General features: G+C 53.8%; 13 protein-coding genes, 4 long non-coding RNA genes and 2 other non-coding genes across 36 annotated transcripts in view; 8 read left to right on the top strand and 11 right to left on the bottom strand.

Moving 5' to 3' along the window:
• Nucleotides 1-7,717, top strand: part of USP10 (ubiquitin specific peptidase 10) — a 67,010-nt gene extending 59,293 nt beyond the window's left edge. Inside the window, exons 11-14 of the mRNA XM_043435421.1 lie at nt 1,348-1,513; nt 2,585-2,729; nt 3,983-4,048; nt 6,729-7,717. Coding sequence (XP_043291356.1) covers nt 1,348-1,513; nt 2,585-2,729; nt 3,983-4,048; nt 6,729-6,916 — 565 coding nt within the window. The 3' untranslated portion in view covers nt 6,917-7,717. The remainder of the gene's footprint in view (nt 1-1,347; nt 1,514-2,584; nt 2,730-3,982; nt 4,049-6,728) is intronic.
• Nucleotides 7,718-40,791: 33,074 nt separating this feature from the next.
• On the top strand, nt 40,792-107,328 carry CRISPLD2 (cysteine rich secretory protein LCCL domain containing 2). 2 transcript variants are annotated; one of them, XM_043438027.1, is made up of 15 exons: nt 40,792-40,946; nt 57,159-57,473; nt 60,396-60,514; nt 62,297-62,429; nt 62,860-62,975; nt 66,273-66,373; nt 71,554-71,694; nt 73,482-73,542; nt 76,772-76,838; nt 77,326-77,456; nt 79,417-79,460; nt 82,735-82,807; nt 86,752-86,827; nt 93,085-93,218; nt 104,913-107,328. In XM_043438027.1, the coding sequence occupies exons 2-15, from the start codon at nt 57,234-57,236 to the stop codon at nt 104,965-104,967; spliced, it is 1,491 nt and encodes a 496-aa protein (XP_043293962.1). In that variant the 5' UTR covers nt 40,792-40,946; nt 57,159-57,233; the 3' UTR covers nt 104,968-107,328. The 2 variants fall into 2 exon arrangements, with proteins under 2 accessions (XP_043293962.1, XP_043293963.1); XM_043438028.1 differs by lacking the exon at nt 40,792-40,946 and having other exon boundaries at nt 57,138-57,473.
• LOC122421740 (ubiquitin carboxyl-terminal hydrolase isozyme L3) lies at nt 85,685-86,534 on the bottom strand. Its single transcript, XM_043438029.1, has one exon. The coding sequence runs from the start codon at nt 86,502-86,504 to the stop codon at nt 85,812-85,814; it is 693 nt and encodes a 230-aa protein (XP_043293964.1). The 5' UTR covers nt 86,505-86,534; the 3' UTR covers nt 85,685-85,811.
• Nucleotides 107,329-168,543: 61,215 nt separating the features above from the next.
• On the bottom strand, nt 168,544-186,477 carry ZDHHC7 (zinc finger DHHC-type palmitoyltransferase 7). 4 transcript variants are annotated; one of them, XM_043437883.1, is made up of 9 exons: nt 186,016-186,212; nt 185,559-185,716; nt 176,582-176,667; nt 174,666-174,986; nt 173,196-173,320; nt 172,305-172,401; nt 171,791-171,872; nt 170,972-171,102; nt 168,544-170,389 (listed from the first exon to the last, which is right to left on the bottom strand). In XM_043437883.1, exons 4-9 carry the CDS (start codon nt 174,978-174,980, stop codon nt 170,213-170,215), a joined length of 927 nt encoding a protein of 308 aa, XP_043293818.1. In that variant the 5' UTR covers nt 174,981-174,986; nt 176,582-176,667; nt 185,559-185,716; nt 186,016-186,212; the 3' UTR covers nt 168,544-170,212. The 4 variants fall into 4 exon arrangements, with proteins under 4 accessions (XP_043293818.1, XP_043293816.1, XP_043293817.1 ...); XM_043437881.1 differs by lacking the exons at nt 185,559-185,716; nt 186,016-186,212 and adding an exon at nt 186,239-186,474; XM_043437882.1 differs by lacking the exon at nt 185,559-185,716.
• An 85-nt stretch (nt 186,478-186,562) lies between these two features.
• KIAA0513 (KIAA0513 ortholog) lies at nt 186,563-246,347 on the top strand. 8 transcript variants are annotated; one of them, XM_043437876.1, is made up of 14 exons: nt 186,563-186,759; nt 188,001-188,079; nt 224,511-225,018; nt 226,949-227,048; nt 227,869-227,942; nt 230,737-230,807; nt 232,090-232,294; nt 232,640-232,680; nt 233,170-233,248; nt 235,661-235,738; nt 236,845-236,874; nt 239,639-239,719; nt 240,112-240,206; nt 241,136-246,347. In XM_043437876.1, exons 3-14 carry the CDS (start codon nt 224,690-224,692, stop codon nt 241,183-241,185), a joined length of 1,233 nt encoding a protein of 410 aa, XP_043293811.1. In that variant the 5' UTR covers nt 186,563-186,759; nt 188,001-188,079; nt 224,511-224,689; the 3' UTR covers nt 241,186-246,347. The 8 variants fall into 8 exon arrangements, with proteins under 8 accessions (XP_043293811.1, XP_043293808.1, XP_043293810.1 ...); XM_043437873.1 differs by having other exon boundaries at nt 186,563-186,806; XM_043437877.1 differs by lacking the exon at nt 186,563-186,759 and adding an exon at nt 186,815-186,968.
• LOC122421677 lies at nt 192,932-195,237 on the bottom strand. Its single transcript, XR_006263556.1, has 2 exons — nt 194,624-195,237; nt 192,932-194,540 (listed from the first exon to the last, which is right to left on the bottom strand). It is a non-coding gene; the product is annotated as an uncharacterized LOC122421677 (long non-coding RNA).
• A 2,555-nt stretch (nt 246,348-248,902) lies between the features above and the next one.
• Nucleotides 248,903-260,062, bottom strand: CIBAR2 (CBY1 interacting BAR domain containing 2). The gene is made up of 9 exons (XM_043436570.1): nt 259,919-260,062; nt 257,841-258,075; nt 255,683-255,751; nt 255,489-255,590; nt 255,356-255,361; nt 254,439-254,543; nt 251,382-251,495; nt 249,533-249,634; nt 248,903-249,202 (listed from the first exon to the last, which is right to left on the bottom strand). Exons 1-9 carry the CDS (start codon nt 259,936-259,938, stop codon nt 249,089-249,091), a joined length of 867 nt encoding a protein of 288 aa, XP_043292505.1. The 5' UTR covers nt 259,939-260,062; the 3' UTR covers nt 248,903-249,088.
• Nucleotides 260,063-308,687: 48,625 nt separating this feature from the next.
• GSE1 (Gse1 coiled-coil protein) lies at nt 308,688-698,787 on the top strand. 5 transcript variants are annotated; one of them, XM_043435170.1, is made up of 17 exons: nt 308,689-311,189; nt 454,231-454,411; nt 671,234-671,452; nt 679,571-679,770; nt 683,314-683,489; nt 683,910-684,107; nt 684,607-684,798; nt 685,133-685,446; nt 685,990-686,314; nt 688,535-689,148; nt 689,841-689,953; nt 690,219-690,447; nt 691,744-691,857; nt 692,569-692,934; nt 694,153-694,425; nt 696,877-696,980; nt 697,591-698,787. In XM_043435170.1, exons 1-17 carry the CDS (start codon nt 308,877-308,879, stop codon nt 697,723-697,725), a joined length of 6,066 nt encoding a protein of 2,021 aa, XP_043291105.1. In that variant the 5' UTR covers nt 308,689-308,876; the 3' UTR covers nt 697,726-698,787. The 5 variants fall into 5 exon arrangements, with proteins under 5 accessions (XP_043291106.1, XP_043291105.1, XP_043291107.1 ...); XM_043435169.1 differs by having other exon boundaries at nt 308,695-311,189; nt 683,317-683,489; nt 690,177-690,447; XM_043435168.1 differs by having other exon boundaries at nt 308,695-311,189; nt 690,177-690,447.
• LOC122420252 lies at nt 343,061-361,342 on the bottom strand. Its single transcript, XR_006263246.1, has 4 exons — nt 361,185-361,342; nt 355,909-355,987; nt 353,286-355,118; nt 343,061-344,897 (listed from the first exon to the last, which is right to left on the bottom strand). It is a non-coding gene; the product is annotated as an uncharacterized LOC122420252 (long non-coding RNA).
• LOC122420250 lies at nt 355,113-368,084 on the top strand. Of its 2 annotated transcripts, XM_043435173.1 has the most exons (3): nt 355,113-360,336; nt 362,214-362,585; nt 363,094-368,058. In XM_043435173.1, the coding sequence occupies exons 1-3, from the start codon at nt 360,132-360,134 to the stop codon at nt 363,558-363,560; spliced, it is 1,044 nt and encodes a 347-aa protein (XP_043291108.1). In that variant the 5' UTR covers nt 355,113-360,131; the 3' UTR covers nt 363,561-368,058. The 2 variants fall into 2 exon arrangements, 1 of the variants encoding a protein (XP_043291108.1); XR_006263245.1 differs by lacking the exon at nt 355,113-360,336 and adding an exon at nt 361,765-362,000 and having other exon boundaries at nt 362,214-368,084.
• LOC122420253 lies at nt 381,152-385,076 on the bottom strand. The gene is made up of 3 exons (XR_006263247.1): nt 384,750-385,076; nt 382,289-382,458; nt 381,152-381,229 (listed from the first exon to the last, which is right to left on the bottom strand). It is a non-coding gene; the product is annotated as an uncharacterized LOC122420253 (long non-coding RNA).
• A 1,308-nt stretch (nt 698,788-700,095) lies between the features above and the next one.
• GINS2 (GINS complex subunit 2) lies at nt 700,096-737,054 on the bottom strand. The gene is made up of 5 exons (XM_043435174.1): nt 736,861-737,054; nt 736,525-736,639; nt 705,779-705,878; nt 703,029-703,155; nt 700,096-702,873 (listed from the first exon to the last, which is right to left on the bottom strand). The coding sequence occupies exons 1-5, from the start codon at nt 736,948-736,950 to the stop codon at nt 702,748-702,750; spliced, it is 558 nt and encodes a 185-aa protein (XP_043291109.1). The 5' UTR covers nt 736,951-737,054; the 3' UTR covers nt 700,096-702,747.
• A 6,349-nt stretch (nt 737,055-743,403) lies between these two features.
• C18H16orf74 (chromosome 18 C16orf74 homolog) lies at nt 743,404-773,309 on the bottom strand. 2 transcript variants are annotated; one of them, XM_043437580.1, is made up of 5 exons: nt 773,082-773,309; nt 771,644-771,707; nt 765,154-765,198; nt 746,155-746,295; nt 743,404-743,931 (listed from the first exon to the last, which is right to left on the bottom strand). In XM_043437580.1, the coding sequence occupies exons 3-5, from the start codon at nt 765,179-765,181 to the stop codon at nt 743,873-743,875; spliced, it is 228 nt and encodes a 75-aa protein (XP_043293515.1). In that variant the 5' UTR covers nt 765,182-765,198; nt 771,644-771,707; nt 773,082-773,309; the 3' UTR covers nt 743,404-743,872. The 2 variants fall into 2 exon arrangements, with proteins under 2 accessions (XP_043293515.1, XP_043293514.1); XM_043437579.1 differs by lacking the exon at nt 771,644-771,707 and having other exon boundaries at nt 773,082-773,307.
• Nucleotides 773,310-799,738: 26,429 nt separating this feature from the next.
• Nucleotides 799,739-811,183, bottom strand: EMC8 (ER membrane protein complex subunit 8). Its single transcript, XM_043435612.1, has 5 exons — nt 810,806-811,183; nt 803,772-803,848; nt 801,544-801,613; nt 800,717-800,811; nt 799,739-800,208 (listed from the first exon to the last, which is right to left on the bottom strand). The coding sequence occupies exons 1-5, from the start codon at nt 811,034-811,036 to the stop codon at nt 800,049-800,051; spliced, it is 633 nt and encodes a 210-aa protein (XP_043291547.1). The 5' UTR covers nt 811,037-811,183; the 3' UTR covers nt 799,739-800,048.
• Nucleotides 811,184-811,382: 199 nt separating this feature from the next.
• LOC122420491 lies at nt 811,383-818,840 on the top strand. Its single transcript, XM_043435613.1, has 5 exons — nt 811,383-811,517; nt 812,701-812,774; nt 816,931-817,098; nt 817,665-817,796; nt 818,586-818,840. The coding sequence occupies exons 2-5, from the start codon at nt 812,702-812,704 to the stop codon at nt 818,720-818,722; spliced, it is 510 nt and encodes a 169-aa protein (XP_043291548.1). The 5' UTR covers nt 811,383-811,517; nt 812,701; the 3' UTR covers nt 818,723-818,840.
• Nucleotides 818,841-862,741: 43,901 nt separating this feature from the next.
• LOC122421769 lies at nt 862,742-862,848 on the bottom strand. Its single transcript, XR_006263586.1, has one exon. It is a non-coding gene; the product is annotated as a U6 spliceosomal RNA (small nuclear RNA).
• A 28,542-nt stretch (nt 862,849-891,390) lies between these two features.
• IRF8 (interferon regulatory factor 8) lies at nt 891,391-912,879 on the top strand. The gene is made up of 9 exons (XM_043437232.1): nt 891,391-891,486; nt 895,296-895,470; nt 901,184-901,367; nt 903,870-903,958; nt 905,011-905,116; nt 906,146-906,193; nt 910,315-910,701; nt 911,327-911,442; nt 911,850-912,879. The coding sequence occupies exons 2-9, from the start codon at nt 895,297-895,299 to the stop codon at nt 912,024-912,026; spliced, it is 1,281 nt and encodes a 426-aa protein (XP_043293167.1). The 5' UTR covers nt 891,391-891,486; nt 895,296; the 3' UTR covers nt 912,027-912,879.
• A 203,362-nt stretch (nt 912,880-1,116,241) lies between these two features.
• Nucleotides 1,116,242-1,120,053, top strand: LOC122421080. The gene is made up of 2 exons (XR_006263436.1): nt 1,116,242-1,116,654; nt 1,117,722-1,120,053. It is a non-coding gene; the product is annotated as an uncharacterized LOC122421080 (long non-coding RNA).
• Nucleotides 1,120,054-1,126,468: 6,415 nt separating this feature from the next.
• LOC122421883 lies at nt 1,126,469-1,126,575 on the bottom strand. The gene has a single exon (XR_006263684.1). It is a non-coding gene; the product is annotated as a U6 spliceosomal RNA (small nuclear RNA).
• Nucleotides 1,126,576-1,131,531: the final 4,956 nt, after the last annotated feature.

The raw sequence follows: 1,131,531 nt of genomic DNA, 5'->3' as shown, positions 1-1,131,531 counted from the left end.
CAGGCCTCCCAGGCTGGTCCCTCGACCTTGAACGTGTGGTTCCTGTGCCCTCACTGTGGACTGGACTCTGCGGGCCCCTTCCTGTTTTGGAGTCTGTTGCGTCAGTCTCCAACTGAAAGGTTTTCTCCTAAAATCCACCCCCTTCTGGGAGCTTTTCAGTTTCCCAAGGAGACCAGCACCTTTCTCCACGTTTCCCACCCTCTTGGTAAAGTCCAGACCCATCACTGCTGTCCGCCCTGTTACTCTTTGGGACCAAGGGAACAGCCGCTGCTCTCTGGGCCGCCGCCTCACGAGGGCCTGGGGTGCTGCCGTGCTGTGTGTCGGGGAAGCGGCGGGAGAGAAGAAAACCCTGGCAGGAAGCTGCTGACCTGCCCTTCACAGCAACTCCTCATGAAGTCTAACCACTGTCCACCCGTTTATTTGTGTGTAAATTAGGGAACTTGTGATGCAGTCAGAGTTCTGTGTTGAGTGCCTTGCTGAGGCTTGATGAGACATAGCCCCAGCATATACTTTTACTCAGAAAAACTTAGACACAGGAAAATGAATTGGAAAACCAGCAAGGAAGCAAGGCTGAGCTGCGTCCGCCTCCCTGTCTCACACACCCTGCTCTCCTTCCTTTGTGGAGTTGTTTTCAGGGGTGAAGGCTACCCAAGATGTTCTGTGTACCTTGGAGTTCACTCTTATTAAAACAGCCTGCGAAAAAATAAAAATAAAAAAATAAAACAGCCTGCGGGGACTTCCTTGCCGGTGCCGTGGATAAGAATCCGCCTGCCAGTGCAGGGGACACCAGTTCAATCCCTAATCTGGGAAGATTCCACACGTCGTGGAGCAACTAAGGCCGAGCACCACACTACTGAGCCTATGCTCTAGAGCCTGTGCTCAGCAACGAAGCGTAGCCCCTGCTTGCTACAACTAGAGAAAGCCCGTGCAGAGCAATGAGGACCCAGCACAGCCAAAAATAAAATAAGAAAAATTTAAAAATCAGTCAGTCAGTAAAACAGCCTGCGACACTTTGAGAGGATACAAAGAGAGCCAGCATTTTGACTGTGGCAAGATCGTCACCTTTGCTAACTGGTGCATTAAATAAAGCAGAGAAGGCCTTTGGAAGCCTTCCAAATTTCCAGCTGGTGGATTGAGTTGCTAGAAATTCTTTCAAGGTGGTATTGAGCAGAGTTACCTTAAAATTCAGCATAGTTTTGGCGTTTCTGTCCTCTCCTGTCACCTGACAGAGATGCTGAATTATCTTGCTTGTGGCACCGTAATCTCGTTTGTTTTCCTGTCCTGCTGCGTAACCTCACGGGGCGCGGGGAGGCGGGCTCTTAGGTGTGCTGTGCTCTCCACCCCCAGGTCTGTGGTTTACCAGCAGAGTTCAAAAGAGTCCGCCACCCTGCAGCCGTTCTTCACCCTGCAGCTGGACATCCAGTCCGACAAGATACGCACCGTGCAGGACGCGCTGGAGAGCCTGGTGGCCAGAGAGTCTGTCCAGGGTTACACCACCAAAACCAAACAAGAGGTGCGTTCGCTGTCTGTCTGGGATGTTTGTCCTGGGGCCCTCCGTGGGGCGGGGGGTGGGGGTTGCAGGGGACACGGATCTGGAATGAGAAAGAGTGGGTTTCAGCTCTGCTCCTCAGATCAGTTGTTTAACATTTTTTGGACTGAAAGCGTCTACGTTTGAGAATGAAATGGCTGAAACATCATCGTCTCTGGTTCTGACTGTGGAACTGTAGTCACATTTTCATTCATTCATCATTCGTGTAGTGTGTGAGACACTCGACTGTAGATACTCCATGGGGATGTAGAGATGACAGGGCCATTTCCACCCTTGGGATCTCAGTCTGAATGGAAAGACAGGTGAGAAAGCGTCTGGAAACCAAGAAAAAGCCAGGTGGTGGTGGCCCCTAGGCTTGCTTCCCCAAAGCCTGACACCCTTCAGACACCTTCAGCCAGACAGGCGGGCACTTTTCCGAAAGTTTGCTGGGTGTTTTTTCTGTGCTGCCATCTTTTGGATTGTGACTTGAGCAAGTATTTTCTACCGAAAGTATTCTCCATAGAAACACAGGAAGCATCACCACGTTTGAAGGTACAGAGAACAGTACATAAAGAGGTTAAATTTGCTTCTGAAGATACATTTAAATAAAAAGCAGCATTCAGTAGACTTTTGAAAGTGCTTAAGGGGCATTTCAAATGGATAAAACTGGAACTGTTATAAAACCAATGGTTAGACCAAACATCTTTAAGGTCATTTAGAGCGTCTAATGCAAGAAACAAATTGGCCTCAGCTTTCTCCGTATTGTGAGAGTTACTAAAAAATGAGTCAGTAACGTATGTAATTTAAGGTGTTACTAAGTAAGCCTTTGAATTTGTATGCCAGTTTAATGCCCTAGGACAAGAGTTCTTAACTTGGCCTAGGGCCCCGAGCTGCGTCTGTAGGGATGTCAGCATGTGCTGAGGGAGGTCAGTGGCACTCAGAACGAGCCCGCGGGCCTCTGTAGGGACCGGTGCCGCAGGAGGCGCAAGGCGCCGGCCCGGCAGGCTGAGGCGGCCGCCCGCAGTGAGACGGCGCGCCCGCTGTGCTCTGTCTCAGGTGGAGGTCAGCCGCAGAGTGACTCTGGAGAAGCTCCCCCCTGTGCTCGTGCTGCACCTCAAGCGGTTCGTGTACGAGAAGACCGGCGGCTGCCAGAAGCTCGTCAAAAGCATCGAATATCCTGTGGACTTGGAAATCAGTAAAGGTAACAGCGGTGGAAGGCAGGAGTGTTCATGGCGACACTGTGGTGATGCTGGAAACCAGCCAGTTGCTCGAAGCTTACGCTTTTCTGTCCCCTGTCAGGATTCAGAAGCGCGCTCTCCTGATTTTTTCGTTCTGCATTTCTTGACTCCTTAATAGAGTTTCAGGTTAAAATTCTCACTAAAATGGCTTTTTAAAGACAAAGTAAAAAAAAAGAATAAGCCATATGAACATATTACTAGGTGAGAAAAATACTAAAAAATATAAAAACTTTATGGATCAGTGGTAATAAATACTTTTCCTTACACTGAAGATTAGCAACTGTGGGAGCAGCCTGCTTAATTGGGCTTTCTAGAGGATGGGAATGTTGCCCTCTGGCGCCAGTGGCCCTGCTCAGAGCTGCGGCCCAGCACCAGGTCTCTGCCAGGTCACTGGGGCTCCAGCATGGGCACTTTGTGGTCCAAGCACCCCATTGTCCTGCTAAGAGTGAACTTGAAGGAAAACTTCCCTGGAAAGCTTCAGAATTTATGAGAGATGTTATGTGTGAAACTACAGTTCCCTCAGGAGCATAACAAGCTAAAGGTGATGCTCAGAGTGTCCAGGTGCCTGGAGACAGAGGACATGGATGCGGTCCTTGGGCTCCTGGAGGACCAGGCCTACCATCCTCCTCCTCCCCACCCTCCCCACACCACCCAGCCCTGTGACCTCCTAGGCAGCAGGACCTGCCGGGCATCGGGCCTGGGATCACCTGCTCCCCAGGGGCCTTGTACTTCCTCTTCCTACAGTGGGCTCTGGCTTTCAGCCCTGTTCTCAGGAGTGGCTGTCTTCTGCCTATAGGTGTGCTCCAGTGCCAGTTCATGGTCTGCTTGAGGACCAGAGAGGGGAAGAAATGCCCACCAAAAGTCATCTCACTGTTTACTGGAGTTTTGTGATCTGGCTCACATGGATAACGTTTCACATCTTAGGCTTTCCAGGGCTGCTTTGTTTCTATCTTGTTTTTCCATTTTTTAGAACCTCTGCCTGTAAGGAGTTTCTAGCATGAGCTTGAGGCTCACTGCCCATCCTCTGATGGGTGGGTTCTAGTGATGTGGTTACTGCCTCGCTGCTCAGTTGCCTGCAGACGAAGGGCTGGAGTGCTGGCAGGTCTCCCTGGTCCACCGGGTGGTGACTTTAATGGAGGCCGCTGTCTGTCCCTTTCTGACACCCTAGTATGTCAGCACTTTTATAGATTAAAATTGTTGATATTTTGTTTTTCAGAACTGCTCTCTCCAGGGGTTAAAAATAAGAACTTTAAATGCCACAGAACCTATAGGCTGTTTGCGGGTAAGTAAACTTTGTACAACATGATATTTCTTGGAAATATCATTATTATTAAAACAATGATTAAAAGGTTTTATACGCAGGTACAATTTTGTACTGTTGTAATACCATTTAATGTAGAGAAAAATTGTTGGTATCCCTGTGGACTTTATTAGTCTGGGAATCATTTGAAAATGTGTGTTTTACCTAAAATTTGGTGTGTTTGCAATTTGACAGAATGTCCTCTTGGCTCTAAAGCCCAGCCCAGTGTATGACCTCGTTTCACACGATGTTTCTGTCTGGGAGCCAGAGGAGTGAGGTTGTCGGGCTGGGAACCCTCCCTACTGGGGCTGGGGTGCCCATGGCCAATTGTGTTTGCTTTTCTGGCCATTTTTATTAGAATTTTCTAGCTTCTCTCCCACTCTCCTTTTGTGTTGCCTTCCATGAGCCTGTTTGTAATGACTGCTGTTTATTGGCCCTCACCAGTTCATTGACCTTTCCACCAGATACTTCTTATGTAGAAGCCCATTTAGTCCTTGACAGTTTGCTGAGAGGAACGCGGTGCTGTCCGCATTCTGTAGAAGAACTCACTGAAGCTGTGGAGGAGCACTGATAGCTCCGTGCCCTTCCATGGCAGAATAGAGCCTCGCACTCTTGCCCTGGGTCCACCCCCAGTGCTCGGAATGTGGATGTGGGCCCTGGTCGGTGGGTGGTTCAGAGGCTCTGTGAGGAGGTGTAGGGCCCGGTCAGCCTTTTCTTCCCACTGGGTCCTGCTCCCTTTGACTTGTTCTTCTCCTCAAGGTGGCTCATCACAGCCTGGCCCCAGCCTGCTGGAAGCTGGTGGGCACTGCATTCCCCTGGCCTGCTGTGGGCTGGATGCTTGGAGGCCTCTCTGCGGCCTGCCTGTGAGGCCAGGGGCCCCCAGGGTGCAGCCTGGCCCCTGAGATTTGTCACTGAGGTCCCAGGGCACTAACATGTTTCCCTGAGTCCCCTGCAGCTCTCCCCTGGGGTCCTTGCAGTGGGGGTGATGTCACAGGCAGGATTAGGAGTCTCGTCTCCTGGTCAAGGGGACCATGGTGAGAGCATGGACTCCACCTGCCTGCACCCCTGAGTCCCCATTGTGAGCCTTCCGACCTCAGAAATAAAGTCACTGGATGGGTTGCAATTTTCTGTACAATGGGAGTAAAGAGGTACTTATTTAAAAATGGTTTTGACTGTGGGACAAAGAAAACGAGTTAGTACAGTGCGTAAGCTTTTGAAAATCTCTGGTTCTCAGCTGTGCTTCTGTGACAATGAGCTTGCTGGGTATCCATGACAACGTCACCACATTAGCTATGGGGTTACTGTTTAAGAAGCCCGAATACAGGTAGAGGCTTCTCTTCTGAATATTTAGAATGAAGTGTCTCAAAGGAAATGCAAATCAGTTAAATCCACAGGTCCTTTCAGTCCCAGTGACCTGGTCACTAAAAAAAAAAAAAGAAAAAGCCCAAAACTCTTTCCCACGTCGCGTAGGCCTTAGAGGGGAAGTGTGGCAACCTCTCCGCTGGGGACCTGCAGGACAAGATGAAGCCGCCTCCTGGTGTTGGTCCCTTGGCTGATTTCCCACCCAGTGGCCCTACAGTCTTGCTCTCCTCATGTGACCAGTCACGTTCATCACTGGTGGGCCAGGGCCCTGTCCCCTTTGAGCCCCAGCAGGGCCCAGCTCTAACCAGCCCAGGTCCCTGGCTCAGGGCAGGTTCAGGTCTTCTTTACAAGGGGAGAGTGCGCTGACGTTCAGGTGTATTTGTTGCTGAAATTTCATTTCAGATTGTGCCTCTCTGCCCTAGAGACTCCTTCATGCCACTCACGGTAGCACATAGCTCCCCCTGGCCGCACGGCCGTCCCCTTCCCCGAATGTCACCAGAGGCTGCTTCCTTCACCAGCAGGCTCAGTCTGCTGCTTGGGCAGGCCATCCCTGGGTCCTCCTCTTCATGGAAGGGGGCAGTGCCTTTCCGAAGAAAAACAGAGCAGTGACCAGTGTGCCGTGTCTACATGGTGGCTTCACAGGTGCCCACCCAGCCCAGCTAACTGCCCAGGCGACCCTCCTGGGGCAGTGCTGTCCTTGTCACGGATGACAGTCCTCAGCAAATCTCAGATTCTGTTTTTTTTCATGTAATGTAAGCCTATTTCTAAACCACCAAACAGTCCTAATCTGTCCTATGAAAAAAATTCATCTTATTGTAATGTACTTGGCATTCCTCCTAGTGGGTTAGGCTTTTCCATGTTTCCACGCTGTCCCGGATTCAGACACTCTGCTGAGAACAGTCTGGAAGTGGGGTTGGCTGGATCAGGGCCTGGGGTTTGGGTCTCAGTGTGTGGTCCCCCAGGGCGCCTAGCTGACGGCTCTGCAGGCCGTGTCTCCTGTGTGTCCTGCTTCCCAGGGGGCTCTCTCCAGCCCCAAGTCTTCACAGGGCTCACAGATGGGACGACCCCATTATAAACTGGCATTTCTTTTATGGTTTGGGAGATTTTGAACATGTTATTAGAGTATAGATGTGTGACTTTGTGTTGTAACTTGTCGGAGGGTTTTGAGTTTAGACAGACTCGCTGTGTGTGTCATGTTTCTCTGTCCCACCTGCCTTGGTGTTGGGTTTCGCGGGACTGGGGGGTGCCGTAGGCACTGGTGTGTGAAGCTGCTCTCACGGCGCCCGGCCCTCTCTTGCAGTGGTCTACCACCACGGCAGCAGCGCCACGGGCGGCCACTACACCACGGACGTCTTCCAGATCGGGCTCAACGGCTGGCTGCGCATCGACGACCAGACGGTCAAGGTGGTCAGCCAGCAGCAGGTGGTGAGGCCCGCCGCCGAGCGCACAGCCTACCTCCTGTACTACCGTCGTGTGGACCTGCTGTAGCCGCGCCCGCGCCGCCGCCCCGCTTCTCTTTAGTGGCTCTTTAGAGAGAAGCTCTTTCTCCCTGTCGCAAAAATGGGCTAGAATGAAAGGAGACGCCTTGGGGTTTGTGCACAACATAGCTTCTGTTGACTTCTAACTTCCAAATCAAAATCATCTGGTGAAAGAGACTGTCGCTTAATTCAAGAAAATACACGAGAAACACATTTCTGAAATAATGCTGATTCCTGAGTAAGAAGGGGAACTTGCGTTTGATTCCCGGTCTAATTGCATAGTAGAGTAAGTCCTGCACCAGCAACAACACTTGTAAATTTGTGAAAATGAATTTTATCTTTCCTTAAAAAAGATGAATTTTTTAATCCATCACACTTTCGTCCCTCACCCTTTAGTTTTTGATAAATGATAAAAACGAGCCAGTTACCAGAGAAGAAATAGTTCTTCAAAAGATAAACAAACACAAAAAAAGTTGCTGGTTCCTAACAGGAAAAATGCATTTTAATGATTGTGCGCTGAGAAGATGCTTCCGTACACACTGCAGATCAGATATTTGGAGTTACGACGCCCGTCACATAGAAGGGCGATTGTAACTTTATTGCCATCAAAAGATTTCAAAACACACTCATGCTCCTGTGTACACATAATGAAAAAGGAGCAAAATGATGAAGATTGCTATTTCCCTCCGTCTGCTGTCTAATTCTGCTGTCTGCTCTTCTACGATGCCGCGTCTCTAATTGTACACAGTTAGTGATAGCTAGGAGTATACAGTTGTCGCCCATCAATAAAAATCACAAAGTTGGTTTAAAACTGAATGTGTGTTGTTTCTTTGACGGCGAGTGCCTTATCCAGTAACCAGTGTTCAAGCAGGTAGGACTGTGCTGCCGGAATTAGAGTAAGCCCTTGGTACAGCCTGCTGTGTTTGTGAACGCCAACCCAACCCTTAGATGGTCGTTGTTCACTGTTCCAGAGTTGCTAATGCTAGTGATTTGGATAGGTGGATTTTTTTAAGATCTTCAAATAGCAGAAGTGGGGGGTGGTGAGTGCTGTCCCCATTGTGTTGTCCCTGCGTTGCTCAGTTCACGGGGCGGGGGGGGGTCTTGCACAAGCATCCCCGTCGTTGCCTGCCACCAAGCCTCCTGACCATGCCATGGACACCACCTCTGCATGTGGAAAGGAAGCCTTTCGAGATGGAAGAGATGGAGAGACATCATGCATGTCCTGACGCCCTGGCCCATGGCGCCCTGCACAGGCCCCTCACAGCAGTGAGCTGGGGTCCCCAGAGAAGCCGACTTACGTGGTCCAAGCTCTTCCTTTTAGCGTCCGCTGCTCATAGCCATGTGTCACTGTGAGCTTACTTTAGAACTACAGTGCTGTGAGAGCACGGGGAGCCGCACCCAGTGTTGTGTACAGGACAACAGCATGTACACGGATATGGCCGAGTCACCATGCTGTACCCCGGAAGCGCGACATTGTAAATCAGCTGTACTTCAATAAAATATATGCACATTAAAAAATTGCAGCACTAATGTCGTCCCCTGGGCCGGCTTGCTGTGTCGTTGCTCTGCTCTGAGTTGTTTAGCTTCTTAACGAGTCATAATCAGCCTCTCATTAAAATGATGTACGATTGTTATGGAACATGTGGAGTCTAGAGTAAGTTTGGGGAAAGCAGTCTGCACAGCAGTAGCCCCACCACACGGGTAGGAGCCTGTTCCAGAGCCTGGCACTGTGTTCTACACTCTGGTCGGCGCACTGGGACAGGGCGTCCTGTATGAGTGGCTTGCTTATCCTGAGGTTTAGCCTCTGTAACTGGCGTTACAGTGTCCCTGTGAGTCAGCAAGCATCCTGTCCAGAACGAGGCCTCCCAGTCGGGAGGCGCCATTCCCAGGAATCTGAAACGGGCCAGGACAGAACGGTGCTGTTGTTGGTATACTGCCTGCTTCCAGATCTTAGCACTCACCCTGTGTATTTCGGTATTTTCCCTCGGATGTCATTCGGGGATCTCTGCATGGTCTTTAAATTGCTAAGTCACCTATTTTGTCAAGCCCAAGGTATGTTGGAAATGACTGAAATATTACAAAAGCTTTCTTCAAAAGATCTTGTCTCTCTCAGAAGTGGTTGGAGATGAATTCAGTCCAGTGGGCCATCGGGCGTCTCGGTCACCCTGTCCCATGTGGAAGTGCTGCATTCACTCCTGAGCGCTGCTGTCCCTTCTGGCATGTCAGACTTGCAGATTCCGTGTCTGGCAGCTAGTAAAGGGCTCCTCTGTTAACCTGTATACGAGTGTGTTGTCTGAAAGACCACCCATGGCTTGCCAATCCCTGACAGCTGTGGTCGTGTTTATGACAGAGACACAGCTTCCCAGTTTTCTTGTGCTTATGCAGGATCAGCACGCCTGGCTGCAGAGGAGCAAAGCTCAGGAAGGGGCTGACCGTATAACGAGGAGATGCCAGCCTGGAATTCACAACTGTCTGCCTTTGGTCCCTGGAGGGACTGATTGGCCCTTGGGAAAATGAGATCTAGCAAGTCCAGTGCTTTCTAGGGTCCCAGGTGAACTGTGGGCCTCTCCATGTCCTTAAGATTTTGGACTCAATGTTCAGTATTCTGTGCTGCAGATTTTAGTATTTTTTAGAAGTATCATAGACTGTTTCCTTGGCTTTAAGGTTATTTACACTCGGACCTTGGCCCATGAACCTTGTTGTTGGGGTTGTGAATTGAGTGATTTGACATGTCTTAGTCACTGGCTTTTAAAGCATTGTGAATGCTAGGCTGACATTGGAAGCGTTTCATTGGGGGTTTTTTCCTTACTGTGTGAAATACGGTGAGCAAGACCCGGAAGTCCTCCTCCAGGAAGAATAAAACCGGGTTTATCTGGTTGGTATGTTGTGTGCCCAAAGCCAAGAAAGCGCATGTGCCGCTCTTCACAGTGGAAGATGGGTTCCATTCCGAATGGAACGATGGTAGTTCTTCCTTTGTCCTGTTTGAACAGCCACGTTCAGCTGCCCGGCCCAGCGGCTCAGGGCAGCCGTCTCTCCAAGTTCTCAGGCAGGCAGTCAGTACTCGTGGTCTGCTGTGTGTAGTCAGGTAGTCACAAGCAGTAACTTTGTAGTCAGCAGATGCATCATTGTCTGTCTTTCCCTTTGTGGAAATTTCTGGTGATTGCTCTCATAGGCTACTTGTACTTGACTGGACCAACTAGTGAGAGAGCCAAGATGGCAGTCAGAGGCCGTTGCTTCGAGTTCACCAAGGAAGCCAGTGAGCTCGGTGCTGCCCAGCTCTCGGCTCACCGGCGGAGTCGGTGCCTTCCCAGTGTGGCTCCTTCAGCCTCGTGGTTTGTGACGCTTCCCTTAGGAAGTGCTTCCTGCACCAGGAGAGACCGGAGGCTTTTCTGTACTTCTCTGTCTCAGGAAGGAAAGATACCTTGTTGACTGGCCCCAGCGAAGGCAATACCTGTTACCACAATTTCCTGAGGGTCATTGGCTTAAAAAACATTTTGAGAAAAGTCTTAGTGTTTAAAAAATCGTCCACATCTAGAGTAAGGCCATGTGTGAACAGCCTTTCTGTACACATAACGCTGGTTCTTTCTTTCAGTCATAGCAGATTGCCAAGCAGGCGTGCTTTTTCCTCATTAAACTTTTGCTCTTGCTTCCTAGCATTTTTTAAAAATCTGTTTTTATTCATCCTTTGAACTGATCGTTGCCATCTTATTTATATACCTTTTGGAGATGAATGTATTTCAAGATGAATGCTTGAAAAATGAGATTTACTGCACAGCTTGACTTCACCCTGTGGTGATACTTGTTTTATTCAGGGATAAGCAAACGAACCATTGAACAATTTCTTGGTCCCCGAGCCACTTTGCTCTACACCTGAAACTGATACGATGTTGTAAATCAGCTACACCCCGATATAAAATAAAAATGAAAAAAAATCTGAGTTTTGGTTTCTTTCTCCTCAAGGGGAGTGTACCTAGCTGCTGTGTGATTCAGGAAGTGTTATTTGACTCTAGGACTTAACGTGCATCGAGTGATACCGTTCAAGATGTTTTCATCTTTCATGAACTCCGTTTCCTCCTGGATTCCATTTCAGTGTCTGCTTTAATCTGACATGTGTAATGTATTTACTGTTGGTTTCCTAGCAAATCAGTATGAGGGTAGCTTTGTTTATTCTGCGGCATCAAAGCACTCAGACCCGAGTGTGTTTGAAGCACTCCTGGAGCTCTTCCCGAGAAACCCCGTGTCCGTGTCGGCACAGTTGGGAGTTAGGTGGACCTCGGCCCAAGGTTTGTCTTGTCCTGTTTTGAAATCGTAGCTGGCTTCTGTTTCTTTAGACACCTTAATGCACGCGGTGGTTTTGGTCTCAGCTGTCAGGCCCTCCGCGAGCCTTCACCGAGCTCGGCCGCTCTGAGACCCTGGGGTGGGGTCAGGTGAGCCTGACCTTGAGCTCTCACCTGTTCTCCAAAGAAAGTCGACTTCCTCACGGATTTGCTGAGCATTGGAGAGTCTGTACGTGACTGAAGAAAACAATTTTTCCTCTGCTGTAAAAAAATACAAGACTGCAGGTCTTTTACATGAGCGTGGATTTCCTGACCAATCTGCGAACGGACTCACTCCCTGTGGTCAGCAGCGGGCCGGGCTCTGGGCTGTGATGCCCGGCGGGTGGATTGCTTTCTGCTCATCTTGTCACCTACAGCTGAAAGCAGTGGCCTCCTGTGCTGGGCGGAGAGTTCAGTGGGTCGGCTCCGCCCTGTGGCTTCACCCTCCTGACTTTGCAGCGAACATCCACCCTTCACATCCCAGGCCAGCGAGGAGGTCCTCCTGGGGGGCATGCGGTGATGTGAAATCTGTTTGTTTTTGTCAAGGTGTGAATTAACTTTGCAGTAGTAACACTCCCTTTCTGGGAGGATCTCTTCTGATTCTTAGGGCTTCAGACCCTCCAGGTGCGCTGAGGCCACCCCTCCCGGTGCCAGATGGCCGCCTTCAGTGGAGCCCTCTCCTGGGGCTGATGACCTGGAGCAGGTCCAGGGGTGTTGGGGCCTGTGGTCGCTCTTGGGGTGCTCCTGTTTGCTGCCCTCCCTCCCCCAGAACCTCCCTCCAATTGCCCCCCTCCCTTCTCCTCTCTGCGCAGCCCTTCTCCTTTGGCACATTTTCTTAGGATGCTCATAATAGCCAAGAGGACATGGGGCTTCCTAGGGACCAGGCCCAGCTATGGGGGCTTCTGGACACGTGGCCCTCTGACAACTGGGAGGATTTTGTACCTGTGCTGTGCGGCTGGGGGGTTGCCCCAGCCTGAGTCTGCTCAGAGCCTCTGTGCTGTGCGGGGTGCTGGCGCTCACCCCTCCATCCCCAAGGCTTGCCCAGCTCTGTCCTGGCCCTTGGGAGTGAGCTGGAGTGGCCAGCGGAGCCTGGTGATACAGCAGAGAAGCAGAAGGGCAATCTGGAGGAATGCTCCATGCTTATGGTACTAAAAGTAATGAAGGGGTTAGAAACTGGGGTGCAGAAGCACCCAGCCGGTGCTCCGAACTCCCCCTGCACTAACCAGCTGTGACCCTGGGGAGGTGGCCTGGTGTCTGAAGTGGCCGGGGATGGCACTGGCACATGGGGTCAGGGACAGGGTTAGGCCAGGTGACAGGTGGCGTCTGTGAGCAGAGCCTCGGGGCTCAGCAAGCCTTGGTCACCTGCATCCCTTCTGGAATCACAGGGTCAGGTCTCATTTCTCATAACTCGCCTTTCAAGTTCTCTGCCTTCTCCCTGCCTCGACCTTTGACCCTGCTTGCCTGTCCCCTCAATTGAGTTCTGCTGTCCTGTCAGTTCTGGATGCTTCTGTTGAAGCCAGGCTTTAATTTTTTGTTAAATTCACCACCACACAGAAAGAGGAAGCCAAAGATTGGTCCCGTGTAAGATTTGCATCTAACCTAAGTATTTTGGTCCTGTTAGTCCTAATGGTGACAGTATGTAATATGATTCAAAAGTCGGAAAATTAAAATTGAAGTTCACTGCAAAAAACAGTACACAAACAGCGGCAGCCCCAGCAGGACGTCCTCACAGGGTCCACCAGGGTCCATCCTTCAGCCCGTCCTTGCTGTGGGCGGGACCTGTGACCTCATGGCTCATCCCAGCCCTGGGGTCTGACCCCCTGGCCCACTGAGCAGCTGACTCGCTGGGTCTTTGCAGGCCCCTGGTGCTGACACCACCGGCAGGTTTGTGGCTTATGGAGCAGGAAGGGCTGGGCCAGGTCCTGCCCCCTCTTCACGGAAATGACAATATAACCTGGAGCGGGGGCAGGGGTAGAGGGGAACGTTTGTTCTCTGCTGGCATCGGTGGTGGTGGTTTGGAAAATCTTGTGAAAGGGAACCAAGTGGCTACCATGAGTCTGCATATTCATATGGTTTGTGTTTAACTTGGAACGCCCGCAGCCAAACCCTTTAATTTCACTCAAGTAAAAGTGATGCATTGACTAAACCATCCTGTCCTACTGAAGTTGGTGCTGAGGGGAGGGTGGTGGTGTCACATGGGGGTGGCAGGGCTGGGCTAGAGGTGTGACTTGCACACAGCCCAGGGCACATAGCATATTCACACTCTTGTGCAAATGTGTTGAGTGTTTCCAGCACCTGGGACCTCCACCTCTGTCTCACCGGTGCCTGACGTCTGTCCGTCATACATCACTTCTCACCCTTGGTGCTGTGGCCATCTATGTGTGGGTGGCTGCCCTGTGCATGGTGGGGTGTTAGCAGTGTCCTGGCCTCACAGTGGGTACCAGCTGCACTCCCCCTCCAGTTGTGACAACCAGAAACCTCACCACACATGGCTGAATGTCCCCTGGGGGCCCACATCACCCCTGGGTGGGAACCACTGCCATAGGGAGTTTGTTTAGGATCTCGTAGAAACAACATCACACAGCCTGTACCCTGTGTCTGCTTTTACCCAAGGTTATCTGCACTTGTAATCACCCTGGTGTAGCAGGGTCAGTGCAATCTCTTGGTGTTGAAATCCCCAGGGGGGTGGGAGGAGGGCTTAAGCTCACAGAAACCTTGTATGCAGAACGCGCCAGTTTTAGTAACAGGGTGTCCACTGATAAATGATTCTCAAAATGACAAACTCTTCATAGTCCAGATAGAAAACCGTTTTTGTCCCGATTACCACTGGTTGAATGCTCAGTTCAGTTCAGTCACTCAGTTGTATCCGACTCTTTGTGACCCAATGGACTGCAGCACGCCAGGCCTCCGTATCACCATCACCAACTCCCGGACTCCACCCAAACCCATGTCCATCGAGTTGATGATGCCATCCAACCATCTCATCCTCTGTCATCCCTTTCTCCTCCTGCCCTCAATCTTGCCCAGCATCAGGGTCTTTTCCAGTGAGTCAGCTCTTCGCATCAGGTGGCCAAAGAATTGGAGCATCAGCTTCAACATCAGTCCTTCCAATGAGCACCCAGGACTGATTTCCTTTAGGATGGACTGGTTGGATCTCCTTGCAGTCCAAGGGACTCTCAAGAATCTTCTCCAACACCACAGCTCAAAAGCATCAATTCTTTGGCACTCAGCTTTCTTTATAGTCCAACTCGCACATCCATTCATGACCACTGGAAAAACCAGAGCCTTGACTAGACGGACCTTTGTTGGCAAAGTAATGTCTCTGCTTTTTAATATGCTGTCTATGTTGGTCATAACTTTCCTGCCAAGGAGTAAGCGTCTTTTAATTTCATGGCTGGAATCGCCATCTGCAGTGATTTTGGAGTCCAGAAAAATAAAGTCAGCCACTGTTCCCCCATCTATCTGCCGTGAAGTGATGGGACTGGATACCATGATCTTAGTTTTCTGAATGTTGAATGCTCACCTGATAGCAAATGCCAGGCTAACCAGGTGCCATGGATTCTTTGCACAATATCTTCCTTATCTTCGCCGAAATCTCAAGAAGGGGGCCAGACCAGTCTGTCGATAAACGAGGGAGCAAGTTTAACTGGTTGGTGGTTTGCAGAGTCACCTCGTTTCATCCACCATAGATGTTTCCCTCCCACTCAGCCTCGGAGAGGGGCAGAAACCAGCGGCCCTGTTTTTTGGAGGAAGTTTGCGTGAGTGACAGATGCAGCCAATGTCTGGATCCTGCTTCCTGGTCCCAGGCCGGATCCCCCTTTTGCCCACAGGAGGGCAACCAGGGCCGATGGCTGGTTAATCACACCAGCCATGCCCCTTTCATCTCAGCCATGCATTTGCCACCTTGAAAGCCAACTCCCACAGCCCAGTGCAAAACCAAAACAGAACAACTCCCCCTCAAAAAAACTGAAAGCAAATACCCTCATCCAAACATCACCAGTGCTTGTCTCTGTATGTTCTCCCCTACCCCTGCAGTCTATTTGTGTATTCCAGTTTCTCTACAGTGGATATTTTTTTCCTTTGTAAGTTTTAGAAATGTTTTTTCCTCTGTGTCCCCAAGCCAGTCCAGGTAGCTACTGGAAGTGCCTCTCCCATCCCCCACCTCTCTAAGGGTTCTAAGGTCTGAAGTTTGGCCGTGTTGCAACCCCAGAGGCTTATCTTGATGCCAACTATTGGGGAAGCACGTGTGTCCAGTCCGTACCCTCTTGGAATTGAAGCGCTGGTTTGAGAATTCACATGAAACTCAGTTGCGTGCTCTGGAATGCAAGCATCTAACTCCACATTTAAATAAAGATAGCACAGGCCATTTGGACACTGCGGGCCGTTCCACTGGGATGAGCTCAGCACAAACAAACCTTCAACATAAGGGTTAAACTCTTACTTAAATACTTACTGGTTTCCAACTTCTGGGGAAATATGCCTGAGAAGAATGTCTTTGGGGTTTCATCAAACACTTGGAAAATAATCTGAAAACATATTTCCAAACCCTAGATGGTTCCAGCCCTAATTGATCCTTAATAACTATGTCTGCACGGGTTTCCTCCATTCTCGTCTGCATTCTTAACACTGGAAATGCCAAGGGGACCTCTGTGCTGAGTATGGGACTGGTGCCAGTAGGCTCTGCGGATCATGGTGCTCTGGCCAGTCTCTCCACCGTCACAAAGGAGCCTCCTCCACCCCAGAAACACCCGGCCAAGCCTGCTGTTAACTGTTAAGAGAATCAGAGCTTGGGGCAATTTCAAGTGAATTTAATTCACCCATCAGACCGTTACTGAGTACCGACTCGATGCCGCGTTTTTCTTGTAGATGCAGGGAGATAAAAAATGAAAGGTGGGAAGTTTGACAGCTCCCATCTTGAAGGGTTCACAGTCCAAGGGAGAAAGCGGGACCCAGGCTCTGGGGTGGATGAAGTGATGAGTGTTGGTCACAAAACAGGAGTCAGGCCTGGGACAGCCCAGACAAGGGGCTGTCTGGGCAGGGTGAGTTCAATTCTAGTCTTTATCTATTCTAGGTCCTTTGCCTTCCTACATTGATTTTAGCATCTGCTTGTCTCTGTCTACAAAAACTCATGCTGGAATTTTGATTGGAAATACCTTAAGCCCTAGAGATCCATTTGGGGAGAATTTACAACTGAATTATGTCGTGTCTTCCAACCCCCAAACACGGTATGTCTCTCCATTTATTTAGGTCTTCTCTGATTTCCTTTTTAAGGATTTCTTTGATTTCTTTCATCAACATTTAGATGAAACATATAAATCACAGACAAGTTTTGTTAGATTTACACTTAATTATTTAATTCTGGGGGAGCAATTGTAAATGCTATTATTTTAAAATTTTCAGTTACCATTTGTTTATTGCTGATGAGTGGAAATAGGGTTGATTTTTGTATGTTGACCTTGTATCCTGAGATCTTGCTAAACTCACAGAAGCTTTTACACATGCTTCAAAATTTTCTTCATAGACAAAGATATATGCATGTGGGGATAGTTCTGTTTCTTTCTTTCCAGTCTGTATGCCTATGATTTCTTTTTTCTTGCCATATTTCATTGGCTAGACCTTCTAGCAAAATGAGGCATAAGAATGTTAAGAATGTATATACTTGTTTTATTCCTGGTCCTAAGAAAAGGCAGTTCTTTCACCATTAAATATGCTAGCTATGGGATTTTTGTAGATATATCTTTTACTGGATTAAGAAAGTTACTTTCTACTCTCAGTTTTTCAAGAGTTTTTTTTTTTTTAATATATGTATCATGAATGGAGGTTGAATCTTGTCAAATGTTTTTCTTTCATGCACTAATTAATATGATACTGTTTTTTCTTCTTTAGTCTATTAATATGATGGGCTGTGTTGATTGTTTCTTTCTTTTCTTTTTTTAAATACTCCACAGCCTGCATTCCTGGGATAAGCACCGTTTAGTCATAGGGTAGTATATTTTTTCACACATTGCTGTATTCAATTTACTAATATTCATAAAAAATTCCTGGGTCTGTATCCATGATGCACACTGGTTCATACATATTTCTTGCATTGTCTTTGTGTGATTGGGTGTCAGAATAATACTGGCCTCTTGGACGCCCCTGGTGGACCAGGGGTTAAGACTCTGGGCTTCCACTGTGGGCCGTGCAGGTTCAGTCCCTGGTTGGGGAAGTTCCACGTGCATCATAGTGCAGAAAAAAACAAAAACGAAACAATGAGAACAACAACAAAACAAAAAGCTGCTGTCTTAAAATGAATTGGTAAGTTTGGTAAGTATTCCTTACTTGTGTGGGACTGGTGTTACTTCTACTGTAAGCATTTGGTAGTTTTCACTAGTAAAACCATCTGGGCCTAAAGATTGTTTTTGAAAAGTTTTAAACAAGTATAATTAATAGATATAGGGATCCTGGGTAATAATCTATTTCATCTTGGGTGAGTTTTGGTCATCTGTGGCTACTCAGAAATAGTTTGAATTCATCTAAATTATTCAGTTCAAGTGCAGAGACATGTTCAAGGTATTCTCTCATTGTCCTTCTGGTGTCTCTGGGGTCTGTGGTGTTAACTCCTTTTTATTCCACATGTCAGCCTTGTTTAGAGATTTGTTAAATTTTATTGGCCTTTTAAAAGTACCAACTTTTGATTTCATTGATTTTTCTCTATTGGTTTTCTGTCACTGATATTTCAGTGTCATTGACTTTTGCATTTCATCTTGATTGTTTTCTTTTGCTTGCTTTGAGTTTATTTTGCTTTTGTTTTCCTGGTTTCTTAGTGTAGGAGCTTAAATTATGGATCTTTATTGTTTTTTTCTAACATTTTCTGATGCTATAAATTTCCCTCTAAAGATAGCTTTAGTTGCATCCAACCAATTTGGATACTTCACATTTTTAACTTTCAATTCAAAACATTTTCTACTGTCTCTTGAGACTTCGATGCATGTGTGGCCCAGAGGTGAGCCCAGGAGTTCCTCTCCCACTGCATGGGGTCGCTTTCTTGGGTTCCCTCCTCTTTCCGTCTCCCCTTACCGAGGTCTCTCTTCCCCCTCCCGTGGCCAGAGAGCCTGAACCTTAGTTCCTGGCTCTGCCATGCTCTTCCTGCCCTGCCTGCCTCCAGGACCAAGTGACAAGAGGTCAGAGTGAGGGAGAAGCTAGTGGGGAGGGGGCTTGGGACTTTCCTGGTTGGTTCAGTGGTTAAGAATCCTCCTGCCAATGGAGGGGGACATAGGTTTGATCCCTGGTCTGGGGACATTCCCATGCCATGGGGCAACTAAGCCCATGCGCCACAATTACTGAGCCCTTGTGCTACAACCACTGAAGCCCTCGCACCCTTAGAGCCCATGCTCTGCAGCAGGAGAAGCCCCCTTAATGAGAAGCCAGAGCTCCCCAACTAGGAGTACCCCCTCTCACTGCAACCAGAGAAACCCTGCGCACAGCAAGGAAGACCCAGCGCAGCCAGAAATAAATGGGAAAAAAAGTTCTAGGGTTGACCCCACGTTGTTGGGACCACAGCTTTTCTGACTAGACACTTTTCAGCCTCGGAGGTTCTAGGTGCCTACCCGATCACATCCCTGCTGCAGACCCCCTGGGGGCTGGGATTAAACAACGGGAAAAGCAGAATAGAGGGAAAACAACTCGGGGTGTGCCCCCACATTCTCTGACTCTTCCGAGACTCCCTTTGGTGTTGCTCAGTCCAGGAACGGGTTCTCTCTGCTCTGTCTCTGCCCCACCTGGTGTACAGTTCCCTTCCCGCTGCCTGTGAGCTCAGGCCAGGTGGTTCCAGGAGAAGGGTGGCAGCTCACCACCGCCCCAGGGTGCTTTGCATCCCGGCTCCTTCCCCAGTGTGTGCCTCCATTTACTTCTGAGTCGATCCCAGTGAGACAGCCAGCAAGGACAGTGCTAGTCCATCTTGATGGACTCAAAGGTCCTTGATTTTATTTTTAATAACGGTAATCACAGTGGGAGCCCATGACAGCTGAGGGTGTCGAGGAACTCAGTGTGTCCTGGCACCGCAGGGACCGACCCAGGAAGTCAGTCGGGTTTAAGCTTAAAAGCCGTTTTCCTCTACAGTAGCATAAGGTCCAGCCTGAACTCAACTTGCCTGGGTGTGTGTGTCCACTTCCATCCCAGTTGTGTGTGTTGAGCTGATTTTCATTGGAAAACTGGAGAAGGTCAGAGTGGACACGGTCCTGAGGGAGCTGGCTGAGGCCCGTCATGTCACAGAGGGAGAAACTGAGGCTGGAAGAGGACCAGCGTGGGGGGTCCACCTGGTCTCTGTCTCCAGGGCCCGGCTGTAACGCCACTGGAGGGCGCTCAGGGTCTCTGCTAACAGCACAACTTGTCTCCGGAGTGAAAGCACTTGGGTCAAGTCTACATCTTAAATACTAATCATAAGCGCTACTAGTTACTAAGTACTTAATGCATCCTGACCATTACTCATTTATAATCCTGTCATTCATCTCCACAGCTGCCCCAGGAGGTAGATTGTGCTTACGACCCTCATTTACAGTGGGACGTGAAGCCCAGAGAAGGCAACTGGCTTTCCCAAGGGCACACAGCAAGGGAGAGCTATGGCAGGGATTCAAACCCAGGCCCATTTGGATGGTGCCTCTTCGTCGGGATAAACTGAAAAATCAAATCCTGAAGACATGTCCTCCCAGTGAACATTGGGGGCTGGCTGGCTTATCTTTCAAGGATGGACTTCCGGAATTTCAACGTTCTTTCTGCTGATCAAAGCCTTTCTGATGCATAAGCAGGGAACCAGCCCATGTCTCAGAGACGTCGTAAAGCGGCTAGGTCGTTAACCTCTCAGATGACTTCCATTTACTGGCAGGAAATATTAGTAAAAGAAGAGTTACCCTTGAAACGTTTGTACGCTGATGGTATTTTGTTTGGATTAAGAATTCTGGGAAGCCCGAGAGGCCTTCCTGCGCACAGAGCCGCTGTTTCCCCGCCAGGGTTGGCGCCTTCTGCAGATGGAGCAAGACCCCGTCACTCACGGGAACTTTAGAACCTTCCCTTCCGCTGACACATCCCTGTCCCGGTCAGCAAGACTGCCTCAGAACGGGCCAGGCCCCCGCCCTCCCCTAGGGCTTGTGAGGAGGTGGGACCGGCAATTTCCCCCCAACTCCCAATCTCAGAGAGGCCACGAGGGCCGGGGGACGGCCCCGGGATCCCATCCAGGCACCAGAAGTGCTTCACAGAGGCAGGACGTGGATTTGGTTGCCATCCCTAGTTAACAGAAAGCTAGTTCCAGCTGCCCTGGGTCCACAGTGAGCACAGACAGGGCGTCTCCAGTGTGGGCTGCTTCGCAGGCACACGCCTCCTCCAGGGTCACAGGATGCCCGCTCTAGCAGGTGCCCAGCAGGTCATGTTCCTACATGTGACGGCGCAGTGGGGGGTGGGGGGCCTCTTCCATCTCCTCCAGGATTCCCTGCAGAGTTGTCCCGTTGCTGCCTCTGTTGCCCACTGTCTCCCTTCTTGTTTTCTTTCTTTCTTTCTTTCTCTTCCTTCCCTCCTCATATTTCTTTCATCATCCTATTTTGCACATTCCCCCTAAGGTAATAAATACATGCTCACTGGAAACATCTTTGTTAGACATTCAACAGTAGGGAAATAACCCCAGACCTCTATAATCTCATCATTCATGGTATGCATAATTCTCTTTAGCCTTTCTATATTCATATATGTGTGTATATATATGAATATAGCTTGTACCCTTGACACAATGCTCTTTTCCTCTATTTTGCTTAATATGTTTTAGAAGCATTCCCCCACACCATGGAAAACACCATTTTTAATGGTTAGTCTAGGGATTTCAGTATGCATCTTTGACCACAACTTAACTTGAGTTAATCTTGAATTACTCCAGGAGAATGAATACAGGACCCTTCTTCAGACAGTATATTTTCATGTACCCCTCCCCATACTAAATGCTTTTATAACCACATTATCATTTCTATACACATTGTAAACCAGCAGCTCAGGGTCATAGCATTTGCTTTAAACAGTCCCACTTACTAACTTTTTCTTTTACAGGGTGTGCTTTGATGTTGTATCTGAGAAATCAGTGCCTAGCTGAGAGCTTCTCCTGTCTTTTTCTTCTAGGAGTTGTACAATTTTAGGTTCTACATGTAGGTCTGTTATCATTGTAGTAAGTTCTCTTTATCCCCGGAAATATCCTTCTTCTGAAGTCCACTGTGCTGCAGTATCACCCCTGCAGCTTTCCTTTCATGAGCATAAGCGTGTTGATTGGTGTACATTTCTCCCTCTCTTTGTTTTTAACCTCTCTGTATGTCTGTATATAAAGTTCGTTTCTTATAGACAGCATATAATTGCGTCCTTTTTGTACAGTCTGACAATCTCTGCATATTAATTGGAGTGTTGAGATCATTTACATTTAATATAAATAACATTGTTGAGTTAAATTGTTTTACCTCCTCTTTGTTACTTTTTTCTCACCTTCTCTTCTTTCAGATTAGTTGCATAGCTTGTCTGATTCTAATTCATCTCTGTCATTGTAGATAGTTTAAAAGTTGAAGTTTTATTAGAGATGTATAGAAAGTAGTGACTTTTTTAGTTAGGAATACCTACTTTAATCAGTTTTTACAATAAAAAAGTCTTCTTTTGAAAAAAAATGAGTTATGACACACATACACACAGAGTAGCCGTTTTCCCTAAAATAATGAGCCCAATCATGAGATAATTGGGTAAGGAAAAGGTCAGTAACAATAAAAATGCATATTTGGATTTGCCTCTGGTTATCAGTTAGGAAACAGAATAATCCCACATCGGAAGCAAGAGCATTTTATTCCCTCAGCTCACAAGTGTGGTGTCTACGGTTCTAATTCTCAGAGGGGCAGCATGGAGAGTTCTGGAAATTTGGGAGAAATGAGTTGACTGCTGAAAGCCCAGTCCCCAGGAACGACGAGCTCCCCTTGGCTCACCTTCCCCCCACCGTGGTTCTCCCTCTCCTCGTGCTAAGCTCTCCAGAGCTGTGTGTTCCATGCTCCAAAACTTTCTCAGCCAAAGCACTTCTAACTAGTGTTTTCCAGTTCTTATCATTGTTAAGTCCAGCTCTTGGGTTAGCTGGCGTCTCTCCAGTGTACAAATTTTAGGGCATATTTTGGTGGGGGACGTGAAGGACAAGGCTCCAGTCACTACACTCAGAACTTTACCTGCATTGGTTCATCTGCTCCTTCCATATGAGGAGGTCCCCTGTGAGGTCCCCGCTGTTATCAGCCCCACTTTGTGGCTAGTGAACTGAGGCTCCAGCCCTTCCAGCAGCGGTGGAAACATTCTACTTGTGATTGTAGTCTTTCAGTGTAGACATTTGTTGGAACCTGGTCAGCTCTGTGCTTTATCAGATTTGAAGTTGACCTCCAGTGATGTTGATTTCAAAACGCCTCTGCAGCCCCCTGCTGGTGAGGTTGGGTCAGTGCAGGCCTTGCTAGTCAGTGAAAGGGGATCGAATGGGAACTTGGGGATGAACCTTCCTCTTTTGTGTTTCGGGTGCCTGACACTTCTCTTTCTCAGCTGAGGCTCCTGTCTGCCTCTGGGGGACCAGGAATGCTTCAGGAGCTCAGCGGGAGAGAGGAGTCTGAGTCTGGCCTGAAATCAGAGATCAGAGGCCTGAAAGTGGACTCCTATAAAGACAAAGGGTCTTCTAATTCCCTTTAGCTCCCACTTATGCATTAAGAGCCAGGCCTGTTACCATCAGAAGGTCTACAAACAGTGAATGCTGAAGACGCTGTGGCAATGTGGAGAGAAGGGAACACTCCTCCACCGTTCATGGGAATGTGAGCTGATGCAGCCACTATGGAGACCAGTCTGGAGGTCCGTTAAAAATAGAAAAACAGAACTGCCATATGACCCTGCAATTCCACTCCTGGGCACATATCCAGAAAAGATGAAAACTAATTCAAAAAGATCCACGCACCCCTATATTCAGAGCAGCACTGTTGACAACAGCCAGGACATGGAAACAACCTAAATGTCCGTCGACAGATGAGTGGAGAAATATATAATATACAATGGAATATTATTCACCCATAAAAGAGGAACGAAATAGTACCACTTGCAGCCACACAGGTAGGTGTAGAGATTATCGTACTAAGTGAAGTCAGCCAGACAAAGACAGACAGCATGTGGTATCACTTACATGTGTAATCTGTGAAAAATGGTATAAATGAGCTTATTTACAAAATGGAAACAGACTCACAGAGATAGAAAACAAACTTATTGTTACCAAATGGGAAAGGGCGGGGGGGGGGTATAAATTAGGGGTTAGGGTTAACAGACATCCACTGCTGTATATGAACCAGATAAACAAGCAGGGCCTACTGTATAGCACAAGAAACTATTCAGTTCAGTCGCTCAGTTGTGTCCAACTCTTTGCGACCCCATGGACTGTAGCACTCCAGGCTTCCCTGTCCATCACCAACTCCCAGAGTCCACTCAAACTCATGCCCATCGAGTCAGTGATGCCATAAAGCCATCTCATCCTCTGTCGTCCCCTTCTCTTCCTGCCCCCAATCCTTCCCAGCATCAGGGTCTTTTCAAATGAGTCAGTTCTTCACATAGGTGGCCAAAATATTGGAGTTTCAGCTTCAGCATCAGTCCTTCCAATGAATATTCAGGACTGATTTCCTTTAGGATGGACTGGTTGGATCTCCTTGCAGTCCAAGGGACTTTCAAGAGTCTTCTCCAACACCACAGTTCAAAAGCATCAATTCTTTGGCATTCCTTTCTAGTCCAACTCTCACATTCATACATGACTACTGGAAAAACCATAGCCTTGACTAGATGGACCTTTGTTGGCAAAGTAATGTCTCTGCTATTTAATATGCTGTCTAGGTTGGTTATAACTTTTCTTCCAAAGAGCAGGTGTCTTTTAATTTCATGGCTGCAGTCACCATCTGCAGTGATTTTGGAGCCCAGAAAAATAAAGTCTGCCACTGTTTCCACTGTTTCCCCGTCTATTTCCCATGAAGTGATGGGCCCAGACGCCATGATCTTAGTTTCCTGAATGTTGAGCTTTAAGCCAACTTTTTCACTTTCCTTTTTTATTCTCATAAAGAAGCTCTTTAGTTCTTCTTCACTTTCTGCCATAAGGGTGGTGTCATCTGCATATCTGAGGTTATTAATATTTCTCCCAGCAATCTTGATTCCAGCTTGTGCTTCATCAAGCCCAGCGTTTCTCATGATGTACTCTTCATATAAGTTAAATAAGCAGGGTGACAATATATAGCCTTGACATACTCCTTTTTCTATTTGGAACCAGTCTGTTGTTCCATGTCCAGTTCTAACTGTTACTTCCTGATCTGCATACAGATTTCTCAGGAGGCAGGTCAGGTGGTCTGGTATTCGCATCTTTTTCAGAATTTTCCACAGTTAGTGGTGATCCACACAATCAAAGGCTTTGGCATAGTCAGTAAAGCAGAAATAGATGTTTTTCTGGAACTTTCTTGCTTTTTTGATGATCCAGTAGATTTTGGCAATTTGATCTCTGGTTCCTCTGCCTTTTCTAAAACCAGCTTGAACATCTGGAAGTTCACGGTTCACATATTGTTGAAGCCTGGCTTCGAGAATTTTGAGCATTACTTTACTAGTGTGTGAGATAAGTGCAATTGTGCAGTAGTTGGAGCATTCTTTTGGATTGCCTTTCTTTGGGATTGGAATGAAAACTGACCTTTTCCAGTCCTGTGGCCACTGCTGCATTTTCCAAATTTGCTGGCATATTGAGTGCAGCACTTTCACAGCATCATCTTTTAGGATTTGAAATAGCTCAACTGGAATTCCATCACCTCCACTAGCTTTGTTCATAGTGATGCTTCTTAAGGCCCACTTGACTTCACATTCCAGGATGTCTGGCTCTAGGTGAGTGACCACACCATCGTGAATATCTGAGTCTTGAAGATCTTTTTTGTACAGTTTTTCTGTTTATTATTGCCGCCTCTTAATATCTTCTGCTTCTGTTAGGTCCATACCATTTCTGTCCTTTATTGAGAAACTATACTCAGTATTTTTTAATAACCTATAATGGAAAAGAATCTGAAAAGCAGTATATCCATATGTATAACTGAATCACTTTGCCGTGCACCTGGAACTAACACAATGTTGAAAATCAGCCATACTTCAGTTAACCACCACCACCACAACAAAAGAGGCCCATTGAACTTGACCTTCAAGCTGATAACCAGCCAGAGGGGAATAAAATTCAGGGTCTGTGAAAGGGGCATCCTTCCTTCCCAGCTTCAACCAGGTGAGGGGAGGGGTGAGAAAGAAGTGTGGGGGGACATATCCCGAGCTGCCCCCTTGGGTACTCCCAAAGTTGAGGGAGGAAGGTAGATTAAGGGGGAGGCAGAAAGCAGAAGGACTCGGAGCTACCCCCAGTGCCACATGGAGGGAGACTACCATGTTGCAGGGTGGGGGACCCCTTTTTGAGCTCTTGTCTAACATTCGGAAACGAACTGTCAGAGGAGACACACGTGCTGACAGAGCAAGAGACTTTATTGGGAAGGGGCGCCCGGGCGGAGAGCAGGAGGGTAAGGGAACCCCAGAGAACTGCTCTGCCACGTGCTTCAGTCTTGGGTTTTATAGTGATGGGATTAGTTTCCAGGTTGTCTCTGGCCGGTCATTCTGGCTCGGTCCTTCCTGGTGGTGCACGCATTGATCAGCCAAGAAGGATGCCAGCAAGGATTCTGGGAGGTCGTAGGACACGTGGCATTTCCTTTTGACCTTTCCCAAACTCTTCCCGTTGGTGGTGGCTTATTAGTTGCATGTTCTTTACCAGGATTTCCTGTCGTAAAACATCTCGCGCAAATGCTTACTACAGTGCATGGCCTGTGGGTGGGTTCAGTCAGTGTGCTTCCCCTAACAACCACGTGCAACCCCAGCTCCAACATGGGGCAGCGCTATGTGTCCAGGCTGCTGTGGGGTGGCCTGGTTAGGAGGGAGTAGCCAGAGCTGAGCCTGAATAGTGTACTGTAGTGTTGATGGGGGGCTGGTAAAAAGCTGTGTCCATGTGCCAACCTCCAGACTGGCAAATGTGACCTTGTTTGGAAAAAGAGTCTATAGATGTGATCAAGTGGCCCATCTCAAGAGGAGATCATGGAGGTGGGCCCTAAATGCAGTGACCAGTGTCCCTCTGAGAAGAGGAGGAGCCGGGTGAGGACTGAGGCAGAGGCTGGGGAGAAGCGACCACGGGAACGCCTGAGCCACCGGAGACTTGAAAGGGCAGGAGAGGTTTCCCCAGAACCTTAGGAGGGAGCCGCACCTCATCCACACCTTGTTTTCAGACTCCTGGCCACCAGAACTGTGAGGACATAAATTCTTGTTGTCTTAAGTGTCCCCACCCCACCGCCCCAGTCTGTGGTCATTTGTTCTGGTAGCCACAGGACCCTAATCTTGGCTCCAGTGTCTTGTAAAAGGATCTGGGGAGTGAGTGGATTCCCCCTACCCCAGCAAAACCACAAAGATCTGAAACAGCTCCCACCCCACGAAGCATCATCATGGGAAGGAGAGAGTGGAGGAAGATGCATCCATGAGAAGCTCCTGATGGCACGTCTCAAACAAGCAACCTGAGACTTTGCAAGCAAGCAGAGATGCTGTCAAGGGACAGAGACGGGGACACTGCTTATTGTAAAATTTAAACTAGTTACCACTGCCCACACCACCCCGCCCACCCCGTTCCAGAAGATAAGCACACATCTCTGAGCGGAAGTGGAGTGAGCGGAAGTGGGGTGAGTGTAGCTACCCGTCCCACAGGGATGAGAAGCACGTGGAGGAGGAGGATAGCACGAAGATGCCTTGGCCATGGTCACGTCCGTTCTGGTCCCAGCTTCTGCAGGCTGTCCAGGGCTTCCCCGACAGTGGAAGGTGACTGCTGCCCACCAGGACAAAGCTTAAGGCTGGCCCCCATCCAGTTCCTGCATCTGGAATGTGTTACTTGATTGCTAGAAAAGTAACAGACGAACCCAGGGCATTTCTGGTAAAGAGGCTCCGAGGAAGCAGCTCTTGGAGCAGATGACTCAGGCTGTGCTGAGGGCTGTGTGGTCTGCAAGCCACACTGCCTGGAAGCCATTCCCTGCACCCTGGCTGATTCACCCTGCAAGGGGCATCACAGAAGGCTGTGGCCTAACTCCGTGGCTGCCCAGATGCCCTTTTTCAATCACAGTGAATCATGGGATCTGTGTTAGTGTCCTATGGCTGCTGTAGTGACCCCAACCTTAGAGACTTAAAACAGCATGTGAGATGAAATGTGCATGCTCAGTTGTGTCCAACTCTTGTGACCCCATGGACTCCAGGCTGCTCTGTCCATGATATTCTCCAGGCAGGAGTGCTGGAGTAGGTTGCCATACCTTCCTCCAGGGGATCTTCCTGACCCAGGGATCAAGCCCACGTCTGTTGCATTTCCTGCATTGGCAGGCAGGTTCTTTACCACTGAGCCACATAAATCAGCATAACCCTACTGTCCTGCTGGCCTGGAGGTCAGAAGCCAGAAAGGGTCTCACTGGACTAGTCAGGGTTCCCTCTGGAGACTCGGAGAGAATCTGTTTCCTGAACCCCTTGGCTCGTGGCCCCCGCCTCCATCCTCAGAGTGCGTCCCTCAGCTTCTGCCTCACACCTCCTTCTCCTTCAACTCTGACCTCCACTTCCCTGCCTCTCAAAAGGACTCTTGTGATCACACTGCACCCACAGGATAATTCAGGTTAGTTCTTCATTCCCAAATCCTAATCACCTTAACAAAGCCCCTCCTACAACATGTGGTGACTGGACTAGTGTTCCCCCAAATTTCATCTCCACTCAGTCCTCAGAACGTGACGTTATTTGGAAATGGGGTCTTTGCAGATGTAATCAAGTCGGGGTCCTACTTGGGTGGGGTAGCCCCCATCCAGTCACTGGTGTCTTGTAAAAAGAGGGAAATTTGGACACAGACACCCAAGGAAGACAGCCTTGTGACATCGGAGTCAGGGATGGGAGGGATGTAGAACTCAGAAAGCCCAAGGATTGCCAAGACCAGTGGAAGCTGAGGAGGTGTGGAACCCATCCTCCCCGAGGTCTTTTGGAGCAAGCATGGCCCTGCTGATGCCTAGATTTTGAACTTCTGGCCTCCAGAGCTTTGAGAGCATACGTTTCTGTTGTTTTACACCCCACCCCCGTTTTTGGTTGTTTGTAGCAGCCCTAGGAGACTGATGCCTCAGTTGTTTTTTGCTCATTTATGTCCAACTCTTTGCAGTCGAATTTACTGCAGCACGCCAGGCCTCCCTGTCCTTCACCATCTCCTGGAGTTTGCTCAGACTCAACGTGCGTCAAGTCGGTGATGCCACCCAGCCATCTCATCTATCTGTCAGATGTGGCAGCATTCCAGGCTTCAGTGATCAGGCTGTGCTCCTCTTGGAAGTGTTACTCAGCTCATCACAGAGCCTTCGAGGGGAAGGGAATGTCCATGCCAGGGAGGAGCCAGGGGCGGCAGTCAAGCCAGATGTGAAGTCTAGGTTTGGGACTTCCCTGGTGGAGCAGTGTTTAAGAATCTGTCTTCCTGTGCAGGGGACATGGGTTGGATCCCTGGTCTGGAAGGTCCCACATGCCGCGAGGCAACTAAGCCCGCGCACCTGAGCTACCGAGCCCACACTCAAGCCTGTGCCTCACAGCAGGAGAAGCGCGGGCGCCGCGGCGAGGCACCAACACGCGCCGCAGTCAGAGAACAGTCCGCGCGTCACAACGACACCCAGCACAGCCAAAACTTAAAAGTGACGTCTGGGCTTGCTGCCACAGGCTTTAGCACACGTGATGCCATTTTGAGCCTGTGGTTTTCTTTTTAACCGATTTCAACGTACAGTTTTTGGGAGAGGATCCTGTTCAGCCCATACGAGAAGTACAAAATACTGCCTGGGATTTTTCACCAGACAGCTGGCTGCTTGGAGGGGGAGTGTGGCTTTCCATTCATCCTCTCCTTGGCCAGGCTTGTCATCACATGGCGTGCTCTGCTTCGGCCAGCCTTTGCCAGAGCATCCCAGTTTGTCGGTGTGTTCTCATGCTCTGTGGGGTGGTCCTTCTGTGCTGTCACTGCAGATGACTGACAGCTTGGCTAGGGCTGGGGGTCCCAGGCCACTTGCCCAGGTGCCTGGCAGTGGGGGCTGACTGGCAGCTCAGGCACAGTCTGGGGTCCTCTGCCACCCCCGCCCCATCCTCTCATCCTCTCATGGGCTACACCAGGCTTCCCCATAGCATAGCCGTCTCTGGGTCTGAGAGACCGAGAGCAGAAACTGCAGACCCGTGGGTCCCAGGCTTGGAGCGGGTGCCCCATCCCTTCCCCCACAGCCTCTTGCCCAGAGTAAAACCACACGGCCAGGCCAGGTCCAAGGGAGGAGCAATAAACTCCGCCTGGTGATGAGCTGAGGGCTGGAGACAGAGGGGTGAAGACACGGGGTCCCCGAGCGCCACTACCATAGTGACTGACCACGTGGCCGTGACTCCCTGAAGGAGACCTCCAGCTTTGGCTTGAGTGGAAAGCGGGACCCAGTCAGCAACAGACCCGAGTCATCCCGCTGACCATACTGACCTGGAACACGTGTGTGCAGGGTGAGGCCATCCTCCCAGTTGTTCCTGGGTCAGAGACCCGCCGGGACTTGCGCATCTGCAGGTCTCACTGACTCACCAGCCACCCTGTCATTTGGAAGTAATCTCAGTCTGTCTTGGTTTAGGCAAGAAGGAGCCCAGGACCGGGGCGGGTTTTGTGTAATAATAGGTCACAGGGCGTGAATGCCTTCAGTTGCTGCCATTGTTGAGTAGTTTCCTGGGAGTTGGAGATGATTGTATTTCAGTCCATGAACATTTGAGGCATGCCCACTGTGTGCCCAGCCCCATGCTGTAACAGGAAGGAGTGGGTCATCCCTCCCTGTTCCTGTCACCTACTGTGGAACAAGAAGGCACCCCTAAACTTAATGACTCAGAGCATCACCAGTCAGTCATCTTGGTGGGTCTGGAGGACCTGCATTCATGACTGCACGTTGGTGCTGCCTGCCAGCTCCCCTCCCTGGGGGCAGCTTGGGCTTCCTCCTGACATGTGGTGGGCTCCCAAGAACAAGTGCCCCACAAGGAAGAAGTGGAAGCTGCTGGATCCTTAAGGCCTGGCCCAGCATCACTTCTGCCATGTTCTTGGTCTTGCAGTTTAGAGTCAAGGGAACAGCATCCTTCCAAGACTCATGGGCAAACGGGATTTGTAGACGTAAAAAGGTGAAGCCCTTACTGGATTAGTGTGGCCCTAACACATTGAGATGGCTGGATGGCATCACCGACTTGATGAACATGAGTTTGAGTAAACTCCAGGAGTTGGTGATGGACAGGGAGGCCTGGCGTGCTGCGATTCACGGGGTCACAAAGAGTCGGACACGACTGAGCAACTGAACTGAACTGACTGAATACAAGCTGTGACTTGGTGTCTGTGTACGGAGAGCAGGGGGCATAGTGGGCGGGTCAGAAGCTGGAGGGGAAGAGCAAGGATCCTCCCCTCGGGGCTCAGAGGGAGTCCAGCCCTGTCGACCCCTCGATTTCAGACTCTGGGCTCGGATGCTCTGAGAGAACACATTTCTCTCACGGGGGTGATGCAAACAGTTACCTCGTTTACTGCAGCAGCTCTGGGGAATTCCCCGGCGGTCCAGCGGTTAAGGCTCCAAGTTTCCACTGCAGGGGACATGGGTTCAGTCCCTGATCAGGAAACTATGATCCTGTGTGCTGAGCTGTGCAGCCAAAAAAAGAAAAAAACCACACTACAATGGCTTTGTCCAGAGGGTCTGTTACTATTCTCATCTCACAGATGGAGAGATGAGGGATGGGAAAATCAAGGCATTTGCCCAGGGTCTCAGGACAAGAAGGACAGAGCTTGGCTTCAGTGTCCATTAGGAGCTCTGGAGGCTCAGGCCCTCCCCAGCAGGTGGGGTTCCCTTGCTGGGGTCTGCAGGGGAGACAGGTTTCCATTCTTTTCATCCCTCAGTCCCCCGGGGCTGGCGTGGAGGGTATATAGCAAACACACTGGGGGATGCTGTTCGTGAGTGAATAGGCAGCATCGGGATGCTTGGCTCCATCCGCAGGCTGACAGGAAGGTTTAGAATCTTCCAGAAATGCCACACCCTGGGTGTGAAACCCAGGGCCCAGCCTGCTCTGGAAAAGCCTGATTGTCACCGGGGAGAAAGCAATCACCAATGCAGCAGTTGCCAGAAGAGCTGTGCTTCTGAGGCATTCTCAGCCACGGTCACTGGGGTTCCCTGGCTCTGCTCCTGGAATATCAGAGAGGAGAGAAGCAGGCAGGAACCTTGGTGACGGCGCGAGCCCAGGCATATTTCGGATATGGGTTTGGCCTGTTCCAGGTTAATGATTTCAAAAACAGCATGAGCAATGAGTCTCCCAAAATTGTGAAACGTAGTCTCCCCCTTTTTGTAAAGATATTATCATACTTCCATTTTGTTGTTTGCCTCCAAGGATGAAGAGGTTCCAGATGGATAATCCCAAAGAGCAAAAACAAAGAAAGAATAACAAAAAATAAACTCCCCTGTTCTAACATTAGATCTGTTATCAGGTTTAAACTAAAGATGTTATCAGAAGTAGCTACTGGGGAGGAAGAAAAATCCCACCCCTCCTCCTCACCTAAATCAGGATAAAAATTTATTTCTCTTTTTATGTAAAAGAAATCTGAGATAGGTAGTGAGACTGATGTAGAAACCTGTGTTAGTCATAGGTGGCCAGGTGCCACTACTTAAGGCTTCTGTTCCCACCATACCTCATGGTCTAAAGTGGCTGCTGCACTCCAGCCATCATATGCATATTCCAGGCAGGAAGAAAGAAGGAGAACAGTGAAGTATCCCTTGAGGGAGAATTCCTTGAAGCCCCACTTAGATGTAGTTCTACAGACAAGAGAAGGTGCAAGGCTGGCTGGGAAGTATCATCCTTTAGCTGAGCGACAATCAAAAATCTTCCTGTTTTTAAGGAAGAAGAGAGATGAGCTATCTGGAGGCAACTTGAACATTCCGTCGCTACTAGGCAAGGGATCTAGCATTGAGACTGAGCCTCAGGAAGCTGGCATTATGGCCCCAGGATGGCCACACACTGTGTCATCTGGGCAGTGATGGTTTGGCGACCTTATCACTTCTTATAAACGTTTCCTTGGCTGAGGAGGAATGGTTCATGAGCATTCCAGGGTAGTTGTTTATACTTCAAGACCATGAAAACATTTCCATCCCAAATCCTGTAACAAAAAGCTCCCCGAAGGTTCCAGCACTTTCTAACCAAAGAATTTAATGGGCTACTCTTGTCCATCCTAGAGGAAATCAGTCCTGAATATTCACTGGAAGGACTGATGCTGAAGCTGAAACTCCAATACTTTGGCCACCTGATGCAAAGAACGGACTGTTTTCCAATAAGACCCTGATGCTGGGAAAGATTGAAGGTGGGAGGAGAAGGGGATGACAGAGGATGAGATGGTTGGATGGGATCACCGGCTCAATGGACACGAGTTTGAGTAAACTCCGGGAGTTGGTGATGGACAGGGAGGCCTAGTGTGCTGCAGTCCATGGGGTTGCAAAGAGTTGGACACGACTGAGCGACTGAACTGACTAAACTGACTCTTGTCTGACTACCTCCTTGCTTCAGCAGGTAGCCCTTGCTAGCAGGAAGCTCACAGTTGGGACTCAGGACCTGAACAGATTCAGGAAGAGACAGAAAGGGAGGGAGGGAGATGGAGAGAGAGAGAGAGAGATGCTGCATTGGACCTATTAAAGATAAATTACATCACTGATTTGTTAAACGGTCAGGTTTTGGAGTCCACTGGCTCCCAGCCTCTGTATCTCTTACTGTGTGATCCTGGGCCACTTATTTATGTGTGTGACTCTCAGTTTTCCTCTCATTTGTCGGAGATGCCCCAGGTCCCACCTCAGAGCACTGGCATGAGGGATGGGAGACAGGACTCATGGAGAGCACTCAATAGACGATGAGCTTGGGTTCCTAGTTCCCTCCTGTGAGCTCAGGGCTCACCCAGCACCCAGGCACCCAGAGTGGAAGGGAGCTGTGGGGGGGCTGTGGCCCACCATCCTTTTTGGTGCCGTGAGTTCCCCTAAAACCTCCATCCCAGCTCCCCTGGCCCCAGGCTGTCTCCCCAAGGGTACCCCAGGATCTGCCCCAAATGCGAGCCTTGCCTTTTGGGGTCTCCTCATTCTTTCCCCCTAGGTTCCAGCCTACACTGCTCAGAAGGCTCACTCAGGTCCCCACCCCCCAGCCTCGCCTCTCCGCCATGGTGTGTCTCCTGTTCATCCTTCCAGACCCATCTGTCTTGCCCATCTCTCTGCTTCTTTGGGGCAGCTGTTCCTCCCCTGCACGGATCACTGACTCTGGCTGCCCTGGTCACTGGGTGAACACACAAACCAGGTCCTGGCCCTCGGCCACAGGGTTGCGGTGATGTCTGGGTGTCCTGGTTTGTATTCCCCCTAAACAGACCCCAAAACAGGACGTGAGTGCAAGTAGTTTATTGAGGAGACGATCCCAGGAAATACCAGGAGGAGGGAGAGGAGGGAAGGGGCCAGCAGAGGGTGGGCATCACACAGCTACCGCCTCAGCACCTGGAGTCTCTGGGGCCCCGGGGGTCTCTGGGAGCCACTGTCATCGCCCTGAGGGGTGAGGAGCTGGGGTGTTTACACTCCATTTCTTATCAAGTTATTGGTGTGATTCCATGCCAATATTGTGCCATGCCCAGGACGAAGGAATGTCTGTGCCGGCAGCTGACAGGACAAGGCATGGCAGCATCTGCCAAGGTGGACGTGTGGCCTGAGCCCAGCCAATCATGTCTTTCCCTGGGATTTTGCTTCTCAATTTGAAGCCAGGTGGGAGGTGTGGCCTGTTGAACCATAGCTACCAGTGGCCACCTACTCTGCCTCATGGAGTGACCAGAGGTGCCAGGCAGAGCCCAGAGAGGAGGGGGAGGTCAGGGGAGTGGAGGGAGGGGTTGTGACCATCTTCTCTGAGGTCCTGGTCCCAGGTGTGTCTGAACTTGTCTCCTCCTGGGCCTGCCACTCATAGGAGCTGACACATCATCTCATTTTCTTCCTCAGTCTGTCCTAGTTACCTTTCCATAACCTGCAGCTGGCCCTGCATCACGTCTGTTTGTGAAGCCTTCGTTCACTTTTCGGTCCAGACACCCGCCCCCTCTGGGCTCCTTGGAAACCTCTAGATCCCTGTTACTGCCCTCAGCACAGAGGATGCATTGACCATCCACCCGGGGTCCCTCCGTCAAAAGGCTTGTCTCATGTCTGCCTTATTCATCTCTTTTTTTTTTTCCAGGATGCCTGGTCCAAAGAAAGTCCTCAGTAAATGTCATCAAATAGAATGAAAAATGAACTCCAGCATTCATTTATTTTTAAAAACCTATTTACATTTTCTGCTTGTATTACTTCTTGTGGGGTAACTCAAGGTGGATAAATTTGCTCTTCACTGTTGGCTGAAGAATTCCTTTCATTTGCTCAAAACTACCTCTCTCGAACTTTAAGGGGGTGCCCATCGTATTCTGGGACTTGGTGTTCACTTTTCCTACGTGAGTCATCGTTTTTATATAGTTAAATAATACCACAGCTCAGCCTTTGGCTTCCCAATTTCTTCTTGTAAAAAGCCCTCCTCTCTTTATATGGCTAGACTTTTCTCGGTTCTTTCCTGGTTTTCTCCTGTACCTGCCCACATGTTGGCATGTAGTAGGTGCTCAACTAATATTCAGTGGCTAGAAGAATGAGTGCACAGATATCCTCAGCGAACAGAGAGATTCCTGGGCTCGCCTTCCTAAACTTCAGGTCCTTGTCATAGTTTGGGTTCCCAGAAGCAGATGCTGAGCTGAAGATTGGAGGGCAGGCAGCTTATTTGAGATGTGCAAGGAATACAGGGGCTTCCCAGGGGGCGCAGTTGGTAAAGGATCTACCTGCCAGTGCAGGAAAACCTGGGTTTGATCCCTGGGTGGGGAAGATCCCCTGGAGGAGGAAATGGCTAACCCACTCCAGTATTCTTGCCTGGAAAATCCCATGGACAGAGGAGCCTGGAGTCCTGCAGTCCATGGGATCGCAAGGAGTCAGACACGGCTGAGTGTGCACCCTCACGAGGAATACAAGAAGGAGGTGAGTCTAGTGATGCAGGAAGGGCAGGAATGTAATGTGTATAGCATTAAGCTGATGACTACTGCGTGACCAGCTAGAGAATCTTCTGGGAAACATCCACCTCTGAGTCATCCCAGTCGAGAGTGCAGGGTCTGGGGTATTTACACCCCCAGCCCTGTTAACCATGGTTGGCCGATGTCTCAGGGGCATTAAATCCCAGGCCCTTTGGGGCCTTGACTGTGGAGTGACGTCTCCTCCCAACAGGGAGACGACTGCCTACACCCTGAGCTGGTCCCTGGAGCAAGGGAGATGTGAGCTCCCGTGCTGGTGGGGTGGTCATGTCCTTAGGCAATGAGCAAGGCCAGGCTGCAGAGGGAGCAGGCAGGGACCCCTATGGTGAGAGGTGAGAACTTCGCAGAAAGTACTGACAGCACGCTTGGTGCTCTTCCGGGACTGACTCTTGTTCTTTGAGGGTCTTGGCTGTCCTTGAATCCCACAGTAACCCAGTGTCCTTCCAGGAAACCCTCTTCTGTGCTCAAGCTACCTCAAGTGGGTTTCTGTCACATGCCGCTTCAGTTGCTCGAGATCTTCCCCTAGATTCACAACCCCGCCAAGAGTCACCTGCGAACATAAGATGTGGAAATCACCCTTGGGCCCTTCCTCTCCAACAAGTCAAGCAAACCCACCCCACCGAGATCCCAGAGGACCACACAACTGGCACCTGTCAACACAGAGGGGTCACCATCTTTCCCACTTTTTTGGTTCTTCTTTCTAAACTAATGCCCATCACAAAATGGTACCCCCATGTCTCCTTGACTCAAGTTGTTAGAGGTCTTTGATGCTGAATTGAGGCTCAGTGGCTTTGTGCAGCTGCTAAATGGGTGTGGCAGGAACAAATGAGAAGCTGGAACTCCCCAACCCTGGCGCTTGGTGTCCAGCTCAAGGAGACTCCAATGAAAACAACTGGTAAGAAGACATTGGTGTGAGTTCAAGACCCATCAGTTCTATGGCAGCCACCTCAAGAGAGAGGAAAGAGAGACTTTGATCTTTGCTGTGGGTGATTAAATTTTCATGGCCATCTGCAAACCCCTCCATTCTGCAGATGTGTGTGGTCCTCGCATCAGCCCACCTTGGTTCTGAGAGAGCGAGCAGACAAGAGGATGGAACCTCTCCAGGCCCAAGCGTTCCTTTTTCCAACCTGGGCTTCATTATGACCAGACGGCCTTTTCCTTGGTCTCAAAGTCTCCATGACTTAACTCCTGCCTGGGTGACACATAGGCTCCTTTGCTGGGATTCCCACGGATGTATGTGACAAGTCCCTTCCCGAGAGGACCCTTGGGTGCCTCTCAATTTTTTCTCATCCAGGACCTCCCAGGAGTCCACATTGCTCATGACATTTTATTTAAATGCTGACCATTTTATTCAAATTGAAATGCAATTTTTTGGAAATCAAAGTCTAGATTGCACAATGATGGAAAATTTGATGGAAATCAAACCTCTCCCTCTGTACTCTATTGACCCTAATAACAGTAATATTAACTAATACTTGCTAAGCGCCAGACCCTGTCTGACTCGTTTCCGTATATTAACCATTTAATGCTCATGGCAGCCTTGGCAGAGAAAGATGCTGTTATGATCACCCCATGTTCCCATGTTACAGACGGGAAGCTGAACAAAGGCCAGGCCTGGAGGTGGAGGAGCCAGGATTTGAACTCAGCCCTGCTGGTTCTGGAGAGCTACAGACCTGGGCTCAAACTGCCCCTTGGGTGAGCCAGCCTGGGAGGGGATTGCAGCTCAGAGAGGTCAGGTGACTTGAGCAAAGACACAGAGCCAGTGGAGCCAGGATTCAAACTCGTCCATCTAGACCCTCCTTCCCCTAAGAAGGATCAGTTATCTTTCACTGAATGTCTGCTTGGTGCCAGGTACTGTTTATGTGCTTTCACGTATTGTGTCTGTTCTTTTAATTAATTGATTTGGCCACACCTCATGGCCTTTGGGATCTTTGTTCCCCAACCAGGGATCGAACTGGGGCCTAACGTAGTGAGAGCAGAGTCTTAATCCCTGGACCACCAGGGAATTCCCTGTCAGATCTGTTTTAAAATCTGGGGAGGATTTAAAACAAGCCTGCAGATTCTCTGATCTGTACCTGTTGAAAAGTGTGGTCTGTGCCCTCTCTTCTGTGCTTTGACCAAGGGTGCGGGAGCAGTGACGTTCTGTGAATTCCACCGCCAGGCCATCAAAGGTCCTGCATCTTTTGCCTAGTTCTCTTGGGAGGCTTGCTCTGGGGGAAGTAAAAAGTCTGACTACCTGGAAAGGCCGCATGGAGCTCCTACCACAAGAATGACTCAGCTTGGGTATCCAGCCAGGTGGGACCTTCCAGTGTCTGCAGCCCAGCCAGCATCTGACTGAAGGCACTCGATGAGGCAAGGAAGAACCATCCAGCAGAGCCCATCCCACATTCCTGACCTGCAAAACCATGAGCACAGTGCTTTTTTCTTTATGTTTAACTTTTTTTTTTAAACTTTTAATTCTGCATTGGAGCATAGCTGAATAACAATGTTGTGATAGTTTCAGGTGAACAATGAAGGGACTCAGGCATACATATACAAGTATACATTCTCCAAGCTCCCCTGGCATTCAGACTGCCACATAACATTAAGCAGAGTTCCCTGTGCTGTATAGTAGGTCCTTGTTGGTTATCCATTTTAAATATAGCAGTGTGTACATGTCAGCCACAAACTCCCTAAGTATCCCTTCTCTCCATCCTTCCCCCTGGCAATCATAAGCTTGTTCTCTGAAGTCTGTGAGTCTGTTTTTGTTTTGTAAGTAAGTTCATTTGTATCAAGGAAAATGGTTGTTTTAAGCCAGTATCTTTTGGGATGGCTTGTTACAGAGCAGCAGTAACCCTAACATCCTGTTGGAGAAATGTTAGCCCCACTGAGATGTTAAAGAGAAATGAAGTTGCTGAGAAATGTCTAGTGGGTTCACACTGTGGTGCATCCAGCTCCCTGTTCCCCTCAGGCCACTTGGTTTAGGGGCCAAGGTCTTGGGCGTGAGTGCTTGCCAGAAGTCAGCAGGCAGCTCTGGGCAGACAAGAAGCAGGTGCACAAATGCAGAGGAGCCCACAGAGGGAGAGGAAAGGAGAAGCAGGGAGTGGAGGAGGTGGGTGTTGGCAGTTCCTTGCTGCAGGGGGCGGGGCAGTGGCAGCCATTCTGGACAGGAGTTGGCACCTCGGCTTGGGGGTGACATTGTAGAGAGGTGCCCTCAGGTTGCAGGTCTGCTAACGGCACCCCTAGAACACCTGAGCTGGGGATGGTGTCCCCAGAGCCATCCAGAACTAGCGAGGAGCCCACAGAGCAGCTGCCAGAGGAGGGGGAGGCCCGAATCAGCCAAACTAGATGTTTCGTTGTTGACCACCCCCATCCGCACCCCCACCCGAATGCTGGGCCCGTGAGAAATCAGTCTGAGCCGCTTCTCTTCCCCTCTGCTGAGGCAGGGGCCGCTTCGTCCCACTCCCCGAGCCCCAGGGTTAATGGTGCACAGGGTGGCAGCAGGTGATGGTGCAAGCGTGAGTTGAAATCCCAGTTCCTTGTGGTAGGTGGGAGCGGGCCTGCGAGCAGGGAACCAGCGTGGGAGGGGAGTAGTGAGGCTTTTAGAAAGCTGCCCTGTGTTCCCAAGGCTCAGGTGCAGTGTCGCTGTTCAACCAAAGTTTAATTGAAATTGTAAATGTAAAATAAAATTTCTCCTCCAGTGAAAAAGCGAACAAAAGAACAAATCCTAGTACCTCCACTGGGGAGCTGTTCAACCTTGGGAAAGCTCCTTACACTCTCTGTACTCAGTTTCTTGATGGTGGTAGCACCAGCTTCAGAGGGCTGTTGGGAGCAGGGGGCGTTGCCAGGATGATGGGTATGAGGCTGGGTACACTGAGAGGCATCTGTCAGAAATATAGCTCTCTCTTCCCCTTGGATCTGCCCTTTGTCACACCAAGGATGCTCGTTATGAAGCAGTCTGTTTTGCTTACCACTAAATGCCCAGTGCTTGGGACACAGCTTGACACATAGTAGGGGCTTAATAAGTATTGAATGAATAAGTGTTGAGCTGAGAATGGTGCTTCAAAAACTGAGAAAAGGAAGAAAAGTAAAAGATGAAAATAAAATGAGTTAAAAAAATAACTTTTTTTTAAATTGCATTTGAGCTGCACCTAAGTCTTCAAGAGTTTCCAGCTTTCTGAATCCTAGTCACACATGCCTGGCCAATCACTGAGGTTCTTCCCTTATATTTACCCCATCCTCTCGCGCCACCTGCCCCCGCCCCCCCCCCCCAACAGCCAAGTGCTCTGAACCATTGACACTCCAGATTCAGATCCCAGTCCCAGAGGGACGTGTCTGTGCCTGCTCACTTCTGTATAGCGCAGGGGCGGGTGCAGAGTGACTGGATGGGGCTGCTGGGGAAAAGCTGATACTGAGTGATTCGGTGTCTTCATGCAGGAATAAGCAGCGTGGTGAGGACAGGCTCCTTTGGGCACCAGCACCACCCACACACAGTAGGTCCACATTAAGAGTGGGGAGCATCAGGGAGTCCTTTAGCTCCTGTGGCCTTGCTTTCTTCCCCTACTGACCAGGATCTTGGCCACATCTCTCAAAGGTGATTTCTTCTGGCTCTAAATTCACTGAAGTGTTTACCTGCACTGCTAGCTAGGGACTTGGGGCACTCTCTCCTCCAAGCCTCAGTTGTGTGATCTGTGAAATGGGGTCATTTCCATCTCAATGGATTCCTGTGAACGTATACTGAAATTATGACGATTAAGGATTAGCCTGGGCCTCAGCTTTACTGCATTCATCCAGTAACATCTTCCTGTCTTCATTTGCATATTGGGAACATGTGTGTCTATGTGTATATGAGTGTCTGGATGGCAAGAGTGAAGTTTTCTATCCAGGTGTAGAGGATGGGGATAAATTTAGCAAGTGTATTCTACACCCTAGTTGATGGGACCTACACCAGTCCCCAGGAGGTAGCTTCTCTTTTTCCATTTTCCAGTTGAGGCGCAGAGAAGTGGAATTTGGTAAATTTGCAAACCCCTGGTGGAAAGTGCTTGGCACCGCGCTGGGTGCACCGTTAAGTTCTCAATGGAAACGCTATTTTTATGGTCATGATGAGGAAACTGAGCGTGTCCTCCTTTTCTCAAGCCGAGTTCTTAGGACGCGGGTGGTCCTGCCCTCCCTGCGACGCCCCCGACCCGAGACGCCAGCGCCGCCCGGAGTCTGCCAGGCTCTTAGGTGGGGCGAGGCCGGGAGGGGCGGGGCCGGTGGGGATAGGAGGCGGGGGGGGGGGCTGGGGGGGCGGGGCCACGGCGGCGCGACCCTATTAGGGCCGCCGGGGGCGTGGCCCCTGGGTCCGGGCAGCCTACAAGAGGCTGCGCGTACGGTCCTCCGACCCACTGCATCCCTCGGCGACCCGAGAGTGCCTTATCCCGCGACCTGCCGGCTGCGTCCTCTGTGCTTGTGCTGCTGTCGCCGCCACTCCACGCAGGAGACGCCGGCGAGGAGGTGGTTGAGGCCTGCGGAGGGAGGTGAGTGTGCCTTAGATTCCTCTCTCTGCACCGTGCTCTCCACCCCCTCAATCTCCTAGGAGCTGGAATAACCAGAGCAGATGTAATCTCTTAGGGTTTACTGTGTGCAGGCAAGTTAGCTGTGCACGCCTCCTGCATTTTAGAACCGTGCTCGGCGGCATGCCCTTACGCAGATGGAGAAACTGAGTCTCAGCGAGGGCAAGTTGTCTGAGACCTCACGTACTAGAAGCTAGGGAGCTGGGACTCAAAGCCGGTCTGACCACAGAATCGTGCTCCCTGAGGCTGTGTGTACTCTTGCCTTCCCTGTGCAGTTCGCCAGCATCTGTTGCATCCCTGTGTACACAGTGGGCGTCAATAAATGGAGAGCATGTGGCAGGAGTTTGAATGTGTTCTGCCCACGTGTGGAGGCTGAGGTGATCCTAGCGGCGTGTGTATTCTGTTGGGCAGTTTACAAAGCCACGCCCCTTTATGGTAGTGTTTGCGACCAACCTTCCAGGGAGTCTTCCTCTTGCCCTGTTTCAGAGGCAGGCACCGAGGGTCAGGGAGGTGAAGTGTCCAGGCAGAGCGGAGGCTGGGACCCAGTTCTGTCTGCCTTCAAAGCCCCATAAGGCTGTGGATGTGTCCGGGCGTGGCACATGTCCAGTTCCTACAGGTTTGGGAAGAGTTCCTGGGTTTCTTCAGCCAGAGTAGACATCTGTATAAACTTCTGGTGGGGGGAACCGCTGGCAGCTGAGGGCTCAGCTCTGGGGTCTGGGAGATTTGCGACCCCCAGTGGAAGAGCCAAGGCCAGCCCCCGAGCACTAGAGACTCAGAGCCTCCCTCAAAAGGGCTGGGCTGGTGGACGAGCCAGCTGGCTAATGCCAGCTCATCGAAGTCCAGTTTGAATTGGGTGTCTGTTAGCTGGAAGGTGAGTTACTGCTCTGGTCAAGGGAAGCATCTGGGAGTTGACAGATGCTCAGCTCACCTTCCAACCAAGAGCGGGCTTGTGAGTTTCCACTTTGAGCCTTTGGGCTCCTTGCCCTGGCAGATTAGGGTGAGCCTGCCTTCCCCAGAAGGGTCAGGGCATCTAGGGCTAGAACCTGACAGATGAGAGGCCAGGATGTGAAGGACAGGATGAAAGGCATGCCCCCTTCCCCAAAAAGATCCAGAGGGGAACTCTTGGGCCTATTGTTTTGTGCACTTGGTGGTTGTGTGTGATGCTGTCACCTCAGGTCTATCTGTCTGCACTTAACCTTGACACTTAAGGGCTGAGTCCTGCCTCCTTTAAGACACTTCTCTGTTCAATAGCTAACTCCACCTCTGAACCTGACCTTCAAATCTGAGGGATCATTTTGTTTGAGAGGGCCTCCAGGTAAAACACAGTTAGCAGAGTTGGGCCCAGCCCATCCCTGACGATGCAGTCAGGAAAGAGAATGAAAAGAGTGATCTTGATTTTTACAGTCTCTCAAAAAATAGGAGTAGAAATAGTAATGATCGCGTTTGTAATCCTTTCAGTAGCTGACATTCATCTGGCACTTACTGTGGGTCAGACATGCCTGGGGTTTTACATGGATGACCCATCCCACTGACTTCTTTGTGAGCTGGACTGTTCTCCTTTTTACAAGGAGGAAATTGAGGCTCCGAGTGATGAAGGCATGTACCCAGCATGACATGGGCAGGGTCGGGGAGAGCTGCCATCCTAGCCGGGTCCTCCCTCAGATCCTGGAAAAAGATGCCGGTCCGATGACTGGCCACATGACTGTCAGCTCAGAGCTTGCTTCTGGGCAAGGCTTCTGCCGTGTGGGGTCTGAATTCCCCGGCTCTGACTAGGGGTGGGGCTAGAGAGGGGACAGTGACATGGAGGCTTGGGATCCACTCTGCCGACAGGTACCTGCATCAGTATGCAGGGGCCCTGCTGGGGAACCCAGAGCAATGCCAGCTGCTCCCACAGCCCTGCCTCTGGACTGCCAAGGAGAGTTGGCTGGACGGGGAGGGGCTGGGGCCTCAGGAGCGGAGCATGGGCCTCTGAAGACCCCTGCACTTCATCCCTCACTCAGAGACCCCACATTGGATACCTGGGTTTTTCTGTAGGTTGCATTTGAAAACTGGCTCTTAAAGGCAGGACCTCTGAATGCTGACCTCTTTGGCCTCGTGGGAGCTGGAACATTTCTTTTCTCTGTCACCAGAGTAATTTACTATGTATGGGAGGTGCCTCTGTGTCTGCTTACTCCCAACCTAGGAAGCCTTTCTCCCCTCCTTTTTTTGCAGACTCACTGGTTTTTGATCAGTCCCAGATGTGTAAACCCAGCATCACTCAAAGGGGCTGATGGCTTGTCAAGAAAGGAAAATACAACACAGGCGTCATTTCATTTCGTCTTCAGTTCACTGAGCTGACTACAATAGGGATCTGGAGCCCCTCGTAAAGTCCTAAGGGGAGCACACTCTGTTCTGAAACAGGGAGGGTCAGGCTGCTCTGGGTAGTGGTTGGTAGGACCAGTTATGCTCTTTTTTTTCCCCCCTTGGAAAAAAATGATTTTAGTGTTATAAAATACTAATAACATGAGGTTTATCATTTTAAAGTACACAGTTTCGTGGCATCTAGTACATTAGCAGTGTTGTGAAACTATCAACACTGTCTAATTCCAGGACGTTTTCATCACTCCGAAAGGAAACCTCACAACCAGTATCAACAGTCACTCCCCATTCTGTCCTCCTCAGCCCCTGGCAACTGCTCATCTGCTTTCTGTCTCTCTGGATTTGCTTAATTCTGGACGTTTTGTGTAAGAGAAATCATCTGGTATGTGACTTTCTGTGTCTGGCATCTCTCACTGAGCATAACATGGTCAAGGTTCATTCATGTTGGAGCCTGTGTCACTGCTGCACACTTTTTTGTGGTCGAATACTCTTCCGTGGTGTGGGTAGAAGAGACCATCCTTCGCTGACCCTCTCATCCACTGCTGGGAGTCTGGGCCATTTCCCCCTTTTGGCTGTTGCGCATGATGCTGCTGTTGGCATCTGTGTACACTTTTATTTTTACACCCATTTTCAGTTGTTTTGGTTCTACCCCTATGAGTAGAATAGGTGGATCCCATGGTAACCTTATTTTTACCTTATTAAGGATCATGTGTCCCTTTTTCTTGACTTTCGTCTTGAAGAGGCATCAACTGAGATCATCTCCTTCCAGAAGGAATCAAGGCCCTCTGCCACGAGCATAGAGAATGGGGCGTCTGGGTGTTTTGGGGGAAGTGTTCACAGTATTTCCCCACCCCTCACCCCGGAGAGCAACTGGCAGAGATTCCTGTCAGAGATGTTGTCCTGGGGAACATCTTGTACCCCAGGCTGTGCATTTGTGGGTACTTGGTGATAGACAAACCCCCCCAACCCAAGATTGTGGGGACAGACAGTTTCTCGTGGTCCAGCCCCAGGGAAATTTATCTTCTCTGATTGCCCCAAGTGCTGCGTCAGCTTAGGAAAAAACCACAAATTCAAGGGAAAAAAGAAAAGTCCTAATGAGGATTATGCAACTTTTGGACCATCATTTTAAAAAAATATTATAAATTATGAAATCCCACATTTTCAGTCCAAGTTTCTGGATCATTTCCTACTGTGAGTGCAGAATGGTAAAATCCTGGAAGGAAAAAGAATCCACCTTTCATTTTGTTTGTAGTCAAGTGGTCCCAGAATGGACCCTCCCTGATGTTCTTTTGGATTGAAAATTCCTGGATCTCTCTAGAACTGGGGACTGGCATCCAGCTGGCAACTGCTGCAGCTGATTTGATAAGATCCTAGAAGTTCTTTTACTGGTGGCTCAGTGGTAAAAGGAGACGCAGGAGACTTGGGTTCGATCCCTGTGTTGAGAAGATTTCCTTGAAGAGAGCATGGCAACCCACTCCAGTCTTCTTGCCTGGAGAATCCCATGGACAGAGGAGCCTGGTGGGCTACAGTCCATGGGGTCGCAAAGAGTCAGACATGACTAAAGTGACTTAGCATGCACACACAGAAGTCCTTTTAGAGCAAAGAGGTGGTGTTCCTGGCAGGGAAGGTGACAGTGGGTGGGTGGGACATTGTGGGGTATGCTGGGAGAGGGACCTGCCCATTGATGGGGTCAGCTGTGCTGAGTTTGGATTTCCTGCTCTGAGCTGCAGGGCACAGGGGAGTCACGGTGTGGCCTTCATACCTGAGAGCAGGTCACGGTGGGATGATCGGTGTCCCCCACAGTGTGTGAAGCCCATCTGGGCCTGTCCCCAAGGTGACTGAACCTGTGTGCTGACCCGGCAGCAACCCGCCATTTACAAAACTGACCTCCCTTTACAACAAAGACAGAGCGCCCTCTACAATGAAACCTCTGGTCCCAGCTCTGCTCCATTTTCATCGAGGTTCATTTCACTCCTGCCTCTGTTCACAGCAGAAGGGATCAGGTTCTCTGCACATGCTGATCATAGAAGGTCCCTCCTCCCCACTTTTTTTTTTTTTTTTAATTTTGGCCGCCCTGCACAGCATGTGGGCTTAGTTCTCAACCAGGGGTCACTGTGTCCCCGGCATTGGAAGTGCAGAGTCTCAACCACTGGACCACCAGGAAGTTCTGAAGGTTCCCTTTTTAATATAAATTTCTTTGAACTCCCAAAGAGAACCAACAAATAAAAATAAGAAATATGAACTAGAACAGGGAGATGGTAGGAAGGTGGGCAAAGCTTGGGGAAGCGGGTGTGCCAAGGGCTGGAGTTTGGGAAACACCAGACTAAGGTACAGCATGGGGAGATTTGAGAGGCTGGTACCACCTAGAGCAGTGGTTCTCAAAGTGAGGTCCCAGGGCCAGCAGCGGCACCCAGGGGAGCTGTCAGAATGCCAATTCTCAGCTCCACTGCAGACCTCCAAAAGCTGTGGGGGTGGGGCCAGCAATCTGTGCTTTAGCGCGACTTCCAGCACTTTCTGGTGCAGGCTCCAGGGTGGGACCCACTGCCTGGGAAAGCCTGGAAGACTTTCCCTGGGCAGGGGCCCCAGAATGGGGTGGGCGGGACTGGCTGATTGGGGCAGAAGGTTCTGTTTACAGGACCTCGTGTGAGCACAGAGAAGTCCCGTGGCAGGGATAGAGCCAGTGGCTTGGGAGCTAGAATGACGTCTTCTGACCAGAGCCGAGGCCCCTGAGAGCAAGTTGTTGGTGTGTTTCTAGGCCTTTCTTCCGGAATGACGCTAGGTTTGCTGGTGCCCATCGCTCTAGGGCTTGAGCAAGTGTCCTGAGGGTTCCAGCCTTTTCCTTCAGCTGTGTTTAGACCGTGTGCCCAGGAGCTTGTGAAGTCCGTCTGTTGGTGACCCCTAAGCGGCCCCTCTGAAAGAATGGGCTGTTTCCTCTCCAGCATTCAAAATACATCTGTGTGCCCGTACATGTCCACTGCGTCTCTCCATCCCGCCCCCAAGCCGGCTCCCAACACAGCCAGTCTGTTCTCATGGTGGGGAAGCACTGGCTGCTTTAAAAACACTGTTTATTCCCGGGAACCGTCAAGGACGGTCTTCCCGGGGACTGAGATATTTTCAGCTTTGGCATCGCTGGACAAAGTGCCCTCTCAGACCAGGATGAACCGGGCCCTGTCTGGCAGAGTAGCTGTCTGGCCCAGGTGGGAGGCCCCGGCCGCACATTGCTTTCTCTGGGCTCCAGCACCTTCAGGTTCACTTCGAAGGGCTGTCGGAGACCAGGGCCCGAACTTGTCTCAGCGCTGATATTCAGGGGAGAGCCTGGAGGGTTTTCTCTTGCACAGTACTCTTCTCCTGCTTCTGTGGAGGCATTCTTCCAACAGAAGCCAGAGCCTCTTTAACTCTTCTCTTAAACTTTTTATTAAAGTTCAACATGCTAGAGAAGAAAGCACATGCATTCGTGCACAGGGGGATGGCGTTTTCTCCAAGTGCGCACGGGCACGCGCAGACTCGGGGCCCCAACGCGACAGAGCCGGACTACCCCTCAGGCCCCTCCCACAGCCCCACCCCCGAGGGGAACCATTTCTGCACTTCTGTTGGGGTAGGTTGGTTTTGCCTGGTTTTGAACTTTACATCAAGGGCAGCATGGATGTTTCATCACTGAAGTCTGGCCTCTTTAGTTCAGCGTTCCGTCTGTGAGCTCCATCTGCAGAGCTGCATCTGCCTGGTTCTCAGAGCATAAATCAGACCCTGTCACCATTGGCTTCAACTGCTCTGCACCTGAAGTGCGTGCGCGCACGCGCGCACACACACTCACACACAGACACACCCCCACCCCCCACTCCGCTTTGCATTTAGAGTAAAATCAACACTCTTTGTCAAGGCCCTTGAGGCCCCAGGTTGCCTGGCCCTGCTTGCCTCTGTGACCCCCTTTTTCCCAGTCACACTGCTCTGACCCTTCTTGTCCAGGCCGAGACAGTGACCGTCTCAGAGCCTTTGTCCTTGAGGTTCCCGCTGCCTGGAGTTCACCTCAGCCAGAGTGGTCACTGCCCCTACCTCTGTCCACCCTCACCTCCGGTGTCCCAGGCTGTCTTCCTCCAGCTTGCTGTGATGCCCGCCAACCGCCCCCCCCACCCCCACTGTGCCCCACTCCTGGGGACCGAGTTTTGCTCACTGCATATCCCAGGCACTCCCTGGCCACCTGAGGGCTTGCCCTGGGGATTTCCCCCTGAGAGGCTGCGTGCAGATTCCATAGTCTGGTGCTATATAGAATGCTTGAGTTCGGTTCAAGGCTGTGACTCATCCTTGCAGGTACCACCTGACACCAGTGACTCATACATTTCAGGTGGGAGGATAGCCCTGGTGCTGCCCGCACCGTAGCCTGGAGCAAAGGTATCTGGGATGGCTGGTTTCACCCTCAAGGAGCGGGGAAAGAAATACTCATTGAACACCTGTGAGTCTCGGGACTCTGCCTTTGGGCTCCTTAGAACCACTATTTCCACAATCTGCAAATTCTCCCCCAGCCCTGGGAGAAACTCAGTACTTTGTTTTGTCCGGGAGGAACTGGCGACTCCGAGGGATTGAGGGACCTTCTGGGCAGCCCCCAGGTTTATGTCATAGAGTCAGGATTCGAACCGGGTTTGACCCACTGTCCACACTTTTCCTCACTGTCTCCTGGGAGTCCTTGATTTCTTGTTTTTGGGAGCTGGAGGTTTCCTGCCATTTATCTAAAGCTTTCTGGGAGCATTGTTTCCAAGGAAACATCCACATGTCTTCCAGAAGGGAGAAAAGGGCCCCAGGCGTCATGTACTGGGTATTTGAAGAGTATATTAATTTATTATCCAGTCACTTTAAAGTGGCTTCTCATATATTATCTTGGCTTGCATTGAACAAACCTGTTTTTTCGTTCTTTTTTTTCCTGCACAGAGTAGATTAAGCAAATGTTTGTTGAGTAAGTGTGCTCTTTTCGTTCAGAATTGTGTATGTTCTCTGCATAGTATTTAAAAAACTGAATGGGTTTTATATATTATATTCAGTTAAACGTACCGAGTCGTTGCCCTGTGTATCCCATAAGGACATATCTTTTGCTGAGGGGACAGGAGGGAAGAAGGTGCCCGTGGGGGTGGCCTTTTTTGTTAAGCCTACTGTCCGTCTTTGTGGGGTTGGGGGCAGAGCGGTTGACAAAGGAAGGGACAGTCCTCCATGGTCTTTCCCTAATTCTGTTGAGAAGGGTTTAAGGAAAACTGGCTCCCGTGGAGGAGAGAGATCCCCGCCCTCAGCGTGTCTGGTACTTACTTACCCAGCCACTCTTCCCAGCCCTGGGATCTGCCCGAGACAGGCTGGGGTGTCCCGCCCCCCTCCTCCCAGCCGCCACTTCATTCCTGGAATTTCTGGGTGGTTTGTGGGTCTGACTCCGCTCTGCCTTCAGCCTCACTCACATTCTGAGTTCTCCTTTGTGCTCCTGAGGGAGCTTGGAGCCCTGATGCCCTGCCTTTGGGGCTAGCTATGGGGGCTCTTGCTGACATGGGGGCGCAAGTCAGAACTGCCCTGATATTTTCGAGGGCAAGGCAGGCAGGGAGTCAGAGTGTGGCAGGCTCTTTGCCGTCGTCTGCAGGCATTCTGCACGACTGTGAGCAAGTTGCTCGTCTGCGTTGAGCCTTAGTTTCCTCATCTGTAAAATAGGGATCATAGTCGCATTGACCCCAACAGTCTGCAGAGAGGGAGAAAGACAAGATTCTGGGAGTAGAGGACCTAGAACAAGGTCAGCCACTTTGTCCTCACTCATCACATGTTGGCTGGGTGATGGGTGAGAAATGTTTGTTGAGCAGTTAATACGCCCCGAAGTTTCGGGTTGAGTAAGACCCAGTCGTCCAGTGCCGTGCTGGAGCTGGCTCATACTGGCTTGTGGGAGCTGATGGTTAAGTTTCTGGAAAAGTTGTGGGCCAGTTCAATCCCACCATCATTGTTTTTTTAATTGAAGTATAGTTGATGTCCAGTGTTGTGTAAATCTCAGGTGTACAATACAGTGATTCAGTTATACATGTGTGTGTGTGTGTGCGTGCGTGTGTGCGCGTGCGCCCAATTACTCAGTCATGTCCTACTCTTTACAACCCCATGGACTGTAGCCTGCCAGGCTTCTCTGCCCATGGGATTCTCCAGGCAAGAATACTGGAGTGGGTTGCTATGCCCTTCTCCAGGAGATCTTCCCCACCCAGGGATCTGTCTCCTGGATCTGTGGCATTAGCAGGTGCATTCTTTACCACTGTGTCACCTGGGAAGCCCTACATATACATATTTTCAGATTTTTGCTCTTATAGTTTATTACAAAATATTGGGTATAGTTCCCTGTGCACACAACCACCATTATGTGTTATATAAACTTACAACGAAATGTCTTATTTAAAATAAAAGTAATAACTAGTCAAAACTTATTGTATCCTAATCTTTTACCCTGCTTCACTGTTCTTTCTGCTCTTGGGGTGGTTGCTGTCTACTCCATGCGTATGGTGGAAAAGCTGCATCATGGTGTGTTATTGTGGGACTCTTTCCAGAAACTCCATGCTCAGTGACCCTATATCAATGGCTTGAAATAACTGTGGTGGGGATATTTCACCAAGGGAATGGGTAGACACTACAGATTAGGGTAAGTATTTCAAGGTTTTCCAAATGTCCGTTATTAAACATTTGCCAGTCTAGCACTGGTTTCAGCCCTCAAGAAGCGCCAAGTCTAGCTGGCAAGGCAGCCAGTGTGAGCAGACTTGAGGCAGGCTGCTGGGTCCTTGACACCCAGGGCTCAGCTGACCCCTGGAAGGAGACCCAGTCTCAGGGCAGCAACGGCCACTGAGCCGGATAACCGCCATTGTGAATCCGGTTCCTGGCCAGCTGATCATATTCATGCTGTGACCCGGTCTGTGACATCTCGGAACCCACTTCCCCAGGAAGCTGAAAGAAAGTGGCTAAGGCCCCAGGCATGTAGGGAACTGAAGCATATTTCAGATTTAAGGGAAGCCTTTTTTTTTTTATCATCCCCACTAGCATTAGACATCTAATAGGAGTTTTAAAAATTAGATTTGTCTCAAAGCAGAAGCTTTGAAATAAGAGAGAATAGCCTTTTTCACTTCATTCACCATTATTAATCCCAGTCTTTCTCAAATCTCTCCGAACAATGGATCTGTGCAGCATTTAGCATCATTATTATTGTCATAGCCAATACGATTAGCCATTAACCATGCAACGAACCCTGTAATGTTGTGACCCTGTAATTCCTTGTCCCACGGCTCATCCCTTGACCCCAGCCTGCCTCCTCCCCTCACAGGCAGATCAGTCTCTGCTCCACATGAAGACTCAGTGGAGGAGTCAAAGGGTCACCACTTTCCAGAAACTTCTGGGAGCTGAATCACGCCTGCAGACCTGTTGATCTTGTTCATCGACGAAGATGCCAGCGGTGTTCTATAAATATTTACAAAGTGAATGTACAGATCTCCTCGTTCCGACGAGGTCAGACTTTGGGGATTCAGCGGTGAACAAGGTGGACAGGTCTGGGGCCATGATTAAGCTGCGACCCCAAAGTTGAGTCCTAACTCACAGGCAGGAATTCATTTGCCAGGCCCCAGCGGGGGCGGGGCAGGTCGGGGTCACAGGCTGAGCCTCGAGAACAGTGTGTGCAAGAGCAGAGAGCTTGGCACGGCCTCGGGGCTGCCGGCTGGCGGGCCCCACGGAGATTCATCTTTCTGGCAGACTTTCCTAAACACAGGCAAAGGCAGCCCAGGCGGAGTGACGCCTTCAGGTTCATTCACATTGTCTTTCTTCATTTTGCTCCTGAGAGTTGAGTTGAGTGGCAGGAGACCCCCGAGGTGGACTGGGGGCACGTGGGGCTGTGGGTGCCCTCGACGTCCACAGACTCTTAGCCGGGGCAGAGGGTAATGGCAGAACCCTCCACGCTTCCAGGAAGTGGGATCTCAAGTCTTGGTTCCATCTCAATCCAGCCTCGGACCTCACTAATACCATGGAATATCACCCAGGCTCAGTTTTGTTTTCCAGAAAATGGAGTGGGAAACGGCCAGAGTCCAAATGCATCCTGCATGTTGGGGCGATGCCGCAGGAATCCAACCCCAGATTGAGTCTGGCTGTCGACCGAGGGGTTTGAAAGCTTTGTCGGTGTCTCCCCGCCTCCGCCCCTCTCCCCCCCACCCCTGGTGCCCTTATCTTGTTTGTGGTCTCCCAGGCTGGGAGTTTCAACTGCCGCCAAGGAGACCTCGCGGAGACTGCATTTCTGTCAACTGTGCGGGTGTTTGATGCTGTTGGTAGCAGGCCAGGGACAGAGAGTGGAGAGGACTTCTCTGGAAATGAGGCCTGCATTTGGCCACCCTGGGAGAAGTGGGGGGGCAAAAGAGCCAAAGAGTGTTGGCCTCCATCTCCAGGCCCCAAAGGGAGCTCGGATAACCCGCCTGCCTGAAGTGTGAGCCCCTCGGGGATGTCAGGAGGGCTGGAGGGTTGCAGAGAGAGTCCGTGTGGGCGTCATATTTGAGTCAGAGGCAGATGGAGGCTGGGTGGGTGCTAGGCTCGGTGACGGGGCACGTCGTGGTGCGATGTCACCATGATGTAAATGTTTCACTCCCCTGGGGATGACACATGGGTGCCTTCTTCTCGACAGAGTCACTGGCTGACCTGGAGTAGGAGTGGGGCCTGTCTCTGCTGAGCCCAGCCATCTGCCCAGGAAGCAGAGAAGGGCAGGGAGGGTCACAGTGTGAGCTGGGTTGTTTGCGGGGGTCCTGCCCCTACGTGGGTGGTGATGGGAAATCCCCAAGGAAACTCACCCCGGGAAAGGCATGGTGGCATTGAGAAGGGGGCTCAGAGGCCAGATGGAGCTGTGTTCCAGCCCCAGGTTTTCTGCTTGCAGTTGTATGACCTTGGGTGGGCTCCCAAAGACCTCGGGGGCCTCAGTCTCCTTATCTGTCAGATGGGAGCAGTAGAACCCAAACCTCTGGATCATCAGGAGGGTGGGATGAGAAATGCAGCCATGGGCATGTGGTGGGTCTTCCCCCAGGTAAGTCCCCACTGGCCTCCCTGGTAGGAGCCTGTACTTGTCATTGGAAAGCCCCAGGTGGCAGTGGGTGGGTCTCCGTTGGAAAACTTTTAAAAAAATGTATTTTATTGAAGTACAGTTGGTTTACAATGTTGTGTTTATTTCTGTTGTACAGCAAAGTGACTCAGTTATGTGTGTATATATATATATACATTCTTTTTCGTGTTCTTTTCCATTCTGGTTTATCACAGGATATTGAGTGCAGTTCCCCGCGCTCTACAGTAGGACCTTGTTGTTTATGCGTCCTGTACATAGTAGTTTGCTTCTGCCAACCCCAGCCTCCTGCTCCGTCCCTCCCCCACCCCGATCCCCCTTGGCGACCACAAGCCTGCTCTCTATGTTTGTGAGTCAGTTTCTTTTAAATTATAGATGGAAAGGGGGCCAGAGTGCTTTGTTCCTAAGTTCTGATTGAGCTGTTTGGGCAGCAGAAGTTGAATAGCCTGTCCAGACCAGGGGGCTGGCAGGGCCTGGCGAAGTCGCCTTGGCCGATGGCCTTGTGCTGAGACAGTACCAATTGCCTCCGCCCAGGTTCCAGCCATGATCCCAGTCTTGGCCGCCCAATTTGCTCTCTGTCCCCTCCTCGCCCCCTTCCATACAGCCACCAGCGGGATGTTTAGAACCTAGTTCTCATTTATTGTCTGATGCTTGTATTAATACTAGTCTGCTAGGGCTGCCAGGACCAAGCACCCCAGGCCAAGCGGTTCAAACACCAGAAATTCATTCTTTCCCTCTCATGGAGGCTGGAAGTCCAAGATCAAGGTGCCGGCAGGGCTGTTTTCTTTTAGGCACTGCTCCTCGGCGTGTAGACGGCGGTCCCCTCCCTGTATCTCACATGCTGATCCCTCTGTGCGTGTCTGTGTCCTAATCCCTCCGTCTTACAAGGACACCAGCCACTGGAGCAGGGCCCACTCGTATGATCTCATTTTAACTTAATTGCCTCTTCTAAGACCCTGTATCCAAACCCAGCCATGGTCTGAGGAGCTGGCGTTGGGACTCCGATGAAGGAATTTGCAGAAGGCATAGCTCAGTCCAGGATTCTGTGTTTCCCTCTGTGTGCCAGCCCTGTTTGTGGTCTGGAATAAAGTTGTGGGACACCAGGCCTGTTACTGCTACAGTTCTGCTTGAATCTTCTGTGTTCTCCCTGGCCCAGACTTAGAAGCCATCATGATCCAAGCGTTGCCCCTCCCCAGCATGGACCCCCAGCCCCCCAGCCCGCCCCTCCCCACCCCCGCCCCAAGCTGCAGGCAGGCCAGACTACTTTCGGACCCAGCAGTGCCGCCCGACATGGTGCTATGAGTGGCCCGACCCAAGACAAGTCGGCATGTCTGTGCCAGCGACCATCTCGAGGTGGAGAAGCCACTTGGAGAAACGCCTCTTTTCATTTGTGTTTCTCCCCAGGGGAAGGTTTGACTAAACCCCCTGGTTCTCCCAACTTTGAAGCTCCACTCGAAGCTTCATCAGTTCTCTCCTGAACCTTGGAGGGAAGGCCCCGTCTGTGGGCCCTGGACCGTGCGAGGCCGTTGAACGTTCAGAGTGAAGGCGGCTCACCAAGCCTTCTGCAATAAGGTCACCCTTGTTCAGGAGAACATGCCAGGAGGATGCACTTGGAACCAGCAGCGGTTTCACTGTCCTTTCATGCTTTGCCATTTTGCTTTGTTCTATTCATTAATATTTTTTAAAAACTTGAAGTAGGCAAGTCCAAAGGATAGAGGGCACTCACCAATGAGGTCCGGCCCCCAAGGATGCCCTGCTTTGGTTACCACATCACAATTCCTGCTAACTCATCTGGTCCACCTTGCATGAACAGAGCTTACGCTTTGCCACATGTGCTTGAGATTTTAAAGCAGAAACAATATATTAAAGATGAGTCCCCTCATATTCTTGTTCCCAGTTCAGTTTCCCTCCTAGAGTCAACCACCCCATGAACTGGTTTCACTATACAAACACATGCACGCACACCATCTGATATATGTACAAACACATATAATACATGTCTGTGTAATATACACATGCATATATATGCATGTCCACCTATAATATCCATAAACTTGTCCAAAATATGGTTTATATACCTTAAAATGTAAATAAATACTACCGTTGGCATAACATTCTACAACTTTCTTAGCCCAACATTGGATTAGAGCTTTGTTGCTGCCGACAATCCCAGAACTCCAGGTCTTCCATTTTACCTGCTTTATAATATTTCACCCACACTGACCCACAGTTCTTTTACCCCTCCCCCTACTGAGAGTTATTTGAATTGTGCCCACTGGTGGTTTAAAACAAACCCAGCTTTTGGTCCAGTTGAGTCATGTAAACAATTCCTGTTTCATGCCTTTGGGGGTGCCCTGCCCCTCGGGATGCTGAAGTGGAGAGTAAAGCAAATTGGATGTTGCTGTGACCACCAAGTGGTCGTTTTGTGATGTCAGTCTTGCTCCTGCTTTGTCCCAAATCTTAACCCACCGTCAGTACTTTTTGGCATCCTTTTCAGCCTGGCCTCTGCAGCTGGGAAATGATCATATATGGTGGTGTGACTAAGCGGGGAGGCGGCAGGGACCCTGGGAGCGTCTGCGTTACTGGCTTGATTCCCACGGGGCGAGTGAGCACACAGAAGCCCTCCCGCGGTCCCTGCGGCTCTGCCCCAGAGGGAACTCCTTGGCCGAGAGGCCGAGAGGCCGAGAGGCCACGGAGCTGGGCCTCCGCCTGCATGTCGGCTGCTTTTATCTGAAGCGTAAGCCCAGTCAGGACCCTGGAGAGTTTCCAGGGAACAGAGATGGGAAATGCCGCGTTCCCATAGCTTCAGGCTCTGCTCTCTGCCTCTCGGGTGCCCAGGACAAGCCCCAGAGGACCCCCTTCTTCCACTGCCATCTTGCAGCCCCACGCCAATGCAACCACTGAAACCCTGGCTATTGTTCACGTGGGAGATGACAGAGGGGCCTCCTGGGGTTCTGGGTGGGTAGCCTCCAGGCTGCCTCCCTCCCTGCCCACCCAGGGGTCTCTGGATGCCTCCCTCCAGCTCTCTGTGCTGTCTTCAGCCAGGCCTATCCCGCTGGTCAGGGGCTCCCATCTCCCCAGCCTAACTGGGGGCCACTTGAGGCCAGGGACAGTGCCTTGTTGTCCTCCTCTCCCACCATGCAGCACAAAATAGGTGCCTATAAAGGTCACTGGGTGACTGATCGACTTTCCTTGGGGGTGAAACAGAGGCGAGAGGGTGAACAAACAAGGGTGAACAACAAGCCCTGTCTTGTCTTCTTGGACCAGACAACAAGTCATCAGGAGGACCACACTTCATGACCTGTAGTGTGACCCCTGGCCCCCCAGGGTGAGAGGAACCGAGGCAGTGTACTGGAAAACCCCAGGCCCTCAGGGACATCACACCTGGGTTTGAGTCTTACCAGTAAGCAGCCTTGGGATCAACTCTCTGAGCCTCGGGCTCCCCATCTGTAAAGTGGTTGCAAGGGCAGACCGACCTCCTGGGCTTTCGTGAGGGCTGGAGATGACACGGATGAGGCGACCGGCCCCCGCAGAGGCTCAGGAAGGGCTCTGAGAAAGAGCGCAGGCGCAGCGGAAACTCAAACCTAATAAATTATCTTCAGGCCGGGGGATTTTAGAATCAGTAAGTGTGTTCCAAGACTAAGACAGCTTTTCCTAAGATGCCTGCCAAGGAAGAAAGGTTAGTGAGAGGCGGTGTTTGGGAAAAGGGCCCGGAGCCCAAAAGCAAGGACGGATCATGAAGATCTTTGACGGGTCATAAAATAACGGTGTCGGCACCGTGGATCTCAGAGGGGGTGAATCCCAACTGATGTGACCACGAGGCACGCACCACGGCCCCTGGCCCGGCATGTGTCAAGAGCTAGGGTTCCAGAAACACTCCTTGGGAAGCACAGCCCCAAGAGGGGCTGGAAGGTCCGGGAGTCCCAACCACCATCTTCCATCCCCTCCTTGGCCCTGCTGATGCGGCTGTTGGGTGCTAATCACCCATGTGGACCACTCACTCAGCAGCCAGGAGGGTCACATCTGGCAGTGCCCATAATGGGCCCACTGTCAGACAGAAGCTGGCCGAGGGAGGCTGCTCGCTGGGCTGTTTGGGGGGTTGCCAGGCAGAGACAGGGTGAGAGTGGGGTACCCTGGTACCCCTGGGAGGCCCTGTCTCTTTCCACTGTCACTTTCTCCGAGGATCAAGTTAGCAGAGCACGTGGCTAGGCCCTGGGAGGCTGTGGCGTAGGGTGTGATGGCTACCCACCCCGTGGAAGGACTGTGCAGGGGGTGGGTCTGGGGGTGCCTGACAGCCTGTTTGGGAACTGAGTCTTACTTCACAGGGCCTAGGAAGTTCGCTACCCCCGTTGGTTCATGGCACATCCTTTGCTGACGTGAAATGGCTTTAGCAGTCTCTTTTGGGGGCAGGAGATGGAGTTTAATTCAGGCCATAGACTCACCGGAGCCCTGAATGAGTCCAGATGCTGACTCAGAGTGAGAGAAAAGGAGGCGCCACGAGAAGCTGAGTCTGGGAGAGACCGAGCCAGGATGTCCATGTGGCATCGGGCCGCTTGCCGTGCTGGAGGCCGCTGGCTTGAATCCCAGCTCCACCACTTCCTGCCTGCTGGACCTTGCTGGTGTAGCTTCTGTGAGCCTCAGTCTTCACATCTGCACAATGGGGAGAGAGGGGTGCCCTGTTCACTCTCTGCCGTGGCGGGTTTGGCACTGACCGACTTCTCCAGCCACCCTCTGTTTCCTTTCAGAGCACGAGAACGCCCAGCTCTGCCTCAGGCGCCCAGGCCGCCCGTCACCGCCTGCCTTGCTGCCGGCGTGGAGCCATGACCTGTGTCCTGACTGGTGTCGTGCCCTTGGGGCTGGTGCTGCTGCTCTGCGGAGCCCAAGGCTTTTTCCTGCCCAACATCACACACTTAGAGAAGCTGCTCAGCAAGTACCAGCGGGACCAGCCCCACTCACGGGCGCGGAGGGCCATCCCCAGGGCAGACCAGGAGGAGATTCTCATGCTTCACAACAAGCTGCGGGGCCAGGTGTCGCCGCCCGCCTCCAACATGGAGTACATGGTGAGCGCCGGGCCTGGGGCTGGCCTGGCGTGGGGGCTCGGGGCGGGGGCGGGTCCAGGACCCGGGAGCTACTAGCCAGAGAGGCTCCCCTGGCTGCGTTCTGGGCGCCTGGCTGCACTTCTCTGAGCTCAGCCCCCGCTCCCCACCCTCGGCTCTCTTGGAGCGGGGGGGGGCGGTGAGGGTCAAGGGGTGGGCTCTGGTGAGTCCGACCCCAGCTCTGCTTCCTCCTTACCGAGTGACCTCAGCATCTCCTTAGCTGGGTTGACTCAGTGTTCACTTGACAGTTGGCTGGCACGCCTGTCACACGCCCAGTCAGACACTCAGCCCTGGGGCTGTGCTGGTACCGAGGTCTTCATGCAGCTTGGTCTCCAGCCCACTCTTAAGGTGCTCCCTCCGTCAGCGAGGGGCGGCTGAGTCTGTGAGCAGTGGGGCGTTCTGCTGGGAGGAGGAGGCTGAGAAGGGACAGTGGAGGGTCCCCTGTACCTCGAGAGAAGCCCCTGCACTTAGGAACAGAAGGGGCGACCAGCTCCGGGTGCCCGTCCCCAGCCCCACCCTCGTTCCCGTGTCTCCTTGTCCGGTTTTCTCGGCCCCATGAAGTGGACACCGTGGTTCCCCCCAACTTTACAGACTGGCCCGGGATCACAACTGGCAGAGGCAGAAGTGGATCCTGACCCGGGTCCGGCTGAGTCCAGGACCCACGCTCTCATTCACCTGTCCATGCTGTCTGAACTCCACCCCCACTCTGCTGCCCCCCTAGGTACCTGGGACTCTTTCTCCAGCTGTTTCCACCCTCCCTGCCCATGTTGTTCACACCTTGATTAGCAGGGCAGCCTCAGCCCTGGAGGGGGACTCACCTCCCATCTTGCCCTCTGAATCCTGGCATCATGTTATAATTCCTAAATCTTCACTCTTCCAGCCTTTCTCCTGGCTGGAGCCTCGAGGGCCCTCTGTGCTTCTTGCCTGGCACCCACGCCTCCTGTCAGGAGCCCTGGTCTGTCTGGTTAGCTTGTTTCGCTTCCTCCTCTGCGGCCAGAGGAGTCTCAGGGTGCTGTGTGCACAGCCCCCCTCCGCACCCCACACGTCTGCACCCCGTCACTCCCGTTCGCAGCTCCGTGCAGCCCGGGCCCTGGCCCCTCTCCTTCCTCTGGACTCAGCTGCCGCTCCCTGTGTCGTTCACGCTCTGACCTCGGTCACCCTCGCGGCCGGGCACCTGCCCATGTGGCTGTGGGCCCCGCGGCACTGCTGAGCCAGATGAGGCGGCCCACCGGGGGCTGAGGGATGAGTGGGTGCCCGCCTGGGTAGAGCCTGGGCAAGGCTGTCCCCTGGGGACTCCTTATGAAACCATTTCTTTCTTTTCCCTCAAGAACACGGTCCAGGGGTTTGTTCTGAAGGGGCTGTGCTAATTTTAGGAGGCAGAGTGGACACCCTTTCAAAATGTTAATACGCGGGGCAGCCATTCAGAGCTTTTTAGGGTTAAAGCTGGAGAGAATTAGGGTAGGTTTCTTTTTAGGCTCCCCTCGCCCCTGCCAGCATCCTCGCCCACCAACGTCCATCCGCCCAACAACAGGCAGCGCTGATTGGAGAGGGTGTCTCAGATCCATGTCCTGGAGCTTTGAGCCACAGCCCTCTGAAACAGGCTCATCCCAAGAGGTGGACTGTAAAACCCCACAGAGTTAAGACACCCTGTTTTGAGGTTTTATGAGTGGACAGGCTCTGGAGCCAGCCTGTCTGGGTTTAGGACTTGCCCCTGGATGTTGAGGAGTGCCGTTATCTTGGCCAGAAAGAGACACAGGACCGGAGATGGGGGGAAGGGGTGACTTCGTGTTGGGGTCCGGCGGTTGGTGAACCGGTCTCCTAGAACGTCCCAGGGCCCTCCCAGTATAGGCTGTCAGGAAGCACCTATTGTGTGCCAGGCTGGGCCTCCACAGGGCAAGGGGACAGCCCCTGCCTGCCTGGGAGATTTGGATGGGGCGGGGCAGCCGCTGGCTCACAGCCTGAGGGCCACTGGGCGTCAGTTTCTTGAGAGAGAAAAGTAGTCCCACTCATCTGGTTCACCGTGTTCTCTTCAGGGGGGTTATGTGTGCACCCTGGGCTGGTTGGGAGGGGAGCTGGTGACAGATTCTTTGTCCCAGACCCTGACTCAGGGTGGGCTTTGCCGGAGGGGAGCAGGACTGGGTGAGTTGAAGGCATTTCTTGCTACTTAGAAAAAAAAATCTATATATATGTGTGTGTGTGTGTGTGTGTGTGTATAAGGTTATATATAGGCTTCCCAGGTGGCGCTCGTGGTAAAGAACCTGCCTCCAATGCAGAAAATATAAGAGACGTGAGTTTGATCCCCGGGTCAGGAAGATCTCTGGAGGAGGACAGGGCAACCCACTCCAGTATTCTTGCCTGGATAATCCCCATGGGCAGAGGAGCCTGGCGGGCTACAGTCCATAGGGTCACAAAGAGTTGGCCATGACTGAAGCGATTTAGCATGTGTGTGTATAAATACATACATATGTATATATATAAAATGGTAAAATATACATAATATAAAACTTACCATTTCATCCATTTTAAAATGCACTGTTCAGTGGCATTAGGTACCCTCACACCATTGTACAGCCATGACCACCATCCATCTCCAAGTTATTCATCCTCCCGTTTCATAGATGAGGAGACTGAGGCTGAGAGGAGGGACTTGCCAGGGTCCCTGACAAGTTAGGGGATGAGCAGGAGCTCTGAGCATCCAGGCTCCTCTAGGTTCTTTGCTGACCAGAGACTGTCGAAATGCTCTCAGAGTCCTTGAGTCCAGTGTCGCAGAAGCTGAAGCCTGGTGCTTAGGGTCGTCCCAGGGCCCGAGCTGGGGGCGTCAGCACAGTTGAGTTCTTCCACCCATCCTGACCCTACCTCCTGGTGCCCGTTTCTCGTCCCCTGCAGACCTGGGATGAAGAGCTGGAGAAGTCAGCGGCAGCCTGGGCCCAGGAGTGCATCTGGGAGCACGGACCCACTGGCCTGCTGGTGTCCATCGGGCAGAACCTGGCTGTGCACTGGGGCAGGTGAGAGACGCCATGGCCCCCTACTTGTGACCTGGGGTCTCACTCACACTGCCGGACCTCTGAGCGCCTGTTAAATGTCACCCACCGATCTTCACCCAGGTCAACTGAGCGGGTTTCCTTAGAGGAAGTGGGGAAGATGTCCTCTGACAGATTAAGACTCGCTGCCCTTGTGCTAGGCACACGAGTTCTCTGAGTAGGGACCCAGGAGTCGCGAGGTTTCCAGGGTCTGCTTCCATTTTGCCCCTTTCATTGAAAAATTGATGTGGATTGGACAGAGCCCCTGAAAACACAGGGCAGGGTCGGCTGGCCTTCAGACCCGCCATATCCAGTTCCCGAGCTCGGATTTTAATGGGGCCCCAAGCCCCTGCACTGTCCTCTAGCCAGGGTTGTTCCAGGCAGGACCTGGGCAAGGGGTCATCACAGGGCTAGAGGCTTGGCTTCGTGGAGGCATAGCAACCCGGTGTTGTTTTCTGCTTTTTATCCAGTCAGTCTTATGACAGCATCACCAGAAAATGTCTATGAGGAACCCAACCCATGGACCTGCTGACCTGGTCAGCTCTTTCTGTGTTTCTGGGCTCCTGGGCTGCATCTGGCCGACATATTTTCCCATAGTTGTAACTGTGGCCAGGACAGCTATTGATTTTTTTTTTTTTCCTTCTCATACGACATCAAACAGTTTTCTAGCACATACTTGTCATGGTTATCACATCTGAAAGGCTGCCTGTGAGCCATCAGGTTGACAGACCAGAATTTAGCCATTCTATTCTCGTAGCTGGGTTTTGTTTTTTTCTTTTTCCCTCTTGGCTCATTTGAATGATTTCATTAGGAAAACTCTGAGGAGTAGGATTGATAGGTCCATAGCACAAAGGCTGTCCCCTTTCTGGATCAATATTGCTGACTCACTTTCCAGAGGAGCCCCTCATCTGAAAGCCCCTCAGCAGCTGAATGTTTTCTTTCTAAAACCAGTCCAGCCTGGCAGCAAGGCTTGTGGGACATGGACAGACAGGGTGGTGGGTACCCTGTGGCCCCGGAGCCCTGTCGCTGTCTGTGTGTCCTTCTCTGAGCTGGCCCCAAGCAGAGAGGTGCTTTCCCTGGCCAGGGCACTGACCACAACCTTTGCCAGAGTCCTGACGGTAATTATTACAAGACCACTGACTGCCCTGCTCCCCATGGTGCCCTCAGAAGTGCCCAGTCCCCCCCACATCTGTTCTGCTTGTTGAAACCATTTTGTCTACACTTGCTGGTGACAGCGACCGGGGCTTGCATCTGGTTTATTTTCTTTCCCGATGCCAGCCTGGCAGACGGGGCTGAAGAGAGGGCCAGTCACAACAAGAGATGGGGAGTGTCTTCTAAGTGCTGGGGGCGAGGGAGGGCTCAGGTGATAGGATCCCAAATGGGAGCTTGGGGCAAGGTTTGCCCCTCTTCGGTTTTTTCTTATGCAGTAATATCTGTGAAATACGGGATTCAGGGGCTGCATATATTTCCCCAAATGTATATGAAAAAAATACATAATTATTAGTATAAAAAAGGATTCACTGGGGCCAGATACAGGTTTCTCATACACACAGGTGGTGTGTGGGTCACCCAGGCATACTCCTGCACTCTGAAGGAGGCCAGTTCAGGTTTTAAGCACTTCTAACAGGTGCCAGGTGGGATGTAGGGCTGTTGGCCTGAAGGCGCGCCCCGCCTCCAACTCCACCTTGGGTGGGTGCTGCCAGAAGGGGTCTCTGTTATTGTGTGCATGTGGTGACCAGAACTTAACAAGCCCATCTGTCCCTGCAGGTATCGCTCCCCTGGCTTCCACGTGCAGTCCTGGTACGATGAGGTGAAGGACTACACCTACCCCTACCCCCACGAGTGCAACCCTTGGTGTCCAGAGAGGTGCTCCGGGCCCATGTGCACCCACTACACCCAGGTAAGGCTGGAAGATCGGGCGTGGCCTCAGCCTGGCACCCCCAGAACTGTGGGGCTCTCCCCCAATCAGAGAACCTCTGTTCTATCATTGCCTTAATATTCTTCCTTTAATTCAGTCCTATTCAAAGTATAACTGGTGGGTTGAACTGTTTGTGACTGGTTCACAAATGTGGAAACTGAGAATAAGCACTAGAAACTTCTATAGCAGTTTTATATTGCTGGGGCATGTTCCTTATTTGTTTTGTTTTGTTCACTTTTCCATTTTTGATTTAAACAAATGTCTGGCTCTTTCACGGGCTAGGGGAAGAATTTGGGCCTTCACCCCTTTACCATACACCCATTTACTGTGGGCACCTTATGGATTCAGGCCAGATTATGTCACCCTGGTCATTTTCCCCTTGTACTTTGATGTATGGATGTCATCTTTTCAGATAGTTTGGGCCACAACCAACAAGATCGGCTGTGCTGTGAACACCTGCCAGAGGATCAATGTCTGGGGAGATGTTTGGGAGAATGCAGTCTACCTCGTTTGCAATTATTCTCCAAAGTAAGAACAAGTGACATGGTTTTATGGGTTGGGGTGTGTTTGCTTGCCATGGAAGACCCAACTAAAACTGGCTTAAGTGGGAAAACCTCTTCATTACTTAACATAACAAGGCATTCAGAGATTAGTGCGTCTAGGTTAGCTTAGTAGCTCAGCAGTGTCAAGGAGAACTTTCTGTCTTCTTGCAGTACTATCCTCTCCTCATGGTCATAAGAAGGCTGCAAAACATCAGGCACCAAGTCTCCCCAAACAGAAGGGAAGAGAATGGTAGAAAAGAGTTCTCTCCTTTGGCTTTTCTCTCCCCTGGTCCACTTTCTCCTTACGTCATTGGCCAGAACCAGACTACTCATGGACAGGGGGGAACAAGACTGCCCCAGTTGGCTTTGACCAATGAACTTGTCCCAGTTGGCTTGGCAAATTGTCTTCTGGGACTGCTTGAATAGATCAGAAGCAGGAATAGCTGCTGGCTGGGCAACTAGTGGAGTCCACCATAAAGATTCTTTTTCTCTGAAAATATGCAGCAAAGGGCATGCTAGTAAATAGGTGTTTTGCATTGTTATGTTTCCCCTCCCAGAAGGGACCTGATCAAACCTTTGGGTCACAGCCCCTCTTCATCTTTACAGCACCCTGATGCCATCAGTATGTCACTTACCTCTTTACCCACTCACCTCTGTTGCTCACAAGACAACTATGTGCTGATTCTCGGAGAACAGCTCACCCAGTTTACAGCCTGTGGTTTGCGCACTGGCCACGGGGCTGGCCGCCATCCTAGCACTGGGCCCTGCATGCAGTGGCCCTTAAAACATATTTTCTCAGTGACTGCATGAAGCAGAATGACCTCATTTACTGGGTTGGGTCAGGAGTGGCCATGCGAAGGTGGGATGAAGAGAGAATCGCTGAGGTTGGGAGGAAAATAGAAACTCTCTGTAAACCATCCGGCACGCTAGCGGTAACAGTGCCTCCACAGCCACAGGGATGAGGTTATGGGTTGTGTCATCAATGGGAGGGACCAAGCCCCACGGAAGAGCAGTAAGCTAGTCAGAACTACTGGAAGAGTGGCAGGTGTGGAGTGAGGAATAATTCAATTTGACTGTGTATTAAAAAGAAAAAAAAAACACTAGAAGATCCTACTAGAAATACCACTTCCCCCTTATTTACCTCCTATCCCTTTCTTAAAAAAATTAATATTGTACGTATAGGAAAACACACTAATCCTGGAAGTACAGCTAGTAAATATTCACATGTATAAATTTGTATTATTTAGCACACACTGCTGCAACAAAGTGGCTTCAGCAGCAGAGTTCTCTCTCACAGCCCTGGAGGCCAGAAGTCCAGATCAGGGTCCAGCAGGGCTGGTTTCTGGTGAGGATTCTCTTCCCAGCTCATAGATGGCCACCTTCTCCCCGTGTCTCCACATGATGTTTCCTCACTGTGTGCAGGGGGGTGGAGGAGAGAGATGGAGAGGAAGTTGAGCTCTCTATGTCTCTTCCTATAAGACCACTAATCCTATTGGATCAGGGTCCCCACCCTCGTGACCTCATTTAACCTCAGTCACCTCCTCTGAGGCCCCATCTCCAAATGCAGCTACCCTGGGGGTTATGGTTATGGGGGGCGTGCACATACGTTCAGCCCATGCATCGTGTATATATAACATGGCGCCCAGGCTGGAGGACGGGTTCCCAGGACGCCTGGCACCCAGCCCCCATCCACAGCCACCACCTCTGAGAGCTACTGCGCCAGCCCTGTGGGAGGCCTGGTTTGTCACTGAGGAGACGCGGAGCCCACACATGCTGGCAGACTCAGCTGGGGTGGGTGGGGGAAGAGCCCGTCTGGGGGCCCGAATGGTCTGAAGAACCTACTGAGCCCCACCCAGTGACAGGGCAGGCGCTGGGGCCTCAGGGTCCCCCTGGTGATGGTCCATCTGTGGGGTCATCCCGAAGCCCTCCGTGAGCCCTGGCCAGCCTGCGTGTGAGGCCGATGTGCTGAACAAAGCAGTGTCTGCAGCCTGCTGGGGGTGTCGTTCTGCCCGCTCTGGGTGCAGCCTGTGACAGCCCCTGCCCACCACCCCCGGCCTGACACCCGCATGGCCCTGGGTGGTTCCATTCCACTATTTTGGGCTGACCAGGAGCAAACAGCGTGTTTTCTGCAGTTTGTCCCTGGCCAGCACTAATGGGACCCCTCCCTCCCTGGCCGCCCTGGACAGCCATCAGACCGTCACCCCGTGAGGTTGCTGATTTAGCAAGCGCTCAGAGAGTGTGTTGCCATCACCAGAGGCTAGTCCTGACGTGAGCCGTCCACACAGCCACCTCCTTCATCTCACGACCAGTCCCCGAGGTTACCCCATACAGAGACGAGGGCAGAGGTTCTGGTTGGAAGGGCCAGGTCCAGCCCCAGAGCCTGCTCCTCATGGCTCGGCCGCCCTTGGCCCAAGAGTGGGGCCCTGCATCTATTTCCTGAGAAGACAGCTAGTTGACTGGGGCAACCATGAAGGAAGTTCCTAGAACAGATCACAGAAACCGGCCCCCAGTCACTCACTGCTCCAGCCTGTGCTGCCAAAGGCACCACCAGAAGGGCCTGGGAGTCCTGCTCACCACCTGCTACCCAGGCCCTGGAGAAATCCCACCGAGCGGCCTCTGGTTTTCCTGCCCCGGAAGCTTAGAGGGAGGCGGATTGGTGCCTGTGATGCCCAGAGGCTCTCAGCCCCGCGAGCAGAGTATGGTCAAAGCTTTGAACCCTACAGGCTGAGGTCAAATCCCAGCCCTCACACTCACTTGCTGTGTGATGTTGGGCAAGTCACTTAACATTTCTGAGCCTGTTTCCTCGCCTGATAAAGGATTGAACTCTAGCATGTCCCTCCTAGGGTGTTGGAAGGATGGAATGAGTTGGTGGGTGTGCAGTGAGAAGCCAGTAACCTCGAGGCCCTCCCTGGAGCAGGCTGCCCATCACTTATTTGAGAAATGGCTTAAAAGGGAGGGTCCCAGCAACTTCCCTGCATTGGTGTTGGGGCTGGGGGAGGGGGCGGTGCCACCGGTGTTCAGAGTTGTGAGAGGGAGCAGTGTGGGTAGGTGGGGGCCACAGGACAAAGGATGAGAAGGAGAAGGATGCTTCATGGCTTCTGGCTAGATTATTCTGTAATTCTCTAGACGTTGTGCACAGAGGGGCTCAGGGCAAGTGCCTGTCCCCCTCATACCTTCCGTCCTCCCTGACCGTGTCGGGGCCCCAAGAGGGTCTAGAACAGAGAGAGGGGCCCCCGGGCCCTGGCATGGCAGCCCCGTGATGGTGTTTCTGGTCTGTCCTCAGGGGCAACTGGATCGGAGAAGCCCCCTACAGAACCGGCCGGCCTTGCTCCGAGTGCCCCCCCAAGTACGGCGGTGGCTGCAAGAACAACCTCTGTTACCGAGGTAGGAATCCACTTCAGAGCCCTTGGGAGCGGGTTTCCACTCCCGTCCCTGAGTCACAGAGCTGCCACCGTGAAACGGGGACGTTGGACAGCTAGGGGGGGAAATTGGCCCCTTCCACCCTTACCCTCTGCTCCCCTCCTTCATCTCCAGACTCCAGCCCTCGCTCCCCCGCTCCCCTCCCCATCTCCAGACTCGGGGTTCAGCCCCAGCTCCCCGGGGACCCAGCTGCCCCTGGGACATCCCCCAGTGGGCATCTCCCGTGGGCGGCACCGACCAGAGGCATCCTGCCCTCTTGGTGCTCAGACTTTGGTACAAAACAGACAACAAACGAGGGATTTAAAGCAGCTGCGTGATGGATGGTCCAGGCCAGCTGTGGACCGGGTGGGCTGTCGGAGCCCCTCCTGCTCATCCTTGTCCCCACCAGCCTCCCACCCACCCACACGTGAGGCTCACCCAGCCCTTACTCGTCATAAACATCTACGTTCCCCTCCCCCCTCAGCTCAGGCCCAGCCAGAGCTTTCAGGCTGTGTATTTTCCAGCGACGCCAGCATTTGTTTATTGCTGGCCACTCAGGGTGTTTCCATTTACCCCGCTCCTGTAAATAATGCACATTTTTCATGCCTGAAGTGCTCCTCACATTTTGGACTATTTCCTTCAACTCCGTCCCGGCTGAGGCGCTGAACGTGTGTCTGCGGTTGAGGTGTGTTTTTTCACGTGGCTGCGTCAACAGGTCCTGTGACGGCTGAGAGGGGCCTTTCAGGAGGGTTGGCACGGGCAGGAGGCAGCGGCCCTTCCCTGCCGGGGGCTCGTGGGGTCAGCGCAGTGGGCTCCAGGGTGAAGAGTGGAGTTCCAGCCCTCTCGGGCCGGTTTTTCCCTGCTGATTCTGCCCACTGCAGTGGGGCGGGGTGGGGGTGCCCTCTGGGGGGAGAAGCAAAGGTCTGATGGTTTGGTCAGTGTGGCCTGGTCCATGTGGTCCCCTGGGTTGTGACTTATGTGCAGGTAGCTGAGTCTCCGGGGGAATCAGGGCTCAACCCAGAGTCCAGACATGAGACTTCTGGCTCTGGATCTTGGTGATCTGAGGCTCTTTGCTCAAACCCCTCGGTCTCTCTGCCTAGCAGCAAAATGGGCCTGGTGACTCCGTCCGTGACACATCTCAGGCTCAGATGAGAGAGTCAGCGCATTTGGTGTGAACATCCTGAGTGCCTGCTGTGTGCCAGGATGTTGCTAGGTGATGGGGTGGGGTGACTATGGGGACCAGTCCTGGTCCTGCCCTGGGGAACCTGGCGTCCAGTGGGGCCATCGCCCCTCTCAGGGCATGATACAGGTGCCCCGGGGCTGTAGCAGGAGCCTCCACCGTGGGCCAGGCCAGGGAGGGCCTCCCGAGCAGGCAGCTGTTGAAGACGACAGCCTGGTAATGAAAGAAGGGAAGGGCATGTCCGGCAGGGAACCGCACGTGTCATGGCATGGTGCGCAGGTCCTGGCAGTGCCCGCCACGCGGTAGGGCACCATGAGCATTGGTTAGGTGGAGTTTCTGCTCCCCCTCTTCACTGTCTTTGAGACGGGGTCCCCACGCCCATCCTTAGTGAAATATTCCCACACAGTCCCACTCCGATACCTGGATTCCTGGGACAAGTGTGGGTTTGAGAGTCTAGTACACCTGCTTGAGGACTATCAACCCTGCACGTTCCAGCAGGGGGACCCCGGCAGGTCACTTCATCAATCTGAGCCTCAGTCTTCCTGTGTGAAAATGGGGTGACATGTCAGCTCCCGGGGGTAATGGGAGGGCTGAGAAGGCAGGCCAACACTCGAGGCATGTCAGGCTCCAAGTCCCCTTTCAGGCGGGTCCTATGGCTGCTATCTGGTCGTCCAGAGGGACAAGTCCCCTCTCAGATCCTGAGGGCTGGTATGGGGACCATGAGGGAGGGCAGACCTCTGGGGGCGCCCCCTCAGGTCTCCTGATGGGGGGCTCCATGAGTGCGCGAGGCAGGCCGTTGGCATGCAGGTTGGGCAGAGGGGGCGTGTCTGCACTCCGGGCCGGGTATGCCAGGCAAACTGCTTGCCTTCTCTGAGCCTCAGTTTCCCCCATCTGTAAGAGTGATGCCATCATCTCCTGTAGATGGTTTGCTGGGAGGATGTGGTGAGGAAGGTATGAGTTACTAGGACAGCAGCCTGCACATAGTCAGCACTTTATGGACCCAGCCCATTACTTTCTTGGAGAAGTAGAGGTGGGGAGGTATGACCTCACTCATCACCTGGCATGGAGTTCTTTACCTTAGGGGTTACTGGGGGCCCTCTAGCAGTCTGGGGGCCCCATCCATCTCAGGATCCTGGCACATGCCTTCTTTTCTCGGAAAACACAACTGTTGTGTCACACCTCCTCTAGGAAGACTTCCCTGATTTCACAGCCAGGCCACTCACTTGCCTCCATGCCCTTGCTGCACCCAGACTCTCCATGAACTTGAATCACCTGTAGTTACAGCTGCTGGTTCACTCCAGGGCCTCCAGGGGCACCTAGCAGGTGTGTTCTGCATGTTGTCTGAATAAATATACCCCCAAAGTCCACAGAGGGTCCTTGTCAGAGAACAAATGTACACAAAGACAGCCTAGATGCCGGTTAACCCCCCCCCAGTGAAGCCTCCTGGACTTGCTTCTTTATTTTTGGTGGAAAATACCCAACTCCACTTGGCGGGCATCCTGATTTCCTTAGCTAACCATGCAGAAAGTCTCCTCTAAAGCAGCTTATCTGCATAAGCTACTTAATAAGCGTTTATTGAGGTGCCTGGCAAAGCCTTGACCTCTTAATGGAGATGGAGCGGGGATAAGGATAGACTGTAAGAGGCGTTCCCACCCCTCCAGCCTGTCCCTGTGTGGCAGTGAAGGGTGTGGGATTCAGGGAAAGGAGTCTGACTCTCAGCTGTGTGAGCTTGGGCAGGTCACATAGCCTCTTCAAGGCTCAGTTTTCCCATCTGTGAAATGGGGCTGTTCACGCCTCCCAGGGCAATGACAGGATGACACCAGAACTTGACATTAGCTATGAGCTTTGTCCACACTTATAGAACCAGGTGGAGCCTGCAGAATGACGTAGAAATGCTCGGTACCCTGGGACCCCCGGTCCAGAGCTGGACGGTGCACAGGGTAACCTTGGCGTGAACTCGGGCACGGAATTTCCCCAGGCCTGTGCTGGTCCACTCAGGGGATCTTAATTAGGATGTGCTCAAATACAGCCCGTCCTCTGGGTAAGCATTCCACTTTTCATGTGTGTGTCTGAGGGTGAGGACTGTCTGCCCATTTTCTTAAATAGTGAGCCCTCAAATGCTTTAGGCTGCGCTACCCAACTATATTCGGCTAAATAAAGCCACGATTATGAGGTATAAAAATCCTAAAGGCCAGTGGAAGAAAACCCAGCTTATTCCAGAGACAGCTCTGGCTTTCAGTGAAGAGCAAGCCTGAATAGCCACTTTGATGGGAAGACAGACCAGAGACCGCTGCTGGGTTCCAAGTGCTGTTTGCAAACCCAGCATCTTCATAAAGATTTTGCCTATAGAGTATAGCTATAGTATAATGTTTTCCACATTCCCCTTCCTGAATATCTTTAAACTTTGCTGGGACTATTTTTCCCCCTCCAAAGAGTTCAAAGACAGAATTCATTGTGGGGGGTGGGGGGAGGGTTGACAGTCCTTCATGCAGCCAATTTTGTTGAGCAACTGCTGTGTGCTGGAGCTCGTTGTAGAGTGGGGTGTGAAGCAGGCTGGCTGCTGCCCCAGGGAGTCTTCAACTGGTGGGGGAGGGAGGTGGTGGTGAGCTTGTTGTCCAGGAGCCGGACATGAAGGTCCAAGAGCTCTGGTAATGATCTTGGGACTCAGGATTAATGTTCTCCTCTGGCTTAGATCCCGTCCATCCTCCTCTTGGTTTCCCCTGGAGCAGTGGTTGTACAGTGATGAGTCAGCCAGTGAAATGGCTGCAGAGTGTCCTATCAAAAGGCACCCAGAGATCTCTTGAAGAGATCTTGAAGTCGCCCTTCAATTGAATGGCTTGTGTCAACACAAAACGGTTGGTCTGCCCTTCAGAGATGTTGTCACCCTTAAGGAGAAATGGAGATAAGGCTCGGAATTGGTGGACATTTGATGGAACTTGAGTCTTAATCCATTGACATGAGAGGCCTGTGAGGGCCCCATCCATTCCTGCTCCTTGAACTCCTTCTTATCAAAGCACATCTGTTGTCTTTTCTCACTGGAGAAGCTTAGAAGGCAGGGGTTTCCAACTCTGGTCCACGACATCCTTGGCGGGTCCCACAACAGATGTGCACTAGTTCATGTTTGATAAGGGTGCACAAGCAATACTTTGCTTTGCTTTGGCTGGAGTGTAAGGCTTGGTATCCAAGTGGTCTGATTACAGATTATGGTGACTTTCATGATAAGAACTGATGCTTAATAAATGCAATTTGTTTGGTGAATTAGAATGTTTTGAAACATGAAGGTTGCAGTCATGTTTGGAGAAATAACCATATTTGAGTGGGGAAAAGATTGGGAGCCAGTGAACTAAGTTTTTTTAACCAAGAGTTGGGTCTTTGGCTCTTTCTAGGTGATGGTTCCAGTGTTACTGGGTTTCAGAACTGCAGTGCAGAGAAAGGTTAAGTGATCTTGACCTTCGGGGGTGGGGAAGGGAACAGAACATGTAGGCGGTAAAGGGCAGTGGGTCCAAGACCATCGACACGGGTATTCTTGCACCCCGATGGCACATATCTAGGAGGACCCCTCCCTCAGTGAGAATCCAGCACAGAGGGACCTCGGGGAGACAGCTGTGGTTTGGGGTCAGAGGATGAGGTGGCTTCCTGAAGCTGCTTCCTTGGGTAGGCAGTGGTGAGTAGGCAGAGAGGGGACAAGAAATCATTCAGACCATTCAGGGGTGGGTGCTGGGGCCTTCTAACCTCCGGTCAGCCCAGCTGCTCTTGGGTTCCAAATCAAGCACAGTGAGCAGACAGCCATCCATTGCTCTTGGTGGGGAGAATCCCGCCTGGCCAGTTGGCCCTGAAGCGGAACTTTCTCTTTGCTGCTGAAATGACCCTTTGTGAAAGCAAACCTCAAACTAGTTTCGTCTCCAGATGGCTTTTTTACTTCTTCCCAAGTGCATTTTGTTTGGATCCCAGCATGTTGCTTTTCTCTCCCCCCTTCACTATTAAGAGACTTATGGCCAGAAACCTGAAACGGACGACATGAACGAGGTGGAAGTGGCCCCCATTCCTGACGAGAAGCACGTCTGGGTCTCACCGAGGGTGATCAAACCCACGAAGCCCAAGAAAGACTCTCCCGTGAACTACATGAGTGAGTGGAGCTCTGCCATGCTGGCCGCCTCTGAAGGGGGCAGTTTTCTTTGGGGTGGACGGAGTAGGGGGGCCAGTGGGTTGAGAGGTCTCCAAGTCGACAAACAGCGGGGACCAGAGTGGGGTATAGCTTGCAAAAGCACGACCCGAAGACGTTTCTAAAAAATGATATTTTAAAGTCATTTCAAAAGAAGCATTATAGGAGCTGTACTTGGGTGGCCTTTTCCCCCCACGCAGTTATTTTAAGGTTAGACCTTCTCTTGTCCTTTCAAAGAGGACCGGGGCTGAGATTGGGTTCCTGTTGGGGTGCCCCCCTCCCAGAGGAAGAGTGAACGTGCAGCGCGGGGCCCGGCTCCCAGGGCCACCATGCGCACGGGTCCTGTGACTCGGACCTGCCTCTTTGAGACTCCATGTGCCCATCTGTAAAGTAGGAGCCCTGATGCCTCCTGTTAGCACTGTTTTAGTCCAGAGACGCGGGTGTGTGCATTTCCTGTGTCTGTAGTTTAGGAGAGGCATTGTGTTCTTGACAGAGAAGAGCTGAAGCAGTCACTAAGGAGCTAGGCTATGAATTCTAGACCTGGGCTGCATGTTCTCGTCTGTCCCTCCTCACCCATCTCCTTGCCCGAGCGGCTGCAGCTCGGTCAGGTCGCTGTGAGGATTTTTCACAGTCACATGGGTCCCCCAGTGTCAGCTGCATTGTGAGGTCACCAGCACATTGCCTCCAACAGCTCCCCTAAGGCGGGAAGCTGGCTGTTTCCCCAGAGACTTTCGGAGGTCCCCAGATGCCATGTCCTCACGCTCACCTCTGGTCTCCCGAGACCCTTCCCCTCCTGGGGCTCGCTTCTCTCTGCCCTCCCCTGTCCTGCTCTGATTCCCCCCTTCCCGACCTGGGTCACCTGTGTATGCGGCACCTTTACTGAAGTTTGGGGGCTCTAGAGGGCATTTTCTTACAGACACGGTACCAGGTGTGGCTTCTCTGCCCGCCAGTGTCTCTGTTTTCCCTCCGAACTATCACACAGCACACAGCTGGACTCGGGCCTGAGGAGGAGGCCAGCTCACACCCATCTTTCTCAGAAAGCCTTGGCTATTTTGTCAGTTGCCCTCCCACCAGCCCACACCCAGCAGGAGTTATCTCTCCCCTGGACTCCTGCCTGTTAGACCGTAGCTCTCTGTGACCAGGAAATACCCTGATGTCCTTGTCTGTCCAGAGGTTCCAAACTCTTTCATTATTATTTTATTTTTCCATAATGTAAAATTACAAAATAATACGTGTCTTTCTGTCAAACTATAACGTTACTCCAAGATTCTGATATGCCCCTATAAAACAAACCAAAAGGAAAACTTGGCCGAGTCCTCGTGGCTGTGGGAGATGATGCTGGGGAGAACGGCTGGGTCCCCGCTTCCTGGGCTGCGCGAGGCTCGCCCTCAGGGCCCTGTGAGGCTGAGGGAGACTCAGCGTGCCAGGCTGCCTCCCGAGGTTGGTTCTCCTTCTCATCAAGGCTCAGAGAAACCCCTGGAGGTGGATACTGCACCCATCTCCGTTAATAAGTGGGATTTGAACCTCAGAGACGGGAAGTAAGTGTCCAAGGTGACGGTGCTCCTAGAAAGAGGAACCGGGATTCAAACCTCCACCCTGCGCCTACAGCCAGTGGGCGACGCTTCTGCTCTCGTTATGATGAGGACTCCGGGGTGTTCCAGAAAGTTCCTTGGGGTGGGGATGGGATCTGCTAACTCGGACTCATCCTCCCATTTCTTGCCGTGACAAGTGTTTCTGCATTTCTCTCCTAGCCCAAGTCGTCAAGTGTGACACCAAGATGAAGGACAAGTGTAAAGGGTCCACGTGCAACAGGTAGGGGCTGGCCCCTCCCTCCCCCACCACCTGCAGCCCTCAGACACACCACTCTGGGCCCGGGGTCCCTTCGTGACCTGTCGGCTGACCTGCTGTGGAAATGCCAGGTGTGCTATCGGCAGGGAGGTCCTGAACGATGTTTTGGTGCAGGTGGGCGCTCCCTTCCACCCTCTGCGTGAAGGGGTCCCAGAGTGGCTCAGAGCTCTGGGCTGCGGCAGTGTCAGGGCAGATGTGGCCGTGGCTCGGTCCAGCACGGCTGCTGTGGAGTCCCAGTCGGCCTGCTTCCCCAGGGCCCCACCAGACGAGAAGTGGCCAGCATCTCCCCTAGAGTGGAATGAATTAATCTAGCCAATGGAGTCGCTTCATAGCATCCATTTTGGATGTTGAAAAACATCTGCCAAGAAGAACAAGCTTGGTTTTGGCAACATAGCCACTGGGCTGCTCCTTCTGGCAGCGAATGGCCAACAGGTGCAGCGGCCACGTGCAGACCCTCAGGTTCACGGCAGGAAAACCATGTCATTGGTGGAGGGGCCCTTGCTCTTCTTCCTATAGGTCCTGGCGTCTGTTCATCTAAAGCTGAATCATGTTATTTAAAGCACATGCTCAAAAGAGAAGGTGTATCATATTACCTGAAAGAGACGGTCCTATTTTACACCACGGGGACGTGGAGTCAAGTTTGTCAGGAGAACGCCCCACTGGCCTTTGGCGGGAAGGCGGGAGTGTCCTGGGACAGAGAACAGCCGGGATCAGATGTTCAAGGGGCTCACACGTTGTCCGCCCAGCCTTGGTGATGGGCCAGCAAATACCGTGAAAGCAGAACCAGGCAGTTTGGTGGTGAGATGAGCAAGAAGTGGCAGCGAGGGTGGTGGAGTAACCATCTGCCCCCACCTTGCACGTCATCCCGGAGGGATCTCCACCCTGCAGACTCCCCGGTCTGGGATGCCCGGAAGGCTCCTGAGCTGCCCGTGGCAGTGCCATGTCTTCCCGAACTGCTGACTTGTAACGAGAGCATCACGCCTGAGTAGTCAGTGGGAAAAGATGACAAGGTTTGGAGAACATTCGTTGTCAGACAGCATCAAAAGAGTTTCAGGACTGGAGGTAGACGGAGCCCTCCCCAGGCACGAAGAAGGCAGGGGTCTGTGCCTCTTAGACGCCTCCTGTCAAGAAGTAGAGCTCAGCCCACATGTGGCCCCCTGAAGTCCCACAGTGCCCTTCCTGGATGCCCTCCCACCACCTGGCATGTCAGTTTTCTGTACATGGCACTTTTGCAAGAAAAATATTTATTGGGGTGTTTTTTCTGACTTTAAAGGATATCCTTGTTCATTGTAATTCAGGAAAACAACCACCAAAGCAAGCATAAAGAAGATAAGTGTCAGTAATAATTTGATGTTGCCCCTTCCAGCCTTTGTTCTGCGCTCTGATTAGGCCTATCCTATTGTACAATCTTGCATGTTACTGGTTTCACTTAAGATTTCCAAAGTCAATAACTGTTCCTCAAAAACTTCATTTCTAGTGACTGTATAACATGCTGACATTTGGCCACACAGAAGTACATTTGGCTATTCCTTTGACACCTGCTGACTTGCTTCCAATTTTTCCCAGTTATAAATGGTTGGAATAACATGGAGGTCTGACTTTCTGACTTTTTGCTTGGGAGATTCAAGAATCAAGGGATATAAATTAAAAATTTTTTTTTAATTGAAGTATTATTAATTTACAATGTTGTGTTAGTTTCAGATATATAGCAAAGTGATTCAGTTATACATATATTTACTCTTTTTCAGATTCTTTTCCATCATAGGTTATTATAAAATATTGCATATAATACCTATATACAATATACAGTAGGTCTATATATACAGGTCTATATATACAGGTCTATACAGTTGGTTATCTATTTTATATATAGTAGTGTGTATATATTAATTCCAAACTCCTAATTTATCCCTTCCCCAACTTCCCCCTTTTGTATTCCTAAATTTTCTATGTCTGTAAGTCTGTTTCTGTTTTATAAATAAGTTCATTTGTATCTTTTTTTAGATTCCACACATAAGTGATATCATATATTTGTCTTTCTCTGACTTCACTTAGAATGGTAATCCATCCATGTTGCTGCAAATGGAATTATTTTATTTTTATGATTGAGTAATATTCCATGGTATATATGTACCATCATTTTTATCCATCTATCTGTTGATGGACCTTTGGTTACTTCCATGTGAATATTGTGAATATTGCTGGCATGACCATTGGGGTACATGTATCTTTTTGAGTTAGAATTTTTCATCTTTTTGGGATATATGCCCAAGAGTGGGATTGCTGGATCACTTGGTAGTTCTGTTTTTAGGGAACCTCCATCCTGTTCTCCACATTGGCTGCACCAACTTGCATTCCCACCAAGAATGTAGGAGGCTTCCCTTTTCTCCACACCTCCCCAGCATTTGTTATTTGTAAACTTTTTAGTGATGGGTGGTACCTCATTGTGGTTTTAATGTGCATTTTTCTATTAGCAACGTTGAGGATCTTTTTATGTCCCTGTTGGCCATCTGGCTGTCTTTTTTGGAGAAATGTCTATTTAGATCTTCTGCTCATTTGGGGGGCTTTCTGATTGGATTATTTGTTCTTTTTTTTATATTAAGCTGTATGAATTTATATACTTTGGAAATTAATAGCTTGTGGGTCACTTCATTTGCAAATGTTTTCTCCCAGTTTGTAGGTTGTTTTTCTTCATTTTGTTTATGGTTTAAGGGACATGAATCATTAAGGCTTTCTGGAAAGGTTAATTGATATTTTTTTGTGAGCATGATCACCATCATTGAATTTTATTCTATTAAAACACCCTTGTAGTTTGACACCTGGAACTTTTAGTCTGCACATCTTTGATGATTGGTATCTGAGGACTTCTTTGCTGCCTTTGATGCTGCTCATCTTTCTTCTGGACAAGGCTTTTGTCCATCTGTTCATAGAAACATCCATGTGACTTGAATCTGAAGCACATGAAAATGGTCTTTAAAGAGGCCAAGTTGAATCTGTAATTGTGGCCATGTGTCTATACACTTCAGCCTCGGTAAATTGTGGCTTCCTCCCAAACAGTGTATGCTAGATCACCAACACTTTTCTATATGTAATGATAGCTGTTGAAGGGGAATAAAAACAATAAATTCATGGCAAGGTTTTATCAATGTATTTTGTTCAACTTATGAAAATCATCTTCTTTCTTCCCCATCAGGTACCAGTGCCCAGCAGGCTGCCTGCACAGTGGAGCAAAGATCTTTGGGACTCTCTTTTATGAAAGCGTAAGTATGGCCAGAGCTTCTTTAAATGGCTGGCGTGGACTCCTGTCTTTGTGTTAAAAGCAGGTGGCTGGTTTTCAGGTGAACAGATTTTCTTTCTGCTCAGTAGTCAAACCCCTGTCTTTGTAGAGCTGATCCATGCCTATTTCTGGGGTCACAGATTTGTGAAGCCACTTTCGGGAATGGGGGCTGACCCCCGAGCCGACCAGTCTCTATGTTAGCCCCAGCGATAATATGCTCCACTGGAGAGGGAGAAAGGGCTGTTTGTCACTGTTCTTAGTTTGTAAAGCAACGCAGATGAGTTCTTAAAGATAAGCAACCCCAGAAACAAAGACGTGTTATAGAGCGAGGTTGGAGTCAGCAGTGGGGTGAGCCTTGGCCCGGCTGTTTGGCTTTTTGTGGGTTGAGGACAAACATCTTGGGTGTTCCTGGAAATGATCGCTGACAAAGGTGAATTCAGATGTACTTACATTCCGGCCCCGCCCTGCAGGCGTCCAGCATCTGCCGGGCCGCCATTCACTACGGGATCCTGGACGACAGGGGAGGCTTGGTGGACGTCACCAGGAACGGGAAGGTCCCCTTTTTTGTCAAGTCAGAGAGAAACGGCGTGCAGTCTCTGAGGTAAATATTCTGTGATCAGGGCTCCTGAAGACTTCTGTTCTGATTGTGAGAGTATTGTTGAAACCTTGGGAAGTTCTGGACTGTATAACGAAGCAGGAAACAATAAAGATGACAATGCTAGAACTCAGAAATCACCCCTACAGGCCGTTTAGCATATTTTATTCCACTGGGTTTCTGAGTGTATGTTTAATGTATTGAGTTTTTTGTTTGTTTTGAGTTTTTTGTTTGCTTGTTTTTGTAGCTTTTAGGAAAGTTTATTCCATATTTGAAAGTTAATACTACTCTTAATTATGAAATGTACATATAGCCATTAAGATATAGAAAAACAAATAAGGAAATATTGACCCCTTCTTTCCCACTTGCTCGAGATAGTCTAGGTACACAACCTTCAAAAGCATACAGTCTTGCAGTCTGACGTGAGTTCTGAATCCTCCTTTTTCTCCCTTCCTTGTCACTGAGAACTTTTTGGACACCTCAGTAATGACTGATGGTATCTTTGAGTTTGCAGGCTAATTCTTCACTGGCATTCCCTACATACCCCCCTACCCCCGAGAATGAAGCTTTTCATTTTTTAAATATACCTACTTGTGTTTGCAAGATGCTTTTCACGTAAGGTATGTGGATGAATCACAAGGCAGACCATCCTTGCCATCCTGACTCTGGGGGATGGAGGGGGCATGAAGACCAGCAGGAGGCCGTGTCTTGGTCTGTCCATGGCATCGAGGCATCATGTGACCAGGAGCAGGTGGAACCCACTGCAGGCCCTGGGGTCAAACAGACCCAGCTCTGCCTGCTCTGTCTGTGACCTGGGCTGGCTTCTTCGTCCCTTCTGGCTGGCAGTGCCCTGATATTTGAATGGGGGCCATGGTAGGACCTGAGGCTGACACCTGGCTGACACCCACCACAGGGCGGCGTGTCAGGGACCCCTGTCAGCGCCCACCCCAGGGTCTGCGGCAGGAAGGAGCTCAGCAGACGCTTCTGTGGTTGTTACAAGGTGGTATGTCTGTGTCCGTTCTAAACTGTGAGGCCACTCAGAACATTTCAGAAACTATGTGAGTCATTCTGCTTGGAAAGGCCTGGTTCTTCATCTTCAGGCAGTGTTGCAATATTCCTTGTTCTGTCTTAGCTAGGGATTTGGGGGTTATGTAAACAAAACAAAACAAAAAAGAGCAAGGAAGTTTAAATGAAAACCAAGAAAATATTCAGAGAGATAGGTTGGGTGACCTCTACACCAGCCTTGATGGAGCTCAACCTCAGCCCCGGTGGAATTGTGGGCTTGGCTGAGGGTTCGGGCCTGTATTGCCCAGGATGCCTGTCCTGAAGCCCCTTCTGGTCCCTGCCAGTGGCCAGCTTTGCATCTAGAGTGAGGCTCTTTGCGTCTCAGAATTCAGGGAGTCTGTGAACGCAAGGCAGATGAAAGCTTTAGTTTCACTGACCTCTAATTGAAATGTAGTATTGTCTTCCTTTATGGATATTTAGCCCCACATCTAGCTAGCACTGCTCGAAGTCCACTTGCTGGAGACATCTTGAAACATTCTCTGCCCATCATGGTCCCTCAATGACAGAAGTTAGAGAACCTGCCTCTTGATTCTGGTTTTAATGCATTAATGAAGATGCACAGCCATTAGGCTAACACAAATTTGTTTTCATACTTTGATAATGATATTAATAATACATGACTTCCTTTTAATCTTATAAATGTATCATATGCATTTAAAAAGCATTGTTCTGAGGAGGCGTCCAAAGGCTTTACCAGGCCTCTAGAGGGATCCTTGGCACAAAGAAGGTTAATGAGCCCTGTTCTAGAATGTTCTCAGTCTAGACCTTGCTCGGGAGCATCCTAAGGGCTTTCGGGGTGATGGGAAGCAAGTAGGAAGATATGACATCGAGGCTGAAATGAACAGGGGTGCATGTTTAGAAGCAGCTCTGTTTTGCATTCACCTAATGTTTCCTTTTATAGCAAATACAAGGCTTCCAGCTCATTCACGGTGTCAAAAGTAAAAGGTAAGGTGGACCGTCTTCTCTTTTACCCTGGAATTTTGTTCCCCTTACTTACTGATTTAATGGTTATCATACCTGTTGATACTGCTTTTCTCAGCATTGCCACAGTATTGAAGAGGTTCCTGAGGATTCTTTAGCTAGTTTCTAAACACATCTGAACTTGGCATTGGCCCTGGATGGCTAAGGCTGAAACACGTGCCCAAGTTCCCCGCTGACCGTCACAGAAAGACTATTGCCTGGGTCTAGAGTAGCCAACAGGCTGTGTAGGCAGTGTTGGTTGCTACCGAGTGGTAGCGGCTACCTGGAACATTGTGTTTAGAAGGATTCTGAGGTCCAGTTCTGTGCTCAGCAGAAAACGAAGCTGGAGAGGTTAGTCATGTCTGCCACAGAGGAGGGGGTGAAACCTGGGGAAGGACATGGCCTATGTTTGCCGTACCTCGTCCGGCTAGGTACATGACCTGTGGCTTGTTCTTTGGCAGGGCGGCATATGACCGTGGGAGAGCAGGCTGTAATCAGAATCGGGGTTGGGTTTGTAGTTGCCCAGACCGGGCACTTGGCTGGAGGGTCTCAGGCAGGCAGGGGGGCATAGGCACACTACAAACATTGCCTCTTCACCCCGGGAAACTTCCCACCCAGCCGTTCTTCCTTTGGGAAAGCCATGCTTGTCACTTGCCCTGGATACCAGACATTCGCTTAGTCGTGTCCGACTCTTTGTGACCCCATGGACTGCAGCATGCTAGGCCTCCCTGGCCTCCACCATCTCCTGGAGTTTACTCAAATGCATATCCACTGAGTTGGTGATGCCATCCAATCATTTCATGCTCTCTCATCCCCTTCTCCTCCTGGATACCTGACTACCTGGTTAGATATCTTTATAGAAACATGTAGCAGCATTTTACCGTATTACAAAATTAATACCTATTTATTCCAGATAATTTAAAAATATGGAGAATCAGTAGGGAAAAAAGAAAAAAGAAGACCTAAATTCGACCACTCAGAGATAACTACTCTGAACATTTTGGTGGATTTCTATAGAGTTTATTTTCCCTCTGCATTGAGTATATACATTGGTAATATGTACATTGATATGTTTTTAAAAATTGAAATTGGTAGCCTGATTTTCTTTTCAAATAATAATATACCAAGAATATACTTCTATACCTTTAAGTGGACTTCTGAACCTAATTTTAATGGTCTCCCCAGCATCCCATTGTGTAACAGACCCTTGTTGGACCTCTGCATAGACCCCTGCCCATCTAAATGATAGGCTGTGCTAGAGGTGGGCAAACTACAACCTTCAAGGCCAAATCCTGCCTGCCATCTGTTTTGTAAATAAAATTCTATTGGCACGGAGCTGTGCCCATTCATTTCTGTGTTGCCTAAGAATGGTTTTTCAACAGTATGTGAACCGTGAACTTCCAGATGTTCAAGCTGGTTATAGAAAAGGCAGAGGAACCAGAGATCAAATTGCCAACATCTGTTGGATTATCGAAAAAGCAAGAGAGTTCCAGAAAAACATCTATTTCTGCTTTATTGACTATGCCAAAGCCGTTGACTGTGTGGATCACCACAAACTGTGGAAAATTCTGAAAGAGATGGGAATACCAGATCACCTGACCTGCCTCTTGAGAAATCTGTATGCAGGTCAGGAAGCAACAGTTAGAACTGGACATGGAACAACAGACTGGTTCCAAATAGGAAAAGGAGTACGTCAAGGCTGTATATTGTCACCCTGCTTATTTAACTTATATGCAGAGTACATCATGAGAAATGCTGTACTGGATAAAGCACAAGCTGGAATCAAAATTGCTGGGAGAAATATCAATAACCTCAGATATGCAGATGACACCACCCTTATGGCAGAAAGTGAAGAAGAACTAAAGAGCCTCTTGATGAAAGTGAAAGAGGAGAGTGAAAAAGTTGGCTTAAAGTTCAACATTCAGGAAACTAAGATCATGGCATCTGGTCCCATCACTTCATGGCAAATAGATGGGGAAACAATGGAAACAGTGTCAGACTTTATTTTGGGGGGCTCCAAAATCACTGCAGATGGTGACTGCAGCCATGAAATTAAAAGATGCTTACTCCTTGGAAGAAAAGTTATGTCCAACCTAGACAGCATATTAAATAGCAGAGACATTACTTTGCCAACAAAGGTACATCTAGTCAAAGCTATGGTTTTTCCAGTAGTCGTGTATAAATGTGAGAGCTGGACTATAAACAAAGCTGAGCACCGAAGAATTGATGCTTTTGACCTGTGGTGTTGGAGAAGACTCTTGAGCCTTGTAGTCCCTTGGACTACAAGGAGATCCAACCAGTCCATCCTAAAGGAAATCAGTCCTGAATGTTCATTGGAAGGACTGATGCTGAAGCTTAAACTCCAATACTTTGGTCACATTTTGCGAAGAACTGACTCATTGGAAAGACCCTGATGCTGGGAAAGACTGAAGGTGGGAGGAGAAGGGGACAACAGAGGATGACATCACCGACTCAATGGACATGAGTTTGAGTAAACTAAGGGAGTTGGTGATGGACAGGGAGGCCTGGCGAACTGCAGTTCATGGGGTCACAAAGAGTCGGACATGACTGAGCAACTGAACTGAACTGACCTGAACTGATGGCTGGTTTCTGCTACAACAGCAGAGTAGAGTGGTTATAACACGACCATAGGGAGCTGGAGATATTTACTCTGACTCTTTAAGAAACAGTTTGCTGAGGCCTGGACTAAACGAGGATAGGCTGTTAGAGACCGCAGGTATTCAGTATTAGAAGTGCTTCCTTAGACACAGCATTTGACCTTGAAGGAGTCACCCACCCCTCGGGAAGGACTTGAGCAATGAGCTGAGGCTGGAAGTCAAAAACCAGACCTTCAGCTTGTCCTGTGCAGCCTCAGGGGGTCTTTTAGCTCTTTTGGACCTCAGTTTCCCCATCTACATAATTAGAACAATACCTTCCATGAGGATCCAGCATGATAAGGTAGAGGTAAAGACTTCAAAGTGGAAAAGCACAATGCTGGCCCCACAGAGAAACTGGTAAGGGTGATGACCTTTGACCTGTAGACATTTGGGCTGTGGGGTTTGTCTCATCCTTTGAGTGGACTGGGGGAGGAGTCGGGAGCACTGGGGCCTGGTACCTGATACCGGCTGGGTTCTCATCCCAGCTCTTACCTGAGTTCAGGGGCCCAAGTAGCCCCCAGGGCCCATTGTCCAGCAGCCCCTTTCATAGTCCGGAAGCCTGAGGCTCAGGCCCACCTCTGACCCGTTGTTCCCGTTCACAGTGCAAGACCTGGACTGCTACACCACTGTGGCCCAGCTCTGCCCATATGAGAAGCCGGGGACACACTGCCCAAGGTAAGGCTCCCTGGCATCTGGACTTGTAAACATGGGGGCTGAGAGAAAAAGGGCCAGGCTGGTTTGTGGGGTGGGTGGGGTGGTCACCGCATGCAGCCACGCATGGCTGAGTTCTAGACGTGGCCCTGGCATGTGTCCACACAGGAAGTCATTTGCTTTGTGGTCTGAGTCAAGGACCCACCCAACTTCCTGAGACCGCTTATTCTCAGCCCTGGCTGCACACTGGACTTGCTACAGGGGCATTAAAAGGACGAATCCCCATCTCCAAGGGTGGCCCAGGAGGGTATCGCATCTTTAGAAGCTTCTCCGTGAGCCCCTTGTGTAGCCAAGAACCTGGGGCCTGCCGTGAGGAACTTAACTGAGAAGATGATTTTGCCCCGCTCACTGTTGCCTCCACTAGCAGGAGAGAGTGTCTGCTTAGTTGCTCAGCCCTATCTGACTCTTTGTGAGCCCATTGACTGTAGCCCGCCAGGCTCTTGTGTCCATGGGATTCTCTAGGCAAGAGTACTGGAGTGGGTTGCCGTGTCCTCCTCCAGGAGATTCTTCCCAACCCAGGGATCAAATCCAGGTCTCCCGCTTTGCAGGCGGATTCGTTACCGTCTGAGCCACCAGGGAAGCAGAAGAGAGTGTTTGACTTCATTTGCCACCAAGCTCTTCCCAGGCCCCAAGACAGACCTCAGGGCCTGTCATTCTTGAACCCTTAGATCAGCTGAGAACTCTGGAAGCTGGGTGACACTGGTCCCCGTGGAATCTGCTCTTTGATTCTTGTATTTGATCTGTGATGTTTTCTGTGGATCACTTTAGAACCAGCTTGTTAAAATCCAGCTTTTTGGAGGTAAAACTTATACACAGTGAAATCCACCAGTAATAAGTATATAGTTGGGTGTGTTTTGACCAGTGTATACCACAGTCCTGATAGAGGACGTTTTCATCACCCAGCAGGTTCCCTTGTGGTCCGTTCCCCTCCCTCCGGTCTCTCCTGTATCCCTGCTGGCCCCTGATCCGCTCCTGTCCCTGTACTCGTGCCTTTTCTGGACTCTCACGTACATGGAGCCGTCACAGCAGAGACTTGTGTGTCTGGCTTCTTTCACTCCGCACAATGCTTTGCAGTTCATCTGTCCTAGAGCCAGTGGGTGATTCGTTTCTTCTTTCACGTTGCCGAGTGGTGTTCCACTCTGTGGATGTACTGCAGTTTGTCTGAGGAGTGAGTTTTACACGCATCTGCCTAAGCCTTACTTGGCTGGTTTTTGGAAGATGGTGTGTCATAACTAAAGAAGAGGTGCCTCTGAAGTACCTATTAGACCGTCTCAGAAGTTGTGGGATGTAGTATCCCCTGAGCCCTTCTCCGGGGCCTGGATGCCTGTGGGTTCTCCAAGGGAAAGACTGACCTTACAACCAACAGGTGAGGGGCTTTGCTGGCGGTCCAGTGGTTAGGACTCCTGCTTCCATGGCAAGGAGCACAGGTTTGATCCCTTGTTGGAGAACCAAGATCTTGCATGCTGGGAGCAGTGGCCCCCCAAAACCTAACAGACGGAGACCCACAAGGATGAGCAGGAGGAACCCCGGGAGGGTGCTGATGAGGGAGAGGGGACTGGACTGGGCCCCGGACTCCTCCCCTTGGCTACTCACGTTCCCCTTGGGGCTTTCTCACTGCCCACTGCCACCTCCACCACCACGCTGACCCGCCTTGAGTGTTCAAGGGAAAACATCCCACATGTTAAAGAGAAGCAGAAGGAAGTAATTTAAGAAAGTACAAACAAAAAGAAAAACTTGACATGCTACAAGTATCCAAAATGTTTCTGACCTCTCATTCTAGAAGCAGGAAAGAACATTCTTACCCCAATTCTCTTTTTTTTTCTGTTTAAATCTCAGACACATCCTTGTTCTCTCTGCCCATCCTGCTCCTTCGCCCCAAAGGACCCTTTCCACTTCCTGGTCGCTCTGCCTGGCTCTCTTCCCCTTCAGCATCCTGCCTGTCTCTGGGCCAGAGGGCTTCCGGCTGCCTTTTTGGTTTCTTGGTCCCTGGGCTCCAGCCCACGTGTGCCTGTTCCAGATGAAGACAAAAGACCTTTTCTTAAGTCAAGCTTGTACTTTCTTGGTTTGAGAGGCTCCAGTTTGAGGCACTCTCCTCATCCCCTGTGGCAGGGATGTGGTGACTGACACAGCAGTGAGCAAACCCTTCCTGCCCCAGGTTATCAGTGTTCCCTCCCTGGAATATTCTGTGATTCACAGAGGTGAGCGCCCCCACCCTTTCCTCCTCCACAACAGGGAAGTGGCCTTAAAAAAAAAATCTATTGATTATAATCTCTATAAAGTACCCACAGTGTGAACCAGCCAACACCCAAGAATGGGAGGTACAACCCCTTCCAATTCCATACTCACCTCTGTGAGATTTTTGTTTCATTTCACCTCGTTGTTTCTGCATGTCTTTTAATATGAAGAGCTTTTTCTTTAAAAAAAATTTTATTGCAGTATAGTTGATTTACAACGTCGTGTTAGTTTCAGGTGTACAACAAAGTGAATCAGTTATATATGCATCTGTTGTTGTTCAGTTCTGTTCGATTCTCCGTGACTCCATGGACTGCAGCATGCCAAGCTTCCCTGTTCTTCACCGTCTTCTGGAGTTTGCTCAAACCCATGTCCATTGAGTCGGTGATGCCATCCACCCACCTCATCCTCTGTCACCCCCTTCTCCTCCTGCCCTCAATCTTTCCATCTATATCCACTCTTGTAGGTTCTTTTTCTTTATAGTCATTACAGAATATTGAGTATAGTTCCTTGTGCTATACGGTAATATAGAGTAGGATCTTACAGTAGGTCTATTTTATATATAGTAGTGTGTATGTGTCAATAAAATTCTACATGTACTTTTTTTTTTTTAGTTCACACAAAGTTTAATCAGTCAAGTTAATGAAAATATCAAAATTTGTGAGTTAGTGTCTGGCAGAGGAAATTTAATTTTGTTGCAAATAATACAGTATTTGGTGTTTCCATTCTGGACGGGCTATGCTGCAGAAAGAGCAATGGCATTGAATCTCAGTTCATCAGGGTCACGTTCCATAAACTTCTTGCAAACTTCTATGGCATCCTCTAATAAAGTTTCATCACTAGTTTCCCCATGGTTAATTGGAAATGGTTTCCGTCCATCTAATTCATAGAGATGCCCATCTACATGAACTAATGCAATAAAATGAAGATCTACTTTTTCATCTATATTTGGTGCCTCAGTCTGACCTTCATGGGCACTGGTCTCATGAGTAACTCGAATGGCGTCATAGTTCTCCAGGTATCTGGCTCGCTCTTCAGGGCTCATTGATGCAGACTCCTCCAGGAATTTTTTCAAGGTTGATCCAGATTCAAAGTGCATCTTGTCTTTATTGTTGGCAATAGCATGGATTAGTCCAATTGTCCCACAGGCATTGCTGATTGTTTGCTTCATGAAATATACTGACGATGTAACATCTTGTCCCCGAGATTTTATTTTTTCCTCTTCTTCTGTTCTGAATACTTCATACTTTTCTGTAATCGGGAAGAGAAGTAACACTGCACACACTGGCCTTGGTACCATGCTAAGGAGCTCAGGATCCATTCCATACACATCAACAAACTGCCAATTAGGATGCAGACCTAATTGTTTGAGAAACTGGTTGGTGACCTCGGGATTGGCCTCCAGCGGCAGCCAGCGCTGACCCTCCATGGCCGCTCCGCCCGGCCCCTCTCCAGCTCTCTACATGTACTTTTAAGAAAAGGAAAAATATCTTTTATCACTGCTAGGGTGAAAGAGGTATATATGTATTTTTTCTTAAAGACTAGGCTGTGGTAATAATTGCCTTTCATCTAAGTATTAAATCTTGATGAGCAAATAAAGAGGGCCAGCTGCTTTTCTCAAGAAGTTTTGTTTTCTGCTGATGATAACCATTCCCTAAACGCTTCTTGTTTTCCAGAGTTCGCTGTCCAGCGCACTGCAAAGACGAGCCATCCTATTGGGCTCCTGTGTTTGGAAGCAACATCTATGCCGATGTGAGTATTCTGGACTTATTGGTGACTGCCCCACAGAAACCACGTTCCAGGGTCTGGACGTCAGAAACTTAAAATCTCATTCCTGTGCCTCTAGATAAATTTATACCATTCATTTCTGCTACCAGTGCTCTAGTTTCTACATTTTCAGAAGTATTTGTGCTTCCACCAATGTGTGCTAATGAACACAGACATGGGTGTACCTCCTCTTGCCCAGACATCTTCAGAGTTTGGTGAACTGAATCCTGCTCCCTCACTGACAAGCTCTTCTCATGTGAAGGCTGCCATGCATCACATACTGCCTTCCCCCAGATACTTAATAACCTTTCTGGCTCTCCTGATGCTTGTATAGCTGTTGGTCTTCTCCACTCATTGCATTTCTTTTTTGGCTGTGTACATACACTGAACTAAAAGTGCATAGAAGAAAATACAAACTACTGCCAATGTACTACTTGTTAATAACCACTCTTATTATATTCCGTTTTTCCATCCTAACTTTAGCAAGGAAAGTTTAGCTTGGTTGTTTTTTAAATTTTATTGAAGTATAGTTGATTTACAGAGTTGTGTTCATTTCTACTGTACAGAAAAGTGACTCAGTTATACATACATGTTCTCTTTCATACTCTTTTCCATTCTGGTTTGTCACAGGATGGTGAATACGGTTCTCTGTGCTCCACAGTAGGCCCTTGTCGTTTATCCATCCTACAGAGAAGAGTTTGCAGATATGGCTCCTACAGAACAAGGTCTCTTCCTCCTGTGGTCCAGGGTTTAGGGACATGGTGACCCAGGAGATGTGAATACGGTCACAGCTCTGCCCAACAGGCTGTGTGGTCTTCCTGACCAAGCCATTCACCTCTCTGTAGAATGAGCCAGGGCTGGGGTTTTCTAATTCAGGGGATCCTCTAGATCTGAAAGTCCATGAGTAGATCAGCTTCACTCAATCCCAGCTAATGTTTTTACCCAGCTTTTCCTCATCTTCATTTCTATGGTTCTCCTGCATCCACTATCACCACGCCCGCCTTTGCCTCCATCCGCCTTCATTTATTCTGGACTCCTGTAATGTGAGCTCGCTGAGTTCTGTGAAGTCAAAGCAACCTTCATGACTGGCCTTCCCCCACCCCTCATCTTTTTTTCCTCTCCTCTTTAAATGAGCCTTTTTATTTTTTCTCCTTAAAAGGTGCTTAGCCAAAACGGAGCTCTAAAAGTTTAATGAAGGAATAAAACAATGTGAATCAATTGTTATACCAAATATTTAAGCCAAAACCTGCAACTGAAAGACAGAGTCTTTGATTTTCAAGTGCTTTAAATATCAAAGGACAAGGAAGATGATTCTAGTACAGTACAAAAAGACAAATAGATAAAGCAGGAGTGGCAATATTGCTATCTGATAAAGTGGAATTTAAACATACCGAATGGGACGAGACAATTCATTATGCAATGGCACAAAAGGTACAATGTATGTAGATGTGAAAATCAAGTCCATATGCTCCAAACAGTGTAGCAGCTAAACATATAAAGCAAAAGGAAAAAAAAAGTTTAGAAATGCAAGGAGAACTTGATGAAATTTTAGTAATAATATGAGGCTACATTTTACTTTGTTTTAGGTTCTTAAAAACATCATCACTAGGTATTGTTACTCCCATCTTACAAAGACAGACAGGGAGGCTTAGAATAACCTGCCACAGATGATGCCGCTGGCAGTGGGGAAGGCGAGATGCAGATGAGGGCGTGTCTTGCCTCTGGGTCTGTTCTGCCTGCATGAATGTTGCTGCACTTCTGAATGCACAGGTGTGAACAGGCCTGTTTGTGAAAACCTGTATTCAGTCTCTAACTAAGTTACTCACTAGGATTTTGAGCTTTTGACAACACTGTCCTGGTGCCCATGACAGGGCTTGGTATATAATAATTGTTCGATTAATGTTTGTTAAAAGAATAAGTAGATAAAAATACTGCAGTTGTTAATGCCTAAACATCTCTTGAGAAAATTTAAAAAAAAAGAAAAGGAAGGAAGGAAGGGAAAAAGAAAGAGAAAACTACCTCCGTTTCAGAGGCTCTTTTCTGGCCTCGGTTTCTAGGTCACTCTGTATTCTGGGAAATGATGATGCCCCTGGAAAATGTCTGTTTAGCTAAGAGATTTATTTTGGGAGTGTTGTCTCCAGGCCTTCGAAGGGCCCAATAGTGCCTCCCCCAGCGTGCGTTACTTGGCAGACCCCGCACTTTGTGGTGAGCTGCAGGCAGGAGGAGCACCAGGGTGTAGCCCGTGAACCACGTCTGGGTCAGAAGATGCGAAAAGCGCCAGCCCCAGCTGTGACACTTGACAGCCCTGGAACGGTGGACAGGCCCTGCCCTGCTCTGAGCCTCAGTTTCCCTGTCTGTCCCTCCCTCTGTGGCTCCTTGGGTTCTCACCCTTGAGCCCGCACCAGGATCCCCAGAGGGCGTGTTCAGACAGAGTTCCGGGCCCCGCCCCCACCGCGCTTCAGACTCAGGGGGTCTGGGGCAGAGCCAGGGAATCTGCATTTCTAGCAAGTTCCCCGGTGGTGCTGATGCTGCTGGTCTGAGACGGCACTTCAAGGACCCCTGGGTTGGAGATGACAGTCCTGTGGGAATTTTCAATAATGGTGATGGTGAGAGCAATGATTATGGTGGTGTTTGTTTTGTTAACTGACATCTGTTGAGCACTTACTGTGTGCAGGCCTGCATTTAGCCTTTGACCTTTACATAATTGCCTCGCTAGCCCCTCTCGGGGTCTTATTGACCCCTGTGAGGTAGTGTGCAGCTTGCCAGCTCTGAGCAGCAGTCCTGGCTCTGCTGTTTGCCAGCCCAGTGACTTGGGCCAAGTCTTTAAACCCCTGTTAAGAGGGAATAATAGTGGTGGTGATGATGATGACCATAATAATAATGATGAAGATGATAATACTGTGTAGGTTACTGGGAGTTACTCTATCAATCACTTGAAACACTCAGAACTTGGCCTGTAGTGATAACTGCTCAGAAAGATTACCTAGGATGATCCCTGCTTTATGTTGAGAAGATAGAGCCTCTGAGGGTTAAAATAGGTCATTCAAGGCCACACAGCCAACCAGTGGTGGGGGAGGGGGGGGATGCTGAGACCAGATCTCTGTTGATAGTGCTTGTGAATAAGTATCCAGATACCGGTGTTGCCAATATGTGGTGTTGGAGAAGACTCTTGAGAGTCCCTTGGACAGGAAGGAGATCAACCCAGTCCATCCTAAAGGAAATCAACCCTGAATATTCATTGGAAGGACTGATGATGAAGCTGAAGCTCCAATATTTTGGCCACCTAATGAGAAGAGTCAACTCATTGGAAAACACCTTAATTTGCTGGGAAACATTGAGGGCAGGAGGAGAAGCAGACGACAGAGGATGAGATGGTTGGATGGCATCCCTGACTCAATGAACATGAGTTTGAGCAAGCTCCGGGAGATGGTGAAGGACAGGGAAGCCTAGTGTGCTGCAGTCTGTGGGGTCGCAGAGTCAGACACAACTGAGCGACTGAACAACAACAAAGTCGGCGTTGCCTCAGGTCTTGAGGAGAGAAAGCAGATACCTTGTACCTTTGGGGAAGCAGAGGTGAGACGAGACGTGTGGGAGGAGGAAGCGGGAGGAGAGTGTTTGTCCGCCATCAGCAGTGGAAGGCGTCTGCGGTGGTCACCGGCCCATGCAGTGAGGAGGAGGAGGCCCTGGGTGTGAGGGTCCCATGCCTGCGGCCTGCTGTTATCATGGGAACTTCTGTACCACTGGTGCCCAGACACCCTCGGGGGCCGGGGCAGAGGGCCATCACAGAGGCCCCAACACCGGAGCACCCGGCCTCTTGGCAGCTGTGGTCAGAGGATGTGCCTCCTGGGCAGGCCCTGGGTCTGGTCACTCACAGAGCGTGAGCAATACGAGAGGGAGATGGAAGAACCCCCCAGCCCCACCCACCAGGCAGACAGTGAGCCCCCGCTCAGGCCCTCAAACAGCAAACGTAGGAGGATTCCACAATGATGGTTTCCTTCACAGTCTCCTGCCTCTCTCTGAGATGGGGCAGACTTATTGCTTGTTAATCTTCTAGGGACACAAAGAGAACTGGAAAGTTGTGGATCCTTCCTCCGAGGAGGTGGGGGTGGAGAATGCTTCTTTGTATTGATAAAGTTGACCAACCATCCCAGTTTGTCTGGGATGCTGAGTTTCCCAGGCTCAGTGCTAAAACCTCAAAAGTTCTTGCCAACCTTCTAAGCCCACAGAGTTCTGCCTGCAGCCTCAGGGCCTCGCAGATGCCCCGGAGCCTGCTTTGGGCTAAGGAATCCGGCCCTCATCTGTTTAATGTATGAACTGAAGACAAGATATGTTCACGTGGGATTAGAAAAACTGGCCTTCAGCTCCTCACATCAGTCAGTGGTGAGAAGCAAGAAATCCAGTTCTCCCATCTTTAGTGGGATGGTGCCTGTCGGCTCTGAGACTCTCCAGCTTTTAATAGCAACATTAACTTCCCAGGGAGCGGGCAGGGCGGGGCCTTCTACTGTGAGTATTTTTTCCTTCTGCAAAACCAGCAGCTTGTCTGGAATGGCCTGGATTTGGAAGGGATGTGGCAGGAGCTGGCAGTCTGCAGGGCTGTTGGGTCTTTCTCTCTGCCTCTGACCTTCTTCTAGTCTCCCTCTTGCAAGGACCCTTGGAATTCTGCTGGACCCACTGGGGTAATTCAGGACCCTCTCGTCTTGAGGTTCCTACCTTCGTCACATCTTCAGAGGCCTTGTGCTGTGCCATGTCACGTGCCCACATGTTCCAGGGACGGGGGTGGGCGTCTTTGGTGGGCAGTTCTGTTATTCTGCTGACCACAGAGTCACAGCCTTGACCTTTAACCCGATCTTGTTTGAAATCGCTACTAAACCAAGAAGTGTCTTCAGGGCCTTGGCAATGTTGTCCAGTCTCACTGAGCCTGTGTTTCTGGCCTATAAAGTGGGAATAATGTAGTCACCCATCTCACTGGAAGATGAAATGAGATGATAAGCAAAAAGCAGCCCAGGGCTGGTATTCAATAAGCTCAGTCGACACTAGCTCTTCTCTCCGTGACGGAGGCTGTTCACTCCATAGATGGGTTAGCTCCTCTTATGTCTGCAGCCCTGGCTGCACCTGACAAACACTCAGCCTCAGGCTTCACCCCAGAGCAGCTGAATCTGTGGGGGAGGGAGGAGGGGATGGGGGGGCATCACCAGGTAAAGATGCCGCAGCTGCAGTGAGGGTGGAGGCTCGCAGCACAGGCCAGATGAAGGACTGCAGAAGAGGCAGGAAGGTGTTACCTTGAGTTGGCCTCAGCATCACCTGGCCCTCACCTGAGGGGGTGGTTCCGAGTCCACAGGTACATCAGGGTGAGGTCCAGGAGCCTGCGTCTTTTACAAGCACCAGCCTCCCCAGCCCTGAATGAGTCTCCCCAGCTTTGAGAAACATTGATTAATTACTCTCAGACAACCCAGTCTGAGGAGTGTTTTTCTACTGGATAAGTTAAGACCCTAATGGAAGTTGAACCCGATGATTGTCTTACCCAGGGATTGGATGACTCGAAGACTTTAGAAAACAGCATCTCCTGCCCTTGCTTGAAACACAGTGGCTCATGTGGCACCTGGAGTGAACCCAGATGCCCCCACGGCCCTCACGGCCCCGAGTGACTGGCCCCTGCTCACCTCCTCCCACCTCTCCTGCGGCTTTCTGCCTGACTCACTGTGTTCCAGCCGCCCTGGCCCCTCTTTCTATTCTTTGGATCTGACAAGTTCACTGCACCCCAGGGCCTTTGCACAGGCTCTCCCTCTGCCTGGGACACTCCTCCCAGAGACGTTGCCATGTCTGTGGGAGTCTTCCCGTATTAACTGTTCTAAAAGAGCCCCTTAATCTTATCTCATGATCAGGTTTTGTTTTCTTCATGACATGAGTTCCTCATTTGTGTATTTGTTTGTCTGTCTCTCTTGACTCTGTGAAGGTAGAACCTTTATTTTGTTCCCCCCGAATCCTCTTGCATCTAGTACAGTGCCTGGCACATAGTAGGTGTTCAGAAAATATTTGTCAAAAAATGAACAAATGAATGAGGGATGAGACCAGGTCTCCCCAGAGAGACCGCTGAGGAATCGAGGTAGTGATGGTTACTTCCTAGGGCTTGGTGGGGTCAACATCCTACCAACCAGCAAGCCAAGTCACGGTTGACCCCATCAGGGTGTGACTGAGGGCCTGACCTTGACACTAATCACAGCCCTTCCCTTCTGCACTTTCAGACTTCCAGCATCTGTAAGACCGCCGTGCACGCGGGGGTCATCCGGAACGAGAGTGGGGGCTATGTGGACGTGATGCCCGTGGATAAAAAGAAGACCTATGTGGGCTCGCTCAGGAATGGAGTCCAGTCTGAAAGGTAGGGCTGCTTTCTCAGACACTCAACACCCAGGGCCTGTGGGGGCCGTTGGAGAAGGGCTACGATGATTGTCCTTTAAGATAAAGGCTGGGCAGACTTGGTACATGTTCTCAGTAGAGCACCCAGGACAAGCCTGTCCTTTTCTCTCTTCCTTTCTTTTTTCAAAAGGAGAGCTTGTTTCTATACCCAGCACATGTTTTTGTAGACAATTTAGAGGTGTCAGATAAGCCCCAAGGAAAACCATCACCCATTACCTCTCGCCTGGGGGAGTTAGGGATCTTTGGTGTGTATCCCTCTGGTCCTTTTTCTGTATGTATATGTGCATGCCTCCCCCATGCCCCTCCCCCCAAAAGACAAAGGGACCAAGTTATAGTCACAAAGCAGTGCTCTAGCTGCGTCAGAATATAGCTGCATTTTGTTACCCAACTAAGAGCCGAGTCTGGAGTGCAGCAGACCTAGGCTCTGCTTCTTCCCAACTTTGTGACCTGGAGCCAGTCTCCTGGTTTCTTGAGCCTCGGCTTTCTGGCCTGGAACGTGGGGAGAACTACAGTCCCCACCTCTGGGGGTATTGCGAAGCTGACGGAGGTGTTGCCTAGCTCTTCTGGCCAGGACACCAGCCACATTGGACTGGGGCCCACGCTGATGACCGCATCTTACTTTAATCACTTCTTTGAAGTCCCCTTCTCCAAGTACAGTCACATTCCGAGGGCACCGGGGATTAGGAGGTCAACATGTGAACTTGAGGGTGGGGCCGCACAAGCCAGCCAGCCCATACCAGGGGAAATGATGAAGATTTTATACTTGGGGACCGCTTTAGAAAGGGAATATAAAGTAAAGGGTACAAACTGTACCAGGCCCCATGAAGCCCGGGCTGTCGTGGCTCCCTGGTGCTCTGCCGCTGTCTGCACCCTCCCAGCCTCCTGGGGCGCTGCAAGGGCGGACCCTGCAGAATCAAGTGACGGGGATTCTGGTGGGGGGCAGGGGCGCGCAGGATGTGCTCGGTCATGGCCATCAGCCCCGAACACCCGGAGTTAGTGGCTTCTGCTTTCCTCCTTCAAAGCCTGCAACCTCTGTGTGGGAAAAGCTTAATGAAGGGAAATTCCATTGATTTAATGGGAGGGAAATGAAGCAGCTGATTAGGTGGAATTTCCTGGTGGGGCTGGAAAGAAATCCCAGGACACCCATCTCTTGAGTTCATTGTGTCCCTTTGAGAGAGAAAACGCCTTGGTGAGAAGCTGACAGGCTGGCCTTCTTATCATTGAGAGGACCCCAGCAGCTCCACCCCTGCCCAAGGCTGGGACACAGGGGGGTCTCTAGGGAGGACTGGAGACTGACAGAAGGTCCCCCAAAGTGTCTTCTTCCCCACTGTTAACTGCCCCCCTCCATCTGTAGTTTTCTCTGGCCAAAGGACCCGACTGAAATGCTGTCATTATAATTGCCCCTTGACATTCACGGCGCCTTGGTTCCAGGATCCCCCAAGGATACCCCAGTCCGAGGATGCTCAAGTCCTTATTGTTGTTGTGGTCGTTTAGTCGTTCAGTCATGTCTGACTCTTGTGACCCCATCAACTGTAGCGCACCAGGCTCCCCTGTCCATGGGATCTCCCAGGCAAGAATACTGGAGTGGGTTGCCATTTCCCTCTCCAGGTGATCTTCCCGACTCAGGGATCGAACCCGCGTCTCCCACATTGGCAGGCAGATTCTTTACCTCTGAGCCACCAGGGAAGCCCCCAAGTCCTTGTACACAATGATGAAGAACAGGAGGCCGTCCACATCCACGGACTCCACAGCCACGGGTGGACGTGGAGTGGATACAGAGGGCTGACTGTGTCTTGCGGGCAGCCTTCCCCAGGCCCCACAGTGGTTGTGCCCCCTGCGCTACTCAGATAGGTTCTACTTAGCCAACAGCCTGCTTGGGCTCTTTCCTCCTGAGTAGGTCGTGCAGGCTGAATTCTGTGATCAGCTGAAATCTGTGGTGAGCTTCCTGACCTGTAGAGGGAAAATGATAGCACCCACCCCCAGTGTTGGGGAATACAGTGGGTCTCCAAGTGGGCTCCCCAGGGCAGCATTCAAATTGACGGGGAGTTTGCTAGAGAAGCACATTCTCTGGCCAACCCGGGACAGACACTTGGGGAGTGTGGATCTGCCCTAGGGGCCCTGATGCCCGCTGGAAGGTGACCGCTGCTGCAGAGAGGGTGATGCAGGGTGACCGTGTCCTGGTCACAGAGTCACACTGTCCGTGATTCTAATAGTTTGTGATGTACTCTGTCTCTGCGGGGGCCCAGACCCATGCCGGGATGAGTGGGTGCCAGATGGTAGTCCGCCCTGCATGTGCAGAGGGGAGAGGCCAGGCCAGAGGGGACGTGGGGTCCAAGGGCAGCTGGGAGCGCTCTGCACTGCTCGTCAGCTGGGTGTCCTGGGGCAGGAGTCTGCTGTGAGGATTAAATGAGAAAGTACGTGCAAAGCACTCACCAGCGGCTTAGAGCAAGCATCTAATAGACCCGCTGGCCTGGCTGTTATGACACCTCAAGGCCTGTTTTGAACCTCAAGACACTATGATTCTTTTCATGTAGGGTCAGGTAACTCGACTGTAGGAAGTAGCCTACGTGGATTATTCCAAGACAAGGGAGAAAGCATCGTGCAGGAGTTACTCTTCCATCCTGATATCCATCCATTCCACGTGCTCTCACCCATCAGGTGTCACGCACGGGGTGAACCCTTATAGTGTCCCAGGCACTGGGACCGAGTGGGGAACACATAGCCCCGATCTCCGCCCTCCTGGGACTTGTCACCTAGTTGCAGGACAGACAGTGCGGAAATACAACTTCAGTAGCACGGCACAGGCGTCTCTGCTATGGAGGGTGGTGCCGGGAGCCGAGTACACCCAGCAGGGTCCCATCTTACAGTCTGGAGGGGCCTCTGTGGGGACGTGGCTGCTGCAGAGATGTCTGGCTGCCCTAGGCAGGGCAGCCCCCTCCTCCCCTTCTTTAGATGGGACCTGAGCCCCTCTGCATAGGGACCAGGGCTGAGAAATTTCCCTGGAGCCTGTTCCCATTAGGGACTGTGGGAACCCAGCCTGAGGCTGGATGGTGACTCTGTCCTCAGTGTCTGCAGGGCCCCTGGAGTGGTCATGACTGTCCCGAGGGAGATGTGGACACTGGACATATAGCAGCCCATTCACAGAAAGCCACATTCTAAATTTGGGGAATCCTTCAATCAGTCAAACAAATGAAACCTCCTGAACAGAATTCTCAGTACACAGACCACAAGTTGGTTCCGCTTCAAAGTCTCTTTAGTTTAGCAATTATCTTTTTCTAGAAGAGGATTTCCTGGAAATTTTGAAAGATGACCATGCAGAACTGGGACCACGTAAGAGGACAGGCACTTTCTCTCTCACACACACATGCCCATGAAAGAAAGGAAGGAAAAGGAATCTGGGAGAACTTTAGGTGTTGGGACCTGGGTTTGTCCAGATATTCTCAGAAAGAAGCTGGACATCTGGAAGAATATCAGTTCAGGATTTTTTTTTTTTTCCTGAGGCCAGGACTGATTTTTAAAGACAGATTTCACAATGAGATTGGGAAATATACTGAACAATGACAGATAATACTCTTGGTCACAATGACCTCTTTACAGAGGTTGATGGTATATACGTGGATCGATGTTTACCTGAATGGTAGGCCACCTCGGGTAGCATTTATGGGGCAGCTCCTGTGTGCTGGGCACTGTCCTTGGGGCTGGGGCCACAGCAGGGACGGAAGAAGCCAAATTCTTGTCCTCAGACGCCTCTGTCTACTGCAGCATGTCCCAGATACATACCATGAGTCACATATGGGATTTAAGAAAAAATTATTGGAGCATAGTTGATTTACGGTGTTGTGTTAGTTTCAGGTGCACAAGACAGTGAGTCAGTTATACATATACATATATCTGCTTTTCTTTTTTTTTTTTTTGAGATTCTTTCCCCAACACATGGGGGTTTTAAGGTTTCTAGTAATTATAGTGAAAAAGAAACAGAAGGGAGAATTTAGAGTACATTTCACTTCATCCAATGCATCATTATTATTGTTTCAATACGTATGAACAGAAGCAGTGTTGGTGGGAAACTTGCACTCTTCTTTTCTTATAAGAGCTGGGAAACCCAGCAGGTGTTTTGCACACAGAACGCGTCTCAGTCTGGGCGAGCTGCATTTCAAGCCCTCGGTAACCACCGTGAGCCCTGGGAGTCTTGAGGGTTGGGTGTCTGAAACTCTCTCAACTTGTGCAGAAACTCTGGGAAGCAGAAACCACTGGGCTGTTATTTCCAGATGGAATGACTTTTGCTGGACCAAGCTGGGCTGCTTTCCCCCGGCGTTTCCCTCCCTCCCCGTTTCCTCCCAGCTCCCGTTTCCCAGCACTCTCAGATCTGTACTCTCATTAGCTCAGCTCACCTCCCAACAGTCCCATGAGGCAGAGACCACAGTTACCCTCATTTATCAATAAGGAAAGGGAGGCTTAACAGAGAGGTTAAACGACTTGCCCAAGGTCACCCCACCAGTAAGCAGCAGGGCCCATACTCAGACTGGTAACCAGCACACGTGACTCCTCACTAGACAGGCTGTTGACTGCAGAAGGGGCTGGGGTGAGCCTTTTACACTCCTAAGGTACACTTGTTTGTAAACTTTACAAATGTTAGTTAGAAAAGAAATACTTACTTATTATTTAAATAATAGGGCTTCACTGGTAACTCAGACGGTAAAGAATGGCATTGGGACCCCTCTGTACTGCTCGCCAGCTGGGTATCCTCGGGCCGGCAGTCTCCCCCGCCTCTGCAATGAAGGGGACTCAAGTTTGATCCCTGGGTCTGGATGATCCCCTGAAGCGAATGGCAACCCACTGCAGTATTCCTGCCTGGAGAATCCCATAGACAGAGGAGTCTGCCGGGCTACATAGTCTACGTGGTCACAAAGAGTCGGACATGGCTGATCGACTAACACTTTCACTTTCTATTTAAATAATATGTCTAAGGATTAGAAAACAAGAGTTCCTATAGGCATTCTGTTAATCTCTGTTAACTGCTTTTTTATAACTTTTCCAGGCTTCCCCCACCCCACCCCGGGCAATTCACATAAAAATGAAAATTGTATTTTTATGGAGATTGTATTTTTTTCCCTAAAAAAATATTTTCTGAAATTGTTTTATCCTAAAAAATATTTTCTATTTCATGAAATGAGATGAAGAGGTTTGACAATTCCTTGGGGCTTGGGCTTAATAATAACAATTCACTCGCCGCCGTGCACCTGCCCGCTGTCCCCCTGATGGGAGAATGCGGTTTCAGTCTTGTGAGGTGGCGCTGCCCATGGCCCGGGGCTTGAGCTCCCAGAACCTTCCCTGGATGAGCTCATTCACCTCGCATAGGGCCCCTGAGGAGGGGGTGCTTTTGTGAACTCTGTCCTCGAAGCAGGAACTGAGGCTCAGAGAAATGGATTAACCACCCCAAGGTCCAATAGATAAGATCTGGAACTATTTCTGTCTGACTCTTGAAGTTTCCTGGAAGATCAGTAGAGGGTGAGAATCTGGGGGAACAGATTAGAATATTAAAAAAATTGTTTATGTATGTATAACACACTATACATATAAATACATACATGTTCATGTATGCATATAAGTGATATTGCTTAATACTAAAAAAGATGTCACAAATGTAAAGCCAGGAGAGCAATCCTCTGCCATCCTTTTGTCGCTGGGTTCCATCCCCCTGGGGTTAGCTGCCAACTAGTGGACCGCCTGTCCCAGGACAGAGGTACACTGTCCTCTCTCTTTAATCCAGTCTCTACTGTGTGCTGCCAAACACCAACCACCTCCTCCCTGAATAATTTTCGCCCACAGGAGTGAGCTTTCAGGACGAAGCCTTATGCTTTTGGCTCCTGCAGACCTGCAGCCTCCCACCTCCCAAGGGGCTCCCGGCGTCTGAGCCCCGACTGCCGTGTGGGGTTGCCCAGTGTGGTCCTGGGCAGTGGTGTGGCCACAGCCCATCCATTTAGGATGAGGGTCAGGAAAGGGTCCCAGAGCATCCACAGAGCTGCATCCGTGTCCCAGCTGCACCTGGAACAGGTGTTCTGTTTGGGGCAAATCACATCACCTCTTAGAGCCTTGCTTCCCTTTCTGTAAGTGGGAGGAACCCTGGAGATCTCTCAGGGGGCTGCGGGGACTGGACGGGGTAAGATTACATAACGAATGGAGGCAGCGTTGGGGTGCGCTGGTGTGTGTGCCAGACACAGCCGCTGGCTCGGAGAGCTGAGCACTGGTACCCAGGGCAGGCGAGGGGCTGTCGGAAGCCTGGACTCACTCCCCAGGGCTGGGCTGTGACACCACCCGAGGCCACAGTGCCTCAGCCTTTCCCGGAGCTCCCATTCCAGTAGATCAGTGACCCTGGGGACACCCCAGGGGCTTCCCAGGCCAGCTCTGGTTCTTCCCCAGTTCTCAGAGGGGGTTTTTATACTGGTTTTCCCTCCCTTCCCCCTCCCTTTCTCTCTCTTTCTCCCTTTCTTCCTTCCTTCCTTTCTTTCTCTTTCTCCCTTCTTCCCCACCCCCCGACTTTTCATAGTAAGATTAGAGAAATTTCAAGAAATAGTGCAAATAGTTTTAAGAAACTACTATCACAGAAAATCCCACTGTGAACACTCTGGTGGTTTCCTTCCAGATTTTTTCCTATTTACACAGTAGCAGTTTATTTCTTAGTTTTCTTAATTAATTTTCCTGTTGGCTGTGCTGGGTCTCCGAGGGCTCACTCTAGTTTTGGAGATCCTTGGCTGCTCTCTAGTCATGGTGCACGGGCTTCTCCTTGCAGTGTCTTCTCTTGTTGCAGAGCACAGACTCTAGAGCACGTGGGCTTCAGTAGTTGCAGCTCACGGGCTCTAGAGCTCAGGCTCCATAGTGGTGCATGGGCTTAGTTGCTCCGTGTTACATGGAATCTTCCCAGACCAGGGGTCAAACCTGTGTCCCCTGCATTGGCAGGCAGATTCTTATCCACTGTGCCATCAGGGAACTCCCATGTGGTTTTGCTTTTGTTTCTACAGAAAAAGGGATCAGACTGCCCGCATCGTTCTGTTAATTTTTTTTTCAGTCAACAATAGTTGTGAGTGTCTTCCCAACATTTCCCATGCCCGACATAGCCACACCATCATTTCCATGGCTCCATGCTATTCTGTCACATGGACGGACCATCGTTTCTTTACCCAGTTGACTGACATCTGGGTTGGTTCCTTTTTTTTTTGTTGTGAACAACACAGCAAAGAACATCTTTGCACAACCTGTGTGCTTTCCCCACACTTTGCTTAGGTAACTTCCTGTTAGCAGCATAGCCACAGCCACCAAATTGACCTCTTTCTGTGATGCATGGCGTGTTTCTCTCCTGTTCAAGCCCTGCTGAGAAAAAAATCTCCGACTCTTACCAGGCAGTCACCCCACCCACTTCCCCACCCTCCTGGCATAGCATCTGCCTCGTCACAACAGCACCCCTCACTGGCCTGCTCTCTTTCCTGGATACCTCAGGGCCTTTGCACCTGCTGGTACCCAACTCTGGGCCCTCCCAGCTCCTCTACCTCCCATGGCTGGACCTTCATGTTGTTCACATCTACACAAAAATGCCAGCTCCCCAAGGAGGCACCCTCCTGCTATGGGGTCTCCATTCACCCTCCCCCCACCACACCCCCGATCTAATCTGATCCTCAGGACCCACCACTGTCTGCAATTACTCCTTACACCTATTTAGCGGTTGATCTCTCACCCCCAGACTGTAAGCTCCGTGAAGGTAAGAACCCCTTCACAGGTGTGGTTAACCCTGTGTCCCCAACACCCACCCCAATGCCCGTACATAGTAGGTGTTCAGTAAACAATGGTTGAATGACTGACAAAATGATGAGTTCAGCTATTTGTTCAGAACCAGTTGTAGGATTTTTAATATCCTTTATGAAAATTGTTCAATATATTTTGGGAACATCATCCAATACCTTTGGTGAAAATTGTTCAGAAATGTTGTGCTGGTTTACATTCCCTTGTGGGAGCTACAAACTAACCTAGAAAGAGTCAGAGGGCAAGATTTAGAAAAGGAGGTTGTCTTATAATTTATCAGGTCACACTTTTCCTAGCAGAACTGGAGCTTGGTAAATGCTTGAAGCATGGACCTTGCCTGAGGCAGTGGGAGGGACCCACCTGATGTCACGTGATACCCAGTTGGCCCGCTGTCTGATGTGTTGAGAAATAAACAGCCGGTGCAGCAGAGCTTGCTTGTGCCTTCCAGGTGGGGTGGTTGTTCAGTGGGGATGTCTGGTAGGAACCTTAGGGTTCCTATCTGGATGACAGCCTGAGTGGCCCCTGTCCCTGGCTTGATGGGGGCACCCCCTGTCCCATCCGTAGAGTTTCAGAATCACAAACTCTGGTAATTGTCCCCAGCACGTGTAATAGCCGAAGGCATGTGGCTCTGAGTGATTCTCCCAGACGATTCACTTGGGCAGAGAATCCAGGAAAGTCTTGCCCAGAGGCCTGAGGAGGGCCCTGAAATCTGAGCTTCTGAGAGAACTGCAGGGCAGCCAGAGTCACTGCAGCCCCCTCCACAGCGTCCACCCTCTGCCTCCGCGGTCCATGGGGGCTTCTGGCACCAATATTCTGCTGTTTCTGGGCTCTGGACTTTCCCCACCGCCCCCTCTTGCCAAGGGCTCCCATCTGATACACATTTCCAGAAGACCCAGCTCAACCAAAAAAAAAAAAAAGAATGGTAATTACCTTAAAAAAAAAAAATCCACCTGAAGAGCTGTGCTGGAGACATGTGGGTTAACAGGCCACTTCGTGCATAGTTGAGGGGCTTGTGAATCATGGTAACCTTCCTGAAACACAATTCAGCAGGTTGCCCACATCACCAGTGGGCACATCCTCTGATATAGTAATTCCACTCCTAGGAGCTTATCCCTGGGTGCCCTCCTATAGATATAGGCAGCCCCATGGACCAGGTTGTTCTCTGTAGCATTGTTTGCAAAAGCAAAACATTAGAAATGGCTAAATATCCATCCTCAGGGCCCAGTGAACTATATGATAATAGCGTGGCACAGTGGTAAAAAGCATCTGCCTGCCAGTGCCGGAGCCAGAGGAGACACGGGTTTGACTCCTGGGTCAGGAAGATCCCCTGGAGGAGGGCATGGCAACCCACTCCAGTATTCTTACCTGGAAAATCCCATGGACAAGGGAGCCTGGTGGGCTACAGTCCATGGGGTCGCAAAGAGTCAGACATGACTTAGCGACTGAGTACACAATAGCTTCCTACAAGAGAATACTATGCAGCTGGATCAAAAGCACGAGGAAGCTGTTTTTGTACAGGGAGCCAATGGCTGTAAAAGGGACAAAAACAAATGTTGACAGGATGTGGAGAAGCTGGAAGATGCTTGCGTGTCACTGGTGGGAATGGAAAACAGTGCAGCTGCTTTGGAAAATAGTCTGGCAGGTTTTTTAAAAGTTGAACATACATTTAACATACGACCTAGTAATTCCACTCCTAGGTATATAACCACAAGGAGTTGAAAGCATGCTGCTGCCGCTGCTAAGTCGCTTCAGTTGTGTCCGACTCTGTGCGACCCCATAGACGGCAGCCCACCAGGCTCCCCCATCCCTGGGATTCTCCAGGCAAGAACACTGGAGTGGGTTGCCATTTCCTTCTCCAATGCATGAAAGTGAAAAGTGACAGTGAAGTCACTCAGTCGTGTCCAACTCTTAGCGACCCTGTGGACTGCAGCCCACTAGGCTCCTCCGTCCATGGGATTTTCCAGGCAAGAACACTGGAGTGGGGTGCCATTGCCTTCTCTGGTTGAAAGCATACATTCACACAAAAACCTGTATGCAAATGTTCATCGCAGCATCATTTATATTGGCCAAAAATGGAAGAAATCTAAAGTCCATCAACTGAGGAAGGGATTAATGGTGTGTGATCTACCCACATGATGGAATATCACCTGGTAAGAAAAGTAATGAAGTGCTGAACACGCTACAACACGTTGCTGTTTTGTTGTTTAGTCACTAAGTCGTGTCCGACTCTTTTCCACCCCACGGACTGCAGCTTCCCTGTCCACTGTCTCCCAGAGCTTGCTCAAACTCATGTCCATTGAGTCAGTGTTGCCATCCAACCATCTCGTCCTCTGTCATCCCCTTCTCCTCATGCCAATTTTTCCCAATGTCAAGAGTCTTTTCCAGTAAGTCAGCTCTTCACATCAGGTGGCCAAAGTACTGGAGCTTCAGCTTCAGCAACAGTCCTTCTCATGAATATTCAGGGTTGATTTATTTCAGGATCGACTGGTTCTCCTTTAGGGATGATTGGCTTTCTGTGATTGGCTTCTGTTCTGAGCGTGATGTTTTGAGGCCACAACATGGGTGAACCTCAAAACACCATGCCCAGAACAGAAGCCAATCATAGAATGTCATACACTGTGTGATTCCATTGACATGAGAGGTCCAGAAGAGGCAGGTCCATAGGAACAGAACTGGCCAGGGGAACTGACCGTAAATGGGCCCCAGAGACCTAGGGATGACTGTAATGACCTGGACTGTGGATATGATTGCATAGCCCCCCAAAATCACTAAAAGTCACTGAATTGTCCACTTCAAAAGTGTGAATTTCATGGCATGTTGTATCTCAACGAAGCTGGGTTTGTTTGTTTGTTTTGAAAAAAGGATTTAGCTCCCATCTTGAGAGAGTGGTTTTTTTCTGGCTGTGTGACTTGTAGAAACTGACTTTCTCCTTGCTTTCATACTCTTGCCTGAAAAATAGGGATACGAATGGCTCCACTGTGGGAGGGAGGTAAAGGCAGATAGAAAATGCTTCCTTTACAATTCAGTTCATTTCAGTTCAGTTGCTCAGTCGTGTCTGACTCTTTGCGACCCCATGGACTGCAGCATGCCAGGCTTCCCTGTCCATTACCAACTCCCAGAGCTTGCTCAAACTCATGTCCATCAAGTCGGTGATGCCATCCAACCATCTCATCCTCTGTCGTCCCCTTCTCCTCCTGCCTTCAATCTTTCCCAGCATCAGGGTCTTTTCCAGTGAGTCAGTTCTTCACATCAGGGCTTCCCTTGTGGCTCAGCTGGTAAAGAATCCCCCTGCAATGCGGGAGACCTGGGTTTGATCCCTGGGTTGGGAAGATCCCCTGGAGAAGGGAAAGGCTACCCACTTCAGTATTCTGGCCTGGAGAATTTCAGGGACTGTATAGTCCATGGGGTCACAAAGATTTGGACATGACTGAGCAACTTTCTCTACACTTCTATACAATATCCAAGCCCAATTGTGCTGCCTCTTTTAGTAACTGGAACACATGTACTACTGTTTTAACACCACACTATTAATCAGTCAAGCAGGTGGTTTCTCTTTGGGTTGACAGGTGGTAGCAAAAACCAGGCAGAAGTCCTGGAGGCTGAGTTGCATTCAGACAGGGGCCAGCAAATTCCAAGTTAACAGAAATACCTTAACAATCCAGATCTCGATTCAGACCCAGGCATGTCTGCAGAGGCAGAGGCAGGCTGCTCCTGGCCGGGGCGGGCCCTGTTCCTGAAGCTTTAGGAAGCATCTCTTGGCCACACTGCTTCCACTGAGGGGTCCTGGGGACACCCAGCTCCCCCACCCCCAGCTCAATCCCTGCAGAACTTTTGGTAACATGCGCTCTTCCTTCTTTTTCAGCTTGAGGACCCCTAGAGACGGAAAGGCCTTCCGCATCTTTGCTGTCAGGCAGTGAACTTGCAGGGCTGGGGAGAAGGGCACGTCATCAAGACGGCTTCAGGGGTTCGCTTTTTATTTTGTCATGGGGGTGGGGTGGGGTGGGCCGGGGATGTGGGGAGTCAGGAAGCTTCCTTTGATTGGTGTCCAGCGTCCCGTCTGCCGTGCCTTGGTCTCAGCTCCTCGCGCCGGGAAGAGAGAGCATCCCTGGGGTCCTGAGCAGACAGCCAGTGATCATCCTGCTGAGGCCTGGAGGTCTCCCCATGGAGGTGTCCTTCTTGATGGAGAGATGATTCCAACTGGAGGAGAGAATGAAGGATTCGGAGCTGACACCGCAAAGCGTTGGGGCCATGGGAAGAGGCGCACGGAGAACGCTCGGGGGGCAGGGGAGTTTCAGGGATGGAGTAGAGGTAGCTATTTAAAACATTCAGAAACACAGTCTGTCCCTACTAATGGTGAAAAATGGGATTAATGTTTGCTGGTCAGACAAACTGGCTGGGCCGTGGGACTCTGCCTTGGCGCCGGTCCTGCTCCCGTCCTGCTGCGTGCAGGCTGGTTCTATACACAGCAGTGCTGGCTGACTTCGAGTTCAGCCCTAACTCCAGAGATGTGTCTTGTCTTGGTCCTTCCCTACGTCCACGTGGCCTGTCTGTCTGCTGCCTCGACCTTTGGTCTCATTGAGGACTAACGAACCAGGACCCTTCCTTGATCCTCGCCTCGCTGCGGCTCACACCTCGCCCAAACTAGTTTTTGTGTCTCCCACCAGGGTCTTTGCTTAGCAAGTGATTCTGTATGAAGCCCAACTTTTAATTTCAACCCCTCGTTCTCTGTGGGTCCCACCAAGGTGTCCAAAAACCGCCAAAGAAGGGCTGTTTAGTTGCTGCCTTTAAAAATGGCACTGAAGTGTGCAGATTCCCCATCCGTCAGATGACCTATTTTTCTGCACTGGGAGGAATGGCTTCATTCTTTAGTACATTCCTCGCCGAGGTTAGCAGCTCTGGAAGGAGACACAGCCAGTGGTTATGAAACCATCTTGTGGCATAATAACAAGAGATGGTAACACACGCGGGGGGATTTCTCTTCCTGTTTTTGTGGAACGGTTCTTGTCAAATGTTGCTGAGGCTCCGAGGAGCATGGTGCTGTCTGGCTCCCATCGCCATATAAAACTTCATAAGCCTCGACCCGAACCCACAGTGAAATAAAATACCGTTTTGTAAATAGCATTTCTTTGCAGAAGGTAAAATTCCACCTTCCACCACCAGACTGGCCAATAGATCACTTTCGTGAATGCTAGTTTCAAAGTTGATTTCACCCTCAATCAGCATATTTTGAAGGCAAAAGAGCTAGCAGAAAGTTAAAAGAAAAAACTAAGATGGTCTGGATGAGGAGCTCTACCTGGGGAACCAAGCTGGGGCTTCCTTTCAGCGTATCCCTAATTAGAGCAGAAACAGAAGGTAATACTATTCCCAGCTAGAGGGAGTTTGTAGAAGGAATGAAACTGTTAATTTAACCTTGACAGAGCTGAAATGAGCAGGACTGTTTTTGCTTTGCACACTGTGGGCTTGTTATAATTCATAAGTACCGACTGTCCGACTCCAAATGTCAGAGTGGAAGAATTTGGTCAGACTGTCAGATACTCATCTTGTCCCTGCCAAAGATCTGAGTCCTTGGAAACTTCTGGATGTTAGTTAGGTATTACACTGTTGGACTTCTGCTTGTCACCAGGCTTTGGTGGCTGTGACCACATCCAGACTCTGAGTTTGGGTTTTTAGAATTAGTGGCAGTCAAGGGGAATTTCAGTAGGTTTGCTTTTGAAGCATTCTGCCCGAGGGAGAATCTGAAACATCCAATAGGAGTGAACTCTATCATTTAAAAGTAAAACTCCCCTGTTCTTGAATGCTTCATTAACTGGCCCGTATAAAGGACTAGAAACTCTTTGCCCAGAGCCAGGTCTTGCTATCTTTTTCACTCTCACAAACATTTTGAAACTGGAACCATTTATCTTCCAGAAATGAACACAGGGCTTCAAAGTAGAAGCTCTCCTAATCAGGGACCCCTTTCTCATTTAGTGTGTTTAACAGTGCCTACAGCGCCTTCAGCCACCTCACCCATAAAAAGATGATAAATCTGGCCGACAGCGTTACCGGGACCCCCAAAATATAAAGTTTTGGTTTCCTTCCGGTTTTTCCCATCATGTTCTGATTTTTCATACTGTCTGTAGGCTCACTCAGCCCGCAGCTTACACGTGTGCTTTTTTCTATGAAAAATGATGTATTTTACTACTTCCTATGTACAAAAATTTATTGTAAATTTATGTGTGCTTCGCTTGAACAGGGACCACATTGCTATCGTTTCAATAAAACTGATTTGATTTCTAAAACGTTTCTGGGACTTATCTTTTATGACACACTTCAACCGTTTGTGTAATAAAACGTTTAAAAGTTCCTTCTAGGCTGCTTGGAGAAGGAAATGGCAACCCACTCCGGTGTTCTTGCCTGGAGAATCCCAGGGACATGGGAGCCTGGTGAGCTGCCGTCTATGGGGTCCACAGAGTCGGACACGAGTGAAGCGCCTTAGAAGCAGCAGCAGGCTGGTTGTTTTTTCCCACGCCATCCTCCCCGGAACGCGGCACACGGGCGTGGAGGGCGTGGAGATGCTAATGACGGAAGGATTTCCATCTCCGATGTGAATGAAGCTTAAGTCACGTGGGGGCGTGCGCACATGGGGCGTGAGGACGTTGCGGCCTGCAGACGTGGGAGCGTGAGGACGTGGGTGCGAGGACGTGTGTGCGTGCGGACGTGGGGCCTGCGGACGTAGGGGCGTGAGGACGTGGGGGCGTGAAGGCATGTGTGCGTGCGGACGTGGGGCCTGCGGACGTGGGGGCGTGAGGACGTGGGGGCGTGAAGGCATGTGTGCGTGCGGACGTGGGGGCGTGAAGCCATGTGTGCGTGCGGACGTGGGAGCGTGAGGACGTGGGGGCGTGAAGGCACGTGTGTGTGCAGACGTGGGTGTGTGCGTGCTTGTGGGGCCGGGCTGGTGGGTTCCGGTCGGCCGGGCTGGGCTGCGACCTGAGGGGCTGCCTCTGACCACCTAGTCGCACGGCGTGGTGAGTACGACAGCCTTACCCTCACTCCATCAGCGTCCTAGTCCGCTCGGCTGCCCCCGGGGCTCCCACTGCAGAGCCTGCCGTCCCCATAGCTCTGGAGGCCGGAAGTCCAAGATGAAGGCTTAGAGGGCCGCTCTCCTCAGGCCTCTCTCCTGGGCCTGCAGGCGCCCCCTTTTCACTGAGTCTTCTCTGTTGGAGCATTCCTGGTGTTTCTTTTTCGTCTTACGAGGACGGTTTCTGTAGGATCAATTCCTGCCGCGTAGACTCCGTTTAACCTTAGTTATCTCCTTCAGAAGGGCTTCCTTGGTGGCTCTGTGGTAAAGAATCCGCCTGCAATGCGGGCAGATGCGGGTTCAGTCCCTGGGTTGGGAAGAGCCCCGGGAGGAGAAGATGGCAGCCCACTCCAGCATTCTTGCCTGGAGAGCTGTAGTCCAGTGGGTCCCAGAGAGTCGGAAACGACTGAGCACGCGCATCTTAAGGGGCCCCATCTCCACAAACAGACATATCGGGCGTTGCGGCTTCAACACGTGAATTTGGGGAGGGGGAAACCCAGCTCAGCTCTGAACAGACGTCCTCTTCCCCGGGCGTCAGTCCGTTTTTGTCCAGTTGAGTCGTGTGTCTCTTATGTATTTCGAGCGCCAGCATCCACAAACCGTTTTGGAGGTTCCTGGCCGACCTTTTTCATCTCCCCATCCACGTTCTGCATTTGCTTTCACCGGCCATCTATTTGTAAGAAGTACTTCTCATTCCCATCGATGGTGGGGTTAGTGGTCCTTTTTTCTTTTTTTGGCAGTGGTATGCGAAATCTTACTTAAACCTGTGCCTCCTAAGGGGACGCTCAAGAGTACTAACCGCTGGACCACCTGGGAATTCTCAGCTTTCCTTTCTAATAAATATACTTGAGGCTTTTTAATTTAAGAATTTATTTTTTTTGTGGCTGTGCTGGGTCTTCACTGCTGCAGGCAGGCGATCTTTAGTTGCATCGAGCGGGGGCTACTCTTCATTGTGGTGCCTGGGCTCACGTTGCAGCGACTTTTCTTGTGGCGCCCTAGCTGTAGGGCGCGTGGGCTTCAGTAGTTGTGGCTCCTAGACTGGAGCACAGGCTCGGTAGTTGCTCTGTGGCAAGTAGGGTCCTAGTTCCAGGACCAGGGATCAAACCTGTGTCCCCTGCATTGGCAGGTGGATTCTTAACCACTGGACCACCAAGGAAGTTCCCTTTTAAGGCTTTTTAAATGTTGATTTAAAAATACTGCATAAGCAAATGTGCAGGTGGGTCACAGAAATCACAAAGATGAGATGATGACGACTGATGTTTGGGAAATGAAGGTTTCTGACAAATGCTTTGTTAAGGCCATAGACATGCTCAATCCCCCCCTCCCCCCCAAATCAACGGCAACCCCCAAGCACTGGGAGTGGCCCTTCCAGCCTTTCTCCTGCAGAGCCTGCAGCCTTCCTTGGTGCCCACACCTCTTTCTCCTGCTTCAGGAAGTTCTTCTGAACTCCCAGAATGCTGCAATCCTGGGTCCCGAAGTTTTTGCCCCCAGATGTCCAGCACACAAAAGAGGCACTGGCAGCTGGGGAGATAGTGGCAGCTGGGAGGGAGCTGACGCTCCCCTCTTGCAGAGTCAGTCTGAGACACAGCAAAGGGGGGCAGGAGTGGTGTGAGCAGGCTGAATGCCAGCACGCTGCTTGGGGACCCCAACAGAGGGGGCTCCGCGCAAGGTGACCCAGGGTCAGAGCACTGGCCTGAGGGTCCCTGGCCTGCCTCCCACCCCCTTACCAACTGAGGAAGCTTGGACAAGTTTTTTTTTTTTTTTCCAGCTGCATTGTGAGGCTTGTAGGATCTTAGCTCCCCAGCCAGGAATCACACCCATGCCTTTTGCATTGAAAGGGGGGAAGTTTAACCATTGTCCTGCCAGAGAAGTCACTTCTGCCTGTTTGGCCCTCTGGCTGCTCATTTAGGAAACAGAATTTCTCACAGTGACCTCACCGCAGAGCAGTGATTACAGGGGAGCTGTGGGCTGAAAGGTGCTCTAGTAATCGTGGCCACTGTGCTGGGTGACATGCTTTGGGACGGCAGCTAGCACGAACCCACGCAGTAGCCCCAGGACTTGTCAGAAAGGCAGATTCTTGGGTCCCAACCCAGATCCTGTGAGTCAAACCTGCCCGAATTCACAAGCCCTCAGGATGATTCTGGTGCTGGGTCCGTTGGAGAATCATCACTCTGAAAACATCCAGACATCTCACGTGAGAAGTCAGAAGGGAGATGATCTGGGGGCAGAGGCTCAGGGATGTCAGGACAGCTGGTCAGCATCCATGCAGACCTCCCCCCCTCCTCTGTGGGCAGGACGGCCGCCGGTTACAGACTGTCCCCACGCTGAGTCTGAGATGGGGAGAAGGGACGAGGCGGTGTGTCCTCTTTCTCACAGTTTTCTTTTTTTTTTTTTCCATTTATTTTTATTAGTTGGAGGCTAATTACTTTACAATATTGTAGTGGCTTTTGTCATACATTGACATGAATCAGCCACGGATTTACATGTATTCCCCATCCCGATCCCCTCTCCCACCTCCCTCTCTACCCGATCCCTCTGGGTCTTCCCAGTGCACCAGGCCCGAGCACTTGTCTCATGCATCCAACCTGGGCTGGTGATCTGTTTCAGCCTAGATAATATACATGTTTCGATGCTGTTCTCTTGAAACATCCCACCCTCGCCTTCTCCCACAGAGTCCAAAAGTCTGTTCTGTACATCTGTGTCTCTTTATGTTTTGCATATAGGGTTATCATTACCATCTTTCTAAATTCCATATATATGTGTTCATATACTGTAATGGTCTTTATCTTTCTGGCTTTACTTCACTCTGTATAATGGGCTCCAGTTTCATCCATCTCATTAGAACTGATTCAAATGAATTCTTTTTAATGGCTGAGTAATATTCCATGGTGTATATGTACCACAACTTCCTTATCCATTCGTCTGCTGAGGGGCATCTAGGTTGCTTCCATGTCCTGGCTATTATAAACAGTGCTGCGATGAACATTGGGGTGCGCGTGTCTCTTTCAGATCTGGTTTCCTCAGTGTGTATGCCCAGAAGTGGGATTGCTGGGTCATATGGCAGTTCTATTTCCAGTTTTTTAAGAAATCTCCACACTCACAGTATTCTTTTATTGGGGAAGAAAATCATTCCTGGGATTCCCCAGCGGGCCTGCTTTTGCATTTGTTTCATCACCAGTGGGTCACATGCCCAGTCCGAGGTTTATCGTGAGCAACTGTGACAGAACAGGAGGGTTTAGAGTGAAGAGAGGCAGACCGGGGGCCACGAAGGGGTCACATGGTCTAAGAGTTACGAGCCAGGACACAGACATGCCTGGGTTTGAATCCCACATCAGCTCTTCACCAGCTGTGTGACACTGGGCAAGTTGCTGAACCTCTCTGAGCATCGGTGGCCTCCTCTGTAAAGAGGCAATAATGACAGTGCTCACGGGGTGCTTATGTGGATTAAATGAGGTTGTGCTTGAGACGTGCTCAGCCCTTGGTGGATGCCCACGGTGCCACATGTATCATCACTACATTGCTTTGCAGCATGGAACTAATACCAGTGGGTACATGCCACAGGGAGACAGATTTCTACCAAGTACAATGAGGAAGATTCAGACTGGCAGGACTTCCAGAAGTGAAATGTGCCTTATGAAGAGGGAGTGACGCCTCTTCCCTGGAAGAATATGAACGGAAGCTGGAAGATCCTTGGATTAGATCGACTTCGGAGCGTCTTCCTTGATTCTGGCTCCCAGCAGAGACCTGCCTTCCCTCTTTCTCCTGCCCTGCCCCGAGGGCCCAGGGAACCCACGGAACGGGTGACAGGAACTGTGAAATCCTGGCTCCTCAAACCATGTCCACTTCATTCTAAAAAGGAAAAGTAAAAACCCTGCAGCTTGGTGGGTGGTCCTGAAACTGTTACATGTTTTATGGGGTTGATTTGTTTGTTTGTCTTACCCATTTTCCTTCCAATTTTTCACACCAAGACCTGTCCTAGACTACCACTGGGACTTTAAAAATCTTTTAGCCCCTTAAAAAAACAAATTTGGTGCCGAAGGTCCAGGTTTCAAAACCCTCATGGTGTTCCTTTGACTCATCCTGGCCAACTAAACCAGTAGTGGCCTTCATCCAAGGACCAGGAGACAGACCATTAAACCAATTCTTCTGTCAGTGCCTGGCCTGGATCCTACGTGGGCAGAAGGCCGCCCTCTGGGCCCTGCTGCCTCCTGAATGGGGATGGGCTGGCCTGTCAGCCAGCAGGCTCCCAGCTTGCAGGCTCTCACCTTCTTTTACCAGTCATGGCTGCTGTCCAAGGATACTTCTACTCCATCCCACTGTCACCAGTCCAGACCCGCCGTCCCCCCACCCCTGTCTGACCCAGGAAGGCAGCAAAGGAACCCACCTGTGCCAAGTGCCACTACATGCCAGGATTAACTGGGCACCAAGTTTGTGCTGTCTCATCTAATAAGCACACGTCTCCATCAACAATTTTCTAATTCAATGTATGTGTCAAATATAATTCAAATCCTAATTAGATTTTCTTTGTCAAAATGTCAGCTGGGAATGCGTTGAGCTGCATGTAATGGAGACCCAACCACAGTGGGAGGGAGGTCCCAGGGATGCACGCTTGGGAAGTCCTCCAGGTTCCTTCCCACTTCCTGCCCTGTCATCCTCAGAGAGTGGTGTGTGTCCTTGTGGTTAAAAGATGACTCTTCACCTCTATCCCATAGCAGACCTTCCAGGAAGGAAGAGATACCATGAAGGGCAGAAGCTACATGGCAGTTTAATTCTGCCTCTTTTATTCCAGGTAGTGTATTTTTCAATTCTGGAATTCTGAGGGAGAACCTGAGTCTGTGTCTCAACCAGAAAAACAATGGAAGCATTGCTTTCCTAGAGGTCTCGGCTTGTGAATTTCCACTGGTACCTTCTTGGTCAGACTTGGGTCCCACGGCCACTTCTTGCTGCAAGGAAGTTTGGAGAGATGCGTCTTTTTTTCTGAGCATGTTGCAGATCCAGCTGTCAAGTGGATCCTGTGAGGACAAATGGGAGAAGGGACCTTGGGTAGGTCAGGTCCGGCTCACCTGTGAACAGGTGAGAAGTGCAGGTGTCACTTCTTAGAACTGCTGTAACAAATGACGGTAAATCCAGTAGCTTAAATAGCAGACACTTACTCACAGTTTTGGAGATCAGAAGTCTGAAACTTCTAGAATCTAGAATTCTGCCTCTTCCAGCTTCTGGGGGCCCCAGGCATCTCTCGGCTTCTCACCACGTCACTCTGATGTCTGCCCCAGGTCACGTGGCCATCTCAAGCTCCTTAACTATTTACCTTTGCAAAGATCCCAGTTCAAAGTAAGGTCACATTCTGAGGTTCCTGGGAGACATGAATTTGGGAGGGATACTATTCAACCCAGTCTAGCAGGTGGACACCTGTCCTGCGGGCTGAGCAATGATAGCTGCTTGTCCACGTGACAGCTCTCTCCCTGGACACTTGGGTTTGCCACCATTCACTCTGGGGTCTTCACCCCAGCCCCTCCGTAGCTGGTGACTATCAGGGCAGCGTTTTGGGAATTGGTGACTGATGTGGTTTCAGGTTCCAGTCTGTGCTCTTGTCTCATTTTCCCTTTTCAATTCCTCATAGTTGGAACCTTTGACATCTTCCCTATCTGATACTTTAGAGGGGACAGAAGAAAAATCTGGAGCTGGTGGGCCTGGGTTCAGATCACAGCTCTGCCACTTAACAATCTGTGAAACCTTGCATGAGGTACTTAGCCTCTCTGCCTCAGTTTCCTCATATATGAAATGGGAACAATAATAGCAGCTACTTTGACTTTTTAAAAGCTTTGTTTTGAAGAAGTGTAGTTGATTTACAGTGTGTTAATTTCTGCTGTATAGCTAAGTGACTCAAATATATATGTCCTTTTTCATATTCTTTCCTATGATGGTTTATCACAGGATATTGAATATAGTTCCCTATGCTATACAGTAGGATCTTGCTGTTTATCCATTCTGTATATAATAGTTTGCAGAGGCTAATCCCAAACTCCATCCCTCCCTCACCCTCACCACCCTGGCAACCACAAATCTACTATGTCTGTGAGTTTGTTTCTGTTTCATAGATAAGTTCATTTGTATTGTAATTTAGATTCTCCATGTGATATTTGTCTTTTTCTCTCTGGTTTACTTCACTTAGTATGATAATCTCTAGGTCCATCCATGTTGCTGCAAATGACATTATTTTGCTCCTTTTTATGGCTGAGGAATATTCCGTTCTGTGTATGTACCACATCTTCTTCAGCCATTCACCTGTTTACATTCAGGTTGTTTCCATGTCTTGGCTGTTGTGAATCGAGCTGTAATAGCAGCTGCTTTGTATAGTTGTTAGGAGGTTCAAACAAGTTAATGTTTTTCTTAAAAAAAAAAAAAAAGGATTTGGAAGCCTGGCACATAATAAGTGCTATATACATGTTAGTTTATATTAGCATTTTAACAAATGTGTTTTGCATTCCTCGTTTTTTTTTTTCCCCCTCAAAGTTCTGCCCTAAGCCTTCATGCAGCAGCCCCTGTTTTTCTCAGGGAAGGAAGGCCACAGCAGAAGAGCAGGAACAAAGACATGAATTTTATTTAGCTTTTGACTTACTAGACGGATTTTTGTTTCTTCTTTTTCTTTTGACACTATTTCAGACTTGCAGAAAAGCCACAGAAATATTCCAGAGGATTCCCCTCTGCCCTTCATTCAGCTTCCCCAGATAGGAACACTTACTGCCGTTCCTTGATCATCTTCTTTCTCTCTCCTGTAAATTATTTAAGAGGGGGTTGCAGACATGAAATCCCCTTTATCTCTAAATACCTTAGTGTGTATTTCCTAAGAACATGGACGTTCTCTTTGGAGGAAGGAGGCATTTTCTTCTATAACCCTGGTGTAATTATCTGAATCAAGGAAATGAACATGGATGCGTTATGTAATCTAATCTGCAGACCTTATTCAGATTTTGCCTGTTGTCCAGGAATGTCTGTTACAGCAAAAGAAGATCTCAGATCATGAATCACATTCAGTTTTCTCATCTTGTTAGTATCCTTGAATCTGGATAAGCTCTTCACTTTATGCTCTTCTTTTATGAAGCTGACATTTTTAAAAAGATGACTGACCAAGGGTTTGGGGAGTGTTCCTCACATCAAGTTTGTCTGCGTTTCTTCTTGTGAGATTCAGATGACATGTTTTTGGAAGGAATCTCACAGAAGGGATATTGTAAGTGTTAGTGCCTCAGACCAGGGGCCACGTGCCTGTTCGCTGTGGGGCTCTCATGTCAATTTTGATATCTTGGTTAAGATGATATCTGCCAGGTTTCTCTACTGAGAAGAGCCTATATTTTTTGGTGACAAATATTTTAATTATCTTGTAGCGAGATGTATTGGAACTGTGTAAATATCCTACCCCCATAAAAGCTTCAGCCACCAGTTTTAACATCTGGTGATGACTCTTCCTTGAAGCAAGCATTTTGTGATGGTTATCGAATGTTACCTCTTCTCATTATGTTTTGCCTTCCACATTTGACAGTTGGCACTGTCATCTCAGGAAAATGTTTCCCTTCCCCTCCATTCATTTATTCACACAGTGTATTTTATAAATGTATATTTCATGTGTATTATGTTATATACAAACATAGACACACATTTATTGTTACAGACTCATTCTTATTTCATGCGGTGGATTACATTTTTTTTCTGTATTTTCATGCTCAAGTCATCCCAGATTTGAGCAGCAGGAGCCCCTTCCAGCTGGCCCTGTGTCCTTCTGACACAGCCCCATCAATTTTGGCTCAGCCTTCTGGCACATGGTGTTCCTGGCTTGCCTTGTACTTAATTTGCCCTAATCCTGGAATCAGCCGTTTCTCCAAGGAACCCTACTTCCTTTTAGTGGAGATTGTGTCTTAAATAGACATATTTAGTGGAGAGAATGGGTTGAGGAAAAAAAAATGTTCAGATCTCAAAAGCTAAATCTCATGGACCACACGACAGATTTGGGCAGAATCTGGTTCTTCATCCTGCCCAGGCTCTCCACATAACAGGAGAGTAGCCCAAACCCAGTTGCTGACCGTGGTCTGCGAAAGTCCCCAACCCCAGGAGGTGGAGCCCCCTCCTGCTGTAGAAGCTTGGAGACAGTGGCTTTCCCAGAATCCCTTGCAGCTAGGGGCACACCCAGGATATGTTTGTATGACTTCAAATTGGGATCCTCTGACGCAAGGAAGCGGGTGTCTAGAGACTTTTCTCAGGGGAGCTGTAGGGGCTTCAGGGACAGCAGGTAGGGGTGCCAGATTTAGACAAAATAAGAACAGTAAACTATTGTATACAGCATACCTTTACTAAAATACTATTGTTTATCTGCAGTTCAAAGTGAACTGGGTTGCCTGTGTTTTGGGGCCTAACAGGAGTGTCTGGACTCCAGTCCCATTGGGCCGCAAGGCAGCCACCCAGCAGGTAGGTCCCACCCCCACCAGGCCTTTCTCTGGGGTGATCTCTGGCTGCAGAATGCTCCCGCCTGTCCCTCCAGCTCTCCTTGAGATTCTGTGGGATCCACAGTGTTCTTGTAATGGTCCCTTTTTTGCTTAAATAAGTTCTAGGTGCTGTGAAGGGCCGTCTGTGCCTGCCTCTCATTGTGCTAGAGTCAGGTGGGGACAAAGAGAGGAAACCCCCAGATCAGTTCTGGGAACTGGAGTGGAGAAGGGCCTTGTTCCCCACTTCCTTCCAGAACTTGAAGAATTCCCCAGCCTGCAGACTGAAGACAGTCACCCATGCATCCATTCATCATCTACCATCTACTCATCTGCCTATCCATTCATCCACCCACCCACCCTTCATCTGTCATCCACCGTCTACAGTCTGTCCATCTGTCATCGACCATCTGGCTATCCACTGTCCATCCATCCCTCCATCCATGTGACATTCAGAATTGAACACTTGCTCTGTGCTAGGCACTGTCTGGGTCCTGGAGACACCACCAATGAAGAAACAACAGATACAAATGTGTCTGTTCCCACATGGAGCTTGCCTTCCTGTAGGGAAGGCAGGCATTAAGTTACACACGTTGTATGTCAGCTGGTGAGAAGTGCTATCAAGATGAACTGTGAAGGGGGCGGGGAGCACTGAGACAGGGGCTGTCGGTGTTCTACCCTGAGTGGCCAGGAAGGTGCTATAAAGAGGGGAGGAGCCACACGGGTGATGGGGGGCGGAGCGTCCCAGGCGGAGGCATCAGCAAGCCCCAGGGTGCTGGGGAGTCAGAGTGCCTGGTCTGAGGGACCCTTCCAAGGCCGGAGGGGGGAGGGCAGGGGCAGGGGAGGTCAGAGTCCAAGGTGGGTCAGGGCGGCCATGAGGCCATGGGAAGGGCTGGGATTCAACTCCAGAGGAACGGGGACGCGAGTGGGACCTGAGCCAAGGAGGACTGGGCTCTGATTCCGTTTTTAAAGGCCATTAAATGCCACCTCAAGGAGAAGCAGGGCCTTCTGAATGAACCAATTTAAACTTGAAACAATAGTGAAAACCAGTATGCTTTTCCCCGAATGACTGATTTTATTCTACCAAGTTTACTAGACGTGGGGCAGGACTTGAGATCGAAAGGTCAAGTTTCCTTATAGGAGTGGGTGGCTGGACAACTCCTTACACTTCATGGGCATCCCCTGTTTATTCCTCACCACAACCCCACAATACCCCATTTACCAATGAGGAACCAGGCCCAGTGTGGCCCAGCGCTTTGTCCAGGGATAGTGAGAAGACCCAGAGAGGCCCGAGTGGGGTCGGCAAGGACGGTTTTCCTCCCCCACCAGCCTGGTTGCAGTGCAGTCTGGCTGGGAGTGGGCATGCGGATGGAGAGCCACCGTCCCTGGCTTCCACGGCTGCTGGGATGACCTGCCCACTTCCGGACGAGGCTGGCAGAGCCGCGAGACGTCTGCTCCCAGATGGAAAATTGAAACCATGCTCCTCCGTCACTACAGCCATTTGTCACTGAACTGGGGTGCATATAAACAGCTTAATTCAAACCATACTGCCACCCCCTGCCCTCCCTCCTTTCCCGAGTCTTCCCCCAACTTGCTTCAGGAAGGTAACTCACGGTGCAGTGTCAAAATGAGGGGCCCCATTTGCTACTCCTTGTTGAGCTGAGCCTGCTAAGATGCTGTGGGTTGTCTTCACAACAACGCCAACACTTAAGAACTATTATCAGGCCCACTTGTCAGATGAAGAAACTGAGGCCCGACGTAAATCATTTGGCCAGTCATGCTAACAAGAGGCAGAACCAGGTTCTGGCCAGACCTTCCTGTAGAACCAGCTGCCTCTCTGTGACCGTGGCTGCGGCGCTGGGACACACAGCAGCCAGATGGACGCCAGAACCCCAGACCTGGGGGGACCCCGGCTCCACTTCACCTGCTGAGTGTAGCTGGCCTTGCAGAACCCTCTCTGAGCTTCAGTGGGAGACCCACCTCACAGGTGCCTGTGCTTGTCTTTATCCCCCAACCGTGTGACCATCAGGACTTCCCTGGTGGCTCAGACGGTAAGGCGTCTGCCTACAATGTGGGAGACCCAGGTTCGATCCCTGGGTCGGGAAGATCCTCTGGAGGAGGCCTCTCTCACCGCCGCTCACCCCCCATCTGTATCATCAGACAAGGGAGTCTAACTGAAGAATGAGAAGCCCCCAGGTTAGAGTCCTGGTGGGGTCTCTTCCAGCTGTGTGACTTTGGGCAAGTTCCTTAACCTCTCTGTGCTTCCATTTCCTTAACTGTACAAGAGGCACAATAATAATTCCTATCTCTCAGAGTGATCACAAGGAGTCAGTGAGATAGTTTGTGTAACATGTTTAAAACAATTTTTAATAAAGGACTGGACTATTTAATAAAGGCTGATGGATAATAGCAAAGAAAGCCCTGTAAATGTGTCTGATAACATCACAATAACAAGTGAATGGTTATAAAAATAACCGAGCAAGAAGTGATCATACCAGGAACAGGTGGATAAACGAATGAGTGAGTGAATGAATGAATGCGAAACTGACCAGACTAGTTCAGGAGAAGTCCGTGCAAGCCTGGCCTCTTTCTCCAGTTTCAGGAGCCCTGGGCTGCAGGTGAAGACGTGTGGTTGGAAGATGTTGGAGCCTGCATGGATGGAAAGGGAAGAATTTGAGTTCCCTTTGGGGGAACTCAAGCCAAAGCCAAAGGCTGCTTAGCCCAGAGAAGAGGATTCGTTTCTGCACGGCCTCCTTCCTCATGTTCACCCTGCCTTCCTCCTTCAGTGATTCTGGCTAAAATAGAGGGAAAAGTGAAGGGGACTAGGTCTCTGGAGAGTCCTGGACCCAGGAAATAAAGCCTTCTTGGAGGTGTCGCTGAGATGACCTTGAGAGTGAGCTGTGGGTTGGGTAGGCATAATGAGGTATATTAGAGTATACAAATGCATTAATACTGTGAGACCGCAGTAGTACAGGCCAGCCTTGGTCTGTTGCTCTTCACTTTATCGTGCCTGGTGAATATTCTGTTTTTTACAAATTGCTGATTTGTGGTCACCCTGCGTCTGTGTGCTGTCCTTAGTCGCTCAGTCGTGTCTGACTCTTTGCGACCCCATGGATTGTAGCCCGCCAGGCTCCTCTGTCCATGGGATTCTCCAGGCCAGAATACTGGGGTGGGTTGCCATGCCCTCCTCCAGGGGATCTTCCCAACTCAGCGATTGAACCCAGGTCTCCCACATTGCAGGCGGATTCTTTACCGACTGAGCTACCAGGAAAGCCCAAGAATACTGGCGTGTGTAGCCTGCCCTTCTCCAGGGGATCTTCTCAACTTAGGAATCCAACCAGGGTCTCCTGCATTGCAGGCAGATGCTCTACCAGCTGAGCTACCAGGGAAGCCCACCCTGCGTCTATCACGTGCCATTTTTCCAACAGCATTTGCTCGCTTCCTGTTTCTGTGTCATATTTTGTAATTCTCTCAGTATTTCTGGCATTTTCATTATTGTTATATTTGTTATGGTGATCAGAGGTCTTAGATATGACTGTTGTAATTGTTTTGGGCAGCACAAACCACACCCATACTAGAAGGCAGATTTAATTCATAAACATCGTGTGTATTCTGACTGCTCCATGACCAGGTGTTCTCCTGTCTCTCCCTCTCCTCAGGCCTCCTGTTCCTGAGACACAATATTGAAATTAGGCCAGTTAATAACCCCGAAGTGATCTCTCAGTGATCAAGTGGAAGGAAGAGTCAAACGTCTCTCCCTTTAAATCAAAAGCTGGAAACAAGCTTAGTGAGAAAGTCACGTGGAAAGCCAAGGCAGGCCAAAAGCTAGTCTTCTCACACCAGACCGTTAGCCAAGTTGTGAATGCAAAGGGAATGTTACTAAAGGAAATTAAATGGCTGCTCTAGCGAACACATGGATGATAAGAAAGTGAAACAGCCTTACTGCTGATACGGAGAAAGTTTGAGCAGTCTGGATGGAAGATCAGACCAACCACATTCCCTGAAGCCAAAGCCTAATGCAGAGCAAGACCCCTACTCTCTCCAATTCTGCGAAGGCTGAGAGGTGAGGAAGCCGCAGAAGTGGTTCATGATGTTGAAGGAAGGAAGCCGTCTCTGTAACATAAATGTGCCCGGTGAAGCAGTGCACCATGCACAAGCTCTAGCTCAGTTCGTGCTTGGCGGTCCTGCAGTGAATAGCAGATGTTCAGTGCAGACAATGAAACAGCCATTAAGAACATTCATGATTCTTGGGAAGAGGTTCAAGTATCAAAATACACAGCCCTCATGGACAACTTTGAGGGGTTCAGAATACAGTGAAGGAATTAGCTGCAAATGTGGTGGGAACAGCAAGAGAACGAGCAGTGGGGCCTGAAGACGTGGCTGAATTGCTGCAACTTCATGGTCAAACCTGAGCGGGAGAGGAGCTGCTCCTTACGGACGGACATGGAAGTGGCCTCGTGAGACGGAACCCACTCCTCTGAAGATGTTAAGACTGCTGAAATGACAACAGAGGGTTTAGACTACAACCTCAACTTAGTTGATAAAACAGGTTTGAGAGGACTGACTCCAATTTTGAAAGAAGTTCTGTTGTGGGCCAGATGCTATCGGGCAGCATTGCATGCTCCAGAGAAACTGTTAACCAAAGTCGATCATTACAGCCAACCTCACTGGTGTCTCATATTAAGAAACTGCCCCAGCCACCACCCTGATCAGTCAGCAGATCAATTCTGAGGCAAGATCATCCACCAGCAAAAAGAGGATGATGCTCTGAAAGCCCAGGTGGTGATTAGAATGTTAAAACAATGAAATATGTTTACATTGAGGCATGTACATTGTGTTTTCAGACATAATGTTATTGCGTGCTTAACAGACTACAGCATAGTGGAAACATAACTTTCATAGGCAGCAGGAAACCAAAACATTTGTATGATTTGTTGCAATATTTGCTTTATTGCAGTGGTCTGGAGTCGAGCCAGCAACATCTTGGAGGTTCGCCTGTATTATATTCTGGTAAGATGTTAAATTTCCTGATTTGGATCATTTTATTGTATTTAAGTGATAGAAAGTCATGTTCTTGGGAAATACACGCCAGAGTGTTTCGGGAGAAAGGGGGCTGATGTCTGCAACTTAACATATATATGGTATTTACATGAAAACATATAGATAGAGAAAGAACAGGGCAGTGTCAGTGATGGTGAATTTGGGTGAAGGGTACACAGGAATGCCTTATATTCTTGCAACCTGTCTGTTGAATTTATACCAAAATAAAAAATTATAGAAAATAATAACTAAAAAATGAGTAAGTAGCCCCAAACCTGTGATGTCATGCTGTAACCCTGCAGCGCTCTTTCAGGGTATCGACTTCCTCCAGCCCTGAAACACACCCGTGCCCCCTTGGTGCCCCCCAGGGCGCTGGAGACGGTTGTGCTCAGGTGGGTGGCCCGTTGCTCGGACGGTTTGGATGTCCTTATCTCCTCCTCCTCCTAGCTCGAGAGATGCCAGAAGCATCCACTACATGCTGGGCACTGGCTCTGACCCTGGTGGTCCCAGGATCAATGAGACAGACCCTGCCCCCACCCTCAGGGAAGCAACAGACATAGGACAGGAATTACAAGGGGAGAAGGGACCCAGTAGTCTGGAGCAGGGTGGGAGCAGGAAGGCTTCCAGGTGGAGTTAGTTTATGCCAAGAACCGAAAGAAGAGGAAAAAAGCTAGGAGAGGAGAAGGCGCAAAAATGCTTCCCAGCAAGTCTGTGAGTTAGGTGCCCCGAGCCCATTTTACAGGTGGGAAAACTGAGGCTCCAGGTGTGTAATTAACTTCCCCAAAAGGTGCCATGGCTAGGACATGGTGGCCCTGGGATCCTCACTGCCCCACCTTCCTGTAAGTGAGAAGGGTGACATCTATGGGAATTGGAGAGACAGCTCTAGGAGGGGGGACGTCTGGGGTGGGGGCTGCCTCTTCCATCCCCAGGAGGCCTGGATGCAGATAACCAGCAGGATTTTCAGGCACTGCTGTCTCCAGTCTCCACTTTTTGCTGAGCTATTTCCCCAGAATTCCATAGTCTTAAGAGCCAGGTTTCTCCCCTGATAGTGAAATTGGAGCGATCACTCCAAGGGGAAAATGGGGCCACTCAACCTTCCCTCTCAACTTCTCAGCCTTCTACCTGCCAGAGCTGCCAGGATGTCCGGGGAGTGGGGGAGCACTGCAAACCAGATGCCCAGGTAAGGAACTTGTGTGCCCAGCCCGGCCGCTTAGAAGCCTGACGTCTCGAGTCTGGGCCTCCTTCCGTCTTCTTGTCCCTAAAACACAGACACTAGTGGTGCTGCAGCCTTGGCTCAGGGCTGGACAGCTTTATAAGGACGGCGGTGGTGTTGATCAGAATGACGGCCGTTTTGAGACTGAAACACCTCATTTTCTCCCTCTGTGGCCCAGATGCCGAGGAATGAGGTCCAGTCTCGCTCTCTGGCCGACTCCTCTCCTTCCAGACTGTGTGGTTGTTTTTCCCCTCGTTGCTTTGCCAAAAGTGAGAGTCACAAACCTCACCACCTGCCCTTCGGAAGAAAATCATTATTTTAACCAATAAGATAAGAATGGCAAACCTTAGGAAATGGTAGGAAACTCCTAAGGTGTCAGCAGGGATGGGTCTCAGACTCCACATTCACCCCACAGTGGCCTCTGTGTGTGTCTCTGCTGCAGGGGCTTCAGGGACCTAACCCCAGAGTACAGTTGGGGAGAGGGATTTAAGAGGCTGGCACCTGGAAAGATTCTAGCAGCTTCTGTGTTTAGGCTGGACCTGTGGCCTCAGCTCACCTGGGCAGCTGCCTTTCGAAATGGCCCCAGGCGGCTCCGTCACTGATAATGGTCCTCAGTGATTAGCATGGTCACGGCACCACTGCATCTCCTGACTCCAGGAGAGGGGACATCCCTCCTTCCATGCCCAGGAGGCAAGGATGCAGATAACTAACAGGATTTTCAGGGACTGGTCCCCAGTCCCTGAGACAGACTGAGTTATTTTTGCTGGGCTATTTCCCTAGAAATTCTGTAGACTGAGAACCAGATCTCTCCCCTGAATAATGACATTGGAGTGGTCATGCCATCCTCAGCATTTAAGATGGCCATGCCAAAATTTTGTGGCCGTATAGAGATATGCTGCACTGGGTGATCACATACCCTAAAACAAGATGTGAATGATAAGGATGCTCCAGTACTTTGTTTATGGATTGCTTTCATTCATCTAACGCAAATGTGTTCTCAGAGTGCTTGCTCTTGGTTGAGCACTGGTGATGGAGAGCTTCCCAGGGCGCGGTGATTCAGGGAGGCCGGATGGTGGGCCCGCTGACACCCGTGAGAATGGCAGTCAGTGGGGGAGGTATGTGGTGCTATGAAGCAGGGGTGTGGTCATGTGTGCCGTCAGGGAGGCTTCCTGGAGAAGGAGTCAGGTGTTGATGCTAAGAGCAATTGGCTACAGCAGTTGAGGTTTTAATCAGGAGGTGATGGTGATCAGATTTGCATTTTGAAAGTTTATTCTGCCGACAGTGGAGAATGGCTTGTTGGAGTTCAGGTTGGTAGCCAGGGAGGAGGCTGTCACCCACCTCTGTTGAGAGGCCTCAGCCAAATATTTCTAAAGTGCTTGCCACTCTCTCGGCCGAGGGCATGGGGAGAGGTGGATGGGTTGAGACATACTGAACGGACTATCCTGACAGGACTCAGTGGTTCACAGGTTTTGGGCAGAGGGAGAAGTCAGAGTCACAGTTGCCTCCAGGTGTCTGGTTCAGAGAAGTTGGGCCAGGTGGTGGCTGCTCATCCAGGTAACTCATGTGAGAGGGGGAAATAAAAATCTTTGTCATCATAAACTTAAAAAGTACAAAACATAGCTTACAGTACAATATTGTCCTTGTTTTAAAATGTACAGAAAAAAAGACTGAAAGGAAATTCACCAAAGATTTAATAGAGGTTCTCTCTGCACACAGGATTCTCGTCTTTCTGCTTTTCTCTATTTCCCAAATAATTGTTAATGACCATGTACTAATACAATAAATAGGGAAAACCACACATGAACAGTGATGTGTATTTCATCAGTTCTAGGACAGTCCAGCCTCTGATGGAGGTAGTGTTTCATTTTTTCCCAGAGAATAAGTCTGGCTGGTCAGAGCAGGAAAATTCCCATAGCTGGCACTCCATAGCTTAACCTCTCCCGTTTCCATCAGAATCTGCCAGCCAGGCTCAGCCCTCATCACCTCTGAAAGAAGTTTTTGCTCCATTTGTTAAATCCAGGTGTGTGATATTACGAATTTTAGAAGTTCACTGTCATTTTCTTTTGTAAGTTCAATGTCATGTTTTCTCCTTTTCTCCCAAAGAAAACTTGCAAAGCAAATCACAGCTGCATGTGCTCGACATCTTCCCGCAGTACTTGGGCCTTTCAGAAAAAATGAGGCGTTCCCTTCCCTGGCTTCAAAGGGCCGGAGAGGTGCTCTGTTTTGTTTCACGTCTGGCCCCAGGAAGATAGGATTTGGGTTGGGAAGAGCCCCTTGGAAGCAGCCTTCCCTGTAAATTCAGTCCGTTTGCTTGGGCAGGACAAAAGGTTGAAACGTTTTATTTTTATTTTTTTTGTCAGGTCATCTCATTTTTATTTATTTTTTAATTAATTAATTTATTTTACTTTACAACATTGTATTGGTTTTGCCATACATTGACTTGAATCCGCCATGGGTGTACATAAGAAACGTTTTAAAATGTGAGCCTGAAGGATTGAGTCTGGCGCAGGGGGGCCCCTAACTGTCTGGGGAAGATTGTGGCCCCATTCCAGGGAGATTAACCCCCAAATGCAGATGTGGAGGGAGGAGGCTGCGCCCCAGGCCTCTGCAGCCTCCAGCCATTGATTTCCAAAGGGCTTCCCTCCCTGCCGGCGCAGCCGCACACTGTAGCACTGGAGACCCGGGAGGACCCTGATCCCTTTGGTCCTGCAAAGTGTCGGGTTTTTAGTCAGGTTCCTGTTCCAAAAGTCCAAATCTCAGCCTGCGCAAGAGGTGATTGTCTCTCCTTGAAGAAGTTTGGAAGACAGAGTGCTTCTGCCTTGACAAAATGGTAGCAGAGCAATAATAGTCATAGTAGCAGAAATACTAATAGTAATAATACTAACCGTAGCCAGAATAGAAATTATAATAGCAATGTAGTAATAATAGTTATGGTACTATTATAATAATAGTTATGGTACTATGGTACATTAATACTAGCAATGATAAAAATATTAGTAATGATAGTAACACAGTGGTTATCACAACAATGACGGTAGTATTAATAGTAACAGTAACAACGCATGCTGAGTTGCTTCAGTGCCTCTGACTCTTTGCGACCCCAGCCCCCCAGGCTCCTCTGTCCAAGGGATTCTCCAGGCAAGAATACTGGCGTGGGTTGCCGTTTAGTCCTCCAGGTGATGTTCCTGACCCAGGGATCAATAGCAGTGATAATGGTAGTTAAGATGATAGTGACGGTAGTCAGTAATAGTGGCAGTAGAAATAGTAGTGATCATAGTCACGGTAGTAATAAGAGCAGCAATAATAATAGTAGGAACACTAGTGCTGTCCTACCACCTACTGTGTACCAAATGCTGTTGGAAACACAAGACAGAGACAGACACATTCCCCTCCGTGACACCTGTTACTTACTGTCCCCTGTTTTCTCATGAAGAAGTAGAGGCAGGGGCCTTTTACTTGGTTGCCCAAAGTCTCTCAGCTGTCAAGAGGCAGGGCCAGGATTAGAATCCAAATTTGAATCCGTGTCACTTCGCAGGCTCCGTGTGGGTCACAGCCTGGCTGCCCCAGAGGATCACTGGACATAGCTCATGCCTGGCCCCTCCAGGGACTCTGCTCAGCCAGTCTGCAGAGAACTTAGGCTTGGTTTTGTATTGTGAGCTCTGAGGGTGATCTAGCACTCAGCCAGGATGACCATCACCACACTGCACGGTGGTTCTCACACCTGGGAGCAGCAGGACCCCTGAAGATTCCACAGCTTGTCACCCACCCACCGAGTTTCTGATTTAAGAGATCCGGGTGGCGCCCAGGAACCTGCATCTCTACTAATATCTCGGGATGCTGAGCTGTTGGTCAGAGACACCCCCGCCAAGAAACCCCGAGCGGCGCCGCCCCCCGCCCCCAGGAGAAACTGTCCATGTGTGCATGCGTTCACTCAGCAAACTCTTGTGAGCGGCTACTCTGTGCAGCCCTCTGCCAAGCTGTGAGTGACAGGGCAAACGGGGAGGTCACACACGCCCCTCTGTCCTTCCTTCCCTGACAGCATGGAGCCTGTGGGGACTGTGGGGGGCCTGAGGGATAAGAGAGGGTCCTTGTGGCAGGGACTGGACTGAAGGGGCTGCCCAGACCCTCAGCCCACTCTGTGGGCTGTCCTCAGCCCCTGAGCTAACTTACATCCAACTTCCCCTCTAGGCCGGTTACATAAGTGTTCCCTGAGCCCTCGAACCTTCCAGATGGGCGTGTGGCCATCCCACCAGCTGCTCCTGGGATGTCAGCCCCGACCTCTTTCCTGGGCCCTGGAATTCCTGGAGCAGCCTGACACGGAGCAGCTGCCGAAACGTTAAGAGGGCCCACGTCAAACAGCCTTTGTGCTCCTGGCTCCTCAGGCAGGCAGCTGCAGCGGGGGCAGGGCTGGGTCCTCGTGACCCCAAACCTCTGGGCCCACAACACACACCAGCCTCGAGGAAGGGACGCCGGCCACCTCCCGTCCACAGAACAGCCCGTCCTTGTCCCTCCTGCTCTCCTTGGATGCGTTCCTGGGCCCTTGGTGAGGAATCTCTTCCCACCTGCCCTCAGGTCACCCTCATGACCACATCCAGGGGCCACTGGGGTCCCAGCCTCCAGGTCCTTCAGAATTACCTGGAAAGCTGACATAAAATAGCCAGCTGGGGGCCACACCCAGAGAGCCTAATCCTGGAGGTCTGGGAGGGATTTTCATGTTTGATGAGGTATCCAGACAATATAGGGGATCCCTGGACCACACTTTGAAAAACACTGGTGGAGATAGTAAACTCTCATTTTATATGATACGTGATATATATATACATGAGAGGCTATTTTGTATTTATGTATGTATGAAGATAAAAGGGCTTCCCAGGTGGCTCTATTGGTAAGGAATGCAGGAGACAGAAGAGTTGTGGGTTAGATCCCTGGGTCGAGAGGATCCCCTGGAGGAGGGCATGGCAACCCACTCCAGTATTCTTACCTGGAGACTCCTGTGGACAGAGGAGCCTGGCAGGCTACAATCCACAGGGTCACAAAGAGTTGGACAAGCCTGGAGCAATTTAGCACCCACACACGTGTATAGATACATAGATACCATGTCATATTAGTTTCCTAGTGCTGCCATAGCAAATTACCCAAACTGGGTGACTTAAATCAGCAGACATATATTCTCCCACAGTCTGGAGGCCAAAAGTCCAAAATCAAGGTGTGGGCAGGGTCAGCTTGCTTGGGAGGATCCAGGCGAGGGTCCTTCCATCCTGGTTGCCCCAGACATTCTTTGACTTGTGGCCACATCCTTCCAAATTGGCCTTCAAGCAGAAGGACAGGGAAGATGCCCGAGTTCAAGTCTACCCCCAGGACGGAGTCGCAGACTGGGTCCCTGGCCCTGCCTCCAAGCAGTCAGGCTTTGGCCCACAGCCAGTGAAGTGGCTGATCAAATGGTGCGGTTTTCTGAGACCACACACTTCCATCTGGCATCTGCCTGTCAACACCTGCAAGTCCTCACCCCTCACGATTCCGCACCCTCCCTGGCCTCTCCTGCCAGCTCCTGTCCTTCTCCCTTTGTGCCCAACCCTGGGCCTCTTCCCCGCTCTTAGACCCACCTTCTAAGAGCTTTAAGTGCCATCACCGTGCGGGCCACCCCACACCTCTTTAGCTCTTGCCCCCCTGAGTTCCGGGTCCACAGAGTTCCAGGGCCAACCACTCAACATGTCTTCCAGGCTGCTCACTGGCCGGTTGTGAGGGTGGGAAACCCAGTAGCCTGTCTGAGCCCCCGCTGGTACCTGTGGCCCTGGAGGGCTGCTGTGAGATACAGCGACGACCCTGAGCACGGGGCAGGAGCCCAGAGCCAGAGGTGGGCTTCTCACAAGGCCAGTGCGAAGTGTACACCCGCCCCTCCAGGTTGGAGCTCCCAGAGCTGGGAGCAGGGCCTCGGCCAGGTTCTCCTGCCTTCCAGGGTCAGAGGAGACAGCTGCTCTTTGTTCTCAGAAGGACCCTATCTGTCCTTCTCTGGTACATAAAACTTAAAGCCAGCAGCGAAGCATTCCTATCCTCCAGTATGAGCTTTGGAGTTTAAGTGGCACTCTCCCCTGGAACGAAGTACAAGGACTCGAACTTACACTTACTCTTACTAAAGTGTGAATGACTGACGACAGATCAGTTCCCAAGAAAAACCAAGTTCGAGGACCCTGGTTCTGGGGTCAGGGAGCAGGCACCCCCAGTTACAGTCAGCAATCAAGGGGTACCTCCCAAAGGAGGTGGTGCAGAATTGCCCACCACTGGGGGGCAGCAGAGCACCAGGGATCAGTTTACAAATACAAAGGCAGGGGTCCGAATTGGTACCTTGATAAGTTGTGAAACTCCTGCCCACCCCATCTAGACAGCCCTTCTTATTCCTTCCAAGTGAATTCTCACACCCTCTGTGCATCCCCATCAGGCAAGGATACAAAGGTCCCAAGTGCAGCAGGAGCCTCATTCCTCACGGGCAGGTTTGCCCAAGTAGAGACAGAAGCACTTTACACCTTGTTCAGGCCGTGTGGACCAGCCCCGATACACCTGATGACTTAGTGACTTGGAGCGTCAGCTTCGCCTGGGAGCTTGCTGACTCTCGGGCCCACCGCAGACCCATAGGCTCAGACTCTCAGAGGGTTAGGCCCAGCAATTTTTTTCAGTTTATTTTATTGAAGTATACTTGATTTACAGTATTGTGTTAATTTCTGCTGCACAGTAAAGTGACTCAGTTATACAAACATATTCTCTTTTTCATTTTCTTTTCCATTATGGTTTATCATAGGATGTTGAATATAGTTTCTTGTGCTATACCATAGGACCTTGTTGTTTATCCAGACTATAAACAATAGTTTGTATTTGCTAACCCCAGACTCCCAATTCATCCCTCCCTCGTCCCCCTTGTCTGTTCTCTGTGTCTCTGAGTATGCTTCTGTTTCATAGATAAGTTCATTTATATCATATTTTAGAGTCCACATATAAGTGATATCATATGGTGTTTGTCTGACTTCACTTAGTATGATAATCTTTAGGTCCATCCATGTTGCTGCAGATGGCATTATTTCATTCTTTTTTATGGCCGAGTAGTATTCCATTGTATATATATGTACCATATCTTCTTTATCCATTCATGTGTTGATGGACACTTAGGTGGTTTGGTCATTTTGGGTTTTTATGGCCCTCAGGATTCTGCTCAGCTCAGGGTCAAGAATGACTGCTTTCAGGTAAGCAGGCAAGATGGGAACGTTGGTTCATGTAATGTCATGTGTCGGAGCTGCTGTAAGGAAGAGAGTCCTGGTTGGGTTCTGTTTACCGCAGGGATGTTGGTTTTGGAGCAGGGATTCGGCCCAGCAGGCCTTTCCCCGAGCTGGGCCAGGTTGACCGTTAATGTGAAGGATGAATGAGTCAGTTATGGCCACACAGCATCATGACCCAGCCTCTGACTGATTCCCAGGAGGAGGAATTAGAAAGTGGTCTTTGGGTTGTTAGTTCTTCAACATGAGAACATCTCTGGCTAAAGAAGAAGCCCAGTCCTCCTGACTCTGCAATACAGGCCGCCTGTCCCAGGTCTTCAGGAGGGAGGGGAGCCCACTACCTGGGTTCATGTCCGCGCTCCTCACTTAGAGGCTGGGCCACCTCCTCAGTGACTCAGTGTCTCTGATTCCCAGCTTCCTGCCCTGTAGCGGGGACAGAAGCAGTACGCACCGAGCAAGCTTGTCGTGGGGCTGCAGTAACCGTAGCACATGTGACAGCCTGACCAGAGTAAGTGTTCAGCAAGTGTTAGTGAGTTTTTAATAAATTCTTCATTTAAGTTATAATACTTTATGGTTTCCCAGTCTGGCTGTTACTCAGAAAGTTAGATGTAGAGTTACTATATGATCCAGCAATTCTGTTTATGTACCCAAGAGAAGTGAAGAGTTAGGTTCACACAAAAACTTGTACACACATGTTCGTAGCAGCACTATTCACAGCCTCTAAAAAGTGGAAAAAACCGAAATTTCCATCAGCAGATGTATGGATAGCAAAACATAGTCTGTCCACAGAATGGAATAGTGTCTATTGCCTGTAAAAAGGGACGAAGCACTGACACGGGCCGCAACAGGGATGAGCCTTGAAAGCATTATGTTCAGGTCAAAAAAAAGGAGAGGAAATTAATCTCTCAGTCGTGTTCCACTGTTTGCAACCCATGAACTGTGGCCCGCCAGGCTCCTCTGTCCTTGGAATTCTCCAGGCAAGAATACTGGAGTGGGTAGCCACTCCCTCCTCCAGTGACCTTCCCAACCCAGGGATTGAACCAGGTCTCCAGCATGGCAAAGCAGATTATTTACCGTCTGTGCCACTAGGGAAGCCCAATCCAGACACAAAAGACCACAGCTTGTGTGATGGTATGTATGTGAAATGTCCAAAAGAAAATGCGTAGAGACTGAGAACAGATCAGTAGTTGCCAGGGGTGGAGGGGTTGGAGGTGATGGCTAAGAATACAGGGTTTCTTTTAGGAGTGGTGGAATGCTCTAAAAGTCGCTGTATTGATGGTTGCATGACTGAATATGCTGAAACCCATGCAACTGTGTGCTTTAGAAGAGTGAATTGTGTGGCCTGTGAGTTATATCCCAAAAGAGCTCCTTAAAAAAGCTATGTTTTCCCCATCAGATGCCCTAAGGCTATTTTTTATTGTTAATGAGGGCAGGGAGGGAAAGAGTGACCTGTGAACATTTTAATTTTTTCCCAAGAAAGCAAAACAGGTTAGAAACATGAGCTGCATTCCATCTGCAAGCAAAGGCTCTGCCCCGGCCCCTCTCAAGGTCAGGCCTACATAACACAGCAAAGCAGGGCAGCCTGCCGAACTGTGGGCTGTGTTTGTAAAGGCTGCAGACTTTCCAGCTGCAGTTCGTCTGAAAACATCACACAGTCTTTGAGGTAGGTTAAGCCCCTAGGATCTTTGGGGGCTTCGGGCTCAATTATCATCAGAAAATTGCAGCATCTCCAGGCTCAGGGAACCAGGCTCTGTGTCCACAGCTGTCCTTGCCGCAGCTGCCAGGGATGCCTGCCCGAGCCTTATCTCCAGGAGGAAGTCACCCCACCCTGTTCCAAATGCTTGTCCAGAGGGACGGGGCCAAGCAGAGTCCCAAGGGGCGAGGCAGCCCCACATGCCCAGCCAGAGAGAAAGTCTTCCCTCCCTCCCCCCGACCGGTGGAGGAGGAGAGCCACTAGGGGATGGATGGGATTCCCGGCACGTGTGCTTCCCACGGGGACCGAGCAATTCTGTCCCCAGCCTCACCTCTGGCTGGGACCTGCTTACATCTTCGTGTCACCATTGCATGAGTTCAACTTCGGGGGTGGGGGGGCAGCCCTGAAGTCTCACAACCTGACCAAGCCCCCGAGACACACTTGTCACTTCACTCCTTCACACCCCAGGGCCTTTGCACAGGCTGTCATGGGAAGATTCCACCAGTCCCAGCCATGTGCCCTTGGACAGGTCACTCCCTCCTGGGCCTCAGATCCCTGTTGGTTATTTGAGGAGCTTCCTCAGTGACCAGTGGAGATCTGAAGGCCGGGAGTCTGGGGGTGAATCTGTGTTCCAACTGCCTCCAGGACTGCTCTTTCTGCAGAGTCAAACTGCTCTCTGCCCACTCATCCTTCCAGCCTCAGCTTCCCTCCTATCCCTGGGGTCTTCCAGGATATCCTGGTACTTTTGGGTTCTTGGGCCTATCTGTGATGGTCTGGGGGCCTTCTTGTCCGCGCTGAAAACTCCTGGAGGGCAGGGTGGTCCCCCTAGCAAGTCCCCTCCCCAGCCTGGCCTGTCACAGGCTCTCTACCAAAGTGTTTAAAAAAGCACAAGTGAGTTTCCAAAATGCTTCCTCTTTCATGACCTCATTGGTCCTCTCTAGCACCTGGACACAGGAAACAGGCGGTTGCTCCATTTTACAGATGAGAAACTAAGTCTCTGAGCTCTGGGCTCCCAGCCAGCCTGCTCCTCCTCCTCAGTGTTTCCCAGGTTTCCGAGACAGCAGGAGAGAGCCACGTCACCGCAGTTGAAAGTGGTGCTGTCATGGTCCCTCCGTGGGCTTCTTGAAAGGATGCTGTTTAAGCAAAGCCTCCCAGCCCAGCCAGGGAGGGAGGTCACGTGTCCTTTGGCAGAGAAGAACCTGACCCTCAGGCTGGGCTGTGCGCATGCTTGCTGATTCATCACTCCTGGCCCCCGAGTTCTCTGCCTCCCGCCCAACCACCAGCACACAGCGCCAGCTCCGTTCATCTTCCCATCAGGAAAGAGGGCAGTGGCCTTAGGGGACCCTGAGGGCCACCCTTCTGGAAGCAGATGTGGACAGGCTGTTCAGGTCAGCGGGAGGACATGTTCTCTGCAGGCAGCTCTGGCCACAGACCAGAGTGGTGGAGCCACAGGAGACTGTGCCTGGCCAGCCCCGGGGTCCAGCCTCCTCCTCTGCCTCCCAGCAAGGTGACCTTGGCAGAGCACCGGGCCTCTCCACCCATTTCCTTCCTGCCACAGGGGCGGGGGGTGCGTAATGACACCCTTGTTCTGAAGGATGGCCGTGAGGCTTAGAGGCCGTGGAGGTCAGCTCGTGTTGGGCAAAGCGCCTTGTGCATAAGAAACCCTTGGTGAAGGTCACATATTTGTGAAAAGATTACTTATTTATAGAATTCATTAGGAAGCCTCTAGATAGAGGCCGAGTGAGAGAAACCTGCGCTTTCGGAGTCAAGAGAGGATCGTGGGCCCCTCTGGGGGTCGGGGGCGCAGGAGCTGTGGTCCACTGGGTGCCATGAGTCCTGAGGTGACAGCAGACACTGGGGCTTGGGAGACGGAGCCTGGCCTGGGGGCGCAGTCGGTGAGGCCAGCCATTCTATCAGGGGACAGGGAGGAGAGGGTGGTGTCTGGGGCCCCTGCAGGGACCTCTGGATTGGGTGCACTCAGGTATTCTCTCAGAAGTTCCCTGGGGGCTGCAAGGCAGAGACTGACGGGAACTTTGAGGACTTGCTGAGCCCCATGGGGCCTGGGTTTATCCTGGTTACCTATGATCATCATCAGTTAGCGAAAGCTAAGCTGTGCTTGCTGAGGATGGCTCCAAAAAGGGGTCTTTTGAGGCCGCTGAAGGTCTAGTCTAAGTCAGAGCAGGGTCTGTGGGAGCAGTAAAGAGCCCCAGGCCCTGTGGACGCAAACCAGAGGCCCCAGCTGAGCAGTAGGGATGTTTCTCTCCGGCACAGTCTCCCATGGCTCCTGTTAGCAAACTGCACAGACCCAACACCTTGAACACCACACGAGCGTGTTCTCTTACTGCCCTGGAAGCTGGAAGTCTGAAGTGAGTCTTTCAGGCAAAAATCAAGGTGTGGGCAGGGCCGCTCTTCCTGGAGGCCCCGGGGAGAACGTGTTTCCGGCCTCTTCCAGCTCCTGGAGGCGCCCGCGTCCCTTGGCTCACAGCCTGGTTCTCAGGGCTCGTGCCTCCGCCCTCCTTTCTCTGACCCTCCTGCTTCCCTCTCGCCAGGACCCTCATGATGACACTGAGCCCATGAGACAAGCCAGGACCCTGTCCCCACCTCCAGGTCCTTAGTGACCTCTGCCAAGTCCCTTTTGTCGTGTAAGCTCACACACTCACATGCACGACTTTGGCGGGGGGGGTCACTATTCCACTGACCACACACTCTGTATCCACGTAGTTGGGGTGGGCAGCCTCTGCCTAATAAGGCTGTTGGGATATCATTCATATAACTTTAAGTTTTAAAATAACAACTTCTCTTCCTACAGATGTCACCAGTACCCACCCCCTTTCTTCCTTTAATGACAGAATGCCTCAGTTTTCACTGGGCTTAAGACTGCTAACTCACTAGCCTCCTTTGCAGCCAGTAATGACCGCACGGCTGTGTCTGGCCACCAGTGTGTGAGCAGACGCATTGTGCGTCCTTACATGCGCCCTTAAAAAGCATGGGCCTGGGCTCCCTTTGTCTCTCCCCTCTTCCCAGTGTTGGGCTTGTGGACACCATAGGGGCTGCAGCAACTACTTTGGATCCAGAGATAAAAATCATGTGTTAAAGCTCACAAAACCACCCTGCTAGTAGTCACCTCCCTCTGGATTGTGAGAGAAATAATATCTTATATTGTTTAAGCAAACGTATTAGGGGGCCTCTCTGTCACAGCAGCGGACCTTGTACCCTGACTCAGACACGTGGGTCTGTGTGTCTGAGAGGCTGCCTTGTTCTTCCCACTGCCGATGACTCCAGGGTCTCTGCCGCCTCTCTCCTAGACCTCCCCGCTGTTGAGCTGGTCGCAACTGCATGCAAGATGATCAAATCCTCCCTGACTCGGGCAGAGAGGGGAGACTTTTCCCAAATGTGCAGGCTCGAAGCCAGTAGCCTCAGCATCACCTGGGAGTTTGGTTGGAGATGCAGAGGCTCTGGCTCTCGTTCAAACCTTGTGCCTCAGATTCTGCATTGACTACGACCCGCAAGTGGGGGAGTGCAGTCACTTGAGAAGCTCTGGTCTTAGCGTTCCACGTCTCTGTGCTGAAACCCCTTGCTGTCCAAGTCAGTGGACTTCACGCTGTGCCCCAGTCCCTAGGGTTGTCCCTGGGCCTAGATGCCTCACCCCTGCTTAAGTAAGGCAAAACCACATTTGGGGGTTTGTTTGATGGGGTTCTGCATAGACCGATTTTCTGAAGGGAAGTATGAAAGTCCTGGTCCTGGGTCACGCCTCTGCTGATGACCACCTCGCGGGGGCCGCACAGGGCCTGAGGCAGCAGAGGCAGACCAAGGTGTCAGGAACCCTCACCTTCTCTCAGCCATCTAGAGGACTCTCCCCCAGTTTCCTTTGGGGGAGGCAGTCTCCTTGGGTGGAAGGGCCTGAAAACTCGTCTCCAGGTGCACCTCAGATCATTCATTCTCCTTCATGTTGTTTTAGATCATTTTCATTCACTTACGAGTGGATAAACGTTTACTAAGTTCCAGGCACTGTTCTGTGCTTTGGGAATACTGCACCGATTGTACACAAGCTTTCCTCATGGAGGTTACATTTTACTGTGGTTGTGTCTGGGGAATAGATTTCCAGGCAAAGGGAGCAGCCAGTGCAAAGGCCCTGAGGTCATTGGTGTTGGGAATGTTAGGGCAGTGTCACGGCTGGCTGGTGTGCTGTGGCTGGTGGATAAGGGAAGGCAGCAGGAAGGAGGTGGGGTGGTTAGAGGTTTGTGGGGTGACAGGGCTGGTGGGCAGATGCTACTAGATGCCCTTGCCCGTGTTGCCTCTCAGCTCCCCAGTGCGATGCATGCCAATGGCTTCTTACCTGCTGTGTCCCATCTGGGGTTTTTCTGGCCACAGGAGCAAGTCCGGGGTGCAGCAGGGTTCCCCAGGAGAGCCAGAGAGTAGGCTGACCTAGTTGCAGCTGGCTGAAAGTCCCAGAGCCCAGAAAGCCCTCAGTCCCAGGCAGACGAGGATGGTGTAACCTTGTGGAGTTGATGTTTGGGGAGCTGCCCTCAGGCAAAGAAGGACAAGCATGCTGTGGGAAGCCTGGGTCCTGCCCCTTACGTGGGACAGCTCAGAGGCTCGCCCCAAGTCACGGGGTGCCCAGCAGGCTACCCGCTCAGGACCACTCTCTTTTTCATCTTTCCCCTGCCTGTCTCCTTTCTGCACCCCCTCAGCTGTGCTTTCTGGGAGCATCTCTGCTATATGCTATTCTATAGCTGAATATAGATGAATAGATGCTATTCTATAGCATCTCTGCTATATTTGGGACAAGGATTGTCCCAAATCCTTGTCTCAGGCTCTCTGCCTGGAGGCCTCAACCTAAAGCCCAGGGCAGAGGGGCTGATGAACATGGGGGGAGGAGCCAAGCTACCCCATTGAGTCCACCTTGCATGGAATGCTTTTGGAATTTGAAGGGCATCCCCATCCCAAGGCCTCTTCGTGCCGGTGCTAAGCCTGGCTTTGAGTCAGAGTGGACATCACAGCTAAAAGGTGGGAACGCAGGTGTCTCCCCAGACACTGGGGTCATCCCAGCTGCCCTGTCCTCACTGCCGCCTCTGCTGACCCTTCACCCACCCCTCCCCAACAGGAGGCAGCCGAGGTCCCAGCCAAGAGTGAGCGACTTGTGTCCTCAGGCCACAGCCGGGGCTGCTGCCGGGAACCCCGGGCTCTCCTTGCCCAACCGGCCCCGTTGTGCTGACCCTGGCTGCTGCCTGCGTGGCTGGAGCCCAGGGGCCGCGTGGGGCCGCCGGCCTGCCCTGCCCTGCCCTTGCCCCCTCTCGCCCTCGCTGGGCGCTGCCAGTGCTGACCTTAGATTGATCTCCTGGCCTCCAGACCTTGGCCTCTCGCTTCCTCTTGCCACGGGGTGCCCAGCTCTGGTGATGAACTTCCCAGGTGGCGGTGGCCCTTTCCTGTGCCCTGACCTGCGAGGGCCTGGGCTGAGCTGGCAGACATGGCCTGAGTGGACTTCTAGGCCAGCCTGGTAGCCCCGGCTGCCCTGGGCCGAAGCCAGGGGCTTCCTCTTGCATCACATCCCACAGAACGGTGGCTGCTCTGGAGCTGTGCCGGGCAGGGGCCACGCTGCCCTTCTGCAGCCCCCTGCCATGCTGCCCCGGACCCCGGCACGCACACAAAGCCCCCCTCACTCGCTTCCAGAAGCCCCTCTCCCCATGCCTGCTTTCCGTCCTGCCCCTGTATTAGCCCCTCTCCCCATGCCTGCTTTCCGTCCTGCCCCCGTATCAGCTCATGGGAAGTTTTTTCCTCCAGCTAGCTTCACAGCATTGGCTTTCATATTCTCTTTCAGTCATGGCGTTGAAAGAATGACTCAGTGGTGAGGTTGGCATACCACTTATTTCAAAGGGAGGGTCCCTTTTCTTTCAGATTAAAGGACTGTTTTTTCTGGCTGTGCTGTGCAACATGTGGGATCATAGTTCCCTGACGAGGGATTGAACACGTGCCCTTTGCCTTGGAAGCACCAAGTCTTAACCACTGGATTGCCAGAGAGGTCCCCTTAAGGACTCTTCTAGAGTCAAAAGACAATCATGCATTTAGCTGACTGTGAGCCTTGAACAAACGAATCCCTTAGCCTTTCCTGATCTTTACCTGTTTCCTTCACAGTAAGTGACCTCGTATCCAACTGAAATCCTGGAGCTGTCCTCCTTTTTGGAACCTTTGCAGAATGAGCCCATGTATTAAGTGTAGGGAGAAAAAGTCATTTACTGTTGACCATGTTTTCACTTTATAAGAATAATAAGTAATATTATTTTTAAGTGTTTACAACGTGCTGCGCTCATAGTCTCCCTGTGAGGTGGTCCAAGTACTCTCCCCATTTTGTAGATGAGGAAAGCGGGGCTCAGAAAGGCTAAGTAACTTGCCCAAGGACACACAGTAGGACTCAAAACTGGATCTTTCCAAGAGCCAGTGGTGCCCTGAGTGACTCATTCCAGGTTGTCTCGAGTTCCCTTCTGGACTCAGCATTTGTTTTACTCTTCTGTTTTTCTGTGGGTTTTGTCTTTCCAAATCAAAACCGGTTGTTGTTGTTCTGATTAAGTTGGGGCCTGGTTGGACCTCCCCAGAGCTGGAGAAGATGCCTTTCCAGGATAAATGGAAACTGTTTACACAATAGTTGTCAGATGCTTTAGCAGGAAATAAATCATATAGAATAACACTGGAAACGCTGAAATGAATCTGTGTGGGCAGCTGGGTTTAACCCCCAAATTAGTTCCAGTCCTTTTAAAAAACACTTTCCCCCTCTCTTTTCATGTTTGTTTGTTTCATTTTTTTTTCCCCCTTGCATAAATTTTCCAGATCTGGCTTTCAGAGAGGCTGTTGATGAGTCAGACCATTCTGCTTGTCTCAGTGCTAATCAGGGCCACCCTGGTCCCCAGTTATCTTCATTCCCGCAAAGTCACCATGGTGGGGAGTGGGTGGTGTCCACACGAGCTGGGGTTCGTGGAGGTTGCCCAGCCCTAGACTCCAGGTTTAGGGGTCGTCCCTTGAGAGGCTTCAGGCCATCCTGTCAGCCAGAGCTCTTCAAGCCCCTCCACACTAGGGTCCCAGACCAGACCTCACACTAGAAGTGGCAAAGCCCAGGAATCTGCATTTTGATGCACACCTCTGTTTTCAACCCCTGCTCTCTTGAAAAAAACTTAGACTCCTGTACCACAGTTCTGGGAGCACAGCTGGGAACCTGAGACCTCAGGAGAGTTCTCTGGAAGATTCAGGATCCCACAGTCCCCACCCCAAACCCAGTCTAATGGGCAGCTCTGCCCACCCAGGGTACAAGCCTCAGAAGGTTTAAGAGCTGAAGAGCTGTGACGAGTGTTCCCCTGCAACTCTCGGCTGCTTCAATGTTGACAGGTAGCTTCTGCTTGTATCTACTTCCTTTTCCCTCAAAACATCAGAAATATGAGCCAATTTGGGAGCTCTGTCATCCACGTTTCACTGGATGCATTTATAACAGGAGAAACAATGGGAAAACCATTTCTCAGGGGATCTAGTGATCCATCCAGTGATACAGCGAGTCCTTTCCTCAGTTTCCCCCGTGTACAAGGCACGGACAGTCATGAGCAGCCAGACACACCCTACCCACCTGGGCTGGCAACCAGGAGACAGACCCTGAGAGTTATTGTTTAATGGGGTGTCTGAGAGCTTATAATGGGAGGCAGGCAGTGTTTCCGTGAGCTCTGAGGGATACGGGGAGCATCCAGACAAAGGCCAAGCACAGGGAAGCGACCCCCCCGCCCCACCGCCCCGCCGCCTCTTGTGTGAGGAAATGAAGCCTGAGGTCGGGGGAGAAGCCTGAGATGAGGCCTGGTGCACCATGTGGAAGGTTCTGAAATAGCTGCTCGTCTGTCTTCACAGTGCCCAAGCAAAAGCTGCCTTCTCAGCTGACCCTTGGCTGCCGAGCGTGACATTTCTGCCATGCCCCGGCCCCTGTCTGCTCCTGTAGGGACATCGTCTCCTCTGCACCCCCAGACCTGCATCTGCATCCCGAGGGCAGCGTTCCCAATGCCAAGGGCATCAGTGTAGCCTGGAAGTAGGCTGACAGCTTCCAGATGTTTGTGGACCCGGCCTGGCTTCTAGAGGGGCCACTCAGGCTTCTGAGGTTTACAAACGGCAAGACCCAGTTCCCTGCTGACCCTCGTGAGGCAGGGGCCCCTGCCTGGTCGTGGATCAGGGCAGTCCCCTGGGGTCCTCATGTGGGCCCTTCCAGCGTTTCTGCCCCAATCCAGCTAAGGAAGGCCCAAGCATCTGGATTCTGCCCCCAAAGAGAAATGGATGGAGTCAAAGTCCACAAGCCCCAGGGAAGGGGCTTGTCAGGTTGGAGGAGCTGGGAGGACCCCGGGCATGCCCCTGACGCGAGCATAGCCCCCTGTCACCCCAGGAAGCCCAACCTCCAGGGCCACACCCAGCCCAGACACACTCCCCATCTGATGCCCACTGAGCCGACAGCAGCCACTCTGATCTCGGGGCTCAGCCCAGAAGGTGGGGTGGGGAGGGCCGGCTCCAGAAAACAGGACCCACGGCCTGTCTTTCCAGAAAGATGTTAGCAGTCCTCCCACCGACTCACTGGGTGGGAGATGCTCACGTGAGTGGTACCCTGTACCCCCACCCTGGCAGGCGCCCAGGCACCAGAAACCCAACACACAGATGGCCCATCACTCTTCCTCCAGAAGCTTCCAGGGGCTTTGTGCTCCAGATGCTGACGAACCCCACTATCCACCCAGTCCTGCAGAACCTGGGGCTTCTCCTCCTCCTCTGTTTGTTGGGGGGCCATCCTTCTGAAGTCTCAGCACATCCCAAGTTCCTCCCACCCCTGCCCCTGCCTGCATCCCTCCGCCACCGCCTCTGAGCAGCACCTCCAGCTGGTCTCTCTGGAGTTTAGTCTTGCCCACTTTGGTAGGTTTTGTTTAATTTATTGAGGTGAAATCACATAAAATTAACACTTTTAAAGTGACTAGTGGCCTTTAGCATGTCCATAATGTTATAAACCACCACCTCCACACAGTTCCAAAATATTCCCCTCACCCCAGAGGAAACCCTGTACCCAGGAAGCTGTTTCTCCCTCTTGCCATTCCCCGCTGCTCCTGGCAACCACCCACCTACTTCCTGCCTCTGTGGGTCTCTCTCCTCTGGACATTTCGCATAAAGGGAGCCACACGATACGTGACTCTCCGTGTCTGGCTTCTCTCACTTGGCACAAGGCTTTCGAGCTTCATCTGTGGTGTTGCTGTTGTCAGTGCTTCGTTCTCCTCTATGACCAAATCATACCCCACTGTCAGGACAGACCACCCTTGGTTTATCTGTTCACTGGCTCTTGAGCTGTTTCCACTTTTTGCTGTTGGGAATTGTGATGCCGTGAACACGCGTGTATGAGGGTTTGCGTCTCAGCTTTCAGTTCTTCTGAACGTGTGTGTGGGGGCACATAACTGGTCGTAAGGTGGTTCTGTGTTAACTTCTTGAGGCACCCACATCTGTCCATGCCTTCTTTGAGGGCAAATCCTGCCTGAGTTTCCCACCTGAATGCCCAGCATGGAGCAGAGAATTGTACATGAAGTAGATGCTCAGAATTTATCCTTGAGTCCCCAAGAGAGAACCAGGAAGCAAGTAGGACAAAGAGGAGTGTTCTGTGACCGTCCAGAGGATGGCACTGGGTAAGCTCGAGCCACCTTGCTGTTCTTTTTATTTATATTGGCTGCGCTGGGTTGTCATTGTGACATGTGGAGTCTTTAGTTGTGGCAGGTGGGATCTAGTTCCCTGACCAGGGATCAAACCCCCACCCCCTATAGAGGAAGCACAGATTCTTAGCTGCTGAACCACTAGGGAAGACCCTGTCTTGCTGTTCTTCAGACACACCAGACACGCTGCTGCCCCCAGGCCTTGCACCTGCTATGCCCTCTGCCTGGAATGCCCTTCTCCAGTGACCTTCCTCGCCACCTCCGCACCTACCCCAGCCCCCACCCTCTAGACTACATCCCCCTTTCTTCCTTATTGGTTTTCTAGATCGCTTTTTAAAAACGTGTTTTTACTTACTTTCTTGTTCATCTCTCTCACTAAACTGTAAACTCCACAAAGACAGGATTGTTCTGTTCTTTCCATTCACTGCTGAATCCCAGTGCCCAGGAGAGTCTCTGGGACATAGTAGGCCTTTAATAAATATTTGGCGGAAGAGAAAACTCAGGAGGAGAGGGAGGCGGAGGGGGAAGGGAAGAAAAATGAGGCATCAAGAAAGAAGGAAAAAACAAGGTGAGAGAGGGTGAGTAGATGGAGGGAGGCAAGGAAGGAATTGCGCCTTTCGCCGTCTCCTGGGCCAGAGCTTCTTCCACCCCATTTAGGCCCCCAAATCCCTAACGCGACGTAGGAGCAGGTCTCCCCATTGGGTTAGCTCATGCACTGAGGCTGTTGGTCAGTCCTGGCTTCCCTCCAAGAACCGAGTCTTCTTTTCGAAGCCAATTGACATTTCCACTTAAAAAGACACTGTCCAGCCCCCAAAAGCCCAGTGCATGCTTCCGGCCTGTTGCTTGTTCAGCTGTGGCCTGGGCTTGGCCAGCTCAAGGCTTTCAACGTACTGAGCCTTTAAATGACCCCAGTCTGGCCCATTTTTAGCTGTCTCTGGCCACCTACCATCTGCAAGCCATTTCCTGCCCGCAGTGGGCACTCGGCGCTCATTTACCAGAAGCGGAGCAGAGGGGCCTAGCTGCGGGGCAGATCCTGGTGGGACTGGCAGAGTACGCGTGGCGGATGTTCTTGGCCAGAGGCTGGCACTTCATCTCGATTGTGCTTTAATGCCACTTGCCTCAGTCAGAAAGGTATGTGGTTAATTTCACGCCATGAATGGCCCCCCACAGCAACCAGAAAGAAGCTGTACCAGGGCAGCCTCGAGTGCCCGCAGCGTGGTGGTTGATGGTCATGACTGATGGCATGAGTCCTCTGCTTGAGGCTCACAGCAGGCCTCGCGGGCCAGGCCCTGGGTCATTGTGCATCTGTAAAGGGGAAACTGAGGCCCGCAGACTCTGGCCGATGCTAACAGAGCTGGCCACGTAATTTCCTCTCCCTTCGCTTTCCATATTCAGGGCAGACTTGTTAAGGTGTTTTTCTTTCCTGAAGCACTTCCATGTGTATCACGTGTGAGTCATGCATGTGACACATAAAGCTGGGTCAGGCTGAGGCCCGGACTGGGCATGAAATCGTACGCTCTCAGGCTTCATCCCGTCCCGTCCTGCTCCCCCACTCCCAGGCCCATGACCCCAGGAGCCCTTCTGTATCACCTGCCCGCAAAGCCTCCCCTCGGGGGTATGAAGTGACAACTCTAAGCCAAGACACTTGTGTGTTTGGGGGTTTCCTCCAGCACCCAGCATAGTGAGCACATCATTGATTTAGTCATTTTTTCATTTAATGATCGATTGTTTTACTAAATAGATATTTACTGAGTACCGATTACATGCCAGGCACTAGAAGGTGCTAGAAATGTCCGTACATGTGTGTTTGTGTGTCCCTGTGTGTTTCTGAGTGTGTTGAGGTGTGTGGGGGCATTTGAGGAGCAGGTGACAGTCACACAGGTGATGGGTGGCGGGGCTGCTGCTTCCCTGTGTCCCTCACAGGGGACCCCAGCTAAGGGAGCAGCTGCCATCTGGGCTGTGAGGCTCAGGTCACATTGACAATTAAAGGCTCTCACCGGGAGCAGAAAGCGCGACCCTCCCAGGTGCCAGGAAGAGTGAGATCCCGAGACTGAACTGCAGTGGGGCGTTGTGTGGGCCCGGGGGCCAGCAGTGCACATGGCAGCTCAGATGCTGCTGGTCTAGCTGGGGACACAGTGGACGAGCCACGGCAGAATTAGTGGTCTAATTCCATCCGTGGTAAGTGCTGTTGAGAAGTGCAGGACACCAGGGTGCCAGAGGGCCACGTAACCTCATCGGGGTGTTGGACGGCTTCTCTCAGCACCTGAGCTGATGCTTATTAAACCTGAGGGACCACTGGGCTTCTCTCGGTGCAGATGAATGGGAGAGCCTCTGAGAAGTGGGCAGTGATCGCAAAAGCCCACGGATGCATTAAGTGTCCTCTCGAGGAATGGGGAGAAAAGCCATCTGTGCTGGAGCACAGGGCAGGGAGAGCAAGGTGAAGCTGGAAAGGTCAGCGGCCAGATCATGCACAGCGTGTCAGTGGGTTTACGAAGCTGGCCTGTATTCTGAGGACCGCGGGGAGCCTCGGAAGGTTTTCAGAAGGGGAGTGGAGGGGCGGTGCTGGACAGCACCCTCTGGTGGCTGTGTGAGGAGCCGCAGCTTCGGTGCTCTCGGCCAGGACCTGTCCCGGGCTTGGTCCTAAGCCTCTGCTGCGGACCTGGAGATACAGTCCTTCTGAGGCTGCCTGCCCCGTTAATGCCGGTGGACATGCTCACAGGGGCCGGCCTCCCAAATGGCATGCCACCAAGGCATGCTCTCCAGGAGACACCAGCCAGACATGCCAGCACTTCATGGAGCAGACCCAGACAGCAAAAGGTCTGGCCGGCCTGGGTTTTCTCCAGCGGGGTGCCTGGTCTGGGTCTGACTTCAGACAGGACGAAAGGGAGCCTGATTACCTCCCCACCCCCACCCTGGGGAATCTCAGATCTCACATGGGTGTGTGCTTGTGAGTGTTTGGACAGACACCCCTCCAGTGAGGGGCGATGGAATGGCAACTCAGATCCCCCTGCATTACCAAAGGCAGATAAGCCCCAGCCAGCCAGAAGTGCGGGACCCCGCGGCGGCTGCCCCCACCCTCCCTGGCATGCTTGTGGCCTGTTTCTGCCTGAAACTGCAAATGCTTATCGCAGGCAAGTGATGAGTCATGGCTTGGGTTCTTCCTCAAAGAACGGCCTCAAGCAGGAGACGTTTATCAGCTGCTTTTCTTCTTTATTTTCAGACAGGATGGATTGAGCCAACTGAACTTTGTGGAAAGGGAGGGGAGGTGTTTTTCCTCCTTCATTCTTGGGAAGTGTGACTATGCTAAAGGGCACTCAAGTCTCCCTCTCACCCTGGAATCCCTATTCCCTTCTCATCACCAGTATCTGCCCTTCCAGAAACACCAGATACAGAGCAGCAACCAAGGGTCCACTAGTTTCTACAAAGGTTTTGCTCCCAAGAAAACAGCCTGTTCCTTGCTGGCTATACTGGCTTTACTTCTCTAGGGGAAGAAGATTTTGAAATAGCCCAGTGCCCTTTTTTGAGGTGCCCCCAACGGCACCCCTTCTGTTACCCCAACCAGGCCACAGATGTGGCTTGTCAGGGCAGAGGAGAATGACTGCAGAGGACTAAACACAGCTCTGAGCAGGAGAATATTTTCAGTTGTCTTTTTAATCCTTGGTGAAATAGTGGTCTTGAAAGCGGGGTTTTTGAGCATGAGTAACCATTCCTGGAATTCCCATTGCTGGGCCGTCTCCCATGAAGAGTCTCACAACCAAGACTCATCAAGGCGTGAATCAGAATCACAGCAGGGGGATGTGAGATGCAGCCGAGGGGGGAGGGGAGCCGAGGACAGGGCAGGTGGGAGAGCCGGAGCCTGGCCACAGCCTGACCTCGGGGAGGTGAAGACCCCGCTCAGCCTTTCCCTGCCCTCCATTGTGGGTCCGGAAGTGTGACCCACAGCAGAGAGGCTCACTGTGGGCCCACGGGAAATCAAGGTCCAGCCCAGGAAACTGACACCCTGCTGGGCCTTTCAGCAGAGGGTACTGAATGCAGGGAATTGATGATACAGGTGATGGAAGAGCTGAGAAGCCAGACAGAGCAAGGGGAGAGCTGGAGGGGGTTTGAAGGACCCCGCAGCCCAGTGCCACCTCCAGAACGGCCCCAAGTGATAGAATGAAAATGGTGGGGACTGGGGCCCTCCTTCTTGCGACTTGTGTGCGGCGTGTGAGGGCTTGAGAAATGCCATGTGCCCCAGTGGGGAGTGTGGACTAGGGCTGAGGGGGCAGGTTGAGGAGCTCATGAAGGGACGTGGGGTCACCTCTGGAAGGAGCACGGATGGAGCAGAGGAGCCTTCCTGTAGGAACTTGGTTCCCATGTCCTGGGTCCCATGGGACAGCCTCACTTCAGTGACCCCCACAGGGCTGCCTGGAACGGAAGACCGGCTAAGACATGGTCCCCACCCTCCGGGGTCTTTCTGTGTCCATGGAGTTGACAGACCCAGGAAAGGAGGACTGAGTGGAAGTCCACACTACTGTCTGTGGGGCAGGAGGGCACCTGGGAGCTTCCGCTAAAGGCTCACAGCTGAGGTTAGCGCTGCATTCTCAGCAGGGCAGCCTGCCTCTGTAGAGGGCTCAGACCTCCGGGTCTCACCACCATCAGCCCTTCCCATCCTCTGAGCAGGGCCAGACTCTGGGAGCTGCTGCTGACCTGCAGGTGGGTTATTCATAAGTGTGGTCCTGAGTAAATGGCGCAGTCGAATTTCTCACCCTCAGGTCTCTTGACCACGAGCTCTGGATAATCCCTTGTTGTGTGGTGGGTGGGTGGGTAGGGCGTGCTCTATGTACTGTAGGAGGTTGACCAGCAGCCCAGCCTTGCTCCACGAGATACCATTAGCGTAGCTCTGAGCTGTGACCAGCCGAGATGTTCCAATTTGCCAAATGACCCCTGGGGGCAAAACTGTTCCTGGTCAAGAACCACTGGCCTGGAGAGTGGTTGTCACACCTGATTTACACATTTGAGTCACCTGGAAACTACAGAAAATGACGAAACCAAACCCTGCAGGGCCACTCCTAGGTATGGGAATGAGACAGAGGAGGCACATCCACAAAAGACTGGAACTACGTTCCCGTCAGCTTACTAATAGCTGATGGCTGGGAACAGCCGAGGTGTCCATCCGTGGGGTACTAGACAAACAGGTTAAAGTCCTATAGTCTGAAAAGGAAGAAAGAAAAACCCACCAGCATGCGTGCATTGCAGTGATACTAAGCTGAGCAAAGGACACCTCACAGCAGAGGACGTGCTGTACAGCCCCTGTATGTGAAGTTCAGGAGCAGGGAAAACCAGTCTTTCGTGGTAGAGGTGGGCAGAGGGGTTGTTCCTGGGGAGGGCAGAGGGTAGTGCCCGACCCCTGGGGTGCTGGGAACGTTCTGTCTTGGTCTGCAGGATGGCACGTGCTGTGTGTGGATGTGGCAGTTCATCGTGCCGTGCACTTCAGATTTGTGCACATAACCGGCTTATGTCTTGTGCTCGTTTCCTGTGACAGCTGTAATAAATTACCATCAACTTGGCGATTAAAAAAGCAAAAACAAAACACAAAGCAGGAATGTATTCTCTCCAGAGGACTGCGCGCCCTCTGGAGGCTTCAGGGGAGGGACTCCCTGTCTCCCCTAGCTTCTGGCAGCCTTGTGGCCACATCAGTGTCTCTGCCCCTTCTGTCACTCTGCGGTCTCTTTGTGGGTGTCAGATCCTCCTTGGCCTCACTTACAAGGATACACATGATAGCATTTGCTTTTCGTTCTCGTTGTTCTTTTTTTCAAATACTTACTTATTTATTTGGCTGTGCCAAGTCTTAGTTGCGGCACTCGGGATCTCTGATCTTTGTTGCCACGTGCGGGATCTTTAATTTTGGTATGTGAACTTGACCTCTTAGTTGTGGCCTGTGGGATCTAGTTCCCTGATCAGGAGTCGCACCCGGCCCCTCACCCCCATCCCCACCTCCCAAATTGGGAGAGTGGAGTCTTAGCCACTGGACCACCAGGGAAACCCCCATACGATAGCATTTAAACCCACCAGATAACTCAGGATACTTTTCTCATCTTGGGATCCTTAGTTACATCTGCAGTTCTTTGCTGTAGAAGGTAACATTTATAGGTTCCATGGATCGGGACCTGATACGATGCGGGGGGCCATTATTCAGCCTGTTATATAACTAAATTTGAAAGGAGAATTCTAAGTTACCAGTGCAGTGACCCCACCCTACACAATTGACTCAGACTCTCTGCTGTTTCTGTCGGTAAATCACGCAGTCCTGGGCTCAGCATGTGGAGAGACCATGATCTGGAGGTTGTGCGTCCCATCTCTGTGAGTTCAGGATGCGCCTTTCTTGCTCATCACTTACCACAGTGCAGAGTTGACTTAAGCAACTTGTTAAACGTTGAATGAGTTAACGTGTGAATGAATATAGTTACTACTAAGGTCTATTTTTCATGCATAACATTTATGACACCAATTATGTGGATTTTTCACAACAAACAATTCTGCATTCTCTATGGACACCAAGTGGATGTCCTACAACTTAATTCAATTCTAACACTTAACTACCAGGAGTCAGAGCAGACCCCACAGGTGACGGGCTTCACCCCACAGGTAAAGGGCTCAGTCCCAGAAGACTGCCTCCACTTCGATGCCAGTCACAAGTGGTGAGTCCCCAGGTGACACCCACTTCTTTCTGGTTTGGCTACAAATCAAGAAGTCCCCTTCTCCATTCAGTAGCTTGCTATGATGGCTCTTAGAACTCAGGGAAATACTTTCCTCATGTTTACTTTTTTTAGCCAAACCACGTGGTTTCTGGGATCTTAGTTCCCTGACCTGGGATTGAACCTGAGCCCTCAGCAGTGAAAGCATGGAGTCTTAATGACTGGACTACCAGGGAATTCCCTGTTTACATTTATTATTGTCGTAAATATGAATCCTTTACATTTATTGTAAAGGATACTGATGAAAAAATGTATATAGTGGAAGGTCTGGAATGGGCTCAGACCTTTTGTCCCCATGGGGTTTGGGGTCTGATCTTTGTTGATCTTTGTTGCACAACCTCTCGACACATGAATGTATTCACCAACCCAGAAGGGTTTTCATGGAGGTTCCATTATATAGACATGGCTGAGTAAATCATTTGCCACTGGTGTTTCCCGTCAGCTCCCTGGAGGTCGGGGATGGCGCTGCAAGTTTCAGCCCTCTAATCGGATGGTTGGATCCCCCCACAACCAGCCCCCATGCTGAAGCTCTCTGGGGGCACCAGGAGTCGCCTCATTAGCATAAACTCAGGTACAATTTAGAGGGTTTTGTTAGGCGTAGCCAAGGACACGCCTGTCTCTCCATTGGCAGATCACATGGGTTCTAGGAGCTCTTGTGCCAGGAACCAGGACGAAGACCACGCTTACATTTCTTATTCTGTCACAGTATCACAAGAGAAGTGGGTGTGGCCACAGTCAACTGGGATGATCTGAAGTCAGAGGACCCAGCCTCAAACCCAGCCCTGCCACTTATCAGCTAAGTGACAGGGCCCAAGTCCCCTTCCTCTCCCATTCCTGTTTCCTCATCAGGAAATTGGGGACCCCTGAATTGTTTTGGTAGGGAATTCATAAGATGACATGTGAACCTGTTGGAAATCCAAAACAAGTGTACATCTTCCATGCAAAACATCTAATGCTGAGCCCATCGTAAATAGTGACTTCCTGCATGAATCCATTCAAATCAAAAGATGCTGGGTGTTAGGCAAGTGGGATATATGTGCCTGCCTCTGTCGGCATAAAATACACTCCCTGTAAACGTGTGGAGCTTGTGAAATAGCTGTGTGCTCTTTGAAGGCTTCAAGGAGGGACCCTGGAGGATACAAGCTGGGTGGGGGAACAGATGAGGTCCTTGTGACGATTAGAACTGTAAAACCCTCTCCTAAGTTGAGGGTGATGTCCTAACCAGTTCACACTTCCTACGTAACAGTGTGCCTGGTGCTGTTTAGTTTGATGGGGAAAACAAACCAAAGAAAAGAAAACACCCAAACAACAACAAAAACCTTTTCAGGAGAACTTGGAGTCTAATGGTCCTTCCATAAGATGCCCTGCTTGGTCTGGGATTTCGGGCAGGTCTGGGAGAGGGGAAAGGGCCTGGTCCGGTGGAAATTTCCAAGTAGGTTTATTTTGAAGCAAAGGTTTGGCAGCCCTGACCCCGTCTCCTTGGCTAGACAGAGCTTCTTTGAAGAGAGTCAAAAACAGCAGGGGTGGGAAATGGCCCTTGAGTGAGCTGGGTTTAGTGGAATCCTCTTCTTTCAGGAAGAATTGCCAGGACCAGCCCAGGTTTCCCTTGCTCGATGGAGTTCAACTCGGCTCACCTGTGGTCAGCAGAGTACCGCCCGCCCCCTGCGTGCCCCCACCCCAGCCAAGACGCCCTCGCCCTGGTTCCTGGAACCTGTGTGTGTGTGACCTGACGTGGCAGAAGGGACTTGGCCGGCGTGATTGAGTGAAGGGCCTTGTCATGCGGGATGATCCTGGGTGATCCCGGTGGGCACTGTGGAATCACAAGTCCTTGAAATCAGAGTCCCTTTCCCAGCTGTGGTCAGAGAAAGAGGAGGCAATGGAGATGGGTCCGAGATGCAGGGTCACTGGCTTTGGTGATGGAGACAGGACCATGAGCCAAGAAAGAGGGGCCACTGCTGGATGCTGGAAGGGGCGAGAACAGTTTGTCCCTAGAACCTCAGGGGCCCCACTGACAGCTCAGTTTGACCCAGTGAGACCCGTGTTAAGTTTCTGACCCCCAGACAGCAGATATTGAGCATGTGCTGTTGAAGCAGTAAAGTTTGCCGAAAAGTATTCCATTAGCAGTGGAAAGTTAAAACACCATCTTTCTTCATTAAAAAAAAAAAAAAGTCATTGAAGTGTAGTTGACTTAGTGTCGTGTTAATTTCTACTGTATAGCAAAGTGTTCCCGTTATACATCTACATACATTCTTGTTCATATTCTTTTCCATTATGCTTTATCACAGGATATTGAATATAGTTCCCTATGCTATACAGTAGGACCTGTTTATCTATTCTCTATGTAATTGTTTGCATCTGTTAACCCCAAACTCCCACTCCATCCCTCTCCCACCTCTCTTCCCCCTTGGCAAACACTAGTCTGTTCTCTATGTCTGTGTGTCTGTTTCTGTTTTGTAGATAAGATCATTTGTGTCATATTTTCAATTCCACATATAAGTGATATCATATGATATTTGTCTCTGTCTGGCTTACTTCACTCACTATGATAATCTCTATGTCCATACATGTTATTGCAGTGGCATTATTTCATCGTGACAATTACTTATGGCTGAGTAATATTTCCATTGTATACATGTACCACGTCTTCTTTATCCATTCATCTGTTGATGGACGTTTAGATTGGTTTCATGTCTTGGCTAATATAAATAGTGAACATAGGGGTACCTGTATCTTTTCCAGTTACAGTTTTCCCCAGACATGTACCCAGGAGTGGGATTACTGGATAATATGGCGGCTCTACTTTTAGGGTTTTTTTTGAGAAACCTTCATGCTGTTTTCCATAGCGCCTGCACCAGTTTACATTCTCACCAGCAATGTAGAAGGGTTCCCTTTTCTCCACACCCTCTCCAGCATTTGTTATTTGTAGACTTTTTTTTTTTAGTTGCACTGGGTCTTTGTTGCCATGTGCGGGCTTTTCTCTCGTTGCAGCGAACAGGGGCTGCTCTTTGCTGCGGTGCTCGGGCGTCTCATTGTGGTGGCTTCTCTTGTTGTGGAGCATAGGCTCTAGAGCATGGCCTTAGTTGCTCCTCGGCATATGAAATCTTCCTAGCCCAGGGATCAAACCCATGTTCCCTGCGTTGGCAGACAGATCCTTATCCACTGCACCACCAGGGGAAGTCCTCTTTGTAGACTTTTTAATGATGGCTGTTCTGACCGGTGTGAGAAATCACTGTCGTTGGGATCTGCATTCTCTTAATAATTAGCGGGCATCACCTTTCTTGAGCACCTACCGTGTGCCTGTTCCTGGGATGGGACCCCTAATCCTAGTGACCACCTGTGACACTGTGCTCGTGATCTCATTTTACAGGTGAGTCACCTGAGACTCAGCGAGGTAAGCTGACACGCTGGGATGGCGTGAGAGGGGATGGGAACCCCGGGATGGCTCCAGCTGCCCTGGGCCTTCTGCCGCTCACAGGTAAGATGGTGGGAATGGGAACTTGAAGCACATGGTGCACAGTAGGTGTTTAGTCGGAGCTGCTTCTCTCTCTCTCCTTTTCCCAAAGATCAGGTGTCCAGCAGGCCTGCCTGTGAAGTGGATGACACTTTCTTCCTGACGACACTGTAAAACCACTATAAAATCAACCCTGGTTCCCAGGGGCAAAAACCTCCCCTCATAAAACCATCTCAGTGGGTAAAAGGCTCGCGTTGGCAGAACTGGGAGGCAGGTCTCTCACGCTGGCACTGAATGATTGCTTTATGACCTCAGGCTGGTTACCACCCCTCTCTCAGAAGCATGTAGTTTCAGTTGACTCAAGTCCCCCCTGCAGCGTCGGCCTCCAGGGAGCCTGTGAGCAAACTCGGGTCTGCATCCAGAGGGTTGAGGTCAGGCCAGGTGGTGGCTGCTGCTGTGTCTCTGCACTCATGCTGGGAGGGCGCAGGGGGCCTCACGGCAGAGTTAAGCCCTCCTGCCATCCGAAAGGCCGAGGTGTGAATCCCTCTGCTGTGAATCTGCCCCTTGGCGGGGCTGGTTTCCTGGCCTGGGGCGAGGCTTTGAGCTTCTTCCCCAGGAAGGTGCCCAGGTCATAGCCCAGCCCTGGCCCAGCACTGAAGGTCCATGTCTTAGCCTGGCTTTGCCAGCTGGCAACTGGCTGCCCTCCAGACAGTTACTCCTTGGAACGGAAATGTGTGAGGGAAGCTGGCTCTGCCCAGGGGTCCCCAGCTGTCCCTGGCGGTCCAACCCTTCTCCCCAAGCTGGGAGGGCACCATCCCTCAGATCCATCTTTATCACGCTTTGCTGTCAGCATGGGAAGGGCCTCGGGGGTGGAGGTGCCCTGTAATGCTGGCCTGCTCAGCCAGCTTGAATGGTGTCCCTTAGAAAGATCTACACCAGTCTTGCCCCTCAGGACCTGTGAATGTGACCTTATGTTTAGAAATAGGGTCTTTGCAGATGTCATCAAGTTAAGATACGTTCTTACTGGGTTAGGGTGGCCCTGATCTAATGCCTGGTGTCCTTATAAGAAGAGGGGAATTTACTGACTTATTTATTTTTAAAGCAGTTCATTTTTATTATTTTCTTCAAGTATCTCTACAGACCTTAAGACCAAATTTGTCCAGGCTTAACATTCATAATTGTTTACAGGATATAATCCCAAATACTTGTATTACAGTCATTGCAAACATAACATATCCAAAGCAAAACTCATCTTTCCAACCCCACTTGAAGCTGGCTCAAACACTTTCTTCCCTACTGTTGTTAATGACTCAGAATATCAGTTTATTCTCACCCTAAGCCAATGCTTCACCCCATTATCCAGTCAGGTGGAAGAAGGGAATTTAGACACAGACCACCTGGGAGAGGCCATGTAAGATGGAGGCAGAGATGGGAGTGGCTCTTGTACAAGCCACAGAATCCTCCCTGGAGCCTTCAGAGAGCCCTTGGCCTTGTGGACACCTTGATTTGATTTTATATTTTTGTTGTTTGACTGTGCTGGGTCTTAGTTGTGGCATGTGGGGTCTAGTTCCCTGATTAGGAATCAAACCTAGGGCACCTTCATTGGATGGGAGCACAGAATCTTTGACACTGGACGACCAGGGAAGTCTCTGACACCTGGACTTTAGGGCTCTGGACTATACATTTCTGCTGGGTTTTTTTGTTTGTTTGTGTTTTACTAATTTTGCTTACTTTGGCCGTGCTGGGTCATCATCGCTGGGCAGGCTTTTCTCTGGCTGCAGGGAGAAGGGGCCGCTCTCTGGTTGCTGTGCCCAGGTTTCTCGGTGCAGGGGCTTCTCTCGGGGAGCGTCAGCTCCGGGGCGCTCGGGCTGCAGTAGCTGCAGCGTGCAGTCTCCATGGTTGCAGCTCCGGCTCTAGAGCACAGGCTCGGTAGTTGTGGTGCACAGTCTTAGTTGCTCCGAGGCACGTGGGCTCTTCCTGGATCAGGGATTGAACCTGTGTCTCCTGCTTTGGCAATCGGATTCCTTATCACCCAGCCACCAGGGAAGCCCCATTTCTGCTGTTTCAAAGTCCTCTAGTTTGTGGTGCTCGGTACAGCAGCCCCAGGATACTTGCACACCCACTGCCTGCTCATGCCCATTTCCAGTAGTCGGTGCTTTGAGGAAACGTGAGAAAATCACCAAGTGTCCCTCCAGACTGGACAAAATGCAAACAAGAGGACTGACCTTTGCTCACAGCTCGTGTCCTTCCTCTATTGCTGGGGGTTAAGTTATCATTTTATGAAGGGATGCTGGTCAGGGATGGCTGTGGAACTTTATTGATTCTTTTTAGTTCTCAAAAGATTTTTCTAAATTTCTACGAAATTCAAAAGTCTGGGGACATGGGCTCTGGAGTTAAAAGAGTGCTTCAGACACCCTGTGTGTGATTTTGGAGGGGTACCTAAACCCTCAGAGTCTTCCTGCCATCAAGAGGGTTAGGAGCATGGCTATTTCTTGGCCAGTTGTCAAGTCCCTTTAAAACTGGCTCAGCCCTATGCTTGCTCTTCCTGCCTGCCCTCTCTGTATCCCTCGAACTGTCTCAAGTGCTGTCTGGATGCTGCAAACTATTTGGTTTCTCAGAGAAGGACACCACTAAATAAATAAACAAAAGCAAAGTTCTTACTTACATTAACCCCTGAGAAGCTTAAAGATCCACTCTGGGGACTTTGCTGCCAAGTGAGCTTTCTTGACTTTTCCCACTGAAAATGAGGACCTCATTTTCTCTGAGAGTAAACAGGTTTTCTCCCAGCAGTGAGAAACATGGTGCTGATGTGAACTCAGGCTTAGGCTTGATGAAAAAAGAGAAGGGATTGTGTCTCTTTTCCTGTTTCAGAATATTGGTGGTCCAGGGAAGACTCTTGATTGGCCAGTCTTAGTCACGTGACTAAGCCTTGGTCCTATCCCTGTGGCTAGAGGGCAGGAGTTCTTTGACTGGCCAGGCCTGAATCACATGTAGGCTCAGTGGTGGGGCCCTGTGATTGGCAGCTCACCCAGCAGCACATGACTGATAAGAGAGAAGCACAGCTAGAAAGGAAGGTGGACAGTCAGGTCCTAGATGACTCTGACCACAACCCAAAGGGCCCTGGACAGGAATCAGAGCCATGAGATCCCGAACCACTGGCCAGTAGGTTTTGCACCTCCTGGTGGGGAGCTTTTACTTGGAAGACTGACCAGAGTTGTTCTGGCTGAGGCAGGAAGGGCTGCAGTGGAGGCGGGAGGGCTCGGAATCCGGCCTCCACCCTCGCCCAGGCTTCTCCACAGAGCAGGGCCTGGAGGCCACGGGGCCATCCCACCCTCGGAACATGCGGGAGCGAGATCCCACTTTGCAGACGGGAAGATAGAGGCTCCGAGGGCTCTACCCCTTGCCTGAGGAATTCGTTACAGTTCATCGCCACGTCTTCTGCTGCCCAGGCCAAGCGGTTGCCTGGAATTTGGGCCAGCCTCCTTTTTGCCCAGATGTTGGACCAGGTCCTTTGAATTCCCAGCAAAAGGGAGAGGTCCACAGACATTTCAGAGCTCAAATTAGGACAGTGGACTGTGGCTCCTTAACCTGCTTTGTGGCGAACCTGAGAAGTGACTCTGTGGTGCGGCCGGCTGGCGAGTGCCTTCAGCCTGGGCAGCAAGACCCTTTTTCATGAGTGTGAACCGCCCTCGGCCCTGATGAAACAGAAGCGGACTCCAGTTCTGAGGTTGTGCCCGCAGGATTCGCCAAGCCCAGCTGGTCAGCCCAGCCTGAGACGCACAGTCACCGAAAGCCACAAGAGTCCCCACCTAAGGGACCTCTCCTGCCCTGGGCAGCCTCTGTTGTCTGCTGGCAGTGCCCACGGCGGTGCCCCCTCCCTAGGACACCCCAGGTGCAGCTGCCGGGAAGGCCCCCTGGGGCTGGTAGGTGTGGGCAGGGTCCTGCCCCTCCCCCAGACCACAAGACCACCTGTGAGCCCTGGCAGAGGACACCGAGGCCCCAAGATCTGCAGCCTCCCGTGTTGACAGGGAGGCGGTGGGTGCACAGAAAGCGGGAGTGTGAGTGGGGCAGGAGCGTCAGGAGGTGACTCTGGCGGGAGGCATTGAGGCCAGTGTGTACACGGCGGTCGTGGACTTGCTCCTGGAAACACAAAGAGGACTGATTTCACGGGGTGGGGCAGGGGTGACTCTGCACCCAGGTCCATGCTCGCCTGAAGGACCAGTCCCTCCATCCTAGTCCACGTCAGTCTGCCTCGGTGTGCCCGGAAACCAGTTGGCTCTTTGCTTTGCTCTGATGGCAACTCCGCTGTCCTGGTATCTTCGGCTAAAACCTGGAGCTCCCCCTTGATGCCTCGTTTTCTCCCATTTCACGTCCAAATGCAGAGTTACCTTTTACTCCGCCTTCAAAGGGACGCCCCAGGCCACCCGCTTCACCACCTGCACTGGCTCCGCCTGGTCCGAGCCGCCATCTCCTCTTGTCTGGATGGCACAGTGGTCTCCCCACTGTACTTGCTGTCCCCCTGAGCCCACCCTCACCCCCACTCTCCCAGCACAGCAGGTTGAGGGATGCTGGGAGAACTTGACATCAGTCGGCTCCTCACCACCCCTCCTTCTGAAGCTTCCATCTATGCTGCAGCGAAAAGCACCCCCCCCAATTCACATCCATGTGGACCTGTGAGTGTGACCGTATTAGGGTCTTTGCAGACATGATGAAGTTAGAATGAAGTCAGACTTGAGTCAGGTGGCTGGGGTCCTTCAAAGAAAAGGGGAATTTAGGCACAGTGACACACATGGTCTAGTCAAAGCTATGGCTTTTCCAGTGGTCACGTATAGATGTGAGAGCTGGACTATAAAGAAAGCTGAGCACCGAAGAATTGATGTTTTTGAACTGTGGTGATGGAGAAGACTCTTGAGAGTCCCTTGGACTGCAAGGGGATCCAACCAGTCTATCCTAAAGGAAGTCAGAACTGAATATTCATTGGAAGGACTGATGCTGAAGTTGAAACTCCAATACTTTGGCCACCTGATGCAAAGAGCTGACTCATTGGAAAAGATCCTGATGCTGGGAAAGAGTGAAAGCAGGAGGAGAAGGGGACAACAGAGGATGAGATGGTTGGATGGCATCACTGACTTGAGTGAGTCATGAGTTTGAGTTTGAGTAAATTCCGGGAGTTGGTGATGGACAGGGATGTCTGGCATGCTGCAATCCGTGGGGTCACAAAGTCAGACACGACTGAGGGACTGAACTGAACTGATACACACTGAGTGAAGACACGTGAAGACGAAGGCAGAGGTGGGAAAGATGCAGCCACAAGCCAAGGACACCTGTGTCCATCCAAGGGCGGAAGAGGCAGGAAGGGCTCCCCCTGAGAGCCTTCAGAGAGCCTGGCCCTGCTGACGCCTTGACTTCAGACTTCTGGCCTCCAGAAGTGTGAGACGGGGTACTGCTGCTGTTTGCCATCACCCAGCTTGTGGTCGTTTGTTACAGGAGTCTGACGCTGCCGCCTCTTTCTGTCTCGTGCAGACCGCAGTACCCGCCATCAAGCAAAAAGGCTCCGAGAAAGCCTGCAAGGAAGCATGTGCCCATTTCTCCGGCTTATCCAAGCATACAGGCATCCACTCCACCTACCCTTTCACCTCCCACTTTGGGGAATGTTGGACTAGAAGATCCCTGATGTCCCCTCTAGACTGAAAGTTTTATTGCTTTCGGAATTGAAAGCCAAGCCATGAAATACATAGAAATACATATGCATGATTAGATGCTAATTTTCAACATAGTCAAAATGCTCTTGCATTTACGGGGGAAGCAGAACAAGGCTGGGGAAGAACAGCTGCTCCAGTGAACCAGTTCCAGTCAGGCTGTCAGACGTGAGCTCCCCTGACCCCGTAGGAGCTCAGTCTGAGGTCGGTCACTGTGGCAGTGAGAACAGTTAGTGTCCAGTAGACTGTTTCCTTGGGCTGTGTTCCTAGAAGTGGACTTGCTGGGTCAAAGGCTTTGCATGTTTAAGACGTGGGATTCATGGTGCCAGACTGCTCTCCCGAAGGTCGTACAGGTTTCAAACTCCACTAACGCAGAGCAGCCGTGCCCATTCTCCATCTGTGCTGGCACTGGCCATCATCCTATTTGACGTCTGTAAAATTGTCCTGTGTGTTTTGACCACAAAGACAAATAGAGTTTTTCTTGAGTTGTCTGAGTTTCCACTGCGTCGTGCCAAGAGCAGCCTGCCTACCAGCCCACAGCTGCCAACAGGGCACTCTGGCCAGTGACCTGGCAGCGGTGCCCTGAGGTCAGGCCAAATTTTGGAGGAAACGGCAAACCTCACTCAGATCTGGCCCGAAATATTAAACCCTGAAAAAGAGACGATTCAGTGTCATAGGATCCTTCTCCTGGGGCAGAGCTGGAGAGAGAAAAGAGATTGGGGATTCAGAGTCAGGAAAATGCGAGGATTTGTCCTGACTCGGCCCCTTTTAGTGCCGTGACTTTGGGCAACTCACATGACCTCTTTGCACCTCAGTTTCCTCTTCTCTGATGTGGGGTGACTACAGCCCCTGCCTCTCTCTCTCTTGATGGGGATTAGATCATTTCCTTGTTGTGAAAGGGGCTTTGTGGATGGAACCCTAATAAGAACCGAGGTTCCAGGTGGCCCAGTCCAGAGAGCATCATAGAGGGGTGTGGCCCATCCACCAAAAAGGATTTGGAAGGTTGGAAGGAAGCCATGTGTTCACTTTTCATTTCTCTCAAGCGTCAGGAGGAACCCACTCCTCAGCCCACAGTTGTGTTTGTGTGTGTGTTTAGCTGCTCAGTCGTGTCCAATTCTTTGCGACTCTGGACTGTAGCCTGCCAGCCTCCTCTGTCATGGGGTTTTCCAGGTGAGGTTTTCCTTGCCTTCCAGGTAAGGCGTGGGTTGCCATTTCCTTTTCCAGGGGATCTTCTGGATCCAGGAATCATCCCTGTGTCTACTGCATTGGCAGGCAGACTCTTTACTGCTGAGACACCAGAGGAGCCCATGGTTTCTCAGAACTCTCTCTCTTCCCCATGTCTTTTGCATCCTGCAGTGACTCCATCCAGAACCCCTCCCCGGCCATCCACTGCAGCCCCGCTGCCAACCTCAGATCTCAGAGTTGTCTCTCATTCCCTCCCTCACTTTGCTTTTATCATGGAAATGAGCTTCATCTGCAGTTTCACTTGTTTTCTTTTATAGATGCACGTATTTACTTATTTTTAGCTGTGTCCGGTCTTAGTTGAGGCAGGCAGGAGCTCTTGTTGCAGTGCATGGGCTCCTTTGGTTGTGACACGTGGGCTTGGTTGCCCCATGGCCTGTGGGATCTTAGTTCCCTGGCCAGGGAACCCTTGTCCCCCTGCAGTGGATGGTGGATTCTCAACCACTGGACCACCAGGGAAGTCCCCAGTTTTGCTTGTTTTCTCATGGTCTCGTCCAGATCTCAAGTCTCCACAGCAAAGGCTCTCCCTTGGCTCTCCAGCCTCCGTGGGGCCTGTTTCCTTGTCCCCACTTCCCAGCTCTGCTCGCAGCATGGAACCTCCCTGAGAAAGGCACAGCTCTCAGCAGGAGGCAGGGTGGGGGGAGCTGGCCGGGCAAACGACAAAGCCCTGGTTACCTGGTGGGGCCCCGCCGGAGACGTGGCCATGTGTGCACCTCCCTGCCACGGGCTCCCCAACTCCGTCACGTCTCCCTGTGCTGAAGCTTCGTAGTATCTTCTGCGCTTTCCCCTCAGTGAATGTGTTCCTTTCTCCCTCCTACTCTCCCACAACAGAGGTGAGAGAGGGCAGAGTGTACCGTGAACCCAGCCACCTGAGGCGGGCCAGCCCTTTGCTCTGGGGTGCGGCGGGGAAGGGGTGCTGATAGGCGGCGTCTTCCATGACTGCCTCTTTCCCAGCGTTGTCAGAGGGCTCTGGGGCTGACACACGTGTGCTCACGTGGAACTCCCCCAAGGATCACCTCCCCCTCCCTGCTGGGGTCCTGAGGGCACCAGGGTGCTGGTGACACTGCCCACCTCCCACCCCACCCAGCCTTTCCCCGAACCTCCTCCTGCTCCCCAAGATCCAGACCGTGCTCTGCTCTGTGGGTGCCCTTCAGCCCTAAGGAGGGTGGGAGCAAAGTTCGGGGTGGGGGAGAGCTGGAGAGGTGGGGTCACCAGCCCCTCCCCCAGTGAGAAGCTGGGTGCCTCAGGCAAGATGCTGAGCCTCTCCAAGCCTCACCTTCCTCATCTGGAAAGTGGCTGTGATTGCACCTGCCTCTCACCTCCCTGGGCCTGGAGGAACCTGAACCCACTAGGCACGCTTTAGACCCGATGCTGACCACACTGGTGTCCATTCACTGCTCTGTGCTGGGTGTCCTTCCAACTCCTGGCAATACCCAGAGAAATCACAGCTGATGGGGTAGATACTGATAATCACAGGTGGTAGGCGTAAGTACTGTGATGAGAGTACAGGGCCTGTGACTAGGGAAGGCTTCCTGGAAGAAGTGGTATCTGAGCCAGACCTTAAACAATGCATGAAAAGTAGTTGTTTCTTTTTTCATTTGTGTGATTAACAAGCATCTGTGACATGTCTACGGAGTACAAATGCACATCAAGTGTTGGAAAAATAAAGGCACATGAAGTGTTGGCCCAAGGAGATTTGAAGCCAAGAAAGCAGAGAGGACATCTCAGACTTCCCTTTCCAGGCTGGGTGTCTGAGTGTTGGCAGGGCTGTCCCTATGTGGGGATCAGAGGCGTGGGCCCTCACTCTGTTAGGAATTGGAACCATGCAGTGGAGTAGCATGCAGCCAAGAACAAGAGGAGATGGTGCTGCCTCTGATGTGGAACAACCTCCAGGATATACTAAGTGAAAAATAGCAAAGTGCCAAGCCACAGGATGGGGCTCTTTTGCTACATACATGTGTATGTGTCAGTGTGTGAGTACACGTTGGGGACACCCAGGCCAGGGACTGCCAAGTCACTCAGCAGCTGAGACCCTGCTTCTGGGAGGACGTAGCTGCTAATCTGAGTGGTCCACGGGGTTGTAGAAGCCAGCAGGGCCAGAGGAAGAGGGGACAGGCCCAGAGCAGACAAGCAAGGCGGGAGTGCATGCCTGCCCTGCCGCTCCTCAGGGTTGCCATGTGACATGGAAGTGGATGCTTGCAATATGCATACAAGCGTGTGCTGGGGCAGTCCTCAGCCCTGACCCATGTGTGAACCTCAAAGATGCGCCGAGTGAAAGAAGCCAGGCACAATGTGTGGTTCCATCCGCAGGAAGCATCCAGAATAGGCAGATCTGTAGTCGGAGGAGAGGAGTGCTCACCAGGGGCTGGGGAAGGTGGGGGGTGAGTGATGCTGAGTGTTTCGGGGGATGATGGAAACGCTTTGGAGCTAGGAAAAGGCAGTGGTCACACAACACTGAATGTGCCCAGTGCCACTGATTGTTCATTTGAACGTGGTCAGCTGTTTTTCTTTTCTTTTACTGAAGTATAGTTGATTTACAATGTTATATTACTTTCTGCTGTACATCACAGTCATTCAGTTGTACGAACATACACATTCTTGTTTTATATTCTTTTCCATGATGGTTTATCACAGGACATTGAATATAGTTCCCTGTGCTATACAATAGGATCTTTTTATTGATCCATTCCGTATGTAATAGAGTGTTTCCACTAATCCCGAATTCCTGCTGCATCGCCCTCCTGCCCCAACCGCTTGGCAACCACAAGTCTGTTCTCTATGTTTGTGAGTCTGTTTCTGTTTCATAGGTTAATTTATACCCTGCTTTAGATTCCACATATATCATATGGCTATTTGTCTTTGTCTGGCTTACTTCACTTGGTATGATTGATAATGTTTGGTTGCATCCATGTTGCTGCAGATGACATTATTTTGTTCTTTTTTATTACTGAGTAGTCTTCCATTGTAGTTTATGTAGTGACATCTTTATCCATTCCTCTCTCAATGGGCATTTACGTTGTTTCCATGTGTTGTCTGTTGTGAATAGTGCTGTGAGCGTTGGGGTGCCTCTATCTTTTTGAATTATAGTTTTGTCTGTATATATGCCCAGAATTGGTCTGCTGGATCATTAGGTAATCCTATTTTTAGTTTTTTGAGGAACCTCCATACGTTCTCCATAGTGGCTGTACCAACTTACATGTCCACGAACAGTGTAGGAGGGTTGTCTCCACACCCTCTCCAGCTTTTGTTCTTTGTCGTCTTTTTAATCATGGCTGTCCTGACTGGTGTGAAGTATGGTACTTTAGTGTAGTTTTGATCTGCAGTTCTCTGATAACTAGCAGTGTTGAGTATCTTTTCATGTTTTGTGGCCATTTGTATTTCTTCTTTGCAGAAATATCGATTTAGGTCTTCTGCCCATTTTTCCGGAGAAGGCAATGGCAACCCGCTCTAGCACTCCTGCCTGGAGAATCCCATGAACGGAGGAGCCTGGTAGGCTACAGTCCATGGTGTCGCGGAGAGTCAGACACGACTGATCGACTTCACTTTCACTTTTCACTTTCATGCACTGGAGAAGGAAATGGCAACCCACTCCAGTGTTCTTGCCTGGAGAATCTCAGGGACAGGGGAGCCTGTTGGGCTGCTGTCTCTGGGGTCGCACAGAGTCGGACACGATGGAAGTGACTTAGCAGCAGCAGCTGCCGCAGCCCATTTTTCAATTGAATTTTTTGTTTCTTTGCTATTGAGTTGTATAAGCTGTTTGTGTATTTTGGTGATTAAGCCCTTACCAGTCGCGTTGTTTGCAAATACTGTCTTCCCTTCTCTAGGTTGTCCTTTCATTTTGTTTATGGTTTCTCCTGCTGTGCAAAAGCTTGTAAGTTTGATTTGGTCCTATTTATTTTTTATTTTATTTCTATTGCCTTGGGAGACTGACCTAGTAAAACATGTGTACAATTTACAGTAGAGAGTATTCTGCCTGTGTTCTCTTCTGGGAGTTTTGTGTCCTATCTCATGTTTAAGTCTTTAAGCCACTTGGAGTTTATTTTTGTGCATGGTGAGAGGGTGTGTTCCACCTTCATTGATTTACATGCAGCTGTCCAGCCTTCCCAGCACCACCACTTGCTGAAGAGACTGTCGTTCCTTTTGTATATTCTTGCCTCCTTTGTCAAAGATTAATTGACCTTAGGTGTGTGGGTTTATTTGTGGGCTCTCTGTTGTGCTCCATTGATCCATATCTCTGTATTTGTGCCAATACCATGCTATTTTGATGACCATAGCTTTGTAGGATTGTCTGAAGTCTGGGAGGGTTTTGCCTTAAAATGGTCAATGTTATGTGAATTTTGCCCTCATAAATCCTTTGAAAAGAATTCAAATGCTCTCCTGACGACTTGTGTGCGTGTGGGGACAGCTGCCCTGGCACCAGGCATCTGGCCAGGAAGAATGGGACCCAGGCGGCCGTGAATCTGCATTTCTAGGTGAAATCTCCTGATTTGCAGATGTTAGCAACTGACCGTGGTATCTGACCCACCCGTGGGGGCTGGATCCAGGACACGGCCGCCAGCCTGCAGCCTCTGCTCCAGAGCATCACTCTGAGTGCAGAGCGCCTTGCCGGCTGCCCACAGGCCTCAGGCTCTGCTGGGAAATGAGGGCACATGGAAAAGTACCCCGGCGGGGAGAGAGTCCCAGACAAACACGAAGACGCTGGCGGTTTTCAAAGACACGAGCTGCAGCCTCTTAAAATTCCACAGGCCTCCCTGCCATGGATAAAATGCTTTCTGGGGAGATTGCAAATGTTTGCCCTGGTGGGACTTTGTTATAAATGGACTTGGTTTTGTTTAGTTGGTTATATTTTTATTTGGTTAAAAAAAAAAAAATCTTGCAAGATCTTAACTGAGGACTCCATGTTAGTCCAAACAAACTAAGAAAGGGCAGACAAGATGGATGAAGGATCTGACTGCCCCCTGCACATCAGGTCTGGCTTGAGGTCTTGCTTGGCTGCAAATCCCTTCAGTGGATAGGCCCGTCACAGTTACCCCTGTTTCTGGAGTGCCTACTATGCACCAGCCCTCCCGGTCAGCCCTCCATGTTCCCTCCTTTCTAATCCTCCCAAAGGCTGCACGAGGCAGGAAATGTTGTTGCATCGTTTTAAAGATGAGGAAACTGAGACCAGAAAGGGGAAGGCACTGGCCCCAGGTCACACAGCTGGGAGGTGGCAGGGACGGACAATGTAGCATATCTGCCTCTTTCAACCATATTTCACAGCCACGCAGGCTGAAGCCAGACCTGCCCACAAAATAACCCTCACAGAGGCTGCCTGGTCACTCAGCTTTCTGGGACACAGAACCCATGTGTGCCAGCCAGCCTGCGAAGCCACCCAGTAAGCAATTCTCCTCTATTACACAGATGGCAGACTATCACCGAGGCCACGGCCAGAGAAGGGCCATGTGCAGACCCCTCCCAGCCACTTAAACCCCCACCCCGGCACCCCGCTGGGCCAGCTTCCCATAGCAGAGGCCAACCCTGCTCCCACCAAGGCCCTCTAACAATCCACTCAAGATGGAAATGTCTCTGAGGTCCCTGTCTTCAGAGGTCTGTCTGCTTTGCTCCTGGACTTTGGGGAAGGTGGTTGGCCCATGTCTAAGAAATCTGCTTCACATGAGCTTCCCTACACCCGGCGGATGACCTCGGTGTCTGCACACGTGTTAACCCCTCAGCCTCTTTCCTGAGCCCAGCAGGCTGACACGTGACTTTCACCAGCTCTTCCAACCCGAGTTCTTGGATTTTAACCAGCTCCAATTCAGAGTTGAGCACCACACCTTTCCCTGCCCAGCCCCTCCCCGAGTCCTCACTCTCCATCACACTGGCACTAACGCCCCCTCTCTCTGCTACTCTGTTTTTCAGCACGAATCAGCAGTATATAATTACACATTCAGTTTCTTTTTTTTTCACAAAAATATTTCCCTTTAATAAAGACTTTCTCATCATGTTTAATGGGAAACAACTAAAATGTCATGAAAACAGTTCAGAAGGGAAAATTTTGCTATTTATCTTTCAGATCATATATTTTTTCTTCAACACCTGTACATATTCTGGTGATGTTTTCAAAAGTAGGTCCTGATACAGATATGACCCATCTGTAGATCCTAGAGGAGACACTCCATAGGACTCAGATTCAAATTCAGCAGCAGCTCAGAGTTCATTTCCTTATTAAGCATTTCTTTCTGCTTTTGTTTGGCAAGGAGATTGGTCAGGATTCCCTCCTGTATGATTCTGGCATTCCATTCTCCAGAAGGCTGCTTCTGAGTGTCACATGTTGCTTCCATAACCTGGAGAGACACTGATTCAGATCATTTCTCAGTCTTCAGTTCCATCTAGTGCTCTGAGAGTGAGTTCAAGTTGCTGTTTCATTTCAACTTCTTTACTATATTGGTCTTCCTTTCTTCTTAACCGCTCCCTAATTTTTCATGTAACATATCAGCATTTCTTCTATTCTCTTCTTCTTGCTTTAAGGTCAATATTATTTCCATGAATTTCACATTCCACTATACTAATGACACATTCTCCCCTCAAGCTGCCGAGCTCTTGTTGCCACTCTACTTTCTGATGCCCTGTGATTCACTTTTTTTCTTTCGGACAGTTCTTTCTGTAGCTTACCAACCTTATTTTCCAGTTTTTTAATTTCTCCTCTAAGTAGTTCACAGTGGCTTTTTAAAAGTTCTATTTATCTTTCACATGAAAGAATTGCATCCCGAATTTTCAGTAAGCTAACACAATCTTTATACCTCAAGCCCAGTGGTTCTACTTGCAACGTGGAATTCTTAAAGACATCGCCATCCTGGGAAGCACTTTCAGATGACTGAGTTAAGTCATTCAGGTAGCTCACGTCATTAATCTGTGCTTTGACCTGTGAATGGTTATTTTCATCTCCATCAGATTTTTCTTGTTCTTCCTCTTATGTCATTTCTAAGTCTAGTTCTGCTGACAAATCTTCTACTTTTCCACTTAATGGCTTTTTTCCTCTTTGACCAGCAGCTCCAGATAAACGATCCACATACTTCTGTGGAAGTCTCTTAGAGATACTCTGGAATAATGCAGCAATTTTTAGATAAATGTCACTTCAGAACCCAAAGTGTAGGGTGGAAAAATCAGGATATTGTCATTATCTTCAAATTAAAAATAATTAGGAGCCCAGTGGCAGCAGGACCCACGCACTGGCCAAGCCCACCTCTGGCGCCTTGCAGCTTTCTCCAGGCGCCCCGCCGGCCCCACTCGGAGGGGGCCTGGGTTCCACCACCAGCTGCCGGCCCCTCAGGCCAGAGGATGATCGCCGCCCTCCCTCCCGGCTCACAGGGCCCCGTGCCAGGCTCACAGGGCCCAGGGGCGCCTGCGCATGTTTCCCACTGACAGGGCCCGGTTTCCGGCTCACACGCCCCCTGCGGTGCCGGCTTGCCGCTCACAGGCTCCCCGCTCACACGCACCCCTCCCGCTCCCCGCGGCAGGCTCACCGCCCACACCACCCCCGTCCCCCAGGCGCTGCTGGTGCTCGCCGCTCACACGCCCCCTGCGCGCCGCCGGCCCTCGCAGAGGCCCGTCCTAAGCTCTCCGCCAGGCGCCTGCTCCGTGTTCTGCGCAAAGGCCCTGGAGCCGGCTGGGGGCTGCCCCTCGCGGGCGAGTGAAGGCTGCCTGAGGCGGGGCCGTGAGGGCGGGGGCAGGCGGGCGCCTCCCGGGGCGCTGCTCTGGGGCTGCACAACCGCGAGCGGGATGGCGGCTGTGCCTGTGGTTCCACTCCGCGGCTGTGGGCAGGTCGGTTTCGGCGGCTTCCCCCGCGCGCGCGGGGGTCGGCGCCACTTCTTCAGTGACCCCCGCCGCCCCGCGTCTTTGAAGCCGTTCCACATTCAGTTTCTTGTGCTTGTGTCTACTGAGGGCAGAGGCCTTGCCGGCACATAGTAGGTATTCAGTAAATATCTGTGGACTGGCTGGCTGGATGAGACAATGGTGCAGAATTTTTCTGTGGCCTCAGCAGCGTGCAGTGTGGGTGCATTTGCTGTCCCATGGCGCCCTCTGGTGGACGCGATGCTGACGCCAGGCTGAGGACTGACCCATTTCTCCTTGGCTTTCAGCATTGTTCCCAGCCCTGTGCTACCTGGGATCAGTGAAGGTTTAATTTGTTGTTTTCGGTTCCTTGTTATTCAAGAAGTTATTACTATTACTGTTTTTAAACTCAGTGCTTTTAAAAATTTTTAAAATACCTGTATGTATTTGACTGCGCTGGGTCTTAGCCGTGGCACATGGAAATCTTTAGTTGTGGATATGGCATATGGGATCTAGTTCCCTGACCAGGAATTGAACCTGGGCCCCAGCATTGGGAGCGTGGAGTCTCAGCCCCTGGAAAGTCCCTGAACTCAGTATTTTAAAAAGTAAAAACAGAGACGGATCTAGGTTAGAAAAAAGTGCTTTTATTCTAAATGTCCATGTGGACTCACTCCTTTCTTCCTCCCTCTGAGAACCTCGATGAAAGTCTGTTGGTCTATAAAATGGGTGCACTGTTATCAGCCTGGAAGTTCTTAGGGAACATGTGATCCGGCCACAGAGGAAGGCACTTTGGAAACTGGAAATGTCAAAATCACATCTTGGCGATCATCACCATATTTATCTATGTACTTGGGACTTTTCTTGAAACTCAAGCAAGTTCTCCCAGCCTGGGGATGGTGCTGGTGTGTCGGAGGACTGGTTGCTGCCTGAGTCTGAGTTTCCTGGTGCCCAGGTGGACCTGTGGCTAGACGGCGTATGGAGCTTGGCTGTCCCATGCCAGGCCTGTTGGGGAGAGGACTTCAGGGCTACTGCGCCTGTGTTGCAAGTAAGTCAGTGCTTCTGCACCCGGAGGACCACGTCCCCTTCAGAGTGGGCCCACCAGCACCTGGTGATCCGAAGATGTCTCCAGGCCTTCAGACAGACATGCCACTGGCCTCAGAGCAGGGTGACCCCTTCTTCAGGCTGGCTGGGGTAGGGAAAGGAGCAGAGCTATTCTAAGACGGCAGACCTGCAAGGGCCACCCGCCCTGCACGGTCTCAGCAGATCCCAGCAGTGGCCAGGCGGCTGACTCTGAAGGAGCACTCTCTTCTTTCCTGACTTGTTCCACACGACGTCCTCAAGGATGACAGAACGAGGAGATGCAATAGAAGCAAAATTAAACCTCAGGCGTTTCAGTTGATTTGAACATTGCTGCTTTAGCGATTTGAGGTCTCACGTTGCCCCCACAAATTCCTCAAAACAAAGTATGTGCCGCTGGCACTTGCCTCTGCATTCCCCTGAGCAGTGATGACCAGAGTGATGACTGGCCACGCTTTCCCAAACACACCGTGGCACCCTCCTCGGCTGGCGTCTTCTAGTGGATGCTGTTTCTTCGTGACTTAGTCTCAGTATGTTTCTGATCCTGGGAATCGATCCTCCTCTTCTAGTCACGCAGCTTGCTGGCCATAGTTGCTCACAGTGGTCTCTTGTGATCTTCCTCTGGCATCGGATATAATGTATAGTCTTTCATTTCTAGTTTTATCAAGTCTGCACAGAGCTATAACTAATGTGGAGATGGAGTCAGTGATCAAAAACCTCCCAATATAAAAGTCCAGGAATAGATGGCTTCACTGGTGAATCCCAGCAAGCACTTAAGGGATTTTTAAAACTTTTTATTTCTAAGTACACTAAAAAATTAAGGAAGCTTTAGTGCAAAGCTAAGTGAGACGAGGTGCATCAACTGAGAGTAAAATGAAAAATGTGGAAACGGCAACCTGTGTGAGCACGACCTTGGTGCTGAATCACGCGTCTCAGGTGCTGTAGGGGCTCTGGACACCGCAGCCCGGGTGCGGCGTCCATGAGCCGAGGCAAAGCTGAGCACGGAGACACGCCCACAACCCCCCAAGAACCGGCCACTGGACAAACTGCTGGACAATGTCAGTTGGTGACTTTATTTCTTACAAAAGTTACATTGAAAGAAGAGGTTGAAATGTCAAGTATACTTGATTTGCACATATTTGCCAAGTCTCACAGGATTCAACCACTTCGATAATTTTTATTGATAACCAGGATATACATATTAAAAGCCTCACACTGAAGCTCAGTACACACATCCAACCCCAGTGACGGATGTGCAAATGAGTGTGCAGAACAACCTCGGGAACTCCTGTCTCCTGTTTGTCCTCGGCTGTGACTCAGCCCCCCCCACCCCCTTTTCTGCGGTGACTGAGCCCCCTCACCTCTGCCCTGCAGCCTGTTCCCCTCGGCTACATCTGCTGTCAGCCTGGATCGGGAATGGTGAAGCCCCGGTCAGGATAGAGGATGGGTTAATTCAAACAAAAGCAAAATGGCTCATGGGTGAGCAGAGAGGCATGGAGACCAGGCGGGAGATGCCCACTCTTCTCAGCGTGGAAGGGGGCTCGGGACCCCAGACTGTGTCAGAGATGGTGGAATCCCGTAAAATATGGACAGACCAGGCAAGTTTAAGGCGAATCCCCAGGGCGGGGAGCTGTTTGCTTTCTGGCATAACTTTAAACTCTGCACCAAGGGTCCTGTTTTATCACTTGTGATGTGGGTAGAGAAACAAACAAAATGATACCCCAAAAAAGTAAGAATTGAAAAAATCAAACCAGTTGTTGCCATCCTGAATACTGTTTGCAAACCAGGTCCACAGGACTCCTGCCTCCAGGTCCCTTCCCTTTCTCAGGGCCTCGCCCGCCTCCTGCAGGGTCAGCCGTGCAAGCCCGGGGACACAGAGGGGCCAGTCCACGCCACTGATCTGGCCAGAACCACACAGCGCGGTTCCAAATCCCTGTCAGGCACTCCAGATTGTTCAAATAAACTGAAAACAGGAGGGAGGGCAACAGAGGACCACACAGGAGTGACTGTTCTTTGGATCTCGATACTCTCCAGTATGCAATACATTCATGTAAACCCCATGGGAGGGGACCCCGCACAGCTCGCCCCTCTTCCCTGAAACATTGGTTTCTAAAAAATAGCTTGTTTGCAGCACACCCCCATGACACATTGCCTGAACAACACGGCCCACTTTAAAACACACGTGCACGCACACACACTGACACGCGAGGACTTGCTCATGGGGTCAGGGCCCACTGGCCCCAGGCCAGGAGCAACATACAGCCCTGCTGCTCCCGTAGCCCCCACGGGCTCCTGTGTCCAGACCCCTCCTGGACTGAGGGGGCCCGAAGAGTCCCAGGGCCACCAACCGTGGCGTTCCTGTCCACTGGACTGGCTTTTCTTCATGATTGAGGAAAGCAGCTTGGCACATAGGATTCTTAACAACCCGTGTAACAGCCCACACAGCTTCCTACAAAACGCTGAGCGTGTTAACAGACTCCCGACCGTGCAGGGAGGGAATGACGTCTGGCTTCTCCGTGCGGCCACATCCCTTCATTATTGGACAGTGATGTCACTCGTGGGGGAAACCTGCCGTCTGTGACCATGAACGTGTGAAGCCCCGCTCGCTGCAGGCCGCTGGTCCACTCGCCCTTGGGGTCACAGGGGAGCTGTTGATACCCTTTCCAACCCCAGACAATTTAAGTCCATGGACAAGTTCTGGAGTGACGAGAGGGCCTCACACTGAGAACTCTGGGGCCCCTTTCCTGGGTCTCGTCTGCAGTCGCCTGAATCGGAAGCCGACGAAGGGGTTCATCCAGAGCAGCGAGGGGGGGCCTCCAAAGACGGACTTCATCCCTTCCCACCGCAGCCGCCGCTCCCACGTCGGCTTCTCGCTCTTCAGCCTCTCGATCTCCTGGGAGAGAAAGAAAAGCAAGTGGGCAGCAGCAGCGGGAAAACCCTGGGCAGGTACTGAGCAGGAAGGGCAGGTGAGTGGCCACCACCCGAACCACATGTCCTGGTGCCAGCCCTGCGGGCCCCTGTGCAGACAGCCGGGCTCTAGCCACCAGGCCAGACCACATCAGACACAGCTGGGCAGGGGCCTCCAGGTGGGTGCAAAGCTCACGAGGGGAGCCGGTCCTCTGGGCCAGGCACTGATCTTTCTGGGTCTTACAAATACGTGTCAAGTGCCTGCTAGAGGCCTTGAGCTGAAAGGCATGAATGTGATCCAGTCCCTGCGACTCACTCAGCTGCCGAGGGCGGGGTCTCTGAGAAACGGGGCATTTGCTGGCTCCACTTGCCTGGCTCTGTTGACTTTCAAATCAAAGGGACCCTTGAGCCCTGAGCTGTGCCCGGGGAGAGGGACACAGGCAGTGAAGCTGTCATGGTCCATGGGGGCTACTCCGCCCACCTCCTGGGGAACACCAGGCCCTTGCGTCCACTGCCCACCCACTCCGGTGCACTGAGGCCACACACACCCAGCAGAGGAGGGGCGTACCGTCTCGTCATTGCATATGGAGTGGATCTGGGTGCCGAACATCACCGCGGTGAAAGTGAAAAACAGCAGACCCTCAAGGCACAGGAAGATTAACAGGATGACAGTGACCGGAGGGGAGAAGTCACTGCACTCTGCGAATGAGAGGGGGCTGGCTGTGAGGCGTGTCCCAGCACCCCCAGCGTCCTGAGCCGCAGGTGCGGGGGTCCAGCTCGCGGAAGGGCCCCCTCTGTGCCACTGTCCACAGAGAAGTGAGCTCGTTTCATTCACGGGCACACCTGCTGTCCACCCAGGGCAGAGGGTGGCCCTACCAGGCCAGCATTCGTTCGTGTATGTATTCGTGTACTGAACTGTGTATTAAAACACAACTAAAGCCAGAAGAGATGGGAGTTGCCTGTGCCTACACTTGTGAGCAGGGCACACACACGAGTCCACGCCGCACAGCTTGTCCTGCCTCATCCGATGGCCCTGAATGATGCCTGGCCGGTGGCCAGAGCACACACCAGGCCTGCGGGGATCACACCAATTTCCACTCAGTCTCAAAGGTCTGCAGGATACAAATGGAACTCAGCAGAAACTATCAGCTGACTAAGGAAGACCGAGTGTGTGTGTGTGTGTGTGTGTGTGTGTGTGTGTGTACATATATATATATGGCTTCATCGTGCCAGGTAAATGGCAGTGTGAGAACTTTCCCACATTCTCCTCTTAAAATGCTCCATTAATTCGTAAGACAACCGCGAGGATTTCCTCTGAAACCGGAGGCCTCTTCCTCCGTCTCTCCCCACCGCGGCACGAGCAAGAGGAGCCGCCCCCCAGGCCTACCTGTCCACTGTCCTCGGACGCAGGCAATGAACTGCAGCCCACAGAGGACCAGCGCGTGCACGGATGCCAGAGCGATGTACATCTGCAGGGAGACACTGGTCAGCACGGTGCCAGGACCTGAGGGTGAGGACCCACTGCTACACCTCGGACTCAGGGAGGGTGTGGGAGGTGGGCAGCAGCAGTGAGGGAGCAGGTGACGTGCCTCCTCTCGGTCACTCGGGACCAAGGATAGTAATTGCGCAGACTAATACACCACGGGGAAAACACTTTTTAGTGACAACTGAACAAGGTATCCAGGAAAGAGTTAAATCACAGTGAACACTTGGAGCAACAGAGGCAACACACACTCATCTGCTGGGCGACTCCCCACCAGCGACAGCACAGTTGTAATCTGAACCCCCGAGAAGGGACTGCAGGTCTGATGTCAGAATAAACATGCACTCTTTCAGGTAAGACTGTAGATAAAGAATTAGGACTCAACACAAATCACTACATGAATAGTATCTTTACTCACAGTGAAGAGCACAAAAAATCTCTGATTCTTTTCTCCGACACAGTTGTTCACCCATGGGCAGTGATGGTCCATTTTCCGAATACATCTTTTGCAAATGCTGAGAAGGAGAAGTTAGATTTTCACTAATTTTGTGCTCTGAAGAAACACCACCCACTGAAAACAGCTCTGCTAAGAGGCTGCCCCAGGGGATCCTGCCGCAGGGAAGGTGGGTGCTCAGGATGTCCTTTTGAAGTGGTCCCGGGGGGGGGGGGGGGGGCTGTGTGTGTGCTCAGGCTGCCCTAAGGATGGGGGTCCCTCCAGTGGTGGGTATTCAGACTGCCTGGAAATGGGTTCCCTGCTGTCAGTGGTGGGTGCTCAGGCCCCCCCCAGCCCCGCTCTGGGGCCCGTGGTCCCCTTGGGGCAGCGCCGTCGTGCCTGCAGTGGTGGGCGCGCTCAGGGCCCCCCACCCCACCCCGGCCCGGGGCCTGCGGTCCCCCTGGGGCAGAGCTGCCGTGCCTGCAGTGGTGGGCACGCTCAGGGCCCCCCCCCACCCCCACGCCGAGGCCTGCGGTCCCCCTGGGGCAGAGCCGCCATGCCTGCAGTGGTGGGTGCGCTCAGGGCCCCCCCACCCCAGCCCGGGGCCTGTGGTCCCCTTGGGGCAGCGCCGCTGTGCCTGCAGTGGTGGGCGCGCTCAGGGCCCCCCCACCCCAGCCCGGGGCCCGTGGTCCCCTTGGGGCAGCGCCGCTGTGCCTGCAGTGGTGGGCGCGCTCAGGGCCCCCCCCACCACCCCGGCCCAGGGCCTGCGGTCCCCCTGGGGCAGAGCCGCCATGCCTGCAGTGGTGGGCGCGCTCAGGGCCCCCCCCACCACCCCGGCCCAGGGCCTGCGGTCCCCCCGGGGCAGAGCCGCCATGCCTGCAGTGGTGGGCGCGCTCAGGCTTGATGCAGCAGCACTTGGGGCACTTGTAGATCACCTCTCCGGGCTTCAGCTGCAGGCTTTCCATGTACTCTTTAGTAGCGTTTCCTTTGGGTACTGCCCCCTATGGTTTAATAACAATGTATTTTAGCTGGGAGAAGAGAAGTTTTAAGAAAGAAAAAAACCCAGTAAATTTAGGAATTAGTCTTAGCATTTACAATGCTGTCCTTGCCACGCTGTCCTTGCCACTTACATCAATGTGAAAAACAGCTATTACGTAATGTAGGGCCAGAAGTTTTGTTTTCATGAAAAATTAAGCTATAAAATGAACTCAAGTAGCACATTATCCTTCATGATTTGGTGAGTCACCTGGATTTTTCCAACTTCATGCAGGACACGCCAGAGGCTGGCTGTGTTTGCTCAGCCACTCTCCCTCCACCCTGGGCTCTGGGCAGGGTGTCCCTGATAAGCACACCCGCAGGTTTCCTATCAGCTGCAGCAGGGGGTGGCTGAACAAAACAGTCGGAAAAAGGACTTTATCTCGTGTTTTAAAGTTACATAATGCTTCCCTGCACACCTATCACAGCCTGGGGACTGTGGCCCTGGGCCCCTGACCCCCAGGTGTCCAGCCCCAGGGGTGGGAGTAGCTACCAGGCTCTCAAAGGGTGTCCACACGAGCCCCCAGCACTGGGGAGCTGCAGAGGGCCGGGGAACCCGGTGTGCTGGGTGGCCATGGGCCACAGGCTGCAGAGCGGAGGGTTTGCTCTCTGGGTGGTGGACACAGGCAGTGAAAATTATGTCTGGAAGATCATTCTGGACGCCATGGCCGTGTGGACTGGGAGGAAGGCCTGGGTCTCGTTTCTGTGCCCCATGGGGCTTGTCCTTCACACAGAAATACGTGTTTCTGGAGAAGGAGCCCCACTAGGGAGGAGAGAGCAGGCGTGTGGGGAACATCAAGGGCGGGGAAGATGGCAGGGCACCGCTGTCAGCAGGAGTAAAGACAGAGCCCGCTGCCGGGGACGGAGGAGCCGAGCCCAGCTCTGCGCGCCCGGGCTGACACCATGTCTGCAAAGCCCAGCAGGCGCGTGTGAAGACCGAGGACCACTGGGCTCCAAGGCCCGCAGGAACCAGGCAGGCTGCCCTATCGCCGGAAGGAAGTGATGTGCGGGAGGGTCACAGGTTCCGTAAGAAGAAAGGGACCAGGTTTAAGAGTGCCGCCCCTTCGTTCTCATGGACACACACTCGCTGCTCCACAGTAAGGCACGTGACCCCCACCCACCCAAGAGCGCTCCTACGTGCTCAGAGGACAGATGTGCAGCCCAAGGCGGGGACGCTGAGGACCAGGTCGCCAGCCTGTGCCCAGGAACTTGACCCCCAAGGCCACGGGAGTGCGAGACCCTCCGGCCACAGCTGCTGGTGTCTCCCCAGCCCAGACCTGGCAGGAAAGCCCTGCGAGGGCGGGCACTCACAGGGTCGGTGAGCATGGTACGCAGGTGAGACGACAGGGCGAGCACCGCCAGGCAGTTGAAGACCACCCCGTTGACCACGGAGTACCAGAAGTCCTTGGAGGGCAGCAGCATGACGAATGTGACCACGAAGTCCGCGTACACGACTAGCAGCCAGGTCAGCACGGCGCAGATCATGCCGCAGCCGTCGCGGATGAACCACACCCTGTCGGCCGCGTCGGCATCGGCGGGAGAGGAGGCCGCGGAGTCGTAGCTGTCATTCTCACTCAGCAGAGGGTGGTGCTCGACGTCCCGCAGCCGGTGCCCTGAGGACGGCATGGTTCCCTGCGGGAAGGCGGGAGGGGGCACGCCTCAGCAGGATGACACAGGACGATGGCCAGACGCACACTGCGGGGCCCAGGCTCCGAGCCCGAGGGGACCAAGCCTGGTGGACAGGTGACTCCTGCTGCTCATGTCCACGCTGGCCCCCGGATGCGGAGCTCAGGGTTCTCACCCAACGGGTCTCCACCTCACCCTGCGTGTGCTCTCCCTTCCCCCGAGTTCTAACTCTTTGATGATGGGTGAGCATGTTTTTGAGGCAGGCTCCCATTTTAATCTCCATCTTCTTTACGTTGTTCCTAGAATGCCCTTCCTCTCTCATTCTTTTGACAGTTTCCCTCACTCACTGGTCTGTTCTTTTGACAACTCTCCAACATTTCCTGGGAAATTAGCTGACAGGCAAGAACATGTAGTCAGACATGCAGTTTTCCTCATAAACATCCTGCTGTCTCTTTACCCCTTTAACTCATCTCATTTACAACCAGATGCAACAGCGTGAAGTTGGTCCCTCTCTCAGATCTGGCGAGTGGCCTGGTGATCGCCACACAAGCTTCCTAGTGGGTCATACACGTCCACCAAGGCTGAGAAAATCCTCTGGCCAGAATCGCACTGCTGCATGGCTACTCCTCAGGTAGGCTGCAGGTTGAGGAGTGGCACCTGGGTGCTGGACGGGGAGCAGAGCCACGCGTCCGGGGACGGAAGAGCCTTTCGTCAGAGCACGGCTGTCTGGCCCAGAAACGGGCGCAGATGGCAGCCGTGACTGTGGGAAGAGTGAGGGCGCCCACCTGGGCGGGGACCGCCCCAGGGCACGTTAGGGCCCCGCCGTGTCGCGCTGTGCGCCTCAGGGCCAGGTGTGTGACACCCACGGGGGCAGGGGGAGACAGTCTCATACCCCACAGTTACTTCCCGAGATGTTCAAGAAAGCAGTCCATGAACGCGGGGCGGCTGGGCTGCGCACACTGGGCTCTCGGTGACCGAGCGCAGGTGCCTGCCGCTGAGTCACAGCACCTACGCCATGTCAGTGTGACAGGAAGGGAGGGGACGGAGTGCAGAAACTGTTCCCTCAGGCCCAACTCGGCTACAGACACTGGGCACACCAGAGCAGGCAACGGGCGCCGCGGCCCCAGGGCGAGGGCGCAGCCTCACTCCGCAGCAGCAGCGCCTTCGAAAGGAGTGCTCTGGATTTCGGTTTCCTGAGAGAAACCTGAAAGCATAGTGTGTTGACTGAAGGCCAAGCAGATATCGCATCATCGGTTTTCTACTTTCATGGCTAGTTTAATGGGATTTTGTCTACACCCCTGAACCTGTTTCTCCTCGTGTTAAAGCAAGCCTCACTTCCGAGAACACCAAGGACAACGCTGCAGATCTCCATTGTTTAAGTGACAGCCATTCAAGAAAAACCTTTCCAGTGATGCAGACTGGAGAACTACCCTCATTTTGTGACTCCTGCTAATAATCGGGGTCTTGCTCCAGAGACTCACTATACTCTTAGGGTAGGTGGTCAGCAAAGCAAAGACAGGAGGGGACTCTCAACCATCAACGGGTGCAAGTCAGTGCGAGCACTTAGGGAACAGTGATTATATACCTAGGGAGACACTTACCTCACAAGTTATCACTAGACATCACTTGAATATTTTGTGCCTTTTCTTGAGGATCTTACGGTGCATACTGTCCTATGTGATAGGATCTGGAAGATAATAAAATCTAATTAGAAAAGTTACTTGTTTTGGCATTCAGAACTATCTTTATGAAATCATGACTCCTGTAGGTTTTCCTTACTAGTAAATTGACTGAGAATCCTGAAAATTTTAAACCTGTCCGTTTTACCCCCCTGTTACATTAGCCCCGGTTTTAAATAAAACCTGTAAGCCAAAATCCCTCGAGAAAGAGCCCTGGGGATAATCCAGACCAAATCTAGTCAGCCTGCATTTCCACCGGTAACTGTTTCACCAGCCACAGCCGAGGAACTGCAGCCAACGACGGGAGTGAGAGGTGAGAAGTGCGCCAGGGCCCCCAGGGGAAGGGCCCCGGGAGGGGCGGCACGAGTGAGCAGGCGGGACGGGGAGGAGCAGCCGGGCTCACTGGGCTCACTGGCAGGTGGGCGAGCAGACAGCCCTCCTGGAAGCACTCATCTGGCCCAGGAAGAAAGGCCGACTGACACCACGAGGTGCGGGTATCCCCCAGAGAGGGCAGAGTGCTGCCAGGCTTCCCCAAGAGCAGGGCCGCCAGAGGCCAGCTGACCACGGACACGGCCCCCTCCACGCGCCTGGCAGATCTCATGCTTAAATGTCAGCGAACAGCCAAGAGTCAGATATTTTGGAGAAAGCCCCAACCAGGTGTCATGAGAGACAGAGCCCCAGAAAGAAGCCAGAGGGAAACAGGAGTTAAGAGCAGGTATAATGCACAGGGAAGAAAACCGAAGAAATAAGAGACTGCATTTGTGAGACAAAGAGGAACATTCTGAGAACTTCCTACTTATTGAAAAATGATATGATAGAATTTTAAAATCTTAAAAACAGGATTGGAAGAGAGAGTGGGAAGGCTCCCAGAAAGGAGAATTAAACAAAAAAGAGGCAGGGGAAATAGGAGTTTGAGATTAACAGATACACGCTACCATATAGAAACTAGATAAGCAACAAGGACCTGCTCTATAGCACAGGGAACTGCGTTTGACACCTTGTAAGAATGATAATGGCAAAGAATCTGGAAAAGAATACACACATACACACGCGTGCGCACATGTGTGTGTGTACGTATATATACATATAATCGAATCACCCTGCTGTACACTGAAACTGACACAGAATTGTAAATCAACTAAAAAACAAACTGAAGAAAAGTCAGAAAGACCACAGGAGAGACAAGGAATCAGAGGACCAACTTCCGAACGACAGGCTGTCTGGCAAAGGCAGCCCCCAGCCGAGACGTCCTTCCTGGCACGGTTCCACTGCGGCCCCAGCCCCCAGCCCCGGCGCCTGACGGCCGGCCCGCTCCGTTTGCACCCAGCGTCCTACAGTGTGACACTGCTCTGCTGGGCAAACCCTCGGCTGGTGTCTGTTTTCTGAAACCAAGACCCCTAACTTAAGACGCCAGAGGGCTGGCGTGAAGGACGGTGAGGCGCCACGGCACTGGTGGGACTGAGGAGCAGGCAGGCTAAGCTTCCCTGGTCGTCTCCAGGGCACGGGCTCTGGGTCCCCCCAGGAACCGGGGGCTGCTCGCTGCATCCTGGCCACGTGCGCCCCCTTCCGCGTGCTGGCTCTGGGGTCAGGCTCCCCTGCCCGCCTCCACGCTGAGCTGGACAACCTCCTGCCCACAGCCAGCGCTGGCCCGACACCAAAGCTCTCTGGTGTCCCTGTGACTCTGAGTGCCTTCGGAACTCTTAGTAACACATGTGGCCATGGACCACAAGCTGCTTAAACTACAGTAGGTGACCTTTTTGATAACTGTGTGTATTGATAACTTGACGTATTTATTTTTCGCTGAGCTGGTCTTCGTTGCTCTGCAGGCTCTCCTCCAGCTGCAGAGACCAGGGGGTGCTCTCTAGTTGGGGTGCGTGGGATTCTCATTGCTGCGGCTTCTCTTCTTGCGGGACATGGGCTCTACAGCATGTGGGCCTCAGCAGCTGCGGCTCCCGGGCACAGGCTCTGGAGTGGTGGTGCTCGGGCTTGGGTGCTCCATGCCGTGAGGGATCTTCCCAGATCAGGGATCGAACCCACGTCTCCTGCATTGGCAGGCGGGTTCTTTAACCACTGAGTCACCAGGGAAGCCCAGAGCTGACTTTTAAAATATGGCATTTACATATAGTAACTTTATTCAAGTATCTATGCGTAGCCAACAACTTTAAATGCTGAATAACGTGCTGAACCAGTAATGCCTAATTATGCTTAGCAATATTTTCCACTTTTCATTCACATTCATTCTGAATATCTTCAAATGAGCTTATGTTAGCAGTGTTTTAAAAGAAAACTGACTCTGCAAAACACAGGTCAATGCATCCCAGGCCGCGGGCCTAAGCAGAATCTCTACAGTGAGGCCAAATCCCCAGTTACTTTCATAAATTTTAAAAAGTAACCAACACTTTGGAAAGTGGTCTGGCACTTTCTCCAAGTAAAACCAAACACCCGCCCTGTGACTTGGAAATTCCACTTTTAGGTATTTACCTCAAGGTGAATGTGACCCAGGCTTCCCAGGTGGCTCAGTGGTAAAGAATCCGCCTGCCAATGCAGGAGATGCGGGTTTGATTCCAGGGTCAGGACCATCCCCTGGAGAAGAAAATGGCAACCCACTCCAGCATTCTTGCCTGGGTTTGATTCCAGGGTCAGGACCATCCCCTGGAGAAGAAAATGGCAACCCACTCCAGCATTCTTGCCTGGGAAATCCCACAGAGAGAGGAGCCTGATGGGCCACAGTCCCTGGGTTTGCGGAGCCGGACACGACTGCGTGAGTGACCACACACGTGTGAGTGTGAACACAGAACATGCACACAGCTGGTCACAGCTGCTCCCTTCATCACAACCACCAAACCAGAACGCCCAAACATCCCCCGCCAGGGGATGAACAAACACACCAAGTTATTCGTACAACTCATACTAAAAAATGGGGGGAGGTTAGATACATGCAACAGTGTGGCTAAGTGAAAGAAACCAGACACAGAAGAATGTATTCAGTAGGAGTCAATCTCCATGGCCCTCTAACCAAACAAAGCTAATGTACTTTGAAAGAACTCAGAATGGGGCTGGACCACAAGAGGGAAGGACAGAGACCCCAAGGCAGCTTTCTGATTTGATGCAAAGTCCCCTACGTGGCCAGGGCAGCAGGCTACAGACACGCACACACTGTCAGGACAAAACTCAGCAAACTGTTAGAGGACAGTTAGGGGGCTTCCCTGCCGGTCCAGTGGCTAGGACGCAGCCCTAAGACAGGGGCCCGGGTTCAGCCCCTGGTCAGAGAACCAGATCCCACATGCTGCAACGAAGACTCAGCACGCCGAGTACATATTTTAAAATAAAACAAAAAATTACACACTTAAAGTTGTCCATTTCATTTTACATGAATTATTCCTCAACTAAAAACTGAAGAGAAAAAACCACCAGCACAGGTGTGTGTGCAGGTGTGAAGGGAGCGGTAACAGCCGCGTTCTAGGTGCTCTCCCCGCAGACTCTGCCTTCTGAGCCAGGCCCTGTCTCAGTCGACCCTTGACAGTATCTGTGGGCAAGTGTCTTATTAATCTCCTCCCCCAGTGTTTTCTCTTCATGCCTATAGACAGAAAATGCATCTCATAAACAAACTGAAAACAAGTAAACAAGAGACATCAGTATTCTTCGGGGATCAGTTGCTATTGCAGTAACAGGAATGCCTACCCTAGAGTCTGGTGTTCATGTTTACATTAACGTGCTGCTTTTACACTCAGCATTGTTCTACTCTTCAGACACCCACTGCTGACCTATAAAAAAGAGCAGTAAGCAAATCTCTGCCTTGGGCACAGAGGCGGCGTGAGAAGCAGACGCAGCGCCCTGAGATCTGCTGCATTCAGACGTGGGGGCGGGCCCCCAAGCTCCAGACACCACGCGAGGCCCACAGGATGCTCGACCGCAGACAGGCCCCCGGCCCACGAGCGCTCACACACCAGAGATGGGAACCGGCCTGCGGAGTGGTGTCTCGGTGTTTCCCCCAGTGACAGCAGAGGGTGAGGACGAAGAGAGCCGACAATAGCTCATCCTGTCCAGAGAACAGAACGGTGTCCACCAGGAAGGCAACGGTGCAAGGGGCACGGAGGGAGGAGAGGGAACCCACGGGCTGCAGCACCTCCCACCCCGCCCCCAGCGTAAGGGAGGCAGGGAAGGAGGCCGGGCCGCCCAGGAAGCACCCAGAGGCCAAGCTAGGACATCTGGAATTCCGCACTTCGTTCTGCTGCAAAGGGAGACACTGGGGCTTTGGTAAACAGATGTTTTAGAGCCATTACTGACCAAGTACGACTGGGGTGGAAGGAGGAAGGCAGGCAACCAGGAGGGACTGCCAGGACCCAGAGCAGGGCCAGGAGGGAGCAGATGGGGGCAGGCGCACGATGGCTGGAGCAGTCAGCACACACAGGCCTGGCAGGCGGGCTCGGGAGCCAGGTGGGCCTGAGGCTGGGTCAGCAGGGGCACCTGTGTGTGATTTATCCTCTTTAGTGATCCGCCCTGGTACATTTTCCGTCGTTTGGTCTAAAGTTCATTCTCTGGATTTCCTGTTGTTTTCTCAACTTACTATGATGTAAGGGAAATAATTATGACCAAAAAATAAGCTTCCAGGGAGAATTTTAAGAACTCCAAGGAGGTGCCGTCACCGGGGATAACGGGAAGATGTCACATGTGGCCCCGCCAACAGGCTGCTCTGCAGCAGGGGAGGCTTAGGAGAAGGGCAGACGGCTGCAGCCCGGTGTAAGCGAGCCAGCACAGGCCTGGGTGAGGCGGGGAGACAACAGGGACACAGGCTCCTCACTGAGGGAGGGGAGCGTGCAGATCACCTAGCCCAGTGCATTCACTGCAACTGCAATTACGTTCTTAAATGTTCTTTCCATCCATTTGCAATCATGAAAGATTTAGTCTGGGCTTTGAAACCAGACCAATAATGTATGCCATATGAACCACTATTTTCTTCTCAAATTACTGAAGCTGAAGAAGAGAATATAAACCTTTGAGGGAAAAAAAACAACGGACCGAAGCCAAGTCTCAGTGGTATGCTGGCACATCGGCCATTCTGTGAACAGTAAACTTATGCAACCTCTCTCGAAAGGTCCTTCATACTAAAACAAAAGAGGTCAAACTGAGAAACACAGAAGGAGCCGAGGCTCTCGGTGGAGGTGGGGGCGACATGGGCTTCTTCCCCTTCCCCGCCAGCCACTCCCAGACTCCTGGCAGGCCCCTCTCTCCACAGACACCTCAGTGTTGGGGTGCTCAGGCGGGGTCTTGGGTTTTCCTCGTTGGCTGTGTGCTCTCCAGCTGATCTCCAAGAGCTCAGTTCCGTGAAGTTAGAGAAAATGCATGTGGGAAACCCCCAAACGAAGAATGTGCTGTTGAGTGTCTCTGACAGGTTACTCAACAAGACCACAGTCAGGTCAAAGCAGAAACCTCTCCACCCACCAAACTGCTGGGATCCCACCTTGTCATCTTGATAAACGGCACCTGCACCACCACCTAGTTGCCAAAGTAAAAAATCAGGACACACCCTTCACGTCACTTTTCTCCCCTAGCCCTCCACACTTCACCCATGAGCAGGTCCTTCCTGTTAGCTTGACTTTCAAAACCTGCCTAGATGTGCGCCACCCTCCACCAGCCTGCCTCGCCTGATGAAGGCTCAGGAGCCCTCACCTGGGCTGCATGAACCAGCACTGATACACACTCGCGGCCTCTGCGCACCCCCCAACCTACTCTCCGGCTCCTAACCCATTCCCCAGTCAGCATCTGGAGCCAGTTTTAACAGATAGAAGTCAGACCCTGCCACTCCCGGGTTTATCAAAACCAGCCAGTGGCTGCCTCTACGGTTAGAACAAAACCCCCAGACCTCCCGTGTGGGGCCTGTGGGCCTCCCCCCACCTCCCTCCCACCCGCACTGTCTCGTTCCCTTGTCATCACCTCAATGGAATGTTCTACTCTTATCCCCGGCACACCCTGACCTCTGCAAATACCTGTTGAGTGAGAGAAGAAAAAGCAAAAATGAAGCCCACAGGAACACGAAAGGACTAGGGAAAAGAGTCAAAAGTGGGAGTCTGGGGTGGGGTAATGTGGACAGGTTAGGACCGGGACCCCCAGTAGCAGGGTTTATTCTGGGTGTGTCCCCAGGAGTGCACAGGCTGCACGAAGCAGCCTCGAAGCCACAAGGACGAAATACCAAAGCTCCCACCTTTATCCCCGCATCACAGCCACAGCCTGTCAGTCAGGTGGGGGTCTGTTTAAGAAAAAAACAACTTCGGAGTTTTGACTCCAAAGCCCATGTTCTTCCATTAAAACACACGGCCTCCCAAAGCACTTGGTTTTAGAAAATGCATTCTGTAACAGAGTGAGTTTTGGAAATACAGAACGCTAAGAATTAAAAGCATTTCAACCAAGATAACGCTGTAAAAAGCCTGTCTCAAGAGAAGCTGGAAGCCTCTCTATCCTGACTGCTCCTGCTAATTACCGGGGCTGCACACGCCCCGTGCCCTCTCCCGGAATGACCTAAACCGCCGGCTTAACAGAGCCGGCCTCTCCTCCCATTAACTGATAATGCTCCCCGCACACCCAGGGTTTACTATGCACCTTCCCCTCGAGACCCAAGTCCTCCTCCCCGTCCCTCCTCCTAGGAGCTGCTGACACTTGTTGCCGCTAGGCCCTTGCCCTGCCTGCCTTCCCACGACCCAAGCTCAGGCTCCCCTCACCTCTCGCTGTCCCTCTGCAGAATATAACCGATAGAGGGGCCAAGCCCTGGGGCCATGGCATTCAGGGCTCGCTTCTCCAGGCTCTTTGCCCAGCCTTCCTGACGTTTCCCTGCTGTGTCTGTGGACAACCCCCCACCCACCCCCGGCCCTGTGCTTCTGCTCCTGCTATCTCCTCCTTAGAAGACTCCCACTCTACCCAGCAAGATCATTCATTCACCAAGCACCCAAGACACAGAGAGCACTGCAGGATAAAGTGTTTTCAAAACTATGAGGTGCTGTACCAATATAAGGCATTATCTTGGCCCCATGAGGAGTCTGGATTTTATCAGACAATTAATAAAATTCTACTGGCGCTTTTTCAAGAATGGAATCAAGCAGTAATTGAGACAAGAACATGTCTGTAGATAGAGGCAAAGAAGTGGGTGAAAGAGAAAAAAAAAATCAGAGGCAAGTGATTGATGAAATGCCATCCCGGAACAGGCAGACCAAAGTACAGACAAGGTAAACTGTTCCCTCTAGACTGTGTAGCTGACCAGCTCTGCAGGTGGCTCAATTCTTGGGTACTACAGCTGAAGGGGCACACACAGGTTGTTAACGTGACACTGGGGACAACAGGGAGCAAGAGAAGTGTTTGGGACTCTATATTTTATGCTCTGCTCTAGTGTTTGATTTTTTTTTAAACAAAACAAGTATGTATTAATTTTATAATTAAACCATTACTTTAGGGAATTCCCTGGCAGTTCAGTGGTTAGGACTCTGCTTTCACTACTTAGAGCATGGGTTCAATTCCTGACTCAGGGAACTTAGTTCTCACAAGCCTCATGGTGTGGCCAAAAAATTAAATAAAACATTACTTTAAAGAAACATACCCCCCAAAAAGACACTGATGCTGGGAAAGATTGAAGGTGGGAGGAGAAGGGGACGACAGAGGATGAAATGGTTGGACAGCATCACGGACTCAGTGGACATGAGTTTGAGTAGGCTCCAGGAGTTGGTGATGGACAGGGAAGCCCGATGTGCTGCAGTCCATGGGGTTGCAAAGAGTTGGACACGACTGAGCGACTAAACTGACTGACCCCCAAAAAGCTGCTTCAAGAAAACTATCCTTAGAGCTGTTCAGCATGGTCTGGAGCAGGGAAGGTCTGGAATCATCAGGAAAACTAGTACTCAATTCATCCCAGGCATTCACTTCATATGAGAACTTACTGTTCGGTCCAGTTCCTGAAATTAACAAAGATGGTATTACTTATGTCACCAAAGGGTCCAAGCCTGCAGGGAACAGTTTCAGTAAAAGTGGAAAGGCACATCCAGGCTTTTGACTGGCTCAAGACAGTTCTTATACAGAGCTCCTTTCAGTACTTTCTCTCTCACTGAGGTCATTCTAGTCATGCCAGTATTTCCCAATTCACTCACTGTAATCGAGGCAGGCTCTGAGTCACTGGTTTAAAAAAAACAAAACAAACTCTGTATACATGTCTACTCATTTGACTTTGACTTGAGATGTGTGCAGAGAGTTCCACCTGTTGTTTTATGCATTCTTTAGGAAATTGCCTTCATTTAGTCTCATTCTCCTCCACCTCACAACTCAAAAGTTAACCTACCAGCCTCATTCCAGAAAGTACACAATCCAAATAGTGTCCATCACTCTGATCCTTCCATTTTTACCAGAAGGTTCAAGAGATGCGATTTAACATGTGTGTTCCACCCCATTTTTCAAATACCCCCGGTGACTTTCTCTTTAATCAAGTATCCTGACCTACTAACAAGCAAATTTAACAAGGTGACTTTTGAAAGTTGCCTTTGGTTTCATAAAAGTTGTAAGACAGTATCAAAAAACTAGGTCTGATTTTGAAAAAAATTAAAAGTTGTAAAAGTATCAGAAGATTCAATTCACCGTCTTTGAGGTGAATAGTCTAAGAAGGAATATATGTTGACCGAGATTTCCAGACCCTCAAGCAAGGGGCCCGAGATTGGCGGACGGGGGTCTAGCTTTCTAGACTGAGATTTGAGACAGTAGCAGTAAAATAGATAAATCTATGTGCATTAAGTACAAATGCTAAGCAGACTGCAAATGTTAAGCACTGTAGCATTGATTGGACTGCATTTTACAGGACCTGGTCAGCAAAAAAAGCTACAAAGCAGCTATGTGGACAGTTCTTACACTCATAAAACCGGTTACCCACAAGCCAATAAAGTGTCTCCATCCAACAGCGAAGAGAGACAGTTCCAGCAGCAATGACTCCTCAGGAGAGATGATTCTGGTTGCAGCAAGATTCAAACACTGCCCTGAAGGCTGACCTGACTGTCCCAGGTGGCCTGGTAGGTAACCCCTGAAAAGATCCTGGACAGGGAAAGAAAAGAGGAGGGAGCTGGCAAAGAACAAAAAAGAAAAGCTAAAAACGTATAAAGGAGTGAAGAACAGGCGCATTTGAGAAGCCATAGGCGATGTTTAAGAAAGCCTATTGTAATGCAAGCCCATAAACTACTCTTTACAGCTTACAGAGGGTTTATAGCTACTGTGTCTTCTGGCCCTAACAACCACCCCCTTATTAGCTATCAAAAGGAGGGAGCTGTGGCTGGGAGAGCTGAGTGTCACGCCCAAGGTCAGGCAACAAGCTGGGGCTGCAATTCGGGCCCTACCCCGAGAGGTGCACCAAGGAGGGACGAGGAGACACCCGGCAGAGGAAGGAGTCAAGCGCCGGCACAGAGATGCCCCCGAGAGGCACTCAGGAAGGTCGCAGGTGCGGCGGGGCGCGGCGGAGCAGGACGGAGCAAGGCGCCCGAGACTGGCGGACGGGGGGCCCCGGATCGGCCGGGAGAGCCGGGTGCCAGCAGCCCGCCCGACCCGGCCCGCCGAGCTCACCCGAGGCCCGGGCGGGGTCGCCCGGCGCTGCGGCTCCTCCCGATCGGCGGCGGCGGCGGCGGCGGCGGCGACTGCAGCGGCCGAGGCAGGGACGCATCATGCGGCCGCGCTCATGGCCAGGCCACGGCGGGCCCCGCGGCTCGGCTCGGTCCCGCCGGGCCGGTCGGAGGGGGTCGGCCACCCAGGGGGACACGAGACCCGGAGGCCAGCCCGGGAAGCGCGGAGGCTCGGCTCCCGGAAGTGAACCGCTAGGGGTCGGCGGCGCCGCGCTTGCGCAGATCCGGCCGCGCCGCGGCGGGGGCGGGGGCGGGGCTTCTGCGACTCTGGAACCGCGGGTCCTAAAAACTGGATGTTCGCAGGGAAAGATGGCCCTCCATAGTCTCAAGGTCCGCTTTCTAAAATAAAGCGATCCGTGCAAGCTGACGTCTGGGGAAGAGAAAGGATGGGGGCTACGGGCTGCCGCAGGCTTTCGGACCCGCGTGTCCAGGGGCCCGCGGCGGCGCGGGAGAAGAGCGCGAGAGGTGCAAGCTTTGCGTCCGGCGCGCGGGGATGAGAAACCCGATCACGGGTTAGTGGAGAAGCGCCAGGGGGACGCCTGGGCCGGAAAGCGCGTTGGGGGAAGGGGAAGCGCCGCTGTCTGCGTGATTCCCGATTAACAGCCTCGGGGGGGCTGGACACCACAGCGTCCCAGCGGCCCCTTTACAGATGCTGAGTCCTAAGTTTGTCGAAGGTAGAAACGTGGTTAGCTTTTTGTGTGTGTGTGTGTGTGTGTGTGTGTGGTGGTTGGGGAGTATTTCCTATAATGGGAACAATTTCCGCAGGGCTGGGAAGTAGGCGCTCAGTTAGTGTTTGTTGTTAAACTCTTTAAGTACTAACTTGTAACTAACTTAACACGAACTTGTAAGATTGATAGAAACTAATTGAGGGTGAAGGATAGAATCTCATTGTCTGCAAGCCACCTTCTCACAGTTTACCATTCTTGCTCCCAGATATGCTTATATAGCTAAGCCTTTGGAAGTAAAAGGTGCATTAGTCATTGAATTCCAACTTTTAAAAGTTTAAGATTTTTGTTACTGTGCCTGTGCATTTAATATGGTGCTATACATTCCTTGCTGGAGAAGGCAATGGCACCCCACTCCAGTACTCTTGCCTGGAACATCCCATGGATGGAGGAGCCTGGTAGGCTGCAGTCCTTGGGGTCGCGAAGAGTCGGACACGACTGAGCGACTTCCCTTTCACTTTTCACTTTCATGCACTGGAGAAGGAAATGGCAACCCACTCCAGTGTTCTTGCCTGGAGAATCCCAGGGACGGGGGGAGCCTGGTGGGCTGCTGTCTATGGGGTCACACAGAGTCAGACAGGACTGAAGCGACTTAGCAGCAGTAGCAGCAGCATACATTCCTTGTGGCTCAGCTGGTAAAGAATCCGCCTGCAATGCAGGAGACCTGGGTTCGATTCGTGGGTTGGGAAGATCCCCTGGAGAAGGGGAAGGCTACCCACTTCAGTATTCTGGCCTGGAGAATGGGTCGCAAAGAGTCGGACACGACTAAGCGACTTTCACTTTCATACATTCAGTCAACCCTCATTGAGTCTCCTGTGCTTATTCACTCAGTTGTATCCGACTTTGACCCTTTGGACTGTCAACCCTCTGTCAATGGGGTTTTTCAGGCAAGGATACTGGAGTGGGTTGCCATTTCCTCCTCCAGGGGATCTTTCTGACCCAGGGATCGAACCAGAGTCTTTTGTGTCTCTTGTATTGCAGGCAGATTCTTTACCGATGAGCCATCAGGGAAGCCCTCCTATCTCCTGGCATATTTATTTCCACAAGGAAGAAAAGAGAGGTAGGCTTCCAATCTGTGCGCAATTCTTTTTGTATAGGCTGAAAGAAAGGATGATTGTCTTTGGATAATGTCGAGACTGCAAGTGGTTGCTATGCTTAAGATACACTTGCTATGAACAACGTGAAAAGATATCTTTTTAAATATTGAAGTATAGTTGATTTACAATATAGTTTCAGGTATACAGCCCAGTGATTGAGTTATACATATATGTGTGTATGTTCCTTTTCAGACTCTTTCCCCTTATAGGTTATTGCAAAATATTGAGTATAGTTCCTTGTCCTATACAGTATGTCGTTGTTGGTTATTTGTTTTATATATAGCAGTGTGTATATGTTAATGCCAACCTCCTAATTTATCCTTCTCCACAAAAGTATCTTTAAAAATAAGTTAATAAACACAACAATCAGATCTGAGAAATTTTAAAAGTTAAATCATGACTCTCATACAAATATAAACACATGTCAAAGATTTAACTCACTAATTTACGAGGGAAAAAGTAGGTAAGATGAATGCTACAAGTGGTTCAAAGATGAATCCAGAAGACGGGTACATGTAGGCAGTCAGGATGCTGCCAGTGGTTAAGACTACACTCCCAACGCAGGGGGCACGAGTTCAGTCCCTGGTTGGGGAACTAAGATCCCACATCCCACGGTGTGGCCAAAAAATTAAAAAAAAGAATTTGTTTAATTGAACCAAATCGAAATTGGCTTCTACAGTGGGGAAGTCAGTTGAATTTCTGCCAGACAAGTTTCATTTGAATGTCAGATATCGGTGGGCAAGAGTTGTTACCAAGCAGGTCAACTGGACTTGCATGGAGACCTCTTGTCTTTTTCCTGAAAGCGGTGCTGAGAGCGGAATCACACAAGCTATATTCAATGGCCAAAGGATGGAAAGGGGGAACCTAGTTTGCAAATCAGCTCTCAACCCAATTCTGGTGGAGCCACCAAATATATTAGAAGGTCAAGGTTAAAAGGAAGGAATTGGAAGGAGTGGAAAGAATATTCCTGACTTACTGGAGAACAGGGGTGTGGTTTGGACCTGAAACTGTTGCTCTCTTCTCTGCAGTGCTTGTGTGGGCTTTTTCAGTTGTTGTCCTGGCAGTTGTCAACTGTCCTGGCGCTGGTGAGCGTGTCATTTAGCGTGTGCTAATATATTAGAGTGAGCTGATAATGGGACTCAAGGTCCACTGGAGGAAGCCAAATCTTCCCCAGTCTTTGGCCTAGTTTGTTCTAATCAGTTCTTGTTACTTTTTCTCTTTGCATCTTCCTCCTGAAACGTGTGTGCTTGTGGGTGCTCAGTTGCTCAGTCATGTCCAACTCTTTACAACCCCATGGACTGTAACCCACCAGACTCCTCTGTCCATGGGATATTCTTAGATAAGAATGATTGGTTTTGGAGTTCTGTGGTGGTCCCAGTAGTTAGGGCTCTGAGCTTTCACTGCAGGAAGCACAGATTTGATTCCTAGTCAGGGACTAAGATCCTGCATGCTACATGGTACAACCGAAAATTTAAAAATTAAGTAAATTAAAGAGAAAAAAACACACTGATTTCATTTGAAGGAGGGGCAAGGGTAAGATTCTGGGGCAACAGCCTTGGTAACAGAATCACTTGCCTTGCTGTCTATTCTCCAGAACCTATAGAGTTGGGACTCCCCTGTTGGGTCCAGTGGCTGGGACTGCGCACTTCCAGTGCAGGATGATCGAGTTCGATCCCTGGTCAGGGAACTAGCTCCCACACACTGCAACTAAAGATCCCAAGTGCTGCAACTAATACCTAGTACAGCCCAATAAATGAATAGATAAATAAATAAATTTTAAACCTATAGAATGGAACTTCCCTCATGGTCCAGTGGTTAAGAATCCGCCTTTCAATGCAGGGGACATAGGTTCGATCCCTGGCCTGGGAACTAAGATGCCGTGTGCTGGGAGGCACTTAAGCCCACACACGCCACAGCTACTGAGTCCCTTCACCACAATGAAAGGTCCCTAGTGCTGCAGCTAAGACCTGATGCTGCCAAAAAAAAAAAAAAATCCTATAGAGTTAGAAAGAGCTTAAAGCAAACAAAAAGATCCTTAGACCCAGATAACCCAAGGGTGTGCACGACAACACCTAGTTGTCCACTGAAGACACACAATAATTTTGTGACCCATTTCAAAGTCTTTCACAAAAAGACTTGTAATTCTCCTCAGCCCCCACATTTGTATGGGCTTGTTTACTGTAACTTGAAAATTGCCCTGTTGCTAAAGGAAAGAGCATGATGAAATCATTCATCAAAATATCTAACAGGATGACAACAGCTGACAAAAACAATTCAACTCTTATCAAGGATTTTCATCTCTTTCTCAATAGACTTGATATGTGGTCTTCTGCAAGTCATTTCCCTTCTCTAAGCCTCAGCTTTTTTTAATCTCTCAAAAAATACAAGATTAGACTTGATTTCTAAGGTTTCTTCCTGTTTTGAGACTGTGGTTCAACACACCTTTTTTTTTTGTCTCTCCTTGATTTCTTAAGGCCCATGGAACCAAACACCTACCATTGGACGTCCTCACAGGAATGAGGACATCTCAGCTCCAGGATCAGTTCTGTGTATCCATCAGGAGCTAGTGTGCAGCTAACCACTCATCCCACGAGATAGTTCTTTTAAAGTGGAGCCTCTGTTCAACCACATGAAAAGATGCTCAGCCTCATTCAAAGTAAAAGGAATGAATGCAGATTTAAGAGTATCAGGAGATCCCATTTTTCACCTAGTCAGTTGATGAACATTAAAGTTTGGCGATTCTGTGTGTTGGCCAGGAAGACCAAATTGGTGCAATTGTCACTTTACTCAGCTCTTTGCAGAGCAAGACAGAAGTATGAATCACAAAAATTTAATTGTATTTACCCTTTGACCCAACAATCCCACTCAGCAATTTATCCTCCAGATAGAGTCCCTCATGCACACAAAGATGTTTGCACTTCAGTATTTACAGTAGAATGTTTGTAGAAGCAAAAAACTGCATCGCCCTATATGCTGTCAGTATATTAAGTAGAGTATGTTATACATAGGAATGGAATACTGTGCAGTGATCTTTGAGGTATATTAACTCTATCATGTCAGTTCAGTTCAGTTGCTCAGTCGTGTCTGACTCTGCGACCCCATGGACTGCAGTACGCCAGGCTTCCCTGTCCATCACCAACTAACTATGGTGTCAAACTGTGTATTTGAAAAAGAAAATCTGGGGAATATATATGTTTATATATACAATCCCTGGGAAAATGTACAAGGAATAGGTTTGTAACTTGTTAAGTTTGTAAACCATGTATCCATTTTTAAATACATAAAAATTTAAATGAGACAACCCAATAGAACAATTGGCAAAACACTTGAACAGGTACTTCACAGAAGAAAATCCAAACGTGAAAAAATGCTAATTTTCATTAGTCATCAGGGAAATGCAAACTTCAACCACAATGAAATACTATTTACATACCCACTAGAATGACTAAGATGGAAAAACACCAAGTGCTGGTGAGCGTGCAGAGAAACTGGGACTTTCATCCACTTCACTGTTGGGGGCAGGAATGTGATTGTTAAACCACCCCACAGGGGTATCTACTGAAGACAGATGGAAAGACTTGTGATAGAATGTTCCCGCAATACACAGCACAGCATTGTTCATGGATATTCAGGTTGTTTGCAGTTTGGGGCTAGAATGAACAAATAGTAGTATACCTATACAGTGAAATATAATACTATACAGAATGAAAGTGTCCACTACACACAAGTAAATCTCACAAACAGGATGTTGAATAAAAGCTCAAAATTGGGCAAAACTGACCTTTGGTATAGGAAGACAGGGCAGGGCTGTGACTACCACTGTAGTGGGGATGCTAGGGGGCTAGTGATCTTCTCTTTCTTGAGCTGGGTGCTAGTTGTATGAGTGTTCACTTGGTAAAAATTCAGCCTTGTACATTTATGATTTGTATGCTGGTACTTTAACAGTGGGAGGGAAAGAGACTTCCAAGGGCTGTATAGTGGAAAAATCAGAAATTTGTTCAGAAGGGAGTTTGGGTGGTTTCTTATTTTTTCCACTGAGATTGTGATGTGGAATGCATCAGCCAGATCAGGGAAGCCAGAAGGCTGAAGCTCCCCAACCCAAGGTGTTGAACAAGGCCCAGGAAGTCTAAACAACCCAAAGTGGAGTGACACGTTCCTGAATTCCTTTTTACTGGGTCACCTCTCCTCCGGCTGCAGGTAGAGCCCTTGGGGGCAGCAGGCCTGTGCCTTGGGCTGTGCGTTCTCTGGAATCCCAAGCTGGCTCTCTCCTGCCCTTCAGCGTGTCTTCCTCCCTGGCACATTATTAATAATTCCTCCTTCTCTCCCATTCCTGCGACAGTGCAATACGCAGCAAATGAATGAATGAACATGCATTGGCTGGCCCCTTGTTCAGATGAAGCAATAGGCCCTCGGAGTTTAAGGCGTGTGCTGAAGGTCATACAACTGGGAGAGGAGCTCATAGCCTCCTGCTCCTGAAGCGCCCTCTACAGGAAGAAACGTGTATACACATGGCTGATTCATTTTGTTGTGCAGCAGAAGCTAACACAGCATTGTAAAGCAATGATATTAAAAAAAAAAAAAAAAAGATACTAAGGGAAAAAAAAATCCTGAAGAAAAAATCTGATCTGAGAATGAAGCCCATCTCAAAGGGAAGCAGTCAAGAAGGTGAGAGAGATGAGACCAAGTTCTGATGATGTCACTTGGCCCCTGGATCCAAGTTGGCCCCTGGGGTTGGCTGGGCCAACCCCAGAACTTTTCAGTCATGTAAGCCACTGTATTCCTACTATTACCACTTTACCATTTTTTTTTGGGGGGGGGGGTGTGTGTCTTGAGGCATGCAGCACCCCAGTTCCCCGACCTGAGTCAAACCTGCACCGCCTGCAGTGGAAGCTCAGTCTTAACCACTGGACCACCAGGGAAGTCCCTACATTCCCTCTTTTTGAAAAACCAGTTTGCCTGGACTTTTGTCACTTACACATTTACATTCTGGTAAATATACCTCCCAGGTCCAAACACACTAGTTCTATATTTCCTCGAATTACCAGTATAGATTTCGTATCTTGAAATCTCATGGTTAACCCAGCATGACTTGATCTTTGCCACTGGTGCTTCCTCTTCTGAGGGGTCACAGATGTTTTTCATGAGTCATCTGTCCTGAATGTTTCCCAGGCCCAATGTCTAGGTCACTGATCTGTGGTTTGCAGAATTTACTTTCTTCCCCTTTTTAAGTAAAATGGCCGTGTCATGTGCTTCTCTCCAACCTTCTGGCAAGTTCAGAAGATCTTTTCTGAGGTTTGGAGAGATAGATGAATCTCTTGAGGACAAATGATATTTCCCCCAAATGGAGTCTGACCCGGAATGAACCCTCATTTTCCAATTTTCCTGAATAGTTGGTATCACCAGAGTGAGAACAAGGCTGCAAGAGTCCACTTCTGGTGCTGGGTTCACTCACTGAACTAAGGTAGGACTTCCTCCAGTCACAGGTACGATCCTCCTCCATTCCATACAGTCTTCATGATGGTCTTGTAGCCTGCGGGATGCCCCCATCTGTAGTGCCCACATAAGGGAATGAAGACCGTCTTACACTTCTCTGAATTCACACGAAGCTTAAAAAAACCAGAGATCTGTTTCTCACAAATGATGACTACACGGAGCTGGTCATGCAAATTAGAAATGGACCAGAAGCAGCTGAGGTGCTGAAGGCCCCACGTCTCTTATAGAACCACAGCTCCCAGATCTTTCCTTCCCGTTGGTCCCTTAAACCTTCCCAAGCAAGTCTTAACAGGCCACCTTCCCAGGGACCAGCAGCTCCATGTGTGGGGCACAAGAAAGACACTTGATCGTCAATCCACAGGTCATCTTTTCTTCTAAGTGGCAGAACTCCAGTTCCTCCTGCCTAACTCCTTGGACTTCAGAGAACACCCCCCGCCCCAGTTTTCTGAAGCTGACATTCTGTCCGAGTTCAGATGCCAGGACATTTATTTAAAGGTCGAGCCTTATAAGGGCTTCCCTGGTGACTCAGTGGTAAAGAATCTGCCTGCTAATGCAGGAGATGCAGGTTCGATCCCTGGGTCAGAAAGATACCCTGGAGAAGGAAATGGTGACCCATTCCAGTATTCTTGCTGGGGAAATCCCATGGACAGAGGAGCCTGGGGGGCTGCAGTCCATGGGGTCGAAAAGAGTTGGACACAGCTTAGTTACCCACCCAAAGGCGCTCTATAGCTCTGCTGTGTAGCTCTGGCACTGTCTTCAGAGAATTTGCAGTGTCATGATTCAGTCTGTTTCACTAGGTGCTAGAACCAAGCTTGCCATAACCCCAAAATGTTTGGGAGGGGGGTGTCCATTTATATTCCTATGCTTGCTCTTGAACTGAAAAATCTTCCAGATACATGTATGACTGAGTCGTTTTGCCGTCCACCTGAAACTGTCACAACACTGTTAATCAGCTATACTCCAATATAAAATAAAAAGCTTAAAAAAAGTGTCCGAAGCACACTTATTTTTTACCTTTTGTGGTTTTGGTTTGTTCTTTTGAAGAGATGTGGAAGAAACCCAAGCCGGACAGCACGAAAATTGTGTTTACTGTATCTGGTGAAAAGATGCTGATGGGCGTAGGAGTTCTGGAGCAGAAAGTGGAATCCATCATCTTATTAAGAGGCCCCCTTTAAAAAAAAAAAATCAATCGGCCTCACGGTGCCCTTCCTTCCGTTCCATACATCCTTGCCTGACTTCTTTCACAAGTACGTTCCTTAATGTTAAGGCTTCAGCCTAACTGAAACAGGCAAGCAGGAAATGGCATAAGGGGATCCTTGTCTTAAAGGTGCGGATACCAGGGCGGGGTAAAGCAACCCGAATCAGGTTATACTTCCTTCCCGGGCTTCCCCACCTCCAGAATCACCAAATAATCCACTCGTCTGCCCGCAGACCGGCCTGCACGCACCCCCCCCCCCCCCCCACTCCCTAGCTCTGCTCGGCCCGGGAGAACACCCTAGTTTTTTGAGCAGATCCAGGAAACGGGGTTGCGGCGACCTTCTGTTTGAGGTCCCCAAGAGTGCTCCCAGGGTGGGGCGGGGGGTTGGGAACCACGCCAGCAGCCGAAGGGCGGCCCCAGCCCGGGAGCAGCGGAGAGCCTCGGAGCCTCGGAGCCTCGGGCGCCGGTGGCGGCCCCACCCCAGCACGTGACGCCGCTTCTGGGCCGCCCCGCACCTGCGCAGTCCAGGCGGGGGTCGGGGGGGGGCGGTCCCGGGCTGCTGACTGACAGCTCGCGCGGGCCGGCGCCTCAGAAGTACCCGGCTCCGAGGCCGGCGCAGTGACCGCGCCACCGAGCCCGAAGGCGCCCGCCCGCGCTCTCGCTCCCGGGCCCGCCCGGCCGGCCGGCCGACCCCCGCCGCGGTGAGAGGGGCAGGGGGCCAGCTGGCGCCCGTGAGGGGGACGGCGTACCGGGCTCTGTGGGCGGCGCGGGGACTCGCTCTCCGAGGGGCGACAGCCGGAGCGCGCGGGGACCGGCGGGTGAGGGGTGGTCGGGTGGGGGCCGGGGCCCCGGGGGGCTCTGCGGGGTCGGCCTCGGCTCGCGCAGAGGTGAGGAAATGGGAAGAGGGGGCCAAGAGTCCACCTTGCGGGGAGCAGGGCCCTCCCGGGGGTGGGGGCGCCGGCTGGAAAAGGTGTCCCCATCCCTGGCGGCTGACGGTATCGCCAGGTGGCTTAAGAATGGAGCCGGTTCCCCAGTTTGGGGGGAGGAACCCCCCCACTCCTGGACGAGCGTGCTGGGGAGGGGCTTCCTCGAACCGGGATGGGGAAGACTCTTGGCGAGTTGTGCTGCGTGCTGGGCTTTAAGTTTGCTGCCCCTCTGCTTCTTAGGTGGCAGCGGGGGCGGTGTGGGGGCACAGGAGAAGGCTTGGCCCGCCTCCCCGGGGTCCCCTCCTCCCCGCGGTGGTCGGAAGCAAGTGGAGTTTTGCCGCGGGGCCGCGGTACCCGCGCTGTGGAGGGCAGCTGCTTCAGGGTGGCCTGGCCCAGGGACCAGGGTCTTGGAAAGGACAGGATGGGGAATTTTCTGGAGCTGGGTGCGAGTTTCGCCTTGCGTGGGGTCTGGGCTTCCCCGGGTTGTAGGCTGATTGGATTTGGGAGGAGGAAGAGGACTTGATTAGTAGGCACTGGCCAGCTCCTGTGACTCCGGTTAAGTGTGAGGCCAGGGTGCCCCCTGCAGACTGGGCAGGAACCCACCTCTGAGCTGGCACAGGTGAGGAGCTTGACGGTGCAGCTTGACTTGCTGGGGTGAGTAAATGCTAGGGGCAAGCTGACAGCTGTCAGGGACCAGGCCACCCTCCAGACCATTGTCACCTAAAGCTGAGGTTTGGCGCTCATTTGATTCTAGGCACCCCCTCCCTCAACCTAAACCAGGGCAACCATGGTTAGGTGCTTAACACTGAATTAAGCAAAGGAAAAAATTTCAGTTGTATTACACGTGAGCGCTCCTTTCCGTCTTTCCGTGGTTCTGTTTGGAAGTGTGTGTTTTCCCCTTGTTCCATCTCTCCCTTGGGCTGTCACTGGCTTTTGTTTCCACTTGGTGCAGAAATAGGACTGCTTACGCATTTGAAGCACAGGGCGATCGGCTATTGAGATCAGCTCACAATGAAAAAGTTGACTCATGAGGTTCTTTTTCCATTAAAGAGATGAAGATGGTTGAGGACTCAGGCATATGCCCTTTACTGAACAGATTATCTCTAACTTCTCATTTGGTTCTGGAATACATTCCTGTGATTTTCTGCCGTGTTTGTCTTATGTATGGCATGTGTGGGTTAATGTGAAGATAGTCTGTATTATTTGAGAACACAGCAACTAAGGCCAATGAAAAGCCAGTGACCTGAGTAAATCACAAACCTTAAATAATTTGCTACAGATTTCCAGACAGTGTAGAATATCCACAGATATTAGACATGGTCCTTTTTGCATGACAGTAGCTTTGGTTCTTCTGAGGTAAATTGCTTTAGGGTGACCCCCAAATGGCTCTGAAGGGCTTCTCAGGTGGGTCAGTGGTAAAGAATTTGCCTGCCAATGCAGAAGACATAGGTTTGATCCTTGGTCCGGGAAGATCCCTGGGAGAAGGAAATGGCAACCCACTCCAGTTTTCTTGCCTGGAGAACCTCAAGGACAGAGGAGCCTGGCAGGGTACAGTCCGTGGGGTTGCAGAGAGTCAGACATGACTGAGTGACTGCGCAGTGACAAAATGGCTCTGAGGGGACTTCTTTTAGGACAGTTTTTAGGAAGGGTTTAAGGTGGAATGAGTCATGCTACCTGCCTCTGTCTCTTTTCTCCTCTTCTCTCAAAAGAAAATAATCAGGTGAAAAGAAACATCAAAAGCATTTCTCTCTGGGAAGAGAGAAAGTCAGGGAAGGTCAACCCATATGACCTGCAAAGGGAGGAGTAAAAATCCCAATTGCCAATGATAACCCCTCACTTTTACACCACAGAGTAATTTGTAAAGGGTTCTCACACACAGAATCTTAACTGATCTTCATAAATGTCACAGATGAGGAAACAGGCTAAATGGCTTGCTCGTGGTCACTTAGCTAGTAGGGGCAAAGCAGAGTGTTCAGCCTAGCTGTCTGACACCAGATGCAGTGGCCCATCACTGCTCTGCCGAGTGGGATGCAGGATGCGGGCCGATGACACACACATCCCAGGGCCCGAGGGTTCCCAGCATCCCTGTCTCCCATCGCTTTCCCCGCTCGCTAAGGCAGCATGGCTCTCAGGCGTAGATGCTCTCCACCACTTCCTTCTACCCCTGGCTTGAGCGTCTGCGTGTACTCAGATTTGTTTATAGATCCTTGAGAAACCTAGTGGGAAGTATGATTACAGGGAGTGTTTTGCTCAAGCGCTCAGAGTTTCCTAATAGTCTAGGTGTCTTCAGCCGTGTGATGCAACAGACCAAGGCAATTCTAGGGACACTTGCCATAATCGTTTTCCTTGTCCTCCACCCGGAATAAAAATGCAGTGGTTGTGAAACCTGAGGAGTTGACCCAGTACTTTTGTTTGTTTTATCTAGCTTTTTTTATACACGGCATTGTTTGCGTTATGGCGATGCTTTTTTTTCCTTTAAAGAGGGCACAGCTGTTCTCATTAGGAAAGAATAAACTTGAATCCCATCTTCTAGATCTGAGCATCTAGATCTGAAAAAGGACACCAGAGGAGTTTATCTGAGTGTGTTTCAGCAGGTCAGTGGTACAAAACAGTTTTTAAAAAGTCAAGGCAGTCTGGGGCACATCAGTGGATGTGTAGATCTGGAATGACAAAGGTGAAAGTTCTCGTGTTGAGGAGTACAGGCTCCAGGTACACAGGCTTCAGTCGTTGTGGCATTCGGGCTCAGTAGTTGTGACTTTCAGACTCAGTTGCTCAGCAACATATGGAATCTTCCTAGCCCAGGGATCGAACCCTTGTCCCCTGAATTGGCAGACAGATTCTTAGCCACTGTACCACCAGGGAAGTCCCTGAGTGATTAAACAACAACAACCAACAACTATGAATCAAGTCATGTCTCTCCCCAGTGACATCTTAGTAGTCGTGGGATCAGATGCAAGCTTCTTACCTGGGCCCACTATGCAAGGACTGACTGACCTTCCTCGTTGCTCCAGCTTCATCAGTTGCCACTCCCTCCCTCAACAAAAGTCCTTCCTTCTTTCTGAGCCTTGACTGGGTCTAACTTGCTCTGTCTCAGGGCGTTTGCACTGGCTGTTCCTCCAGCCAGATTCTCCCATGGCTGACTCCTTGTCATTCAGGTCACTGGTCCAGTATCACAAGCTTAGTGGGACCTCCCCTAACAATCTAAATAATTTCATCCTGGTCCCTAACCCACTTCGCTCATGTTATATTGTTTTACTTTCGTCATCGGTGTCAGAAATGGCCATATGTGTACTTGCTTTTAGTGTTGGCTCCCCATTTAACATTGTATCAACAGTGCCCCAAAGAGTGCCTGACATGTAGTAAGTGCTCAATAAATATTTTCTAAATGAATGATTTTTATAACAGACCTTGTCAAAGATAAGAGGGATTGCTGCATTGGTAGATAATAAGTTAGTCTTCTTTTACTAGAGACAGCTATCCGTAGGCTGGTCAGCTGACTGTCAGGCCAGAGAATTTTAAGCTTTAGACAGACAGTAAAACCAGATCGGTTTCTTTATGAGTCTCCTAGGGCTGCTGTAATAGTATTTTTGTACCACAAACTGGGGGGTTTTAAGCAAGAGGTATTTATTCTCTTACAGATCAGGAGACAAGATGTGCAAAATCAAGGTGTCAGCAGGGTTGGTTCCTTCTTGGGGTCTCAGAGGCAGTATCTGTTCCTGCCCCCCTGTCGGCCTCTGGGGGTTTCCAGCCATCCTTTCTGTTCCTTAGCTTGCAGCTGCATGACCCCCATCCTTGCCTCTGTGGTCACATGGCCTTCTCCCTGTGCGTCTGTGTGTATGTATGTGTGTTTTCACAGTATCTTCCCTCCGTGTGTGTCTCCCTGTCTCTTCTTATAAAGACACCAGTCAAATTGGATTTGGGGCCCAATCTATTCCATTATGACTTTATGACTTAAAAAAAAACTGTTTATTTAGTTGGCTGCGCCAGGTCTTCGTTTCGGCATGCAGGATGTTTAGTTGTGGCATGTGGGATCTAGAACCCGGGTCCCCTGCATTGGGACCGCAGAGTCTTAGCCCCTGGACCACCAGGGAGGTCCCTCAGCATCTCTTTCCGTGGTTCAGTTCACGGAGCGCTCAAAGCATAACACCTTCTAACTTCGAGAGCCAGTAACATTTTACGGGGTAAAACTGGCAGGAGGGGCCGGGTTATTTTTCGGGCTAATGACATGGATTTGGATGTTTGTGCCTAAAGCATTTGTGATCCTTACAACTTGCAGCTTACAGCTTGTGCTCTAGGTGTGTCCTGGGCGAGGAGAGGGAGGGTCTGAGCCACAGAGGGACTCGCGTGGGGTCGTCCAGGGCCGCACGAACCTCCTGACTGCCTGCAGAGCCCGTGGCCTCTCCCTCAGCCGCTGGCGGTGAGGTCTCCCTGCTGGCTCCAGCCTGGGGCAGGATGTGGAGTTTCTCCGATGGCTCCAAGGGGCCCTGGGGGGATGACTGCTCCCCTGGCACACGTCTGTCTCTGCCCTTGTGGCAGAGGGTTGGCTCCCTGACGGCGAGATAATCGATGCAGCTGGACACGATGTTCCCGTGTCAGGCCTCGCGCAGCCGGTCGGAGCTGGAGGCCACAATATCAGAGCAGTCACATTTTTCCTTTGTGGGGCTTTCCCAGTGATTCTGAGGGGCTTTTAAGTAAGGCTTTTGAGAATTCTGAGTTTCAGTGTCTCAGATTTTGACCCTGAAAAAGGTTCAGAAAAAGGGCCATGTAGGAATTGCTAGAAAAACTTGTGATTTGGGCCTGGGCGGGGAGAATGGGGTTGGGGGTGGTGAGAGCAGGGCAGCCTGCGAGCAGAGCGGCCAATATAACTTGTCCCTTTGCCTTCGGAGACCTTTTTATTGCTGGCTTCATCTCACCCAGGTGCCCAATTCCCACCCCTCCCCTATTTAATTTTTTGTTGGCTGGGTAATTCATGCAGATGGTACAAAACTCAAATGATATGGGAGGATGTCCAGGGAAAAATGATTTCTGTCTCTACCTCCCCTCCCCTGGCTTCCCAGTCTCCTCCCCAGCGGCACCATCTCTGCCCATTTCTGTGTCGTTTGCAGAGACTGGATGTCCTTTAATGTCCCCAAGTACCACCCCCACCCACCCCATGTCATCCCACATGCTGCACTCCCATCCTGACTTTTCACGCCTCTTGCCTTTTCAGACCCCTTGCTGTGGGGACCTGTTAAGCTGGCCTGTTCCCAGGTGCTGAGAGCTGATGGCAACACCTCTGCCGAGAGTTTTATATTTAGAAGGGAGATGCTTAGGAAAAAAGGAATCTGTAATGGTAGAGCGTGGGGCCTTCAGGGAGGAGTGTGGGAGCAGAGCTGGTGTCTGTGGGTTCGGATCCGGTGCCTCGAACTTCAGGGTTAGCCCTGGCGAGGAGGCCTGTGTGCCTCCCGTCACAGCCTGTGAGGGCAGCGCTGGCTCTCAGGGTCACGCAGGTCCAGTCCAAGTACCGCGCTGCGTTTGCAGCTCATCTCTCCCATGGCCTGGTCTGGGGTGGGGCCCATCCTCCGTGTTTTACGCACAGTTTGGTGGTATCTTCATAGCTCTCAGAAGGTAGTGTGGTTCCAGCGTGGCACATCGGGTGACACTCTGTGTCTCGTGACAGAGGAGGGACGTCATGGAAGAAAAGCCTCTCATCCTTGGGGCCTTCTGGGCTCATTCTGGAAACTTTCTTCTGCCTCTGAAGATGCAAAGTGAATGATCAAGATGCACTGCACTGTGGGAATCATCTCCACCAAAAGCTGAAAGAAATGGTAAATCTGGAGGAGAAAAAAAGACAGTCAAGGGGATTGTCTTTTCTCCTCGTTACTGAATCCATGGATGGAAGCTCGTGCTGGGTGCGGGCCGTGTTCCCAAGGGCCAGCCTTTCACAGACAGGTGTGCTCCGAGGCCTTTGCATCCCAGCCAGGCATGACTCAGAGCTGATGACTCACCGGTGGCAGTGATGACCAACAAGCAGGGGAAAAGGAGAATCTCGAAAGAGCAGCACAAACGGAAAATGCCAGAGTTAATGAGCTTGGAGGGTTACTGTTCAGGTGACGTCCTTGAGTGAGGGGCTTTGGGGGTGAAGCAGGGAAGCTAAGATGTAAAAATAGAGCCCAGGAAAAGTGTGTGGGGGGGGAACCCTCACAAGAGAAGAAAGCTGAACTGAACTGTGTGTTCATAGTAAATGCCAAGAATGAAGTCAAAGAATTTAGTGAGACGGGAACAGTGAAAAGCTTAATTCGTGTGGCGATGCACAGGAAATAGGAAAGCAGTTCACGGAGGGAAGCTGGTTCACTTCCCTCTCTGGAGGGAGACAGGTTATGTTGGACTTCTAGAAGCAGCAGGATCACTCTCAGGAGCCTGAGGCCCAATCTGGATGATGAAAAATTTCATTTTCCTGTTGTCGTGGAGTAAAGGTTGTCCACATAATCAAATGTAACGTACAGGGAATTAATAAGACCCTTGTGCCCCATGAAGGAAGCAGCATCTCGGACTTCCATCTCTCAAGTCACCCCAAGGGGCCAAAACCTGAGGGACCCCAGGGATTGACCCCTCCCGCCCAGTGGTCCTTCTCTGTCCTCACCTGTCCTTTTTCTGCACAGCCACAAAGAGCGCAGCATCTTTGTACAGTTAAAATCAGATCGTGGCATTCCCCTGAGGCAAACCCTCCAGGTCTCTCCAAGTGCTCCTGGGATGAAACTCCCCGACTCCTTAACTTGGCTCCCAAGCCCCTGCCAAGTATGTGGCAGCCCCACAGCCTCAGCCAGACCAAATTCATTCCCACCACAGAGCCTGTGAACTTGCCGTTTGCTGGGGCCGGGCTGCTGGTGGGCAGTGGAGATTTCTCAGGCTGAAGGAACAGAAGGGCAGGATGAGCCACGCATGTGGGCTTCAGCTTCTAGCAGCCGCACAAACAAGTCAATGAAACAGTCCCAATTAACTGTAATAGTAGATTTTATTTAAGCCAGTATGCCCAGGATATGATCATTGACATATCTAATCAATATAAAAAATTGTTGACAAGACAGCTTACATTCTCTTCCTGCACTAAGTCTGGGGTCTGTGTGGTTGGCACATCTCAGTTTGAGTGAATCATGTTCCCTGGCTCAATGACCACACCGGGACAGTGGCTGCAGCCCTATCCCACTTGTGCTTTTGTTTCATTTTGTTTCATTCATCACTGCACTTACGATGGGGAGCATGATGCCTCCTATTTACCTCTGTTCTCTGATTTGAGCACATGCTCCTGGAGGCCTGGACTTGTTTGCCTTGTCCACTTGGCATAGCGCCTGGCACCCTGTGATGCTCAAGAATGTTTGCTGAGGGATCAAACACACACATGACCGAACAAATGAACCACGTCTCCATCCGCTTCACAGCCCAGAGGCAACTGAATAGTCACTGCCATTTAGAGCCTCCTTTAATCAGGGGAATTTCATGCACAAGGCTTCCTGTTTCTCGTAGGTCCCTAACTACTTCATATCAGGACTTGGGTATGTCACAGGCCCATCGTGATAGTTCTTTACTGAGCTTATTTGTGGGGTGACGGCGATACTACCAAGAAAAAGATTTTCAAAAGGAAACAGTGAACAGGATTGAGGCTCTGTGGTGTTGTTACTGCTCAGAGTTAATCTAGATCAGGGATTTCAACTGGGGACAACATCTAGGGACCTTCTGCTTGTCACAGCTGGATGGTGCTTCAGGCATCCGTGGGCGGAGGCCAGGGATGCTGCCGAGTGCGCAGAACAGCCCCCACTGCCGAGAATTATCCAGCATGCATGCTGCTGGAGCCCTGCTGTCGATCAGCATGGCTTCCTGTTGGCTGCGTTTCTGAGTTACCTCTGGTAACGTCAAGGAGGCTATTAGTCTCCAGAAACTTGACAGGTTCTGTGCTGGCCCGTCTTTTCATTCCCTTGTCTCCCTTTCATGTAAACCCACCTCTACTTAGCATTTCTTTTCCTAAAAGGGCAGACCAAACAGGCACTGCCTCCAGCTAAAGGCTTTGAGATGAAAAAAAAAAATGCCGCTCCACGTTTGCCGCAGGAATTAGATTTCTTCAGGGAAGACGTCTGGAGAAGCCCTTGCTGAGAACTGTGGATCCATGTGCTTTACGCCCGTGGAAGCTGTTTGGAAACCTTTGCAGCAAAGCAGAAGCGGAAACCCATTTCTTGCCACCTACCTCGAAGTCAGCATCTGCCATCTACATTTTCAAGCAAACAGACAGACATGTACTGCACTGCGGGAGTGCAGTGCAGAATCACACCTGTTTCAATTCTTGTTATATGAACGCCCCCCAAAATCAGAGAGTTCAGCTCCCATACTATTGTAGGTAGAAAAGGGATTGATGATAAGTTTCAGGTTTACACTTTGAGAGAATATTTGCAAGCATTAAGTGGCGTTGTGCTGCACTTGATGATCTTTCTCATCCTCAGTCGTCTGACTAGGTCTGAGTAAGTCTGAACATCTATGTGTGTGTGCACGCGTGTGTGTGTGTGTGTTGGGGATTATTACTGTCTCATGCCTGCTGCTTCGCGTGTGTGTGTGTGTGTGTGTGTGTGTGTGTGTGTGTTGGGAATTACTGCTGTCTCTCACCTGCTGCTTCTTGCTGTTTTCTTTTTTCTTTCTTTTTACTTTTTGGCCACACCTCACAGCATGCAGGATCTCAGTTCCCTGACCAGGGGTAGAACCACACCCCCTGACTGCTAGACCATCAGAAGTCCCCCATGCTGTTTTCTCTGCAGTGTCTTCCCTTGCCTGGCTGGCAGGCTCCCACCAGATTTGATCCGAACAGCGCAGTCCAGGTCTTCCCCAGGCAGCATCACCTGCTTCTGCTTCCGCTTCCGGTCTCCCATTCACGCCTACATCCTGGAAGGACAGCGCTGCTTCCCCTTGCTATAATCATTCACTTATGTCTGTCTCTTCTTAGATGGTGTTTGGGAAAGGAAGGCCCATATCCTATTCATCTTTGGGTCTCTAGGACTTAATCACAACTCCCACGACTTGGTAAGGACTTAGTAAATGGTCACACACGTGACCTGAACTCTACAGGATAACACGTTTCGTCCGTCATGCTGGCACTTCGTCCATCTGAGATGAGAGGCAGCGGCTGTGTCCTTGGCCTTCGACGATGAAAGTTGCAGGACTTGGCACTGAGCAGAGAGATGTCAGACCAGCCCCGGGGCAGGAGTGCTCCCTCCTCTCCCCAGCTCTCTGTTTCACTCGGCTGGCGCTGCTGTGGGCACAGTGTGGGCTCCAGAGCAGCTGCGCGCGCACCGCTGTGCCGCTTTGCTGACACCCCGTCCCTTCCCTGTGTCACCATTTCCCATCTCAGAGCGGTCCGTGAGTCTGCACCTTTCCCCTGAGCTTCCTGTCAGCCTCCCCATTCCTTTCTTTTTTTTAATTAAAAAAAAAAATTTTTTTTTAAATCTTTTGGCTGTGCTGAGCGGCATGTGGGATCTTAGTTCACCAACCAGGGATTGAACCCAGGACCCCTGCTTTGGAAGCACATTGCTTTAACCACTGGACTGCCGGAGAAGCCCCTCCCCATTGTGTCTGTCTGCCAACCCCCACTGTCTTCTAGAAATCTAAAGTCTCATCTGACACTAATGCTTTGGGGTTTTATTTGAGTAAAATAAAATTTGGAATCACTTAGTACATAATTGTTTTGTTTCTGCTCCTTTGCAAGCGTTAGTTGCTTAATCCTGTCCAACTCTTTGCGACCCCGTGGACTGTTGCTCACCAGGCTCCTCTGTCCGTGGGATTTCCCAGGAGAGAATACTGGAGTGGGTTGCCATGCCTTTCTTCAGGGGATCTTCCTGACCCAGAGATCAAACCAGGGTCTCCTACATTGAAGGCAGATTCTTTACCATCTGAGCCACCAGGGAAGCCCGACATCTCCTTTTGTTCTTTTATTATTATTTTAAAATTGTTCAGTTTTTTTTTTTTTTATTAAGGCCCCGAGTAACTAATAGGAAAACGTAGAATTTGTGGGTGAAAAGCACTAAGCCCTGTGTGTTTGCCAGTCTCTACTAAAGTAGGAATTAAAAAACTTCTTTAAATGCTTTGTAAAAAACGTCACACTGCTAATCTGACATTGCCTGCATCACTTCCAAACAGGAAGAGATATAGCTTGTCTTCTCCAGTAGGGATTGATGAGGGGGCTGTAATCCACTCCGGTCACTGACAGCTCCCTTGAGCATGTTTATCTGTCTCCCAGTGAGCAGTTACCTCCTCGCCTTACAGCAAGGTCATGGACCCAGACTCTGCTGGGGCTTATCTAGACTTTCTTACTTAGCTCTGTGGCTTTAGACAGTTAGTTTAAAATACTTATCTAAAAAGCTCTTTAGACAGCTTCTCTAACCCTTCAAGTTTCTTCAGCCATAAAATGGGAATAATAATAACCTAGCCTCTGTGTTACAGGAGGATTAAAGCAGCTTCTCCATATAGAGTGCTAGCTCGGGGCTTGGTGTGTCGTGAGCATACACTGGGTGTTGATTGTAATTATTACTTAGTTAATTATTAAAAAGTGCTAAATAATAGTTACAGCATTGTGGAAAAGGACAATCCAAGTCACCTTGGCTTTCTCTCTCGTACCATTGTCGCTGGCTGAAGCAATAGTCCTTCTGGAGGGCACGTCACACCAGGAACCACGGCAGTGTTCAGGTGTGGCCGGACGTCTCCGGTGCTTGCTGAGAGGTGGGAGCAGTGTCTGTTTTGTGATGTCTGCAAATGCCATCCTTTCATTCAAATTCAAATTTGCAAGGGGAGAACATTTTTAGAAAAATGTAATTGTGTGTAGCTTCTATCATGAGTGGTATAAGAATCTTGAAAAGGTTTGATAAAAGACTCTGATTTCACATCTCAGACTTCTTTGTAGAATCGATGATGCTCTGTCATTAGGTCCCGCACTGCTGGACTGTTGTCTCACCCCGTTGTCTCCCTCTCTCTGTCCGTCTGTCTCTCTCATTGTTTCTGGCTCTCTCTCTGTCCCTCTGTCTCTCTGGTCACTGGAACAACCTAGCAGGGCTGGTCTGGTCTTCTTGATGGGATGACACTTTCCTCCATCATGTTTTCAGGAATACTCAGTCTGAAGAGCACATGGGATCTCTCCTGTTGACACGAGAGTCTGGAGTGGAGTTTTAGGAAGACACGTTTCCTCAGTAAAGGGGCAGCAGTGGGAAAATGGGGGCTTCCCTGGTGGTTCAGACAGTAAAAGGAATCTGTCTGTAATGAAGGAGACCCAGGTTGGATCCCTGGGTTGGGAAGATCCCCTGGAGAAGGGAATGGCTACCTATTCCAGTATTCTTGCTGGGGAGATCCCATGGACAGAGGAGCCTGGCGGGCTGACAGTCCATGGGAACTCAAAGAGCTGGACATGATTAAACAACCAACACTTGTCCCCCCCCCCCCCCCGCCCCAACCACACGAATGGGCAAACAGGGGCCAATCACTCCAGGAAGGAACAAGCAAAACCAGCTGTGGAGGTGGCGGCCAGGAGGTGGGCATCCTGTCTCATCTTGGCAGGGGACCCAGAGGCATCGCCCCAGTTCTCTTGAACTCTGGGCCTCGGTTGGAGGGATGGGCTGATGGCTGGCAGAGCTTCAGGTGTGGCCGAGCCCGGAGAGCGTGGCCTGCTCCCCAGTGGCCACGTTGCTTCCAGGAGCAGACGCCGCCCTACAGAGTTGGCCTCTTCTTTCTTGGGCAGTTCTGCCCTGCGTGACTGACATGCCTTCAGCTGCCTCAGATGCCTTCCATGGACCTTCATGTTTTTAGAAAGGCATGAGCATTTGCCCGTCTCTTGTTTCCTGAAAACCATAGCGGCTCAGAAAGAAGTCTTGTCTTTTCTCCGCATGGACACTTGGTGTGGCCTCTGCAGCTCAGCCATTGTCCAGTCAGTCATGAGGAAGCTGGGTCCACAGTGTGAACTTGAAGGGGTGCAAGTCAGGAGCCCTGAGTCCCCAGGAAGGGACTCCTGTGTCACCCAGCCCAGGCTTTCAAGGAGATGACTCAGAGACCAGAGCCCTCCCTGGTGGTTCCAGAGCGGAGCTTTGACTGCATTTTCTGTGTGCAGAAGCATGAGACCCCCAACTCTCCCAGCAGCTCCTTCCACTGAAAGAGGGGTCCATCCCTAGTCACAGGCATTGTCTCTGACAGACAGACGTGCTCCCCGACGTTTCCTCGGCAGGAAAGGGTGGGTGGAGAGGGGCCGGGGTGCTCCCAGAGCCGCTCTGGCTCTTAGAGCAAAGTGAGCATGCTCTCTGGGGAGCGGATCCTTGCATTTGGTTCTTACGCAGAGGGCCCATGACTCTATTTTAAGACTGTTGTGGGGGCTCTTGAAATTGAGTCCCATTTCAAAGATTCAGTGATCCCGAGTCACTGTTACTGCAGAGGAGGGGACCGAGTCCTGCCTCGCATGTTGGGGGCACAGGGGGCCTGTTTTCCAGCCTCTTCAGGCTCTGTTGACCTTCTCAGACCAGTGGTCAGCTCACTAGGCTTAATGGAGCTCCTCCGGGTGGCTGACCTTGATCCTTATGTCCAGCTTGGGCTTTTGTACTTGTCTCAGGCCCGTGACTGGACCCCCTACAGGTGAGGCGAATCCTCCAGTGGCTGCTGGCTGAGGGAGGGGCTCGCAAAGGAGACGCTGGCTGGTGGGGGGGAGCCATGCGCAGCCCTGGGGAGGCCAGTGGCCCAGGCGCTCGCACTGCGACCGCCCGCTTTCCCTGATGCAGGGCGTTGCTCTTAACTTGACTGTCGTTGCTTTGGTCTTTGGCTATTTGCGCTTCCTGTAGAGAATCCAGGGAGAGTCGTCTCTGTGAGTTTTTCTCTCATTAAACCTTTCTTACTATGTGTCTACACTGCCTATCCACACCTGTGATATGTGGCTATTCTACTAGCATTGCCTTACCTGTTTTGTTTTAAAACCAAACTGACTTGATCCAGAGTACTTTCTCCCTACTTGCCCCCTTCCTCCACGTAGACAAAGGATGAGAAATTATGGAAAAATGAGGGACCCTGGGATCGAGGACCTGCCCAGTTCTCCACCTTTTGTCTCACGTGTCTGACCCTGTCTGCCTGCAGAAGACGGGTGGCCCACGTGTAGGCAGGTGGTGTCCCGTAAGCTCAGCTGGCACAGGATTGAAAGGACTGATTTGTCTGACCCTGTTCTCCAAGGATTCAGGTCCAGACCTGTTTGTCAGGAAGGGTGTGTGGTTCCAAATGGATGCCTGGGAGAAATGTGGACACAGCTACCTGCCAAACCAAGAAATCTAGGGCACGCGCTAGGCTGCATGAACGTCAGCCATGGAGCTGTGGGGCCTGGGGGCTCTGGGGCCCCACTTTTTATAAGAGAAGTGAAGTGAAGTGACTCAGTCGTGTCCAACTGTTTGTGACCCCATGGACTGTAGCCTACCAGGATCCTCAGTCCATGGGGTTTTCCAGGCAAGAATACTGGAGTGGGTTGCCATTTCCTTCTCCATTTATAAGAGAAGGGAACTACTATTTACTTATTAGCCCCTGTTCTAGGCACTCGGCTCACTGCTTCCACCTCTTTTTTTAAAATTAACATAGAGTAAAATTTAGTTTGGGCCGACTCTGGGAGAGTGGAAGATAGGGAAGCCTGGCGTGCTGCAGTCCATGGGGCCGCAGAGTTGGACACGACTGACCGACTAAACAACAAATAGTAAAGTTGACTTTTTTGGAGTACAGTTCTGTGTATTTTAAAATACGTACAGATTCGTGTAACCATGAATTCAGTTAAAAGACAAAATATTTTCTCCATCACCCCCACATTTCCTTTTGTTGTTTGTTGCACCCCATCCCTAACTCCTGGCAGCCCCGGACCCCCATCTTTTGGAGCACCTAACCCTAACCTTATAAATGGAGTCAGGGTGTAGGTGAAATTCCAAGGACAGTGTTTTTCACTCGGCATCATGCATTTGAGGTTCACCGAGGTGTTACGTGTGGTGGGATTTTATTGCTGAGAGATCGACTCTAGTATGGGTACACCACAGTTTGTTTAGTCATTCACCTGGAGAAGGACATTTGGGGTATTTTCCGTTTGGGACAGTTATGAATAGAGTTGCTAGAAACATTTGTGTACAGATTTTTGTGTGATCCTGAGTTTTCATTTCTCTTAAATACATATCTAGGAGTGGGTGGGTGTGATAAGTATATGTTTATAAGAAACTTCCCAAATCTCCCATCCAGAAGAATTCCAAATGATGTCTGTATATCCTCCACCCTGAAGGGCTTGGCGCATAACTCCCCCTTCCTTAAAGGGGGCCTGCCCACAGCGACAGCCTTCCGAAGAGCACAGTTTGGAAAGGGAGATAAACAAGAGAGCACTCTCAGTGGAGAAGCCTGGTAAGTGTGACCTCAGCCTGATGATCAAGGTCGCCTGGGAGGAGTCATGTTGATAGTGTGTGCCTTTGAAATGATATGATAGAAATGGTACCTTCTCTCTGGGATCTTCCTCCTCAACACCCATAACCCCAGTCTAACCGTGAGAAAAATACCAGGCAGGTCTCCACTAAGGCACATTCTACAAAATACACACAAATACACCTCAGAATTGTGGTTTTCAAAAACAAGGAGAAGCTGAGAAACTGTTGTAGCCTGAGGAGACAGGATGACAGTGTCATGTGGGATCCTGGAACAGAAAAAGGGCATTAGGAAGACATTGAGAAAATATGAATAAAGTATGTATTTCAGTTAATGAGAATGTTTTAATACTGATTCATGAATAATAACAAATATACCTAACTAATACAAGATGCTGACAATAGGGAAAGCGATGTGGGGTATATGGTAGGTCTACAGTAAAGTGAAAAAAGTGAAAGTGTTAGTTGCTCAGTCATGCCTGTCTCTGTGCGACCCCTGGACTATAGCCCACCAGGCTCCTCTGTCCATGGAATTCTGCCGGCAAGAATACTGGAGTAAGTTGCCATTCCCTTCTCCAGGGGATCTTCCCAATCCCGGGGTCGAATCCACATCTCCTGCATTGCAGGCCGATTCTTTACCATCTGAGTCACCAAGGAAGCTTTTTTTGTAAATCTAAAACTACCCTAAAATGTCAAAGTTTACTTAAAAAGCAAAACCAAAACAGCTGGCAAGCCTTTTTGCATTCCTGCCAACAATGTGTATTAGAGTCCCAGTTGCTCAGCATTCTTGTCAACACTTGATGTGACTAATATTTTTTATTTTAGCCATTTTAGCAGGTATGTAACTGGTGGCTCTGTGCTAAGTTGCTTTAGTCATGTCTGACTCTTTGTGACCCCACGGACTGTAGCCCTCCAGGCTCCTCTAGGGAGGAGGAATCCCTCCTCCCCAGGAGGGATCCCTCATGGGACTCTCCAGGCAAGAATACTGGAGTGGGTAGCCTGTCGCTTTTCCAGGGGATCTTCCCGGACCAGGGATTGAACTGGGGTTTCTTACGTTGTAGGTGGATTCTTTACCAGCTGAGATACCAGGGAAACCCCACGTGGTGGCTCACCATGGTTTTAATCTGCCTTCCCCTCATGACTAATGATGTCAAATACCTTTTCATGTACTTACTTACCGTCTGTATCACCTCTGGTGAAATGTATGTTCTTTTGCCCCTTGTTAGGTTGGCTTGTTTTCTCACTGTTAGGTTTTGAGAGTTCTTCCTGTTTTCTGTATACAGATCCCTCATTGGATATGTGATTTGCAAATATGTTCTCCTAGTCTCTAGCTTGTCTTTTCTTTTAACAATGTTTTTAACAGAGAAAAATTTTTAATTTTTACGGAGTCTAGTATATCAACTTTTCCTTTTGTGGATTGTGCTTTCAAATGTCATATCTTAGAACTCTTCACATTGTTTCAGTTGATAAGTTTTTATAGTTTTACATTTGGTCTGTAATCCATTTGAGATAACTTTAATAAGGTGTGAAGGTTTCAGGTCAAGGTTTATCTATTTACTTATTTCTTTGCTCATGGATGTCCAGTTGTTTCAGCACCATTTGTTGTTGAAATGGCTGTCCTTGCTCCATGGAATTGCTTTTGGATCTTTGTCAAAACTCAGTTGGCTCTACTTGTGTGGGGCTGTTTCTGGGCTCTGTCCTGATTCACTGACCTGTGTGTCTGTCGCCCAGCGACATCATACTGTGGAGGGCACGGCCAACAAGTATATTTTTTGTACTGTCTTCTTTCTCCTCTTCTTCTGGGACTCTAGTGACACAGATGTTAGACCCTTCAGTTTTGCTCCACAAGTCCCCAAGGATCTACTCACTTTTTAAAAAACCTTTTTTTTTTCTCTCTGTTGTTCAGATTAGATCATTTTTATTGGTCTGTCTTCATGTTCACTGTCTCTTTCCTTTATCATATTCGTCCTACTATTGTGCCTTTCTAGTGGTTTAAATTTTTTCAGTTACAGTATTTTGTACTTCTAAAATTTTCATTTGATTCCACTTCATTTCTTCTGTTTCTTTGCTGTGACTTTTTGTCTTTACCTTTATTTCAAGAACACTCCTCCTTACTCCTTTGAGTATGCTTTATAATAATGACTTTGAAGTCTTAATTGATTCCAGTACTTTGTCATCTTGGCACTGGCGTCAGTTGATTATACTTTCCCATGTGAGTTGAGGATTTTCCTGGTTCTTTGTATGTTGAGCAGTTCTGGGTTGATCCTGAATATACGAATATTACGTTATGAGACTCCGGGTCTTGTTAAATTCTGTGGAGAATGTTGCCATCTTTGTTGCAGCAGGCACTAGACCCGTGTGAGTTCAGATTCTAGGTCCCCGCCAGCCCTCTGTGGGTTTCTGTGTCAGTTGTGTTTTCTAAGCCTTCACGATGCTCATCAGCTCTGCTGTGTGTGTCACCAGTGTGATTCCGCTTTCTCTTGTGGCTTGGTGCTCCGAGGCCACACCATGCCTCTCAGGCTTGTATCTGCACATGCTGAGCTCGGGGCTGATCCCGGGAGCACTCATACGCCGCTTTATGGGGTTGTTCTCCTGAGTGTCTCCCACTCCACTGTCTCCCCGGCCCTTTGCAATTCCAGACGCCTCTTTCTTTGGCTTTTCAGCCTGGAAGGAGGGGCCTTATTTCTCCTGCTCTGCTACACTGTTCCTGGGACTTAGCTCACATCCGTGACTAAGCAAGAGGACGACCAAGAGAGAAAACTCCAGTGGGGTTTTCACTTCCTTCAGCTCCTCCGGTTGGAAAGGAAGCTTCCCTGCCTCAAAGCTTTAGGCACCTGTGGACCCCTCTGCTGCTGGGGGGTTGCTGGGGACTGGGATATGAGAACACCAAGAAGACAGAAGCACGGGAAAGGAAAAGCCCCGGGTTTGGGCCCACTGCCTCTGAGAATTAGGCAACCCCTTCCCTGCTCCCCACACCAGCACCCGGCTTCTGGAGCTCTGCTGAGGCCTCTTTCTGGATACTGGGTTGTATGCAGGCCAGGCTGGGGTCCTGGAGTCGGGAGGAGGCAGAATCACCCTCACTATGGCGGGGCTTCAAATTCTGGTCATCTTCCCTCCTCGGCCTGCTACTGTTTGCTTTGCAGAGCCCTCAAATAGCTGCCCTGTCCATCCTGCCCAGGTTTTATAGCCACACTCAGTGGGTGAGATGGGATGGAGTGTGTGCTTAATTACTCCGCTCACTCAGAACCATAAGGAAGCCGGAAGATGGCTGTTTTGAGAGGCATTCGATGAAGAAATCATCAGAGACATGAGGAAGTCAGGATGAAGCTGGTACAGGAGAACTGTGGTTCGTGCGGGGAAGGAGGAAAATAAAAGGGTAAAAGTTGAAGGATTCAGAAAATAGTAACAGAAATACCTGATGTGCAGCATCACATAGAGGACTGATGGAGGGAACCCTTGAGCTCCACTCCCCCGTCGGCATATATCTGGCCTTGCACACTCATCAAGCTGCCAGGCTGAAGGGAATGGTTTGACTATAGACACCTCAGCTGTATTCCTCTCCCTTTGGGGTATTAGGAAATGTGTACACGGAGAAGCTGGGAAAGATCTCTCTGAGAGTCGAGAATCTTCAGTGTATTTAAGTATTTGTATCCAGGTGGTCACCAATGTGTATAGCCTCATGCTACAGAATCTGACCTGGGCTTGATAAAAATCTCTTAAAGTAGATTCTTCTTTCTCTCCCCACCTCCTGTCTCCCTCTCTCCCTTCTTCTCTGTCTCACTCAAGTAAAGCAAAGCCTTTATTGCAAGAATAACTCTTGCTTTCTTAAAAGATTTTCTGAATGAGAGGACCATTAATACCAATGGCTGTCACTGAATTTCTGTCTACATTTGTTGACACAAACAAAAGCAAAGGGCATTTGAAAATCATTAGGCAGAACTTTGGAAGTGGCCGTTTTCTCCAGGGTCTCTGATACTGATGAGATCTTTAAAGTTCCCATTGCCCTGTCGGTTCATGTACTGAACTCTTCACATGCCTAATACAGATACCATTCAGAATTCGTATGGTACTTTAGCCATTTGACATTTTTTCTTTTTTCTGGTTTGCTTTATTAGTTCATTTGATCCTTATAAGAACAGTGTGAGGCAGACAGGATAACTGTGGCATTGTCCTGCATTATTTTTACATAGTTTTAATTACAGGGAGAATATAATATTACATCTTGGTTTTTCACTTTCTGCTTCATTTTCATTTAACATAAGCGTTTTCACAGTGCCATGTTGTCATTTTCTCTGTCATATTTCAGTGAAGTGCCAGGATTAACAGCAAAATTGACACGACTTTCTTGTTGATTGTTTAGTTTATTTTCACTTTGCTTTTGCTGTTGTAAAGCTTGCTGCATAGAGGTTTTGGGGGCTGTTTTCTTCAGATAAGTTAGATAGGCTTTAAAAATATTGTTAAATGTATTTCAACACCAGGGAGGATTTCAAAAGGCCACAGATGACCTAAAGAGAACACCAGCGTGACACAACCACAATTTTCAGATTTCTCCACGTTGCAGAGCAGGGGTTGGATGTGCCAAGAGATTTAGCCAGAGGAAGGTGGGTGGTGTGTATAAGGAAATGAAGAAAGTGTTAGCAAAGGCCCAGTGTGTGTCAGAGAGAGAGGGAGACAGGGAGGGATGGGGGAGAGAGAGAGAGAGGGAAGTAGCCTGATTACGGGAAAGTTCTGTCTTGAAGAAACCAGCATCCTCATGCCTATGTGGGGTTGCTTTTAACTGAGAGCAGCGACCCTCTGCCTGTGGCCACTGGAGAGCTGCATGAGCAGCCTTGACCAGCTCCAGACGGCAGAGCACCTTGACCACCAGCCAGAGATGACAATGTCACGGCCGACCGGTGCCGGTCACTCGTGGTGTTAATCCGAGGGCTCCCCGAGGCCGCCAGGTGATCCTGCGTCCAGGAGGACTTGCTCAGAGCTGACCGTTCTGAGAAGGCACAGGTGGCCAGTGTGCACGGCTCTTTGTCTTGGCCCTGCGTTGGGCTGCCGGGGCAGAGAGGATGGATGTTTGTTGAGTTCCATCGCTCGCCTGCCTTGGGCTCTAGGAGAGGACCAAGGATCAGATCTTTTTCGGGAGCCTATTTCAGTTCAGTAAAGTGCGGCTGTCTCTGTGCCAGGGGCTCAGGTAGGAGGCAGTTATTTTGCCAAATTACCCAGAAGGATGGAAGGCCAAGTCCGTCTGTATCCAGATGGAACCCAACTGTCACTAAATTGTCAGTGCCATTCTTTTACTAAAGAAGTGCAGCTGGGATGTCTCTGCTGGTGCAGTGGTTAGGACTCCACTGCAGGGGTGTGGGTTCAGTCCCTGGTTGGGGAACTAAGATCCCAACTGCCTTGAGGTGCGGCCAAAAAAAGAAGTGCAGCTGCTCATGGAAGGACGGGGTGTGCCTAGTCAGTTCTAGCGTTTGGTTGTAGTGCACTCAACCCGGGAAGTTAGTGGTGAGAATTGATGGAAAACACTCGTCACCAAACTCCTCCTTTGTTGCCTTAAACTCAAGGCTTGCCAGTTCACTGAGGAATTACCTGGGATGAATTAGACATCAGTAAAGTGCAAAAGGTATTTCCAAGCACTGATGAGGGATGACTTTTGAGTAGAGACTTAGAGCAACTTTGGAAAAACTAAGAAATTTCAAAGATGTAGACTGGGGAGGAGCCGTTGGTTTGTAACCACAGTATACCTTTTTCTCCCTCCCTGACCCACTTGGGGCTGGTTGAATTCCCAGAGCCTTCTGCAGTGTTGCTGAACCAAGGGAGGCACCCTGAACCAGATTACAGGAAGCTTGTCTCCTCTCCGACCCTGTTCCCCACCGTAGCCAGTGCCCAGCCCGTCCTGGTAGTTTTAATATTGACCCACCAAGGTCAGGCGTGAGGGAGCCAGCAGATGGCCCCTTATCTCTTTTTCCTGGGAACTGTGAATATTTTAGACCTTTGTTTCTTCCTGGAGGTCATAAAATAGGAACTGTTTTCAGATATAACCATTACAACAACTGCAACGGAGAAAAACCTGCATCCAGTGTCATAAAATGTTATCTCGGGTTGGAAACGGCACAAAACCCTAGAGGTCCCGTGGCCTCTCCCGCTAACACCTTCTGCTTCCGACTTCCTTTTCAAGAAGGAGACTCTGGACGGTCCATTCTGGGGGTGGAGACAGTTGCCTTGCTGGGACTGTGCTCTTCCTGCTGGAACCACAGAGGACAATCTGATCGTTTGGTCACATGGCCGCTCCTCCCAGATTTGAAGGCGCTGTCTCTTCTCCCAAGCGACTCACCCCCTCAGTAACCCCCCCTTGAATTTTTCACTGTGGCTCACATGACACGGTTATCAGGTGGGATTTTGTCTTTATTTTCATTTTTGGGTTGCCCTCCAGATTCTTGGGCTTCCCTAGTGGCTCAGATGGTAAAGAATCCACCTGCAATGCGGGTAGACCCGGGTTTGATCCCTGGGTTGGGAAGATTCCCCTGGAGGAGGGCATGGCAACCCACTCCAGTATTCTTGCCTGCAGAATCCCTATGGTCAGAGGAACCTGGTGGGCTATGGTCCACAGGTTACAAAGAGTCAGACACGACTGAGCGACTAAGCACTCTCTAGATTCTCAGTAGCTTTCTCCTTTTCCACAAGTCTTACAAGCATTTATCACATTAAAATACTTTCGCCAGTTTATTACTTTTTCCAAACTGATGTATCCTGCTGGGCTGCTCTGGGCCCTACGACTGGGGAGCACAAGGCCTGGGTCTCCAGACATGTTTACTCTGATTTGCTGCCCTAAGAGGAGCTGCCAACTCCTTCTGGGGTGTGGAGTTGGACAGAATGTTCCAGGAGCTGCCTGACCAGCGGAGACAGACTTGAGTGAAACCATCTCTCAGGTTTTGGATTGGGTGCTCCTGACTGTGCAGCTGAAGGTCAGTTTTGAGTTTATCGTTCTCATCAGCATCAAACCCATTGACTTGTGGCACCTACATTGACTTGTGGACTTGTGAAACTCTGGGTTGGAATATCAGGTTCCCTCACTGATAATTTATGAGTTATTCGAAGACAGAGGCTGGGGTTTCCCTGGCAGTTCAGTGGTTAAGTCTCCGAGCTGCCAATGCAAAGGGTGCAGGTTGGATTCCTGGTCAGGGAACTAAGATCCTGCATGCTGCGTGGTGCAGGGCCAAAAAAATAAATAATAAAATTATTTTTAAAAATAAGAGAGGTACCAGTTTTATCTCCAAGCAGAGACAAATGTATCTCAATGGGCCTGGCTCGAAGCAGCGCTCAGACACCTCTGATCTCAGAGATCTTAAAATGCAAAAAACTGTGAATCCACCTAATTACACAGCGTTTGGGCCACATTGTTCTGTTTTGTCCTCAAAACTGTAATGCATTTGTCTAGTCCTTGCTAGAGCCCACGTGCTGTTGCCACAGCATTGCCTTGGTATATGAATCTGCAAGAAATGCGCACACACGCACACACACGCACGGCGCGAGCTCAGTTTGGCATCAGCTCTGACCTCGTCGTCGCTGCCTGATGGTCCTGCGCTCACAGAACCACCGTGCTTAGACCTGCGGCTGTTCCCTGACGCAGCTCTCACCCTGCCCCAGCCTCCACCGCCTTCCCTTTTGAAACCTGGTTATATTTGCCCCTCTCCCCGCTCCCCACCCATCCTCTCCGCTTCCTCAGCAATGAGAGATGTGATTCAGAGACTCTCCGCTGTGGGCTGTGATTCATCACCAGGTGCTCAGCTCCCATCTCCGTAACCAGCGTGGGCTCCCATCCTGATAGGAAACCCTGAGCTGGTGCCTCGAGCGGGGCCTTGGGGGCCCCCCTGCCCTGCCCCCCTCCAGCTCTCATTGCCCTGTTTTCATCACCAAGTCAGAACGTGAGCATAAGTGCTCTTCAGAGAGCTCAGCCGTGAATGGTTGGTGAGTGGGGCTGGCCAGAAGCCCTGGGGTGACATCTGATACTTGAGGGAGAGAGGGACCCTCGAGGGCATATTAACTGTGACGTCTCCAGGTTCGTGATGCTCCATCCTGGCACCACCACCGAGAGCTCACCTTCACCCCGTAGCGTGCTCCAGCCAGACATAACCTGCTCGCAATGGATGTAAATACACCTTTCGGTTTTTGGAGAGTCATTTCATTTCACTGTGTTTGTTTTTGGCCATGCGTGGCATGCAGGATCTTACTTTTCGGACAAGGGGTCGAGCCTGCACCATCCGCTACTTTGGAAGCACGGAGCTCTAACCATGGGACCACCGGGGGAGTCCTGAAGAGTCATTTTAAAAACATGTGTTTCAGCATCTCTGTATCTTTTGCAGAAAATGTTAGAGACTTTCACTGTAATAATCAGTGCTCTTCATATGAAGATTTTCTTGTCAAATTGATTTTTAAATTCGGTGTCTGGATAAGATTCATCTACAAATGAATTTGTCAGAATGGAAGGACTCTTATGACAAAGGATAATTCCCTCTTTTGCTTTGGCTGCTGGGAAGCTCCACTACATTAATTGCCCAACTGCAGTAATGGTTTTCTTTGATCCCACTGGCCTGAAGTCGTCCTCGATCCACATCGACTGGACATAAATCTGTCTGAACAGCTGACATCTAAAAGGACAGCCCTGACACTTCTTATTTGACATGTATTCATTCATTGGAACGACTGTTGCCTCAAAGCCCCAAATGGCCCCACATTTCTTCCTGATTCCAGGACAGTGTCAGTTATCACCCAGCTAGAAAGTGCTGAGCGGATTTATCTGTCAGGAGCTGGGAGCTGAGCTGGTCAGCCCCTGCAAAGGCGGACAGAGGTCCCTGCTGTCATCTTGCCATGGGAGAGGTTCTGAGCGATAGGGAGCAGGTTTCCACAAGCCTCAGTAGTGGCTGAGGTCTGGCTGGGGCTTGTGGGGCCTGCCTCTGCAGCCAGGCTGAGGCTCCTCCTCACCCCCGCCACCCCAGGCCAGCCCAGGGGGTCTCTCTGTGGCCTGTAGAGGGGGAGGGGCGCTCGGGGAACAGATGCTGATGGAGCCACAGGAAGAGCCTCTGCGTGAGGCTGACTGACTGTGGCAGGCTGGGCAGGTGTGGAAGTGGTTGCCGCGCCCCATGCTGCTGGGCCCCTGCCAGGGCACAGAGGGGTGCCCGGGGAAGGGAGCAGGGCTCTGTGAACCATCCATCGTGGCCGCAGCAGCCTCTCTACCGGGCGATGGATGCAGCCGCGTGTGGGAAAGGTGTCTCCTATTTCTTCTGCCTCTCCTCTCCTGCAGCTATTCCAATGAGGCGCAGTTTTCCAGGAAACCGTTCTTTATGGATTCTCTTGATGGCTGAACCGAAAGAGATAACAGTAGTCTAGTCATGGATCAAGCTCACTTGTCTCAAGACAGCCTCAGAGACCAGAAACCTCAGGCAGGGGCCTGTCTCTCCTCCCCTCATCCCTACAGCCAAACCCAGACTGTCAGCTGACCTTCCGTGAGGTCTGTTTGAAATAAGACACTCTTCAGGAGACTGGACAAGACCCTCTTCACTAGGGTCACCTGCCGGTTTGCAGCTGTCACAGGAGGGATTGCCCCTAGCTAGGTGCAGGATGCACATCTGGATTTCTCTCGGCATTGCAGTGGTAGCAAAGGAGCTTTCCTGTTGACCAAGATTAGGAGGGCAGCCATGCAAATGGAGATGGGGCTTTGTTGGCATGGTGGGATCAGCTATTTCTTCCCCCTGTTCTGTCTCCAGATCTTTCTCTAATGATATGTTTGTGATAAAGGGGAAATGATGAAATAATCTCCACAGGCTTGACTGACTGCAGGGGAGAAGCCATCTAGCAGGTGCATGGGTAGACCTGCATGAGGTTCTCTGCTCTAGGGGGCAGGGAGGGCATTTGCCAAGCATGGCTCTGGGCCTACCTTCTAGGCCACAGTGCAGACTTGGGAGGGTGACTGACCCACAGGAGAGCATCAGAGAGGCCCCTGTAGGGACCACGTGGCGATCAAGAACCTGGGCTTGACGTTGACCTGAGCTTGGACTCCGTGCCTGGTCACTTCTTCACCATGTGCAGGGGGCCCCCTGCTTCCTCACCCCCTAGCCTCGATTCCCTGATGCTGTGAGAGGAGAGGCGGGCAGGATGGAGGGAGCATGAGCCTGCGTGTCCTGTGTGCTGGTCCAGGAGGCTTGCCGCCTCTTCTGGTGGGAGATGCAGCACCTCTGGTGGCTCAGGGGCACTCGAGGAGAGGGAGCTGCCTGAGACAGACGGCAGGGGAGAGCTACAGAAGGTTCTGGAATCTCCCCTGGCCCCAGGAGCCTATTTGCTTGCCCAGGGTCAGCCTGCTGGAGAAGTGCTCGCTCCAGGTGCTCTGGGTGCTGGGGAAATCAGGGTTTGAGCAAAGCTCCAGGAGATGTGGTCTGCAGCCACAGGAGGCAATCTCCTTCCAAGTTCTTGCCACAGTGGGGCGCGGGGGTGAGGGGTGCACATGGTCAGGAAAGCTTCTGGAAGATCGCGCCCACCGCACCCACCTCCCCTGGCCCCCTTGCTCTTGTTCCAAACTGCTGCCACGGCTACCTGCCAGTCACCCTGAGAACCCAGCCCAGGGTCCTGGTATCTGTCCCCGCTCCTCCACCCTGCCAGCCTCTTCCCTCCTTAGCCTTCCCTTGTCTGGAACTTTCCAAAATCATGGCTGCCTAGGCCCCTTGTGTGGGCTCTTCCTTCCCTAAGACACTGTCTTCCTCTCAGAAGACCTTAGAGTCTTATGGGGTCTTCTTATGAGTCTTTCCTCTCAGCTCAGTTATCCACTTCTCTGGCCCCAAGTCTGAAGAAGGCTCCTCTCTGAGCGATAGGCTGACTTAGGATTTTATCTAGTGTGGTTGGTAGAGGCTTCTGCCATAGGGCCTAGGAGGTGAATTGTGAGGATGCAGTTGCAGGAAGGTCCATTTGGCTGCAAGTCTGTGGAAGGCATTTTTAATATCTATGTTATTTGCAGAGATTCCACTCTGATTTAAACCCAGGGCTGTGGCCCTGCAGTGGGTCTAGGGACCTTCTTGTACACAGGACAAAGCAGAGGGATTGAATACAACCTGCGGACATGTCTTCTTTAGCCCAGAGGTATTTTGAAATAAAATAGAAGATTTCACAAAGTGGATTTCAGCACTTCAAGAGAGAAAGTTCTTTAGGTCTGATCCCACTGGGCCCACAAACCTTAGTGGCAGCCCCTGGCTGGCCCTACCTGGGGACAGTGCGGTCAGTCCCCCTGGGCCCACTTCTTCTGCGTTCTCTAGCTGGAGATCACAGGAGTCGAGTGAGGTATGTGATCCTGGTGTGTTGACAGTGACCGTCCCCTTGTCCTGGATGGAGGCCCATAATTCTGTTTCCTTCCTGAAGGAAGAGGGTGGGGTACTTCCAAGGCCCTCAGCATAAGCGGCTGCTTCACCTGCATCTCAGCCCCGGGAGCAGGTTTGGTTGGGAGAAGAGATCCCTGGGCAGAGGGGCCTGCCGCCTGCAGCCCACGGTGCCCGCATGGCACCCAGCACCCTCTTGGACCTCTGCTTCCTCTCCTGCAGGGCCCGGCCCCTCACCCTGTCCCCTCCTTCCTGAGCCCACTGAGGAGGCTTCTGAGAAAGAATGACTCATGCACGCCCCAAATTTCCAAGCTAGAAAGGCACCGGGAGAGCTCCCCGCCAGCCTCTGAAACTGCCTCGGGCCTGACCAGAAGTAGCCGTGACAGTAGGGTCTGGTCTTGCCCTTCTGTTCTGTTGGGTTCTGCTTTGGTAAATAGGTGCAGCCTTCAGACTAAATCCTGAAATGTTTCAAGATACTTGTTTCCTTTTCCTCTGAATTTTTCTTCATTGTAAACTACATGGTTAATGATAGTAAAATAAAAAGGGGAGATCTCAGTGCCAGCACTGTAATATTACACATTTCTGTCTACTTTTTCAGTCCTTTCTCATATGTACACATGATTGTAATTATAGTACAATTAAAACTCATTCACTTCAGTATTTCCAGCACCCAGAACAGAGGTTGGCATGCAATAGGATTTAGTAAATGTTTGTTGACTGTAGAATATTTGTTTATGTAAGTATAAAGTGAATTCTTCTAATTGCATCATACACTGATTACCATTGCATCAAGTTGTTAGATTTTATTTGCCACTTTACTGTATTTAGATTTTCCCCCCTAATTTATGAGGATTATAAATACTGTTACAGACCACGTAACTGTTTTTGACTGTTTGGAATTACTTTCCTAGAATAAATTTCAAGCATTTGAATTCTTGGATCAGAGGAAAGAAAATTAAGAATTATGGGAATTGCTTTCTAAAATCTTATTAATATTTATCCCTGTTGCTGGAATTGTTTGAAAATATTAGTTTTATCATAATCTCATCTGCTTTGCAGTTATAGTTTTCAAAATTTTGGTTATGTTGTAGTGTAAGCTGGTACCTAATTGTTTTGATTTGCCTGTCTATATGTGTGGTTATTAGTATGGGTTGAAGAATTGTCTAAGAATTTAATAACTTCCTTTTGTATGCCTTACCTAATTGAGTAGTGTTATAGATTTTTAAAAAATTGGATTTGGGTGAATTCTCACATAAGTATAATTAACTCAATTTTTCCTATCATAGTAGCTGCCCACATTTTTCCTAGTGTGTGATTTTCCATTTTTAATATCTGGTGAGTTGTTATAGGTGTGATTTTCTGATCTTTGGAGAGCTGAGAGCATGGTTGTCAGAAGGACCTTAGAGCCCTCCCCTGCCCTTGATGTCTCTGACGGGGACCCCGGCCCAGAGAGCAGAGGCCACAGCTCACCCGCCCTGCTGGCACGAAGGGCCAGGGCAGCCCTGACCCCAGCCCACTGCTCTGTAGTCTCGGGCTCTCTGCACACTTTGTGTTGCTCTCCTGGCCCAGAAAGTTCTTTTGAGCTGGGATTCATGCTGGATCTCTGTTTTGGACCAAGGCAGTCTTTGTAGGACTCTGCTGAAGAGGGCTGTTGCCTCTGCAGTGACAGGGAGGCAGCCATCCCATCCTTCTGACTCAGGACATCTAAAAATATCCTGGGCTGGGGAATTTGGAGGAGCCCATAATCGATCTGTGGATATTAGGCTCTTAAGAGACAGTAAATGCAGTTTTGATACTGAATTGCCTCAGAAGATGCATTAGTTGTATAGTATGGGAAGCCACCTGTCTGCCAGGTGTTGTAGAGGCAGAGGACAGGGACAGGGGCCCAGGATCAAGGTGGACTCATATCAGGAGGGCTCCTCCCTTGTCACTGGGGAGGTGCCCCAGAATGGCAGGTGGCCCCTGAACTGACTGGCAGAGACCTGGTTAGAAGCAAAGATCCTCATCCCAGTTCTGCCTACATCATCAGCTTCCTGACTCGCAGCACATGTTCACGGTCAGGTCTGGTCATCCATCGAGCAAACATACAGTGGACACTTAGGACTCTGTGCTGGGCGCTCGCATATTGCTACAAAGGTGGCTGAAGCATGGTCCGCCCCTCAGAGGATTATACCTTAGTGGGGTAAGCAGGAATACTAATATCTATCTGTCAAACAAGCAGACTTATTAAATGAGTGTCAGTAAAGTTCCAGAGTGGCCACACAGGAATCAGTAAATAGACTGCACAAGGTCTGAGCAAAGTGTCTGTGAAGAGGTGGTACTCAGCCAAGTCTAGAGGGGTGAATAGAATTCCGGGTGGGGCTGAGGGAGGAAGATGGAGGAGAAGGGAGAGGACCACCCAGCCTAAGGGTCAGAAGGGCGGGCACCCGGAGGTGGATGCCATGGCCCTGGTGCAGGGAGCGGGCAGGGAGGAGGAGGTGGGTCTGGTTGGCAAAAGCCGCTTAGAAACCATGGAAGGGCTTGAGGGGTCATGATGACCCCACGTGTGACAGCTGAGGAGGCTCTGGGTCTTCAGTCTGCAAAAGCTGAGAAGGGGCCCGGGAAGGGAGAGCCTTGGGCCTCAGAGGTGAGGAGCCCGCGAGCATAGCCTGCGCCTGAGTACACCGTCTTCCTCTGCTGCTGATCCAGGGACAGCGGGTGGCGGGTGATTTCTGGTTTTATCAGTCTCTGCCTGGTCAGCTGGAGTGGGGAGCGGGCCTGCGGGTGCAGCCCCGGTGAGGTCTGTTTGCTTAGTCTGGAGAAAGCCTGATTGGTGTGTTTGTTTGCTGTTTGCCCATCCTGTAGCATGTGTTTAATGGTGAGGGAGCCGCAGAGGACAGCAGCAGAGAGCTGGCCCAAATTCTGGAAGTTGGGAGCCTCTTCTGCCGGGGCAGGAGTAGCCTAATCGCTTCATCTAAGTTGGGAAGCTGTCGTGGTGAGAACGATGACGTGTCTCTGCTTACATTCCAGATGCCTTAGGGCCCCCTGGACCATCCCAGAGGAGTCGATCCCAGCGGCCAGCGGCTCCCAAGCAGCGCACATGTGCCCGGCGGCCTCCCGCTCAGCCTGGGGCTCCTGCTGACGCACCTGGGAACCCCGTCCCCCCACTCCCCACCCGACGTCCTGCTCCGCAACCCCCGGCCTGAGCCATGGAGGCCCCTGAGGTCCCCGTGGGCTCGCTGATTGACTTTGGGGCCAAGCCGTCTGTCTCCTCGCCGCTGGAGGCGCCACCCCCCAAGCTGCAGGATGGGGACAGCTCCCCAGGAGAGGGCGCCTCGGAGAGCGAGACCACGGAGTCGGCAGACAGCGAGAACGACATGGGCGAGTCGCCCTCTCACCCGTCCTGGGGCCAGTACCGCCGCTCCTCCTCCAACGAGTCCTTCTCCTCCAACCAGAGCGCCGACTCCGCCAAGGACGAGGAGCCGCTGGAGCTCCGCGACTTCATGCGCGGCTACGTGGAGAAGATCTTCTCTGGAGGGTAAGCCCCAGCCCTCACCGGCCGCTGGCACCTCCCGGGCCCAGCCCCACCCGCTACTTGCAGACCCCCTTGGGGAGATCCCTCCGCGTAGGGCTGGGCTTTGCTTCCTTTGCGTCTGAGGTGAGCCCCATGGGCATGCCTTCCGAGGTGTTATAGCTGACAGCGAATTAGGCGTGCTGCAAGCCCAGGGGGCTTCAGGTGGCCATGCCTCTTGGTACCCTGACACAGCTGCTAGGATGGGGACTTGCCCTCGCACCTTTCTCTGGCCCCTCTTTGGTGGCTCCTGACGGTTTGAACAAGGAGCATTGATCGCTGCAGCTGAAGTAGAGGCTGGACCTGGGAATCTGTTTCACAGCTGTTACCAGCTCAGCAGGGGAAAGAGAAACACTGTTCGGTTCAGGCCTCAGGTCTCGATGCTGGTCTTGCATCTTTCACAGCAGCACGTGAAATGCCAAAGTTCCCTCCTCAGGACCCGCAGCATCAGCGACACGGGTGGTGGAGGGGATTGTTAGAACCGCAGAGTCCCGGGCCCCAGCCGACCCACTGAGTCAGAATCTGCATTTTAACCAGGCTTCTGAGATGGGCACATGTTGTGGCCTGAGGCACTCTGGCCAAAGGGACCCTTTTCCAGTTTCATTAAAGCAAAAGGATTTCTGCCAGTTGACCACACACAGCGAGGATGTTGGTTCCTGTTGTGCTTTAGCCCCTCAATAGTTAACTGGCTGGGTGATTTCCACCTTTTGCAGATGTGGCTCAGTTTTCTCTGTGGTTGGAGAGGGAAAGGGTTTATTAGCATCCTAATAATTGTCCATCCCCCAAATGCTTTTATGTGTGATTTTGAGTGCATTCTGGGAGAGCAGTAGATGTGGCTTCCTACTTATTTTGTTTGACTCACACTGAAATTAGTCAGCTTTCTCTGAGCATACCCAGTTAATGAAAAGAGGAGAAAGCCCAGAAGTTCACTGACTTGCTAGGAAGGCCAGTCGAGATTTGTGGCAGCCTGTCTGTCGGCAGTATGGAAGCTGGTCAACTGAGTCAGATGCCTTGTCGAGAGCATTCATTCCAAAGCTCCATGCACATGCCTGGCAAATTCTTACATTTCATTTGGTGTTGGTATTTTGGGATAAATGAGGCCAAGATGTTTTCTGTGAAACCTTAAATAAATGAAATTGTAGAAGCCAATTGATCTTCAGCCTTCTGCTACCCCATTTTAGTCATTAAATTGGGGATAGAGTACTGACCCGCCCACAAAGGTGCCTGGAAGTGGTTTATATCAGGTGAGCGTGTTGTCCACCCTGGCGGTGGTGACTCGCAGGCCTGGGGCCCCTTCCCCGGTCTTCAGCCCTCACATGCAGAGCTGGGGAGCATCAGAGAGCAGACTGGCCCCTCAGAAGTGAGTGGGATAAGCAACCAGGCCCTCTGAGGGCCGGAGGGGCGTCAGACCGTGGGCTCTGTATGTCCTGCTGAGACTGAGCAGGTTAGGAATTCTTAACTCCAGTGGGTGGCTCCATACCTCATCAGCTCTAGAGATGAGGCGGGGTCGGGTGAGTTGGAGAACCCTGCTGTCAGAGGCCATGGACCTTGTGGGTGCCAAACCTCTCTGAGACGGGCGGTCTCGTGGGCTTTGGAGCCAGGAAGTCTAGATGGGGCTCCCGCTCACTGCTCCACAACTGTGTCTGATCCTCGAGCCAGGCTCCTCTTCTTGGAAACAGCAATAATACCATTTCCTCTCGGGGTTGCCCAGGGGCTGAGATGTGCACCTGCACTTGGCGGAGTGCAGTACCTTTGGGGAGCTGAGGCAAGGATGGGGGTCCAGGGTCAAGCGTCACCTGCACTTAGGGGTTCCTGTCCTTCCTCTTCCCCGACTGTAGTCCTTTTAGTTCCAGAGGAGTGAAGCTTTCCTGTCTTTCCCCTCTGCCCTCTTCTCCAGGGAGGACTTGGACCAGGAGGAGAAAGCCAAGTTTGGTGAATACTGCAGCAGTGAGAACGGGAAAGGCCGGGAATGGTTTGCCCGGTATGTGAGCGCCCAGGTAAGGGGGTGACAGGGCTGTGGGGTGGGGCAGCCCACCTGCTCTGGAGAAACGACCCCACAGGCAAAACATGTGAAGCTCATCTAGAGATGTTTCGAAAAGGCCTTTTTAGAATAGTGGAAGATGCAGCCTGGCCTCTCAGCCACATGAAATTCCAGATATGTTTGTCTTTTTAAAGACAAGCACACGGGCTGTGTCCCTGCATGTTTTTATTAAAGAACCCACAACATTCAGTTTTCATAAAGATAAAGTATTCAAGACAATGACAGCCGTGTAAGCTCAGATGAGAAGTTTTGTAAATAGCCAATAGGTACTTTTTTTTGTTTTTCCTGTAAAATGGATGAAGTTCTCAGTTTTTAAAGTACTTTTTACTAACACAACTTTGCAAAGCAATTATGCTCTGATAATAAAATTTTTGAAAAAGTATTTTTTTATCACAAATAAGTTATCCTTACAAGACAAGAAAATACTGGTAAACAAAAGTAGAAAAACTGCCCATAAATCCCCCATCCAAAAAATAGCCGGCCTTGTCACCTTGGGGTTGCATCCTTCCATACTTCCCCATGTGTGGGTGAGTGGGTGAAGTTGCTAGCTTTTAAAATCTCACAGAGAGACACAGGGAATGATGTGGGGCGGTCTGGGGGCAGGGCAGCCCTCTGCCGAGTCCAGGTTTCTGTGGAGCAGGGCTCGTGCTGGGCCCGCGCGGGGCTGTGTGTAGAGATGCTCGGCACTTGGAGACGCTGTGGTGAGCCCGCAGCCCCTCCGAGCCGAGCACGGCTCTGCCAGCGGCTGCCTGACCACCTGCCCTCTTCCTGGATAGCGCTGCAACTCCAAGTGCGTCTCGGAGCCCACCTTCTACCGCCTGGTGCAGTCCTTCGCCGTGGTCCTGTTCGAGTAAGTCATGCTGCGGCTCAACGCCTCCGTCCTAACTGCTCATCTCTCCTCCCTCCCCTGCCGAGAGACCCCAGCTGTGTTCTCTCCACACACACGCATCATCAGCTTGACTGCCCCGACGCCCCCCGGCATCTGCTGGGAGTCGTGACCAGCATCTCACGGGAGAGCGCACAGTCCCGTGAGAAGAGAGGGCCACAGCTGGGCGTGAGTCAGTCCCCCCTGCCTGTGTGGAGACAGGCTATGATTCCACGGCCCGCCCTGCCCTCCTCCAGCCCAGATGGGGGTTCTCTGGACTTCCTGTAGTGACATGCTCCACACACACTCTCACTGCCCACTAATGAGATGGCTGGATGATGTCACCTGCCCAGACTCCTAGTGAGGCGCTTCTGGGGCCTTTTGTCTCAGAGGGCGTCCTGGACCATGTGGGCTGGGGAGGAAGCCCACTGTCAATGTGTGGCCGTGGAGGCTGGCGGATGAGTCTTGGGGCTCCTGCTCCTGAGGCCTGGGGCTCTAGGGCTCCCGACCTGCTTCAGACGCCCTGACTTGCATCAGAGCTGGACATGCCCTCCACAGTGTGAACCGGAGGAGCTGTGTCTGCCTGGGGGTAACTAAGTAGTGACTTTAATCACGGGGCGGGTGCATGGGAAACCAGGGGCAGAGGGAAGCCCTGACTCTGATATGATCATCATTTAAGCCCGCTTGCCCCCATCAACTCAGCGTGGCCTCGGAGCAGGTCTGTGGCTGGTCTGTGGCTTAGGCTGTGGCCACTTTCCCGTGTCTCCCCACCTTTTTCTGTTCCCGTGAACACAGGGCATGGACTGGAGGAAAATTGCCAAAAGCTAGGAGCCCCTGTTTTTCTTACACTTGCTCAGAATGTGCCAAGTTCTGGGTGTGCTCAGGAGGAATCCAGGTCTGGGAGCTGGCCTGGGTGGAGAGGGCTTGTGGAGGGAGCTGAGGGCCCACATTCTCCGGGGGTGCATCGGGAGCTGCACAGAGCAGCCCCAGGAGGTCGGGGGTCAGCACGCTCTCCCGCCCTGAGGACACTTTGACCTCCAGACATTTGTATCTATAGGAACTTCCATGAATGTATACTTTTTATAGATGGTGTCACATATGGTATGCCCCATATGGTAACATGCCTATCTAATTCTCCATTTTTCTTTCAATTATTCCTTAAATAAGTACACTGGGTGGTTGGGGGAGTTAAATTTTAAACACAGACTCCTTCCATGACTTTGTGAGCATATGTTTTTTTATGGTTGGAAAAAAATTTTATAGAAATGTAGCTTTTCAGATTTATTGGATTATTTTTATGTTAAATGATAAAGTGGCCCTCATCCCACTGTTTAGATAATGTCTGTTGATTTTCGTTTTTGAAGTAATACTTATCTGAGGTGAAAAACTAAACAGGAAAGAAAGTGCATGAAGGAACAGAATGGAAAGCACAGAAGCCTAAGAGGAAAAGGAAAGGTTCTCTCACTTCTAGTCCGTCTCCCAGTGACAACCCACTCCTAATAACACACGCACCAGCAAGGGCATACTTCTTCTAAAAAGGCAGTCCCATGCGTTTGCATTCAGTGGTGCATCTGTCATGGCTGTGAGGTGTTCTGATATATGAATGTATGACTATACCATGATTTACTCAGCACCCTATTAACGGGCTTTAGCTGATTCCTCCTTTTCTTCTCTAATTCATGGTACTGCAGTGGACATCCGGAGAAGGCAATGGCACCCCACTCCAGTACTCTTGCCTGGAAAATCCCATGGACGGAGAAGCCTGGTAGGCTGCAGTCCATGGGGTCGCGAACAGTCGGACACGACTCAGCGACTTCACTTTCACTTTTCACTTTCATGCATTGGAGGAGGAAATGGCAACCCTCTCTAGTGTTCTTGCCTGGAGAATCTCAGGGATGGGGGAGCCTGGTGCGCCGCCGTCTATGGGGTCGCACAGAGCCGGACACGACTGAAGCGACTTAGTAGCAGCGGCAGCAGCAGTGGACATCATTATAGCTCTGCAGCTACAGAGTCCCAGGGGCAGGCAGGTCCTGTTTTTGAAGTTTTTTCCCCTTTTTTTGTTTGCTACTTTGAATGGATCCATGTGTATCTCATACTCTCAATATAATAAGTACAGTCCTTTACATCTGTAGGACATCTTCTCGCCTAGCGCAGGTTCTGGTATGTAATCGATTACTTTGATTTTCAGCAAGTGGTGTAGGGTAAGTAGATATTCATATTCCCAGTCATTCTCAAAGTGCTGTCTCTGGGCAAGGAGCCTCAGAACATCAGCTCACAAGGCACTTTGTTAGAAATGCATGTTCTTGGGCCCTGCCTGAGACCTACTGACCCAGAGACTCCAGGGTGGACCCAGCAATCCACATCTTAACACGCTCTCCAGGTGACCCTGGTACTGCCCACATCTGCGTATCACCCAAGCCCATGCTCCTTCCTGAGAAGTAGGGCCAGACACAGGTTTAGGTCTAAGATCCGAGGCCTGACCTCCAGTTCTGGGGCTGCCCCTTGGGGCGGGGTCAAGCTTCCTGGGCCCTGGCTGTCCCACCTTGACAGTGAAAGAGGTCAGGTAGATGGATGGCGAGGGCCTTCCCACCTGGAATCAGACCTTCTCCCAGGCCGTGTCCCTGGACCCAGGGAGCTCTTTCTGTGGCTTCTCCTCCAGAGCATCAGGTGGGTGAGGTAACAGTTAGACGTGTCTGTGAGTATGTTGGTCCTCTCAGGAGCGTGCAGAGGGAATCGGGTGGGGGGACCCATCAGCCATTCACCACTCTTCCCATTTCAGGTGTCACCAGATGGACGATTTCGGGCCTGCCAAGAACCTCATGACCATGTGCTTCACCTACTACCACATCGGTGAGGCCCTGGCACGGCTCACGGGGAGGGCGGACCCTCACCTTCCAACACCCATCGAGTGGAGCTTTCTTTTTTACTTAGTTTTTACTTTTTGGCTGCACTGCGTAGCATGTGAGATCTTACTTCCCTGACCAGGGATCGAACCTGCAGCCCCTGCAGTGGAAGCACAGAATTTTTATCACTGGAACTCCAGGGAAGTCCCCAAGTGGGGATTTCTTAAGGCAAAGCTGCAGGGCCTCCAGAAAACAAAGGGAGCTGGTGTTAGGGTGGGGATGAGGAAGAGGGAGACTCCTAGAACAGGAGGAGAAGAAGGGTCCACAGCATGGGTCGGGAGGCTGAGGGTCTGGCTGTGAGGAAACAAGAAAGTGGACACACGGGGCAGGATGTTTCAGGGTGGATGCCAGGATGGCTGGTGTGAGGGTGTGCAGGTCTCATGTTCTGGGTGAAAGTGAACGCAGGGTCAGCTGAGGGCAAGGGTGAAGAGGAGCAGCCCGGGGCTGTGGGCTGGAGCTGTCTCTGAGCAGAGGGCAGGTTGACCTGTGCTGGCTTGTGGCCCTAGGGCCTCCCGTGCATCGCAGCTGGAGGGCTCCCCTGTTAAGCTCCTTGAGCTGCGACCACAGACACTTGTTCAGGCCTCCTCAAGGAGAGGGCTTCTGGGGGCCTGCCCAGGGGCTGGAGCTGGGTCAGGGCAGCGCTGGCGCCGTGGGTTCACTCTCGCATCCCCTTCCTCTGCGTCTCGACTCCGTCCCCTCGCCAGCTGTGCACAGCCCACCCTCTCCCCACCCCCCTGCGCTGCTGTAGCTACTGGCCTGACTCCTCCGCTTGGGGCCCTTTGACCTGAGAGAGCAACCTGGGCCTGCGGGGCTGCCTGGACCTTGGTCGGTACACGGCCTTGGGGAGGGACATTCCTCCTTTCTCCTGGCTGCCCTCCTCCACCGTCTCCCGTGCCCAACACTCTCCTGTTTCAGGCCCGGCCCGGCTGCCACTCAGCACACAGTGTGTGCTACCCTTACCTATGTGCGTGCTCGCCCGCCTCCTGGCCTCAGTGCCTCTCGGGGGCTGGGTCCCTGCCTGTGTCCTCCTCCGTCCCTGGTGGCGCCTGGCTGGCCTGGACACAGGAGGTGCCTGGGGTCCGCCCCAGAGAGTAGGGGCCAGGCCCTGCGTCTGCTTGCGGGCGTCCCTGAGCCCCCCATTTCCCGTCAGCATGTCCAGCAATGGCAGGGGAGGCGACCCCGGCCTCCATGGTTCCAGTCGGTTCTCATCCCCGCTCTCCCACCTCCAGGTAAGCCGCACCTGCTCCCCGCAGAGTCCAAGGAGAAGCCGGCTGGGAGCATCGACTCCTACCTGAAGTCAGCCAACAGCTGGTTGGCGGAAAAGAAGGACATTGCCGAGCGGCTGCTGAAGAACACGTCGGCCAAGACGGAGAACGTCAAGGGCTTCTTTGGGCTGGAGACAAAGCCCAAGGGGCCCCCAGCCAGGAGGAGCGAGTGAGTGTGCCCCATGTGCACCCCTCCCTGACCATGGGTGTGACTGGGAGGCTGCTCCCTGGCCTGGTGACCAAAGCATCTCAGCCTCCTCAGCTGTCGCTGGGGCCTTAGAGCCACTGTGGGAAGCGTGGCTGCTTCCCCGCCCTCCAGAGTTTTCCACATCTCAGTTCTAAAAGACTGGCGATTGGTAAATGTAGCATTGATTTCATGCACATGCTTTCAGAAAACCACCTAAATGTACACATGGGTTATGAGACATAATCCTGTTTAAGCAATGTTGAAGGGTTCTTTGGGAAACTGGGGGCGGGGGATTGTTTTGTCACTTCTGTGGTTTCTCTCCCCAAGGGAGGAAGAGGGCAGACCCCAGGAGAAGCCGCGGAAGACGGGTGAGTGCCTCCCTGGGCCCAGGGCTGTGGGCGCCTGGGTGGCACCACTGCAGCCCCTTGGGGCCTTAGCTCAGCCCACAGCGAACCAGCAACCCCCCAGGCAGGTCCCCACACGTCTGGGGCTCCAGCTCCCCATAGCAGGAGACACTGTCCTGCATGATTCCCCAGTTGCTCTCCGCTCCAGTCTGTAATCTCTTACGGAATTTCCATGGAAAAACCACTTCTCTGGCGACCAGCTCCTCATCCCAGGGATGTCAAGGAACATTTCCTGGGGTAGGGGAGCCATTCCTGGGACCCTCCCTGGACTGAGTCCTCAGGCTGGGACTGAGTCCTCAGGCTGGGCCTGAGCATGTCGTTAATGATGTGGGCCTCGGAGCAGGTGCCCTGGAATTTCCGCTGCATGTCTGTGTTACTCTGGGGGGACGTGGGGCCTGCCGGGAGGGCTGCTGGGGGATTTGCCCTGCTCAAGTCCCCCTCCCCATCCCACAGTGACTGTGTGCAGCCTGGAGGAGGAGAGGAAAGGAGAGAAGATCTATCTGTACACACACCTGAAGCAGCAGCCCATCTGGTAAGACCACCCTCCACCTGGGGGGCAGCAGCTGCCAGCGCCCACGTCCCCATCAGAAATGACAATAGTGAGTGTTAGCGGGGATGCGGGGAAATTACAACCTCACACACTGCTGGTGGGACTGTCCGAGGCAGCAGCCACTGTGAAAGACGACCTGGCAGTTCCTCAGAGGTTAAACAGAGTTTTATCCCATGACCCAGCAATTCTACTCCCGAGTAGATGCTCAAAAGAATTGAAAACAGGTACTCAGGCAAAAATCTGTGCACATACATTCATGATAGCACTGTTCAGAAGAGCCCAGAGGTGGGAACAACCTGATGTCTGTCCATTCAGATGCACAAAGTGTGGGCTGTTACTCAGCCACGTAAAGGAATGGGGCACCCACAGTGTGGGTGGACCTGGAAAACATTCTGCCAAATGACCAAAGCCAGACCCAAAGGACCACGCAGTGTATTTACATAAAGTGTCCAGGAGGCAAAGCCCTGGAGACCAAGCGGATTGGTGGTTGCAGGATCTGGGGGAAGCGGGGAATGAGATGATGAAAATGTCCGAGAAAGAGATAGTGGTAATGGTTGCATAAGTCCACGAATATACCAGAACCCAACCGACTGAGTTGTAGACTTTAAAAGCGTGGGTTTTCTGGTATGTGAATTATGTCCTAGTTCAGCTGTTTTACGTATATAAATACCGTACACACGCGAAGGCCATGGAGTGGGAGACCCGTGTTCAGGGGACATCCCACCTTCTGCTGTGAGCACACCCTCGTCCCTCCAAAGCCTCTCCATCCACGTGTTTTATTTTATTTACTCACAAGTCGGCAGCAGATTAGCACCTGGAACCCAAAGGGTGTCAGACGCTTCCCTCCCGTGAGGATCAGTCTCGCAGCACGAGAGCTTGGCACAACAGGACAGGGCGTGGGAGACGTGCGGCCGGCCAGAGCTGGGCTGCCGCCGTCCGGAAGCCTGCAGCCCCGGCCTGCAAGGCCAGCTCAGGTGGCAGCAGAGAGAAGAAGCCCACCAGCCCGGGGCCCACGTCCATGATTTAACTCGGGCCCCTTTGGGCTCAGCTGGGCTACTGTCTTATCTTCTGCTTCAGGGCTCGGCACACTTTTCCGTAGAGGGCTGGGTGATAAATATTTTAGGCTTTGTGGGCAAGCACTCCTCTCTGCCTCTATAGTGCCAAAGCTGCCATGGACAGGATGTAAGTGGGTGAGCGTGGCTGTGAGCCCTTAAAACTTGATTTACACAAAGACACAGGGGCCTGGGTTTGGCCCACGTGCCATAGGTTTGCAAACTCTGATCTTTGGGAAGAACGGTTCTGTCTTGTGCGACCCTATAAACGAGTCTGCTCTGTGCACATGGCCTGTCCCTGCCAGGTTCCCATTTCTGTTAAGAGATGCTGCTCTAGAAAAGCAGGTCTCCTTGAGTCCTCTGCTTCCTGTTGGGAGCCTCAGCGGGAGACCGAGAAGGGGAAGTGGCTTCGTCCTTGTCCTACAGGTGGTGGTTCCACCTTTGACCTGTTGAGTCCAGGTTATAGGTCCTGGGAGACATGCAGATGACCCCAGGACACACTGCCGAGGCCCAGGGAACCAGCTCCATTGAGGATAAAGGCACATAGGCCTTTATGGCCCATGTGGAACTAAAGTGGAGACTAAAGAGCCTCTTGATGAGGGTGAAAGAGGAGAGTGAAAACGCTAGTTTAAAACTCAACATTAAAAAGCCTAAGAATATGACATCCAGTCCCATCACTTCATCGCTAAGAAGGGGAAAAAATGGAAACAGTGACAGATTTTATTTTCTTGGGCTCCAAAATCACAGCAGATGGTGACTGCAGCCATGAAAGTAAAAGTCACTTGTTCCTCGGAAGGAAGGCTGTGACAGACCTAGACAGCACGTTAAAAAGCTGAGACATCGATTCGCTGACAAAGGTTCATATACTGGAAAAACCATCATGTATGGATGTGAGAGTTGGACCGTAAAGAAGGCTGAGCACTGAAGAATTGATGCTTTTGAACTGTGGTGTTGGAGAAGACTCTTAAGAGTCTCTCAGACTGCAAGGAGATCAAACCAGTCAATCCTAAAGAAAATCAACCCTGAATATTCATTGGAAGGACTGATGCTGAAGCTGAATCTCCAATACTTTGGCCACCTGATGTGAAGAGCCGACTCATTGGAAAAGACCCTGATGCTGGGAAAGACTGAAGGCAGAAGGAGAAGGGGTGACAGAGGATGAGATGGTTAGAAAGCATGAGTGACTCAGTGGACATGAATGTGAGCAAACTCCAGGGTATAGTCAAGGACAGAGGAGCCTGGCGTGTGCAGTCCGTGGTTGCAAAGAGTCGGACATGACTTAGCAACTAAACAAGAACATGCGCCTGAGACCCACTGTGTTCCCATCTTGTCTGTCTTGCAGGCACACGCTGAGGTTCTGGAATGCAGCTTTTTTCGATGCCGTCCACTGTGAGAGGAGAAAGCGGTCTCCCACGACCAGGTAGGAGCCAAGTCCAGGCCTGCTTTGCCTCGGGGAAGAGGACCAGGGAGAGGCTTTTTTGTCCTGTTTCTGAAGAGGAGAGCAGAAGGACGGAACGGCTGAGTCCTCACGTCTTGTGTTTCTTCCTCGAATCCTTCTGGCTCCGGTGCCCTGCAAGCTGCCTGAAGGGTCCTGGGCGCACAGCTTCCGGGTGGGGGGCCCAGCTTGCATGAGCGCTTCTCCCCCCTGGGGCTCTGGCATGACTTGGCCTGACCCTCCTCAGAAATGCGAACTCCCACTGAACGAAGCTCCCGGGGCCCCCCCGGACCCACTCTGACTGTCTCTGTAAGAACCCAGGCTCCTAAGCTGGGACCCTGGGTGCAGGATTCATGTGTGGGGAAGGCAGTCGCTACTTTCAGCTGCCTCCTCTGGGCTGCAGCTTCCCTGGGGCCCCTTTGGAGACCCCCCTTTGTAAACCATGAGCAGCGAGGAGTGTGCACTGGGGCTCAGCAAGCCAAGGTTGGTGCCTTCTGTATGCAGCAGTGGGGTGGGGAGGGGGCAGCAGCCTCCCAGGCCTGGGTCACTTTATTGGCCCCTCCAGTCATGGGACTTTGAAGTCTCCGCATCTCTTCTCGTTAATGAGATGAACCCCCTTCTTCTCTAACACTGGGGAGACCTCAGAACCTTTCTCCCGGCAGCAGAGAGGGCAGAGCCTGCTGGCTAAGACTTCAGTCCACTGGCACTTGGGGGATCTTAAGTGAAATCTTTATTTTCGGGGGAGAGTCAGTAAACCCCCATGGGGGCGGGATGGCCTGCTGTGGCTGTGTGTCCTGGGAGGCAGGGGAGCACGTGGGGAGAGAGGTCCCGGACCATTCCTTAGGATTCTAGACAGAATTCTGTGCTCTGCTGGGAGACGCAGATGCAGGAAATGCCTGTAGGCGAGGGGGATCTCGTGTTGCTTTGCTCTCCGACTCCTCGGCCAGCGCCCCCCTCCCACCCGGAACCCTGTCTCCATCTCTGTCTCTGCTGTGATAACCCTCCTTCCGCGCTTGCTCTCTTTTTCCATCCACATATCTTGCATGAGTTTGACATGTTCCTCTGTTTACCTGTTTCTGCTGCCGCTCCAGAGGGGATGCTGGAGAGGAGGAGAAAAAGAGGTGTGTGTCCACGTGCCTGTCCCTGGACAGTGCGGGGGCCCTTCCAGGGCCGCTGGGGGAGGGCACCCAGGTGCAGGTGGGACTCGCAGTTGGCGGGCCCAGCGTTGGGACAGGCTGGTGATGGTGGGGAGCTCGCCCACGATAGAGACCTCGAAATGGCCAGGAGGCAGACACAGCCCCCCAAGAACCCTGCAAGGCCTGGTGTGTGTCCCGAGAGGAGGGGACAGTGAGGTTTAGAAGGTCAGCTCTGACCGTGAGTGAGCCAGCCTCCACGGGCCACTCTGGCCCTCCGAGCAGACCCCGAAACCACACCCTCAGGGTCACTTGTCGCCCACTTGGTCATTGATCCTGGCTGGAGCTGCCAGTGCAGACAGAGGACCTGTCTCTATAGTCATGTCCAGAGGCGTGCGGGCTCTGGCAGACCCTCGCCCACTCGGACGAGTCTGAGGGTCCCAGAGAAAGGACAGCTGCCCCGTGCTCCCTGGCCACTGAGTGATGTGGGGCCTGTGCGTGTCAAGGGGCCCCTGAAGGCAGAGGTCTAGGACCGGCTGTTTCCTGCGAGCCCACAATGGGCTCTGATTTTGTTTGAACTTGATATGTGTTAGAGTTCTTCCTAAGATATTTTTAGAGTTAAAGACTTGCCTATTCAAAATATAATTTCTGATACAGTGCTTTTTTTAAATTTGGTGGAAATTTCCCAAAGCATGTTTCCTTTAATCAGTGATGTATTTTTAGTGCTTATTGTTCTATGTGAAATCTTGTCTTTTTTTTTTTTTTAATGCAGCCTTATTATGGCTTTAAAAGGAGCACTTAAGCACAGCAGCTACCTCCGTTCATAAAAAGCTCCCGAGTTCCCACAGTCTCTCTAGAGTATAGGGTGATTAACCAGCCTTCCTGGAGTAAGGCTTCCCAGCACCGTGGCCAAGGCCTGAGAGGGTCAGAGCATCATGGCCTCTGATCATGGCCATGCATCTCCCAGACCTGCCCCCCAGACACCCCGAGATTGGGGGACCAGAGTTTGGCTCTGGGTCCTTGGGCAACCTTGTGTCTCCAGCGTGATTTCTCTCTGGCAAAGTCAGCTGACAACACCATCAGCATCCTCTCTGTTCTCAGGAGCTTCCTGTTCTGTAACCTGCTTGTCACATCCAGATTCTCACTGTGGCATCTTAGACACATGACCTGCCCTCTTGTGGTATTAGACTTCCACCAGTACTGGGCGTTGGACTCAATTTTAAAGCATTGATTTGATTGTAGGCATTCCCTGATGGACCTTCTGCCTATTTCGTCAGAGATCAGATTAAATGTCCCAACTCTAATCCTCACCACAGCAAAAAAAAGTCACCTCTGCGGCTACTGTCAGGACTTCTGTGCTACACAGAGGCAAGGGAGCCACTTCCACATGGGATGGGGTTGTGCAGTGCACAACCTGTGCAACTGTACCCAGCGAGCCTGGTGGTGGTTTGGGGATTTAATGCCTGGGCATTCCTAAGGGTGTCCACCAGGGGAAAGGGGATGGGAAGGAGCGTGGAATGGGATTAGCATAGTACCTGGAAGCACCTTCCAGGTATCTTCATGGATGTTCTGCTAGCATGAGGAGACTGGAGTGACACCTCCTCCTACCTCTGATGCGCCTTGGTGTCCTGTAGTTCCCACTCAGCTGCAGCAGCACGAGTGGGCTCCCTCGGCCTGAACAGTGAAGAGGAGTCGAGAGTTGATGTTCTTGGTTCTGTTCCTCTTCCTTTGGCTTCTCCATCACCCTGACACCCCTCATACTCCCTCTTCTCTCCCTTTTATCTTTTTTCTCTCAATGCTGTTTTAATCAGACTCCTTGTCCCGAGTGTAATTCTTCAGGGGAAGTAGGCATCTACTCATTTCCCAGGTGGCCATGTGGCTGTCAAGCTTGGGAGGACGGGGGTGGGGTGGTTGAGGGCTGACTTCCCCGGGCCACTGAGAATAGCAATGCTATCTGCAAGGGAAGGGGCTGATGCCCTGAGGGATCGGGTGGACTGGGCTCTCACTCAAGGACACAGCTCCTTAGGCTCAGAAGAGCACCCTCCCTGCCTGAGCCCTGACACCACGCTCCTGCACGGAGAACACCCAGCCCGGGAGCTGCACGGGCCGTGGTCCCTCCTCGCATGGTTTCCCATCTCTACATAGAGGCTTCGCGCCATCTTCACTGTGGTCACAGGGTAGCAGTCACCGGCCCTGGGGCGGCCATGCAGGGCGGGCTTTGGCCGGGAGGAAGCCAGGAGCAGGGTGAGTGGCAGAGCTGGGCCAGCCAGGCGGGCAGCATGTGGTCAGAGGCTGCGGACCCTGCCGGAGAGCCCAAGGCCTGGAGACAGTGGGCAGGGAGCCCCAGGGCCTCCTCCTTGCTAGGTTCTTGACTCCCACTTTTGTCAGACACTGGTGGGGCCCTGGCCTCTGCAGTTGTCCCTGCCTGTAACATGAGCTGTGGCCTCCTTTGTCCTTGAACCTTAGAAAAGGTAGGGGACGGGATTCTCATCTCCTAGCAAATGTTCTAGGTGACTGCTAAGCACACACTGTCTTGGGGCCCTGGGTCTCATATCTGCCAGGACAAGGTGATGAGTGTGTGTGTCTCGCTCCCCCGCCTTTGGGTAGGCTTCTTAGAAGCAGCGCCAACAGCTCTTCGGCCCAGGAGTCCCCTCTGTGTCAGGGAAGCCAGCACCTGTAGGTCAGAGCAGGGGAGGGTCGAGCGGCGGGGACGCGGGCCTGAAGCCCCCTGCTGCCCCTCCTGTGCTTGCAGGGAGAGGTGGTGCCACATGACCCAGGAGGAGCGGGATGACAGCCTGCGGTTCAACGAGAACATCACCTTCGGGCAGCTGGGGTGAGTGCCGCCACCCCGGGGCACCCCGGGACGAGAAAGCGGGGCGGGCAGGGCCAGGTGCTGACACCGAGGTCCAGACTAGTGAGGAGGGGCCGGGAAAGATGCTCCTGGCGGGGGCTCCACTGGGGGAGCGCCACCCGTATGATGTCACACGCCCCTGACTCAGGGTTGTTACCACTGTGAGTTCCTAAATGTCTCAGAGGCACACGAGTCACTCCATTTGGCCTCCACACCGTTTCACGGTGAGCGAAGCTGGCTGGCTGAGGAGGCAATTTGGTTTTTACTTCTTTCTAATGATTCCTGGCAGGCTGCCTGCTGGGCCCCGGCTCCCTTCCCCCCAGCCTGCCCCCCGGGAGGTGGGAGGGGTGCCAGCTCACGGCATGTCCCCCCAGCACGTTCACGCACAACATGCTGGCATTCGGGCTGAACAAGAAGCTGTGCAATGACTTTCTGAAGAAGCAGGCGGTGATCGGCAACCTGGACGAGGGTGAGTGCTAGCCAGGCCGGCGGGGCTGAGGGTTCGGGAGCAAGTGGGCTGCATGTGGGATCCCCATCCCAATCAGAGAATTACCCCTACTTTACTTTGAAATGGGACATTAAATGTTCCTGCCTGCCTAAGTGCATGGGACACTTTTCCTTCCATTTGGAAACCCAGTTCTGCTAGGTAGGACTTGCTGGGGGTGGGGGGGCGGGGTGGCTCTGCCCGGTCAGTGCTTAAAGGCAGGGCCCAAGTAAAGATGTAACTTGGCACTCAGACTCTGACCTTGAAAATGGGCAGACTCTGGCCCCGAGTTGCCCTCCTTCTAAGTGACCAGCATATGGCCTGCCTTGGTTTCTTGAACCACACTGCCCTGGGAGGTTTGGGGTGAGGAGGGGCAGGGGTCCTGAGGTTGGTTTTTCTAGAATCTCTGACTTCTGTAATGAAAGGAGATATATTGCTGATGTCAACTTCCCTAATAAACAGCTGGCCTTTCTGCATCATCCCACATGATGGGGATGCCTCCTCCTCGTCCCCCAAAAAGCCTTCCACATAGACATGTATTTGGCTAGACCAGTATTGTCTAAAACTCCACCCTGCACCAAGTCAAGGAGGGCCAAGGACAGGCGGCCTCAGGAGGTGCCCTGGACAGCCTCACAGTGCTGTCACTGGCCCTGTCGCCCAGCACAGGGCAGAGCACCATCCCCCCACCACGTGGCTCCTGTGACACGTTCCTCTCCCCACACCAGGCTGCTGGGCCCTGCCGGCCTGCCCTCTGTAGCGTCATTTCTGTGGGAGGATGCAGCCTGGTTCGAAGGAGCCCACCTCCAGGCCGCAGGCACACCTGCGGAAGCTCGCCGTCACCATGCCTGTGAGAAGACCCTGCCTGCCTGAGTCTCCCTCTCCCTCAAAAGGAATAACGTTGTTCTCTCTTGCAGAGCAGTACAAGCTGCTGAGCGACCACATCGAGCAGATGGCCACCGAGTAGGCCACGGGAGGTGGCCCAAGACTCCCCCAGGAGGACTGCAGCTGGCTCTCACCCCCCCTGCATGACATCGGCAGCACCTACGCCGCCCTAGAACTAGCGGTTAGAAGAATCTGGTTGCCCATCCTCCCCACCTCCCTCTGCCTGTGTCTGCCCCCCACCTGCGTGCCAAAGTGCCCCTGGGATTACACAGCTAAAACTGAGGTGACTGTCCATACCCCCGAGTGGCAGGCCTGCAACATGGGACCGAGGGGGCACAGGAGGAAGGATGCTGGGTCCAGGGCGGGCACGTGTCCATCACAGCCTCCTGCTGAGAAGACGGGGCATGTGGGAAGGTAGGGAAGGGCAGCTGTGAGCTGGCACATGTCAGTCCCACGCCAGTGACACGGGGCAGTTGGGAGTGAGGATCTGGGCCCCTCCCCGCAGGGTGGGACTGGATTTCTCCCACAGCCAAGTACAGCGGGGGTGGCCTCTTGAGTGTCAGCCCGGGCTGGTACTGGGTCTCCTCTCCGTGTGACAGGAAGCCCCAGAGGAGAGAGACACCCTCTATTTCAGGGCAAGAGAGAGTCCGAGGCAGTGGACGGCTTTCTTGGCTGCAGAAGGCCCAGCCACAGTCAGGGGTGGGGGCGCCCGGGGTTGTCGCGGCTCCGAGTAGCTGTGTTGGACCCACGCGGCCCTCAGGTGTCTGTGTGAAGCGTCTGAGATGTTCCTGGTCAGCTGACCACTTCCTTCTGAGGCAGAGAGACTTCCACCATTCACTCCCTGGGGCCGTCTGTTCCATGATGAAGCCCAGAAAAGAGAATTTTCTTCAGCAGCTTCAAGACATCTGCCCTTTCTAAAAGCAAACAGTGCTGCTCTTTATTTTTAAAAGACAGAAAAATCTGTGTCAGTGTTACAGGCATCGTGGCCCAGGCGGCTTCTGGTGAGGACTGCGCAATTCGCAGGGTCAGGCCCTCCACCCCGGCCGCCTGGGAAGCCTGCGCCATCCGCTGCCCGAGCCCTCAGGCCGCTTTCCCGAGGACTCTGCGGACACCCCCCTCGCCGTCTCAGGTGCTGGGAACCAGGGGTCCTCCCCGCAGGTCTGTCCAGGCACAGCTGCCTAGCCCGAGGGACTGCAGTCTGGCAGCAAGCCTCCAGCATGCTGGCTGCCCTGGCCAGCCTGGCTCCAGGGCACTGGCCTTGCGAGGCCAGCGGGGCTCTGTCCTTCCTGCCCTGGCCATCCATCCCATGTTGCACTCCACCTCCTGCAGCACGACAAACATGTCCAAGACTCAGCCCTCCAGGCGGCACTTCACAGGTTCCCTAATGGGGGATGCCTCCCTGGAACGTTCCAGAGAAGAGCAAGTGTTGGTTGAGCTGAGGAATGCACGTCCTGGTGATCATAAGAGAGGCGATGGGAAACACGCAGGACCCGAGTGCATTGGTGTGAGATGTCCTGTCAGGAGACTCGGGGTGGGGGCTTGGGCTCCAGGAGCCCCGCTGTGTTCATGATGGCACACACACCCATGTGTGTGTGCGTGTGTGTCTATGCTGGCAGTCTCTCTGGCCACATCACTGAACAAAGCACAGTCATGTGGCTGGTTTGCCTGTCCTGTGTGGGGGCAGGCCACGCCGGCTGGAAACTGGCCCAGTGATTGGCTATGTCTCTCCTGAATGTAGTTCAGAGAAATAACATCCAGCTCACGAGTGTGCAGGTCCTGCTCCAATACCTGCTAGAGGTGATGCTGCCCCTCCTAAGACGTTCAACAACCCCCTGATGCTCTGTGCTGCACGCCCCCCACCCCCCATTGAAGTCAGGGCCATGCCCAGTGAGCAGCTTGTCTGAGGCCCTCGAAGGGACATCTCTCCACTGCGTGTCATAGGCTTTCTTAGTTTTTTCTTAGTGGTTAGTTGAAATGCATTAACACTTTATTCTAAGGTGCCCAAAAGACTTATCTTTGTATATATAAGATTTGTGTGGAAGTGTGATTCACTCTGATTTCTGGAGGAAGACAGTAGCTTCTGGGTCTTTCCAGGGATGCTGGGGAGTGGAGGGCTCTTTCCCCCTGGGTGGGGCGGGAGGACGCATGCAAACTGGGAAGGAAATGCAGCTTTGATTTCTCCCGGCTTTTCCAAGCACTTTCACTTCAGGATGATCCTGAGACCTTTTTTTGTTTTTCCCATATAGGTCTCTTGCAATAGCAGTTGAAGGTAGAAACAAGGGTGGCTTTGGGTCTTTTCCCCTCCCCTTCTTCATATATTAATAGATCCAGCTCCTGAGAGAGTAAATCTGACCCCAAAACTGCTGCCCGAAACGCTGAGCCCCATGAGTGGACACCACCAGAGACTGTGGGCCTCGTGGAGTGGCTGACGTCGAGGTGGCTGGGAGGCTGCTCTGCTGTCTCCTGTTGGTGACTGTCTTTCTCTGAGCATGTCACCTCAGGGTGTCTGGCCAGTATCACCCGGAGGAGGCACAGCGTCCCTAGCAGAAGCCAGCCGCTTGCCTCGCTGACACTTCCTCTCTGTGACGTGATCTTCCTTTTGAGGCCTGGCCAGAGCAGACAGACCCAGGCAGGCGCTCAGAGGTGCCAGCGTGTGAAGTCTCACCCAACACATGCCCAGGAGGCTCTGCAGAAAGTGCTCTGCTGGCCCTTCCTGTAAACTCAGGAACTTCCTGTAAACTTAGACTCAGGGCAGGAAGCATCTGGGTCGTATCCACAAGGAGAGTTTCCCATCCCAGCAGGTTCAGGGTCCCAAGCCGGAGCTTCAAAGCCCTGCGTTAGCAATGACATGGCGGGTCTCCTGCTGTCTGCCCTTCAGGGCTCTGTGAATGTAATGAGCCCAAACAGCTGATTCTCCCAAGTAAAAAGTACCCTGCTTTGCAAACAGGATTCTGTTGAGATGTGGCTTTGTGTGTCTTCATCCTTTGTTAGAGTTCTAGCAATATTGATAGGTGTTTAAGAGGGGCGTGCTAACGTTCAGATTGTATCTGCTGTGTGTGCATGTTCAACCAAAGGCAGGAGAATCAAGTTCTGATACTGTAAGTTATTTGTACAGTGAAATGGAGTAGACCGTGATTTTCCTATTGCCAAAAAACAAAACCAACCAGGCTGAGGAGCTCTTAATCTACCAAAAGGAGGACTAGAAAGAGAGTTCAATTTCTGAGATTTGTGCTCCAGTGAAACCTGGGAGGGTCAAGGTCACAGGTGAGCCCATGCTGGGTCAAGGATGGAGCCCCAAGGATGGAGTTCGAGATGCTGCCTGACCTCTTTCCTCCTTCCCGGAGCCCATACTCACCTCTCCCTCCCCAGTTAGATGGTGACTTCCACTGCCGTGGAGAGAAGGTGGCAGCCTTGAGGTGTGTTTTTCTGCGGGCTGTTTTAAGTGGGTTAATTTATCACCCAGAGCACTGTATCCCAGCCTCCTGATGTGAGAAAAAGGTGTGTTCACACCACAAAGGAGTCTGTCAGGGGTTTTGTCAAACCCAGGTGACCACAACCGGAAGTCAGGGCCGCAGCTTTGAGCCTGACCTTCCTGGGTGTCACTGCTCCCTGAATAGTTGGCTTTTCAGTTAGGGAGGATCCGGCAGGCCCGTGTGTGTGGTCAGATAAGCTGTGTGGCCAAACTACCTACAACTTGAGACAACTGGGCAGCCAAGGGGCGGAGTCATTTGCCAGAGGAGTGGGGAGATTGGGAAGGAAGGGGAAGGGCCCTGCTGCAGCCTCGGGGGAGGCTGGTCACCCCACTGGCCACGCACTTTTTTAGCCACGGACAGAGCTACGGGTTTGCGGGTCCACAACCCCTTGGCCCCAGGGTTCTTGTTCCCCCACCCACAGCCTTTTAGTTTCCTTGAGCCGCTGCTCCTACCACTCAGAGGTCTCACCTGTCTTCCTGTAAATCGTTTATTCCTTTTTATGACTCTGGAGGGTGAGATCTGCTTGACAAGCTTTTGACTCTCCCCTCTCCCCGCCCCCCTGCAGAGGAATGGTGTTGGCGACAGCTCCCATAATTGGCTGGTGTGCGACACTCAGACCCGGGCTGGAGCCGGGCCTTACTCAAGCCACATGCCGTAGTACCTCCCTGTGGCCGTGTGGCTGGGAGTAGGGCTGTGAGGGTTATCCAGATAGCAGATGGGGGGGAGCATTTCCAGATGGTTCCCATCCAGGGGTACCCATCCAGGAGCGTCAAGATGCTCCTTATGGCTCCCCGGGCCTGTTCTGCCGCTGTCTCCCTGCTGTCCTTCCCCAAGCAAGCGCCTCAGACACCGTCTGCCTTGTCCCTAGGTGGCCTGGCTCCGGCCTGTGTCCCCAAGTCGGCTGGTCAGTCTGAGCTTGAGACGAGCAGAGAGCTGGGGAGGGGACCCTCCCTCTGGCTGTGTCTCCAGGATTCAAGGGGCCCCACTCCTGCTGTAGAGTTCTCAGTCAGAGCAGTCTGGGTCTGCTGTGTTCCCATCGCTTCTTGCAGGACCTCTGTGCAGGCAGGGTGACCTGCATCCTGGCCTGGCCTTCAGGGTCAGACCAGGGCGCTGTCTCCCACCGCCCTCCTGAGTGGTGTGCTGAGCTCGGAGGAGGGCTCCTGCTGGTGATGCCCCTTGGAGCCTTAGGGGGGCTACATCTGTCCTCTCCTTGGTCCAGGATGATACGCTTGTGGAAACAAAAGAGAAGTGCTCAGCGGGCTTTGTTCCAACGCACGGGCCCACATGAGGGCCCTGGTCTGTCCCTGTGCTGGAGGCTTGGAGTCCCATGGACACCTTGAGAAGGACAGGCCAACCAAAGGAGATGGTCACACTCAGACGGCAGGCCCTTCCCCTTAAAGTGTGAGAGAGCTGCGTGGCCCTCACCGTGGCCTCTGGGGCTGCAGCAGGGTCTCCCATGTGCTTTCCCTGTTTCTCTCTCACCCGTTGGTCTTGGACTCGAACATCCCATTGGCCACTTCCACACATCGCCCTTAGTGACCCAGAAATCAGGGTCAGTGATTCGAGTGTGTTATGTGTACGGTTTTGCAGTCTTATATCTCATGAGGTTGTGTTCTACAAACTATGTTTTCAGGTGGAGAAAGTTTCAAGACTGAGCTCTCAAAACAGTGCTAAAAATCAAAGCTGTTTCCTGTGAAGAAAAAAAAGTCCATATATTGCACCTCAGATTGTCAGAAGGTGGAAACTGAAATAAATTATCTCTAAAAAGGAAGTCAGTCTGTTGATGTTGAATTTTTGTTCTCACATACCCATGAGCACCTTTTAAAATGGAATTTGCAATGTTCTCACTGACAGCAGTGGCTTTTCAGAAGAAAACACTATTTTCTGGGGTCAAATAGTCGTTCTCCCCACTTAGCGAGCAGCTGAGTATTACGTAGATATGTGTATGTCTCATGGGAAAACTAATGGGCAGAAGCATGTCCACTGTGTTGCCGCTGGGCGTGTGTTAGTGAATAGAGGAGCCTCGGCCCTGGGATGCCTCCACCCCCTTCCAGCTGGCATCCTGGTCTTGCCTTTGAGCCGCAGCTGCCTCACTATTTCCCTCTGGGGGCCGAAGGGCTATGGGTACTGCTCCTGCCTGACAGCAACAGGACACTTTTGTCAGCCCTTACGGCTTGGTTCAACAGGCATGTTTTGTGAAATGGTCACCTTTCTCTCCTTCTGATTCTAACAGAACCTGAAAGCTATGCTCCTTCTGCCCTTGCTCACCCCTCCTCCCACCTCCTGGGCCCAAAGGAGGGAAGCTAGGAATTTTGTTCTCATAGGAGAGAGCCCATGAAGCTTGGCCAATGCCCAACTCTGGAATTAGGAACGATTGGTCTTTTCCGGGCATGCTGGAGCCAGAAGGGGAGGGGAGAGGCCCCTTATGCCATCAACTTACCTTTAATGAGCTCATACTATGTGCCAGGTACCACCAGGCTCCAAGACCACAAGATGAACAAGCAAAGTCATTTTCCTTCAGGAACTCTCAGTGGGGTTGAGACAGCTGAGGTTAAAAAAGGTACATTTGTGTGTGTGGGTGTCTGTGTGTGTATGTGCACACACAGATTGAGTATAAAAGTATGAGATAGTATTTTACACATATAGTGTAAAATGTGATATTATATACAATTGATATTTTATAAATTATGTAATATAGGAAATACAGAATGTTTTGGTTATTTTTGGAGTGAGTGTCCTTCCTGGTAGAATCAAGGTGGGCTTCCCCAAGGAGGTATCTTGGAACTGGATTTTGGGTAATAAAAGTCACTGTAGTGAGGATGTTAATCCTGTGGTGATCATATGAGGAGAATTTTAGTTTTTTTTTAATTAAACTTTAATTGAAACACAGTTAATTTACAATGTGTTTCAGGCATATAGCAAGGTAAATCAGTTTTATATATATGTGTATAAAATAAGTTCATCTGTATCATATTTTAGATCCCACATATGTGCTATCATATGATATTTGTCTTTGACTTCACTTCACTTGGTATGATAACCTCTAGTTCCATGTATATTGCCGTATAAATGGCATTATTTCATTTCTTGTTATGGCTGAATAATATCCCACTGTGTAAAAGGTGATGATATATAAAACAATCGATGATGTGTGTACCACATCTTTCTCCAGTTCTCTGTCGATGGACATTTAGAGTGCTTCTTCGTCTTGACTATTGTAATGAACAGTCCTGCTAGGAACAGGGATGCATGTATCTTCTGTTGTTTTTTTTTTTTTTTTGGTGATGCTGGGTCTTAGTTGCTGTGTGCAGCCTTTCTCTAGTTGCAGTGAGGGGGGCTACTCTTAATTGCAATGTGTGGGCTTCTTACTGCAGGGGCTTCTCCTGTTGTGGAGCGTGGGCCCCAGAGCGTCAGCTCCGTAGTTGTGGAGCACAGGCTTAGTTGCTCCGTGGCATCTGGAATATTCCCAGACCAGGAATTGAATCCATGTCCCTTGCATTGGCAGGTGGATTCTTAACCACTACCACCAGGGGGTCCCCGCATATATCTTTCTGAATTATAGTTTTGTTTGGGTGTATGCCCAGGAGTGGGATTGTGGGATCTTATGGTAGCTCTACTTCTAGTTTTTTGAGGCACTCCATACTGTTTTCCACAGTGGGTGCACCAGCTTACATTCCCACCAACAGTGTAGGAGGATTCCCTTTTCTCCACACCCATAAGGAAGGTTTATTTTTCCCACTTTGCTGACGAGGCGCTTGTGGTACCCATGCGGGGAATCGAATCAGCAGCCAGCCGGCCCCAGAGCCAAGCGTCTCTCCTGAGAGGCTGCAGGACTTCCTCTCCCCAGTAGAGGTCTCCAGGAGGCAGTGGGAGGTGTGCTGAGCCCGGAGTGACCCAGCACTTGGATGCCCCCCACACTGTGAGGGATCTTCTCCTCAAATGTGCACACCCAGAGGGCTCTGGCAGTTAGCCGGCCAAGTCTGTGGACCCCCACCCTCCCTTCACTTCGGTGATGTGTCCCTGGTCCCAGGGTTACACACCCCACAGCCCCCCTCCCTCCCTTTGTCTTTAAAAACCCTCCCCTGAAAGCTGTGGGGAGTTCAGGCCTTTTGAGCACCACCTGCCGAGGACTCTTTGCTTGGCACCTGCAATAAGCACTTCACTTTCCTTCACCCCAACCTGGTGTCAGTAAAGTGACTTTACCACACACAGGCAAATGGACCTGAGTTTGATTCGGTAACACACCAAGCTCTCAACATTAACACAGGCTTAACACGCTGGAGCCCTGGTCATAAAACAGGAAATGAGACCCAGTATGAGTTAGAGTGAGAGGTACCCATGTTTACTGAGCACCTGCTGGGCACCTTGGTCCCCAGGGCAGCCTGTGAGCCAAGGAATACGTTCCCTGTTGTACAGATGAGGAAACCGGGACTCAGAAAACACATGACTTGCACACAACAGAGCCTGTGAGGGTCCAGTGTGAGCCCCACCTCCCGACTGGGGGTTCTCGTCCTACTGATGGGGCCCCTGTGCCCGTCCCCTGAGGTCCTCCACGGGGTCCTCCTCGGCAGAGTCATCCTCATTCACTGCTTCCTTTCTCTGGCTCTGTATGGTGCTCTGAGCACTCTAAGTAAGAATAACAGTAACAATAATAATAAAATCATCATCATCACAGCAATAATAGCAGTAATAATAAGAATGGTAACAAGTATTATTTACTAAGTGCTTCAGGTAGATGTGTTCACCTAATTGGAGAGAATTATTCAGCAAGTATGAGACACCCCTCGTCCCCGCACTGTGGTTCCCTGAGTTTGCTTCAGGTGGGTCCAGGTCAGACTCAGGGCCACCCTCCCACCCCGCAAGCAGCACCTCCTTCTCAGACCTGAATTCTCGGCTGGCTTCTGGTCTCTGGTCACTTCACCTTGTCACAGGCTTCACACCCCACCCAGTACTCACCCGGGCAAGAGACCATGGGAGAGCTGGGGACAGGGTGGTGTCCGTGAGTGGTGGCCGAGCATCGTAACGCCCATAAACTCCGTGCATCTTGGCTCTAAAATCCTGTCGGGAGAGTTGGATCTGGTCAGGAAACAAAGTGGTGGGAGCAGGAAGGAAAGACAGCAAAACCAAAAGGCTGGTGCAGAGGTAACTGCTGGGCCTGCCACCTGTACCAGGTCCATCTGGGAGCCGCCTATTCTTTATGCCATATGATCTGCAGCAGACTGGTGAGTGGGTATTATCATCACATTTTACAGATGGGAAAACTGAGGTCCAGAGAGGCTAGGTAACGAGTCCATAGTCCCACAAGAAGATCACACTCCCCCCATCACCAAAATAGAGATAAGTGAAGGCATCAAAGCCTGGCCAATCTTCACTGACCATCCTGTGATGGTTAAAGCTCCTCCACAAATTCTTTAACTTCTCCCATCAGAAGCTGGACTATAATTCTCCTCCCCTTGAATACTGTCTTAGTGACACACTTCTAAGAGACAGAATGTGGCAAGCCTGTCACAAAAGGTGACACAGTGTCCACTCAGCTCTGTCTCTGATGCTCACTCTTGGATCAGCTGCCATGATGTCAGAAAGCCTATGCCCCATGGAGGAGGCATGGGCAGTTATTTGGGCGCAGACCCCACTGCAGACCACACAGGGTGGGCCTTGTGGGGGTACAGCTCATGCACTTTTCCAAGGGTCCCAGCTCAGAACGACTCTGCTATCTTGGAAGTCTTAATAATTACTGAACAAAGGGCCAGTGTCTTCATTTTGCCCTGAACTTTGTGAATCATGTCCTGGACCCAGATGACAGCCACACATGAACCAGGAAGCCTTTGAAACCACTCAAGCTCCAGCTATAGACTGGCTGAAAAGACCCAAGTGACAATGACCCAGCTGAACCCGCCAACCCTAGAACCACAGCAGATAATCATGGAAGATAATCGCTGTGCTGCTTTTACCATGAGGCATGGCGCGGGACATTGTAGATAACTCAGAAGGCTAATGTTAAATCTTAATCACATCAGATAAGGACCATAAGCACTTAGACTACATGTAAAGTATAGCAGGCATCAGCCTGGAGATGCTTTTTGCTGTTGTTGATTCATTTGTTTCTAAGCACCCGGGTGATGGTGATACTCACAAATGGTCCATAAAGATGGTGTTGGGGAAATTTTCCACCTCTGGTTCTGTGCCCAGGGGCAGATATTTAAAAGAGTTCATTAAAACCAATCTTCAAAGTTTGAGAAATTACAAAATGTTGCCAAGAAAAACTGATTCTATCAAGACAAAACCAACTACTCGGCCACAAAAGAACTAAATAATGCCATTTGCAGCAACATGGATGCAACTAGAGATTATCATACCAAGTGAAGTAAACCAGAAAGAGGAAGACAAATACCATATGATATCACTTCTTTGTGGAATCTAAAATATGGCACAAATGAACCTATCCACAAAACAGAAACAGACTCACAGACATAGAGATCAGACTGGTTGCCAAGGGAGAATGAGATGGGGGAGGGATGAACTGGGAGTTTGGGGTTAGCGAAGGCAAATTATTACATATAGCATAGATAAACAACAAGGTCCTACTGTAAAGCACTGGGAACTGTATCCAATCTCCTGGGGTAAACCAAAATGGAAAAGAATATTTTTAAAAAAGAATGTATATGTGTGTAAATCTGAGTTACTTTGCTGCAGAGCAGAGATTGGCATAACATTGTAGATCAACCAAACTTCAATAAAAAAAGACAAGAACAACCCCCAATTCAGCCCCACCACACAAATAGGAGATGGGGTGTCTGTGACCCACCTCCAGATCTTTCTCCAGGTCATAGCTCTCCAGAGTCTGGAAGGCACTGGAATACACCTCCACTGCTTTGGCATGGAAGACCATCTCAATGGTCACAAAGTCCGAAAAAATTTTCTGTGGGGAAAGAAACCCAGATCACATAAGTTAACGCTGTCAGAAGGACTGTTCTGGGCTCACCTCAGATGTAGACCAACCAGGGGGCAGATCCTAGGTGAGGAATTTCAATATATTATTTCTAATTATTTTTGTTTGAACCGTTAATGCATTCCCATAGTTCAAAAATTGCACAGGGGTTGTTCCAGAAATGTGTGAGGTCTTGGGAACTTTCTGAAGGGTGTCCTTTTTTCAGCTCTTGTCCAGCTGGTCTTCCTCACTCAGCGCTTGTTTCTCTCACTCCAAGGACTGGTGTTTGAAAATTGACAGCTACAAACTTTCAGCCTCTATCACCCACAGACTGGAATTGGGCCTCACAGGATGGGGAGGGCGTGCCGCTGGTAAGACACCGCCAGGTCCACTGGCCCCACAATCTGGTGGACCAGTTTGTCAAAATGTTATTAGTGATAAAGAGTTTTGCTTCTCTAGATCAGATGGTTTGGCTTGGCTCAGTAAACTCTCACAGAGCTATTGCTGCATGGCTGGCTCTGGTGGGGCTCCTCCTCTGTGCAAGGCCCAGATAAGCTCCTACTATGTGCCAGGCCTGAAGGAAGGCTCCCACTGTGTGTCATGTCCAGCACAGCCTCATTGTGTTTCAGGCCCCAGTGGGGGTTTCTGCTGTGCCGTGAACCTAGCACAAGCACCTATTGTGCACCAGACCCGAGGGGAGGCACCTACTGTGTGTCAGGCCCCTCCTACGTGCTGTGCTCAATACAAGCTCCCACTGTGAGGGAAGCCTCATCAGGACACAAGCTTGATGTTGGGGCAGGAGCCCCGCAGTTTGGGAACTCGCCTCTTCCGGTCACATGGGAAGCACCTTGGGGAGGCGGACCAGAGAAAGCCGCAAAGCCACCTGGGAGAAGAAAGGCCTGAGGCGGCAAAGAGCGGGCTGGAAATTCCTGCTTCCCGCCTCCTCTCGTGCCCTGCCAGAGGCAGTGCTGGCGGTCAGGCGAGGCCTCGTTCTGCCCTTCACTGGCGCGTGTCCCCGAGGGAATGACGTTCCCTCTCAAACCTCAGTTTCTTCGTCAGCACGGGAGGGACAGGAGTGGTCCCAGTCACAGAGACCTGTGAGAGGTTCAGTCAGGGCCGCGGCCCTCGACCTGTGGGCGCCTCGTCGACGCCGGCCTCACCTGGAGACCTGTCAGGGATGCAGATTCCCGGCCCACCCGGGCCCACTGGCTGCGATCCCAAGGCAGGCCCGTCGGCAGCATTTTAAGGCGCCCTCCAGGGGATTTCTCACGCCCGCTTGGGTAAGTGAACCCCCTGCTTGGAAGCAGGGCTTCCGTTCTTTTCTCGGCGTCAGAGTTCATTTGTAAATATTTCATTAGAAGTGTGGCGTAAAACCGACAGAACGGTATTGATTATTTCCAGTTCGGGTTTTCATCTCTTTGAAAATGTGTTGGTTCTGGGAGGTGTCTCTTAGAGGTGGAATCCCCCATACTTGAAGGACGCCCGCATCGCCCCGCGTGCTTCCGCTGGCCTCTGACCGTGGAGAATCGTGTGCGCATGCGCTGGTCTCGGCAGCATCAGGTGTTGAATAGGTGCGTGCTGGTGGTTTTAGGTTCTGCCTGCAACGTGCATGCTTGAGCAGTCATTATCAGTGTTTCACTCGCTTCATTCGTTCATTCTTTCATTAATTTCCCAAAAGTTTACTGAGTACTCGCCGAGTGCCCGGCCCTGGAGCTGGTGCCCGGGACCCAGGAGGGGTCATAGCAGACAGAGCCCCTGCCTGTATGGGAGGCAGGCATGGAGCGGCGAGTTCTCCCGGACTCTCCACCACCCCATCTAAGGGCTCCGCATGATCTGTCTCCCCCAAGGTGTCAGCCCTGTCAGGACAGGGCCTCTCTTGACTGGCTGTGGTGTCCCCAGCCTCAGGCATAGCGCCTGGCACATAGTCAGTGCGTGTTCGACATGTGTTAGATTCACCAGTGAATTAAAGATACAATGAACGCACCCTCACGGATAACTGCGCACCCACCCCTGACCCGAGGGAGCGGAGCAGTGTGTGTTAACAGTTGATCGGACCAGGTCTGAGGCCCAGGTGAGTTTCTCTGAAGGACAAGGAGGTGTGGACTCAATGCAGAGTAATGCCAGAGCTTGGAGGAGGAGGAGGAGGACACAGCCTGTGCAAAGGCTCCCTGAGTTATGAAAGTCCTTGGTGCACGTGAGCTTGGAGTGGTGTGTCCAAGAGGAGGCTGGAGGGCTGGACTGGGGTTTTCCCGACCTTGGGAGGATTTCAGCTTTTCTTATTGGAACAAGGGAAGCACAGAAGGGTGTTAAACCCACACCAGTGACAAATCAGAGCTGCCTTTTGTGAGATTCCTGGGGCTGCAATTTGGAAAATGGATTAAAGGAGGGATCAAGAGTGGGTGCAGGGGCCTCTGTGACCATCTTGCCCTTATAGACCCTGACTCCCTGGGGCCTCTGGTAAGAGCTGGGGTGCTGGGCCTGTCTGGGTGGGGTCTGGGTGGAAGGAGGGAGGCTATGTGTGATTGGGGCTTCACGGAGGAAAGGAGGCAGTCAGGGCGAGCCCTGAGGGTCCTGTGTGGAAAGGCAGGGGCCTGGGAGAGACAGATTGCCCAATTCTCCTGGTGGGCAGGGAGCCAGCCGGGTGTGAGAGGCAGGGCTGCCAGTGCTGGCTTCCGGGTAGACAGCTGTGCAGGACAGCTGCCCAAGCAGCCGGCATCTTACCACCCACGGCAGGATGAAGCCAGGATTTACTGTTCTGGGAGTCAGGGGCCTGAGAATTGGGCAGGCACAAGGTCACATACACACTGTCACAGGGAACACATGTGCACTCACACAGGTGCAAACACAAATACACAGACATACATGAGCAAACACACCAAAGGTCACACATGAGACAGCTCAGAGTACTTCCGACCGGGAACCAACCACCCCTACCTGAATGTCCTTCAGCTTCTGCTTCTGGAAGGTGTCCACTGTCTCCTCCAGCTGGTGGGAGGTGCGGCTGGCATCCACTGAGGCCCTCTGCACACTGGTCTCTGCCTGGCCCCAGAGATAGAAAGTGTCATGGGGACTCCATTCTGGATCATTCTCTGTTCCTTTGCCCTACTTTTGGGCCAGCTGTCCTGTGTAATGGGCATCTCTTGCCAATTTGGTCATCGAAGGAATGGCCAAGTAAAACCACAGCAAAAGGGGCAGCTGCCACTTGGACAGACCCTCTTAGCTGTGTGACCTCAGTCAAGTGGCTTAACCTCTCAGAGTCTCAATGTACTTGCTTGCAAACATGGGTCAGTAATAAGGCCTGCTTTGCAGGATTGTTCCAAGAATGAAAGAGTGGGAGCAGCTGAGCTATTACTCTAACTGTAACCTGTTAGGTACTCTACATTTGCTGATAATTAATTCCTACATGTGGAATGATTTTAGTTGATTACTTTATTGGTTGCTTTGATTGAATCTCTATGGCCTGACTCCATGGCAGGCTTGGCACGTGAAGGAGCACACAGAGCTGAGTTGGGGTTGGCCCGTTAGCTCTCTGTGATCTTGGGCAAGTCACCTTTCTCAATTTCCTCATCTACAAGTGCCTGCCTTCTACAAGCAGTAAATAGGTGACCCCAATAAGGAAGCAGGCTGTGGTGAGGAGTGACTCCTCGACTTGCCTGAGTAGCATTGCTGATGGAACAGGACCCAGGTCTCCCAAGCCCCAACCGATGGCTTTCCCGACACCTCTGACCCTCCCATCCTGAGCCCAGGGCCCTGCGCACACCTGCCCAGGTAGAGCTCACCTTACCATTTTGTGAGTCTGTTCATTACCTGCATGTGAGCCTGCCTTCCTCACACAGATTTGTGACACTCACCTGAGACTGAGAACAGTTTTGTTAGGGATTCAGGTTGACCAGCATCCCCTGGGGTGGCCCACGCAGCCCCCACCCAGAGGGTGCAGTGACACACTGCCCTGCCCCTCCCCCACCCCTGCCTCGGGATGGATACGATGGTCTGTCTATCCGAGGGGGATTTCTGCCTCAGTTTCTCCAGTTTTTCCAGTTGTTTGATCTCATTGTTCCGGACACTTTTGAATTTCTTGATCTCAGCCTAAGGAAGGAGGAGGGTGGTTTCCTGAGGTCCTAGATCAGCCAGTGTCTCCCTCCCTGTGGCCCTCCCCGCAGCGCCATGCCCTTGCTCACCCGGGTCTGCTTTATTTGCACCCCATAGAACTTCAGGGGGTTGACGACCTTGGTCTCCAGCCTCTCTACCTGGGGGCACATAAACACACACAGTCAGAGCAGGTGGAGCCAGAGAAATGCTGACAGGCTGTGTGGTCTCTTGCCTGCATTTATAGTGCTCTGACTGCATACCCAGGACTGCACATTGGGCCATTCCCCAGCCTTGCGGTTGTGAGCACCAGTCTGGGCTCAGGGCTCTGCCTCCCAAGAGCACAGTTACACACTTCCTCTCGATGAGCCCCGTTTCCTGGCCTGTAAAATGGGTATAAGGAGTGAACCCACCCAGGGTTTCTTAGCAGCTGGGTGGGACCCAGTGCATTTCATTTCTCCAGACTGCCTCAAATTGTCACCAGGGAGGCTGATAGATTCACCTGGAACACAAACTAGTAGAGGATCCAGAGTGGACCACACTGTGAAGCCCCAGGGACCGGCAGGGTCGGCGAGGGGGACACTTCACATCCCTGGGTCAGTGTCTGTGTGCAAGCCCAACGCTAGACACTTAAATAAACATCATCGGTAATAGTAACAGTCCAGTTAAAGCTGGTGTGGACTAAGTGCTTACCCTGTGGATGTCACACTAAGCAGGCGTAGGGGTCCCTCCAAGGGCTTTTCTTATAACCCTGATTGCCAGCCACCCCCTCTCCAGATGTTCTGACTCAGCAGATCCAGGGCATTGCCCCCAAATCTACCTTCCTAATAAGATCTGAGTCTGGCTTGCCAGATGGACCAGGGGAGCTGGAATCCCCACCCAACCCCTTCCTCCTCCTCCATCAAAGCTTGTGGCTCCTCTAAATGCAAATCTAAAAAAAAACCCAATAACTTCCCCAAATGCCAAAAGGGAAAGGAACATTTTCCCCTCCCTTTCTATATAGCATTTCTTTGGAAAAACTTGCAGTTGTAGACCTTTATCTGTGCCTTTGAGATGGATGTAAACCTTTTAAAAGCTAAAGAAGCCTCTGGCTGGTTTTACAACCAGGCCAGGCCAGTCATCTCTGAACTGTAAACATCAGGAGGACAGACTCTCCAGGAAGTTTGCCTGGCACCTGGCTCCAGGCTTTACCTACCTGCTTGTTAGAGAGAGGTTTTAGTTTTCTTTGGATAAAGATGATTGGCCAGCCCAGTTGGCCCCCTAATCACCAGGTGGAATTAGGAAGTCCTCTGTGACAGAGGCACTGTCCCCTTCCCTGTTTTCAGGGCATCCCCTCCCTGAGGACAGTCATCTCCTATCTCCAGAGAGTGTGCTTGGTGGGGAGTGAGGTTTCTCTGTTTTTGCCATCACTTATCCAATCACCTGCGACATGCATTGTCTTCTGGTTTAATGCTTATTCAATGGAAAAGCTGTTTCATTTCAAACGTCTTCTTTACCATAGCAGAGAGGATTTTTTTGGGCTGGCTGGAAACTATTATTTTTATTTTATTTCATTTTACTTTTAATCCCAAACTCCTAGTCCATCCCTAAACATTGATTTACAATATTGCTAATTTTTGCTCTACAGCAGAGTGACTCAGTTACACATTCTTTTCCATTATGAAACATAAGATATTGAGTATAGTTCTGTGCTATTCAGTAGGACCTTGTTGTTTATCTATCCTGTATGTAATAGTTTGCATCTGCTAATCCCAAATTCCCAATCCATGCCTCTCCCATGTTCTCCCCCTTGGCAACCACAAGTCTGTCCTCTATATCTGTGAGTCTGTTTCTTGTTCGTAGATGTTTATTTGTGTCATATATTAGATTCCACATATAAGTGATATTTTATGACACTTTATCTTTCTGATTTCACTTAGTATGATAATCTCTAGGTCCATCCATGTTATTGCAGATGGCATTATTGGTGTTTTTAATGGCTGAGTAGTGTTCTATTGTATATACACCACATGGGGATTTCCATTTTTAATTCTTTCCTGGACTCCCTGCATCTTTCTTGTCTTGCACAAGCCTCCAGGCTCTCAGTTCTATAAACTGAGATTTGACCCTGGAAGGAGTGATATGCGCTCCTCTGGGGATGTCTTTGTAGGAGATGCATCCACTAACTGTGGACCCCACCAGGCTGCGTCAACCCTCAGACTGCCCCTGCCCCTACCCTGGGCAGTGGGTCCTCCGGAGCGACCCGCTCACCTCAGCTTGCCTGTAATCTTGCACTTTGGCCAAGTCCTCAGCGAAGTTCCTCAGAGTGGCCCGCATCTCTGGGTTCTCCGTATTGGCGAAGTTGATGAGCTGTTTGACCAGCTGGTCGGCCTTGTCACGCAGCCGGGCTGTCTTGCGGGTGTAGGCGGCCAGCAGTGAGCAGAACTGGCCGAAGGACTTCTCAGCATTGGTCACCATGTCCTCCATCACCCGCACCTGACTGTCCCTGGGGAGGCAGGGGGCTGAGGGGCCATTCCGGGCAGTGACACCCAGCCAGGTCACTCAGTGACATAGGGATCGTCCACCCACTGCCCTCTTCCTCAGTGGCAGGCCTGGCCCAGGTGCCTGCTCCCCAAGATAATACCTGCAGTCTCTGGGTCAGGCCAGCAAGGCAGATGCTGGAGGCCAGAGGGGCATGGGACTGGTCAGTGGCCAGGCAGGCATGCAAGTGTGGGTTGGTCTCCTAACTTGGCCTTTTGCACTGTGAGATCCTTTAGAGGGGCTTTATCTTCCCCGTAGAGTTTGTCTGTGGTCTAAGCCATCCTGAGGGGCAATGGCCTCTTTTCTCTGAAATTCCCTGATTCTGTCTTTTTCCTGAGCTGTTGAAATTCTCTGCCTTCTCTGCATCATAAAGCTTTTTATTTTTGGAATTAATAAACTTTTTGGGGGGGGGTAAATAGTTTTAGGTATACAGAAAAACAGTGGAAAGTACAGAGTGTTCCCACAAACCATTCCCCAGCACATGGCTTCCCCTATTATTAACAGCCTTCCTTTCCAGCAGGACCTCTGTTACAAAAGATGAACCAGTGGTGATACCTTCTTATTAACTAAAGTCCCTCATTTACATGAAGGTTCCCTCTTGGTGTGGTGCATGTCATAGGTTTTGACAAATGCTCAATGCCCTGTCTCCAACTATAACAGCATCATAGAGAAGTTTCACTGCCCTAAAGGCCCCGTGCTCTGCCCTTGGGTCCCTCCTGCCTCTCCCAGCCCTGGACCTTGTTTGTCCTTGTGGTGCACCATTTTTCAGTACTTATCACTTCCTGTTGTGCAGAGTGGCTGGGGGCGAGGGCTTGCTGACTCATCTTTTATGTGCTGCTAGCCCACGGCCTGCCCATCAAAGGTGTTCCATGAAGAAGTACAGAGTGAGTGAGGACCTGCTGGATTTTGTCTTCCCAAGACAGCTGAGTGGCACAGCCTCAGACACTCGCCTCCCTCTCGCCCCACTGCACCCTCTCCTCATCCCTCATCCCAGGTGGTTGCTGCCCTAGCCGCCTCTGTTTGACCAAACCTCCCAGCCGTGCATTCCTCTAATCATATCTCTAAGGCTGGGAGCTGGGAGGAGGGCTTTTTGTCCTCCTCAGAAACCCTAACTGGTGCAGTGCCCATCATGTGCATGACTCTGCAAGCAAGGTAAATAGAGGCCAGAGAGGTGAAGCACCTCGCTCCAGGTCACACAGCCAGCTGCATTCTCTGTCCCTCCAGGTGGAGTCCTTCGACCCCCTCAATCAGAATCACCTAGGGCAGAAGTTAAGCCTGCAGAATCCCAGCCCACCCTCCCCCAGGCTTGTGACCTAGACTCCCTGTGAGTGAGGCCCAGGGGTTACATTTGTAAATAAACATATCATCAGGTGGTCCAGAGTTTGCAATCCCCAGAGGAGCCAGGTGTGGGAACAGCTGGCTAAAGGACAGGCAGGTTGAGAAAGCAGTGATCAAATCAGGCTGCAGGCAGTGGGGTTGGGAACAGTTCCACAGAAGGGGTGAGGCCTGGTAGGGTTTTGAAGCATGAAGGGGTTTCCCAGGTAGAGATGAGCTAGAGAAGTGGGAGTGGACCGTGTGAATTTAGCTGCCCCAGGTCTGTGGGCAAAAATGCTGGAGAAGTAGATGGAAGCCAGAATCTGGAAGCCTCCATGGTCCCTTGACCTTGAGGTGGGTGTGGTATGGGCGGGAGAGCATCCTTACACCACCCCCTCAGCAGTCCAGGCAGCCTTGTCTGTCTCAGTTAATCTGGCCCTGAGAACCTGGCCTCCCCGCTCCCTCTCAGCTGGGGCCAGCGCGGAGCTGCTTACCTGGAGAGAATGATGTTCATTGTGATCAGAGGCAGCAGCTGTCCTGGTCTTGAGGAATAAGGGCAGGGCCCCAGGGGTCCCCCAGGGCTGGGAGAAGCCGCACAGGGCTGGGCACAGCTGTGTGGTCCTGGCTCAAGGGACGCTGCCACTTGGTTGCTGGGCAACGTGGCTGCCCACAGTAACCCTGGGAGGAGCCTCTGCTGATCACCAGGGCAACCTCTCCTGGGGCCAGCCTCCCCAGGCGGAGTTAGGAGGCCTCACCCTTCCGTGCACTGGCCCAGGTGGGGTCACAGAGAGGCCCCTGCTGTGGTGAAGACAGAGGTTCTTATGGACCTGGCAGTGTGAGGGCTCCCCAAGAAGTGCAGGGACTGGATTTAGGGCTGCTGGCCTGAGATGCAGCCCTGGGCCTAGCTGTGTTCACGGGTCCTGTTGCTGGGACTCCTCCCACGAGAAGGCTGCCCAGCCCTCCCCAGGCTCCTGAGAGACCTGGCTGCTCAGGAGAGGTGTGAGAAAGCACAGAGGGAATGGGGGGCCTGAGGACTTGCTGCTGAATGGAGGGGAGACATAAGTATGTCTGAAATATGGTAATCCTCATTTCTGCTGCTTGTTTCCCGCTTGTTACCAACTGACTTTTTAGTTTTATGAGGACTTACTTTTACTGTTAGAAAAGTAAGGAAACAAAGATAACACAAAAAGAAACGGATACAACAGCACACATTAAATTGTACTAAGTAAAATACATTTTGCTAATTGTTAGATTTGTGCATTTCAGTGCATCAACATTTTACCTAAAGAAATATGAAGCTAACAACCACAACAGTAACAGATTGAACGGGAAGAGGTGAAGGCAGTAAAGCAGAATGTTGGTAACTGTCACCATGGGGGACCCACTGCCCAAGTCTGTTCACTTGTATATGCCTGGAGGTCTTCATAGTGAAGAGTGAGCTTTTTAAAAATGTATATGAAAGTAAGGACTTTATTTTTATTGAAACATAGTAGATTTACAATGGTATGTTAGTTTCTGGTGTATTGCAGAGTGATTCAGCTATCAGTTCAGTTCAGTTGCTCAGTCGTGTCTGACTCTTGGCGACCCCATGGACTGCAGTATGCCAGGCTTCCCTGTCCATCACCAACTCCCGGAGCTTACTCAAACTCATGTCCATCGAGTTGGTGATGCCATCCAGTGGTTTCATCCTCTGTCGTCTCCTTCTCCCACCTTCAATCTTTCCCAGCATCAGGGTCTTATCTGATGAGTCAGTTCTTCACATCAGTTGGCCAAAGTATTGGAGTTTCAGCTTCAGCATCAGTCCTTCCAATGAACATTCAGGACTGATTTCCTTTAGGATGGACTGGTTGCATCTCCTTGCAGTTCACGAGACTGTCAAGAGTCTTCTCCAACACTACAGTTCAAAAGCATCAATTCTTCGATGCTCAGAAATAAAGTGATGTTTATATGTTAATCCCAAACTCTTAATTTACCCCTCCCCTCTTTTCCCTTTCAGTAACCATAAGTTTGTTTTCTATGCCTATGACTCTGTTTCTGTTTTGTAAATAAGTTCCTTTGTGTCGTATTTTAGATTTCACATATAAGTGACATCATATGGTATTTGTTTTTCTCTGTCTGGTTTACTTCACTTAGTATGATAGTCTTTAGATCTGTCCATGTTGCTGCAAGTGGCATTATTTCATTCATTTTTATGGCTGAGTAATAATCCATTGTGTGTGTGTGTGCCACATCATCTTCATCCATTCGTCTGTTGATGGACACTAATGTTGCCTCCATGTCTTGGTTCTTGTTAATAGTGCTGCTGTGAACACTGTGGTGCATGTGTGTGTTTGAATCGTAGTTTTCTCCAGAGATGTGCCCAGGAGTGGGATTGCAGGATTGTATGGTAGCTCTGTTTTTAGTTTTTAAGAAACCTCTATACTATTCTCCGTGGTATCGGCACCAATTTACATTCCTTTCATCAGTGTACGAGGGTTCCCTTTTCTCCACATCTTGAAAGCGAGGACTTTAGAGTCAGCAATGGCACCCCGCTCCAGTACTCTTGCCTGGAAAATCCCATGGACGGAGGAGCCTGGTAGGCTGCGGTCCATGGGGTCGCGAAGAGTGGGACATGACTGAGCGACTTCACTTTCACTTTTCGCTTTTATGCATTGGAGAAGGAAATGGCAACCCACTCCAGTGTTCTTGCCTGGAGAATCCCAGGGATGGGGTCGCACAGAGTCAGACACGACTGAAGTGACTTAGCAGTAGCAGTAGCAGTAAACACAGATTCAGATCCCAGCCCCTAGCCCTGCTGTGTGACCTGGGGCAAGTCACCTGAGCTCTCTGGACAGCAGTCTTCTCCCCTGTAAAATTGGACCATGGCCCTCTTTCCTTGCCTTGTTGTTAGGAGAAATAAGTCCCTGGTGCAGCAGTAAAGCGACAGGGTAGGGCAGCCTCCAGGGCAGTTCCTAGTCTGCCAGCCCATGGTAATGACAGCTCCACTGTGGCTGGACCTGTGCTGGTACCTGCCCTCCCCCGCACCTCAGTATGGTCCCTTTATTACTCCAGCTGTCTCCTTGCATGGGAGCCTAGAGCTCCCGATGGGTCCTGAGCGATGCATTCATGTACCTCGGCTTCTTCCTGTCTGGAGCATGTCACCTCCCCGTCTTCCCCAGGTGGTGCCTCTGACCAGCTCCCTGAGGCTCTACTAGTCACTGTGCGAGTCTTGCCTGTGTGATGCAAAGCAAGATGGCTCTGGTCCCATAACTGGGGTCTTAGAAGAAGAAGCAGAGGCACACACAGGGAAGACAGCCCCGTGACAGCAGGGCAGAACCTAGAGGGTTGTGGCCACGAGCCAGGCCTGGCATCCCTCGCTCCCCACACGTTGAGAGAAAAGCTTCATTTTCATCCCTGGGCCTCGTTCTGTCCCTGATGTATGCTGTCTTTCCCTCTTCCTCCCACTCCTTCCTTCCCTCTGTCTGTTTCCAGCTTCGTGAACAACTCATGTAGGTAATTCCTGTCACAACAATAATAACAATACCTGTGGGGCAGCCCTGGGCCCATCCTGCTCTGAGCCCTGCACTGATTCACTCACACACTCAAAAGGGTGGGGTTTTTTAGTTTTCTTTTTTGTTTTTTAAAGTGGGAGTTGGGAGTCAGCAGGACAACATAATTGAGACATGACATTTCACTTTAAAATGCAGCCTTTTCAGTTAGCTGACTGTGATGGTCAGTCTTCTGTGTCTTCTCGACTGGGCCCTAGTGTCCTGTGGTTTCCTCTAGCACACATGCATGGGTTGCTGGGAAGGCCTTGGTGTATGTGGTGGGCATCACAGTCCTTAAGTAAATGACCTGACCCTAGATGATTGGAGGGGAGAGGGGAGGCTTCACCCAGTCACTGGATGATCCTAAGAGCAAAAGTGAGGTTTCTTGGAGATGGAGAAATCTGCCTCAAGCCGGCAGCAGTAGCTTCTGCCAGAGTTTCTAACCCACCCTGTGGTTTTCAGGCTTGCCAGCCCCCACATCATGTGAACCAGTTCCTGAAAATATATCTCCTCATACATTCGATTGATTCTGTTTCTGTGGACTCCCCAACTCTTTTAGGACCAGAGGAGCAGGAAAGGCTACAAAGCCATTTCAGGTTTCTAGGGCTCCTGGAAGATGGAGGGCGGGGGCGGGGGAGGGGGGGGGTATCAATGTATTCAGCAACAACCACCAGAGGGCAGCAGAGACCCCCCCAATGAGGAATTCCCACGTGGTGGGCAGAGTGGGCTGTGACCTCAGGAAATGCAGCAGAGGAAGCACATGCCTTCATGCAGGATGGGAGAAGGAGCCGCGGGTCAGAGAGAAAGGGCAGTGGGTCATTTATGAACTTTAAGAACTTTAAAGAACGGAAACTGCCTTCTAGAAAGGGCCAAACAGAGACATCTTGTGGCCAGAGAGAGAAAAGCTAAGAGACTGAGCGGCAGAGGCTGGGGCACAGACTCCTTCATTGCCTTTGGCTGCAGGGGCAGGCGTGTCTGTGTCCTTGAGAAAAATGGCACGAACCCTGTGTGCCCCTCGTTTAGAGCCCATGACCCTCTCACTCTCTCTCTTTGCTGTAATTTTTTTTTCCTCAGCTGCATGAGAGCCAGTTGTAGACATCCTGACCCTTTGCCCCCAAATGCAGTGTGCACCTCCAGAGAGCACATACGTCGTCTTGCCAGAGCTCATGTGACCTTCACACACAGGAGAATGGGATGCCGTGCTGCCATACAACGCTCTGCATCATCATGCTTCCCCAGCTGTCCCACCAGTCGCTGGCGGCTGGTTTCCTGCTGACGTGGGTGTGTTGCCATCCCTGCTGAGTCTGTTTGCTCTCACTGATTTGAGAATGGCACCCCAGGCGTTTTCCTTTTAGGATATGGACTTTCTGTGTGTAACAAATAATTCCTGATGTACAAAAATAGTACAAGAATTCCTTCACCTAATTTCTCCAGTTGTTAACATTTTACTGAGTTTGCCTTATCATTCTTTTCCTCCATCCCTCCCTCCCTCTCTCTCTGTTTTATTTTCTGAACCACTTGAGAGCAAGTTGCAGACCCGATGCCCCTTTACCCAAATACTTGCTATATGTTTCTTAAGAGCAGGACCAGCCTCACACACAGCCACAGACAAATCTTGAAACCAGACCATTCTCACTGTCATGTGTTCTTTCCTTCTATTATCTAATCTGCAGACTGTATTCAGATTTCACACTTGTCCCCGAGATGTCATTTTGGTACGTAAGCAAACAGATCATTTTCTCTTGCTCCAGGGTCCAGTCCAGGGTCACCCTCTGTCCTTAGCTGGCACAATTCTGATGTTTCTTTTGGATAGGGGGGCAGTTACTTTGGGGCACATAGCTCTGTTGGGTAGGATGCAGGTCTCACACCTGGACAGGAGGACTCAGAGACAGCCCTGCCCCATTTTATGAGATTGTCTTCATAGCTGACTCTTTTCCCTCTGCTGTTTCCCCGCATGACGCTGGCTCTCGCCATCTGTGCCTCTTTAGGGCCTGGTGAGCCCAGGATCTGGGTTCAGTCATTTTCCATCCCTCATCGGCATTTGCTCAGTGTCTCTGCCACCCCTAGCCCTGGGTGGCTGGTAGAGACACATCTCTATACAGGCAGATGGGTCCCTGTCTCCTGGAGCTTGTGACCAGGGGCCGAGTCCATGCCCTTTCCTTCTAGCTGGGCTCCAGGCAGGCCAGGACTCTGCTGAGCCTCATCTGGGCAGTGGGGTGAGTCTTCATCCAGCCTCACAGGGTAACCTTAGGGAGGACATGAGATGGTGCTGGGGAGGGATCCTTGGTGTCTGGCCACAGTAGCCCTGGGTGGGATGGGGGTGGCTGCCAGTGCCCCATTCCCATGCAAGGTCTGAGTACTCCTGCCTCCAGGGAGCTCTGTCTTCCCAGATCTAAGCCCTGACATTTTTAGTGCCACTCAAGATTGAATAATAATTTTTTTCTTAGCTGCTGTATCACACCAAGATGGCATTTCACAGGGTTCACGAAGCCAGCAGGTGGGTATATAAACTTAGAAAGGAGTGCTCAGTCAGGGCTGCTGCAGATCCCACAGTGGCAGTGACTTTGTAGCCCTGCCAGACTGGTGTTTCTTCTGACTCTGAGCCCAGCTTGGGGGATGTGCCTGGAGGCCCCAGGGGGACTGGGATCAGGGAGAACCCCGCAGGGTCCTGCTTGGTGAAAGCAGTGGGATGACCCCTGCTCTGAAAATGGCTCCATCCTGGACAGGCTGGCACTGGGGGCATCAGGCCAGCTGGGAGGACTACAGCTAGAGGGGAGATGGGAATGGTTCCTGGACCATGCCAGGCCTCAAAATGGCAGAGAGCAGTCAGGAGCCAAACAGTGTCCCAAGTTCACACAATGGTAAGTGTCAGGGACAGGGCGGGACTCATCCTGCTCACCCCTCACCCCCCAGATTCTGCTCCCCACCTGACTCCTGTCCTCTGAAACGTGAGAGAATAAATGTGTGCTGTTTGGGGTCATTTGGTTACAGCAGTCCCAGGAAACTCCTTTTTAATTCAAAGCCTGGCCTTTCCTCCACTCTCTGGGGTGATCACAGAGGACACAGCCAGTGTGAACCCTGGGGGACCAGAGGGCTCACGGGGGTGCTAGCTGACCCTGCCTTCCACACACACTGGACTTTCTCACACTTCCCTCTCCTGGCGCAGGGCCGAAGCCCTGAACTGGACCCCGGCACACTCCTGGGCAGCCTCTGTTCCTGTCCTTCCTATTGCCTAAGCCTTGGTTCTTAGCCTGCAGACCCTCAGTGGGGACAACCACAGACAGCGCCAGAATGCAGAGCCCAGATCAGCCCTGCTGGGTAACCTGTGGGGCCGCCTGTCCCCCCCAGGCTCCGCTCCCTCAGCACGTAACGAGGGCGGCCGCACCCACCCCCCCGACTCTGCGGGCACTGCCGTGCCGTGCCGCGCTCGGTTGCTCCAGTCGTGTCCAGTTCTTTGAGACCCTATGGACGGTAGCCTGCCAGGTTCCTCTGCTCACGGGATTCTCCAGGCAAGAACACTGGAGTGGTTGCCGTGGCCTCCCCTAGGGGAGCTTTCCGACCTAGGGATCAAACCCACCTCTCCTGTGGCTTCTGCATTGTAGGCAGATTCTTTACCGCTGAGCCACCAGGGAAGCCCTCTGTAGGCATACGTGAAATTATATCTGTAATACAATCCAAATCTTGTCATGGTCCCAGTGCCTGGTGACATCACTGCTCACCAGTCTCTACTTTCCTGAGTCCCATCTTTAGAGCGAAGTTCAGATGCCTCCTCCTCGGACAGCGCTCTGTGTCCTGTGTACCAGGATACATGGTTTCATCACCTATAGTGACAATACAGTTGCTAACATTTATTGGGTTCTTACTGTGAGCCAGGCACTGGGCTGAGTGTTTTACACACACACACTGATAAATGTCAGCAGTTATTCTTACACCCAATAATTATCAGTCTCATCACAGAGCTTCCTTGAGCCTCTTACACATAGACCCTCTGCAAATGACCTCAACTCACTTCCCAGCCAAAAAATGGTACATTACTTAAGAATAGTTTTGTCCACAAATCAAAGGAAATGCCAAATAATTGTGGCTTTAGGAATATGGAAATTGGGAATTCCATGGTAGTCCAGGGGTTAAGACTCCAAGCTTTCACTGCTGAGGGCCTGGGTTCAGTTCCTGATTGGGGAACTAAGATCCCACAAGCCATACAGTGTTGCAAAAGGAAAAAAAAAAAAAGATGGAGATTTATTTCTCACTGTGGGAGACTCCACAATGTCAGGGCCTAGATGTCTCCTATCTTGTTTTTGCTATTCCTAGAGTCACCTCTAGGCTCCAAAATGGCTGCTAGAACTCTGGTCATCACATCTACTATCTAATCAGAAAGAAGGGAGGAGCAAAGAAGGCTATGCCCCTGTCTTTACTTAAGTTGAACACATCACCTTATGATCATATCCCACTGACCAGAACTTAGTCACATGGCCACACCTAGCTGCAAGAGAGGCTAGACTGCAGGGCCCCACTTCTGGGAGAGCCCACAGGTGCCAACTCTGCACGGATTCCGTCTGCACTTTCAGCCACTAAAGCCCCAGCCTCCGGGGGCTCGATATAGACTTCTTCAGTCTTCCCTGACAGGGCCCCAACGTCAGGGATCTGGGAAACTTGGCCAACACCCCACCCTGTGTTCCAAGAACTCGGGACTCATGTGCTGAGCAAGCACCAGGGACAGGCCTGGTGTCCCATCTTTCCCCAGGCCAGTGGTGGCCTTGGATTCCCTAGGCTCAGGATATTATTTGTGGCATGCCTTGTTGCTTGTCTGCAGTCTTGACCAAACAATTAGAAAGGGATCTCAGATTTCCTTATATAAGTGGAAGAAAAGAAAGAACCAAAACCAAACTATGTTTCCCTTGGAAAGCCAGGAGTGATTTTGAAACCTGGTGATGCAGGGTGTTGGGAGGGGTTGGAGTAGTTGTTGTGTGGGTCCACCAAACAGAAAAATTCAGGAGCACTTCTGGAGAGGGCCCTGGAGGATGGGGAGAGGGGTCTGAGAGGAGAACTCAGAAGTTGTGGGATCAAGTCCTGCCTTGGCTGCTGGATGCTGTGTGACCTTGGACAGGTCACTTCCCCTCTCTGGATCTTGTGTTCTTATCTGTATAATTGGAGGGTAGGACCCAGCGTCCCCCTAACTCTTCTGCCTTGTCATCAGTTCTGTATGCCGGAAAACCCTGCCCTCTGACGTGTATAGCTTTCTGAGATGCCTTCAGCCCACAGCTCGGCACTGTCCTGGGAACCCATGGTTCCTGGGAGCCCAGGCCCAGCTCCATGTAAAGGGACCTCTCTCCATTCTCTCTCATCTTCTGGACTCCTGACAGCACAAACACTTCCAGAACAGGAAAGCCTTGTTCCCTCCTAGGCAAAGAGAAGACAATTTGGGAGCAATTAGCAGCTCCCCGGGAGAAGAGAGAATGGGAAGAGTGGTAGGAAAAGAAAACCCTGAGATGCATCTTATTTATATTTCTTGCAAAACTTTCCTCCTTTAACTATACAAAATACAGAAACACAGGTAGAAAGTATGGAGGAAAAGGCAGTAAGCCACATCCAGAGGATTCCATTAGTTGCATTGGGGTACGTTTCCTTATAATCTCTTTGGTAAATAATTTGTATGATTGCATAATTTCTACATATCACAGGTCTGCCCATGTTGTTTCTTATAAACTCTGCATGGCTATAATTTTTGGGTTATTTGTTCCAGCTTTTTATTAGGAAAGATTTCAAATATACACAGCAGTGGAAAAAAATGGGACAGTATAATTTGTGTCCCCACCATCTAGATTCAGACACTGTTAATGTTTGTCAGTCATTGACCTTGTTTTAATGGCTATATAATATTTCCTGAGAGTATGTGTACTTGAACTCAGTGACTGAACAAATGTTTATTAAGTGGCCACTCTGTGCCCAGTGATCTCTTAGGCACTGGAGCCACATCAAGGAGTGGTAACCCTGCGTTTGCTGAGTGGACATTCCAGGGGGAATACAGCCAGATCAGGGAACCAATAGCCAGCAGGTGAGGTGGAATTTCTAACATGCAGCCCAGCCTTCCTGGGAGCTCAGAGCACCCTCAGGATGGATGGAGCTCTCTACAGGGACTTTTGGTTTTCATGTGTGTGTATTTAACTTTATCAGAATACAGTTGATTTACAGTATAGTTTTGTTAGTTTCAGGTGTACATCATAGTATACATTAGTTATAAATTCAATTATAAATGTATACATGTTCAGTCTTTTTTCTTTCCCCATATAGGTTATTATAGAATGTTGAGTAGATTTCACTGTGCTGTACAGTAGGTCCTTGCTGGTTATCTATTTTATATATTTTTCAGGGACTTTTGGCCCATCAGTTTGAGGCCAATTTCCTCAGTAGGATGGAATCACCAGGCCATGCTCCAGCCAGTGGGAAATGAGTGCCAAATGGTCCCCAGATTTTTTCAGCCACATCTCCACAACAGCTACGAGCTGTGTGTAGGACATCACCACAGTGGGGTCCAGCCAGTGGTCCCTGAAGGCTGAATACATGCCAAAGGAGGCCTGGTTAGCACTTGCAGTCCAAAGCAAACAGGAAGGGACATGGGAGATGCAGAAACATACTTACAAAATGGGGATGATCCCATTTTAAAAAACTTCCAAGACTGTTGATTTCCTTTGCTTTTGGTGCCAACTTGTCTCTTATTTGGTACAAGATGGCAGTGGTTGTAAGTGGTACTTTAAAAATTGTCCTTTTTTGACATAACAAAGAGTTGGCAGTCCTCTGCTGGTTCCTAAAATTAGGGAAAAGGAAGAATTATCAACCTATGATGTCTAAGAGCTGAAAACCACCATCTGGTCCATCTCATACACTCACAGAGGATGGGGACAGTAAGGCATGGTGACCCTTTCCTGCTTTCTGATCTGTAATTTGAATCCTTTTTTCCCTTTATTTATGAAAGTATGGTTGATTAACAATGTTGTGTTAATTTCTACTGTATGGCACACTCAGTTACGTATATATATATACATATATATATATACACATATATATATACATATATATATATATATATATACACACACACATTCTTTTTCATATTCTTTTCCATTATGGTTTATCACAAGATACTGAACATAGTTCCTTGTGCTATCCGGTAGGACCTTGTTGTTTATCCATTGCATATATAATAGTTTGCATCTACTAACCCCAAGGGCTTCCCTTGAGGCTCAGCTGGTAAAGAATCCACCTGCAATGTGAGAGACCTGGGTTCAATCCCTGGGTTGGGAAGATCCCCTGGAGAAGGGAAAGGCTACCCATTCCAGTATTCTGGCCTGGAGAAAACTATCCACGGACTGGATAGTCCGTGGGGTTGCAAAGAGTCGGACATGACAGCGATTTTCACAGGAACTAACCCCAAACTCCCAGTCCATCTCTCCTCCAACTTCCTCTCCCTTGGCAGCTACAAGTCTGTTCTCTGTGTCTGTGAGACTGTTTCTGTTTCTTTTGTCGTTCTGTTTCATAGATGAGTTCATTTGTGCCATATTTTAGAGTCCATATATGAATGATATCATATGGTATTCATCTTTCTTTTTCTGACTTAGTTCACTTACTGTGGACATCTCTAGGTCCATCCATGCTACTGCAGATGGCATTATCTTGTTCTTTTTACGACTGAGTAATACTCTGTTGTATATAGGTATCGCATCTTCTTTATCCATTCCTCTGTTGATGGACACTTAACGTCGTTTTTACATCTTAGCTATTGTGAATAGTGTGCAGCTTGAATTTCTTACTGTTCAGCCTGTCCCAGTGTCCACAGGCCCCAGGCTTTGAAGGGGAAAGGCGGTGTCACCTGGGAGACAGGTGAGCCATCACGGTCAGTGAGGGAGAAGGGAAAAGGATGTTTGTGGCTGCAGGGATACAGTTCTCTAGGAGATGTGATATGGGCAGCTATATTCCAGCTCTCCAAATAAGGAAACTGAGGCATAGAAGGGCTTGTGCTCTGTGCCCAGGGAGATCAGAGTTGGGTGCCAAAGTCTGTGCCTTCTGTCCACATGGCATCCTGATTTCACCAATCAGGACAATTAAAAAATAATAGTCTAGGGTAAATGAATGCAGATAAGACACCTTTTTATTTGGCACAGCCAGAAACATTTATCAAAAGCCCAGAAAACTGAGATCTCCCTTTCACAGCATTTTGTTCAAGGAAAGAATACTATAACACACATATACACACAGATGACCTCAGATGAGGTGACAGCTGCCCTTTCACACTTACAGGTTCTAAATGCTCAGGATCCCTATTTTGTTTCTGTTTTGAGCTCCCTATGGCCTAGGTCTACATTTTGGGGATGATGTCAGCCAAACTGCTTGGTCTGAATCCCAGCTTCTCCACCTCCCAGTCCTGAGACTGTGGCCCAGTTCTGACCTGCTCCACATCTGTAAAATTTTCCTCATCTGTAAAATAGGAACAGTAAGATAGCCCTTTGAAAGGGTCTGGTGGGGGTGACTGCCCAGGACATGGTGGCCACTTTTGTTCTCAGACCTGGAGCAGGAACCTGGCTGGGCTTGGGACGGGGAGGAGAGGGAACATGAGCCAGGAAAGTAGGAGGACAGCCAAGATCAACTCTACTGTCTTGAGGCTCCATTGAAGCTGCAGCACCTCTGTACAAGGCACTGGAGGGTGAGTTCTCTTCGGGCTCCCTGATTCCACAGGGACAACTCAGTGTCTTCCTTGGCTCTGTAGAACGTTTTTCTCTGAACAATAAGTGCAGAGTTCCCGTGCTTCTTCCCTCCCAAGGCAGCATTGCACATCTGCCACGTTTGGCTGGGATGGACACTGCAGAGGCCAAGACTCGGGGGATGGGTACTTCTCAGGAGCAGAACTTCAGATTGGAGGGGGACAGGGAATGTGGCCTAAGACCAGGTTCCTCCCAGGGCAGTCACTTTGAGGATGCCATCCACTCCAGTGGAGCCTTCAGTGACCACACGATGTCAGAGAACCTGATGAGAACTTGGAAATTTCCATAGAACACCAGTTTGGGTTTGGTTCCTTGGACTTCTGAATGATCAAAGGTCTTTAGAACTCAGAGAAGTATGTGATTAGGATCCATGTTCCCATGTGGGCGCTTAGGATGGACATAAAGCTATCCGTTCATTCAACATGATTCTTTTTTTTTTTTTTTTTCAACACGATTCTTATTCAGCAGCTATTCTGGACTAGACCCTGGAGGACCATGGTGGACAGGACAGGTGTGTGCCCCAACTTCCCGTATCTCAGTCTAGAGGGAGCCTCCATTTAAACAAGAGCTTGGCACTTTTGGGGGCTTCCCTTGTAGCTCAGTCGGTAAAGAATCTGCCAGCAGTGCAGGAGACCCAGGTTTGATCCCTGGGTTGGGAAGATTCCCTGGAGAAGGAAATGGCAACCCACTCCAGTATCCTTGCCTGGAAACTCTCATGGACAGAGGAGCCTGGTGGGCTGCAGTCCATGGAGTCGCAAAGAGTCGGGCACAACTGAGCAACTAACACTTACACACTTCCTTGACACTTTTGTGGGTGGTAGACTATGTTCAGAATATCTGGCAGAAGAGAGAGTTAAGAGCAGAGAGAAGCCACATCACCTGCCCCCCTGTCCCACCCTGGATGGCTGCAATCAAAAAGATGGACAGTCACAAGTGTTGGTGAGGAAGCAGAGAAATCAGAACTCGCACGCACTGCTGGTGCAGCTGCTTGGAAGGATGGCCTGGCAACTCCTCAAAAGGTTAAACATAGAGTGACCACGTGACCCAGGCATTCCACTCCTAGGTATCTACCCAAGACAAATGGAGAAGCCCACACAAAAATGTGTCCATGAATGTTCACAGCAGCACTATTCACAATAGCCCCACAGTGGAAACAAGTCAAATACCCATCAGTGGATGAATGAGTAAACAAAATGTGGTCTCTCTGGGCACTGGGATGTTACTGTCCTATAAAAACGGATGAAGGACAGGCTATGACATGGGTAAACTTTGAAAACATCCTACTAAGTGAAAGAAGCCAAGTCACAAAAGACCCACATATTGTATGAGTCCACTTGTATGAAATGTCAAGAATAGAGACATTCACAGAGGCAGAAAATAGATTAATGGTTGCCAGAGCTGGGGGAAGGGAGATCGGAGGGGGGTGACACTAAAGGATATACGGTTTCTTTGGAAGGTATTCTACAGTTACACGGTGCTGAGGATTACATACCCTTGTGAGTATGTTAAGAAAAAATGCTGAATTGCACACTTTAAAATTGTGAATTTTAATTGTGAATTATATCTCAACATTAAAAAAAAAAAGAGAAGGGCTGGGAAGTGAGGGCTTTCAACCTTTCAAGGATCTCTCCCCTCATAAGTCCTGGAAAGTATGTAAGATAGTCATTATTCCGTTTTAGCTTTCCAGGATGTTACAGCCCACAGAGCTGTGGCCCCTGCTCTTGCTCGGGTTATTTCTGTGGCCTGGGTGGTCTGTAGAAGTTGCACAGTACGTGCTCAGACAAGTCAGTCATATCAGAAGGTGTGGAGGTGTCTGAGGGAGTCACATCTTTGCTTTTCTTCGGAGGTCTAAACACCATTCAGATCCTTTTGCCCCTCAAAGCCAGCTCTTGTTGGACCCTCTCCACTTAAATGTATATATAGCCTTTTAGTGAAAGGTAATAGCGGGGGTACTGCCAGGTACAATTGGGCAGGTTGTTCACTGTGTAAGCAGCATTTATTGAACATTTGCGATATACCAGAAACTGTACTGAGCTCAGTTTCTATGATGAACTTTGTTCTATCTTCACACTCACCCTTGGGTGAGAGTTGTTCTCCTCAGTGTATAAAGACAAGGGCCTTGGGACGTTTCATGATTCCAGAGAATTCTACTCCTTTCACAGCTCTGCTGGGAGTAGTATAATTCTGGCAGGAGCCCGGCCTTCTTGTGGAGCAGCTGCCTGACCGCTGGGCGGAGCTGGGAGTTCTCCACCACCCCAAGCCTCTCTGGGCCAAGAGGGGCCTTGGCTGGGGGCAGTGCAGTGGTTAGATGCTCATGCCAGGGGTCAACGGGACCTATGTCCAACCTTGCTGTTTCTGTTCTTGTGTGAATTGTTGAAGCTCTCTGGTTCACAGTCTTGTGCTGGTTATATTTCCCCATCAGTTCATGCCGGCAGGGGCCTAGCTGTCCCCTTCAGAGCAGTACTTAGTGCCTAGTGCAATGCCTGGCATGTACTAAGCACATGATTAATCTTTTTTGAAGAATGAGTGAATAAATGAATGAGTGCAGTACTGGAGGCTGGGCTGAGACTGCAAGATGGGCCCCTAGAAGTCATCAGACCCCTCACAGAAGAGGCCACAGCCCCCAGGTGCCCCATCCTAGCAGAGGTCAGATTCTCCGTGGGTGGTCCTCCGCTGGGGTTTGATCAGCACAAAGCCCAGAAAACACGGCTGGAGGGGCCCCTGGCCTGGTAGGGGGGCGGGGGGAGTCCTGGCCTCTCCTGTTTCGGCCTTGTTGGCGCTGTGACCTTCCCCACCTGGCCCCGTCCATCTCGCCGGCTGCCCGGGCCACCAGGGAGCCTTTCACACAGTGAGGGGACCTTCTCCATCTGCAGGGCCTCCCGGGACTTTCCTCTCCAGCTCTCCAGTTACATTCCATTCACAAAAAACAATCTAGATCTTAGAAGGAAAAAAGTGAGGTGGAAAAATGTGGTCAGGGAGCGAGTAAGCTGGGATTGGGGCACAGGAAGTGGCTGCTCCGCCCCCTTTCTACCCACCCACACACATGCCAGCTGGGGAGCCTTTCCATCTGCTGTGTGGGCTGCCTGCACTGTGGAGGGGGCGGTGCTGGCCCAAGAGGCAAAGACGCTCAGAGGTGGACCCCCTCCACTGACCATCCCTTTCTTTCCTCTCAGCCAGGGCTGCCAGGGGCTGTTGGGCAGGTTCACTCTGGAGAGGACCTGGCTGTGTCCTGCAAGCCATGTGCCCTGGCATAGGGCTCTGCCACTCAGTGGGACAGCTTTTCCTCACACACACAAAGGACCACCTGGACCCACGGTCCTGGCTCCTGTATCTTTACTTCTTATATGCCTAAAGCAGAACTTAGCTAAGTGAGGACCACCCCCCCACAACTCTGAGACTCTCCATGGCTCCTGCTGACCTACAGGATAAAATTAGAATAACAACAATAACCCTTACATTTTCTAACCATTTACTGTATGCCCAGACTGTGCTAAAGGATTTTGTGTGCAATGCCTCTTCCCCCATCACATGCAGTCTTTACATTACAAAGCACGATACAGAAAACTGCACAAACATGTATGTACTGACAAACTAGAAACACCTTTAACCTTCATAGCAGCCCCACAAAGTGGTCACTATTACTATCCCATTTTCCAGATGAAGAAACTGAGATGCAGAGGGTTAGTTAGTAATAGTTGCAGGCCTGAGATCATACAGTGAATGGTAGAGGCTGGATCTGAACCCAAACCTCTGGGTACATAAACCCATGGGATCCTGTGCTGCCTCATCTCAGGGAGTCCTTCAGAACCCCCTGCCAGGGGCTTTTCTCCTTGTGCACTGAGGTCAGAGGGTTCAATTGCTTGCTTGTCCAGGAAAGGAGGAGACCCTATTATGCAACCACACTGTGCCCATGCACAGAGTCGGTGCTGGGTTGTGCCTGTGCGCTCCTCTCCAGGCAGTTTTGTGAGAGGTCGGGGGGAGACTGCATTCCCTGGGAGGTGGAGTCAGTCATGAAGTCTGATGGGAGCCTTCACCTTTTCACCCTCTTTTTCCGACTTTGCTGGTACCCAGAAGAGGTTTGTTTTGGGACAGAGTCCCAAGATCTCCAGCCTTTGCCTCCCACTGGTCCCTCTGGAGCAGGACCCACACCTGCATCTCCCCTCACCCCGGAGCGCTTTGCACATAGTAGGACCTAAATGGACTGAATTCCAGATTGCACGGTCATCTCTGTTGCTGGGAGAGCCAGTGTTCAAACCCCACCCCTGGCCTAGCCACCTTGAGAAAACGCTTGGCTGCTTAGGACCTCAGTTTCCAAACCTGCAAAATGGTATGAACACCTTGCCTGCAGGTTTGATGTGCAGCTTCAATCACCCCCTCTCTGCAGTGCACCTGGGAGGGTGTCAGCACCCGTGGCAATGGCCCTGTCCCCACTTTCACTTCATGTGGCAGCACACTCAGATCTGGCAGCTTAAACAAAACCCTGGGCTGCTCTTCACCTTGAATCCTTATCCTCGTTGTCCCACAAAGCTTATTCTCATTCGGGATTTTTTTTTTCCAGTTGCATCTGTCAGTATCATAAATACTTGCAAAGGGAAGAAAAAAAACTCCCCCAGACTTTACGTCAACACAAACAGCCCTAATTGGTCCTGGAGCCTCATAATTCTCAGATTGTCTTGACCATGTGTATCTAAGAAATTCACAGCAGCAAAGGTGAAGGGTGTTTTCATTCGTAAATTGAAGTGGAGGCTTTGTCTTCGTCTGAAATTTGGCTCCAGCCCCTTGCCTTGGGGCACTTTTTCTGTGTGTGTGCAGAAATCTGACTTATCACTTTCTTAGGGGAAGGAGAAAATGCATGAATATTTAATTATTCTGCTGCCAAGAGGGGAGGGTTGGAAGCTAAATGAATAAAGAACTGGATTTTTCTTTTCAAAGGCCACGGCAGAATCCGATCTGGCCCTTCTGATTTCCCCCTGTCCTCCTGCCCCGTGTCATGTCGGGGGCCACAGCTGTCATGTTGCTGCTACCCTGGCCTCTCTAGTTTTGGAAAGGATCAGTCGTAGGCATGTTTGGGTCATTTCCGGTTGGTTCTTCTGGGCTCCTTGGCATATTTTGTTTGGCTTGCAGCAAACATAGGCGAAGGGGGTGGTGTAAGGGGAGGTGAGGTCCAAGCACGTCTTTGGCAGAAGAATTGCCGGCCAGCAGGGAAGGGGGGCCTGTGGCTGATGAGGCTAGAACATTCTGCTATGTGAAAGCCAAAAAATTCCAAAAGAAACATTCTGTAGTTTCCAGCCTGTAAGAAGGAAGAGGATTTCCTCTGTGGGCGGCTTCTGGGGGCTCAGGGGAGGGCCCCCAGCAGTGGCAGCCAGCACAGAGGGGTGGGGGCAGGAAACAGGGTCGAGAGTCTGGGCAGGACCAAATTTGGAGAAACTCAGGGGCAAGCATTTCAGCCCAGGAGGGAACGGGGACTGTCTGTAAAGGCAGAACACCCTGCCCCGGCACTGGTCGTGGGGCCAGCTGCCTTTGCTTCTTGGGGTGGGGGAGGGTAAACTGAGGCACCAAGGTGCCTTCACTTTTCAGAGTGAGTTTCCAGGAGGGCTGCATGTTGGGGGAGAATGACCACAAATACAGCTTGCTGAGCGCCCACTCTGTACCACAGGCTTCTCTGCACACACCCTTGCAAGGAACTGGCCATTAGGCCCATAAGACAGATGTGAAAACTGAAGCTCAGAGAGGCAAATGATCTGGCCCAGGCTCATTAGGAAGAACCACCTCTTACCCAGTAGATAATTTTAAGTTTTGCTATTCTCTGTTTAACAACAGGATGCCAAATGTAAAGGCGTTCTCTATAAACTCTTTAACATAAGAAAAATAGGAATTCAGTTTTTTCGTAACAATCATTAGGAATAAATAAGGGAAGGGGTCCTTATTTATAATTAGGAATAAATAAGGGAAGGGGTCAATTTTGTTATCGTGGGTTCATTTGTTACCATCTGACAAAAAAACAGTCATAATTGATGGCAAATAGCCCATCTTTCATATCAATAAAGCTATAATAAACATTCAAAAATGTTTTTAAGTAATAAAGGTATTTACAGTGTGAATAGCATCCCCTTGGATATGACACCTTGTGCAGTGCACATACTAAACACCGAACACAGAAGCCCTGATGAGTAAGCGGATTTGAACTTGAGGCTGCTTTTCCAGAGCCTGGGTACTACCAGGCTCATCCCCTGGCTTAGTTGGCTTGCAATTTGGCCTCATCCTAGCTTCTAACCACTAATGACAAAGAACACTGATGAATCAGAAAGGAAGGAATAGAAGGAAGAGAGGTATAGGGATTCAGTCCAAGTTTGTACCACTCTCTCCCCGTTCCTAGCACAAGGCCTGGCATGCAGTGGGCTCCTTAAGGGAGCCTGAATCTATGATTGTGTGAATGAAAGCTAAGTCCAACCCCCTCCCCTCCCTCCTTGTCTGCATCCCGCACAGTGCTGAGCTCAGGGATGGTGGCAGATGGAGGGGCCAGTCTGAAACCCCACTGAACCAAGGGAAAGAAGCCAGTTCCCACAGGCGCTGGGACACAGTGAGCCGTGTGAAAGCCGCCAGCCAGCACCTCTTATAATCAGGGACAATGCTTGGCCCTGAGTCTCGAAGGACATCCCGGGGTCTCCGGAGGCTGGACTGGTCCTGCCAAGTGCCCTGGCCTTCTGCCCACCCGGCCCTGCCTGCCGAGGGTGGGCCCACCTGGCGACTCCTTCCTTCCAGCTGCTGGCTCCAGGGCTTCCGGCCACACCTTTCCTGCGGCTGCCTCTTCTCTTCCCGGCCCCCACCCTGCTGGCGGTGCTGCTCCAGCTTCTCCCTGCCACCACCCCCAGGCTTTCCAGGCTGTTCCCTTGGGGCGTGGAGCTGGAGTCCTCAGCCCCAAGCAGGTGACAGAGGTGTGGGCGTGACAGCTCTGGCTCTGTGTGGAGGACTTAGGCATCACGCCCGCTGAGGATGGGTCTTGAGACAGCAGTGCTCACCTGTGTAATGGGTCATTACCTCACCTCACAGGTGGGAATGCTATGCTCTCAGGAGTTGAGGGACTTGACAAGGTCATACAGTTAAGTTTGTGAGAGGTGGTTGAGGTTTGAATTCAGGCATGTCTGCTTCCAAATGGGGAGTGTCCAACCGCTCTGCTTGTCTGCCCTGCAGAGGCTCTACAGACCCCAGGACTTCAGCCCGCGCACTCAGGCCGCATCTGGAATTCTCACACTGGTGAAGATACCCAGGACTATGTTGGAATCAGAGAGAACATTCCCCCTCATGCCACCCCCACATTCCTGGCTCCAGTAACATCCAAAAGAACACCCTGAATAGACGAGAAAGCTGAATGGACTTTGCTCAAACAGCTTTTCTTGCGGGGGAGACCAGAAGGGGTCATGTTTCTTCCTTCTGAAGTTTCTCCAGGACAGACTGTGGTGGGGGTATGTGTGGGTGTCCTCCTACGCCTGGAGGACAGATGTATCCTCAGAACCTGGCTGTCAGAAGAAAGATGGAGGCAGATGGTGGCAGGAAACACACTCAAGCCACAAGGCTGGGGCAGGAGGGTGGGCAGTTATGAGAGAGGTGTGGCTCCTCAGGTGTGGATATGGTCCCTCAGATCTCCAGGAAAGCCTTGTGCTGCCAAAGAGAGCCCTGGCCCAGAGGTCAGGAGACCCCTGACTCTTGTGAGCAGTCACGTTCTTGGGTGGATACACTACCACTCTGACCCTTAGTCTCTTCATCTGGAAAGCAAGTACAACATAATTCCTATGTCATGGGTGGTTGTGAGGAGTAGATGAGCTATCAAGATGAAATTAGTGTGCTTCTTGGTGCTCATACATATTAGGGACAAAGGAAGAAGGCTCAGACCATCCCAAAAGTTCAGTTTGTAGGTTGAGGGAAATAATTTGCCATTTCCTCTAGGACCAGGCTTTGGTTTGGCCCCACTTCCTGTTCCAATCTGGCCAATCAAGCTTGCCCTGATATAACCCCTCCCCTGCCCAGAGTCATCTCAGCTACTTGGCCAGGGTCTGACCTGACCCCGTTGGTTTAATTGGTCTCAACCTGCATCTGAAGGCAAAAGTGGCCTCTCTGGGCGTGGTCTCCCCACCCTGCCCAGCTGCAGCACTGCTGACCCTTCCAGTGACTCCGATTTCCTGTTGCTCTAGGGCTCAAGGTCAGTGGGTCATCTAGTATGGTCAGTCCTCGCCTTCTGTCCCTGTAAGCCTGGATCTCATCTCCTTGTCTGGATGGTGGACGTTCAGACCACCTGAACATCCTTCTAGCTAGCTCCACTCCCCACAAGGTCCACACTCAGAGTGGTGTTTCCTTCCACCTCATCCTCCTAGAAAAGTCTCAGGGAAGGACTTTGATTAGTCCTGGTTGGGTCACATGCCCACCCTTGCACCAGTCATAGAGGCTAGGAGAATGTGACACTGTGATTGGCCTGGACTGGGTCACTTACTCTTGTATGTTGCCAAGGGACAAGAACAAAATACTGTGATTGGCACCCTCCCCCAGAACCTCAGGGTTGGTGCAGGAGAATCCACTCCCCTAAGTCAGGGATGCAGTTCTGCAGTTTCATGGGGCAGGGTGTGGGGTTACAGGGAAAACCCAAACCCCAGATGTCTACACTCAGGCTAAGTCCAAGGTAGGGTGAAGCAGGGTGAGATGGAGCTAAGTGGGCAGGGCCAGCAAGGGGAATACATGGGACCCCTTCCGCTGTGTGTCCAAGGGGAAGGGGTACAGTGACACCCACTGTGCGGGCCCTGGGTGCCTGTCCTGGTGCCTCAGGCCTCTCTTCCCTGCCGCCAGAGCACACGTTGCAGACATCTGCCCTGCTGGCTGCTGGGGGTCGCCCTCCTGGAGTTTCCTGCTGCTGACAGGAACCATTTGCCTTTTTATTACCCGCAGCGCACATCTGGGAACACTCTTGGATCAGTCTGGCCGAGCCAGTGGGCTGAAGAGCTGGCTCCCAGGCCAAGCTGATGGGGGCAGGGCAGGCAGCAGTGGCGACAGCCTGGGTCTGGGAAGCGCCTTCCTCCCCAGCCCCTCCTGTGAAGCTACCCCATGTGACTGGCCTCCTGGACTGCCTCCACAGAGGGGTTGTGTAACCAGCCTTGTCCAGGAGGGAGGGGACGGCCTGGGCCCAGGGTGGGGTCCCACCAGCAAGCCTGGCCTGCCAGGTCCAGAAAAGGGCCTCTAGGGGTGGGTAGCTCCAGGTGCCAGGGCAGTAGGGCTTCTCTGGTTATGGGTTGAGGTGTTAATTCCCCCCCCCCCCTTTTTTTTTTCTTTTCTGTTTTTCTTTTTCTTTCTTCCCTCTGTCCCTCCCTCCCTTCTTCTTCACCTTTCCTTCCTTTCTTCCTTTTTTCTTCTCTCCTCCCCTTGAAATGACTTCCTCTTCCCATTCCAAGAGCACATCCTCAAGAACCACCTTTGAAACAGCAGGAAGCAAGCAAGAGACTGAATAACATCATTTTGGACAAACCTAGTCTTTCTGCTTAAAGATAATGGGATCCGGGGAGGAGCTGTTGTGCTCTTGCCTGCCTCTCTCTGTCATGTGCTGCATCCCCTTCCCCTCTGGCCTTTAAAAGAGAGAAATGACCCTTCAGCCTCCAGCTGCAGGCCCAGAGCTTCCCTGGTGCTCATGGATCACAGATGCTTGCTTCTGAGGTGAACTCGGGTGTAGAAAGGACTGCACAGAGCTTGGCAGCCTGTGAACTAGACCAAGGTCCTAAGGAGCCCTTTCCAAGGCAGCCATGAGCCCACCAGCCTGCCTGGCTGGGCATCAGGCAGCCCTTTGCTTTCCTGGCCCTCAGTCTGTGCATCTATCCCTCTATCTGTGGCTCCTTTCAACAGCCACCTGCTCAAACCCGTACCAATACCTGGCCATTTTATTTATTTATTATGACATGTTTATTTTGTTTGAAAGTGTCCAACTTTTCTCTAATGAAAAACCTCATCAGGGGAGGCTGAGTGGCTTTAGTGGGGCAGGGGCCAGGGGATACTAGTCCCTGGTCTCCTCTAAGCTCCGAGAAACCCTGAAGTGTTGCTGAGGCTCTCAACATCACCATGGCTTGGCCGGGAATGTTCCTTGTGTCCCTTTTGTTGTTCATTTATTTCACAAATATTGACAGAGTCCATCTGGGCATCAAGGCATGTGCCATGTATCTAGATTATAAGAGTGTGCAAGATAGAATGTACCTGTCTCTTTTATTTTAGTGGAATGTTAGAAATAAAACCAAATCAATGCAAATAATTACAATTAGGAAGGTGGATCTATAAAGGCACTGAAGCCCATGGATCCTAGGTTGACCTGCTTCAGAGCTGGGTCTCCTCCAACCTGGGCTGGGCAGAAAGAGAGGGTCCACTCTTGTGAGGAGAGGGAAGAATGCTCCAGGCATCAGGAGCAACACATGCAAAGGCCCTGGGGCAGCAATAGGTTGGTTCTAGGATCTAAATGGAAGCTGGCAGGGCTTGAACAAAGGGAGGAGGGAGAAGGAAGGAGAGAGGGATAAGAGGACACTGGGGGTATGGGGCCTGATATCTGGGTCCCTGCAGACTGTGGCCAGGACTTTGGGCTTTGTTCTCAGTCATTCCATGAGCTTCAGCAGGGGAGTGTCATGGTCTGGCTTATGTTTCAGGAAAGGAAGACCACTTTTAAGATGAAGGAGCATACAGGAGGAGGCAGAGAGCAGGGAGGAGTCCATTGTAATCATTTAGGCAGAGGTGATAGTGACGTGAAGGTAGAAAATAACAGGGTAAGCCTGGAGAAATCAAAGGGTCCCCCCATAAAGGCCTAGTTAGGAAGGGGAACAGTTAAACAAGTATTTACACAACAGAGTAAAAAACATAAAATGTAGAGGCAGTTCTGAGGGCTGCAGGAGTTGTTCACGAGGGGCATTCAAACCAGCCTTGGAACAATCAGGAGGGCTTCTTGGAGGAGGAGATGTTTAAGCTGAAAATGGAAAGAGGAGTAAGAGCTAGGGGAAAGGGGGGTGGGGCAGAAGGAAAGTACTGTTCCAGGCAGTGGGAACAACCTATGCAGAGGGCTGGAGATAAGAGGAAGCAGGCACATTTGAGACTCCAGCAGGTCAGTGTTCTCCAGAGTGAGATGAGGGTGAGGAACCAATCAGGGCTGGGCTGTGACCAGTCTTGAGGCCACAGAGGGCAGAAGACTTTGTTTTGAGGACCCAGGGCCAAGGGAGGGTTTGTCTCAGTGTCATCATCAATTCTGTGGTTTTGAGTAATCCCAGTGGCTACTGGTAGTGTTGGTGTGGGGGAGACAGGTCCAGAAGAATTAGTTCTAACTCAGCTGCTTCATCCTATGAAAATCAGTCATTGAGCAGCCGAGTTTAACAGGCCTCACCTGGGAGGTGGCATGTGGCACACATGGTGTAGTGGGCTCAGGAGTTAGATCCAAGTTCAGGTCCCAGCCCTGCTCTTGTCTGGCTGCGTGACAGATGAGTTGGCTGAGAGAGGCCAGATTAGGCTTTGGGAGATATTTCCATGTTATGGGTCCTGGAGTTCTCATGGCTCTATTTGTCCCTCCTGCATTGGTGCTTTATGGTAGCCTGGGGTTGTCCTACCTGTATCAGTCTAACCTGGCCCCATCTCTGACCTCTGGAAGGAGTATCACCCAGACCCAGGTGTTGGCATCATGTTCTCTTTTGGTGTGTACTAGGAACAGGATCTTTTTTTAAAAAAATTATTTATTTACTTATGTCTGTGCTGGGTCTTTGTTGCTGTGTGCAGGCTTTCTCTAGTTGAGGCGATCAGGGGCTACTCTAGTTGCAGTGAGTGGGCTTCTTATTGCAGTAGCTTCTCTAGGGCTCCAGGGCATGCAGGTTTCAGTAGTTGTGATGTGCAGGTTTAGTTGCCCCACGGCATGTGGGATCTTCCCAGACCTGTGTCCCCTTCATTGACAGGTGGATTCTTAACCACTGGACTAACAGGGAAGTCCCTAGAAACAGGATCTTTTTTAATTAAAAGAGGAAATGCATGATATGTTTGACCATTAAAGCTATTGCATGAACAACCTAGCTGAAAAACAATAACTAAAGTATTTAAAACAGTTGAGTTCCTCGCTGCAGAGGAGGCTTTCAGAGCAGTAGTTGAGGCTGGTTGATGATGTGGTGCCTTGGTCATAAAAGGCAGTGTTTGGAGAAGTGGACGAAATGGAAGGAGAAACACAGATTATAGGAATTAGGCCCACCGGTATTTACGAGGCTCATCGTTGTCACCCCATAACTATAACGTACGCGTTAATCAGTCCATTTAACTCAGCATCAGCCTGTCATCTGCCGTGGGCCTTTCCCAGGGAAAGCAGAGCAAATGCTGCTTAGACTCTCTATTTGGGGGATGAAGATGTGCACAGTTTAGTTCCATTCTTAACACTGTCCCCCAACTGCCTGACCCCAGGGTGGGTTTGCTTCAGGATCCAAATACGGTCCACACTGTAAAGAATTACATACAGATTCTTTTAAACTTTTTGTTTTATATTGGCATTTAGTTGGTTTATGATGTCATGTTAGTTTCAGATATACGGCCAAGTGATTCAGTTATATGTATACATTCAGCCCCTCTTTTTCAGATTATTTTTCCTTATAGGTGATTACAGAATATTGAGTAGAGTTCCCCATGCTATACATAGGTCCTTGTTTATTATCTATTTTATATACAGTAGCTTGTATATGTTAATCCCAAGCTCCTAATTTTTAAAATACCTTTTAATTTATTTATTCAGCGCTCTCGGGTCTCAGTTGTGGCACCCAGGATCTTTGTCGTGTCTTGTGGGATCTTTTGTTGCAGTGTGCAGTGTGGTGCATGGGCTTAGTAGTTGGAGCACACAAGCTTAGATGCTCCATGGCATGTGGGTCTTAGTTCCCCCACCAGGGATCAAACCATATTCCCGGCGTTGCCCAGTGGATTCCACTGGACCACCAGGGAAGTCCCCCAAACTCCTAATTTAATATATAGGTTTTTCCATTTCTTTCTGTTTTTTTTTTTTTCCCTCTGACTCTCTCTCCCTCTCCTTCCTCCCCATCTCTCTGTCTGTCGCTGTCCTGTCTCTCCCTTTGCCTCTCTGTTTCATTACAGTGTATTTGTTGAAGAAACAGGGTTATTTGTCTTCCACAGTCATAGGAGTCTATTGTTAAGTGTGCACACACACATATATAAACGTGTAACCCTCCTGCACTGTCAGAGGTTCTCAGGCTCAGGACCATGGACGTTAGGGCTGGCCCGACCTCTGGGACAGGGCTGTCCTGTACACTGTAGGGTGTCCAGCAGTATCCCTGATGTCCACCCACAGACACCAGTAGCATGAAGCCAGCTCTGTGAAGGAGCCGACCTGCAGGAATTTGGGGGACCTGGGTCAGCACCATGGGGAGGAGGGCATCTTGGCTGGTCCCCCCAGGATCTTCCGGGATGAGGTGGCCCTTGGTGCTATATCCAGCTGGGCTGAGATGGTTGAACTTTATGCACCAGTGTTACTGGGTCACTGAGCCCGGCTGTCTGGGAAGGGCCTGACCTGGGAAGGGCTCACTGCCCCACCAGGGGTCAGGACGGATCCCCTCTGAGAGGATCTGGGTGGCTGCACAGGTCAGTGGAGTGAAAGGACATGTGCAAATGATGGGTGTGTGTCAGGGGTACTGGCAGGCAGATGGCAGGGCCATGACTGCTGCCTGGGGAGGACCAGCACAGAGAGAAGGCTGCTTCTTTCTCTCTGAGCACCTATTGCATGCTGGGCCTTACCAAACGACACTGTGGAGTGACTGAGAGCAAGGTGGTGGGGGCCGTGCAGGCGGTGGGGTAGGGGTGGGGCATGTCGTCTGCAGAGAACTTAACAAAGCAGCTAAAAGTCCATCTGCTTTTTAATGTGTAACTGCGTCATTGATGTATAATCCATATACCGTACAGTTGACCCCTGTAAAGTCTATGCGTCAATGGTTTGTAATATATTCATGGATTCTGCAACCACCAAGACTCCCAAACACCAGAACATTTTCATCATCCCCGAAAAGAAACTCCATTCCCACCAACAACTCATTTTGCTCAACTCCCCAGCCCTAAGCTACTGCTAATTTACTGTCTGTCCTAAGCCATTTGCCTGCTTTGGACATTTCATGTAGATAGAACTTACACTATGTGGTCTTTTGTGATTGGCTGCTTTTACTCGACGTCATATTGCCAAGGTTCATCCATGTTGTTTGTCATTCTTTTTTGAGGCTGAATAATATTCCAGTGTATGGATAAACCATATACATTGATCCATTCACCCATGGATGGACATTTGGGTTGCATTCATTTGGGGGTGTTATGAATAATGCTGCTCTGAACATTTGTGGATGAGATATAATGTGGATGAATGTTTCCACTTTTCATGTACCTAGGGGTGGAATTGCCAGGTCATATGGTGACTCTACATTTCACATTTTGAGGAGCTGCCAGGCTGTTTTCCAAAGCAGCTGCCTTATTTTACATTCCCATCAGCAACGTATGAGCACTCCAGTTTCTCTGCATCCTCACCAACACTTACTGCCCTCTTTTTGATTCCAGCCATCCTAGTGGATGTGAAGTGCTATCTCATTGTGGTTTTGGTTTTCGTTCCCCTAATGACTAAAGGTGTTGAGCATCTTTTCATGTGCTTGTTGGCCATTTGTATGTCTTCTTTGAGGAACTATCCATTCGAATACTTTACCCATTTAAAAACTAGCTTGTCTTTTTATTGTTGGATTGTAAGCATTCTTTATATGTTCTGGGTACAGATCCTGTATCGGATTTGTGATTTGCATATAATTTCTCCCATTCTGTGAGTTGTCTTTTCACTTTCTGGATGTAAGTGATTAGAATTGGAGGAGCTGTCAGATTCTGTCACAATTAGCACTAAATAAACTGGACTGACCATTGGAGCTGAGAGAGAGAGAGCAGAGATGGTTGCCCAGACAAAGACTTCAGTCAGGCCTGGAATGTTTGGAGTCAAGAGAGGAGCCTGGCTGGGCTGGAGGCTGCCATTGGTGTAGAGGCTTGAGGGAGCCTTGACTGCCGAGCTCTGGTGTCTGGAGTTGATCCTGTAAGAGGGAGCCACAGGTGTGGGAGCAGAGGAGTAACATGAGACGGTGGGCGCGAGGAAGGCTGTCCCTCTCCTGGCTTAAATGTGTCACCCTCACCCAGGACAGCCTTTCTATCCCCCCACCAGGGGGCCACCTGGCCAGTCCCTTTGGAAACCACCAGAGCCACCAGCACCTCTTTCCTGTGCACGGGGACCCCTGGGTGGCCGGAAGCAATGCATTGTAATGCTGGCCTCCAGGATTTCCTGCAGCGGCCCAGGGGCTGAACGGGTCTTTGTGAAAACCCTCCCCAGAGAGCCCTGGCTGCCTGGTCAGGGTCAGACCTAGGAGGAATGTCTGCTCTGGGGCCTTGAGGAGAGGGCCTTACAGGAAGTGAATGCTCTCTGCTTGTTGGGCCGAGGGGCCCTCTGGAGCCCCATCCGCCAGCCTCCTGGCTCTGGGTGAGGGTCACCTCCCAGCATCCTCTGCAGTGGGCCCAGTAGGGTAGGCTGCCAGCTTCCGACCCCAACTGGCCGTCATCAGCTTCCCTGCGCTTTGCATTCAGCAGAAATAACATCTGGGATGTCAGGGACCTCAGTGGAGCTGGATGCCCACCTCCCATGGGCAGGGGGCACAATCCCTGCACTGAGGATGTGAAAGGGTGAGATGTGAAAGGTCACCCTTGACTCCCCTCCTGCACCCTCTTTGGAGATAACCAGATCTCGTCACTTCTGGGCTCTAGCCGGCTTTTGGCTGAAGCAGGGACACACACTGGCCAAAACGGAATTTTACTTATACAAACAGAGTCCACCCAGTGCCAAGCAGACAGAAGGGGCTGGGTAAACGTGTGTCAGAGAAGACGGTGGGGGCAGGAGGACACCCTGCTGCCCTGCCCGGCCAGGGGTGAAGGGCTCTCCTGCCATCAGAACCTGCCACTTCTGGGGGCTCTGTGGCCCGAGGCTATAGTTCCTGGGACGGCCTGGCCACTGCAGCCTCCAGACCCAGCCAAGGCCACATCACGTTTCCTGTCACCAAACTTCCGAGACCAGTGTGTGTCCCCGTGGCCTGGATCCGGCCGCCAATTGTTCTCATGAGAAGCTGGCTAGGGAGTTGGAGCAGGGCCTGGCCTGGTGTGGGTCAGGGAGCTGATTTCTGCTCCAGGGTGGCTGGAGGGTTTGTCCTCTGAGCCCCCACCTAAAACACCTTGTCCCCACTGTGCCCATCCATACTCAGCCTGACCAGGAAACTGACACAGCTGCTCTCACAAGTATGTGGAGCCAAGGACACAGTGGATATTTCTCTCCCCCTGCAAAGTGCTTCTGAACCCCACCCTCTTCCCGTGGACCACAGTAGAATGCCGTGGGGGAGACATGCTAGAGCAGGCGGGAAGCCTGGCTGTGTCATCCTGAGTTATATGGCCTCATCTAGAAAGTGTCCCTTCCCCCAGAGGTGATGCCGCATGGCTGTGGGTCTCCCCTTGCCCTCAGTCGGGCTGGAAGGAAGACTGGACTTCTAGGGGCTGAGCTTTCCACTACCAGGAAGTCGACCACCTCCCCAGCTTGTGGGTCAGGGGTCATCTTAGTGGCCACATGGGGCAGTGGAGGGAGATGAGAGCTGCTGTGATTAATAACTGAGCATTTACTGTGTGCTGGCTTGTGCTGGACTGCCACACTGGGTGTCCTGTTCGGCTGTCACTGTCCTTGGAGGCAGGTGCTGTTACTGCCACGTTTCAGGTGAAACGCCAAGACTGAGAGAGGATTGCAGCTCACTGGAGGCCACCCAGCTGATCGGGGGGCCTGTGATGGAAGCAAAGAGTGTTTAAACGGCCTGTGAGGGCTCTATGTGTCCCCCTCCTCAGTGTGGGCACGGTGCTGTCCTCAAGAAGATTCTAGGGGGAAAGAAAAAAACATTAAGCAGTAAATGAGAGGATTTCCACTTTCAAGGCATGCCACATGGGAGACCTCTGATAGGCAGTCAGAGAGTACTTCTCTCAAGAGGGGACTTTCTCATTTACATCTTGTTGAGCCCTGAGAACAGACAGCTTTGCATTGAGAAGGGAGTAGCAGTCCAGGAACTGCTTAGGCAGAGGCTCAGCTGAGGGGCTGAAATGGGCTGCCCCCCTTAAGTGCAAGATGAGCAAGGGGAGGGCAGACCCCAGGCCTGTGGGCCTGGTTAGGCTGTGTGTGCTCCTGCCGAGCTCCATGCTGCGTGCTACAGGACAGACAGAGACACCTCAGTCAGGTTTCCTACCTTTGAGGAAATTCCAGTTAGGTGGTAGGTGAGATGCAGAGGCACGATAAGTGACCCACAGTAGCAGGGAGGGGAAGAAGGTGAGCAGGACCTGAGGGTGAGGGTGCAGCCGCCCCGAGGCAAGTGAGCCCTGGACTGGTTCAGTGTAGGACAGGCGTGGCTGGGACCCTCACAACAGGAGGGGACATTGTAGGGGTTTCCTATGGCCACTGTAATTAATGACCACAAATGTGTTGGCTTAAAGCATCACAGATTTATTCTGTTACTGTGCTGCAAGTCAGAAGTCTGACATGGATCTTCTTGGACCAAAATCAAGGTTTCAGCAGAACGGGATTCCAAACGGAATCTGTTTCCTTACCTTTTCCAGCTTCTAAAGACTGCTGCATTTCTTGGCTCGTGGCTCCTTCCTCCATCTTCAGAGCCAGTGGCTCGGGATCTTTGAATCTCTGGATCTGACTCTCTTGCCTCCCTCCTCTGAGGACCTTGTGATTACACTGGGGTCAGCCAGATGATCTCAGACAGTCTCCCCATCTCAAGATCCTTCACTGAGTCCATCTGCCAAGTTCCCTTTGCCATCTTAGGTCACTTATTCACAGATTCCAAAGATCAGGACATGGACACTTTGGGGAGTTATTCAGTGGACTGCAGGTTGATATCAAGGTAGGCATTTTGGGGCTGAGAATCCAGAAGGTGAGGTGGGTGACAGGACTGAGCTGCTTAGTAAGGGGCTGGTGGGGGCTGAGGTGCCCCAGAGAATCACTATTGGCTGAGACTGCCACATGGCAGCCTACACAGACAGATGTGACTGAGTGGAGAGGGGGAAACCTGGCATGGCCTCCTGCCAGCAGTGTGACCTGGGACAACTCAATCTACATTTCTTAGCCTCACTCTCTGCAGGTGAATGGATGGGGGGCATGAGAAGCATTTATAAATGGTGAGACACAGTGTCTGGCACACAAGAGATGATCACCCTATGATGGCAGCCTACACTGGGTCTGGGGAAACAGTGCCATGGGAGTGTGTGTGGGCCAGGCCACACCTGGGTGATACGATCTACCCCAGGACTGTCTCACAAGCTGAGAAAGTAAAGGGTGTCCCAAGAACTCTGATGACAGCAAAGACACCAGGGGCCACGTTGTGGCACACAGAGGCGCCTAATGGATGTGTGTAGAATGAACAAGTGAGGTGAGGGGAAGCAGTGGGGGGCCTGGGTTTGTGCAGGGGAGGGGGCCTCCGAGGGGAGAAATGATGGCCGCTGAGCTCTGCCTAGGGACAGGATTGGGGTGGACAGAGTCCTGGAGCTCAGCCGAGCCCCTGCCCTCAAAAAGTGCCTCTTTCTCCGTAAAGGTCCTTTCATCTGATGGATGGCCTGGGGGGTGACTGTGCACCAGCCTGGCCCTGCTCTGGGGAGGGCCAGATCTGGGCGGTGACCCAGAGGCCGCTGTCTAGGGGACCATCCCAGGTGTGGACGGGCTGGTGCTCCTGGGGGGCCACACGCCCAGGGCCACCAAAGCCCTAAATTACCTGAAGACAGTGTGCAGGACATTGGCAACGTGCAGGAGGTTAAGGGCAGGACAATGACTATAGCGAGAGCTGGCTCATGGGGAGGGTGCTGCCCTTCTGCCTAGGACCCTTGGAGCCCCGCAGGGTGGCCTCTGAGGGACGTTCACCAGCCATCCAGAGTCACCACAGGCCCGACTCTTGCCAGGTGCACCTGTGTACCTGCACAAGCCGTGACTCACGCCTGAGGGATGTTTGCATTGACAGAGCACCTACTATGTGCCAGGACTGTGCTAAGGCTGCAGAGATGCCATGGAGCCTGGTGGTTAAGACCACAGGCCCCAGAACCTGAACGCCTGGGTTTCAGTCCCACTTCTTCATGTCCCAGAAGGGTGGCCCTTACCCCTTTGTGCCTCAGTTTTCCCATCTATCATGTAGAGATAGAGCAGTACCAATCTTACAGGGCTGTGGTGTTGATGAAATGAGTTGACATATGGAATGCCCTAGAGGGGCCTGTCCTGGGGCCTGGCAAGGTCTTGGTGTCCACTGTTCTTGTTCTGTTGTCAAAGTGTGGAGGCCCCACTGTAATGTGCAGAGCACGGGGCAGAAGACGGGAGGCGACATTGTAGCAATGGGGACAGCTGTCCTCAGAGCTGGCCGGAACAGCCAGCTGGGGGCTGTGCATGTTGGCTGGGGTGGACCCAGGACACTGGCCCCAGCCACATGAAGAAGGTGGACTGCCTCTCTCCCCGGTATTTGTAATACTCAGAAATGACCAGCTGGCACTGCTCTGAACACTCTCTACATGGTGTCAATTCATGGACTCTGCCCACTACTTGGTGTGAGACGTTTCATCCTTACTCCATTTTACAGATGGAGAAAGTGAGGCAAGGCACGGCAGAGGAACTTGGTGACGTCACTCACTTTGTCTGTGGTGGAGCCAGGATTTGAACCAAGATACCCTGACCAGAGTCCTTCTTTTTTACTGGTTTCCAAACTGCCTCTCTGGGGGCACTAAAGAGCTGCAAATGGGTTGAGAGCAGGGAAATCACGTGAGCAAAGTGGAGTTTTGGAAGGCTGGATGTGTAGCAGACCACACCAGTGGTCTGGTGTGGGGTGGGGTAGAGGGGAGCAGCTCTAGGAGAGACTGTTCTGCAGTCAGGCAGGAAGTGATGTGATGGCCTGGGGGAGGGGTCGGCGAGGCTGAGACTAGCTGGGAACAAGGTCTCAGGAGAATTTCAAGACAGGGGATGTGCCCACAGCCATTGAGGGCTGGGACAGGAGGCTAGGGGCTGAGGCCGCCAGAGGGTGTGGCCACCTGCAGACAGAGAGCAGCCCAGGCCTGTAAACAGGTCTCCCCTGGCTTGTTTTTGCTGCCTTTCGCTCACTGCCTCTTTCCTCATGGGTCCCAGCAGAGTCCCTGGGAGCAGCCTGCTGGCCTGGCCTCTGTGAGGGCCTTCTACCTGGCTCTCCCAGGACCCCAGGCAGCCACATCCCCCACCCTGCTGGGAGCCCAGGCTCTCAGGGCAGGGTCACAGGAATACAATTGGCCTCCATTCCCCTCAGATCTGTTAAAACCCAGCCTGAGAGGTGGGGAGAGGCCCTCACTCTGTGAAGACGGCCAAGGGCACCTCTGCCCACGCATCCAGACCCTGTGACGTGTGTCCTGAGGCGCAGGGCTGGCTGACCGAGCCGTGTGCTCACCTGGCCCCATGGGCTCCGAAGTCAGCCAGCCTAGGCTGGTGGCTGACCTTGGGAGGGTTCCTTATCTTGATTTCCTTCTCTGTAAACATGGGGAGATTAATAATAATAAATGTTAAAAGATTCCTATCTGATGAGATTGTTTTGAAGATTTCTTGAAGATAATGAACATGAAGGTCAGAGTAGCTGCAGGCATGCTCATTACCATGTTTTCCTGGCAGAGCATTGCCTGAGGGACTGGGGAGATTGACAAATGTTCGTTGAGCACCTACTATGTGCCAGGCAGCGTTCTGGCCCTGTGCTAAGTGCTTCTATGTATCGTCTCATTATTCTTCACAGAAATCCTATAAAGACACACTGTTATTATCAGATTATCCCCAACTTTAAAAAATTGAGGCAAAATTCATATCCCATGCATGCATGCTAAGTTGCTTCAGGAATGTCTGACTCTTTGTAACCCCATGGACCCCATGTAGCCCACCAGGCTCCTCTGTCCATGGGATTCTCTAGGCAATAACGCTGGAGTGGGATGTCATGCCCTCCTCCAGGGGATCTTCCTGACGCAAGGATTGAACCCATACCTCTTATGTCTCCTGCGTTGTCGGGCAGGTTATTTACCACTCGCGCCACCTGGGAAACACACATCCCATAAAGTTCACCAATTTAACATTCATCATGTTAAAGTGTATGATTCAACGGCATTTAGTATATTCCCAAGAGTTTTTCTGGTGGCTCAGTGTAAAGAATCTGCTTGCCAGTGCAGGAGATGCAAGAGACTTGTGTTTGATCCCTGGGTCAGGAAGATCCCCTGGAGGAGGAAATGGCAACCCACTCCAGTATTCTTGTCTGGGAAATCCCATGGATAGAGGAGCCTTGCAAGCTATAGTCCGGGGGATGTCAAAAGAGTTGGACATGACTTAACAACTAAACAACAGCACCAAGGTTGTTCAACCCTCACCTCTATCTGATTTCAAAACATTTTCATTACCCCCAAGAGGAGACCCTTACCCATTTGCAGTCACTCCTGATTCCCCACCCCCCTCCCAGCCCTAAGCAACCATTAATCTCCTTTGTGTCCTTGTGGATTTACTTGTTCTGGACATTTCATATAAATGAAATAGAATCCTACTTTTTGTGGCCCTTTGTGATGCCAAAAACTAGGCTTCAGTGCACTGGTACCAGATTGAATCTCAGAGACAGAGTTTTGGGTAAAGTAGAAAAGAATAGTTTTATTGTTTGGCCAGGCAAAGGGCACCAGAGTGGGTTTGTACCTCAAAAACTGTGTGTCCCAACCTGGAGGGATTTGGTGAGGAGTTTTTAGCAATGCTTCAAGGGTAGGGTTGCTGATACGGATCACAGTGTGTGTAGGGCCTGCATGCCTTTAATCTTGTCTCAGGTGGTCTCCTGATGAGTTTCTCTGAAGTGGAGAATGCTGATATCTTCCATTTGCTGGGGGTTTTAGTTCTGCAGAAGAGCGCAAAGATACATGTATCCCTGGAGGGGAAACCAGGGCCCTGCCCAAGGCTGCACTGCTGTTTCTGGGTCGCCCTCCCTTCCCTGATTAGCAACTGTTTGATTTTGACCTTTGGAACTCAGAATCACGGAGGCTGAAGTCTATTCTCTACAAGCAAGAAATGGGGGACACAGAAAAACTTCTGCACTCAGGACCCCCACAGGGTCCTGCTCATTTCCATTTCTGTCTGGCTTCTTTTCCTCTGCATGGTGTTTTCATCCATGTGGTAGCCTGTGCCAGAACCTCATTCCTTTTCATGGTTGAATAATCCTTCACTGTGTGGATGAACCCCATTTTGTTAATTCAGTCATCTGTTGATGGACATACAGGTTGTTTCCACTTTTTAAAATCCCTGTTTCTAAAGACAAGGGAAACGGGCCAAACCAGCTACCGGCTGAAGGTCAGCACCTGACTATGACCCAGCAAAGACAGTTCCTGAGGGGAAGAAGAACTCACGTGCACACCACAAGCTGTATTCACGTCCGCAGCAGCCGTGTTCACGGTAACCCCACACTGGAAACCACCCACATGTCCATCAGCAGGGGTGGATACACAAGCTGGTGTCCTCATACAGTGGAACATCATCCATCAGCAAAAAGGGAGACGAGACCCCTGCAGGCTCTTTGGGAGACCCTCAAAAACCCGCTGAGTGAGAGCTGCCAGGCACACTTTGAGACTCTGTTTATATGAAATTCTAGAAAAGACAACTCTACTGCCACGGGTTTTCAGGGTGTGAGAGGAGAGTCACCTGGGGAGGGGTAGAAGGAAGATGTGGTGGGGTCAGGGCTTAGGACACTGGTGTTGGCTTGTGAGGTGCTGGGTGTCTGGGTAGCACCGGCAGTCCTGGGTCACTGCCTGAAGGATGGCCCCAGGGTCCCCTCCAGCTGCTCCCCCAGAAATGGGCTCATTCAAGGTGATGAAGGCAGTGGGGCGGAGAGGCCCTGTGCAGGCCTGTGTCTCTCTGTCTCCGTATTTCTGACTCTATGTGTTTCTCCATGTGTGACATCTTGGGTCTGTGTGTGTATAACTCTGTGCATCTCTCTGGGTGTCTGTCTCCCTCTGCCTCCATATCGATATTTGTCTGTCTGTCTGTATTTCGGTCTCTATCTGTGTATCTCTGTCTGACTTTATATCTCTGTCTTTCTGTCTCTGACTTTGTCTCTGTCTCTCTCTCCCTCTCCGTCTCTGCCTCTGTGTCTCTCTCTCTCTCTGACTTTATCTCTGTCTTTCTGAAAGTAACTAAGTCGTGTCCGACTCTTTGTTACCCCACGGACTATACAGTCCCATGGAATTCTCCAGGCCAGAACACTGGAGTGGGTAGCCTTTCCCTTCTCCAGGGGATCTTCCCAACCCAGGAAGCGAACCCAGGTCTCCCACATTGCAGGCAGATTCTTTACCAGCTGAGCCACCAGGGAAGCCCTATCTCTGTCTTTCTGACTCTGTTTCTCTGTATTTCTATCCTTGCCTCTGTTTGTGTCTCTCTGACTCTCTCTCTCTCTTTCTGTGTCTCTGTCTCTCCCCATCTCTGTATCTCTCTCTCGTGTTTCCATCTCTTCATGGTCAAAATCACCGTGTCCCCTCCTACTTCTGGCTCTAGTAAGAAGAAAACCCTACTCAGGGCGGGGACTTGAGAGGGGGACAGGCCCGCCCTGACCTGGCGCGGCTCCTTCCCAGGCCGGCTCTGGCGCCTCTGGGCCGGCGGGAAGAGGCATGCAGCCCAGGGAGGCCAGGGCCTGGCAGGCAGGCCTTTCCCGGGACGGGACCGCGCTCCCCACCCCCTACAGCTGGCTGGCTTTCTTCTTCCTTGCCTTAGAATCAACTCCCACTCCCTGAGTCTCCGGGGCCCTGAGCACTGCGGGGAGGGACCTGCCCCCAGGCAAGTACCTGCCTCAGCCTGCGTGCCCTGGGGTCCTAAGGGGAGGGAAGGCACTAGGCAGGGCTGGCCGCCTGGAGGAGGGGCCTGTTACGGAGGAGGGGCTTGCATAGGGGAGCACGCCCTGTAATGGTGGCCCTCCTCCTTCCCCCAGTGGGTTAGAAGCTGTATGTGTCTCCCCAGCCTCAGCTTGCAGGCCAGCATTGGACACCGCACCCCAGGGTCCCAGCTGCTGGGAGGGTGACAGCTGGGCCCCACCCTGAGGACAGGTTCCAGCATGTTCTCTTCCAGGGTGGAGGCAGATGCAGGGAGGAGGAAGGAGAGGGGTGGCTAGGAGGACCAGTGGGGGAGCAGCTGGGGATCTGAGTGACCTGCTCCAAGTCTGGGCTTGTCCTGGGCACACTGGCAAATGACTTGACACTTCCCTTCTCTCATCGGCAAAACGCTCATGATATTGACCACCCAAGGTCATTGTGAGAATAAAATAAAAGTGTGTGAGGCTAAAGTCGAATAAAAGGATTTTCCTGTCAGCTCTTAAGAGGTTGGCACTGTTGTTGTTACTCCCATTTCACAGATAAGGAAGTCAGGCTCAGAGAACGTCAAGAATTATCTCAGGTTGTCAGCTGCAGAGCTGGAAAACTCTTGCATTTTTAAGTTTTGGCTTCTCCTTGCTAGGTTTATAGGCTCTCCGAGGCCTTGTTTTTGCAGCTGGCAGGGAGGGAGCCTGTGCAATAAACAGTTAAGAATCAGTGAGTGAATTGGTGAATGTCAAGCTGTGTGACCCCAGGCCAGCTCCTTTGCCTCTCTGGGCCTACATTGTAATATTTGTCACGTAAAGGATGAGCGTGCTAAAGAGAGCTTAGGCCAAACTCCAGGAACCCAGTGAAGAGAAAATGCAGGGCAGGACCTGAGCAGAGGGACTTTCCAAGGTCTGTGGTCATTTTTAGACTTGCTCTCAGGCGACAAGTGACCCGTGCGCTGTCCTCGCCGGGCCCGCTCTTGGTAGTTCTTTTTCTGGCTGCATGAACTCAGGCCGTGTGTGCAGCCAAAGTTAAACTCAAGAGGGCTGGACACGTGGCCTGGGCGGGGAGCAGGAGCAGATGGCAGGCCACCTGTTGAGGGGTGGCTGCAAGTCAGTGCTCCCCCTCCTCCAGTGGCCCCCTGCCTCCTGTGTACCCTCCCTTCCCGCCTGCCTTTGCCTCCTGCCCACCCTCCCCACTTGAGCTGGGCCCCTAGGGGCATCCACGGTGGGGTTCTGGGCTGAGGACCCGCACAGAGGGGGACCGCGGAGGCTGGTTCCCTCTAGAGCCTGGTTCTCTGGACTGGGGAAGCATGCCCTGAGCGTGCAGGCAAGGGGCTTTGTCCACCCTCTGAGAAGACTGGAGAGGGGCTGTGGCCATGCTGCCCCTGCGTCTCTGACTCCCCTGGCCTACCACTCCCCCTCAAAGGGGTCATCTCACCAAGTCTTTGTGCATTTAAAGATTTTGAAATTTGTATTATTAAAAAACAAATCACAAAGCAATGTATATTCATGGTTCAAGGTAGAAACTTTTGAAAATACTCATAAGCAAAAAGCAAAAACCCCACCATCTGTTGCTCCAGGTGTCAGGCATACCCATTGTTCTAGTCTCTTTTCCTTGGACACATGTATTACTTTAAAAAAATTCTCTTACTTTTACAATATGGTGCTAATTTCCTTCTCAGTTCATACAGAGGTGGCCAGAGTGTGATTTTCTTTTTTTTATACCATCATTCTGGATGGCTGTACCTTTATACAGAGCTCGATCCCCTATCCACAATGCCAAAATCATAAAAGCTGGAAAAACCAAGTTTGTCTGTAACTCATTTGGTCTCAGAAATCTGCCTTGAATGGACATGAGGCTATTTATAGCCTCCATGGCTGCTCTTCAGCTTGAAGATTCATTTATTTTGGTACACAAATATCAGTGGTTTTGTTTAAGAGGGCTGCCCCCAACCCCACTGAGGTATAAGGTAATGTTGAGCCTAGGTAGCATTTCTAAAACCCACAGAACTATGAATCCTGGAACTCCTCTGAGGCAGAGATGAACTAGATTTTAACTGAGTGGACGAGTTCAGCGCTCACATTTGCTGGGTGTAACGCTCTCTGCGAGTGTTTTGTGCATAATCCTTATGGCACCAGGGAGAGACAGAACTCTGGTGTTGTATTCAGTTGGTGGATGGAGACATGAGGCTCAGAGGGTCCCTCTGGGACAGGTCAGGGTGGAAGTCAGAACCTTGGCTGCCAGGTTCAAGCACATGCTGCCTCCCTGCCTCCTTCTCTGTGCCTCCCTGGTACGATTTGAGATGGCACCACTATCAGTGTTTTTCAGGCTGTGGCTTATGAACCACCTGCATCTGAATCCTTGGATGGTCACTAAAATAATGCAGATTTCCAGACCCCACCCCCCACCACCATGCCGGCCTTGGGGCCAGGACCTGAGAGTGCCGCAAGCAGCAGCTCGCCAGACGGGCTCAGGGTGATTCTGGGGCTCGTCATGTTTGAGCTTGTCGGGTCCCAGGGACTTGAGTGAAGAGAAATACTGTCCGTCTCCTACTAGACATGTACTTGGGGGGCTCAGAGGGCTCAGTTTTGCCACTGCCTCCTGCTGCCAGGGACATGTCAACCTGAGCTGTCAACTCAGGAGCCCCTTGTCTCCTGGGTACCCCAAGGGCTACTGGGCACGCCCTCTTGGCCTCAGAATCGTGACTGGAAATGGGCTCTCCAAATCAAAGTTGCTAATCTTGGTGACCAGAGGGAGTTGTCGCTCTGTTCAGAAACTAGGTTCCCACCCGCTCCCTTCTCAGAGCCTTGCCTTCCTGCCTCTTGAGGGACGCAGCACAGGGTTCCTGTGTGAGCACTGCCATTTCCAGCCCTTCTGCTTTTTCTCAAAGGAATAGTTACACCTTTTATCTTAATTCAGCCTGCCTGTCTTCCCTCCCTGCCTTCCTTTTTTTTCCAAGAGTAAATCCTTCTCTCCTCTCACTTATCTCCTTAGCTGTCTGTCCATTCTCCCTCTCTCCTTTCCATCTACCCATGTATTCATCCATCTGTGTATCCATCCGTCCACCCTGGCACCCACCCAGTGAGTGCTCCGTAAATTCTAGTTAAATGAATGAATGAAGAGTTTCTCCAACCAGCCTATCCGGTAACCTCATGAAAGACAGGAAAAAGATTCATCTAGAGTAAATGGTTGTAGCTGAATGAGTTCCTCACACTCTCCTTGTTCATTCATTCATTCAGCAAATGTTTATTGCATGCACCTAGGTGCCAGGCCGAGACCAGGTTGTGGTGCTGGAGATACAGTGTTGAGCGAAAACAGATGTCTGGCGCTTACCCTCATGGAACTTGCAGATTTGGGAGGAGACAGATGTTAATCGAATAACCACACTCATGAATTCATAATTGCAAACAGCAATAAGTGCCCAGAAGGAAAAGAAATCACCCAGCATATCCCAGAGGTTCCTGAGCCAGGCCTGGGGGGCCAGGGAGGCTCCTGTGGGATCTGGATCCTCCTGCAGGAACCACAGGATGAACCAGCCTCCAGGAAAGAGCCACTGCATCAGGTAACTCCAGAGAGGAATTAAATAAAGGGACCTGGTTACAAAAGTGGTAATGCCGTTGACAGAGCAAATACGGGTGATTAGGAACTGCAGGAAGCTGCTGTCACCTCCGACTGAGGGACAAAGAGGAGACAGTTACTGGGGCTGCAGCTGGAGCACAGAGGAAATGCAACCATTTCTGGAGCCCAAAGCGGGAGGGGGGATGGAGAAGGGGAAAGGGAGAGAGGAAGAGAGAGAAAGAAATACCCTGGCTTCTCCCTCCTCTTGTCCTGGGGTCTCCCCGGTGCCTCCATAGGCTGACGCTGGGGGGAGGGGAGAAACGGAAGCCAGGGGACCTGCAGAACATGATTTGCACGGTTGGCCTGCAGAGTAGAAGGGTGGGGAATGGCTTATATCTGGCATAGAGAGGAATGAAATAGGCACAGAGGGGAAGGAATCAAATGCAGTTAATCCAGCCGGTACATGCAAAGGCCCTGAGATGCAGTGTGCGTGGGGTGTCTTGGAAGGTCAAGGCCAGGGGCCCAGAGGTCCTGGAGTCTCCTGGAGACATGGCAGGGCCAGAAATAGGAAGCTTGACCTGTCACCTGAGAGCAGTGAAGCCTGAGGATTTTAACCAGGAGGAAGACCGTAACCAGACTTGCGCTTTGAATAGACCACACTGTGCAGTTCCTGGGTAGAGAGCGGATGTGAGGCACCCCAAGGGGAAGCAGGTGGGGTCACTGCTGCCCTGCCAAACCCCCTAAGCCCCCAGCTTCCACCCAGGCCTGGCAGCACTCCCCTACTCTCCCCACCCCCACTCTGGCCCCCGCATCCACAGCAGGAGGACAGCTCCAGCTTCTTCTAGTGAGGCGGCCACATCCTTGATCTTCTGCCACCCCCAGATGAGGTCCCCTGTTCAGCTGGCCTCGTCTGCCCGGTACCCTCCTCTAAGCACCACCCCCACCCAGCTGCCCACAGCCTGGGTTGGAGTGCCTGCCACTGTGGCACCTGTTTTCGGCTACTTTTCGCAGCTCTGTTTTCAGGTCTGATAAACATTGGTGGCCGAGCAGGGTTCCGGGTGGCCCTGCTAGGAGACAGTCTTTCTGGAAGACGAGTCAGGGTGCCTGGCTGGAGTTGCAGCGGGACACCCAGACCTGACTCCCGGCCGCCAGACCTGCCCCCAACCCCACCTCACACTAGCCTACTCGCGGCTGGGGGTCGGGTTCAAGCCTGAAGCCCCTGGAGGCCACCCAGAATGTCAGACTTGCTCTAGTTTTCTCAGAAGTCTGGAGCTGGTCACCACGGGGGCTGAGCGGTGGGGTCCCAAGGAAGAGACAGGGTCACCAAGAGGTTCTTGAATGGCTGGCTGAGGGCACTTTGGCCTCAAAACCAGAAACCCCCAGTTTTCAAAGGTGAGAGAGCTTGAGTCTGGGAATTCCCCTTTCAGCTCTGCGTGTGACCTCGGACAATGTATAACTCCCTGGGCAGTGGGTCCTCACCCGCCAAATAAACAGGGTGGTCAGAGAGGGGCCACAACCTCAAAACTCTCTCCAAAAAATACACTTCTTGGAGGTGGAAACCCTTCTGTGGGACTCCAGAGGTAGGGGGCAGAAACGGCCCCCCTGCTGAGTTCTCAGCACTGCCGCATTCAGGAGTGTTTCAGTCTTCCCGAGGCAACAAGGGGTGATGGGCATGGTCACGGACTAAGGAAGTATGGCTGAGGAGTCCAGCCACTTGCCCAGGGAGGTGCAGAGAGTAAACGACAAGGCTGGGATTTCCATCCAGACAGTGAAAGCCAGGGAGGCGACTCACTGCAGTCTGAAGTGTGGGCTCTGGAGCCAGACAACCTGGGTTTGAATTCCAGCTTTGTCACTTAGAAGCTGTGTGGTCTTGGGCAGTAGCATAGCCTCTCTGAGCATCTGCCTCATCAGTAAAGTGGAAATAGCACTTGTGCCTCTATCTCATGGGGCCGTTGGAATGATTAAATGAGAGGATGTACACAGATTCAGAACTGAGCATGGCTGACTTAGGGTCTGGGACCTGCTCCTCCTAAGACCCGTTTCCCTGCCAGTGCAGCATCCCGCTGCCTGTCTGCTTGGACCCTGTGCAGTGTCTGACCCAGACCTCCGGACGGGCAGGCGCTCAGGAAATGCATTCTGAACCCAGGAGGGAGTGGAGTCAGGACCCAAAGTGGGCACTGGGGACTGTAAGTCACTGTTCCTGGTGAGCGCTGTCCTCTGGACAGCTGGAATGTTCTAAATCATTCTAAGACCTGGGCAGATTGGAATTTTAAAATATGTTTCCCCTTTTAGAGCGAGCCATGCCTAAGTATTTCTGGCCTGTGAAAGGAACACAGTTTCAGAGCCAGGACAGGGAAACCACGCGTGCTCACACAACCCAACAAAAATACCAGCCACCAAGCCCTTTTCCTCTGCGGCCCGTGTGGGCTGTGTGGGGGCTGCTGGGGTGGCCAGGGGGCGGGTGCCCTGCAGGGAGATGGCCCACAGGGTCGGCAGCTGAAAGGCAGTCTTAGGAGCCAGGGAGTCCTGGGAATTCCACAAGCCACCACGAATGTGGTTTCAGATGTCTTAGTGTGCACTGGTGTCTAACGTATACCTGCACCATAGCAGCAACTCCAGTAGAAACACCTTATGTGTTTTCAACAAAAGACATGGATGACAATGTTCAGAAAAGCAGTTTTGGTGTTTGTGTAAAATGGTAATGGCCCCACAGCCAAGCAGTGGTGGAATGGCTGGAAAAATTGTGGTAAGCTCACCAGTGGAATACTATACAGCAATGGAAAAGAATTGGGTACTCCCAGGTGCAGAAATGGGAGAATTTCACAGACATAACATAGAGCCACAAGGCAGACTCAGAGACTATATAGGATATCCTTCTATTTATATAATATACAGTCTGTACTGACATGCAGTTGAACCCTGAAAATATCATGCTCAGTGAAAGAAGCTAGTCGCAAAAGACCACATACCGCATGATGCCATTTCAATGAAATCTCCAGAATGGGCAAATCCACAGAGACAGAAAGTAGATGAGTATTGCCTAAGACTGGAGGGCTTGGGAGATGACAGCTAGTGGACATGGGGTTTCTCTTGGGAGCAGTGAAAATGTTCTCCAATTGACTCTGATGATGGTTGCACAACCATCAGAGATGAAAAACCACTGAATTATTCACCATTGAATTGGTGGATGGTGTGGTATGTGAATTATATCTCAGTAAAGCTGCTGAAAAATAAAAAGCAGTTTGGCGTTAGAAGCTGGGACACCTGGCATTCCTGCTGGGACTTGTTACCCTTGATGGGGGGTAAGGCCTGGATGAGATGTAGGGGGAGATGCTGGGAAGAGGCTGGCCGTGCCTTATTTCTGGGTGCTGATGACACAGATATGCTCAGCTTGTGAGAATTCCACAAGCTGGACCCACATGATGATGCCCATGGTTCTGTATGTATGTGGGCACACTTTTCTATATATAAAGCCTAATGAAAGCTTTTAGAGATTATTGCACCCTGGTTTAGTATTGGACATACACTTCAATCCTGCTTTACATCCCCATCAATGAGTCCAGCACCAACCAACCACAGAAATGAAAGACCAGGGCAGGCAGGCTGGCCATGGAGTTTGGAACATCCTTTGGTGACTCAGAGGAACAGCTAGAAGGAATCGGTGGCTGCTGGCTCCCCCCCAACCACCACCATTAGCCTGCACTGAGGTGCCTGCAGCCCACCAAGTAGTCCAGGGCCTGAAAGCCTGGGCTGCTGAGGGTTGGGGAACCCAGGCTGAGCTGTGGCTGCTGGTGGAGCCACAGGCAGGATTTGAAGGTGTCTGGTAAGTCTGCCTCCCTGGCAGGACCCATCTAAGGACAAAAATCAAGGGAGGCTGGCCCAGCAGGCCAGGAGCTGGGCACACAGCAGCAGGGTAGATTAGAGCAAGGCTCTCTGGCCAGACTCCCTAGGTTTGAACCCAGTCCCACCAGTTCTGCTCTGTGACCTTGGGGACATGTGTTCATTAGTCAGAGCCTCAGGGTCCCCATCAGTAAAACAGGGTAAATAATAATGCCTATTTTTCAGGCCGTTGCGAGATCTAAACTAGGTGAACATAGCACCTGGCATCTAGTCAGCATGCTGTGAACCTGAGCTACTTAGTACACACTGGGGGGCAATATTGAGCACCTACTGCATCCCAGGCACTCTTCAGATAGCATGAAGTCTGTGGTCTACTTTTTCCCCCACTCCTCCCCCACCCACCTATTCCCTATCTTCTCCTCAGCCTGGAAACCTGGGAGCCAGCCACATGAATGATTACTGTGGGTTTTGTGCTGCAAGTCAGGGGTCTGTTGAGAAACCAGTGGCAAGGGAGTCTTTGAGGATACTCAGGATTCTTGTGGCGTTTGTCCCAGCATCCCCGGTGCAGATCCACCCTGGTGATCATTTATCAAAGGAGCTTTACGAGGCCCTGAAGTTCATGGCAATAACCTCAGGTTTTGCGATGGAGGAGGAGGTTGGAGGAATAGTATCACCAGAGGTGGGGCCTGGGTTTTTGTGTCTGTGCTTTTTTTTCAGGTTCATGGGAGCAAGGCAAGATTTCAGGGGCACCTGATTCTGCTCTTAGATTCTTTACCCCATGCTCTTGCCCTTAATTGTGTAATGCAAGCAGCTTACAAAGTACTTCTCTGGAGCACTTTTCTTAGGCTGCAGAGATGGAAAGTGGTCCTCCCACTTCCACCCTCTGATGCCCCTATATTTGAAAACAGAAGGGATGCTAAGCTTGGGCCACCAAACATGCTATGTATTTTTAATGTTTACATTGAACAGGTCAGCCCAGTTTACACACACAAACACTAGGAAATTTCACCAGCCCCAGCAGCTGGGAGCTTACCCCAGGCCCAGGAGCTATCCCCTAGAACCTCAGTCTCTCCGTCTTTCAGGTGGAGCTGGTGAATCCTTCTTCACCCCCTGGATTGCTGTGTCATATGAGCTAACGGATGTGAGATGGCTCATAAGACGGCCTTCATAAATCCCAGGGATTTTTTTTTTTTTTATTGTTAACGGTTGCATTCCTTCCCTCTGAGAGGAGGATATGCTTTTGCCTGTGGCCTGCCATGTTTGAAACTCTTTCTGAGCACAGCTTAAAAATACTTACTTCATTCTTAGGGGGAAACAAATGGAAAGGAAAAGAAAAAAAATTGGACAGTCAGATGATAAATTTTGTTTTTCTGGTCCCCAGTGAGCCAGAGGCCAAACACACAGCACACGTATTCTAAAAGAGGAATGGTGGGCCAGCCTCCGAAAGGGAAGGGGTTCTGGGAGGGGTGCCTGAGGCCCCGTACATAGAGAGAGGAGGAAGCAGGCAAGGGCGCCATGAGGAGGGCAGGCGGGTTGCAGGGTTGGGGGGAGCTGGGGCCACAGGGAAGGATTTGGTCTGGATTGCTGGCACTTGAAAGAATGAAAGACTGGAAGCCGGCAGAAGCAGCCAGGCAATTCTGGAACTTGGAAGGCACTGCGAGGTTTTGGATAGAGTCTGGCATCCCATGTTTAAGCATGGATTGGGCCCCAACCGAGTCCCCCGCCTCATGATGCTGCGGGACCTCGTGAGGGAAGCCACCCAGAGACAGACACACAATAAGACGTGTGATAAGTGCTTGGAGCCTGGAAACTTGCTCTCCCCCGCAGTGCGAGGGCAGATTCCTGTGGTTTCTGGGCCAAGGCGACCCTACAGGAAGCTGCAAATTTGCGATGTGCCCAGATGTTCCACGCTGATGGCCTTCTGGTCTCCTGCAGACCCAAGGTGGGCGTTCTCCCTATCCCTAACACTGGGGTGTCTGTGAGCATCTGTTGGTGCTTTTCAATCCCATCATGCTTGGGAGTCCCAAGAATGAAGATGGAGAGCACTGGGTGGTGGTTCATGTGGTCTGCGAGTGCCTGGCCCCCTCTCCCCAGCTGTAGGGAGGGCTGGGGGGCTCAGAGGAAAGCAAGGAGCCGAATCTGCTGGGACCTGGCGGCTGTGGCTCCAACATGAAATTATTATGAATGAACCTTGAGACTTCGCCTCATTGCTGGCACAGACTCAGGCTGTTTTGTGTCCGAGTCTCCTTAGGTGTGAAACTGGGGACATACGTGAGAACAAGCTGGCATTGCAGGGCTCAGGGCAAGGCTAATGGCCAGCAGAGCCAGGGAGTGACAGAGACACACCTCCTGGGCTCTGGCCCTAGCTCCGCCTACTGCGTGACCTCTGGCCTTTACTTCTCTTCTCTGTCTCCTCACCTGGAAACTGAGGATATAACAGAATCTACCTCACTAGCTTGTTGCAGAAATTTGGCACGTGTGGGCCAGGGACCTGTGTGACTCAACCCACGTGCACAAGTGCTCCTGTGATATCTGCATCCGGAGAGAGTGCTCCGCCTGGACGGTCTCACTTCACCTTCCTCGCAGCCCTGTGGGGGGAGTTGCTTTGTGTACCCTTGTTTTACAGGTGGGGAGCCCGAGACTCAGAGAGGTTAACTAGCAGGACAAGGCTCGCACAGCTAGTAAACAGCAGAGCTGTGATGTCCATCTGGTGTGTCGAGTGGTACCAGCGTCCGCACCCTGGTCACCTGCCCACACATGACCAACCATCATCGCCTACTTCCTCCTGCTCTGCTCCCTTCTCACCTGTTCCCTGGCTCCCAAGATGTGTGCCCGGGGACCTTCCTGAGCCACTGGGTCACAGAAGGAAGTAGAAACATCCAGTGGATAGCTCTTCCCTCCACTCCTGGCCCCCTGTGTGCACACACATATGTACACGCGCGAATACATGCATACATACACGAAGGGATGCACGCACATGTACACACTGACACATGCACACACATGAATGCAGGCACATGTGTACATACAGATGCACACATACACACATGCACACTCCAACACTTGCATACACACACTTTCACACATGTTGCAGACACTCAGGATGCTCTCTGGATGACTAGCTTAGCCAAGAAAACCATCTCCCTCTTCCTCTTGTCAACCTCCGTGGCGCTTCTCCCTCAGACTGTGTGTGTGACTTCACTACAGTGTCCCGCTCACCTGGGAGTGCAGACAGGCAGTAGCAGAACGTCCTCAACCACTGGACAGGACCAGGAGGGATACCCACACAGTCACCTACAATGTGCCAGGCTCCTGTCTGTCGAGGGTCATGACCCCATTGCACAAGGCAGAAAACTGAGGCTTAGGAAGCTAAGGGGTTTGCCCAAGGCTCACACAGCTCGAGAGCGATGGGGCAGGATTGGGACCCAGGAGGGTGAGGCCCGGCAGTGAGCCAGGCTTTGGATCTACACAGTGAGCAACATAGACCTGTTTCCCACAGGAGGGAGCACCTGGGCTCCTGGGGGGAATCAGTCAGAGAACAGGCAACAGAAAAATAAATAGAATCGTTGGCAAATTCCTATGCCAGTGAGCTGAGACTGAAAATGACAGGGCAAGCTACTTCAGTTGGAGAAGGAGGAAGTCCTCTGGGGGAAGACCAGGACCATAAAGATGAGAGGAGCTGGCTTCACAAAGAGCCTGGAGAAGTGTTTGAAACAAGGAACAGCATGAGCCAAGCCTTAGGGGACCCATATGTAACCCCCAGCGGGCCTCTCTTTCCTGAGCCAGGGACTGTGTTACCAGCAAGCTCTTGGTCTGTGTGGGGCTTGAGAGTTATGCTGGGACACAGTTATGCAGACCTCACCCTTTAACGTTTTCCTCATCAGGCTCCCTCTTCTCAGCAGGTATTAAAGATGCCAGAAGCAGGGAAGCCCCTTGGCCCTACCCCTGGCATTCCTTCAGGACAGTTCTGCTGACACAGCTTTTTTCTGGCCTGGGTGAGAACCCATAGTCCCACACTTCTGGCCATGGTGATGATGATGAGCTTCCTGTTGACCCCTGAACTGTGAGCCCTGGAATATCCACCAGGGATTCCAAAGAGGTGGCCCTTTCTCTTGTTCCCTTTATTTATAATGCATGGCCTTCCTCCATGCCAAGAGGAAGCCTAGTTTTATTTACATGTCAGTGTCCCAGAGGGCAGAGGGGCCAACCTGGCACCTTTGTCCCCAGGCTGACTCTGGGCTCCAGCTGGCCGGTTGGGACAGCTGTTAACTGCTCAGAAATCAGAGACTCAGATTTTTGAAGCTGGAAGGGATGGGCATTTTGCAGATGAAATGTGAACCCAGAGAGGCCTGGATTTGCCCAAGGCCTCCCCACCAGTGCCAGAGCAGCAGGGAGGATGGAGCGGTCTTGGCTGTGTCCCCTGCTGTGGACAGTCTCCATCAGCAACTGGATGACGGCACCCAGATGTTTGCCGAGTGACTGTGCAGCCCGGGAGTTAGAACAGGTCCCGGAACTGACTGCCCAGGTCTGAATGCCAGCTCCACCATTCATGAAGTGTACCTTAGGGCTCAGTGCCTCCTCTTTCTCATCTGTAAAGTGGGCTGATCATGACACTTAATGCAGAATTATTGGGAGGAGCGACTGAGCGGATGTGTATAAAGTACTTAGATTCTGCCCCTGGCAGGTACTAAGGTCTCTTTCTGTGTTTAATAAATACATGTATCTATACATAGCTACAGTAAATACATGGAAACAGTTAACCCCCTGCCAGAGCTTCTGCCTAACAAGAGGAAAAACGGGCCCAGAGTTGTTGAGTCATGTGCCCTGGAACACACAGCCCTTACAGGACCCTTTCTACCCCTGCCCAGCGGTGGGCTGGGGTGTGGCAAGCTAAGGAGTCTGTCCCCAGCATGCTGCATTCTCTAATATGTCCCAGGAGACAGGGGACAGCTCCTCTTACCTCTGTCACCAGGATTAGATCCCTGGGCCCTGAAAGGTGCCCCCAACCCGGGGCTCCTCAAGGCTGTAAAGGGCCCTTTAGAATGGGGAGAGGGACAGGGGCCCCCTAGCTTACTCTACAGCTTCCGGGCTGAGGGAGCAGCCCTCCCTTGGTGGGTTCCTCCGTCTCCTGGGACGCCGGTCTCGTCCTTACCTGGCTCCGGCTGCGTCCTGCTTGACCTTTACTTAAAGACCAGCTCTAGCGGCTGATGGGTTTCTGCGGGTCCCCGAGGAGACCCTTCAGACGGCTCGAGCCAGGCATGCTGGAGAGAGCCCCTAATTGGGGCAATGAATCATCGAGCGCGGCTCCCGGCTGGACACAAAATAGATAGAGGAGCCGGCGAGCTATTGTGCGCAGTTTGGGACGCGGAGGGGGGGAGGGGGGAGGGAGGAGGAGGAGGGGAGGAGGGCGGGCAGAGGGGAGGGAGCTAGAGGGAGGGATTCCCCCGCCCGTCGCGCTCCCGCCCTCCTCCTCCCCTACTCCCCCCGCCCTCCTCCTCCCCTCCTCCTCCCCACCTCCCTGCGCACTGCCCGCCGCCCCGCCTCCCTCCTCCCCAATTAAATGACCCAACGCTTTGGCAGGCGCCGGAGCTCGCACATGCGGCTGCCGCTCCAGCCGCCCGGAGCCCGCCGCCGCCGCCGCCGCTGCTGCGTTCCGGGCGCGCTCGCCGCGGCGCCGCCGGGGGCTCGGCTGGCCGGGGGGGAGCCTCTGTGAGCGGAGCAGCGCCCGTGCCCGCCGCCAAACTTTGCGGCGCGCACACATGCTCCAAGTTGGGCGCGGCGGCGGGCTGTGAGGGCCGCCCCGGGCGCGCGGGGGCCGGGACGGGCGGCGCGGCGCGGCCATGAGCGGGCGGCCGGCGCCGGTCTCCCGCAAGCAGCGGCTTATGGCAGCCGTGGGCGAGCGGACGGCGGGCGGCGGCGGTGCGCCGCTCTCCTGCTTCATCTGCGGCGGCGGCATCGGGCGCGGCAAGGAGCTGAAGCTGCAGGTGAAGCAGCCGGTGGCGGCGGCCGGCGCGGGGGCCCCGGCGCAGCCCTTCTTCCCGTTCCTGCAGCAGCAGGAGCCCGCGCCCGGTGCGCGCGAGCTGTCCCCGGCCGACGGCTGCGTGCTGGTGTGCGCCGTTTGCCGCTGCTTCCTGGGCGAGCAGTGGGCCGCCTTCGAGCGCGCCCGCACGCCCGTGGACAAGCGCATGTACTGGCTCAAGCGTCCCCACCAGTGCGACGCGGGCGCGGGCGGGCGCCGCGGAGGCGCCGCGGCCCCCCGCGAGTGGAACGTCGCCTACGCGCTGGGCGGCGCGGACGACGAAGAAGAAGGCGGCGGACCCGGGCCCCGCGCGGCTGCCGAGGAGCCGCGAGACTCGGAGCTGTCGGAGCTATCTGACACCGACCCCCTCTCTGAGCCCGACCCGGCGGCGCGCGACGCCCCCAGTCCCCACCAGGATGGGGCGCCAGCTGCGCGCTCCGCCCCGGGGCCCGGGCCTCGCAGTGGCCGCTGCCTGGAGTGGAGGCCGGCGCTGGGACCCTCTCCGGGACAGGGTGCAGAGACCCTGGCGTCTGGGGATGTGGAAGAGGAGGCAGCCCCCTCGAAGCTCCGCGTGGATGGGGAGCCCAAGGCTGGCATCCGGCGCCGGCGAAAGGGCCCCGGGAGGCACTGGGTCCCAGAGGCCCGGGCCAGCGTCCTGAGGGGCGTGCAGGATCCTTGGCAAGGGCCTTCAGTGCAGGTGGCTCCTGCAGAGGGAACGAAAGGAGCTTCCTTGGGCAGGGTCGCCAAGACTCCCGAGAGCAGGCCCCTGGGGGAGAGCTGTGGGGGCTACTGCATGTCTGAGGACAGTGACATCAACATTACCAGCGAGGAGGAGGACCGCAAGGAGCAGCCTCTCCCAGGCCCCCAAGGCCCCAAAGACAAGGAAAATGGTAGTAGTGGCCGTGCGCCCCGGGTTCCCCTGGAGAGCCGGGCAGCACCACCAGAGGGCCTTTGCTGCTACATCTGCGGGTCTGCGCTGTCCCCGGCCTCGCAGCACCAGATCCATGTGCAGAAGCAGGAGAAGCTGGCCCAGGCCCCCTTCTTCCCCTTCCTGTGGCTGCACAGCCCGCCCCCCGGGGCACAGCCCATCAGCGAGGGGGGTAGCACCCTGGTGTGCCCCTGCTGCTTCTCATCCCTCATGCAGCAGTGGCAAAGCTTCGAACTGGCCAGTGTGCCCGTCCTGCAGCGGCTCTACGTGGTGCCCCTGAACAGCCACGCTCCCGGCATGGCCTTCAAGGGCAGGCGGCTCCTGAGGGAAGAGGGCCCCCCCACCGGGTCCCTGCCGGAGGCCTGCTACCTCTGCGGGGAGGACTGCACCCAGGACGCCCGGGCCGTGGCCTCCAGGAGCCTCAACGGCAACGCCAGGGCCTCCATGCATTTCCCCTTCCTCAGCCTCCTGCCCTGCCCGCCCAATGCCCAGGGCCCCAACAAGCGCTGTGAGGTCCGCAGCTGCCCCAAGTGCTTCAGCGTCCTGGAGGACGTCTGGGCCCTGTACCGGGCCTGCCAGAACGAGGAGCTCATCACCTCAGTGCAGGGCTTCCTGGGCAGGTACCACCAGGCCTTCTCTGCCTCCGACCCTACTCTCTCCGAGCCGCCCTTGTCAGCCCAGGGCAGCCCGGCATCGGTCTGCTATATCTGTGGGGCTGAGCTGGGCCCCGGGAAGGAGTTCCAGCTCAACGTGAACCCATCCAGCCGCTTGGGTGAGAAGGAGCCCTTCTTTCCCTTCCTCACCGTCTATCCGCCTGCCCCGCGCGCCAGGCCTGCCGACGCCACCGGCCTGGTGGCCACCTGTGTGCTCTGCTACCACGACCTGCTGGGCCAGTGGCTGCGGCACGAGGCCCGCGGTGCCCACCACGCCGTCAGCCCCTGGTCTCGGCAGTACCGCGTGGAGACATTTGTGTGCTTCTTCTGCCAGCAGGAGAAGAAGCGTTGTCTCGGGCTGAAGGCCGTGCGTGTGGCCCGGCTGCCCTTGTTTCTCTACACTCTGCGAGCGAGCCACAGCCTGCTAGTGGATGACGGGCGGCAGCTGGTCATCGGCGCCTGCACAGAGTGCGGGACCCTGGTGTGCGCTGGCCAGGGGCTCCCTCGCCAGGCACCCGTGGGCTGGAGCTCCCCGGTGGCAGCTGCGAGGAAGGTAAGCAGCCGTCCTCAGTCATCCTCTGAAACCCCAGTAGGGAAAGAAGCAATGTTGTTTTCTATTCTGCTGGGGAGCAGTTTGCACTGATTCTGTGTGCTGTGTTCCAGCAGGAGGGGCCCTCTCGGGTCACCCTGCTGTGCCTGGCTGAGCTCGGAGGCCTGGGGCAGGCCAGAGTTGCTGGGGGGCCGAGTGGTCCTGTGGAAGAATAGGGCACTGCTGAAAGCAGCAGGCATGGGCCTGAACGTGAGTGTGTGTGCAGCGGAATCTATCAAACAGAGGAAGTTCGGGGCACGTCTGTCATCCGCCTGATAACATTGGTAATTAGTCCAGCCACGCGGGTCACTGAGAGGTCTCGTACTTACCCGGTTTGAAACACATCAGAAGTTCCTCTCTCTCTCGTTCCCACTAGGCTTAGCTTTTCCAGAATTTTCCACCCAAGTTCACACTTTTCCTTTGAGGTTCTCTGGTTGCTTAATAGCCGATGAAGACAGATTTCCAGACATGGAGGTCTGGGGCCCGGGAGACAGCGTCCTAGACAGGCCTTTCTCCCGGTGGGAAGAGAGTCTTTCTTCTCTGCAAGTCAGCTGTGCCGGGGGAGGGTGGGAAGCCTGGCGTGCACCCTGTTTATAAGGCGCCTGCCTTCACGCTGCCTGCCCGGGAGGAGCCAGACGGGGTTCAGTTAATTTTGGATCCGGCTTTGCAGAGGCCAAAGCAGGAACTGCCCCCGGTGGGTCTGGGGAAGCAGACGTCTGTGAGTTATGATCACCGTCATGGCTACCGGGGCCAGGAATCCTAGTTTCCACTGAAGCCAGTGGTGCTAGCTTGTCTAATCCGATGCCTGGAGTGGTGGCCACTGGCAAGGGGCTGGCGGAGGACACGTGAACAGGGAAGGGTGCCTTCGCTCGTCCAGGGGTGGATGTCCATCTGCTTGAAAGCTTCCTGAGTCTGCCTGCCACACGTCCATGTGTGTGCGCGTGTGTGGGCTCCTGGGTTGCGTGTTCACACGTGGTGGCTGAGTCTATAAAGTAGGTGCCTGGCCCTGATGCCTTTGTGCTCTGCCCAAGGTTCTTTCAACGTCAGCATCCTCTTTGGGCTTAGTGCTTTCTTTGGGAGCTTTGGTCTGGTTTGGGGGCTTCTGTCTTTAGAACGTTTGGGGATGGCTTCTCACCACCACTGTAGATGCTGACCTCTCCTGGTGGTGTGGGGCAGCCCCACCCAGGGTTTGCTGCTGGGAATCTGACCTGCAGTTCCTGGAAGGGTTGGACCGAGAAGAGCCCAGCCCATCTTTGGAGCAGGGCAGGATTGGGTTCCAGTCCTGCCTCTTCTCTCATTAACTGAGTGCCGGAGAGGACGCCTCTCGTCCTCCCTGAGTACATGTCTTTAAGCTGAGGAGTGGAAATAAGCATTACGTGCCTCATGGAGCCATAGTGAGAATTAAATAAATCAGGGCATTTGATTGCCTCTGCAAAATCAAGTGCTTGGCATAGAGTGGGACCCCTCATGTTCTTCTGGTGTGTTGGGACAGATTCTTCCAGGATGCAGGTGGCTTCTGCAGGTTGGGTACAGATTTTCATCTTGGCATTGGGGGCCATGGGGTCATCAGAGCTCTCCCCATGAGGCCTCTCAGACTGTTTTCTGCAGACCATCAAACCGCGATGAGTTTTCCCATGTTGGTTTGCTCACCTCTTAGGAGTTGCTGAAATGCCAGCTGGGGGCCTTAGCTAATAGACCTTAAGGAAGGGAAAGAAGCTGCAGTTCCCAGTCCAGCTGGGACATGGGGCACGGAGGGTGGCCAGGTGTGGATGAAGACGCTAGCTGCAGTCTGCCCAGAAGGGGCCAGTGTGAGTATGGGAAGGCTGAAACATCACACTAACTTTTGCACCATTTCTAAAGCAACTTATCTCATTTGTTCTTTGCCATGTCTGTATGAGACCTTATTATTCCCTTTTTAGAGATAAGTAAATGGAGACTCAGAGAAGTCAGAGGGCCTCGGTGACTATCACACAGCTGGTAGGTGGCCGAGTTGGGTCTTGAACCTAGGTCTTTCTACCCCAGTGTCCTGCTCCATCCAACTCTCTGGTGAGGAAGAGCCTTGGAAGATGGGTGGGATTTGTTGGTGGGGAGGATTCAGGAGAAAGGTAAATAAGGTTGGAGTGAACTAGAAGCCTTGAAATCAGGAAAAGAAGAAAGGGTTTAGAGTTGAAGATGCAGAGGGGCAATAAAAAGTGAAAGCAGGTTCAGAATGGGCTGGGGAGCGCTCTGCCTGGGGCTGGACTGTGGCAGCATCCCAGGTGGCAGGGGAGGCCACCCGGCCTGCGTGAGGTGGGGCAGCAGTGTGGGGCTTAGGCTCCTCCAGACAGAGGGAAAGAGAAGCCACCACTCTGCCCCCAGGAGAGCCTGACTGACGGTCAGCAGACTGTGGGAAACACAGCCTCCTGTCCCCGCATTCGCACGGCAGATATTTATGGAGCGCCGCCTCTGAGCCAGCCGCTGTTCCAGACCCTGGGCTCTGGTAGTGTCAGGAGAGGACAGCTTCCTGCAGAGCTGTGGGCACAGCAGGCGAGGCTGCTGAGTGCCAGGGTGGGCACGGGGTGGGCACTCAGGGTCCCAGGAGCTGCAGGCAAGCCCAGGGGTGGTGTGGGGGCCCCCACGCGCCTTTCCCGATTCCAGCTCTGGAGACTCTGGTGCTTGCATCCCTATTCCGTGTCTCTCTTGGGGGCAGTTTGAGAATCCGGGGTGGGGCAAGTGGCTGGGGCATTGGAAGGTGGCCGCAGGGAAGCCACTTAGCTGGGACAGTGTGTTCCAGAACCTGGTCTATACCATTTGCTATGATGCCTCAGTTGTTTCCTGTTAAGTATTTACTCATGACTAAATCAACTAGAAAGAAAACATGGAAGGAAGAAAGGAAGGGTGTCCCTGGTACCCTCTGTTTAGATCGTGGCTTTTCTCACCAGCTGGTCCCCTCGCCCTACAGAGCCCCGTGCTCTGTAGCCACTGTCTCTGAGCTGGCTGCTTGGATAAGGCTGTGTTGGGGGTGGGCTGGGGAGGCCGCAGCCTGCCTTTTTGAGGGTGCTTGTCTGAGGAGGAGCCTCAGCACTGGGACCCTGGAAGGACCCTGGCTTGGCCTTAAGACAGATCTGGCTTCAGTCTTCATTCTCCTGGGAGCTGGCTGTGTGACCTAGGGTAAGGCTCTTGCCCTCTCTGAGCCTCAGTTGCTGCCCCTGAGAAATGGAGATGCTCTTTCCTCTGAAAAGTTTATGATGTGACATCTGCTGGCGGACAGCAGAGACATGGGTCCCATTCATTCCCTTCTCGTCCCTGAGCTGCTTCTAGCTCAGGGTTGGTCTCTCACTGGCACCCACGGGCTCTGGTGTCCCAGACCCTGCCCCCACTTTTCTGTTGGGGAAGGGAATGATTGTTCCTCTTGAGAGCTAGGAGGCACGGCTGGCCAGGCTATAATAACCACGAGGGTCTAGAATGCTTCCCGAGTTCCAGCCTGTGCCAGGCTTTCCTGTACTCACACTCACTGGGTCCTCAAAGCACCCCCATTTAGGGAGGTACCGCTATCCTCATGTCATAGAGGGAAAAGCCAGTCCAAAGAGGTCAAGGAGTTTGCCCAAGGTCACTCAGCTAATGACATTGAGGTCAGCACTGGGATAGGAGCCTGGCTTTGGAGTCTGCGCTCTTGACTTCTGTCCCCTCTGGGGCTCCAGCCATAGGGGTGGCAGTGCCCTGGGTCTTAATAGTCTTAATAGTTCCTGTGCGTGCCCCTCCCCGTGCCCCCCCCCCCCAACTTGAGCCAGCAGAGCAGCTGAGAGGTAGGAGCCAGCTTGCCTGGGGCAGAGGTGCTGAGAAGCCCCCACCAGCTGGCTCTGCTGCCAGGCGCCCGCCCCCCGCCGCACATTTTCCCACCCACTGAGAAATGGGTGGGTCTTTGCTGCCCCCAGCATCGCCCAGGTGTTCAGATTCCAGCTGGGACCTCCTCCTGCTGCCAGGAGAAGCCTACTCCCATCAAGGATGGGTTTGCCGCGTGATCGAGTGCTTTCCTTGTGAGCCAGTTGGTGGCCAGGCCGCCTTTGCCTCTTCCCTCTGTCCAGGGAGCGTTCTGGGCAATGGAGCGTGCAGCTGTTTACCTAACCGCACCCTGGCCTTCTCTGAGGGGACGCCCGCCCAGCCCCCTGAGCCTGGCCTCCCAGCCTGGAACAGGTGTTGCCGCTGGGCCGCCTTTCTTTTCTCTGCGCTGACATCTGAGGCCTGCAGAGAGCGTCTGTCATCACTCGCCTGTCAGGACCGCGCGCACATCTGTTTCCCGTGTTCCCTGCTCTCTGCGCCCACTCGGCTCCTTGCTCTTCAGGGAGGGCCTAGCGGCCCCTCCTCCCTGGTCCAGGCTTGAGGGGCACCTGGACAAGGTGATTGGTTGGGGAGCCTCCCGGAAGGTGCCAGGAGAGGCTGCCAGCTGGGCTGACACTGGCACCCTGTCCCTGGCAGCTGCTGTGAAGTGACTGGGCTTCAGGCCCTTCCCAAGCTCTGACCACCTCCTCCGAGGGGAGGTCTCTGCTTTTCTTGGCGAGTTGGGAGCCATCTGCTCAGTTGAGTAAACTTTCCAGATGCGCCTCGTCTTAACCCTGGAGGTGATTGGAGACAACTGGGATGGCCAAAGGTCTTCAAAACTCAGCCTCCCTGGAGACAGGGAAAGGGCTGGGGCAGGGCTGGAGGGGTAGCTTGCCCAGAGCTTTTTGGCCCCTTCTCTGCTTAGATTTCTCTGGATCTGACCCCTGGAAGGTTAACTGCTGTGACTGTCTTCTGAGCGATTGAAGGTTCTGGCCTTGTTGGCACATTTTCTTGGCTGAGGAAGAGCCCACATCTGGATTTCAGGTCCATCTTCTGTCCCAGGCCCGTGTCGCTGCAGGGACTGTGGAGAGGGATAGTGCTTCTGCCCTCTGGGAAGAACATTGAGGACCTTGGCTTCCATTTGCCACTCGGCCCCAGAGGGAGCCCCACGAGGGTGGTGGTGTAAGGAGCTTGTACTCACCATGTGACCTGTGGTCGTTTCCCTGGCTGGTCCTCAGGGCTCACGGGTAGTTTGCCTGCCACACGTGGAATCTGGCCTGTGGTATTTATTAATTTTTTTTCCTTTTTCCTCCAGCTTTATCAAGCTATAAAAGACTACAACATGATATAGTTTTAAGGTATATGCAGAGTATTGATTAGATACATGTATCTATTGCAAAATGATCTCTATCCCACCCCATAGTTGCCATTTCTTTTTTGTGGTGAAACCGTTTTAAGATCTGTTCTCTAACAGCATTTGAGTATGTGATACAGCGTTGTAAGCCATAATCCTCACTTAGATCCCCAGACTTGTTAACCTGTGGCTGGAAATTCAGTGTTTCCCCGTTTCATGGGAATCTAGGTTTTAAATTTGGTATGTCATTCTGTGGCCCCGAAACGCCATGATGTTCTGTGCCGGGGAGGATAACATGTTAGGGTCAGAAAACCCTCATGGGTCATCAGTTTTCAGGCAGCATTATATCAGGAGGACCAACAAGCCCACAGCCTAAGGCCACTTTTCTGGGTTTATTTTTTCCACTGAAGAAGCTGCAGTGCCTGAGGGCGAGGTGGGGTTCATCTCAGAGGACGGCAGGGTCTAGTCGGGTGGGTTTTGCTGGGAGTCAGGACTGTGGGCTGACTCTTGTTTTTGTTTTGTTTTTACATTGAGATCTAATTCAAACACTACAAGACTCACTCTTTTGAAGTATACAGTTCAGTGGCTTTTAGTGTCTTTACAGGGTTGTGCAGCTGTCTTCACTCTCTAGTCCAGAACATTCCTGTCACCCCCCAAAAGAAACCCCTTCTGGTCACCTCCCACCCCCAGGCCCTGGCAGCCACAAATCTCCTGTCTGTGGGTGCATATATTCTACATTTTGTAGAAATGGAACCACACCATATGGAGTCAATTGTGCTTGGCTTCTGTCGCGTCACATGTTTTCAAGATTCACTCACATTGTAGCATGAATCAGTACTTCAGCCCTTTTTATGGCTGAATAATACTCCACTACATGGATAAAGCACATTTTGTTTATCAGTGGATGAACATTTGGGCTGTTTCTGCCTTTTGACTGTTGTGAATTACCACTGTGAACATTTGTGTACAGGTTTTTGTGTGGATCTGTTTTCTCTTGGGCAGATAACCCAGAGTGGAATTGCTGGGTCTCCTGGTAATTCCACATTGACTCTTTCAGTTCTCTTTTCCTTTGAGGGTTTTAGGCAGCCAAATTATATGATATGATTAGGTTTGAGAAAGTCACATTTGTGACTCCTTGAAGCTGTGTTCTGTCAGCTCACTGACCACTGTCACACCTTCCATAGATGGTCTCCACCATGGGGTTTGTTTGGAGCTGGGAGTTGGTCTTCTCCCTGGAATAAGAGGAGTTTTTGTGAGAACATGTTGCATTTGCTCGTGGGGTTTTTTACTTGCTCCAGCTGCACCCCTGGAAGGCAGAAGCCCCAGATTCTGGCCCCAGAACTCAGTGGCCTTCACTCAGACCCTCCACCTGTCTGGGTCTCAGTTTTCCCCTCTGTGAAATGGAAGCAGATGCTGGACTAGAAGCTGAGCCCCTTGGCTCCTGTGCCGCTGTCAGGCTCTCATCTTTCTGCACCTGTTGGCAGGAGTGGGACTGGGCAGTGGGGAGAGAAGATCCTCGAGGTTGAGCTCTAGCTTGGCCTGTGAGTCCAGCAGCTCTGAAGCTCTCTGCCCGCTCACTGGCTGCCCCAGCCACTTGCTGCCCGACCTATTTGGGTTGGAACCCTGAATGAAATTGATTGCTGGATTGGATTTCCTTCCAGAGGTGCCAGCAACCTTGAATGGACGACACAAAGGTCACAGTTGGTATTTGGCTCAGCTGAACCAGGCAGGCATGCCGGGGCCCTGGGCAGGAGCAGCCACCTCTTGAAGCTGTTTCTACCTGCAGAGTGTGAGTGAAGTGGGGAGAAGAGGCAGTCCAGGGTCCAAAGAGGACCACTCAAAGGTCAGAGCCCACCAAGGTCACTTTGTCCTGCCCACTTACTAGTATCAATTGTTGGCAGAGCCAGTGCCAAGGAAGATCATTGAGGGGGTTCTGTCCACCCCCTGGTCCTGATGCAGACATCGTGAGGTCTCAGGAGATGGTGATGGCGACGATGATGCTGTAGCAGATGATGCTGATCTAATGGCGCCCACTCTGTGCCAGCCACTGCCCTCCTCCGCAGACTGCCTGTTCCTCTTCTGACCACAGAGGGTGGCGTGCACTGCTCTGTGGAAAGGTGACATGAGTCTCATTTCTCAAATGGGGAGACCAGGGCTCCTGACCCTGAGAGTTTTGGATTACATGGCAGAGCTGGGACGTGAGAGAGTGGGTGGTCTAACAAATGGCCTCTTCACATGCCCAGGCGTGAGTGGCACCCATGGGGAGAGAGTGTGGGGCTGGCAGGGGCCCACCCTGGTGGAGCCACAGGGGAGGCTGCCCTTGGACTCTTGCACCAGCTCCCTGAGGGGGCCAGCGGGGGAGGGGTCGGAGCATTGGCACACTGCAGCCGTGTTTTATAAGCCTTCCCAGACCTGTAAACCTCACCCGGCTTTCAGACGAGGGTTCACAGACAGGGATTAAGAGGTTTGTGTGGGTTCTGCCGCTGGGAGAGACGGAGACAGGTGGGAGGCAGGCACGGCCTTGCAGACTCCCAGACGCTGCAGCCCCGGGTCAGGAGGCTCAGGGGTCCTGTGTTGACAGCCATCAGTCCAAGACGTGGGAGGCCTGGAGGAGCCTTTCAGGCCTGTAAGGATTAGATGGCCCGAGAGGGTGGCCTTCCATGGGCATAGGTGCCAGCTCTTTTAATCCTGAATCCTTTGATGGCAGGATCTCTCCCCAGACCCTTTTCCTTCTGGAGCGTCTTGCTCAGATGTGTGCTGTTCTTTCCTTTGTGTAATTGTGCGATGCCCTGGGGCCATCGGATGAGGGGGCCTGAAATGTTTTGAGCCGTCTCTGCATCACCGGCCCTCCACACCCAGCACCTTGGATGCCGAGGACCCCAGTGCAAGGAGAGACGAAGTTGGGCAGCCTCACTGTGCACTGTCCCCTGGGTCTTGGCGGGGAGGGGGCAATGGTGGGGGCAGTGCCATACTGGAGACAAGGCTTCTGTCTTGTGCCAGAGCTGAGGCTCCTGGGCGCACACACACCCCGGTCCAGAGTAGGGCAGCCCTCCACCCTGGCCTGGGCACAGCCTGGTCTGACTGCAGTCACCCGGCCCCCCTCTTGCAAAGGGAAAGATTGCTTCTCTTGCCCCTCACCCTCCTCCTCTTGTGAAATTGCACTTTCTTTGCTTTTCAAAACTGTGTGAGGAAAGCGGGCTCTGGCTCTAGTGACTTCTGCCATGGAGTGGCCGGAGTCCTTCCAGTTAGCAGGCAAAACCTGGACCTCACTCACCTGTCGCTCACCAGGTGATAGGGAAGCACCAGGCTTTCTTTGAGGTGAGACCTGGCTTCGGGGCAGGTCCTGAGGAGGGTGGGCACAGGAGGGAGCCTGGAGACCCTGAACTGGAGGATGGCCAGTTGTGGGGGCATGAGAGGATTGACCCTTTCCCCCCACAGCCCCCCGCCCACTGACTGTGCACACCCTGGCACACTCACCTCTCACACCCACTTTGTACACATGCACTCACATGAGTGCATGCTCTCTTGTATGAATAACACACACTCCCACATCACATTCTCTGAGAGGTCTTAATATCTGTTGCAATTTTTAATATCTTTTTTTTTCCCTTAGTTTTGTCAAATTTTGCTTCATGTATTTTGAGGCTCCTGCATGTTTATGGTTTTTTTCATCTTTCTGAAGAGTTGGCCATCTTGTCACAGATATGTATCCCTCTGTCTCTGGAAAGATCTGTATCTTAAAGTCTGGAATCATCTCCATCTGAAAATCAAGGCCTGTGAGATCCAGAGAGGGAAAGGGACTTGCCCATGGCCACATCGCTGTCAGTGTTGAGGGCAGGATTCACATCTCTCTGTGCAGCTCCTAAGGTTTCTCCACCCCAACAGCGGCTTTGAGGCAGTGGGTCTGAAAGAAGCCCCATTCTGGTAACTTTCTGGGCGCCTGCATTTTGATGTCATGATTGTCAGGTGGCCAGAACTGTGTCCCTGCCCGCCCTCAGCAGAGGACCCCCCAGGAGCCTCAGAGGTCGGCCTCCACTGGAGCCGAGCATCTGGCCTACAGCCTGTGGAGCCCAGCTGAGCATGCTTGGAACACCCTCTGGAAATTTCTGGCCCAACGCTGCTCTGCAGCTACTGACCCTCCCTGCTCCGTTTGGTGAGATTGTTCCGAGCGTGTTGGGCGGGCCTTCCCAGGACTCACATGTAGAATTTTTCCAGGTGGCAGGAGAATGTCCCCCCTTGCAGGCTCCTCTGGAGTGTGTAGGCCTTTTGGAGCTTGTGCCAAATCCACTTCCTGGTGGCTTGACCCCAGCTGGGCCCACGGTCTGGAGCTCCTCAGGGGCTCTGTGCTCTCCATCTGAAACTCAGACCGCCCTCCAGTGGGGCCGAGTCAGCCCAGCCAGGCCTGCTCCCGTGTCCCGGAGGAGAGCCACCTCCACCTCCCTCAGGCATCCTGGGAAACCCTGGGACCTGCGGGGGGCTTGGGAGGGGTGTTGCCCAGGAGATGTTTGTGGGGAGAATTGATGCAGTAAGGGGATATGTTTGCCTTAAAGCTGTAAATAAGGGCGCATAAGTGAGATGATGGGTTGGTTGCCTCAGCAGCGTTTCAGTAAGCCCCCTTCACGCCCGGGATGCTGCGCTCAGAGTTCAGGAGCATGACTGTGCCAGCTGAGGGCTGTGAACACTGTTGTTTATCTAATGCTAGACATGGTCTGTCCTTGTGATACACATGATTGTTTTACATACCACTAGGCAAGAAAAGTGCTGTTCATGAAACCGACACTCTACCCATTGTAAGGTTCATCCTGATTTCAGGAGTTTAAAATGTAAAATAGCCTGGGTCCTCAAATTGGTGAGATGCAGTGAAGTGAATGAAGATGACAGTGATAAGGAATCATCAGCGGCAGCTCCCTCGTGTTAGATGCTCATAAGACATTGTCTTATTGGCCCTAGTGACTAGGACTCTTGGGGGTGAATGAGGGAAGTTGGTGCCTGTCTTTCTGGCTGGGCCCCTTGGGGTGACTTTGCAGAGACTGCTTAAGGTCCCGCTGAGCCTGGATAGGGCCATGGTTGGGGTTGCAACAGCGAAATGGCTACACTGGGCACCACGGAGGAGCAGTCAGCCTTGAGAGACCCTCCAAGTCCAGGCCAGGCAACAGGGAGTGGCCCAGCTGGCAGGCTGGCCCTGTAGCGTCCTGGTGCCTGGGGCTCTGTGCCCCAGGGGGTGTGACGGGATCCCTTGTGATTCTGGCTGCAGTGGCGCTGGGGCCCTAATTAGGTAGAACAGCCTCAGCAGAAACTGGCAGCTGCGTGCTCAGGGGCCCTGGCTGGTGGAAGGGGCAGGAACAGGGCTGCCACTGACCCCCCATGCCCCCACCACCCTACTGGTGGCAGCTTCAGGCCAGACCAAGGTCCTAGGGAGGGTTCAGGGTCCCTGTCAGAACCCTGCAAGCATAGAAGCCTTTCTGCTCTGGGGAGAGATACGGGACACCAGGAACTTGGTTCCAGACTTTTCCTGTTAGGATGCCTGCCTCTGCGCAGTGTCACTTAGCTCTCCCAGCTGTCCATAAAAGGGGGGATGGAATCGCAGCTCTAGGCAAGGCCATGTTGGTTGCTTTCCAAGGGCAGATGGTGTGGTTTGGCCAAGGGTATTCTGAAGTCAGACCTCGCTACCCACCCCTGCCACCCATGTCGTCCTCAGCATCACTTCAGGGCTCTGAGCCCCAGGCTTCTCATCCATACACGAGGACAGTCTTATGTCCTCCCTTTCCGGGGCATGAGGCAGTTGAAGCCCTTAGTGAGAGCCTGGCAAGCCATCAAGACCCCAGCAATGTTTGCTGTGGTTACTGGAGGCAGAGGAAGGAAGGGGGTTTGAGGAATCTGAAGCTCCACTTGGAGGGGGTTAGAAAGCCTGGAAGTAGCCCAAGGCATGTGAGGTCTGAGCTCCCGTCATCCCCTCCCTGGGCTCCCAGCGCTCATCTGAGAGGTGAAGGGAGCATTTGGGTGATTATCTCTCACGTGACCTCCGGCCCTGAGAAGGGCCACAGTGGTGCTTGGTGGCAGTCAGCAGGTGTGTGTCACATGACTGCTTGTCTGTCTGTGGGCCTGTCTCCTCATCTGCATATGGGAATTATTATAGTGTGTGTGTGTCTTAGGGCTCAGTACATAGTACATGTTCAGTAAATACTGGCTCTTGTTTTTTTTCCCCAATTATTTTTATTAGTTGAAGGCTAATTACTTTACAATATTGTAGTGGTTTTTGCCATACATTGACATGAATCAGCCATGGGTTTACATGTGTTCCCCATCCTGAACCCCCCTCCCACCTCCCTCCCCATCCCATCCCTCTGGGTCTTCCCAGTGCACCAGCCCCGAGCACTTGTCTCATGCATCCACCCTGGACTGGCGATCTGTTTCACTCTTGATAATACACATGTTTCGATGCTGTTCTCAGATCATCCCACCCTCGCCTTCTCCCATAGAGTCCAAAAGTCTGTTCTATATATTTGTGTGTCTTTTTCTGTCTTGCATATAGGATTATCATTACCATCTTTCTCAATTCCATATATATGTGTTAGTATACTGTATTGGTGTTTATCTTTCTGGCTTACTTCACTCTGTATAATGGGCTCCAGTTTCATCCATCTCATTAGAACTGATTCAAATGAATTATTTTTAATGGCTGAGTAATATTCCATGGTGTATATGTACCACAGCTTCCTTATCCATTCGTCTGCTGATGGGCATCTAGGTTGCTTCCATGGCCTGGCTATTATAAACAGTGCTGCAATGAACATTGGGGTGCACGTGTCTCTTTCAGATCTGGTTTCCTTGGTGTGTATGCCCAGGAGTGGGATTGCTGGGTCATACGGCAGCTCTATTTCCAGTTTTTTAGGGAATCTCCACACTGTTCTCCGTCTTATTGTTTTTAAAAAATGCCACTGAAGTGTAGTTGATTTGCAATGTTATATTAGTTTCTGTTGTACAGCAAAGTGATTCAGTTATACATATTTTCTTTTTTCATATTCTTTTCCTTATGATTTATCACAGGGTATGTTTTTTAAGGTTTGTGTGTATGTGTGTGTGGACCATTTTTAAAGTCTTTATTGAGTTTGGTACAGCACCGCTTCTGTTGTTTGTATTCTGCTTTTTTTTTTGGCCGTAAAGCTTGTGGGATCTTAGCTCCCCAACCGAGAACCAGTTGAACCCGCCTCCGCCCCCACCGCCCCCCCAGCCCAGTGCTGGAGGCAGCATCTCACCTGCTGGGCCGCCAGGGAAGCCCCATCACAGGATGCTGAACATAGCTCCCTGTGCTGTTCGCCAGACCTTTGTCGATCCATCCTGTGTGTAACAGTTTGCATCCGCTCATCCCACACTCTAGCCCGCCCCTGCCCCTCTCCCCCTTGGCACCCACAAGTCTTTTCTCTGTGTCTGTGGGTCTGTTTCTGTTTCATAGATAAGTTCATTTGTGCTGCGTTTTAGATTCCGCACGTAAGTGATATTATGTGGTCTTTGTCTTTCTCTTCCCGACTTGCTTAGTGACGCTAACCTCTGGTTGTGTCTGTGTTGCTGCAGATGACATGACTTTAGTTCCTTTTCTGACTGAGAAGTACTCCACTGCATACATGGACCACGTCTCTTTATCCCTTCATCTGTCGGTGGACATTAGCTTGTCTCCATGGCTTGTCTGTTGTGAATCGTGCTGCTATGAACATTGTGGCACATGTATCTTTTCAAATTATAGTTTTGTCTGGAAATTTGCCTAGGTTTTTAATATTTTTGCTGTTTCTCATTTAGTTTCCTCTCTAGTTCTCATCTTTCTGGAGAGCTGACCCATAGATCTCAAAAACATAGGGATCTGAACCCCATTAGTGAGATGAAATGAACCAGGAGGGGCACCTTTTGGATCAGGCCATGAGGAAGAGGGACCCTCCAGAGGCAGGAGTTTGGGGAGCTCACAGAGACCCCTCATTCTCAATGCGGCATCCCCACTCCTACAGACAGATTTATTAACCTCAAAAGCAGAATCTGGGGGCACACATGCAATTTTTCCGGAGAGAGGACATCAGTGGCTTTTATTAGACTCTCAAAAGGGTGTGTGACCCCCCCAAAGGTAAAGAGCCACTGTTAGCTTCTGCATACACTCATAGCATCATGCACGTGGGCTGACTCCTCACTATTCCTTGAAACCATCTGACTTGTTCCCACCATCATATCTTGATATATGCTCTTTCTTCCACTTTTCTGCCTATTTCCCCACTCCCGGAAGCCTTCTTTGCTAACTTCTACCAGCTGAAGTCTTCCCCCTCTCCCCTAAGGGCCTAGGCCCTTGTCTGTATGCAATTTCCCCCCACTTGGCAATAATTAATCATTTTATTATGTGCAGCTTCATGCTGTCTTCTAGTTGCTTCACATCTGTAAGCCCTGTCTCTCCAACTAGATGGAAATAGCTAAAATTGGAGTTTTTATCCTTGAACTCGCCATTGGTTTTTCTTTTGTGCATTGTACATGGCAGATCCTTGCCAACCGGGAGAATGGCATTCCTAAAGAGCCCCATAATTGGCAAAACCACAGTTGGCAAAATAAGGTCTCAGAGAAAATAGGTTAGGGAGAAAACAATAAAGATAACATTAAGTATATATATATATATATTTTAAAGTATATGTTTTTAAAAATCGTAGTAAATAAAGATTCTAGGAGACACACACCAACTTCGTCCACGTTAAAACCCTACTCCACGAGGTAGGCTGTTCCTGAGAGTCTTTCTTCAGTAGATGGTTTCTCTCTCTGCTTAGCTGTCATCTTGAGGTGCTGAGGGAGAGTTCTCCTGTAAGGTTAATTTCCTCTTGAGTCAGTTTTGGTAATTTATGGTTTTTCAGGAAACTTACCCATTTCATCTAGGTAGTCAAATTAATTGGCATAACTCCTTCATAATGTTTTCTTATTATTCTTTCAATGTCTATAGGTTCTGTAATGATGTACCCTCCTGCATTCCTGATATAGGTCGTTGGTATCTTCTCTCTCCTTTTTTTTTTCCCCCTGTTGATCAAGCTGGCTACAGGTTTTTATCAATTTTATTAATCTTTCAAAAAGTTTTTATTTAGAGATGGTGCCTCTCTAATGTTTTGAACCAGTCCTTTTGGGCTTGAAATGTAACATCTTTTGCACTTATATCCTCTCTTGCTCTCTTTTTGCAAGTGTGGACAAAATGTTTTGAAACCACCAGGCCTTTTCCAAGTTTTTTATGCTTAAGAGCACGTTTTCCAAGCCTGATCTTCTCTGTCTGAGTCAGTGGATATTAAAATGATTTCAATCAACCTGCCCTTGTGACCTCCACAAGTGACGTCAAAAGGGGATGTTCTTTTGCTTGAGGGGATTTTATCAAACCTCAGATAGGTAAGAAAGAATTATAATTTTTTTTTAAATCTAGACAAGAAAAAAAGACTGTCTCAGAACCACAGACTGTGAAATGTTGATGTCTTTTTGTATATTGGTGGCTGTGTTATTTAGAATATACTATTAATGTATTTGAACTGTGGTATTGGAGAAGACTGTTGAGAGTCCCTTGGACTGCAGGGAGATCCAACCAGTCCATCCTAAAGGAGATCAGTCCTGGGTGTTCATTGGAAGGACTGATGCTAAAGGTGAAACTCCAATACTTTGGCCACCTCATGCGAAGAGTTGACTTATTGGAAAAGACCCTGATGCCGGGAGGGACTGGGGGCAGGAGGAGAAGGGGATGACAGAGGATGAGATGGCTGGATGGCATCACGGACTCGAATGGGCATGAGTTTGGGTAAACTCTGGGAGTTGGTGATAGACAGGGAGGCCTGGCGTGCTGCAATTCATGGGGTCGCAAAGAGTCTGACAGGACTGAGCCACTGAACTGAACTGACTCAATAGTATAATGTTTCACTTGTTATTATAGAGTATCCCCTCTTTAAAATGTTTCATGTTCATTGATGCTTTTGTTACAGGGTATATTTTATCTATAACCTGAGTGAAACTTTTGTTTCTCTTGTCTTTGCATTTATGACAGATCTCAGTATGTCTCTTCACTCCATTGAAGAGGCAGCGTGGAGAGGGGAGGGGACTTGCCCGTGAACACAGCCTGTGAGAGGCTGAGGCAGAGTACCAGGGACCTGCAGTATTTCCAGTTCATCAGTCACGGCTCTCCCTCCCGCCACACGTGTCTTGATATTTTTGCGTCAGCAGTTTGAGGGGCTGTGGGAGGCCAGTGCCAGCTGCCGAGCCCATGTGGAATCCCCACCCAAGGCACAAGTAGGGGGCTCACGAGGGTGTGGCTGGATGGTGAAAAGCATCCTCTGTGAACCCACTGCTCCCCCATCATCACAGCCACCTGGTGTCCTCTCAGAACCATGCCAGTTATTTCTGGGTGAGCTGCCTTCTTTAAAAAACCTTTTTTAAGAGAAGGAAATGGCAACCCACTCCACTATTCTTGCCTGGGAAATCCTATGGATGGAGGACCCTGGCGGGCTATAGTCCATGGGGTCGCAAAGAGTCAGACACTACAGAGCGACTAAACAGCAACAATATGGAAAGGGAGGCCTGCTAGAATCTGGAATACTGTTGAGGAAAAGACTGATAGCTTTGAGTTCTGTGTATTATGAAAGTACCAACTTAAACATCAAGTGGTTTTTACTTATCAGATCGGGAAAACTTTAGGAAGATTGATTCCAGAGTTGGTGAAGGCTTGACCCTCTCATTTATTGCTGGTAGGTGTGCATTGCTACCACCTTTGTGAAAAGTAGACTATCGTATCAATTAGTAATATGTGTGCTATGTATTAATACATATGTAAGTGCAAAGAACTAAGTCTAGAAGGATATATTCCAAACTGCTGAGAGCAACCGCCTTTGGGGAGGGACTGGAACTAGGAGGGTTTGTGTGAAGCACTGCTGAGTTTTAAAATATGAGTGTGTTCATGTGTTGTGTAATTTAAAAATAACTGGAAATTTTTTTTCAATAGCTTTATGAGATAATTTACCCTTTTAAAGTGTAGAATTCAGTTGTTTTTATTATATTCACAAAATTGTGTGACCATACTGTCTTAATTTTAGAAGGCTATGGTTTTTCCGGTGGTCACGTATGGATGTGAGAGTTGGACTGTAAAGAAAGCTGAACGCCGAAAAATAGATGCTTTTGAACTGTGGTGTTGGAGAAGACTCTTGAGAGTCCCTTGGACTGCAAGGAGATCCAACCAGTCCATCCTAAAGGAGATCAGTCCTGGGTGTTCATTGGAAGGACTGATGCTGAAGCTGAAACTCCAATACTTTGGCCACCTGATGCGAAGAGTTGACTCATTGGAAAAGACCCTGATGCTGGGAGGGATTAGGGGCAGGAGGAGAAGGGGATGACAGAGGATGAGATGGATGGATGGCATCACCGACTCGGTGGGCATGAGTTTGAGTAAACTCCGGGAGTTGGTGATGGACAGGGAAGCCTGGCATGCGGCGATTCATGGGGTCTCAAAGAATCTGACAGGACTGAGCGACTGAACTGAACTGCAAAGAACTCCTATTCTCCCCTCCCCCTAGCCCCTGGCAATTGCTAATCTCCTTTCAGTCTCTTTGGATTTGCCTCTGCTAGACAGTTTATGGAAATGGAATCATGCAATATGTAGTCTTTTGTGTCTGACTTCTTTTACTCAGCGTAGTGTTGTCAGGGTTCATCCACGCTGTAGCAGGTGTCAGTACTTTGCTCCTTTTCACGACTGAATAATCGTCCTCTTTGTGTGTATAGGCTACATTTGTCTATCCAGTCACTTATTGATGGGTATTTGAGTTGTTCTCACCTCTCAGCTGTTGTGAATAGTGCTGCGTTGAACATCTGTGTACAGGTTTTTTGTGTGAATGTACTTTTTTCTCTCTGTGGTATGCATAGAGTGGAATTGCTGGTTGTATCATAACTCTAGGTCTAGCTATTTGAGGAAGTCGTCAGGTTGTTTTCAGAGGCTACACTGGTTTATATGCCCACCAGCAATGAGTGAGGATTCTCATGTTCAATTTGCTTTTTAAAAGAGGAGCAAAGCAGGTGGGCAGGTTATGTTTGTTTATGTATCAGTAAGAGTATACATTCAATAAATATTAAAATTCTTTTCCATCCTTGAGCCATCATATCAAAAGAGGGTTTTAATATTTAGTTTTTTAAAAAGGTGACAAATGTCAGCTGTGTGGTCTTGGGGAAGTAAATTCACCTCTCTGTGCCTTGGTTTCTTCTTCTGTGAAACATCTGTGATTGTACCTGCTTCAAAGAAGGGATTAAAAGAGTTAATGCATATGAAGTGCTTGGTATCTGGCAGTTAGAAAGCCCCAAAGAAGTGCCAGCTATTGTTTTTATTATGATTCCATTGTTATTGTAGGGATTTGGGAAAGTACATGAAGGAATAAAGGAGAACTGCCCCCAGCCCAGCCTCAGTACCTGCTCCCCACTTTGCTCAGAGGCAGCTACTGTTAACATAGTTTTGTGTTTCCTCCTGGGCATTTTCAGTGTGTTCGTTTTTCAAAGTTAAAATGAAACTCCTCTGTGCACTTGCGCATCTTGCTCTTACCTAACATCCCAGCATAAGCATTTCCCAGTGTTGTGGTGAACACAGTTTTCATGTCAGTGAGGCAGACTCCCAAGTAAAAAGGCCATCACCCACCTCTACTGCCCAAAATGAGCCTTTAGGGAGCTCAAAACCGTCTATGCCACTGTAAAATGTGTTTCAGGCAAAGCTGTGTAAGCTTTCTGGCTTGAGAAGATTTCCCTGACCTCGCGACAGGCCTCGGGGCGGGTATGGTGTAGTGCCAAAAAGGATTCAGGCTGTGAGCAGAGTTTCCAGAGCTCCTGGGCCTGGGTGGGGACATGCAGAGGGGGAAAGGAGGGACCAAGGGCAGCTGACTTGGCATTTTTGGATCTTTTCCTGGAGTCTGACATATTCTGTGTTCACAATGTAGGCAGTAGAGATACAAGGGAAGTCATAAAAATGACCCGTATTCCCATGACCCAGAGCTTCCAGCCATTTTCCCTACACACGTGTGTACAAACGCTCATACACACTGCTGTGGGTGGGATCATACCCTGTGCTGTATTCTGTAGTCTCATCTACCTTGGACATCACGGGTGTTTCCAGAGCGGCTCAAACTGTAGACTGTGGACCACGATTCCTGGTTCTCCTCAGGGCTGCCTCCCTCACTAGCTGTGTGTTCTTGGACCAGTTCCTTATCCGCTGTGTGCTGTGGTTTCCCCAGCTGTAAGGCAGGGTGACAGCCATCTTTATGTGAAGCTGTTCTGCAGCTTGGACGAGCTGGAATGGGTGAGAGCAGAGGGCTGGCTGTTATCCTTGGTTCCCACATCGCTCAGCGTCCTTTGAGAATAGGAATTATGTGGGCTCTGTAGTGACCCCTGGTCACCTGTTGCTGGACACCCAGCTTGTTTCTGGGTTTGTGCAGATGTGGCGGCTCTGCAGTAAGCCTTCTTGAACCTCAGCTGCCCACACACTGGGCCTGCCCCTCACTCCCTCCCCTTGGCTCTAACTGGGTAACCTCAGGAGCTGCCCTGGCCTGGCCTGTCAGGTGGTGGGGAGCCTGGGGGGGCCTCCCGGCTGCATTGCTAGCCATGTAACAAGTGGCCAGAGGGCTGGGAGACCAGGAGGGGGAAGTTTTCTTTGTCAGCCTCTGAGTGGCTTCCTTGGATGTACTGTGGGAAGGGACTGAGGCATGGGGGTGGGGCAGCCTGTCTCAGGCCTGGGCCTCTGTTGGAAACCACCTCAGCCCTTTTGGGAGAGAGGTAGGATTCGAATGCGTGCCTTCCCAAACAAGCGTGAACCCTATTCTTGGCTCTGCCGGCAGTGCCTGCTCTCCCTCCACCCCTAGCAGCTGGCAGGTCTAGACAAAGCCTCTGCTGTGGGGAGACCACAGGAGCCTTTGGTGACAGTGTTCCCAGCAAGCAGGCTTCCGATGAGTTCACTTTGCTGGGCTGATAAGACATTATTGAAAGAATAAGGGAAAATACTGAGCACCTACTATGTGCTCCTCATATTCCTCCATTCATTCAGTTCTTCGGTGCCTGTTTACTGAACACCCACCATGTGGTTAGGCATCTCAGAGGGAATGATAAATATGCCATCTTGTTGAACATTTGCAATGTCTCCGTGATATAGGCGTTAGCCTAAAAAAATTTGTCATTTTGAGATAAATGTGATTTCATATATAGTTGTGAGAAATCACCCAGTTTTCCTCAGTGATAACATCTTATGTAACTGTAATGCAACATCAGAGCCGCAAGGTTGACATGGACGCAACCGGCCCATCTTACTCAGATTTCACCAGTTTTACGTGTACCTAATGTGTGTGTCTGTGTCTCTGAGTATATTTGTGTCTGTGGGGCCTGTTTCAGTTTACAGGAGGAAGTGAAGCTCAGGGGTCAAGGTCTTACACAGGGCCAGGCAGCCAGGGCGCAGCTGAGTTGGGCCTCACGGCCAGACATCCTGACTCCACGTTCCTGAGTTACTTTTGGAAGAAAATCACCTTTCCTCTCTGCTGCTGTTCTTGGACTTGGTAGCCTCACTGGTCTCTGCTGCAGCTGTGAACTGAGACCTCGGCAGACTAGAATCCTAGGACGTTGGTGCTGAGCTGCTGGCTCCTCCATTTCACAGATGAGAAAACTGAGGCTCAGAAATGTTAATGGGTTTGCCTAACATCACCCAGCTGATCGGGGGCTGGTCTGGGTCTGTTTCTTCCGGGTCTGCACATGGCAGTGACCACAATGAGCTGCTTTTTCCAAGAGGTAAAAGGACAGAGGACATTGTTGAATGCAAACAACAGGCTCAGGATTCAGATCGGTTACCAGGGCGACGGTGGGGCCCTTCGGGAAGATGTCTGAGCAGGAGATGACTCCGGAAGTGTGCGAGGTGACCTCAGGCACTTAGCATGCCCCCAAGTGTGTGCCAAGGAATACTAATGATGGGGTGTTGGGGTGATTTTTTTCCTTGCTCACAAGCTCTTTCTTGCTTCTACTGTTTGGGAAACAGTAGATTAGAGAAAGCTAAACAGGGTTGTGTGCTGCAGGACTTATCAGTGCCTTTAATGTACTGATGTGTACTGTGACCCTCCAGGCAGAGGAAGGACCTCTGTTCTACACAGTGTATCTCAGGAAATGTTTAACAAGACTCTCCAGTGTGAGATGATGAGGTTCTCCTGCCAGGGCTGGGGTGGGCAGACTTGCACAGGGAGCCCCCCCCCCCGCCTTTTTTTTCAAGAAGAGGCTGGTGACCACAATTGAACATTCAAGGCAGCGGTAGCTCCAGTGGGTCTGAATGAACGTAGGACCACCAGCTCTCAGATCAGCACGAAGCCTCCTTCCCAGCACAGAAGGTACTGAGGAGATAATGTCAAGGGCAGACACTGGGAGCAGGACTGTCCAGCCACTGCAATCAAGCCATGTGCCTTGTGTATGTGGACATGTGTGGATGGGGGAGAAATAGGCACAGCTGAAGCCAGCCAGGCTGACAGAATTTCAGGTGATTTATTATTTTTAATATAGGGGTTTTTTTTTCCCCTTCCTTAAACCAACAGAGAAGGTTGGGTTCCATTCACTGAGTCAATAAAAAGCCATTGTGTGTTTGGAGTGAGGGTTGAGAGCAACGTAACAGAAGTGGTTTTAAAAGAAGGATTTTTCTGAGTGGTATTAGGTAGGCAAGCTGGGAGAAGGAGAAAAGGAAACAGGTATAAACCACTCGAGAGGCAGCTGTGGTAACCCAGGCCTGGACAGGAGCTGAGAAGGCGGAGCTGGACCCAGTCTCACAGCTTCCTATTTTCCCTGAGGCCCAGAGAGGTTAGGTCATTTGCCCTGAGTCACACAGCTGCCTGTCTGCAGACCCAGGATTTCAGTGTCTTGGAACATCGCCAAGTGGCACATAACTGTCTTCATCTGCAGTGTATTTTCACTATCATTTGGGGTGCGTACTGCTGATTTACCCTGTAGAAAACAGGGCTCCAGAGTGTGTGTGTGTGTGTGTGTGTGTGTGTGTATCAGGATGTCCACTGCAGCATTGCGTGCAGTAGCAGAAATTAACCCTGTGAATTTCTCTGTGACGGAGAAGATTCAGGACGTCCCAGGCACTGCGCCACTGTGAATATCATGGGAAGGTTAGAAAGAAGGAGAGCCTGTCATTGTGAAACTTAGCAGCTGCCGTTTGTGTCACTGCTGGTCCACATCCCCTGTTGGATGCCTTTCAGGCCAGAAACGTTTCCAAATTTTTCTGCCCCTTAGTCAGATTCTTTAGTGTGATGCTGTATTTTACATAACATCTCTGCGGGGCTGGGGGGCAGCACCCTGGAGTCAAACTCCACCCTCTTCCTGCAGTAAGATGTGAATATCCCACGGGGGAAAAGCCCGGGCTATAAATAGCCTCCAGGCAGGGCCGGTTTTGCTGACAAATGAGTGCAGAAAGTGTTTTGGTTTCCAGAACTTTTGGATTTGGGGCTTATGGGTAAGGACTTGGGGATCAGCATTACAACTGCCTCCACTGGAGTGATGCCGTGTGATGCCGAGTCGCGGGTATAGGAGAGTCTGGGTGATAGGAGAGAAGAAGGCTGCTCTCCTCTCTGAGCTTTTGTGTTCATTTGAAGATGGAGAGGGGTGGGGAAGGAGCTGCATCTGACCATGTGGAGAGGGGTACAGCCGACTCTTTACCCACATGCTCCTGCCCTGTTTCATTGGTGCAGTGTGAGAGTCACATTTTTAGTGTTAGAAGAAAAGGGAGAAATGGCCGCCGGTGTGCCTGGTGCTCTCCTGGTGTTGGGGGCATCGGGGATCTTTCATAAAGTCAGCCTGTCTCCTCCATGAGGGGGTCCCAGCCTGCTCTCTGCCCGTTGCTGGCAGCTGGGCCAGCCGGGACCCTGAGCAGCCCCATAAATCCTCCGGCAACGTGTTACCATCCTACACAAGCGCTCCCCCGGCACTGGGGGGAGTCCCAGACACCACATGTTTAGATGGGGTGGGACCTGCTGGCATTTGTGGTCCCTCATTCAGAAGCTAAATGGATCTTTTATTAAGGTCAGCACAGTCCATTTTTAACTGAATTTGAAGGTCACTCCATGCCTGGATTTCTCCTGAGGATTTTGGAGCGACCGAGTGTCCGTGGCATTTGGGGACTGGCAGCATGTCTGGGAGGTCTTGCTGTGTGGGGGACCAGGCTCTGCTCAGGGAGTCTCCTGATCCTGGCCGGGACCCGTCGACTCTCTGGCCATCTTGGACCCGCAGTTTAAACGTCTGTTTTCTTGGTGTCAGAAGAGGGGCCAGATATGATTCATTTATTGATCAACCGTTTGCTTGTGAGCACCTTCTCTGTATCAGACATAGTGGAGAGAACCCGTCCCGAGGAGCTCAGAGCCTGGTGGGAAGCTGGGCAAATGGACAGACAATCCCAGGACAGTAGAGCAAGCTGGAGAAGGCCCCAGGGGACAGACAGGGAACACAGGGAGGCCCTCACTCACCTGGGGAAGGGCGGGTCAGCTTACGACCCTTAGAGCCCATCCAGCTTTAAAATCTTGAATGGCTATCTTAGTTTCCCAAAGAAGTCTGCTCACTAAATCACAGTTTAGAAGGATGGATAATGGGAGCTGTGTTTCCCCCCGAGGGCAGCAGCCCCTTAGCAGGGGCACCTCCATAGGCCTGGGCGTGTGGCCTTCTCCCCCAAGATCAAGGCCACGTGTCACCCAGGTCAGGGAACTTGGGCCTGGTGTCCCTGCTCTGTCGTCCTGGAGCAAAGCCCCTTAGTCCAGGACCTCTGTCACCCAGTTGGCAACATGGGAAAGTTCTGTGAGGTCCTGGGCTGGCGGTCCTGTGTCCTCCAGTAACAGCTGGGACGCTGAGCCCCAGAGGGAAAGGATGGTGTATCCAGGCAGCATGGCCAGCCCAGGGCTGACCCTCAGCCTCACGGCTGGAGCTGAACTGGTCTGATCGGAGCAGTCAGCATGATGGCTTAAAGTGTGTTCTCACTCTGCCTTCAATGTGTGATGGGTATAGAGGGCAATTTCTAGATTCAATGACACACTAAGTGATTTCTGTCCAAGGAGGCACAGTTCTTACTTCTGGCCAAGGAGGCCTTTTAAAAAATACTTAAGTATGATTGATGTACATTGTGAAGATTTCTGCAGTACAGCAAAGTGATTCTGTGACACATACAGATGTAGTTGGGCGAACCTTCCCATGTTGAGGATGCTGGGCCGCTGAATAGTGACCCTCGGGGTCCTCACTCCCTGAGCCTGTTTAGAGACGGGAGGAGGGGAGGAGGGGAAGGAAACCCTGGCTGCCTCTGGGCCTTGCCCTCCAGCTCCGGGCTGTCCCGTAGCCTTGGGGGCCCTCAGGGTCATGGCGCAGGTCATCCCAGCCCCCAGCCATGGGGCCAGGGGTCACAGAGAAAAGAGCTCAGATATCCCTAGATGTGAATGGGAAAGGAGTCTTCCTCTGCTGGTCTGGTGGAGGCATGCATGAGAGAGGCCAGCCCAGTGCATTCACTGAGCAGACATTTCCCAAGTGCCAGCTGCTGGCCAAGCTTTGTCCCGGGCCGTGCCGGGGGGCGCAAAGCCATGAACAACACGGAGTCCCTGCGCGCCCGGAGCTGACCCCGCGCCGAGGAGACGGGTGGTGAAGTGGATGAGCAGGGCAGGCAGCCTGTCTGACGGTGGCCTGGGGGGAGAGGGGAGGCCGTGCTGGGTGGGAAGGAGGTGGCCTGAGTCCTGCCGGCTGGAGGCTGGGCCTGGGCGGGGAAGCCTCGACCCCCGGGGAGGTCCCGGTGGCTTCAGAGATGCTCCAAACTGCCCGCAGACAAGCCTAGACGCCACTGTCTGATTTTGATGAGCAGCGCGGAGACGCCCCCACCCCTCGCACACACTCGGGCTCCTGGCCTCCGGGCTCGGGTCCCGGCGCTGTCTTGGGCCAGGCCTCCTCTGTGCTGGCAGCACGTGTGCTAGGCGTGGGGCTCCTCTGTCCCCCCGTGTGGCTCACATGGAGCCAGGCACGGACACCGGTCCTTTTGACCAGACTCAAGGGAGGGAGATGTATTTATTCTGAAGAGTAATCACCCTCTCCAAGAATATACAACAGAGGTCCTCCTGTGTTTATTTTGTCAGAGGCGTATTGGCTTTAACTGTGAAAAGAGGCAAGTTTCTTCACCAAGATCCCCTCCTCCTTTATTTCTGTGTAAATATGCAGTTTTTTCTTGTCTGTCAAAAGTGTTTTGGGTGGGAACTCAGAGTTTGCACCTCTGCCCTTTTTTTTTTTCTTCCTTCTCTGAATTCTAACTTTGGGAGTTTAGGATTTGAAAAGGATTAAATGGGGACATTCTTTCCAGAGGATACACTGTGTCCCTGCAGAGGGCCTCAGTCAGGGGCAGTGGGGGAAGGATTTTGAGCAGGGGCCCAATGTGACCAGAAACAAATCCAGCCCCTACGTGGAGGTCCAGGTTACGTTCCAAGGCTGGTGGCCGGGAGAGCAGGGAGGTGGCTTCTGCAATGGTCCAAGCACAGATAAGGGGCAGCCTGGATGGCCATTGTGGGAAGGGTCAAGCCAGGCCCACAGACAGACTTCTAGGCTGGAAAACATGGTCACCAGGTCTACCTGACTTTGCCCTGCTCTGCTTTCCCCTGAATAAAAATAGCTAGGACTGTCACCCTTCCCTCTGCTGTCTGAGGACAGCCCCACCTTCTCCCTCACCTGCTCCCTGACACCTTGTCACTCTCTTCTTCCCGCCTCCTTCCACCTTCAGATATACTTGGGTCTCAGTTTTGTCACTAGCTGTGCTTGTCCTCCGGGGCCTATTTTATCTCTCTGTCCGGGCTCTGAGTTCCCTCCGGACAGGGACCTCTTGGAAGAATCCTTGGGTGTTTTCCCTATCTCCAGTCTTGGGTGCCCAGACCAGCATCACTGATTGCCATGGCCCATATGTCATGATAGAGATAATTGATATTTGTGGAGTGTCTCCTGAGGGCTTTGGTCTCAGTGGCTGTACAGACTGTCTGCTTCAGGAACAGGGAGACAAGGGAACTTCATCAGGCGATTTGACTTCCCCCATGTCACGCAGCTGCATTGCAGAGGTCAGGCCTGAGCTCTGGGTCTTGCGCCCTCTCCCCTGGACCAGCATTTCCTGCTGTGGTTGGTGCTGTTACACAGGCTGACATCTTGTATGGGGCCCAGAGTTTTGGGTTTAACCAACTGTGCATCACACATGAGAAAGCTGTCCTTTGGGTTCCACTTCTGGTCTTGTGGCAGGGGGACCCACAGGGCTGGGGTCTTACTCAGACCCCTCCCCTCACCCCAGCTCTCTCTCTTTCTCTATCTACATTAGTGTAGTCACATGGACACGTCATAAAATTTGCCATAAACTTGTGGAATTTTTTCACATTTTTAAAGCTTTGTATATTTCAGAATTGAGGATGAAGAAAGTAGTGCTTTCAGACAGAATTCCTGGATGTAATTTCCTTACTAACATCTGTGGATTGTGAATGATGCTGTTTTTCTCAGTCTTTCAAAGGTTAGAAAAGTGCGTTGAAAAGGAAAACTTCAGATAAATGAGAGCCTGGTAGGTGGTCCAGGGCCTTAACCAAACTTAGGGAGGTGGGGTGGGAAGACACCCCCACCCAGGCCTGTGGATGCCCGTCGGGAAGGAGACAGGCATGGAAGAACTGGGGAGGAACTGGGGAAGAACTGGGTCCAGAGCTGCACCCGCCTGTCTAGCGGTTGTCAGTTTGGGCGGTGAGGGCCAGGGCAGGCTGCTGTCATCCCTGACCCTCTTCTCCCCTGTCCCCACTTGTCTTGGGGAATCCAGCACCTTCCCAGGAAGGAGTGTGAGTGCCAGGGTCTCAAGGAGTTTCCCACAAAACCTGTTTCCAATGAAGCCAGTTAAGATTGCACAGCATCAGTGTGGGGCGTGGGCACCAGGCGCCTGCTTGAGGCCGGGCCTGTCTCGCCGAGGCCTGGGGGTTGCTCCCGGGGCTCTCATGGACCTGGGGGCCCTCAGAGCAGAGCCCGGGGGGCAGTGGCAGGTGCTGATGGGGGAGGCAGGCTGCCACTCCAGAGTGGGCCCTGGAGAACACACCAGGCCCCAAGCCAGCCCGGGGGTCCCGGCAGGGGTGAATACGTGAGTGTTCAGTTCTCACGGTCACGGGGCTGCCAGCACTCCTGGTGCCCCACGACCCTCAGGATGGACCCGGAGAGGGAACTGTCTCCCAGGGTGCTGGGGGTGCCCTCCCTGGCACCCTTGGAAAGGCCCTTGGGGTCCTGGGGGGCCCAGTGTATGTGGAGATGACTTTGCTGATAGCCCAGAAACCTCTGTTTGGAGCTGGGCAGAAATCACACCCAGTTCGCTGTGTCTGCTCTTGCCTCAGCGCCCTCCTCAGAGCCCAGATGTGGTCTCCCCAGGCCCAGGGTGGAGTGAGGCCTGGCTTCCAGGCAGGACGGGGAGCCAAGGGCCTGGACTCGCCCTGCCGCCGCCCTGGCGACAGGCTGCAGGCCTCCTGGCTGCTCCCCAGGCCCTCAGGGAGACCAGCCAGCCCGCCGCCTCCCCCTCCCTCTTCCCACCTCCAGAACATCTGTGCTCATGGGGGAGAGAGGCTCCCAGCCCCAGCTGCCCCACAGGACAGCTCTCCCCGGATGCTCTGGTTCCCTTGGCCCCAGTCTTCTCCTCCAGGAGCCAGAGCCCGGGCACCTGAGCTGGGAATTCACACCCCCACCGCCTTCCCCACCGCTCTCCTTCTTGGCACCCAGACAGAGTTTCTCCAGGGCCAGCCTTGACCTGTGGGCCTTCTAGGTCTGCAAGCCCTCTGCAAGGGGTGAGCATCGGGCCTGCTCAGGTGGGGTCCTGGCAGCCACGGGCACACTTGTGTGCATGGCCAAGAAGAGCTTAGCGCGGGGCCTGTATGCCCAGGTGTAGGCAGGTGTCGGGAGAGCAGGGGGCTGCTCCCTGGGCTGGTGAGGGCAGAAAGGGGAGCACCAGGGTCCTTGAGCAGGAGGGGGAGCCATCGGTAAGTGGGGGCACGGGACACAGCTGGTCCACTCCACCCTGCAGAGAGGCCTGGGTGATGGACACAGCCGACACCTGCTCTCCTCTCCTCTGCCGCCCTTCTGACTGGAAGCCAGCAGACTGGGGCCCTCAGACACATGTCACCCAGATCTGCCTCTCTGCAGGACACAGAGCAAGGAAAGCAACGGCCTGGGGGCGCCCCCACCCCACAGATGAGGAAGCTGAGGCCAGGGACTGGGCTTGACTTTTTTATAGCAGCTTTCTCTTTTTTTTAAATAGTGATTTGTTTGTTTTAAAGTCTGCCTGTGCCAGGCCTTGGTTGCGGCGTGTGGGATCTAGTTCCCTGACCAGGGGTTGAACCTGGGCCCCTGCCTTGGGAGCCGTCTTAGCTACTGGACCACCAGGGAAGTCCCTGTAACAGCTTTGTTGAGATAGAATTCACACATCACACAGTTCGCCCATCTAGTGTGTACAACCTGGTGGAGGTTAGCATTTTCATGGGATCAGGCAGCCATCACCCCTGTCTGTTTTAGAGCATGTTCATCACCCTGAAAGGAAGCCTCATGCCTGTGAGCAGTCACTCCATCTCCACCAACCCTACCCCCAAGCCCTAAAGTGACCACTGATCTTTCTGTCTGTCTGGATTTTTCTGTTCTGGACATTTCATATGAATAGAATCAACTCTTATGTGATCTTTCCCATCTGACTTCTTTCACTTTGCAAATATGTTCAAGGTTCATCCATGTTGGAGACTATGTCAGAACTCCCTTTTTATGGCTGAGTGACTCTGGCTGTCTGGATGTGGCAGTTTATGTATCCACTCATCAGTGATGGACGTTTGTGTGTTTCTGCTTTTGGCTGTTAGGAATAGTGCAGCTGTGAACATCCATGGACAAGGCTTTGTGTGGGTGTTAATGCTTTCATTCTCTTGGGCAGATACCTGCGAGTGGAATTGCTGGGTCACGTGGGAACTGCAGGACTGTTTTCCGTTCCCACCCACAGTGTTTTCCGACATCCTCACCAACACTTGTTATTGTCTTTTTGATTCCAGCAGCTTCAGTGGGGGTGTGGTGGTGTCTCAGTGACCAGAGACTTCCGGAGGAGATGACTGTTGGTCCAAGGTCCGAACAATAAGAGGGAGTGAACAAGGCATAAGAGAGGGGGAAGGGCATTCATGGTAGAGGGGACAGCATGTGCAAAGGCCCAGAGGCAGGAGAAAGGTGCATGGTGGGGAGGCTGTCTGTAGCGGAGGCTGAGGAGGCAGGCAGGGCTGGAAGCACCACAGTGTGAAGGGCAGGGGCCCTATTGAAGGGTTCCGACTGGGGATGGTGTGCCTCAACTTGCCTTTTGAAAAGATATTTGACTCTGGAGGGTAGAACCAAAACGAAGGCAGCAGTTCTTAAGCCTGATGTGAACTTGCAGTAGGACGTGTCCAGGGCAGGGTGAGAGGTGACGGCTTCCTAGGGCTGGTGAGACAGGGTTTGCAAGATGTCTGGAAGGTTCCTAAGTGTGACCTGGGCCTCTGCTGCCCAAGGACTCTCTGCCTCCCCAAGAGCCAGCTGGAAGCCCTGGGTGGGGTTTGGGGTGCTGTAAAAAGCAACTGCCTCCCTTGGCCATGACCAGAGCCCCTAGAAAAGGCCTCAACCCTGCCCTGTCCCTTCTCCAGCCTGTGGCCGGCACTGCCCGGCTGGGCCTCCAGGCAGCCTCCCCATGGCCCATTCATTCACAGCCTCCCCCTGCCTCCTTGAGAAAGGAGGGGCTTCCAGGCCTCGAGGATGGAGGTGCTGGCTGCGGTCCAGCCCCGCTTCCCCGCCCACCACCCCCTCCCCAAACACCCCCACCCTGGCCTGCCCTTTCTTTATGGCAGGCAAAGTGCTAATTCCCAGTGCAGAGAGGTGGGCCAGAGTCTGCGGCCAAGAGAGAGACTGTTTACAGCCTCCGGCGGTTCTTGGCTCCAGCGGTCCGGCGGGCTGGCCTTGCAGTGACATGTTTATTCTCCAGGCCCACTGCTGGCCCCGGCTCTTGGCAGGGCCGAGCGGAGGGCTCTTGCTGATGGGGACAGGCTGGCGGCTGGGGGCTGTTTGTGTCTGTGCTGCCTGCTCTCTGGCTCCCTCCTGTTTTACATTCAAGAGGCGAGATGTGGAGCTGAGGCTTAAGGGCCCCCTGCCCTCCCCAAGGGCACTGTTCCCACCACAGCACCTTCAGAAGCTTCACCCTGGCTCCTTGCTCGGGCTCCCAGGGGATACCCTGTTCCAGAGTTGTACTGGGAAGGTCGTAGGGGCTCCCTCTGCCTGCCCTCCCGGCCAGCCTCAGTCACTGAGTCACTCAGCAGAATACCTGGCCTGGGCTAGGCCCTGGGTGACAGCAGTGAGCAAGACAGATGGGGCCCGGTCTGGGCGGGACTGACCATCCATGGGCGGGGAGAACTAGGCTCCTTCAGAGATGCCCTCCACTCCCCACCACAAAGCCTCTTCCTACCCACAGCACCTGGGCGTCCCTGTCAGCCCCTGAGACTGGCTGTGGCAAGGAAGCCGGGCTTTGGAGCTGGACTTTGATGCTGGCTTGGATCCCATCTCTGAGTCCCTGCACCTCTCACAGCCTCTGCTCTCTCATCTGTAAGATGGGAGGAGGAGGGTGGCCCTTTACAGCTGACCTCCAGGGCTGATCACTTAGTCAAACATCCACTCAGGATCCCCAGATGCCTTGTCAGGCATGCAGTAGCAGATAAAGACTGGAGTTTAGGGGCAGCTTTCCTGAGGGACCAGGCTGGGAAAGGACAGACGTGATTCTGTCTATCCTGGGATGGGGTTGGCGTGTCTGGGTCCCCATCCTGGGGCCGCACTCGAGGAGCACCCCTGCCAGGCCAGGGTAGCCACATGAGAGAAGTTTCAAGTAGCATCTCTGGGCACAGAGGGTGTTCAGGAGGGTCCTAGGTGCCTGGGCACACACATGATGTGGAGTGTCGATTGACTGGTGACTTTGGAGCCAGGCTGGCTCGCCTGTTCCCCTGGGGTCTGGCCTGGTGACGTCTCAGCGTTCTTTGCAGATCTGGGTTCTGAGCTCTGTTGGAGGGGTCACACCATGTGGCTGGGCCCCATGTCAGTGGCTGCTTCTGTCCACCCGTGGAGATAGCAGAATCAGTCGGGTTCCCCAGTGGACACGAGTGAGTGCCCGCCCCTGGGCGTGGACTGTTTCTGATCTGCAGGTCCCTCCGTGCAGCCGTCCACTTGGACACTGACATCCTTGCTACTTCCTCTCCTGGCTCTTTGCCCCCACCGCCTGTCCCCTCTCCATTATTCCACCAGAAATTTCCATGTCTCTAGACCTAGCTTGGCGAACTTCTTCTTAAAGGACCAGGTGTTAGATATTTCAGGCTTTGTGGGCTGGTCTCTGGTGTCTGCTGCGTATTCTTCTCTGTTATTTACTTACTCTTTAGAATTCTTTAAAAACTTGAAAGCCATGCTTAGTTTGGCTGGCTGGTGGGTTGTGGTTTGCTGCAGCCTCCTCTGGACCAGCCGTGTGGGGTGTGGGCTGGCTGGGACACCCACGTGTGAAGTTTTCGTTTTCTCAGCACCAGCTGTGCCCCAAGCCTGCCAAGCTGTATACATGTTGGTTCCGTTAACTTGGATAACAACCCTGTGAGTGGCACTGTGAACCCGTTTCACAGATGAGGAAACTAAGGCACAAGGAGATGAGAGAACCAGCCTGTGGTCTCACAGTTGATGAGGGCAGCACTGGGATTTGAACCCAGACCAGCAGTATCTGTCTTAACCACAGAACCTCACCTCATGGCTTTGGCGCCTGGCTTCTCTGCTTTCTGCCCCTTCCCTGATAATTTTGGATGTAAAGGAAGCCGGATTCTCTTCCTGGCCTTTTCTGGATCTTGTGCCCCTAGCCCCATTGACAGTTGCCTCCTCCCATCGTGCCCCATCACCTTTGCGTGCCCTGCATTAGGGAGACACCCTCTGGAGCAACTCAGAGTTCCAGAAAGAGCTTCAGCAGCACCTGTTCCTCGGTGGCCAGCCCTCAGGTCACACCAGGCAAAGCAGTGTCCCTTCAGCCATTCGGCCCACATTCTGCAACCTAATATCTAAGCCACATGGACTTGGCCACAGCACATGACCGAGGCGGGGAGTAGAAGCCCCAAGTGGTCAACCCGACATTGCCTGCTGGACTTACCCTGGCGGTAGGGGCAGCTGTGGCTGCAGGGTCACTGGGAGAGACCGTCCCCTGCCATCAGCCAGGCACAGAATGTGATCCCTTGGTGTCCTGAAGCTATGGGCCACCAGAGAGACTGGTTCTGAACTTTCTGGCCTCCCAGGTTGCTGTTAAAAAGACAGGGAGTTTTGGATAGGTGGTTCAAATGGGAGAGAAGACAAGTAATTATATGGGGATACAGTTACATGAAAGCTATTAAAATATCAGGAAAAATTAATAAGACTCGGTGCTGGTGAAGTTACAGAAATGTGGCTGATTAGTATTGCTGCTGGAAGCACAAATCTGTATCATATTGTCTTTTCCCCAAACCATTTGTCAGTCTGTATCCAGGGTTTTAAAAACACCCCATATCTTACCCCAATAATCACTTTGCTAGAAATGTATCCTAAGGACTGCGCTTGGAAGAATGAAAATGATAAGACACACAAAGATGTTCTTTGCACTGTTATTTATAATGGGGGAATTATGAACATCCAACAGCAAGATACAGTTAGGTACACTGTTACGTATCCCTGCGGGTGGAATATTCTGTGGCTTTAAAATGGGGTACACAGAGCCCATTTGAGCACAGAGAAGCTGATGATCTAACGCTGAGTCAAAATAAACAGAACACAGAATTGTAAACGTGTCTTGATTACAGACTTAAACAAATATGTCCATGTAAGTCCAGACTGGAAGAGGCCTTGGATCGCTGGTGCGACTGTTCACAGCGTGATAGGACCCCTTCCAATGGAAGCACACTTTAATGCTGTCTCCGTTTGTCTTAGTGCTGAATGTCAGGCAGACGATTTTGCCACTTCCGTGTTGTGTGACCTAGGACAGGCCACTGGCTGTATCTGAGCCTCATTTCCACCATCTGTGAAACCTCCACAGATCCCTGGGGCTGTGAGACCTGGAGGGGTCTGCCTTACAAGGCCTTTACGGGTGATAACTCGTTATCCAGTGTGGAGCTGGTCGTCACCATCTAGCCTGAGGATGGTCGTGAGGGTGGAGGGGCATAGACCAGGCACCCCTGCCGGCTGCCCCGAGGAGCTCGGCCTCTGACACTGAGCCGCCTGCGAGACGGGTGTGGGCGGCCTGTCCAGGGCACTCAGCTCCGGAGACTTGGAGCCGGGCGCTGCCCCAGGCCCTTTCCTTCGCTTTCATGCCGTCAAGTGTGGTATGTTTCAGTCAGGACTTCTGTCCTGGGAGCCAGTGAGATCTTTGAACTCTTGAGTCTCATGCAACAGGGGGCTGAAAACTTCTGTGTCACTGTGGTGCTGGCGTCACTTGAAACACGGCCTCTCTAACGGCTTTCATTTGGTGAGGGTGCCTGTCATGGGCTGAATTGTGTACACACACGCGCGCGCACACACACCTCCAGGTCCTATATTGACGTGCTAACCCTAGCACCTTAGACTGGGGCCGTACTTGCAGACAGGGTCTTCACAGAGGCGATTAAGGTGAAATGAGGTCATTAGGGTGGGGCCTGATCCAACAGGTCTGGTGTCCTTGTATGAAGAGGAAATCAGGACACAGACATGCACAGAGGAAGAGCACGTGAAGACGCAGGGAGAGAACGCCGTCTGCACGCCGAGGAGCGAGGCTTAGAAGGAGCCGAGCCTGCTGACCACCGTGGTCTCCACTGCCAGCCTCCAGAACCGTGAGAAGAGCACGTCTGCTGCTTGGGTCCGTGCCTGGTACTCGGTGGCACACTGCCCCACAGATGCCCGTGAGAGGTGCCGGCACCCACAGGTGGTGGCGGAGGGTGCTCAGCAGTGTGTGGAGGGTGCGTCTGGGCATCAGTGATTACCCCTTGTTGTCGGACATTGACACTGTTTCCCCCACTGTTGTAAATAATGTCTTCCTGCGTGTTCACTGCTCTTAACGCCCGTAGAGTGCGTTTCCAGAAGGGTCCTGGGGCCGCGGCTGCTGCGCATTGTTCTCCACCCACCCCGAATGCATTGGTCAGCGCAGCAGGTCCTGCCGTGTGAGGAAGACACCCCTCAGGCCTGGGGAGCCCAGGGCCTGGGCCCTCAGCCACACAGAGCGCCCTCCAGGGGGCCACACGACCTTGAAGGTCATCTTCTGGGCTCTGACTCTGAGCTGGGGTTCTCACAGGAGCGGGGGGGGTGTCGGAGGAGCCCTTTGGCTGGGAGTGGGAAGACCGGCGTCCACAGGCAGCTCAGGCTCACAGGCTCCCAGGGCGGAGGTCAGCAGGCTGTTGGCAGCTGCGCTGCATCAGTCGTGTGGGAACGCAGTCCCCGGTCATCCTCACAGAGATTTTCTGTGGTTGGTTCTGTGAGAGAGAGAGTGGGAGAGAGCGAGTTGCGAGTGAGGTGGAGCCGTCACCAGGCACCTCTGCCAGGCTGGGAGCTGGCCCTGGCGCCCTCCCTCCCTCCCTCTGGGTACAAAATAGCCCGTAATAGGCTCTGGCTGTTAGGAGTCCAGAGACAGAAAGAAGAGATTGACATCATGCAAGTATTGGGTTCGGTGAATGGAGTCCCGCTGGCCCCTTTGCCGTGTTAGTGGCTTTTGTCCACCTGGAGAGGTCTGCTCGGGGACCAGCACCTCGGGGGCCAGTGCTGGGGCCCGGTGTTCCCCTGGGTTCGTGTCCACCTGAACCTGTGAACGTGCCCGTATTTGGAAATAAGGTCTTTGCAGATGTGATCCAGTGATGATGAGGTCAGGCTGGATGAGGGTGGCCCTGAATCCACTGCCTGGTGTCCTTATAAGAAGAGGGGAATTTGGACCCTGGCAGAGAGAGTGGTGGGCGGAGACGGACACGCACACAGAGGCCACGTGAAAAGGGAGGCAGGGATGGGAGCGCAGCTACAAGCCAAGGGACGCCGCATGGCTGGCAGCTGCCAGAGGCCAGAGAAGGCCGGAGGGTTCCTCCCTGATGCCTTCAGGAGGCCTGTGGCCCTGCCCACACCTTGGTTTCAAACTTCTGCAGGCTGAGCAAACGAGTTTCTGTCCTTCAAGCACCTGGTTTGTGGTGACTAGTTACGGCAGCCCTGGGACACACACACACACACACACACACACACCCCTGGGACACACACACACACACACACACCCCTGGGACACACACACACACACACACACACACACACCCCTGACCAGTGGACCTTCCTTTTACACACACACACACACACACACACACACACACACACCACCACCCGCTGACCAGTGGACCTTCCTTTTTACACACACAACACACCACACACACAACACACACACACACACAGCACACACACCACTGAACGCAGTGGGACCCCTTCCTTTTACACACACACACACACACACACACACACACACACACCCACACACACACCACACCACACACACAACCACACACACACACACACCCTGACCAGTGGACCTCCTCTTTACACACACTACACACACACAACACACACACCACCCCTGACAGTGACCTTCCTTTTACCACACACGACACCACCACACACACACACACACAACCCCTGACCAGTGGACCTTCCTTTTACACACACACACACACACACACACACACCCCTGACCAGTGGACCTTCCTTTTACACACACACACACACACCCCTGACCAGTGGACCTTCCTTTTATACACACACACACACACACACACACACACACACACACACACACACCCCTGACCAGTGGACCTTCCTTTTCCTCCCTCTGGCCCTGCGTGCACCCTCTTAGGAAGCCACGATAGTGCCCGTTACACGCCTTGTCCCCGGGTAGGGCTGGCAGTGGGATGGAGGGGCAGGGGCCAAGGCAGGAGGGGAAGGGAAGGGGTGACTCTCAGAGCTAACCCTGTGGGCAAGGGGGTGCCTCCCCCTCCCGTACTCGCCCTGGCCTCCTTGTCCAGTCTCGACTTCCGGGGCGGGAGTGAGGAGTGGCGCTGTGCCAGGCCCAGGGCCATCCAGAGTGCCCACTGCGCCTGTCCCTCTCAGGCCTCAGTTTCCCTCACTGTAAGATGGGTTTGTAGTACCCTTTGTTTAGGCCCTCTTGGGGAAATAAGCAGGCTGGCCCATGGAGGGCAGTGTGCTCGACATTTGCGTGGGTCTTGACAGAGCCTGACTTGGTTGTAGAGCAGCTGGGCCTGCTGCGAGAGGGCGGCGGGGTGGAGGATGCCCATGGAGGAGGAGGGCACCATGGCTGAGGACGTGCTGTCGAGGGGGCAGGTCCCACGTGGGGCCCCAGCTGTACCAGTTCTATCCTGGGGTAACTGACTCTGCCTCAGTGTCTCCAGATGGGAAATGGGCGAGGTGAGAGCCCCAGCCCCACAAGGAGCCTCCGGTGACGGATAAGAGGGTGGGAGATGGAGCCTGACACGCACGAGACTTGCTGTGCCTGTGGAGGCAGCTTGTCTTCATTTCTGGGCTGCGTTTGGGGCTGAGGAGCAAAGTGCTGGCTGGTCAAACCAAAGGAAGCTTCTAGGTGCAGAAGCCTTTGCATCTGAAGGTTGGTCATCCCTTGAAAGAGCAGTGGAGAATGTGACACAGTGGGCGTCTAAAGGTCCCTAAGCCGTCCACTCCTCCCCTCTGTGCTTTTGAGTTGGGGGAACCCATGCTCAGAGGGACCCTGACATGTGGGAGAGGTGGTGCTGTCCAGACCCGCTTGCTTTGCCCCTGGCCCACTCTGGTTTGTACACTGAGGACTTTGCATAAAACTGGGGTCCTGCATCCGTGTCTCTCCCCCCTGGGACCTGGCTCATGCAGCAGGAAGCATCTGGCAGGGGTCAGCGGGTGGTCTGCAGTGCGGAGGCGTGGTGTCCTGCTCACAGAGGCCTGTCTCGTCACCATGGACCCCTTGGGCTGGGAATGGGCAGCTCCCCAGGAATGTATCTTTTCTTGTCATCACTTCTTTCCTTCCTGTGTTTTCCGGAATGGCATAAAAGCCCCTCTGTGCCAGCGACAGCCTCAGGATCATAGGCCCCCATCCTTGTTCCCCCGAGACCACCAAAGTGCTAGTGTGCCCACTGCACAGATGGGGCCCACTGAGCTCTGCCAGGCCGGCGTCTCTGTTTCCAGCCTGTGTCAGGGAAGGCAGGCTCCCCCGGTTGCCCCGCTCTGCAGGGGACAGGTGCGTGGCACTTCCCAGGGTGGACCCAGCCTGAGGGAGAGGGGGTCCCTGCTGCAGCTTTCCGCTGCTCCAGGGAGCCCTGGGCTGCTGCCACCCACAGGGGTCCTCCGCTGCCCAGGCGGGCTCGTGGGCCTCGCGTGATGTAGGAGCATCCTCCTGGCCCCGGGGGCCGGCACCCACCCCCACACTCAGCCCCTCACCCCTCTCCTGGAGGCAGGGGGTGGGGAGCGTTCTGTGACGTGTCCTCCACCCCTCTGTGCTGGAGGCAGCTCAGTGTAACCCCGTGCCTGGGTTTCCCTCGCCCTGTTGGGGCCCCCTCTCCAGTGGGTGGCTGTAAAAATAGCACTTGCTTTCAGTTAGGAGCTGGGGGCGGCGGGGGTCCGGTTTCCCTGCTCCTGGAGGAATTACCGGCCCACATGTTGCCAGGAGCCTTGGCTGGGAGAGGCAAGCGTGGCTCCAAGCCGGCGAGCGGGCGGCGGCGCAGATGGAAACTCGATCCCGGCTCAGCAGACTGTTTGATTTATTTTAAAATCAAGCAGATGGCTGCTGCAGGGGTTTGTTTAAGTTCAGCTCCGAGCCGGGCCCACGGCCAGGAGCCTCGGGGCAGCTGCGCCAAAAATTTTTCAATGACTTTGGTCGTCTAACCACCTCTTCCCTCCCTTGTGAACTTGAGCCTCACCACACACATGTCGGCCGCTCGCGCCATCTCCACGCGGCCCGGCTGCGCCCAGCTCTCCGGCCCCCACTTTGGCTTGCCGCGTCCGCCTCTGTCTTTGTCCTCCTGTATCTGCCTGTCTCTGCCTCTGTCTCTGAGTCTGTGTGTCTCCTGGTTTCTGGGTCTCTCTGGGTCTCCTCACCACTCGCTTTCCCAGGAAGCCTTCCCAGCTCTCCCTCGGGCTCGCCGGCTTCCTCCGCACCCCTCTGCCCCGCCCTCACCCACCCCCAGCGGCACCACTCCCGCCGTCGGCACTTGGGAGAACAGCCAACCTTTGTGGCCACTCAGTGTCCTCTGGGCTGTCCCCTCTCCGAGACACTGTGGCTGGGAAAACCAGGCCTCGACCATAAAATCCTGCAGTAGACCAGCCCCCCTAGGTCCAGTGGCTCAGCTCCCGCCTGGGGCAGGGAGGCCGGGCGGCCTGCAGCTGTCCCTGCTGGGGGCAGAGCGGATGGCCTGAGCACCCACGAGGATCCCACTGTGTGGCTGTTTGTCTGGGGAGGCCGGCTGGGGGCTGCCAGCGGGGTTCACGCTCCCCCATGTGCTCATGCACAGATACCCACACACCTCCCCCAACACTGCTGGTTGTGGACAGACCAGGGCGTATCCCCCAGGCCCCCAGAAGAATTGACTGGCCCCCTGTTCAAATGGCAGCAAGCTCTGCAACCCGAGACCCATCCCCTAAGGGACCCAGCACCCGCTGCTACTTCCTAAACAGACCAAGGCTTTAAAGAGCTGCCAACTCTGTAAACAACCCCAGATCCACAAGGGGCGCTCTCTAGAAGGGTGGGACACGGCCTCCAGCCAACTCTGCACCAAGGAGGGAGTTGGAGGGCTGATGGCACTCAGGCCCCTGACCTGGGCTGGGGTCAGGCCCCACGGCAGCCCTGATTGGGTCCAGGGTGTTTTTCTGTCTCTGGATGGGATAGCCAGCTCTGGTTGATGTGGTGGGTTCTGACTCAGCTGCCCACCCCAGCCCCCAGAGTCACCCCAACTCAGTGACCCACCTCAGGGAGGGCGGGAAAGGCCTGCACTAAGCTGGCCACAGGGCAGCTGAGGGTCTAGCACGGGCGCTGGGGAGAGGGCGAGGCAGGGCACTGGTTCCACACCTCTCTTCCTTTCGGCCGCATCCACGCTGGCAGGGACCTAGCCTGGCCCCTAGTGCCCCTCTGCCCCGCCCCGGGGTCCTCAGTGGAATGACATGCTTCATGGTAGAGGCCCCAGCTTTCTCCATCAGACTGCCCTGAATGGATCCAAGGGGACCTCGGGGACAGACTTGTCCGGAACGGCAGCGCGCGGGGCCCAGCCCTCAGCTGGGTCCAGAGCAGAACTCCTGCGCCCCTTGCCCGAGGCCCAGTTGGTCAGGTGGTCACAGGACCGCAGGATGTGCTGGGGGCAGCACCCTTGGGTACAGGACCATGGCCTCTACACACCCCCGGGGGGATAGTTTCACATCCCAGCACAATTGCATTAGTTCTCCAGGGCATCGTGGATGGTGGAAACCAGCCTGCCAGCAGCTTTAAAAATCTTCGTATCTGTTTTTCAAAACAGCCCATTCCCATCTCCCATGGCCATGCACCAGCATCTCTGTCAGATCAAATAATTTGAAAATTATAATGATTTTGGCACCTCCTGGAATAGCCCAGGAAGCTGAAAGCATGGCCCAATTAAAAAGTGCATCCCAGTTCGCTTCATGGATAGGATGGGTGGGGGTCATTCCTGTTGAAAATGCACCCTGGTAGGTGGGGAAGTTTTTGTTGATTTATTTTCTGTCTCACTGGTCCCCTGCCTGGGCTGGCCTTCACTGCACAGAGGCCTGGATCCACCATAGGGCTTCATTAATACTGTGACTTCTCTTCTCTTTCTAGTGTAATTTTTGTGTACGAAAGAGGAAAACAAAAATTTTAAAGCTGCAGATCCCCAAAGCTGTGAAACTTTTTGAAATTTCATTTTCTAGGTGGTTTTACCAGAGTGATGTTTTTGTTCGTTTACTGATTAGTTGTATGAAGGAGAAGATGGTTTATGGGTAGGCAGGCATCAAAGCTATCACACCCGTGTGTTCTACCTCAGGAAAACACCGAAAAATGCCTTTAGACCTACCAATGTTATGAATTATAAAGTCTTCAAACTGCTAAGCTTGATGATAGCCACATGGGGCCAGCACCGTTTTTCTTACCGTTCTTTACTATATAAAAAAATAAACATCATGTAAAATTTACCATTACACTCATCTTAGAGGGTCCAGCCTAGTGGTGTTAAGTATGTGTGTGCTTTTGTGTGACCATCACCACCATCAAGTTCCAGAACTTTCTTATCACCCAAAACTGAAACTCCATACCCATTTCCAGTACCATATTCAAGATGTTATGGGGGCAGAGACACTGCCTGGGCTGCACAGGGCACACACAGAGGTTTCCCGTGTAGGGGCCAAAATCCCTGGATGCGGTGGAGAGAACAACAAAGGAGCAGAAAATTGTGTGCTGAAGACAGGGGTGGATACAGAGAGAGGGACCAGGGGAGAAGCAGAGGAAGAGGGGGGTTGAGGAACAGAGGAGAGGTTCCTGAAGCCAAACTTAAAAAAAAAAGGCACCCTGGGTCTGGTTGGCAGCTGTGGAACATTGTTATATTTGAGTTGAGCTGGAGGCTCTACAGATTAGTGAGAGCTGTTCCAGTTCCAGTTTATAGCTTAGTTTGAGTCAGACTCCCTGGTCTCCCGGATGCCCAGTCCTTGGCGGGATCCAGAAGCTCCATCATTCATTCCATGGAGGTCTGCTGAGCATGTTCCGAGTACGGGAGACCCAGCTCTGAACAGGACAGACCTCCCTCCACTCCCCACACCCTCCCCCATCCAGTTTATCTTCTGCAGGCAGACCTGACCAAGAAGAAAGTAGGGAACAAGTATGCACTGTGCTATCAGATAAATCTGCAGCCAGGTATCACCGGGGAGGTGGGGAAGCCTGGAGGGAGCCCGTGAGCAGGGGCTGTATGGGAATTGACCGACATGCTTGGGAGCGGGTGGGAGGCCAAGCCTTGACTGGCAGGAGGGGCCGATCAGGCGAGGAGTGGTCCTGGCAGAGTGAACAGAAAAGCAGTCACTGCAAAAGTCCTGATGGGGAAAGTGCTAGGGGTTCTGTAGGTACAGCAGGTGGTTGGCTTGGCTGATGGGTAAATAGGGAGGAAGGAGAGCCCAGGGGAGGTCCGAGAGGCCAGGGGGGCTACAGGACGTCGATCCCTGAGAGTTCCAAGTGGGAAGGGGATTTTGGGGGCAGTTCCCTAGGGAGATGTAAGCTGATGGGTGGAACCCCCATCCCTCTGGCTGCTGGATGGGGAGCGAAGTGGAGAGGGCAGGCATGGACGTGGCATCAAAGAATACGTTGAGTCCTATCAGGGTCCACTGGTCCCCCTTTCAGTTGGCCTTTGATCATTCTGACTGCTTCATGGAGAGTCTCGGGCTCTCCTCAGTGGCCCCCTATTGGTTGCTATACAACTTACCTACTGCTGTGTAACAGAATACCCCCAAATGTTGTAGCAGAAAACAAGGTTTGACTGGGGCTGGGCCGTCAGCTCCAAGATGGCACCTCACGCAGCTCTTGAGTGGAGCCTCAGCTCCTTGCCGTGTGGGTGTCTCCCTAGAGCAGCTGGCTTTGCGCAGAGTCAGTGACCCAAGAAAGAACCACGGGGAGCCTCAGTGCCTCAGATGACCTGGTCTCGGAAGCCACGCACGGTCACTCCTGCCCTGTTCTCTTCACGGGACGCGAATCCCTAAGTCTGGCCCACACTCAAGGGCTCTACCTCTTCGGGGGAGTCGTGTCAAAGAATCCGTGGATATGTTTTTAAACCACCACACTTGCTGATCTCCATTTTTAATAGAGAATAGGCCTTCGGTCCTGAGCCTTCATTGGGAGTCTTATTTGGCTAAAATTGAATAGCATTGCGTCGTTTTCACAGTTTGTATTTTTAGGGTTATTTTCCACTTATGTTGCTTAATACTGATTTTCTTTTTAGGGTAGTCATGTACATTTTAATGTATATTTAAGCTTAAAAAAATGAGTTGACTTAAGGGAGATTATGAAGTAAGAAATACTAAGTAGACTTAAGAGGAAGGACAGAGAGAGTGAAAATGCCATACAGTAGGAGGTGGAACGTGATGGCCACGGCTGGGGCCTGCTGGCCGCAGGGTAGCTGAGAGTTCAGGCTCTGGGTTCGACCCCTGGCTCAGTCTCCTGCAACTGTGTGACCATGGGTGGCAGTCTAGCCTCTTTGACCTGTTTCCCTGTTGATAAAGTTAGTGAGCCGCCTGCTGCCTGGGCACTGTGGGGCCCAGGTGGGGTGAGGTATCCAGGGAAGGGCTTGGCACAGGGCCGGTTAGGGAGTAAGGGGCCATGAGTGTCCACTGCTAGGATGGCAGCCTCTCCACACAGTCTGCAGGCTGCTTGAGGTGCTCCTGGGGTGGGTGTGTGTGTGTGTGTTGTGTGTGTGTAGCTGGAGAACTAAGGAGAAACCCCCCCACCCCCCTGTTCACTCAGAGCAGTGGTAGCACTTGTTGGTGAGGATGGGAAGACTCCTTTGGGGGGTGTCTTCATCTGGTCAGAACACTGAGGTTACCCATAAGAAATCAGTGGCCCGAATAGCGGTCGTCCTCCTCATCCACTTGTCTGCCTGCCCAGCCCTCCTCTGTGCATCTGTCTTCTCTGTCCTTTCATCCACCGCATGTGTGTATGCATCTGGCCTGCCTGCCTTCCATCCTTCCTTCCGTCTGTCCTTCCATCCATCCATCCATCCGCTTATTTTCTTTCCATTGTCCACACGTGCATCCATCACCCATCTGTCCATCCATCCACCTGCCTTTCCTTCTTCCATCCCTTCGTAGCTCTCTCTTACCTGGTTCCTCGTGGCATTCATCCATCCATTTATCTTGTTTTCCTTCTGGGCATCCCTCCGCCAGTCCATCCATCCATTTTTTCCTTCCTTTCATCCATCCATGCATCCACCTGATCATCCATCTGTGCCTTGGTCCATCCATCCATTTGACAGGCATCGGATTTTGTACTGAGGATGTAGCAATGAACAGAAGAGCCCCTGCCATCAGGGCATTCCTGTCCAGTCAGGGAGGCCTATATGTTGTGAAGGATGAGGAGATGGTGGGTTATGCTCTAATGGTGTCGTGAGCACCTGCTGTATACATGCAGCCTCATCATGATCAGTGAAGGCAAATGCATAAGGCCCTCATGGTGGGTGTGTGTCCACAGGACAGAAGTGTCAAAGGGGATGTGATCAGCTCTACCTTGCAAGGGAGGGAATACTTGAAGGGCTCTTGCGGGATGTGCAGGTGGCTGGAAAGGGTGACTGAGGTGGCAGGAACCACACAGGCAAGTTTGGGGATGTCTGCACGACTGAGGAGCCTCCGGACAGCATCCTGTCCTGGAGGAGAACTTGCAGGTTGGGGCCAGAGTCAGGGGTTGCTGGGCCAACTTGAAGGAAACTCAGAGTCGCGGAGGATAAGCGTAGGCAGAGAACATAGCAGGGGGGTTATTTCAGGCCAGTCAGGACTCCGGATACATGCTGGCTCTGTGAGGAGCCCTGGGAGAAGGGAACTCGTTCACTAACTCACTCAGCATGTCCTGCCTGCTGGCCATGTGCTGGCACAGGGGTGCAGCAGGAAGCAAGACAGGCAAGGCCCTGCCCTCACCATCCGATCGGAGGCCTCAAACATTAAACATAAATCGATGCCACAGGAATGCCCTGCCAGTAGTGAGAAGTGTGTGGTAGAGAAGACACTGGGGTGCGGTGGGGGTGAGGAGCGCTGCCTGGAGCGAACAGGCTGGCCTCTCCCAGGAGGGGGGTCACGCATGCCACGGGGCGTGGGGGGAGAACAGCTTCCAGACAGAGGGGCAGCTCACAGAGGCCCTGTGGCGGGGACAGCTGGCCTGCTGGGGCGGGTGTGTAATCCAGGCTCTACGGACCCCGGCACTCAGCTTGTGACGAGTGAGTGGACTGCAGGTGTGATGTTGGAAGTCAGAGATGGAGAGGCCTGTACAGGGGGTTTGTGGTTTTTTTCTGTGGGTGCTGGGGAGCCTCTGAAGGTGGCTGAGCAGGGGAGGCTCGTGAGCATCGTTCTTGGGCAGCAACATGCAGGATGGCCGGGATGGAGAGGGCGAAGCTCTCGGGCCGGAAGCTTCTGGGAGTGCTGAGTCAGTGCAGTTAATGCCCAGGCTTTAAGGTCACCCAAGCCTGGGACCGAGTCCTCCCCTGCCGCAAACCAGCACTGTGACCCAGGCGAGGTAGTCCTGCCTCTGAGCCTCCGTGTCCTCACTTACAGAACAGGCCTAACCACGGCGCCTGTGTCTGGGGTTGTCATGGAGATGCCAGATGTCCGGTGTGAGCAGCCCCTCCCCTGACTGCGTAGGAACTTGTGCCTGCTCAGTCACTCAGTCGCGTCCAGCTCTGCAACCCGGTGGACTGTAACCCACTAGGCTCCTCTGTCCTTGGGATTCTCTGGGCAAGAATACTGGGGCGGGTTGCCATTTCTTCCTCCAGGGGATCTTCTTGACCCAGGGATCGAACCTACATCTCCTGCATTGCAGGTGGATTCTTCAGCACTAAGTCACCTGAGTAGGAACCTTGCTCACATTGATTCTGGCAGCTTCCCAGGCCGGCGAGAACCACGTGTGTCATGGATGGATGCAGACCGGCAGGAGGGCAGCTCCATCGTGTCTGATGAAAAGAAGATATAGAGATGTGTCTCAGTGTACCATTCTGCAAAGGGGCCTGGGGCCTCCCACCCTCCCTGGGGAGAGAACACACCCAAGTTACACGGCCCCCAGCCCCGCAGTCTATTTGAGCTGTGCAGGGCCTGGGCGTCCGACAAGCCAAACAACTGTTTTTGAGTCACTGCATTATGGCAGCCAAATGGAACTGCTTCCATGGTCGGCTCTAGGGGGAGGGGTGGAGGGACACCTCCTCCTCCTTGAAGGGGAGGCTACTTGGCTGGAGTCAGGAGCGCAGCCTGCAGAGTGGGGGTGGGGGGCCTCTCTGGACCCGGGCTGAGGTCTGCCCCAGGCCGACAGGGTGCCCACTTCGGGGCTGCCAGGCTGGCTCTGGATCGGCAGGGGTGGGGGGAGGAGGGCGGCTGCGTGGAGGGGTGTCTCTCCCTGCAGGCATCGGCAGGCTGGAGCCAGCTGCTCTGGCCTTGGCAGGGCGAACACAGAGCAAGTCAGCACAGCCTCCGCAGTGCCAAGGCCGGGAGCAGGCTTGCGGCTCCCGTTCCGCTTCTGCGGGCGGGGCCTTTGTGCCCACCTGGCTTCCCCCTGGGCCTGGCCCTCCTGTACCCCCACATTCTCTGACAGTGAAGGCTAATTAGAGCTGATGTCTACTGGGGCCCCCTTCTATGTGACAAGCAATGTGCAGAATGTTTTCATGTATACTCAGTTGTTTAACACTCACAAGATACTGCTCGCATTTTATGGAGAAGGTGATGGAGGCACAGAGGAGTTAAGTGACTTACCAAAGGTCACACAGCCAGCAAGTAGTAGATAGAGCTGACTCCAGAAGCCATGCTTTTAACTTCTTCATGAGACCACCTCCTGCAACCAATAATGACAGTGCCAACTGCAGCCCATAGCCTCAGGTGTACAAGAGAGAACCTTTCCCTTAAATCAAAGTAAATCCAAGTATAATATTCTTAGCCCTTTCCTCTTGTCACGAGCTGGCTGCCACAGCTCCAAGCATCACGTTCTTATAGGAGGATAGCATCCAAAAGCAGAAGGGGAAGGGATGGGGTCTCCTTTGCCATTTTCTCTTTGGGGCAAGGGTGTTTTCCAGAAGATCTTAGCAAATTTGTCCACCTGTCCAAGTTGGGTCACATGCTTATCTGTAATTGCAAGGTGCTGGGAATACGAGTATCTGACCTTTCCAGACTTCATGCGTGGCAGGCTGTGCCATCAGAAAAAGAGGCAGGTAGGAATGGCTGGTGGGGAGCAGCCCAATTGGCCTGATCTTCAAGCAGGGGCTGCCACCTCCCTTTTACAGATGAGGAATGAGGCTCAGTGGCAGGAGCCTGGCCAGGGTCTGTGGACCCCGTGCTGGCATCAAGCATCTGGGCGGGGTGCTTCCTCTGCGTTCGTTTTAGAACTGTACCTCCAGCTGGGGGTCAGGCTCTGGCAGGCTGTAACAGGGCATATTTTTCTTTTGGGCGTCCTTGTGTGACTCAGGAATGAACATCTAGAAGGTTCTAAATCACCCTGTACTGTACTGGAAGAGCTGTGTTACCCACACTCCTTTCTGTTTGCAAATGCCACAAACCCAGTTCCAAAAGGATGTTTGTGGACTCCTGTAACCAGTGAAGGGTGAAGCTGGCCCTCGGCACCCTTGGATCCAGAGTCATAGGTCCTTCCGCCTGTCTCCATCCTCAGCTTTGCTCCCTCCCGTGTGGAATGCGTCCTTGGGCAGGTTCTTCTCTCAGGTCAGAGATGGCTATGGTCAGTTCTAGGCTCGTATCTAGTGACTCCAAAGAGGGCACAGAGAGGAATTCCTGGGAAATGTCCCAAGGAAGATTCTGATTGGCCCACCCTTGTGGAGGGGAAGGAGTGTGTTGGTGGACAGGGCCAGTGGGTCAGGGAGGGACAGATGCTGGTTAGATACAGTGAAAAAGTTGCTTACTGTAGATGAGTGAGTGGAAGGACAGAGTGATGGAAAGGTGAAGGGTGGATGGGAGGATGGATGGATGGATAGATGGACAGATGAATGGAGGCATGAATGTGCTGATGGTTAACCAGATAGATGCTTAGATGGACAGATAGATGGACCTATAGCTGGATGCATGGTTGGAATGGGAGATGGCTGGCGGGCTGTAGCTCCCCCTCCGTCCCTAGAAGCTCCCAGGGTAGAGCTGCCTGTGTGAGTGATAATGAAGGCTCCATTGGGTCTTCCACTCAGGCAGCTAACTGCTTAGCCCCTAAAGCCCTTCTAAACCTTCAGTTTCATTTTTGTAGCAAGGTCATTTCTGCTCCTTTCCCCTATGAGTGTCTTTAATAACACATACTCTTCCCACAGCACAAAAGGATGCCTTAGAAAACTTGAAAGATTTAGAAACACTTGCAGAAGCACATGGGGAGTCATGGTCCTGGCCCGCAGGCCCCTTGACGCTGCCAGCGGGTAGGTGTCTGTGGCTCTTCTCTGACAGCTGCAGGTGCCAGTGCTCGGCGGCCCCTGTGCCTTGGTTTAGGGAGCGCCAGCCTCATGGGGCCTGGTCCCAGCCAGACTTGCTTCCTCCCAATGGGGCGATGAACAGTGGTGACCTTTTTGGCAGGAGAACCAGAATCGAGGTGTGGGCTGTTCCTCCATCTCTTTGGAGGTTGGTTTGTTGCTACAAGGCTACAGGGAGGCAGGCGTTTTTACAGCTTCTTCCTTGGGAGCTGCCTTCTCAACTCAGAACACGCAAATTGCAGGAAGCCATGAGTTGCTTCCTTGGGGGCACACTCTGAACGGCCAGCCCTCATGTGAACGTGAATGTTCTGCCCATTTTCATACCAGTCTGTTCCCCTCGGGCAGGCAGCTCGGACCACCCTGTCAGACACCCTCAGAGGGGCAGGCAGATGGGGGTTAGGCGGTGGATGGGCTCTGAGTGTCCAGAGCAGAGAGGGACAGGGTTGCTCCCCGGTGCTGCTTAGGGTGTGGGCTTGGGAGCAGAGTACACGGGTCCTCAGTTGGGTCTGCTGCCGCTCAGGCCCTCACAAGGTCTGGCTGTGTTCCTGTGTGAGGCATCAGGCAGGGAGAAGGCGGCCCTCTCCCCATGCCCTGGGTTTTCCTTCTTAGGCCCTGCAGAAACAGCAGTGCCCTGCTCTCGGGTACCTGCGCTTCTGCCCAGAATATCTGCTGCTTTTCATCAAACACGCGAGGCCTCCAGGAACACAGACACTCCAGGAGGCCTCCATGACTCCAGCTGAAGAAAGCTCCTGTCCACCCTGGTTGCCTATTCAGGATATCAGTCCTGTGTCTGTGTCCTTTCTGATGTGGGTGGACGTATGAGTGATTCTGGGTTCCAGCGTGTGATGCACTTGAGCAGGACTCCCACGGCTGGGCTTCTGGGTGTGTGGCCATGGGTCAGAGCGGGTGGTGGGCAGGCAGAGGCAGGGGACTTGCGCTCTCTGGTCCCAGGGGTCTTTTGGGGGCTGCTGCCTGGCCTTGTCCTCGTCAATGCAATGCATTGGGGAAGTAGGGTAGCAGCTTTCTCGCCCCAAGAATCTGAGGAGCTACTTCCCTCCCTTGCAAAGCTGCTCACGAAGATGAGGCGTCTGCCAAGCCACATTTATCAGCCAATCATTAATTCATTTCCTCATTTTTTATTAATCATGGTCCACCAGCCAGAGCTTTAGATGGGGATGAAAAGCACTGGGGAGGCACCAGGTTGACAGAATTGCCACCCCAGCCAAGGAAAAGGGGAGCTGGAGCCCAGCTGGGGCCCTCCAGTGGGGGCTGCTCCACCTTTGGGGGCATTTAGAATGGCTCCAGGGGCCCTGTTTGTCTCCTCCCACCAGGGGGAACTGCTCTGACAGCCTTGTGCGCACACGTCTGTATGTTTGCATGTTTGTATTCCTGTGTGCATGCGTGTGGGGTGAGGGCGCACATGGGAGGTGTGAGTGTGTGACGTGTGTGCACACAGAGCCCGTGTGCCTAGTGTGTGTTCTTGTGTGTGCGTCTGTGCACGCAGTGTATGTGCGCAGTGTGCATGGGTGGAGGCAGCAGGAACAGACAGACTGACAAGGAGTTTCTCTGGATGATTAATGGCCTTTGGAAGGAGGCGCCGCGTCCATCAGACGCTCCTGGCAGGTTCTGAGCTCGGCTCCACGCCTGCCTCCCGGCTGAACCAGCCCAGGTGAGGCCGTGTTCCCAGCCGGTGGCCCAGGGCTGGTGGGTCAGGCCCCTGAGGGAACAGAGAGCCCCCTCCAGGGCTGCTTTCAGCTTGGCCTGCCCCAGGTCCTTTCTGCCCTTGCCCCCCATGCACAGTGTGGACCACCCGGTCAGCAACGCAGAATGCTGCTCTAACCCCACCCTAGGGCGCCCACCCCCCAGGGATTACTGTTCAGCAGGATGAGGCCAGGGCCCAGGAATCTGCATTTTAACAAGTGTCATGGGAGTGATCCTGGAGGGCTGCAGACCACACTTTGTGTGTGACAAGGAAGGTGCCCCCGCCTCGGTGCTCACCCCTGTGCGTCCATTCCGCCTGCCTTTTGTTTGCTGGGTGAGCCTAGGCAGGTCACTTTACCTCTCTAGGCCACTTGCTCATTTTTAATAGTCATCCTGCCTCTTACTCGTTTTGGGATCTTTCTGGGTCTCAACTTCTTCATCTGTGCGGTGTTGGTAATACTAGCCCAAGCCTCCTTGGGTTCTCAGGTTCTTGGGAGGAGTGAGTGAGTCATTCCCGTGGGCATCTAAGTGGCTGTCACTGTTGTTCCATGCCCTGGAGCTGGGGTGTGTGGTTAGACAGGGCCATGTGGCGCACAGTGGGTTCTCAGGGAAGCGAGCATCTTTCTAAATCCTAGTAATAGTATCTGAGCTTACCGAGCTTCCTACCACCTGTGGCTTGTGGCCTCCTCATCCCCAGTTTACACACAAGAAAACCGAGGCTCGGAGAAATCACAAGACTCATCTGAGGTGAGTGGGCCCAGGAGGGTTTGATCCCCAAACCCTTGGGATATTATTTCTGCCCTTGGCCTTCAGGTGGGGGAGATGGGTGAGGTTGAGGCTGCCGAGTCATTAGCCCCCTCCACTCCCCCAGCGGCCCTGGGAACGCCAGGCCGGGCACGCGGGGCGGGCGGGGCTGGGAGGCGCTGGAGCCACAGCCGCCGGCAAATCCAGCCCAGCTGGGGGATTAGACCGCATCTGGCTCGGTTTACACCAGAGAAACAAAGGCGGCTGCCGGCGCCTTTATCTGGTAGGGAGGGTTGGGAGGGGGGGCTGCCCTCAGCCCTGTGGGAGACCTGGGTGGAAGGGAGGAGCGGAATCTGGGCCCTGATCCCGACACTAGCTCCCCTACCGCCCTGTGACCCGCAGGGAGGTGACCTCACTTCTCTGGATGAAGGACAGAGTATTCCTGGGGTGAAGTAGAGGGGGCAGGCTGTGGTGTGGGGGGGCAGGGAGTCCTCGGAGCCCCGGGTCCCTGCAGCTGCCCTTCCCAGGCAGCCTGCCCGGCCCGCAGTGGGGGTCCTCACCCTAGGGGCACGTGGAATGTGAGCACTTCCCCCTTAGGCTGTGGCCCCAAACTTAGCACTAGGTCTCCCCTTCAGTCGTAGAAGGGAAACGGCCAATAAAACAGAAAATCAGAGGGAGCCCGGAACTGCACCCCTCCTCCAGCAGCAGGGAAGTGTTGGCTTGGGGGGGGTGTTGGGTATTTAAGCCTCCCTGACCCCAAGGGCGTTCTGGCCCCCAGAGGGGTGGATTCTTAACTCTCTCCCCACTGACGCTCGTGGGTGTGGAGGTGTTCTGACTCTTCCCCGTCACCTTAGGGGTGGGGGCTTGAGCTCCCCCTCACCGCCTCAGGGGTGGTGTTGGGCCTGGCTCCTCCCCCACGGCCCCAGGGCTGGGGGTGGGGGGTACACCGCCTGCCCGCCCCAGGAAGCAGGACGGCATGGGTGCCAGGCTGGCGGAGGTGGCCGGTGGGTGCGCGGCTCGCCGGAGCCAGGAGCTGACCTTATTAGCCGGGGGCAGCTGTTCGTGAAGCACATCTGGCAGCGGGCTGGGCCGTATCCCGCGGACTGCCCCGCCCCCCAAGCCTGGCGTTACCTTCCAGGAATGCTGGCAGCGCCTCTCGCATCTGGAGCGTGTTTCTGGGGCAGCCGGCGCCCCCTCCGGCGCCTGGCCCGGGGCTGGGGGTGGGCGCCACCCCGCCCGGATTTCCTGGCTCCTCCCTCCTCCTGCCGGTGTGGCTCCCAGGGTAGGCCTGCCACTGGGCCCCGAGACAGAAAGGGCAGCGGATGTGATGTGGCTTTCTTCCTGGGAGGAGTGCAAGACCTCAGGACCAGCTGCTTGGCCCCCACTTGCTGAGAGGGGAAATTGAGGTCTGGAGGAGTCCGAGGCCTCCTGCAGGGCCCTGTGGCTCCCATGTACAGCCGCGGTCGTAGGGTGGATGCTGATTTTGGTGTTAACCTGACATCACACAGGTGTGATAGGTTCATTATCAACCCGCTGTGTCACCGTCCTGGCCCGGTTTTCACCTCTGGCTGGCTGGATAGAAGCTCCGGGGCCTGGGACCTGGCTGGGGGTGCAGTAACCAGTGAAAGGCAAAGCAGGCAGCCCAAGGCTGCGGGCAGACGAAGCCGTGTGATGCCTCTCTGGTTCCTAGCCCAGCCGCGTCATTCTCAAGCTGTGTGATCTGGGTGTGTGGCTTCGCCTCTCTGTGCGTCACCCTTGGCTGTAGGATGGGCTGGTGGTGGTGCCTCGTGCAGGAGTGTGACACTGTGGGTGACGGCCTGAGAACAGTGCGGGGCAGGGTGGAGCTGAGGGCCTCCATGGGCGGGGCAGGGGAAGATGCTGTGACACACACACAGTCAGATGCACGAAAGAGATCAGCAGCTACATGTGTCTGAATCCAGAGCGAAGGTGGGTGGGCAGCTTGTAGCCAGTGTGGAGGCTGGGAATGTCCACTCGGGTGCATCTCTTGAACTCTGTGGCCAGGCAGTGGGAGCCCTTGAAGGTTCATGAGCAGGAGAGTGACCTGGACCCCACAGCAGCAGTCCCCTCTCCACTTTGGGAGGAGCGTCCTGGAAACTAGGGGCACCCTCTGCTTCACACTGACTTTCTGGCGCCCACCAGGTACCCCGGGACCTCTGCCCAGCTGCCCCTGCCAGCGCTTCCCCAGGCCCCACACCCTCCTCCTCCTGCACAGCCTCCTGCATCACGTGTACCCTGAGTGTGTCCGTCACCTCACCCTCGCACCAGGGGTCTCCAGTGTGAAACCAGATACTCGTAGATGGGCTGAGGGGGACTTCTGGACAGACTGGTGGACAGGGGCCACAGGCCGATGGCCTAGCATGGACAGAGGCTTGGAGAGCTTGAGTGGCTGCCTACTTGGGGGGCCTGTCCCAGTGATTGGAATCCTGAAAGGGGAGTTCAGATTTGAAGTTGACAACGGGCTCCACCCTTCGGGGTTTGCCTTATCCTGGAAGTCATGGGGAGCCATTGAAGGTGGGTGAGTGACGCTCCTTCGGGCAGGATGAGCTTGTCTGTTGCGCTGACCCCCGGCGTCTTGAGTGGGCAAGATACATCCTAGGACCCCCTCGTTACTGTTTGAGTGAATGAGGAAGGGGTACTTGGGGAGCAAAGCCAGGGGCTTGGCTGCAGACAGGGTGGTGGGTAGGAGTGGACGGTGGAGCGCTCTGGCCTGGGCTCCTGGCGGGGCTACCCAGCCAGCTGTGCTGTCAGACCCACGATGGGGGAGTGTTGGCCATGCATAAAGGGACCCCCGGGGGTGGCATCCTGCCAGGGACACTTTCTCTGCCCCAGTTCCCTGCGAGGCCCAGCCGGAAGAGCCTAGGGGCCCGACCCTGGCCTGGCACCATAGGGCACCTGGGGGGCCACCCCCAGCCCAGTCACCCGCCAGCCTGCCCTGACCTCCCCCAGACGCCCTGTCTCTCCCGCCAGCATCTGCTGCCTGCTTCCTCCCTCCCCCAGAGCCTGTTTGTTTTTCTTCCAGAACTATCGCCTCCCACAGAGGCAGTCATCCAAGGGAGGTGCTGTTCTGTCCCCTGCCCTGCACAGCCATGCCTCGCAGCCCTGGAGGGGATGCTGTGGGAAGCTGGACCCCGGGCGGGCAGGCGGCATCCTCAGATGCCGGGATTTCGTCAGCCTTGGCTCCCCGTTCTGTCGGTGGAATCCCGGGCGCACGTCCTGGAAGGGGGCTCTGGAAGGCCCTCTGCTTGTCTTGGCCCCTCTGCCTGCTCCCCTTCGCCCCTTGCCCCCCCCCCCACCTCCCCCGGCAGGGTTTGGGCAGAGACCCAGTGGGGGGAGGGCTTGGTGGGGGCGGGGGGGGGGGGTTGGGGGAGGGCTCTGCTGGGCTCTCCAGGTGGCCTGTTTGGAGCAGAATCACTGCAGCCTGCTGGCGCCTGCTGCTCTCCCCCATGCTGGCTCCACCCCTTCTTCCCATTTTTTACTTTCTTTTAGTCAGTTCATCTGACTCCTAATGAAGACTTACTGTGTGCTGGCTGGTGAGACCTACCGAAGTAGGGCCGTAGGAGGGTGCCGTGACCAGAGTGGGCTCGTGGCAGACCACCCTTACTAGCGTGGAGAAGGGGGCGAGGTGTCTGATCGGCCTACATGAGGACAGATGAATATTGAGTGAGGTACCAGGTGTGAGCAGAGTGGGCGTCGGTGCCCCCTGCCATTCCCCTGAGGATTTGGGTAGGGGTTTGGAGGGGGCGGGGAGAGGCAGGTGCTGGGAGAGCCGTGAGGAGGGACGTGGATGCACCCCTAGCTGAGAATTCCTGCTGAGCCTTTCCTCTTCTGAAGCCTCTCACTGGCTCCGGTCTCTTTCAGGGCCAGAAGTCTTGCCCTTGAACTCCGGCTGCAGCTCCAGGGAACTGCGGCTGGGAGAGGGGGAAGGGGCGTAGCTGGAAGGGCTCCTGCTGGGTCACTCTGTTCCCCTGAACACAGTTGGGGCATCACCCAGGGTCTGTGATTTTTTTTTTTTTAAGTTGTTTAGGTGCCTTAAAAAAATTTTTTTTTCTTAACTGAGTATAGTTGATTTACACTGTTGTGTTACTTTCTGCTATGCAGCAGAGTGACTCAGCTATGCATCTGTGTTCTTTTCCATGATGGTCCATCACAGGACGCTGGATGTGGTTCCCTGCGCTGCCCAGCAGGACCCTGTCATTGCTCCGTTCTCTGTGTGATGGTTTGCTCCCTCCCCGTTGCTCCCCCTCGGCGACCACAAATCTGCCCTCTTGGCCTGTGAATCTGTTTCTGTTTCATCGATGGGTTCATTTGGGTCGCATTTTAGATTCCACACGTAGGTCTATCATGTGGAATTTGTTTTTCTGACTTCCTGCACTGAGGATGATCATCTCTAGTTGCATGATTTCGTTCTTTATCACGGCCAAGTAATATTCCACTGTGTGTATACACCCTATGTTCCTTGTCCCCTCATCTGCTGACGGACACTTCGGTTGTTTCTGTGTCAGCTATCAGGAGTAGGGCTGCACACCTGGATGTGTGTGCAAGGCTGGAGTGTGGATTCAAGGGTGAGCTGAATCGCAGGCACGCTGACTCGAGAGGCCTCCCCCCCCCACGGGCCGCTGACCCTGAGATGCACACCTGGGGATGGTCGGCCTGGTGGGCGCACCTCCCAGACCCCAACACACTGCCTGGGAGCGGGAGGGGATGAGGTGAAGACCAGGGGACCACTTTGTGTCCGGAACACCACTCTGGCCCAGATGGCCAGCTCCACCGCAGTGCTGAGTGACCTGGTTGGCCGATGAACCTTCCCTGGCTGCTGTTTCTTCCTGAAGGATGGATGCCAAAGGTGGCCCCTTCGTGAGGAAGTCTCCAGCTGGACTCATTCACCTCACATGACACTTAACACCAGTATTTGTATCATTATTTTATTTAAATAAGACCCCCTTGTCCTTAAGTAAATTTGTTTTAAAAGAATCAGTTCAGTCACTCAGTCGTGTCCGACTCTTTGTGACTCCATGGACTGCAGCACGCCAGGCTGCCCTGTCCATCACTAACTCCCGGAGTTTGCCCAAACTCATGTCCATCAAATTGGTGATGCCATCCAACCGTCTCACCCTCTGTCATCCCCTTCTCCTCCTGCCTTCAATCTTTGTTTACCAGCGTCAGGGTCTTTTCATCAAAACTGTGGCAGGCAGCTGTGGCCCTGGCTGGATACTAATGTTATTGTTGTTTTTGGAGAAGGAGCTTGCTGACTGTGATAAAAACTCCTTTTGGGCCCCTTTTGGTTGGATTGTTGAGATAAAGTTATATTCCTTAGTGTTTTAAGCAAGTTAACTTAAATTTGTTATGTATCTAATTCTTAAAATAGTCCTTACCCAACATTCCCATTGCCAGTTAATTGGGAGCTTTTTATATGCATATATGCCAGAATTGGTACAGATTAGGGGCCTTGAATAGAAAGAAGTTCCCTCCTCTGGCTGGAGGGAGAAGGTGGGACTGGAGCCCTCTGCCTTGGTGTCAGCCTTGTGCAGGCTGGCAGTTCCACTGACGGACCCTAGGTGGCGCCAGAACCCCAAAGTGCAGTATCCCTCCGCTCCAGGAGTTCCTCACCAGGGATCCTGAGTGCGCGTGGTGTGGGGGTGGGGGTGGCACGTCTGTGTATGTGAGTGTGTGTGTGTGAGTTTTGTCTCTGGATGTGCTGGCAGTGGTGGGTCAACGTGTGTGTGTACGTGGGCATGTGTGCCTTTGTGTATCTGTGTGTTTGTGTGTGGTTGTGAGTTTGAGGGAACCTGGAGCACCCTCTCCACCGGCGCGCCACACCCTTGCTGAGAGCATGGTGTATGTGGGTTGCATGGACCGCCCCCCCCTCCCTGCCCGAGGCCCCAGCTGCAGGGCCCCTGCCCGCCCCCGCCTGGCCCATCCTCAGGAGATGTGATTAGCAGATGTACAGGGCCAGGCCATGATTTATGTTCCCGGTCGCCTAATTATTCCCAGCCCTGAAGGAGGAGAAATAAAATGCTTTGCAGGGCTGGGAACCCGAAATCCCAGTGGGGGCTCCAGGACGCCAGGCCCACCCCACCCCCACCCCTAAAGGCCCCAGACCTCCCGCAGCCTGGAGAGGGGGCTGGGGGGGGGGGGCAGCCAAGGGTACTGTGCCTGGAAGTGATGAAAGGGGGGCTCTCTAGAGAGCAGACCTGGGTGGGGGACGTCTGTCATCTCTTCTCAGTGCTGAAGGGGGATGCGGGCCCACAGTGGTGCATCCCCTGCTGACTGCGTGCCCTGAGGCAGCATCCCGGTGCTCTTAGGAGGTTCCAGCCCTTGCCTTAGGGCCTGAGAGGTGCCTCCAGATCTGAGCCCCGCTTCCTGTCTGACTTCATCTTGTAGCCACCCCTACATCCCCTGCACCGCGGCCTCCTCCCACTTCTCAGATGTGTAATTTCGTTCTCCTGCGGCTTTCGTGTCTTCTCAGGGCTGGTACCCCTTCACGCTGTCCACAGCCTTCCTTGGCCCCTGTCCTTTGGCATTCGTCTCTGAGCACAGGTACCCTTGGCATCATGTGGGCAGGGTCCACATCAGCCTGTCACGCCGTCCCCAGTGCCTGGACCCATGCTGGTGGGTGGAGAGTGCTCAGTAAATATTTGTGGTTTGGTGGAGGACAGACAGATGGTAAGCCTGCAGCCTTGCCGAGAGGCCCAGGCTCAGGGCAGAGGATCTCAGGGCTTAGAAGCCATGGGGCCCCGTGGGGAGGGGGGGGAGCGGCCTTGGAGACTGCTCAGGGTCTGGCGAGGCCTCATCCTCGGAGGGGTGCTGGTCTCAGCTGGACACATGGGTCCTCTGTCCCTCCTCTGGAAGCCTGGCTCAAGCCCTTGACCCCAGGGGGCTGTGTTTTGTCCCTAAGCCTCCAGCGGAGAATTTGCCACTCCCAGAGGAGGTGCAGCAGGATTCAGGAGCTCAGCTCTGACCTGGGGTCCCTGGCCTTGAGCACCAGGGGCTCCCTGGTGGCCTTGGGCAGGCCAGTCACTCAGCCCCTGTGTGTCCTTTCACACCTCTGTGTAAGTTGGTACATGGGCTGTCCGTGTCCCGGGGACCTGAAGAGGGGAGGCAGGGAGGGGCTGGCCTGTGATGGCTACAGGAGATGGCTGATTCCAGCCTTTCTTTTCTGAACAGTGTCAGAAACCCACAGTGTGGTGTGCAGCCAGGTTGGACACGCACTCGAACTCGAGGGCCCTTCTGTAGAAGGGTCTGGGGTCCATGCCAAGGTGGTGACTCTCATCTTTTGGCTGTAGGAATCCCTGGGGGATAAATCAGCCAGTGGCATGTGGTTAGGGCCTGCTGCGGGCAGCCCTGGCCTTAGAAGGGCTTTCTTGGGGCCTTGCAGCCCTGCCCATCTACCTGTGGGGCTGAGGACAGGCAGGCCTCTGGCTGGTGGGGTTGCAGGGGACCCTGATGGGCAGGTGGGCCTGGGGCCCAGGAGCATCACGCCCCCTCGCAGAGCTCACAGCACCCTCCCCCTTGGCTCTCTCCTGCGTGTCTTTGAGCCGGACTCTGTCTCCCCCCGCTTCTTGACTCTGTGACTGTCTCTGCCATCCTCGCCACCTTTGTCTCCTTCTCTGTTTTGTCTCTTCCCCCTTTTCTGTCTCTCCTCTCCCTCACCTCTCTTTTCCTCTCCCTCCTCTTCCCCACGGCCCCCTCCCCTCCTGCCTGCGTGCTCTCTGAGCAGCTGTTACCTAATAGGCTGTTAATGATGATACAGTAAGTGGAAGGCAGAGTCCTGCGGGAGCCGCCATGATCTGTGTAATTGGTCTCGACGGAGACAGAAGTATCTAATATTTACACGCCAGCATTAGTCCTTTGGGAGCCTTATCTTGGCTGGAGCCAAGCTGGGAGAGGCGGTTCTGGCTGGTACCGTCTCCCCCGTCCGTACCTGCTCGGAAGGTCTTCGGTCGGTGTGACCTGCCCGCCTTGGGTGGGGACCAGGGCCTGGGCCGAGGGGCCTGGGACGTGCGGGCTCCATGGGGGCGGTGGTCCTATTAGACCAGCGTGGTGGGTGCTGAGCGCCCAGCACCCCTCCTGTCGGTTCTCCCGGGGACATCACAAAGGCAGGAGGCCCCCAACAGTGAGGCCAAGGTGGGAGAGCTTAGGGCTGGGAGCGGGGAGGCGGGGGGAGGGACAGACAGGTGGCAGCTTCCCGGTGACGCGTGCAAAACTCCGGATCCAGCCGTGCCTGAAATCCTTCTGCCCCGGGCTGCTCACCTTACCAAGTCAAGTCCATCTTTTGCTCGATTTGCCTTTGAGGCACAGCTGGGAAATCCTGCCTTACCCAGGCATGAAAGGTTTTTTAAGCAGCAGTGGTGTTTGTTCAGATTTTATTGTACCCAGTAGCCCAATATACCCAGTCAGGAGGAACAAAGCTGGGCCAGAGCCCACCCCCCACCCAACTCTTTCTGTCGGCCCCAGGGCACAGTGGGGGACGTTGGTGGCAGATCCCTCCCCTGGCCTCCCAGTAGGAAGAGTGGGGCCCAGGAAGGGGCAGTTCCAAGGAGTGTCTCCTGGAGATTGCAACCCCTGGGAGGACGATGTCAGCCCAGCAACGCTCACGGCACAGCTGGGAGGTGAACCAGGACCCCCAGCTCTGGAGCCAGGGGAGCGTCTCTGGCTAAGGTCGCCGCTGGCCTGGGGCACAGGGGCCTCACACATTAGAAGTCACTCAGCGGAAACGACAGCTCCTCGGAGTAGAGCTCTGGGCTCTGTGCCACCACGCGGGACAGGCGGGCATCCAGGCCAGGCCTCGGGGCCAGGGGGCTGGCCGGGGCGCCCGCTCCCCAGCTGTCTGCCCAGCAGGATGCTGCGGGCCTTCCACGGGGCTGTTCCGGGGCTGTGGCCTCTATAGTAAACCCCTTCTTGTAAGTCGTGTTTTCCTGAGTTGTATGAGCCTTTCCAGCAAATGATCAAACCTGAGGAGGGGGTTGTGGTAGTTCCCCCAGTTTAGAGCTTCAGCTGAAGGCGAAGGTGCCCCGGGCTGGCAGTGGGCACGGACGCAGGTGACAGGGGATGGGCCGCACGGCCTCTGCTGTTGCTCAGTGGCTCATCCTGCTTAACTCTGCTGGTTAGCGTCAGGACTTGAGTTAAATTGTATGACCCCCAGTTCTGTGGGTAGACATGGATGCTCATCGTGGGGAGGTGCGTTCTTCTGGGAGCCTGAGGGCCTGGCTCTGAGTGGAGCTCAAGAAGTGAGTGCCAGGCTCGCCCTGCAACGAGGCGGGAGGCAGGGCCCCTGTGGCCCAGCACCCAGACGCTCCCCGGAGGACAGCCAGTGTCCCCGCTGTCCTCGCAGCAGCCGCGGTGTCCTGGGGCCAAGAGCGGTGTGACAGGGCCGCTGGGCGCCTCGTTCCCGTGTCTTCACAGCAGGCGGATGCTGGGTCTTCTTCCCTGGCCACCGCAGGTCGCCTGAACGGCCCTGTGAGCCCCACGCTCTGTGCTCTGTGTTTATCATGGTGGCCATGACCTTGGGCAGCTCCTTGCCAACCCTCTCTAGTTCCGTCCACTACCCTGCGCCAGGCCGAGCCCTTGGCTGTCCCTGGAGAGATCCTCTCTCCCTCCCCACGGCGGAGAGAAGATGGCGGCCTTTTTTTCTGAAGGTACTTGGATCCCTTGCCACAGGTCCCCGTTCAGGGTGGCCGGTGGTCACACATACACCACTTGGTCGCTGGCAGAAACCCCTGCCAGCTCCAGGCGTGTGCCCCCGAGGCTAGGCCCTTGAGGACCCACTGACCGTTTACAAACTGAGCCCCCTCCAGGGCGAGCTGGGCTTGCAGAGACAGGGCGGCCGCCTCCCGGGAGCCCCGACGCAGCCTCCCCTCCCTGAACCACCACGGCCCTGCCCGAAAAACCCTTTGTCACAGAAGCCCTTGCAGGCGCCTGTGATACCTCTGACCACAGAATAATATGGGGCTCATTCCTTTTAATTTTTATAATTTTGAGAACACCCCACCTTATGAAAAATGGCATTTGATAAGTGTTAACACTGGTTTTTAAAGTAAGAGTTTTGTAATGGTTCACCCATTTAAGTGTAGAGTTTAATGAATTTTAGAGTACTCACAGATGTGTGCAGCCATCACCAGCATCGAACTCTGGACTATCGCATCACACCTCAAAAAAATCCCTTACACTTAGCAGTCACTGTCCGTTCTTCCCTGCCCCTGCCTTGGCAACCACGGATCTGTTTTACTTTCCGTCTCTGTGGATTTACCTCTGCTGGAGATTTCATGTAAATGGAATCATACGGTAGGTGTCCTGGTGAGTCTCAGCTCTTTCACCAGGATGACTGTCCCCAGGGTTCACCCGTGTGGTAGCGTGTCAGTGCATCACTCCTTTGTGTGGCTGAGTAATATTCCACGGGACGGACATGCCACATTTGGTCCACCCTTTCACCACTGACAGGCGTCTGGGCGGCTGTGAGTGGTGCCGCTGTGACTGCCTGTGGACAGGTTGTGCGTGGACCTGTTTGTCTTGGGTTCACGCTCCTGGGAGTGGAGTTTCTAGGTGACTCCAGGCGCGGGCCCCCTTGCACAGTACCACCTCCCCCAGCTCTTCAGGGTCCTACCCCTGTGTTACTCGGTCTGGTCCTCTCACAGACATCCTGAGGGTAGCATCGCCTGTTCCTCCCGGGAAGGACTTGGGTCTTCTCTGCCACTGTGTGCTAGCCCTGAGCCCAGCAGGCAGAAGGTAGGTGTTCAGCTAACTCAGGACGGGAGACTGAACCATGAGCCCTGGAGCTTCTGCCAGCCTGGTCACCCTTCTGCCCAGGGGGCAGCAACTTCCCTTCGGTGCCTTGCTCAGGACGAGTCAGCGGTCAGTAGAGCAGATGCTTCTGAACTCCCTTTTCACTGTGCTCAGCAGAGGTGACAGGGTCCAAGGTCATTGAGCCCTGCTCAGCCTCACTTGGAAGCCAGACAAGGCCAGAGTCAAGGGTAGCCCTGGAGGAGGCCTGTGGCTTGCCTGCCTGCCCATGAGATGCCTGCTGGGCATTTCTGGGCCATCTGACCTTGCCTACTGTGGCCAGACCCCCAGCTTCCCAGGTTGCAGACAAGGCTCTTTCTAAACCCAGAAGGCTTTTCTTCTTTCCTCAGTAATTCTGTGTGCAGAGGCCCCCGTAATGCAGCCGCTGCCCAGTGGCCTGGCACCCGGCTCTCTCCTCAGCCCTGCCTGCCTCCCCGTCAGAGGCACCTCATTCACGGCTGCATGTCTACATTAGGGGCTTCCTCTCACCCCACTGGTCCTCTAGGTGACCAGGCCCCACCATGTACTCAGACTCCGAGATGCTCAGGGCTCCCCATTTGCATCTCCCTGGCAGGGGTACCGCCTGGTCTGTGATTGGCAGTCACCTGCCTGGCGCATAGAGGGCTCCATGGTGATGTGCCAGATGGGAACCTAGCAGTCAGGTTGAGCTTCCTGCCCTTTCCTTCATCCATCAGAGCCAGCATCTATCCAGCGTTTGTTCTGTACCAAGATGAGGCTACTGTGTACATCAAAGTGAATGGAAAAAACAGTGATGCTGACTCCAGTGAACTGCGCCCTCCCGCGAGGCCACGCCCTCCCAGTCACACACACATCCCTCCCCCCTCCACTCCTTGGGGCCCTGCCCTCCCACTCTGAGGTTGGGGTCATCTCCCCATTTACAGCAGGGACCCAGAAGATCAGAGAAGCTGGTGTAGCCGGGTGAGCAAGCCTGCACAGATGGGCCCCGCTCCAGGACAGCAGTGCCCATGGGGGTGATACCTGTGCTGCCAGACAGGTGGCTGGGGGGCATCGGGCCAGGAAGTGCCCAGGCGGTGGAGGCGCAAAGACGGGTCAGATCCGAGCCCCACACTGTGGGGCTGAGTCCAGGCAGGCGGTTCACCGTCCTCAACCTTGGTTTCCTGGTGCCTACGAGTGGGTCTGAGTCACCCTCTGGGTGTTCAGTGAGGATCAGTAAACCCATGTGTGTGCCAGTCATTTTTCTTAACTGGGAGGCAGAGGTCGTCGATGGGATAGCATCCCCCCAGATGCCTGTCCACCCAGAGCCTCAGAATGTGACCTTGTTAGGAAGGAGGGTCCTCGCGGGTGGAGTTTGTGAAGGTGGCGTCACACCAGATTAGGGCCCTAGGTCCAATGACTGGTGTCCTTATGAGAAGAGGGGAGTCTAGACACAGTGGCATGTAGGGACAGAGACACGGGGGACGGCCACATGAGGGGCCGAGATGGAGGATCGCTGGCTGTCCCAGGAGCAGGAGGCAGCGGGGCCCCCGGACTGCTGACCTCTAGAGCTGTGGGAGGACACATTTCTGTGCTGTTCAGTCCACAAACTTGTCTAATCCATCATCATAGGTAGGAACTGTTCCTGGCTCCATCTCAGAGATGAGACTGAGGCACCCAGTTGGGGTCCCTCACCTGAGCTGCACAAGCTGACAGATGACCAGAGGCTGGACCCGAGCCCTGGGATTCTGATTCCCGAGCCCCCCAAGGCCACCCCTGTATGTGGGGCTCAGTGACCCTGCCTGACCCTTGGGAGACGCTCTGAGTGCTGCTGACGCTGCCCCGTGGAGCTGCCTCGGCCGGGCCCCCGCAGGGGGGCTTGATGCCTGAGGATGCTGGGCCTGTTCTCACAAGCCCAGCAACGCCTCCTGAACTGTGCCAGATTCTGCAACTTTCTGCCCCTCACTTCAGACTGTACTCCCCTGTGCTTACTATGGAAATCACCTCTTGACACTGTGGTTTAAGGAGACCACTCCCCAACCTCTTGATTTCCCACAGCTCCTCAGGCAGACCCCAAGCCCACCTGCAGGACAGCAGAGCTCTGGGAACCCAGTGTGAGAAACACTGGTCAGTTTCAGGCTTCTAGCAGAGTGCCCTGGAGACTCTGCTTCTGGGGTTGTCAGAACAGAAGATCAGTGAGGCCAAGGTCTCCGAGAGGACCCTGATGCCCCCATGGGGAGGAGGACGGGGGGGACTCACAGGAGCAGAGCTTGAGCAAGCTAAGCCTCTGGCAACCAGAGAATTCCACGGGGCTGTGTCTGGCCCAGCCCCCTCTCAAGTTGCAGATGCACAGCCAGAAGCTGTGGGGCCTAGGACAGGTCTGCCCTTGCAAGCGGGGTGGCCTTGAGCAAGGCACTTGGCCTCTCTGAGCCTCAGTTGAGTGGCCTGTGATATGGGATCACAGGCCCGCCTCACTCACAGCGGGGCTGGCCCTCCTCCGAGCGCCTCCCTCTGCAGCTTGCTCCACGTAGCAGTTGGGGCGAGCTCCAGCTCGGAGGCACCCCGCCCCCGCCAGCAGGCTGCTTGCAGGCCCGTGAGGATGCTGTGACAGGGAGAGCATATGGCGGGCATATGCCACGTGGGAACACGGCTGCCCACGGGAGGAGGCACGGGAGTTCTGGGGAGACGGAGCTGATTCGTGCCAGCGATTCGTGGCACCTGCTCGCGCCCTGGCCCTCCCTGGAGGGTGAGCCTCCGTGCCCTGGAAACTTGGGGTACCGTGGGGGACCTCCTGGGGCGGTGGGCAGTGTGCCTTCAGTCCACTAGATGTCGCTGTCCTCTGCAAGATCCAGTGGACCCACAGCCTAACCGGACCTGGAAATGGGGTGGGGTCCCTCTCAGGGAGACGGCCCTTGCAACTTCCCCTTGGCACTCAGAGAGGCCAAGTCACTGGCCTGCGGTCACACAGCCAGGAAGTGGCAGAACCAGCATGGAGTCCTTTCACGGGGTGGTGTCAGAGGTGAGGAGAGCAAAGGGGAAGGTCCTGGGTGCCCACTAAGCCCTCCCTGGCCGGCAGGGTCCAACTTCTCTGCCTGTGGAGGCTTCCCTGGGTTCCTCCTGTGTCCCCTTTGGCCCATGTGCCCTGCAGGCCTTGTCCTCTGGGCTGCCTAGGCCAGGACACGTGGTGAACCTTAGGTTATCCTCTGACCTCTCCCTCGGTGCCCTGTTCACAGCAGGCATCCAGTACATGCTCTGCCCTTGTTCGGTGGCCCTTCGGTGTGGCTGTACTGAGGGGCGGTGTCCGCTGAGCCCCAGGAGCTCTGGCAAAGGGGTCACAGCTTGAGACAGATGGCTCTGAGCCCTCAGCTTCTAGGGGCCTCTGCCACCAGCTGGGAGGCTGTCGCGGTCCCCACCCACAGGGGCTCCTCACCTCGCTTGCTCTGAGTCAGGTCACACCAGGGGACGTGGATGATGGTGTTTCTGGGGCAGCAGCAAACCTTTGCGGGGGAGGGATCCTGTGGTCAGAAAAACACCCAGCGGGAGGGACGCAGGAGGGGGTCCCAGCCACATGATGCTGTGCCCGTGACAGTGGGGTGCAGGGAGGTGAGGGGGCACCCGGCCCACTGTGCCCCTCACAGCCCCCCCTGGGGAAGAGGAGGCTGGGGCACAGCTCCCCCGAGACAGCGGAGGACAGTCTCGGCGAGGACCTGACGCCCACCGCGATCCTGCGGGAGCAGATGGCCAGGGAGAGGGGCGGAGGCGGCAACAGTTGGTGCCGCCAGCTTCCGGCTCCCCCGCGGCGGCGGGTGTGAGAGGCGGCGATGGGAGCGAGTGGCAGAAGCCCAGCCTGCTGTCGCCACCTCCCCCCGCCCCCCCAGCCTTCCTCCTTAGCCCTTCAAGAGGCTTCTCCCCAAATACCCTGCCTGGAGCCTGCCTGGGAGGCCTGAGAGCCCAGGTGTCAGAGCCTGGTCTGAAGAGGTGGAAGTCCCAGCCTCCAGCCAGCCCAGCCCAGTCTCGTCCTGGCTCTGTGACCCAGCCTCAGTTTCCCCATCTGTACAATGGGGTGATGTCAGTTTCTACTTTTGAATCCTGACTCTACTGCATGGAGCTGTGTGACCTTGGGAAGGCTCCTTTGCCTCTCTGTGCCTTGGCTTCCCCATCTGTAAAGTGGAGAAAGCTATAATACCTGACTTGTAGTGTTGTGGACTGAAAGGGGTTCACTCTGGGAAAAGCATGAAGGGGCCAAGGGATGCCAGGAGCCATGGGCTCTGCCCTCAGCAGGGAGATTCAGATGGCACTGAGCAGAAGCCTTAGGTTGAGAGGAGAACCACAGTCAAACACGGAAGAGTGGCCATCGCCTGCACTCATGGTGCGCTCCGAGTGCCTCCCATATGGGGCTCACTCAGCCTTACAGCATCCTTGGGCTTGGCACCATTACTGATTCAGTTTACAGATAGACCAAGGCCCAGAGCCGCGAAAGCGCTGGCTTAGAGTCACTGCCCTGTTTCCCTTTGCAAAGCCCTCTTCTGCTCCCGCCCACCTCCATCACCCCGCCCCGCCTCAGCGCCTGCAGATGCTGCGCTAGCGGCCGGGGTCCCAGGTCCTGTCACTTCTCCCCACTCCCGCCCGCCACCTGACCAACTCTGCCAGCCATCCGCAGTCTGTTCCAGTCCCCGGGGTGGCTCTGGCCCTGCCACGCTGTCAGCCTCGGGATCTGTCCCCTCCCCTGCCTACAGCCTGACCTCTGCTGCACTAGCCCTAAACAGAGACATTTACTCCAGAGAGGGGCGTGCCCTGCATGGGCCGGCCGGCCACTCAGCGACACACAGTTGGAAATCCCAATCCTAGTCTCACTAACCGACTTCCAAGTGCTGAAAAAACATACATGGCTGCCTGGCGGCTACCGCCTTGGGCAGCACAGATCTAGAACATTCCACTGATGCTTCCTAGGGAGGCTTGGGGAGGCGGGAGAGGTGCAGCGCGGGCTGCATTGGCAGTCCTCGTCTGAGAGGCAGGCAGGACATATTGGAACTGCTCTCTGCATCTTATGCCATGTTTCCCCAGGAACTCAGTCTGTTCTGTTTCACCAAACCTCGAGCACATGGGCCAGGCAGGGATCGTTCTTATATATATTTGTAAATTGATTTGTAGAAGTCTTAAAAGACATGGAAAATGGAACCATGTCTAAATAAGCGTCTTACAGATTGCTTTTGCTGAAAAGAGGAAACTAACGTCAAGTCTCTGAACTTTGGGGATGTTGGTCATCCTTCCTCCAGGCCTCAGTTTACACATCTGCATGAGGGGTGATCTCCCGGGCGCTGGCTAGGAGGTCCTGGGAGGCTGGGGTGGGGAATGGTGGGGTGCACAGGGCCTGGACTCAGAGCCCCACTTTGCCCAGCGAGCTTGGCCTCTTTTGGGGGCCTGGGTTCCTTCACCCCTAGAATGGGCAGAAGAGCCCTGGCTGAAGTGGGGATCTCGACGGGGGATCTCTGAGGGAGGCCTGGCGGGAGCAGGGCAAGGGGCAGAAGAGTCAGAGCTGCACCCAGAGGCCCCTCCCTCGGCACCCAGTGCCACCCAGACCTGGTCCGAGTGAGGCTGTTTTCCTGCAGGCCCATCACACAGCCGGGAAGAGCCTGGCTCCCCTGTCCCGTGATGGAGGGAGGGAAGGAGGCCTGGAGCTCCCTGGGAACGGGCATCTTCCTGGCCTCCTGTCCCGGGAGCAGAGCTCTGAGTTCTTCCAGGGTGCAGGTGAGAGCAGGAAAGGTCTAGCAGGGGTGAGTGCCGCTGCCCTTGTCCGCAGGGCAGGGGACGGAGGGGCCCGACGGGCAGGGTTGATCTTGGTGGGCCTTTTGTCCCTCCCCACCCTCAGCAGCCTCCCCTCCGCCCCTCAGCCCAGGCAGTTGTGAACATCCTTCCGTTCAGCCCATTGCACTGGGTCCCTGCTACAGGCTGCAGCAATGAGGACCACAGCCAGTGGAGCGCCACCTCCTGGACCGCACAGCCTCGCAGCCGTTCCCTGCTCAGTCGGAGGGATGGGGAGGGCGGGGGTGCCCATTGCCTCAGAAGGCATCAGAGAATTCCAGCAAGAGCCCCCACCCCGTGTGTGACCAGATAGGAAGTGGGCCTCCCTTGATGTCAGTCCTGGCCTGTGACAGCCCGGGGTGGGGTGGTCCCCACGCCCTCCTGAGAGAGGCCACGGCCTTGTCATGTTGGTCCCTCGCGCCCCAGCCCGACCTCGCCCTGGTGGGAGGCCAGGCCCGCTGCTCTGCCAGACTCCATTCCTGCCAGCTGGCCCGCCCTGCACGGTTGCCATGGCAACCCCGCCGCATGTCAGCAGGGCCTGCCGCTCCCGCTTCGTCTCTCTCTGGGGCCAGAGCCACTTCAGGGAGGCCCCGGGGGCTGCCAGGCAGAAGGGAGATTCCCCAGAGGCCCCTCGGGGTCCTGGGCCTCGGCCAGGCCTTGACCCCTGCCAGCAGAGGGCAAAGGACGATGGGGACAGCCCTGGGTGGCCAGGGAGACAGTGGGAAGCTGGGGGTGGGGGCAGGAGTGTACCGCGAGAACAGAAATAAAACAGTGGGGGCAGGTGCCCCGGGTCTCCAGAGGCCTGGCTGACTCCTCTCGCAGCCCGTCACCCGCACGGAGAGGCCCACCCCAGCCCCACTGAGTGACCCCGCCACCACGTGCCACCCCCGCTGCGTGTGCCCCCACTGCACGCTCCGGCTCCAGGAGACGCCTCCCCGTGTGAGGGGGCTGAGGGTCCAGACACAGCCGGGCGGGGAGCTTCAGGACAGAGACGCAGTGCCGGCCGTCCTCAGGTGGGGGAGATGGGTAACCCTCCCAGAGGCACAGAGGGTGAGCCACCAGCCCAGAGCGACACAGGGCTGCAGGTACAGAAGCATCAGTACGGGAGGCAGGGGGCCGCCTGGAGAAGGGAGACTGGAGAGGGAGGACTCTCACAGTGGGAGCACTGGAGCAGCTCAGAGGCAGTGGGGCCCTGACTCGGCTTCCTGCAGATGGAGACCACCCCCCACCCCAGATAGGGGGTTAGTCTGGCTGGAGCTGAAGGAGTGGAGAGGCAGGGTGGGGGGCCTGGTGGATGTGGGGGTCTAGTGAGGCAATGGGCAGAGCCACAGCCCTCCCGGCACAAGCTCCTGAAAGGACCCTGGAGGGTGGTCCCAGACCCAAGTGGCCTATAGGAGGGACCCCGAGGCCTCCCACCTGTCCTTCTAGAGGCAATAGGCCGGGGTGGGGGGGGAACCGTGGGGGGAGGGGGAGCTCCAGCCCCGCCCTCTAAAGCAAGCCCTCCCAGCCTCCTAGCCCTGAGGTCACCTCTGGTCTCAGGGGGTTACACCATGGCTTTAATTTCAGTGACCTTGATGCTTGTCAGGTCAAATATTTCAACTCAGTGGACTCATCCAGCAGGAGCAGGTTTCCATGGCAACGGGGGCTGACCCATAGGAGCCCCCCCCCCCCCGCCGGGTCACTGCTGTGGTCTCACCCATCACTCCCCAGACTGCTGTGCGAAGGCCAGGATTGTGTCTAGCAGGGCCCCTACCCCCACACCCACATCCTGTAACATGAGCACACGGGTCCTCGCACAGGACGCAGGGAGTCCATGTGTGACCTCGGTCTTCTGTTGACACAGCTCTTGTTTTTCCGTGAAGACATCTGCTGACCCACCCCAGCTGCAGAGAAAGGGGGAGGGGTGTGGGCTCCGCCTGTCGGCATGAATTCCACCAAGATGCCCAGTTTCAGCCAGGCTGTGTCCCCTGTCACAGGAGCTTAGGCCACCTGGAAGTTGAGTGCTTCGCCTGACTTGGCCAGCTCCCAGTCCTCATCTCCCCTCCCACCCCGCAGGGCCTGGAGGGCCAAGGCCACCCTGTGATCTGGGTGCTGCCCGTCTGTCCTCTGCTTGTGGTCCTGCAGCCCAGGCCCAGAGCCCATGTATTATTCCTGCTGACGGCACCTCCTCTGTGGTCCCATCACCAACCAGCGTTTACCGAGTGCTTGCTTGTGGAGCCCTTCATGTGCATGACTTAATCTTTGCAACACCCCACGAGGGCTCTTGGGGGACAGGACTCCCAGTGTCACCACTCACTAAGTGTGTGACTTTGGGGAAACCAATTTGCCTCCTGGTGCCTCAGTGTTCCCCTCTGTACAATGGCCTGTTGCCAGAACTCTTGAGGGTGAATTCGTGGATGGACTGTTTAGAGCTGTACCTGACTTCTGGTCAGGGCTCAAGGAGGGTCAGCAATTCATGTGCATCTCCCTGAGAGGGGGGCACAGATAGGGTGTGCACATCTTCAAGGGGGCACAGCTGGTTCTGACCCCCGGGCAGCACTTGTAGCAGGTTCCATGGGGGCCATGTGGGAGAGGCAAGGGCAAGCTCGGGGTGAGGGGTAGGCCGAGCCCCATCTGCTGGAGTCCTGGTTGCTGGTAGGAGGGGGCGTGGCATTTACTGGTCTCCCTTTACACCTTCAAAGGTCCACAGGGCCCAGCAAATGTCCCTGAACTATGACCAGAGCAGCAACCATCTATCTAGGTGTGTTCCAGGCATTCATGCATTCATTGAGTTCTCCTGAGAACTCTGAGGTCCAAGGTGTTATCCCTGCTATTGCAGAGAGCAGCCATGGGTTCGAGCCTGTTTCCATAGCTCAGTGGGGCCGGCGAGCAGCACAGACATAGGAGCACTTACGATGCCCCCGCGACGCTAGCACTGACCTGCGTTCATCTCCTAGCATCTCCCATAAACCTGATCGTGAGGGGCCTCTGAGCACCCCCACTCCACGAGGCCCTAACTCACACCAGGTGCAGGGGAGAACCCGGAGCCCAGGCCCTCCACCACTTCACGGACCCCTCCCAGGCGATGCTCAGAAGGCCCGGAACAGGAAGTCTGCCCTTCAAGAAGAACTTCTTTGGGAAACCTGACGATGACAAATTATTTTTTTAATGGTTTTAATTTATCCCCCTTTCCTTGGAGTGTGTCAGAGGCAATCTGCTTCTCTCTGCCTCTGTGAGCCTCCTCGTCTCTTGTTAGTGGCTCGGCTTTGAACATATTTCCTTTTATCATGTGGTGACACGCGGTGGCAGAGGGCGATTCCGGGAGACGCTGTCGGGGAGGGGCCAGGCTAGAGTTTGCATCGCTCCTGACAGCTAATTAGCTGTGTGTCTTTACACCGGGGGGCCTCTCATATGGCAGGCATCATCACCACGGCCCTGAAGCCGCGCGCCGAGACTTCAGAGGAGGCCTGCCATGGCCTTCCTCCCTCCAGCCCTGGATCCGAGGCGCCCAGGCCAGCGGTTTGTTTTGGCAGTGCCCTTGGACCGTGGTCCCTCCGGGCCTGCTTATTGGCAGCAGTGGGAGGGCAGAGCTAGGATGGAGGGTCCCTGGGGCCCAAATGTGCCTATAGGCGCAGGGCTCTGGGTTAGGACTCAGACCCAAGTGGGAGTCTGAGGCTCCGTTTGCTGTCAGGCAGGTCTGCTCTGCCCGAGGCTCAGTTTGCTCATCTGCAAATTGGGTATAAAGTGATACTCATCCTGGTTGTCTCAGACATTCTGCAAAGCATCCAGTAAGGGCATGTGTTGCAGCGAGCTGAAAGTAGTAACGCACATCTGGGTTCCATGGATCCAACATGTATTGGGCACCTACTGTATGCCAGACCCTGCACTGGGTGCTGGGTGCTGAGCAGTGAACAGAAAGGCTGCCGACCTTCCTTCCAAAAGGGAAGGAGAAAATAAAAAACGGAGAGATCACATATGTAATCCCTGCTGTTGTCAGGGAGGGGGCCGGGCTAGCTTGCATCCTCCTGACAGCTAATTAGAGGTGATTAGAGGCAGGGAGGAGAGGGAAGCTGGGGAGGGCGGAGAGGCGGGGAGGGCAGAAGGGTGCAATTTCAAACAGCGTGGTCAGGAAAGGCCGCGGTGACATCACAGATGATTACTGCTATCCTGTGTATTTATGAGGATGAATAACAAAGATCACTTCTCCCCATCACCACTCCTTTTCCTTTTTGGCTTGTTAGAAAAACAGTGTCCCTTTATACATTTTAGGGCAGGGTTCTCCCATTTGAGCGGCATTGGGATCTGCTGGGGGGGTTTGTTAAACATGTCGCCGGGCCGCCTGAGCTCCTCATGCAGAATATACATTTCTGACGAGTTCCCAGGTGATGCCGATGCTGCTGGCTCAGGCGGTGGCGGAGGGGTGGGGTACGGTCCTGGGCCCGGAATAAACTTGGCTCATGTGTGAAAGCTTGAATTTCTTCTGTCAGTGGATGTGGCCGAGAGCCACTGATTCTGTGATAGATACTTCTAAGGCCCCAAGGATCAGATCCAACTGCATGAAACTGCCACCTTTTGCATTGCATTTTGTTTGGCTTCGTGTTTGCTGAGTCTGAAGAGCCGTCCTGGCCTCCTGGAGCTGCTGACTAGCAGGGAGGACAAACATATGGACACTGTGTGAGGACGTAGAGCTCAGTCCTGGGTTCCTATCCAGCCAGGGCGTCAGGGAGGGCTTCCAGGAGGAGGTGCTGCCTGAGAGACATTTCCATAGACTCTCAGTGCCCCCCGGCAGTGAAGGAGGGATGGGTACTCTAAGTGGAGAGGACCTCTCGCTCAGAGGTTAGGAGTGAGATGAGCAGGGGTACGGCCTGCTGGGGGAGGGTGGGGGCAGTGAGGTTAGGGACTGAGGACCCTCTCCAAGGGCCTCAGATGTCGTCTGTCAGGGACAGCTCACCCTGGAGTTCCTTCCTGAAGGCAGAGGAGCCCTTGATGGGTGAGGCATGACACCATTGTGCAGACACACGTTCTAGATGCAGAGTATGATTCTGCCCCCACCCCACCCCCCGCCGCCCCCTCTGCAGGTCCTTTCTGGAGCCCAGGGAAGCCCTGGCAGGGGGCATCTCAGACTGGCCCCACACAGCCCTGTGGACCAGGCCCCCACCCCCTCAGGTGGACCCTGGCACTGCTGGCCAGGAGCTGGTCCAGGCAGAACAGGGGCCTTGGCCGCACCCCGAGCTGGCCCTTGCTGGGGTGTCACACACCGCATGCTGGGTTTCCAGGGCATCTTTATTTTATTTTGGTTGCTCCTTCCTCACCGTCTCCTGATTTTTTATTTCTGACTTTTGGTGCTCAGAGTACCCTCCACATTCTATCGACTCCCAAGCCTTCTCGGAGACCTGAGAACCTCCTTCCGAGCATCCTGGGGCAGGAGGAGGGGGGACGGGATGGGCGGGGATGGCCTGGGGGCCTTCACTCTGTGCTCAGTGGTCCAGGGGCCTGGAGCCCTCGTTCTTCCTGCCGGCTCCCCAGCAGCAGCTGTTCCAGTCAGACCCTCCCTCTGCTGAGAACCTGGGCTGCGGGATGTGTGGGCAGCATGCAGGCACCCGGGGCCAGGAAGGCCAGGGCAGTGGGGTCAAGTCCTTGCATTTCGAGATCAGACATTCCGCGTCCTGACTGAGGTTGCTGTGTGATGACGGTCTGGTTACCTGGCCTCTCTGAGCCTCCACTTTTGCCTCTGAGAAATGGATGGTAACAGCACAGTGGCCGCATGGGGTCGTGGTGAGGAGCAGACAGACGCCTTTGGAGTGAGTGCTTGGAGTCGTGGGTGGCGTGCTGTAAGTGCACGGTGAATTTTCCAGCTGGGAGGGCCGCTTCCCTGTGTTGCCAAATTGGGAGTGATAGGGAGGGAGGAGAAATATCGTTCTGTTATTCTTAAGAGGAAATGAGCAGTGGAGTTACAGGAACAGGGTCCTGCGGGTAGATGCAGGGAGTGTAGACGAGGCTGAAACCAGCTTATTTGCAGCAAGAAAAGCTTATCACTGATTTTGGCGGCCTGGCACACGGTTTTCAACAACATAGAAGGGAGCTTGCGGCCACCCTCCGGTGGGTGGAGGCAAGTCACAACTCTGCTGCTAATGGGAGCTGACTGCTCAGAATGCTGCTTTCCCCACAGAGTCTGACCTCCTGGGACCCGGTCTCTGCTCTCCAGAATCCTCCTCCACACAGCGCCTCCCAGCTCAGGCCCCCTTCTGGCCTCCACCTGAGTGTGCTTGGACTGTCTCTTGTAACTGGGATCCCCCACCCCTCCTTTCTCCTGTGGGAAAACTCACCCCCCAGTGTCACCTCCTCCAGGAAGTTTTCTATGATAGGCCCCTCCAAGTCAGCTTTCTGGGAACAGATTTCACGCCTGTCTCCCCCTTGAAACATGAGCTCCTCAGGCCAAGGCCTGTGTCTCTGGTTTCTTCCTCATGGTCAGCACCAAGAGGGCCAGGGGCCTTACGTTTGATGAATGAATGAATGAATGAATGATATTCTGTGCCCCAGGTCCTCCTGGGACACCTGGACCCCTCTGTATCCCTCACTGTAGGTTGTATCCCTCACTGTAGGTTTGATGAATGAATGAATGAATGAATGATATTCTGTGCCCCAGGTCCTCCTGGGACACCTGGACCCCTCTGTATCCCTCACTGTAGGTTGCTCTTGTCTCCTCTGGCACAACCCTGACCAGGCCAGGATCCCGGGCTGGCCTGAGCACTGGAACACAGAGTCGTTGCCCTACCAGGAGCTCCCTTGCGGGATGGGAGTCCGTACAGAGACAGGGTGAGAGGCCTTCTGCAGATCCTCGAGGTGGGGGGCATCACCGCCAGACCCAACCCAGACCTGCCCGAACCCATCTCTGTTTACGGAGAATTCTAGATCACAGGCGCCGTCACACCTCAGCTCGCTTGCCTGGGGCCACCTCCTCTCGATGTCTGTCTTTTTCTAAGGTCAGCCTCACCCCCTGCTCTCCCCACCCCAGGAAGGCCTCCCCGACTTCTCCTTTATTTCTCAGCCCTGCGCCTTCCCTGGTGGCCTTCCCTTGGTCCTGTGCTGTAAATCCCCAAAGGCCCTTTGAGGGTTCACAGCCCATCCATAGCTGCAGACCCCATCCTCCAAGCCCTTTGTCCCAAGGGTATGGAAAGCGGCCTGGTGATACAAGGACCCCGCAGCGAGGGAGCTGCCGCAGCCACATGCCCTGGGCGTGCAGCCTGGCTCCAGGCCCCCTCTGCCCTGGTCGCTGCTGCTGCTTTTCCTGAGGGAGAAGCTTTCTCGATTAGGCCATCGAGGCCTTGCTGATAGGCACAAGAAACGGGGGTGCACCCCAGGTGTTGAGGGCTTATGGGCCCTGGGTGAGGGCATTTCTCCAGTGAGGATCCCTGGGTCGGGAGGTGAGTCCGCACACCCACAGTCACGGGGCGGGTGTCAGTGCAGGTGTCCGCACTCAGCCTTGACGTTCTCTGGGCCCCGTGCCGCCTGGGGACGTTCGCCGCGCTCCCTGTGAGCGTGGCCCGGCGGCCGGCAGCGCCCTAGACAGACGCCATGGAGTGATGGATTCCAGGCCTTGGCGCCGGCTCCGGAGGGAGGAAAGGAATCGCTCATGCTGTCAGGGGAAGGCCGTTCCAAGGAGCCTGAGCTTCTCAGGGAGGCGGGGGCACCCCACCCCAACTGGCCTCCTCCCACGGAGCTGGGGCACCCCTCCCCCGCCAGCCTCCTCCTAGGCTGTGGGGCACCTTGGGGGCCGTGGGGACCCCTTCCTGCCCCAAGGCGAAGCTGTCAGGAGGTACGTCTTCTCTGTCTGCGGTGCCTTCTGTAGTTGGGAAGGAGTGGCCTTGCTTATGGCCCAGTTAGGGAAACCGAGGCCAAAGGAGCAAGTTGGTGCTTATCAGGGCCCAGCAGGAAGGCCTTTACCCCTTCACGTCAGCCTAATTGGGGGTTACTGACAGCCAGCACTGCAGAGCTGCCCAGGTCCCTCCTAGAAATGGGCAGGGACGACAGCATCCCTGGAAAGGAGCCCCGTGGTCCCCGCCCCACTGGCACTGCCCCCGGCTCGGTCACAGCCCCTCATGGCTCTGAGGGACTGGGCGGCCTGTGCCCAAGACCCCCACGTGTGGACCTGTTCTGTCTCACCTTCAAGATGTCTTCTGTTGTGCCCACTTCACAGATGGCAAGACCCAGGCCAGTGGGTCCATAGTGCAGTCACGTAGACCTACCCTCCTAACTGGAGGGGGTGGTTTGAGACCTGGAAGAAAGTAAGAGAAGAGAAAAAAGGAGGGGACTGTTTTCTGGGGGTGTTTCGGGGGCCAAGAGGGGTGGGGTAGAGACAAGGATCTAGTGGCCACTCTGAGTGCCATGCGGTTGCATCCCGGGAGAGACCTGTGTGACCTGCATCTTTGAGAGGCCTGACATCTGACCCAAAGTCGCACAGCCAGCAGGTCGGGGAGCAGAGGTCTGAACCCTTGCCCACATCCTGTCCCCCCCACTGCCCGCCATCCAGCACTTGCCAGGCCGGCTCTGCCCTCGGCCACAGCCCTGGGGCCCTGGAGCAGCCGGCTCCTTCTTGCCTCAGAGGAGAGGATGTGTCTCCTGCTCAGCTAATTATGTGGAAAATTGGAAGAAATTGCACGAGCCTCGGTGGGAAATGAGGTCAGGGCTGAAGGTTATCAGAGCAGTAGCAGTGTGGCTGCTCGGCCAGCCTCCCCTGAGACACTGGCCCCTGCTGGAGGCAGCGTCCGAGGCCCCCTCCCCACCCAGAGCTAAGGCCCCCCGGGAAGCGGGGGTGGCAGCTTCCCTGCAGTGGAGTGCCCGACCCTTAAAAATCCAGAGCTGGGTGTCCCGGCTTCCCCACCCCCCTCCGCTTCCCTGTCACCCAGTCCTCTCTTCTCAGTCACCCCCCAGCAGCTCCCCAAGAACGCTCGGCACTGGGGGGGCAGCCCTGGGCAATGCAGAGGCACCTCTGGGTGTTGGCAGGAAGGAAGTGAAAGCAGAGAGTGTGTCGGGGGGCGGGGAGGTGCCTGTGTGCACGCGGGTGTGTGCGCCTCGGCCCGCGCCTGACGCCGACCCCGCCCGCTCCTCCTGCTGTGTTTACTTCCTGAGCACCTCCTGTGAGTCAGGCGTGTACCCGTGTTCTGTCCGCCTGTACTCCTCTCCGTTCTGTGGCACACGTCCACGTTTTCCCCAGCCCGTGAGTTGTTTCCTTGGCCAGCCAACTCCTATTCGCCTGCAGAACCCTCTGCGGGCCGCCCCTCCTCAGGCAGCCGCACACCACGTTGCTGCCGATACACAAGGGACCAGAGTGTGCTGGTGAAAAACGGGGATGGTGGGGCCAGAGGCCTGGTTCAAAGCCTGCTCTGCCACAAGCTCACCAGCAGCCTTGGCCAGGTTGCTTCTCTGAGCCTCAGTTTCCTCATCTGTGAAGTGGGGATAATCGTGCGGGCATCAAGATTCAGTGAGCCGTATGAGTCCCTGCCTGCCACGGCCCAGGGGCTGGCGTGTCAGGGTTTGTCACTGGTGATGAGGAGGGGCGGTTTCCTCAGCACCCCTCCCTCCCGCTCCCTGCCCCCTAGCAGCCTTCTCTCCTGCCTCCGTGTTCCCGCAGCGCTGTCCCTCCTTGCTACCCCAGTGCGTTGTCTGTGCCTGGACCCAGGAGCAGCCGAGCTCTCCGGGCTGGGGGAGGGGGCGCACTGGCCTGGGCCGGCCGGGGCCCTGGGTCCTCTTCCTGGTGGTGCTGTGGTCCTAAAGTACCAGTGCCAGCCGCCAGACAGGCTCCGAACGGTGAGCCCCGCTCCCCTCCATGCAGGACCCCGCCTCACCTCCCTCCACGCGGTCCGCGGTGGGTCTCACCGTTCGGGGGGCGCTCCATGCTCAGAGCTGCCCAGACAGAGCCCTGCCCAGGGTCTGAAGCAGGAGATCCACTTCTGTCCCAGGTGTCTGGGCCCACTTTCTCCCGGCCCCCAGCAGACTCTGATATAAATGACCAAGGTCCAGGTAGACTGGGGGGGAGAGGAAGGGAGGCTGTGGAAAGCTCCAGGAGAGGAAGAGACTGACCCTGACATCGCTTCCCATAGGGGAGCCCTGGGGTGGACGTGGGCTCCTCTGTACAGAGGGGACACCGAGGGCAGGGATGTGCAGAAACTCGCCCGAGGCCACGCTGGAACCACGCTGTGTTTCCCTTTCTCGTTGCCCTGGTGTTTGATATGGAGGTTCAGGGATGAGAATAAATGAGCCACCCCCACCTCCGATTTTCCTCCTGATTGACAGGCGGCGGCCTCCCGAGGGTGCGCGGGCCTCTCCTGGGGGAGCGTCCCACGTCCTTCCTCGGTGCCCTGATACGGGGCGATGGTTGCCCCCGGCGGCATCTGAGGCTGGCAGGGAGGTGGGCGTAATTGACTTGTAACATTCAGACTGTGACAGGCTGTCATCGGTGTCAGGCTCGGGGTGGGAGAGCACCTGTCAGCGTGTGTGTGTGTGTGTGTGCGCGCGTGCTGTGTGTTCTCTGCTCGTGTTTTATGGAGATAACAAACCATCTTTCCTGATGAGGGAGATCTTTACAAGCACAGTGCAGGTGGCGAACAGGCCAGGGGACTGCAGACTCCCAGACCGTCCTCCCAGCTCTGCCTGCCCAGCCCCCGTCTCGGCCCCAGAGACCCTCTCTCCAGCCTCCCCGGCCCCCCTCAAACCCTAGTCGTGGGAAGGGGCTCCAGAGCCCCCGGAAGGTAGCCAGAGTGGCCGCTGCACCCCAGCCTTTGGCCGCAGGTCTGCCCAGGGCCTGCAGACAACAGATGCACCTGTAGGTGGGGCACCTGTGGTCCACGCACGTGCTATGCCACTGACCCGCCATGACTCTGTTGAGCACTTTGGGGTTTGCACAGCCAGCCCATTTTGCAGGCTTGAAAACTGAGGCCCAGAGAAGGCCAGTGACTTTCCTGGGGCCGCACAGCTGAGCTCAAGCTCACTGGACTCCACCCCCACGTCCTCCCGGGGGTGCTGCTGCTCTGCCTCCCGCCTGAGAGGGCCTGGGGAGACTTTGCTCCTCTGGCGTCACTCTGGCCAGAAGGGGCTGGAGAGGTGCTTCGTAGTGACCTCCCTCAGCCACCAGCGCCCCGCGCGGACTCTGGGGGCTCCGGCCCTGCGTCCTGCCTGCCGCAGCACTGCCCCCCGTCTCCGGGCGATGGAACCCTGCCCGAGCCCCGTCCCTCCAGGGCTCGCTGGCAAGGCCATGACATGCTGACCGGCTGCTCTCCCACCCACATCCACCCTTGTCTGGCCAGGTGAAGAGGTCCTCCCCTTGCCGTGTCTTTCCCCGCTTGGGCCATCTGTCCGGGTGGCATCAGGGGCTCGCTCCCTCTGCCCAGGTGACTCTCTGAGGACACAGCCCGCGTGGACGTCCAGTACAGCAAGCTCGGGAAGCCGCGGTAGCCAGAGATGGAGTTTTCCATTTGCATCCTCTTTTCAAACATTTTCAGAATCTGGAAACAATTAAAGTGGCCCAGTGGGGGCCGCTTTTATTAAATCAAAGCTCTCAGGCTGTTGTGCTTGTTGGATTGATGCTGCCCTGGGCTGGCCGCTTTGTTAACGCTCCATCCTGCGTGCGGCCTTGAAGGAAACGCACACCAGAGGGAGGAAAAATCCATTTAGTCATCCTCTGCAGCCCCGGCTCCCGAGAGCCGCAGAGGACGTCGCCCTGGGTGTTTCCGGGGTGGGAGCAGTTCTGTGTGAGGTCCTGCCATCCGCCCAGGAAAGAGCGGTTTCTAAATGTGCCTGTCTGCAGCCTCCGACAGCCCATCCATCCCCAGCTAGACGGAGCAGGAGGAGTGGGAGGCAGGCGGCCTTGGGGCAGACGCACCTGGCTTCAGGGATCTGCCTGTTCTCACAGAGGCCTGCGGTTCTCCGTTTCATGACCGCGGCCGGCGTCCCCATCTTCATGGCTTGTCTGGGGGCAAAGCAGAGGCTGTCAGGCCGGCCCGTGCCGCCCACCCCTTTCATCCTGCGGGCTCAGCTTCCAGCCGCCTGCCCTTGAGTGGCTTTCTTTCCCAGGTGCTTCTGGGGCCCCAAATGTATCCCTGGCCTGTGGCCAGACATGTTAGGAGCCGCGCCCTTCCTGGTGACTGCAGGGAACTGGTGTATCAACAGCTGGGCACCCTTCCATCATCAGGGGGACCCTGAGCTCCAGGCAGGATCGGCGGGGTTGAGGGCTGGCTGACCTGCCCGGCAGAGTGCTTCCCTTCCCTTCTCCCTCCCCTCCTGCCCACGTGACGTCACATGAAGGCATGTACCTGGGTCTTCGCCTGCTCTCCTGGGGCTGGGTGGGGGCCGGGCATCTCAGGGACCCAAGGCCTGGAGGCAGTGGCGAGCTGTGGTTATTGGTGTCAGCGGTCTCTGAGGGGCACATTGGAGAGGCACCGCGAAGCCTGAGAAGCCCCTCCAGGTCAAGGAGGGCAGCCACGCTGAGCCTGTAAGGTTTATGGACTGGCTCACCTGTAATGAACAGCGTCAAGATGTTTGTCCGTCCCGAGAGGAGGTCGGGGCTGCTGGAACCCTAAAACTAGGCCAGAGGGGCCGTGGTGTCTCTGGGGTCACAGGCCTGCAGGGGCCTTCTGGCCCCACGCTCCCCTTCCCTACCATCCTGGGTGCTGGGACAGAGTCCCAGTGGGGAGAGCAGCTCAGCTGGGGGAGGGGCGGGGGAGGGGGCAGCCTCTGGGTCACATTCTGGCTGAGACGCGCCTGGTTCTGGGGGAGCAGCTGGAGGCCCCAGGGCTGGGGTGGGGGCACCTGGCGGAACTTGCAGGGGCCTGGGGGCCAGGCTGGGGTCTGCAGGGCGCCTTCTCTTATGGATGCTCCTTCTAAGTACCCTCCTGCCTCCGTGTTTCCCTCTGTGGAGGGCACCCTGCACCCACCACAGGTGGGGGACCCCACCCCCCGGGGGCACAGGTGTGTCGGCCAAGCGGGTCCCCAGGCCCACGTCCAGCGCTCCCGTCGTCACCACCGTCCGCTCCGGGAGCTGCGGGGCAGGTGGGCCCCAGCCCTCCTCTCCCTCTCGGGTCTGGGTTCTCACGCGGTGGCTCCTCCCGCCCCTCAGCCGCGCCTCCGGGAGCAGCACTGTGTCCCCGCCAGCTTCCCGCTCGAGAACGATCCATCCCTCCACGCTCCAAGGCAGCGTGTCTGGCCTTCACCATCCTTGGAGTTAATCCTTTGACAACTTTTGCTGTCTCTCCCCGGGTTTGAGGTCTGTTCATGTTTCTGCTGCTGCCTCTCGGATGAATTTTGGCAGTTTTTACTCTCCTGGAAAACTGTTCGGTTTTGGTGCGATCTTCCCACGTGCGCCGTTCAGCTGCACGCGGCATTCCTTCACCCCTTGAAGCAGCCGCCCGATGGCTCGGTGCCCCCGGCCCCGGTCTCCCGGCCCCTCTGAGAAGCCACCTGCTGGCCTCACACTGCGGCCGGCGAGCTGGGCACCGGGGCAGTAAGGCCCTGTGGCCACACTCGGGGGCCTGATGTAGGGACAGGCGGAGCGGAAGCCTGCAAGGCTGCCTGTGCCAAGCGCCCCGCGTCTTCTCAGGCAGGAATGGAAGCCAGGGCTGGCTGGGAGATGACACGATGACAGCCTGCAGGCAGGTGGCGCCAGCCCTGGGGCCACATGGGCCTGCTCCCCGGGGCCGGGGGACCAAGAACAGCCTCTCCGGGCGCCGGTGACCTCATCTCCCTTGTGGGGCGAACGTCCCCCACTGCCCCGACGGGTGTGAGGGTTGGAAGGGGAGACACGGGGTCATGAAAGCTCAGTGAAACGTCTACCTGAGAAGGGTGGATTCTCTGCTTGTAGTTCCACCTCCACACGCCTGCCCTTGAAATACCTTAAAAGAGCTTATACAGGCATATTCCCCACAGCGTGATTCACAACAGCCAAAAGGTAGAAATGGTCGAAATGTCCATCAACAGATTAAAAAAACAACAACACGAACAGGGTCCATCCACACAGTGGAGTATTACTCAGCCGTAAAGAGGAATGAAGCGCAGACAAAGGCTACGATGTGGTGAACCTTGACGACAGCCTGCAGGGTGAAGGAGGCCAGCCACAGAAGGCTGCGTGTGGGTGACTCCACGTGTGTGAAGTGTGCGGAGCTAGCTCACCCGTGGAGGCGGGGAGAAAGCGGAGGAGCCGTCGCCAGGGGAGTGACTGCCAGCGGGCACAGCGTCTCTGTGTGGGGCAATGAGAACGTCCTGGAACCACGCAGAGGTCATGGCCGCACACTGGAGTGACGGTGTGAAATGCCACCGAGTTGTTTGTTCTGAACGTGGTTAACGTGTCCAAGGGTATCGTCTGTGTGTTTGGCCACCATGACGGAAGGAAGGGAGGGGTTGGGGTGTTTTGGCGACGCCTGTCAGGATGGCCCGGGATGGGTCCCAGTGGCTGTGTGCTCTGCTCCCTGGGGTATTTCGGGGTGCTCCATGAGCAGGGGTGATGGGTGGCTTCGTCTCTGCAGTGCTGACAGGGCCCGGGTACCTTTTCCTGTCTCCCCAGCAGGAGGGGCGGGACCCAGGGTGAGGGTCTGGGCTGATGGAGTCCCTGGCTTCTGTCCCTGGAGCAGGTCACCCATCAGCTCCTCAGTGCAGGAAGCCACGCCCTGTGGGCTTCCTGGGGGACCAGCCCTGCTCCTGCAGTTCGTGAGGAAGAGGAGGCATATTCTGTGGTTTATCTGTCAGCAGACTTGAGGGTCAAAGTGTCCCTAACTTTAGTTCTCTGGCAGCCCGTGTCCAGCGCTGGGAGGTTGTCAGGACTGAGAGTCCGCCTGGGGTCCTGCTGGGGCCGCCTGCAGAGCGTGGCATGGCATGGTGGCAGGGGGACCTGAGTTGCCCTCCTGACCCCCACGGGCACAGGGAGGTTCCAGAGCCACAGAACCAGGAGTTGGGAGGAGGATGGGCAGTTCTCGCTAGAACAGCCAGAGCCCCAGCCCCTCAGCCTGGGACATGAAGGCCCTGCGGGGTCAGGGGGACAGAGAGGAAACCGGGGCCCAGGGGCCTGGGGAGGGGCATGGGCCCTCAGACCAGCAGGAGCGTCCTGATGGAGGGACCTGCATCTCACACACTCGGGCCTTGGCGTGAGTCTCAGCTGTCTCACCAGACTGGTAAATAGCTACTGAATTTGAACCACGCCAACAAAAGGAGAGAAGGTTCTAGAGCCAGCACCCAGTATTCCACCCCCAGGTCTGTGGGCATCAAGGCCAAATCCCAAAGGTCTGTTCTGGGGTGGGGAGCAATCAGGGTGCAGAGCCTCTAGGGGCCCAGCATGGCTTTGTTAAGGTCATGACCCCACCAGCCTGGGCGCAGGCGGAGCCCAGCAGAGGTGCACCAGGGTGCCGAGCCCCACGCCCCCAGCAGATGGCGCCCTTGGCCCAAGAAGGGAAAAGGCAGATGGCTGAGTTGCAGGCCTGCACGCTGCCCTCTGACCCGGTGTTTCTGCACATGTGGGTACCAGGCCGCACAGAGGCCCAGTCTCAGCTCTCGCAGGGCTGTGGGCAAAGCCAGCACCCAGGGTCCCCATCCAAACAGTGGATGTGTTTCCTGCCTCGGAGGGTGGGGAGCCCGGAGATTATTTAGCCACCTGCTAGCCCGGCAGCCAGAGCCGCAGAGGAGGAGTGCTCAAGCCTTAGGTCAGGTTGGCAGGGTTCACATCCCTGCTTTGCAGATGAGGAAACTGAGGGCCAGAGAGGGTGCGGTGCATTACTTGCCCAAGGTCATACAGCTGGCAGGACTCGACCAGCCAGTTGTGTGCTGGAAAGCTGGAAAGACCCTTCTGCTGTAGCCAAGTGCTTGCTTTCTGCACTGCTGGAGCACTTTACACTTAATCCAGAGGAGGAAACTGAGGCAGGGTGACCTACGGAAGTGGGCCAGAAGCCTCAGATCTTGTTTGCGGTGGACCAGGAAGTCTGGCTCAGACCTCAGCCAGGTCAGAGTCATCCAATTAGCCACAGCTTTCTCAGCACCTCCTGTGTGCCCCTACAGTCTGCTTGAGGAGAAAGATGTGAGTGAAATCAGCTGCCAGTCACCGAGCAGTTACAGCCCCAGCAGGACCGGGGAGGAGACTGCCCAGTGCCTTGGGGCAGCGTTAAAGATGTTTGATCCAGAAAGGCTGGTGGGATCAGGGAGGCCTCTGGAGCCTGGTGACCAGAGGCAGTTGGCCCAGGAGGTGCAGAGGGGCGGTGGCGAGTGACTTTCCTCCAGGTGTAGTCCAGGGCGGGGGCGGGGGGCCCAGGCAGCAGCGCCAGGGTCACCCAGAGCCTCAGGAATGCACTGTCCGGCCCCAGGCTCACCGGGGCTCTGCCGAGTCCAGGGCAGGGCCTGACCCTCTGCGTTTCTAATAGCTCCCCCAAGCCACGGGTGCCTAGAGGAGACCCCGAGTGACCCTGGGACATGGACGCCAGGCCCTTGACTGGGGCGGTGTGTGGTTTCCTTGTACCGCCACTTCAGGGCTCCTTCCTGCCCGGGGAAACCTCAGATCTGGTGCCGTCTCTGCGGGCAGGGGCCGTGGGCAGTAAGACAGGCCCTGGGGGCTTTCCTGGCTCCACTCCCGGGAGGCAAAGTGGTGGCCACTCTTGACCTAACAGTGTGGTCCCGTTTAAACCATGCAGCTGTTCCACAAAGAAAGTCCTCAGTAGGTCCCATTTTACAGATGACAAAACTGAGGAGAGAGGTGCCCACTTCTCTGGGCCAAAGTGCAGGATTTGATCCTAAGCGGGACTCACCCTGCCCTCATGGAGGGGGGACCCCCCCACCCCCGACCCAGGCACTCCAGGTCAGCCTGAGACCCTGTCTCCTGGCCATGGAGCCAGGGACCCGAGTCTGCGGGAGCATCTGCCGCCTGAGGCAGGGGCTCTGTGCGGGTCACCCAGCAAAACTTTTTCTGTTTTTACTTGTTTGTTTCTCATTAGGTTGTTGTTTTTTGTGTGTGTGAAAGGTGATGTGACACTTAAAAACGCAGACTCATTAAAAAAAAACAAGCTTACTTGACCCCAGGCTGACTTGTGCTTCCCCTGTGAGCGTGCATCCCTGGAGGTGCTGTTTCAATGTTCGTGTTTGCTGCACCGGGTCTTGCTTGTGCACACCAGGTCTTGGTTGCGTCACGAGGGACCTTTCATGACGGCGCGCGGGCTTCTGTCTAACTGTGGCGCTTGGGCTCTGGAGCGAGCCGGGCTCAGTCGTTGTGGCACGTGGGCTTAGTTGCCCCACGCCATGTGCGATCTTAGTTCCCGGACCAGAGATCGAACCTGTGCCCCTGCCTCGAAAGGTGGATTCCTGACCACTGGACCGCCAGGGAAGTCTCTTCTTATTATCTTTTCACCTCAAATGTTTTGGGCATATGTGTGTACCCACAGCTTTTTAAAATGCATACGAGATGAAGTTCTGTGGTGTGGAAGACAGGCTTTGGGGGGTCTGGTTTGTTCCTCCAGCTCAGGTGTGGAGCGTCCTGGCTCACGCCGGGAGAACGGGAGACAAGCCGGGAGGGAGGAAGCTCCAGGTCTGAGTCCCTGGGGCGAGGGGTACCCGTGTTTTCCCGTTCCCAGGTATGAACTCGTCTGCCAAGCCTGCCATGAATCCCACAGGAGGAAGCTTCCAACCATGGTGCCTCCATCTCCCCCGCTCCGTAACCGGGGTCGCACCCCCCTCCCTGCCTCCTCCTTGGAGTGGATGGGGAGCAGATGGGCCCCCGTATCTGAGTGCCTGTGAGTTCCCCAGGAGCTGGGCCAGGGCTGCAGGTTCTGAACCCCAGCTTCTCTTGTCTTCAATCAAATCCCTGAGAGTCTGACAATCCCCGAAGTTAGGGTCTGAATTTTGAGAGAAGCCCATCTCTCAATGGAAGGAATATCATCTCAGAGCATACAGGGGCCTTTAATCTTGTGGATCACTAGCCAGGGAGACAGCCGTTCATTGAGTTAAAGTGAGTGACTCCAGGAATTCCCAGTGGTATGCTTAATTCTTTGCACCCCCAGAGTTGAGGGAGGGAAAATTCAACCCCACTTGGGGCCCCAGAAAGTGTTCCCTTTCACCCAGGGCTGCTGAAGTCAGCACTTTCGTTGGCAGTTTTCCCAGAACTGGAAGGTCTGCAGCTCTCGTTCCAGAGCTTGTGTCATTTAGGAGCAGACCGAGCTGGCCCTTGGGGACCCAGCTTCTCTACAGGTGGAGCCTGAGGTGTGTGGGGCGGGGAGCTTGGGGCCAGGATCGAGGAGGCTGTGGGGAGCACACCCCCAGCTCCTGCTTCCGTCTGCCAGTGACCTTGACAAAGTCCCTCACTGGTCCCGGATGTGAATTCTCTGCCCAAGATGCCTCCAGCACCGGTCTCTGATTCCACCCATGGTGGTTGTCTCCCGGCTGAGATCGCTGGGGCCCACGACCTCTTTTATTTGGGGGCCTCTGCCTCACATCATTCCTGCAAACTATTATTATCATTTTCCAAAACATCACCCTTCCGCGTATTTAATAAACGCCTTTCCTTTTTCAAAGCCCTTTGAGGACACTGTTTTGTGTTATCATATATGGTTTCTTAGAAAAACAAGGCAGAAAGAGGCAGAAAGCCGGGGACAAGGCGCTGTCCCACAGCTGAGCTGATGTGGCCGAGGTTGACGTCCCAGGGCGGAACCAGCACCAGATCCTGGGGCCATCCGCCCAGCCCACCCTGGCTGGGTGTGCTCTGGCAGGCGGCCAGGTGAGCGCTCACCTGAGAAGGGCCAAACCAGATGGAGGAGTCGGGCTTGGTGCCTTTGCTGTGCTCGTGGCTCTGGTTGCCGTGGGGAAGTTTGGGGAAGATGGGCCTCCCTGCCCTAAAGTTCCTTAAGGACAGATGCAGGAAAAGGTGAAGCAGCAGGCAGCCTCTCTTCCCACCAAAACACCACTGAGCTTTAGAGCTGCGAGGGTCGGTGCTGGACCTTGAGGGGGCACCTCCCGGGCCTGGAGACGTAGCCGGGTCACAAATTCTTGACAGAAGGCAAGGGATGGCTTCTTCCTGGAACAGCACTCGGGACGAGGCTCACCCCCAAAGCTGGCCACGGAGAAGCTCAAAGCATTCCCAGCCACGAGTTAATTAACCCTCCCAGCACCTCTCCAAAGGAGATAATTATTACTCATATCCCCTCCATAGGTGGTTAAACCCAGGCCCACAGGGGTTGAGCGAGTGTATTAAATGCCCCATAGAGAAGTTACTCTGCATCAGAGCTTAATCTAACCTGCCTCTTAATTAGTCGGGGCGATTAGTTTCCAGCTACTTTCAAAGACTCCAGTTTTTTTTTTTTTTTTCTTCTTCTTCTTCTAAAAACCATATGCAATGCTCCAGAAAAAGAAAACCCCAGAAGAACATAAATCTCAAACTGTGTCCAACTTGGTCTCTGTGGGCAGAGCTGAGGGGAATGGATGTGGGGGACGGGGGGAGTTCTACCCTGAAGGCTCTGCTTCTTAGGTGAATCGGCCCTTCCCAGCTGATGGATGATGTCTTTATGGGATAGGTGGGAGGGCGGCAAGAGATTAGAATTCCTTCTAAGCCTTGTTGCCACGCTCCTGCTTTCAGAAGATCTAGAAGCAATGCTGGAGAGATTCAGGTGTCTGTGCAGGGCACAGTCCCCATGATATGTGGGATTAATTAGCCAGAAGTCTCAGGGCCCTAGGTTCAGCCACCCCATCTGCAGAGCGCTGGCTTCCTTTGGGGCCTCAGGGCTTGTATTTGCCCAACTGAGGTCTTGGGCGGCCCTCATGGTGCTGGGGGGACCTCAGGGGCCATCCTCTGGCCACCACGCCTTTTCATTGTTCCTTAACGACCACTTCCCAGCAACCTGCCTCCTGCAGGGGTTGACTCATTTTAGAGCCTTCCTTCCTCCAGACTTGTGAAAGTTGCTTTCATCAAAAGCCTGCTCCAGAGTTCTCAGGTCTTTGGGGGGATCCTGGGGGGTTTATGGAATCAGTGAGGGCTGCATATCCCAGACTGCCGGGAGGGAAAGTTTGGTGATGAGGATGCTGAGCCCGCAAAAGAATGGGATTTGCTCAAGGGGGTTGGGGGGACCCCAAAGGCTCTTTGTTTTTCCCAGGAGGATTTTATCATGAATATGACTTCCCTTCTTTCTGTCCATGATTTTGTATGTTTTCTATAACCAGGTTTCTTAAGTCCAGATTCACCTTCATTGCCTACTGCGAGGTTTTGTTCCCTGGTTAACTTGTGTAATTCAGTGCTTTATTACTAGTTCCTAATGCCGCATAACCAGTCACCCCCAAACCTAGTGGCCTAAATCCGCAATGAGCATTGACTGTCTCTCCTGTTTTTTGTCGACTGGGGCTTCGGCAGCGGCTCGACTGGGTAGTTCTAGCCGGAGGTTTCTCAAGACATTGGCAGGGGCTGGAATCGGCAGGCAGACCTGGCCCAGGGTGGGAGGCTTCTCTTCCAAAGGGAGCCCTCGCATGGCAGGAGCTGGGTTCTGTCAGTGTGGGGCGTCTGTCCCCGGGGCTGGGTGAGGGAACTTGCAGCCTGGCAGCTGGACCCCCAGTCGGGTGGAAGGGGTGTAACCTTGGCTGTCCCAGCCCCAGGAGTCGTGCCCTGTCCCTGGCACCGTTATTTCACTGGCCACTCAGGTCCCTGCCCTTGGTTCACTGGCCTCCAACACCCCCATCCTTGCTCTGTCCTCCCCAAGAGCTGAATTGGCAGAAGCTGGAAATAGCCTGCGGGGGCGGGGGGGGCGCTGTGGAAGCTGGAGAAGGGTGGGCGCCCCAGAGCCGCTTGGCCTCGCGGGCTCGCAGTGGGGGCCGCGGGCGCAGCCCGGTCGTGCACACCCTTCTCTGGAGCCCAGGGGCCTCTCGAGGCCCGCGGCCCTCACGTGCTCAGACTGGGCCAAGCCGGCAGCCAGAGGGCCCAGAGGGGCCCGGAACTACACCCAACACGGCGGCCCTTTGTGAGGGGTTGGGGGGGCGGTGAGGAGAGCCGGTGTGAGTCCTCGGACGCCCTCCCCCGGTGAACCGCGGAACTGCAGGAGGCAGGCTTCCACTGCACGGTCAGGCCCGCGGGTGGGCCCAGCGGAGGACACTGGGCCAGAGCGAAAAGAACCCTTGCAGCTGTTTTCGTGCCGCTGGGCGTGTCCGCAGGGCCTCCCAAGCGTATCGGCTCATGTAAGCCTCAGACAAGCCCTGGGGAGTGCGGACTGCTGTCCTCCCCCTTGTAGAGATAAGGAAACCGAGGCCCAGAGAAGGGAAGTCCCTTGCCTAAGGCCGCACAGCTGGGAAAGGGTGGAGCTGGCATTTGAACCCAAGGAATCCGGGCTTCTCTCCCTGGCTCAGCTGGTAAAGAATCCACCTGCAATGCAGGAAATCTGGGTTCGATCCCTGGGTCGGGAAGATCCCCTGGAGAAGGAAATGGCAACCCACTCCAGAGTTCTGGCCTGGAGAATCCCATGGACAGAGGAGCCTGGTGGGCTGCAGTCCGTGGGGTCACAAGCATCGCACACGACTTAATGACTTAAAACCACCATAATCTGATCCCACCCTGATCCCTGCTACCCGGGTGCCTCCTGCTGCTGCCTGGGCGCCCCTGGGCCTGTGCCTCTGCCCCTCCGAGCCTCGGTTTCGCGATGTGAGTGGCACGGAGTGCGGGGGCGGGGCAGGACCACACCGGCTCCAGCCAGCTCCCGCCGCTTAGAGCATGCCCGCGGCCGCGGCTCCCTCCCTGGCGCACGGCTGCCGCCGGCCCTCAGAAGCACGCGGTTCTGCTTTCAAGATGCCCCCGGCCCCGGAGAAGGTCAGGAGGCCGGGAGAATTGAGAGTCCGCCCGACGGGGGTATGCTTCCGCTGTCACTGCGGGATGAGTCTGGGCTTGCGATCACAGCGTGTGCGGCGCGGGGACAAAGAACGTGACACAGAGGGTGATCAGACAGGGAGGAGGCGGGCAGCGTTGCTTACATCCACTCGCTGAGCACGCGGGAGAGGCGGCCCGCGAGACCTGCCCCCCTGCCCTTCCGTCTGCTCCCACCCCGGATGCCCGACCTTGGAGCAGCACAGCCTCCCCGGCCCCCAGGACTCTACGATTCCAGCACACGGCCCTGGGTTTTTCATGTCCACCAATTAAGGGATTTGCTGGGTTGAGGCTTCTCAGGAACTCGGTACAGATGCTGTGTTGGAGCCAGCGAGGCGGTGGTGAGAGCCACTCACTGGGTATTAATCGCCTTCTGCTAGGGAGCCGTGGCCCGTGGCCTGTCGGGATCATTGGAACGTGGTGGCCCAGGACTAATAAACGGCAGGCTGGCTGATACCTGGGGTGTGGAGGGTGGGAGCAGGGGGTTGGCCGGTGTGGCCACCATGCAGAAAGGTACCTGCTCGTGGCTGGATGTGGACTGCTCGCTGGCCACAAGCAGACATCAGGAAGGCTTCATCTCCCCAGTATCTGGGCTCCTGTTTGTATCAGATGTGCAAGAACAGGCCAGAATTTGAATCAGAAAATGAGCGACTGTAGAAGGAATGATGGAAACAGCAAAAGGCCATTTGCAGACAGCACAGTTGTCATTGTTTCAGGCAGAAATCATCAACAGACGTGGAAATCTGGGCAGAATAGTGGTGAACAACAAGAGGTGTGCCTCGTGTTCATGCATCTCTCCCCGAGATCTGTCGTGATTGGGAAGGCGAGGGTGGTCTGTGCTACCATCACGAGGGTGGGACAGATGACCTCGGGGGCCTCCAGAAATCAGATGCCGAGAAGGACACAGCATGCGGGCTGAGCTGTTCCTGCTGAAAATGGCCAGTTGGGTAAAATAAGGAGAGTGAGTGTTTCTTGGGGCTTGGACCAGCCCCTCCACAGTCAGTAATGCTCAACATGGTCTGTGCACCAGGGGCCGCCCCCTCCCCAGAGCGTGCAGGGCAGGCAGAGTCTCAGGCCCTGCCCCCCACTTGGAACAGAACCTGCACTTTGGTGGGGCCCCCCGCCAGGCACCCCACGTGCACATTGCAGGCTGCAGATGGCTCCCTCAGGAGTTCGGACGCACCTCCCAGCTCTGAGAGGTCAGTTTCGGCATCACAAGGAGCCCTGAAGGAAGCCAGAACTCGGCGGCAGGACCCTGGCAGACAGGAGGGAGCCAGTGGGGACATTGAGGCGGGTGACCCGGGAGTCGGCTGGTTCCCTGGACCTTGGTGCAGAAGAGGAAGGGTCCTGGCACGTCAGGGCGGGGGCGGCCCCTCCTCTCCCATGCCCGCTTGAGCTGAGCTGCCGAACTGACGTCCCGCTCGAGCAGGAGGGGGTCAGCAGACCCTGCCCTGGAGAACGCGCATGGCCGGGGGCCCGTCCCCCACTCCAGTCGCGGGGACGCGGTGGCCACTCGCTGTTTCCAAGGGAGAGTTCAGGAGGGTCAGTCCACGTGCTGGCTCCAGCACCGGTGTCTCAGCCAAGTGGCTCACTGGAAACGGGAACGTCTGTTTGAGGGAATGTGTGACCACACAGCTCTGGAAAATCAAACGGGGGTGTCTGTGCCTGGTGGTCTCCCCCGAACATTGCTGCCGTTGCCACCTGGGTGAATCCGGGACTTGGCATGCCAGGGTGGCCGTTCACAAGGTGGGCTTCCAAGTGCTGTCACGCTGGGAGACGTCCATCCTGACAATAGATCATTGTCGAGAGCCTGGCCCGGAAGACTGGGTCCTGTTAGAATAAATTAGGAGCAGGCACGTCTGAGCTATAATCATCACCACAAGGAGTTCTCCTGCTCGCCAAAAACTGTTTGGCGCTGTGGTGGACGCATCTATTAGTCCAGGCCCCGACAGCTTCAGATTGGATTGTGTGCGGGTTTTCTTTTCTTTTCTTTTTTTTTTTTTGTGGAAAGATGAAAGATTGGGGGCTATTGGAACATCTGTTCTGCCATCACTTGGGAAGTTTCAAGTCAGGCGAGTTTGTATTATTAGCCAGAGTGGGACGTTTTATTCCCTGCACAGGGAATTCTAAAAGGAGAGACAGAAAAAGGTCAGAGCAGCACATGGGTGATTTCCTTGTCCTCTTTCCTGGGGCCTGGGGTCTCCTGGGGCCTGGGGCTTTACAGGAACCGGCTCTACTTCAACACAAGCTATCACAAAACGTGTGTTCTCTTTGGGAAGGGCCAGGGGCTGCAGGCTCCGGGAGGTCACCCAAGTGCCATCGGGGGTGGCCCCAGCCTCGCCTCGGCTGCACGCACGGCTCTCAGCGCCGCCTCTGTCCCTCCCCCGGCCCCGCCCAGCATCTCGGGGGGCCAGGACAGCAGATGAGGGTTCTGCGGTGTCACCGAGAACGCTGGCTCGTGCGAGGGACCAGCTGGAGGCAGGCGCTGGGGTCTGTTCGAGACAGATGGCTCTGTCAGATTTGGCTCCCGGAAATTGTGCAAGACACGCTGCACTTGGCGGGCCTGCAGAGGCCTGGGCTCCAGGGTGGCCTCGGGGCCGGCTCCGTGTGGCCCCCCCGCCGTGCCACCCACGCCAGCGTTACAGGAGGACCTGTTGGAGGGCCAGGGAGCTGACCAACCGCTGTGACCTCACAGTGACCCCTGGGCCTTTCCTGATCTGCCCACGCCCCGCCCCCAGCTGCAGCCTCCTCACCTCTCCTTATCCTGTCCGGCCCGGCTCCTCTTCCTGCTGTTGCTCGTGTAACCAGCCATGTCGCTGCCCCAGGGCCTTTGTGTGTGCTGTTCCTTCTGCCTGAAATACCCTTCCCCCTGGTAGATGCGTGCCTGGCGCTTTCACCTCTTCCAGGGGCTTCCTTCTGCTGTTACTTCCAGCAGCCGCCCGATGGAAACTCTAGCCCCAGCCCCGCAACTCCTCTCCTGCCTCCTCAGCTTTGTCCTCCTTCTCCACGCGTGTCCCTAACACACCGTTGTACGTATTTGCTGTCTGTGTCCCCAGTCCTACCAGAACCTAAATAACAAAGCTCCGTTGGCCCCAAGACGGCCTGATTTGCTCATGCCTGGCTGTGTGCATGCTGCCAAGGTCAGTGCCTGGCACACAATGGGTACTTAATAAATACTTGGGGAAGGGAAGAAATGAAGATCAGTGAGAAAGAATCACTACTGACCTTGCCTCTCCACTTCTTGACATTTTAAAAAAAGTAATGAAACACTTGACTCTGAATTCACTGGAGAATGTCAGAGCCGGGGCCCAGGGCAGGGAACCTCACAGACAACAAAGACAGGTGGGCAAGTGGGCACAGACCCAGAGCGTGGGGGTGACCCGCCGGGGGCCACAGCCAACACCTGTGTGCCCAGCTCACTGCCTCAGCCGCTGGGTAAGGACGTGGCCAGCCTTAGGGTCTGCAGCACGTCAACCTCGGCCTGGGGACCCGACACGGTTCCAGGAGGTTCTGATCCTAAGGGGCCCCTTGTCTGGAGGCAGACACCTGGTACCACTTAGAACAGGAAGTTGGGATTCAGTCTGCCCCTCTGAGGAGGTGCCAGTGAGCCTGGCATAAATGAGGTTGTGATGCCATGTGGGACAAAGCCAAGAGCTAAGTGTCAAGTAATGAGCCTCCTTCTCGGATGTGACCCCAAACCCAGCCCCCAGGGCAGGACCCCCAGGAGGAAGTGCAGAAAGGGTTTGAATGAGGCACCCAGAGGACAGACTCTGAGAGCTTCTTCCTGAGTCTCCCTGACACCATCTCCTCCAAAGGGCTTTCTCATCTCTGCTTGCTTGTTGAGGACCAAGGCCCAGCGAGGCTGAGAATTTGCCTGAGGTCACACGGGGTTCGAGTCCACGTGTGCTGCAGTAGCCAGAGGCCCTGTAGGGTGCTACAGAGAGTGCTGTCTCGTCCCTCCTGGTGTGGAAGCCTCACCTTTCCAGCCGTCTTGTCAGGTCTCTTGTCTGATCCTGGCGATGGGAGAGTTCAGAAGTGGGCACCCACGGTGATCCCTGCTGCTGGCTGGCATTTTCTGAGCACTGGGTCAGGGTCAGTCAGCACTGTTATTAATACCTTACGAGGATTGTCTCATATCCAGTTCCTCACACATCCTTGGAGGCAGAGACCGTTACTGTCCCCAGGATGCAGAAGGGTGATTGAGGCCCAGAAAAGGTAGGTAATTGCCCAAAGTCGCTCAGCTAGGAAGTGATAAACCAGGATTCAAACCACGGCAGCCTGACCCCTGGGACACGTCTAACCACCAGGGCTAAACGCACCCACAGGGCCGCGCAGCACCTGCTGCCACTTCCGGACCAGTGTCAGGCGGGCAGGGCGGGCTTTCCGCCGATAGGCCCACAAGACCTCGCTGAAAGCTGCTTTGGAGTCTGCTCCTGGCCTCTCAGCAGCCCCTGTGCAAAACAAAGCCAGCAGCGTGGGAGGGGCCCTGGGAGGGAGCCCAGCCCCCCCAACTCCGCCCCGCTGCCCAGCTGGCCCAGCTGGCCCCGCAGGACGAGCCGTGACAGCTGCTGGGGGATTTGCATGGGTAAGGGCCAGAGGGGTTAGGTGTGCTGAGCAGGTCCCCGGGTCGCCCGTCCATCAGACAGGCCCCTCGTACACACACACACACACACATGCAGACACACACACACATGCAGACACACTCGCACACGCAGACGGACACACAGACACACGCAGACGTGCACGTGCATACACACGTGTACATACATGCAGACACTCGCACACGCGGACACACGTGCACGTGTACATGTGTACATACATGCAGACACAGACACACACACAGGTGCACAGAGCAGGTCCCCAGGCTCCTCCTACACACACACATGCAGACACACACACACGCAGATGCACGCGCGCACACATGTAGACACACATGCAGACATGCACACAGACACATAGACACACTTGTACACACACAGACACACACAGGTGCACGCAGATACACACACGCAGACACACACGCAGACACACACAGGTGCACTGAGCCAGTCCCCGGGGCTCCCGTCCAGCAGACAGACCCCTCCTACACATGCACACACACACACACATCCCGGAGGGAGTTATGTGCTCTGAGCAGGTCCCCGGGGCTCCCATCCAGCAGATGGGCCCTCCTACATGCATGCGTGTGCACACATGAAGCTCAGGGCAGCTCATTCCTATCCCCAAAGGGTCACTTGGCAGGCGAGGCCTGAGCAGACCCTTCATTCATTGCCCTCCCAAGACCTCACAGGCAAATAACTGTGTCTCTGAACATTCAAAACCGAAGCCATCCTGCACCCCGGGCTCCTGTCAGGCAGCTGCAGCCCTCCATGACCCTTCACTGGCGGGGGGTAGGCAGGAAGGAGGCAAGAGCGAGCTGCCGGCTGAGACCCGGGAGGCGGGAAGCGGAAGAGGCGCCGTGCAGGGTTGGCAGTGGGCCTGGGGGCATGAGGGGCCACCTCTCCTGGCCCACCCTCCGTCCACATGGGCCAGGGGCTGGGCAAGCTCTGGGGACCCTGGGTGCTCAGCGAGAACCAGCATCGCCTGGTGCCCCTGCCAGGCTGCTCTGGTGGCTGCTGCCCGACCCAGGAGAATGGGGGTCAGGCCACAGTGTCACTGGGGTGAGGTTTAGCTATTCTTGCACCTTGGTTTCTTCATCTGTAAAATGGGATGTTTCGTGGTCTTTATGAAAGTGCTGAGCACTTGGCCTGATGTTATCAAAATGCCACCATGACGCTGATGCTGACATGGTGGGTGTTTACAAAGGACCGAATTACGTGGTTGAGCCTTGTGTGCTGGTCAGGAGGCCAGCTGACGTCTGTCTGCAGGGGCTGCCCAGAGGGGTGGCCTGGTGACATTCAGACTAGGGGCAGGGGCCGTTGTCTTCTGGACTGATTGATTCCAGCCCCAAAAGGCTGTGAGTGAGAAGAAAACCTGCTCAGCCTCACAGGCTCCGACCCCCGGCCCAGCCGGAACCACGCCTGTGTGGCTTCCATGTTTCAGGGGCTGGAAAAAGGGGGTTTGGGAGAGGGAGAGGCGAGTGGAGACCCCGGGGGCCTGGACGGCTAGGGGCTGTTTGCGGACAAAGATCTCTGGTCTCCAGAGAGGAGCCTGAGGGCCTTGTTGCCAAGTGGAGAGTAACCATGGGCAGCAGGGAGCCTCTGCGGGTTTGGGGCGAGGGGCACCTCCAAGCCAGGGCCTGCTGGGTCCTCCCTGGGGACGGGGGCTGGGTCATCATCGAGAGCCATCCAGGTCTCTGGCACTGTGTCCCAGGGGGCTGCAGAGGGAGTGTGGACCCCCTGGTCCCAGCTGAGACCCCCTCCTCCCTGAAGGCTGGGCCCCACAGCCCCAGCACGGCCGCCCAGACTCCCTCCAGCCGAGATTTTCGCTGAGGCGGCTGAGCACTCCCCTTCCTCCTCTTCCTTTGCTGGCGTTTCAGCTCCCTCGTGTGTGTCCTCGAAGGTGGAGGTGTTAGGGGACAGGACCAGGAGCGGGATCCAGGGTGCAGAATTCCAGAAGCCTGAACCCCCTGCCCCCGGCTAAGGGTGGGTCTGGGTCCAGGTGGCCTCTTGTGGGGAAGGAGGCATTCCTTTCCCTCCCCGAAGGGCTGCTTAACCTTTCCCTTGATTCAGAAGAAAAGTGGTTTGGATGCCAGCTGCTGGACAACTGACTCTTTCCCTAGAGAGAAGGTCATCATCATGTCACACCTGAGGGCACCTGTTCTGCCCTTGGGCCCAGCTTGTCCTGGCCAGCTGGCCTCCTGCGCTCCCAGGGCTGTCTTCTGATCACTCAGCCTTGTCCACATCGCTCCCCGGGCCTGGCCCCTACACCAGGAACGCTCAGGCCTTCAGGGATCCTGCCCCGAGGCTTCAGCGCTGATCACTCTGCTTTACATTGTTAACTGAAACACAAGTGGGTCTCTTTCCTGGACTTCGATGTTAGGCCTCAAGAGATCTGTCATTCCTGTGGCTTTCTGTTTATAATCCCTGGGGCTCCCATGTGCAGTTGTGCAGGTTCCACACTGCACGAGGACATCAACTGAAATCCAGCCAGCACACAACTCATTGAGTCATTAGTCCTGGAGCAAGAGGGAACCTTTTTCTAAAGTAAACCTCATTTACACCTTGCTCCTCTTTTGGTAGTGATCTGTGACGTTGATCAACTCTGCAAACAGCCTTGTGGGGGTTGAGACAGAGAATGGAGAACGACTTTGCAGGCCATCCTTAGTTTCTGCATTACTTTGTGTTTTGCCCAGATGACTGACAGGGCCCAGGTCCTGTACTTCTTTGCCCCTCCCGCAGCCACCGCCAGCTCACATGGTCCCCCAGGAGTGGGCCGCTCGCAGGATCTGCTTAGTGCTCTGGGCCAGATGAGCAGGGAGGCGTTTCTCCACCATCAAAGCCAAGTGTGCCAGCCCGGAGCAGGGCAGCTGGCCCCTGACAGTCACAGCACAGCAGCAGAGACTTACACGGCCCTGACTGCACGGGCTCTGGGATCCCAGGGCCGCACAAGCCCAGCGCGGCAGCCACTCTGCAGAAGAGCGCCTTTGTGCCTGTCTGGTTCTGGCTGTATTTTTTTTTTCCTTCCCGAGGCAATGAAGTGACATTTTCTGGATTATTCCCTTCCTTCCCTGCCCTGGGGGAGGTCGCCACACTTCCCACCTCCTCCTCTTCGGCCCTGTGCTCCTGGGCGTTCTGGGGTGTTGAATGGAGGTCTGTCTGCCCTGGCAGGGTGGACGTGCCCACGGGGCTCAGGGCCTTGGCGTGCACACAGTGTGTGGCCTCACCCCAGCCCTTCTTCCCCTGCCAGCCCCAGCTTCTGACCAAGCCCCTGACTGCTGGGAGACCCTCCCCACACTGTCCTCACTCTGCAGGAGGCTAGCGGTGCAGGTCCGGCCTGGCCAAGTTGTCCAGTGGTGAGAGGCCGCCCCCCAGCCCTCCCTGTGGGGTCACTAAACCCCTGGCCGGGCTGTGCCCTCCTCCCTTCTAAGCACAGAACACTGCCCTTGTCACTCTTACCACAAAAGGCCCTTATTCCCCTTCATCTTTTATTAGTGCTGGCTTTGCATTGACTGGGTCAGGCTTTGGGGACTTAGACAGAAATAGTGCAGCCCTGCCCGTGACCCTCAGCGCCCAGGAAGGAGACAGAGGGGTAAACAGAATAACCACCGTCAGCCTGGGAGGGGCCACATCCCACATCTGTGGCTCCTGGCTGTGCATCTTTGGGCAAATCGCTTAACCCTCTGTGCTTTGACGTCTCATCTGTGAAACGAGGCTAATAATAGATGTTACTACTCTTCTGAAGAATGATTATGTGTGGGGGTGTGTGCAGGTTGTTTCCTTTTTTGATCAGTTTTGCTGAGATATAATTTATATACAATAAAACCTGTGAGTTTTAAGTGCCAAATGCAGTGAGTTTTGACAAATGTATACGGTCATGTAGCCACCGTCACAGTCATCACCCAGACTGTCTCCATCACACCAGAGAGTTCTGTGTGCCCCTTCGTGGTCAGTCCCCTGTCCCTACCCTCCCCCTCGCAGCCACTAATCTGTTCACTTTCATCAGCTGGGCCTTTCCTGTTAGCTACTGGGCAAGTTACAGACCTGCATTAGGGTCCTGGGTCTGGTGTAACAAATGCCTACAGACTCGGTGGCTTAAATCAACAGAGATGTCTTCTCTCAAGTTCCAGAGGCAGAGGTCTGAGGTCAAGGTGTCGACGGGGCCAGGGCCTGCTGTAGTAGGCTAAGGGGCTGAACCACTGTTCGTGTCTTTGTAAATTCCTTAAAATTTCATTCCAGCCGGGCTGCCATGTTAGTTTTCATTCCATTCATTCCTTACTACCTGACGGGTTGCCCCAGTCACAAATTGGCCTGTCACCTTTGGAGTTTACATTCCCTCTGCCCCTCTGTCACGGGGCTCCCTCATCACCCGCTGGACTCATTGTGGGGGACCCTGTGAACACGGGAGCTAAGTGGCCTAACTCCACCCCGAAATGCGAGGATGAGGACGGGAAACGGGCCTGCTTATGCGGAGATCAGTGTAAGGCCCGCCCTCTCGGAGGACAGGTCGGACCGGGTCACTGCTGTGAAAGCTTGGCTCTGCTGGCCCAGTGCCAAGGCTGCCCTGTCCCCTCCAGCCGCAACGTGACATGCACACCAAGATCCTGTTGGAAAGAGCGGGTTCCGACTCCACGGGCCAGGGTGGGCCCGAGGCCTGGCACGCCTGGGGAGCTCCGCTGGTTTGTGGAGGGCCCTCTGAGGCCCCCAGACCTGTCCAGCCAGCCGCCTCGTCTGCCAGATGACTGCAAGAGGCAGACGCGACACCTTCAAGAAGAAACTTGATCTTCAGCCCTCTCCAGCCTGGCAAGGACGTCACCCCACCCAGTGACCCTCCCCGGCATGTCCTATTGCCTGGCCACTCACCCCACCCGACGACCAGCCCCTCACCAGCCTGCTGGGCTGAGTCCAGAATGTTCCTGGCTCCATTCTCCACTCCCCACCTCCACGCAGCTGCGGTTTCAGCTGCAGTTGCAGACGGACTCAGGGGAGACGGGCGAATCTCGGCCAGAACACTTGCAGGCAAGGTGTCACCCAAGATGGCCTGATATTTCCAGCCAGCCAGGAGGAGGAAGCACGTTTCCACCCCAGATAGACTGTCCTTGGGTGGGGGTGGGGCATGAACAGCAGCCCCTGGGGGTTCTGGGGTGCCCCATCCCCGTTGAAGGTGGACAGGTGTGCCCAAGGATGGGGAGGCAGGCAGACTGGCCCCTGCGTTTTTACCTGGTGGTTGCTAAGGGGGAGGGAAAAGGTGGGATGAGGTTCCACCTGCCCAAGTGTCCCCAGCTTGAGCCCGCAGGTCCCCAGGGGGCTTGTAGAGGTGCTGTCACTGCAGGTCCCACGTGGGGGCTCCCAGAGTTTGGCCAGGTCTTCCTAGGTTCCCTCCACGTGGATATGGAAAGGGTGAGCAGGCACCCAGTTCCTTGCTTTAGCACAACGGACTCAGCATCCCTTAAGCCGCAGGTGAGGGAAGCTTCTATCCCTGCTGTTTTCTCTTTTTTTTCTTTTTGGCCACACCGCACAGCTTATGGAATCTTAGTTCCCGGACAAGGGGTTGAACCTGCACCCGTGGCCATGGAAGCGTGGGGGTCTTAACCACTGGACTGCTAGGGAAGTCCCTCCTGTTCTTAATGAGTTTCACATAGTGCTGTCGTTCCTGCGATCCACAGTCGCGTCTCAGAAGTCTAAGAAGAAAGGCCTCCCTGGCCCAGAAGAGTTGTGTGGTTTGATCATTGCACTGTGTCTGGGTTGGACCTCAGCAGTGCCCCAGCGTCTGCCAGGCTGGGCCTGCCACTCTTGTGGACCTGAGGGGCTCCTGGTGCTCAGAGGATGGGCTGGAGTGTCTGGGATGTAAGGCTGGCCCTGGGAGCCCCCCTGGGGTGGAATGTGGCCCCTGTGGTCCTAGGAGGTGATGCTGTGGGGGTGGGGGTTCAAGGTTGGACTCGAGTGGGACGTGGCCCTGCAGTGGGGCCAGGACACAGTGAAGTTTCAGCAGCCCCCATGAGAGGAGCAGAGGCCCCGTTGGACTGGAAGCGTCTTGGTGGTTGGTGTTGATTCTGTGGGCGGCAGGCATCAGTGACTGCTTTTGACAGGCAAGTGACACCAGGGGAATTCTTCCCGTGGACGCTTCTCAGTGGCCTGCAGGGGGCCAGCCCAGGGCTGGTGTTTAACAGGTAGCCTCCTCCTCTTCGCTGTCGCTCCGCCTTGCAGACCTGCCAGGATGCTGGGGAGAGGCTGAGATGGGCCGAATCTGGACCAGGGTAGCCGACTCCAGGGCTGTGCATGCCTTGGTCCCTGCCTGCCCTTTGGGAAGCCTTTTGGGGAGAGGGGTCTCCTCAGGACACCCCCACCCTTGCGCTTAGCCGACCAGTGACTCGTTCTATCTCAGCAGCTCAAGATGAGCCCCCAGCCCGGGCACTGTCTTCTGTGGCTGCTTAAAAAATGATTGGTGGCTAAAGCCACACACGCACATTTATTCTCTTACAGTCTGTATGTCTGACACGGGTCTCGTGGGACTAAAACCAAAGCATTGGCACAGCCAGTTCCTTTCTGGAGGGAGAATCTGTTTCCTATTCTTTTCCAGCCCTGGGAGGAGCCCACGCTCCTCGGCTGTGGTCCCTTCCATCTTCACAGCAGTTGGGTGGCTCTGACCTGCTTCCACTCATCACAACTGGGGACCACCTGGATAACCAAGGATCCTCTCCCAGCTCAAGACCCTTAACTTCGTCACTCCCTGTAAAGTCCCTTAAATTACATCAGGTCATGTATTTATAGGTTCTGGCAATTAGGGTGGACTCGTCCTTGAGGGCCACTACTGTGCCTGCCACACCCTGAGTGACCAGTTGGCCAACAGGTGGAGGCCAACAGCAGAGGGGCAGGTGAGGCACCAGAGCCCAGGGACCCAGCCCTGGGCGAGCATGTTTCCACTTCTTAAGGTCGATCAGCCCAAAGAGAGTCTCTCTTTGCAGCCCTTTGCAGCCAGCCTGGGCAGTGGGACCCCTCTGTGAATGAAGGCCCCCCCTCCAAATTCCAGGAAGTTGCTTTGTTGGGAGCCTCTTTCCAGCGTTGCCCTTGGGGTCGAGAACAACCCCTTTGGCTGGTTGATGTCCTTGGTCCATGAGAAGGGCCTCTGGGAGGGACCTCTCTTTGTCTAGCCCTGACAGAAGAGCTCTCATAATATTAATTAAACAGGTGCAAGCCCAGTTAATGTCATGGCTAGAGCACAGACACTTGGTCTAGATGGAGTAGAATTTATGGAATGGTTCAGAGGGAGTCTAGGTATTTGTGTACCTGGTGTTGGGCAGTTTTCCTTCTTGGCCAGCAAAGCCCGGCCCTCCAGCCACCTATGGTTGTGGACACCCCTCCTTCTGTCTGTCTGTCTGTCTTCCTGACATTTTGTAGCCCTGTTTCCCAGCCTGCCATGGGGCATGGTCTTCTGAGCAGCAGATTTATTAAATGAACGTTGTATATCATGGTTCCAGTCAAACCTCGTACCGTCTCATCTTCAGGGAGAAAATGCATTTGGGGTTGACCTGGCAAGTCTGGGCTTCCCTTGTGATCTAACTGGTAAAGAATTCCCCTGCAATGCAGGAGACCTGAGTTCAATCCCTGAGTTGGAAAGATCCCCTGGAGAAGGGAAAGGCTGCCCACTCCAGTATTCTGCCCTGGAGAATTCCACGGACTGTGCAGTCCATGGGGTCACAAAGAGTCGGACATGACTGAATGACTTTCACTTCACTTGACAGGTCTAGGAAATATGCTGGCCCAGTAGTACCTTGTTGATGGGTTCAGTTCTGAATGTCCCAGGCACTGAGTCTGGCAGAATTCCTGTGTTTGTTTAGGAATCAGGACAGCAGGCTGGTGGCTGACAGCGCTGAGGGCAGGATCCAGGCTTCCGGGTCCACCGTGCAGATAGCGGAGACCGTGATTTGCCCAAGGGTCCAGGGAGCGTGTCCTCAAGCGGACCTGCCTCTGGGCCTCCAGCGAGCTTGCTCTTGTTCTTAGGATTCAAGGGCAGCACGTCCCATTTGAGGCCTCTGCCCCATCCCTTCCTCTGCAGAAATTTAACTGCAGACTTGACCATTATGTTTAGTTGCTGTGTTACAATAGATATAACAGAAAATCTGCCATGTCAATTGTTAAGTGGACAGTTCAGTGGCATGATGTACATTCACAGTGTTGCACAATCATCACTGCTATCTCCTTCCAGAACTCTTTGATCTTCCCACACAGAAACTGCAGCCCCCCAGCCAGCCCTGGTACCTCTTGTCCGTTTCCTGTCTCGTGAGTTGGCCTGCTCCAGTTGGGTCCTGTAAATGGAGTCGTGCCCTGTTTGCCTGTTTGCCTGGTGACTCTGGCTCAGTGATGTGCTGTGGGCCCACGCCTGCTGAGGCTCTGTCTGTGCCTCGTTCCTTTTCGTGGCTGAGTACTGCTCCGCTGTGCCGAGAGACCGCAGTTTATTCATCCACTCAGCGGTTAAGAACAGTATTTTTAGAGCCGTCACTGTGCTTCTGGCTCCCACCTCAGTTCTCACAACAAGCCTGGACTTTAGATCCCAGCCTCACAGGGTTTACAAAGGTGACCAGCTCAGCCCTGACCACCCACCTAGCGTCCCCCTGAGCTGGGATGCCCGGAGAGGGCTTGCACGCCTTGCCCTGCACCCTGAGCCCCCAAGCTGGCCTCCTTCCTGGTGTTTGGAGGTGCTGAGGGCCTGGAGGAGACTCGGGCAGGGTGGCAGCGTGACAGCTGGTCCCGTGAGCTGGCGCCGCAGGGCTCAGTCACCTCTCTGGCCCCCTCGGGAGTGGGATGGGAGCTTTGGGGGAAAGGGTCCAGCTGCCCTCCCCCCCACCCTCCAGGGGGGCTTCCTTCCCTTGCACCCTCCTGCCGCTCAGAATTCCTGCAGTTCCAGCTGCCGGCTCTCTGAAGTGGCACAGAACCTTCCCAAACCCAGAGAGCTGGCGGGGACCCCTCCCCACTTCCCTCTCACCTCACATGGCGCCAGGCCCGCTGCAGGAATGTTTATGGGTAAACCTCCCAAGTCGAGAGTGTGTTGACTTTATGAGCTGTGTGGGCCCAGCGGAGCGGTGCCCTCTGTGAATGTGTGCTGACAACCCAGGCAGTTGGCAGCAGCGGCCTTTGCTTGGGAGATGAGTGAAATTCCTGGGGGTGCTTGGAGAAGCCCCTGGAATGGGGCGGCCTCTGGGAGAAGAATCCCACGAACGATGAGCACTTTCCAGAGAATGTAGTCACCTCCTAAAAGTCTGTCCCTGAGGGCTGTCTGCCCTTACCTGTACAAGCTGCCCTTCCGCCGGGCCTGGTTTGGGGTGGAGGGAGATTGGGGTAGCCCCAGTTGCCCTCAGTGGGCAACCAGGAAGAGAGTTCACCAAGGTAACGTCAGCGGGCTGATCTCGGACCTGCTTTGTGGGTCCTCTGTGGGGACTGCTTCCTGACCCCCGTCTGCTCTGTGTTCAGGTCTGTGGCTGTGTCTCATCTCTCTGTGACCTTGGAGCCGGGCCGCACACCCCTGGGTCCTCTCCCAGGGCAGGGCAGAGGGGTCCCCCCACAGGCAGCGGTCCACGTGGGCCTACCCTCCCTCCACGTGACCCAGAGGCCCTGGGCGTCAGACCTGCTGTTTGTCTCACCAAATGAGCACACGCTGCGACCTTGTCCCCCACCCGCCTATCACCCCCAGGCCCCAGAGCCAGGCCCTGCTGGGGGATCTGGGTGCAGTGGGTGGGGCAGGGGAGTAAGCCCATCTGGGGTCCGTGACCAGGGGGATGGATGGCCTCCTGGGTGCGTAAGAGCCTCCAGAAACAGCAGAGCTCTGCAGGCAGCTGGCCCCCGCCCGGCCGTGCCGCCCGCAGCCCTCTGAGCAGCTGCTAATGGCTGCTCTGCATCTCCAAATCCTCCACTTCCAGTTTCCCATCTCAGAATGTCACCTGGGGGAGGAGGCGCAGCCCAGGAGGGAGAGAGGAAATAAAAGGGAGAGAGAGCCAGCTCGGACGCACACTCTAATCTTCGCTTGGCGGCTCAGCTTTCAGGAGCCCCAATTAATCATTATTAATTTAATCCGGGATGACTCAGAGTCGTCCTGACAAGAGATCAGCTGCGATTTATCCCACCTGCTAAGAGACGACCTTATCAGAATTCAATGAATTCGTCATCGCGTTAAGCAAGGACCCTAATGAATCTCTTGTCTGCCCAGTGTACTGAATGACCATCAGCCTCGAGTGACTCATGGCCCCCCCACCTCTGTGCGGGGCTGCAGTCCAGGCTCCTCATGGACAGCACGGGGGGCCAGGCTGGGCTCAGGCAGGAGCACCCAGCCTGTCCCCTTCTCTAGCATCAAATGAGAGTCGTGACTTTCTGCTATAATGCCAGCTGCTATCACCTGTATTGTGTGTCAGAATCGCCAGGGGTGCTGGTTTAAAGTGTGGGTGACAGAGCCTCCTCAGAGCTCCTGACTCAGATGGCATGAGCTGGGCCCTGGTATCTGCATTTTAACAAACTCCTGGTGATGCTGAGACAGAAGGCCCGGATGTCTTTCCCTGAGAGCCCTGTGAGTTCCTTGAGGTGGGATCTTGCCTGAGCCATTGTTAAGGTTTGGTATATTAGACAGGGTGGGTGATGCTAGCTGCTGTGATAAACAGCCCCCAATCATTCATGGTTAACGCAGTGAAAACTTAGTCTCGTCTGCATCATAGTCCAATAGGGTGTTCAGTAGGTCTTCCCTGAGATGGTTCAGGATTCCAGGCATGCCATCACTTGGGAACTCAGAGCCCTCACTGTTAACTTACGAGTCCTGAGAGGTGGCAAATGTCGCTTAGCTGTGTGTCCGGAGCTGTGTGTCCTGTTTGGTGAGCATCGTCCGGTCTCTGCCTCACGCAGGGCCTGGCAGGGTTATCGGCACATGCCTGGCATTTAGGTGAGGTGGCCGAGTGACTGGAGGTTTGCACGTGGTGGTCACTCTGATTTAGCTTGTTTCTGGGGCTCCAGGATAGGCCCCAGCCATGCTAAGATCAGGAGCACCTAAAAAGTGAGGTGCCTTGGGTCTCAGACCCATGTACCAAACCAGTGCTCCATCACACCCAGATGTTCCCAGAGCAGGGCCCATCCGGATGTCACCGGTCACCTGTGGTCAGCGTGTGGCAGCTGTAGTCCTTCCCTTCCTGTCGTCTGCTCCTGCTGCCCATCTCCTCCTGCAGGAGACCTCCCTGTCACCAGAGGGCGCTAAGGCGCCCCGTCCTCTGAACTCGTGGCAATCCTACAAAGTGGCCCTTTCTGAGCTCCAGCTGTGTGCCCAGCGTTCTTCCTGGACTCATTCATCTGACCCTCACAGCAGACTGGGGGCGGACAGGATCTACTGTTAACCCCATTTTACAGACAGACAGACCGAGGCCCAGAGAGGTAAATTGTCCTGCCCAAGACCACCCAGCTCACAAGCCGCAGGCCAGGTTACAGATGGCCGGGAGCGGGGCTGTGGAGCCTGGCTGCCCGGGTTCACAGCCGGCCCTGCCTCTTGTGCTCTGGGGACCTGGGAGAAGTGACTTTAATCTGACCCTGCCTCAGTTTCCCCATGGGTAAAACGAGGGTGAAAACAGCACGCGCCCGTTGGGGTGATGGCAAGGATGAAGTGAGGGAACACGTGTGTAGTCCCGGCCAGGGTGAGCGTCCAGGGGCACAGTGCCTGGGCCGCTGGAGCTCCTGCTTTCTCAGGCCCGAGGCCCTTGGAAGCTCCATGCGCTCTTCCGGGTCTGACCAAGAGCATCCTATCTGATCAACCTCAGGAGAGTCCTGCTTCCTTACTCTGGGCAAAGGCAGTGACCCATGCAGGGAGAACAGGACCAAGAGTGGCCCGGGGGGGGCAGGAGGAGAAGATTCCAGAATTGAGGCCTGGACAGAGGCAGATGGCAGAAGTTTCCTCCGGAGGCCCCAGGGTAACTGACTGTCCAAGCTTAGGGGACAGGGCAGCTGCTGTGTGACCTTTCTGCACCAGACACCCCAAATCATGGACTTTGAGAGCACAGAGGGACTGTGGCAGCAGCCTTCCTGTTCCAGTGGGGAAACTGAGTCCCAGGAGGAGGGTGGCACTGACCCCTCTGCTGTTCCGTTCGGAGCTCAGGGTGGTCCCGGGCTCATGCCCAGGCCAGGTGTCTTGCACGGCTATGGCCAGGAGAGGATGGGCACTCAGGTGAGGTGGAGGCCACTGGGCCTTACTTGTGAGGCTGGGTTCCTTCCAGGGGCAGCTCGGTTCCATGTCAGGAGAAGCCCCCCGCTTGTGTCTTCAGAACGGAAAGGGAAAGAGGGCTTTCGGGATTGAAATGAACAGCCACCGAGGCCACAGGTTCACGGGCTGCAGACAGGGCCTTGCTGGACACAGGCAGCCACGGTCCCACCCAGGGAGGCTGGAAGTCCCCTCTTCTGCCAGCATCACGACTGCATGCAGTGCTCTCACCAGGGACGACGCTAGCCTCCTAGAAAGAAACTAAACTTCCCCATCACCAAAAACACCCCCTTCTTTAGGGCCGCACCCAGATCGGGACTCACTTCCTGAAAGCCTGCCAGAGGCTGAGCTGCACAGCCCAGGTCCTGTTAGAAACCTGCCCCTTCCCCCGGCCCAGCCTGGCCCCTGTTGTAGGGCACCCCGCATTCCTCGGGGCACACACCCCTCGCTGCAGATGCATCAGAGGTGCAGGTGGTGGGCCCTGCCCCGGCAACACTCCTCCCTGGGGCTCCCGGGTTCTCCCCCCACTCCCAGTGCGGGCTGAGGGCCAGCAGTGACCCTAGACCCCCAGCACCTTGCAGCCACCTGGGAGCTTTGAACAAAATTTTGATGCCCGGGCCCAACCCAGCCAGCTGAACCCAAACCTGACAGCGGCCTCAGGCATCAGTGTTCGGTGAAGTTCCCTGGTGATGCCGCTGTGCAGCCAGCTGTTTGCTGTCGTTGTTCAGTTGCTCAGTCGTGTCCGACTCTTTGTGACCCCATGGACTGCAGCACTCCAGGCTTCCCTGTCCTTCGCCATCTCCTGGAGTTTGCCTAAAATCCTGTCCATTGACTCAATGATGGCATCCAACCAACTCGTCCTCTGTCAGCCAAGGCAGGAATTTCTGCTGCAGGAAAAGAGCAAGAACCTTCTCTGGTAGTTTACTGGCTCCCAGTGTCCCCACTCCACCCCCGGCTCTGGCTTTGTTCCTGCCCAGCTTGGTTCTCAGTCCTCCCCTCTCCGCAGGGCGTCAGGGCAGGGACAGGAGGGCAGGTGGTGACATGCTGGAGTGCTGACCCAGCTGAGCAGGTCTTGGGAGGGAGGCCGCCAGGACAGCAGGTTCTGGGAGCCACGCTGCCCCAGGATGAGGTGAAGGGATTGGACGTGCTTAATCATGGGCCGCTTGGTGGTGGTTCCTACATACTGGAGGTGTCAAGGGCAAGTAGGTTTATTTGGGATGGAGCCAGGGGCTCCCCGCAGACTGGAGGCAGGGTTCCAGAAGACTCTGTGACTCAGTAGGGGAAGAAGCTTTCTAGTCTTCTGAGGCCGACCAATAAGGGGGCACCCTCTGGCTGGGTGGGGCCACATGGGGGCAGCTTGGAGGGAACTCTGGGATTGGGAAATCTTTCTTATCTATTTAGTAAAACTAGCCCCCCCCAAAGATGCTCAAGAGGCAAGCTCAGCTTGCATTGCTGTGTATGTCCATGGAGTGTGAGGTACATGTATTATTTAAACGCCTTGCCTGTGGAAGGCTTTTGGTAAACAGTGCAAGTCTGCAAACTGTACGGTCCCTCTCCATTCAGTTTAAATCAGAGAGGTTTTGACCAGAGGAAGCCCTTTGGAGGAACCAGGGCAAGTTCAGAATGCTAAGATCGTATTTTCTGCTACTGTGACCCACCGGAGGAATTCTCCCCAGTTAGGGCCTGTGCTTCCTCAGATGGAGGGCTGGACCTTTCTGCTGATTTGTGGGGGCTTCGCAAGAGCCCTTAAAGCCATGTGGCAGTGTGGGAGGCCAGACTCAGTCTGGAGACAGGTCACAAGCACAGCGGTGGTGGGGCTCCAGAGCTGGCCGGGGGACAAGGATGTGACTCTGCAAGCCTGGGTGGGGCCTGGGAGTCTGCGTGTTTAGCATGCTGCAGGGAATGCTGACGCTGTGGGCCTGGACACACTGCCCAACAGAAGTAGGACGCCAACCACGCGTGGAACGTCACAGCATTGAGTAGTCACGTTTTAGAGGTAAAAAGGAAAAGGTGAGGTTAGTCTTAAGGATAGGCTTTATTTCACTTGCTCTGTCTGAAACAGCATGGTCACAGGAGGTGATTGGCTGGGCCGGGCAGGAGGCCGCGTGCCCGTCTGTGGTCCTCCAGGCGGGGAACCGTGTCGGCAGCTGCCACGGCTGCCTGCCCGCCGCCCCCTTCCCTGCAGGCTCCATTTGGGGCTAATGGTCCCTTTTCTGCGGGCAGCCTGCACACTGGCACTCAGGAGCGTGGCTGTGCCGCAGAGCTGGGCAGCAGGCTGGGCCCCTGCGTGCCGGGCCGGCTGGCGGCCCTGGCTGGGGGGTGGCCACGGCGGAGAAGCCCCCCATTGTGCCCGCAGCAGCTGATGTGCTTACAGCTGGCGCCCCCGCCCCCGCCTCCTCCCCCTCCGCCCCGGCTCGGGAACAAACATCTCTTCTTACAAAAAAATAAAAAAGGAGAAGTGACAGGGGTCGTGGCTGTGCTTTCCACATGACCTGCCGGGGAACAGAGTGCGTCTTTGTTAATCCAGCCGTCTGTCAGTCGGCCTCTGCACGGAGGCATAAGCCACTTAGCGCGGCCTCACCCCTGACCCACCATCGGGCGCTCAGCTGGGCCCGGCCTGGGGGCAGGGCGGAGGGGGCGCGTGCTGGCCTTGGCCGGTGCCTCCTGCCGCCTCCCCCACCAGCTGCCCCCCGGCGGGGCGGCCCATGCGGGGCTGCGCTGAAGGTGTCCGAGGAGGGCTGGCAGCTGTGCCGTCCGTCTGTCGGGCGCCCCTCACTGCCAGGGGCCTCTCTGTCCTCCATCAGGGAGGCAGGAATACGAGCCATGGCCACCCCCCTGGGTGGCAGCGCTCAAGAGGTAGTAGCTATGTTTGTCCAACCCCCATTCTCTTTTCAACAGGTATGTGTTTTATCTGTTTGGCTGCGCTGGGTCTTTGGTTGTGGCATGCAGGGTCTTTGTCATGGCACGTAGGGTCTAGTTCACCGCCCTCCACCCCCCAGGGATCGAACCTGGGCCCCTGGTGTTGGGAGCGTGGAGTCTTAGCCACTGGACCCCCAGGGAAGTCCCTAAATCATTGGTCCTGCTACTATTGCATCACCCTGCCCTTCGTTTCCATAGTGACTGGGATGGGCCCGCCTTCCTCTCCCCCCACCCCTTCCTTCTTCCTGTCTCTCTCTGCCTGCCCGCCCCCCCCCCCCCGCCCTCTCACCTGCACCCCCACCTGGCTCCTGCTCCTTCTGTCTCCCTCCTCCCTGCTCCCAGGCGCCGGGCGTCACTTCTCAGACCCTCTGTGCAGATTCCGGGGGGTTACTGCCGAGGTGGCGGCCCTGGAGGAGCAGGCCAGGCCGAGGAGGGGGGCTTGCAGACCCGTCTGGAAGGGGCGCCCGGGCAGGGCGCTCAGGGCCGGCTCTGGCCTGTGCTCTACTCGCGGCCCACCCGCCCTGCTAGGCCCTCTGCCATGGTCAAGTGGCCCAGGTGGGCTGTGTCCCCCACGCGGGGAGCCCCCACTCCCGCTGTTTGCGGCCAAAGCCCTGAACTGGAAGGTCTGCTCTGGGGGCCGGGGCCCTTGCCCAGGGCCCACACAGAGGGGCCGGGGCCCCGCTCTTTGCCCTGACCCTGTATCCTTCAGCCCCGCACCCCCACGCCCCTGGTACTTCACAGCTCCCCAGGCAGAGCAATTGGAGGCTAAATATAGCCACGCCAGCCTCTCCTTGGCGACCCAGGAATGGTGGTGGGCTGTCAAGAGCGATTAGCTGGTCTCCCCGCAGGCGGGGGTTCTGACAGCGAGGAGGACAGCTGGGAGGGGCGGCATGGCTGCTTCTGTACCAGATGCCAAGGCCCAGCAGAGACTCCTTTCTCAGTGTCCCAGTCTCCCCCAACAGCTGGGTCCCAGCAACGCTGGGACAAGATGGGTGGGCCCGGGGCAGAGCAGGTGCCCTCCCGGGACCCGGGCCCTGGGCTCCCCGGCCAGGTCTCTCTGGCTCCTGGCGTCCCAGTTTGTGGCCACACCCCTCCAGCCTCTGCCTCTGGGGTCCCGCGGCCCTCCTGAGCCTCTGTGTTGGGTCACAGCCATTGTTGTAGGGCCACCCTGATCCAGCCTGTTCTCACCGTAACATGATTCCATCTGCAAAGACTTCTTTTCAAATAAGGTACCATTCACAGGTTCCAGAGGGACACGCATTTTGGGGGAACACTGTTCTCCCCAGTACAGGCAGCAGTAGGAGGGGCGGTCTCGTCCATCTAGACGGAAGCTGGCTTTGGGGGTGGGGGGGGCCATAGCCCCCTCCCCCTTGCTGTCCAGGCGGGGCTGGGCTATAGCATGTCCCAAGGTGCTGGGCCGCCCAGCAAGGGGTGAAGCAGGCATCGGGCCAGTGGGGGCTGTGGGTCCCTGGGACCCTCTGGAGAAGCAGGGGCTGCTGTCCACAGAGGCGCACAGAAGCCCCAAGGACTGATGCCTGGGTGTGCAGCCAGCCCTCTGGACCCCCGACCACAGGAGCAGGGGCCAGGGCAGAGACCCCACCACCATCCCAACAGGAGGGAAGCCCTGCACCTCCCTCTGGGAGGGCTGGAGGTCCACCAGTGCTCTTGTCCTGAGACCGCTGGACTCTGGGTTCCAGGCCCTGCTCTGCGCCTTGCTGGGCCACCCCGTCTTCCGTCTGGGGAGCAGATACCCTGGGAGCAGCCGCACGAGGGCTGCCCGTGAGTGAGCTGATCCAGCGTCGCCTGCGGGGGAGGGACCCGAGAGCCCCTGCGCCCCTGCCCTGCTCCTCCTTGGCTGACACCCCTGTTACCCGTGCCTCTCCCTCGCTCGACTCTCGTCCTGCGGTTCCGTGTTTGGGGGGCTGCCCCTGCACTGAGACCACCCTGGTGGATGTCCTGGGACAGCCTGCCCGCTTGGGCCAGAGCCGGGCCCTCTTGGCCGTCTCTCCCTCTCTGGTGGACAACGGGCCTTTTCACGTCCGTGCTGAGGAAGCCAAGCAGAATAATTCCCCCCTGCCCCCAGTTCTTCCTCCACCCTCGTGTCCTGCCCTTTGCCGTGAGAGGGTTTCCTGCACTGTCGGTCACCCCAGGACAGCTGAGGGGGCCTCGGGCTAGGGGCAGTGAGGCCTCGGCCCAAAGCAGGGTTCCGGGGCTGGCTCGGCAGCCACCGAGGGCCGCACGGTCTGGGGCTGGGACAGCTGAGCTGCTCTCCTGGTCAGGACCCGGCTTCTGCTGCCCCCCAGCTGGGCTGGACTGGCAGCATGCCCCTGGGGCCCAGTGGACCCCCTGCCCACTCACTTGGAGGGCTGGGAGACTGGGAGACCCAAGAGGTGCGAGCAGGTCCTGGGTGATGTGATACTGCACTAGTCCCAGCCAACAAGTGTGTGTGTGTGTGTGTGTGTGTGTGTGTGTGTGTGTGTGTGTGTGTGTGATACCTTGGCTAAGAGAGGGCCCCCTCTTTACCACCCCATCCTCCCAAGCTGTGCCTCATGGAGCTGGGGAAGGAAGAGAAAGGAAAAGAAGGCATTCCACTAGCTGGGGCTACAGAGGAGCCCAGAGTCCAAGGCTTACCACACACAGCTCGTCACAGTAGGGGACATGAATCCTGCCACCAGCCAGGAACCCTTTGGAAAGTCTTGAGACCATTCGGGGGTTCATTTTTAAGCTTACAACTTGGTGGAGATGAGGCTCACGGTGTGCCGGGACCTGCCCCAGCACTGGGGAAGGTCAGCTGGGAGCCAGATGGGTGGTGGCAGGCACAGTGGAGTCAGGCTGGCTGCCCCCTGCCTGAGAACAGCTATGTGTGTGAGCGTGTGCTCCCACGTGCACACACGCACATGCGTGTGAGCGCATGGGCTCCCTCGGTCCTCTTCCCCCTCCTCCAGTGTGTTCTCATGGCCCCGCCAGCCTGGGTCATCGCTTCTTAAAAAGCCTGCAGCGTTGAGCTGTCTCTGCCCCATCACTAGGCCCTTGGTTTTCTCCAGCTTGCATTTTTCTGCTGTTTCCAGAGTCTTATCTCCCCAGACAAGATTCCCCGAGGGCAGGCAGCAGTGTGGGCTCTGTCTGTTGCTTATCTGCCAGGGCATCTGGTGGGAGAGACAGAGCAGCTCAGGGCCCCTGCATCCCAGCCAGGAGTTCTGGGGCCTTTGTATCTTGATCAAGATGCAAACTGGCAACAGCCCCTGCCTCTGCTGTTTGCTGATGTAGCAGAACATCGAGGACATTTGGATGGTTTGAAGGGACACCTGGTTGCAGTGCTTCGCATCAAGGCTGGCTCAGAAAATCTGCTGTGTGTGTCCTGGGCCAAAACAGAGGCCCAGCTGATCTCCGGGCGCCCAGCCCTGCCCGCTCTGGACAGAGGCGGCCAAGGTGCTCAGTGACCCTGTCTTTAGCCTCTTCCTCCAAGAACTCCCAGGGTTAGTTTTTGACAACTGATAAGGAGACAGAGGGGCTGGTTGAAGGAGAGGGGATGGAAAGCTGGTGACCACCCTTTCTCACTGCCCAGACTGAGGGTCACACAGCCCAGCCGCATCTTTAAACCAAGAGCCAGGCAGGAGCGTGGTGGCACCAGCGGCCATCAGACCCACTCTCTCTCCTGCCTCCTCATTTCTGCCGAGGCCTGTCCTGTGGGTATTTCAAGACTGGAGGATGTTTGCAAGCAGTCGGGCTTTCTGGGAGAATGACACCCACCCTAAGTGTGTCGGGGTCAGGAAAGGGTCTGGGGGATCTTAGGTCAGCTGCATCTTCTGGAGGAAACGCTGGTTTCCCCCATTCGTTCCACAAACACTCATTGAGCATGGATCGTGTGCTGGCCAGAGCTAAACGCCAAGGGTCCAAGAGTAACTGAAACCAATGCCCCTGTCCGCGGGGAGCTGTCACCCTGGCTCGGGAGACTCCAGTCTACTTGCAAAACAGGACTTCAGATCCAGTAGTGGTGGGGGTGCCAGGCACAATCCAAGGAGCCCAGTTAAATCTGTGTCTCCATCAGTGACAAATTTTTTGTATAAGTATATCCCAAATAGTGCCTGGGCTATACTTATACTAGAAAAAGTATTTGTTGTTGATCTGAAAGACAGACTTAACTGTGTACCCTGGATTTTTATTTGCTGCATCCGGCAACCCTAAGTGGGGAGCATAAAGAAAGGATGTGGAGCCACGCCTGCAGGGAAGGGCGAGAGCTGGTCTCCACGCAGAGCTGCCGTGTTAAGTGGGGTGCCGAGGAGAGTCAGCAGAGAAGGGCCCTCTGGGGTTAAGGCCAGGGGGGATTGGCTGCATCCTGGGGACCTGTGGTCCCTGCCAAGTTGTGCTCTGACTCCTCCAGAGTCGGTGCTCAGGGCCCCAAAATGTCCTGGACAGACGGCCGCCTGGCCGGCTGGTCTGCCTCCTGGCTTCCAAAGGGCCACGTGGCTTACTGGAAACTCCAGCTGCTGTTCAGTAAAAAGGACAATGCCAGCCAGCTATGGAATCTTAGATTTCCTAGTCGCTGGAGAAGGCAATGGCAGCCCACTCCAGTACTCTTGCCTGGAAAACCCCATGGACGGAGGAGCCTGGTAGGCTGCAGTCCATGGAGTCGCGAAGAGTCGGACACGACTGAGCGACTTCACTTTCACTTTTCACTTTCATGCACTGGAGAAGGAAATGGCAACCCACTCCAGTGTTCTTGCCTGGAGAATCCCAGGGACGGCAGAGCCTGGTGGGCTGCCGTCTATGGGGTCACAACTGAAGCGACTTAGAGCAGCCGCAGCAGCATTGAGAAAAGGTAAAAACATTTCACCCCAAGGAAAAAATTCTGTAACTACCTGAGATGATGGCTGTTAACTAAACTTATTGTAGTAATCAATAAACACGATATTCGTATTTATCAAATCATTATGCTATTTACTTTACCATGTTATATGTCAATTGTATCTCAATAAAATGGGGGTGGAAAGAGGTGAAATTCACTTTGATGTATGTTTTCTTTAACCCAATATATCCAAAATGCTATTGTTTGAATATGCAATCAGTGTATTGAATGGTTAGTGTGATTTTCTTTTTCTTGTAGCAACTCTTCAGAACCTGGTGTGTCCGCTTCTCCATTACACCAGGCGCTTTTCAGGGGCTCCATAGCTCCACGTGGCCTGTGGCTGCTGTTTGGGACAAGCGTGTCTGGGACCCACACCGCCGACTCCTGGTCCAGACACTTTCTTTCTCCTGGGGGAAGGGAGACCTCGTGTTGACTGGGGTCTCTTCCCCGACTCCAGAAGGGAAAGATGAGCTCATGACCATCGGCCAGTAGGGGGCAGTGCTGGGCCAGTGCCCAGGTCTCCCCACAGCCCAGGGCGCAGGACCACGGGTGTCCTCAGCACAGGGGCCATGGAAATGACAGTGGTCTCGCCGCAGAGGGAGCCGGTCGGGAACCCCTGAGGGGCCACTCCCTCACCATCCCCGTGGCGCTCTGCTGGGGGTCGGGTCCCTGCTGGCCCCGTGGTGTGTTTACCCGTGTGCCTTGGGAGCTGGCAGGAGGACCCGTTCTCTCATCCCGGCTGCGCGAAGCTGAACCTGGGCGTGTGAACGCCGCGCTGCTCGGGGCCCCCAAGCTGGCAGGGCATGGGGGGTCTGAGTATGGAATGAGCTGTCTCGGAGTCAGCGGTCCTCAGGGCGAGCACCCCAGAAGTAGCACCCTGGTGCTCCTGTCGGGAGCAGCGGTCACAGGCGGGGGTAGGGCGGGGTGAGGGGCAGGCCCCGTGGGGCACACCACGTTCCCCTGCCCCGGGGGCTTCCCGTCTCCCACTGGGCCAAAGGCAGGGGCAGTTATTCCCTACCCGCATGGAAAGGCCTCTCGCTCCATCTGCTGTGTGTTTACTTGCCAGGAGCATTTATCGAGTGCCTGCTGTGTGCAGTGGGCAGGTTCTCTGGCTTGCATTGCTGGGGACCAGGGTCCCTGGAGCAGCTCCTGGCCAGCCCACACAGCACCCCCTGTGGCCGTGACATCGCCCAGTAAGAGTAGGCTCCCGCTGGCTCCTCCCTTCTCGTCTCACCCCACCAGGCCTCCCAGTCAATTGTTTCCACTCCAGTCCCCGCCTCAGGGTCCGCTTCTGGGGACCCCATGCTATCAATAAGACGAAAAGCCTGCTTTACCAGTTGGCCAGATATTTGAGTATCAACCTGAGGCCGCAGAAGAACTGGGAGGTTCTAGAAAGCTGGGAAAGCAGGGGCTGGCTGCGTCGAGGAAGCCAGCACCTGCAGAGCCCTGGCAGAGGCACCGGCAAGCTTTGAGGGGGTCGGGGACCGGTGTCTGAGCAGGCAGGACGCCATGGCACAGGGCACCCCACCAGACCCCTTGGGAGAGCCCACGCTCTGCAAGTGGAAGGACAGGGGCCTTTTTTGTCCGGGTTTTGGCCGCCCCGGAAGACTGGGGTTGACAGGCACAGCCCTGTGCCTCCGTTTTCTCATCTGCAGAATGGGGCAGTGTCTCTGGCGCGGCTGATGGCGTGGTGTCCAGTGGAAGCAGGCAGAGCAGGGGCGGGCACAGGGCACACTGGAGAATCAGGGCCACTGTCAGGGTCTGCGCTGCTGGGTGGTGGAGGCCATCGAGGGGGTGCTGGAGCAAACCGCCAGCAAGGATGTGGCTTCGCAACCTAGATGTGCTTCAGCAGACGAATGGATAAGAAAGCTGTGGTACATATACACAATGGAATATTACTCAGCTATTAAAAAGAATACATTTGAATCAGTTCTAATGAGGTGAATGAAACTGGAGCCTATTATACAGAGCGAAGTAACTCAGAAAGAAAAACACCAATACAGTATATTAATGCATATATATGGAATTTAGAAAGATGGTAATGAGGACCCTATATGCAAGACAGCAAAAGAGACACAGATGTAGAGAACAGACTTTTGGACTTTGTGGGGGAAGGCGAGGGTAGGATGATTTGAGAGAATAGCATTGAAACCTGTATATTATCACATGTGAAATAGATCGCCAGCCCAGGTTGGATGCATGAGACAGGGCGCTCGGGGCTGGTGCACTGGGATGACCCTGAGGGATGGGATGGGGAGGGAGGAGGGAGGGGGGTTCAGGATGGGGAACACATGTACACCCATGGCTGATTCATGTGAATGTATGGCAGAAACCACCACAATATTGTAAAGTAATTAGCCTCCAATTAAAAGAAAAGAAAAAGGATGTGGCTTCAGGCTCCTCCCTCCCCAACACCCACTCTGCCCCCCACCAGCTGGTGCTGGAGACGCGGGGCGGGGGACTCCTGGAAGTGTCGGTCCTTGAGCCTCCTTAGCTGCTGACTGACGCTGTCTTGTTGAATTATCATTAGGTGACCTTGGACCTGAGCGCCCTCACCTCTGAAGCGGCCCATCCGCTTCATCAACATGGCTGAGTGGCCTGTAAGTAGGGCAGCGTTCTTAGGGGTCCAGAGCTCAGACGGCCCGTGGCCCCGTGTCTGGGCGCCAAGTCCTTGGCTGGAGCAGCTCCCAGGATGGCTCAGAAGGACGGAGCGAGGGTGATGTCCGACATGGAACCGTGGGGCCTGGCACATAGTAGGCGCTCAAAACCTCTCTCGTCTCCTCATCTGCCCCAAAATGTAGACAAATGCCTGGGGCTGGCTGGGGTCTCAGAGCCAATGAAGACAGCAGCTCCCCTCGCCCAGGGGGCTGGAAATCTATGCAGGACGTGCTGGAGAAGTGGGCGCGTGACCGATGTCTGTGGTCAGTGTCGGAGAGCCGGTGGGGCAGGGTCGCAGGACTCCTTCCGGAAGCTTCTCGGTCGAATGACTTTGTCGCGGGCCGCAGCAGGGCGGCTGTATGGGCGGCGGCATGTGGGAGGCCCTCTCCCGGGCCTTGTCTCAGGGAGCGTCCGGCTCCCCTGGGTCCGGGTGGGCGGGGTGGGGCACGTCCAGGGGGCTGAGCTGCACCTCCCCGGGGAGCTCTGCGGTCAAGCAAGGGCAGGGCGGCTTCCTCACCGGAGCCAGCGGCGCCTCCGCTCCCAGCGCGCAGCGTCCAGGCCTCCAGCACCAGACACGGTGTTAATTGCAAGCTGTGTTCGCACAGCACCCCGTGACCTCTCCGAGGCCCGTCTTCCCCCAGAGGTGCACACCCTGCCTGGTACCCCAGAGCTCCTGGCTGGCCTCGGAGTGTACTCTTGCCTCACCTTCCTGGAAGGCGTTCTTTGCACAGACGGGACACACTCAGTCAAACAACGTCCGCGTCAAGGCTGCGCCATGGGGGCTCCAGTGCCTGGCAGGCAGGAGGGCAGCGGGTGACCTCCCCTGCGTCCTCGTCTCCCTCACCTTGTCCCGGGGCGTATGGCCGGCAGACCGTGTGGCTGACATACCCGGCTGACTCACTTCTCCTTCAGGGCTGTATTCTCTTAAAAAAAAAAAATTACAGGTTCTCAGATACATAATGAAAGGTTCTAGCTTTTCAGAGGGGAAACTCTGTCTGGGAATCTTTAAATAAGGCAACGGGGAGAACCAAGTGGGGCCGGTGAGTCCATTTTATTATGCTTCTGCCGCCCGGGCGCCTCTGGAGGGCAGGGCCCTGGTCACCCTTCTGCTTAGGTGACCACGGGCCACGAGGGGTTTTTCTTTCTCTTCCCCGGAAGGCTGGGCCCGTTAGCTTCCTCTGAGGCTGGGAGCCTGGTACGGTGGGCCATGTGATGTCCCCTCTGCCTTCCAAAGGCCAGGCAGTTCATGCCATGCTCCCCTTCCATGTCCTTGTTGACCCCCATCTCACCCCCAAATGAAACCAAAGTCCCTCCCTGGGTGTTTGGTGTCTGGGGGCTGCCATGCCACGTGACCACACACCGGGGCCTGAGCAGCAGGAATGCGTTCTGTCACAGTCTGGAAGCTGGAAGTCCAAAATGAAGATGTGGGCAGGGCCGGGCTCCCCGCCCAGGGCTCCAGGGGCTCCCGGAGTTCCTTGACCTGTGGCCGGATCTCTCCAGCCTCTGCCCCTGTCTCCGCCTGGCTTTCCCCTCTGCGTCAGTGTCCCCTCCTCTTTTTATAAAAACACTTTTCCTGGATTTTAGGCCTGCCCCAGTGCAGCATGACCTCACGTGACCTCACATTAATGCACATGCGTCTGCAAAGGCTGTATCTGTAGACACGGTGTGGTCCTGAGGTTCCTGGGGGATGTGAATCGATGCTGTGCGCTTGGCCAGCCAGGGTGGGATCTGACCCCTTAGCCAGCCCTCCTGCCTCCTTTCTTCCCACTCTCCTTGGCTGCCTCTGCCATGCAGGCCTTCCTGCTCTTCTTCCAAAGCCGAGCGGGAGCTCATGCCTCAGGGCCTTTGCACCTGCCCCCCCCCAACCGGAGGCCCAGAGCTCCCCGCCTCACTTCCAGAGCTCCCCGCCTCACTTCCCTGTGGGTCTCCCCGTGAGGGGCTCCTTCACCCTTAATCCTCCTCCGGGGGCTCTAGTTCCCTTCATTCCACCACCCTCTGCGCGTTGCGTGTTTTGTTTTTTTGTCTTGCCGCCTCCAGAAGCCTGGGAGACGAGGGGCCTCATCTCTCTTGTTCACAGCTGGGTCCCCGGCCCGCTTGAATAGTTCGTGGCACATAGTAGGTGCTCAGCCAGTCGTGGCCTGAGTGCTTGTGGGCTTTAAGAATACCATGGTGTCCTTAAGATAATGATGTGTTCAGCAGTGGGGCCACAGAGGCCTCAGGATGGAGAAGAAAGGTGGGGGTGACAAAGAGGGTCCATGCCCACTCCCCCGTCCCGCCAAGCCTGGGCTGTTCTGCTGTCACCTGTTTTACTTATTCCTCATTTAAAAGGAGACTGGGGAGAATCCTGGGGCCTGCAGCCGATCGAGCCTCCAGGCGAGACTGACAGCCCTTTTACAGATGAGGGTGCAGTGGCTGGGCAGAGGTCAGGTTCCTGAGCCCTTTGGGGTAGAGCCAGCCCCGGAGTCTGCTCTCTGACACAGGGTGGTGTCCCCACCCCGGCCCTGACTGCTCCTGCTCCCTCTCCAGGCAGCTGAGGGGACCCGTTGCTCTGGGCCGGCCCTGGGCTTTCGTGGGAGGTGCCCAGGTCTCCGCACCCAGCAACGTGCCGTTCAGACAGAGCTCCGGGTCACTTTCCAAGTTCAACATTGCCGGCCGCCAGAGTCACGTGACACACATCCCAAGAAACAGTGTGTCCTCTGCCATCCCCAGCGGCCAGTCCTGCTCTGATAGTGCCTGATGTGTTGGTCAGAGTCCTGAAAGCCGGGGGCGCGGGGGCGGCTGGGGGCAGCCCACCCAGAGCCGCAAGTTCTCCCAGAGCCTTCTGGAAACACTGTAACTGGCCACACTGTTTGCATTTCCACACCCTATTGCAAAGAAAAATAAACACCTAAACCTAATCAGAGGTGCATTTGCCGCATGTGATGACCAGGGACTGTTTATCCTGCCGCTGTGCCAATCGCTGCCACCTGTGGGGTCTGCTGGTCTGGGTGCTGAGGACAGGGCTGCGGCCAGGCCGGCTCTGCGGGCGAGGGCTGCCATCTCTAGGTGACCCTCGAGGAAGCCGAGGCTCTGGTGGCCCCGGGGTCCCGTGGGGCCCTGGTCTCGGGCCAAGGTCACACTGTTCCCGTGGCCTCCAGCCCCCCGAATCGCCCCAGGCACTGTGGCCTGTTGTTTCTGCGCATTTGCGGCTACTGCGGGAGACAGATCTTGGGAGACGGCCTGAAAGCCCATTTCAGGTGGGCCTGGGCCCCAAGGCCACAGTCTCCACACCACACGTGGGCTCACGTGGGCCCACAGGTGTCTCTGAGCTGTCTCTGAGCCGGAGATGTCCCAGGGACAGCATTTGATGCCAGAGGCTCGGCATTTTCTTGAACCTTCTGTGGGTGGGGAGTGACCACACAATAGTGGGATGAGACCCCTCGCCTCAGCAGCCCTTCGAAAGGTTGAAAGGTTGGGGATCGGGGGCACTGGTCAGCAGAGCTGTGCAAGTGAGATCCCTAGGAGGCTCTCAGATTGAGCCCATTCTGGAAGAGGAGGAGAACTTTCTAGAAGCAGGGGATCTGGGAGGGAGGGTGATGCTTGGAGACGGGCTGGCCCCTTGTGGAGAGGAGGGGTGTGTACACGAGACCTGTAATGGTGGGGGCAGTCCCCGGGCCTTTGTGAGTAGAACCTGCCAGAGCTCCCGGAGGCACTGCCCTGTGGGTCCATGATCCTGTGGGTCCACACCTATCCCGGGTCCTGCCAGGGTGAACAGAGGGCACACGCCTGGAGGGGAGCCCTTGCCCAAGTGTGCCGACCACGTGTCCAGGGCCAGCTCCATGGGCATGCTGCCTGCAGTTGCCCAGGGCCCCCCACCCAGTTTAACGCTGTTGCTGTCTTGACATTCTTAATCACTGTTGATCAAAAACCCCCTCCCTGTTTTCATTCCGTGCTGGGCCCCGCCAATGATGTGGGCCTGTGTGTCTGTCACACGCTTGCCTCTCGTTTGTGTTATGAGGTCCGTGGACACAGTGAGGCTGGTTTCTTGGCTTGGGGCCACACAGCTTCCATGTCCAGTAACGCCTTCACCCTGAATCTGTCCTGAGCCCAGGAGAATTTTCTATGAACTGCCTGTGTCCCCTGATCTCTTTTTTTGCATGAAAACTCAACCACCGTGAGACAGCACCTCACCCCACTAGCACGACTAGAATCACAGATGGACAAGAACAAGCGTCAGTGGGGATGTGGGGAAATTAGAACCCTCAAACATGGCTGGTGGGAGTGTGAGGTGGGTCGCTGCTGGGGAGGCAGTCTGGGGGCTCCTCATACAATTAGACACCGAGTCACTGTACAAACCTGCAGTCCCACTCCCAGGTGGACGCCCACACAAATTGGAAACACACATCCACAAGACAAATTTGTCTGCAGATGCTCGTAACAGCACCAGGCACAATAAACAAAAAGGGAAACAACCCAAACGTCCATCCACCGGCGAGAGGATGAACAAAAATATGGTCCATCCAGACAACGGAATATTATTTGACTCTAAAAAGGAACAAAGTACTGATTCATGCTACCACGGGGATGATAAACCTTGAAAACTTGCAGCCAGACACAAAAGGCTGCGCGTCGTACGATGTCATTGATGTGAAACGTCCAGGAGAGAGACACCGTAGGGCCAGAAAGCAGAGGAGTGTCTGGGAGCCGTGGGGGGTGAAGAGCGGTGGGGAGGGGAAGATGACTCTGGAGGGGACGAGGTTTGGTTTGGGGCGGTGGCACTGTCTTGGGATTAGATAGTTCTGATGTGTGAACATGCTAACAACCCCTGGGTTGTACACTTTAAATGGTGCATTGTACGGTATGTGAATTACATCTCTGTTTTTCAAGAAGGCTTAGTGGCCAGAGTGTCCTTTGGGCCTGGGCTGCACATTTTATTTCTTTACATCCCAGATCATTTTGACCCCTGGGGCCTTATTATTACCCCTCTTGAGAGGTCACTCTATCACGATCATGACATTCAGGTAAAACCTGGGTCGTAGGATCTGATGTGTACGTGCATGCTAGGTCTTTCCAGGTGTGTCTGACTCTGCAACCCCGTGGACTGTAGCCTGCCAGGCTCCTCTGTACATGGGATTCTCCAGGAGAGAACACTGGAGTGGGTTGCCATTTCCTCCTCCAAGGGATCTGCCCAACCCAGGGATCAAACCTGGGTCTCCTGCATCAGCAGGCGGATTCTTTACCACTGAACCACCACCTGGGAAGCCCCTGTGATCTGACAAAGGATATTTTTTAATTGATTTTTAAATATTTTCACATGAAAAAATTTACAAGGACAGAAAAGTGACTTGAGAGTTTGTACTTAACACCATCATTTCATTGGAAAAGACGCAGTGTTTGGAATCAGGTCCCTCCTGGTTTTTTCAGGACCGTCACAACCCGTGGGAAGGGGCAGTAAAAACGAAAGGTTAGTGGGGAGGATTCTGGAACCTCTGGCCCAGTTTGAATCCCAGCTTTACCACTTCCTGGCTGTGTGACCTCAGAAGAGTTCCTTAATCTGTCTGTGCTTTGATTTCCCCCTGTGTAACGTGCAAATGAATGCTGTTAAGATGAAATGAGTTTGATGCTTAGAACGGTGCCTGCCTGGCCCTTGGAAAGTCCTTACTGTCTAGATTTATCTCATGTCTTAGAGCTGATCATCAAGTCCTTGTGGGGGCCTGGTACGCTGGTACGTGCTAACTGCTATGGGGTCCCAGTCAGGGGGGCTTCAGCCCCTGCCTGGAGATGCTTCTCCCAATAGTCATCTGTTGCCATGTGACCAACAGCTCCCAAACTCAGAGAAGAAAAGAACCACCAGGTTGCTGTTGCTCACGCATCTACAGTTTGGATGATGTTGGCTCCCCGCGTAGCCTGGGTTCCGCTCAGCACTGTGGTTGCGCCCCAACACCAAGCGTCTGGGGGAGAGAGCTGGGCAGGAGCCCAGCACCCTCACGCCGGGCTGCCCGGTCACTGGGCCCCCACCCCCGCCAGACTCCATCAGTGGCGGCTGCCCCCAGGCCCCTGCCCCTGCAGTCCAAGGGAAGGGAGCAGAACTGGAAGGTTCTGGAAGAGCTGTGGGGTGGGGAGGACCACTGTGGCGCTTTTGGAAAACAGAACCTGTTCTTGCGACATGAAGGGTCAGGGCTGGACGGGTTCCTGCAGGTCACTGGGCCCCATCGCACACCCGCCTTCACAGATGGGAAAACAGGCTCTGAGAGACAGCAAAGCGGAAGAAGCTCAGGGTCACAGACTTCCCCTGCTGAAACCCGACAGTCCCCTCCTGGGGAGGAGGAACTGCGTCACCTTTGTCACCGTAGCCCCCCCCCGCCCCCCCATAAGGACCCCTGGATCAGATTCCTGGCCAGCCGCCTCCCCTGACCCCCAGGCCAGGACCTACAGGGTCGCTTGGCCCTACAGTGTCTCTCCCCTGCTGACCTTACAGAGAGCGCTCAGTCACTGCTAGACCTGCTGCCCGAGCCTCACCCACGCCAGGGGGCCAGGTCCTGCCAGGCCGGGCACCAGGGGTCAGCAGCACCTCCCCTTCCCAGCCCCGACCCCGGCCCCGGCCCTGCAGGAGTGGGAAGGATGGGGGTGCCGGCCACCTGGGCCCCCACCCCACCCCAGAGGGCACAGGAGGCCCGGAGGGCTGGCTTCCTGAGCCCCCCACCTGCTGGAGCTGCCGTGCAGCTCCGGGGAAGAGCCGGATAAAGGCCCAGCGGGGGCCCTTTCCCCACAAAGGAGGCCCACAGAGGCCTCTCCTCTCCCGCCCAAACACTCCAAACGCCTTTCAAGCTCCCGGCAGACGGCAGGCTATTCAGAGGCAAGGGAGGAGGTAACCACCGCACGGAATGGGGTGGGAGGCGCCTCCGCCGTCTTCCAGCAACCCCGAGGCACATCCATTCACTTTAGGAGAACTAAACAAAAACCCCCACGTTCTAGAATATTCCTGCTCAGAGACGGGGTGAGGGGGGCCTTTCTGGGCCCTGCAGGGTGTGCACTGGGGAGGGGAGCAGAGAGAGGCAATGGGGCTCCCCGCCCCCCCACCCCACCCTGGGGGTCCTGTGGGCCCCGCCCACCTCTCCTGTGATTTACGAGGCTGCCCCCCCTCCCAGGCACACAGCTGCCCCTTCCTTCTGGGGATCCAGCCCCGTCCCAGGCCTCCTGCCGCTGACCTGACCGGATGGATGGGCACCAAGGAGACTGTCCCCTGCTGCCCACCGCCGCCCCCGCCCCCAGCCACACACAGGAGACGCTGGGCCTCCAGGATCCTAACCTCCACATGGGACAGGCATTCAGTGATGGGCTAAGGGGGGCGGGGGGTCGTTGTCCCAGCCCCTCCTGGGGCCAGAGGCTCGGACGGCACTGCTGTTTTAACACTTGAACCCTGCCGTCTGCCCCTGCTCCCTGCCACCCCCCCCACCCCCGCCCCAGCTCCCTGCATCCCTGGAAAGAGCTGCCTCCTGGGAATCAAACCAATCCTAGTTGAAGTCCTAGCACATCCCTTCGGTTGCCAGCAAAGGCTGTTCTGCACTGTGGTTTTCTCATCTGTAAAGTGGAGGTCAACCCTGCCGGCCTCCAGGACCAGTGAATGAGATTAATGCAGGAGGTGCCTGCCCAGGTCCCTGGGAATGCAGGTCTCAGCTCCCCTGGGTGTCCCCAGGGCCCACGGATGACACAGGACGACAGTAGGGCTGGGGTCAGGGTGTCACCACCGCAGGAGTCGGGCCTCAGCACAGCCTGGGCTCCTGGTTGGTGCTAAGGCAGGGCCCCCTGGCCTGGGGACACAGAGTGGCCCTGGGAGGGGCTGCCCAGTCTGGGCATGAGCTGGCCCCGGGCCTCAGTCCCCCTGGGCTGCCGGGGCATCTCTCGACAGGGCAAAAGCCGCTCGGTAACGAGCCCCAGGGGCGCTGCGGGGCGCCTGGGAGAGGGCAGGCCCCGGTTCACTGGTGCCAAGGCTCATTAAGCCTGCCGTTCAGATGGGGATTAGGCGGGAGCCAGCCCGCGATTCCTTGGGTTTGGTTATTAAAGGCTCCTTGCAAGGTAAACACCAGGCGCTTCCTTTCAAAGCCGCACCTGCTAATTAGAGGGCAAGGAACTCATTAAAACTGTAACTCGGGGGCTGCCTGGGAAGAAGGGCTGGGGGAGGGGAGGCTGGGTGGTGTGTGGGCAGGACCCAGGGCGTAGCATCCCTCCCGGGGAAGGGGGACAGACGCCTTCCTCCATCGTGGTCTCAAAATGCAGGTGCCAGACCCCCTTCTCCAAGGGGCTTCACTTGAGAGCCCAAGCCTGGCCCCTGGACTGCCAACTGTCATTCCTTCGCTTTTGCCCCCCACCTACTGGAGCTCTGCTGTCTCCTGGGAGTCCACGTGTTCTTCCTGTGACAGTGAGGGGTGGAAAATAACAGGGGCAAAGCCATATTTGGGGATTTTGGGGGGGCGGGCTGGAGCGGGTTGGTTTTTTTGGCCACACTGTGGGGCATACAGGATCTTGGCTCCCCGATCAGACCTCAAACTCATGCCCCCTGCAGTGGAAGCATGGAGTCCTAACCACTGGCCCACCAGGGAAGTCCCAGGTCTTTTTTTTTTCTACAAATGCCTGCTGTTCCAGGCCGAATGACAGTCCCCACGATGTCCATGCTCCCATCCACAGAACCCCTGTGTATGTGATCTGACAGGGCGCAAGGGACGTCCTGAGTGTGATTCAGTTAAGGATCTGGCAGTGGGGATCCTGGATTATCCGGCTGGGACCAGTGTCATCCTGGGGGTCCTCGTAAGAGGAGGTGGGGAAGGATTTCACAGAGAAGGAAGTAGGATGTGTGATGGCAGAGGTCATAGTTGGGATGACATGAGGAAGGGGCCCCAAGCCAAAGGATGCAGGTGCAGGTAGAAACCAGAAACTACGAGAAGACAGAGTCTCCCCCGGAGTCTCCCCAGGAGGAGCCAGACCTGCCCACACCTGATTTTAGCCCCAGAAGACCTGTGTCAGACGTCCGCCCTCCAGACTATGAGAGAATGAAGTGGCGATGTTGGGAGGACTGAGTTTGTGGTCACTGTTGCCGAAGCCTCTGTCGAGTGACTGGCACCCTGCTCGGGAGGTCCCTCCCCTCCAGTCCTTGAGGGGAGGCCTGGCCCAGCACTGCTGACGGGCAGGCCCAGTCAGGGCTCTCAAAGCTCTCGGGGAGGGATGCTCGCTGTGCGGCGGTGTCCGTCTCTGCTGGACTGGGGAGGGGTTACACGTGGGCAAGAGGTGGGCACCTGTGTGCTTGCTGCATTATTTTCTATGTCTGAGATATTTAATTATTTAAAATGTTTGTAAGGGACGGGCGCCTGGTCCCAAATTCTGTACCCTCTCTCAGCCTCCTCCTCGCCCTCTCTGGCAAGCCTCAGTGGCAGCCTGTGAGCCCTGGGGGCCTGGGGCCACCACTGCCCTTGCTTGGGTCAGGCCCTCGGGGGAGCTGAGCCCGGCAGGGAGTTGGATCACCCAGGGCCCCAGGGAGCCGTCAACTGTTCACATTTCCCAGCCTGGCTGCAGAGTAGGGACCAGTCCAGCCAACCAGATGGCAGGCAGAGTGACCAAGTGCCTAGCCTGCTGTGTGACCTTTGACTGAGCACCTAACCTTTCTGAGCTCAGGCTTCTCTTGTAGAAAACAAGGACAGACTTCTGGTCTTTGCATCTCTCCAGATTGTAAGGTGCAGGAAGTACGGACTCAGGGTCTCCCCGTCCGGTAGACACCTGGGATTTAATGAGCGTGTGTGTCAGGCCCTGGGACCTCTGGATGAAAGGGGTGTGGCCACTTGAGTCACCTTTACGGTGAATCCCTGGGTGCCCCCCCGGGTGCCTCCTGCTTTGACGTGGAGCCTCAAGGCTGGACCAGTTTGGCAGCCTGTGAAGTCTCTCAGCTGCTCTGCTCTGGGTCCTGGGGGTCGGGCGAGGACCACTACAACCCCTTTCCTGGACTCGTGGACCTGGACAGGGAGAGATCTAGACTCTCAGTCACATCCGGCTGGCGGGGCAGGTGGCAGAGAGGACACTGACCTAGAGGTGGGAAAACGCAACCCCGCCGCACGCCGTCTTCTGGGGCCGCGTCTCCGCGGGCCACGAGATGGAGCTGCTGCTCCATGCACCCCTGGGTCTGTGTGCCCACGTTCGGGTTTATGGGCCCGCTCGTGTAACTCCTTCTCCAGCTTCCAAATAATGTTAAAACTAGCCCGAGTGTGTGATGAGTACATGCCATGCGCTCAGTCACTCAGTTGTGTCTGACTCTCTGCGACCCCACGGACTGTAGCCCGCCAGGCCCCTCTGTCCACGGGATTCTCCAGCAAGAACACTGGAGCGGGTTACCATTTCCTCCTCCAGGGGATCTTCCCGACCCAGGGATCGCACCCGCATCTCCTGCGGCTCCTGTATGGGCAGGAAGATTCTTTACCACTGCGCCACCTGGGAAGCTGTGTACTTTATACCTAACTCATGGAATCTTCCAGCGTCTCTGCAAAACAAGGGCGACCCTTGGCCCACTTTCCAGATGAGGCAGCAGAGGCTCAGAGAGGTGGAGAGACTTGCCCCAGGTCTCACAGGAGGATTCTCAGCCAGCTCTGCTGGTTCGGAAGCCAGAGCTCTTGGCGTGCCTCCCCTGCACTACCCCCCACCCACCCCCCCGCCCCATCTTCTCCTGGGAGCCTGGGCAGAGCTGTCTGGGGGCCGAAGGAGTCACTGCCCTGCTGCCCTCAGCCCCTCGTAAAGCACTTGTCTGGCTTGTCTGCCGTCACTGCCTCCCCCATCCCTGCCTGTGAGCGCAACCCCTCTTCTCAGCTTCCCTCCCCGGGGGTCCTTTCCTCCTGTCTCTGCTCCTCTGCTGGTTCCAGGAGGCTGAGCTGGAGGGTGAGCTTTGAAGGGCAGGGGCGTGGGGTGAGGTGGGGTGGGGTGGGACCCTCAGGCAGGAGCCCTTAACTGGGGCTCTGGGACCCCCCTTCTGGAGACCCCAGACCCTCTCAGCTGCACACACTAGCCAGGTATCAGGTGCCGGGGAGCCCCTGCCCCGAGCCGATGGGCCCTCCAGGGCCCCAAGCCCGCTGAGGCAAAGACGGCATTGACAGGGACTCATTCTGCAAAAGCCCGGGAGGGCGGAGGGAGGGCTCGTAGGCGGAGGCCAGGCTGTCTTAGCTTTGTTTCTGAGGGAGGGAAGCAGACAAGTTCAATCCACTTTTTTAATAAACAAGGCCTTTGATCTGCAAAAATGAGTAATTAGCAGGGAGCCAGTGAGTTGGCACCTTGGCAGCTGCGGGCTGGCTGAGCACACAGGCAGGGCCTCTCCGGGGCGGCTCCCGTGCAGACCAGGCTCCTGAAGATGCTGGGGCGCCTGTTTTTTTTGGGGGGGTATGTCATCAGGGACAGGGAGCCATGAGCCCCGGGGGGTGCCTGGCTCCTCTGCCCCGCCCTGGAGCCAGGAGACCTTGGAAGCCACCTTCCTCTCCAGCCTCAACTTCCCCGTCTGTAGAGTGGGTGTATTCACCCTTCACTCAGGAGGCCTGTGTGAGATGCGGCCTCGAGGTGAACAGAGTGAGGTGAAGTCCCTCTGGTCTCCACGCTTGCTCCGGATGCTCACCCATCAGCGGGGTGACCCTGCGGCTGCAGGAGAAGGCGGCCCCTGGGCAGCACGTCCCCTGCTCCGTCCTGTCCAGAGCTGCCCACACAGTCACTTCCAGGATACCTGGGCGCCTCCCCCTGCTGGCCAGGCCTGGTTTCCGAGGGCGGCTTATCCATCCTCAGGCCACCCCTCTTAGTGAGCTACAGAGTCAAGGGAAGGCTCTGGGGCTATTAGTTTGTCTTCTTCTCCATCAGCCCCGCTAGGCATCCTAAATAATCTGAGTGTGAAGTTTCTAAGCTCAACCTTCAGGTGGCACCCTCTCCAGTGGATGGGTCCCCCTTAAGGACGCGTGGAGCCCCCTGCCACCACCCCGCCGCCGGGTGGCTGTCCGTTCTGAAGGATAGCCACAGTAATAACAGCTCTGCCAGAGATGGGGAGGAAGCGGAGAAAGGATCACCCGCCACTTAGAGTCAGAAACCCCGAGGCCCATGGAGGGCAGAGGCCGGGTGTGAGCCTCAGGCCGCGCTGGGCACCGGTGGGCACTTCCTTCCGCCCCCACGGCCAGTGAGTGCTTGGGTGGAGTTCTCTTCTCCCCTCAGGGAGCCCGTCAAGAGCTCCCTGCCTGCTCCCCGGCCGGCGTGGGAGATTCTGGGGCTGGCCTCACCCCCCACCAGGCGGCTCTGGGAGGATGGCCAGGGTGGGGCTCACGGCCTGGACAAGGCAAGACCGAGGTCTTCCTGGGACCTCAGTGTCTCGGGGCTGTGACAGAATGGGGCAGCGGGACTGCTCCTGACTCATGTGCGACCTGGGGTCCTTCTAGAAGTCTCTGGGCTGTGCCTCGGGCCTTGGTGAGCCACTGGGGTGTTTGGGGTCGTCCTTGAACCCTTTTCCCGCTCTATGGGACTCCATGGTGCCTGGGGCTGGGCTGCTGGGTTTTGAGCCTGTGTGTCTTCACATTCTCATTCAACCAGAGTTTACGAAGCCTGGTTTTGAGCCAGGAGGTTGACAAGGGTTTGCCCAGGACGCTTCCAGATTGAGTGTCTGACTTCAAAGACGGAACATCCGAGGTGCCAGTGGTAAGGGAGTCCCCGGGGGGAACAGAGGTGTGGGGCAGGGTCAGCGCACCCGTCGCCTTGGTGAATCGGGCTGGACCAGGCAGGTCCAGCTGCTGGACCAGGCGCTACTGAACACAGGCAGTGCATCACACGTGCACGCCCACACACTCCCACACGTGTGCGCAGGAGCACACCGCATGCTCACATACCAGGTACGTGGGCGCACACAACCCCACGCCAGAGCCACACATTTCGTTCACAGGTACCCACATACATATATGCACACGTGCCTGTGCACACCCCTGCGTGCTTACACAATGCAGTTCATGTGTATACGCACACTTATTTAGTGGTGCGTGCATGTACACGTGTGCACATACACATGCCACATAGACACAGGAGTGTGCATACTCACTCATAGGCATGCACACAGAGATCCATGCCTCCGTGTGCACATCCACACGTGTACACATGCGTGCACACATGCCCCAGGTCTGCCCCCAGCATCTGGGGGCTGGGGGCAGTGGACAGAGACTCGTGCCCACCCTCCATCTTCTGTCCGGCACTGAGGCCCGCATGACACGAGGCTCCCACACGTGGACACCCAGCCTGCTGGCCCAGATTCCAGCCATGCTGCCCTTTGACGGCCCTTCTGGAGGGCTCTCTTACGGGGCGGTTCTCTCAGGAGGTGCACTGGAGGGAGGCCTGCATGGCTCTGAGTGTGGACTTGGGTGTGCAAGCAGGGACCCCAGGGTCCCGGAACGGGGGGCAGAGTCTGAGGGCAGAGTGGCGGTGGGGTGTGGCCCATGGAGCCTCCTGGGCGCAGGGCCAGAGGAAGGGTGGGCTCTCCACACAGGGTGTGGGGGTCCTTGGTGCCCGGGTCCCAGGCGACGCTGACATACATCAGTGCCTGAAACCTGTTTCACAAAATGCTATTTTTACTACATAGGGTGCCTGCCAGTATTTTTTTTTCCTATTCCATTCCCTTTTAAAGAAAAATTGCTCTCATGTGGGACGCATCCGGAGTTTGAGAAGCGGGAGGCGGACGACATTTCAGGTTCCTCTCCCCTCAGAGATTTGGGGATGCTGGAGACTTCCCTGAGCTCCCATTCATCTCTGCAGTGAGACAGAGATTACGCAAACAAAGCCGGCTCTTCCGCGCCTTCCCAACCCTTCCCGATCACGCCAGCCCCTCCGCTCGCGAGGTGCCGGTGGTGGTTTTCCTTTTTCATGATGATCAAAAGGAATGTGGCGTCAAAATAAAGATCTGGAAAGCGGGTGTGGGACTGAGGGAGGGCCCCTCCTGTTCCTGGAGCCTCCCGCTCCCAGGCTCCCCGTCCTTCCCCCGTCCCGGGAGTCAGGGCCCTTTGCCTCCCCCAGAAGGGGTGACGCACCCTCACCCCCCAACCCCAGCCCGTCTTATGCTCGCTTTATTCTCCTTTTGATCGTCACACTATTACATCTTCACCCCTCTGTCTCTCTAGACTTGCCTTCATCTTCTTGCCTCACCTCTAACCAGCTGTTTGTGTGAAGTTGCTTAATGTCTTTGTACCGTGGGGGTCCCTGAGTGCCCTCTGAATTTCCCGGGGTGTCCTGGGGGACGGTGTTGTGAGAAGGTTAGTGGTACAGACCAAGGATGATGGCAAGCATGACAGCATCTGGGTGCAGAGCCAGTGCGCTGTGACCTGGGGCGGCTGACTTACCAGCTCTGTGCCTTGGTCTCCTCATCCATGAAGTGGGCAAGTGATACAGTAGAACCTGCCTCATAGGCGTGTTAGGAGGATCACGCCAGTCAAGATGTATCAAGTGTTTGAACAGTGCTTGGCACATAAGTCAAATGACATTAAGTAGTTATCTCAAGGAATATAAAATCATCCGGGCTTTCCTAAGCAGCTTCTGAAGGCCAGGTGGTGTTCTGAGTACGTATGTCTTTTTTTTTTTTCCTTTCTTGTGAAGCAGGTACTGTCATGATCATTTTACAGGTGAGGAAACTGGGGCCCAGAGAGGTTTAGTAACTTCCCTGGGGCCACACAACCCACAGGGAAAGAGTCACTGCCTGACTCTAGGCAAGCTTTAATAAGTGGAGGCTACTGTCGACCTCCTGATTGTTACTGATACGGTGGTGGCTTAAGAATGAAATAAGATGACATGTGCAGAGTGCGGCCAGGCGTGTGGTGGGCTGGGTCACAGCTCTACCCACTGGCATCCCACTCTGATCCTTCAGGCAGGGGCCCCGTGAGGTCAGCATGGGGGTGTCTGTGCCCCCAGGTGACCGAGGCTGACCCAGGTGGCCGCTGTGGCCTGAGTGAATGTCGTGTGGGGTCACAGAGGTCACTTGCAGCTGCTTCCCCTCCCGCAGACCGGCCAGCAGCCGGGAGTCACTCCCCGCCCCCACCCAATGATGTGTTCTGGGGTCGACCTGGGTGTGATGCCAGGCTAGCAGTCCTGTCACTTCCATCCTGGGGCTTCGTTCTCTCCTGGGAGAGGGGCATGCATTGTCTGCGCCGGCCCGGGGTCTGCTTCCGTGTCTCCCGAGATTTCTCTGGACCAACTGTTGGCAGAGCTGACCCAGCCGCGCAGGACTTGCCTGTGTGCCGTGCCCATTCCGGAAGCTCCTGTCTGCATTTCCCACGTTTACTTTTCCCCTTTTCCACCTCAATCAGGACTCACTCCAGTCAATTATTCCCTCCAGATCTTTTCAGGGAAGACAGCAGTGCAAAGCCACGAAAATCGCTCTTCTCGAGGTTCCTCCCGTTATTAGATTTCTCTCCCTGGAAATGGGGTGTGTGTGTGTGTGTGTGTGTGTGTGTGTGTGTGTACACGCACACGCTTAGGGAGAGAGAGAGAAAATGAAAGATTCTTTCTAATCTTTCCCTTTCTTCTTTTTAAGAGAGTAAGCTTAGAATCCTTTGCAGGTCAGACTCTTAGATTTTTGACTTGTGTCTTTCCATCATAAGATGGTGTTTGGATTTTCATTTTTGATGACTTCTGTCTTTGCCTGTGGATCTGGAATGAGTGGCTCTGTAATTACCTCTTCCAACCTTTTCAAATGTCAGCGGCAAGAGGCCTGGAACTTTCCTCATCGTGCTGTGAATCTCCAGTGCCTAGAACAGTGCCTGGCATTTATTGGGGCAGGGGCCCGATAATTATTCCAAAATTAATTCTTAGGTCTGTTTTTTTCTTTACCCCACCCCCACTCTCGACCAATTCATAATACCCAGTACAGTTCTAAGTTGTTGGCAGCTATCGGAAGCTTAAGTGAATTCTCAACCTCAGTAAAGGTGCAGTCAAAATAGAAGTAAATTGCACACAAGCCATGTGAAAATGTGTGTGTTACCACACTCGGGTTTTTGTGTGCAGCACACAGTGAGACCAAACAATATCACACCATCCGAGTTTGGAGCAGAAAAAGGTTTATTGCAGGGCCACGCAAGGAGATGGGTGGCTCCGGCCCTCCAAACCCCAGATTCCCCGAAGGGTCTCAGCAAAGTCCTTTTAAAGTCAAGGTGGGAGCTTCCCCGGTAGGTCAGTGGTTGACTTCGCTTTCACTGCAGGCTTTATGAGTTCCAGCCCTAGTCAGGGAGCTGAGACCCTGCATGCCACTCGGTGTGGCCAAAAAAACAAGTGAGAATAAAATAAATGAATGAATAAAGTCAAGATGAGGGAAGGGCGTGGCTTGTCATTGCAAACCTCTTAAGGTTGGAATCCTTTGTTCTTACATGTCCTGTCCACGGAGGTCAGCTCGGAGGTCAGCTCGTGATGTTCTTGTAAACCTCCAACAGGGCAAGTGCTGTTCTCTGTTCTGTAGCTGTTTATTTCTATACGAAAGGAAGAGTGTTAGAGCCTTAGAGGTCAGAGCCTTGAGAATGGACTATCCTGTCTATTTCAGACTACTGGAAGCATTCTTAACTGGAAGGCAGAGCAATAGACCACGAAGCTGAAAACCGAGGAAACAGGCGTGATACAGAGTCTGGTCTTCCTGTTACGTGCGTGCGCAGGGCCAGCACTGACACCGCTGCCTGTGCCACGTTCCGAGGGCGGCTCCTCCAGAGACCTGCCGGCCGGGTCCTCTGCTGGGCTCAGGGGCCCTGGGCAGGGGTCTTCGGAGGCCAGACTAGAGGGGGCCAAGTGACTGTCCCTGCAGGCGGGTTACACAGCCTGTCTGGGCCTCCAGACGCGCTTCCTCGTCTGGAACGCAATGATGATAATGACCGTGTTTGCCTCACCGGTTGTGTCGAGGATTAAGTGAATTAAAACATGTGGAAAGTACTTGAAGCAGTGTTGTGCGCCGGGCAGATGCTCCGCCTGTGATTATTAGTATTTTATCGCCATTATATTTATCATTCTCTCACGCGCTGCAGTGAAACCCCTTGGCTGCCGGGGGACGCTTCACCGCTTAGACCAGAGCATGCAGGCCCTGTCTGATGGGCTGGGGCCTCCGTGATGAACACGTTCTCCCAGGCGAGTTTCACGTTGGCCTCCAGCGTTGCGAGCAGGGCCCCGCGGTGGCCCTGGTGGTAGAGTGCTGGCCTGGCTTGCTGAGGGCCTGGCCCCCTCCACTCCCGGGCAGGCCTGCAGCATCCCAGGACACCCAGGGCTCCCTGAAGTGGCCCTGGCCGCGTCCTGCCCGCTGCCCCTCGGCAGGGGCTGGGTGGTGGCCGAGGCCACAACTGCCAGCCCCCACCCTACCCCCTGCCTGGGAGCCAGCCTCCGGCCAGGCCCGCCGCCTCCCAAGGCCGCTGAGCCGTGACCCAGCAGATGGGAGGCCCTGGGAGGCTGTTTGCTGTGGCTGTCACTATGTTTCCACCATCTTGTGTCAGAAACCCTGCCCCCGTGTTAATTTACAATACAGCCAGTGCACCCCGAAGTGTGTTTTTAAAGGGTATAATTTCTATCAACTTCAATTAGAGCTATTTTTATTTTTGTCACCCTGAAGAATTTCCCTGCGGTTAAGCTGCCATTTTTCACTGTAATACCCCTGGCAAGGGCTGGGGAAAAAAAAATTAATAGTCTAGTGATCACTTAGCTAATGCACTGTCAGCGCTTGATAAACTGACTGCCCTGGGTGAGACAGCACAGTTCCCTCCACAGTAATTATGTCATGTTTACCTGCAGCCGCCAAGGCCCCCTTGGTGGAGGCACGGGGTCGAGCTGAGCCCCCACAGAGTCCAGGGCAGCCCTCGCGCCACCCTGCGCTCTCCCCTGGTCCTCGGAATCCATCTCTGATGCAACTGAAGCATGCCAGGGTGGGCGTCTGCCCGTTTTCCAGCTGTGTGGCATTTGGCAGGTTGCTAAACATCTCTGATCCGCATCTGAACCAGGAGCGCTCCAAAAGCCTTAGGTTGACAAGCCCCCTGACCTCCGCAGTTTGGGGCATCTAAAAAGGCTGTGTGGGGTGGTGTGGGGCACATCATGCCTGATAAGCAGGGTGCTGGTTCCCAGATGGAGGGGGCAGTCCCCAGACAGGGAGCTGGCAGGTAAACGAGGTGCAGATTCTGAAGATGGGAGGAGGAGCAGGGCCGTGGTGGGACATGAGCCTGGGATGGGACAGAAGAAGTCCCTCAACCCGCAGGGAACCGGCTTCCCTCTACTGAAACCAGGCAACAGGCCCCCAAGACAAGGGACGGCCATGCCGTGGATGACGACTTCCGTAATAAAAAGAAACAAACCACCGAAATGCCCGCCAACCTGGGGAACCTCCAGGGAGCCGTGCTGAGCGGGAACAGTCCCAAAGGGTTACAGAATGTGATTGCATTTACATAACATGCCTGGAACAGCAGAACATAGAAATGGAGAACAGATCAGCGGCTGGGCGGCTGGGGCAGGAGGGAGGGGAGTATGCTTATCAGGGAGCTTCCTGGGGGATGCTGAGGGTGGCACGGCTGCCTGTCCCTGCGGTGGAGGTGTTTGTAGGAGCCGATGCTGGTGATGACACTCCGGAGAACAGAATGCACACGCCCATGCAAGTCCAGGTCCCACTGGGGAAGCATGCACCATAGAGGCAAGTTGTCCTGTTAGTTCCTCCCTGTGACCTTGGCTCTGGCTTTGTAAGATGTTACCTTTGGGGAAACTGAACCAAGTGTACGCAGGCTCTCCGTGTATTGTTTCTTACGACTGCATGTGAATCTAGAAGCATCTCATCGTTAAAAGTTAAAGCAAAGCAAAAGTCAGATCACATCTGTCCTTGACTTGGAACCCTCCTGGCCCCCCTCTTACTCTGAATGAGAGCCCAAGTCCATCAGGGGCCCAGCCACATGGCCCCCATTGCTGACCCTCAGTCACACCAGGCACTCTCCTGCCTCAGGGCCTTTGCACGGCTGTTCCCTGTGCCTGAAGCCCGGTTCCCCAGACCACCACGTGGCTCTTTCCACAGCTTAGATGTCTCCTCTTTGTGTTGTGTTGGGGACACTGCCAGGCCTTGGAGATACCAAGTGCTGTTCAGGGCAGGGACAGTCTTGGGGGGCTGGAAGTGTAACCCCTGAATCAGTGGTACTCAGATGGGGGCTCTAGTGGAGGTGGTCCTGGGGAGGGTCTGCCCCTGCCTGGGAAGGGGAGCCGGGGAGAGTCCGGGGGGGGGACAGACTCTTGGCTGGAAAGGAGGCAGGGACCTGGGGAGGAGCAGAGGGCACTTTGGGGTGAGAGGGGGACCCAGGGACGTGACAGTGGCTCGTGAGCAGACCCCTGTGTTGTGCTCGCCCTGAACCTCGAACCTAGGGAGCGCTTGCCGTTTTACAAATGGGGAAGCCAAAGCCCAGAGAGGTAGAGTGAGTGCACAGAGGCGCACAGCTCCCAGGCCCTGCGGAACGCCTGCAGGGGAGCGGAAGGGAGCGAGACCACACTGTCTGGCCTTTTCAGGAAAGGTCTGCACACGTGCTCCCCGCCTCGGGGCATCTTGTTTGCTGTCCCTTCTTCCTGGAACGCGATGTCCTGAAGAATTGATGCTTTTGAACTGTGGTGCTAGAGAAGACCCTTGAGAGTCCCTTGGACAGCAGGGAGATCCAACCAGTCCATCCTAAAGGAAATCAGTCCTGAATATTCATTGGAAGGACTGATGCTGAAGCTGAAGCTCCAATACTTTGGCCACCTGATGGGAAGAACTGACTCATTGGAAAAGACCCTGATGCTGGGAAAGATTGAAGGAAGGAGCAGAAGGGGACCACAGAGGGTGAGACGGTTGAATGGCATCACCGACTCAATGGACATGAGTCTGAGTCAACTCCAGGAGTTGTTGATGGACAGGGAGGCCTGGAGTACTGCAGTCCACGCGGTCACAAAGAGTCGGACACGACTGAGCAACTGAACTGACTGACTTCCTGGAACACTGTTCCTGCAGATATCTATCTCCATGGCTAGCTTTCTTGTTTCCTTCAAGTCTTTGCACAGTGTCCCTTCTCAATGGGGCCAGCCTATGGAAAATTCTAACTCTGGCCACACTCCCTCTCCTTGTCTCCTTCTCCTGTTTGTCCTTCTGGTACCTCCTACCAACTGACATGTCAGTATGGATTTATTGAGTCTGTCTTCCTCAACCAGAATGACACCTTCTTTTTTTTTTTTTAAGTTAAAAAAACAACAACACATCTACAGAAGGGGAGAGAATATTGTGATGAACCCCCCCATACTCTTTTTTTTTTAATGAATTTATTTGACTGCGTTGGGTCTTTGTTGCAGCATATGGAATCCTGGTTGTGCCCTGCAGGATCTTTTTCGTGTGGTGCATGGACCCTCTAGCTGTGGTCCTAGACCAGAGCTCTGTGGACCCTCCAGAGCGGGCAGGCTCAGTCGCTGCAGCTCATAGGCTTAGTTGGCCTGCAGCTTGTGTGATCTTAGATCACAGCATTGCAAGGCTGGTTCTTAACCAGTGGACCACTGGGGAAGTCCCCAGAATGTCACCTTCTTAAGGGCAGGGATGTTTACCTGTTCTGTTGTCTGTTGTATCTCAGGTACAATACCTGGCAATAGTAGGTGCCTAATAAATGTTTATTAGATGGATGGATGGTTGACTGGATGATTGGATAGATGGATGGAAGGATTGATGGACGGTTGGATGGGTAGATGGATGGACAGTCAGATAGACAGGTGGAAGGATGGGTGGATGGAGGCAGGGTTGATCAGGTGGTTAGGCAGATATGAGGCATAACGTGTGAGAAGCTAGCCTAGCCCAAGTCACATGGCTCTCGAATGTCCCGTGGAGGGGTCAGGAAGGATTTTGTACAGGCCGGTTGAGTGTGGTATTCTGGAAAGTTGGCTCAGGCTCAGGCATGGTTGGGCTGAAGTGAGGAGGGCTATGTGCCCAGAAACTGGTGGGAGATTCTTTCCCTGGGAGGCAGGAGGAGGTGTGCAGGCACCATAGGAGTAGGAGGGGGAGCCCAGGAGAGCCGGGGTGTCAGGCAGTCATTGGTCTGAGATCAGCTTGCTCCCCCTGCTGGCTTCCAGGGGCCCCCAGACCCCGGAGGGCCTCGTCCCTGACCCTGGGCCTGAGCTGGATTCCCCCAGTATCACCATGCGCATGCCCTGCAGCCTGGCAGTCGGGGAAGCAAGCTCGCCTCTGGAAACAGTGCATTCCTCCCTGCAGACCCTTGCCCTGCCCCTGGCCAGACAAGGGAGTCAGCTGGCCCAGAGGCCTCCCTTGAGCGAGGGGCCGGGCTCACGCCTTCCGGAAGGTCCCATTCAGCCGCAGGAGCAACGTAAGTGGGGCTTGCCCGCCTCTGGCCAGCTCCAGTCTCCCTGGGGCCCCGTTCTTCCAGCTGCACCTGCCCCACCCCGGTGTGTCTCTTGAGGCTCTGAGTGCTGTTAGCAAGACTCCGGTTTGCTTTCCTGCTTTCTTTTCTTAATATTTATTGACTTATTTGGCTGCATCAGTTCTTAGCTGTGGCATGCAGGATCTTTGTGGCGTCCTGCTATATCTTTCATTGCGGCACACGGGTTCTCTAGCTGTGATGCACGGGCTCAGTTGCCCCACAGCACGTGGGATCTTAGTTCCCTGAACCAGGGATTGAACCCACGTCCCCTGCACTGCAAGGTGGATTCTTAACCACTGGCCCACCAGGAAGTCCCAGACTCTGGCTTTTCTTTTTCCCAGAGACATCACGCCCCACCTGTGCCATCCAGACACGGCCATGAGCCATCCTTTCTGTGTCTCAGTTTCCCCATCTGTGTAATGGGGCCCAACAGTTCCTGCCTCCCCACCCAGAGCTAAGGCATAATGGGCTGACACCCACTGGGTGTCACGGGTGTGGAGCCTGGCCCTCAGTAGGTGCAGTCAACATATACATGTGAACAGTGAAAGACATTTTAGTCCCAAGTCTCCTGCCCTTCTGCTGGGACCCTTCAGGGACAGACTGGCTCCTGGCTCAGAAAGACTGCCTAGTTTCAGCTGAATTCGGATACTCTTCAGCTCCGGCAGCCCCCGGGTCTTGAACTAGGGGCTTTCTGGTTCTCTTTATGGCATTGGGAGTGGGCTTTCTTCTGTTTCTTGCTTTAGCAAATGCGTTCATGACATCCGTGGCAGGCCTGGGCTGGACTGCACGAATGCTAACTTTGGAATCCTCATGACTGCCGTGTGCTATGGCTGTGACTCAGCACCCCCTTTGCAGATGAAAACGCTGAGGCTCAGAGGCGTTCAAAAGTATGCACAGGGTCTCCCAGCTTGGAGGAACCCAGGCGGTCGTTTCCTTTGTCCACGTAACTGCTCCAGTCTCCTGAGAAAACAGCAATGCCCCCCTCTTTCCCAGTCACTTGGGGGGTGGTGTCTGTGCCTGCTGCAGGGAAACAGGCTGGGTGAGTTCTGTCCCCTTCTGGTCCTCTTATCCTCTGTTTCCCCATCTATAAAATGGGCTGGTCATGCCCCTTGGCTGGCCCACCTGGCAGAACTGTGGCAAAGCTTTGGAGGTGACTCTGCACACACAATTTGCAGGTCATTCGGGGGACTCTTATGACGGTTTCTGTCCCCTCGGGAGGCTGCAGCAAGCCCCCTCCTGGCCATATATGCAGCCAGGGACAAAAACCTTCTTTTTTTTTCTCTGAGTTCCGGACCTTGTGTCCTCAAGGCTGGATGAGTCTCCCCATCCCGCCTCCAGCTCCTGAGACCTGGGAACACCTGGCGGGACTCGGCTGGGGGAAGAGTGGGATCGAGACCCCCGGCTGGCACTCCGCCTGAGTGGGCGAGCCCCCCTCCCCGTGGGTGCTGCAGCCGGAGCGCCCCTAATTGCTGCCACAGATGTGGCAGCCACCAGCCTCTCCCGCGTGATCTGCCATGTCGCGTGAGCTTAATTAGCCCCTGATTACTCATTTACTGGGTGCTGTGTGTATTCCATATCTAATAACTTTCCAATTACACCCGGTCTGCCCCGCACGTTTAATAACCCGTTCGTTGTCTGCTTGTCGGGGACTGTGCATTCAGCAGCTCTGTCTCCCCCTGACCCGGAGCTTTATCGTCCCCTTTCCTGAAGTATTTGGAGTTCTCTGCTCACCATTATGGAGCTATTACAGGGAATTAAGGGGCATAAAATACTGGTCTTAGGCCTCTGATGCCTCAGCTTGCAGCACAGGACAAGAAGCCCCCTGCAGAGAGGCCTGAGTGCATCTTTGTGGGTGGGCTCTCATGGGGGGGGCAGGAAATGGTGGGGAGGGTCTTCATGGTAGGGCTGGCCGTGTGCCCTTATTCCCCCCCAGACAGACGGCTCCAGGCCTGTGACCCACAGGTCCCCAGCCAGTGGCAGGGTCTCCCACCAGCTGGGCTGTGCCCACCCATCCTCTAGCCAAGGCAGGCCCCCAGCCACTCCTGTTTGCGGGGGAGGTGGCTCTTTTCCCTGGCTCAGGCCTCCCGCCCGTGTCTGATCGGTCCTCGGGGCCAAGGGCCGGTGATGCTGTGTCCGTGGACGCCGTCGGATGCTGGTGTCTCCTCGTCCCTCTCCTGCAGCTCGGTTCTGCCTCCCCTCCCAGCCTTGCTCTTGAGACAGACCCTCCACAGCCCAGCCGCTCACCTGCAGTCCGGGCTGCCGTGCGTCCGCCGAGCCAGCATGTGCAGCAGTCAGGCCCCGCCGGCATGCAGTGAGGACCTCCTGGTGCCGGCGCTGTGGGTGCTCTGACCGTGACCAGCTGGCTGAGCGTGGGCATGACTTGACTTCTCTGTGCCTCGGTTTCCTCCTCCACAAAGCAGGCATTAAGTTGGGGCTGTCGGGAGAATGACACTGGCTACCGACAGCAGGTGCTCAGCGGACGCCTGGCACAGTGCAAGTGCTCTGGGAATCTCGGCTAGGGCATTACTGGCCCGTCTCCCCCAGACATGAGCTGAAGTCCGAGCAGTCATGACTTGTCTGTTTCTCTTAGTTACAGGGGCGGGCAGGCAGCACTCAGGATTCAGGCCCATGTTTGGAGTTATAAAACTCCATGTTTTATTCAAGATTGGCAAGGCTGGCTTCCTGAAGTGTATGTTGAGCCGATTTGGAGGAAAGAGGAGATTCGGGGTGATCACGAAAAATGGGAGTTTCACACCCCAGATCCTACCCCATGACTTTAGGGACTCCAGGACAGCCTCAGGCTCTGTGCCTGCAGCGGGCAAGGGGACCTAGAAGGCAGCCCTGCCACCTGAGGCCTAAAGTGCCCAGAGGCCAGCTGGGGCCCCCCAAGGCCAAGGCTGTGATGTCTTCTCCAGCACACACCCTTCCAGGCTCCGTAGGGTCCCCCAGCCCCAGCACCCCTTTGGCTCTTGTTCCCAATGTTTAGGTCATGAGATAAGCGACCATTTCTTGAGCACCTCCTCTGTGCTTTTGCAGAAAGAACTCATCCCCTGCACCTCGCCTCTGGGAGTCATACATTCGCTGGGTTGTTAATCCATTCTACAGAAGGGGACACTGAGGCCCAGAGAGGTTAAATCACTTTGCCAAGATCTCCCAGCTGGAAACCGGTGGAGAGAACCCAGAACCCAGTGCCTGACCCCATCGCTCTTCAGGAAGCTGGAGAGGTGGAGTCTGGCTGGGTGCCGGTGGGGGCAGAGGGAAGCGGGCCCTGGGAACAGTCAGTTGGCGGGGCTGCTGGAGAGGGAAGTCCTGGCGTCTCGTCCAGTGGCCTCTGGCCCTCAAACTCGACCTGCCTTTGTTTTTGAAAATACATGATTTATAGTCTACCACATGGGCGAGTCTGAGAAACATTATGCTGAGTGAAAGAAGCCAGACTCAGAGGGCTCCATGGTGGAGGATTCCGTCTACACGCAGTGTCCAGAGGAGGCACGCCCGTGAAGATGGAGGGGGACGAGAAGCTGCCGGGGGCTGGGGGGGCACAGGGTGATGGGGACGTTCTAGATGGATGCTGCTGGTGGTCATGCAAGTCTGTGATTATCCTCAAAGCCCCCGAACTGTATACTTTCCATGGGTGAATAGTATGGTATATGGATTTTATCTCAGTAAAACAATTCTACAGAACAACAGAGCAGGGGTTCCCAGACTTGGGGAGCCCGAGGACTAATACGATCAATCAGATAACCTCGGTGCTGACAGCCCTGCAACATGGTTTTCCTTTCTGCTGCCATGATGCGTGTCTGCTCTCTGCGCACCCCACCCCACACCCGCCCCCGGCCACCTTCATCCCTACCTGCGAATTTACCTGGAATCGGCGCTCTCCGGAAATCACCTAGCTCCCCAGAGAAAGTGTAACAAGGCAAGATCTCATTAGGATATTCAGTGGTGGGCTGCAGATCCCTTTTATGGTTAAGAACCCTGGAAATTTCCACACCCCCCCCGCCCTTTTTTTTCCTTTCCCTGTTAACTAATGCTTTAAATGTGGTGGCCCTGGTCCAGGGAAATAAAGGGGACAATAAAGTTTATCCTGCTCACTCCACAGGGCCCCATGGACTCTCTGGGATGCTGCCAATTTCCAGGGTCCCCAGGGCAGGGAGCAATGTATGTCCCAGGCCCCCCTCCTAATAGCACATTAAGTCAGGCTGTGAGCTTGGAACTCTTTGCTCTGGAAGCGAGAAGGCATAGTGAATGTGTTGGTTCAAGGGTCTGCTTTTTATTAGCCAGGAATTGTTGTAAATTTGGCCTTGAAGGGTGAGGAAAGGCTGCTCTCTGCCTCCCTGCGATGGTCTGGCCAAGAACCTTCGTGAACCTTCACCTCCCCCTCCAATGATGCTAGCGTGAGATAACGCATACTCCCGCCCACGTGTGTCTGGCAGCCTCGCCCAGCAATTAACAGTGACTGAGCCCCCTTGGCGTCCCGGGCAGCTGCTGACAGACCCCAGAGAAGGGGGTGAAATCCTTGTGGCGGGGACAGCTGGACCCGAGGAGGGAGGGTATCTGGCACACGATGGTGCCAGGGAGCGTGTGTTTCTGGACCGGGCCCTGTTCTAGAGCTTTCGGCTTGTCTTAGTCATCCAGTGCTGTGTAACAGAGGACTAGGCGTAAGCAGCCTGCAGCAGCATGCCTCCCTCTGCACACTCAGCGGGGGCCCACTGCTGGTCAGGGTGTTGGCGGGACTCGACGGGGGAAGAACCTGCCTCCACGTTCATCGCTGAATTCATCTGTCTGTGATCTGAGGGTTGCTATGAACATTTAGAGGCAAGCTTTCATGTGGACGTCTGCTTTTGTCTCTCCGGGATACCTGCCTAGGAGTGGAGTCGCTGGGTCCTGTGACGACTGTGTGTCTCTGGGTCTTGATGAACTGCCAGGCCAGCTCCAAAGCAGCTGCCCGAGTTTGCAGCCCCACCAGCCGTGTGTGAGGGTTTGTGTAGTATTTCAACACTTAATAATCACGCGGGTGTCACTTTTAAAGATGGATTCCTCGCTTCCTCTTGAAAGATCAGGCCTGGCGGGATGGAGCCAGCTTCCCTCCACATGGCGCCGGGTGGACTGGTGCTGTCCGCTTCACCCCCCCGCCCGCCCCCAGTCTCGCCTACCCAGTACCTCATTAATGGTTTACCCTCCTGGGGGCAGTGATGTGTGTTTGAATCTCTTGTCCTTCCTGTCCCCTCTCCCTTTCCAAACCTGGTCCCTTTGAAGGTCTAGTTCAGGACAGTTCCACCTGCTCCAGGAAGCCCGCCTGGATTTTCCCAGCCCTTGGGGAATTCTCCTAGTCTTTGTCATCTGCACCCCCCCCACCTGGAAGTATTCTCTTCTGCTGTCTGCTGCTCTCTGCTTAAAGGCTATGTCCCTGGTTGTTTTGGAACAACCGAGTCTTCTCCCAACTGCTGGGGTTCAAATCCAGGCACCTCCAATTACTGCGGGAGCTTGGACAGGCCACTCGTCCCCTCGCGTCTCCGTGTTTTCTTCCCTGGAGGATTAACTGTAGCACATAGTAGGTGCTCAGGCACGGCATCCTCATGTCCCATCTGGGGAGCCGTGAGGCATCTCCAGCCACCTCCCCACACCAGGAGCCTGGTCCCCGCACTCCAGGAGGAGGAGCAGGGTGGGGGCGGGCCTTACCCCTTTCTCCTTTCCACCAGCATGCAGCAGGGTCAAGGCCAGGGCACAGTGCCAGCCCGCCCCCAGGGGCATGGAGAACACTGCCCAATTTGACCTGGTGCCAGCCCATAGACAGTCCCTGGGGTTGTCTGGACTGTGACAACTGTGACTGTTATCTCCTGTGACTAACGGAGACACAGCAGCCCTGAGTCTGGCAAGAGCTTCCCCAAGTGGTGATGGCAAGGTTTGCCAGAGCAGCGAAAACCCTACGGAGTGGGGTCTACAGGGGCTCCAGCCTCCCCGCCGTGCGGTGGGCCCCCCGCCCTTAGCAGGCCAGGAGTGGATGACGTGTGCCGGGGCCAGGCGCCACCCACTCCTGGTTCCAGCCTAAACTGCCAGCACCCCTGTGGGATTTGCAGGGGCCTTGGTCAGGGCAGCATCACCATATGGATCCCATAAATTAAAGCGCTCCCGGAAACAAATGGTAAATGTACCCGTCTCTGGTGTGTGGGGCTGGCGGAGCCTGGATGGAGCGCCATCCATCTCTCTCAGGCACTTTGCTTTTATAGCCCTAATCCTTGGAAAAACGGGATCAACGCGAAGTTGTTCTCTGACAGCCGTGCAGTCCCAGAGCTTGTAATCAGGGAGTGGGGGGTCGCCAGGCCCCCGGGAACAGCCCCCAGGGAGCTGCCGGGGTTTCAGGCCTAGGAGCCCAGGATGCGAACCTGTGTCAACCCTGCCTCGGCAGCTCTGTGACCTTAGGCTCCCACCGCCCCTCTCTGAGCCCCAGTCACCTGCGCCCCTGTGGCCCGGGGCAGAGCGACCCGCCGGGATGGTGGGCGCTGGGGGTGGGGCAGGGGCAGAGAGGTGGTATCTAATGAGTATAGAGTTTCCATTTGGGCTGATGAGAAAGTTCTGGAATTGGATCTGGGGGTTGGTTGCACACGTGTTTGGACTTCACACCGCTGAGTTGTATCCTTAAAATGGTCCAGATGGTAAATTTTATGTTATGTAACCCACTCCAGTATTCTTGCCTGGGCAATCCCATGGATAGAGGAGCCTGGTGGGCTCCAGTCCCTGGCATTGCAGAGTCTCACCCAACTTAGCGAGTAAACAGCAAAAAACCAACGACATATTTTACTATACGGTATTTTTTAGAAACAGGACAAGGGTGGCGGATAGGGTGACCGCCCTTCAGGGAGAACTGAAGATGAGCTAGATCGGTCAGTACAAGTGCGACCAGCTTGCTGGCAGTTGTCACAGAGGCCTGTGCAGAGCGGAGGGGCCCAGGTCCTGGGGCTGGCAGTGGTCCTGGGGGTCAGCCTGGTGTCCCTGGGCAGCACTTCCTGGACGAGGAAGGCACTCGCTCTGGCTCCCAGAGCCAGCCACACCAGGTCCCTGATGGCTACACCAGGCCACCGTGGGTGAGGGACGGTACCCAGCACCCTGGGGTACCTCCAAGCAGACGTGCCCAAGACTCACCACATCCCCCTCCTGTCCTTCCAGGTCACGTCTGCATCTCTCGAGACATCGACAGCCATCCACCCTCCCGCCCAGGAGCCCGAGCCTCGGCCGGGTGCCCCAGCAGAGAGCCTGCCCAGGGGCCCCAGGACCAGCCAGGAGCAGGGGCCAGCCCGGTGTCAGCAGAGCAGCTTGGACGGGGCCGGCCCGGACCTCACGGGCACAGGTAGGTGCCAGCATTTCACCATCTCTGGCTACTGGAGTGAATCAGGTGGCTCCTGGGAACCAGAAGCCTCCCCAGAAGTTGGGGTGCAGACTCCCACCCCAGGGTCGCCACATTCTAGTGGGGAGCCAGGAGGCTGGGTCTCCCTGACTTGAGTTTGATCGTTTCCCCCTCTCTCATTGTTGATTCACAAACAGCCTTTGTTGGTTTCTTTTTTTTTTTTTAATCTCTATATTCCATTGTGTTCACTCATTCATTTAAAAAATAGCATAATGGGTCTATCTCCATGAGCCACCAAACCCTGCCCCAGAACTCTCCGTCTCCCTGGATGCCCCGTCGCCCCAGAGTGACCCGCCAGGATCCCATTTGCTTTTCCGCTGCACCTGTGTTTGCCTGGCACCCCGTGGCCCGGTGTCCAGGGTGTGAGCCTTGTCTCTGGGGCCCCGCGCATCCCTGCAAGGCTGCCTGTTGTTGCAGCTGCCGTCACGCTCCACTTCACGTCGCGTGCCGTGTGATGTCCAGCTGCCCCATGCAAGATGGAAGGGGGCTCGGCCGCCCGCCCGCCACGGGGGCGCACCGCTCGCGTCCAGGCACGTGGCTGTTGGTGTAGCCCCATTTGGGACACAGGGCACAAGGGGGTCCATCCGCGGACGGTGCTGCCTGGCGTTTTCTGGCATGGGCATTCACTCCCACCCCCTCCAGCCACCAAGACCCTGTTCCCCCATCCCTACCCCGTTGGACACGTTGCTTTCCCCAGTGATGGAGAGGCTGGCCGCTCGTTGGTTGTTGGGCCTGTGAGTGTGGAGTCCTGAGGCGTTTGTCATGCAGCACGTGGGCCCTGGAATGGGAACAGTGAGTGGACACCTGCGTTCTTACCTCGGGAGGGCCGTGGAGCAGCCCCTTAGACCCTAAGAGGACCGACGCTCAACAGCCCCCAGCCCAGCCTTCCGCGTTGCTGGGCCACTGCAGGGGCAGCTGGTGGAAAACACTGCTTGTCAGTAAGCGTGGGAGTCAGCTCGTGGTGGTGGGTTCCTTGGAGTCCCATCTTCAGGACGCCCCCAGGTACCCACCTCTTGCTCTCTGCAGTGTGGACTCAGCAAAGGAAGGGGCTCTCTGACAGGGGCTGATGGGCCACCAGCCCGCCTAGGGGCGTCCAGGCCCCTGGCAGAGGGGGATGGGGTGTCTGGCAGCAAAGGGGACTGCAAGTGGTGGGCAGGGACGCCTGGGACAAGTGTCTCCTTGCACTGTGCCTCAGTTTCCTCATCTGAGGAATGGGCGGGAAGGCCAGTGGGAGTGCTTAGCTCACCAGCCAGTATGAGAATGGAACTCAGCAGATCGAGTGCAGTCCTGGTGCCCCTTCCCCCGAGAGCCCGAAGTCCTGGCTGGCATCAGCGCGGTTGGTTGTAACTCCTACTCACCCCGCTGGCGCCTCCTGTAGGCAGCCCATCGCATCCCTGAGGCTGCTGTCCCAGCCCGCCCTCAGCTCTGAGTGATAAGCTGCGCAGCCGTGACCCTCAAGGACCTCCCCGCCCTGCTGGGCACACACGAGGCCCTGCCCCCCTGCCCTGGGGCCCCTCGGGCAGGGCAGGGGCACAAGACCCACGCTGGCCAGCTGCTCCCCTGTCAGGCGGCAGCCCTGCCGGCGGCCGGGGGGACGGGGGACGCGCAGCTCACAGCTGGAGACCCGCCAGGCAGCGCCAGCCCGCAGGCAGCCCCTCCCGGGGAGGCCGCTGCTGGGAAATGTGACAGTGACTAATGGTTTATTACACACCTGCCACCTCGCATCGGGCGGTGCGCATGGCCCCCCGGGCCCAGCTGTGCGCTGCCGGCTGGGCGACGGGGCGGGCGCGGGGGGCGCGGCCTACAGACACATGGACACGCCGCGTGGGGATGTGTGGGGGACACACACAGACCTGGCCAGCACACAGGCATGAGGGTGTGTGTGCAACACACACAGGCACACGCACGCATGGCCCCGTCGCACCCCCTCCCCGGAGCTCCCCGCCCCTCCCCGTCTCCCCACCGTCTCTCCAGCTCCCTCCGTGGTGGTGGACTCCAGCCCCCTCCTCCGTGCCGGCTGGGGCAGGGGCCTTTCTCAGAGGGCTGGGTGGTGATGGGCAGGTCGGTGGGGGTGGGGAGCTGCATCCCTTGCCTTGGGGGGGCAACTGTCCACTGTCGGTCTCTGAGACCCAGTTCTCTGCACGTGCGGGGACAGCGGCCCTCACCGGGGCAGGAAGCCGTCACACCACTGCTCTGGTGCTGGGCTGAGGGCCTGGAGGCCATGTGCCCTGGGGACACACATGGCCCAGCTGCCTGCCTCCCTCCCAGACGTGGGGGAGCTGCGTGATTGTCAGGCACTACATCTGGAAGGCCCGCCTGGGGGGTGCTCGCTGGCTGGCTGCTGGAGAACAGCTCTGGGGCTGCAGGGGCGGCGGGGACCCCGGGGACCCCGGGGCTGGGCTTCTTCCTTGCAGGCAAGGCACGGATCTTGGGCTGACCAAGCCGGGGGGAGAAGGGCGCTGTCCCAACCTCACGGCAAGGTGGCTGTCCCTGAAGGTGGTGAGCCCCCCAGGCCCAGCTCCTTCCAATATTCTTAAGCCTTTAGTCAAAGGAGAGTCCGTCTCTCATGTGCCACGTGCAGGCGGCGTAAAATCCAGCCGGAGGACGCTCGGAATCCGTCAGTAGCCGCGGGGATGGCGTTCCCGAGCAGTGTCTCTGTGCAGGCGAGGAGCAGCGCTGTCTGGTGACAGGCGATGGAGTGGCTGGAGTCTAGGCCCAGCGTCCCCCCACAGAGCTTCCGCCAGGCTCAGACTCCAGAGCTGCTGAGCAGGCGTGAGGCTGTGCAGCAAAGCCTCCCTGGCTACTGTGTAAGGTAGAGTCGGGCCTAGGAGGGGCCCTCAGGGGCCCCCAGGGCTGCTGGGCCAGGCTCCACAGGCTGCCGGCCCCGCGGCTCCAGAACTGACCCTCTGGGTGCGGGCTTCCCGCGTGGCCTCGGAGCTGCCTTGTCGCCCAGCTGAGCGGTGGCCCTGTGTGCTGCCCGTGGGCCCTTGGGCGTCCTCTCTGAGCTCTGGAGCGGCATCTAAAGCGGCAGATATCGTCTTCATTAGTAGACGTGATTGAAGCCGCAGACCCTACTGATGGGTTTGGGGGGGCGGTCACCAAAAGCTGGAGCAAGGGGGACTCCCCCATCATGGCTGTGCTCCTGTCGCCGTCAGTCACTCAGCCGTGTCCGACCCTGTGTGACCCCACGGACAGCAGCACGCTGGGCTTCCCGGCAAACTATCTCCCGGAGTTTGTTCAAACTCACGTCCATTTAGTCAGTTGATGCCATCCAACCATCTTACCCTCGGCTGCCCCCTTCTCCTCCTGCCCTCAATCTTTCCCAGCATCAGGGTCTTTTCCGGTGAGTCAGCTTTTCGCATAAGGTGGCCACAGTATTGGAGCTTAAACTTCAGCATCAGTCTTTTCAGTGAATATTCAGGGTTGATTTCCCTTAGGATTGACTGGTTTGATCTTCTTGCAGTCCAAGGAACTCTCAAGAGTCTTCTTCAGCTCCAGGGTTCAAAAACCATCAGTTCTTTGGCCCTCAGCCTTCTTTATGGTCCAGCTCTCACATCTGTACATGACTACTGGAAAAACCGTGGTTTTGACTATACGGATCTTTGTTGGCAAAGCGATGTCTCTGCTTTTTAAAATGCTGTCTAGGTTTGTTTCCTGGGCTCCTGCCTTTCCTCCGGTCACATCAGGGTGCTGGGGCCCGCCAGCCCTGAGGGATGATGGTCTGCAGGCTCCTGTCCTAACAGAACCCTGCCACCCTGCTCCTACCCAGAAAGCCTCCGTCCTCATGTGTGCTTGTCCCTGGCTTTAGGGGACCCCTGGTCTGGTGGAGAGGGGAGGGCAGGAGCAGCTCTGGCCGGAGGGGTAGGAGCATCTGTGGGAGACACAGTGCATCCTCCGTCTCCGACCCGGGCCGGCCCAGCCCAGCCCAGGGCACCTCCGTTCACCTACTCTGGTCCCGTAAGCGGGAGTTTGAGAAGAGTTTGGGGTCAGTGTCTACTGCTGCTGTAGAGGCTTAAAAAATCCATCTTCGTGCTGCGCTTCAGTCGCGTCCAACTCTGTGCGACCCCGTGGACTGTGGCCCACCAGGCTCCTCTGTCCCTGGGGATTTTCCAGGCAAGACTACTGGAGTGGGTTGCCATGCCCTCCTCCAGGGGAATCTTCCCAACCCAGGGATAGAACCCTGTTCTCCCGCATTGCAGGTGGCTTCTTTACCATCTAAACCAACAGGGAAGCCCTGGGTTTAAATCCAATCAGTATTTGTTAGGTGTGGGCCTCTCTTAAGTGTTCGGGTCCGGACTGGCACATCCTAGATCCGCACCCTGCGTCTGCCCCTTCCGAGCTCCTGGTTGCAGGCACAGCTTCTCTGTGCCCCGGCTCGCCCGCGAGTGCCCTGAGACCCCAGGTGGCCCACATGCGTGGCCGAGCACCCGCCTGACACTCAGGGATGCGGGAGCTGGCCCGGGCCCTGTGGGAAGAGCGGGCCCTGCTGCGGCCCCTGTCGCTCCTTCTTTGGGCGGATGGCCTCCTGGCCAGCGGGGTCGGGCCTCCGCGGCCGGGAAGGCAGGGCCTCCGCTTGGGTACTTGGCTCGGGCCCCAAGACATCCTTGGCAGGCCTCGCCTGGAGCGGGTGCTGGTGCTGAGTGCTCTGGCGGGCGGCACTGGGTGGATCCTATTCCCTGCGGCCCAGCGGCAGCTGCTTGGAGGGCAGGGGGGCCGGGCTTGGCTGCAGCCCCCTAATCCCCGCGCTGGCTCCACGGGGAGACGCTCTGTGCCGTGGAAGTGTGTCCCCGCTCCCGCCGACTGCTCTCTTCCTTTGTTCATCTCCAGCTGAGCTGGGATCCAAAGTCTGTTTTCTCTCCAACGAGAGACTGTTTATCTTCTCAGGAACTTACTGTTCCCTGGGGAGCACGGAGCTTGCAAGTTGAGGCAGGAGGCGGAGAAGCCCAGGCAGCCCTGAAAGCTCTGGGCTTTTAGGGAACCTTTCCCCAGGAGCCTAAGTGTTTAGCGGGGCTCATGGGGCTGGGCCTCAGGCCTCTCCCCGCTCTCCAGGCTCTGCGTGCTTTCAGCTCCCTTGGCCGAGGTGCGACTCTGCGGGTCCACGTCACTGATTCAGATTTCCATCACATGGAAGAGAAAGAACTTGGGCAATTTCATGAAACGATGAACTGAGCGTTGCCTTCACCAAAGTTCAAACTGGCACAAAGATAAGAGCAACTCTTTAGACCTGGCAAAATTGCTGTCAAGTGGATCTGTTTGCCCCTAAATCTATTTTCCTTCCAAGTAAGTCTGTGATCAAGATTTCAGGGTAGAAAAAAGGAGATCTAGCTGAGCTGTAGAAATGGCCATTCTGAGGCCCAGGGTGGGGTGTCCTGGGGGCAGCGTTGGGGACCCGAAGAAGGTAAAAACCAGCACAGACCACCCCTCCAAGGGCTGCTGCACTTGGGGCCCGCCTGTCTGCCATCCTGGCTGTGGCCTCCACCCGCCCGCCACCCTGCTTTTGCCGAGACTGGGTTTAAGCTGGTAGGTAAGCCAGCACTCGGGGGATTTTGGCTCACTGTATGGATGTAACAGGCTAGAAGAGCATTAGAATGTAAGACTCCCCTGCGTCCACACCAGCTCTCACCCCCGACCTTCTAATTTAGAAGCAAAAGCCATTTGAAAAGCCGATATCTCTCCAGCAGACCTTTGCTCCTGTCTCCACCGTGGTTGCCTGTTCTGACATCTGTCTCCACCTCTAGGCCGCCATTCCTGTGAGTGTATTTGTTCACAAGTGTTTGTTGAGCACCTACTATGTGTCAAAGACCGTGCTAGGTAGCATGTGTGATGCCAGGCGGGGACAGGTTCCATGAAGCAAAATAGGGTAGAACACAGAGATGAAGCTTGTGACTTTAGGCAGGCTGGTCCCAGAAGGTGCTGCTGAGGAGATGACACTGGGCAGAATCCCAGGTCACCCGGAAGCCCAAAAGCAGAGGCCTCGAGGCTGCCTGCTTGCCATCTCCATGAAGACAGGGAACACATCTTACTGTCCTCTTTATGGCTCCAGCACCTGGCCTGCTGCACAGTAGGTGCTCAGTCGATGTTTGTTGAGTGAATACAAGTTTCAAGTCAGCTGGTCCTGGGGATCTGACAAGGGGAAGATAAAGAGGAAGTTAGATTTTCATAGATATCGAGAGCGTGCGTTTACCCAAGCTTCCTGGCCCCAGGGTCGATGTTCCAAGCAGGTCCTCATCCCATTCCAGAACTTTTCTCCCCTTTCTAGGGCTTTGCTCTGAAATATAGAATTCCTGCGACCATGGGCTGTTTGCTTTCCCCTGAGGTCTCCCAGTGCAATCACGTGGGGGACAAGGATACTTCACGGTCACCTGTGAGAGATTGGTCCTTTCTCCTCCTTGGACTTGGCTGATTCTAGGCAGGGGCTGTGAGCTCTCTGGATCAAACACGCAGTTGTTGTTCAGTTGCTCAGTCGTGTCTGACTCTTTGAGACCCCATGGGCTGCAGCACGCCAGGCTTCCCTGTCCTTCACCATCTCCCAGAGCTTGCTCAAACTCATGTCCATTAACTTGGTGATGCCATCCTACCATCTCATCCTCTGTCATCCCCTTCTGCTCCTGCCTTCAATCTTTCCCACAGGGAGAAGAGCATTAATTGAGCAACTGTTGAATGTCAGGTGCTGTGAAGCTGGGAACAGTTGTCTTCCTAGCTGTGTTATTTTCCCATGGCTGCTATAACAGACATCTGTGAACTTGGCAGCTCTATCACCTTACAGTCTGGAGGTCAGAGATCAGAGGTCTGACGCAGGTGTCACTGGGCTAGAATCAAGGTGTCACAGGCCTGGTTCCTTGTGGAGGCTCCGGGGAAGAATGTGTCCTTCTGTTTCTGCTTCTGGAGGTGCCTGCGTTCCTTGGCTTGCGTCCCCACATCCCTCCAACCTCTTACTTCTGTCATCACATCTCCCGCCCCTCCTCCCTCTCACAGGGACCCTTGTGATCACATTGGGCCTGCCTGGGTCATCGAGATTGAGCTCCCATCTCAGGGTCAGCAGCCTACTCACATCTCCCAGGTCCCTTTTGTCCTATAAAGTGATGCGTTCTCAGGTGTTGGGGAAGAGGACTTGGCTGTCTTTGGGGACCAGTCTTTGACCTCCACACCAGTCCCTGTTGCTGGCTGAACTGGCCACGTGCAGCCCATGGGGGCCAAGCCCACAGCTGAAGAACAGGCTGGCTGGTGAGGTCCGCATGGGGCCGCAGCGCTGACTCTGCACGGCCTGGCTGGGGCTAGCCCCTCTGGCCTGGTGGCTGTGCTCAGGGGGGACCTGACCCAGCAGGTGTGCGCTAGTGGCAGTTCCCTTCCTGGAACAGAAGCGTGATGCTAGGACCTTTCTCCCGGGGATGTGGCATGAAGGCGACCTCAGTTGCCAACCACTGTGTTTAGGATGTGGACGGGGGTGTTCCCACGCCACCCTGCCTGGGAGGGGCTGGATTCTCACCCGCGCCAGGAGGTTCTGGGTGCAGCCTGGTGTTTGCCCAGGAGGTGACTATAAACATGGCCTAAGCCACAGTCCTCTGGGTACCCCCAGCCACAGTCCCCCGGCCTGCCCACTGCAGGCACAGGGAAGGGATTGACCCCAGAGACCTGACAAGACTCTGCCCCCCCAGGCTCCCACCCCCGCCCACCCCCAGCAAGCAGCTTGTGGCACACCCGGTGACCCTCTGGGCCCAGCCGGCCCCCTAAGGCAGTGGAGCCATGGCCTCCCCCACAACAGATGTCCAGCCCTTCTTTCCACAGATACAGCAAGATGGGCTCTAACAAGGCCAGCACAGAGCACCCGGAAGGGCTCTCGGGAGGGGGCAGCGCTGGAACTGGGCATCTGGGCCCTGTAGGGAGGAGACCCCGGGAGCTGAGACCCCGATGACAGTAGGCTCCTCCCCTTCCCCTCCATCCTTCCTTCCTGCCCCCCCACGAGCTCCTGCCAGGGAGTCTCTGTAGGTCCCCAGAGACCACAGCCCGGGGTGGGGCTCTCCTGGAGCCCCTTGGAGCCCCGCTCGAAGCCCGTGTTCTTCCTCCCTCCTGAGCTGAGCTGTCCTTGGCCCTTTCTCTCCAGGAATGCCCGGGGGCGGGGGCGGCTCCCGCTGCCTGGGGGACACCACAGAACTCCGGGGATCGGGGCCCAGCACAGGGCCTGGCACATAGCAGGTGCTCAGTGGAGAAGGCTGAGTGAGGGTGCGAATGAGCGAGGGCAGCCTCGGTGGGGCTGTGACCCCCTCGGAGTCTGGGGGTGGCTCTGCTGCCCAGGGCAGAGGTCTCCGTGTACCAGGAATCCCTCAATCCCTGGGTCCTGCAGGAGTTGAACCGCGAGGGGCAGGCAGGAAGTGGCCGCCACCCTCCACCCTCCAGAACGCGGCTCCCATCTGCAGCGGCTGGGGCATGAGCCGGCGGGGGGAGGCTGGGGGCCGGGGGAGGGCGGCCGCGTGGTTGATCCGTGCCTCGCTGGGCAGCCCTGGCTTGCTGCCCTTGACCTCTCCGCTGGCGTCTCAGGACTCTGCTCTGGACAGAGCCGGTCTGCAGACGCTGGGCAGGCTTCCTCTGCTTTGCTGCCGCCTTGTCGCCCCGCCCCGTCGGCCCCCCTCCCCCCAGGCCGAAGGGAGCTGCCCCTTGGGGGTCAGGCCGGGGGCCCGGGGCCAGAGAGAGCCAGCTCCCATGGACCAGAGGAGCCCCACGTGGCCGGCGCTGCTGCCGGGTGAGTCCCTGGGACGGCCCCGTCTGGGAAGGGGGTTTCTGGGTCGGTGCCCAGACTCGCAGGGTGGAAGGCTGAGACGGGGGAGCCAACGCTGAGCTGGGACTTGGTGAGGGGTGTGCGTCCTGGGTGCAGGGACCCTGCGGTGTGTGTGTGTGGAACACAGCGTGACCTAGGACACAGACGGAGAGTCCCCAGGGGCTGGCCCGGTGGCCCCAGTCTGAGCCGGGGTCCAGCGGCAGGAGTTGGGGATAGTGAGGGGGTGCAGCAGAGCTCCGTGGCGTGGCAGCAAGCGCTGCAGCCCCGGCTCCCCCTGGCGCGTCCCCCTGCCCCCACCGCGGCGGCTTCTCTGCTCAGCGTGCAGTCATGGGGCCCAGGCTGGCGCGGGGCCTGGTGCTGGGCGCCCGAGGGTGTGCACAGGTGAGCCTGCTGTCCTCCCAGCCGTTGCAGGCGAAGCGCAGAGCCAGGTGGCCCAGAGGCACTGACTCCTACCGCGCCTTCCTGCAGAGGGGAAACCGAGGCTCAGAGGGCACGTCCCTGCCAGGGGGCTCCTCTGGGCCTGCTCCGGGCACCCAGCGCCCCCGCCCACCTCCCCCGGAGGACAAGCTGCCCCGCCGCCCATCGCCACAGGCGCCCCGTGACCTGGCACCTGCTTGTCCTGGCAGGATTAGGGCCGTCCCCAGCCTGGCAGAGGGTCTAGAACTCGGTGGCTCATCTGCCAAGCTCCTTCCTGCTTCTGGAAGTGAGAGGAAAATATGGCAGGAGGACCGGAAGAGGGGCCAGGCAGACCCAGGAGCAGAGGAGCAGGTGGAGGGGGCCGGGGGCAGCCTCCGAGGAGGCGCTGGGGGGACCACAGGAGTGCTCGGAGCTCCCCGTCCCACACCAGGGGGGACGCACAGGCTCCTCCCCTCCCTCCTCCGGTCACGACCGCTTCTTGGCTCCTAGGGCAGCAGGCAGGGCCCCGGGTTGGGAGGTAGGAGGCGTGGCCTTTAGCCCTGAGTCCCGCTTCCCACCTTGGACTCAGTCTGACCGCAGCGCAGACACGCTGACAAAGAGAGCACTCCCCCTCTGCCCGTCCATAGGCCAGGTGACTGCAAGGTGGTGAGCCCCCCATCCTCAGAGGTGTGCAAGCAGGAGCCCCCAACCTACTGGACAGGTCATGGAGGAGCAGAGCTCAGAAGGGAGAGTCTTCCTACCACGTCTCAGATTCCAGGTCCCGCCTCCTCCACGTGCCCCGTCTGTGCAGCAAGGACCTACTTCATACAGAGGCTTTTTGGCCGAACCCTCCGCGCCCTGCGTGCGGGAGCCCTTCTTCTCCCATGTTCCCGGCGAGCAGGCCAGGTGCAGAGGGCCAGGCGACTAGCCGGTGGGCCACCGGCCGGTCAGCTGAGTGGCAGAGCTGGAATGAAAGTGTGGTTGCAGAGCTTGGGTCCTGGCCCGCCACGCGGGACAAGGTGTGTCCTCAGTTACAGGCAGTCCACCCCCATTTAGGAAAATGCTTCCTGAGCTTTGAGAAGTCCAGAAGGTTCGCTGGGGTCGCTGCGGGGCTTTGGCTGGGAAGACCTGTCTGGGAGGCCCCAGGTCCTCTGCCAGGCCGGGAACAGCCCCAGTCCTGCCTGGACGGGCAGGTGCCAGGCCACACGTGGTGATGGCTGGCAGGACAGCTTGTCCTCCCAGGGGGCAGGGCGCTGGGTGCCTGGAGCAGGCCCTGGCCCAGCCTGCCTCGTGGGTGCTGGGAGGGCAGCCAGGGGCCACTGGGGGCTTTGATTCCATCAGGAGGGCACAGTCTGCCCAGACTCCAGCCCCTTCCTCATAATCTTGGCAGCCAGAGGGACCACATTTGCCTCAGGCCCTGCCCCCGACTCTGCCCGGTACCCGGCACCTGCACTTCCTGGGGTTCCCAGACCAGACCAGAACATCCCTAAACAGAGGAACGGAGCTGTGCCCTGGCCTGTGTGGTGGGTGCGGGGTCTTGGAGGGCAATGTGCCCCTTCCTCCAGGTGCAGCTCTGCTCCGCCTCTTGCAGGAAGCCTTCAGTGATTGCTCTGTCCTCAGACCCTCCCTTTTCCCTCAACATTATGTCTTTTTCTCAGCTCCAGAGTGGGAAGGGAGCTCGCTTTATTTCACCCAGGTCTAAGCCAGGGCCTGTGTGACAACACGGGTGGCACTGTTACCTCTCATGTGGTGACATGAGCTGAAAACCAGAGCCGTCGCAGGCAAGCGGGGACACAGAGTAGCCTAGCTTATACCACGATTGTTGGCCATTTGGGGTACTGACTTCTCTGGTTCTCTTTCTTGTCAAATAAGACAGACAAAAATGGAAAGGGGACAGGAGGGAAGGGAAACAGTCAAAGCACAGGCTCTTGTGTTGCTGCTTTTCAGCGGAGCCTCAGCTTTCTCATCTGCAAAGTGGGAGTGCTGGTGGCGTCTGCCACAGAGGGTCGCCGTGGGGTTAAATGAGGCTGCACGCTCAGCATGTGTTCAGTCCTGCTGTCCTCGTTCCAGCACCATGCCATGTCAGACAGGGCCTCTGACATCCTGCTTGCTGCCTGGCAGAGGGTCTGCACACAGTAGGTGCTCAGTAACATTTCTAGAAGGATGGATGGATGGAGAGTGGAGGACAAATGGATGGATGAATGGATAGAGGGTGGATGATGGATGGATAGTGGAAAGTGGATGGATGGCAGAGGATGGATGGGTGGGTGGATGCTTGACTGAATGAAGAATGAATGAATGCCAGGTCTCCTCTCTTCCCAGGCAGCATGGAGACCCCAGCCCACAGGAAGCAGACAGTCCAGGGCAGGAATGACTGCTTTTGTCCCTACGGTCCTCTATGGTCACCTGTCACCACGGCAGGACCACACACTCTCTGCATCTCCTCCATAAAACACAGGCCCTGGCTGCCCACCAGGCCTCCCTCTTCCCTTTGATTTTCATCAGGACAGACAGACAGGTCAAGTGGATTCAGATCAGCTGCTCCCTACCCACTCTCCCTGGGGTTGTGTGTGTGTGTGTGTCTATGTGTCTGAGTACACGTGTCTGTGTCTGTGTGTGTTGGTGTGTGTGTGGGGAGAGTATCTGGATTTTTGGCATGCGTGGTTCCGTGTGTGTGTTTGTGTGCGTGTGTGCGCACACCCAGGAGTTTCAGCAGGCTGAGGGAATTAGTGTGCAGACAGTGGCTTGGGCAGGCGGCCAGGCCCACTGTCCCTGGAGGCCGTGAGGGACCTGGACGTGACATGTGTCTGACCTGCTGGTTTGGTGGGGGCCGTGGAGGAGAGCGTCCCTGAGGCTGGCTTTTGGGACCCCAACCCCCTCCTTTGGGGCCGCCCACTGTTGCCTCAGCCTCTGTGGGGTGGGGACAGACGCGTGACCGAGGGCCAGCCTCCCTGCCCCTTCTCCAGGGACAGTGGCACCTCACCCTCCCCAGGAGGGGGGCCAGGATTCCAGGCATCCCCCTCTCCCCAGATGTGGGGTGACAAGTGGGGCTGTGGACCTGGCTGGCCGGGGTTCAGATCCCCGGGCGTGGCTCCGGCCCCTCCCCCAGGAAGCAGAGCCCCGGGTGATGGCTGACCGCAGGAGCCAGACCCCACAGGCCGATCTGAGCCCATCTCCCTGTCCGTGAAGCAGGCACAGCTGAGGACGTCCGTCTTCCCTAACGAGGGGGAGGTCAGGCTGCAGAGGCCCGCCCTGGCCCCCAGGGGCTGGTCCGGGGTGAGTGCAGTGCTGGGTGGGCTGGCCTGGCCGCCTCGCAGCTCCCTGATGGCAGGCTTGGGCACAGACAGAGCCTGTGGCCTGGCGGTGTGGGGCGGCGGTTCCGCTCCCCCGCCCGCCTGCCCTCTTGCCCGCCGCCGTGTGGTCCCGGCGGGGGACACGTGAACACAGCCTGGCTCTGTTCTCGGAGCTGTGGGAGGCGGGCTGTCACCGCGGGAGCCAGGAGCTGGAGGTGCGCCCGGGAGTGGGGGAGGGCGGCGGATGTCTGCGCCTTCCTTCACCCTCAGCGCCCGGCCCTGCCAAGCCACAGGTGCCCCCGCAGCTCGGGGGGTGGGGGGAGGACTGGGGCCGGGTGAGGTGGGGAGGGGGCTCTTCTGGGGGTAAGGTGTCCAGGGCAACACAGGTTGGTCAGCACGGCCTCCGTCAGCAGAGCTGCAGGTCCCGTGGGGCTTCTGAACTGCTTCCGCCGTTGTTCAGGCCGTGCACTGCACAATCTCAGGGGGTCCTCTGGGCAGACTCGCGCGGTGCGCTGTGGCCTAGGGCCCCCCACCCCCTTTACCAACCAGGTCTTGATCTTCGGTTCTGGAGCTCTGGTCGTCTTTGATCATAAGCCTGGCCTGCTGGTGGCGGGGCAGTGGGTGTGGGGCATGTGAATGACCGTGGGTGACAGGGCACCCACCTCTCGTGGGCGGCATGTGGTTTGGGGGGGTTGCAAGAGCCACACCTGTCCCTCGGAGGTCAGAGTGACGTCTGCATGCTCTGAGTGTCCCATGCATCCCATTCCCCACGGACATCCGTGTGACGTCAGCACCCCATGGGTTCCGTGGCCCCTGTCCCCACACTGCCCTCCCCCTCTCCCTCCTAGCCTGCCTTGCCCATACATAACATCTCAACTTGAGGGCCCACTGCGGGCTGCTGGCCAAACAGAACCTGGAGAGAGAGACACCGTCGGAAGAGAGACTCACTAGCTATGCCGCCTTGGGCAAGTCACCTAACCTCACTGTGCCTTTGTTTCCTCATCTCAAAAGCAGAGCTCATAGGCTGGATTGTAAGGTTGTGGATAGATTAGATGAGATGAAAAGCACTTAGAGATGGGATGGCGTGTAGAAAACGCCGGTTGCTTCCTCACTCCATGTGCCCTGGGTAGAAGCTGCCAGCTTTGTTCTCCGCTCTGACACCTGGAGGTCCTGGCAGTTAGGAGGCTGGGGTTCACCTCCCTTGTCCCCCAGGGGTGGCTGGCACCAGGCTTGGCATGGGGCAGGCCCTGGAGTCATAAACAGCTGCAGGGTTGCAGGGGGCGGCCTCCGTTTCTCCCTCTCTGGGAGCCCGGTTGGGGGGGCAGGTGTGAGCCCCCTGTCACCCCAGCCCCTTTGCCAGTGCCGGCCCCGCCTCCCCAGCACACGGAAACCACAGGCTCAGTGCTGCCACTCAGCCTTATCTCAAGGCCTTCTGCACACAGCTCTGTCCCCAGGAAAAGGGCTTATCGGCCTGGTCATCTGCGCCCCAGCCGACTTGGGAACACATGGTCAGGCAGCAGGGACCTCAGAGCCGGGCAGGGGCCACACCCATGCTGGTCTCACGTGGCCCCCTCCTTCCTCCATGGGCGCCCTGGGTGTCTTAGGAAGGACCATGGCCCCAGGCTCCCTTCCCGGGCTCCGTGACACTCAGGCCCCACCAGCCCTTTCCCCAGCCCACGGACCTGGTGCCCTCCACAGGGCCACCGTCCACTTGGGCTGGCCTCCCAGGGTTCTTCTGGAGAGTGGGTGTGCGTGGGAGGGTCGAAGTTGGGAAGCCCATTTCAGGGCGATGAGCCTCCTTGATGCCCCGCTCATGGCAGGGAGACCCGGTTCTCTACCTTATATGAGCAACAACTCACGAGTGTTGGACACTTTCTGCACAGGGCCTTCCCACCCAGTCCACGCCTCCTGGGCATCCCAGCCCTGCCAGCCTTGGTGGCAAAGGGGCTTATTTTCCAAACCCAAAGATAGGCCCTCGGGCAGCTATTTGGCCTTGGGAAGGCGAAACGTGATTTCCAGAATATTCTGGTGGATTATAAGGACTGCAGGACTGGCCAGGAAACTCTAACATGGATAGTCGCTATCTCCCTGGACGATAGCAGGAAGTCAGAGGTAGAGACCTTGTCTTCAGGGATCTTAGAGTCCAGCCAGGCACCCCAAAGGTTAAGGGCACACATCGAAGTCTGGGAGGGCTTCCTGAAGGAGGAGAGAGAGCGCCATGACATGAAGGATTCCAAGATGCAAAGGAGGGTGGTTGGGGTCTTACTGGAGACAGAGGGAGACAGTTCCCTCGGGAAGGGGTGGTGCTCCAGGGCCTCATCTGTATCGGGGGGAGGTCAAATCCTCCCCCATCTCCTCCCTGAGTCCCAGAGTCAGCCCCTTGTTTCTGCAGATGAGGAAAGTGAAGCCTGGGTAGCCACTGGTCAAGGTCACAAGCAAGACAGAGATGGGGGCAAAGTGAGGTGAGCAATCCCACTCCTGCCCAGGTGCCCCTACCTCCAAGCCCCCCCACCACCATGACTGGGTTTGCTGTTGAGTCTCAGACATTTGATCTGTTCTCTGTGTTGGATGGTAGTGGCTTGAAATCCTGACATAAACGCTGTTAACAAATCAGCTGCATTTGGTGTGACCCCAAATCTGACTGGATCCAGCTAGCACTCACTGGGTGGGGGGGGGTCAGCCCCCATCCATCATCCACCCTCAGAACCAGCCCTCCCCGGCCCCTCCCGGGGGACGTGCTATCCTGCCCAGGTGGGAGGCACTTCTTCCCGTTGTCGAATTTCATTTGGGGACCTGTGAGTTTCTGGGTGGGCGTGGGAGCCTGCTGGTAAAGTCTTGGCAATGCCTGTTAATTTAAACTTTTGCATTGAGATAGAATTCACAGAACATGAAACTGGCCATTTTATAGTGTCTAATGCATTTGGTCCATTCGCGATGTTACACGGCCATCACCTCTTACCAGTCCATCGCCCTCAAAAGAACCCCTGTGCTGTTTAGTGATTTTCACTCCTCCTGCCCCCCCACCCCCTGGCAGCCACTAGCCTGCTTTCTGCTGCTACGGATTTGCCTCTTCTGGGCTTTTCACGTACATGGACTCAGGTGATGTGTGGTCTTTTGTGTCTGGCTTCCCTCATTGAACTTGTTTTCAGGGTCCGTCCATGTTGTAGCTGTATCAGAGAATTTGGTCCGTTTTCATGGCTGAGTAATATTCTACTGTCTGGCTGTGCCACATTTTATGTATTCATTCTTCTGCTGATGGACACTTGGGTTTTCTCCACATTTAGGCTGTTATGCTGAACGCTGTTGTGAATGTTTGTTCACAAGCCTGACTTGGAACATTTGTTTTCAGTTCTTTGGGGTATACGGTTGGCCCTTGAAAACGCAGGGGTTAGGGGTGCCAACACTCCACTCGGTTGAAAATCCTCTTGTAAGTTATAGTCGGCCTTCTGCACCCAGAGTTCCCCCACATCCAAGGATTCACCAACCATAGATCCTGCAGTACTGTCCTATTTACTATTTCTTAAAAACCTGCACATAAGTGGACCCGTGCCATTCAAACCCATGTTGTTCAAGAGTCAGGTGTATACCTAGGAGTGGAATCTGCTAGGTCACACTATGAATTTAATTTAATTTCATAAATGTGTATAGTGCTCTGACTAGGTGCAGTTTCATGTTCACGGCACTCCCAAGAGGAAGGCAGTGTCTGCCCCATTTACAGATGAGGAAACTGAGGCTTGACAGTTAGCCAGGATTTGAACCAGGCAGTCAGACCCTGGCAGTTCCCACTAATGCAGAACTGAGGCTGGCAGCTCCCTCTGGCCCTTGCGGTGGTGACCTCATCTCAGGGTCACCCAGAACGCCTGCCTGGTCAGAGACAGCTGTCCCTGCTCACCCTCCCAGGAAGCTTCTGGGTGAACCAGAGGTGGGCGTGTCTGTCCATGGAGAGAAGGGTCACCGAGACGAGAACCGGGCACCTCTCCGGGTCGGCTCCCCCTCCCGACAGCAGCCTGGGATCACTGTGCTGACTTGGGGGCCGGCTCCGTGTGCCCCACCCATCTCCCCACCTGTCACGGGGTGCCGAGCGCCTCATCGATGGCTACGGCACGCACGCCAGCAGCGTAGGCCCTCGCTCAGCTCAGCCCCCGGCCCCCTGGGCTTCCGTGGAGCCCCTGCTGCTTCCGGTTCCCTCTCCCGCGAGCAGCGGGCTCGTCCATCCCCTGGGCATCAATCACGCAGCCCCGGCCCCGGCGGCCGCCCCCGGAAGCGTGGTTATCTCCCAGCCACACACCCCGCGGGGCTGGGGCATAGGCCGCCCCGATGGCTTATCTTCCAGCCCACAGGCCCTTCCCAGTGCCTCCGAGTCCGGCTTTATCTCGCAGTTCCGGGCCCTTCCTTTACTCACAAGCTGGAGGGATGGGGGCCGGAGCTGTGGTGGTCCTGGACCCTTGGGACTGGCCACCGCCAGGAGCATTGGTGTCCTACAGGACACATGGTCACCCTGAAATCTTCCGGACACTCAGACCCCGTCTCTGCAGTGTGGGTGACTGAGTAAAACCTCTCCCAGTCTCACAGCCTAGAGGGACCCCGGGCCAGACGACCAGCCCCTCGATCCCCGGTGACAGAGGCCTGGACACCTGGGGGCCCCGCTCGGGGGCTTTCGGCTTGTGCCCGGGCGGGGGAGCCCACGGTGGACCCTGGGTGAGCTGGAAGGACGGGGTGGGCCTGGGACAGAGCCGGTCAAAGTCCTTCCGAGTAGGAGAAGTTCTAGAAGCCTCCCTCCTCCCTGTAGGCCCGTCTTGGGGCAGGGACGGACTCCAGCACCCTCCAGCCTGGGGCTGCTGCGGGGCGTCCACCATAGCCTAGCAGGCTGGCTCTGGGCATCCAGAGCTCCATGCACACACGTACACACAGTTCCCAACATGTATACATGCCATCTCTCTCTCACACACACACAGCCTCAATGCGTGATCACATATGTATTCATATACACGCACACTCAGACACTCTGTCTGTCTCACACTCAAGCACACACTGCTCCCAGCACCCATGCACACACACACTCATACGCGGGCGGGCTCTCTCTCACACACACAAACACACACACACACACATACTCACACGCCTCCCCCAGGGCCAGCCTGGGTGACTGTGAGTTTCCTCAGAAGCTGCCCACAATTGACTATTCATGCTTCCCTCTAATTGCCTCGTGGGTGTTTGTCTGCCTGGGGAAGGGAGCCAAGGCCAGGGGGTTTTGGGCCTCAGGGTCTTGAAGGCTGGACTGGGATAAGAGGGATCTGCCATAAAGGACCGCCTCCCCCAGGGCAGGAACTCCTCAGGTCAGGGATGGCAGGGCCCTTGGGAGGACCCCGCGTGCCTCCTACCTGCAAAGCCCGGGGTCAGAGTGGACCACTGGTCTCTGGGCCGCAGGATTGTGTCTTTGGCCCAGAGGCTGCTTGTCCTCCGTCCCTGGCTGTCCCCTCTGGGGCTTGGCAGCCGCCCCCAGCCTTGGTTCAGATCCTGGTTGGTCTTCCCCTTAGAATCCAGGCAATGCCAACCACCCCTCCTGCCAAAACCGCTTCACAGCGTGTCCCCGCCCAGAACTCACTCCATGCTGAGAAGCAGTGAGTGTCAGTTCCCTCCAGATGAGGACAGGCTCAGAGGAGGGAGCGTAGCCCTGTGCCAGCCCAGGATCCTGTTCTAGGCCCCAGAGCGGCCCCCGTCCCCGAATGAATGGGGAACATGCCTCCTCACACCAGCTGAGCCACCTCTGAGGACATGATAGGGGTTTCAGGGGGGCCTTCACCCTGCAAGGGCCAGGCTCGGCTTGCAGAACCTCTTTCTGGCCCCCAAACGGGGTGCCAGCTTCCCTCCCAGCCCCTGCTGCTTGCTTGCTGTGTGACCTCAGACCATTCTCTCAACCTGTCTGAACTTTTCCATATCAACAGCATTACCAGTCCACAGCCTCGTCAGCAAGGGCCGATCCCAGTTGTTCAGCACAGGGCCTGCAGAGTTGGCCTCGAACCAGCGGTCTCCAGTAATATCAGGAGAACTTCCGTTTGTCTGTCCCCTGGTCTTGCTCTGGCTTCTCAGACAAGCCGGGGCCTGTGCAGGGGCCCGCTCAGCCCACAGAAAGGCTGTGAGCTCCTGGCCAGGCAGGTGGATGGAGGCTTCACACGTGCTGGGTGGCCTTCATTTCTGGGGACCTCGATGAGCTCTGGCTAAATTAGGCCCCGACCCTCCTGAGGGACAGCCGCGGGTGGAGGCGTAGACTGACTTGAAGCTGGTCCCGCAGTGGAGGGGTTGGGGGGTGGGGCCTGGAATAGGCCTGTCCGAGTCTCGTGGGCCTTTCCTGCACCCCCCCTGGGGGGGTCTTTGGTTAGTAATGGGGGGAGACCAGGGGAGGTGGGAGACCCACCTCTGGAGCAGGCCTGCTCAGAGCCTCTGCTGAGCCAGGGGAGGGAGCTGGGCACCCAGCCCCCAGCATGCCCTCTTCTCATACAAGGCTCCATCTCCCTGGCTCCTGCCCTTGGCCCCGAGTGCTCCACCAGCTGAGAGATGAGCCTGTTCTCGCCGAGGAGGCCCCCTGTCCCCTGCGGGGCCCGGCTGGGTAGGGCCACCTCAGCAGGTGTCTGGGGGTGGGTGCCGGCCAGGAGGTGCTTGTTTGTGCCAAGGGTTAGGGGCAGAGAAGGGCAGCCCCCACCGTCAGAGCCCGCCCACCAGACGCCTGGACAGACTTACAGCTGTGGAGTCAGGACTTGAGGGGAGATGCTCGCTTCCGGCCCCCATGGCACGGCGGGGCTGGGCCCCTTCTCGGGGTCTCTGGGAAGCGAGGCGGGAGGCACAGCTGAGCTGAGCGCCCAGCCTAGGTGGAGCCCCGACAGCCGGGGAGGGGTGTCCGCAGCTCCCCCCCAGCCCCGCCCCGCTCCAGGGTCGGGCTGGCCGCTGATGGATGGTAATGAGACCCGGGGAGTCTGATGAAGTTCATTTTTCACCTGCCCGTGTTTTCGCCTCCCTGCTCTCCCACGGCAGCCGGTAATCCATCCTGGAGCCCTTCAGAGGCCTCAGCAGTAATGGGGTCATAGATCACTCCCTTGCGGAGCTGGAGCCGGACAGGGCAGCGGAGCCATTAAGGATGACCACCAGTGACCCCGGGCCGGCCAGCTCCAGCTCTGGCTCCAGCCGCAGACGGGCCCGTCGCGCCCTGAACACGGCGAGGGTGGGAGCGGGCGGAGCAGTGGCTCCGGGGCTGGCGCGTGCTCGCTGGGAGTGGGGAGCACCAGGGAAGGGCAGGTCTTCCCAACGGAAGGGGCAGGCCCCCCAGGCCCCAAGGACCCCCAGAAGGGGGTCACTTTGCAGGCCCGTCCAGGGCTCCCTGTGGCCATGTGACAGCGGTCCCTTCACTCAAGACCTCTGGGACTGGAGACCACCCCCACCCCCTGCTCTGTTCAGACAGGGTGACTGCAGGCGGAACCCTCCACACACCTCCTCGCCCACGTCCAGTTGAGCAGTGTGGCCCGTGGAGACCAAGTACGGCTGGGCCGCCCTCCTGGGATGTTCCGTAGCACACCGGGGAAGCAGAAAGGGGGGACCGTGGTGAGCAGGACCTGATGGTGAGACTCCGGTGCACCTGAGCCAGACTCTCATCACACCAGGAGGGGAAACTGAGGCACCAATGCTCAGCAACCCCCAGGCCATCACGAGCAGTGTCTTCGCCCAGCCCCTCCACTGTCCGAGCTCCAGACAATTTGAGAGGGGGTGCTCTGAGCCCCTTGAGGACTGCAGGAGGCCTGCCGGGGCTGTCCCCACTCCTGTCTGACAGCTGGGGTCTCTGGGGGCACCCTTTCCAGCCCCGGACTCGGCGGGTTCACCATGCAAGCTGCCCGGGCCTGCACGGAGGAGGGTGTTGGCTCCCCTAGCACCCGAGGGCCCCGCCTCCAGGCCCCGCTGAGTCCCACCCCTGCAGGTTTAGAATCACCCCTTCCCAGCTCCTGGCCTCCTCCCCGCTCCCAGTACAGGCGAGCCCCATCACTGCCCCTGACTTCCTGTGGCCCCTTCTTTCCTGGTCCTGCAAGGGGGCCTTTGCCCTTGCTCCCCACCACCCCCCACCACCTCCTGGAGCATCCAGGCCCCGCGCTCTGTGGGACTGGCTTCCCTTGCCCTTCGGGCATCTGCTTCAGTGTCGCCTCCTCCATGAGGCCCTTCTGGATCATCCGACCTGATCATCTTCCTGTGGAACCCCTCATTCTCATATACCTTGATTGGCTTTCTTCCTCATTCTTGGCACTAATCACCCCCAAACTGTCTTATTAATTGATTTCCATGGTTTTTAGTGTCTCCCTTGGCTATTGCGAGAGCTTGTGCATCTCTTTTGTTCCGTCATGTGTCCCCGGAATCGGGGGAGAGTGCTTGGTGCATAGTAAGTGCTCAGCAAAAATAACTGGTTGCACAAATGCATGGATGGAAGGACAGATGGGTGGATGAGCGGATAGAAGGAGGCAGGCAGGGAGGGTGTTCGGGTGGATGGATAGGCCGCAGGTGGGAGGAAGGAAAGAAGAGAGGAAGGCAGGCTTCTTTGCTTCCCCTGACCCAGGTCTGCCTGCTGACGGGGGGCAGCAGGGAGTGGCTGGTGGCTCTATTAGTGGCTCGGTTTTGGTGGCTGGGCTGTGACAAAGTGGGCAGGAAGATGGGTTAGAGGAAGCACCTCCAGGCACGGTCAGAGGTGTGTGATGGATTCTAAACGGTGGAGAAAGTCTCCCTGATGTCAAGGGTCCTCTTAGGACCCAGGGGGTGGCCATCTGATCAAGACAGGCACCTTGGTCCTGAGGCCTGCCAGCCAGGTCTGAGCCCCCGCGCTGGAGAGAGGAGCCTGCCTGGAGCTGTGCGACTGAGCAGAGCCTCTCTGAGCAGCGGCTGGGCTCGTCCCAGGGTGGGCGGTCGGGGCTGCAGAGTGGAGCAGAAGACCCTGCATCAGACTTGCATGGCCGCTCAGAGCTCCTTCGGGGGCTGCTGTGTCTGCTCCCCTCCTGCGCCCCACCCAACTTTTGTCACTGTCCTGTGGGCCCTGAACCGGGGAGGGGGCGCCCTGCTCTGCTGCCTGAGCCTCCGGGGTCTTCCCTTCTGTGCCCCTAAGAAGAATCCCAGCAAAGCACGGAGCCCTTCCTGCTGAAGCCACTACTTGTGGGAGCCCCTGAGTCCTCGCCACCCCATGGGGGAGGCGTGGCTGCGGCCCCCACAAGAGTGGCATCACTCTCGAGCAGCCGCGTGGTGGGCAGCCCCGAGCTTAGCGCTGTGTGTGGCCGGGGTGCTGAGGCTCACAGAGACCCCACCCAGAGAGCCAGGCCCCTCGCCCATTTTATCCGAGAGGCCACGGGGGCAGGGTGGAGGCCCCGAGGAGGGACAGAGAATAAAGCGCCGGCTGCACTTGGGATGAGCTCAGGTGCGTCCTCAGATCAGGCTGGGGGAGCCCCTGTTCTTGCATGTACTTGCGTGTCCCCAGGGCCTGGGACCGCCGCTGGAGCATAGTAGGTGCTCAATAAATTCTTCGTGCTTGTAGCTTTGTGAGGTCTCGGGTACAACCCTGCCGAGGCAGGAGGACACACGCAAGTGACCGAGGGGAGGCACCCAGCAGGACAGGCGGCTCTTTACAGCAACGTCAGGGTCAGATTCCCGCCAGGCAGGGGGAACCTGGGGCCGGGTGGACAGGCGGGCCCAGGAGCCCCCTTTGAGTCCTAATTCCGAGAGTCCGCTTTGTGTCCCACCGTATAACAGTATGATAGCTTAGGGTCAAGCTGTGGTCCCATAACTTGTTGGAAGACGTTTCAGAACAATAAAGGTGTCTGGCTTTATATCTGCTCGTATTTCATCCTTGCTTTAGCCTCTCCTGCTTACTCGCCTTGGATTTACTGTGCGAATATTTTAAACGGGTTGAGATTTGATGCCAGCGTTCCTGGCGGTGCCTTTCCCCTCCCACCCACCCCGGGGCAGCGGGGGGTGGGGGTGGGGACCTGGCCCAGTGGAGCCCCCGTGCTGGCCTTCACCTGCTGAAATATTTACCTCCCGGCTCCTCTGACAGCCGGAGCTGTCTCTGGAAGCAAAGGTGATTGGACGGCGGGTGTTATGACATTACACCCCGTGTGAGCCGTGCGATGCCGGCAGAACGATAAGGCCTGGGCGGGGATTGATAGCCCGGCCCCACCGCGGGTGCCCCCGGAGTTGACAGAACAAGGGCGCCAGCCTCCCCGGCTCGGGTGCGCAAACGGTTTGATGCTGTCAGCCCTCCAGGCCCCTGCGGCTGTCAGCGCAGCGCACTCCAGAAGGGGCCGGAACAGAGCGGACAAACCCGCCGCCGGCGCTGCCCAGGATTTAGTGGTTCTGGGCAGCGTGCTGAGCGCCTTGGGTTTATGAATGCGCCGTGCACACACGGCCACCCGAGGAGACAGGCCGTTTCATCCCTTCTGTCAGTGGAACAGACTGAGGCTCAGAGATAAAGCGACTTCTCACTGTATTCACGTCCCCAGGGCGGTCATCACAAAGGACCACAAACTGGGCAACTTAAAACAACAGAAACGTACCCTCCTGTGGTCCTGGAGGCCAGACGTCCAAGATTGAGGTGTGGGCAGGGCCGTGGTCCCCCGGGGCGGGTCCCTCCGTGTCTCTTCCAGCTTCGGGGGGTTCCAGCCACCCCTGGCACTCCATGGCTCACAGCCACATCACTTCTCTCCCGTCTCTCCTTTCACGTGGCCGTCTCCCCTGTCTGTGTCCACGTGCTCTTCCTCACGTGAGGACCCCAGGCACTAGATGAGGGCCCATGTGAGGCTCATTTTAACTTGGTCACACCTGCAGAGACCCTCTTTCCATAAGGACTCACACTCATAGTCTCCAGGTGGACGTGACTTTGGGGGGACATGTTCACCCAGTACTCTTGCCCGGGATGCCCGTAGTGGGTGCTGTTGGGGCTATGCCCACACCTCCCCCACCTGCCCTGGCGCTCCCCAGCAGAGACGGAGCCCCTGTAATGATTTAAAGTCTTAGCTGCCGCCCCAAGCAGGGAGTTGACATCCCACCAAAGAACAGAAGTGTCACTGATAAGGCCCCCATCCTCCTGTCCTTCCCGGGGACCCATCTCTCCCAGAGTCCCCAGAGGCCCACTCAACGTGGTCCCTCCCCCGCTTCCCAGTATCTCTGCCCCCACTTCCCAAAGCCCCTCACAAATAAACCCCTTGCCCGTGAATCAATCCTTGTCTCAGGTTCTGCTTCCAGGGAACCCAAATGAAGACAATACAAACAGTTAAAATAACAGAACAGCCAACATGAGTATCGTTGACTCTGTCTGAGGCAGTTAATGTATCTAATGCCTACAGCAGGCCCGTGGGTAGGGCTGCCAGATTCAGAAGAAAAACAAAACAGGACGCTGGGTTAAATTTCAACCTGAGATAAAGAATTACATTTTTGTTTAAGTATATCCCAGAGTCCCTTGGACTGCAAGGAGATCAAACCAGTTCATCCTAAAGGAAATCAGTCCTGAATATTCATTGGAAGGACTGATGCTGAAGCTGAAGCTCCCAATATTTTGGCCACCTGATCTGAAGAACTGACTCTTTGGAAAAGACCCTGATGCTGGGAAAGATTGAAGGCAGGAGGAGAAGGGGGCGACAGAGGATGAGATGCTTGGATGGCATCACTGATCTGATGGACATGAATTTGAGTAAGCTCCGGGAGATGGTGATGGACAGGGAAGCCTCAGGAGAAGCGGATTCGATCCCTGGGTCAGGAAGATCCCCTGGAGAAGGAACTGTCAACCCACTCCAGTATTCTTGCCTGGGAAATCCCACGGACAGAGAGGCCTGGCGGGCTGCGAGGAATGGAAGGGATGCTAATGAGTATGGGGCCGTGGCACCCATACCAGCAAGATAGCAGCCGGCTCCAGCACGCTGAGCTTTCTAGGAGTCCTGGTTCAGAACCAGGCCGTCCTCCAGTCTGGTGGCCCAGCCTGAGCCCCTCACCCCAACCCCACCCTGCCAGCCTGGGCAGGTGGGCCTCATCGCCACCAGGGGGCAGCAGGGGCCTGGCCACCACTCCAGTCCTGCAGTCCATACCCAGGTCCCCCCGGGACAGAGCTGGGCTTGGGGAACCCCAGTCCTGGGGGGCGGTGGGTGCTGCTCTGCAGGCATCAGTGTAGTGGGCCCCTCCCCCAGGGCGCAGTCCCCCGACCCCCGATGCCTCTCCTTACCCACTGGGGGGTGAAGGGATGAATGTAAGTCTGTGTCAGAGGGCCGTCGCTGCTGGCTGCTGGCTGTGGGGTTGTGATGGTTGACTGTGCTGTCAAGTGGCCCAGGAAGGTTCCCACCCTACCTGCTGCCTGCAAACATCTGTGAGGGTGGAAGCTGGCGAGGGGGTAGTGGGAGAGGAGAGGAAAGAGGTCAAGGCCCGAGAAATTAAACGTTCATAAATGTAGGCCCGCACTCACAAAGTAGGGCAGAGCCATTAGCGCTCATTAAAATTTAATACCTGTCTGTGCTCCGCGGCCCCGTTGGACACTGCTCTAATGATGGGTGGAGAGGGAGAATTCTCAAATAATCGTGGAGGCTGGGGACTTGCTTTCCTCATGTTAGCGTGGAGAGGACGGGCTGGCTTTGAGCTTCACCTTCAAGCCAGTGGTTCGGTGGGTCCCTGGGCGATTGAATCCGCTGCATCCTTTCTTATGTTGTGGCTGGTCTTGTCCTGGAAGGTCTCTCCCCACCCCCGCTGCGGTTCACCCCAAGCTTCCAGGCCCTGCCAGGGGGAGCCAGGCATGGGCTTCCCTTCCTAAGGTCTCTGGGGGAGTTGGCATTAGCTCATTTGTCTTCCTTGGAAAGGAGTCCCCTCCTCCTTCCCCCAGACCATCTTTTCCTGCAGCGAAGTGAACCTTCCCTGTCCCATTTCCTGCTGCCTCCAGGAAGCATGTCTTCCCCAGCGCCATGAACACCCTCCATGCCAGCCCCAGCTCCCTGGGCACACAGTTTCCAGTCTTAGCATGGGCCGGGCCGAGTGCTCTAGAAACTCAACAAGGGGCCTGACTGGAAGCATCCCTGGAAGACTCCGTGGAGGAGGTGGTGCTAAAGTCCTGGGAGGACATATATGGGAATTAGACCAGTGGAAGGAAGAAGCTGGCCATTCTCAGTTGGGGAGGGTGAGCTTGTAGAAGAGGCGGGGGCTTGGGCACCATGAAAAAGGGAGGCTGATGTCAGGCCCTGGCCAGGTGGGAGGTGAGCAGGAGGGGGTGTGGGGCAAAGTGGGGCAGGGCCCGTGCCAGGCGAAGAGTGTGGACCCTGCCCTGAACCCCTGGTCCAAGAAGGGAGTGGAGCAGGCCCAGAAAAATCTAAAGCCTGTGGCAGCCAGGGCTTCAGGGCGGTGTGGACTGTGGAGTGTGTTACAGAGGAAGGAGAGGAAGAAACTAAGATCATCGCGTCCTACTGTGCACCAGGCTCTCCCCACGTGAGAAGAGCAGCGTGAGTCTCCCATTTTACAGGCGCGCAAACTGAGGCAGCGCTGGGGCCTGGTCTGCCCAAGGGTGGAGCAGGAAGATGCAGAGGGGCATCTCAGAGCCTGCAGGTCCGGCCTGGCTGGACACGGGTTGGCACGTCCACCAGCCGGAGACACCTCCCAGGGGCCAGTGCCGAGCTCTTGTGGCTCCGGCTTTGGGCCGGGCACGCTGCCCAGCCCTCACCGCAGCAGCTCCCAGCATCCCTTCCCACCAGGGCTCCCAAGAAAACCCTTCACATGTTTTGACTCACCCTTAATAAATGCGCCTTCCATCTGTCACCTCCGCCCTCCCTGCCCACACTCTCCTGGGGCCTGCCCAGAGCAGCTCCTAAATCATCCAGCCTGCCTCCGCCTGGCCCCCCACCACCCTCCCCCCCAACCCCCCCGTGGCGTCAGCCCCTCGCCAGCCTGACTGCGAGCAGAGTGCGCCCAGAATAGATCAGGAGGGAGGGGGAAACCACAAACGTCCAGGCCCTGCAGAAGAGGCGCTTGGGGAGTCCTGCAGGACTCAGGGTCGCCCCAGACCAGACCCGGGACCCCCGGGCTGGGGCCTGGGGGGTGCTGGTGGGCTGTCCCCAGGCTTCTTTTTGTCCACTGAGCTCCCACATGGGGCTCTAGGGTTTTCCTCCTTTTTTGCCCCAGCTTCCTTCCTCTAGAATGTTCACTCGTGTGTCAGTAGGGCCATTGAACACATCCTCTCAGCCCGAGGTGGCCACCCCCAGCATCAGTCTGCTTCGCTCACTCAACAGCTCATGGTCCTCATCGGAAAACCCACTCAGATCCCGTGGGAGGAAGGTGGGGGTGTGAACCTCCGTCCCTCCTGTTCCCCAGCCATCCCCAAGTGCCTGCGGGCCGGGGGTGGGGGAGTAGATAAGAGTGACAGAGTGCAGCTTCTTCTGGGCCAGCTCAGGCCCTGGGTTGTGGGGTGGGGAGGGGAGGGGAGGACTTGAGAGTGGGCGGCGTATCTTGTCTCAAGAGACAGGAAATATCCGGCCACAGGCCCTAACGCAGACAGGTCCCGGCTTGAACTCCAGAACACAGCCGGTTATCTGCCCCTGTGATGCAAAAGCTCCCCTCCGTCACCTAGCACCCTCTCCCAGTTCCCCGTGGGAGGAGCCGCCACCCCCGGGCGCCTGGCAGAGCTGGCCGCGGTCTGCCAACGCCTTCCGACGCCAGGCCGCTGCTAGAGGCAGGCTGCCCACCGCCAGGCGCCGGCGGAGGAAATCCGTTGGCTCAGGGCCCAGCGGGTCCCTCCTCTCCTCGATGTGGGGGAACGGGGGGTGGGGGGGTCAGCTGTGCACCCTTCAGGGCATCCAGGGCATGTCTGAGTGCTTTCAAGGGCTGGGAATGAACATCCGGGGGCTGCCCGCATGGACCTGGCCCCTCGGAGGTCACAGGCCTGGTGGGACTGGGACCCAGGCTGCGTCAGAGGAGGTCACATCTGGAAGGCCTTAGTGCTGGGGGTGGTGGGGCTCTGCGAGCAGGCCCTGCTTCCTGTCTGTGTGGGAGACGGGCTGCCCCCTCCAGGGAGCCTGAGACCCCATGAGGCTTGGGGCCATCAGATGAAGGAGACCCCGAGAGGGATGGAGTGGGGGTGGGCAGGGAGCAGGAGAAGGGGCGAAGGGGGTGGCTCCATCCCGCTGGTGAGGCTGGGAGAGGGAGGGTGCAGGGGAGATAGAGTGGACGGAAGAGGGGAGAAGCCAACACTGCCCCCCCCCCCGTAACTCGTGGTCCCCCTTGAAGTCCAGCAGGGAGGAAGGGAAGAGGTGAGGCTTGGTTTCCCCCCACCTGGGTCTGAGGTCCACATGCCTTTTCTCAGGCCCTTGGCAAAGGGCAGGTTCTTCCCCCCTTTCAGGCTCAGAGAGGCAAAGTGCTGGACCCAGAGCCACACAGCAAAGCCCACCGGCCCTAGACACGTGGCCCTCTGCGCGCGCACACACACACACTCTCTCTCTCTCCCGTGTGTCCACCCTCTGCTGTGAGGCCTGTGCTGACCCCACCCCCCAGGCTGGTGCCTGGCACTGGGGTCCCCTTGCACTGTCCCAGCCTGGAGCGTGTGGTCTCCGATGACTGAGGCTTGGGAACAGGCTGGTTCTGGAGCCATCACGGCCAAATTCTCGAGCTTCCAAAGTCACCTTCCGGGCAGGAAGCCTGGGTTTCTGACTCAGCCCGGCCTCCCCAGAGCTCCAGGCAGCGCGGGTGGCCCCGCCTGCCGGCTGAGCCGCCATCTGGTGCCCAAGGACACCCGGCAGCCTCCGCCTCGGTTCTCCACTGCTGCTTCTCTGGGGACCTGCTGGCCTCGGGCTTCGGGCCTGAAATGATGTGGGACGGGGGCCCCCTCCCGAGGTCTGATTTTAATTCGGGCATCTCCCCTGAGACCCTCCCCCCGACGGCTCTCAGAAGGAGGCGTGTGGCTTCCAGGAGCAGAGGAGCCCCAGGAAGCTGGGGCCACCCCTTCTCATCACTGTTCCAAAACCCTGCAGCCCACATTCCACCCTGCAGACCAGCTCATTCAGAATCTCTCGGTATGAGGGTCCGGGGGGTCCGTGTGTTTTTAAGACTTCTGGTGACTCTGTGTGCCCCCAGGGGAGAAGCCCCTTGCAGAGGTACCTCGCTCTGCCTTCCGGAGTCTGTGGGGTTCAGACCCCGATAACTGCTGGTCTCGCCCTCTACCTCGGTGTTAACATCTGCAAAGTGGGCCTGATCATAGTGCCGACTCCACGGACAGGCTTGGGGATTGAACGATTTAAGGCCTGTGAAGAACTGGGGTGCCTGCTGGGAAGGCGGGGTGGGGTGTTAGGAATACCATTCTGTATCAGATGGAGGGACCCAGGCAGACCCAAGAGCTCGGTCCCTCCCCCGTCAGGAGGCGGGGCTTGAAGGCGGCCGGCCTGCACCCCATCCCAGATGCATCTCTGTCTGTCTTTGGGGAAGTGGCTGTTCCCCTTGCCGTGTCTGCAGCGTGAGGACCTGTCTGCTCCCTGTGGCCATGGCAGGAATAGGGGTGACCTGGGTGACCGCTGCCAGGTCACCGGCACTAAACAAATTCCAGATCTCAGGCAAATCGCTGAGCGACCTCGTGCCTCAGTGTCTCCAGCTGTAAAATGGCCCCATGGGCTAGAAGTGGGGGGCCTGCAGCTCAGATGTCAGAGCTCATGGGGGAACCAAGCCTCACAGCCAGTGCCGGGTTCCTGAGCCTGGACAGTGTCCCTTTCTGGCCATTTGGTCCTGCTCAGGGAAACATGTGTGCACGTGTGGAGGTGTGTGCAGATGTGTGCACGTGTGGAGGTATGTTTAGGCATAAACTGGAGGTAACAGCAGCCCGGAACTTTTGCTCCTGTGTGTTTGCTGGGCACCTGCTGTGTGCTGGGCACAGGGCTATCTGTCAGCAGAGAGCCGAGGCCACACCCTCATGGGTGTAGTTTCCAGGCGCAGCCCCCACCCGACCCCCCTCGCTGATGGCTGGAGGTCATTTCTGGCCAGGAACAGGGGGCTCTACCTGGACAGTGCAGCAGGATGCGGGGCCTGCCGAGTCACTCCCACCCTGTGGCCACTCTAACACCTGCACCCTCAGGGCAAGCCAGCATCTTGAATAATTAATGCACAGTCTTCCAAAGTCAAGAAAAAGTACGAATTATCCACCAAAGCTTCAGCCAGCCCTCCCCACTCTGATGAGATTTTGAGATCATCAAAGATAAGGGAAAACAAGGTGTGTGTGGTTGAGTATCTTGTGTCTGTGTGGTTATATCTTTGTATGTGGTTGTGTGTGTGTGTGTGTTAGGTATATCTGCTTGTGTCTGTGTGGCTGTCTGTCTTTCGCCTGTGTGTGCATGATTGCATATATCTGTGTGTGTCTTTGTTTTTATGTGTTTGTGTGTCTTAGTGTGTGATTGTGCATGTGTGTCTGATTGTATATGTCTGGGTATGTCTGTATGTGTGTATTCCATGTGGTGTGTGTATGTGATGTGTATGTGTCTGTACCTTTGCATTTTGTATGATTATGTGTATGTCTGTGTGTGACTGTGGGTGTGTGTGTGTGTGTGTCTGGGAAGGGGGTGCGGCAGAGACCTGGCTCTGACCACGCAAATATGTGTTTGCATGAGCAGCTGAGCCTGAGGTTTGGTTTGAATATGCAGAGCACATGGGTGTGGACCCTTGACCCTGCAACCTAAGTGACCCCAGAAATCCTGCCCGAAGATCAAGTCCAAACCTTGAAGGACGGAAGGGAGGAAGTGGCACCCAGGACCCCAGTGTCAGCTCTGAGCAGCCCCCCTCCCGTGGCCCCCCGCAGGGGGTGCAGTCTCTGGGGCCTGGGGGACCCCGCCCAGGCAGGAGAGGGAGTGAGGCCAATGGCATGCATTATTCAGCAGCTCCTGATTTCACATTATTCTCCCTGATACTTTTACAACCTGTCAGTAAATAAAAAGATTCTACATTATTTATAGAAATGGAGCCGAATTGGCCATGAGGATTTAGGAGTGCTATTATTAGGGAGTCTTCGGGACCATCGGAACGGGGTGGGGCGGGTGGAGAGGCTGCTGCCCGGACCCCAGGGGGCCGGGTTTGTTGGTTGGCCCCCAGGGGGCCCGCGGCTGCCATCGTTGGGGCGCCTCTGCAGAGCCACGCCAGGCGAGTGAGCTGTCCCGGGGCAGGAGGCACCTCCCCAGCTGGCCCAGGATCCCTGGGGGAGGCTGCAGCCAGCCCGGCCAGCTGTGCCCCCTCCAGGGCCGGCCTCATGCTGGGCAGCCAGCTTCGGCCATGAGGTGGTGGCAGGGGACCGCCCGGGTTGGATGAGAGAAGGGGTGGTGTGGTGGGGGCACCTGGAGGCTGGCGCTGACCGAGAGGCTCTCATTACAGTGTGTTTATGGAGCACCTACTGTGTACGCAAGGGGCTGCAGAGTGTCGAGGCCTGGGTGTGCTTCCCGGGGATGTACAGCATTTAGCCTGATCCTTTGTCCTCAAACTGACAGGCCGTGAGTCCAGTTGGGTTGGGAAATGGCGCTGCAGACGGTTCAGGCCAACCAAGCACGCGCGTCCTGGTCTAATGCCCCACACTGCCCGGCCCCCTTGTGGACGCCACGTCCTGTCCTGCCCCGCCAGGCACGCTTCCCCGGGGGCATCCGTACCTGCTATTCTAGGCTCTAGCCTTTAGCATGTGTGTGGGGCTGCCTCACGGCCACCCTCCCAACAAAAACATAATTCTCAGCTTGGGTACCACCAGCTTCCTACCAGAATACTTTAACTTTGCACTCTCCACCTGGATGGTAGTCTACATGTAACTGAGCACATTCTGGTTACCAGATAACCACCCTTTAACTGAGCATTTCCAGGGACTCGGGGCGTGTGTCCGCGCGTAGTCACATCCGCATAGAGCTCCCCTGGGGACAGCGGTGAATGCCACCCGCCAGACCTCTCAATCTGGAGTCTGGGCACATTAAGAGCACCCACTGAGGGAACCACTTTCTCACAAGCCCTGCGGTCTCCAGATTTGAGGACTGTTGGCCCAGAGAGGGCAAGAATCCTGTGCCATTAGTCTGGAAGCCTAGCCTACAGCACATAGTAAGTGCCCTGTGGTGTCTGGCATCAAGTGGGTTAAGAGTTATCCATCCTTCGGAACCTTGCTGTCCATGGAGGAGGCAGAATGAGCCAGCAGATCCTGAGCCTGGCACATGACCTATCCTTGGGGCCATGGTGTTCTCTGAACTGAACACAACAATGCTTGGGGGCCCAGGGGAGCAGAGACTTGGATGGGATGGAGTCGATCAGAGAAGCTGGCCATGAAGGGGAGACTGGAGTGGACCTAGGAGGAGTGTAGCCTGGTTTAGGCGACAGAGAGCAACCTCGCAGCTGAGAATGAGCTGACAGGGCCCTATCATGGTGTGATGGAGAGTCGGGGCTAGGCTGAGCTGCAAGAGCTGAGGTTGGAGGAAGGATCATGGGCGAGGAGCAGGGCTCTGCCACCTCAGCTGAGCATGGGCTGTGAAACCACAAGATGGTGCTTCCCAGAGGAGGTGCCCTAGGCATGTCTGGCTGGGTGTATCAGCTCCCCATGGCTGTGTAACAAATTACCCCCCAAACTTGGCGGCTCCCAGCGGCATCTGTTATCTCACAGTGTTGGTGGTCAGGACTCTGGGTGCAGCCCAGCTGGATCTCCTGCTTCAGGGGCAGTCACAGGCTGTGGTCCAGTGTGGGCCAGGGCTGCCATCTCATCTGAGGGCTCAATGGGAAGGACCCACTCACAGCCACTGGCAGGATTCAGGGCTTTGAGGACCATTAGACGAAGGGCCTCAATCCCTGGATGGAGGTTGGCTGGATGCCCCCCTCAGTTCCTTGCCATATGGCCCTCTCCCACATGGCCGCTCACAACGTGCTTTATCAAAGTGAGTAGAGCAAGAAGGCAAGAAAGTGCCGTGGAGGAGGAACCAGCACCTTTTAGACAAACCTCACGAGGGACGTGCCATGTCTTCTGCCATACTCTGCTGGTTAGGGGACAGTGGTGCTGGGCAGCGCCCATCGTACCCACCCCGTGCACTAGTGCGTCCTGGAGCGGAGGCGGCGATCTCTCGGAGTCTGCCCTGAGTTAAGGGGCAGAGCACGGGAAGGCGAGGTTGAATTTCATCTTGTAGCTGGACCGAGAGAGATGGAGCTGGCCCGACCCGCAGACCCTGGGAGCTGCGTCCTGACCCATACCTGGGTTTGTGCCCCACACACCCCGCCCCTAGGCGTGGAGGGGATTCCAGAACAGGAGTCTCCCGCTCCCCACACACAGCTGCCTGCTGCTCTGGGGCAGGACCACTGCTCAGCAAAAGCTTCAGGCACCCGCCCCCCACCCCATGCATACTGTCTACACTTAGACCTCGTGTAGCAGACACAAGTTGAAAGATGAGAGAATTCCCCGTGTGGTTAGGACTCCACGCTTCCACTGCAGGGCGCACAGGTTGCATCCTTGGTCAGGGAGGTAAGATCCCAGCTGAGCAGCAGCGAGGTTAAAAAAAAAAAAAAAAAGACGGAATGATGGAGGGTTTAAAGGCAGCAACCAGAGAGCACTGAATTCCCATCACTAGCCCTCTGGAACACGGGGCGTTCTTTGAGTGCCCAGGGCCACTGCAGCAAAAGACCACAAACTCTGCGGTTAACACAGGGCGTTTATTCTCCCGTCGTCGTCCTGAGGCCAGAAGTCCAGAATCGGTATCGTGGGCTGAAATCAAGGTGCAGGCAGCGCCGTGCCCCCTCTGGAGGCCTGAGGGCATCTGTTCTGGTCTCTGCCAGCCTTGGCTTGTGGCCGCATCGCGCTCATTCTGAGGGCCAGCCTCTCCACAGCGCGCTCTGCTCCGGCTCCGCGCGGCCCTCCGCTCTGTGGGTGGCAAAGCTCCGTCTGCCCCCTGCTCGGGAGAACGCCTGTGGCTGCACGCAGGGCCCACCTGGGTAACGCAGGCGCCCCCGCACTCAGAGGCTCACCCTCATCTCACCAGCAGAGACGCCTCCTTCTGGTCTGCCCTGTGTGCGTTACGCGGTAACATGAGGGCAGGCACATCTTTGGGGCCCAGCCCTGCCCCAGCCCTGTGCCACTCCCCAGGCCACACACACTCATGATGCTACCCTGCTGCTTGTTCGGTGACAGCCCATAGCGCCGAGCCTTTGATCTACATGTTCGATGTCAGATTCTACTCGTGGAGGGCCTGGCTTCTGGAAAGTTCCATGCTGCCGCCAGGAACCCACAGGGAACACCGCTCCAAGCCCCAGCTGTTCTGCTCACCTCATGGCTGACCCATGGGGTCAGAGCGCTTATTCTCATTTCAAAGCCTGTGTATTTCTAACGTGCCCTGCCACATGCCAAGAAGCATTTCAGCCTGACAGTTGGCAGCTGTCACACGTCAGTGGGATCCATGGAGTCGCTGGGTCCCTGGCCCCCCAGGAGTGCTGACCCGGGAGTGCACAGCCAGGCCTGGGAACCTGCATCATGACAGATACCACAGGGACACCGCTCCACCCAGATGGGAGCCCCTGTTTTCTGAGCCCCCTAGAGGTGAAGCTGAAGCAGAGAGACAGGCTGCCTCCCATATCCCCAAAGAGAACACGTTGCTGGTAGCAGCTGGGGTGTGAGAATCAAGGCCCCCCATAGAGGTCTGGGGAAATGGGGTGGTGAGTCCCCAGGAGAAAGGCCGGGCGCCCTGAGATGTTGCTGAGGACACCAGAGATTGATGCCACCTCTTCCCCAGCTGTTGTTCCCAAGGACGGAGGCCTTCATCCCTGTTGAGTTGAGAGCACCATCTGTAATCGTTAGCATCAGATACACCAGGGTGGTGTGGTCCACCTTGGGTCCCAGGGGTCTGCAAACTTCCTGAGCCCGTGTCAATCCAATCGTTTTTAGCTCATGTTTCTCAGAACACGTATGCTTAGGTGTTACATACATGCACCACTGTCCTAGCAGGCTGTGTACCTTACAAAATTGATTCCAGAATCTCAATTCCGAAAGGATTCAGAGAACCCTAGGAGTTACTTGCAGAGCTCTGTGGAGGCTGCGGGCATTTGCATCTCCCTGGCAGGCCCTCACATTCAAGACCACTGTGGTATGGAGGAGGGGATCAGTTAGACACAGGGCAGGGAACAGGGCATTTATGGGGCTCACGTAGGACAAGCAGGCCCTTCCACATGCCGAGAAGCATTTCAGGAACCATGTCACTTGTCAATGAATGGTACAGATGCGCTTTTCTCAAACTTCTGTGTGTCTGCAGCTCACGATATGAATTTTCCCTTTTACCTCGTGACCCAGGCCCCACATGCACATGCGCACCCTCGGAACGGTGTTTGGGCGACTCTGGTGTTCCCTGTCCCGTTGAGTGCCACAGAAGAAAGATTCTCACCCCTTCCATAGAATGCGTTCACGACTCCTTCTTGGGTCTCAGCTCGTAGCCTGAACAAGAAAGGTGTGAGAGTCAGTGCCAGGGAGCTTCCGAGAAGGAAATAGATGGTCGTAGATTAGAGACGCAGAGAGACGATGTTAGCAGGGGTGGATTTTATTCTTGGGGATCCTGACTTCTCAGCTGGTGGTCTTCCTGGATCCTCTCCATGTCCTCACAGGACCTAGAACATAGCAAGTGCTGAGTGCAGTATTAATGGCGGGTGGATAGATGGACGGATGGCTACATGATGAGACTAGCAGGTTCCAGGTGCCAGAGGTGGGCTGATGCTACAGACCCACATCCTAGAGCTGAAGAGCCTGTAACCCAGGGCAGGAAGTGACTGGGTCCCCTTCCCACCCCCAGCCCCCTCGCAGGCAGACAGCCACCTCCCCGCCAGCCACGTCCCCAGCAGCCCCGTCTACCACAGCCGGCCTCTGTTGACCCCTGTGAGTGGGATCTGCTGATTGAAAGAAGGTTCATTCCCTTTGCGGTTGACAAGCCCACAGAAGAGCTTGGAAGATGGGGGGGGATGGGGGTGGGGTCCCCGCCGGCCTCCAGAACTTAACGGCTTGTCCCCCTGTCCTGAAGGTGCTTGCTGCCAGCCCGGCACTGACAGTTTTATTGGCAGGCGGGCCTGCTAGAAGGATTGTAGGCTATTTACAGTGTTGAGGCCATGGCTTTGCACGGAGACAGTTAACATAAATTCACATGATGGATCCGTTATCACTTCATTGAACTTCTGGCGGACCCATCGAAGGCCGAGCGATAACACACTGTTTCCCGGGTTTGCACAGCCCTGGGATACATTAAATACACTTTATTTATGGCTCACCATCGCGGCACTGTGGGCAGGAGAATGCAGCTTTTGCAACTATCGTCTAATTTTATGATGAGCATTAAAGCCGGGCCTATAATTTGCACCTTTTTATTCATTAGACAGTGGTGCAGCCATAAGTCAAAAAGGCCCAGGGATTTAGATGCCGATCCAGAAGATAAACTATTGACAAGCCAGATGTATTTTTACATTAGAGCGCCTTTACAATAGTTTATGTTGAGAGTGGAATATAAATTGCGTTATTAAATATGAACCGCTCTTGGAACCAGTGCTCGCCAGCGAGAGGAGTTGGTGGGGGGCGGTGCTCCAAGCCCAGAGCTGGGAGGGGCCGCCTAATTTCTCAAGGTTGAATGTGTGATTCCGCTCTGTTTGGAGTCCCAAGTGGGAGCAAGTGGCGTGATGTGGTGTGGGCAGTGGGCTCATTCGGACCCGCCTCTGAGCAGGGTGAGGTCCGGGGGTACCCGTACAGTCCAGGTCCCCCTAGGAAAGAGGGCTCAGTCAGCTGCCTGGCCAGGCACTCCCACTTGCTCTCTGGCGGGGTGTGGGAGGGTGGTCCCAGGGGACAGTGGTGATGGAGGGTCCTCGGCCAACCTGTAGGACACCCAGCAAACCCTTGCTGGATGTTTTTCCACCGCCATGCAGAGTCTGGCAGGAATTTGAGGGCCTGGTACATAGGCTCCTCCTAGGTCGTCACTAATTTCCTGGTCTTGCATTGATGTGGAGGCCCAAGAACCCACCTGCCGCCCAGGGCTCCTCAGCATCGCCGCCACTGGCGTTCGGGGCTGGCCCATCTTCTGTAGTGGGGCCATCCTGAACACAGTAGGACTTTGAACCACATTCCCGAGCCGTGACCCACGAGCTGCCCTCAGCACCTGCTCGCCCACATGTGACAACCCCAGACATCTCCAGGCCTCTCTAGCCATCCCCCGCTGATGAAACGGCCCCTGGTGGAAGCCCTGTCAGGTGCCCCACATCAGGAGCCCTGAGGTCACGCTCCAGCTCAGCTGCTGGCCACCCTGGTGGTTTATTTTGACTTTCCTGGCCTCCGTGTTCTCACCAGCGGGAGGATGGAGTCAGAGCGCTGGCTTTCTGACTTGCTGTACTTACCCTCCCGTGTGGTGTGGGTCTAGAAGGGCTGGCACGGGTGTGTGTGGACAGCCGCAGGCATCCCCCGTTGCAGCTGGTTTGGCGTGTCTCTGCGTTGGGGTCTGCAGCCCTCTTCCTCCGCCCGCCACCCCCAGTGGCCCTGGCTGCTCCAGCTGTCCTACAGTCAGGGGGCGTTCCTTGGACAGAAGGCTGGGTCCCAAGTCCACTGGGAAGGGATGAGTCTCCAGGTCCCAGATGTTTGTCAGCGTCCAGCACGGCTGGACCACAGTTCTCTGCCTCCAGCAGCATCAGTACCCCTGGGAGGGTGTGTACCATCCGCGACGCTGGGCTGTCAGCCCTTCTGCCTCAGTGAGGACTCTGCATTTCCAGCAAGTTCCCTGGTGACCTTGATGCTGCAGGTCCGGGGCCCGCAGACAGAATCACTGGGCTCGAGGAAGGCAGGGAGGGGTGTGGGGTTACTCTGGGGCTGCCGGGAAGCAGGTTTGGTGCAGAGTCTCAGAGGTGGGGCTAAAAGGCTGACAGCTACAGGACCTGGGGCCCCAGGGCCAGCCCAGGGCACCCTTGACCACCAGCTCCCTCAGAGGCGATGATCCAGCTCCTGGCTGCCTTTCCCAGCACACTGCTCATCTGCGCTCTCAGTCTTTGGACACGATGGACGACCCATCTCCCTCCTGGCTGCCCGTCCAAATCAGCAGTTAGCACGAAACGCACCTCCTCCAGGAAGCCCTCTCTTGATTGCTCCAGCTCCCCAGCACAGAGAAGCCACTGCCGTCTGTGGGGTGTGGTGACAGGCACCGTCAAGAGGTGGTCCAGAGCTGAAAGGATACACGGCCCCTATGTCATCCCTTCCAGGCTCCACCCCAGGACCCGCCGGGCCTCTGTGTGGGGAACAGAGGGAACCAAGACAGAAGCGGGGGCACTGGGTGGTTGTCGCAACAGTCGGGGCAAAGATGTGACGGCTCCTGGGCCCAGGGCGGTGCTTTGGAGGGGGTGTTCGGCTTCCGCGTACACTTGGAACTCGGAGCTGTCGGGATTTGCTGGTGGCTCAGAGGAGGGAGAGACAGAGGACTCAAGAACATCTCCAAGTCTGTGACTTGAGGGACTGGGAGGCTGGCGTTGCCAGGAGGAACGGGTCTGGGGAGAGGAGCCGGAGCTCCGTTCTGGCCACGTTGAGAGGTGCTGTTAGACACCACGTGGAGATCCAGTTGGCCGTTGGGAATTTGAGTCTGCAGCTACGCACACAGCACCCTTGGTGCACAGATGGCGTGTGAAGCCGGGAGCCTGGGGGAGGCACCTTGGGAGGGAGCGGTGGTGAGGAGCCCTGGGTCTGGAGCTTGCTGACAGCTAGGGGGTGCTGGCTTGGTCACTGCAGGGATCGCAGCGAGGATGCAGGGCACTGCCCTAAGGGTGGGTGCTGTGACCACCAGGGACCCCCATCTAGAGTTGGGGGGCAGAGTCTAAGGGTACACCAGCCTTTCCCTTGCCTTGGTGCAGCCCCGCATACTTGTCCACATCATCGGGGACTCTGAAAGACCTCCGAAGCCCGGCCGCACCCCCAGAGATCCTGATGCAAGCAGCTGGATGGGGCTCGTGCAGGGCTTCCCAGGGGGCGCCAGTGGTAAAGGACCCGCTTGCCAGTGCAGGAGATGTAAGAGAGCTGCGGGTTCCATCTCTGGGTCGGGAAGATCCCCTGGAGGAGGGCATGGCAACCCACTCCAGTATTCTTGCCTGGAGACTCCCATGGACAGAGGAGCCTGGCGGGCTGCGGCCCATGGGGGTCCCACAGAGTCGGACACGACTGAGCGCACACACACAGGTGATGGCGACGCGCAGCCAGGGGCAGAGAGCCGCTGCTCTGGGAGGGCCAGAGTCGTGGGGTGCTGGGCCAGCATCTTAGCCCCCAAAAGGCCCCTCTGAGGCCCAGCTGGAACTGTCTGATCACCCCTTCTGCCAGCAGGTACCCCGAGTCTGTGAAGTGCCCAGGTCTGTGTTAGGGGCTGGGATGCTGACCTGAGCAAGGCGAGCCCCCTGCCTTCCTGGTGTCTCGAGGAGTCTGGCGGGTACCTCGGCAGACAGTAAGCAGCATGCTCATCACAGTGGCTGGAATAAGCACAGGGAGCAGGGAGTCCTGCCTGAAATCAAGGAGGGCTTCCTGAGGGTGGTGATGCTTGAGCTGGGCTTTGAAGGCAGAAGAAGTTCCCTCCGTGGACAACTGGAGAAGGGCCTTCCAGACAGAGGGAACAGCGGGGAAGCCCTGGAGACTGAAACAGTGTGGACGTGGGGCCGTGTGGGCAGAGCTCCCCGTGGCTGGGACGGAAGATAAGGTGCCAGTGGCGGGAAGCAGGCAGAGCTGTGGGGCCTCTGGGGCCAGCTCAGCTCAGATGCTCAGGTGTGCAGTCCGGCCTGGGGCCTGAGTCCCTGCTGGATGCAGGGCTGCGCGGGGTTGGGTAGTGGCCCCCCAAACGCGTTGTTCACCTGGAACCTCAGCATGTGACCTTCACCGGGAAGAGGGTCTTTGCCGGCAGTTAAGATGCGGTGATACAGGACTAGGGTGGACCGTCAATCCAAGACCAGGGTGCCTATAGGAAGGTTTTGGGAAGGGACCAGGGTGTCCGGCAGCCATGCGAAGCTGGAAGAGGCAGGAAGGATCGCCCCCCTGCCCCCAGCCCAGGGCCTCCAGAGAGGTGAACTCAGAAGCATGAGGGAGTGAATTCCTGGGTTTGTAAGTCCCCCCACTTAAGGTTCTTTCTTCCTACAGCCACAGGACACTCCTAGGGGACCATATAGGTTTTGATTCTCACCTCGTATCCTCCCGAAGGAAAGCAGAGGGAGGCCCTGAGAGACCCAGACGGTTCGGGGGGCTGAGGCTCTGCACCAGTGATCTCTGGTCCCTCCTGGGCCCCCCCTGCCCTCTGGGTCCCACCCGGTCATGCCTCCCCTCGCTGGCTGAGTGGATCCCCAGTGACAGGGACAGAAGCAGGCGGGCCCCTGGTACAGACTGGGTACACCTGCCGGCCCCTCGAGGCTCAGGGGCCTGTCTGCATGTGATCAGTCCGTGCTGGCCCTGGGATGAGCAGGCTGAGAGGCTTCCTGACGACATGAGGGGGGGTTAAGGGCCTCCCGGGCCCCAGGGCACGGGTGGGTGGTTGGGGTGGGTGGGGTGCACCATCTGCAATGCCAGGGGCTTCCCTAAGGGGGCGCCTCCTGGATGCTGCTCGTCCTGCTCAGGCCATATCGCCTGACCCCAGGGGCCTCAGTCTCCTCCCCTGTGAAATAGGAAGAACAGGACCTACCCAGGGGTCTCTGGGAGGACTGGAGTGGCATCTGCAGTGTTTAGATCAGCGCCCAGTGGGCAGTGAGCCCCGTGGACAGGAAGCCAGGCCGCGGGGGTGCAGGCGGAGGCCCCGGTCTCTCCTGAATCAGGTGCCCCAAGGCCTGGATTCAGGACGGAGGTGTCCGGGGGTCTCTGGCGCCAGAGCGTGGGAGTTTCGGGCCCAGGACATCCTGCTGGATAACCTGCTTTCTGGCCCCCGCCCCGGTTCCCCATATCTCTCTCCGTCTCACCCTCGCACAAAAGGGCACGGCGAACGGGGTACTGACTGCACACCCCGCTGAGAGAGCTGAGGCAGAGAGGGGCTGAGGACGCCCGGCTGGCCCGGCGGGGCAGTCTGTACGGTGTCTCATTTAACCCTCACCTGTGACGCGGCGTGTGTGTGAACCTCCCGACCGTACGGCCGATGACCCTGCGCCCACAGGGGCTCCCGGGCCCAGCTCTCGAAGATAGCAGGGGATCAAGCTGGGTCTCCAGCAGCCGGGCCCCGGCCAGCTCATCACTTAGTCATTCGACAGACGGCTGGCCAACTACTTTCTGATGGGCAGAGAGAAGGCAGGTTTCCTAACTGCCGCTGTTTCTGCAGGCCTGTCCCTGTGAACCGCCTCCGTCCGTGTGTGTGTGTGTGTGTGTGTGTGTTCGTTCTTATCCCACCCGCTCCACCAGAGGTGGAGCCGTGGCAGTAGCTGTATTTCCATCCTTAATATTTCCTTTAGGAACGGCCTCCCAGAGGCCCTGACTCCAGGGCCTTCTTCCTAGAGGAACGGATACTAACTGGCATTCGCTGACGCTTCCTCTGGGCCAGGCCCTGCTGTTTCTTCCCGCGTGTTATTCGCTCAGTCCGTGCACCACCCCACCAGGCAGGCATTTATCGTCATCCCGGGACCTCCTTCCTGAACCCCTCCAAGGACAGCCTTCCCGGGGCAGCCTTGGTAAATGCACAGAACTGACCATTCATTTCTACGGGGATGACCTACCGAGGCAGCTGGAACCCAGGCGGGCCCATCTGTGGACCCCTAAGCCTAGCTGTCCCCCAGGGCGCGTCTGAGGCCCAGGCCATCCCCCATGTGCCCCCCCCACCCCCCGCCTCCAGGGCTGTGACGCAGCAGCGGCTTCTCTAATGGGTTAAGTGACTCTGCTCCAGACACAGTCCCGTTTACATTATCAGCATGAATAAAAGATGAATTCCGCCAGGGTGGCTGGCAGGGTCCTCCCACAGGCACGCAGGCTCCAGGCAAGACTGACAGTAAGAGGCTTCTCGGGAAGGAGCCGGGGGTGCCCCCACAGAGTCGCTCAATGAGGGATGTCAGCTTCCTCCCTGGGCCGGGGCCGGGGGGCTGGGCGCAGGGCGGGAGGGTGGAGCAGGGGAGCGCTTGGCTGGAGGTCCTGGCTGTGGCACACACAGTGCCTGGCACTGTCCTGGCCAGAAAAGGGGCACCCAAGGTACCTGCCCTCACGAAGGGCGTGTGTGCTCACTCAGTCGTGTCTGACCCTTTGTGACCCCAGGGACTGTAGCCTGGACGCCGGGCTCCTCTGTCTGCAAGGATACTGGAGGGGGTTGCCATTTCCTCCTCCAAGGAATCTTCCCGACCCAGGAATCAAACCCTCGTCTCCTGCATTGGCAGGCGGATTCTTTACCCCTGTGCCACGAAGTGGAGTGGATAGAAAATAAACATGTGCTCCAGTGAATACGTGATCCCAGGCCGGTGTGATAAGCTCTATGAACACAGGCAAGCAGTGGGAGGGGTGGGAAGGGACAGGCAGAGCTCTGGTTGCAGGAGGTGACCTTCCAGGCTGAAGGGGGGAGGAGGAAGCGTCCCAGGCTGGTGCAAACGCCCTAAGGTGGTGCACGCGTGGGCGCGTTCGAGGCTGGAGCTGGGGTCGAGGGGCGCGGGGCTGGTCACGCAGGGCCTCAGTGGCCGCCACTCAGGGTTCCAGCTCCTCTGCTGAGCAGGGCGGGAGGGAGCCCCTGGGTCCCCCCCGAGGTCGGAGCACTGCAGCCCTGGGGTCGCGCTTGGTGAACTCTGGCAAACGGGCTTTGGAGGAGGGGCTGCTGGAGCCCGCAGGCTGCTTGTTAACCAGGTCTGGCTGCTCTGGGCTCCATTGGAGCAGCACTGGCTGCTCTGGGCTCCATCCGAGCAGCACAGGGCACCCTGCTCACCCGTTCGGCGGCTTTATCTTGGCAACAGATTGCACAAACCCCCGAGCTAATATTGAACTTGCCAGGATTTTAAATAGCAGCTGTAAACACCACTGCTCCCAGCCCCTGGCCCTGTGATCCCTGCCCGAGGCGGGCGTTCAGGTGCGGCTGGCCCCAGGCGCCGACTGGGCAAACACGCAGAGGACAGGGCGGGCGGAGCCGGTTACCAGGAACCAGAATCCTAATCATCTGACCCACGCCTGAGGGTCCATGTCTGTAGGAGCTGGAAGTGGCCAGAAGGGACTCTCTGCAGAAAGGGTCAAAGGTTAGGGAGGTCTTGAGAGCCATCTCCAACCCTGCGTGGACATGGTCCCTCATGCAAAGCCAGGCTGTGTCCTCCCGCAGTCCCTGATCCCACAGGCCCAGTGCTGGGGTCAGGCCCCCTGGGGGATGCCTGGCTGGCCCCCACCCCTGCCCAGGGGCTCCAGAGCTGGGCCGCTGCTCCTGCAGTATGGCACCTTCTGCTGAGCCTCAGACTCCTGGGGCTTTTCTGAAACCACTCCTGGGCAGAGCCCCACCCGCCGGGGTTCCCACTGTCGGTCTGGAGTGGCCGGGCCTTTGCACACGTTCCTGGGGGCGGCCGTGCCGTGAGCTCTGCGCTCCCTGAGTGGATTCTGTGAGGGGCTGGGGGTTGGGAGGGGCTTGGACCAAAGGGAAGGTAGATCTAGGCAGGCAGGGGGTCATGGAGGCTGGGGCCCCCTCCTGCCTCCACTGAGCCGTGGTGACCGTGTGTCTGTCTGTCTGTCTGTCTGTCCTCCCCCGCCCCCGACTGCCCCAGCCCTTCCCTCTGCCTGCAGAGCTCCCCAGCCAGGTGCCTGCTTGTGGCCCCAGCGCCCAGGACGGGGCTCCTGCAGCGCCAGCATCATCAGGTTTCTTTAGGGGAGCCCCTGAGCCCTTAGTTGGGGTGTCAGCTCCAGCTCTGCTCCCCGTGTCAGGGGGCTGACTGAGGACACTCCCAGAGCCGGGCTTCCTGCCTCCACTCACCTTCTAGGCTGAGAGACCACAGCCCCTCCCCAGCGACCCATAGCTCGGGCGCATTATTTGTTCAGACAAAGGATATTCTGGGGTCTCCCGAAGGGGCCAGAAAGGCAGCTCTCACTAGTAACTTGGTCACCATTCATCCATTTGCTCACTCACTCGTTCACTGGAACATGGAGAACTCATCGAGCTCCTCTGTGTGTTCTCGGCACAGGGGTGGAACAGCAGACCCGAGACCCCTGCCCTCCCAGTGTCGGGGCCAAGCATTCTTGTGGGAAGTGGAGCTTGACAGGCAACATCAGGGTCAACGTTTAAAATATTTCACCTGCTCTGCCCATGGCCCCACCTTCTTTATGGGTCCCAGGGAGACTGGCAACTTCCTGGCAAGAGGCCAGGCCTCCTGGAAGCCGCTTGCTGGGATCTGGGGCCGCAGGAGGGACGTACGTCAATAATCTAAGAACTGACCCAGCTGGCCTAGCTGCTGCAAGCCGCACAAGAACCCGGTGGCCGGTGGGACCCCCTGTGTCACATGGTCCTGCCCCATCCCATCTCTGCAGACCCCCTTGGCTGGACCCTAGTGGGGCGGGGCCCGCCCACCACCCAGCCTCCCAACTCCCAGCCTCCAGGACCTCTCTTAAATACTTTAAAACAATCTAAAAGTAATTATCACGAACAGGCTGCTTGGGAACACCTGCTCCACGCGTCCCTCGGAATAGCTAATGTGCCCGCTCGGAGCGCTGACAGGCGCCGGGCTCCTCCCGTGTCCCGAATCGCCAGATGCTCCTGTGCCAGGGCGCCCCCCCACCCCGCCGCGCGGCACGGGGAGGCCGCCCAGCCCGTGTTTCCAGCATTCTCCGCACAGCTGTCACTTACGGCGATCAGCAGGAAAATCATCACCCCACGAAGTCATACATATGGAACATCATATTTGCAGAATATTTATTTTAACACGTGTCAGGGCCTCCGCGGGTTGTAGGCAGAGCCTCTGCCTCATACGCAGGCAGCTGGCGTGGGGCCTTCTTCCCAGAGGACAGCAGAGACCAGGGGGTGCGGGACTGAGCTGGGGACCCCATTCTCAAGCCAAGGGGCCCCAGTCGGCCCTCCCTCAGAGCTCTGGGTGGTTGGGGAATCGGCAGGCAGTGCCCCCATGTCCCTGGATGCTCCCACGTCGTCACAGCTGTGGAGCAGCTGCCTGTTGTGTGGTCTCAGTTGGGGGCCAGCCAGAACGTAGAAACCACACCACACGAGGTATCTCAACAGAGAGAATTTAATCCAGGGCATTGGTGACACAGGTGTTGGAGGACTGAAAAGGCGAAAGGAGGACACGCGGGTAACAGAGGTCACGCCTGCGTGAAGCTCTGCACACCCCCAGGGCCAAGGAAGAGGTCGGGGCTGCTGAACGGCAGAGGCTTGGCAGATGAGGGGCCCACAGAGCTGGGAGCCAGATCTCGGAGGAGTCAGGGAGGCTGGGCTGGTGCAGGGAGTGTGGGGAGAAGATGGAAGCCGGAGAGCCGAACCACTGGGGCGACACTCATGAGACATGGCAGATCTCTTGGCGGCAAAGGGGCGTGGGATCTTCCAGCCAGGAGGCGGAGCTTTGGGGACAGGTGCAGGGAAAGATGCTGTCACTTGTACATGCCACCCTACCCCGCCCCGCCTGCCCTCCAGGCCAGCCAGGTCAGCCTCCCCTCCCCACCTTCCTCAAATCACACCAGCCCCCCAACCATCAAGCCACGTAGGGCAACCTTAACTCCCTGGGCTCTCAGTGCCAGGGACGCATAACTTGTTCCAAAGTTACAGATGGGGAGATTGAGGCTGCGCATGAAGGAACTTTAACCATGGCCAGGAATCCACAGCAAGTCAGAGGCGGGTGGGAGTCTGAACTTCTTAGTCTGCAAACTCCACAGGCGAGTGTCTCATAGGTGATACGTTATAGACACATCCCTCCTTATAGCTAGGGAAACTGAGGCATGGAGAGACAGGGTTACCTGCCCACAGTCACTAGTGGTCAGTGGCAGGGCCAGGATTCAAACTTCAGACAGTCCTGCTCCAGAATCTGCACTTTTCATCACCACTCTTAAGAACTTGTTGGAAGTGGATGGACAGATAGATGGAAAGGTAGATGGATGAGTGGATGGATTGTAGAGGATGGATGGGAGGAAGGATAGATGGAGGGATGGATGGACGGACAAACAAACAGAAATATCCCTAGGCTGGAGGCATTTGCAGTCACTGGAAATGTGCTGAGTTAACCCTGGCTTTAGCCCCTTCTGGTGGCTCAAAGATCCTTACCTTTATTTTCTAGTGAGAAGCACTTGAGCAGGAGATGGGTTGAGGGGACAGAACATGGGCCCTGGTGTGTCGCATAGACTTCGGTTTGAATCCCAACTGCTCCCCTTACTACTCCGTGACCTTGGAGCCTCAGTTTGCTCCCCTGGGAAATGGAGCCCTGAGGCCGCCGATCCCATCTCCCCCCACCTATGACGCTGCACGGAAATGGCTCGCATGTGCTGTCTCTGGGCACACACAGGACACCCCAGCTCTAAGCCCCCGCCCACACGGGACACACACGCAGACCCGAGCACACACACCCCTGCCACGCTGTGTAATGTCTGAAGACACTTGTGGGAGCAGCAGACACTCGTGGGCCCCCGTGTTCCCGCAACACACACCCTCGAACGGAACACCTCAGAGCCGCATGCCTGGAGACACACTCCCTCCTGGAACATGCACGTGGGCCACCCCCAGAGGGCGCCCCGCAGAGCCAGACACCCACCCTCTCCTGCCGGCACAGGCGTGTGTGCACGCACCCGGAGCATGGGGAGCTCCCGTAGGCGTGGCGCCAGACTGCTGCCCAGAGACAGCCCTCCCCGGAAGCTGTGTGCACAGGGCGCCAGGGAGCCGTGTTCACCCCGGGGGCCCTGGGAACGGTGGGCAGGGGGCTGTGTGCACAGGGTGCCAGGGACCCGTGTTCACCCCAGGAGTTCCAGTTGCAGTGGGCAGGCAGGGGCCGCTTGCTCTTTGTGACAAGTGGGGGTCTGCTATTGAAGCATCACCGTGTCCCTCCTTGCTCAGAACCTGCCATGGCTCCCGTCACTGGGGCAAAGCCAGCGTCTTGCTCTGGCTCCAGGCCTGGGATGATCGGTCCCAGAGCCGCAGTCCCATTGTCCTGTCTCCTAATCTCTCCAGACACAGCCTCCTCCTCCCTGGCTCTCAGACATGCCCCAGGGCCTTTGCACTTGCTGTTTCACTGCCTCTTCCCACTCTTCTCACTCACGCGAATCTGCATGATCCGTAGCCACTCTTCTTTTCACCGCAGAGCCTGGGTGAGACTTCCCTTCCTCCCCCAACAACCCCCCCACCTCATTGCTCCCTCGGGGCCCTCCATTCACCTACTCCGCTGTTCTTCTCCAGAGCTCAGCATCACAGCTGACACACACACGGATGTGTGTATTTACTTATTATCTGTCTCCCTGCTGGACTGCCAGCTCCACCAGGGCTTATTCCACGCAGGGCGCTATCCCCAGGGCTGCGAGCGGGGCCTACACACGGCAGCGCAGTGTAAACTGGAGCAAGCGCATGTCGGCCGATTTCATTCCTTCTTCAGTCTCTTCTCTCCCCAGCCCCCCACGAATAGATTAAGGGCTTAGTGTGAGCCCAGCTCCGTGCCAGCTGCAGGGCAGGATCCTAACAACTCCTAGTGCCCTCTGAGCACTCACAGCCCACCTGGTGCTGAGTTAGGAGCGTAACCCATTAACTCATTTAAGGTCGCAGCCTCATGGCAAACGAAGCCCAGACAAGGCAGGATAAAACCCGGCCCCTGACAGCAGTTTGGGGCAACAAGACACACAATGCAAAGATGACCCGTGTAATCAATAATGACGACTGGAGCCCAGGGCATGCCTCCTGCGTGGTCCAGATCCCCAGTTCGAGGGGAAAAGCCCTCACAGAGGGATCAAGCAGTCTGCTCAAGGTCACCCAGCTCGGCAGGACCAGCTCAGCAGATCCCAGAGGGAGGCAGGCGGAAGCTGCTCTGGGGGGCACAGGGCACTCTGCGTGAGGACCTTACTCCCCCCGCCCCCCTGCCGAGAGTCTCCTGTGCAGTTAAGGGTCGAAGCCTTCGCCTCACGGGCCACAGTCCTCTGTCCAGTGTCCAAAACCTGCAAGCTAGGCTCAGAGTCCCGAGCCCCGGGGGCGTTCACGTGCGAAGCCTCTGCATCCACCCAACAGGCGCAGCTGAGTTTAGCAGGCCCGGAAGGCTGCCTGGGGATGCTTGGAGAGGTCTTTTCGGGGCTGGGGGCTTCGCTCAGCCGCGGCTGATTGTTACACCGGGGCGTATGGCAAAATCATTGTATTTTTTCAAGAGAAGCCAGAAGTCCAGATTTTTCTGTCAAATCTGATTTTTAAATGCTGGCAACTAATGCGAATATACAATTCTTCTGTTACCGCAGGGCACACAAACCACACAAAACCCCAACCGCGCTGGCAGGCCCCGTCTGTGGAGCCTGCTTCTCAGATCCAGGCCCCCACTGGCTCCTGGTCAGATCCTTTGGGGGATCAGGGCTGGAAACTGGCCTCCGGCGGTGGGGGTCGCATCGTTCTCCGGCTCCCCCCCCCTCCCCGGCTCGGCCAACCCACCTCCCTCCATCCCAGGGCAGCCCTGCCTTCCTGCCCCCTCCAAGCCCACCTGGGGCAGGAGCGGGTCCCTGGCACCCCGACACAGAGGGTGTTGGGGGCCCCCTTGGGCCCCCACCACCCACGCACCCTCTTCTGACAGCTTTATCAAGCCTCCAGCCTTCCCAATCCCATTGTTCCTGACATCTGTTTCGGTAAGTGATTAATTGCAATTAGCGAGCGGTTTGAAAGCCCTGGAAGAATACTCAGCAGAAATCTCATCAAGATTAATGAGTGGCGGGGCCGTCGGGGTGGGAGGGAGGAACGGGGGAAGCACCACCACCACGCCGCCACGGTGGGACCCAGTGGAGTCGTTTTCACCCGCACAGGTGCTGGGAAGTGAACGGGAGGCGACACCCTCTCTCCACGCCTCCCCACTTGCCCCGAAACCCTCCTCCCCCATAAACTACCACTAGATGATTTCTCATCAAAATGCATGAATTACCCACTAATAGGCTATTAATAAAGCCCTTAGAGGGTCATAAGATGAGGTTCTAGGCATGCGGAATGGATTGCAGGGCTTCCAGAACACTCCACCACCACTCGCCGACGTTGGCACGCCCAGGTCAGGGAAGCCGGAGCTGGCAGCCTGCACACAGCCACACCCCCATCAAGCGCTTGTGGGGAACTGGGGCAGCACCCGCCCTCGAGAGTCAAGTCCACCACAAACTGAGACCTCGCCCCCTCGAATTAGGACTGTCCAGAGCATGCATCTCACAGACAGTTAGGGGCCAGATGGGAGAAAGATGACAGGAACCGCGAAGCTGAGACTCCGCGTTGGCATCTCGACTGTACCCTTCCGCCCTGCCAGGTGCCCGAGCACCTGTGTGCAGACGCGTCTCCACGCGGCCGTTTTCGCGTTCGCATGTTCCCCGCCAGGCCGGGCCCACGCGTCCGTACATCACACCTTGTGTGCACGTGGTGCCCGTGCGTTATATGTCGTGTGCATCCCTGCACCCGGAGCAGCTACCACTTGCGGGCGCCTGTACCACCTGTGCCGTCACAACCTTTGTGCGTTTCTGAGATTCCCTGCATCCCTGCTCTGCCCCGTTTGCAGTGGTAACAGGTGTTTATGGAAGGACAGTCACGTGTCGGGTGTTTCCCAGTCGTCCTCCATAATGCTTCCAACAAGCTCGAAGTGCCTCTGATTTCCACGTGACGAGACCGAGGCTGGGACCTTCAAGCAGCCTGGCTCCAGAGACACCTCAGGTGTCGGAGCCAGGTTCGAACCCAGGTCTCTCTGGCACTGCCGACAGAGCTGGTGTCCCCGAGGACAAGAGCGCTCACACTGGACGGGGCTGGAAGGACCCTGCTTTTTACCTTCTGCTTTTTCGGTTCTGCTCTGGAGTCCAGATGGTGATAAATCCGCCCCCAAGACTCTTCTGGGGAAGTCAGGAGGGGCCTGGAGGTTCGGGGGACTCAGGGGCTCGGCAGGGATGCAGACACTGATCCTGGCAGGGGCTGTTATTGACAGTGGCTGCATGAGACGTGAGCAAGTCACCCAGCTCGCTTTGAGATAAATGCATCCTCCGGCTTAGTTTATGTTGTCATTTTCTTATCATTTAGTCTGGACACCACCCAAATGACGTAGTTCTTATGCCCATCTTGCTGACAAAGAAACCGAGACTCTGGGACATTAAGTCACCTGGGTCAAGTCACCAGATGTAAAAGCAGAACCATGATTTGATTGAGTTCAGCTCTGTCTGACCTAGGTCTGGGAATCCCTGTTTTTGTTCTGACCCCCACAAGTCACTTGTCTTGCCCTCTGTCAGCCTTCAAGAGAGAAGCCCAGTCAATATATGTCATGGACCATGACTGCTGGCCACTCCCAGAGCCCTCTGCTGCCCACTCTAGACAGGTTGTGTGGATGGCTCATGGATGATGGATTGGTGGATGAATAGATGATTGGGTAGATGTTGGATGGACGGACATTTGCATGGAATTAGATGAATGGATGGATGGATGGTTGGATGGATATAGTGGGTGTTGGATGACGGATGGTAGGTGGTTGCATGGATGAATGGATGTTGGTTCAATGGATGGCTATTGGTTAAGTGACTAAGTGGAAGGAAAGATGGAATGGAAGGTTAGATGCCTGAACAGAAGGCTCTGTGAAGGGAAGGAAGAGCCGTAATTCCTCGTATCCCTGCTGAAAGGGATGACCATGAGCAGGAATCCCGCAGCACCAGTTTGCAGGACTGTAGCCCAATCCCTTACAGCACCAGGGAAGGAACTGCCACTTGGGGCCGGGCCAGGAAGGGGCCTGCCACAGTCACAGGATTTATTCGCAGCAGATTGGAACCCGGGCCTCATTCCCGTAACACAGCATGACTCCCACAGAACACCCCATGGTCCTCTTTCCTCCATGAGCTGCTTCTAGCTCACAACCCAGGGGGCATCAGGGTGGTGGCGAGTAACAACAGAGGTTGTATTAATAATTAAGAGCATTCACGTCATGATTACTCTGTGCCAGCTCTTTTCATGTGTCTGTAACGCCTTTAATTTCCCCAGCAATCATGTGGGAAGGGGCTGCTTTCTGTGTAGAAGAGGAAACTGAAACACAGAAAGGCTGGGTTGTTTGCCTGAGGCCACACAGTTGGGAAGTGTCAGAGCCAGGATGTCAGACTGACGGAGGTCTGTGCTTGCCCATTTCTGCCCTACCGCATGAGGGGGGGGGGGGTCCCTTCCTCCCTGACCCCACAGCAAGGGGACTTCGTGGACACGTCACCCTGAATGGTCACACGAGCCCCATACTTGGTCTCATGCCTGTGTTGCCATCTTAACACTCAGCTCTTTTTGAACCAGGGGCCCTGCATTTTCATTCTGCCCTAGACTCCACAAATTCCGTGGCCAGTTCTGCCTCGTGGCCACCCCCCACCCTTCCATCCCTGAAGACCAGCGGAGGACCCTGCTGAGAGGCTGGAACCTTGGGCTGCACACAAGAGGCACACTCTAGCCGCTCTAGCCGGTGGCCTCCCGAGGGTGGGCCTGGTCTGGGTCCTCCCTCCGCCCAGCCCCGGAGATCTGGAGCTACGACCCTGCACCCCCACGTCCCCGCCCCACCCATGCAGTGGAGATTCCTCAGAGCCCTGTGTGTGCCAGGCTGTGTCTGAGATCTGTCCGAGCCACTCCAGCAGGTGATCAGCACCCGACTTCCGGGTGGGTGCTGTGGGAGGAGCTGGGACTGGGGCTGTGGTTTCCCCCTTTCTGTCACCCCCAAGCCCTCCACCTTAGGTGGTCATGGAGGGTCATCTGGGCTTGATGGCGTATCTGAGAGAGGGGGAGAGAGGGAGCGAGCCTGTGTGTCAAAGGGTCCGATAAGGGGAGGAGCGTGGAAGTCCTTCTTCCGGATGCAGTGGCTTCTCAGCTGTCTCTGCCAGTGCTGTTTGCTCATCTGTGCAGTGAGGTCTGGGCTGGGGTTTGGCCAGGGGCCAGGGAACTGGTGAGCCATCTCACTGCAAAGTGGGTGTTGTGGGCCCCATTTCCCCAGGCAGGAAGCTGAGGCCAGGGCGGGGGGATGGGGAGTCACGTAAGTGTGTGTGTTCAAACATCAGCCAGGGGGCCACGCTCCATCCCCAGGTTGTGGGCCCCTAGGTCCAGAATCTCAGCGATGTGCTTTGGAAATTCAATTAGGCTTCACTGGTTCCTCCAGGGAGGGGCCCGGAGCCTGGGTCAGGGGCCCTAGAAATGGGGGGCTGTTAGAACTTCTTTCCCCTCCTGTGAGTTTGGGAGAGCACCCCAAGGAGGTAGCTGCATACATCAGTTCTGGGCAAGGTGAACGCGTAGCCAAAGTGTTAGTCGCTCAATGTCCGACTGCACGAACTGTAGCCCGCCAGGCTCCTCTGTCCACGGGATCCTCCGGGCAAGAATACTGGAGTGGAATACATTTCCTTCTCCAGAGGAGCTTCCCAACCCAGGGATCAAACCGGGGTCTCCACTAGGAAAGCCCTCTGGGCAAGGTAGTTTTTTCTTACCCTGATTTTGCAAATAGGGAAAGTGCTCAGAGTACTCAAGACAGTGGCCCTGGGCCACACAGCCGACAGCTGGCTCAGCCTGTTATCAGAGGCTTGACCCTTGCTGGGCATCAGCTCGGCCTCTCGTCACTCTGGTGCAGTGGCAGCCAGCCTGAGCCTGTCCCTGCAGTCTGGACAGCTCTGGCTGGCTGTTTACTGGTGGCATCTAAGCCTCCCCTGGGGCAGGAGTGGGGGATGGACCTTTCCTGTACTGGGGCAGTTCCCTGTCTGGAGTGCAGACCCAGAGGGAAAACTCCGTTCTTCAGTGGGGCAGAATTCAAACCCGCCCCAGAGAGTTAAGACGTGGACCTCGGCAGCCCAGCCCAGAGAGGGAAGACTTGACCTCCCGGGGAGTCCCCCGGAGCCAGCTCCAGCCCCAGGCCTGGCCAGTTGGGCTGCGGCCCAAACCCCAGAGAGCCCGTGGGCGCCGGTCTCCCGCCCGATGGGCGGGACGGCTGCCTGGCAGGGTCCCCGCTGGCCAGGCGCCCGGTTCCCGGGCTGAGACCCCACTCTGCGGCCTTCGCGGGGCTGGTGGGGGGTGCAGAGCCCGCAGGCCAGAGAGTGGGCGGGCCTTGGCCCCCCTGCGCCCCCCGGCCCACTCCGCGGCGCGCGGCCAGCGGCCGGGACGGTGGGGGCGGCCGGAGGGAAGCTCTCGCTCATCCTTGGCGAGACATCTGCTGGCAAAGTAGGGGTGGAGAGAGGAGGTGAACGCGCGGGGTCGGAGCATCGGAGCCCGCAGCAGCGCCCCCAACCTCCCCCGGCGACTTCTGGCCTCGCAGCAGATGGCGGGGGCGGGCGGGGGGGGCGCGGGCGCAGCCGGCTGGTCTCACGCGTTACCACACCCATGAAATTTCCCATTGTGGGGGGCGGGGACGAGGCGGCGGCAGCGCCCCCCTTCTCCTCCCCCGCAGCCCCTCCCCGTCGCGGCCATCTGATGTCCTTCCCAGTGGACCCCTCCCCCCCGCCGGACTCCCAGTGGAGGCGCCGGGGGTCACCGAAGCCCCCTGCGCGCCCTCCAAACAACAACCCCCTCCCCGCCCCCAGAGGAAGCGGGGGTGGGGAGGGTCGGGAGGCGCCGCAGAGACCCTTTTACATGTAAATAGGAGAACTGGGCGCCTGGAAAGGCGTTTCCCCCTCATTTTTATTTCCAGAAAGCCCGCTGTGGCCCGGCCCTCCTGCGGGACCTGGAGGCCACCGCGCGGTGCCTGGATTGAAATAAGGAAGTAAGGTCCTCGAGGGAGTCAGCACCCACGCCCGGCGCCCAGGGGAGGGGCGGGCTGCAGGTCTGCACGGCCCGGTGGACCCTGCCCAGGAAGGGGGCCCGGAGGAGAAGGTGGGGCCTGCTGGCGATCAGAGCCCAGGGAGGGGTCTGGGCTCCCTTCCCGGGGCTGCTGCTGACCCTCTGCGGGCGCGCGCGCGCGCGTGTGTGTGTGTGTGTGTGTGTGTGTGTGTGTGTGTGTGTCTGTATCTGTGTCTGTATCTGTGTCTGTGTGTGGTGGGTCAGTGACTGGACTGTCTCTGGGGTTCAAATCCTCCTCTCACCCTTCCTCTGTGTGTGTGTGTGTGTGTGTGTGTGTGTGTGTGGTCTTGGGCAAGTCGCTGAACCTCTCTGAGCCGCAGGTTTCCTAGACCACACTAGGACCTCCCTCACAGGGTAGGATTTTGTGGGATTAAGTCAGTTCTGGGTGTAAAAGGCTGCAACACAGCATGCAATCAATAATAGCTGCTCTTAGGACTTTTATTACCTGGCTCTACAGTCTACGCCCCCGGGGTAGCCGTCCCAGGCTGTGGGGAGGGCATCTGTCCCGGGCATCCTGGGGGCTGCTTCCCTCTCTCTGCATGTAGCCCGCTGAATAGGATGCTGTGTTTTTGCCTCTGCCAGCCCCACCAGGCTATGCGCGCCCCGGCCCCCCCACCCCCCCCCACCACTCACCCTGTAAAGGGTAAAGGGGTGTGACTGCGCTCACTGCGTGAGTCAATGAACAGACCGCAGTTAGAGTGGTCTGGGCGGGGGTGCGGGCGGGAGTGGAGGGCTGTGTCTTTGCCCCTGTTCCTGGTGGTTTACCCTCAGGGTTATGGTTAGGATCACAGTAGCTCAGACCCTGTTTTAAGCGCTGCCTCATTTAATCCTAGCAGGGGCCTAGTAAGGTTAAGTGCTTTACAGATGGGGAACCTGAGGCCTGGAGCAGCCAACTCACGTGCTCAAGCTCAGCAGGTCTGGAAGGAAGACACCAGAATTAACCCAAGCAGTTGGTTCCAGAGCCTGAGTGTCCAGCCCAGCCTCCAACCCCTCCCTCTGTTTGTTGAATGTCTGTGAGAAGGACCATTAGCCATAGCGACCATCCCTGGGGGTATCTCTGTAGAGTCAGCTTGTGGACCGAAAGGCAACATCACTCAGCTGCACCCAGGCCGGCGGGCCGTGCCCGGGCTGCCCCTTCACTGACCACAGCATGCAGAGGTTCAAGCCTGGGGGTCGGCTGGCACAAGCAGCTGCAGAAGGCCACCCAAGTGCGGCCTCTGCTTGTTGTCTGGGGGATGCCAGGGAAGGCTTGGCCTGAACCCCTGACGTGGGGCCTGTGATCCAAGGCGCCCTCCTTGTGTGGCGGGGGCAGCCACCACCATCACCCAGAGGCCCAGGGCGGCACTGGCCCCCCCAACCTTCCTACTGGCCCCTGGAGGTCCCCTGCCAGGGCTGTCAGGCTCTTTGGCAGTCTCTCTGTCTGCGGGCCCCCGGGGACTGTGACCTGGACCGTGATTCATGTGGCAGCCACAATTGGCCTCTGGCGGTGGGGCTCTGGGATGGGGTCAGGACAGCTAGGAGGCGCCGAGGAGGAGGGTGGTGGGCTGCCCTATGACCCAGGTGGCCAGGGGCTGAGAGGAGGGGGCAGCAGCCCCGGCTCGACCTCCCTTGGGGGAGAGGAGGCCTTGATTCCTGCCATCTGGCCTCTCTCGGCCTGGAGGGGGGTGCACCCCCCCGACTGGCTCTAATGGCCGAGCCCAGCAGGAGGGGGAGAGAGACAGATGGCGGTGGCCCTGAGAGGTAGAGGGTGGACTTTGTTCCGAGGGGCTTGCTGGGGGAGAACACACGTCTGTGTCTCACACACATGCATGCACGCACCAGGCACCGTGCTGAGGCACTTTGTAATTCCGGGCATGTGTCGGGGAGGAGGGGGGCTTCTGATGAGCCTCAGGGTCCAGGCTTTCCCGCTGAAGCCTCTCCTTAACACACGAGCTCAGACACGTGCGCACACACATGCACAGAGATTCCCCAGACACACACACGTGCACGGACCCTTGTGCAGAGACACAGAGGCCCAGAAGCACACACACCCGCTCACCCCCAGGCTCTCCTTCCTGGCTCCAGAGCAGCTCTTCTCTCCTGCTGGACCATCAGCTCCCGCCCGCCCGCCCGCTCTCTCCCCCAGCAGAGTCTTTCCCAGAGAGCCAACCTCTTCCCTCCTCCTCGTCCTGTCCCCTCGTTTCACCATGTTTATCTGAACCGCCTTCTCTGACCCCTGAGCATGTAAACCCCCAGCAAACACATTTCCTGTGTCTTGTTCACCAGCGTATCCTGAAGCCCCGTCCAGTGGCTGGCGCAGGAAACATCTGCTGAGTGAGTGAATGAAGGGAGGGATGACTTGGGGCAAGTCTGGGTCGGAGAGACGCCGCCTGCTGGAGTTTAGAGGTGGCCACACTGAGCGCCTCTCTGGGCCTCTCCTTGCTGCTTCAGGGCCTTCGCACTGGCTGTCCCAGGGGCCCAGTGCCCTCTTCATGCAGACACCTGCAGGATTCAGGGCTTCCCTTGCTCAGGCCTCAGCTCAAGCATCACCTCGCTGGAGAGGTCTTTGCTGACCACCCCTCCTTAGAACAGCCACCCACGGCCGCCTTCCCAGCTTCGTTTCCCCTCTGGCAGTCCTTGGTGGCCCAGATGGTAGTAGTGTCTGCTTCTTTACGGTCTGGCCGCCCCCACCCCCGGCATCAGCCTCTTGCAAGCAGGACCTTTATCACCTTCCCTGCCACGTTCCCAGTGGCTGGAACAGCGTGGGGGCTCAGCTGGTGGTTGACACGTGTTTGTTGAATGAACGAATGGAGGGTGGGTGTGATGGGAGGCTGTTCAGAGTGGCGGATGTGTTGGGAAGCAGGAGGTTGGGACCGGTTGCCAAGGTAAACTGAGACTGGTGATGCCCAGTAGTGAGCGCAAAGCGGTCGTCCAGGATTTCTTAGTCAGGAGAGAGGCATGATATGATGGCTCTAGATCTCAGACTTGGCATGCAGAGGGTCCCAGGGGTCCCAGGCAGGTGGCCCATCAGGTGGGGTCTCTTCGTCAGCAGTGACCACCCTGGTAGCGCCTGTATCAGTGTCCTGGAGCTGACATGACCTGTTATGACATGAGACAACAGAAATGTACTCTCTCACGGTTCTGGAGGCCAGAGGTCCAGAATCAAGGTGTTGGCAGGGTTAGTTCCTTTCAAAACTCTGGACATAAGGGGGTCCTCCCTGCCTCCCCCAGCTCCTTGGTGGCCCCAGGTGTCCTTGGCTTGTGGCCGCAGCACTCCAGCCTCTGCCTCCGTCCTCACATGGACTCCCTCTGTGGCCACCCTGACCCCTGACATCTTCCTGTCAGTTTCCTCTCTGTCCAGGGGAGATACAGCGTCCATCTCCGGGGCCCAGGACAAGTCTCCTGGCATGCTCCCCAGTGGGCTGGCCAAACTTGAATTCTCAGGTGACAAGTGGCTTGATACTACCCATGCCCCACCTTCACCATGAGAAAGGTCCCTGTTATCCGAGACAAAGATTTGATCCAGACAGCTGTGACCGGTGCTCCTGGAGACGGGCCCATCAGGGCCTCGCAGTACAGCATCAGGCAAGCGTGTGAGTGCGGCTGCCTGAACACAGACTTGAATCCTGCCTCCAGCTGTGTTACTCTGGGCCAGTGTCTTCACCTCTCTGTGCTGCTTTCCGTATCTGTGGAACAGAGACAGTGATACCTTCCTCCTTGTGTTGTTGAGGGGATCGAAGAAGGAAATGTGTGTGAAGTCCTTAGATCTGGATCTGGCCTGTGCTGTTGTTAATATTTATGTAAGTGTTAGCTATTGTTACAGGCCAGAACATAAGTATCATTAGGGAAAATAGAAGAATTGATGCTTTTGAACTGTGGTGTTGGAGAAGACTCTTGACAGTCCTTTGGACTGCAAGGAGATCAAACCAGTCAATCCTAAAGGAGATCAGTCCTGAGTATTCATTGGAAGGACTGATACTGAAGCTGAAGCTCCAATAATTTGGCCACCTGACGTGAAGAACAGACTCATTGGAAAAGACCCTGATGCTGGGAAAGATTGAAGGCAGGAGGAGAAGGGGACGAGAGAGGATGAGATGGTTGAATGGCATCACCGACTCGATGGACATGAGTTTGAGTAAACTCTGGGGGTTGGTGATGGACAGGGAGGCCTGGTGTGCTGCGGTGCAAGGGGTCGCAAAGAGCGGGACATGACTGAGTGAACTGAACTGAACTGAGGAAAAATAGAAACTTAGAAGCAAATGTGGACAGCCAGGTGTATTCCCAGCCCCACTGGCCCTCCTCACAGGAGAGGCTGGGACAGCAGGAGTGCTGGCATTGGAAGACAGAGGACCCCGCCGTGAAGGGAAGGTGGTGGGTTGGGTGACCCCGCCAGGGTCCCGACCTCTCTGAGCTTCAGCTTCCTCCTCTGATGAGGGGGGTGATTGTGCCCTTGCGATGGCCAGAAATAATGCTTTTGGGAGGCCCAGAGCTCCTGCAATTGAGTGAGACCTTGAAGGGTATCAGGCCGGTGCTGGGGGTGGGAGGGGGCTCTCCAGGCAACAGGAAGGGCCCGAGCTGCAGGAACCCCACCCACCCCATCCCGGAGACTGGAACCACAGCTCAGGAGCAGGAGAGGAGCTCATCAGGGGGGCAGATTCTCGGGTCCTTGGGGAAGACCAGAGAGCTGGTGAGAAGGATGCTCGGTGCCTCTTCCAGATCAGCAGCCCTGTGTCCAGCCGGCTCCCTGGGGTGTGCAGTGCAGAAGGCTGCTGGTTTTTACAGCTGCTGAGCCTGGTTTATTTGGAGAGTGGACACCCCGAACGACCTGGGAAACCAGGTGGAGGGTGGGGCAGAAGTGGTTGCTCTGTTTCCTGGGCTACAGTCTAGAGGGCAAAGGTCGTGGCTTGCAGTGCCCTGGTGCCTTGTGTCCCCTGGATCTCACAGACTAGATGGGGCAAATCCTTCAGCCTCCCCTGCCCTGCCCCCTACATCCTGATGTGTGCATGCACACACGTGTGCACACACACACACTCACTCCGGCTTGGGCTCTGTGTTGGTGGGGAAAACTGCCTCCTCTGGACACAAACATGTGATACTGGTAGGGGCGGGAACCAGCACCCGCTTCAGGCCTGACCTCCAGGACTCTCCTCATCCTCCCACTAATGGGAGTCAGGTGGGTTCAGATGTGGACACCAGGCTTGAAGGGGTTCGGTGACCCCCGACCTTGTCTCTGGGAGGCCCCAGTGGGCCTCTGACTCTGAGTCTCAGCCTCCATGACCTCGAGGCAGAGTCTAACTCCTCGGCCCCCCGCCCCGCCCTCCCTCACCACACGCAGGCCATGAGGCTGCATGGTCGCTGTCCTTTCCGCACGCCTCGCCCTTGATCTTCTCAGGCTTTATCTTCCAGCCTGAATCGCCAGCAGTGCCCTCACGGGGCCCCATGGTTCTGAGCCTCCTGGTGAGGGGCTCGGGGCGCCTCGAGCTCCGCCGCCAGCACCCACCGGGAGCACCTGCTGCGCAGGGTAATTAGGGGCTGGGCTCCAGGTGCGCAGGCCCTGGGCTGACACGGCAGAGGGGGAGGGGCTCCCTGCTCCCTGAGCGTGGGGGGGCGGGCCCCGGGCCGGTGGCCACCTCCGCGGCCCCTCGCAGGTGTGGGCCCAGATTCTGTGGAGCTCAGCTCTGCGCGGCGGGCGGCTGGCAGGGAGCTGCTGAGCCTCCCAAGGTAGCAGCCATCTGCACTGTGATAAAAAGCCCCGAGGATGATAAATAGACAAGTCGCACTTTTATTGGATTGCAGCTCGGGCGCAGCCACTTTGGGTTTGGCACCGTGCTAACGACAGATTTCTGCTTCCCTTGCAAGGCCTGGCCTCTCGGGGAGGGTGCCAGCCGCGGCCGTCTCCTGGCAGGAGGGAGAGCATCCCCTGGCCCCAGCCCCGGGTGGCCGGCCTGCTCCCCTGCACGCCAGCCTGTGGGGCTCTGCCCAGGCCCACATTGCTGCCCTGCCCCAGGGTCAGGCCCAGGGGCTCACATGCCAGCTCTGACACCCACTGGCTGTGTGTCTCCGGCAGGCTATCTAACCTCCCTGTGCCGTGAGCGCCCCATCTGTAAAATGGGCAGGTAATGGCATTCCCCGCCCACGCAGGCCTGGCGCCTCCGTGAGTAACCGTTGGGTCTGCAACGTTTGGAAGAGTGCCTGGCATGTGTTCGGGGAGCGTGATGTACTCGCCACCACCCGTACAGTGAGTGTCAGCGCTGGCGCTCCCGGGACGCCTGGCCTGGCATCCTGCTGGGTGGGGAGCCGCGTGGGGTTGGACCTGGAGAACCGGGGCTTTCACGGGACACCAGGCCCCTGCTCATCCTTCCACCCCTTGGGTCAAGGCGGGGGCTCGAGAGCCTCACAGGCCCAGCGCCTCAGGCTCTGTCTGCCCCGAACAGCCGTGGGCCCCTGGCGGCAGCCACGAGGCCCTGGGCCTCTGGTTCCCCGGCTGTCAGGTGAGGATAGGAACCACACTTGCCTGGCAGCACAGCCAAGAGGCTGAAACAAGCTGACCTGCTCTGACCTGGGGTTCCACGCAGTAGGCATGAGGGATCGTCAGCTCCTGATGTTGTGGGCGGTCTCCTGGGTCCAGGCCGAGGGGGCGAGGAATCAGGATGAGAGAGAGAGAGAGAGAGAGAGAGAGAGGCGTGGGAAGGGCCAGGTGGTGCTCCGGGGTCCTCAGCTGACGGCCCGCCCTCAGTTCTCGGCCTGTGTCCTGGTGGGAACCCCCTGCGTGCCCGTCCACCCTGCTGAGCCTGAAGCTCAGGCCGAGGAAGAAGGTGGGAGGGTGCGGCGTGTCACGGGGGCGGTGGCCGGTCTCACCTGGCTTCCTGTGCGCCGGCGTGGGGGTGAGCACACGGGGTCCCCTGTCCCCCCCCCCCCCGCCGGCACCCGGCCACCTCGCTCCCTCCCCGCCTGCTGTCCCCGCCTGGCTTCTGTCCCTCTGCAGGCACTCAGCTTTCTTTGTTGTTCCCCGCTCCTTCCTTCTCCCCTCCTCCACCCTGACCCCCGCCCCCCCATAGTGTCAGGGGCTGTGTGTGCTGCAGCCCCGGCTGGGCCTCTCTGTTCATCCGAGACTTGAGCCAGCTGCCCCGGGCGCTGGCCCTGTGTACAGGGGTGCTCACCCTGGGCCCCCGGGCCCCTCTGTTCCTGGACATCTGCAGGGGGCACAGCACCACCCCCCTCGCCACTGGCTTTGTGGCCCAGGGCCCTGTGTGTGTGTCCCGATACTTCCCTCATTGGCTCCGGCCACAGCAAGGTCCTGGAGGCCCTGGTGAGAGAGCCCAGGACAAGAGGAGGCCCGCAGGAGCACGCAGAGGCCAAGGCCTTGGACTCAAAACTCAGGGTTCAGATCCCAGCCTCACCGGTTACCCTTGGGCAAGCGACCTCTCCCCAGACCTTGGTGCTCTCATCTGGGGAACGGGGCTGCTGAAAGGACCTGCCCCCGGGTGCTGTGTGATCTCAGGACGTGCCCGCTGTCCCGTCACAGGGCCAGGGTCTTGCTCGGTGCCCCTGTCCCCTTCATGACAAATGGCCTGCGAGGCTGGTCCATCCCCTGGTTCCCCAGTGAGGCTTCGCAGGGCTCAGCTCGCTTGGCGGCGTGTAGGGATCGAGTGGCAGACTAAACTGAAACCCCCTTTCCCCAAAACCGCCAAGAGCGCGCAAGTGCACGGAAGAAATGAGACAGGATTTTAGGTGTCAGGCTGGACCCCAGGGTGCCTTCCGGACACAGCTTTGAGGCTGTCAGCATCTAGCCTTTCAGCAAAGGTCCAGACACGTTAAGCTACTTGCCTGGTGTCACACAGCTTCTTACTGCCAGGCTGGCGTGCGGTGGGGCGGGCTCGGGGGTGGCTTCCTACCCCTCAGGGCCTGCTCTGCCTCAGTGTGGGGGCATGCGTGCACGTGTTAAGGGGGCCAGGGCAGGGCAGCCTGATGGCTGGCTCTGGGCTCCACAGGCCCTCCGGATGACTCTGCCATGTGACTGGAATAGGGCAGCCCTGGTTCCTTGTGCCCTTTGACCATCGGGTGTGAACAGTGGCATTTCAAACGCAGACAGAGGCTACTGCCAGGGCGGGAGTGCCGGGGCCTTCATGGAGCAGCTGCCGCATGCCCAGAGATACCCCAGGCCCCACACGGGCGCATGTTAGCCCAGTGAAGCGGCTGTGAGACCCCGAGGAAGGGGATGGGGCCCCGGTGAGGGGAGCGGTGCCCCCTGCCTCCTGGTACCTTCTAAGGAGAGCAAGGTCCAGACCTGTGGCCTTTTCCTCTCCATCTCCCTCGCTTATCTGGCGCCTCGGCCTCCCTCCATCCACTGAGTTAATGCAGATTGGCAGGGCGTTGTGAAGGGGGGGCTTTGGGGCCCCGCTGGCAGCTGGCCCCTGCCCCCGCAGCCCCGGGCAGGAAACCACCAACGTGCTTAGGAAAGAGGCGGGCGCAGCTGCTGTTAACAGGTGAGCCCTCGCGAGCCGGCTCTCCCAGGGCCTCCTGGAGAAATCCGTAATGAAGTGCAGCTGTGAACTCCGGTTTTGGGTCAGAAAGGCAATTTCTCAGCTCTCCTCACAGCAATTGAGTCGAGAATCCGGGAGCTGTTGGCCTCGGCTGTGCCCCTGCCTCCTCGGCCCCGGTGGCCTGAGCCCAGGCCGGACAGCGGCATCAGTGTCTCTGCCGTCGGGGGCAGGTGGCCGGGCGCGGAGGGGGCGGCCCCACGGGGCGAGGCAGGAGCAGGGCGCAGCTGGCCGGGGAGCCCTGGGGAGCGCAAGGCTGTTTTTCCTCTCGTTTTAATTGGTCTTTGTGACTCTCACGGTGCCCGATTCACCTCGTGGCAGTGTGCCGGCCGGGGCTCCCGCCCGCACACCACGGCCGAGGCTCTTGGGAGGTGACAGGCAACCCAGGCTAGCCCACCATGTTCCTGGTGGTGCTGGGCCTGGAAGGGCCTGGGCAAGCAAAGCCAGGGTGGCTGGGGCATGGGGGCGGGGGAGAGCCCTGGCCCCCCGGATTGGCCCTGCCGCTCCACCTCCATGGTGGGGTCACCTGAGAAGTCAGTTTCCATTAAGGCCAGGGTGACAGAAGACACACTCACCAAGTAGCATTGACTGGGAACGTGAGCGCGGCCGTGACTCCTTCCTCTCTTGGGAACACAACTTTTGAAGCCCCGCTGCCTGGTTTTCTGCCCAGCTAAGAGTCACTCACTGAACAGTGAGCTCCTGAGCCCGCTGCTGTGGGCAGGCTCTCTCTGCCCTGCTGCTGTGTGACCTTGAGGAGAGGGCTTGACTGCTCTGATCCCCCCTCCTGCAGAATGTCGGAGTTGGATATGAAGAGCCGCTTTGAGGATCTGATGAGGACAACAGTGATAACAACACTGTGGAAAGACAGAAAGGGTGCCAGAGTACCAGTTGCCCCCTTCCTGCCTCCCTCCCCACAGGGCCTCCAGCTCAGCCCCCTGAGGGACAGGGTCTCAGCCCCAGTGGCCTCCCCCTCCAGCCCCTTTGGATAGGGTCTGAGCTACCAGGCTGCACCCAGGCACCCTTGCACGGCTTCACTTTGTGGCCAGCTCCTTGCAGGCTCCTCCCGTTTGTTTTAAATCAGGGTTATCGAGACAAAACTTACATGCAACACCATTCACGCTTTTAAGCATACTACATGCTAAGTTGCTTCTGTCGTGTCGGACTCTTTGTGACCTCGTGGACTGTAGCCCGCCAGACTCCTCTGTCCATGGGATTCTCTAGGCAGGAATACTGGAGTGGGTTGTTGTGCCCTCCTCCAAGGGATCTTCCCGACGCAGGGATCAAACCCATGTCTCTTATGTCTCCTGTCTTGGCAGCAGGCTCTTTACCACTAGCTCCACTGCAGTGTATATCATGGCAAGACCTCAGCACAGTCCAGATATAAACCTTTCCCCCATAACCCAGAAAACCCCGTCGTTCCCTCTTCCGGCCCCTGCACTGCAGGTCTGTTTCCTGTGCCCCTGGCTTCACCTTGGGGGAAGCGCTCAGTGGGAAGGCCCTGTGTCTGGCATTCTTCTCTCAGCACGCTGCTGTTGAAGCCGTGTCGTGGTTGAGAGTGGGGTCCCGTGGTCGGGATGCGCCAGCACGCCTGTGTCTGTTTGCCTGTCACTGGACATCTGGGAATTTACTCTGCGTCTTCGTCTTCCCCGGGCTTCTGTAACAGAGCCCCCCCGCCCCCCACCCCGTCCCCTGGGGGTTTAGACAACAGATGTCCGTTCCTTTCAGACTGGAGGCTGGAAACACGAGAGCAGGTGCCGGCCGACCGGCTGGCTTCCTGGTGGGGCCACCTCCTCGCCGTGTCCTCCTGTGGCTGCTTCTTTGTACACTCAGGTCTCATCTCTCATAAGGGCACGAATCCCGTCGTGGGTGCCCCACCCTCGTGACCTCATTGAACCCACATCACCTCCCACAGGCCCCACCTCCACACACACCACTGCCCTGGGGATCAGGGCTTCAGTGGGTTGAATGTGAGGGGGACAGAGATGTTCCATCTGCAGCAGCAACTCAGGATGCCCCTGTGAAATCCAGGGCATCCTCTTCCCCACGGGGGGAGTGCCATCAACTCCCCCCTTCCTCCTGAAGCCCAGGGGGCAACAGAGTGGGCTCTCCCTGCCTGCCTCTCTTCCCTGACTCCCCAAGAGACTGGGCCCGGGTGCCCTGAGGAAGAAGTGTCTGGGCCCCGCGGACCCGTCTCTCAGCGTCAGGGCCGACCTTGGCTGGAGATGCGTCTTTGTCCCTGCCGGAGCCCCGTGGCCAGCTCGAGTAATTGGATTTTAATGAAACGGATGGGGGTGCGGGAGCAGTTCACCACCCTGGCCTGCGCCGAGGCCCTGCAATTAAACCGATTATGTCTTGAGAGTCAAGCTGTCTGACTCCGCATCCCTAATTTGGTGGTGCTGGCTGGCCCTGCCAGCACGGTTGTTTATTTATTTACCCGACTTTCACAAGCTGGGACGTGCCGGGGGACCGGGGTAATTAACGTGGGGTGGTGAGCTGGGATCCGGGCTCTGTGTGTTCCCACCCCGGCCACCCACCTCTCCCTCCATCCACAGCGTCCAGGTCCTGGCGGCTGAGGGAACCCCTGGGAGACTTGAAAATGCTGATGCATGCCCCCTGCTTCCCCAGGGTTGAAATGGGGTTAGTTTGGGCTGTGGCCAGGCCATCAGGAGTTTTCAGAGTCCCCCAGGTGAGTGTGGCTAGGAGCCCCCAACCTACAGAGACAGATCCTTCTGGATGCTGCCACCCTCCCTGGACCCACTGGGCCCCAGTAGACGCAGGCAGTCCCCACATGAAGGCTTATGGTCGCCTCCTCCTCATGGCCTCATGGAATCCTGGAGAATGGTCTAGCACAGGGAACCTCGGTATAGAAATCTGGTGGGCAGGACACTGGGTGTCTCCCAGGCATGGAGTTCGCATTTTCTCTCCAGTTTACACCGCCAGGTGCTCTGTGGTCCTGGGCAGGTGGAGACCCCTACGTGGGGGCTGGGGGCCGCTTGGTTCTTCCACCCACCCTGTAGGCACCAGGGTCTTGGCTGGAGGCCTTTGACTTTTCTGGGAGTGTGTTTTGGCTGTAATTCCCTCCCTTGCCTGTGTGTTTCAGGCTTCGGGGCCCCCCAAGAGGTGCCCCAACGTTGCTGGTGGTTCTGGGCACAGACCTCGGCTCAGGATCTCGGACAAGGCACAGACTCCTAGGCCCCCCTCTGTTAAGTGGAGGCGGGTGGGTTGCCAACCGCAAGGCAGCCCCTCCAGTCCCCACGTTGGATGAATGTTGTAGATTTGGGCATCAGCACGGCTGATGGGGTGAAGGGAAGCTGTTTGGGGAGCTCTGCCGTTAAATCACTGGCGGGAGGGACCCTGGGCAGCTCTCCTGCCCGCTGTGACCCTCCCTTCCCGCAGCCCCCCACCCCTAGAGGCCATGTACACCGCGCCATGAACCATCACCTGTGCAGGAAGGCCGGGCCCTGAGTGCTGGCTGTGCTCCAGGTGTTTAATAATCATGATGAATCGGGAAGGCGGGGGAGGCTGCAGGTAGGCCAGGGCCTGGCTCTGGAGCAAGCAGTGGGGGCTGGGGGGTGCTCGGTGAGGCCAGGGCTCCTTTAATTAGGGCTGAAGTCAGTGGGTGGCCATGGGGCAGGTCTCATCAGGGCGAGTCCTGGAGCCCCAGCTCTCACTGCTGGGGTTCCCTGTGTCCCTCAGTACTCAAGGCGGCCCCCAGGGCTAGGCTCAGACGGGGCAGTTCCCAGCCTGGGGTCTGGGGCCAGGGAAGGCGGGGGAGTACCTTGCCTTTCCTGTGAGTAACTCTGCCCAAGTCCTTCTCCCTCTTGACACCTCATATGCAAAGTGAGGTCACGCCCACCTACCTGATCTGGAAGAGCAAATCTAGTTGAGGGAGGCCTTAGGGACAGTCCCACCTGCTTGGTGCCCTCTCCGAAGCCCACTGCCCCTCAGAGCCTCTCCATAGCTGCCCAAGGACCCTCGCCCGGAGCCCAGAAGCTCTCATGGTCGGCTCTTGCCTGGCAGGAGTCACAGCTTGCTATCCACTCCTCATCCTGGGCTGAAATGCTCATCCCCCACCCCAGACGCAGGTGACTGCATGGGTCAGGCCTTGTTCTGTGAGCCTTACAAACCTGTGTGAACTTGTTATTGTCACTAACCCTGCAAGGAGATGCTTGAAGCATCCTCATTTTTTCAGACGAGGAAACAGACTCAAGAGAGGCTGATGTCTTGCCTGGGGATACACATGGTTGTTAGGGAACCGAGCTATGATTTGAACCTAGGTATCCGGCTTCCCGTCTGGACTCGGCTCACTTTGGTCAAGTCCAGTGGAGGCCGGCGTCTCTTGACTTAACTCAGGCGTGGCTTCCAGGGGCGCCCCCAAAAGGCAGGACGGCATTTTGGGAGATGCCGTGAGCCAGCCCTATCATGTGTTGGGCAGAGGGAGTCCGCCCCCTCTGTGTCTGGCTTGGAGCTGATGGACGTAGCATCACGACCAGTGAGGAGACGTCCAGGGAAGAGAGGGCATTCCCGGAGGCAAGGACCCACGGAGAGCATGAGAGCTTCTCGTCTTATGCCCCAGAATCCCTAAACTTCAGCAGTCCACACAGCGTGAAGTACAGGCCAGCGCGGTGGGGACCCTCCTGAACATCCCCAGGGACCCTGGAGACAGGGTGGGGGGGGGGGTGTTCTGCCCTGTGTGTGTGTCGGGTGGGGGGAGCCTCAAGGTGGCTCAGTGGTATTCAAGGCAGATCCATCCAGCATCTGTCCTTGGGGAAACTGCTGCAGGAGCAGCCTGCGGGAGACTGTCGTAGGAACCCCAGCCCTGGAGGGAAGACCCGGTCATCGGTGCCCTCTCCAGGGGAGAGCATTGGGCAGACTGCCGGCTGAAGAGGCTGCAACCCTGCCTTCCCTGCCTGAGGACGGTGCAGCCCCTTCTCTGCTGTGCCACAGCGTTAGAGGCCAAACGGGGCTCCTGGGGCCTCCTCCCAACAGTCTCCGGGAAACAAGCCTCAGCAGCGGGCGTCCCAGGCCGCCACCCACCCAGGACCGCTGCGGAGGGGAGCCGGCGGCCCCTGCACGCCCATCTTTTCTCTGATTCCAAAGAAAAGGCCCCTGGGCCCTGGGAGTGTGGCGCCTACAGCCAGATAGGGGCGGGGAGGGGGCAGGGCCCCGTGGGGTTTATCTGGAAGAGGTCAGGACCTCAGACTGGGCAGGACTGGGGGTGGGAGGTGCATCCCCGCTCCTGAGGCAGGAAGCAGGGCGGAGAGGCCACAGCTGCTCATTGCGAACGCCAGGAACTTGGCGTGGCCGGGGTGAGGCCACTCTGACCTGGGCTGAGGACACAGGCCGTCTTGGGTTTCCCTGCCGTGCCCTGGAGGGGCAGCACCGCAGACCTCGTCATCTCCCTGCCGGGGATGAAACGTGCCATCACCCCCGGCCTGGCAGTCCCTGCGCTCTGGGCATGTAGGAGGTGGGATCCTCACCCCAGGGACCCAGGCCACCAGCACTTGTGAGCCGGCCAGCAAGCTCCTGACAGCCCAGGGACAAGACTCGGGGGGTTCTGCCTTAGCCCCCAGGGGGACACATATGGGGGCCCAGGGAGCTTCCCTGAGTCCCCTGAGCCCAGAACACGGGACCTGAGACGATGCTTTCCTTGGTTTCCCAAGAACAACAATAATAGCAATGAACGTTTATAAAGGACTGAGCAGACCCTGCCCTGCACCCCTCCTGTGCCTTGCCTCCTCTAGCCAGCGACAGACGGCCGTGCTGTTGGCCCCATTTACAGATGAGAAGGCTGAGGCCATACCCTCTGGCTCCTGTCTCCAGAGCAAGGTGGTATTCAGATTTGCTTGTGTCATTTTTGGTCCTTAGTTCCCAGGCCCCGAGGGGATCTGGAGACTTCCTTTTTGCCACTATATGTGACACCATGACTGTCTCCTGCTGGCTTGGTGGTTTCTAGTAATGCCTGTAACTAATAGTCCCTGAAAGTATAGTGTCAGGGCAAGTCCTGAGGTGGGCAAGTTATATCCAGGTGACGACCCTGCCCACCCCAGCACTGCCCCGGCCTCTCCTCTGTCGTGTCTGTGAATGACGCACATCAATCATTTACCCCTTTGAATGACTTGAGTCCCTGTCCTTCCTGGGAGGTTGTGTTCCAGTCTGTGCCCTTGGAGGGGATGGGAAGGGAGGACTGTCCCCAGGAAAGGAATTTGGAACTGGGAGGGCAGAATTTGGGAGGGGCAGCCTTCCCTAGGAGGGCCACCACCAGCCCATTCGGGCCTTTTGTGTAAATTAGAAGGTGCCTCTTCCTCCAGGCAGGTAGGACCCGTTCCAGGTGTGTTTCATGAGCAGAGCAAGGGCTCCGTTTCAGCAACCATTTGCCATTTCATCCAAGTGCAGCAAATGACTTGAAGAACTATACTCGGTACCCTTCTCCCAGGTTCCTATTGGCTCCCATCACCACCACCTCCCACACGCAGTTGGCTGCTGGCGGCTTAGAGCACAAACCCCCAACCCCACCCAGCACTCTTTCACCCTGGGGAGACCAGCGTGCTCGTCTCCACTACCCTGCTTTGTGTCTTTGTGCCCATGTACTTAGTGGGGCTTCTCTGGGATCTGCCAAGGGGTGGTTTAGAGACGGAGCGTTCTAAGAGCACATTTAGCCCAGTGTGCCCATTGTACAGATGAGAAAACTGAGGCCCTGCATCTCAGTGTGACATTGAGTGAGTTGATTGTTTTTTTCCTCTTTTGTCTTGACCCTGGCCGTGCATGGGGCTGAACGAGCATTCACTTGTCTGTTAGAGAGGACAGTGCTGAAGCCCAGGGCGCTCACGCAGGGAGTCGGTAGCCCTGCTGGATCCAAGTCTACACTCCGGTGTCTCCCAGCAGCTTCTCAAGGAGTTCCCGCCAGGCAGCAGACCCCACAGCTCCCTGGGATCCGGTTCTCTTCCCTGTGGGACACACACAGGGCACAGCTTCACCTGGTTGCTGGCCTGGGGGCCGGCTGTGCCCAGGCTGGCCCCGCCCGGGATAAACACGGGCAGCCCTCCTGCCATCAGCAGCACGAGGGCAGTGGGGTGCTGCCACCCCTCTGGGTGTCCTGCCCAACCCTGGCTCCCTCCCAGCGCATACCCCTGGACCCGGAAGCTCTTCCCACCTGCCACTCTCGCCTGAAATGCCAAGTGCGTTCAAGGTCAAATGTGCTGGCTCGGGGGGAGCTGGTGGCCCCAATCCTTACTGCAGCTGCTCTCAGCTCTGGCTGCACCCTGGGACCACCTGTATTCTAGAAATATTGCTGCTTCTGCGCCAGCCCCAGAGATTCTGATATGCCTGGACCACGGTGGGGCCCCAGGCTGGTATTGTAAAAACTCCCCAGGTGATTGTCCTCCAGACATGAGAACCACCCTCACACGGATACCCACGCCCATGGGAGGGCCACTGGACTAGTCAGATGTGGAACCCAGGCGTTTGCTAATCTGCTGGACAATGGGAAGAAAGCCCTGGATAAAATGCAGTGTCCATTCTCTGTAAAGTCACGTAAAGTCCAGGGCTTAGTTTCAAAAATCAAACTGATGAGCAGAGGATGGGGAACTTGGTGGGAGGTGGAGGTGGCCTTGGCCACTCCGGCGGGGGCGGGGCAGGAACCAGCAGTAACCCCTCCTGCTGTCATCTTTGGAGGTGCTGAGAGTGGGAGGGGGGCTGGCAGAGGTGGAGCACACTCGCGTGGTCATGATCCTGCCACCTGAACTCTCAGGAGGATGTTGATAAACTGAGGAGCGTTCCAGGACCCCAAACTGTGACGGGGAATGAGCTGAGGAAACCAGGGGTGGCGTGGGGATGGGGTGAGAGTCTGTCGGAGCAAAGGAGACTCAGGGGGCCCCTAAAGTGGGCTGCTAGTGAGTGTCTGAGGTCAGATGACAGATGGGGAGGGACTTGGCCCAGGGGGTGGGAGTTCCCAGACTTCAGCTCAGCTGCAGAGCTGTCCTCACCCTAGGGAGGGGTTCCCGAGAGGGAGGAGATTTTTCGGGAGCACCCTTGGGACAAGCGCAGAGCTGGGCTCCCTGGGAATAGTGTTCGCAAGGGCATTTGCCTGCACCCTGAACAGACTGGCCTAGCCCAGGCTCCTCAACCTGACGTCAGCACTGCAGACATGGGGACGGGTCATCCTCCGTGCTGGACCGTCCTGTGTATGGCAGGGCATTGAGCAGTGTCCCTTCACCCACAAGATGTTAGCAGCCCCTGCCACCTGCACTGTGACCACTAAAGATGTCTGCTGATCTTTTCAAATATGCCCTGATCTGTGAGAGGGCGGGCAAAACCACCCCCCCGCCCCGCCCCCAGCTCACTAAGAACAACTGTCTTGGAACCACGGCTCTCTACCACGGCTACAAGTAGGAATGTCTTAGATGCTTTAAGAAATGCTGATGCCTGGGTCACGCCCAGGGGCCTGATGTCATTGGCTGGGTCCTGCCCAGACAACCTGGGGGTGGGAGAGATGGTTCAGATTGCCCTGGGTGGTTCACAGCAGCGTTTGAGACTCCATGGTGTAGACTGCGTCTCAGCAATCACCTGGGTGGTGGCTCCAAATAATGTCCCCAACTTAATTGGGGACCTGGAATGCTCTGGCCGGTGTGGGACTCACCGCTCTGAGTGTCCATAGGCCCCTCTTGGAGGATTCAGAGCTGAAAGGCCCTGTCCAGCCAGCAAGGGACCTCTTGTACCTCGGTTTCCTCCCAGCCTGCCTCCCAGTGCCCCCCCGCCCCGCACCCCGCCCCCCCAGCCCTCCTCTTCCAGCTGAGCCTGGGCCTCTTGCGGCCCCCTCGCCCCCTCCTCGACAGAGACTTCCTCTCAGCCCCCACCCCTCCAGCCGCTCCTGAGCGCCAGCCAGCAGCCCCTCCTCCTCCTCTCCTCCCAGCCGGTGGCTCTCAGCGCCGGCTTGATTTAGTAGGCGTTGGAGGAAAGAGGCAGCCTGAAGAGTCACTAAGAGCCTGATGCTCGCCAGCACTTATCTGGAAAGGAGAGGCCAGGAGGGAGCTGGGGGTGAGGAGGGGCGCACTGCTCAGCCCAGGGTGGGGGGGCCTGGCAAGCCAGCCTGTGCCTGGTTGTTAGCTCCTGGGCTACATGACACCCCCCAGCACACAGTGTGGGAGCTGCACCCCCTCCTTGCCACACCACCCAAGGGTGGAGCGCACCCCAGGGGAAGGGCAGGGGGTGCCCCTGCAGCTGCCTCCTGCTGGTGGGGCTCAGCTCCTGGCAATGCTCAGTCCAGGAGATCAGCGACCCCTGGGTTGAAGAGATGTCAGGTGGGCTTAGAGGCTTAGCGGGAGGTGTCCCCTCGCTGCTGACTGACTGCTGGGGGGCAGAGGAGGGCCCCCTGCCTGGTCCCTGTGCTCCCCCTCCCGCCTTTCCGTTGTTCGCCTGCCCTCCTCTCCCAGAGCCGGTCCCCCCGCCCTCGCTCCCACTTCTCCTCCTCCCTGATGGAACATACAAAAGGAAAATGCGCCGGTGCCCAGGTCCGGGGAGCCCCAGCCTGCGGGATGGAGAAATGAAAAGCGGCCCCAATTAGAGGCTTTGGTTCTGCAAACTTGATGCTCGGCACTTGAACTGTCACGGCGGAGCCTTAATTAGCAGCGGCGGGGGAGAGGTCAGGAACAACTCAGCAGTCTTGACAAGCGCGTTATCAAGTGCAGGGGAGCGGGGGCTGCCCAGGGAGCGGGCGGGGCGCGGGGAGCGTAGGGGAGGAGGACGGTGGGGGCGCCGCTGCGCGCTGGAGGTGGCGAGGAGGAGGCGCGCGGCCCCAGCAGAGCGGGAAGGGAATAAAATGGTTGCTGCCAGGCGGCCGCGTAGCCACGGCCGGCGGTGCGTGAAGCCGCGGGCGAGGGGGCACGGGGTGCTCCCTGGGGCGGCGTGAGAAGCTGCTCCGGGCACCACCCCTCTCCGGGTGCCCTGGCCTTCCTCCCCCAGGCCCCTGCATCAGGCAGGCGGACGCCCCCGGCGGCTCCTGACCCCCAGGTCCCCGGCCCCTCTGGGGGCATCCCGCTGTCCCGTGACCCCCCCCCCCCGGCCCCATTTCCCCGCCCTTTCACCTCCCTGGGTCCCCAGCCTCCAGCGCGCAGCGGGCTGCAGGAGCGCACGGGGCGCCTGGACGCCTCACCGCTCGGTGACCCCGCGCCCACGCCGCGGGCTATGCGGGAAAGCCCCTCCTAGAGCCCCTCCTAGAGCCCCCGGGAGTCCCCGCGGCCCCCTGGGGAGGTACAGCATGCTCGGCATGAAGACCTGGTCGGCCCTGCTCCAGAACCTCAGTAAGTGCCAACTGCCGCCTGCGGAGAGGGAGACTGGGAGGGCCTGGGATGGAACTTTCTGGGGCGCCGCCCACCACGCCTGGCTCGCCGACCTCGGATCACCCCCAGGTCGTGCACGTGCCCTTAGGCCGCCGCCCCCTGCCACTTCCTCTTCAAGCCAACTGATTTATTTTTAAGTAGAAAAGCCTGGTCCAGCACGCCTGTCTGGCTCGCCTGCGGTACATCCATGGTCCAGCCCTGAGCCCAGGGCCTGCCCTGCAGATTTGGTGTGTGGAGGTGGCCGGCCCTGTAGCAGCCTGGCAGGGGTCTTGCCCAACTGGCCAGTTAGCAGCCTAGGATGGGAGTGTCAACCCAGGCCTGGCCCCTTTGTGCCAGCAGGAAACCAGGGGGCTGAGATCCAGAAATAAGAAATGGGGGGTTTTCCCCCTCTTGCATGCAGGTGGGGAGCGAGGGTGGGTTTAAAGGATCTTTCACCCACTTTGTCCCCCTCCCCAGACCATGCTAGCATCTCCCTGGGCCCCCCACCAGCCCTCCTGGTGCGGGGACTTGCTGGTGGTGTCAAGGCTGTGACCTCACAAGTTGTGAGAGGATGAACGGGGTCACAGAGCTGCTGTGGACAGTGTCGTCATCAGTCCCCGTCCGAGAGTCCAGGGCCCCCCTGCAAGCTGAGCCTGTGAAGGTGGAGTGGGTGGGTGGGGGCCCCTGAGGTCCTTGGCTGGAGGGCAGGTGTTGGGGGAGGGGTGGGGAGAAGGCAGCCGTGGACAGTCACTCTGGTTGCCGAGTCCCTTCACGGGGATGCTAGTGACAGAGGCTGGTGGTGGGGGGGCGGTGTGATGGTGGCTTCCACACAGCTCACCCCTCCTGTGTGAGGCTGGACATCCTGACCTGCAGGCCTTTTCTCCCAGGTGACCCTAGGGTGCCCTCCTGCTCCCCACCCCACCCTGTTGTCCACACTGCTGGGGTCTCCTGGGCCCCTCCTCCCCGCCTCACCTCTCTTCCAGCCCTGCATCTCTGTGTGTATGCATCTCCGCCTGTTTGAACGGAGGCTTTTAAAGCTTTTTGCCTTTTGAGAACTCGGGGAGGGGAAGAGTGGCTTGTGGAGAGGTCGTGAACAGCTGATGATTACAGTGCAGTGGGTAGAAAGAGCTTAAAACAAATCCTCGGCCGTCAGATGTCGGCTTAGGCGGTTTCCCGAGCTCTCCTGGGGGGCCAGGTGTGGGGCAGCAGCTTAGAGGAAGGGGGAGGCTCTTTCCTTTCAGTTAAATGAACCTACAAAACTCCCGTCTCATTCAGGTGTTTGATCATCAGTCCTGTCTGCTGCCTTCCTCTGATCGCCCTTCCTCCTGGGGCTGGTGGATTTGGGGTGGTGGAGGCCCTGCCTCATGGGACCCCGGCCGCCCCAGGAGGCCCCTGGCCGACTGCGTGCCCTTGGCCAGGTCACGCGGCCCCCTCAGACCTCAGTTTCCCCGGGATGTACGGGGGTGATGGCCACTCAGATGTGAGCCCCCTCTGCCCAGTGCATTCTGTCCCTGGCCCGCAGAGCGTGGAGGTGAAGTCCCAGGCCTCACAGCAGCTTCAGGAGGAGGCCCTGGTTTGGTGGTGTCTTGTTTTGGCGGGCGAGGAAGTAGGGTCTGAGAGGTCTAGCTCACTCCTCAGGGTCACACGGCTAATGAGGTGGTGAGGGAGGGCGGCTGGAGCCCGGGCTGTCCCATCCTGGGCTGTGTGCCTGGTGAGCCATCTCTGAGTGCTGGCCGCCTCTTCCTCCCGCCGCGTGTGGTTCCTCTGCTCTCTAGAGGTCTCAGGTGGCCCTGCTGTGCCTTTGGGTGCGGCCTCTTTGGATTATTCCCCAAGCAGGGTGACAGGGGCTGTCTGAACCCCATGGCCCCTTGCCACCAATGCCAGCACCCAGGGGCCCAGACCAGGCTTCTCTCAGGGGATTCTGAGACCTCAAAAGGGTCCTGATGGTCTCCTCTGGCAGCTGAGCCTGTCTGCCTCAGCTCAGCTGCTGTGAGAGGTGGGGACAGCCCTTGTAAACCTTGAGAGAGAGGCGGGGGCAACACCTCTGCCAGTGGTGCAGACCCCTAGGGTGGCGGTGCAGGCATCATCACTTGTGCTTTTGCCTGTCAGCAAGGAAACCAGACAAACCATCTCCAGGTTTGCATGTAAGTCTTGCTCTGTTTGGGAAAAAACATCCCTGGAGACCCTCAGCTGAGAAGGAAAAGGCAAATTAAGAAGCGGGGCTGGAGGACCTCCCTGGGGGCCCAGTGGCTAAGACTCTGAGCTCCTAATGCAGGGGGCCCAGGTTCAATCCCTAGTCAGGGAACTAGATTGCACATGTTGCAACTAAAAGATCTTGCATGCTGCAATGTATATTAAAGATCCCATTAATTAAAACCTGGTGCAGCCAAATAAATACTTTAAAATGAAAATAAATTAAAAAAATAAAAAGAAGTGGGTCTAGGAATTCCCTGTCAGTCCAGTGGTTAAGACTCCGAGCTCCCACTGTAGGGGGCACGGGTTTGACCCCTGGTCGGAGAACTAAGATCCCACATGCTGTGTGATGCAGCCAAAAGAAAGAAGTGGGACTGAGCAGGTGGCTCAGTTCTGCCAATTCCGATTTCAGCATGGCTTCAGCAGCCAGGTGGGAACGCCAGCCCTTGCTAGTTGGCTTTGGACCATAAAGGCTGAGCGTCAAAGAATTCATGTTTTTTAACTGTGGTGTTGGAGAAGTCTCTTGAGAGTCCCTTGGACTGCAGAGAGATCAAACCAGTCAATCCTAAAGGAAATCAATCCTGAATATTCATTGGAAGGACTCTGATGCTGAAGCTGAAGCTCCAGTACTTTGGCCACCTGATGCGAAGAACTGACTCATTGGAAAAGACCCTTATGCTGGGAAAGACTGAGGGGAAGGGGGCAAGAGAGGATGAGATGGTTGGATGGCATTGCTGACTTAATGGACGTCAGTTTGAGCAAGTTCTGAGCGATGGTAAAGGGCCAGGAAGCCTGGCATGCTGCAGTCCACAGGGTCACTAAGAGTTGGACACGACTTCGCAACTAAATGGCAACTGCCTCTTACTGGGTGTGTGCCTTTGAGCAAGACACTTAACCTCTGTGTGCCTTGACTTCCTCCTCTATGAAAGGGAGTTACAACACTCCCTATCTTGTTCTAGACAGCTATTGCTGTGTAACAAACTGCCCCAAGATGATGGCTTTCAGACGATCCTCAAACCGCCCCCCTCCATATCTCTTAAGGGTGAGGGACTAAGCGGTTAGAACATGGAATTTGCCTAGTAAACATTAGTGTTCCCCACAGTTGGGTCCCATAGAGATCCTTCACATCTGAAGTGACACAGGGGGACCTGTCTGGTTGTCCAGTGGCTAAGACTCCACACTCCGCGTGCAGAGGGCCTGGGTTTGATCCCTGGTTAGGGAGCTAGATCTAAGACTCTGTGCAGCCAAACAAATAAACTAAAAAAGCAGGTGACTTGGGATGCTGGAGGAGAGCATGTGGAAGCAGGTATGGGAGGGTCTGGGATCATAAGCCAACCTGCTCCTGGGTTAGCATTCCCTGTCTGCCCAGCCTCTGGTTTTCACAGTGACCCTTGACCTTTGATGTCTGCTCTCCCCCTTTCTGCCTGCCTCCTGACCTCCTGACCCCATCTCTCACCTACCCAGGCTCCATGTGTCTGTGTTCAGGGGTCCTGGGGTCATAGGAGCAGGCGCAGGCCGGAGGGATGCCTGGAGGAACAGGAGGAGCCCAGGAGCAAACATGAGGCCTTACTGAGGCCTTACTGAGGCCCTTATTGAGGCCTCAGCCTCCCCAGCTCTATGAGGATGGGCTGGACAACTCTTCGCTGAGCCTCCACACCTGCGTCATGGGCTCAGGGACCCACAGCCTGGCCTCAGGGCTTCCAGCCGAGGAATAGCTCTCTCCATCTCCGCTCCCATCGCCCCCCGCTGGCCATGCTGTCCTCGAGAATAGTAACTGCCTTTTCCCATCTACTGACATCAAAGAGTGTCAGCTCTGCGGACTTCCCTGGTGGTCCAGTGGTTAAAAATCCACCTGCCAGTGCACGGGACACAGGTTCAATCCCTGGTCCAGGAAGATCCCACATGCTGTGGAGCAACTGAGCCCGTGGGTCACAACTAGAAGCCACGTGCTGCAACTACTGAAGCCTGTGCGCCCTAGAGCCTGCGCTCCGCAATGAGAAGCCACCACGACGAGAAGCCTGCAGATAGCAACTAGAGAGCAGCCCTTGCTGGCCACAACTAGAGAAAGCCTGCACGCAGCAGCAAAGACCCAGCACAGCCAGAAATAAATACTAAAAAAAAATAGGGTGTGCGCTCCAGAAAGGGTGACGCCCGTGTTAGTGTGCCAGTGAAATTGTGAGTCATGTGTGCTGGGGTGCATGGTGTCCACCAAGGTTCATGTCCACCTGGGAGCTTGGAGCGTGAGCTTCTTTGGAAACATGCATGTAGTTAAGGATCCCAAGATGAAATCGACCTGGGTTAGGATAGAGTCTGAAGTCCAATGACTGGTGGTGTCCTTATAAGAAAAAACAAGAGACACATAGGCTGTGAGAAGGTGGAGGCAGACACTGGGGAAATTAGGCCACAAGCAAGGACACCTGAAGCCCCCAGAAGCTGAAAGAGCTGAGGGGAGATCCTCCCAGAGCCTTTGGAGGGACAGGGACCAGCCAGCACCTAGATTTCAGACTTCTGGTCTCCAGTACTATAACAGAAACATTTCTGTAGTTTCTAGCCCCCCAGATTATGGCCATTTGTTATTGCAGCACCAGGACCCTAATACACCATCACAACCCCCCTTATGTATTCTTTAAATACATTAAAAATACCATCTAATGCTCCTCCAAAGACCGTCCAGTGTTGTGGGACAGCTGAAAAGATACTAAACCCAGCTTGGAGGGCCTGTTTCCCACCACCCTGGACCTCCCTGGCCTCCAGGTCAGGTGGGAGAAATGAGCTGCTCTGCCAGGAAGAAAGGCCTGCAGTCTGAATTGGGTGCAGCAGACGACCAGGCTTGGCCCAGCAGCCACCCCGCGTCACCTGTCTGCAGGAGGCAGGGACCCGCAAGGGCGGGTGAGGTGGGGAGAGGAGCCAGGCCGTCTCGGTCACTCTTGCTCATCCCAGCCTGGGCCTGAGATGCCGCCACCTCCTCTGCCCCTGGTTCCCCCCTTGGACTCCTTCCAGGGCGAGGCTCACAGGGTCTGCAGGAACCCCTCATCCACTGTCAAGTTCAGTTGTTGACCACCTCCCGCCTTCTTCTAGAAGGTCAGCCATGTAAGCCAGCCAGTCTGTTCCCCACTGTGTTCCCAGCACCCAGAACATGCTGGAACCCGTAGGCGCCCAAATCCTTGACTGCCTTGAAAGGCCCTATGTGGCCGGCGGGTGCCTGCCTGCCTGCCTCCTCTGACCTGACCTCACCCCCTGCACACTCAGCCCGCAGCATCTAGCTCATGCCTGTCCCAGCAGCCATCTAACCAACCGCATGTGGCCCCCCGGGGCAGACATGGAAACTGAGCCCCCAGCAGGTCAGGACTTGCCCAGGCGGGCGAATGGGGACAGAACTGGAATCTGAGCCTCCTTCCCAGGGGAAGTTGCCACCTGGGGCCTGAACCACAGCACAGCCCTGTCCACCCAGCCCCTGCGTCCAGCAGTGCCCTGGATACCCGTCGCCTCTTGTTGGGATGCCAAGCTCATCACACTGGTGACCCACACCCGACAGAGCCAGAGCCTCAGGGCAGAAGAGCAATCCTGCCCAGTCTCAGGAGTGATGGGGGCCTGGGAGGACCGCTGGGCCTCCTTGGGGAGGATCATACCTCATTCCTCCAGGGTGGGCGAGTGGGCAGGGCCTTTGGCCCCCAGGCTGCACCCCCAACCACTAGCGTGGAGAAACCCCGGTGACCCAGTCAGTGTTTCTCTTAATTAGAGACAATTAAAACAGTGTGACGGTGGCAGTTTGGTAGCTTCTTTAGGAGGAAGCAGAGAGCCCAAACAGAACCTAAAAAAAATAAAATAAAACCGAGTGAATTTTTAATAGCGATTATCTCCTGACACATAGCGCGTTGCCATCTGGCAGACACACAAGCCCACTGAAGCTTGAGGCTGGGGAGTGGGGAGGGGGTGGCGGGAGGTGGGGGGCGTGTAGGGTTCCTGCCCACAGCCCAGAGCAAGGCACTCCCTCTGTGATGGCCCCTCGGTGAGCCGGGCCACATTGGAAGGTCTTGCCTGCCTGCCCTGGGCTTTCTCAGCCCAGCCCCCTCACCTCAGAGACCCCCCACCCTGGGCTGACTCGAATGGAGAGGCTGGGGTCCCAGCATCTCAGCCGACTGTGGGGTTTGTTCTTATTTTGTGCCACCTGCCGGCCCCCCGGATCCGTCCTTCGGCCCACCACGTTCCAGGTGTCTGCTTGTGCTGGACCCGGGATGGGCCTTGATGGCTCAGGGGTGAAAAGCGTGTCCCCGTCACTTCAGGTTGGGGAGAAATCTTCCCGGGTGGTTACACTCTAAGGTGCTGGGGCGCTGTTGACGTTTGGGGCCAGATGCTTGTCGTGGGGGCCGTTCTGTGCGTTGCTGGCCTCTGCTGGCTGTGGGCCAGTAACAGCCCCCAGTTGTGACGACCAAGGAGGTCTCCGGACTCTGCCAGGGTCCCCTGGGCAGAACGCGGGGGCAAAATGATGGCCACAGCTGAGAGTCACTAGCACCCTGGGGCCACCTCACCCTGCGCGAGGTTGGTGTCTGAGTGGTGAGGGGTGTGTGGCCTGGGGAGGGGCCCGCCACGCCGGAGGCCCAGCCTGGTTACAGGTCAGAGGGAACCATTGGTCCCCGGTCAGGAGCTTGTGTTTCAGGCAGTGAGTGATGGAAACAGCGCACGTCACGCCGTGGAGCTGTGTGAAGGCGCGGGTGCCGTGAGGACCCGGTTATGATGCAGTGCGGGTTGGGGGGGCACTGCCGGGTTAAGTTGGAGGATCATTAGCCGTCCTGGGGTGGCTGCGATAAAGCTCCACGAACTAGGTCCTAAACCAGATGTGTATTCTCTCAGTTCGGATCCTGCCTCAGGCCTGCTCCCTTCGGGATTCCCAGGAAGAACCCTTCCCGCTTCTCCCAACTTCCGGCACTGCCCCTCACGGCTTCCGGCGCCACCCCTCCCGGCTTCCGGCGGCCGCCTGCTCTCCTTGGCTTGTGGCCTCAGCCTTGCTCTGTCTTCATAGGCCTCCCTCGTGTCTTATGCTCATTCTAAGACTTAGGGCCCACTCAGATAATCCAGGATGGTCTTACTTCAAGATCATTAATCACATCTGCAAAAACCCTTTTTTCCAAATAAGGCCACGTTCACAGGTGCCCGGGAGTCAGGATGTGGTTGTATCTTGGGTGCCGAGCTGGTCACACCGAGGCTGCGGGGAGCCCCGGGCAGGATGCGGAGGCACCTGAGCGGGGAACCTGCCTGAGGTGTCCAGGAAAACAAGGGGTGGGGAGAGTGGGGTGCGCTTGCAGGGGTGCCGGACACTGGCCTTTCCTGGGAGCTAGGTGGGAGCCTGCGAGTGTTCCGGCAGAGCGGGGCATGAGCCAGCCTCCCTTCTCCCGGGATCCTGTGGGGGGCGGAGCACAGGGCAGGGAGAAGCCGGGGCCTGCGAGCGCGAGTTCGTTGGCGGCTGCACCAGGCAGACAAGAGGTGGGGTCCGGCCGCGTCTGCGCAAGAGCTGGCCTCTGTGCGGATGGTTGTCTTCCCAAACAGCCCTCCCCGCTCCGCCCTCTGCCCTCCCCTCCACCTTGGCAGCTGTTGTTCGTGGGCACAGGGAGGAGAACAACTGGAGCTGCGAGGAGGGAGGCCGGTGGGGGACCCCGGCGGCGGGGATGCTGTGGGGCGGTGCCAGCTCTGAGAACCGTCATCTCTGCAGCGTTTCCCACCGTTAGACCCGAGTGCCTGGTGCCGATGGCGTCACCCCTCCTCACCGTCGCTCCTCCACCTCCCTCCGTGGCCCTTACCCCCTCTCCCCCTTCCTCTCCTTCTCCCAACTCCCCGCCAGGCAGCCCCGTGCCTGGAAGCTGAGCCTCCAGCCCCCAGGGCTGCGGGAGCAGGGTGCTGTGAGGTCCCCGTGACAGTTTCCTAAATGAACGGCCACCTCGGTCCTCCCATCCTTCCTTCCTGCTTGGCTCTTTCTACGGACAGTTCTTTATCGCCTGATTCAGCCCCGGCGACCCCACGTTCCCCACCCCCCCTCCCCCCGTGCCACAGCTGATATGGTCCAGGGATGATCAATTTTAACTACTCATAACATTCCCATGTTCCCGGTGGGCTCGTTGACCTGCCCAGGGGGCTGCAGTGACCCTTCTCTTCTCGGCCCCTCACGAACAAGTTCCAGCTTTTCTGCCTGACCCTTCTTCATCTTTGCCACCACCTGCCAAGCCTGCAGCCTGGGGCCACGGGGAAGTGGGAATGTAGTGGGGAGGGTGGCTGAGCCTTTAGTCAGCGCTGAGGGCCCCACGGGCCTGCACAGGGGGGAGCATGGTCACCAGGCCATTCGCGGCCAGGCTCCGACCGCTTCTAGAGGCTCTTCCTTTCCGGGGAATGGGCTGTTTCTGGCCACATCTGAACTCCCACAGGCCGGGCCACCTGCTGCCCCGTGGGACCGAAGATGGTGTCCCGAACTGGGCGGGGGCCATAGCCCGGGGTGCTGGTCTTTCAGCCTGCCGAGCCAAGGGAGACAGACTTCTGTCTGAGAACCCGTAATTACGCTGAGAAGTGATTACTTGTAATAATACCAGCCCAGCCTTCAGAGCTAGATTATCTGTAGCCTGCTGTGGTCTGTGTGCAGAGACAGGCAATTTGGGGCCTCAGTAATCTTTGCTGCCGAGGCTGCGGGTCTCATCTCTCTGTGACTTCAGGAGCCTGCGTCTGAGTGTCCGGGACTGTGGTTTCCCCAGCAGGAAGCTCTCTCAGGAGGGAACAGGGCATCCTGCCTCTGCTGGGAAGGGAGAGGAGATAGGAGCCCAGTGGGAAGTATTTCTCTTGAGGCCTGTGACTGTTCCTGAGAATACGAAGGGCTAGGAACTTCCCGGGGGGGTCCAGTGGTTAAAACTCCACACTCCCAGTGCAGGGGACTGGGGTTCGATCCCTGGTCGGGAAACCAGACCGACATGCCTGTGTGCCACAACTAGGACCCAGCAGAGGCAAATAAATAAGTAGATATTTCTTATACACAGGCAACATGACGGGCTTCCTGAGGCCTGGAGTGCCTGGAGGGGGTCCTCAGCAGTCTGGAGGGCCCGTCAGAGTTGGGGTGATGTTCAGAGATTCACAGACTGCAGCCACTTAGGGGCTGGCCTGGTCTTCCACACCTCCTCACCCTCCATCCTCACACACATCTGACCGTCCCAGATAAGGTGAGCCGCGCTTTCATCCCCACCCCGTTGTGGCCTGGTGGGGACATTGTACGTGTTCAGGGTGCAGGACGGAGCAGGGGGATTTCTGTCGCCCCAAACGTTGGTCCTCGAGCTGCCACTGTTGCCTCCTGTTCCTGGGTCCGGCTTCATGAGGCGGTTTTAGCCCCTTATTTTCCCATTTGCCTCACAGCCTCTGCACATGCTGTTCCCACTTTCTCTGTTCCCTGCTAACTGCAGCTTTTCCTTTGGGTGGAGGGTTTCCTGGCCCGTTTCCTGGGTCTCCTTGGTGCAGATGTGTTCCCGTGACTTCGTGGTTCCAGGTGTCCTGCCGAGCTGGTCTGCACCAGGACGAGGACTAGGTGGGTTCTCTGGCTCTGGAGTCTGTTCCCAGGAACGTATATGCAGGAGGTGCTCAATAATGATTCCAGAGAAGTGTTCTGTTTTATATGCTTCCCACTCTTCAGCCAAAACCAAAACTGAGCTCTTCCCCTGTGTGCTGCCTGCTTGTGAACTCTGCTCTCCCGGCCAGAGCCCGCCTTCCTCCCGGGTCAGGCCATTCGCTGAGTGGGCACCTCTGCCTGCCACCCCCACCCCGTCCTTATGCCTGCAGAGAGCCTCCCGGGCCCTTTGGGAGTCACTCGAAAGGCACAGGATAGGCTTTAGGGATTTGGGGTTTTTTAGCGGTTTTATTGAGATACAGTCTGCATACCATGTAAACCACCATTTTAAAGTGTACAAGCCAGTGGTTTTTGGCACAATCACAGAATTGTGCAACCATCACCACCATCTCATTCCTGAACATTTGCATCACCCCACAGAGAAACCCCACTGTCACCCCCCTCCCCGGCCCCTCTCAATGACTAATCTACTTTCTATCTCTGTGGATTTACCTCTTCTGGACATTTTCTGTTAATGGAATCATAAAATTTGGAGCTTTTTGGGTGACTTCTTTCACCAAGCATCATGTTCTCAAGGTTCATCCATACTGTAGCGGGAGTCAGGACCTCACTCCTTTTCACAGCTGAGTAATATTCCAGTGTGGGGATGGACCACATTTTGTGTATCCATCCATCCATGAGTGGGCATTTGAGTAATTGCCACTTGTCTCTTGTGACTAGTGCTGCATGGACACATGTGGACATGTTTCTGTGCAGACGTATGTTTTCAAATCTCTGGGCCCCCCGTGTGTAACTTGCTTGCTGCTTCCTGTCTTGAGGACTTCTTGTTGTTGTTGAGTCCGTGGGGACAGCTGGGGGTGCCCAGCATCACGGCAGAGGGGACATTTCTCGAGTGTCGCCGTGTGCCCTACGCTGGCTCCAACCTATTCACAGAGGCCTCAGCAGCTCTGGGCTGGGCTGAGACCGTGCCCTGTATGCGGTGGGGAAACTGAGGCCCGATGCCAAGGTCTGTTCTCTGCTTGCAGTTCCCCAGGCCCCATTTCTAGATCAGACGGTGGCAGGGGCTGGAGATGGCGCCGCAGAAACGGCAGCAGTGGGTGGTCCCTTTGTAGCGTCTCCTGTGTTCCTGGCCCATCCCAAGCCCTCGGTTGAAATCTCTCACCTCTCACAACCCTTCACCGGTGTGCGGACTGATGCTGCTCCCACTTGACAGATGAGGAAACCGAGGCAAAGAGAGACCAGGTAAATGCCAGCCACGGGCCTTCATGCCAGGACTGGAGCTGACAGTGGTTTGGCTCCAGACGCTGCTGCCTGATCCCCAACATTCTGCTGCTGGGGTGAGAGGTAGATGTGTAGACGGGGAGGGAGGGAGGTCCCGGGCCCCCACTGGGCTAGGTAAGACCCTGCCTTTCACGGCCTCTGTGTGTGGATTTTTTTACTGGGGGGTGGTTCCCCACTGCTGCCCCCATTCCTCAGCCCACCCTCTTGGGCTCTGCTGCTCATGGGACCCAGCAGGGCCCCCCCAATCCCAGCCACCCCCAAGCTGATCAGCGCCCACTGCCTGTTCCTGCTCTGTGTGTGGTGTCTGATTGCCCTCCCAGGAGGGAGAGCAGGGGCCATCCGCCGAGGGGTGTCATTTTCACAGCAGGTGTGGCAGACAGTGGGGGTGGCCGAGGGTCCCCCAGAAGAGTGGGGGCCAGATTGGGTGGCCAGCAGCATCATGGCCTGGGCCCCCCCAGACTGATTTTCTGCTTGGCACCCCCTAGCAGCCCCTCCCCGAGGTTTCAGCTTGAGGCCTAGAGCCCTCCACCCGCCTCCCTCCACTCCTGAAATAATAATCGCCCGGAGCAGCTGGGTTCCGAGCTGAGTGAGCACTGGCAGGTCCCCCGGGGAGTGGCGCGTGCAGAGACCACGGCTCTCTGTCACCGACCCCCCCGCCCCCCGCCCCCCCGGACAGCGTGTGCTTGCCTCCGGTCAGATTTCAGCCTTGCTCTTTGGCTCGCTCTTGCTTCCTCCCTGGGTCGAAGGGCCTCCTGCCTTGTTCCCGGCAATTTTCCCCTTCGCCGTTCCACCAACTCCAGCCAGTCCTGACCCTGGCTCAGCCCCGCTGGGATCAGAGCCAGCCTTGCTGGGTTCAAGTCCAGGCTGTCTTGCCGGCCAGCTGTCAGCCTCCGCGTGTAGCTGCACCGCTCTGTCGTCCGTTTCCTTCTCTGTCAAATGAAGAAAAATGGTACCTCTCCTTTTGAAAGATTAACTGAGATAAACCACAGAAAGTCACACTGCAGCGTCTGGCTCATGGTCAGCCGTTCTGTTGATGGGAGAGGCGCAGCTCAGACTCTGAGATGGCCAGGAAAAGGTCGTGTTACATAGGTGGGGGGCAGAGGGATGGGTGCTTGAGAAGGCTTTCGAGGGCGCATAGGAGTTTTCTTGGGGGATGTTGTTCAGTCGCTAAGTTGTGGCCGACTCTTTGTGACCCCATGGACTGCGTGCTGCACTCCAGGCTTCCCTGTCCTTCACCACCTCCCAGAGTTTGCTCAGATTCATGTCCATTGAGTCGGTGATGCCATCTAACCATATCACCCTTTTCTGCCCTCTTCTCCTTTTGCCTTCAGTCTTTCCCAGCATCAGGGTCTTTTCCAGTGAGTCGGCTCTTTGCTTCAGGTGGCCAGGGTATTCATTTTGGTGGATGAGGAGGGGACCAAAGGAACCCCGACCAAGGAACTGAAGTTACATCTGTGTGGATGGACCCGTCCTCCTTCCAAATGGGGCGTTGACGAGAGGCTTTCAGTTGAGCTGAAATCCTGTCCTGGGCACAGGCCAAGGTTTGGACAATCAGTGCCTGTGTGCTGAAAGTGCGTGGTGTGGTCAGTGTCCAGGAGCCGAGATGAGCTGGTGGAGACAGGGCCTGGCAACTTCTCTTTACCTTGATGCCGCCAGTTCTGCCGCTGGAGCCAGCAATGCCTCTTGGAGGGCCTCCACTCTGCGTTGGCGCTCTCGGAGATGGAGCGAGAGGCACAGGAAAGGTGGGGTGAGGACGGCCTGTGCCCCGCGCTTCATCTGCACTGACTTCACTATTCTCACAGTGGCCAGAATGAGGAGGTGCTTCTGCTCCCACCCCCATTTCACAGGGGAGGAAACTGAGGCCCAGAGCCGTACGTGTGACTTGCTGGGTGACTTGACGTGGTCAACAGCTGGGGTGCAAGCCGGTCCCCCACTCCCGCGACGTCCACTGTGCTTAGCAGCCGCTGTAAGACAGGCCAGCCCTTCACCTCAGGGCCCAGTGGCCTGGCGTCTGGTCCCTGATTGTGACCCCTGGGGTCATCTCACCTCTGGATTTCACATCCTCACCTCAACAGCGGAGCTGCTGTTGCTGACGACCTTTCTGACGGTCACATCCGTTCAGAGGCTCTGATGGTGGCAAAAGGGCTTTGTAAGCTGTCAGTGAGTGCCCGCTGGCTGCTGTCCATGTCCAGAGGAGAGCAGCAGAGAGGAGGTGGGAGTGGCCCGGGGCCCCATCATGCCAGAATGCTCCGCCTGTGGGCTGCGTTTACTTTGGGGGTGCCCTGGGAGGTGCTTGGCTCTGCTGGGTGAGAGGCAGGAGGGGTGTGATGGTTTGTCCCAGGGGAGGGGCAGGTGTGAAGCTGGGCCTGGCGGGTGCCAAGCACGTGGGTATCCCGACGGCCTGGACCCCGTCCCCACCCACAGCACTGGCCCCATGGGCGACCTTGAGTGGGTCCCTCCACCACTCTGCGCCTCAGTTTCCCCACCTGAGCCCTGGTGTGCTGTGGGGCTGGCAGTGAGGGCTGGGAGAGCCCCCGGGGGCCGAGGGTCTGCCTGGGCCTGGCGCACAGGAGCACCCTGGAAACTTGTCCCTGTGCCCTTCCCCTTCCACCAGCCAGCGCCCGGCTCCGGGCCACTGTCCCCACCCACTTGGCGGGCCCTGTGGGATCAGGTGTCCCAGAGGCGGCGGGCTGAGACCGCCAGGGCTCCCGGCCACACACCTGAGAACCCGCTGGCAGGAATGTTTGCTTAATTAATTGACTTTGCGAGAAGGAGCCTGTACCGGAGTAAATCTACCAGCAGGCCCCAGTGCTCGCCGCCACCCGACGCACGGATGCAAGACTAGACTTTAAATAAGGGTGCGGTTATTGTTTGAATAATTGAAGAACGTCGGGGAGACAGCTACCCTCGGCTCACCATCCTCCCAGCCGCGGCCAGCTGGCTCTGGGCTCCCGGCGGCCCCTCAGCCCACAGATGGAGGGGCTTGCAGACCTGGGTGCTGGTTGAAGCCCCCCAGCGGCCAGCAGGAGAGGGAATCGATCGAGTGCCCCCATTTTCCAGGTTGGGAAACTGAGGCCGGGGAGGTTAAAAGGCAGAGCCCGGGCCTGGGATCCGGTGTCCTGGGCCTGGTGGGGCTGGTCTTGCTTTCCTGAGAGGAAAGGAGGTGGCCCCACTTTCAAAGACTCTCAGGGATGTGACGCTGCACCCACGGAGGCCCGTGCACCCACAGACGGTGGCAACGTCGTGGGGCACTGGAGAGCGTTTTGCATCATGATGGAACAGAATCTTGAGTAAAGCCGCCTTGTGGGCTCCCTGCTCCACTGTTTCCTCCCGATCCTGCGGTGAGAAGGGCCAACAGGTGCCCGTGGGCCCTACACACGCCAGGCCCTGGCTGAACCCCCTCTGAGCAACCTGGGCTCGGCCAACAGGTCCCAGGGGGGTTCGAGGCCAGGGTGCTGCCCTTCCCCCTCCTGCTGGTGATCCACAGCTTCCTTCTGGACGTAAACTGTTTTGTTTTTTTTCTTTAATTAGTTGTTGTAAATTATCCCTCCAGAAACTAAACAGCGTTTGAGCTGAAAGAGTAAGTAGTGTGTAGTTCGGGGGTGTGTGGGCATGTCCTTGGAGGGGCGATGCCACCGCCGGGGTGTTGACCGCTGACATGGCCCTGTCTGACTTTACACACCTCCACTCACCTTCTAGTACCTGTCGGGGGCCGGGGAAAGGGGGCGCTGTTACCTGCCATTTTACAGATGGGGAGATGGAGGGCACAGGGTACATGACCCCCCTCCTTACACAGCAGAGACAGGACATGAGCCTGGCAGCCTGGACTGGAACCCAGCTTGCGCCTCCAGAGCCCCTTCCCCTGCAGCCAGCTCTCCTGCCCGCCCCGTCTCTCTGGGCTACCCTTCCAGCTCGTGGTCTCTGCTGTGACGGCCGATGGGGGTGCCCCCTCCCCTGCCGCTTCCTCCCCTGGGCCCAGCTCACCTGCAGCGGCCTGAGCACGGCTGCGCCTGAGTCAGGCCCGAGGCATGTACCTGCTCAGTCAGCCTTGATTTCTCAGCACCTGTCCTAGGCCCCTTGCCAGGGCACCCACCACCCAGATGGTGCGGTCGGGCCCTTCTGCCACTGCACACAAAGGCAGGATTTATGGTTGTCAGGAAACCATCTGGAACATTCTGGGTGACATTCACGCCACCACACCTCCCTGGACACGTGAGGGATAGCTGAGCCCAGAGAAGGGCACCCCAGGGCCGCCCACCCACGGTTCCCCGTGCCCTGGGGGCACCTGTTCTAGCCCCGGCTTCCCCTCCTCCCAGGATGGCGTCGGCCCGGAGAGGGAGACTGAGGGGCCTACAGTCACACAGCGGGGCGTGGCCGGGCTGCAGATCTGGCCTTTGCCCAGCGGTTCTCACATCAGAGAGCGGGTCTCGGTCCTCCTCTCTTCCCTGGGGCCTTCACCCCGCCTTCACTTCTTGCAGCGCAGGGGAGGGGAGGGGAGGGCCAAGCCGCCCGCCTGCCGCGCCTGGGAGGGCATCCTTCACCCGCAGCCCCACGCCGCCTCCGCCGCATTAAGGACAGACGGATGACGGCTAATGAGCCTGCTCGCACCATTAACACCGGGGAGCCTTGCCGGGATTACCGCTCGCAGCCCGCCGGGGCCTGCTTGTCACTCTCGAGATGGCGCCGCGGCGGCTGGCGGTGCAGCAGGGCGCCCTAATTGTTCCTGTAACTGAAGCCTCGGGCCCCCCTCCCGGGTACCCGCCCCACCTCTGCCCAGCTCGTCCCTGGGGGTTGAGGGTCCCGGGAGCTGCTGCTGGCGGCCCTCCTGCCCCCCAAATATCTACTGAGAAGGGCAAGAGCCCCTCTTGTGAAGCCCCCACCCTCAGCCTGGATGGGGGGCGCCTCCCCTCGTGGGGGTGGGTCTTGGCTGAAGCCCCCGGAGGGTGGGTTGTGGCCCCATTTACAGATGAGGGAGGGCCCTGGAGGGTGGTGAGCTGCACCCACACCTCAGCCCCCTCTCACACACGCAAATAACACAAGCTCATAACACTCCCTACACCCTCACACACATGTACATTCTCACACGTGCACACACTCACAGTCACCTGTCTGGGCACACATGTACGCACAAAACTTACCCTCACGTGTAGTTACACCCCTACTCTCACACAGTCAGACACTCAGCCAGCACCCGCCCTTTTACACAATTCACCTACAGTCTCACACTCACACTTGCACACATGTTCACAAGCAGAAATGTTCACATGGACACTCAGAACACCATCACACATGCTCACCCCTGCTCACAGAACACCATCACACGTGCTCACCCCTGCTCACAGAACACCATCACACATGCTCACAGCCTGCTCACAGAACACCATCACACATGCTCACAGCCTGCTCTCTCACATTCACACGCAAGTGCACATGCGTCTTGGGAAGCCCCCCGGGGTGCACGGCCCCTCCGCCAGCTTCCCCAGAGTCACCCCTGCCCTCAGGGTAGCTCAGCTCACGGTGGTGTTTCTCCCCTCAGAGAATTCACGATTCTGAACGGATGTGGCCTCCCGCCGTGTGGAACCCTCTGTGGCTCCCTGTGGCCGTGCTGGGCGCTGATCTGGGGTGGGGTGGGGGCCTGACGGTGCTGACTGAGCGCCGGGGGGCGGGGAGAGTCAGCACGGGGAGGGTTGTGGATCCGCTAGGACCGGACAGAACTCTGAGCGAGCCTGGCTCCCATCACTACAGGGACCGTCCCCTGGGAAAGTTCCCATTAACTCTCATCCTGGAAGGGTGTGTTTACCTGGCCCTGGGAGCTGCACCTTCCTGCTTGTCCAGTAAGCTGGTCACACATGGCTGGAGAGCAGTGGTTTGAGCACTGCCCTTGGGGGCCTGGGTTCTGGGGACTGTGGGAGTTGCCCCGGCTGCAATGGGGTCGTGTCTTTTCCTGGGTGAATTGACTTCATAAACACTTATGGAGGGTTTGCATGAGCTGGGCAGACCTGAGCTGGCTGCAGCCCACAGCAGCCTCCCGGTTCCTCCCATCTCATCTCTGTGTTATAGGGATACAGGACCCCGAGAGGCCAGGCGACTTGCCCAGGTCTCACAGCTGGGGACGGTGGGCTGGGATTCGGATGCAAGCTTTCTGGCCCACTTGGGGATCCCTGTGCAGCCTTGAGCAGAACAGAAGTGGGGGCCAGGCACGCGGGGGGCAGGGCCGTGCCTTTGGGAGATGAGGGAGGTGATATAATCAGGTGTATCCTTGAGGTCTGCCCCGGTTCCTGACTCCTCGGAATTTCCTGAGTGAGAGGAGTATCCTTTGTTCTAAGGAGGTGACTCTGGGTGGCCTCGGGGACACCTTCAGGGTGGGAGTGGTCCATAGCACCAGGTTGGGAAGCTGGAGTTTCAAGCGCCCCCTCCACACCCTCCAGAGAGTGAGTATTGGTCGGTCGTGGCTCTGTGACGAAGCCTTTGTAAATATCCCTGAACTACGGAGTTCAAGAGCCTCCAGGTTGGTGCACACGTCCTGTGCAGGAGGTGGCGTGGTCGCTCCGTGCCACCCTCAGGCCTCGCCTGAGGTCTCTCTTCCATCTGCTGTCCTGAATGGTATCCTTTACGATCAGCTAGAAAAGTAAAGCGTCTCCTTGAAGTCTGTGAGCCCTTCTGGCAGATGATGGACCCCCAAGCAAGGGTCGTGGGAGCCTCTGATTTATAGCTGGTGGAGCATGGGTGTGATGGCAGAGGTGTTGTGAGCAGAGACCATCTCCCTTTAGGAAGTGGGGGCTGTGCACCCTCAGGCAGGGGGCCAGCCAGGTAGCCCCAGGGAGGCAGGGATCTGCCTGACCTTCGATGGTCAACTTGTCCTCTGACTCTCAGCCGGCCTGGTCCCTGAGACCAGGGTGTCCAGTCCCTGAGGCCGGGGTTCCCGGCCTCTACAGGGCTGTTGAGGCCGCAGGGACCTGTCACCGATGCCCTCTGCGTCTCCTCATCACTCCCCTCGGCCCTCTGCAGGACAGCGGCATCGGCAGTGGGGTCAGGAAGCAGAGGCGGCCCCTCTGCCCAGCCGCAGAGGCTTCCAGCAGGAGAGGAAAGGTGAGCCTGGGAGAATGGGCTCAGATCATCCCGGGAGCCAGTGCCCAGCCTCACAGCGCCCTCGCAGGTAGCCGCCCGCTGTCTGCATGAGGATGGAGGCAGAGGGTAAACGGAGCTAGAGCTGGGAGCACGCTTCCCCGGCCGTCTGTCCTCCTGGAGGACCAGGCCCTGCCCACCTCACTGTCCCATTGGTCCTTCTGGCTGTTGTTTCCACACCCAGTAGCCTCATCCTCTGGCAGTCTTTTCTCTACTCCATCCAGCTTCTCCACTCCCCTCCATTTATTAAACTCCTACTGTGTGCTTACACTAATGCTCAGCTTCTGGAGGGAGGATGTAGGACCTGACCCCTGGTCTCTATGACTCATTCACTCATTCATGCCTCAGATGCCTATCGTTGTCCACAGGGCTCTAGGCAGCGTTAACTAACCTCTAGGTAACTCAGGGTCTAGTTGAGAGAGAATTTTCTGAGTTATTCCAGTTCTCATAGCATAGTGTTAAATTAAGCTAATGAGTTTGGTTGCAAAATGCTCACAGCCAAGGAGAGAACAGATGTACAAATGACTCAGGTTCATGGTGGGAAATGCCACAAGAGAGCAAAGTATAGGATGCTGTAAGAACAGGCTTTCTAGAGGCCGTGAATTTGAACTGGGGTTTTGAAGGATGCCTAGGAGTTCGTGAGGCCAAGAACATAGAATGTGGTGTTCGAAACTGTGGAGGAGTGTCTTGTGGAAAAATTTGAGCAGATCAGGGAATTAGGCAAGGGCAAGAATGAGGGAAGGTTGGGGAGAGGTGAATGACCTCTTGGAGTTGAGGCAGGGGTTGGACCTGAAAAATGTGTCATGTTTGCTCAGTGACGGGAGGAAAAGCGAGACTGCTTACTCCAAAAGCCTCCCAGGGGCTGGATTTGCTGTGATGGCAAATCAGCAGTTCTGTATGCTTTCATTTTTTCATTCTTACCTTTTTTTTGATACTGATTCCTTTTGCTATGGTACAAAATACCACATGGAAATATGACTGTAGTACGGCTGTCCAGTAGAACTTTTGATGATGGAAAATGTTTTGCATCTGTGGTGTCCTGTCCTAGCTACACATGGCTCTTGAGGCCGAGGAATGGAATTTCAAATTTTATTTAATGTCAGTCAGCTTGAATTTGAATTCCAGTCACTGCCTGTGGCTAGGGGGTGTTATACTGGACAGCAGAGCCCTGGAGGGAAAGTGAAGCCACCTTCCTGTCCCCAGCTACCCCATTCTCCGTCTCGATGAGCTTTGGAGCAGGGCTGATGGATTGTTCTGAATGACAATCCTGCAGGAAGGAGCTTGAGGTGTTCCCCACGCTGCTCTTGCTTCTCAGTAGGTGCTGTGGGCTTATCCCAGCCGCCAAAGACGCCTGCCAGGGAGCCAGGTGGCTTGTGTCTCAGGCACCCGTCTGGCCTCCGCAGGTGCTCAGAACAGGCTGCAGAAGCCCCTGGGGAAGAGACGCGGCTGACACATCCCCTCTGCGGGAGCAGGTGCAGCCCACAGACCCAGGCACGTGGGTCCATCGCCCTGCCGTGAGCCTGGCCTCCCTGGTTCAGTTATTGACCAGCCAAGGGCCCCCTTTAGAAAAGAATTGGGGGAGTTCCCTGGCGGGCTGTTGTTAGAACTCGACACTTTCACTGCCAGGAGAAGGCTGTGTGTGACGGGAGAAGATTGATTGGTGCAGCCAGAAGCCAAGGGTGCCCAGAGCCCCCAGGAGCTGGAAGAGGCATGAGGGAAGCTCCCAAGGCCCTGCCCGAACCCTCGGTTTCAGACCTCTGGCCTCCAGAACGTGAAAGAATGCGTTTCTGTTGTTTGAGGCCCCGCCTGTGGCCCAGGCAGCACACAGCGGGTGTGGGGCGCGCCGCTGGCCTTGGCCTGCGGGCCGTAGCCTGATGTCACTGTGCTGGGCGGCCAGCTATGCCACTGGCTCGGCGTGAACGCCCCCCCAGGCTGGGGCTTCCAGAGACACCTGGTACCGTCTGTCTCAGCTGCAGGAGACCAACACGGCTGCCGTCCTCGTCCACTCAGGGTGCGTGCTCAGTCGCTCAGTCCGACTGCTTGCCACCCTGTGGACCGTAGCCCACCAGGCTCCTCTGTCCATGGGGTTCTCCAGGCAAGAATACTGGAGCACTTGGCTATTCCCTTCTCCTGGGGATCTTCCCGACCCAGGGATGGAACCCGCGTCTCCTACGTCTCCTGCATGGCAGGCAGGTTCCTTACCACTGCACCACCTGGGGTAGGGAGCCTCTAATGGAAGAGGGGGGTTACCTGAGACCCAGGAGACCCATCTGTCTGAGAGTCTGCTCACTGATTTGCACCCGTGGACCTCAGTTCCCTCATCTGAAAAGGGGCCACAGGGTGGGGCAGGTGGTGTCTGCAGAGCATCCATCCCAGCAGTGTCCTCGGAGGCCCAGATTATGAACTTGACCTTCCAGGTTCAGGTCCAGCCCCCTGAGATGTCCGGAGGCAGGAGTCGCTGACAAGAGGCAAGTGGGCTAGGAGATGGCTCTCAAGGCTGTTGCCATGGCAATGCCAGCCCACTCCCAGGCCTGCCCCCCTCGCCCTCCAGCCCTCGCTGCCCTCTTGAAGGTGCCAGCCCAGCCCCGTTGGCCACAGGGGGCACCCTGAGCAGAGGTGGCCACACGCTATCAGGTGCTGGGGTGCCCGACCTCGATCCCAGGGCCGGGTGGCAGCATTGCTGACACCCCAGCTGTAGCTCAGAGCACTGTATCCATCAATATAAGAGGAGGCTCAGTGCAGTAATAGCGTGGGGCCTGCCGGGCAATTGATTTAAATCATTTTATAGAGAACCTATGTAAAATAAAAAGCCTTTAATCACATTTGTATCCATTTCCAGGCTCAGTAAATCAATTTGAATTGAGCTGGGTGCCACGGTTACAGCTGATTAGCGTGTGTATATATGGTCAAATTAATGCCGGCCAAGTCTGCCGGATAGTGCAGGGCCGTCAGCCCCTGCCTGGGCCTGCCCGCTCTCGCGGGGGCGGGGGGCCGCCGGGCGGGCGTCTCTTCCCCTCCCTCCGGCCACCTGGTCCCCCAGCTCAGCTTCCAGTGGGTCCTCTGGGTGCCACGTGCCGCCCCCAGCCCATGAGCAGCATCTGCACAGCCCTGCCCAAGCTGTGCCTCGGGTAGGCTGCCCCCCACCCCCACCCCCGTTCACACGGGCAGCAGGTGCTGATTGAGCCCTCCTCTGGGTGCACCCCTGGGCCCAGGAGAAGGGACCCGGGATCCATCTGCTCCTTGCCCGGTATATGTGGCACACCTGGGACACACCAGGGCCGCACCGATAGCAGGCCGTGCCTGCAGAGACAGATGATGACCCCGGTACATCCACGCGGGAGCGGGGGTGGGGGAGACGCAGGTGCTCCAGGGAGGAGCGAGTGGATGGGGAGGGTGGTGTCTGAGGGAGGCCCCAGGCAGAGGGAGCAGGCAGAGTGAGGCTGGGGAGGGCTTCGAGGCGGGCTCGGGCCGGGCCGCAGGTGCCTGGGCACCCTTGGAGAGTTGGGCAGGGGCAGGCATGCCCCCCTCAGCTGTGGTGCTTGGGGTGGGGATCGGAAGCAGGGGGGCCTAGCAAGGGAGGAGAGGAGAGAAAGGCCAAGGGGGTCCCCTCCTCCTAGGATGGGGTGAGCTGAGCAGGGCCAGAGAATTGGGAATGAGGGGCACACTGGGCCCAGTGCCGCTCACTCGGGGCACAGTCCCCGGCCGTGTCTAACAGCTTGGTGGTGGCCATGGCCGTGGCCCGTGTATACAGGAGGGGCCTTCTGCCTCCCGTGTCCTGGACCCCCCATGGGTTGCGGGTCAGCTCAGGGTTCCCCGGGGCATCTGGGGCATCTTTCTGCTTGCCCGGCGCCCCTGTCACATGGAGAGCTGACCACTGGGTGGCAGCCAGGCCCAGAGAGAGCTGGCTACCTCTGACCTTGAGGGCCGCGCCCGCCCCGCGGAGCCTGCCGGTGCCAGGTGGGTGTCGCCAGAGCGCCGGTTGCCTTGCTCCTGCTCCTCAAACGTAGCTTCTCGCTGGGGATGCCAGGATCTTTGTGTTTGATCCAAAAATAAGCTGCTGCTGCCCAGATGTTCTTGTGAAGGGATCTCCTCTGTTTGGCCCTGGAGGGTCCCCCATCCCATCCCACGAACTCAGTGGATGCCTGCCGTTCAGGTTCTGTGTCTCAGGTGGAGCCTCGCCCATCTCACCTCCCTGGTGTTTTCCAAGAGTTCCCACAACAGCAGCGTCATCAGTAATGGCTTACCCTGTCCTTAGGAAACTCCACCCCTGTTCTCAGGGCCCCAGCCCTATTAACTCATTTAGTACACTCAAAAAGTGCGTGAGGCAGGTATTTTTATATCCTGTTTATAAAACGGAGGCCCAGAGACGTTCGGTAACTTGCTTGAGGTTGCCCAGCTTGGAAGTGGCAGGGCCAGGATTCGGGCTCAGGTGGTTTCCAGGTACCAAGCCCTTAACTGCTGCGTCCACTGCTTCCCAGAGGTGATGCTCACTTGAGCTTCTCCTTGGAGGGCTCTGTCCCAGGGCAGCAGTGACATAGGACCTGAGGGTGCCTGTCCTGACGCCTGACTCAGGTCACACTGGTGCCTCCTCCAGGCTACGTGCTGGGATCAGGAGACACAGCGAGGATCCAGGTAGACACCTGCGTGCGCGTGTGCTGGAAGGAGGGGCCGTGGGTCTGACAACAAACACACGGGTGATGGGGCGGTGAGGGGGTGTCAGCGCAGTGGTGACACACAGTAAGAAGGCAAATGCAGCCAGGACAGAGGATAGAGAGCCGGGGCTGATGTCAGCAGGGCGGGCAGGGGAGGGACTGAAGGAGATCAGGAGTGGCCGTGACCTTGAGCAGAGGCCAGCAGGGAGTCAGTGAGCGGGCCTGTGATACCCACCCGGGGAGGGTGCCCCAGTGAGCTGGGGCGGCGTGTGCCAAGGTCTCTGGGCAAGCCCTTCCCTCAGCGCCTTCCCAGTAAACCTGGTTTCACATTTCAAACTTTTAGTTTCCTAGGGTGCCAGAGCAAATTACGTCAAACTAGGTGTCTTAAGAGGGCTTCCCAGGTGGCCCTCGTGGTAAAGAATCCGCCTGCAATGCAGGTGTGACATGATCCCTGGGTCAGGAAGGTCCCCTGGAGGAGGGCATGGCAGCCCACTCCAGTATTCTTGCCTGGAGAGTCCCATGGACAGAGGAACCGAGGAGCCTGGTGGGCTACAGTCCATGGGGTTGGACAGAGTCAGACACGACGGAAGGGACTGAGCACACACAAGTGTCTTAAAACAGCAGAAGTCTTGTTCTGTCTCAGTTCTGGAGGCCAGAAGTTTGAGATCAAGGTGACGGCCTGGCCGTGCTCCGCCAAAGACTCTAGGGGCGGGTCCTTGCCCGCCTCTCCCAGCTTCTCGGTGTCTCTCGGGTATCGACACATCCCTCCTTGTCTCTGCTGTCACACGGCCATCTTCTTACCAGGACACCAGGCATGTTGGATCTGGGGCCTACCCCATCCAGGATGACCTCATCCTAACTAATGACGTCTTTCCAATCCCAAAGAAAGGCAATGCCAAAGATTGCTCAGACTACCACACAACTGCACTCATCTCACACGCTAGTAAAGTAATGCTTAAAATTCTCCAAGCCAGGCTTTAGCAATACATGAACTGTGAGCTTTCAGATGTTCAAGCTGGTTTTAGAAAAGGCAGAGGGACCAGAGATAAAATTGCCAACATCCACTGGATCATCGAAAAATCAAGAGAGCTCCAGAAAGACATCTATTTCTGCTTTATTGACTATGCCAAAGCCTTTGACTGTGTGGATCACCACCAATTGTGGAAAATTCTGAAAGAGATGGGCATACCAGACCACCTGACCTGCCTCTTGAGAAACCTGTATGCAGGTCAGGAAGCAACAGTTAGAACTGGATGTGGAACAGCAGACTGGTTCCAAATGGGAAAAGGAGGATGTCAAGGCTGTATATTGTCACCCTGCTTATTTAACGTATATGCAGAGTACATCATGAGAAACGCTGGGCTGGAGGAAGCACAAGCTGGAATCAAGATTGCCGGGAGAAATATCAATAACCTCAGATATGCAGATGACACCACCCTTATGGCAGAAAGTGAAGAGGAACTAAAAAGCCTCTTGATGAAAGTGAAAGAGGAGAGTGAAAAAGTTCATTTAAAGCTCAACATTCAGAAAACTAAGATCATGGAATCTGGTCCCATCACTTCATGGCAGATAGATGGGGAAACAGTGGAAACAGTGGCTAACTTTATTTTTCTGGGCTCCAAAATCACTGCAGATGGTGTTTGCAACAATGAAATTAAAATACCCTTACTCCTTGGAAGGAAAGTTATGACCAACCTAGACAGCATATTAAAAAGCAGAGACATTACTTTGCCAACAAAGGTCCATCTAGTCAAGGCTATGGTTTTTCCAGTGGTCATGTATGGATGTGAGAGTTGGACTATAAAGAAAGCTGAGTGCCGTAGAATTGATTCTTTTGAACTGTGGTGTTGGAGAAGACTCTTGAGAGTCCCTTAGACTGCAAGGAGATCCAACCAGTCCATCCTAAAGAGATCAGTCCTGGGTGTTCATTGGAAGGACTGATGTTGAAGCTGAAACTCCGATACTTTGGCCATCTGATGCGAAGAGCTGACTCATTGGAAAAGACCGTGATGCTGGGGAAAGATTGAGGGCAGGAGAAGGGGATGACAGAGGATGAGATGGTTGAATGGCATCATCGACTCAATGGACATGGGTTTGGGTGGACTTCGGGAGTTGGTGATGGACAGGGAGGCCTGGCGTGCTGCAGTTCATGGGGTCACAAAGAGTCGGACGTGACTGAACTGAAATGAAGACCCTGTTTCCAAGTAGGGTCACATCCTGAGGTTCTGGGTGGCCATGAATTTGCAGGGGACACCCTTCGCCCCAGCTACAGACTCGGATTGCTGGAACGAGCTTTGGGGCTTACCAGGCAAGATCCTGACATCCGATGTGCCCAGGAGCCCTGTGCCTCAGGGGCAACCCTGCCCGCAGTGAGGAGGTGGCTGGTGGGTGGGCCCCGGGCCCAGTCCATTGTGCTGCCTGAAAACAGGGCTGGACAGCAGGGCGGTGACCGCAGGGTGAGTGGGCACAACCTTGACCTGGCCTGGCTCCCAAAGTTTCTAGGTCAGGCCAGCAGCCCTCCCCTGGCTGCGAGCACGCCAGGCTCTTTCCAGCACTGCATTATTTAGAACGAGGCCAGTGCTGGTGTTCTGTGGCCCTATTGGGGAGAGGAGGGAAAGCCTGGAATGGCAGTGGCCCATCCCCCAGAGCTCTTGGGGGATCCTCTCCCACATGTCCCGAGGCAGGGGAATTCCATCAGGAGAGGAAGGGCCTTGGACCTGGAGCCAGGCCCCCGGGCAAGTTGCTCAGACCCTTGGGGCTTCTGGGCCCTTTGCTCTCAGACAAGGGCTGACAAAAGACGTCCCGGTCTCCCTGGGTTTTGAGACTCAAATGAGAATGTGCTTTGAAATCTGTAAACTGGTGAGGGATGTTAAGACCTCATCATAGCCTCTGGGAGGCTGGGAGAAGAAGAGAAGCTGAGTCTATGACCCCGGGGGACGGCTGGCCCCACTGGAAAGGACATTGGAGCCAGGAGACCTGGGGTAATTCGTCCAACGTCCCTGAGTCTGTGATTCCTCATTTGTCAGAAGCCACGGCCAGCACCTGCCTCCGAGCATCAGCAGGCGGCCCCAGCGAATCGATCGTTCTCGAGGCCAGAATTGGCTCCCCCGGCGCACGGTGGGGCCAGATGCTTGTACGTGTGGGGGAGTCGGGGCACTGCCCGGGGCAGGGGTCTCCTGCTTCATTTCCCTGGGGGCCGGGCCCGCGGTGGCAGTGACTTGACCCCGCTCCCCAGAGGTGAAAGGTCCCCACTTTGCAGCCGGCGGTAATTCCCAGAACCATCCATCTCCCGGCGCCCTGAGCCTCCGGGTGCCATTGTCGTCGAGATGAGCGATGGGCGTCTCTCTTGCGGCCCGGGGACGGAGGTGGGAGGAATTGCTACAACAGGTCTAAGCCGCGTGACTGATGGTGTTTGCATCACTGCCGCCTGGGTGCCGCCAGGACCGACAGTTCCAGGGCCGAGACTTCATGGACAGCAGGAGAAGGAAAACCGCGTGAAGCTTCCAAAGAGGGAAGGGTCGTGGCTCCCGAGAGGCCACTGAAGGGCATGCCCGGGAGGCAGTGGGGACGGGAAGGCCGGGCCCTGGGGTGTGTCTGTGTCTTCAGCCAGGCCAGCCCCACAGCTGATGAAGGGCTGGCGATTTTTGCCGGTCGAAGGCAGAAATGGAATTGGGGAGAAATTGACTCATTTGAGGTTGGGAGCTGGAACCATGTTGTCAGTAGCAAATAGCAGCAGCAAGACTGAAAGATTCAAAGCCTGTAATTCCAGGGCAGGTTCCCTGGAGTGCAGGTGAGGCTGGCTACAGGAGAGGGCAGGGCCGGGAGAGGGCCGGGCCGGAGTGCAGAGGGGCTTCGCCGAGTGTCTCTGCCCAGCCCCGCCTCCCCCACCACTGGCTGTCCCCGGAGGCCCTCCAGTGGGGTGTTTCATGGCCCCCTTTGTGTCTGCACTTTCTAGCCCCACTGAGCTGTCACTTAGCACTGCTCCTTGAGGACCTGTGTGCTCTGCTGAGCTTGGGTCGGGTCTTAACCCCCTTCCTCCTCGACACTGGCAGCGGGGACTTGGGGTCCCCACACGTGTGTGTCAGAAGCCATGTGCCCTGAGTCAGAGGCTGCCACCTTGGGGCCTTGGTTTCTTCCTCTGTAAAGTGGGGCTGTGGATCTAGCCGTAGGGTCGTGGACGGTCAGAACATGAGATCACGTGCGTGAGTTCTTCCATCCAGTGCAGGGGCCCCATTCCCTAGAAGGCACCTGGGTGTTACTTTCAGTCACTGTCTCTAATGTGAATGTATTCTTCTCCTGACGCAAGAGTCAAGGAACTGTGAGCCTGGCCTCACACAGCTGGGTGGCAGTGCGGGGCGGTGGGTAACACCTCCTCGGCTTGCTTACATCTGAATCCCAGCTGCAGAGACCTGCCCTCCAAGTAGGGTCCCAGTAGCAAGCTCCGGGGATTTGCACGAGATCACTGCCCACAGCTGACTCAAGGTCTTAGGGTTGGAGAACCCCAGGATTGGACACACTGCTGTCCTCAAGTGTCAGCCCGGTGCCCACGTGGTCTTAGCACCCAGCACAGGTGTTTTTGGTCCTCATGGCCTCCCTGTGAGGGTGGTGCTCTGGTTATCCCCATTTTGCAGGTGGAGAAATGGAGGCCTGGGGAGCTGCTGTGGCTTTGCCTGAAGTCCTCCTGCTCGGGGGTGGGTGATCCAGGCTCTGGAACTCATGCCTGGCCTGCTCTGCCTCTGCTGTCCACCTTCGGGGACAGGGCGGGGGTACCGGGCCCAGAATCCAAGGACTGATGGAGAAGGGGCAGCGCCGGTGGGTGGACAGTGGGAGCTGGGAGCACACAGGGCCGTGCATTTCAGGGCGCCCCAGCCCTGCACACCAGTGCCCTGACCTGCTGGGCGCCGGCTGTTCCTCAGTCCCGTCACCAGCGTGCACGCACACCCAGACACACACTCACACAGACACACGCGTTCACACACACACACGCACATGCATGAGAAGGCACACGTACACACAAGCATGTGCGCACAAATACCGTGTAATACACCTGCACACACGCTACCTGCACATACATGTGTCACATGCAGGTGTCACACATGTATTACACCTGCGTGTACATGCACATAAACACTACACGCACCTGCACGTATCACACAGATGTGACACACGCACTACACCCACACACATACACACTACAGGCACACACATGTATCACACAGGTGTGACACATTCACGTGCACATGCATACACATGCACAGTACACATACATGCACATATCACACAGCTGTTATATACATACCACACCCCTGTGTGTGCACACATGCACTACACTTGCATGCATGTATCACAAGATGTGACATGTGCCTGCACGCACATGCATGTGCTACATGTACATACATGTATCACACAGAGATATGACACATGTACTACACCTGTGCACATACACATACACACCCGCATGCACATATCATACACAGATGTGGTGCACGTACTACACCTGTGTGGACACACACACTACATGCACATGCACGTGTCACACAGAGATATGACATATGTACTACATCCATGCATACACACGTACATACACATATCATACACAGGTGTGACACATGTACTACACCTGCACACATACACACTACACACGCATGCACGTGTCACACGCAGATGTGACACATATACTACACCCACACGTGCATACACGTAACACACTACATGCAATACATCACACGTGACACATGTACTACACCCACACACATACACACTACAGGCACATGCATGCATCACATATGTAACACACCTGCATGTGCACACACAGGCACACTACATGCACATACATGCATCACACAGATGTGACACATTCACCTGCACGTGCACACTACATGTACATACACACATCACACAGCTGTGACACATGTACTACACCCATGCATGCACACATACACACTACACTTACAGGTATCACACAGATGTGATATGCACCTGCACACACACACACACACACACACTACATGTACATACACATATCACATAGTTATGACACATGTACTACACCCATGCATACACACATACATACACACATGCATGTATCATGCACAGGTGTGACACATGTACTACATCTGCGTGGACACACACACTACACTCACATACACATATCACACAGATGTGACACACTCATACGCACACATCTACACACTACATGCACATGCACGTATCGCATGCAGATGTGACACATGTACTGCACCCACACCCACATACACACTACACATACATACATGTATCATACACAGATGTGACACTGCACCTGCACACACACACACACACTACATGCCCATACACATATCACACAGATGTGACATACACATACACACACATCTACACACTACATGCACATGCACGTATCACATGCAGATGTGACGCATGTACTACACCCACACCCACATACACACTACACACACATACACGTATCGCGCACAGATGTGACATGTGCTACACCTGTACGGACACACATTGCACACTACACACACACACACACGTATCTCACACAGATGTGACACACATACTATACCTGCACACACACACACTACACGCACATACACGTATCACACACAGACGTGACATGTATATACACATGGACATGGGCCCCAAGGGCCAGGGTGTGGCTGTGCCAGGTTCCCAGGCTCCACCGGCAGGAGGCGCCCTCCCCACCCCTCTGCCTGTTCATGACGAAGAGGATGCCCATGGCAGGGAGGCCAGCCCCGCGGGGCGAGGTGCTCTGCAGGACGCTTCCACCTTGTACTTTCAACCCGGCTGTTCCTGCTGACAGCAGCAAGGTGTGACAGAAATAGCAGCAGGATTCTGGCAGCAGTGACAGTGGCGGTGACGGCCAGAATCCCCACAGAGCCTGCAGCTTCGGTCTTCTTGGGCTCGGGGCAGATGAGGAGGGGGGGCCCTGTCGCTGGCTGGGGTGCAGGAGGACCTGATTGGGGTCTTGCATGTGTGGGGCAGCAGGGTCAGTGTGGTCTGTGCACCTGCCTTGCTTGCAAAAGAGCAGGAGAAAGCAAACAGTGGCTTGAGCAATTGGAAGCCTGACGTTGGGGGCAGGTGGATGGGTCTGGCGGTGTGGAGTGACCTGCACCTGGTTGGAGGGGCATGGAAGGCACAGCTTTTCTAAAAGGAGCTGAGGTCCCATGGGCTGGGCCAGCGGAGGCCCTGCAAGGCTTTGAGCAGTGTAGGAAGCCCCTGTCCACGCCTAGCGTACCAGTGAGGAAGGGAAATGCTGGACTGCAGCTCCTGAGAGGTGGGCCTGGCCACGTGAGGTGGGCAGAGCAAAGGTAGCGTAAGCCGAGTATAGAGCGTCAGCCGGCGACTCAGAGCAGTCCTCACATAGACGAGGAAATAACTTTTTTAAAATGTGGCTTAATGTGAATGTACTTCATATCACTGAACTGTGCACTTAAAGGGCTTCCCGGGTGGCTCAGTGGGTAAAGAACCTGCCTGCTTTACAGGCGACACTGGAGATATGGGTTCTGTCCCTGGGTTGGTAATATCCCCTCCTGGAAGGCACTGCAGCCCACTCCAGTGTTCTTGCCTGGAGAATCCCACAGACAGAGGAGCCTGGCGGGCTTCAGTTCATGGGGTCACAAAGAGTTGGACACGACTGAAGCGACTGAGCTCAGTGCACTTAAAAATGGTTAAGGTGGTAAATGTTTATGTTGTGTGTTTTGCCACAATTAAAACTGATTTTTAAAAAGTTCACCTATACATGTGTTTGAAGCCACCTCACCCCCGTGCCATTTTATACATGCTAAGTCAGCTCCCAAACGTTATAAAATGATAATATGCGTTGCTGGCACAGTTGTGGTGAAACGGACAGTTGGTTGGGGCCTGGCAGCATGTGGACAGGGAGAGCCCTTTTGGAAAAGCAGATGGGCAGGTCATAGCGAGATCCACAGAGATGCTTCTTTACTCAGATCCCAGAAGTCCCATGCTGGGATTTATTCTAAGGAAGTCAGTTGTAATAGACAAACAAGCAACAAAGCAAGAAATGTGAAGATACACACCCTTCCGTGAAAAACTGGGACCACCCTCAGTACTCCCCACAATGGGCTCTGACATCAGCATGGCAGAGTATTAGGGCGTCCTCAGGGTGATAATCCTAGAGCCCAGATAATAAACAACAGGCTACCAGGTGCTCAGAGGGGTCTAGAAGCAGTTTGCTCTTTTTCTCCTCCTGTCCTTCTGGAAAAACAAATGCAGATGTGTTTTGTAGTTCCCGTGGATTCCCTGAAAACCTCCGGAGAAGTGATAAACAGATCTTTGCATCCTGGTGCTGGCTAATTTGTTTTCAATAGGTTTCAATCAATTACGTGGGGTCCTCAGGAAGGGGAAGTGCACCAGTAATTGGCTAAAATAAATCACTCGGCACTTCAAACGCAGCTCTCCATTGAGATGCAGCAGCCCAGCCTTCGATTCTTAATAAACAGGCGTGTTTGTCCCCCACCCCCTGGGTCCCTGAGCTCCATGGGAACCGCACGCCGAGGGCCCGGGAGGAGGGGCACGTGCGACAGTGATGGACCTGGCCACCCCGCAGAGGTCACCGAGCCTGGCGTGCTCCTCCCTGGTGTGCCTGCAGGAGTGTCTGAACCAACAGAGATCTCTATTCCCTTGCGTTCCGGGGGACAGGAGTCTGAGACCAAGGTGTCCGCGGGGCTGCGCTCCCTCTGATGGCGCCAGGGGGACCCTCCCTCGTCTCTCCCAGCCTCTGGCCTTGCTGGCCACCCTCAGTGCTCGTGGCTTGTGGCCGCATCCCTCCCGTGGCCATCTCTGTCCTCAGGTGGCTTCTTCCCTGTGTGTGTCTCTGAGTCCCTTCTCTTCCTGTGAGGACCCCCGGTCATCCCGGGGTAGAGCCCACCCTACTCCAGTGTGACCTCCTCTTAGCATCCACTTGCATTACGTCCTCAGACTTGTTCCTATAGGGAGCCATTCAGAGGTGCTGGGATCAGGGTTTCGTTGTCTCTTTAGGCAGGGACACAACTCAGCGCACACACCTGCTTCTGGTTGAGGGTCTGGTGGGCGGGCTGCCGGCTGACAGATGCCATCCCCTCTACCTGTGGTTTGGAATGGGTGTCTGTCCCCCACGTGGGGCCCCGCCCACCCCGTCTTCTCCTTTAACGGCTGTCTTACTGCCTGTGGATCACAGGCAGCTTCCGTCGAGGGTCGGGCATTCCTTCTCCAGCTTCTGTGGAATCTCAGGCTCAGGGGTGACCTCGAGCACAGATGGCGCAGTCAGGATGGCGGACCTCCCAGACCTCGGCTCCAGGTAGAGGAGGTCCAGGAGCCTGGGCTGGGCAGGTGTTCGTGGATCAGGGAGGGGCGCGTCCCACTGGAGTCATCCACAGGCCCTTCCTTGAAGCTTAAGTGAGATCAGCCTGGGACAGAGACACGTGGTGGCCTCGGAGGAACGGGAAGTGTCGTGATAAAGAGCCATTCATCCCCACGCCAGGCAGGACTGAGCCCTCATGGAGGACAGAGCACAAGTCAGGGCACACCCCCGCCGGGTGACCTCAGGCGGGGACGGGGATCCTCAGAGGGGACAGGCTGGATGCAGGGATGGGTGGTGGGGCAAGGAGGACAGGGAAAGCTCCTCCCCTCCAAGAAGGGGACCGAGCCGGCCCCTGAACAAAGAGACAGGGAGGGAAACCATGCTGGCACCTGGGGGGAAGGAGCCGCAAGTGCAAAGGCCCCTTGATCTGAGTTCAGCTGGCCTGAGCAGAACAGTGAGGCATGGAGTCCATGGAGCCAGGACCCTGTCCTCCTCGCCGCTTCCCGTGGCGTCCAGGGGCCTCTCCCTTGTATTTGTCATCACACCGCCTGACAGGACAGCCCCAGGGTGGGGCGGGGAGGGGGGGGGTTGGCAGCCCACAGCAGGGAAGGGCCAGGGCAGGTGCGGTCCCTCCCGCCTCACCACCCGGCCTCCGCCTCTCCTGCTCACAAATCACGGCTGCCTAATGAAGTACCTCGCTCCTTGAAAGAACTCCAGGGCCCCTTACTCTGAGCCGGGTCAGAGCCCCCGCGAAATTACAGCTGTAAGACACGGCGGGGGGAGCGGGCCCTGGCCCTGCCTGTAATTACGGACCTCGGAGCGCTGATTGCCGCAGTCCAATTAATTAAACACGGCAGCGACCCAAATTATGATCCCTCGCCTCGTACCGAGCAGTATTTTTAACCTTAACTGTCGCGGCTGAGCTTAAATTTCCTATCTGGACAGAAGTGTCACCCGCGGGAGAAGGAGTGGTGTTGAACTGAACCTCGCCGGTGACAGACCCTGTAATTAGAAACTGTAGTGTCCCCGAGACTGGTCTTTAAAACTGTCAGAAGCCAAACGGCCGTCATTTGATACAAGACTATCATTACCCGTGAACCTATTAGCTGCAGGTAAATAACATATTATGCCGGGGACAGAAAGCAGGCAGGTTGGGGAGTTCGCTGACGCTTAATTAGGGCCGGCCGTGCTGGAGATGGATGGTCACCTTCTCGCTCCCCTTCGTTAGAAAGGAGGGTTGGGTGTGGCGGTGGTCGCGGGAGGGAGCCCAGGCTGCTGACCGTGCAGAAACGGCCTCTTTCCTCATCCACGCTGCCTCTGCCTGCCGCTGCCCTGCCCGCCCTGCCCTTCCAGACCCAGGTGGACACTGATCCCGTGCGGGGGGAGGACGCAGACCTGACCCATGCACGCCCCTGGGCAGAAGGGCGATGGTGGAGCGGACCCCCGCTGGGCAGAGGACATCTGTGCGGGGGCGGGGAGGTGGGGACTGTCCTGGGGAACCAGGATCTATCTGCTGAGAACCTCACTCTACAATTTGTGAAGGCCGCCCCGCCCGGGCGCACTCAAGCCTCGCAACCCTCCGCCTTCTCTCTCCTCACACTCTGCGGTGGATCTGGAAAGGGCTTCTGAGGCTGTTTCCCAGAGTGCGGGGTGAGGACCAGACCCGACCACAGAGCAGTCATGGGCCGCTCGTGGATTCCCGGCTCCAAACTTCCGTTCTCCGGTGTGTTTAGCGTGTGGAGCTACCCGAGGAGCTGGTGGTGTCGCGGGTGTCTGGGTGAATCTGCGAGTGATTCTGTTTAGACACCGTGTTAGGTAGATGGCTCTGCAGGTATCGGAAGGCCTGACTCGACCGGCTTAAATCTCCAAAGACCCTAATGTCCCAGAACAAGGGGTGCAGAGGAGGGGGTGGGCTCTGCCCCTGGATGGGCAGGTCGTGCTTGGCTTGTTTGTCAGATGAACGGATTTAGAACGAAGGCCTGAAAAGAAGTTACAGCTATACAGTTGCCGGACAGAGAATTCCGTCTTCCCCAGCCATCCACCACCAGCACACGCTCACACACACACGCGCTCCGATGTGTACCTCCCACAGTACACACGTGCCCACTCCCCTGTGTGTGCGTGCACACACCCCATGCACACAGAAGTGCCCCCACTTACATACGTGTACACACATACCCCCCACATGCGCCTGTTTACACCCGTATCCACATGCACTTACATGTGGGAACACACACACGCGCGCGGGCACCCAAACAACGTGGGCGGTCCCCATGCTTCTCCAGGTTGGACCTTGGTTTTTACATGTTTGCTCAGTACCCCCTCCACTCCCGTGGCTGTGTCTGGAAGGACCAGGGGCTCGCTGTTGGAGCCCCGGCCTGCGCTGAGCAGAGGGGGCATGTGCATCACCGGGTGAGCGGTGCCCAGGGGCAGGGCTGGTGACAGGGTGACGGGGGCAGACCTAGGGCGGGCATCTCTGCCCCCTCGTGTGGGTGCCGCCTGGGCCTTCGTGTCACTTGTCCCTGGGGCCCAGGAGGGATGTGGGACACAGCGGGGGAAGGAGGGAGGGTTATTCCGGGAAACGGGGACAAGACCAGCGCGGGAAGGACCTGGAAAGGGCAGGGCCATGGGGCTTCAGGAGACGAGTGGCCAGTGTGGCGTGAGGATGGCCCTGATGGGAAAAGCCTGGAACATCCTTCTGTGGGGTCATATGTTTCTTGCGGTAGAGGTAATCCACGTGGATGTGGGTTTGATCCTGGGGGGGTGGGGGTGGTGGCAATGTGGTGACACCAATGGTGAGAGCTGGCATGTATCAGACTTGTGCTGAGTGCTATGCTGAGCACCAGCATGGTGTCATCCATCTGTCATTCATTCATTCATCCATCCATCCATCCTTCCATTCCTTCCCTCATCAGCTGCTCAGTCAGCTCCTGCTCCTTGCTGGGGAAGGCCCCACAGACAGCCTTTGCTCCTTGGGGTCTGACAGCTTGGGGGTGCAGGGTGGCAGTGAAAGCCCCTCTCCTGCTTCTCATCCTCCCCATGTATCCACATTTTCCAAGCCAACACCCCCTTTCCTCCCGAGTCCCAGATCAGATCTGCATGCACACCGTCCCCACACCTAGAGTCCCCAGCTCTGCTGGCCCGCGGCCCTTTCTTCCATTTCCCGGCCCCCCCCCCCCCCCCCCCCCCCGCCCTGCCCCGGGTGCGTGTGGAGGCTGCAGTTTCTCAGGAGTGTGTCGTGGTGACATATTTGGTAGGCCCGGCCGCCTGGCTGGGAGAATCCATCAACCGGCGTCCTCGATGCTCGCCTGCCCCAGCCCTGTTTTAATTTGCCAGTCTGTGGGCTCCTGTACACGTATTCATCTATATTTGTGTCAGGCAAGATTGCCTTTGTCCTCCTCTGCCTGCTAATAAATCCCTCCATAGGTCTCAGCCTCGGCACTCGGCTCCCTAGGTGTCCGGTTTGGAAATCAAGTCAGGGGGTATGGTGACTCTGATGGAAAATGACCCCATGAAGCCAAACCTAGCTGCTTCTCTCCCCACTGGACCCCCTGCCTCGGAGGGGACTGGGCAGGGCTCCCCAGCTCACCAGAGGGGTGCTCAGCATCAGGGCACAGTCGCATGCATTTTCTCACGGTTATGGAGGCGGGAAGTCCAGATGCAGGCATTGGCCGTTTGGCGTGTGGACAGCCGCCTTCTCCTCATATCCTCGCGTGGCCATCGCTCTGTGTATGTCTAGTTCTAACCTCCTGTTGGTATAAGGACACCAGTCATATTGCACGAGTCCCCCACCCCCACCCCGGTGCCATGACCTCATTTTAACCTAACCACCTCTTGAAAGACCCTGTCTGTCCAAAGAGAATCATGTTCTGTGGTGCTGGGGTATGACAGCAATTTTAGGGGCCACCATTCAGCCCATGACGGGTGAAATTTCTCCTTTTCAATTATCTGTGAAGTATGATGGTCGTCAGAAAAGCGCATGCAAGTGCCCAGTCATGCGTGGTTACTGCTGAACTCACCAGGTAACCAGCCAGCCCCCAGGAAAGAAATGGGGTGTGAGCAGTCCCAGAAGCCCCCTATAGCACCCCCCCACCCTGGTCAGCCACCGTCCTCCTGGGGAAGCCACTGCCCCGACATCTAAGCCCATGGGGTCATTTTTTAGATCAGATGATACTCCAAAGTGACATATTCTGTGGAGGGCGGGGGAAATGAAGGAGAAGCAGAAACAGTGCCTAGAAGCAGGGACAGGCCATCCAGGGGCTTTCTTTGCAGGTGGGCTGCGTGTGGGAGCAGACTTGGTCTAGCTGTCGCCTTGACCGTGCCCTGAGTGGGCCTCGGGGTGGGACTGTTCAGCCGCCGAGGTGCCCGGCCGCTGCTTCACGGACGCGGGACAACAGCTATCCAGAAACTTTGGCCAGAGGGAAGGGGATCGCCCTGTGAACTACAAGTGCTGATGAGAGCTGGTGTCTTGATTTGTTTTATCCACAGTGGAATCCACAGGAACTTTATAGCACTTTTTTTTACCCGCGTCCCGGTGCCCCTGAACTTCACGTCCAGAGGAACGGCTGATAAATGTCTCGCGTCACATCCTCTGGGCTGTATCGGGTGCATGGCGGCTCTGTGCCCTCCGACTGTGTGGCTGGACGGGGACACGTTAGACATGGCCACAGGGATGGGAGTTCCTGGAGGTGGATGACAGCAGGGATGGCAGAGGAGAGACTTGAGCCACTATCCGAGGGGGGTGGTGACCTGAGCCGAGGAGGCTGCCCTGGGGAGGGAGCAGCGCAGACACAGGCTGGACCACGCGTGGACGGGAAATGCGGCCTGTCCACGGGATGGGAGCCAGGTTTCCAGGTTTGCACAAGTGCACATGGAGAGGAAGGCAGCTGGGAGGGTTAGATCTGGGCCTTGGAGGAGAGCCGGACTTCAGGAAGAGGTAGCTGGCGTTCTGGCCTTCCCAGGTGGCACAGTGGTAAAGAATTAGCCTGCTAATGCAGGAGATGCAAGTTAGATCTCTGGATGGAGAAGATCACCTGGAGAAGGAAATGACAACCCACTCCAGTACTCTTGCCTGGAAAAGCCCCATGGACAGAGGAGCCTGGCGCGCTACAGTCCACGGGGTCACACAGAGTCGGACAGGGCTGAGCAAGCACAGAAGGCGTTCTGGTCTTGGGGAGGTCATGTTGGTGGTGGACTCTGAAGGCTCCAAGCCCCACTTCCGAGCCGGCGCCTGCGGTTGCATGGCCCTCACTCAGAGCTGCAGGGTGGTGTCTGGCTGGGGGGCTCTGTGTCTTGTTCATCTGAGGAACTCTGTGCTCCAGAGACAGGGTCTGCTGCCCAAGGGCCTCTCCAGGCCAGCTCCTGCTGGGAGAGGCTGCCTCCCCGGCCGCCCACCTGGAGGGCACCTCGGTTCCGGACCCCCGAGTCCTACAGCCGCAGGTCTGGACTCCCTGGCCTGGCTTGCCCAGGCTACCACCTGCCCTCAGCTCCCATGGCCGTGGGTGGGTGCCTGACCACCGTAGAGCCCTGTGAAATTGAGGGACAGGAAGCTCTGTAGAAGGTGGAGCAGCAGCAGGCTGGCCAGGCCCGGGAGGAGGGGCCCACCACTCAGCCCCGATAGTGTGTGGGAGCTCGCTCACGGGGGTGCGGGAGCGCCACTTCCTCCCCCAACTGGAGGCTGTGGGAGGCTCAGAGGTGTCTGGATCACCCCCCCCAACCGGCCCCCGCGTCCCATCGCCCCTCCTGATCTCTGCGTCCCCTGCAGACGGTCTCCCTGACAGAACCTGACAAGAGCCATTTCCAAGATGGATTGATTCAATTTAGCACAAATTTTTGCTGGATTTGGTGACGTATGGCTCCCTGTTGGAACCGCATCGAATGTGACTCCAAAGAGAGAGGGTTTATTAGGCCAGGCGGCGCCGAGCAGGTGGGGCCCGGGGGGCGGGCGCCTGCAGCGTCCTGAGCGCTTGCCCTGGGGTGCCCCGGGGCCCCCACCTGCCCCTCCCTGCCCTCCCATCATTGGGGGCCCGCTTGGCCCAGCTCAGAGGGAAATGCCTCGTGAGCCGGCTGGCGTGTACCCCAGGGGCCGCATTTCCATTTTATTCCCAGAAGCAAAGTTTTGCTGCTGCTGAGGACCCCACCGCAGGAAACCCAGAGCTAAAGACTTCTTCCCTCTGGGCTAATAAATTCTTAATGGAGGCTGTGGCTCAAGAAGGCACAGCGCTGCCCCTGGCTCACCCCAGCCTGGGACCAGGCCCCGTGTGTGTGTGTGTGTGTGTGTGTGTGTGTGTGTGTGTGTGTGTGTGTGCGCACATGTGTGGTGTGTGTGTGCACGTGTGTGCATGTGTGTGGTATGTGCGTGCATGCGTGTGCATGCATGCATGTGTGCATGTGTGGTGTGTGCACGTGTGGGTGTGGGTGTGAGTGTGGGTGCAGCTGGCACAGCCCGCCTGGACCAGGTCACGCACAGCACAGCTGGTGGCTGTGTGCCTGAGCAGAGGCTTCTGGACCGGTGCTCAGCAAGGGCTAGGGACTGCTTCTGCTGGTCCTCACTGGAAGGGAGGGGATACCCAGCCTTGATTAGGGAAGCAGGATCCCGCTGACCCCAACTGTGGATGCATATGGCTTTGGCCTTGTTGTTGGAGCACCCCCCCAAAAGTCAACGTCACAGCTAGAACCAGAAAACCTTTCTTGACGCCCCAACCTTCCGCCCCCTGCTCCTATATCTAGCTCTCCTTCACTCCAGCCACACCCATTGCCTCACTGTTCCCCAAACATGGAGCCTCAGGGCCTTTGTGCCTGCTCTTCCCCTGCTGGGGTGTTCTCCCAAAGGCCTCCCCAGGGCTCACCCCCGCCCCGTACCCCTGCAGGCCTTTCTTTCAGAAGTGAGCTGCTCCAGAGGCTTGCTCCAGCCTCCCTGTTGAAATGCAATACCAAATTCCTCTCCTGGCTTTGTTTCGCTTAGTACTGACCCTCCACTTTCACTGCATAGACACGGAAGTTGCACGTAGACGGGGGCCGTGCTCCGTTTCCTTTACTGCTGTACCCCCAATGCCCAGGACAGCGCCTGGCGCTTGGTAAGTAGTGAGTAGGCAGGTGACAAGCTCCTGGACGAGGGCCTGATTTTCGTGGCCATTTGATCTGGACAGAAAAGAGAGGAATCTGGCTCGACTTCCTCTTCGTATCTGCGATAGGCTGCCGTGCCTCCCCACAGACATTGCGTCCTAACGCCCGAACCTGTACATGTGGCCTGATGCGGGAAAGGGGCTTTTGCAGGTGCAGTTGGGTTAAGGCATGTGCACTGTGGTTAGCGGGATTCCCCAGGTGCATGTGCAGCGCAGTCCCAAGAGAGATCTGACACGGAGGAGGCCACGTGACCACAGAGAGCCCCCTCGAGCCGGAGCGCGCCAGCTGCCCCCAGGATCTGGAAGGGGCTGGCAGGATGCTCCCAGGAGCCTAGTGGCCACCCTCTCCCCAGAGGGCCAGAGTCCCTCCAGGGCTGTGAGTCTGGGGCCTTCCATGCCAGACCTGCTGGCTTGGGCTGGTTTTGAGGGTGGGAGTCAGGGCAAGGGTAAGTGGCAGAGGAGACAGAGGAGCCCGACATGAGGTGACTCTGGGGAGCCCCATCCCTTATGTCCACAGTCTGGCTCAGCTCGTGTAGGAAGCGTTACACCTCAGCCTTGGGGACCCCTGGGGTGCAGGAGAGTCCCCTCAAAACTGAACCTGGGCCTCAGGCCACATTTCTTGGAGTTGTGACCCCAGCGAACAGAACGAGTGACCGGGGTGAGGCAGATGATGGCCGATGGCCGAGGGGAGGCCCCGGGGCCGCTGGGCAAGCGTCTGGCACCGCGGCCTGTGTCCTCCGGGAGGGCCTCCAGACCCGCCCCACTCCAAAAGCTGCAGGCAGCCCGGAGACGGTTCCCACGTCCTGGCAACCACCGTTTGTCTGTGTGGTTGGAACCCCAAGCTTCAAAGTGCCGGCGTGCTAATCCAGCCCCCTTCCAGTATTTTTTCAGGGGCCTGCTTTTGAAACGTGTGGTGTTTCTCCCTTTCTTTTGAGGCAAATGGCTGATTGATTGCCTTTCATCTCCTACTTTGAGTAGCTGTAAGAGCTACTTTATATAAACATCAATTACCGGCACGTAATAAATTAAGGGTCCCTCGCACGGCACGCATTAGAGTCCGGCCCGATATCAAAGCGCCCCCATCACCCAGCAACGGGAGGGCGGGAGCTGATGAGCTGCACGACGCTGGTGGAGATGCCGGTTTAATTGCAGATCTGCAAAAGGGTCGCAGGTGGAGGGACCCCAGTCTCACCTGCTTGTCCCCAGCCTGGCAAGCAGGGGGGCAGTCAGGCAGGTCACTGGTCAGGACTTTTGAAAGTCTGTCCTACACTCCTGCGGACCCCAGACCCCAGCATGTGGCATTCAGGTCACCTGGGGGAAGTCTGCAAGCCTTCGAAACCCTCCTCCACTTTGACCTCTGTCTGCTTTGTCCATTGCTCTGCCATCTGGTCCGTTGGCCCATCCTGGGCAGCTCCTGGGCGTCGCCCAGCCCAGACTCTGCCCTACCCCGACTCCTGTCTCCTTGGGATCTGTCCCTCCCTCTCCCCGTCTGCACAGAGTGGTTGAAAGAGAAGACCCTGACTTTGTGCACAGTTTTACTTCCTTCCCCGCTCAGCCCCCTTGCAGCTGGGGGCCCTCGGGCCACTTACTCATCCTCTCTGTGCCCCGTTAGCTCCTATGGGTAGCGTGGAAAGTCGCTTTAGTCGTGTCTGACTCTGTGCGACCCCATGGACTGTAGCCCACCAGGCTCCTCTGTCCATGGGATTCTCCAGGCAAGAATACTGGGGTGGGTTGCCATTCCCTTCTCCAGGGGAATCTTCCCGACCCAGGGAATTGAACCCACATCTCATGTCTCCTGCATGGGCAGGCGAGTTCTTTACCACCAGCGCCTCCTGGGAAGCCCTTAGCATGTACGCATGTAGTGTGAAAAGGATGGTGTTTGTGAAGTGCACCTAGATACACTAGCTGTCCCCGCCGCTGTCGTTGTCACAGGCCACAGCCCATGTTGGGGCTCTTCGGGCCGCCCATCAGTGCTGAAGCCCCCTGGACCTCCCCCCACATGAGCCACTTTTCTCTGCCCGCCCCCGGCTCCTGCTCCTCTGCCTCCCCAGACATCCCCTTGTCTTGGCGGCCAGGCTTCTAGAAGGACTTGGGGCACCTCCTGCCTCAGGCTTCAGCCCCTGCCCCAGGAAGCAGGACCCTCCCTGCTTGCACCCGCATGGCTCGTGCGCACCGACATGTTCCCCCCACTTGACAGCAGGTTGCTCTTAGGGGTTCCCCCACCCCCACCCAGCACTGCTCTGCGAGAGCCTAAGAGCCCGCATTTCTGCTCCCAGGTGACGCTGCTCCTGTGGGAGCCCCACTTTGAGAACAAACACAGGGTGGACTCGCTAGCGGCCCCTGGGAAATCAGGCTTCCCTGACAGCCCCCTCCCGGATCTTTCCTTCCTCGTCCTCCCTCCTCCCAGCTGCTCGCCCCTGCTCCTCCCCTCCCCCCCAGCCTGCCTTCTCTCTCCTCCCTCACCCTCCAGTTCAGTCTCAGAGGAGGACCAAGGACCAGGGCCCCTCTGACCAGGAGCCCCCAGGGCCTCCCTGGAAACAGGCTCCCGCCTCCTTGGAGCCCCCTCCCCTTCCTGGCATTGCAGGAGTTCTGCCCCCGGCCCCAGGGCAGACCCTGGAGGAGGGGGCAGGCCCAGCCCTGGGATAGCAGCCCTGGGAGTCTGCCCAGCGCCCCCCCCTCGGGGTGAACATTCAGCTCGCCCAGACGCCTCACACTCAGGCGCCCGCCGTGCTCAGAGACGCTCAGCCCATTGTTCGGGGAAGGGCCCCTCGTGCCAGAATCTCTTATTACGGGATGGAGATTTCTCAAGTCCAGACCACAAGGCCTGGCTGTGAGCACCGCTCCCTCCCCAGTGTTCTGTTCCGGAGCCCCCAGCCAGCCCTGCCAAGCCGCTGCTCTTCCCACCTCCCCCGGCCCTCTGCCCGGGGCTGCCCGCAGGCCTGCAGGGATCCCGGGGCGGAGGTCAGGGCTGGTGAGTCAGAGGCTTGGCAGGGCTGTGTGTATGTGTGCACATCTATGTGTGTGTGCATCTGTGTGTGCATGTGTGTGTGTGTTGTACACGTACACCTGTGCGCGCACGTATGTGGTACAGTGTACATCTGCAAATGTGTGTTGTACACGTGTGCATCTGTGTGTGCGTGTGTTTGTACACATGTACATCTGTATGCATGTGTGTGAGTGTGGGTGGTGTGCTGTGTTTGTATGTGCATGTGTGTGCATGTGCGTACACATGTGTACACTGATACGCAGAAGTAGACCTGTGTTTGTGTTCACGTGTGTGGGTGCGTGTGTGAGGGTTGGGAGGTGTGTGCACGCGCTCCTCCTGGGGGTCCCAGGAGCCGGGCCCCCGCTCCCAGGGTGCCCCTGGGTGATGGATGAGCTCTGGTATTTCCCAGGCAGCATTCCAGCTTTCTGAAGTCACAGTTTCCATCTGTAGGCCCGCCCCTCCTCTGCTTGATCCCTGTCCCTGTCCCCCCGGGGGCCTGCTCTCCGGCCTGGGGGTGCCCAGGGAGCAGGGCTTCCTGGCCTCGGCCCCCCAGACCCAGCCCGCTCTCTCCCGGTCCCTCACGCAGGCCTCCCGCGGGCTCCCTGCTTGACAGGGTTAAGTAGCGAGCTGGCATTGCCGGGAAGAAACACAACCCCTCGGCGAGCTCAGCGGCCCGGGGTCACCCTGGAGTCCACTGACGAGATCTGGCAGCAGGCAGGCGGGGTGGGGGCATGCGGAGGGCGGCCGCCTCAGAGAGAAGGGCCAGTGGCGGGGCCAGCTCATGCCTGTGTTTTCTCGGGGCTGGCATCTTCTGTGTCTGGGGAGGTCACTTGAGCAGGTGGGGGGCCGAACGTGCCCCCACCTCCTCCCAGAGTGCCCTGTGGATGGCGGTACAGGGCTGGGCTCTGAGGATCCAGTGGTTCGGGGCAGGGGACGGACGAACCACAGCATTGCTCTCTGAGGGGGCCCCTGGACCACCCCAAAAACGCAGTGGAAGGGGAGAATTCCCGTCTCTTGTGCTAAGACTTTAAGTCAGCTTCCTGCCCTGCTAGCTCCATGGCTGGTGGGCGCCCTCCCACCCCTCGCCCACAATACGCCATTCCCCGCCCAGCTTTCTCACCCCTGGGGACACAGGATGGTGGCCCGCAGGGGCTGGAGGCAGAGAAGGTGGGCGGGGGGGAAGAAAACTCTAGCTCCCAGCCGCAGGCAAGGCTGGAGAGGGGCTTCAAGCAGAGTGCCAGCCCCACAGGCAGGCGCCCCGTGGGCATCCCACGTCTTCACTCGGGTCCTTCCTCCGGCCAGAGCACCCTCAGTGCGGAGGTCGCCAGCTGGCCCCTCTGACCCCTGTGGGACCTCGGGCAGGTCCTGTGTTTCCTGTGACGAGGAGACGGTGCGGGTCCCCCCCCCGGGAGTTCAGTGGGGTGATGACTGGGAAGAGTCAGCCGGACTTGGGGCTGGCGGAAGGTCCTAGGATGCTCAGGTGTCCCCTAGACTCTGTTTCCCTGGCTGTAAATTGAGCAGGGGGCCAGGTGCTGTAAGTCCCCTTTGCTGTTTTTCTGCTGTGATTTGAGGAGCTGGTGTGGAACCCTGGAGGTCCCCTCACCTTAGGGAGGGTGCGGGGTGCCTCCTACTTCCTGCTCCTCCTGGCAGGTGGGGCAGGGCAGGCTGCGTCCCAGCTGGAAGTGCAAAGGCGGCCCAGGGTCAGGCTACATATGACGGGCATCAGATGGGGTCCCTGCTGGTCTAGCCCGGGGGTCTGATGGCAGGAGATGGAGGGGCAGGGCACACCTTGGCTCAGTGGCCCAGCCTCCCTGTGCCGGGACTTTGTCATCCGGGAAATGGGGCCACAGAGCTGGCAGTGACCGAGGAGCCCGGCACGCAGATGCTTGCAGAGGGTCCCTGGGTGCAGAGCGGCCGCCTGATCCACGTTAGCCTCTGTGTTATCTGCCTACCCTCGAGCGGATGCCGGAAGCTTCCCCCGCCCTGCTCTGAGGTTTTCACCCTGAAGCGTTTGCCTGGGGAGAGAAGATAGTTGAACCGCTCCCCCTCTGCCCCCCACAAATCCCACGCTCCCCGGTGAGCCCGCCCTCCCTCCCTAAGCCGGCTCCCTCGCCTCCAGCCCCAGCAGCTTTTTCTCTCTCTCTCTTTTTTTTTTTTTCATCTTGCCAGCAGAGCATCTCCCAGCCGGTCATTCCATTTCATTTCTGGTCTTGGGAGAGTGACATTTACATATTAATATTTTCCGAGGGAGCCCCGCGTGCGGAGCAAGTGTCTGCCTCGTGGCCTCACATAATGTGAGGGAGATAAAGCGCCCGGCTCCTCCATGAATAACGACAAATGAAAGCCGCGTGGCCGTGAAAGGCCTCGCGTCTGCCCCGTCAGCATGTGGTACATCGGCTCAACAACCAATCCTGTGCCCGCTGCCTCCTGGGGTTTATCTCCACTTCCAGGGGACGCGCTCTTTGTGAGGGCCCGTCTGCCGCTCTGCCGCCATCCCCAGCCCGGTGCCAGGGCCCGGCTCCCGCCCGCGGGGCCGTGTCAGGTGCCTGGGAGCCGGGGCCAGCGGGTTATCTCTCTCCTGCAGCCCTGCCCGCGGGGCCCCGCATCCCCGGCCGCCCGGACAGCTGCGCTTCCGCTCCGTGGTGACCCCGAGGTGCTCATGAAACTGGGAGGGGCTTTGGGAGCGCCTGGGGGTGGGGGGGGCGGTGACCTCCCAGGGTGTGAGGGTCCAGGAGAGAGCGTGAGGGTCTCCAGGCAACAAGGATACCCACGTGGATAGAGGGAGGCCGGCCACGGGAGAATGGCCACGATACAGGGGCGCCGCGGGGACTGTGCTGGGTACTCGTCTGAATCATCTCGTTGGCTGAGGCGGGGATGTGACGTCAACGTTTTCCTCCGGCGGGGGTGGGTGGGTTGAAACGGAGGCAGGGAGAGGGAAGTGGCTTGGCCAAGGCCACACAGCCATGGACACATTCAGATGGCCACATTCAGGGTCCAGCTCTGCCTCGGCCAGCTGCGGCCCTGGGACTCAGCTCCCGCCGCTGTAGAATGGGGACAGAGCAGCACTCAGCGGGGGTTCAGAGTCAGTCTGGAGGCCAGCATGCAGTGTGCAGAGGGTGAGCTCGGGTGTAGACCCAGCTGTTGGTGTGTTTCTAGGGCACAATGTCATGAATGCAAGGCTTGCCCCTGGCTGCTTGGGCGGGGGACACCGAGGAAGCACCCTCCCTGCCCCTCAGAGGGGTCTGGGGTCTCTCAGACCCCAGGCCAGAGGGTCTCTCTCGCCCTGTCTGTCAGTCTGGTGGTCTTTCTGTCAGTCTCGGGCTGGGCAGAGAGATGTCTTCACTTCGAGGTGGGAAGGGTCGGGGAGTGAGTCTGGGGTCTTCAGACAGGCCTCCGGGATTAACACGTTTGCAGTGGCAGCTCTGACCTTGGCGCCGCGCCTCTGCCTTGACCAGTGCCAGGGGGTCCCCCCGCCCACTGACTGCAGCCCAGGGATGCTGCCCGAGGGCCTGGAGCAGGGTGCAGAGGGCACAGAGCGCCAGGCTCAGGCCTGGCAGCTGGTTTTCTGTCCAGAGTGAGAGACTTAAACCCTGAGGACATCCCGGGCTCACCTTCAAGGTTGAGGAACTGGACTTGCCCAAAGCGAGTCTGCGACGCAGCCGGGATCGAGTCCTAGGCCTCCTGCCTCTGGCCCCAGCGCTGTCCTCCCTGGCCAGTCTCCCCAGACACCGCGGCCCTCCCTCTTGCCTGTGCAGAAGCCCACACAGGACTGGCCTGTGGGCATCAAGAAGCCTGAGTTCCCAGCCCAGCTTTACCTGCTACAACCTCTGGGCTTGTTTGGGACCTCTGTGGACCTCCGTTTCTGCTGTGCAGTCACGGCCCCCACACCCCCTTCCTCCTCCTGCGTCCTTCCCTGGCGTTGACGATATGTGTTTGCAGCCATCCTGTCCACAGCGTCCGTGCGAGTGGGCTGGGGAGGGTTTCCAGCCCCACCCTTGCAGGAGGAGGGGACGCCGGCCTTGAGGGCAGGGGCCTGGCTGTGCGCTGGAGTTGCCCGCCCGCCGGAGAGAGGCCAGCCTTTCCGTCTCAGTGTTCTGGCCCTGTAAAATCCGGAGCATGCTGGCGCTCAGCCCAGGGGGTCTTGAAGGGTTTCCACATACTGTTTTAAGATCCTCTGCTAATGAGGGCCCTGGCAATGCCAAGTGTCCCCATGTCTGTGTGTGCCAGCCAGAAGCCGGGCACTGCTCACGGGAGCCGGTGGGCAACAGTGGCGGGGGAGCGGCCCCCTGTCCACATCCCCGTGGGTGCCCGCCGGGGCCTCCTCCCAATTCCAGGAGCCCTCATGGGCAGAGGGCACTGGACAGGCAGGCCGGGCATGCCCTGCCCTCTCGAGCCTCCCTCTCCCCACCCGCAGCCGGGGCTCCCTGAGCTGAGTCCAGGACGGGGAACATGCCAGGGTGGATGAGGCAGTGGGTAGCCCCCACGCTGGTGAGGGGACCTTGGGCAGCAGTGCGTCCTCCCCTCCGTGGGCCCCAGGTGGATTGTGGGATCTGCCAGGAAACGGCTCATCCATTATCTCTCTCGCCCACACCTTTAAGGGCAGCCACAAATGAGAACGCAGCGGGGCGACCCCCCTCCCAGAGGCCCCCCCAAACGTGCCCGCCTCTGCCCTTCACCACACCTGCCCGAGGGCCATGATCAGGAAGGCTCTGGGGATCAACGGGTGTGAAAGGTTAGCGTGGCCTGAGGCCTGGCACTGCCCAGCACTCCGAGGGGACAGCCCTCCTCTCCCCGCGTGGCACCAGCCCCAGCCATCTTGCTTCCTAGGTCGGCAAGCCTCCCTCCCCACGGGTCCTTGGGGCTCGCTCCCGCTGCAGGGGCCCTGAAACTGTGCATCCTGGTGGGAGCGGTTCAGGCGTGAGTGGGGGTGGGGGGTCTGGGAGCGCTCGCTCGGGGCAGGCTCCAACCTGAGACCCTTGCACGCACGTGCGTGAGATGACGTCACACTCACAGCAAGGCTCCTCCTACAGATTTGGAAACTGAGGCACCAACGGTGAGATGGGTCGCCCAGGGGTACAAGGCCGCAGAGAGGGGAGGTGTGAACCCCAAAGTCTGTGCGTGTATATATGTGTGTGTGGGGGGGGGTGCTGGTGTTTGCGTGTACATGAGTGTGTGTTATGAGAGCATGACCTGGTGGCCACCCTGCCTTCTAGCCTGACTCCATTTTTGGCTTTTGTTGAAGTCCTACCTCTGCCCTCTGAATACTCTGGAAGGTGCTGGGTAAATATTTGCTGATAGACTGTCTGACGAAATTGTCTCTAGATAGGGAGAAATTGGGAGGGAGGGCTCTCTGGGGACTGATTAATGAGCCCAAGTCAGGTCTGGGGAAGGAAGCAGGGCTGGGGGACCCCAGAGGCTGCCTCCCACCCCTCCAAGACCCCCAGCTCTGGGGGTGGAGCTGACGCAATTCTAGGCAACAGACCAAGGCATGGCACCCCGGGGTCTTGGCTGCTTGTACCCCAGACCCTCCCGTGGGTCCCAGCTGTCACCCCTCTCAGGCTCCCTGGACATCAGAAGGTCAGAGAGTCCCAAAGGTCCTGTCTCGGCATTGTTCTACCCACCGGGGGAGAGGCTCACCCCCTGGCCACCCCACAGTTCTGGCTAATTGACAGGCCTCTGGGAGGAGGGGCTGGGTGTGAATAGGCCGAGGCAGCGGGGGCGGCGGGGGGCAGGGTTGCGGGGCATCTGGCTGCAGAGGTGCCGCCTGTCCAAGGCCAGGGCTTTTGGGAGTGATGCTGAGTACCTGGGGTGGAGGCCCTCAAAAAGGGCTGATTCTCCGAGGCATGGAGTGCCCCCATTCCCCAGCCTCCCTGACCCTCGAACACCAGTGCCGACAGCTGCCTGCCAGTGATCCGCCCTCTCTGGCTGGTGAATAGGTGGGCTTGGCGGGTCTCTGCCCCCCCGCACGGTGGCCCAGTAGGTGGGGGGGAGGGGTGTGATTGGAGCTCCGGAGACCTGATCGGCCTGGAATCTGATCCCGGTCACAGCTCCTGCTAGCTTCATGGCTTAGGGCAAGGAACTCAGCCTCTCTGGGCCTCTGTAAAAACGCAGAACGAGATGGCCTGAATATAAAGATGCTTCTGGCCCATCGGAAGCTTTTAGCAACAGTGGCAGGGCCGCCACTGTTGGGGGGGTTAAGGGATGGGGGGCCGTGGGGGCATCTGCTGGCCCCTCCACAGCCTGTGTATGCGGGAGATGGGCAGGGCGCCCACACCCTGGGGAGACCGGGGAGGCCAGCCCACACCTTGGGGCTGGTCCAGGGCGTGGGAGACTTATCTGGCATTTCTGGGCTCTCCCACCACCCCCTGGGGCCGTGCAGACTGCCGTTAGTGCATTCACAGCAGGATTAAAGCTAGTGAGTGGACCCTCCTGCCCCCCATCAGCTCCCCTCTCCCAAACAAACAACCGCTAGCTCCCCAAGTGATCGGGCCGTTGGCTGGGCAGCTGGCCCGGGAGGTCATGTCAGCGCCTGCTGGCTTTGCTTGTTTCACGGCCTTGCAGCCTCCCAGCCTCGGCTTGCAGCCCTGGCCCAGTGGGTGGGGGCCTCCTCTGGGCCAAGGGAACTGTTGGCGACACACCACATCTCTCCCTGTAGCTCGACACCCCCCCCGCCATCCCGTCCCACTCGTCTGCAGCCTAGGCTGGTACTGTGACCCCCTTAGGGACACAGATGACCCCTGTGCCGAGATTCGTCCCCGTCTCACATCCCGGAGCACTCTGGCAGAGGCCCCAAAGGTGGAGGCAGAGTGGTGACCGGCCTGGCTGGGGGTCAGGCCGGTTTTGCAGACGCGCTGGGGCCCAGCTGCCTCCCTTGTGGTCAGCGGGGTCCTAAGAGCTGCCGGGTGGGAGGAGGCCAGACGAAGGCCGGGCCTTCTTATTCCATGGGGGCAGGTGCCCCCCCCCCCATGATGGATCAGCAGGCTATCCTTTGGGGATCAGGTCTTCAGGGTGCGGGGGCCACCACCCATGTGCCTGGAGGTCAGAGCCTCAGCGGGAGCCCCGAGCCACTCCTCCGGGGGCGCTGAGATGTGGGCTCTGCCCCCCGGTGTCTGGTTTGCAGTCCCTTCTCCAGAGCCGCTGGCTGTGTGACCCCGGGCAAGCTATTTAACCTCCCTGGGCTTCATTTCTTCCCGTCAAGTGTGGGTCGGAGTAGTCGCCCCTGCACAGGGGTGCTGTGAGACTGACATGCAGGGTACCTGGAAAGCACTTCTCACAGCGCCTGATGGAATGCAGGCTGCATGCCCCGTCAGCTCACCATAGACCACGCGTCCCACGGACCCGCAACCCAGGGGCTGGCATGCAGTGGGAGGTGAGGACCCCCAGGCTCCCCTCCAGTCCCCGGCTCCAGGGCATAGATGGTCTGGACCAGGAAGGGTTGCCTTGAGACGGGCCAGAGCCATGCTGTCCCTGGGCCTTTCTCTTTGCGAGCCTGGCCTGGTGTTCCCAGCAGCAAGCTCAGAGACACTCTAGTACCTGCTGCAGGTACTGAGCGCCTACTGTGTGCCCGGGCCTGGTCTGGGCACTCCCCAGGGTCAGCCCGGGGAACCCTGTCATGACCCCGTGAGAGAGGGGTGCCCTGGCAGCCTGACCCAGCTGGGCCCACCATGTCCCTTATCTGCCACCCTCAGGGGGCTGCAGAATTGTTGGCCGTGTATCCCATGCCCAGATTTCGGTGACACACACACACACACACGCTCACACACACGCTGCCCAGCCTGACCGGCCCCCTGCGGAGTGACGCGGGTGGCCAGAGCTGTGGGGTGAGACATGTGAGTGCGCCCCAGGAGCGAGGAGCAGTGAGTGGGGACGGAAAGAGCACCCCCACATGGGGGCAGGAGCCCCCCCACCGTCGAGGGGTCAGGCCCAGGTAGAGGAAGGGCCTGCCAGCCCCGCCGCCCTCTGGCCGGGAACGCGGAGCTCGAAGGCCCCTCTGTTCCCTACTGATGATGGATAAAGACGTCCGCTCCCTCACACAGGCGACCAGAGCCGATAATTAGCTTTTAACCTGTCCCCGCCGTTAACGCGGAAAGGCCACCATTTGTTCCAGGGAGCTGCTAGTGTATATAAAGAACCAAACATGGCCAATTTTGTTCAGGATGAATTAAGACTTGTAAATGTAGAATGAGTTCATCTATTTAATTAAGTAGCAGCAATATGGATGTTAAATTAAGTTCACAGCGGACGTGCCAAAACAGTGTTATAAAAATATTGTCGGCGGTGGGGGCGGGGATTTGGGGAGAGGGCACCTGCCCCCCCGCCCCCGAGTGGCTTTCTCCCCAGGTGAGCAGGTGCCTCCCTGACCCGCTCCCGCCTCCTGGCTTCCCGGAGCAGCAGGCTTCCTGGTTGCAGCCAGGACAGTGTCTCTCGTGCTTCCTGAAGGAGTTGTCTGCTCCCGCTGGCTTCCCCCACCGCCCCGGCCCCGTGACTTGTGCACACCCACGTGCAAGAGGCTCTCAGGCTGCCTGCCCTCTTGGCAGGGGGTTTTGGGGGGAAGGCACTGCCCTTGCCACGGGGGCGGGAAGCAGACAGGACCCAGTGAAGAGAGGTCTGCTCTGGGGAGGACCCTCCCAGGGAGGGCGGAGGGAGAACAAGCAGGAGAGAGGGGTAAGGATGAGGGTGGCGTGCCCAGAGTTGGGGTGGGGGAGTTGGGGGGGCACAGCCAGGCCTTGTGACACCCAGCAGCAGCACTGGCATTTCAGAGCAGGGGGTCACTCGATCCCAGAGAGCTCAGAGATCGGAAGGCAATTCGTTTCCTTCCATCCCCAAATCAGGCCTCCCTGAGGAGGGATTATGGCAACAGTGCTGTTTTCCTGGGACCGTCAGCTGCCCTGGTTGGGGGGTGCTGGAGAGCTTTGATTGACAGCAATGGGCTGACTGCAAAGTGCAGGCACGTGGAATCTGGGGGACATGGCAGACTGTGTCCTGGAAGACAGACATGGAAGGCTATAGATACCAATGTTGGCGCATGTGGGAGCGATAGTGGAAGGAGGGGTTAGCTATAGTCGGCAGTACAGACAGAGTCAGGGAGTGTTTCCTAAAGTAGGGGATTTTCTCACTGGGTTTTCAAGGATGAATAGGTGTTTGCCTGGTAGATGGGGAGGAGAAGGGCATTTTAGGAAAAGAAAAGAGCATGTGCGTAGACTTGTACTAAACGCATTGCAGGTAGTTCATCGCGGAGGGAGAATCGGGGATACAGCTGGAGAGATGAGTGGGGATGTAAGGGGTCTCGAACGTCATTCTGAGCAGCTTCTGAGTGGGGTCCCTGCAGGAAACAAGACATTCATCCATGTAGAGCTTTTCTCCCCTTGGTTCTCAGCTTTCTGTTAGTGAGCAACACAGACACAGATCCTGCCCTCATGGAGTTTACAGTCTGTTCACACAACCGGGTAAATAGGCACAGGTTTTGTGGTGACAAGCGATGTGGAGAAGATGCAAGGGAGTCGGGGTGTTCTCCCTGGGGTGGCCAGGGAGGGCTTCTCTGATGCCCTTTAACAGAGCCTGGGGGGGCGGGGCGGTAAAAAAAAAACCAGGTGACAGGCATGTCCTGTTTGCCGCAGGCAGTCCCGGTTTCTGCCTCTTGCCCCAACGTGACTGCTAATGGAGCCCCTTCGTGGTCACATGGACGTCAGACCCGGGTTACAGTAAGGGCAGGGCAAAGTGCAAAGGCCCTGCGGCGGGAGAGGAAGCCCGAAGGCCAGCGAGAGGGAGAGAGTGGGGCAGAGGGCGGGTCGCGCCGGGTCCCAGAGAGGGCCGCTCGGCGCGCTTTCTCTCGGAAGGAGGTGGGAGCCGCGGAGGGGTCTGTGCAGCGGCGCCCTCGGTGGGACAGGTGTCCTCGGGCGCTGTACCGAGAGCAGACTGCAGGGGGCGCGGCGGCCGCAGGAGAGTCGCAAAGAGGCGCTGCAGGAGCCCCGGGGTGGGGAGCAGGACCCGGTCGGAAGTGGTCCAGCTCCAGGTGCCTTTTGAAGGAGGAGCTGCCGGGTGGATCGTGCGGGGGTGTCGGGGGGCGGGTGAGAGGAAAGGAGGCAGGCTGTGGGCGAGTTTCCCCGAGGGAGGCGGCAGGATCCAGCGGGAGCAGGTGGAGAGGAGGTCCTGCCGCGGGCAGAGCCTCCCCGCTAGGGCCGGTGCAAGACCTCGGGTACTTGGCCTGCAGCTGTGTTTCACTTGGTCCCCATACAGCTCTTCGTTTGTTTCTTAAAAATGTATTGCCAATATTTAAAAACCGGGATTTTTTTTTTTTTTAAACCCGGATTTTTAGGCTTTCTTTTAAAAGTCTGAAGCTCTGGCTCCACCAGGTCTCACTGTCTCCTGGCACCTGGCGGGGCCATCTGAGCAGCCCCTGCCCACATCGCGAGGGACACGTGTCCGGTTTTCTCCAGGCACGGGTGTCCTGAGCCGCTAGACTTCCGCCCGCGAGGCCGCTGAGCCCGGCTCCCTGTGCAGCGCACGACCTGCCCACATGTACCCGGCCTCCTGGCCCTGACGGGAACCAGCTCCCGAAGGTAGGAAATGGAAGGACCGAAAATCCCCATGGGTAGCCTGCCTCCTGTCACCCTCCCCCGGCCCCCCAATTTCCAGCTCAGCTGTCTGCCTCGGCTCCTTGAAGCCTGTGGAACCATTTAAAAGGCTCCTAACGATATTGATCAATCTCTCTAAAATGGATTATCCCGTTTGCCTCCCAGCCTGACTGGATGCCCTGGGTAAGATCAGAGAGGAATTATGTGAGCCGGAGGCCGCGGGAGCAAGGGTGAGGATGTATCTCCTCCCGGTGATGCAATCTTATCAGAGCTGAACTCTGCTCTCCATCTGGGGATATAGGACACTTTGGGGCTGTCGGAAAGAAATAATAATCTTACGATTTGCAGCCCGCACCGCGCCACACGGAGTCAGCGGGGAGGGTCGGTGGGAGCAGGGAGGCTGCATTGAGGACCCCTTTGCTTGGTGCTGCTCCCTGGAGAAATCAAGTCCTGGCAGGAACCCCTTGGAGCCCCCGCCTTGGGTGGCACGCCTGCCACCCGCTCACAGCCCACGTCTCGGGCCCAGGGGACAGGCGTGTTCATTAAAATTTGAAACACAAATGGAAAATTGCTACCTGAAGCCTCAGCGAGCAGCCAGCCTGTGGATCTGAGTTCCCGTTAATGGATGGAACACAAGGAAGCAATTACAGCTCCCACCCCATGGTTCCTCTGGAGACAGTCAGGTCTAATGGGAGGAGAGGAGATCCAAACCCGTCTGAGTCCCCCGTCCCAGGGCTGAGCCCCAGCACAGCCCCTGTGAGCTGTGATATTCTGGCTGCTTCCCCCTACCCCCACCCCCCATGGTCTGGAGGGCAGGAGCTGCCCGGGGCCTGTTGGCTTTGTCATCCCAACTGACCCCCACGCGGTGATGCTGTAGGCACACACCAGCCTCTGGGTGCATTTGGTTGCCTAGATTCAGGACTTACCGCAGGAGCTCTATCTGGGAGGTCAGCCCAGGAGACATCAGGGACGCCCGAAGGAGCCCGATAGAGGGGGCGTTGTCAAGCCCCATGTAGGCCACTGGAGCTTGGTTTTGCTGGGGACCCCCGAGAGATGGTGGGGAGTGCCCCTTCGCTGTCCCACGGGCCTGGGGCAGAGAGCGCCAAGTGCCGCGTCACCCACGGGGGGCTGCGTGGGGAGTGGGTGCAGCAGCAGTGGCTTCTTATAACCCTGGGTGGTGGGCAGCCCTCGCTTGGCACAGGGACTCCTGCTGAGAGAAACCTGGCCGTCCAGGCAGGGTCCTCGGGCAGCTCTGCCAACAGACCCCTCTGGATGGGCTCGGGTTCCTGGGGTCCCCAGGGCGCTGGTGGCACCGTCTGCAGCGAGCTCCGGGCGCTGGGCCCCACCTCCTTCCACCCGGTGCTGCCCCCAGGTCCCCCTCCCCTCGCTGCCCGGGGTCTGTGCGGGATGTCTTTTGTGTGTGCTTGTGTTTATTTGGTCAAGGGCTGGGTCAGGGACGTGGAGTCCAAGCTGCTGTGAGGAAATGGGGGTGGGGGGCTCCCTTGTTTTCCCCCAGGACAACCGGATGGCCCTGGGTCAGGAGACAATGGGTCCAGGGAGGGGCCAGGTGCTGTGCCCGGGGCAGGAAAAGGACGACTTAAAGATAAACACGGCCCCGCCCGTGGACTTGAACTCTGGGCTGCGGAGAGGTGGTCACGGCTGTCCTTCCCTGGGTGCCCCACGGAGTCTGGGGGGCGAAGAGGAGAAGCCGGAGGGGGCGGTGGGCGGAGTCCGGAGGAGTCCAGAGAGAAAGTAACAGCCGGGAGCCTTGAGACCTCGGTGTGCTCTGGGGCTTCCGGCTCGAGTGTGATTCTCTCGACAGCCCCATAGGGGAGCATCATTGTGCCCCTTAAATTCAGGGATACTGAGACACGGGGGGGGGGGGTGCATCCAAGGCCACAACAGCTGAAGGATGCCCGCCCTCCTCTGGAAGCTGAGTTCAGCTTCACCACCCCTAAACCCCTACCCCCGCCATCTCAGGTCTGGGATCGCCCCTCCCCTATGCTGCTTTCAGCTGCACCCCTGGGCAGAGACTGAGCCCCCCAGGAGAGGTGGGACTCTGGACTCAAGAATTCTGGCACACCTGTCCAGTTTGCAGGGGTGGGGTGGGGTATCATATCTCTTCTTGAGAGAGAAGGGGCATGGCACCTTGGTCTCGGAGCTGCGTCAACAGACAGCATGGCCTTGAGATTGTCCCACGCGCCCCTAAACCACCCCCAGCTCGTCGTCCTGCAGCCACCAGGCCTCGCCCTCAGAGTGCCTTGACCCGTGCTTGACCCTTGACCCCTAGTATGGGGCCCAGCAGCCCTTCACTCAGGAAGAATTTTTGTAACAGATTATTCATATAGAGTACCTAAAAATAACTTGTAAATAAATGTGTATTGAGATGAGAATTTGAAGTTGTTTTTAACATTTAAAATCAGTTTTATTGAACTATTTTTGTCGTTGTTCAGTCGCTCGGTCGTGTCCTATTCTTTACGACTCCATGGACTGGAGCACACCTGTCTTCCTGGTCCATCACCATCTCCTGGAGTTTGCTCAAACTCACGTCCATTGAGTCGATGATGCCATCCCACCATCTCATCTCTGTTGTCCCCTTCTTCTGCCCTCAATCTTTCCCAGCATCAGGGTCTTTTCCAGTGAGTTGGCTCTTCTCATCAGGTGGCCAGAGTATTGGAGCTTCAGCTTCAGCATCAGTCCTTCCAATGAATATTCAGGGTTGATCTCCTTTAGGATTGACTGGTTTGATCTCCTTGATGTCCAAGGGACTCGCAAGAGTCTTCTCCATCACTGCAGTTCTGAGTGAGTGAAAGTCACTCGGTCATGTCCGACTCTTTGCCACCCCATGGACTAATCAGTCCATGGAATTCTCTAGGCCAGAATACCAGAGTGGGTAGCCTTCCCTTCTCCAGGGGATCTTCCCAACCCAGGAACAGTTCTAAGGCATCAGTTCTTTGGCGCTCAACCTTTTTTATTGTCTCACATCCGTACATGACTGACTATTGGAAAAACCATAGCTGTGACTGTGCCTTTATAGGCAAAGTAATGTCTCTGTTTTTTAATACACTGTCTAGGTTTGTCGTTGCTTTTATCCCAAGGAGCAAGCACCTTCTAATTTCATGGCTGCAGTCACCGTCTATAGTAATTTTGGAACCCAAGAAAATAAAGTCTGTCACTCTTACTACTGTTTCCCCATCTATTTGCCATGAAGTGATGGGACCGGATGCCATGATCTTCATGTTTTGAATGTTGAGTTTTAAGCCAGCTTTTTCACTCTCCTCTTTTACCTTCATCAAGAGGCTCTTTAATTTCCTCTTCACTTTCTGCCATATGGATGGTATCATCTGCATATCTGAGCTTACTGATATTTCTTCCCGAAATCTTGATTCCAGCTTATTGAGATATCTTGTGTTGGTTGCTCAGTTGTGTCCGACTCTGCCACCCCATGGACTGTAGCCTGCCAGGCTCCTCTGTCCATGGGGATTCTCCAGGCAAGGATACCGGAGTGGGTTGCCATGCCCTCCTCCATCCCCCTGACCCAGGGATTGAATCCCCAGTAGGGAAGCCCTATTGAGGTATGCTGCTACTGCTGCTAAGTCACGTCAGTCGTGTCCGACTCTGTGCGACCCCATAGACTTCAGCCCACCAGGCTCCTTCGTCCCTGGGACGAAGGCAAGAACACTGGAGTGGGTTGCCATTTCCTTCTCCAATGCATGAAAGTGAAAAGTGAAAGTGAAGTCGCTCAGTCGTGTCCAACTCCTCGAGACCCCATGGACTGTAGCCCACCAGGCTCCTCCATCCATGGGAGTTCCCAGGCCAGAGTATTGGAGTGGGCTTCCGTTGCCTTCTCCGTATTGAGGTATAGTTTGCATTTAATCAAATGCAGCCATTTAAAGAGTTCTGTTCCTTTGCTGTTGACACATCTGTGCACGTCTGTGTAGCCACCATCTCAGACCAGGTGCAGAAATTGCTGTCACTCCAGAAAGTTCCTTCCCAGGTGCACCTGTCCAGTCCACTCTCCATCCCAGCCCCTGCTCTGGGTTCTGTTACTGGAGGTTATAGTTTCTCCTTCTTCTTTTCAGATTGTGGTAAAATACACAAAACATAAGCTTTAGCAGCTCATCAATTTTTACATACTCAGATCTGTGGCATTAAGTACATGTCCAGTGTGACATGCACATCACCACGGTCCATCTGTCCGCATGAATCACCTGACTCCGCACCCCTCACTCAGCCCTCTTGCCTTCTGTGTGTGTGACCGTGACTCCTCCAGGGACCCCCTGACAGTGGATTCGTGCAGGACCCGTCCTTCTGGGACGGGCTTCTCTCTCTTCGCACAGTGTCCATCCATGTTGTCGAAGGCGTCAGTGCTCGGATCCTTTTTAAGGCTGAATAATATTCCTGTGTGTGTGTAACACATTTGTTTACGTGTTCAGCTCTTGGTGGCCCTTGAGTTGCATCCACATTTGGGCTGTGGTGAACAGTGCCGTGTGCACGGGTGTGCCAGCGTCTGCGCGCCCCTGCCCCTGGTCCTTCTTACACGTCCCCAGGGAAGCGCCGTGTAAGTGGAGTTGTGTGTGCCCGGGGTGTTCTGCAGCCTGGCTGCCTCCGCCCCGCATTGTCTGTGACACGCGTCGGGTTGCTGAGCCGCGTTCCTTTGTAAGAGTCAGCGCGGGTGTCCATCCGCCCTCCTGCCGATGGACAGACACCCCAGGGGGCTGTTCTGGATGGGGAGTCAGGGCCTGGGGAGCGAGGTGTGTGGCGCAGCGCCAGCTCCCTGCTGGCTGGCGAGACAGGCCTCAAGCTTCTGCAAGCAGGCCACAGCGCCCTGAGCAGCGCCCTGGACCAGGCTTCTCCCTGGTGCGGGATGCAACTGTAACTGAGACCTGGCCCCTGCCCCGAGGGGCTCCAGGCAAGGAGACCAGGAAAAGAGACCTCCGGAGATGCAGTGGGTTGGGGGGAGTCGCAAGCAAGGCTTGCCCTCTGAGCTGCTGGCTGGCTCCGCACTTCCTGCTCGATGGTGCCAAGATTATAAACCAGCCAGCGAGCTCGTCCTGCAAACAGGCTTCCTCGCGGAGGCCCACCAGCTGTCAGGCCTGGCTCTCCGCCCAGCGCACCCCTTCCAGGCCACCATCTTGGCTTCCTGGGGCCATTGCCAGGTGTCCCAGGAGGTGAGGTTCTCCCGAATGGGGAACCCGACCCTCCCAGCTTCCTCCCGTCCTCCTGGGGACGAGAGGTGGAGTCCCTGGGGTCACCACCAGAAACCCTGGGCCTGTCCCTGTCCCTCCGTTACTGGGGAGGCTTTTCCAGGCCACCAAGGGTAGCAGCAGAGGGTAAAGGCTGGCCTCCTTATCAGGGCTCCCTGGAGGGAGGGACAAAAAAACAAAGCCACCGCAGCCTCTGGGTGTGACGGCTGCTGATAAGAGGAAGGCCGGCTGGGTGGTTTGTGGTGACACCCACGGAAAGCAGAAGTGGGTGGGACACCCCCCCCCCCGCCCCCCGCCGCTCATCTGAAGTTGCATGTGGTCAAGACCCCAGCCCCAAACCCAGGGACCGAGAAGCCAAAACAAAGCAGCCTTTAGCCCGGCGCCCCTGGGGAACCACTTTTTCACCCCCTCCCTCGACTTTGCTGGAAGGTCATGCGTGAGGACAGGGCCAGGAGGATCAGTTTCCCAAATTCCTTCCGATGGTGGGCCTCCAGGGCCTCTGCCTCTGCCTCCTGACCTGCACTCATGGGGCACCTGCTGTATACCAGGCAGGCCTTCGGTGCTTGTGTGCCGTCCACCCGACCCTGAGACTCAGAGATGCTGGAGACAGCAGAGGCTGGGGTCTCAGGACAGAGGCGGCTGGAGAGGGCCACGAGCACGCAGGCCCCAAGGGCCACGAGAAGGGGACACGCAGGGGGAACGTGAAGGGGACATGTAAGGGGAAGCGTCCCAAACCGGGAGGCCGGCAACTGCCTGGGGATTAGGAGAACTGGCCAGGTCACCGGCCAAGCTTCTGTGGGTTTGGCCAAAGGCCAGGACGCTCCGAGTTCTCCGCAGGGCCCCGCGGGCTTGTTTCCTTTAGGGAAGTGGGCTGGTGCTCAGGCTGAGATGAAGACTCCTTTGGAAAGGGGAAGCAGAACCCATTCGGTGAACTTACGGTGAAGCTGGCTCCAAGGGTGGGAAGAGGCGAGGGCCCTTCCTGAAGCCTCCTCCATTCCCACAGTGTCTGCCACTTGGCAGGCGCATGTGCTCTGGCGGTCCCTGCCCAACCTTGGGTGGGGACATTAATCACACCTCAGAGATAACAGGGTGCATGGGGTGGGGGCTGAGGTATTCCACACTTGCATCCATACTCAGTGATGCGAGGAGCCGGACGTGGAGGGAAGTCAGGGGCCATGAGTGACGGGTGGGGACCCAGGCCACCAGGCCCCTGGACTCCCACCCCTGCCCCAGGAGGCTCCCTGGCCTGGAATGGCTGTCTCTCACCTGTTTCCTGCATTCAAGACACGATCCAACCCAACCAAGCAGGGGCTGGGGGGATGGGTGGGGGGCCCCGGGGCCTCCAGGGAGAAGCAGGCATGACTGACATGGCCGCCGGTCAGACCATCGAGACTGCTCACGATCGGGAAGGCTCCAGAAACTCCCAGACCTGGCGCGGTTGGGGTGGTGAGGCAAGGACCGTACTGTGCCTGGGGCACATGTTCTCGGAGTTTGGAGATGCGGGAGACCATAGGGCCCAAAGCAGTCAGTGTGCCCCCGTGGCTGTCCACAGGGCCCATCCCAACAGGTGGGGCGAGATGGGGGTCTCTGCCCACCACCTGTCCTGGGAAGACACCTTAAAGCCGAGGTGGAGGAAGGGGACAAAGAGGGACTGAAATTCTGGCCTGCTCCTTGGAGGGGCCCAGCAGCAGCTGCGGGCAGCGTTTGCTGGGCAAAGAAGCCGGGGCCTGAGATGGGGGCGCGGGCTCTCTGCGTGCTGTGGTGGTCTCTGCTCCCACCGTCCCCGTGACGACGGATCGTCGAGGCCTGGCCGTTGTGATGAGCAGCCGATCTCGACTGGGATTTTCACAGGCATTGGCAGGGAGGGGTGGGGGACAGGAGAGGGTCAGACAGAGAAACAAGGCTCGCTCCTGGGAGCTCAGTGATTCTTGGCGCCACGTCAAGCTTTAAAAATTCAAAAGCTAAACGAGGAGACACCGGCTGCTCGGCCACATCGGCCTGTGGTCTCCTCTGCTGCCTGGGGCTGCAGACCTGGGGGAGGGCTGAGGCCAGGGATGCCTTCCAACTCCAGCTGGCATGGGGAGGGCCCTCCCCACCCAGCCCAGAAGCCTCCACAGTACATTCCCTACCTGGTCTCCAGCCCAGCCCTCCTTCTGAGGCAGCGCCCTGGGTTGCTTTGTATCCAACCTTGGCATCATTCATTCATTCACTTATTCAGAACTGAGTCCCAAGCACCAGCCACCATACCAGGCACTGCTGACATGGTGGTGGGGATGCCAGATCCTAGTCCCGTAAAAAAAAGACGGAACAAGATGCCAGAAATGTCAGGTATGAATTCAAGAGGTGAAGCGCTGCAGAAACCCCACAGTCGAGTGAGGGCGTGGGGCAACTGGGGAGGGTGGTGTGCAGCTAGGACGAGCCTTCCTGAGAAGGTGATATTTGAAGGGGGGAGGGAGGCTATGTGTCTGGCTGGCGGAGGAGAGTTCCAGGCAGCAGGCACAGCCAGTGCAAAGGCCCCGAGGCAGGGAGAATCCAGGCCGGCCAGCGTGGCTGGAGCAGAGGTGAGGTGAAGGCGGGGCCCCGCCCCAGTCTTGCGGGGACTCTGGAGCCAGAGTCCAGGCATGAGCCCACTTCTTCTCAGGGTGGAACTTCCGAGTGGTCACCTGCCTGCCTCCCAGAACTCTCGTCTCCTTTAACCATAGCTGCAAGGGGAGGAGAGAAGGCACGCTGGCCATTCTGAACCATTGCTGGTCCACCCCAAAGCCACCTGTCGCTACCCGGCTGGCCCATCAGCAATGGGTTTTTAATTATCTAAATATTGCCTTTGCCCTTTGCTTCCAGCCGGGACTGCTGAGCTCTGCAAAAGGCAAATGGCTTTCAGTGGCACTGCTGGGGGAGCGGGAAGCTTTGCTCCCTCGCCTGATTACAGCGACTGTAATCTGCTAGGTTTTATTGTCGAGAAGCAATCCAGCAGCGTGGCAGGGAGCGAGGAAAGTGTGCAGCAGGGCTGGCATTGACGGTGGGGCCTGAGATACCGAAATTACCCACCGTCACCAACAGCCATTTCCCCCCCGCCCCCAGCACGTCTTGGCCTCAGCCCTGGTCACAGGCGTCCTTGCTTTGTCTTGAACCATAGCCGGGAAGGCTGGGCCAGGGCCTGGGTGTCCACCGAAGGCCTTAAGCGAGCTGGCCTTGGGAAGCAGGCAGATGATTTGATTTTGGACTTCACCACCCTTCCAGGGCCCTGGGGAGGAGGCGGCGGGGCGGAGAGCAGGTGTGCCTGCTTTCAGGGAAGAGGTCGTGTGCCAGGCCGGGCCAGCTCGTGAAAGAGGGCAAAGGAGGGCCAGTCCCACGCTGGCGTCCCCTGCTGGTGGGATTCCAGTCTCTACTTTAGTCCCTTCCCTGGCTCCTGCCTCCCTCTTGCTCTGGGGGCCGTCTGGAGACCCCTCCCCACCCCCACAGCCCTCCTCCAGCCTCCAAGCCTGCCCCCACCCCCACCAGCATCCCTTGCCTGGAGTGGTCCACAGCCTCCCGTGATGGATGGACGGAGGCCTCCCGCTTGGCTCCGCCATCTTGGCCCAAATGGCATCCAGGCCCCGGGCTGGGCCCCGGCCCCGCAGGGCCGTGGCTTTCCTGCCCCTTTCCTCTCCCAGCCTTGCCCGCTCCTGTAAGTGGCTTAATTAAGGAGCTGTGCGGTTTATTTATGTATGGACCTAGCCTAATTGGCGTGTTTGTCTTTTCTCATTATTCCCAGCTGGACAAAGCCGTTTGAACAACAAATGGAAAGAGGCTGGATCTCTCCAACACAGTGTCTATTTTTGAAAGGCTGCTCGGTGCCCCCGCTATTAGCTGCGTGCACATGTTTGCCGGCTCCAGCCACATGCCCGTAAGCACTTAATTGTGGGTGCAGTTAGTCAAGGCGGGCGGCTCTCTGCAGATTTCAGGGGTGAGGGAACCTAATTACACCTGCAATTGAGTGCTTTAGCGGGGACAAAAGATGCCTGTTCAGCTAATTGCAGGCACCAAAATTGCCCCCACAGAAAGATTCCCTGGTAGATGCTTTGAGAGCCGAGGCCAGGAATTGTAATAAAGAACGGATAACTCGAAATTATAGAGGTGGGGGCTTGCTTGTTTTGGCCTAAAGGATTCAGTTTTTTTGCAGCATCCATTACACCTCTGGGTTGTTTTTTTTCCGCTGTGGAGGCCGCTCTGTGGCTGCGTTTGTTTTTTTTTTCATGAGCGCCTACCTTCACACAGAGAAATGTCACAGTGGAGGGAAATTGAGGATTAATCACCTCCTCTCACCTATTTGATCACTGACTAGAATGATTCACCAGACTCACCTGGAAGAGGCAGATTGCCCCCACGCTCGCCTCCCTGAAGGTCTCAGGTCCTCGCGAGTCCACAGGGAGCTACTGAACTCCCGCTCAGGGTCAGGCATGGTTCCCAGGAGGTAGTGACAAGCAGGGAGCATCCTTGCCCTCGTTTGGGGCTGCATCCTGGCGCGATGTTAGGCTGTCATGCTTCCCTTGTTACAGTTTCTGGTCCTCTGCATGTCCCTTCGGGCCTGTCTTTTCTCTCTTGATTGGAGCCGGCAGAGCCGTGGAGGCTGTGAAAATTCCACCCCTCTGGAGTCACTGCAGATCTGCTTCTGTTGGCCGTTGTAGCTGCTGACTCTCAACCAAGAAGAGTGTGCTGGTTATCTTCAAGAGTGTGCTGGTCATTATATTTTTTTGAAAATTGGCAGGTATATGTTGAAGGTAGTATCCTTCAGGAGGATGTGTATCTGTTTCTGGCAGGTGCTTAAGAGACATGACTGCTTTGGCGCCCTCTTAATCCAGTCCAGGACTTGACGTTCCCAGGGCAGCGCCTGACTTCAGCCTGGCTGTGCTTCTGCATAAGGGCTGGCAGGCACCCCCTTCACTCTCACGCTGAGTGGATCGCACTCCAGCGCATGCTTGCTAAGTCGCTTCAGTCGTGTCCGACTCTTTACCACCCATGGACGGTAGCCCACCAGGCTCCTCTGTCCATGGGATTCTCCAGGCAAGAATACTGGACTGGGTTGCCATGCCTTCCTACAGGGGATCTTTCCTACCCAGGGATTGAACCCACGTCTCTTATGTCTCCTGCACTGGCAGGCGGGTTCTTTACCACTAGTGCCACCTGGGACCCTGGCTTAGGCCCCCAACTCGTCCAGAGAACCCAGGCTTTGCATTCGGTCCCCCCTTGACCTTCAAGGCTGTAAAGACCTAAGTGTAGGTTTCACAGGATCCGTACATGCCCTTGGGGCCAGCAGGGGCTCTGTGCCAGGTCAACTCAGGGGACTCCAGTTTCCCTGTCCTTTTTGGCCCAGTGCCCTTGAGAAGCTGGAGGGATATTTTTATCTGCTCCTAGGGTTGATTTTATTGGCCATTATGAGAAACAGGAAGTCCAAGCCACTTCTCCAAGCAGGGGGGTGGGGGGAGTGGTGGACGTGGCAGGGGACAGAGGACGGGAGCGAGGTCTGTGCTTCACCTGGGGTGCCCGGGAGCAGCCGGCGCTGTGTCCAGAGCAGTCAGGGCAGGTGCAGGTGGCCAAGCGCAACCTCCGGCTGAGAGCAGAGGACCCGGGCAGTGGGAGGAGGCCACAGAGCAGGCCCGTCGGGACACCTGGCTGCCACTCAGCCGTCCCCGGCCTGACGGTGCCCTCGCCACCCGGGCTTAGCTCTTGGGCTTGGCTGGGCTGCGTCTCCCCCACCCCCCCCACTCTCGGTCTGGCTTCAGACGCCCTCAGTCGTAGGCTGCTCGGTGGACGTGGCAGGGCCACAGGCCTGGCCAGAGGCTCCATGTTCCGTGCCTCCGGCGGCAGAGTGGGCCTGAGACCCATTTCTTTAGAGACCAGGCCTCACTGGACGGTGAAGGGCATCCTCAGGACAGAGCCTCGGGGTGTCCTATGTGACGAGTCGGGACACGGACACTCAACACGCATGGACTCTGCCGGGGCATGACGCCCCTGCCACCCCGCCTGTCACCCTTGTGCCCTTGGGGTGACCCTGTCATCTCCACCTCAGTTTCCCCATCTGTGAAGGGGGTCAGCACTTCTCACTCCCCAGCACCGAGGAGGAGCTGAACCAGCAGAAAAGATGAGTCAGCACCACCTGAGTTGTGAAGTTTGGGGCCGTGCCGTCAAGATGCACGTCTCTCCCTCCAGCCGAAGAAGGCATTATACTGGGTGCAGGGGCCGGGGAGCTCCAAGTTTGACCAGGGTATCAGCTAGCTCCTGCAGGGAGGAGCAGGAGAGACAGCTCTGTGTGTGTGTGTGTGTGTGTGTGTGTCTGAGATTTTTTCAAGTCTGGGCTGGGATGCGGGGAGGGTGTGAACCCGCGCTCGATCAGCAGGCGAAGGAGGAAAAACAAGCTGCACGGGGCAGCTTTCTCTTTGGAAACCTGTTCTGTTTCTTAAATGTCAGAGTGAGCAGATGGTGCGTCTGAGTTTTATTAATCATGGGCTCACGGAGCTGGAAGGCCTGGGGGATCACTTAGTCCAAGGAGGAGACGGAAGGCCAGAGAAGGCCACAGCCGTCCTATACCTGCCATGGGGGTAGAGCTGCACTCGGACCCGGCGGCCTCTCCCGAGCCCATGTGGCTCCCACTCTGTGGGATGAAACAGGTGTAATGCTCCCCCCCACACACACCGGGAATAGTCACCCTGCCTCCCAGCACAAAGCTGAAGCAGAGCTGATTCTGGGATCGTCCACCCCCACAAACAACCGGAAATCCTATCTTTGAGACACATGGGTCAGGATTGTGGTCACCAACTGAGAATGTCCTGGCCTCGGTGCTCTGTTCAGTGTAGCCCAAGCTGGTGACTGCCGGGTGCTGTCAGGAGGGTGATCCTGCGAAGCCCAGGGGGGCTGGCCACTCAGCGCCTGGGTTGGTGGTGGTTCTGCTGGAGCAGCCTCTGGTTCACGGTTTGTCCAAGCCACACAACTTCTTCCGACCCCAGCTCTTGACTGATGCTGTTTCCTCCCCCGTGGCAGCTGTTGAAACGGACTGGGCACCCGGAAGTTCACCTCCTCACATGACGTTACGAAATTGAAACCACCGTTTAAACCCAAGTGGGCAGAATGGCTCTTTTGCCCTGCCTTTCCCAAATACACGCTTCAGCTGTTCCATTAGCCATGAGATGGCTCCCGCCGGTGCCACAGTCTTGCTTCTGTGATAGTAGAGGTGGGGCTAAATCGTACTAGAGTGTAAATGACTGATAGCAGGTACCTTCTATTTCAGGGCAAGATTTGTATAAGTCAGAGGGAAAGAGGACTGTGGAGAAAAGGCCACAGGGCTCCGGGGTTGCCCACCTAATATTCTGGCTACTCTCTCCTTTTCTCTGTATGAACACTGTGACATCACTGGATTTCTTTCCTTATGACCCTGTTTCCTGAATCCCAAGCTCATCTCTACTTTGGAATCATTGGTTCTGCGCAGCCTCAGAGAATCGTGTCAGCTGAAAGACCATAGCACCCCCATTCAGACCCTCTAATTTTGTGTGCTAAAATTGGGGCCAAGAGGGGGGCACTTGTTTGCCCAAGGCCAGTGACAGTGCCAAATCTAAAAATCAGGTCACTCAGAGTCATGGCTGGATCCTTATTTTTTTTGACTGTGCCATGCAGTTTTCAAGATCTTAGTTCCCCGACAAGGGATTGAACCTGGGCCCCCAGCAGTGGGATCCTGTGAACAACTAGGGAATTCCTGGTTTATACTACATACACGACTCTCAGTCAGGGCAACTTTTGTACCCCCAGGGGTACAGATTTGGCCACTTCTGGGGACATTTTCATTGTCACAACCGGGGTGTGCCATTGGCATCCAGGGGGATGCTGCTAAACAGCCTACAATGCACAGGGTGGCCCCCACAAGAAGGACTGATCTGGCCCCAAATGTCAGTCATGTGACATCCACGCTTTGAAAATGGACCAACAGAATAGCCGTTCTCTAGGGAGACACTCTCTTGTTGGGGACACATCAGGAGTCCCCTGAGTTCAGGCATGACCCATTGAAGGATAAAGAAAGGACAGCTCAGGTCTTGGGGGACACAGTAAAGAGACTGTGGGCAGGGGAGGTGCTGCAGAGGGAAAGGAAATTCAGGGCCCCCCAACACACACTGAGGGGTGGTTTCCTTGCAAGGTATAAGGAGAGAAGAATAAAAGAGGGGCCGGGGCTCCCCCCGAGAGCCATGCCCAGCATGAGGAGGAGCAGTCACGAAATGCTTCCTAAGAACCACATCGTGTCGGCCAGAGGGCTACACCGACCCGCAGCAGTCAGGCCCAGGGGTAGACAGGCAGATCCATGTGTCACCCGGCGACGGGTAATTACGTCCCGGCAGTGACTCCCTGCCCGGCAGACGCCAGCAGCAGGCAGCGGGAAGGGCTGTTCACAAATGCCTTTTTCCCTTGAACAGGCTCTTTCCTGGTCCCTGGTGGGCAGACACCAGTGGGGAGAAGAAAGCCTTGTCAGCCTGCCCCCGGGCAGCTGAGCGGCACGGCGCCTGGAGCAGGATCTGAGCAGACGGTCACGTGGTCCCTGTCCACAGAAGGGACCGCCGCGACTGACCCCCGCGTGTTGCCTCCTCCCGCCACCCCACCCTGGAGACCTTCCTCCCTGCTTTTCGACAGCCGCTTGCCAGCCCTGGGCTTGCTGGCTCTGCTTGGAGTTGGACGTTGACAACCAGAGCTGTCTGAGACTAATGATAAACCACCTCCAGAAGAGGTCCGTCTGTAGCCTGGGGCATGGGGGCGCACAGGGACAGTGAGGGTCGCCTCTCAGAGGGGAGCTGTGTGGCCCCCGCAGCCCCAGATGCAGCGTCTGTCTGATTTCTCTGGCATCCTCTGTGCTGCCCGCGGGGAGGAAGCACATTGGCTCTATCATGTCACAGCACAGCGGACGTCTTGTAAAGAGCTCCCAAAGCCCGAGCTTGCCCGGCAGCCCCAACCTGAAGGTCAGGTGCAGAGTTCTGTGTGTAGACAGTGGCGTGCAGTGTTATCCTGTTTGTCTGCTTGCTTGACTTTTCATTAAAAGGGGGGATTTAAGCCCCTTTGCCAGATCTTGCTAAAGAAAGTTGAGGGGGATGCCAGAGAGAGCAGTTGAACATACAGGATCTGGGTTTGAAGCAGATTTCCCTCTTATTGGCTGTGTGACCTTGGGCAGGACATTTCTCTGGACCTCAGTTTGTCCATCTGAAAAATGGGGGCAATGATAGATTTCCTTTGACTGTGAGGATGACGTGAGAGAATGTATTTAAAGCATCCAGTGCAGTGCTGGTCATTAAGTAAATACCCGTAAAGGAGATGTGTATAGCAGTCCTTATTTGTACATGTTTATCGCTAACCTTAGCTGCTTTAACAAAGAGGCGCTGAGAGCTAAGTGGTTCCTCGCATCCTGCCATCTATACACACTCCCCAGCAGAAGTTCCACGGTAGAAATGTCTTCATCATGTGTCAACATAATGTATAATTGGTGCGGGGTGGAGGTGGGAAGCCAGGCTGGGACCTCTGCCTCCACAACATTTAGGGGTGTAATGGAGGTGCTTTGTCTTCTATCTTCCTGGGAGCTGACGTCTGGTGGGCAGACCGGAAGGGGAGCACAGAGGCTTTTCTGTGATGGACCTGGAGGTGGGGAGTTACTACTTCCACCACGTTCTCTTTGCCAGAGTGTGGTCACCTGACCCCACACATCTGCATGGGAGGCTGAGAGATGTAGGCTGGGTATGAGCCCAAGAGAAAAGGGAAACGGGTTTGGTGAAAAACCGGGCGCCAGACTCCCTGTTGTTTGTTGCTGTTGTTACCCTGGGCCCTGTGGGGCCGGCCAGGACGCTCGAGGCCGGCAGAGCCCTCAGTTTACAGGCTGATCGGGCAAGGCTGGCCGGCTGACCATTTCCCGGGCAGATAGCCATCCTCGATGATCTCCAGCAGGCCAGGCTGCTGCCCAAACACCAGCCAACAAATGTGTGTCGCTGCTGCGGGAGAGGCAGGAGGGCAGGCAAGTCACCGAGAAGGCCACCAGCCAACAGGCATTGAACTTCAGTTTCACGGAGCACAGGCGGCCGGAGCACACACCTGCCCACTGGCCCTAGACACTTCATCTTCCTCCCAGCCCTTGCTGCAGGCCTGCAGGAGAGAGTGACCTAGCTGGCCCGAGGCCTGCAGTGTCCAGCATTGGACACGGCCCAGGGCCTCCCCTGCTTGGCAGGACAAGAGGGCATTCCATTTTTCACAGAAGTGACAAGATGTGTGAGTTTCCTGTGGCTGATGTAACAAAGTACCCCCACCTAGGGGGCTCGAAACCTCAGAGATGTGTTATCTCCCAGTTCCAGAGGCCAGAAATCTGAAATCAAGGTGTCAGGAGGGCCACTGCGCTCCCTATAGATGCTCTCAGGGAGGGGCCCCCTGCTTTTTCCACCTCCTGTGGCTCCAGCTATTTCTCAGCCTGCGGCCGCGTCCCTCCAGCCTCTGCCACTATCTTCACGGGGCCTCTTGCTGTGTGTGTCTTCTCTTGGGTCTGCTTGGCTTTCTGGATACTGGCCGTTGGGTTTAGGGCCAGCCCTGATGATTCAGAATGATCTCAACTCAGGATCCTGAACTTAATGACACCTGCACAGACTCCTTTTTCAAGTAAGGTCAGATTCATGGTTGCCGGTGGATGTATATTTTGGTGGGACACCGTTGAGCCCATCACATAGGGGCTGATGGAGGAGGCCATGGGGGACCCGGTTAGACTCCTGAGAGGGGATGGCACTCCGTAGGTGGGGAGCCTGGAGTCATGGGAAAGCAAAAGTAAGCGTGCCAGGCCGAGATGGAAGCAAAACCTGAGTTTGCAGACATGACCTTGACGGGCTGGAAGTTCTCGTTTTCTCTTCCAGCCTTGGCCTTGCTCCTTTTGAGACCGAACTGTCACACTTGTTCACTCACCTAAGAACAGACTGGACGGAGGGAGAAGGCGAGTGTGTCCACACTCTGGGTTCCCTTGGGTGAGTGACCTCACCTCTTGGGGCCTCAGCGCGCTCACATACAGATTGGGGTGATGGTCACTGTGGGTCTGCCCTCCCGGATTACATAACGCCCTTAGGAAAGCAGGGCAGTCCTGGGTGTCCTGAGGCCCATCTGTGGTTAACTGCTATTACTCAAAACAGTAATTTCCAGCTCTCTTTATGGAGTCCTTCCTCTGTGCCAGGCACCAGAGTGGTTACCAGCTGCATCTTCCTAGATTGCAAGAGGTGATTTCATCCCATTTTCCAGGTGAGGCAAGTGAGGCTCAAAGGGTGACATCACTGCCTGAGGGCACACACGGTGGGTGGGGCCCAGCTGGAACTTGAACTCTGGTCTGTCCGACTTCAAGCTGACGGTTATGGACAGGGACTCTGGAACCAGCTCAGCCTCAAACCCCAGCTCTGCCACTTCCTGGCTGTGTGTCCTTTGATGAGACACTTGACCTCTCTGGGCCTCATCTAGAAAATGGACCTCTTAAGGGTAACCTTGAACACGGTTGTCATGAGGATCCAATGAATTATCCGTGAAAAGCGCTTGGAACAGCAACTGGCACCGACTGAGTGGTCAGGAAATATCAGCTGGCGTGATTATTCCAGGGAGGGAATTGGGGGCAGGGGCAGGAAGACCAGAGGGACATTTCAGTTGAGGACCGTGGCCTCTCCTCGCCTCCCTTCCCTGGAGTCCCTGGGGAGCAGTGCCCCCTCCAGAAGGCGAGGTCGCAGCCTGGCCTGGGCAGCCACCAGAGTGCCAGTGGGCGCACAGAGGCCGTGAGCCCCGCGGCCGGGAGCCAGACACCACGCCAGCTGCAGCGCGCCCCAGACCCCTCTGCGGCCTCACTGTTCTCAGCACGTGCTGAGAGCTATCTTTACTGCATTCAGCTGACGCTCTTGGCCTGTGAGGCCGTCTCTGCTCTGTGGCAGCCGCTGCCCCGCTAGCAGAAGTCTGGGGTCCCTCTGTTTGAAGGTGCAGCTGGGGAGATTGGTAAGGAGGTCACACCGAGTCTTTGGTGGCTGGAAGGCGGGGAGGGTGTCTGGTGGACTTGGCGCTGCCTCCAAGAAGCAGCCAGCCCCACTGAGAGATGAAGCGCTTTTCTTTTCTTTCCGCTGGGCCCAGGGCATGCCTGAAGCTTCCCTCTGACCCCAGGTAGGCTGGCCGCGTGGACAGGTTTGCCCTGTGGTGGCCCCAGCTGTAAAAAGGGGAGCCTGGTGGCTCAGCCTGGACCGACTGCCGCCTCTTTTCTATAAACGCCTGACTCTTGCGCAGAGGTGAGCAGGGATAGCAGCAGGAGAGGCCCCTAGAGAGGAGAGGGGGTGGAGACAGGCCCACATCCTTGCAGAGAATCCCTCAGAGCTAAGGTCCCCAGAGGAAGGCGGTCCTTCTCACCTGGGCACCTGGCAGCTGGTCCAGGTGTGGCCCAGACCCTGGGTGTGGGCCGCCCCTCCCACCGCCCAGCCAGGCCATAGGCACCGTCCGAGGAGGGGTGAGTCCCTTGGAGATGAATGGCCTTAGTGATGGGTTCCAAAAAACGACAGCCAAGCCACAAGGGCCGGTGGGAAAGGGAAGAGCCTTCCAGCTCCCCGTTCAGCCCCATTATGGCAAACAACCGAGCCATTCAGTGGAGAGGCCGCCCGTTAAGCGGGCTGCTTGGCATGGCGGGGGTTGCTTTATATTTTTCAGCTGTTTTGGCATCAGGTTGGGAGCTGTGGTGCAGCCACCCTCCCATGGTAGATCTCATATTTTCCTCCCTTACAAACATCCCTGTCACCAGGAAATGTCACTCACCCATTTTGAGCCACCCAGGCCCAGGGTCAAGGGAGGCTGAGGGTATCACTAGAATCTTACAGCTTACCTCCTGCCCCAGGGAGTGGCTAAGAGCAGTTAGGGCTTGGCCCCAGCATTTTGAGATAGTCTGATGTGGGAATTCAAATACTTATTGGGGAGGGGCGGCGGGGAAGGGGGGGAGATGTTTGCCTTTTGACCCGGAAGCAGAAATAAGCTGTGCAGGCCCGTAGCCTGGGGGGGGTCTCCTCTTCTGCTCACCCACCACCAGCGAGCCAGGCCAGGGAGATCTCAGTCTCCAGCACGCCTCTCCCTCCCCCCATCTCAGTCTCTGTTGGCCCTGGAGTGGCTGTCTCCAGGGGGTCTTGTATAGAAGCCAGACCCTTAGAACTCAAGACCGGAGACCCCAGGTGCCATCCCCCAGTCTGGGCGCATTCTCCACAGGTGGCTTCCAGAAGGCAGGCTTCTCTCTGGCACCCTCTTCTCCACTTTAGCAGGGGAGGGGGGCGCCCAGCAGATTGGGGGAGCATCCCTGCCTCTGTACCCTGCCTGTGATTGGCCCATAATTACACGTTTATTGCCTGTACCGCTATTGTGTAATGACATGTTTGCAAATTAATTTTTATGGCTCCTGCCATTAGCATATACAGTAGAGGAAGGTTTAGTATTAATTACTACTGTTGTTCGTGTAATCCTGGAGAATTAAAAACCAATAAAAGAATGACAACAGAAACTGATAGTTTAGGGTCTTTGAAAAATAGTTTTATTTCTTCCCCCCTACCCCAAGTAAAATCAGAGATTTTCCGAATTTATGAGGGGTCATGGGTGTGGGCAGCAGCTTGACTGGGCTGTTCCATGCGCGCCTTGGTGCCCCCCATTCCCAGAGGGGCGCAGATGATCAAGTACGCGCGTGACACACGAGTGGGAGGCCAAAGCGGGGACTAAAGCGGGGACTAAAGCGGAGGCCGGTCGGGCGGGCAGGTGCTGGACCCGACCCCGCCGGGCCCAGGCCTTGTCTCCCTCGCTGGGCCGCCGGCGGCGGCGGGCGCAGGGGGAGGCGCGGGGGAGCACGGAGCGCGCCGCCACGCAGCCCCGGAAACAAAGGGCCGCCGCCGCCGAAGGCCGGGCGCGACCTCTCGGGTCAGCGCGGGGCGGAGCGGCCAGATGCTGGCGGCGGGCGCCGGCGGCCCCGCGCGGCCGGTTTCCTCCAGGTCAGCAGCCCCGGCGCCCTCCCGGGTGCCCGCGCGAGCCCGGCCGCCGGCGAAGGGGGGCGGGGGGGACGCCGCGGTGGGGGGTGGGGGCGCCACAGGGACTGAGGGGCTCAAAGAGGCTGCTCGCAGCACCGGCGGCCCAGCCGGCGGAGAAGGCAGCCGCAACGCGCTGCACCCACTCAGCCGTTGGCGGCGGCGGGGAGGAGCGCCACCCCTCCCTCGGCCGCCGGCGCTCCGCCCAGCCCGTTTAAGATTTTCTGGCGGGGTGGGCGTAGTGGGAGCGGGGGGGGGGGGGGGGGGGTTGCAGAGAGGGGTCAGAAGGCACGCGGGGTCCGCCCACCTCCTCCAGTTCGCCCTTAGGAGCCCTTCTCTAGAGGATCATATTCCGGGAGTCCAATTGTCACACTAAGCCGCCGCGTTTAGCGGGGAGCCGGGGGGAGGGGGGGTGCTGCCGCTGGGGACCCTTGATTTACGCAGCGGCTGGAAAGCGTTGGCAGGAACCCAAGCCTGTCGTGACCCGCAGTGGCCCGCCAGTGCGTGCCTGCAGGTTCAGGTCCGTTCCTCAAACCAAGGTGGTTGTATCTGGGGTCAAAAGGTGACCCCTTAGTGCTACCAAGTCGCGATTCCGGTTGACAGTGCCACCGAGGGGGGCCTTCAGAAGGTAAAAGGGCTTGAAAATAAATTGTCACATCAAGAGGCGGCTTTGCGGCATGCGTTAAGTGTGTGTGTGTTTCGGGGGGGGGGGGCGGCGTGGGTAAATGGATCCTGTCTCTTTAAAAGCGCTGGGCTGGACAATGAGCGCACAGGATGTGGTTTGGCGGCAGGGTTTTTTCCCCTTCGATTTGGGGAATTATCACATGGGGCCTTCTTGAGCTGGTGTGAAAGGGAGGCGGGTGGGGAGGAGGGATACAGGCTCCACACTCACTCACACACACTCTGTGCAGTTGGTCGTTTTCTTAAACCAAATTAGCCAGGGCTCTCGTTACTATGGTGCAGCCGGGGCTTGCAGAATCCCAGTAATAGCATTTATTAGGTCTATTTGCCTGGAAGCATGCCTTCCCGGATCTGATAATGCACCAGTGCAGGGAGAGTGTGGGAGATGGTATCAAGCGTTTGATTACACTTGCAACAGGGATTTGTAAGGGGTGGGGGTGAAGGGTGAGAGGTAAAGGAGAGCAAGGAGCCACTGGCCTTAGGAGCTCAGCCCGGGTCGGGCCGGTGTGTTTCCGCAGCCCCGAGTGGGTTTCACAAAAGGCGGGCCCGAGCTACCAGGGCACGATTTGGGGATCCTCCTCCCAGGCCCCAGCGGCGGGTGAACTCCCGGCTCCCGCAGCTGTCAGACGTGGGTGGGGAGGACGGGCGGGCGGGCGGGCGGGCGGCCAGAGCGCGGAGTTTGGCAGCCGGAGGGGGGACCGGCGGCGCCCGCAGACGCCCACAGTTTGCAAGCGGCCCCCGCTTTGGGGCAGAGGGGAGCACCCCGCCGTCAGCAGCAGCACCCTCCCCGCGTTTGGAGAGGGGAGCCCAGTTCTCTGCGCCCCGATCCGGGTTCGCATGGATCTGTTGCCCGGCGCGGCAGCCGCCGCGCTGGGGGAAGCTCGCAAGTGAAACTATTATTATCGCCCTGCGGAGCATGGAGCTCTCGGAAGATACCGCGTAGAGACGGAAGGAGCCGCCGCCGCTGCGCCCCTACCCTTTCGCTTTCATTAGGGTAGACAAATCTGCTGTCAGGCAGCCAGCTTTCCAATTTACCGATAATGATTCTTGCATGAAAATTGATCGAGGGCTCTCCACCGCCGCGCGCTCTCGCCTGCCCGCTCTCCTTCCTCCTGTTCCTTCTGCCCAGGCGCCCGAGCCCCCGCGAGTTCTTTCTCCTCCTTCCTCCAACCCTGCTCTCTGAGTCAGTGGTGGGACGCCGGGCCAGGGAGATAACCCCCCCCCCCAAAAAAAAATAGAAGGGAGGGTTGGTGGCGAGGGGGGAGGGGAACCGGCTCCTCGGCCTGCTTTCTCCTGCCCGAGACTTGTTTGCAGTCGCTGCCTCTTTTATTTACGAGAAGAAATCTCCCCCTCGGTACTTCTTGGCTGTTTGGGTATTAATTTTCTCCTCTCTCCTCCCCGCTCGCCCCCTCCTCTTCTCTCCCGCCCCCCCCCCCGCCCCTCCTCACCCAGTAGCTAAGGGGAAACGAAAACAAAGCCGATTTCTCCTTGGCAACAAGAGATACCCCCCTCCCGCCACCCCCCCTTCCTTTTTCCTTCTGGTTCTGAACGTGAAACCCTGTTGGAAACAGGTCCCTTGACCCTCGCCCTTGACATTCAAATGGCTGAATGGAGGAGAGATTGCTACTCGCACGTCTTGGGGGCTGCTTCTCTCTGTCTCTCTCTCTTTTTTCTTTCAAATGAGTAATCCCTGAAGATCTTAACCCCCCAATTTCCTCACCCTCACCTCCCCCCTTTATTTTTCTCGCGCTCCTCTCCTCTCTCCCGCCTGCTTCCCTCCGCCGTGCGCCCCCCTCCTTCTTTTATTTGCATCTCAAGTCCAAAAGGCAGAAAATACACACGCGGCGAAGACACCGGGCAGCCGTGGAGGCTCCGGCCCGTCCTTGGTCGTCAATTACCTCATTGTGGATCTGCCAGGGCCAAGGTGGCCGAAACTGCCCGGTCGCTGGCCGGAGAGAGAGGCTTTTGATCATTTTAGGAAGGAAAAAAAAAAACGAACCTGATTTTTCCCCCCCCCCTGCCGCCGTCGGAATCGCTCTTCTGGCTTTATTTTATTGTTTTGGACATTTTTGAGCGCCGTGGCTCGGACGGCGCTTTTTGTCTCTTCGCTGGGTTTTAATATTTTTTTTTCCTTCTTCATCCCTCTCTGGCCACTATGGAATTCTAATCTGAATCATGTTTGGATTGAAGCCGCCTCTGTATTACTTACCAGGTAAGCGAGATCTGTGCGCCTCCCCGGGTCCCGCGCGGCGCCGGCGCGCCCCGGACCCCCACCCTAACCTACCCCTCCAGATCCCAGCGCCCCCCTACCCCGGCCTGGGTCGGGGCGATGGGTCTGCCGAGCTCCCAGCAGACCGGCGAGAGCGCGCGGCCCCGGCTGCTCCCGCTGCGGTCCAGCCGGCTGTGTGTGCGCTACGTGCGGAGGGGAGCGCCCACCCGGCCTGCCGCCCCCGCCGCACCGCCGCTGGGGGTAGCGCGTCTCGCTCCTTTTGTCTGCCCGGAGCCGGCTCCTTGGTGGCGGCGCAGCGAGCGGCCAGGGCACTCAAGCCTTCCAAGGTGAATTAAGCACCGGGTGTGAAGTTACTTTCCTGCAGGCCGCCCTGATCGGATAGCATGCGTTCCCCCCCACCCCGCCCCCCGCCCCCCGCCCCCCCCAGTCCCGGGGCTTATTTTCCCCTGCCTCCAGCCAGCCCCTTGCACGGTCTCCGCGCGAGCGTGGCGCGCCTGCCTCCCCACCCGCCCACCGCCCCCCCATCCCCCTTCCTGCCTGGGATTCCCTGGAAGGTTTTGTGCCTGCCGAGGTCGAAGGAGGGGGCCGGGGGAAGCTCTGGAGGGTGGCTGGCGTGGCTTCCTGTTTCCCTAACCTTCCTGCGCGCTGACAGCCGCCTGCTCTGTAACTTTCTGTTTCGGGCCAAGTCGCTCTTGCAGCCCAAAGGAGAGGGGAGGGGGTGACAGCAGGAGGTTTGGGGAGCCCCTCTTGTGTTCACCTTATTTGGACTTTGAAACCTTAAAAATAATTACATGTAGGCTAAAGGGAAGCAGGCGAGCCAGGGTTCCTGGTGAAGGAGGCAGCAACCTCGGTGATTCCTAGGGTCCCGCTGGTGGACTGTCACCCCCTTCCAGGGTCCCCTGGGGTCGGTAGCAACTCACCAAGCCTGCCCCAGGCAGGCCACGTGACCCACAGGTCAGGAAGGCTGGTTTGCATGTGAGGGCTGGTTCTAGGAATGAGCTGTTTTTATTTTCCCTTCCTTCCTTTGAGAGTATTATCTTCCCTGGGCGTTGTCACACAGTTCCTATGGAAGTTGGGGCATCCATGGGTTTGGGGGGGATGGGGGCGTGTAAGGAGAAGAGGGGACTTCTCCTGTTTCTGGGCTTCTCACCTTGGGGCTTTTAACATTCTGCAGAGGAGGCTGCCAGTGGAGGGTTACTTCTGAACTGCTTTGCTGGCAGTAGCTGCATGTGGCCGGCTTGGGGGGGGTGGGTTATTCCTCTGTTCAGAAGCCCCCATCACCTTGGCTGTAGCTCCTACAGCTCTCCCGGACCCCCCTGAGAGGGGTGTGAGGGGAGGGGATGGGTCCCCGCAGGACCCAGCTCTTCGAGATCTGAGCCAGGGCAAACATCTTCACCCAGTCAGTAGAGTAGGGGGAGGCTGGAAGAGGAAAAAAGTGGGAAGGACTTCTCAGTTCTGTGTGAAAGCTGCCCATTTACTCTTTCTGAGTCTTTTTGTGGCTGGTTTGGGTCCCTTCCCCAGAGTTGACAAGGTCCGTGTCTCTTGCTTGATGTCTCCACCGCTTTCGCAGGAAGCATGTTTCTCAGGATCTGCACTGCCTTCTGTCTCTTTTCCTTCACAGCCTGAGATGCAAACCCAGCACTTCTCTTACCTCTGCACTGCACTTCCCAGATCCAGTCCAAATTAGAACCGGAATCCCCAGTTTATAAAAGAGTGCCAGGCCCAGTCCTCCGGCTCAGAGCCCGCTCCCCCAGGCTCCCCCATAGGAGGACCCCCGGGTGGCTGAGAGCGGTGCCAAGGCCCTTTGAACCCCAGCTCTGGCTGGCGGCTCCCAGTGGCCTCCCCCCACCCCCTTTGTACCTCCTGAGCCACCCCCAGAGCCGTGTCTCGCCTCTTAGACATTCACCACACGTTTGTAGCAAGAATGAATCGTCTTAAGTACAGGGTGTCTTTAAAGCACAGGTGTTTGTAATCTACACCCCACTTCACCTGCCATTGGGTGGCTGCTGGCACATATTTATTCATCAGGTGACCGATTTTCTATTTAGACTGGAGAGAAAAGGAGGAAGTGTCAGGCTAGGAAATCCAGAGCAATTAATAGAAATGAGTCGTGGCTGGTGTGAAGCCCTGAGAAGCAGAGTGTGAGGTCTGCAGGTCGGGACCCCAGGGAGGTCAGGGCACACGTCCTCTGGGTCTGTGGAGGGAGGCGTGTCCTCCCTTTTTTTTTTTTTTTCAGTTTCCTCACCAGGGTTTGTACTTTATAATTTTGCCGTCACAGTGTAGAGGCTTCACTGAGAAGAACCGTGGTCCAGTGGCTTCGCTTCCCTGGGCTTCAGTCAGCCCATCCTAGAGTAACAGATAGAGTTGTAAAAGGAGTACCTGGTTCTTGTGATCGGCCTCAGGCTCCCTTAGACGTGCTTTGTGGGAATCTGTCCTAAATCTGACTCCCACCCTTGAGCTGAGTGCTGTTGTCTGCCCATTTCACAGGTGAGACTCAGAGGCGCTAGCAGCTTACCCAGCTGGGAAATGGAGGAGCTGGGCTGCAAAGCTGACCGCCACCCACCCCGCTGGCCCAGGGTGGAGGGGCTGGGACTGGGCTGGCCCAGCGTGCTCCGGAGCCTCTGGGACCCCGTTCTTCCCCGTGGCCAGATCCCATCATAGTGTGCAATGCAGAGAGCCAGGACCCAGAACCTGCCATCCAGCCGTTCCCTGGGGTGTGAGGTTGGGGCCGGGAGGAGGGGGCAGTTCGTTCCCAGTCAGGCTGGCATCAGGCGAGGCTCCTCCTGTTTGCCAAGACTGAGGCTGAGCAGCAGCGTAGGTTTGAAGTTCTCTGCCTCTACCGAGCTGTGACTTTGGCAGGTGACTTGAGCTCTCTGGGCCTCAGTTTTACCATCTGTGAAATGGGATCCCTACTTGGGTCTCCCTCAGTGTCAGTGTAAGGCAGGGGTCAGCCCTCTGTGGCCCACCGCTTGACTTGGTGAGTAACATTTTCCTGGCACTTGGCCAGGCCCGTTTCTCCGCGTATTATCTGTGGCAGCTTTCCCGCTCCAGCAGCAAAATGGACTTGCTGGGACAAGGCCGGTCAAACCTAACACGCATTATCTGGCCCTTGCAGGGGAAGTGTGCTGACATCTGGTGTAAGGGATTAAGCAAGGGAATCCTTGTGAGACACCGAGGACTGTGCCTGGGGTGATGTTCACACGGAGAAGTGACAGCTATGATAATAATTATTATTAAGGTGGAAGTATTTGCAGAAAACCACAAGGGCCTCTTAGCAGTTGAGCTGGACTTGAACTCAGATCTTTGGACCAGGCCCCTTGCGCCCGGTGATGCAGTGCCTGGCCTCTGGTACTCATTCACTGTTGGGGGGTTTGGTGTCCAGCAGGATACCTCCTATGCCACAAGGAGGTGACAGGAGCCTGTGTGTGTAAAGGGAGCTGGGGCTGGTAGACGGATGGGTGGGGTCTCTAATACCTCTCGAGATTCCCTTCTATGTCCATGCGTGCCCAGGTACCCCCTTTCCTGAGCTTATTCAGACTGCAAGCTCCACGCAGGTGGGCACTGTGTGTTTCTTTCCTGCCCGACTCAGCGCCAGAGTGATAACAGGGATGAAAATAATCAGAATGAAGGGGTGGCAGCAGCCACTGCTTCTCTGGTGTGCATTCTGTACCAGCTGTGTGTTAACATACTCCCATTTGCCAGCTGAAGAGACTGAGGCATGGGAGGTGGAGGCTGCGAGAGCAGTAAATGGTGCAGCCGGGCTTTGACCCCGAGCAGCCTGGCTCCAGAGTCCCTGCTTAATAAATATTTGTTGAACCGAGCGAGGGAGGGAATTGGCCGTTGGTGTTGGCGGTGGCGCCCTGCCGGCCCCCTTATCTTGTTCCTGGAGTTCGGGGAGGGAGGACTCTTCAGCTGTCAGCTGACCCCACCCTGGCCCCGTGCTGAACTCTGGGTGACCCTGGCTTCCCCTGGGGATCTCCTGTCCACTGCTGGAAGGACACTCCAGATTCTCCAGTGAGGAAACTGAGGCCCAGAGAGGCCTGGGGCTTGGCCCAAAGCAACATAGCCTGCTCTCAGAGAATCCGGGTCTCCCCAGAACATTTTCCCTCCCCCCAGTGCCCCCCACCCACCCCCGAATTCCCTGATGGATCAGTGGGTAAAGAATCCGCCTGCCAACGCAGGAGGTCCAGGAGATGTGCGTTCTATCCCTGAGTTAGGAAGCTCCCCTGGAGAAGGAAATCACAGCCCAACTCCAGTATTCTTGCCTGAAAAATCCCACGAACAGAGGAGCCTGGTGGGCTACAGTCCATGGGGTTGCCACGGGTCGGACACGACAGGACTGAGCAGAGCGGCCCCCTGAGGGTCGGTGGGCCTGGGCCCCTCTCTGCACCTCCTTTGAGAGGCTTGCAAATGATGGGCTTCTCTTGCTGGGAGCGGCGGTGCCCAACAGAAGGGACTCTTGGCCCAAGTGACCTGTGGGGACCTGCCTGGTTTTCTTTTTCACGCAGCCCAGGCTGCGGCCGGCCCGGGTCTGCTCACCTGGTTTGGGGGAGGCGGCTGGGGGCGAGGGCTGGCCAAAGCTGTGGGCCTCCAGCTCCCCGATCCCGGTGGCCCCCGCAGGAGCTCCCCCCAGGAGCTGAAACTGGGGGGCGGGGGGTGTCCGCCGTTGGCAGCTGTGTCAGAGCTCAGGCCCAGCTCTGGCTTGTCGAGAGCTCGTCATGGGAAGCCGCAGGGTCATGAGCAAACCCAGGGCTTTCGGGCAGCTCTGGAACACCCGAAGCCTGTTCTGGGGGCAGGTTGGGCCTAATGGGATCTGAGTCAGATAAAAGGACAACATTGCTATTTCAGTGGTGATTGAGAAAGCTGCTTATTTACAGCTCAGAAACTCAGCAGGGACAGGCGTTTCGGCTCCCATCTAGCACTTTCCAGGCAGTCACTAATTAATCTTCCGATACCCCTGGGAAGTGGGGAGGGGCCGCCACATTTCCATCTGTCGGCTTTCGGGCAGGGTGGGGGGGCCCTTTTGTCCCAGCTGCGGCCCAGCCCTTCTCTGAGGGGCCTGGTCTGATTCCCACCCCCCTGCCCCTGCTCAATTTGGTTCTCATTAAGCCTTTTTCTTGCCTTAAACGTGTTACTTTTACTCCATGGGTGGGAATCTGATACAGCCCCTTTGGAGACCCTCCTGCTTCTTATCTTCTTGGCTCTTGGAGTCAGGAGAGGTTCCTTTTATGCGCTGGGAGCAGGCAGTCATTATGATACCTGGATCCCTGCCCTAGGATGGGGCAGGGGCAGAGGCTGGGAGGGTTTGCTTCCTTCTGCGCAGGAGGCAGAGGAGAGCCGGAGGGCAGCTGGCCAGGGCCACCCAGCTCCCAGAGACACAGCCAGCTGTGGGATGAAGTATCTGGACCTGGACTTCTGTTCCAAGTCCAGGGCTCCATGTCGTTTGGACATGGACCTGTGTGAATGGAGCAGCCCCAACATTCTGCCTTCTCTCCAAGGTCAAGTGCACATGGGCCCCTCTGGTCATCTGGTCTGCCCTGCACTTTGCAGCTAAGAACCTGGATGTCAGAAGACCTTGAGGGACCTGTTGACTTCTAAATCTTAGATTTTTGGTGAGATTGAATTTTGGTAGACTTGGACTACATGAACTCTTAATCTACTCAGGAATGTCTTACCATACTCTAGTTTGCAGGGGAAAAAAAAAAAAAACAGTCAGGCTTTAATAGGCCCTCCATTAGCCTTTCCCAAAGGACAGTGGCCTCAGCTCTTACGGGGTCCTCAGCAAAGCAGTTCTGCATCCATACTTGGAATTGTCACTCCTTGATGGTCTAGCTACACAATCAAAAATTTTGAAGCCACTTGGGCAGATGGGGGGCGTATATTAGAAAGGAAGGGGGAATTTGGGGGTGAGGGAATAAAAATAGATGCAGTGCTTTTTTTTTTTTTTTAAAGAGCTCCATATAGATTTAAAGTCCTTTTGTTAATTTAGGAACATAAAACTGTGTGATGTATAGCTTAGTTTGCTCGTAAAATTACTAAGTGTGGCATATTTAGAGCTGTGAAAGCTTGGGGTAAGAGGGAAAAAAATCAGTGAGAATTTTTTTTACAAGTCTTTAGGGGGAAATGCATTTTTCTAGCTTGTTCCCACCAATGCCAGGCCTTCCACTGCTCAGGCTGGATTGATGGTTGCCCTCAGGCCAGATTACAGCTGAGGCCAGTGCTTGCCTGGGGTATTAATCTGGGCCCAGGTCTCGCCCCCCGCGCCCAAGTCCAGGCCCCTAGCAGAAGCCCACAGCCTTGAAGAATCAGAGCCTCCTCTGTCTTTCTCCCGCTCCTCCCAAGGCAGACAGGAAGCGCCCTCTGACCAGGCCTGGACTGCCGCCCAGTGGGCATCTGTCCACTTGCTTAATGGCCTGCGGGGTTGGGAAGTCACCGACGGGACTTCAGAGGGGACTCAGACGGGACCTCAGAGGTCAGATGGCCTAACTCCTCCCTTCTCGCCATTTGGTGGACTCTGAGAGTCAGCCCCGCCATGCCACCGTGGGTTGTTAGAATGTTGCTTTTCATACCGGACACATACGTGTGTCTGACCTAGTTCTGTCCTCCAGGGACACCGAACCAGTCTGTTGTTGTTTAGTCGCTAAGTCGTGTCTGACTGTTTGTCACCCTGTGGATTGTAACCTGCCAGGCCACTCTGTCCATGGGATTCTCCAGGCAAGAATACTGGAGTGGGTTGCCATTTCCTCCTCCAGGGGATCTTCCTGACCCAGGGATCAAACTCGCATCTCTTGCATTGGCAGGCAGGTTCTTTACCACTGAGCCACCTGGAAACCAGTCTGTCCCCCCACCTAAAGATCACCATCTGAGCTGGGCTCGTGCTGGGCCCGGTGTGGACCCCACAGGGACAGTGAAGGAATCGGTGTCTCATCCTCAGGTTGCTTTAGGATGAGCAGGGAGTGAGATGAGTGAGGACAGACTGCTCTGGAAACTCCCAGGATCCATTACCCTGGTGGAGGAAATGACTCCTCGGAGGACGCGGGTATTGGAGGCAGGCCTTTGAAGTGGTGTGTGCCGAAGGGGTGAAGCTTGGTGGAAGGAGGCTAATACAGTGAGTAGGGATGAAGAATAGGGAAGCCGGACTACCCTGGTGGGCCAGTGGTTAAGAATCCACCTGCTTAATGCTTGGGACAGGGGTTTCCATCCCTGGTCTGGGAACTAAGATCCCACATGCCGCGGGGCAACTGCTGAAGCCTGCATGCCCTAGAGCCTATGCTCTGCAACGAGAGAAGCGGCTGCAGTGAGAAGCTTGTGCACCGCAGTGAAGAGCAGCCCCCACTTGCCGCAGCTGGAGAAAGCTGACGCGCATCAGTGAGGACCCAGCACAGCCAAAAATGAATGAATGAATGAGTAAACAAATAAAATGGACTAACCTGAAAAAAGAATAGGGAAACCACTCTTAAGACATTCAGCAAAAAAAAAAAAAGAAACATTCAGCATGTGACCTTCATACCAGGTGTGCTGAGAAGGGGTGCTGGTGGGAGCGGGGGATGCGGACTGAGTCATCCAGGGTGACACGCGCACCCAGGGGTGTGTGTCTGGGGGTGCAGATTCGAGGCGGGCACGGAGTCAGTGTCCGAGAGGCCACAGGGCAGAGGTGACGGGCCGAGCTGGCCTGTCTCCTCTGAGCACTCGAAGGGGAAGGCCGTTGTTAGGGGTGCCCACTGGTGGCGGGGTTCTGTAGCCTGTGTGTCCTTGAAGAGGGTGGAGACCTCCCTGAGAGGGTCCAGACTGCCAGCCCCCTTCCAGACTCCAAGGCCCTGGATCTGAGGATGAGAAGGAGAGAATGAGTGGGCAGGATGGAGCCTCCCGCAGAAGGGGCTTCCCTGGCCGCCCAGTGGGCCGCTCTCCCCTCCGGAGGCCAGGCAGTGGCTTGAGGACCAGAGAGTGGGGGCAGGGCGCAGCTGGTGGGAAGCGGGCTGTCCCCTTGGGGGGCTGGGCCTCCCCGGAAGGGCAGCAAGGAGAATTTCAGGGGCACGGGAGGGCTTGGTGAAGAGGGATAAAGCAGGGTGCTGGGAAATGAAGCCACTGGGTGGGTCGGAACCATACTTGGAGGGTCTCGAGTGTCATGAGGCCAGTGACACGTGACGCCAGTCCTGCTGTGAGTAGGCGGGAATCCAGGGCTTTAAAGTGCCAAATTCGTTGGTTTACTCCCCAAACGTGTTTACCACATGCCAGGCACCGGCCCAGGTGCACAGAAATATGGCTGAGAATCTGGAGAATGGAGCAGGGTGCCTTGAGCAGCCCCTCCTGGCCGCCGGGCTCAGGGAGGAGGTTCTCAGCGGTCAGGGGTGGGGGGCACAGGAGGGAGACCAGCACAGAGGTCCAAGCGAGAGAACAGGCGGGGAGGCAGCGCGAGGTGGGGTATCTGGAGGTAGAGGTCTGGGCAGGTGGCCGCGCGCCCCATCCCGTCTGTTTGGGGAAGGCGGCTCGGACAGCCTCCCCCGTGGAGGCGAATGGTCAGGCAGGGGGAGCCTCTCAGAGACACAGGGTCCGGCAGGAAGAGGGCGGGACGGGGGGATTTGATCGTGGGCTGGCGACACCCCAGCGGTTCTCCACGCGGGGCTCTCAGCGTCAGCACCAGCTGGGAGCTGAGAAGGTGTAGATTGTCAGGACCAGCGCCCCAACACCCCGCCCCGAACAAGACCTACTGCGGCAGAAAGTCTGTGGTGGGCTCTGGCAGTCTGTGTGTCCTCGAGCCCTCCAGGGGATTCTCAGGCTCGCTCGAGTGTGACACCTGGTCTGACACTGTCCTGAGTGCGGAAACTAGGCCGGGGTAGCCAGTCCCCGGGACGTCTGAGCACGGGGCTGTTGTGTCCAGAGGTGTCCTTGGCCGGTGAATGAGCAGGGGGTGGGGATAATCCGGGAGGGCCAACTAGGGTGAGAGTGGGGTGTGGGCGTGCCCCTCAGGTGGGGGACAGCCAGGAGCTGATGTTCAGGGGTCTGCCTGGCAGGCCTCGAGGTCAGCGACATTTTCTGATGCTGCAGCGCCAGGGTGGAACAAAGACTGGGGTGAAGGCCCTGGGGTTGATCAGGTCTCAGCTCTTACATGCTCTGTGACTCTGGGCAGGTTACTCACCTTCTCCGGGCCTCAGTTTCCCCATTTGTCAAGTGGGCCAGCGGCAGGGCCTCCCTCCTCGGGGTCTCGTGAGCGTCCGGTGAATAAATCTGCAGGAGGCCTGGACCAAGCACTGTGGAACCGTTCACTGCAGCTACACTTGGACTTTGAGCTGCCCGTGTCTTGGATTCTTCCCGAGGGGCCTGACTGAGTCATGCTTGACCAAGGGCAGTGGCCAGGGCATGGTGGACATTGCCCGTGGGCCCCTTTGCCCAAACTCGAAATCGCTGTCAGGCAGCTGGGGCCACACTGCTGCTCTGGTCACAAGATGGCAAGTTCTAAATAAGTAGAGAAGCCATGTAATCGCCTTGATTAGATCGTCCTGGCCCCTTCCCTGCCAGCCGCCCCCACCACCCGCCACATCAGAAAAGCAAAATTGGGTGAACCCCAGGCCCTGATTCTTAACTGGGTGGCGGGTGGCCTTGCCAGACCATCTCCAGTGGAGAATTTCATTTGAATGAATCCCTTCTCCAACCACCCCACCCCCCAGAGGACTCGAGCGTCACCCCCAGGCCCGCAGCAGAGCCCACGCGGAAGGCAGACGGCACCTTGTCTCAGACGCTGGGGCCTTCTTTGAAGCCGCCTGACGCGGGTCCCCACCCCCTTGTCACTCTTGTCCTGTAATTCATTTAGGATTAGCTTTCAGACCTCCTCGCCAGTCCTAACTTCTGTTGTCTTGGTAACTGTGTCAACCGTTTGCCGGTTTCCCGTGATTATCTGACAAGAGAAGAGGGGCCAGGCGGGAACATAAAGGAAGGGGAGGAGGAGATGGTGCCTGGGTCTTAATTGAGCTCGCTGGAGGGGCCTGTGGGGTGGGGCTGCCCGCCTGGCGGGGGGGCAGTGGAGAAAGGATGGGGTGCGGTGAGGCAGGGCATGCAGCCTCGTGGAGGGGGGCGGGCCCGGCTTCTCACTGGCCCTGGGAATGAGCGTCACAGGTATCATCCGCCTCTGTCTTCGATCTCAAGGCCCCAGGGGCAAAGATGTCCCTCCCTGCCCACCACTGCTCTTTTGAGGTTTCATGCACGGGCAGATTTCAGCCAGCTCTGCTTCGGCACTCACCACAGGATGCTGGCCTCGGGCGGGGTGGGCCACATCAGCAGCTGGGGGGGCTGGTGGGTGGGCCTGCAGGGGGTCAGGATCCCCTGGGATGGAGGAGGACTTCATTTATTGTGCTCATAGGCGCCGCGGGTCAGGCCTTCAGAAGGGGCAGAGGGGAGTGCAGCTGGTCTCTGCTCTGTGAGGCCTGTGGCCTCTGCTGGGAAGACTGGGAGGCTGGAGGACACTTGCTGGCCAGACTCTGGAGTCATCTGAGGGCTTGTCCCACTCTCCTACCCAGCAGGCGGTGCTGTCCGCTGCCCAGGGCCCCAGCGGGGACTCTCGGTCCCGCACCTCTTTGTGGCCCCCTGCGTGTGGCTTGGGCTTCCTTGCACCATGGCTGCCTCGGGGAAGCCGTGTTTCCTGTATGGGGGCTCAGTGCTCCAAAGGCTGGGGTCCTGGCTAACAAGGGAGAAACTGCATGGCCTTTGAGGACCCAGCCTCAGAAGTCACATGGTGTCACATTCTGTTAATTACCAGTGAGGGATGAGCCTGCCTGGGATCAGTTGGAGGGGAGTTAAGCCTTACCTTTCCATGGGGGCATAGCAAGGTGCTGTTAATAGCAAGAGCATGTGGGGTGGGTGATGGGGGTGCCTCTCTGGAACACAGAGTCTGTTGCACATGCACACACCCCATTCACCTGCTGGCTCCACGTCCAGGTAGAGGGTGAAAGAAAAGAAAGTGAAAGTGTTCGTCGTTCAGTCATGCCTGACTTTTTGCGACCCCATGGACTGTAGCGCACCAGGCCCCTCTGTCGATGGGATTCTCCAGGCAAGAATACTGACGTGGATTGCCATTCCCTTCTCCAGGTGATCTTGCTGACCTAGGGATCGAACCTGGGTCTCCTGCACTGCAGGCAGATTCTTTGCCATCTGGGCCACCAGGGAAGCCCAAGTGGATGGCAGCCTTGTCTGCCAGGGGAAGAGAGTCTATCCATCTGCTGGGACAGCTCCATAAGTGTCCTGAGCCGTAGGTGGGCAGGGCTTCGAGCAGAGGCCTTGGCGCCCTGTGGGGCAGCTGGGAGTAGCGGGCTCACGCCTGGGTGGCCTCCCATGGCAGTGGGATCCCCGAGTTCCAGGTTCACTATCCTTGCACAGATAAGGGTTGTTGCTCAAAATAAGGGCCTTGTTAACTTGTCACAGAAGAAAGCCCGGCCCCTCCCCAGGATCAGTGAGAAGCCTGGAGTGCCTTTTGGGGAGCTGCTAATGAGTTATGTCTGATTTTTATGGAACTCCATGGTAAATTATTAATTTGGGCCAGAAATGAAAGTGTGGAACCAGATAGGCTCATGAATATTCATCCTGGACTTCAGCGCACAGGGATTGATCTGTGGCTAGGGCAGCCAGCTAGACTCCTGACCCAGAAACGGGCGAGTCACCAGGTGAGGAGGCTTCTGGGAACCCTCTCACCCTTCCCTCCCTCAGTTTCTCCATCCAGAGATGGGGTTGATAACTCACATCTCATTAGCAGAGTTGCAGCCGGAGCAGGCCCAGGCCCGGCTTGAGAGTGGAGAGCATTAGTCAGAGGGCTCCTGAGCCCCCGAGTTTCACAATAGTGGAGTCACTGGCAGGGGTAATACGTGCCGGGGAGAAACCAGATGCCCCCACTGCTCTGCATCCACCCCTGGGAGTCACGCTGGGGGCCCCCATAGGGATCAGATCCCCTTTGGATCTAGAATACGACGGTGGCCGGTGTTATTGAGGCCACCTCCAAGGTGGGGTGTAACAGGCCTCCACCATATCTGAACCGTTCTGTGTAGTAGGTTAGTGTTTCCAGGACGGTTCTGCTGGGATCTGCCTTCCTCAGCAGAGCCCGGCTTCCTAGCATGGGAGGTGAGGGCCCTGGAAGTGAATCCTCCACCTGTCTGTCTAGCCTTACCTTCTCTAACCCTGCCATGCTCTAAACAGGATCTTTCCACTCCCTGGCAGGCTGGGCTCAGAAGTCTGGAAGCCTCTCTGAGCTCTCCCGTTAGGACCGGTTACTCCTTCCTCCGCTCGCAGGTTCAATGGCAGGAGCAGTCTCCTATTATGTATGAGGGGCCATGGCTTGGTGGTTGAGCTCCTGGGCTCAGAAGCCAAGTGGCCGGAATTTGAATCCTTCTCCCATTTTTTCCTGGTGAGACCTTGGGCAGGCTACCTGCATGCTCTGTGCCTCAGTTTGTGCACGCACTGAATCACTTCAGTCATGTCCGACTCCATGCGACCCCATGGACTGTAGCCTGCCAGGACCCTCTGTCCGTGGGGTTCACCAGGCAAGAACACTGGCATGGGTTGCCACGCCCTCCTCCAGGGAATCTTCCCGACCTAGAGATCAAACCTGTGTCTCCTGCACGAACAGGCCGGTTCTTCACCACCGGCACCCGCTGGGAAGCCCCATGCCTCAGTTTACTCGAGTGTAAAATGTGGAGGGTGACAGTTCCCGAGCTTGCTGTGAGAAGTAAAGGGTCTGTGCGTTTAAAACGCCTGGCGTGGTGCACAGCACCTAGTCGGCCGTCCGTGGATGGTCACCTGCTATCAGTTTTGTCTTTAGTGTGATTGCTATCACCATCTTGTTTCCAGCTGGGCCTGGAGATCCAGGGCAAGCCTCAGCTGGTGATGGCAGCCTCCTGTTAACCCGTGTTTCCCCTGCTTCTTGGAAACCCGTGACTTCAGATGACACTGTTGCCCTAGCGTGCCGTGGGGAGGCCTTGGAGCCACGTCAGACTTGTGTGGGTTTGGGTGGGTCTCTCCGGGGCTTTGCACCTGCCCTCAGCCTGGACAGGCATGTTTATATTGCAGCCCCTGGAGACCGTCTCTCCGCGTGGGGCTGAGGCCACTTCCTGCCTGAGCCGCGGGGGTGGAGGCGGGGGTTTCGATCCCCCGCCCGGCAGAGGAGGACACACAAAAGCGATGTTTCTGGCAGCTTCCGGGGTTAGAGCGAAGACATGACCCGCAGCCCTATGCTCCCAGGCTGAACTGGGGCTCCTCGCAGTGAGCTTTTCGGGGAAACGGCTGTTGGGGAGCAGGCTGAGCTGCCTGATGGGATGAAGTGTGGCCTCTGGGAGCCCCGGGTTCCCAGGCTGGTTCTGGGGACCTTGGCTCTTGGTCAGCGTTGGCCTTCGAGGCCTTGGTGTTAGGGAAGATCCTCAGAGCCCGGGACACATAGGAGGCTACCAATTGTGGCGGTGAGAGGGAACGCGCTGGGGGAGGGAAGACCCTGCCCTTGACCCACCTCTGCCCGCGACACTCAGGGGCCTCGGGGGTCCCGGAGGTAGGCTCCCAGCGAGCTCTCGGGGCACTGACACCTGCTGCGTGCCGGAGCTGTGGCCCTGCTACTGACCTGCAGAGAGAGAGGTTCATGAAAAGCATGTGAGGCTTTATTTGGCTCACTGAAACCAATAACTCCACCTGCCTGGCCTTGCCTTCTGGTTTTGATGCCTTTGACTCAGGGCTCTGTCACCTCCCAGGCGTTAGGGCTCGGAGAGAGGCGGCCAGCGGGTCGGACCGGTGGGGCAAGCCGAGTGGAAGGAATAATAAAGCAAACAGCCCGCAACCAACTCTGTTCTCCTTGCACTGGTCTATTCTCCTTGCCCTGGTTTGGCAAGATGTTTGGCTTCTTGTAGCTGCAGCTGCCTGGGCAGCACTCGAGCACCTGCTGGGTGCCAGGCCCGGGAGGGGCAGAGCAGAGGGTGGAAAGTAAGTCATAGGTCATGCCTCTGAGGCCCTCCTGGCCACCTGCGCAGGGGAGGAGCTAAGCCACACATGGACTGCAAGCTTCTGGGCCCATGGAGGATGCACATGACTCCAGGGGCTCGGAGGTCAGTGAGTTCCCAGTCAGCTGGAGCCATCTGAGAGGGCTTCCTGGAGGAGGTGGTGTTGGAAACAGATTCTGAAGAATTAGGGGGTTTTGAAAGCGGAAGATCGGGGAGGTGTGAAGGGAGGAGACACAGACCGTACCGTGCCCTCGAGTCACTTGGGCTCTTGAGGGGCAGCTTCTGATTGAAGTGGGTCGAGGTGGTACCTGACAAGGCAGATGAGGACTTTCCCTCCCTCGGCGCTCTGAGGTCATCTGCGTCCCCCATCCCCAGGCCTGGGTGGCTCCCATGTGGCTGGTCCATAGCTCACACTTGGAGTTTCCAGGGACCAGGCCCAGCCGCATGTTAACCATCAAAAGGTAAAACGTCAAATGAAATGGCTCAAAATGAAACAAAATCAAAACGTCCGTTCCTTAGTCACTCCGGCCCCACTGCTGGATCGCTCTGTGTGGCCAGTGACCACCATATTGGATGGGGCAGGAAGAGAGTGTTTCCATCTTTGCGGAAAGTTTGATTAGACGGGGCTGGCTTGTGACCTGGGGTGGGGTGGGGGATGCCACGGGGGCCTGGGGCAGCCTTTTCAGTCTTTGGCGGGGGGTGGAGGGGCTCTCAGAAGCTGGGGGTGCTTTTTTCTGTGTTGGATGACACAGGGAACCTCGGACAGGGATCGACCTACCCGTGACATCAAACACAGGATGGGCAGTTCAGAGGTAACAGGAGCCCATGTCGGGGAGGCGGGGGCCAGAGCCACCGTGGAGCTCGGCCGGCAGCGTCCTGTGCAGCTGACGAGGGTGGGCGGGGGTGGAAGGGAGGGGCGTGGGAGAGGCGGCCACGGTGCCCATCAGTGAAGTGGGAAGTGGGCTGGGATGGAGGTGGGGGTCGAAACCTCCACGTGACAGTCTGATGGAGGAAGGCGTGGTTTCATGGTCAAGTGGCACTGGGTGGGGGGCCAGCGGGCCCCGGAGGGCAGTAGCTCTAGTGATCTGTTATGCGCGTGTCCACATGTGTGCCTGTGTGCACGCTCGCATCATCTCCTGCAGGGGGATGTCTCTTTAGAAGGTCTCAGGAATGCCCTGCTGGTCCAGTGGTCAGGACTTGGTGCTTTCACTGCCAGAGGGCCCCAGTTCAATTCCTGGAACTAAGATCCTGCGAGCCTTTGCAGTGCAGAGGGAAGAAAAATAAATAAAAGGCAAGTCTCCAAACAGATTCACTCCCTCTCGTGCACACTCCCTCTGGTGTACACACGCACTTTAGTCCATCCTCACCACGCCCCGGGGAGTCCAGAAGGACAGAGCAGCTGAGGTGTGCGCCTGGAGCCCAGACCTGAAAGAGGCTTTTCTAGAATCTGGCTCTCCTCCCTCAGTTTCCGGCCCTCCCCCACTCCCACACCCATGGGATCTCACTGACTTCTTCCAGGTGCTAGAGAGTATCTAGGGAAAGGACTCCCGGCACCCAGGGGGCTTGCTGATGTCCGTTCCATCAGGGCAGTCAGCATGAGAGAGATTCCAAAGGCTGAACGTCAGGGAGACCCAGGCTGCAAAGAGGGGGTTTTGGCTGTGTGGCTGTTGGGTTCTTGAGGCACAGTGGGCTCTGCTCAGGGGGCTGCCTGGAGTCCTGGGTGAGGGTTTAAGGGGCTTCCCATCCTTCACACTCCCTGTTACCACCAGCACCACGTCCAGAGGTGGAAACAGAAACACAGAGAGGTGGAGTCACTTTCCCAAGGTCACACAGCCAGTACATGGTAGAGCCAAGGTTGGACCCTGACGTTTTGATTTTGGAGGCAGTAATGACACCCCTCCCTCACAGATTTCCAGCCCCTTGGTTACCCTCCACCCCCGCTTCCCACCTCTGGGATCTTTGCACAGACTTGACATAACGTAGAGTCAAGAGCCCCTCAGGGAGTTCTGCGCCTCCTGGTGGTCGCCTCCCGGACCTTGCCAGCTTGCTTGTTTGTCTCAGAGTTTCAGCTGGTTTTTTGAGTCATTGAGGTATAATTCATTTACAATGTGCACTTCAGTGATTATAATACAGAGTGTTGCAACCATCAGTAATCTAGTTCTAGAATGTTTTTCACTCCAAAAGAAACCCTGTACGTTAGCAGCTGCACCCCGTTTTAACCAATCACCCAAACCTTGTGGTTGTGGTTTAGTCGCTAAGTTGTGTCCGACTCTCGCAACCCCATGGACTGTGGCCTGCCAGGCTCCTCTGTCCGTAGGATTTTCCAGGCAAGAACACTGGACTCGGTTGCCGTTTTCTTCTCCAGGGGGTCTTCCTGACCCAGGGATCGAGCCCGGGTCTCCTGTGCTTCAGGCAGGTTCTTTACTGACTGAGCTACTAGGGAAGCCCACACCCTGGACAACCACTACTTTCTGCCTCCTCTCCATGGACTTGCCTGTTCTGGGTGGTTCACAGATGTGAAATCATACAGTGTGTATTCTTTGGTGTCTGATTGCGCTTCATTTAGCATAATGTCCTCAAGGTTCATCCATGTCAAAGCAGGTATCAGGACTTCATTCCTTTTTATGACCAAATACCCTACCGTCGTCGGGAAGATCTTCTGGAGGAGGACGTGGAAACCCACTCCAGTGTTCTTGCCTGGAGAATCCCATGAACAGAGGAGCCTGGTGGACCACAGTCCCTAAGTCCCATGACTGAAGGGACTGAGCACATAGCACCCTTCTATCATCACAGAGTCGGGCACGACTGAAGGGACTGAGCACACAGCACCCTCCTATCACAGAGTTGGACATGACTGAAGGGACTGAGCACACAGCACCCTCCTATCAGAGTTGGACATGACTGAAGGGACTGAGCACACAGCACCCTCCTATCAGAGTTGGACACGACTGAAGGGACTGAGCACACAGCACCCTCCTATCAGAGTTGGACACGACTGAAGGGACTGAGCACACAGCACCCTCCTATCAGAGTTGGACATGACTGAAGGGACTGAGCACACAGCACCCTCCTATCAGAGTTGGACATGACTGAAGGGACTGAGCACACAGCACCCTTCCGTCAAATGGATGGGACACACTTGCTTTATCCATTCACCCATCGACGGGTGTTTGGCTGTTCCCACTTCTTGGCTGGTACAGATAATGGTGCTGTGCATGTCTGAGTACAGGTTTTTGTGTGGATGTGTTTTTATTTTTCTCGAGTGTGTACCCTGGAGTGGATTTGCTGGATCGCTCATGGTGGCCCCGCATTTAAGCTTGTGAGGTGCTGGGCTGCTGGACTGTTTGCCCGAGTCTCAGTTTTCAGTGCTGTGAAGTGGAGCAGTGTCCTGGGGACCCGCTGTCTGTCAGTATCAAGGGATGTGTCTTCACTTGGAAACTCAGAAGCGAAGTGATGACTTTCATCACTGTGATGGGCTTCCGTGGTGGCTCATTGGTAAAGAATCTGCCTGCCATGTAGGAGACCTGGATTTGATCCCTGAGCCGGGAAGATCCCCTGGAGAAGGATATGGCAACCCACTCCAGTATTCTTGCCTGGAGAATCCCATGGACAGAGGACCTCGGGGGTCACAAAGGGTCAGGCACGACTGAGCAACTAACACTGGTAGTGACTCCACGGCCACCCGGCAGGTGAAGCCAGAGCAGGTAGCCAACAGCACCCTTGCCAGCCTCTGCCCAGGAAGCGTTTCCCCTCCTCTAGCCAACAGCACTCAGAATGGACTCGTTGTGATCGAGTGTCCTACACACGTTTCTGGGGAACTTCCTAGGAATTCTAGAGCAACTTCTCCAAAGGCTGATTTCCATAGAAAGAGGGATGAAAGCTGGGACCTGTGGGTGACCTCTGCCACCCTCCTCTGGGTGGGAGGATTTGGGGGAGAACTTAGGCAGTGTTATTCCTTGGCTGGGACAGAACAGGGACTCCCCCCGCAAGAGGACTGGTTCGGAGAGCCTCATTACCCCTCCGTGGGGGCAGGGGCGCCCCGGCCTCCCATCTGGTTCTGACAGGCGGCCCCTGGAGCCTGAGTTTTTCTTGGAGGGAGTCCAGCTGGTGCAGAGCTGGCTTGGCCCCGGTGATTTTGTGGGGGAGAAAGGAAGCTATTGAGGGCCAGCCATGGAAGTTGTAAACTGGATAAATGACCCTCCAGGATGTGTTTCCTCGGCTCCGCAGTGAGAACTCAGGCTGGGAAAAAAATCCCCGTGTCCATTTATTCTGCTGCAGCCCAGAGAGGGACAGTGGCTTGCCTGGGGTCACACAGCAAATTGCAGCTGAGCAGGGCAGGCTCCTCCTGACACCAGTCTGTGCCTTTCAGCGGCTCTGAAATCCTCTCCTGCCCTCTGACATAGCCTCTTCTATCCCATTAAATCTGAGGCTTAATCCCTGCAGGTCAGTGGCAGCCGGACTCAACAAAGCTGCCTCTCCCTCTGCTCATAGGGCCCTGGGGTCAGGAGGCCACCAGCTCTACCTCATGGGCCAGGTCCCCAGACCACACAGCTCCCTTCCAGCATCTCCACCCTGCCTCCAAAGGGTTCCTCGGCCACTGCCCAAGCCCCCCAGGAGCAGGCTGGAAGGTGGCAGAAAGCACAGCGCCAGCCAGTCCTCTTTGCAGCTTGGCTGAGCGTTGGGTGGCTTCCTAGATGGCAGGCCCCCTCGGCCAGGCACCCTAAGGGGCTCCTCCTCACCCATCAGCGCGGGGCAGAAGGCAGCCTGGCATTTGTCCCTGCCACCCTGGAGACCCCCAAGGGAGACCCACCTGGGGCCCCTCAAGGGAGCCCGACAGGGTTATCAGTATCTGCTGTCTGGGGGTGGGGGCTGTAACTCCCAGCGCCCCCCTCCCCGCCCCGCTTTCAATTTATCAAGCTTGTCTGCACACCGCACCCCCCGCCCCACGTGGCCCGCCAGCCGCCTGCTCGAAAGGTTAATCCCCTCGCCCTGTGTCTGCTCCTGTGTCCCCTCCCCCATCCCCCCAGCTCTTTACGCTCCAGTTAATTAAATGGGGCTGCCTATTGTCAGAAGACAAAGTTGGGTATTTATTACACCTTGGCGCTCCCGAATGTCAAAGGTGCACAGAGTTTGGAGAAATACTGGCAGGGAATAAGCGCAAGCATATGTCTGTGGGGTCTGGGGCTGGTGGGTGGGCAGCCACCACCTCGGGTGACCCAAGTTCTTTCGGATTCTGCCGCAGCTCCTCACTCCCCGGCCACCCCCCACCCCCACCGGGCGTCTGACGGTGTGTATTTCCTGGGGGAGCTCTGGCAGGATGATCCAGAGATCAGTTATCCAGCGTCAGCATCCTGGTCCCGAGATGATTCCATTGGAGGGACGATGCCGTGAAAATACACACGTATCCACCCTAGATCTCTCCTGGTGGGGCGGATACCCGGGCACAGCCCAGGTGAGGGGGAATGGCCCAGGAGAAGGGGGCACAGCCCAGGTGAGGAGGCACAGCCCAGGTGAGGGGGAATGGCTGCCCTTCCCCTGCCCTCTCTTCTGCCTTTCTCTTGGACTTTGCCATTTTATTTTCGTGTTTTTTCACTTGGGCAATGCAAAACCAACGTGGTTAATTGTGATTTTTTTTTCTCATGGGGGGCGGAATATGGATGTGTTCATTTTATAGAGTTTTTTTTCCCTTAATAATCATGCTTTAAAGATGTTTGACATCTGTAACTAACAGCTGGCACCCTGGTATGGAGGAATGTCCTTTTATTTGGAAGCAGGTTGAACTGTCATTAATAGTATAATTAGGTGATTATCACTATATAGCAGAAAACTGCTTAATTGCAGAGATTGCTTTTCTAGGATTCTAGTCTTTTTACGGTTATATTTGTTTTAGCTGTTTGAATTTTCATGATATTTTGGCATTTGGTATGTTGCGTCGTTGTGTGTGTGTGTGTTTTCTTTCTGCTTTCTAATGTGTCTGACAGCTGTCTTCAGGAGCGTTTGGTCCCAGGGAGTCTTCTGGTGTTAAAGCAGTGATGGGGGAGCATTACCTGGAAGAGGTTAAAAAACCTGGGGCCCTGTTTAACCCGCTCAGCGCCAGGCAGCCATCCTGCAGGGTGGGCACAGAAACCCTGGTGCCCTTTGATGTGTCTGACGTCACTGCTGATAATGGTACCAAATTGGACGTTTAACCCCAGAGCCCAGGTTGTCTGTTGAGAGGCCCCCTTTTACAATGCAATTTATTTTTATGGTGCATCCTTAATACACAGTGTTACCAAATGCTTCTAAGTCGTGTGGATTCCCTGGAGAAAAGCACATCTAAAGGGCCTTGGTCTCAGAGGTAGCTGGAATTTGAAAATCAGTAGGTTTACAGAATCCAGGAGGAAAGAGTTTATCTAAAAAGAAATTGGAAAGAAATTGAGTCCAGAGGCGAGCTTTTCTTTTCAGAGCCAGCAGAAGCCAGGTGCTGCCTCCTCTCATTCCTAGGCTCAGGTGGCCCAGTGATGGGGGAGCTGGGTGTGCAGAGTCCCGGGCTCTGTGAGCGTGAGCGGCTTCCTTCTGCAAACCTCCCCGGACTCCCAGCACCTACTCCCAGTGGGGGTGTTCCACTCCCAGCAGGCAGTCCCTCCAGACCCTTCCTTTCCAGAAATTCTGTCCTCCCGGAGTGGGGGCGTGTTGTGGGTGTTCTGGCCCCTTTCCTTCCTGAGAGGTTGGCCTGGGGTTGCAGCTCGGGCCCCCGGCTCGCCTTGGCCAGGCCTGGTGTGCCCTTGGAGCCCTGCGCTTGGCCACTGCAAACTCTGAGGGACATGAGCAGACCTCCCCCCTCCCCGGGTTGTCACTGGGCCACCCCTGCAGCCCCCACCCGCTTTGGGCGAGGCCGGTCCCTCCCTGACCGCAGGCCCCGTCCCCTCGTCTCAGACAGGAAGCTGAGGTCCTGGAGGTGGGGTGACCTGCCCCCACTGTCATCCAGGAGCTCCGTGAGGGCCCTGACGGGTGCCTCGGAACACGGCGGGGGCGGAGCAGGGGAGGGAGGCTCTGGGGTGCCGACCCTTCAGAGACGCGGGCTGTGCACCCAAGGCGCTCTTCTCTGCCGTCCCGTCCCGAGCAAGCTGCCCCGCGCAAGGTGGTGAAGAAAGGAATTCAGGGCGCGCCCTCCTGCCCCGAGCCTGTCTCGGCCTTGGTGGTAGCTCATGCAGTCCTCTGCCCACCCCTGCATCATCCCCATCTCATAGAGGAGGGTGTGCCCGTGGCCCAGAGGTTCAGGTCGCCCACCCCGGGAGACACACCTTCAGAAGCCAAAGGCCACCTTTACCCGGGAGTTTCCGGGAGAAGTGGGGGGCCTCACACAGCCCCCCTGGGCCTCCAGTGCTTTGTCATTCTCAGCCAAGCCCGCCACCACAGGCCCGCTCCTCTGCATAGCAGGCGCCTCGACCGCGGAGGGACTGCGGGCTGTGTGACCGCAGGCAGGGCCCTGCCCCTCTCTGGGCCTCTTGCTGCACTGTCAGCCACCTGGTGCCGGGAGGCTGCTGGCCTTTGTTCTCGGGAGCCGGTGAGCCTGGAGGCTGGTGAAAGGCCCTGAGATCCTTGAGATAAGTGCAGGCTCCTCCCAGCCCCTCCTGCCGGCGCCCAGAAGGCGGATTGGCTCGGCAGGGGCCTCTCCCCAGAGGCCAGAGCGGCCCCAGACACTGTGTGCTGACACCCGGGAGGGTGGAGACTGGGCAGAGCGGCCCCTGGGTTTTATGGCCAGAGGATAAATAACCCCTAATCAGTTTTTTCCCCTGAACGCTGTTGATCACACTGAAAGCATGGCCGCCAAGTCTCAGGGTAGATTGTGTGTCGGGGGAAGAATCTACTCGGGGTCACCTGGGCTCCCAGATGATAGGCACAGGTGACCAGGCCACTGGTGCCCGTTTCACAGACGGAGCAACTGAGGCCCCGAGAGCTTCCTCCCGCTGCCCCCCGCCACCGGTGTGCCGGCCCATCTTGTTCTGTTCTCCCTGCAGCTGTGCGCAGTGGGCTTGTGGTAGCTGTTGCTGTTTTTGTTTTGCGGAGGGAAACAAGGGCTTCCGGGGGTGACAGACCTGTGCAAAGGTCCTGTGGCCAAGAAGGGGGTGGAAGGATTCAGACCCAGGCCGAGCCAGCACTTTAAATCAGAGCAGGTGGCTCCCTGCTCAAAACCTACTTAGAGTGAAAGCCAGTGATCTTCTCATCACTGCTGCGCCCCAGCCTCACCACTTGTGGTCCCACCCCTGGGCTTTTGCACAAACCAACCATCTCCTGCCCTGCCTGTGCACTTCACACACAGGAAGTGCACTGTTTGTGTATTTTCTCATCCGTCTTCCCCAGAGGACTGCAGGCGCTGCCAGAACTGGGAGAGGTCTGGTTTGTCTCGTTCACAGACGCATCCTGGCACTAACACAGTGCCTGGCACATAGTAGGTGCTCAGTGATGTCTGTTTGGAAAAGGAAATGGCAACCCACTCCAGTATTTCTGCCCGAAGAAGCCCATGGACAAAGGAGCCTGGCAGGCTACAGTCCGTGGAGTCTCAAAAGAGTCGAACACGGCTGAGCGACTATCGCTCAATGTCTGTTAGACGCTCCGCCTCACTGCAGGTCACAGCCAGGATGTGGCTTGAGATGTGTGGTTCTCCCTACCCTGAGCAGAGCAGGCTGGGTGTGAGAAAGAGGGGTCCCGGTGATGCTTGCAGCCTCCTGGACTGGGGAAACCCAGAGAGGCTTCGGGGGTGGGGCTGAAGGGCCCAGGAGGACTGTCCCTAGGGGTGGGGCTTAGAGGGCCAGAGTGCCCGTCCCTGGGCTGGGCTTATGCGGAATGGGGTTTCTGCAAAGTCTAACCCACCCGCTTCTTTTGAAATTCTGGCCGGGGCTAGCCTGGGGGTGGGGGGTGGGGGGTAGGGGGGCCTCAGGCTGAGACACAGCAGTGCTTTGTATCCTTGGAATCCTTCTGAAGCCAACTTGTTGGGGAGGGTGCTTTGTATTGTAAATTTCCACAGAGTAATTATGTCTTAATGTATGATAATCCGGCCTGGCCCTGTTGCCAGGCAGCCTGTGTCAGCTGTACGCCTGGGCCGTCTGTGGGCAGGACAGCTGGGGTCAAAGCGACATGTCCTGGAGGTCTGGGGACAGTGGGGTCTGCCTGGGTCCTGCTGCGTTGCTCCTGAGGGGCCTGAGGCTGGGGGATTTCCCCAGACCAGAGCATGGGAGACCCGCTAAGGGCTGGTTTCCTGGGGTGGCCTCCCACCCCTCACCCGGGAGCAGAGTTCCCCACGGAGCTCCATCTCAGGAAGTCACAGAGCTGCCAAGTCTTAGATCAGAAGCAGCCCTGAAAGATCAACTGTGTTTGACTTAAATACTTCCACCAATGCAGAGCTCACCCCATGCAGTCAGCAAACATGTATTGAGCATTGACTGTAAGCTGGGCACTGAGAGTCTGGGACTGAAATTCCTTCTGAAAAAGCAGATGGAAATTCCTGACTTCCTGGAATACTACTCCTTTCTCCCCAACAGTAGTTGGGGAGGTAGACAACAGACAGAATCAATAAGATGTGGGATAGATGGGGTTACAGAGAAAAGATACAGCAGGAAAAGGGGAAGGCCAGTGCAGGATAGTGGGGCTTTCCATAGGACAGCCAGGGCAAGGAGGCTGGGAAGCCTCAGGTGAGAGATGTGATGAGAGTGAGGGAGGCAGCCCCGAAGAGCCGGGCGTGTGGAGGGAGCAGCAAGTGCAAAGGTCCTGTGGCTGGAACCTGAGTCAACTCCTGGGCCGAATTGCCAGGTGCCCCAGCTCCAGCACTGGTTCTGTAGATGTGTATCGAGCTCCTGCAAATCGTGGGGGAAAGCAAGGAGGAGCAAGAGGCAGCTTTGGTTGCAGATACTCTGGTCCTGCTGTGGAAAAATGGATGATGAGGAGGAGAAGTAGATGAGCTGAGAGAGAGAGAGTGAGTGCAAGCAATACATGCAGAACCTTTGGAGGGACTTGTCCTGGAGATGCGAGAAGGAGCTGGGAGCAGGTGGTGAGCCTTGAAAGCCAGGCAGCGGCTGAGCCACAGGGAAGGAGGGCAGGGCTGGTGTCTCTCTGAGCTGCTGTTGAACTTGGGTCCTCCCGGCCGTGTGTCCTCCGTGGGGGCCTAGGAGAGCCCATCAGACCTCCTCTGCACCCCTCTGCCCTCTGACGGGGATCTATTAGCTCCATAACACATGCCCTAGTCAACACTCAGAGGTTCAAGTGTTCTGCTGTCCACACAGCCTAGCAGTGCTGGCTGACACATGTCAGGGGGTTGCTGTATGGACTGAGTATTTATTGTGTCCCCCCCCCTCCACGACCAAATTCATATGTTGAAGCCCTGACCCCCAGTGTGGCTGAATTCAGAGATGGGATCTCTAAGAAAGTAATTCAGAGTAAATGAGGTCATAAGAGTGGGGCCCCAACCCCATAGGATTAGTGTCTTTATAAGCATCCAGGGAGAAGGCAGTGGTCTGTCCCCCAAGGGGAAAGCCCTGCCAGCACTCCCAGCCTCCAGAATTGTGAGCAAATAAATACTTGTGGAAGCCCCCAGGTCCACAGCATTTTGTTACGGCAGTCCACGCTGACCAAGACAGTCACTGAAGCCCCAGATACAGTACCCGAGCATCATCTCCTTGTCCTACCTCATAGTGTGGGAGCAGAAAGGGCTGGCTGGTGATCTCCACTCAAGGCCAGGCTCAGGGCCTGACCCAGAGAAGGGTTTTAATTAGGACCTGCTGAAACGCCTCTGGCCTGGGTTGGGAAGGGGCTGCTCCCCTCCTCCCCTCCTGCCTCCCTCTCTCCTCCTGCATTTGGAGCTGGAGTAGGCGGCAGAGGAAGGCTCCCCGAAAGGCAAAGATGAAACCCCTTTGATCCCACCCCCTCACCCCAGAACTGGGAGTCAGGCAGGTGGCAGTGTGGAAGCGGGACAGGGAGACAGGCGGGCAGACTTCCGAGGTCCTGGCGTTGATGACAGGTTGCTGGGCCCCTGATGGTCAGCGTATCTGGTGACGGATGCTGCAGAACAGACACCAGCACTGCCTCTGCAGGCCTGGGCCAGGGCCACGCAGGCCCACGTCCCGGGCGCCTGCCGAGCCTGCAGACTGGGGAGCCCCTGGGAGTTCTACTAAGCCTGAACGGGACAGTCACAGCACGAGGAGGCTGGCATACTTGAGGGCGTGCCTCTTGGCCTTAGGGTTTGGGGGAACTGGGGAGGGCGGGCTTGGTGGGCCTCTCCTGTTTGTGTACCACGCCTGTGGGAAGGGTCACAGGCAGGGATGCAGGTGAACCTGGCCCTCTGGGGTCCTTACCCCCTGAGTCCGTGGAAGTGTGTGTGTGTGCACGCGTGCATGGAGGGAACAGCGGAGCCAGGAAACTTGACCGTCCCGTGGGGACCGAGCCCCGCGTGACCGCCTGTCTCTGATCCCAGGCACAAAACGCTGCGAGTCTTGATGGCCCCTCCCCCGCAGCTGCCGGGAACTTTCCACACCTGGTAAATCCCGCTGACCTCTGCCTTCATTCAGGGAGCCCTTCCCACAAACAGTGGGAGTGGAATCCTGTCCCTCCAGTGTTGTAATTCGAAGGCTGAGGTTCCCAGTTCCCAGCCCCCACCTGGCTGAATCCGAATTTCTTGGAGTTAAAAAAAAAAAAAAAATACAGGCTTCCCTTCCTGACCACCCCCCCCTCCCAGGCCCTCTACTACCCAGCATACCCAGTTCTGGGGACCTGAAGTGGACCCTGGGTTGGGGAGGGGGGCTGCATTTTTCAAACCCCCCTCCCCTCCAGCTGGATGATCAGTCTTGTCTAGGATGCAGATGCTATCAGCGTGGGGATGCCTGGGGGTGGGGGGTGCTCTGCTCAGAATCTGTAAACCAGCGGTGGGCAGCCTCCTCCTTGGTCTGTGGACAGTTGAGTGTTGGCGGGAAAATCAGGAGGGAAGGGGGGGGTCAGACACACAGCCGCTTCTGCACCAGCCCTGGTGTCATCACACTTAGAACTCTGAACCTGGCAGACTTAAGGGGATGCACTTAGCACCCTGAACGGGGCTCTGCAAACATCGCCCGTCCTCCCTGAGAGGTGTCAGCACCCCCGGATTAACGTGTCCCGGCAAGAAGGGAGCATGCCAGGGCTCCACGTGACCTTGGATCTTCGGCGCCTTCGGGGTGTGGAACTCCACTGTGGAGTTGGCCGGGGTTCAGAGGGGCCGGAAGCCCCGTGTGTTGGGTGGCAGCGAATGCCAAGTTTGAGGAAGGAGATGGCCTTCTTTGGGCCTCTTTGGGGGCCGGCCAGGGCCCAGTTACCCGGGAGAGGGCAAACCTCCCCTGGCCAGAGATCAACCAGGGCAACACCCTCAGAGAGGGGAGGGGTCCTTCCTGGCTTGCTCCTGCCACCCGGGGCCCCTAGGAGCACGGTCCCTGCAGGTGCGGAGCGCAGGCCTCCCTCCTGCTCGATAAACAGAGGGAGTTGATAAACGGAGCTTCTGTGCTCCATGGTTGAGGGCATCCGCTGGGGATGGGCTGTCCCAGGCCGCCCCCTCACCCAGCCTCTTAATGCCTTTTTTACCCCCAGAGCCTGTCTGCAGAGCCTGTGGTTGGTCTGCCGCCTTGTCATTTAGCTGTTCCAAGCCAGCGATCGGGAGGCAGCACAAACTGTGGCATTTGCTGAGCGTAAAAATTCAATTAATTCCAGAAGGCAGATTAAATATAAGTGAGTTTTAATAATTTGCTGTAAAGTCGGAGGATTACTGCGGGCACGAGGAGGAAACCACACTTGCGTGCGTGAGCAGGTTGGCACCGATGCGGGGACGCCAGCGAGGGACAATTCCCGGAGCCCCTCACGCCTCCCAGCGGGGTGTGCCCTCACTGCCCAGTGGCCACCTCGCCCAGGGTGGTGTCACAGGGTCCCCAGCTGGAACTCTACACAGCGGCTGGCACGGCCGGCCCAGTCTTCCGGCACCCCAGCCCCATAGCGGGGCAGCAGGCAGCTGAGGAGACGGGCGGCCCTTCTCAGCCAGGGTCTGCTTCCAGGATGCCAGGGAGTGACGGCTGTGCCCTGCGGCCTGTGGTTCTGCCAGCAGCCCCTGTTCCCTCCAGGGTCCTGGGGAGCCCGAGGCTGCCAGTTCCGGGCCTGGGTTGCCTTTGTTTTCCTAACTTTTTTAGGAGAAAATCTAGAGAAAGAAAGGGGCTCAGATTCCAAGGCTGTCAGTCCCCTGGGGTTCCTCCACCCCACACACAGGTACACACACATCCACATATCTCCCATCCTGCGTGTGGTCAGCATGCACGCAGTCACATGTGCGCTCATGCACACCCTTGCATGCACACCTGCTTCCGCACATCCACGTGCAGTGACACGCACATGCACGCACACACACACACAGGGTCCCGTCCCAGAAAGCCAGTAAGTCAGTCACCTTCCAGATGCCTCTGGGAGAGAGCATGCATTTCAGGTCTGCCTTTTGTCTCTGCCCACCTCCAGCACATGCGCACACACACACACACACATGCACTCACACCAAAAAAGTAACCCCCCCAGCCTCCTCTGAGGTGTGCCACCAGAAATGAGGCCTGACCCAGAAAAGGCAGTTGGTGGAGGGGGACGTCTGGAGGTCTGGAGCCGGCCTTGCTGGCTGCCCTGCCCCAGGGGAGGGAGCCAGGAGGAAGGAGGCCGGCAGCTTTTATGTAAAGACAGTGATGGTCCAGTGAGTACAAAATGCTGTTTCAAAGCCAGCGTTCATCACTACCACTTCCCACTGTGATCTCCATAGATTTCTTTGTCTCCTTCAATTGGCCCTAATTATGGAACTGGAGGCTGCCTGATCAGTTTCATTCTTGTCATGAAATTCTGAGGGCACACACGGGGACGGGGACACAGGCCCGCCAGCTGCACGCCTGCAGACTGGCCTTGGGTCTTTGTGTGCGTGCCTGCGTGTACGTGCACCTCTGTGCGTGTGTGCGCGTGCATGCGTGCCTAGAGACCTGCTCTCTTCCCCTCTGCCCATTCCCCCAAACGCGCCTGGCTGGTTGCGGGCCCCTCTTTGGGGCAGGAGGGAGTTCCCAGCAGACCTCCCAGCTGAGAACTGGCTAGCCGGGATGTGCATATGGTAAGCAGGCTGGGGTGCTGGCTGCCACGAGATGAACACCTGCAAAGATGAAAGCCACAGCCAAGCGTGGCATACCCTGCCTTCCCTCCACGCTCCCTCTAATGCCCTAATTATGCCGTGTTTGTTTCAGTAATTTACACTCTCCGGGTACTGATCCATCAATAATGAATGTATTACCTGTCTCTGGGTAAGGTTTGGGAGATCCAGGATGCTGCTTTGAAAATGTCTGCAAAGCAGGAGGATCAGGGAGGCAGAGCCGTCCCCCTCCCTCCCCAGCAGACTTTCCCTCTCCGAACGCTCGTTTTTTCCTCAGATGGCATCGTATTTGGCAGAAGCTGTCTGAGGCTGGTACTTGGTACAGCTTTTCCGTTCCCCCTCCGTTTTATGCCTTTTTAATATTTAAAGCCATCATTGGGCTGAGCGATAAAATTCTTTCAAATCAAATTTTATCCTCCAGTCTTGTGCTCTGGCTTCCCTTTGGCTGGAAAAGTTGTGGGGTGGCGGATGTGGGCAGGGCGCTGCCCGAGCCAGGGTTGGCTGAGGGGACAGTCTGTTTGAACAAAGTGTATGCCAACATGGGGGCTGCTGAGGTCCCCATCTTCCCACCTACGCCCGCCCGATGCACTCCTGTGCACCACGCATCCAGAACCCTCATGGTGGTAAATATTGGGGTCCAGGTGACCCAAGCCGTCACAGTGACAGACCCACTCAAGATGGGCCGGGGAGGCGTTCCAGGGCCAGACCCCGCCGTGTGGGCTGGAGGCTGTGTCCTCCTTTTCGCTGATGGGAAGGGAAAGTTGCCAGGGCATTTTTTGAAAGGTGGCGTGGAAAGACGTGATGAACCGTGAGTGGTTCAAGAGGACAGCCAGCTGCCCCCACCTGCTCCCGTCTCTGCGGCCGGGAGGGCAGGGTGATCAGATGTGCCTGGCCCCGGGGCCCTGCCTGCCAAGCCCCGTTTACTGCCAGCGCGCTGGGGGCCCTGCTCTACCCTGGTCCCCAGGGGCCACAGAGACCAGAGGCCCGTCCAGAACTCTGCTCGCGCCGCCCTACCACTCAGGCTCCTGAAAGGACCCCATCCATCCACCTGGGGCTTCCCCTCCCCCTAGTAGTGGCCCTCCTGTGTGGCAGCCACAGTGGCATTTTTAGGACACCCAGGAATGGAGCCCGGAGCTGGGGGAGCCATGCCAGGAGACACCAGCTGGGACGCCAGGGACAGCAGGATTCTCTCCCGCGTGGCCGCGGTTTCTCCAGGCTCCTGCTGGCCCCTTGTTGGTTTGGGGGCGGGGAGAGTTTCTGGCCCTGTCCCAGCGCAGGTCTAGCACCTTTCCCCTGTCCTCGCTGTCTGGCGTCAGATGTCCACCCAGCCGGTTCTGATGCTGTCCAGACGGCCTTGGGCACGTCACCTCTGCTCTCTGGGCCTACTTCCTCGTGTGTAAAGCTGGCCGCGATGACACCAGCGGCCGTCTTTCCCCAGCCTTTCGGAGCCGGGCACTGAGCCAGGTGCCAGGGCCTCAGCTCATCCTGCTCAGGGGTATGACGTGGTGAGGAGCACGGACTCAGGGCCGGCCCACCTGGGTGTACTCCCTAGCTCTGCTACTTGCTCGCTTAGCTGTGTGACCTTAGGCAGGTTAATTATCTTCTCTGTGCCTCAGTTCCCTTGCTGATAAAATGAGGGTAATAAAAGAAGCTACTTTGTGGTGGGAGACAGGGCTTTGCAAGGATTCAATGTGAAGCACCTAGAACATCAGATTACTATTATTCTGATGTTATTATCATCAATTATTACCAATAATATGGTTTCTATCTCTTACCCATGAGGGAAGACAGAAATGACCCCCACTGTGCAGACGAGGAGGCTGAGGCTTACTCAAGTGGTCATTCCTTTCAAGTCAGCTGTCCTAGGGCTGCCCCAGCAAAAGTACAATTAAATACAGACTGAGTGGCTTCAGCAAGAGATGCGTCTCAGCTCCAGGAGCCAGAAGTCCGCGCTTATGACGGCTCTCGGCAGGGTTGGTCCCTCTGAGGCTGTGGGGACAGGGTCCGTTCCAGGCCTCTTCCCTTAGCCTGGAGGCGGCTGTCTTCCCTCTCTGTGGGTCTGCAACCGACTTACTTGTCCCTTTTCATAGGGATGCCAGTCATTGGATTAGGGACCCACCCCACTCCTGCATGGCTTCCCCTCAAGTAGTGATTTACTGACCCTGCACTGACCCTGTTCCCAGATGAGGTCGTATTCTGAGGTCCAGGTGTTGCAGCTTCAACATACGGATTTACGGGTGTGGCCTTGGACCCAGAGGTCTTCCAGCTCCAAAACACAAGGATGTGCTGACTTTCCTGGGGTAGAGGAGCTCCATCCCCCCGTCCCACCTGGCTTCTCGCCCGCTCCTCTCTCTGGTCTTGCCCCACTGTGGACTGTCCACCAGCTGGCCCTGGGGCGTATGGATGGATCCCTGCCCCCCAGGGAGCCCGGCCACCCCAGCCGACCCACTGCCAGGCTGCGTGGCCAAGAATCATAGGTGCTTCACTGGTGTGCCCGCTGTCGTGCCCTGTGGCCTCGGGTAGGGGGAGCATCCCCTCTCCCCACCTCTGGGGCCAGCGCATGCACAGCTGGCCACTCCTGGGTGCAGAGGGGCCACTTTCTCCCTGTGCTGCAAAGACCCTGTGAGCTCCGGCCCCCTCTCTGCCATGCACACAAGTCATCCATGCCCCCAAGTCCCACTGCAGACCCGAGACCCCCAGCCCCACATCATTCCTCCTGCCTGGTGGGAGCTCCATGTAGAATGCACAGTAGCTAACTTTTTAATTTTAAGTAATTCCAGAAAGCAGCAAGGGAGAAATAAGTGCCCATAGCTGCCAGGGGTCTGATGTAGCTGGGTTTTATTGAACCGCCTCAGTTCAGTGTGTGGATTGGTTAAAGTCTGTCTTTCTTGTTGGGCTCACGTCACCCCTCTGAGGCATGGAAGTGGGGGGTACCTCCATGGCTTACAGCCTGAAAAGACAGAAATAGAGAGGGCCCTTGGCCCAGGCAAGCTGGGAGACTGGGTTGCCAGCTGCTGGCCACAGCCTGGATTCCCTGGTGAGAGGATGAAGCCCCCACCCCCGGGGGCATCTGGAGGGCCCGGCTGCGGAAAATGAAAAAAATAAATAAAAAGAGCGGGCGGGAGAAATAAAGGGGGAAAACGGCGACGTGGAGCCCCAATTGCTAGCAGATGGTGCTGGTATTAGGAAAATGAAAATACATGCAGTAAATTTGCTATTTGCCAGTGTTAATTTCTTATCCCAAGGTAAAACCTTCCCCCTGGCCCAGCCATGCCATCTGCATGTTCATAAAACACATTACAGCAGAATTGATCGAGCGGCAGTGTGCATGTGGGGCTCCGGGTGGTCGGGTTCCAAGGCGGGAGGGTGGGGGCCGAGGACACACCTGCCGGGATCCAGGGGACGAGCAGGCGTGCTTCCCACCTTCAGCCCAGGTACATCCAGGGACACACCTGGTGCAGTAGGACTTCTTGGGTCAGGCCCCTTGTAGGTTTTCCTCCATCGCGGGACAGAGGCCCAGGGAGGGGGAGGTTTCAGGACCCCAGGGAGGTCTCCATGTGAGATCTGACTCCTGCCCACTTGTCACCAGGCAGCCAGTACCAGCAGGGCTGGTGAGTCCATCTCCCCACGCCCACCCCACCCCATGCCTTCCTTCCCTTGGGCCCCCTCCCCCAGACCTTCCCATACCAGGGCCAGTAGAGAGTTACTGGTTTGGGTTTGAAGGACAGGCAGCCTTGGCCTCTACTTCAGCCTCTGGCCTAGCTGGACCGGTTGTGAAACAGTTTAATGTCATCCCTGTACATGTTCCCCTCTCACCTGTCACCTCCGCAGAGGTCACCAGGCCCTCTCCAGAGGAGGCCGGCCCCTTCTCTCTCCATCTAGCTCTTTACAGTTGCCCGAAGGTCAGCCACTGAGGCCACCCCTTTGGTGGAGGGGTTGTGGCCACACCAACTTCATTTCACTTGCTCGCCTCCTGCTGGGTTCCCGCAGGAGGTCAGAGCCTGCCCTGGGCAGGATGCACCCACTCAGGGCAGTTCTGGGGAGAAAGGACCCCTTCCACTCTCTTCCCACGATGTAGTGTTCCCGAAAGGCCAGCGGGCCTTCAGTCCTGCTGCGCTGAGGGTGGGCCTCTGAACCCCTGGGGGCCCCTGGACTGGAGGGGATCGGGCGCGGGCTCAGTGTCTGACCAATGCCCCCCCCCCGCCCCGCCCCAGCATCCGGTGTGCTCCCCCCTCCCTCCTGCTGCCTGCCCTGGGGGCAAGTGGCCCAGCCTGGGCCGCGCTGTCTGCTAATTACCAGTGTGGGAATGGCTTTATGGTCCTCCGGGGCCCAGAGAGAGCCCCCCACATCTGGTCAATTAATGCTGAATCTGTAATTCGGATGACATACAACCCCAGCCAGCTCTCCAAATGAGGCGATTAAAAGGCTCTTCTCCTCCTTCGCTGGAGAACAAGCAAAACCGGGACCTTCTTTATTTCCCGGGATTGATGGGCCCTGCCCGTGACCTTTGGTAGGACAAGAAGTATTATCAGGAATACTTCTGTATTTCCCGACTTTGCAGGCTGCATAAATCTCCTATCAACCCAGGCAGGCGGCAGAATCCGCCGCCGCTGCCGTTTATTAATATACGGAGGAGCACTTCCCCGGAGGAAGGCAGGCCTTTGTCAGGAGGGGGCAGGGGCTGCGGGCGGGGGCGCCAGCCCCCGCGCCCCTGCGGCCGCCCCTCGCCCGGGCGCGCCGGGAGGGCGCGGTCGTCCTGACCTCCAGGCTCCTCTCGCCTCACCCCCACCCCCACCCCCGTGCCCCTAGTCTCCAGGCCTGAGCTAAGAGAGTGTTTTGCAACCGATTTCTCATCTCGGCTTGGGAGTGTGCTGGCGCTTGCCCCGAGGGCTCGAGACCCAGACGTGCTGGGGTGGCTTCTGGGTCAGGTAGGGCCCTGTTTCTTAGTGACAGGGGTTGGGGGGCATGTCCACCCCCATCGAACGCAGGCCAGCTTGTGAGGCTGCGTTGGGTGACATCGGAGAGGGCTGCAATCCCGGGCAGTGGGTGGACCGGGCCTGGACGCTTGGTGGGCGGGGCCTGCGTAGTATGTGGGCGGGGCCTGAGCTTTTCTGGAAGAACTCTAGAGGAAACTTGGCCAGGACCTGGCATTTGAGTTTCCCGCGTCTGTAGACGCGACCGTGTCCCTGCCATTTGCTTACTGATTCTCCAGGGTTAACATTTAGGAAACATCAGAGGTGAGTGTATGAGTGTGTGTGCACAAGAGTGCGTGTGTGAGGGTGTGAGTGCCTGAGTGTGGGGGTGCAGAGCATCGACATAGGAGCCCGCCGTCCCTTTGCACTCAGGTCTGGCTCACACCCTGGCCGCAGCCGCCGGCTCCGTGGGCGTCGTGTTTTCCAGCCAGTGAAGTGGGGACACTGCTGTCCCCCAGGAATACTGCACGCAGCTTGGCAGAGGGGACTAAGGCCCACGTTTTTGGGGGTCAGGGCAGGCTCACAGAACTGACCCAGGGGTGGCACGTGGCCAGGTACCCTTCTGGGGACAGTGAGGGGGCTTCAGCCAGACCTGTGGAGTAGGCCCTTCACCCAGGCATTTAAGGTCGGGCCAGGTCACACTCTCTATCTTGGGGGCCACCTGAAACCCGGCTGGAGAAGGGGCCCTGGCTACCTTCTTTCTTCTGCCCACCTGCCGGGGTGCCAAACACCTCCTTAGTCTCACCTCTGCCTGCTCTTGCAGTGTATAAAGACATACTAGAGTCACACAGGATGAGATGGTTCAATGGCATCACTGACTTGATGGACATGAATTTAAGCAAGCTCCAGGAGATGGTGATGGACAGGGAAGCCTGGTGTGCTGTAGTCCATGGGGTCGGAAACAGTTGGACACGACTGAGGGACTGAACAACAACAGGCCCCCTGTGTTCTGGCACAGCTGGGGTTATCCTGACTGTCTTCCAAGAGAAGGCCTCCTGTTCCCCCTGGACCTCAGGAGAACAGCTGACCCCACAGTGCAGGGTCCTCACTGGGCGGCCTCCAGCTTAATCCAGGGCTCCTGGATATGTCCCGGGAATTGGATTGTTTAGCTAGTTTCCCTGAACTTGCTGTCCCCCACACACAACACACACAGGAACTCAGGGCCCTAACTCAGGGCGCATGGCATTTCAGAGGTGTGCCAAGGGTGAGGGTCCCCAGGGTGTGCCCCACTCTCCATAGAGAATTGACAGCCATCCCTCCTCCCGTGGCCTTCCTGGGCTGGGGTCCTGGGAAAGGTCCTCCAGACGTCGGCAGTGGTGGGAAGGGCCTCCCCAGTGGGCACCGATACGGGCCCGGGGCTGGTGGACCCGGCGCTCAGGGGCTGTCTGCCCGGCCTGCAGATGGCACCAGGATTCCAGCTGCTCCTTCATCTTCCACGCCATCACCCTTGTCCTTCTTGAGGGAGGCCTTGCACTCACTTTTCCTTCTGCAAATGAACGGTTATGCGTGGCTCTGGGTGCTGGGGGTTCATCTGTGAACAAAACATAAAAATCCTGCCCGCCCCTACGTTCCTCTGGAGCAGCACTGTCGCTGCAATGTTTCAGGGTGACGGAACGTTCTAGAGGTGTGATGCCAGGATTGGGAACCACCAGTTATGGATGGCTATCGAGGATTAGTGAGACTGAGAAACTGAAGCTTTTATTTGATTTTAATTAGTTTCAATTTAAGTGGCACCTTGGCCAGTGATGACCCTGGAGAAGGTTCAGACCTAATAGAAAGAACACCCTTGGTAGGAACTGGTTTTCTACGTGGTTTTCCTTTTCTGCCCCTCTTCCTGTGTCTCAGGGCCCTTCATGGTGTGTCTGAGGGAGGAGGGTTTGGACCACCCCCCATCTTGTGCTACGGTGGGTGGGAGGGGAGGAGCATTTCCGGCCATAGCCCCCCCTCCTCCACTTAATCACAGCTGTTGCTAAAATGTCACTGCACCGGAAGGCAGGTCCTTGAGAATGGAGACCTTCTCTTATGTTGGTTTTTATGTTTCACTTCCAGCCTCAAGGGCTTCCCTGATGGCTTAAATGATAAAGAATCTGCCTGCAATGCAGGAGACCTGGGTTCTATCCCTGGGTCAGTAAGATCCCCGGGAGTAGGAAATGGCTGCCCACTCCAGTATTCTTGCTGAGAAAACCCCACGGACAGAGAAAACTGGTGGGTCACAGTCTATGGCTACAGCTCATGGGGTCACAAAAGGTCGGACATGATTGAGCAACCTACTACTACTTCTAGCCTCAAACTTCGCTTTTCGGGGGCTGCTCAAATATCTGTTGAATGAATCAATGCATGAGAATCCCAACTCCGCTGTTTGCCAGCTGTGTGACCTTAGGCGAGTTACTCATCCTCTCTGTGCCTCAGTTGATGGGAATAGCAGTAGCACCACCTCACAGGTGTGTTGTGAGGCTGATGGGGTAAAGACCCCCAAGGCCACTGGAGCAGGACCCAGGACTGGTGCTCTGGGCGTTCCTGCTTCTGTTAGTAACAGAACAAACCAGTGGTGATTCCTGGGCATCCCCACAGGCCGCCGCTCTTCCCGGGTCTCTTCCTCTGCTCTGCCATCTCGAGGGAGATCTCGGTCACATTAGGGTGTTGGTGGGTGTCACCCCCACTTTTAGAGGGGCAGGGAAAGGCAGTGTCATCATCTCTAGTCCTTTTGGACACTGAGCCAGAGACAGATGAGCTGTCAGGGGCCACACGGCTGCTTGGTCAGTCACGGGCCTGGAGCTGATCCTGGGTGTCCCGAGACGGCTAGCGGGTCCCTGTCGGTGGTCACCTACCTGAATAGACCTGTCCTCGTTGGCTGAGAGTTGCTCCCGTGGGCAGCTTGCCCTGCCCCCTCCAGCAGGGAAACTGCCCTGGCAGGCTAGGGGCTCAGTGCCTGTCTGGAGGCTGCCCAGGGCCGGCCCCATCCACACCAGCCCTGCAAGGCCACCTGGCAGAGTCTCATTAAGCCTCAGTTTCTTAATCTGTAAACCGGGCCCCAGTGCCATGTCTCCAAGGTGGTGATGGAGAGCAAACAGAATAATTCACTGCAATGCGCTGAGTCTGGGGCGACCTTGGGAAGCCACCCGCCTCCCATCCGAGGGTCCAAGTCCCCTCTCCTCCCCTCCCCTCCCCTGGCTTGGGGGCTCACCGCCTGCAGCGTGGTTGCCTATGGCCTTGTTCTTGGAGCCTCAGCTTGCCCTGTCCAGTCTGGCCTCCAGGTCTCCCTTGGTTCCCCCCCCCGCCGCCCCAGGCACATGTTCTCTGCAGCTCCTGTCATGCCGGCTGCCTTGATGTTCTCCCTCCCAGAGGCCTGATATCACCCCCGGGGCAGCCCGGAGGCCTAGGGGGAGGTGTGGTTCCCACAGCTGATCCTCTCCGCCAAGCTCCCTCATCCCCTTTCCCTCCATTCTCTCTCCTTCCTGACCCCCAGCCTGGCCTCTTAGCCTCCCCTCCCCCCAGACCCCCCCTTCGCTACCCCCCCCAACCCCTGGGGGGCTGCCCTGTGCCAGCTTCTGCCTGTGTGAATGTCTAATCTCCAATTTTATTCGCCGGGCTCCAGCCTATTTGCATAATCCACATAGTCACCCTGGTTTTAATTGCCCACAACTCTGCAGAAAGATCGTGTGGTTAAGTGGTAAATCATAATTAGATAAATAATTGGTTTGGCCACAGCAAGCTGCTTTTGTTACACCTGCCATCTGCTGGACCCGTTTTTTCTTCTGGCCAGAACAATGCGGTTCTGATGACAGAGCATGCTGCTTCTCTCGTGTGGGGGGTTGGGGGGAGGAGCCGGGGGTGGGGGTCTGGGGAGGGAGGGGGCCCGAATGGAGGGCCTCGGAAGCCAGGCCTGGAACGTTGCCCGGTTGCTGGGGTCCGCGCCTGGCCTGCGTCTCCCTCTCCAAGCGGGCACCACCGCACAGTCGCCATTCATTACTGGCTTGGTTAATGCATCGAGTGGCAAATTTGACTTCTTTGCAGAAAAGGGAGGGAGGGAGGAGAGGAGCCCTGGGGAGAGGAGGGGCCCGCGGGGGCTGCCCCAGGCCTGACCTGCCTGTGGTTTGTCCAGTGACCCTGATGGCCAGGGCTGGGGGCTCACTATGGAGGGCCGGGGCCCTGTCCTGGGGGGGTGGCGGGGGCAGGTGGGCCGAGGTTAGAACCCGAGGATGTCACTGCCCACCGCAGTCAGCTGCTCCATCTGCTCTTCCAAGTTCCAGGCCCCATCTGTGATCCCAGGAGTCTCCGGGGGAACTAGCGATCCTGGGCCGGCAGGGTCTCTGGCCGGGGGCCTTCTGCAGGGCTGGCCGGCCTTTATGCTTCTCTCTCACTAGCCTCTGTCCCCCAGCCCACCGGGAAATGCTTCACATCGTCCTTCTTTCGCGCTGTCATGCAGTCATTCAGCAAACGCACAGCTGGCTTCTCCCTGCATGACGCGCGTCCGTTTCAGGGCCTTGGTTCCTGTGAGTCAGGCCTCCCTTTGCGACTTGGAGAAGGTCTGGGACCTCTCAGAGCCGATCGGATGGAGCTTTGTCTGTGGGCCGGGGATCAGAACCGTCTGTGCCCAGGGGCGTCAGAGGACATGATGAGGATAAAGTCCGTCAGGCGATGCCTGCACCGGCTAGAGGCTCAGGATCTGTGGGCGCTGGGGTCTGTGACTGCCGATTATGACCGCCGATTGAGGGCCGGCCCTGATGGAAGAGGCACCCAGTGTGGTGGGCAGCATCCAGGGAAGACAGGTCTTTGGAAAGGAAGCCCAGGTGATATGGGAAGGCGAGGAGAGGCAGGAGCCCCCCCAGACCTGGACATCCCTGCCTGCAGGGCGTCCGTGTTTCTGCTCAGGCCCCTGCGGCCCTGCGCCAGACAGCACTGTCCCCGGAGGCCTTTCCCTGGCCCCGCAGACTGTTCTGTTGGCTTCGTGTGTCTAGTCTTCAGGGATTCTACAGAAGCCCAGGAAGCCTTCTGTCTCAGCGGGGGCTTGGCTTCTCCTTTTCAACCTGACAAAAGGCAGCCTGAGAGCACCAGGCCCCTTTCTAGACGGAGACCTAATGGGAGGGGGAGGCCCCTCCGGCTGAGGACCCCTGGGGCAGGTCACTGGCTTAGTGGCATCGTGGTCTTATTGACCAGAAAACACTTGTGTCTTCCTGAAAACCCACTGAGGTCTGTTGGGAAAATTCTGGATATGATCCGTGTGGCTGGGACTTCGGAAAGCAGACATTTTTCTGTGTTTTTCCATCTATCTGTCCACCCATCCATTATCCATTTTCCACCTTCTCCCACTCTTTTTCCTTTCTTCCTTCCTTCCATCCTCCCATCCGTCCATCCACTCATCCATCCATCCATCCAGTCATCCATCCATCCACTCACCCACCCATCCATTTATGACGCCTATCCTTGATCCAAAGGCCACAGGCGGGCCTCTTCCTCCTCACCACTGCCATGTCACACTTCCCAGGAAGGGTGCCTCTGCTCTTGTGACACCGTTGTGATGGTCCCCCTGCCTGGTGAACGTCTACTGCAAACCCCTGTCACTAACTCGAGAAGTGAGGCCTCAGAACAGTTCCCCAGGGAGGAGTATTTTCAGACTCCTGTAATGTTTCTAGACCACAGCTTTCCAGGAGACAACCCCTCTGGGGGGCGGGGAGCAGCTGGGGTCTGAACTCACCTTAGCTGTGACGTCTGGATTCTCCCCAAATCACATACTCTGCCGAGTTTTGTCCATGAGCCCACGTGTACCTCTCAGACTGAATACCTCAACTTTTGGCTTCAAAAATGTGGTTGTTTTTATAGCCTACATCTGTGCTTCCCTGATAGCTTAGTTGGTAAAGAATCTGCTTGCAAAGCAGGAGACCCTGGTTTGATTCCTGGGTTGGGGAGATCCCCTGGAGAAGGGATAGGCTACCCACTCCAGTATTTTTGGGCTTCCCTAGGTGGCTCAGCTGGTAAATAATATGCCTGCAGTGCGGGAGACCTGGATTCGATCCCTGGGTCGGGAAGATCCCCTGGAAAAGGGAAAGGCTACCCACTCCAGTATTCTGGCGTAGAAAATTCTATGGACTCTATAATCCCTGGGGTCGCAAAGGATCAGACACAATTGAGCGACTTTCACTTTCTGCGCTTTCCAGTATGGTAGCCACTGGTCACATGTGGCTATTTAAATTTCATTTTTATTAATAAATTTTAGGTTAATTAAAAGTAAGCGAAATTAAAGATTTAGTGCTTCGGTTGTACTGGGCACGTTTCAAGTGCTCGGTGGCCACACGTGGATGAGGACTGCTCTGTGGGACAACTCAGATGCAGAGCACTTCCACCGTCGTGGATGGTTCTACTGGATGGCGCTGTTGTGAGCAGTGACTAGGGCAGAGTCTTTAATCACCAAAAGATGGGCCTTCCTCAGCCATTACTGGTCTCGGGTTAGATTTTCCTGGGTTCTCTCAATAGGGGAGGGAGGGCTGCCCAGGAAATCAGATTGGAATTTCATCTTGTCTGTGGTGCTGTGTGACTTGGATTTGCTCACTTAACCTCTCTTGGTTATAGAAATCAGACTTGGGGACCTTTGGAAGGGGGGTGTCCTGTCTTTCGGAATGATAGACAGGAAGGGGAGACATGTGCCAAAACAAATGTGTAGTGTTCCCCAGGCCTGAAGACACCATAGTTGTTCATAACATAAAACATCAAGATGGCTGCGGTCCCTCGGACCTGACTCTAGACAGTTTCAGGGCAATGCAGCGTACCAGGAGAGACACTTTGCTTTCTCTCTCTGTCCTCCTCCTCCTCCTGCCTGTGTCCCATCTCCTGTTTCTTCACATCTCAGCTCTCAGAGTGGAGGCTGGGCCCAGTGATCCGGAAGGTTCTTTGTAGCAGGGCCCTGCCTTCTGGATCCCGTGGGCTGCACCAGGTCTGGGCCGGTCACTCCCAACTGTCCCCACCCTGCCTCTTGTCCGCTCTCCCATGTAAACCAGTGCCCCGACCATTAGGCTGCCGGCCTGGGCCACCCCTGGAGTCGGGGTGAGCCTGTGCACCACCCCCCAGCAGGCATCGGCTTTCACAGGAGCACCCCCGCGCCCAGCGGGGTCTGGCCTTCTGTGTCCCATCTCCAAACCATGCAGGTTAGAAGCCCGCTGTGATCTTTCAGGAACTGCAGTATAGTTCACAGCGTGCTTAAGAAAGCAGCAGCGCTAAGGGCTGAGCAGGGACACCTGATCCCCCTTACCCTCACCTGGAGCTGCTCGCTTATCCTTCTTGGCGAGCCCGGCCTCAGGCCAGGGCAGTGTGCCTTCCATCCCCCAGCCCTGGGCAGCCTGGCAGAGGAGGGGCTCCTGACCAGCTCCCCTGTGTGGGGTGCTCCCCCAGTAGCTGGGGAGGGGTGGGTGTGGCTGGTCCCCGTGAGCTTGAAGGGAGCTCCCTTCTCCCAAAAGTTCTGTCCAGATGGGCTTGGCGGTGCCAGCCTACCTCGTGTGCCTGTGGGTAAGCCACGAGACGTGCCCAGAGCGGGCCCTGCAGCCTCCGATCAAAGCCAGGGGGATACTTGGGGTAACTGGCAGTGGGTGGCCCCGAAACCGCAGTGCCTGTGGGCCCCTCCCCATGCCCTGCTTCCTCTGACTCCCCCTAATTATTTTTCCTGGATGTTGTGAATTAAATCTTCTGGCAACCACAGGAGACGTCTCTGGGTGAGGCCCCGCTCACATCTCCATGCGCCAATAGAAGTTGTTAAATGAATAATGTTGACTTACGCTGGGGACCCAATTCTCTATGAATATAATTCCCCTTCGAGTTCTGGGGAGCTTCCTGCAGAAACCGTAAAGATAATAAACACGTCTCCATATCACAGGTTGGTAATGCTGCTTCGAATCCTTCTGGGGGAGAGAGAGGCGGGGAAGAGATAAATTAAAATTAATTTTTTAAAAGAGGATCATGCCACAAATCAGATCACAGAGTAAGCCAGGGTAATGGGGTAGTTCTCAAGGGGGGAGCCCAGGTGCACCCCTGAGGGAAGAGAGAGGAGCCACTTGTTGAAAATGGAGATTCCTGGGCTCCCCCACCTCCAGATTAGCATGCAGGCAATGGACAGTGGGGGAGTGACACAGGCCCGATCATTGTGGAAAGTGAAGTTTGGAGATCGTGGGTTAATAGGGCAGTGGGGTTGGTCTGTAGAATTGGCTTCCCATCCAGGTCTGACCAGCTGTGAACCACCCTCTTGCGTTTCACCTCTCTGGCCAGCTTCTGGGCTGTGGAATTGCCAGGAGTGGGCGGAGGCAGCTGGAGGCGCTGGGAGCACCACTTAGGCCGGCCTTTCTTCCTAAGAGCCCAGCCAGCCCTGCACCACCCGGAGCGTCACCTGTGAGCCAGGTGGGCCTGTCTCCCCGGGCCCAGTGGAAGCGTGGCTGCCCTCCCTCCTCGGATGCTCCGCATCCGAGGCCGCGACCATGAGCGGCTCCCTGCACGCAGAGGGCCTCCAGGTGTTGCGTAAGCAGCCCTCCCACGGCTCCTCCGCCACCTGGCTGGAGAGACATGGGGTCACCTCGAGATGCCGCGGCGTCCAGAGGGCCCGCTTCTCACGCGCCACCTCAGTGCGCACAGAGGGGGTCAGGCGGCGTGGGGACTTTCCCAAGGTCACGAAGCAATTTGTCGGCTGAGCCAGGAATAGAAGTCCTGAGCTGGGCTGTGCTAACCCTGGGCTCAAATTGCTAGCCAGGCAGGTCTGCACGCGGAGCTGGGTGCTTGGGGGTGGGGGGGGGGGGTAGGGAGCCGCCAGGAGCCCTATATGTGGGCCAAGGGGAGGGGCTGGGAGCTGTCCTCCCCACTCGCCGGCGATGGGGAGGGCCAGAGCTCTCTCCCGCGTCCCTGTCATCCCCGGGAGAGGAGCTGGTGCTGCAGTGGGAGCAGGGCTTGGTGAGCGTGTACATGGGAAGGTGCGGGTGGCGGCCTCCCTGCCTGCCTCTTCTTAGGTCACCTGGGAACCTTCCACAGCAACAGAAAACCCCAGCCAGTCCCCTGGTGCCTCTCTGCAGAAGACTCCAACCGTTCTTAGGGGGAGGGACTGGCCTGTCTTCGCAGATTGTAGCATCCCACAAGGGCTGACAGGGAAAACCCATCCTCGTCTGCTCTAGAAAGGCACTCAACTTTCTAGAACCAGAGGACGGATATATATTCCGGGAGGTTCCTACGTCCTGTTTTTGGCTCAGTTTATTTTGGGGGCAAGAGGGATGCACATGGCATTTGTTGCTGATGAGGGCCTGTGTCCTGGAAGGGGCTTCTCACATTCATTTAGATGAATTCAGCTATTTAAGGCTATTTAAAGGCTTGTGAAGGTCCAGAAATAAGGATGGCTGTTTCCTCTCCACCATCAACTTGGTAAGCCTGGGGCGCAATGTAAGGAATTCAAAAGTAACCCCCCATGGGAGTGGGAAGGTAAGCTTCCCCTAATGGAGGTTAGAGACGCATCCCGGAAGGCTACCTGGAGGAGGTGGATTTTAAGCCAGGGCCTGAGCAAAGAGGTAGGTGGCAAACAAAGGAGTTTTGTGAGGGGCCGGGGAGGGGGCCCCCAGCACAGGTAAAGCCTGGGGAAGGTGAGGAAGGGAGAGGGGCTCTTAATCTAAATTACCCTGCATTTGAGGGGAGGTTGGGGGGTAGCAGGAAAGTGTGTTGGGGACCTGTCTAGACACTTAGGAAGGCCTGTGTGTGAGAGGGAGGAGACCTGAGCTGGCTGGCACCTGGAGAGATGAGAGGTGAGGTCGTGAGGGGCAGAGGTGGTGACTTACAAGGGGAGAGGAGCCCAGGGAGGTGGGGGCAAGGGGGTGGGAGGAGGGCAACCCTGCCAGGAGGGCACGGGGAAGAGACAGTGGACCCAGAGGCTCTAGGCATCCTTGCAGGCGCCGTCACAGTGGGACTGGGCCAGGCCCGGGTTGCGGAGAGTGGGGGGCCGGGCAGCGGGGTGGGTGGAGCAGCCTTCATGGGGGGTGGGGTGCGGAGTGGGGAGGAGGTGTTTCAGGGCAGGGGCTTCATAGCTGAGGCTGAAGAGCCCACGGAGGAAAAGCAAAGGTCCTTGTTGGAGCAAACAGGTGGAAAGTGAGAGGGACACCCCGGGTAGCTCGTCCCTTCCCTGACCTTCCACGCGGGGCCTGCAGACGCCCCAGGGACCTTACCAGCAGCCACCACTGCCAGAACTTCCCGTGGTGAACCGGCACTCCTTTGAACGAGGTCCTTTCTCCTTGATTATTTCCATTTGTGAGACCAGTGTTATGAAAAGGTAAATGGAACAAGTGTTGAGCAAGTGGGTCCTCTCTGCCTCTGTGAGCCGGCAGAGAGACGGGGGCCTGGCCTTAACAGCTCGTCCCTGGGGTCCCAGGCCTGGTCGTGGGGGCAAAGGCCTCGTGAGGGCCAGTCCTCTGCCCACATCAAACTTGACCAGTCGGCGAGTGATAAAGGCATCTGGGATTTGATTGTCCTGGTGATGGTTTGAGGCTTCCACAGGCAGAAGACAGTGAATCCAGAAATTTGTCAGGAACACTGCCATCCTGGAAAAGGAGGGGGGTGGGTAGCAGAGGAGAGGTGAGGAGGACTGGGCAAACCCGGGCCTCAGTCTCCTGTTGCAAGAAGCAAGCCTGGCGCATAGTAGGCACTTAACAAATATTCCCCGCCAGAACCCTGGCTGCCATCCGCGGAGCATGGCGCAGGGTGGGGTGTGGGGGGTGAGGTGGGGAGGTAGAGGCCCAAGGAAGGGGGGTGGGAGCACATTGCACATGTGTGTGCAATCCACAGGCCTGTGCAGATGTCAGTTTCCAGAGCGGTTTTGCATGTAAAGAAATTTGAAGGCTTTTAAACGAACAAGGAAAACTGGGGATGAGGACCCCCCCAAATAAGTTTCTGAGGATTGCTTCAAGTTGATGTCAGCGGTGACCCCCTGGCCTGGCAACCTGGGTTCTAGAGCACGGCCTTCTCCCCACGCCTGGCAGGGTCCCGTGGCTTCGCCCTGAGCCCTGTCCCCCCCCAGATGGGCCCAGGACCTTGGGGTGACTCAGTACCCCAGGGCTCGCCTGGGCCCGTGGCCTGTCCACATGGCCACCTGGCCAGGCGTCCAGGGGCCCTGTCCTCTAAGCTGACAAAGCAGGAAGAGAGGAAAGCCCCTTGCTTGCAGAGGACAGCTGGTTAATCTTTACAGAGGAGGTAGTTCCTGAGAAACTGATGCGGGAACCACCCAGATGTCTGCCTATGCCCGGGCCTTCTGGCCTCCCCCCAGGCAGCCAGGCTGACCTCAGGCTGAGGTCAGAGTTCTGGGGTCGCAGGTTGCCCTGTCACCTGTGACCTTCGGTGAGCCTGCCCTCAGCCCCTCCCTGTCTGCTAGACCTGCCCAGGTCACTGCTGGCCACTCTGCAGCCCAGTGGCCACGTGGCCGGGGACAGGTGTGTGCCTGTCAGTGCCCTGACCTCCCGCTGCTCACAGGGGCTGGGCCTACCCTCCCTGAGGCCAGAGAACTGTTGACGGGGACAGAAAACATGGCTGAACCCCCCACCTCGAGGGCCCAGCGGTCCCGCCTGCCGAGATAGCGCTGTGCCCTGGGTGTGTGTGCGCGCGAGGGTGGGGGCCACGCATGGAAAACCTCCTTGGAGACAGAAAACCCTGGAACCTGATGGGTTTCCCTCATCATACCTAAGAGTCACGAACAGTGCGAAGGGGGTTTCCAGGGGGTGCTCGTTCTCAGGGGTGTCCACGTGGGGGGGTTTTCCGGAAGCTGTGGGCCCCAGCATCAGTTGAGGGGGGTGCTTCAGACTGAAACTTTTAAAAAAATTGAGATAAAAATCACACCATGTGAAATCAGCCTTTTAAAAGAGAACAGTGCATCAGCATTTAGTCCATCTGCAAAGTTTTGTGACCACCACGTCAGTCTTGACACCAGACAACCCTTTCACCCCTGGAAGGAAGCCCTGTGCCTGTCAGTACCCACTCCCCTGTCCCCCCCGCCCGCCGCCCTTGGCAGCCACTCAGCTGCTCCATCCCCGTGGACTGACCTGTCCTGGACTCTGCTCCGGACGGAATCACACCGATGGGTCCCTGTGTCCGGCTGCTTTCACTCAGCATTCGGTTTGCAAGGCTCATCTGTGTTGTCACATGACCAGTACTTGCCTCCTTTTCCACGGTTGTATAATAGTCCATTGTGTGAACAGACGGCAGGCTTTTAAAATCTCTTGTCCATTAATGGACATTCAGGTTGTTTCTATTTTCTGGCCATTAGCGATATGCTGCCACAAACATTCACATCCAAGGTTTTATGCGGATGTATGTTTTCTGACTGTGTTCATCTAGGTCGGAGTGAATATCAGAACTTCACTCCTTTCTGTGGCTGGTCAGTAGCTCTTGGGAGGACTCTTGGGTTGGGTGCATAATTTTTAAGACACCTCTCTGAGGAGAAAGCCAAGGCTGGGTATTGTCAATATTAAAAAAAAAGGCAAAGAAACTTGGGCGGCCTGCCCAGTCGCCCCCTTCTCTCTGACTGTCCTCTGTCCCTTCCGTCTGGCTGCACAGACCCTGCCGGTGACCAGCCAGGAGCACTGACCCTGAAGCCAGCACAGGGCTATCTGTGCGCAGAGACGGGCCGGCCTGATTCTTGGAGGGTCTGGGATTCCCGAAAGCCCCTCCCTGCGTGGGGGGAAAGGGAAGGACGTGCCTTCTAGGCCACTCGAGACAGAGTGGGCCAGCCCAGCACTGCCTGGTTGCAGGCCCCGATGCCCGCGCGCCTGCCTCCCTGTAAAGCATGTTTATTTGCCGCCCTCCTCTCCCCCCTCACACCAAATGTAAGTCATCCTGCGGAGCTCCAGCTGTGTTCCAGGCACCACGCAAGGCTCTTGCTAGCTTATTGCTCGTCTCCCCCTCACTGTAAAGCCGGGGAGGGGACGTGTGGCTTGCATGTCACCAGCTGGCAACACCGCTGCACAGTGCCAGGTGGCAACGCGCCCGGCCAGGTGGGGGTCCCGCGGACGGAGCCCAGGTGCCTGTCCTCTGACCCCCACTCCCCCTACCCACGCTCACCTCCCTCCCACGGGGCCAGGGGCCCTCTCAGGAGTCATGTTTGCTCCTTGGTGATGCTGGAATGTAATGAGGTTCGCCCCCCAGATGACCAGGAAGTCGTGTTTAGGGAGGGATGGTGGAAAGGTCGGCGGAGGCTGTGGGGCTGGGAGGCTGCAGAGAGAGAGCACCGTGAGGCCAAGGGACAGTCTCCCGGGTGTTCCGGGGCTTGGACACCAGGCCGGGGCATGGTGGCCCCAAAGCTGAGCTGTGCTGGGACTGGAGATGTTGTCCTGATGGGAACAGAAGTGGGGAGGACACAGCGCTCTGGGGCAAAGGGGATGTCTCTGGAGTGGTTTTTGCGAAACTGACATTGTTGAAAATTACACGTGTGCTGTTGACTTGGGCCACATTCTCTGCCCTGCTGCCCCCCACCCCACACACACCCCCTCCCTGAGTCCCCGGAAGTTTCTGCTCCTGCCCTGCAAAGGCAGAGCCTGGGTGTCTCCACCAGCCACCCCCTCACCGCAGGTAGACAGACAGGACGCCGAGCGGAGGGGCGCGGTGCGCAGCGATTTCATAAAAGCCTGCTAAAATAAGACCAGTCAGGAGCACAGCCTCTCCTGGCTCTAGATGTTGACAGTAGGAAAACGTGGCCAGGTTTCTCTCAAGTATGAAAAATGGGAAGTAACTCTGCGGGGAAATGAAACCTCCTCCCCACCACCCCCACCCCAGACGGCAGCGTGGAGGCGGAGGGGCCCTGCCAGCCCCCGTGAGCCCTGACTTCTCCATCCGGGCAGTGGGGTGGCGCTGCCCACGGGCTCCGAGCACAGGAGGGGTCAGGGTGCTCCCACAGCTGCACATTTGGGGGTGCGCACGCAGCCTGGGGCAGTGCTGGGGCTTCCTGCAAACTGCCTCTTGGCCGGAAGCCAGGCCTGAGGGGCCACTTCCCCCCACGGGGACTCTGCCAGCGACCAGGGAAGGGATAACTTGAGGAGCGTGGCCTGAGGCTCTGCCCTGGTGGCTGGGAGGTGGGCCGCACCCTGGCCAAGCCCCCCGCGAAGGTGTGGACCCCAGCCCCATGTGCTTGGCCTGGAAAGGCCTCGGGACGCCCACGGAAGGCCCGGGCTCCCGGATGGGTTGGGAGCTAGGAGGGGTTGTGCTTGACCCGTGGCGAGGCCACCCAGGCCTGTGTTGTCCGTGGCTAGTGACTTACAGGAACTGGGGCGGGGGGTGGGGGGGTGCCGGTGGCAGAGAAATTCAAAACTGCCAGCCTCGGGGCCTCCATGGACCCCCAGCAGCCTGTGCTGCCTCTCCCCCCAACCCCCAGCCTCTGCCCCCCAGGGTCCGAGCACCTCCCTTCCATTCACCCTCCCCCTGGGCTTGGCCTGGCCTGCCATATAAAGTTTAAAGGTTTTAAATGCAAATATTTCTCTTTTATAGATGCCAGCTGTCTCCAGAGAGCGCATTTCCTCGCTGCTCAACTTTATTGTCCAATTAGCTTCCCATATCTGGGTACTGGAGAGCCTGGGGGGCTTTGGGGGGAGGGGGGCTGGCTCCCGCGGCCGCCGTGGAGCTGGAAGCTGCCCCCCCCCACCCTGGGTCCTGTGTCTGGGGTGGGTTGGGGAGCCCTGGGTCACAGGGAGGGGGCACCCTTCGGATTCTGGGCTCTGGGAGGAGCGGCAGGAGCTGGGGGCGGTGGGGGCCGTCAGTGGGTATTCTTCTATTAAAACATAAAAATAAAAGCAGCCGGCCCCGTGCACACTGGCGTCCTTTGAGTCCCTCTGGAGTGTCCCCCCTCCCCGCCTGCTTTCTAGCTGCGCGGAGGCTTCCCCATTCACCCGGGCTTCGGCGGCTCACAAAGCGAGGCAATTAGAATTGAAAATCTATGCAAAACAGCTGTTAACTGATTGTAAAGGAGCGCAGCTGTGCGCGGGTGCAGCTCGCGGCCGGCGCTGAAAGGGCAGGAAGTGTTGGGGCAGCCCAGGGTTAAGAGCCCGACCTCTGCCACTGCGTTCCCCCGGGTCACCCGGGACCCTCGCCCCTCCTGCTCCCCGGAGGTGACCTTGGCTACCGGATTGCCGACTGGGATGGTGCGGTGGCGGGGGCTTCCCAGGCCAGGCCTGGACTTGCCCCCGGGTCCCCGGAAGAGCCTGGCTCCTCCCTAGGAGGGCATTGGTGGGGGAGGGCATCTGGAGAGGGCTGCCCTGGTTTTCCCTCCCTTTATCCCTTCTGCGGGTGAGACGTGCGTGAGACGTGCGTGAGACGTGAACGTGCAGAGGCCAGGGCCGGGTCACAGCTACCCCAGGAGAGTCCCTTCCCCTCCGGGCACCCGCTGTCAGTGGGGGGGCTGGGGGGTGGGAGAGGAGGCTGGGGCTCCAGCTGTCAACGGGAGAGGCCCGGACACCCCTCCCCTCTTTGCCCCCAGCTCTCGCTAAGGATGCTCCTTCCTGTCCCTGACCCCAGGAGCTCCGCGGTGTGGCCTAGCAATCAGTATTTCACACACTCCTCCCCATCCTTCCCCCAGTATCCGAGACTGCCGCCCCTTGCGATCTGTATCTAGAGTGGGACGTAGGGCCTGGAGAGATGAATTCCAGAGGCGGGGATGGGAAAAGCCTCCTTGGAAGAGATAAGATTTAAGCCGGGCTTTGAAGAATGGAGAGGATTTCTGGGCCAGTGATAGGTGGCTGGAGAGAGAAAGGGGACTTCGGAGTGTGAGTGATGGAGGCTGGGCGGCAGGGCCTCCTGCCAGGACGGGATGGGGGGGACAGAGTGGGTGGCGGGGCAGGCCCCCTGTCCGCCATCCCTGAGGCCCCTGTGGCACCCTCTCCGCTGGTAGCCTTGGGGTGGGTGGACCGGTCATGCAGAGGGACTGTGCAGATCCCAGGGCTCTGGGCCATGGGTCCCCCAACCCTCCTGGAAGGGAGAGTGGTTTTCAGACCCCAGGGCAGCCGGCTGGCGTGCTGCAACCCTGCCTCGCCCGGAGGTATCTGCCGCGGTAGCTACAGAGACGTGCTGCTGAGTGCAGGAGGACAGCCAGGGTCTGGATCTGGCTCGGAGCGAACGTGTGTGCCCTAGGCAAGTTAATTAACCTTCTCTGGTCTCCTCACCGGGCTTTGTGATGGAGGTCAGGAGGCCGCCTCACAGGGCCCAAGGGGATTAAATGACAGGAGCTGAGCAGCTTTGGCACATGTTAGGTGTTTGGTAAATGGCAGAAGTGAACCTCCCTCCCCACCCGCACTGATGGCCAGGCCCCTGACGCTTGTTTGTTGATCAGGTGCTGAATGGGGTGGCCGGGGTGATGGAAAATGATGGTGACATGCAGTCTTTAGGTGCCAAAACAGCGGGTTAGGGTGGACGATGCACTGAATCCTGCTGATCCCAGAGGAGGCAGGATGACAAACAGCAGGACCCATTCAGGCTACCCCCACCCCCCGCCCCTGTATCAAGGGCCTAGCAGAGCCCAGGCTGGACCCAGACTGGGACACTTGCACTCCAGGGAACCTCACCTGGCCGGTGGGGGCCCGGCTGGTGGTGGTGCTGGTAATGGGTAAGTTGCCCACCCTGTCTTTCCCGTTCCTGGCTGCCTTGAGGTGCCCTCCCTGTCGGCACCTCTCACCTTGGGCCTGGTGATTTCAATTTTGTATTTGGGAAGGCCGGTGTGTTTGCTGAGTGACCGAATGCCCACCGTGTTGGTTAGTGGCATCGCTTTCTTTCCGGCAGATCCCCCGTCAGTATCTCTGAGGGTCAGTTTAAGCGGGGGCTTTTACTTCACTGAGGGCTCCATCGTGTAGGTTTCCTGGGTTCCAGGCTGCTGGAGACCCAGCTTCAATCCCTGTCGGCAAGATCCCCTGGAGGAGGGCATGGCAACCCACTCTAGTATTCTTGCCTGGAGAATCCCATGGACAGAGGAGCCTCGCGGGCTCCAGTCCACCGGGTCGCAGAGAGTCGGACAGGACGACTGAGCGCACAGGCGGGCTGGATTTTGCAGGACCCTCCTGAGGAGGTGCTCAGCCAGGAGAGGGCCTCCTGATCTCTGCTTCCTGCTCCAGGAGGCACGGTTCATTTGACCCCAGTCGGGGGTGCGAGCAGGACCTCACCAGCATCCTCTTGCCCCTAGCACCAAGGAAGCAGGATCCTGGTGAGCTGGGTCATTGGGGCGGGTGTCCCCACTCTGGGAAGTGTCTCCATTTGGCCCCCGCCCCCTGCCATGGCACTGACCCTGGCCTTGGGTAAAAGTTGTCCTTTTACCCCAACCTTCTTTTTCTGTCCGGTTCCCAAGCATCTGGGGAGGAAGGAGAGGAGGGCTGAGCCCAGGGAGGGCTCAGGACCGGCTACGGGCGGGAATCGCCACTCGCTGGGAGGGGAAGAAACGCCCTTGAAGAAATGGAGGGCTGCCAGCCCCAGCCGGAGTGGCGGGAAGTGGAGGAGTCAAGCCACCAACCTCGTTAGCGCGGAGCGCGCGGGCTGCGGGAGAGCAATTCCCACCCTTAAACACGGAGGCCATGCTCCGATTACTGCTTTCACGGGGCCGGGCGCACCGACAGCGAGTGTCACCCATCGCCGCCGCGCCAGCCCGCCTGGTGGCCGCCAGCATTTTTCTGGCCGGGGGCGGGCAAGCCAGCTCGCTGCTGCCCCCGTGCGGCCGCGGGGCTTCCCTGCAGCTCCCCGAGGCCTCGACGGGCTGTACGGGGAAAGGGAGATTGGCTGCAGGTGTGAGCAGCTCCCAGCACAGCTCCCATTGCGGCAGTGTGTGCACGTGACCTTGAGCAACTGCAGCCTCGACTTCCTTATCTGGGAACCGGGATCAGGCTCCCCGTCCCGCCGAGCAGCGGAACCAGATGTCTGGGAGGGGGCGGGGGCATCAACCGACTCTGAATAAAGTAGCCAAACGATGAACCCAAGTGGACGACCCACAAAATTCTATGTTTCGCCACGGCTGTCCTCAGACGTGTGGAAGAACTTGACTTCCCTACCCCCTCTCTACCACCACCCTCAGGGTCTCCCCAGGATGAAGGGAAATCAGCTGGACCACCATGTCTTGGTGAGAGAGTTGGAGGGTGGGCCCAAACGTCCAGTCCTGGGGACGGGGCTGGGAGGAGAGTCCGGTCCGTGGGCGAGTAGTTTTCATGTGTAAGTTACTACCCCCGCCCCCACCCCCAGCCGGTAGTCCTGGTGGGAAAGCGTGGGACCCGCCCCCAGAGGTTTTTAAATTTGGTTTTTCAGGCCCTAGGCCCTCGGTTGCAGTCTCCTGACTCCTCCCTCGCCCCCTCCCCCTCCCCGAGATTCCCGGCGGCGATGGAGGCACCGCGTCCTCCGCGCCCTGGCCGCGGTGAGTATGCTGGCCCCTGCTGAGTGTGAGTTCTCGGAGGTCCGCGCCGCGGAGACACCGTGTGGTGGGTAAACGAAAGCGTCCGGCGGAGGCCTAGGCCCGCACGAGGGAGGCTCGGCCCGGAGCCAGGCAGTGGGGGGTGAAGGGGAAGCGCCCCTCCCAGGAGGTGCCAGGGCCGGCCGGCCGGCGCCCACAGGTAGGAGCCAGTAACGGCCCCCGGCTCGGCCTCGCAGGTCCGTTTCCCTTTTCGTTTGTGGTCGGCCAGGAGCCTTGTGCAAGGCGAGGGGCCGACCCTCGTGCGCTCGGCGGAAGGCGGAGCAGGGGAGTGGGTGGCTCGGGGGCGTCTGTCCGCACCCTGCCCCTCGCCCCCCGGGCGGGCGGGCACCCAGGCGAGTCCTGCTCCCTGCTGGCGCGGGCTCCGACTGCTTCAGGCCCGCCAGCGTCATCGGGAACAGATGGATGGGGGGTGGCAGGCGCCCAGCGCTCCCTCCCGTCGCAATCCGGACTGGCGCGGGGAGGGGAGGGAGGGCGGGAGAGGGAGGAGGGGAGGCGGGGGAGGCTGGGCCCGCGGGGACGGCTGCGTGCGCGCCTGCCAAGCGCGGCGCGGGCATGTCCCGGGGCAGGTTTGGGGCTGGCAGAAGCGCGGGCTGGCACCGGCGGCCGAAAGTTGAAACCCGCAGCGCGGCGCTGTGGCGGGGGGCTGAGGGGTGGGTACTGGTTTGCCTCCGGGGCTGAAAAGTAGGAAGGCTGTAGATGGAGAGGATTTTCAAAAAGAGGATGTAGAGGCAGAGACCCCGGTGCATCCGAGCAACGCTGGGAGTTTGGGACGCGCGGGGTCAGAGCGCGGGGCGCGCTAGGGCCAGGGGGGCGTCGGGCGAGGCGGGCCGCCATTGACCCGGCGCTTCCCAGAGACGCGGGGCTGGGGGCGGGGTGGGCGCGGCGCTGGTGCTCTGCGCCCGCCGCCGGTGGGGGCGGGGAGGCCGGGGCCCTCCACTCTCGCCGTGCCGCCTGTGGGTGCCCAGGAATTTCAGGACGCTCCCTGAGTCATTCCAGTCTGTCAAGTGCCTGGGTGAGGTGGTGGTGGCGGCGGTGGTGGTGGTGGGGTGCCAGGAATGGGGAGGCGCTGTTCTGGGGCCGGAGGCCCAGTGGGTCGTGCCAGTTTCTGGAGGCGGGCGGCCTCGCCTCTGACCGCAACCCCAGCTACTTAATGACCCCCCCTGGCGGAGCGGCGCCTGCGTGGACTCTCCAGCCGCTGGGACGTGAGTTCTTTAAAAGAACTACCCCGCTGCCCCCCGCACTGTGGTCTTCCCCAAAGTTACTTAGAACGAGAAGGCGGAGCTCCTCGAATTTGGGGGGAAGGTGCATAGGCCCGAGTCCACAACATTCAACCCTTTCAAGTTGGGGGAGTTAAGAGGGGGCTGGGGAGGAGAGGCACACAGCCTACTTTGCATGCCCCCTCCCGTGCCCTCCCCCAACACAGACACCAGCTCCGAAAGTTTTCCTCCAGGAGGCCTCCAGAACACGTGAGTTTGTGCGCTCACTCCTCGGGGGGCCTGCTTTGTGGCACACGCTGTTCTCGGCGCCCGGAAGGCCGTCAGTAGACGCGCAGGGGCGCTGCTCGCCTGGTGGGCGTGTTGAAACTGACCGGTCCCTGCTTTTGGAATCCAGGGGCTGGTCTCGGACACCAGTGTTCGTGGGACCCCTGAGCAGTGAAGCCCGGGGTCCCCGGGAGCCTGAGGGTGGCACTTCCCCTACCTGCTGGTGTCCTCGGCTCACCTGGCCGGCCTGTCTGGGGAGGGCCGTGTGCCCGCGCGGGTGTACCCGGGCGCCGGTCGGTGCGCGCGCGCGCGCGAGCGCGTGTGTTTGCGGCTGAAACCCGACACCTCCTGCTGGCTGAGGTCAGGGAGCGGGAGCGAGCCAGTGGCCCGAGAGTGGGCGGCGTTGCGCTTGGGTGTGTCCTCGGCGGCGGCGACAGCAGCAGGTGTTTCTTGGCCGGGGCCCCGGAAGCTCCACCTCCCCAGCGGGCCCGAGCCGCCGCCGCCGCCGAGCAGCCCCGGGTGAGATAAGCAGTTTAGACAAACACTGGGCGACGGCGGCTCCAGCATGTGTCAGCCGAGGCGGAGCGGCGGGGCCCTGGCATGAAAGGTGAGCGCGTCTAGCCGGGCTGGGGGCGGTCTCCGCGAGCGCCCCCACCCCCGCGCCCGCCCCCCTTCTCCTCCAAGTTCGCGGGTTCCGCAGGGGCGGCCGCCAACGGCTCCGGGGCAACTTCCCCCGGAGTGTGTACGGCGATAAGAGCCGGGCGGGCCGGCCAGCGACCCAAGGCCCCGCGCCCCGCGGCGGGTCGCAGCCTGGGCGCCCGGCCTCCAGGCGGGGGCTCGGGCCGCTCCGGGGCTCGGGCTCGGTGGCTGCTTTAGGCGAGGGGTGCTTTACGAGCGTGCGGCGGGTGGGGAGCAAGGCAGCTGGGGGTCTCTCGGTGAGCTGTCTACGCTCCAGAGCCGGAGTGAAAACTTTGCGGCGGCTGGGGAGGGAGCGAGGGGGGCGGCGCTGCGCCCCCGTGGCAGGTGCTGGCGGCGTGGCAGGTGCTGGCGGCGGCTGCGGTGGGCGGAGGGGATCGCCCGCTGGGGCCGCGAGGTTGGGTTTTTTTGTTTCGCTCCCCTCCCCCTTCCCTTGGAGCTAGGGAGACCGCCGGGAGGGCGGGACTGCAGCCTCCCAGGTCTCCGACCCCCACGCCCTGCTTCCCAAGGGCGCGCCCCGGGCTCCACGGCTTCTCCCCCGCCTCTCCGCTCCCCCCCGCCCCGTAGGAGCCGGTCCCCTGCCCCTCCCTCCGCTGAAGAAGGCTGCCCCAGCCTCCGAGGTGGGAGGTGATTGCATCCGCCGCCCCCCACTCGCGCTGCCCTTTCCCCCCCCTCCCCGGCCCTTCCTGCTCCGCCTGGATGCGCCTCCCCGCCCCCAGCCCGGCGGCCGCGCTGATGGGCGGCGAGTGGCCCGACCGAGTGGAGCCGATTCAATTATATTGCAGCAGCAGAGACACCTCGTCGGCCGCCCGCCCGCCTCTCCAGCAGGCTAATTAAATTCCCTCCGTGGAGGCGGAGCGGGAGTCGGGCTGGCCCTCCCGCCTCCCCCCTTCCCGCTCCCCCTCCCGAGTTTGGGGTGGGGGACTAAGGGGACCCCTGAGAAGTGCGCAGGGGAGATGGAGGCGCGGGGTCGTAGGGGGGAAGGGGTCGCCTGGATTGGGTGGTGTTGCCGCGACACCCCCACGTGATGGACCGGGGTCTTCTGCCGGAGCGCCGGCTCTTAAGTTTGGAGGGCTGTGTGCGCGGCGGGGGGAAGCACCTGCCCGGCGGCTGGTTGGTGGATACTGGCCGAGTTGAGTCGGTTTGGCTCTTGTTTTGTAAACTAGCCTTTGTCTGGGAAGTGCGTCTAAAATACATTAAATCCTTGTTAACCCCTGCAGTGCCTTATCTGGGGCCCACACAGGCTGTGGTTTGGAAACAAAAAGCGGGACCACCAGATGAAACAAAAAAGGGCTTCTTTTGTGAAAGGCTGAACAAAGGGCCCCGCGGATCCTGGGTGGGAACCTCCCTGCCTAAGCCGATTTCCAGGCCAGGGGGGTGGGGGTGAGGGGGGTGGGACGGACCGGGATGGGAGGGCAGGAGGTCTCCGGTGGGGTGCTTGAAATGTCCCCCGGAAAGTAGGCTGGCTGGGCCTTACCCCCGCTGGGATTGTGCCCCCTTCCCCCCCCCAGTGGAAAGTTGGGGGGGGGGCCCAGGTGAACAGGCTGTCTGCCCCTGGGCCTCCCTGGGTGTTACTTCTGCTCGGGGCACGTCAGCGTTGCTCAGCCTGTGTTTACGGGCGCCTCCACCCGCGGGTATGGCAGAACCTGCCACCTGACTCAGCTGGGCCACGCCACAGGTGAGGGGCCGCAGTGTGTCATCCGGCCGGCAGGGAGTCGCTGCCCCGCCCACCCCAGGCTCAGCAGGCCTGGCTCTGTGACAACAGCTACACGGACACTTCCAGCGGGCCCTTATGGGTGCAGTCCACCCCCCCCCCCGCGTGAAAGTGGGTGCCCAGCCGGCCTCTGTCGCTTTGTCCCACGGCATGCAGGGAGAAGTGTGGGGGCTGCAGGAGCCAGCCAGGCCTTTGGCACGCTTGATTTTCCTTTTCCGTGAACCTTAGGGGTGGTGGGAATCGAGCTGGTGAACGGGTGACCGAGGTCAGGCCCAGCCTGATCTGCGGGGCCCTGGCAGCAGGCTGCCCCCGACTGCACAGGGCCTGGCCTGCTGGGGACAGCTTCCCAAATCCTGGCTTGTCAGGGTTGAGCAGGGTTTGCTGAGAGTTCCCTGGGTCATGGCTCCTGTCTACCCGGGGCTGGGAATCAGTGCCTTAGGAGGTGGAGGCCTGCAGGAGCCCGCAGCAAGCAGCAGACCTCTTTGGAAGCGCCGATGGCCTTTATCCAGCCATGCCCGCAGGCGCAGGCAGACCTTTGGCCTCCAGTAACTTCCCTGTCTCTGGGGGAGGGTTAGGGCCTGCAGAGCCCAGAGAGCCTTGGGGTTTCCGAGCAGAAGCTTGCCCGCCTGTGGGTTCAGCAGCTCTGGTTTCTGGCTGGAGGAGCTGAAGCGGAGTCTGCACAGCGCCGCTCTGTGGCAAGTCCGGGTCCTGCACCTCCAGGCCGAGCACCTCCCCAGCCAGCTCAGTCCCCTTGTGGCCCTTGACCCTTTGGCAGCTGGCGTCCTCCTGCTCCGGCAGAGAAAGGGCCCCTGGGCTCAGAGCCCCTTTCCTGAAGGGTGGGTGCCCTTGGCTTCTACTTTCCCAGGAGAGCGCAGGTGAGCAAGCCTGGCTGCCAGCTCTGTCCTCTCGCCCCAGGAACTCGTAGGGGCTTGTGGAGTCAGCCAGCAAGGCAGGTTTTTCCTGGCCCCGTCGGAAGGCTTGGAATTCCCAGGCTGGGTTACTCGAAGTCCACGCGGGCTGGGCTTGGGTGGTAGCATGTTCATTACCTCTGTTATGGCAACACGGCCGCCTCCAAACCACAGGGCTGCGAGTGGCCGGCCCGCCCCCTCCCCTCGGTGCGCCGGCGGAGCTGTTTTTCTAACCTGCAGGGATCCGTGTTTCAGGTGACATTTCAGCTTGGCCACGCGCTTTAATTTCTCTCCTCTCTCGCCCAGAGTGGTGTGGGCTGCCGAGCCACTGGCTCCACTTCCCCGTGCTGGCCTCTCTCCCCGGCTGAGGCCACAGGCGGGAGGCAGCACTGGGGAGTGTTCCTGTCAATGAGAATTTATTGAGCGCCTCCTCTGAACTCAGCCCTTGCCTGCCGCTGGGAGGTGTGCACACCGATAACACCGCATCCAGAGCGGCCCTTTGCATGCCTGCCAGGGCGCGCACCGGGGGCCTTTTAATCTCGCCTCCGCAGCGTCTTCTCCCCACCGTCCTCTTGACTTGCGGCCCTGCCTCTGGCAGGGTGGAACCGCAGGCGATCACGCTCTGTGCCCTGCGCCCGCCCCCCCCCCCCCTTTGCTGGGCTGCTCTTCTCCCTGCCATTCCTGGATCAGGGCGATCCCGGGTCCCTGAGACCAGCTTCCTCTGCCCCTCCCTTCCCGAGGCTTTGAGCTGGTTTGGGGGAGGGGGTGACCCCTGCAGAACTAAGGCACTTGAGAGCAGCCTGGGGCGGGGGAAGGTGCTGGGACGGAGGCCAGTGGGCTGCTGGTGGGGGAGGGGACCGCAGTTCCAAGGGGCCGTGGAAATGAGGGGATCTGGCTGAACCTGAGGCTTTGTGGGATCCCAGTGGGACCTGGGGAGGGGTGTCTCTGGGAGGTGACTTTTAACTGAGGAAGACGGTGTTAGGGGGACAGGAAGCCCCCAGACCAGGTGCTCATTCTTGGCTGCACTTTAGACTCACCTGGGGAGCTTTAAAACCCTGGGGCCAGACCTGTGACAGGTTAAGACCCACATCTCTAGGCGTGGGGCCCAGACATCTGTATTTTATGAACCCGCAGGTGAGCTAGAAGGGCCTTCTGCTGGGGGGGTGGGGCACAGTGGGGAAGGAATTCCTCTTTCTGGGGAAGGTGGGGCCCTGATGCTTCTGAAGGAGAACTGGGATCCCACATGGGAAGCCACAGTCCGCAGTGTTTGCCCTAATGGCCTGGGGCTGGGTACCCTCCCCCAGCCGGGAAGGTAGTGCTCTCGACCCCATCCCCGGGTCATGGGTGGCCCTGGGCTTTGTACGAACCCGGGGTCAAATCCTGACGGTGCTCCTCCTCCCTGCCCCAGGTGAGCGGCAGGCCTTTCTCCTGAAGGGACCTTCAGGTGCTGAGCCGTTTGGACGGTGGCTCCTGTGTCTGTCTGCAGCTCCAGCCAAGCCTCCAATTCTGGAACCGGTTCCTCCAGCTGGAGGCCTTGATGGGTGTGAGGAGTTGCAGGTTGCCAAGGCTTTGGAGCAGCCAGACCAGGTGGGGGCGTCCCATGGGCAGATGAGCCGCCGGCCTCCCCAGCACCGTCACGGCCCCCAGCTGCTCCCCATCTGTAGGATGGGCCTGCGGAGGCCCTGTCAGAGCTGAGGGCTCAGATGTTATGTGGGCCACCTGCCTGCCCCTGTGGGTCAGTCCAGGGCGCGGGCTGCAAACCTCGGGGGCCTGGGGTAAGCCCCCAAGTGTCTATGTCAAGCAGGTGGTCAGTCCCTGACCAGGGTGTTCCCATCACGCCTGGCTCAGCCTGTACAACCGCGCACGCTTTCCTGTGGGCCTCTGCGGTAGGAACAGACATGGCACCCGTGTTCTCGGGCTTTTGCGGGTTAAATGCTTTCTTATAAAGAGCTCAGAGCAGCGCCTGGCACCAAGGGCCCCTGTGTACGGGTTTGTCAGAAGCACGCGGTCATCCCCGTCTCTGTGGCTCTAGGATTCCTGGGACTTGTAACTTCTGAAACCCAGAAGGCACTGTGCCCCCGGCTCCTGGCCCTGCCGTGTTTGGTGTGGTCAGGGGCAGCGGCGGCTGCTTCTCCCACCAAGACCTCCAGGCTCAAGGTGCACACCAGCCCCTGTGGACCCTCCCCACTGGGGCCGCACCCACCCCAGGGTCTTCATCCTGTGCTCACACACTTCACCACACCAGCCCCTGCGGACCCTCCCCACCCGCCCCCTGGTCTTGCTCCCATGCTCACACACTGGCCCCCTCCCCAGCGGCTTCTCTGCCTGCTTTGGCAGTGGGGTTGTACCCCAGGTCAGCAGGAGGGAGGTGAGACGCCCCCTCCCAGCCCCGCCCTTCCCCGCGCTCAGATGCTTCTGTGGCCACAGGCAGCAATAAAAGAAATCGATCGGCAGGCTTTCGGTCAGGTTAAGCCGTCCCGAAGGAAGATCCATGTGTCAAGCTGAGGAGGGCCAGGCCTGCCGGGGGGAGGGGAGGCTGGCGGGGTCCTCCTTTGTGCTAACTGGGGTCTTCTCTCCCTCTGAACTGAACCCAAGCCTGGGGCTCTGCCTGCCCTGCCACCCAGCCTGTTTGGGGGGGTGGTGGCTGGCAGGCCGGCTGCCTTGGTGTGACGTGGGTCATGTGGGGTCGCTTCTCGCTCCGCTGTTCATCTTCCCCGGAGGGTCTGACTTGCAGGGTAGGGATTACCGCCACTGACTGTTAGCCGGGAGATACGGGGGGGGGGGGGCGGGGGTCCCATGGGGCCTTCCTGCCTGCCCGCCCGCCATCAGACAGCTGGTAAGCCGTGTGAAATGGGAAAACCAAAGGTTTGAGTGGATTCATCCTGCCGAATTCCTGGCATTCATTTATCTTTGTGTTTTTGTAACTTTTACATAGGGTGCGTGGTCTGTCTGTTCACTTAGATGTGAGGCTGGGCTAGACTAGACGTCAGAGGTGGGTGCAGGTGGGGGTGCTGGAGGGACTTCGAGCACCCCAGAGGCGCCGGAGCCCTGTCCACTGCCTCCTCGCGAGGAGGGGAGGGTGGGCTGCCCCCATTTAACAGCGTGAGAATACTGAGGCTCAGAGTTGGCCCCTGGGGCTGCATTCAGATGGCCTCGTGTGAAGGATTTCTGGTCCACCCTGCTTGGCCTCGGCAGGGGGAGCGGACATGTGGGCTGAGATTGTAGGCTTTAAATCAGCTTGATGGCCAGGTCTCTCGTTTCCCAACACGTTGACGTAGCTTTCTGCAGCCTGCAGTTTTCACCTTACAGGTCTTGTAAGACACTGAGACTCCGGAGGGCTCCCTTAGTAGGCATGCTAGTCCCGGGAGCCTGTCACCCGGGCCAGGGAATGCATTTTAACCAAACAGCTGCCTTCCTAGCTGAAGCTGGCAGGTCCGTGTCGCCTGCCTTCTCGTACCACGTACGGTGGGGCGTCAGTGCTGGGCTGCCCCAGCCAGGGCGCTCAGCAGACCTTGGGTTCCACAACTGCAGTTTCCAGCAGCGTCCCTGCCTCATGCAGTGAGTCCCCCACGGGTGTGTTGACACCTCAGGGTTGAGTGCTGGGTAGATTTTGAGAGGGGAGACGGCTGAGACATCTTTAAAAGACATTGCCAGATTTTTCCAGAAAGAGTGGCAGCAACTCTCCTTTCCGCCCGCCAGCACAACCCAGACCTTTGTTTACCTGACTCTGGTGAGTGGTCCCCTCCACGCCCCTCAGCCCTTGGTTTCCAAGGATGTCCATCCTCCCCAGAAGGGGGAAAAGCCTGTGACCAACCTTGGCTTTTGCTGCACCCTGGCAGGTTTTGGGTAGACTGGACCACTTCTTGCCATGTGACCCTTGACTCCTGGGAGGTGGTACCCGTGAGAGCCAGTTCTGGCCCCAGCATCCTGCCTGTGGCCCTTGAGACCTTACATGTTCCCGATTGGAGCCGTGGGGGAATTTTTGTTTCTTTTGAGAAAGTGAAGGATTACTTAGGCCCTGGCAGTTTGCTTGGCAAGTTGGTGGAGGATGGCTGTGGCCGGCTTGACCTGGCATAGGACACGGTTGGGACTGGGGAGCTCATGGCTGGTGGCCTGTGACTGTTTTTGCAAACTTTTACCCGGTGGACCCTCTCTGAAATGCATTTGGCTGCAGGGTGGTGGGTTGTTTGTTTTTTACCCCCCCTCGGTGGAGCATTTTAGGGCATCTGGGCATGGCACATAGGGCTTTGAAGATGGTGGATAAGCCTGGGTGAGGAAACACTATTAGAGTCTGGACCACAGGAACACCTTAAGAACTTAGTAGCTTACCTCTGACACCCTGAGCCTGGGTAGAACACGTTACGGGAGAGTGTTAGTATTACTTGGGGTGTAAAGAATTCTGTGCTGTAGGTGTCTGTAGCCTGGGTTCCGGGGTGCCATGCACCTCCTCACACACATCCCTGTGGGTTTACAGATGAGCTTCTGTGGACTTGGTCAGGCTGACTATGTGCAAGATTTGGAGTGGGGAGTGCAGAGGGCTTGGTCTGCCTCTTTAAACCCTGTTGAAAATGGACCTTTTGCAAAAGCAACAAAACGTAAGTCGAGGCCAGGTCCTGGCTTTGATTCAGGTGGGACCCACCCGCGGTTGACACGTGCCAGGCTCACCCCCGGAGCTGAGGGTGGAGTGGACTTTCTGCTGCATCTGGATGGATGTGGTGCCAGCATTGGAGCCGAGCGTCCTGGTTGCGCGTGTGTTTATTAAGCTCCCATGGACCGAGTTCATTGCCTAAAGCCCCATGGTTTCTAATCTGGCGACACCTCTGGCCTTGAGTGAGCCCACCAGCCTGAGAGAGTGGGGAGAGTGGGTGGGCTGATGACCTCGGGACAGACCGAGGGGAGCTTCCACTCTTGGGATGTGGTTGCTGGCTCCTGATTTTCCAGGAGAAATTAGAAACCTTCATTTTGACCAGAAACCTCCCGTTTTAAGTTACCACCCATTGATTCACATTTAAAGATGTCTTGACTTCGCGCCAAGTAACGAGGTTGGTGGATGAAAGATGGCCCCTTAGCCTCCGCCCACTCCTGCCTAGTCCCTGTCCCCAGGGTTACTGATGGGACACTGAGGCTCAGATCTTATGGGGACCGGACAGGCCCCCGCTAGGAAGTTTGGGGCACTGGGCCTGGACCCCATCTTCTGGCTGGCTTCCTAGTTAAGCCTTCAACTTAGCTCCTGGGGGTCCTGCCCTGTGACACTCCGGAGTGGCCCGCCTGCCAGGCGTCTTCCTTCTCCGCGGTCAGCTGATGTTCTTGAGGGCGGGGCTGCCGTGCGTGTTCCGTAGGCTGAGGACCTCCCGAGTGGCCTTTGGGGCTGGGGGTGCAGGCGCACTCCCGCCCTGCAGACGGCTTTGCCGACACCCCCGCGGTGTGGAAGGGACACACATGCTCTGCCGTCTCCCCTGAGGGGTTTAGACACCCGGGTGCCTGGGCCCTGGGGCTGGGCAGGCCCCTTCAGTGGCCTCTGTGGCCTCACGTCTCATCTCCCAGCCAGGTGTCCTCCCTTCCGGAGAAGGGCTGGCCCGCTGCCCCACCTGCCACCCGGGCCTGCCGCTCCGTGGAGGCTCAGAGCGTGCTGCCGCCTCCTGGCCAGGTTGGGTTCCTGTCCTTCCGGACCTCTGATCGCCACCCACCCCAGCCATGTTCTGCACCCCGAACCTGTGAGCTCACTCAGAGGGCTCCTTGGTGGGGAGGTGGCCTTATTAGCTCAGGGCCCTCGGGGTCACCAAGGAGTCACTCCCAGATTGCCGGCTTGGCGCCCTCCAGCCCCGAGCTGCCAGAACGTGGGATTCAGGAGTGCGGCCCAGAGTCAGAGCTGCTCTTCCTCCCTGATACCCTCTGTAAGGCGATGCATGTAGGTGGGCCTACGTGGGCGTCCAGCAGCCTGCGGGATGGGAGGTGACCCCTAGCTGGGGGAGGGGGGTGTCTTTCTAGTATCTCCTGATTTAAATGGAAATTGCCAGCACAGCAGCAAGGAAAACTGGGTCCCCACCCTGGCTCCTCAGCATGCAGCCCCAGACGAGGATGTGGCTCTTCCAGCCTCAGTTTACCCATCTGTAGAGTGGGGCCAGGAGGGACCGTGTTAGGAGGATCCTTGGCTGATGGGGGGTGAGGTCTGTTCTGGAGTGACCCTGAAGGGTGATGTTCTGGGCAAAGCCAGGCCTTGTGGTTGTCAGCGCTGATGCCAACCGCCTCTGGGGGGGCCCTCAGTTCCAGCCTTGACCCTGTCCCACAGCCCTTTTTGCCTTAATCATGCGCTTCCCCGGGACTGTCTCCGCCCCACTCCGTGCCCCTCCCAGGCCGCCCTCCGTCTGCCCATCCCAGGCTGCTCCAGACGCCACCCGCTTGGAATAATCACCGTCAAATGTCGCTGCCATCTGCTGCCTGACTTCCATCCTTCGCCTCTACCGGAACCTCCAGGATCCCTCGCGTCTGCGGCCTTGAAGCTCAGCCACTCACTGGGCTGTCCAAGGAGGCCTCCATCGGCAGGCCGCCCGGGTCCAGGCCCTGCCCAGTGCTCTCCTCTCCACCCCGGGGCCCCCGGGAACCAGCCTAGGGGCCCAGTCCCACCTGCACTTCTCGGCACCCCTGTCCTGAGTGACAGGCCTGTGTGGGGGTTTGTCCTAAGCACTCTTCTCCCCGGGACCCAGTTTCAGCCTCCCGAGAGCCCCCATGCCCCTCGTCACTGCCGTGGCAGCGTGCGGACAAGGCTGGGGAGAGCCCGGAATGCTGCCTGACCACCCCCCCCCTCCCCCGTTGACTGCAGCTGCAGGGCCTCACTGAACCCCTTGTGGTGACTTCCCCGGAGACCCCAGAAATGAGCTGTGCAGACGGCTCAGCCTGTGGGGCTGGCTCTGGGGGTGCGGGGGCCTCCGTTTTCACTGGCTGGGGTCCTGGCAGACCCTCTGTGGCTCCTGCCTTTCCAATCCTGTAGTAACTTCACAGCCGCATGAATGAGGGGACTGCGGGGGAACGTGGTGGGCTTGTCCTGAGATGAGCTGCCTCGTTAGCGTTTTACTCCCGGGCCAGGGTTGGCACTGGGCACACGGCCGTTCTCACCCCCGCCTCCCCCATCCTTCTAGGCGGTTCCGGGTCAGGATGCAGGCCGTCTGCTTGAGCCGTCCTCTGCTCCAGCAGTTGGCAGTGGCTTCGGCTTGGTCTGCCAGTCACTGGGGCCAGAGCCTTGGGGTGGACGTCCAGCTCTGGGACTCTGGGCAAGAAAACGCCCCCCCCGGTCCACTTAGAAACCCACAACCCAAGGGGGTGTCCTTGGAAAAGAACACGAGGGCCTAAGGCGGGCCGCCGCTGTGCGTCCAGGGGCCAGGACGCCTTCCCAGGCTCTCCCAGGTGCTGCCCCCGCCCCCACCCCCAAGAAAAGCTGCTCCGTGCGAGTGAGCTGAGAACACGCCGCAAGGCAAATAAAATGAATGTGTTATGAAGCTGCTCAGGCTCCCGGGGTCACGTGGTGCCCCACGCCGCCGTTGCCTGCCTGCCTGCCGGGTCTCTGCTCAGGTGACCCCGGCCTTGTTAGGGCTGCACACGCATCGCCCCTTGTTGGGGGGGTGCACGGAGGCCCGGAGCTGGGGGACACCCTGTATTTGTTCACAAACATTTCTTTCTGCGGTAATGAAGAATTACCGAGAGGGGTGATTAGAGAACCCAGGTCCGGACCGTGCACGCAGAGCTGACAGTGAGGCCCTGCTGAGCCTGGCCTTGTGGGGTGTAATTACCCCGGGGCAGGGGGGTGGGTGCTGTCAGGGGAAAGGGGTGGATCGGTGCTTGAACCGGGAGCCAGCAGAAAATTCATCTCAGCTATTAGCTTGTAATTACAGAGCACGCAGGGAGCAGGCCCGAGGTCTGGGGCCGCGGAAGAGCGGGATGAAAGGAAGCGGTAATTACGGGTCCGCGGGAGGCTGGAGGGAGGCCGCAGGCTGATTAATACCGCCCTCCGCCCGCGCAGAGCAGGGAGCCGGGCCGCCGCCGCCGTGTTTAATGGAGCGTTAGGGGCCCCCGCCCCCCGCCCCCGTTGGGTCGTGCTGTCACCGCGCGTTTGGACAGCAGGCTCCCCGATCGATCGGGCTATGTTCTGAAGCACCAGGGACAAGGTGGTTCTGGAGAATGTCCGCTGAGCCGCCAGCCAGGCTCGCCCCTCGGCACTTGGGTTTTTCTTCTTTGCCTTTTGTTTTGTTTTTTGAAGCTCTGTGCTGCTTCTGGCCATATTAGAGACCTGGGCAGAGGAGAGGAGAAAGTATTGATTAAAGACACCTCGCTTTGGTAGAAAGTGCAGGCATTGGCGCAGGGCCTCCACAGGCGTGGTGGGCCTTGCTTCTGAACACCGGAGCCATCCAGGAGGGGGGGCCCAGCTGATTCTGGGGGAGACTTTTCCTCTCTGGTCCCCCCCCCGCCACCTCGGTCACAGGGGTCACAGGCCCTTGGCTCTGGGTGTGTTGCTGGAGCAGCTCGTTTTTCTGGGGGGAGTGGGGGAGGGTCTCCGGGGGCGGGGGGCGGACAGCAGCCTGTGATGCAGCTGAGACGTCCAGGAGGCCCCCTGAGCTAGTGTGTCTGTGTGCGCACGCGCATGTGTGCGTGTCAGGGCAGTCGAGCAGGAAGGGAGCCCACCCCAGCCCTCATCCATCCCTGGCCTCCACATTGTGGAGCCTGTTCCCAGCTGTTAGGATGATGGATTTACATGAGCTGATAATGTAGACAAGAACCCAGTTGATGGCCAGGAGCGCAGAAGTTAATGAATACCTCTCTAATGAGGGGGGGTGCACCCCTGCTCTGCGGGGCTTCTCCAGGGTGCTGGGGCCACCTAAGGCCCCCCCTCTCCCTTCCCCTTGCCCCCGTGGCTTCCACGGTCAGGGTGGTGCCTGCCTGGGCAGGGCTGGGGGGCAGAGCCATCCTGAAGCAACCCCGAAGCTGTAACTGGGGGCAAGACCCAGAGATGGGGACTGTGCTCCCGCATCGACCTCCAGCAAATTCATGGTGATCCTTCGCAGGGTCTCCAGGTCCCCCACGTTTGGCCTTTGCCTGCCTGCATCCTCGGTGTAAGGGGGCTGTCAGCCCGGCGGCCGGTGGTCCCTCAGGCCCCCTGCCTCCCCTCCCTGCCCCTCCCAGCACACACAAGCTGAGGAGGAAAGCTAATTTTAGACTGTCCTAAGGAAGCTGCTCATTTGGAATCCTATTTTAAGTGGCCTGACATCAGCAGAGCGGCTTTCCTGGCTGCGGGATGCTCCAGAGCCTGCAGTGACCGCAGCAGGGACACTTGCTTTGGGGGACCCCCAGGAGTCCCAGGGGGCTGTCCATAAGGTGCTACAGGGGTGGGGTGTCGCTAGGTGCCAGGAGGAGTGAGGCGCTGACATTCAGGGGCAGCTCTTATGGGAACGGGGCAGGGGGTGCACCTGGCTCCCAGGACCCTGGTCACCAGGGAAAGGCTGGGGCTGTCAGTGTTGGGGTTCCAGCAGGGGTGCCCCAGTTCCCTCAGCTCCCATGTCTGGCCAGCAGGAGGCTCTGGGCTGGGGGACCCCCTTCCAGGGGTTATTACAAACTCAGGCAGCCAAGGCTCTCTTTGAGGGCACCCCATTTGTAAAAAACCTGGTTTACTCCAGAAAAGCTAAAACATAGGCAAGGAAGTTCTGTGTTAAAAACATAGACTGTTTTTAACGTAGGGTTAAAATGATAAAATTGTTCCTCTTGGTGACACCCGAAGGCTTCCGCCCAGGGCCTTAAGGGGTGTGTGATGTTTCTGGGGTCTGACCCCGGGTTTGCCTAGTGGCTGCTCCCGGGCAGCTCTGTACCATCCTGCCCAGAGCTGGCAGCTGGTGGTCACCAGCTGGCCAGTCTGTCGCACAGCCGCTGGGCAGTGCCCTCACACCTGCCCCCTGGGCTGAGGGGACCTCCGCGCCCGCCTCACGTCCCCAGAACGGGGCTGGACCTGGGCCCCGACCAGCTTCCCGTGTGTGGGACACGGGTGCTGTGTTCAGGTCATCCCGGCCCCGCTGGTGACCTCCTGTCGGCCCTTGGGCCCAAGCCTGGACTCTCCCATCCGTAAAGTGGGCACGACAACGTGTGTCTCTGAGAGGCTGTAGGGTTTAAAGGGTGGTGGCCAGTTCTCTAAGGAGTCCTGGGAATGGGGAAGGGAGGTGGTTAATGGCCATGAACGGCACCAGAGGGTTCTGTTTTGGAGACTCTGGGTGAAGACACAGCGTGTCTGCAGACAGTTGAACGGCATGAAGAAAGGGGCAGGGACACTGAGAGTCCTGGTCAGTGGGGGGTGCGGGGGCCCTCCCTGTGCCAGTTAGCTAGCTAACGCTGCGTCACAAACCATCCCGAACACAGGCACGTCGGGCTCCGGGAGTGGCTGTGCTGGGTAGCTCTGGCCCAGCGCCCCTGGTGTAATGAACCTGGTGCCCGGCTGCGGTCCCATCAGAAGGCTCCCTGGGGCTGGAGGAGCCGCTGCCTCCCGTGGCTGTGGGCTGGAGGCCCCCGTTCCCGGGACGTGGGATCCCCGCGCAGGCGCCTCGGGCGTCCTCACAGCCTGACAGTGGACCCCTTGCGGCCCGTGTGGTCCAGGGAGTGCAGGGGGGTGGCTGAGCGCTTTGACAACCTCACTTTGGCAGTAGCTGCTCTTCTGCCGTTTCCTGTTCCCTACGAGTCGAGAGTCTGGCCCACGTGCGAGGAGAGGGTTAGTCTCTGGCCATAGCGGGAACGAGGGACAGACTTGGACCCACTTCGGAACCACCGCAGCCAAGCAACCTTGAGTTCTGAGTGCATCTGTGCCTTTTGGTCCCCCATGGCAGTTCGACCTTGGACCAGGCAGGTGGGGTCATGGAGGGCATCCTGCCCTTCCGCCCCCGCACCCCAGTTCTTCCTGGGGAGTACGCTGCCTCTGGGCCCAGTAAATGAGGTTTGAGTCCTGATGTGCTGCTGAGCTGTGTGGCCCTGGGTGAGGACCCTGCAAACTGTGCCCAGGCTGGGAGCCCGGCAAGGGTGGTGCTCCGTCATATGCCATTCCCCCCCCCCCCAAAAAAAACCCATCGGCCTACCGAGTGTGGGTGCTGAGGGCACTTTGGGCCAGAGCAGGACCCAGCAGACTTCTGGACCACCCCGGTCGGGTCCTGTGTGGGCTCCATCCCTGGGCCTCCCCGCAGGCAGCAGGACGAGAGCCCCGGGCCCCTCTGTCCCCGGCATCCTCCATGTTCGCTTTCAGCACCCAGTGCCGCTCAGGGGTGGGCAGAGCTGGTCTTTGGGTGCCCGGGCAGGAAGGGACAGTGGTGGGGAGGGCTTTCGGGGGCGACGGCGGCACAGATCAGGCAGCCCGGGTCCAGTGTGCCCAGATTGACCCGCGCGGCCTTGGCCTAGCCCCTGCCCATCCAGGCCTGGGCTTCTGCCCCGTCCACTGACCGTCAGCGTGACGACACCCAGCAGGGGTCCCTGAGATATGTGCTGGGCCTGCTGTGAATCGCCTCCTGGCACCCTCACAGAGTTAACTTCATGAGGTAGACTTTGTCTTCATTCTCAGGTTATAGATGAGACTGAGGCCCAGAGAGGCAAGGGAACTTGCCCAGGGTCACACAGCTGGAGGCCCCGGAGCTGGGGTCCAGGCCCCACCGTGTGTGGCCGCGTAGGCTGTGCTAAGCCTGACCTCCAGGCGCCCCCTTCCTCCTTGCTCCAAGGCTGGTCCACACAGTCCTGTTCCCTCATTCCTGGGAGGAGGGGGTGGGGAGGACTGGGTGCTGGGGCAGGCCTCCTGCTCAACTGCCCCAGCGGCTGGCTGAGTGCCGGGGTGGCCGAGAGAGCGCTCTTGTCCAGAGCCTGCGGGGCAGGGACCCTGTCGCCCCACCCCCCCAGGTTCCTCTGCTTGACTGTAGGGCCAGTGGAGTCGCCTGTACCCTGCCCTCTCCCCCGCTCCTCCAGAGAGGAGGACGCATGGAGTCAGGGCCCTGTCACCCGCCGGCAGCTGGGAGGCTGCGCTGCTGGCCGCAGGCGCCGGGGCTCTTGTGGGGTCCTTTGTCCTCAAGGTGTAAGCCGTCTCCCGAGAGGAGGGCCCCTCTGAGCACGCACTGGCCTCTTTAACACCCCCCCACAGTCATGGCCGTTTACCCTCTGCGCCCCCGAGACCTCTTTGCCCACCCACCTTGCAAGGGGGGCATGGGGGCCGCAGCACAGCTCTCCAGGACTTGGGGTGCAGACTGTGTGTCATCGGGGCCTCAGCCTCTCCTGGCTGCCCACAGAGGGGCGGGGGCCCCGGGAGAGGCACACGTGCTCACCACGCTGTCCTTGTGGCCGCGGCTGCGTCCTCCCGGAGTCCCCAGGTGACCACCGTTCCCTGGAGCTGTCCTCCCAGCTCTCTGCGCCTCCCCCTGCACTCAGCCCGTGCCCTGCCGCCTGTGAGGCCATGGGCCTTGTTTGCACCCCTGGAATGTACCCGCAGGTTGGGAGCAGGGATGGGCAGGTGCCCCCGAGAGGGCAGGGGACGCTCACGCCCACCAGCCAGTGAGGAGCATGGCCTCTGTTGAGGGGTCTCGCGGGGCCTGCAGGAGGACGAGCCCCCTGGGGGTGGGGAAGGCTTGCGGGGTCCCCTCGGTCAGCTCCTTGGTCAGCGTGGCCGAGCCTGGACCCCCCCCACCCCACCCCACCCCACCCTGGGGGGAGCCATGTAGACCTGCCGCTGTGCGTCTTCAGTGTCTCGGGGGTGCTCTGTGCCTAGCCGACCGCCGCGGGGGCCTCAGCTGGCTGTGTCCTCTGCCCATTTCTCACCTCCAGGGAGTCTTCTCGGTGCAGACCCGCTTTGTCCCCCGGGGCCTTTGGGGTTCAAGGGGCGACGGCAGCCCCACACGAGGGCCCAGTCGACCCGCGAGGGATGGTCCCGGGTCCCCGCGGCCTGCCTGAGCGCGAGCCCGTCTCCTCCTCTGGGAGGAGGGAGGTTGTGCGCCATCATCCATCTGGGAGACGTGCTGGAGGCCCTGCCTGTCCTCCGGGGGGTCCCCGCTCTGACCCTCTCCTTTCCGTTGGCTTTCCTCTCTTTCTTGCAAGAATACTGGCCCAGGGTCCCGGGCCCCGTGGTTCTCTGGTTGTGGGGCGGAGAGGGACGCCGGGCTGGCGGCCCGCCTCGCTCCGCAGCGCTGGCTCTGCCCTGCTTCGCCTGCCCCGCGCCCCGCATGCCTGGCCGGCGCCCGCTCTGGTGCTGGGCCCTCTGCTCTCGGGTGACTCTGGTTCTTCTCTTCCTGTTTCAGGCATGAGCCATGAGCCCAAGTCCCCTTCGCTAGGGATGCTCTCCACCGCGACCAGGACCACTGCCACCGTCAGCCCCCTCACCCCCTCGCCGCTCAATGGCGCCCTGGTGCCCAGCGGCAGCCCCGCCTCCAGCAGTGCGCTGTCGGCCCAGGCCGCACCTTCCTCCAGCTTCGCCGCCGCCCTGCGCAAGCTCGCCAAACAGGCGGAGGAGCCCAGAGGTAAGAGGCGCGCCCGCCCCGGGCAGCCGGCCGAAGGGCGGGGAGAGCGTGGTCCCCCGCGGCCCCCGGGGTTCGGCGCAGGGCCGTCCGTCCGTCCGTCTGCCCGTGGGCTTGCACACCAAGCATCCACTCTGGCCGATCTTCCTCCTGCTGTTGCTTTGCGGCAGGGACGCGCTTTCGGACCCCCTGCCTGGCTGCTAAGCCCCGCTCTCTGCGCTGTCTGCTGCCTTTCTTTGCTCCAGGAGCCGCCGAGGGGGCCCTCCGCCGACAGCGGTGGGCGTGGGGGGGGGGGTTTGCAGGTGTGATACCCCTTTTAGAGCCCCCGGCATGTTCCTGAGTTGGGGGCACAGCTCACCCACCACTGCTATCCTTCCTGCCCCGGCCCCCAGGCAGGGGTCTTGTGGCATGGACAGGTGTCCCCCAGGGGTCTGGAGCCCTGACTCCTCCTGTCACTGGGGCAGTGACGTGCTGTGTGGCTTTTGGCAAACTCTGGTCTCTCTTGAGTGTCAGCCTTCTTGTGCGTACAACTCTGGCTCCAGGCCCTTCCAGGGTGACTGTCAGGCTGTGTTCGGGTCAGAGGCCACCGGCTGCACGAGTGGGTGGTGGGCAGTTTGCACCAGAGCTGCCAGGAGGCCTGGGCTGCTACAGATTCCAGTGTGGGCCTCTCAGATACCCTTTAGCTGCCCTGCTCGGGGGGCAGGGGGTTCGACCTCCCGGGTAGAGGAAGTGGGGACCCTGGGTGCCTCTGCCTGCCATCTGCCTCTCCCCAGATGTCCAGGGCTTGCTGTTGCGTGCTCCAGGGCCCTCTGGGCACCTGGAGAACACTCGTCTATCTGTATCGACTCTGGGGTCTCCAGCACAGCAGAGCAGACGCTTGCTATGACGGGGATGCGGCGGGCGTCTGCTGATGTCTGACTCCGACTTGTCCGCACCCCTTTTCTGCTCACGTGGCTGGGCAGAGGAGGGAGTGGGGTAGACTGGAATCCCGGGGCAGGTGGCTCTGGGCCCAGGAGCCAAGGCTGTCGGGCCTGGTTTCTGCGTTGCCAGGGGGTCGCCTCACGGCCGGTGTCCACCCTGGGGAGGAGCGGGCACAGTGGCTCCAGCCCTGACCTGGGGTCTCTTCTGAGTGGACGAGGCGGCCCCCTGGGCAGTTTGCCCGGTGGCTCCCTGCTCTGGTGTCATCCTCCGTCGTGTTCCAGAGGGGCAGAGAGACGGGGCCGGCACGGCGTCCACGGACAGCTGTCAGCAGGTCGGGACCGCCAGGTCCCTCTGGCTGAGTCACCCCCAACCCGGGTGTCAGGGCTTAAGCCAACATCCATGTCCATGCCTGGGCAGCTGGGCCCATCCTGGGGTGACACCCCCCACCCCACTGTCTGCAGAGGACAAGGCTCCCGCGGGGGCCCCGAGTGTGGGGCGAGCCTGGCCTCGGTGGCCTTTGTTTCCTCTCTGCTGGCCCCAACGTCCAGCTCAGATGGCGGGTCAGTGGGCAGCCCACGTGCCAGAGGCTGTCGGGCCTCACTGGCCGGGAACACTGTGCTGCGGGGGGCCCGCTCCCCTCGGCTGCAGTCCAGGTGTTCCCGTGACGCCCTGGGAAGGGTGCCCGAGGACTTTGTGACGGAGGGCTGGGGCGGGCCGGGCCATGCAGGTCCGTGCTCAGGCTGTCTCTGGAGCACGGCATCCGTTGCTGGCTGGGCTGAGGCGTCCCCATCACCCTGAGTGAGGAAACCTGGGCCCTGGGGAGCTCGGGGTCTGGACCCCAGGCTGCCCTGATGCTTGGTGTAGTTCCACTGTGCGTGCTGGGCACCGCGACCTTGTTTCTGGCTCACGGGGCCACAGGCCAAGTCTGTGCATTTAAAGCTACGGTGATGAGCTGGACGTGCGATGCTCCATCTGGGCAACCCCAGTGGGGCTTTTGCTTTGAAGAGCTGAGCCCTGTCACTCTCTGGAGTCGCCTCCAGCCACATCCCCAGGCCTGGTCCCCATTTTTCTTTTCTCACGGAGTCGCCCCAGCTCTGCTGGGCCATCCCCCGTCTGTAGAATGGGCTAGCAGCCCGGCGGTCGCCCAGTGTGCAGGAGGGCAGGAGGCTGAGGCCCTGCGAGGTCACATAAGGAGCCTGGGGTCACAGAGCTGCTGAGGACGCATGTGGTGTCCCTTGCTGCTGCTGCCTGGGCCTTTCCACGTGGACCTGGAGGCCCCGGGCTTAGGACGGCAAAAGCCTGAGCACGGCCCTGGCAGGGAGGGGCGGGCGTCCTACAGTGGTGCAGGGAGCACGCGAGGGTCTTGGCTGTCAGCCTCTGGGAGCCTGGGGGGCTCTGGGAGCACGAGGGGTGGCTGGCTCCCCCAGGGCCCCTGTCTCTCCACCGGGAACCAGAACGGCCAAGGGGGATGCTTGGTGATTTGGGGGGGGGGGGCGCTCAATTTTTTTCTCCTTGTAAATTTTCTATAAAATTCATTTCTAAAAGGACACAGTTCAGCAGGTTGTCACACGTTCAGAGTTGTGCGGCTATCACTTTCTAAAAATTTATTAATTTGTGCAAGTTCCTGGCCACCCTGGGTCTCGGTTGCTGCGCGCGGGCTTTCTCTAGCTGTAACGAGCGGGAGCTGCTCTTGGTTGCGATGCACGGGCTTCTCACTGCTGTGGTGTCTCCAGCTGCAGAACGCAGGGCTCTGGGGCACATGGATTTCAGTTGCTCCCCGGCTTGTGGGGTCTTCCCAGGCCAGGGATCGAGCCCGGGTCACCTGCATTGGCAGGCAGAATCTTAACCCCCAGACCACCAGGGAAGTCCCAGCCGTCACTCTTAGTTATAGAATGTTTTGTCCTCCCCGAAAGAAGCCCGCCCCCAACACCCACCCCCAACTCTGGCAGCCCCGATCTGCGGCCTGGCCGACTGTGGGCACGCACTGCCCCGCCGCTGGCTGTCCGCGTGGCGCGCCCCCGGGTCTCGTGGCTTCCCGTGGCCGGTTGGCACGGCACTGCTGGGTGTGCGGGGCTCACCCGGTGAGGGCGCTCCCGTCCTGACCCGGCACAGTGACTGTTCGTCGAGCACCCGCTCTGTGCCGGCGGCCTCTTGCTGCGAGAGTGGCCTCTGTTCTGCGTCCACCTCTCCGCCGGACCTGGCCGCGCTTCAGGCTTGGCTGGCGTCCCGACTCACAGGCCGTGGAGCCGAGATGGAAACCAGTCCCTCCCTGACACCGCCGCGTCCGTGTCCGCCTTCCCAGAGACGGCCCGGCACGGCCTCCGCTTTGGCTGTCCCTTGAAGGCCCCCTGTACCCGCAGGGTGCCCCCGGGGGGACCATCCTGCCCCCGAGGGTGCAGCGATCCCCCCACCTTGCCGCCAGGCCCGTCTTTGTCACCTCGTGCTCCCCGGGTGCTGGCCGCGGCCCTGGGCGCCTCCCGCTCCCTGCAACCCTCTCCTCCGCCCCACCGGAGCATCTCGTTCTGAGAGCTGTGGCCCAACTCTCCCGTCCGCTTCCCGGGCTGATGTCTTTCCTCACATCGCGTCTTCAGGGTGCAGTTTAAAAATTCGGTGCAGAGCAAGTCATCCGCCTGCCTTGTTTGCTCTGTCCCCAGAGAGCTCGTGAGCGGGAGATGGTGCGCCCCGCGGGAGGTGTGTTGTCTGGTCCCTATGGGCCGGCGAGGGGCCAGGGTCTGTCCCTGGGGGGCCCCTGACGTGCTCGACCCTGTAACCCACCATGGAGGGGGGCGCCCCGTGTGGGGACACGGACGTCGGCGGGTTCTGTGTCCTTGCTGTGTGACCCAGGCCCGGCGCGCAACCTCTCTGAGCTGCTGCCTGTTCTCAGGACAAGGGTGGCGTCTGCCGCGTCGATCCTGAGGGTTCAGGAGACGAGCACGCTCGCTCCAGGCACAGTGCCTGCTGGTGACGGTGCGGGGCCACCCACACTGTCACCCCACCCCCAACACGCAGAGCCAGGGCCTCGAGGGGCCGAGCGAGGTGGGTGTGTCCATGGCTGAGGGCTGGAGACCCTGTCCCATCGGGGCAAGTGCTCCTGTCTGCCGACAGCCCCGGGCGTGACCAGGCCCACACACAGCACGTTCTGGAAGGAACCTCAGGCTGCAGACGTGCGCCTGACCATCACCTTGGTCTGCGTGTTCCCATGGGGCCCTTGGCAGTGATGGGCAGGGGCCGCCTTGCACAGGTGGGGGGAGCAGGCACCCTCGCTGGCGAGGTTGGAGGTGGGACTCTGCCCACCAGCGATGCAGCTGCCAGAGTGAGGAACGAGGTGGGTGCTCATGGTCTGCCGCCTGAAACCCGCCTCTTTCCAGGAAAACAGCAGAATGGGGTGGGGGTGCAGCCCCGTCTATCTCCTTAGCAGGGGTGAGCGTGAGGGGGGCCTCCTCAGCTCCTCGCCCCCTCCTTGGCATCTGGGCCAGGGTTCCAGGGAGAGCAAGGCCCAGGGGAAGGGGACCAAGCCCGCTCTGGAGGGGTACTCGGCCCCCCTGAGCCCCCGTGGGAAGCAGCATGGACACCCACCGTTCCCCCCCCAACCGCTCTGCTGGGAAACGCGTCTTGTGAGGATGACCACACTTGCCTTTGCTGGTTGGGGTTTGGTGATGCGGTGTGCGGTCCTGGGAGCAGGCGTGCGTCGCCCCTGGTGAGGGAGAGGGCTCCTCGGAGGGCGCGGGGGCGAGGCCCAGTCTGTCCCACCACGGACGGGCAGGCCTGCGGTGGGGAGAGCGGCTGCCAGGAGGGGCCGTGTGCAGCCCTGTGGCTCCCTCAGCAGGGTCTCCCTGAACCCACAGCGGGCTGGCCGTGTGCCCGCTGTCTCCAGCCTGTGGGGTCCTCACCTGTGTGTGCTTACGGCGGGAACTTCACCTCCAGGGAGCACATGTGCTCGTGGTTGTGGGTCAGGATGGTCCCTGCCGGTCCTGGGTGAAGTCTGGGAGGGCTCGCTGTGGGGAGACCCTCCGCATGGACGCTGGTCCTCACTCTGCATCCATCACAGCGCCTCCCATCCTGTCACCGCGACGCTGCCTGCACACTGCTGCCCTCGGCCCTGAGAAGCTCAGGGCACTGGAAGGCGGCCGGGGGGTCCTGTTTTAGGGACATATCACGGGTCGCTGGCCCTCCCCCTGGGGAGGAGGGGAGGGGGACAAGCTGTGAGGCTGAGGCCGGGCCCGGCCCTCCTCGCTCAGGGCTGGCCCTGGCACAGGAGCCCTGGTTTGGGGCATGGAGTTGGTGCTCTGTGATTATCCTGGTGGCAGGTCGAGGGCACGTCTGGGAGCTGACGGCCTCTGTGCTGTCGCAGAGTCGTGTTTTCAGGCCCCACTCCTGCCCCCGTGGAGGCAACTTTGGGGTCTCAGCTGTTAATGACGTGAGCCCGGGCAGCCCCGGGCACTCACCTGCCAGCTCAGAGACGGAGGGGACATGGAGCGCTGCGCAGAGTCACCTCGGCCGCGCGCCAACGCCTGCCGCGCACCGCAGTTAATCACGGCCGCCCTGAGCCCGGGGTCGGGGGCACCGCCCGCTAATTGGCGGGTGCGTGGTCGGGCATCGATCCGGCTGCTGAGTGGCAGCGGCCGGCCCATCCCCCGGGGGCCAGGCTGCTAACTGCCCGTGGCCTCTGGCACCCGAGTCCCGCCCGCCCCCTCCTGCCTCCTCACTCACCGCCCGGTGCTTGGAAATGATGCCGGTCCCCAGAGACCTGCTGATGGTGTGGGGCGCAGAGACGGAACCGGGGCCGGGCAGCAGGTGGCCCCGAGTCCCCGCGTGCAGTGAGGCCCCGGCTCCCCCTCCATCTGCCCGGCCCTGGGGGGTTGACCCCGTATCCCCCTGGGGCAGTGCAGCCTCCCCGGTGACTGCTCGGGGCGCTCGGTGCATCCGTTTTCTTTCTTTTTTGATTCCAGAGCGCGTGGGCCCACGTTCCTCCACCCACAGGGCGGCCCCGGGCACACAGGCGGCCCCCTGCCCGCTCTGTGGCTCTGTGTCCTTCCAGCCGCAGCGGGTGTGGTGGGAGGTTCGGTCGGCACTGCTGACCCGTGTCTGGGTGGACCGGGGCCCACTGCCCCGCACGGAGGGTCCCTGGGGTGGTACACGGACACTGCTTCACGACCTCTGCGAGCTGCCCCGCCGGGGGGCGGTTCAGGGTACGGGACTTCCTTCATCAGCTCTCCACGCCCCAGGGCAGGCCGGGTCAGCCCACCTCCCACCATTGCCACCTGGAAACTGGTGTCCCGGGCGGACCCCTGACCCGACAGACGCAGCTAGTTTCAGAACCTTGGAGTTTGTCCTGCGGGGGTTGGGAAGGCAGCCAGTGGACCCCTGGCATCGGCCGTCCCTGGCGGCCGTGACAGCTGGCAGAGGCTGGAGCTTGCCCGGCCAGTGGGTGGCGCAGCTGGGGTAGGGGGCGTGGCGTCCTGACCTAGGGGTGGGCCTGGTGTTGGCCTGGGTGACTCAGGGTTGGAGAACTGCTGGTGTGTGGGCCCTGACGGGTGGGGGCTGGGAGCAGGGGCCCCCTGGCCCTGGCGTTGTTCTGGAGGTGACTGAGCCCTTAGCCCCGGCTCTGTCTGGACTGGTGTCTCCTGCGGGGTCGTCCTGCACAGTTGTGCAGGTCGTGCACAAGCCTAGGAAGTGCACTGAGTCGGCCACAATGGCGCACCTTCCCGGGGGCACAGCTCCGTGCCAGCCTCTGTGGGCCTCGGGGTCCAGCCGCTCTGCCTCCCAGCCCCTGCTGAGCCCACACCTGGCTGGGGAGTCCTCGGGGCAGAGAGAAGGGCCCCAAGTCAAGCACCCTGGGCCATAGGCCGCCCTCCTCCCCATCAGGCAGAGGTGTCACTGGGGAGGAGGAGTGTGGTTGGTTAAAGAGACGAGAGGACCAGGGTCTTGGCCCCTGGGACCAGGCAGGTTCTGCAGAGAACCCCAGGGGGAGGTATGGAAGCCGTGAGGTCCTGCTTGCAGCGGGGGCGGTGTGTGTTGGCCCTGGCTTCCCTGGCCCCCTGGTTCAGGCCTCTCAGGGGCACTTTGTGGGACTGGGCATCTCGGGACGTCGGCGTAGGCTCCTGGGCCAGGTCTGCCGCCTCCGGGTGCCCGAGCTGGCCCAGCCCCCACGGGCACAGCCCCAGCTGAAGCTCTGCTGTGTGACAGAATCAGGGGCGTCCTTCCGGGTCTGCCATAGACCCGTTCCCTGGGTGTTCTTCATGGCTCACAGGTTCGGGGGGTCTGTGTGTGATGGGGCACCATGTGGGTGTCTGAGGGGCCTCTGACCCCCGACTGCAGCCCAGAGCACCACGAGGCGTGGGTGTGCACACAGCCCGGCTGCACGGGGCCTGGGTGTGCCTCTGGGGGTCCCCCAAACCGCAGACTCCAGCATCCCAGGGGCCACGCTGCCAGGATAGGCCTCGGACTAGAGACCCACCTGGGGGCGGGGGCATCGGGGGCTGAGGACGGGGAACTGGACGCACTGTCGCCCCCTCCCCCCGCCACTCGAGGGAGCTGCTGCAGGCGGGCGCCTTCACATCAGGGCCCCAAGTCCTCTCGGCCCCTACGCCCTGTGCCCTCCTCGCCTGCTGCCCCTGCAACTGCCGGAGATGGAACTGCCCTGCAGGCCTGGAAGCCTCCAGCCATGCCGGCTGCCCATCCCCGCCACCCCCTCTGGGGGAGAAGCCCAGGGGTGCAGGCTAAGGGTGGGGGTTCCTTCCAGGGCTGGGGGGAGGGAGTGGAAAGCAGGTCACAGCGATGGTTGCCCAACGTTGTGAACATGCTGACCAGCCCGTGTGATATAAACCCCACGTTACAGTTCAGTTCTCAAGGTAGAATGATCTCGTTTGATGTCCTGATGATATAGGCCTCTCTCAGCCCCACCCCCGGCCAGGCCTGGCCAGCAGCGGGCCCACTGCCCCCCGCCCCCCAACAGCATCCTGTAAGCCCCCCAGCTTGCTTTCCTGGGGCTCAGCCCCCATCCATGTTGGGAGGACCTGCTTATTCCCCTGGCTCTTCCAACCCCCTTTGGGGTAGAGATGGGGTGAGCAGCCCCGGGGAGGGGTGGGCACGCCCACCTGGTCGGTAGGTCGTGTCCCCCATTCCCGCCTGGGCCCCAGGCTGGGCCGGGGCGTCTGCAGAGCCCGGCCTCTGCTCAGGCGCTGTGTCCTTCTCCCGCAGGGTCTTCACTGAGCAGCGAGTCGTCCCCCGTCTCCTCTCCGGCCACCAATCACAGCTCCCCGGCCAGCACGCCCAAGCGCGTGCCCATGGGCCCCATCATCGTCCCCCCCGGGGGACACAGCGTCCCCAGCACGCCCCCCGTGGTGACCATCGCCCCCACCAAGACCGTCAATGGCGTCTGGAGGAGTGAGAGCCGCCAGGTGAGTGGGGGGCTGATGGGGGGTCATCTCGTGCTCAGATCCGCTTCCCTCCGAGGGAGCGAGGGACAGCAGCTGCCCGGAGGGTCTGTGTCAAGAGAACACTCACAGGGCTCGTGGTCTGGGGCGGGGCTCAGGACAGATTTGCTGTAGGGCCGGCATCCCAGCTATGGATGGGCTCAGTCCCTCCCGAGGCCTCTCTGCTCAGCGTGTGGACGGCCGTCCTGTCCCGCTGCCTCACAGGCTCTTCCTTCTGTGCCTGCCTGTGTCCCGGTCTCCCCTTCTTCCAAGGACACCAGGGCCCGCCCTAGTGACCGCATGGCGCCTCGGTCACCCCTGCACACGCACCCCGTTTCCCGCACATGGTCACTTTGTGAGGTCCTGGGGGCTGGGACTCCCACAAAGGAATCTGGGGGGGCACAGAATGGTGTTTGCAGATCATGAGCACTTCGTGTAAACGCGAGCTGTTATTATTCCTGTCTGTTGCAGCCGCGTGTTCACAGCTCACCTTTACTGATACTTGTCTTAACTGTCGAGGCCTGCCCGCCCCAGGAGGCCTTTCCCACACTTGGCGGGGCTCCCTGGGTCTGCGCCCAGGTGGTGTGGCTCCTCGGGGGACTCGCCCCCGCACCCCCAGCCTGGAGGGCCCTCCTAATTAAGAACGTGGTCACTGCGCCGAGCTCTGGATGTTTCTGCCGAGTCCCCAGAGGGCCAGCGCCACTTGGAAGCACTAATTAAACCCGGAGAAAGCAGGAGGGGGGTCGGGGGACGGTGGGTCTTCGGCTCGGCCCCCAGCTCTCTGCCTTGCTGGGTCGGGTGGGGGTGGGCATCACTCAGGGTCTGTCTGTTCTCTGCCCTGGGAGTGGGAGGGGGGCAGCCTCTGTCCACAGAACGGGGAGTCCCTGAATTCCTGGAAGGAGGCCAGGACCCAGCTGGGGGTAGCCCTACCTTGACCCCCACGTGTGAGGTGCCAGACCCTTCTGGCTCATCCCTGGGCTGGGCAGGGCCCAGCAGGGCCAATCCTGGCCAGAGTGGGATGCGGACGCCCAGCTGTACCCTGGGCCCGGTTTGAGGGAGAACCAGGGTCCGCACCACAGTCTCCTGCTCCAGGGGACCCGTTTCCCCCTAAGAGTCAGCCCTGACCTCGGGGCCCAACCACCTGCCTCTCCCCTCGCCCCCGGGGCCCAGTGGTTGCTCGTCTTGCCCTGCGCCCAGCTGCTGCCCTTCCAGGCCCAGGAGCCTCCTCAACGGTCGCCTCCTGGCCATAGGCCCCTTCCCCCGAGCTCAGCCCTCCTCCGCGAGGGTCCTCACAGCCTCGGAAGTACCGAGTGACCCCGAGAAAGGGCTGCGGGGGCCGTGCTCCAGCCACTTAGCGCGCGGTGGCCAGTGAGCGTGACACAGGCAGGCCGGGGAGGTGGGCCGGGGGCTGGGGAGCGGGGAGGGATGGGCCGGCTGGCACAGAGGCTCAGTGGAGAGTGTAATCCTCCGGTGGGGGGGGGCGGGAGACAGGAGGGGGAGTCGTTTCCCAGCGGGGAAGCTTGGGGGGGGCGCTCTGCTTGGGGGTCGCCGGCATTTCCCAGGTGGTGGGAGCAGCGTGAGGACAGATGAAATGACAAATAGTCTGTTTTAGAGCTAACAGGGCATGTCTGCCCGTCTGCCTGGTGGAAGCCTCTCTAATCACCAGAGAATGGAGGGTCCCCCCTCCCCGTCCTCCCTCTGTCTGCAGCTGCGCCCGCGGCCGCCACTTAGCAGGGAGAGCCGCCCGCAGGTGCTCCCAGGGCGGCAGCTGGGGCTCCCGGGCACGGCCCCCTGACCTCCTGCCCAGGTGCCCATCGCGAGCTTGTCGGGGCTCCAAGCAGGCGGGGGGTGCGTGGGTCTGGCCCACCAGACCCCCTGCCCGCCGGCCACCGCCCCCCAGCCTTTCCCGCCCGGGAAGGTGCCATCTGGCCCCGCCGCCTTCAAGCCGGGCTTTGTCCTGCCGTGGGCTTTGTCCTGCCGTGGGCTTTGTCCTGCCGCGGGCTGACGGGGCTGACCCGCCTGGGGCTGGTGCACCTGGGGCCTCGCTCTGCCGTCTGGTCCAGCAAAGGGGGCCGGGAGTGGCCTTAGCTCCTCTCCAGGCTGTACGCACGGGTCCCCTGCGAGGCCTCCACCATCCGGGGCTGCCAGCCCGGAGGCAGCGTCCGGGTCCCCTCACTGTGGGGCCCAGCGTTTCCCGGGGGCCGCCCTGTACCTCGGGGGCCTCAGGCTCCAGCCGCTGCGTCCCCGTCCAGGTAGCAACCCCCCCCCCCACCCCCGGTCAGTCCAGCACAGGGCCCCGGAGCAGCGGGGTTTAAGGCCTTCACCCCATTTGTGACGGCCGGGCCCCATGCCAGTGGAGGGGGATGCAGCTGCACGTGCAGGGCCCGCCTCTTGTGCATGTCCGACGTGCACGGGGGGGGGGGGTGCCCTGTCCAGGGCCTTGGAGACCAGGGGGAGTGCCGGCTCCCTGCCCTGATCTGCGTGTGGGGCTCACCCTCGACGCCCCCAGCCTGGTGAACCCCCCCGGGAAAGGGGGAGTCGGAGCCCACGTGCAGCCCTGGTCACAGCGGGGCCAGCGGCCCGTCTCCTGCGGTGAACGCCGCTGCCCTGTCTTCCGGGGCCTGGGAGGTGCCGCCGCCGCCCGCCCGGGTGTTCCGTAGACATGATGACGGGTGGGCCCCTCCTCTGTGGGGGCTGTGTGGTCCATCCCATGCCCCCCACGCGGGGAGCGAGGCGACCTGAGGCTCTGCGGCCCCCGTCTCCTGACCCAATGGGGGAAACGCCAGGCAGACAGGGGAGGGTGTCTCCCTGACCCTTCGCTCTGGGGCGGATGGACCTGGGCCTGCGTCCTGCTCTCCTGTCGCTGCCCAGGGTGACCGGGCCAGGCCTGACGCCAGGTGAGGGGGGCACCGTGCGACAGAGCCTGTCCATGGCCTGCCTGCCCAGAGCTGGACACGCCTGCAGGTGGGCCTGCAGGACGTTCCTCCATGTAGCCAGGGCTGGTGGGGGCCACCTCCTCCCACTTCCTGCCTCCAGTGAGCCCCTTCTGGTTTCCTGGGGCCTCCCTCCTGAGCCCTCCAGGCCCCTCTGTTGGTCAGGAGTCTGGGCAGGCGGGCCCACAGCCCCCACCAGTGTGCAGAGGTCCCCAGGCAGGTCTGGCCCCACAGCTGCTTGCTCTGGCCAGAGCCAGGGCCGCCCAGGGTCTGTCTGGCAGAAGGGACAGGCTGGCCTCTTTGGCCCTGGGCAGCGCCAGCTGCTCAGCCACATCTTCCAGGGACACCGAGGCCCAGTGATCTGTGAGGCAGGCCGGCAGCTGCCACCTGGGCCCCTGGGACGCTGTGTGAGCGGGTGGGCGGTGGGCAGGGGGCTCAGTGGCTGTCACCCCCGCCACGGCGCGGAAACCGTCAGGAGAGAGCATCGCGAGAATATCCCTCTGAAGCTCCTCTGCGTCCGGAGGAAGGCCTGGCCTGCTGCCAGTGGCCGAGCTCTGAGCTGCCCCCTAGCTCTGACCCACACTCTCTTCTCCAGCAGGACGCTGGCTCCCGGGGCGGCGGCGGTGGCCGCGAGCGCCTCATTGTAGAGCCCCCGCTGCCCCAGGAGAAGGCGGGGGGCCCGGCCATCCCCTCCCACCTGCTCAGCACCCCCTACCCCTTTGGCATCTCACCTAGCTCCGTGGTGCAGGACTCCCGCTTCCCACCACTGAAGTAAGTGCGGGCTGGGGGCCGGGGGACGGGCACGGTGTGGGGCAGGACCCCTGAGGTTCTGGCTGCTGTGAGTCCACACCAGCTGAGCCCGAGAGCCGCCAGCTGGCGGCCCCGCCCTGGGCTGGTAGCCCTGCTGGCCGTTGCCACGTGAGCTCACAGCGGGCTGGCTGCCTGCCTGACCGTAAACCCCCAGCCTGGCTCCTAGGGGCGGGGGGCGGTTCCCCCGGGCTGCAGGTAACAGGCCCGTGCCCCCTGGTGAGGGACAGCGAGGGGCCAGGGCGGCCCGAGGAGCGGCAGCTGCCCAGCTCTGGGCCCTGGGCCTCCGGCAGGGACTGCCCTTGGGAGGAGGGAGGCGGTTGCGGGGTGCGGGCGGTGGCCCACGCGCCCGGAGCTCACTGCCGCCGCCCCTTCCGCCTGCAGCCTGCAGCGGCCTGTGCACCACGTGGTGCCCCCCAGCACGGTGACCGAGGACTATCTGAGGAGCTTCCGGCCCTACCACACGGCCGAGGACCTCCGCGTGTCCTCCCTGCCTCCGCTCGGCCTGGACCCAGCCACCGCCGCGGCCTACTACCACCCCGGCTACCTGGCCCCGCACCCCTTCCCGCACCCGGCCTTCAGGTGAGGCGTTCAACGTCCCCAACCGCCAGCGGGCAGACCCCGGTCAGAGGGTGTACCCTGGGGCGGGCTGCTCCCCCAGCCTCTGGATGAGCCGTCCGGAGCTTGCTCCTGGAGGGAGACTCTCCCTGCACCAGCCGGCCTCCCTGGCTCCTCCGTTTCTACCGAGGGTTCCACGGGTGCGTGGCTGTTAGTACACAGAGCGCGTGGTTCACATATGGCAGGTGGAGACGGCGCTGTCTCCACTTTGCTTCCTGGGTCAGACGGTGAGACCTGGAGGGGCCCCACTGTGCTTGGCCTGGCTGAGCTGAGGGGTGGCTGGCAGGGCCTTGTGGCCTCTGGGAGTATGGGGCTTTGGGGCTGGCTGTGGAAGGGGGCTCTCACAGGACCTTTGTGGAGGCCCCGTCCGGCGCTCCCGCATCAGTGCCCGTGTTTGGCAGGGGTCTGGGTCCCGCCTTCCTCTCCACCTTGGCTGCTCACCAGCCCCTTCTGCCCTCCACAGGATGGACGACTCCTACTGCCTGTCAGCCCTGCGGTCCCCCTTCTACCCCATCCCCGCCCCCGGCTCCCTGCCCCCACTGCACCCGTCGGCCATGCACCTCCACCTCTCAGGGGTCCGCTACCCTCCTGAGCTCTCCCACTCATCCCTGGCGGCACTGCACTCGGAGCGGATGTCCAGCCTCAGTGCTGAGAGGTAAGCCAGCCCCGTCCTGGGGCCCTTGGCTCACCACACTGGAGCCCGGCTGGCCAGGTGTGTGTGGACGGTCTCCCCCTGCAAAAGGGGCGCTGCCGGGAGGTCCCGGCCACTGTCTGGGGGCCGTCCTCACAATCGCTGGCCCTGGCCAGGAGCCTTCCAGGCACCTGGAGAGTCTCTGTCCACGACTTTTGTCTCCAGTGGATGCTGAGTTTTCTTGGCGCATTAGTGAAAGCAGAACCTGGCCCACGGCCCGTCCCCGTAGAGAGGAGAACCCCGGGCTGAGGTGCGAGCACCTCGCTCCCGGGTGTCACATCTCCATGCTCACCCCCAGGCTGCAGGTGGACGAGGAGCTGAGGCGGGAGAGGGAGCGGGAGCGGGAGCGGGAGGCCGACCGCGAGCGCGAGAAGGAGCGGGAGCGCGAGCGCGAGAAGGAGCTGGAGCGGGAGAAGGAGCGGGAGCGGGAGAAGGAGCGGGAGTTGGAGCGCCAGCGGGAGCAGCGCGCCCGCGAGAAGGAGCTGCGAGAAGGAGCTGCCGCCAAGACGCTGGAGCCCGCCTTCCTGCCTGTGGCCGAGCTGCACGCGCTGCGGAGCCACGCCGCCGACGAGCGGGCCAAGCCCTCGGAGCAGCTCACCCCGACCCGTGCAGGTACCTGGGAGCCTGGTGGCTTCGGTCAGCGCGAGGACGGGGGCAGGGCGCGGCCCCGGATCAGGAGCCGAGGGCAGGGACGTCCACTGGCCGGATTCAGAGTTGGTGTGAAGGCTGGTAGATCACTGGGATTGTGCACCGTAGTACAACCAAATTCTTAGAGATGATAGGTTAAAAAGATAACCAAAGCTTAGTTTTTAGCATACTTTATTTCACTGTACTTAAACAGTGAATTTGCACAGCCGTCCGTCTGACCTTCATTTTTTATCTACTTTACATACACTATACTTACGTACAGCCTTAGTTTCCACGGCTGTCTAACCTCTAGCGTGGGCGATGCCCCCCAGAGCTCAAGTCTGCTCTGCTGTGTGGTGTGAGCCCGTCCAGGCTGTCACTCAGATGAGGCGGGACCCCCGGGGAGCAGCCGCGTCCTGCTGTTCTTGCCCCGGCCGCACGGGAAAGGGGGCACCCTTCTCCAGGGAGGGGCGGGCTGAGCCCAGCGCCAGGACCCCGCCCCGCCCTGACGGCCCGCCCCGCCCACAGACAAGCTGAAGGACGCGGGCCTGCAGGTGCCCAAGCCGGTGCAGCACCCCCTGCACCCGGCGGCCGCCCCTCCCCACGCGGCGCCCGGCCTCCTCGCCGGCCACGGGCTCTTCTCGCTGCCGGGCAGCAGCGCGGCCACGGCCCTGCTCCTGCAACGCACCAACGAGGAGGAGAAGTGGCTGGCGCGGCAGCGGCGCCTGCGGCAGGAGAAGGAGGACCGCCAGTCGCAGGTGTCGGAGTTCCGGCAGCAGGTGCTGGAGCAGCAGCTGGACCTGGGCCGGCCGCCGGCACCCGCGGACCCCGAGCACCGGCCGGAGAGCGCCAGGTGGGCCCCGGGGGGCGGGCTGGGGCCCGTGGCGGGGGCGCCTGCGTTTATCGAGCGCCTCTGGTCTGCTGCCGCAGAGTGCTGTCCCCTGGGTTCCGTGTCACCTTCTAAGACCCCCGTCTGGGCCGGGAGGAGGGAGGCGGGAAGGAGGAAGGTGCTCGCTTCAGGGGCTTCATCCGCCAGGAAATGTGTCCACAGCCAGCCTGGCCCTCCCCACAGGGCAGGCTTGGTGCCTGAGGGGGCCTGCCGAGAAGCTTCCACGGATACTTAATTTCTGTGCTAGCATCTCTCTCTGCCTGAACTGGAACGAAAAGGAGACTCCCTTTGATTTTTAATCATACAAAACGTTTATTTTTTTTATAATTTTTTTTAAATAACCCATTTTTTCCTGTCCTGTTGTTAAAAAAAAAACAAACACAACTTCCCGAGAGGCCTTGGGACCCTGGCTGCCGACACTCACCTTATGAGCTGGGCCCCTTCTCGGAGCTGACCCGGGGCCTCACTGCCCCCACCTGCTGATCTGGCTGTCACCCCGTGTCCCCACCTTCCCTCCAGGGCTCCTTCCGAAGGCCCAGGTGGAGACCCTCAGCCAGAGTTGGTGGCAGGAGCGGGTCTAGGCCTGGGGGACGCTGGGCCCTGCCCCGTCTCCTCCGCTGTGCACGGAGTCCGGGCAGGAGGGCTTCTGAGCCTCTTCCCAGCCCTCGGCGTCCACCGTGCCTTCTTCTCAGGATGAGAAACGCTCAAGGTGTCGGGCGAAGGTGTGAGTGCCACTTGGCTGCCTCCCTCTTTGCTCCAGCTCCTGCTGGCCAGTGGGTCTCTGTATCCTGGGCGCAGCTGACCCCTCCGAGCCCCTGCCTCGGCATCCACTGATCAGGGCGCCCGGGGAGGATTTGCCCGGCTAGCTGGGTGTGGCCAGGACTGAACTGTGACCAGATCCCCGGCTAGGTCTCTGTCTGCTCAGGCAGTCTGGCCTCGGTGAGCCAGGCAGGACGTTCTGCTGCACATGGTCCCCCTGCTGCTCCGGGCCCACGCGGGGCCACACAAGGGCTGTCTCGTCTATTTCTGAGCCGCCCTCTGCTCCCGTGACCCCCTAGGGGACCGTGCGAGCAAGCGGTGCACGCCCACCATCTCCCGATGAGCTCAGGACACGCTGCCTCCCTCGGCCTGGGGCCCCACGATCCCAGTGCAGCTGTCGGCGCGCGGGCTGCCGCCGCAGCAGACACAGCCTCTGCCCCCTGGTCAGGTGGTGCCCATGGCAGCATGACGTTCTCTCGGGGCCCTGTGATCAGAGCTAGAAAACCAGTCTGTGCCTGGGTCCGGCGCAGGAAGTTATTTATTCTGGTACCAGGTTTTATGCCTTTGCATTTATGCCTTTAGGGACTCACAGCTTTTTGATGCGGTTGGTCCCCTTTGCTATCTGCCCAGCAGCAGTGCAGCGGCCTCTGGGGCTGTGGTGGGCCGGCCCCCTCCTCGGGCAGGAGGAGCCCTGGGCACCTGCCTCGTGTGCCTGCCATGGCCTCTGCCCTTTCCCCTCCAGTCCCCTCAGGTGTTGCCCTCAGTCACCTTGGCAGCATGGGGCTTCGCTTAAAAATAGTAGGTAAACTGGAGAAAACTGCAGCCGAGTAGTCTCTTGAAGGTTGAATTTGAATTTTGTTTAAAATACACCAGGGAGAGAGGCACTTGGTTCGGCCTTGACGCAGAGCTGCTGGTCTGAGGCCGGTGGGAGGGGGTGTGCGCTCTGCCGGTGACCTGGCTCTCGGGACAGGCCCCGGTCTGGTCCTCAGAGACCCTCTGGGTGTAGCTGCTGCTCTCTGGGCACATGGGGTCGCTTCGGTCCTGACAGGGACCACTACGGGGGAGCAGCTGGCCATGAGGGTCTTCTAGGGGGGGTCTCCCCAAGTCCAATCGGATGGGCAGACCCCTCAAGCTGGTCTCTGACTGCCATCTGTGAGCACGGTGTGGGGAGAGGAGGCCGGCCCACCCCCACTCTCTCCCACGGGTGGCACGCCTTGGGCCTTGGGTCCTCTCCCAAGCTGGTCTGCACCAGCCTGGGGAGGACGTGGGTCCCTTGGCTGCAGAGAGGAAGGCACGTCCTCCCTCCAGCCCTGGGAAACGGCCCCCAGGAGGCCGTCTCGCCCCCTCCGGTGCTGGCTGGGGGCTCCTGGCCCAGGCCCTGGGCTGATGGCTGCTCCTACCCCCCGCCCACCCCCCCCTCCACAGGCCGGGACCGACCCGCCATGAGCCGGGCAGCCGCGAGCCCCCCCAGCACTTCGGCGGGCCCCCGCCACTCATCTCGCCCAAGCCCCAGCACCCCGCGGTGCCCACGGCCCTCTGGAACCCCGTGTCCCTGATGGACAGCTCGCTGGAGCCGCGGCGCGTCCCCGAGGGCCACCCCCTGCACGGCCACCCCGCCCCGTTCGAGCCCAGCCGTCCAGCCGCTGTCCCGCTAGTGAAGGTGGAAAGGGTCTACTGCCCGGAGAAGGCGGAGGAGGGGCCCCGCAAGCGCGAGGCCGCCCCTCTGGACAAGTACCCGCCGCTGCCCCGGGAGCCGGGGGCCCTGGAGCCGCAGGTCTTCCCACCAGGGCCCGGGCCCTTCCTGGCGGAGCTCGAGCCGGCCACCCCGACTGTCTTGGGCCAGCCCCGGGCCTCGCTTGCCCCGCCGGCCACCTTCGGGGAGCCCCCCGGACCCCTGAAGCCAGGCTCGCCCTACCGGCCCCCGCCGCCTCGGGGCCCCGACCCAGCCTACGTCTACGACGAGTTCCTGCAGCAGCGCCGGAGGCTGGTCAGCAAGCTGGACCTGGAGGAGCGCCGGCGGCGGGAGGCCCAGGAGAAAGGTCTGGCTTCCCCCACTCGCTCCTGCGCCAGGTGGGGTGGGAGTCGGCCAGCAGTGCCCTGGGGTTCCCCGGAAAGCCACAGGGAACGGGAGAGCAGGCCCGGGACGAGCGTGGCCGCTTCCCACCCGCATTCCCCAACAGCCGGGTGGGATCGGGGTCCCAGCCCAGCTCCTCCTGCCAGGTGCCGAGCCTGGCCTCACAGTCAGAAGCGGGGCCCGAGGCCACGTGAGGAGCATGTGTTTGGTCCTGGCTCGGCCGAGGGTCCCCAGAGGGCTTCCCCTCCACTCACCTGTGAGGGATGGGGTCAGGCCCCGGTGCCCTCAGGCTCTGCTGTTCTGCATGGGACTCTGTGAGGCTCTGTGCCTTTGCCAGGACGGGGAGCCCGCGTGTGCCCGACCCTCCTAAGCAGGATGGGGAGCGGATGTGCAGACAGACCTGGGCTGCCCTGACTCCGGGCTGGAGTGAAGGACAGTCCCCTGCCGGGGGGCTGCGTCACCCTGGTGCCCGCCTCGTGCCCCCATCCCAGCCCTGAGGAGGCCTGGGGTTAAGGAACGCCGGGCCCAGGGTTGGGGGTGGTCAGGAGCAGCAGGGCCTGGCCTGCGGTGGGTTCTCGGGTCCCAGGGGTGCCCCATGTGCATCCCTGGAGAGGCGAGGCCCCTTGCCCAGCTGAAGAGCTCTGTGCCCACCTCCAGGATACTACTACGACCTGGACGACTCCTACGACGAGAGTGATGAAGAGGAGGTCAGGGCCCACCTCCGCTGCGTGGCCGAGCAGCCGCCCCTCAAACTGGACACATCCTCCGAGGTATCTGGGGTCTTGCCGCTGTCGGGCCCTGGGCTGGGCTGCGGGCACCCCCTCTAGGCTTCCCCACGCCGGCTGGGACGCCGTCCGGGCGCCCTCCTCCCCCTCCCTGGGCCGGCCCGGCCCAGAGTGTCCAGAGCACAACCTTCGAGGCCCAGGAGGCCCCGGGGTCAGCAGGAGCCTCTGCCCGTGGTTTCAACCTCATTTGTTTTCTTTCTCAATCTAGAAGCTAGAGTTTTTGCAACTTTTTGGCTTGACCACCCAACAGCAGAAGGAGGAGTTGCTGACCCAGAAGCGGAGGAAGCGCCGGCGGATGCTGAGAGAGCGCAGCCCGTCGCCCCCGACGGCGCGGAGCAAACGGCGGACGCCCTCACCCAGACTGGCGCTGTCCACCCGCTACAGCCCCGACGACATGAACAGCAGCCCCAACTTCGAGGAGAAGAAGAAGTTCCTGACCATCTTCAACCTGACCCACATCAGCGCCGAGAAGAGGAAAGGTGAGCTCAGGCCTCAGGGCGGCTGGGGGTCTCTGAGGAAGCAGGCAGGGCCGGGGGTTGAAGCCGCCCCTCGGCTCTCACGGACTCATCCCCCCAGCTCTTCGCCACCACGCCTCTCTCCGCGGGAAATGGAGAGCGGCCCCTTCCGAGCGCTCTTTCTTGTGTCGTCCTGTGAAACTGAAGGCGGCTGGTGTTCTGTGCAGTCAGCCCTGGACTCCCACCCGCTCTTTCCCCCGGCCAGGTCTCCCAGTGCCTCTGGCCCCGGGGTGGGGGGTACATGCACCCTCCTGCATTAGGGTGCTCAGCCTGCGTGGTCTCTGGGTCTCCACTTCGCGGGCGGCTCACGTGGCCGCCGTTTCTTGTTCTGATGGCAGGAGGTGTGGGTGGTGCGCGGCCATGGGGCAGGGCTGGGCCGACACCCACTGTGCATGGACGGCTCGCCCTTTCGGATCCGTCTGGCCACCAGGGGCCAACTGGGCTGGAATCTGAACTCGCCTTCTGGGGCACCTTCCTTGGTCTGCGCCTCGAGCACTGCTTGCTCAGTGCTGGGGGCACTTGACCTTTCTGGGCCGCACCCCCACACGTCCCCCCTCGCTGAGGCCTGGTCACCTCTTTCTTGAAGGAAGTCAGAGGAAAGCAAGAGTGCTCATTGGTCATTTTAGTTGCTTTCACTCGTTTCGTTTGTTTTGGGCCGAACCGGTGGGCCTGGATTTCCGCTCTCCCTTAAAGGGGCAGTGCTGCAACCACGACACATCCCTGGGAACGTGAAGGGTTTTGTTTGAGAAGAGCGTCTCTCAGCCAGCGGCGATGTGGCTGCTTAGGTGTCAGCGGTTCAACGGGGGGCCCCCAGCCCGCGGGGTCACGGGGTGTATGTCCCTCTTCCCTGGTGGCAGCTGTCACGGGAACCACGCATGCGATGGAAGCGGGGAGTGGACCGCCCCGGGAGAGAGCCTGCCCACCCGAGGCGTGGTGTGGCTTTTCGGGGTTGCTTCCTGTGTTGAGGCCAACTTTTTAAAGTGAGAATTCACCCGCAGAGGCTCGCAGGTACCTGTGACTCGCCACACGCGCGCACCGCTCTTCTTGGAACACACCTGAAACCCTAGGTGGTGACAGCCGAGGAGTCCGGGCCCTAAAGTGAACTTTCTTCCTCTAAAGCCAGCCTGTGCCCGTGGCTTCGTGTCTCTCGTTCCAAAGGACTCGCACCTGCCGGCCGCGGCCTGAGCTACACTCCTGCTCCTCTGCCCACTCAGGAGTGGCGCAATCCCCCCCGGTAATCTCAGGCTGCTTTTCTCACAGACAAGGAGAGGCTTGTTGAGCTGCTCCAGGCCATGAAGCAGAAGGCGCTGTCCGCCGCGGTGGCAGACCCGCTCAGGAGCTCTCCGAGGGACAGTCCTGCCGTGTCCCTGAGCGGTAAGGCCAGCCCCATCTGCCACCCCCGGGACTGTCCCGGGGGTGCCCAGGGCCGCAGGCCACGGACCACCCCAGGTCGCCTTCCTCCCAGACACGGCGGGCTTCTTTCTTCCTCTCCCTTCTCTCTCTCAAGCTTGCTGTGCGTGGGAAGACCTCAGCGGAACGCGGTGTCGGCAGTCACGCTCTCGGGTGTGGGGGTCCTGGCTCCTCCGGTGGACGCTGCCTGGTGGTGGGTGTGGCTGTGCTGCCGTCTGTCCCCCGCGTGGCCCGGGTTTTGGTTCCAGCACTTGCCACTCGGGCTCCGTGCTCCCGGCGTGTCTCTCGCAGGCCCTGTGACACCTGCTTTCACTCTCTCTCTCTCACGGCTCTCACTCTGCCGTCCTGCCGACGGAGCAGGAGATACTGGTGGTCCGGCCCTGCTCCTGGCTCCTGATTTAGTCTTTCTCTCTGGATCTGACTGTGTAACGCCTCGCGGATGACCAGAAGTGACTTGCTCCTTCCTTCACATTTTTCTTCTTCTTCCCAGACGCCTTCCTGCGGCACCTTTCGAGGATGGCCTTGCTGCTTAAACACGGCCCGTCTCAGACCAAACAGTGCACACTGACCTTTACTTAAATGGCTCTGGAGTCGGTCCTCTGTCCTAGGTTAGAGATCAGGGTTGGCCTGTTCACGTGTGGCTCTGACCATGTCCCTCGCTTTCTGTCTCTTAAGAACCCACCACGCAGCAAGCCTCCCTGGACACAGAGAAGCCCGTGGGCATCGCCGCCTCCTTGTCTGACGTCCCAAAGGCCACGGAGCCTGGGAGGCTGGAACAGCTCCGGCCTCCAGAGCGCGTCCAAGAGCCAGCTCCTGCCGGCGGTGAGAAGGCCAGGCCGAGTGAGGCCCCCGGGGGCAAGAAGAGCCTGAGCATGCTCCACTACGTCCGGGGCCCCGCGCCCAAGGACATCCCCGTGCCACTGTCGCACAGCATCAATGGAAAGAGCAAGCCGTGGGAGCCCTTTGTGGCGGAAGAGTTCGCGCACCAATTCCACGAGTCCGTCCTGCAGTCTACCCAGAAGGCCCTGCAGAAGCACAAAGGTGAGGAGGCCGCTAGGCCTTGGGGGGCACGGCACCTGGTGTTAGGGGCAGGCTCTGCCTCCCAGCAGAAATTATTTCACTTCTGTTAAGCCCTTCATTTCAGTAATGACAGGTAAGGAGCCTTTTCAGCAAAAATAGGATCCAGGGCTTTCACAGTGCAAGGATTTCCCAGCCTGCCCGCAGACTCACCTGGGAACACCACTGTCCCTTGATAACCCGACCCAGTGGCACGTGGTGGGACATTCTGGTTGCTCTGGCCGGTGCCTGAGCCCCCAGAGTCGAGATGCCTCTTGGACATCTCAGTGTGGGAGTCACTACAGTTCAGAGTACAGGGGTTAGTACGTTTCATTCCCACTGAATCAAAGGTTGAAAATGACTAGAAAAGAATGTTTAGTAATCAACAGCTGAGAGAAAATATGATTATTATTTTCACATTATTTTTCAAAACAATTTAAAAAATTTCCCTCCTATAACCTGTGAAAAACTGAATTGACGAAGAAGCATTTTTAGATAAACAGGTCTGACGGTGTCAGTGTTCTTCAGGTAAAATAATGCTGTCAGCAGGGATGAAATGAAAAAGTGAAGGTAGTGGTTTTTGATGTGGATTTAAAAAAAAAAAACTCCTCTGTTGGATGTTTGTTGTGAGTTCAGAGTATTTTTTAAGAGAGGAAATGTTTTGGCTAGATTAAACCCCTCTGCTCCCTCTAAGACACACCCACAGAGGCTTTTCAGCGCTTAAGGACTTAACTTTTCCTGCCTGATCTCAGCCCTTCCCTGACTTTACACTTGGCTGTTTTCTCGGGACTTTAGCATCATCCAGCCCCTGCCAGTTTGGGCCGTACGGGTCCACTGACTGCCCAAGGCTGCTGTCCACACAGGGAGGCGGAGCAGACCCGGTCTAGACAGGCCCAGCCCGTTCAGATTCTGGGTAGCACAGGGGCATGCACAGGGATCGGAGCGCCTGTGTGTCCTGGGAGAGGGGACGGACACTCTGCAGACCAGGGCGGCGCGGCTCATAGCCTAACCCAGCCGAGCGCGTCGGCACAGCGTGGGGACCTGCACCCAGCACCGCCGCCATCCCGGCGGCACTCTCCAGCCTTTCTGATGGAGCCGTCGCTGGTCTCCGAAGGGCCACAGGCCTCGCGCCGCTCCGTCGTGTCTGCCGGGACCTATCGCCGTATCCCCGGGGGCTCTGTGACAGCCGTCTCCCCTCCACAGGAAGCGCAGCCGTGCTGTCGGCGGAGCAGAACCACAAGGTGGACGCGTCCGTCCACTACAACCTCCCCGAGTTGCAGTCCTCCAGCCGCCTGCCTCCGCCCCAGCACAACGGGCAGCAGGAGCCCGCCGCCAGCAGGAAGGGCCCCCTGGCGCAGGAGATGGACCCCGACTCGGAAGAGGAGGACGACGGGGAGGACGAGGAGGAGGACCCCCCCAGGCGCAAGTGGCAGGGGATTGAGGCCGTTTTGGAAGCTTACCAGGAACACGTGGAAGGTACGGAGGGCTGGGGAGACAGGCCAGGGCCCGGGAAGGGTGTGCCAGGAGGCTCAACGGGCTCACGATGGGTGCCCGTTTCCATCGCCAGGCTGGGGACTGCTTGAGTGACAAGGCCTCGGGCTACTGGGCCACAAGCAGATAGGAGCCTCAGAACTGCTCCTCGGGCTTCTGGGGTGCCCAGGCTAGCTTGCAACAGCCACTCCTCACGGACAGACATCCTCCCTGGAGGAACCTAGGCGCCAGGCGCCTGTCCTACCCAGCGTGACAGCGCGGACCTGGGCCTGCTCGCCCCGCCGTGTCCTGTCACGCTTCTGAACGTCCTGTCCGTCCTCGCCCTGTGGCTGCGTACACAGGTCCTAGAAAAGGCAGTGTTTCATCCAGCCGAGCCCAAGTCTCCCTCTCTGGCGTGCTTCGCGGGCTGCGCAGCTCAGGACGTGCCCACAGGCCTGGGCCTCCTGGAGCAGCACTTAGCGCAGGAGGTCAGCCCTCATCAGCCTCCAGAGCGTCATAACCCTGGCTGTCGCCACTTCCAAATTCTACTTACTACCATATTGTAGAGAAGTTTTTATCATGGATATCATGATCATTTCAGATATTTTGAAATAAGCATTGTAAAACTAGCTAAGTATTCAATACAATCAAAAAGAATGCCCTCGTAGCCATAACAAGAGTATCAATGCCTATGTGTTTTTATTGAAGTATATAGTTGATTTGTTAGTTCCAGATATACAGCAAAATCAATCTGTTACACATATATCCACTCTTTTTTAGATTCTTTTCCCACACAGGCCATTAGAATTTTGAGCAGAGTTCTCTGTGTTAATACCAATCTCCCAATTTATCCCCCATAATCATAAGACTGTTTTCTAGATCTCTGACTTTATTTCTGTGTTGTACATAAGTTCATTTGTACCATTTTTTTTTAGATTCCACATATATGTGGAATCATTTACTTGGGATGTTTGTCTTTCTCCAACTTGCTTCACTCGATATGACCATCTGTAGGTTTATCCATGTTGCTGTGAGTGGCGTTTCATTTTTTCCGTGGCTGAGTAGTATTCCATTGTACATACATACCACGTCTTTATCCATTCCTCTGTTGATGGACATTTAGGTTGCTTTCATGTTTTGGCTGTTTAATAGTGCTACTATGAACATAAGATTGCATGTATCTCTTCAAATTATGTTTTCTCCAGATATAGCCCCCAGCAGTTGGGATTGCTGGATCACATAGTAGGTCTCTCTTTAGTTTTTAAGGGAACCTCCATAGTCCTCTTCATAGTGGCTGCACCAATTTATATTCCCACGGACAGTTAGGAGGGTTCCTTTTCTCCACACCCTCTCCAGCATTTACTGTGGGTTTTTTGATGATGGCCATTCTGAATGGTTTGAGGTGGTGGTTTTGATTTGCATGTCTCTGATAATTAGTGATGTTGAACATCTTTTCAGCCATCTATATGTCTTAGTTTTTGGAAAAATATCTATTTATAGATGTTCACCCAGATGGTGGCGCGTGGTGGTCCAGTGGTTAAGAATCCACTTTCCAATAAAGTGTGGGTTCAATCCCTGGTCAGGGAACCCAATATTCACTAAGAAAAATAAGGGGGGAAAAGATCTTCACCCATTTTTTGATTAGGTTTTTTTCACCCACTTTTTTGATTAGGTTTTTTTTTTTTTAATATTGAGCTACATGAGCTGTTTGTATATTTTGGAGATTAAATTCCTTATTGGTTGCATCTTTTATAAATACTTTCTCCTGTACTATGGGTTGTCTTTTTGTTTTATGGTTTCCTTTGCCATGCAAAAGCCTTTAATTTGGTCCCACCGTTTGTTTTTGTTTTCATTATTTTAGGAGGTGGATCAAAAAAGAGCTTGCTGCAATTTATGTCAGAGATTGTTCTGCCTGTGTTTTCCTCTAAGGGTTTTTATAATAACCAACCTTTACATTCAGGTCTTTAATCCATTTTGAATGTACCTTTGTGTATGGTGTTACAGAGTGTTCTGTTTCATTCTTTTTACATGTAGCTGTCTAGTTTTCTCAGCACCACTTATTGAAGAGACTGTTAAAACAGAGATTTATCCTTGAAGATTTGAAGCTCAGTATCTTTTGGAAAGGCAGAGGTTTTACTTTACTCGTTAACAACTATAAATTTCTAACAGCTTAAAAGTTTTTATGTCTAACCCTTTTATCTTTCTTCTTGAAAAATACATCTTAAGGCTGTAAGTTATCACTATTTCCTAAGCCGCATCCCTTAAATTGCCTTTCGGTGCTACGTCCTTGGTCTTTATTCTGCTGGGTTGGGTTAGTTCCGTGACATCGTCACCAGCACGGCTGACAGGGCGGGGAGCCATGGGGTCCAAAGGAGCGCGCGTGGCCAGCTGCCCAGAGGGCGGCGGGCCCGGGCCTGGGGCCCTGCGCACAGGTGTCACCCTGGCGTGTCTTTCCAGAGCAAGACCTGGAGCGGCAGGTGCTGCAGGCGCAGTGCAGGCGGCTGGAGGCGCAGCACTACAGCCTCAGCCTCACGGCTGAGCAGCTCTCCCACAGCATGGCGGTGAGTCTCAGGGACAGGGCTCGCTCCGGGGGGCTTGCTTCACCCCGCGGCGGTTATTCTCACGCAGCCTGTCGAGGCTGGGTTCAAGAGCACCCACACAGACCAGTTTGGAAGGGAAGTGTGCTCTTGAGAGATCCAGACAGTCTTAGGGGGTAAATTCAGGAGTCACCTGAGGAGGGGAGTGTCCTGTTAGCAGAACATGGACCTGGAAGGGCGAGGGGCTGTGTGCACACGCCTTTGGGGGCTGGTGTACTGCCCGTGTCAGTCTCCCCCCGTGATGTGCTCAGGAGAATGGAGGGAGGGAGGAGCTCTTGGGACAGGGTGGACACCCCCACACACAGCTGTGACAGCGAGAGCCCCGCCGGCTTCCTCCCGCCCATGGGAGGGGGGTTGTCGTGTGTTTGGGGCTTGCACATCTTGGCAACTTCAGCCCAGACCTGAAGCAGCAAAAGCTGGACAGTGACAGGGTTGGAGCTACGAGAGCAGCAGCCAGTGCTGCTGGGCGAGCGAGCGGGGCTGGAAGAATCCGAGACTCCGGGGCAGTTAGAGCGCATCCCACACCCTTCCTTACTGTGTCCACTGCGGGTCTGACATGAGTCTCTTTCTCCAGGAGCTGAGGAGCCAGAAACAGAAGATTGTTTCAGAACGGGAGCGACTCCAGGCGGAACTGGATCACTTACGGAAGTGCCTTGCGTTGCCTGCAATGCATTGGCCTAGAGGTTACTTCAAGGGTTACCCGAGGTGACGGTTTCCCTTGCACTAGGCCGAACCTATAGTATAGAAATATTATCTATTTTATTACCTTGAATATTTAATATTTTTCACTGGGAGGTTTGACGCTTAAAAAAAAAAGAGAATGTGCCATGCATGAAGCAAAGGATTCCAGGCTCCAGAAAAAAAGAACGAACTCGCCTTGACTTCAATGCAGTTGAATCACCTTTGTAATTCAGCAAGCAACCCGTGTTAAGACACCCATAGTTTTTTCCTTTTTAAAGGCGGTTTTATCCTTTCCCACGTCATCATTTTTTAGTCTCAAGATGAAGGCTCCATTACCAACACTAAGACGTGACCACTTCCCAGCCCCCGGGTGCGTAGGGTGGAGCGGACCACCGGGGTGCCGTGTTGTGTGTTGCCAGGTCCTTTGGCCTCAGGAACCCAGGCTGCTCTGGCCGTGGGGTGGCCGGTCTCGCTCCTCCCCAGGATTGAGACCCGCTCCAGCAGAAGGAAGGTGGGGTGCATTCTAAGTAAAGGGCTTATTTGTTTCAGTTATTTTTCCGCAAAATTTTCCTCAAAGCAACAGGTCCTAGGAGCACACAAAGCAACAGTACTGAAGCCTCACCCAAAGGCTTTTCCCTGGAAAAGCTCTTACCTAAAGATAAAATGAATCGACAAACTGAAGGTACCTTTTTATTCCTTCGTGGGGGAAGATGTACAGAGCTCTATGTATACATTTATCCACACCCACCCGATTGTTACTGCGGTGGGGGTGTTTTCATACAAACGTAAATTTTGAGAGAAAAGTCAAAGGTGCTTCAGCCTTGTACTGTGTATATATATTAAAAAACAAAGTTTTGTATGTTTTTATTACTTTAATTATTGTTATAAAAAGCCTGCCATTTTTAATATGTGGTTTGGGGGGACTTTTTTGTTGTTTGTTTTCCTGTTTGGGGGTTTTGTTTGTTTTTGTTTTGTTTTTCTGGGCAAAAAAAAAAAAAAAACCTTGCTTTTAGTGTTTGTACTGCTGCTGGTCAGGACATTATTGAAGTGTTTTTAAAAATTAAAGAAGAAGAAAAGTAAAAAGAGCTTACCACTGGCGCCTACGAGAGCACTTCATTTTTGAGTTGCACCGGAGAGTGATGTAGAAAGCCATGGTTCCTCCTCCCCTCCCCGGGCCCCCCCGGCCCCCCCCCCCCCCCCCCCCCCCCCCCCCCCCCCCCCCCCCCCCCCCCCCCCCCCCCCGCCAGTGAGGCTCCCGCCCGCGCCAGCGCGGCGCTGCTGGTCTCCACCACCTTCACACCGTGAGAAGAACCTTGGAGGAGGGAGCGGCTTCTGTGACAGGGTGCTGAGGTGTCTTATAGCAGTCTGAGCAGGAGCAGAGTAGAAACTCTAGGGGCTTGATTTAGATGCAGAGCTTTGTAGCAGCCTAAAGGCAGGGTGAACCACATGCGACAGAACCTCTCCTCGGGGACTCACTGTGAGGAGCACAGGAGCCGCTGGAAACGGGGAGAATCTCATTAGGGCGAAGCGCGGGGCCGGGGGAGCCCGCCCTCCTTGCCCCGGTTGCTGCCGGTTCAGGCTGCGCTGCATTTAGATCAGGAAGGCAGCTCTTGCCCCAGTGGGCCTAAGCAGAGGCCAAAGCAGCCAGTGGTTGGTATGCCCGGGTGGGGGGTGGCGAGGGGACCCACACACCAGGCCATGTGTGCCCCTCCGCCCCAGCCTGGGGGCGGGCTGGCTGACCTCCGGGAGGGCCAGGCGCTGTGACCGTGGCCGCGCCCTCAGCCCAGACCTTGGCTGCGCAGAACAGCTTGCTGGCAGATGGCGTTGTGTCACTTTATCTGTCCCCACGCAGTTTGCTTTGTATGCCTGCCAAGAATCTTCCAGTTATTAGCAAACTCCGACAAAAAGTGCCGCCAGTATTATCAGCAGTCAGCAAGCACTTTCCTCTCTACAGAAACGACTTGAGAACTGAGAGCTGTTCTGGGGGCCTCTTCCCCTGCAGAGACAGGGAGAGCACCATGTGCCACAGGTGGGGACAGGTGTTTAGAGGGCGCCCCACTGCCAACAGTCAGGGCAAAACATCACTGAATTTCTCTTTTTAAAACCTGCTTGCTGTTTCTGAAGGCCTAAGGGTTACATCTTGGCACTTCCCCCCCCGGCATCCTCCTCCATCATAGAAAATATCTGGCTGCCTTTGCTCCCGGGCGCTGGTAAAGGGCCTTGGCTAGAAGCAGAGGGAAGACTAGACCTGAAGACAAGATGGGAAAAGCACAGCCCGACCCGTCAGCACCTGCCGGGGGCCCCGTGGCTGCTGCGTGTTGGCTGGGGAGGAGTCATGGCACACAGGTCAGAAGGACACCTGCCCAGGGGTGGCAGCTCTGTCCCTGAGCTAGTATTAGCAGCTTTCCCCTTCGGAGTGGCACCCCCCCCCCCCACCGACCTGTGAGAATCTCTGAATATTCTAGGGCTCAAGAAGAAATATGACAATCAGAATATAAATACAGACCAGTAAGGCAACGTGAAGAAAGAAAAAGGTAACAGAGGGTCTTGTGAAAACAAAAGTGTACCTTTCTGAGAGACAGTATACCCAATCATGGGTTCCCCCGCTGGGTCCCCCCCCCCGCCCGCCAACAGTTTATAATCTGAAAACTCTTCTTCTAAAGAACATAGTAGCATCAGTCTCTTCAGTTTGGGCTTAAAAGCTGAGACAAATATGGAATCCCTGAAGCTTTTTGTTCAGCTATTTCACATTGAGTTTGAAAGACATAAAGTTCAGAAATACAGCAAATTTGCTCTAGAACTGATTCTGGAACTTTTGTGTCAGTATTTTTGTGACCTAAAGGAGTTTTGCTAAACTCGGGTACCTGCCAAAGCTGAGTCGTGCGGCTCTGTGCATTGAATCAGAGCAGTAGAAACAGACCAGAGCTTTCCCCCCACGCTTGGCACTGCACGACCTGATCATCTGAAAATGAGTCTGTTTCATAGAAACAGGCAAACTGGCATAAAATATCATAATCTATTATCTCACGTAAGTGACCAATAGTTTAGTCTATATTCTAAAGGAAACGCAACAATTGGCAGCATGCAAAGTGCTAAAAAAGATTATACCCTCAGGGAAATTCAAAGAATATTAAAAGGAGCCCACACCTTCAGCAAACTAGCAAAGAATAATAACAGGTAAACTAAGTCTGTGTGTGGGGTGGCGTTCCATCGAGTAGCTCACGATGCTGCCCCATCTCCAAATCACATACCCCGTTTCCCTCTGAGCCATGGTTTAAGAGTGCAGACAGTTCCAGAGACCCACCACCAGATGGGGATGGTTAGCACAGGAAGTTGCTCCTTACAGTGTAGATTAGCCACTTAGCAGCAGCCCCGTACTCTTCTAGTAAACAAGCTATTGACGTCACTGCTTGCAGTAGCCTGTTCCCCACCTTCCGATCCAGTGCTGAACTAGACTCCTCAACTCTGCCCTGAGCCGAGGAGGACCACGCTGCCAGCCCGTCGAGCCGCTCTGCTGTGCCTGTGCTAACTGCCAGGACAGTCAACAGGACTCGGGGGAGGAGGAACGGTGCCTCGGTCACTCTGGGGGCAGTTTAGATGCTGTGAAATTAAACCTGTTCTAAGTGTACTTGTTTGAATTAACTGTATTGTAATATTATTTGTTGAATGTAGTAATTAGGTATTTATGAATATATTGCTGTAATTTCTGACAACATCCAGAAAATAAAATCTTCCTAAATCATGTTGAGAGAAAAATTTTTTTTATGTTATAGTAAGGGGAAAAAATAAGAACTCAACAATTCTACAGTTTTACAAGTACAGTGTGAAGACAGATTCAACTGGACCTCAGCCCGGTTTTAGGAGAAGGGGTGAAACTATGGAGACCAAGTCTTCTGGGCCCTAGTCCCTCTGTGTGGCCTTCAGTGTTCAGACACGAGCTGCTGTTTAGAGGGACATCGGGGGCCCACCTAGGCTGGAGAAGTAGCGCTCGGGTATAAACACCAGCAGGTACTCCTCAGGCCCAGTCAGTCACGTCATCACACACATACCCCCTTCTGAAACCCTGGAGATGGCAGGTGAGGCTGTCGGGAACCAGCTGGTGACTGAACCTGCTCCTTAGAGGGCTGGGCAGTCATCGCCCCCCGCCCCGACTTGAGGAAAGGTCCTTTCAGTAAGGAGCTGGGCGGTGCTACAGCTGAAGAGGCTCCTCCTAGGGAAAAACAGGAGTCCGCCCTGAGCCACGGCTGCCTCAAGCAGGCTGTCCCCTCAGTCCACCAAGAACCACCGCACAAGCCCCATTTTCCCCTGGCGTCCTGGCATAAGCTTCACTTACACATGGAATTCATTTTCCTACTTTCTTGCTGATAAACAACCTTTTAGACCTTGCCCAGAAGCACCCAAGTGAATAAGAGACACCTAAGACTGGGGGCTGGAAGTGCACACTGTCTGCTAAACCTCCCAGTCTGGTCTGTCACTAGCCACTGAGCCTGCTCCCTTCAAGTGGGAGTGATGCAGGGAAAAAACCCAAAGAGAACTGGGAGATTCCACCTTTATTGTGTACCGGGGCTTAATGAGAAGCACGGGTCACCATCACTAGCCGAGTGCCCATCTGCTGTCCCGCACTGTGTGAACAGTCTCTGAAGAAGACTCTGAATATAGCCCAAGAGAAAGGCCGTGGCCACATCACCGTCCTGCCGTATCTTATCTTAAAAGCAACACCCGCCATCACTGAACACTTAGCGGCACACGACCGTCCCGTGCAGGAGACTGGGGGAATGCGCTCATTCGGCCGGTGCTTTTTCTTCCCCCGTAAAAGGCAGCTGGCTCCCAGACACAGATGAGGAATTACAGAATGTCTCGACTGAGCATAAGCCTGTTGCTTTCCAACCAGGTTATAAAACCATTCCTTCCTTCACTGCACTTTTTTTTCGTAGATTCACAGGTGGTCTAGATTTCCAGAAACGTGAGCATCTCTGTCATGTCCTGAACGCTCACGCCGCCTGGTGCGCCTCCTACCAGCAGACGCAGGCCTGGACAAGGCAGTCCCTGCCTAGAAGTCCTGAGACTGGGCGCTGTCCGAAGGTTGCAGGTTTGTGCGGAGTTTGTACATGTGGTTGAGCGCTTGTGTGAGGAAAGCCCCGCTGGTGTTGATCTCCATCAGGGTCAAGTTATCCAGCTAAACGTGAGAGGAAATAGCTGGTTTAGTTTTTAATTTCAAGAGAGGTTAAATCTACTGGATAAAAATAAAGAAGCAATGAGCAATGATTTTCTAAAAGCCAGCTAGGGCACAGCTCCTGAGCAGACACAGGCCTCCCTGCCCGTCATGCGCACCTTGGCGTGTGCCTCCTGCTGCCTCATGAAGCTGTCGGCAGACACCCGGAACTTGGCTATGCGAGTGTCCCACACGTCCTTGATCAGGGTCCGGATCTCATCTGCTTTCGGGATGTTGTCCGAAGCACTAAAGGAAGAAAAGGTGAGATAAACTGCACAGGGAAGCATGCAGTAAATTAAGCCAACATCCAGGGAAAAGTGGCTTCTTCCTAAACTGCTTAGATTTAGACAGAAATGCACAAGTTGTTCGAGGCTCAGTCTGTTTCACTTTTCAGTTTTACAATGTAAGGATTTCTAGCAGTCAACCTGGGTGCCAGAAAAATTCAGCCAGGATGCTCACCGAGTCGGCTGTGCTCACATTAGCTGTCCTGGGCAGCCTGTAGTACAAGCACTTGTTTATTCACTGAAAAAACTGAGGTATCGGAGCAGCAGCTCTGAGCTAGTCCTCCTCTGTCGGGATAACTGGGTGCTCCGTGCTGTGGTCTGTACAATTTCCACCTAGAATGCATCTCTTTCAAAGGCTGGCTCAGAGGTCATGACCTCTAATGCTAATACCCCAGGGCTACAGCCCACCAGGGAAAGCAGACGAAGGCTGTATGCCTGGCACTGTCCTCGGCACCACACAGCACTTCTATCCTCACAGAAGCCCGTGAAGGACAGAGACTGTCCTGCTCTACAGAGACAACAAAGATACATTTGCAAAAGTTACAAAACAAAGAGCAAATCAGCATAAGTAGCACACCCATACACAGCAAATTTGGGGTAAAAGTCTGGCCTGGGGTCTGCGCAGGGCACTGACAGCCTTCCTGTGACACATTCTTAAACTAACCTTAACCTCTGAAGGAAGAGACAAGCTAAGACAAAAGCAGAGGCCAACATCCTTCACCAGGAGTCCTGGGTTGCGCTCCAGGGACTACAGGCTGGATGAGCCTCCACAGGCTGCAGTGAGCTCACGAGTGCAGACGCGGAGTCAGTGGCGTCAAACTGATGTAGGAGGTTTTATTTAAGGCCCGCATATCTGGGTCTTACGGTCTGAACAGCAGGGAACAAAGGCCTCCAGCTCCTTGTGAACTGCACTGCAGAACAAGGGCCCCTTCGCTGAATGAATAACTGTAAGGAATTATGAAACAGGGGTTTTGATAGGACCGTGTACATGATACCCTGAACTTCAAAACCTAAAGATGCGCAGACCTCTCCTCTGCTGTATTCTCCTTTCTGAAGCCACTCCCCTCCAAGGCAGCCCTGCGGGTCCCCCGAATGACACCCCGTCCCACCCATGCCTGAACACCCTCCCGGGGACGCGGCTTCTGCTCCCCTGCCCTCACCAGGCACGCGGGTCCCAGCAGCTCCGCTCCGCAGCCCTGTCTCTTCACCTGCTGTTCTGTCCTGCCGACCCCCTCTCCCTTGACAGGTGTCCCTCCATCCTCCGGGCCATGGAGCCCTCCCCAGGCAGTGCCAGGGTGAGGGCTGCATCGGGCTGTTCTGACAGATCATCACACCACACCGGTGCCAGGGCCCCGCCTCTGCCCCACAGAACCGGAACTTGGGCCTGCAGGACCAATTCCTCTGCCTAGTGGAACACTTAGCAGGTTGTACAAGGAGAGTGTTGTGAACTGCACAACTGCTGCCTCGGGTCAACTCAAGGACAGGCCCACATGACCAAGTCTCCACTTGAATCCGCAGCGCCCTGCACGGGGCCCAGCCCCGCTGCTCTACAGCAGGCAGCGGGCCGCGTCCAACTCCCATTCTAGGTCTGCCCTTGAATTCACCAATTAAAAGGTGCTCAGGGTTTGAAAAGCTTGGCATTGTGCAGACTACATTCTAAGTTGCTCCTAAGCAACGCTGTCTATGCCTGCCTGCTTTCTCAGCTGATTCATTCATTTACTCACAAACATGTGAGCACCATGCTGGGGCACAAGGCGGTCCCCGCCCGTGAACGGGGCCGGGGCGGGGGAGCGGCTGACAAGTGCTACGGAAGGTGCGGAGCTGCCCTGGAGACGGGGATGAGGACAGGCGTGCGTACCGGGGGAGGGCCCGTGCTAAACCCAGGAGGGAGGCGGGGACGGGGACTCCTGGGCAGAGGGTCGGGGCAGTGGGCACGCGCACGTGCTCTGAGGACCTGGACCTTCTACTTACATGCAGAGTGAGAGAGGACAACGTGACCCCAGGCCCAGGAGAGAGAGGAAGGCCTGCAGCGCTGTGAGAGGGGGAAGAGGGAGCCAGGCTATGCGGCGTGAAAGCCACGAGCAGGACTGCAAGCCTGGAGAGGCTCCAGAGGGCAGGGGAGGCCGGCAGCAGCCTGCTCTACAGAAGTGTCCTCTGGCCGAGGGAGGAGCCGACAGGGAGCCCGCCCAGGGGCCTTTCATCCAGCTCAGGGTCACAGGCAGACGGGAGCCTGGCCCTTCCCAGTGCAGGAGACAGAAGCGCTCAGACAGCCAGGCCCCAAGGAGAAAAGGGGTGCAGCCTGACCGACACGGTAACTGCCGTGAAGGAAAAGCCACTGTTAGAGAGGGACGGACTGACGCGGAGGCCAGTGACAAGAGGCGGTCAGGACACGGAGCAGAAAGAACACGGGGTTGGCCGGGAGAGGGGAGGACAGAGGAAAGGAAGGGAGGAACCGGGAGAGTCAGAGCCCAGCCAGCGTGTGTGCGCCCGACGCCTCCAGGCTCCAGACCCGCCGGCTCCCCTGGGAACAAGCGGGGAGCACGACGCGGGCGGGCACGGGCTGTGGGCTCCGCTGAGCTACTCACTGATTTAACAGCAGTTTGGTGAGCTCCATGTAGTAAGGGCTGGGCATAGGTGTAAAAGTTTCTTCCTTTCGTTCATGATCTCGAATCTTCTCCAACTTTTCTGAAATTTAGAAGTGAATACACTTTAGTATGACCATAAGCAAAATATATATATATTTAAAACTGTCCAAATTTACCAAGTGGGTTTCCCAGGTGGCGCAGTGGTGAAGAACACGCCTACCCAAGTATTTATGTTACCTTGTCGATCAACTAACAGAGAAAAACCCACTACTTTTTGAAATATCATTTTTTATCACTAACTAGATATTACAGGGCTGATTCCCTCAAACCTCTAAGCTTGTCTTAGAGCAGGTGGTAGTTTGGTTATAACTGTTGCTGGGCCTGCAGAATACATGACTGAGAACAGTCAGAGCCAGGCCTTCTCTCGGGGAGAGTGAAGTATTCTACCTCTGATGCAAGTGGAGATGATAGTAACTAGTGACTGGCGAATTTCCTTCTTCATATCAAACCTTGTTTAGGACTTCCCTGCTGGCACAGTGGAGAAGAATACACCTGCTAATGCAGGGGACGTGGGTTTGATCCCTGGTCCCGGAAGATTCCACGTGCCCTGGAGCTAAGCTTACAGCCTGTGCTCTGCAACAAGAGAAGCCAGCACAGTGAGAAGCCCGTGCACCGCCACCAAGAGCAGGCCCTGCTGGCTGCCTGCACAGCAAGGAAGATTCCGCACAACCAAAGATATTAAAACACACACACACACACACACACACACACTGCTCAGAAGAGAGCAAGACAACCTACAACTAAGAGGGGCTTCAAAGATATTAAAACACACACACACACACACACACACACACACTGCTCAGAAGAGAGCAAGACAACCTACAACTAAGAGGGGCTTCAAAGCCCCGAATCTGGAACCAAAGTGCTGAGTCCGATTCCATCCAGCAGGAATGTGCCGCACTGGCCTCTCCTCTGTCCTTCCTCCTGGCTGAGAAACCCCGGTCCTGAACCAGGCTGCCGCTGTGGCAAAGGCATGCACACACCTCTCTGCCCTGGGGTCTTCTCTGAAATGACTGCCCACCCATCCCCAGGGCCCCCGGGGCCCACCCCCTGCCATCCTTACCCCCCCATCCCTGTTCGGCCACGCACTTCCTGCCCACCCTTCCAGCCTTCTCCCCGACGCCTGGCGGGGCACCCACACACTCCCGCATCCCGAGGGGCGTGCTGGACCCCCTCTCACTGAACAGAACACGGCGTGGCAGCTGTCCTCACTGCTGAGTGAACCCTGTCTCACTCACCAGTCTGTCAACCTCCACGCAGCACCTTTCGTCTTAAAAAGAAAACTCTCGTCTGACGCCCCATGGTCAACGCTCCTCTCCCAGTCTAGCCCAGGGTGGCCCCAGTCTCGGGAAACGGCACCCCAAGCTCCGCCAGCAGCCCCGGTGGGCACCCTCACTTCTCTCTGATCCCACGGCCTGTCCCGCAGCAAATCCTCCACATCCTGTCTTCAAAACACACTTGGACCCCAACCACGTCTGCCTACCCCCATCGACCCAGTGGTCGGGCCCTGGTTGGTGACCCCGCCCACTCTCTCCCCACACCACGGACAGACTCTCCCTTTTCACATCTACCTCAGAGGATAAGACACCTCTGTCTGATCTCTGCAGCAGAGACCAACACCCGGTGTGGCCCGGGGTGGAACAGCAGCAGCTCGCGCATCCCCGCTGGGTCACAAGAGCGGCCCGACCACGCTGCGGGCTGCTCCTCAGAGTGAGCAGTCAGCCCTGTGAGCCGGCAGTTCCAGGGCTCCAGGCGTTTGTTTACCCAAGAGAAATAAAAACAAATGCCCACAAAAAGACTCAGACACGACTGTCCACAAAGCAGCCTTGACCACAATAGCCTAAAATGGGGAACAACCCAAACATCCACCAACAGAAGAGTGCGGACAAGCTGTGGAATACTCACACAGTGCATGAAACACTATTCAGGATAAAAGAATAAGGTAACAACACATGCAACAACAGGGGCAATAAATCGCAAGAACATTTATGCTGAATTAAAGCAGTCAGAGCTAGGACTTCGCTGGTGGCCCGGTGGCGAAGATGCCACACTCCCAGTGCCGGGGTCCTGGGTTAGATTCCACATGCCAGAACGAAAGGGTTCACACACCATGGCTGAGACCCAGTGCAGCCAAATAAATACTGGAAAAAAGCGAGAGCAAAAACTGACGTGCTAGATAATTTCATTTATATGCCAGCCAAGAACAGGCGGAACTAATCCACGGTGGCAGAAGCAGCAGCGGGCCCCTCGTGGACTGAGGAGTGATGTCCACTCCTGTCCCCACAGGATGGCCCAGGCCCGTGAGAAGGCCCAGAGTAACTCTCCCCACACCTTCCCTCTGACTCGGGGCTCCCATCAGACAGGTTCTTGCCCCATATCACCTGGGACTGGAATAGGCCAGAAAGGGAAGAAGTGCCAATAGAACCAGGACCTTGGTGTGTGGGGAGCCAGTGTGGGGGTGGGGGGGTCCCTGCTTAAAAAAAAAAAAAGAAAAAAACCCCTCAAAGCCTAACAAACTGGAGTTTCCTGTCATGTTTCTGGACCACCAGCTGCACACACCCCTCTGGGATACAGACTAAAGTCAAAATGCTCACAGTCTTTCTTAACCTGTATTTGAGTCACACCTGGCTCCAAATGTCCAAGCTTCTAGGAGGCAAGGGCGCGTGGGTGATTCTCAAAGGGAAGGGGACAAACTCGTTCAGAGGCTTTTCAAATTCTATACTCCCCCAATCCCAGCCCTAAATAAATTTGAGAGTCTTCTCTATAATGAGCCATTCATATCCTGCAAAGGTTTAGGATAAAGACAGACTGCCTCTTTGACCCAGTATTTTCCTGTTTTGTTTTTTCCAGCACCTTTATACTGAGGCATAATCAACATACCATGCAATTCACCCATTCAATGGTTTTTAATACAGCCAGAGTTGTGCACCCATCACTTCAACCGACTTTACAATATCTTCACCACCCCAAAAGGAACCCCATAATCCTTCTATCACCCACTCAAACCTCCATCCCTAGGCAACCACTAATTTCCCTTGTCTTTATGGGCCTGCCTGCTCAGGACAACTCATAGAAACTGAATAACATGATATTCGGTCTTTGTGTCTTCCCTCACCCCCAGCACTTAATGTAACATTTTCAAGATTCATCTGTGTTTGTACCCTGTCACAACCTCATACCTTGAGATGGTCAAAACAATACTGCCTTGTATGGATGATGCCTTATTTTCACACATTCTCTATAATGTAATGCATTCTTTGTAATGACTCAGCTCCTCATGCTGATCTATACTTTTTTTTTTTTTAATTAGAATATATGTTCCCTTAAATTCGTATAACATCTTCAGTTTTAAAGCAAGTGCAGCTGATAGTGGAGACAAGATGGCAGAGTGAGGGACGTGAGCTCACCTCTTATGAAGACACCAGAATCACAACTAAGTGTTGAACAACCATCGACAAAAAAAATGCTGGGACCTACCAAAAAAGATATCCTACATCCAAAGACAAAGTAGAAGCCACAATGAGATGGGAGGTGGGCCACAACTGACACGAAATCTATTACCACATCTGTCAGGTGGGCAACCCACAAACTGGAAAGTAATTATATCCCAGAGGTTCTTCCACAGGAGTGAAATTCTCAGGAGTCACAGGAGTCAGACTCCCCTGACTGGGGGTCCAGTGACTGGAGGAGGAGCCCCCAGAGGATCTGGTTTTGAAGGCAAGCAGGAACTGATCGCAGGAACCCCACAGCACAGGGGAAACAGAAACTGCACTCTTGGAGGGTGCACACGAGGGGAACGAGGGGAAAAGCAGTGACCTCATAAAAACTTGGACCAGACTTACCTGCTGGTACTGGAGGCTGGGGCCCTCATCATACTCAAAAGTTGTTGAAAGGCAAAGGAAACCATAAAGAAAAAGAAAGGCCACGGATGGGAGAAAATATCTGCAAATGAAGTGACCTACAAAGGCCTTTATCTGCAAAATTTACAAACAACCCATAGAACTCAACAATAAGAAGACGATCCAATCAAAATGGGCAGAGTGCTTCCCCAGTGGCTTGGTGGTAAAAAAATCCACCTGCCAATGCAGGAAGCGCAGGACTGATACCTGGTCTGGGAAGAACACACACTCCCCGAAGCAACTCAGGCTGTGCACAACTACTGAGCCCGTGCTCTGAGCCTGGGAACCGCAACGACTGATCCCAAGTGATGCAACTACTGACACCGCACACTCCAGAGCCCGCGCTCCACAATAAGACGTCACTGCAAGGGGGGCCCCCACCACTGGGGAGGAGCCCCGCTACCTGCAAGTAGAGAAAAGCCCGAGCAGCAGCGAAGACCCAGCACAGCCAAAATAAATAAGCTCTTTTTAAAAAATGGACAGAGATCTAAACAGGTATTTCTCCAAAATGAAACAGAGGGCAAAAAGCACATAAAAAGATGCTCAACTCTTTAATTATTGTTGCTGCTGTTCAGTGGCTCAGTCATGTCCGACTCTGCAAACCCATGGACCGCAGAAATGCAAGCCTATAAACAATAAATGCAGGAGAGGATGTGAAGAAGAGGGGACCCTCCTACACTGCTGGTGGGAATGTAAATTAGTGCAGCCACTATGAACGGAGAACAGCATGGAGGCTCCTTAAAAAACTAAAACTAGAACTAGCATATGATCCAGGAGTCCCAGTCCTGGTCGTGTATCTGGAGAAAACCATGGTTCCAAAGGATACATGCACCCCAACGTTCACTGCAGCGCTGCTTACGGTACCCAAGACACGGAAGCACCCCAAATGTGCATCCACAGATGAATGGATAAAGAAGACGTGGTGCATACACACAAGAGAATATTACACACCATTAAAAAGAATAATGGCATTTGCAGCAACGTGGATGAACCTGGAGGTTATCACACCAAATAAACTACACCAGACAGAGAAACACATATACCATATGATATGGCTTATATGTGAAGTATAAAACAAAACAAATGAATTTATTTACAAAATTGAAACAGACTCACAAAAGACAATCATTAGCAAAAAGGAACAGAGGACGGGAGGGATAAATCGGGAGTGGGAAAATCACACACACACAACTATATATAAAATAAATAACCAACAAGGACCAACTGCATAATACAGGGAACTCTGCTCACTATTCTGCAATAACTGAAATGGGAAAGGAATGCAAAAAAGATAAATACATGTATATATACAACTGACACTATGCTGTACATGTGAAACTAACGTAACTTTATCAATCAACTAAACTGCAATATAAAGTAAAAATTAAAAATAAAAATAAGCAAATGGGACCTAATTAAACTCAAAAGCTTTTACACAGCAAAGGAAACGATTGAAAAAATGAAAAGACCCACAGAACAGGAGAAAATACTTGTAAATGATTAGACCCATGAGGGATCAATCTCCAAATTTACAAACAGCTCAGGCAGTTCAATACAAAGATAAACAATCCAATCAATTAATGGGGATAAGATTCAACAGAAGTTTTCCAAAGAACATATACAGTTGTGCAAGAAACACATGGGAAGATGCTCAATATCACTGATTATTAACTGAATGCAAATCAAAACTACTATGAGATACTACTTCACATCAGTCAGAAAGGCAATCGTCAAGTGTACAAACAATAAATGCTGGAGAGGGGGTGGAGAAACGGGAGCCTTCCTTCACTACTGGTGGCAATGTAAGTTGGTGCGGCCAATATGGAGACCATCAGGAGGTTGTTCAGAAATCCAAAAACAGAGCAACCCCACTCCTGGGAATATACCTGGCCAAAACTTTAATTAAAAAAGATACACACACCCTATGTTGATATCAGCACTATTCACAATAGACAAGACATGGAAGCAACCTAAATGTCCACTGACAGATACAGAAGAGGTAGCGTGTATACACACATGCACAATGGGATATTACTCAGCTATTGAAAAGAAGTAAGATAATGCCATTTGCGGCCACATGGCTAAACCTGAAGGTTATCGAACTAACTGAATTAAGCCACACAAAGACAAATGTCACATGATATGGCTTAGGCGCAAAATGTGAAAAAAAAAAAAAATTATAGAAATGAACTTACTTCCAAATAGAAACAGACTCGCAGACTTAGAAAACAAACTCGTGGTTAGCAAAGGGTAAAGGCACAGGGGAAAGATAAACTGGGAGTTTGAGACTGACATACACATATTACTATACACAAGAGATGACCAGAAAGGACCTATTGTATAGCCTAGGGAACTCTGCTTAATATTCTTTAATAACTGAAATGTGAAAAGAGTTTCAATAAGAGTAGATACATATATTTAATAACTGAATCACTTTTTGTACATGTGAAACTAACAAAATATGGTTAATCAACTATTTTGTTGTTCAGTCGCTAAGTTGTGTCTGACTCTTTGTGACCCCATGAACTGCAGCACACCAAGCTTCCCTGTCCTTCACTATCTCCTGGAGTTTCCTCAAAGTCATGTCCATCCAGCCATCTCATCCTCTGTCACTCCCTTCTCCTCCTGCCCTCAGTCTTTCCCAGCATAAGGGTGTTTTCCAGCGGGCTGGCTTTTTGCATCAGGTGGCCAAAGTATTTCAAGCTGGATTTAGAAAAGGCAGAGGAACCAGAGATCAAATTGCCAACATCCTTTGTCTCATTTAAAAAGCAAATGAATTTCAGAAAAACATCTACTGCTTTATTGACTATACCAAAGCCTGTGACTGTGTGGATCACAACAAACTCTGGAAAATTCCTCAAGAGATGGGAATACCAGATCACCTGACCTGACTCCTGAGAAATCTGTATGCAGGTCAAGAAGCAAGTTAGAACTGGACATGAAACAACAGACTGGTTCCAAATTGGGAAAGGAGTATGTCAGGGCTGTATATTGTCACCCTGCTTATTTAACTTATATGCAGAGTACATCATGAGAAACGCTGGATTGGATCAAGCACAAGCTGGAATCAAGACTGCCGGGAGAAGTATCAATAACCTCAGATATACAGATGACACCACACTTATGGCAGACAGTGAATTAGAACTGAAGAGCCTCTTGATGAAAGTGAAAGAGGAGAGTGAAAAGTTGGCTTAAAGTTCAACATTCAGAAAACTAAAATCATTACATCTGGTCTCGTCACTTCATGGCAAATAGATGGGGAAACAGTGGAAACAGTGACAGACTTATTTTTTGGGCTCCAAAATCACTGCAGATGGTGATTGAAGCCATAGAATTAAAAGACACCTACTCCTTGGAAGGCAAGTTATGACGAAACTAGACAGCGTATTAAAAAGCAGAGACATTATTACTTTGCCAACAAAGGTCCATCTAGTCAAAGCTATGGTTTTTCCAGTAGTCATGTACGGCTGTGAGAGTTGGACACATCTTTCCTTATAGAAAGCTGAGTGCCAAAGAATTGATGCTTTTGAACTGTGGTGTTGGAGAAGACTCTTGAGAGTCCCCTGGACAGCAAGGAGAGCCAACCAGTCCATCCTAAAGGAAATCAGTCCTGAATATTCATTGGAAAGACTGATGTTGAAGCTGAAACTCCAATGCTTTGGCCACCTGATGTGAAGAACTGATTCATCTGAAAAGACCCTGATGCTGGGAAAGATTGAAGGTGGGAGAAGGGGACAAGAGGATGAGATGGTTGGATGGCATCACCGACTCAATGGACGTGAGTTTGGGTAAACTTCGGGAGTTGGTGATGGACGGGGAGGCCTGGCGTGCTGCAGTCCATGGGGTCACAAAGAATCAGACACAACTGAGTGACTGAACTGAACTGGCCAAAGTATTAGAGCTTCAGCTTCAGCATGAGTCCTTCCAATAAATACTCAGGACTGTCTTCCTTTAGGATGGACTGGTTGGATCTCCTTGCAGTCCAAGGGACTCTCAAGAGTCTTCTCCAACACCACAGTTCAAAAGTATCAGTTCTCCAGCACTCAATCTTCTTTATAATCCAACTCTCTCATCCATACATGACTAATGGAAAAACCATAGCTTTGACTATACAGACCCACTACACTACAACATGAAATAAAACTTAAAAACAAAAATAAACATACAGTACCTAATTAAACTCAAAAGCTTTTACACAGCAATGGAAATCAAAAATAAAACGACAAGATAACCTATAGAGTAAATGTCTGCAGACAATGAGACCAAGAAGGGATCTATCACCAAAACTGACAAAGAGCTCATGGAGCTCAATATCAACAAAATCCAGGGCTTCTCTGCGGCTCAGTGGTAAAGAATCCGCCTGCCAACGCAGGAGACACAGGTATGATCTCTGATCCCCACATCCGCAGAGCAACTAAGCCGTGCTCCACAATAAGCATGTGCTCAAGACGCAGCAGCTGAGCTCACAACCCCACCACTGAGGCCCGCGCGCCTAGAGCCTACGCTCTGCAGCAGAAGCCACGTGAACGAGAAGCCAAAGCGCTGCAGCTAGAGAGTACATGCACGCTATTTTATTTAGGACGGATAAACAGTAAGTTTCTACTGTCTAACACTGAGAACTGTATCCATCCTCCTGGGATAAACCATAATGGAAAAGAATATTTAAAAAAAAAGAATGTATGTATATAACTATCACTACCCTGTACAGCAGAGATGGGCACAACACTGTAAATCATCTATACTTCCATATTTTAAAAAAAAGAATGAGATAATTTCCATGTGCAGAAACATGCATAGACCTTGAGATTATCATACTAAGTGAAGGAAGCCAGACAGAGAAAGAAAACAAAGACAAATATCATGTGATATCACTTGTGGATTCTAAAAAAAACAAATGATACAACTAAATGTATTTACAAAACAGAAACAGACTTGGTAAACAAATTTATGCTTAGCAAAAGAAAAACATGGAGAGTAAAAATAATTTGGGAGACTGACATATACACACTACTGTGTTTATAATAAATAACCAACAAGGACCTACAGTATAACACAGGTAACTCTGCTCACTATTCTGTAAACCAAAATGGGAAAAGAATTTGAGAAAGATACATGTAATACGTATCACTGAGTCACTATGCTGTGCATGTGAAATGAAAAATCACTGTTATTCAACTATACTTCAATATAAGTAAAATTTTTTTAAAAAAAGCAAACAGGATCAAATGAAAGTCAAAAGCTTTTGCACAGCAGAGGAAATCATAAAGAAAATGACAAGACAACCAACAGACCAGGAGGAAAAATACGCAAATGATGAGACAGATAAGGGATTAGTATCCAAAACTGACAAAGAGCTCAGGCGGCTCAATATCAAAAAACAACCCCCCCCCCAAAAAAAACCATCAAAAACTGGATAAGAGTGCTACATAGACATTTTTCCAAAGCAGACACACAGCTGGCAACAGGCTCTTGAGAACATGCTCAACATTTTCAATTGTTAAAGAAATATAAATCAAACTACAATAAAATACTTCACACTGGTCAGAATGGCCATCATCAAAAAGTTTACAAAAAATAAATGCTGGAGAGTGTGTAGAGAAAAGGGAACACTCCCACACTATTATTATCAAGGAATAGTGGTGCTGGAGATGACTTGAGAGTCCCATGGACTGAAGATCAAACCGATCAATCCTAAATGAAATCAGCCCTAAATATTCATTGGAAGGGCCAGTGCTAAAGTTCTAATCCTTTGGCCAATCAGTGTGAAAAGCCGACTCCCTGAGGCTGGGAGAGACTGAGGGCAGGAGAAGAAGGGGTGGCAGAGCATGAGGTGGTTAGATCACATGACCGACTCAATGGGCATGAATTTGAGCAAACTCTGGGAGACAGTGGAAGACAGAGGAGCCTGGTGTGCTGCAGTCTGTGGGGTGGCAAAGAGTCAGACATGACCTAGTGACTCAACAAGAGTCACTCTGGAGAACAGTTTGAAGGTTCCTTAAAAAACTAAAAACAGAGCCACCATATGATCCAGCATCGTATTCCTACGGGTACAAAGAAAACCATGGTTCCAACGGACCCACGCACCGTGATGTTCACTGCAGCACTGCTTACAATCCCCCGGACATGGGGGAACCCAAATGCGCATGGAGGGACGCACGGGTAAAGAAGACGCGGTGCATACATACAGTGGCGTCTTACTCAGCCATTAAAACGGATAAAATACCACCACCCGCAGCTACATGGGTGAACCTGCATTAACATGTACATTATCATACTAAGTAAACTAAACCAGAGAAACACAAATATCATATGAAACGGCTTATATGTAAATTCTAAAACAAAATGATACAAATGAATATATTTACAAAATAGAGACAGACTCACAGATTTAGAAACCAATCTTATCCTTAGCATAAAGAAAAAGTAGAGCGGAGAGATATACTGGAATTTGGGATACATACACACACTACCATACTTAAAATCAATAACCCACAAGGACCAACTCTATAACTCAAGGGACTGGCACGCAGGGTGTCAGCTGAGAGCAATGAGAAGCAGCCCCTTCAGCTAACCGTCCAATAGCTGCCTCATCCCACTGAACAATATACAAGCCCCCCCCCCAATACATCCCCTACCAGTACTCCAAAAATGGCCAAGGGGCTGGGAGAAAACTCCCCACCAGCCACCTGGGCGGAATTTCCCTACCACAACACGTGCACACACTCACCACTAACCTGTGGGGGCCACTGGACTCATTAGCTGCTCATAAACATTCCATGAATACATATGTCTAATTATATGAAAAGGATATGTGCAGTAGAGCCTCTGCTGCTGTCTGTCAATCAAGGTTGTCAATCAGTGACCCTCCTCAATTATGCAAATGACCCTGCCTTAAAAACTTGTACCCCAGCCCTCTAGGGCCGTTTGCCTCCCTTGGAGTGGCCCACCTCTCTCTCGAGGTGTTCTCTCTGTTCTTTCTTTTCTTTTCTCAGTCGCTCATTTGTGTCCGACTCTTGGTTACCTGTCCTTTATTGTTAATTAACTTTCTTGTAATGGTTCAGTTCAGTTCAGTCGCTCAGTCGTGTCCGACTCTTTGCAACCCCATGAATCGCAGCACGCCAGGCCTCCCTGTCCATCACAAACTCCTGGAGTTTACTGAAACTCATGTCCATTGAGTCGGTGATGCCATCCAGCCATCTCATCCTGTCGTCCCCTTCTCCTCCTGCCCCCAATCCATCCCAGGATCAGAGTCTTTTCCAATGAGTCAACTCTTCGCATGAGGTGGCCAAAGTATTGGAGTTTCAGCTTCAACATCAGTCCTTCCAGTGAACACCCAGGACTGATCTCCTTTAGGATGGACTGGTTGATCTCCTTGCAGTCCAAGGGACTCTCAAGAGTCTTCTCCAACACCACAGTTCAAAAGCATCAATTCTTCAGCGCTCAACTTTCTTCACAGTCCAACTCTCACATCCATACATGACCACTGGAAAAACCATAGCCTTGACTAGATGGACCTTTGTTGGCAAAGTAATGTCTCTACTTTTTAATATGCTGTGTAGGTTGGTCATAACTTTCCTTCCAAGGAGTAAGTGTCTTTTAATTTCATGGCTGCAGTCATCATCTGCAGTGAGTTTGGAGCCCAAAAAAATAAAGTCTGACACTGTTTCCACTGTTTCCCCATCTACTTCCCATGAAGTGATGGGACCAGATGCCATGATCTTAGTTTTCTGAATGTTGAGCTTTAAACCAATTTTTTCACTCTCCTCTCTCACTTTCATCAAGAGGCTTTTTAGTTCTTCTTCACTTTCTTCCATAAGGGTGGTGTCATCCGCATATCTGAGGTTATTGATATTTCTCCTGGCAATCTTGATTCCAGCTTGTGCTTCATCTAGCCCAGTGTTTCTCATGATGTACTACTCTGCATATAAGTTAAATAAGCAGGGTGACAATATACAGCCTTGACGTACTCCTTTTCCTATTTGGAACCAGTCTATTCTTCCATGTCCAGTTCTAACTGTTGCTTCCTGACCTGCATACAGATTTCTCAAGAGGCAGGTCAGATGGTCTGGTATGCCCATCTCTTGAGGAATTTTCCACAGTTTATTGTGATCCACACAGTCAAAGGCTTTGGCATAGTCAATAAAGCAGACATATACGTTTTTCTGGAACTCTCTTGCTTTTTCGATGATCCAGCGAATGTTGGCAGTTTGATCTCTGGTTCCTCTGCCTTTTCTAAAACCAGCTTGAACATCTGGAAGCTCACAGTTCATGTATTGCTGAAGCCTGGCTTGGAGAATTTTGAGCATTACTTTACTAGCATGTGAGATGAGTGCAATTGTGTGGTAGTTTGAGCATTCTTTGGGGCTGGAATGAAAACTGACCTTTTCCAGTCCTGTGGCCACTGCTGAGTTTTCCAAATTTGCTGGCATATTGCATGCAGCACTTTCACAGCATCATCCTTTAGGATTTGAAATAGCTCAACTGGAATTCCATCACCTCCACTAGCTTTGTTCGTAGTGATGCTTTCTAAGGCTCACTTAACTTCACATTCTAGGATGTCTGGCTCTAGGTGAGTGCTCACACCATCGTGATTATCTGGATCATGAAGATCTTTTTTGTACAGTTCTTCTGTGTATTCTTGCCACCTCTTCTTAATATCTTCTTGTAATGGTAGGACCTTAGATTCTTTTTGGGTCCTTACTGAGAACCAAGGCCCACAGGAGGAAGGGTCTCCAGACTCTCTTTCCACTAACAGAACTCTCTGCTCACTATTCTGTAATAACCGAAATGGGAAAAGAATTTGAAGAGAGTAGATACATGTATATATACAACTGAATCACTACACTATACACCTGAAACTAACAAAACTTTCAGTTCAGTTCAGTTGCTCAGTCATGTCGGACTCTTTGCGAACCCATGGACTGCAGCACACCAGGCTTCCCTGTCCATCACCACCTCCCGGAGTTTACTGAAATTCATGTCCATTGAGTCAGTGATACCATCCAACCATTTCATCCTCTGTCACTCCCTTCTCCTCCTACCTTCAATCATTCCCAGCATCAAGGTCTCTTCAAATGAGTCAGTTCTTCACATCAGGGGGCCAAAGTATTGGAGTTTCAGCTGCAGCATCAGCCCTTCCAATTCAAATGAGTCAGTTCTTCACATCAGGGGGCCAAAGTATTGGAGTTTCAGCTGCAGCATCAGCCCTTCCAATGAATATTCAGGACTGATTTCCTTTAGGATGGACTGGTTGATCTCCTTGCAGTCCAAGGGACTCTCAAGAGTCTTCTCCAACACCACAGTTCAAAAGCATCAATACTTCGGTGCTCAGCTTTCTCTATAGTCCAGCTCTCACATCCATACATGACCACTGGAAAAACCATAGTCTTGACTAGATGGACCTTTGTTGGCAAAGTAATGTCTCTGCTTTTTAATATGCTGTCTAGGTTGGTCATAACTTTCCTTCTAAGGAGTAAGTGTCTTTTAATTTCATGGCTGCAGTCATCATCTGCAGTGAGTTTGGAGCCCAAAAAAATGAAGTCTGACACTGTTTCCCCATCTATTTGCCATGAAGTGATGGGACCAGATGCCATGATCTTAGTTTTCTGAATGTTGAGCTTTCAGCCAACTTTTTCACTCTCTTCTTTCACTTTCATCAAGAGGCTCTTCAGTTCTTCTTCACTTTCTACCATATGGGTGGTGTCATCTGCATATCTGAGGTTATTGATATTTCTCCCGGTAATCTTAATTCCAGCCTGTGCTTCCTCCAGCCCAGCATTCTCATGAAATACTCTGCGTATAAGTTAAATAAGCAGGGTGACAATATACAGCCTTGACGTACTCCTTTTCCTATTTGGAACCAGTCTGTTCTCCCATATCCAGTTCTAACTGTTGCTTCCTGACCTGCATACAGGTTTCTCAAGAGGCAGGTCAGGTGGTCTGGTATTCCCATCTCTTGAGGAATTTTCCAGAGCTTGTTGTGATCCACACAGTCAAAGACTTTGGCATAGTCAGTAAAGCAGAAGTAAATGTTTTTCTGGAACTCTCTTGCTTTTTCGATGATCCAGCGGATGTTGGCAATTTGATCTCTGGTTCCTCTGCCTTTTCTAAATCCAGCTTGACTATCTGGAAGTTTACGGTTCATTCACGTATTCTTGAAGCCTGGCTTGGAGAATTTTGAGCATTACTGCACTAATCTCACATTATGTGTGAGATGAGTGCAATTTCACGGTAGTTTGAACATTCTTTGGGATTGCCTTTCTTTGGGGTTGGAATGAAAACTGACCTTTTCCAGTCCTGTGGCCACTGCTGAGTTTTCCAAATTTGCTGGCATATTGAGTGCAGCACTTTCACAGCATCACCTTTTAGGATTTGAAATAGCTCAACTGGAATTCCATCATCTCCACTAGCTTTGTTCGTAGTGATGCTTTCTAGAAAGGCCCACTTGACTTCACATTCTAGGATGTGTGGCTCTAGGTGAGTGATCACACCATTTTGAGATTATCTGGGTCGTGAAGATCTTTTTTGTATAGTTCTTCTGTGTATTCTTGCCACCTCTTAATATCTTCTGCTTCTGCTAGGTCCCTACCATTTCTGTCCTTTATTGAGCCCATCTTTGCATGAAATGTTCCCTTGGTATCTCTAATTTTCTTGAAGAGATCTCTAGTCTTTCCCATTCTGTTGTTTTCCTCTATTTCTTTGCACTAATCACTGAGGAAGGCTTTCTTATGTCTCCTTGCTATTCTTTGGAACTCTGCATTCAAGTGGGTATATCTTTCCTTTTTTCCTTGGTTTTTTCGCTTCTCTTCTTTTCACAGCTATTTATAAGGCCTCCTCAGACAGTCATTTTGCTTTTTGCATTTCTTTATTAATCAACTAAACTACAATATAAAACAAAAATAAAAATAAGCAAAGGGGATGTAATTGAACTCAAAAGCTTTTGCATAGCAAAGGAAACTACTAAAAAAAAAAAAAGAACAGACAACCTTTAGAATGGTACAAAATATTTTCAAACAATTAGAGCTACAAGGGATCCATCTCCAAAATTTATAAAGTCATGCAACTTGATATAAACCCAATCCAATCACATAACGGGAAGAAGACTCCAAAAGACTTTTCTCCAAAGAATACATATTGTTATGCAAGAAGCACATGAGAAGAGCTCAACATCACTAATTATTGGAAGAACACAAATCAAAACTACAATGAGATATCACCTCACATCTGTCAGAAAGGCCAACATCAACAAGTGTACAAACAATAAATGCTGGAGAGGGTGTGGAGAAAAGAGAACCCTCCTAAACTGTTAGTGGCAATGTAAGTTGGTGCAGCCACTATGGAAACCAGTATAGAGGTGCTCAGAAATTAAAATTAGCGCTATCATATGATCCAGCAACCCCCCCAGCATCTAACTGGGCAAATATATACTTCAAAACGATACATGCACCCCTATGTTCATAGCAGTGCTGCTTACAATAGCTGAGACACAGAAGATACCTAAATGTCCCTCAACAGATAAATTCATAAAGAAGATGTGCCACATCTATACACTGGAGTGTTACTCAGTCATTAAAAAGAGTGAAATAATACCACTTGCCGGACCATCAGTAGACATGGAGATTATCATAGCAAGTGAAGTAAGCCACACAGAGAAAGGCAAATATCACATGATATGGCTTATATGCAGAATCTAAAAATATACAAATGAACTTATTTACAAAACAGCAACAGACTCAGACTTAGACAAAACTTACCATTACCAAAAGAAAAACGTCGAGTGAAGGGATAAACTGGTAGTTTGGGATTATGCACTGAAATATTTAAAATGGATAACCAACAAGGACCTACTGTATAGCACAGGGAACTCTGATTAAAAATCTCTAATTATTTAAATGAAAAAAGAATTTGAGAAAGAGAAAATATATGTAATGTGTTTATAACTGAATCACTTTGCTGTACACCTAAAAATAACACAACACTGTCAATCAACTACACTCCAATGAAAAATAAAAACTAAAAATAAACAAATGAAACCTCATTAAATTCAAAAGGTTTTGCACAGCAAAGGAAACCATAAACAAAACAACAAGACAACTCACAGAATGGGAGAAAATGTTTGCAAGTGAGAAGACTAACAAGAGACCCATCTCCAAACTTGACAAAGAGCTCATGTAGCTAAAATAAACAATCCAATCAGAAAAATGGTCAGGAAACTTAAACAGACTTTCTCTAAAGAAGACATACACATGGCCAAGAGACGTATGAAAAGATGCTTAATATTGCTAATCAGAGACATGCACATCAAAACTATAATGGGATATCATCTCACACTGGTCAGAATGGCCATCATCAAAAAGTCTACAAACAATAAATGCTGGAGAGGGCATGAAGGAAAGGGAATCCTACTGCACTGTTGGTGTTAATACATGTTGGAGAACTTATGGAGAGCAGTATGGAGGTTTCTCAGAAATCTAGAAACAGAGCTATTGTATGATCCAATAACCCCACTCCTGGGCATATATCCAGACTAAATCCAAAAAGATACATGTACCCTATATTCATAGCAGCACTGCTTACAATAGCTGAGACATGAAAGAAACCTAAATCTCCATCAACAGATGAATTCATAGAGTGGTACATATATACAATGAAATACTATTTAGCCATTAAAAAAAGAAATGATGCCATTTGCAGCAACATGGATGCAATTAAAGATAATCATACTAAGTAAGTCAGTCAGGAAGAGAAAGACACTTACCACGTGGTATCAATTACATGTGGAATCTAAAATATGGCACAAATGAACCTATCTACAAAACAGGAACAGACTCACATAGAAATCAGACTTCTGGTTGCCAAAGGGAGGAGGGGTGGACAGGTACAGGGGTGGACTATGAATTCTGCATTGGTTGATGCAAACTATTAATTTAGAATGGTCCACTGTCTCACACTGGGAACTATATCCAACCTCCTGGGAGAAACCATAACGGAAAAGAGTATTTTTAAAAATGTACACACACGCACACACGTGAATAACTAAGTCACTTTGCGTACAGCAGAGATGAGCACAACACTGCTAATCATCTACACTTCAATTTAAAGAAATGAATGAAATAATTCCCCTTGCAGCAACATGCATGGACACAGAGATTACCATACTAACAGTAGTAAACCAGAGAGAGAAAGATATGTATCATATGGTATTGCTTACATGTGGATTCTATAAAAAGCTATAGAAAGGAACTTGTCTGCAAAACAGAAACAGACTCACAAACTTATGGTCGGCACAGGGGAAAAGTGGAGGGGAAAGAGAAACTGGGAGTTTGGGACTGATACATACATATTACTATATTTAACATAAATAACCAACAAGGACCTACAGTAAAACACAGGTCACTCTGCTCACTATTCTGTAATAACCAAAATGGGAGAAGAATTTGAGATGACATACATCTATGTGTATCACTAGATCACTATGCTGTATACCTGAAACTAAGACAACACTGTAACTCAACTGTATACTCCAATAAAAGATAAACAAATATGATCAAATGAAACCCAAAAGCCTCTGCACGGCAGAAAAAACCATAAGGAAAATGAAAAAGCCCACAGAACAGGAGAAAATATCTGCAAATCATGAGACAGACAATCTCCAAAACTGACAAAGAGCTCAGGCAGCTCAATATCAAAAAACAAAGAACCCCATCAAAATACGGACAGGAGATCTAAAGACTTTTGTTCAATACACCGATGGCCACAGGCACATGAGAAGATGTTCAACATCACTAATTGTAACAGAAATGCAAATGAAAACTACAATGAGATTATCACCTCACACTAGACAGAACGGCCATCATCAAAAAGTGTACAAACAATAAATGCTAGAGAGGATGCAGAGAAAAGGGAACCCTCCTATACTGTTGGTGGGAATGTAAATTGATACAGCCATTGTGGACAATAAATCTACCATATGACCCAGCAATCACACTACGAAACACATACTCTGAGAAAACCACAATTCTAAAAGACACATGTACCCCAATGTTCATTGCAACACTATTTACAACAGTCAGGACATGGAAGCAACCTAGATGTCCATCAACAGATGAATGGATAAAGAAGATGTGGTATATACATGCAATGGAATATTACTCAGCCATAAAAAGAATGAATTTGAGTCAGTTCTAGAGAATTAGATAAACCTAGATCCTGTTATCTTCACTTACTTACTTGTGAAGTAAGTCAGAAAGAGAAAAACAAATATTGTATATGAACACATGTATATATAATCTAGAAAGATGGTATTGATGAACCTATTTGCAGGAACGGAATGGAGACACAGATGCACAGAATGGGCTTGTGGACACAGCGGGGCCGGGGGAGACAGTGGGACGGAAGGAGAGAGTAGCATCAGCATACACACACTGTCATGGATAAAGTGGATGACACAGGGAGCCCAGTCTGGTCCTCGGTGATGACCCAGAGGCGTGGGGTGGGGGAGGGCAGGGAGGCTCACAAAGGAGGGGATAGAAACACAATAACGGCTGATCTGCATTGTTGTACAGCAGAAACCAGCACAACACTGTAAAAATTTAAAAACAAAAAAAGATAAAAAGGAATTTATTTACAAAACAGAAACAGACTCACAAACTTACGGTTAGCAAAGGGAAAAAGTGGAAGGAAGAGAAAAATTGGGAGTATGGGATTGACATATACACACGACAATATTTAAAATAGATGGCCAACAAGGACATACAGTATATCACAGGGAACTGCTCACTATCCTGTAAAAACCATAAAGGGAAAAGAATTTGAGAAAGAGATACATGTATGCATGTGCATGCTAAGCTGCTTCAGTTGTGTCCAACTCACTGCAACCCTAAGGCTCGCAGCCCACCAGGCTCCTCTGTCTATGGGATTCTCAGGCAAGAATACTGGGGTGGGTTACCATGTCCCCCTCCAGGGGATCTTCCTCAGCCAGAATCAAACCCACGTCTCTTGCATTGGCAGGTGGGTTCTTCACCATTAGAGCCACCTAAGAAGCCCAATATGTATATGTATAACTGAATTGCTATGCTGGAAATCTGAAACTAAGACAACACTGTTACTCAACTACATTTCAATATAAAAACTAAAACCAAAAATATACAAATACAACCAAATAAAACTCAAAAAGTTTTTGCACAGCAGAGAGAACCATACGGGAAATGACAAGACAACCCACAGAATTGGAGAAAATATTTGCAAATGAAGTGACCTACAAGGGCTTAATCTCTAAAATTTACAAACAACTCACACAACTCAACAACAAAAAAGCCCAAACAACCCAATAAAAAAATGGGCAGACAGTGTCTCTGGTGGCTCAGTGCTAAAGAACCCACCTACCAATGCAGGAGACACGGGCTCGATCCCTGATCTGGGAAGATGCCCCTCGCTGCACAACTAAGCCTGTGCCCCGCATCTGTGCTCCAGAGCCTGGGAACAGCAATGACTGAGCCCACGAACTGCAGCCACTGACGCCTGAGCACCTACAGCCTGGACTCCACAACCAGAGTGGCCGCTGCAGCGAGAAGCCCGGGCGCCGCAACTGGGAAGGAGCCCCCGCCGCCCACAGACAGACAAAGCCTGTGCGGCAGTGAAGACCCAGCACAGCCAGGATGAATACGTGACTTTTTTTTAAATGGGCAGAAGACATAAATAGACATGTCTCCAAAGATGGCACAGACAGGTGGCAAAAAGCACATGGAAAAGATGCTCAACACTTTAATTATTAGAGAAATGTAAATCAAAACTACAATGAGATATCACCTCCCACCAGTCAGAATGGCCACCATCAAAAAGTCTACCAACAATAAATGCTGGAGAGGGTCTGGAGAAAAGGCTACACTCCTACACTGCTGGTGGGAATGTAAATGAGTGCAGCCACTATGGGGAACAGTATGGAGGTTCCTTAGACAGATAAAAGAAGAGTTAGCATATGATCCAGGAATTCCAATGAAGGTCGTTTATCTGGAGAAAACCATGGTTCCAAAGGTCATGCACCCGGTGTTCACTGCAGCGCTGCTTACAGTACCCAAGACTGGAAGCAACCCAAACGCTCATCCACAGATGAATGGATAAAGAAGACGTGGTGCATACACACAACAGAATACTACTCAGCCATTAAAAAGAAAGACATTTGCAGAAACATGGATGAACCTGGAGATTATCATATTATGTAAACTAAGCCACACAGAGAAAGACAAATACCATATGATATGGCTTATATGTGAAGTCTAAAACAAAAAAATACAAATGAATTTATTCACAAAATAGAAACAGACTCAGAGACTTGGAAAACAAACTTATCATTAGCAAAAAGGAACAGTGGAGGCGAGGGATAAATTGGAAGTATGGAAATGACGTACACACACTACTATATTTAAAATAAATAACCAACAAGGATCAACTGTATAACAGAGGAAACTCTGCTCACTATTCTGTAATAACTGAAATGGGAAAATAATCTGGACAAGTGTAGATACAGGTATATACACAACTGAATCTGTACACTACGCTGCACACCTGAGACTAACTACTTTAACTAAACTGCAATAAAAGGTAAGAACTAAAAGTCAAAGGAAGCAAAGGGGCCACAATTAAAAGCTTTTACACAGCAACAGAAACCATAAACAAAATGAAAAGACAACCCACAGAACGGGAGAAAGTATCTGCAAATGATTAGACCCACAAGATACCAATCTCCAAAATTACAAGAGCTTATGCAGCTTGATATAAAAATAAACAATCGAATTGCTTAAAGACGACTCCAATAGACTTTTCTCCAAAGAATACATACAGCTGTGCAAGAAGCACATGAGAAGAGCTCAACACCACATAATTATTGGAGGAAAGCAAATCAAAACTAGAATGAGATATCACCTCCCATCTGTCAGAAAGGCCATCATCAACAAGTGTACAAACAATAAATACTGGAGAGGGTGTGGGGAAGAGAACCCGCCTAAACTGTTGGTGGCACTGTAAGTTGGTGCAGCCACCATGGAGATCAGTATGAAGGTTCCTCAGAAAATAAAACTAGAGCTATCATATGATCCAACTATTGGGCATATATATGGACAAAACTAGAATTCAAAAAGTTACATGCACCCTATGGTCATAGCAGCAATGCTTACAACAGCTGAGACGTGGAAGAAACCCAAACATCCATCAACAGACGAATTCATATATATTTATATGGTAAATACATACAATGAAATACTACTCATCCATAAAAAAGAATAGTATGATGCCAACTGCAGCAACATGGATGGAACTAGGCATCACCAAACTAAGTTGAAGTAAGTCAGGACAAATATCATATATCGGTTATATGTGGAATCTAAAATATGGCATATCCTAGAGAAGGAAATGGCAACCCACTCAGTATTCTTGCCCAAAATCCCATGGACAGAGGAGCCTGGCGGGCTACAGTCCATGGGGTCGCAAAGAGTCTGACACAACTTGCTGACTGAGCGAACACGTGTACACACAAACAGGGTTACAGAACAGAAAGTAGATATAGCATCATTCTTAATTTTTCCATATTTACATGCAATTAAAATGTAGAAAAAGGTGGGAGAGGAGATGGAAGCATAAGTGATAATCACCCATATCTTTAAACCTGCAAGTCCAATTATATTGTGAGAACCTGAAATATATGATAAAAAAAATTCAGTGTGTGTGCATATATACTGTGTATTTAAAATTTTTCCCTAGCTTTGTGTGAGGAGAGGACAGAAGCTATGGTATGTTTGGCACAAGGTTTCCTTCTGTTTTTCAAGTTTTTTTTTTGATGTGTGCCAATTTTTTAAACTCTTTATTGAAGTTGTTACAATATTGTTTGCTTTACATTTTGGATTTTTGGCTGCAAGGCATGCGGGATCTTAGTTTCCTGACCAGGGATTGAACTCCTACCTTCCGCAATGGATGCTGAAGTATTAACCACTGCATCACCAGGGGAGTCCGTGGCATGTGGTTTCTCAAAGCTGTTCTCCATTAAGATAAAACAAGCTGAGAGGGCCAATCTGAGTTTGGGGTAGGGAAAGCTTAACTAAGCCTGAAACATCTTGTCTCAGAAATAAGAATGTGCTCAAAGAATGATAGTGACATAATAAAAGGACAGAGAAGCCAGCCCAAAGGGGCTCCCACTGGCCAAATTTGAAATAAGTTTAATATTAAAGTATACAGTAAAACAGTTGGTTTTAACCAATTGCATAAAATAAAAATCCATGAGTTTCTTTTAATATAAATAAATGCATACATACATACATACATAGATGTGATGGGCTCTCTTTTACAATCAAACGACAACAAATAAGTATAGCAGTAAATCAATGGATGCACAAACTGCTGGGTAAGAATATGACAAGCAAATGGATCAAAGCTAAGTTCATCGATTTCAGGCAATCTGATGTCATACGCCTCTGTTTCTTTTTTGGAGTGCAGCGGCTTTACAATGCTGTTCGCTTCCACTGTACAGCGAAGGGAATCAGCCATGCTGTGCTCAGTCGTTCAGTCACGTCCAACTCTGCCACGCCACGGACTGCAGCCCACCAGGCTGTTCTGTCCACGGGATTCTCCAGGCAAGAATACTGGGGTGGGCAGCCATGCCCTCCTCCAGGGGATCTTCCCGACACAGGGATCGAACTCAGGTCACTCGCATTGCAGGCAGACTCTTTACCACTTGAGCCACAGGGAAGCCCAAGAATACTGGAGAGGGCAGCCTAGCCCTTCTCCAGGGATCTTCCTGACCCAGGATCCAACCGGGGTTTCCTGCATTGCAGGTGAGATTCTTTACCAACTGAGCTACCAGGGAAGCCTGAATCAGCTATATGTATACATACACCTTCTCCTTTTTTGGATTTCCTTCCCATTACATGCCTCTTGATATAATGCAATGAGGAGGCCCCAACATCACTTCCCGGGCATCTCTGCTAAAAATGTATGACCTGAATCTAATTCTGAGGAAATGTGAGGCAAATCCAAGCTGAGAGACAGTCTATAAAATAATTGCTGTACCCTTAAAAATTTTAAGATCAATAAAGACAAAGATTGAGGAAATGTTCCACATTAAAGGAGTCTATAGAAAAAGAACAGTAAATCCCTTGCGGGACTGTGAACTGGATCCTGAAATGGAGAAATAATAGCTGTAAAGGACACCAATGGGACAATTTAAAAATCTGAATATGGAGTGTGGATTAGATAATAATATTGCATCAATGTTAAATTTCACAATTTTGAGAATTATACTGAAGCAATATAAGGAAATATTCTTGCTCTTAGGAAGTACACATATTGTGTACTACTAAAGGTATATACTGTCTCCAACTTACTCTCAGTGATTCAGAAAAAAAAATTACATGCCTATACACAGTTTGGCAGATAGAAGCTGGTGAATCTATGTAGAGGGTACATGGATTTTGTTTACAGTGTTCTTACAACCTTTCTGTAAGTTTAAAATTATGCCAAATAAAGAATTATAAACACCTAAAAAAATAAAATATGGCACAAATGAACCTATCTACAAAACAGAAACAGACTCACACAGAGATCAGACTTTTGATTGTTAAGGGGGACGAATGGAGGGGAGAGGGAGTGGACAGGGAGTTTGGGTTGGTAGATGCAAACTGTTACACTTAGAATGGATAAACAACAAGGTCCTACTGCTTAACACTGGAACTATATCTAACCTCCTGGGATAAACCATAATGGAAAGGAATATTAAAATATATATATATAACTAAGTCAGTTTGCTGTGTAGCTGAGATGGCACAACATTATAAATCATCTATACTTCAATTAAAAAAAAAAACCAGTGACATAATTCCATTTGCAGCCACATGGATGGACCTGGAGATTATCAAAATAAGTGAAGTAAGCCAGACAAAGATACAAATGAACTTATTTACGAGACAAAAACAGACTCACAGAAAAGTGGAGGGGAAAAATAAATTGGGAGTTTGGGACTGACATAAACACACTACTATATTTACAATAAATAACCAACAAGGATCTACAGTACACCAAAGATAACTCTGCTCACTATTCTTTAATGACCAAACAGGAAAAGAACTTGAGAAAGAGACATATGTACATGTATCACTGAGTGACTATGCTGTACACCGGGAACTAAGCATTGTTATTCAACTATACTGATAGAAAATAAAAATTAAAACCAAAAATAAATGAGACCAAATGAAACTGAAAAGCTTTTGCACAGCAGAGGAAACCATAAGGAAAACAGTAAGACAACCCACAAAATGGGAGAGAGATTTGCAAATGATGAGACCAACAAAGGATCAATCTCCAAAACTGACAAAGAGCTCATGTAGCTCAATACCAAAAAAATAGACAACCCATCAAAAAATGGAAGATGACCTACACAGACTTCTGTCCAAAGAAGACACACAGATGACCACAGGCACATGAGAAGATGCTCAACATCGCTAATTATCAGAGAAATGCAAATCAGAACTACAATGAAATATCATCTCACACTGGTCAGAATGGTCATCATCAAAAAGTTTACAGACAGTAAATGCTGGAGAGGGTGTGGAGAAAAGGGAAACCTCCTACACTGTTGGTGGGAACAAACCATGGTGCCCAAGACTCTTGAGAGTTCATTGGACGGCAAGATCAGAGCAGTCAATCCCAGAGGAAATCAACCCTGAATATTCACTGAAAGTCCTGATGCTGAATTTCCAATACTTTGGCCACCTGATGCAAAGAGCTGACTCCTTGGAAAAGACCCTGATGCAGGGGAAGATTGAAGGCAAAAGAAGGGGCAGCAGAAAATGAGATGGTTAGATAGCATCATTAGCCCAATGGACATAAAGTTGAATAAACTCTGGGAGACAGTGGAGGACAGAGTAGGCTGGTGTGCTGCAGTCCATGGGGTCACTAGGAGTCAGACACGACTTAGTTACTGAACAACAGTCACTACGGAGAACAGTATGGAGGTTCCTTAGAATCTACAAACAGAGTTACCATATAATCCAGCAATCCCACTCCTGGGTACATATTTGGACAAAGCTATAATTCAAAAAGACACATGCACTGCTATATTCATAGCAGCACTGCTTAAAACAGCTGAGACAAGGAAGAAACCTAAATGTCCATCAACAGATACATTCATAAAGAAGATATGCTACATATATACACCGGAATATTACTCAGCCATGAAAGAGAATGAAATAATGCCACTTACAGCAACATGGATAGACCTGAAGATTATCATACTAAGTGAGGTAAGCCACACAGAGGAAGGCAAATATCACATAATGTCGCTTATATGCAGAACTGAAAAACATGCAAATAGACTTATTTACAAAACAGAAACAGAGTCACAGACTTAAAAAACAAACTTACGATTATCAGTAGCAAAAGGTGGAGGGAAGGGATGAATTGAGAATTTGGGATTGAAATATACACACTAAAATGTGTAAAACAGATAACCAACAAGGACCTACTGTACAGCACAGGGAACTTTCAATAATCTCTAATAGCTTAAATGAAAAAAGAATTTGAAAAAGAAAAAATACAGGTATATGTATAACTGAATTACTCTGCTGTACAGCTGAAAATGATACAACATTGTTAATCAACTACACTTCAATGTAAAATAAAAACAAAAAGAAGACAACCCACAGAATGGGAGATGTCTGCAAATGATGTGACCAACAAGGGATTACTCTCCAAAATTTACAAAAAGCTCGGGATGCTTAATAGCATTAAAACAACCCAATCAATTAATGGGCAGAAGACCTAAATAGATATTTCTCCAAAGAAGACAGATGGCCAAAAGGCACTTAAAAAAATGTTTAACGTTGCTGATTATTAGAGAAATAAAAATCAAAACTACAATGAAATATCACCTCACACCAGCCAGAATAGCTATCATCAAAAAATGCACACACAATAAATGCCGGATAGGGTGTGCAGAGAAGGGAACTCTCCTACACTGTTGGTGGGAATGTAAATTGGTGCAGTCACTCTGGAGAACAGTATGGAGGTTCCTTAAAAAACAGACCTACCATATATATGGCCCTGCAATCCCACTCCTGGGTGTATATCCAGAGAAAAACATGATCCTAAAGGACACATGCACCCCAATGTTCATTACAGCACTGTTTACAATAGCCAAGACACAGAAGCAACCTAAGTGTCCATTGAGAGAGGAATGGATCACGAAATGTTATGTATGTATTAGGAATATTACTCAGCCATTAAAAAGAATGAAATAATGCCATCTGTAGCAACATGGACGGACCTAGAAATGGTCATAGTGAGTGAAGTAAGTCAGACAGAAGAGAAACATCACATGACATTCCATATATGTGGAATCTAAAAAGAAATGATACAAACAAACCTACAAAACAGAAAGAGACTCACAGAGAAAGAACTTATGGTTGCCAGGGGGAAAGAATAGTTAGGGAGTTTGAAAAAGACATGTACACTCTGCTATATTCAGAACAGATAACCAACAAGGACCTACTCTATAGTATATGGAACTCCACTCAATGTTATGTGGCATCCTGGATGGGAGGGGAATTTGGGGGAGAATGGATACATATATACAGATGGCTAAGTCACTTTGCTGTCCACCTGTAACATCACAACACTGTTAATCAGTTATACTCCAATACAAAATAAAAAGTTAAAAATAAATAAATAAAATAGATAACCAACAAGGACCTACTGCACAGCACATGGAACTCTGCTCAATAGTCTGATAGACTAAATGAGAAAAGAAATTTAAAAAGGGCAGATATATGTATATATTTAACTGAATCACTTTGCTAATCTACTATACTCTAAGGTAAAATCAAAAACAAAAAGGACCTCATTAAACTCAAAAGCTTTTGCACAGCAAAGTAAACCACAAACAAAAGACAACCCACAGAATGGGAGATGTTTGCAAATAACATGACCAACAAAAGATCAATCTCCAAATTTTGCAAAGAGCTCATGCATCTCAATATAAAAAAAAAAAAAAAACACCCAATCAAAACACAGGCAGGAGACCTAAAAAGACTTTTCTCCAAAGACGACATACAGATGTCTACTAAGAGGTACATGAAAAGATGCTCAATATCACTAATTATTAGAGAAATGCAATCAAAACTACAATGAGGGTTTCCCTGGTGCCTCAGTGGAAAAGAATCTGCCTGCCAATGCAGGAGACACCAGTTTGATTCCTGGTCCAAGAAGATTCCCATATGCCTTGGAGTAACTAAGCCCATGCTTCGAAATATTGAGCCTGTGCTCTAGAGCCCAAAAATCATGACTACTGAGCCCACGTGACTCAACTCCTGAAGCCCGAGTGCCCTATAACCTGTGCTCTGCAACAAGAAAAGCCCGCACACCAGAATGAAAGAACAGACCCGGCTCGCAGCAACTAGAGAAAAGCCCATGCAGCAAAGAAGATCCAGGACAGTCAAAAAATAAATAAGATAAAAAAATAAAGTCCTTAAAAAAAAAAAGAAAAAAACCTACAATGAGATATCACCCCACACCAATCAGAATGGTGAGCATCAAAAATTCTACAAAAAATAAGGACTTCCCTAGAGGTCCAGTGGTTAAGACTCCAGGTTTCCAAAGCAAGTGGCATGGGTTAGATCCCTGGTTGGTCAGGGAACTAAGATCCCACATGACATACAGCACAGACAAGAAAACACATTAAAAAAAAAAAAAAATCTACAAATAGGGGCTTCCCTGGTGCCTCAGTCAGTAAAGAATCTGCCTCCAATGCAGGAGACCTGAGTTCCATCCCTGGGTCAGGCAGATCCCCTGGAGAAGGAAACGGCAACCCACTCCAGTATTCTTGCCTGGGAAATCCCATGGATGGAGGAGCCTGGCGGGCTACAGGCCATGGGGTTGCAAGAGTTGGACAAGACTTAGCCATGAAGCCACTCATATACTTTCCTAAAACAGAAGTTACAATAAAATGCTTTTTTAAAAAAACTACAAACAATAAATGCTGAGGGTGGAAAGAAAACAGAAACCTCCTACACTATTGGTGGGAATGTAAACTGGTGGAGCCACTATGGAAAACAGTATAGAGGGTCCTCAGAAAACTATAAAAAGAACTACCAGGATTCTGCAATCCCACTACTTGAAGGCATCTAGCTGGAAAAACACTCAGTTCAAACAGATACAAGCTGGTTTCTATGTCTGCGTCTCCACTGCTACCCTGCAGTCAGTTTATCAGTACCATCTTTCTAGATTCCATATACATGTGGTTAAGATATTTGTTTTTCTCTCTCTGACTTAAATCACTCTGGCTAAATCATGTTGATGTATGGCAGAAATCAAACCAACATTGTAAAGCAGTTATCTCTGAATTAAAAATAAAATAATTAATTTTAAAATATAAGAGGAAAAAATAATAAAAAAATATAAGAGGAAAAAAAATGCAAACAAACAAACAAAAGGTAGAAGCCTAGGGCTTCCCTGGTGGCTCGGTAGTAGAGAATCTGCCTGCCAATGCAGGAGACAAGGGTTCGATCCCTGGTCCAGGAAGATCCCACCTGCGGCAGAGCAACTAGGCCTGTGCACAACTACTGAGCCTGTGCTCTACAGCCCAGGAGCCGCAGCGATGGGAGAAGCCACTGCAGTGAGAAGCCTGTGCACAGAACTAGAGAGTAGCCCTCGCTTGCCACGACCAGAGAAAAGCCTGTGCAGCAGTGAAGACCCAGCACAGCCAAAACAGTGAGTGAGTGAAAGTCACTCAGTCGTGTCTGACTCTTTGAGACCCCATGGACTATCCATGGAATTCTCCAGGCCAGAACACTGGAGTGGGTAGCCTTTCCCTTCTCCAGGGGATCTTCCCAACCCAGGGATCGAACCTAGGTCTACCCGAACTGCAAGTGGATTCTTTACCAGCTGAGCCACAAGGGAAGCCCCAAAATACTGGAGTGGGTAGTCTTTCCCTTCTCCAATGGCTCTTCCCGACCCAAGAATCGAACCAGGGTTTCCTGCACTGCAGGCAGATTCTTTACCAACTGAGCTATCAGGGAAGCTCCTGACACAGCCAAAAATAAATACATAAAAAACTAAATATGTTAAAAAAAAAAAAAAGACTTCTCTGAAATTTGTGTTTTTTGTAAAAACAAAAAATAAATTGTTTTTTGTAAAAAAAAAAAAACAAAAAAGATACAAGTGGGACTTCCCTGGAAGTCCAGTGGTTAAGACTCAGAGATTTCACTGCAGGGGGCTCGGGTTCTATCCCTGGTCAGGGAACTAAGATCCCATATAATGCACAGTGCAGCCAAAAATAAATAAATAAGCACATGCACCCCAATGTTCACTGCAGCCCTGTTTACAATAGCCCAGACATGGAAGCAACGTAAGTGTCCACCGACAGATGAATGAACAAGATGTGGTGTGTGTACACACACACTGGAGTATCACCCAGCCATTAAAAAGAATGAAATAATGTCACTTGCAGCAACATGGATGGACCTGGATATCATCAGGCTAAGTGAAGAAAACCAGGCAGAAAAAGACAAATAGTAAAAGCACAAGCAACAAAAGAAAGAGCTGATAAACAGCACTTCATTAAAATTTTTAAACACTGTGTGTCAAAGGACACTATGAAGAACATGTAAAAACAACCCATACTATATAGGAGAAAACATCTGTGTGTCATATAGGTGATACATATTTTTTAGATTCCCCATATGGGGAATCTAAAATGATACAAGTGAACTTATTTACAAAACAGAAACAGACTCAGGCCTAGAAAACAAACTTTGAGTTAGGAAAGGGGAAAGGTGGAGGGGAGGGATACACTGGGAGTTTGGGACTGAGATATACACACTATCATATTTATTATTTGTTAAATTTGAACTTTTTCTTTTGTATTGCATGTGTGCCTGCTTAGTTGCTTCAGTCGCGTCCAACTCTTTGCGACCCTAAGGACAATAGGCCAACAGGCTCCTCTGTCTAAGAGGATTCTCCAGGCAAGAATACTGGAGTGGGTGGCCATGCCCTCCTTCAGGGATCTTTCCCACCCAAGATCAAACCCACATCCCCTGCGTTGCAGGTGGACTGTTACCTACTGAGTCACCTGGGAAGCCCCATTCGTACTGAGGCATAGCCAATTAACAAACAATGTTGCGACCTCTTCAGGAGAACAGCAAAGGGACTCAGCCATCCGTATACATATATCCATTCTCCCCCAAACTCCCCTCCCATTCAGGATGCCACATAACCTTGAGCAGAGTTCTATGTGCTACAGGAATGTGTCCTGCTAGATTTAAAATGGATAACCAACAAGCACCCACTACATAGCACATGGAACTCTGCTCAATATTCTCTAATAACCAAAATGTAGAAAGAATTTCAAAAAAGAGTAGACACAAGCACATATACCTGAATCACTTTGCTGCACACCAGGAACTAACACAACATTGTTATTCAACTAATACTCCAATATAAAATAAAAACCAGGGACCTTCCTGGTGGTTCAGTGGCCAAGACTCCCGCGCGCTCCCAATGAAAGGGACCCAGGTTCAATCCCTGGTCAGAGAACTAGATCCCCCAAATCACAACTAAAAGACCCTGCATGCCTGCAACTAAGACCTGGCGCAGCTAAACAAATAAACAAAAAATAAAATGAAAATTTTTTTTTAAATAAAGCGAGTGGAAATAATATTACAGTGAAAACCTGAACTACAGTTGGTACACACGCCCCCTAAATGGCACCCCGTCTCCCAACCACTCGCGGGGCCCGCTCGGCGTCCTCACCCACGTCCATCCACTCGGGCGGGAGCAGCCGACACTTCTGTCTCTGCTTCAGGTTGACTGCCAGCCACAGAGGAACCTGCACCGGTAGGCCGGGGTTGAAAGGCCCCAGGTCGCCCTGCAAACACGCACACCCCGTCATTCACAAGTGTAGGGCTTGGACCTCCGCCGTTCACGGGCTGACGCCCTGCGCGGTCTCGGCCGGCCCCGCGCCCCGCCGCCCCTCTGCACAGGTTCCCCAGCCCCGCCCGACTACACCTGCGGGCCCTGGGCCCCGACAACCCCGCCCCCCGGGAGCGGGAGCCCACCAGAGCGAGCCGGAGGCCCAGCGGTTCTCACCCCGATGAGGTAGATCTTGTCCAGGCTGAAGTTCGGGATGATGGTGACCAGCTCCTTCTCGGCCAGAAACTCCACCTCCGCTGCGTCCATGGCGTCGCCAGCTTCCGACCCGGGACTCTCCGCCGCCGCCGCCTCAGGTCCCTCAGCTTCCGAGAAAACACCACTGTGTCCGCCGCTTTCCCGCCACCGCGCAGAGCCCGCCCCCTGGCCGGAAGGAGCCTCGGCCGGCCTATAGAAAGACGGCGCTCTAGGTGGGGCGGTGGAAGGCGGGGAGAGCGACTGTTACGAGCCCGCGGATTGGCGAGCTTGAACGTGTCTGCGGAGTGGGTCCCGCCCCCTCGCGGTAGGCCCCGCCCTCCCCCGTGTCCCGGTCCCGCCCCTCCAGTGCTCAGCTCACCTGGAGCCGCCGGCTCACCTGCACCTAGAACCGCCCTTGGTGTCCCTTCACGAGCCCCGGTCGCCTGCCCTCCCACACCGCGGGTCAAACTGGAGGTGGGTAGGCTTCGGGGCCGGCAGTTGTTGTTCAGTCGCTCAGTCGTGTCCGACTCTGCGACCCCATGGACTGCCCCGCGCCAGGCTTCCCTGTCCATCACCATCTCCCCGAGTTGGCTCAGACTCATGTCCATTGAATCGGTGATGCCATCCAACCATCTCATCTTCTGTCACCGCCTTCGGAGCCAGGAGTTAATGCATATAATTGGTCACGGTGTAACCTGGCTACACAAACGCGGGACCCCACCCCACCGACCTACCCACCCAAGCAGAGTGAGGGAAGGCGTTGTTTCTTTTAAGTTAACAATCTTCCGGCCTCTCTGTACACGGGGTAACATCTATAAAAATGTAGATTCCTTCATTGCACCCACATATTCCAATTCAGAAACTGCTGGAGGAAAGGCTCAGAACCTGCACTTTTACAGTCTCCGCAGGTGAAACCTGTGAAGGGGCAAGTTTGCAAATACGCATGGTGAGTTCGGCTCTTAACTGTGGTTGGTCCGGGTGCCCTCTATAGGGTGGGTTCACGTGAACCCACAGCAAGAGTGGTTCTCAGGCCCTCCTCTGGCAGCATCCCTTCCCTACCCTCCCTCACTCTTCCCCCAGAAATGCCCAGTGTTGACATGCACGCTCCCGCAGACTTCTGATTCAGTGGTCTGGGTGAGGATAGAGGACTGACCTCTAACCAAGGTCAGGGGGATTCCAGTGGGGTGATGATAAGCCAGGAGAGCTTCCACCTGAGGTGACGCAGCTAGAGGAGGACTGGGGTGGGGGGGATGCTGAATTTGACAGCATTACCTTTAGGTTCCAAGAAAAAGCATATGTGACAGGAGGATTTCAGGGTTCTAGATCCCTTCAGGAAAGCTCCATACTCCAAAAAACACACACACACTTTCCTGTCTAACCATCCAGAAAACTGCCCCATGTCAGGTTGTTGGGAAGATGAAATAAAGCCATCATCCAGTTCTGCCAATTTACATGGCCTGGAAAGCAGTTTGTTGTTTATCTGCGAAGGAAATGATCATGATGAGCCTGGAGATTTCCTTCATTGTGTCATTTACGAAGATAAATACTTTCCAAGAAAATAAAAGATCCCTCGGGATGCTGTGTAACCGAGAGCAAGTGACCGCTCTGAACGTCTGTCTCTTCATCTGCAAGCAAGGTAGGAAGAGGAGTCCCAGGGTATTTGGGGAAGAGGGGGGTGGCAGGCCACCTGGCCCCTCCTAAAATAGAAGCTCCCTCAGGCATCTGCAGACAGTGTGTGCCAACTTGTCTGGGTTTTGATTGATGGGACAATGTTTCCTTGACTGGCAAATATTTGCGTTTCAAAGTTGGAGAGGCTTCCCTCCCTGATTTCCACAGACTGTAAAAGTGCAAAGGAAAAGAGCTGGTGGGAGAGCTGAGGTTCAGAGAGGCCGTGGCGGGATCATGAGTGCTAGCAGAGCCCAGTATCCTGGTGTCCTTTCTGTGAACGTGGCGACATGCCTCACAGGGTTGTAGACAGAATGGGACAAAGCGGGTGTGGCTTTTCACACTATAGAATGGTGGCATCTTGGAGCCTCAAACTTGAGCAGACACCAAGGTCCTTCAGTTCAGTTCAGTCTCTCAGTCGTGTCCGACTCTTTGTGACCCCATGGACTGCAGCACGCCAGGCCTCCCTGTCCATCACCAACTCCCGGAGTTTAATCAAACTCATGGCCATTGAGTCAGTGATGCCATCCAACCATTTCATCCTCTGTCGTCCCCTTCTCCTCCCACCTTCAATCTTTCCCAGCATCAGGGTCTTTTCAAATGAGTCAGTTTTTCACATCAGGTGGCCAAAGTATTGGACATGTATTGGACAAACATTGGACAAGTATTGGACAAACAAGTATTGGCTAAGGTATTGGTCAAGGTCCTTAAGGGGCTTGTTAAAGCAGCAGGATTCACAACAGCCAAAAGGTGGAAACCACCCAGATGTCCCTGCTCTCCCGTGGTCCCCGGGGACTGGCGGGGAAGCAGCGACTTGCTGCGGGTGGCGTCTCACAGCTAGGGAGATGGCTAGAATTACAGTCATGGAAGCAGAAGGGACATGCAGAGCACAAAAACACCTCCTCCTGAAACTCTTCCGTCAGCCCAGCTGAAAGGGGCCCTTGGGATGGTACCCGCCAAGGAAAAAGACTACTTCACTACCTGGGACCCTCTAAGGTCTCCGAGGCAGGGCTGATAGCATGACCCCTGCAGGCCTGACTCCCCTGCTGTTTCTGGCCACTGGCAAATTCTACTGGTGAGACCCAGCCACTCCAACTGGTACCTCTTCCGACCTTCACCTCCTAGAGCCCTCGGGAGGCGGGGAGGGAATGACTGATGTAGGCGAACTTCTCAGACGCGTCTGGCCCAGCTGTGCAGACAGCCATGGTTCCGGCGCCCGGCGGCAGGGCTGGCTCTGCTCACGACAGCCCTCAAGGTGTCCTTCTCCCTGCTGAGTGCGGTGGTGAGTGAAGCAGGAAAGACAGACAGCTCCGGTTCTCCAGGGCCGCTGTGTAAGCTGCTCCCCAGAACCTGACCAGATGCTGAGCGGGCCGGTTGAGAGATGCAGGTCAGGGAGTGATGTGAACAGATAAGCAGTTTACAGAAAGAGAGCTCCGGGGGGCGGAGTGGGACCCAGTCCAGCAGCAGGAGAATCACCTGAAGGCTGGGAGTGGATGTTCTAGGGATAGCACCTAGGGCAGCAGCCCAGGGGACCAAGAGGAGGGACGGTCTGAAACCAGAGCCCGTGGACTGCCTGCAGGGTCCCGGAAAGCCTGGCCTGGGGAAGCCTCCGGACCCCACCCAGTGGCCACAGGTCTTTCCCAGCTGCCTGTGGCTCCACACAGCCCAGCAGTGTCCTCCTAATCGCCACCGCTGGGCCTGTGAGTCCCTCCCTGCTGCTTGCAGGCCACCAGAGTCTGGCAGGGGAGCCAGCCCGTAAGCCGCAGGGCGCACATCACGGCTGAGCCTGGTGGGAGCTCTCAAATGCCTCCGACACGGTGCAAATACACTCTTGTGTCTTTTTGCCATCTGCTGCTGTCATTAAAAAATTACATTTCCATCTGTTTTCACACTTTTCTCCCCTCCCAGCCTCCCCTCCCGGAGGCATACAGCATGAATCCCACGTCGAGGACGCGAACGTTCCATTGCCTCTTGGAGCCTGGGAACATCACGGGGTTGGGGTAATGGGCTTCATGGGCGACCAAAGCTGTTCATTCCTCCTAGGTCAACATTGACCATGACCTCTGCCCTCCACACACCAACCCCTCCACACACACTGCAGGAAGCCACTTACAAAGCTTTTTTTTGTTGCTGGTTTTAATTAGTATGTGTGGCTTTAGCATTAAAAATAAATGGAAAATAAACTGCAAGCATTAGTAACCATTTCCCCTGGGAATGTATTTAAGGAAGAACAGACTCAAGAAATAAGAATCAGGGAGCCATGTCTGGGCTCAGAAAAAAATTGTCATTCTAGACCAACCCCAAAGATGTAACCCCTCTCCCCGACCAACATAGCATGCCTGACCTTTCATGAAGGGTCGAGTCCACGGAGAACCCAACAACCCCCCCACAAGGTTGCGACCACAGACTTCGCCTGGTGGATCGCCTCAAACACAGCTTTGCAAACATCAGCATAATCACTAATATTCTAGGTTCCGTATATATGGTCATCTGTTTCATCTTCCCAACAACCTGCTTACTACCTTCTTTTGAAGATGGAGGAAGCTGAGGCTCAGAGTAGATCAGTTAATTATTTTTTTTTAACTTTTGGCTGTGCCCCACACAGCATGTGGGACCTAGTTCCCCAAACAGGGATCGAACTCTCTCCCATGCATTGGAAGGTGGAGTTGTATCCACTGAACCGCCAGGGAAGTCCAAAGCTGAGGCTCAGAGAAGCAAAGTCACTCACTCCAGGTCACCCATCTGACAAAGGGAGCATGGGGATGGACGCGGCAGGCTGGGCGGCAGGCCCTGAGGAAGGCTTCAGGTGGAAGCAGTTTATTCACAAGGCCCTCCTGGGTTGCTCCAGGAAGGCGGGAGATCTCCAGGGCCAGTTCAGGTTAAGGAGCAGATTTCTACTGCTGGCCGCTTGGGGCGCAGACCACCCCCACCCCACCCTGCTCCCCACCAACCTGGGGCTCCCAGGGAAGCCTGGCTCCTCACAGTACCAGCACTGCCCCCAGGAGCTAGTTAGAGACGCACAACAGCAGGCCCAGCCCAGACCTCCCCTAACAAAGGGCATCTGCCTTTGAGCCGGCTCCCTGCTGACAGCACCTTCATAAAGCACCAGGTCATCTCAGAGTCCCCTCACCAGCACCAGGGGGAGGAGCAAAGGAGGTGGGGAATGTATCCGCTAACTCCCATCCGTAGTGGGTGAGGGGTACCGCCAGACAGCCTTGAGAGAGCCCTCAGCCCAGCGGCTCCTGCAGCAGAGGAAGCCCTTGGGCGCTGGAGTGGAACTCCACCCTCGCACACACACGGGGCTCCGTCACGCCCAGGGATGTGGTTCCAGGTGGCCCGCTCCTACTGCCCGCCCCACACTCACCCCTCCAGACTCCTCAGGTCCCCTCGGCATTGTACCCATTCCCCAGATGAGCAAACAGAGGCCCAGGGAGGTGGGTGCCCTGCGTGATCATGACCCCCATTTATTGACTGTCTGCTCCATGCCAGGTACCATGTGGGCATTGTACGGAGATCATTTTCCCTAATGCACATGGGCTCGCCATGTGGGAGGTCCTGCTCTCCTCACTTCACAGGTGAAGACAAGATTCAGAGGGGTTGAACAGCTTTCTAAGGTCACACAGCACAGCACAGGGTCTGGCCGACACCCTCGCTGGCATCCACTCCCCCTATTCTTTCTCACACTCCTAAGAAGGAATACTGGGGGGCTGCAGTGGGGTGCCCCGCCCCCTGCTATCATACCCCCCAACCTCGCCCCTTCCTCATGAGCAGACAGAGCTAGCTTGAAGGCAGAGCCTTAGGAGCAGTGAGCATTGCACGGGGTTTCTTGTGGCCTGGGGGACAAGTGTCACCAAGAAGGGTCTCCCTCACTCAGCTGGGGTGCATGCTCTATGCTGGCTCTACCAGGAACGAGCCCTTCAGATTCAAGAGGCCCAGAGCCCAGGACTGGTGTGAGTGCCTTGGACCACAAGGCTTCTCTGCAGGAGACCAAGGGGACTCACCTTGGCCGTGCGAGAAAGCCAAACCGGCTCCCCAGGGCTGCGAAGCCTCTGGCCAGCCCTCCACCTGCTTTCCAGCTAGCAGTCCTCTTGCTGTTGCCATGGGCACGAAAAGCCTGGGGTGAAGTGCCCATTAGCCACGGCAGGTTACCGAGTGGGCTGGAGGCCTCCGAGCAGTACCCAGGAGATGGGGGGTGGGCTCCTCTGGCCTGCAGACTGAGCCAGCTCTCAGGGCGAGCACCCAGCCCTGAGACCCAGCGTCCCCTGGGTCCCAGAGGGAAAGGACTGGGGCAAAGTGTCCACATCACCTCCAGGGGGATATAAAGGGCGCTGAGCATCCAGGGAGAAAGGGACAATCAACAAGAAATACTGCTGAGTGGCAGCTCCGTGGGGATGGTAAGAATGCAGGGTCTGGGTTCAAGTTCTCACTCTCTGATGACCTTGGGCTCTAACTTTCTCACGACCCCCATCTGTATACTGGGGGTAACCACAGCGTCTACACCAGGAGACTAGACGGTTATTCCCAGCCCATCGCTCCCTCCATTTATCGACGTGTCTGTCCCTTCCTTGCCATATGACTGCCCAGCTCAGCCATGTGGGGTCTGTCTGTGTGGCTTGCTTGCTCCATGCATGGAAGCTGAGGACGCTCCTGCAGGGCCCGGCTTGTGTGTGAGCGTCTGCAGTGAGAACGCATTCTGGGCGCTACTGGCCACAGAATGAGGAGGGCCAGTCGAGGGGCCAAGACCACCCGAAAGCCCGTCACCAGCCAGACCAGCCCCTCGGTGATAAGCGATTCTCTTAAACCCACCTCCGTACTGAGTGTGCTCCATCTCCTGTGCCCGCCCAAGGAGCAGAGTCCACAGCTCGTTACACGGGATCTTTATTTACAATGCAAAAAAGAACTTACAAGTCACTTTCTGGACAGTTTTGATGCCTTTAAGACAACTTTTAAAAAACGGAGCCAGTCCTGGGCAAGAAGTCCTTTGTGTGTGCACCTCCAGGGCGCCTGTCTGCATGGCCCTGCGCACTGGGAGTCCGGTCTGGCCAGAAGGGAGCCTCTCCTGGACGGCACCCGTCACCAGGCCGGGGGTCGGCGAGAACGTTGAGGCGTCGGAGGTCCGGTCCACCCCACGGGGCCTCGGAGGTGTTGCTCTGGAACCTGGCGGGGCTGACGGCTCGCTCCTCTCCCCACGCCTCTGGTCCAGTGCTGGAACCGCTGCGTCCTCCCAGCCAGTGTCCTCAGCAGAGCGTCCCAGGGCTCCAGACACGCAGAGAGGGGGATGGCCAGAGCAGGAGCTGGGGCAGGCAAACCCCTGACCTGTGCCGCTGCCTCAGGCCTCAGGGTCAATGTCTCCATCCTCCGGGCACGACCCTGATTCGTCCAGCCAGACTAGGAGACAGAAGGTGGAGTCCACATCCAGATGGGCCCCCCACACACACCAGGCCCCTTTCCCCAGGAGATCCAGGGCCGGCGCCTCAGGGCACATTGCTTCATCATATCCCCCTAAGCTCTGTGCACGCAGGCCGGTGGCGTCAGCCGATTCGGAGAGAGAACTCCAGTGACGCAGGTCTCACAGGCTCTCCCCCTCTCCTCTGGCCACCAAAAGCCCCAAGCTCCCCCAGATGTCAGGCTGAGGCCCCTGGGATTGCACCCCCTACACACACACCCCATGGCTCAGCCACTTCTGAGCACCGGCCTGGAGATGCCTGCATGCCCAAGGCTTGGTGAATCAACATACCCACCCTCTAGTTCCAGGTGGGAGACTGAGGCCCCAAGAGGGGATGTGCGCCCCCGTTAGCAGGGTGGTCAGGGCAGGGCGGGGTTCTCGCCCATCCCTTGCTGTGGGGTATCTGGCAGCGCCGGGAGCCCGCAGCCCCGCTGGAAGTGCCGCCCAGGCCTGCCAGGCTGTCCCCCTGCCCTAAACGTCACTGGTGAGGAGAACGGCCACACGGGCACCGTGCAGGCTGTGGGCTCGGGCCCCTGACCTTCCTCGTCACCAACTCTCAGGGCCTCCGAGGCACGACCACGCTCTGTGACACGGGGGGCTGAGGCCTCGTTCCCACATCAGGGTTTTGTGACTCCAAGGGCTCCGCCCTCCCTCCTCCAGCTCCCTCTCTAAATGGGGAAAGGCAGAGGTCAGGCCTCACCTCTGCCATCAGACAGGACCCGAGGGGCCCCCTGTGCAGTCCCTCTGCACTGGGACCCCGTGGGCACTCAGGGCTCCGGGCCTGCACCCCACAGACCTTGAGGAGGAACCGTGAGTTTCCCCTGTGCTCACACCAGCCTTGGGAGGCAGGGAAGGCGGTCATGATCCCATCTTACAGATGAGGCCACTGAGGCTCCGAGAGGGAAGTGGGTGTCATGGCAGGGCCTGGGCCTCGGTCACCCACGGCAAGCTCTCTGGTTAGACACAGAGGCAGAAATCCAGCTCTTCTCTCACTTTGCTGTGTGCCCCTGGGGCAGTCGCTGTCCCTCTCTGGGCCTCAGTTTTCCCAACTATAAATTAGAGATAAGGGAGGTATTCACAGCCCAGAGGGCTGGAGAATTCAGTTAAGATTTGTGAAAAGCATTTAGCCCAGTGCCGGGCACCTGAGAAGGTGGCCATCATTACTGCGCCTGACCCAGTCTTACTGCCAGCGCGCGGTCTGGCCCCAGCCGGATGGGCTCTCCAGGTCAGTCCCCCTGGTGGGCAAGCGGACGCCCAGACTGAGAACTTCTGGAGAAGTCTACCTGAGTCCCCCCCAACTCTCTCTTGAGCCCCTCCTCAGCCTTTGTGCCTGTGTCCCCCGGGCGAGCCAGGCGCTCGCTGTGGCCCAAGACGGTAGCCCCTGAGAAGGCATCAAGTCGGGGTGTGCAGAGCACAAGCTCAGATCTCACGGCCTGGGTCTGAGCCCCAACTCTGACATATCAGCTGTACGGCGAGTGTGTCAACCTCTCGGAACCTCAGTTTACCCACCTGTAGAATGGGGATGATGAAAACTGGACTTAACTCAGAGTTACTATGAGGCCTCAAGGAAAAACCACCACCATCATCACTTATGATGACTGTTCACAACAGCAGCCTCTGCACCAAGCAACAGGTCTGACTCAATAAACCTGTTTATGAATAAACGACCTCCCCCCGACCAGCTCCAGTGGTACTCACAGAGGAATGGGGATTGCGGGGTGGGGGACAGTAGTTCGCACCCCTTCCTCTCACCGTCTCTCTGGGAACCACCCCATCCCCTCTCTGCTCCTTGCAGTGAGCTGTGTCTGGAAGGCCCAGAGATCAGCCCCAGCCTGGGTGGGAGGGGGAAGTTTCCAACCCTGTCTTGTCCACTGAACCGCAAGACGGAGCCCGTTTCTCAGCCGCAGGGGAAGGCACCTCTGTCTACCACCTTGGCAGGCCCACGCGGCCCCATCCGTGACTCACCCAGCTGCCGGCAGGGGCTGTGGAACTAATTATGTCAAACACCACAACTTGCTGAGGCTGGTGCCAGGGACACGGGCCCATGGTGGAGAGTGTGCAGACCCAAATGTAAGTTTTTAATAAAGCGCAGGAGCAGACCACCCACCCCGCCAGCCCAGAAGGACACCCCCCAGGCCCCCCCAGCCTGACAGCAGCGGTCTCACCTGCCCTCCGGGGATCCCTGGGCAGGGCCACGCCCGTGGGGGTCGGCGGCGTGATGATGATGTTGGGGACGTCCAGGTGCTTGTCGCTCAGCACGGGGGCCTCGTCGTGGCTGCCGCTGCTGCTGACACACATTTTTAAGCCTGAGGGCAGGCCGTGGGACACACACGTACACACACGACAGAGAGACACGGGTCAGTGGCCGCTGGGGACTGCCCGCCGCCCTTCTCCGTCGCCGTGGGTCCCCGTGACACGGGACCCAGGGGACCGCTCTGCGTGCCCACGTCAGGACCCGTCCGAGCTGGCGCCACTTGGCCAGGGTATGAGTTTTCTCTGCTTTGGTCACTCATGTTAACGTTGGGGGGTGTAGCACACAGTAGGTACTCAAGACACAACTCCAAGTGGAGGAAAGTCACAGGCTTGGCTTGCCTGCATGAGGCAGCGCCGCGCATGAAGTTACGTCCCCCACAGATTATCTTCTGAGAGAGTCAGTGCTGTTTCTTCCTTAAGCGTCGGGCTGAATTCACTGGAGTAACTGTCTGGGCCTGGAACTGTCTTTGTGCAAAAACTTTTGATTACAAATTGGGGTTCTTTTGTAAGAGGTGGGACTATTCAGATTTTGTTTCCTTTTGTCCCTTTGGGTAAGTTACATTTATCAACGCATCTCTTTCTTCTAAATTATTGCAATCCTTGTCTTCTTTCTCCCATAAACTCAGGCAATCCCGCCCAGTCTTCATGTCCAGCTGACATGAAAGTGCTCTCGCCAGATCCCAACCTCATTCTTCCTGTCTTGAGTCAAGGCCATCAACCCTGTGCCAATAACCAGGGCCTCAGCAGCAGTCCCCCTTACCCCCATCTCCTCGCCCTCCAACCCTCCGGCCAATTTAACCAACCACAGACACATCACTTTGCCAACAAAGTCTGTCTAGCCAAAGCTACGGTTTCTCCAGTAGTCCTGTATGGATGTGAGAGTTGGACCATAAAGAAGGCTGAGTGCCAAAGAATTGATGCTTTTGTGGTGCTGGAGAAGATTCTTGAGAACCCCTTGGACTGCAAGAAGATCAAACCAGTCAATTCTAAAGGAAATCAACCCTGAATATTCATTGGAAGGATTGATGCTGAAGCTGAAGCTCCAATATTTTGGCCATCTGATGCATAGGGCCGACTCATTGGAAAAGACTGATGCTGGAAGAGATTGAAGGCAAAGGATAAGAGGGCGACAGAGGATGAGATGGTTGGATGGCATCACCGACTCAATAGGCAAGAGTTTGAGCAACCTCTGGGAGACAGTGAAGGATAGGGAAGCCTGGCGTGCTGCAGTCCATGGCTGCAAAGAGTTGGACATGATTGAGTGACTGAACAACAAAAAGAGTCCATGGATCCACTCACCTCACATCTTCCTCCCCCTCCTCATGCTCCTAGCGAGCCTCTCCACCTTCTGCTGATCCCTTATCAGCCCACCCTCCAAACAGCAGCCAGAAACCGCAAAGCTGATCACACCCGAACACTCACTAGCTCTCAGCAACTAGCTACAAACAGCATTTCCCAAAGGGTGTTCCCTGGAACACTGCCTCCACAGACTCCCTCAGGAGGGAGGGCCCACGATCCAGTGAGTCTGGGATCCCCTCTACTCTATCCTTCTCGTGGAGACCCCATGCCTGTTGGAGCAGTAAAGGCTCTGAGAAGTCCTGCACTAAGGAAGCTGCTGTCACTGTGCTTTACCCCGGGGTTTCTGAACTTAAATAACCCTGGATTCTGTTTTTGGAGGGACACCTGTCAACATCTCACAAAACCATGAGTCATGAAATACCTTCTGGGAAAGATGGATCGTAAGTTAAAGTCAGCCTCCACAGTCTGCCCCAAGCTTGTTCTGAAGCCTGCCACCTGGACTTCCCTGGTAGCTCAGCTCATAAAGATTCCGCCTGCAATGTGGGAGACCTGGGTTCGATTCCTGGATTGGGGAGATCCCCTGGAGAAGGGAATGGCTACCCACTCCAGTATTCTGGCCTAGAGAATTCCATGGACTGTATAGTCCAGTTCACTTCAGTTGCTCAGTCATGTCTGACTCTTTCTGACCCCATGGACTGCAGCACACCAGGCTTCCCTGTCCATCACCAACTCCCGGAGCTTACTCAAACTCATGTCCATCGAGTCAGTGATGCCATCCAACCATCTCATCCCTCTATTGTCCCCTTCTCCTCCTATCTTCACTCTTTCCCAGCATCAAGGTCTTTTCCAATGAGTCAGTTCTTCGCATCAAGGGGCCAAAGTATTGGAGTTTTTAGCTTCAGCATCAGTCCTTCCAGTGAATATTCAGGACTGATTTCCTTTAGGATGGACTGGTTGGATCTCCTTGCAGTCCAAGGGACTCCCAAGAGTCTTCTCCAACACCACAGTTCAAAAGCATCAATTCTTCAGCGCTCAGCTTTCTTTATAGTCCCACTCTCACATACATACATGACTATTGGAGAAACCATAGCTTTGACTAGGTGGACCTTTGTTGGCAAAGCAATGTCTCTGTTTTTTAATATGCTGTCTAGGTTGGTCATAGCTGTAGAGTCCACGGCGTTGCAAAGAGCTGGACATGACTGAGTGACTTTCACTTTCACTTTCCCTGCCACCTGCCCACACTCCTTGAACTGCTCACCGTTCCCCAAACACCCTGGGCTCCCCAGCCCTTTTGCGCCTTCACACAGGCTGTTTGTTCCTCCTGCCTGAAGTCCTCTCTGTTGCTTTGGCAGGGTGGTGAGCTCCTACTGATCCTTCAAACCCCAGCATAACAGGCTCTTCTATGGGGAAGCTGTCCCAGGTATCTGACCCCCGCTCCTTCAGTCCTTTGGTGCCAATCTCGAAACGATCAGTCCTGTCTGCCTCTACCGTGAGCGTGTGAAGGACAGCCCCTACTTGCTGACTAGTGCTTCCTTAGAACCTAGCAGCCAGCCTGGGACAGAGCACATAAGGGTGCTTTCAATTTTAAATCAAAAACAACTTCAGGCACTGCTGAACCCAGTATTCAAATCTTTGTCTCCATGCCCTGCCCCAGACCTGACTGCGTTAGCTCAGGTATCCGAGCCCCCAGCCAACAGCAGGAGCTGAGCAGTGGGGTGGGCTTCCCTGACCCCCACCGGGACTGTGCCCCTTAATCACCCCTGTCCAGTCAGCGTGGCAGTTCTCAATGACGTCCCTGACAGGTGGAGTCCGACTCCCCTCCTCTCCAGTAAGGGATGGACCCTAGGGTGGATTCCAACGCAGAAACGAAGACAGAAGGGATGGTGTGTGATTTCCATGGCAAGGTCATGCAGGACACCGCTCTTGCCTGCTCTCGCTCTGGGGGAGCCAGCTGCCACGTGTGAGGATGCTCAAGAGGCCTGCGGGGGAGCCCAGCTGCGGGGCCAACGGCACAGGAGGAAGCCACCTAGGGCTGGGGTCCTCCAGCCCGGGCAAGCCTTCAGATGAGACCAAGGCTCAGCCTACAGCTTGACCACAACCTCTGAGAGCCTCTGTGACGCGACCTCTCAGCTAAACTGTCCCCAAATCTCCGACCCACAGAAACTGTGAGATAATAAATCCTTAAGCCACTAGGTTTGGGGGTCATTTGTTATGCAGCAGTAGATAACTAATACAGGAGTCAGCACAGGTTGCCTATCCTTGAAACTCCAATCCTGTTTCCTTCCTGGGGAGTCCCTGTGGGGCTCCCCAAATCTACCAGGCTGGTTAGTTTTGCAGAAAGGGGCCACGTCCCCTCCATCAGACGACGAACCCCTCGGGAGCACCCACCAAGGCTGCTGCCAACCTTCTTTAAAACCTTAGAGCTGTTTCTTCCTGCCATCTTATGCAGAAGCCCAGAATGTAAAACAGATACAAAGAAGCCACTTAGAGGAAGCCCTCCTGTTATCACTGCAGCAGTTGGCATTTAGGGATCATCTGCCACATGCCAGACACTTCCTCCTACAGTCCTCAAGGCCACACTGGGAGGGGTGAGCTCGGATGTGAGACTGAGGACCACAGATGGTAAGAGCTTGCACAGTGATGAACAGCTAGTGGGTGGCAGGGGCAGGATCTGAACCCAGACCTGAGTCAGTCTGATTCCAAAAGCTGCTGCTCCTTGTAACTATGATCTTGTAACAGAGCCAGGAAAACTATCTGAAAAGGACCTGACTGTAAATATGTTTTACTTTGGGGGCGACAAAGTCTCTGTTGCAACTTCTCAGGTTTACCATTGAATACAAGTGCAGCCTCAGACAATATGTAAATGAGTGGGTGGGGCTGTGTGCCAAAACACTTTTATTTAGAAAAACACGAAGGGCAGTCAGCTTTGGTCCAAGGGCTGTGGTTTGCCTCTGTCAGCTCTGTAATATCCAGGAGTTGGGAAGTTTGGATCAGGGACATGCCTGACATCCTAACAGGCAACAACAGAACCTCAAAAGCCCGAGGCTCATTAATGCCAAAACCCAAACCCAAATCCCAAATCTGGCTGCTGCTGGGAAGTGACAGGTGGTAGGCGTGAGAAAATGAACAGAATGAATGAATTCCTCGGAAGCCCTTGCCCAGTTAGCCGGGGCCAAGGGGGTGCTGGTCCCTGCTAGCTTCCTCCAGAATCATCCCCAAAGGGCGTCTCAGGGAGCATGGCCACAAAATCAGCTCTGATTACTGCTGTCTGTAACTGAAGGCAGCCTCCCTGCTCAGTCTCCAAGGCCCCTTCCTCAGTGAGTATTCCAAAGTTCTAAAAGAAAATGCTAATGGATGAAAGCCACACTCCTCCCAGGGCCCACATCTGCATTTGAACATGTTCTGGGAGCATGGTGACAAAGCCCACATTCTTAATCAGGAAGCATCGGGTCACTCTTGGTGGGCCCTGGAGAGTTGCTGGAGGCAGAGAGAAGGGAGGGGAGGAGGGGGAGGGAGGAGGGAGGGGAGGAGGGGAAAGGAGGAGGGAAGGGGAGGAGTGAGGAGAGGAGGGAGGAAGAAGAAAGGCAAACTGGATGAGAGTGGAGAGAGGATGGAGGAGAGGAGGAGGGTGGTAGGAGAGAGAGAGGAGGAGGGAGGAGGGAGGGAAAAGTGAGAGGAAGGAGGAGGCGGTGGGAGAGGAGGGCAAGGAAGGAGGGGGCCAGGACTCCAGCCCCTCTCAGCCCTCTGGGCCGCCCAGAGCATGAGTGGCTGAGCTCTCGGGAGCAGCTCTGGGGAGATAAAGCCGACTTTGGGGATTAAACACAAATGCCAGCCCTGCCCCAGACAAGCAGCTCATTTGTGCTAAAGCCAGAATGGTTATTTGTTAATTACGTGCCCGTCTCGGGTCATTAAGAGCCCATTTCCTGAGGGGAAGGGCCTGGCTGGGATTCCAGGGGGCCAGGCCCCCGGAGGGAAGAGGCAGAGGGAATCCCAGGGCCCCAGAGCCATCCGATATTTCGACTTGGGGGTGTGACAGGGAGCATGCGCAGGAAGCCTTCCTGGCTGGTGGCTGTCACACACCTTGACCCGGCCCTGCTCTGGGGCACATGCTTTCCCAGGACGTGAGACAAACTGGACACGGAGCAAGCCAGGTCATACCTCCCTGGCCTGGCGGCAGCTGCCTGCCCCCCACAGGAGAAACGCAGGGGCTTTGTGAGTGAGCTCTGAAACCTGGTTCTGCCCTTGCCCCTGACCCGCTCCTGGGCAGCGGTTTTCCATCTTGGCTTCCTAAGCCACCGGGGTAGTTTAACAATTCACCCAAGTCAGGAGGACCACCAGAACTTTAAAAAGTTCCTGTGTGAGTCTGACAGCTGGGTAGGGCCCCCCGGAGCCAGGGTGCCTGGGAACACACAGTTATTCTCTCCAAGTCTAGAATCCAGGGCTGGAAAAATGGAACTATGCTACCCATCTTGTAGGTACAGAAGGCTGAGCATAGGGCATTTGGCTGCCCAGCACAGGAGAAGTGGCCTGGGACAAACATTGCGGGAGGGGCACGCTGCTGCTGCCTCCCCTGAAACCTTGATTAAGTGTTCCCCATGCTAGGCTCTGGGCCGAGTCCACATTAATCCTCACACCATACCTCATGGATGCCAGGGCCATGGCCATTCTCCAGCGAGAAAACCAAGGCTCGGAGAAGGGAGGTGGCATGTCTGAGGACATGCAGAGGCCAGGTGGCTCCAGACCTGAGCACCCACCTCACTCATTCTGCCATCAGCTACCACTTCTCATCCTTCAGACGCCCTGAGCCAGGCCTATCCTCTGTTTAGGATGCCCCAGGCACGGGGGACATGGCACTGTTCCTGGTGCCCAGGCCACCCAGAGGCCACAGAACGACCAGGCAGGATCCAAGGGCAGGTGCGGCCCCAACGCAGGTATCGTGGCTTAAGGGCGCCCTCTGCTGGTTCTTTTTTAAATGGCGCTTGATCAGCACCCTAAGAGACCGCTCCCAGACCCTGCCTGGGCCCACATCCGTGGGACCAGATCCACGCTTCCCCAAGGTACTGTCTCACAGTGGCCCTGCTGGACGCACAGTGCAGTCGGAGGCCAGAACGTACAGCTGGGCTTCAACCCACCTGGCGGAGGCTCTACCTGCAGAAACGAGGGTACTTCACAGTCCCCACCTCCAGGGGGCGCTGAGAGGATGAAGAGCCACACCGAAGCCCCCTCCCTCGAGCCAAGCGGTCTGAGGGTAAGGTGCACGCGGAAGGTGAGGAAACCACAGAGCCAGCTTTGCAGAGCACACTCAATAAGCAGAAGGAGGTACTAACAGCATGAGATTCTAACCTTTGCACTTATTCACCGATTCAGCCAGTGCTGAGCTCCCCTCACCCTGAGTGCAGGCCAAGGCCCTGGTCTGTCTCTGCAGTCACACAGCTGTTTGAGGAGTGACTCTGACAAGATGGTCTTAGTTCTAGGGGAACACTCAAACAAGACCCTTTTTCCTATTGGGCTGGCAGGGCCCCAGGCTCTGGAAGGAGGAGAAACCGAGTCTGACTCTAGGTCCTGCTTCCCGCTGTGAGTCCGACAGGCTCACCCGCAGAGGGAGGGGATATGTCTCTCCCCCGCAGCTCAGCGATAACCCCCTCCAGCTCAGTCCACAGAGCTATTGTGCACCTACTGTGTGCTGGGCATCGTTCCAGGCCCTGGAGATGTGGCAGAAAACAAGTCTCATCAGATGTTTCTCTGCTCCTCTCCCCACCTCCACTGTCTTCCTCTTCCTCCACCTCTTGCTCTAGCCCCTGGCAGCAAACTGGGACCCCAGAGATTTCATAGAAGGCTGGAAAAAATAATAGGGAGCGTCCCCTCTGATTCAGAGCATTGTTGGGAGGGGCCCAGGCGGCTGAGCTGTGATGACGGTGTTCACAGGAGGCTGGGGGCTGTGTGAGCACTTTGCAGGGATTCATGATTCGGTCCTCCTGATGAAGCCCATCTTCCAGATGGACACACTGAGGCATAGAGAAGTCATAGGGGACTTGATGCAGAGCTTGTCCTCCTGGAGGCTGGGAAGCAGAGTTCACCTTGGCAGAGTCTGGGTCAGTGATGGGAGGAGGAAAGAACAAATGACGGGGTGGAGGGGGCAGCAGGATTGGAAGAGACGGTGGGAATCGGAAAAGGCTCCCCCAAGGTGGCCACAGAGATGGTGGGGAGGGCTTGTGGGTCAGCGGCAGCTCATGCAAAGGCCCTGGGGCCGGGCAGAGGCTGGGGCTGGCACTAATTCCTCAGACATGACCAGGCGTCTGGATTTAGTGCCGATCTTTCAAAAAACAAATGGACAAATGCTTCTGAGGGTTCCAGATGCACTTAATCTTTTTTTTTTTATAATTCCAATTAAGGGGAAAGCCTTGCATTATTACAAATGAGGCCAGGGCAGGCGGGCGGGGTTTTACCTTTTCTCGGCAGCTCAGGCCCAGTGGAGATGGCAGTGGATGCTTTAAATCTCTTTTTAATTAAGGAAAAAGCCCCAGCTTGCGTCAGGGATGAGCTGCTGGAGAGAGAACTTGGGAGGAGGAGCCAGAGAGAAAGGCACCGCAAAGTGGGGAGTGTTCGCCTCCCGGGGCTGTGCTTAGTCGCTCAGTCATGTCTCTTTGTGACCCCATGGACTGTAGCCCACCAGGGTCCTCTGTCCATGGGGATTCTCCAGGCAAGAATACTGGAGTGGGTTGCCATTTCCTTCTCCAGATCTTCCCAGCCCAGGGATCGAATCTGCATCTCCTGCATTGCAGGCAGATTCTTTACTGCTGGGCCACCAGGGAAGCCCTTCTTGGTCTACTGGCCTCTAAAATGGACTCGAGAGTAGGCCTGCCCTCAGAGCATGACAGAGACCTGAGGTCAAAGAAAATCTGCAAAGCCCTCAATGCCTGCATGGGCTGTGGCTGGTATGTGATGAGTGCGGCTCGGGGTCCCCACCCTCAGCACTGCTGGCGTCCAGGGCCTGGTTACTCTGCGGTGGGGCCGGCCTGAGCACTGGACGGGGTGGAGCAGCACCCTGGCCCCTAGATGCTGTAGCTCCAGCATTTGTGACAACCAAGGGTGTCTTCAGACACTGCCAAGTGTCCCCTGGGGGTAGGGTTGCCAGATAAGATTCAGGACAAACCAGTTTTTCAGAGTTACGGCCCATGCTATACGATGGATATACTTATACTAGACAACTAGTCCTTGTTTATTTGAAATTCATCCCACATTTTTTTTTTTGTTTTTTCTTCCTAAATGTGGCAAATAGATGGGCAAACAGTGGAAACAGTGGCTGACTTTATTTTTCTGGGCTTCAAAATCACTGCAGATGGTGATTGCAGCCATGAAATTAAAAGATGCTTACTCCTTGGAAGGAAAGTTATGACCAACCTAGACAGCATATTAAAAAGTAGAGACATTGCTTTGTCAACAAAGGTCCATCTAGTCAAGGTTATGGTTTTTCCAGTAGTCATGTATGGATGTGAGAGTTGGACTATAAAGAAAGCTGAGTGCTGAAGAATTGATGCTTTTGAACTGTGGTGTTGGAGAAGACTCTTGGGAGTCCCTTGGACTGCAAGGAGATCCAACCAGTCCATCCTAAAGGAGATCAGTCCTGGGTGTTCATTGGAAGGACTGATGTTGAAGCTGAGACTCCAATATTTTAGCCACCTGATGTGAAGAGCTGACTCATTGGGAAAGACCCTGATGCTGAGAAAGATTGAGGGCAGGAGAAGGGGATGACAGAGGATAAGATGGTTGGATGGCATCACCAACTCAATGGACATGGGTTTGAGTGGACTCTGGGAGTTGGTGATGGACAGGGAGGCCTGGCGTGCTGACGTTCATGGGGTCGCAAAGAGTCGGACACGACTGAGTGACTGAACTGAACTGACCCAGAGCTGAGAACCACGGTCAGCACCGTTGCTGCCTGAGACAATATCTGGGCATTTCAGACAGAGCAACTCGAGGGTGGCTGGTTTCCTTTGTCTCGAGTGGCCCCGCTGCACATCTGTGTGGCCGGAGCCTTGGGAAGGGGCTTACGGATGGTCTGAGCCAGAGGGACTGGCCTCCCAGTCTGCCCTTCACCAGCTGTGTGGGCAAGGCTTCTTAACCTCCCTGAGCCTGCGTTTCCTTGGCTGCAAAGATACTATATGTGGTCGGCCCCTTGCTGAAATAAACATTCGAACTTGCGCTCTAGATGCTAACCCATAACCTGTACGGTGCTCGTAAGGACACATGAGGTTAGGCGGGAGGTGTCTGGGGTAGCCTGGCCAACAGCAGGTGCTCAACGGGCCATACTGTTACTGCTGCTATGAATAGCCATCACTGCTATTAATAGAATATTGCGGTTGTTACTGTGCAATTAGGCAAGGAAATTCCAGTTAGTCTCAGAGAAGGAGGTGACTGGTGTTACTCAGGGAAAACTGGGGAGCACCTGGGGAAGCCTGGGTTCTGAGGACAAGGAGGTGTCCCCCAGCTGTGGGCAGCTGAGGCCCGAGATGGGTGCAGACGGGCAGCCTGACAGCAGAGCCCACGGAAGACTGGGAGGCTGCCTCCGAGCGGGTGGCTGAGAGAGCAGTGAGAGCAGGCTGGCTTTTACTAAGTTAATCCTTTTGCACACTTTACATTCTGTACCATGCAGGTGTTTTACATATCCCCCAAATAAAACAATTAAAAGAGAAATAAAACAATTTCTGAGGAGGGGTTGATACAGATTTAGGAGGTGGAACGGGGAAAGGGCAGGGGGTGAGGCATTCCTGCTGCAGGAGAGGTCTGATCAAGGTGATGAGGTGAGACAGTAAAAGGACAGTGAGGGGGCCGGGGGAGGATTAGGAGTGTAGGCCTGGAGTGGTAAGAAGGGGGATGGGAACACCATGAGGAACGTTCCTTTGTCCTTGAGCCACTCAGGGGCACGGCCCAGTGTGTGGTCACAGGGGCCAGGAGCCAACCTCACAGCGTCCAGGGGATGGGGTCGAGCTGGTGTCCCCAGGTCAGGGACACGGGCTCCTGGGAGAGACTCAGGTCTGTCCGAGTCCTTCTGTCACCTCACTCTCCTGCCACCCAGCTCTCTTTCACCTCTTCACCTGGAGACAGCCATGATTACTGTCTTCTTCCAGAATATTCTATGTATCTGCAGATCATATGTAGATCACATGATCAGTGGCATATTCCTTCATGGCAACCCACTCCAGCATTCTTGCCTGGAGAACTCCATGGACACAGGACCCTGCCAGGTGACAGTCTATGGGGTCACAAAAGTCGGACACGACTGAGCGACTAAGCCACACACAGGTGGTGGCACTGGACCCACTGTTTCACACCCTGTTCTTTTCACTTCATGGCCCGGGTTGGACAAGGCTCCCTAGCCATTCAGACAGACCTGCAAGTCCTCCTTCCCAGCTGCAGAGCGCTCCCCCTCACAGCTCACTCTTCTGACCCATCGGGGGTAGCCCCTGGCCGGGCCATCAGGGCATGTCTAGAGGAGCAGAGGCTGGCGGTGGCCAGTGGCTGTGACTGGTGTCCTCAGCGCCTGGCCCACAGCACCTGGTCTGAGCCTTCAGCCCCAGTACAGATGCTGGGCTGTGCAGCCCAGATTCACCCCGCAGGGCCCGGCTGGTACCCGGTGGCCCAGAGCGCTGCCCGCTGAGGGCTCACAGCCCCACCCCTCGCGGCACCTACCCACAGCCTAAGAAAACTGTTCACCAGGCTCCTCCGTCCATGGGATTCTCCAGGCAAGAATACTGGAGTGGGTTGCCACGCCCTCCTCCAGGGGATCTTCCCGACCCAATGATTGAACCAGCATCCCTTATGTCTCCTACACTGGCCAGCACCACCTGGAAGCCCTGTGCCTGCTTTGTAGTTAAGAACAAAAAGCACTGATTCAGGGGATTGAAGACCCTCAGCCAGGTCACGTGAGACTTGGACCCACTGACCCATCTCTGAGCTTCACACGCACCTGCCTTGGGCACCGTGAGGTCTGTGAGGCAGAAGCAGAAGGATGGGGAGGGGTGGGGAAGGAAGGATGGGTTAGAGGTGGATGAGCAGGCAGCTCTGTCCTGGCCCAGCGTCACATCCATACCCCTACTGGGAGGCTTGGGAACCACAGCCCAGGATGGAGAGAGGTCAGCCTCCCAGGCCAGGCACATGCTGGCAGCCGACAGCTGGTGAGCACCCCCTTCCCTGGGAGCGGCACGAGGCCCCCAGCCACTGAGAGCCGCCGGCCCCAGGCAGCGAGTCCAGCCCCCTCCTGCCTGCCCTCTCGAGCCTCCTTCAGCCCACAAGCACTTCTGGAGCACCTCGCCCAGGCCTGCCCAGAGGGAACTGCGGGCACGGAGCTGGGGGAGGGGCTCATGTCCAGGTGCCCAGTCAGGATCCCGAGGCCCTCGGGGCCCCCACGCGGCTGCTGTGTGACCCGGGCCAGGGAGCTCTCCCACCTGCGGCCTCAGGAGCCCCACCTGTAACCAGGGCATCATGAGTGAGTCTCCTCAAAGCCTCGCTGAGTGGCTGACAGGAGAGGTGGGGGTGGGGGGTGGGGGGCAGGAGTGGGTCACTGATCTGGGCGAGGGGATGAAATGGCACAGCTGCCCTGGCCAGTCAGGGCCGGTCCTGGGAGGGTCTCTGCATCAGAATTAAATTCAAAAGATGCTGCTCTTTCTACCAACAGCGATTGTGTCCCTACTGTGTGCTGACCCACAGCCGGGAACAGGGCTCCAGCGATGAACAAAGCAGCAAGACTCCTGCCCCCGAGGAGCCCCGGGAGCAAGGAGGAGATGCAGGTGAATCCCATGCGGGCCCCAGTTAGAGACGGCAACTCTCCTCTCCCACCTGCCATGAGACTTGGGTTCTGCCCCCTCCTTCGGGAGGACAGCAGGTGCTGGGTTTAGCTTAAGCCTGACTGGGGGTAAATCCCTGCTCTGAGCCCGGAGGGCTGCCAGCTCGCCCCTGGGATGGGGCAGAGCCGGACTAAGCCCCATCTGCCTCGGTGTTCACGACCAGCTGTGACTGCCCACCCCTCCTCTGAGCAGGCAGGGGGCTCCGAGCCCCCCGAGCCCCTGTCTCCTGGGCAGAGATCTGTACAGCAGGTTCCAGGAGAAGCCCTGGGTTGAAGCCTGCCTCCCTGAAGCCCAGCCAAGCTTGCTTGGTCCTTGTCACCTCTGGGTAGTCAGTCTACACTACAGGCGCCCCCTGAATAGCAAGGGCACGGGCCCTAGACAGTGGTTCTCACCCCAGGCTGCACAGCTTCATCCAGACTGAATCCCTGGGCTTCGCTGGTGGCTCACCGGTAAAGAATCCACCTGCCAATGCAGGGAACACGGGTTCGATCCCTGGTCCGGGAAGATCCCACATGCCTCGGGGCCACTGAGCCTGTGCTCTAGAGCCTGGGGACCACAGACGCTGGGCCGTGTGCTGCGAACTAGCGAACCTGTGTGCCCCGTGCCCCGCACAAGAGAAGCCACTGCAATGAGAAGCCTGTGCAGCGCAACTAGAGAGTAGCCCCTGCTCTCCGCAACTAGAAAAAAGCTCAGGCAGCAATAAAGACCAAGCACAGCCAAAAATAAATAAAATTATTTTAAAAAAAGAAAAGAATCCCTGCCCTGATCAGTGGGCCAGGCTCACCCCCTCCCGTGAGCCTCTCGAGTGAGTCTGGTGTTACACAGAGGATGAGGTCCCCGCTCTTGAGTGATTCCAGTGCCTCCTATGACTCTGAAGAGAAATTCTTGATGAAAACCTTTGCTCTCATGGCCCTTCCTGTTTGAGGGCCTCAGCTCCTCCACCTGGGCCCTGCCCCTGCCTCCAGTTCCAACCACACTCGACACTTCAGCTCACCAAGTCTGTTCCTGTCTTTGGGGCTTTGTATCTGCTGTTCCCTCTGCCCAGAATGCTGTTCCCTGCACTGTGAGATGAACACTCTCTCCACCAACTCTGGACCCCACTGCAGGACAGCTGGAACCACATGTTCACATTGGAAGGGTGTTGTGTAGGGTGACTTTTTTTTTCTTTGCTGTGACCTGAGGCTAGTCTTGGGCCTCTAAACGCCAATCAGAAAAATGGACATTATTGTAACTGCCAGCTCCCAGCTGCCCAAACCTCGGTTACTGGGAGCGGAGGTTCTGTGACCCCCCAGGGAGCCAGGAAGGATGCCTGGGCAGTCAGGGGTCCCAGTGGCCTGGGGGCTGCACCTGTAACTCATATCCACCCTCACCATCATCACTTAATCCACAAAAGAGACTATAAACACCTACCAACGTCAGCCAAACCCAACCTACACAGCACCTGACTATCCTCCTCATGATGGTCAAGGTCACAAACAGAAGGAGCTTCTGAGAAACTGGCTCAGCCCAGAGGGGCCTAAGGACACACGATGACTAAATGTAAGGTGGGTCCCAGATCAGATCCATGGATAGACCCAGGTAAAAACTGGGAAATCAGAAAGAAGTATGCACTTTAGTTAAAATTATGGATGGGTATCAATTTTCTGGCCATAAAGAACATACCATACTCATGTAAGATGCTGACTACATGAAAAACTGGTTGTGGGGTATATGACAACCCTGTACTCTCTTCACAATTTTTCTGCTGATATAAATCTAAAACCGTTCTAAATAATAAAGCCTATTATAACAAATGAACCAAACAACAAACCTGGACAAAGTCTCCATCTCCTGGCCCTTTCCTGCCTGGCCCCAGAAGGACAGTCCCCTGGGACCAGCCCCATCTTCTGGATCCCGTCTCCATGGTGATGATGAAGTTGGCTGGGGCTGGAGGCAGCAAATTCTGGGGAGTCCCAGAGACCACACCGGGCCCCTGAGGAGGCCCCAGTGGGAAAGGCCACACCTGAAGGTTAACTTCCCCTGCCCTACCCACCCCCCGCGCACCCCCCACCCCTGGCAAGGTCCCCACACAGCTGTAGCTGGAGCTCCTCCAGAGAGGAAAAGCGTGCAGGGCCAGGAACCCCGGGGGCACCATCTCTAGCACTCATCTCAGATCATTCTTGACACCTGGCCCAGGAGATGCTGCCACTCATCACTCCATTTCACAGATGGGGAAACTGAGGCTTGGGCATGTGAAGTGGCTGGGGGCAGGACTGGGATTTGAACCCAATCTCTCTGACTCCAGAGTCACCTTGCCAGCGGTTCTCCACCTTGAGTATGTCCTGGAATCCCTCAGAGAAAGTGCGAGAAATGCTGGAGCTCCTGACGCGGCAGGTCCAAGTGGGTCCCGAGAATTCTCACCTCTGTCTGGCTCCCAGGTGGTGTTGAGACTGCAGGTTGGGGATCCCCGCTGAAAACCACAGCGCCCCACCGTACTGATTCCTGGCAGTACCCCACCCTCAAGGCTGACCAGGACAGAACTGCTCACAAACCAGGGAAACCCCTCGCCACCCTCATGTGCCGTCTGCTGGGCCAAGCCCTGACGACCCGCCCTAGGGCCTTGAGCCCATGTCCCTGTGCCTCAGTCTCCCCATTTGTAAAGTTAGCTACGTTGTGCAGACACAGTGAGGACGAGGTGAGTGACAGGGGGGATGCCCAGGACACACCAGCCTTTACACGAGATGGAGGGAAGCACGTGCTCGCAGGACAGTGGACCATTCCCACAGGTCACGGCTGCTACGGCTGGGCCTTGAGCACATGGAGCCCGTTCAAAGTGTCCCCACGCTCCTTTGGAATCAGAAACACAAGGACTTTGGCACAGCCCTCAGACGTCACACTCTTGTGATCGCCCACCTTGAGCCAGACAATGAGCACGTTCTAAAACTAAAACAGAGAGCTGCCTTCTTGTCCCCCATGCAGGAGGCTCAGAGGTGAAGTGACATTTGGTGGGTTTGAGGAGAGTCCCCCCCAATCCACGCCCACCCAGGACTGCAAACTCCAGCCTTATTTGGAAATAAGTTCTTTGCAGATGTAATCAGTGAAGGATCTTGTGATGCAATCACCCTGTATTAAAGACTGGGCTTCCCTGGTGGCTCAGAGGTAAAGCCTCTGCCTGCAGTGCAGGAGACCTGGGTTTGATCTCTGGGTCAGGAAGATCCCCTGGAGAAGGAAATGGCAACCCACTCCAGTACTCTTGCCTGGAAAATTCCGTGGGCGACAGTCCATGGAGTCACAAAGAATTGAACACAACTGAGCGACTTCACTTTCACTTTTCACTTTAAGTCCAAAGACTGGTGTTTTCGTAAGACAAAAGCAGAGAGATGTCTTTCTAAGAGAAAGGGCCCAGGGACACACAGGGAAGAGGCTGTGTGGAGACAGAGGAAGAGGCTGGAGGGAGGCGGCCACAAGCCAAGGACGCCTGGAGCCCCCAGGAGCTGGAAGACGCAGCAAAGACCCCACCTCTGGAGCCCCCAGAGGGAACATGGCCCACTCTGGTTTCAGACTTCAGGCCTCCAGAACTGGGAGAAAACATGAAGAGACTTCTGTGGTTTGAACTGCCGCGCGCCCACCCCCTCCCACCGTCTGTGATAATCTGTTACAGTGGAAACTGAAGAGACCATTTGAGTTAACTTAAGACACCATCTGAGTTAATGTTAAGATGAACTAAGTTTAGGATTCATGTGAAGATGTAAGTGACCATGTGAATAAAGTTTTGGGTGACCGTGGTCACTTCAATTGCTGAATTAAAAGGCTTTCCTCTGAAAAGGCCATGCCAGTGGTGGCTAAAGCTAGGCCTCTGGGACAGCCTGCCTGGGTTCAAACCCCACCTGGGTCCCTGCTGTGTGGCCCCGGGCAAGTACATGACCTCTCTGTTTCTCAGCTTTCTCATCTGGAAACTGGGGATCCCAGAAGTGCCCACTTCACAGTGGGAGGAGGGATGGATGAGCCACGGTTCCACTCAGAACGCACAGACCAGAGCCTTGTCCAGGGCCAAGCCCCCAGGAAGATGCCACCATTTACCCTTATTTGACTAGATCATCTTGATTTCTGGAATTTATCCCAAGGAAATAATAATTGTAAAAAATTCATAAAGCGGGAACTTCCCTGGCGGTCTGTACTCCCAATGCAGGGGACCTGCATTCAAATCCTGGTCAGGGAACTAGATCACGCAAACCGCAACTGAAAGATCACATGTGCCACAGCGAAGACCCAGGGCAGCCAAATAAACCAGTACTCAGGGCAGAGATGTTCAAAATGACATTATCCACAAAAGCAGCAGGCCGGAAATGACCCAAAGACGCATTCTCGGCTGAACTGGACAGAAGCATTCAAGCACTGTGAAAGTGACACGGCCTGGAGAAACACAGCCCTCGCACTTGATATCAAATAAAAAACAAACACGAGATGCTGGGAAGGACTGAAGGCGGGAGGAGAAGGGGACGACAGAGGATGAGATGGTTGGATGGCATTACCGACTCAATGGACATGAGTCTGAGTAAGCTCTGAGAATTGCTGATGGACAGGGAGGCCTGGCGTGCTGCAGTCCCTAGGGTCCCAAAGAGTCAGGCACGACTGAGCGGCTGAACTGAACCGAAACATGAGATGGTGCACGGACTACATATCCCAGCACGGAAACCAGGTGGACCCGCACCTGTGGGCTGCAAGGGACGGACGTGGACGACTGCGGATGTCAGGGGTGCGGGACCCAGCCCTCAGCAGTCTGCCGTAAGAATGAGGCTCCGACAGGGGCAGGGCCCAAGGCCCCAGGGCTGCTGGAGGACCTGGGTGGTCTTCGTCAAGCCCAGGGAGAGGGTTTCTATGCCCCGCCCCACCCCCAGCCCATGTCCTGGGTCACACCCAAGCCTGTGTGGGCCTCGTCACCTCCAGAGACCAAGGCTAGATGCGGCTGGGGGTGGGAGAGGGTGATGGGTGGGCCCCGGAGAGCCAGCAATGAAAAATGCATGAGCACCCCTTGCTCCCACACTCCTCCCAGCACTTAGCTCCTCCGGGGCCCTTCTAAAAGCTCTCGGCCCAGGAGCACTCAGCCTGCCGCCCGCCCAGGCTTCAGTCCTGTTGGTGGGGGTGTGGTGGGGGGGCGCCTCCCCAGGGCTTCTCAGCACCTGCGGCTGCTGGACCTCCTCCCCTGGCCGACCCCCAGCCTCGGGCGGGGAGGCAGCTGCTTCCCGGGGGCCCTCCAGCGTCTTGATTTGTCAAAGACGGACAACAGCCAAACCTGGAGGCAGCCCAGCGTCCATCAGGGTTGAACCAACCAAACGTGGCCCACACAGCACGGAATACTACTCAGCCTCGAAAAGGAAGGAGGTCCCGACACACCTGCCACAACACAGACGAAGCCTCCCCGTCACGCTGAGTTTGAAGGAAGCCAGACACGAAAGGGCAGAGGCCATACGATGCTGCTTCCAGCAGGTACCCCAGTGGGCACTTTCAGAGAGACAGAAAGTAGGTGGTGGGGGTCAGGGCTCCGGGGAGAGGGAGGGAGGGCTCATGCTTAATGCGGACGGAGTTTAGCGGGAGAATTCGGAGGAGCCCTGGGGGTGACGCTTGTGCAGCAATGTAAATGCACTCAATGCCACTGGGTTGTATGCTTAGAAACGGTTAACAGGGGAAACTTTGTTATGTCTATTTTACCACAACTACCAACCAGAACTGAAAGCTTGTCCCGAACGCCTATTCTGTGCCCAGCACGGTCTAAGGGAAGAGCGTTCTTGAGCCCCAAGGCTTTGGTCTCTGGACCCAACCACAGGACCCTACTCTCCTGGACGCCCACTCAGCAAGCACCTCCCCTGACTCCTCCATGCGGACCGCTGCTCCCCACTCCCCACTGCTGCTCCCCACTGGTCTTGGAGGAGCGGTCCATCAAGATGCCCCCCCATCCCCACTGATGGCCACCCAGGGGCTCTCCTAGGACCTCTCATCCCAGCAGCGGGACCTGAAGGCTGGTCCCTCACCCCTGGGGGGACCCTTCAGTACCTCCCAAGGACTTGCTGTCACAGAGGGATGGAGCTGGAGCCAGCAGGAGGGGAGTCAGGGCTGGCGGGCATGTTGCACATGGGCGAGAAGCCGTCAGGGTGACTCCCAGATGTTAGGCTGGGGAGATGGGGGGAGCATCTGTCCCCAATAACAAGCTTCCTGTGGGCCCCGTTGGTCTGAGGTGCCCCTGGGACGTTCAGATGGAAGGGTCCAGAGCAGAAGACAGAGGTCTGGGCTGCCTCAACCAACACTTACAACGCCCCTTGATGATTCTGCATCCTGGAACTCTCCCCCTGCTGGCCCTGCCCCTCTCCCAGCCCTCCTTGCCAGGCCCCTAGCAGGTGGGACCACCTAGCTCACCACCTGCGTCGTGGTAACAGGCCCTCAGGGTGGACAGCAAACCCCCCCGGCACCCCAGCACCTTCCTGCAGCGCCCCTTACCCCTGACCCTGCACAGCCTGGAGTGCATCCCTCTGAGGGGGGCAACCGAGGCGTGGGGGGGGCACTGCAACGTCCCCCCATCACTCAGCTCCAGGGAAAGGCCTGGAGGAGCACTCAGAGTCACAGCGCACACTTACACGGCGCCTGCTGTGTACCGGTGCTGCCTTTAGTGGAGGCGCCCCCCTCCAGTCTAGGGCAGCACCGCCGGGGTCTCAGGGTCTACCCTGTCTCAGGCCTCACTTCACCTCCCCCCGGGCGCCCCCATGAAGAGCTGGAGGGAGAGAGCTGCCCGCTTACCTTTCAGACAGGTCAGCTTCAGCCCCATGTCGGCACCTCTGCAGCCTGGGGAGAGAGGAGAGGCTTGTTTGTATCGGCCACGCGTGGCCAGGTCCCCACCCGGCCTGATGGGTGCACAACAGGAAGCAGCGGCGGAGAGAAACCGCGGCCAAGGTCACGGCGCCTGCCGGCTACATCTGGGCTGAATTTGCTCAGAGACGAGCGTGTGCTGGTGGAAAAAACTTTCAGGCATCTCAAAGGTGAACATGCTGGAGGGAGGCCCGGTGCGGCGGCCTAGCTGGTGAAGGTGCAAGTAGAGGTCTGGCCCAGGTGATGGGGCAGAACCCTGCCTTCCAGGGGCCAGCATGTGGCTGTTCCGGGGGCAAGAGGGCCCCAGCTGGGGCTGCAGGGTGGCCCTGAGCCCCGTGATGGGTGTGGTGTGCCTTCTGTTCAAAGGAGGCCTCCTCTCCTAAAATGCAAATTCTTTCACATCCTAACGGTTGAAAGGAGCCCAGTCCCTGCTCCGTGGGGGTTAAAATCTCCCACCATCTCCCTGCAAGGTGAGTGTTCTGAGGAGCTGCTGGAGAAACAGGCAGCAGCTCATGGTCTCCTGACATTTGACTCTGTTACAACCCTGGGAGGTGCTATCACCGTCCCCACTTTATGGCTCAGAGAGGGGGTGGTGGCTACTTGAGGCCACACAACTTACTAGGAGTGGAGCTGGGGTTCCAACCCAGGACTGCCCTGACCCCCGTGAGGGCCCCCCACAGGGGTCTGTGAAGCTCTGCAGGAGGGGGTGCTCAGGGCTCTGAGAGGCTGAAGATGGGGATTCCTGCACTCGCAGGAAGACACCAGGGGCTGGCGGGTGGCCATGAGCAGCGCCCCACAGGACTCCACCTCCCTTGCGCTGCAAGCCTGGATGGGAGGCTGGGATCTGAGACAGGCGCCCTGACGGCTGACTCTGGCTTGGCCAACTGTCCGTGCGTGCCCCCACCCGTCCTGCTGTCTCCTCCTCCCTCGTTCCTTGGGTCCAGGCCTCCCAGCCCCCCTCTCTATTTTCCTCAATATACTTCTTACACATTTCCCATCCTGGCATCTGGTCTTGTGAGACCAGACACAGGTGGATACAAGGCCAAACGGGACCCTGCACCTGAGGCCAGGAGGCCAGAGGAGGGTTCCGGTCCCAGCCTGGGAGGCCTGGGGACCATGTCCCCAAAGACAGGAGCCAGCCAAGCGGGAACCCCCCAGGCTGCAGGAACAGAATGTTCAAAGGCCCAGAGGACACGTGGGGGCGTGGCCCGCCAGAGGAACAGGCCACAGAAGGGCCCAGGCTGAGCTGCACTGCGGAGTCTCTGGAGGCTGGTGACATAGTGGAGGGTTATCCTGAGCACATGTAGTAGCTTCCGCATTCCAGTGGGCTGTACAGGCCAGCCCCCACTCCAGGCCTTGCTAGGAGCAGCCTCGGCACCCCCAGGAGCTCATTAACAGTGCAGGCTCTCTGCCCCACCTGGGTGCACTGAGCCGGAATCGGCGTTGTAACAAGGCCCCAGGGGACCCAGATGCTCAGCTCTGGGCCAGAAACCGCAGAGTCTGAGCACTGGAGAAGGCGGGGCAGCCATCGTGCGGGGAGAAGCTGCTGGAAGCTGGGGTGATGCACAGGCTGGTGAGATGGTGGGACCCCAGGAGGGGTCAGTCTGGAGGAAGGGGCCAGGGCAAAGGCTCCAACTTTAGCCAGGCTGGACTTGTGGGCAGGTAAGGGATGGACTGGGGAGAGAGAGGCCAAGAGGGACGGACAGACATGGATGGGAACAGTCAGGACGGCTGCGTATAGAGGAAGCGCTTCCTACTTGGAGTAGGCCCGGAGCTGCAGCTCCCCCGGGCCTGGTGGGGACCAGAGCCTGGCAGGGGGTCCCTCCCCCAGAGCTTCCCCACTGGCCTGGGGTGTGGGCTGGACTGGGCTTTTCCAAAGCTCTGGAGGCAGGGGCGGGGCAATTCAAATGGGTGGGATGGGCTGCCAGGAGAGTGTACCTTTCCTTGGGTGGGGGGTCGGCGCTGGAGGAAGAGAGAGCCCCAGAAAAGGCCTGTGGGGCATGGATGGGCGCCTCTCTCGAGCACCCACACTGTGCCCAGTGCCCTCCGGAGCGCCTCCATTCACAGTCATTTAAGCCTCACGACAGACTGGTGACACTGGAGCCATTCCGATCCCCACTTTGCTGATGGGGAAACTGAGGCATTGGGAAGTTAGTTAACCTGCAGAAAGGTTGTATGGGGAGCAGGTGGTGGGGCAGGGATTCCAAGCCTATGCTTTCAACCCCAGAGCTCCCCTCCCATCTCTCTCGTGGGTCTCTTGCCCAGGGGTCTGTGGCCCTGAGGTCAGGGACACAGCAACCTCCCAGGGCCCCTGCCGGCCACACCACATCACAGCCTTGCAGTGAACTCTGATCTCACAGTCCACGCTCTTCCGTTCTGTGTACGTGCTGGCCACCGCCCACCCAACAGCGTACACAACACATCCCGCCCTAGGACTACACGACTGTGATTCACACTGAAGCCCTCACTGACGAAGCGACGGCAGGACTCTGCTGTAAAGTCCAACAGAGAAACAGCAGCAGAGGCGTGGAGGGTGCGGGGTGCTGCCCTGTCTGCTACTGACGCTGGGACACGGGCGTTCACGACATGCTTCTGTCTCTAGTTTGACAAGTAGTAAAACGGTCAAAAGAAAGACACCTGTCCAGGAGGTGACGGCATGGGGCTGTGGTCGAGTTTTGTGATTTTGATGGCTGGGCTGCATTTTCTAAGAGGCGGTCCCTGCTCTGAGAACACACACACTGGGGTGTCCAGGGTCCCGGGCCATCAGTTCTGCAGCTTCACTCTCAGAGTCTGGCCAGAAATCCAAGCCAATGAAGCAACCATGGCTACATGTTCACTTTCAGTGAAGGGTATACACTAGCTCCTACTGTTCTTGTAACTTTTCTGAAACTCGAAACTATTCAAGGGAAGCACTCAGCAAGGGAAAGCAGAGAGCAGTTATTTACCCAGACTCCACGGAACACCCCCCACCCCTCACCCCAGTAGCAGCCAGAATGCAGTGGGAGCATCACATCCAACTCCCCTACCCCATCTCTGATGTGGCTGGAGGGGTGGCCAGGGACTGCGGCTCTGGCTGGCGGAAGGTGCTCTGTTACACTGCTCCTCCCAGAAAACTGTCCTGAATGGATAGGTTTTGTCGCTAAAGCTGTCCTGTGATTTGAAAAATACCTATCTCCTAACATTCAGGGAAAAAATGAAGGAAGTTAAGGAAGGAGGAGGAGCTGGCAGCCTGGATCCAGGGGACACCAGGGGACGGGAAGCTGTGCGAGGGTCAAGCAAACGTCACGTGGTGAGGTCAGGGCTAGGTGGAATGATTCTATTTCTGGTTTCTAAAACTTCCAAATGGGGTTTTCACCAACCGATCTTTCACATTCCCATGCACGTTGCTGGAACGCCCCACAAGGGCAGGAAGAATGAAGTGGCCTTGGGAGGGGCTGAGAGGAACCAGGAGTCTGTGCGGACGGTGTGACCTTCGGCCAGTCATTTTCCTCTCTGAGCCTGAGAGGCTGATGCTTCACCGCCCACCCCCCCACCCCGCTCCGGCTCCATGTCCTCAGTTATAGAACAGGCATCCTGACCCAGCCTCCAGCACGGGGCCTGGAGCCGTCGTCACCATCGTCATCATCTGTCAACGTGATGGTGTCACCCTTTAGCAGCCTATGGGGACGCTACGTGGGAAGAGAACCTGGGGTTGGCCTGCCATGCGGTCCCCGAGTCCGAGGTGTAGCCTGTTATAGCAGAAGGAGGAGGCGCTCCCCAGGGTGGTTTATGTAGGACCGTGGACAGCGCCCCATCCACTCCACTCCCTCGGTGATTGGGGCTGCCCCTGAGATGGCAGGTATCTTTGCTGGAGACAGTCCCGGAAGATGGGATGTTCATCTGTCCAAATGGAAGCCATACAGACGCCTGACTGTGGGGAGCGGGCTACGTCCCCCTAAACTTCATCCTCACCACTGACACAGATGTCAAGCTAATGCTTTCAAGAGGCTGAGTTCATTACAAAAATTCCTAAACCTGACAACACCCAGCGAGATAACATCATCGCATCCGTGACTTACAGATGACGGAGTGGAACTCTGGGCGGTCCGGCAGCAGCTCTGGGAGGCCAGAGCTCAAAGCCAGGTCAGTTGCACCCCATGGTTTCTATGTCTATCATTCTACATGCTGAGGTCTATACCCGGAAGACACACATTTGTGCAATTAGAAAATAAAGGTTTAATGGGTGAGAAGAAAAGATTCCATGGGAGGGGCCGTCTTAGCTTGGCAAGAAGGTAGGTAAGCCGTCAGGCCCGAGAGAACCACACGTTTAAGTATAAATGTTCTCTCTCTTTCACACATTCGCAGGAGTGTGAAAAACCACCCTTTCATATCGAATCGGGCTCTGTTTATGTTCCCTTCAAAATATCGGGCTGTTAATTATTTGCACAACAGCTTGAGTTAAAACAGGTCCTTTCTTGCACTCGGGCATAAGAATCTCCCTACCGCCAAACGGTCATGACAGAACCCTCTCCGGTGACACGGATGGGCAGTGAGGGATAAAAACTTACTTCCTCCTGCAGGGGTCTGCCTCTCCCCTAAGCAGTGGCCAGAGAGATGGATGTCGGCCACTCTGCACACCAAATGGTCCCTCATGGCCCCTCTGAAGCCTGGGCAGCTCCAGGGCAGAGGACACCCTTGGCCAAGATGTCTGTTACTGTCTTTATAGCTGCCTTGCAGATAAGAGCCCCAAACTACCAGCCCACAGCAGGGTAGTGTTCGTCAGCCCACCCCCTGCAGGTTCCTGATGCAAAGAGAACAGTAAACTAATGTGTTCTCTGCACAAAGTGTAAAGTAATAAAGATGTAGCACTGTCCGTGGAACACATCAGAACCACTCAGGGCACAAGGGATCTGCTAATAGCTTCCCTTCGGTTTCTGCTTTTGGAGATCATGGAGGCTGGGCTGTAGGGGATGAAGTAAACCCCTCCTGGGATGAATCAGATCTCTGGAACTGGGAGCGGTCAGAGAAAAAGACTGCCAAATAAAATACAGGATGCCCAACTCCCGTACGGGACAGACTCCTACTGAACATTCTCCATCATTTTTCTGCAGTTCACATGGAACAGAGCAGCCTTTAGTTTTATTTGCTAAACCTAGCAACCCTACATGGAGGTGGCCACCTGAGTCTCCCAGATGAGGCCTGTGGCCCGTGGCGGCCTAGAGAGGGAGTCAGTGAAAGGCAGAGTCAGGCTAGCAGCCTGATCACAGTCTCTGGAGTCACCTCCCAGATGGAATCGGAAGAGCCCCGTGGAGCTCGTGACTTGACAGGGGCCCAGAGCCTCACTCCCTTAACCAAGACCTCGCTGGAGGACGGAGGAGAGGGCATGGGTGGAGACTCAGCAGAAGAATGTGACAGTTTGCCTAGGTGGGTGGACCCACCAGACCAGATGGAATCAGGTTCCCCTCCCAGCTGGGGGAGCCCGGGACCAGCTCTTGGGCTGGTTCCCTTACTGCAAAGCAGGGAAGACCTACTGACAGACTGGCCAAACGGGGCTCCCAGCAGGCCTACGACACATCTTGGTTTCCTTCTTTTTTTTTTTTAAAAAAAGGTACTTTCCTTTCACAACAGGATTAGAATTCCTACAACAGCAGCCAAAGGGACTGCGCTGGGAACAGATGCTACAAGCGTTAACATGCCTCCCTTTCTGGTACACAGAATGCAAACATGAGCCTCTCCTGGGCTTTAGGCCACAGACCCACAGGGGGCACTTGCCTGGCCCACAGCTGCTCGCCCAGAGGAAGTGAAAGATGATGGGCTTGCGGGGAAGGCAAGGTGCCCACTAAAGCCTGCACCTGCCTTGCTGTCATGGGGCACGGTCTTGGGCCACCCAGGGTCAAGCTGTGGTCTTTCACTGATTGGCCATGTAAATGTGAGCATGATACTTGGCCCTCTGAGCCTGAGATCAAATTCAAGAGGTACAATTTGTGCAACTTTCCATATGTTACACATCAGTAAAAATGTTTAAAAATAAGGGGTATTCTATTAGAAGTTAGGCTAACAGTTAACTAATCATGGGGCTAATTAGAAACCATGTCATCCTTTTTACAGCAGCCTTGAAGTTAGGAGCTGCAAACTATTAGCCCTTAGCTTTCCTGCTGGCCAGCTCACCCTCTTCAGGTTTGCAGCGCAAACAGAAAACTAAACTACTGCTTTCTCTGCACCCAAATAAAAAGTAACTACCATGTGGCACTGTCTGTGGGACACACACAATCCCCCACAGGCTCGGAGGGGAGGCTATGGCTGCGTCGGCTATGAGCGGGTTCCTGGGTGTACACATTATTGTAAATATATAACACATCATTTTCACAGGGGAAGGTCTGCCTACACTGTTTGATCCTACACTGTGAGGGCTAGGGGTTCAAGGCTAGGCCTCGCCACTTACCCGCCCGCCCCCGTGCGTGACCTTGGATCAGTCACTTGATCTTTATGAGCCTCTGTGTCCTCATCTGTAAAATGGGGATAACAACAGTATTAGGTCAGAGAAGGCAAACGGAAAATGCAGGTGATGGGTACCAGCAGGCAGGGCTCAGTCAACATGAAGCAGCACTGCTCTCTTTCCGTGGCTATTGAGGGGAAGTTCCAGGGGTGATCTCAACCCGGGGCTCAGGGCCCACCAGGGCAACCCACGGCCAAGGGAAAGGCTTCCAGGGAGAGGAGATTAGGCTGGCGGAGCTTTCCGCCTCCTTGGGGCCTGCAGAGGGATTAAGTCTTTCCATAAATACAGGACTCCCTCCCATCCAGGGTGGGGACAGGGAACCCATGGTGGGTGTGGCCTGCACAGGTAAGGGGCTGCTTTCTGGATCTGACCCAGCCTGGGCCAAGGGCTTCCCCCACCCCCACCCCCACCACCACCCCCCACCCCCCGGCACCCCTGAGGGATCTGCAGGAAACACAACCCCCCCCAGCCTGCCAATCCAGGTGCGCCTCTGGGATCCTCAGTTTCCCCATCTGTAAAATGGGGTGTTCGTTCCACAAAAGCTGCACCAATCACAAGGGAGCCCTCTCCAGGCTGCCCTCCCTGCCTCTTCCTCCCCATTCTCAGCGAGGCTAAAGAGGCTCAGCCAGCACAGACTTTTCGGATTCCACCGCGGCCTAACAGCCCGGGGAGGTCTGAGAGGTCCCCTCTGCCCTGACCCCGCCCACCAGGGGGGGCGCCGAGCCGGGCTGCGGGTCCACCTGAGTGAGGAGTGCCTCCCCCCAGTTCCGCTGAGCTCAGCGGGCCGGGCAAGTGGGCGAGCGCGTTCACACTGGTCGCCCTTTGCGGTTGCAAACCTGCTTTGATGCCCTGGGAGCGAAGGGGGCCCCTAAGTGAGGCGGTTCATAAATAATACATTCTGAAATACTCGATAGAGGGGAAATGGTTCCTCTCCAGGCCTCCTGCCCCCACCCCCCCGGCCGGGCTCCTCTCCAGCTTTCAGGAATGGCGGTCTGGCCCATTCCCCAGGAACTCGTGACCGGGTGGGGTGGCAGGTGAAGACTGGGGGGCCGGCGGCTTCCACGGGCGGGGACACACCTCCCCACGCGCCCGGTGTAAGTTGCAACATGGCCAGAGGGGGCCCAACTTTCCCCAAACCTGCGTCTCCGCAGAAAAGTCTGCAAGAAGTAGGGGGAGACGCCCGAGCCCGCGAGGGTCCCCACCCCGGGGTGGGGGCCCGTCCTCCCCAGGGATGGCCCTCCCGCGGCGGCAGCTGGCGGGGCGTGGACGCTGCTCCGCGGGGCTGCGGCTTCGGGAAAGAGCAGTGTCTTCCAGAAGGGAAGGGAGGGGTGGGGTGGGGTGGGCAGCGCCGGGCACCCTGGGGCGCGCGGCGCGAGGTACTTACCGCTTCCCGGTGGGCTCACTGTGGGGCCCGCCCGGGCGCCCGTAGCGGCGACGGCCGGGCTCGAGGGGCTGCGGCGACGAGTCTAAAGGAGAGAGCAGCGAGGGTCATGGCCCGAGCCAGGCAGTGCGCTGGGGGCCCGCTCCGCCCCGGCAGGCGCTCCAGGCACCCGCCGCCGCCGCCGCCGCGCGCACGCCTCCCCCGTCCCCTCCCCGGACCCCGGGGGCGGTGCCGACTGCAGCCCCGCCCCGCCCGCGGGCGCCGGATCGCACCGGCCGGGCGCTGGGGCGGAGCGGGGCCGCCCGCCGCCTCCCTAGGGAGTGAGCCGGGGGCGCGCCCAGCGCCCGCGCCTCTGGCTTCGCGGACTCACTCGGTTCTTAGTTTCCTCTCGCCCGGCTGGTGGGGGAGGCTGAAGGGGGATCCCGGGGAAAGTTCGGGCCGCGGGACTCTCCACCGTGCGCCCCTGCCCGAGGCTGGGTGCCAGGCCCCCTGCGGCTGTGCACCCCCAGCCCTGGGTGGTGGAAGTGGGACCTTGGGGTTCCCCCACACCGCATGGCTGTGCTTGAGTGAGCCCCACCGGCGAGCCGCGGAGAAGGGGAGTGGGGAGAAGGGAGTCTCCACCATCTCCCCGCCTGCCCCGGGCCCTGGGGACGTGCTAGCAACGCGCCCCTCCCCAGCTCCCACCCATGTAGTCGCTGGCCTGCGGGGCTTCGGTTGACCCGCGTGGTCATAGGGACGGCTGCCCCGCTGTTAGCGTTTGGCCCTCTGGCTCTCCACACATGCTTCTGCACCCTACTTCTGGGGCTGAGCTAGCCGTGTGGCCGGCTGGGGGTGGCAGGTTTTCTGAGGAAGCCCAGCTGATAGGAATTGCCCAGTTCCCTGCCTGTGGGTGAACAGGCCTTGTATCCAGATGGGTTTCTCCGGAGGCCTCCCACAGAGAGGGAGGAACAAAGCCACCCCCACCAAGTGGTTTCACATCATTGTGACAAGCCTGTCGGGCCAGCTCCATCTAACAATCGAAAGGTCTCCACGCCCTGTGGTCTGTGTCCTTCTGGAAACAGAGGAAGGGAAACTGAGTCTCGGAGCAGGACAATGACATGCCTTCAGTGGACGCAGGAAATTGAGTCGGCGCTCCAGCTGTGTTCTCTGTTTGAGTCATTCCTAAAAATATTGCAAAATTTTGCGTGCCCAGACCATATCCAGTCCAAAATGATAGGCAGGAAATGTATCACGCCTCCCCACAAACAGAGGAAGGCGGGGGGAGGATGGCCCCCACCCCAGCCTTGGGAGGGAAGGTGGGCTGCGAGTGTCCTGTGTCCTTGTTCCTCCCTGGGGAGCTGTGGGACAGCCCTGCTCCCCATCGTCTCCTGAGACAGTGGCAAGAAAGGAGCAGGGAACCCCTAGGGGCGGCAGGTACCCACACTTTTCACGTAGAAGCAAGGACAAGGCTGAAAAGCCTGGAGAAGGCCGAAAGCTGGTTGTGAGACCCGCTTTCTCTGCACCCCGGTTTCCACAAGGAGAAATGGGGATCCATTCATTTCTACAAACACCTTTTGAGCATCTGCTCTGTGTTGGGCACCGGGTACCGCAGTGAACGGGGTGACTGGTGCTGACTGAGCGCCACCTCTGCAGGTGGCCGGAGGTCAGCAGTGGTTCGGGACAGCCCTGCTCTCTCCGTTTCCCAGGAGTGGGGCCTGAGGCAGAGGGAAGGACAGAGGTCGCCCAGCAGGTGAGAGGTGCATTCCTGCCCCAAGCAGAGATGGGAGCGGCCAGTCTCCCGGGAGAGTTTAGCCCCACGCAGCACTGGGGGAGGGGATGCAGGGCTAATGAGAGGAGGCCCAGGGGGATGCATTTTGTCAGCTGTAAGGGGCTGAGATGAGGAATGGAAAGAATCCAATTTAATTTGCTTCCTCCCCCAGGAGGCCTCTGCCCCTTGAGACCGGCGAGGTTGGTGCTCCAGTATCAGAGTTTCTCAATGTCAGCACTTTGGTGTTTGGGGCTGGTTAACTCTATGCCACGGGGGCTGCAGGATGTCCTGGCCGCCGTCCACTGAATGTCAGTGGCATGGCCCCCTGCCCAAGTGGCGACAACCAAAAGCATCTCCAGACATTGCCAGGGGACATCCCAGGGCACAACTGCTAGTGAGAACCGCTAAGAGTATTCCAGGGACTCCTAACCCTGGCAGCAGGCCAGGGTCCCCAAGGGGGGTGGGGGGTGGAGCTTAACTGATACATAAGCAAATGCAAATGAATGAAGCAAACACCCAGGTCCTGGTTCACCCCAGGGACCCTGACCTAATTGGTCCAGGTAGGGCCCAGGTAGGGGTGTTTTGTAAAAACTCCCAGGTGACGGTAAGTGACTGATCTCATGGAGCAGCTGTCCCTAACCTTTTTGGCATCAGGAACTGGTTTTGTGGAAGGCAATTTTTCCACGGACGGGGGTGGGGATGGTTTCGGGATGATTCAAGGGCACGATATTTATTGTGCAACTTTATTTCCATTATTATTATTATGTCAGCTCCAACTCAGATCATCAGGCATTAGATCCCAGAGGTTGGGGGCCCCTGCCGTAGAGAATCTCCACTTGAGCATCCAAGCCCACTTGGAAGGACAGACACTTCAGATAGAGATGAACCTACTGCAAATCTGTGCAAAGCCTGGATGGGTCCTGATGTGAACAAACCAACTAGAAAAAGATATTTGCGAGATAATAGAAAATTGAACACAGTCTGGGTGTTAGATAATATTAAGAAATTGCTACAAATATGAAGAGATGTGGTAGTGGTATCATTGTGTTTTTTAAAGCACTTATCTGTTAGTGATCTATGTGAAAAAGTATTTGTGAGTGAATTAGTAGTAAGACAAGATTTTCCAAAGACAAGGGAAATAAATGGGAAGTCCCTGGCTGTCCAGTGATTAGGACTCTGCACTTGCACTGTGGACTGGATCCTTGGTCAGGGCGCTAAGATACCACAAGCCTCGTGGTGCGGCCAAAAAAAAACAAAGACGAGGAAAATAAATAGGCGGCAGAGTGAGGATGGGAGGGGCGGATGGGGATGAAAACAATAAAAAATGTTGATAATTGTTGAAGGTAAGTAATGCTTACATGAAGGCTTATTATACTATTCTACTTTTGTATGTATTTGAAATTTTCCAAGTGAGCTTTTGTTTTTTTTAAAAGAGAGAGCACCCACTTGGACATCATTTTCTTGGCAGCCAGGTAAAGTGTCAAGGAAGCTCGTCTGGTTTTCTGCCCAAGGAAAAGGAACCAGCTCTGTAGAATGGCTCCTCCTCATGAGATGTCCTTGTCCAGCTAGCTCTTCCAGACTCTCGTGGCTCTGAGCACGTGTCCCTCTGCTAGGCGCACTGTGGGCTGCCATGAGTTGGTGGGTGCAATGACTGGGTATCCCTAGCAGGGACGCTTCCGAGGGCAGGGACCAGTCTGCCGTGCTGGCCTCACTTCCTCGGCCTGGGGCAGGGGCTCCAGACACACTCATGGAACACATCAGGGTTTGGGAGAACCGATGAAGAACCGCAAGTCCTCAGACGGTTTCTGGGGACGGGGGACCATACGCATTCCTAAAGGGAGCCATCTGCCCAAATGCCAAGCCCGTGGAGTTGCTGGGGAGGGAGTGACTCGGAGAGGTTGCCAGAGCAGGGTGGGGGTGGCTCTGTCTGTACAGTGTCTCCCGCCTGTGCCCCTTCTAGCTGTCAGCAAGGGGTGGTGGGTGACAATGGTGGTGGAGGGGGCGCGGGGGCCACGCCAGGGAGGGGACCAGAGTGGGTTAGGCAGGGTGAGAAGACAGCGGTTGCCCCGGACACCTCCTGAGGCTGGAAGGACATCGGGGCAGCAGGGCTCAGCGGGGGGTCTTCAGCCCAGGACACCTGTGAACAGGGTGCTTGGGAGCCTCCAGCCGGGGCAGCAGGTGGGAGACAGGGCACCCTGTAGACTGGCCTTCCAGCAGCCCCTGAGCGGGTCTGAGAAGCCAGGCCTTCCTCGTCACCATGGTGTGACCTCCCCTCACAGCTAGAGCACCACCAGTCACATGCTGTGTTGGAGGGTTTGGGGCCCGGAGGGTCTCCACAAGCTGTCAAGGAGGCCAGGGAGCAGTGCTGCTTGGGGAGGGGAGAGACTGTTCCATTCACAACCCCCCAGTCCTCACCAGGAGCTAATTCCCTGCTTGAGGCATGTCTATGGAATTCAGTTTCATATTCAACAATCGTTTGTTGATCACAATGGGAAGTTAAAGATGGCTGCAAGTTTTTCCTCCCTACCTCACACCCCCATCCCCGCACTGAGGGACACACTGATTCCCCCTCCTTAACGCCGTGGCCCTGAGATCGCATGGCCAAAGGAGGGCGAGAGAAACGAGGTGGTACCTGTCCTGGGACTCAGCCCTTCCGAGCCTGGGTGGCCTCTTCCTCCATCTGGGAAGATTTGCTCTCAGGAAGGCTCCCTCTCTGAACCCCACCACCATGCTGAGACACCCAAGCCACAGGGACAGCCCAGGTGTAGACTGCCTGGCAGAGGTCCAGCTGAGCTCCCAGCCGATGCCCAGCCCCCAATACCTGTCCTGTGGGCCAGGCCAGACATGCAGCCCAGGCAAGTCCCCACCTGGTGACAGCAGCCCCAGCTGGTGTCATGAGCTGCCCAGGAACCACCTGGCCGAGCCCTGGCAGCACACAGAGTTGGGAGAAAATGGACAAAGGTGGCTCTCTTAAGCCACTGCTGTTTTAAGTCTGGGGATGTTTGTTACATGGCAGTAGGTAACTGATGAGAGTGGCCCTGCAGTGACCACTGTTGGATCTGGGTGACAGGTATGTGGGGACGGGTTGTGTAATTCTCTCTCCATGTGTGTTTGAAAATTTCCTAAGTCACAAAAGAAACACAGGCCCTGGGGAGACAGCGCCCAGGTAAGGAGGACATGGGCCATGCAGGCGGAGACACACCGGTCTGTAGGCCTATCTGCCCAAGAAGGTCACCACAGATCCACAGACTTGCTTTGTAGCTCCCAAGGTCGTCAGAAGGGGCCTGAGGCTTAACCCTACCCTGGAAGAGGCTGAGATACCCCTGTCCACACCCCAGACTGGGCCTGGCCCTCCTCGGGGCTCCCGGATGCCTGGGGTCCCCCAGGGTTGTGCTGGCCACACTGTGTCTTAGCAGCTTCGACTCCCCCCAGGGCAGAGGGCTTGGCTTTGGGGCAGTGTGATGAGTCCCTCATCCTGCCGGCCAGTGCCTGGCCTGTGCTGTTGGTGACCCTGGGGACAGCGTTGGCCTGGACTTGCTGGGTCGGGGGAGGGAGCCTCAGTCTGCCTCTGGGAGCAGCCGTCGGGTGATGAGGCAGCAATCCTGGACCCCTCAAGTGGGGCGATGCCTCTGTGAGCCCCTCACAGGCTGTGGGACCTTAAACAAGTCACCCAGCTTTCCTGAGTCTCTGTTTTTCACCCTCAAATGGGATGAGGAGCACCTGCTCCCAGGGCTGCAATGAGGATGCAAAGTGAGGGTGAATGTAAATTCCCCGAAAGACCCATAGTCTGTAACTGAGGTTGGTTTCGAGGTAACTGGGCACCAGGCGCGGTTTCAAGTACAAATTTGACCGGCCTTCAGAGGTGGGTACCATCAGTGCCCACTTTGTGCAGACGAGGTTACTGACGCCCAGAGAGGTGCTGTCACCCGCCCAGGTCTCGGGCTAGTGAGGACAGAGCCTGGTTTCCGCACTGTGCCGGGCGCCAAAGCAGTGCCCACCGATAGAGGCAGAGTCACAAAAGTCGATGGCCACTTCATCAACATCAAAAACTTCAAAAGACATCTTTAAGGAAATGAAATGCGAGGAGAACATATTTGTATGTCTTATATCTGATAAGGGACTGAATATACAAAGGACTCTCAGAAATCAACACGGAGGCAAATAACCTAAGTAACAACTGACATTGAAATTGTGAAAAGTTTTAAAGAGACTAGAATAGATATTTCGCCAAAGGAGACATAAAAATGGCCAAGAAGCACACGATAAGCTCAATCTCCTTAGTCTTCAGGGAAATGCAAGTCAAAACCACAGTGAGACACCCTGCTCACGTACTCAGATGGCGCTAATCAAACAAAATAAGGTAAAGAGAAAATAACAAATGTTGGTGAGGATGTGGAAAAACTCTTAAATTATTGCCGGGAGTGTAAAGTGATGCCACCACTTTGGAATCCAGTGTGGCAGATTCTTAGAAAGCTGAATATTTATTCACCAGCCCATCACTTCCCCTTTGAGGTACCTACCCAAGAGAATTGCAGCCATGAAATTAAAAGACACTTGCTCCTTGGAAGAAAAGCAATGACAAACCTAGACAGAGGATTAAAAAGCAGGGACATCACTTAGCCTACAAAGGTCCCTCTAGTCAAAGCTATGGTTTTTCCAGAAGTCATGTATGGATGTGAGAGTTGGATCATTAAGAAGGCTGAGTGCCAAAGAATTGATGCTTTCAAACTGTGGTGCTGGAGAAGACTCTCGAGAGTCCCTTGGACATCAAGGAGATAAAACCAGTCAATCCTGAAGGAAATCAACCCTGAATATTCCCTGGAAGGACTGATGCTGAAGCTGAAGCTCCAATACTTTGGCTACCTGATGTGAAGAGCTGACTCATTAGGAAAGACCCTGATGCTGGGAAAGATTGAAGGCGGGAGGAGAAGGGGACGACAGAGGATGAGATGGTTGGATGGCATCACTGACTCAGTGGACATGAGTTTGAGCAAGCTCTGGGAGATGGTGAAGGACAGGGAAGCCTGATGTGCATCCATGGGGTTGCAAAGGGTTGGACACAACTGAGCGACTGAACAACAACCTAAGAGAAATGGAAGTGTATGTCCACAGGAAGACTTGCGCACATTGGTGCACACCAGCACTATCACAAAAACCAAAAGGTGGCGACAAGCTACAACAAGCCAGACACAAAAGGCCACACAGAGGATGATCCCATGTCCATCCATGTCTATCGAAGTGTCCAGATAGAGACAGAAGGTAAATTGGGTTCCAAGAGCTGGGGCTGAAGAGGGACTGCAATAGTCACAGGGGTCTGTAAACTTACTAAAACTGCTGGAGTTGTGCCTTCGAAGCATGTGAGTTTTATGGCATGTGAGTTACACCTCGTGAAACCACCCCAGTTGCCATTAACACCTCCTATACCTCCCGGGAGGCATGGCCACAAGATCGAGGGAGGAAAAGGCAGGTGTCCCCAGGGGCCAGGCCCTGGAATGACCAGATGCTTGGATGGATGGCAGCCGGCTACGGGGGCAGAGGCCTCTTGGGCTCTGGGGCTTTTGGAAAGAGTGGAGGCGGGTGAGCCACACCACCAGCCTGGGGCTGGGTCTGCAGCAGAGAGAAGGGGGAGCCTGGGACCCTCTTGTGGGGGGTGCTGGAGCACCCTCACACAGGCGCAAAGGGTGCGCCCTAAAAATGAAGGGCAGGAGGGTGTGGGAAGAGGAGGGAAGACAAAAACCTGGAGCGACTGGAGAGGGAGGTGGAGGAGGAGGGAGGCACCTTGGAGAGCACCTCGCCCGCGCAGGCAGGCGGCTAGCAGTGAGGGAACAAGCCTGGGGTTTCCAGCCCACACTCATGACGCAGAAGGAATGGAATAAGGGCAGTCCTTCCTTCCTTCAGCTCCTCACGTATGGAGCATCTCACAAGGGTGCCAGCAGCTTGGGGAACACACAGCAGCATGGGGGCGGGGAGGGGGGGGAATGTGTGTAGGAACAAGCTTGATGGGGGTCAGGGGGCAAAGTTCAGGGATGCAGGGGCAGATGGCAGGGTTCAGGGACAAGGCATCAAGTTGTCCCTGAGGCAGTGTGGCAGGATGGGACTGACAGCAGGGCAGCCCTGCCTTGGAGTCCCTCGGGAGGCCGGCCAGAGGAGCCAGGGGGTGAGGGCCTGGGAGCCAAGGTGGGGCTAGAGATGGCCAGACCAGCAGCTGTGGAGGGCTCAGAGTTTGGCAGCAGCTGGTCATGGAGGTGTCTTGGCAGGGCAGTGGGTGGATCAGAGAGGCTGCATGGCTGGCTCCAGCCTCCTTCGGGGTGGGAGAGGGTGGCTGGTAGACGGGGGAGAGAGTGCAATCAAGGGCATGGGGAGGAGGGCACCGGGGCCAGTGGGCTCCCATGATCCCCCAAATTGTCCCAGAATGACAAGAAAAAAAAACCCATCAACGAAAACAAACAAGACTGCAGCAGCAAGAATGACGAAGCCCTTCATGTCCTGATGGGGAGAGATCCCCAAGTGAAAGACAGCAAGCGGCAGAAGCATGTACAAACATTTAGTCCTCTTCGCGGAGGGGAACACGGCCTTGCGTTTGTTCGTGTGGACACAGGAGCAAAGAGTCGGACATGACTTCGTGCGCTGAGCACGCATGCACACATGTGCTGGACGGACTCTGGAGGGATCAGCAGAATCCAGCGCTTGGCTGCCTTGGAGGGAGGGAGTGGGTTGGGGGCAGAGGCCCGGGGGCTTTTTATTCCCTTCCCTTCAGCCCCTTTGAAACCTGGATCAGGAGAATGGATTACCCAGTTCAAAAGTTAAATTAAAGGGGAAAAGAATCCATGGGTTTCAAAGTATAGGGAAATCTGCAAAACAGAGGCTAAGGAAAGTTTGAGACACGGAAATGTTCTTTGGTGCTAAATCTGGTCTTCGCCAAAGTTCCAATGCTTTGAAGGCAGACTGAAGTTTAGCTTCAGGAGCATTCCTGAGCAGGCTTGATGGTGCTTGTTAAATTTAATATGTTACTTATAGCCAAACAACTTCAAATGCCAAACTGAAAGAATTATTTGAAAAATGTTCCAGAACCAGAGGTGTTTTACGGTGGGTGTTGGGTGGGATTTCTCATCAGTCCTTCTGGCTCTGAGATGGGATGTCCCATGGCAGATGTGGAGTCTAACCTGGGCTGGGTTTGAGGTCATGGGTATGGGTTCATGGGTATGGGGTGGTTTTTAAGAAGAGGGGAGGAGTAGGCACAGATCTGAGGCCAGGGGGAATGTGGTAAGGGCAGGAGGAGTCAAGGAATCTTGCGGATGAGTTGCTTTGTTGAATGAATTCTGATCTTGCCAGGTTCAGGGAAACGGCAGACCTAGGAACCATCTTAAAGATAAAAAAGATTGGTACTTTGTGACCAGTAGGGAATTTGTGGCTTTTGGGAGATATTCCTATTCGTAAACCTGTTTGTTCTTATAAGAACAACAGCACATTTATTTGAGGCCATGTCTGGGGACCCCGGGCTTCCCAGGTAGCGCAGTGGTAAAGAACCCGCCTCCAATGCAGGAGACTCAGGTTCGATCCCTGGGTCAGGAAGATCTCCTGGAGGAGGCAATGGCAACCCACTGCAGTATTCTTGCCTGGAGAACCCTAGGGACAGGGGAGCCTGGCAGGCTGCAGTCCACGGGGTCTCAGAGTCAAACACGACGGAGCGACTAGGCATGTGTGCACACACTGGGGGCCTCACTGTGCACACCCCACAGCCCTGTGCCGAAGTCCATGCAGAGGTCAGAGGCAAGGCCTGATCCAAAGCTCTGCCCTCCTATTTACTGGAGTGAGCTGGGCCTTCCCGGCTCAGCTTAGGAGAAGCACTCCAAAGGGGATGTAGATGGGCTAGGGGAAGTGAGTCAGGGAAAGGATGCAGGCCAGTGCCCTGATGGAGCCAGAGCATGAGCTGGTGAGGAGCCTGGGACTAGGAAGGGGAAGGAAGGTCCAGGAGGTAAGGCTGCTGGGGACGGGCGGGCGGTGGAGGTTCAGACAGTCCTCCCTGCCCGACAGAGCCTGAGGGCACTGCCAGTCACTGTCCAGCCTCAGACCTAATGGTCACCATTCGTCACAGAGAAAAGAATAAACACTGTTGTTAAAATATTTCCCACCTACGACCACTAAAACATGCCCAAGCATTGTGCCTGTGGGGTCAGACTAGGTTACCCAAAACCTTAGCTTAAGTCAACTCTACTTCCCAAAGATTCCAAATCGGAAAGGGGTTTGGGATTCCCTGGCCGTTCATTCCAGGCTCCCCATCTGCTGGGGTAACTCCACAGAACGCTGCAGGCCGGAGTCTTTGGGCTCTTTTTTTTAAGCCCTGGGCGGCTCAGCTGCCCAGACAGGCAGCTTCAAAGTTAACCTTTCTCAAGGCATCAAAGCCGGCGCCATGCCCGGGGGCCGAGAGCAGCTCTGTGTTCTTCCGGGAGGTCTTGGGCAGCCAGAGTGCTGGCCCGGAACCCCCAGTGTGATCCCGGCCTCCCCGGGGCTTTGGAGGAACATTCAGGGACGGGGCCAGCGGGGGGGTGGGGGCAGCGGCTGGGAGGGGCTGACCCTGAAGTGGCCCAAGCGGCTCCGCAGGGCAGATTCCCTGCTCTGTGTGGGGCTTTCCGGGAGGGCCTGCTCAAGCAGCCTCTCTGCACGCAGCCGGCTCCCATGGCCTCTCCTCACTCCCCTGGGGCGGGAGTAGACGGCAGGAAGGAAGGGTGTCAGGGCTCTGGAGCAGGAGACCAGCTGCTCTGCGCCGTCTGGAGAACATCAGGACTGGGCCACAGCGGCCCAGATGCCCCGTGGTTCTTTTTGCACAGTGTCGGGTCGCTCACTCACCCATCAGACCTTCCCCAGGCACCTGTCACAAGGTTCCAGCCCGGTACAGTCTAGGGCTCTTTCTATCCAACAGAAATCTATTTCAAGCCACAGGTGCCATTTACGATTGCCTAGTGGCCTTGTTTAAAAAAAAGAAGTAAAAAGAAACAGGTGAATTTCATTTCAGTAGCTTATTTCATTTAACCTGATTTATCCAAAAATATCACTTTGACACGTAGTCAATATAAAAATTATTAATAAGACAGTTAGACCCTTTCTTTCTGGGCTAATGCTCCCAAAGGCCCGTTTCAAGTCCTCAGGAGCCACACGCAGCTGCTTGCTGCCATGCAGGACAGCTGGGATGGAGAGAGGTGAGGACAGGAACACTCAGACCTTCGGCTGGAGATCACGGCTCATGGGGAGGGGCTGCGCACGTGCAAATGATCGACTCTGTGAATCAGCTTGGTAAGAGCTACAGGACCCGAGACCAGGGACACTGTGTCTAGAGCTCCCTCCTGGGCTCCTGGTCCCTGTGGTGACACTTGGTAGCCATCACCACCACAACGCCTGGCCAGCTCCGGCCGCTGGTGAGCAGCCAGTGAATTAACCACAAGGAGGTGCCACTCCACACCCACTGAACGCTTGAGAAGTGCTGGTCCTGGACAGATAGCTGCTCGGGGCTTGGAGTGCAGTGACTGGAGAGCAGCTGGGCAGCATCCAGGGAAGCTCACCAAGCTAGCCAGCTACCCCACGAAAGGGTCCTGGGAAGCCTGCCGAGGGAGCACCGGGAGGGGTGGAGGGGGTGTTCCCTGTAGTATCTTATGTAAACAGCGAACTTGGAAAGGTTCTGATGGTCGGTCAGAAGAAGGCATAGACGTGCTGTGCGGTGTTATTATGACCTGTTCGTTTGATGGAAGACCACGCAGCAGCTCGTGTGGGTGAGCTGGGTCTGCACGTGACTGCACGGAAACACGCAGAAGTATACCGAGTGGGAGAAAGCAAGACTGTACGGTGTGAAGTCAACTGCAGCATTTTGGAAAAGAGAAGGCCGTCCCTAAGTGTACATAGTAACACTGTAGGACTATCTGAGGGGGGCCACCAGCTTCAGAGCAGTGGTCGGTTCGGGGAAGCAGGGAGAAAAACATGGAATAGCAGAGGACAACAGAGGGGGTCTTAGCTCAATACTTTACCTGTTAAAAGATTCAGCAAATACAGCAAACGCTAATTATGTTAAGGACGTAAGTGCATGTTAAAAGAGTCTCCATACTTTTCTATACTTGAAATATTTCATATTAAAATCTCCCTAAATTAAAAATAATAAATGAGGGAATGAGCAGCCTTGAGAAAGTCACCCATCTTCTCTGTGCTTCAGTTCCCACACGTGGAAGATGGGCTAATACCCGTGTCTCTGAGCTGATGTGGGTGAGAATGTGGCCACTTTCTCATGACCAGCATCTGGTAATAGCAGCTCTTAGTCAGGAATGGTCGTGAAAGTTCGCCAGACACAAATGAACCGACTTAACGACAGGAGGTCCAGAGGGCAGGGTTTGTCACCCCCACTTTACAGACAAGGACACCGAGGCCGAGGAGTGGAGTGAGTTCCAGCGTCCCCGGCTGGTGCGTGCTGCAGCTGGGATTGGAATGCCAGGTTCAGACCTGGCACTTTGACCCCTTTTGTTCGCTGTGCCTGACCAGTGCTGACTCTTTCCTCCTCCAGAGACTGAAAAGTACTTTTCATTGCTGCAGGTGCCAAATCACCCCCCAGGGCCCAGGTGGATTCCTGGAGAGGCAGGAGGTCCCTGGCTGTGGACGGCGCACAGCTGAGCCCTGTGACTGAGCCCCCTCTCCGGCATGGACCTGGGAGACCAAAGTGGCCCCACTGACTTTCAGGGACCCCCCAGGCACACCACGTTCCATTTGCTTATTAAACACACTGAGGACCTGGCCACCAGCAGGCCCATCTGTACGTCCCCCAGCTACAAAAATCTCCAACTGGGTGGGGTTTGAGCAGACAGGAAGTTCTGAGGCCAAATCCTCCTTTGAGTTGCCCTGGGGCCTCAGAGAACAGTTCCCCTCCCTGGAACCCCTGGCTACCTGGGCAGGGTAGTGAGGGGGTCACAGCCTTCCCGCAGCCTGAAGACAAAACCTGAGCTGCTCGGAAATGAAAGGCTCTCCTGGCAGCAAGCTCTCCTCCATGAAAAATTTGTGCCGCAAACAATCTCCTTCCCCCAGGCACTGCCAACTGATGGTGAGAAGAAAGTGGGCTTGCCTTTCCCATGTCACTTAATTTTAATACCTCACTTGACCACAATTAGCACGACGGCTTCAGTTTGGCGAGGGGTGGGAGTGAGCAGCAGCAGCCTTGTCACATCTTTCACGTGTATAAACTTCTGAAATCTTTACGTTAAAAGAGCCAGGAGTGGATGCTGCGATAAGAGAGTTCTTACAACTGAGGAGGACAGGAAAGTGCGTGGCATGTCGCTGGGCACTTGACGGGAGATTTCCACAGCGAGGGTGGAGAGGGGACCCCAAGCCTTCTGGGGGTCTGGAGGGGCTCTGTGTGAGGCTCCCCGGGCCCCTGCTCTTACCTCTAGGAGGAGAGGTCAGTGGCCACCTCCCGTCTTAGCCTGGGGACCGTCGCTCGCCCGTTTCGGGTGGCCATCCGGGCCGTGGCTGCTCCCCGTCCCCTACAGGCTGATTGTCTCCTGACTCTGCCCGTCGGACTAAATGCCTGGCCTTCGCAGAGAAGGGAAATTATCTCTAAGCTCAGGCCTTCCAACGGCCCCCGTGGCTTTCGGAAGCTTACTCTGTGCCATTAATCCCTGGCTCACATCCCCAGTTTCTGGCCTCGAGGACAGAGGGATGGGCCAGCTGGAGCCTGTGCAGCAGACAGAGACCCACGTGGAGGAGGATCCGAACCGCGGCAGGAGGCAGGGAGGAGAGGGAGGATGGGACGCTTTCTGGAAGGCTCTCCCGGGAAGGCAGCCGTGGGTCCTAGTGGGTGATGCTAGGGTGACAGCGGGGGGACGCCAGAAGGGTTCATAAAGCAGAAGGGCTGGGCCTGGCGTTCGGCCTGGGGTGAGCCACCTGAATCTGGGAGTGTTGGGCACACCCCTCACTGCACTGGCTTTACAGGGTGTCTGACCTGATGACCTGAGAGCCTGAGAGGAAGGGGGTCCAGGCTCCACCGTCGCTGTGCACGAGTCCCCTTTGTGAGCAGGCTACCTGTGACCTCGGTTCTCTGAGCAGAACGCAGCATCCCGTGGACCCCCGCGGCAGGCGGGGGCCCCCCAACTCTGGTGGTGGTGGGAGAGGGTGTGGGGCCCCAGTGACACCCCCACGGGACAGCAGTCAAGCAGCCTCTGGACAAGAGAGCAGCCCTGCGCCCGGCACACGATGCAGCAGGCCAGACGGAGGTGACGGTGGATGCGGCGAGGGTTTCACACGTGGCCGAGAGTGCGGCTGGGGTGAGACCAGCCCGGCAGAGACCAGGCCCTTCCAGGAAGCTGACGGGTCCCCGGCGAGGACGTGTGCTCGGACCTGAGAAGCCCAGCTGGAGCCACCCGCGCACCCCAGTTCTGGGAAGGGAGGACGGGCCTCTCTTCTGCCAGCACCTTCCCAGGCTCAGCTCTGGAAAACGGAAGTATCTCCAACATCTGCCCCCTCCCTCCCCATCGCCTGGGGTAAGGAATGTTCCTGGAACGTAAAGCTGGGTGTCTGGGAGGCAGAGGAAAGGGAGTCGGGTGTAGGGGGTACCAGCGCGTTCTGGTACGCATGGAGTACCTGTGTCCATGCTGAGAAACAGTCGTCCCGATGGGAACATCAGAGGCCTTTTGTGGCAGATCAGGCTGGGCAACTGGGGCTCTCCTGCTCCCCTGGGAGCCTCCAGGCCCCTGGTTTGGCCCAGTGCAGCCTGGAGGGCTCCACCACACTATCGACAGCTCAGCTTGGCCATTCCCACCCCACAGCACATCGTAATATTCTAACAGGGCTGCTCTAAACTGCATGGTGTGTGGGGCGGAGGGAGCAGACTGGAGGCGGAGCTGAAGCCGGGGCCCCTGGGGAAGGAGGGAGCCCCGAGGCACAGCTGGAGACCAAGAGGGAAATGACCATGGTGGCAGTGCTCCCAGACTTGTCCTGGCTCCCGCAGGTCTGTTGTCGCCACACACATCAAAGGACGTCGGGGCCCCGGCCCAGCCCTGCTGCGCCTCTCGCCCCTTTGCTCGAGGTGGGAAGCCCAGGCCAGGCAGCTGGCACAGGGTCCAGTGAGGACGCCCACAGCTCTAAGCCCAGGCTCTTCCATGGCTGGGGTCTAAGTCCCTGGGGCCAGCAGCCGGCCGAGCGCTGGGCGTCACTGCAGGCCTGGCCAAGCCCCAAGCTGGCGAACTGGTGCCCATTCATCCTTCCTGCCACAGGCAACATCTGAAGGAAGGGGCCCGCAGTTTGCGGGTTCTGTCTGTGGCCAGAGCCTGGGTGGTGAGGTGCTTTGTTGGGGTGGGCAGGTCTCAGGGAAGGGCCCATGACCTCACCCTCTCTTCGGTTGATAGGGGAGGCTTTGCTTGTCCAGTGGCCCAGAAAAGCCATCGGGCTGATGAAAGCTGAGTGTGCCTCAAACACGGGGTCCTCCTGGCCCTGTGAGGGCAGAGGCCATCTCTCTGTGGGCTAGAGAGGCGAGCTGAGGTGAAGTGGGACCCATATAGCCCTGTGCATGTCTTCCCCAGGACTCAGCAAACAGGAGTCACAGCTGGACTGGGGGTGCTGAGGGGTCTGGTCCTAGCTGACAGCTCCTCGTGGAGTGGGGACAATAAATGACAAGATTTATTCAGCTCCAGGCCAGGTGACTCAGACGGTAAAGAATCTGCCTGCCAGGCAGGAGACCTGGGTTTGATCCCTGGGCTGGGAACATCCCCTGGAGAAGGGAATGGCTACCCATTCCACTCCAGTATTCTTGCCTGGAGAATCCCATGGACAGAGGAGCCTGGTGGGCTACAGTCCACGGGGCTGCAAAGAATTGTACACGACTGAGCACGCACATGCAGGCTTAGCCAGTGACCGTCAGTCTCCAGCCCAAATCAGCCAAGCACTCTGAGACAGACAGGCTCTGCTAGAGGAGCAGGTCAGATGCGTGGCTCCAGGTCTCTCCCGGCAGCGTCTGTTTCTGGGGGTCTGACGGGTGCTCCCAGGTAGCTCAGGAAGCTAGTGCCGTCAGAGGCCTTTCACAGGAGAACGAGGCAGGGTGAGCAGTGGGTGGGCGTGGCACTCACATCCCCGTTCTCTCTGATCACAGGGGTCCCTTGCTCACTGGCAGAGACAGACCTGTGTGCACAGAGGAACACCTCCCTTTCCACGATTCACTGGAATATTCTTCCTCTTTATTTAAAAATTTTATTTAGTTTTGGCTGCGCTGGGTCTTCGCTGCTGCGTGGGTCTTTCTCTAGTTGTGGCGCGTGGGCTTCTCATTGCGGTGGCTTCTCCGCTGCCGAGCACGGGCTCTGGGGCTTCAGCAGCTGCAGCCTGTGGGCCCTGTAGCTGTGGCTCCCGGGCTCTAGAGCACAGGCTCAGTGGTTGTGGTGCCCAGGCTTCACTGCTCTGCAACATGTGGGATCTTCCCAACCCAGGGATCAAACCACACTCCCCCACTGGCAGGCAGATTCTTCACCACTGAGCCGCCAGGGAGGCCCTATTCCTCTTCTTTCTGAACACTGCTCCCCCCGGAGCCCGTACAGCCAGCACCCACACCTTCTTGATGCCGGACAGGGGGCTCACGGCCTGGTCTGGATGCTCAGGTACCTGAGACATCAGAGGCATGAATGGAAAGGACGAGATAAATCAGCTGTCACTCAGGCCCCCAGGCTGAGGGTTCCCGAACCTACTGCCAGACTCTGATCACCCCCTATCTCTGGACCCACAGGGACAGGGGAGTGGAATTGTAGGGAAGAGTCGAGCCACGGGTTGATACTGGCCAGGGACATGCAGGCCCAGGGAAGCAGTGGGGTCCATAGGGTGTCTGAGACCGTGCCCACACCAGGCTGGTCTCAAAGGCAGGATGCTTGGGAGATATTTGGGAAAAACACCAGGGGACCCCTTGCTGAACATGGAGAAAGACTTCAGTTCCTTTGGGTCCCAAGTTTCTCCCCATCTGCTTTGCTCCTCTGGTCCCCTGACCAAAATGCACTCCCTCTTCTCTGCTGCCAGCCTGCCCCCCTTGCCAGGTCCTGTCCTGCCTCAGTTTCCCTCTCCTCACATGTAAGTGCTCCCTGGCGTGGGGCTGTCTGCAGGTACATCAGCCTGCCTTGGTAACCACTCCCGTAATTCAGAAACCACTGTCCCTCCTGGATGATCTCGTAATGCCGGGAGGAGCTGTGCCTTCCTCCTGGGGCTCCAGTGGGGACAGGGCCTGCTTGTCAAGGCACCCCAAGTCTCCTAGAATTTTGAGAACGGCTTCTTTGCCCAGAAGTAATTTAGCAAAGAGCTTGGCTGCCCAGGGACAGCCATTTTACCAGCAGGATCTGCAAATGGCTTTGAGCTCCTCAGAGGCCTGCTGAGTAAATTCCAGGCATTAGGGGTGATTAACAGAACAATGCGAATCTGGAAGGACTAGCTCTTAGCTGCAGGGCTGGACGATGTGGGAAGCCCGAGCCTTAGAGGCAGCAGGTGACAGAACAGTCGATAGATGGTCATCTTCCTTAAAAATCTCGTCGAGGGTCACGTCCTAAGCGGGTGGGGAGAGAGGCACAGCTGAGCTCCTCAGATCAAGCACTGCTGCTCCCTGCACTCGGAGGCCAAGTATGAAAGCTGAGTCACAAGAATACCCCAGCCCGGCTGCTGCTTCGGGTGCCGGATGCGTCATGTCACGTGAGACCATCCTGGGAGGGCGGGGACAGTGAGCTGAGCGAGGCTGGGAGGGGATTCTGCCTCTTCACGTTTTCCTCCCTTGAGAACACTTTCCTGTTTTCAATTTGGTTCTCCTTTGATATCAGACGTTAACTGAGCATGTTTTTAACATTTACTGGCCACTTGGATATCTTCTTTGGGGAAGCACCTGATCAGTTGGGTTGTCATTTTTCAAAAATTGGCCTAAATTTTTGCTTTGTTTTCGCCTAAATTTTAAAATATATTTGGATAGATATATCAAAGTCTTTGTTGGGTGGTCATATTATAAATATCTTTTCTGGTGCTATGATCTTTTCACAGTTGTAGGTTTTTTTTTAATGAACAGAAGTTCCTAATTTTAATATAGTATTATCGCTTCTTTATGCGTCCTGTTTAAAAATCTCTGCCTGAGCACATGTGTATATCCTCCGTCTATTTTCTGGACAGCTTATTACTTTGCTTTTCATACTCAAACCAATAATCCATGATATACCACTGAAAGTGAAAAGTGTTAGTTGCTCCGCTGTGTCCAACTCATTGTGACACCATGGACTGTTGCCCACTAGGCTCCTCTGTCCATGGAATTTTCCAGGCAAGATACTGAAGTGGGTAGCATTCCCTTCTCCAGGGGATCTTCCGGACCCAGGGATCAAACCCGTGTCTCCCGTATTGCAGGCAGCTTCTTCACTGTCTGAACCACCAAGGAAGCCCCTACACACCATCAACAATCTACCACCGAAAGGACGGACAACGTAGAGTTGCTGAAGACACAGAGAAAGTGAGGGCAGGCGTTCAACTGGCAACGTCCCCTAAGAAGCTGAACATACACATCCCAACAAGCTCACTTCGATACATGATCCTGAAAGAAACTTGTACATATGTGCACGAAAGGGCACATACAAGGACACATACTGCAGCAAGATCAGTTATCCGCCTAAGTCTGGAAGACTAAGTCCATCTAGAGTAAAATGGAGAGACTGGGGTACGATGATACAGTGAAATGACACACAGCAAGGAAAATGCATGAAAAATTACCACACACGTGAACGAACCTCACAGACAGCTAGTACACATGCTGCACTTTCATTCACATAAAGTTCAAACACCAGGCAGAGTTAACCCGGGTTTAGGCGTGAGGGGCTCCTGGGTGTCGGCAGTGTTCTAACATTCTTTGCTTGGAGCTCGGTGGCGGTTACAAGAACATGAACCTGCCCATCTTGACCACTTTGTGAAAAATCACTGAATTACATATTTGTGATTTGTCTGCTTTTCGGTCTATATGTTAGTCTTCAATAAGTAAGTTTTATTCAAAAATAACAAGAACCAAAAACCTCTCGCCAAGTATGTCTGAAACGGGAACACAGAGAACATCAGATGTGATTATAAAAGAGTGAACTTAATGGTTCTGGAAATGATTTCATAATCCAGAAAATATCTATCACATTTCTTTCAGCAAATTTTTAAATGTAAGACTTCAGAATCCAAAAATAAGGAATTCCAACATTGGGAGGAAAGAATATCCAGCAGATGGGGAGATTTCAGATGACTCTGCTTTTTCAGTTCGTACCTCTCTCTGACTTCACAACAGGTCTCTGGAGGCAGGCCCTGCACACGTTGGGGCTAGGCCAGGGCCCTGGGGACACAGGAGGCAGCTGCATGGAGGGCTGTTGCTACAGAGCCACCTCCTGAGAGTGGGGAGTACTGACGGGTTCAAGACATAACTTAAAAATAATCAATAGGTCCTCCAGGAGGAGGACACCATGGGAGGCAGAGAAATTGTGGGACATCATTCTTGCCCTGCCATCCTCGGTCCAGGGCTGTGAGATGGCTCCGAAGCTGTGAGCTAGGTATCAACCTGCCTGCTTCCCACTGCTCAGATGTCTGCAGCACACACATGCATTCTGTGCACAAAGTATTTTTTAAAAAGAAAAAAATCAAAGAGCTTCTTGCTGAGACCGAGTTCACTCAGGAGACCTGAATCCTGCCAGGGTGAACCCTATGGAATCAAGATGCTGGAGCTGCTGACCTGCGGAATTACCAACTTCCCGGTATCGGCCTGATGGTCCGAGTCTTCTGGCACTGGCTGTGTGTGCGCATTGGGAGGGTCACTTCAGTTCTGAAGGTCTCAAATTCTTCATAATAATGCATGGGTTTTGGTCAGAGACCAGGGGTTTTTTTTAAGTATGACCTGAACCACTGGCTAAACACTGACTTTTGGGTAGAGAATCTCAGTGAATTTGAACTCTCAGGGCCTGAGCCTGGGAATCTCCATAAATCTTCTAATGTTTTACTTATAATTATGCCTTTTACCCCTAATTTACAGTGTAAGCGCCTCAAATGTAGGCCTCCCGTGTTTCCCACTGCTTTGCATCTCAGTATCCAGGACACCAAAGGTCTCAGGGGACCCTGATGATGTGACAGCTTTCCACCTGTCTTGTGAACAGGGGGACGGTAGGATGGGAGTCTCTTCTAGTCTCTTCTTGATTTTCTACTGTGAACGCACACTGTCACTGTAGTAAGAAGGAAAACGCATTAAGTCTGGGGCGGGGGCAGGAGTGAGGCTGGGCAGTGTGCCAGGAAGAGGAGGAACATGGCTTCTCTGCTCCTCATCTCAGGACAGGCCCGCACCCCCTGACCCGGCCGTGGGAGGCCTCAGGCAGTCACCTCTGGTCCAGGCCTTGGTTCCCTACCCGTAAAATTGCAGACCATGTCACACTGCAGCATCCCGGGGGGCTGGAAAGGCAAGTGTAAACAAAGGGTTAAAGAAATGTAAGCTGCTGTCATCTCTGAGAACAAATGCTTTTATTCACTCATTCACTGAATAAATGCTGAGTGTCTACTATGAATAAGCACTTACTAATTAATAGATCTTTCTTCGCAAAGGACTAAGTAGTCCTCTGCTTCCTAGGTGGCGCCAGTGGTTAAGAACCCGCATCCCAAAGCAGGAGACAGAGCATGCGCCCACAAGTAGTCCTTTGCCGTGGGGGTCAGCCTGGGAACAGCAGGCTCTAGAACTGCAGCCCAAACACATTCTACTGAGAGCACACGTACCAGTCCCTCTGTCTTTACAATGTCCCTCCAAGAGGCGTCATCACCCTTTTTCTGATGAGACACAAGCGGTGACCTGCCCATGACCACAGAGCTAGAGTGGCCGGCTGGGCCCAGCCACACTGCTGCTGCCCGGCAGAGCTGAGGCAACAGGAAGATTAGTTTTTTAAAACATCTGAGGAATGACCACCTCTTCAGTAGTGAGGTCAGCGTAGTGGAGAAGGGAAGCTGGGGGATGACAGCCAGGTCCACTCTACACGCATCACGAGACCCTCAGTGCTCAGGGTGCACCCAGGGGTCTTGGCAAACTCACCTGCATGTCCTGACTGCAGCTGGGGCAGACTCCCCAACTACTGTGGCTGTGCTGGGCAGAAACCTTGCCCAGAGAACTTCATGAGCACAGGCAGATCCCCTTTTATCACACTCTGCAGACACTGTATTTTCAAAAAAATTGCAGGTTTGTGGCACCCGTGTTGAGCAAGTTTCTTGGCACCATTTTCCAAATAGCATTTGCTCACTTTGTGTTACATGTTAGTAAATTTCACAGTATTTCAAACTTTTCTACTGTTGTTATATGTGTTATGGTGATCTGTGATCTTACTATTGTTAAGTAAGTATTGTTAAGTAAGTACTGTTAAGTAAGATCAGTGATCTTACTATTGTTTTGGGGCACCACAAACCACAGCCCTATAAGACAGCAAACTTAATGGATAAACTGTCTTCTGACTGCTCCACTGACCTGTTCTCTCTCTCTCCTTAGGCCTCCCTAGTCCCTGAGATGTAATATTGAAATTAGGCCAATTAATAACCTGGCAACAGCCTCTAAGTGTTCAAGGGAAAGGAAGAGTCACATGTCTCTCACTTTAAATCAAAAGCTGGAAACAATCAGGCTTGGAGAGAAAGATATGCCGAAAGCAGAGCCAGAGGCCTGTTGTGCTTAAGTTATCCGAGCTGTGAATACAAAGGAAAAGTTCCTGAAGGAAATTAAAAGCACTGCTCCAGTACACACATTGGTAAGAAGACAAAGCAGCCTTACTGCTGATACGGAGAAAGTTTGAGTGGTCTGGATAGAAGATCAGACCAGCCACATTCCCTGAAGCCAAAGCCTAATGCAGAACAAGGCCTCTGCTCTCCCCAATTCTGCGAAGGCTGAGAGGTGAGGAAACTGCAGAAGAAAAGTGCGGAGCAGCAGAGACGGTTCATGAGGCTGAAGGAAAGCAGCTGCCTCCAGAGCACAGAAGTGACAGCTGAAGCAGCAAGTGCTGATGGAGAAGCTGCAATGAGTTCTCCGAAATTCCAGCTCAGATCTCATGTGAAGGCAGCTGCAGTGAACAACAGATGCTCAATGTAGATGATGAAGCCTTCTAATGGGAGAAGATGCCATCTAGGACTCTCATAACTAGAGAGAAGTTGATTTGTTGTTGTTGTTTAGTCGCTAACTCGTGTCCAAGTTTGCGACCCCATGGACTGCAGCGTGCCAGGCTCCCCTGTCCTTCACTGTCCCCTGGAGTTTGCTCAAATTCATGCCCGCTGAGTTGGTAATGTAATCTAACCATCTCATCCTCTGTCATCCCCTTCTCCTCCTGCCCTCAATCTTTCCCAGCATCAGGGTCTTTTCCCATGAGTCAGTTCTTCACATCAGGTGGCCAAAGTCCTGGAGCTTCAGCTTCAGCATCAGTCCTTCCAGTGAATATTCAGGGTTGATCTCCTTTAGGATTGAGGTCAATGACCAGTTTCAAAGCTTCACATGACAGACTAACTCTCTTGTTAGGGGCTAATATCTAATATTACGGTGATTTTAAGTTGAAGCCATTGCTCATTTTGAAAATCCCAGGCTCTGAAGAATGACGCTAAGTCTACTCTGCCTGTGCCCTATAAACAGAACAAAGCCTGGATGACAGCACATCTGTTAACACAGTTTACTGATTATTTTTAATCCAATGTTGTAACCTGAGGCTCAGAAAGAAAAAATTCTTTTCAAAAGATTGCTGCTCAATGACAATGCACCTGGTCACCCAACAGCTCTGATGCAGACGGACAATGAGATTAATGGTTTTCACGCCTGCTAACTCAGCATCCATTCTGTAGCCCATGGATCAAACTGTTATTTTGACTTTTTAAGTCTTCTTCAAGAAACACATTTAGTAAGGCTCCAACTGCCATAGGTAGTGAGTGATTCCTCTGATGGATCTGGGTAAAGTGAATTGAAAACCTTCTGGAAAGGAGTCACCATTCTAGATGCCATTAAAAACATCTGTGATTCTTGGGAAAAGGTCAAAATATCAACATACACAGGAGTCTGGAAGGTGATTCCAGCCCTCATGAATGACCTTGAAGGGTTCAAGAGTTCAGCAGAGGAAGTAACTGCAGATGTGGGGGGAACAGCAAGAGATCTAGAATGAGCAGTGGGGTCTGAAGACGTGGCTGAATTGCTGCAACTTCATGATCAAACCTGAGTGGAAGAGGAGCTGATCCTTATGGACAGACATGGAAGTGGTCTCATGAGACGGAATCCACTCCTGTGAAGATGTTAAGACTGCTAAAATGACAACAGAGGGTTTAGACTACAACCTCAACTTAGTTGATAAAACAGGTTTGAGACGACTGACTCCAATTTTTGAAGAAGTTCTACTGTGGGTCAAATGCTATCAGACAGCACTGCATGCTACAAAGAAACTGTCCACAAAAGTCAATCCACACAGCAAACATCACTGCTGTCTCATTTTAAGAAATTGCCACAGGCACCCCAGCCTTCAGCAGCCACCACCCTGATCAGTCAGCAGTCACCAACACTGAGGCAAGGACCCTCCACAGCAAAGATGATGACTCTCCAAAGGCCCAGATGATGGTTAGCATGTTTGGGCTATGAACTATTTAAATATTAAGGTGTGTACATTGTTTTCGCAGACTCAATGCTATTGCACACTTAACAGACTACAGTATTGTGTAAGCATAACTGTGATATGTGCCAGGAAACTAAAACATTCATGTGACTCACTTTACTGCCCAATTCCAGTGATCTGAATCCAAACCCACAATATCTCTGAGGTGTGCCTGTACTCTGAAGTGTGATTATTTACCACGGCCTTCCTGATGGGATCTGGAACTTTTTTCAGACAGCACTAAATATAGGATGCTATTTTGCTTTATGTTGCAATGCAAGTTCAAGCCAAAGGTTTCCTCCACGCTGGCGCCGGATACACTACTGTGAAAGCAAAAGACCAAGGAGAACACATTTTTTGGCAGTTCTAAAGCTGGACTAGATCCCAAGAAGTTAATCTTTAAGGGGAAAAAAAAAAAAACTTAGAAGAATGGGGATTCATTTCAGAGAAATGCAAAACTTGATCAGATTTTACATCCTATTCAAGCAGATCTTAAACATTTTAAGTAGTAACAACAAGTCAACATTATGAGAATACAAATAATCTGTTATCTCCCAGATTCTGAGGTGTATGGGAACGCAGTCAGACTAACACACCCTCTGAGAGCTATCTATTTGAGAGCTAAAGGTGTCCCTGGTGGCTCAGCTAGTAAAGAATTGGCCTGCAGTGTAGGAGACCCCAGTTCGATTCCTGGGTTGGGAAGATCCTCTGGAGAAGGGAATGGCTACCCACTCCAGTATTCTTGCCTGGAGAGTTCCATGAACAGAGGAGCCTGGCGGGCTACAGTCCATGGGGTCACAAAGCTGGACACGACCAAGAGACTTTCACTTTATCTGAAAGCTGGCAGGGGGAACACAAACCAGTCTTTGCCGCCAGGCTTTCTACTGAACTGAAGAAAAGAATCCAGTGCCTAAGAGGCACTGAGTTGATGGAAAGGCTAAAGAAATGTCAATTAGTAAAATGAAAGTCTATTTTTAAATTCAGTTCTCTTCATTAAAATTGCTAAAAATGTCTGCAGGGTATTGAGATTAATGCTCATGGCTCTTTGTCTTCCTTTCACTTACCAGGATGTCATAAAGTAGCTACTCTGTTAAGGTAAATATAATACTAAAAAAGGGGCTGTTTGGGAAGCCAATATTTTTCTTTTGAAGGCAAAACAAAGACAGTAAGTCAGAAAAGCTGAAAATTACTATAAGAGGGAACAACAGTTTTGTAAGCACATCAATCAGAAAAATAAGCCACTGAGTCAAAGCTAATTATATAGAACTTTTCACACTGAGGAAGCTTAAAAATACCAGATCCCTGGAAAGCTTAAGTCAATTTTTCCTTAGTGTGCACTTTGCTTTTTGTCATTTAGGAAGTCACAGCCTACCTTTTCACATTCAGTATTTTCAATTTTTAGAGGCAACCATTAGACTTGGATGGCATTTTTAGGCAAACCAGTAATTCATTTGTCCCACTCACTTCATGATGGATGGATGTATGGAACAGAGAAAAATGTCCACCAGAATTTTAAGGATATGGCTGGTTCTACGGGGATGTGTCTCTACACATTCCCCACCCCTTCCCCTCCAGCACCTTTGGACTGAAGCAGGACTCATTTAGGAACATTCTGACTGACAAGGATCTCTTCAACGTACAATATAATTTGTGTTGCTTCTCTAAGTCTTTTCTAGGGAAATCACAGTATGACCCCATTTCAGTGGCTATCTGATGGGCTCCCACTCTTATCTTCGGTGGGTAAAAATGACGACTGTCCTAAGGGCCGGGAGACTGGAGGCCCAGAATGCAGCCAGGCCTGGAGAGGACGGAGGGGAGCCTGACACGGGGCCTGGGGCCTCAGCGGAGGCTTCGCTATTTTCACAAGCATCCAGAAGCAATTGTCCACACTCTGGAAATTTGTTTTTGTTTCCTCACAGATACATTCTTCTCTTTGGAGTATTTATTTTCTTTTGAAAACATGAGCCTGACTCTGCTATAGAGAGGGCACCTGGTTCTAGGCTAAAATCCAAACTGGAGAACAGAACACATTCCTGGGAAGCTGATGGAACCAAGAACAAGAATTGCACAGAGAGGTAAAAATGAGGGACACTAAGACCATCTGTGCAATGCTTCCAAACTAGACTTGGCCACACCTTTGGCTTCAAATAGCTCCACCAGTTACCTTTGACCTTGACCTGGAGGGAGCACACGCTCGTTCTAATTTCAGGAAAAGACAGCCTTTTCTGTGGCAAATGCTAGAGACTGACTCTTCTCCTTTTCAAAATAAAATACAGACCCATCTGGAACGAGACTGTCCGCCGCACTCCACCTGTGCTGGTCGCAGCCTCTGAGGTGAGGAGTGAGCAGGTGCAGGGCACTGGCACGCCAGCCCTTCGTTTGTGTTCCCCACACGACATACGGTCACCTTACAAAGCCAAGGGTGAGCGGGATTTGAAGGAAGGAGAGAGAATCTGGTGGGCCAAAGGAAGCACATCTATTGTAAGCAATGCTGGAAAGTTTCCTACTTGATGTAACAGTGAAATGCTGCACCTCATAAACCTTTTCAACAGATAACCCAATCGTCATAGACTTCCTTCACATGGTCCAATAAACAACAGCGGCAAAGGTACAGGTCCCTGCACTCTGCATGGAATAATTCATATGAAAAAGAATAAATGCGATGCAATCATTTCCGCATCAATTTCCTACAATGGGGTTAAAAAGCTTAACTGTTTCAAGCGTTAACGATTACAGACTGGGTGCTGTAAAACTCCAGGAGCCTATGTTTTGTTCAGCTCGTGTGGCTTCAGATACAAAAAGAAATAATTGTTGTGAAGAAATAAATTAGAGCCATTTGGGGAATCACGCAAGCTGGTCAGCAGTCAGGACCGACTCTTGCCTTTTTAAGACAATCGTAGCACACTGGTCCCCTTTTCCTTCAGTTCCGTGGGTTTCCCATCTGTCTGGTTGAGGAGCATCATACAGTGCTCCCGCTCAAGCTGCCTTCCCAGCAGTGTTTGTTTTTACCCCTTAACGATGAAGGTTTCTCAGGCACCAGCAGCATTATTCCCATGTGAAGAGACGCAGCAGCTAGGGGAGCCTCCCGGCTGTGGACACCAGCACACGGCTCTCAGACACAGCTTGGCCCGGCACACCAGGGGCGGGCCTGATCCCCAGTCTGGATGATATTAACTCAAACAGGATGAAAACTCACAAACACTCTCTTTTGGGTGTAAGATCTGGGCTTTTTTTTTTTTTTTAAAGACAGTTCATATGCCTTAAAAAGTATTCTCTCCAGATTATAAAAGGTTAGTTAAAATTGTTTAATAGGAACAATCTTGGACAAGCAGAAATAGCTTTGATTTGAAGAATTATAGCCACGTACAACTGGGAAGCCTCCACAGGGTGGTCGGATGGGACGGTCTGTACCTGGTCTAGAGACTCTGCATTAGACAGGTGACTGATGGACATTCTGCCCTTTCTCAAGGCACACGCCACTTCTGAAAACTGTCAGCTTTCCACACCGGCTATGATATTTCATTTACATTTAAAAATAGCTTTTCTTCTTCAGTGCAGTGGAAATGCCCAGAGACCAGTCACTGAAACCCCTCCCTAACACAGGTGCAGAACAGCTTTATTGATCTCTGGATTTGTCCAGTCATTCCGAATGTCATCCAGGTGGTTATCAAAATCCACGAGTGTTTCGTAGGACCGGCTGTCCAGGAGTGATGCCGAGATCCTCTGGGCCTCCGGCCAGTCTTCACAGTAATCACTATGAGATGAGATAGGAGAAGTCAGCCTCTTACTCAAAATGCGTGGCTTTTCCATAGAGCAAACAGGAAACCAGCCGCGTGCAGAGTGTAAAGGAAGCCAAGGGTGAACTCTAGCAAACACACACATCTAAACACATGAAGATGCATATAAAGAATATGAAACATGGAAGAGAGAACCTTCAAATCAAACTCTGAAAAAGCTGGAGGCAGATGACTGACTGCAAAATAAACCAAACAAATGCCTGGGGAGAGGGTCTGGCTTAGGGAAAGGGGGCCTGGGAGTGGGAGGGGAGACCTGTGAGTGACAGGCTGTCTGCACTGCTTGGAAACCCTGCAGGCCTGTCCTCTGGGGGCTGAGGAACACCCGTGACTTCTGTATGAGGTGTGCACACTTCTCTAGAGAACATGCTAGCTTAGAAACCCAGAAGGCGGGGGTCAGCGTTCCCGTGGGAGCAGCGTGCCAGGATAGGCCCCAGCACTCGGGCCGCCCCGGGAACGGGCACTCACTAGTGCGGGTCTCTGCAGCGCCATTTGTTTTCGTGGTGTTCATACACATGGATCGTGGGGACCACACAGTCCATTGTGAACTTAGTGTTGTCTACCTGCAACGAGACAAAGGGTGCGCTCGTGAACAGAGCCAGGACCTCTGCTGCAGCCTGCAGGTCCCTCCCTGGGGCTTGCCCATGGGGGAGGTCTCCACAGGGATGGTCAGGGACGGGCTCAACACCGCCCACCACGGCAGAAACCCCGCCTCAGAGTGCACCCCACCACGGCCCAGCTACACCATGCATCACGTGGGAGAAACACTGAGTACTTGACTGCTTTCTCACAAACTCGAAGCTTCCAAAACGTTACTCTGCCTTCCCTGTTAGAATTCCATCTGAACTGAGAGGAACAGGGCTTCTGACGTAAGCTATTTCCCTCCTTGCTCCCTCAGCTATGCTGGTTAACCTAATTCAATATGTCTCACACTCGAATGTACATTGGAATCATCTGGAAGCTTACAGAGGCACAGATTCCTAGGCCTCTAGACTCTGCATTTCCAATCGATTCCCAGGTGGTACTGATACTCTCAGCATAGGGATCCCACTTTGAGACCCGCTGGAACTGAATGACCCCCCCACCTCTGGACACCCATGTGCCATGACTGCTGCGGCCCTGACTCAGCAACTTTGAGCCTGCAGCTGGGAGAAGAAGGCTGAAGGAGGCCACAGTCTGATGAAGTAAGTACCTGCAGAAAGGAAACTGCTCACAGACAAAGCTGCCCGTCAGCAAGAGGCTGCTCAGCAGCTGTCCCCACACACAGGACTCTGGAGCGAGCGACAGTGACTCACCATAATGAGAGCCGAGTCACTGAAGCCCTCAGCGATTCTGGAGGCCACCTTTTCTGCTACCTGGTTTGGGCTGCGAGAGAAGAACCAGAGAGGTTACCAAGTTTTAGTTGACGCTGGGCAACACTGTCTGCCTGTGGCAGAGTAAACAGCAATGACACAAAGACCAACAGCACCAGTAAGCCACCCCCCTGTGTGGGGTTACACCCATTTAAGTAGCTTTTGGGGACTGTGATCCTGCTGCAGTGACATGTTGAGGACTGTGTGGAGCTCAGGGGAGAGCAGGGGCCCTTGTCTTTTTGTGCATCTTTCCCTTTGTACAATCAGTCTCAGCTTTCTGAAGCAGGGACTGAACCAGAAACAAACACACTATACAGTTACGATCCTTTCATTGTGACTGAGGTGAAAGAAGCAGGCTTAATGCTTTATAAAAATAAATTTAGCCAAGTATTCTATTTTTACCTTCAAAATTGAAAATTTACAGAGGTGTGTGATTATCTGCAGCATCATATTAAGAAAACTGAAACACAAAACAATGTAATAGAGAAAGGGCCCCAGGGATTCTCATCCCCCGGTCACCCTGGAAGGCCCTTACAGTGACGGCAGGGCTGCACAGGTGTCTCAGGGCCGGGGTCCCGCAGCCACGGCTCATCTGTCCACACCCTCCCGGAGGCTCCTCTGTCACGCCTGTGGCTGGAGCGCCTCCTGCTCCCGCTGCCACAGCCCCCGCACCACCCTCACAGCACGGGCTCTGGGGCCTGCACTACAGGCCTGGGTTTCAATGTCTTTCAAGTTCAGTGCAGCAACTTGAGGGCAAGGGCCAGGAGTCCGTGGCTCAGCTCAGCAGAGAGCTTGGCCTGGGGCAGGGATTCACACCCCGGCAGCTTCCTTCGTGTAATAAGACCAAGACTGACACAGGCTGTGAACAGGCTCCAGCTCATCAACCACAGGGAGGCAGGTGGACTCGAAGGAGGGGCTGGTAAGAGACACACTGAGGCGAAACCAGAGGCATGCATGGACGCAGGGACCAAACAGTCAGAGATGTCTTGGGAAAAGCTGAAGAATCAGGGATCAGAGAGCAGCTCTGCATGTGGTCCATGGAGAGGCTGACACAGAAGCTGCTGCTGAGCCCGCGCTGGGGACCCTGTCGCCCTCAGTCCCAACTGGGCCCAGTCCTCTACGATAAAACAGTTCACATCTCTGGAAGTGCTCTATTGGCTTGCTGTGTTATTTCCCCCAATGCTACTGAGTCCTACCACTTGCCTATGCTGGGCAAGTGGACACGACTCCGGGAGGCATTTGGCCTGGGGCCCTTCACTGCACCCCCTAACTGCCTGGCCGTATGAGGAAAGCTGCAGGGTGACCCGGCTCGTGCCTCTGGTTGCTCAGGGTGCTGACTCCTCTGGGACTCTCTCCGTGAGGTCATGTCAGGCTGGCTGCTAGCTGTATCTCTTGACCAAAGGGCACTCTTCTTCTCGGGGGAAGCGGGGGGAACCTTCCTGACCTGACTGACCTGTCTTCATTCCTTCAGGCAGGGCAGGTGCCAGCTTTTGTCATCAGCTCTGGGTAACTGCACCACCCTCCTTTCTCTGACATACGTTTCACACCTCTGGAAACAACCAGCTTATTAAGCCCACCTCAAATTACCCTAACGTCAGGATGTCATCAGTTTTTCTGCTAGGACATTGATGCAGAAACAAAGCAAAGATCTCAGCTTTGCTCATTAGTGAAAACCACCGTGGGCCAACTAGCTGGATAAAAGAAAACAAGACCTATTATATGGGAGAAGTAGCAAGCACCATGTTTTCATCAAAGCAGCCGACCCAAAGAACACCAAACCTAAAAGTTGCTTTTTTTTTTACCCCAAAAGAGAGTGGAGTGCTTGCCTGGTGCTCTGTCCTACATCAATCCCAGTTTGGGAATGGGAAGCGAGGCGCAGCTGAGGGGGGACTGAACAGGAGGCCCTGGACTGTTGTTTTCGTTTTAAGAATTCCTTTTAAGCAAAATAAAGACAACACAGGACAGAATCCCAACGTTCATATAAGTGTTTGGAATGACCCGTACCCCAGCCCTCCTGGAATAATATCAACAGCACGGAGGGGCTCTGTTCCCACACATTGCACCCCAATACCCCTGGAGTACTATTAACAAGCAGGGAGGGACACTCTTCTTACAGATTCTGCACTCGGAGCTCACTGAGGGAGCCCACTGAGGGTTTCGCATGGATATACCTGGCATCCTTTACTCGTTCATTAGCTTGATAATAACCAGCAATCACGTAGCTATTATCTTTGCACCACGAATCAATCTGAAAAGAGAACAAAATTTGGGAAGAAGAGGTGAATGCTTTTCCCTTAAACATCAAGTCTCAATAAACAGAGGAACCCCCCTCCCTCAACCAAATGCTGGGACAAGACAAACAGAAATCCTGTATCCTCCTCCCTACGAGAACGAAATGGGGGAGTTTCTTGGTGGCCTTTGTTGTTTAGTCGCTAAGTCATGTCCTAGTCTTTGTGACCCCCATGGACTGTAGCCCACCAGGCTCTTCTGTCCATGGGATTTCTAAGATTTTGGACTTTCACTGCTATAGCCCAGGTTCAGTCCTTGGTTGGGGAACTGAGATCCCACCAAATTATGGTGGTGATATGGACAAAAAAAAAAAAAAAACCAACCCACACCAAATGGATGTATGGGTATTCAGGGGAAAGAAGGCCACCGCAGTTAGCTTTTCCACAGTCCACAGGAGGTCAGAGAAAGCAAAGAGCGTAGGCTCCCCCTCTCTCAGAGGTGGGGTGTCTTCCCACAGAGAAGGAGCCTGCAATGGCCGGGAGGGGTGAGGCTGGACGCTAGGAATGACCTCCTCCCCCAGTCCCAGCAGAAGGCTCCAGAGAGACACATAATAAATGGGTGCAGTGCCATGGGTGAGGGGGAACCAGTGTTACCCACTTTCTCTGACAAAATGAAGCACTGAGGCCTTCTGGGGCTTGAATAAGCCTTCAGAGAGTTAAAATCGATCCTTCACAGATAGCATACTAAAGAGCTCAGAGAGGGTCTAAACTTGCACAGTCAGAAAAGAGGCAGTATGGGAATCTGAATCTCTCTTCAAAGTCAAGTCCTTCAATACTGTTATTTCAGTATTCCTTGCAATACACTATGAAAACCCCTTGTGCTGGGATGTGGGGTACAGAGGAGCACGCGTGCATGCACTCACACATTTCCCTGTGGCATGCTTTTAAATGGGAGCATGGCAGCAGATTTGCAAAGTTTTTTGTTTTACAATGCCACTCTTCTCTCATCAGATTTAGCATCCTGCAGGTCTAATGCTATTATTAAAAACAACAAAAGGTCGTCCTGTTTTGCTGTAATGGAATTTTAATAATACACTGCAGGAAATTCTATTCTCGGCTTGCAAAAGAAGAGATACAATTGATCCTCAATTTTTTTCAAAGTGAATTAACTGGTTAAAAAGGGTTTCTTTTCTTTCTTTTCCCTTTTTAAACATAGCTCTATTCGTTCTTTTTCTCAAATTCTGGTTTGGGACTCCAATAGTCTCCTTTATGACTAAAAGCAGATATTACAAAATGGTCACAGTCCAAGGTTCCCTGGCTCACACGAGGATTAGAATAGTAATTCTGGCCTCCTAAGAGCTCACAAATTACCATACTGGGTCAAAACCAAGGCTCAATGAACCAATTAGAGGTTCTGGTCATCCACCCAAGAGATGAGGGCTATGTCTCCAAAATATTTATAATGGCTCTTTCTCTCTAACTTTGAGGCAAATTATTCCACAACTACTTATATTTTATTTCTATCACCTCTTAAAAGAATGAGTCTTGGAAATTCTACTGCTGCTTACAGCAGCAAAATTCTTTCATTTCTTTCTAAATTTACCTCCATGTGGTATCGAAGGGCATAGCCTAGTTCTAAAACCTGGCACTTGGTCCCATTTCCTGAACTCACACCCACCCACTGGCCCGCCCTTTGGTGTCACCCTCTCAGCCTTCGTTTCTGATTGAAGACTGGTCTCTTGAGGGCGTCCTCATGTAGGTGACCCTCACTTCTGCCCACCTCTGCGCCCCTCGCCTGGCTCCGTGGTGTTGGCTGCTCTTACATCCAGAGTCACAACTACAGAGAGTGTCCTGAGTCTGGTACGAACACTTAGTGGCGTAACACAGCACAGATCTGTCTCACAGGTCAGAAGTCTAAAATGAGTCTGTGGGGCTGACTCTTGACGGAGACTCAAGGGGAGAATCTGCTCCCTGCCTTTTCCCACACAGAGAGGTCACCACATTCCTCAGGAGGTGGCTATCTCACTCTGACCCCTGCTTCTGTTGTCAAAACTCTTTTTCTTTGACTCTTACCCCCACTGCCTCTTATGCGGACCCTCGTGATTATACTGGGTCCATCAGATAATCCAGGATAATCACTGCATTTCAAGATCCTTAACTTAATCTTATCTGCAGTCTCCTGTTCCATGTGAGGTTACCTGTCCAAGGGTCCGAGGACTCGGCCGTGGACACCCTGGGGGGGTGCGTTTCTTTTGGCCTACCACAGCTACCTTTAACACGAGCATGAGATGATCATTTCCCCCTGCCGCTGTCCTGCAGCAGGCTGCACGGCGAGGCCTGGGGGTGTCAGCTCCCGACCAGACACCGAACTCAGGCCACAGCGGTGAGAGCACCAAACCCTCACACCAGGCCATCGGGCGCTCCCACACACTCTTCAGTGAGCTGTCTAAGCTGCTCCCCAATCCTGCTCCTGGGCTGCAGGGAATGGTTTGGGATTCAGTCGCCAACAAACACACAGGGTCACCCTGTACTTGCGCTCAGACAGCAGAGAAGGCATCTGACAAGATGGTGGATTCTTCTGACAAACAAACGCACACCTCAACTGACACTTTACCTAAAGAGGGGTGAATTCCTGGACAAAACACTCTGAAGGCCTAGCCAAACTCCAGCAGAAAAATAACGTCATGACCTTATACTTCTAGTAGAACTCTTTGTTTTTTGTTTGTTTTTATGGCTGCATCACATGGCTTGCAGAATCTTGGTTCCCTGGCCAGGGATTTAACCTGGGGCCCCAGCAGGGAAACCATCAAGTCCTAACTATTGGACCTCAGGGAACTCCTAGTAGAACTCTTTAAAGAGGCTGCTCCCAAAGTGAACCAGGTCACAAAAGCTCAGGCTTGGCTTTCGAAATCTTTCAGTGATTCAAATAAGAACCACCAAGTGAAGTCTGGATGCCTGTGATGGGCATGCACATCCATGTCCAGAGAGACACCAGTGGCCACTAGTTGATGACTGGAGAACCAGCCATCAGAGTCCACAGAAGCAGCGTACACAGTTTCAGTGGAACCAGACTTCATCAGTGAGTGACGGAGCATATGAGAGTCAGTGTGTGGGGGAAGGCAAGCAGTATGGACAGTCCGCCGCTTGGGGATGGGGCAGGCGGCTCTTGTGGGGTTTCAGAATCCTGCAGTCAGCCCAAACAGCTTGTTAACAAAAAGCCCGAGTGGATTTAAGCAGCAGATTATACAGTAGGCAACTCGCACCCTCCAAGTGGGGTTGCTGCTGCTGCTGCTAAGTCGCTTCAGTCGTGTCTGACTGTGTGATCCCATAGACGACAGCCCACCAGGCTCCCCCGTCCCTGGGATTCTCCAGGCAAGAACACTGGAGTGGGTTGCCATTTCCTTCTCCAATGCATAAAAGTGAAAAGTGAAAGTGAAGCCACTTAGCTGTGTCCAACTCTTAGTGACCCCATGGACTGCAGCCTACCAGGCTCCACCGTCCATGGGATTTTCCAGGCAAGAGTACTGGAGTGGGGTGCCATTGCTTTCTCCGCCAAGTGGGGCAGGACAAAGCAAAAGAGCTGAGAAGCTGTCTGAACTCTGTTCTCAGTGAATTCGTTTCCGCTGCTATGGTGTCCTCCTCCTGTGATGCATCTTGTGAACAATCAAAATGAAAACGTTCACGATGGCACTCTGATACCTGGCAAGTGGCTTTGATACAAGGTCCAAATCCTGCATTCACTTATGCAGTTTCCTTTACTTTTCAGATGGAAAGAAGGACACTGTCACCTTGGCACAAGCCGCCACCCTCTGTTCATGTCTTTCAGGCCTGCTCCCTCGCAGACATGCAGGAGAACTACTAAAGGCTCCGGGCCCACTCGTCCATTCCCAGCGAGGCTGACAAAGAAAGCAGCTTCTCTCAGCAAACTTGCTAGTGTCTGCATGAGTGAGGCACCTGGAGTTCTCATAACACTGCACACACTTCCTTGACCACAGCCACAAAGCAGGCAAGGCAGGGCGCTGCTAAGTAAGAGTCACCCCAAGGAGGGTGCTGCTTCCAGGCTGGTCACTCACAAGCTAGGGTGTCTGGGAGCCTCCCTGTCTGCAGCAACACCCATGCCCTGGAGTCTAAAACTAGAGGGTTCGCCTAGTTTCAAAGAGAAGAAAAAGATCCTCAAATCAGCAGCTGATTCTTCCACGAGGAGGAGCCGGCTTTGGAGGAAGAGCGCTGGTGATAAGGGGCCTGGGAACAGAGAGTGAAGGTCACGGGAAGAACTGAGAGGAGAGCCCAGAGCAGCCAGCTCCCCCTCCCAGGAGGAAGTAGGGGGCTGAGCCGAGAGCCAGAGGGGCGGTGGCCTGTGCAGATGAGCACAGAGACGGCACACATGGGGGCAGCAGAAGGAATCCCAGGCCCAAGTCAAGAAGTCATCCGAGCAGAAGGTACTGACAAGCAGCTCCCAGCACTAGGAAATCACAGTGGGGGTGTGTGTGTTTGGGGGGGAGGGGAGGACAAAGAGGGCTTACGGAAACAGCAGCTTTGTGCTAATTTCCCTACTGACATTTTATGGGTTTTTGCTATTAGAAATAATTCCATCACTACTTACGTCAAAGGGTTCTAAGGATAAAGTAAGATAACAGGCCTAAGTACTTAAAAAAAATAGAAAGCTCCCAGAAATGCAAGGATTTTTTTTAAATGGAAAATTATAATGAAAAGCCTTGCAAAGGAATTTGATGCTGCCCTTTGATGGACAGCATACCAAGTCAGTCTTTCCCACTTATCAAAAATAACTCAATACAAAACTCCCTGAATAGAAACAAGCTATCAGAATTAGGCCTCCTGTATAGTTTTATGGATTTAGATGCTTTATTAAAACATTTTCTACAGCTGATAAACTATGGCTGAGATTTTTCATTGTCTTCAGGTTATAAAGTTGCTAAGACAAAATCTGAATGATATAAACTTAAATATCTTAATAATAACACAAAAACTTGTAGATGGTTTCAAATGGCAATTTTTTCTTATAACTTTATTCTGAAAGTTATTTAATTTGTACTCAATTGACATTGTTCTCCTACTTGTTAAATGCTGAGTCTATGATTCAAAGTTTTGATCAATATAAGAAAAGTGAGCACAAACCACCACACTGCTTGGCAAGGACAGACATTCAGACAGTTTTTACTGTCTGAAAAGAAGCTAAGTGCAGAAAACCTAGTTTGCACTTAATTCCGTTGGACAGGAGACTCCAACACTGAAGGGCACATTTGGGGAAACGCTGGAAGGTGCGTCTGGAGTACAGATGCAGTGGTGCAGAGTGAGCAGTGTCCCGGAATGATTTCTACGATGAATCTGTCCACTGCTCACCTCTTTCTCTGTCTGGTCCCTTTATACTCTACCTTCTAGCTCATCTCTGAAAGTTCCCCCCTCCCCGGTTTTCACCTGGTCCCTCTGCCCCCCCTCCTGCAGCCTTGCTCCTTGGGCCACCACTTGCATGTCCCTTTCTCTGGGCAGCCTGCCCTCCCTGACTCTGCCAGCCTGGGTCAGTGGACCACCCCGCCCCGCCCATATGGCACTTATTCTTCAGTATGTACTTGTCTGCCTGGTACAAGTTCAATCACTACGCACGTACTGTATTTGATCCACAGCAATATCCTTCCCCCTAGCACAGGCTTGGCTGTACTGGAGAGCTGCATTAGTACTACTGGTCAATTGAGTTCCCTTCGAGTGACTGGACTTCACATAGACAATCACCACACAGTTCTCTTGATAGAATAATCAAGACAGGGAGCTGAAAAGACTTGCATTAAAACAGATACAGGCATACCCCACGAACACACTGATACCAACAGCACGTTTCTTCAGGAGCTAAAATGGTTGATTCTATACACATCATCTACTTTCTATGTTCTGCCCCACGATGATAGGAAAAAATTCACACAATGACTCAGTTTAACAGGTACTCAAAGATGTGCCCAGTAAGCTTAGGCAAGGACCACTGGTCTAAAGATACTTCCTGCTTATCTGTCATAATTAGGTAATTTACAAAATGGATTCATTTTTACTTCTTGGGATGTAGAGAGAAAGGATTTCTACTACTCTTCTCAAACTTGCATGAATCAACTAATTCTCTTTTAGTATCATAGACATATTCAACCCAGGTAGGTCTGAGCCTACTCCTCCCTAAGGTTTTAACTCCAATTTATAGGTGGTCTTTTTTCCTTCACCGGTCACCATACCTCAACAGTTACAGCCTAGAATTTAATAACCAGTCGGTCTGTTCCTATGCCACACCTTTTCCCACCGTACTTCAAAAAAACCAGTCGTGAGCAGACCCACAGAAGTGTGCGGGCTGGAAAGCAAGTCTGCTCTGGCTTTCAAATTACACACAAAGTCTTCAGCTTTTAAAACCACGGGTGCATTCCAGATGTCACTAAAGAGGACAGACAAGGTTTTGTTCACGGAGCGCTCGACGCCGCCTTTCTAACCGTGGGTCCACCCTGGGTGTCCCGGGGCAGTGACGTGGGAAGAACCGCGCCTTCACACCTACGGCAGACACGGATCCGGCCCCGCGACGGTGCGCGCGAGCCCGACGGCAACGTCCAAACTCCCCGCTACTCAAAATTCCAAATACAGACGCTCAGTTAACAGCGGCTTGTTTCTATAAGGGCTACTGGTATGAGAAAATCGGTGCCTTTTCCGTCGCCTAAGGCGTTCTAAAAACACCCGGGACGACTGAGGTCGCCCCTTCGGCCGCTGCAACGACGAGCTGCCTGCCATCTGAGGGGCGCTTGCTAAGTGCGTGCAGGCAAAGACCAACGCGCCCTCGCGGGTCGTCCGTTCACGGTCACGGCGAACTCGGCGGTGCTGGGTCCAGACTCCGGCTGGACCACCCTGAGCTTCTAGCCGGGACGGCTCGGAAGCCGACTGTCAGCCCGTCTCCTGTCTCGCTAATTCCGAGGCAAGCCCCTTCCCGCGCTTACCAGGGTGAGGGCCACCTCCAGCATGGGGGCGAGGGCCAGGGTGCCGTGGAAGAGGGGGATACAGTCCACGAAGAGGGTGTGGTGGGCGCCCGGGCCGCCCAGAGGCAGGTGCTCCTTGCGCGGCTTCTGCTTCTCGGCCACGAGCAGTCCGTTGACCGCGCAGTGCGGGTACTTCGCGCCATGCAGCACCATCTTGCAGTAGGCCTGGGTGGTCAGCTTCACCCCGGGCATGCTGAGCCCGGGAGGGCCCCGGAGGCCCGGCGCCGGCCGAGGCCTGGATCCGCTTCCCGGCCGCGCGGCGCCTCAGGGGAGAAGCAGGACGAGGCGGCGGCTCCCTGGAGCGGCCCCGCGGCTGGCGAGGGCCCCTGACGGGCCCAGCCCCACTCGAGCTCCGCTTCTCAGACGCCGGCTAACCACCCGGGAGAGGCCGACGCGGCCACCTTAAGACTCCACTCGCGCTTCTCGCCGGGCGCCGCCGGAAAGCGGACGTCCAGTAGCCGCCGGAAAGCCGCCCAGTCCGGCGTTTTACGACGTTCGCCGCTTGACCTACTTCCGGTCCTGTGACCTCCCGCTCGGTCGGGCGCGGGGTGGAGTCCTCCTCGATCCCGTGGTGCTCCGCGGCTCGGCCTCGCTCTCTTCCGGTCGCGGGCAGCCGAGCCGTAGAGGGCGGTCGCGGCGGGCACGGTGGGCAGCGGCTGGTCGTTGGCGGCAGGTGAGGCGGGCGGTGGCCGGTCCGCGCCGCGAGGCTGAGAAGGGTCGGGCGCCGGGAGCCCTCGGGCCTACGTACCCGCGGCCGGGCGCCCACAAGGAACTGACGAGTGGGCCTCCGTCCCAGTGACATTGAGGCCGGCCCTTGGGGGCTCCGGGCTCGGAAGCCGCCTGGTCGCTGCTTCTGTGACGCCTGGAAGCATCCGGCCGGTCTCCATCTGTCCTTCCGCAGCCGCGGGCTGGCTGCGGCTCTGACCTTGGAGTGTCCGTTGGTCGAGGGCGGGGGCCTGAGGGCAGGTCGCCTCGCGGGCTCCCGGCCGCCCCTCCCGACGGTGCTGCGCCACCGCTTGGGGTGTAACGGGGCTCCGAGGGAGGCGCCCCGCTTCCCGGCCTGTTGGACGCTGGGCACCCGCTCTGGCGCGGGTCAGGCCGGGGAGAAAACAAGGGAAACGGAGGCGAGTTCGGCCCTGACGTCATGCTTCTGTTTATTCTGCCTCTAGTGGGCTGCTTTCTGAATGCGTTCTGGATCTTTTTGATCGTCAGCAGCCCCCTGAAAGGTCCAGTTTTAAGGGAAGGGCAAATAGGGGAGGTAGGTCTGACTCAGAAAAGGCCCAAGCGAGAGGTGTGTTATCCCGGTCATTAGTTGTCTTGCAGGGATTGAAAGTGGACCAGGCCGCTTTTGCATCCTTTCCCCTTCATTTCCCCTTTCAAGCCGGGCCACATATTAGGTCTGTAACCAAGTAATGAATGCGGTGCGTGTCTCTTAGTTACTTGAAACGGTTTACCTTTTCCTTCTAGGAGGTGGAGCCCATTACTGGCAGCACAATCTCCTTAAACTATTTTTTTGCCTCTTTGTTTTTTAAGAAAGCTGATTTTTTAAAAAACAAAGGAAAAAAAAAAACCCCTCAAACAAACCAGTTTTCTACGAATTGCCTAAAGTGTGTATATATGGCAGTTGGTTTATAACGGAGCTCTGTTAAACCATGCTGTCTGCTGAGAGGAAAAAAAAAGCCTTCATCTTTTTTCAAAAATTCATAGTCAGTAATGAAGATCCGGTCACTTATGTTGGGGAGAAGAAGAAATAAAAGAATTGCATTGACTTCCAGAATGCACTGGGGCAAAAAGAAGAATCGTTCCTAATAGGTGCTTACCCTTGTTCATAGTGAAGATACATTTTTATTTTTCAGAATGTTGGCGACCAGAGTATTTAGCCTGATTGGCAGGCGTGCAATTTCCACCTCGGTGTGTGTTCGGGCCCATGGTAAGTATAATCTTTTCTTTTTGCTCTGCTGCTCATAAGGCCCTGTGCTAGTTTCAGACATGGAGAGCTTTGATCCTGATCACATTTTGTTGCGGAATTTGAAGGGAGATACATACAGTTTAATGGTGCCTAGTTCTAGATTAAAGAGTTTTAATGAATTCTAGTCTGAGTCTTCGCTTATACTGATATTTTCTCCCCTTTCCTTCCCTTCTCATGTTTTCAGGTTCAAGTTCCACACCTTTTAAGAGATCCACACTATACCTGACTTTATTGTTCCATACCCCCCACCCCACCCCCACCCCCAACTTCTAGCCACTCAGCTTGAATGCTATTTGAATTATTGGGACAGTGGACGGAAAGGAGCTTGGACTTCCTAACCTGAACTGGGTTTAATCTCATTTCTACCTTGGACTTGCTCAAGTTTAGGAACCTGTTCTCTCACCTGAAATGTACTTAAAGAACCTAGTTCAGAGCCTGGCACATAGCAAGTTGAGTTTTGCATTTATCAAGCATCTCTTTGTAGCTGTCAGTGTTAGACACTTAGAATAAAGGAATGTGAGATGCGGGATTACTCCACAGAGTGTCGGCAATCTGGAGAGAAAAGATACATGAAGGCAGTGTTTCAGTGAGAGATGGGCTCCGAGGAGAAGCATTTAGCCTGGCCTGAGGTACAGGGCGGGGCTTCTGGACGGGAGGCCTTGCTCAGCTGAAGGGCTGGTGGGGTTCCCTCACACTCAAGAGCGGAGTGGCATTCCAGGCAGAGGGAAAGCCAGCAGGAGGAGGAAATGGGAATCATTGTGACAGATTGTGTTACTGGGTAGTCAAGTGCAAGGCTTGAGTGATGGGTGATGGAGTTGAGAGCAAGACTCATGTATCGAGGGACTCAGGAGCTTTTGTCTGAGCTGCTTTATGTAATTTTCTTTCCTTGATGTTATGTCCTTTAATTGGTGATACTTGGGTGTTATATTTGTGTATGTCCTTTATATTGCTCAGGATGACAGACTCTAAAACAGATAATTTTAGTAAAAGCATTATTGAAATGTTATTTAAATTAGTAGATAATAAAAAACTTAGTTGTTAATACATGCAGAAAGAAACACTCCTTCACTAAAAGCCTAGGAAGTCACTTAGGTCAAAGATTACCTTTTGGTTTCCATTTTGGTTTTGCTAATGTATTTCCTTAGCTTTTTGTTTGTTTAGTTTAGTTTGAAGTATAATTTACAGAAAGGAAAGTTTATCTTTTCTAGATGTTATGTTTCTCTGGATTTTGATAAGCTTATTCAACTGTGTGACAATGACTCCAGTCAGGACATGCAACACTTCCATCACCCCTCAAGGTCCCTTCACGTCCCTTTGGTCGTTCTGATCTTCTGCGAGAAGGCAACTTCTGTCTCCTCCAGGGGCACTGACTGGGGCTTATTCTTAGATATTGCTTTTGGCATAGGAAGTCAGATCTAGTTGGTCCCTACTTGAAGCCACCTGCTGGCTCCTCATGCCTGGAGTAACATCAGCCCCCGGCCCCACTGTCCTCATCACATCAGACCCACAAAGGCAGAGAGCAGCCGACCAGCCCTCCCCAGTGGCTCACTCCCTGCCCCACTGGTGTTTTGTTTCTCAGACGCGCCAGGCCGGCTCCTCCTGCCTCAGTTCCAGAGGTGTAGATGGGGCTTCCTTTGAGTCGTCACCCTCCGTGCAGGTGTCATTTTACAGGAAGATAGGCCCTGCCTGGCCCTGTGTGCTTCCTTAGAGGCTGTGGGTTTGCGGGTAGTTTGAGGGGCGTTTGCCTCTTGGAGCGCGAGCTTTTGGATGCAGGGACCTGCTGGGCTTACTCATTGCTGCTTCTCGAGCACACGGTAAGCAGGTGGAGGAAACTGCTGTCTCTCAGACGAGTCTCGTCCTTTTATTCTAAAGTTCTGGTTGTGTAAGTCATACATGAGCTGATTCTCCACATAGAATAGCCATTGGGAGCCCCCACTGGCAGTTTGGGTGTTAGTGTGGTGACATGTCTGATTGAGAGAGGAGCTCAGATTCACCGGATATCATCAGCAGAGGCCCCCATATCCATCCAGATCGAGGACAGAAATGATAAAACCTTCACTGGGTTATAAAATCTTTGCTTTTCTCTCCTTTTGAAAGGAATGTTTGGTGTGTTAACGTTTATGTGTCTGTGGGGGTCCTCCCCCAGCCCTCCATTTACTAGGGAACCAGGCTAAAAGACGAGCCCTTGGCAGCAGTGAGGTCATGAATTAGTCATTCTTGTTCTAGAAAATGCAATTTTGTGCTTAGGATGCTTGAAGGTTATATGCATTTGCATCTTGATAACAGTTTTATTAAGATGTATTTCCCATAACACCCTGACACATTAAAGGCTACACTTCAGCAGTTTTCAGTACATTTGCTGAGTTGTGCCATTATCCTGTAATCAACTTGAGAACATTCTCATCACCCTAATTAACATCTATTTTTTTTACATCTATTTTTAATAACTCGTGTAAGCTGAGTGCTTTTTAGTCCACTCATCATTTTAATAGAGTCTTAGAGTTTTAAAATTGGAAAGTTTTAAATGAAAACTTGTAAAATGAAAATTTTAGCCATTTCATCTCAGTCTCTTTGGGATAAGGTTGGGTAAGAATATATGAGTGTGCTACTCATAGGCAAGGCACCAGTGAGCATTTGGAGAAATTTTACTGCTTTGTTTAAGGTGCAAGGTTTTCTTTCACTGTTGTTAACATGGTTTGTGAGATTTCAATCATTCAGACTAAGCTAATGGAGGTGAAGCATTTTTACAGGACTTTATACCTCCAGATTCGTTCCAAACACAGAATTTCCTTCAAATGTAGGGTAGAATCAAATAGCTTTTTGCTGAGGGAAAACCTTAAAGTTTAAGATACTCCTTTTTTCCCTGCTTTTTGAACTTTCCCCCATTTTACTAGAGTAATACATTGGGTACACACCAATTTGAAGGTGCTGAAATTTTTATCTTTTTGGGCAGAAGTCTCCATTTCATCCCCGCTTTCCACTGATGACAACTTGGGTTTACCTTGTGTTTAGTGGCATATTCATGTGAGTATCTACACATAACTTAGATTCTTTTTTTTTTTCACATTCAAAAACCACTCAAAGGATTTATTTGCTAGTCAAAGCTGTTCACAGAACCAAACAGTGACTATAAATTAAGTTTTTCCAAGGAGCTTCGCCTTAGTGAAATTAGTTGACTCTGTAGGCAGAAACAGGTTAACAGAGGACATTTACACCTTGGGAAGATATATCACTGATGAGGTGTCCCTATATTTAATTATTTTAATGAGCATGTGACACTGTTAATAAATAACCACAGAATCCTTCAAAACTTGTACACACCCACGCGTGTGTGCTCAGTTGCTAAGCTGTGTTCGACTCTTCTGCAACCCCACGGACTGCAGCCCACCGCGCTCCTCTGTCTGTGGGATTCTCCAGGCAAGAATGCTGGAGTGGGTTGCCATTCCCTTCTCCAGCTTAGATTCTTAAAAAGAAAATATAACCCTGAAGGTGTTCTGTGACTTGGTGTGTACATGACTTCCCATTTTGAGCTAGAACAGTACTTGGCATACAGTAGGCACCCTGTAAACATTTGTTGAACAAGCCAAATGGCTCCTGGCTCCATGACACACATTTCTACGGTTATTTGCTGCTTTGCAGTGCCACAGTAGCCACCTTTTCATGTCTTTCTTTCTGAACTTTGAACCCTTGTTTCTTTTATGAGTTTGATATTGCTCTTCCCCGTTAGTTGGAGTTCCCTGTGGAAGGGCCTCCATTTAGTCCAGGCTCCAGTCAGTCCAGGGGACCTGAGTAGCTGTCCAGCCTCTGTGAACCCTGGTAGTTGCAGGAAGTGCTCTCTCGTTGGCAGTGCCCCGGCAGTTTCCTGTTTTGGTGTGATGAAGAGCACTGCTGTTGGCATCTACCCTCCATCCTCACCTGCTCTCAGGGCCACATGGGGTGAGCCTGCCCCCATGTCACACGACCGTCCTATGGCTGTTTGGAGTGGGGGTCACAGCCCCTAGGATGACTGAGGTTTTCAGGGTGCACATACGTGGAGTGACTTCAGTTCTTAGAAGTACTGCCTTGTTTGTAATGGAACCTATGTGAATTTCAAATATTTGTCCAACGTGTTTTTTAGGAAGTGTTATAAAGAGTGAAGATTTTGCTCTCCCGGGTTATGTGGACCGGCGTGACTACCCCTTGCCTGATGTGGCCCACGTCAAGAACCTGTCTGCCAGCCAGAAGGCCTTGAAGGAAAAGGAGAAGGCTTCCTGGAGCAGCCTCTCCATTGATGAGAAAGTTGAACGTGGGTATTGAAGGCACCATGGGCAGCCTGTGTTGCACAAGAATTCTGGTTCTGGGCTGGGCCTGGAGACCAGTGTGCTGGGGAGGGTGGGGGTGCTGTGCGTCTGTGGGGCTGTCCAGGGCCTTAGCTCTGCCAGCTGGCTGAACCCCCTCCCAGGCGCCTCTGTCCATGCTCGTGGGCTCTAGCCCCCAGGAGGAGCGGGAACAGGTGCAGAGCTACCGAGCGGAACTTGGGATGGTGTACATGTGCGAGCAGCGCCTCCGTGCCTCTGCTCGGGGGAAGTACTGACGGAGGATCACTGACACACCATCAGGAAAAAGGCACATTAAACGGGCCCCGTGCCTTACTCTAAATAAGAATTTCAGGTTTTTTTCCACCCAGCACAAACTTCATGCATCTTCCTTTCCTTCCCCCCACCCCCCCGAGTGTGAGCGGGTGTGTCAGGGCCTGAAGCCTGTGTTCCTCACTCCGTGTTCTACACCACCACTGCCCCCCCCCTTTATTGTGGAGCTCTACCTCGAGGCGGGGGTCCTCTGTGCCCGCAGCACTGTCCTCTCTCTCCTCAGTGTACCGCCTTAAGTTCAAGGAGAGCTTCGCTGAGATGAACAGGAGCACAAACGAGTGGAAGACAGTGGTGGGCGCGGCCATGTTCTTCATCGGTTTCACTGCGCTCCTCCTCATCTGGGAGAAGCACTATGGTGAGTGGGGCGGGGCCGTCACACAGACCGGCATTTCCATTCTGGGCTCCATCCTGGAGTGTTCACTGGCTTTGGGAGGCTGGCTCGCGTGAACTCAAGTGGTGTGGCCTGCAGCTGATTGATCCTGGATGGGCCATGCTTGGTTGTCCAGCCCAGCATGTTTCCGGTAGCTCATCTGCTCAGCGGTCAGGCGTCAGAAGTTGTGGTGGAGGTTAGACTGAGGAGGAGGAAACTCTTACCATCGGGGGGCTGTTTGGGCTGCAGGGACTGCAGCTCAGGTCACCAGAGGCCTCGGTCTTGAGACCTAGCGGTTTCTGCTCGGCCAGTGTCGGGGCTGCCTGTTTGTTCTGGTGCTGCCTGTGCTGTGCTCTCTGTTCTGTGGGGTAGGTTGGCCCATTCTGAGAAGGGGTGGTCCTGTCCTTGCTGCCTGCGTGTGGACGCGGGTCGGTAACAGGCCTGTGACTGTCTGCTCTTCATGAGTCGCCTTTGGTTCTGCTTGTGCTCTCCGCTTGCCCGTGTACTTGCTGTCTCTGTCCTGCACAGAAGACATTCTGCTTTAGCATTGTGTTTTCGTGCTCACTTTTACCAACAGGGTGTAATTTGGAAATACCAAGTTGTCAGTGCACAGGGTTTGAAACCAGCATGTTTGTGTGGGTGTGGGTGTCGAGTGGCCGATGACGGTGCTGATCAAGTTGCTAATGAGATGGGGAAGACTTACCTGTGTGACGTGTTGGCTTAGAAACACCTTGTCAAGACAGTGTCGCCTCACGACGTTGTTTTGGACTGTAGTGTACGGCCCCATCCCGCACACCTTTGAAGAGGAGTGGGTGGCCAAGCAGACCAAGAGGATGCTGGACATGAAGGTGGCCCCCATCCAGGGCTTCTCGGCCAAGTGGGACTACGACAAGAATGAGTGGAAGAAGTAAGGCCCCACGGTTCCCGAGTCTGCACCTCACCTGTCCGGTCACCTCCATGCAGCTCCGCATGTTCACTGGAAGCGCTGTGTCGGAGCACCAGTGCTAATAAACGTGCAGTTTACATGAAGTCCTTGTGGTTGGTTCTTTGACGGTAACTGAATGAAGTGAAGCAGCATTTGACATACGGGAGGTTTCTCCCAAGCGTCTGTCAGTAGTCAGTACATTTTGGGTGTAAATGAACTGGCAAAAACAAATTGTATAAGGACTAGCATGTGAAAACTAAAAATATAGAGTCCTTGGCAAGAGGTTTTTATGAGAGTAAAATCCCATTACAGTAGCCAGACTGACAGATGTCCCTGTGGCCGCTTTTCTCCTGGAACTACCCCCTTCAGATTGCTGGTGTTGGTCGGAGTGCGTGACCACGAGGTTGAAAAGGGCAGGCCGAGTTCTGCGTCTCCTGCCTGATTTCCTGGCTGCGCTTCACCATTTTCTCTTAAGAAGCCACAGTGAAGCCAGTGCCGGCCCCCCTGCCCTGGCTCCCCGGCAGGCAGGCTCCCCGTGGGGCTCCCCCCTCACTCTAAAGTCCATTCCCCTCCCTGGGGCCCCTGCAGGGGGTGGGGTGCAGAACAAATCCCAGAACACAAGCTGCATGATGGGGGCTGCTGGATAGCTGGTGCAGAGGGGTCTCCCAGCAGCACTGGTGCAGGGGCAGCTGGGCTAGCTGTAACTGGAGGGAAATTGGGCCCTAGAGCCCACACGGGGGAGTGAGATGGAAAGATGGCCATAGATAGGCTCATGGAGGAGCAGGTTCAACTAGAACCCCCGACTGTGGTGCCTTCTGGCTTGTTCTCAGAGGGCCAGCTGACCCCCTTTCCCCATCTCCGCCCCCCCCCCCCCCCCCCCAGGCTGTCTGGTGGGAGAGGAAGTGCTGGAGCGGCAGGGCGCAAGTCTGGCTGTGAGAACCAGCGTGGCTCTCGGTGATGCTGTTGGCAGCTCCTTTCCGGGGAGGGCTCCTGTTATGGGACTGACCTGGCCCACTGAGTGGCTCTTCTGACCCTTGAGTGGCCCTGGTGGGGCACCTGCCCTGGCCAGGTGCTCGCTGTCTCCTCAGAACGACCCCAAGAGGGAGGGGGCCTTCCCAGGTTGGATGGAGCAACCGAAGTTGGCTGGGGGCCGAGGGCGCTGCCCGAGTGGGGATGGGGGGTGGCGGAGACTGACCCCCAGACTCTGCCTCTCCCCTCTGGTGGCTCCACACAGTCTCCCTGGGCCTGGCGCTTCCCCTGAACACGTTGGAAGCACTCCTGCACCTGCTCAGCGGATTACCTCCTGCACCTTGGCATCAGACTCCAAGATATGACTGGTCTTTGTGCTCTGTCCTTCAAAAAAAATCCCTTTCCATTTTAGTAGAGATTCAAGAGGAAGCAGAATGAATGCTCAACCTAGGCCTCCATCTTGAAGATGGAGGTCTGCTGACCACTTCCCAGATGGTCTGCATGTCCTGGGGGAATGATGGTGAACACCACCCTTAAACACAACCCTCAGGGCTCACCAGGAGCCCCCAGGAGCACTGAGGACAAGTGAAACAATGGACAACATACTGAGATGACTCACGAGGGCTCGGGGGAGGGGGTGACAGGGGGGGAACAGTAGGAGGTCAGGGGTAGGAGGCCTTCCTGAGGAGGTAGCGTGTGAGCTGGGACTTGATGACTGTCACCCCCACTTGAGACGGTCACACTTGAAGGACCGTGGACAAAGGCCCCAAGGAGAACACGGCTCCCTGGGTTCCAGGACCTGAAAGACAACCTGTGGGACTAAGACCCATGAGAAAGGAAGTGTGTGGAGAGCCGGTGGCCCGGGAGAGGGGGCAGGCTGAGCTCTGGAGGTGTGCCCACGTAGCCCTCCCAGGGCGTTCAGGGAGACTGCTGTGGCTCCTTGTGTAACATGAAGTTGGAGCAGGACTTCGAGAACCACCGAGAAGGCTAACGGAGCAGCCACTGGCTTAGAGGGGTCCCTGTCCCTCCAGGAGTGGAGATTGCTGAGTGAGGGCCCCTGACCGGCCCAGGCACTGCGTGTCTGCCTGGGACCATTGCAGGGCCCTGCCGCGGCTGCTGCTCTCACCTGACACACGGCACGCTCCTTGCCAGTTAAGAGTGCTGTGTCCTTTCCTACTGTTTTTATCTTGCCTGTCACTCATGGGTTCACCTTGTGGCCAGCTGGCAGCCTTCTACCCTGTAGAACTTAAAAATCATCAGATACAAATCATCAAATAGCAGATACAGGTAACAGCAGATGTATCAAATGCAACCCAGGAAGCCAGAAGGCAATGGAACGGTAATTTTTTTTTTTCTTTTTTTAGCTCTAGTTATTTTATTCTATTTTATTTTATTTTTGGAGGCTAATTACTTTACAACATTGTAGTGGTTTTTGCCATACATTGATAAGAATCAGCCATGGATTTACATGTGTTCCCCATCCTGAACCCCCCTCCCACCTCCCTCCCCATCCCATCCCTCTGGGTCATCCCAGTGCACCAGCCCTGAGCACTTGTCTCATGCATCAAACCTGGACTGGCGATCTGTTTCACAATTGATAATATATGTGTTTCAATGCTATTCTCAGATCATCCCACCCATGCCTTCTCCCACAGAGTCCAAAAGTCTGTTCTGTACATCCGTGACTCTGTTTTTGTCTTGCATATAGGGTTATCGTTACCATCTTTCTAAATTTCACATATATGCGTTAGTATACTGTATTGGTGTTTTTCCTTCTGGCTTGCTTACTCTGTATAATGGGCTCCAGTTTCATCCACCTCATTAGAACTGATTCAAATGTATTTTTTTAAATGGCTGAGTAATATTGCATTGTGTATATGCACCACAGCTTTCTTGTCCATTCATCTGCTGATGGGTATCTAGGTTGCTTTCATGTCCTGGCTATTATAAACAGTGCTGCGATGAACACTGGGGTACATGTGTCTCTTTCAGGTCTGGTTTCCTCGGTGTGTATGCCCAGGATTGGGATTGCTGGGTCATATGGCAGTTGTATTTCCATTTTTTTAAGGAATCTCCACCGTGTTCTCCATAGTGGCTGTACTAGTTTGCATTCCCACCAACAGTGTAAGAGGGTTCCCATTTTTCCACACCCTCTCCAGCATTTATTGCTTGTAGACTTTTGGATAGCAGCCATTCTGACTGGTGTGAAATGGTACCTCATTGTGGTATTTGCATTTCTCTAATAATGAGTGATGTTGAGCATCTTTTCATGTGTTTGTTAGCCATCTGTATGTCTTCTTTGGAGAAATGTCTGTTTAGTTCTTTGGCCCATTTTTTGATTGGGTCGTTTATTTTTCTGGAATTGAGCTGCAGGAGTTGCTTGTATATTTTTGAGATTAATTCCTTTGTCTGTTGCTTCATTTGCTATTATTTTCTCCCATTCTGAAGGCTGTCTTTTCACCTTGCTTATAGTTTCCTTTGTTGTGCAAAAGCTTTTAAGTTTAATTAGGTCCCATTTGTTTATTTTTGCTTTTATTTCCAATACTCTGGGAGGTGGGTCATAGAGGATCTTGCTGTGATTTATGTTGGAGAGTGTTTTGCCTATGTTCTCCTCTAGGAGTTTTATAGTTTCTGGTTTTACATTTAGATCTTTAATCTATTTTGAGTTTATTTTTGTGTATGGTGTTAGAAAGTGTTCTAGTTTCATTCTTTTACAAGTGGTTGACCAGTTTTCCCAGCACCACTTGTTAAAAAGGTTTTCTTTTCTCCGTTGTATATTCTTGCCTCCTTTGTCGAAGATAAGGTGTCCATAGGTACGTGGATTAATCTCTGGGCTTTCTATTTTGAATGGAACGAGAATGATAGAATCAGCTAACCTGTTTAACCCCATGTGGCTCAATTCAGTTCAGTTCAGTTGCTCAGCCATGTCCGACTCTTTGTGACCCCATGGACTGCAGCACGCCAGGCTTCCCTGTCCATCACCAACTCCTGGAGCTTACTCAAACTCACATCCATTTGGTCCAACCATCTCATCCTCTGTCCATCTCATCCATCTCACATCCAACCATCTCATCCTCTGTCATCCCCTTCTCCTCTGCCTTCAATCTTTCCCAGCATGAGGGTCTTTTCCAATGAGTCAGTTCCTTGCATCAGGTGGCCAAAGTATTGGTGTTTCAGCTTCAGCATCAGTCCTTCCAATGAATATTCAGGACTGATTTCCTTTAGGATGGACTGGTTGGATCTCCTTGCAGTCCAACGGACTCTCAAGAGTCTTCTCCAACACCACAGTTCAAAAGCATCTTTTCTTCAGCGCTCAGCTTTCTTTATAGTCCAACTCTCACATCCATACATGACTACTGGAAAAACCATAGCTTTGACTAGATGGCCCTTTGTTGGCGAAGTAATGTCTGCTTTTTAATATGCTGTCTAGGTTGGTCATAACTTTTCTTCCAAGGAGTAAGAATCTTAATTTCATGGCTGCAGTCACCATATGCGGTGATTTTGGAGCCCCCAAAAATAAAGTCTGCCACTGTTTCCCCATCTGTTTGCCATGAAGTGATGGGACCAGATGCTATGATCTTAGTTTTCTGAATGTTGAGTTTTAAGCCAACTCTTTCACTCTCCTCTTTCACTTTCATCAAGAGGCTCTTTAGTTCTTTTTCACTTTCTGCCATAAGGGTGGTGTCATCTGCATGTCTGAGATTATTGGTATTTCTCCCAGCAATCTTGATTCCAGCTTGTGCTTCATCCAGCCAACCATTTCTCATGATGTACTCTGCATATAAGTTAAACAAGCAGGGTGACAATATACAGCCTTAATATACTCCTTTCCCAGTTTGGAACAAGTCTGTTGTTCCATGTCCAGTTCTAACTGTTGCTTTCTGACCTGCATAGAGATTTCTCAAGAGGCAGGTCAGGTGGTGTGGTATTCCCATCTCTTTAAGAATTTTCCAGAGTTTGTTGTGATCCACACAGTCAAAGGCTTTGGCATAGTCAGTAAAGCAGAGGTAGATGGTTTTTCTGGAACTCTTGCTTTTTTTGATGATCCAGCAGATGTTAGCAATTTGATTTCTGGTTCCTCTGCCTTTTCTAAATCCAGCTTGAAATCTGAAAGTTCATGGTTCATATACTGTTGAAGCCTGGCTTGGAGAATTTTGAGCATTACTTTACTAGCGTGTGAGATGAGTGCAATTGTGCATAGTTTGAACATTCTTTGGCATTGCCTTTCTTTGGGATTAGAATGAAAACTGACCTTTTCCAGTCCTGTGGCCACTGGTGAGTTTTCCAAATTTGCTGGCATATTGAGTGCAGCACTTTCATAGCATCATCTTCTAGGATTTGAAATAGCTCAACTGGAATTCCATCACCTCCACTAGCTTTGTTCATAGTGATGCTTCCTAAGGCCCACTTGACTTCGCATTCCAGGATGTCTGGCTCTAGGTGAGTGATTAGACCATCGTGATTATCTGAGAGGTGAAGATCTTTTTTGTATAGTTCTTCTGTGTATTCTTGCCACTACTTAATATCTTCTGCTTCTGTTAGGTCCATACCGTTTCACGTGGCTCAGTGGGTAAAGAATCTGCTTGCTGATACTGCAAGAGACACAGGAGATATGGGTTTGATCCCTGGGTCGGGAAGATCCCCCTGGAGGAGGGAATGGCAGTTCACTCTAGTGTTATTGCCTGGAGAATCCTGTGGACAGAGGAGCCTAGTGGGCTCTATAGTCCATGGGGTCGAAAAGAATCAGACACAGCTGAAGTGACTGAGCATGCATGCACAACCTGTTAACCAAATGCAAGGGAAAGAAAGATACAGGAAACATGAAGAGCATGTGTTACTCACAGGTCTTCACTGACAGAAGCAATAAAGGACATAATCCAGGAAGGAGAAAACAACTCAGAAGGAAGGAGTAAGATTCAGGAAGAAGGGGGAGCAAAGGGGCAGGAGACCATGAGGGCAGATCCTCTAACATGGTTGGCCACAACAACAAAGATGACAGTGGCCTATTTGGATGATTAACAGCAAATGGAGAGGGGGTTCCAGGGAGGTGAAGGCTATGGTGGCAGGGGTTTGGAATTTCTGTGATTCCCTCCATATTGTAGAAACATACTAGAGAGCAAAACCAAAATCCAAACCCTACTGATAACTTCTATCCAACACAGACGACACAGTGGTAAAGAATCTTCCTGCTGACGCAGGAGATGCAAGATCCCTGGGTCAGGAAGAGCCCCTGGACCAGGAAATGGCAGCCCACTCCAGTATTCTTGCCTGGGAAATCCCACGGACAGAGCAACCTCAAAGGCTACAGTCCATGGGGTCGCAAACAGACACAACTGAGCCACTGAGCATGCACACATTGAACCATTAGGTGAGATGTTACTATGAACCACCCCCATGATCCCCCAGAGGACAAATGGGCAGGGACAGATCAACCACGGCCACAAGCCCTGCACGGTATCTGCTTTGGTGCTAGAGGAAGCAGAAGGAAGCAGGGACAGCTGATGGACCCGAGAGCTGAGACCCCGGGGTAGCCAAGGGTTTTACCAGGAAGGAGGTGCGGTGGGACCATCCGATGAGGATGGTTACCCTGGGAAGGTTACCCAATCCGAGAGCAAGTGAATGCTGGGGGCCCTTGATAAGATCTGGGTAGGGGTGGGCTGCCCTGGTGGTCCAGGGGCTAAGTCTGTGCTCCCAATGCAGGGGGCCAGATTCATTCCCAGGTCAGGGAACTAGATCCCGCATACCACATTGAAGATCCCATGTGCAGCAACCAAGACCCAGTGTGGCCAAAAGAAATAAAGAGTAAAAAGAAAAGGTCCAGAGGGCTGGGGCACTCAGTCCTGACACTGACCCTCCTGGGCTGGCCTCTGAGACAGACCGGCATTGCAGAGAAACTGCTGAGAGTGGGATCCGATTGACCAGGGCGGGGATGGCAGGAGTGAGAGGGGACCCCCAGGTATGTGGGGAAGTAAAGGCAGCCCCCACATCCTAGAAGGCCAGCTGCCATATTGGTCAGCCCCAAGCGAAAACAACCCTGTGAAATTAGAGATGTTCTGAACGATTTCCTCATCTTTAGCCCTGTAACTGATATTTCCCATCCCTGCAACCAAACCAGAAGTCAACAACAAAACCAGCTGAACTCAGACATCCACTGCTCCCTGCTGACCAGTGACCTCCTGAACCTTCCCTTCTGAGACCCACCCTGAGGGCAGCACCTGGTCTTGGGATGGATGTTAGGAACCTTAATTCCTCCCTAAATCTATTGCCAGATTCACTCCGGCGCACCCATAGGGCTGTAGCCTGGATAAGTACGGAACACAGGATTGTCATCCTTGGTTGCAGACCCTTCGAGAATCGGACGGACTCCCACCACCTCTCCAGAGCGCACAGTGAGGCCCAGCCCCAGTTACTGCTGGTCTGAGGCAGGTGTGAGGTTGAGGGTGGCAAACCTATCTTGGTTTTCCCAGTTTAGTACCAAAGCTCTGCATCCTTAGTGTGGTCATTTACCTGATTGATCCCACCAGTTACTGTGCCAGAAAATAGTTCTAACTGTGGAATTTTTGTGTTTTAGTGAAGAATGCTGAGAACAGGACATTTAGGGTGTTCCGACACAGTCCCTACAGGAGCAGGATATGCATGACCCCAAACACGGGACAGGTCCATGGAGGCAGCCTACACATCTCTGAACCTCTTGGTCCAAAGGACATCCCAGGAACTGCTCATCACTTGATTGAGGAGCCAGGTTCACTGCTGGCATCCCTCCCAAGGATGCTGAAATCTTTTAAAAAACTAACTTAATTTTTCGTCCATGTGGGATCTAGTTCCTTGGCTAGGGATCAGACCTGCAACCCCTTCATTGGAAGCGTGGAGTCTTAACCAGAGGACCACCAGGTAAGTACCAGGATGCTGGAATCAGAAAACTCACGTGATGCGAGTCTTCATTCCAATGTTTCTCAGCTCAGGCTGGGTGTTAGGGTCACCTGGGCGATTGTGTAAGTGTGCTGAGACCTGGGCCTTATATCAGTACCAGGTGCTTCTGCAGGGTTTAAAATCTGCCCATGGTGATGGCAAGTTCAAACCTCTGCCTTCATTCCCAGGTTGCCCGAGAAGCCAGTTGAAAACAGACCTCTCCACCTAACCCAGGGCTTCTGGACCAGGGTCTCCAAGGCAAGCGGAGCAGAGGTGGGGTTAAGAAGCGGGTGCTGCTCTCGAGGCCAGGCTGGGGAGGCTCCACCTCACCCAAATGAGCGTGTTAACAAAGAAGGGCCCTGGTGCTGAAGCAGGCTGGCGGGGGAGGGGTGGGGAGGTTCCCGCAGTGATGTCGGAACCGGCTCCCCCGGCTCCGCAGGCATTTGAATCCAACCCCTTCACAATGCTGACTGTCATATCCCAAATGAACACCAGGTGGCGTCCAGGCTCCGTGCTGGTCCTGGAGACTGGGCCGGCTCTGCATTTAAAAAAAATTTTTTTCCTCGTCATACTTGTCTACTGAAAAGTTGTCAGGGAAGTTTGTGCAATGTGGATTGTGGGGCAGTGACCTCAGTTTTCCTGCCCTATGCGTGACGTGCCTTCAACAATCTTGTGTTTGACCATGAAAATCTATGGAAATTTTGTATTTTGCTCCACAACTGCTGTATTTAATATAGAAATAGTTATTTCTACAAATTGCGAGTAACATTGGCCTCCCCCCACCCCAGGAAGTTGCACTGGCCCTTGTAGCTTCTCGGCACTGCACACCTCACGCCTGCCTCCTGATGCATGCAGGGGAGGAATTGACTGTGTCCTCCTCGGCCGTTCCACGTCGGTGCTAAACTTCTGCGGCGGGAAGGGCAGGACCCCCTCAGGGATCAGGTGACAAGGATTTTCATCTCTCCATAAATTCCAGTGTGTTGATGTCAAACCGCCCTTGAGCTGCTCCATCTGTGGAGGCTGAATATTGTGTAACAGAACTGAAAACCATCTGAGAGATGGTCTAGAAGGCTCACTTCAGAAACGAGGAAATAGAAACTCAGGGAGCCGGCTCTGACTAGGTCCTGGCCAGCCCAGCAGCTCGGGGCAGTGTCCTGCCCTCTTCCTGCCTGTTTTCCTGGTCGGAACATTTGTCTCGGGAGTTGGGAGATTGCTGTTGTGGTTGTTGTTATTGAGTCACCAAGTCATGTCTGACTCTTTGTGACCCCATGAACTGCAGCATGCCAGGCTTCCCTGTCCCTCACCATCTCCTGGAGTTTGCCCAAGTTCATGTCCATTGAGTCGATGACACCATCCAACCATCTCATTCTCTGTCACTCCCTTCTCCTCCTACCCTCCGTCCTTCCCAGCACCAGGGTCTTTTCCAGTGAGTTGGCTCTTCCCATCAGGTGGCCAAAGTATTGGAGCTTCAGCTTCAGCATCAGTCCTTCCAGGGAGTATTCAGGATTGACTTCCTTTAGGATTGACTGGTTTAATCTCCTTGCTGGAGTTGGGAGGACTCCTGAGCAAATCCTAAGACTCCGGCCACTCAGAGTGCCTGCTTTCTGCTTGCCTTGAGTCCTAGCCCCAGGCGTCCTCCAGAGTCCGTCGGGTGATGATGTGGCCCCTCTGATGGGAACACCAGGTTTGAAGGGGAAAACAAAGCTCCCAGCGGCCTTTTCAGAGCCTTTGGCTCTCAGCGCAGAGTGGCCGGCTTCCTCCTGTCTGTAGTGTGGTGAGTTAAGTTGCCCTTCCTCCTCTGCCCTTCTTACACCAGGAGAAATGCATGTTCTCAGAGGCTTATCAGTTTGGGTTCGTGCTTCTGGCCCTGGGCTCCAAGACCTGCCGTGTGTGTGGGTGGCCTGAGGGGGATGAGTGTGTATGTGCGTGCCTGTGTGAGTGTGTTAGTGTCTCAAAAGCCACAGGAGTAAACAGGGCATGTTTTCTTGGGGCATCATTTTCACTCAAAGTTTTGAAATAAGTTCTTGTTGTTTACAAGTAAAACAAACATGGATGGACCACAGAATGGAAAGAGACTCAAGTCCATTTTAAAGATAAAACACACAACTTTAAAGAAATTAGCATGGAGGCTGGTTTGAGCCTTCTTGGAAGGGTTCTCCTCTGCCTGGAGCAGCTTGGAGAGCAAGTCTGTCTACAACACCCATTGCTTGAGTACCTACTATGTGCAAGACACGGAGCGGGTGGGAAGTGGGAGCTGAGCTCCTGCTCCTGAGGGTCTCGTGATCTGGGGAGGAGTCTTGGCTTCATCTTCACCCTCCTGCATCACCATCACCACCACCCCCATCACCACTGTCTCCTTCTTTACCTTTACAAGCTCCAAAACACCTGCATCTGCCTTGTTCCTCACTGTAACCCTAGCTTCTGGGAGAGTGCCTGGCACGTATTTGATACTCAGTGAACATTTGCTGAATGAGTGTCTCATCGTCCTGTCATCACGCCAGCGTCTGTGTCGTGTTCCGTCTCAGTCGCTGCTCACCGCAGTCCTTGGGTAGGAAGTGTAGTTACCCGTTCCAGGTGGGGACACCAAGGGAGGCTGTACAGCTGGTAGATGGGAGACTCAGGGTCTAAACCCCAGCATGTCTTGCTGCAGTGCTCACACATTCCCCCTTGCTCTGCGGTGGCCGAGGCTCCAGGCACGGCTGTCAGGTGGGACTCCAGCTCAGAGGCTGGCTCTGTCAGGGCTGGCTTTGATTTAGTCTCTCCGCTGAGTGCTGAGACAATCAGTGCCCAAATACCAGAGAGTGAAAGCTGAAGGTGACCACATGTATCCAGAAGGTGTGACTGGAAGGGGCTTTAGGCAGCATGTCCGTGTTTGGGGCTTCCTGGCCAGTGGCCACGTTGGTGTTTGGTGCTTCCCAGGCGTTTCTGTACACGCTGTGACCATGCCGGGCTGGAGGGGGACTCTTGGGGGTTTCCCTTTGATCAGGAGCCTGCTGGGGTCACCTGCGAAGCAAGTCACAAGGCTGCCTCAGAGGACTTTCCCAGCTATTAGGGCCACCACTTCCTCAAACCTCCTCAAGGCCCCCTGGAAAACACCAGCTTGGTATCCACATGAGCCTGGCAGAGCCCCTGTTCCAGGACTGAAGGGGAGACCAAGGACCCACATCCTAGATAAGCATCCCAGTCTCCTGCTGGAAAGATTTGTTTGTGAACATGACCCCCAGGATGCTAGACTCCTGCTCCATCTGGAACAGTGAGGGTGTGCGTCTGGACCCTGGTTGTAGTGAGTCCTCCTGATACTGAGGTGACCAAGGAGGAAAGTGGCACCAGAGATGGAGAGACCCGGGCTTTCTGGTGTGATTTGAGTCCCTGGGTCCATCTTTACTTGATTTTTTTTTTTTTTTTTTGCGGTCGAGAGTTTAATACACCTTTGGGTTCACACAGTGCAGCAGAGGTGGGGGGACAGGACGCACAGGCTCCTGGGCCACTGCCCAGCTGAAGAGGGAGGTGTCGCCGGCTGCCACACCTGCCACAGGCTCCTGGTGTGGGTGACCAGCTTTACTTGAGCCAGGCATCTCCCTGACCTTTTGCTTGCATGGGCCAATAAATTCCTTTTTTTTCTTTATTTACTCCGGCCAGTTTAAGTTGGATTTTTGTTGTTGTTCTCCATTCATAACAGAACACAGGTTCAAAGACTTTTGGATTCACCATCCTCTTTGAGAATCCAACAAAAGCTAAGAACCCTCTCCCCAGAAATATGTATAGGCACACAGACATGTACAAGCATGTGTTTGAGCGCGTAGGCTCAGTGGACGTCTTTCATGGATGTTCTAGGTACCAAGAGTCAGGATTAAACAGATTTGAAAAAATTGCTGAAAAGTTCCTGGAAGCCCGCCCTAGGCATCTGAGATCAGATGAGACATTTTAACTGTGGGTCTGGTCCCCACCCGCTCCCGGGTCATAGATGAAAAGCTCAGGTTCAGAGGGGTGAACTGTGGAGGTGTAGACCCTCGCCTGCCCTCTGCACATGCACACCCGGTCTCATCATGCTTTGCTTTATTGGGCTTTGCAAACAGTGCATTTATTTCTTCTGTTTTTACAAGTTGAAAGTTGGGGGCAACCCTGCGTTTGTTGTTGCCAGTTTCTGAGCAAATATTTGCTCACTCTGTTAGTGTGTGTCGCATTTTGATAATTCTCCCAGTATTTCAAGCCTATACATTATTGTTTGTGATCAGTGATCTTAGAAGTTACTGTTGTCACTGTTCTTGTTTTTTTGATTAAAATATGCACATTTTTTGAGCTTCCCTGGTGGTGCAGACAGTAAAGAATCTGCCTGCAGTGCTGGGGACCTGGGTTTGATCCCTGAGTCGGGAAGATCCTCTGGAGAAGGGAATAGCAGCTCGCTCCAGCGTTCTTGCCTGGAGAATCCCATGGATGGAGGAGCCTGGCGGGCTGCAGTCCTTGGGGTCTCAAAGAGTCAGACACGACTGAGCCACTGAGCACAGTGCGACATGCAGATTTTTGGACATAATCCTACTGCGCTCTTAACAGGCTCAGCAGAGTATAAAGAGAACCTCCATGCACACTGAGAAACAAACCATTCATGACTCACTTTATTTCGAGGACTGGAACTGAATCTACAGTAACTCCCAGTTGTGCCCACAAAAGTGTCTTCATATTGAAGTAATCCCGAAAAACAACGTCAGAGTGCGGCCCCACCCCCACCCCATTGGCACAAAAGGGAGCCCGGGCCAGATGCTGGGACATGGGCCCCGGGGCACCCGTGTCCAGGATCTCCCATGTTTCCTGCACACAGAGCCTGTCATCACCAGACTTCTGCTCATGGTGACTGAGCCTCGGTCACTGGCCACAAAACCCTCCACAGGTTTTTTGAAATGATAATATATAACCAGGGCCTGGAGCAGTGGAACGCTAAGCTATTTATGTTGTAAGTGAATTATGTATTTTTGTCCATCCGCACAGAACAGATCCTTCAGATGTTTACGTAATAAAGATCCCTGTGGGTCTCAGAATCAGAAAAGCCAGTGTTTGTTTCAGATGTCTGAGCAGCCGGAATTTTTCTTTTCTTGAGCTTGAAAAATACCACAGGTTCCTTGGAGGCCGGGTTGCTGTGTTAGCGCAGTTGGTCGTCTCCCTGGGGGTTCTTGTGAAGGGGGGGACGGATGGCCTGAGGAGGCCTGTCACAGGGGCCGAGTCAGGGGGCCTCCCTCACAGCCAGAGGGGGCTGTGGGTGGCCCTCATCAAAGCCACGATTCCATAGTTGGGGGGGCCTTGCTCTGCTCTCTAGGGCTCCAATCCTGAGGGTGTGTCTTGGGATAAACAGTGGAGCCCAGCGTCTCCCACTGAGACCGTCAGCCACTTGCTGATATTCTTCGGAGTACCGACTCAGGGTCAGAGAAGAGGCCTGTGCAGTAAGTCAGGTTTGTTTGTTTGGTTTTCGCTTTAAAATCATGGTGAAATATCCTGGACATAGAAAACTGTATGCACAATACCACCATGACCTCCATGGACCCGTCATGTGATGTATGGAACACAGCATTACCTGGGATCCCTTCTTGGTCGTCCCCTCCCTCCCACAGAGGTGACGCTCTCCTTGACACAGATGTTTCTCCCCATGGGCATTTTTCTCCACCTCTTTGAAATTTCCTTCCCCAAACGGTGACCTCAGGAGTGAGTCTACACTCTTCCCAAGGACCCCTGAGGCTCCTGTACCTGCAGCCTTCGTGGGGCCCTGAGGGCACTTGGGCACGCGGGACACTGCAGGGGGACCTGCAAGGGCGAGCGGCCGCATCCTGGTTCTGGTCGACGCCCCCTGGACCTGGGTCAGCTGTGTCACCTCCCTGTTGGGGGCTGCAGCCCCTTCCTCGAGACACCGGGGACATGGCGGGCCCCCTCGGGAGGGCTGTCAGGAGGACAGATCCCCCGCCCCGTAAGTGTCAGCTGTTGTTACCACTCTGCAACCTCGGGGCGGGTTTGGGCCCATTTCTCAAGGAGCTGCCCCACCTGGCTGTGGGGGGCCGGGCGTGTCCTGCCACCTCGGCCAGACAGCACAGCCTCTCGGCAAACAGTGCCGGGCTCCTTCCCCAGAATACAAAAGCAAAAGAGGGGGGTTTCTTCATAAGCTGTTTAGCAACCCAGGGAGGGAAAACAATCAGAGACGTGGAAACAGCTCCCTGGGGAGGGGGGTCCACCGTGTGGTGAGCCCACAGAGCCCCCGGACCCTGCCGGCCGGGCTGCGCCGTCGGGAAAGGGGAACAGGAAAGGCAGGGCGGGTTGAGCAACGCGAGCCCAGATTGGGGCCAGCCGACCACAGCCCTGGACGCCGCAGCCGCCGGGCGTTTGCACAGGAAGCGCCCCCCGCCCGACTCTTGGGGGCCCTTCTGTGTGGGGGGGGCCTGGGCTCAGGCCTGGCTGCACTGCTCTGCACCCGCTGCACTCCAGGGAGGGGCCAGCCCTGGGGGAAACCCCCTTCCCACCCCAGAGGCAGGAGCAGAGGCCGCCCACCCCTTGTGCTGGGCTGGTAGCTCTCCCCGAATCCTCAGGCCAGGCAGCCTGGAGCTCTCCAGATGGATTGCTGCTCTCTCACAGCTCCTGTGTTGTTGTTTTCTGAATTTTTATTTATTTATTTAGGGCTTCCCAGGTGTTGGAGTGGTAAGGAACCTGTCTGCCAATGCAGGAGATACAGGTTCAGTTTCTGGGTTGGGAAGATCCCCTGGAGAAGGAAATGGCAACTCACTCCAGTATTCTTGCCTGGAGAATGCCATGGACAGGAGCCTGGCTGGCCACAGTCCACTGAAGAGTCGGACACGACTGAGCACAACACAGCGGAGATTTGTTTACTTGGCTGTGCTGGGTCTTCATCGCTGCGAGCCAGCTTTCTGTGGTCGTGGCGAGTAGGGACTGCTCTTGATTATGGCGCACGGGCTGCTCGTTGTGATGGATCCTCTTGTGGAGCACAGGCTCTAGAGCATGCAGGCTTCAGTAGCTGTGTCGTGGGCTCAGCAGTCCCTCCTGGTGGGCTTCAGAGCACAGTCCCAACAGTGCACGGGCTTAGTCACTCGGCGGCATGTGGAGCCTTCCCAGACCAGGGATTGAACGCGTGTCCCCTGCCCTGGCAGGTAGATTCCTACCCACTGTGCCACCAGGGAAGCCTTTTATCGCTTGTTAACAGCCTCTGGGGCACATGTAACTTATTTCCAAAACCTATACAAGCAGCTCTATTAGACAAAGTTTAGAAGAAGAAAAGAAAATCTACCCACGATCCAACCATCAGAACACTACGGCTGTTGTAAATTTGGTATGTTTCCTTTCAGACTTTTTTCCTTAATTCATGTTTTGGCACGTGATTCACACATAGTACAGACAGAATTGGAGAGCCAGCCTTTGACCCAACATAATCTCATGAACATTTTTCCAAGCTGTGGTGGTTTTCATAGCTGTGCTCATCAACACTGGGTGTTTGGACCGTCGTTTTGTCTGTAAGATTTTAAGAATGCATTTCAGTGTGGAAGCATTTGAAACATGCATGAAAAGAGAGTGAATCATAAAAGCAATCTCCAGGTTCTCGTCACCCAGTTTCAACAATTATCTGCTTGTGCATCACCCCTCTGGTATTTTTTTTTTAAGGTGGTGAAATATACATAATATAAAGTTTGCCATTTTCAGTTTAGAGTCGTGAAGCACATTCACATTTTCCCGCAGTCATCACCACCACCATCTCCAGATATTTTCCATCATCCCCGAAGTGAAACTCTGTTTCCATTAAACACTAACTCCCACTGTCCCCACCACCCCCAGCTCTGGGAACCTCTTTTCTACTTTCTGTGTTTATGAATTTGACTATCTAGGTGCCTCATGTAAGAGGAATAAAATTATTTGGCTTTCGTGTCTGGCTTTCACTTAGCACGTGATGTTTTCACGATTCACTGGGGTTGTAGCAGGTGTCAGCACTTCATTCCTTCCAAAGCCTGAACAATAAGTACGCTCATACATGTGTCCCACGTTTTGTCTATCCATCCGTCAGTGCACATTTGCACAATTGTCTGAGCAAACTCCAGACATCGTCGTGTTTTGTCCACAGATATGTCAAAGTGCTCTTAAAGATGAGGACTTTTTTTTTTTTTAAAGCATCACAGTCATCACATGATTCCATGCAGACAACTTAGCAGTAATTCGCTTGTATCGTCTGACAGCCAGGCAGGGTCCACGTCACTCCAGTTCTCCCGTGAACGTCTCCCTGAAGCCGGTTTGCTTGAATTAGGATCCAGGAGAGGCTGCTGTGCCCTGTGAGTCTCCGTATTCCTCTCTCCTCTGGCCGTTCGTTCGCTAAAGAGACTGGGTCGTCCTGTGGGTGGATGTCTCTCAGGCGACGTGGCCCGTGTGTCTCTGTGTGTCCCTGGGTCCCCCAGGCTGGGCCCTGCTCGAGCTTACCTACCTCAGAGGGCACCGTGTCCTTCCTGTGACCTTGCATCGAGCAGGAGGGCACAGTCAGCACCATCACTGTGTGTTTGTTTGTTTTTTCTCCTTTACATGTATTGTTACTCTTTATCTTGAAAGGTGTTTGGACTTGCAGGCACATAAGACTGTGTCAAAGCATTCCTGTGTACTCTTCACCCTGACACCTCACTCAGGTTTCCCGAGAGCTGGGACCCAGGGCTCCAGCCGCCTGCTCTCACAGCGGGACCCCATTCAGGATCACAGGATGACCTGTTGTCCGCCTGGATCTGTTTTGAGTGTTTCCTTGGCGTTCGCAGCCTGGACATGTTTGAATAGTCCAGTCCTTTCTCAGATGCCTCTTGGTTTGGGTTTGTCTGATGTTTCCTCACAATGAGATGCAATTTATGCATTTTGTCTGGAAAATCACAGAAACCATGCTAAGTTCTTCTCAGGGGTTCTGTGTTTAGGGGTGGGGAAGTGCACAATGAAAAGCTGTCTGTGTTTATCCACTGACGTCAATGTGCATTCCTGGACTCCTGTTTATTCAAAGCCAGACCCTGTTACTATTGATATTTACTTTCATCCTCAACTACCCGTGCATCTCTTTGCTTTCTGTATTTATCGTTGGCTGTGCTGGGTCTTTGTTGCTATGCGTGGGCTTTCTCTAGTTGAGACAAGCGGGGGCTAGTCTCATGGAGCACAGGCTCCAGGCACACAGGCTCAGTAGTTGTGGCTTTTGAGCTTAGTTGCTCCTCAGCATGTGGCATCTTCCCATACCAGAGATCAACACCGTGACCCCTTCTTTGGCAGCCAGATTCTTGCCCACTGCGCCACCAAGGATGTCCAACCGATGCGTTTCTGAAAGCCGCTTATGAACTGAGGCTTGTCCTGCAGCAGGAGCCACGAATTCCTCCTTCTGTCTGAGCATGGCCTCGTTGTTCCATGACATGACAGTTCCATCGACAGTCCCTTTGTCTGTCTCCATTTCCCCCAACAACACTGCAAGGCTCTTGTTCCCTGTGGGAAGCATTCTATTTTAGAAAACTCCAGTTACTAGAAATTTCTTCTTCCTTTTGAACCAAAGCCACCTCACTGTAGCTTCCATCTACCCAGTCCTGCTGGCAGGAGCCATGGGCTCTACAGCCAAATGCTTGTCCCCCCAAGGGTCACAGAAACCAGTGAGGAAGCTCCCAGGTCCCCCACAGCTTCCCATCTCCAGGTACCAGCCGTGTCCCTTCCAGCTCCCCTGCTGCCCTGGCCGCTGAGCCCGTGCCACCACCGCTCTCAGCACAGCCTGTCTGCAGGTGTGAGTCTGCAGTGAACACAGGCCTCCCTGTGGTTCCCAGGCCTGACCACTGGGGCCCCAGGCCTCCTTTCTTTCGGACTCCAGGTCTGACTGCCAGTTGCTGCCACTTGCATTTGGCATAACAACTCACTGTTGACCCAGCCGGACTTCGGTGTGGCCAGGCCTGTAGGGTGAGCTGATGCAACATTTTTATTGGCACCCTCAACTAAATTCTCCCTGCAGCCCTGAAAATAGGTGCAACTATCCATGTTTACAGAGGGTGGGGGTCGCACGGTACCCCATGCAGAGGCCTCCTCAGATTAGAGTGCAGGGGCCCTCTGTGTGGCTATGAGCAGACCCAAAGGGGAGATTTGGGTCCCCAAGCTGGTAGCAGAGGAGGAGCTACCCCAACCCCAGGCCAGAAGCGCTGGGAGGGGGGAGAAGTTTCTGGAACCAGAAGGAGAAAGTGCTATGACTCAGTCTTTGTGAGAGGAGCAGGGGCCTGTGGTGAAGGGACATGGCCAGTGGTGGTGGTGGTGGTGGGGTGGCCGCCCGGCAGGTAGATGCCCAGCCATGCCCTTCTTCCTCGTCCAGACTACCAGAGGGCTCCCCATTAGCTGACCCCCACCCCATCCCCGAGCCACACAGGCAGAGAGGACAGGAAGGAGTGGGGTGGAAGATTCTGGCACAGAGGTCTAGCGGATGGCCCGAGGTCCAAAATGGAGCCGGGGGCGGCTCATGTGGGTCCTAGACCAGGGGTCCCGGCTCGCCCCTCCTCCTCTCCCTCTCCCTCAGCCACATGCTCTCGGTGTCATGGAGGCGCCCAGCTCCATGCCTGGCGGGCTGAGCTGCTGTCACAACGAGCCTGCTGGTGAGCGGGCCAGGTGAGCGAGTGAGGCTCTCTGCGCTCAGCCTGCAGAGCACGTGTCCCAGGAGGCCGGCACAGAGCCGAGGTCCTGGGCTGAGCTGGCCCCCAGGCCCACCAGGCCCACCTGTCCTCCAGAGCCGCCTGTGTGGTATGTCCGCCCTGCAGGCCTGGTTTCTGCTCCCCCTCAGTGCAGGGCCTGTCGGAAAGAGCCGTTCTTCTGACGGACGGTGCTTGCCGACAGAGCAGGTGGAGTGGCCGCCCCCCTCGGTTTATTTTCCCGCTTCACCTGCTTTACTCGTGAAATGGAAACTGTCGGACGGAGCGTCAGAATTACATTTGAGTGTGGAAAGCTGGCAAGGGAGGGGAGTGAGCCCGGAGCTATAATCCTCATGCAGTGTGACCGCGCCGTGCCAGCCGCCATCACAGGAGCCCCTGGGCTTGCCCAGGCCTCACGCCTCTGCACCCACAGCCCAGCACGCAGAGGTAGGCAGCGATCTGTCACCTGCCCCATGTTCACAGCCTACAGCACGTCCACCAGGCCAGGCCAGGTGGGCGGGCGTGGCCTCCACCCTGTGCAGACCGACTGGCCCCATGGAGGGTGTCAGCGTAGTAGAAGGAAGACCAGCTTCCTCGGTGGAGGGAGGGACTCGGACCGTGAGTGTCTGGAGAAGGGAGGGTCCCAGAGGCCACTGTCCCTCCAGGCAAAGCCCAGCGCGGTCCGGATCAACGCTGCCCCGCAGCGCCCCGGGCCCACTGGCTTTTAACCAGGGTTGCCAGTGCATCTGCTCCACGCAGCTCTTGCTATCTGGCCCCGAGCCTGCCAAGACGCTGCCTGTTTATGGCCCGGCTTCCCTAGCAGATGTATCTAGAGGCAGAGGCTACGCAGATAATGTTGACGGGCGCCTTCCGGCCCCCAACACACTGGGGTCCCAGTGACGATCAACACGGCAGCCTTCTGGTTTCCCAAGCAAGTCTGGAGTCTGCACTTGTTCCACATCTCTGAGACTGGCAGGCCCTGGAGCAGCAGGATTAACGGGACAAGGGGACGAATGCCACCTGGCCTCCCCAGCCACCCTGAGGTCTGCATTCCAGATCCTCCTCTGCGGTGGCCAGGGCTGCTTGTTGAGGTATCAGGATAGGGCTCGGGGTCCTGGGGGTGGAAGCTCCTTCTGGAAGGCAGGACATCATTTCTGAAGGATGAACAGGAAGTATTGTAAGTGCTCAGTCAGGGGAGTTGCGGCGGGCCGAGGCCCTCTGTCGCGGGGGCCTGTCCACAGCCCCGCAGACACCGGGCAGCCCGAGCTCCTGCACACGCATGGGTGCTGGTGCTGCCTGGAGAGGAGGGAGGGCAGTTCTCACAGGAAACCCTGTGGGCAGCTCGGGCTTCTGGGCCCTGCCTCTGAGTCTCTGTGCCGTGTGTTGGAGAACATTAGTTCTGAATCCAGAAGGGGTCGTGGAGCTCCCAGTGCAGCCCCTCACTGGACACCAGCCCCGTGCTTACTTGGGTTCCTTCCTCCATGACTGCTGGTAGATTAGCAACCAGCTGGCCTGGGGGAGAGCCCTGATTCCTTAGTGCCTGCCCATCGCCGTGGGAATGCTGTCACCGAGGCCGAGCTCAAGACTCACGTGGAGTCACCAAACGTGGAGTTGGAAAGCCGTGCCCTCTGTGGGCCTGGAGCTCTGACCGGCTGGGGTGAAGGTGACTCGCCCTTTGACTGTGTACGGGAGGACGCCAGAGTTACCCCTGCTCCAGGGACGCCACGAACAAGCGTCGTCTGGGACGTTTAAAGGTGTCTCTTGAAGCCGACAAGGGCGCCTCGCCTGAGGACGCACGGCTCACAGGAGAGCCCAGTGAGGGCAGCGCGTGACGCAGGGGAGCTGTGGGGGACGGGACAGTTCTGGGTCTCTTGTGGCCCCCAGGGACCTGCTGTGCCCTGGGAGCCTGCTTATATGGTTGCAGTCTCGTTGACCAGTTTGGAGTCTTCTCAGGTTTTCTGTGAGCAGGGCAAGACTTCAATGTAAGAAGTGGGTCACCAAGAGTAGAGACCCACAGCTCTGTGGATTGGGGGCTTTAAAGCCACTACAAATGGCACTTTGCTGTCAAAACCTGGGCTTTAGAAACATCAGTGGGCGTGGTGGGCTGGGAAGGGCCCATGATGTGAGCTCAGCCCCTAGGACACCGCAGAGGGTGTGGAAGGCGTGGTCACTGAGTCTCAGCCAGCTCTGTTGTCATGAAGATCATAACACCCAGCTCGGAACTGTTGGGAGAATCAAGTGGAATCAAATGGCAGTGAAACGCTCAGCATTTCAGATGATTTAAAAGGTTGCTATTATAAGCTGGCTGACGGCTGCCCCAGTAACAGTCAGAGACTTAGAAGTCACGTGCAAAAACAGGTTCTGCCTTTTGAGGTCAGTTGAGTTTCTCACCAAACCTCAGAGTAAAATAGTGACAAAGTCAACAGCACTTCTGTGTTTTGCCTTTGGAGTCCAGGTCACTTTGAGAAGTGGGAGTGAACGCTGTTCTAAGAATTCGTCATGAAGTACAACGTTGAATAAGGGAATTTTAAAAATTCCATCTTTCAGAGAAAGAGGCAAATTATAAGCAAGATGGATGCTGTTAGGTGTCAGAAATGACCGGAGGAACCTCGGCTTCCGGGGGCCCTCCTGGAGCTGGCCTGGGTCCACCCCACCTATTCAGACACCCCTGACTTCTGGAGGTGGAAGTGCCTCAGGGCCCTAGGAGCCCTCAGTCTTGGAGAGGAAATGCCAGGCGCTTGCGTGAGTGAGCGTCATCGCTCTCAGCACCAGAGACTCCCAGGCCTTCCCTTCCCTCCCCAGGGTGAGGCCTCAGGCTTCAGCCTCACAGCTCAGCCACACCCAGGTGACCACTAACAAACCACGGGCTGGCTGCAGGTGTTCAATTTCTAACATGGCCTGGGGATCCCTCCCAGAAGTCAGCTGCCGCCTTTCCACCCTGGACACTCGGAGCCCACTGAACTGTATTCTCAGGCAGGGAGCTGGGTTGCTCGCAAGAGGAGAAAGGCCAGGACAGATGAAACCCAGAGTCAGGTGGGGGACAGACTGAGATCCTTCAGTTGTTCAGGGGCTCCAGTGCTGCCCCTGATTTGAGCAGAAGACCTTTTCCCTCCCCATTCTTTGCAGCCAGGGGTGGCCCAGACAGAGCTGGGGACCTTAGAAAGCAGTGGCCTGGGGCCATGTGTACCACTGAGACGGGGGCGGAGGGTTCCTCACTGATGAAGTGAAGGGTGGGCACTGATGCGCGTCCCAGGAGAGAGGGGAAGGTGTGATTCAATGCACACCCCAGGTGCAGCGGCCCAGGCGCTGCAGGGCTCGGGGAGGCTGGGCGTGTGCTCAGGGCCTTGGGTCGGAGCAGACTGGGAGTCTCCTGGGGGGCCCGGGCTCCTGGCACTCAGGGTGTGCCTGCAGACTTGGTGTGGAGGGAGGAGGGAGTCGCTGGACTGTCCCCGAGCGGGGGTCTCTGGATGGGCCCCGCATGGCCCTGCCCACCCTCTGCCCTCTCCAGCCGATGGCCCCTTCAGCGCCTCCATCTCCATCTCGGAGCTCTCTTGCTCCAGCTCCAAGGGGAGGGTCAGGAGATGAGGGCGGCCTGCTGTGAGCTGTTGGCCAGGCTCTGGGTGGTTCCCGAGGACGGGGCAGATAGGGGCACTAGTGCGCGAAGGCTGATGGTGCTCCAGAAATGAGCAATGCACAAAGAGCAGTGTGGTCTTGACCTTGTCCTCGCCAGGTCCCTGGGAACTGGGCTCCGCGCTCCAGCTGGGCCAGGCTGCGCTCTTTCGGTTCCCCATCAGCCCCTGTTCCCAGGGCTGGTGCCGCCCAGTGCAGCTGGAAGCCCGGCCGCGGGGCTGCGGTCCCTGTCCTGCGGCTGGTGCGGCAGCGACGAGTGGGGCTCTGCGTGCCACTGCCCGTCTCAGCCTGGATGGAGACATGGGCGTGGCCCGTCTGGTCCCGAGTGTGGCTCTCAGAGGACCGCGGGGTGCAGGGGAAAGCGGGGTCCCCGGCTACCCATCCTGAGCCCAGTGCTGTTGTCACTGGGCAAAGCACCAACCCCTCAGAGCCCCTCTATAAACTCAAGCAATAAAATCACCAGCACAGGGTCCCTGGGAGGATTGAAGGCAGCGTGTGGATGCCTTCCCTCTGGACGCCCCTCTCAGGACCTTCTGGCGCCTCCAACCTGGCTCTTTCCTTGGACACCGCACCAGTCTCCCCATGTCCAGGACGGCCCCTCCTCTTCCCTACAGGGGTCAGTGGTGCAGGTCCCCTGAGCCCTGCCCGCCCTCCTCTCTGCAGACACAGAGCCCTCAACCCAGGGTGCAGGGCACACTCCCCACATTTGCTGGATGAAAGGATCTCTGATGAGTCCCCTTGAGAGGGGTGGCCTGGGGTGAGGGGACACCTTTTAGTGGAGTCTTTCTGCACCTTCCCACCCCCACCTGCAAAGGATCAGTCAGAGCCACATAGTCCACCTCCAAAACTCGGGGTGACCAGGGGATGCTCAAACTTATGGGAGTCAAAGCCCAAAGCTCCTTGCAGCGTGCACTCTGGGCCACTGCTTTTACCCACAAGCCGGGAGCAAGAAGCAGTCCTGGGTCCCAGGGACAGGATCTCTTGCACCTCCAGCCACTGGTGGTGTGGAGTCCAGAGACCCAGAGCCCATCCCCACGTGGGCAGAGGGGACATGGCAGGGGTGACCTCCCATAGGCACAGGCTGGTCAGGGTCCATCAAGGTCCCCAGGAGGGGGGCGGGGACAGGCAGCCTCTACTCGGGCCTTTGGAGTTCAAGGAGCCTCCCCGAATCCTCACAGGGGTCCCAGAGACAGGGGCCCAGGGTTTCAAGTGAAGGCTGACACCTCACACGGGTGCCCCCTTGTAGCCTCAGGGTTCTCATTCTCCCCCAGGATGACAGCTGGGGGCCCCTGTGTCGAAGGCCTCCACATGTGCCCCCACACCCACTTGCTCTGCTCCGCAGGGGACAGGACAGGGCTCGGTCCTGGGCCTGCCTGTCTTTCCTTCCCTCTTCCCGCTCAGGGGGTACCCTCCACCTCCAGCCCAGCCACAGACTCTGCACCCTCAGAACTCAAGGACAGCCTTTCGCAGAGCTTTCTCTCAACCACCCCCCTGCCATCGGGCCCATTAGCTCCTTCTCCCCAGAGTCGGGGGGTGGGGCTGTGCTGGGAGTGCACAAGTCGGAGCCCCCATACTGGCCCAGCCTGCCCCCCTCTCTGGGTAACTGGGAGACTGACTGTTTCCCCGGGTGTGGAATTTCCTAGGCCTTCCAGTGTGGGGATTAGAGACGCTAAACGGGAAGGTCCCTTCTGGAAGGTGCTGGTGTCTCTCAGTGTGTTGTGAGGGGCTTTGACGCCATGTAAAGTATTTTTTACAACCTCTTCAGTGTTGACTATTTGCTGGGGTGTGAATCCTCCATCCACCTGTCCATGTCCACGTCCAGCTGGCCCCAGCTCAGGGACCCTGTCGTGGCCTTTTGGTGTTCCTGGCACGGATGTGATTTAAAATCCACTCCGTGGGGCCTTCCCTGGCGGTCCAGTGCTTAAGAATCCACCTGCCAATGTAGAGGACACAGGTTCGATCCCTGGTCTGGGAAGATTCCATGTGCCGAGGGGCAACTAAACCTACGGACCACAACTACTGAGCCACATGCCCTAGAGCCCGAGCTCTGCAACAAGAGAGGCCACCGCAATGAGAGGCCTGTGCACCCCAACAAAGGGCAGCCCCCACTCTCTCCAAATAGAGAAAGCCAATGCAGCCAAAAAAAAAACAAAAACAAATTACTCTGTGCTATCGTGATTCCTAAGTGTGTCTTTGAACTTTTAATTTGTTGTTCAGTCGCTCAGTCGTGTCTGACTCTGTGCGACCCCATGGACTGTAGCCCGCCAGGCTCCTCTGTCCATGGGGTTCTCCAGGCAAGAACACTGCAGCAGCCATTTCCTTTTCCAGTGTGTCTTTGAACTTTCAATTTGAGCTTGGCAAATGCTTTGAAGGTGAATACATTTACCTTTCAATTCGAGCACATCAAATTTGAAAGCATTTTTCCCAGGCGTGAGCAGCCCCCTTGAAGGCTCAGGGCGGCGTGTGGCTGATCCTCCCAGTGACAGGAAGCGTGCATCCTGAGGGGCTTCCCTTGGCCTCTGGTGAGCGAGACAAGGCCCTCTGTGAAGGAAGGGTGTCCTTTCGCTGCCGACTGGGACCTGATGTGAGTCACGTGCCTTTGATTGGGAAGCTGAGTGGCAGAGGCTGCCCCCTCAGAGCAGAAGAGGCTGATTGAGATTGATTTTAAAGCTGCAACTCAAGCCTTTCAGGTTGCTGAGGTCGGTGGGTTCTCTGTCACACAGGGTGAAAACGTGTCACGTGTGTGTGGGATACCTCCAGGGTGGGTCAGACTGTGGCTCCGACATTGGACCATACAAGGTCCAATGGGACCTCTTCCTCTCGCTCACCCTACTTAGTTAGCCGGGGGGTATGTTAGCTTCTGGGGCTGCAGTAACCAAATACTGAACTCCGGATGACTTAAAACAGCAGAGGCGTGTTCTCTCACAGTTGCGGGGGCCAGAAGCCTGAAATTGAGGGTGGGGCCCTGCCACCGAACCCTTCAAGGCTCTCAGAAAGGCTCCTTCCTTGCCAGTCTCTCGACTGGTGGCTCCTGACATCCTGGGCTTTCTTTGACTTGTAGAGGTGTGGTTCCAGCATCACACAGCCCTCCCCCACACTCTTCCCCACCCCATGTCTCTTCTTCTTAGGGCACGCTCGCTGCGCCAGGGCCCCCAGCCCAGCCTGACCCCATCTTCACTGGCTCACACCTGCAGACACCCTACCTACCTCCACGTGAGGCCGCACTCACAGGTACCAGAGGTTAGGGCTTCTGTCTTTTTTTGGGAGACAATTCAACCCAAGACGAGGAAAATTGCATCCTGAGGGTTTTTGGTTTTTTTTTGATGATCAATCTGCCTTACATTCAGAACATAGTGATTTTGGAAGTCCCATCTGAAATCAGAACATGGCTTGTTTTATCTCTTTAATTGGTTTTAACCATGCCTGAGATAATTCATGACCTGCTTCGGGTCTTCAGCTTTCTGTGTGTGGCCTCATGTCAGCCTCCGTGTGACTGGATGCTTAAGCACACGGGTCTCTTCTTTACCATCCACACCGAGGATGCCCGACTGGGTTCCGGGACTGGTTTTGCCACCGCAAAGGGGCCAGAAGGTGGGTGGTGAAGTCCCGGGGACCAGCTTCCAGCGTCCTCTCCAGTGGAGTCACGTAAGACGCGCTAAACTCCCCAAGCCGCGAGCCGAGGCGGCACGTGAGCAGTGCTCTCCAGCAGGGATGCGTCAGAGAGTCCGCGCCCAGGGTTTTTACGGGGGCCAGTCCCACGAGCACCCTCTGCCCGGCACCTACCCACACCCCAGACTCGCAGGAGGACAGCAGGAGCCCAGTGCTGGCCCCGCTGTCTGTATACAAGGTTTAGGACAGGGAGCCGCTTGCCACTCCTGGGGGTGGGGGGGACCCTCCGGGGGACCCTCCCCAGGTCCAAGCTCCCAGACGCCAGTCGAGGGCCCACCTTGGAAGCAAGCTTCCTGGAGACCCCTGTCTCGGGCCTCTGTGTTAACATTGACATCGCCCCGAGTCCCTCCCCTGCTCCTCTGGCTTCCTCACGACACGGCCCTTCAGGGTATAGATATCTGAACCCCCCGGCCCCTCCTCAGGATCCCAGCACCACCCCCACCCCACCCCACCCCACTCTCTGTGTTTGGCCCCAAAGTCCTTGTGACGGAGATGCCTATGCCTCACCCCCGCCTCCCAGCACCCACGCCCCAAGACTCCGTGTTTTCTATTTAAACTTTGTTTATTTATTTCTGGCTGGGCTGGGTCTTCACTGCTGCACGGGCTTTTCTCTGGTTGTGATGAGTGGGGGTCCACTCTCTAGTTGCGGTGCACAAGCTTCTATTGCGGTGGCTTCTCTTGTGGAGTCCAGGCTCTGGGGCCTGGGGGCCTCGGTAGCTGTGGCACAGGGGCTTAGTTGCTCTGCGGCATGTGGGATCTTCTTAGACCAGGGAGCGAACCTGTGCCTCCTGCATCGGCAGATGAGTTCTTTGCCACCGAGCCGTCAGGGAAGCCCTCCTTGTCTGCGTGTTTTCACTGCTCTTTTCTCCTACGTGGCAAAACCGTTGCAGCATCGCATCTCCCAGACCCGCCATGGTGGGATTGATTCTGTCATCCACGTCAGCGTTTCAACTTGGGCTTTTACAAACAGAACTCCTGACTCCAGATCGTTTAGAAGTCAGTTAATTTCTCTGTAGCGTTTCAGCCTCTGAAGCTTTTAGGTCCGCGGGCTCTGACAGTGGTGTGGGAAGACTCACCTGTGTGTCGTGCAAGCCTGTCCCAGAAGCGCTGTCTCTCGGGGTCTCTGCCTGTCTGTTCCCGAGTGTTATTGCTTTGACCCCCTTCACTGCTCTCTTTGCCTGAGTGTTTCCAGATCTAATATCGTAGCAAAAGGCAGCTGTTGGAAGGAAACCAGGCCGAGCTTAGTGACGAACGTGCTGTGCTTCAGTGACACGGCCACTTCCCCCTGCAGAGCGGACCCCTCCCGGCTGTGTCTCCTCTCGCGCTGTCTGTGAGCCTGCGAGTGTGTGAAGGTCAAGTGCAGTGTAAGTTATCCTCTTCCGCAGGGCGCTGGGCTCTGCCTGCGGAGCGGGAGCACGTTTAGCCCCTGACCTGGTCCAGCAGGGTGAACGTTCACCTGGTGCCGTGGCTTCCAGAAGTTCCCACTTCTTAATTTCAGAGGGTGATGGAAGGATCTTGGGGGGAGGTCTCATCTCACTGAAAAAGGCAGACCCTGGAGCTAAATCCCATGCACCTCCCAGGACCCTTCATTGGGCGAAAGAGGTTCACCGCCAGCAGTTGAGAACAGCTGTTGAATGCCTGTGTTGCTGACAGATGGGGAAGCATGGATTGCTTCTCGCAGCGGGGCCAGGTTCTCCACGTCTCAGGTCATTTTTAGCACAGGACACCGCTTTTCAACCTGAAGGAGGCCTGTGTGCCCAGGTCATCCACACTGAACTCATTCCCGTAGGCAGTGTGTCAGTTCTGAGGGGAAAAAAAAATTGTATAATCTCGGAACCCCTGTATTTATACATTGGCAAGACAAACACTCTGCGCAGGAGGTCTTGGTCCTCAGAGGTCTTGCATCCAGGCTGCTCTCTCGCTCTCCCTGTCCTCTCCTTCCCCGCCTTCCACAAATATTTGTCAAAACCCTTCTATGGGTGAGACACGCTGGGCCCAATTACCTAGAGCTCACAAAACAACCGGAAGTAAATGACACCCTCACTGACCTCCGGATGTATCAGCAGAAGGAGGACAGGATCCCACAGCCAAGGTCTCAGGAAGGCCAAAACTAACGAGGGGAGACTTCCTGCCTTTCCTGCTCAGCCAGAACCTTATTTTCGAACATCTACATTTTCTTTCTTTCCACAGACTGTTTCTTCCAGCAAAACGGCATAATATTGCAGAAAGGATGATTGATCTAGAGTTAAAAAAAAAAAAAACTGGGCTCAGAGCTATGAAATGTGGAAAATGCTCGATCAATACAAGCCATCAGTTCAGTGCAAGTGCTAGTTCTTATGACGAAGTCCTACCGCAGTCATCATATCTTACATGCTTTAGCAAGTAACAGCTGTCTGTGAGGTTGCAATGTTACAGATGGGGAGCCTGAGTCTGGGAAGCAACAGAGCCATGCTCAAAGCCTGTGCCCTTGATCAAAGCCTGTGCTCAAAGTCTGTGCCTTAGTATGTCTTTGGACTTGTGTGCCACTTGGGGCCTCTGACTCCTCAATTGTAAGAGGGAAGGAGGACAGCAGTCCTGAGCGCCAGCTCTGACGAGGAGGAGAAGAGCAGTGTGTGTGAAGCGCACCCCACCCCCCAGAACCGGGGACATGGTGCTCGTGTCCCTATCGCTCACACACATAGAGGTCTCTTCTACGAGACCACCTGCCATGTCTTTATCCACTCACCAGCATGCCTGGTGGCCAGGTCCCCAGAAGGTGCAGTCTGCGCCTGACACACACCTTTGGGATCCTTGCCCCACTTCTCCACTCCTCAGCCCCACAGATGGGACCGTCTCTATGGGAGCAGTTGATTGGAGAGCAGAGTGGGATTTGCCCACAGGAGAGGCAAGTTCACACCGTAGTCACATCCTCCACTGCTCATTGCCTTGGACACGTGGGCTCATCTCTCTGGGAGGGGCTGTCCTCATCTGCAGAGCAGGGAGGCTCACACATCCCCCCTCGCAGGATTGCGGCTGGGCCAGAGGGAGGTGCCAGAGCTGACAGGCGAGTGTCCCTCTGGCCAGTGCGCTTCCTCATCGGCCTCTCTTTGTCCCCCAGAGATGCTCTAACTGCACCTGGCTTCCCTGGGGCATCATCTTACACATTCGGGGAGCACTTGACGTTAACCCCAACTAACTTAAATAAAGCCTCCCCTCCTGGTTTCCAAGGCTGGGCGTCATCTTCCTGACCACTCCCTCTTCTGGGGTCCCACCCAGCCGCCTGGAACTCACCGTTCTCTATTATTTCTTTCCTCTAAAATGTCCTCAAAGAATTGAAAGCCTCACTCTGCTTCTCCTCCCCGGCCTTTGTGCATCATCCCTGCCCTCCCACTTTCCTTTGGGTTGATTGCAATGCCTTCTGGCTCAGCCCTTGCCTCTGACCCCCCCACACCCCAATTCTGCAGTGAATGGATCCTCCCCAGGCCTGGCTCCTGTTCCACTGAGACTCTGCTCCAGAATCTTCAGTCACTCCCATTGTATGATGTATGACGTCTAAACTTGGCCCAGCCCACGAGGATCTCCATTCCACGGCTTCAGCTCAGCTACCACGTCACTCCCATTACTTAAAAAGCAACCACGCCAAATTTTGGGAGCACCGAGATATCTTTTAAGTAGGTGAGTGATTAAACGGTGGTACACCCAAACAATGGAATACTTCTTGTTGTTCAGTTGCTAAATTGTGTCTGATTGTGACCCCATGGACTGCAGCACGCCAGGCTTCCCTGTCCTTCACCACCTCCTGGAGTTTGTTGAAACTCATATCCATTGAGTTGGTGATCCCATCCAACCATCTCATCCTCTGTCACCCCCTTCTCCTCCTGCCCTCAACCTTTCCCAGCATCAGGGTCTTTCCCAATGAGTCGGCTCTTCGCATCAGGTGGCCAAAGTGTTGGAGTTTCAGCTTCAGCATCAGTCCTTCTAATGAATATTCAGGGTTGATCTCCTTTACGATTGACTGATTTGATCTTCTTGCAGTCCAAGGAACTCTCCAGAGTCTTCTCCAGCAGCATAGTTTGAAAGCATCAATTCTTGGTGCTCAGCCTTCTTTATGGTCCAGCTCTCACATCCATACATGACTACTGGAAAAACCTCTCACTGTACAGACCTTTGTCAGCAAAGTGAAATCTCTGCTTTTTAATATGCTGTCTAGGTTTGTCATAGCTTTTCTTCCAAGGAGCATCAGTACTAAAAAGAAAGGAGTTGTTAAACCATGAAAAGACGTGGAGGAACCTTAAATGCATATTATTAATACTAAGTAAAGGAAGCCCATCTGAAAAAGCTGCATGCTATATGATTCCAGCTCTGTGACATTCTGTAAAAGGCAAAATGACGGAGAGAATGAAAAGATCGAGGATGCTAGAAGTTAGGGGGAGGGAGGGATGAGTAAATGGAGCACAGTTTTAGAGCAGTGAAAATACTCTGCATGACTCTATCATGGGGGCGACGTGACCTTATAGATTTGTCCAACCACAGTGTGCAGTGCCAAGGGCGGGCCCCAGTGTAGACTGTGGGCTGTGGGAGATGACCTGTCAGTGTAGATCCATAAGGTGTGACGAATGGACCACTCTGGTGGGGATGTTGATATGGGGGAGGCTGTGTGTGTAGAAACAGGGAGTATATTAGAACTCTCTTTGCCTTCCTCTCAATTTTGCTGTGAACCTACAACTGCTCTAAAGAATAAAGTCTTAAAAAAGTCTAAGGGACACAACATAATTATGGAAATATTAGAAATACAAATAAAAAACGACCCACAGTTCCGTCAGACAGAGATAACTAACATTTTGCTGACTGGTCCCTCGGACCTTGTAGATGTGTGTGTGTAGCCGTGTTAACGTATACTTATTTTAAACAAAGACAGAATGTAATGGTGCCTCCGTGTGGGAGCCTCTGCGTCCTCTCAGTGGCCTGCAGTGGGCGTTGAGAGGGCAGTCACCGGTGAGCAGATGCCCCTAATTCACTTCCCAGGTGGCGCAGCAGTGAAGAGTCTGCCTGCAGTGCAGGAGACGCGGCTTTGATCCCTGGGTCAAGAAGATCCCGTGGAGAAGGGAATGGCAGCCCACCCCAGTATTCTTGCCTGGAGAACGCCATGGACAGAGGAGCCTGGCGGGCTGCAGTCCGTGGGGTTGCAAAGAGTCGGACACGACTGAGCAGGCACAAGTTTGAACCTCCTCTCACTGGCATTTATGTTGCGCTTTCTGTTTACTCTCCTTTTGGTTTTATTTTTGTTTCCAACATTGTTAAGTTTTTGTTAAGTTTTGTTTCATTTTCCCCTCTGCATCCCTCTTCCCAGGTTTCCTAATTCACTAGTTTGGAAGATATGGACTGTGTTCCTATTATTTTAGGAACCCTTAACTTCCCCTTTTTGCTGGGTTATGTTTCACAGAAAAGCGCATAAAATATAAATGAGCCACTGATGCGTTCCCCAGAAGCTGCGCCTCCCAGCAGGCTCCCCGGAGGTCCCACTGTCCCCAGGGTCATCAGACCCCTACTCTGCCTTCTGCATCCACTGCTTATGTATTCATCCTGAAGTGCTCCATTTTCACCTATTTCCAAATTGATATCAATGGAACCATATCATGTGCATCTTTCTGTAGGGGGTGGGTTTGGCTCCTTTTACTCAACACCGTATTAAGGTTCATCCATGTTGTGTGTAGCCCTAGGCCATTTATCTTCCTTGCTGTATATTATTCATTTGCACAAATATACACACTTTATTTATCCATTTTAATGTGTTTTTTTTTCCCCATTCTAAAGTTGATGGACATTTCCCCCCCTAGGCTTTGGAAATTAATATATATACATACACATACACACAGACACACATGTATATGTGTGTGTGTGTGTATATATATATTCACATGTATTCTGGTGTTTGCATTTTTACTGGGCATATACTAAATGTGGAATTGTGTGTCGTAGGGTGAAAAGTGAAAGTGAAGTTGCTCAGCCGCGTCCAACTCTTTGAGACCCCATGGAGACTCTTTGAGACCCCATGGAGCCTACCAGGCTCCTCAGTCCATGGAATTTTCCAGGCAAGAGTACTGGAGTGGGTTGCCATTTCCTTACCCAGGGAATCTTCCCAACCCAGGGATCGAACTCGGGTCTCCCACATTGCAGTACATCGTTGTAGCTTGTTGTTATCTTAATTTGTATTTATCTTATTATTAATGAGGTTGAGCATACTTTCATGTATTTATTGGCCTTCTTGCTTTCTTGTAAAAAGTTTCCTCCAGTTTTTCAATTATGGTGTTTCATTTTCTTATTGCTTTGAGCAGATCTTTATATATTCTGGATAAGAACCAGTTGTTTGGTACATGCATTATAAATATCTTCTCTCATCTGTGGATTTTTAATGACATTTTTGATATTAAATTTCAATAGAGTTGAATTTATCAACCTTTCCCTTGAGGTTAATGACTTATTTTTGTCTTAAGGAAAACTTAGCTATTCCAGATGCATGCAGAGAGATTTCTAATATTAATTTTAAAGACTTTGAATTATTGCATTCACATGTAGGTCTATAATTCACATAGAATTGCGTTTTGTGTATGGTGTGAGGTAAGGGTCCAATTTCTTTTTTCCCATATAGATACCAAGTTATCTTGGCATGTTTAAATAAAATGGAACACAATAGAATAATATCTTCAAAGAGATGAGCAAGAGTATCTATCAAGCTAGAATCTAAACCATCGCTCTAGAGGGATTGTGACACAAAGACATTTCTGGTGAAGACTGAGAGGGTTACCACTAGTGATCTGAAATAAAAGACCTTCTAAAGGCTGTAGGCAGGAATGGAGTAACTGAATACAAGATCTACCCACATCTCAGCCTGTTTCCTTGCAGGACCCCATTCCATAGCTTATTTTTGAGGTCATAAGAAATGTTAAAATGCCAAAGAATGCTCAAACTACTGCACAATTGCACTCATCTCACACACTAGTAAAGTAATGCTCAAAATTCTCCAAGACATTACATTGCCAACAAAGGTCCATCTAGTCAAGGCTATGGTTTTTCCAGTAGTCATGTATGGATGTAAGAATTGGACTATAAAGAAAGCTGAGCACTGAAGAATTGATGCTTTTGAACTGTGGTATTGGAGAAGACTCTTGAGAGTCCCTTGGACTGCAAGGAGATCCAACCAGTCCATCCTAAAGGAAATCAACCCTGAATTTCCCCTGGAAGGACTTATGTTGAAGCTGAAACTCCAATACTTTGGCCACCTGATACAAAGAGCTGACCCATTTGAAAAGATCCTGATGCTGGGAAAGAGTGAGGGTGGGAGGAGAAGGGGACGACAGAGGATGAGATGGTTGGATGGCATCACTGACTCAATGGACATGAGTTTGGGTCAACTCTGGGAGTTGGTGATGGACAGGGAGGCCTGCCATGCTGCAGTCCATGGGGTTGCAAAGAGTCAGACACGACTGAGTGACTGAACTTACTGACTGAGTGAAGAAATGTTCAAACAGAACCCACTGGGGTTTGGTTTGATGGACCCTCAATGTTATTTTCACCCTACAGCTGGAGAGGGTGGCTGGCTTAGGCACAGAGCCCTGATGAAGTGGGGTTTTCTCTACCTTCACAGATTAAGGAAACAGAGTAATCTGCTTGTTCATGTCGTCCCTAAATGGAAGGGAGAAACTTTTACAAGAAATAACTTTTTCAGCAAATCCAGTGTATTTTTTTAACCTCTCATTTTCCCCCTGCAATTCTGACATGTCTACATGAAATTGGCCACAGGAAGGAAGAAGCTATTTTCTGAACATCCCTCTACACCCTAGATTTCACAACAGGCATGAGTTTAGGTGGGGTGAGGGGGCTTCACGCTGTCAATGGCAGCTGCTATTTGGTAGTCACACAGCATCAGAAGACGCTTAGGGTTTCTGTAGATCCCCTTGTGAAGTCAGGGAAAGTAAGGATCCAAAGGATCATGAAATACTGCCTTTAGAGAAAGAGACTTTCAGAGCAGAGAGTCTAAACACTTCTGGAAATGAGCCTGGAGTGAGAGGTCAACTCAATGAGGGCTGCAATGAGGAAGTTAAGAGTTTGGGGAAGGACAAGGAAAAAATAGAATGACCCAACCACTGGGAGGTCCCAGTGACCCGGACTGCTGCTCCATTTCTGTTTGTTCACATATTTATTTTGGAAAATTATGTCAAATGTCAATTTCTTTTCCATCGATCTCCTTTGTTGTTCAGTCGCTAAATGTCTCTGACTCTGCGACCCCGTGCAGGTTTCTGTCCTTCACCATCTCCCGGAGTTTGCTCAAACTCATGTCCATTGATTGAGTGATACCATCCAACCATCTCATCCTCTGTCACCCCCTTCTCCTGACCTCAGTCTTTCCCAGCATCAGGGTCTTTTCCAAATGAGTCAGCTCTTCTCATCAGGTGGCCAAAGTATTGGAGTTTCAGCTTCAGCATCAGTCCTTCCAATGAATATTCAGGGTTGATTTCCTTTAGGGTTGACTGATTTGACCTCCTATAATTCATTCAACCTCCTGTAATTCATCAATGTTAATTGTACAAGTTCAGATGCATGTCTATGGAACTAACAATTGAAAGATCTTGGGCCCTATCTCGGGGGGCACTGCTCTCACGGAAGCAATAAAATACTTTACCTGGAGCAGTGGTTCTCAAACCTGAGTGCATCTCAGAATCACCCAAGGGAGTGGTTCTGAGAGGACTGCAGCTCTTAAAACTACCCTTTCACACAATGGGGAGCCCAGGGTCCCTGGGTTATCCCTGAGGAATGTGCAGCCACTGCTGACATCTTGTATTAGCCCCTCATTTCAGTGTTCGCGCTTGTCTATATAAATCAAGTGAGGGCTTCCTCCAGTTTCCCCATCAGTCTCTGAACTTCGTGGAGTTTGCATCCAGCCCGGCTGCCCTTAAAAGGACTAATCATCTGAATTCCCTGGCAGTCCAGTGGTTAGGACTCCGCACTCTACCTGCCAAGGGCCCTGGTTCAATCTCTGGTTGGGGAACTAAGATTCCACAAGCCATGCGGTGTGGCCGCCCCCCCGCCAAAAAAGTCCTAATCATTCAAGTTATAGGCATGACCAAAATCCTTTGACTTTCTGTCCTTCACTTCTGATCACCCTTCTCTCTCCTCCGCTTCTTCTATGTCAAAGTATGGATGCAGATGACAACCACTGTCCTCACTGCCTATGGGGCATCAGCTCCTTCACGTGTCTCATTTCATCTTCACAGCAGCTCTCTCCCTCTCTTTTTAATTTACTTATTTATTTTGCTGTGTCGGGTCCTATTTGTAGCACATAGGATCTTTTGTTGCAGCGCACGGTCTCTCTAGTTGTGGCCCATGGGCTCCAGGGTGCAGACTCTGTAGTTGAGGTGCACAGACTTCGTAGTTGCGATGCAGAGGCTTAGTTGTGGCGCGTGGGATCTTAGTTCCCTGACCAGGGATTGAACCCACATCCCCTGCATTGCAAGGCGGGTTCTTAACTGCTGAACCCCCCAGGGAAGCCTCCCACAATAGCTCTTTGAGCTGGAAACTTCTCTCTGCCATTTACAAAGGAGGACACAGACTGGGGCAGTTCAGAGGGCAGGAGCACACAGCTGGTGCGCTGCAGGCAGGCCATGCCGTCGGTGTGCTGCGTGACAAACTCAGATCTGTGCAGGGCCTGGCTGGAAGGTCATAGGACCTCAAAGTCGTTCGTGGTTAAGTTGACTTGCTTCCTAGTGTTGACTGTGCATAGCACTCCTCAGGGTGAGTGGCCTGGAGAATCAGTGATGAAGTAACTATTCCAGGAGGCATCAAGGTTGATGCCTGCTAAACCAGAGCTGTTCCACCCGAGCGCCTGACTGTCACCCAGGCTCCATCTTTCTGTGAGGGGCTGTTGAACATAATGAACACAAGGCGTCTCACTTTGGGGGCAGGAGAGCCTTTGTTCCAGAAGCTGTTCTCAGCAGCCCAAGACGATTCTTGCTGAGTTCTTTCCAGGAGTTAGAAAGCCTCTCAACTGTCGATGTGCTTACTAGGTGTACATTTGATTTGATGACTAGTACACGTTGCCTTGGTGTGATCACTCACCTAGAGCCAGACATCCTGGAATGTGAAGTCTAGTGGGCCTGGAAGCATCACTATGAACAAAGCTAGTGGAGGTGATGGAATTCCAGTTGAGCTATTTCAAATCCTAAAAGATGATGCTATGAAAGTGCTGCACTCAATATGCCAGCAAATTTGGAAAACTCAGCAGTGGCCACAGGACTGGAAAAGGTCCGTTTTCATTCCAATTCCAAAGAAAGGCAATGCCAAAGAATGTTCAAACTACACACAATTGCACTCATCTCACATGCTAGTAAAGTAATGCTCAAAATTCTCTAAGCCAGGCTTCAACAATACTTGAACTATGAACTTCCAGATGTTCAAGCTGAATTTAGAAAAGGCAGAGGAACCAGAGATCAAATTGCCAACATCTGCTGAATCATCAAAAAGTCAAGAGAGTTCCAGGAAAACATCTATTTCTGCTTTATTGACTATGCCAAAGCCTTTGACTGTGTGGATCACAATAAACTGTGAAAAATTCTGAAAGAGATGGGAATACCTGACCACCTGACCTGCCTCCTCAGAAATCTGCATGCAGGTCAGGTAGCAACAGTTAGAACTGGACATGGAAGAACAGACTGGTTCCAAATAGGAAAAGGAGTACGTCAAGGCTATATATTGTCACCCTGCTTATTTAACTTATATGCAGAGTACATCATGAGAAACGCTGGGCTGGAGGAAGCACAATCTGGAAACAAGATTGCTGGGAGAAATATCAATAACCTCAGATATGCAGATGATACCACCCTTATAGCAGAAAGCGAAGAAAAACTAAAGAGCCTCTTGATGAAAGTGAAGGAGGAGAGTGAAAAAGTTGGCTTAAAGCTCAACATTCAGAAAACTAAGATCATGGCATCTGGTCCCATCACTTCATGACAAATAAATAGGGAAACAGTGGAAACAGTGGCAGACTTTATTTTTTTTTTTGGCTTCAATATCACCACAAATGGTGACTGCAGCCATGAAATTAAAAGACGCTTACTTCTTGGAAGGAAAGTTATGACAAACCTAGACAGTATATTAAAAAGCAGAGACATTACTTTGCCAACAAAGGTCCATCTAGTCAAGGCTATGGTTTTTCCAGTAGTCATGTAGGATATAAGAGTTGGACTATAAAGAAAGCTGAGCACTGAAGAATTGATGCTTTTGAACTGTGGTGTTGGAGAAGACTCTTGAGAGTCCCTTGGGCTGCAAGGAGATCCAACCAGTCCTTCCTAAAGGAAATCGGTCCTGAATATTCAATGGAAGGACTGATGCTGAAGCTGAAACTCTAATACTTTGGCCCCCTGATGTGAAGAACTGACTCATTAGAAAAGACCCTGATGCTGGGAAAGATTGAGGGTGGGAGGAGAAGGGGATGACAGAGGACGAGATGGTTAGGATGGCATCACCGACTCAATGGACATGAGTTTGGCTAAACTCCGGGAGTTGGTGATGGACAGGGAGGCCTGGTGTGCTGCAGTCCATGGGGTCGCAAAGAGTTGGACATGACTGAGTGACTGAACTGAACTGACATGTTGCCTTGGGGCTTCCCAGGTGGCACTAATGGTAAAGAACCTGCCTGCCAGTACAGGAAACGTAAGAGATGTGGGTTTGATCTCTGGGTCAGGAAGACCCCCCTGGAGGAGGGCATGGCAACCCACTCCAGTATTCTTGCCTGTAGAATCCCATGGACAGAGGGGCCTGGAGGGCTGTAGTCAATAGTGTCACACAGAATCAGAGACAAGTGACTTAGTGTGAAGTGACTTAGCCGGCATGCATGCTTGCTGCCTTGTCATATTACCTGAATTGCTTTTTTGGTTTTTTCATTATTCAAGGAATAGATATTAGCAGGAGACATTTAAGATCCTCTAGTTTCCTCTCACTCCTAAAACAAATCACCACCAACTCAGTGGCCTAAAACAACACAAATTTAAGTGCTGGGGATATAACGTAGGACACAGTGACTCTAGTTAACAAAACCACACATGTTTGAAAGTTGCTAAGAGATTAGACCTTAAAGGTTCTCATCACAAGAAGAAAACTCTATAATTCCATCTGGTGAGAGATGTTAGACCTACTGTGGTGATCATTCCACAGTATATACAGATATTGAATCCTTGCACTGCGTCCCTGAAACCAATATAAGGTGGTATGTCTATTCTGCCTCAATTTTAAAATGCATGCAGACTTGTTTCCCCACAGTCCTAGAGTCAGCAGTCTTGCGCGGGACTCCCTGGGCTGACATCCGGTGTCGCGGGGCTGCGCTCCTCCCGAGGGCTCCAGAGGAGGGCCGTGTCCTTGCCTTTTCCACCTTCCAGAGTCTCCCACATTCCTTGGCTTGGGGACCCTGTCCTCCTTTTTAAAGTCGGGGGCGTAACAGCTTCAAATTTCTCTTCCTTTCTGTCTCTGACCGTTTCTGTCATCGCATCTCTTTCCCTGACTCTGACTCTCTCTCAGTCCTCTTGTAAGATCTCCGGTGCTGACACTAGACACACTTGGATGAGGCAGGGTACCCCCCCACTTCAAGACCCTTAACCACATCTCTTCTCTGCCCCGTCACCGCACCCCACCCTCCCTGCTCCCTCCCCTCCACAGGATCTGCACGCATCGTGATTCTGTGCGTGTATGTGTCAGGGCTGTCTCTCCCACTGTTCTAGAAACTGTGTCTTATGCACAGTGCTATTCCCAGGACTGAGAAAGGGATGCTGGTTGGATGATCCTTGAATTGACATTTCCTCCTTTGGTCCACTCCTGTCCACTTGCAAGCTATGTGTTTGTGCAATAGGGGAGGATGAACCCCAAACCAGTACTGTAACCCCAGGGCTTCCAGCCAGTGTCAGGGCACACATAGGTAAGCATCACGGCCTCCTTAAGTAGCCTGGGGCTGTGGGCAGTGCCAGACCTGGGGAGCTGGGCTCTGGAAAGTAAACACTCCACGAAGACCCTGATTGAAGGAAGACCTTGGCTCCTGTCTCTTTCTCTACTGGTTGCTTCCATTTTTTCTCAGTGAAATAGGAACCAGATCAAGGGGGTGCTGGAGACTGAGGAGAAAGTATGCAATGGTTTCCAGGGGAGCAGGAGAGAGAGATGGGTCCAGGCAGCAGAAAGGCTCACCGAGGACGAAAGTTGGGACCAAAGGGAGGTGGCCAGTCGGGTGCGTGCTCTCCTCCAGCTGTGCCCCACTGCAGGGCACAGGTGTGGAGAAAGGGTGGCGTTTAGCCAGGCTTGGTGTTGGCCAAGGGGTAACATTCTGTGTGTACAGAGCAGGTGGGACCTCCCACTGTGGACAGAGGGCAGGTCCGGAGGTGGGAGTGATGCTCACGGACACCTGGGACAGCCAGGACGCACACCTCAGAACCAGGTAGACCTGGTGGACTTTCCTCCAAGGATGCCCTTAATTCTGTGATTTTATATTTTATTTTTTTTATTTGTCTCTGCCAGGTCTTAGTTGTGGCAAAGTGGGATCTTTGATCTTAGTTTCGAGGTGGGGAATCTAGTTCTCTGACCAGGGATTGAACCCGGGCTCGCTGCATTGGGAGCTTGGAGTCTGAGCTGTTGGATCATCAGGGAAATCCCAGCTCTTAACTTTGATCTCATGAACACGTGGCAGGAGGGGAGCCCCGGGCCCTGATGCCCTTACTAGGGACTGTTGTCTGAACAGAGAGCTTACCACGGAAAGGTCACCTGGAGGGCTGACTTCAACCATCACTATCATTTTCAAACTTGAGTGGTCACTGTGCCCAACAGGTGGGGGGCACAGAAGTGTAAATCCTCAGGAAACTCACATGCTGGTTGTGAGAGATCAGCTGACACCAGAACACAGTTATAGATGACATTTAACCAGCTCACAAGTTATTTCTCATTCACGCCTGGGGATTACGACCCAGCGTGGCTTGAATTTGCCCCTGAGCCAGGCAGTGGGAAGAAAACCCAGGGGCCAGGAGGGTTGAAAGCCAGGTTTCTGTCTGTTCGGTGGGCGACTCCTGACAGGTGTATTCTGGATGCCTTTTATGGGCCACGTCTGTGCCTCAGGCGGCCCCAGGAACTCCCCCGCTTCCTGCTGTGGTCGTCCCGCTGATGGGAAGTGGTGCCTGACCAGTCAGTTTCCTTTCACATCAGTTTCCCTTGAATCCTGTTACTCTGATGCTTGAAGATGGGTTAGGGAAAGCCCTTCCTAGGAATTTCTGGTGCTGTGGGCTTTTGCCCCTCAGACTGCATGCAGGCCTAGGCATTGACAGGCGGGGGTGGGTATCCTCAAGCCAGAAGGCCCCCCCACCCCCGGGGGTGAGGAAATTTGGGTGATGCCTACCAGGCAGGTGGAGGCTGCTCCCTATGGGGCTGGCACTGCTTGAGGGACCATGCTTGGTCATCCTAGAAGCCACCGTCCCCTCCCTGGGGCCCTTGCCACATAAGATGGCCAGGACCTTCCCTTTGAAGGCTTGGCCCTGTACAGGCTGTCTTGCAGGTGGGCACAGAGGGCTAGAGGACCTCTCTGCCTTGTCTGACTCATGCCTTTCTAGGCGGATCCCAGGACCCCCATCCTCTCCTGCAGAATCTCCTCTTCAGGATCACCCTTGGTGCAAATGTTCCCCAAGTGTCACAGAAAATGAAGGGCAAGGGTGAGGGTGAGCACTTTCAGATGTCCCGGACTCCCGATCTGGGACACTGACTGGGGAATGCAACATGGAAAGTCCACGCTGACAGGGCAGCTGAGAACCAAAACCCTTCTGGGCACGAGGTCAAAGTTGTCTAAAAAGAAGGGAAACCAAGAGTCTTGAGCCACGTGCTTGGAGAGCCACGCAGCTGGGCGAGGGGCCTGGTGTGGGGAGGCATCAGGGAAAGCCTGAAAGTCTGCAGTGTTTTGCTTTCACTCACCTAGATTTAGAGGAATCCTCTGGCAGAATGAAACTGAAGTCTTACTTCCCCACTGTTGTGACTGCCCTACTGGACTTGTTCTTGGTCATGGACTCAGGACGCTTCAGGGTTCAGCTCTGCTAGTGTGCGATTTATGTACAATACAACTCACCAGTGTTACGTGTACAATTTGATGAGTTTTGACAAATGTGTACAGTCATGTAACCCCTGCAGTGACAACATAAAACGTCCCCATCGTCCCCGGAGTTCCCTCATCTCCCATAGCCAGTCTCCTCCCTCCTCTCTCTGCTCTCTCACTGTGAAAGTGAAAGATGCTCGGTCACATCCGACTCCTTGCGACCCCATGGACTATACAGTCCATGGCCAGAGTATTGGAGTAGGTACCATTCCCTTCCCAACCCAGGGAGCGAACCCAGGTCTCCCACATTGCAGGCGGATTCTCTACCAGCTGAGCCACCAGGGAAGCCCAAGAATACTGGAGTGGGTAGCTTATCCCTTCTCCAGCGGATCTTTCCAACCCAGGAATCAAACTGGGGTCTTCTGTATTGCAGGCGGATTCTTTACCAGCTGAGCTGTGGTTTGGTCTTTTAAGATAATTGGATGTACACAGAATCTTATGTGTAGTAGTCTTCATGTTTGGCTTTTTAAACTTAATGTCACGCTCTTACAATTCACCTGCAACAGTGTGTGCTACTCCATGACCTGGAGACACCCAGTACATTTGGACACCCAGTGTGGACACCCAGTACGTTTGGACACCCAGTATGGACACCCAGTATGTTTGGACACCCAGTATGGACACTCAGTATGTTTGGACACCCAGTATGAACACCCAGTATGTTTGGACACCCAGTTTGGACACCCAGTATGTTTGGATACCCAGTATGGACACCCAGTATGTTTGGACACCCAGTATGGACACCCATTTGGACACCCAGTATGGACACCCAGGATCATTCACCAGTTCATGGATACTTGGGTTGTTTCCAATTTTTGGAGCCTTGAGTAATGCTGCTATGCACATTTGTTTACCGATATTAATGTGAGCATACGTTTTTCTGTTTGTGGCAAACACCTATGAGTGGAATTGCGGGTCATGTGGTAGGTTTATGTTTCCCACAGTGACGGTACCATGGCACGCCCACCCAGCGGTGCAGAAAGCTCCCATTGCGCCACAGCTGTGCCAGCGCTGGGTGTGTTAGTGTTTTAATTCTGACTCTCCTAATGAGCAAATTGCCAACATCCGCTGGAGCATCGAAAAAGCAAGAGAGTTCCAGGAAAACATCTATTTCTGCTTCATTGACTATGCCAAAGCCTTTGACTGTGTGGATCACAATAAACGGTGGAAAATTCTGAAAGAGGTGGGAATACCAGACCACCTGACCTGCCTCCTCAGAAATCTGTATGCAGGTCAGGAAGCAACAGTTAGAACTGGACATGGAAGAACAGACTGGTTCCAAATAGGAAAAGGAGTACGTCAAGGCTATATATTGTCACCCTGCTTTTTTAACTTATATGCAGAGTACATCATGAGAAACGCTGGGCTGGAAGAAGCACAAGCTGGAAGCGAGATTGCCAGGAGAAATATCAATAACCTCAGATATGCAGATGACACCACCCTTAATGGCAGAAAGTGAAGAAAAACTAAAGAGCCTCTTGATGAAAGTGAAAGAGGAGAGTGAAAAAGTTGGCTTAAAGTTCAACATTCAGAAAACTAAGATCATGGCATCTGGTCCCATCACTTCATGACAAATAAGTGGGGAAACAGTGGAAACAATGGCAGACTTTATTTTTCTGGGCTCCAAAATCACTGCAGATGGTGACTGCAGCCATGAAATTAAAAGAGGCTTACTCCTTGGAAGGAAAGTTATGACCAGCCTAGACAGCATATTAAAAAAGCAGAGACATTACTTTGCCAACAAAGGTTCATCTAGTCAAGGCTATGGTTTTTCCAATAGTCATGTATGGATGTAAGAGTTGGACTATAAAGAAAGCTGAGCACTGAAGAATTGATGCTTTTGAACTGTGGTGTTGGAGAAGACTCTTGGGAGTCCCTTGAACTGTTAGGAGATCCAACCAGTCCATCCTAAAGGAGATCAGTCCTGGGTGTTCACTGGAAGGACTGATGTTGAAGCTGAAACTCCAATACTTTGGCCACCTGATGTGAAGAACTGACTCATTTGAAAAGACCCTGATGCTGGGAAAGATTGAGGGTGGGAGGAGAAGGGGACGACAGAGGATTAGATGGTTTGGATGACATCACCGACTCACTGGACATGAGTCTGGGTCAACTCTGGGAGTTGGTGATGGACAGGGAGGCCTGGAGTGCTGCGGTTCATGGGAGTTTGGACTCCTGCAGTTCCCAAGGAGTCGGACACAACTGAACGACTGAACTGAACTGAATGAGCATATAGGAGTATCACTTTAATTTGTGGTTTTAATTTGTATTTCCCCAGTGACCGATGATGTTTTCACTTGCTTATTTGCCATCTATTTATCTTCTGTGATGAAATGTCTGTTAAGATCATTTGACTTTTTAAAAAAACTCAGTTGTTTGTTTTCTTCTTATTGAGTTGCAAGAGTTCTTTATATTCTAAATATGAGTCTTTTGTCAGGTATGTGTTTTGCAACTATTTTTTATGGTCTGCCTTTTCATTTTCTTAACAGTGTCACTTAGAAAAACTTAACACTTTTTGATCAAGTCCAATTTATCAAATATTTCTTTTTTAATTTGTACTTTTTGTGTTCTGTTTAAGAAATCTTTGCCCAACCCAAGGTCACTTATGTGACTTTATGTTTTCTTCTAGAAGTTTTATAGTTTTAGCTCTAACATTTATATCTCAGATTTGAGTTCATTTTTGCATATGATATGCGTCATTGTTCTTTTTTTTCCCCTTATATGAATGCCCAATTGTTTAGCTATTGGGACTACCAGTAGTTGAAGAGATTATTGTTTCTCTTCTAAATTGCCTTGGCACCTTTCTACCTTTAACTGATAGAAAATCAATTGGCCACTTCTTTTTTTTTTTTTTCATTTATTTTTATTAGTTGAAGGCTAATTACTTTACAATATTGTAGTGGTTTTTGTCATACATTGACATGAATCAGCCATGGATTTACATTTATTCCCCATCCCAATCCCCCCTCCCACCTCCCTCTCTACCCGATCCCTCTGGGCCTTCCCAGTGCACCAGGCCCGAGCACTTGTCTCATGCATCAAAAATATGGAACGCTTCACGAATTTGCGTGTCATCCTTGCGCAAGGGCCATACTAATCTTCTCTGTATCATTCCAATTTTAGTATATGTGCTGCCGAAGCGAGCACCAATTGGCCACTTCTAACTGGATCTATTTCTTCTAAGTGGATCTAGGCTCTCTTCTGTTCTGATTTTTTCCAGAAAAAGTAAGATTAAAGCATAGTGCGTCTTGTGAAAACCTATTCATACTTTATCCAATAACATTTCTATTATAGTATTTCCATTGTCTGTGAAGAATATAGTCTATTTTTTTGTGAAGTTGGTAGTATGCTCTGGTCAAAAGCATTTTTAGCTGGACACGATTTAAATACTTTAACTCATGTTACAGTGGAAACAAACGGTCACTATGGTCTAACGCCTTTTGAGGATGAGATGTACACCTTATACCTGAAATATACACCTTCCCCTCCTCCTGCATTTTTTTAAATCGTACACAACTCCCACGTTGATGAGTGTTCAAGAGAAGCCCTGCCTCACACCTAGGAGGTCCCCATCTCACCACACCTTGGTGACGTTTCCCAGTTTCGAGGACTGTCTTAAACCTTTGCTGCTTATTCAAATGTCAGACATAAGACTACCAAGACAAACTTCTGTTCCTTTGCTCAGTAATTAACATGAAAGTTCATCAGTTGTAGACCCGTGAGTGTTAGATGATGTGTGTGTTCCCACGTCCCCATCTTGTGGTCCTAGACACTCACCATGCAGGGTGTGAGGGGGAGAAAGGTGAAAAAGTACTTAAAAATTTCTCTCCACCATAAACCACGTGTTTGTGTGTGTCTTTATCATCTGCACAGAAACACGTAGACACTCCTGTACGGTGTCCTGCTTTCATATATGACAAGTTTGATCATATATGATGTTCTCTAAGGCTTCTTACTCTTTTGTGTTTCAAACACCGAAAATGAAAGCGAAAATTGCTCAGACCCTTTGTGACCCCTGGAATTCTCCAGGCCAGAATACTGGAGTGAAGCCTTTCCCTTCTCCAGGGCATCTTCCCGATCCAGGGATCAAACTCAGGTCTCCCACATTGAAGGTGGATTCTTTCAAACACTAGTCGGAAGGAAAACCTGGGTGTGTTGGGAGGTTGATGCCTTGATTTTGTAATAAGGTACTTAAAAAGCTACCTCCCATGTGGCAGTGTTATCATTTATGAAAGAAAGGATATTTGAGCTGTCAGTGATGAAGACTGTCTCAGACTGGCATTGTTCCTGTACCAGAATCTGAGAACTGCCGTTTAGACCCCTGGGAGGGACACAGGGTCAGAATCAGCCTTGGGATGTCAAGGGTGTTTGAAAGGGGATTCCTGAACCGGGGGGAATTATGTTAGGTCAGCCATCCGGTCCTTTCCAACACAAAGAGCGGATGACCTCATGGTCTGGAAAAACCTGGGATTGCTTCTCAGTTGTCTTGCTCTTTCAGTCCAGCCCTCATCCCAGATGCCTCGTTTCCCCTAGGAAACTGAATCGTGAACTCGGAGCTGAAAGTGTCCTTGGAAATTCAGTTTGCTCTCTTTACTAAGGGGAGTTGTTCACGTCACCCAGACAGCCAGCGACCAGGACAGGGACAGTTCTCTCAGACTTTGCAGTCGCCAGATCGGCTGGTCCAGCCTGATGGTGCGGCCACACCAGCTGTCCTCTTCCTCTCCAGCTCTGTCACCCTCTGGGTGCCTCCACGCCCAGTTCCTTCCTCTCCTGTCATCTTATCGTTGTCCTTAGAGGAGCTGTCACTCTGATGTTTTCTGCTATCCACTCTTTTACCCCCATTTCTAGTGGGGAGGTGGGAATGTGCACAAGTGCCCGTCTGGGTCTAGGAGTCTGCGTGCGGAATCCAGGAAGTGCTTTCAGCCTTTGAACTGACGCTTCCTATGTTCCGACAACCACTGAGTGCCAATCAGACAGGATGAGCACACCCAGCAGACGGTGGCTGGCTGGGGTGGTAGGGGAGCAACAAGCTGCTTTCTTCCTTTAAAATTTCCAATATTGCCGAGTCATTAATTTTTAATGAATGGAACGTTGTGAGAAATACAGAGATATGTATACAGGCTACACTCTTTTGTCTTTGAGTTTAGAAAAACGATGCCGGAGAGTAAGGGGCTGGAGAGCTGCTTGGCCTCCTCCTTGCGGGTGGAACTTAGAAAATAAAAGTGGAATTACTTGACATTGTTTTCGAAGCGTTAGTCATCACAGTGAGAAAAGGGAAGTCAGACATAGACATGGTGGCCAAGAGCAGTCACTGTTTGTGGGTGATGTAAGCATATGTGTCATCATATTAATTAATAACTGAAATTAATACCAACTAGGAGGTCAGTTGAGGTGGCCATTTATAAAATAGCTACTCAGAAACCTATATTTTCCCTTTAAACTCATAATGATCATTTAGAGATCGTAATGTAAAAAGTGATTTCATTCACAGTAACAACAAAATGCATTAAAAACCTAGGAAAATTGTCACAAAAATGTGTAGGATCCAAAGTGAAAAAGACTGAAGACTCTGTTAAAGAGTGTAAAAGATGATATGGATGTTCTTGGACAGAAAGACCTACTGTTGAAAATATGTCCATTTCTCATGAATTAGCTGTAATTCAGTACAGTTCAAAGAAAATTATTTGTGAGCTTAAAAAAAACACCACAATTAATCTAAAGTTTATCTGTAAGAATGCAGCTGGGAGGATGGCTAGAAAATAGACGTGTGTGTGTGTATGTGTGTTTCTAGCTTCTATAAGATGTATTTAAAAGTTTTCATATACTAAGTTTCAGGCTTCCCAGGTGGCACTGGTGTGAAGAACCCGCCTGCCAATGCAGGGGATGCAGGAGACCCGGCTTGGGAGGATTCCCTGGAGGAGGGCATGGAGAATCCCAGGGACAGAGGGTCCTAGGGGGCTGCAGTCCATAGAATCACAGAGTCAGACGTGGCTGAAGCCCCTTGGCACACACGCAGGCACATAGTAAATTTCATTTTTTTTGAGGTACAAGTCTTTATGTTTTAATAACTATGTGAGGTTCTGCAGCCACCACCAGACCAGGAAACAGTGCGCCCCCGCCTGCCCCCCCACCCCAATCTTCAGGTTGCCCCTTTGTAGTCTGAACTCCCCCTCTGTCCCTAATCCAAGGCAACCATGGACCTCTGGTTGGACAACCGCCTCTAATATTCTTGCCTGGGAAATCCCATGGACAGAGGAGCCTGGCAGACTTCAGTCCATGGGGTCGCAAAAGAGTCGGACACAACTTAGCGACTAAACAACATTCCGTCAAGTGGAAATGTACCGTATACTATACCACTATGTGGAAACACATCACGATTTCATTATCTAATCATCCACTGAAGGATTTCTATATTTTTGTTTTTGAGAAATTGTGAGCAAAGCCAAAGCTGTAAGATTTGTGTACAGATTTTTGGAAAGACATGTTTTCAGTTCTGTAGGGAGAGAGTGGACTTGCTTGAATTTATTCCTGAATTTTGGGGGAAAACATTCAGTTTTTTTTTTTAATATTAAGTATAATGTTAGCTGTAGGGATTTTGTAAATGTCCTCTATCAGGTTAGAGAAGTTTCCCTATATTCTTAATTTGCTGAGAGAGTTTTTTTTTAAATGTCATGAGTGAATGTTAAATTTAGTCAAATGCATTTTGTGTATCAATCCAGATACAAATGTGGTTTTATTCTTTAATCTGCGAATTGCTTGATTTTCTCATGTTGATACAGCCTAGAATTCCAGACTAGATTCTACTTGGTGTTGATGTATTTTTCTCGTGAATGGCTGAGATTTGCTAATATCTCGATGAGGACTTTTGTGCCTATATTCATGAGGGATATTGGGCTATAGTTTACCTTCCTTGTGTATTATTCTTCTGGTTTGGGCTGCACAGAATGAGATAGGAATTTTCCCATCTTTTATTTTTCTGGAAAAGACTGTAGAATTTGTATTATTCCTTTATTGACTGTTTGGGAAAAGGCTTGGGATTTCTTTCTTGGAAGATTTAAAAAAAAATACAAACTCAATTTCTTTAAATACAGGACTAGTTAGAAGAATATCTACTTCTTGAGTGAGTATTGATAGTCTGTATCCTTGAAGGAACTGGTCAATTCCATCCAAGTTGTCAAATTGCTTATAGAGTTGTTTATAGTATTGCTTTGTTCTTTGTCTAATATCGCTGAGATAATATGGTATTCCTTATTTTGGTCATGTTTGTCTTTCCTCTTTTTTTCTTGGTCAGTCTGGCTAGAGGTTTCTCAATTTTCTTGATCTTTTCAAAGAACCAACTTTTGGTTTTATTGACTTTATCTTTTGTTTTTCTTTTTAAATTTAATTCACACGTGTTCCTGTCTTTATTTTTTTCTCTCATTTTGCTTGGTTTGGGTTTAATTTGCTCTTCTTTTTCCTTATTTCTTAAGGTAAAGGCTTAGATTACTTATTTGAAAACTGCCTTCTTTTCTAATACAAGCGTCTGATGTCTCTATTCTTTCCTCTAAGCACTGCTTTACTGGCATCCTGCAGATTTTGATATTTTGTATTTTCATTTTTATTCCATTGCAAACATTTTATAATTTCCCTTGTGACTTACTTTTTGACCCAGGAATTACTTAGGTGTGTGTTTAATTTCCACATTTTTTTCCTGTGGGGAGGGGTTCTAAGTTTTTTTTTTTTTTTGTCATTAATTTGTAGTTTAATTCTACTGTGGTCAGAGAACCTACTTTGTATGATTTCAGTTATTCTAAATTTGTTAAGGTTTGTTGTGTGGCTGAGGCCATGGTCCATCTTTAGAGTTTTCTCTTGTTGGATGGGCTGTTCTGTAAGTGTTGGTTAGGTCAAGTCAGTTACTGTGTTGTTCAGCTCTTTTATATTCCTGTCTCCAAGTATAATTTATTTATTTTTGTTGTGCCACACAGCTTTTGGGATCTTAGTTCCCCAACCAGGGATCGGCAAACCTGCTCTGGCAGGAAGAATGCCAAGTCCTAACCAGTGGACTGCCAGGGAATTCCCTAAAGTATAATTTTAGAATCTGATTATTTCTCCTTTCATTTCAATTTGTTTTTTCACTTATTTTTATTCTCTGTTGCTAGGTGCCTACACGTTTAGATTGTTTCATCTTCTGGGTGAATTTTATCATCATATATTCTGAAGATAGATGTATATATCTTAACATGGAATGATCTAAACAGTGTTTTTCTGAGAAAATAAAGAGCAAATATAATGATTCTATTTATGTAAATTTTATCTGTTTATCATCATCACTCCATCATCTATCCATTATCTATCTACCCATCTATCAATCATTTGTCTATTCTACTAATCTATCCAACTAGTACCTACTTCCAACCCTGAGAATAGCTAGGGATTTGGAAAAATGTTATCCAAATGTTGATGGTGTTTATACTGAGTGATCTAACTTGGGGGAATTTTAATTTTTTTCCTATGCTTTTCTACAGTGTGGACATTTCCTAGAAGTATCTTTATAAAAAAATAAAACCATTTTAGTAGGGGACTGCCCTAAGTGAAATCCATAGTGAAGAACAGGGAAACAAAAGTACTAGAAAGTGAAAACAAGCAGTTTACAGACTCACATGGAAATTGATCTTTATATTCTTTTTCAACTCCTCAAAAATTTTTACACATATTTTAAAATATACTTTTACATCCAAAATATGTTTTTATATCCTACTCAAGTTCAAGAAAATAGCAGTTTCATTTTTTTCCCCCACCATGCTGCATTCCCTGGCTAGCCACTGATTCAGTATTTCACAATTGGAAAGTTTTCATTCTCATGAGGTTAACATTTATCAGTTGAAGATTACATCTGATCTGTTTTCCTGTGGCTGAAGAGTTAAAATTTTAAAAATTGTAGTAAAATATACCTAACATAAAGCGTATCATTTTAGCTACTTTTATGCATGCAGCTGAGTGACATCAAGTGCGTTTACATTGTTGTCCAACCATCACCGCCATCTACCTTCAGAACTTTGTCATATTCCATAACTGAAACGCTCCCCATTAAACACCGACTCCCCTTACTTCCTCCCCCAGCCCCTGCTTTCTGCCCCTGTACTTTGCCTGTTGATTATACCGCATGTAAGCAAAACCACACAGTATTTGTCCTCTGTCTGGTTCCTTTCATTTAGCACAGTGTCCTTATGGCTCATCCATGAGGTGGTATGCATCAGCATTCCCTTCCTTTTTAAGACAATAATAGTTGTATGGACAGACTGCATCTGTTTATTCCTTTGTCCATCAGTGAACATTTGGGTTGTTTCAGCCTTTTGCTTACTAGGAATCTTGCTGCTAGGAATATATGTGTACAGATCAGGTAATCAGTGGACCACTGGGGGAAGGAGAGGGTCTAGAGGATTCCAGCGTTCCCCTTCTAATTCTAAGCCGAGGATAGACTCAGGTTAATGCATCCAAAGTTAGCCCGTATGAGATGCCAGCAGGTTAAAAACCCTTGATAAAAATTAAAATATACAAAGGCTCAAGAGCAGAGCCATAATTTTGTAAACAAAGAATTTCAGTTCATCTCCAATGTAAATAATAATCAGCTTGTGGAGCTCTTGGGGCTTGAGTTGGGTGTTTGTCTTTCCCGACCCACAGTCACCCCGGCATGGTCGTGTGACTCAGAAGGAAGCACAGTCTCCCGGGTCATGCTCAGCCTATCCCGGGATGTGCAGGAAGGACCCTAGTTCCTTGCTGGAGCCACAGTCCATGTGAGCAAGGTCAGCATCTTTGAAGCAAGATTTTTTGAGAAGTAACCAAGAGTATCACATGTTATTAGCAAAAACAAGTCTACAGCAAATTTCAAAACATGACCCTGGAGATCCCCCTACCAATAGCATCCCATCTCCCTCGACCTCCACCCCAAGGACAGTCCCAGGAGGCTTCCTGGGAGGTGGCAGGCCTGGCAGGTCGTTGAGTCCTTGATGATAGGCATGGCAATTACAATAACAGCTTTTCTAAGAAAGAAATTTAGAACTCAACATCCTTGACACAATGATCACTGAATTGTAAGTGGCTCAACATTTGCTACGAAGGAGTGCAAATTGAATTTGAATTGAAATGGGATACTAGCAGCATAAAATATTGCTAAGATCAATGGATAGACTGAAAACAGATAAACAGTGAGTGATTATGAGGGACTGGGCCACCTCCGTAAGCCACCACTTCCTAAAGTAACCCTCAGTTTCTCCTGGTGTCAAGGGTGACCCTGGCCCCTGATCTCCTGAGGGGCTGGCCTTCAGGGAGGTGGAGGGATTGTGTCCTGCTGGGCACAGGCCACCACTGCCCATTCTTTTCCCAGGCTGTGTCCATAGCGGGACAAGCCCAATGGGCCAGCTCCTCTGCAGCCTTGTTTTGGGTAATTGAAAGGATATTGGGTGGAACTTACATCAAAATAACCAACACATTTACCCATATATTAGTAATTGAAATGCTAGGGCTTATGAAAGGCGTTTATAAAGATGGATTATAACCTCTCTTTTTCTTTCTTTTGTACAATTGAAATGTGGTTGACTTGGGCTTCCCTGGTGGGTCAGGTGGTAAAGAATCTGCCTGCAGTGCATAAGACCCAGTTTGATCCCTGGTTTGGGAAGATCCCTTGGAGAAGGAAATGCCCACCCACTCCAGTATTCTTGCCTGGAGAACTCCATGGACAGAGGAATCTAGGGGGCTACTGTCCATGGGGTTGCAAAGAGTTGGACAAGACTGAGCAACTAACACACACACAATGCTTGATTTACTGAGCTGTGTTAGTTTCTGCTATAGAGCAAAGTGATTCAGTTATATGTGTACATTCTTTTCCATATTCTTTTCCATTCTGGTTTATGACAAGATGTTGAATATAGTTCCCTGTGCTCTATAGTAGGAACTTGTTTATCCATCCTGTATATCAATATAATAGTTGTATTTGCTAGTCCCAAACTACTAGTCCTTCTGTCTCCTACCTCTCTCCCCTTTGAAAACCACAAATCTGTTCTCTTATGTCTGAGTCTGTTTCTGTTTTGTAAATAGACTTGTTTATGCCATATTTTAGATTCCACATAAAAGTGATATCAAATGATATTTGTCTTTCTGTCTTACTTCACATAGTATGATAATTTCTAGTTGCAACCATGCTGCAAATGGCATTATTTCATTCTTTTTTTTATTGCTAAGTAGTATTCCATTGTATATATGCACTACATCTTCATTATCTATTCATCTGGCAATGGACATTTAATAACCTTTCTTACCTTTTGTTTTTAATTAAAAAAATTTTTTTTGGCTGTGCTGCTCAGCTTGTGGGATCCTAGTTCCCTGACTAAGGATCAAATTCGTGCCCTTGGCAGTGAAAGTGTGGAGTCCTAATTACTAGACCCCCCAGGGAATTCCCTAGCCTTTTTTTTTCTTATAACATGTCCTTGGATATCACAGAAAAGGAGATCAAGAACTCCCAAATTTCCCTAATGACTGCTTCATTTCTCATTTCTAAGATCTATTTCCTTGGGCTTATCAGAATGAGTTCTTAGAGCAAAATTTGAAGGGTGGTGAAAGGTCTCCCCCGACCCCAAAATCCTTCCCTAAGCTGATCTGCTTGTGGCTTTGTCCCCATCTGCAGCCGTTTGTTTGATTTAAGGCACGAGCAGCCTCTGTTGAGAATGCAGGCCTTTGAAGGCATTTGAGAGGGTAATCTGCCAACCTGGGAGAGAGTGGGATTTGAGCTGTGGCGAACCTGGTTCCCACCTCTGGTTCACTCCCTCACCCTCTGATGTTGATCATTTTACGCTGTGAAGTCTCAGTTTTCTCCTCTGGACCACTGGGTAGCACCCACCCCACAGGGGAGCTGGGAAGATAACAGGAGATAATACCTAGATCAGCTCTGTCCAGTGGAAATATGAGGTGACCTATAGGCCTAATTTAACATTTTCTAGAAGTCACATTTAAAAACTAAAAAGAAATAGGTGAAATCAATGTTAATATAACATCAAGGCTGTATATTACCACCCTGCTTATTTAACTTATATCCAGAGTACATGATGTGAAACGCTAGGTTGGATAATTCACAAGCTGGAATCAAGATTGCTGAGAGAAATATCAACAATCTTGGATATGCAGATGATACTACTCTAATGGCAGAAAGTAAAGAGGAACTGAAGTGTCTCTTGATGAAGGTGAAAGAGGAGAATGAAAAAGCAGGCTTAAAACTCAACATTCAAAAAACTATGGCATACAGTTCCATCACTTCATGGCATATGCTGAGGGAAAAATGGAAACAGTGGCAGATTTTATTTTCTTGGGCTCCAAAATCACTGGATGGTGACTGCAGCCGTGAAATTAAAAGACGCTTGCTCCTTTGAAGAGAAGCTCTGACAAACCTACACAGAGTTTTAAAAAGCAGACACTTCACTTTGCCAACAAAGGTCCATCTAGTCAAAGCTATGGTTTTTCCAGTAGTCATGTATGGATGTTAAGAGTTGGACCATAAAGAAGGCTGAGTGCTGAAGAATTGATGCTTTCAAACTGGGGTGCTGGAGAAGACTCTGGAGAGTCCTTGGACAGCAAGGAGATCAAACCAGTCCATCTTAAAGGAAATCAACCCTGAATATTCATTGTAAGGACTGATGCTGAAGCTGAAGCTCCAATACTTTGGCCACCTGATGCAAAGAACTGACTCATTTGAAAAGACCCTGATGCTGGGGAAGATTGAACACAGGAGGAGAAGGGGAACGACAGAGGATGAAATGGCTGGGTGGCATCACTGATTCAGTGGACATAAGTTTGAGCAAACTCTGGGAAATAGTGAAGGACAGGGAAGCCTGGCATGCTGTAGTTCATGAGGTTGCAAACAGTTGGATATGATTTATTGACTAAACAACAGCAACATTAATGATATAGATTCATTTATCCCAGTAGAATCATAGTATTATCAATTCAACATGTAATCAATATAAAAGGTGTTAAAGAGATAGTTTACATTCTTTTTTCTTATACTGAGTCTCCAAAATCTGGTGTATTGTAAACCAGTCACGTTTCAAATATGTGGTGTCCACATGTGGCTGGTGGCTGCCCTGTTGGATGGAGAAGGAGTAGACGGGACCATCAGTAACAGGTGCCGTGTGGACTCCTTGCTGCATCCTCCCTATGTGATTGAGCTGTTCTAGCTGGTCAAGCAGCTGGCATGCTCCTGATGGAATGTTACTTGTGTCTGTTTCCTACTGCTGGATAACAAGTTGCCACAAACTTAGTCACTTTCAACAACACCCATTTGTCATCTTGATTCTGTAGGTCAGAAGCTCATAGGGACCCAACTGTGTTCTCTGCTCAGGGTCTCACGGGCTGCAGCCAAGGTGTCAACTGGGCTGCAGTCTCATCTGGAGGCTCAGCTGGGGAAAGCTCACCCAGCTTGTTGGCAGACTTTGGGTCCTTGTGGCTGTAGGACTGAGGGTCTCTGTTTCCTTGCTGGAGGTCATCCGGGATCAGTCTCTGCTCCCAGATGCCACGCACATCCCTTCTCATGCTTTCCACGGGGCCCCTTCATGCTTTGACCCTTCGACTTCCCCTTTTGCCACCAGCTGGAGAAAATTCTCTGCCTTTTAAGGGTGCATGTGATTTGATTAGGCTCACCCAGATCATCTCCCTTTCGATTCACTCAAGGTCAACAGATGAGTAACCCTAATTATACCTGCTGAACTCCTTCTGCCCCATGAAATAACAAAGTCAAGGTGTGGTGTCTCATCCCTTCATAATCCAGGGATCAGGATGGGAAAGCTTGCGGGCTAGTTTTGGGTTCTGTTCACCCCATTCCTACGAGTGAGGCTCGGTGTGTGGCAGGCCCTCCCACTACCTGTCTGGATGTCACAGTGAGGTTTACTGGGTGTTCTGAGGCTGCGGCTCCCTGGAGGAGGGGAAGGGGAAGTGCTGCAGGGGCTGCTGTAGTTTGATGTCGTGCTGATTCTGGTGATTGTTTCTGGGAGTTCTCTCTTTTTCTCCAAGCTAACCATCTTCCCAATGTTTGACCACAGCCAACTGGTGCTGTCTTCCTGCTGAGTACACAGGCCAGGGGACACTGTGATTTGATGCTGACACTGTTGCTTCTTCGGGGTTTCTGAATGCGGTGGTGATTTTAGGGCGAGAGCGTCTTGAATATTTTGAAAGCAAAACAGTATTTGTTGAGAGGTTGGTCATCACAATCCCTTTTCCCACCTGGTTATGAATATTGGATCCCATTTCAGGGTAAGGAACCCTGATCCACAGCAGGCCATGCACACTTGCTCTGGGCACAGCTAGGACTTGAGCAGATCCTGTGTTGGAGGCCACCTGGGCCCCTTGACAAGTCGACTGTACCCCCATTCCCGGAGGTAAAGGTGTGCACTGCTCTTGTGGCTTTCACCAGGAAGTTCAATAGACGATGTTTGACAGACATGGTTTGTATCCCTTTATCCCTGTTCAAAGCCATTGTTTGGGGTTTCACATTGGCACTGAAACTTTGCATTGCATTTTACTCTGAACATCTGGGGGAGGAAGCCTGGGGATCCCGCGCTGTGTTTATGGCGGAATTCATACACAGCCGCCAGTGACAGGTGACCCCTCCCCTGGCCAAGTGGCTATTCTTAAGTGTTTCTGATACATGGAAGTCACCAGTTGTCAGGGTTCCCGGGGTGTCTTCAGTTATCAGAGAGACGTGTACTTCAGTACAACTGTTTTTGTTTTGTTTTTTCCCAATCCTGTGCATTTCATCATATTCACATTTCAGAAACATTCTTGACAAGGGGCCCATTAAGCTTCGCCAGACCACTATGGAACCTCTACGAGTTTCCTGTGGATGCGGTAATGAGTTGCTAAAAGGTGGCGGCGGAGGTAGGGGGGCTTGGGGGGTGGGTTTAAGACAATAGAAGTGTGCTTCTTCACAGCTCTGGAGGCAGAAGTCTGAAGTCAAGGTGCTGGCCAGCTGTGAAGGGGAAGGTATTCTGTACTTTCTGTGCCTGCTCTCTGGGGGCCGCTGGCCACCCTGGTGATCTTTGTCTTGTGATTGCCTCACTCCCATCTCTGCCTCCCTCTGCATGTGGCTGAGTCCTGTCTTTTTATAAGGACACCCTAAATCCAGGATGACCTCACGTCGAGATCCTTAATTTTATTTGCAAAGGCCCCTTTTCCAATAAGGTCACATTCCCAGGCCCTGGGGCTTAGCACGTGGCCGCGTGTCTGGAGCGATCACCATTGAACTCACCAGGGTGCCCCCGGCACAAAGAAAGGCTAAGAGGCCTCCCCACCTTCCTAAAGGAGTCCCAGTTTTTCCTGACAAAAATCTCAGTTTTCTGGTTTTTGCTGCTGTAACTTGTCTGCATTCTTGTCTTGCAATTTGAAAATAACAATTCATTCCCTTTACCACCTCCCTCCACCCTAACCCCTTCGTTAAAGAGCTTCTGAACAGGATTAAGTTATGGAGAGGACTGACTTTTTTTTTTTTTTTAAACTCCCCAAAATTATCTAATCGGGAAAGCACTGAGTGGACATGAGTCAAAACCCCCATCCTTCCTATGGCGTGAAACTTCCTAAATGCTTTTTGGGAGGAGGAAACTCCCTCGGGGCTTCGGACAGCAGTTGGTTTCATGTAGTTCAGTCTCAAGTTCAACACCCACATTCCCTGCCACTTCTCCTGAGACACTGGCAGCCTCCATCCACTGGATCCGAGGTGACTGGGAGCCTTGTTGTTTCCAGACCACTCTCACCCACCCGACTTCAGAAGCCAGCTGACTTCTCTCAGGTCCCACCTTAAGCGTCACCACCTCTGCCCCGAGGCCCCTTCTGTTTTCTCTTCTCTTTTTGCTCCATCGCTCTTTCCTGATGATATCTACACAGCAGGCAGACGGGCAACCTCAATGTCTTGGGATGACATAATTTTTAAATTTCCTCCAGTCAAAACCAGAAGAGAGAAGTGGGAAATCTTGGGTGAAAACCATGTCGCTCGACAGCTTAGGTAGAATAAAATTTTGCCGATTTTAGTTTGAATGTTCACTTATAATTTTTCTGAAATAGCACAGTAGCTAAAAATCGACCATTACACTCAGCTTGAAATGCTTCCATTCGCGGACCCACGACTGCTGTTTTATGCTGGTTTCTCTTCATTTCTTTTTTTTGAGTTAGATTCCACATGCCATAAAAATGCACCATTTCAAAGTGCGCAGTTCAGTGGATTTTAGGACATTCACAAGGTGGACCCGAGTGGTGTTGGGACGCTTGGCTATTGCAGAGGCAGATAGTTGTAAACTTTTTCTGAATATGAGATTTGCGTAGTGTTTATTAAGGGACACAGAATTAAAATCACATTTAAAAAATTGAGGATATGAAAAATTAATGTTTTCTGCACAGAGTGTGTTGTGTTTGGGACAAGACAAGGGTGGGAGGAGGGAGTCCAGGAAGGAGAACTCCCACTCTGGAAACCCCCAGGGTCATGGTCAGGGAGACCCACCGCCCACAGAAAACTCTTCTCAGTGACACAAGGCGCCCTTTCAATCTATCGACAGCCTGAAGTGAAGACGCCCCCGGAGACTCCCTGTGATCTGTCGTGGGGACCTTCCTAAGGGACTCCTCGCCCATGTCCAGACCCGCTCAGGAGTCCACCCAGCACCGCCCCCGCCCCCTCCCGGTGTGCCCCTTACTCTCCAAGCTGTAACCTGGACACCACCCGTGGGGACACACCTGGCCCCGGCACACTCAGTGTGTTCGTGACGACACTGCTCTTACACGCAGGAGGCACCGTTGGTTCCAAGAATGAAACTGGGCTTTCTACCCCTTGTCTCTTCACCCCCACCCCAGGGGTCCCTGGCACGAATCTCTCTCCTGCTTTGGTCTTCTCTTCCTCCACCTGTGAAAAGCCTTTTTCACCAAATTCTGCTTCCCCCAGGAAGCCTTTCTTGAATGTTCCGACTGGGGATGAATTCCGTGCAGGGAGCAAGCCCCCTTCCTTCACATCGGAGAATCTGGGTTTCCTCCTTGTCCACTCCTGGTCGGTAGACTCTTGGGGCCTCACTGCCTCTTAGTTTCTGCGTGTGTTCATTGGGGCGGGATGCTGCTGGGCAGCTGTCTGCCTTCCCTGATGGTCAGGAAGCTGGGCAAGCAGCCTGGGGAGGAACTTTGTGGATGTTGTTGGTGAAATTTGGCCTTTGTTCATGCGTGCTGGATGAAATCTCGGAGACAGAGTTTGGGTGACGTAGAAATTTGCCAGGCAAAGCCGGCTACAGCAGGCAAATGCCCTCAAGACTGTGTGTCCCACCCGGAGTCAAGGAGCAGGGCGTGGTCAGCTCGTGGACACTCTTCTGATTGGCTGGTGGTAAGGTAATGGGGCGTCAGCATCATCGACGTTCTGCTTCCAACCCATCTGACGTCCAACATGCTTGTGGGCAGCTTGCAGTTGACTTCTCCCACCTGGTGGGGGTTTCAGTACCTGCTCAACAGCTCAAAGGACATGGCTCCGAATATTATCTGTCATCCTTGAGGAAGAACTCAGATCCTTAACTTTGTTTAATGGCTAAAGTGTTTTTTATCTTGCTTGACTCTTTTCCTTTCTTCCTGTATTTTCTTACTTCTCTGATTAAATTTATGCCTTGACTGAAGTTTTTCTACAGACAAAAGGCAGTGGAGGATGCAGCGAGGGTCTGTTCTGGGAAGGCTTCATCGGGTCCTGCTGGGTGATGGTGGTCTCCACGTCACTGCAGCATTCTCTCTTTGTCTCTCTGGCCCCACGGGAGAGCCCTCCGACTACATGAACACCTTGCTTTGAATTACCGTGATCTGCGCACCTGGCCCATCCTCCCCAGGCAGACCCCAGATTTCCTGAGAGAGGAGACGTGGTTCCTCTTGCCCGTCCTTCCCGGTTACTCAGCATATGTTGTGTGTGTACATTTTCTAAACAGTGGCCCCAGGCCCAGAACCTGCTCCTCATCCTCTGTTTCACTGTGAGCACACGGATTCTCGCCCGCCTCTCTCTTTTGCTGTGTGGTGCTCTCCTCTGGATGTGTCCTTCTTCCGATTTCTGCTTTTAGCTGAAGCCCTTCTGGCCACTGGTGGTTGCTCTCAGAACCACTCCTACCTGAGGTCTACCTGCCGGGGCGCCTGGTATCCGTTGTTCTGACTGCTGAGTTCCCGACTTCCACTCTCTCTGACCCCTCACCCCACCCCATCAGGACCCTGGTCTTTGGCAGCCAGGTTTCTGGTCTCTCTGGACACCACCCACTACAGGGAGCTGCCTGGGGGTCTCTACATTAACACGTATGTGTTCATGGGAACATTGCAGGGTAGCAATGGATCAGTTCAGTTCAGTTGGTCAGTCGTGTCTGACTCCTTGTGACCCCATGGACTGCAGCATGCCAGGCTTCCCTGTCCATCACCATCTCCTGGAGTTTACTCAAACTCATGTCCATTGAGTTGGTGATACCATCCAACCATCTCATCCTCTGCTGCCCCTTCTCCTCCCACCTTCAATCTTTGCCAGCATCAGGGTCTTTTCAAATGAGTCAGTTCTTCACATCAGGTGTCCAAAGTATTGGAGTTTCAATTTTGGCATCAGTCCTTCCAATGAATATTCAGGACTGATTTCCTTTAGGATGGCAATGGATACCAATGCTTTTTCTCAAAAATGTTGAAGATTTGAAAGATATAGAAAAGAACAACTCAGTAATCACCCACCTCCAATTTGACTCATCTTCACGTGACACGATACCCACACCTGCCTGTTTTTATTGCACAAACCGTAGTAGATCCAGCCTGGCCTGGCTGGACACTCAGGAGCTCATCTTACTTCTTCCCTTTCAGAGGGAGCAACTCACATGAATTTAGAGGAGATTAATTTTACTTTTGTGTATGTACGATTCCATACACAACCCATAGTTCTGTTGTGCATGATTTCAAACTTTATATAAATGACATGATAGTGTGTATGCTTAGTCTGCAACTTGTGGTTTTGATTCAAGATTATATTTGTGAGGTTTGCCACAGGACCTGTGGGGTCGTGCTCTCCCGTATTCCCACGCCACAGCTTACCTGCCCACCGCTGGACTGACATCGGTGTCCCCATGTTTCAGGTAGACTTTGCCCCAGATCCTTCTGCTGTGTCTTCTGGAGCTCCTGTGTGAGGCTCTCTCCAGGGTCTCTGCCTGCAAGTGGAACTGTTGACTTGGAGAGTGTGAGCATCTTCATCCTTTTTGGACACCCCCGGAGCTTTTTGATGAGGGGACATCAACTTTCGTCCAGCAGCGTGTTTGAAGCTCCCTGTTTCTCTACTCTCTTGTCCATGCTTGGCACTGCTAGACTTGGAGATTTTTGCTGGTATGATGAGCGTGAAAATCTGCCTTATTGTTTCACTCGCTTCCTCATTAATGTTGCAGGTGACCATCTTTCAAGTGTTTATTGGGGTTTTCTCTTCTGTGAATTACCCATTTAGATAAGGCGTATTTAAGAACAGCTTTGTGTGCATGCACGCTCAGTTGCGTGAGTTGTGTCTGACTCTTTGTGACCCCGTGGACTGTAGCCTGCGTGGCTTGCTCCTCTGTCCACGGGATTATCCCGGCAAGAATATTGGAGTAGGTTGCCATTTCCTCCTCCAGGGGATCTTGGCCACCCAGGGAACTAACCCGCATCTCCTGCAACTCCTGCATTGACTAGCGGTTTCTTTACCACTGAGCCACCTAAGAACCCCAAGAACAGCTTTTTTTTTAGGTATAATTCACATACCATACGATTCACCCATTTAAAGTGTACAATTTGGTGGCTTTTAGTGTATTCACAGAATTGTGTAAACATCACCTCAATCAGTGTACAGCATGGGTAAAAGGAAACCCTTACCCGCGCTCCTCCAAACTCCCCTGCCAGCCACCAGTCTACTGCCTGTCTCTATAGATTTGCTCATTCTGGAGCTATCATAGAAATGGAGTCATATAGTATGTGGTCCTCTGTAGCTGATTCTTTTACTTAGCATGATGCTTTCAAGATTCAATAATAGTCCATTGTAAGGATGTGTCACATTTTGTTTAGTAATCAGGTCATGGGTATTTGGTTTGTTTCTACTTTTTTGGTTATCACGGGTGATGGCTGCTGTGAACTTTTGTGTATAAGGTCTTGTATGGACGTACGTTTTCATTTCTAGGAGTGGAGTTGCTGAGTCACATGGTAATTCTAAACTTTACTTGTAGCTTTTGAATATTTTTCTTTTAGTTGTTGGCTTGCTTCCTCCCCACCCCCACCCCTCCACCCTGTTTGGTCGGAATTCTTACACTTTCTGGCTAAAAGTCTTTGTATTCTTTGTTGCACATATCTTCCAGGCTGTGGTCTTATTCACTTATTCTTTTTTGGTGGTGTAGAAACCTAACTATATTATTTATTTCCTGTATGGTTTGTACTTCTTTGTGTCTGGTCTGAAAAATCCTCTCTACTCTGAGGCTATGAAGTTATTTCCGTATATCTTCTTCTAAGGGTTTCTATAGGTTGCCTTTTATAATTAGACCTTTAACCTGCCTGAACATTTGTTGCGCAACATGAAAACTAATTTTCTTTTATTTCCCTATGGATAGTCAGTGTCCTTCACCATTTATTAATAAGCCTGCCTTTCTTTGGGCTTCCCTGCTGGCTCAGAGTAAAGAATCTACCTGCAATGTGGGAGACCCGAGTTCTATCCCTGGGTTGGGAAAATCCCCTGGAGAAGGGAATGGCAACCCATCCCAGTATTCTTGCTTGGAGAATCCCAAGGACAGAGGAGCCTGGTGGGCTCCATGGGGTTGCAAAGAGTCGGACAGGACTGAGCAACTGACACTTCGTTTTCTTTTCCATCCTTCCCCATTGATTTCTAAGGCTCCCTTTATCACACGTCGAGGTGTATATACAGGGAGACAGTTGCTGGATTGACCCTGTGGATTCACTAGTTTCAGGCTCTAACCTGTGTCACTACCATATCCTCTTAGTTCCAACACATTTATGATAAGACTGGACATCTGGGAGGGTAAGTCCTCCATATTGTCCTTCCAGCTTGTCTTGGCTTTTGTCTATGGTATGTATTTTCTAATCCATGAACATGGTGTAGTCTGTATTCAGTCATGTTTTCTTTTGTAACATCCAGTAACAGGGTGATTTCTCGTTCACAGATGGTGCCTTCTAGCTGTGACCTCCACATAGTGGGGAGGGCAAATGGTCTGCCTTGTATGAGGGCACTGATCCCATTCATAAGGGCTCCACCCTCTTGCCTAATCACCTCCCAAAGGCACCACCTCCTAAAACCATTGCACTGGGCATTAGATTTCAACATATGGATTGTGGGAGGACACAAACATTCACACCATAGTATCGTTCAGGGAAATTTAAGTGTAGAAACAATAATCTAATACAAGCAGCAAATGAGGAAATGACAGCATAAGAATAGTCAATAGGGAAAAGAAATCTGACCTGTGTAGCTTAAAAGAGTAACTCTGCCTGTTCACTGTGGGGGGTTTCAGGGGTCGGAAGCAGCATCTGGAATCCTGCATCCTGGGATGAAACAGACAAATCTGAAAGAGAGTCTCTGGCTATTATTGTACAAAAGGAGGGTCCCAAACTCTTGGCGGCCCTAAGGGCAACCCAAAGAACTGGAGCTGACTGAGGAAAGAGAACTGAACACCTCCAAGGCTTGGTGTGAACATACGTGACCCTCATGCAAACTGACCCTCATATGAATATGACTTTAATCCTTGTCCTGGGAGCAGGACACAAAGAAATTGTTATTTGCACACATCTCTAGCTGGACTCTCAGGTGATGACGCATTTATTGGCATGAGTGGGTGACAGAGGTAAAGATGAAGAGGTCAGAACAAGAAGGATGTCTGGGAGGAAATGACTAACTTGTAAAGAAATTTTGACTGTTGGTGTCCTCTCCCCAGTACCTCTCCCACCAAGACTTCCCAGTTGTTTCGTTTTCTGGTTTGGCACAACCCTGCCTGGAGAAATGAGGAGTTTAGGTCTAAAAGAAACCAAAGCACCTGTCTAGCTCAGCCCTTTAATTTTCCAGAGGAGGAGACAGGTGTAAATTGCACCCCTCTGCTTCAGCTGCACCTCCATCCCCTGAGCAGAGCAGCTTGGAAGCCTGGAAGGAACCTCAGGCTTGAAGTTTAGTGGCTTCAGCTTCCCTGAGCCTTGGTTCCCATCTGTCAAATGGGGACAGTGATACCTGTCCTGCCTCCAGGTTGTTATGAGAACCAGATGAGACAATTTGAGATCAAGTGTTTTGTAGAAGAGAAAGCAACTGCAGGTTGAAGTTGCTATGGCCAGTCTCACCCAGGTCTGCACAGCTAACTAGTCCTTCCCCTTCACCTTCTCTTCTAAATTCTGCAACACAATTCTAGGAACCAAAGGGTCTTGCTTCTTGCCTTGGCCTGGAGAGCCAGTGCCACCTTTGATCTCTGCATCCTTTTTCCATAGAGGGTTATGGGAACATCACAGCTGACCATGTGATGACAGTGAAAGAAATCACGGCCTGGAATGAGTTTAACTGCCTCTGTTCAGGAGTTATTTACCAAAGAACCAGTAGGTGACAGAGAAGTGGAACTGGAATCACAGAATCTTAAAGTTAGAAGGGACTGGACATTTTGGGCTAAGCAGTGCACTGTCCCAAGTAACCCAGGAACACGTTCTGCAGAAATCACTCACAGGTGACCAAGCACTTGGCCTTTCATGCTTCCAGGGAGAGTGGGTCCCCACCTCTCCAGGCAGTTTGTGCCATTTTTAGAAAGATGACTAAAGCACAGCTCAGTGTCAGGTGGACTGAGGGAACACGGGAGGAATTCTGCCCACCAACACACAATTGCCACATGCCACATAAGGCTGAAAGCCACACATGGCACATAAGTCTGAAGTTAAGATTGTTTACAAATAAAGGCCATTACAGAGTCTTCAGTCTCGTCCCTTAGAAACAGCATAGGATAGAGTTCTAGTGCACTATTTTAAAAGTTTCTTAGAATTCCAGGAATTTGTGATTCTTGTTTTGAGGTAAATCATTGTTTTTATGTTTTTTTTTTTCCTGTGACTAAGCCAGGCATTTATTGGAGATCTATTTGTTATGTGTGTGGGAGGATAACCTGGAGATCGATATGGATAAGCTCATCTGGATTATTTGGCTTCTCAGGTGAGGCTAGTGATAAAGAACTCGCCTGCCAATGCAGGAGACATAAGAGTTGTGGATTCGATCCCTGGGTCGGGAAGATCCCCTGGAGGAGGGCATGGCAACCCACATCAGTATTCTTGCCTGGAGACTCCCACGGACTGAGGAGCCTGATGGGCTACAGTCCACGGGGTTGCAAAGTTGGACATGACTGAGCGTCTAACACTTATACACTTACCCCAAATGTACTAAGTGCCCCGTGTTACATATGCAGATTAAAATTGAAAAACTCTCATATATGCTGCAAGTCAGGCTTTTCTGGTGGCTCAGCAGTAAAGAATCTGCCTGTCAATGCAGGAAATGTGGGTTCAATCCCTGGGTCTGGAAGATTCCGTGAAGGAGGAAATGGCTACCCATTCCGGTATTCTTGCCTGTAGAATTCCATGGACAGAGGAGCCTGGAGGGCTACAGACTGTAAAAATAGCACAACAACGATTTACTCATAATGAGTTGTGCTTTGATCATGGGCTACATACAGTCTGTAGCCCACCAGGCTCCTGTCCATGGGATTGCAAATGCCACATAAGGCTGAAAGCCACACATGGCACATAAGTCTGAAGTTAAGATTGTTTACAAATAAAGGCCATTACAGAGTCTTCAGTCTCGTCCCTTAGAAACAGCATAGGATAGAGTTCTAGTGCACTATTTTAAAAGTTTCTTAGAATTCTTAGCGACTAAAACAGCAACAACAGCATGCTGCGAGTCAGAAGTTATATTTTTGGTAAGTCTGAGAATTCCCTACAATCCAGTGGCTTGGACTCTATACTTTCACTGCCAAGGGCCTGGGTTGAATTCCTGGCTGGGGAACTAAGATTCTACAAGGTGCGAAGTACGGCCAAAAAAAAAAGTATATTTTTGGTAAACCAGTATCTCCTGGTAATAACCTTAATTTAATTGATAGATCCTGGTGGTCTACAGTCCATGGGGTTCCAGAGTCAGACACAACCGAATGACTAAACAACAACAGATATTTTTGAACTATGCTTTGTTGTTCGGTTGCTCAGTCACGTCCATCTCTTTGTGAGCCCATGGACTGCAGCACGCCAGGCTTCCATGTCCTTCACCATCTCCTGGAGCTTGCTCAAACTCCTTATGCTTAATATCTTTTTACTTTGAAGAGCTGCTCTTTTCCAGGACAGTTTCAAGCTCTTTTACTAGTAATTAATGTGAATAAAATTTACATTTGTGAGGCAAAAAAGTTATCAAAGGCTTAACATAATTCTTTCTTTTTACATTACAATTGTATATGCTTTGACCCCCCTCCCACCTTGGAGTTTGGTTGTGAATTAGATACATAACACAGAGCAGGAATTTAATAAACATCCAATAAATGAATGCACAGTGCCTGTTAAAGTGATGAATTTCAGGATATAAACAAACACGGACTTATCTCAGATTATGCTTTCAGAGTAAAGAAATAGATCGGGGCAGTATCAGCAGCTATAAAGTGAATGTGAAAGTCGCTCAGTCATCTCCGACTCTTTGTGACCCCACGGACTACACAGTCCATGGAATTCTCCAGGCCAGAACATTGGAGTGGGTAGCCTTTCCCTTCTCCAGGGGATGGTCCCAACTCAGGGATCAAACCCAGGTCTCTGCAGGCGGATTCTTTATCAGCTGAGCCACCAGGGAAGCCCAAGAATACTGGAGTGGGTAGCCTATCGTGTCTCCAGCGGATCTTCCCCACCCAGAAATCGAACCGGGGTCTCCTGCATTGCAGGCAAATTCTTTACCAACTGAGCTATCAGGGAAGCCCTAGCAACCATAAATTACCATAAATCCACCTTGAACAAATAAAGCGACTGATTCAGTTAAAAGAGAAACTACACCTAAGCAAGTGGGAGTAAAGGTCTTATCTTCAGAGCAGGCAGGTTTTACCAAGTTTCTGAGTATTTCACTTCCCAAGGCACTTCAGTCAGCTCCGATTCTCCACCGTGAAGTTTTACTGGAGAATAACCTCTTGTGTGAAAAATCGGACCATTTGTGCACATACACATATATGCATGGGTACACACACACACACACACACACCCTGTATGTTTAATTGCCCGATACACGGTAGCCATTTTTCTATGTTGGATAAACTAACGAATGAATCTTTTCCTCATCTGCTGGGATAAACTGAAAGCTTTCAAGTACTCCTTGGTGTTCCTGGATGAATCATGTACCTTCTAGCACCTGGGGGCCCAAGCTGCCTATGTGTGGAATCGGGGCTCGGCTCCTGACCTAGCAAAGGTGTATCAGGAATCTTTGCTTGAGTCAATGTCTTCGTCATTTGCCCTAAAGTTGTCAGTTGCCAGTGTTTTGTACAAACCACAGTTGTACAGTGGGATGAATTTCCCATGTGTGCACCTGCCCCCCCCTCCCCCCGCAGAGCAACATGTGGAATGTTCCAGCCCCGGAAAGGCTCTCTGGTGGCTTATCCCAGTCAATTCCCATTCAACCCTTTTCTCCTGCCCAGAAGTGACCTGTCTGACCTCTGTCATCTTAGTTTTGCCTGTATTTGAACTTTGTAAAAAGTATTTTTTGCCCTGGATTCTTGCACCCAGCATAATGTCTGTGAGTCTCATCTTTGCTGCCGAGTGTCATGATCAATGCTTTGTTCTAATTGTTATGCAGCCTTTCTTTCGGCTTACCTGGTCTCCAGCTAATTGCTATTTGGACTTACTAGGAATAAAGCTAAAGTTAAGTTCCCTGTATGTGTCTTTAGTGTACCTCATGTCCTCCTTCTTCTTGGGCTTAGGATAGACATTTTCCAAAGTGACTGTACCAGTTTTCATTCCCACGTGCGTGCGTGCTAAGTCCCTGCAGTTGTGTCCAACTCTTTGTGACCCCCTGGACTTGGGATTCTTCAGGCAAGAATACTGGAGCAGGCTGCCATGCCCTCCTCCAGGGGACCTTCCTGACACAGGGATCGAACCCTTGTCTCTTAGGGCTCCTGCACTGGCAGGTGCATTCTTTACCACTAGCCCCCACCTGTGTAGGAAAGTTCTAATCTTTTTAATTTTAGCCATTTTGGTGGTTATGTAGTGATATCTTGTTATTTTTAATTTGCGTTTTCCTGACTAATCGTTTTGATCATATTTTCACGTGCTTGGCTATTTGGTTAGTGTAGTGGCTATTCAGTCTTTCTATTTTCTTTTTAAATTCAGGTATCACAATATCTATTGATAGACATAAGTATATAAAATTAGAGCAAGGGCATAACTTCGTTCAGCAGACTTGATTTCAAAACTCTTACAAAAGGGACCAATTCAAATTTACCATTTGTTTTACACCCTCGAAAACCACTTCAAGGACATTAAGGATCTCTCAAAACGGATCAACTTTGTGCAGTTCAATCACATGTCTTTTAAAAAGTGTAAGCATTTGCCCAGGCTCAAAACTATGAAAATCTGGCCCATAAAAAATCCACTGGAGAGAGAAGTATACAGGCGATATACTATTCTGGTGCAACCACCAATTACAGCTGAGAATTCTTCCATAACGATCTAGTGGATAATTAAACACTGCAGCTATTCAAATATGACTGAGCAAAGTGCAATCCTGTAATAGCCACAGTCCCTATTGTGTTTTCTAAGTTAAAGCATATGCAAAGATCCATGCAGTAAATAGCCTCTGCCTGAGAATTCAGGATAGAAACTTTCTTCTTATTGATTCATAGCATTTCTTTGTATGTCTGGGTATAAGCTTTTTCTTGGAAATATTAGTGTCTTCTCCTCCCGGCCTTGGCTTGCCTCTGCTATCTGCATGCTGTCTTTCAATGAACACAAGCTCTTAATTATAATAAAGTCCAATCTATCTAGCTTTTCTTTTCTGGTTGGTACATTCTCTGTCCTGTTTAAGAAATCTTCTTCCAACTCTGTTTTCTTGACTGTGGGCTTATTTCTCTGCAAACATCCTGTTTCATCTGCTCTGAATTCCCGACCTACCGGCTGCCCTGACACTGTCACACCAATATTTACCAAAGCCTCTCTTATCTGTTGCCTGATAGACCTCTCACACTTCCTGTGTCTTGGACCTGTCCGTCCAGTGTTCTTTGGTCTGCCTGTTCACAGCTCCAACACTAATGCCACCTCTCGTAGTGAACGATCATTTGTCTGATTTGGTGCCGCCCTTCTTGGAGGAAGGCCGTTGCTGCGTTTTGTCACTGTGTTCTTAAGCAGAAAATTCAACTTAGAGTCAGCATGATACATCGAAGGGCATCAATTTCATTAGAGTCATCTTTTAATGTTAGCGTCTTGTGGAAATATGCAATCAGGAAGAATTCCCCAAATTTGTGTTTCCTGTGCTGAGCTGTACTTGGAAGACACTGGAGACAAACTGAATAAGAGGGGAAAACCTGAGACCTGTTGAGATCTGCGCGGCTGACAGTGCTGGGAGCCAGCAGGCGCTGCAGAGCTGGCGAGGGAAAGGGCTGGTGGAGGAGGGGAGGACAGCCGCGGCGGCGCTGCCAAGGGGTGCATCACCTCTGGAGTGAGTGCAGCAGGTTTGCATGTCAAGTCCCCCTCAGGATTAGGAGTATGTGCAGAAGAGTCAACACAGAGGCTTTAGACACGGGGCCCCAGAAAGCCTGCCTCCAAGGTGGGCCCTCGACTGGCGTCTGGGAGCTTGGACCTGGGGCGGGTCCCCCCGGGAGGGTCCCCCTCACCCCCAGGAGTGGCAAGCGGCTCCCTGTCCTAAACCTGTACAGACAGCAGGGCCAGCACTGGGCTCCTGCTGTCCTCCTGTGAGCCTGGGGTGTGGGTGGGTGCCGGGCAGAGGGAGCTCGTGGGACCGGCCCCCCGTAAAAACCCTGGGCTCTGACTCTCTAAGGCGTCCCTGCTGGACAGTACTGCGCAGCGCCGCCTCGGCTCGCGGCTGGGGGATTTTAGCGCGTCCTGTGTGACAGCACTGGACAGGACGCTGGAGGCTCGTCCCCAGGATTTCACCACCCACCTCCTGGCCCCTGGGCTGACCTTGCCCCGCATCCTCTCGCTGTAGTAGGTCAGCTGTGATGACAGCTCTGTGCTAAGTGCCCACCTCCTCCCAGGAATCACTGATCCCAGACGTGTTCTTGGAGACCGCCAACTAATGCCCAGGAGCACAGAGACTATGGCTATGCTTCTGGCTCCTTTCCGGCTGCTCCCCTGAGGTCCTGCAATGAACTTACTGTTGGTACTTAAGGTGCCCCTCATTCAGTGCTGTGCTAAGCAGGGATACTGAACCAGAATAAGATTTTACCTTTTATCTAAAGAAGCAGTGAAATGAAATAATTCACAAATGTATGCACTAAGTCCCAAGTTACGTCAGAAAGTGGTGTCTCGTGTTTTTAAAATGAGAGTCACTGAAGGCTGAGGTAGGAAACAGATGACCTGACGTGGATCTTAAGGGCAGGGTGGCTGGCGGAACAGTGGCCCCAGAGACACCCACACCCTAATCTGCGTTGCCTGGGAATATGTCACCTTGCAGGGCAAAGGGAACATGGTTGCTGATGGAATTAAGGTTGCTAATCGGCTGACCTTAACATGGGGACCAGGTGCTGGACTGTGCAGATGGGATGTGTAATCACAGGGGCTTGAGTGTGGAAGATGGCACATGGGCACGGTTGTGATGCCACCACCAAGTGCCTCCCTTGTCCTGAAGATTTCCAGGGCAGAGTCAGAACCCTGCTCTTGGTGACTTTGGTTTTCTCAAGAGCACTGACACCTGTCCTCTCAGCAAACACACTTCAGAGCTCTCCTGAACCCCCCTCCCTACACTCAGGTTTGGAAAATGTGCAGGGAAGGCAGGGACTCAAGAATGGAAACGTTGTCTCCCATCTCCTATCTCTCTCCCTCATCTCCTGGCCAACCTCCCCAACCCACCCTAGCTCACTGGATCCTACTAATACTAGAGGCAGGAATGATTAGGTTCAACCCTAGGAAACTATCCTTCCCTTAGATCGAAAAATAGTCCAATAGACAATCTCATATCATTTAACATAGTAATATCATCAATACCACTACACGGATGAGGAAACTAAGGTTTAAGAAGGTCAATTCATTTGCTCAAGGCCACACATTTAGTGAGTCAGCAAACTCAGACTTGACAGGGGCTTGACTCCAGATCCTGCCATTCTAAGCGCAGTGCCAGGCTGCTGTCTCCGGAAGGGGCTCCTGCTGGATGCTGGGGAGAAAGAAGGTTTGAAGAGTACAGTTTTTAGATGCCAGGAGGAGTGTCTAGACCTGCCATGGCAGCCACGGGGAAGCCAGCATAGACAGAAAGGCTTAAGCTGGGGGAGCAGAGAGTAGGATAAACAGGGACACGTGATGGAGAAAGGAAGGCGGGTAGGTTGCCATGGAGATCAGGGTGAACTTTACCACAACTGGGAGATGCTGGAGGTGATCTACAGTGAAGGCTTTGTGGGTATCCTTCCTTGGCATCACCTCTAGTGCATAGCACTTGCTCAATAAATGTTCATTAAATAAGAGCAGAACTAAGCAGATAAGGTTAGCAATTGTTCAGGTGCTTAGTTGCTCAGTCATGTCCAACTTTTTGCCACCCCATGGACTGTAGCCCGCCAGGCTCTTCTGACAACGGGGGTTCTCCAGGCAAGAAGACTGAAGTGGGTTGCCATGCCCTCCTCCAGGAGATCTTTCCAACCCAGAGATCGAACCCAGATCTCCCACACTGCAGGCGAGTCTTTACCATCTGAGCCACCAGGGAAGCCCAGCAATTGTTCCTAGCAGCGAGGAATTACCACACTGAAAATACGGGGTTTCGGGAGCAGCTTTGATGCAAGCCCGTGCACTGTGAACAATTCCTGTCATGTATATAGTGACACCTACTGCCAATAATATAGGCTGGGACCCTTCCACCAACTTCTCTATATTTGTCACTCTTATCTTTTTATTTAAGTGCAGTGTTCAGCTGAAACCTGATCACACGTCATTGTGCAGTGAAAACAGCATTTATAGGTAAGTAAGCATGGGTAGGTTTAAGCGACACATTTGTGAAAAGATGTGAGTGTAAACACACATACAGGCTGTTGTAAGAACTTCTAAGGTCCTAGGCGCTCTGAGTTCTGGACACTCATCCCACATCCTAACAAACATATTAAAATACTCCCACATTAAATAGTCAAACAATTGAAGCTTCAAAATAGTTTTCACTGGAAATTATTTTGCAATGGGGAACTCATTTATGATTGCTATGACTTCCTGGGAATCATGTTGTTAGGAAATTCTTACACGTGGTTTTCAAATAATAATGACATGTTTATCAACAGATAAATTATGAAGTTGACATGTTATATTTTGGGTATCTTTCTTTGAACATTGATTCACTTCAAATTTGTAGTGTATTTTTTTTTCTTGCATTTTGGGGTTAATAAAATTTCTTTTTCAGTCCCAAATCTTTTCATAAGTTCTTGAAAAGTCTAATGAATAAAACAGCCCAGTGAACGCTGCTGCTTGTGGATCACTGATCAATGAGGTGCAAAAGTCAATGAAAAAGCTCATTTTCTCTATTCTAAGGCTACCCCAGGACAGAACATGGAAAAATAACTTTTTTTCCTTTTGTTTCCAGAACTTTCTTATTTCCGTCCCGCCGCCCCCCATATTTACAGTAAGTGCTAGCTGATACTAGCAGGAGAGACATGCAAGGGACCCTTCTAGACCGATCTTTTCTGGGGAAAATAATTTATGATGAAAATTTCCCTAATTGGACATTGTAGTATTAACAGCTAGACACTGCCGCTTTTACTGCCGATGTTCAGAGGCAGTGGTTTCAGACAAGCCTTCAGCTGGCTATTTTTTTTTTTTTTTTCTTTTTTCCTTTTCTGACACCTCCAGTGAATTGCAAGTGACTGGTTCTCTAGGATCGGATCTGTAAGTCTCTGGTTCTTTCCTCAACCACATCTCAGGTGGACGGTCATGACTGTCTAGACATGTTCCGAGGGGTTTCGTCAGGATGGGGGCGATCCTTCCACGCAGCCCCAGGCTCTCCGGCCACACTGGCTGAGATAACCCGGCCAGGGTGGGGGATCTGCGGAGCCCACTGGCCGTCTGCAGCACTTACCTCTGGACCCCCGCCACTCTAGCTTTGACCTGCGCTATCTGACCTCCCCTTCGGCCTCGATCTCGCCGTTTGACACCCTCCCTCCATCCCCCAACAGCCCTGACCTCCGCCATCTGACTTCCCGCCTCTGTCCTAACTGGCTTGACTTCCGCCATCTGGTACCCACCACCCGCCCTGACCTTGACCTGGGCCGTCGGACGCCCCCGCGGCCCTCGGGAATTCCTGCGGACACTCCCGGGACCCCCGGAGCGAACCCCGGAAGACGCCGGGACCACGGGCCGCCGACGCCTCCGCGCAAAGTGATTTCTCGGAAAGCCGAGCGCTTCGAAGAAGGCGGGCCCGGCGCGCCGCGCCCCGGGGGCGGCCCGTCCCGCCCTCCAGCACCCGTTGGCGTCGCGGCCGTCGCTCCGCGCGCCGGGCCCGCCCCCGGCCTTAAATGTGCGCGGGCGCCGAGAGCAGAAGCGCATCTCCGGAGCTCCGCAGCGAACGTGGGAGCGGGGCGGTGGCGGCGGCGGCCCGTGGCGCAGGTGGGCTGCGTGCTGGGGGGCCTGGGGCGCGGACGGGGTCGGCGCCACTGGCGGGCTCCCGGCTGGGGGTGCGGCCCGGGGCGCAGTTGGGCTGCGTGCTGGGGACCCGGGGCGCGGACGGGCTGGCGGGCTCCGGGCTGGGGTTGCGGACGGCGACCGGGGGGCGCGGGCGGGCGGCGGGCATGGGGGCCGGGGTTCGGGAGCAGGGGCCCGGGGCACCGACGGCAGCGGGCTGCCGGGAGAGCCGCCGGCGGCGCAAGTGGGTGGCGGGCGCGGCCGGCGGCCGGGGAGGGCAGGGGTCGGGAGCGTGGCCGGCGGCGCAGGTGGATGGCGGGCGTGGGGCGCGGACGGCACCTGACGCCGAGGCCGCCCGCGTGCTCTCGCGGCCTGTTTTCTTCCGAATACAAACTGACCGTCCAGGTGCGGCTGCTTCCAGAGATTGGCCGGTGCTTTAAAATAACCTCGTTTTTCTCAAAATTTGGTTTTCTTTTGGAAAACTTTAGAATGGCGCATACAGAGAGGGGGAATATTGACCGATTATCGTAAGACTTGCTCCTTTTCCCGCTCAAATCCTGCTCTTGAAACAGGGCTGGAGTTCTGACAGTGAAACTGCCCCCCCGCGCAGAGCAGCCGCGCGAGTGGGGTTAGAGTGTGAAGCGGGGCGGACAGGAGTTTTTAATTCTGGTTGATGACAGTTAAGACGTCTGAGTGTGGCTTTTGCTTCTATCGTATCCCAGTCGTTCCTAGCAAGAAAGTCTGCTAAGGGGTCACAGCTGAAAGAGCTCTGTGGTGTAACTTGAGCTACAGGGCAAAGGGCAGGCTCTCTAAGGTGAGGTGTGCTCCTTGCTCAGAGCGTGGATGGAAGCTAGAAATTGAATTTTCCAGAGTTTTCAGCTACCCCCACCCCCAAATTTATGAAGGATGTAACACTTTTTTTTTTGAAACCCAAATTAGGAGCCAGTCTTTTTGGAGACAATTCTTTTGGATTATGTCAGGTTCCCACCTGAATTGGAGGAGTTTAGGCATTTCAGTGGGTTTCCCCAGTGGCTCAGATGGTAAAGAATCTGCCTATAGTGCTGGAGACCTGGGTTCGATCCCGGGGGTGGGGGTGGGGTGGGGGAGATCCCATGGACAAGGGAATGGTAAGCCATTCCAGTATTCTTGCCTGGAGAATCTCATGGACAGAGGAGCCTGGTGGGCAACAGTCCATGGGGTCACAAAGAGTAGGACACGACTGAGTGACTACACAGGTGCACACACAGGCATTTCAGCAAGATTGGGGCTAGAAGGAGAAATGGCTTTAATGGTTTTGGTCTTCCTGGCATCCAGGGCAAAAGACCAGGCGCCCTGAGAGGCGTGGGGAAGGCAAGTGTCCTGCACCTCTACCACCTCCAGACCCTTCCTGGAGTCCACGTGGGGTGGGCCCAGGGCAGCCTCTTATCACCTCCTGCCTGGGAAGCCTGGCCCCTGGCTGATTTGCAGAGATGCAGATTAGCTTCAGATAGGACTTGGCCTGTAAGGAGAATTATTACCTAAAAATCGAGGAAGAGGGAGTCATCAACATGTGACTGCACCTATAAATGTCTCCTGGCTCGGCATTTGGTGGAGTTAATTGGTTAGTGTTCAGTAAATCGTTATGGATCACAGTGTAAGAGAATCATAGGCTTTGAATGCAGGGTTCTAATCTTGGGGTGGGGGTGGGGTATGTCAGTGACAATTGAGGTGAGCTGTCCACGTGCTGAGGTTCTCACTTGTAACCATGGTTTTTCGCCTCTGGGTGAGTGAAACCAGACCCTGCTGGGGGGTCTGGGGACCTGGGCCTCAGTTTTTCCTCTTTTGAAGGAAGGGGAGCTGGATTAGATGATTTCTAGAGTATTTGATGTTCTATGACTCACTCTTCCTCTCAGTGCCATTCTCTTTACTTTCTTTTTTCTTTTTCTTCTAGATCACCACGAGTTTGTTTTTTAACAGGTTTGGGGGTTATGGATCCATTAGAAATCCCGATGGGAAGGTGTTGAGCCACTTTTTAGAAAAATGCCCGCACAAAAACAAAGCTTTGCGTTTTATTTCAGGAGACTCCTGGAGCATGGACTCCAGTTTATGAACTTTGTACTAAGGGGGTGAGCAAAATGCTGCCAAGCGGGACCATCTCATTTAATCGAGAGATTAGCGAATTAACGCAGACCCCTGCTTCTCTCGTGTTTGAGCCCCTCTCGGCCTTCACCCAGCTCCTTCCTGGGGCGAGGGGAGCTGTTCCATCTCTCTTCTGGGAAAACTCTGGGGAACCTCTGCCTGGCTAGGTTATTTTCTGGGGTGCGCGGTGGTGGCCTTTTGTTTCTCTCACCAGGTGTCCCTCCCAAGTCTCTCCCTTTTTGCTTACAAGCACGAGGGGCTGTAATCAAATTCTGGGACTTTGAGATCCATTGTCTCTGCAGATGAGGAGAGCTTCAGAGAGAGATGGCCAAGTGGCTTTCCTGAGGTCTAGTTAGAGAAGAGCCTTCACTGGGGTCTAGGGTTTCAGAATTGAAGTCCGCTTCCCACGTCACTTGCTTCACTCCTGTAAATCCACAAGCAGGCAGCTGGAGTTTACTGGATGAAAAGGTTTCAGGTGGCACTCAGGGGCCTGCACCCCCTCCTACCCGGGACCCCGTCTCCAACCGCAGAGCCACCTGTGGGGTGGCTGGAGTGTCTAAAACACATGCTTCTTGCTTTACTGGCCCAAGTGGCTCTGGATGTGACCATGTTCTTAGGGACAGTATGTCTTGTCACTGCTGATTGTTTCAAACTGTTTGGCCTGAAGAGGTCACATTTTAATCGGAAGAATTGAAATGCTGGGGTTTTTTTTTTTGGGTGGGCGTCTGTCCAACAGCCTGGGGGATTTCCAGCCTGTTCTTGTAACTGTGGGCTGTGAGTCGGCATGGCAGGGCTGCTTTCTCTCTGTGCCATCAGGAAGCTGCCCACTTTGCAGGAATCTTCCTCTCCACCACGTCTCTGGGTGCCCTGGGTGGCGAGGCCCCGGTTGGTCATGAGTTCCAGTAAAGAAAGTTGGGGCAGTTAATACAAGATGTCCTATTCAGTGACATTCTTCTGAGGTCCAGGTGCTGTGTGGGCTGCTGTCCACTGGTCCCCTGAGACCCCACCACGATGACGCCAGGTGCCTGAGGTTACCCTGGTGTGTCAGAGAGCATTGGTGACGATCCAGGGTCACCCAGCTGACAGGTGGTGGGACTCAAATGGGGCCCCAGCCCTGTCCCATTCCCAGAGCAGCCGTGAAGGGCACTCTAGATGGGACAGACAGCTTTATGGACTTCTCTTTCTCCGAGAGCGCAAATGTCACATTTGCTCACGCACCTTGTTCCAGCCGAGCATTAATAGAATTGGCTCTCAGAGTGACGGATGGCTCATTGAGGGAGCCTGAAAAGGTGAAAGTGACTTCCCCCACCATGTGCTAAAAATGGAGTGATGAGTGATGCCCTCAGGTGCAGCTGTTTGCGTGAAACGGAGCAGGGTGAGAGCTGGGGCGAGCGCAGCCATAGCCTTGCTTGGACCCACATCTGGCCGAGGCACGGCTGCAGACTTCCCAGGGAGCTTTCGGTTTCCGATGGGGTCGGAGGTCCTGGAGCCAGGCGAGTCGTCTTCTCATTGCACGTGGCCTGAGTTCCTGGATCCCTGGGTTTCCCCGAGCCCGCACCTGTGTTGGGATCCTCTGACTTTTCCTGTTAGTGGTTCCTGGCTGTTGAGTACCTGGAGCGCTGCGAACAGCCAGAGCGTGCTTGTAAGTTTCACAGGATGTGTTTTCTTTTCCCAAGGATGTGTGACCGGAACGGTGGCCGGCGGCTGCGGCAGTGGCTGATTGAGCAGATCGACAGCACCATGTACCCGGGGCTGATCTGGGAGAACGACGAGAAGACCATGTTCCGGATCCCCTGGAAACATGCCGGCAAGCAGGACTACAACCAGGAAGTGGACGCCTCCATCTTCAAGGTAGAGACCCGGCCCCCAGGGACCCCACAGAGCTGTCGAGTGATTGATGTCTTTCTTCTTTCCTTGAAAATGAACCCAGTTGTTTTTTTTTTTAAAAAGATACTGATTTGGCTGCATCAGGTCTTAGTTGCGGCAGGCAAGGTCTTTGATTGCGGCACACTGACTCTGGTCATCCCTGCGGACTTATTCCCTGCAGCAGGTGAGGTCCGAGTTCCCCGACCAGGGATCGAACCCATGTTCCCCGAATTGCAAGGCAGATTCTTAACCACTGGACCACAAGGGAAGTCTTGCTCCAGTTTCTTAAAACAAATGTTGATTGAACATGTTGAAATGTTGCTGAACACGTCTCAGAAAAAACACAGTAGGTGACTTCACGTCTGTTGAATGATTTAACCACTTTCAAGGTCAGTTCTCTATAGCTGGCATTTTCCTATAAGAAACCAAGGACACTTTTCTTCTGCGCTGCCATTGTCTTTGCATGGTGGTTTAGTCGCGAAAGTCGTATCCGACTCTTGCGACCCCATGGACTGTAGCCCACCAGGCTCCTCCGTCTGTGAGATTTCCCAGGCAGGAGTGGGTTGCTGTTTCTCGTTCCAGGGGCTTCCTGACTCGGGGATTGAACCTGGGTCTCCTGAACTTCAGGCGGGTTCTTTACCGATTGAGCCGCTAGGGAAACTTTTGCATGAGGATTAGCAAACTCAGAGGGAACATGCTTCTTTCAGACTAAGACCTTTCCCCCGTGGTCTGCCACCTAAATTCCACTTACAGTTCTCGGAAAGGTTTAATTCTTCATTCTTTCATAGTTTCTACTTCTGTTTGGCAGTGGAGGGTCAACTTAGATGAGAGACACCATCTGTCATGACTTCCGGGGCAGGTCATGTGGGTGTCCTGAACCTGCAGCAGATGTCTAAAAATAGCCCACTTCCCTTGAGAATTGTCTGTTCCCCTGAGCCTGGAGCGACCTGCTGGTTAGTTCCACAGTGCGCGTCGTGACGGCAGCATCAGGCTGAGCCTTCGTCCTGCGCCAGGCGCGGCTCTAGTGCTGTTTCCCGTCAAATACTCCTGTGCAGTTGGCGCTGTTCCTGTCCTTGCTCTGTGGAGGCTCCACGAGGAGGAGTGACTTGTCCAAGGCCTTCCCACTCCTAGGTGATGGAGGCAGCATTTGAATCCAGATTCCCAACCCCCGGCCATATCCGTCACCTAGATCCAGGCAGAGGAGCTGGGGCTGCCCAGCTCTGTAGCCCAGCCAGGTCGTCAGGGTCACCTGTGGGCTCCTCTGAGACTCCAGAAGTGCGGGCTTCATCCTCCCCGAACACCAGGAGTTTTGGAGCCCAGGTCAAGGTGCGCCCAGGCCTTCCTGTTTGCTACGAGACTTATAGCTGATCTGACTTGAAATCCAGGTTACAAACTTGCTGCCATGTGTGGTTGTGGACATTTGGGGGAGTTCGGGGAGGGGAGGTTGAGTGAGTGCAGAGGAGCGGGGAGGGCCAGAGCCAGACCCTTATGGGCGTGAATGATGGGAGCAAAGGCCTGTAGGACCCCAGGGCAGCCCCAGACTTTTACCGGGAATGAGTGTCCCCAACACAACCAAAATAAGAGATCATGCCTCAGGCCCAAAGCAGAGCGCCAGTGGGTCATCGAGGGCTCAGGAGGCATTTCAGTCCTTCACGGCTTCGCTTGGTGTCTGCGGGGGGGCGCTGTGCGTCTTAGTGGTTCTCTTCCAGGTCAGAGCTCTTTGGTGGTCTGATGCCAGTTGCTGGTCCCTCCAAGAAAAGTGGGCGCGTGTGGGCATTCTGCGCTTACCTTCAGGGCCCCTAGCGGTTTGGACCTCTGGCAGGTATCTTCCCCGGGGTCCCAGGTCGGGAGCCTGGGTGCCGCTGCTGCCTCCAGTCTTCTTGGTGGTGTTGTGGGTGCTTTTCTCGGAGAAGCTTTCGGCTTTGGTGTCACAGCGAACACCCTTGGGAATGGCTCCGTCTGAATTTTAATACTGCCCACTGTCCCTGGTCTAGCCAGTGTGGTGGGAGTTCTAGATCACAGCTGGCCATGAGCCAGGGCTTTGGTACCGTGGGCACCTGGGGCTGGTGCGTTGCTTGTTTGGGTCTGTCTTATGCACCTAAGGGTGTCAGCAGCACCCTGGCCTTCCCCGGCCGGATGCCAGTAGCTTCCCCATCCCGCCATGAGCCAGACAGGCCCCTGATAATGCCAGGTGCCCCCTGCGGGCACACTCTGGCTCCCCATGGAGAACCCCTCTATGAGCTGGCCGAGACCAGGACAAACAGGTTGAAGTGCAGGCGTGGGGGGCCGAGGGCACAGTTGCCAGCTGACCATCAGTCAGACCACCTCGGGAGGCCAGCGGGGGCGGGACCAGTGGCTGCAGAGCCTGGCTTGTGGCTTGTCTCGGGGATGCAGGCCTCTGGCTTCCCCTGCTCCCTGCGTGAGCGCTGCTCCGGGGGGTAATGAAATCGAGCCCCAGATTTATACGTCTTATGCAATGCTCTTCATGGCCGTTTCAACAGCGTTGAGAAAAATGTGTAAGATTCCCAATGTTTCCGTTGATTACGCAGTCGCTTAGTGTGGCAATCTGAGATGAGTCTACAATCTCGGCAGGAATGGGGGCGGGAGGGAGCTGGGTGCCCACCCAGAGTTGGGCGGCCCCCCGGAGGGTGATGGCCCAGGCTGGTGGGTGCAAGATGGTGGAGGGACCTGTCTGGCCCGTCCCTGACTTGCACTCAGTTCATCCTCCAAGGGGTGCTTCTCTGCCAGGTCCATGAGCAGAACTTGGCTGTTGGAAGATGCCAACAGTCAGGCCTTGAGCCGTCCTGGGAGTTTTCTGGTTAAGTAGAGAGCTTTCTGTTTCAAACATTTATTATGAGTTAAGAGGAAAAATGAGCCTGTGTTCCGGCCTTAGTCATGGGTCATAAGAAGCCACTTATACTGGAGGACCCCTCATTGTCTGCAGGTGTCGTTCTGAGGTCAGCCTCGTGGTGTGGACCAGAGATAGGAGAGTGAATCATGAACCACATCAGCTCATTCTCCGCCATCCCTGACTGTACTGATGAGGCCCTGGTAGCAGGTCACACTTATCTTTAAAAAAGTACTTTTGCTTCCTTTGCATAAAGTTGAGGGGGAAGATCTAGTTAACTGAGGGTGGTGGTGGTTTAGTTGCTCAGTCACGTCTGAGTCTGTGACCCCATGGACTGCAGCACGCCAGGCTTCCCTGTCCTTCACCATCTCCTGGAGTTTGCTCAAACTCATGTCCAGAACTGAGGGTCGTGATTTACTAATTCTTCTGCCATTGACCAGGCTTTGTGACAGGCCTGAATAAGTTAGAACCTATGGAGTAGCAGGTATTTCAAATTCAGTAGGCCTTTGAGAAAAAAAAAAAATCACGTTTGATTTTTAAAGCACAAGATGAGATGATGATGTTGTTGTTCTTTTAAATTTTGTTGAAGTGTGGTTGATTGACAGTGTTTCGTCAGTTTCTGTTGCACAGTGAGGTGACTGAGTTACATGTGTATATACACTCTTCACATTCTCTCCCGTTAAGGCCTGTCTTGGGATGTTGAGTAGAGGTCCCTGCGCTCTACGGTAGGACTTTGTTTATCCGTCCTGTCTGTCGTAGTTCGCATCTGCTCAGCGCAGCCTCCCAGTCACCCGCTCCGTCCCGTCCCGCTTGGCACCCACACGTTGTTCCCTGAGACAGTGTGTTAAGCTGGGGGGGGCTGGAGGTGCTGGGTTTAGCGCTGGCTGCCGATGAGCACACAGCAGCACGGGGGGAGGCCTCGGCTCCACAGACCTCAGATCACCGTTCTGTCTAGTGTCCTGAGAGGTCACCCAGCTGAGGTGGGTGACGTTTTCCAGGCAGAGAGGGCTCAGGGCAGGCTGGCATGCAGGCGCCTGATGCCAGCCTAGTGCTTGTCCTGACACGGGGACCCCTGCTTTGCTCTGTGGGTGCCCTGGATTTCCCGTGGGGACGAGTGCCCAGGGCAGTGCCCTGCAGGCTCTGGATACACCCCAGCTGTCCTGATACGGCCCCCAAATCCACGCTCTTCCAGCCCCATTTGTGATGTGGATTAACCAGCTCAGTGGTTCTCAAATGAGGCTGTGTGTGAGGCGTGATGTTATTTCCCTGGGGGACACAGCGGGGAGCGGGGGTGCTGCTGGCATGGAGGAGGCCAGGGATGCTGCGGGAAGTCCCTGCCACCCCAGGATGCCCCACCACGAAGAGTGATCCAGCCCCAGTGTCAGTAACGCCAGGTGGAGAGACTCGGATGTAATACAGTATGAATTTAAAGTTACTGTTCAGCATGTACAGAGTTTACTCTTCAATTTCTATGAAAAAAAAAATGCATTGTGATGCAGTTAATAAACGAGAAGGATTGGAAACCCTTTACTTTCACAGAGGGGAGTCCTGTGTCTCTGAGAGGAGGGAGGGACTGCTCACGCTCTCTAGTAGGATGCGGGGTGCTTGTTCGGTCTCTCCCCCTGGGGCAGGGCTGTAGACCCCACACTCAGGGAGGGCATCGGCAGGGAGACAGTGCAGGCACTGACCACCAGGGAAAAATCTAGGACTGTTTTAAATGGGGATGTGACTCAGGGGTGTTAAGAGGTTTTTGGAAGTGTGGCCTCCTAGCCGCCTAAGTCAGAATCCCCAGGACGCTGGCTAAAGGTGCAGGTTCCCAGAGGTAACCCACACAGTGAAGGAAACTCTGGAGGTGAAGGCCCTGGAATCCGCATCGGAAAGAGCTTCCCTGGGAACTGGGTGTGCATTGAGGTCAGAAACACCTGCTGCTTGCTGGAGTGAAATTCCTTGGAAGTCAGAACAGCTGGTTTCCAGTTCCAGACCGGATCACCTTGGGAAAGCGAGCTTTCAGGATTGCATTCTCCTGAGTGGGGGCTGAGAATCCTCTCTGATTTGTCCCTTCAGGCGGGAAGGATGTCTGATTTTACCTGACGCTAAGTGTTACTTTCACCTGACAGTAGTGACCTCCCAGTCAGTGTGTCTGTATCCAATTTTGAGATCTAAAAACCTGCCCATCCACATGTTAATTTTTTTAAAAAATACTTCTCCAGTTTACATGTTGACTTAAAGTTTCCACCTTCGAATTTCTGGTCTCACTTGAGATTCTAAGGTTTGGAGAGGTCAGAAGACAGAGCTGTGAAGAAACCCACAGAGAGGGAAAACACTTCTTTGCATCTTAAAGAGTTCCCTGGGGAGTGGAAGGGGAGAGAGGGGGCGGGGAGGGTTAGACCAAACCCCAAAATGCAGAACCACATTTCTGTCACAAGTAGCAGGGCACATTGAGACTTTTTGCAGATGTTCCCTTTTCAGGCTGAGTTTTAGCTCGAGGGTGATTTGAAAAAGCAACTAAATTCTTTTTTGTTTTGAACATTCTAGTGGAACCCCAGGCAACTGCAGCTTCCTCAGTGTGCCCCTAACCTTGGGTTCCTCGGGTCCCGGAGAAGGGTATGCGGGAGGCAGAGCCACGCCGTGTGTGTATGTCTGTGTGTGTGTGTGTGTTCTCACTTCTGTCAAAGCAGGTGGTGTGACTGGCGTCTCTGGGGTCTCCGAGCCCTGAAATTCCTTGGCTGAGCGTGGCTGGCACAGGAGGACTTCCGGGGGGTGGGCAGAGCAGGTCCTGCCTGTGGTCGGTTCTGGGTGTGCCGTCCCGGGGCCAGCTGCGTGTTTCATGTGTTTCTTTTTTTCCTTCAGGCCTGGGCCGTTTTTAAAGGGAAGTTTAAGGAAGGGGACAAGGCCGAGCCAGCCACGTGGAAGACGAGGCTACGCTGCGCTTTGAACAAGAGTCCAGATTTTGAGGAAGTGACAGACCGGTCCCAGCTGGACATCTCTGAGCCGTATAAAGTTTACCGCATTGTCCCCGAGGAGGAGCAGAAATGTAAGCGTCCTTTCTTTATGGGCACTCGGCCTGACAGAGGCCGCCTGGGTCTGGGATCCGAGTGGCCGCCCACGGGGTCCAGCTAAACAAATAGCTCTCCCCCTTGTGTCAGCAGAGGTGGAGGTCTCTTTCTGCTGACCTCACCCACCATCTGCTGACTGACGGGGCAGCCTCTGGTGGGTGAGGTGGGGAGACGGGGCGGCCTCTGGTGAGGGGCTGGCTGACCGTAGGACCAGGAGCACGTGCTGGGGCCTCCCTGGGGTCCAGCAACCATCCTGGATGGGAGCAAGGCTCCCCCGATGTGTGGATGAGGGATCCCTTCTGTTTCGCAGAGCTGTTTAGCAGCTCGCAGAGCAGGCTAGGAGAGAGGAGGCTGGGCAGAGAAGGGACGGCTGATAGGGGCTGAGGGCAAGGTTCTGGAATGAATTTGCACATGGCACACTGCTGGCTTCAGGGCTGGAGACTGGACAGGCTTCTAGATGCTGGGTCCTGATGGCCGATGGGAACCGCAGGATGTGATAATTCCTACAGTCTCCTCCGCTCTAAAGCCCCAGGAGAGCAATTGTGAGGCGACTGCAGCAGAATAGCCAAAGCCAGCCTTACAACACGGCCCTGCTTCCCACGCGCTGCTCCGGGCAGACGCCACTAATCCATCAGGGTGTCTCCGGTCCGGCCTCAGTCGTTTCCACGGTGCTGTGCTCTGTGGCCGCTCCAGGTCAGAGCTGGCCCAGCGGGATGCAGCCTCATTAGCATCCAGGGTGTAAAACATTCTTCTAACACCGATTTTCTTAGCCTCTGATGTTGCAGTTAGTCTTGGCACAGCGTCCTTTTGTCCTTAGCCACTTACTTAGTCGTTCAGTCATGCCAGCTGGGAAGAAGTTGAACCCTCAAACTACCTAGGGCAGGGCAGAAATTCAGAATTACTGAGGGAGCTCTTAGCACTGCAGGGAGGTTGGAAATGTTGATGTGTAGTTTTTACAAAGTTAAAAATAGAGACTGTCACAAATACCGGGTTGAGCAAGAAGTTCTTTCGGGTTTCCCCACGAGATCCTATGGAAAAGCCCAAACGAACGTTTTGGCCAACTCAGTATCTGGGGAGCCTGGGTCAGAGAGGTGCTGAGCCAGTTAACGAGGGTGCGCACGTGGCCAGAAGTCTTGCTGGACAACACGCGATGCTGCGGCCCACAGTCAGTGACAGGCAGGGGGTGGAGCCGAAACTGCGTATCCTGCCAGGCCCTGGTTGGCGGTGATCTCTTCTACTGATCATTTGTAGCTTATTGTCTGTAAATTAACACCCAGCTCTACTGAGTCTGAACCCTCATCAATAATCAGCAGTAAGTCAGACAGACTGACCTTCCCCTGGGGGATCCGCTGGCCTCCCCTCAGGGGGACACCTCTCAGCGAAGACTCTGGGAGGCTCTCTTCCCAGTTTACTTACCAGTTTGGGATCATTTTTCATCATCACGGAGTAAACTGTGACTTGAAGGAATAGGGAAGTTTCTCTAATCCCCCGCCCCCGGGGTCAGCCAGGCTCGACTGGGCAGGTGACCCTGATGTGTTTATAGCCCAGAGTGCAGCCAGCATCACCTGCAGGGTGGATGTTACAGAAGCAGGGTTCTCAGGGGCCGGGGAGCCGTGCATTTGCATAGTGTCTAGGTGGGCGCGCTCTCCTCTCTACCCCAGTGGTTTGCTGGCTGCCCTAGGGGTGCCCCACCTGCCCCCTGCTTCCCCCATCAGCAGCTTCCAAGTGAATTCCCGAATCTGTCAAAATGGTATCAAAAAAGTTCAGCCCTGGTGAAACAATGGGTTGATTCTCCAGATGACTAGGACCGCCGAATTCCAGCAAACCAGTGTTTGTTGGTCATAATACGTTTCACATGGACAGGTGTAATGAGGCGAGTTTCTGGCCCAGGAAGCGGCCTGGTGATGGAGGGAGAAACTAGCCCGGTCCAGAGTGGTTGTCGTGGGAACACTGGTGCGCCTGTAGAAGGTCCCTGCTGCTGGTGGGTTCCAGCCTGGGCACCCTTGAGCCTATGGTGCTCTGCGTGTGTGCACACAGATGCACACGTGTATATTTGGAAAGGCCAAAAAGGGATTTCCTGCCCATTGACTTTAAAAAAAGACTCCAACCTGCACACACATTTGCCAGGAAATCTTTGCGTGTCTTCAGATGCCCCAGCTTGTAACTATGAGCCCTGCTGGGTGTGGAGCAGACCGGATATGAGCTCGCTTTAGATCTAGGCAGACAGAAGGAAGAGACGGAAGCCCTGCCTCGGCCCTCTGGGTGCTGGGCACAGCAGTGGCCAGCTGCTCTTAGAGCCTGCTGGTCAGATGACCGGAGCAGCATGGGAAGACCCGTGCTCTGCCTTTCACCAACCAGAGAAAGACACAGACTGACTTCTGTTTCTTTCAGCCTAGCCTTAGGAAACCGCTGCCTGTGGCCTTGGTGACGGCTGTGACGCCTCAGTGCCGTCTATCACGCGCTTGTCCGTTTTTCCATAGGCAAATTAGGTGTGGCGGCCCCGGGCTGTGTGAGCGAGGCCGTGGAGATGGAGTGTGGGCACTCCGAGATCGACGAGCTGATCAAGGAGGTGAGCGGGCCAGCGTGTCCAGGGCATCAGGGGGAGAGTGGCGCCTCCCGAGTGCCCTGCTCAGGCTGTCACTCCAGCCAGGATGGGACGGGAGGGCCTGGCCTTGCCCGCTTGTCAGTGCCTGCACCTCATATTCCGTCCTTTGTCCCGAGGGCTGGGGCCCAGCTGCCTCTGCGCATCCACCGAGTCCCCCCCACCCCCAACCCTGGCTCAAGACTCGTCAAGTCTTGAACATTTTGGATGGCACTGTATATCACCTGGCCTTTTTTAGGCAGGCTGCAGTGGGGGAAAAAATAATAATAAAAAGCTTCCCTTGCTGCTGTGGGCTGGGTTCATGACACGGATTACCCACCAGCCCTCACGCGGCTTGGTCCCTGTCGTGTGAGTGCAGGTCTTAGTCCTCAAGAAGCTGCAGAGCCGTCTAACCAGGCTTATTAGGATTGTGCATAAGATGGCAGTTCACAGGTTGTAAGGAAAGGCTTCCCGGGGTCTCCTTAAGCAAAACACATGGGTTTTGAATACTAATTATAGCTGCCTTTAGCTCCTTAGCTCTCTCTCTATGGCCATTGCAAGGCCGACACTGCCTAGCTAAAGTAATCCCACGCAGCTCTTGTAGAAGGTGGTGTAGGTGGTCTAGCAGTTCTCAGAACCCGCAGGGCAGTGACAGAACCTTCTGGAGAAGCTTGAAGGCAGAGGAGGCAGGTAACCAAGTGCAGCCTCCTCTGGGCTGTCCTTCCTGGAGGTGACAGCCATCACGTCTCTGGGGGGCGGCTGGAGTGTGGCAGACTGTCCAGCATCACTGCGGGCTCTTCCCGTAGCATCAGGGCAGCCGGGTGACTAGGCTCATGGCTGTTGCAGCAGGCAGTTCCTTGTATGAGGCCCGTTGAGCAGGTGAGGGCCCCGCAGAGGCTAGTGGTTCGGTCACGTGCTGTGATCGCTCAGCCTGGTGGGTTTATCATCTTGGGTCTTCCCTTCCTCTCGTGCAATGGAGGTGATGGTGTGGGTCTAGTTAAGACTGGAAGCCCAGTGACAGCCACGCTCTCCTCTCGCAGCCTCCTGTGGATGACTACATGGGGATGGTCAAGAGGAGCCCCTCGCCGCCTGAGGCCTGCCGGAGCCAGCTCCTCCCAGACTGGTGGATGCAGCAACCCAGTGCAGGTGAGGGCAGGAGCCCCGCACCGTGGGGCAGATGTGCCCTGACGGTCATTGGTCTTTATGCTTTGCTGCTGGGGGCGGGTGGGCAGCGGGGCAGCCGTGATTCCTGTTTTCCTGAAGGTGACTGCGCCCAGAGAACTGTTGTGGCTTCAGACCCCATGGGCAGAGCCTGGCCACAACTAGGCCCCCACTTGCCACCGTCCCCCGGAAGGCACTGTGTCCTTCCTGTAGGAGGTGGCGCTCCCCACTGGGCTCCTGGGGAGAGTGGCCGGAAGAGCAGGACACCACAGGGAGGTCGTGGCTCTCGGCCATGGGGGCAGTAGGTCCGTCAGGTCAGTCTCTTGTGACATTGAGGCCTCGGAGTCGGGGATGGCCCAGCGTGTCTGAGACAGAGAGAGCACAGAGCCTGGGTTTGAAGCCTGTGCCGGGGGCTGCATGCCTGCCTTGAGCCCCCTTTTACTGGATATAAAGCAGAGACACCGGGACCCGCTCCCAGGGTTGTGAGGCTGGACTGTGGCCTCTGCCCTCTGGTTAGCACCTGATGCCCCGTCCTGCTCCTTGAAGCGACCCTCCTCCCGCGGGCACGGGCCCCTCTGCCTCCTCCCTCACCTTTCTGTCCCCCGTCCCTGGTGGTAGACCGGGAGGTGACCGTTGGCCCAGCGGCCTGAGGTGGCCAGGCTTCGGGGCCTGAGCTGCAGCAACACGCCCAGGGAACCCTCGAGCCCCGGGCTGCCCTCTGAGATCAGGCTGGGGTGGGGGCTGCAGTCCAGCAGTGGTTTCGGAGCAGACCCCCTGGGTGGGAAGGAAGTGTGGCCCCACCGTGTCACCGGTCCGCAGTCCCACAGGACAGAGGGAGTCTCTTCCATGCTGGGCGGGTTGCGGTCCGGTTTTCTGAAACCTGGTCGCTGTGCTGGACGGGAGAACACTCGGCACAGCAGAGGCCCATGGCAGGGCCCGGGGAGCGCGTGGGGCCCCTAGAGGAACCTGGAGGAACGCGGGGCTGCGTCTGACGCTGCTTGCTTTCTTCGCCAGGCCTGCCGCTGGTGCCGGGGTACAGCGCCTATGACGCCCACCACTCAGGTAGGGGAGCTCGGGGCAGGGTGGGGGCATGGGGGGGATGGGGCTGCACGTTCTTTGAAGACAGAGCTCTCAGGACCAGTGGGGGCCCTGAGGGTTGTGAATGAGCGCGATCTGGTGTCGGAGGTGTGGAGCCTGGCTCCTCCTCCTCACTGTTGGGGAGTGAGCGACCGGCCTCTCAGGGCCTGTTCTTGGGTCGGACCCACAGACAGAGCCACAGAGCTCACAACAGGCGAGATCCTGCAGGAGGAAGGGTGTGGGGACTCGGTGAGCCCAGGTGGACTGAGCGAAGCGTCGGCGCCTCGGGCTCCTCCTCCGTGAAGTAGGAACAGTCATGACAGCCCCTTCAGCAGCGCCTTGAGGGCTGGTGTGTTACTGCAGCTTTCTAGCCCGTCGCTGGTGTCAGGCTCCTGTACCGACACACCGTCTCCCACACTTACGATGATGACACTGGAAATGGCGGTGGTGGATGTCACCGCATGCGGTGTCCGGCTGGGCGCCGGGATCCACGCCGCTCATCACTGTGCCACCTCTGGGCAGGTGCCGCTACTGCTCCCCCAGCACAGGCTTGGAGGCCCCAGGTACCCTGGCCGGGCTGCCGCCCTGGGCCGTCCCGTCTGCTCCCATCCCCGCGGGCAGAGGTGGCCTGTGCCGCGTGGTTGTCTAGTTGTGCTGGGGTTGTGGACTGTGGCCTCACAGTGTGGATTCACACTCAGGCTCAGTGGTAGCATCTTCAGGGCGGAGGAAGGTGCTGTCTTCCCCAGCAGCTGCCCGGCTCTGTGAGAAGCAAGCAGCCTGGCTCCTCCAGACGGACCATGGGACGTCAGGGCTGTGGGTCTCGGGCTTCCAGTGCAGCGGAGGGAACGGGGCTTGGAGGGCAGAGTCTCGACCGTGACCCTCACCAGACGGGTGTATTTGGGGGAGTGGAGCTGGGTCTCCTCAGGCAGGAGGATAAGGGGAATGACCCCCCTGTCCTCAGAGCTCGTCACAATTGCCAGCAGCCTGCGAGTTGGGGGCGGTCAGGACTCAGCTTCACAGGAGGAACCAGGCTTAGAGGTTCAGTCTTCCGCCAGGGGTCCCACAGCCGGGGAAACGGGGTTGGGGGTTCAGACCTGGGCATCTGTGCCCACCAGAGGCCATGTCCAGGGTAGCCTGCTGACTGGTGCTTCCCGGGCGGGGGAGTCACAGGCACAGGGCTGGGGGCCTGGGGGCGAGAAGACAGCCTGGGGAGGAAGTGCCCCGGGTGGTGCCGGAGCCGTCCAGCATGTGGGGAGACCCACAGCTATGGCCCAGCCAGGAAAGTCCACCCCCGCTCCTGCGGAGGTGGTGGACTTCGGTCCCTCTGCTGGGTTCACACACACACCCTGCTGGGTAAACAGGTCGTCGGGGTCCCCTGTCCTCAGCTCTGCAGGGAGGAGGCGTCGAGCGAGGCGGGCAGGGCGCAGTGGAGAGTGAGGGCCCCGCACCTCTGGGCGGCCCTGTGGAAACAGACACAGCTGGGCTTGCTTCCCCCACATTTTCTAGAGACGAGGGGTCTGGATTTCTGTGTGAAACCTTCCGTACAAAACGTGGGCAGCACACGCGTGTTCACAGTGCCCCACTCTGCCGGTGGGTCCACACGCGCCTGTGTGCCCGCGTGCACTGTGTCCGCGCGCTGGCTGGGGTCACGGGTGACGTCTGGAGCAGACGGTGCGGCGGACCCGGGGCGGCCTGCTGGGGAGGGCTGGGGCCAGGTCCCCACCTGGCAGTTGTGTGGTCAGGGCGAGCCCGTCTCCCGCCTGGAGGCTGGCGTGATGGCCTCGTCCTCGGGTGGGTGCGAGGACTCGGTGAGCGAGGCCGGAGCACGCATCTGGCGCAGCTGAGAGCAGGGCTGTGACGGGACTTGGCTGTCAGCTCCGTGTCATCCCAGTTCATGGAACCACCGCTGACCTGGTGCTCACTCATGCCAGACACACACACACACAGTCTCACGGCCCTCAGCCGCCTGGCGGGGCCGTCGTCTCCGCTTTGCTGACGGGGAGCCTGGGGCACAGAGCAGGGGACCCTCTGCCCCAGCCCCTGGCTGGGCCCCCGCGTCAGGAGGCCGGGTCCCAGGTCCCTGCTCCTGGCGTCTTTGCGCCACTGCCGTGGTCAGACTGTCCCCCCGCAGGGCCGTCCTCCGGGAGCAGGGCAGGGCTGTGGTGGGCTCCCCAGGGGCCATGCTGAGGCGCTTCTCCTCGGGGGCCCCTCTGTGGGGCGGGGGCGGATGCACGTCCTCGCTCAGGCCCTTCTGGGCCCCACGCCCTTCCCCCTGCCCCGGCCTCTCCGGAGCACCTGTGCGGCAGACGTTCACACGGTCAGAGGCGCTGGCGTGAGATAAGGCGGTGATGACAGGGCCAAGGGGCAGAGTGGTGACTATCCGGACTATTCTGTTCACTTGGGACAAAGGTCGGCGCTGCCCTGGAGGGGAGGGGGTGTCAGGTGTGCAGACGGGGCCCGGGGGGAGGGGATGAGACGTGGGCGCGGAGCTCCGGGGCTCAGTGTCCCCAAAAGTCAAGTAAATGAGGTGGACCAGGGCACCCGAAGACCCCAATAGTGTGTGATCCCGGATCCCGCTGAGCTCCAGCGTGGGCAAGATGGCGCCTGCAGCCGCAGCGGGCAGCCTCACCGTCCGAGCAGGGGTTCCTTGCACAGAGCCCAGCGCGAGGGCCCACCTGGGCCCGGCAGGTGGCCGCCTGTGGGGCCGCCCCCGACAGTGGGGCAGGTGGTTGGTACACCGTGCACGCTCGGAGGCACAGCAGAGTCGGGCCATTCGCGGCTGGTGTGGCTCCACAGGCAGCCCTCGGCGGGGCTGGGGCACCAGGCCCATCGGTAGTGTATGTGTGGTCCTTGTAGCAGATGCTGGGTGCTACTGTGTATTACAATAATACACAGGTCTTACACATGTATTAACAGGTCTTACCCGTTAATACACGGGTCTTAACATGCAGGTCCCTCTGGGGAAGGGGTTCCCTAGGATCTGATGCTCTGTTCACTCCCACCGCAGAGGTGCCCCAACCTTAGTCACTTGAGGCCCCACCTTTGCCATCTGTTTCCACATCAGGGTGTTGCCTAGGCTATTATCAATGTCTTGAGTTTTCTGTCAGTCAGTCTCACTTTTACAATTTAAACTTAAGTGGAGACCATCCATCGTTGCCTGTAAAATGGAACCAGTTCTGCTTGCTCTAAGTAGGAAGGCAGAGGCCACAGCAGATTCAGTGGAGCCCAGACCCTGCGGTGTTCGCACCCACGGCTCATGGCCTGTCTGGTCTGAGGGAGGTGGGCAGCATCGTTGAGATCCCTCAACACCGCACTGGGGCTTTCTTCCTGAGGTGACCAGACACTGAGAGAATGCGGAAAGTGGGGATAATCTTTTCATTTATTAAATGCTATCTCCACTCCCCCCGTCCCAACCCACCCGGGTAATCTTACGTGTGGCACGTTTTGGGAAACATTGACTTAAATTGAGTACTTTTCAAACTTCTTCCCAAGAATAGGTTTGGATGAAAGGTTTGAGATTCTTAATTGGAAGTTCAGGCAACCCCAAAGCAACTGTGAATTTGTCAGGAAACAGATTACATCTTTGCTTTCCCTAACCTGGAAATCACATCTAGCATTTCCTTACATTACGAATGTGGGCAGTACTCTGTGTGTGTGTGTGTGTGTGCACATACATGTATACATTTTTATATATATATATGTATATACATGTGTACACGTTATGGTCTAACATTGCATGCTGTGTATATCAATGGTGTAGCAGTGCCTGTGAGGTGGAGCTGTTTTCCTAAGAAATTAACATGGTTGATCCTCAGCTGTGACTTGTAAATTATAGCAGTTAAGAGACAGAAGTGGGGTGGGGGGTACCACAGTATTAGTACTTTGACTGACTGGCTTCCTTGGTGATGCTCAGTATTTATTCATGCTTATAAAAACATTATTTCTAGAAGGGGTGCGTGAACTTCCCCAGAAAGTGAAGAGGCCCCAGGTGCACCGAGGGTCACCCCTCCCATCCTCCTGGGAAGGCAGACTTGGGACATGTGGGCACAGCAGGGATGGCACCCCCCTGCCCCCCACGGCCCCTGACCGTCCCCGTCTCCCCACAGCCTTCTCCCAGATGTTCATCAGCTTCTACTACGGGGGCAAGCTGGTGGGCCAGACCACCACCACGTGCCCCGAGGGCTGCCGCCTGTCGCTGGGCCAGCCCGGCCTTCCGGGCGGGAAGCTCTACGGGCCCGAGGGCCTGGAGCTGGTGCGCTTCCCGCCGGCTGACGCCATCCCCAGCGAGCGGCAGCGGCAGGTGACGCGGAAGCTGTTCGGGCATCTGGAACGCGGCGTCCTCCTGCATAGCAGCAGGCAGGGCGTGCTGGTCAAGCGGCTGTGCCAGGGCCGCGTGTTCTACAGCGGGAACGCTGCACCCGCCCGCGACCGGCCCAACAAGCTGGAGCGCGACGAGGTGGTCAGGGTCTTCGACACCAGCCAGTTCTTCCGAGGTCAGTGCCCACACATCTCCCTCCTGTCTGCGTCCGGGGTGGCAGGCTGGGGTGCCCCTGCCTTTGAGCCCTGCCGGTTCTCCCCAAGCCATCCAGGCCCCTCCTTCCCGACCTCCACGTCTGGAGGGGGTGCTGCTGGGGGAGGATCAAGGCACTGAGTGCCTCGCCTGCTGCTGTGGGCTGTCCCCTCGCCGGGGAGCTGGGAGGAAGTCTCAGGCCCCGCCTTGGGCCTGTGGGTCAGAACCCACATCTTGGCAACAAGGCCCCCAGGGGCCATGTCCACATCCTGAGACACGCTGACCTTGTACATGCAGCGTGGGAGTGCTGCCTGGGGCTGCCGCTGTCTGTGAGGCGGGTGGTTAGGTTCCCACTGCAGGAGCTCCCCCTGGAAGCTCAGGCCGGATGATCACTCACTGGGGTCCTGAGGCTGCCGGCCGGTCCCCAGAGCCCCGATCTCTCTGTAGCAGCAGCGGCCGCCAGACGCCTCCTAGGGAGCTTTCTAGAGACGGGACCTGGAAGGGTGGGCGGGCGTAGGTGCAAGAGCCCTGACTCCATCTGGCTCAGGGGGTGTGCGGCCGGGCTTCACCACACCCCTCGCCTCCCCCGACCCCTGCCCCATCCACAGAGCTGCAGCAGTTCTACAACAGCCAGAACCGGCTGCCCGACAGCAGGGTGGTGCTGTGCTTCGGAGAGGAGTTTCCGGACACGACCCCGCTGCGCTCCAAGCTCATCCTCGTCCAGGTGAGCGGGGCGGGGACGGGCACTCACGTGTGAGCAGGCCTGGGTGAGACCCCAAGTGGGCAAGCGGATCCTCCTCACTTCGGAACTATCTTCCCAGATTCTAGGACTCTCAAAATCTACGTGGTTTCCACTCTTAGTTTTTAAAAACTCAAAACCACTTTTTCAGAAAGAGTCCTTAAGTCTAGGCGACAGATCAGGGTGTTCCCAGCCCTGGTGAGCTCTAGTCAGAAGTGAACCCCACGGGTGGAATTGGGGGCCCTGGCTCGCCAGCCTGGGACATTGCCGGGAGGGTATAGCATGCTCTCTGGGGGTCCCAGAGGTTCTGGGTGACAGCTCTGGGCGGGATGTGCAGAGAGCAGCCCTCCCCCAACCCCGCTTCGTCTCTGACTCGTGCGCTGATGTCCCAGGTGGAGCAGCTGTACGTCCGGCAGCTGGTAGAAGAAGCAGGGAAGGGCTGTGGCCCCGGCTCCTTGATGCAGGCCCCCGAGGAGCCCCCACCAGACCAGGTCTTCCGGATGTTTCCAGAGATCTGTGCCTCCCACCAGAGACCTTTCTTCAGAGAAAATCAACAGATCACAGTTTAAGTCTCCAGGGCACCGCTGCCTACCCACCCCCCTCAGTTAGAATCTCATTATTACAATTACTGTCGGATGTGAAGCCCCCTGGCCTGGGGTGGAGGGCTTCACCCTGCTCTTTGTTTGGTAAGGGCGTCCTGAGGACCTGACGGGGAACAGCACCGTGCCCACTTCTGTCACTCAGGTAGAAGCATCGAAACTCAACCAGATGCTCTGGATGCTGAGCTGTGCCCTGCGGTTAGGACATTCTTTGCTCCATTTCCCTCTGATCATCGTTAGTTGCTATGACTCTTTCAGCATTTGGGGCTACCTGATGTTTCCAGAGACCTAGCGTTCAGTTATACTAGCAGGTAGCTGTTTCCAGGACAGAATTCCTGGAAAAGCAGAAGACCGCTTTTGTTTTTATCTTTGGTTAGAGCTAGAGTTAGGATTCCATGTGCTTGATTCAGTGAAATGTCTCTTTACCTTTTAAGCATGTTGATAGGATTTAAAAACACCTGGATACCAGCCTACCTTTCAAAAGTGAAAGCAGAACTCCTGGCTCTTTAGAAGAAAGCATGTTTGTCCTAGAATTTGGTGTCAGGCGTGCATTTCCCTGCCAGGTGAGCTGGTGTTTCCATCTTCAGACGGTGAAGACTTCCCTCTTGGGCCTTTGTTGCCAGGAAGCTTAGAGCTGAATTTATTTTTCATTTCTGTAATTAAATCATCCAATATATGTCTCCTTCATTCTCAGTGGTTTTGACCTATTTTAAAAATATTTGTACTTTTCATTATCTTTTTTAAATTAATGGTCCTATTGTAAACTGTCTTGAATCTTTTTTATATAAAGTGGGCAAGATATAAACCACAAGTTCAAAAATAACTGTGGATGGAACAGACTTTTTGTTTGTGCCTTTGATTCAGTCAACCCATTTGTGGGCCAGGGGCGTGAGATGTGTGGGGGCAGCTCGGGGACTTTGGATGGGATGTATCCGCTTCTCACCACAACGCTGGTCCCCTGGCCCTAGTACTGCCTGGGATCAGTGATGACCCTGCTCAGCATCGAGAGAAGGGAACCCTCCTACACTGTTGGGAACGTACCTCAGGGCAGCCACTATGGAGAACAGTGCAGAGGTTCCTTAAAACACTAAAATAGGGCTCTCAATATCCTGCAGTCCCACTCCTGGGCGTGTATCCAAACAAAGCTCTACTTTGAAGAGATCCACATACCCCTATAGTCGTAGCAGTATTCACAACAGCCAAGACATGGAAGCAGCCTAAGTGTCCCATCAGCAGCTACATGGGTAAGAAGGTGTGATAATATATATACTTATATATGCACACACAGTGGGACATTAGTCATAGAAAAGGAAGGAAATAAGGCCATTTGCAGCAACATGGACGAGCCTAGAGATTACTAAGTAGAGAAAGATAAACACCACATGATACCACTTATATGTGAAATCTAAAATATGACACAATTGAATTTGTCACCAAAGCAGAAAGAGACTCACAGACACACTGACTTGTGGTTGGCAGTGATGAGGGGGAGGGACAGAGCTTGGGGTTAGTGGACGGAAACTTTTATACAGAATATATAAACGAGGTCCTACTGTACAACACAAGGAACTGTATTCAACAAGAATAGGAAGAAATAGACACGTAATTGAAGCAGTTGTACAGCAAAAATTAACAAATGCCAGTCAGCTATACTTTTTAATAAGATTAAGCAAAATTTAAAAAAAATGTCCCATTGTCTAATAAATTAAAAAAATTCTCACTAGCTAGCTCTTTTACATATGAGAATTTGCTATTTGACACAGAAAGCTCAAATCCAGTGCTCTGTGACCACCCAGAGGGGTGGGAGGTGGGATGGAGGTTTAAGAGGGAGGGGACATATGTATACCTGGGGCTGATTCATGTTGTTAGATGGCAGAAACCAATACAACATTGTAATTATCCTCCAATTAAACTATAAAAAAGAAAACTATACACTAGTAAAGAATAATGAAAAATTGTGGTAAAATACACGAAACTTTTTACAATAACCCCACTACACAAATTCTGCTCTTCAACACTGTATAGTTCCAGTGGAGACGTCCCAGTTCTACCCTTGGGAGAACTTAACCTATTTACTAGCAAAGAACATGCCCCTACTCCCCAGAAATGTGTCTGCGTGTCCACCCTCAGCTGTGACGCTCATGAGACGCCAGGCAGAAGCCTGAGGACAGCAGCCTACTTGGCTCATGGCTTCCTCTGTGCAAGATGACACACGTCTGCAACCACTTTGTCAACCATGATTTGAAAGCGCTCGATAACCAATGGCATTTTTCACAGAACCAGAATAAAACGTTTTAAAATTTGTATGGAAACACAAAATATCCCCGAAACCCAAACCAATATTGGTTTCTGCCACCCGTCAACATGAGTCAGTCATAGGTACACACACGTCCCCTCCCTCTTGAGCCTCCCTTCCACCTCCCAGAGAAAAGCAGCCCAAGGAGTCTGGCTCCCTCACTTGTGGCTGTACTATCTACACAGAGCTACAGTAGTGAAATCAATATGGTTCTGGTACGAAAAGAAGTACAGGTCAGTGGAACAGGATAGACCGTCCAGAGACAGACCCCCAGGTACTTAGGGTAACTAATCTGTGACAAAGGAGGCAAGAATATACAGTGGAGAAAAGGCAGTCTCCAAGTAAGTGGGGCTGGGGAAAGTGGACATCTCCATGTAAGAGAGTGAAAGTAGAGCACCCTCTAACAGCGTACACAAAAACTCAAAACGGATCAAAGACCTAAGTGTAAGACCGCATACCATAAAACGGGAGGAAAACAGGCCTAACACACTCTGATATAAATCACAGCAGTATCTTTGTTGATCCATCTCCTAGATTTATGAGAATATAAACAAAAATAAACAAATGGGACCTAATTAAAGGTTTTTGCAGAGTGAAGGAAACCATAAACAGTGAAAAGACAACCCACAAAGTGGGAGAAAATGTTTGCAAATGAAGTGACTGACAAGGGATTAATCTCCAAAATTTACAAAGAGCTCGTGCAGCTCAGTATCAGAAAAGCAACAACCACAAAATCCCAATCAGAAAAAGGACAGAAGATCTAAATAGACATTACTCCAAAGACATATGGCCAAAAAGCATATGAAAAAGTGTTCAACATCACTAATTATTAGAGAAACGCAAATCAAACCTACAATGAAGTTATCACATCATACCCGTCAGAAAGGCCATCATCAACAAGTATACAAACAATAAATGCTGGAGAGGGTGTGGAGACAAGGGAACCCTCCTACACTGTTGATGGACATGTATGTTGGTGCAGCCATTATGGAGATCAGTATGGAGGCTCCTTAAAATACTAAAAATAGAGTCACCATGTGACCCAGCAGTCTCAGTCCTGGGCATATATCCAGACAAAATTATAAGTTGAAACATGCACCCCTATATTCCTTGCAGTACTATTCACAATAGCCAAGACATGGAAGCAACCTAAGTGTCCATCGACAGAGGAATGGAGAAAGAAGATGATATATATATACACACACATACATACATACACAGTGGAATATTACAGCCATAAGAAAGAATGAAATGATGCCATTTATAGCATCATGAATAGACCTAGAGATTATCATACTAAGTGATGTAAGTCAGAAAAACAAATATGATATCACTTTTATCTGGAGCCTAAAACATGGCACAAATGAACCTTTCCTAAGAAACTGGGCAGGCAGATGGGCCCCAGGGTGGCCAGTGGAAGCCATGAGGCTGGGGTGCCCTCCGCTCCTGGGCATCCTCCAACATTGGCTCCAGCCTTCCCCGGACCCCCTTCCCTGCAACTCCAGCACGGCCTCTGCCTTGGCCCCCACGCAGCGTGTTGACCAACACCCAACAGCTTGCTGAAGGTTTATGCACTCAATGAGGACCAGCAGTGGGATAACCAGGGCTCCAGGCATGTCATCCAGCTACGGGGAGCAGCTGAAGGGACAAAACGTGGTCTGCTGGAGAAGGGAATGGCAAACCACGTCAGTATTCTTGCCTTGAGAACCCCATGAACAGTATGAAAAGGAAAAAAGATATGACACTGAAAGAGGAGCCCCCCCAGGTCAGTAGGTGTCCAATATGCTACAGGGGAAAAGCTGATAAATGGCTCCAGAAAGAATGAAGAGGATAAGCCAAAGTGGAAAGGACACCCAGTTGTGGATGTGACTGGTGATAGAAGTAAAGTCTGATGCTGTAAAGAACAATATTGCATAGGAGCCTGGAATGTTAGGTCCATGAATCAAGGAATATTGGAAGCAGTCAAACAAGAGATGGCAAGAGTGAACATTGACATTTTAGGAATCAGTGAACTAAAATGGACTGGAATGCGAATTTAATTCAGATGACCATTGTATCTACTACTGTGGGAAAGAATCCCTTAGAAGGAATGGAGTAGCCCCATAGTCAACAAGAGAGTCTGAAATGCAGTTCAGTCCAGTTCAGTCACTCAGTCATGTCCAACTCTTTGCAACCCTATGGACTTGAGCATGCTAGGCCTCCCTATCCACCACCAACTCTCAGAGTTTACTCAAACTCATGTCCATTGAGTCAGTGACGCCATCCAACCATCTCATTGTCTGTCATCCCCTTCTCCCGCCTTCAATCTTTCCCAGTATCAGGGTCTTTTCCAGTGAGTCAGTTCTTTGAATCAGGTGGCCAAAGTATTGGAGTTTCAGCTTCAGCATAAAGCTTCAGTTGAATATTCAGGACTGATTTCCTTTAGGATGGACTGGTTGGATCTCCTTGCTGTCCAAGGGACTCTCAAGAGTCTTCTCCAACACTACAGTTCAAAAGCATCAATTCTTCAGCACTCAGCTTTCTTTATAGTCCAACTCTCACATCCATACATGACTACTGGAAAAACCATAGTTTTGACTAGGTGGACCTTTGTTGGCAAAGTAATGTCTCTGCTTTTTAATATGCTGCCTAGGTTGGTCATAACTTTTCTTCAAAGGAATAACTGTCCTTTAATTTCATGGCTGCAGTCACTCTCTGCAGTGTTTTTGGAGCACCCCAAAATAAAGTCTCTCACTGTTTCCCCATCTGTTTGCCATGAAGTGATGGGACCAGATGCCATGATCTTAGTTTTTTGAATGTTGAGTTTTAAGCCAACTTTTTCACTCTCCTCTTTCACTTTCATCAAGAGGCTCTTTAGTTCCTCTTTGCTTTCTGCCATAAGTGTGGTGTCGTCTGCATATCTGAGGTTATTGATATTTCTCCTGGCAATCTTGATTCTAGCTTGCGATTCATCCAGCCTGGCATTTTGCATGATGTACTCTGCATATAAGTTAAATAAGCAGGGTGACAATATATAGCCTTGACGTACTCCTTTCCCTGTTTGGAACCAGTCTGTTGTTCCATGTCCAGTTCTAACTGTTGCCTTCTGACCTACATACAGATTTCTGAGGAGGCAGCTCAGGTGCTCTGGTATTCCCATCTCTTTTAAGAATTTTCCACAGTTTGTTGTGATCCCCACAGTTTGTTGTAATCCTAAATGCAGTACTTGGGTGCAATCTCAAAAATGACAGAATGATTCTGTTTGTTTCCAAGGCAAATCATTCAATATCACAGTAATCCAAGTCTATGCCTGAACCACTAATGTCAAAGAAACTGAAGTTGAATGGTTCTATGAAGACCTACAAGACCTCCAGGAATTAACCAAAAAAGATGTCCTTTTCATCATAGAGGACTGGAATGCAAAATTAGGAAGTCAACAGATACCTGGAGTAACAGGCAAATTTGGCCTGGGAGTACAAAATGAAGCAGGGCAAACGCTAATTGTTTTGCCAAGAGAACACACTGGTCATAGCAAACACCATCTTCCAACACTCAAGAAGCAGTTCTACATTTGGACATCACCAGATGGTCAATACCGAGATCAGATTGCTTGTATTCTTTGTAGCCGAAGATGGAGACGCTCTAAAGAGTCAGCAAAACAAGACTTGGAGCTGACTGTGACTCAGATCATCAGCTCCTTATTGCAAAATTCAGGCTCAAATTGAAAAAAGGGAAAACCACTAGGCCACTCAGGTATGACCTAAATCAAATCCCTTATGATTATACAGTGGAGGTGATGAATAGATTCAAGGGACTAGATCTGGTAGACAGAGTGCCTCAAGAGCTATGGATGGAGGTTTGCACTATTGTACAGGAGCTAGTGACCAAAACCATCCCCAAGAAAAAGAAATGCAAGAAGGTAGAATGGTTTTCTGAGGAGCACTTACAAATAGTTGAGAAAAGAAGAGAAGCGACAGGCAAAGGAGAAAAGGAAAGATATACCCATCTGAATGTAGAGTTCCAGAGAATAGCAAGGAGAAATAAGAAAGCCTTCTTAAGAGAACAGTGTAAATAAATAGACTAGGAAAGACTAGAGATCCCTTCAAGGAAATTAGAGATACCAAGGAAACATTTAATGCAAAATAGATACAATAAAGGACAGAAATGTCAAAGACCTAATAGAAGCAGAAGAGATTAAGAAGAGGTGGCAAGAATATACAGAAGAACTGTACACAAAGGTCTTAATGAATCAGATAGCCACAGTGGTGTGGTCACTCACCTAGAGCCAGACATGGTGGAATGTGAAGTCAAGTGGACCTTAGGAAGCATTACTATGAACAAAGTTAGTGTAGGTGATGGAATTCCAGTGGAGCCTTTTCAAATCTTAAAAGATGATACCGTGAAAGTGCTGCATTCATACGCCAGCAAATTTGGAAAACATCAGTGGCCACAGGACTGGAAAAGATCAGTTTTCATTCCAATTCCAAAGAAGCTCAATGCAAGAGAATGTTCAAACTACTGTGCAATTGGGCTCATTTCACATGCTAGCAAGGTAACACTCAAAATCCTTGAGGCTAGGCTTCAACAATATGTGAACTGAGAACCTTCATATGTACAAGCTGGATTTAGGAAAGGCAGAGAAACCAGAGATCAAATTGCCAACATCTATTGGATGATAGAAAACGCAAGGAAATTCCAAAAGAACTTCTGCTCCATTGACTATGCTAAAGCCTTTGACTGTGTGGATCACAACAAACTGTGGAAAATTCTGAAAGAAATGGGAATACCAGACCACCTTACCTGCCTCCTGAGAAACCTGTATGCAGATCAAGAAGCAACAGTTGGAAGTGGACATGGAACAATGGACTGGTTCAAAATTGGGAAAGGAGTATGTCAAGGCTGTATACTGTCACTCTGCTTATTTAACTTATATGCAGAGTACATCATGTGAAATGCCAGGCTGGATGAAGCACAAGATGGAATCAAGACTGCCAGGAGAAATATCAATAACCTCAGATATGCAGATGACACCACCCTTATTGCAGAAAGTGAAGAGGAACTAAAGAGCCTCTTGATGAAAGTGAAAGAGGAGAGTGAAAAAGTTGGCTTAAAACTCAACATTCAAAAAACTAAGATCATGGCATCTGGTCCCATCACTTCATGGCAAATAGATAGGGAAACAATGGAAATAGTGAGAGACTTTATTTTCTTGGGCTCCAAAAACACTGCAGATGGTGACTGCAGCCATGAAACTGAAAGATGCTTGCTCCTTGGAAGAAAAGCTCTGACAAGCCTAGACAGCATGTTAAAAAGCAGAGACATTACTTTGCTGACAAAGGCCCGTCTAGTCAAAGCTATGGTTTTTCCAGTAGTCATGTATGGATGTGAGAGTTTGACTATAAAGAAGACTGAGCACCAAAAAATTGATGCTTTCAAACTGTTCTGGAGAAGACTTGAGAGCCCCATGGACAGCAAGGAGATCAAACCAGTCAATCCTGAAGGAAATCAACCCTGAATATTCATTGGAAGCTCCAATGCTGAAACTGAAGATCCAATACTTTGGCTACCTGATGCGAAGAACTGACTCATTGGAAAAGACCCTGGTGCTGGACAAGATTGAGGGCAAGAAGAAAAGGGGGCAACAGAAGACAAGATGGTTGGATCACATCACTGATTCAATGGACATGAGTTTAAGCAAACTCTGGGAGGTAGTGAAGGACAGGAAGCCTGCCGTGCTGCCGTCCACGGGGTCTCAAAGAGTTATACATGACTAAGCGACTGAACAGCGACAACAATGAAACTGAATCAGACTCACAGATATAGAAATCAAAGATTTGGTTACCAAAGGAGAAACATAGGGGAAGCGATACATTAGGAGATTGGGATTAACATATACACACTGTGGAGTGTTAACTGCTCAGTCATGTCTGACTCTTTGCAACCCCATGAACTATAGCCCGCCAGGCTCCTCTGTCCATGGGATTTCCCAGGCAAGAACACTAAAGTGGGTTTCCATTTCCTTCTCCAGGGGATCTTCCTGACCCAGGGATTGAACCCGGGTCTGCTGCACTGCAGGCAGATTCCTTACCATTTGAGCTACAGGGAAGACCCTATAAAATATACAGTTACATATAAAATACAGAACTAATAAGGACCTACTTTATAGCACAGGGAGCTATACTCAATATTGTGTGACAACACACATGAGAAAAGAATCTGGAAAAGAGTGAATGTATTACTGAAGCATTTTGCTGTACTGACACTAACAATCCATTGTAAGTCAGCTGTGCTCCAATAATAATTATAAAACGTACATAAATGAGCATGTGAACATTTTCCTAAGAAAGCTAACACTACTTTGCTGGATTGGTGTAGCCAGGGGCCAGCCAGGACTGGACAGACATGGTGTGTACTACGGCAGAGTCAATGGCACAGTTGGTATAGGTGCCGGGCAGGGGGCGGGGCGTTGGTGAGGGTCTGTTGGCTTCTCATTCACTTTCTCCTGAGTGGGGAAGAGAATTTTCTTTCTACTCTCTCTCTACTCTTTCTCCCAGCCTGGGTCCCCTCGCTGAGTGAGAATCTCAGGAGGAAAAGGCAACCCTGGCTTTGAGAAGTGAGAGCAACTGGGGTTTGGGGACAGGACTGCTTCAGCTCAGCCAACCCAGTGGCCTTGCACCTGTAAGAGTCTCTGATTTAAAATCTGAAAAGCCAAGGAATGCCTGTTAGTCCTTCCTGTGGTCACTGTGTGGGGGCTAGGGAGGTGTGGTGTGAGCGAGACTTCACGCATGTTCTGGATGTGCTGAAATGCACACGAGCCCACAGAACCACCCTGGGAGGACTGGCTTCTCCACTTGGGCCAACAAAGCCAGAACTCCATTTTTAAGGATAATAGACCTGTTTTCTGAAGTCAGAATAAAAATAGGTTTTAGACTCTGCTCCAATGACTGTCAAAGCACACATCTTTAATATGCTGAAAGACTATTTTTGATTTCATTAAAAGTTTACTGATCTCTTTTCAGTTCACTTTAGTCACTCAGTCATGTCTGACTCCTTGTGACCCCGTGGACTGCAGCATGCCAGGCCTCTCTGTCCATCACCAACTTCCGGAGTTTACTCAAACTCACATCCACTGAGTCGGTGATGCCATCCAACCATCTCATTGTCTGTCATCCCCTTCTCCTTCCGCCTTCAATCTTTCCCAGCATCAGGGTCTTTTCAAATGAGTCAGCTCTACACATAAGGTGGCCAAAGTATTGGAGTTTCAGCTTCAGCATCAGTCCTTCCAATGAATATTCAGGACTGATTTCCTTTAGGATGGACTGGTTGGATCTCCTTGCTGTCCAAGGGACTCTCAAGAGTCTTCTCCAACACCAGTTCAAAAGCATCAATTCTTTGGTGCTCAGCTTTCTTTATGGTCTAACTCTCACATGCATACATGACTACTGGAAAAACCATAGTTTTGACTAGACAGAACTTTGATGGCAAAGTATTGTCTCTGGAAGCAGTGTCAGACTTTATTTTTTTGGGCCCCAAAATCACTGCAGATGGTGACTGCAGCCATGAAATTAAAAGATGCTTACTCCTTGGAAGGAAAGTTATGACCAACCTAGATAGCATATTAAAAAGCAGAGACATTACTTTGCCAACAAAGGTCCGTCTGGTCAAGGCTATGGTTTTTCCAGGGGTCATGTATGGATGTGAGAGTTGGACTGTGAAGAAAGCTGAGTGCTGAAAAATTGATGCTTTTGAACTGTGGTGTTGGAGAAGACTCTTGAGAGTCCCTTGGACTGCAAGGAGATCCAACCAGTCCATCCTGAAGAAGATCAGTCCTGGGTGTTCATTGGAAGGACTGATGCTGAAGGTGAAACTCCAATACTTTGGCCACTTCATGTGAAGTGTTGACTCACTGGAAAAGACCCTGATGCTGGGAGGGATTGGGGGCAGGAGGAGAAGGGGATGACAGAGGATGAGATGGCTGGATGTCATCACCGACTCGATGGGCATGAGTTTGAGTAAACTCCGGGGGTTTGTGATGGACAGGGAGGCCTGGCGTGCTGCGATTCATGGGGTCACAAAGAGTCAGACACGACTGAGTGACTGAACTGAACTGAACTTTTAATATGCTATCTAGGTTGGTCATAACTTTTCTTCCAAGGACTAAGTGTCTTTTAACTTCATGACTGCAGTCACTATCTGCAGTGTTTTTGGAGCTCCCCAAAATAAAGTCTGTCACTGTTTCCCCATCTATTTGCCATGAAGTGATAGGACCAGATGCCATGATCTTAGTTTTCTGAATGCTGAGTTTTAAGCCAACTTTTTCGCTGTCCTCTTTCACTTTCATTAAGAGGTTCTTTAGTTCTTCTTTGCTTTCTGCCATAAGGGTGGTGTCATTTGCATATCTGAAGTTATTGATATTTCTCCCGGCAATCTTGATTCCATCTTGTGCTTCATCCAGCCCAGCATTTCTCATGATGTACCCTGCATATAAGTCAAATAAGCAGGGTGACGTACTCCTTTCCGTATTTGGAACCAGTCTGTTGTCCCATGTCCAGTTCTAACTGTTGCTTCTTGACTTGCATACAGATTTCTGAGGAGGCAGGTCGGGTGGTCTGGTATTCATATCTCTTTAAGAATTTTCCAGAGTTTGTTGTGATCCACACAAAGGCTTTGGCATGGTCAATAAAGCAGAAGTAGATGTTTTTCTTGGACTCTATTGCTTTTTCAATGAGTCAATGGATGTTGACAATTTGATCTCTGGTTTTTCTGCCTTTTCTGAATCCAGCTTGTACATCTGGAAGTTCATGTTCATGTACTGTTGAAGCCTGGGTTGGAGAATTTTGAGCATTATTTTACTAGCATTTGAGATGGGTGCAATTGTACGGTAGTTTGAACATACTTTGGCATTGCCTTTCTTTGGGATTAGAATGAAAACTGACCTTTTCCAGTCCTGTGGCCACTGCTGAGTTTTCCAGATTTGCTGGCATATTGAGTGCAGCACTTTAACAACATCATCTTTTAGGATTTGAAATAGCTCAACTGGAATTCCATCACCTCCACTAGCTTTGTTCATAGTAATGCTTCCTAAGGCCCACTTGACTTCGCATTCCAGGATGTCTGGCTCTAGGTGAGTGATCACACCATCGTGGTTATCTGAGTCATGAAGATCTTTTTTGCATAGTTCTGTGTATTCTTGCCACCTCTTCTTAATATCGTCTGCTTCTGTTAGGTCCGTACCATTTCTGTCTTTTATTGTGCTCATCTTTGCATGAAATGTTCCCTTGGTATCTCTAATTTTCTTGAAACAATCTCTAGTCTTTCCCATTCTGTTGTTTTCCTCTATTTCTTTGCATTGATCACCGAGGAAAGCTTTCTTATCTCTCCTTGCTATTTTTTGGAACTCTGCATTCAAATGGGTATATCTTTGCTTTTCTCCTTTGCCTTTAACTTCTCTTCTCAACTATTTTTAAGGCCTTGTCAGACAACCATTTTGCCTTTTTGCATTTCTGTTTCTTGGGGATAGTCTTGATCACTGCCTCCTGTACAATGTCATGAACCTCCGTCCATAGTTCTTCAGGCACTCTGTCAATCAGATCTAATCCCTTGAATCTATTTGTCACTTCCACTGTATAGTTGTAAGGTATTTGATTTAGGTCATACCTGAATGGTCTAGTAGTTTTCCCTACTTTCTTCAATTTAAGTATGAATTTGGCAATAAGGAATTCATGATCTGAGCCACAGTCAGCTCCTGGTCTTGTTTTTGCTGACTGTAGAGAGTGTCTCCATCTTTGGCTGCAAAGAATATAATCAATCTGATTTTGGTGTCGACCATCTGGTGATGTCCATGTGTAGAGTCTTCCCTTGTGTTGTTGGAAGCAGGTGTTTGCTATGACCAGTGTGTTCTCTTGGCAAAACTCTGTTAGCCTTTGCCCTGCTTCATTCTGTACTCCAAGGCCAAATTTTCCCATTACTCCAGGTGTTTCTTGACTTCCTACGGTTGCATTCCAGTCCCCTATAATGAAAAGGACATCTTTTTTGGGTATTATTTCTAAAAGGTCTTGTAGGTCTTCATAGAACCATTCAGCTTCAGCTTCTTCTGCATTATTGGTCAGGGCATAGACTTAGACTACTGTTACACTGAATGGTTTGCCTTGGAAACGAACAGAGATCATTCTGTCGTTTTTGAGATTGCATCCAAGTACTGCATTTCAGACTCTTTTGTGGACTATGGGGCTACTCCATTTCTTCTGAGGGATTCTTGCCCACAGTAGTAGATATAATGGTCATCTGAGTTAAATTTGCCCATTCCAGACCATTTTAGTTCACTGATTCCTAAAATGTTGATGTTCACTCTTGCCATCTCCTGTTTGACCACTTCCAATTTGCCTTGATTCATGGACCTAACATCCCAGGTTCCTATGCAATATTGCTCTTTACATCATCGGACTTTACTTCCATCACCAGTCACATCCACAACTGGGTGTTGTTTTAGCTTTGACGCTGTCTCTTCATTCTTTCTGAAGTTATTTCTCTACTGATCTCCAGTAGCATATTGGGCACCTACTGACCTGGGGGGCTTATCTTTCAGTGTCCTATATTTTTCCTTTTCATACTGTTCAAGGGGTTCTCAAGGCAAGAATACTAAAGTGGTTTGCCATTCCCTTTTCCAGTGGACCTCATTTTGTCAGAACTCTCCACCATGATGCATGACTAATCTCTTTTACTCTTTATTAAAATAAAGTGCTGTTTTTTTAAAGCTGATGTGAGTTCTGTTTTTGTTTTTTTAAGTCATTGTAAACTCTTCTATCATTTTCACCAGATTCTAGGTTCTTTAAAAGAGGAATTGCAAAACAATATTGCACTGTGATTTTAAGGATATTTTGCTTTTTTTTCTTTACTCATCCTCAGAACAATAGCAGAAAGGTCTGGAGCCACATGGGCTGCCCTGGTGGCTCAGCAGTAAAGAACCTGCCTGCCAACGCAGGAGATGTGGCAGGGGCTGCGGGTTTGGTCCCTGGGTTGGGAAGGTCCCCTGGAGAAGGCAATGGCAACCTCCTCCAGTATTCTTGCCTAGGAAATCCCACGAACAGAGGAGTCTGGTGGTTTACAGTCCACGGGGTCAGAGTCAGACATGACTGAGTGACTAAATAGCAACAGCAGCTGGAGACCTGCAGATCCTACAGAACTTTTTGAGAAAATGTGGAGGCATGTGGTGTTTTTATAAAACTTGAGGGTTTTTTCATGCTTGGCTTTCTGTGAGCTGACTGGCATGTGTGCAGCAAGTGGAGCAGGGAGGAGGCTGGCCTGAGAAGCATTGGAAGCTGCTGGAAATGATCTATCAGAGAACCACGCATGATGGGGGTGCCGCCTCCCACTCGCACACGTGCACCATGCTGGTCCTGGGGACACAGCATGGACATGGGGCCCAGTCCAGCTGTCACAGAGATGGCTTCATGGGCATGCCCACTGAACCACCCAGGACAGACTGATGGATTTCAGGGCAGAGACAAGCTATGGGACACACTGTCCACAAGGTCCTGGGCCTTCTTCCTCCAGTGTGGGTGAGCCCAGTGGGATGGGACGGCTCCTACCCTCCGCTTACAGATGAGGCTATGGGGGCACGGGCTGTGCTCGGCTGACCTGGGGGGACAGCCGTCTGTACACCGCTTCAGCTGGCCAACAGCGGGGAAAGGCAGTGGGTGGGTGAGTTGCTGGCTTGGTCAGAAGTGGGCTGTAAGGTCCCAGCACATGGCGCCTCAAGGTTGTTTTTACAAGTGAGCCCTTTTCTGTCCTGTGGATTCAGGGCCAGATGTGGACACATATAAGGTCTGCTTCTCTTGCGAGTTCAAGACCCTGGTGCAGTGGAACAACCTTTCCCGCTAAGCCTTGCAGCAACCTAGGTGGGTGAGGCAGGGAGCTGGAACTAGGACTCCAGGACAAGATGCTTCAGTATAAACAGAGCTTTGAGACCACATTGCTAAGGTCCTTTATGTGAACTAAGTTTTGAGATGTTGGTCCCTCTGTATGGTTAGCTTCTGGGATCTGGAAAGGCAGCTCATGGGAAAGAGCTGATGAGATGTTCTGGAAAACCAGCAACTTTCACTCTTTTTGTTTTAAAGACATTAACAAAATTAGGACATTTCAACAAATGCTTTGTGTTTGCCACTTAGCATACCAACTTGCAAAATCCCTCTGGGAAGAAAAATTTTTATTTTCCTTTGTAACGTCCAGATGGTTTAAAACAATGGCCCCTGGGATGAGCGTCCACAGGATCAGCTGGCCCAGGGACACCTGGGAAAGTCCTCCTGAAAGGCACAGCCTGGGCAGGCATGGCTATGCGCCCCGGGGACAGTTGCCCTCCACCAGGAAATGACTGTGGGAACCAGGAGGCCACCGTTTGTGTGAGTGATTCACACTCTCCATGATAGAAAGTATTACAGCTCGACTACTCAGAGACCTCTAGACACTTGATCCCTCAGAGACCTCTGGAAACTTGACTACTCAGAGATCTCTAGAAATTCTCGCTAAAGACTGATCTATAACCAATGACTAGTTTTAACAGCCCAGTGGGCTGAGAGTTGGGGAGGTGGTTTCTCGATGGAAAGCCTGCTTCTTTTTCCAAGCGTGGGAGAGCAGCTGCAAGTGCCTTGGCCTACTCCCAGGTGGCATGTTCCCCTGGGCCATGAATACTGTACGCTGGGGCTTCAAAAGCTCACTCTCGCGGCGAGAAACTCACGCAATCCAGTCAGTGTTTCTTCTGTTTATTTGCCCTGATGTCACACCTGGCTGAGCCTCTGGGGTGCGGTGCCTCACCCTGGTTGAAGATCTCGGGCGCTGAAAGCGTGTCTTCTTTCCTGTTCTGGCTGGGCTGCCTTCAGACTAGATGGCGTCTGTCCAGGGTGGGGCTGGCTCCACGTGTCTAAGTGTAACAGACAATCCTCAGACTGGAAATGTTGGTACCGGGAACATTTTCTTTTGCTCACAGATTCTGTGGATCAGGACTGAGACAGGGTACAATGGTGTCCACAGCGTCTGGGGTCTTATCAGGAAAGAGCTGGACAGCAAACTGCCTTCAGACTTACACCAAGAAATTTTATTTCGCTCACAGATTCTGTGGGTCAGGATTGAGACAGGGTACAATGGTATCCGTAGCATCTGTGATCTTAGTTGGGAAGAGCTGGACAGCTGGGGGCAGCATCTGGAGGCTTTTCACCCACGTCCTTTGTGTGGTGGGGAGCGCTGGAGGCTGGGCACAGCCAGGACTGGTCGCTGGAATGTGGTCTCCGTGGGTGGCTTGGGCTTCTTCACAGCATGGCAGCCCCAGGGGGCCCAGGGGACACAGAGGAAGCTGAAGGGCTGTTTATGACCCAGCCTCAGACACCCTTTAGCATCACTTCTGCCACCTCTCTTGGTTAAAGTGGTCACAAGGTTGTCTGGATTCAGGGGAGTGGGCAGAGCTCTACCTCCTGATGACCTCCACCTTCTGAGTGTCAAGGAACAGGCCACTGTACTCAGAGCCCAGAAGTACCTTCTCCTTTGCTGCTCACCCACCTGTTGTTTGTTTTTGTTTTAAATCTTCTGCCCTTGCCCTGGAAGCCCTGGCTCCTTGAATTCCAGGCAGGTAGATTCTTCCTCACTCCAACGTGGGAGCATGACAGGCTTGTGTACCTTCTTCTGAATGTAGCCCTTTCTTGTGTGATGAGGGCATCACCTCTCAGGGCATGGGTTGACCTCATGGTTCTCAATCCATGAAACCAGGGCAGGTGAGCTAATGTGGAGTGACATTTCTGAGACTGAGCCCTATTGTTCCTGGCTCTTTAAGGGTCACATACACACACCTCAAGTGTCCGGTACCTATAGGTGTCCCCTCCTTCACCTTTGTATTACATTGTAAGGACCAGGGTGTGTTAGGGGCTTCCCAGGTGGCTTGGTGGTAAAGAATCTGCCTGCCAAACCAGGAGACACAAGAGACTCGAGAGACATAGGTTCAATCCCTGGGTGGGGAAGATCCCCTGGAGAAGGGAATGGCAACCCACTCCAGTATTCTTGCCTGGGAAATTCCACAGACAGAGGAGCCTGGTGGGCTTCAGTCCATGGGGTTGCAAAGATCGGACACGATGGAGCAACTGAGCATGCACAAAAAACGTGTTAAAAAGAACAGAGAATCTTGAAAATAAAAATCTCTTGAAGAAACACAAGAGGAAGAGAGTCTGACTGTTTTCTGAAAGAGCTTTCGGGGGAAAAAAATCTCAGTGCACTTAGCAGACCGAGATGCTATCTCTCCATCAGTATTTCCCCTCCTGCTGCGTCTGTAGGGCCTTCCTCCTGACCTCCCTGCTCCTCCGTCTGAAACGCACATTGAGCAATCAGGCCAGTTAGAAATCCTGAGCCCAGAAATAAAGTGACTGTTGCTTTGGTGTCCCTGCACGTTTGCTCCGGGTCCTGATGGAGCAGAAGGCAGTGTATGGAGGAAGCAGATGGCCGGGTCTACTGTACATTTCAGAATGTTTCAACTGCAAGGCTGGCAGGGGCTGTTGCATCACTTGCCAGCCGGGGCCACAGGACGGAGGCAGGGAGCCCTGGGGGCTGACCACTGGGCGGCAGGCTCAGTTGTCCAAAAGCAGGCCTCCCTCGCGGAGAGTGGGGGTGGAGTTTGCAGAGGAGAAGGGGAAAGGGGAAACAGGCTGGGAACGATGCCTAAATTCCTCCCCAGCTCTGACATGGGTGGGCGCACGGGGTACATCCATGGCCAGGAGGTTAGTGAGACCCGGGTTCAAAGCCTGACTCCATTGCCAACTAGCTGTGAGACACTGTGGTGATGGCTTCCCTTCTCTGAATTTCGGTGTCCTTGGCTATAAATTACCTACCGTTCCTACTTCACTTGGATGTGTGAGGATTCGTTGCCCTGACCTCATTGTTGAGGTTGTTGTAGGATTCACCAAGTGAGGATTCACAGGCAGATGGCGTGGGCAGCAACTGGGGACACTGCTTAGCGGGTGTGGCATCAAACAGGAGGAGCTGAGAGATCTTCCCGAAGGGCCCATCCATGGAGGTGGTGCGGGTCCACGTGAGGACCCACGTGGACACAGTGTTCTGAGCTCGTCGTGCTGGACAGCCCCAGTGTCCACCCTGCTTGATCTCTGGAAGGCTGACTGCCGTGGACACTAACAGGCTCCCTGCCCTCTGGCCTCCAGCTGAGCTCAGCCCGTGGGGCCCCAGCAGGAGATGGCATGGGTGTCCAGGAAGGAGGGACCTCAGCTGTCGTGTGCACTATTAAATCTCCAGCCCACAGTACATGCTCAGAAGACTGTTCCTGATGAAGGAGCAAACACAGCCTTGCAGGACTTCACACAGAGCTACACCACCTCCGTGGACGGGCCCTTAGGGAAATCTCTCAGCCCTTCTGTTTGATTTGCACCCACTAAGCAGGGACTCTGCTGAAGGTGCTTCCTAGACCTAAAGTACTGAGTGTCGCGCAGGGTGGGACTCCGCCCTGGGGCTCAGAGGATGGAGACAGAGGGTAACTGCAGGGGGTCAGTTGACCCCCGACAGAGGAGGAGGACATGGTGGCCTGTGGACTGGCACCTGGGCTGGGGCCTGGGCTCAGTGTAGGGGGGAGATGGGGGCCCATCTAAGGGTCTCTGCAGGCAAACCAGGGCCTTTGTGCAGCCAGGGGAGGAATAGAGGGCTCCAGATAGCTCTCCTGCCTGGCCCAGCCAAGCTGCAAGCTTTACTCAACACGAGCCTGCTTTCTGGAAGTGTTGGCCGAGGGTGTAGGATTTGGTCAGCCTGAAACTCAAGGTGATTTCTTCAACTGTGCCTTTCGTTTCCTGATTGTGGAGTGAGCCGGGATCACTTCCCTCCTCTTCAGGCATGAAGACCTGCTGGCACCAGAGGTCATCATTGACTGCCCGCATGACCCCTGTCCACAGCCTTGGGGTCCTCGGCCGTGTCTGACCCTCAGTTTCCTCATCTGGCAAATGGGTGCAAAGTTACAGTGACGTGTCTTGTTGAAGGGCCTTGGAGGCTGCAGAGCACGTGGGGAGATGTGCCCTCATGGCTGGGCCGGGCCTGCCCGGTGCTGGTCAGCACCCTCTTCTCCCCATGGGGACAGGGGTGGAAGGACAGCACGGTCCTGACTTCCAGGGTAACCGCATCCCTGCCTTTCTGTACATTTCCACTCCTTGCACCTCTCAACACATGCCTCTTTGGGGACATTCTACAACAGACCTAGAGATTGAGCCTCCAGGCCTGGCTTCACCCGCCCAGCACCACGTGGGGAGTGTCATCTGCTGTCGAGCGCTCATTGCCGAGGTGGCGTCACATCCATGAGCGATGGTGTCATGACTGTTCCCTTCTCCCACTGTCGGGGCTCTGGGCTATTCCCAGTCTGGGGCCATCCTCGGTGGCCCTGCACATAGGTGTGGTACACGCGCCGTCTCAGATTCCTGTGATGCGGGTGTGCGTGGCCGGCTTGGCTGCCTTCCTGCTGGGTTGTGAGGGTTCCCAAAGCTGTGTCCCCACAAACGCTTGGCACTGCCAGTCCGTGTCATGAACAGTTGGGTGGTGCCCTGATGTCTCCGCCTGCTGTCACCTGGCAACTTTCTGAGGCTCCTGGCACTGGGCTGCTCATCGTCTGACTATCGGGCAGCCTCTGTGAGGGGCCATTAATTTGAGCTCTTGTCCATTTTTGCGGGCTGTCTTTTCTCCTGGTTTCTGCATGGGCACCCGCGCCTGTTCTGTGGCCCTGGCAGTGGCTCTGAGTGTCTGGGCCGGGCGGGATGTCAAGGATGCTAAACATCTCCTCAGCCCCTTGCTCACCCTGGTGAGCCCTGGGTATATACCAATGGGAGGTCTGAAGTCACCAATGATGCAGGTGCCACACGGGGTGTGGAGGGCACCGCCAGGGACACTCGCTCGCTCTAGCCTTTATCCTGGCTCCTCTCCCAGGTCTTCAAGGCTCCTGGCGCCCCGGACCCCAGCCCTGGGCCCCTTACCACGTCTACCCGTTGTCGTCCCCTGGACCAAGGGGTCCAGTTGGCTCCAAGCTCGGCCTCCCACCATCCCCCTATCTGGCTTTAACCGCAGCCCCAATTCGTCTGCTGCCCACGTCACAGGCCCTTGTCTCAGGCGAGGTAGCTGAGTTTCCACAGAAACACATGACTCCTAGACGGGGCCTGGAGTTAGAACAAAGCAGAGAGGGCTGTCAGGGGGAGCGAGGGAAGGGCTGTGAACAGCGGGGTGGGCACAGGGCATGCGCGCGGGTGACGGAGCGTGCGCGTGGGTGATGGGGCGGGGCTGGCGAGCTGAGGGTGTGGCCTTGAGGCCTCGGGGCGGAGCCTCAGCGCTGCGCCTCCATGCCAGGTTTGCGGGTTAGACAAACTCCCCGGACTGACGACGGGCGCCATCAGAGGCCAACGCCTAGGACGCAGGACGTACCGAGGTGAGTATGGACCCGGCCCTGACGCCTTCTGACTCCAAGGGTGTGCGAGTCACCGGCTTTTCCGAGCCTCAGTGCCTCACTTGCAGAGTGGATTTGATCATAATCACCCTTCTCCCAGGGTTGCCGTGGAGATGAGATGATGGGTGCACCCAGGTTCTCAGAGCAGGGCTTTCGGGGACCTGCCTGTCACTACGTTGGGCCGGGCATGCAGGGGCTGGGGTGCGTCCAGGAAGCCCCAAGATGGTGTGGGGCTGCCGGATCAGAGAAGGTACCCAGCTGCTGTCCAGCGTTCCACTGAGGGCTCTGGAAGCCCAGGTTCGGCACTAGGACCTCCGGCCAGCCGGGACAGGTCACTGGTTGGCCCCCTCACCCCCACCCCGACACCTCCAGCTCACCGTCTAGGAAAAGGAAACCATGACAGTGGTGTGGACTAGTAGCTAGATGGAGAGATGCCCCTCACCAGGAGGTCTGCTTATCCACTCTTGGAGCACAGGGGAGACAGATGGAGGTCTTTGTCCCGGCTATAGTGAACACAGAGGGGTCAGGATGGTGAGTGGGGAGAGGGCATAGCCGAGGCCAGAGGTCAGGGCACATGAGCGTGGGGTGTGGTAACCAGCAAGGGTGGGGATGCTGAGCCAGAAGGTGTGAGAGGTGGCGGAGTCCATCACCAGGTGACAGGTGTGGGCCTTTCTCCCTGGACTCCGTCCTAAGTCAAGAGCTCAGACGGCACTGTGATGTCAGTGGCGGCACCTCAGTGACCTCTGTCTGCCCCTGTCTCCCGCCTGCTCCGGCTCTAGTCCTGCCCGGCAATTATGAATAAAGCTGCTGTGGCACCTTCACACAGGTGTCTGTGTGGACACCCGCTCTCAGCTCCTCTGGGTGAACACCTAGGAGCACAACTGGGGGATCACACGGTCAAGCCTATGACTGGCTTTGTGAGAAAGTTGCCCACCCGTCTTTCAAAGTGGCAGCATGTTCTGATTCCCACCAGCAACGAGTGGGAGGTCCTGGAGCTGAGTTTGTTCTCTGAACCTCTGATTCCTGTTGATTCAATGAGGTGACACTGGCAACAGTCACAGATGTGGTCGACAGCTCAGGCTCTGGCAGGAGGGGGTACAGTTCCCAGCTCTGCTGCTCACCTCCACATGAATGTGGACAGGCCTTCACTCTAGGGGGCTGCTGTGGATTACATGGGGCACCTCGGCAACTGGGGGGCAGGGAGGAAGGCCTGCGTGAACATCAGCTACTGCTGGAACTGACGACGGGTTTCATGGAGGATGCAGCTCTTACTAGGCTTTAGAAAGTTCAAGAGGGAAGGAACCTATGGTAGGTGGGAAGATGACCCAACATGTCCATGTCCTAGGGACCTTCGTGGCCAAAGAGACTTTGCAGATGTGAAGAGACATTACAAAGAGACATTACAGACCTCCAGGTGGGGAGATAGTCATGGATTCTCTGGGTGTCCCCCATGTCATCACAAGGGTCCTTACAAAGGGGGAGATGGGAGGGTCAGAGTCAGGACTAGAAGATGCTACCTTTTGGCTCAGAAGATGGAGCCACAGACAGTGGCACCTCTAGAAGCTGGAGAAGGGAGGGAGACAAGCTCTCCCTGCTGCCTCCAAGAGAAGCCAGCCCAGCGGATACCTTCATTTTAGCCTGGTAAGCCCGTGTCAGACTCCTGCCCTCCAGGACTATGAGAGAATGCGTGTGCGTGTGTGTGTGAACTTACTTACTCACCTGTTTGGCTATGCCAGGTCTTGGTTGTGGCATGTAGGATCTAGTTCCCTGACCAGGGATTGAACCCGCCCCCTGCATCAGGAGTGCAGAGTTTTAGCCAGTGGACCACCAGGGCAGTCCCAGACGTATATTCTTTTAAGCTGCTAAGTTTGGGGTCATGTGTTACAGCAGGAGAACAGTGGTTCAGGTCCTTAGTGAGCAGGGGAGGAAGCAGAGGCCCAGGAAGTGGGTCTCAGGTGCCCAAGGTTCCACGGTGGGGAGGCGCCACTGAAGGAACCCTGCTGCCTCTGCTTCGCAGGCCTGCCTTCTCTTCTGTCCCGAGTCCATGGCTCTGACTGTAACACATGGGAGCTATGCTGCCCAGAATGGTGGGGACAGGGGGTGAAAACCCCAAGGTTGAAAATAGCTCTGTACCCGGCATGGTTCAGTTTCTGCTGCTCGGCCTGCTGTGAGGTCGACAACTCACAAAGCCACTTCCTCCTGACTCGCTTCTGCCAGCGTCTTCACTGGCATTTCCCCGTGCCCCATTCCCACTCAGCCCATGTTCTCCGAAAGCCGAGCTCTCAGCCATCCTGGGGTGAGGAGAGATGGGTCAACCTCCAGGTGTCTGTCCTTGGAAAAATTCCTGACACGTTTCCAGGCCAGCCTGTGACCAGGGGCTTCTGGTTTAGAGGACAGGTTTTTTTTTTTTGTTTTTTTCTCTTTTGGTGACTATTATGGTCTTCCTCGTTTTGAGGTTAACAGTGGCTCTTCCTTTCTCTAGTGTGAAATTAAACCATGATGCTATTACAGTCAAGATGTTTCCATTCAAAACCACTATGAGCACAGCCCTAAGAAATTTCCCTTTACTTCCACTGAGTTACTGGGCTTTGACCTAAAGGTGATTTGTACTTGGAAAATCTGAACATCATCTGACACCTTGTCTCAGGGTGTGTGGGAGGAAAGGAATTATTTTCTAAATGAGACAATTTCTGTTTCATTTCAAGACAGGAATGCTTCAAAAATGCCAAAGGTATAAAAAAAAAAAAAAAAAAAGCCTGTTCTTCCCATAAAGATTCAACCTACAATATCAGAGAAACAACCAAATCAAAAAATGGGCAGATCTGAACAGACATTTCTCCAAAGAGGACACACAGATGGCCAAGAACATACATATGAAAAGATGCTCAACACTGCTCATTATTAGAGAAACACCAATCAAAACTGCAATGAGATGTCACCTCACATGGGTCAGAACGTCCATCATCAAAAAAATCTACAAACAATAAATGCTTGAGAGGATGTGGAGAAAAGGGAACCCTTCTGCACTCTTGGTGGGAATGTAAACTGATACAGCCACTATGGACAACAGTATGGAGATTCCTTAAAATACGAGGGATAAATCTACCATATGACCCAGCTATCCCACTACTGGGTATATACCCTGAGAAAACCACAAGACTACAAGACACGTGACACCTGTCCCCAGTGTTCACTGCAGCAATATTTACAACAGCCAGGACATGGAATCAACCTAGATGTCCAATGACAGATGAATGTATAAAGAAGATGTGGTACATGCATACAATGGAGTACTACTCAGCCATAAAAACGAACACATTTGAGTCAGTTGTAGTGAAGTGGATGAACCTAGAGCCTGTTACAGAGTGAAGTAAATCAGAAAGAGAAAAACAAGATATTAGCACATGTATATGGAATCTAGAACAATGGTACTGATGAACCTAGTAGAGAACGCACTTGTGGACTCAGCAGGGGAAGGTGAGCGTGGGACGAATTGAGAAAGATGGTACCAGTGAACCTATTTGCAGGATTGGAATGGAGATGCAAATATAGAGAATGGACTTGTGCACACAGTGCGGGAGGGAGAGAGTGGGACAAATGGAGAAAGTAGCATCAACATATATACACTATCATGTGTAAAACAGATAGATAGTGGGGAGTTGTTATGTAACACAGGGAGCCCAGCCTGGCTGTCTGTGATGACCTAAAGGGGTGGGATGGGATGTGGGAGCACGGAGACTCAAGAGGGAGGGGATACATACATATAAAACAGATTCACATTGTTGTATGGCAGAAGCAGAACATTTTAAAACAATTTTCCACCAATAAAAAAAAAAAGACTCAGCCTAACAGCTGAGTGTTCAAGGTGTCCAATTTACTCCCCAGCATGTAGTCAGTGCTCAGGGGATGTTTGTTGAATGAACAACCAAATGAATGAATGTGTGAGCTGGGGAGCAGCACGTTCTGAAGCAACTGAGACATTCCATAGTTGACCCTCATGTTCTGCCTCTGAACTGTTTATCAGGTGGAGCCAATGTTCCTGAGTCTTGCTTAATGGGACTAAAGTGCACTTCCTTGTGGCCCAGGTGGGAGCAAGCTTCCTGAGTCTGGAGGAAACAGCTAGCCAGGCTTTGGCTCACCAAGAACACCAGTGACCAGAGGCTCAGAGGAGGGTTTAGAGCGTGGGGAAACCAGAAGACTGACAACAAAGCATCTTCATAACAGTGAAGGAACTCCCAGCCGTCAAGAACCTGTCATCTCGTCAGCAACCTTACAAGAGCATCATTCCCAATATCCAGATGAAGAAACAGATTGAGCAAACTGTCCAGGTCTGGCTGACAGACCAGAGCGTGCCTCGAGGGTGGCTGGTGACGGGACATGGCTGTCTGAGGGCTGACGTCCCTGTCCCCACGTCCTCCCTGCTCAGTGAGCCCAGGTTTTATCCAGGCATCTCCTCCTCTGCCTGATTCAGGGAGAGGGGTCCCATCTCAGAGCCAGCTAGAATTCCTGATTCCTAAGACAGTGGTTCTGACTGAGGGTTTAGGAAGGAGCTGGGGGCTGAGTGTCGGTGGTGGGCCGTGAGGACAATTCCTGCAGGGGCTTCTTGGCAGTATCCTCACTCCTACAAGTGGGCAGGTCCCTCCCTGCTGGGCACCTGTGGGACTGCCACCGCCACCTTACTGCCAGCCTGCGGGTGACGCTGACCCCTGGATGGGGGTGTGGCAGAGGAGTGCCAGCCCCAGGCTGCCTCAGTCTAGTTATTTTTTGTTTTCAAGGGCAGATAGTCCTTTGAACCTGGAGTTTTCTGCTCCGTGCTGCCCAAAGCCTCCTAAACTGTAGGACCTCAATGACAGCTCTGGTTCCTCTTCCTCATCTCTTCTTGACCTCCCTTCCCTTACCTGTTAGAAAAGCACGAGGACTCTGCTGGCATCTTGCTCTTGGCGCCGCCTGGTCATTCACAGAAATCACTGCTCTGGACCTCCCTCCACTTGCTCAATGGAAAGAGTGGCCTGTCTTGTGCTGCCCATTTCACAGCGTGTAAGCTGCAGTGCCCAGAGGACAAAAGAACAAGCCCGAAGGGCCTCAGAATGCAGGAACAGATCGTACCAGACCCTTATCACCCTTCCTGCCATGGTGCAAATGTTGCAGAATTTTTGAGCCTTCCGCGGCAGCTTGTCTTGTCCCTTTATGTCTTATACGAGGTTATCCTGTTCTTTTCCTTCTCTGTTTAAGTAAGTAGGCATACTACACCTAATCAGCAGACGACAGCGAGATTTCTACCCCATCCCTTTGTCCCCCTGCTATAATAACAGAGATGAACTGAGTTCGTGATCAGCTGGGCCAGACCTGTGCATGGACCACAACATAAATGAAGCATCACTGGCAAAGTAAGGCACGCGCAGAACCCTCATCATAACAGAACACCGCAAGCCATCACTCCACTTACCTGTAGCTCCTTCTCTGCCACTGACACACGTGCTCGCCCCCCGGTAGTCACACCTCTGTGGACAGGCCTCCCTTTCCAGTTCTCCTCGGTGCTTGGGGTGGGTCTCATGGCGGCTGATTATAGCCAGCAATACAGCAAGGCTCTCCTTTCCCGTCCTCCTGGGGGCAGCTGGAGCAGGCCGCGTGGGGCAGTGGTGCTCCTCCGCTCCTCCAAGGATGGCGTTGCAGCCCTTCGGGTCCAGGTTCCAGGCTCTCTGCGGGCAGAGCCACCTTGTGTGAGTCCCTACAGGTGAGAATCAGGTGCAAATGTTAGTTGTAAACAGCAGATGCCAACTGTCGTCGAGTTAGGGTTAGTTATGCCAGAAAGGAGTTTGCTGAGAGGACGCCAGATGGGTGGAATAAGTGGCAGGAGGCTAGAAAGCCAGCCGCTCCTTCATTTCTCACCGCCAGGTAGCAAAGTAAGACTCACCTGGTGGGAGCGTCTGTGGAGCCTGTGATACAGGCTACCCAATCAAGGGAGACTGGGAAGTGAGGGATAGCATCTGATAACTTCCGTCACATGTCTGCCACCACCACCGCCCCCCCACCCCCCCACAAGGGAGGCTGGGAAGTGCTAGTGTCTGATTGGTGAGCCTGGGTCACATGTCTGCCACCTGCTCCCACCTGCAAGGGAGGCTGGGAAGTGAGTACTAGTGTCTGATTGGTGAGCCTGGGTCACATGTCTGCCACCCCCCCCCCCACCTGCAAGGAAGGCTGGGAGTGAGGACTAGCATTTGATTGGTGAGCCTGGGTCACGTGGCTGTGCCCAGCTGCAAGAGAGGCTGGGAACTGAGGCCTAGCATTTTCTTCTCACCTCTGCAGAATAGGTTGTTCCTCTGGCAGCCGCTGGGCTCTGGAAGCAGAGTGAGCCAAGTCAGGGATGAATGAATATCCACTTCAGCTTGGTGGGCGGGTGTCCCCTCTATATTGCATCTGTGTTGACTGGCTACAAGAAAAGGAAGACGATGGTTAAGCTGTGCGGATGACTAGTGTCAGAGTAGAGATGGGGGAAGGGGATTGACTGGGGCTTGTTAGCCATCAAGTAATGGAGTTTTCAGGACTACAGTTTGTTCATTCACTCAATGGGTCACCACCAACCTGTCCACCTTCCATCCATCCATTGTCCATCTACTGAGCCAAACATGAGGACAGACTTGGGACACATAGTTAAAGGAGTTGCCTCTGCCCCAAAGGAGCCCATAGTCTTGGTTGTTGTTTAGTTGCTAAGTCGTGTGTCTGACTCTTTGCAACCCCGTGGACTGTAGCACGTCAGGCTCCTCTGTCCAAGGGATTTCCCAGGCAAGAATACTGGAGTGAGTTGCCATTTCGGTCTCCTTCCCGACCTAGGGATCGAACGCATTTCACCTGCATTGGCAGGCAGATTCTTTACCACTGAGTCACCAGGGAAGCCCTCCCACAGCCCCAGATAATTCCAGGCAGCTCCTGTTCGCAGACTTTAGGACTCAGACACCTCTCTCTTTGGCCTCCATGTGACTGTGCCGGGCCGGGTGCATACAGATGATGGTTCAAGTTGGACCATCACATTTGCATTTTTTACCCTTTTGGTCTCAGCTTTGCAGAGGAAACTTTTCTGGAAGTCTTAAAAAAAACTGAAGAAAAAAACACACAGGAAGCCGTGTCTTGTGTTCTTTGTAGCGAGTCTTGTGCTAATTTTGAACCAAGGTTTATTTTTCTTTATTTTTAAATCCTGATTCTAGTGTGTGAAGAGAGAAACTTCCTCCCGTGGAGTGGCAGCCTCAGCCCTGAACGCGCAGTGGAGCAGCAGGGATGTGTAATTCACACAGAGTGCCGGCAGCAGGCTTGGTGGTGACAGAGCTTGACGCACATGGCTGTTGCTATCCTGACGGTCCTCTGTCAAGGAAACGCAAGCCTGTTGGCTGCTGTCATAACTGAAGTGTCCAGGTGGGAATTCACTACTTCATCTGCCACCTCTTAGGGTTGTACCGTCACCGACTCACATGACACCACCCTTGGCTGATGACTTCCAAATCCACATCCTTAGCACCAGTGTGATAGATTCCCTAACTGTCTAATGAACCCCTTCTTGATTTCTCTGCCAAGATGGCCCACCATCACCTCAAACTCAAATTATCTTAACCTGAGTTTCTTATATCAACCGCTGCTGTGTGTGCTCAGTCACTCAGTTGTGTCCAACTCTTTGTGACCTATAGACTGTAGCCCACCAGGTTCCTCCGTCCACGGGATTTCCCAGGCAAGAGTACTGGAATGCATTGGCATTTCCTCCTCCAGGGGCTTTTCTCGACCCAGAGTCGAACCTGTGTCTCTGGCATCTCCTGCGTTGGCAGGCAGGTTCTTTACTGCTGAGCCACCTGGGAAGCCCATCAACCACTGCCCTCACCCCCAAAGCTTGCTTCCCCTCCTGGCTTCTCACTTAAGGACAGCTGCAGAGTCTAAAAACCTGAGTGCCACCCTTCCCACCTGGCTCCTTCTAGGCCCCCACCATCTCTCGCTTGGATTGCTACCCTAGCAGGGTAGCCGTTTTCCTGCCGACATCTGGCCATGAGCCACACACATCATGCCGTCTCAAGTCCCTAGCCAGAACCCCATGATGACTTGGTGCTGTGCTGTCCAGCGTGGTGGCACCTGGTCCAGCAGCTATTTACGTTAGTTATAATTGAGTTATGACAGCCTCCCAGCTGGTCTCCGGGTTGCCTGCTCTGCTCCATCATCCGCACAGAAGCTAAGGAGAATGACCTAGGGGCTCTTAGGGGGCCAGTGGCCGGGTCCCACCCTGCTCAACCATCATGGCGGTGGCACACTCTATGGCTCACACTCCTGGCTGCCCCTCATCCACCGGCCTGGCCGCCTCCTCCCACCTCCCTCCCATGTGTCTTACCCTCAGCCCTTCCCTGCCCTTTGGTTCCCTCAGCACCTCCATGGCTCCATGCCGGCCTTCCCTCTGCACCCCTTCCTTACTCCTCCCGCAGGGCCCAGGGTGACATGCACTTTCCTTGCATGAGGAGGAGGTTGAGGCCCAGGTCTGGGCTTGGCCAGCCTTGGGGGATGCTGGCTCAGTGCCAAAGGCACCATAGGGCTCATGAAGCTGACATGTTAGTGCTCCTTTTTTTTTTGCATGGGTTCTTTACTGGACTGGGTGCTGAATTTTGGATTATTTTTATTTAAAAATTTAAAAATTCAGTTCATTTATTGTTTTCTTTCTCTTAAAGAGGACCCTAAATTGCCCTGATGCTGGGAAAGATTGAGGGCAGGAGGAGAAGGAGGCGACAGAGGATGAGATGGTTGGATGGCATCACCGACTCAATGGACATGAATTTGAGCAAGCTCCGAGAGATGGTGAAGGACAGGGAAGCCTGATATGCTGCCCATGGGGTCGCAAAGAGTTGGACACAACTGAGCGACTGAACAACGAGTTGTTTAAGGCCCCAAGTCTCAATCCACTCTGGACAGGCCACATGGTCCTAATAACCTCAGTTCCCCCATTTTAACACATTATTGCCCAGGGAATTTTTACAGAAACTTTACGCCTGTGGCCAGCAATTTGTTATGTAAGGGAATATTGACACACTCTGGTCAATAACGTCCAGGTAACAAAAGACATATTAATACGCCTCTGGTTGTAAGTTGCTAAAATTAGGAATAATGAGCCCTCTTCACCAGATTGCTCTAATGGTCGTGTAAGGACAGGGGACAACTTTCAGCATGATGTCTAGAGCACGGGGGGTGGAACAGTTGAAGCTGGATCACACTGTCGGATAGAATAAATTGCAATTATAAGCAGTTTGAATTAATAGTATGAATTTATGGGCATGCCGATTTGGTCTTCTGCAACCCAGTGGGTGGGTGTTAGTGTTGCCCATTTTCCAGATGTGGAAACTGAGGCTTAGGAAGAGTGATTCTGTGTGTCGGGCAGCGGCCCATTAGTGGAGCCCAGGTTTCTGGGGGCTCAGGAGCCGGCTATTGCTGGGCCGATGCTGATTTTCAGCCAGGCCACTGGGAGTGGGGTGCCCACACGTGCAGAGACCCTGGTGGTGGCTTGGGCTTGGAGCGTGTGACTGGCTCCTGGGGTGTCTCCCACTCTTCTCCTTTCTATTTCGGCGCTTCTCATTCTGAATTTCGTTTCGGCTCAGGTCCCTACCTTGACGTGCATACATGAGAAACGAACAGAGTTTCAAGGACCCCAAACACCAAGGTAGTTCCACAGCACCAAGGTGCCTCGCTCCTGGGATTAGTCATACACCTTTCTGATAAGAAAAGCGAAAACGCGAAGTAGGTGCCCTGTGACTTCCTGAATCCAGCACTCCACGTCCTGCCCGAAGGAACAAGCGACTCCCCGAAAGGAGCCCTGGGTGGAAGTCCCATGTTTCGATGCCCTTGGAAGGGGAACTGGTTGGGGAGGTTTGGTTTCAGGACCTCACCTCCCGGCTGGTGGGGGGCCAGGGAGGGTCCCTGGGGGAGGTCTGGCATCCCCACCAGGCATTGCTGGGGCGGCCTGACCCCTGGCGACACCTGTGCCCGGCCACCCGCGGTGGTGTCTTCCTGGGCAGCTGCCGGCATGGCTGTGTGGCGGGGCTGCGCTCTTGCGACACGGGCTCCTGAGGTTTCTGTGGCCCCTCTGGTCAGAGGGGGCACAGGTGCTGTGGGCAAGACATGTGCCAGAGACCGAATTAGACCCTCCTGGAAAAAACAGCAGCCCGCCTAATGTTTCACAGGGCTGGTCTCTGGGCCCACAGCCTGTAACTGACACCCACCCTGCATTCAGGGGCTCAGGAGGCAGGAATCTGGACTCCTCAGTTAGACGTCCTGGGTCAGGGTCTTCCTCCTCTCATTACTGGGTGCTGACAATTTCCCCAGCTATTCTCCTCAGGGGCCTCAGTTTTCTCATCTGCACAATGGGTCAGCGAATTAGGTCTAGGTCCCAGGGAGGTGCCGCGGATGGAGCAAATGAGCCCATGTAGAGTCCTCTTCACTGTGACATGCGAGGCACAGCCTGAATGCAGTCAGTGCCTGTTGAAAGAGGTGGGGGGGGGGTGTCCCTAAAGCCCTGCTCTCTCAAGACAGAGGAATGTGATACAGCTATTTAGAAGATTATTTTACTGGGGGAACAATCTGAAGTGTACAGAAGAACTTTAGGTAGAGCACAAAGACAACTCTACTCTCTCACCCAGATTCAGCTCTTCTCTGTAACAGCTTTCAGATCTGAGTCACCGTCGTATAATCCTCTCATTGCCAAGTGTGCCGTTTCATGGCCTTGAGTATCCCAGGTTGTGCAACCATCACCACAGTCCATTTTAGAACAAGTTCACTGCTCCCTTCCCCAGCCAGCCCCACGCTCCTTGGCTGCCACACCTCACCTATGTATTTTGGGCTTCCCAGGTGGCGCTAGTGGTAAAGAACCCGCCTGCCAATGTGGGAGACATAAGAGACTCGGATTTGATCCCTGGGTGAGGAAGATCCCCTGATGAAGGGCATGGCAACCCACTCCAGTATTCTTGCCTGGGAAATCCCATGGACAGAGGAGCCTGGTGGGCTACAGTCCATGGGGTTGCAAACGGTTGGACACAACTGAAGTGACTGAAGGTGCACACGTATGTATTTTTTTTTTTTTACTATACATTTTTATTTTTATTTTTTGTCATACATTGATATGAATCAGCCATAGATTTACACGTATTCCCCATCCCGATCCCCCCTCCCACCTCCCTCTCCACCCGATTCCTCTGGGTCTTCCCAGTGCACCAGGCCCGAGTACTTGTCTCATGCATCCCACCTGGCTGGTGATCTGTTTCACCATAAATAGTATACATGCTGTTCTTTTGAAATATCCCACCCTCACATTCTCCCACAGAGTTCAAAAGTCTGTTCTGTATTTCTGTGTCTCTTTTTCCGTTTTGCATATAGGGTTATCGTTACCATCTTTCTAAATTCCACATATATGTGTTAGTATGCTGTAATGTTCTTTATCTTTCTGGCTTACTTCACTCTGTATAAGGGGCTCCAGTTTCATCCATCTCATTAGGACTGATTCAAGTGAATTCTTTTTAACGGCTGAGTAATATTCCGTGGTGTATATGTACCACAGCTTCCTTATCCATTCATCTGCTGATGGGATCGGTGGTGTCCACAGGTTTTGAGTCTCAGAGAGCCTTTTCAATGTTAAAACCCCTGAAGAGGCCATTCATTTATTCACTCAACATGTGGTTACTGAGCATCTACTGTGGACCAAGCCTGGTGGCTGCGACAGAACAAAACAGACACCCCCCAGAGGCGAGAGGAATCCATGCAGATCGCAGTGTGGAAGATGCTGGAGAAGAATGGGGGAAGGGAAGTCGGAGAATGCAGCAGGGCCCTGGCCTTGCCAAGAGGCAGGGAGGGCAGCTGCTGTGGGCAAGGTGGAGCTGGGGGCATCCCCACGGAGGGAGCTGCAGGGGCGAAGCCTGCACAGGGAAGAAGCTTGGCTGGAGAGTCACCTGGGGCCTCCAGGGTGTCGGGGTGAGAGCAGACCACCTGGGGCTCATAGGGGGCTTCATGTTAAATCTCCACGCACTGGGAACCCCCACCAGTACCCAATGAGGTGCTGAATTCTGTTACATGCTTTGGCCACCAGATTTGTCCTTAATTAATCTCAGCAGCTTCCGGTCCATCTGACCAGGGGTTACATATGTGTGTGTGATAAAGAGCGGGATGGGGACCCCTTATCGGTGTCCCCAGCTCCTCAGGAGCCCACGGCCTCCCAGGTGGACATCAGGTTTTAGACCACCTTCATTTCAGCATTTTATAAACTCAGTTCCGTAGCTCACTGCACCTTTAAAAAACCCAAACAAAAACCCCAAGAGTTTTCTATCCAAATAAGTTTTGAGAGTACCCCAGTTTTTTTCCGGGCATTTCATAATGCACAGGAGCATCTTAAAGGCTCTGAGAAGTCCTGCAGCAAGGAACTTGGTGCTTTCCAAACTCAGTAGCCCAGGGAAACTGGGCTACTTTTATTCCACTACTCTGGTGAAACTAGTGTTATGTGGAAAATGCCTTGGGAAACAGGGTTCGATTCTGCAGATGAACCAGCTGTGGTGTGGAGACAGGAAGTGTTCAAGACCCCACCCAGAGCCTGCACAGAGGGATGTGAAATGCAAGAATCATAGAGTATATTGAAAAAGGTTCACTCTTGTTGAGGCGTCCCTGGTGGCTCATGTGGTACAGAATCTGCCTGCAGTGCAGGAGACCCGGCTTCGATCCCTGGGTCAGGGAGATTTCTCCTGGAGAAGGGAATGGCAACCCACTCCAGTATTCTTGCCTGGGAAATCCCATGGACAGAGAAACATGGCGGGCTACAGACCATGGGGTCTCAAAGTACTCTGGAGGAAGCAAAACGCCCCCCTGACACCTGGGCCCTGGCCTCGCTCCCAGCTGGGCTGTGCTGCCCTCCTGAGGGGCATAAGCCCCCGGACAGCACCCCAGCCTCACACAAGGTCCTAATAAAGTGAGGCAGGTCACCCCGCACCAGCAAACCTTGTCTCTGCTCGGCTCAAACAAGGAGCTGCTGCTCCTCTATCCATTACAGCCCCAACCCCATCAGAGGACCAGCCCCCCTCTCCCACAGTGCCAGCCGAGGGTGAACCCCCATCCTCAGACCCTCCCCAAACCGCCTGCCCAAAGCCCTCTCCTGCAGCAGGCTCTTTCTGGCACCCTCCGCCCTAGTGTTCCCATGCGGAGGGTGGCCATGCCCTGCAGCTCCAAGCAGAGCAAGAGAAGGACTGACGCGCTCTTGGGGTAAAGAGGTGCCAGGGGAGGCGCCCCCTTTAGCTGTTCCAGATCCTAGAGGCCCCGGGTCCCTCCACCTGTGGAGTCCTTCTCCTCAAACCGTGACCCGCCTCTTCCACGTCTAAGGACCCTTACGGTGACAATGGACCCCCCTTGGTCACTCTGGAATAATTTCTCTGTCTTTAAATCAGCTGATTAACTTGTGTTAATTCGTTGTCAACAGTTATTCCCCTTTGTTGTGTGATCTGAGGCAGCCACAGACACTGGGAACCAGGGTGGGACCCGCCTGGGGGACCCACTGGGTGCCATTCTCTGTCCAGCTTGTCCACATCATGGAGATGGGGACCCGGAGGCTCAGACTGGCCACATGGCCACACGGCAAGTGAGGGCTCCTGTGGGACCCCTGGGCCCCTCGTGCGGAGGCCAGGGCCCCGGTGTCCTCTCTCTCTGGCCTCTGCAGGCCTGTCTTGGGCTACGGGCTTCCGTATCGCCGTCCCCTAGACTCCGAGGCTCATCCCACCCCTGTGGCCGGGGCAGCTGCAGAAGCCACACGCGACGTTGGGGGGGGGTCTTGCTCCCCACCCTTCTCCCAGCTCCTCGTCGCACAGATGGGCTTCAACCAGACACCCCGCCACACCCTTCCCAACCAGTTTCTGTTCATTGAATCGGACCCATCGCGTGTTGAGTCAAGAGCAGCTGGGAGTGTGATAAAAATATGAAACCATTCAGACTCTGGACCTCACCTGGAGTGAGGTGCCCTACAGGCTTAGTTTTGGAGAATCACGCAGTAGAAGCCTCTTTGATGACGGGTTTTCCGTCTGTGGGTCCCCTTGGGGTGGGTTTGGGAGTGAAAGCTACGGAGTCCATGGTCATCAGGATGGTGGTGAGATCTGGAGGGAGCTGCTGCTGGAATTAGAAACACGGTCCACAGTGAGGTGGTGATTCTGCCAAAGGTGATGTGTCGGCCTGACGCGGAAGGAATTGAGACAACACCACCCGGGGCAGGAGCTCAGGGACCGAAGGCCCTTTAGAGACAGACTGATGGACCTCTGTGTGTTGGTAAGGACACAAGGTCCCCCGGGATCCTGCCCGCCCAGGCCACCTGGAGAGGGAGCAGTGCAGTGAGACGCGGCTCCCGGGGCAGGGCCGCCCGTCAGGGGCCGCAGAGGCTCCCAACCCATCTCACAAATTCCCCCTCCCGCCTCCCCTCTACTCTCCCCTGGACTCCTTTCCTGCGGCCCTGCCTCCCTTCCAGAGATTCTGGCAGGAGTTCCCACTCTCTGGCGATCCAGTGGTTAACAATCTGCCTGCCAATGCAGGGGACACAAGTTCGATCCCTGGTCTGGGAAGATCCCACATGCCGTGGAGCAACTAAGCCCATGTGCCCCAGCTACTGAGCACAGCTACTGTACTCGGGCAGCTATGGAAGCCCGGGTACCCTGGAGTCTGTGCTCCAAAGCCAGAGAAACCACCACCATAAGAAGCCCGCGCACAACTAGAGAAGGTCCTGCTCACCACAACTAGGGAAAGTCTGCACGTGGCAACAAAGACCCAGCGCAGCCAGAAATAAAAAGCAGCACAAAGCAAGGTTCTGTCAGGAGCTGGAAAGCAAACACTTACAGGTGGAAGCTCGGGATTCCCAGGCACTGATCTACCCTCTCGCGGGCATCTGGGGCCTTGCTGGGAACGTGTACCTGGGGGCCATTAACAGTGCCCCCACTGCCTCCCTGGATTCGGGAATCTGAAAAACAGCAGCCAGCAGGCTGACTGTCCCCTGGTGGGGTGGTGGGTGGGTGGGGGAGTGGGGAGGCAGCCTGGGAGAGGGGACAGAAGCAGCAGCAGGAGCAGGGCTTGGTTTTCTGAGTCCTTCTGGGCCTCTCTGCCCTTGTGAGGGCAGCGTGCGGGCACGCGGGGCATTGCAGCCTCTGATATGCCTGCGAGCCTGGGGACTGGCGGCCCGAGAGGCCCAGAAGGCTGTTTAACCCCCGGGGCCAGAGGCGGTGAGCCCGGAGCTCAGCCAGAGTTGGGACCGGCCTCACCTTGAACGCGGTCATGAGGGAGAGGAGGTCGGCCTGCATCAGGTGGTGACCACGTGCGTCTCAGACAGCGGGACGTCAGGCAGAAGCCAGGGGATGTTTGGGGGTGAGGTTTTCCCAGCTGTCCTGTAAGAACACCGTCCCTGCGCCGCCCCCCTCCCCCCCGACCTGCTCTGGACATAACACCTAGTGATGCTTTGGACATCACTTTGGATGCTTTGGCTTCTCGGAGTGTAGGGCAGGAGTCTCGTGCTCCTAAGAATCCATGCAGCCCTTTGGGGGGCTGAGCACCGCGCTCCCTGGGCTGGCTGGATCCCAAACATGATGGAAATCAGAAAACCCAAAACATCGGTGCGGCGGGGGGGGGTGTTGGTATCATGAGGAAGGGAAACCAGCTTCTCTGTTCCCTCCCCTCACCCCCCCACTGGTTTGGTTTGAACACATTTCCCCCCGTATTTATAAAAATAATACAGCAACTGCATTATATAAAATTTGAAAAAAGAAAAAAGAACTGTTCTCTACCCCACCCCCTGCATGCCCACCGCTAACCCCTCAGCCCCCGGTCTCATTCTGGCACAAGTGTGTATTTTGAACTGTGATTTTTTTTTTTTAAAGCGTATTATATCATGCACACTGTCCTTGTTGCTATAGATCTTCCCAATTGTCTGGGGAGTTTGGGGAGCACCTGCCAGGCTGGTGTGTCACCCTCTGAAATTGTCCCTGTGTGGGTGGCCAGGCAGGTAGTTTGGAAGCTTGTGATCCTTGGGGAAGACGCCACGAATGCCCGTGGGTGTGTGATTTTGCTAATTGTTCTCTTAGATGATGTCCAGGAGTGGCGTTACTGAGTAGCTGATGTGATCCAGTCCCCGGTCACTTCTCCAAGTCACCCCCTCACCGCCCCCACCCCTCTGTGGCCACATGTGGCTCCTTGCCGTCCTCAAACGTGTTATTTGTGGTCCTGCCTCAGGACCTTTGCACAGCTGCTCCCTGGACATTTCTCTAAGTCCTTCATGTGGCTTTTCCTTTCCTTTGTCCTGGAGTCTGCTCAGATGTCACCTTCTGAGAGAGAGCTCACTTCCCCTGGCATGGTCTGGCTTTATTTTCCTGGGGGCACCTGTCACCATGTGACATGAGCTCAGCTGGTGCCCTCCCGCTGATGGCACACGTCACGAGGACGGTGTCTGGTGCATCACTCTGTCTCCATCCTGGGGGGCCGGGTGGTGTGCTCCCACATTTGGAGGGCTCACCTGTGCCAAGTGACTTCTGATCATGGGTGTCCAGTTTAATTCTCCCCACGACTCTGGGGAGGGAGTCCCAGTCCCAGTCCCATTCAGCTGAGGACACAGGGGCTCAGAGACGGGGACGTTTACAAGGCAGGTGGTGGAGGGGTGTGTGGCCCCGGGGCTGCCTGGGTCAGGAGGCGGCCCTTCTCCATTAGATGAGGTACACACAGCCTGGCCATCCTGCTGCGCCTGGGATGACTCTGCCTGGCTCGCCTGGATCTCCAGCCGGTGCACTGGTCCTCTGCAAGCAGAGAACTGCTTATTTCCGGGCTCGAAACAGGTCTCAATAGGGCCTGCGGAGGCTTCCCTGATGGCTCAGTGATGAGGTTCCTGCCTGCCAATGCAGGAGTTGTGGGTTCAATCCCTGGGTGGGGAAGATCTGGAGAAGGAAATGGCAACCCACTCTAGTATTCTTGCCTGGAGAGTTCCATGGACAGAGGAGTCTGGCGGACTATAGTCCATGGGGTTGCAAAGAGTCACACATGACTCAGCGACTAAACAACAGCAACTACCACCACCAGGGCCTGGGGATCTGCGTTTTGATAAACTCAGCAGGTGATGCCCAGGCAGGCAGCTAACGGTACTTGGAGAAACCACAGCCCTAGAAGAAGCGAGCCTTGCCTTGCTCATCTTCCCCAAACTCTGACCACACGGGGAAAGACATCTGATGGTGGTGGGCCAGCACCTGTGAGCGCCGTGGCATGTCCCCCACAACTGATACGAGGAAATCCTACTTTCACTGGTGCTTATTAAAGAATGGAGACAAGACCCTAGGGACTCTTAGATCTGGAAGGGCACTTAGAAATCAGGCAATGCACTGAGGTTTTTTCCTTTTAAATTTTGATTTTTTAGAAAATTGGCTTTATTTTTAGTGTGGGTTCAGAGTGGAAAGTACAGAGGGTTCCCACAAACCCCTGCCTTACTACGGCCCCCACAGTGACCCCCAGCATCCCCATGTCCCACCAGAGTGGTGCATTCCGTACACTTGATGAACCTACATTGACACATGGTTGGCATCCAAATTCTATGGTCTAAGTTGGGTTCAACCTTGATCTTGCATATTTTGTGGGCTTGGTCAAACACACCATGACATGTATCCACCATCAGAGCATCACATACAGTTTTACTGCCCTAAAAATCCTCTCTTCCCCACCCATTCATCCTCCCCTCCCCAGTACTCTGCTTTTTAAGCTGGAAAATCCAGTGGCTGCCAGATGTATCAAGGCCCAGGACACACATAGCAGACTGTGTTTCAATAAACTATTTGGGGGAGGGGATAAAGGAATATAACTGGTCATTCAAAATGATTCACGGGGACTTCCTGGTGGTCCAGTGGCTAAGACTGCTCCCAATGCAGGGGGTCTGGGTTCCTTCCCTGGTCAGAGAACTAGATCCCACATGCTGCGACTGAAGTTTGCATAGCGACTAAAGAGTCCCCCTGATACAACAAAGATCGAAGAACCTCAGTGCTGCAGCTAAGACTCGCACAGCTAAATAAATAAACATTTTAAAATGATTCATTAAAATGAAAAATAATGTTTCGTGATGGTACTGCAAAACGCACAGTAATTTTAAAAATCAGACCAGATGCTTATAAGATATCTGCTCCTCTTAAAGTGACAAACTGGTAGAGATTTAACAGGTTCTTCAGGGAAGCATAAAGGGCCTTTGTCAACGTCCATGGTGTAAACCCTCAAACTCCCGGTGTGATGTCTCTAAGCACAGGGCTGGGGAGAGATGCGCACAGTTGGCGCTCGCTGGCGGGGTGGGAGCTGCTGGTGGGAACGGCTCAGAACCCAGAGCCGCTTGAGGGTCAGAACCCAGATTTCTCTGTGGAATACTAAAGTCTTAGGTCTAGAGAGGCTGGAGAGATGGGAAAATTGTTTACACATCCCTGGGGGAACTAGTAACAAAGCCACCAATAGAACCCAGCTTCCAACCTGTAGGTAGGTGAGTTCTTTGTCCACACACGCAGTCCCAGGTTTTAAGCAGCGAATAAAGATGTTGTGAATAAAATGACATGAGGGGCTCTACAACCACACAGCATGTAAAGAAACAATGAGCTCTAGATTCAAGTGTGAGACCCATGAATTCCCTCCTCTGCAGACTCATTTATTTCAGGAGCTAAGAGAGACAGTATTTGCTGAACACAAACTTCCTGCTGGTTACTTCAGGCACTGCGGGAGTGAGTGAGGCATTCATGGATGCTCCTGGGGGGTTATGTGTGTTTGGGGTGGGGCTCTGGTGGGCTCACGGCCTTGAGGAGCGACTCAAGGAGGGTGTGATGGAAAATAAGACGCGGCTAGAGCCTGCTGGACTTTCCAGACTCTGATTACGAGGCTTGGCCACTGCCTGGTGACTTCCGGCACCTCTGGTCTGCTTGCAACTGCACATCTGGCCCAGGACAGGCATGGCACAGGTGCCCCGGGGATGTTCATGCCACAGTCAGGGGCTGGGTACCCCGAGGGCTCCCCCATCCAGGGTTCTGGTCATCCTGGTCCCACCAGTACCACCCAGTTCCAATGTGGTCGCCCAAGGGGAAGTCTGGTCATTTACCAAGAAGCTCACGGGTCTGTGGAGGGATTGAACTGGAAGCAACCTTCTGACTAAAGGTTGAGTTTGCAGTCTGACCAACCTGGGTTCAAATCCCATCTCTACCTCACTCACACTGTGGTATTGGGGCAGTCCTGTCCCCTCTTTGAGCCTCGGTTTTCCCATCCGTGCAATGGGGATAAAACGGCTCACTTCCCAAGGTTTGCTGTGAGGGTTAGAAATTATATGTTGATGGAACAATAGTGTCTGGGACAGAGAAGGGCACATAATAAATATTCAAAACATAATTAGGGCAGATGTCTAGCAGATATCTCAGTAGGTGGAAGGAAACGGGACTCTGGGGTTGATCTAGCTTTTGACTTTGCAGATGGAGAAACTGGGAACAGAAAGGGGAAGAAGCGATTGGCCTCCAGTCATCTGACAACTTAGGATCAACACTGAAACTCAGCCTGGGGGTGCTGTGTTGTGGGCCAGTGGCTGTGGAGGCTGCGGGAAAGTGGGGTGGGCGAGGGAAATGGGGCTGGGAGTTAGCTGAACTCCTGGCTCAGGGGGGGGTTTAATTTGCCTTGTGAGCCAAAGCAACAGTTCTTCAGAGTGATGAGAAAACAGCCATGAAAGTGCTTTGCAAACTGTGAAGTGCTGAGCACTCTTACCCATAACCAGGCACGTTTACTGATGCTTCCTATGTGCCAGGGCGTGTGTCAAATGCTCTGTGCATAATAAGTTCTGCCAAAAGCCCGGGGAGGGAGCTCCTGTTATCCCTGTTTAGTAGACAGGACCAGAGAGGTGAAGTCACTTGCTGAAAGTCACACATCTGACAACAGGCCGAGCTTGTATCCAACTGACTCCAAACTCCTATCTTTGACTACTGCACACAGCTGCATCTTTATGGTGTCCTGGCTCCTGGAACGGGTTAAAGGACAGCAAAGGTTTATGGCTGGAGAAGGTGGCCGGTGACTGTGCTTGCTGAAGCAGCTGTATCATTCTAGTTGTCCCCTGCCGCCCTGTCCACACCCGTATCTTCCAGAAGCCTGGGCAGGATCTTCCCGACCCAGCGTGCCCCACCAGGGGATTTGCTCCATGTCGGGAGAGGAGGCTGAACCGTCTCCTCTTCAAGTGAGAAACAGAAGTTGAGGGCCTTGGCCACCTCTCTCTTGAAGCCCCAGGAGTCAAGACCAAAATACCATCCTGAACCTTGAACTCCGTCTGGCTCCACCTCCCCTAGTCCAGCCCCACCCACGATCTCTCACTTCCTGGGTCAGGGAGCCCGAATCCCGGGGGAGGCCAGCAGAGCAGGCTTGGATCCTCCCAGGAAACATCTGTGTGGGGCTGAGGACATTCCGTGGGAAACTTGTGTCCACCCACCATGGGTTCCACAGCTGAGCCAAGAGCGGGCAGTGGCCCCGGGCCAGGTGGGGCAGACGCGAGGGGGAGCACAGTCGGAGATGCTCAGGCCCCAACCTCGTCGGCTCCAGGGTTTCCATCAGGGCTATGCAGGGGTCACTCTGGTTGGAAAGGAAGTGGGGTAGGGCTTGAAGTTGCACTGAAATAGCACTTTGTAAGACTCGAGGAAATCTGAATTTTTCAAAACAAAGCACACACGAAGGGCGGACTGAGCTGTGGGGGGGGGGGGGGTTGCACTCAGCCCTTGGCACCCCGCCCCCGCCTGAACTTCTCTGAGGCCAGAATTATCTGGAATGGAGGGCGGGAGCTCTCGGTCTCTGCAGGTGTACCAGTCTGGCGGGGGGACCTGGGGACTTCGCCAGATGTTCTCTGTGACCGCTGTGTGGGTTGTCCACTGCGTGGGGGTTCCTGGAGTCGGGGGCCAGTTGGGGTTGAAAGCCAACTGTAGCCTACTCCATAGGCTTCCCTGACTTGGGCAAAAGTACCATGCCCACCAGCACAGCTTCAGCTTCCTGGTCTTGTATCAGGAACAGGCATGGAAGTCGACAGAATTCCAGAATAAGGATATGTATGATGTCACGTAACAGGAAGTTACAGGGAGGCTTCAGGCTTGGCTGGTCCATGGCCCAGAGGTGTCGTCAAGGAGCCAGGTCCTTCCTGTCACTCTGTCTTGCCCACCATGACGCTGGCTTTTTCCTCATGCTGGTCACAAGATGGCGGCCGTGGTTCCAGGCATCACGGAAGAAGAGAGACCATCTCTTCTGTTGTGCTTTCCTGGAAGTCAGGAGATTCTCCCAGAAGACCCCTGGCTGTCGCCATTTCATTGGCCAAAACTGGTCACATGCCCCATCCTAAGCCAATCACTCTGGAGGGGTGGGAGTGATGATTGGGTTAGACTGAAGATGGAGAGTTGGGGGCGGAAGGCTGAGTGTGTCAGCCTCAATGTCTACTACAGCCTAAAAGCCCATGACTGCAGGAGCCCTGTGGAGCTTTTTACCCTGGAAATCCAGGTCTCCCTTTTCTTCTGCGTTAAAAGGGACAGAGCAAACTCCCTCAACACAGCAGACTCAGAGCAGCTGCACTTGAAACTCTCAGAACCCACCCCGTTTCCTGCTACTGACCGACCTTTAACACAGCCCTTGGCTGGCATCTGATGTACTGAGCTGCACCCAGTGATTCGCCAGCGCCGCGCAGTCCCCCACCGCCCCACTGGTGCTCTGGCTTCGGATCCCGCCAATGTCCTTACGCCAGGAAAGCGCCTCGCCCCCGCGTCCTCTCCCCGTCCCATCTGCTTCTTTTATTCCTTGCCCCAGATGCCCAGATTTTATACCTTTGTTCCTAGGAGCCTCTGGTCTCTGAAGGTTTCCTTTCAACCTTAAATGGTGCCCCAGCTCATCCAGCTGGGCCTTGAACAATATTCAGTGGAACTCTTTGCTTCCTTTAACCATCTTTCCTTTCTCGACCCCACAGCTTGGTGTTATGAAGACTTCAGACATGCAGAGGCGTTGAGAGTGGTGGACACCAGGGTTTCCCCACCACTCACATTCAACAGCTGTTAACCCTTGTGCCATATTTGCTTCAGAGGTCTGTGTTTATGTATCTGTGGATCTGTTTGAAAGAAAACTTGAAGGTGTGTTCACAGACCACACACAAAATACGTTAGACTTCCCCTCCAGAATCCCAATGCTAGTATCACACCAAAGAAACATTCTTTATGCAAATCAAACCTACAGTGAGGTGCCACTTCACATGGGCCAGAATGGTCATCATCAAAAGAGTCTGCAAATAATAAATGGCATAGACAATATGGAGAAAGAGGAACCCTCTTTTTTTGTTGTTGATAGGAATGTGAGTTGGTGAAGTATGGAGGTTCCTTAAAAACTGAAAATGGAGCTAGCGTATGTCCCTGCAATCCCATTCCTGGGCATATATTCAGAGAAAACTATAATTCAAAAGGATATATGCACACACAATGTTCACTGCAGCACTATTTAAAGTAGCCAGGACATGGAAGCAACCTAAGTGTCCAGAGACAGATGAATGGATAAAGAGGATGTGGTATACATACACAATGAAATGTTACTCAGCCATAAAATAGAATGAAATAACGCCACTTGCAGGAAATGGATGGGCCTAGAGATTGTCATACTAAGTGAAGTCAGACAGAGAAAGACAAATATGATATTGCTTATATGTAGAATATGAAAATGACACAAATGAACTTATTTACCAAGTAGAAATAGACTCACAGGCATAGGAAATGAACCTAAGGGGAATGGGGGGAGGGATAAACTAGGAGATTGGGATTAGCATATTACTACAGTATATATAAAACATATAACTAACAAGGACCTAGTGTACAGAGCAAGGAACTACACTCAATATCTTGTAATAACGTATAATGGAAAAGGATTTTAAAAAGAATGTGTGTGTGTGCATGTGTGTGTGCGTGCTTAGTCGCTCAGTTAAGTACAACTCTTTGAGACCCTATGGACTGTAGCCCACCAGGCTCCTCTGACTGTGGGGATTCTCTAGGCAAGAACACTGGAGTGGGTTGCCATGCTCTCCTTTAGAAGGAGATCCCAATCCAGGGATTGAACCCAGGTCTCCTGTATTGCAGGCAGATTCTTTACCATCTGAGCCCCAAGGGAAGCCCATCACATGTATACATATATATGTACCTATATATATACACATACATATATACATATAGGGGGCAGGAGGCGAAGGGGACGACAGAGGATGAGATGGCTGGATGGCATCACCGACTCGATGGACATGGGTTTGAGTAAACTCCGGGAGTTGGTGATGGATAGGGAGGCCTGGTGTGCTGCGATTCATGGGGTCACAGAGGGTCAGACACGACTGAGCGACTGAACTGAACTGAACTGAACTTATATATGTATGAGCATCACTGGTGGCTCAGATGGTAAAGAATCCGCCTGCAATGCAGGTGACATGGGTTTGATCCCCTGGAGAAGGAAATGGCAACCCACTCTAGTGTATTTGCTGGGAGAATCCCATGGACAGAGGAATCTGGCAGTCTACAGTCCATGGGGATTCAAAGAATCAGACACGAGTGAAGTGACTGGGCGCACACACACACACACACACATATATATAATATATATAATGAATATATTTTTGAATCATTTTGCTGTACATCTGAAACTAATACAACATTGTAAATCAACTATATTTCAATAAAAATTTAAAAAGAAACAATATCATCTTTAATATCCAGCCCCTATTAAAATTTCCCAGTGACGCATCCGTCATTGGGATTAACTTGAATCTGAAAAGAAGTGAATTCCTTCAAGCCTGGGAGGGGTTAACGAAATTGCTCTAAAGTGACCAAAAATACATGGAAAAACACATGCAATTTTCCCAGAAGTGTTCCTTATCCTTTTCTCTACCCCCACTTCCATCTCTCAAAGTGGTTTTTTTTTTTTTCAGGTCAGACATAGGGCAGAAACCAGATGGCATTTTAATCTGCATCTCAAGGGCCGTGTCCTGGGAAGGCTCCGGGGTCTTGGCACGAGCTGCGGTCTCTCTGGCGTCCAGCAGCTCGCTTGGAAGTGGGTTCCGTTCCTCCTGAGTGTTTGCTGGGTCAGGTTCTCTTGACTCTGAATAATCCCGCCATGGCTGGCTGCCTTCTGCTTTGCCGGTCCTCAAGCTCTGGGGCAGCAAACAGTTCCCCCAAGCAGCTTTCTCAGTACACTCTGTTGACTGACCCTTTGAGGGAAGTGACCGCAGTGACTGTGGCCACAAAACGGTGGGGGGTGGCCCTCAGTCAGACAAACAGCAGATGTTTGTGTTTTCCAAACAAACGCGTGAGACAGTCACGATTCTCTTTTCTAGACTCAGAGGAGAACAACATTTTTTTTTTTTTTACCCCCACTTCTCAGATGGTCAGTGGTGCTGCTGCTGCTGCTGCTAAGTCACTTCAGTCGTGTCTGACTCTGTGCGACCCCATAGACGGCAACCCACCAGGCTCCCCATCCCTGGGATTCTCCAGGCAAGAACACTGGAGTGGGTTGCCATTTCCTTTTCTAATGCATGAAAGTGAAAATTGAAAGTGAAGTCGCTCAGTCGTGTCCAACTCCTAGCGACCCCATGGACTGCAGCCCACCAGGCTCCTCCGTCCATGGGATTTTCCAGGCAAGAGTACTAGAGTCGGTTGCCATTGCCTTCTCCATGGTCAGTGCAGTGCTGGATAATTGTTACTACTGAGATAGCTGATACGTATGGAGCACTGACTGAGTATCCTATGGGATGCTATGGCAGACTGGACTATGGCCTCTGAAGACCATGTCCTAATTCCTAATCCTGGGAACCTCCGAATGTTCCCTTATATGGTCCAAATAGGACTTTACAGATGTGGCCAAGCTAAGCATCTTGAGATGAGGGGATTATGCTGGAAGAGCTGGGCGGGCCCTAATGTGATCACGAGTGTCCTAAGACAGAGGCAGTGGAAGATTTCACACAGAGAAGAGTATAAGCCATGTGGTCAAAGATTGAGTAATGGGGCCACAAGCCAAGAAAAGACAGCAGCCACGGGACGCTGGAAAGGGTGAGGAAATGGGTTCTCCCTGGAGCCGCCGGAGGAAGCATGACTGTGCTCACCCTGAATTTTGGCCTTGAAATGGATTCCTGGCTCCTGGTTTCCAGAACAGGGAGGGAATACACTTCTGCTAGTGTAAGGCAGCGGGTTGGAGGTAACTTGTGACAGCAGCCCCTAGGAAAGTCCCACACATAGGTTCAGTGATTGACATCCCACTTTACAGAGAAGGAAGCCAGCCCAGCAGTGATGCTGACCTGCAAGGGAAGCGCTGGCTGTGACCAGGGGTATGGTCAGTTTGTCTGTGGCCTGTCCATCCAGCTCCCATTGAAGGTTGGGGCCAAGCACTCTGAGCTCGGACGGCCTTGTGAGCGGGGCCTCTCCTTCCTGCTTTGTGGACTGTGGTCTCAGCACACTGGTGACTTTTCTAGATGTCTCTCTGAGCTGATCCAGTCATCTCTGCTGCAGGTGTTGGGCATTCAGGCTTGAGATAGTTCAACCGACTTACCGTATTTCTCTCTCTCTCTATCCATCCACTACTCCATCTGTCCAACCATTCATCTATCCATCTGTCAGTGCACTTGTCTGTCTATCCATCCTCCATCTTCTTCCTCTCTTCTAACCATTCATCTATCCATCCAACCCACCTCCATTCAACCATCCATCTTCTCATCTATTGACAAATATTTATTGAGCTACAGTATGTGATATTTAAGAATGGGATACTTAAGAATGCTATATTAAGCCAGACTAAGCAAAATTCAAAAAGATACATCTACCTCTATGTTCACAGCTGGGCTATTCATGATAGCCAAGACATAGAAAGAACCTAAATGTCCACCAACAGAGGAATGGATAAAGAAGATGTGGTACATATATATTACTCAGCCATGAGTATTACTCATTCCATTACAATGGAATATTACTCAGACATCAAAAAGAGTGAAATATTGCCATTTGTAGCAACATGGATGGACCTAGAGATTATTACATGAAGTCAGACAGAGAAAGACAAATGTCACATGATAGCACATACATGTAAAATCTAAATACAACACAAATGAACTTGTCTACAAAACAGACTCACAGACATAGAGAAAGATTTGTGGTTGCCAAGTGGGAGGCAGGGGGAGGGATGGAGTGGGAGCTCGGGATTAGCAGAGGCAAACTATTACACATAAAATGGATAAACAACAAGGTCCTACTGTAGAGTTCAGGCAACTATATTCAATATCTTGTGATTACCCATAATGGAAAAGAATATGAAAAAGAACATATATATGTATATATGAGTCACTTTGCTGTACAGAAGAAATTAACACAACATTGTAAATCAACTAGACATCAATAAAATAAATGAAAAAGAATGGGATATCAAGGATTGTTGTCATTCCATTGTTCAGCCATGTCCAACTCTTTGCAACTCCGTGGACCGAAGCACACCAGGCTTCCCTGAACTTGCTCAAATTCATGTCCATTGAGTCGGTGATGCCATCCAACCATCTCATCCTCTGTTGCCCCCTTCTCCTCCTGCCTTCAATCTTTCCCAGCATCAGGGTCTCTTCCAAAAAATATTAAGAATAGATTTATCAAGTATAAGGGCGGGGGACCATGGCATAGCTGCGATGGTGGAGAGCAGGGGAAACCTAGGCTGGGAGGTCAGAGTCTGTGTGGGGTAGATGAGGGGTGGTCATCACAGGCCAACATACAGCCAGTAAAGGAACAGGGAAGAGGGTCCTAATAGTCAGAGCAAAGCTGGAAGGAGGCTGGGAATACAGGAGCCCCAACTTCTGTGCAGGCAGTTCTGGGCAGTGTAGGAGGCTCTGACAGCAGGTGTAGGATTCTAGGTCATCAGAGAACAGTTGTGCTTTGGGGATGAGGGAGAAGAAATCATGGCCCCAGACAGGGGGACGAGAGGTAAAAAGCAGGAGAGAGATGCAGGTCACCATTAACTGGAGCATGAGGTGGGGAGAAAAGGCTCAAGAACAAGGGAGACGGAAGCTCAGCTGCCCAAGGTCAACCTGACGGACAGCCCAGGTGCTGCTGCTGGGACCCTGGAGGCCTGGGCGAGGCCGGCCGTGCAAAGGGGTCCAGTGGTGCCAACTGTGGGCAGACCAGAGCAAAGGGGCTAGGGCCCCGGCAGGGAGGACTCGGGGCTGGGCGAGGCTGTGGAGAACAGTAGGAGGGGACCAAATACTTACGATCCCACCTGGGCTGGTGGCTTGAAGGCACACACACTTAGTGAGACCTGACTGTGTGCCAGGCACTGGGGGCAGACACACAGCTCCTCACCTCCGGGAGCCTGCAGTCCAGGGGGGCAGGCGGAGAAATAGAAAATCAAGCTAAGGGCGGAGAGCCGGACACTGCGGGACATCAGTGAGGTTTATCTGATCTGGTGGATGGGGTTGGTGGGGGGTGAGCCGTCTCTGCAGGGGACAGAGCAAACTGGGGACACTGGGAGCGTGGTGTGTGCAGAGGCCCCCTCGGAACTGCCGAGGCCCCAGCCCAGAAATCCTGATTCTGCTAATGAGGGGAGGGGCCTGGCCCTCCACGTTTCGAACAGTTGCCTCAGATGATGCCAATGCACAGTTGGGCTTCAGGCATCGTGGCCGGATCTCGTCTTGAGGGACCGGACATAGACAGTCTTCCTCCAAGAGGTGATGTCACATCACATGGGCGTCTGCCTTCTCTTCTACAAAAACCAGAGGCATCACACCTCTGGGTTACAGAGGTCCAGAAGCTAAGGACACCGGCCCTTTGCTCCTGACGTGTGGCATGCAGCCGCTGTTGGCGGGGTAGCCAGTACTGGTTTCAAGACTGGGTGATCAGTCCTCCCCTGGGAGTCACCTCTGAAGCAAGCAGCCCATCTTATACTTTTTACCCTCTCCAGGAAGCAGGCAGGCGCTTTGAGAGTTGCAAGGGTTCAAACACCATGTGGTGCAAATGGATGAGTGAACAGCGGCAAGAAGTGACGTGGGCGGGGCCCTAGGCTGCGTTTTTCCCCAGCCCCTGGGGGCCCCACAGGGGTCCACACTTTGAGCAGCAGCAAAGGTATACTTGATGGGGAATTATGTGGGAAGTTCTGAGTGGGTCTTAAAAAAAGAAAAAGATGGTTCCTGAGGTTGGCTGGTCCCATGATGCATGAAAGATTGAAAGCAGATACTTCAGAGGGGAAAGAAGACACCGGGGTGACAGGCAGGTGGTTCCGGGGAACCTCATGACGACTCGAGACTCATCACAGCCTTAATCTCACCCTGGGGCAGGGTCTGCTATGCGGCCACTGCCAACATCAGCTCTACAAACATGTACAGAGTGAAGTAAATAAAAAAGAGAAACAAACATCATACATTAACACATATATATATGGAACCTAGAAAGATGGCACTGATGAACCTATTTTCAGGGCAGCAGTGGAGATGCAGACAAAGAGAGCAGACTTATGGACCTGGGGAGGGGTGGGGGAAGGAAGGAGAGAGTGGGACCAATGGAGAATGGAGAGAGTAGCATGGAAACATATACATTACCATATGCAAAACAGACAGCCAGTGGGAATTCACTATATGACTCAGGGGACTCAAACCTGGGCTCTAGAGGGGTGGGATGAAAGTTCAAGAGGGAAGGGACATATGTATACCTATGGCTGATTCATATTCGTATGGTAAAAACTGACACAATATTGTAAAGTGATTATCCTTCAACTAAAAATAAATAAATAAATAAAAATAAAACCCAAGTTGAGTCAGATTATAGAGCCAGTCTGTATGTGTGCATGAATACAAATAAATAAGCAGGCCTCCCTTCAGTTCAGTTCACTCAGTCGTGTCCAAATCTTTGCGACCTCATGGACTGCAGCACACCAGGCTTCCCGGTCGATCACCAACTCCCGGAGCCTACTCAACTCATGTCCATCTATTTTGTAATGGTGATGCCACCCAACCATCTCATCCTCTGTCGTCCCCTTCTTCTCCCACTTTCAATCTCTGAGCACCAGGGTCTTTTCCAATGAGTCAGTTCTACGAATCAGGTGGCCAAAGAATTGGAGTTTCAGCTTCAGCATCAGTCCTTCCAATGAATATATTCAGGACTGATTTCCTTTAGGATGGACTGGTTGGATCTCCTTGCAGTCCAAGGGGCTCTCAAGAGTCTTCTCCAACATCACAGTTCAAAAGCATCAATTCTTTGGCGCTCAGCTTTCTTTATAGTCCAACTCTCACGTCCATACATGAGTACTGGCAAAACCATAGCTTTGACTAGATGGACCTTTTTTGGCAAAGTAATGTCTCTGATTTCTAATATGCTTTTTAATATGTCTAGGTTGGTCATAACTTTTCTTCCAAGTGTTAGGGGAGGCACACTGATTGAAACCGCCCACCCTGGCCAGGCACCATAGTAACCATTTGCATGAGTTATTTTATGACAGGAGATCCTGATAAGGAATACGGAACTAATAAGCCAACACCAACTGGAAGAGTTCGGGAAAGGTCAAAAGGAAACACCGCGTGTCTATCCACTTCCCAGAATCCCTCTTGCTAGCATCCATCTTGGCTGAGCGATGCGTGCGCCACCAGGAAAGACTCTGAATTAGAATGATTGGTCAAAGACTACCCGGAAACGAATCCCATCACCATAAAACCCAAGACTGAGAGCCACACGGCAGAGCAGTTCTCCTGGGTTCTCTTACCTACTGCTCTCCACCCGGGTGCCCTTTCCCAATAAAATCTCTTGCTTTGTCAGCATGTGTCTCCTCGGACAATTCATTTCCGAGTGTTAGACAAGAGCCCAGTTTCGGGCCCTGGAAGGGGTCCCCCTTCCTGCAACACAAGGAGTAAGCGTCTTTTAATTTCATGGCTGCAGTTACCATCTGCAGTGATTTTGGAGCCCCCCAAAATAAAGTCTCTCACTGTTTCCATTGTTTCCTCATCTATTTGCCGTGAAGTGATGGGACCAGATGCCGTGATCTTAGTTTCCTGAATGCTGAGTTTTAAGCCAACTTTTTCACTCGTCTCTTTCACTTTCATCAAGAGGCTCTTTAGTTTTTCTTCACTTTCTGCCATAAGGATGGTATCATCTGTGTCTCTGAGGTTATTGATATTTCTCCCAGCAATCTTGATTCCAGCTTGTGCTTCATTCAGCCCAGCATTTTGCATGATGTACTCTGCTAAGCAGGGTGACAACATACAGCTTTGACATACTCCTTTCCCGATTTAGAACCAGTTTGTTGTTCCATGTCTATTTCTAACTGTTGCTTCTTGACCTGCATACAGATTTCTCAAGAGGTAGGTAAGGTGCTCTGGTATTCCCATCTCGTTAAGAATCTTCCACAGTTTGTTATGATCCACACAAATTCAGACTTACATTGAAGAAAGTAGCGAAAACCACTAGACCGTTCAGGTATGACCTAAATCAAATACCTTACAACTATACAGTGGAAGTGACAAGTAGATTCAAAGGATTAGATCTGATAGACAGAGTGCCTGAAGAACTACGAACGGAGGTTCATGACACTGTACAGGAAGCAGTGATCAAGACCATCCCCAAGAAAAAGAAATGCAAGAAGGCAAAATATTTGTCTGACGAGGCCTTACAAATAGCTAAGAAAAGAAGAGAAGCTAAAGGCAAAGGAGGAAAAGGAAAGATATATCCATTTGAATGCAGACTTCCAAAGAATACCAAGAAGAGATAAAGCCTTCCTCCGTATCAATACAAAGAAATAGAGGAAAACAATAGAATGGGAAAGACTAGCGATCCCTTCAAGAAAATTAGAGATACCAAGGGAACATTTCATGCAAAGATGATCACAATAAAAGACAGAAATGGTAGGGACCTAACAGAAGCGGAGGTGGCAAGAATACATAGAAGAACTATACAAAAAAGATCTTCATGACTCATATAACCACGATGGTGTGATCACTCACCTAGAGCCAGACATCCTGGAATGTGAAGCCAAGTGGGCCTAAGGAAGCATCACTACAAACAAAGCTAGTGGAGGTGATGGAGTTCCAGTTGAGCTATTTCAAATCCTAAAAGATGATGCTGCGAAAGTGCTGCACTCAATATGCCAGCAAATTTGGAAAACTCAGAAGTGGCCACAGAACTGGAAAAGGTCAGTTTTCGTTCTAATCCCAAACAAAGGCAATGCCAAAGAACCTCAAACTATCGCACAATTGCACTCATCTCACACGCTAGCAAAGTAATGCTCAAAATTCTCTAAGCTAGATTTCAACAGTACATGAACTGTGAACTTCCAGATGTTCAAGCTGGATTTAGAAAAAGCAGAGGAACCAGAGGAACCAAATTGTCAACATCCTCTGCATCATCGAAAAAGCAAGAGAGGTTCAGAAAAACATCTACTTTTGCTTTATTGTCTATGCCAAAGCCTTTGACTGTGTGGATCACAACAAACTGTGGAAGATTCTTAAAGAGATGCCTCTCTTACAGAAGCAAAAAAGAAAAAAGAATAAGATTTGGAAACAACATCTTTAAAAACTACGTCTGAATTCCAATGACATATTCAACAGCAATCCATTGGGAGTTGATGTTTCCAGTACGATATAGACGGGATCAGAATAAAGTATCAAGACATTTTTTTCAGAATGAATGAGCGAGGTTTAATGGAGTTTTACAAAAGGAAAGAGATACCAGAAAGCATTTGGTGTTGTGTATCATAATGGTTATTTAGGAGGGAAGAGAGAGAGAGAGGGGACTAAACATAACAATGTGAGAAAAGACAGCACACTTCACACATCTGGGAGAGGGGAAGGCCCATAATTAGTTTTGCTCTTTTAAGAAATTACCTAAAATATGAAACTTTCTGCAGTCCAAAGGCAGCTTTCTCTGGCTAGATCACTTCATTGCTTTTGGTTTCTCATTTACCTTTGTGGTTGGAATCTGGTCCCCGATGTGCTGAAAATAGCCGTGAGAACTGACTCTCTTCCTGGGAGCATCACCCCACTTCCACTTGTTCTGAAAGATGTCAGGGGCTGTTTCCCGTGAATTTCGGCTGTGACTCCCTGGCTGGAAGGGGTCCTGGCGTCCTGAGTCTCTCTGAGGGTCATCTGGGGCCTTTTGCCCTGTTTGTTGAGAGGTTGGCTCTGAGTTACTCTGGTTCCTTCTGCCTCCAGCAGCTGTGTTCTTTCTCTTATTGGGCTCACTGGTCACTATCCCAATCTGTGAGTCTGGAAATCAGATGTCAAAAAATTCCAGCCCTCAGAAAGTGGCCGTGAGAACCAAAATGAGGACAGAAAGTATCAGGCCCACATATGTGACTCAAAGACCAGGTTTTCCAGTCCTGGCTCTGGTCAAGATGAGTGACCTCCTGGCTTGCTCAGAGCCTATTAACCTTGGTTTACGCACAGTTCTAACGTTCTTGCTTTAAGAGTGCTCTGGCCACGGCAGCTTGTTGGGCTGCCAGACCTGGGCTGGCTGAGAGCTTTTGAGGAAAGGACAGTCACATGTATAGGGTGAGGGAGTTAGAGAAGGCAAGGTTCAGAAAAAGAATGAGACTGGCACTTTACAGGAACAGATCACCTTAATGAGGCGAGAAGGGGCAGCAGTCGGATTAGTGAGCTGCTGCACTAACCCAAGAAAAGTGTATACACTTTTTTTAAGTGTATACAGGCATATATGTGGAAAGCTACTCTCTTAAGGGGGCCTGTTCTTATCCAAGGTTGTTCAGAGTAGTTATCTCTTAAATGGCTGGGGCAAGGAATTCTGGAGATTAGCCAGAGGCTGGACCACCTGGGAATTGGGCGTAATCAACCTTAATGTCCATTTTTTTTTCTTTGGGTGAGAGTCCTTTGTTTTGCATAGAATGATGGGGGCGGGGTGGGGGGGGGCGGGACCGGAGGGGAGTTTTAACTCCAGGCTATTTTGAGACATGTAACTTTCCTTCAACATGCCTTCAAGAGGGTGATGAAAACAGAGGCCTTTGGGACATGTCGAGCTGATGCATAAGGTTTTGTGCCCTTTGATGGGCACGCTTCCTCTGTCAATTAGTCCTCCCAGTTTGACTGGGGAACAGGACAGAGGAGGGGATTTTCACTACCTTAGAGGTGGCAAGATTATGAACAAGGCTTTAATTTTTGGTGTGCTTTTGCAATAGCTTTCAAAAAGTTTTAATAGAAAAAGTTTCCCTCTCCAGGGCTGTGACAAGGGAGGGAGTTTGCGGGCTTCTTCCCGCTCAGATGTTTGCTCGAGCTCTTTCCTTAGCCCGGGACGCTCCTTTCCTGGATCCCTGGGGGCTACATATCTCTGCCGAGATGGCCCTCCTGGGGAGACTGCCCTGACCCCTGCCCACCCGAGACATCCACCCATCAACACCCTCCTCACCCCTCGGCCCGTGCGTCTCCTTCCTGGCGCCTTGTCCTCTCCTTGAGGTTCCTCACTTTCCCAAGGGCTGATGCTCTAGACTTGAATGGTGCCCAGCCAGCGGTGGGTGGCCACACGGACGGCCTGATCCCCCACATGGCTACCAGTACTGCCACCCACAGGCCTCAAGAAAGCGGGTCTTCTGTTCCTCCCATAGCGTGGGCATCGTTAGGACTGTCAACTATAAACTGGCACTTGCCATCTACCTCTCTGAGAATTAAATCATGTGCGGCTGCAGCTGCTGACTTTCAATACCTGCTGAAAGGAGTTCAGAGTGGAGTGCAGAATTGAGGCACTCTGTGCTCCAGGAAAATTGTCAGGATAGGCCTTCAGATGGTTAGATATTCTTGGGAGCTGATTTTATGAGCCCAATTCTTGAATCGCCTCATATCAGGAAAAGCATTGAAGTCCTTCGTAATGATGACTGTTTCTGGTGACAAGCAGAAAACGTCTAGAAAAATGCTTGCTTGATTCTATGTATTCCCCCTTCACCAAAATCACATATATACTGAACTTCCTCCCTGCCCTCTTGGGAGCAGTCTCTCAGAGCTCTCTGAGGTGCTGTCTCTCGGGCTGCAGGCCTCATTTTGCCCCAAATAGAACGTAACCCGCAGCTTTCATGTTGTGCGTTTAAAAAGAACTTGACAGGACCCTTTACATCCTGGGTTCACACCTGACCTTTGATGCTTGGGTGACCTTGGGTGAGTTACTTAGAGTGCTCGCACCTCAGTTTCTTCATCTGTACAATGGGGACAAGGCTGGTGCCTACTGCATAGTGTCATGAGAATTAAATGAATTAGTATGCAAAAACACGTAGCATGGTCCCCAGCACGTGGTAAGTGCCTCCTCCCTACTGTGACTCCTAGTTCTAGGATTATATTATGATCACTATCACCACAACTACTGCAGCTCCTGTGGTTGCTATGGTTACCATCATTATGTCCATTTCAGCAGAAACTCTCTACACCCTAACCGAGTCAGGAAGCGTACCGGCATTGGAGCCAGACGGTCCTGGTTGTGTGAGCTCAGCTAAGTCGCTTCCCCTCTCTGAGCCTCTGCTTCTTCCTTTGTGAAATGGGCCCCTGCCTCTGGGGATTAACATGAGAATTAACGAGATGACGCAGCTACAGTGCTGAGTGGAGTGGTTGACGCAGCATCCTGAGGTTAGAGACGAAGCCTCTTGAGGACAGGGACCCTGCCTTCGATTCCCCTTTCCAGCTCTGGCTAGGTCCTGGCGTGGGGCAGCGGCCAGTGCTAGGAGATGCCATAAACCAAGGAGATGGGCGGAGCTGAGATCACAGGGCTGGACAACCTCCTTTCTCTCTGCTCTCCTGGCCCCCCTTCCCTTCCACCATGCCCTCCTCTCCCTCATGGAATGCCCTGCTGTCCTCAGGGGTCTGGCCTCACCACTGACACCTCCGTGGGGTTTAAATCAACAGAGCAAAACCTTTAAAGCAATTGCAGGTGGACTTCCCTAGTGGTCCATTGGCTAAGACTCCACACTCCCAATGCGGGGCGCCATCCCTGATCAGGGAACTAGCTCCCACGTGCCACAACCAAGAGTTCACATGTCGAAACTAAAAACTGTGCATGCTGCAACTAAGGCCTGGTGCAGCCAAAATAAATGAATATTTAAAAAAAAAAAAAAGGCAACTACAGAGGGCTCCTGGACAGTGTTTTAGGGCTGACCAATTCCTGATGAGAAGATTTCAGGTAAGCAGGCGCGAGGACTGTTTAATGACAACCCTGCCAGCGGGAGACCACCAGCCTGGCCCGTGCAGGATGGTCCCTAACCCCACCCCCACGCCCTGGAGAAGTGAAGACTGCAGTGTGCCTTGAAGTGAAGCCCCTCCTGCCTTTGCCATGGTGTTGGTCAACATTTAATAGGGCTCAAGGCCAACCTCAAGGTGAAGGCCTCATGAAAGTTTCATACCCACTGTAAACTGAACTCACGGAAGTGCCTCCTTTTTTTCCTCCATCAGCCCACACTTGGGGCTTCTCTTCCTCCTTTTGACCCCAAAACAGAGGGGCCCGGCCAGGCCGGCCTTGCTCCTGGCCTCTCCCTGAGCTCCCCCAGTCCAGAGTCAAGGCCAGCTGGCCTATATGGCACTCTCCTGTGGGCTGGGAAAGGCAACCCTCTCAGTTCAGTTCAGTTCAGTCACGTCTGACTCTTTGCGACCCCATGGACTGCAGCACGCCAGGCCTCCCTGTCCATCACCAACTCCCGGAGTTTACTCAAACTCATTTCCACTGAGTCAGTGATGCCATCCAACCATCTCATCCTCTGTCGCCCCCTTCTCCTCCCGCTTTCAATCTTTCCCAGCACCAGGGTCTTTTCCAATGAGTCAGTTCTTCGCATCAGGTGGCCAAAGTATTGGAGTTTCAGCTTCAACATCAGTCCTTCCAATGAATATTCAGGACTGATTTCTTTTAGGACTCACTAGTTGATCTCCTTGCAGTCCAAGAGACTCTTAAGAGTCTTCTCCAACATCACAGTTCAAAAGCATCAATTCTTTGGCACTCAGCTTTCTTTATAGTCCAACTCTCACATGCATATATGACTACTGGACAAACCATAGCTTTGACTAGACGGACCTTTGTTGGCAAAGTAATGTCTCTGCTTTTTAATATGCTATCTAGGTTGGTCATAACTTTTCTTCCAAGGAGTAAGCGTCTTTTAATTTCATGGCTGCAGTCACCATCTGCAGTGTTTTTGGAGCCCTGCAAAATAAAGTCTCTCACTGTTTCCATTATTTCCCCATCTATTTGCCATGAAGTAATGGGACCAGATTCCATGATCTTAATTTTCTGAATGTTGAGCGTTAAGCCAAATTTTTCACTCTCCTCTTTCACTTTCATCAAGAGGCTCTTTAGTTCTTCTTCACTTTCTGCCATAAGGGTGGTGTCATCTGCATATCTGAGGTTATTGATATTTCTCCTGGCAATCTTGATTCCAGCTTGTCCTTCATCCAGCCTGGCATTTTGCATGATGTACTGTGCATGTAAGTTAAATAAGCAGGGTGACAATATACAGCCTTGACATACTCCTTTCCCAATTTGGAACCAGTCTGTTGTTCCATGTCCATTTCTAACTGTTGCTTCTTGACCTGCATACAGATTTCTCAAGAGGCAGGTCAGGTGGTCTGGTATTCCCATCTCTTTAAGAATTTTTCAGTTTGTTGTGATCTACACAGTCAAAAGCTTTGGTGTAGTCAATAAAGCAGAAGTAGATGTTTTTCTGGAACTCTCTTGCTTCTTCTATGATCCAACAGATGTTGGCAATTTGATCTCTGGTTCCTCTGCCTTTTCTAAATCCAGCTTGAACATCTGGAAGTTCATGGTTCATTTACTGTTGAAGCCTGGCTTGGAGAATTTTGAGCACTACTTTGCTAGCAATTGTGCTGTAGTTTGATCCTGACCCAGGAATTGAACCAGGGGCTCCGGCATTACAGGCAGATTCTTTGCCAGTTGAGCTATCAGGGAAGCCAGGCAGCCCTCTGGGCTGATGCAAGCCTGCAGGCCTAGGGCTTGGCAATCAGACTGCCATGCCTTTTGTGCAAAGAAAAAGGAGCCCCTTGCTACAGACAGGGAAGCACACACCTTGAATTTATTTATTTATTTTTTTGTTTTTATTTTTTAATTTATTTTTTATTTATTTTTAGCACCAGTTGAAAGCCAGGTGCTTTGTGCAGTCCACAAACCTCACCACAGTATGTGGCAGCCCAGTCTTGAACACCTCTATTGACCTTGAAAACTCAGTGGTGTAATCTCTTGCTGCCCATGCAGTTAAATTCCTCAAAAACATCCTGACTGCTCCACTGCAGTTGGAAAGACAAAATCATGCAGAAAACCAACGGCATGGAATGAAACGTCCTCAAACTGCGTGTTAAAAACCTGCTCCCGTGAGTCTGCCTCCTCCCAATTCACTGTCTCTAAATGGCTCTGGGAACGTTGTTCCCATGAGATGCATGTTATGCAAACTTCACTTTAAAACGCTCTTTCCAACACTCTGTGGCTTGAGATCCAATTTCCGGATGACACTGTGTCCAGCATGCATTTCCCCAGGTCTGGCTTTCCTGTGTGGCCGTATCACGAAGTACCGGAGGCTTAAGGAGCTCTTTGCTGAGCCTCGTCTGCTTGGCATCCGTGGATGGACCAGTGAAGTGTAAACAGATGAACGACAGCGGTGGTTTTAAGGAAAATGGGACTAGGCCATAAAAATGGAAGAATCTCAAAGCATAGTTGTCAAAGGCACCTCTGGATAAACAATCCAACTCATCCCCACCCCTGCTTCATCAAAACGTTTTGCGGAGCTTAAAAGCTGCTTCTCGGACCTCCCTGGTGGGCCAGGGGTTAAGAATCTGTCTGCCAATGCAGGCGACAAAGGTTCAATTCCTGGTGCAGGGAGATCCCACATGCCTCAGGGCAACTAGACCTGTGTCCCACAATTACTGGGCCTGAGCTCTAGAGCTGCAACAAGAGAAGCCACTACAAGGAGCGGCCCGGACTCGGAAACTAGAGACTACCCCACTCACCATGACTAGAGAAAAGCCCGCCTGCAGCAACAGAGACCTCCCAGGCAAAAAAACCCCAGCTCCTTCTTCTCTGGGTTTCCTTCCCTCCACCTGTCTGCAAGTACAAGACCCCTCCTGGCTCAGCACGGCCCCCAGCCTCACACCTTCGTCTCCTGCATCTCAGCTCCCATCCCCCATCTGCACCCCTTGTTCTCCACTTCTTTCCCTGCCACACGCTACCAAGACATCATGTTCAGACTGGAGACTCCTGCGTTCATTCAAACCTGGCCCCGTGGGCTGAGGTCCACATAGGGGACCTCAGCTGAATGGCTTAACTCTGAGTTAACTTTCATTTCTTCCCTGCAGAGAGGGAAGAATACTAGCTCCTGCTTCAAAGAACTGCTTCAGGATCAAAGGCGAGCCTGTGTGCAAAGTGGTTATAACAGTGCAGGGCACATAGTAAACACTCAATTAAGTAAAACGGTAATGACGGCGTTTATTGCCACGTCTCATTTTTGCCCGACATTCAACATCCAATTTCATGTCTTGAGTGTACTCGGTGGATGATGGTATTTTCCCTTTACCACTTTTTTTAAAGGGAAAATATATACAAATGTATGAGGTACACACAAGGAGTATATGCATTTTGCCCAAAAATTTACACAGTGGAGAAAAGTAGAAAAGCAAAAAACGGAAGCAATCCGTTATCCCCAAATCTCCAGAGAGGTAAGTGATGCTATTGCTCTGCTAGGTGAGCACACGTGTATACGTGTGTATGTGTGTGTGGTTTTGTTTTTGTTTTTTTAGCTTTACTCTTTTGGTGACACTGACAGGCACATGAGACCTTAGTTCCCAACCAGGGGTGGAACCCATGCCCCCCTGCATTGGAAGTGTGGAGTCTTAGCCACTGGACCACCAGGGAAGTTCCCTCTCCCCTCTTTTTTTTTTAGAGTGTGGTTTTTATAATAGGATTATACTGAATGCATTGCCTGTACCTTGCGAGGTCCAGATTTTGTGTGTGGAGAATGTTCGCTTTTTTTTTTTAACAAAGATGTGTACCTGAAGGTGCCCGGTTGGCCCAGCCCTACGTCTGGGATTCCTGTTGGCCAGACACCAGCACGAGCCCTTGTTTCCTTCGTTGCTTTCAACGGGGATGGCTTTTCCTGGTACAGATGAGAGCACGTGTGAGTTTCCCTGCTGGATACTCAGCATGAAGATTCTGAGGCCCAGGCGCTGGAGTTCGCTGCTCTGGGCCAACTCTCCACAGCAGGACCCTGGCTAAATGTGGAGAAGATGTTGCCTGCCTCTCGGCTTCCCTGGCGTGTCAGATGCGAGAGCCATCCTGGCCAAGAATAATTCTGAGAAGAAAGAGCTTCTGAATCACTATAAGCACAGTTATTTTGCAAAAGGGCAAAACTGAAAAAAAAAAATGTTTTAAAAATCATTACAGTTATAGAAATGTGTCGCCTAAAATACTTTGTAACGGTTTGTGGGAATGTGCCGAGCCACATTATGAAAGGACCCTGAGAGAGACTTTTCAAGGGCAACCTGCAAAACCAGCATTGAGCCGAGGCGCTTGCCCGACCCACCCTGGAGATGTCACAATACTCGGCTCCCAGGGCCACCCCAATGTCGGCCCCGTGGGGACCAGGGCTCGAGTTATGAGGGATGGCAGAGGATTCCCTCTAGAGCGACTGATACCCTGGCCTGCCCTTCTGGCTGCTCAGTACACGCTCTGAAAAGCTGGAATCTTAAAGGAAAGCTTTGCACTTTGATTAAGAAGAAAAAAAAGAGGTCCACCACCACTTCCTCAATTGTCACAGCTCTTTCGCCACTGGGAATGATGAAGATAAGGTAAAAATAGACACAGTCATGATTTGTTACTTAGCAAGGACTCCGACGGCCACGCTCGAGTGCACCCCTGAATTTAGAGCTTATCTCTCAGATGTCTTAAGCTGGTCCTAGAGATCTGTACCCCCAGCTCTCTTCTGGGTTCGATTCCTCTTCCCCAGCCCAGCCCTCCACTCAGCTCTGCGCACAGACCTCTCCTCCTGGAAAAGATGGAGACTGAGCTGCAAATTCTTAATCTCTGTGTGAACTGTAAATGAATCAACTTACTCCTCCCAACAATTTCATAGGGGTAGTTACCATATCACCATCATCACCATCATCACCATTATCACCATCACCATCATCATCACATCACCTTCTTTATCATCACATCACCTTCTTTATCATCACATCACCTTCTTTATCATCACCATCATCAGTATCAACGTCATCATCATTGTCGTGTCTAGCAAGTTGCCCAGAGTTAGTGTGGTTGGCAGAATAATGACTCCCCTCAAACCCCCAGAATATGTTGCCTGCTATGGCAAAAGGGACTTTGCAGACGTGATTAAGGACCTTGATGTGAGATTCTTCTGGACGATCCAGGTGGCTCCAGGTAACCACAAGGAGGGAGCCAGGAGGGTCAGAGTCATGGAAAGATGTGAGGACAGAAGAAGAGTCAAGAGACTGGCAGCTGCCATGCTGCTGGATTTGAAGGTGGAGGAGGGGGCCACGAGCCAAGGGAAGCAGTGCCTCTAGAAGCTGGAGAAGGCCAGGAAACAGATTCCCTCCTGGAGCCTCTGAAAGGAGCAAAGCCCAGCCAATACCTCGACTTCAGCCCAGTGAGGCCCATGTCAGACTTCCGACTTCCAGAACTCAGATAACAGATCGGCTCTATTGTGAGCTGCTAAATTTGTGGTCATACGTTATGGCAGCAACAGGAGCCGAATTGATGAGTGACTTTACAACCCGAATCTCCTGCTTTGTAGTCGAGTGCCGCCTCGGAGCAGGGCCAGACTCATCATGACGCCAGCCGCCCAGTGTCCCCATGCACCATGGGGCTGACCGACCCCCAGCCGACGGCACCCTTCAACCCCTGAGACGGCTGCATGAGGCCGTGTTCTGGCCGCGCTGAGCTGGAAACGTCCCCGTGCTCAGCCCGGCTGGGAGGTGGCTTTGAACTCTGACCAGGCGGGAGACTGGAAAAGTGACTTTTGCCCAGATGTCTGTCTGAGCAGACAGAACAGAGGAAAACGGCCCCCCAGGGCCCAAACCCCACTGCCTCTTCCTGCCCAGAGGGGGAGGCGCCTTCCTCGCAAAGAGTGAAATGAATGTCCCTCTTGGCTCACAGCTGGTCAGACCCGGATCTTTCACATTAAAAAAAAAAAATGCAAAGGGGACAAAAAAAGAAAAGAAAAGAAAACCAGAAGCTGGGGGTGGAGGGCAGGAAGAAAATGCAGTGACTCCAGAGGGCTTGGTCTGAGGTTGAGAGGTATGGGGTGCTGGGGGGCCTGGCCCTGCTCCCCCCATGGAGGCGGGAGGGTGACCGGGCAGCATGGTGGCCTCGGAGACTCCTCAGCCCCTGCAGTGCTGGGCTGAGACCTGAGTGGGGCGGGAACATGCCCGCTCCAGGAAGAATCTGAGGCAGAGGAACTCGGCACAAACCCAACTTCTCTAAAAATATTAAAAGCCTGTGGCCCACAGAGGCCTGGCTACAAGGCCCCTCGGGCGCTGACGGCGGGTCTCTGACGGTTGAGACCCAGCGTGGTCCTGGCATTGAGCAATAGGGCTCTGCCCGGGGCCCCGGGCCCTCCGCCCGCCCTGCCCTGCTCCCACGGAGGGCGAGGAGAGGCCGCTGCCGGGGTGCGTGTGTGACTGTGCCTCTGTATGTGTGTGTGCGTGTGTGTGCATGCGTGTGTAGGCCTGCGTGGCCTTGCATGCCGGTGGGTGTGCTAGCGAGTGGCTCCACAGCCCTCCTCGAGGCCCCGGGGTCTCAGACTGTCCCGGCGACCTCTTCTCCAAGGACAGTCAGAAGAACCGTCCGCTGGGCCCCAGCACGGGCCCTGGGCTGCTGTGGTCCACCAGGGGACAGACAGTAGTGATAGATAAGGAATTGACTGAGCTCTTACTAGGTGCCAGGCTCTGTCCTAATAAGCACATCATTGCACCAGTCCACAGAAATTACAAGCCTATGAGATAAGAACTAGTTTTCGTCCCACTGAGTGGAGCAGAACTGAAGCCCAGAGAAGTGGAGTCATTTTCCTGAGGTCACACAGCATTGGCGCAAGGCGGGAGGAAGGCTGGGTCCAGGGCTGACGCCTGAAAACTCCACTCCATGACCTTGAGTGCCAGCCCGAACCGCCTGGACAGCTGTGGCCTCAGCAGGGCGCCCTTCCTCTCACTCCCGGGCCCTCCGGAGGCTGGGAAGCCACCTGGTGACCTTGCAGGGAGCCTCAGCGGGCCGCGGCTGCACCGACGGTCCTGAGAGCGGCGGGCCATGTGGCTGTGGTGGTGGGCACTGTTGGGGTCCGAGGCCCCCAGCTAGGAATTGCGCGAGTGCGGATGAAACAGTCATCCCCTGTCTCTGGGGCCTGGTCCCTCTGTCTCTGCTCCAGGGTGTCTCGCTGAGGCCCCCAGCTTCGGGACTCACGGGGGACGCCTGCCCTTGCAGCCCTGCTCCTCACCGGCCAGGGCTTCCTGCCTGGCCGGAAGGGCAGCAGGGCACATGGCTTTCCTTCCTGGTGTCTGGCTGCGCCACCCGGGAGCCGGCCCAGCCCCGCCGCGCTTCCTCCCACCCGGAGTGGGGCTGTGCCCGCGCTGGCCACGTGGGTGCCTGGCCTGGCCACCCTTGGGGTCCCTGCCCGCTCCTGGCCCAGGATGAAGGATGGACTCCTTGCTCCCCGAGTTCTCACCGCCGCCCCTTCTGGGTCATTCGCCTGCCTCACAGTGTGGCGGGGACAGGGCCACGTGTGGCCTGGCTCCGGGGGATCCAGGTGGGGATAATGGTGTCCACCGTGGGGGGAGGTCTGCGGAGTGGCAGCCCTAAGCCTGGTCCTGGGGACTCCACCGTGGGGCTCATCTGCCAGCCCCCCAACTTTCTAGCCATGGGGCCTAGCAGTCGTCTCGGCGCCTTGGTGTCCACGTTAGTGATGTGGGGGCAAAGTGGTAGCTTCTACCTCACCAGGCTTGGGCCGAGCAGCAAGTGGGAAGTGCTCCCTGCAGGGGGCTGGGGCCGTCACCTCCTCAGAGGATGGGCAGCAGTGCTCCGAGCTGTGCCCTGCTGGGGACTGACGGCGGTTGTCAGCCCTGTTAGTCCATTGTGAAGATGGGCAAATAGAGGCTCACACGTTCAGATCTGAGGCTTCTGTACCGATTCCACTTTGTCCTCCCCTTCTGCCCCCTTGAATATCAGGGAAGCCAGTTTGCCCCAAACACCTCACTTGTAGGAAGTCAAGAGCAGCGTCTCAGGGCCAACACCTGCCCCGGTGTGGGTGGAGCTGCTGCGTGAATGTCCACTCACACTGGACACGTCCTGGGACCTGCTGCTTTCTGTTGAGGGGAATCCTGGAGCAGGACGGGGAACCAGCAGGGCGGCTAACACCTGCCGGGAGCAGACGCCGGGGAGAGCGGGTCCCTGGTTCTGGCGTCAGAGGCCCTGGGTTGGTTCAAAGCCTGATCTTGCTCATAGCGGAGACATTGTCTCTGGTGGGATTTAATCGCCTTCCTCTTCAGTTTACCTGTCTGCACGGGGATCTGGTGAGAATGGTACAGGTGAAGCTCTTACGGGCTTCCCTGGTGGCTCAGTGTGGTAAAGAATCTGCCTGCCAATGCAGGAGATGTGAGTTTGATCCCTGGGTCGGGAAGATCCCCTGGAGAAGGAAATGGCAACCCACTCCAGTATTCTTGCCTGGAGAATCCCGTGGACAGAGGAGCCTGGTGGGCTAGTCCATGGGGTCACAAAGAGTCGGACATGACTTAGCGACTAAACAGCAGCAAAGCTCTTATACCAGGCAGATGACTGACCTGTGACACATGAGTAGCTGTTTCTCTCTTGACTGATCCTCTTGTTTTGCAGATGGGGAAACTGAGATCTGGGCAGAGGAAACGGTCTTTCTGAGGCCACTTGGTCTTAGCAGGGCTGATGGAGCTGAGACAGACCCTCATTCCTCTGAACAGAGAGAGGTTTGCCTTAGGGTCTGCTTCTCGGGAGCTAGCTGTGTGGCTACGGGGGCAGCTCTGAACCTCTCTGGTTCTCAGTTCCTCGCCTGTAACACCGTCACCCTGACTGCCCCTCAGCATCCCCAGCCTGGGTCACACTTCCACCCTGAGATGGAGAAACGTTTTCAGAGAAGTTTGTTCGGGGCCATGTCTGCCTAGGAAGTACGCTGAGAAGATGACACAACTAAATGACATTGACCGTTGACTTGAATTACTCCAGTAGTTTCTTTTTCCCTTGACCTGTGGGTTAGAGGCTGCAAACATTTATTTCTTTACTGGCATAAAGTAACTTTTATTTTCAAACATTACACGGACTTGATGCAGAAAACCTAGAAAGCACAGGAAAAACTCAACGCTGGACAGAAAAGAAAACCAACCAACCAACAAACAGAAGATGAGGAATTAAAAAGAGAAAAACTCAAAAGAAAAAGAAAGTGAAAAGGAAAGTCAAGCAAATGCTTTTATGAGTGAGGGCCCTGTCATAAAACCACCGCGTTTCTGGTGAACACCGTCCTGCTCTGGCTTGCAGAGCCGTGACACCAAGGACATTGCCCTCCAAGGAGCCATCTTGGAGCTGGCTGGAGGAAATCCTCGTTTCTAGAACCTTCTCCTGCACACCAGATGCCCATCACCTACGAGGCGGACTGGTGAGGGTGGGGGCCCTGGTCTGGCCCCTGGGGTGTGCGAGTCCCGTGGAGCAGAGCCTGGGTTCGAGGGGCTTAGGCCCCAGCGCCCTGGGCTGTTCCTCTTCCTTCATGGATTCCTGAGGTAGCCTTGAAAGAGTGTTCTGGCTCCCCTGTTACTTGCCCTCCTCATCTGTGGCGTGGGGATTCTTCTACGTGGATTAACGCGTTGTGCTCAGGACAGAAGGGCTCTGCCCAAGGTCGTGGCGACGGTGAGTTCACATCCACCCGAGGATTCACATGACAACAAGCGGTTGCTTTAGGAACACAGTGAGGGCAGGTTTGTGAAAGCAGGCAAGTGGCCTTCCCTTGAGGGCCTGCGGCTGGTCTCGTTCAGGGACACATTGAAAGAAATGCCGATGACAAAGAGATGCCAAAACAAAACAAGACCCAAAAGGATACATGCACCCCAATGTTCATCAGAGCACTGTTTACAAAGGCCCAGACACAGAAGTAACCTGTCTATCGACAAAGGAATTGATAAAGAAGATGTGGTAAATACATACAATGGAGCACTACTCAGACATTAAAAAGAATGCAATAATGCCATTTGCAGCATCATGGATGGACCTAGAAATTGTTACATTGAGTGAAGTAAGTCAGACTGAGAAGGAGAAATGTCGTATGATATCCCTTATATGTGGAATGTGAAAGGAAATGGTACAATGAACTTACAAATCAGAAGGAGACTCACAGACTTAGAGAACAATCTCATGGTTGCCAGGGGAAGGGACAGGATGGGGGGAAGAGATAGGGAGTTTGGGATTGACATGTACACACTGCTGTGTATAAAATGGATAACCAACAAAGACCTACTGTTCAGCACATAGAACTCTGCTCAAAGCGATGGGGCAGCCGGGATGGGAGGGGAGTTTGGGGGAGAGTGGATACATGTATATATGTGGCCGAGTCCCTTTGGCCCCGTTCACCTGAAATTATAACAACATTGTCAATCAGTTATACCCCAATACAAAATCAAAAGTTTTAAAAATAAAAATAGATTAAAAAAAGATGGCCACGCAGTGGCAACAAAACCCTGAAATGCCAAAATGGTGCTGCGAAAACAGACAGAAGTTGACGGTTCGACAGTGGATATCTTCTCTAAACTCTGCGACGGTGGGCGTGGAGACCTCGACAGGTCTGAGATGCAGATGTCTCGTGAGTGGGGCAACTGCCCGCCCGGCCGTGTGACACTGTGGCCCTGTGGCCGCTCGCCTCCGGGCTGACACCCCACCCAGCGCACAGCAGAGATCTGAGTGGGGAATCTTCTCCGTGGGGGAAGGAGCAGAGACAAGGAGGCTTTCTGGTCTCCAGGGCATATGCTCAGGCTTGAGATGAAGCCCAAGGCTCAAGTGTTATCAGTGTTTATTGGGTCAGGAAAGGGTCAGCTGTGCCCCGGGCCTGGGGGCACTTAGCTTCTAGCCTCCGCTAGCAATATTTGTCCAACTTTCTCTTTTGTTTTCACTTTTGGTCTTCCTTTGCAATTCAAAAGTCCAGATGTCCAACAGGGCCGGGCCACAGAGAGGCACGGGCCACAGAAAGACACAGTCCTTAGGACAAGGTCTGGAGGCTGCTGGCTGGGAGCTTGGGTCCTGACCCCTGCGGTGCAGGGGTGGGTCCCCAGGGTCTCTCCTTGTCCTCTGCTCTCTCTCCCTGATGAGCAGGTGACAGCCAAGGAGGACCCCTGGTGTGTGAGATGTGAGGGCCCTTTCGGCCCAGCACATTCTTGTAACTCCCACCCCCCGGCCCTGCTGATGGACGGCCCTGAGATTCAGGCCCATCGCAGATGGCGCCTGGGGTCACTGAGCCAGCACAGGGACGGCTGGACCGGCAGCCATGGGGCCGCCTCTCCCAATTCCCGGGACCCCTGGGCCTCCGGGATCCCCGGGGAAGCAGCACCCCCTGCTGGCTGGTCCCCACTTCTCTCCCTTCCCCTCCCTGGAACCAGAGGACGTTCGCTCACTGCCGGGTCCACGCTCTGCCTTTGGAGCTGCTGGGCACGCTACAGCGCGTGCACGGGATAGAAGATTCTTACAGAGAATATACTAACGATCCTGCAGTTCCACTCCAAGGTCCCCAAGGAATCTCCACCCGGGTCCATCAGGTGTCGTGAGTGAGGATGTTCACAGCACATGCAGGGGTAGGGGGGCCTCCTGAAGCCTATTCAGGGTGGGTGGGCCACGTGGAGGGCGTGTGTGCAGGGCAGACTGGACCCCAGACAGCAGCACCGGGGAATTTAAAAACAAAACTCCAATGAATTGGGAGATTAGGATTGACATAGGTACACTATTGACATTATGGATAAAATCGACAACTAAAGAGAACCTACTGTATAGCACGTGGAACTCAGGGCCCTGTGGTGACTTAAATGGGAAGGAAATTCAAAAGAGAGGGGATACATGTGTGTGTATGGCTGATGCAGTTTGCAGTACAGCGGAAAGTAACACAACATCGTAAAGCAACTATATTCCGATAAAAAAACAAAACCAAAAAAACCCTGCCAAGTTTAAACAACAAAACAAAGCAGAATGAGAGTACATTACAAAACCATGCATTTACCAGAAATAAATGAGTGGATAAATACTAAAGGGGAATCATAGGGAGCTGCCAACTGTTTTGCTACCTTTTTTTTTAACCTACTAAAATGAGAATGTCCTGCTGTGTGACTTAAGAATCGCAGTGCATTTACACAGAATAGAGCGAGGAGAAGGGATGATCTACACACATGAAACTGTGTGGATTTTTGCCCAGACAGAATATTCAGTAAAATAAAGCAGAAACATAGCAGTTTGCACGCTATGATTCCAAGTCACAGAGTTCAGAGCCAGGCAAGACGGGTCTATGTTATTGGAGGCGAGGACAGGGTTGCCGTCGGGGGATGATGATGGGCCATTTTCTCGCATGGGGCTGTTACACGCGTGCCCTGAGTGCAAATGTGCCGAGTGTACGGTGTGTGCACTTTTCTGTACCCGAGTCACCCTTCCATAGACGCTCAGGAGTGTGGGCCTGGGAAGCAACAGCAGGTTTACAGGAAAACTCAAGGACAGCAGGCTTTGTGCTCAGGCTGGCGAGGAGCTGCCCGGGGTGGGGAGGGAGTGAGACGGGAAAAGGCCCAGACTTTTCCCCTGCCTCCTGGGCATCCCAGGTGAACAGTGGGGGCCCCCCCTTCCCGAGCTTCCCCTGTACCCCTGCACCGCAGGGCCCAGGCCTGGCAGCAGGAGAGAGGAAAGTCCCCATTGGTTTCTTTTTCTTGCCACTGAAGGGGCTGCAGGTATTTGTTCCTGAAACTCATGACTGAGTTAATTTTACACCGTGATCGAGATGCTGCAGGGAGAAATGAAACGGATGCTCAGGGGTCTGATTCATCAGCTGAGAGTGAGGTTGGGGGCTGGAGACAAGGGCCCTCTGCCTGTCTGCAAGGTGAGGGGAAGCCAGATTTGTCCAGGGGGGTCCCCTGGATCTCAGATTATACTTCAGACTGGGATTAAGAACTGCTGGGGGTGTTTGGGGCTCTGTCATTCACTGGGTCCTGTGGGCCTCAGTTTTCCCATTTCTAGGCAGAGGGGGTCATCAAATGATGCCTAAGGACCCCAAAGCAGACATCACTGTGTCCCATCTTTGCTTTGTCTTCCTCTGTTACTTTAGGGGACCGATCACCTCCCAACAGCAGAAAATGTCAAATTGTGTTTGGATTTTAGGAAAACTAAATCAAATGTAAAAGCATGCTACTTGCATCTTAATTAGCTCCCCTCACACCGGGAGCTCACGTGGTGGTGACCCAGGCTCTGAGGGCATGCCACGCCGCGGGAGGGCTTGGAGCTCACCCCTGGATTCTTTACATCAAATAATGCCATCTGAAAGAGTTCATTTCTGGGTCCATCTGCATCATAACAAGTGACCCAGTGTTTCCCCTTTTTATGGCTGAGTAATATTCCAGTGATGAGATGGTTGGATGCCGTCACCAATGCAATGGACATGAACTTGGGCCAACTCTGGGAGATGGTGAGGGACGGGGAAGCCTCGTGTGCTGCAGTCCATGGGGTGGCAAAGAGTCAGACATGACCAAGCGACTGAACAGCAACAACGATATTCCACTGTATGTGTATAAACCACGGCTTTACTGTACATCAGAAACTAACACAGCATGGTGAAGCAACTGTATTCCATAAAAATTAATTAAAGAAGTAAAATTTGAATAAAAATATTTAAAGAGTGCATTTCACCATAATTCATTTGTGACTTGTCTAATCATCCAACATGCTTCCAAGGCTCTTAGACAAGCAAAAGGCCATAAAAGATTTTTAAAACATCCGTAAGCAAAGGAACCAGCCGCATTTATTCACACCAGCAGAATTCTTCCTTCTCTAGGTGGGATTCGCTCCTACAAAGGCGAAAAGGAAACAAGTGAATTCTGAAAGTCTTCTCTGTGGTCTTTATTCTCGCTGCCTCACACTGAACTGCTCAGAAGCTGCCCATCATTCTTAAAGAGAAAGTGTTATTTCTGATCTGATTTTTCTAGAGGAAGGGGGGAGGTGGCTTGTATGTCCTCCCTCCCCATCACCCCACCACCACAGACAGCAGTTAAACTAGGAAAAATGCTGGATCAACAAGAACTCGTCGATGGCCCCGCAAGATGAGAGTTCTCTCCAGCGCCCTGGGGGTGCTGGAGACGTCAGGGGGCTGCACTCTGAGACTGTGGTTATGAATCATGGGCCCCTGGATATGGAATTGAGCAGGGCAGGAGGGGCGGACGGAGAGGAACGAGGTGCCCAGTGGACCGGGGGCCCCAGCAGTGCCGAGGGGCAGGTGTTGTGCAAGCATTTGAGGCTGCACGTGAGAAGGAGAAATTGTGATCTGAGGTCTGAGGAGGCCTGCGTTAGGGATTCTGGGGGGAAGAGAGGAGGGACTGTGCGTTCCTGAAGCAGAATGGAGAAGCAGCTCAGGGGAAGTCAAGACATTGGACACAAAGCCTGGCTCGGAGCTTTCTGACCCCACGACAACGAGGGGGCATCACTGACTCTTCCAAGGAAAAACGGGCAGGGATCTCTTGGCTGGTCCACTGGCTAAGGCTCCATGCTCCAAGTGCAGGGGCCCAGGTTCCAGCCCTGGTCAGGGAACTAGAGCCTGCGCGCCCCAACTAAGTATGCTGCACGCCAAAACTAAAGATCCCACGTGACTCAACTAAGACCCAGTGCAGCCAAATAGAGAAAGGAAAAGATAAACAAAAAGCACAAAAGGGAAAATTGAACAGGGAAAAGGGAAAATTGGAATTCCCTGTAGGTTTGGAATTCACCTTGAAGGACAGATGGACCCAGGAGGAGAGAGAGAGAGTGAGCAGAGAGCGTGTGAGCTGGGTGTCCAGACGGTCACTGAGCCAAGGGAAGTGTCCCGGAGGCCAGAGGCTTGCATAACCCGGGGCCCATGTGTGGGAAACGTCCCAGGAAAACTGCTACGTCGCTGTCACCACAGCCCTCGTAGGTCACGGCAGGCGTGGGGCCGTCCGCGCTCAGGAGCACCCACCGCCCCCGTGTTCGCGGGGGTGTGTGCCCTGCAGCAGGTGGAAGGAAGGTCTGAGCACAGACCCAACAGCTCCATCAGCCCACGTTTTCTCAACCTTCACTGTGCCACTCAAGGCTGGGTTATGTATTATTATCATTTCGTGAATGACTCTTGGCCTTTGATGGTTTTTTGGGGGCAAGCGTTTAACTGTTGAATCCTGTAAGCTGCTCTTCCTTGAGATGCCAGCTTCCAGGCCTTTCTGCCGGAGGGTGGATCAATGTGCGTAATTTCAGGATGGGGGGAGGAGGGATGGGGGTCCCTCCTTAAGGCTGGAGCACACACACACAGGAGCAGCTGTTTGGAGCGAGTTCTAGGATATGTAGCACAGAAAGCGGAAAGACCTGGTCCGGCTTCAGGCACGGCGCTAAGATATCCCCTGCACATCTTCTTCACTTTCCCCAACCCTACATGACGGGTGCACTTATGGCCCCCCTTTTAAGGCTTTGGTGAGAGAGGAGCACCACGGTGAGAAAGAACGACCCGAGGACCGCTCCCCATGGCCTCACAGCGGCTCTCCCGGCACAGAAACAGCCGCGATCACGCCCAGGCCCCCTGACTGCCCCCTGGGAGCCAGGTGCAGCCACAGAGGGAGGCAGTGAGCCACCCATGTGATGCCCGCAGCCACTGTCTCTACAACACACGGGGAGACAGGGAACTTGGAGAGACGCCTTGGTCCAAAGTGGGCCTTCTGCCCCAGAGGAACAGAGAAACTGGTCTCTCTGCCATGGTCTTGAATGTTGGCAGAAAGAGTTGAATACATATCAGAGGGATGGGCAGGGAAGACGGGAGGCAGGAGAGACAGAAGGGAAAGAGGGAGGGAAGAAGGAAATTACGAAAATTGGTTCGAGCCCCCGGTCAGCCACGCAGACTCCAGTCTCTGGAGTTCTCATTTCAAGAACTCTGCTCCCCTCCTGGTAACAAATCTCAGCTCTGCCTCCAGTGTCTGTGGGCAGCAACTCCCGCCCCCGGGGGCTTGGAGATGTGATGTGTCTCTGGGGGAATGGGATGAGCCCCAGCCGTCCCATTGTAAGTCACAGGCGGCTGCAGGCCTCCCACGAGAAACCGCAGGAGAAACCGGAATGCAGACACTGCCTTCTGTGAAACCCACTTGCCCTGTCTTCAGAGAAACCAAGCCTGCCTCCCATTTGGGCAGATGAAAACCAGAAAGTTGTCCTCCAGTGTGGGCTGTGGGGGGTGGATGGGGGGTGGTGTGCCAGCTCTGCCCTGGCCCTGGGAGCTGGAGGAGGTGTGGGGGAGCTGGCCAGGCTGGAGAGAAGCCCTGTGAGCATCAGCTCAGCTCCTGTCCGTGACGTCACAGGGCAGCGGGGAACAGGCCGTGCTGGGCGGGATACCGCGCGGGGGACTGGCAAGCACCACAAGCTGATCCTTGAACTCAGGCATCAGTGACATCGACGTGGGCTCACTGGCTCCACCGAGCTTGACTTCTCCTTTGGCTGCCTATTGTTTCTACTGCCTGCTGGAAATCTCCACCTGTGTGTTCTTCTGTTTGCAAGGATGAAAACCCCCAGGGTGGGGACTTCCCTGGCAGTCCAGTGGTCAAGACTCCATGCTTCCAGTGCAGCGGGCGCCGGTTCGACCTCTGGTTGGGCAACTAAGATCTCGCATACTGCACAGTGCAGTCAAAATAAATGAAAAAGAATACCGGAGTGGGTAGCCATTCCCTTCTCCAGAGGATCTTCCCGACCTTCCAGAGGATCGAACCTGTGTGTCCCGCATTGCAAGCAGATTCTTTACCGTCTGAGCCACCAGGGCAGCCCCTGCTTGTGGGTGATTAGGCCCATTTCACACCACCACTTGCCCAAGCTCACACTGCTAGGATATGACTTGAATCAGACTTGACCCTCCCTGCAGGTTTGACTCCAAAGCTTGGATTCTCACCCCGACCCACCTTTTTTTTTTTTTTAATTATGAAAACTCTCAGCTTTCATCCCCATGGTGAAGTCAGCATCCCCCGCCCTCTGGTTTTTTTTTCTTCTGTTCTTAGTGGTGCCAACTCATTCCCCCATTACCCGAAATCATTGCCGACTTCTCCCTGGCTCCCCAGACTGACGGCTACCTTGTGCTTCCCACCCCTTCTTTCACATCCAGCGTCTCCATTCAGACCCCGTCCCTTCCCTGGCTCTGTCTCCTGCAAACTCCACAACAGCCCACATGGCCCCTTGTGATCTCAGGAGCACAGCTTTGAGCCCAGCAGGTCCTCTGCTCAGAGCCCTCAGCGCTCGTTGCCATAGGGATAGCGTTCTAGGTAAGTGGGTAGGTCAGCGTGGAAGGAGACAAATAACAGAGAAACGCAACCCCCCAGAGTCTGTTTTCCTCTTTGTAGCTATCACCTTTCAACTTCCTCCTCTCTTCAGGCTCCCTTTAACAAAACCACTTAACAAATCAAGTGGTGACATCTCCAAAAGTTGAGAGGGGTAGAACTGCCCACCGTATTTCCCTGCTTCTCCAGAACACCCTCTCACTTACAGACTCAGCTGGGCTTCTGTCGGCTCACACGTCTCGAGGGCCTGTACATGGGGGCTTTGCAGTACACTCCTGGCCAACCTTCATGTGACCTGGAGGATAAAGGCTTCAGCACAAACTGAGTAACCAAATGAGTGTTTTAGGAAAGACTTTATCTCCAGTTTAGAGAAAGCATTCTGATTGTGGGATGTGAGATTGTGAGATCTTACCTGTCTAAACAAACAAGTAAACACATTTAGTTTTGGTTGGGACCTTGAACCACAAGCTGCCAAGAAGGCAAAATATGCAAAGCGCACATCTCCACCCTGTTAAAAATACCTCTGGGTGCTGGGCCTGGCTTCCTTTGTTGGCCAGACCGGGGACCTCATCTCAGGTGGGGTGGCTTGGCCGTATTTGCATAAACTATTTACTTCAGAGTTCTAAGAAATGCAGTAGGCATCCAGAGAGGCAGCTCTTCACGGCCAGACCCAGACCTGGCAGGAGCCATGGGACCTCAGTTAGGTCTCCCGAGTTTTCTAATTTGGTTTCCATGTCTCTCAGATAAGAAGTGATAGTGACAGCTACCTTCAGGGAACCTTCGCTGCATCCCAGTTTCCTGCTAAGCCTGCTCTGTGCACTGATCTAATTTCATGCTCACAGTCCAGTGACTTCTGCTAATGGGTGTGTGTTAGTCACTCAGTCGTGTCTGACTCTTTTGTGACCCCATGGACTGTAGCCCAGCATGCTCCTCTGTCCATGGGATTCTCCAGGCGAGAATACTGGAGCAGGCAGCCATTCCCTTCTCCAGAGGATCTTCCTGACCTAGGGATTGAACCTGCATCTCCCACATTGCAAGCAGATTCTTTACCATCTGAGCCACCAGGGAAGCCCCCACTTGTGGATGATTAGGCCCATTTCACACCACCACTTGCCCAAGTTCACACTGCTAGGATATGACTTGAATCAGACTTGATTGCAGGTTTGACTCCAAAGCTTGGATTCTCACCCCGACCCACTTTTTTTTTTTTTAAATGAAAACTGCCAAGTGTTTGGAGAAGCTGACATACGGTGATCACCTGAATAGCCACCACCTGGTTTCAGCACTTTCACATTTGGCACATTTATGTTTTCTCTCTTTCTATGATAAGTGTACCCCATTTCAGAGGAATGCCTTTTAATTCCAGCTGTGTTGAGATATAATTGATGTACAATAAATCGTGTATATTTAAGGTACCCCATTTGGTAAGTGTTGACATATATATATACACTCATAAAACCACCACTGCCCCCAAGATAGTGAATAGACCCATCACCCCAGGGTTTCCCCAGGCCCTTCTGCTGTCCCTCGCACCTGTTCTTCCCTGACACAGCCCACCCTGGCCCCGTGGCAACTGTTTCCTGCCGCTAGAGATGAGTTTGCATTTTCTAGCATTTTATCCAAATGGAATGACATAGTTTGAATGGCTTTTAGGGGGCGGCTGGCTTCTCCCACACAGTATAATTATTTTAAGGCTCAGCTCCATTGCAGCAGGTATACCACTCACTCTTTTTCTACCCCATGTGGGTGCTGGTTCCAGTTTCTGGAGATGACAAAGTTTCTGGGAACATTTGTGTGTGAGTTATTTATAGGAAGAGATGCTGCGGTAGGTAGGCTGAACCCTCTCCCCAAAACGTTCATCCTGTTTCCCCTAGTATCGGTAAATACGTTATATTATGGTGCCCCAGGTGGCTCGGTGGTAAAGAATCTGCCTGCAATGCAGGAGGCGTGGGTTTGAAACCTGGGTCGGGAAGATTCCCCTGGAGAAGGAAAGGGCAACCAACTCCAGTATTCTTGCCTGGGAAATCCCATGGATCGAGAGGAGCCTGGTGGGCTACATTCCACGGGGCTGCGAAGAGTTGACACGACTTAGCAACTGGACAACAACAAATGCAGCAAAAGGGGTTTTTGCAGATGTGGATTAGGGTTGAGGACCTCCAGCTAGTGAAATGATGCTGGCTTATCTGGGTGGGCCCGACCCCCTGGCAACCGCTGATCTTTTTATAGTCTTCCTAGTTTTACCTTTGCCAGAACGTCGCACAGTTGGAATCGTAGAGTAGGCAGCCTTAGGAATCAGTGTGTAGAAACTCACCAGAGCACTGAGCTCAGACTTAAGGGCCGTGTTGAACACAGCGAACGGCAGAGAGAATCAGAACAGTACAAGGAGGGCCTTCTGGCTTCCCCAAACTCCACGGAAGTCTAGATTCGCATCCTCGGGTTGCTGCTCCTACTTCTCTTTTCTCAGGGTCTGCGCTCCCTCCCTGGAAGAGCCGGGCCCAGCTCTCTCTCCAGGGAGCATTCGGACGGAGCACGGCCACCCACCATCATGACTAAAGATCAAAAAAAGCAAAACAGAACAAGACCTCAGGTCTCCGGACCATTTCCCCCTTCAGAGGTGGAGAGCAGCACATCAAAACCAGAAGATGAGCCAGAAGGTTGCTGGTGGGTTCTAGAAAACTCCAACCACAAGGATGAGGAAGAGTGAACTGAGTTATATAAGAAGTTGGTTTAAATGTGCTTGGGTTTGGGGTGTGGGCTCTGCTGGGCGAGTGGTTGCGAAACATCCTTTTCTCCAAGAACACCTGGGCCGCTCCCCTTCTGCTTGGGGCCACAAATACTCTCCAGCACCTATTTCTCTTTAATTTTAGTTTTTAAATTGAAGTGCAGTTAGTTTTCAATGTCATGCCAATCTCTACTGTATGGCAAAGTGACTCAGTCATATGCACATACATATTCTTTTTTTTTAAAAATTACTTTTCCATTCTGGCTTATCCCAGGATATTGTATATAGTTCCTTGTGCTCTACACTAGGACCTTATTGTGCATCTATTCTATCTGTGATAGTTTGTATCTACCAGCCTCAAACTCCCAGTCCATCCCTCCTCCCCGCTCCCCCGTCCCTTGACACCACAAGTCTGCTCTCCCTTTTTCTCAGTTCAGTTCAGTCGCTCAGTCATGTCCGACTCCTTGAGACCCCATGAATCACAGCACGCCAGGCCTCCCTGTCCATCACCAACTCCCAGAGTCCACCCAAACCCAAGTCCATTGAGTCGGTGATGCCATCCAACCATCTCATCCTCTGTTGTCCCCTTCTCCTCCTGCCTTCAATCTTTCCCAGCACCAGGGTCTTTTCAAATGAGTCAGCTCTTCACATCAGGTGGCCAAAGTATTGGAGTTTCAGCTTCAACATCAGTCCTTCCAATGAATACCCAGGACTGATCTCCTTTAGGATGGACTGGTTGGATCTCCTTGCAGTCCAAGGGACTCTCAAGAGTCTTCTCCAACACCACAGTTCAAAAAACATCAAATCTTTGGTGCTCAGCTTTCTTTATAGTCCAACTCTCACATCCATACATGACCACTGGAAAAACCATAGCCTTAACTAGACGGACCTTTGTTGACAAAGTAACATCTCTGCTTTTTAATATGCTGTCTAGGTTGGTCATAACTTTCCTTCCAAGGAGTAAGCGTCTTTTAATTTCATGGCTGCAGTCACCATCTGCAGTGATTTTGGAGCCCAAGAAAATAAAGTCAGCTACTGCTTCCACTGTTTCCCCATCTATTTGCCATGAAGTGATGGGACCAGATGCCATGATCTTAGTTTTCTGAATGTTGAGCTTTAAGCCAACTTTTTCACTCTTCTCTTTCACTTTCATCTAGAGGCTCTTTAGTTCTTCTTCACTTTCTGCCATAAGGGTGGTGTCATCTGCATATCTGAGATTATTGATAGAAATATCAATCTGTTGATTCCAGCTTGTGCTTCTGAACATACTTCTGAGATTTTAAATGTGATGCCAGGGCTTCAAAGGGCTTCCTTAGGAAACTGCCTGTGGGACCCTGGCTCTCAGCTGACATGGGGAGGCTGCAGAGGTGATGGAAAGGGAAACCCACCTACCCAGGGAGTGCAGGTCCTCCAAGATGGGATGAAGTTTACAGCCAGAGACTTACATAGGCCAGTCGTGTCTGACTCTGCAACCCCATAGACTGTAGCCCCCCAGGCTCAGCTGTCCATGGGATTCTCCAGGCGAGAATACTGGAGTGGGTTGCCATTCCAATCTCCAGGGGATCTTCCCCACCCAGTGATTGAACCCGGGTCTCCTGTATTACAGGCGGATTCTTTACTGCTGAACCACCAGGGAATCCCTTACCAAGGCCACGCATCTATGATATACTGAGATGCTGGTTGCTCCAGTGTGCTTCCCTCCAGCCAGGATCCACCCTGGTGGTGGGATCTGCCCTGGTGGGAAGCTAGGTCCATTTCCCCAATGCTTAGTTACTGTACAAAGTCCCTGACCAAGTGTTGTCATCACTGAAGGCCCCCCGGGCGCTCTGAGTTGGCTCAGGTGGCCCATCGCATCACCTCGACTGAGCAAATGGAAATGAACCTTGCTCATCTGATGGCAGAAGAGATGTAGGGGTGTCTCCCCTTGGACCTGTGGGGTCAGATTCTTCCAGGGCCCCTCTGTTCCCCGTTCTAAGTGTGGAGTCCTTAGAAGCTGCAGGAAGCTTTCCAGGTCCCTTGGAACTGGGAGGTGATGAACGGGTTCCTTCAACAAGCGTCTGCGGAGGGAGCTGTGGATCGCCAGGCCCCCAGGGCAGGGACGTGGCAGGAGATGAAGTAGGCACGGAGCCTCCCTTCCAGAGCCTCCACTCCAGCGGCGGGGACAGACCCCGGCTAACACACAAGCCAAACCCCGGACGGGAGCGGAAGCCAAGCAGTGGGCAGGGGGGCTGAGCACACCTCTTAGGGTCTCCCAGGACCAGAGAGGGTTTCTGGTGCGGCATGGCCCTGCAAGTTTCTTCCCTGTGGATCGACTACCCTCAGGGGTTCCTGACGACAAACTCTGGTTTCTGGGGTCTCACCTGTGCCCCTGTGGGGCCCCGGGCACTGGCTGAGCGAGATGCAAAGAGCCCCAAGTCCCAGACCCCCCGTCCCCCAGAGAGTGCATCTGGGAGGTGAGTGTGGACAATGGTGAAATCACCCCCATAAAGGGGTTGGATCCGAGGACGGGTGTGGACCCCGCAGGCCCAGTCTGGGGGTTCAGGCCCTGGGGCGCTGGAACCAGGGTCTGCTCTCTGCTGCTCCTCCTCCACGGTCTGGGGCGGGACAGGGGAGCCAGAAGCCACCTGGATAGGGTCGTATGCAGGGGGCAGGGGGGCATCTGGCTGCAGCCAGGACACCTGGCTTTGAGTCGCCTTTGCCACTCCACAGCTGCGTGCCCTGGGTGGGTCCCTTCACCCTCTGAGTCTCAGTTTCCTCATCTGTAAAGTGGGGACTGCTCTTCTTGCCAGGTGGGTGTGCAGAGTGGAAGCCGTGAGCCCCCGGAGACAGAGGAGTGTGAATCGAGACCAGCCTGAGTGTGAAACACTCAGCAGAGTTCACAGACTTGGGACCAAAAATAAGCGGAATGTCTCTCACCGGCAATTCTTCAATACTGGATTTGCATGTGAAAAGTGATAGCGTCTTGCTTTTATTTGGGTAAATAAAATATTTGATTAAAATTAATTTCTCTCATCTCTTTTTTTACTTCTGCCAATGTGACTCAGAAAACTTCTAAGTGATGTTGGCTCACGTTACATTTCTATTAGGCAGCCTGGTCCAGAGTACGGGCGACAGGCTGGAGCCACTTGGCAGTTTTAGAAGCCACTGACCCCTCCCTAGAGGGTCTGATTTAACTCTCCTGGGGCGTGGACCAGATAGTTGATGTTTTCAAAGCTCTGCGGGGGTGACTGTTATGTCATCAAAGTTTGGGGACACGTGGAAGTTGTGGCAAGTTCCCACAGTAGGCGTCCCTACAACCCCAAGGACAAGCTTGAGTGTCCGAGATCCTGTGTGCGGGTGGGCAGGGAAATAGACTCTGGGGGCACCTGCTCGGCACTCCTGTGCCAGCTGTTTGCACCCAGTACCCTGTGTTACTGCTCCGGCTACCCCCTGGGGTAGGGACGATGCTACCCCCCATTTTACTGATGAGGAAACTGAGAGGGGAAGTCACTTCCCACAGTCACATGCCTAGGAGGCAACAGACAAGGATTTGAACCCGTGCTCTCTCCACCACACACCCTCGTGGGAATCCTGTGAGTCCCAGCTCACGGAAGCAACCAGAGTTTACGAGCTCACGCTCCTCAGGGCCTGGGGCAGGGCGAGGAAAAAGTAAAAAGGTGGCCACGCACGTGGTTCAGGGGCTGGTATGGTGCAAGTACCAGCAAGGGTGTGACTTATATCATTAACCTAGACCATCGCCATCACCCCCACCATCACCATCGTCACCACCAACACTGTCCTCAGCAGCATCGCAGAGCCGTGGTCAGTGTTCCTGGCTTTCTGCCTTTCCAGGCTAGCTGTGTACAGTCTCAGCTGAAGACTTTACAGGGGCTGGTGGGGCAGGAGGAAAAGTAATGAGATTCTTAGGGAGGCTGATATTTAGAAGGTGGGTGGGGTAAACTCATCTTTTGGATTCCGGTTCCTAGCCCCAATGATAATTAGATCAGTAGGGAGCAACATGGGGCCTCTGACCGTATTCCTGATTGCCCTTCATGTCTGCTCAGGGAGAGCAAAGCCGTTATTTCAGGGGAGATTTGATGAGAGTTTTGCAATAAGATACTTGCTCTTTTGAGAGAACCTCAGTCCTGGGCATCTTCAGAAACGGCTCCAGGGCCATGGACTTGCTGGGTGTTGTTCTCAGAAATAAGCAGAGTTGTTCCCAGAATTCTAGCACTTTCTACTTCATCCACGGGAAGGGCAGCAATTGCAAAACTTTGAGCCTTCTAAGGAGTGCCTCATGGAGCTGATGAGGAAACTGTCACTGTGAAGGGTTCAGCCTGGAGGAGCGGTGGCAAATGAGCATAAAATGAGAAGCCAGAAGATCAGGGTTCCAACCCTGGCTTTGCTGCCTCCGACCATGCATCCTAGCTTCCCTGGTGGCTCAGACAGAAAAGAATCTGCCTGCAATGCAGGAGACCTGAGTTCCATCCCTGGGCTGGGAAGATGCCCTGGAGAAGGGAATGGCTACCCGCTCCAGTATTCTTGCCTGAGAATCCCAAGGACAGAGGAGCCTGGTGGGATATAGTCCATAAGGTCACAAAGAGTTGGACAAGACTGAACGACTAACACACGCACATACACACCATACATCATTGGGCAAGGCTCTCTTTGAGCTCCAGTTTTCCCATTAAAAATGAAAACAACAATATATTGATCTAGATCTGACAGGGTTCTTGTGAGGACAAACAGGGGAAAAAAAACTTCTGAATTTAAACCTCCAGTGTTAATTAACTACCCCATTAAAAAACCTGTATGTATTATTCAAGCTGCTGTTCAGTAGAACTGACTTGTGCTGAAAATGTTCTGCATCTGTGCTGCAGTCACAAGCAACCATGGTCTCAGGAGGGCAGCCAAACATCTCCCTGCCGGGGCCCAAGGTGGCTGCCACAGCTCCGGTTCTCACATCCAAGCACAACTTCCTATCATATTCTGTAACTGGAGAGCCTGTGACTCATGGAGCTGCATGGAAAAGCACATGCAATCATGTCAGAACCTTCCAAAAACAACCTGTGAATGTTTGCATGACAACATGCCTTCCGTTTCCTAACTTTCTGCAGACATTAAAGATGCCTTGTAAAATATCGAGGCTGGGTTTGGGGACTCAGGACATTTGGGTCTGACAGCCCTGCTCTGCAGAGGAGGAAGCTGACGCTCAGAGATGAAGGATGCTGCTGAGGTCGTCTATGAATCCACCTGCGACAGGCTTAGATGTGAGGGTCCAGATGGATGGCATGAGATCAGCTCAGGCTTCCTGCCTCCTGTGTTAACAAAAATGCTCCCTTCTCTGAACTTCTTCACTGGTGTGACCTGAGGCTCTTCCCTAAACTGTAACCACAGTGGATCCACCAGGAGAAAACACAGGAAACTGCTACTTGGGCTCAGGGCGCGGAAAGGCTGCGTCTCTGGGGTGTGGGCTCCCTCTAGTGGATAATCTGAGAATTGCATGATGTTCCTTCAAGGTCCTTCGCAATTTCCCAAGTGAGCCTAAGAAACAACTGAGGAGCTTGCTAAGATGCAGCTTCCGGGGCCTTGTCCTCAGGCATTTGGATTCAGCAGCTCTGGGGAGGGCCTAGAAATATGCATTCTAACGAGCATGCAGGGTGATGTTGACCACACTGGGAACCGCAGCTCCCTGGCCGTTTGAGGTCAGGGAGAACACCAGGATGCCTGTGGAGTCTGACAACTTGGTTTGCCAGCCTTGCTTTGTGGCCTTGGGTGAGGCACGTGCCCTCTCTGGGCCTCTGCTCTCACTGCATAAGCGTAGCAGGTTGGATCGGAGAGGGAGGAGCAAGATTTGAAGAAACCAGTTACTTATTAACTGTAGACTCTGTCCTTCTGGCCCTCTACCTCCTTGCTGTGAAATAAGTACAACGAACTTCTTCCTGGACTCTGAGGGCAGCCATGCTCCTGGACGCTCACACGCATACGGGTCACTTAGGATCTTGATAAGATGAGAGTCCTAATGGAGTTGGTCTGGGCTGGGGCCTGAGACTTTGCACTTTTAATCGGCTCCCAGGGGAGGCCAGTGCAGAGGCCAGAGGGGTTAAAAGATCAAAGAAGACAGTACAGGAAAAAGGTGTTCTGTGAATTTTAAGGTTTTATCATTGGGGAACTGTCTTCCTTGGTTGAAGAGCTTGGGAAAAGCTCGTGGAGACTCAGAGAGCAGACTGGCACTCTAAATTAGCATATAAACTAAGCACGGTGAATTAGCATATTAAGTTTGCATGCTAAATAGCGTACTGGGCTTCCCTGGTGGCTCAGATGGTAAAGAATCCACCTCCAATGCAGGAGATCCGGGGTTTGATCCCTGGGTCAGGAAGGGATCCTTCTCCCCTGGAGAAGGAAATGGCAACCCACTCCAGTATTCTTGCCTGGAGAATCCCGTGGACAGAGGAGCCTGGTGGGCTACAGTCCATGGGGTCACAAAGAGTCGGACACAACTGAGTTGACGCACACACCACACACTTTAGTGTATTAAATAAGCATATTAGAAACAACGCCCCCTGGCAGCTCCGGGCTGCTGCCTGACCAGCTCCCTCGATGCACCTGCCCTCCCTGTGCTGGGGACATCCTTCCCGGAGCCTCCTCCCCACCCTGTAGGTCTCAGTTTCCTCCTCCAAGCCTCTGTCTTCCATGAACGGATGTGGCCACACTCTCAGTGCCCTGAATGTCCCCATCACTGTGCTGGGTCTGCCTTGTGTAAGAATAGAGACTGGCTGTGTCAGAAGATCACGCTGTGTCCCGGGGCCGGGCTTGTGGGGCTGAAAGACAACATGTGGGTCAGTGAAGGAATGAATGGATGGGGGCAGGGAGACAGGCCTTGTGGATGGAGGGGACAGGCCGTGTGGGCTCAGACCCCTGCAGGCAGGTGATTCTTGACCTGTACACTCGGGTGCAGTGCAAAGAGACCCGGCATGAAACTAGAGGCGAGGACGCACACAGGCACACACATGCACATGTGGTGAACACATGCAGATTCGCCGTAGAACTTAACGTGTCAATCAAGAGACCTGAAAATCACGCAGCTTTGGAAAGGTTTACTTGGCTACCTAATCTTTGAAAAAAAAATGTAATTTTCAGATTAACAGATTCTGAAAAGACAAACACTCCCTGTTAAGGCTGAGCTCAGAAAGAAAGAAACCTGGGAGAGACCCCGGGGAGCATCTCAGCTCCCACTACACCACCAGACAGGCCAATAAACCAGGCTCCAGAGACAGAGGACGAGGCTTTGAGTCCCAGCTCTCCCACTCGCCAGCTGTGTGCTCTCGGGGGAGCTGTTCCAGCTCTCTGGGCTCCCCACCTTTACCATGGGGACAGAGAGAAGTGTCTCCATCCTGAGGTCGCATATGAACCACGAGAGGCGATGCAGACAGAGCCCTCACGGGGTCCTGGCATTCAGTCAGGGTCCGGCAAGTGGGAGTCATTATTGTATTTCTTGTTATTGTTCAGTGGAAAGCCCGCCTTGACTTCAAGGATGGTTTCATTGGACGAGACTCAATGTGGAAACCGAACGGGTGCCTCTGGGACAGTAGAAAGGATGGCAGGACAGGAGAGCTAGCTCCAGGTGGGGCCGGCGCCTCTGCTCCCGGGACCCTGAGAGTGGCCACCTCCTTGGACTCAGGATCCCCACCCACAACACGAAAGGGGCGGAAAACGGCCACAAAGCAAAGGGCAGGTGATGCCAAATGCTGGCAAGGATGGGGAACGGCCGGATCTCACACCAGGTGGTGGGAGTGCCATTTGCGACCAGCGTTTGGGAACCCCATTGGCCATGGCTACTACAGCCATCCCCCCGTGACCCAGCACCTCCCATCCTGGGTGGATGCTCAAGAGATGCGTAAACAGAGGTTCTCCCAAAGACATAGATGGGCCAGCTCACAGCAACGCCGCTGCTTTTAGACAGAGCTGGGGACCGCCCCGGTGCCTGTGACAGCGTAAGCCCTAGGCTGCATGTGTGTGCCAGGCTGGGCTGCCTGCGGCTTCCGGCGATGCAATGTTTAAGACATGGCCCCGACTTTAAAGAGCAGACACTGGGTGATTCTAAGTATTAAGATGTCAAGTGCAGCGGCAGGCAGAGCAAAGGGTCTGCTGTTAGAAGTCAGGAGAGTGGTCACCTTTTGGGGTGTGTGGGAAGGGAGCGGGAGATGTGAAGGGTGCTTTTCCTGCTTTGTATACTGTGTGTTACACTCCGGTAACACATTTACACTGAAGCAGGGAAGGGTCCGATGACAGGGTTCTAGGGCCATGCTGGCTCTGCTGCCCCAGGCTTTCTCATCCCAGCCCTGCTTCCTTCTTTCAGCCCCCTGGGGAAAGGTTCCAGCGGGAGGGAGGGGACTCCTCGCTTGGGGTTTGGCAGCTCCTTCCAAGGTCACGCCAAGAGGCGGCTGTGGATGGAGAGATGAGTAAGGGCTGAATTTCCCTGCAGGGAAGACACGGGTCTGACTATGGTCTCCACAGTGGTTTCCTTGGCGACAAGCTGTTGTCAGAAAAACAGAACAATGTGAGAACACGGCAGGGTCAGGCGAGGAAAGACCCTCTGGGGAACTCACGCACACAGGAAAATAAGAGGAAGCGGTCAGAGTTGGTGGTGCTGGGCAAGTGGCCCTCAGAAGCCGACCCACCTCCCTGCCTACCCCTGGAATTTTGGCGTTGATCAAATGTTTGCAATTCAAATACCCTTTTCTCATTGACAGATGTTAGATATTACAGTCCTCGTGCTGGGCTTCCCACAAAACGATTGTGGGGGCTGTGATGACATAGAAGTGGTCTGCCCCCAGCTTCCCCCAGTTTGGAAGTGAAATATGACCACGTGACGCTTCAAAAAAGTAATCGATCATGTTCAACTTGTGCTTATTTGCTCCAAGCCTGGTGGGTCACCTCTTGCAGACCCTACCTCCCTGGTGACCAAGAGCTGTGGAATGTTCCTGGTACAAGGTGTGGGTCAGGCTGCCTGTGGACCGCAGGTGGACAGGCTTGATGCCCCGCCCATTACAGCTGCTGCTCTGGCGGTGGCCACAGGGTGTCGCTGTTGAACACGGGGCTCGCACAGCCTGAGGGACTCCTTGCCTTCCCCGGAGCTGGGACCCTCGCACACCCTGGGATTGCAACCCTTGCAGTCCACACTCCTGGGCTCAGCTTTGGTTTTCCCAGGTGCAGCACCAGGGGTGACTGGGTCTAGAGGTGCTTCTAGCCTGGCCAGAGAGGGGATGCGACCACCCCAATGACACACAGCCAAGAGGACCAGACTCCTGAAACACAGACACATTGTGGATATCTTGGAATTGGGAAGCAGACACTTATGCTAAGGTATTTTAGGGATGACGATGCTCCAGCTAAAGATTCCTGCAAAGACCCCACCCCCTCCCCCGCCCAGGGAAAACAAGGATGGAATCTCCACGGGTTAGTAGAAAAACTGGGTTTTGAGTTATGCATTTCTGTGTCCAAACCCTGGTCCTGCCACATTCTTCTGTGGGCTCTGGGTAAGCTGTTTCACTCTGAACCTTGTGAGATGGATGTTGGAATAGTTCCCACCAGTAAGGCTAGAGCAAGGATGGAGAAGGTGATGCACACAGAGAGCCCCATAAACATGTCTCCTCCAGGCGCTTGGCCCCGAACACCCTTCCCTAAGGACTAGTTAGTTCCAGGCTCACCCTGGCTTTCCTGCCCAGCCTGGAATCAGCCATTTCTCCAAGGAGCTGAGGGTCTGACTCTCGTGGTGTTAAGATCTCCCCAGATGATTGTGATGGGACCTGGTGTTGAGAGCCGCTGGCCTGGCCTGGTGGGGTGGGGGAGGGGGCTGTCGATATTCCCTCCCTTATGGTCACAAATGTGTCTAGTGAACATTTACTATGTCCTAGTGGTGTTCATATATCATCTTATTTGACCCTCACGAAAAACCCACGTGGATGAATTGTTAACCAGTTTTGCATAGGAAAAACTGAAGGCTCCCAGAATTAGACACTTTGTTGTGGCGGGGCGGGGGGTGCTGCACAGTTAGTGGGGGATGGAGGCCAGATTTGAACCCAGGCCCCTCTGCCTCCAGGGTCCCTCCACTTGCCTGTTCTGCCTCTAATTCCTGGCTTTCCAGTCCTAAGAGCGATGAAAATCAGTCTTTCCTACATGCCCGAGCTTTCCCTCCTCATCCCATCCCACCTAATAATGTTCCCACTCACTCATTCACTCATTGCTAAGCCACAGGGTGATGAAGCTGAAAGCAGATTGTGCACATGGAGCCATGCAGACCCAGAGCAGACAGCTGGCATGCAGGGTGGCGGGGCTGACTTGGTGGGGTTGGTGGGGTTGCTGGGGCCAGTTGTGGCCAACGGTGCTGGTGAGGCTGGTGGCACCGCCAGGCAGAACTCAGCCTTGGAGCACAAGGACAGCATGCTTTTCAGACCAGATGCCACAGGCAGAGCCGGGAATGGCTCATACACAGAGGCAGCAAAGTTACGATCACCTAATTCCCTGCGCACAGCGACAGGCATTTACACCGGCTGTAAATACCTGGAGGACCCGGTGAGAGTGGCCGGTGTGACCCTGGGCAGCTCGGGGTTTCCCCAAGAAGGCGCTACTGCAGGACCAGCCTCCCTGCATGGGACCTGGCTGCGTGGGCGTCTCTTACAGAACTTACCAGGTGTAGCTTTTACAGTCAAAAGGGAACACAGGTTTATTAAGAAGGCCTTGGACAATACATAAATAAAATGATAAAGCTTCTGTGGCACACTCAAGTTCACTGCCGGCATACTGATATACTTCCTTCCAGCCCCCACTCATTCATTACTCCATGTACTGTCACTTGAATTTTCATTCTGTGTTATGACACAGCCAGTCCCTAATAATAATAATATAATAATATACTGGGTACTGACAGGCACTGCTGAAACCGACCTCGTTGGCTCACGTTGTCCACGCCAGGACAGCTGGAAGCGTGACCTCTCACCCCTCCTTATTTTACAGCTGGAGTCACCCAGCGGGAGTCAGGTGGCCGTGAGGTGGGCAGCCCGGATTTCTTCTGATGCCTCCAACAGCAGCACCTGTGTTCCTTTCTTCTCAAGGTTCTGTCTGAAGCTTCCAGGGTGCTGACGTGGTCACGATTACATCTCTGACAGCCCCGTGAATTCCTTCGGGGGTCCCCCGAGGTGGGGGCTGGCATCAGCTCTCAGATAGGCCAGGCCCTTCTGGAATCTTCTGACCTCTGGATATTGTGTCTTCCTTTCCCCTGGGAGGCCACACGTCCAGAGGGTGCCAGGGCGACCCCGCCCCTGGTCTCTCCCCGGCCAAGACTCCTGAAATGAAGGGCTCTGGCAGATCTGTTGGCGGCTGCCATGTCTTAATCTCAGGGCTCCCCGGGCTTGGAGAACCACCTGGGCTCCAGGCCTGTCGGAGGAGAGGGGCCGGCTGCCAGCCAGGCCTCCCTGTCGGCACGGGCTTGTCATGCGGCCGGCCTGCTGACACCTCCGTGCCCTCCTCCCTGCAGAGGGAGATGAGCAGCTTTCCTGAGGGGTGACAAGGGGCAGAAGGTGTTCTGGCCCCAATTAAACTGTGCCTGGGCTCCTGGAGAGGTGCTGGTGGGCTCTGAGTTCCACGACCAGGAGGGGGCTGGAGGCCTGGGTCCTGTCCTTGGGCTCATCCATCAGCCTTTGATTCTGATAACGGTTTGATCTCCAGTGACAGGAGGGGCGGGCTGGGGCGTTTATGGCTCCATTTCCACCAGGCCTTGAATGGAGCTCAGTGGCTCCAGAGGCAACTGATCCTGCCAGGAGGTGGCCTGTGTTTGGCCCCCGAGCCTGCTGGCCTCCAGACCCATGGCTGAGACAGCAAAAGAGGGACATGAGCCCTGATCTTGGAGAACTGATGTGAAAAGACCCTTCCCTGGAGCCACTTTTCTATTGCGTTTTGACTACTGGTCTCATTTAATTACAGTCACTGCATGGGAGCCGTCAGCTGTCAGTCCTGAGGAATCTGAGGCTCAGAGAGGGTGAACCAGTGGCCTAAGGCTGCCCAGCTAGAAAGCAGAGCTGGGTTTCCGGCATGTCGATCTGACAGTACAGCCTGGTGTCTTCCTGGGATGCCAACACTCCCCTAAAGCAGGGGTGGGGGGACTGGGGCTGAGCCCTAAAATACAGACCCCAACTTGGGGGGAACAGGCTGCTTCCAGGCCTTCTGATCATTTACAGGCAGTGCCCACAGGTCCTGACCATTTGCTAATCTCTCTTGAGGTTTTCTTGTTATTGTTCCTTGTTTCAGATCCGATTTTATTATTTTTACCTTTTCCATGTATTAAAAAAAAATTGAAGTAACCTCAGACTTACAGAAGAGCTGCCAGTGTGGAGAACCGGGCCTTGTCAGCTGTCTCCCACCCAACACACCGCCCTCCGCGTAGATCAGCGTGTGCGTCTTGCACACAGGACGACCCCCTGAAGAACCACACCCGCAGAAGCCAACAGCGACCCACCCCTGCCATCTGGGCCTTGGGCCCCATCCTGGTCTCACCAATCGTCCCAATAAGTTGCCCTTGACACACTTGCAGAGCTCAGGCCACTTTGTAGAATGCCTCTTAATTTGGTTTCCTGATGAGGCAAATTCTTCTAATATTTATTTATTTCTTTGGCTGCACTGGGTCTTAGTTGCAGCATGTGGGCTCCAGAGCGCTCAGGCGCAGTGGCTGAGGAACATGGGCTTAGCTGCTCCGTGGTACGTGGGATCTTAGCTCCCCGACCAACGATCGAAGCCTCGTGTCCCCCACACTGGAAGGCCAGTTCTTCACCCCTGGCCACCGGGAAAGACCTGACGTTTCCTGATCAGGTTCAGGCAGGGACGCCACGGTCCCCAGGGCAGCCTGGCAGGGGGTGCCCCAAGCAGGCTCTTCATCGCTTTGCAGGTAGGAACTCACAGAGCCTTCATGAGAGCCCCAGGGTGTGGATGATTACCCCCGTTTTCTCGAATAAGGAAACAAAGGCCCAGAGAGGCTGAATCACTGCCGCAGGTCACACAGCCGGTAAGGGGCTGAAGCTTACAGGGGGGCTGAAGCTGGGCTGCATGCGCAACTGGCTTGCCGCGCCCGTGTGTTCCCGAGGCGGCCACGCGCAGCGGGAGTGGCCCCATCCCTGCCAGCCATGCCATGCACCCGTGTTCTATCTTCTAGGCTCTTCCGGGCTGCCTTGGGCCACCCCCATCTCTGTCTATTCTGCTTCTCCACTGGTCTCTGGCAGAGTTCTCTCTGTGTCTCTCTTCTCTGACCATTTCTCACTGTCTCTCTCTGCCCACATGGGCCCCTGGCCCACGGTCAGGTCCCACTCACCTCTTCTCTCACAGTGGACCCTGAGGCTGAGCGGAGGCTTTGTTATCCTCACCTCTGGGGGCAGACTGGAGGTCCCGTCCAGCACCCAGCAGAGACCTGGAGGTCTCAGCCCTTCCCCCCAGGAGGTTCAGGGTTTGTAAGCGGACCAGGGCTGCGCATGGCGAAGAGGAGCAGGCTCGGGGATGTCTCCCTTTGAAAACCCTGTCCCCCCAAACCCCTTGGCAGAGTTTATCTCCAGGAGAGCTTAGCGTGTCCCACCACACATTCCAGGGGAGCTCGAGAGAAGGCGCTCCTTGGAGCCCCCAGCATGGGGGACGTGCCGCTGATAAGATGGAAACCCCTCCAGACAGGAGCCCCCAGCCCTGCTGTGGAGGATGACTGGAGCGATGCCCAGCTGGGTTCACCACTCCCTGCCTCCCAGGACTGCCCAGAGAAGCTGCCCATCTGGGGTCCACTCCTGCCTCCTGGCTGCCCCTGGTTCCAGCGACGTGGTCTCAGCAGGGCTCCTGGGGGTCAGCTGTGGGCCTCTTTAGAGGATTGGCCCTGAAATGTCCACGGGAGAGACCCCTGGATGGGGAGAGGGATGGAGGAGAGAGAGGGAGGGAGGGGGAGGGAGAGAGAGACACACACAGAAAGAGAAATAAATACACAGAGTGAGCTGAGGGCGGAGGGGAGACTCAGTGAGGAGGCTGTGGAGTCAGGGGGGCTGAGAGGCAGGAGGGGAGACAGAGGCACACACAGGGCTGTGAAGAAACCCACCCGCAGACACGCCAGGGGGACACGGGGAGGAGAAGGGGATGAGTGGGGACAGCATGGAGGCTGGGGGACACACCCCCCACCGTGCTGGGAGCAGGGAGGGGCTCCTTGTTGGGACCGGACCCTCCCAATCCCTCCCGTCCTGCCTGGAACCGCGGGGGGAGCCTGGGCGGCGGGTGCACGTGGGTGAGCCTGTGTGTGCCAGCCCGGGGGGTCCCTTCCCTGCAGGAACCCCGCTCCTCATCCCTAGGTCCGGCCCCCTCCTAGGATCTCCAGCGGGTCGCCGGCTGGGCAGGATGTGCAGGACCTGGGCCGCATCGGGGGGCTGGCCCTGCGGGACCCCCACCTCCACGCGCCCTGTCACTCACTCTGGTCACTCCTGCCCGCCCTCCTGAATGCCAACCCCGGGCGCTCCTGCGTGCGGCCTCGCTTCACAGTCCCCCGAGTCCTCCTCCCAGCCCTCCAGGTGCGTGTCACGGCAGGCTCCAGAGCAGAGCCCCCTTTCCTCATGGCACTCTATCAGTACATCTCCACATCCTCATTTTTGAACTGTATCATCCAAGAAAACACAGGGTTCCCTGGTGGCTCAGATGGTAAAGCGTCTGCCTGCAATGCAGGAGACCTGGGTTCGATCCCTGGGTCAGGAAGATCCCCTGGAGAAGGAAACGACAACCCACTCCAGTACTCTTGCCTGGAAAATTCCATGGATGGAGCAGCCTGGTGGGCTACAGTCCATGGGGTGGCAAAGAGTCGGACACGACTGAACAACTTTACTTTCTTTCTAAGAGGAGGGTGAAAAAGCTGGCTTAACACTCAACTCACTCAGTTCGATCCATGAAAACAAGCAAACAGAGGCACATGCAAGCTTCCCAGGCTGGGCCCTGGGAATGAAATGTTTTTCCAAACCATCCTTGTCACCTGCCAGCTGCTCGCTATCCTCAGCCTCGTTGATCTCACTTGTAAAATGGGGACAGTGAGGGTCCTTACCCCGGAGGCGGGGCCTGAGGATGGCTGAGACACACCTGGCCAGCACACCTGGCCGACAAACCCGCACTCGGTACCGAGGTGGGTGACTCCTGCAGCCAGCGGCGGGGGCTCAGGCGAGGTCCCTGGGACTTCCTGGTGGGGCTGACATCTTCCGGGCGGCAGGCAGAAGTTCCCAGGCCCCGGGAGGCTGGCCCTGCGGCACTTTCCCTTCCCCTCTCTAATCCTCTCGCCTTCCAGACAGTGCCTGGAGACTTTGTTCTGCATGTGGTTTCCGGGGCCCTTCGGTGGAGCTCACAAAACAAGGAAATGCCAGCGCAGGGTTCCCAGAAGCGCCTGGCTCCACTGCCCTTGTTCCATCAGCCCGGGGCCGGAGACCAAAGCCGCCTCGCGCTTCTGACGTCTGGCGGCGGGGCCAGGATGGCTTTCCCGCTGCCTGCACCCCGCCCCCGGGAGCTTGATGGCTCGGCTCCCTTTGAAGCTACTGGGAACTCAGCGCCCAGGGATCGCAGACAGGATGAAGCTCTGGGTCCCCAGGGCATGCCCCGGGCAAAGGGGACTTCCTGAGTCCACTGTCGGCCGGGAGTACGGGGCTCAGGCCAAGGTCACAGGCAGGTCTGGCTCATGGACGTTCACTCACCCCATCATTCATTCACCCATGACTAGCATTTTCTTTATTTCTCTGAGAAACAGAGATAGTGCCATTACGATATCAAAGTCATGACACATTTTATGGGGCTGCTGGGGAAATCAAATGAGATAGTTTATGATTGTGCCTACACACAGCAAACACGTGATTATTCAGACATGAAAGCGTGACTAAATGTTCCAACTCTGGAGCCACCAGCCTCTGAAGTTCAAACCCAGGCTCCCCCACCTACTGGTTCTGTGACCTCAGGCAAGTCACTTAACCTCCCTGGGCCTTGGTGTTCTCCCCTGTAAATGGGTATAGCCACAGTACCCATTTCATAGAGTCACTGATGACACACAAGTTAATATTTGCAAAGCATGTAGAAAAGAACCTGGCAATGAGTAAGTGCTGTATTGGTATTTGTTGAAAAAACATACTCATCCGTTCCAGAAAGAGCCAGCCATATGGGGCCCTGACCCTTGGTGCAGTGCTTCGCCTGGGGTTTGAAGGATGTCCATTCTCCTTGTGACTGTCAGCTGCCAGGGCACAGGCTCTGCCTGTGTCAAAGGAGAAGTAATTCCTAACAGCCGATCCAGAGGAATCTTTCTTTTTAAACCACATTCTTGGTCTGGAGAAATGGAGGCTCAAGTTGGTAATGTGAGTTGTATAGGGCCCATAGTGAGGAAGCACTGGTGCTGTTGCCAGAACCTTTGGATCCCGAGACCATGAGGCTAAGTGACTCAAACAAGTGGCCAAGTCAGAGAAGGGGGAAGCAGGGGTTGAGTTCAGTAGTACTGGCTGACACAACAGAGGATTTGATTTATTGATTCATGTAAGGAATGTTCTGGAGATGGGGAGAGCATCGGTGTTCATTTGGTTTAGCACTGGATGGTATTACCAGGACCCAATTTCTTTATTTCTGCAGTGTTAGCTCATTAGTGTTAGCTCAAGCTGACCTCCCTCTAGGATGCAAAACAGCTGCAGGAGTTCCAGACATCACACCTAAACACTCTCAATTTACAACAAGGAGAAAGAGCTCATTTTCAGGGAGGCCTCTTCTTTCCCAGAAACCTCTAGCAAGCTCCCTGTCATGTCTCATTGGCTCCAGATGGATTGCGTGCCCATTCCTGGATTCATTGGAAGGACAGACGCTGAAGCTCCAATACTTGGGCCACCTGATGTGAAGAACCAACTCATTGGAAAGATTGGAAAGCTGACTCATTGGAAAGATTCCCGATGCTGGGAAAGATTGAGGGCAGGAGAAGGGGGCAACAAAGGATGAAGTGGTTGGATAGCATCATTAACTCAATGGATATGACTTTGAGCAAATTCCAGGAGATAGTGGAGGACAAGGAAGGCTGGCATGCTGCAGTCCATGGAGTTGCAAAGAGTTAGGCAGGACTTAGCAACTGAACAACAATAGCAGCCAGGGGAAGAGACAGGAAGGGTGCTTATGAATTAGAGGGAGGCTGATGTGCCCTATGATTGATTAGTATGCCTGCCATGGGTGATTGATTAGTGATGCCTGCTATGGAGGCAGAGTGGTTGCAGGTATGCTATATTCAGAACAAGTGAATCTGCTTAAGATGAACTGAAAGTTCAGTCAACTGAGCCTCTATCTTAAAAATACAAGCCCTGGGACTTCCCTGGTATTCCAGTTGCTTAGATTCCATGCCCCCAGTGCAGTGGGCTGGGGTTTGATACCTAGATCCCACATGCCACAGAAGACCTGGAGCAGCCAAATAAATAAACATTAAAACACATACACACATACACAAACCCCCAAATTACGAAAATAAACTCATTAAAAAATATGCTGTTTGGGGTTTACCTGGTGGTCCAGTGGATTAAGAATCAATCTGCCAAGGCAGGGTATATGGGTTCAATTTCTAGTCTGGGAAGTTCCTCCATGCTGCGTGTGCCACAACAACTGAAGCCCGTGTGCCTAGAGCCTGTGCTCCGCAACAAGAGAAGCCACAGCGATGAGACACCCGAGCACTGCAATGAAGAGCAGCCCCTACTCGCCACAACTAGAGACAGCCCAGGTGCAGCAACAAAGACCCAGTATAGCCAAAACTAAATAAATAAAATATGCTGTTTAATAAAATTTGATGTGTAATTTCATCCCTAAGCTAATTCTTAGACCAGTGCGTACACTGGCTTTGCATAATTTTATAGTTTCTGACTGCGCGGGGGCAACTCCCATCCAGCTGACCGATATGGGGGTTTAAAGACCCAGGACTTCTGCTCAGTCGGGGCAGCTCTGAAGGGTCACCAAATCCATGCTGCTCTCTGTGGGGACAACTGAGGTCTGTTCTGAAACGGCGTCCCAGCCCCGCTCCTCTTTCCCTTTTTCTCCCTTCCCAAGAGCTCTGCCCAGCCCCCCAAGCCCCCTGCAGACCAGGAGCCAGCCTCCCGGAGCGGGCCCACCCTGTGCTTTCTCAAGCCCCTCGTGGGAAGGCGTGGTTTTCTCCCTCCTTAGAGGGGCAGGGGAGGTGGGAAGAAAGTTGTGGGGGGAGGTGGGGTGGGGAAGGAAGGGAAGGTTTTTGAGCAGCAGCTAAATCCGTCCCACCCTGTTTTCCAAACCCAGACTGGACAACCTCAGGCCAAGTCCCACAGGGCTTCAATCCACTGCAAATTCAGGGAAACCCACACCTCGTGAAAGCCTCTCTCTCTCTCTCTCTCGTTCTTCGCTACATTTCCTACCAAAGTGAAGCGCTTTCTGCCTCCACCCTGACCTGGCCAGTCCAATTTTCCCTTAATGCTCAATTTCACCTGCCTATTTGTGAGACAAGAGCTCCCTATCCTGAGGGAGGGAAGTGCTGCCCTGAGAGGCTCGAGGGCCGCCTCCTCCCAGTGCACCCTCCACTCCACCAGGCTCTGCTCTGGGTCTGTTTGCAGAAGGCGCCTGGGATGTCAGAAAGGGCCTGCCTTGCTTGCACTCGGCATTTTACTAAGAGGCCTTTTCTTATGGGAGTAATTGGAGAGGCCTCATTTCTTCAGGAACGAGAGCCGATGCAATTCAGCGAGGCTTTATTAGGTCAGACGGAGAATGCCAAGCTTGTCCTACACGCTGGCTGCACGGGGATCCCTAATGAGAGGCAGGGAGACGGTCAGGCTCCAGCGGCAGACGCAGGCCTGGGATCAAAGCCTTGACTTCCCCCAAACTGGAGCTCTGCGTGTGCTTGGAGGAGCCTCCCTCCTGCTGACACCTGGGGAGAGGCTTCAAAGCTCTCTGGATTCCCAGGGTCGGTGGAGGGGGGAACGAACCTCGAAGGGCAGCCTGTGCCCTGGGCCGACCTCTCTGCTGGGAGAAGAGGAGCTGGCAGCCAGGTTTCTCCTGACAGCCCCTGCTGGCACCATCACCGGCCCCAGAGCTTGTCTGCCCAGGTTTGAGGAGGGACCCTGTGGACATTTCCAGAACCCTCCCGTTTCTCTCGCCTCCCTCGACGGTGCTGTGCCTGGCTGGTTTCCAACGCGCCCGCCCTGGCATGGCTTGGTCCTTGGGGTAATCTCAAGGCCTGCCTGTCCTCTGTGCCACTTGGGCCAGCTAGATGCCACAAGCTAAGGCCAGGGAAGGGGGCCCGGAGGGGGGAATGTCCCTCGGCAGGAGGGAGCCAAGCCGTCCTCGACCGCCCGTGCCAGCTCGTTAGAGGAAAACTTCACGCTCGCATGTTGAGTCTGGCGTTTTCCATGTTGTGGTCCAGTTTGCCGAGCTGGAAGGAGCAGGGAAATATCAGGTTGCCTTTTGCAGACTCCTGGACGAGTCCCTGGGCAAGCATTCGGAATCAATCAGAATTGTCCTCCTGGGTCATTTGGCGGGGGAGGTTGGAGCCTGCCCTGGTTTTACAAGTTGTTTTGCTAAACAAGTGTCCTAGTTTCTCAGCTGGAAGGGCTGGAGGCCCAGGAAGTGCCTGCGAGCACGGGCTCTGGGGAAGGGCCAGCTGCAGGTCCTAGGATGCCAATGACAAGCTGGGCAATGTCCCCGCAGCCCTAGGACTCCATTTCCCGTCCATGAAATGGAGGTCCTGAGGACATCAATGTCTTAGGGCAGATCGAGGTCAGTGAACAGATGATTGTGAAGATCTGTTGTGGCTCGGGTCCCCCCAGAAGATATATGCAAGTCCTAATCCCTGGGGCCTGTGAGTGCAGTCTTTCAGGGACCGTGGTCTTCGCAGATATGATCAAGTTAAGATTAGTTCGGGGGACTTGCCTGGTGCTCCAGTGGCTAAAACTGTGTGCTCCCAGTGCAGGGAGCCCAGGTTCCATCCCTGGTCAGGGAACTAGGATCCCAGGGGCTGCAACTAAAGATCCTGAGTGCCACAACTAAGACCCAGTGCAGCCAAATTAACATACAAGTAAACAAATATTTTTAGAAAGGATGAGCTCAGAAGAATTCAGGTGGCCCTAAATCCAGGCTATAGTTGTTCAGTCACTAAGTCATGAACGACTCTTTGTGACCTCATGATCTACAGCATGCCAGGCTTCCCTGTCCTTCACCAACTCCCAGAGGTTGCTCAAATCCATGTCCACTGATTCGGTGGTGCCATCCAACCGTCTTGTCCTCTGTCGTCCCCTTCTCCTCCTGCCTTCAATCTTTCCTAGCCTCAGGGTCTTTTCCAATGAGTCAGCTCTTCGCATCAGGTGGCCAAAGTATTGGAGTTTCAGCTTCAGCATCAGTCTTTCCAGTGAATATTCAGGGTTGGTTTCCTTTAGGGTTGTCTGGTTGGATCTCCTTGCAGTCCAAGGGACTCTCAAGAGTCTTCTCCAACAGCACAGTTCAAAAACATCAGTTCGGCGCTCAGTCTTCTTTATGGTCCAACTCTGACATCCATACATGAGCACTGGAAAAACCATTGTTTTTATAAGAAGAGGGACATTTGGACACAGACACACACAGGGAAGACGGCCATGTGACGACAGAGGCAGAGGTCAGAGTGATGCATCTACAAGCCAAGGATCTCCAACGACGCCAGAAGCTGGAAGAGGCAGGAAGTACCCTCCTGCAGCCTCTGGAAGGCAACCAGCCCTACGGGCACCCTGATTTCAGACTTCTGTCCCCCACAACGGTACCTGGGCCACAGCCCCAGAAAACTCAATGGCGGCTGACCCGAAGCCTGCCCTCTGAGAGCCGGTCACTGATTCTGGCCCCTCCCTGGCCACATGGCCTGTGGGCCTTCAGGGTCTCAGGATGTCGGCTCTGCTCCATAGCCACGTGGCTCACCCACAGTCCTCCCCATCCACAGGCACCCATGTCTGGGCCTCGTCCAGGGTGGCCCCGGGCTCTGCTGGGCCCCTCCTCCTGGAGATTCAGGCTGCCCTCCTACTGCGGGTGCAATGCTGCTGCGGATCAGACAGGAGTCCTGGGAAACCAGAGGCGTGACCGCAGGAAAACAAGAGTAATGTGTTGTCTCTGAGCCTCGGTTGCGTTCCCAGCACCAAGGCATCTTTCTGGGGAAACAGTCATTCTCACAGATTTGCCTGTAATGAAGGGTCCCGGGGTCACCACAGATCTGGCCTGAGTTCCAGAGCGCCTTTGAATGTGTCTCCATGAGCCTGGTGTGTCCTCTTGGCACTGGAGAAGTGACCCTGGTGACCCATGAGCTGCATTCTCAATTGTGGTTAATTTTTCATTCATTTCAACTTGAAAACGGATACTCCAGGGATTAAGAAAACTCTTAACGGTGTTTGCATCCACTTGGCGTATGAATCTACCTTTTCAACTATAAATTTTATGAACTGTAAATACTGAACAAGTATTTTCAGTGAAAATTTACCCTCTGCATTAAGATGTAGAAGTGTGAAATTGCACTTGATTTTGTAGCCTGGGGCTTCCCATGTGGTGCCTGTGGTCAAGAATCTGCCTGCCACCGTAGGAGACATGGGTTCCATCCCTGGGTTGGGAAGATCTCCTGGAGTAGGAAATGGCAACCCACTCCAGTATTCTTGCCTGAGAAATTCCAAGGACAGAGGAGCCTGGCTGAGAGTTTGCAAAGAGTCAGACACGACTGAGCATGCATACATACCAGTGTAAAATATACACTGGGGTCTGAAGACTTAGTGTGGAATAAAGAATGTAAAGTCATATTTTGTATATTCACTACATGTTGATGTTTTGGGTATATTTGGTTAAAGAATATATACTATTGGGCTTCCATTGTGGCTCAGCTGGTAAAGAATCTGCCTGCAATGCGGGAGACCTGGGTTTGATCCCTGGGTTGCGAAGATCCCCTGGAAAAGGGAAAGGCTACCCACTCCAGTATTCTGGCCTAAATTTCATGGACTGTATATTGGGTTAAAAAATATATATAATTAAAATTAATACTTATTCCCCACCCCCCTTGTTTTTTACTTTTTGAAATAAGGCAACTAGAAGTTTTAAAATTCTACATGTGGCTAACATTATATTTGGGGGGTGGGGGCAGTGCTGGTCTAGATGGCCAAACTGGAGGTCTGAACTTATCTGCTGCTCTGATTTTGATCAATAACAGGGCTCTGTGACCTTGGGAAAGCCCCAGGTCCATCAGACCCTCAAGTTCCCAATACCAAATTGAGGAGGTTGGGCTGGACCAGTGGATTTGGGTTACTGGAGGGAGACTGAGGGGGTGGGGCTTTCAAAACCACCAGATTCGACGACCTCGATTCCTTCCCACTGGTTGGGCAGAGGACTAGCTCACATCATCCCCACTTGAGGGCTGGGAGGCTGATGGAATTTACAAACGCGTCGCTGGGCACTCTGGACAGCTGTGGACCGCACAACAGAACCGTTCCTGATTTACCTGAAGTTAAATGCCAAGATTTCTCAGTGGGAAGAGAACATATGTGCAGAGCATTTTTAAATTGAAAAGCACTTGCCTGCAGCCTCAATGCTAATAGAGTTAGCACCTACTGTTTCCTAAAGTCACGGAAGAGTCTGGAAGGAAGGTCTGCGGGATGAGGAATAAATTCACAGAGAAGGAGGAGGGTTAAAGTGGTCTTCCTTCTCCACCTTTTCCTCCTCCCCTGTTTGCTGGTGGGAAAAGGGGGATCCGAGAGAAGAAACTAGACCCTCCTGGGGACCCAGAGCCACAGGTGGAAGAGGCCTGGGTCCCTGAGGAGTGGTGTTCCGTGTGGACTCGCCTCTGGATTACGTCCAGATGCCCCTGAAGTTTCAGGGCCCATTTCTTTTTATAGCAGCTGGTGCATTGACCAGTAGACCATCCTTCGGGGTGCTGGGGCCCCCTGACCTAAAGGGCTATACTTCTGGGTCACAGGAACCTGGTAGCTGAGACCTCTGTGAAAATGTCCAGGCCTCCCCACACTGGCCTGCCCTCCCCAGTCAGGCTTCCCGGTGGCCTGGGGAGGAGGGAAGTTTCTGGGCTTCCTGCCCTCGATCCCCACGATCCAGCACACCCTCCTCAGTCTCCACCCTGCCCTTCTCCTCCACACGTGGATAATTAGAAGCTGCTGGTCAAGGGCTGGCTGGGAGCCAGGGTGTTTTCTCTACATGGGAAAACAGAAAATAAGGTTATAAGTTCCGAGCCATGGAAACCACCTAGAACTCCAACGATGTTTTGCCCAGCACGGCCCTTATGGAGTCTCGGAGGGACCACTGGCCTCCACTCGCCTGGATGACCATCTTCCCCTGGCCTTGAGGCTCTTCTCTTCCCCTGGGCCCTTGTTTGGCACCAGGAGGAAGGATGAGGATGCTGGAGGCTTTTGGACTTCCCAGCATGCAGGGGTCTGCAGGGACCTGGGGGTGGGGTGGGGAAGGAAGGGGCCTGGGCGGGGCCCAGGGTCACCAGGCCGGTGTAGCACGGCAGGGGGCTCCATGGGGGTCTGTCCCTCCTGCCAGCATTCCAGCATCCAGTGGAGGCCTGTCACCGAGGGAGACACGGCAGAATTGTCAAAGTTACAGGAAATGGGCCACATTGGTCGAAGTGGGGAGCATCACCCTGCAAGGCCCAGTGAGTCACCAGCCTGGGATCCTCAGTAGATGACAGAACTGGGATCTCTGGACTTTCTGCTCATGCTGCAGATAAAACACAAACGCAGATGTCTTATTTTTTAATCAGAAAAGAAGTGCAAATTCAGGTAGCTGCTTGTACAAATTCAGGCGGCACTAATGCCTGTAAAATACAGCCTGCCTTCTCTGATTCTCCACCCATTGTCAGATGGGCTCCATCTACCCCCTCTGGAGCCTGGGCAAGCTCTCTGACCACCTGACGGGGACTGTCTGCAGGAATGAGGCCGTGTGGCTTCTGGGCTAGGTCAGGAGAGAGGCAGCTTCCGCCTGGTGCCACCACGTGAGCCGTCCAGCTTCCCCGAGGCCGCCGTATTGGAGGGAGGTCACGGTCACCTTCTAGCTTGGACGTCCAGGCTGGTCGACATCTGCGTCTGGAGCTGCGTCAGACAGTGAGGCTCTGTACCTTCCTGTTGTGTGTGGCATGGACACAGAACCATCCGTTCACTCACAACTTCATTTGTACAACCTAGGATTCTTCAGTGCCTCCTCTTCGTCAAAATTTTTAGCCAGATGTATTTTGAAATCCCTGCTTCCTTTGGGTTTTTTAGACAAGCAATATGGTGCTTATACGGTGACTTATTTATCACCTTCAGTGGATTCCATTTCTTTGCTATTTCTGTTTCTCCAATGAAACATGATTTTTGTGCTAAGTGGAACAGCACAAATAGACTGAACAGCCTCAAATCAGGTCAGGTCAGGTTTGGCACCAAATTTTTGAAACAAAACCAAACAACCCCCCAAATTATGATGTGCTTTTCAGAGCCTTAGGGTTTGGGGGTAGTGGAATGGGGTGGCGGAGCTGTGTTGATTTTCATGGAGAATCATACCTTCCGTTTATGGAAAGTGAGGTTGATTCCCCTTTTATCTCGGTGGTGCATAGTTTCCTTCTCAATAAAATTGTAAATTACAAAAAAGTTGATTAAAATGAATATGTTAAGTAAACAGACAAACAAATACAAGTGGCATGCAGAGTCGGTACAAATAGTGTTGACCTAAACTTAGGGAACACGGATCTAGCCCAGCCCCCACTCCGACAAGGAGCAGGTAATGGATAGTCTTCTCAGTTCCATTTTGTGGGAAATAACAGCTAATACTTATTATGTGCAGTACCTGGTATGTGGAGGCATTTGTCTATGTACTCTAAATGTGCTAATATACCTGATTCTCACAGGAACCCGGGGAGGAGTGTACTTTCTTATCCCCAGTTTACAGATGAGAAGGCTGAGACACAGAGGTGAAGTAACCTGCCAAGAATCACGACTTAATCAGTGGTGGGGGGGAACTATGTTTGCTGAACTCCTCACTCCAGCAAGCATCTGTCAGGTGGGGGAACAGAGGCATCTACATCCGGGCTGGACCAGAGGAGCAGAAGCAGGAGGAGATATAAAGATGTACATATCACTCTGCTGTGCAGATGGATGCAGACTACGATGGATGTAGTTATCTAGATGGTTGGGGTCAGGGAGACAGACTGACAGAGATGGCTGGCTGGCTAGATTGAGCATGGGCTGTGGTCTACACCCCTGTGGGGGATGATCAACATCCACAGGGCAGGCACCAGGAAGGGAAGATGGGGAGCAGGCTGGGACCTGCAGGCTCGGGCAAAGCTGCCCCCAGGCGGCAGACTTGTGGAAAGAGGATTCAGAGATAAGCAAGGACACTGATGACCCTGTGGCTGTTTGGAGTCTCTCCTTCAGGGAAAGCCGACTTTCTTTTGCAAAGACCCTCCTCCTGATTAAGCCAGGCCCACCCAAGATGAGCTCCCTTTAGATTGATTTAAAGCAAACTCCTAGAGACTTACACTTGCAAAATCTCCCCCCAGTAGCATCAAGATGAGTGTCGGACAACCAGGAGGATGTGCTATGAATGACCACCGTCTTCCTCCTGTCCTCCAGTCTTGCAGAAGCAGTTGCTCCTGGCTCTAGACTCAGCCTCCTGTCTCAGCCTGGACCCAGAAGTCTTCCAGGAACACTCCTTGGAGCTGGCATTCAGAGGGCCCAGGTCGGGGCCAGGGAAGCAGGGAGTAGAAATCACGGGCACGCATTTTTCTGGGTGTGGTCGGGTATGAGCCTGGACGCACTTGCTCCCCAGCAAGGGGTCCTTCAGGAAGATACTCAGGGTGATTTTCCAACTCTTCATCCAAGGTGTAGCCAGGCCATATTTTAAAAACGTGCTTTAAATTTTACTGATTCTTTATTGAAGTAGAATGCCCATGCAGAAAAGCACAACATCGTGAGAATAGCTCTGAGCGATAGTCACATGTGCACACCTGTGATACCAGCACCCATGTGAAGGCTCAGAACATGATTAGACCCCGAAGCCCCCTTGACTCTAGTCCCACGACCACCCTGTCCCAGGATCAACCTCCACCATCTCAGAGCACTTTGTTTCATTTTGGGTTTCATGATCAAATCAAATTCTGTGTCTGGCTTCATTTGTCACTGTTGATTTGAGTATGTCACTGTTGATCTTTCATGCTCACTGCTGTATACTCTTCCATGGTGAGACCATGTCCTCACTCACTTGTCTGATTTATCTTTGATGGATGTTTGGATAGGGCAATCTCAAACATTCTAGTACATGTCTTTGGGTGAGCACACAAGCCCCTGTGGTGAAAGGACACCTAGAAATGATGTTGTTGGGTCCCAGGTCAGGGGGCAGGCACAATCTCAGTGGATTCTGAGGACCATCAACTTTAAAAGAGCTTCTGAAGCCTTGCCATCCTCAGAGCTTGGGAAACCTGGCCATCCTCTGCTACAGACGGTCTTAAAAGGTTTTTTTCTTTGTAGCTTTTAATAGCCATGAAATTCTTGGCGACATAAAATATGCCCCAAAGGGGATAAAAAGAGACCTGTGCAAGTTCTTGTTCAAATAAATAGCCTGTCTCTGGCTTGAAAGGCAAATCTGTTCCTCGTACTGCAAGACTTTGTTCTGTTACTCCTTGTTTCAATCTGTATTTCTCAGTCCTTGAGTAAAACTCAGGGACCCTGTCAAATAACGTAACTTGTCTTTCATTTTTATTCCTTTCGGCAGGTACTGGCTTCCTCGTGTTCAGATGAAGTTTCCGAGGGTCAGCCCAGCACCTGCAGGGCAGTCTCCCTCCTCAGTATACTGACTGCAAGGCAAGGAGCAGCTGAGCTGCCCCTGTCTCATGGGGGAGGACTCGAGGGCCAAGGGCCACAGTTACCTGCTGGGGGGGTGGTCCCAGGTGCGAGACCAGGTTCTTCTGATGCCAAGACGACCCTCCCCTTACAAAAAGAGCACCCCTTACAAATGTAGACTGGTGTAGCCACAAGGGAGAACAGTATGGAGGTTCCTTAAAAAACTAAAAATAAAACTACCATGTGATCCAGCAATCCCACTCCTGGGCATACATCTGGAGAAAACCATACTTGAAAAAGATACATGCAACCCAATATTCACAGCAGTACTTTTCACAATAGCCAAGACATGGAAACAAGTCTAAATGTCCATTGACAGAGGAATGGATGAAGAAGATGTGGTACATATATACACTGGAATACTACTCAGCCCTAAAAAAGGATGAACTAATGCCACTTGCACCAACATGGGTGTAACTAGAGACTATTATACTAAGTGAAATAAGTCATACAGAGAAAGACAAATAGCATATGATATCTCTCATATGTGGAATCTAAAAGACTGATACAAATGAACTTAATTTACAAACAGAAATAGACCCACAGAGATAGAAACTTATGGTTACCAAAGGGGAAAAGGGATGGGGGAAGAGATAAATTAGGAGTTTGGGATTAGCAGATATAAACTACTGCTAATATATAAAACTGATAAACAACAAAGTCCTATTGTATAACACAGGGAACTATATTCAGTATCCTGTGATAAAAACCAATGGAAAAGGACGTGGAATAGAATATATATGGACATACAACTGCATCACTTTGCTGTATACTTGAAACTAACACAGACCTGTAGACCAACTATAATTTAATTAAAAAAAGAGCTCCCTCTCACTGCCTTGTAACAGACACGTGGGAAAATTCACAGTCGATAAAGGACCTCCCAGTGTGTCTCCACCAACTGAGCATAGTAGAGGCGCAGCACCCGCGTCAAAACTCAGAGCCAGAGCAGCTTCTGAAGCCCCCAGAGCCCCCTTCCGCACCCCCTGCCCTCTAACAGCACAGATGATCTGGTCTCGAAATTCCCCCTATGAACAGATTCACAGAACGCCTCCTCTCCCCTGGCTTCTTTCTCTCAGCACCGTGTTGGTGAGAGGCATCTGTGTTGTTGTGAGCACCAAGAGCATGTTCATTTACCCCCGATTGTCCCCTGATCCCACTGTGGACAGGGATTTGTGTGGGTCCCGGTTTGGGGCTATTAGACTGTGGTGAACATGTGGGCGCAGACTTGTGGACAGATACGACACGACACGGGAATCACACTTGGGCTCGGCTGCAGCAGATGTTGTCAACCGGATTTCCAAAGTCCTTGCACCAACACGAGCTCCTACCTGCCATGTGGGAGATTAGAAATTTATCACGGTGCCCTTTTAGGTTTCTGACCGCCTGGGTGAGTTTTTCCCCCGCTGCATCCTCTAAACCAGGGGCTTCTAATTCGACCAGGAGCCCGGGATGAGCGGGTCTGGCGAGTCTTCCACAAGCCTGAGGAGCTAGGGCTTCAAATGACCCAACTGTCTGCCCACAGTTATCTCTGTGCTCACTCACCCTGGGACCCAGCTATCTCCACAAGCCAAACCCCTGCCTCTGAAGTGGAGCTGGGCTTTCATCTTCCCTTTGGGAGATGGCCTGGGGTCCCAGCCAGGCTGGGAAGGTGCTGAGTCCAGGGCTGCGGCCAGGCAGGCTCCCAGGGGACGCTGTCGGGCAGTTATCACAGGGAGTTGGGGCCCTTCTGCCATCTCGCCTTCTGAACTGGGAGCTCCATCAAAGGGCTGCGTCCGTCCTTATCAAGAGGCAGGCAGGAGGCGGGGGTGGGGGGCAGCCTGGGCTTTGAGGGGGAACCCAGTAACTCCCTCAGTCACACATCTGGGGGAGCCCCCATGGTGTGCCAGGCGCTGTGTTGAGGGCGGGGTGCAGTAACAAGGGAGGCCTCAGGGCTGGGATTGAAGAAGCAGGGCACAGGACATGTACACTCATGGACACTGAGGATCTTGAGGCGGGCAAAGCTTTCTTAAACACCACCCAGACAAGGCGATCCTACGAGACGAGGCTGGGATGATGGACCTCGTCAAAGTAAAAGACTTCCGTTCATCAAAGAAAGTGAAAGTGTTAGTCGCTTAGTTGTGTCTGACTCTTTGTGGCCCCATGGACTGTAGCCGACCAGGCTCCTCTGTCCATGGAATTCTCCAGGTGAGAATACTGGAGTGGGTTGCCATTCCCTTCTCCAAGGGATCTTTCCGACCCAGGGATTGAACCCGGGTCTCCTGCATTGCAGGCAGATTCTTTACCATCTGAGCCACCAGGGAAGCCTCTGCTCGTCAGAAGATGCCATTAAGAAACTGGAAAGTCATAAACTGGAAGAAAATATTCCAAATACACATATCTGATCAAGGACTCACACCCAGAAAACACACATTAGATATAAAGAACTCTCAGCATCCCACAAATCAATAAGAAAATGACAGGCAGCTGGGTAAAAATCAAATGCAAGCCCTGAATGGCTAGGGAGCAGAAGAAATGCCTCCGGAGCATCAGCGCTCACAGAGAAATGAGACCAAGTCACGAGACAGAGCTCCCACCGCAGAGGACTGAGGGCTGGAGGCTGTGCGGAGTGGCCAGGCCGACATGCCTGCCCGCGGGGCCTGGAGTCACACAGGGGCGCAGCGAAGTGCTTCCCTAGGTCCCTCCTGGACGCAGGCCCAAGAGAATGAGCACATCGGCCACCAAGAGACTCCTACAGAGATGACCACAGTGGCTTCATGGGTCACAGCCCCATACTGGGAATAGCCCAAGGGTCCACGGGTAGAGGATGGATGTGCCAGCTGTGGGACCATCAGATGATGGGATCTACTCTGCAGCAGGAGAGATAGATGCCAGGATCAAAGTGGGCAATGCAGATGAAACTCCAAACCTTATTGGCCCATGTGATGACCCCTGAGCCCATGGCAATGACCACGGAACCCACACAAAATGACCACTGAACCCACACAATGACCACTGTGCCCACAGGAAGAACCCCAGGCGCACACTGCTATAAGGACTGCTATAGGGTGATGCTCCTATCTGTGTGTGTGCATGTATTCTCTGGCTCGGACCATTGCAGAAGCCTCCTAACATCAGTCCTTGCCTCCACATCTCTGATGAAGTCGTCTTTTTATTTTTTAAATTTTTATTTATTTATTTGGCTGCATCAGGTATTCATTGCGGCATGCAAACTCTAAATTGTGGCACATGGGCTCTAATTCCTTGACCCGGGATCGAACCCAGGCCCCCTGCACTGGGAGCTCAGAATCTTAGCCAGTGGCCCAGGAGGGAGGTGTGATCTTTTCAAATAGTAAGCTGTATCATGTTGCTCCTGTGCTTAATAATCTTCCACTGCCTATAAGATCAAGTCCAAATTTCCTGACAAGACATCCAAGGCTCTCCCAGTCTCACTTAAGTTCCCCTTTCTGGCTTCCTATCTTGTGATGAAGCCTCACTGTTCAGGTCCTTCCTTGAAGCTGCCTGTATATACTTTGTTTCCTTTCTTCCACCTGGAAAGCCCTTTGTTTATTCTCCACCTGGAAAAGAGCCCATTCCTTCCCCTCAGCCAGTGGCTCTTGGCTACAAGAGCTTTGCTCCCAGGGACCCTTTGGTGATAACCGGGAACTGTCTCTGGTTGTCCCAAGATGACAGTGTGTGTGTGACTGGTCAAAGCTACCATGCTGCTGAATATCCTACAAGGAACATGCGTGCTCAGCTGCTCAGTCGTGTCCAATTCTTTGCCACCCCATGGACCGTAGCCCGCCAGGCTCCTCTGTCCAGGGGATTCTCCCAGAAAGAATACTGGAGTGGGTTGCCATCTCCTCCTCCAGGGGGTCTTCCTGACCCAGGGGGTCGAACCCACGTCTCCTGCATCTCCTGCACTGGCAGGCGGATTCTCTACCACTGAGATAGCTGGCACGAGGCAGCCCCAGATGTCTCCCCGGTGAGGCCGAGGAAGCCTGCTCTAAGCCTGCCACGTCAGGTCCCCAGCTTCATTGTCCCTTCCCTCTCCGGCCCGTGAAGCCAGCTGTGTGGGCTGCAGTTTGATGGGGACGAGTCCATCTCCCTGCCTGGCCAGGAGCTCCCTGAGTGCAGGGACTATGTCCTCATTAGCGTCACCACGGGTTAACCCAGGGCCTGGGGAGGCGGGGACTTGGAAAATGTTAGTGGACCGGAAATTGAGGATTCAACATATAGCTCTAATTAGAACTAGGAATTTGGCCTGGGATCTGGGTAGGGATGTCAGGAAAACACAAACCCCTGACACTGGAGCTCAGTGAAGTAGTCAAGGGCAGACTCTCTTGGTTTCAAAACCTGTAACAAACCAGCTGTGTGACCCTGGGCTGCTGACTTGACATCTCTGTGCCTCTGTCATCTGTGGGACGGAGATGATACGCATGCTCGTCTGTAGTAGATTCACAACATGTCCACGCCTCCTCCAGCCCTCCTCCCGCCTAGAGGTGACTCTGTCTCCTTCCCTTGAGCCTGGGCAGTCGGCTTGGCGGCCTTGGAGCAGGGGTTGCGGAGGACGTGACGCGGGGTGACTCTGAGTCGGGGTGAGAAAAGGCTGTGCAGTTCTTACCAGTTTTGGGGGGACGCTTGCTCTGCAGCCTTCAGCACCGTGGGCGGGCCTGGCTGTGCCGAGGCCTCCCTGAGACCCCACTATTTTCTGGTGCCGCGTGTTGATTGTGGGGAGGTGTCTGCCCTCCTCGTGGGAGGTCAGGGTGAGGCCCCGGACCACCAGCCTCAGTCCTGGCCCTGCCTCCTGCAGCTCGGACCCCCTGACCTCCCAGGCCCCTGTCCTCTGTCTGTGCCCGGAGGTGATGCCAGCTGTTAGGACCACAGGAGCTAAGGCCGGGGGAGCGAGCAGCAGAGAGCCCGGTGGGGAGTGAGCCCTGAGCCCCAGGGGGACCTGCCCCTCACTGGAAAAGCGAGGAACTCCTGCAAGGGGCTGGGTCTTCCTCTCCCTGTCCCCTCGAAGGGGAACCCCAAGTCCAGAGGAGCACGGGCGCTGGGCCTGCAGGATCCCTGGGGCCCCTTCTCGCTCTGGGAGGACGGTGGGACAGGACACCAAGGTGCCGGATCTCGGGGACAGGCCTGGGCCTGCTGATGCCAACAGCAACGCCACAGAGGGCCTGAGGGGCACTGGCTCGATGCAACTGTGGGACCTGGGGCCTGGCACTCAGCCTCTCTGTGCCTCGGTTTCCCCTCGTGGGCGGTGACCCCCCTGGGGCGGGGGGCTTCGAGGACCCAGAGGTGGTCTGGACTGGCTCTGAGCCCAGGGCTGAGGCTCTGGGCTCCGCGTTTGCTCAGGGAGAGGCTGGTGAGATCAGCCACTTTGTTTCTAGGAAACTCATCTGCAACTGGTTCTAATAAAACCGGGGCAGCCGGGCCAGAGGGCAGGAAGTGAGGAAGGGCCAGCGCTGCTCCCCTGGGCCCAGGGGCCCGGTCACACAAGGTCCCCGGAGCCTCCTCCTAGGACTCTGCGGCCAGACGTCTTCCTGGCCCGAGGAGGTCGGCCGCGGTGCTGGGGAGGGTCCCCGGGCGAGGCGCACATGGCGGTCCCCCGTCCGCCTTCCCCGCGCCCCGCCCCCGCCACCTCTCCTGGGCCGCTGCTGACACTGAGGGATTGCTCCCCAAGGCGGTGTGGAAGTACACAGACGTGCTTCCGCGGCAATTAATCACGCCTTATGTCCTCGGTGCTGCCGAGGGTGCTCCCGAGGGCGGAGTTTTCTGGGGATTAAACGGGCCTGATGAGAGGCACGGGGCTGGAGCTCCTGGGCTCAGGCTGGACCAGTGGGCCCTCCACAGTCTCAGGCCTTCACAGGTGCCCTTTCCCGTAGGGCTGTGGGAGGGTGACCTTGGCAGTGACTTGAAGCATCACGGTGCCTCTCTGCTCAAAAATTACCCCAAAGCATAACTGATGCTCACTCAACTGCGTGAGGCTTTCGGCCAATCGGCGTTGGACCACCCACTCGTGTAGAGGGTATGTGTATCTATGAAGCCCCCATTGAACTGATGCTGGAAACTGAGGCTAAAGCAATGGGGACAGGCCAGCCATTCTGACCCGAGTGATGTCTGGACTGGGCCGCCCGGCCCACCAAGCAATTGAAGGTGTAGGTGCTTGGTCTTTCTCCCTGCAGTGGGGCTCTAATCGCCCTGGGGCATTCCCAGCCTAGCATGCAGAAGGGGTCTGTTAAGAGACATACGCAGAGCAATCTAAATTCCACCCTGCTTTGGGGAGTCCTGCCCTTCATTGGCGCCCAGGGTCCTGGGCTCTAAGATGAAAGGATCAGGGCCGGGACCCAGCCTTGATGAGTCCATGGAGGAGCGTTCAGTGTCTGTGCTGGGCCCAGCACGTCTATGATCAACTGGTTTACATCAGGAGTGCAAGGTTGGTTAAACATATGAAATAACCACATTAACAGAAGAAGAGAGAAAGACCATATGGCTGTTTTGATATATTCTGAAAAGAAAAACAATTCGAGAATTCAGGCTGTTTTCAGAGATGGCATCATCGTAGACACAGAAAATCCTAGGGCATCTACAACAACTACTGTGGAAGTATTAAGTGAATGCAGTAAGGGAGCAATTTACCATGTCAATTTACCAAAATTAATTTAGTTGAGTTTTTACATAGCAGTCATTGAAAATCAGAAGAGAAAAAATTTAAGGTGCCATTTAAAATAATATAAAAATCATAATGTATTTAGGGAAAAATTATGCCATAAAGTATTGCTGAGAGAAATTAAAGAAAACCTACATAAAAGGAGTAATATACCATGTTTATGGATCAAAAGAGTCACTGTATTTAGAAGACTATTTCCCCCAAGTTGATCTATAGATTTAATGCAATCTTAATAAAAAAAATCCCACAGCCTTAAAAAAAAAAAAAAAAAGAAATTGACAAGTTGGACTCCAAAATTTACACACAGAAATGGAAAGGGCTTAAGATATCAAAAACAATTTTGGAGAACAAGGATCAGTTTGGAAGGAGCGTGTGACCTGATTTCAAACCGCACTATAAAGCGACCGTATTTGCGACAGTGTGGTAATGGCGTGAGGACTCCTGTAGATCAATGGGACAGAACAGCACCCAGCCACTGGTCTGTGCCCATGTGGTCAGCTGAGTCTCCACAACAGTGGAAATCAAGGGAAGGATGGATTTTTCAACAAACTATGCTGAATGGATAACCACATGGAACAGTACTGCCCATTAGAAATCCAATGCAGGGTCTTCCTTGGTGGCTACGCCACTTCCCAGTGGCTAAGAATCTGTGCTCGCAATGGAGTGAGCCCAGGTTCAATCCCTGGTTGGGGAACTAGATCCCACATGCTGCAACTAAAGATCCTGCAGGCCGCAAAGAAGATAGAAGATCCTGTGTGCCATGACTAAGACCCAACACAGCCAAATAAATAAAATAAATTAAAAAAATATATATGTACACACACACAGAAAGTTTGACCTCATTAAAAAAATATAATGCAAGTTACATAGGTAATTTTAAGGTCTTGGCAGTCATATTAAAAAAGTAAAAGGAAACAAGTGAAGTTAATAATGTTATCTTACTTAGTCTATCCAAAACACTGTCACTTTGACACTGACATCTTACAAGATTTTTTTGGTCCCAAGTCTTTGAAATCTGGTGCATATTTTATGCTTAAAGCGCATCTCAGTTCAGATTAACCATATCTTAAGCGCACAACAGCTACCTGTGGCCAGGCACTACCATTCTGAACAGCGTCAATTATGGAAAAAAATGCACCTTGAACATTGTCTCACACCGCTTATAAAATTAAGTTGAAACAGATCATAGACCTACATACAAAAGTCGAAACTACAAAACTTCAAGAAGAAAACATAGGAGAATATCTTTATAACCATGGGATAGTCAAAGATCCCTCAGATAAAGCACAAAAAAGCATAAACCATAAAAGAAAAAGCAGTAATTGAACTTAATCAAAAATTTAAGCTTATCTTCCTCAAAAGATACCGTTTAGAGGGACTTCCCTGGTGGTCCAGTGGCTAAGACTCTTTGCTCCCAATGCAGGGGGCCTGGGTTTGATCCCCGGTCAAGGAACTAGATCCCACATGCTGCATCTAAGAGCCTGCATGTGCAACTAAAGATTCCACATGCCAATACTAAAAGATCCCACAATGCCCAACTAAGGGGGTCACACGCTGCAACTTCAAACAAAAAAGATCCTGCATATCACAATTAAGATCTGGCACTGCCAAATAAATAAATATCTCTTAAAAAGATACCAGTTAGGAAACAAAAAAAGCCGATACATGCTTTTACATGTGGAAAAAAGTGACTATTCCAGTCACTGACTGGGAGAAGGTATTCATGATAAATATACTTCATGAAGGACTTGTATCCAGTCCTTGATCAAATAAAAAATCAAACGAACCTAACTCTAAACCTCTTACATTGAATAATAAGAAGCCAACAACACCATGAAAAACATGGAAGGATTATTAGAGGTGTGTGAAACTACTACACAAAAAGATATGTGAATCGTCAGTCAACACAGTAAAGATGTTCAACCCCACTAGTTATCAGGGAAATGCAAATGAAAATCATAATGGGATATACATTCATTAGGGTTGCTAACAATACCAACTGCTGGCAAAGACCAGAACAACTAGAACTTCTGTTGCTGACGGGCATGTGCAGTTATATAATAACCATGGAAAACAATGTCCTAATTTCTTGTAGAGCCAAACTTACGTTTCCCACGTGACCCAGTAATTCCACTCCTATTCATTTGCCCAAGAGAAATGAAAACACAGGACCGCAGAAACACTTGAACAACAATGCTCGCAACAACACTGTAATCGTAACCCCAAACTGGAAACAGTCTAAATGCCCACGAAGAGGTCAATGGATAAAAAAGTATGGCATTATCTATGCAGTGGAATACTACTCAGTTTCAAAAGGGAAGAAAACCGACTGATACACGTAAAGTGAATCTTAAAAAGATGCTGGTGAAGGAGGGCATATACAGAAGAGAAGGTATGATTCCCCTAACGTGAAACTCTGGAAAAGACAAATCTAATGTAACAGAAAGTGGATCAGTGGTTGTTTGGGTCCAGGATTGGGAGGGGCAAGGACTGCCTGAAGAGGGGCTCGAGAGAACTTTTTGGGGTGATGATGGGATGTCCTCTTAATATGTCTTGTTTGTGATGGTATTTGCACGGGTGGCATAAATGTTTTGAAATCTGTTGAGACATAGACTTGAAATGAGTGCTTTTCATTGTACACAAATTACACCTTTAAAAAGTTCAAGGGGCTTCCCTGGTGGTCCAGCGGCTAAAACTGTGTACTCCCAATGCAGGGGGCCTGGTTTCCATCCCTGGTCAGGGAACTAGATGTTCCCAGGCTGCCACTAAAGATCCTGTGTGCTGCAACTATGACCTGGCACAGCCAAGTAAATAAATAAATATCAAAATATATATAAAATGAATAAATGAAATAATGTAGAAATAAATAAAATATAGTAATAAATATAAAAGTTCAAGAATAGTTATCATTTCATAAAAAATTAGGAAGCACAGATTAGCTGAAATTTAAAACACACACACACAAACACACATCGCCTGTCATCCCACCCTTTGGAAATTACACTGCACGTATTTTGGCCTATAGCCCAAATGACACTGTAGGCATTCTGCTTGTACATAGGTCGTGTATATGTATGTAGTGTTTTACAAAATCAGAGTCATGTGACATTCACTATTTTGTAACTTCCTTTTTCCATTTAACAGCATCTGGAAAACACACTTCCACACCCACAGAAGCACTCCCATACCCACACTTTAATGGCAGTGGAAGCGCTGTGTTCTGTGACTATATCCTCCTTCATATCGCCCGGCCCTGCCCGGGGGACACTGAGGCCGTTTCCCATTATTTGCTGTCATAACCATGTTGAGCTAAACATCTTCAGAGCTATATCCTTTTGCTCATCAAATGGCTTCCCTGGTTGAGTTCAGAGCAGGAGGTTAAGGTGGTTGATGGGTGTCAGTCCTGCAGCCCAACACCCTATCAGTGTGTGAGATGCCCTTGAGGATGACTTTCAGGACCCACTCAGCCTTTTTCCTCTTGGCTCCCCAACTGAGTTCTATCTGAGACAAGGACTGATGAAAGCCTGCAGCGTCTGCTCTTCTGGAGGGTCTGTGAGTGGAGGTGTGCGGGGGAGGGATCTGGCACCCATGGGGAGAAATATTTGAGCTGCTGGGAGCGTTTCTCTCTCCAACGCTCAGGGAGGCCTGCGGGTGGGAGGCCCCTCTGCCTGGCAGGGCCGGGAGGCAGGCCAGGCCCGGAGCCACACTCCCCAGCAAACACCACCTGGTCCAGGTCATTCCCGCAGTGCTGGCCGGGGCACTGCCCAGGGACCTCGCCTGGGCCGGGGGTGGAGCTGGTGGCCAAGGGCCAGAGCGCCATCTCCAAGTGGAAACTTCCCTCATCTTCTCCTGCTGGTGTCTGAGCAACAGCTGCCGTGGTCAGAGGGAAAGGGTGCGATTTCACTAAGTCATGCGTCCACCGTATCTCTACCGCGCTGGCCAAGCAGGAAGATCTACACAACAGATCTCTGGCCCTTTTCGAGCTCATTCCAGTGCTCTCCCTACACAGCACGTGATGCCTGCTATGTGATCAAATTTGGCCAAAGTTTTCTCAAAGGCTATCTTCTTTCCTCTCCTCCCCTCTCCTTTCAAACAGATATTAGAACACCCTCCCTACCCCATCTCCCTACAGGGGACAGAAGACTATTCTATGGTCTCCCCACTCTAGGGGTTCCTACTTTTCTATTTGGAAAACCATTTCAAAGAGGCGATAATTACATAGGGTAAAACTAATTTCGAACAGTGAAAAAGGACAGAGGGTGAAAAGGAGCTCTCCCCTCCCTTCCCTAAAGCCCTTCCCTAAAGATCTTTACAACTTATCCTAAAGGAGATCAACCCTAAATATTCATTGGAAGGACTGATGCTGAAGCTGAAGCTCAAATAAACTTTGGCCACCTGATGCAAAGAGTCGACTCATTGGAAAAGATCCTGATGCTGGGAAAGATTGAAAGCAAGAGGAGAAGGGGGTGACAGAGGATGAGATGGCTGGATGGCATCACTGACTCAATAGACATGAGTTGTAAAGATCTCTAGGCAGACATGCCACATGTACGTCATGTCCAGAAGAACACTTCACATCAGTTTGTAAGATGTTCACTCCGTCTTTTCACTCTCATAGCCCTTTTATAGATGCTCTGGAAGATCCCTAAGTCATCTGAGTGCCAGTGTGGCCATCTTGTTGTGCAGACTCAGAGGATGTCCCAGGTCCTAGCATAAAGGATGCCTTCAGTCAGTGTTGCCGTCTGTGTCCGGGGAGAGGGGGTCTGACAGGGGTGAAAACAGAGACAGGGTGAAGGAACTAAAGGGTGGATGCCAGCTGCATTCAGGTGTCTCATGGGCTGTAACGAGGCTCTGTTGTGGGATTGGCTCTAAAAGTTTCATGGAGGAGGAGGCAGGAGGCCAGCTTCATCTCATCACGGGGAATGAACTTTCCAGCCCTGGAAAGGAATGAGTTCCCCACTCCTGGAAGCAGGCAAGCCGGATGACAGCTTCTTGGCGATGCAAGCATTGGACCAGGCAAGGTCTTAGACTAGACTCTAGGTGGTGGGATGCAAGAGGAGAGCCTGGTCCAGTAAGTCCTTCACAGAAGGATTGTTCTGGTTTTATATTTCCTTTGTTCTGCTCCAGGTATTTCTCCACTGAGCAGTGGGGACCCCAGTGTGGTTGGTGGCTGCCTGGAGGGGATGGACAGATGGCTGTGTCGTTGGTGAAGGAAGCTCATCCTTTTATCTCAAAGGAGATCCCTGCCAACCTTGGTCATTCTTGCCTGTTCTTTTCTAGTTGTTGCTCAGTCGCTCAGTCATGTCTGACTGTTTGCGACCCCATGGTCTGCAGCATGCCAGGCTTCCCTGTCCTTCACCATTTCCCAGAGCTTGCTCAAACTCATGTCCATTGAGTCAGCGATGTCATCCAACCATCTCATCCTCTTTTGTCCCCTTCTCCTGCCCTCAATCTTTCCCAGCATCAAGGTCTTTTCCAATGAGTCTATCCCAGCATCAAGGTCTTTCCAATGAGGCTCTTCGCATCATGCGGCCAAAGTATTGGAGCTTCAGCTTCAGCATCAGTCCTTCCAATGAATATTCAGGACTGATTTCCTTTAGGATTGACTGGTTTGCTCTCCCTGCAGTCCAAAGGACTCTCAAGAGTCTTCTCCAGCACCACAGTTCTTGTCTGGTGAGTGGTTGAAATCCAGGTGGGCTGCCGGGCAGGAGCGGCAGGAATTTGTAGCTGGAGGCAGTCTGTTGGTGAAGGACGGCCCGGGGGAGACAGGGGGCAAAGGGCGGGCAGGAAGCCAGCAGCCCACCCACGTCTCCGCCTGCACAGGCTGCGGTGGGCAGAAACTGCTTCCTCTCTCACCCGCGTTTGCGGAGAAAGGAACTAGACTCAGTTCCTGAACTGGAAAGGAGAGGAAAGGGTGAAGGCTGTGAGCCGCTGACAGCGCTGCACTTTCCCCAGCTCATGGGAACCCGCGAGGCGGAAACGGAGTTTTCGCAGCTGCTTTCCAAGGTTGATGAACAGCAGAAGACGTGGCGGTTAAGACAACAGGTCCAGATTTCCGGTCCTCCAGGAGTCTTTCCAGAGAAACAGCACACGCTGGAAGTGACACCTGGGGGTCTCCCCGGTCACGGCAGGTCCCGAACCAGCCCACGTCAGTCCTGCCAGTGTGCGACCTGGGGCAGGGGCCCACCCCCCGCTCTGCATCTGGGAGTCCTTGGCTGGGAACCTCACCCCCCATAGCCCCGTCTTCAGATTTAATTGAGATCAAAGGTAGAAAGTAGCTACTACATACGATTTCAAAGACCTGGATCCTGGGAGTCAATCAGACCTTTCTAAACTGCCTCTCAGTGGTTCGGCTTCCCTCAATAGCTCAGACGGTAGGTAAAGAATCTGCCTGCAATGCAGGAGACTCAGGTTCGATTTCTGGGTCAGGAAGATCCCCTGGAGAAGGAAATGGCAACCCACTCCAGTATTCTTACCTGGAGAATCCCAGGGATAGAGGAGCCTGGTGGGCTACAGTTCATGGGGTCTCAAGGGGTGGACACGACTGAGTGGCCGAACAACCACCAAGTGGTTTGGCATATTTAATTATCCTAATAACAAGCAAGTCAGTACTGATGTGAGCAGCTAACAGTAGAATAACAACAATAACAGAGTTAGCATTTATACTGCTCTTGCCAGGGGTTCAGGCACTGTGCTAAGGGCTTTACATGGATTATTTTAACAGGTCGCCATGAGAATCTGAGACTGTGGTGTTGTTATACCCACTTCTGCAGCAAGGAAATCGAGCTGAGAGAGGGGAAAAAAAATGCCCAAGGTCACTCAGCCTGCTGGTGGGTGGTTGATATCCAAATGCAGGCTCCTGTCCTGCCCATCCCCCTCCACTGGACACACACAAACACACACACGGGCAGCAGATCTTCACCTGGGGCTCAGGGTCTCAAGACAGGCGTAGTAGACTTCTGGGGGACCCAGAACTGTATGCAGATTTGTGTAAATATGGATTATTTCTCCCTGGGGAGCAGCTGCATTGATTTGTAAGATTTCTAAGCATGCTAATGGGGAAGGTAATCAACTGACCGTCATATATCAGATTTGCTAGAAACAGACTCTGGGAGAAACCAGGAAGGGATGAAGCAATCAGAAAGAAAGAAGAAGCCAGGCCAGCAGCAATTTTGGCGATAGCCAGCCTCAGCCTGACCCCGCCAGGGCTCCAGAGGGTGAGTCACACGGTAGAGCGTGACAGCCCATGGCTGGGTAATATTGGGGCAAGTGGGGGACACCAATCCAGAGTCACAAGATGTTAGAACTGCCAATTATGGCTTGTCATCCTCAACTGGGTCCTGGTTAAAAAGCCAGCCCTGAAGGACATGCTGGGGGCAACTGGGCGAAATCTGGTAGTGGGCCGGGTATCCGACGGTGTTAGGACATGGTTGCTAACTTTGCTAGGTGAGCAGATGGCATGGTGAGCAAGTGGAAGGATGGCTTTCTGGCGATGCCTGCTGCAGTATTTAGGGTGAAAGGGTCCTGCTGTCTGCCAGACAATTTAAAATGGTTCAACACATCTCTCCAACTCTCAGATGAGAAGAGATTAGGCAAAAAGATAGTAATTGTTGAATCGAAGTTGTGGATATATGGGAACCATTCGCTTTTATTACTCATTTTCTCAATTTGAAAAATTTCATAATGAACGTTTAAAAGACTCGTCTGAGGGCAGACAACCCTCAAGGCAAGTGTCGGCACGTGCTGAGGGCTCGGCCCATGGGTGCGAGTTGCTGGCAACCACAGGCCTGGCTGGGGGCTGACTGCCCGCTTCTTGCCCTGGGGTCCCCTGGCTACACCTCGGGGGTCCCGAAGCCAGCACACGATTTCAGCCGGGCCCTCACATACCCTGCGTGTCACGGTCACACCTGGTTCCCACAACCTTTCAGCCATCTGGCGAGTGCCCTTATGCTGGGCTGACCCTGGGGCTGCTTGGACCCTGAGGCGGCAGAGACAGGGCGTCCCAGCATAGCCCGCACCTCTTCCTTCCAGACATGCACATGTCAGCGCTTGAGGAGCGCTTTCCTCTCGGGCCTGCTGAAAAGTGCTGATGGCCGTGAGCTGACGTGGCTGCACTGCCGCTGCCTGGGGCTGCCCGGAAGGTCTGGGTGCAGGTGGTGGAGGGAGGGCAGGCGGGGGGCCCTGGCGCTGGAGTATTCGGGCCTCGGCAGGGTGGGTGGACGGCCGGCCTGGGGCTGTCCCGGGACGGGCACCCGGCACAGCCCAGAGCTGACCCTCGTGGGCCGCGGATGATACAGGAGCCAGGAGAGGCTAGCCGGGCACAGGCTGGTCTCAACTGCCCAGTGCATCGGGACCGCGGCGGGTAAGCACGTGCAGGGGGTGGGTGCGCCTGAGACTCTGAATTTCCCTCTGGCCTCAGCTATGCAGATGTCCACGGCCGGGGCCACTTTTTCCTTGGCCTCAAGGAAAGGCAGCTCTGGGGAGGGGGAAGGAATGGGGTGGAGCTCTGCCCTCCCCGCCGCCACTCACAGGGACCAGGTGCCCGCCTGCGGGCCTCTCGGGTGCTGTCTCGCCGTGGGTACACGTGGGTGCCTGACCCTGCGGCCAGGGGTCAGCTGCCCTCCATTCGTCATCATGACCTGAGCTGGAGGGGGGCGGGCCCCTTCCTGAGAGGAAACCGAGTGTGGGACAGAGACGCCTGTGCTCAGCACAGCGGGCAGGCCTGCAGCCTCCTGCTGAGGCCCTCCCCACTCCCCTGCTCAGCAGCCTCTGCGTGCCCTGGCTTCCACAAGGGCCCCCTCCCTGGGGGGGGAGTGGTGGGATGTAGACCACAGGGAAACCGGCCCCAATCCATCCTGTGCTGAGGTTTAGAATCTAGCTGGTTCTTCTTAACGTGAACGGTCCCCACCCCTTCCCTGTGAAAAGAGGGGAGGCTACATCTCAGGCTCTTTCTCAGGTTCGTCTCATTCTTGGGGGAGCCCTGGGACTCCCCGCTGGAGGAGACATGTGCAGCCCTGCTCTCACCCCCAAGCTCCTCCAAGGATCAGTCCTCGGGGGTCCCCCAGTGCAAAGAGCCCCTGCTTCCTCTGTCCATGGTCTGGACAGAGGACACAAGCGTGCAGCACCCTGATTCAGATGTCAGTGGGGCGGCAGGCAACAGCCCATCCGCTGCGTCCCGGCCTTCTTCTCCATCCCTTCATCCAGCCAGCTGGCTCCTTACTCTCCTCCGACTGGGCGGACGCACCCTGTCCGCCCTGCCTTCACCCTGGCTGTTCCCTCTGCCAGGACTGCTGTTCCCCCCACATGACTCCACCCCTCACTGCATTCAGTCTGTGCTTTGCGAGGCCCCCACGGCCCCTTACCTGCTTCTGTGATTTAATGTCACAGCATTTACAGCGACTTGGCTTTTTTTTTTCCTGTTGTTAATTTGCTTTGTCTGTTAGTTTTTAATATGCTTGTCATCTGTGGTCCCCTATGGAACGTGTTCGCTCTGTAGAACATCCCAGGACAGGGCTCAACAGAGTAGCCGGTCAATCAAGATGCGTGGCCGGGTGAATGGATGAGTGAGTGAACAGCAGAGATCATGCACTGAACACCTTTCTGATCTCTGAGTCTCTGTTGTTATGGAGAGAATGCAAGCCCATATGTGACAAGCACAGCTACCCTCACGTCAGATCCAGGCTAACTGGGGGTGTCGAAGGGCTGATTATAAAGTGGCCGTGCCCCTTTTGTCCAGCAGAGGGCAGCAAATTCCTGACAGCTTGAGATCCTTGCCTTGCTCAGAAGGGCTTGTTTCTTTTTTTCTCTTTGAACTTATTTTTAAGTTTAATGGGAAATATTTTTTTCAAAAATCCCACAGTCCATACAAGGGGGAGAATGACTTGATCTGATACACGGGCACTTGGGAAACTGTCTCCTCCTAAGCTTCAAAGTGACTCTTCTCTTTTTAGGGCACAGAGACCTGTGGCGTGGCTCTTAGATTCTGAGGAGCCCGGGAGTGGAGCTTGTTATCTCAAGACTTCTCAAAGTCCATCGGGTCTGCTGTAGCCCATCATTGCTGGCCTGCCTGCCTGCCTGTGTCACAGCCGCAGGGCTCTGTATTTGGAGCAGAATTCCCCAGGAGATGTCTGCAGCAAGGCCAGGGGCTGCCCTGGCCAGCGAGAGGGTGGGGGAACAGGAAGCCTCAGCTGTGTGTCTGGTCTGGTACTAATTAGCTGTGTGACCTTGGGCTAGTCACTTAACCTCTCTGGTCTGTTTACTTTTCTTTAAATGGGGTGCCAGATTGACTCATCTTGAAGTTGCTTTGAGCATAAAAGTCCATAGGGAGGGGAGGGCTCCAAGCCCAGTGCCTGGGATAGGGCAGGCCTTGGAGGCGCTTCATAAATGCCTGGACTGTGTGGGACTCAGGGCGGACCTGGGTGGATCTGCAGTCAGTGTTTATTTCCAGCTTTGGAGGGGAACTGAGGCTGGCTCTTGGCCCTGCCACTAACTGGACGGTGACCTCCAGTGGCTTGTTTCTCTGAGCCTCAGTTTACCCATCTGTAGGCTGGGTGAATACCTCTGCAGGGGTGTTGTGAGTTCCCAAGGTGATAACAATTGAGTGTGTGTGTGTGAATGTGTGTGTGTGTGAGAGAGTATGTGGATGTGTGAGTTTTGAGTGTGTATAAGTATATAAGTATGTATGTGATGGGGGGACAGTGGAGAAAAATCTAAAACAATCTTCTTAAATTGGGGTGAAATTCACATTTATTTGAAATGAAATATAAATATAAATTTCACATTTATAGTGAAATTCACACAATTATCTATTTTAAAGTGTACAGTTCAATGACTAATCTTTTCAAAAGAGCTTAAAAATCAGGAAAAGAGTGAGAACCCACTGTCAGGGCCTGTGCCAAATGCTTTGCCCACATGGTGTCATTCGATCCTCACAACTCCATGAGGGAGGAAGGGACTTGGCAGAGAAGGAAATGAGAGCTCAGAGAGGTTGAGCAACTTTCCCAAGAGCACCCAGCCAGGAAGTGCAGGGCAGGGTTCAACCCCAGGGCTCCCTGGTCCAGGCGCAGGAGGTGATGGAGTGCCCACAGCCCCTTGGCCGTCCCTCTGACCTGACTCAGAAGCCCTGGGAAGGGCCGCAGGCAAGCTCGGGTGGGGGCCGGGATGATGGGCAGGGCGGCAGGGGCCCAGTGAAGTCACTTGACCTCATCATCCCTTCATTTCCTGCTCTGCCTAAGAGGAAATGTTTACACAGCGTCCCCACACAGACGCTGCACAGGCCTGGACTTGCAGTAATTAGCTGAACAATGAGGGTCCAGCGGCTATTGAGTGGCCCAGGCACTGGCCTGGGGTCAGGCAGCCAGGGGCCTGGCTCCTCACTGACAAACTCTCCTCGTGACCCTGGCCTGTCCCCACACCACCCTGGGCCTACTTCTCCACATGGGAACGGCAGAGGCAGGCGGGCCGGCCTCCAGGACCCCTGGAAGGCCCCACCAGTGGGTGAAGTGCCTGGTGCAGGGAGGTATTAGGGGTGTTGGGAGGGAAGCAGGCAAGGGGATGACAGGGCCCACATCAGGCTCTCTTCCAGATCTGTGGCCCAGAATGTTTGATGTGAGGGTCCTCGAGGCAGCTCAGCAAGGCGTGGCACCCCACTGCAGTATCCTTGCTTGGAGGATCCCGGGGACAGAGGAGCCTGGCGGGCGATAGTCCGTGGGGTTGCAGAGTTGGACACGACTGCAGTGACTTAGCACGCACACACAAGGCAGTTCAGTGTCCAGCCTCCATTTATGAAATAGCCTCTCCAAGTGGTTTGTTTGCTCATTCATTAGTTAATACACTAGTTAATTAATCAAGCAAGTACTTATTATACATCCATGGCTCGTCGCTTTCTTCCAAAAACTGCCCCCTTTCCATAGAGCTCCTTAGGCGGCACACCTGGCCAGGGACTACATTTCCCAGACTTCTCTGCACCACAGGGGTCACGTGACTAGCTCTCACCAATAGGAGTGAGCGGTGAAGATGCTTCCCACTGAAGCTTTAGGAAGTGGACCATCCCACCCACGGGGTGAGGGGCCCAGCGGCTCTCACGTGTCGTCAGCTGAGGGCTGCTCTGAGGGGTGCTGATACCCCAGCGCCTCCAGTTCACCGTGTGCGCAGCCTGCTGTCACACGCTGGAGGCCAGGAGTCTGCAATCTGTGTCGCAGGGCCGCTCTGACGGCTCTAGGGGGAGGCCCTCCTGGCCTGGCTCGCAGCTTTGCCAGGCTGCCGGCTCTCCCGCGTGTCACTTGGCTGTGGCTGCATCGCCCCGACCTCTGCCTCCATCCTCGCCTGACTTCTCCACACCCCGCCTCCCCAGCCCCCACTGTGGTGTCTGCGTGCGGCCTTCCCATCAGGCCGCAGTCGAGGCATGTAGTGCCCCGTCTCACCTAGCATAACCTCATTGTAACTGACCACCTCAGCAGAGACCCGATTTCCAAACGGACAAGCACCATGAGGGGCGGCACCATGCAGTGTGGAGACCTTGGCACTGTAGCTGGAAGTTTCGAGCACTGAAAGAGATGGTGCCGGCCGGCGTTCATTCAGACCGGGAACCGGAGCACGGGCTTTCAGCTGGGGGCTCGGAGGTCAGAGGGCCTGGTCCTGGCATCTGGATCTCCTGGTCCCAGAATCTCATTTCCTTCAAAAAGCCCTTGCTTTTGAGCAAACAGCGTCTTCTGTGAAGGACCACACTCTCTGTTCCCTCTGCCGGATGTGCTGACCGGGCTCCACTGAGCTAGTGGAGAAGACATAGGGTGCGTCTATAGCTCCACCTCCTCTGCGTGCCCTGGAGGCTTCAGCATCTCATGGGCCAGATGGCAAGTCCAGGCTCCACTACCTGCTGGCTGTTGTCCTTGGGCAAGTTACATCGCCTCTCTGGGCCCTGGCTTCTGCTGTGAGCGTCCTGTGAAGACTGAACGAAATCATATGTGATGATGTATGTAAGGGGTTCTGCACGTAGATGGTGCTGCTCTTTTGTTTGTGGCTGTGTGTGACTCCATGGCTGACCTCTCTGAGGAGCTCAGGGAAGGAGCTGCTGGGTGGGCTCTGAGCCCCTGCCCTTCCTCCCAAGCTGCCTGCAGGGGAGGTTCCCCCCCCCTCCCCCCCCCCCCCCCGCCGTGGACAGTTCCCATGGGGCCAGCAGGGGTGGCACGTGTCCCATCCATCGTTTTCCTCTGTTCCATTTCCCTGCCAGGATCCCTGAGGTGAGGGCCTGCCCTGTCTCCATACCCCACCCCACCTTGCCGCAGGCCCAAGACAGGACGAGAATCTGGAAAGACAAAATGGGAAACAGGAACCCGCCCTGTGCAACGTGGCCCACCAACGCTCTCTTCCCGGCGTGACTCAGGGTGTAGGAATCACCCACATTGGGTTTCCAAAGCCAGGCCGGGTCTCTGCAGGGTTTGTGTCCCCTAATAGGTAACAGGACAGAACAGGACAGCTGGGCTCTGGCTGCGGCTTGGACAGGATCTGCAGATGTTGGCCTCGCCGGGCTCCAGGTCACACTGTCCCCTAGTCTCCCCCAGCTTCAGAGCCCAGCCAGCTGCCCTTTGCAGAGCAGGGGGGCAACTGCCCTGCACACGCACCCCCACCCCAGACCCTGGCCTCAGAGACTCCTCTCCACATGGCCCTCTGTCCAGACTGCTGATGCCAAGATCTGATGCTCGCATTGAGCAATTTGGGGCAAGCCTAAGTGAGACGTGTCCTGATTTTCAAGATAAAGTCCAGACGCGGTGGAGCTGGGACCAATCCCGACCCTGCTTTCCCTCGAGCATAGCAGACTCTGCTGCCTGGTCCCGGCATGGAGTCGGCGAGGTCTGGCCTCCCTGCGGTTGCCAGGACTTGCTTTAGGTAAGGCTCAACTTGCCTTGAGCGAAGGAACTTGTCCTCAGCACAGTGATGTGACCTGATGGCCTTGGTAGGATGAGGGCAGGTCATCGTGGCCCTGCTGCTGGAGGACACGCTGCATTGCCCGGGCTCTCATCACGCCCTCACGATGGTCCTGGCGTGGGCGAGGCGGGAGCTCTGCTCATGGTGCTGGCTTCCCGTATCGGTTATTTATGCCTGGCCCTGCTTGGAATGTTTGATGCCTGTTCTGTGTGAGCTGCTAGACCTGCTGAATATCACCCCTGGAGCTGGGTGAATGTTATCACCCCATTTCACAGATGGGAAAATGGAGGCTTGGGGAAATGAAGTTTCTCTTTGCTAAGAAGGAGAAGAGCTGCATTTCAAAGCTGGGGCAACCAGACTCCACTCCCAAGTCCAGAGCTTGGGGAAAAATCTTCCCTTCTCACAACAAGGACCCTGTTTCTTATTGTTTCCCCACCTTGGCCGAGCAGGGCATCTGTTCTGTCCCAAACACATGCCTGACCGCCAAAGGCTTGGGGACTGCAGCTACTGGAGACAGAGGGGCTCTGAGAAGTTTGGGGAAAGCAGCCAATATCGTTTGGGGTCTTTCTTTTAGGTGAACAGACCGTGAGGGTAACTTTGAAATAAAACTTCATTTTCCTGCAGCTGAAACTCAAGAGTTTCTGGGAAAAGTGGCCGCCAGTGGGTGTGTTTGGCTCCGAGTGGGAGTCACAGAGTGTGACGTCAATTCCACACACAGAAGTCTCACTCGGGCTCCCAGGAGCACCGGACGGGGGACCCTGGATACTGAGTGGGGTGTGCTTTGTCTTGGGGTGGGGGTTGGGTCCCCAGAAGCAGACCTGAGATAAGGATTTGGGGCCAGGTAACTTTTGGGGGGAGTGTGATCCAGGAATCCTGTGGCTGGCAGGATAATGGTCCCCAAAGATATGCAGATGGCCAACAGGCACATGAGAAGATACTCAGCTTGGCTAATTATGAGAAAAATGCAAATCAAAACTACAATGAGGTACCACCTCACACTGGTCAGAATGGCCACCATTAAAAAGTCTGCAAAAAACAAATGCTGGAAAAGGTGTGGAGAAAAGGGAACCTCCCTACACTCGTGGTGGGAATGTAAACGGATGCAGCCACTATGGAGAACAGTGTGCTACCATATGATCCAGCAATCCCCCTCCTGGGCATACATCCAGACAAAACTATAATTCGAAAACATACATGCACTCCTATGTTCATAGCAGTACTGTTAACAACGGCTACGACATGGGAACAACCTGAATGTCTGTTACCAGGTGAATGGATAAAGAAGATGTGGTACAAATGTACAGCGGAATACTACTCAGCCATAAAAAATGAAATAATGCCGTCTGCAGCAACATGGATGGGCCCAGACATTATCATACTAAAGGAAGTAAGTCAGAAAGAGAAAGACAAATATGGTATCACTTACATGTGGAATCTAAAACACAACACAAATAAACACATTTATGAAACAGAAACAGTCTCACGGACAGACAACAGACTTATGGTTGCCAAGGGAGAGGGAGTTGGGGGAAGGATGGAGCAAGAGTTTGGGGCTAGTAGATGTAAATGATTGCATATAGAATGGATAAACAAGATCCTCTTGTAGAGCACAGGAAACTGTATTCAATATCCTGTGATAAGCCAGAATGGAAAAGAATATGAAAAAGAATATATATGTATAGCTGAGTCACTTTGCTGGACAGCAGAAATTAACACAACAGTGTCAATCAACTACACTTCAATAAAATATTTAAACAAACAAACAAAAAAAAAAACCAAGAAAATAGAGAGATTATCTTAGAGTATCTGAGGAGGCCCAGTACAATCGTAAGGGTCCTGGAAAGATAGAAGGGAGACTTGGATTTGTTACCCTGCTAACTGAAGACGGAGAAGGGGCCACGGGCCAAGGGATGCTGAAAAGGTCATTAGGAAGTGCATGGGCAGCCAGGGCTCAGCCCCCTGGGGACCCTCAGTGCTGTGAGCCCGAGGTGCTGGATGGGAAGGGAGGCGTTGGTCCCTCACTTTCCGGCGCTCCCAGGCTTCCCTCGGCAGCAGGGCGGAGCAGTGCCCCGTGCAGGTGAGAAGCAGAGAGGGGCAGCCGCAGCTGCGGGGATGCCGGCATCCCAGGGGCTACGCGGGGCACAAGCCTACCTTCACCCAAGCAGCCTCCCCATTCCTGCTGTGCGTTTGGTCTCCCCTGTACTTTTTACTAATACTTTTCTATAAATAGATTCAGTATAGAAGACATTCAAGCTTATGTGCAAGGAGTCTCGGTCCCAGTAACAATTCCTGAAAAATGATGGGTTTGGTACTTAATTCTACATTTCCCCCTAATAAGCATGAAAAGAAATACATTTACCATTAAAATAAAAAAGTCTGCCCATTGATCATGTAAAATCATCTGTTACCACCCAAGCTATACATTTTTTAAAATGCTGCATTATCTTATTTGCCCCCCAAACAAATGTATGGATGAGGAACTAAGCTCAGAGAGGTTAGGCGATTCTCCTAAAGACACACAGCAAGTGGCTGAGCCCACAGATTTCTCAGTCTCCAAAGCCAGCAGTCTTTCTCCTACACCACACTCTGTCTCATAGTGACAGTGGCGCTAATAATAATAACTATTTGAGGGTCAAGCTCTGTGCCAAGCCAAGTTCTGAGTTCTCCAAATATTGCAACTCATCAAATCCCCACCACAGGCACCATGGCCCCCCCTTACTAGCCTTGCCCTGTTCTTTTATGACAGTGACAAGATCAGGTGTTTTTAAAATTTGTATCAGTAGCAAATTTCATTGTCTCCATTTTTTTTCAGAGGACGAAATGGAGGCAGAGAATTTAAGTCAGTTGCCCAAGGTCACGTGGCATGACTAGTTCCTACAGGGTTTCGGGTTCAGCCTCTGTCCCCGGAGACACAGAGTTCCAGGGAACTGGCTCTCAATTTATTCTGATCAGGGGATGACCCTGGTTCTGTGTCGGGGGAAAAGGCACAAGTGGTTTCCCATGAGCCGGTTTGGAATTCTCTGGGTTGGCCTGCCACCTCATTCTCTCTGTCGCGCTTCCCCAGGTTGGCCGGGGGTGGGGTGGGGCACCTGGGAGGAGAAGGGACTAGTTTCTTTGTGTGGAGACCCCCAGCCCCCAAGTGGTGCAGACCCTCACTCACTGTGGATGCCCTGCACCCCATCCCAGGCGATGTTTAATCATTTCAACATCCCAGAATCAAAAAGGGAAACTCCCACGTGGGGGTCAGTCCGATCCTGACAACCAGCAAGTGAGGAATTTCGGTCTAAAAGGGGCCTGGTCAGGACCGGGTCATCACAGCTGGGCAGTGGTGGCCTCAGGCTGCTGATGGACACCGCTGCTTGTTCAAATACACAATGACGCGTCACACGATGGGCCACAGGTGTCCGGGGAGGCAGGGTGGCGGGGCGTGAGGCCGGAGGCAGGACCTGGCTGGAAGGAAGTTGTACCCAGGCGCACCCCTGCGAGCAACTCTCTTGGGGAGAAATTTGGGGCAAACAGCTCTTGTGTTTTTGTAAGAATTCACAATGACTTCTGTTGCTCTTTTCTTGTCATCAAAGATACTAAGACTTAGGAGAGTGTGGCGAAGGGAGGGAAACAGAAAGGGCTAGTGGAGCAGGAATAGACACGCGGCCACACGCAGGGCAGCCCTGTCCCCACCCCTCGGCCCTCCAGCCTCCTGATGAACCGCTGGCCTCCTCCCTGCGTACCTGGAGTCAGCCTGAGGCCTCAGAGAAGGCCCGGCCACAGGCAGACCAGAAAGGGCGCCCTGAGCTTGGGCCTGCTGGGGGCTGGTGGATGCAGACCTTGGCTCCGTCTCCCCTGGGATGGATGCCTCAGGGGAGTACCACCCCCAACCCCCCATGAGTGTCGGCAGGCAGCTCAGACACCACCGCCTGGCACCCTGGTCCCCCTGGGAACAGGGGCTCAGGACTGAGCACACGGCGGGGCAATCCCAGCCTCCACCGAGGAGAGGGTGACCCATAACCCTGGCCCCCTGAGGTTTGGTCTCCTCACGGGGGGAAGGGATGTTCTTGCAACAGGCGCTGTTTGGTTTCAAGGAGCCAGGCCTCCTCTGTAGCCTCGAGCAAGGGCTGTCTGGGCTCAGGGCTGGTGTCCAGCCGCCCTCCTGCCCCCTCTCCCTGGGTTGTGGTTATTTGTGTCCCAGACCAGCTTCTCCCGGGGCAAGCACGGTGCTTTAAATCTCAAGGGTGACGCTGAGGTTTCCTTAATCTGTAGATCTACCTCCATCTCTTCTTCCGTGCATTTAATTATTTTAAGCTTTGATCTCGTTTCAAATGTAAAGGAAAGCTCAAGAGAAAGACAAAGATGCCAGTGCCCACCACTGCCACCACTGAAGAGATAGCTTTCTTCCAGCAGCCCCGGCCAGCGGTCACTCACATCCCCAGGTCACAGACGAGAAGACTGAGGCCGTGGGGTGGGGTGGGGGGCTGTCTCAACAGGAAGCACAGCCAGGAAGGCCACGGCCACAGTCTGCACGCAGGTTGTCCTGGCTGAACACCCAGCGTGGCCACAGAACCTGAATCTCTTAGATTCCGAGACCTGTCCACGGGGCGGCTCCAGAACGCCCACGTAAAAGCCTTTGCTGGGAGGGGTGCCTGGAGCTGTGTGTCCACTGAGCTTGACCTCAGTGAAGAAGACGGCGGCTCCGTGCGGGACGAGGCTGGTAGAAAGGTGCCCGGTGACCTGAGTTCCCAGCCCCCCCGGGCCACCTGTGTCACCTGGGCTGTGATTTCTTGCTGGGGATGGCGTGTGGCAGTGTGGCCACATGGGGCCGCTGCCAGTCCTCGTGGGTTAATGATGCTGTGGGTGCCTGGCCCTGGGCCCAGTGGGTGACGAGCCCCCCACCACATCAGCTCAGAGAGGAGCAGGCGTCCAGGGTTGCCCCTCCCGCGCCCCCTGCTGCCCCACCAGACACTCCCCAGCGAGGCTTGGGGAGGATAGCGCTCGGGCTGGAGTGCGGTGGAGGACCCTCAGCTCCTCGGAAGAGGCTCCGTCTCTGCTCTCTTAATCCCTGGAGACGCCGAAAACAACCGGCCCGTGTGGAGAGGGCCTCCTGGGCCGCCTCCCACCTTGGAGCAGCCGCATTCCTGAGGCCGCCCTGCCACCCTGGGCAGTTGCGGTCTCTTCCTGGGACGCCCGGGTGACATAAGGAGGTCAGCCTGCAGACCTCCCCTTGCCCCCAGATGACCACCCTGTTTGTTCACTGAGACTCATGAGTTAGCCTGGGGAAAACAGGCCCCCTTGTGACCACTGCTTAGGGGGCGGGGCAGCCCCGTGGGTGAGGCTCAGATGTAAGAAGCTGTGTGTTTTGGGACGGTACCTTTTATCTCTCTGGGCCTCGGCGTCTTCATCTGTAAAATGGAGACAACAATTCTTATCTCATAGGCTGAGTAGACTGTCTGCAGGCCCCGGATATCCATCTTCCCTGTCCCTGTAGAACGGCACCCCCAAATTCAAGCGAGGGAAGTGATGGCCCCAAATAGAGACCCCACTTTCCAGCCTGCCTTGCTGTGGTCAGGTGAAGAGTGCTGGCCAGTGGGCTGTGATGGTGTGGTTCTGGACCTGCCTGCTGTCCCCATGCCCCTCCCTTTGTGGCCCCAGCCGATGAGGACATGCAAGGTGGGGGCAGCAGGATGGATGGACCCCTGCCCGCTGTGGGCTTTGGGGAGCAGAGCTTGGACTCCTGCGAGGGAGTGAGATGGACTTGTGAGCTGGGGTCTGTTAGACACAGCCCGACCCACCCACTGTCCAGTGAGGATCTGTGAGGCTGAGAGCAAGGCTGTGAGTTTTAGGTGCATCTTCTCATTCGGTTTCCACAACCAACCGCTGGTGAGGGGTAGACATGATCGTTATCTCCATTTTGCAGAGAAGACCCAGGCAGAGAAGGGCAAGCTCATGTGGCCAAAGTCACGTAGGAGTCAATAGGAAGGCAGAGCCCTTACTTGAAACACAGTATCTGAGGAGCCCCTAAAGCTAGTCTTCTGGAAATCCAAGGTGAGATTTCCCAGTCCAAGGCGTAACCAGCGCTTGCCTCTGGGACTGGTGGGTCTTAACCAGTCGCACCTTGTGCATGGCAGAGCTTTCATAAGCATTGGTTGACTGCCTTTTTTTCTGGGCTGATATCTCAAGAAATTAGGTTCTTGGTGAGGTAGGAGACTAGTAAGGGCAACACTGCCGAGGAGCTGGGTTCTCTTGCAGATCCCGGAGAACCTGTGTACGTCCAGAATCCTCCTTGTGAAAAGAGTGAGGAGCGTCATCTGAGCAGCCAATATGGCCGGGAGCTCAGGCATACTGGTCTTTTTTTGGAGAAACTCACCTGCTTTTGAATGAACAAGTAGCATTTGAGCTGAAATAATAATAAAAATCTTGCTTCCAGACTTGTATTGGTACCTTGTATTGGTACAAGGACTTGTACAAATGACTATCATGAGGGAACCGCGTGTCTACCTGGGTGTCCATTGCCCAGAACTCAGTGTTTTCCTGGCCAATCAGCGGGACAATGAATTTGGCTCCCACTAATTGCCGGGTCAAGGGAGGTCAACACAGAGTACCAGTTGGAGAACGGGACCCGGTGCCTTCTGCGGAACCTGGACCGAAAGAGGAGGGCAGGGGCCACTGCATCCCCAGGGCGGCCGTGCCCAGCCCTGTCCTTCCGCTACGCACTCACCCCTATTGTGTGGTTTCCCTGGCACCCGGATGGGCCTTGCTCGCCACCATGTTCTGAAAAGGCATTCTCACATTTTTCTTCCAGGACGGCCTCAGCATAAACAGTCCTGGACGGTGGGCATCCGGCCTCCGGGGTCCCACTGGTTCCATCCGGTGTTTGTCATTTCCCCGGAGACGGCCGGGACGAGGGGTGGGGTTTGCAACGGGCATGGATGGAACGCGGAGAGGTTGGAGCGGTTTGGGAGCCCACTGTTTATCCGGCGTGACCACGTGATGCTTCCACGTCCATTTTGTAACTGGAGCCCGTGCAGCTCATTCTATTTTGCTTGACAGGAAGTTTACGGCTTGAAGGTGGAGTGTTTGGCATGAGGCTTCAGAATCGCTCTACTGTTTCTGACCGTCTGAGGATTTTAGGGGCACAGGGACCATTGGCCGGCTTCTCCCAGGAAACGGTGGGGTCTGAGTCAGTGGGCAAGTGGACAGCCCACAATGGGCTAGTGTGGCCTTTCCTGGGAAGTGGTGGTCAGCTAGCCTCCTCATCCCAAATCCTTCTGTGGGTACTTTGAAAGTATGTGAGTTGCTCAGTCGTGTTTGACTCTGTGCGACCCCCTGGATTGTAGCCCCACCAGGCTCCTCTGTCCATGGAATTCTCCAGGCAAGAATACTGGAGCAGGTTGCCATTCCCTCCTTCAAGGGATCTTCCTAACCCAGGGATTGAACCCTGGTCTCTAGAAATGCAGGCAGATTCTTACCCTTTGAGCCACCAGGGAAGTCCCTTGGGAACTGGAGTGCAACCTTTATGTAGACTCACAGAGGGTTAATGAGAAGCTGAGTGTCTGGCGTTGTGAACTCAGGCAAGTTCCTGGGAGCTGAGCTTGCTGAGTTTCAAGCTTTACAAGCTGACTGACGGAACACAGCAGTGTGTGTGTGTGTGTGTACATGTGTGCGTACACACGTGTGTGTGCATAGGTGTCTGTAGAGTGTGAGAAGCTCTAGTCTGTGGGCGTTCACCCCCAAAGAGAACCAGTCTTGAAGATTAGCAGGCTGCTTCTGCCAAGCTCCCCCAAGGGTCGGCACGAGGGGTGGGCTGGGCCCCCCGAGCCCATCCATCAGAGGCAGCTGACGGGGTGTTAGCATGGCCTCAACAGGAGATAGCAGAGGAAAAATGGCCTGGCCAGGGGATGCGTTTATCTGGCCTGGAGCCTGCATGTAGGTCCATTAGTCACATGGGCAGCGGCTGTCCTCAGGGCGGGTCTGAGACCCAGCTCCTCTCTCCGTCCCCCTGCTCAGAATCCATCCCCAGGTTCACCTGCCCGGTCACATCCGGGCCTTGGCGAGGCTGCGTCATCCCCAGCGGCAGCAGTGTTTGTCTGCTGCATGCGAGGCAACATGAACATTTCTGCTGCCCAGCTTCCAGCTCCTCCATGGACTCGGATGATGTTTGGAATTACAAAACAAATCAATATCATTTTTTAAAACGAAGGTTGGCAGGTTAGCCCCTTCAGCCAGGTAGCGAGATGATAATCATCACCATTATTGTAAGACTTTTACATTTTTGCGTCTTAAATAACTGGACACACATCCTTGCTTCCTGGCTTCAGAGAACAAGTCGCTAGATTTGCAGTTGCTGGGCCACACACTCAGAGGATCTCAAAAGGCAGGTGGAATTCCCAGGGCCGGCGTCCTGGGTGGAGGAAAGCTGGGCTTATCAGAGGGTGGTGATTTATAACGTGCCAAGTGGCCAAGGGGACCCAGCACCTCTCTGGCTCACTCATCACACGAGTGTCTTTGTGTGTCTCCTGGTGCCGGGCGGAGGCGAGCTGAAGGCGGGTAGGTGGGAGTGGGGGAGGGCAGGGCTCTATATGGGGCGCCCGGGGCGGGGGGTGCCTCCCTGCCTCTCCGTGGGTGAGCGCCATCCATGAGGGTCTCTGGGTTATCTGCAGCTCCGGGGAGCTGGCCTCTGGCTGATGACACACATGCTCTCCTAGAGGTTACGACTGACACATCCCGGCCCAGATGGTCCCTGATAGACTTTATCTCCCAGATGGAGGAGGGACGTGGAGGGGGTGGTCCAGACCTCCCCTGCTGCCCTGTGCGTGACCTCCACCTGCCTCGAGGAGGTGGCCCCCCTGAGCCAGGTAGATGACAATAATAATAACATAAATAACACATTGGGGTGGCAAGACTCTTTCCCTACGTGCCAGACCTTTCACAGACATCACTCTTCCCCCTGACCCTGTAAGAGGGGTTGTCACCAGGCCCACGGTACAGTCAGGGAGCTGGGGCTCCAAGCCCAGGGCTGGCCTACCTTCCCCTCCACAGGGGCCAGGCAACCTGCACTTAACACACCAGCCCACGGAGTTGACCTTCACAACCACTTGCGAGGGAGGGCCTATCAAGACACCCATTTTATAGATGGGGAAGCTGAGGTTCTTGTGACACATGGAGTCCCCCAGCTGCAGAGTGTGGAGATGGGGTTTGAACCCTGACCCTCATCCTCTTCCCCCCATGACGGTGGTTCCTGAACAAACAGGAGGTGCGGGGCTCTGGGAGCAGAGGGCACAGGCCATTGGGAGAGAGGGGCTGTGAGAGCAGGGACCCCGGGTTGCAGTGAAGGAGGGTGTCCAGCAAAGCAGGGGCTGATGTTGTCTTTGGCAATAAATGTAAGTAGATGATGTTGCCGCATTGTCTAACAAGTCATATGGGAAGAATCAGAGTGTTGATTATACATTTCTCATTTGAATGCGGTACGGTGGGAGGGCCAAAACGAGGCTGTTAAAGGATCGCGGGTCCTGGGGTGGGGAGCAGTGACTGGGAGGGGCTGTGGGGGGGTTGGGGGACGGCAGGTCACCTTCTTTCTCCTGGTCCAGGGGGCTGCGTACACGATGGGGTCACTTCATGAGGATTCATTGATCCATGCACTCATAGTTAACAAACTTTTCTGCACATTATTTTACATTTCAGAATAGCATTCTTAACAGCAAGGCTAAATGAACACAGAGTGGCTGAGAAGTAACATGGCTGCCCAGCATTTTTGTAAGGACCACTCACGGGACTTCCCTGATGGTCCAGTGGCTAAGACTCCACACTTTCAACACAGGAGGCCCAAGTTCCCTTGCTGATCAGGGAACCAGAGCACAGGTGCCACAGCTAAAGATCCTGCATGCTGAGACAAAGACTGAAAATCCCACGTGCAACTAAATGCACAAACACGTAAATAAATATTTGTTTTTAAAAAAGACCACTGACAAGTTAAACTGCTGTAAGAGAGAACATCTCTATCAAGTAATCTTACGAACACAGGATTTGTAAATACATATATTCCTATATATGTCTATATTTTATATATAGTATATACAGTATATATGCACATATATGCATATATTACTATGTGTGCATAAGTGCATGCATTTTTTTTGCTGTTTCTAAACAAGTTGGAGATGTCCATAGAAACAGAAAACCCCACACACTATAGACGCTGGCAGGTCGGCCGCCTCTCAGTGTCTCTGATTTGAAGGGCCTGGGGTGTGGCCTGAGACTCTACATTTCCAGCGAGCTTCCGGGTGATGCTGCAGCTGCTGGTCTGGGGACCCCACTCTGAGTAGCGAGTCTCTAAACTGCTCAGTCTAGACCGGCAAAGCGGGCTCAGAGAAAGTGGCCTCTTCCCTCTGTTTTTGAGCCCAGCATGGCTTCCCCTGGCAGCTCCTGCCACTGCGGTTCCATGGCCCAGACCTCCCTGGTGTGGTTCTGGACAGCATCTGGGCTCCTGCGACCCCCTTCCTCCTTCCTCCCCTTTTCCCTCTGGTGCTTTCCCAGGCCCAGAGGGCGCGAGGTGCAGGGTGGACATAGCCTGCTCAGGGATGCAGGTCTTCTCTTAGACTGCTGCCTCCTCTGGGTCCCCTCACGCCCACTCCCTCCCGAGTCCTCACCAGCTGCCCTTGACTTCCATGTTTCCGTTAACAGTTCAAGGCCATCTCACTTTTCCCATCAAATTCTCCCAGCCGTGACCCGCTACGCAGTCCAAGGCCACATTCATATTTCCAGGTAAATATTCTGTGCTTCCCACATCTAGGTATCAAGCTCTGACTCTGCTTCTCATGGGCTCGGCGACAGGGTGGGGCCTCCGCCCGCAGGGCCCCACAGGATGGGCAGTGGGCACTGTGCTGGACCACACCTGGGGTGTGGGTAGCAGTCCTGGCAGCCTGCCTGGGGTGGTGGTGGGGACGCTGGGACAGCCCTCCCCCTTCGAGTTCACAGGTGAGAAGGGGTCCCAGATGGGGGAGTTGGGCAGGGCTGGGGTGGGGGACTTGCTCCGGCAGCATCATCCACAGGGATCCAGGCCTGATCCCTGGGGGCCAGCTTGGCTTGTGGGACCATGTCCTGGCTTGCCTGCCTGCCAGTGAGGAGCTATCGGGGTGACGCAACCTCAAGGCCTGGAGGAGCAGGAGATGCTCTTGACTGAACCATTAGCTTCTGCACTAAGAGCTTTCAGGAGCACCAGTCTCCAACCCCCACCCATTACCCCCACTTGACAGATGAGAAGACTGAGGCCAAGAGGCCCTGTGACTTCCTCAAGGCTGCTCTTGCTCAGGTGGGTGTGGGGGCTGGGCTTGGACCCAGGGCTGGTGACTCTGAGCCCTCGGGGGCAGGCCCTGTTCCCCTTCTGGGGGTCCCTGCCCAGCTGAGCTCCTGGACCCCTGCGATGTGGTGCCCGCCCACCCACCTGCCATCGTGTGAGAGCTCCAGGGCCTCACGCTCTCCCTGGGGAAGCTGGCTGTGGCCTTGGGCCCTGGGGCTCTCCCTTAGGACCCTGGGCCCATTTTACAGCTTTATTTGAGAAAACTGACCAAGGCCAGCACCACACTGCTCTTTGTTAGCCAAAGGAGGCTCAGGGGTGTGTGGGAGACTTCTCTGGGGTGGCCTAGCTGCTGTCTGTGAGGACGACATCTCCTCCCAGCCTTGCTGGCCTTCTCCTGTTTCCTCTGGGTTTCCAGGGAGAAGAAAGCATGGCAGTAACTGTTCCTAAAGCCGGTGATACGGGCTCTTGTTTTTTACAGGCAGTGAGGGCTGTCAGCCGTGCCCCGCTAACTTGACCCCAGAACGGGCGGCGTTATCAGCCCATCTCTGCAGCCTGCGTGAGGCCGGCTGAATTATGTCGGGGAGGTTATCGGGGACAGACGGTAGTTCTCCGCCGGGGCAGCGGGGCTCGGGGTTAATGGGCAAAGGTCAGCGCCTGCCAGGGCTGCATGTGGGATGGATTAAGTCCCTACCGGGCCTGGGGGAGGTGGCCGCTGGAGGACTTGGCTGCTCCTGGGCTGGCCCCGATTGAACTCACTTCTCTGGGATCTCAGGGCTCATGTGCAGGGTGACTAATCTGGTTTTTCTTTGCGAGGGAGAAGCCAGTGGACTCTTTGCTTGGAATCAGGGTGTACCTAACTTGAACAGATTGTGGTGTCCACCTCCACGATTTAATGCAGATGATATAATAATGTCCAATGTACAGGTGTTTGCAGGTGAAGAGCTCCTAATAAGCCCATTTTATAGATGAGGAAGCTGAGGCCCTGGAGGCCGTGTCACTGGACCCAGTAGCCTGGTTCTGGTTTGCTTCTCAGGGTATGAGGACTGCAGGCTTTTAGGGGGGTGGGTGATGGGAGCCCAGGTGCGCTTCTCATCTTTTCCTGGCAGACGAGGGTCTCAAGACCTTGTGGTCTCCCAGGTCTCCATCGGGACACCGCTGCGTCCCGGGTGCCAGGCCGGGGGTGGGGGCATGCAGGTACCTGCTGATGGAAGGACAGCTGCCCCTTACCAAACGCGAGCCACGTGCTGCGAGTAGCCTGAGCTGCTGTAACAAAACCAGGGGCCTAGGCTGGGGGTGCTCACGATGACAGAAAGGAGTCCTTGCTCAGCTCTGGAAGGAAGAGGTGTGAAGTCAGGGGAGGGTCCTTCCAGCGCCCATGACCCCAGGCGTCCTTGGCTTGTGGCCGCATCACTCCAGTCTCTGCCTCCGTCCTCAGGTGGTCTCTCCCGTGGGTCTGTCCCACACCCTTCTCTCCTCTCCTCTTATCAGGACACCTGTCATGGGATCCAGGACCCAGGCAGGCACTCCAGGATGGTCTCACCTCGAGATCCTTGACTTAATCACCGCCTCAAAGACCCTTTCTTCATAAAACGCCCCACCTGCAAGGTTCTGGGGGTTGGACAGAGAGTGTTAGAGGCTATGAACCCACCTCATGGGCTCAGTGCTCTTTATCCAAACTCTTAGCCCTCTTGGTCCGTCGTGATGGAGGTAGCTGAGTCTGGGCATCCGGGCCACCGCCTGGGGCCAGGCAGCACCCCACACAGGAGCCACGTGCAGGGACACTGACTTGGTCCACCGGAGGTCCTCCTCGCCTCCCACGGGATGTGCAGGGATGTCTGGGTGGGGAGGTCTGGACTTCTGAGCTCTTCCTCCCCCACCTGGCAAAATTGTGTAAGAGTCGAGAGGCAGCCGTGGGAGCGGAGGGCCGGGATGGGAGCGGTGTGTAGGCAGCGGCTCAAGTTTACGGTCAGGAGTCTTGGTTTCTGCACTGGACACTGCGGGTCTTCGTTCGTCCCCGTGGAGCAGGAGCGGGTCCAGCACTGTGTACGGTGCGGGTGTGATGTCGGTGTGTTGTGGTTATCACGCTGCTGTTGCTGTCATTGTTCAGTCGCTCAGTCGTCTACGACTCTTTGCAAACCCATGGACTGCAGCACACCAGGCTTCCCTGTCCTTCACCATCCCCCCCCAGTTTGCTCAAACATATCCACTGAGTCGATGACGCCATCCAACCGTCTCATCCTCTGTTGCCCCCTTCTCCTCCTGCCTTCAATCTTTCCCAGCATCAGGGTCTTTTCCAATGAGTCGGCTCTTTGCATCAGGTGGCCAAATGATTGGAGCTTCAGCATCAGTCCTTCCAATGAATATTCAGGGTTGATTTCCTTTAGGATGGACTGGTTGGATCTCCTTGCAGTCCAAGGGACTCTCAAGAGTTGCTGTTGTTACAAAGGTCATTACTGAAGCAGTAAGAGTTACCACGATGACCAGTGTATGGTAACCCTGTGCCCTTTTTCCTCTAGGAGCTGTGTGTTTATGGCCTCGTCTGTCTTCACAACTTACCCTCCCAGATAAGAACCACCTTAGCCCCGTTTCACAGTTGAGGAAGCTGATAACTACTTACTCACTTCCACCTTTTCTCTGTCTGGAGAATTCCATCTCCGTCAGGAGCTCTGTTCCCACTCCTTCTCTTGGCTCCCCTGCAGGATGGTGTGCTTCTAGAATAAATTTGATGGGGGTCTTTTTTATACCCAGAGGGAGGTGAGTGTTAAATTCTCAGGTGGGCAGGCTCCCTAGAGGGGAGCTGCCAAGGTTTCTTGTGGGTTTGGGCAGAAGCGACTCCCTGGGGAGCCTGAGGCCCAGGGAGAGGGCCGGGCCCCAGATAAGGCCATGGCCTTGGGTGGCCCATCTTACTAGGACACAAGTGGCTGCCAGGAGCTCAGGAAAGCTCTGAGGGCTGGAGCAAACCTGGAGGCCAAGCTGCCCGCAGATGTGATAAGCACAAATCCGGCCGTGGCCTGGAAGCGGCCTACTGCACCGAGCCTGTGCGTGGCCCTCGGCCTTCCTCCGGGGATGCTGCTGGGAGTGGAAGCTCTGGCCCTTCTGCTGGGGGACCCAGCTCTGACTCACTTTTCCAGAGAGACCCCCACCAAGCTTGACATCTGGTCAGCTTCTTGGAGCATCCGGCCCCTGAAGACCGCAGGGCAGGTCTTGGCCATTGTAGCCCCTGTCGGGGCAGAAGGCCAAGCTTTGGGTTCCGGGCTGCTGGCATCCGGGAAGTGGGGGTACAGTCTGAGAGCAATGGGGACAGGGGGGATGGGGAAGCCAAGGGTGGGAGAGGCCCGGGTGGCTGAAAGCTCCTTGTAGGGCTTGGACGGGACCCCAAAGGGCAGATGGGCTAGACCCTGGGTGGGCTGTGGGGCCTGGCTGCCTGGGTCAGAATCCAGCCCGTTTTTACACACTTGTGGCCTTGAGCAAACAAAGGCTGCAACTTCTGCAGGTCTCGACTTCCTTATCTGCACAATGGGGCTGATAACAAGACCTGTCTGGAAGACTGCTGGGGAGCTCTGTGAGGGCCCATCTCCCCACCTTCAAATCCCATGAAAGCCTCGGTGGGAAAAAACCAGTCTGCGGTCAGATAAGCCTGAGCAAATTGCCGGCTTTCTCTTCACCTCCCCGTGGGTCACGTGTGGTCTGGAGCAGCGAGGTTCTGAGAAGCCCGGGTCAGGACGACTTTGAAGCCCGTGTGCGGCGCTGATAACACTCGCCAGAGGGGTGTCTGGGGGGAGGTTTCAGAATGTGTGCTGTATGTGCCTAGTTGCTCAATCGTGTCTGACGTGTTGCAACCCCATGGACTGCAGCCCGCCAGGCTTCTCTGTCCATGGGGATTCTCCAGGCGAGAGTACTGGAATGGGTTGCCATCCCCTCCTCCAGGGGAATCTTTCCAACCAAGGGATCAAACCCAGGTCTTCCGCATTGCAGGCGGATTTTTTTACCATCTCAGCCACCAGGGAAGCCTAAGGATGAATGAGTTACATGTTATAAATCTAGGAGAAAGTGTACAGATAAGAGGACTCTACAAAGAGGACAGGACTGAGCTGCAGGGGTGAGGTGTGAGGTCCATGCAGGTGGGCAAGGGGCTCAGGAAACTCTAACTCCCACCGCCTGGAGGCCGGCGCCCAGCCGCCTGCCTGTGGGACCCCCGCCTCATGGCCCTGGCATTTAGTTGACAGACCCACATGGGAACAGCATGAATCCCAGGAGTAGGGCTGCTAGGTTGTATAATGAGTGTTCTTAAAGCAAATCAACCCTGAATATTCATTAGAAGGACTGATGCTGAAGCTGAAGCTCCGATACCTTGGCCATCTGATGTGAAGAGCCGACTGACTCACTGGAAAAGATGCTGATGCTGGGAAAGATAGAGGGCAAAAGGAGAAGGGGGCAGCAGAGGATGAGATGGTTAGATAGCATCACTGACTCAGTGGACATGAATTTGATCAAACTTGGGGAGATAATGGAGGACAGAGGAGCCTGGTGTGCTGCAGTCCATGGGGTAGCAAAGAGCTGGACACAACTCAGAGACTGAGCAATAATAATGAGTATATGTTTAACTGTATAGGAAAATGCCAAGCTGTCAATAAGGCAATGGTGCCATTTTGTGGCACCATCAGGGAATGGGAATTCTCAACAGGTTCTGGGATTTTAGTTGTTCTGAGAGGCATGTCATGATATCTCTGTAGGTTTTTTTTTAAGTTTTTTTTTTTTTAATGTGGCCCATTTTTAAAATCTTTATTGAATTTGTTAAAATATTGCTTCTGTTTTATGCTTTTTTGGCCAAGAGGCATGAGGGATCTTAGCTCTCTGACCAGTGATCGAACCCGCACACTCTGCATTGGAAGGTGAAGTCTTAACCGCTGGACCACTGGGCAAGTCCCTCTCTTTATGTTTTGATTTGTATTTCCTTAATGACTTATGATGCAGAACACTTTCCCATATGCTTATTTGCCATCCATATATCTTCTTTGCTGAAGTTAAGTGACTGTTTAGATCTTTGGCCTATTTTTATTTGGTTGGTTGGTTTGCTTATTGTTGAGTTTTAAGAGCTCTTTATATATTCTGGATACCAGTCCTTTTTATCAGATACTTGATTTCAAATATTTTCTCCAAGTCTGTTGCTTATCTTTTCATTCTGTTAACATTTTCTTTTCTTTCACAAAGTAAATGCTTTTAACTTTCATGGGAGACAATGTGTTCATTTTGTTTGTTGATAGATTGTGCTTTTGGTGCCAGATCTAAACACTCATTGCCAAACACATGGTGACATAGATTTTATCATGTGGGCTTTTTTCCTGGGAACTTTATAGCTGTACATCTTCCATTTAGGTGAGTGATCCATTTGGGGGGTTACGCTTCATTGCAGTGCTCAAGCTTCTCATTGTGGTGGCTTTTTTTTTTTTTTTTTGTGGCATATAAGCTCTAGCAGTTGTGGTTCCCAGGTTCTAGAGCACAGGCTCAGTAGTTGTGGTGTGTGGGCTTAGTTGCTGCATGGCATGTGGGATCTTCCCAGATCAGGGATCTAACTCGTGTCTCCTGCACTAGCAAGTGGATTCTTTACCAATGAGCCACCAGGGAAGCCCTGGATGGTTGATTTCTAAAGCAGTCTTGGTGTTGAGGATAAGGAGAATACCGACAAGAATCAGTTTTTTCTCTGGCTTTACCTTCGTGCCCACAGCCAACCTAGAAGTTTACACTTACTGAACATCTATAGTTCACAAGACCCGAGGCTAGACTTTTAAGCATCTTCTCATTCAGTCCTTATATCCACATTATGGGATATGCATTTATGATCTTCACCTGACGGGTGATGGAGCTAGAACAGAGAGAGGTTAGGTAGCTGATGGTGACCAGGAACGCGGAGTGGAGGATGCTGCCTTGTAAGATAATGTGGGAGGTGAAGTGTAGTAAGGACTCACACCTCCAGCACAGTGGCTTCTGACCGCATCTGGCTCCTGGGCATCTGAAATGAGACTATTCCGAGTTGAAATGTGCTATAAGTATAAAACAAGGTCTTGATTTTGAAGACTTGGTACCAAAAAATGTAAAACATTTCATTGATAGGTTTTCAGAATCATGTTTCACATCAAAATAGTATTTTGTCTATATTGTTGCTGTTTAGTCGCTCAGTTGTACCTGACTCTTGTAACCTCATGGACTGTAGCCCGCCAGGCTCTTCTGTCCACGGGATTTCCCAGGTAAGAATACCAGAGTGGGTAGCCATTGCCTGCTCCAGGGGATCTTCCCGACCCAGGAATCAAACCTGCGTCTCCTGCATTGGCCGGTGGATTCTTTACCACTGAGCTGGCCAGGAAGCCTGTTTTGTCTATTTTAGGTTAAGTAAAATATATTATGCATACAGAGTTCACCTGCTTTTTACTTTTTCTAATGGGGACTTATGGGAAACACTAAGTCACCCTGTGGCTCCCACTTTGTTTCTATTCTACAGCACTGCTTTGGATGAGAGGTCGGTCAGCGAGTTATGGCTCCTGGGCTCAAGGTGGCCCAAAGCCTGCTTGCCTGTGCGTCTTTTTGTCAATAAAGTTTTATTGGTACATAGCCCATGCATTCTTTGGCATGGTGCCTATGGCCGTTTTCGTACTATACCAGCAGAGTTCAGCAGTTACAGCAGGGACAGTAAAGGCCACACCAACTGAGCTATCTGGGAAGCCAGAAAGAGCCACAAAGCCCTGGATATTCACTATCTGGCCTCTTATAGAAAAAAAAAAGGGGGCTGACCTCTGCTCTGGATGAACGTCTGCATGGCTGTCCCCCAGAATGTTAACTATCTGGAGAGATTAGAGGCGATTTTGGATTTTCTTCTTTTGGCGCCTCTTTCAAAAATGAAAGCACTACTTTGGCAATAAGGAAGAAAAATCGTCAATGCGTTTTTACTACAAAATAATAAAGTATGAGGTAGGAGAACAGAAGGTGCTGCTGGGCTGACCCTGAAAATGAGTCATCTCTGGCTCCTGTGCCTGCTTCCCAGGGGGGTCTGGGAGGACCCCAGGAAGCCTCTCACACGGGCAGTAATCCAAAAGTCTTTTTCCTGGGGAGGGGCTGTTAACGTGGGAACGAGGAGGGAGGGGTGCGGGGGCCAAGGAAGCCGGTTAGCCACGGGCAGACCCGAGGAGGCTGGGCCACACGGCGTGGGGGCTCGGGAAGCGAAGCCCATCTGGTTTGCGTTAGGTTTATAAGGTTGATAGCAAATAAGGGTATTAGAGCTAATTTACTTATTTAGAGAAAGACGACTCAATCCCAGAAACTGTGATTGGGCCACAGCAGTATCCCCGTCCTCGGCCTGCAGAAGTGCCCCCTGGGAGGAGGGGCGTGCCAGGCCGAGGCCCTGGTGCAGAGATTGGTATCAGTTAAAAATAGCCTGGCAATCACGTGTGGCCTCGGGCTGGGCTCTGGACCTCGCCAGCCCCTCCCCTGACTCTTCTGGGGGGCACACTCCCACCAGGAGGCTCTCTGCCCACCTTGGGTTCCCACAACTGTCCTGGAATGTGGGTAGCCTTCTAGGCGAGGATAGAGGGGGCCGGACACACAGCAGCCTTCCCCCAGGACAGGGTCCCTGGTACAAGGGCTTGAAGGTGGGGGTGAGGGGCCAGGCTCAGTTGTTTGGTAGCTTCCCAGCTGGCCTGAGGGCTTCCCTGGCAGCTCAGTGGTAAAGAATCTGCCTGCCAATGCGGGAGACATGGGTTCAATTCCTGGGTTGGGAAGATGCCCTAGAGAAGGGAGTGGCTATCCACTCCAGCATTCTTGCCTGGAAAAATCCCACGGACAGAGGAGCCTGGCGGGCCCCAATCCATGGGGTCACAACGAGTCGGACATGACTAAGCAGCTAACACACACTTTCCTTCTGTACCAGAAGAGCTTATCACTGGAAAACTCTGACCATCTTATTTGGGGTGTGCAGGTAGAGGGGGCTTGTCTATTTCCGTCGCCCTGGCTGCACTGGGCTTTAGCAGCCTACTTTCTTAACAGTCTCAGCAAGAAAACCTCCTGTTCACTGCCATTTTAGATCAAGCACAGCAGAACGAAATTCCAAAGGACAATGAGAACGCCAACAATTAAGTCTTCCTCTCGAGGAAAATCCCCTCCACCTTGGTTCTATTATGTCAGCGGCCAACTTCTTCCCTCCTGCCAACTTTGAAGTCTAGGTTATTTCTGGGTTTAATTCCTTTAAAATGAAATTTATTTTAGGTCAGATGAGAAGAGGGATACACCTTTGTGATATCCCTAAAGAGAACGCCAGACAAAAAGGCATAAGAAGGGGCTTCCCTGGTGGCTCAGTTGTAAAGAATCCCCCTGCCAGTGCAGGAGACAGCGTTCAACCCCTGGTCTAGGAAGATCCCACGTGTCGCAGAGCAACTAAGTCCGTGCACCCAACTACTGAGCCTGTGCTCGAGAGCCCGGGAGCCGCAGCTACTGAAGTCCGCGTGCCTAGAGCCGGGGCTCCGCGCCGAGAAGCTTCTGCCATGAGAAGCCTGTGCACCCCAACTAGAGAGTAGCCCCTGCTTGCTGCAACTAGAGAAAAGCCCTCACAGCAACGGAGACCCAGCACAGCCCAAAATAAACACAAAACTTTTAAAAAGATATAAGGGATTGAAATCATCTGAAACCCTATCACTCAGAAATAATTCACCTCCAACACTTCAGTCACGTCCTTCCAGGGTCTCCGTCTCCCAGCCCCTGCCCCCTCCTCTCCTTGACGTTGGAAGAGTAAGCTGATCTATGTGTACCCACTGCCGAATTTCACCCGTTTGAAATGACAATGACACACACCCAGCTCCATTGAGGAGATGAGAGGCCTAACGAGAGACCCGCACAGTCACTGCGGTGGCCGGAGCGGGGCAGGGCCCGGGGACAAGGCGGCTGGCCTCACCCAGCCGTGACAGATGAGGACGCGGGGCCGGGGAGAGGCAAAGTGCCTGGCTCTTCAGTGGTGCCTCCAGACCTTCCTGGAGGCATTTGCATGCACCTGGGAGAGGACAGGTTGGAGTCGGGAAGGATCTCACAGGGAGCGGTGTCCGGACTCCATCTGCTTGCTGTGTTTCTTTCTTTTTTCTTTTTTTTTTGCTTGCTGTGTTTCTATGGGGCTGACCTGGTGTGCTCCCGTGTGACTCTTCCCATGTCAAGACTGTCTCAGTTTTAAGTGACAGATTCACTTCACATTTCAATTTAAAACAGAAAGGTCTCTAAGACTCATCGTATGATATAAGGACCCAGTCCTTGGGGTTCAGGCGCAGTTGGATCCAGGCTCTTGAATAATGTGCTAGTCTGCCCCCCACCTCCTCCAGGTTCTCCTTTGCTTGTTTTAATTTACCAAGCTTTTTCCCTGGTCTCCCGCAGCTCCGATTATGCTCTGCCAGTTCAGTGATATACACAGAAAGATCATTCTCCATTCTGTTGTCCTGGCAACACCTGGGGTTGATGCTTACTGGCTGGTCACGTGACATCTTCCAGCCAATCACTGTGACTTGGGTTGTCCAGGTCCTGTGTTTGCCCCTGGAATGGGGGCAGGGAGGGGTGTCATCTACCACCTGAGTCTCGTGGAGTGAGTGTGGGAAGGGTAGCTCCTGGAAGGACATGGAGAGGCGGGTCCCTGGAACAGGGGTGACTGTCCAGTCTGGTGCCTGAAATGATATACCCCCATTGAGACCTTCCGAAGCAGGGCCTTCTTCCTGGGTTGTAACCTGCTGCTACTCTAAGGGGGTGATGGTCACTAGCATATTAGCAGGAAGGGGGGTTATCTGAACAAGTCACTGATACCGGTTGTCATCAGCACAGGGAGGGGCTTGAGGTCTGGAGCGCGGGACAAAAGTAAGCCAGGAGGAGGAGCGTTCCACAGCCCAGGAAGCCTCAGTGAGTGGGAGGTTCTGACATTCAGAGGATGGCGTGACAGCCCCCGGTGTGGGCGTGGATGCTGCCGAACAGAGAGTAAGGTTTGTGGACAAGCTGCGTGATTGCACAATGTGGCTCCTGGGGCAGCCCCCGTGGGGCAGGACTTTGGAGCAAATTCTCAGGCCCTCCAGCCCAAGCTCTGGCTTCCATGTGCAAGGACAGCTCACTCCAGGTGGGGTCAGTTCCACTCACTGCCCAACAGCTGTGTCCCCGTGTCCACTCTGGCGCACTGCTCCCCAACCCTCCAAGGCCTGCTTTCACGTCGGTGTCCTCTTGTGGACTGGAGCTGCTGGGAGAGTGAGGAGTTTGTGTTGCTGTTCGCTGTCACGTCTCCAGGACCTGGCATGCAGCTGGAGCCCAACAAGTACTCTCTGTTTGGATGGATGATGGCTGGTTGGTTGAGTTGGTTGAATGGCTCAGTGGGTGGACAGCTGGGTGGATGGATGTTTGGATGGAAGGATGGTTGAGTGGACAGATGGCTGGAGGGTTGGGTTAGTGGATGGAAGGGAGGCAGCAGGCTGGTTGGAAGGACACCTGATGGACAGATGGCCGGTTGGAAAACTAGCTAGAGGCAGAATCGTGTGACTGTGAAGATCAGGGTCATTGATGCCAGGCTGCCTGGGTTCAAACCCCATCCCTTCCATCTACTGGTTTGCTAACTTCCAAGAAATTTTAACCCCTTTGGGACTCAATCTTATCCAGACCATCTTATCCTACTGGTCTTTAGTCAAAGCCTGCTGTGTGTGAGGTATGGCATTGGCCACAAGGGACAAAAGTTCTACCAGGGAACTCCCAGGGTGTGGGGCAGAGAACTCGAACAAGTGTCCGTGAAGCTGGGCAATTGCCTGCACATTCACACGTTCAGCTGCAAGGGCCCACCAACACACGGGTCGTTTCCACAGTGAACACTATAGTCCTGCACAAACCAGGCTGGTTGAATCTGCAGATGTGGTGTCTTGGATACAGAGAAGCCATGGATACAGGGGGACAACTGGAAGTTATACTTTAGATTCTGACTATGAGGAGGGTCCCCAACCTGTGTTGTTCAAGGCTCAAGCTGAACAAGCATGCAGCCTGATGAATTTTGATGCAGGTACAAGCCCCTGTAGGCTCTCCAGGTGGCTCAGAGGTAAAGAATCTGCCTGCAATGCAAGTGACATGGGTTTGATCCCTGGGCTGGGAAGATTCCCTGGAGAAGGAAATGGCCACCCACTCCATTATTCTTGCCTGGAAATCCCATGGACAGAGGAGCCTGGTGGGTTAAAGTCCATGGGGTCACAAGAGTCAGATACGACTTAGTGACTGAAAAAACAACACGGCCCTGTAACTACCCCCATAAGACATGGAGCATCGCCCTCCTAGAAAGTGCCCCCAGCTCCCTGCCATCCACCCCCTTCACCTGCTGGCCTTGGGTGGCCATGGTCTGCCTTCAGTCACTTCAAAGTGGCTTTGCCTGCTTTGGAATTCCATACGCAGGCTTGTGAAAGTGCCCCTTCTTTTCTGGGTTCTTCTGCTCTGTGGTGTGTGGGGATTCACCCATGGGTGTGTGTGTGTGTGTGTGTGCGTGTGCACACACTTCATCCACGGTGACTGCTGAGCAGTTCTCCATGCCATGAAGAACCACGTGTGGTCCCCTCTCACTTGTAGATGGACACTGGGTTATCTCCAGTTCAGGGCTCTTAGGATTAAGGCTGTTATGAACATTTTGTGATCAAATCTATTGTGGAAATATTTTTTTGGGGGTAAATATACCCCTCACACTAACCCCCTAGAAAGGCCACAGGGCTTCATGGAAACAGCATCAATTTGGTATCAGGCTGACTAGCAGTGACCCCAAGTTAGTCCTGAAACTTGCTGAGTCTCAGTGTTACCATCTGCAAAATGGGGTTTCTAAGGCCCACCCAGAGAGTCCCGGGGCATCTCAGGAGGCTGCTGACTGTTGGATTTCCCTCTGTTCTCAGTGCTGCTCATCTGTCCCCCCTCTGAGGAGAGGGAGTGACCGGTAAGGCACCCCACCATCCACCCTCTCCTGCTTTCTGGGACAGAGGGTGGATGGTTGTAACGCACTGAAGCCTTCCCAGGGGATTTCTATGTGAGCCTGTTTGGAGACCCTGTGTTAACACAGATCAGAGTCTCAGTGAGGTATCTGCACCAGCAATATTGGAGTCACCTGGGAACCTGCTAGAAATGTAGCTGGGGCTCCCAGCCTAGTCCTCCTGCATCAGAGATGCTGGGCATGGGGTCTGGCCATGTGTGTATTACCACACCCTCCCTCCAGGTGATTTTGATAGCAATACAGTTTGAGAACTACTGATCTAGAAGGTTCTAAGGTACGGAGAAAAACCCACACTCTCTCACTCCTGACAAGCCCTGTGGGAGGGAACATGACCTTTCCAGGTCTAAGTCTGGCTTTCAAGTCCAGCAGAGGAGCCTCTAGGCCTAAGTCCCCCTGGTGACTGCAGGGGCAGTGGGGTCAATGGGCTTGGAGAAAGGACCGGTGGGAAGACCTCTTCCCAAGGGGGTGCCCCCGCCGGCCCCATGACAGCCCTGCACACCCGTGCACTCTTCCTCAGCAGGTGCTCTTGTCTGCCCCCATCCTCCAGCCTCGGGGATGCGGAGGCCTCGGGCTCCTCTCCCCGACCGACAGACATGCCTCCGGACAGTGGGGAGTGCCCCCGGGCCCAGGCCCTGCTGCCTCCGCTGGACTAATGAGGCCGCATCTGGATCTAATTAGCCGTGGAGCCTCCACAAGCAGAGGCTGCCTGTATCAGCCACATGGCAGAGCCCAGACAGGAGAAAAATGGCCATGATAGGCTGCTTCCTGGCGAGCTGTGAAGAGGCGGTGGGCTTGGGGTGCGGGGGAGTGTCGGGGGAGGGTGCCTGGTGCTGGGGACTGGGGAACAAGAGATAGTGGGGGGTAGGAGGAGAAGCCGCTGCCTCGGGGGCTGGTGAGGCCCACAGCCCTGTGGAAACCTCCCTCTGCAATTCCCGTGACCCAGGAGCTTCTGAGGTGGAGGGGATCACTGTGTTCTCATCAGTAACCCACGATGTGAAAGACCCTGACCCACAGCATGTCTAATTCAGGAGGCCTGTGGGGGGCCCAAGAACCTGCATTCCCAGCAAGCCCCCAGGTGAAATGCTATGGGCTTGGGGACCCTCACTGAGAACCTGGACTTCAGGTCAACACGAATCCCCTCTGGGCCGCACGACGAGATTTCCTGGGAGCTGTGCTGTCTCCTGCTGTCTGGATCCCACCACTGAGATTCTGGTGAAGTGCTATCTATTAATATTTAACATTAATCACTGTAGATGTGACTGCAGCCATGAAATTATAAGATGATTGATCCTTGGAAGGAAAGCTATGACAAACCTAGACAGCATATTAGAAAGCAGAGATGTCACTTTGCCAACAAAGGTCTGTATAGTCAAAGGTATGGTTTTTCCAGTAGTCATGTACGGATGTGACGGTTGGACCATAAAGAAGGCTGAGTGCCAAAGAACTGATGCTTTCAAACTACGGGGTTGGAGAAGACTCTTGAGAGTCCCTTGGACTGCAAGGAGATCCAACCAGTCAATCCTAAAGGAAATCAGTCCTGAATATTCATTGGAAGGACTGATGCTGAAGCTGAAACTCCAATACTTTGGCCACCTGATATGAAGAACTGACTCATTGGAAAAGACCCTGATGCTGGGAAAGATCAAAGGTGGGAGGAGAAGGGGATGACAGAAGATGAGATGGTTGGATAGCATCCCTGACTCAATGGACATGAGTTTGAGCATACTCTAGGAGATGGTGATGGACAGGGAAGCCTGGTATGCTGCAGTCCATATGGTTGCAGAGAGTCAGACATGACTTAGCCACTGAATAACAACAATCAACATTTACCTGGAGGATTGAGAGTTTTCAAAGTCACCAGGGGATTCTGAGGGGTGGCAGAGTGACACCTGTTGGAGATTTATTAGTTGTGGATATTTCTTGATATGCCAGGCATTGTATGGAGCCATCTGCTGTAGGCCCTCAGAGTTGTAGCCATATGCTAGATCACAAACCTCCCCAGCTGAGTAGTAACGGTGACAATGAGAGTAACAGTCATCTGTTATTGTTACTTACTGTATTCCCCTGAGTATTTCACATGGATGAACTCATTCACTCCTCTCAACATTCTGAAGAAAGAAAGGCTATTTTTACCTCTACTTTAGAGAATCAGAAAAGTCCAGGTGGTGCAGTGGTAAAGAATTCACCCGCCAATGCAGGAGATGCAAGAGACCGCGGGTTTGATCCCTGGGTCGAGAAGATCCCCTGAAGAGGGTATGGCAACCCACTTTAGTATTCTTGCCTGGAGAGTTCCATGGACAGAGCAGCCTGGCAGGCTACAGTCCATGGGGTCACCAACAGTCAGACACGACTGAGCACGCACTTGTACACAGGGATGGAAACACACAGGTGGAAGGCCAGGTTAATAGCTGGTCCACAGTGAGATCTGGAGCCCCACTGGCCTCTCGGCCCAGGCTACCCTGCTCCAAGCATAGGCGAGGGGCTCCCTGGTTGTGGCAGGATAGCCGCCTCCAGTGCCCAGCACACAGTGGGGCCTCAGGCCCTGCCCAGCACACAGTGGGGCCTCAGGCCCTGTGGTCACAGGGCCGCCCTGTCCCCGTGGGGACAGTGGTTCCAGCAGGGATGGGACAGATCCGCAGGGACTGTGTTGCTTTTGCCATGAAAGCACTTCTCTCTCCCCACCATTCATCTAGTTCTTACCGTTCCTGGTTAATCCAGCAAGTCCTGACTGAGAACACAGCAGAAACAGCCTTAACAGCCAGGAGGTTTGCCTCAGAATTCAGGCAAATATCTGAAGGTGAATTTAAGAACTTCTGAGCCGTCGTGATGGGTTAAGAGTGCAGCTGCCGTCTTTTAGCACTGGCTACTTCCCACTCGGGGGTCCTCTCCCCTTTCAACTCTAATGCTCACTAACGTGGCAGCCAGATAAGCAAAGGAGGTCCGCGGCCTGTGACCAGTGAGTGGGGAGCGGGCTCGGGGGAGTGCAGGGACTTTAGTGAACCAGACTTCCTGCCGTTTCTTTGGCTTGTTCAGAAATTCCCATTTGAGGACGAAAGCAGTAGGAGAAAGAAAGATATCATAAACAAATAATTAATGTGATCATGCATTGCATTGAAGGCAGGGGACCTCCAGGAATTCAGGAGATGAGGGTTCGATTCCTGGGTGGGGAAGATCTCTGGAGATGGAAATGGCCACCCACTCCAGTATTCTTGCCTGGGAAATCCTGTAGACAGAGGAGCCTGGCGGGTTATAGTCCATGGGATTGCAAAGAGTCAGACAAGACTGAGCGACTATACCACCACCACCATGATCACTAAAGGACTGGCCGGCGGGGACAGTTGAGCACAGAGGCAAATGCCCCATATCTCTGAGGAACTGGGCCCACCTCTCAGCACGTGCATCTTTGGTTTCAGAGCACTCAGCGCCTCCCGACACCAGTGTTGCGTGATTTGTGCTTCTCGCTGGTCCTCTCATGGAGAAGGTCGGTGCCCGGTGGGCGGGGAGCTCGTCTGTTTCATCTCCCGGTGAATCCCCAGTGCCCCCAGCCTCCCTGGCACAGGAGGGTGAAATAAATGAAGCCCAGCCCAGTGGTCCAGGCTCACAGCAGCGGCCCCAAGGCATCCCGAGAAATTCAAAATATGTCTAAACCCTCTGAGAAATGTGCAAGTCGTTTTGGAAAATATTTTCCATTAAAAAATGGTTGAAATTAAAAAAGGAAAAAAGTTTGGTTGATTAAAGCAGCACAAACAATGTGGGGCCTGATGAAGCTGCTCAGCTGCCTGGCGGTCATGGACAGCTTTGTTGCCAAGGAAACCACCCACCGGGGAGTTAGACCCGTAACCTGGCCCGTGTTTCCTGATAAGAAAATACACAACACCCTCATTTTAAATGATGGGGAGTGCCAGTACGCTTCGCTCTGCCTGCTCACCTCTCCACTTCTCTCCTTTTTCAGGAGACTCTTCAGTTCTTCTCTGAACAGAAGGGGCATCTGGGGTGATGGGGGCGGGAGCTGGACCACTCACAGGGGGCGAGCATCTCATCTCTAACCACAACCCCCAGCCAGGAACCTGTTGTAATGTTCAAAGTGAAGGGTCAAGGTGGCACTGCTGTTTTGGCTGACGTCACCAGATTTTAGTGAAGGGAGAGCATGGAAACTGCTCTTCCAGCAGCTGCAAACTTGGAAGCCCCTCTGTGCCTTTAAGGACATACTCTGAGGTCATGACCCCCGTGGGGTTCATATTTTTCTTTGCCGGCCCCTATGTGTAATTAAAGCTGGTGTTTGAGACAAAGACTGGAGATACTAGGGTGGCCTCCTCCATGCTCAAACCGGCTTCTCCCCGACCCCGACCCTGTCTGCCTTCTTCTCCCTCTTCCTCCCCGTCCCCTCCTCCATCCCCCCAGTTGGATTTGGATAGTGCTGGTGTGGATACTTAGGTGTGTATCTGGCTGGAGGGATTTCCACATCATTTTGAGGAAGAGAAGAAAGATGTTCAGGCTCATACGTGATCCAGTCCCGTCCACACAAAAGAGATAGAAAGGCCTTTATGTCTGTGTGGAGGAGGGTTGGGAAGACTAGATGCCAGGCTGGTGCTGGGTGTTGGGGGTGGAGAAGGAGAGGGCAGAGGACAGCCCCTTCCTCCAGGAAGCCTTCCTGGGATGCTCCCCCAGCCACCAGTGCTCCAGCCTTCCTCGGGCAACCCAGCTGTGCCTGCTCACTCCCTGGTGCTCTGCATACCCCTCGGCACGTTGACTAGCAGGATCTTTCCTTCAGAGGGTCCCGTACTATACCCAGCACAGCGTCTGTAATGAGGAGCAGCCTCACCAAGGTCCTCTGAAAGAACCAATGGAGGGGGCAGTGATTGGGAGGAAGAGCTCCCCTAGTTCTCTCAGTCATGGGGGGTTGGAGGCTCTAGGCTCAGCTGTCTTCCCCAAATAGGCTCCCGGGAGGGAAGTTTCTGATGGCCCCATTTTCCTGCCCAGACACCCCCACCAGAAGGAAGCAAGGACATGACCGCCCACCCACCACTCTTCCAGATGGCTGGGGAGTGGTGTGCGGGCCTCAAAAGGGTAAACCTAGACTGACCACATGACCTGGCAATTCCCCTCCTAGCGTCTGCCCAAGAGAAATGCAAACACAGGTCTGCCCAGAACCTGTACACACGTGTTCACAGGAGCACACCATCCACAAGAGCCGAGAGGAGGAACCCACCCAACCATCCATCAGCTGGATCGGCGGATAGTCAAAATGTGGTCCATCCACAAAGTGGGAGGCCTCTCAGCTGTGAAGAGGAGTGAGCGGCTGACCCATGCCCCGACACGAGAACCTTGAAAACATGTTGGGTGAGCAAAGTCAGATGAAGAAGACTGGTATTATGTGACCTCATTTATGTGAGATATCCAGAATACATAAATCCATGGAGACTAGATTACCACTGCTAGGGGCTGGGGGTGGAGCAGAAAGGCATGGGTGGGCTGCTAAGGGGAACAGGTGTCCTTTGGGGGTGAGGAAAATTTCTGGAATGAGATGGAGGGGATGGTCTCACAGTCTCATGAATGCACTAAAGGGCACTGAATCGTTCATTTTAAAATGATTAACTTTAGGTTCTGTGAACTTTACCTCAATTTAAATATATGGCTCCCGGTCACCCCTTAGGCTGGTGCAGCGTCCACCATGGACTTTGGCCTCCTAGAGTGCACCGCCCCCCCCACTGCCGAGGTGCCGGCCCTCTAACCCTACTGCTGGGGATGGCCCACTGTCTTATCTGCAGTGATAGTCACCTCCCGACAAGACATCCTTGCTCTCCTCACCACACTGCACGTGGCTACCTGGGCCCCCAGGTCCTCCTGACCCGGGGGAGGGCAGATGCTCAGCAAAATGATTCTCAGACGTGCTGTGAGTTGCAGTCTTAGGGGATCTACAGCTTCCTGATGCCCAGGCTGCACCCTGCTTTGAGTGGTCTGAGGTGGGGGGCCCAGGCATTGGGCACCCGGAGAGCTCCGCCTGGAACTCAAACACAGCCAGGACAGGAGAACCCCACTCTGAAAGCACTGAGTGTTATGGAGGAGGGAGGGTATGACAGGGCCATCATTTTCTCATCCACAGAAAGCCAGTGCCATTTTCCGTTAAAGAGAAAGTACTTAAAATAGTCTTATTTAAAGTGTTTCAGACAGTGGTGTCTTTAAGTGGAGTCACTTTAGACATCTTCACCGATGCTTCACACGTAATTGCCCACTTGGTACCACGCCCACTTGGTACCACGCACAGCTTCTGACATTCTTCACCTCTCGGCATTTAAAGCCTGCAGCAGGCAGCTGAGATGGAGGCTGGATGGGTCCCCTGTCACACTAGGGGTGGGGGCAAGGAAGGGGCCCAGGGCCGGAGACCACACAGTTGGCCTGGGCTTTGACCCAGGAGGGTGGCTCCACACACTTGCATGGAACGGACCACACCCGGCCCGCCAGCTTCACCTAAGCTGTGTGATGAGCTGAAGTGTGGGTATACTTTCCCCAGTTCAGGCTGAAATAAATAGGTAACTATGGAGACAATCAGGTGCTGTCTACACACCTCGTGAATCACTCGTTTGTCCCCAGGGTGGGGACATGTCACGCTGAGAAGTTCTGGAGCAGGGAGGGAGCACCAGCTTTGGAATCCATTTTACCTCTGAATTCTAGCGGGGGCCCCTGGGCAAAGGCTGCTTCTAGGCAGGGGTGGGGGGGCGAGGGTTGGGTGGGAGTAACCCAGTGGCTCTTGACAAGGCTCCCTCCCACACAGCCTGATTTCTGCATTGGAGACCCTGGGCCTGCAGACCCAGGTGTCCCACAGACCTGGGCAGTTGCCAAGTAGGTGCAGGGTTGGTCTATAAACAGGGCCAGAGGACACCTAAAAAATTTTGTGCGATTGTAACCTTCTCTCCTCCAGATAATCCCAAAGGCAATAAACTTTGGTTGCAGATCAAGGGTTCTCAATGTTTTTATGACCAGAACACCCTCTAATGACTGTTCCAGCCGTTCCCACACCACCTCTGAGCCCTTCAGGGGAGTCCCAGTATATCAGGCAGCTGGCTTATCAAGCCACAAAATTTGATGAATGGGTCCCCAAAGTCAGGGTAGGTGTTTATCTAAGAGAAAAAAAAAAAAAACTAAAATAAAAAATAAAGCTAAATTAAAAAAACCCTAAAAATAAAATATGACATAAATGAATAAGATTAAAAATAGAATAGTAAATAAACATAAAGTAATACCAATAAATAAAATTTTAAAATTAAATATAAATAAATATAAAATAAATAGGATTATCTGTCTATGAAAACAAAATTAGACATACATCTAAATGTGGAAGGTAAATGTTTCAACTGTAAGCAGGAACTCTTGGGGGATAACTTTGTGGCCTTGGAGACAGGACAGCTTTCACAAATGATACACAAATACCACAGACCTCAAAGGAGTTCAGCATATCTGCTCACGTTAAAATTAAAACCCAGATTCTCCTGAAGTGGTGGGGGGAAGCCACAGACTGGAAGTAAGGACCCCAGATAACAAGTCGTTACCTCCCAGGGACTACACCCTGTCCACTTCCTCATCTATAAATTGTCACAGGTCATGAATAATGACATCTCAGGTGTACTTAGAACAGCACTTCACGTATCATAGGCACTAGGGTTTGTCCATGTTGTAATTATCCAATTGGTGAGCTATTTAAAAACATATCTACAAATAGTAAAAGACAACCCAAGAGAAGAGTATGCAACAATGTGAGCAGGTGATTCAGAGAAGATGAAACGAAACATGCACATATCGTCACCAGTAGCTGGGAAAGCGTAAACAGCAAGACAACGCTTCAGCTTAGAGGTGTGTGGCGCCTAGCTTTCATCACGACACCCCGCAGAGTGGCCGGCAGAGCGTCTGCTGTGGTCAGAACGCAGCTCGGAGCACTCACGTAAGACGGCGTTTGGCAATCACTGGTAAAATTGAAGATGAGCAGCCCCAGGATGCACGGATCCCACATTCTGGGGAAATTCTTGCAAACGCTCGCCTGTATTCATGGGTGTGGGTGGGAGACCTGTCCCAGAAACTGCGACCGCTTTCATAAGAGCAGAGTGGGTGGCGTGTGCCCTGTTCACAGTGGGGAAGGCAAAGGCGTCCATCTGAGGGACAGTGTGTACCCACATCCACAAACTTTGAGAACGGATGTGGAACAACGCTGAAACATTTCAGAAGGAGACGTCAATAAGGATGCTTTTAAAACCTCTTTAAGAGTGCAAAATGAAGCAGTAGGTTGTTTTTGGATCCAGGGGAAGCTAAGAATAAGGAGCAAAACCCCCCAATAGAACACCAGAGCCTGGCACCAGGGGACTGCAGGGGAGGCAGTCCTGGGGCCTTCAGATCCCCCATGACACTCCAGCTCTTAAAACAAGGGGAGCCTGAGGCCACTGTGGGCAAATTCTAGGGCTTACGCTCAGATCAGCTGCCCACCCTGACGGCTGCTCGGCTCTCGGGTCCACAAGGGGACCTCCCCACATCCCCGCCTCCCTGCCGTCGGGGCTGTCCCGTGTGCCTCAATTCGACAGGTCGGGAGCCGACCCCCCTTTCAGCCCTTTGTGCCCCAAACCAGCAGAGGGGCAGCCCCCTTGCTCAGACCTCAGCCCAGCACCGGCAGTCAAGGTGGGTGCGGGTGGCCGGGCGGGCGGCCGCCAGCCTGGAGAGGGCCGCGTTCTCCCAGAAATGGTCTCCAATGGAGCGTAAATGGCCAAATATTAGCCTGCCACATAACAGGGGATGAGAAAATGTCGGTCTGTTTCTTGTATTTGATGCAGAAAAACTATTTAAATCTATGAAATTTTCTTAAAAGGCGGTGTGTGTTGGCGGGGCGGGAAGAGGGGGGCCAGTTCTCGCGGGGGGCACATGTGTCTGATGGCCAGACTCCTGGGCCTTGCCTTATTGTGCTTGTTTGAATCCCTTCCAAATGGGCCTTTCTTTCCTTTTTTCTCCCCGTTCCCCCCCCCCTTTTCATATTTCACATGTTGTGATTTCACTGAGCCCTTCCAATTGGTCGTCAACAGTTCATTTGTGCCAGGATCCTCTGTAAACTCTGTGTGCGGGGCCCCCAGCCTGACCACCCACCGAAACAGGCTGTCCAAACAGCGTGTGTCTGGACCTCAGACACAGCAAGTGAGTTAAAGATGGATCCCGTCCAAGGATTTTTTTTTTTCCCCTCCAAGTAGAGGTGGGGGGTGGGGAGGAGACCCTGGTCACACCAGGCCCCGCTCAGATGCGGCCTTTTGAAGTTGGAGCAAAGTGTTCCCTGTCTTTTGCCATTTTTCTCTGTGGAGATTGTCCCTGAGCTTAGAAGGATCTCTCTCACCGTCTGTGATCTGAAGTGTGAAGTCAGTCTGTGTCAGGAGCAAACCCGTTCATAGGCTCTGGGCCTTCTTTCAACCTCATTTCAAATGCCTTATGGCCTGGGTTTGCCACCCACTCCATTCCAACTTGGGATTTTCCAGGCTGTAACCCCTGGGGTGTGGCTCTCCTTGGGTCCTGAGTGTTCCTTGGCCTGTGGGAAGGAGCATGGTGCCACAGAAGCAGGCCCAGCATGTGCAAAGGCCCTGTGCTACGTGTGATCACATTTGCAATGAGGCTCTGTTAGCACCTACTTTGCAAAGGAGAACAAACGAAGGGCAGAGAAGCAGAGGCCCTCATCCAGGTTGATATGACTCCTACATGGTGGGGAGGACTAGGATCCAGTGTCTGACTCAGGGACTGTGTCCTGAACATGTCACAAAATATCCCTGTTCTCCAGTCTGCCCCCCAAATAGAGAGCAGTTCACGAACATTTCTGACGAGATTGCTCTGTGTGTGTGTGTGAACGTCTTTACTAAGGTATAATTCACATACCATATAATTCATCTATCTCAAGTGTATAATTCAATGCTTTTCAGTATATTCACAGAGTTCTGCAACCATCCCTCCAATTAGTTTTAGAATATTTTCCTCACCTCAAAAAGAAATTCCACACTCACTAGCAGTCCTGCTCTATGGTTCCCTCCTCCCATTCCCTGGTAACCACCAATGGGGGCTTTCTGTCTCTATGGACTTACTATTCTGGATATTTCATATAAATGATATAACACACCATGTAGTCTTTTGTTTTGGGATTCTTTCACTCAGCATAAGGATTCCAAGATTCCTCTACATTGTAGCATGTGTCAGAACTCCGTTCCTTTTTATGACTGAGTAATATTCCATTGGATGGCTATCCCACATTTGTTTTATCCAGTTCATCGGCTGATGAACCTCTGGGTGGTTTCTGCTTTTGGCGATTCTAAATAACGCTGCCATGAACATCTGTTTTCAAGTGTCTGTGTGAACCTGTGTTTTCACTTCTCTTGGGCACGTACCTAAAGAGTGGAATTGTTGGGTCATAGGGAGACTCCATGTTCAAGCTTTTGAGGAGCTGCTGGACTGTTTTCTAAAGTGGCTGTACCACTTCGCACTCCCACCAGAAGTGTATGAGGGCTCCAAATTCTCCCCATCTTCTGTGACATTTATGATCTGTCTTTTTGATCTGAGCCATTCTAGGGGGGTGTCGAGCATTATTAATACTTCATCGTGGTCTTGATTTGTGTTTCCCTAATGACTGATGATGTTCAGCATCTTTTCATGTGCACATTGGCCATTCGTGAATCTTCATGGGAGAAACATCTGCTCAGATCATTTGCCTGTTTTTAACTGGTTTGTTCACCTTGGTGAGTTTCTGTTGATGTCTCCCACCACACCTCCTGCTTGGTTCAGAAATCCTTTCAGGCCAAGGTTGATCACTGGGGAGGGGGTCATCCTCTCACTCACACCTCCCAGTCACTGCCCCTGGCAGTGACTCGGTGGGTCTGAGGTGGGGCCCAGGAACCTGCCTTTCTGATAAATTCCCAGTTGATGCTACTGCTGGTTTGAGGACCACTTCCTAGAGAAAATCTCCTAAACGTGTGCAAGGAAGCTAGTCTCCGAGGACGGTGAAAGTGAAAGCCACCCAGTTGTGTCTGACTCTTTGCAACCCCATAGACTTTAGCCCTCCAGGATCCTTTGTCCATGGGATTCTCCAGGCAAGAATACTGGGGTGGGTTGCCATTCCCTTCTCCAGAGGATCTTCCCAATCCAGGGATCAAATTAGCATCTCCTGCATTGCAGGCAGATTCTTTACCATCTGAACCACAAGAGCAGGGCAACTGGTAACGACAAACAAGTGGTCACAACCTCAGTGCCCCGTGACTGAAAAAAAATCAACTGTCATCTGCTCACAGGACAGAATATCGCACAGCAGTGAAATGTGAATGAATTTTTAGCTGCACACATCCATGCGGGCGAATTTCCTTCAGGTGATGCTGAAAAGAGCAAGACAAGAAGGAGACGCCAGGACGATGCTGTTTATACGAAGTTGAGAAACGGGTCAAACTCAACGTTACGTTATTAAGAGACAAGTATGTGCAGTAAAAGCAGGCAGACATTCGTGAGCCTATTTAGGACAATTCAAGAGCGAAGCCCGCCCGGGAAGCTGTAGTGGTGTCTGTAAATTTTATTTTTTAAGCCGAGGGGTGGGCTCTGTTGGCAGAACCAGGACACAGGGTTCTGAAGAGTTACTGCTGGTTGAGGAGGCAAAGACCTGTCTATCAGAGGGAGGGGGCTCAGTGTAAGATCACCAGGGTTGGTCTCACAGGGGGAGACCCCATGTATGTGTGTGTTGTGTGTATGTGTGTGTTTGTGCATGTGTGTGTCTCTGTGCGTGTGTATATGTGTGTGTGTCTGTGTGTATTTGTGTCTGTGTATGTGTGTCTGTGTGTGTGTGTCCGCATGTGTGTGTATGTGTGACACACACAGCACCATATCAACCCATTCAGCAGATTCATCTCCCTGACCAGCAAGCACCAGCCCAGCATGGCTATGGTTCCAACCCTGAAAAACTGGAAACAGAAAGACCTAGTCCTTCACCAAAGATAGTTTGGGAACATCGGATGCCACAGTCATGTCACATTGCTATGAAGTTTCTGCCCAGCCTGGCACTGGTTCTCTGAACGCACTCTGAGCAGCCTTTGCTGGGGAGGATGGTTAGGAGACTTATGCTAAGGGGCCGCTGTGTGTCTTTGAGCGAACCCCAAAGACACACTCAAGTACTAACCCCCCGAAAGGTAATTTTATTTGGAAAGAGGGTGTGAGCAGACGCAGTTGAGGGGAGGTCCTGCTGGGCTGGGCCAAGTCCTAATCAAATGACCTTATAATCCAATGATTGTAAGAAGAGGGGATTTGGGGCACAGAGATAAAATGGCATGAGAAGATGGAGGCAGAGGTTGGAGGGGTGCAGCTCAGCCAAGGACACAAGGACGGCTCGCAACCCCAGAAGCTGGGAAGATGCAGGGGAGACTGTCCCCTGGAGCCTTCAGAGGGAGTGCGGCCCTGACCACACCTCGATTTTGAACCTGTGGACTCAAGAAGTGTGACAGGAGAGTTTCATGTTCTTTAAAGCCAGGCAGTTCGGGGTACTTTGCTGTGGGAGCCCTGGGAAATGGACTAGTTGGTGACAGGACAGTGGTGTGACCCCAGATCCTGCTGCCCGCCCCCCTCTCCCTGAGTCCTCTTGTCTCCCACGGCATCACTGAGCTGGAGGCTCCCAGGCGGCAGGGACAGATGGCGTGGGGGCTGGGCGGGCTTGGCCACAGCCTTCCGAGCCCTGTTTGAAGGTTCCGCGTGGGCCTGGCTCTCAGATCATTCTTCTTTTGCCTTGAGCTCTGTGGGTTCAGAGCCAAAACCATAAGCAGCTTAATCAGTGTCTGTCCTGGAATCACCCTAACCAGCCGGGCCGGGATCGGCCGGTCGTCCAGCCCGCCGGCTTTGTTCTTCTGCAAGCCTCTTCTTAAATGCGGTTGGAGGAGGAACTGGTGCTGACCTGGGAGGCATGGCGGTCGCCTGCCTCGCTCCCTGGGCACTGGTCACAGGAGGCTGGTATTCTCGACAAATCCCTTGTGCCAGCCTCCACAGAACCGTGTTTCCCGACACTGCCCTGCTCTGCCCTCTAATTGCGCTCATCTGCAGGGCAACGGCCAGGGACGGCAGGGGTCTGTCCTCCAGCGGGGCCCGGAGTGGGCAGGCTTGTGGAACTCTCTAGGGCTGCGGGGTGAGGGTGGTGGGCGTCCGTCCTCTCGTGAGCCTAGAGGGGCTGTGGGATTGAGACGTGCCGGCGGTCAGAGCTCATGGAGCCTCTGGAGCCATGGGCCGGTGGAAGGAGTGGCCCGCTGCTCACCAGGCTGGAGTCCGGCGGGCGTCTAATCCTGCTTGTGTCAGTCACTAGCCAGGTGACTTTGGGAAGATAGACAACTTCTCGAAGCCTTGCTGTCTTCATCTGTGAAATGGGAGCAAGAGTAAAACCTGCCAAACAGGATCAGTGAGGAGGCCAGCCATGTGATGGCCACGAAGCGCGGGGCTCGGTCTCTGGCAGTGTCCGCTACCTGGGGGCAGTGTTGCTGGGGCGCCGTCGGCAGCTCACCCAGAAGGTCACCTCCAGCTTGCTGGCTGGGCCCTGTGCACCCTGAGCCTCTGCCCCTCTCCTCTCTACGACAGCGTCCCCCACGACTTAATGCCTCCAGGGGCAATCCTCGAGGGAGGATGGGTGGGATTTGGTGGGTGAACACCCAGATCCCCCATCCTTTAGTGGGACAACCTTGAAGCACATCTGTCAGAGAGGACCCCGCGGCACTGAACCCCCGTCACATCCAACAGTAGCCCTCCCGCTAATGCCGCCCGGCCCTGACTCACTTTCCCGTGCCCTCATTGTGCTGCCGGGGGTCACCTCCCAGAGAAACTCGGGGCACTCAAGGCTCAGGGTCTGCCTTCAGCGGGACCCACATGGACAGCTGTGGGGGGGGCAGTGGGTCAAACACTGGGCCGAGAAATGAGAGTCAGAAGAACTGAGAGAGTCAAGGACAGGGGAAAGCTGGAGGCCAAAGTTTGAAAAGCAAACTAATGACAATAAAGAAAATACAACTTCATGGACTAGTGGGTTGTCCTGAGTGTGGAGAATGGTCAGTGTGTTAGGGGAATGCGTGTGTGCTGGTCCAGAAAGAGGCAATGAAGACACGTGGTCATGGGAAGGATTGCTCGCTAAGAACACCTCTTTGCTTCTGGAGGAGGCAGGACCCTCTCTGCAAACACTGTTGAGCAAAAAAGTTGTGGGTTTAAAAGTCTGGGAGAATCCCCAACACAGATCCCTGGGAAGTGGTCTTGAAGGGTCCTAGGGCTCATTTCATTATTTTACAAGATTCCATGGAAACTGTGCTGCAGTCCGAGGGGTTGCAGAGTCTGACATGACAGAGATTGAACAACACTGGAAACTGTATGCTACCTTGTGACTATTTTTGCCTGTGCTAATCAGATACCCTAAATGGGGTACTATTTCATGTCTTTCCACCCATTGCACTCTTAGCTATACGTGAATTTGATTTTCCCATTTATATTAATTATAATTGAACACTCATTTTCTTCACATAACAGGGAACTTCCCCAAATGTGTTTTGAATGGAAAAACAATAAAAGAGGCCTTTTGTGGAGAAAATATTGGAACCCACTGATCCCATCTGACATGTCTATTTTACAGAAGAGGAAAATTGAGACCCAGAGTGGTTAAGTGGTTTGCTTGGGGTTACACATACGTAGCCAACATAGTGAATGCTCAGACTTATTTCAAAACGAGTTAAAAGGGCCCACGCAACGGGCATGAAGAGGTCTGGCTGAGACTGGCTGAAGTCTGGCTGAGCTAGGCTCCGCAAGCTGCCCCAGGGCACGTCCTTCTTGAGGTCAAAGACGGGACTGTCAGGGGGAGAACTCAGGTGTGCAAGCTCTTATCGAGACTTTGTGAATGTGCTGTCTGCGAATGCCTTAGTCCAAGAAAGTCTCAGCTCAGAGCTTGGGGTCAAGCCGCGGAAAGATACAATCTTTCTATGGAGGTCTGTGTTGGGGAGGGAGTGAATATTTTTTGAGAAATGATCTTGTCTACTGCAGGGGCTAAACCTAGTGAGTAGAGAGACAGCCGCCGGGCACATGCCGTGCCAGTGTAGGTCATTGCAGGGTGGAATGAATGCCACTCCAGCCGGATGCTTAAGGGAACTTTCCTAACTCAGCTGGCTCCTTACTCATCAGCTTCGCAGCCGCAATGGCTGCCTTTCCTGATGAGACATCTCTGAGGAGTTTTATGTTCGTTTCTTGAATTCGGTGTGTATTTTTTTCTTTCTGGCTTTAAAGTTTTACTCTTTATCATTGTTTTGCAGCAATTTCATCACGATCAGCCTTGGTGTTTTTCCTTTGTGTTGATCCTGCTTGAATTCCAGCGATCTTCTTGAATTAGCAGGTTATGGTTTGCAGCAAATTTGGAAAGATTTTAGCCATTAACTCTTCAATTATTTTTCCACTCCTTTCTCTTTCCCTGTCTCCTCCTTCTAAGACTCCAATTACATGCACTTTAGACTGATATTGCCCCATGCAATCATGCTTCGGTTTCTATGGCTCCCATTTCTGTGCCTACAAGTTCATTGGTTTCTTCTATAGCGATCGCTGTTTTTGTTCAGTTGCTAAGTCATCTCTGACTCTCTTCCCATAGACTGCAGCACCCCAGGCTTCCCTGTCCTCCACTATCTCCTGGAGTTTGCTCAAACTCATGTCTGTTGATTTGGTGTTACCACCCAACCAGCTCATCCTCTGTTGTCCCCTTCTCCTTTTGCCTTCCATCTTTCCCAGCATGAGGGTCTTTTCCAATGAGTTGGCTCTTTTCATCAGGTGGCCAAAGTATTGGAGCTTCAGCAACAGCCCTTTCAGTGAATATCTAGGGTTGATTTCCTTTAGTATTGACTGGTTTGATCTCCTTGCAGTCCAAGGGACTCACAAGAGTCTTCTCCAGCACCACAATTTGAAAGCATCCATTATTTCTGCCATGATTAATCTTCTCTACAGTGAAACACTCATTTTAGATGCAGTATTTTCAGTTTGTAACATCTCATTTGGTTCTCTTTCATATCTTCCAATTCTTTCTCCATTATGTTTATGTTTTTCTTTAAATCCTTGAGCATATCTGTTAAATCTGTTCATAGTTCTTCCATGCTAATTCTGACATTACCGTCACTTTTGGCTCTGCTTCTTTTGACTGATTTTTATCCTAGTTATAGGTCACATTTCACTGCTTGTCATGTGTCTAGTCATTTTTGATTGGACGCCAAACATTACAAATGCTTGTTATTTATTGAGTTGTTGGATTTGGTTGTCTTCCACTAAAGAGGGTTGAAATTTATTTTGGCAGGAGGTTAAGTTACTTGAAAACCAGCTTGATCCTTTTGAGGCTTGTTTTTAATCTTTGTTAGCCTTTACTCTAGGGTCCCTTCAGCCTGACTGCTATGGCAGGACCCTTCTGGAATCTCTACTGAGTATTCTGGCTTATCTGCGGCTCTAGAGGGCAGCCCAGAATCAAGAAAGCTGAATTCTGATTTGAGCCTGTCTTCAGACTTGCTCTGTTGTGTTATCCAAATGACTTAACACATTCTTGACTGGGGTATTTTTTTTTTTTTTAGAAACTAACACTTTAATGTGTTAACATTGCTTGTCCTTTACTTTTCTCATATTCCAGTTGTTGGATTTGGTCTTTAATTAGTGTTTTACATGCTGTTTTGTTTTTTCCCCCAGTCCTTGGGGTTGCATGGAGGTATATAAGCAAGCACCATGGTTGGGGTGGGTGGGTGGGGATGGGAAACAGAAGTTTCAACTAGAACTCCTTACCCGATTTCTATCAAAATAGCTTCATGTTTCTCTATCTCACATCTTGAAGTTCTACATAAGACTTCACAGGGGGACCTCCCTGGGGGGCCAGTGACTAGGACTCTGAGCTCCCAATGCAGGGAGGGGGCCCAGGTCTGAATACTGGTTGGGGAACTAGATCCCACATGCTGCAGCTAAGTTCACATGTCACAACTGAAGATCCCATGTGTCACAACTTAGACCTGGCCTAGCCAAATAAATATATAAATATTAAAAATAATAATCAGGGTTTCCCTGTTGGCTCAGTGGTAAAGAATCCGTCTGCCAATGCAGGAGACGCCATTTCAATCCTTGGTCCTTGAAGATCCCATATGCCTCAAGGCAACAAAGCATGTGAGCTGCAACTACCTAGCCTGTGCTCCAGAGCCCATGCTCCACAACAAGAGAAGCCACACCAATGAGTAGCCCACGCAAGGCAGCTGGAGAGGAGCCCCTGCTCACAGCAATGACAGAAGAACCCTCGCAGCAATGAAGACTCAGAACAGCCAAAAAAAAAGAAAGAAAAAACCCCAATAATCTTAAAAAAAAACAAAAAGACTTCATATGAATAATTGCTGTAACATGAAAAAAATTGACAAACCACTACATAGATATCTCTACACTACATAGATATCACAAGCCACCTCTATGTGACATGCAGCAAAATCAGTGAGCTGAATTGATCCTCAGAAGAAGAGGAATGTTATGTCTCTTAAAGTTTAAAATTATCTGTAAATATCTGTAAAAACAATAGTATAAGACCATCCTGTTCCGCTGGATAAATGAGCATGAACCACTTTTATATCCACTCCTCTACAAGTAGCTTCACCCCAGACTGTAATATTGTTACTGGTGACACTAGATTTCACTCTAGGTTGGACTGTTTTTTTACAGAAGTGGTTGCATTAGGTCATCAGCGTTCTAGGGGATCAGGAGGCATTCCACACACAGCTACCTGAGTACATGCTCAGCCCAAACCAATATCCACATAGCCTTTATAAAAACTAGTCTTCACAACTCTCCTATCTATTAGACTCTTAATTTTATTTCTTAGAGGAGAAAATATGTTTTGCCATAAACATCTGTTGAATCTGGTTATAGCTTAGATAGTCCCAACAGAATTTAGTTATGGCCACTTAAAGGGTAACATTAACCTTTGGAGTATTTGCAACATAGCATATGAAAGACCTGCCCAAATAAAGTGTATGTTCCTGATAAGAAGCCAGAGGATTTCATGGACAGTCATCTGAATTAATAAGGCGTGTCCGACTCTTTGTGACCCCATGGACTGTAGCCTGCCAGTCTCCTCTGCCCATGGGATTCTCCAGGCAAGAATACTGGAGTGGGTTGCCATTCCCTTCCCCAGGGGATCAAACCTGGGTCTCCCACATTGCAGGCGGATTTTTTTCCCGTCTGAGCCACCAGGGAAGCTCTGAATAGAGACCAGACCTGGTTTGGGGAGAGGGCTCTATGCCAAGCCAACCTGGCTTCACGTCTGAGAGCTGGGGCCGTGGGGCATCGGCTAAGAGTATAAGACCCCCAGGGTGTGGCCTTCATTTCTGTTTCTTTCCAGGTGAGTGACCTTAAACTCTCTGTGCCCATCTGCATCCCTCACTCTGGCTGTTTGGGAAAATTCCAGTCTGGCTTCTAACTGCCTGCCCTGTCCTGCTCGGCCTGAGGGCTCTATCTGGCTATAAGAATGGGCTGTGCCCACGTACCCAGGGTGGGCAGCAGGCTCAGGGGAGGGCCCACATGGGAGCAGCTCTTGACCAATGATGCTGGGAGTGAGTGGGCAACTTCCCAAACTCGCTGTCCCCTCTGGGAAGGGGGTAACCCTGGGGTGTGTGTCCACACTCCTCCACGGAGCTCCCCAGAGGGACTTATGCTCCGGTCGCCTGGAACTGAGTCACTGGCGCCTTCCCTTCCCTGTCTCCCTCTTCCCTCCCTCCCTGCTGCTGTCTCCTGGGGTTGTCCCCAGCTCATCCATTTGTGTGAGAACCCTTGTCTCAGGCTCTGCCTGGGAGACACCCACCCTGAGACAAGATGCGATGACCCGAAGTCAGTCAGTCGCTGGCACGTAGCCTGCACTCCAAACACAGGAGTGACTTCTTCCTTTTGTCCCTGGGTGGGCTCTAGGGCCTGGGATGTGCCTGGTTTTGGCAAAAGAAATGGCCTCAGCTGCAGAGCAAGGAGTGATGTGATGGTCAGGAGGCCACCCAGAGCTCTGCCTTGGTCTTGTTGTGTCTGGGCCCCCATCGGCCAGCTTGTCCTGGATTTTCTGCAGGTGATAAGGTGCAGCGCTCAGATCTCAGACTGCTGGAGGTGTGAGCTGTGATGGGAGGAGGCCTTAGAGGGAGGCTGAGAGGGAGGCTGGAGCCTGGGGAGGTGGCTGGTATGTGATAAGATGTTGCAGCAGCAGCAAGAAGGCTCAAAGCAAAATTCCAGCATTTTCAAGCAGGTAGAGGACGGGGGCTGGGTGTGGGGGAGTGGGGCATGGAGGGGGAGAGCTGTGAGCTCTGCAGATGAACCATCGCAGCTCCATCTCCTTTATCTGTTGCCCGAAATGGTGTTATTTCCTCCCTCGCAAATGTCTTCAAGAACAGAGATAAAACGTGAGTGTTCCTTATTATATTGCATTCCTTCCCCGCTATCATGCCAGCCTGGGCTACTGAGGCTCCTTATCGATTCAGGCTGCCTTTGCACAGGCCTCCCCTTCGTCCCCGGTCCACTCCCATGGACTGGAGCCCTGAGGTTCTGCCAAAGATCAGGCTGGGCCGGTCCGGAGGGAGCCGTATTATATACATGTGTACACAGACACTTAAAAATAAAACCGCCGGCCGGCCTCGGAGCGCCTCCTTGGCTGGGGAGAAGTGCTCAGTTCCTTGCTGGCGTGGGCCGGGCTGCCCCGAGCCTCCTCGCCCCAGGCCTTCCCCTGTCGCAATGGGCAGTTGGGCCGGAGACCGAGGGACGCGGGGAAGTGGGGCAGCTTCTTAGAGGAGGCCCCGACCTGCCTGGGGCCTGGAGGATTAGAGAAATACGTAGAATTTCCAAATTTAGCATGTGGGGATCGCTTCGTATAAACAAGGGCTGCTTTCGCCGCCGAGATGTGAGGTAGATAATGCCAAAAAAGTCCCCCCGTGCGACTGGGTTCTCTGATTCTGCAGCCAACCTCCAAGTTGACTGTTGGTGCAAATGAAGGGCCACTTCCTGCCTGTCCCTCTGCATGGGTGGTCGGGCTTAGAATGAAATATCCAGGCTGACAAATGCTTTTACAAAGGCCAGATTATAAACTGTAAACCCACTGTCAGCTGGGCAGAAGAGAAATCGAAACGCCTCTCTACCATTTACAGAGTGAGTTTGGCCCCAAGACGAAAGCGCTGCCCCAGCGAGCACAGCGGCCTTGCATTTACATGTTGTTGGAGCAGCAGTGAGCTCGGGATGACGGGATATAGAAGCCAGGAAACCAACAGCCTTCCCCAGACTTTGGGAGATCTGGGTATCGTTATGTGGACAAACGCTCCAGAGCAAAGGAAAAGCAAAATGGAATTTCTAGAGGGGACGGAGTCCAGGACGCATCTGTATCCTGGGAGCATTCAGTTCTCAGAGAAGTTCAAAGGGTAAAATTAACAAAGAACAGCCTCCGGACCAGGAAGGGCTTCCTGGGTGGCTCGGCAGTAAAAAATCCACCTGCCCATGCAGGAAACATGGGTTCAATCCCCGGGTTGGGAAGATCCCCTGGAGAAGGAAATGGCTACCCACTCCAGTATTCTTGCCTGGAAATCTCATGGACAAGAGGAGCCTGGTGGGCTACAGTCAACGCGGTTGCAAACAGTCGGACACGGCTGAGCGACTAAACAACAACAACATTGACCAGGAAACACACACCACGGGGCATGGTCCAGAGGACCTGGGCTGTGTGTGTTTGTGGGAATGCAAACCCATGACTTTCCACTCATGATACACATGGAAGGCGGATAAGGGAGCATATTTGTCTGGAAGGTCCCCAACAACACATGTTACCCATCCCAGCTCCTCACTCAACATGGAAGGGTGTCTACAAAGTGTGGGCAAGGGGGCAGGCTGGGAGTGGCCCCTGCAGGGTCTCACCCACCCTAGCAGAGCTGGCTTGCGCTCTCCAGGCTGGGCCCTTCCCCACCAGCTTATCACTGCTGCTCAACAGTGGTCAGTGTGCGTCTAACAAAGCCAGGTTGCCTGGGAACAGTTGTTGCTGTTTTAGCCAAAGCCTTCCATCTGCTTGGATGAGAGAGAGTGAGGGGCTCCAGATCCTGGGAGCCCGGAAGCGCCAGGGGAGGTTGGACGTAGCACAGGGAGTGACCAGACTGTCCTCCTCTACAAGCAAACTCAGAGGAGGGGTCATCATTCAAGTCTTTATTCAACAAATGTCGGTTGAGCTCCTGCTGTGTGCCAAGTGCTATTCTAGAAGCTTGGGAGGCATGAATGTGCTGAACAGACGGAGTCCCTGCTCCCATGGAGCTAAGATTCTAGAGGGAGGAAATGGAGAATGAACAAGAAATGAAATCAAGAAGGGCTGTGCTCAGAGCGGACGGCTGATGCAAAGGCCCTGGGGCAGGAGAGCCGGCGGGGCAGCGAGGACCTGCTGTGACTGGGGAAGAGAGGATGAGGGGACAGTAAAATCGAGCTAAAGATTGACCCCTCAGCCACACGAGCTGCATTCCAAGTGCTCAGCAGCCACACGTGGCCGGTGGCTGTCCTGTTGCATATCTAGAACATTCCACCATTCCAGGAAAGGTTCCACTGGCCTGTGCCCTCTGGGGACTTCACAGGACTTGTAAAGATCGTCATGGGAGCAGCGGCTTCTGCTCTGAGAGGCGTGGGAAACCGTCAGCAGGTTTTGATGGGAGGACTAATGTGTTCAGACGGTCACTCTGGCGGCTGAGCCGTGATTTTTAGGGAGAACAGGAAAGAGTGACTGGTGTGGTCCAGAGAGAGAGAGAGAGAGTGACTGCTTGTCAGGGTCACTCCACATGTCGCTAGCAGATCCAGGTCTATAATGTTAATACAAAAGGGCCTCCTGCCTTTCAGACTGGGCTCTGCCCACTAGAGAGGACATTTCTTCTTCATATGGTCAACTGTTTAGGCACGTATATGTATGCGCACATATGTATGCAGGCACATCTGTGTGTCTACATAAACATGTACACGTATCATACACATTAGTATTTCTGTACAGGCTTCCGTGGTGACTCAGATAGCAAAGAATCTGCCTGTAATGCTGGAGAACTGGGTTTGATCCTCAGGTCAGGAAGATCCCCTGGAGAAGAAACTGGCTAACCATTCCTCTATTCTTGCCTGGAGAATTCCACAGACAGAGGAGCCTGGCAGGCTATAGTCCCTGGGGTTGCAAAGAATCAGACATGACTGAGCAACTAACGCATTTGCTTTTCATATATATAGATAGATAAGTATGTGGAGATATATAACATACACCTCTGCATGTATGTATATGTATACTAACAATATGTAAGTTTTTCCAATGAGCACATGTTACTTTTTTAACAGCTTTATGGAATTGTCACTGACATACCATAAAACCCATGTTGTTTGAGTGTATAATGCAGTGATCTTGAGTAAATGGGTGAGTCATGTAATGAGCAGCACAGTCCAGCCCCGTGTGAACATTGCAGCAGGGTCTGGAACACAGGCTCCAGCTTGCTTTTTTGGCGCTCTGTGGTGGGCACCCCCAGCCTGCCCAGGGTTGGCCCAAGCAGCTGCCCAGATGGAAATTGTCCTCCCCTCGGGGTCAGGGAGGTGCAAGTGGCTTGTCACTGACAAGTGCTTACACGTAAGACAGGCAAATCCTCGGACAGGGCCTGTCCAGAAAAGACATGTCACATCTGTTCCCACCCTCCTGACACCCCCTCTTCCTCCCTCTGGCAGGCGGCTTCTCCCCATCTTTTCTCAGAATCTCTAGGCATCCTGCTTGAGTCCTGGTTTTTCCAGCCTTCTGGCCAAAAGTATATACAGAGAAAAATATACAGAGAGGTTAGGCTCCTTTCCCCACTGAGCTAATATTTAGGGGAAAGAAGATTAAACAGATAGTCCAGGCTTGGCTTGTATCATCACCATGTGATCCTTTACAAAGTAAAGGGTTTTAGCAAAAAAAAAAAAAAAAAATCCAACTAAGAGGGGAAAAGTTCAAAACTCTAAGAGAAATGACTGTGACTTACAGTGATGTCACAGACTACAGGCACTTGAACACCTACTATGTGCAGGGGATTGAGTTGGGGTCACGGAAATGACCAGGGTCTCATCTTTGCCTTCTGGGTGTTTCTAGTCAGCAAGACAAAGCCATTCATCCATCCATGCATCCATTCATTCATCAGACACTAACTATGTGCTGTTGCCTGACTGCCCTGTGTCGTTGGCTGTGACTGTTTCTATGGACCCACAGATAAATGTTCCGTGGGGCCCTCCTTCCTTCCCATCTTCCCTCCCAAAGACTGAGCGCTACAGCATAGGGATGGGTTCAGCGGAGAGTGAGACCCCCCCAGATGTCTGATGTTTATTAATGATATTTTCTCCCCGCTTGAATTCCTTTTCTGTCTAGTCCCTCGACTTGCCTGGACCAGAAGCCACAGCCAAAGGGGAAAGTAAGCTGCTGTGTGGCAAACCTCACAGCGAGGGGAGAACTGGGGTGGGGGTCCTCACAGCCTGTGACCCCTCTCCCCCGCCAAGTAGAGGACCTGGTGATACACATGTAGTTGTGCAATCTTTGTGGAAACTGAGAGGCTCTGGGCAAACACATTACGGTGAATGGTTATTTTCACCATAATGGTTAAAATTTGGGAATTTAAAAAATTAGTGTTATATCTAATAAATAGAATATTGTATGATAATAAAAAAGGGATGAAGTTCTGATTCATACCCCAGCACAGATGAAACTTGAAGACAGTTTGCTAAGGGAAGCAGGTCACAAAAGGCCATCATGTGAAATGTCCAGAATAGGCAAATGCTTAGATGAAAATTAGATTAGTGATTGCATAGGGTTATGAGAAAATTGGTACTGGTGACTGAGGGTGTGGGGTTTCTTTCCAAGGTGATGAAAATGTTCCAAAATCAAGTCAGGTGATGGTTATACAAACCACTGAATATATTAGAAATGTTTGAATTGTACATTTTAAATGCATGAATTTTTGATATATGAATTATATCTCAATAAATCTGTTAACAAATAAATGTCCTCAGTTTTCATACTATCTGTTTTTAAAGATTTTTAAAATGTGGACCATTTTAAAAGTCTTTATTGAATTTGTTACAATATTGCTTCTGTTTTATGGTTTGGTGTTTTGGCTGTAAGGCATGTGGCATCTTAGTTCCCTGACCAGGGATTGAACTCACGCCTCCTGCATTAGCAGGGGAAGTCTTAACCACTGAATCACCATGGAAGTCCCTTCATACTACATTTTACTGGTATCTGATCACACTGAAAAAAATTAAAACTGACAGATAGTCCCCCCCTCCCAAATAAAACAGAAAATAGCATTCTACCACTTAAAAATAAGCCACAGGGGCACCTTGGCACATGTAATTCCAAATATTCCAGTTTTTATATTTTATTTCAGTTGGTTTATGTTTCTAGGTTTGCTTTTGTTGCCTATATCGCCTTTAACACACGTGGGATCACCGTGTGGAGAGTGTTTCATGTCCTGACAAGTCTTTGAAATATCTGTTTTCTGGACAGAATAGATCTAATTTGACTGTGGAGACCCACTAAACACTGCAATTACAACCACACAGCAGTAAAAATCGCTGTTGAGAGGGAAACCTGCCCAGGGATCTGGGAAGTTTCTGTCGGGCGGCTGGATTCAGGTTCTGTAAACAGGAGAATCGCCATGATGGGTTCCAGAGCTGAGCGCCTGTCCTGGCCGGGGATGGGCTCGGGCGAGACCAGCGGGTGAGGGGTTAAGTCAATCCTAGCAGGGAGGGTGCACAGCTGAAACGGAAGGTTTTGCCCCCATAAATCTTTAAACCCCAGTTACTCGCTATTTATTTATTTGCCTTTTATTTTTATTTATTTTTGGCTGCAGTGGGGTTTGCTGTGGTTCACGGGCTCTCTGTTGCTGTACATGGCTTTCTCTAGTTGCGGTAAGTGGGGGGCACTCTCTAGTTGGGATGTGCGGGCTTCTCATTGCGGTGGCTTCTCTGGTCCGAGAGCATGGGCTCTAGAGCTCAGGCTCCATAGTTGCGGTGCACAGGCTGAGTTGTCCAGTGACACCGCTGCACTGGCAGGTGAATTCTAAACCACTGGACCACCAGGGAATCCCTCATCTGTCTTTTTAAATGAAAAGAAATGATTTATTCACACAGCCACAAAAGTCAATGTGTACAAAGAGAAGCAGACAGTGGGAGAAATTCTTCCTCCCCTTCCAGGCTCTGTATCTCTACCCAGATTTCACCAACACTGCCAGTTCCTTGTGTGACAGCCACACTATGCACATATGCCTCCTACATGCTGGCCTCTGCCCCCACACCCAACCACACACATGAAGATAGGTATTTGCCCTCTCCTCTATCTGGCCTCTTAATTACACTTACAATACTATTATAATATTACATATATAATCTTGAAGATTGACATCAGTACACATAAATATGATTCATTCATTTTGATGGCTATATACGATTCCCCTTCGTGGATATACCATAATTTATTAGACTCAGTCCCCTATTGTTGGATGTGTGGGTTATACCTAGCATTTGGCTATTACAAATAATGCTGCAATGAATGTGTTTTCATGGAGGTCTTTGCCTTTTATTGTGAATATGGCTGTCAAATAAATTCTTAGAAATTTAAATGCTAGATCAAAGAACTTGTATATTTAAAATTTGATACTTCTTTCCAAATTATATTGTGTGCTGCAAACTATAACCTTCTGTTACAGCAGGAGGTCACCTGTTCTGACCTAATTTGGGGCATCTCTTTAGCCACCCTTAAGATGGATACAGATGTCCTTTCCCCTTCCAGAACCAGGAAGAGGCAAGCCCAAGATTGCAGTGTGCAGTACCCATCATCCCATGTCACATGGCGGCCCCGTGTCCCATCACCACAAACACTCACTGCTGGCAGGGGGGTGTGCTGCAGTGTCTGCTGTGGACCACACTTACTGCCCTTCTGAATCCTCCTTCCTCGACAGGAGTGCCTCCGAGATACTGCAGGTTTGATTCCAGACCATGGCAATAAAGTGATAGGGCAACGAAGTGAGTCACACACATTTTTTGGTTTTCCAGTGCACATAAATGTATGTTTACACTACACTGTTGCACTGTTGAGGATGCAATAACATTATATCTAAAAAATGTGCGTACCTCAATTAAAAAATACATTATTGCTAAAATATGCTAACCATCCTCTGAGCCTTTATCAAGCCATAACCTTTTTTTCTGTGGAAGGTCTTGCCTGGATGTTGATAGCTAATGACTGATCAGAGTGTTGGCTGCTGAAGGGTGGGGTGACTGTGTAGCTTCTTAAAATGAGACAACAGTGAAGTTTGCCTCATGGATTGACTCTTCCTTCCACAAGTGATTTCTCTGTATCAGGCAGTACTGTGTGATAGCATTTGATCCACTGTAGAACTTCTTTCAAAACTGAAATCAGTCCTCTCAAAGCCTGTCTCTGCTTTAGTCTCTAAGCTTATGTGATGTTCTAAATCCTTCATTTCAATAATCTTCATAGCGTCTTCACCAGGTGTAGATCCCATCTCAGGAAACCACTTTTCTTGCTCATTCATAAGAAACACCTCCTTATCCATGAAAGTCTTATCATGACATTGCATCAGGTCAGCCACATCTTCAAACTCCGATTCTAACTATAGTTCTCTTGCTGTCCCCACCACATCTGCAGTTACTTCCTCTGCTGAACTCTTGAACCTTTCAAAGTCACCCGTGAGGGCTGGGATCACCTTCCAAACTCTTGTGTATGTTGATGTTTTGACTTTTCCCCAAGAATCATGACTGTTCTTAATGGCATCTAGAATGGTGACTCCTTTCCAGATGGTTTTCAATTCATTTTGCCATCAGAGGAACCACTATCTGCTCTGGAGGCAGCTTCTTTCCTTCAGCCTTCTTTCCTTCCTCCTCTGCCGCTTCACACTTTCCTTCTGCAGTTTCCTCACCTCTGTCAGCCTTTGCAGAATTGGAGAGAGTAGGGGCCTTGCTCTGCATTAGCCTACGGCTGGCCTGATCTTCTATCCAGACCACTCAAACATTCTTCATATCAGCAGTAAGGCTGTTTCACTTTCTTATCATCCATGTGTTCACTGGAGTAGCCATTTAATTTCTTTCAGGAACTTTTCCATTGTACTCATGACTTGGCTTGGTGTGAGAGGTTTGTTTTGGTGTGAGAGGCCCAGCTTTTGACCTGTCTTGGCTTTTGATATGTCTTCCTCATGAAGCTTCATCACCTCCAGCTTTTGATTTAAAATGAGAGATGTACGACTCTTCCTTTCACTTGAACAGAGGCTGTTGCAAGGTTATTAATTGGCCTAATTTCAATATTATGTCTCAGGGACTAGGGGGGCCCAAGGAGAGGGAGAGACGGGGAACGGCTGGTCCGTGGAGTAGTCAGAACACGTGATTTGTTGATTAAGTTTGTTCTCTTATAGGGCTGTGGTTTGTGGTGCCCCAAACAATTACAGTAGTAACATCTAAGATCACAGATCATGGATCACCATAACAAATATAACAATAAGGAAAAAGTTAGAAATATTGCAAGAATTATCAGAACATGACACAGAGTCACGAAGTGAGCAAATTCTGTTGGAAAAGCGGCTCCATAGCCCTGTTCAAAGCAGGGTAGCCAAAAACCTTCAATTTGTAAAGCTGTCTTGGAAGCACAATAAAGCAAAGTGCAGTAAAGCAAGGTCTGTCTGTGTTAATAAAGCCCCCTGGGTTTTAATCAGGCCTCTGACCACAGATCTGCAGCCTCCCCTGCAGCTGGGTGTGGGTCTGGGACCAAGTTCGCACCTTCAGGACAAGAGTGGAAATATTTGTGCAGCTTCTGCATCTTTGGGCTTCCCTGGTGGCTCAGTTGGTAAAGATTCCGCCTGCAATGCAGGAGACCTGGGTTTGATCCCTGGGTTGGGAAGATCCCCTGGATACAGGAAAGGCTACCCACTCCAGTGTTCTGGCCTGAAGAATTCCATGGACTGTATAGTCCATGGGGTTGCAAAGAGTTGGACATGACTGAGTGACTTTCATTTTCTGTGTCTTTTCTTCTAAGGAAATTGCCTTCCTGCCACTTCCTTTTTCCCCCAGCAACCTGGGGACAGGGACCAAACACTGGTGGCCCAATGAGTTGGATGGATCTAGGTCCCTGGGTGACACAGGACGCTAAGGAAGGGGCTCCCGTTTCTGCACAGTGGAGAGCAGAGGGAATGTACTGCCTCTTGACTTTGTGACCCAGGAGACAGTCCTGGGCAGCAAACTGGATCAAGAGGGGACCGGAATAGAATAGAGAGGCCTGGCTGTCACCCCTGCAGGCCCCCAGAAAGAACCTGCAGACCTTAGGGGGTGGGCGAGCTGAGGTCCTTGGGGCGCCGGGGGCTCTGAGAGCCAACCAGATGGGCACCATCGCGCCAGGGGTCCTTGGGGTTTGGGAGGGATGACCCAACTCCCAGACTATGTCATTTCTTGGTAAATACAGAGCCGGCTGCAAAGCAGGTTGGAATTCGGAGGCCCCGCTGCCTGGTTCCAGCTGCTCCAGAAACCAACCCGCCAACCAACAGCTGGAACAAACACTCGTAAAAAGTCACCCAGCTTCTGCCCTCCGTCTGCATCCTGGAAGAGGTTCAGTGCAGGCCTCTCCGCCCACACAGAAGAGCGCAGACCCCGGCGCCCCCCTCGTGCTCCTCTGCGGCAGGGCCCTGGAACTCCTTAAATCATCCTGGCTGCTGTCCTTGAGAGCTTCTGGAACCCAACGAAAGTAAAGGACACCGCACGGCCATGGAACAACTTAATTTTCTCTCTGTTCCTCCTAGACTCCTCGGGATGGGGGAACTCGGCAGGGTGTTTGAGACAGGAGAGGTCACAGCTGGGAGGCTTTCCGGATGGCGCCTGCAGAGGGGAGATGCTCTGATTGTTCATCCATCACTTAGTTAACAGACGTTCTCCTGGGGCTCCAGGCAAGAGGCCGAGTTTACAGAGCGAAGTCGGCACAGCCTGGCCCCCAGGGAGGCGGCTGTCACCTGAGACAGACGCAAGGCTCACAAGGGGAGAACTGCAGTAAAAGGCGTGTGTGGTGTGTTAGCTGGTGCCCCACACCAATCCACGTCCTTCCAGGAGGTCAACAAACAAGTGAAGGTGTGATTTATTCAGAAATAGCATCTTTGGGGCTTCCCTGGTGGCTCAGTGGTAAAGAATCCGCCTGCCAGTGCAGGAGACACAGGTTAGATCCCGGATCTGAGAGGATTCCACGTGCTGCAGAGTAACTAAGCCCATGTGCCACAGCCCCTGAACCTGTGCTCTAGATGGCGAGAGCCGCAACTACCGAAGCCCGAGCGCCTAGAGCCCGCGCTCCGCAACGAGAGAAGCCCACACAGCACAACTAGAGAGCAGACCCTACTCAGCGCAACTAGAGAAAGTCCACAAGCAGCAGTTAAGACCCGGCACAGCCAAAAACAAATAATAAATCAATCAGTAACTTTTTTAAAAAAGAAATAGCATCTTTGCCAATGTGTTTAAGGTGAGCATCCATACATGTTAGTGCTGCAGCAGAGTGGCTGTAGGTTCCATGACAGAGCCTTCCTAAGAGGCAGAGAAGGACAGACAGAAAGAGACACACAGGGAGAAGGCCCCGGGCTCTGGAGGCAGAGACCACAAGGACGCATCTACGGGCTGGGGGGACACTATGGGTGGCCAGCAGCACGTTGCTAGGAGAAGGGCATGGGAGACACTGTCCCTTGAGCCTCCAGGAGGGTCTGCCCTGGCTGAAACCTTGATTTTGGACTTCTGCCCTCCTGAATCAGGAGGGAACACATTTCTCTTGCTTTTAGCTGCCCTTTCCTTCTCCAAGGGATCGTCCCAACCCAGGGATTGAACCCAGGTCTCCTGCGTTGCAGGCAGGTTCTTTACTGTCTGAGCTACCACGGAAGCCCTCTTTAGCTGCCCGGTGTGTGGTAGTTTGCTAAGGGATCAGGGAGGACTTCAAGGAGGAGGTGACAGTTGAACTTAGCCCTGAGGATGCCAAGGAATTTGCTGGGCAGACTGGGAGGAAAGGTTGATACCGGGCAGAGGGAACAGTACCTGCTTCTGAGACTCTGGCCCCGCTGGGTCCCTGCAGGCAAGGGTAGCGTGGAGGAGCATTTGATCCTCGAGTGAGGGGGAAATCCCTCCTCCCCACAAGCCATGGATGGCTTCTAACTGTGAGGACTTCTAGAAAACGCAGTCCTGCTGTGTGCCCGGGAGAAGGGGACAACACAGGTGCTGGTAAGAATGGGCATTGCCACCCACCTACCCTATCACACCCACCCTACCCTCTCCAGACGGGTTCTGATACCTGCAACTGAAATATTCTCCACAAGCACGGAGCCCAGCTCCCCGGGACTGCAGCTCTGCACGGAATAACATTCACTGATGCTGTTCATTTTAAGACTACTTGTTTTGTGTACATCCAAGCTACAAGGTGACAGGACTGTTAACCAGATTCCTGGAAATTCTTCAGACAATACAATAAAGTGGGTTTGGGGAGGACCCGAGTGGGGAGAACCCCTTTCCCCATCACTGCAGAGGGCTCTCCCTCTCTATGTCTTTGTCTCTGTCTCTTTCAATGACGAGGGTCCCTTGGCTGAGCTCTGGCCTCTGCTCTCCCCCCATCACTCCTACGCCTGGACTTCCACCACCTCGTAGGGTCCCTTCTGCAGGGGTCCACAGGAGGATGTGTGTGGAATTGCTCTGAGGCTGAGCTTAAAACAAATGTAGCAGGCAGGAGTTTGAGTCAGAAACTTGGCTTCTTGAATCAACATTCACAGGGGCTATTTTCCTGGTGTGCCCACCGGAATAGAGACTGCTAAGGTCAAGGCAGGGAGGTCTTCTCTACCATGGGGCTTCCTAAAGGTCACCTAAAAGCAACAAGAGACTAAAGATGAAACCGACAGCCATGGGGGCCGTCGCATCCCTTCTTGGGGCAAGGTCCAAGGTAATTCCAGACGCAACCTCACAGTCAGAGGGAGGGGACACGCCCACAAGGCTAGGGGCAGCTAGAGTGGGTGGACGACTAGGGAATCAACTCCTTAATGTTTTGAGCTGCGTGGAGGTTAGTCAGGCCTGTCTCCAGTTTACAGCTGAGCAAACTGACTTGCAAAGCCAAGTGACTGACCCAGTGCATCACCGAGTGTAGATGCTATATCCTGTTTCCTATAAAGTAACATAAGCACAATTAGAAACGACTATTGTCAATGCCGTGCAGTGAGCCTTGGTGGTATGAATGTTACTCCTGGCTGAGGACCTGGGGAAAACTATGGCCAGGATGACTCTTTTCCCCAGAGACTTCCCCTTGGGGTGAGTTCTGCAGATGGTTTTCTGTAGGTTCCACATTTCCTCCTGTCACACTTGGATAAATTACTCTCTGCTTGAGGCCTCAGTTTCTTCATCTGTAAAATGGTAATAAACCTCTTCTCAGGATGATTGTGAAAATGAAATGCAGATGACAATGATTAAATGTCTAGACCATGGTAGGTCCTCAAGATCCTAACTGTTGGATGATGGAGATGATGGTGATGATGGTAGTGCTGGTCAAGAGGATGCTGTTGTTTGGTTTACTCTCAGAAGAATCATCATGAGTAACAAACTAAATGAGGCTTTCTTTGCTTCCTTCCAAAGGACTGCAGGACCAAGCTGAGCTCCACTGGAGCCTGTGGCACTAAGAAAAATCAGGAATACTGATCTTCCATTTTAGTTTCATAGTTTATCATGGAATTGTTTTCATTAATCTTGATTTTAAAAAGTGAAGTAAAAGTCACTCAGTTGTGTTCGACTCTTTGTGACCCCATGGACTTATAGTCCATGGAATTCTCCAGGCCAGAATACTGGAGTGGGTAGCCTTTTCTTTCTCCAGGGGATGTTCCCAACCCAGGAATCGAACCCAGGTCTCCCGAATTGCAGGCAGATGCTGTATTAACTGAGCTATCAGGGAAGCCCTATTTTAAAAAATAGCCCTGATTTAAAAAAAAAAAATTGCATTAAAAGATTTTTAATCTTGCTCACCGAGTTTTTCGGTGGCCCCTGAAGTGTTGCCGGTGGGGCAGATGCCTCCATCGCCTCAGCCTTGTCCGACTTTTCCTGTGACCCCAGGAAGGGCTCCATGTTCTCATTCCTCCGGGTGCCACCTGAAACCCACGGGGGGTGGGGGGCACTCTGGCCCTGCTTCAGACTGTATTGGCACTTTTGTACTTGCTGATCTTGCACAGCCAAGGGAAGTTTGTTTTAAATACCTCAGGGCTAGAACTGGGGCTTCCTGGTTGGGGTCTGATTTCAATAACAGTGCTTATCACTGAGTCTGGAGGATGCATTCCCTGCACTTCCTGTGTAACAGGAATAAACTTCCCTCCTTAGCCCCAGCTGCATGGTTCCGGGGACCTTTCTGATGGAGCCATCCCTCACCCAAGCGCCACGCAGACTGTGGACTGCTTCCTCTCTGTCTTGGGGAGAAATGGACCTGGCGGCCCTGTGGCTGGTGGGAGCAGCAGCTGGTGGAATTTCCTCACCACTGTCCGGTGTGGTCCCCGGCTCCACAACCAGACACGAAACAGGGCGGAAACTAGGTTTCATCAAGCACATAGATTTGTGAGGATATTTATGACCCAGATAGAGCTCCAGATGCTGAGTGTTCTCACGTGATTTCAGAACTGCAGTTCTTTAAACAGTCTTGGAGTTTGTGTACTCTCCAGCAGTTTTTAAAACTGTGTTTATCAACCCTGTTGGGCTCCACGGCCTGGAAGGTCTTCTGAGGGTCCCAGGGGTCCCAGGGGTTGATTCCAGAGTGGGAAGGTGAAGGGAGGAGAGGCCAGTGGGCAAAACTTCGGGACCTCTTTCCTGCTCCAAATGAACAGCCCCATGTGTGCCTGTTCCACACACAGGGCCTCCGGCGTAGGTTTTGTTTAAGGAAAATGAATCTCTGATTAAAAATAGTTTTGAAGCCATGAACACAATTCAGAGCTTCCTAATCCTGGCTGCACACTAGGAATCACTTAAGGAATTTTTTAAATTCCAGGGCCCAGGCTCTACACCCAGAAATGTGGATGTAATGGGTCCATGGTGATGTGTGGGCATCAACATTAAAAAAAAAAAATGGGTTGGGGGCCACTCACGTGGGTCAGCGTTTTTCTCTCTGCTCATGCAAAACTGGGGCCCAGGGGTGAGAGTGTGTGTGTGCGTGCATGTGTGTGTGACATCACTTGTGCAAAGCCTGGTGCTAGCTAGCTCATCTCCAGGCTGGATTAGAACCTTGGGTGTTCAGCTATCAGTGTAGATTCCTGGGACTCTACACCGCGCATGCAGAGGAAGAGAGGATCCGCTATCCTATGCGATATGACTTTCTGTGGTTTCATCTTCACATCTGAACACATATTTTTAGTTCAACATTTGAGTTTCAGGGAGAGAAGAGCCTCAAGCAGGAGCAGACATTGATATTTATACTTCCGCTGGGAAATAGAAGCAGAGGTGGGGGGGGTGGGGGGTGGGCAGGCAAAGAGTGCCCACCCTTCCCCCCACCACCCCCGAAGGACCACACAGATGCACGGAGCTGAGAAGACGCCCCCGGGGGCTGGCTCCCAGGCTCACGGTTTAGTTTAACCACTTCACACACTCCATTTCACATTCCCTCGGGAACGCCATCCCAGTGCTAACTGGTTGATGGAGACAGACTGTCGGTACTGGTGAAGTGTCTTGCATTTTCAAGGTCAAGCGCTCTCCTGTTTTGTTTTGTTTTGGTTTTTTTTCAAGAATAAAAGAGAGAAAAGGAAGAGAAAGAAGCATGTGAAACATGTAGCCAAAGTGGCCTATCAGGGTACAGAGTCTACATAATGAACAGTTTTAGGAGACTTGTCAGTAGTGGTGGTGAGAGCCAGACTGAAGCCAACTCACAGAAGGGCTCAGGACAATCACGTCCCTTCTCACAGTGGGAAGTGACCAGTCCAGGTGATGCCAGGGCGGGGCTGGGTGACAGAGAAGCAGAGCAGGAGTACAAAGGAAGTGAAGCCCACACAGACTCCCAGTGTCAAAAACGCCTGTGCGGGGCTTCCCTGGCGGTCCAGTGGTTAGGAACCCACCTCCAATGCAGGGGACATGGGTTCCCTCCCTGTTCTGGGAAGATCCCACATGCCGAGGTCCAACTAACCCTGTGTGTCACAACTACTGAGCCAGCACTCAGGAGCTCATGCAATGCAATTAAAGAGTAGCCCCTGATTGCTGCAACGAGAGAAAGCCCGTGCATAGCAACGGTGTGGCCAAGAATGAGTAAATAAATAAAATGAAATATTTAAAAAAATGCTAGGGTGTCCTGCAAGGAAATAGGGGTTTTGTGACTTCTTTTGACCCACACGGTGTGGTGCCAGTGCCTTTATATAATTTCTGAGTCTGGATCTTCAGACATTGGAAGTTTCTGCCTTCACACTTGAGTGTTCCCTCCTAGAAGGTGCTCCATGCAATTAGAGGCCAGGCCATTTTCCAGAAGGAAAACCAAGCTGTTATTTCCCCACATTACTAAAAGTCTCAGCAAGAGAAAGGAATCTCCTCTTGTGTATTCGTCAAGATAGGCCAGATGTGCTGTGTAACAAGTAACCCCAGTAACCCCAGATCTCAGGGGTTTTGCTCAGCCAAGACTTATTTCTCACTCACAAGGAGTCTGTGGCTGGTCCTGTCCTTAGGAAGGTCATGGGCCAGTTCTCCCAAGCCTCACTCCAGAAGGGACGCGCCCCTTCCACCCACCACCAGCACCATCATGTGGACCTGCCGTGATGGTGGTGCCGTGGACCACCACTTACCCCACATGGACGTTTGGGGCAGGGACATGAGGGGGAGATCACGTTCAGCGAGCACCCTGTCTCTTAAGTCTTTCTTCCTGAAGTTTTTCTGAGACCCAAGGCAACTGCCAGTATCTGTTTGCCAGCAGAGGATGAAGTGAGCTGTAATGGAAAACCTCAGAGAAGACTGACGCTGCCTGACGGATGGCTGAGAGTGTGTGTGTGTGTGTGTGTGCGTGCATTCTTAATTCTCCACTGCTAACAGCTAGGAGGGCATTAGCTCTTGCTAAAATTATCTCAGTTCTGTATGCTATTTGAGAAGCAAACCCAAGATGTTGGATGGTCACCCATGAGAGCTCATTGGAGAGATCTCCCTGGGAAGGGAAGAGACAGATTAAGTGGAGGGCGATTTAAAATGGGCATAGTTGATAAATAATTTTCTAGGTGGCCTGTCTAAATCATCGTCTTGTTTTTCTAGGAAAGGAAGTAGAGATTTGTCCCAGGGTTTCCCACCACACTGTGGGAATTGTTCCCTCGTGATCTCACTCAAGAAACCTAGGCCTGATCAGGGTGAACAAACTGGCCTTGTTTCAACTTGCTACTTAGACCAGGTGGTGGCTCCTGGCATGACTGATGGAGACCACATATAGAACTGGCGGGAAACAGTGCCATGATGGATTAGTAATGTCTGCCATAAAGAGAGTAAGGGGAGAGTAATTGCCCACTTCAAAATCTATCTATTCTAAGATGCCCATTGCCCCACTTTTTAGCATCTCTGAAATCAGGGTGCATTGTATAATGGATGGCATCTTACAAATTGTTTTGCAATGGTCTTCTGTGGTTCACAAAATAATGGCACAATTAATAAAATAGACATTGAAAGGTACTTGACATTTTTGTTTTGTTTGTTTAGATAGCCATTGTTAGGATTTAATGAGCTCAGATCCAGAATGCCTGAACCTGGGAGGTCTCAGTGAAGTTAGTTTCTTCTCTCTGTATTTCTGTCTCTCTCCTCCACTTTCATTTGCATCTCTGAGGTTTCATTCTGCACAGCCCCATGGCCTTTGTTCTTTCTACCCTGCCAGCCCACCTCCCAGCATCTGTGAAAGTATATGCCTGGCCCCTGGACAGTGACACGGTGGCCTCCTTAGCACCCTCCCCATCGTCCCTCTCTGTTCCAGCTCCACCATTGCTGGAAAACTCCTTCCATGTTTTCCAGTTCAAATTCCCTGGATCTTGAATGAACCAAATAACCTTTTTGAACATTTTTGAAGTTAGAGACTGTTGGCCAGCTTGTGAATTGCTTTTCCTATGGACTGTGCTAAGCCCTGATGGAGTCGGCCATGGTCAGGGTAAGGAGGTGGGTGGGTGGAAGGGGTGGGACCTCGAGGTACAACACGCCCTCCTGGGAGGCAGGGGCCTGGCGGAGTTCATGCCTACATGCACTCCAGACCTCTGCCTATATCTGTGCCTTCACCTGCACCCAACCCACATCCATGCACAGCTTCCCACTTCCTGCCCTTCCTGGGGCCTCCTGTGGAGAGGGGGGCTTTATCATGCTGTGCAAGGCCCATCATGTTGGTCTGCTTGCTTATTCCCACTTGTCCTTCAACCCCACGTGGCTGCTGTGATAACTGAGTGAATGAATGCATGCACTTAGAATGCGTTACTTGGATATTGAGGTACTTATTTTTTAAATCGGTTAATTAATAGTTACTCTTCAATGTGGTGCACAGACTTCCCATTGCGGTGGCTTCTCCTGTTGCAGAGAACAGGCTCTAGGTGTGAGGGCTTCAGTAGTCGTGTAGCTCAGGCTCAGTAGTTGCTTGTATGGGCTTGGTTGCTCCTGTGGGAGCTTCTCAGATCAGGGATCAAATCTGTGTCCACTGGGTTGGCAGGCAGATTCCCAACCACTGGACACTAGGCAAGTTCCAAGGTACTTACAATGGCACCCTGCATGTAATGAGCAGCTTGTTACCCAGGGCATTCTTGTGAGAGGTGTACTATGTTGTTCATCTGTGGGTGCTTAGATGATGTCAGTTGTATTAGCCTCTCTTTCTTATCTTTATGATTTAATGATTTAACAATTCCATATTATTGAATATCTAGTGCATTGCTATAAAAATAATGCTTCATTTTGGGGTCCATGCACATACATTTGTGCATAAGCTCTGATTTTTCCTTAAAGGACATCACTGAAGGTGGACTTGCTGGGCCAATGGACACACACGTCATGAAGGGCTGGCTACACACAGCCACCTTGTCCTCCAGGCTGGTGGCTCGATTTACACCCCGCCAAGCCAAATAGAAGATGCTTGCCCTCTTCCCCTGCACCAGGCCCAACAACGCGCATTGCTGCTCTAAGATATAAAAGCTTTGGCCCCAGGGATCTTGACTCTGCACTGCGGTCCCACTGAAGGTAGAGGGTGTCTGATCAGAAAGGCAGAGATCAGCGTGAGAGAGGAGAAAAATGCATGGAGGAAGAGATGGCTTCTCCTGGGGCAGGAGGCAGGAGGTGCATGTGGAAGGAGTGGCGGTGCAGGTCCTGACATCAGAGTGGATGTCTGCTGAGCGCGGAACCAGGGCTGCCAATGGCAGGAGCTGGAGGGGCCGGCGGGGGACGGGCGGGCTCCGCCGCTGTTCCTGGAACTGAGCTGCCTCCTGGTTCCATATTACGTTCATTTTGATTGTAAGTACGGGTTTGCCATCCCTAATGGCAGGGTTGGGTAACGATGTGGTGGCGGGAGGCATGTGCTGCTACCCGGGAGAATCTGGACTGCAGACTCGCGATGCAGATGGAACGCCCGGCTGTTTGATTTTCGCCTCCCATCATCTGATTGTGTTTGTGGAGTTGGAGATGTGGGAAGGCCAGCTCTCTCTCTGATTTTTTTTTTTCTGTTGTTTGTAATTTGGAATGCGGCTAGAGAACAGACAGTGGCTAAGGAAGCCTTGACGATGGATGAGCTGGAATTTGCTGTGGGACTTTGTCAGGGAGGGGCAGAGTGCACCGGGTGGTTTGCCTGAGATGGTTAGGGGGGTAGAGTTCAGATGTCTGTGTAATGGGGGCTAAGGAACTGGATCTTCCCCTGGACAGTCTTCGAAGGCATTGGGTGTCTGAAAGGTGGTTTGTGGCTTCGATTGTGTATTAGTTTGGAATGCTGTCAGCTGCAAATAACTCACTCAAGACTAACAGAAGGTAAACCTGGGAGGTGACTCTTCTCACAGGTCAAGAGGGATGGAGGCAGCAGGTAGCTGAGCTCCGTCAATGCTCCGAGGTGGCATCTTGGAGATTGTCTCCAGCCCAGGGTGTTACAGCAGCTCTAAGCATTCTATTTACACATTCCCCGCCCCTGAATCCCTTCCTACGAAACACCCTCTTTTCACTTCTTAAACACACTGGGACTTCCCTGATGGCCCAGTGGTTAAGAATCTGCCTTGCGATGCAGGGGACGTGGGTTCGAGCCTTGGTTGGGGAACTAGGGTGTTTCACGCCACAGGGTAACTAAGCCTGTGTGCCACAGCTAGAAAGGTCATGAAGCACTGCAAGGAAAGATCCCGGGCGATGCAACTAAGACCCGACACGGCCAAATAAATACATAAATATATTAAAAAAAACCCCACCAACAACATGTCATCATCTTTGTTTCAAAGAGATGTGTGACCATCCCACAGTACTGGCTACAGATGGTAGGTCAGTGGGTCACCAGCCCAGAGGGATTCCACTGCCGGTCTTATGGCTTGTCTCTGCCTCACCCGCAGGGCATCAGCACAGGGGAGGGGAGGCAGCCAGGGTCTTGGCTCTGATTCTACATTCTGATCCCCTATGGGTGGGGCTGCCATGGGTGCCCCCTGGACAGGCGGCCTGGACAGAGCACATACACAGCCTCAGAGCTCTGGGGCTGGGTTCAAATCTCAGACCCACCGTGTAAAGCCGCGTGGCCCTGGGAAGGTCTGGGGGCACCTCTGATGGTCAGTTACCCCATCTACCCAATGAGGGAGAGAATGGACAAGCGAGAACTGTTGTGAGCACTCGAGAGAAAGCGGGAAACGGCCCCAGCAATGCTCCTGGCACTGCGGGGCTCCATAAACGGTTACCTCTGACCATGATTCCTGCTGGAGCTGGGGGAAGTAGATGGAAAGAAAAGTGCAAGTGATGGGACATGTCGTTGCCTTTGATTCCAGTGTGTGTTGTGATAAAGAGATCTAAGACACCAGTGCGGATGCTGAGGGTGTCTAGGACAACTTTCCATGTGCCCAGGCTGGAGCCCCTGCTGCATCCACTACACAGACGTAAAAGCCCAGAGTGCGCACTGCAGGGCACCGCACTGGTTCTGACCTTTAATCTGAAAACAGCACTCTTCTTATTCTCCATGCGTGTGACAAGGAACAGATGGGCTGGAAGGAAGGCACATGCAGGTACGTCTCCACCAGCCGCTGCCAACCCACCGAAATGTCTGCCTTCCCATCACTAGACAAGGGGACTGGGACCTGGCATCTGGGAGAAACCACCAGACACTGAAGCCTTCCCATGCCTGGAAACCACCACACCAGCATCTTGGGGGTGGTTAAGGTCACCAGCTCCAGCTGTCCTCAGCGGGATGCTTACATGGAATGAGCTTCTGGGACAACTTCAGGGTCACCAGCAGTGGTAAAGTAGATGGATAGATGGGGGGAGGGCCAATTCTGAAAGGAAAGCCACATCCGAGCATCTGGACTCAATTTGATGAAGAACTGGCGGTGGAGAGAGTCTTAGATTCCATCTATTCCAGGCTCCTTATATGACAGATGAGAAAACTACAGCCAAGAAAGGGGAAGTAACTTGCTTCCGATCATGTAAGCTGTGGGAGTGCCATTCCATTCATCTAACCACCAATCCATCCATCCATCCGTCCACCAATCCATCCACCCATCATCCATCCACCAATCCATCCACCCATCCATCCTTCCATCCACCCAGCCATTCACCCATCCATCCTTCCATCCACCCAGCCATTCACCCACCCATCAATCAATCAGAGATGTGTGCTGAATGCTTCTAAGGTGCCAGGCACTGTACTAGGTGCTGAGCATGGGGCTTCAATGGCAGCTCTGACGCCCATCCTCAGGGAGTTACAGTCGGGTGGAAGAGACAGATTACAGCAAATGACACACTTTATTTCAATTGGGATCACTGCCATGGGGGAAAATTCAGAGTGCTAAGAGAGAATCTGGGAGGGTCTGGGAGGGACCCCCTGAGAAAGTAATCATTAAACTGAAGCCTGAAGGATGAGGAGGGCCTGCCAGACAAGGGAAAGGGCAGAGGTCAAGGGGAGTATTTCAGGTGGAAGGAAGGCTCTATCAAGAGAAGGTGGTTGGGACAGGAGAGAATGAAGGAAGCCTAGAGGTGTTGGGGAGGCCAGCAGTGTGAGAACCCAGCCTTTGAGCTTCCAGGCCTAGAGCTCTCTCCTCTGGGCCCGTAGGTCCCATCCCAGGACTCTACACCTTATGGAATCGGCATCTCCTCCATTTCCATGTTTGGAGAGAATTGGATGATGAAAATACCTAGTGGATTTACTAGAAAATGTTCATTCTAGACTGGACTGGGATTGGGGTTGGGGGAGGAGCCTATATGGTTTATACAAAATAAAATATCACACATCATAATGAAGTAAATTATCTCCCAAAATAGGAAGTCTGGGTTCAGTGCCCTGTGATGGAATGAGTTTCCCAGTAATGCTCAGCATCTCTGAAGTTCTCGTGGCCTTCCCAGCATTGTCACAAAGCGACAGGGGTTTCCTTAAACATCATGTCCTCATATGACTTCCTCCAAAGGCAGGGAGATGGACAAGTGACCTCTCTCCCTTCACTGGGGAGAAAGCGTCTTTTCCAGGAGTCTCACAGCATACTTTCTCTCATGGGCCCAAACTGGGTCATGTGCTCACTGCTGGTGGTAAAAGGCTGGAAAGGTGATTATCTGGGAGGAGAGGAAGATTTGCATGTGGCTGTCTGTCACATGCCTCTAGCTATGGAGGTAGTAAACCAACCCAAAGGAATGAGTCCTCTTTCCATTCCCGTTCATAGTCCTGGTGGCTGTTATCAATCTATTTCTGCAATTCATGCTTGTTAGTACTTCAATGTGTGATGTGGTATGGAAGAAACATTTGATAGAATTCAACACTTAGCCAATAAGAATTGGAAAGGAATGCACAGAGCAACCAGATAGTCGTGTAGGGAAAAAATGAACTCCAACCCCTGCCTCACACCACATACAAAAATTAATTTTAAATCTACCAAAGATCTAAATGCAAGAGCTAGAACTATAAACCTTCTAAAAGAAAGCATAAGAAATATATCTTCATGAAGTAAGATTTTCTTAGACATGATAGAAGATGCACTAACTAAAAAAATGGATAAAATTCAAACCTGAAAACATTTGCTCTTTAAAAAGTACTATTAAAAACAAAAGGTGAAGCTTCACACTACAGGAAATACAGAACACAGAGACGGATCTGTTCTCTTTAGGAAGGAAGAATAGGGAAAGCTAGGTCCTCAGCTGCGGAATATGAATCCCCAATCATCATTATCTATCAATCATTATCATTAATAAAGGAAGGGCTGCCCCCAGTTGGACATCTCTTTTGCATCAGGTCCTATACCATCTGCCCTTGACACTCTCTTTAATCTAAACCTCTCACCAGATAGGTGAGATAGAGAACAGTCCCCCAGTCACAGATGAACAAACTGGGTCTGAGATATCACACACCTGGGGTGGCAGGTGGCATCAGTGGCAGTTCTTCAACACCCCTTTTTACATTTCTGCATTTGCCCTGTAACTGGGGAGAGCTCTGACTCCATGGGCAGGGCAACAGGCTCCACCACTGGACTTTGGCCTGAGCCACGTGACTTGCGTTGGTCGCCATGAGGGAAGGGGGTTTAATGAGTGGCCCCACACTGGGATGTGCTCTCTGGCAATGTTGCCATGGCCACAAGGACATGCCCGAGCTGGCCTGCTGGAGATGAGAAACAAGTGCAGCTGAGTGGGTGCCCTCTTTGTCCCAGGAACAGTCAGCATAGATCAGCCCCACTGCTGATGCCAGAACATGAGTGAATCCAGCCAAGATCAGCAGAGCTGCCCAGCTGAACCCCAGCTCATTCCAGATGTACAAGCAATACACACTTACCGTTCTCATGACGTTGAGGTTCTGTGGTTGTTTGTTATGCAGCACTCTCATGTCAAACGCTAACTGATACACCCAGTCAGGATTTGAAGTCAGGATTTGTGCTCAGGTCTGTTGACTCTACCATCCATGAACCTCTCCCACAACACTGTTTTCACTGTGGTTCTCATAATTATTTGCATTCATCATGAAGTCTAGGATTTAACATTTTGGAGACTGTAGGAGTGGATGTTGGGTGAGTGGGCTTTATCTTTTGTGGCTGTCAGAGAGAATGGGAGGGATACCATTTGGAAACTTGGGAGTCAGAATACAATCCATGCCATATGGCTGGAGTCTGGTTAGTGACTGCTCCCAACTTGCTCCCCATCCTTCCTGGTCAAACACAGCCACATGCCAAGTAAAAGCCTTCTTGGGTTTGCCTCTAGTACTTAGGAAAGAATGCTAATAGTAATCCTCTAATCCTAACAGCTAAAATGCACCAAGCACCTACTCTTACTAACTTCCCAATTAATCTTCCCAACCAACCAAGGAGCCTTATTTGCATTTTACACACGAGAAAACTGAGGACCCATCAAAATGTCCTCACCATTGGTTTCTGGAAGAGTTGCAAACTGAAGAGTGATGCTTCACAGCTTGGAATCTGAGAGAGTCATTGGTAAAACTGCCAACGCAAAGATGTTGATTACATTTTAGTTACTGATTCAACAAACCAGTTCAAGGTGACCATTCTTCACGAGGCCAAGTGATGAAGTAAGTACTTAAACTTCAAAATGCAGGAAACAAAAACCAAACAGGAGAGAGAGTCTAATCCATAAATACAGTGGAGATTCCAACAATCCTCTCTCAATAATCGAAAAAATAAGCAAACACAACCAATCACGGCAGGTATAGAAGACTCGCACTCTATAAACCAGCTCGACCTGAGGGACATTGACAGAACATGCTACCCAACAACAGCAGAGCCCACCGCTTCTCCTGGGCACGCAGAGCACCCACCAAGGCTGGCCAACCATCTTCTGGACCACTGTGGTTCATGGCCTGTGCTTTCATAGCCCATGACCTAAGCATGGGTTTTATATTTTTTAAGGGCTGTCCCAAATAAAACAAAACAAAACCACAAAGAATACACAACAGAGACATTACCTGGCTTGCAAACCCTAAAATGTTTGCAAGCTCCCCCTTTACAGAAAAACCTGCCCTTCCACTCTTCTGGATCATAAAGCAAGTCTCAGTAAAGTTAAAAAGGTTGAAACCATACAAAATGTATTTTTTGACCATAGTGAAGCCTAGCAATTATTACCATGAAAGCATATGAAAACAAACAAACAAACAAACAAACAGACCAATCCATAGAACAGGGTGTCCAGCAGCCCATACGTATGTGTGGGCCTTTCTCACATGATGATAACAAAGATATTTTAGTACATCGTGAAAAGGACCAACCACTCAATAAACAGCATCAAGACAACTGGCAAAAGTGCAAAAGCAAAAAAACCAAAAAACAAAAATTTACACCATAAAACTATTAGGAATAAACGTAGTAGAATTTGAAGATAGAGAACGTTTTCTTAAAAGTATAAATGTAAAAGCAAACCAAGTCAGAAATATGTGTAACAATTAACACCATAAACCAAGTGAAAATCCAAGCAACCAACTGGGAAAAAATACTTGCAAAATATAAAGCACAGAACAACTAACATCCAAAATATTTAACGCACTCTTAGAGATCAGGTTAAAAGAAGATAAACACTCACCTGCAGGATGTCCAAGCAGAACCATTCGAGGGACAAGGGGAGGCAGCACCTGAAGGAAGAGCACAAATGCCAGGTGTGAAAAGATGTTCAAACACACTGGGGAACAGAAAAACGTCAATTAAATTAACAGGGTATAGGAATCTCTCTGGTGGTCCAGCGGCTAAGACTCTGCGCTCCCAATGTAGAGGCCCCGGTTCCATCCCTGACCAGGGAAGTAGATGCCACATGCCATGACTAAAAGATTCCACATGCTGTGACTAAGACTCAGCACAGTCACATAAACAAGTTTTTTAAAAAATAAAAAGTAAATTAAAATGACAGGATATTGCTATCAGTTCACACGTTAGTCATAATGCAAAGATTGGCCATGGCCAACATTGGGAAGAGAATGGGAGTATGCTTAGCCATCACTGGTCCACAAACCACTATTTTTTTTTTTTTTACGGAAGTGATTGATAGGGTATATTCAAACTGTAAACCCGCACATCTGACAACCCAGACATTGCACTTTTTAGAAATCAGTTTTGGTGAAGAAATACCCACGTGAGCACAGAGGGGTGGGTCTGGGGATGTTCAGTGCAAACATTTTTATTATGAGAAGACATGGAAGTAACTGAAATGACGATGGATATGGACATGGCAAAGCAAACTGCAGCGTTTGAAAACCATATGAAAAACTGAGTACTGGCTTTAACAACGAGACCAAAATACAGAGGACATGAAAGATCTATATGTGGAACCTAAAAAACAGTACAAGTGAACGTATGTGCAGAAGGGAACCAGACTCAGCGATGTAGGGAACAAACCAATGGTTACCACTGGGAGGAGGGAAGCGGGGAGGGGAAATGAGGGGCAGGGGATGAAGAGGTACAAACTACTGTGTATATACTAGGTAAACAACCAAGACAGACTGTGCAGCGTGGGAGTTACAGCCATTGTCCTCTAATAACTTTTAATGGAGTATGATCTGTAAAAAATATCGCATCACTCTGCCGCACACCTGATATGAATATAATATTGTAAATCAGCTGTACTTCAACAGAAAAAAAAAAAGATTTTGGACTTCTTTGGCAATCCTGTGTTTAAGACTCTGCCTTCCAATGCAGGGGGCACTGGTTCAACCCCTGGCCAGGGAATTAAGATCCCACATGCCGCTGTGCAGTATGGCCAAAAATCTGAGAAACAAAAGCACTCCTAAGATATTGTTGGGAGAAAGGGGGGGCTCCTGAATGTGTTTGGTATCACACCATCTATGTTTATAAACTATGCAAGGCAGCAGCTCCTCTGTGTACACAGAATTTATGTCTGTGTGAAAAAAAGTGAAAGTGTTAGTCACTTAGTCGTGTCCGACTCTGTTTGACCCCAAGGACTGCAGCCCACCAGGCTTCTCTGTCCATGGGATTATCCAGGCAAGGATGCTGGAAGGTCTTCAGGATATCCAGCAAAGTTTTCTCACTATAAGGACAATACAGGTGAGTTTTGTTGTTTCTTTGGGCTTTTGTCTATTTTCCAAGATCAAGGTTATTTCTGAAACTTAGTTTTATTTAATTAAAAAAAAGTGGTTTTATAGATTTTTTTTTGACGCGGACGATTTTTAAAGTCTTTATTGAATTTCTTACAATATTGCTCCGGTTTTGTATTTCGGGTTTTGGCCATCAGGCATGTGGGATCTTAGCACCCTGACCAGGGACTGAGCCCGCACTCCCTGCACTGGAAGACAAAGTCTTAACCACTGGACCACTGAGTGAGGCCCTGAAAATTTTTTTATAAAAGGGATAAAAGTGTGTGAGACAGTGCAAGTTTACAGCACAAGGATGGATCCACTCTGTAAGAGAAGGCAGCTGCCCTACTGCCCCAGCCTGGCCAGGTCAAGTGCTCTGTACTTCCCGACGCTATATACCTTTATGCTATCATAGTACTTTGGCCACCTGATGCAAAGAGCCGACTCATTGAACAAGACCCTGATGCTGGGAAAGATTGATGGCAGGAGGAGAAGGGGACGACAGAGGACGAGATGGTTGGATGGCATCACCGACTCAGTGGACATGAGTTTGAGTAGACTCCGGGAGTTGGTGATGGACAGGGAGGCCTGGCGTGCTGCGGTCCATGGGGTCGCAGAGTCAAACATGACTTAGCGACTGAACAACAACAAGCCATCCTGAGCTGAGGGAGACAATCACCCTTCCCTGTGAGGGTGTCTGAGGAGCTTCTAGGCCTTTCAGTTTTATTTTCAACTCTCAATCTAGGAGCGGGGAGTTGGCCTTTCCCCACGACATCTCATGCTTCCTTCCTTCTCATCCTCCTTCACCCCACGTCACCCACCAGCAGTCCTGCCCCAGAGGCCCTCCTGGGTCTGAGGGCTCTGAGAGGACCCTTACCGATGAGGGAACCAGGGAGACGAGGTCACAGTAAGTGGCCCAAGTGGCCAGGCTCCTTGCCTGTGGTAGGCCACCCTCTATGCAGCTCCCCCTAAGCTTTAGGATTCTTTGCAAACTCCACAGAAGACAGGGGCTTAAACTCAAGTTGTGACAAAGCCTCTGAAACCACATTGAGTGGGAAATCTTCATCTTTCTGAGCATACTGGGGACCTTAGGGGATGTGGGGGTGTTAGGATCTCCCAGGAGAAGGCGGAGAAGGAGGCAGCAATGGGGCACAGAAGGGGGCGGATTGGCTTTGAAATCATCCCTTTCTAGTCTGGAGGCTGGGAGGGTGTCTGTGAAAAGTGACCCCCATGGCAGAGGTGTAGGATAGATTGATTTCTCCTTGCAATAGAGCTGCCTGAAGCCCTCAGTACCCTGGCTCCAGAGCCCCGAAGCAGGTTTGTCAAATCCCAGATCAGGAAGCGTGGGTAAGTGGGGAGTCCTTTTAGCGAGTTGCAACCAGGTTCTTAAAAAATTTAAAGCTTCAAAAAATGAATAGGCTGGACTGGTGCTTCTCAAACATGGTCACTGTGCAGCCTGGGGCAGGGCCCTCGATTCTGAATTTCTAACTCAGATGATGCTCATGCTGCTGGCCCAGGGACCAAACTTTGAGAAGCAAAGGATGAGAGGTAGATGGGAATGGATAAACCATGTCAGTGCAGTGCATAGCATAAGATTACATCTCGTCTTATGAGCTTTTATTTCAAGTGTGTGTGTGTGTGTTGGGATGTGTTCTTTTATAATGCACTGGGATCCAAGAAAGTGAAAAACACTGAACTGAGATCAGGAGGACTGGAGTAGAAAGGCAAACACACTCAGGTGGATCTGGGCTATGGATCATTCTGACTCTATTTTAAACATGAAAATGTCCCTCTCAGGGACATACGTCTTATCTGGTCCTGAGTTGCTTCCATTACAAAAATTTGAACTTGTGCCATTTCCTGTGGTGCGGGCTTACATAGAGGGGTGAGAAGGGCATATCTATTTTGGAGTCTCATTTCAAAACCTCCCAATATCACCGAAATCAACTGGCACAAACAGAGCGCCTGGGAGTTTCTTTCATAGAAATGGCAAAGTGCGTCTATCAATGGAGCACACACAGCCGGGCGGAAGGGCCCGCCAATGGCCGCTCCATCAACCTTGGCAGATGTGTACATTACCCTTTGATCTCCAAGGATGCTGTATTTAGATGACATAATGCGTTTGGGGTTATCTTTCTCGAAGGTAGAAGGGACGTAAGCAGATACCCACTCTTGCAAGATAAAATTAGCACCTCTTTGCTGGAAGATAAACATTTTTCGGCAGGAAAGCTCTGATTAAAGTACAAAGCGGCCAGGGGTATTAGGCTGCACCCCTTTGAGTGAAATTCCTATTTATAATAAAAGGAAATAGCACTGCTATGACATAAAGCAATGGGGAGCTGCCACTCCCGCTGGAAAGATGGGGCTTCGCTATTGCAGCTGTTTTTGCAAAGGACCACTGTGGTCCAAACTCTGGGTTGGGGGTGAACAGAAGAAAGGGGGTGCTCTGTGTGGAACCCTCACCCAGAGACAGCCCTGCTGATCCTGGCACTTCTGTCCCCACATCCTGGGGCTGCTGTGAGCAGTTGTAAGGTCTGCTCCCTGCCCAGCAGAGTGAGCACTTCGACCCACCACAGTCACCCAGCTGCTCACCCTGGCAAGGGTTGGGTCAGCCCAGGGCAGGCACCATCTGGAGAATTCCTGCAGAGGCGCTGTGTAGACTAGCTCTGGACACCCTGTCTAACCCCCAGATGTTTGGTGCCTATTCCCACAGATGATTTTTGCCCACAGGACCCCTGTCCCCATGTCTCTCCCTCCACACCTGCCTCTGGTGGCTCAGACGGTAAAGAATCCGCCTGCAATGTGGGAGACCTGGGTTCTATCCCTGGGTGGAGAAGATCCCCTGGAAGAGGGCATGGCAACCCACTCCAGTATTCTCGCCTGGAGAATCACATGGACAAGAGGAGCCTGATGGGCTGCAGTCCATAGGGTCGCAAAGAGTTGGACGTGACTGAGTGACTAACATAGCACAATACCAGACTGTGAACCAGATGAGCCCCGGTCCTGCCCGAGGCTCGGCAAAGAGGCCAGGCATGCACAGGGCTTTAGACTTTTTGTTTTCCAAACTGGAAGGTTACCCCCACCACTCCTTTCCCACATGTGCACGTTAACAGTGGGGTTTCAATGGTGGTGCCCACCCACCACGAGGATGCCAAAAGCTAGGCTGCTAATGGTGGTCTCGCCCCTTCCTCGCAAGCCAAACTCGTTAGTAAGGGCACTTGGCTTCTATGGTGTCCAGGCTTCCTCTGCAAACACCCCCAGATGCAGCTGGTGCTGAGACATGGGGGGAGGGGGGTAGGGCACAACCTCTAAAAGAATGACAGAGCCGCTGAGAACATGACAAAATCTGGTTGAAACCTACTAGGGCCAAGATGGTGGAAGATTTGCCTTCCAGGGGATCTTGAGCCTCATTATACATTCATTGTAACACATCAGCTAAATGACACACCTACAGTTCCGAGGCCGACCATCAAAGACCAAAGAGTGGATGGTGGCCTCATTTCTGGAAATCCCCACCCCTTTCAACCCACTCCAGTGTTCTTGCCTGGAAAATCCCATGGACAGAGGAGCCTGGTGGGCTACAGTCCATGGGGTTGCAAAGAGTCGGACATGACTGAGCACAGAAGCATGCACGCACTTCCCAAAATAGTTGGACTAGCCTCCCCCCACTCACCAGCCTGTGAAATCACCCAGCCTATAGAAGCTAACCTCACTATATTTCAGGGACTCCCTCGCCTTCTGAGACGGCCCACATTTTGTCTGGGGAGTGTGTATCTCTCTAAATAAATCTACTTCTTACCTATCACTTTGTTTCTCTCTGAATTCCTTCTGTGTGGACACATAGAGAACCGAAGCCTCATGAAGTCCTCAGATCAGTTGTGCAATTTCAATGAAGACAGTGGTTTCGAGTCCCAGCCCCTGGGTTCCAGTCCTGGTCTGAGTTGTGTGGTTTCAGCATCACAGTCCGGCCCTTTTCAGGCTGTCTCTAACCCTAGTCCTCTCCACAGGTCAGTCCTCTGAAGCCCGAGTTTCAGCCCCCAGCCCCGCAGGTAGCAGCAGCCGCAAGTTTCCCGCTGGGGACCACAGGAGGTGGTGTGGAACATCTGTGTGGCTCTCTCTCTGTTCTGGCTGCCACCAACCGGCCGCCGCGCTCTCCTCCGAGCCTCCGAGGCTCCCCCTCTGTCCCCGCTAAGGTCCCCGCCCGAGAAGGGGCTTCCCATGGTGGGGGGACCTTTCCTCCTTTCCAGCTTCCTCCTGGGGGTGCAGGTCCTGTCCCGATTCCTTTTTTCTCTTTTTGCTTTCATCCTAGCTGGTTACTTGGAGCTCTTTCTTGCACCTTGGGGTGTCTGGTATCCTCTGCCAGCGTCCAGTGAGGTATACTCTGGGAACTGTTCCACGTGGGGACGTATTTTGGCTGTATCTGAGGCAGGAGCTGGGCTCCGTGTCCTTCTATTCCGCCATCTTGACTCTTCTCTCTCTACATGCAATTAGGCTAAGGGTCTCCCGCTGAGCTCATCCTGAACCGGGCCGGGGTGGGCCTTCAGTCCACGGACGGGTGTCCTTAGAAGAGAGAGACGGGAGAGGTGGTGTGAAGGCGGAGGCTGGAGGGAGGCGGCCACGAGCCAAGGGACAACTTAAGTCAGTGCGGGGCCAAGACCCCACAACTGGAGCCCTGTATGCGTGACTCTGGGCTGATATCACACCGCAATTTTTAACACTCCCCTTTATCCTAAAAAAACAGCTAGGTTTCTGCAATAAATAATACCTCCCCTCCACGAAGGATTTTAAGCAAGAGGATGACTTGCCGACACCTGGGGAGTGGCACGCCACGCTGGCCGCCATGTGAGAAGGTCTAGGAGGGGCGAGGGTGGGTGGGGAAGAACAGCCGTCCGCCAGGGTGACCACACGGTGGAAGGAGACAATCAGATACCTGGGGAGTCCGGGGCACGGACGCTGATGCCAAGGCTCACCATGGCACTGCGTCTACTGGTCCTTTCAGGGCATCAGTGGAGTCTTAGCTCAGTCCTGTCCCCAAGTGGGCCCAGTGGCTCCCCAAACCTGTCCTGTGGTTACTTCCTCTGCTCCGGAATGCTTAATTGCAGCAGACGCCCCTGGCCATTCACTCCAGGGAGGGGCAAGGGGTAGGTCGGAGTGGATTCCTGGGTTGTTGGTGGGGCTCCTGCTCCCACAGTCAGTTACAGCAATTCTGGCCCCTGTTGCTTTGCTCATTTCATTACTCCTGTCCTGGCTGACCCAGGAGTAAATGCGGCTGGAGGAGGGGCCCCCTCTCCCTTTCAGGATTTTCCCCTCCGGGCTGGGTCACCGAGGGGACCCCTCCCAGGACCTGTGCTCACAGGGCGTTTCTCCTTGTGGGCCACACACACTTAGAGCCACTCATGGTCTTCTGACACTGACTCTGCTTGCAGCTGAATGGGACTCAGAAACTTGATGTTTAGTTGCTCAGTCGTGTCTGACTCTTTTGAAACCCCATGGCTCCTCTGTCCATGGGATTTCCCAGGCAAGAATACTGGAGTGGGTTGTTATTTCTTTCTCCGGGGGATTGTCCTGATCCAGGGATCAAGCCCGCATTTCCTGCATTGGCAAGCAGATTCTTTACCACTGAGCCACCAGGGAAGCCCCTCAGAAACTATGGTGATGCATAAATTCACCCACATCTTCCATGCTAATGGTGAGAGCAAACACTGACCTGGAGTTTCCCCTGTGCTCCCTGTAAGGGCTGCCCCTTCAAAGTGAGTGGTGATTTGACCTGGCCCCACTCTTCCTGCTTTGGAGACTCCTCCTCTGTCCCCTCTCCAGCCTACTTTGGGTTTCCCAAATCTCTTCATCAATCCTGGTTTGGGGAAGGGAGGCTGCAGGTAGTCATTTACACCATAGTATAAATTTTGGTCACTGCCTTTCTGTCCCTCTTGGGAAGGGCTTTTTGTAAGTCACAACTCACCATGAATGAAAGTGATATGTTCCCCAGAAAAACATGCCAGTGAGAACAGGTGAGCCAGGCGTGTTACCTGTGTACCCTTCTCTGGTGGTGGTGGTAGCTTAGCTGTTCATTGTGTCTGACTCTTGTGACCCCATGGACTGTAGCCTGCCACATTCCTTGGTCCATGGGATTTCCCAGGCAAGAATACTGGAGTGGATTGCCATTTCCTTCTCCAGACCCCTCTCTGAGGAACCCTGAATTCGCTGGCCTCCACTATCCAGATTGCCAGGACCCTGTAAGTGTACCTGCTTCTCTAGGGAGTGTTCCCAAGACTCCTTGGCACACCTGACACGTCCCCTTTACTCTTTTTCTGATCACAGACACGTGCACTGGAGTGTCTGGCCTATAATGATAGTGTCCAAACTCCTTCACTTCTCCAAAACCAGGGTCTCTTCTCAGGCCCATCATCACCCACACACCACATCCCCATGCAAACCATACTAGGCTCACCCGGAAAAACAGGCTCCTCCAGTCCCTTCCTCCAAAAAACAGCTCTTTCCTTCTCAAAGATGGATTTGCTATTTGATACATTGAAAGGAGAAGGGAAAGCTGCAATGTCATTTCCACTTTACAGTTTAGTTTGATTTTGTTTTCAGTTACATCTTTGTAAGCCTTGTTCAGGCTTTGGCTTAATCCATCCTGGCTATTGCATGGATTCTCTTTGCTCAAGACCTCTGAGATCTCAGATCCTTAGAAATATTCCCTCTGAGTCCTCAAGGACCACCTGATTAATTTCAACACTTTAATACAGCCCAGAACAGATTGAGACAAACCCTGAAAAGATTATGGTGCTATCCCCATGCCTGTACGAAATTCAACATAAAAGCAGTACTCAGTCACGAAAAGGAGGTAAGGAAATTCAGCAAAGTGCTAACTAAGGGCTGTGATTATATTTACAATTAGTATATTTAATGTGATTTGGTTTACTGGTTCACTTTCTTTTCTGTTCATTGAGTCTCAGATTTGTTCTAATTTTTTGTCATGTTTCCCTGTTTCCCCCCCTCTACTGGCTAATTTGTAATTTTCTTATTTATCTGTAGTTTTACCTGCTTAAAGTTATGTAGTAGCCTAGATGGATACATGTATACCTATGCTGAGTCCCTTTGCTGTCTACCTGAAACTATCACAACACTGTTAATTGGCTATACTCCAATATAAAATAAAAAGTTAAAGAAAATCAGTTCTATTTGTGTGTTTCTACATTCTTTTGGAACATTTTACTTACTGTATAGATTTACATTTCTTGCCTTTAATTTCTTTTTCTTTTTTCTTGATGTTTTACTTAAATCCATAGGGCTTCCCTGATAGCTCAGTTGGTAAAGAATCTGCTTGCAATGCAGGAGACCCTGGTTCAATTCTTGGGTCAAGAAGATCTGGTGGAGAAGGGATAGGCTACCTACTTCAGTATTCTTGGGCTTCCCTTGTGACTCAGCTGGTAAAGAATCCACCTGCAATGCGGGAGACCTGGGTTCGATCCCTGGGTTGGGAAGATCCTCTGGAGAGGGGAAAGGCTACCCACACCAGTATTCTGGCCTAGAGAATTCCATGGACTGTTTAGTCCATGGGGTCAGCAAAGAGTCAGACATGACTGAGTGACTTTCACTAACTTATATCCAGGGAAGTACAGAAAGTGTACAAGTCTTAAATTTATAGCTTGATGGTTTTACATGTATGTACACCTCAATACAAGGTATACACCAGCACCGAGGGCCCCCCAGCCAGAAGACCCGTCCCTTCTCAGCCTAAACCCTCCCCAGAGATGGCCTCTATTCTGACCCTACCCTCAGTGCATATGGAGAAACACCAAATTCCTCAATCACATTGATCTGGATGGCCTGACTGGGATCTGGGCAACCCACTGGGGTCTTTATCCTTCCTGGCAAACTTCCAGGATCCCTAAGAGTGGGGCTCACGTCAATGTACCCCATTCCCCAACCTGTCTTTGGGGTGACATTCAAGTCATGGCTCAACCTCTCATGGCCTCCTGCTCATGCAATCTGCCCCCTTCCACCATGGCTGACCCAGAAGGTCAACATCCAACCCTGCCCAACCGATCACTGCCAAGCGATGCACCAGAAGCCTGAACACTATGTCCTGAGGAGTGTACTTCAGACAGGGACCTCTGCCTGTGTGTCATCCTGGAATAAAAGCTGGGCTCTGCAGGCAAGAGTCTGCAGACCTGGCACCTAGCCCTTAGGGATGCTAAGTCCCTCATCCTTCTCTACCATGCCGGCATCCTGGCAGACATCACCAGTCAATCTTCCGCTCCCTCTCCGCTGGCAGACATCACCAATCCATCTTCCACTCCCTCCTCCCCAGCCCTGAGGGAGGCAGTGTCTAAACCAGCCATCTTCAGAGCCAGCTGCACACTGGGGTCCTCGGGTGCTTTGAAAGCAACCTGATGCCTGGGCCACACCCCCAAGGATTCTGAGTTAATTAGTCTAGGGTGCAACCTAGGCACTGGATTTTTCAAATTCTCCCCTGGTGACTCTAAAGTGTGGTCCAGGTCGAGAACTCTTGCTCCCAAGCGAGGAGCTTGGGCAGCCACCCCCACCAAGCAGGTGAGGCCCACAGTCAGTCTGCTGTAAACCTGGCCGACCTGAGCGGTTCACAGACTGACCAGGTGACTTGGGCATCCCTGGGTGCTCGCTGACGAAGGACAAGCTCCATACCGTCCAGACCTGCTCATCTGAACCTGCACTTCAGCCAGACCCCCGGGATCGTGTGCACACCGCATACAAGGGCCCTGGACGAGAGGAGTCCCCAGGTGCAGCCCTGGCATCTGTGGTCTAGCTCAGCCCACCTCCCTCCACCACTCACAGGTGTGGGTTTAAGAGATGGTACACTTCCAGGATTGTCTTACACTGATGTGACAATCTGTGTTTTTCCTTTTATTTCCCTCTCTCTCTCTTTTTTTTTTTTTTACATATGTTCTTAATCAACAGAAATGTTCTCCCCATAGTTTCTGTAAATAAATCCCTTAATATGAAAGCTTATGTCCTCCAAAGAACTCATGATAATTAAAAAAAAAAAAAAAAAAGGCTTTTCCCATGAATACCACTTACCACAGTAAGTCTGTGGTCCTTTCACTTTGGAAGCAAAGGTCCAGGGACATTTCCACAGGACTATGTCTGGGGGGCCGAGGGGGTCAGTCACAGCTATATGTATTTAAGAAGAAATCCACAGAAAAAGTTAAGAAGATACAAGACTTTGGTGGCTCAGTGGTATAGAATCCACCTGCCAATGCAGAAGGCACAGGTTCGATCCCTGGTCTGGGAAGATCCTCTGGAGGAGGAAATGGCAACCCACTCTAGTATTCTTACCTGGAGAATTCCAGGGACAGAGGAGCCTGGCAGGCTACAGTCCATGGGGTTGCAAAGAGTCGGATACAACTGAGAGACTGAACAACAACAACATATTACAGAAAAGAAAAAAAATCACCCACAATCCCACCACCACTCTATTATTTCAAGATTTTTATATTTGAAAAATGTTGCCATCATTTTAATGTGGGTGCTTTAAGAACATTCTAGCACCTCGAAGAACAGTGTAAACACTGTTAAGGTGATTTCTTGGTGGCGGAAGATTTAAGTTGGTAGTTAAAGGAAGAAGGTAGGAGGAAACCTTACCGGATCACCATTTACAGATGGGGAACGGAGACCAGACTTGGTAAGAAATATGCCCAGGGTGGCACAGCAGCTGAGTGGCAAAAAGCAAACCAGGGTTAGGGTGTGGTTAAGACTCTTCCATCTAATGCAGGGGATGTGGGTTCAATCCCTGGTCAGAGAACTAAGACCCCACATGGCAAGGCACTTAACTAAGTCCGTATGCTGCAAGTTCTGAGCCCCGCACCACAATGAAAGATCCTAAAAGCTGCAAGGAAGATCCCACGTGCTGCAGCTAAGCAGCAATTAAATAAATATTAAAAACAAAAACCAAAAAATAAACCCAAACCCAGGTTTCCTGGTGGTGGAATTTCCCCATACACTGCTGAGCCAGTCCCTGGGGTCTTAAGGTCTACTCTCTTTCTAGCCTTTCATGTAAGGGGGTGGCATCCCATTAAAAAAAAAATTATTGCTCTCAATCCATTTGGGTGTTTTCCTTTCATGGTCTGAGTTAAACAGAAAAACAGTAATTGATTATTTATTGCAAGCCAACATTTTGCCCATCCCTGCTGCCCTTGTGCAAATGAGGAAAGTGGGATCCAGAGAGGGCAAGCTACTTGCCTGAACAAACACAGCTAATCAGAGGCAGAAGTGGGCTCTGAACTGGCTGTGCTGGACCCCCCAAACCTCCGAGAGCCATGCTGCCCGGCCGGTGGTCAGGAAGCCCCCAGGCCTCCAGCAGAGCCAGCTTCGGGATGCGAGGCTGTTTATTGTTCCTGGGGTTCTCTGTGCGGCTGTTGATGTGTCTGAAGAGAGTGGAGAAGGAACGGGCCTGTAGGGGGTTGACCATCCAAACAGATGAGACAGAAGCCAGAGTGTAGCCGGGGTAGCGGAAGGCTGGTGAGCGGGCAGGGGGTCTGTGGGTCTCTGGTGCTGTCTTGTGATGACATCACGTGCTGCCCCCAGTGAGGAGGGGGCCCTGCACCATCCTTCCTTGTTCCCCAGGGCACCTGCTGCTGGCCAGCTCTTCCATGGGGCAGACCCTGGACCGCCCAGCTGAGGCCTGGCTGATGTGGGAACCATGCTGCCTGCCCCCCGGCCGTGTTGCTTTCCTGGTATTTGAGGATGTGGCCCGGCTTCCCAGATGGGTCCCCAACACAAGCCGTGTAGCCTGCAGCCGCTCACGGAGGCGAGAACAGGCCTTGGGCTGAGACCCCAGGTCTGCACGCGGTGACTGTGCGACACCTCCAATGTGCTGTGCACTTTTCCTCTCCTGTTTTGTGTGAGCCTGAAATAGCTCCCCGAGCGGGGCCCATTCAAGCCCCACTTCTCAGGCGGGCAAACTGAGGCTCCAGCTGGTGAAGCCACTCGCCCGGGTGACGGGCCAGCTTGTGACCTGGGCTTTCGCAGCTGACACTGGGTCTGATGTGACCGCTCGGGGGCTGCAGCCCGGGCTCTGTGGGACACCTCTGTCGCTTTCCAGCACTCTGGTCTTCAGAGATGGACTGACCTCTCTGTCTCAGTTTCCTCTTCTAGGAGATGCAGGTGATAAGAAAGCCTGCCTCCTGGGGTGACGTGCACGGGTGCTAAGTTGCTTCCGTTGTGTCCGACTCTGTGACCCCATGGACTGCAGCCCGCCAGGCTCCTCTGTCCATGGGATTTTCCAGACAAGAATACAGGAGTGGGTTGCCATGCCTCTTCCAGGGGATGTTCCCCACGCAGGGCTCAAACCCGTGTTTCATGTCTCCTGCACTGGCATGCGGGTTCTTTACCACCAGTGCCACCTGGGAAGCCCCTGGGGTCACAGAGGGGGTCAAGTAAACTTTTCCCTGAAGCCGAGAGATTGCAGGGAAGATGTTTAGCATCTAACAGGCCCCCACAAAGTCTGGCTGTGACCAGACATCCCTGAGTACTGCCGAGCTTCCCTGGGTACCCATCTTCCTGTCTCCCCATGTCCCCGTGTCACATGTGGGTGATGACAGCCACCGTGAGGGTCACTGAGAAGATGGGAGATGAGGTGGGTGAAGCTGCTGTTCTGAGCGTCTGCAGCATCCTCTGGACTTGCACATGTTTAATTTCAACTGTTCACTGTGTCATCAGATGCCCTTTGTAGTCCTGGCTGGGAGCACACTTCTCTCTGATAGCAGCCGTGAAGCCAACAAAATCAGCGCGTGGAATATGGCCACCGACCCAGAGGGTGATGGCCTCTATAAGTGCTGGTACTAGGGGGTGAAGCTGGCAGAGGACCCCAGGAGACACTTGGTGGCCCTCTCCTTTAAAAAGCAGAGGGAAATGGCTTCCATTTAGGCTGAAGCAACTTTCTGACAAAGAAGAGAAGGGAGAGGCTTTGAAGGAAGTTATTTTTTAAGATTGTGTTCGCTCCGGGGCTGTTACATTCAAGCTGTGACTTAATAACAAAAGAAATTCAGCTGGCATTTGGCCGAGTTTAGGCTGGTGTCAGCTGGTTCCAACAGGACCCGAGGAGCACAGGGTTCTGCATTGGTCCCCGTGGACTCTTCATCCTTCCACGGACAGGGGTGCTATCCTGTCAAGGAGGCGCTGGGGGCCAGGGTAGGGGCTCAGCGAGCCTGGATGATGGTTCCCGCCGCCATGGGCTTTTCTCATTAACCTGCGGTCACACGAGTCCATGAGTCAAAGAAAACCATGCGGACCCGACCCAGGCATGTGGGTGCAGGACGGATGGCCGTCTCTTGGCTTTGCTAATTGGGGTTCTCTTCTCATCCCAATCAGGTTCTGCTCTTCGTCTGAGCAGACGAGATAAGAAGGAAGCTGGGGTTTCCTAACAAGCTGGCCTAGCAGGACTGCGCAGTCACTTCTAAGTGACCGGCCCCGGCTAGAATCCTTGTCGGTTTGGCAGTAGGCTCATTCCCCTGGGAGCACGTCAATGTGATGACCCCAGGGAGGCCAGAGTCGAGTGGAAGCCCCTCTGAAATCTGGCTGCAGATGTTGCCTTGAGCCGAGATGTCGTGATTCCTTTCCCGAGGAAGAAGTCCATCTGAGCTGCTGCCCCATTTGTCCAGCAGAATGAGGAAAGCTCAGGCCGCCAGCCTGAACCCGAAGCCACGGCTGCTCTCCGAGAACAAAAACAGCACCGATGATTAAGGGCCAGTGACTCTTTTTATTGCAGGCTTGCAAATTATCAAAATCAAATCAAGCCACATAAAACTGTGCCCTTCTTTTGTGTCTTTTCATCAGAAGGACTTGAAAAAAAAAAGATGTATCAGCATTTGTTTTTGTTTTTTCCTTCTAATATACACAGAAATAATACCAAAAAGAGGCGCTTCAATGACTTTTTCAAATTAAAGCAAGAAGATGCCCACTTTAGATTTTTAAAACCACGACGTATCCACTGGTCCAAGTCAAAACTAATAGGTAACAATGATAATGGATTTTTTTTCCCAGATTTTTAAAAAAATCTGAATATAAAAAAGTATTATATGTTATATTGACATTCAGGCTAAATCTTTCCCTTATAAGGTGTTTGACATAAATAGTTTTTATTATGTGACTCTTAATGGGAGGAATACACACATTTCTTAAAGGTCCCAGCTGCTATTGTTATTATCCGAGACATAAAATTGGAATCCCAACTTCCAATATCAAATTTTAGCACAAACCCTATAAAATGTATCTTGTCAGAATGTGTCAGAACCGCTAAGCTCTTTTCGGCTGAACAGACTGCAGCTGCCGCTTGATCCTGGAGGCTGAGACTGCACTCCGCGTGTCCTCCGGGCTGCGGCAGTGAACCGGTCCGGCTGGCACCCCGCTGCAGGTCTGGCCGCGAGGGAGGCGCGGGGTCAGATGAGCATGTCCCAGCGGCCGGCCCGGTGACACGAGCCTGCAGCGCCGGGCCGGGGCCTGGAGATAGGACCCGCCAGCAAGTATGCGGAGAATGTTTTTCTTCGGACTCTCCGGAGGCTCGCAGACCACAGGGATTCCGTCCGCAGTGACAGCCTTAACATTTGCCAGAGCCCTGGACGCCACTGCAGAAATGGCATTGCCCACCCGGAAAGTGAGAAGGTAACGTTTATTTTTGTATTTTCTCTCTCTCTCTCCCGTATACAGACTGGAGAAAGACCACCAAGCGTGGGCCATTTTTTTTTTTTTTCCACCATGATGTACAATTCACATTTGTTAATCAAAAAAAAGTGCCCGAGGTCATCCACCTAGACTTTTTTTTTCCCTTCTTCTTAAACAGGAAACGGGTTTCAGATGTTTATATGTTAAAAAGTAAGGCTACTAATCTGTTTAGCCATTTACCAGACCCTGGTTAACTCTCTCTTAACATTTTAACGTTCAGACCTCATAGACTGACATTCACTTTTATCCCTCTTGTTATTTAGAATTAAAAAAAAAAATCTTTCGATAGTCACCTGCTTTGGGGGAGCCGTTCCAGCGGAGTTTAAAATAAATGAGTCTGGTAGTTCAGTGACATTGTTCTCTTAGTGGCATTGATGCCAGGCAGAGTGTGGGTAGAATTCAGCGTTCTTAGGCAATTTGTTAAAACAGACTGTGGACACACATCTTTCCATGTGCCCGCATTCACAAACGGGCGTGTGTTGAGGCATTCAGAAAAGAGATTCACAAACGCACACCGTTAAGAGGTCCATAGTGACAGCAAAATTAGTTGTTTTACACACTTGCTCTTTTTCTTACAATCGGTGTGATATTTTCCACGGTTCTCAATATTAGACTGTCAGCAGTCACATAGAACAACCTTTTCCCAAGTGGGTCCGTGGTCATTTAGCCTGACGTTTGGAAATAAAAGTTTGTTTTGTTGACGATTTTTTTTTTCCCCTTACTCCAGGGCTGGGAATTTTAAACAGTTGCTGGTGGTGAAAATATGTCCCAGTTTAGCACGGCAAATCAGTGATCTTTTTCTCTGTTGGGGAGGTTTACATATCTATAATTTGGAAGAAAGGGGTACAGGTAGGAGAAATGTGAGTGCTTCTGTGAATTTGTTAGTGCTCAAATCACCGGCTGAAAAGACTCTTTTAAACATAGAGGTCAGAGCAGAAGGAATTCTATCACTTGCTAACCCAGATCTGATGGCCCCCAGCATTTGACCAAATGCTTTCTATCTGCAGGTTGTATAAGGAAGCAAAATGGTGGGTTTGGGAGACACGTCGTCAAGGAGAGAAACAGTTGAATTGAGACCAGCCCTAAGAAGCAACCCAGCATTCTCTGGACCAGTGAAAGAGGTATTTGTAAAAATGAAAACAAAGACAAGAAGCATTCTCAATTTCCCTACAATCATCCTTGCCTGTCTCCTACACAAATATATATTTCCATGTGGCAGAAATACACTTATTTTCTTCCTCATCAGTTATCAGCAGTGGCTGGAGAAATAATGGATACAAGTGTAAAAACCAATATGTAATAAATGTCCCAACTCTTTCAAAATAGGCATGGGATGGGTTCAATAAAAAAACATTTTAAATATGTGCTTTTGACAAACAAACAAACAAACAAAACCTCGATTCCTCGGGGCTTTTTTAATTTGGTGTTCGGATGGCATGAGGCTGCCCCGGTATAGGCGTTAGGAACCCTCGATGCAAACACAGGTCAAAACAGCGACGGCACCACCTGCCTCAAAATGTGAGCAGAAAGCACAGAAAAGGCTTCTGATAGGAAAGGAGTGCCTACAGAGCGAGTCTTCAGAACGTCAGCACCAGCAGAGGTGGATCCGCATGGAACAAATTCACACCAGCCCCCGTCTCTCTCCAGGACACGTCTGTGTTCCCAGAGACCCGCATCTCCCGCATCTTGATTGAGGAGAACACTTTTGGTTTGGGGAGCCCCGGGATGCTAACACAGCCGCGGGGAAGCTTGGCGCGGCATGTCCGCAGCTACAGAAAGGCCAGAGCAGCCTGCGGAGGACAGGGGTCTGCAGGAGGGTGGGGAGGGCCGCAGTCTGGGCGACAGGAATTTCCTCCACCCGGGGAAGGGCAAGGGGCACCGGGCTCAGATGTCCCTCGGCCCTCCTGTGTGAAAACCCCAGGACACGAACCATTTTGGGCCGGGACTTTCTGTTTTTAAAAATCTCTTTGGCCCCCAGACCGTTATGAACAGAAGAATGCCGAAGTCTGCAACTCCAGGGCAATCACCGTGTCAGCTCGGAGCCGAGATGTTTCCCGAATGAACACCTGGGTGATGTAAATCACCCCAGGGGTAAACACTTCAGGCCTGGACGCAGGCTGGGCGGGGTGCACCCTCCCACCAGCCGGGTCCATAAACCAAGCTCTGGCTGGCCCTGCAAACGCTCCTTTCACCGACAAAGACCCCCTCCCGGCCTGGGAGCAGATGCCTGCCGGAGGTCGCTCAGATAACGGCCAGGGGGGCTCCCACCCTCCCTGCTGGCCAACTTACTCTGCGCTGCTCTGGGAGAGAGGAGCTGTCAGAGGTTTCTGTCCTTATGGATGGCTTTACCATACCTATAGGTGGGAGTCGGGGCTACCGGCTTCAAGCTGGATATTTGTAAAGGGCGGCATGCAAAGATGAACCCTAAAAAAAGGATGGTTTGTGCTTTAATATCATGATAGTAAAATCATAACAGGAGTAATGGCAGTAATCTAAAGAGCTATATGAAATAAACCCTGAGACAGTAGACTCAAAGTGGCATTTCCTCTTTTAAAACAGAGTGAATTAAGATATTAAACTCTCTTCCCCCTCACTGTCTTAAATTCCTTGACTTTTAATGGATGACCATTCGGTTGGTACACTCCACTGTTATAAAAATCGCTCAGTGGGGGCAAGTAGATGGCAGATGGCAAAATATATTCCCGCAAAAATCACTAAGTTGAGAATTTCTTTACGTTCTGATGCTCTAAGTTAAGAAAAAGTTCCCTCCTAATTATCGGGCTAGGAGGAGTCTTTTAAATGATATTGCCTGTCTTTAGCCAGACAGACGTGAGGATGAGCAACGTAAACATTATAAAAGCAGCCTTCAGCACAGGCTTTTTATGGCTCTATCCCTTTCCACTTGCAGCACAAATTAGAGAAACACAGAGAATTCGAGAGGAGTTCTTCTGCCTCCAGGATCAACCTTGCACCAAAGAAAAATAACCCAGAGAAATTATTCTGCTGCCCGAAACGAAGGCAGGATCAAATGGTAGCTGATCAGAGCAAATGTTTAAATTGGATAAGTCAAATCGAACGTTATTAAATAAAGCTTGTTTAATGTGTCTCGGACAGAAAATGTCTTTTGAAGAGTGTGGTAAACCTGATATCAGGAATCTGACCGAGTGCACGTCTTGGGGCTCGACCGGCATGCACCAGAACCCGTGTTCTTACGACAGAAAATGTGATATTCTCCCCTTGTGAAGTATTTTCTTTTCCTGTGTATTAAATGAAAGCAGAAAGGTTTTTAGGTAGTTCTTGAAAACTGTTAATGCGAGATAATAAATAGGAGACAACCGACCCACGTTTTAATGTTTATTCGTCAGGCTCAGCTCCGCTGGGCCAGCCAGGGGATACCGGGACGACGTGCGGTGCTGGGAACGCCGGCGTGTGGGATGGCTTTCCCACCACGGCGCAGTGGGGTCGCAGCTGACCCGTGCTCTCAGCAAACTGAAAACCACTCTCTAATGAGTTTTACAATATTTACATTTTCAATTTTATTTATAGGACGCCAGATGTCTACATTCAAAAGAAAAAAAAATCATTTGGAATATAAGATCCCACCCCTTCCGCACACCCGGTGGCGTCTCAGGCATTCGTGTGTTCCCACTGCCAGGCGTGTGTGTGTATGTGTGTGTGTGTGTGTGTGTGTGTGTGTGTGTGTGTGTGTGTGTGTGTGTGTGTGTGTGTGTGTGCCCGCCACCTGGGAGCCAGGGTTGGGGGGGTCTCTCGGGGGGTCAGGGAGGTGGTGATGGGGCCTGTGCCCCCACTCTCTGCAGGACCAGGAGCCTGTCTTTATTTCTGGGCCGCATTTTCTCCTGTGAAAAGGCTGGGGCGCATCCCAGCACTGAGACTCTTTGCACCATTTAAGGGTCACCGTGTCCTCCTAACGCCCTTCCAGGGACCCCTGAGAAGCAGCTCGGAGCAGACCTGAGAACCTGGCTGCACTCGGGTCCTGGAATTGCTAAGGGCTTTTCTTCCTTCACCCCTAAATGTGGTCTCAGAGGGGCTTCCCTGGTGGCGCAGTGCTTAAAACTCTGTGCTTTCACTGCAGGGGAAGCGGGTTTGATCCCTTGTCGGCAAACTAAGATTCCACATGCCATGTGGCACAAATAAATAAAATAACAATAATAGTAGGAGAATAAGCAAGAAAACAAAGTGGGCTTAGAACATCCAGCCCACAGCAGGGGGATTGAAAGATGCTTTGAAAATACGAGTCGGGAATTTTATTCCTTTGTTTTTGCTATCAACTGACTCAGCACCCAGACCTAGTGACCAACAGCCCCTCTCTGATTTATCTCCTGCATTTCAGCCATGTCTTGTCTCCAAGCGACGCAAGCTCCGCAGATTCCCCTCCTAAGACCTCATCTGCCCCAGGCCCTTGCTAGGAAATTGTCTCCCCTTTCCCAACACAGACAATGAGCAGTGTGCCTTCCAGCCCGTGCCCACTTCAATACCCAGCCTGGTTCCTTCCTGTGGAGCAGTGCTGGCCAGTGGTGCGGGCAGCAATTGTCCACATCCCGCGTGTGACCGGGGAAGCACCAGGGGGGACGGGGACAGACCCATGGCCCCTGCAGGTTCCGGGGGGCCTCCCCACGTCACCTCCGTCACTCTTGGGCAGGCATCGTTGCCCCGCTTCTTAGCAGGCGCTTCAAACCACCGTGCATCCCGCAGCCCAGTGGGACCGCACTGAACCTCCCCGGTCCTTGTCCGGCTTGGACAGAGGGTCCGGCAGAACATGCCTTAGGAGGGAGGTTCTCAGTGTGGCCTGGAAGCCCGGGTGGGGCAGGCAAGGCTGCCTGTGTTCTCACATGTCCCGAGGAGGGGGATTCCAGGCACTCGCTGCTTTAGCAAAGCCTCCCAGGCTGCTGCTGCTTCGGGGACCCAGTAGGAGCAACTCCTCAGGAGCCTGGTTCCCATTCCCTCCAAGGCTGCAGCAACCTTACACCTCCAGCATCAAAGCCTGAACCAAAGGCCAGGAAGGAGGCAGTATCGGTATTGCAGGACCAGCTGTGTGACCGGCCTGGGACACAGGAGGAGAGAGGAGAATGGTGGGGGAGGGGGACAGATGGACAGGAGGAGAAAGCTGCGGAGGCCTGCCGGGCAGCCGCTGAGAACAGAAGATAAGCGGGGTGGGCAGGAGGTGGAGATGAGAGAGGCCGGGGGAAGGGGAGGTGAGGGCAGGCGGCAGGGGTCTCGCATCTTTCTCCCCTTCACCATTTGGCTCACGTCTGCCCCAGAGACTCTGTCTCCTGCTGGTCCCACCTCTACCTCCCATCCCCCCGCCCGGCGGGTCCCAGCCCTGCCTGCCCCTTCTGGTCCCCGAGAGCTCCGATGGTACAGATGCCTGACTTCACCCCAGAGACTCAGAGAGGGTTGCGCCGGGCGTGGAATCCGGCTTCAGCATGTTCTACCTGCTCACAGGTGGTCAGGTGGATGCTCAGGGACTGAGACCCCTGATCTGAGCCTCAGTTTATACACTCTAACTTCCTTCATGAGCTTGCACTTGGCATGCTGGGGACTTCAGAGGTTTGTCTGTCCTTAGTCCGCACCCCCATTGGGTGAAAGCCTGCAGTGGTCCAGCGGCCACCTTGTCTATACAGAAGCATCACCTCCATCGGTCAGACACTTGGGTTGAGGCCTGGTGAGGCAGACGCACTGGGTGCTCTGAGTCTGCTCGGTCCCCTGAGGTGGTCGGCCTGAAGGACCGTGAAGGGGCCCCTCCCTCATTAACCTGTGTGCCCCACCCCCTCCCCTCGGCCTCTTTGTCCACCCCCACCCCACTGCAAAACCAAGAGAACGAACTGGACAGTCCTGAACAGTTTCTGAGAAGCTGAGACCCTGACTTGCACAAGAATCCCTGGCCTCAGCATGCAGCTCTCTCTTTCTTGGTAAACGCATTGAGAAAACAGAATACAAAAATGTCTTCCGAAAGCAGTTCTGACAAAACTTCTAAAACTTTGAAACATACATTCCAGTTATTTGTTCGAAGTAATTTTGATGTCTTACTGCCCCTCACTGCCTTGTAAATTGCAACACATCACTGACTCAGTGGACGTGAATTTGAGCAAACTTGGGGAGATAGTGAAGGACAGGGGAGTCTGGAGTGTTGCAGTCCATGGGGATGCAAAGAATCAGACATGGCTTAGCGACTGAACAACAACAACCATTAATGAACGTTAACACAGAACATCTAGCAAGTCAGGCACTGTTTGGGGAACCTCACGTGGCTTCATTCAGTTCTCCGTGGCAATGACCCTGTCATGCAGGCAGCACTTTTGTGTCCATTTTACAGATGGGGTAAGTGAGGCACAGAGGTCAGATGTGAACCCCAGGTGGTCTGGCTCCACAGGTGGGCAGGGCTGGGGAGCCAGGCAGGCAATACCGAGTTTTGCACAACGGAACTCTGTTATTTAGGAGAATTTCTGAGATGCAGCCCCAGCCAGCCCTGCTGCTCTCTGTGAGTCTGAGTCACTTCTGCTCTCTCAGGCCCAGTTTTCTCTTCCATAAAGCAGGAGCAGTCCTATGGGTGTGCTGCCTCCACCCCCTTCCACCACCAAAAGTAAGACACCAATCCCCTCCTCCATCCTTTCCAGGGCCTGACCCCTGCGCTTCTGATTTGTGATAAACTGGGCTCTGTTCTCAAGGAAGAGAAGAATGTTTTCTGGAAGTACCAAGCCAGTCTTTGCTGGGACAAACCTTGAGGCTTAGACACAAGGAAAGTGGGGCAGGCTTGGACACGCAGCAGGACCCCTGGCTGGCTCAGGGACTCTCTGACATTCTGACCCTGGGATGGGGAGGACTCTGAGCTCTGGTTTCTCTACGCGACGGCAGGGGGACACATTCTGGTTCCTGTAGAGCTGAGCTTCCAGCAGCCCTGGACTCCAGGGGCTGGGTCCCACCTCTCTGCAGATCCAAAGGAGGAACCCCCCCACACCCTCTGGGTCCCATCAATCGGGAACTCTTAGCTCTGGGAGGATTATACGAGGCAACACTCCACATTCATGAAAGACCAGCCCAGAGCCTTCCATAGCCTTCCAAAGTCATCACAACAAAAAGCAAACAGCACGGGCAGGGCTCCCGTCTATAAACATCTCCTCACACCAACCAGAGGAGAGAGGCACCACCGTGAACCCATTTTTCAGACGCAGATACCGAGGCACAGACCGGTTATGAAATTTAACTAAGGTCACACTTGGAGCTGATCTCTGAACCCAGATGGTCAGCCTGAAGGGCCGTTAACCATCAGCTTCCCCAGTTTCTCCAGGTACCCAAGAGGTGGGGGTTGTTATTATTATCAGGTTTTGGTCAAAAATAATTTTTTCTTAGACAGCCGGCACAGTTATAGAGTGTCACCACCAGAAAGCAATGCTGATGCAGCCCACTCACAATATTCACACACAAGAGGGATGTGAGAGGCACACACACCATGTCAGCTGAGTCATCCCCTTAGCTCTCCACCTCTGACCCTCACCTCCTTCCTGCCTCTTACTCAACACTGCCTGACATCATGTCTTGAGTTTGCACTCACCCAGAAAATGTAAGCTCCTTGACGTCAACGATTTTTGTCTATTGAGTTTGACATCGTGTCCTCAGCACCTAGAACAGTGCCCCACACACATGACTTCAGCAAGTATCTTTAAATAAGTGGATGAATGCAATGTGCTAGGCTCAGTTATTCAGTCATGTCACGTCCGACTCTCTGCGGCCCCGAGAACTGTAGCCTACCAATCTCCTCTGTCCATGGGATTTTTCCAGACAAGAATACTGGAGTGGGCTGCCATTTCCTTCTCCAGGAGATCTCTACTCAAGGATCGAACTCACATCTCCTGCATTGGCAGGTGGATTCTTTACCACTGAGACACCTGGGAAGCTGAAGGATGAATGGATGATTTTTTTCAGAGCTTTGTCATCTTTCTGAACTCCCTTTAAAAAATCTGTAAAATGGGACTTGTGGTTGCCAAGGGGGAGGAGGGTAGAGGAGGGAAGGACTGGGAGTTTGGGATTAGCAGATGCAAACTATTTCATGATGGATAAACAACAAGGTCCTACTGGAGAGCCCGGGGAACTATATTCAATATTCTATGATAAACCATAATGGGAAATATGAAACAGAATATTATATATATATATATATATATATATATATATATATATAAAACTGAATCCCTTTGCTATACACAGAAATTCACACACTGTAAATCAGATATACTTCAATAAAATAATTTTTTAAAAAAATCTATAAAATGGGCTGAGTGCTCCCCACCGTAGGGCAAGGGGGGGTAAGGCCAGTAAGCTGTCCAACACGTGGTGTCCTGTGGGTCTCAGCATGATTGGCCGGCTGTCCGTCCTCCCAGACGCCCAGGGAACCACCCGCTCCACCCCACCATCCACAGCCTGTGAGGCTGCCTGTTCTGGAAGCTGCCACCGCTGCCCTCTGGAGTCTCTGGGCTTTGTCTGCCCCATGGCCTGTGATCTTTCAACAGTTAAGAGCATCGCTAATAAGAGATTTGAGAACAATTTGTGTCACTTGGAGAAGGCTGGGTTTCTGGAGAGTGGCTGGATCTTAGGTATTGAGTGAGCTGAAGTCTCTGCTAATTCCGCTGACTTCAAACAATAAACAGCCTCACACCCTCCATTGTTCTGGGGCCTGGGGCGGACCAAGTGGGCCCTCCCCCAGGAACCCTGAAAGGATTCCTTAAACTGTGGGCGTTGACCTCTGCCTCACACCGGAGGCTCTGCTCTGGAGAAGGTCTGGCAAACGGCAGGGCCACTTAGCACTGGGTCCAGAGCCCAGTCTCCTGACCCACAGAACCAGAGTTTCCACAGCCCACACCTGCCTCCTGGGAGGACGGCCCTGCATGTGGGTCCCAGGGCAGAGACTGCACACACACACGCCCCTCCTGCGTGTTCCTCCATAGTCGTTTTAGTTCACAGTGGGCAGGGACTTAAAAATGAACATACAAGGACATGTATTAACTCAAACCTTGAAGATGCATTCCAATATACACTAGGCGAAGACAAATACTGTTTGATTCCACTTATGCGAAATACCTAGAGCAGACAAATTCACAGGGTTAAGAAAGTACGTTGATAGATGCCAGGGGCTGGGGATGGGGGTGGGGGGGGGTGGGGAGTTAGTATTTAATGGGGACAGAATTTCAGTTTAGGAAGGTGAAAAATCCGGGAGATGGAAGATGGTGAGGGTTGCACAATAAAGTGAATGTACTTGCTGCCACAGACCTGTACAGTTAAATATGGCTAAAATAGCCTGTTTTTTATTATGTGATTTTTACCACAATAAAAAACGTTAAAAAAATAAAAACAAACTTGCATTTATTTCTTTTGAAAACTAAGTATTATAACATGTTTGTTATAAAACAAAATATTTATTATAGAAATTATATGAAAAATGTAAATGCTTAAGGAGTAATTTATTAACTATAATCCTGCCATCCTGGGATTCACTGCTTTGTATATTTTGCTGTATTTTATGTCTCTGTCCTTCCCTCCATAGAATACAGCTTGAATTATTATATAATTTTAGGTCCTGTTGTTCTCATTACTATTTTATCATCGAATATTTTCATTTCTTTCAATATTCTTTGGGAACTCACATATTTTATTTATTTATTTTTTCATTTATTTTTATTAGTTGGAGGCTAATTACTTTACAATATTGTAGTGGTTTTTGCCATATATTGACACGAATCAGAAAAATATGGAACGCTTCATGAATTTGCGAGTCATCCTTGCGCAGGGGCCATGCTAATCTTCTCTGTATTGTTCCAATTTTAGTATATGTGCTGCCGAAGCGAGCACTGGAACTCACACATTTTAAAATCGGAAAATCAAACCGTGTCGTGAAGAAGGCAAGTCCAGAGGGGCGATGATTCTGCCAGTGGACGGAAAAGCCAGGACAGACACGCGGAGAGGACGTGGGGTTAACGTCGCCTTGGAGCCCACTGTGTGTTTACTGACCCCAGCCCCAACTCATGGGCACCGAGGCTGGTCCTGAGTACTCATCTTTATAAATACTGGTGTGGACAGAGATGCTTAGACGTAGGTCCCCGTGAACCTCCTCATTCCCCTCCTGCAATAATCTCCCAGTAGAGGAGTCCTGGACCAAAGCGTGTGGACGCGACAAGCCGCCCCTGTGAACTAACGGACGCCCCGTAGGAAGAAGGCTGCACTTTCGTTCACCCACGTCTCCCGGCGGTGTGTGCGAACGCCGGCTCACGGCCTTGGACAGCACTGAGCAGCGAGACCTTTAACTTTCTTTCCTTGTTGTTGCCCAGGGTTTCACTAGTTTGGTTCTGAAATACCCTTCTGAGCCTGGTCTCCCGGGGGAGGGAGCTCGATTAGCCACAGGTCCCTCCGAGGGAGAGCATCTGGGGAGTTCAGGTTCTGGGGAGTTCAGGCTGCAACACCCCTGCCCCCAACTCGGTTTGGTTTTCATCTTGGCCGCCTGGGGGGATTTGCTCCACGGGGGCGGGGGTGGGGGTGGGGTGGAAGGGCAAGCAGACTTGCAAACTCTCATCTGGGGTTGAAAGCAGCTTTTGATAAGAAGCCTGTCCCTTTTAAAAAGCAAATGGTCCCCAGAGGGCTTCTGGAGTCTATCCTTAGGGGGTGGACGTGTGGAGCTGCTGATGACCTGCTCGCTGCCTCCTCCCCACCCTCCCCAGCCCCCAAGGCTGACCAACCTACCCATCACTCAGTATTCTTTGGTCTGATGGGGCTTGGGGCATCAGAAGAGGACTCAGCCTTGCCTGAAACATGAAACTCAGAACAACACGAGTGTCTGGTGGGTGCTGCTGAGCCCCTGCTCCACGACAGAGAAAACCTGCAGCTGCACGGCCCTGGCTGTCTGCTTCTCTCCTTGCCCAGGCTTATTTTTGATTGTTTTTTTTTTTTTTTATTTTTGATTGTTTTTAATACTGAGGTGGAATTAACATACCATCAAACGAACCCCTTAAAGTGTACACATCCATGGCATTCGGTACATTTGTGATGTTACAAACTCACGGCCTCTATGTAATTCTAGAACACCTTCATCACCCCAAGAGGAAATCCCGGACCCACTGGTCACCATCTTCACCCCCAACCCCCGCCCCGAACATCCCCAGAAGAGGCAAATGGAGAGAGCCCTGTGGTAACCCCTCATCTCCTCTCTGTCTCTAAACATTTGCCTCTTCTGAGGACATTCCATTTAAATGGAATCGCGCATGTATTACGATACTCCTGGGTCTGGCTTCCTTCATTCAGTATAACCCTTTCAAGGGTCATCCACGATGTAGCCTGTATCAGCACCACCTTCCATTTTATGGCTGAGTAACAGTCCACTGGATGGACGGACCATGTCTGTCTGTCCACTTGTCTGTGGCTGGACACTGGGGTTGTTTCTAGCTTTTGCCTGTTCTGAATACTGCTGCCTATCGTGAACATCTGGAGTGCCTGTAATCAGTCCTTTAGGTACACACCCAGGAGTGGAGTGCTGGGTCCTATGGTGACCCCATGTTTAACTATTTGAGGAGCTGCCAGACAGTTTTCCACGCTGCTGCTCCATTTTGTGTGCCCACCAGTAGTGCAGGAGTGTTCCAGTTTCTCTTGTAGTTGTTCAGTTGCTCATTCATGTCCAACTCTTTGCGACCGCATGGACTGCAGTACACCAGGCCTCCCTGTCCGTCACTATCTCCCGGAGTTTGCTCAAACTCATGTCCATTGAGTCAGTGATGTTATCAAACCATCTCATTCTCTGGTGCCCGTTCTCCTCTTGCGCTTAATCTTTCCCAGTGTCAGGGTCTTTTCCAATGAGTTGGTTCTTTACAGGAGGTGGACAAAGTATTGGAGCTTCAGCATCAGTCCTTCCAATGAATATGCAGGGTTGATTTCCTTAAGAATTGACTGGTTTGATCTCCTTGCAGTCCAAGGGACTCTCAAGAGTCTTCTCCATCATTACAGTTCAAAAGCATCAATTCTTCGGTGCTCAGCCTTCTTTATGGTCAAAACTCTCACATCCGTACATGACTACTGGAAAAACCACAGCTCTGACTATACGGACCTTTGTCGGCAAAATGCGGTCTGCTTTTTAATTCACTGTCTAGGTTTGTCATGGCTTGTCTTCCAAGGAACAAGCGTCTTTTAATTTCATGGCTGTAGTCATTGTCCGCAGTGATTTTGGTGCCCAAGAAAATAAAACCTGCCACTGTTTCCATTTTTCCCCCAACTATTTGCCAGTTTCTCTAGTTCAGCCTTATTTTATATGCACATAATTTAACTTATTTATTTTGGCAGTGCTGGGTCTTCGCTGCTGCTTGCGGGCTTTTCTCTAGTTGCGGCGAGTGCGGGCTACCCTCTGGTTGCGGTGTGCAGGCTTCTCATTGCAGTGGCTTCTCTTGTTGAGGAGCAAAGGGTCTAGAACACAGGCTCAGTGCTCCAGGGCGGTTACTCCAGGGTGTGTGGGATTCCCCCCAATCAGGATCCAACCCGTGTCTCTGGCAGGCAAATTCTTTCACCACTGAACCACCCGGGAAACACATCTCAGCCTTGTATTAACAGCATCTTTCCAGAGGCACTGGCCTGCCTTCTTGGTCTGTATAACGATCCCAGGGTGGACCATGGGGGGCTGGGGTGTCCCCCACGTTGTTTCGCGGGCAGCTCTCTATGGAAGACCCTTGTTAGGTAGCGGCCCCCTCCCCCATCTCCTGGCATCGTGCCACTTCTCCTGACTCAGTTTCCCTATTTAGAGAACAAGGCATCCGAATCCTAGTTGAAGGGCTATTGCAAGCCCAATGCCCAGCTCACAGTGGCACTCTGTTAAAAGCGGCTGTTAGCTCACACCCAGAAAGTAGGGGACAGGGGCCATAAGAGGCATCCTGACTTTGAGGACCCCCCTAAGCTGGTGCTCTTCACTATCCTAAGTAGCTACAAGTCATGTAAAATGTACTGTCAGGACCATAACTAACTAAGACAGAAAAGGTGCTTCTGAAACTTGAAGAAATGACAAAAGGTGGAGATTTGAACCAGATTGTTCTTAGGTTGCCTCCGGTGGAGGGGGCAGCCTGTCCTGCACGGATGGCTGTCCAGGAGGGTGTGGACGTGGCCACCTCCGCAGCAGCGGGCTCTGCACACAGTCCTTTGAGGGCTACATAAATGCAGTAATTTACTGAGAAAAGGCCATCGGGGCCACCTCTGGCTCTGAGGTCTGAGGACTTGTGGGAGATGACAAGCATCCATCATCCGCTGGGACGTGGTCCTGTCAACAGTCACCGTGATGGGGACAGGACCCTGCGGGGCAAGGGGCAGCTGCCCGCCTCCCCCAGCCTGCCCTCCTGGGGCAGCGAGGGGAGGGTGGGGGGGAGGGGAGGGGTGCTGAGCAGGGGAGCAGCCCTGCTGTCTTCCCCCAGCTGTCTGGCGGCTCCCTAAGGTGTGATAATCAGAGCAGGACTGCCCTGGGGGTCCAGACCCTTCCTGCAGGGACTCCAGGCGGGGCCATGGCAGGCCTCGGCAGACCCTGGTTTGGAGACGCAGGCGGACTCCCTGGGGAGGACGGGACATGCCCTGACCGTGGCCAGAGATCTGGTTCTGGATCACGCTCCCCCCTGCCCCCTATGCCATGATCTCAGGCTAGTCTCCCATCTCACCGGGAGGTACTTTTTATCTGTGAGATGAGGAGGAGGAATTTTCACCTTCCAGGGCTGTGAGAGCAAATGAAGCAAAGCGGGCAAGCCAGAGCTCCTTGGGGGAGACACATATATTGTATATGTGAAAAGGGAGATATTTAGGCCAGGGTCCAACAGACACGGAATTCAAGCCACATATGTAATTTAAAATGTTCTAGCAACCATATTCAAAAAGATGCAAGAGGGAACAGGTGGAATTGATTTTTGAAATATTTTAACCACTGTATTCAAAATACATCGTCCTGCAATTAACATAAAATTATCAAGATATTTAATGCTTTCTGCTATGAATTATTCAGAATATGGCGGGTACCTCACAGGGTGTCTCAGCTCCGACCAGACATGTTTCAAGCGCTCGGTCCCGATGTGTGGCTGGGGCCACTTTCCTGGTCCCTTCAGGCTGAGCTCATTCAATTTCCAGGGGCAGGAGCATTCCCATCTCTGGGCGTGGGCTTCCTGCTGTGCTCTGCTGACCCCACCCTTTAGTTTTAGGGGGGCCGGGGGTTCCACCCAGGTCCTGAGTGCGGCTTCCCCGAGCTACAGCTCCCCTAGGTGGGGGAGGGTAGATGTAACCTCTGCCACTGCCGTCTCTTTAGGGTGGTGCACATTTGGGGAGGGGCTAATGTAAAAATTTGTGTCTGTATAAATGAGATGTGTGACCAGTTTTGGCAGTAAGGATGTTTACTGCAGTGCTACTTAGAAGAGTGGACAGATTTGAAATAGGGGCCCGAGGAATCAGTCACGTGACCACAGAAATGGATCACATGGAGGTTACTGATGACCTGGGCGAGGGTGGCTCAGTGGTTGGGAACGGTGAGAAGCCAGACTGGAGGGTGTTTAATAAAATGTGATTGTGGGGGGAAAAGGTGATCCCTCTTCTGCATTTTAAAAAAGAAAATATGGATGGGTATCACCAAGACATGAACTGGTTACCTCTCGCTGCTGGGTGGTTTCGGGTTTCCTTCTTTTTGTGTACCTATGGTTTCTAATTATCCCACTACAAACGTGTTAGTTGAGGAATTGTTTTTCAGTTGCTCAGTCACATCCAGCTCTTTGCAAACCCATGGATTGTAGCACGCCAGGCTTCCCTGTCCTT

Source organism: Cervus canadensis, chromosome 18 (genome assembly GCF_019320065.1).
Source record: "Cervus canadensis isolate Bull #8, Minnesota chromosome 18, ASM1932006v1, whole genome shotgun sequence".
NCBI lineage: Eukaryota > Metazoa > Chordata > Mammalia > Artiodactyla > Cervidae > Cervus > Cervus canadensis.
This window is presented reverse-complemented; position numbering and strand designations above follow the sequence as displayed.

What these genes read in the sequence shown, in the direction of transcription:
- LOC122420250 (XM_043435173.1), top strand. Translation starts at nt 360,132, where the DNA reads ATGGGTGAGGTTGAGGCTGCCGAGTCATTAGCCCCCTCCACTCCCCCA. An exon ending in GCTGCCGGCGCCTTTATCTG is followed by an intron (nt 360,337 to 362,213) that starts GTAGGGAGGGTT and finishes GGCGCCCACCAG; the next exon opens with GTACCCCGGGACCTCTGCCC. An exon ending in GTCATGGGGAGCCATTGAAG is followed by an intron (nt 362,586 to 363,093) that starts GTGGGTGAGTGA and finishes TTTTTCTTCCAG; the next exon opens with AACTATCGCCTCCCACAGAG.
- LOC122420491 (XM_043435613.1), top strand. Translation starts at nt 812,702, where the DNA reads ATGTTGGCGACCAGAGTATTTAGCCTGATTGGCAGGCGTGCAATTTCC. An exon ending in GGTGTGTGTTCGGGCCCATG is followed by an intron (nt 812,775 to 816,930) that starts GTAAGTATAATC and finishes CGTGTTTTTTAG; the next exon opens with GAAGTGTTATAAAGAGTGAA. An exon ending in CATTGATGAGAAAGTTGAAC is followed by an intron (nt 817,099 to 817,664) that starts GTGGGTATTGAA and finishes CTCTCTCCTCAG; the next exon opens with TGTACCGCCTTAAGTTCAAG.
- EMC8 (XM_043435612.1), bottom strand. Translation starts at nt 811,036, where the DNA reads ATGCCCGGGGTGAAGCTGACCACCCAGGCCTACTGCAAGATGGTGCTG. An exon ending in GTGACTCGGCTCTCATTATG is followed by an intron (nt 800,812 to 801,543) that starts GTGAGTCACTGT and finishes GTCTCGTTGCAG; the next exon opens with GTAGACAACACTAAGTTCAC. An exon ending in CGCTGCAGAGACCCGCACTA is followed by an intron (nt 800,209 to 800,716) that starts GTGAGTGCCCGT and finishes CTCATCTCATAG; the next exon opens with TGATTACTGTGAAGACTGGC.
- LOC122421740 (XM_043438029.1), bottom strand. Translation starts at nt 86,504, where the DNA reads ATGGAGGGTCAGCGCTGGCTGCCGCTGGAGGCCAATCCCGAGGTCACC.
- C18H16orf74 (XM_043437580.1), bottom strand. Translation starts at nt 765,181, where the DNA reads ATGGGGCTGAAGCTGACCTGTCTGAAAG. An exon ending in GAAGCTGACCTGTCTGAAAG is followed by an intron (nt 746,296 to 765,153) that starts GTAAGCGGGCAG and finishes GCCTGCCCTCAG; the next exon opens with GCTTAAAAATGTGTGTCAGC. An exon ending in CAGGGATCCCCGGAGGGCAG is followed by an intron (nt 743,932 to 746,154) that starts GTGAGACCGCTG and finishes TCTGTCTCCTAG; the next exon opens with TCTGGCTGGACGAATCAGGG.
- GSE1 (XM_043435168.1), top strand. Translation starts at nt 308,877, where the DNA reads ATGAGCGGGCGGCCGGCGCCGGTCTCCCGCAAGCAGCGGCTTATGGCA. An exon ending in CGGTGGCAGCTGCGAGGAAG is followed by an intron (nt 311,190 to 454,230) that starts GTAAGCAGCCGT and finishes CTGTCCTTCCAG; the next exon opens with GTCACGTCTGCATCTCTCGA. An exon ending in AGCTCTCCCACAGCATGGCG is followed by an intron (nt 696,981 to 697,590) that starts GTGAGTCTCAGG and finishes CTCTTTCTCCAG; the next exon opens with GAGCTGAGGAGCCAGAAACA.
- CIBAR2 (XM_043436570.1), bottom strand. Translation starts at nt 259,938, where the DNA reads ATGAACATCATTCTCTCCAG. An exon ending in AAGATTACAGGCAAGCTGAG is followed by an intron (nt 255,752 to 257,840) that starts GTGAGCGGGTCG and finishes ATGTGCCCCCAG; the next exon opens with GTAGAGAGGCTGGAGACCAA. An exon ending in TCCCATGGTCTCTTGCCCGG is followed by an intron (nt 249,203 to 249,532) that starts GTGAGTACTGGG and finishes ATTCTTACTTAG; the next exon opens with AGTGCTCAGAGCACCATACA.
- CRISPLD2 (XM_043438027.1), top strand. Translation starts at nt 57,234, where the DNA reads ATGACCTGTGTCCTGACTGGTGTCGTGCCCTTGGGGCTGGTGCTGCTG. An exon ending in CCTCCAACATGGAGTACATG is followed by an intron (nt 57,474 to 60,395) that starts GTGAGCGCCGGG and finishes CGTCCCCTGCAG; the next exon opens with ACCTGGGATGAAGAGCTGGA. An exon ending in AAAGGGTCCACGTGCAACAG is followed by an intron (nt 73,543 to 76,771) that starts GTAGGGGCTGGC and finishes CTTCCCCATCAG; the next exon opens with GTACCAGTGCCCAGCAGGCT.
- ZDHHC7 (XM_043437881.1), bottom strand. Translation starts at nt 174,980, where the DNA reads ATGCCGTCCTCAGGGCACCGGCTGCGGGACGTCGAGCACCACCCTCTG. An exon ending in GTACCATGCTCACCGACCCT is followed by an intron (nt 173,321 to 174,665) that starts GTGAGTGCCCGC and finishes ATTAAACCATAG; the next exon opens with GGGGCAGTACCCAAAGGAAA. An exon ending in GATTTTTTGTGCTCTTCACT is followed by an intron (nt 171,873 to 172,304) that starts GTGAGTAAAGAT and finishes GTCTCCCTGCAG; the next exon opens with ATGTACATCGCTCTGGCATC.
- GINS2 (XM_043435174.1), bottom strand. Translation starts at nt 736,950, where the DNA reads ATGGACGCAGCGGAGGTGGAGTTTCTGGCCGAGAAGGAGCTGGTCACC. An exon ending in ACAAGATCTACCTCATCGGG is followed by an intron (nt 736,640 to 736,860) that starts GTGAGAACCGCT and finishes GCGTGTTTGCAG; the next exon opens with GGCGACCTGGGGCCTTTCAA. An exon ending in AGCAGGAGGCACACGCCAAG is followed by an intron (nt 702,874 to 703,028) that starts GTGCGCATGACG and finishes TCTCACGTTTAG; the next exon opens with CTGGATAACTTGACCCTGAT.
- IRF8 (XM_043437232.1), top strand. Translation starts at nt 895,297, where the DNA reads ATGTGTGACCGGAACGGTGGCCGGCGGCTGCGGCAGTGGCTGATTGAG. An exon ending in TGGACGCCTCCATCTTCAAG is followed by an intron (nt 895,471 to 901,183) that starts GTAGAGACCCGG and finishes TTTTTCCTTCAG; the next exon opens with GCCTGGGCCGTTTTTAAAGG. An exon ending in TCGACGAGCTGATCAAGGAG is followed by an intron (nt 903,959 to 905,010) that starts GTGAGCGGGCCA and finishes CTCCTCTCGCAG; the next exon opens with CCTCCTGTGGATGACTACAT.
- KIAA0513 (XM_043437876.1), top strand. Translation starts at nt 224,690, where the DNA reads ATGGAGGCCCCTGAGGTCCCCGTGGGCTCGCTGATTGACTTTGGGGCC. An exon ending in CTTCACCTACTACCACATCG is followed by an intron (nt 230,808 to 232,089) that starts GTGAGGCCCTGG and finishes TCCCACCTCCAG; the next exon opens with GTAAGCCGCACCTGCTCCCC. An exon ending in GGAGAAGCCGCGGAAGACGG is followed by an intron (nt 232,681 to 233,169) that starts GTGAGTGCCTCC and finishes CCCATCCCACAG; the next exon opens with TGACTGTGTGCAGCCTGGAG.